Raw genomic sequence first — 912,500 nt, 5'->3', positions numbered from 1 at the left:
ATTCACAATTACAGTAGTAATACAGTGGGGAATAAACCAGAGTCAAGAGATGCGTTGATTATGTGAGTCAGTGTTGGTATGACTTTCTGACACAGAGATGAAAATAGCCTCACCATTTACTTTCCTTCACTAAATAAGGTATAGTGATAAAAATGCTGGCTTACTTTGTGTTCCAGAAGACAGGAAATGTTTAAAACCACATGATGGAGAGTAAATGGTAAGCTCATTTTCATATTTAGGGTAAACATCCATTTCATGCTTGCCACTTTAAGCCTTTATACTAAAGTTCACTTTTTTGTTCTTTTTTGAAGACCTGATAGTGCTGAAAGAAGAGACACATCAATGGAATGAAATGGAAGAGAAAAAACAAGAAATAACGACTGATGAAAAACCCACAATCACTAAAAAGACTTTATCACGTGGAAGATCTCGGAAATCCAAGTCTAGGTGTAATTACAGCTGTAAACAGAGTAGAAAGAGTTTCTGTCAAAAGCCAAACCTTGATGTTCACACTAGAAAGAAACCTTACACCTGCAAACAGTGTGGAAAAAGCTTCTATAATACAGGAAACTTAACAGTGCACATGAGAATTCACACTGGAGAGAGGCCGTACACATGGCAACAGTGTGGAAAAAGCTTCTATTCTACAGGAAACTTGGCAGTGCACAGAAGAATTCACTCTGGGAAGAGGCTCTACTCTTGCCCTCAGTGTGGAAAGAGTTGTAAGCAAAATGGCAATCTTGAAACCCACATGAGAACTCACAATGGAGAGAGAAGCTTTATTTGCACACAGTGTAGGAAAGGTTTTTCTCAAAAACAAAACCTTACCATCCACATGAGGATTCACACTGGAGAGAAACCTTACACATGCACAGAGTGTGGTAAAAGTTTCCCACATACAGGCTCACTCAAACACCACATGATAAGTCACACCGGACAGAAGCCGTTTGCATGTGTTCATTGTGGAAAGAGCTTCACAACCAAAGCTAGCCTCATGAACCACATGAATGGTCACACTGGAACCACATGTGATCATTGTGGAAAGAGTGCAAAGACTCCATTAAGCAACACATGAAGACTCACTTAGGAGAGCGTTTTCGATGCAGTGAGTGTGGAAAGGTCTTTAAACATAAAAGAAGCCTCATCAATCACATGAAGCTTCACAATGGAGAGAAAAAATGAGGCCTTGTCCAGCGGAGCTTAAGGCTTTCCCGGGATAGCATCTCGGGACAAGTGTAAACTCTTGAATACATCTCAAGTTACTGGAATGAAACCCTTTGAACCTGAAGATTTAAACTCAATAACTGAAGAGGGGTGAAGATGTACCAGATTGTGAGAGTTTCTACAGGGCTGCAATGAAGCAAAATAACTCTATATGTGTTTCAAGTTATTATGAACTGAGAACCAAATTTGTGCACATTGCACACTGCAATCAAATGATCGGCTCTGAAAAGAGAATTAGAAAGATTAGGGAGGAGAAAATGTTTGGGGAGATGCAGAGAAAACTGTCCTACACCCTTAGATTGTGTTTTTGATCGTTCACACTGTTTGATTTTTACTCCCTTGAACAAACAGATTTGCCTCCAATTTTGGGCTTTTGTCTGCAGTTTCACAAAACTTGTTGGTGAATAAAATTTGGCCGGTGTGAACTTGCAGTGACAGTGAGAGACTGATGCAGACTCCATAAAGCCCTGTTCAGACTACACAATGCCATTTGCCAGTTACCACAGATCAGATTTGTGTCAGATTATGAGATTTTGACTTGATCAAATCTTGATGAGTTGTGGGTAACAAATGAAGACTTTGGTTTCAAAACACAACACATTTATTTTGATGGACCGATTTTAGAAAATAAAAAAGTTTTCCTCATGAAGACAATTAAACTTTCTGTAAACAACTGGTTACCTTTGAAGAGATGTTCATGTGAAAACTCCCACATTACTAAAATAAATCTGTGTATGGGAAGCCCAGTATCTCTATTGTGAATGAGAATATAAGTGATTTGTTAGCTTACATGTTAATTCCAGTACTCAACAGACTATTGAAGCACTTCAGCTATCTATTTATTCAAATTCTATATATATATATATATATATATATATATATATATATATATATATATATATATATATATATATATATATATATATATATATATATAATTTGAATGAACAGATAGCTGAAGTGCTTCAGTAATCTGATACTGGGTTTCCCACCTAACATTGCTGTTAGTAATAGTAGTCACACACACACATGTATATATGTATATATATATATATATATATATATATATATATATATATATATATATATATATATATATATATATATATATATATACACACACACACATATGTGTGTGTGTGACTACTATTACTAACAGCAATGTTAGGTGGGCAAAATAAAACTGAAAAATGATAGTTTTTTTTAAACTAGTATGGGTCTATAAATCTCATTGTCACCCTTTAAAAGGTTTAAAAACCAACATTTATAAATTTATATATTTATGAATGAAGAATTTTTTGCAAAGCATAAACGGTTATTAACTACTTAATGCTGTGTACAATTTTCTTTAGTCACATTAAATTTAACTTGTTTACTGCAAAAAGGGTTTACATGGATATTGACATGAGACATGAGTATATGCAATTATAGAAAACATGCTCAGTGTTTTCAATATGACTTTCACAAAATTGACAAGTTCTCCTTATTATCAACTTTTAGTCTCAGGAATTCTTTTGATGGATACACATCATTAATCATTTAAACTGAAGTTCTTTAATTTTGGGGAGAATTGAATTTAATTCCTGTGAATTAAAATCTTTAAAAATAAATGAGGTCTGAGCTGATTAGGATGAAGCCTTTGAATAAGAATATTCCTTTAAAACTTATTATTACATTTTGGATCTCTAAAAAATAAAGATGGAAGAGAGAACATTACAGAATAGTGTGAAAGAAAACCTCTGATCAATACTGTGATGTTTTTAGGGATAATATTAATTATTGTTTTAAACTCTTTAGGGTGACAAGCAAAACCCTGTTTAAAGAATGGGTTGAATAATTTTAATTTAGCAAAAAGATTGTCATTTCAAGTGAAAAAATCAAATGTGATTATAATCTATTTGAACAAGTTACACAGCGTAAACCTCTGCTTGAGGACTCTTAACAGTAAACTGAAGGAAGCCTGTGTTATGGTTTAACTGGTGTCCGTGTTAACTGAGGCTCCCTTTCACTTGTGTAAACTATCCATGTTTGCAGATTGGCAGATTCGTCACTTTTTCACAGTAACATGCCCATACCAAATAAAGATTCTTATTACTTGGTGTCATTGTATCATTGTTGATTTAATATTTGTGTGGCAGAACAGCATTAACCAAAATTGATTTAAAGAAATAATTATAATTGACATCAACTGGATTCGAACCCAAGTCAAAAGGTTCTGAAATCGGTTTTGGTATCTTATCAGTCAACATGTGCCGTGCTTGAATTGTTTCCATGTACTTGCATTTACATGTTTCTATGCACTCTCACGCTGATATTTTCTCAGAATAGCTCTAATATGTTTTATCACAGTTAGTCAAACCGTGATTTTTATAGTTGTAGACTTGTGGAAACCTGTCAACGAAGTCACACACAAGCTGGATATTGTTGATATTTTCCAGTGTGTGTGTTACATTCCGGTTCACTACCAGTGTGTGGTACATTCTACGTCACTTCCGGGGTGTGGTACATTCCCTTTCCAAAGGGAATCTGTAATTGTAAATTTGTTCAGTGTTTTGCGTCATGTTAATTTGTTTTCTAAAATGTAAATTTGTTTCGTCCTTGGTAAAATTGTTTTTCCTGTGTAATTGTGTCTGATGATAAGTAAAGATGTTTTTTAAAATGTAAATTTGTCTCGAGCTTTGTAAAAGTGTTTCAAACTTTGTAATGTTGTTTTGCACTTCCCGGCCACCGTACAAGAGTGCTAGTTAAAAAAACAAAGACTCAAATGATCAATTTAATTATTGAAGCATAAAAATGTCTTCATTTTCTTGTCGGCTTAGTCCCTTTATTAATCTGGGTTCGCCACAGCGGAATGAACCACCAACTTATCCAGCAAGTTTTTACGCAGCGGATGCCCTTCCAGCTGCAACCCATCTCTGGGAAACATCCACACACACACATTTACACACACACTTATACACTATGGACAATTTAGCCTATCCAATTCACCTGTACCACATGTCTTTGGACTGTGGGGGAAACCGGAGCACTCGGATTAAACCCACGCGAATGCAGGGAGAACATGCAAACTCCACACAGAAACGCCAACTGAACCGAGGCTCGAACCAGCAACCTTCTTGCTGTGAGGGGACAGCACTACCTACTGCGCCACTGCTTCGACCAGCATAAATATGTACATAAATAAATCACAATTTTAATGGACAAATAAATAGATATGCTTAAATTGTGTTTTTAAAAGTAATTTAATTAAGCAATAAAACAAAAACATTTAAAATGTATAAATAAATAGACACATTTATTACTGTATTATTATTTAATCCATGTTTTAAAGGCTGATTAATCAAACAGTAAAAATTGTATTAATAAATCACAAAACACATTTTAAACAGCTTTTTAAATAAGCATTCGGCAAATGCTTTTCTCCCTATTTGCTGTTTGGTTTTCTTTTTCTTTTGCCACATGCTTTACTTAAATAAAATCGAAAATAAATCGAGTTTAAAAAATGGCTTGATCTGCTGTAATGAGCTATTGTTCTCCTCTGTTAGGAAAAAAAGACAGTTAACAGTTTTATCTAGATTAAATGACCTTGGTGATAAAGATTTTCTTGGAGATATAAAACAAAATGAACTTCGTATTTTGCCATCAGAGTTGGATTACTATTATACAGAGAAAGCTAAAGGAGCTTTACAATCTAGAGTGAAATGGATAGAGGAGGGGGAGAAAAATTCTTCATACTTTTTTAATTTAGTAAAGCATAGGCAAGCTTCAAAAACTATTAATAAACGTAGCATAAATAACAATGTAAGTGAAGAGAAAACTTTGATTGATGATCACATCTATTCATGTTATTATGTAAATCAAAATTTAATGAGAGTGATTGTGACTTTTTCTTTTCCTTTTCAAAAGATAAAGTTTCTATTATAGATGACAGCTTCCGTGAAATGATGGAATCTGACATTGTTATTTCTGAACTTGATGTTGCTATTTCTAAAATCTCCAATGGAAAATCCCAGGCATACACGGAATTACAGTTGAGTTTTATTAACATTTTTGGCCAGAGATAAGATTTTTAGTTTTTGAAGCACTTAAGGAAATTAAAGACAAAGCAGAACTATCAACTTCTATGAAGCAGAATTTTATCATTTTAGTTCCAAAGCCAAGCAAAGACAAATTATTTTTAGACAATTGGAGACCCATAACTCTTTTGTTCAATGATTTTAAATTGCTTTCTCATCTATTTGCTAATAGACTCAAAAAAGGTGTAGGCAAGATACTTAGTAAAACACAATCAGCTTTCATTAAAGGGAGAAGTATTCAGAATGATAGTTGATATGCTCGATTATAGGTATTTAATTCCTCAGACAAGTTTATTTCTATTTTTAGACTTTTTCAAGGCATTTGATACCCTTCAGCATCCTTTTTTTGTCTTTAGAAAGTCTTTAGAAACTTTTGGGTTTGGTCCGAGCTTTTGTAGGGTAATTTCCATGTTCTATACTGATATATTCAGTAGTAAATCCCTAATCTTCTAGAGTACACTTAAAAAGAGGAATCCATCAAGGATGTTCCATCTCACCTTTTCTTTTTAATATAGCTGTTGAACTAATGTCATTATATTTTAAAAATTCAGAGTACACTTTAGGTATTGATATACTTGGTAGGACTATTAGTTTAAGTCAGTTTGCTGATGACACTCTATTATTCTTAAAAATATGGAGTTGCTCTCTTTACTCTTGACAAAATTTCTGTTTCCTAAAGCTTCTGAATTCCCCTTAAATCTAAGAAAATGTGGAATATTAACTATTCAGAATTGTACTTTAAGAGAATTAGTGGGTATTCTAGTAAAAGAGGAAGTTAAATACTTGGGAGTTACCATCTTCAAAATTCTGTTAATAGAGAATGTGCAAATGTTAATATTAAAATGGAAAGGATTGGAAAAATCCCTAAATCATTGGCTAGTATAGGAGAATTTCTGATGCATATAGAGGAACTTTTATTATGTAATCACTATATAATCTGCCACTATTAAAATATAGATTACTATTAAAATGCAGAGGAAAACACAGAGGCATGCAGGGCCTTATAATTGAGGGCCTTACGGCCTTGAGACATGGCAGGTTATGCGGTGAAGTGAGAACATTCAGACCGCATATGCAATACATTTAGACAAAAGTATGTATTGACCAAGACAAAAACAACCCTCGACAAAATAGCATACATAAGGAGAATCATTTAGAAAGTATGGATCAACATGATCATGTGCAAACACATGATTGTAAGCACATGCCATATGACCTTAAGATATGTAAAAACAGAAAAACATACAGCCAATAATTAAAAAGCTAGGATACTATTGGAGCCGGGAAATTGCGTGATGCTATACGACATGTCATGATGACTATGGGAAAAAACTATATAAACTAAGTTTTTGAACATTGGGAGGAGAGAGATCGATCGACCAACTCTGCTGTAACAATAAACTGCTTCAACTTGAGAACTTCGAAGACCTCAGCCTCTTTTTTGAAACTTAGAAGATGTTTGTCGAGATCCAGCGCAACTTTCCACAACACTAGCTAGAGACCTTTCCATATTGGGTAAAATTCTTTTGACTGGGATTATTTAAAATTATATATTTAACCTATCCTTTATATACTCCTCCAAAAAATAGTTAAATCTATAAATTCAATATTATTTAAATTTATTTGGAAAAAAAAAATCACATTTACGTAAGAATCATATGGTCAAAGAGTATGAATATGGAGGTTTAAAAGCAATCGATTTTGAATGTCTTCATGGCACTTTTAGAGTTAAATGATTGAAGGAGTGTTTAGCTAAACCTTATTTAATATGGCATCATATCCCAAATAATTTGTTTAAAAAAATGGTGGCCTTGAATTTGTATTAAGATATGATTATGATTGTTCAAAACTTCCTTTGAAGCTATCTAATTTTATAAGCAAGCACTACTTTTTTGGAAAATTATATTTACCTATAATTTTCCCCTCATAAATCCACTCTTTGGAATAATAGGGCTGTTAATATTAACAGAAAATCATTGTTTAAAAGTGACTGGTACAATAAAGGCATTTTATTTATTAATGATTTGTTAGACAAAAATGGACTGCTAATATCTCATAACAGATTATTAAATAAATATAGAGTTAAAATCACAGATAAAGGTTATATTGAAATTTGTGAGGCTAAACACCTATTGCTTTGTTTAGGTTAATTCAAAGTAATTATTTTGATCCCCTTGTACACTTGTAACTTTTCTTCCGTCTTTAAAAATATCAGTGTTGATATTTTTGATAGTAAGTATAACAACAAGCTTATTTACAACATGCCTTATAATGGGTGATTTTAAGTGTTATCATCTAGGAGTTGTTAAACCCTTAGTAGAGGACAAAGCTTTTACCTTTTCTCTTAAATATCCTGTAGCACCTGAGGTTAAGTAAACTCATTACAGAATTTTATTCAGGGTATACCATGTAAAGGAGTTTCTTCAAAAAAGATTTAACTTTGATGTTGACAAGTGTAGATCTGCTCCAGAAACACTCGATCACTTATGTTTTTCTTGTGAATTTACTTTTAAATTCTGGTTTGACATCCATACTTGGCTTTCATTAAAGATGATTTCAGTCCCCCCTATTGTTCTAGAAGATATTTTATTTTACAAAGCTGATTTACATTGTTCTTTCTCTGATGTTGTGAACTTTATTTTACTAATGGGTAAATATCAAACTCATTGCTGTAAGTGGAAAAAGTGCAGACCCTCTTTAAGATGTTTTCTTTCTGAGGTAAAGAAATTGGCTCAAAGCCTCAAATATTTCAGAAACCAAAGTAAAATAACTGAAGCTCTCTGTACTTAATTTTCATAATATTTATTGTTAGAATATTTTGTTTGTCCTTTGATGTAGATCTTTTGTACTGCTCCTTGCTCCTTGTTGCAGTGGTAACATTTTTAATTTAATTTATATATTTGTAATGGTAAATATGCCTTGCGATGTTGATTGTTCTGTCTTGTGATGTAAACTTTTTGCAACAATAAAAACGAAAAAAAAAAAACACTTATTCTTAGTGGATTAAACAAGTTTTTCAAAATTGTGTAAAAATGTTTGGATTAAAAGTTTTGATCAACTTCAAATACTGAATGTCTGTGTATTTGAAAGAGAGAGAGCAGATATGTTATGTGAAATGTGAAAAGGAGTGTGAAATTTGTCATGTCCTGACTGCAACAGTAAGTGGCAAAAAAGCTGAACAAAAAAGACTTTTATTTTGGCGTGTTGTGTGACGTCATAAGGCTGCGCCGCTTCCGCGCTGCGGTTCAACTGGAGGAAGGTTTGTTTCACAACTTTACACAAATATAAACCGATTGATTAAAGTTTCAGGTTTTCCTTTCGATATTATATACCTGCGGTTGACTATTATTTTAATCCTTTATACAACGAAGTAGTACTTCTAATATAAGTATACAATTTTATATATATATATATATATATATATATATATATATATATATATATATATATATATATATATATATATATATAAAATAAATGGAGTACTAGTTTTTATCAGGTCATTTGTTTGTGGCTTTTGTTTCTTGCTCAGACTTACCTGATTTTTTTTTGTTAATCACTCTCATATAAAGGAACTGTTGAAGCAAGTGTTGAAGAGAAGTTATTTTGTTTCTGTTCATTGTTTTGTTAATTTTAAACAGAATAAAGTGTCCAAACACAGAGAAAAACTCCTGCTGAAGCGACTGATCTCCACACTGTTATAAAGATGGCGTTTATTAAAGAGGAGAGTGAAGATGTGAAGATTGAAGAAACATTCACAGAGAAAAAGGAAGATCTGCAGGAACAAACAAGTTAGTTTTTATTCAGATATATTTTAATAAGAATACTAAATTAAATCCATGTTGCAGCCTTGAGTGTGCTGCCTAGTTCTCCTAAATGCACATAAGCTCTTATTTAAAGACAGGAATGAGTTTCTTTTGTTACTTGTTCTCATGTCTTTTGTCATTATGTATTATTAGTCTCCCATTTTCTCTACCTTCTTAAGGTTATTGCTTTTCTTGTTCTCCTACTGTGTGTAAAGCGTCCTTGAGCACTGTCGCTATATAAAATAAATAAAAACAATAAATTAATAAAAAGTTAAACTGAGCTGACGATATTTGACCTACAGTATTCTCATAGAAGATATCTGCTATTACAGTGACAGTGTTGGCTTGGTACTTTCCATTTGCATATGTCAGGTTGATCACAATTCCCTTTTTTTCATCGACTTCTTTATAGGTTTAAATTTGTTTCTAGTAGTTGTTACTAGTTCTCACAGATTGTATCAGAGTTAGAATTAAATCTTTATTATAATAACTAATTATCAGGGCTATTGTATTTAAACAGGGTTTCTGCGGAGACTTAAAATGTCTTAAATTCCAAAATCTAAAATTTGCCCCTAAAAAGTCTTAAATTTACTGAAACGTTATGCTGTAGGTCTTAAAGCTTTTTTAAACAAGTCTTCATTTCCCTGTGTTCATGTTTTGTTACCCAATTTGGTCAAAACCCATACAATCACCAACAATCCATCTCAATAAAACTTTCAACTTTTATTTAAAAAAAGGTCATTTTAACTCTGTTTATCATAATGGTAAAGACTGCTGAGGATATCCACCTGGACAGATTGTTGTGAATGGATTTAGTTTATTATAGTTTTTAAAACTTTTAAAACATTTGTTAATTAGTTTTTATTTAAAAGAAAGTTTATTTTGGAAAAAAGTGTGTTGATCCAAGTCGAGCTCTCTTGTTTTTACACAATATTTAAGATATTTTGCTAAGAAATATCTAAAATATTTTAATGTTATTATTAGTTTTGATTTATTATTGTATTATTAAATATTTTATATAAAAAATATTTTTTGATAGGACAAATAAAAATCTTTTTCTTCTGGGGCAATTGAAAAATTCCTTGGTCTAAAATTTCATTCATAATGGTCTTAAAAATGTCTTTAAAAGTCTTAAATTTTACTTTGTGACACCTGTAGAAACCCTGATTTAAAGTATGTCAGAAAATGTGGATGACTCTAATTTTAAATATGCTGAATGAAATGGACACTAAAATAATTAATTATTATAAAACATTGTACAGTTTTTTAAATTATATGATGTTGCTGTGGGACAACATGACGCAAAATAAACAAATTATAGTGGAACAATAATGTTTAGCATTGCACTGACTACAACTGGCCAACAAACTAGTCTAAAAATGACTTTTGCTGTGTAAGAAATGGATTACAGCATGCTGATGATATGCAAACGTTTGAGTGTAAAGTTCATCAGTATTGACCATATTCTTCACGTACCAGCAGGTGCCGCTATTGGAATCTTTTTGCTTTTTAAAGAATACATTTTTAGATCCTTAAAACAGTGTAATGCTGCTTGTCTTTGATCTTGTGGGGGAAACCGGAGCACCCAGAGAAAACCCACGCCAGCTCGGGGAGTACATGCAAACTCCACTCAGAAATGCCAACTGATCCAGCCGAGGCTCGAACCAGCAACCTTATTGCTGTGAGGCGACAGCACCACCTACTGTGCCTCCTCGTCGCCCGACAACACTGATTTATTTGCATATTTTTATGCAATATTCCAGTTTTGCAAATAAATTTAATTGGCATTTTTGGATGGAAACAGCTGTAAGGTTTGGAGCTTACGCTGCTTTTCTGAACAAATAGTCGGAAACAGAAAGCAGTTGAAGGATGGCGTGTTTAAATCCATTATTTATCTGACTCTATTGTAATTAATCTGACTCCGTCAAAGTTGTTATTATCATTGATAAAGAGAAAGAATCTCAAAGCTTAAAGCAGGTAAAGTTGTTTATTAAGTTACATGTTTGAATATACAGACAGTAGAATGAAACAAACTAACATACTGTATAAAGAAATTAGCTGTACGTGCACTGCTGAGCAACAAAGACAGTGAAACTGCCTTTGTTATCAAATGAGGCTACGTAGCCGTATGAGGGAAATGCAGAGTAAAAGCCATTCTCCCAAATCAACACTTACCGTTCCTTATTATACCCTGAGCAAAGCATTGTCAGACATGAGTGAAAATCAACCCCCAAAACGAACTGAACATGAGAGCACAGCAGAGGAGATAAAGTGGGTGAGAACATTAACATACTCTCCTCAAGCCATGACTCAACAATAGTAAATATATTGAAATACAAGCAATCAATGTCTCTGTTGATTTTATCACTACAATGCTTAAGTCATAAACTGTCAAATGACACCAAACATGATAAAGCTATTTGAAGGAGGATCACAAGCAGAAGAATTGTGTATGGTGAAAAGCACATGGTTACTGCAAGCAAATGGCAGAGATGTGTACTGGAGCTGTGATCAACTCTACCAAGCCAGGAGGACCCATTCCATGCTTGCAATGTCTCACAAGTTTTTGATTAGCATAGAAGGAATATATAATAGAAGAATATATAATTTTTCTCATCCTGCTTACCCATTACCTACATTTCAGTCACACAAAGAACAAAGTCACGTACGAGAAAGACTTGTTCTTCTTTAATTAATAACTAGCTTAAATTCACAGACCTTCAACAGAGACATGCAAGTAGAATGTAAGTAGATTAATTGGATTATTACTCTTCTAAAAACTGTTTTAGTACTGCTTACATTCCTATTATTCAACTATTTTAATTGATTTTTCCAAAGTCTTCAATTGTTCCACAACACACATATTGAACAACAAATTAACATGGTAAATAGCTACAGACATACACCCCATAAAGAAAAAGGGTGAAAGATAAAAATAAATTAATTAATAAAAATAGATCAAATAAATTAGGAAACTAGGGATAAACTCTCACCAAGGATATAATAACCTCTGAGCGTTCAATGTAGGAGAGGAAAGGCTGCCAATTCTCTAAAACTTTTTTGTAGAGTCTCGGATGATGTACTTAAAGTGCTCGAGTTTAAGATGTGATAACAATTCTAATATCCAATGTTTGTGGGATGGTGGGTTTGTTTTTTCCATCTTAGGAGAATCAGGCGTCTGGCCAATAAAGAAGAAAAGGCAATGATCTCTATTACATATAGATGAAAATGATCTAAAAATATTGGCCCAAAATTTATGTAATCTAGGGCATCACCAGAACATCAGATCTGCTGGCTTCAAACCACATCTGGGGCAAGATGAATCTGACCCTGGATACATTTTTGCCAGCTTGCTCCTAGATAGGTGAAGCCTAAGAACCACCTTAAACTGAAGAAGACCATGTCTAATACATACAGGGGATGAGTGTACCAGTTCTATGGCATATTGCCAGGCTGTATCTGATATTTCTAGTCCCAGTCTGTCTTCCCATTTTTGTTTTATACAATTTAGGCAAGGGGAGGCAGTTCTTTAGACCACTTCATATAACATGGACATCATACCCCTTTGATATGAGTCCATATTTACCAATTCATCTATCCAACATGCTTATGGTTGGTTCAGTGAAGGAGAGAAGTTTTTTTTAACGAAACTATGGACTTAAAAGTACCTAAAAAAATTGTCTCCAAAACAAGAGCTTCATCAAATACCTTGCACAACAGTGGTGTTAGCTTGGCAGTAAACTTCTTATAAAACTCGGCCGGAAGCCATCAGGGCCTGGTGCTTTTCCGGTTTTCAATTTTTTAATTGCATTTTCAATTTCAGAAGGTGTTATTTTTATTCTAATGCCAACTGATCTGAATCACAAAGGTATGGCAATTCTAAATAATTGAAAAAGCTCTCAATACGTCCAATTTCGTTTACCTCAGAGCTGCAAAGGGTTTTATAAAAGTGTTTAAATTGATCATTAATTCCCTGTTAATCAGTAATAATACTGCCGTCTTCCTTACTAACTGCTGCTATAAAACCAGCTGCTGAGGATTGTTTCAGTTGGTAACACAATAACCTGGCAGCTCGTTCACCATGTTCATAATGTATCTAGCGTGATCTTATGTGGAGATCCTTTGCATTTTCACTGGTCAGGGAGTCATATTCCGCTTGCAGAAGAAGTCTTTTCTAATGGAGCTCTTCGGAAGGTGATGTTGAGTGTAGCTGATCAATTGTATTATTTAATTCATAATCTCTGTAAGCCGTTTTGACATTCTTTTATTTGCGCTAGCTTGATATTAAATAATCTGTCCTTTTATAAATGCTTTCAGAGTATACCATAGGATGCTCAAACTTATCTCTGGGGATTCGTTTATCTCAAGGAAGAAATAAATTTAAGCATCAATAACTTTTACAAAATCGTCGTCTGCCAAGAGTCTTGAGTTAAACCGCCATGTATGTTGGAGGATTCCATTGCCTGAAAACATAGCTTTAGAGAGACTGGACAATGTTCCGAAATAACAATACTACCATACTCTACTGCTGACATTAATGCCCCATTCACACGGGGCTTCAGCGTCAACGCTTGACAGAGGGCGTGTCTGAAGTTGGGGCTGACGTGATCGTCATAGCAGCGTTAGCCAATGAATTTAGTCAGCAATAGGCCACAGTCTGAGCTGGTGTATTTGCATACAGCGATCTGTTGGCTGATGCTTCCATCGCCGCTTGAAAAGTTGATCAAGTCCCAACTTTTGCAGCGAACAATGCCTCTGAAGCAGCGTCGACGAATCCACAATGAAGTTCGGCATTGCCTGACGTCACCCATTCAAAGTGAACGGGAAGCGTTGACGCTGATGCCCCTTGTGAATAGGGCGTAAGGGACGTAACTGCTTGTCCAGGAGAAAATGGTCAATCCTGGAATAGGTTTGATGCACAGGTGAATAAAATTCAGGAGGTTCGCCTCCTAAAATTAAATTGTGTGTGTCAAGACTAGGCAAAATTGAAAATAAATCAATGAAAATGTGTACATTGTCCCAATTAGGAGCATACACATAGGCCAGGACCACAGACATGTTAAAAGTTTGGATTATTATGTATCTGCCATTTTTATCCAGCACATTTGACTCGATGACAAACTGTACATTCTTATGTATGAGTTAAGGGTGGAGCCGAACCCGAATACGGTATTCGGAAAGGCACGAATAGCGTGTTTTTACGAATACTTGATTCGAACAAATACTTGAAAAATTATTTGTATTTGGGAGCAAGAAAAACACTATATCAAAAAGCAGCGTTTCCTCATGAGACCACAGTGTAAGCCCGCGTGAGAGAGAGAGAGGGAGAGAGAGAGACACGCTCAGTGCAAAACGCGCCAAAGCCCGAAACTGAAAGTGAGACGTGACTTTTAAGGGGCTGTTTCATATGGATTTATTAACCATTCTTACTGTTCAGTGATCGCAAACTGCCGTAGTTTAAAGACGCAAACCTCTCACTGCACGTCAGCTGCACGCCTTCAGCAGACCTCCTCGTTCCTGCAGCACGAGAGCTTTATGATTGTTTATGCGCGCCAAAAGTGGCGGATCTGTCCGGTAAAATATCTGACTGCGTGTCACCGCATCCCTAAGGACTGTTTGGCGAAATATTTGACTGCATGTCACTGCATAACAAACGACTGAAAGGATATAACTAGAGAACTCTCCACTGTGCTACTGGGTGAGAAGCATATGGCAAGCCGTTTTAGCATTTAAACCTTGTTCAGACTATCCATAAATATATTTAGAGATATCTCTAATTATATTTTGACTTGTCATAATTATAATTCGACTAGTCAGATTGGAAATATCTGCAAATATATTATGACTGACTAGTCATATTCCTCCATTGACTTCCATTGAAAAATATTTGCAGATATCTCTAAATAAACAAACAAACAAACTTTGTGTCTGTTTTGTGGCAGGCAGATGATAATAGCAGGACTGTATCTTTTAGTATTATATAGAATACTTTTGTTCTGCCAGATCTCCCAGGCAGGGTTTATTTAGATTTATTTAGTTAATATTATTTTTTGGAATTCTGTGCATTGGAAAGAAGTTCTTTCAGAAGAAGAACAGTTTTTTGAAATATTATTTGTTTTTATTCTGTCTATTTAGTGTCCTTCAACAAGAACGGTGGTGGTGGGGTTCATAATATTCACAATGGTATTTTATTAGTTGTTGGTTTAACCATGGATGAGATAATGGCTTCTATGTTATTTTCTTATCAATGACATTTCTTATCACATGTTCAAAAACAACAGCCAATATTGCATATCTATAATTTATATAATGGGTATAATTAAACAATACTTTCACTATAACGTAAATTAGAAGTGTAATAGAAAAAATATATATTTTTGCGCCATTTTGAATTTTACTCGAATACAAATACAAATACTTTTCCCCCCTCAACAAATACAAATACCGGCTGCTCCGCACATCCCTAGTATGAGTACAGCAACGACCCTACTTTTGCTATTGAAGTTTGAATAATATATTTGTGTATAGCCTCCTCTAAGTTTAGAATAGTCATTTTTCAACAGATGTGTCTCCTGTAAATATACAATATCGGATTTGAACTGTTTTTAACTGATTTTAATTGTTTCGTTTTATTGGGTGATTTAGCCTCCGCACATTTCAACTGGTAAAGTTTGTCTTTAGTCCACCCATTTTATGGGCTGTTGAAAACATTTTTCAGAAGCATCCGAAGCACCCGAAAGGTATCTGTGGGTTTTGTATGTAGGGGTATATATAAATGTTGCTATAATAAAGGCCAATGAAGAAAAAATGGCCATGAATATCAGATCACTGTGCTATGATGAGTGAAAAGCTTAGGTGCTGGCTCTAGACAGTACAAAATACAGACAGTGCAAATATAATGACAGTGCAAAATACAGATAGTACAAAATAATTTGGCAGCATTATAATTGTTGACAGCGATATGTATAATGAATATGTGTACCCATAGTTGTAGGCAGTATTGTTTTAGGTATGTATTGGTTAAAGTGCAGTGCATGCTACATATACATGGTGTGCAGTGAGGGGTATTAAGTGTTCATCAGCCTGATAGTCTGAGGGAAGAAGCTTTCCTTTAGTCGGCTGGTGCGTGACTGGATGCTGCAGAACCATTTGCCTAAGGGTAGCAGAGAGAAAAGTCTATGGCTTGGGTGGCTGGAGTCGCTTATAATTCACTTGGCTTTCCTCATGCACCGCCTGGTGATGTCGTGATGGGAGGGAAGCTCACCTCCTACTACGCGTCCAGCAGTTCACACAATTCTATGTAGGCCTTTGCGATTGCTGCTGGTGCTATTTCCATACCAGGTGGTGATACAGCCACACAGGATGCTCTCCACAGTGCAGGTGTAGAACGAGCGGAGGATGTGAGGGCTTATTCCAAACCTCCTGAGACGCCTGAGGAAGAAGAGGCGTTGTTGTGCCTTCCTTCCACTGCGTCTGTGTGAGCAGTCCATGTCAAATCCTTAGCAATGTGTACTCCAAGAAACTTAAAAACGCTGACTCTCTCCACTGGTGTCCCGTTGATGGTGATGGGGGTGTGTTCTCTCTTCTCCCAGCTCCTTGGTTTTGCTGATGTTGAGTGAGAGGTGGTTTTCCTCACACCACTGAGTCAGAGTGTAAACCTCCTCTCTGTAGGCCATCTCATCATTATCTGTGATTAGGCCCACCACTGTTGTGTCATCAGCAAATTTAACGATGACGTTGGAGCTGTGTTTGGCTGTACAGTCGCGTGTGTACAGGGAGTACAGGAGTGGACTGAGAACACAGCTCTGTGGATTATCAGTGTGGATCAGGTCATGTTGTTCATTCTGACCACCTGGCGTCTGCTTGACAGGAAGTCCAGGATACATTTGCACAGAGAGCTGTGTAGACCCAGAGCTTGGAGCTTCACCACTAGTTTGGCAGGCACTATAGTGTTGAATACTGAGCTGTAGTCCACAAACAGCATTCTCACATATGTGTTTTTGTTTTCCAGGTGAGACAGAGCAGTGTGCAAGGTGAAAGTTATTGCAACATCAGTGGAGCGATTATTCCTGTAAGCAAATTGCAGAGGGTCAGTGTGAGCAGGCAGTACAGAGCAGATGTGCTTTTTAAACAGCTTCTCAAAGCACTTGCTGAAGATGGGTGTCAGAGCAACTGGACGCCAGTCATTTAAGCATGTGGTTTTAGATTATTTCAGTATGGGCACTATAGTAGCTGTCTTAAAGCATGTGGGAACCACAGACAGAGAGAGCGAGAGGTTAACGATGTCCGTGAAAACCCCCGCTAGCTGGTGTGTGCATGCTTTAAGTACACGTCCAGGGATGCCATCTGGGCCATAGCTTTCCGGATGTTCCGGAAAGATCTCGTTACGTCTGCTACAGAAACAGAGTGTGCTGGCGGTTTTTGTATCGGCCGCGGGAGCGCACAGTGTGTGGGTGCTGTCCTGGGCTTTAAAGCAGGTGTAGAACGAGTTGAGCTCGTCCGGGAGAGATGCAGAAATGTTTACAGTGGCGGGTTTGTCACTTTTAAAGTTTGTGATGTAATTAAGTCCCTGCCACATACTCCTCCCCTCTACCTTGTACCTCTGTATTGATGTTTTGCTGCTTTGATAGTTTACCTGAGGTTGTAGTTTGCTTGTTTTTGTTCCTCAGCATTTCTGGATTTATAGGCGGAGGTTCACACTGATAGGGCTGTTCGAACTTCGCCATCAATCCATGGTTTTGGGTTGGGGTAGATACGAACAGTTTTTGTTGGGACCATGTCTTCTATACACTTTCTGATGAAGCATGTAACGGTGTCTTGAGTAAACTTTAATGTCGTCATCAGAAGCTGCCCGGAACATCTCCCAGTCCACATGATCAAAACATTTTTGAAGTATGGAACTCGATTGGTCCGTCCAGCTTTGAAACGTCTTGAGGGTGGGTGGTTCCCGTTTCAGTTTCTGTCTGTAAGCAGGCAAGAGCAGAACAAAAGAGTCATCTGATTTGCTTAGCGGTGGGCGGGGGAGGAATTTGTTGGCGTCCCGGAACGGAGAATAGCAGTGGTCCAAAATTCGGTCACCACGCATGTTTGTGGTGATATGGTGATAGTATTTTGGAGTGATTTTCCTGAGATTGGCATTGTTAAAGTCCCCTGTAACAATAAACGCTGCCTCTGGGTGTGTGGTTTCCTGCTCGCTTATGCTCCCATTCAGTTCCCTAAGCGCCTGCTCTGTGTTGGCTTGAGGGGGGATGCAAACATCTGTAATTATAACAGCTGTGACCTCTCTTGGTGGCCAGTGTGGTTGGCACCGAAGCATAAGGTATTCCAGATCAGGAGGACAAAATGATCTAACTGGATGTATGTTTCTCTTATCTCACCATGAGTTAATAAAGAAACAAACACCTCCTTCTTTGCTTTCCCCTGTCGGTTCTTTCATTCTATCCACAGTATCTTATCCATAGTATTCTATCCATAGTATTCCCTGTCTGCTAAACAAATGTTAGAAAAACATTTTGTTGTAATTATGAATATATAATTTGTTGCTCTTGGTTGTGTAAATTGCTTCCTTGTCCTCATTTGTAAGTCGCTTTGGATAAAAGCGTCTGCTAAATGACTAAATGTAAATGAATATATACAAATAAAAATAGGCCATTGTTACGACCCCCTCGTTCGAGTTGCAACATAAAAGAGCTCAGACAACAAAAAAATTATATATGCAACTTATTTAATATACACAACTAATAAAACAACAAATCAAGAAACAAACAAATGTCTAGGGGAAAATGAAGAAAATAACTAACTTTAGCTACACATATAAATAATGCCAAACAAAACCATAATGTTGCCAAAATAAAGAGATGGTCTTGATGCGAGGATGGCCAGTAGCCACACTATCCTACAGAAGCTAGCTCACTTTCGCATTTATATGCTTTGAACCAATTGGGGAGTAACCATGGCACCTTATCAGGATCTGCCACATCCAAACTAGAATACCAGGGTCGTCACACCATTTACACCTTTCAAATCTGTGTCTTATCAATGTGACCAAAATTACTTTTATGATCAATTATGTAAGAAACTCTGAAAACTAGACTGACACCGTTTCAATTTACAATGACTTCTATGTTAGGCGACTATGACACAATTTACATTGTAAAAGCAGTAGATAAATAAAGATGAATTTAATCTGCTTAAATGTGTACATGTTAATGACTGAACAAAATATGATCCGATTTTATTTTACATTTAACATGCATCAAAATAAGTGTGTGTAGCCAATGTTTCCAGTGTCTTTTTACTTTTCAGCTTTTGATGAGAGATTTTTAGACTTGATGAAAACTAATCTTTTATTTATTTATTTCAGACCTAATTGAAGAGAATGAGAGGAAAGAGGAGGAACATCATGTCAAAATTGAGGAAAAAACTCATTTACAGACTGATGGTATTTTGAAAAGGAGAGACAAGAATTGTTTCACCTGTACTCAGTGTGGAAAGATTTTGGCAAGCAAAAGCAAACTTAAGATTCACATGATAATCCACACTGGAGAGAAACCATTCACGTGCACTCAGTGTAGGAGGAGTTTCAACCGCTCATCACACCTTAATCACCACATGAGGATCCACACTGGAGAGAAACCATTTACTTGCACTCAGTGTGGGAAGAGTTTCAACCGCTCATAAAACCTTGATCAACACATAAGGATCCACACTGGAGAGAAACCAATAACGTGCACTCTGTGTGGGAAGAGTTTTCGCCAATCATCATCCCTTTCTAAACACATGAGGACCCACACTGGAGAGAAACCATTTACTTGCACTCAGTGTGGGAAGAGTTTCAGCCAATCATCAAATTTTAATCTACACATGAGGATCCACACTGGAGAGAAACCATTTACGTGCACTCAGTGTGGGAAGAGTTTCCGCCAAGCATCATCACTTAATAAACACATGAGGACCCACACTGGAGAGAAACCATTTACTTGCACTCAGTGTGGGAAGAGTTTCAACCGCTCATCACACCTTAATCAACACATAAGGATCCACACTGGAGAGAAACCAATAACGTGCACTCAGTGTGGAAAGAGTTTTCGCCAATCATCATCCCTTTATAAACACATGAGGATCCACACTGGAGAGAAACCATTCACATGCACTCAGTGTGGGAAGAGTTTCAGCCAATCATCAAACTTTAATCTACACATGAGGATCCACACTGGAGAGAAACCAATAACGTGCACTCAGTGTGGGAAAAGTTTTCACCAATCATCATCCCTTTATAAACACATGAGGATCCACACTGGAGAGAAACCATTCACATGCACTTAGTGTGGGAAAAGTTTCCGCCAAGCATCATCACTTAATAAACACATGAGGATCCACACTGGAGAGAAACCATTCACTTGCACTCAGTGTGGGAGGAGTTTCAACCGCTCATCACACCTTAATCACCACATGAGGATCCACACTGGAGAGAAACCATTTACTTGCACTCAGTGTGGGAAGAGTTTCAACCGCTCATCAAACCTTGATCAACACATAAGGATCCACACTGGAGAGAAACCAATAACGTGCACTCTGTGTGGGAAGAGTTTTCGCCAATCATCATCCCTTTCTAAACACATGAGGACCCACACTGGAGAGAAACCATTTACTTGCACTCAGTGTGGGAAGAGTTTCAGCCAATCATCAAACTTTAATCTACACATGAGGATCCACACTGGAGAGAAACCATTTACGTGCACTCAGTGTGGGAAGAGTTTCCGCCAAGCATCATCACTTAATAAACACATGAGGACCCACACTGGAGAGAAACCATTTACTTGCACTCAGTGTGGGAAGAGTTTCAACCGCTCATCACACCTTAATCAACACATAAGGATCCACACTGGAGAGAAACCAATAACGTGCACTCAGTGTGGGAAGAGTTTTCGCCAATCATCATCCCTTTATAAACACATGAGGATCCACACTGGAGAGAAACCATTCACTTGCTCTTAATTAAATTCAATTCAGCTTTATTTGTATAGCGCTTTTACAATGTAGATTGTGTCAAAGCAGCTTCACATAAATGGTCATAATTAATTGGATCAGGGTAGTTCAGTTTTTAGTGTTTAAGTTCAGTTCAGCTCAGTTCAGTGTGGTTTAAATCATTACTGAGAGTCCAAACACTGAAGAGCAAATCCATTGATGCATAGCTCTACCGATCCTGAACCATGCAAGCCAGTGGTGACAGCGGAGAGGGAAAAAAAAAAAACTTTACTGATAGGAGTGAAGAAAAAAAACCTTGAGAGAAACCAGACACAGTTGGGCACGACCATTTTCATCTCTTTGCTGGCCAAAAGTCTTGTGCAGAGCTGCAGTCTCAGCAGTGGAGGCTGGAAGATGGCCTCAGCGAAGACTCGTCTGTCCCTGGAGCATCACTGGAATCAGTCTCATGTTCTCCACTCCCCACGACCACCAGCGCAGCAGCAGCTCAGGATACGGCCTGGTCCCGGATATGGAAACCTTGGGATCATCTTGTCGCTGGTCTTAGATCCAATCAGTGACTCCGCATAATCTGAGGACCTCGGGATGAGTATCCCCAGGTGGAAATGAAGAAAAAAAAAGAATAATTAGCGTAGCTGCTGTTCATAGTGTATATAAGCAAGATGTAGAAACTTGTGTGGAAACCTGCTAAGTGATGCATTGAGTGTATGCTTTACTAAACAGATAGGTCTTTAATCTAGTTTTGAACTGACAGAGTGTGTCTGAGCCTCGGATGTTATCAGGGAGGCTATTCCAGAGTTTAGGAGCCATAAATGAAAAGGCTCGACCTTCTTTACTCGACTTTGCTATTCTAGGTACTACCAGAACCCCGGAGTTTTGAGATCTTAAAGAGCGAGTTGGATTGTAGAGAGACAGAAGATAAACAGGAGCTAGATTATTTAGAGCTTTATAGGTGAGAATTACTATTTTAAATTTAATACAAAACTTAACAGGCAGCCAGTGTAATGAGGATAAAATTGGGGTCTGTGGTCACACCGGACTTTTCTCTCCATAGACTTCCATTCATACGCACGCAAATGTGTCAGACTGGAAACATAAGTTTGTGCGTCAAGTTTCGCAATTCACTGCCTTGCAAGGTTCAAGCTTGGTGAACTTTGACCTTGGAAATTACATCACTTGACTATGTAAGACCCACACTGGAGAGAAACCATTCACATGCACTCAGTGTTGGAAGAGATTCAACCGATCAGCAAACCTTAATAAACACATGAAAATCCACACTGATGTGAAAGAGTATATGCGCTTTGAGTGTGAGAAGACTTATTACAGCTCCAAAATTGAAACTGCACCAGACAATTTACTCTGGAGAGACCGTACAAGTGTTCACACTGTGACAAGAGGTTTAATCAGTTAACACATCTGAAAACAACAGGATTCACACTGGAGAGAAACCGTACAGATCTGATCAGTGTCTACAGAGTTTTAATCTTTCGGCGCAGCTTAAGAAACACATAGACAAAAAAGTTGCACACATGACATGAATGCAGCAAAACATTTTCTCTGTGCACTGGATGTTTCATGTCTGAATAATGTTTGAAAAGGCTGAGTGACGATATACTGTTTTCCAACACTCCTACACTGCAGTAGGTCGGGTTGTAAATGTGTTCCGCTTCTCGCGTTTACCGTAAACACCGTGGTGGTGGCTGAAAGAAGAACTGTCATAAACATCTGGCCAACAGCTCCTCTGCAGCTTAAAATCTCTTTGCAAGTGATTGTACCAGTGCAGATAAATTTGTACTCTCTCCAGTGTATTCATGTAGCTAGTGTTGTTTTAGATGATGTTCACTGTCTGACTCCCTGAATGAGAGACATCACTGGGAAGACACCGCACATCAAAGAAGGTGGAGCTCTAGGACGCTTAGTTTGCAGTATACCAGGGCCTCAAGTTTTAAAAGCCCATTCAATTGTCCTGTGTTGCAGCTTTTATTAGTGAAGTTTCTTTACTTTTAGATTCTAGATTTTTTCTAGTTTACTGCATTTACTTTGAGTAGAATACAAACTTGATGAATATTTTATGATTTAGGCAGAGCGACAGGTATTAAGTTTTACAATATGAATACACTGTGATGATCCCAAGACTCCAGATTAGAGCATGTGGTAAATTCTGATTGGATGCCTGCATTACTCATCAATGGGTTTATAAAAGTTGTTGTGCTAGCTACCCCAGGACGCTGTGGCTACTCAGGAGTCCACATGTCAAGACCTGCCATCTCGTTGGCTCTTTAACCTTATGGTTTGGTTTTGCATTACTTTTGTCATGTAGTTAAAGTGTTGTTGTGATTTTATCCTAAGTTCTTTATCGTCATTATTATCCCTAGACATTTGTTGGTTGCTTTGATTGTTCTATGAGTTACTTTTATAATAAATAATTTGCATTCAGGCTATTTTGTTGGCACTCTTATGGTGCGACTCTAACAAGCGGGTCATAACACTTCGCAAAATGTGGCCGGTTGTATCCAAGATCTTGTTCTTTTCAGTCATGACCATAGGTGAGAGTAGGAACCTAGAATGAGCAGTAAATTAAGAACATTGCCTTTCGTCTCAGATCCTTCACCACAACAGACAACCACATCAACTGCATTACTGCTGCCGCTGCACTGATCCATCTTTAAATCTCACATTCCATTCCTCATGGAAAACACTGATACTTGAACTCCATTTGGGGTAAAGACTCTCCTCCAAACTGGAGATGGCCACCTTTTTCCAGTCAAGCACAATGGTTTCTTAGAGGTGCTGTTTCTTTCCCTGCCATGTCACACTCAGCAGCAAACCGTCCCACTTACTCCATGTCCTATGAAGCCAAAAAGACAACGTTATCTGCAAATGGCAGAGACAGTCCTAGGCTGCACCTAAAATTCTGTCAGTAAAAATTACTGTATTTTTTAGATCAGCCTGAAAAATAGCACATTTACAAAATAAAATGAATAAATGGATGGATGGATAGACATTGTAGTGGTGGAAGGGGAAGTTGGATGGCTTGTGTAGATGTTAGATGATCACACACTCACACACACACACACACACACACACACACACACACACACACACACACACAAGTAATAGCTTCTAGCTTATTTTTATTACGTTCTTCAGCAGTAACAAGCTTTTCTGTTCTGTCGCTCCCACCACCGACGTTCCCCTCTAGCTCCACCCACTTCCGTTACATCACTTGACACACAAGAAGCTACATCCCCCGCTTTTTTATTTCCAATATTTTTATTGCATTTTTTCCAGATATTATACAAACTTGCAAATGTATATGAAAAATAGAAGTCCTATCAGCAAAGAGATGACATGAAATACATAGCAATAAAAACAAGAAATCTGTAGAACTCTTTAAACAACCTAACATTTTTCTACCCCCTTCTATGCACCATCCCTCCCATCTCCCACCCCTCCCTATTTTCTGAGGCATTCAATAAGTATGTAACGGTGAATCAAGACACTGATAAATAAATAATAAACATATAAACAAATAAATAATAACATTAGAAAAAAAATTATAAATAAAATAAATAACAATAAATATATGGGTAAATACAGAGGATGAAAATGTAAAATAGAAACTAGAAGTCTCTCTTTCTCCCTTTCAAAATTCTAGTCAGCAGTTCCTGAAATGTTAAGGTTCTCAATGACTGACAGCATGGGACTCCATGTTTTGTTAAAGGAGTTCAGTGATCCTTTAAAACAATGTCTCAGTTTCTCAAGATAGATGCCATTAAAAATCTCTTTAATCCAGTTTTCTGATGAGGGAGGGGACACATATTTCCATTTGAGGAAAATTGCGCGCCTGGCGAGCAAGGTGGTAAAGGCAATGACGCAGCGTGATGTTTGTGTAGTTGGGGATGGAAGATAATCAAAAAGGGCAGTCAGAGGGTCAGGAGTGATGATTATATTAAGAGCTTGAGAAAGAATTGTAAAAATATTAGACCAAAAGGTTGTTAATTTTGAACATGACCAAAACATGTGAAGGTAATCGGCAGGTGACTGCTTACATCTGTTACAGGCATCACTCCTGCCTGGAAATAATCTAAAAAGTTTATCCCCCGCTTTTTTAGCAGGTGACAAGGCAACAGAAAGTAAAAAAAAAAATAAAATCAGGTAAATGTATATACAGATCTGGCATGAACTAACACGCGCATGAAACAAAGTGATCTCGCATGGCTACGACATATGGCGCGTTAGCACGGAAAGATGGTCTAGCAAATAAAGACATGAACAGTAGGGGGCAATCGTGTACTGTAACGCACTGTATTGAAGCCGGAGCATTCTTTACGCATCATTATAACCTAGAACACTACTTCATACAGGGGCGTAGATGTAGGGTGGACGGTGGTGATGCTTAATATTAATAGTTAAGTTTTCTAATTCACCACTGAACAACAGCTGATTAAACATCTGTGTCCTTTGAAGAAAAGCAAGATGGAGCAAATTAAAAAATAAAAACACAAAAAAAAATGCATTTAGAAACAGCTGAGAGATCTCTCTTCCCTTCCTCACAATGGTTTGGTCCACTGCCCGCGTCCCAGCTCACGCAAAGACTATAGAATATCTTAAAGGGACTTTGATCTCACCTACTCTATGCACACGGGTCAAGTGTGCGGCTGCCTAGTTAACCTCGAAAGCGATTCTCTTGGTTCTCAACGAGGGGTGCGGAGAGATAGGAATGGGGCATAAACTGTATTAAGAGCCCTTTTTTCCTTCTGGAGAGAAAGTGCCCTTTTTTCTGTTACTTTTTAAAATAATAATATAAGCCTATGCATATGTGAGTGTGTGTTCGATATGAGGGCAGCTTTCCCTGTATATATTAGTGCTGTCTATCGATTAAAAAAAATTAACTAATTAATCGCACCTTTTTAAAAAAAAATTTATCGCGATTAATCACATTTAAAATACTGAAACTTGTAATTTTGCCTGTTTAAATGTAAAATTAATGTAAACGCAAGACAAAAAATTATTTAAATTCAAAATATAATTGTTTAATAGAATTTTTGTTTAACTTGTAACACAGATTTCTTCATGCAAACAACATACCCACAATAAACCATTAAGATCCTGGCTTGACAGCCATATTTATTACAGAAATTAAAACACAGGCATGTTAATGACATTTAAATTTCAAAACAATCAATGCCAAAAAAGAAAACATTGATTTCCATGTTGGATTCTAAGTGGACTGCAAAAAAATGCCAAAATACAGGAATTGCAGATATGGAAAATGAAAAATTATAATAATAAACTATAGGATACAAACTGTTGCACTCATTGTAAAGTTTTATTGCTGTGAGTTGAGAACATTAGTTATAGAGTAGAAACAATTTTGCTTAATCCTCCTTTACATTCATCCAGTTGCTAAGACTAGGAGTATCCCGCAAGTGCACAGAGACTCCCAAATGCCCGCAAATGAATGATAATTTCTTGCAAACCGGTCGTTAAATACATTGGACACCCCTCTCGCCCCTACTCAGATACGTCGCTCACTCCACCCCTGACACCCCTCAACGGGCCTGACACAGACAAACACACAGACAGACACACACAACGCGCTGCAGACGTTTTGGCCCCAACGGCCTTCCATACTGGAGCGACTCCCCTCAGATTCAACACGCATGATCAAGTTCATCAAATTTGCTTAAACTAAGCGTCCTAAAGTATTACTGTATTTCACAAGGATTCTGACACAACAACGCGAAGTATACGCTTTCGTTGTGTTTATATGAGGAAACACGCTAAACTTGGTGGGCTCATGCTGAAAGGCAGAGTAATGCCCTGTCTTTGACAGCTCGCGACTTCACCAGACGTACTGAGTACATTTACGTAAGACACCAATACTCCGATTTTAATATGATTAAGATAATACTCTTTTTAAAATTCTACCATGTAGCCTTAAAAGGAACCTTACCTTAAAGGAACACCGAGTCATGAAATGCGGATGATTTTGTTTCTGTTCGCCATGCGGTGTCAACTTACAACAGAAGTCAAAAGTTAAAAATGAAACACCCGAAATTGCATGAAATTCTGGATAACCTGTGATGTACCTAATTGTTTTATACTGGAACTTTCCTTCAAAAAGTGCTTCCTTGGTCTTATCCACATTTATTGCATGTTGAACACATGTCTACCACAACAGGAAGTAAAAAAACCTGCATGCGTTAATTGCGTTAATTTTTTTAACGCGTTAATTATTTAAAATTAATCGCATGCGTTAACGCGTTAATTTTGGTAGCGCTAATTTTAAGTATTTATTTTTATTTTTATCTTTTCTTTTAATGGTTTTAATTGTGTTAGTTTTAATACAAGAGGTCTTTTGAATGTTGGAAAATTTGACAAGGTAAAGGAACTGTGCAAAAAACAAAACTTAATTTGTTTACAAGAGACTAATCGGAATAATGGCGTGATGGAAGATTTTAACAGGAGATGGAGGGGGGATATATTTTATAACAATGGTGATGGAAGGATGGGAAGAGGGGTCGCTATTTTAGTCAAAGAAGATATAAAGAATGATGTGGAAGAAATATACAATGATAAAGAGGGAAAATGCCTTGCTATTAGAATGAGAGAAAATAATACAACATTATGTAACATTCATGCTCCAGTAGCAGAAAAGGAAAAGAAGGACTTTTTTAAACAATAAATGATCTAATGATTTTATGGGGAGAAACTATTTTAATTGGATATTTTAACACGGTTTTTAATAGAACTGATTTAGCGGATGGCATGGTTTTTAGGAATGACACTGGGAGAAAAGAGTTGCAGAAACTAATGGCAGAGCACAAAGTAGTGGACATATGGAGAGTAATGAATGAAGGAAAAAGAGAATATTCAAGAAGACATTTAGTAGATGGTAACTTAAAGCAAAGTAGGATTGATTTTATTTTATGCAAGGAAAAACTGGGTGATTTTATAGAGTGTTTATTTTAAAGAAACAGCGCTAAGCGACCACAAGTTTTTATTAATGAAGATTGATTTTAATGAAACCGAAAGAGGAAAAGGGATATGGATTTTAAATACAGAAATTTTAAAAGGAGAACCTTATAGAAAGGCAATAGTGGACTTGATAAATACTGAAATACAAAATGAGATGCATCATGAAGATAAAAGAATATGGTGGGATAACACAAAATATGAAATTAATAAGTATACGATTAAAATGAGTAAATCAATACAAAAAGCAAAAGCACATGAAGAAGTAGAGGTTAGAAAGGAATTAAAGGACAGTTTAAATCAAGTAAAAGTAAATATAGAGTGAATAGTATTCAACGTTACTGTAATGGTTATTCATTTAAACCAACTTGTTATAAAAATACTTAGTTTGCAATTGTTGTCCGAATTAATCTGCAACGAAATCTGTTATTACAGTACAAATCTTGAATGGTATAAGGGCTCTGATTGGCCATAGCGTTCATTGTAACTCGGAACATGATTGGCTGCCGTAACCAAGAATAGGGTGAATCTTGGTTCCAGCTCGGGACGTGATTGGCCAGCATGACCAAGAATTAAAAAAAATCTTGGTTCCAACTCGGACCGTGATTGGCCGGTGTAACCAAGAATAACCACAACTTACAGGTGACAGTATGCGCCACTGGCCCAGTCTGCACTGTGTGGCATATTTGCCGACATATAACAGAGACTGAAACATTGCTCACACTTGTCTGAGGTGGTCATTTTGACTGCAATCTTGTTTTAGGTTGGCACTTTGTTTTTGAATATTGTCTGCTTTTCGAATGCGTATCTGTGCTGCAGTAGAATGCCTTAGCCTCACAGCAAACATTTTGGTCTACAAGCTGTCACTGCCATCTTCCCAGGAGAGTGGCTGTACTGGTTTCTTCTGGAAGTCCTGAGGGATGTACGGGACCAAGACATTAGAGCAGTTGGGGCAGCCTTTGAACCCAGGAGAGCACCCCACAGGCTCTGTGCTGGCGGCCCCAGAAACTCGATTCACTCCAGAGTAGAACCGAACAACTCAGGCAGGGGCAAACCGCGACCGCACTGCACTGAGAGCAACGCAAAAAAATCCTGAATGGGCCAGCCAGGAGTCAAACCTAGAATCTTCTGATCCGTAGTCAGACGTGTTATCCATTGCGCCCCTGGCCCAGTCCGCGTCAGCAGTGCTCATTAGCATGCTGCTTGGAAAGAGGACACGGCTCGGTGAACATGGAGTTCCTTAAACGCATGCTGTGCTTTGTTGTCATGGCAAGTTGTGGTGTTGATAGGATGCTCTTACACCGAGCATGTGACAGTCCCTCCCAAGAAGAACTGTGATCCAGGCTCTGAGACTTTCTCTTCTCCAGGAGGAGGTTGCAAACGTTGGAGTTATTTTTGTCAGAGCAGCTGCAGCACACCTGGTTGGAGGCCCACACCTAGACTTGATGCCAACCTTTAGCCAGACCTTCCCTGGTGGTCTAGTGGTTAGGATTCCGTGGTCTCACTGCCGCGGCCCGGGTTCGATTCCCGGTCAGGGAACTTCCTTTTCACCTCCATGCTGAACTTTGAGGAGTGGTTAACTCACTTGGCGAAGGCAAGAAAGCGGCTCTGAGCGCAAAAGATGTCCTTCGAGCTGGAGTCGAACCAGCGACCTAAGGATTGCCATCATCCCACCTACAGTCCTCCGCTCTACCAACTGAGCTATCGAAGGCTTACAGGGCAGTTCCACAACCACATCCTATAATGTAGCTGCAGTCCGACCGCTGGCCAAAAAGGACAGAAGCAAAAGCACTCAAGCCTTCCCATACCGAGGGTCGAACCCGGGCCACCTGGGTGAAAACCAGGAATCCTAACCGCTAGACCATATGGGAACTGCCACTCTTGAAACCCAGTCTTGGCACAAACTCCAGTTCATTCTGATCGCTGGCACGTCCCTGCTCCGCTTGCACAAGTGCCACTCATACACTTACGCACTCTCTCATACACAGTTTCTTGGTTTCCGTAACCGAGAATCTTCTGATCCGTAGTCATAAGCGCTAACCTTTGTGCCACCGTCACTCTGTTCAGCACCTTGTTAGCACTTTGCTTGAAGCAAGGACAAGGCTCTGTCAACCCGGAGTTCCTTCACCCCACATTCTGCTTTGTTTTTATGGCAAGAGGTTGTGTGGATGGGATGCTCTTACAGGATTCCTGTCAGTCCCTCCATAGAAGACCTGAGATCCAGGGTCGGAGACTCTCTCCTCTCCAAGAGTAGGTTAAAAGCAATGATTTCTTTTGTGTCTGTGTGTCATAGCCCTTAGGTGTTGCTGCAGCTCAGAGACCTACAAGTGGAGGAGATTACACTGCAAGTCGGCTGGATGACCTCTAAGTGGTAGGCACTTATACCGCACGTAGGCTGGGTTTGCGATTGATGTAGCTGTAGTAGACATTCATAAAAATAAAAAAATTTATAAACTTGCTTACTCTGAGGTTGTGTTTAGGGTTGGGGTAGGAGTAAAATTGAATAAAACACAGCAGGTTACCGTGTGGTTGGGCCTAGGGCTGGGGTAGGTGTGATTTTAATAAACTGCGATAGGTTGTATTCTGTGCCATGTACGAGACATTGAATCAATGAAACCCACATGGAGGTTTGTTACTGTGAGGTTGAGTTAAGAGTTGGGGTAGGTTGGGAGGTTGATAAAACACAGCAGGAAACTGTGAGGTTGGTTTAAGGATTGGGGTAGGTTTGACATTCAAACATAACTGGTTGGACGCAGTGTCTTGTACCAGACATTAAATGAATGAAAACTCCAGGAGGTTTTTACAGCCCACTTGGGGCTGACCAGGTCGTTTGGAGCAGGCTCCGATTTCTATTTATACCTTTCTCAGTCAGGTAACTTCCTTTTCAGTAGTATGAGCGTCTGCACTGTGTGGCATATTTGCCGACGTATAACAGAGACTGAAACATTGCTCACACTTGTCTGAGGTGGTAATTTTGACTGCAATCTTGTTTTAGGTTGGCACTTTGTTTTTAAATATTGTATGCTTTTCGAATGCGTATCTGTGCTGCAGTAGAACGCCTTAGCCTCACAGCAAACATTTTGGTTTACAAGCTGTCACTGCTGTCTTCCCAGGAGAGTGGCTGTACTGGTTTCTTCTGGAAGTCCTGAGGGATGTACGGGACCAAGACATGAGAGCGGTTGGGGCAGCCTTTGAACCCAGGAGAGCACCCCACAGGCTCTGTGCTGGCGGCCCCAGAAACTCGATTCACTCCAGAGTAGAACCGAACAACTCCGGCAGGGGCAAACCGCGACCGCACTGCACTGAGAGCAATGCAAAAAAATCCTGAACGAGCCAGCCAGGAGTCGAACCTAGAGTCTTCTGATCCGTAGTCAGACGCGTTATCCATTGCGCCACTGGCCCAGTCCGCATCAGCAGTGCTCATTAGCATGGTCCTTGGAAAGAGGACACGGCTCGGTGAACATGGAGTTCCTAAAACGCATGCTGTGCTTTGTTGTCACGGCAAGTTGTGGTGTCGATAGGATGCTCTTACACCGAGCATGTGACAGTCCCTCCCAAGAAGAACTGTGATCCAGGCTCTGAGACTTTCTCTTCTCCGGGGGGAGGTTGCAAACGTTAGTTATTTTTGTCAGAGCAGCTGCAGCACACCTGGGTGGAGGCCCACAGCTAGACTTGAGGCCAACCTTTACGCAGACCTTCCCTGGTGGTCTAGTGGTTAGGATTCGGCGCTCTCACCGCCGCGGCCCGGGTTCGATTCCCGGTCAGGGAACTTCCTTTTCACCTCCATGCTGAACTTTGAGGAGTGGTTAACTCACTTGGCGAAGGCAAGAAAGCGGCTCTGAGCGCAAAAGATGTCCTTCGAGCCGGAGTCGAACCAGCGACCTAAGGATTGCCATCATCCCACCTACAGTCCTCCGCTCTACCAACTGAGCTATCGAAGGCTTACGGCGAAGTTCCACAACCACATCCTATAAGGTAGCTGCAGCCCGACCGCTGGCCAAAAAGGACAGAAGCAAAAGCACTCAAGCCTTCCCATACCGGGAGTCGAACCCGGGCCGCCTGGGTGAAAACCAGGAATCCTAACCGCTAGACCATATGGGAACTGCCACTCTTGAAACCCAGTCTTGGCACAAACTCCAGTTCATTCTGATCGCTGGCACGTCCCTGCTCCGCTTGCACAAGTGCCACTCATACACTTACGCACTCTCTCATACACAGTTTCTTGGTTTCCGTAAACCGAGAATCTTCTGATCCGTAGTCATAAGCGCTAACCTTTGTGCCACCGTCACTCTGTTCAGCACCTTGTTAGCACTTTGCTTGAAGCAAGGACAAGGCTCTGTCAACCCGGAGTTCCTTCACCCCACATTCTGCTTTGTTTTTATGGCAAGAGGTTGTGTGGATGGGATGCTCTTACAGGATTCCTGTCAGTCCCTCCATAGAAGACCTGAGATCCAGGGTCGGAGACTCTCTCCTCTCCAAGAGTAGGTTAAAAGCAATGATTTCTTTTGTGTCTGTGTGTCATAGCCCTTAGGTGTTGCTGCAGCTCAGAGACCTACAAGTGGAGGAGATTACACTGCAAGTCGGCTGGATGACCTCTAAGTGGTAGGCACTTATACCGCACGTAGGCTGGGTTTGCGATTGATGTAGCTGTAGTAGACATTCATAAAAATAAAAAAATATATAAACTTGCTTACTCTGAGGTTGTGTTTAGGGTTGGGGTAGGAGTAAAATTGAATAAAACACAGCAGGTTACCGTGTGGTTGGGCCTAGGGCTGGGGTAGGTGTGATTTTAATAAACTGCGATAGGTTGTATTCTGTGCCATGTACGAGACATTGAATCAATGAAACCCACATGGAGGTTTGTTACTGTGAGGTTGAGTTAAGAGTTGGGGTAGGTTGGGAGGTTGATAAAACACAGCAGGAAACTGTGAGGTTGGTTTAAGGATTGGGGTAGGTTTGACATTCAAACATAACTGGTTGGACGCAGTGTCTTGTACCAGACATTAAATGAATGAAAACTCCAGGAGGTTTTTACAGCCCACTTGGGGCTGACCAGGTCGTTTGGAGCAGGCTCCGATTTCTATTTATACCTTTCTCAGTCAGGTAACTTCCTTTTCAGTAGTATGAGCGTCTGCACTGTGTGGCATAATTGCCGACGTATAACAGAGACTGAAACATTGCTCACACTTGTCTGAGGTGGTAATTTTGACTGCAATCTTGTTTTAGGTTGGCACTTTGTTTTTGAATATTGTATGCTTTTCGAATGCGTATCTGTGCTGCAGTAGAACGCCTTAGCCTCACAGCAAACATTTTGGTTTACAAGCTGTCACTGCTGTCTTCCCAGGAGAGTGGCTGTACTGGTTTCTTCTGGAAGTCCTGAGGGATGTACGGGACCAAGACATGAGAGCGGTTGGGGCAGCCTTTGAACCCAGGAGAGCACCCCACAGGCTCTGTGCTGGCGGCCCCAGAAACTCGATTCACTCCAGAGTAGAACCGAACAACTCCGGCAGGGGCAAACCGCGACCGCACTGCACTGAGAGCAATGCAAAAAAATCCTGAACGAGCCAGCCAGGAGTCGAACCTAGAGTCTTCTGATCCGTAGTCAGACGCGTTATCCATTGCGCCACTGGCCCAGTCCGCATCAGCAGTGCTCATTAGCATGGTCCTTGGAAAGAGGACACGGCTCGGTGAACATAGAGTTCCTTAAAAGCATGCTTTGCTTTGTTGTCATGGCAAGTTGTGGTGTCGATAGGATGCTCTTACACCGAGCATGTGACAGTCCCTCCCAAGAAGAACTGTGATCCAGGCTCTGAGACTTTCTCTTCTCCGGGAGGAGGTTGCAAACGTTAGTTATTTTTGTCAGAGCAGCTGCAGCACACCTGGGTGGAGGCCCACAGCTAGACTTGAGGCCAACCTTTATGCACACCTTCCCTGGTGGTCTAGTGGTTAGGATTCGGCGCTCTCACCGCCGCGGCCCGGGTTTGATTCCCGGTCAGGGAACTTCCTTTTCACCTCCATGCTAAACTTTGAGGAGTGGTTAACTGACTTGGCGAAGGCAAGAAAGCGGCTCTGAGCGCAAAAGGTGTCCTTCGAGCCGGAGTCGAACCTGCGACCTAATGATTGCCATCATCCCACCTACAGTCCTCCACTCTACCAACTGAGCTATCGAAGGTTTACGGGGCAGTTCCACAACCACATCCTATAAGGTAGCTGCAGTCCGACCGCTGGCCAAAAAGGACAGGAGCAAAAGCACTCAAGCCTTCCCATACCGGGAGTCGAACCCGGGCCGCCTGGGTGAAAACCAGGAATCCTAACTGCTAGACCTTATGGGAACTGCCACTCTTGAAACCCAGTCTTGGCACAAACTCCAGTTCATTCTGATCGCTGGCACGTCCCTGCTCCGCTTGCACAAGTGCCACTCATACACTTACGCACTCTCTCATACACAGTTTCTTGGTTTCCGTAACCGAGAATCTTCTGATCCGTAGTCATAAGCGCTAACCTTTGTGCCACCGTCACTCTGTTCAGCACCTTGTTAGCACATTGCTTGAAGCAAGGACAAGGCTCTGTCAACCCGGAGTTCCTTCACCACACATTCTGCTTTGTTTTTATGGCAAGAGGTTGTGTGGATGGGATGCTCTTACAGGATTCCTGACAGTCCCTCCATAGAAGACCTGAGATCCAGGGTCGGAGACTCTCTCCTCTCAAAGAGTAGGTTAAAAGCAATGGTTTCTTTTGTGTCTGTGTGTCAGAGCCCTTAGGTGTTGCTGCAGCTCAGAGACCTACAAGTGGAGGAGATTACACAGCAAGTCGGCTGGATGACCTCTAAGTGGTAGGCACTTATGCCGCATGTAGGCTGGGTTTGCGATTGATGTAGCTGTAGTAGACATTCATAAAAATAAAAAAATATATAAACTGCTTACTCTGAGGTTGTGTTTAGGGTTGGGGTAGGAGTAAAATTGAATAAAACACAGCAGGTTACCGTGAGGTTGGGCCTAGGGCTGGGGTAGGTGTGATTTTAATAAACTGCGATAGGTTGTATTCTGTGCCATGTACGAGACATTGAATCAATGAAACCCACATGGAGGTTTGTTACTGTGAGGTTGGGTTAAGAGTTGGGGTAGGTTAGGAGGTTGATAAAACACAGCAGGAAACTGTGAGGTTGGTTTAAGGATTGGGGTAGGTTTGACATTCAAACATAACTGGTTGGACGCAGTGTCTAGTACCAGACATTAAATGAATGAAAACTCCAGGAGGTTTTTACAGCCCACTTGGGGCTGACCAGGTCGTTTGGAGCAGGCTCCGATTTCTATTTATACCTTTCTCAGTCAGGTAACTTCCTTTTCAGTAGTATGGGCGTCTGCACTGTGTGGCATATTTGCCGACGTATAACAGAGACTGAAACATTGCTCACACTTGTCTGAGGTGGTCATTTTGACTGCAATCTTGTTTTAGGTTGGCACTTTGTTTTTGAATATTGTCTGCTTTTCGAATGCGTATCTGTGCTGCAGTAGAACGCCTTAGCCTCACAGCAAACATTTTGGTCTACAAGCTGTCACTGCTGTCTTCCCAGGAGAGTGGGTGTACTGGTTTCTTCTGGAAGTCCTGAGGGATGTACGGGACCAAGATATGAGAGCAGTTGGGGCAGACTTTGATCCCAGGGGAGCACCCCACAGGCTCTGTGCTGGCAGCCCCAGAAACTTGATCCACTCCAAAGTAGAACCAAACAACTCTGGCAGGGGCAAACTGCAACTGCAGTGCACTGACTGAGAGCAATGCAATAAATCCTGATCGAGCCAGCCAAAACTCGAATCTAGAATCTTCTGATCAGTCAGACACGTTATCCATTGCGCCACTGGCACACACTGTTCAAGGAGTGCTCATTAGCATGCTGTTTGGAAAGAGGACATGGACCGGTAAACATGGAGTTCCTTCAACGCATGCTGTGCTTTGTTGTCATGGCAAGTTGTGGTGTCGATAGGATGCTTTTACACAGAGCATGTGACAGTCCCTCCATAGAAGAACTGTGAACCAGGCTCTGAGACTTTCTCTTCTCCAGGAGGAGGTTGCAAACGTTAGAGTTATTTTTGTCAGAGCAGCTGCAGCACACCTGGGTGGAGGCCCACAGCTAGGCTAGAGGGCAACCTTTAGCCAGGCCTTCCCTGGTGGTCTTGTGGTTAGGACTTAGTGCTCTTACCGCTGTGGCCTGGGTTAAATTCCTTGTCAGGGAGCTTCCTTTTCACCTCCATGGTAAACTTCGAGCAGTGTTGCCGATGATCTCTTCACGAAAGCAGCTCTGAATGCAAAAGATGTCCTTCGAGCCGCACTGTAAGACGTAATAAGACACACTCTGGCACAGACATCCAGTCTGCACGCTGGAATACATGCTATTATCTCATGGTTGAGACGCAGCTTCAAAAATTTGTTTCAAACCGGAAGTACAAATTTGCTTGAAATAACGCAAAAACAATCAATTTACACTTTTTAGTGAAATATTTGTGTCCTAATAGTGTTTTTAGCAGTGTGGGACACATATATGACTGTCAACAGCTCAAAAAATGTGTTTTGGAGTTTCGTGACCCTTTAAGGTACAAATGGTAGAGAAAATACACACATGAAAATCTTACTTTGTTTTTCTTCTAACTAAGTATATTTTTATATGTTTTGTTGTTTTGTCTCAAATTATTTTATTTAGGACACAAATGCCTCAAATGCAGCTTTAACATCATTGGAATAAATTATATTTTAACATATTCAAATGGAAAAGCTAACATATTAAAAAGGAATAATTATTTACAAGGTTACTTTTATATCTGCATTTTTATAAACTAAAGCAGTTTTGTTCCAAACCTTTGAAAAATAGTCCATGTTGTCTTTATATTTTTAGATGCTTCATTTATTACTGATTTTAGTTTATTCTTTCAAAATATGTAATTATGCAGTTGAAGTGATATTGTGCTATTTTGCTACATAGTAGAAGTGAACTAGTTTTGTTTTGTGTTAAAGCCACAATGGCCCTGCATAAAAGTGCTTTACTGGGACCTTATAGGCACATTTTGTGCCTGGACTCAACTTAGTATTAGTGGGACCTAACTTGTTAATTACTAAATGCCCACAGAGCATGCTCACAGGACATACTTCTGACCCAGATAGTATACCTATACTTCGCCCATTGTGGCTATATACACTACACTTTGTGTGGACTTGCTATGGGCCCTCAGTGAACTTCTGTTTCGAGTGGGCCAGCCCACAGTTTGGTCTAGCGACATTGTATATGTTTTTGGTATAGACATGTTAGTTTGGAAATTTGTGCACTAAAACTGTACACTCAAGTACATGAAGGTGAGCTTAAGCAAACTGCATTAAACATTCAAAACTATTGTATAATAGGCTGAGAGAGACATTAGAAAAGCATATCTTAATTAAGATATAAATTGGATCCAATTAAAGTATTGTAGAAATTATCCTAAAGGATTTTCCTGTATTGTACTATAAAATAATCCTATAGGAATGGTTGCAAAATATGATGAAAATTCTAAAATAACTCCTTCAAAGAAATCTGATAGGATGCTTCTTTTGTGTCTGTATAATTGTAAAAGTTAGACTGATTTAGATCAGAAATCCACTACATGTTCATTAACTGAAAACACATCTGAAGGTGCTACAATTAACACATAAACACCCTAGACAGCACAGCACAGCACAGCACCACTGCTTTTTTCTGTGACAGACATAGATCTCGTCTAGGATTTAAACCCAGGACCTCTTGAACCCTAAGTGAGAATCATACCCCAAGACCAATAAGCCATGTAGAAGTGCTTGGCAGTGCCAGAAAAAAAAAATTTCTGTGAAACCGGTCTAATCTACTTTTTGTTCATGTTTTTGTTACGCAACTCCCTGGATGCATATTACAGTTCACAGGCAGTAAAAAACGGCCCAGTGGCCTAATGTTTAAGGCACCAGCCTTCGAAGCTGGGGATTGTGGGTTCAAGTCCCACCTGGGTTGTCTTTGATGCAGTTTTTTGAAGTTGGCTGTGCAGCACAATCCAGTGTGACCTTCAAAAAGCTAGGTTCATACTCTTAGGTCAAAAAGACATTATAATGGAAAACTCTTCAGAGAAGCTGATTTGTCATTAGTTGCACACACCAGATCGTCTGAATGCAATAGGGATCCTAAAGTGCTGTTCTCTGAGTTACAAGAACTTCCTGAGTCATACAACAAGTATAGCAAATGCTAGTATTGGCCCAGTGGCCTAATGGATAAGGCATCACCCTTCAAAGCTGGGGAATGTGGGTTCAAGTTGTGTTTGTTGGGTTACTTTTAAGTTGTGTGAAAAAATCCTGACTTGTCTACTCAAAGCTTAGGTGTAATGATCTGAGGACAATAGTTACCTTCAAATTCTCAGACTTGCTGCACACTTCAATTAAGATTCATCCGATCTTGCTTGAATTATCCAATCACGTTACAAACATACAAGGTTTAGCTAAGCTCTGGTTATGGAGATCTTGACTTCAAGTACCCGGTGGCTTTCAACTAATAGTCTCATGTTAGGTGGATGATGATGAAATGCAAACTAGAAAATAGCTGCAGAAAGGTTGTGATTTCATGTTAATGAGAGTGGCCTTGACTGGAATTTGAAACTCAAGACCAGTCACACCATACGCAAGAACCATACCCCAGGACCAATTAAACACAAATATGGATGATTGCACAAAGAAAATTTTTGTCCATTAGTTGCACATATCTTATTTGACGGAATGCAAACTGGCATCGAGATCCTAAAGTGCAGTTTTCCATGCATTGGCATCTTGTTGAAAGCTCCTTGGCTCTCTCCGCTGGTGTGCTGGCCTTCATGCACAGCCTGGTCAGGTGTACAGAGAGTGGTCTGTGGCTTCTGGCACTCCAGGCACTAGACAACGTTGCTATCAACTGACCTGTAAAAACACACATTCACCATTCATGATGTCATGAACAAGAACATTTTTAAACCAGGCACACAATTTTCTACATGAATTCAATAACCAAAAACATGAAGACAAAATAAACTAAATATTGATATATATATATATTTTTTTTTTTGGTTCGCACATGTACTTGCTGAATTACCTCAAGGAATAAATTGGAATATTTCAAGATTAATTAATTAAATAAATTAAAACCACATTATTTCATTTACCAGAAACAAAAATATAATGTTACACTGAATTCATTATTTTTTGTGTTCCACCCAAAGATTCGGTGTGGCTTTTTCTGGCCACCACTAAGAAATTTTTCTCAGGGCACCACTGCTTTTTGGGTTGCTGAATAACACTTATAATATATCCTGAGAGTGTATAGGTTAACTTTAATTAAAAAATTATTCTGGATGAACAAGCTCTGAAAAAAAAATCATATTCATTTTTCAAAAAAAGGAAATTTTTTTTATGTCTCTGTCATGATGACTGTACATAATATTTTACTAGTTATTTTGCAAGATTCCAGCATTCAGCTTAAAGTGCAATTTTAAGGATTAAGCAGGTTAACTAGGAAAGTTACTGGATAACTTTGTTTTGTGAACAATAAAATATATTCTTAAGGAGGCTAATATTATTGAACTTAAAATAGTTTAATTGCTTTTATTTAAGCCAAACTAAAATAAAAGAATACTATAAAAACTGACTTTTACAAGAAATATTTTTTTAATTCAATTCAATTCAGCTTTATTTGTATAGCGCTTTTACAATGTAGATTGTGTCAAAGCAGCTTCACATAAATGGTCATAGTAACTGGAACAGTGTGGTTCAGGTTTTAGTGTTTAAGTTCAGTTCAGTTCAGTTTAGCTCAGTTCAGTGTGATTTAATCATTACTGAGAGTTCAAACACTGAAGAGTCAATTCATCGATGCGTAGCTCTACCAATCCTGAACCATGCGAGGCAGTGGCGACAGCGGAGAGGGAAAAAAAACTTCACCTGAGGGGAGTGAAGAAAAAAAACCTTAAGAGAACCAGACTCAGTTGGGCACGGCCATTTTAATTTCTCCGCTGGCCAAAAGTCTTGTGCAGAGCTTCATTCGCCGTGGTTTAGGCTGGAAGATGGCCTCAGCGAAGACTCGTCTGTCCCTGGAGCGTCGCTGGAATCAGACTCATGTTCTCCACTCCCCACGACCATCAGTGCAGCAGCAGCTCAGGATATGGCCTGGTCCCGGATATGGAATCCGGGAAATTTATAAGAATTACTGTAAAGATTCCTTTGTTCTTTACAGGAGGAATTTTGACTTGACAGCTGTGTATCTGTATAGATAAACACACACACACACTCACACACTATTTCCCTAATTTGCAGAAGATAACACACACACACACACTCACACACTTTTTCCCTAATTTGCAGAAGATAACCAGTTGTTTGAACTGATTATGTGATGCTTGGATACTTATGTGGTTATGCGATTCAGATCTTGACCGAGAGGGGGAAATATTTGAATTAAACGTAATGCTTCTTGTCAGCGGTACTTATAACGGAAAAAACTACATTAACGTTTGTTGATTGCAGACGGTGGTGGAAATAGACCTGGTCCTATTGAATTCGCGTTTTTTAGATAAATATTGTGTAGATAAAGTTAGTTATTTCGGTTTTAGGTTAAAGTATACTGTGTAGTGTTTATATTGTTCATGTATTGTTAGTATTTGTAGTTTTAGTGTACAGTTTGATGGGTTAAGGTTTGTAGTTTACTTAGTGTAGGTTGCATATATAACGTTAAGATTTTCGCTGATCAAGTGTTCGTCTAATAATCATTAAGTTAACTATTTACTAGTGTTTGAGTAGTTTGCATCGTTGTTTTGTAGTTTAACTAAAGTTTTAGCGTCTACATCACTGTCTCCGCGACTGGACACTGGTGAGTAAAACTTCAATTGGTTCATAGCCGATGTGCGTAAAAAAAAACATAAAATCTAATTCAATTAGACTAAAACAACGTTTAACTTACCTTTATTAGAGATTATCTATCTTCCAGTGATGTGACTGCTAGTTGTTTCAGGCACGTATTCAAGGCGGATCCCATTTAGGGATTTCCCCATTTTATTCGTCTGAACAGATCATTGGGATTTTAAAACAGAGCTGATCAAGTATACTTGATTGCCGTGTTCAGAAATTCCAATCACGCACTAGCACTAGGAAGATAGTGAGAAACCTCTGTTCTTTGCTTCATTACAGATTTTTATTGTGAGTATTGATTATATTTTAAGTTAGGTTAGGCAATATAAAAGGGGCTAGCTTTTATAGTGAGAATACAAAGTCCAAAAGTAGACTAGTTATCAAATAGGCAAATTAGACAGACTTCACATAATTAATCAGATAATAATTTAATGTGGCAGCTAAATTAGTCAAAGTCTTTGAACAATTTCTTATCTACACTGTAAAAACATTATTGTTCTTGCTGCTTTTAGTTAAGGCAACATAAAATGTTAAGCTGTACTAGTTGGCAACTTGTATTTTTGAATTGACAAGACATTTAATGCAGACTGAGCAATACATTTATGGAAAGTTTTGACAAAAAAAAAAAAAAAAAATATATATATATATATATATATTTTTTTTTTTTGTACAAAAAAAGCAAAAAAAAATTTGTATATAATATGTAATTATAGTAAATAAAAATGTCAAATAGAAAAATATGTTATTATATTAATGTTAATGCACTAAATTAATGCAGGCTCGATGAGCATAAGAATCTTCTTTCGAAAATATTATCATGGTAATGTGACCAGACTGGTGCTCTACATTAACATTTATTTAAAATGTTATTTAAAAATCATTTTATGTAAATTTTTGTGCTTTAATTCTTGTAGAAACATGGAAAAATTTAGAGGTGTGAGTTCAGTTACCAAATGGAGGCGTGTCCAGAATATACTTCATGATCTCCAAACTACACAAACACTTGACATCAACAACCAAGTGGCTGAATATCTTCTGGCAAATTCTGAAACAGGACAAGATGAAGAAATGAACTGTGATAATATCTCAAATTTCAAAGAACACAAACACCAACACTGACCTTGAAAGACACATTGATGATGTCACTGATGATGATGACAGATTTACAGACTACCTCAGGAATTTCAGCGAGGAAGAAGATTTAGATTTTAGTGACACACAACAGAGGCTCCTTTGATGACTTGCCAGATGAGCTGCGTCAGTGGGTTGTAGAGTGTGGTGTGACACAAAATGCCGCTGACAGCCTACTTAAAATTCTAAACAAACACATCCCCTTACTTCCTAAATGTGTGAGAACTTTGATGAAAATTTCACACACACGTAAAGTCAAAAAAATGGATGGTGGGGATTATGTCCATTTTGGAATATTGGAACACTTGCTCCAAAACAGAAATGCCCTGATGTTACAAACTGACAAAATTAAGATGCAGGTCAATATAGATGGACTGCCATTATTCAAAAGCTCACAGAAGCAAATTTGGCCAATTTTAGGAAAAATTTATTTTGAAAGGGACCCGTTTGTCATTGGTGTCTTCTGTGGAAACAGCAAACCTCGCAATCCAAACCAATATCTCCCAAGATTTTGCAGAGGAGGTTTCCGCACTAGGACAAGGTTTCACTGTGGCTGAAAGGCTGTTTCATCTTTCCCTGGACTGCTTTATCTGTGATGCTCCTGCACGATCATTCATAAAACAAACAAAGGGGCATGGAGGTTATAGTTGTTGCGATCGTTGCACGCAGGAAGGATCTTATATGGGACGGAAAATTATATTCCCAGAAACACATGCCCCACTCAGGACAGATGAGTCATTTACAGAAATGCATGATGACAACCACCACAGAGGTCACTCTATACTCAATACATTAAGTTTGGGAATGGTCACACAATTCATGCTGGATTATATGCATGATGTTTGCCTCGGTGTGACAAGGAAGATGATCAATTTTTGGACCAAGGGCAACCTAAAAAACAGACAGAGCTTCCATATAATAAGTAACATCTCAGAGAGTCTTGTAGGAATGTCAAAATACATACCCTCTGAATTTGCACGAAAGCCACAATCACTCTCTGAACTGGATCGCTGGAAAGCTACTGAGTTTAGGCAGTTTCTTCTGTACACTGGTCCAGTAGTACTGAAGGATATTCTTCCAACACCACTTTACAACAACTTACAATCACTGTCGGTTAGTATCTATCTGATGCTTTCCCCAACCACCTGTGCTCATTACTGTGACTATGCTGATAACCTGGTAAGGTACTTCCTTGAACAGTTCAAACAACACCTTAGCAACCGCCTAGCAACACCTTAGCAACCACCTAGCAACACCTTAGCAGCCACCTAGGAACACCTTAGCAAGCGTCTATCAACACCTTAGCAACCACCTTAGTAACTGCCTAGCAACACCTTAGCAACCGCTAAGGTGTTGCTAGACGGTTGCTAAGGTGTTCCAACGTGGTCGCTAAGGTGTTGCTAGGTGGTTGTTAAGGCATCGCTACGCTTTCTCAAAAGAAAATATTTTTTTTTACCCAAACATGTAAAAAGTAATTGCAAAGATGGCAAAAGCATCTTGCTATATTAAAGTTATTGCAAGACAGAGAGGAGGGTTTTGAAAAGAAAGGAGGAGGATTTAGAGCGGGGATAGCAGAGGTAGAGGGGCGGGGTACGTAGCTGTTGGATCTTGGGGTTTGTAGTTTTTTGTCAGAGGAGGGGATTAAGAAGGGACAGGAAGTGGTCGTGTGCAGATTTGAACAGCAGACCGTGCAGGAAAGATTACAGCATCCTAAAAAAACTCAGTTGTAAACATCTGTATCCAAGGCCCCCCAGTAGAGACATTCCTTCCACTGAGTAACGCGAATAGCGCATTTTGCAAAAAAATTATTTGTGGTAAGTGTGAAAAATGTGTTCCCCCATAGCCTCTTATAAGGAAGGACTGAACAGATGGTTTCTGTATAATGTGCGAATGCTGTGTGAAATTCAGCTAATGAAAGTGTGTGGGTTGGGAGCTAACGGGTGATTTAAGTGTAATAGTGAATTCACAGCAATCCACCTGTTCTTCTGCCAAGGGAGGTGCTATGGGTAAAAGAAGTGTAGAAAGGTCAATGTCAGCACCTGATAGGATGAGGTTCTTGATGGCGTTGGAGATCAGGGGTGGTTCCAGGACTGGAGCATTATGCGGAATGAGAAGGGGTGTGGCTGTGGTAAGGGTGAAGGGGGCCGTGCGGAAGAAATGTGAGTGGGGAGGGTAGACTGTTGGGGAGGGTTAGTAATGGAGTTGGGTGCTTGGTGAAGAGATATAGAGGACAAAAAGGTAGGGAAACTGGAAGAGGGGAAATGTGTAGGGAGAGGAAGAGCATTAGGATTTGTAGAGAAAAGACTGGGTAAAAATAAGCTGGGTTAATGAGTGAGGGTGGTTGGAAGGGAGAGAGAATTGAGAAGGATTGAGAGTGGAAGGGGTGGCTGGATAAGTAGGGCTGGAATGTGGAGCTGGAGGCCAAGGGAGGGGGGTGGGAAGTCCAATAGTGACATCATGATCCAGTGGATTGTCCATGTTTTGGAATGTCAAGGTAGATGCAGTTTGTCCAGTTCCGTGGGATTGCTTTTTATTGCCTTTCTTAGTTGCTTTATTTGATGGTCCAGGGAGATTTTGTTTATACGAACGGTTCTGCTGTCCTGAGTGGGCAGAGTTGGTGATGAGATGGATTCATAGTTTTAGTAGTTCCGTTCTGTTTAATTGTTGATATCAAAAATTCAATTGTTGATTTCAACAACTAAATTGCTACTAGTAAAAATTGGTTTGTCCTCCACACACTTCTCCACTGTTAAATCCTCTCTTCCCTCACACTCACAGTTCTCACTTCTTGATGTAAATAGTGCAGCAGAAACACTCTGTTCCATGTTTACTTTGTTTACTCATCTGCTTACATCATCTTCCCTGCAACTCCACACATTCAATACAATTTCGCAATCCAGCTGGGATCGTACACCATTACCCCATGTAGTTCAGTAAGAAATCTTAGGGTGATTCTGGATGATCAGTTGTCCTCCAAAGAGGACATTGCTAACACAGCTCCATCATGCAGAGATGCACAGATCTGACGGTTATTTCAGCTGAGTGTGACATTGCAGGGTAAGTAACAGCATCTGTATGACTGAAACCATGGTGCTTGACTGAAAAAAGGTGGCCATCTCCAGTTCGTAGGAGAGTCCTTACCCCGAATGGAGTATCTGCGTTTTTTTTCATGAGGAATGGAATGTGATATTAAAAGATGGATCAGTGCAGCAGCAGCATTAATGCAGTTGATGTGATTGTTGGGGTGAAGGAGCTGAGAAGAAGGCAATGTTCTTAATTTACCGCTCAATCAAGATTCCTACTTACACCTATGATTATGACTGAAAGGACAAGGTCTCAGATACAACCAGAAGCATTTTACAAAGTGTTATGACCCGCTTGTTTGAGTAACAACATAAAAGAGAGAAGAGCCCACAAAATAGCCTGAATGCAAATTATTTATTAAAAAATGTAACTCATAGAACAATCAATCAAAGCAACCAACAAATGTCTAGGGGTAATTAATAATGAAGCTAAAAAACTTAGGGTATAAATCACAACAACACTTTAACTACATGATATAAGTAATGCAAAACAAAACCATGAGGATAAAGAGTTAATGAGATGGCAGGTCTTGACATGAGGACTCCCGAGTAGCCACAGGGTCCTGGGGTAGCAAGCACAACAACTTTTATATACCCACTGATGAGCAATGCCAGCATCCAATCAGGATTTACCACATACTCCAATCTGGATTTCTCATTCAGGGAGTCAGACAGAGAACATAATCTAAAACAACACTAGCTATATGAACACAGTGGAAAGTAGAGTACAGATGTATCCGCACCTGTATAATCACTTGCAAAGAGATTTTAAGCCGCAGAGGTACTGTTTGCCAGATGTTTATGAAAATGTTCTTCTTTCAGCTGCCACCATTGTTTACAGTAAACGCAACACATTTACAACCCCACCCACTGCAGTGTATGAGAGTTGGAAAACAGTAAACTGTCACTCAGCCTTTTCAAACATTATTCAAACATGAAACATTCTGTGCACAGAGAAAATGTTTTGCTGCATTTATGTCATGTGTGCAACTTTTTTCCATGCGTTTCTTTAGCTGCGCCGAATGAGCGAAACTCTGTAGACACTGATCAGATCTGTACGGTTTCTCTCCAGTGTGAATCGTCTGGTGCAGTTTAAATTTTAGAGCTGTAATAAAAGTCTTCTCACACTCAAGCACATACTCTTTCACACCAGTGTGGATCTTCATGTGTTCATTAAGGTTTGCTGATTGGTTGAAACTCTTCCCACAATGAGTGCATGTGAATGGTTTCTCTCCAGTGTGGGTCTTCATGTGTTTATTAAGGTCTGAGGAGTTGCTGAAACTAATCCCACACCGAAGCTGCGGTCACACTAGAGTTTGAGCATGCAACATTCAGTTGTGCAGAGCTGCGAAAAGGGGCAGGATTAACCAAGATTATTAGACATTAAAAAGGTGAGCGATTGGTCCATATTTTACATTTCTGTCCAGAGAGGTCATGTGTTGATCTTTGATTGGTCTTACACAGTCAAGTGATGTGATTTTGCAGGTCAGAGTTCACCAAGCTTGAACTTTGCAAGGCAGTGAACTACGAAACTTGACGCACTAACGTTTCTGGTTTGATGCATTCGAGTGTGTATAAATGGAAGTCTAAATGTAATCGCGGCTTAATTTGTGGTTTCTTTCCAGTGTGGATCCTCATATGTAGATTAAGGGATGATGCCTGGATGAAACTATTGCCACACTGAGTGCATGTGAATGGTTTCTTTCCAGTGTGGATCCTCATGTGTTTATTAAGGTGTGATGAGCAGTTAAAACTCTTTCCACACTGAGTGCATGTAAATGGTTTCTCTCCAGTGTGAATCCTCATGTGCTGATTAAGGTTTGATGATTGGCTGAAACTCTTCCCACACTGAGTGCATGTGAATGGTTTCTCCCCAGTGTGGATCCTCATGTGTTTATTAAGGTGTGATGGGCAGATAAAACTCTTCCCACACTGAGTGCATGTGAATAGTTTCTCTCCAGTGTGAATCATCATGTGTAGATTAAAGGATGATAATTGGCTGAAACTCTTCCCACACTGAGTGCATGTAAATGTTTTTTCTCTGGTGTGGATCCTGATGTGTTTATTAAGGTTTGATGAGCTGCTAAAACTCTTCCCACACAGAGTGCATGTGAATGGTTTCTCTCCACTGTGGATCCTCATGTGCTGATTAAGGTTTGATGATTGGTTGAAACTCTTCCCACACTGAGTGCATGTGAATGGTTTTTCTCCAGTGTGGATCCTCATGTGTTTATTAAGGTGTGATGAGCAGTTAAAACTCTTCCCACACTGAGTGCATGTGAATGTTTTTTCTTCAGTGTGGATCCTCATGTGAATCTTAAGTTTGCTTTTGTTTCCAAAACTCTTTCCACACTGAGTGCAGGTGAAACGATTCTTGTCTCTCCTTTTCAAAATACCATCAGTCTGTAAATGAGTTTTTTCCTCAATTTTGACATGATGTTCCTCCTCTTTACTCCCCTCATTCTCTTCAATAAAGTCTGAAATAAATAAATAAATAAAACATTAGTTTTCATGAAGTCTTAAAAACTCTCATCAAAAGCTGAAAAGTGAAAAGACACTGGAAACATTGGCTACACACTGAAATTTTGATGCAAATTAAATGTAAAATAAATCAGATCATATTGTGTTTGGTCCATTAACGTGTATACATTTAAGCAGATTCAATTCAATTAATCTTTACCTAGTGCTTTTGCAATGTAAATTGTGTCAAAGCCGCTTAACATAGAAGTTATAGTAAATTGAAACTGTGTCAGTCCAGTTTTCAGCATTTCTTACATAGTTGATCATAAAAATAATTTTGGTCATATTGATAAGACAGATATTAGAAAGCTGTAAATGGCCTGTTTTTATTCATATATATTCCTAATCCCAACAAAATGTTTTTCTAAACTTTGTAAAGCAGACAGGGAATACTTGTTTATTCTGTGCCTGACGGGTAAACGCATAAGAAAAAAAGTTCTGGGGTAACAGCCGAGAATATTTGCCTAACAGACATGAGACACATCTGTACAGCATCTGCATAAAGGCTGAAATTTGCACCTTTCCCCTTGTGTGCTGTTGGGTCATTTTTCATCCATTCTGGGGTGATTTTGAGGCTTAATTTGACCAAAACTTTTTCTGTGTTTCAGCAAACAGACTGATATTTGAGGACATCTTATTTTGACATATTCTGGGAAAATGCTTCGTAAAAAAAGAAAAAAACAATACACTCAGGACAAATTTACTCCCTTTTCGTTATATTCATGGCTGTTTTTTTCTCCATTGGCCTCTATTATAACAAAAAATTTTGACTGCAAAGCCATGACAGCATATAATCATGCATTTATGATTGTTGGGGTTTTCTGTGATGACATTTAAAAAGGAAATCGGTGGGAGTGTAAAGAAAGAGGAGGGTTCAAGAGGGCAGCATTATGTGGTGTGCGCAAGAAAGAGAAGTTGACTGAACTGTTGCAGTGTGGGGAAACGAGTAGAGAAACCAGATCGAGACAAGCAGTGTAAACTTAATGACTCGCTGTGAGAAACAAAAAGCAAAAAGTATGTATCGAAGCAACAGAGCAAAGACCGCTGTCTTGTTACTGAAGTGCTCGTGATGTCTGTAAATGAGTGCGTTACCAAAAACTTCAGTGCAGTGTGTCCTGAACAAAATCAATTTATCGATTTATCTCGCTGGCATGGAGTCAGCTGCCGAAAGCCTTTATCCGGCAGTCGACGGTGTCAGAGTTTCCTGTTAGGCACCCGTGACTGCTACTCACCGGCTGAGTTCGTCGACGCCCTCAACCTTTACATCCACACCTCCACATTCACCATTCCCCTCTCATTTCCCTTCACGTTTTTTTGGCCCACTTTCTCTTTTTATTTCTCGTTTTGTTTTCTCCCTGTACTTATATTATCATCATTATTATTTTTCCCCATATTCAAAAATCATTTGCATTTTTTTTCTTTACTTTCATTTGAGTTATAAGTGCTGAGGGTTTTGTGTTTCATTGTGATTATTGTTATATTGTTTGTTTTGGACTTCTGGTTGGAGCGGCGCCATGTAAAGACGCAAACTGTTGAGGTCCTCACGTAAAACCTGAAAGTTCGTTTAATATTGCTCTTATCCTAAATTAAACCTAACCTATACTGGAAAATAAGCGTTTATCCACGTGACGGAATTTGTAGCTGGCCTCTTGAAAGACACCGTGAACCTCGAGAAGACTCCACTTTTTGACCAGGCACACAGCACTCTCAGCAGCAAACCAGTGGACGACAAGGAACCGCCACTAGTCTTCGTGATTAAATGACACTACTTTTCCGAAATATGATATTTTGAAAAAGCCATAAAATTGAAGAAAATAACGACAGTACACTGAGCTGTCAAAGACAATACAACTGTTAATGTCACTCGCGGTTATGTTTTAAATGACCACCATAGCATGTTTGTTGTTATTCCTAGTTCTCAAGTATATTTAGTCAATAATGAGGTAGCTTTGTAGTGAAACATCAAGAGGTGTTCAAATTGTTTTGTTTTATATGTGAGGTCCCACAAATGTCAGCTGGTTAAGAGTGGGAGTAGCTGGAAGTGTGTGCAAGTTTACATGCAAGGTTTCAATATTGTGTTGTTTTGTGTTTATAAGTGTATGTGGACCTTTGGAACTTTTAATAAAAACTGATCAGCGGAACGCAAGTGTCTTGGAGGAGTGTAATTAACAATCAGTTGGGACCATGTAGGGCTTTATACACAAAGAAAAGGATTTTAAATTGGATTCTTTGTATCACCGGTAGCCAATGTAGAGCCTCAGAATAGGAGTGATGTGTGCATATTTTGGGCTTTTTGTTAAGAATCTAGCTGCTGCATTTTGCACTAACTATAGCCAAGCAATCTGAGACTTAGGCAGGCCAAAATAGAGCGAGTTGCAATAGTCCAACCGGGAGGTTATAAGTGCGTGTATGGCAATTTCTAGAGAGTGTGAAGGATTTCATTTTTGCAAGAAGGTGGAGTTGGTAGACACTATTTCCCACCACTTTTGAGATATGTTTATCAAATTTTAAGTTTTGGTCTAATGTTATGCCCAGGTTACGTACCTGGGGTGATTTGAACTCCTCCAAGTTACCCAGCCTGGGGCGTTTACAGTCAGACAAATCATTGGGCCCAAATAAAATAACTTCTGTTTTCTCCACATTTAGAAATAAAAAGTTCTCAGAAAGCCATGCTTTTACCTCCTCCACGCATAGTAAAAGGGAGTTCACAACAGAGGACTCATTTTCCTTTTTCAGTGACATAGATTTGTGTATCGTCTGCATAAAAAAAAAAAATGCAGGTCATGTTTTCTGAAAATAGAACCTAGAGGGAGCATATAAAGAGAGAACAGTGAAGGTGCTAGAATTGAGCCTTGAGGAAGACCACAAGTTAACGGTGCCGTGGAGGAGGAAAAGTTACCAATTTTGACAAAAAATTTCCTGTTGGAGATGTACGATTTAAACCATTTCAGCACTGTACCCTTCAGCCCAACCCAGGATTCTAGCTGAGATAATAACACAGAGTGGTCAATAGTATCTAAGGCTGTGGATAAATCTAGCAAAATTAAGGCCACATGATTAATAGTATCAGTGAGTAGATAGATGTCATTCAAAACTCTTAATAGAGCGGATTCAGTGCTATGGGCCGGCCTAAAGCCAGATTGAAAAGGCTCAGCGATATCATTCTGGGATAGAAATCTTTGTAATTGATTAAAGTACAATTTTTTTCTAAAACAGAAAACAGAGCAGATCTGAAAAGTTGAAGAGACATGGTAAGTCTGTCCTTTTTTCCATTTATGTTCAGCCTGTCTATATTTTTGTTTTAAAGTGCGTGTCTCTAACGTTTTCCAAGGTTCAGATTTTATTTTTTGTCTGCATAATTTCAGGGGTGCAGATTTGATAGCCGCTATTTGGCAGACCGAGTGCAGCAGATCAAGATGTTGTTCAGCATCCAGTTCTGATGAAGGGTCATTTAGGCACGATTTGACGTAGAAATCGGTAAAGCACTGGTTAAAATCCGAGCTAAAATTGGATGTGTAGATTGTTGACAGCATGGTAGGCGTATTAGGGCAATATGCAATCTTCGTGAGGGATGGCGTAAATAGAATAGGTATGTGATCGGAAATCAAAAATTGGGAGAGTACAATGTCAGAAAGCTCAATGCTAAAAGATAAAAGGAGATCCAGTGTGTGTCCAGGCGTGTGCCGTGTGATCCAACAGGTTGATGAAATCTTGAGCAAAAGAGTTTGATTGACAGCAAATGTGAATATTAAGATCGCCTACTAGTATGAAACGGTTGTCAGAAATTGTCATGTTGCCGATCAGTTCAATGAAGTGCTTGATGAAATCTTTTGTGGAGTGAGGTGGGCGATAGATCATGTCTATGCATAGAGGGCTGTTCCAGTCTAAATTAAGTAGTTGGACTTCAAAGCTATTAAAGCTTAAATCTGGAAGTAGCCATCTTGCCATGTCAAATTTTTATTTTAAAGTTAAAATCTACTATTGTATATTTACAGGAGTCACATCTGTTGAAAAAAGACTATTCTAAGCTTAATAGATGAGGCTATACACAAATATATTATTCTAACTTCAATAACAAATGTAGGGGAATTGCTGTACTCATACATAAGAATGTACAGTTTGTTATGGAGTCAAAAGTGTTGGATAAAAATGGCAGATACATATTAATCCAAGGTTAACTTTTTAACACGTCTGTGGTCCTGGCCAATGTGTATGCCCCTAATTGGGACAATGTACAATTTTTCAGAGATTTATTTTCAATTTTGCCTAGTCTCGACAAACACAATTTTATTGTAGGAGGCGATATAAATTGTGTTTTGCACCCAATTTTGGACCGCTCTAGCTCTTCGAGTAATACATTAAGTCAGCCAGCACAATGCATCAACTCCTTCCTTCAGACATATGGTGTAAATGACCCCTGGAGATTTAAAGATCCATCTTCCAAGCAATTTTCCTTCTATTCACCTGTGCATCAAACCTATTCCAAGACTGACCATTTTCTCCTGGACAAGCAGTTACTTCCCTTAATGTCAGAAGTAGAGTAAGGTAGTATTGATAATTCAGACCATTGTTCAGTCTCACTAAAGCTATGCTTTCCAGGCAATGTAATCCTCAAACGTACATGGCGGTTTAACTCAAGACTCTTGGCAGACGACGATTTCGTAAAATTTATTGATGCTCAAATTGATTTCTTCCTTGAGACAAACGAATCCCCAGAGATAGGTTATAGCATCCTATGGGATACTCAGAAACATATATAAGTGGACAGATTATTTCATATTAAGCTAGTGCAAATAAAAGAATGTCAAAACGGCTTACAGAGATTATGAATAAAATTAATACAATTGATGAGCTACACTCTACCTAAGAGTTCCATTAGAAAAGACTTCTGCACGAGCAATATGACTCCTTGACAGATGAAAATGCAGAGGATCTCCACATAAGATCACGCCAGATTCACTGTGAACTTGGTGAACGAGCTGGCAGGGTATTGTGTTACTTGAAAAACTCCTCAGCAGCTGGTTTTATAGCAGCAGTTAGTAAGGATGATGCCGTATTATTACTGATTAACAGGAAATTAATGATCAATTTAAAAACTTCAATAAAACTCTACAGCTCTGAGGTAAACGAAATAATTATTTCGAATTACCATCCCTCTTTGATTCAGATCAGTTGGCATTAGAAGGAAATATAACACCTTCTGAAATTGAAAATGCTATCAAAAAACTGAAAACTGGAAAAGCACCAGGCCCTGATGGCTTCCCGTCTGAGTTTTATTAGAAGTTAACTGCCAAGCTAACACCCCTGTTGTGCAAGGTATTTGCTGAAGGTCTTGTCTCGGAATCACTCACCCCCTCCATGACATCGGCTGTTATAACACTACTTTTTAAATAGGATAAGGATCCACTTAAATGTGAATCTTATCATCCGGTCAGCTTATGGCCTGTTTCCACTGAGTGGTACGGTTGGCCGTTTCCTCTGTCAATAACCATACCGAACCAAACTGTACCGTACCACTTTTTCGGCACCCTTTCGAAAGGGTACCAAAAACAAGAAAGGGTACCAAAAGGTGGAGCTACACGCGCAGCTGAACGCTGATTGGTTACAGAGATACGTCACGAGCTCGTGGAGCTAGACAGAATGTAAAAAAAGGATCAGCCATGTTCTAATAAACAGCTGAGAAATTACATGGATATACTATATGCATATAATAACGAGCCATGGATGACCCGAGCTCAAACAAACCTTGTCGTTGTCTTGACAAAGCCGAACGAGACATGACGCCGTGGTCAACCCTTCCTTTATCTATTGACTAGGATGATTAATTCCAATAAAATGACAATACTACCAAGATTTCTGTTTCTATTTCAGACCGTGCCTGATTTTATGCCCAAGTCATTTTTGAAGGAGTTGAATATTTGTATTTCTACATTTCTCTGGGATAAGAAAATTCCTCACATATGAAAGGAATTCTTGAAAATAAAAAAAGGAAGAGGGTGGATTGGCAATGCAAAATTTCTTATGCTATTATATTCTGGTTATCCAACATCTGTCATGATGAGGCCACTTTGGTTACTGATGGAACAGCACACGTCTAATTGAGTGTCTTTATGCTCACTGCTTTGTGCCCCGATTCTAGGGAGTAAACAATATTTTACGAATAACCCAGTTATATTAATGAATCACTCAGAATATGGTCACAATTCAGACTTCATTTTAATAATAAACAAGTATTGCCTTCTGCTCCCATTTTGTTAAATCCGTTATTCCCTCCCTCTCTAATGGATTCAGCATTCCAATGATGGTCTAGGAAGGGTGTTAACTGTGTTAAAGACCAGAAATAATAAACGGCTACTTGCTCTACAAACAAGAAAAACAAGAAAGTTAGAAATATGGCCTTGCAACAGGCGACACGGTGGCGCATTAGATAATGCTGTTGCCTCACAGCAAGAAGATTGCTGGTTCGAGCCTTGGATGGGTCAGTTGGCGATCGCGTGGGTTTCCTCCGGGTGCACCAGTTTTCCCCACAGTCTAAAGCAAATGAATTGGGTAAAGCTAAATTATCTGTAGTGTATGAATGTGAATAAGTGTGTATGGATGCTTCCCAGAGATGGGATAATATGTTGGATAAGTTGGCAGTTCATTCCGCTGTGGCGACCCCAGAATATTAAGGGGGCTAAGCCGAAAAGCAAATTAGTGAATGTATGACCTTGCAACATCAAGCAGCATTAGGCATGGGCCAGTATAAGTTTCAGCTGGTATGATAACCTTGAATAAAAATATCACGCTTTCACTGTACTGTGATTACTGCTCTAAAAAAAAAAAAAAAAAAAAAAAAAATATATATATATATATATATATATATATATATATATATATATATATATATATATATATAAATGTCTGGGTGAAAAACAAAAAACTTTTTCCCCTTTGAACTTTAGGACCATTATGACTGAAATTTTGGACTCATAAAGGGCTAAAGACAAAGGAATTTTTCAATTGGCCTAGATGGAAAAGATTTTTAATTGACCGATCAAAAATATATTATAATTTAATTAATTTAATTATACAATAATAAAAAAATATAGAGATACTTCTTAGCAAAAGATTTTAAATTGTGTGTAATAACAAGCAAGCTTTACTTTACCCACTAAATCTATGCACAACAATCTGTCCAGGTCGATGTCCTCAGCAGTAAATACATGGAGCACGTTTAAACATGTTATTGTAAGGAAATTTGGAATTTAACACATTTTAAGACCCAGTAATTAGCCCTGGTAATTAGTTATTATAATAATGATGTAATTCTAGATACTATCTGTGAGAACTAGTAACAACTACTAGAAACAAGTTTAAACCCATAAAGAAGTTGGAATTGTGATTATTGTGACATATGCAAATGGAAAGTACTAAGCCAACACTATCACTGTAATAGCAGACATTCTTTATGAGAATACTGTAGGTCAAACATCCTCAGCTCAGTTAAACTTTTTAAATTTATTGTTTTTATTTATTTTATATAGCGCTAGTGCTCAAGGATGCTTTATAAACAGTAGAGGAACAAGAAAAGCAATAACCTTAAGAAGGTAGAGAAAATGGGAGACTAATAATACATAAAATAATGACAAAAAAACATGAGAACAAGTGATGAAACAAACTCATTCCTGTCTTTCAATTAGTGTTTATGTGCATTTAGGAGAACTAGGCAGCACAATCAGGGCTGGATAAATTTAATTTAGTATTCTTATTATTAAAATATATCTGAATGAGGATCAAATGACTGAGTTGGTCTTTGAGAATGAAAATCAACCTGTTTGTTTCTGCAGATCTTCCTGTTTGACTGTGAATGTTTCTTCAATCTTCACATCTTCACTCTCCTCTTTAATAAACACCATCTTTATAACAGTTTGGAGATCAGTCGCTTCAGCAGGAATTTTTCTCTGTGACACTTTATCCTGTTTAAAATGAACAAAACAATAAAAATGTCCTGTTTAAAATAAATAAAACAATGAACAGAAACAAAATAACTTCCCTTCAACTCTTGCTTCAACAGTTTCTTTATATGAGAGTCACTACCAAAAAGAAATGAGATAAAAGAGTAAGTCCGAGCAAGAAACAATAGCCACAAATGAGCTGATTAAAACTAGTTCTCAATTTCATAGAGATAGGTTGGTTTTATATTCGCACATTCTGACTTTCCCCTTAATAATATAATTTCATAAAAAGTAATTTTTGCAAACTCTAAATAGCGAAATCATATAAGCAGCCAATGACTATTAAAGTACAACATTGTTCACAGTCATATAAACAGTGTTAATGTTGTTTAGAAGTCACACTTGTATGCTAATAAATCTGATCGAATATTTAAAGTAACATGGTAAACAATATAGACTTCTTAATGAACGAATGTGCGAATATAAAACCAACTTTACCTCTATCTCCATTTCCATATGTTGATATATACTTAGAATGGAATTATGCTATTTAATAAATTAAACCTTCATTAAAACACTTATTGCACACTTTACTGTTACTTCACTTAAACTTTCTTCAGGTATGTTCTTAATTGTTTTGTTTGTTTTATTTATATTATTGTCTGCTTATAGCACTTTTTTGCCCAAGACAAATTTCCTCTCGGGAACAAAAGGTTTATCTTATCTTTATTTAAACAATAGACCTCATTACTGTGAGTTAAATAGTAATGCGTAGAATAAAGGGTTAAAATAATATTGTCAACAGCAGGTACATAATTTAGCACTGAATGAAAAAAAACTGAAACTTTAATCAATTGGTTTATATAAGTGTAAACGCTTTAAAACAAACCTTTCTCCAGTTGAATCACGGCACGAGAGCGGCGCAGGCTTATGGCGTCACAAGCCACGCTCAAATAAAAGTCTTTTTTTTTAACCTTTTTTTTGCCACTTACTTCTTCTTCTTCTTCTTCTTATAATTTTACGGCGGTTGGCATCCAGCGTTTTGGTGCATTACCGCCACCTTCAGCTCCGGAGTGTGGACCAGAGGTTAGGTTTACAGACTAATCATTCCCCCCACTTCCCTCTTTCCCACCCCTTCTCATACACACACATACATACTTACATACACACCTCTCCCCTACTCCCATGTTATAATAATATCCATAATACTCTCATACTACTATTTACACTAATACCATAATAATAATAACCACCACATTGCTCTTACCCCTACTTTTACTTCCACTACTTGGTTATATTTAACTTTATTCCCTTTACCTTATAACTTAAATTATTATATCCTATCATAAACACCTGTTTCTCTCAGATACTTTATAAGTATTCTAGTCTGAATCCTGTCTTTTGTATTTAGTAAACCTTTTAATGTTATTTCCTGAATCCCTATTTCCCTTAGATCTTTTCTCATTTCCTCCCTCTGCTTTTCATATCTTTTGCATTTTAGTATCACATGTTCAACTGACTCTTCTTCACTACATCCCTCACATAATCAAGTTTCATGTTTTTGTATCAATTTAAGTGTTTTATTTAATAAACAATGACCCAATCTTAATCTTGTTATCACTATTTCGTCTCGCCTATTACCTCTACTGACTCTTTTGTGTTTAACAGCCTTTTGAACTGCATACAAATGCCTTCCTTTCTTTTCTCTGTCCCACTTCTCTTGCCACTTTTTATTTATTCTTACCCATATTAGACTTTTCACTTCTGCTTTACTAACCCTTATTTGCATTTCTACAGTTTCTTTTGTTTTTGCCACTTACTCTTAGTCATGACTTATTATATATAGGTTTTCTCTGCGTTTGGACACTTTACCCAGTAAAAAATTAACAAAGCAATACAAATGACCTGTTTAAAATGAATAAAACAGTGAATGAACAGAAACAAAATAACTTCTCTTTATATGAGAGTAATTAACAAAAATAAATTCGGTAAGTCAGAGCAAGAAACAATAGCCACAAATGAGCTAATTAAAACTAGTACTCCATTTCTTATACATACTTAGAATAAAGTGAAATCATCCTATTTAATAAATTAAACCTTTGTCTTAAAATATTTACATTAAAGGTTTGTCATGACTGCAACAGTAAATGGAAAAAAAAGCTAACCAAGAAATACTTTTATTTTGACGCGGCGTGTGACGTCACCAGACGGCGCCGCTTCAGCGCTGTGATTCAACTGGAGAAAGGTTTGTTTTAAAACGTTTACAGATATAAGCCTATTTAAAGTTAAAGTTCTAAAGTTTTAGTTTTTTTATACGATGTTAAATTATGTTCCTGCTGTTGGACATATTATTTTAACCCTTTATACAACGTAGTACTATTTTATTCTCAGTATTTACAGGCAATTGTTTGAATAAAGTAGGTTAACAGAAAAGTGTGTAATAAGTATTAATGAAACCTTTTACCTGATTTATTTTTGTTTATTACTTTCATATAAAGAAACTGTTGAAGCAAGTGTTGAAGAAAAATTATTTTGTTTCTGTTTATTGTTTTATTTATTTTAAACAGGACATTTTTATTGTTTTGTTCATTTTAAACAGGATAAAGTGTCTAAACACAGAAAAAAACTCCTGCTGAAGCGACTGATCTCCACACTGTTATAAAGATGGCGTTTATTAAAGAGGAGAGTGAAGATGTGAAGATTGAAGACACATTCACAGTCAAACAGGAAGATCTGCAGGAACAAACAGGTTGGTTTTCACTCTCAAACACCAACTCAGTCATTTGATCCTCATTCAGATATATTTTAATTATAAGAATACTAAATATAATCCATCTTGCAGCCCCGAGTGTGCTGCCTAGTTCTCCTGAAGCATATAAGCACTCATTGAAAGACAGGAATGAGTTTCTTTCTTGTTGCTTGTCCCCAGGTCTTTTGTCATTATTTTATGTATTATTAGTCTCCTACCTTCTTAATTAGTTAGTTATTGCTTTTCTTGTACCCCCACTGTTTGTAAAGAGTTCTTGAGCACTGGTGCTATATAAAATATATAAAAACATTAAATTAAAAAGTATTCTCATAGAAGATATCTGCTATTACAGTGATAGTGTTGGCTTAGTACTTTTCATTGTTTCTAGTTCTCACAGATAGTATCCGAGTTAGAATTACAATATCAGTATAATAACTAATTACCAGGGTTACTTTGTATAAACAAGGATTTCCGCGAGTAAAAAAAAAAATTGTAAATTCCAAAATCAAAATTGTAGGCTTTAAAAAGTCCTAAATTTACTGAAATACTGTGTTGTATGTCTTGAATCTTTTTTAAACAAATCTTCATTTTCCTTTGTTCATGTTTTGCTTCGTAATCTGGCCAAAACCCATACAATTACCAACAATTTATCTCAATAAAACTTTCAACTTTTGTTCAAAAAGGTAATTTTAACTCTATTTATCATAATGGTTTTGTTATTTTTCTTAAAATAACATTTGTTTAAACGTGCTCCATGTATTTACTGCTGAGAACATCGACCTGGACAGATTGTTGTGCATAAATTTAGTTTATTATAGTTTTTAAAACGTTGAAAATATTTGTTCTTTTTTATTTTATTTTAAAGACAAAGGTGTGTGAATACAAGTAATTTAGTTTATTATATTTTTTAAAACATTTAAAATATGTTCATTTTTTATTTATTTTTTCAAAGTTTATGTTGGAAAAAAATTGTGTGGATACAAGTAAAGCTTGCTTGTTTTTACACAATATTTAAAATATTTTGCTAAGAAATATCTAAAATATTGTAATTTTTTATTATTCATTTATTATTTTATTATTAAATGTATTAAATATAATATTTTTTTGATAAGGCAAATAAAAATCTTTTTCATCTGGGCCATTTGAAAAACTCCTTAGCCTTTAGCCCTTCATGAGTTTAAATTTTCATTCATAATAGTCTTAAAAATGTCTTTAATAGTCTTAAATTTAACTTGGTGACACCTGTAGAAACCCTGGTTTAAAGTATGTCAGAAAATGTTGTTTCTCCTAATTTAAAGTTTGCTGATTGAAATGGACACTAAAGTAATTACTTATTATAAAACATTGTACAGTATTCTAAACTATATGATGTTGTTGTGGGACGACGTGAGACAAAAACAAATTATAGTGGAACAATAACGTTTAGCATTGCACTGACTACAACTGGCCAACAAACTAGTCTAAAAATGACTTTTGCTGTTAGAAATGGATTACAGCATGCTGATGATATGCAAACATTTGAGTGTAAGGTTTTTATGTTTTACGTTTTTCAGGACAACAGTATCTCCAGCAGAAAATATATCCATAGATGCCGTTTTAAATCGTAAAGAAATCTGTGCTTTTGTAACTTATGAAGAAAGCAGAAGTCAATGATTAATCAGAATAATCTTGCCTGACATGTTTACTGCTTCAAAATACTTTAAAAGTTTCTCAAATAAAAATTTTTAGTTCAAAGGGAATTTTTGGGTTTTTTTTTTTTTTTTTTTTTTTCCCAGACATTTAAAAAATGTGGCACGCAGAGGGGATAAGGCTTTTTGTTGGTCGCAAGACCAATACAATAACTGGCACACTAAAGCCAAATTAACACAAACTATTGCAATTAGAGCTCTACTAAGCCACCCAGTACATTTGCTGGGACATAAAATACAGGTTCATACCTCTAGCAAAGACAATGAGACGTGGATATAGAAAAATAGGGTTTCTTTTATTACAATTCAATTATCTTTGGACCACAAATATTAAAAGACAGGCACATGCACTCTTTTTAAAAAGGCACTAGTGGAGGCAATTACAAAAAAAAAAAAAATCCTCATCCAACCAGAGGAGCTGGGGCTCACCACAGTCGGGCAGGCTAGGCACTGGGCCCAAAAATGACCCACAGATTCACACGTGCACACTTTGATTTAAAACACCACACAGTGAACTTCAATGCACACAAGTGGGCAAAAGACTAATTAATAGAAAAAGACTCACGCCACACAGTGGCCCGACTGCCTGTACTAGACACCCCCAGCTCCTAGTGAAAGAAAAAAAACCACAATTAGAAAAAATAGAAAAAAAATTAATAAAATACAACAAGCACATATATTAAATGAGCTCACAGAAGCATCAAAATGAGAGACTACCTGAGAGTGGCTACCGGCCACTCAGGGGGGCACGGAGGTGACAGGCCCCAGCTAATCATACAGTGTAAAGCACAAGGTCGCAATGTTAAAACAGGACAAAGCACCACAAATGCAGCAATTGAAGCAAAGCAGTCCTCGAGACCACACACTTATTTTATGTTTCCTATTTTTGTAAATATGCAAAAGAAACAAAGATCAAAGAAAACAAATATGCAAAACGCAAAACACTGATACAAAAGCAGCAAAAAAAATAAAGAAACAACTCAAAAAAAAACAAATATAACAAAACAAAACTAGAAACAACAGAACTAGAAACATAACTACTGAAAACAAAACACAAAACAAAACTAGAAACAAAACAGCAGCATCCAGCATGTCAAGAGCAGGAGACGCTCAAGTCGCAGTGCAACGTATGATAAAACAGAGCACAATCAACCGACATACCTTCCAAATACAGTTGATTACAGGGGTTTCACATACCTCTACACGAGATGCCAGTCATCCCTCCGGCAGAGCAAGGCATCCATACTAAAAACTAGCTAAAATATATAAAAATCAGTTTCTATTTCTAGTTGTTCGATATGCACAAAATGTATGAGCAGTATCGCTCTACTTACCGACCGGGAAGACAGCAGTCACGGGAGCACGCAGAAATGTCAACAAACATTACGAGGGAAAGTTCAGCAACATGAAACTCCATTTCATAAAGCTTACGATGCCCCACAGCAGCCACTCTACAGTGCAACAGCAGCCGAACAGACACCAGCCTCCCAGAGCAAAAAACTAAATTAAAACCAAAACACACTTTAAAACGAAAGCGAAAAGGGCTTAAACAGCCGCTACATACCAGACGCATGGCAGCTACACACACACCACATCGAGTCAGCTGGACGATGGCGTGATATTTTTATTCAAGGTTATCATACCGTCAGAATCTTATACTGGCCCATGCTTAATGCTGCTTGATGTTGCAAAGTCATATTTTCTCATTTTATTATTTTTCTTTGTATGTATGGTCATGAACACACTTGTTTGTAGAGCAAATAGCCGTTTCAAGAATTCACACTTAGCTGATAATCTATCAAAGCTTGTTTGGCATGCTGTCCCGGGAGATAGCCCCGAGCTTAATGGATCCTCGAGCCTGGGGCTTCCCCCTGTTCGCAGAGCTAGAGGGGAGCCTGAGCTCGGTGGATCTCAGAACTCCCCGACTGCGATAGCTAAGGGAACACCTGAGAAGGGGGCTAAAGCGTCCTGATTCTTAAGCATGATGTATATCTTTAGACGGTGGGAGGAAACTGGAGAGCTCGGGGAAAACCCACGCGGGCACGTGGAGAACATACAAACTCCTTACAGAAACGCCAACCGGCTAAGCGAAACTAGGCAGGTGGTGTTCTTGCTGTGAGGCTCTCATTGCTAATCACTGGGCCACCGTGCCGCCCGATAAAGGTCAAGGAGGAGAATTGGGGAGGAAGGGGGATTTCTTTCAAACGAAGATAAGGTGGACTGAAAACTTCTTTATAGTAGCTTAGGGCTCATATGATTGGAAGATAATGATTAGCTAATACAAGACCGGCCGTGATAAATCATAAGCACGTGATCCTCTCGAAATTAGTTTATAAACAAACTTCACTTATTATTCCTGGTTATTTCTCCAATAGGAAACTGAAGTTTTAAAACAATAGCATATGAGATCAGGGGCCTGTTTCAGTAAGGAGGTTCAACCAACTCGGAGTTTAAACTTGAACTCAGAGTTGATTTACAGAGAGACTAAAAACTCAAGTTTTCTTTTTCAAAATAGTTAATCTGAGTTGGGTCAATCTTTGCCTAGACCAACTCAGAGTTAAGCGTGCATACCATGAATATAAAAAAGGCATTATCAATGGAGCGCAGATATTACAAGTGACCATATCAACATCTGAAAAAAGAGATCAGCATTTCTTTCTCCAGCTGAACATGATGTGCTCATGCAAAATTATAGCAAATATGACCATATATTTAAAAAGCAACAACACTGCATCAGGAAACAAAAACAGTTAGCGTGGGAAAACATAGCTGCTAAAGTTAATGCGTAATTATACATTTAAAGTATTTAAATATTTAAGTATAATAAAATAAGTAATGTAATGTGTGATCATTAAATTTTTTACCCATGTTCCCACTTTTAAACACGTCGATCAGTTTTAATAGATTTAAAAGCGCACTTGTCTGCCTCTATTATTGATCAAGTGGTAGAGGTTGATATGACATTTAGAATATAAGCAGAACTAAAAAAATGTTTTAGAACGAATAATAATCCTATTAATCCAGTAACAGTACATGTCAAAGGACAGTGAATTTAAGCAAAACATTTATTTTAAAAGGACAAGCCATTCTCGTACGTGACTTACATTTGTTCTTTGTGTGACTAATGTAGGCAATAGCTGTGTTTCCATCCAAAAATATTAATTAAATTTATGTGCAAAACTGGAATATCACATAAAATATATGCAAATAAATCAGCGTTTCCATGCTACGAATCAAAGATAACAAAATCATCACTTCCTAATTAACTGGCACCAAATATCAACAGTAAAAACGGAATTTACTGCAGTAGAAGAAGCTGCGTCAATCTTTCCTTTATTTAATAAATGTACTCGCGCCTTGAAGACAATGCTGACACACAATGAACACGTGGGGGTGTTTGAAGCCATGAGACGCTGAGAACAGACGCTCTTGACACTCTGGAGGTCATTAATAATATACATTAATACTGAAAAGGTTAAGGTGTTTTAGAATGACCAAAATACTACCTCTCTTTCAGAAACAGGCTTGACTTACCCTGATTTCTCCAGTTTGACAAACCTGCCATTTTGAAACGGAAAACCCAGAGGTTTTTCTTATTTCAGGGTTAAAATACTCTGAGTTTTCAATTAACCTCCTTTCTGAAATGGGGCCCTGATCACTGCTATGACATGATTGAAAATTGTCTCTTTGTACTCTGTTTATCCAGAGAGCTGATGCTGAGTAGTTTTAGGGCTTTTCACACTTCAAATTGTTAACCTTGGGTCATTCTAACAATGGATAAACAGAATCCTGGGTTATCTGTAATCATGTTCCACACTGCTCATGCTATACCTGGGGTTAAAATATAAACCGGGGAGTTCATTAACAGAAGTTTCACATTTGCAAACCCCGGGTTAACATTATTATTTGTATATTTACGTTGCCACTCTCCCTAATTGGACAAACAGCAGGAAACCTTTTTAGATAGCATTTCTACATTTTGTCAGGTATATAAAATGTCATCATGTAGGTCTTCAGCTAAGCCTCAGAACATGCACAAAGGCAATAAAACAAAGACAAAAATACAAATGAATGAAAACAAGTAACAAAGTATGTCATCTCGCCATCTCCTCATCACTCCAGGTAAAGCAAACGTTGCATTAAGCATTTGCGTAAATTCATTCATTCATTTTCTTTCGGCTCAGTCCCTTTATTTATCAGGGGTCGCCGCAGCGGAATGAACCACCAACTTATCCAGCATATGCTTTAAACAGCGCATGCCCTTCCAGCTGCAACCCAGTACTGAGAACATTTGAATAAGTTATGTACAATAATGCTAACTTAAAAATATTAGCGTCAATTATGCGCACTTGCTGTCAACATGCAGGATTTGTCTCAATCGTGTCTTTCAAGCAAGTTCAAAATGTTTAAATGGAGTGGAAGTTACGCATGAATGAACACGGTTAATCTAGAGCGAGTACATTTGATCGTTTGCATTTAAAGCCACAGGCACAAAAAGAGCTATAGAGAAATATTCTGCAAGGTATTTGATCTTATTTTGAGCCAAAACCTTTAACATCTTGTAAAAAGGTTCATAATAAGAACCCTTTAAACGGGATTGTTGATGCAAAAATGAAAATAGCCTCACCATTTACTCTCCCTCGTGTGGGTTTTAAACCTTCATGAGTTTCTTGATCCTTTTGAACTCAAAAGAAGATGAAAACGCAGAGATTGACTTACTTTGTGTTCCAGAAAAAAGGAAAAGTTCAAAACTGCATAACACAGAGTAAATGGTAAGGTCATTTTTATTTGTGGGTGAAACATCCATTTCATGCTTGTTCCTTTGGGCCTTCATACTAAAGTTCACTTTTTTTTTTAGACTTGGTGGTGCTGAAAGAAGAGACTGATCAAATGGAGGAGAAACAGCAGTTAGAGAAACCTCAAGAGATAATGACTAATGAAAAACCCACACTGACTAAAAAGACTTCACGTGGAAGACCTCGGAAACCCAAAACTGGATGTCATTTCAGCTGTAAACAGTGTGGGAAAAATTTCAGTCAAAAGTCAAACCTTGATGTTCACATGAGAGTTCACACTAAAGAGAAACCTTACACCTGTGAACACTGTGGAAAGAGTTTTGGTTATATACAAGGCTTTAGAACCCACATGAGAGTTCACACTGGAGAGAGACCGTACACATGCCAACAGTGTGGAAAAAGCTTCTTTCATGCAGGAAGCCTTGTGGTGCACATGAGAATTCACACAGGGGAGAAGCCTTTCAGCTGTAAACAGTGTAGAAAGAGTTTCAGCCAAAAGCAGAACCTTGACGTTCACATGAAAGTTCACACTATGGAGAAACCTTACACCTGCGAACACTGTGGAAAGAGTTTTGGTTATATACAAGGCTTTAAAACCCACATGAGAATTCACACTGGAGAGAGACCGTACACATGCCAACAGTGTGGACAAACCTTCTATCATGCAGGAAACTTTGCAGTGCACAGAAGAATTCATACTGGAGAGAGGCCGTACACATGCCAACATTGTGGACAAACCTTCTATCATGCAGGAAACTTTGCAGCGCACATGAGAACTCACACTGGGGAAAAGCCTTACTCTTGCCCTCAGTGTGGAAAGAGATTTAAGCGAAATGGCACCCTTGAAGTCCACATGAGAACTCACACTGGAGAGAGAATTTTTACTTGCACACAGTGTGGGAAAAGTTTTTCTCAAAAACAAGACCTTGAGATCCACATGAGGATTCACACTGGAGAGAAACCTTACACATGCAGAGTGTGGTAAAAGTTTCATATGTAAAAACGCACTTGATTACCACATGAGAACTCACACCGGAGAGAAGCCGTTTGCATGTGTTCAGTGTGGAAAGAGCTTCACAACCAAAGCTAGCCTCAAGAACCACATGAATGGTCACACTGGAACCATAGTGTTCACATGTGATCAGTGTGGAAAGAGTCTCACACTCAAAGACTCCATTAAGCAACAATTGAAGACTCACTCAGGAGAGAATCATTTTAGATGCAGTGAGTGTGGAAAAGACTTTAAACATAAAAGACACTCTCAACACTCACATGAAGCTTCACAATGGAGAGCAGAGTCTACACAAAATGGGTATATTGAAAACGGCAGCTTTTTCATGTAGTTTGGCTGTTCATTGACGTGAAGTTTGTTTATAAATTACTTTCAAGAGGATCACATGCTTATGATTGTCCACAACAGGTCCTGCATTAGCTAAGACGATTCACCAATCAGATGATTCCTAACTCACTATAAATAACCAGAGTTTCTTACCTCGGTTATCTTTGTCTTGAGAAATTCCCCTGCCACCCTTACTCTCCCTCCTTCTAGATTGGGCCACACGGTGACCCCGTCGTTAGCAAAGTTGCCTCAAAGCAAGAATGTTACAGGTTAAAGTTTGCTGAACCGGTGGACATTTTGTGTGGAGTTTGCTCGTTCACTCTGTGCTCACATAGGTTTTCCCCAGGTTCCTCCCACAGTCCAACCTAAGTAAACTGAACATTCTACATTGGCACCATAGTCGAGCTCTTAGTAAGCCATATAGCTCTCTTTAGCCATCTCTATATCTGTCAGTAGAACAGAAACGAGTCGGGGGAGTTTATCAAGAATTACCTGAGCTCAAACTCCCCTCATGCCCTGCTTACGAAAGGGAGCCCAGGGCTCGTGGATCTTATGAGCTTAGGGCTCTCCCCCGGGACAGCTTTCCCTCCTTTAAATCTCTCAAATTATTATATGCAATCTCCTCAGTTATTGGACTTTTTAACTGACAAGGGGAAAACGTCAAAAACATATACACTATGACTTAAGCTCCTACTGTTGACTGTTGTGTTTAAGGATAGTGTAATGCAATATTAAAATTCATGATTTAATAATGAATATAGAGAATTCTAGATGTTTCAGAGAGCAGGTCGACAGACACACACACACATAGATTGCTGTGATAAAGCAGGCTAAACAACCAAACATGTAGCAATTAAACATGTTATATGTTAAATAAATTCTGAAAAATGTTTTTGATAGGCTAAAAATGATCATGTATTAGCTATCTACCACTAACAAGTAGTCTTATATGCAAATATGTGTTATTCAAAACATTTGTTTATAGATATTAAAAAATACTAATGTCCATATTGGCTCTGTTCAGGATCCCTTGTCTGTCCGACACAGTGCTCAAGCTAAAGTGAATAACCTCTAATATAGTTCTTTGTGTGTGATGACACACAATTACAGTGATGTTGCTTTGTGTTTTCTGAAAGAATGAATAATTTGTTCCAGACCATCCCATCCTCATGTGCAAAATAAGGCTTTTGAGATAAGAATAAAAATGCATAAAGATGCACTTTATACAAAAATAAATACATTTTTATGACTATTTTTTAAATGTATAAACATCTTTCTCAACTACAGTAATGTACTTTTTAGCATGATTTCAAAACTTTTGTGGTGTTACATCATTACTTTCAGACCTGACCTAAATGCAAATGAAACAGAGGAAGCGAGTTTAGGAAGAAATAGTCTTGTTATTCAAAAGTAAAATAATTTTGTTTAAACTGTTAAGTTTTAAGTAATAGAATTTTCATTTGTTTTACCTTAAAAGAGTATAAAGGGGAGGTATATTTAAAATATAAACTAAAGGGTTTTACAGGTAAACTGATATGTTGTCTGTATGTTGTGTTATACCCAGCCTGATCTCACGAGAAAATGCAAGTATTTTACATTTTGCCAGTTTAGTGGCTAATTCGTACGAAATTGTACGATTTTAAAAAGGAGGCGTGGCACCTAACCCCACCCCTAAACCCAACCGTCATTGGGGGATGAGCAAATCGTACTAAATTGTACGAATTAGATCGTACAAATTCATACAAATTAGCCACTAAATCAAAAAGTTACGAATTGCTGTGAGATTGGCCCATAAAAAAATGCAAAGCAAAAATGCAAATAATTTATACAGGCACAATATAAACAAACAAATAAAATTTAGTAATGTTTAACTTAATTTGTTTGTTTAAATTCAGCCCACACAATTTGTTTGCAACCAATTTTTGTAAATCCAATAAATAATTTTTTTTCAGTGTAGTAGCCTACTCACTCCATCTTGAATTCTCCACAAAAAACATTTGACACAATATATGGAGGTTGTGTTGTTAAAAGGGCACCTAATTTACCCCTTTTTTCAGATTTAATACAAGTCTTTTGCGTCTCTAGAATGTGTATATAAAGTTTCAGATCAAAATACACATTAGATTTTTCATTATACCTTTTACAAGATGCTGTTTTATACTGATTTCCAGCAGGGGGTGGTTTTGTCGTACTGCGCCTTTAAGACGAATCTTTCCCGCCCACTATTTCTACATGCCTCCTCCCTCAGTTGCGTCAGACAACAGACAGACTTAAGCCTGATTTATACTTCTGCGTCAGGTGACCGGCGTAACCCACGGCGCAGGCAACGCGCGTGGCTGTGCATTTATACTTCTGCGCGCTGTCTCTGCCGGTCTGCAATAACACTTCCGAAACGCTAGTTGGCAGTGAGGTGTAAATGTTCCTCTGTGTCAAGTTTCTTCGCTACTTTTTTGCATTTCCTGAACACTTCCGGGATGTACAAGTGGCTCAAACTCGCTCATTTTGAGGCAGGAACCGGCGGACGTGCAACAACTTTAACTATGAGGTAAACACAAAACAAAACTTTCCATCCGGAGCTCCTTCACTGGACTCCACACTTGTAAACAATCGCTCGCGCGGCGTCGCGCCATTCGCGCGCCTCTCGGTCCCGCCCAGACTCGTCAGCGCTACCAAGCCGACCAATCACAGAGCTTATGCTACGCGTCGTTGCGACGTGTAGTTACATTTTTTGAGAGGTGCACGTCAGTGACGGCGATGGCCACGTCGAAGGGCTATGCGTCAGCGCCGTAGCATACGCCGGTGTTTGACGCAGAAGTATAAATCAGGCTTTACAGGAAGAAGGTCTCACGTAGCGTTTGTGAGATACTACAGTAAGAACTAACCTTTACTAATCAGTATTGTGAAGTTGCATTGATGAGTCACACACAATATCGTTACAAAGTAACGCGTGCGCCTGCGCACGCACGCACACACACACACACACACACACACACACACACACACACACACAAGCAGGCAGACAGACAGAGCGCGCTTAGTTTAGTTAAGGCTAACCTCCACTGCTGCATCTGTTATGCTTATGTACAAAATAAACCTGATTTAACTTCCACAAACCGGGATTGAAGCGTCTTCTTTTATAATTGTTCTGACACGCGGCTGTGCTGATGAAGTAAAGCTGAAGTAAATCGCTGTAATTAATTACACACATACTCTGTTTTAAAACACTTTAAACATGTGAAACTTACTCTTAATCACATTTGATGATGATTGCTGATCCTAGCGAACAGAACAGACCTTTTATTCCCGGTTGCTTTGCGTATGTCTGTCTGGTTTTGTTGACATATACACGCGACTACCGGAACATGTTAATGCGCGCAGCTGTCAATCAATTCGGTAGGCGGGGGGATCGCACACCTACGTAATGGTGCGATCGATTTGAAAACAGCTCCAATTGGCCGACCCTTTTTTTGTAGTTAAATTTTTTAAAAAAAAGGACTGGGTGTGTTCATATCACCCCAGTATGCCGGTCTATACACTATAACAACACACAGATCTGTCCAAATAGCTTGAAAAGTAGATTTTTTACCATAGGTGCCCTTTAATGCATGAGTACTTAACTAAACATTACAATGTGGTGCAACAAACACATTAAAACCATTTCAATAAAACAATGTTGCAAAATTGTTCAAATGTTTCACTTATGGCCTGTGTGAAAGGTTGACAATAATGCAACACCCAACTGTATAGAAACACAAACTCAAAAGGACAATTCACCGAAAAAATGAAAATTGTCAATTTCCTCACTCTTAACTTGTTTATTTCTTCTGCTGAACACAAAAGAAGATTGTTTGAAGAAAGCTGAAAACCTGTAACCACTGACTTTCATAGTATTTGTTTTTTTTCTTTTATGGAAGTCAGTGGTTATAGGTTTCCAGCTTTCCTCAAACTATCTTCTTTTGTGTTCAACAAAAGAAATAAATCCACTGAGGCTTGTAAACACTTGAGGAGTGAATAATAGCAAGTAAATGTTCTTTTTTTAGTGAACTATCTCTATAGGAACACATTTTAATCGTTCCAACATTTATTTCAGGGTGGATGCAACTTGTACAATTAAATGTAAACAGTTGTTGGTAAAAATCAAGAAAACTTTAACTATTTAAGGGTAACATTCAGTGAACAATTAAAGTGATTGTTTTACTTTATGTACTTGTCAAATAATTGTACTATGTGAATATGTATAAAAAATTAACCATTAAAACATTTGAAAAGTTCCAAGCCTATTTGACAGTTGAAACAGCTGCAAACATTTGGTTGCACCAAAAAAAGTATCAAATCTTAATCTACAAAAAAACTCAATCATCAAAACTAACCAGCAATATTTAAGTGCAAAATTAAAGGGAATGTACTTTCTGTATACAGTGTGAGTTAACTGTATGAAGTGTAAGAAGAATGACTGAAAACAATAGCTTGCATAGGAGCTGCCCACAACTCAGTTCTGACTAAATCCACTAAACCAGGGGTGTCAAATCTAAACTTAGTAAGGGCCGCACTGAGTGTTGTGAATAGAGTCAGGGGCCATACATACACATTTAAAATCTATTTATTGAAGAAAATAATTTTATACCATCATCTTACACTTCATCAAAGGGTCATGACACCCCCCACTTTCGGTTAAAGTCTACTTCAGAATTTTTTCAAAAGATGCATGATTAATGGGCGTGGAGCTCCGCGAGCATAGGGCAGGAGTGGGCGTGGCCAGCAGGGGAGAAGGAGAGCGAACAACTGTTGTTGTCAGTTAGCTCACAAATTGAGACAAACCGTGAGGAGACGCATGAGTTTATAGTTTACAAAGTTAAAATGCAAAGAAATAAACAGTAATTTAATGCCCTGCTACATTTGTTATTTGTAATTTCATATACACATAACCACAATTTATATCATTATAAAGACAATCGTGTTCATATAAATACTATAAATCAGGATTCTCCCTCAATCCCCGGGTCTATTATAGATCTGAATGCAGACTCAGTGCAGCAGGTCTCCTGACCTGTCTATTTTAACCGTTAGCCCTGCTGGTAATCTGGAGGATTTAGGCAAACACAGCAGCACGGCGATGTGTCTGAATGTGAACGAACTCCTGATAAAAGTCAACGTCCGCCATTCTTCAATTTTTGCACTGCTCTCCCGATAAAAATGCTTGCAGCACACACACACACAGCTTTGCTATATGATCGGCCCTGACAGGATCGCGGGGAAAAAACATGCATCAAACCCCATGGATCATGGAAACAAACACATACGAGCCTTCTTGAACGGCTACTGCGTGCCGTTGGTCTGTCTCACTCACAGCTTGCTTGAAACTGGCAGGTCTGCCTTCGGAAAGCACATGCTCTCATGAATAATTGAGCAGCCGGCTCTTCTCATAGGATAAGAAAACTCCGATATGAATAATATTGAGAAACCGACGCGTCTTCATTGCACTTGCGGTACTGCGCTACGTCGCCGATTTTGATCCCTCCCCAAAAATCATTTTAAACCCGGAAGCTGAAATTAGCTGACAAAAGCTCAAAATTATCCAGTTTTCCCCACAATTAAAGCTGACAGGTGCTAACATTGTCTTAACTGATGCTCAACACACACACATCTGTTAATATAAAAAAAAAAAGTTCTCCAGGGTGTCCTGAACCTTTAAAAGCTGTTCATAGAGACACGCACGTGCTGGTGAAGAGTGGGTGTTTACAGCAGTTAATGGTGCCAAACAGCATTTCCTGTTGTTTACATCTTTGCTACAGCATACTGTAAACGCTAGACACCGTGCATGTCATGATCAATTTTAACAAATAAAAATACTTACAAGTTGTGGTCCCATTTCACAGGTTTTGCTTGTTGGAGCTGCTCCTCCTTTAAGAAGATTTTAACCGAATCCAGCACTGAACTGGGAGAGATTCTGGTAGCTGTGTTTTGTCAAATCATGCTTGCTATGTATCTTATAATTCTCTGGAACATAATTAATATTAAACTGTGAGCACTTCTCTCTCTGTGTCGTGTCCTTTTGAAGCCCAAATACAGAAAAAGCTCTGTGAAAATAGCAGCGTTTGGATGGCTTTTTAGCTCCCTCTGCTGTAACATTATAGTGCCTCTGGCCACGCCCCTTAGCTGCACAGTGTGTGTGTGTGCGCGGTAAAACACCTTTGTGATCTCGCTGGCCTGGATGTATTTTTTGTAGTACCCAAATTTCGTTCATTGTAGGCTTTGCTAAGCTTACTCTGTAAAAGTCAAGGTCTCCCTTTTCATTGAACTTTGAGCATTTTACATTCAGAGATGCTGTTTATGTTCACACAACTACATTACACATCAACTAAAGTTTAAAATATAGTGGACCACTCCTTTAAACACATTGCTCACCTCAATCCTTGTGTAAGCAGAGGAGTTTAATTTCCTTGATCCATCTCTCTTCACGACCGCTTTAAGGTGCGTCACTGTCACCTCTGAATTCAACTGAAACTCCTCCAAGGCCGTGTCCCGCCATAAAGAGACATCAAATGTGTTTTGACCACACTGGAGTACAAAGTCAAGTATAGGCACCTCAGAGTTTTGCACAATGGCCATTCTTGGTACCTGTAGCTGTGAATTAAAAGTTCAATTAACATTTTGTTGAATTTACAGTACACATTTATAGGTTTGTTTAAACACACACCTAGTTAAGCCTTTAAATGTCACTTTTAAGTTGAATACTAGTGTCTTAAAGAATATCTAGTAAAACATTATGTGCTGTCATCACAGCAAAGATAAAAGGAATAGATAAAAGGATTCATATATTTTTACTACTAAAATTCCATGAGTTTTTTCAAGACTGTCATGTAAATTTTTAGAACCTAATATTTCATGTAGTGTCTATGTATATGTGATAAATAGGAAAGAATAATGCATGTTCAAATTTATTATAGCATATCATAAAACACAATTAATTTAGTTTAAACTTATTTTAGTATTGTGTAAAATTTATTTAGATAATACTTACACAGCGAGCATGTGAGAGCATGTTTTTGGCCAAGGACAGAAAAGAATTTAAAAAAGCCAGCCTATATACAAGTATACAGATATTTGTTAAACTAATTTTCATGACTTTTCTTAAACTATGAGTTTTTCTATTTTTCCAAAACTTTTCCATGCCTGGAAAATGTCATGTCAAAATTCCATAATAGACCCGGAACCCTGATAGAAATTAGTTATTAGAATTAGAATTAGTTATTATATTTAGAAAAATGTTTAAACAAATAACTTTTTCCATTAAACAAAAATTGCGGGGAAAAAACAACAACAAAAAAAACAGGGGGGCTAAAAATTTTGACTTGTGTGTATGTATGCAAGTATGCACACACACACACACACACATAAGTGTCTTCTCTTGGATTTTTTCCAGCTGTGGCGGCAGACTTGGTTGGGCCTTTTAAACTAATCTACAAACTACCTATCCTATGGCATTGTTTAATTGTCAAATGTTGTGAGCAGTATTACAAGTCAAGATCGCATTTATGTAATACGAGCGAATCTCTGCTTAGTGCGCCATTTCCTCTCTATTGGAGACATTCATAAATATTCCTAGCCAATCTAACAAATGTTGGAGACATACTCGTTACATAAATGCTCTAAATCACACTTCAGCAGCATTTACTGAAGAGAGCACAAGAAAGTCTGCGCTTGAGCAGTGTATATTTGAGGGTGTGCAAAAAGTTTTGTGCACAAGCAAAAGAAATCGGCGTGCAAGCTATGACATTCGCATGCTCGTTTTACATAAATGCGATCTCGACTTTTGTTATTGAAATATCGTCACAGGTAGTTGGTAGATCTGTGCAATAGGTCTACTGCCACAACTGAAAAAAATGCTATAAGAAACACTGTATATTTGTGCGTGTGTGTGTGTGTATATATATATATATATATATATATATATATATATATATATATATATATGTGTGTGTGTGTGTGTGTGTTTATGTATATAAATATGTACACACACACACACACACACACACACACACACTCACATCAAAACATTAGCTGAATGATTCACAATTTGAAAACGTTTTATCATATGTTCGAATTTAATTTATTTTAGCTATAAATTTAGCTCAAGTGTAAAAACACTTTTTGCAACATTATTAAATAAACTCACATTTTTAATTGTCCCTTTGAGGGTGAGGTACCCCCCTCTTGTATAGAGGTCATGTTCCTCCCCTGTCAGATGCATTGAGGGGGGATGCAGTATTTGAAGGGCGGCGCTGGTAGCAGACTCGGCCAGGTTAAGAGCAGTTCTAAAAATTGTTCTTTTTGCACTAATAAATAAACAATCTTGACATATTTACAGCTAGTAGTGTAGTTTTTAATCACATAGGTTAACCCTTCCTGAAAAGGTGCTTCAGGGGAGTTCCAGGGCACAGTGTAGCTTTTTTCATTGTTCGCGACAACACTTACATGAACAATTCTTTGAGCACCACGGCAAATTTGACCATCTTTGATTGTAAAATCTACACTACTAGCAGTGGTCCTGTGGCCAATGCACTGCATGGTAATGGGCTCAGCACGGAAGTAGGGGAAACTGGATTTTGAAGCCATTCTGTTGGTGAAACAAAAGAACAGGAAAACAGATTTTAGTCAAAATGCAGTTGCCATCGCTACTTGTCAAATTTGTTAAATGAACCAAAAACATAAAAACCTTTCAATAACAATAAACTTTCTTGCTAATGAAACCAGCAAACAAAACTTTTTACTTAAGAAAAAAACTATTTAATTACAGAAATTATTAATCTAAATATTTATCATTACTTATTGTAAGACTGATTTACTTTCGCTTGGCTTCACAGCTGACAGTACGTGCACAGCCGAAAGAGTGAGAGAAACACTAAATAAATATATCTCTGATGTAAATAACTTTACTAAATACTCAAAAATTACATCTAAGGTGGCTGCAAAACATTTGTACAACATTAGAAATGGTTACTTAACTCATTTGCCTTATTTGAATTGGGGTGTCTAATTTTAATGCTTGCAATTATAATTATTCAAGACATTGTCTGTATTTATTCTATTTTCTGTCATTTATTTCTCATTTGTTGTAAAAAAAATTTTTATTTGATGATGCTGACATATTACATATATTATACATATCTAACATTCTTTTAATAGTGCAGTACTGTACAAAAAATGTCAGCAACATATTTTACCTGCCACGTGGCACCTGAATACAATAAAAGTAAACCAAACAGTGATTTAAACTTCAACCTATTGACAAGCAACAGTTTAAAACAGTGTCATAATAACTAAAAAATATTGTTAAAAATTAAATTATGTTTTGTTTCTCGCATATAGTTATACATTTATGTGATGTGGGTAAAAGGTGTTTAAATCCAGCTACCACCGCTAGTATATTTCAAACCTAAAAGCTTGTCAAAGCACTGGTAAATGCATTATTAGCATTTATTTTGAGAAACTGTGAATAATATGAGGATCACAATCCCAGTGATTCACTCTTAAATATTTTACCAATTGAATTAATCTTAATTTCTATAGAACTTTTTACGATGTAAATTATGCAACAGCAGTTTATCATACACTACTAGTCACAAATTTGGGGTCAGTACGACTTTTAAATATTTTGAAAAAAGCTTATCCTGCTCATCAAAGCTGCATTTATTTTATCAAAAACAGTACACATTGTAAAATGTTACTGCAGTATAAAATAACACTTCAAAAGTAGTTTATAATTTAATTAATTTATTCCGGTGATTTTAAAGATTCAGCTTTATTACTCTAGTCTCTAAGATATCACTCTAATATTAATATTAGTATTAATGGTAATAAAATCAATAATGACTGGAGTAATAGTTTCATTTAAAACTGCATACAATAACAAAGCAGTTATTTAAATATTTTTAAATAAATATTTAACTTTATTTTTTTTTTACATTTAATAAATGTTATTGGTGAACAGAATAATTGACTGTCAGAAAAACTGACCCCAAACTAGGAACCGGTAATGTAGATGAAGAGAACAAAAAGCCACAAACACTGATAACACCACTACACACACAAAATTATAATAAAAGGTAAATTATTGGAGGTTTATGTTCTGTTTCTTTTAGATGCAACTATTAAATAAGAAATATGTAACAAATTAACACAACTGTACAGAGAAAACAGAATTCACCTCAAATACAAGCAAGCAGCACACGACTCAGGAACAATTCTGGAGAATAAAAACAAAAAAAGGTTATGAAAACATTGATCAAAACCAAAAACACACACACACAAAACACATATACTATATGGTAATCTTAATATAAGATGCAAAAGCGATTATGCCAGGAACAGTTGTGGAGATTTATATATATATATATATATATATATATATATATATATATATATATATATATATATGTATGTGTGTGTGTGTGTGTGTGTGTGTGTGTATATATATATATATATATATATATATATATATATATATATATATATATATATAAATCTCTATATAAATATATATATATATATATATATATATATATATATATATATATATATATATATATATATATATATAAATAAATACATATATATGTATTAAAGGCTCTGAAAAAGATTAAACGGGACTTCAGCGCTTGACGGGGACTGCGGTCATGCCATCTGCGATTCAGAGAGAGACGGTCAAGCAATCTCTGCTTTTAATTGCAGTGCGCGTCAACTCGGTGTTTCGCGGTAGATTAAAGACGCGTGTGTTTAATGCACAGCAGTTTTAAAATCTTGTTTCACTTTTATTCGCGTAAATGATTTCAAATGAGAGATAATAAAAAATCGTCACTTTTATTCATATTTGGGTACATAATAACCATGACTTTGTATGTAGTCTGTGCTATTATTTCTTTGCTTTGCTGTAAATGTGTTTTATTTGCGAGTTTAAAACAAAATTAATAGTATTAAAGTCATTACAAGGCTGTCATATCTATTCACATTCCTTTTCATTTTCACAACCTACTATTTAGGTGTTTACTGTGTAACTATGTTTTATTGGTTTATTTGTGTTTTACTGTGAATATTTCCCCTTTTTTCATGTGGAATGTTGCTAAATTAATGGGAAAAAAATCATTATTGTGCAAATGTTTATTTTTCCTACTTAAATCACATATAAATATTAACATAACAAAAATCATGTAAAACACTTACTTTTTACTGTATGGTCATATTAGAAAAATCATAAAAAATTAAAATCAAATTGTTTTCTGTCAACTCCACCAGATACTTGTTCTACATGTCCTGATGTACCACTGTGTCCACTTTTCATATCATATTACTGTTGCATATTTTAATAATAACACGCTACAATCATGGAAAATACAGTGTTTTTATTGTACAGTCATAGAAAATATCAATTTGAATGAATGAACAGTAATTTCACAATATTTTTTTTTACATTTTTACCTATTTTCTAGTGTGAATGAACATTTATTGTTGAAATTACCACACTTTCCAAACATATTCAAATGGCCTCAGACAGATGTATACTATTACTGTGTGTGTGCGTGTGTACGTGTGCGTGTGTGTATGTGAGAGTATGTGTGCGTGAGTGAGTGAGTGAAAGCTGGAAAGATAACAGTACTTTTGTGTAATTCCATTCATTATATATTATATATATTATTTATATTGTTCTGCATTATACTATGCATACCTATGGGCGTTTGTGTAAGGCCAAATATTTGGTATGTTATGCATTTAATGCCGAAACACACACTTCAGTTAGTGCAGATTTCACAGTTCCACTCCTCCATGGTGGTGTTCAAAGCTTTCACTGGGACTGAAACGCAATTGGGGTGGTACCACTTGTTGCAGCTGTTGCACTGCACCATCATCTCTGTGTTGTGTGAGGTTCTGCAGATACATTGAACCTCCACAAAAAGAGAGGTTCTTTCAGGTCTTGCTTTTGTTTTTTTGGTATTTAAATACCGAAGCCGTTTTGTTCGTCAACGGTCTGTAAAGCGTTTGTCTCATATTGCTCTCCTGGAACTTGCACTCCTCTGGTTTGACTCCATCACATAATGCTTTAGCAAAGGCCAAAGCAAATAATCCGCAAGTGCTGGTTGACTGCTGCATTTGAACATCAGGCTCTCTGACAACAAATTGGGATGCATGTGGGCGGATAAGCCAGAATAATTTCTGTGCTGTCTGCTCGGAGATGTTTGTGTCCAGGCTGTTATAAATGCAAACCTCGTTGGGACCTCAGAAAACATTGCTTGCAGTTATCCAGTGGTTGTCATTTACAATCATTATTTGAACAAACGGTGCACTGTAAACCCAAATGCTCAAAATAATTTAATTGATTGAGTTGTAAAAACTCAATTTTCTAAAGTAGTTCTACTAACTTAAATAGTTTAAGTTTGTTTAACTTTTTTATAGGTTTTGAGTGAATTGAACTTATTATTTTTGATTAATTGGAACAACTTGCTCATTAAGTAAGTTATAATTTAACTTTACTTGTTAATGTCAATGTCAATTGTATTTATATAGCACTATTAAACAAAACAAAAGGTTGACAATGTGCTGCAAAATACAAATCACAAAGAGAAATATATAAAATAAGACTTTTTTGTAGTTTCAACACGCTATCTACGTATGAAATTAGTAATATTTGTGTGTGTGTGTGTGTGGTTAAGCAATTGTTTTGTCATTTTTTAATTAAATTATATACATATAAACAGGCTAAAATAAACAGAACAGCTGGTTTAATGTAAGCCCAAAATAGAATATTCTATTAGATATAATATATCTATTATTATTACAGGCAGTAAAATATGCCGCTGATGTTTCTGTGACATTTTATTGGCTCACGAGGTTCACGTGCTCCAAGTTCAGCGTGAGACTTTTGCGACATTGTGGGAACGCACAATGCTTCACTTTTGGCGCCACGAAATACTGCAGTGAGTGAGGAGAATTTCAGCTTCAAGCTTTCGGCAGTTATCAGCACCTCTGGTGTCACGGTAAGTGTTACATGCATTATAAACATGGTCTTATTTTGTAAAAAGTTAGACAAATCTTTAAATAGCGTTCACCAGTTACGTATATTCATATTCAAAAGTTACGGATGTCTCGCGACGAATAACTGATGAAATGGGCCTGATATAAATACCCATCGAAGCATATGTTACACATTACATTAGCTAACTTCTATATACATTTTGAACGAATTGTAGTCTATATTTCCACTTGCACGACATTAGGCGCTTAGATTGTAACTGACACGCGATTTAAAAATAAGCATCTAGTGTTGCCAGATGTAACTTGACTGATTCCAGCCTCAAAACCCGCTGAAATTCCTGCCCAGAAATCTGGAGGCTATCATATGCTGCTCCGAGTTAAGGACCGGGAGGTGGTATCTGGGGCTGAGGGGAACGTCGTTGCAAAAACGGCCAATGTTTCTTGACCCGTCTATGTCATTTTTACCCGCACAGTATTTAAAACCGTCTAAGTAATTGTGCGGGGAAACCGCTCAATCTGGCAACACTGTATCCGTCAGGCTTTAGCTGTGTCCTATGCCGAGTTCAGACTGCATGATTTTCAAACTATTCGTGTCACAGATGTTTTCACACTGCATGACTACCTGGGCTAGCGTTTCGTCGCTGCTTTGTTTACACTGCAAGATGGTTCGGCGACATAGACATTCACATTGCATGACTTTACTATAGGGAGAATCGCCGACAACTTCGTCCAAACTATGTCTCACAGCCAAAAATATGTAGTATATCTTTTGTTATTAACGACATAATGAGAAATTTCTTTCTGTATAAAACGTCAAACAGACACGGTTGCTCCTGAGTCCTGTCAAACCTCCACGAGTTTTTCCTCCATTTCGTGGGTCCAAATAAACCGAAAAAGCGCGCTTTTAACTTCTCCCCCAGCCTCCCGTTGGCCTGCAGCAGGTATACACACACGCACACACAAGTGAAAGCTGCTCTCTCATTGGCTGTAGGCGATCACTGATGGTATTTTCAGTCAAAACTCAATTCACACGGCATGATTTGAATCGCCGACAGCTCCAGATATTTAGCATGCCAAATATCTCACAGGCATCGGCGACTCATCGGCGATTCTCTCAGATCGCGTCTTTGATCGTTCATACTGTGTGATTGTCACTCACGTGCACGAGCAGCGATTTAACTGAGATTTCAGGCATTTGTCGGCGATTTCTCAAAACCTGTCGGCGAGCCAAAATCGGGGCTAAAATCACGTAGTCTGAACTAGGCATTGGTTCAGAGGCTGCGCCCTCCGAAGGATGTAGACTTCAAAGGTGAGTGCCTCTTTAGTAAGACATGTCAGTCTATTTTTAAACGTGTTTAGATATCAAAGTCAAATAAACCCAATTCATACATTTAATCCAGAGTTTTCCTTTTAAAAACGTCCTGCCGTTATCAGCGAGCAATGAATCTTGGGATGTTCGAGGCCGCGAAGGATCCACCGGTTGTATACTTCGTTACCTGGGAAGTGAAGGACACATTTTTGAGGCTGCGTTTGAATTAAAAAAAAAAAATGAAACAGCCTTTGGCGCGCCACGAACACGCATCGCACTTCCAATGCATCATTCGGCGGATGCAGCCTCTGAAATGAGACAGCTTTTGTCTGCTGTGTTAAAAACGATATAACTTGGAAAACATACTTTCCACAATGTGTTGGTCTGCCATTGATACAAACTGGGGACTTGAAGAGCAAGTGTCATTGTAGAAATGTGTCTAAACAGTTTAATATATTTTAAGTCTAGTATGGAAAAATAATATATAACTGTTGCACTTTAGTTTTGACTGATGACATCTGTTTAGAGATAAAACAGTGATGTAGTCCACAACAATCACATTCCGGCTTAACATTTAACAGCCACAACTGTCTATTATATAGTAGTCCCCTTTTTGTTTGGGGTTACATCAACATAAATAACTTTTCAATTTAATTTAATGATTTAAAAACTCCTAAAGGCTTTACATATTTCATTACTGGATAAATATACACTATCTAACATTAATCTCGTTTTTTTTTTAGGTTGTTGGCTTAAGATGGAATCTGAGGTAATGGGGTAACACTTTTTTCTGTTATTGCTTTCTTGATAACATATACCACATTCAGGGGCTAGTTTCTTTGAGGGGGTAGTAGATTAACCAGGTTCACATAATGAATATGGCTGTGTTCCCTGTCTGTCATTGTTTTAAGATTTAGGTGTATGCAGAGTTCCAACGGAAAACCAGAACCTGCCCAACATATTCTACTCTGAGCTTGACCAACACCTTCCTAGCCTAATGACCCTGTTCCGATAGAAGGCAGCCAGAACCGGGAAGATATCAGATACTTTAAATGAAATCCTAAGAATCCATGATGAACAGGTAAAACTATTGTTGTGCATTTTATAGGCTAAAACTTTATTAAAAGATTAAAAGTTTGAAAAATTTGATGATTCAAATGAACTTTGAACACTAAACCACTAAAACATTTTGAACCCTTTTTTTTGTATTTGTCTGGTTTTGTATATCTGATTATATTGTTTAACATTTACAGTTCAATTATATACAGTTTTCTTTTTATCGTTATAGGAGTTCCATGATGTGCACATCAAGTGTGTCACTGTTGTTCATGCTCTGTGTATCTATGTGAGGAAATCACTGGGTTTTTAAGGACCTGCATGGTGAGTATTTAAAAAAACATTACATTACCACACCAAACAGTTCTTATACATACATGCATATATACATTCATTCATTTTCTTTTTGGCTTAGTCCCTTTATTAATCTGGGGTCACCTCAGCAGAATGAACCGCCAACTTAGACAGCATATGTTTTACACAGCGGATACCCTTCCAGCTGCAACCCATCACTGGAAAACATCCATACACACTCATACACTATAGACAATTTAGCCTACCCAATTCACCTGTATCGCATGTCCTTGGACTGTGGGGGAAACTGGAGCACCCGGAGGAAACCCACACGAATGCGGGGAGAACATGCAAACTCCACACAGAAACACCAGCTGACCCAGGAGAGGCTCGAACCAGCGACCATCTTGCTGTGAGGCCACATCGCTGCCTACTGCGCCATTGCGTCGCCATACTTACATGCATACAGTACATTACTCTTATTCTGTCTTTCCAACCAAATAGTTTGTGCGATTTATTTTCTTTGACCTCACTGTAAAATTATTTTAGTACTAAATTGCTTTAAGCAAAACTAAGCGTTTTCTTTTCTTTTTTTTTTTTAGCATAGTATCAAGTTATTGCAACTTTTGTTTACTGTTTGCTAGGCTGACTTGACCAATCTTCTGTTTTTGCTTTAACATCTATTTTATCTTACAGGACACTGATGAGCTGATTTTCTGATGAGCCAGAGCTTACAGATGTTGCAGTGGCCCTCCTCGCAGTCGTCAAAGAAAATGACATAAGTTCAGTTCTCTTTCAACCTGTGAAAAACTTGTCATCGAGAGTAAGATTTTGAGCAGCCTCTCCAGATTCTTCCTGGTATTGTTTGGACTGATCTATGCACTTACACCTCAACTATCACAAAGGACTGGCCAACACTTTTGAATTCATTCAAAAGATTTTACTTTGTCTTGACAAGGGTAAACTGTCACCCAAGTTACAGAGTCTCAAAAATGATTTGATGCGAATGTAGGCCTGGCAATTCCTCGAGTTTTATGTAATTTGTTTTTGTGAAAATACTGGTTAAAAGGTTTCTGCATTTTTTTCTCACAATGTGCATTTATTAATGTTATTTGTCATTAATGCAGCTCTTGTTTTTAAGAGTTAAGTACAGCTGGGTAGTACTTTGTAACCATATAGGTAATTTAGTTTTAAATGGTTCATGTTTTTGTAAAAGTTCATGCAGGTTCGTGAATTTTTAATGTCAGAGGTGTGGTCTTCAATCTGCTTTTCAGGTTTTATCCTTTTAAATTAGCACTGCAGTGTCAAATTTAGTTTTGATTATTGTTTTTTTAAATGTTATTCTACTTGTACAATACAAGTTACTGGTACTTAAAACAAAAAGACAAAGACAATAATAAATATTGAGTTGATTCAACTTAAAATGGTTCTTTGTGTACTTATTTTTTTATGTAATGTTAACTTAATGCCATGAAATTTTAAGCAAAATTTTAAGTTACTGTAACTTAAAATATTTAAATTGGTTTCATAACAAGTTTTAATTTAACTGTAATGAAAACGTCTAAGTAGCATGTAATCAAAATATTTGTTTTGAAAACTTAATTTTTTAAGTTCATGAACTTAAAAATTGAGGCAACGAGTTACATCGTTACTGTAAACCCATATTTGGGTTTACAGTGTAGTAGATAACAGTGCTGTGCTAAATTTTAGAGTTTAGTTTGTGTGTGTGAATAGTAATTTATTTATTTTGTATTGCTGCAATTATAATCGAGTGCTTAATTTTACAATTTTAAATAGATTTTATTGATAATTACATTTTTAATACTAACACTACTTTCATTATACGTATTGCTGCATTTGTAGGTAGTGTAATATTAATTGTATGATTTAAATGTGAAATTAGTGTAAGGTTATGTTGTTGCTTTATAAATTTTTGTTTTGTGTCACAAAAGTATGTTGTGTTTTTCTGTTTTAGGTGAACATCAAAGTCAAGGTGTTGCAGTTAAATGAAGCCAGAGATGCATACACCCGCAGTAGTCAAAAAATGATGACCAGGTCTTATAAGGTTGCCGATGCGACAGACAGCATGTCCCTGACTGTATGGGGTGGGGAAGTACTTAATGTTGCAAAATGGTACACCCTCACTAATGTGTCAGTGCGGAAAAGCCGAAATTCGAACCAGTGACCCAGCGACCTTCTTGCTGTGAGGCGACAGCACTACCTACTGCGCCACTGCCTCGCCTACTCTACAATTATATTTTTTATTCTGGCAAGAATAATAGCAAAAGAAACTTTTAATTATTTTGCCCAATCAACAATTGACAAATTATTGTCTGGCTAGTTTTTGTCCTCTACCTTTGAGCTGAAAATGCAATAATGGTCCAACAAACCTGTCCATTATCACTAATAAAACCTAGAAATTGGGCATCAGTATACTGTAAGCCGACAGGTTCATATTTTCTTTTCCAGTTATCAAAGACTTAATTTGTTACTTAATTTTTGTTACATTGTTTTAACTTCAAAAATATACATCAGTGTAAAACCTACAAATGGTGGAAAAACATATTCTGTAGTAATAAAACCACCTGGGTCTCCACTTTTGCCATGGCCTTTTTTTTGTTGTAACAAACTTATCCCCTAGGTTTTTCCAAACTTTTTAACAAAACACTTCCTTTCCACGGCTGTTACTATTTCTAGCCAAGAATTATTGGTCATCTGGTTATCTCTATGGTGATCATGCATGGTCGGATCGTTAAGATGCCTGTACAGTCGTACTGTTTCAGACAAAATCCCTTCAAAGTGACTCCTATTCAACTCAAATCAAACGCGGCGCCGCATGAACTCTTCACCCAAAATCATGTCACGCGCTTCCAAAGTGAACCTCCGCAAACACGGCAATGACGTCACATATACCGCGCACACTGAGCTATGGCATGCTGGTCTTATTTGTACTTTTAATACCGCAAATTACATTAGGACTAGTGAAATAAAGAACTACACCACCACGAAACCAAGTGTTACGTCCCTTCCCCTTTTTGGTCTAGGGTTGGGGAAGGAAAATAACAAAGAAAATTAAAATTTAGAATTTGAGAAAAAAGGAGACCAAATTAATGAATTGTGTATAAATTAAATAAACAAATATTGAGGGAACACTTCAATCCTGCCTCAGAAATGTGAAACAACCACAAGAGTAAACTTATTTTATTATTTGGTTCTTAAACAATAAATGAAGCATAAATCTTCAGGAGAAGGATTAACCAAAACAACAAACAAAACAGGTCTAGCTCAGGAGGAGTACTAAATAACCTAATTTCAGGTAAAAGAAAAGAAACAACACAGGCTTTCCTCAACTCCCTTACTATCAATAAACACAGTCAAACAATTACAAAAATAAAAATGGCACCCTCTCCCTACAGCTTAAATTTTAATATCAAAAAGTCAGACAAAGAAACAATACAATTACCTTTTACGTACCACACACAAAAGAATATATGTATTTAAATAACAACTAAGAAAACAGACACACTGCCTGTAAAATTCCACAATGCAAAAACAAACAAGTTTCTTAACACACAGAAACTAAAATTTAACTCACTAGCCCATTAAACTCCTTTTTACAACCAACCAGATCAACACCCACAACGTATGATCACAACAATCACGAGTCTGGAGCACTGCTTTTGTAGCAGCGCATTACTGCAGCACGCTCCAATGATGAGCACCACCTGGGCCCAATCAGCTCTACCTAGTGAGCAGGCAGAGAGACACAGTGAAAGTAAAAGAGAAAACACACAACATAACCACTCCCAATGGGCAGTAAACACACAAACAAACATCAATAATAATAAATACATCCAAGGGATGTAACACCAAGCAACAACAAAAAATTATTTAAATGAGCAGGAGTAGCATTACATGGACATCGGAAAAATAAGACCTGTGCAAGCATATTTAAGACCTAGAACAGCGAATTTAAGACTTTAAGGCCTAAAATTTAAATGTTTATATTTTAGACCTTTTAAGACCCCACGGAAACCCTGTGTAAGCCAGATGGCATAGCAGAGGGCAGGTTTCATTCACTTATTGTATGCGCTTTTTGGATATGCAAATAAAAACGGTTGATGGAAATGCTATAATGCGAATATTTTTCGAAAATGTGTGTGAATGTACAAAACAGCAGGCTAAGCACATTGTAAAACATCTAAAGTGTTGTTTTGGTCATTCTAAACCGCCTCAACCATTTCAGTATTGTTATAATATTAATATTTTAATGACCTCCAAAATTGTCAAGAGTGTTTGCACTCCATGTCTCGCGCCTTCAAACACCAGCGCGCGTTCACAGCGTGTCAGGATTGCCTTCTGAGGCGCAAGTCATTTATTAAATGAAGATAATATAGTCCCGTAGCTGCTCCCACCGATGCATATTCTGTTTTTACTTTTGATGTTTGTCGCCAGTTAATCAGAAGGTGGCAATTTTGTTCTCTTTGACTTGTTGGATGGAAACGCTGCTTTATTTGCATAGTCTTTTATGCGATATTCTAGTTTTGGGCATACATTTAATTAGCATTTAAGATGATAACATAGCTATTCACACTGCATCAGCACAGCTGTCCCCTTTCTTCCCCATGTACCTGTAGGTGAACAGCTCCTCCGGGTGTGGCCATGGGCATTCATCCTCTGCTTTTTCTTCCTCATTTCTTCTGTCTTAAATCTCCATATGTCAATTGATAACTTCGTGACTGTATGATGATGACGGTCAGCTCACGTAAATCTGCAGTAGCTTGAACTTGTTTTTCGGTTTAAGTAATTTACCAGGCTTTTCATTGGTCCATTAAGATGAACTTTTTTTATTGCCTACCGAAATGCTGGTCAGTGCATGCTTGAAATATTAATTTATTTACAGTACTCTGTAACGAATTGTGATTTTAAAAGTGACGAAGTAGATTACTCGGCTTAATTTGTACTCATCTACAAGTAAAATTACAGGCTTAAAATTCTACCCATGGAAGTACAATTACCCCAAAAATGTACTTAATTACAGTAACGTGAGTAGTTGTAATTCGTTACTCCCACCACTGCTGTTTACTGCTGAGTGTGACATGGTAGGGAAAGAAACAGCACCTCTAAGTCAGAGACCATGGTGCTCGACTGGAAATGCTTGATCTCCAGTTTGAAGGAAAGTCCTTAGCTCAAATGTAGCTCAAGCATCTGCGTTTTTTTCATGAGGAATGGAATGTGAGATTAAAAGATGGATCAGTGCAGTGGCAGCAGTAATGCAGTTGATGTGATTGTCTGTTGTGGTGAACGAGCTGAGATGAAAGGCAATTTTTTCAATTTACCGCTCAATCAAGGTTCCTACTCTCACCTATGGTCATGACTTTTCGAAAGGACAAGATCTTAAATACAACCGGACACATTTCACAAAGTGTTATGACCTGCTTGTTTGAGTCGCAACATAAAAGAGAGATGAGCCAACAAAATAGCCTGAATGCAAAATATTTATTATAAAATGTAACTCATAAAACAATCAATCAAAGCAACCAGCAAATGTCTAGGGATAATAATGAAGATAAAGAACTTAGGATATAATCACAACAACACTTTAGCTACATGATACAAGCAATGCAAAACAAAACCATAAGGTTAAAGATTTAATGAGATGGCAGGTCTTGACATGAAGACTCCTGAGTAGCCACAGCATCCTGGATTAGCTAGCAGCCTAGCACAACAACTTTTATATACCCATTGATGAGTAATGCAGGCATCCAATCAGGATTTACCACATACTCCAATCTGGAGTCTTGGGATCATCACAGTGTAGTAATATTGTACAACTTAATACCTGTCACTCTGCCTAAATCATCAAATATTCATAATTCATCTTTATTTATTTGTCTTTCCAGTGATGCTACTCATTCAGGGAGTCAGACAGAGAACATCATCCAAAACAACACTAGCTACATGAATACACTGGAGAGTGGAGTACAGATGTATCCGCACCTGTACAATCACTTGCAAAGAGAGATTTTAAGCTGCTGAGATGCTGTTTGTCAGATGTTTACGAAACATCTGCCATCATTGTGTTCAAGGTAAACGCGAGGAGCGCAACACATTTACAACCCCACCTACTGCAGTGTAGGAGTGTTGGAAAACAATATATCGTCACTCAGCCTTTTCAAACATTATTCAGACATAAAACATCCTGTGCACATGAGAAAATGTTTTGCTGCATTCATGTCATGTGTGCAACTTTTGTCCAATTCTGTAGACACTGATCAGATCTGTACGGTTTCTCTCCAGTGTGAATCCTCTTTTGTGTTTTCAGATGTGTTACTGATTAAACCTCTTGTCACAGTGTGAACACTTGTACGGTCTCTCCAGTGTGAAACGTCTGGTGCAGTTTCAATTTTGAAATAAAAGTCTTCTTACACTCAAAGCACATATACTCTTTCACACCAGTGTGGATCTTTATGTGTTCATTAAGGTTTGCTAATCGGTTGAAACTCTTCCCACACTGAGTGCATTTAATGGTTTATCTCTAGTGTGGGTCTTCATGTGTTTATTAAGGTCTGAGGAGTTGCTGAAACTCATCCCACACCGAAGCTGCAGTCACACTAGAGTTTGAGCATGCAAAATTCTGTTGTTTGGCGCTGTGAAAAGCGGCGGGATTAAACAAGATGATTAGACAGAAAAAAAGTTAGCTATTGGTCCATATTTTACATTTCTGTCCAGACAGGTCATGTTTTGATCTTTGATTGGTCTCACACAGTCAAGTGATGCGATTTTGCAGGTCAGAGTTCACCAAGCTTGAACTTTGCAATGCAGTGAACTGCGAAACTTGACACACAAACTTGGTTTCCGGTCTGACACATTCCCGTGCGTATGAATGGAAATCCATGGGGAAAAAAGTCCATTGTGACCGCTGCTTAAGTGCAAGTTTCTCTCCAGTGTGGCTCATAATGTGTAGATTAAGGGATGATGATCGGTAGAAACTCTTCCCACACTGAGTGCATGTGAATGGGTTCTCTCCGGTATGAATCATCATGTGTTCATTAAGGTGTGATGATCGGCTGAAACTCTTTCCACACTGAGTGCATGTGAATGGTTTCTGTCCAGTGTGGATCCTCATGTGTCGATTTAAGTTTGATGATTGGCTAAAACTCTTCCCACACTGAGTGCATGTGTATGGTTTTTCTCCAGTGTGGATCCTCCTGTGAATCTTAATTTCCCTTTTTCTTCCAAAACTCTTCCCACACTGAGGGCATGTGAATAGTTTCTCTCCAGTGTGGATCATCATGTGAATCTTAAGATAGCCTTTACTTCCATAACTCTTTCCACACTGAGTGCAGGTGAAACTATTTTTGTGTCTCCCCTTTTCAAAATACCATCAGTCTGTAAATGAGTTTTTTCCTCAATTTTGACATGATGTTCCTCCTCTTTACTGCCCTCATTCTCTTCAATTAGGTCTGAAATAAATAAAACATTAGTTTTCATTAAGTCTTAAAAACTCTCATCAAATGCTGAAAAGTGAAAAGACACTGGAAACATTGGCTACACACACTGCAATTTTGTTGCACAGTAAATGTAAAATAAATCAGATCATAGTTTGTTTGGTCCATTAACATGTACACATTTAAGCAGATTGAATTCAATTCATCTTTATTTATCTAGTGCTTTTACAATGTAAATTGTGTCAAAGCCGCTTAACATAGAAGTTATAGTAAATTGAAACCGTGTCAGTCCAGTTTTCAGACTTTCTTACATAATTGATCATAAAAGTAATTTTGGTCATATTAGTAAGACAGATTTGAAAGCTGTAAATTGAATTTTTATTTGTATATATTCATAATTACAATAAAATGTTTTTCTAAAATGTGTAAAGCAGACAGGGAACAGGGCCGGAGTGGGACTCCTTTTTAGCTCTGGAATTTCAAGCCTTAGACCGGCCCACCTCAGTCGACGACTGACTATATTAATAATAATATGCGAATGATCTTCTTTTTCTGTCGATTCCAGATACATGTATTCCAAAAGCTCTTACAATAATTTCAGAATTTGGAAATGCTTCTGGATACAAAGTCAATCTAGCAAAGAGTTTCCTTTTCCCTATCAATGATAGAGCACAGCAAATGTCCTTCCAATCCTTTCCATTTTCATTTTATCAAAGTCCTGATAAATTTGTATAGTGACGCGCAAATATAAGGATTCGTTCAATAATAATTTTAAAATGACATTAGTGCTCAAGGACGTTTTTAGTGCTCAAGGACACCTTAACAAACAGTAGGAGAACAAAAAAAGCAACAACCCTAAGAAGGTAGAGAAAATGGGAGACTAATAATACATAAAATAATGACAAAAGACCTGAGAACAAGTAACAAAAGAAACTCGTTCCTGTCTTTCAATAAGTGCCTATGTGCATTTAAGAGAACTAGGCAGCACACTCAGGGCTGCAAGATGGATTTAATTTAGTATTCTTATTATTAAAATATATCTGAATGAAGATCAAATGACTGAGTTGGTTTTGAGAATGAAAATAAACCTGTTTGTTCCTGCAGATCTTCCTGTTTGACTGTGAATGTTTCTTCAATCTTCACATCTTCACTCTCCTCTTTAATAAACGCCATCTTTATGTAACAGTGTGGAGATCAGTCGCTTCAGCAGGAGCTTTTCTCTGTGTTTGGACACTTTATTCTGTTTAAAATGAACAAAACTATGAACAGAAACAAAATAACTTCTCTTCAACACTTGCTTCAACAGTTTCTTTATATGAGAGTGATTGACAAAAATAAATCAGGTAAGTCTGAGCAAGAAACAATATCCACAAACAAATGACCTAATAAAAACTAGTTCTCCATTTATTATATATATATATATATATATATATATATATATATATATATATAGAATATTGTATACTTATATTAGAATAACATTATACTTGTAAATAAATAAAACCTTCATTAAAACACATTTCTGTTGTTTAAACAATAGCCCTCGATTACTGTGATTAAAATAGTACTTCGTTGTATAAAGAATTAAAATAATAGTCAACAGCAGGTATGTCATATTGGAAGAAAAACCTGAAACTTTAATCAATCGGTTTATATGTGTAAAGTTGTGAAACAAACCTTCCTCCAGTTGAACTGCAGCGCGGAAGCGGCGCAGCCTAATGACGTCACACACCACGCCAAAATAAAAGTCTTTTTTGTTCAGTTTTTTTTTTTTGGCCACTTACTGTTGCAATCGACATCGCAAGGCATATTTAACATTAAAATATATAAAATAAATTTAATTTGTTACAACTGCAACAAAAGATCTACATCAAAGAAAAACAAAACATTATGACAATAAGTGTTTTAAAAATAAAGTACAGAGAGCTTCAGTTATTGCTTCAGTTATTATAGAGCTTCATGGGAGATTAAAACAATTACTTTGAATTAACCTAAACAAAGCCATAGGTATAGCCTCGCAAATTTCAGTATAACCTTTATCTGTGATTTTAACTCTATATTTATTTAAAAATCCATTATGACAAATCATTAATAAATATAATGCCTTTGTTGTACCTGTCACCTCTAAACAATGATTTCCTGTTAATAATAACAGCCCTTTTATTCCAAAGAGTGGATTTATGAGGGAAAAATTATGGGTAAATATCACTTTCCAAAAAAGTAGTTCTTGCTAATGAAAATTAGACAGCTTCAAAGGAAGTTTTGAACAATCATAATCACATCTTAATACAAATTCAAGGCCACCATTTTTTTAAACTAATTATTTGGGATATGATACAATAAACACTCTTTCAATCATTTAACTCTAAAAGTGCCATGAAAATCGATTGCTTTCAAACCTCCATATTCATACTCTTTGACCACATGATTCTTACGTAAATAATGTGATTTATTTTTCCAAATAAATTAAAATAATATTGAATTTAAAGATTTAACTATTTTGAGAGAAGTATGTAAAGGATAAGTTAAATATATAATTTTAAATAATCCCAGTCAAAAGAATTGTACCCAATATGGAAAGGTCTCTAGCTAGCCAATGATTTAAGGATTTTTTCATCCCTTCCATTTTAATATTAACATTTGCACATTCTCTATTAACAGAATTTTTGGTGATGGTAACTCCCAAGTATTCAACTTCTTCTTTTACTAGAATACCCTCCTATTCTCTTAAAGTACAATTCTGAATAGTTAATATTTATAAAATATTAATATTTTCTTAGGTTTAAGGTCAATTCAGAAGTTTTAGGAAACAGAAATTTTGACAAGAGCTAAAGGGAGCACCTCCCTATTCTTAAGAATTAATAGAGTGTCATCAGCAAACTGACTTAAACTAAAAGTCCGACCAAGTATATCAATACCTAAAGTGTACTCTGAATTTTTTAAATATAATGACATAAGTTCAACAGCTATATTAAAAAGAAAAGGTGAGATGGGACATCCTTGATGGATTCCTCTTTTGATGTAAACTCCAGGAGATGATCCTGAATTCAGAGATTTACTACTGAATATATCAGTATAGAACATGGAAATTACCCTACAAAAGCTCGGACCGAACCCAAAAGTTTCTAAAGATTTTCTAAAGACAAAAAAGAATGCTCAAGGGTATCAAATGACTTGAAAAAGTCTAGAAATAGAAATAAACTTGTCTGAGGAATTAAATACCTATAATCGAGCATATCAAGTATCAGTCTGATATCATTGTGAATACTTCTCCCTTTAATGAAAGCTGATTGTGTTTCATTAATTATCTCGCCTATACCTTTTTTTGAGTCTATTGGCAAATACATGAGAGAGCAATTTAAAATCATTGGACAAAAGAGTTATGGGTCTCAATTATTTAAAAATAATTTGTCTTTGCTTGGCTTTGGAACTAAATGATTAAACCCTGCTTCATAGAAGTCGATAGTTCTCTTTCTCTATACATTCCTTAAGTGCTTCAAAAACTAAAAATCCCATCTCTGGCCAAAAATGTTTATAAATCTCAACTGTGATTTCGTCTGTACCTGGGGATTTTCCATTGGATATTTTAGAAATAGTAAGTCAAGTTCAGAGATAACAATGTCAGATTCCATCATTTCTCGGAAGCTGTTATCTATAATAGGAACTTTATCTTTTAAAAAGGAAAAGAAAAAGTCACAATCACTCTCATTAAATTTTGACTTACATAATAATATGAATAGATGTGATCATCAATCAAAGTTTTCTCTTCACTTACATTGTTATTTATACTAAGTTTATTAATAGTTTTTGAAGATTGTCTATGTTTTACTAAATTAAAAAAATATATATATATGAAGAATTTTTCTCCCCCTCCTCTATCCATTTCACTCTAGATACACTGTTAAAAATTGTCCCGTTAAAAAACAATAAAATACTGGCAGCTGCAGTTGCCACCAATGTACTGTTATTTTACAGTATGTTGCTGTAAAAATACATGGACTACATTGATATACACAATACTCAAGGGAACTCATTTTGCTCACTGAAAGCAACTGCCTCAACTTGGTCAACTGCTGAATGAGTTTATGAAGTAATGTGCTATACATGCTTAGAAGCATACTTATAATGATAACTTATTTTAGTTAATTAGAAAAGTTCAGTTTAACTCTAATGTCTTATTTTTCACAACAGCACACATACATGTAAATCTGGAATCACCAGAGAGATTCTGACTGCATCAGCAACTAAACAGCCGCTATCTTTAAATAGAGAAACATACAGAATAACATCAGCAGTTCATTGTTCATCTTTAACTCATACACTGGCTCTACTCTCCTCCACAACGGTGACAGACAGAAGAAATTAGCTTCAGGTTTTACAGTAAAATACTGTTTTTTCCTTGATTTAACGGTAATCTACTGGCAGCTGTGGTTGCCAGCAATCTACTGTTTTTTACAGTCTATTTCCGTAGTGTAAATTAACATTATATTACTGTTAAAATACATTTTTACACTGTGTTTTTACCTCTCACACATTTAACCCTTTAAACCCCAGAGCATATACTTCAGTTTTAATTGAAGTGTCCACACTACTGAGTGTTCAAGAAACATGTAGCAAAGCTGAAGTAAATTCATTAATTAACTGACTAATTAAATGATAATTGAGGATTAACAATGAACAAATGAAGAAATACTGAAGGGAAAAAACAAGAACAGAACATACAAAACTTTAGTCACAGCTTTATAATGAAATAACCTGAAGAACAACAAATGATTAAATCATTTAAATGATCAGCAGATGATTAAACAACTCTACAAACATCATCACCAGCTACACTTATTACTTAATACATGTATTTTTGTATAACATCTACTAAAGTTCTTCTTGAGAAAAAGGTGAAAGTTTTTCGTCACCTTCATGGAGAACAGAGTTTGCTTTAGTTGGGCTCTTAGCCCTGTCATTTTGAACATTTATATATCTTGGCTGCTGCAATTGTTAAGAACTTTGTTTAAAACGCTCCTTTGTTGAGGCAAGCCAGCCAAAAACCTAAATAAGATCTGGTGATGTTCATGTTGCTATTAAATGGCAGAGTCTGTTCTCATTTAGTATAATAAAATTTACTGCTCCTATTCAATATTAAATCTATTGTTTTACATTATATGTCTATATATGGCAATGATTTCTGGAAGTTTTTAAGAATATCTTGGACAATAACACTGCTCTATGGTGTAAATCGCACTCAAAGAGACATCAATAATCAGCATATGAACCTCAATAATGGTGACAACAAACAAAATTAACAGTTTAACTCACAAACAGGCAACTGAAAGTCTAAACATAAACAACAGCAGAATCAAACACAAATAAAGAAAACTGTGAGACCATTATACAACATTTATTTATACCGCAATGCATGCTGGGATATTGGTACCGTGCCACTCCCAGCATGCATTGCAGCATGAAACATTTGAGATGTTATCATTGTTGAGATACAAGGTCAGATTCATGAGGTCTGAGTGTGTATTTATCATAATTGAACTGTTTTTGTATGTTATTTCTTAACTGTTAAGTAATTACGGAGGTATCTTTTCTGTTTCCACTTCTCATTAATTAAATTAATACCTGCAACTAAGCATAAAATCTATTGCATGAGGCTCTTCATCCAGATTTATACCAAAACATTTATCAGAACTAATTTCAAACAAATAGATTTCTCTATTTATTGACTTTCCAACTTGATTGCTATAATACAAGCATTTTGTTAACTCTTTATTATAGTAATTGGAGAGTCTGAATTAATAAGTTCAAGGGTGAAGAGCCCAACTAAACCAGCCCCATTACGGTGACACAAAAAACACCTTAATTCCTGTTGGATCTCAATGAGAATAGTATGGAAGTCAAATCAGTCAGTAATAAGTGTGTGTCTGCTGTTGTTTGTGAAGTTGTTTAATGATCCTCTGCTGAGACTGAAGCTGTTTTATTTTATTTGATTTTATTTAATGCTGTAACTCAAGTCACTGTTTGTGTTTCTTGTTTATTTTCTTCAGTAATTGTGATTATTAACAGCAGGTGTTCATCAGTGTCTGAATTCACTCATTAGTGTTCATTAAAACTGTCTGGTGAACTATTTTAGTTAACTAGTGTATGAAATAGTGAACAAGGGCACAAAGCGTGATTTCAAACACAGACTTCAAAACATCGAATCTGAACTCTGTTAGCTCACAGTTTTCTGCAGTTGGTTACTTTCTCGAAAACAAAAATGTTACCCAGAAAGCACTGTTTTTAACAGAATATTACTGTTTTAGTGAAAAAAACATTATTTTACCGTAGAATCTGACCGTTTTTTAACAGCAATTTTTTACAGTGTAGTAAAGCTCCTTTAGCTTTCTCTGTATAGTTGTCATCCAACTCTGATGGCAAAATACGAACTTCATTTTGTTCTATATCTCCAAGAAAATCTTTATCACCAAGGTTATTTAATCTAGATAAAACTGTTAACTGTCTTTTTTTCCTAAGAGAGGAAAACAATAGCTCATTACAGCAGAGCCATTTTTAACTTGATTTATTTTCAATTTGAGAAAAGCATGTGGCAAAAGAAAAAGAAAACCAAACAGCAAATAGGGAGAAAAGCATTTGCCACATGCTTGTTTAAAAAGCTGTTTAAAATGTGTTTTGTGATTTATTAACCCAAATTTTTACTGTTTGATTAATCAGCCTTTAAAACATGGATTAAATAAAAATACAGTAATAAAAGTGTCTACTTATTTATAGATTTAAAATGTATTTGTAATGCATTGTTTTATTGCTTAATTAAATGACATTTAAAAACACATTTCAAACATATCTATTTATTTGTCCATTTAAATTGTGATTTATTTATGTACATTTTTATGCTGGTCGAAGCAGTGGCGCAGTAGGTAGTGCTGTCCCCTCACAGCTAGAAGGTGGCTGGTTCGAGCCTCGGTACAGTTGGCGTTTCTGTGTGGAGTTTGCATGTTCTCCCTGCATTCGCGTGGGTTTCCTCTGGGTGCTCCGGTTTCCCCCACAGTCCAAAGACATGCGGTACAGGTGAATTGGATAGGCTAAATTGTCCATAGTGTATGAGTGTGTGTGTAAATGTGTGTGTGGGTGTTTACCAGAGATGGGTTGCAGCTGGAAGGGCATCCGCTGCGTAAAAACTTGCTGGATAAGTTGGCGGTTCATTCCGCTGTGGCGACCCTGTATTAATAAAGGGACTAAGCAGACAAGAAAATAAAGACATTTTTATGCTTCAATAATTAAATTGATCATTTGAGTCTTTGATTTTCTAACTAGCACTCTTGTACGGTGGCCGGGAAGTGCAAAACAACATTATAAAGTTTGAAACACTTTTACAAAGCTCGAGACAAAATTAAATTTTGAAAAACACTTTTACTTATCATCAGACACAATTACACAGGGAAAACAATTTTACAAAGAACAAGACAAATTTACATTTTAGAAAACCAATTAACAAGACGCAAAACACTTTTACAAATCCCGAAACAAATTTACAATTACATATTCCCTACGGAAAGGGAATGTACCACACCCCGGAAGTGACGTAGAATGTACCACACACTGGTAGTGAACTGGAATGTAACACACACACACTGGAAAATATCAATAATATCCAGCTCGCGTGTGACTTTGTAGACAGGTTTCCACAAGTCTACAACTATAAAAATCATGGTTTGACTAACTGCGATAAAACATATTAGAGCTATTCTAAGACAATATCAGCGAGAGAGTGCATAGAAACATGTAAATGCAAGTACATGGAAACGATTCAAGCACGGCACATGTTGACTGATAAGATACCAAAACCGATCTCAAGTCGTACAGAGGTTTATGCCATGTAGACTTGACTTTATGTTCACGATTACAGCGTACGAGTGGATCTCGTAAAAATATTGAACACATTGATGCAGCATGTCTGGTGTTTCCGTCTGTTCCGCGTCCTTTATAAACTCTAAACACCGACCACACGCAAAGCAAAACCGTGTTAAGCTGCTCATGTGTTTGCCACAAAACGGGCAAAACAACCCTCGACCGCTGTCCATGTTCGGTCACCATAAACTTTGTTTACGCCATGTACTCCACAGCGCGAATTTACCGTGCTCACCAGCAACAACAACAACTTTACCCCACGTCACTACCAGTGTGTGGTACATTCTACGTCACTTCCGGGGTGTGGTACATTCCCTTTCCGTAGGGAATCTAATTGTAAATTTGTTTCGGGATTTGTAAAAGTGTTTTGCGTCTTGTTAATTTGTTTTCTAAAAGGTCAATTTGTTTTGTCCTTGGTAAAAAAATTTTTTCCTCTGTAATTGTGTCTGATGATAGGTAAACATGTTTTTCAAAATGTAAATTTGTCTCGAGCTTTGTAAAAGTGTTTCAAACTTTGTAATGTTGTTTTGCACTTCCCGGCCACCGTACTCTTGGGCCTCCATAATCATGACACTGAACACTTATCATGCGTACAATTCAAGCTTAAACGTGAACAAATTATGTTTTAAAGAACATTTAATTAAAGAACAGTGATTTAAAAATGCAATAACGTTTTAGTGAGCAAAATAAGCTCATTATAAAATATTCCAAACTTTTAAAGGGGCAGTATATTATAGTATTTACAACTATTTGTCGTACAACCTTTGTTGAACCCACCTGTTTCTGATGTTTGCTGGGGAGCGATTCTGAATGTCTGGCAACTGTGCAGAGCTAAAAAAAAAAAAAGATCACTGTATTAAGTAGTTTGAGGGGACATGTGGTATATTGTCCAGTGGTTCCCAGTGCTTCAGCATCTCTGTACATGTTTCCGGTGGAGCTGGTGGTACTGCTGGTGCTGGTTGTGGCCAAAATCAAAGTGGGAACTATAGTAAAAGCTCAGTTGCATCTGAGGTAACAGGTGGATATTCTATTGATGGAGCAGGTGAAAGGAGTGGCTTTGGTGCTGGTCATCTCATCAAAATTAAATGGAAACTTGTTAAAATAGATTATAGTCACATTTGACTTTTTTCACTTGAAATGACAATCATTTTGCTAAATTAAAATTATTCAACCCATTCTTTAAACAGGGTTTTGCTTGTCACCCTAAAGAGTTTAAAACAATAATTAATATTATCCCTAAAAACATCACAGTATTGATCAGAGGTTTTCTTTCACACTATTCTGTAATGTTCTCTCTTCCATCTTTATTTTTTTAGAAATTATTTTCCAAAATGTAATAAGTTTTAAAGGAATATTCTTATTCAAAGGCTTTATCCTAATCAGCTCAGACCTCGTTTATTTTAAAAGATTTTAATTCACAGGAATTAGAAAAATAAGACAACAATTTACGTTTCTTATTCAATTCTCCCCAAAATTAAAGAACTTCAGTTAAAATGATTAATGATGTGTTTCCATCAAAATAATTCCTGAGATTAAAAGATGATAATAAGGAGATCTTGTCAATTTTGTAAAAGTCATATTGAAAACACTGAGCATGTTTTCTATAATTGCATATACTCATGTCTCATGTCAATATCCATGTAAACCCTAAAGTTAAATTTAATGTGACTAAAGAAAATTGTACACAGCATTAAGTAGTTAATAACCGTTTATGCTTTGCAAAAAATTCTTCATTTATAAATATATAAATTTATAAATGTTGGTTTTTAAACCTTTTAAAGGGTGACAATGAGATTTATAGACCCATACTAGTTTAAAAAAAACTATCCTTTTTCAGTTTTATTTTGCCCACCTAACATTGCTGTTAGTAATAGTAGTCACTATGTGAGTGTGTGTGTGTGTGTGTGTATATATATATATATATATATATATATATATATATATATATATATATATATATATGTGTGTGTGTGTGTGTGTGTGTGTGTGTGTGTGTGACTACTATTACTAACAGCACTGTCTATATATATATATATAGAATTTGAATAAACAGATAGCTGAAGTGCTTCAGTAATCTGTTGAGTACTGGAATTAACATGTAAGCTAACAAATCACTCATATTCTCATTCACAATAGAGATACTGGGCTTCCCATACACAGATTTATTTGTAGTAATGTGGGAGTTTTCACATGAACATTTCTTCAAAGGAAACCAAATTTGTGCACATTGCACACTGCAATCAAATGGTCTGCACTGAAAAGAGAATTAGAAAGATTAGGGAGGAGAAAATGTTTGGGGAGATGCAGAGAAAACTGTCCTACACTCTTAGATTGTGTTTTTGATTATTCACATTGTTTGATTGTCACTCCCTTAAACAAACACCGATTGCCTCCAATTTTGGCTTTTGTCTGCAGTGTCACAAAACTTGGTGGTGATTAAAAATCCACCTAAACTGTTGTGAACTTGCAGTGACAGTGAGAGACTGATGCAGACTCCATAAAGCCCTGATCAGACTACATAATGCCATTTGCCAGTTACCACAGATCAGATTTGTGTCAGATTATGAGATTTTGACTTGATCAAATCTTGATGTGTTGTGGGTAACAAATGAAGACTTTGGCTTCAAAACACTAAACATATATTTTGATGGACTGATTTTAGAAAAGAAACTAGTTTTCTTCATGAAAACAATTAAACTTTCTGTAAACAACTGGTTTTCAGTTCATAATAACTTGAAACACATATAGAGTTATTTTGCTTTATTGCAGCCCTGTAGAAACTCTCACAACCTGGCACATCTTCACCCCTCTTCAGTTATTGAGTTTAAATCTTCAAGTTCAAAGGGTTTCATGCCAATAACTTGAGATGTATTCAAGAGTTCACACTTGTCCCGAGATGCTATTCCATGCTATCCCGGGTGAGAGCCTTAAGCTCCGCTGGACAAGGCCTCATTTTTGCTCTCCATTGTGAAGCTTCATATGATTGACGAGGCTTCTTTTATGTTTAAAGCCCTTTCCACACTCACTGCATCGAAAACGCTCGCCTGAGTGAATCTTCATGTGTTGCTTTATGGAGTCTTTGCATGTGAGACTCTTTCCACAATGATCACATGTGGTTCCAGTGTGACCATTGGTGTGATTCATGAGCCTAGCTTTGGTTGTGAAGCTCTTTCCACAATGAGCACATGCAAACGGCTTCTCTCCAGTGTGACTTATCATGTGGTGATCGAGTGTGTTTTTACATCTGAAACTTTTACCACACTCTGTGCATGTGTAAGGTTTCTCTCCAGTGTGAATCCTCATGTGGATGGTAAGGTTTTGTTTTTGAGAAAAACCTTTCCCACACTGTGTGCAAAGAAAGCTTCTCTCTCCAGTGTGAGTTCTCATGTGGACTTCAAGGTTGCCATTTTGCTTATAACTCTTTCCACACTGAAGGCAAGAGTAAGGCTCCTCCCCAGTGTGAATTCTCATGTGCGCTGCCAAGTTTCCTGTAGTATAGAAGCTTTTCCCACACTTTTGGCATGTGTACGGCCTCTCTCCAGTGTGAATTCTCATGTGCACTGTTAAGTTTCCTATAGTATAGAAGCTTTTTCCACACTGTTTGCAGGTGTAAGGTTTCTCCCCTGTGTGAACTCTCATGTGAACATCAAGGTTTGACCTTTGACTGAAACTCTTTCTACACCGTTTACAGCTGAAATTACACCCAGATTTGGATTTCCGAGGTCTTCCGCGTGATGAAGTCTTTTTAGTGAGTGTGGGTTTTTCATCAGTTGTTATTTCTTGTTGTTTTTTTTCTTCCATTTCATTCCATTGATGAGTCTCTTCTTTCAGCACCATCAGGTCTTTAAAAAAAGAACAAAAAAAGTTAACTTTAGTATGAAAGCACAAAGTGGTAAGCATGACATGGATATTTACCCCAAATATTAAAGGGACTCTACTATTTACTCTCCATCATGTGCTTTTAAACATTTCCTTTCTTCTGGAACACAAAGTAAGCCAGCGTTTTTATCACAATATCTTATTTTGTGTTCAACAGAATCAGGAAACTCATCAAGGTTTAATACCACACAATGGAAAGTCAATGGTGAGGCTATTTACATTTTTGGGTCAGAAATACCTTTAAAGAGTTCCTATTATGAACCTTTTTTACAAGATGTAAAGTAAGTCTTTAGTGTTCCTAGAATGTGTCTGACGTTTCAGCTCAAAATCAGATCATATACCTTGCAGAATATTTCATTTTGGAGGTCTGAGAAAAACCAAGCTCTTTTTGTGCCTGTGGCTGTAAATGCAAATGATCAAATGCACTCGCTCTAGATTACTCACGTTGTGTTCCCTCATGTGCATCTCTTTCTTGGAAAACCTGATTGACACAAATCCTGCATGTTCATAGCAAGTGCGCATAATTCAGCTTATATTTGTGAGTTTGCATTATTGTATATAACTTATGCAAATGTTTTCCGGTACTGGTTTGCAGCTGGACAGGCATCCGCTGTTTAAAGCATATGCTTGATAAGTTGGTGGTTCATTCCACTGTGGCGACCCCTGATGAATAAAGGGAGTAAGCCGAAGGTAAATGAATGAATGAACTTGTGCAAATGCTTAATGCCATGTTTGCTGTAAATTGAAGTGATGAGAAGATGGCAAGATGACATACTTTGCTACTGGTATTCATTCATTTGTACTTTTGTTTTTGTTTTCTTGCCTTTGTGCATGTCCTGAGGCTTAGCTGAAGACCTACATGATGACATTTTATATACCTGACAAAATGCAGAAATGCCATTTAAAAAAAAGGTTATCTGCTGTTTGTCCAATCAGGGACAGTGACAATGTAAATATACAAATAATATTGTTAACCCGGTGTTTGCGAATGTGAACTGTCTGTTAATGAACACCCAGGATTATTTTATAACCCCAGGTATAGCATGAGCAGTGTGAAACGTATTTACAGGTAACCCAGGATTCTGTTTATCCAGGGTTAGAATGACCCAGGGTTAACAATTTCAAGTGTGAAAATTCCTAAGAAAACTCAGCATCAGCTCTCAGAATAGACGTAGTACAACGACAAACAGCAACATATAAACATTCTCAATCATGTCATAGTGACCTGATCTCATTTGCTATTGATTTAAAACTTACAATTCAGTTGCCTATTGGAGAAATGACCTGGAATAATAAACGGCTATACATGTTCATGACTATACATACAAAGAAAAATAAGAAAATATAACTTTGCAACATCAAGCAGCATTAGGCATGGGCCAGTATAAGATTCTGACGGTATGATAAGCTTGAATAAAAATATCACGGTTTTGAGGTACTGAGATTACTGCTCTAAAATATATTATTTTTAAATGTCTGGGTGGCGAGGCAGTGGCGCAGTAGGTAGTGCTGTCGCCTCACAGCAAGAAGGTCGCTGGGTTGAGCCTCGGCTCAGTTAGTGTTTCTGTGTGGAGTTTGCATGTTCTCCCTGCGTTTGCTAGGGTTTCCTCTGGGTGCTCCGGTTTCCCCCACAGTCCCAAGACATGTGGTACAGGTGAATTGGGTAGACTAAATTGTCCATAGTGTATGTGTGGATGTTTTCCAGAGATGGGTAGCGGCTGGAATGGCATCCGCTGCATAAAAACTTGCTGGATAAGTTGGTGGTTCATTCTGCTGTGGCGACCCTGGATTAATAAAGGGACTAAGCCGACAAGAAAATGAATGAATGAATGAATGTCTGGGTAAAAAACAAAAACTTTTTGAAAAGACAAAAGTCTTTTTTCTTTTTTTGTCAGGCTAAAAAATTTAAATGAATCATTGACTTCTGCTGTCTTCATTAGTTTCAAAAACACATTTCTTTACGATTAAAAATGACATCTTTTATCTGCTGGAGATACTGTTGTCGTGAAAAAAACAAACAAACTTAGATATACTGTAGGAATGGTACAGAAGAAAATATTGGCCGTTTTAAAACTTTGATTTTTCCAAACGGCATACCTTGAAAGCAGTTATTGTCTCATGCCTAAGCAGCATAACACTGTTTTTATGATGGAAAAATTTATTCTTTAAAAAAAAAAAAAACTCAAGTAAAAAGACTCCAATGGCGCAGCCTGCTGGTTCGTGAAGAATATGGTCAATACTGACGAATTTTACACTCAAATGTTTGCATATCATCAGCATGCTGTAATCCATTTCTTAAACAGTAAAAGTCATTTTTACACTAGTTTGTTGGTCAGTTGTAGTCAGTGCAATGCTAAACATTTTTGTTTCACTATAATTTGTTCGGTTTGTCACGCGTCATCCCACAGCAACATCATATAGTTTAAAATACTGTACAATGTTTTATAACAATTATTTTGTTGTCCATTTCATTCAGCATATGTAATATTAGGGGCATCCACGTTTTCTGACATACTTTAAACCAGGGTTTCTGCAGGTTTCTTATGACATTTTTAAGACCATTATGACTGAAATTTTAGACCCATAAAGGGATAAAGCTAAAGATTTTTTTTGGCCCTGATGAAAAAGATTTTATTTGCTCTATCAAAAAAATAATATAATTTAATACATTTAATAATACAATAATAAATGAATAATAAAATTAAAATGTTTTAGATATTTCTTTCAAAGGATTATAAATACTGTGTAAAATGGCCCAGATGGAAAATATTTTTATTTGCCCCATCAAAAATATAATAATTTTAATTTAATAATACAATAGTAAATGAATAATCAATTTTTAAAACATATTTTAGATATTTCTAGCAAAAGATTAAAAATTTTGTGTAATAACAAGCAAGCAATACTTGTATCAACAAACTTTTTTTCCAAAATAAACTTTATTTAAAATAAAAAACAAATGGACAAATGTTTTAAAAAACTATAATAAACTAAATCTGTGCACAACACAGGTCTGTCCAGGTCAATGTCCTTAGCAGTAAATACATGGGGCACGTTTAAACAAATGTTAAACGTTAAATGTTAAATGTTATTGTAAGGAAAATAATTAAAGCATTACAATAAATAATTTAAAACAAGTTAAAATGACCTTTTTGAATAATAAGATAAAATTTTTATTGAGATGGATTGATGGTGATTGTATGGGTTTTGGCCAGATTGGGTAGAAAAACATGAACCTTAATTAAAGACCAAAGAAAAAATGAAGACTTGTTTATAAAAGATTTAAGACCTACAGCACAACATTTCAGTAAATTTAAGACTTTTTAAGGCCTAAAATTTTGATTTTGGAATTTAAGACATTTTAAGACTCCAAGGAAACCCTGTTTAAACACAATAGCCCTGGTCAATAGTTATTATAATAATGATGTAATTCTAATTCAGATACTATCTGTGAGAACTAGTAACAACTACTAGAAACAAGTTTAAACCCATGAAGAAGTTGATGAAAAAAGGGGAATTGTGATCAACGTGACATATGCAAACATATTCCTGTCTTTCAATGAGTGCTTATGTGTGTTTAGGAGAACTAGGCAGCACACTCAGGGCTGCAAGATGGATTTAATTTAGTATTCTTATTATTAAAATATATCTGAATGAGGATCAAATGACTGAGTTGGTCATTTACACTAATCCGTTTTCGTTTTAAAACGCATACGTTTTGCTACGGTTACGCCATCTGTCCACACTTGGCCGGAGTTTTCGAGTGCCGAAAACGAGCGTTTTGGAAACGCTGAAGAGGCCGTTTTCATTCTAAAACACTGCTGCTCCGTCTCAGTGTGGATGGGGAAAACAGAGACATCTGAAAACGGAGGCGGGGCTGCCGACATTCGCCTATCTGATTGGGGCTTTTCCTCAATATTAAGTAGCCTAACGTTACACACAGTTCAGTCCTGCATCCTCTTCTTGTAAGTTCAGACTTCGCAAGTTTGATCAAGGCTGCAGTCTCCCCCTCCTCAGTTTGATATGGAAAACATACCGAGGACACGGGTAAATCTTCAAAGGGAACAGTGTACTTTATAACTTCATTCACATCACCTTGGCTACGTTGTTTCACTTTCTCAACAATAAAATGTAAACATGATTTAAGGAACTGCCTATTTTCATTTTGATATTAGCAACTTAACAGACAGCAGAAATGCTGAGACGTTGTGTTGCATTTATGAGCGTCATCTTCACTGTGTGGATATTAATAACAAAACGGAGCCGATAACAACTGCCTCTTTTCAATTTCAGTGAAAATACAAAACATGCCCTCTCTTTTGCTGAATATCAGTTTTAATCATCGATAATGGCCATTATAAAAGTATAACAGACAATAAGTTTATACAATATAGGAAATAAAGGCAAGCGATCAGTCAATATACAGAATGTAGGCTACGTGGTTACATTAATCATTAACTTATCTTTGCGCTTAGCCAAAACACGTTACCTGAGAACAAGTAATAGATTCCAATGACCAAAGTCGGGGAATATGTCGTTAGATAAAGACAACAAGATGAATGAAATATCCCGTTTAATAAATATAGGGAGATTAGATCCAGCGGGAGATGTTTGATGAGCAGTACAACGAGCACAGCTCTCATCTGGGTAGATAGGCTGCAGCGCTTGCCCGAGAGTGTGTGTGTGGTCAGGTGATGTGCGTTTTCAGCGTTTTGGTGTGGACACAGAGCTGTTCAAAAATGCTCTGTGGAATGCTAGTGTGGACATCGTTTTAAAACTAAAACGCACAAGTGTAAAAGGGGCCTGAGAATAAAAATCAACCTGTTTGTTCCTGTGAATCTTCCTGTTTGACTTTGAATGTTTCTTCAATCTTCAAATCTTCACTCTCCTGTTTAATAAACACCATCTTTATAACAGTGTGGAGATCAGTCGCTTCTGGAGGAGTTTTTCTCTGTGTTTGGACACTTTATCCTGTTTAAAATGAACAAAACAATAAAAATGTCCTGTTTAAAATAAATAAAACTATGAAAAGAAACAAAATAACTTCTCTTTAACACTTAACTACTTAAACAGTTTCTTTATATAAGAGTAATTAACAAAAATAAATCAGGTAAAACGTTTCTTTAAAACACTTACTACACACTTTACTGTTACTTTATTCAAAAAATAGCCCTCGGTTACTGAGAATAAATTAGTACTACGTTGTATAAAGGGTTAAAATAATATTTCCAACAGCAGTAACATAATTTAACATCATATAAAAACTAAAACTTTAAAACTTTAACTTTAAATCGGTTTACATCTGTAAACGTTTTAAAACAAACCTTCCTCCAGTTGAATTACAGCACTGAAGCGGCGCCGCCTGATGACGTCACACGCCATGCCAAAATAAAAGTCTTTTTTTGTTTAACTTTTTTTCCACTTACTGTTGCAGTCAAGACTAGGGCCAGACGAAATCTGCAGATGTTTTTTGTTATTTCTGCTGAAAATGTGGGTAGAAATCTGCGGATTTCTGCAGAATGATTTTGGGAGTATCCAACTAGAACCTTAATATGGGAAATAAAAATAATACCTTTTTTACTTTTATTTAATGTTTACAATGCAAATCCAAATAGATTAACTTTATTTGATAAACAAAGCAAGTCTCTTAAATTATATATCTACTAAAAGACAGAAAATATTACTTTACAAACTGCATTGTACTTAAATTTAACATTTAACATTTTCATATTAGTCAATAATATTACTGTAATTCATTTTAAAACTGAATAAATTTAGATTTACACATTAAGTAAATAAACAGTATTAAAAATCTGCGGAATTCTGTGGAAAATCTGCAGAATTCTGCGCGCACAGATTCCATGTGGGCCTATAGTCATGACTTATAATATAGTTTACTGCCAAGCTTCTTGCTGCTGTGCACCTGATGCAGAGCAAAGATAGCCATTTCCGTGCAGCACCTGGTTTACATGATTGTTTCAGAGCTATTGTAGGCCTAAATAATAGCCTACTCTGTATAAAATAATAATTTATTATTATTATTAATATTATTAATATTATTATTAGGCCTATTATTATTAGTATTGTTATTATTATTATTTACTTAGTTATTCAATGGTTGTAAGAACACATTGGACCCTGCATGGGGCTATAATAAATGGTACCATTTGTTTCTATTGGATTTTCTCCTATTTTAATTTAATATATGCCTTTAGCCTATTGTAAATATTTATTTGATAATTAATACTTTTTATTGCAACGTCAAAGTAGGCCTGTCTTATTATTATTATTTTTTGTTATTATTTTGTCGTTGTTGTTGTTATTATTATTGTAGCAGGGACATAGCCACAGGTGTGGCAGAGTGTGCTGGTACCACCCAAAGTGGCATCTTGCACCTGAAAATAGATATCTTCGCGCTCAAGCGTGCGCAAAAAACTTGCACAGGCAAAAGTAATGATGAATGTGTTGAAGGAAAAAAAAAACATTCTAATTATTTGTTAATAAAATAGTGCAACATTATTCTAAGTCAGTGTAGGCTGAAAAAATTAAGATCGCCAGCATTTCAAGGGTGGTTTTATTTTTAGTTCATTGCTGTGACGCGCTATATTTCACTAAGGCTGCATGAGACTGCGCATCTTGCTTATTTTCTCTATTTTACATACAGAACATATCATACAGTCCAGGTTCTACCGTTCTAGTGAGTGTGGGGCATTGCTTTACAGCGGTAAAGTGGATTATTTCTTGGCAAATTCATAATGATTCACTTTGTTTAGTAATAAATTTCATAGCTATAAAATAACTACATTTCAAGAATATGTTAACACTTTCAACTATTTAGGATTATTTATTGCATCAAAAGTAATTTCAAAGTAACATTAAATGTACGTATAAACTGCTTAATTTGTGTGTGTAAACACCCTAGATGCAAAAAGCTTATTTAGAACAGATGAGGCCTACTAAATGCAACGGTCAATGTATGTAAACTTATGACCTAAAATGTCTTAAATGACTAAATTTAAGTCTTTTTAAGTTTTTAAATAATTTAAGTTTAACATAAATGATTTAAACCTTAAACTTCAAATTAACAGAGTATGGCAAATAAATTGTTTATTAAATGGAGGTCAGGTGTCTATCTTAATTATAATTATTAAATATTATGACACTATAATTCAGTGGTGTATTGGAGAGTATGCACCTTTTAATTAATTAATTTTAAATAAGTGGTTTATCCTATATAAAATGCAATGGGATCAGTGTGCAATGAATAGTTTGAAAACCCCTGGTTTAGACTAGACGAGCTAGCTGTCTGTGCGCTACGCTAATAACTTGGCATTTGCTCTTTTCGGTGCTGCCAGATGCATTTATAGTGCATAAAAAATAAAAAAGGTAATTCGGTAAAGCGCGTGATGCGCGCAGAAATAAGCGCACTATATGCGCATGTCAAATTAAGTTCTCTTTTTCTTTAATCAAGACTTTTCTATTCGAGGAATTACAGTTATTAATAGCTTAGTCCTTATAAACGATCAGTTTATAAAATACACAATTTACGGATCAAGCCTAGTGCAAACAAATATGGATATAAAATATAATACAGAAAAAACACAGAAATAAATAAAAATAGATTAATAAAAATAAAAAGATTGATAACATAAAAAATATTAATAAAAATTAAAATAGATTAGATCTCTCTCACAAACACACACTTTAGTATTTAAAGTTGATCAAATTTTTTAATCTAAACATTTTAAGACAATTTTGAGAAACTTTTTTTAATCCAGATTATGATGGCTTGCATGTCTACAACACATAAGTATACATCATTATATATAAGAAATGGAGTACTAGTTTTAATCAGCTCATTTGTGGCTGTTGTTTCTTGCTCGGACTTACCAGATTTCTTTTTGTTAATTACTTTCATATAAAGAAACTGTTGAAGAGAAGTTATTTTGTTTCTGTTCATAGTTTTATTTATTTTAAACAGGACATTTTTATTGCTGTGTTAATTGCTTTGTTAATTTGTTAAAAGTGTCCAAACGCAGAGAAAAACTATATATATTAAGTCATGACTCATGACTAAGAGTAAGTGGCAAAAAAGTAAAAAAAAAAAAAAAAAACTTTTATTTTGGCGTGACTTGTGACGTCATAAGCCTGCGCCGCTCTCACGCTGTGATTCAACTGGAGAAAGGTTTGTTTTGAAGCGTTTAGCCTTATATAAAGCGATTGATTAAAGTTTCAGTGTTTTCATTCAGTGCTAAATTATGTACATGTTGACAATATTATTTTAACCCTTATACAACGTAGTACTATTTACTAAAACTTACAGTAATGAGGTCCATTTTTTTAATAAAGATAGGATAAACTTTTTGTTCCAGAGAGGAAATTTGTCTTGTGCAAAAAAAAAAGCTATAAACAGACAATATAAGATAAATAAAACAAACAAAACAATTAAGAAGATACTTGAATAAAGTAAAAGTGTGTATTTAGTGTTTTAATGAAAGTTTAATTGATTGAATAGCACAATGTCATTCCATTATAAATATACATCACTATATATAAGAAATGGAGTACTAGTTTTCATCAGCTGATCAGTGGCTATTGTTTCTTCTTGATCAGACTTTTCTGATTTCTGTTTGTTAATGATAGAGGTAAAGTTGGTTTTATATTCGCACATTCGTTCATTTAGAATTCTCTATATTGTTTACCATGTTACTTTGAATATTTGATCGGAATTAGTATGCAAGTGTGACTTGAAAACAACATTAACACTGTTTATTTAACTGTGAACAATGTTGTACTTTGGTAGTCATTTGTTGCTAATATGATTTCGCTATTTAGAGTTTGCAAATAATACTTTCATGAAATTATATTATTAAGGGGAAAGTCAGAATGTGCGAATATAAAACCAACTTTACCTCTATTTGTTAATGACTCTCATATAAAGAAACTGTTTAAGCAAGTGTTGAAGAGAAGTTATTTTGTTTCTGTTCATTGTTTTATTTATTTTAAACAGGAAATTTTTATTGTTTTGTTCATTTTAAACAGGATAAAGTGTCCAAACACAGAGAAAAACTCCTGCTGAAGCGACTGATCTCCACACTGTTATAAAGATGGCGTTTATTAAAGAGGAGAGTGAAGATGTGAAGATTGAAGAAACATTCACAGTCAAACAGGAAGATCTGCAAGAACAAACAGGTTAATTTTTATTCTCAAAGACCAACTCAGTCATTTGATCCTCATTCAGATATATTTTAATAATAAGAATACTAAATTAAATCCATCTTGCAGCCCTGAGTGTGCTTCCTAGTTCTCCTAAATGCACATAAGCACTCATTGAAAGACAGGAATGAGTTTCTTTCTTGTTGCTTGTTCTCGTGTCTTTTGTCATTATTTTATGTATTATTAGTCTCCCATTTTCTCTACCTTCTTAAGGTTGTTGCTTTTTTTGTTCTCCTACTGTTTGTAAGGTGTCCTTGAGCACTAAAAACGTCCTTGGGCACTAATGCCGTTTTAAAATTATTATTGAACAAATCCTTATATTTGCGTGTCACACTCACTATACAAATTTATCAGGACTTACTGAAAATGGAAAGGATTGGAAGGACATTTGCTGTGCTCTATCATTGATAGGGAAAAGGAGACTCTTTGCTAGGTTTACTTTGTATCCAGAAGCATTTCCAAATTCTGAAATTATTGTAAGAGCTTTTGGAATACATGTTTCTGGATTTGACAGAAAAAGAAGATCATCCGCATATAGCAGGAGCTTTTGTTTATGTCCCTCTCTGAAAATTCCTTGCAAGCCATCTGAGTTCCTTAATACAGTTGCAAGAGGTTCAATGGCAATGTCAAAGAACAGAGGGTAGCCCTGTCTCGTTCTTCTAGAGAGTGGAAAGCCTTTAGAAATAATATTATTTGTTTGAATCGATGCTTGGGGCCTGGAATATAAAATTTTAACCAAGGAACAGAATCCAGGATCAAAACCAATTTTTTTAAGCGCTGTAAAAAAATAGATCTACTCTTATCTATCAAATGCCTTATGGGCATCTAAGGAAAGAGTGATTCCGAAACAAGAGCTTCAGCAAATACCTTGCACAACAGGGGTGTTAGCTTGGCAGTAAACTTCTTATAAAACTCGGACGGGAAGCCATTGGGGTCTGGTGCTTTTCCAGTTTTCAATTTTTTGATTGCATTTTCAATTACAGAAGGTGTTAAATTTCCTTCTAATGCCAACTAATCTAAATCACAAAGGCATGGTTATTCTAAATAATAAAAAAAGCTCTCACGTTCAATCTCGTTTACCTCAGAGCTGTAAACAGTTTTATTTAAGTTTTTTAATTGATCATTAATTCTCTGTTGATCAGTAATAATACTGCCATCATCCTTACTAACTGCTGCTATAAAACCAGCTGCTGAGGATTGTTTCAGTTGGTAACACAATAACCTGCCAGCTTATTTCCCTCAAAATGAATCTAGCTTGATCTTATGTGGAGATCCTCTGCATTTTCATCTGTCAGGGAGTCATATTCCGCTTGCAGAAGAAGTCTTTTCTTATAGAGCTCTTCGGAAGGTGATGTTGAGTGTAGCTGATCAATTGTATTAATTTTATTTATAATCTCTGTAAGCTGTTTTGACTTTCACTATTTAAATTTTAATTGCACTAGCTTAATCTAAAATTTGTCCTCGTATATATGTTTCTGAGTATCCCATAGGATGCTATAACTTATCTCTGGGGATTCCTTTGTCTTAAGGAAGAAATCAATTTGAGCATCAATAAATTTTACAAAATCATCGTCTGCCAAGAGTCTTGAGTTAAACCGCCATGTACGTTGGGGGATTACATTGCCTGAAAACATAGCTTTAGTGAGACTGGACAATAGTCCGAAATAACAATACTACCATACTCTGCTTCTGACATTAAGGGAAGTAACTGCTTGTCCAGGAGAAAATGGTCAGTCCTGGAATAGGTTTGATGCACAGGTGAATAGAGGAAAAATTGCTTGGAAGATTGATTTTTAAATCTCCAGGGGTCACTTACACCATATGTCTGAAGAAAGGAGTTGATACATTGTGCTGGCTAACTTAATGTATTACTCGAAGAGCTAGATCGGTCCAAAATTGGGTGCAAAACACAATTTAAATCGCCTCCTAAAATTAAATTGTGTCGAGACTAGGCAAAATTGAAAATAAATCTCTGAAAGATTTTTCATTGTCCCAATTAGAAGCATACACATTGGCCAGGACCACAGACATGTTAAAAAGTTAACCTTGGATTATTATGTATCTGCCATTTTTAACCAACACATTTGACTCCAAAACAAACTGTACATTCTTATGTATGAGATGAGCAACGCCCCTACTTTTGCTGTTAAAATTAGAATGATATATTTGTGTATAGCCTCCTCTATTATGTTTAGAATAGTTTTTTTTCAACAGATGTGTCTCCTGTGAATATACAATATCGGATTTTTACTTATTAAGATGTGCGAACACCTTGTTTTGTTTCACTGGGTGATTTAGCCCCCACACATTCCAACTGGTAAAGTTTGTCTTCACTCCACCCATTTTATGGAGGGCTGTCGAAAACATTTATCAGAAGCATCTAAAAGGAATCTGTGGGTTTTGTATGTAGGGAGATGTGTGGGGGAGAGAGGAAAAAAAAGAGAAAAAAGAAAAAAAATGGGGTGATCACACAAACACTTATAAACACGAAACAACACAACATTGAAACCTTGCATTTAAACTTGCTCACACTTCCAGCTACTCCCACTCTTAACTAGCTTACCATGTGGGATCTTACATATAAAACAAAACCATTTGAACAGCTCTTGATGTTTTAATACGAAGCTACACCATTATTGACAAAACATACTTGAGAGCTAGAAATAACAACGAACATGCTATAGTGGTAATTTAAAAGTTAACCGGAGATTGACATTAACATTTGTATTGTCTTTGACAGCCCAGTGTACTGTCGTGATTGCCTTCATTTCAATGGCTTTCTTCAAAATATCCTCTTGTTCAGAAAAGTAGTGGCATTTAATTACAAAGGCGCATGGCAGTTCCTTGTCGTCCACTGGTTTGCTGCGTATAGTGATTTGAGCGGGGAGACCTCTCCTCAAGATCTTCGCTTTGGTCTCAGCAGAGCCAGCTTCTTTTTTCAAGATACTAAACTCTTTTTCCAGCGTAGTAAGAGAGTCAGAGTATCCACCCAACACAGACTCCAGACCAGTCACTCGCTCTTTCGCTGCATCCACTCTGGTGTTAACCACTCTTCCACTTCCACTCTTGCTTTTTTAAAGATGAAGGCACGTGCACACGCTGCGGCTTCTCTCTTTCCTGACAAGACAGTGTTTTTGTGTTCTTTGTCATGTACGTCCTCGCTGCGTTTATCTGTGCTTAAGCGCACATATAGTCATAAATTTTTGCTCGACATCGGCAGAACCAAACTTTACAAGTTAAACTCCGCAGACACGGAGGAGCTGCAAAATCTCCGTTTGCTCCAGAGGCCTACTCATCCTCCGACCCCCACTTCAACACCTCGCCCACAATGGAGGCAAGAGAAAGCAGAAGAGGGGCAAGCGTTGGGGGATCTGAACTAGGCTAGCGACTAACCCACACAAACCTGCTATTCCCTTCATCATTCTAGCGAACGTACGCTTGCTAGACAACAAACTGGACTATAGCCGTCTACTTCGTTCATCTTAAAAGACTGTAAAAAACTGTTGTGCATTTGTGTTTACAGAAACTTGGCTCAGTGACTATGTTCTGGACATTGCGGTTCCAGTCGTGATACCATTGTAGTCTGCAAAAACTGCTTGCCACTGGTGAAGTTTATGGTTTTAAAGTGCCAGCCGTTTTATCTACAGAGGGAATAAACAGCCATACTGCTTTTTTCTGTTTACATCCCTCCCAGCTCCAATGCCAACAATATGACTGAGGCACTGAAAGACCTGTACCTGCACATCAGTGAGCAGCCTACAGCCCACCCAGATGCTTTTCTCATCCTGGCTGGGGACTTTAACCATGCAGACCTAAAAAGTGTGTTTCCAAAAATACACCAACACACAGACTTTCCAACACGGGCAATAACACACTGGTCTTTGTTTACACCACACAGAGAGGAGCTTCCAGCTTGTGATGCAGCATATTAAGTCTGTCCTGCCCCCTCCTTGGACCCCTTTCAGTTTACATATCGGTCCTACCACTCGACTGATGACGCCATCTCCACTGCACTTCACTCAGCGCTCACACATCTGGACAAAACAGACTCCTACATCCGAATGCTGTTCATAGACTTCAGTTCAAGATAAGACTACAAGACTACAAGATAAGTTGTAGTGGTGTTATTGAGTGTAGTATGAGTGTAGTGTATGAGTGTTATTGAGTGTAGTATGAGTGATCATTTTTTAGTATATTTATGTAGAAAAGTGCAAAAGGTGAAGCTTATGGGTCATAATACTGTTTTAGTGAGGTCAATGAAGAATTATAGTCCTAATTTATTTTGTGATATATTGGATAAAGTTGATTGGTCCGGGGTATGGGGATCCAAGGATGTGGAGGCAGCATGGGATTGTTTTAAGGATCTGTTCAGTAATGCTTTGAATAAAATAGCACCATATAAAAAAATAAGAGTTAAACAAAGATCAGACCCTTGGATTACAGATGAAATTTTACAACTGTTAAAGATAAGAGATGAGAGTTTTGCCAAGTTTAGGAAGGATAGTGATTGTAGCAGTTATGAGTTTTATAAATTAAAGAGAAATGAGGTTAGGAACAAAATAAGAGAAGCAAAAAGGGTTTTTTTTAAGGATAAGGTCAATGAAAATAAATTTGATCCAAAAAAAACTTTGGGGTGTACTGAGAAATTTAGGTTATTCAAATGCTAAAAGTAGGAAATCATCTAAAATTAACTTAAAGGTAGAAGACAAATTAATAGTTCATCCGAAGGATATTGCCGAATCTTTTAATCAGTATTTTATATTGTTAGCAAAAAAATTATGTGGTCAGCTTCCAGGGCAACCTGATATTTACAATGAAGATAGAGTGTTTTCTTTTTATAGACAACAGGACATTTTGCCGGATTCTTTTAGTCTGAGACCTGTTACAGAAAGTGAAGTTTTAAAAATTATTAGTGAGTTAAAATTAAATAAGGCTCCTGGAGTTGATAATATTCCTGCTAGATTTTTTAAAGACTCTGTTAAAGTGATTGCCCCCTTGGTGTCACATATTTTAAATTTATCTATTGAACAAGGGAAAATACCATGTGATTTTAAAAGTGCTAGAGTTATACCATTATATAAAAAAGGAAGTACGTTAGATATGATTAACTATAGACCTGTATCAATCTTAGGGGTTATGTCTAAAATTCTGGAAAAAATTGTACACGAACAGATAGTCAACTACATTACTAAAAAACATATTTTGTATGAGTTACAGTCAGGTTTTAGAGCATTGCATTCCACCGAGACATGTATATTACATATGACAGACAAAATACGGAGAGCTGTAGATGGTGGCAACTATTGTGGAATGGTGCTGCTGGACCTTCAGAAGGCTTTTGACACTGTGGACCATCAAATTTTACTATATAAATTAAAGGCAATTGGATTTGATAAAGTGTCTTTAAAGTGGGTTCAGTCATATCTGCATGATAGAAACCAGAGAGTCGATATAAAGGGTATATTATCTGCTCCCTTATCAATCAACTGTGGAGTACCTCAAGGAAGTATTTTAGGTCCATTATTTTTTCTTTTATATATTAATGATTTAAAAATAGCGTGTTCAGAGGAGCTCTATCTTTATGCTGATGATGCCGCAATTTTAGTATCTCATCATGACAAAAGGGCCCTGGAAGAAATTATGAGTTCACAGTTAAAAAGTGTTTACAACTGGTTTTTAGACAACAAACTTTCTTTACACATGGGTAAAACAGAGGCTATTTTATTTGCTTCAAGAGTGAAATTAAAAAAAGATGATAATTTGGTAGTTAAGATTAATGATTGGAAAATTCAGTCAAAAAATGTGATAAACTATTTGGGTTGCTTAATAGATAATAAATTATCAGGAGATGCTATGGCAAAAAAAGTTATTACGAAGATTTGTGGAAAAATTAGGTTTTTAGCAAGGCAATCTGATCTTTTGGATGTTCATTCTTTACAATTGTTGGCAGGAGCTTTAATTCAACCCCATTTTGATTATGCTACGTCATTTTGGTACAGTAGCTGCTCACAAAATTTGAAGGAGAAATTGCAAAAGGCACAAAATAAATTAGTACGAATAATTTTAAAAATGCATCCTAGAGCACATTTGCACAAAGAGTCTTTTAATAAATTAGGTATGTTAACTGTTAGTAATAGAGTGTGTTTTTTAAAACTGGGAATGGTACGTAAAATGTTTAATAATGTGGTTCCTAGCTATTTGATGAACTATTTTCAAATGGTGAGGCAACAGCATTCATACAGTACTAGGAGTTGGGATTTTAATATTTGTTTATTTAAATTTAGAAGTTTAGTGGGGAAAAATATGTTTTTATATACAAGTGCAATCATGTGGAACAAACTACCAAAAGCAATCAAGGAAATAAAAGATTTAAGGTTGTTCAAAAAAGCTATTAAAAGATGGTTGTTTGATGAGGATAATTAGTTTTGCATGGTGGATGAGGATTTTTTAAATTATGTTACTTGAGTGTGAATAGGTTGGCGGCTGGAGGGACATTGTGCTGGATGGGTTGGCTGTTTGTACCGCTGTGGCGACTGTTTGTTTTATTCTTCATTAGTATTATGAAGCCATACATTGTTTTAATTAAACAGAGGACCACAATGGAAATAAGCCCAGGGCTTTATTGTGTTTTTATCCTCGACAGTTTTTTTTAACAAAGTGTATGGAATACTTTTTGTACAGTTTGTCTAAAATCTGTCAAATAAAATTCAATTCAATTCAGCAATTAACACTATCATCCCCCAACAGCTCACTCAAAAACTGGTCCAGCTGTCAGAGTAACACCTCTCTGTGTAACTAGCTGCTGGATTTTCTCAGCGGAAGACCACAAGCAGTACTGGCCGACAGTAACACATCCAGCACCATCACTCTAAACACTGGGGCCTCTCAGGGATGCTGAGCCCTATCCTCTTCACTTTTCTGATTCATGACTGTGCACCATCTCACAACTCCAATCTTTTCATGATGTTTGCGGATGACACAACTGTGGTAGGTCTCATCAACAAAAACGATTAGAAAAACTACAGAAGCAAGGTGAGCCATCTGGCCGAGTGGTGCAGAGACAACAATCTCTTCTTAAATGTGGAAAAGACAAAGGAGATAGTTATTGACTTCAAGAAAGTGCACACTCTGCATGCTTCAATGACCATTAACAGTGCGTCTGTGGAGCATGTGAGCAGCACTAAGTTCCTGGGTGCACAAATCACTGAGGATCTCTCCTGGACAAAAAATCACAGCTACTTCCTCCACAAACTTAAAAGAGCAAAAGCACCAGCCTCAATCATGCAGACCTTCTACAGAGGCACAATTGAGAGCATCCTGACCAGCTGCATCACTGTGTGGTTTGGAGCCTGCAATGCATCCTGCAGGAAAACTCTTCAGCGCATAGTGAGAACAGCTGAGAAGATCATTGGTGTCCCTCTACCCTTCCTCCAGGACATTTACAGCACCCGTCTCACCCGAAAAGCCCTCTGCATAACAGCAGACCTCACTTACCCAATGCATAGCTTCTTCAGTCTGCTGCCATCAGGGTGGAGAATGCGAAGTCTCCAGGCCAGGACCAACAGACTGCAAGACAGCTTCATCCATCAGGCTGTCAGGAAGCTGAACCCTCTCCCAACTCTGCCACCACTCCCCTCTCCCTCCACATGCATTTTTGGACTCTGACACACATGAAAACAAACACACATGCACACATTCATCTGCACTGGTCACTTTATGTAACATTGGTCTACCAGTTAGACACATCATACTACGTTCACATATATTATGAAACTGTCACTTTATCATAATCATCATGTGCACAAGCCTTTTTGCAACATATACTGTTCTTTATCTGCACAACTCTGGTTTATAATTTTTTATTGTATGTATATTTTTAGACTACACATTAAATATATTTTTAGACCACATTTTATGTACAACTGTATATATTGTAAATTTAGATTAAACCATCGCAAGCAGGCTTGCACTGATTAAACTAATATCGCTGCTCATGAAAAGACTGGTATTGCTATTAACATGACGTATGCATATAATAAGGTACAGTATATGTCAAAATCAGTGCAGTATCATACAGCACCCGTGAGAACAGCACAGCAAGCGTTAACAGATTCAGTTGTGTCAAGCAGTGCGTGAAGGGCTGGTGAGTGGTCTGAGTATCTTTTGGTCCCTCATTTATGGTATTTTTTTGTGATAATGGGATTTCGTTGAGACATATTTTCCTCATGCATGCATATATTTTTTTGCTTGTTAGTTTGATTCGTGTTGATTTCAAATGCAATAAATTTGTTTGTATAAAACTTGTGGTAACGGTGCTTATAATTGGTGTGTGCGACAAAATTTTGGTTGATGCGCCTACATTTTTTAAATTAGGAGCACTGGTGCTACCAAGCAAAAAGGTTCATTTTGAGCCCTGGTCTACTTTACACATTTTAGAAAAACATTTTTTTGTAATTATGAATAAATACGAATAAAAACAGGTCATTTACAGCTTCCAAATCTGTCTTATCAATATGAACAAAATTACTTTTATGATCAATTATGTAAGAAACTCTGAAAACTGGACTGACAGATTCAATTAACTATAACTTCTATGTTAAGCGGCTTTGACACATTTTACATTGTAAAAGCACTAAATAAACATTAATTGTATTAAATCTGCTTAAATGTGTACACATTAATGGATAGAACAAAATATGACCTGATTAATTTTACATTTAATGTGCATCAAAATTACAGTGTGCATAGCCAATGTTTCCAGTGTCTTTTCACTTTTCAGCTTTTGATGAAGATTTTCATGCAGAGTTTTATAGACTTAATGAAAACGAATGTTTTTAAAAAAAATATTTTTCAGACCTAATTGAACAGAATGAGGGGAGTAAAGAGGAGGAACATCCTGTCAAAATTGAGGAAAAAACTAATTTACAGACTGATGGTATTTTGAAAAGGAGAGACAAGAATTGTTTCACCTGCACTCAGTGTGGAAAGAGTTTGGCAAACAAAAACAAACTTAAGATTCACATGAGGATCCACACTGGAGGGAAACCATTCACATGCACTCAGTGTGGGAAGAGTTTCAGCCTATCATCAAACCTTAATAAACAAATGAGGATCCACACTGGAGAGAAACCATTTATATGCCCTCAGTGTGGGAAGAGTTTTAACTTTTCATCAAATTTTCATCGACACATGAGGATCCACACTGGAGAGAAACCATTCACATGCACTCAGTGTGGTAAAAGTTTCAGCCTATCATCAAACCTTGATAAACACATGAGGATCCACACTGGAGAGAAACCATTTATATGCCCTCAGTGTGGGAAGAGTTTCAGCCAATCATCATACCTTAATCTACACATGATAATCCACACTGGACAGAAACCATTCACATGCACTCAGTGTGGGAAGAGTTTCAGCCTATCATCAAACCTTAATAAACACATGAAGATCCACACTGGAGAGAAACCATTCATATGCCCTCAGTGTGGGAAGAGTTTCAGCCAATCATCATACCTTAATCTACACATGATAATCCACACTGGAGAGAAACCATACACATGCACTCAGTGTGGTAAGTGTTTCAACCGCTCGTCAAACCTTAATAAACACATGAGGATCCACACTGGAGAGAAACCATTCATATGCACTCAGTGTGGGAAGAGTTTCAGCAAATCATCTTACCTTAATCTACACATGAGGATCCACACTATAGAGAAATCAAACAACAGAATTTCGCATGCTTAAACTCTAGTATGACCGCAGCTTCGGTGTGGGATGAGTTTCAGCAACTCCTCAGACCTTATTAAACACATGAGACTCACACTGGACAGAAACCATTCACATGTACTCAGTGTGGGAAGAGTTTCAACCGATCAGCAAACCTTAATGAACACATGAAGATCCACACTGGTGTGAAAGAGTATATGTGTTTGAGTGTGAGAAGACTTTTCTTACAGCTCCAAATTTGAAACTGCACCAGACGATTCACACTGTTACAAGAAGTTTTATTGGTTAACACATCTAAAAACAGAAGAGGATTCACACTGGAGAGAAACCGTACAGATCTGATCAGTGTCCACAGAGTTTCACTCAATCGCCGCAGCTTGAGAAACACATGGACAAGAAGTTGCACACATGATATGAATGGAGCACAACATTTTTCATATGCACAGGATTTTTCATGTCTGAATAATGTTTAAAAAGGCTGAGGGACGGTATACTCTTTTCCAACACTCCTACACTGGGGTTGTTGGTGGGGTTGTAAATGTGTCGCGTTTCTTCCACTCTCCACACTCTCCAGTGTATTCATGTAGCTAGTGTTGTTTTGCATGATGTTCTCTGTCTGACTCTCTGAATGAGAAACAAATCACTGGGAAGACACCGCACATCAAATAAGGTGAAGCTCCAGGATGGTTAGTTTGCAGAATAGCAGGGCCTCAAGTTTAGAAAGCCCATTCAATTGTCCTGTGTTGCATCTTTTATTAGTAAAGGATCTTTATTTTTAAGTTCTAGTTTACTACGGTAGGGATGGTATACAGTTTAACCCAAAGAATGACCAGTCTGTCAGATGAAGAAGAGCCGGAGTCAAAGATTCAAATAAATAAATGAAGTTTACTGAAGATAGTTTGCAGTTTCATCAGCAGAAGCCAGCTCAACATTTGCAATGAGTTCCTAGGCCGCTCTGACTTACAGTACAACAATGCAGTAATTATACTCTACACAAGTCCAGAAAGGGTGGGATCCAGGTAAACAGTTCTCATTGGTTACAGCAAAAATAGACAATTCTAAATGCTCGTGTCAATGAAGTATTGTATCTAGCTCCAGATATGGATGGCCTCAATGCGTGCGTTAAGAAAGATTTGTATCTAACTCCAGATATGGATAGCGACATGGTTCCTGGGGGTTAGGTCGACCCTAAGTTATTAAGAGCTGATCTCCGACCTGTGAAAAGCTAAATCAGGGTCACAAAAGACACAAGAGACCATCTGTGTTAAAATCTCAAGGATGTTTCTTGTACGGTGAGGCAGTGGGGCAGCAGGTAGTGCTGTCGTCTCACAGCAAGAAGGTCGCTGGTTAGAACCTCGGCTCAGTTGGTGTTTCTGTGTGGAGTTTGCATGTTCTCCCTGCCTTTGCGTGGGTTTCCTCCGGGTGTTCTGGTTTCCCCTACAGTCCAAAGACATGTGGTACAGGATTGGCTAAATAGACTGTAGTGTATAAGTGTGGGTGTGAATGTGACTGTGGATGTTTCCCACAGATGGGTTGCAGCTGGAAGGGCATCCGCTGCGTAAAAACTTGCTGGATAAGTTGGCGGTTAATTCCGCTGAGGCAAGGGACCAAGCCAACAAGAAAATGAATGAATGTTTCTTGTACGTTCAGCTGTGTTATGAAACTGGTTCCATCAACAGTCTGCTACAATATCCTTACTACACACAGTGTCTATCTCCATACAAAAGGAATTACTTTAATAAGAATTACAATCAAAACAGATGAATCAAACAGGTAAATTACTGTAGACAATATCAGGACAACTAGAACAGGTGTTTTTCTTCTCCTCTGCATCGATACTTTGTTCAGAGGGACAGAGAGAGAGTGATCTCCATGGCCTATGACCTGGTTTTTGTGTCTCCTGAAAACAAAATTAAAATAAGCAAACAGAGAAACAAGGACACTGAACATTCTTACATTAAGCAGTGTGAACGTATACATTAGATAAATCAAGTCAAAGTTCTATAATTAATAATTAAATTTAATAAAAATTAATTAAATAATTATATTTAGTAAAAAGTGATGAGAAACAGGATGTTGAGAAAAAGGATTAACGTTGATTTGTTGAGATGAATTTGAAGGTAGAACTCTAACTCCTTCAGTCCCCTGTTTTTGACCGAAGTGAATTAATCCGCTCCAGGTCAACCAGTGAGGTCACTAAAGAAAGTGGAAGTAATGACTCGTGCTCCCTACTTAGGTTACAGAGTTTCTTCGCCCTTTCTTGGACATGCTGGAACCTTAAAATTCCAGTCCCCAAGCTAAGGGCTCTTCCACCTTCTACTCATAATGGGCTTCATCCTTGTATTCATCAAGCTATTCGGTTTTGAAGACGATTCGTCAGTATCAGTTGACGTTTCTCATCATCAGTAGTATTGACGGTCCTGCAAGGAGAAAAGGAAATATACGAAAAACTAAACAGCGGACCAAAGACCAGAATATGAACACAAATGCACAAGCCCTAATAGTCATCCAGAATTAAACAACACATACTTTCATCGATACATCCTCTGATGCATTTACAACTTACTCCAAATCTAAATCCAAACATCCAGGGTAATTCTAAGACTCAAGAGTTCCTCTGATCAGACACAAAAGGTCATCCACTCAACCTAAGCCACACAGGATTCAAATTGAATAGTCCCACATGAAATTATCTATGTTGACCATTACCAGGCCACCATTACCAGGCCGAGCCAGAGAAGAATAAGTCAGGCAAATGCAGAAGACCAGGCAGAATTGAAAATTACTTAGTTTTTTTAATGTAAATGCTTTTTCTGTTTGTATATCTTGCAGTAATATTCTTTTGCATATAAAGTCTGTACTGCAGCAATTCTGTGTCTGTATTTTTTTTTTACATACAGTAAACTGTAAATTTTTTTTAAAGCTACTCTGGGATGGTCGTTCATTTTTTGTATTGAATTTCTGCAGCATAAGAAACAAAATGCATGAATTTACTGTACTAAACCCATAACACAAACATTTAGAGAGGCTTCAAATATAAGGGCAGAGCTGAATAGCTAAAATAGTGCTGTTTCTGTAATGTCAGCTGATGATAGTGTTTTTATTTTCGATGTGTTCTGATTGACTAAATGTTTCTGTTGCAAGAGAACGTTCGAGGTTACTAAAGTAACCCTTCGTTTCCCGAGGAGGGGAACGGAAGCACTATAAGTGGATTTGATGTTCTAAATTCACGTATGGGAGGATTCAGTTCAGAAGCTGCTCGTCTGAAAGAGTATTGAACGGGCCAATGAAAGCAATGAATTGGCAGCGCAAGCTTGCGCAGGTGTGCTGCATCGCCAATTAACTGAGCATATAAGCACACCTGGCGCCAGCAAACGCTATCCTTTTTAAGCTGAAGAGACTTTTAACAGCTAAGGGACAGTCATTCCTCGGGGAACGAAAGGTTACTTTAGTAACCTCGAACGTTCCCCTTCGGGGGGAACTTCAGCACTATAAGTGGATTTAATGTTCTAAATCCACGTATGGGAGCCCATTGAAAGCGCCATAATGCCATAATTGCACCTTACCAACACCCACCATGAGAGGGCAGTCAGGCAAGCGTGACGCACCCAAATCATGGGAGGCGCGGTCCTCCAACGTGCCCTTGGCCCTAACTTATCCCCACTTCAAAAGAAGCTTTACGGAATAGGTATATTTTTTTGGAAGTCGCTAGCGTCTTAATAATTTCTAGGAATATACGACAGTACGTTGGGAAGCGTGCCATCCCAGTAGGGAGGACGCTGCGGAGACCATCCGCACCCAATAGGGAGACAAATGGAGTTACATATGGACTAACCCTGAGAAGGGGGAGTGCACATAAGAAGGTGGTTAGCGGATAGGGAAGGCACAGGTCCACCCAGGGGGGGGAACTTAACCGTGGCGGAAAAGCATATGGGGATCACCAGCGGGGATCGGCCATAGCAGGCACCTGTACCCAAAAACGCGGGCTGACCAGCGGGCAGACCTAACGTAGTGGGCCAGCGAGTGACTCCTCCACTGAGTCAGTGCTGGGGGCCTCGGAGGAATCTGCAGGGCTCACCGAATGGAGAACTTTACTGACAGACAGGAGGGTGCACATCTCTCCGTGTTAGGGAAAAAAGGCACCGCAAGCGTGCTACAACACCCACCGAGTTGTTTCCTCAATCACCAAAGGTCCCTAAAACCCTTGAGGTAACCACGCGAAAATGCCTCCAGGTCCCCGAGCCTCTTAATGGAGGCCAACGCGACCAGCAGAGTCTTCAGGTACAGAAATCTTAAGGATACTGAGTCGAGCTGCTCGAAGGGATCAAATCGCAAGCTCGTGAGAACGAGGGCGAGATCCCAAGAGGGCAGGAGAGGGGGGGCGAGTTGGATTAATTCGCCTGGCGCCTCTAAGAAACCGGATGATGAGGTTATGCTTTTCCACGGTGCCGCCAGCCACTGCATCATGGTGAGCGGAGATGGCGGTTACGTAAACCTTGAGAGTGGAGGGCGACAGCCTGCTATCCAGCTTCTCTTGAAGGAAAGAGAGCACAACACTGATCTGGCAAGATCGGGGGTCTTCTCTGCGAGAGACACACCATTCAGTGAATAGACTCCACTTCAGGGCGTAGGCGCGCCTCGTGGAGGGGGCTCTAGCCTGAGTGATGGTAACGACCACCGCGGGCGGCAGGTTACCTAAGTCTTCCTCGCGTCTATGGACCACACATAGAGGTTCCAGAGATCGGGGCGAGGGTGCTAGACGGTGCCTTGTCCTTGAGAAAGTAGGTCCTCTCTCAAAAGGATCTGCCATGGGAGGGTCGTCGCGAGGAGGGAGAGCTCCTCTTCCGGTCCGGTTGGGCCAGAGGGGCGCAACTAACAGAACCTGTTCCTCGTCCTCTCTGACCTTGCACAGTTACTGCACGATCAGGCTCACTGGGGGAAACGTATACAGAGGCCAGTTGTGGGCCAGTGTATCCGTGCCGAGAGAGCCCTCGGTCAGGGAATAAAACAACTGGCAATGAGCGTTCTCGGGGGAAGCAAACAGATCGATCTGGGCCTCCCCGAATCGTGCCCATATCAGCTGGACAGACTCGGGGTGGAGTCTCCATTCTCCAGAGTGAATCTGCTGCTGTGAGAGCATATCGGCTGCACGGTTGAGCATACCTGGGATGTGAATGGCGCGCAGCGACTTCAGCCGCGGGTGACTCCAGAGGAGCAGACGGCGGGCGAGCAGAGACATGCGGCGAGAGCGCATACCCCCCATGCGGTTGATATACGCTGCCGCCGCCATACTGTCCGTCCTGACCAGCACGTGTTGCTGCTCCAGCACCAGAGAAAAACGGCGGAGAGCAAGGAACACTGCCAACAGCTCTAGGCGATTGATATGCCAATGCAGCTGGGCACCTACCCACAGGCCCGCAGCTGCATGCCCGCGACACACGGCTCCCCAGCCTGTGCTGGAAGCATCTGTTGAGACAACAACGTGACTGGACGCCTGTCCCAGAGGCACACCGGCCTGCAGGAATGAGGGGTCGTTCCAGGGGCTGAGGGTGTGGCGACACAGCGCAGTAACAGAGACTCATCATTAACCATTGAAAACAGAGCCGGATAACTCATCCATTTAAAGCTCATGTCATGGTCTGCATCATCTTTTCATCACTCAGCATTATTGACTTCTCTAATGTTTGATATTTTGCTTATACAATCAGTAATGATAATATAGCTGCAAGCAGCAATTAAGGGGCCAAGCACTTTTGACCAAAAGGTGGCGCTTTCTGGGAGTCCAAAGACATGCGTTATAAGTGAATAAGGTAAGCTAAATTGTCTGTTGTGTATATGTGTGGATGAGAGTGTATGGATGTTTCCCAGTACTGGGTTGCAGTTGGAGGAAAATGTGAACAAGTTAGTTTGCCTCAGCAACTGGCTGAAAGATGAGAAAGCTCAGTAGATTTGAAAAGTTATGTGCAAACAAAAAGACCAGTTTCAGTGCAACATGTTATAGTAGTTAGGCTTGCTTGGGCAACTGGATTAAAGAATGGAGATAAAGGTAAAAGATTGTTCTTTTGGTTTGATTCAAAAGTTTATTGAAAATATTTTTTCCACACAAACACAACAGTTATTTTTTCCAACAGATGACTCAAACTGTGCGTGATAAAAATGTGGTAGGCCACTGTTATGATTTTACTACATTTATTGCTTACTGTTCAATTGAATACTGTAAATTGTACATCCTGGTTAAGAGGAATGCCAGAGGAAGCGGTGGGACATAGCAAAAACTAATATTACGGTGTGTAGAATGTTTCAGCTTGATTTAAATCACAATTGTTTGGCTGTTTTGATAAACAGACATAATATGAAAATTATGTATCTGTGTCCTATTTTTTATCTTTTGGTATGCATTTCAGAAAAAAAATGGTTACGATTCAGGTGTAGTTGCAAATAGTGAATAATCCTGATCAATCCACTGAAAATTCTGATTAAAAATTTTAATCATTTGACAGCCCTATGCAAGACGATTTTTTGGTATAATTTAAGTTTTTGATAGTAACTACATCAAATAAATGATGTATTTTGTGTCAATGTGTACATGTTATTATATGTATTGGTTCTTGAAGTAGGCTATTTTTACCTTTTGTGCTGTGAAGTGCAAAAAGAAAATAATAGTAGCTATGGCCTTGGCCTATTTTAGGTGGGCTTTAGTCCTCTATATTTCTACTTATCTGATTGCTCCTCGGGGCTCCTTGCCTCATATATAAAGCTTCCTCCAGCAAAAATGCAACTCTTTAAATGTCATGAACATTTAGCTATTTTTATGTCAAAATGAACTGTCAATATAAAACACATTACAGTGCATGTGGCATTGACTATATGATTTGCACAGAAAGGATTAAACATATTAAAAGAACACTGACAGAGATAAAAACACCATGTGTTGTTTTTTCAAAGAAAAAGTTCTTATATTATGCTTTAGATTGTAAAATATGTGAATTACCCTGTAGGTTTAAAAACAAATTAATGCCATTCAACTATAAAAGGGGTTGTTTATTTTATATATATATATATATATGAATATATAAATTTCCTAAGGGAAACTGGATTGGAAAAAAGAATATAGAGTAAACGAAAAATAGTACAAAAGGGAGTAGTAACACAACAAACAGGATGCCAGCTGCCGTTAAAACCTAAAGAAGAAGATGCGCAGACGCGGACGTCGACGCGTATATGTGGTGAGCCAATAGGAGGGCGCGATGGTGGCTTTGAACGATCCTGGTAAAGCTATAAGTGTTTGAAGTTGCGGTTGGCATTGGGAGTTTCGATCGTCGTTGGACTTGAGGAGAAGAAAGTACAACATCGGCAACATTAGGAGACCTTAGTGCGGTATGTTTTTATACTATAAGTCTTGTTTCGGTGGTGGCAAAATGTTGTGTAATGTATATTTGAAACAACAATGTTTGGGACCTTGTTGTGAATGTGTAATTAATGGATGTTGCCGTGTTCCTTGCTGTTCCTTCCTGTTTTACGAGATATGTGTAGCTAAGTGAAATTCTAAACCGCTGGTTTATCCAGCCGTTGTATAGGAGCAGCGTACAGTGTAAAATGGCGTGTAGTTGTATAGTACAGAATTATTTGCAATGGTGCATGTTGTAGTTTAGCTGAAGAAGTCATTGCAAATGGCGACCTATAAGAATACCGTGCTGGCAATGGAGGGATATGGGCAAGATATGATGTGTGTTCGTATGTCCCACAGAGTAATGGCTGAGTCAAAGAGAAAGTGTTTGGAAGTAGGGGGTTGCGTACATGACGTGTCTGAAGTGCTACAAGGAAAATCGAGCAATGTGCGTTATTTTACGGCCTTGCTGCAGGAGGCCAACCACAACAGCAGAGTCGTTGAGTTTGACGTGCAAAAGCATAACAGTTTTCAGTGTGCTGCAAGAGACCGGTGAGTAGCTTTTAAAGGATCATTCAGTAAAACAGAAAATTGTAGTTAAGTTTTTATTTATTTATTTATTCATTATTGTTTAATTACTCTTAAGTGGTTCTAAATCTTTATTATAATTTTTTCTGTTAAAGAGAAAATAATATTTAAAATGTTAGAACCATATAGCCATTTACTTTCGTAGTTGGAGAATAAAGTGAATGGTTACTATCTGGTAAATGTTTATTTTTTTTATTTTTTCATTTGCTTAAGTCAAATAGGTTTGTGCCAAGGGGATAAGTAACCGTTGACAATGTGTAGTTTTTCGTTTTTAAGGGCAATTGTTTTCAGGTTTGTTTTTTGTGGATTTATGTACAATTTTTTTTGTGTAATTTTTGCATTTAGTAAAAAAATTGCATGATTGTTTTAATTTTTATTGTTTTAGTGGTACATGCAAGTCTGTAAGAATAGAAAAGTCTGTGTGTAAACAACATTTGAAGTGCAGTAAAAAAGTGTTACAATATAGTTGTAATTGAAAAAGTGTTGTTCAATGGGTTTAAAAGAGATTAAATGTCATAATTTTAAAAGGAATATTTATAGTTTTGTAAAAAAAAAAAAAAAAAAAACTTGTGGCATAGAAAAGTTGAATATTTGTTACCATTAATCCATCTGTTATAATTATGTTTGGAGCTTCATCTGGATGGGGAAAAAGGAAAGGCAATGAACAATGTTTTTTTTTTTTTTTTTTTGTCTTTTTAAATGTTGCCAAGATTGTCACATGGTCATTTGTCGTTCTATATTAAAGTGCTAGGTCTTATCGAGGAAAGAGGGTACACAGTGCATTTTCAGTGATAACAATAACTGAAGATGTTGCGTTTTCTGCAGCTCACCAGTCAAGTTTTCTTTTGTGCACTGCAAATTTTAGATAGTAGATTTAACTACCTTGGAGTTAAAATTAACACTCCCTCAGAGTTTATATGGGAACCACTATAAGTGTTAAAAATAACACTTTTGAAAGTGTTAACATTGTCAACACCAAGAGAGTGTTAATTAACAAACTCTTATTGTATAAAATATCTGTTAAATTTCCGAAAAAATACCAGCAGCTGTGGTTGCCAGAATCTTTCTGTGAAAAACATGGAAGTTTTATATAACTGTATAAATTTACAAAAATTAATCATATTTCATGATCTAATACATTGTTTATTTTACGAAATCATAGCTTAGTGCACAAAAATGTAAAGTCTTTAGATTCAATAATGTGTTCATGTGTGATTGCTAGTAGCAAACAGGGGGGTATTCCAGAAAGCTGGGTTAATTTACCATCTGCTAAAACCTAAACTCTCGGTTGATTTACCCAAAACCTGCTTACCGCGAGTATGTTGGTTCCAAAACAGGTGACAAGAGTTAGTTAAATCAACCTCCTGCCCAGACAGCACACATACGTTGGGCCGACGTCGTGCCGATTTTCAAAATTCCATCGGTGCGATGTCGCTCAGGGAGCGTTTGCTAATTGGCAAAATGTCGCCGCGACGTCGGCAAATGATCGGAAACGCTGTCCGGCCGACGTTTGGACGACGCAACCGAAAATACCGGCCGCTCCGCGGAGGCGCTGTTCTCAGGCGTTTTGCTCATGGACCACTAGCTGCAGCAGCTGCTTATTTATAATAAACACGACACACCACTCTCAATAAGTTGAAGATTTATTAATATTTTCACAAACATACAAATAAATTAACATACTTTTATCACACATAACCATGTTTTACCACGTTTAAAAGAAAACCAACAAGTTGTACTATAACCATGGCTGAACTAATGTGCAACTAAGATTTTAAATACAAAGTCCATTGCAGCATTTACATTAAGACCATAGGAATATTTACAAGTACTTCAAAACATGTACACTAAGGTGACTATAGTTTACTATAGTAAAAACACAAATAACTTGTGTAAGCACATGTTATAATGCTTATAATTTCTTAAATAGTGTTAAAGAAAATGCATGTTTCCAAGACTATAATCTTAAAATACAAGATAATACCAGTCATGTGTTCAGTATCCAAAATACTTTCTTCAGGGAGTTACAATAATAAAACAGGACACAAACACAAAATAAATACCAAGCAAACAATATTTACAGTAGTAAATAAAATCATACAAATTAAAATAATTGTCTGATAAAATCTTATTAAAGTCTGTAGTCAATTTTTTTTTATAAATGGCATTCAACAATTTGCAATCTCCTCTGAACTAATTAAACATCAATAATATAAAATAACAATACTTTCTCAGAGATAATTATTTTTTTTAAGCAAACTCTAATGCACGACACAAAACAGATTTTGTCATTATATATATATATATATATATATATATATATATATATATATATATATATATATATATATATACACACACACACACACACACACACACATAAAATCCCTTAATTTCTGTTAAACCGAAATATTTTTTAACATTTCTAATCACAATAGTTTTAATAAGTAGTTTCATTTCTAATGAGTAAATAATATTAGACTAGATATTCTTCAAGACACTTCTATACAGCTTAAAGTGACATGTAAAGGCTTAACTAGGTTAATTAGCTTAACTAGCAGGTTAGGGTAATTAGGCAAGTTATTGTATATCGATGGTTTGTTCTGTAGACAGTCGAAAAAAATTGCTTAAAGGGGCTAATAATATTGACCTTAAAATGTTTTTTAAAAATTCAAAACTGTTTTTATTCTAGCCGAAATGAAATAAATAAGACTTTCTCCAGAAGGAAAAAATAACATTTTCTTGCTCTGACCTATATATATATATATATAAACTAGTTGTAAATTGTGTACAATGTTCCAAGAAAACAGACAAAATTAAAAGAAATAACCTGTCATTTAGTTTTGTTTTATCTTGTGGAATGTTGCTTCCACATAAAAGGGGATATATAGGTGGAATAAAAAGTGTGTCGCCATCCTCGAAATTGTTCTTGTATGTTTTCTTCATCTTTAGTCTTCACAACTGATGCTGGTCCAAACCGGGACTGCAGTAGCCAAATCTAATCCTTGTAGTGGGAACCCTTAAATAAAGCAAGAAACCAAAAGGAGAAAGATTAGCATTGCAGCAGTTCATATTACCACAAATATATATTATTTCTTTCATGACATATAACTGGAGTATGCGTTATGCAAGTGCCTAGCTAAAATGTGTAATTTAATTTAACCTTAAAGAGTGTGTCTGAGCACTAATTTTTAGAAAAGCCATTTGAAAGTTAAATTCCTTGTGAAATCATAATGAATGTTTTTTTGGGGTTTTTAGTATTATTGTGTTAGTATAAATGTGTATCTAAATATATGTCTAATCTTCAGATACCACATTACATGCAAATTAAACTAAGTTTCGTCAACTAAAATGTCACACTGTACACCACATTTAATATATCATAGCTAGGGCCAGGAGGAATCTGCGGATGTTTTTTGCTACTTCTGCTGAAAATTTTGGTGGAAGTCTGCGGATTTCTGCGGAATTATTTTGGGAGTATCATAACTAAAACCTTAATATATGAAATAAAAAAATTATATATTTTTAATTTTATTTAATGTTTAAAATGCAAATCCAATTTGATTCACTTTATTTGGTAAATAAAGCAAGTTTTTCATATAACATATCTAGTAAGACAAAAAATATTACTGTACAAACCTCATTGTACATAAATCAGATGAACATTTTCACATTAGTCAACAATATTATTGAAATAATTAAAAAACTGAATAAATATAGATTTACACACATTTACTCAAGTAAATAAACAGAATTAATGATAGGCTAAACATCTGCGGAGTTCTGCGAAAAATCCGCGTGGGCCTAATCATAGCTTTATTTCTGCTACAAAAAGGTTTTTCAGCAAACAACTTCTATTATATGTAGGCTATAGAGGAGGATATATTAAGAAATTATATATTCAACTCTCTAATTAAATGCAACTGATGCAGCTAATCAAGTCTTTTAGGCTTATTTGAAAACTTAAATGACATGTTGACCACAGTTGGACAACGCTCAGTGAGAATACTTTTTTGCACAAATTCTTTTTGCTCTAAAGAAACATGTCTGATTGTTAGCAATCATCAAAGAGCAAACTTTTTTTTTTTTCAAATAAATACTATGCTCTTAAAAATAAACTTTTCATATATCAAGAATACTAAAAATATGTTTATTTAAAATGTTTTATATTTAAAAAAAAAAACAGCTTGAGGAGAGAATCAGTACATTGGAATACTATTTTTTCAGAAGGATCATGTGACACTATTAATTATATACATTGTATTAAATTCACAGTATTACTGCTTGACTGTATTAATTAAATAAAGCTGACACTATCAGAAGAGAATTTACCATACCAACCTAAAAGCTATGAAACAGTAGTGTATGTTTAAGATGTTACTTACTAGTCCTATTGTTCTTTGGAGAGGTTGTCTTGACAGGAGGATCCCTTCAACGCAGCAGAATTCTCAGCAGACCATCAGCGTACACCAATCTAAGAATAAAATAAGCAATTTGTTAAAAACCAAAAATATATATATTTTATATTTCCAGGTTTATAGGAAAGAAGAAAGCTAAAGCAGATTTAAAATGTAGAAAAAAATAAAACCTATTGACAATTTAATGGCACAACATACCCCAAACTAAGCACGCTCAAATGGTTAATTTACATAAATGACAACTGCTGCTCATTATACCAATAATAACTGTTAAGGATTCATTCATTCATTTTCTTTTGGGCTTAGTCCCTTTATTAATCTGTGGTTTTACGCAGCGGATGCCCTTCCAGCTGCAAACAATACACACTCATTCACACACACTTACACACTATGGTCAATTTTAGCATACCCAATTCACCTATGTCTTTGGACTTGGGAAAACCGGAGCACCCGGAGGAAACCCACGCCAACACGGGGAGAGCATGCAAACTTCACACAGAAACGCCAACTGACCCAGCCGAAGCTCGAAGCAGCGACCTTCTTGCTGTGAGGCAAACGTGTTACCCTCTGCGCCACCATGCTGCCCTGTTAAGGAATCAGATTAATATAAATGAATTGACATGTTTATTTAGTGTCTGACACATTAAATATTGCATTTTTAAATATTGTTTCATTTTAAGATTTATTTCAGAATTAACTATAGAACCTGGATATATCGTCACATTTTCATGCACAGCAGCATTTCCAAGAACAAAGAAAAACAGAATATAGGACAACTGAAAAAAAAATAATAAAAAAAACTCTGACTGAATGCTTTAACTAACTGGCTAGGAATGAGCAGGTATAGGATTCTGGGGGTATAATCTTAGATAAAAATATCACAGTTTCACAGTATTGTGATTACTGCTCTGAAATGTGTTTTTTTTATCTCTGTGTAAAAAACAGCTACTTTTTCCCCATTGAACACAATATGTTTTATTTTAAGAAACATTTAAAATATTTTGTAACAGTAAACATGCCAGGCTAAATAATAATTTAATAAAATAGTACTATCTTCATTAGACTCAAAAACACTGATTTCTTGTGAAGGCATAATGAGCTATTTGTTTTTCAGATGTTTGCTGAATCGTGAGCTGACCAGTAGCTTTTGATGTGGAGGGTCTTTTGCTGCTGTAGATAATGTTGGACTATTTTTTTAAGTCTTTGATAACGCGCTAAAAACCATATACAATGCATCTGGAAAGTATTGATAGCGCTTCACTTTTTCCACATTTTTAATGTTTCAGTTTTATTTCAAAATGGATTAAATTCATTAATTTCCTCAAAATTCTACACACAATCCCCATAATGTGTGTTGACCTGATTTTTATTAATCATTTACAAGTCAATATTGCCTATATGGATTGTAATTTTAACATGTAAAATTGCAGTGTTAAATGCAATGCCATCAAACATTTTAGACGCACCAGTGCAAAAAGCTAGTCTAGAGCACTTGGAATGCTGGTGTAGTTCTAGTTAAATTCAGTTCAGTTAAAGCTGTATATGCAGCCGGTCTCAAGTATAGGATTTAGTATTTAACTAATCTTAACAACTAAACATTTACGAGTCTGTATTAGCCAGCTCATGTACTACAATGTAACAGATACTGTATATTGCCACCTTGATACTCAAGCTTTCTTTAAAATATTTTGTGTTCAACCAATTAATTAATTCTTTCATTTAATTTTTTCAGTGCAATAGTATAGCTTACACTGGTTTATTTGTATGGACCCCCCAAAATAGCGGAGGCCACTTTCTGGCCACCCAAGTATAAATTTCTAGCCTAGCCACTGTGAACTACCTGTCTGTCCTGCTCCAGAACTCTTTGTCGGCTACTTGTATGTGTGAATACAGCTGCACAAATACAGCCTCTGCACATCCTCACCACCAGGAGAACAGAATGACCTGGAAAATATAACCAACTGAAATCAGTTGAAATGTATTTTGTCTTGTGATGATGACACAAAAATAAATTATTTTTCACAAAGGATGTGCTGTTACCTATGAAACGGCCTATAATGAATGATCTTTTGATCCTGTTTCCTTGATGTCATACACTCAGAGATGGTTTGGACATTTGATTGTATCTAAACTGTAATGAATTTAAGTTACAAAAACATTGATAGCAGGACCATTGATCTTGTAACTTATACAAATTGTTAAGTATTGAACAAGTCTGCAACCAAACTAGTCAAGTTAATAATACTAATCTCAACTCAACTATGATTAGTTGTCTTGTTTCTGCTGCCCAGACGGTCTCTCCACCTGCTGATAAAAAAGGAAAAAGTATGGTATTTTTCCAACAATGAAACTGCAAACAACTTAACTATAAGGGGGTAAGCAGTGAGCATATTTTATTATAAGCAATTTACTGAATACTTTGTCACTGGTATTACCTAAAAACCAAACGTCCCAAGTTTGGCTCATAGCTGTCGTGTCCACACATCTGCCCAGTAGCTTGTGGTAATACTGAAGACACTGATCAGCTGGTCCAACTGAGTTTGGAGTTGAACTGCAATCAGGCATCCAACACTGCAAAGAAAGAGAAACTCACTTTGGGTTAACAAATAATGTAATCCCATCCACACATTTCAAGTAATTGTGCAGTTAATTGTCTTATTGAATTTTCTGAGAGCTTATGAATATATTTTGTCTTTCCAAAATAGCATGTACTGAAACACAACATTATATAAATATAATTTAATAAGAGCATGACGTGGTGGCACAATAGTGCTGTTGCCTTACAGCAAGGATGCTGACTCGAGCCTCGACTGGATCAGCTGGCATTTCTGTGTGGAGTTTGCAAATTCTCCCTGCGTTTGCGTGGGTTTTCTCTGGGTGCTCCGGTTTTGCCTACAAGTCCAAAGACATGGGGTACAGGTGAATTGGGTAGGCTAAATTGTCTGTATTGTATGAGTGAGAATAAGCGTATATGGTTGTTTCCCAGTGATGGGTTGCAGCTGGAAGGGCATCCACTGCATAAAACATATGCTGGATTAGTTGACAGTTCATTCCGCTGTGGTTACCCCAGATTAATAAAGGGACTAATCAGAAAAGAAAATGAATGAATGAATGAATTTAATAAGAGTTAAACTGACCTGTTAACATGTCTGTCAGGAGCTGATCTACCTGATATATATATATATATATATTTGTACAAAAAATGGTTCCAGTAGTAACGCTCCTTAAAGTTAAACTACATATTCACATTCCTCATCTGTCTACCGTTACATTATACTAATCACTGTTACATACAGTGGCCGAGAGTGCAAAGAGAGTAATAAAACACAGACAAAGAAGACAACTTTGTCACTTTTTCTATGCTATTTGTGAGATTGTGTATGTTGTCAAACTGATGAAAATGTTTTCTCAATTTACTTTAACCTTTTTGTGTTTATGTTTTTATAACTTGCAGCTGTTGTTAAATTTAAAAGTATTTTAAACATGGATGGACATCTAAATGGATATAGGGCACATATCTCAAAACATTATGAAATATTTACAGATAAATCAATTTTGAATTAAAATGTATATTTATCTTCGGACTTGCATCTCCCTGATCTTTTTAAAAGAACGGCCCCTCGTTTGCTCATCACTGTTTGACAAGTGTCTGGCAGTCAGTCAAAAATATACTTACATATAAAGATGTTCATCAGCTACACAGCACTTAGGTTAAACTTTGACCTCCTTTTCAGTTGATGTGGAAAACAAAAGCAAAAGAAAGAAAAAACAAAACGACTGAATACAAGTTGCATATCATGCCTGTACAAATCAAAATGTATTCATTTAGGGCTTAAATTGACTTGTTTGAGGATGAGTTAAGGTGTAAGGGATGGGTGAACGGTGTAAATATACATGTAATTCATAGCTATGATGTAAAGCTAAATTTTCAGCATCATTACTCAAGTCTTCAGTGTCACTTGATCTTTCAGAAATCTTTTTTTAAGATGTTGATTTAGTGCTTGAGGTTGAACTAATATAACGGTGATTATCAAATGGTGCTGATTTGCTGCTCAAGAAACATTTCTGATTGCTATCAATGCTAAAAACAGATGTGATGACAAATAATGTAGTGTAAACTTTTTTCTAAGATTTAATAAATCAATTAATCATAAAAAAATTAAACAAAATGAAAATCACAAATATTACTTCATTAGCAGCAAATCTGCATATTTATTAAGTTCTGAAGAATCATGTGATCTGAAATTTAATACCACTCACATGTTTCAAAGTCAAAACTTTCTTAAAATAACTGCAATAAAGACAAGTAACAGATGCATAATATATAGACATGTAACATGTGCATAATGATGTGCAATGGAAATTCATATGAATTAATCCTCTGCTTAAAGTTACCTGTCTTTTCTGCATCTCTGTGATCAGCTCCCTTCAGAAATGTAGGAATCTTATGTTATATTTTCTGTAGCAGGGGGTTATTCTCTCACTCCTGAAACCACAGAACACTTTTTTACTTAACATTTGTTTAAGATACCATGAAATATCAAAACACGATTGAACTTTTGATTCACGGTCCTTTACAGTACAATGCGTATTTTAGACTACATATGGAGTGCATTCAATAAAACATTGACAAAACCTCTCATCTACACATAAAGAATAAATAAAAGCCAAAACTTTAACAAACAAGTTTAACAAGAGCTAACATTAAGTAAGTTAACGTAATATTACCCCGACGCTAACGTTACCAGTGCTAATATGCTAACGGACTTTTACGAAGACTTACCACTCTTATATAACATAATATTCAACTGAATATTCATCAATTGCCAATAATAAATGTGTGAGGAACAGTTTTATTTAGTAATTGCTTTGTTTTAGGGACTAAACTTACCTGAAAACAGTCAAAACGGCAGCTTAAGAGAAGTCGTGTTGTGTCTTTATGGTGGCGTCGTGTCGTGTTGTAGCTTCGTTTCCCATAGCAACATCCTCTCCGCTCCAGTGTTGGAAGCAAGACGCGCGCGCGCACATTAAAGTCTTGCAGTATTACATTTATAAACATGATCACTCCATAGACAATTTAAATAATAACCTTGTATTTTATATCTTGAATTTAAAATGTATTTAGCAGTTTTATATACGCTATTATCTTTAAGACGAGCTTTATAGCCTACTAAACTGTTACAAAACAAACACTTTATTTGTGCATTCACTGTCAAAAATAAATAACCAATAAATATAAATGCAAGTATATATAAAACAAAGATGTCACTCTGTAAAAAGGTGTTTATTTTAATTAAACTGCCGAAATGCAGAACATACTTGATTTTTACACTGGGAAAAATGTATTAGAAAAAGCCACAATAAAAAAAAAGCAAACAGCAGTTAACACCAGAAAAAAACAACGTTTTCATTATTAAAGCATAACAATAAAACTTTTTATATTTTAATGAATTGAAATCATGTATTGTAGGCATTTTGGTCAGTTTTACTGCATTAATGTAGGCTATTTAAAGCTGGACCGACCAACGCAGTTCACATGATGCATGTCGCGTTTGTCTAATTTATTATGCACGCAAAAACTTACTTGTAAACCAAATATGTTGCCGGATTCTTTCATGGGCATGAGAGATAAAGTGCTTATGAAGTGCTTCGTCGGCCTCTGGTCGTTAACCGACGCAGAGCCGACGTTTGTTGAGCTGGAACAATAGAACACACGACCGAACGATCATGCGTATGTTTGGCCGACCATATACCGATGTTAGAATTAAAGGGGCCGACGTGTTGACCTTCGGCCGACGTCGGCCCAACGTATGTGTGCTGTCTGGGTAATTTTGTTCAGGTCATTTGTGGTATTTTGTTTCTTGCTCAGACTTTTACCTGATTTCTGCTTGTTAATGACTCATATAAAGAAACTGTTGGAGCAAGTGTTGAAGAGAAGTTATTTTGTTTCTGTTCATTGTTTTATTCATTTTGTACAGGACATTTTTTAATGTTTTGTTCATTTTAAACAGGATGAAGTGTCCAAACACACAGAAAAACTCCTGCTGAAGTGACTGATCTCCACACTGTTATAAAGATGGCGTTTATTAAAGAGGAGAGTGAAGATGTGAAGATTGAAGAAACATTCACAGTCAAGCAGGAAGATCTGCAGGAACAAACAGGTTGGTTTTCATTCTTAAAGACCAACTCAGTCATTTGATCCTCATTCGGATATATTTTAATAATAATAATACTAAATTAAATCCATCTTGCAGCCCTGAGAGTGCTGCCTAGTTCTCCTAAATGCACATAAGCACTCATTGAAAGACAGAAATGAGTTTCTTTCTTGTTCTTATCTCTTTTGACATTCTTTTATGTATTATTAGTCTCTTATTTTATCTACCTTCTTAAGGTTATTGCTTTTCTTGTTCTCTTACTGTTTGTAAAGCGTCCTTGAGCACTGGCGCTATATAAAATAAAAACATTAAATTTAAAAAAATAGTTTAACTGAGTTGACAATATTTGACCTACAGTTTTCTCATAGAAGATATCTGCTATTACAGTGATAGTGTTGGCTTAGTACTTTCCATTTGCATATGTCACGTTGATCACAATTCCTTTTTTTCATCAACATCTTTATGAGTTTAAACTTTTTTATAGTAGTTGTTGCTAGTTCTCACATATATTATCTGAGTTAGAATTACATCTTTATTATAATAACTAATTTCCAGGGCTATTGTGTTTACACAGGGTTTCTGCTGGGTCTTAAAATGTCTTAAATTTCAAAATCTAAAATTTTAGGCCTTAAAAAGTCTTAAATTTACTAAAATGTTTCGTTGTAGGTCTTAAAATCTTGTTTTAAACAAGTCTTCATTTTCATTTGTTCATGTTTTGCTACCCAAACTGGCCAAAACCCATACAATCACCAACAATCCATCTCAATAAAACCTTAAACTTTTTATTCAAAAAGGTCATTTTAACTTTATTTATCATAATGGTTTAATTATTTAACTTACAATAACATTTGTTTAAATGTGCTCCATGTATTTACTGCTGAGGACATCGACCTGGACAGATTGTTGTGCATAGATTTAGTTTATTATAGCTTTTAAAACTTTTAAAACGTTTATTCATTTTTTTATTATTTTTTCCAAGAAAGTTCATGTTTGTAAAAGTGTATGGATATAAGTGAAGCTTGCTTGTTTTTACACAATATTTAAAATCTTTTGCTAAGAAATATATAAAATATTGTATTTTTTTATTATTCATTTATTATTGTGTTATTAAATGTATAAAATTATAATATTTTTTGATAGAACAAATAAAAATCTTTTCCATCTGGGCCATTTGAAAAATTATTTTGCCTTTAGCCCTTTATGAGTCTAAAGGTTCATTCATAATGGTCTTAAAAATGTCATAAAAGTCTTGCTTTTTACTTGGCGAAACGTGCAGAAACCCTGGTTTAAATTATATTATTTATAATAACTTATATTATTTCATTTTTAACAATAAATTAAATTACACAGCGGACACAAACTTACATTCAGTCAGGCAAATTAAAAGTCTCATTGCCTCGTCAATCAAATTAATCAAGCTCTATCCATGAATAAAACAATAGGCTATTTTATTATTTTTAAGATTTTAGATGACTGGTTAGTTATTATGTCACACATTATTGTATTCACGTCAATGAAAAAAATAACTATAATAAATAAAATATCTTCGTAAGAATGTGATGAGTTATTCACTTCTCTGCCAAAATGGCAGGGGAGAGTCATGAAATTTCTAAGCCAGTGGTGCTCAACCCTGTTCCTGGAGATCGACCTTCCTGCAAAGTTCAGCTTCAACCCTGATTAAACACACCTGAACCAATTAATTTGGACCTGAACAGCACTTGATAATTACAGGCAGGTGTATTTGATATGGGTTGCAACTGAAATCTGCAGGGAGGTCGATCTCCAGGAACAGAGTTGGACACACCTGTTCTAAGCTATTACGCTAATGCTAGCATTCTGGCTGATCACCTACTGCACCTTTAACAGCAGCTCAGATTAGAGACTAGAGGCTATTCCAGAAAGCTGGGTTAACTTCCCATCTGCTATCTACCCGAAACCTGCTTACCGTGAGTTATGTCGGTTCTAAAACGGCTGATAAGAGTTAGTTAAATCAACCTCCTGAAGATAACAGTGGGTTAATGCATGCGCACGGCGCATACCTGAAGGCATTCTCAGCAGATCGCCAAAGTCACGAGTCACCATAGAAAGTCACTGTGAGTAAAAAAGACCAGCGCACTTTACAGAGGTGGAGGTTTTAAACACAGATTACACATCTGCATCAATGAAAGAAATATAATATAAGAAATAGATTTAAAAAAGAAATAATAAGAAAATTTGTTAGTTCATTAAATTACAATTGCCACCCTCCCTTTTATTGTAATAAAAAATTTTACTTCTCTTTAACAACCTTTTTTAGTATGTTATGTAACCATTCATGCATTTAATTTTCCTGCCATTAATTTCTTAAGACCACAATACAAATGTGTATTGACTAAAAAGGCTTATAGAAATTGTAATCCTTCTGGAGCTAGAGGAACTCTATCTAAAGACATAATTAAACACAGAAACATTCTCTGAAAAAATATTATTTGATTACTTGAGCTGTATTAAACACTCTAGAATATTCTTTCTGTCATGCAGCTGATAGAAAGGAGGCTGAGGCATGTCTAACTGCTGTGGGCCACCAGGTGGAGGAGCTGCTCTGTCCTTTAATAAAGGCTCATCAGGGGTTGAGTTCTTTGACTTAAACCACACAATCTGTCACTGTTGTAAGTGATTGTTGTCTGGTAGTTTTAGGTTGTTTTTTGCTTTTTGTTTTACATGCAGACAAAGTTATTTCTGCCTCAACTAACAAGCAGTGTAAGAATTTGTCTGCACTTTTCCATATTTGAATTTCACTATTGTATCACAAAGAAATCAATCCATCTAATTTGTCTGCTTGGGTCACTGGGATTTCCTCTGGATCAGGCTGCAGGTAGGGTGTCATCATATAAGGCAGAAAAGGGTATCCTCTGTCCTCTAGCAAGTAACAATGTAGTGCCCAGTAATGATTCAATTTTATAATACAAATTTAGTTAGGAATTTAAAAGGAACATTGTGTAAAGCAACATTTGTTTTTTTCTATATTTGTATTATACACTTGAATCAGTTGCTCTCTGAGATCAGCCATTTAGCCTCAACATAGTGATGAGGTGGGTCATCACTCAAAACAGTTCAGTGTCAGGCATAAAGTACAGATGGTCCTACACGCTATTGCCACATTGTACAGTTGCCTAAAATGCCCTGACGTGAAAACAAAGACCTGCACTGTATGTTTTCTATGGTAAGCACAAACCCGCAGTTTGTCACGTTTGATTTCAAAAGGTTTGTTAAATGCATTAACGATTCTTTTGAAAAACAACAATGTTCATTCAAATATACAGTTGGTTATGAAAAGAACTATGCACTTATAACTAGGGTTGGGTATCATTTGGGATTTTTTCCAATACCGGTGCTAAATCGATACTTTTAAAACGGTACCGGTGTCAAAACAGTGCCTGAACTGATACCTTTTAGCCACAAAATTAATCGGAAAAAAAAAAAAATATATATATATATATATATATATATATATATATATATATATATATATATATATATATATATATATATATATATATATATATTTTTTGTATCATTATAATTGAACAATATAAGCATATATTTATAATACGTTTAAAGTAGATATCAATTCATATTTTATATATTTGAATTGCACTCATATATTTCTTTTGATCAATTGTTTGTTAGCGTAAATGCAAGATTTGCATTAAGCTATTAACATTGCATTAGCTTACTACTAACTAGTGGAAAGGCTGTCATCAAAATCAGGGAACACCTTTTTTCTGGGTTTGGGGCTTGTGACTACTTTGACATGGACATCAGTGATCTAATGTTTTGCCTTAATCTGAATAAGACAATAATATGATTCAGATGTTTACATGAGTAGCTTTTTGAATGTTACATTCATGATTCCCAATTCCATGTTATAGCACATTGACCAGTAACATCATTGTGTCACCAGCCTAATGTTTACTCCGCAGTTTGTGTCTGTGGTCCTTTAAGATAATCAAAAATCACTGTTTACATATCAGAGTACTGTCTTAATCATATTAAAATCAGAGTATTGGTGTCCATGTAAACGTACTCAAATAATGTGCCAGATGATGTCACAAGCTGTCAGAGATGGTCCATTCCTCACCTTTAAGGTGATTCCATATCCCCCACTAACCCCCCCCACCCCATTTTATAAGTTTGACGTGTTTCTCTCTTACACGCAACTTTTGTAAAGCATCTGTTGCATGTTGGTGTGTTAGAATCATTGCTTGTAAAATAAAGCCATGCTGTAGAATGCTTAGTTTAGGCAAATTAGATGAACGCACTCATGCGTGTTGATGAAGTGAGTCGCTCGCCGCATGTGCCGTACTGCACGCTTTGCATTCTATAAGCTACAATAACAAACGTCTGACATCCGTATCCCTCAAAGCTGTTTAGAATTAAACATTTAGAGGTAGTATGACACAACGCTTACTTATGAGTGCCTTTAATGCACCCCTTTGTGCTTCTTAAGGGTGTCACACAGTAGATGCGCCACTCAGAGCCGTGGCATGGCGTGCACATGACAGTTGATAGTATCACACACCAGACGTGCACATTCGCATGTTATTTAACCCTCCTGTCGTGTTCGCATCCTACCCCTTACTTTAGTGTTCCCATTGACCGGTCTGTTTTAACTGCTCTTATATTAGCACAAAGATAATTTTTCTCCACCAAATTTTTATTCAACATTTTTTACCTGTGAACAATGTCTCAAAGTAGTGTTTACATAAATTTACAGAATTAGACATAAAATAACTGCGATGAAAATAAAAATAGGCGCTGAAAATATATTACAAAATGAACAATAGATGACTGGAATCAAAATACTTTGTTTCATTACTAATAGACAGCTAACTAAGAAAACTATCACAGGGTCTGACCAAAGAAATTGAAATTTTAATCCATCTGAATGATTTATCAACCAGCAAAGCACGAACAAAATGCTGTCCTTTTCTGTGTTCTGAGAGATCAAATTTTCAGTCCTTCAAGTATACTAATATAGGGAATAGTGATTGAGGCTATATATGGTAAGCATGACCACACAACTAGCTCTAGTTATACTTTAGCCATTTTTGAGCGAGATAATAATGGTCTAATATAATAAAATAATTGTTGCTAAACTAAAAGTGCTCCTGCTAGACTCAGAGATTGGCTGAACGAAAGAAAGAAAGGAAACAAGATTCCTTCTCTGTGTTTTTTCCAGAGAGAAAAATAAATAAATAAATAAATATAGAAAGACACACACAGATGGATTCACATAACAGACACCTGTTTAGTCTGTGAAGATATGATACACTGTGTTATCAGGAAGCTGATTCAAGTTAGAGGATCCAACACTTTAATAGCAATTCATAACTTATTGGTTTAGTAGTTAATCCATATGAATTTGTATGATCTCATTCATATAGTTTTGTACAATTTGCTTATCGCCTATGACGATTGGGTTTAGAGGTTGGGTTGGGTGCCATGCCTCCTTTTATAATTTATACAATTTTGTACGACTGAACTCATATGAATTAGCCACTGAACTGACAAAACGTAAAATAGTTATGTTTATTTGTGAGATCAGGCTGGAGGATCAGCACATAAGCGCGTAAAAGAGATGTGTTCCTGCAAAAGACACTGTTCAGTCTGAAATGAGTGAGTGAGTGAGTGAGTGGGTGGGTGAGTGAGTTGAGGTTGTGTGTGGGTGGATGTTTTCTGTCAGATGGATGAATTTAATCTGGATACCTATTTATTTCCTATGGCGGTCACTTTTGACCGGGAACACAACAGGTTTAACAAGGTTGATTTAAAACACTCAAAATTCAATGAAAGAGGTGCTCATCACTTTTATATGTTTAAGTGCATAGTGTGGAGGATTTCATTAGGCCATGAGGCTATCAGATGTAAAACACAATATTTATGAGTTATTTAAGTTGTAAATCGGTCAGATTTGACCCGAACACGACAGGAAGGTTAAAATGAAACTATTTAGATGCCGCTCTGTGGCATGGCAGAAATATGAATAGTCATGAGTCGTGCCTGGGCGCCGCAGACAGCCAATGACTTGCTAATTCATGGCGTTGTGCGTCGCCGAGCGGCGCTTCTGGTGCGCAACCTGCTTACATTCTTGTTGCAGCACCGAAATTAGGCACCGAAATTCATACGCTGATTTGATCCGGTGCATACCGTTTCCAAAGGTATGGCACTGGGTTTCGATACCCAACCCAAGTGAATATAGGTCTATATAATCACCTTGCAATTTTTAAATCATAGCTTTTTTGCTTTGAGTATAGACTATTTAATTCATAAGAGCAGTTCAATCTTTTATGAAGTTTGCTGTATAAAAATATCACCTTTTAAAATATTTATAATTATCAGCCTATATATATCGGCTATCTGCCTTTAAGTCTAAAGAGTTGTTGGTATCGGCCAAAAAATCCATATCGGTGCATCCCAAGTAATTATGAATTATGAACATCAAATCTGTGTCTTATCAATATGACCAAAGTAACTTTTATAATCAATTATGTAAGAAACTCTGAAAACTAGACTGACACAGTTTCAATTTATTATAACTTCTATGTTAAGTGGCTTTGACACAATTTACATTGTAAAAGCACTAGATAAATAAAGATGAATTGAATTGAATCTGCTTAAATGTGGACTAAACACAATATGATCTGATTTTTTTTTTACATTTAATGTGCATCAAAAATACAGTGTGTGTAGCCAATGTTTCCAGTGTCTTTTCACTTTTCAGCTTTTGATGAGAGTTTTTAAGACTTAATGAAAACTAATGTTTTATTTATTTATTTCAGACTTAATTGAAGAGAATAAGGTGAGTAAAGAGGAGAAACATCATATCAAAATTGAGGAAAAAACTAATTTACAGACTGATGGTATTTTGAAAAGGAGAGACAAGAATCGTTTAACCTGCACTCAGTGTGGAAAGAGTTTTGGAAAACAAAGCAATCTTAAAATTCACATGAGGATCCACACCGGAGAGAAACCATTCACATGCACTCAGTGTGGCAAGAGTTTTAACTGCTCATCACACCTTAAACTACACATGATGATTCACACTGGAGAGAAACCATTCACATGCACTCAGTGTGGGAAGAGTTTAATCCGCTCATCATCCCTTAATCAACACATGAGGATCCACACTGGAGAGAAACCATTCACATGCACTCAGTGTGGGAAGAGTTTCAGCTACTCATCATACCTTAAACAACACATAAGAATCCACACTGGAGAGAAACCATTCGCATGCACCCTGTGTGGGAAGAGTTTCAGCTGCTCATCACACCTTTATCACCACATGAGGATCCACACTGGAGAGAAACCATTCTCATGTACTCAGTGTGGGAAGAGTTTCAGCTGCTCATCATCCCTTAATCAACACATGAGGATCCACACTGGAGAGAAACCATTCACATGCACTCAGTGTGGGAAGAGTTTCAGCCGACCACCATACCTTAATTTACACATGATGAGCCACACTGGAGAGAAACCATTTACTTGCACTTAAGCCGCTGTCACACTGGACTTTTCTCCCCATAGACTTCCATTTATAAGCACACATATGCGTCATATCGGAAATGGAAGTTCGTGTGTCAAGTTTCACAGTTCACTGCATTGCAAAGTTCAAGCTTGGTGAACTCTGACCTGCAAAATCGCATTGGTTGAGTGAGTGAGACCAATCGAAGATCAAAACATGACCTCTCTGGATAGAAATGTAAAATATGGACCAATCGCTCACTTTTTTTTAATGTCTAATCATCTTGTTTAATCCCACCCCTTTTCGCAGTACCGTTCAACGGAATATCGCATGCATAAACTCTAGTGTGACCGCAGCTTCGGTGTGGGAAGAGTTTCAGTAACTCCTCAGACCTTAATAAATGCATAAAGACCCACACTGAAGAGAAACTATTCACATGCACTCAGTGTGGGAAGAGTTTAAACCGATCAGCAAATCTTAATAAACACATGAAGATTCACACTGGTGTGAAAGACTATATGTGCTTTGAGTGTGAGAAGACTTTTATTACAAAGTGCACAAGACGTTTCACATTGGAGAGACTGTACAAGTGTTCACACTGTGACAAGGTTTAATCAGTTAACACATCTGAAAACAGAAGAGGATTCTCTGGAGAGAAACTGTACAGATCTGATCAGTGTTTACAGAATTTCACTCATTTGGTTTAAAATGTTTGAAAAGGCTGAGTGACGATTTACTGTTTTCCAACACTCCTACACTGCAGTAGGTGGGGTTGTAAATGTTTTGCACTCATTGCGTTTACCCTGAACACAATGATGGCGGCTGAGAGAAGAACAGTTTCATAAACATCTGGCAAAGAGCACCTCTGCAGCTTAAAATCTCTTTGCAAGTGATTGTACAGGTGCGGATACATCTGTACTCCACTCTTCAGTCTATTCATGTAGCTGGTGTTGTTTTGGATGATGTTCTCTGTCTGACTCCCTGAATGAGAAACAAATCACTGGGAAGACACCCTACATCAAAGAAGGTGGAGCTCCAGGACGGTTGGTTTGCAGTATACCAAGGCTTTACGTTTAGAAAGTCCATTCAATTGTCCTGTGTTGCATCTTTTATTACTAAAGTTTCTTTACTTTTAGGTTTAAAGAAGTGGTCCAATATGATATCATATTTTAAACTTTAGTTGATGCTTAATGTAGCTCTGTGAACATAAACAACATCTCTGAATGTAAAAAGTTCTAAGTTCAATGCAAAGGGAGACCTTGGTTTTTACAGAGTTAGCTTAGCAAAGCCTACAATGAACAAATTTTGGGGACTACAAAAAATACTTCTGCCCCCTGTGAGATCACAAAAGTTCGTTACTGCGAATCCAAACTGAGCAGGTAAGGCCCTTGGCCAGAGGTGCTGTAACGTTATAGCAGAGATGAAGCTAAAAATGCGTCTAAACGCTGCTATTTCCACAGAGCTTCGTCCGTTTCTGTATTTAAGCTTCCAAAGGACATGACACAAAGACAGAAGTGCTTACAGTTCAATATGAATTATGTTCCAGAGAATTATAAAATACACAGCAAGCATGATTTGACAAAACAGCTTCAGAATCTCTCCCAGTTCAGTGCTGGATTCGGCTAAAATCTCCTCAAAGCAGAAGCTGTCAGGTACAACCAGTCAGTGTTTTTATTAGTTAAAATTGATCATGACATGTATAGTGTCTAGCGTTAACGGTATGCTGTAGCAACGATGTAAACAATGGGTAAAGCTGCTTTGCGGGCAAACGATTTTGCTACAAATTCATATTTATCAGTCAAACTGCTGTGAATACACACACACACACACACACACACACTCCACCAGCACGTTCGTGTCTCTTATGTGTGTGCGCGTGCGCGACTGGCTGCACTGATTGTCCTCAGGCAGCTTTTTTATGCATTACACATCTCAGATAATGAAGTCACAAAAGATATGTGAATGATTCATATTACACCTGCATATTCCGGATACATGTAAAAGCCGTCATGTTACGCGTTGAGTTTAAAAAATACAGTGCTAGCAGCAGAAAAATAAATCCAGGCTCAAACAGGTAGCATCCCACATCTTGTGCTTTATTCTTCTGTCACAATATATAACAGAAAATAACTTAACCGAGCATCAGAGAAAAAGAAAGTCCCGCACACATGCGCTTGTTACAGAAAGTTCACACATTCACACACACACACACACACATAGACGCACACGCTATTAAAGGAGCCGCACCCCATTTACATTTGTTACAGACAATTGTCAGATTTTATTTTAGAGAGCAGGCAGGAGGTTGACTGAGGTTTACACAGCAGAAAAGTGTGTGCTTTTACGGGCGTGACGTGGAGCTGATTCGCCAATCGCAGCACATTATATTGATGACCAATCAGAGTCACTTAAGGGCGGGCCTTTCAGAGGAACTAGGAAATTTGACAGTCGTTTTCATGTTAGCTGAGTAGCTGTGTAATCAAAGTGAGATATATAAAAAAATAACATGATTTCCTTTAAGTGAAACATGAGCACACATTGCTTTGCATCTTATAAACACAACCAAGCCTTAAAATTACATTGTGGACTACCCCTTTAATGGCTGGAGTGAGTGTTAACGTTTCTAATTTGCTTATGTTTTGCTGTGGATATATGAATGGTCTCGTTAAAAAGTTATTGTTCTAAATCATAATTGGTGCATTGGTGGTAATAGTCAAATGCAAGCTTTCCCAAATTACTGTCAGAATTTTATTTAAAAAAATAAATAAATAAACATAAAAAAACTTTTGTTTTGTTGACCTGTTGGTTGAGGCTAATACAATTACTCCTGTTTTCCAATGTACACATAGGCCGGTATAAGATTCTGGTATGATAACCTTGAATAAAAAAAAATAAATCAGTTTCTCAATATTGTGATTACTGCTCTAAAATATATTCTCTTTAAATGTATGGATAAAAACAAAACCTTTTCCCTTTTGAGCATGATATATTTTATTTTGAGAAACATTTAAAAGTTTTTTGGAATAGTAAAGATGGTAATAGTAAAGAATAAAATTCATTTAATAAATGAATTATTGACTTCTGATTTCTTTATTAGCTTCGGAAACTTCTTTACATTTTTAAATGGCATCTTTGTATATCTTTTGTGCTGAAGATACTGTTGTCCTAAAAAAAAAAAAAAAAAGTAATAAAAAACAAAGGAAAAAAAACTTTACATATGCTGTCGGATCGATATGGCAGAAACCTTTGGCAGTTTAAAACCTTGACTTTTCCAAACTGCGGTATACATTGAAAATGGTTATTGTCCCTTGTCTATTTAATTGTATTAAAACATTAATGTGTGTATAACTATGTAAACCAAACTCTAACACACATTTTAATTTCTACTATTGTGTGTGTGTGTGTGTGTGTATATTTATATATATATATATATATATATATATATATATATATATATATATATATATATATATAAACCATTAGACTAGAACAGACAATGTGTTTATGTGTTAGAGTTAGGTTTATATGGTTATGCAAATAAGTTAAGAGGCATTTATTCATTTACTGGATTTTGCATTTTTTAGAATAACGCCACAGAATAATTTTAAGTTAATTTACCATTTTAAATAACTGTGTCGTAGTCTTAGATGATCATAAATGCAATGGAGAATATTTGAGGTATGACTGAATCAAGGGAAATGGTAATATGTGTGGCACATAATAAATGGATTTGAGTTTCTGTGGTGTCAGAGCGCCATCTGCTGGTTGATGTCAGTAGCGGAAAGTGTTGCTTTCAGTTTCACTTTCATTTGGAAATTAACAGCGTTAAAGGGTTTTAATAGTTTAGATAATTCCATCAAGGGTAATACCCTGTAAGCACAATTTTTGTTAACTGATTTGATAAATGTAACGATTTATTCTGTTAAAGAATAGTTTTATTTTGTATAACTGCTCAATCATGATGGCTGATTTCATCAGGAGAGCATTATTATGTGCTAAAACACACTGCACAAGATTTGTATGAGAGAGTCAAAGAGATTTCTTATTCACTGTTTTACAAAAAAAGAATCAAGACAAAAGAAGACAGATCTTCAAACTGCATCTGTGGTTCTTTATGCTTTTATGTTGCTGACTGAACAGTCAGGCAGCCAGTGTCAGTGAGGCCAGTACAAACGTTTTTTTTTTTTTTTTTTTTTTTTAATAATTGTCGTTTTAAATGTCTTTTATTCTTGTGATTCAAAGCTGCATTTTTAGCATGGAGAGCTGCTGTTTTTCTATGATCAGATGTTATTGGTACAAAATTACTAAAAATGATTCTTACAATTATTAAAAAGAAAGTTCAAAGTAATCATTTGTTTAACATTGCAATATTTTTTAACATTGTACATGTATTAATAATGTTTAAAGTATTGCAAACTATTTAGAAACTTATTATTTTGAACTTTCATTTTTATCATTTTCACAAAACACACATGGAGATTTAAAATTCAATGTAAGAGATTTAACAAACAGCTTTATTACAGAAAGTAAACTAAATAAATTACAGTAAAAACAACTTAGTTACTGAATTGTTCATTTAAACTGACTTTAATTAATTGAAAATCCTGGATGATATAATTAGAAATAGAGAGATTATTCAGAATGATGGAGTAACAGCCACCTTTATCTCAAGTAGAAAATTTTATTCTCAGTTTATCTAAAACCAGTAAAGCTTGGCCATGAATTACATTGTCTTGAAGCTCTTTAGTTGACAAAGAAGTTCTACAGTGAACTACTGAATACACCTTTTTAAGTTCACAGCTGTCACAGTCAGACCAGGTAATCCAGCCTTCCTGATTCCTCATCTGGTCATCGTCCTGTTCGTCTTTGTTTCTGTTCCAAGACCCACCACTGTAACAAAAATAACCCACCACTGCACCCACAATAACCCAGCACTGCAGGGGGCTAGCACTGTAAAACAGCATGGTGGTCTTGCACCCATTTGTTCAAGACTTTGAAACTCTTGAAACACATGGTGTATACATTGAACAGTTAGTAGATTGTGTGAAAGGAAGTGTATTGTCATCTGATAATCTAGGTGCTCATTCAATTTGCAGGATTACAGGAGAGTTCCACTGTTAAACACATATGTCGATTTTGAATTGCCAGGAGGTGTGAAATCCAGAAAAAGGGGGTCCAGTCAGGATCATACAAATTGAAAACTAAAGAGGAACATGCCAGGCAAATTCCTGAAGTAATACATGACAAAGTTTTTAGTAAACAGTTGGGAAAAAGTATCTTCGATAAAAAATACAGACTGGAATGTATTTTCAACAGAAATATTCTGTAAACTGAATATAAGAATGTTAAAAACAGCAGATTACTGGCAACCACAGCTGCCGGTATTTTTCCGTAAAATCAAGAAAGGAAAAATAAAACAGCAAAACGTTTTTTGTGTCACCATTGTGGAGGATAGTAGTGTCTGTGTTCAAGTACAAGATGACCTGAAAGTATTTGATGTTATGCTGCATCTTCTTCTGTTTAAAGGTAACTGTGTAGTTACTAATGCAGTCAAAATCTGGTCGCTAACTGCAATCACACATGAACATATTAATACATCTAATGACTTTACACTTTTGTGCACTAAGCTATGATTTTTTAAACTGAACATTGTATCAGTTCATGAAATATGGTTATTTTTTGTAAATGTATACAGAAAAATTCTGGCAAGCACAATTTTTTTGTAAATTTAACAGATATTTTGCTCTATAAGAGTTTGCTAATTAACACTCTCTTGGTGTTGATAATGTTATCACTTTCAAATAGTGGTTCCCAAATAAACTCTGAGGGAGTGTTCATTTTAACTCCAAGGTAGTTAAACCTACTATCTAAAATTTGCAGTGTGTCTACTAAAATGCACAACATATTAGTTTGTTTATTGCCAACATTATTGTGAACAGTGTTTGCTTTACAAGGTAACTTTTTATTCATTGAGTCACTATGGTTACTTCTAATGTTTGAGGGAAGTGCATTTATTTTGAACTTTGATCAGAATTACCTGTGCATTCAGTTCATACAATATATAATATTATATATAAATATAAATAATATGATATAATGCATATTAAATTAGGGCGGCGCAGTAGGTTGTTCTGTTGCCTCACAACAAGAAAGCCGATGGTTCGAGCCTCGGCTGGGTCAGTTGGCATTTCTGTGTGGAGTTTGCATGTTCTCCCTGCGTTCGCGTAGGTTTTTTTCTGGGTGCTCCAGTTTCCCCCACAAGTCCAAAAACATGCGGTTACAGGTGAATTGGGTAGGCTAAAAAATTGTCCATACTGTATAGGTGTGAATAAGTGTGTATGAATGGTTTTCCAGTGATGGGTTGCAGCTGAAAGGGCATCCACTGTGTAAAACATATCCTGGACAAGTTGGCAGCTCATTCCGCTGTGGTGGCCCCTGATTGATTAAAGGAATGAATGAAATATTAAATTAATTTCTTATATTGGACACATTCCAGTCAATCAGAATCAATAATTTCAACAGACCATGGAACTTATTATTTAATGCAATAAACAAAAATTCTATATTTTTGTCATTATTATGATTATACAACTTTGATGTTCTTGATTATAGAATTCACCTTTTGCTGTTGAAGCAGCTCTTAAAATGTTTAAACTATTTTCTTGTTCATTTTTTGATCACTATTTTTAGGTGAGAATTGGCCCCAATAATTCAATCACAGGTGAACAGTTTTCCCATTGCATTGGACTGACCCCAAAAAGGCCAGAAAAGATCTACTAGTAGCCGTGTTTGGAAGGAACAACCTTTGGTACACACTGCTACAGTGGCAAATGTTCAAAGGCCTTCAGAGACAAAGCAGTTAAGCCACGACTGGACTCCAAAAAGTCTGTGACATCATCGGTAAGTTTTTTTCCTAAAAAAATATTTTGGAAATACTGTCATATTTTAAGATATTAAAAATTGTATAATTACACTCAGCACTTTGCTATCTACTTTAAAAACTATGTCAGGGCTTGAAATTTAGCATTAAAATAAATTTGACAATTATTTGTCAGAGTATTTGTCACTTGGCAGATGGAAAAAAATATAAAAGAAATTTCAAATAAAATAAGTCTACATAAATGGTATTAATTAAGTATTAATTATGGTCAGACATTTATAAATTTATAAATATTTAAATATGTGTGTTATGTGGAGTCAGGTTTAATTTTTGCTTTGCTAGTTATTAGTTTTGTTAAACAGTTTAGATTCATCTCTTAAATCAAATATAAAGTAAACATTTTTAAATGTACATTTTTAAATAACCTGTGGCTGGTTTGGGTACTGCTGGGTGCTGTGGCTGGGGGGTGTTTTGCTGTCAGATGGAGGTGTGTCTAAATATGTTTTGTTTACTTTTCTCTGACAGGTTACATCAAAAATAAATATGATGTTGAAGCCAGCCAAATAAGGAAGGCCATCTCCCAAAAATGCACTGATGAGTGCAAAATGACAAAAAGACACCACAATTTTGTGTAATTTGTTTTTAGAACTTTGTGTGTGAATATTTTTTTATCTGTAAATATAAAAGAAAAGTGAATTAAAAATGAACAATGTTGAAACAACAGGACATCATTTTGTTGCCCAATCAATATTATCAAAGGTTTGTGCACTAATGCTGTTCTCTAATAGAGGTGGCACAATTATTAAGGTGTCATGTTGAGTTTTCAAAAGACAGTTACAGATACAAAAGAAAAGTCTACATTTAGGATTCCATAAAAATTTCATTTAAATCCTATATACTTGTCCTTTAAGTTGTATTAGAAAATCGAATGGATTCCTTTAGGTTTTAAAGTTCCAAAAACATATAGAAATTCTGCATGGAATCCTATGCAGAAATCCCATTGGAATTTCTATCATGTTTTGGAAACTTTTCTAAAGAATTCCAATAGGATTTCTGTACAGGATTCCTTTAAGAATTTCAGTAAAATCTACTTGGAATCTATTTGGAATCTAATACAGAAATCCTATTGGAATCCTTTAGGAAAGGTTTTAAACTATGATAGAAATTCTAATTGGAATCCTATAAAAGAAATCCTTCTGGAATCCTTAAGGATTTTTTGACAAGGGCTTAAGGTTTGTTTCCTGTTTTTCTGCTTGTAGATTGTTTGTAAAATGTGCAGGAGCTTGACCAACATTCATTTCTTAAAAATCTTGAAAATGTTGATGTCTCAAAGGCACTTTATGGTGTTAATGACCCTAAAAATGTTTTTCAAAGTTGTCCTAAAAGTGTTAGATTAAAGGTTTTTATTAACTTCAAATACTGAATTTCTGTGTCTGTGTGTGTGAGAGAGAAAGCAAGTGTGAAGTAGAAACCGAGGGAGAAAAATAGCAGTAAGTCATGACTGCAACAGTGTGTGGCAAAAAAGCTAAACAAAAGAAAAGACTTTTATTTTGGCGTGACGTATGACGTCATAAGGCTGCGCCACTCTTGCGCTGGATTCAACTGGACAAAGGTTTGTTTTTTAAAACTTTTACATAAATATAAACCGATTGATTAAAGTTTTAGGTTTTCATCCTATGCTTAATTATACACCTGCTGTTGACATTATTATTTGACCCTTTATACAACAAAGTACTATTTTACTCACAGTAATGAGGGCTATTGTTTTAATAAGTTAACAGAGATGTATGTAATATGTCTTTTAATGAGTCTTTTAATGAAGATTTAATTTATTAAATAGCATAATATTATTTCATTCTAAGTATACACCACTTTATATAAGAAATGGAGTACTAGTTTTAATCAGCTCATTGGTGGCTATTGTTTCTTGCTCAGACTTACCTGATTTCTTTTTGTTAATCACTCTCATATAAAGAAACTGTTGAAGCAAGTGTTGAAGAGAAGTTATTTTGTTTCTGTTCATTGTTTTATTTATTTTAAACAAGACATTTTTATTGTTTTGTTCATTTTAAACAGGATAAAGTGTCCAAACGCAGAGAAAAACTCCTGCTGAAGCGACTGATCTCCACACTGTTATAAAGATGGCGTTTATTAAAGAGGAGAGTGAAGATGTGAAGATTGAAGAAACATTCACAGTCAAGCAGGAAGATCTGCAGGAACAAACAGGTTGGTTTTCATTCTCAAAGACCAACTCAGTCATTTGATCCTCATTCAGGTATATTTTAATAATAAGAATACTAAATTAATCCATCTTGCAGCCCTGAGTGTGATGCCTATTTCCCTAAATGCACATAAGCACTTATTGAAAGACAGGAATGAGTTTCTTTCTTGTTACTTGTTCTCATGTCTTTTGTCATTCTTTTTTATGTATTATTAAGCCGTACTCACACTATGTACAGTTGCCTCGAACCGGGCCAAAGCACGCTTGTCCCCCCTCCCATTTCCCCCGACAATCGGGCCTGGGCACACTTACGTCATCGATGCTGCGCTGTTCAGTGAGCATTCTTGCTCAGCACAGTGGAGATTTCTTTAGTTATATCGTGCCAGTCGTGGGATCTTTAGGGATGCGGTGACATGCAGTCAGATATTTCGCCGAACAGATCCACCACTTTTGGCGCTCATAAAAAATCATAAAGTACTCGTGCTGCAAGAATGAGGAGGTTTGCTGAAGGTGCGCAGCTGTCTTGCAGTGAGGGGTTTGTTAATTTAATAAACTACGACAGTTTGCGTTCATTCAACAGTAAGATTGATTAATAAATCCATATGAAACAGTCACATAAAAGTCACGTCAAGCTTTCAGTTTCAGGCTTTGGTGCGTTTTGCACTCACACTACAAGCCTACCGCGCCAAAGCCCAAGTGAACCACGCTCTTAAAGTTATTGCTTTTCTCGTTCTCCTACTGTTTGTTGCGTCCTTGAGCACTGGCGCTATATAAAATAAGTAAAAACATTTATTCCTTTTCTTTTCGGCTTAGTCCCTTTATTAATCCGGGGTTGCCACAGTGGAATGGACTGCAAACTTATCCAGCACATGTTTTACGCAGTGAATGCCCTTTTAGCCGCAACCCATCACTGGGGAAACATCCGTACACACTCATACACTACAAACAATTTAGCCCACCCAATTGACCTGTACCACATGTCTTTGGACTGTGGGGGAAACCCACGAAATGCAGGGAGAACATGCAAACTCCACAGAGAAATGCCAATTGACCCAGCCGATTTCCCCCGGGACACCAACAATAGGCGCTACATCACCATCACGCCACCACAAGAGCAAGCTCCTGATTGGTTAATGCAGTGTGAATGTCTGCTAAAGTTCACATTTTTGAACTCGAGCATTTCACGTGAAACGCGCAAAACGCTCAATTTGCACCGCATCATTCACGTGTATCGCGCCATTCACACCGCACCATTCGCATCAAAAGGAAAAAAAATGTAAATTATTTCAGGCCAGCAGATTCGTCAGATTTGAAAACGAGGAAAAATAATACTGATAATAATAGTACGGGGAGAAAACTTAACAAGAGAAACAAAATGAGAATTTGGGCAAAGAAAACAAAAACTTTTGCTTCTTATCCACGGAGCGAAGGGATCAAGGGAAATAGCGAATGTGGAGGTGTGGATGGGAAGGTTGAGGGCGTTATTGAACCCGGCCGATGTGTAGGCAGCCGACTCCATGCCAGCAAGATAAATTGGTAAGTTGATTTTGTTCAGGACACACTGCACTGAAGTCTTTGCCGACGTCACGAGCACTTCAGTAATAAGACAGCGGTCTTTGCTCTGTTGGTTTAATACATACTTTTGCTTTTTGTTTCTCACAGCCAGTTGTTAACTTTACAATGCGTGTCTCGACCCGGTTTCTCTTCTTGTTTCCCTGCACTGCAACAGTTCAGTCAACCTCTTCAACTCTCCTCCACCTCTTCCTTTATTCTCTCACCCATTTCCTTTTTGCCGACTCATGGGTGGAGACCAATTAAACAATGTAGAGTGTCGTCACAGAAAACACCAACAATCATAAATGCATGATTATATGCTGTCATGGCTTTGCAATCAAAAAAAATTTTGTTATAATAGAGGCAAATGGAGAAAAAACAGCCATGAATATAACGAAAAGGGAGTAAATTTGCCCAGAGTGTATTGAGTTTTTATTTTTTATTTCAAAGCATTTTTCCAGAATATGTCAAAATAAGATGTCCCCAAATAACAGTCCGTTTGCTGAAACAGAGAAAGTTTTGGCCAAATTAAGATTCAAAATCACCCCAGAATGGATAAAAATGACCCATCAGCACACAAAGGGAAAGGTGCACATTCCAGCCTTTATGCAGATGCTGTACAGGTGTGTCTCATGTCTGCGAGGCAAATATTCAGCTGTTTGTTCAGCTGTTACCCCAGAACTTTTTTTTGATGCGTTTACCAGTCAGGCACAGAATGAACAAGTGTTCCTTGTCTGCTTTACAAATTTTAGAAAAACATTTTGTTGTAATTATGAATAAATATGAATAAAATTAGGCCATTTACAGCTTTCAAATCGGTCTTATCAATATGACCAAAATGACTCATGATCAATTATGTAAGAAACTCTGAAAACTGGACTGACACAGTTTCAATTTACTATAACTTAGGGATGTGCACATCGATTCTCGAGTATTGATATATCGATACTCGGAAGATTTTAATTTGGTATCGATATTTTTTTAAAGTATCAATATTTTAACTATATTTTAATAATTTCTGCATAACTAAATGTTTTGGCGCTGTGTACAGGCTTGTCAGTGACGCTTTGTATACAAGACGTTACACCAATCAATCTGCGGCGAAATATCACGTGAACGATCATGTGCCTTTCAGATAACTTATGTACTCAACACACGCAAGTCACACACACTTTTGCATTATGGAATGACACGATGGCAGAGACATAACGCAGCGTGTTGTGGTGGTCTTCAGCTTAAAAAGCGTTGCACAAGCAATATTTGTTATAAGAAATTCAAACACAGCAAAAATACAAGCAGCCTTTATAGACACTTACAGAAAACAAGTGAAACAAAAACAAGATGCCCAGTGTTCCTCTGCTCAGTCTCCCTCTGACTAAAGACATAGAAGAGTTTTAAAGGAGGTAAACCTCTCCCTCTCTCTCTATCAATTCAATTCCATTCAATGATTGCGTTATTGGCATGACAAATGTTACACATGTTTTGCCAAAGTATTAATAAAATTAACATTAAAACACACACACACACACACACACACACACACACATATATATATATATATATATATATATATATATATATATATATAAGCTTAGTAAACAGAGCAAACAGTAGTATAGTATTTAAATATATAGTATAATAATAAATAAATACAAATTTAAAAAAATAAAATAAAATAATAAATCAGCTCTGTAAATCTTTGTCTCTTGTTACCATTAGGTGAATAAGAATAAATATAAGGCTGTGTGTGTATCTGTGCAGTGTGTATTTACAGTATGTATATGTATGCAGTGTGTATATACAATATGGATGTGCATGGGTGTTTATATTACACACAAACACACACTACAGTATATATATATATATATATATATATATATATATATATATATATATATATATATATATATATATATATATTAGGGATGTAACGGTATTGTAAATACCGTCATACCGCAATATTAATTTTTTCGATATTACCGTAGTCGCATGACTCGGTAAAACTATAGGTCTTCTGAGAAAATTTGCTCAGGCGAATGAAGCGATCGGGAGGTACCGGAAACTACAATTCCCATCAGCCCATGCTTGGCCATAATCCCTTGCGGTCTGTTGTCGCTACAGATCAAGTAATGTGGAAATGGAGTGTGCTGCTAGAAGCGGGGATCAAAAAGAGCAGGAAAACCCTAAAGCGGGTGTTGTTGCCGCGCGCGTACTGAATATCGGTGTTGTCGCGCGAGTTCTTATCAGCTGTCGCGCGCGTACTGTAAAGCGGGGACGGAGGGTATGTCGCGTCGCAGGGGCACTTTTGATCATTTTGGAAGGGAACTTTCTATCCAAGACTAAAAAGGGCATGTGCACTGCACAGGTTGAGCCCTGTGTGTGCACGTGCCTGCAAGTTGGGGAATACGTCCCCCAATACGATAATAATCAGTCATGGGGACTGCAGAAACACAGCACACTGATCAGATTGATGCAGAAATGAGATCTCTATCTCACTCATGGTTTGTCCTCTCAAGTGGGGGAAAGACAATGCACAACGTTACCCACTGCTGTCAACCTGGGCCAAGTCATATCTCTCTGTCCCAGAAAACTCAGTCCCAAATGAGAGGGTTTTTTTTTCTGTTGCAGGGGACATTGTAAATACCCAGAGATACCAGCTCTTACCAGATTATATTTATATGATAATTTTCCTGTAAACCCATCTCTATCTAAGTGAGTGAGTGATTAAATGTTGAATGTGATGAGTTTTCAACACTACTAAATTGAAACTTAATTTTTTTACATGGTTTAATATTTTTTTGTTATTAAAATTGAAGTTCCTGTTTCAAAGCTTACAGATAGATGGCTAATTTGTATGTCATTGACACTTTTGGCACTTTTTTGGAGTATTTTCATAAGTTTTGTTTTTTCCTGTAAATGATTCAATAAATACCGTACCGTGACATTCATACCGAGGTATTACCGTACCGTGAAATTCTGATACCGTTACATCCCTAATATATATATATATATATATATATATATATATATATATATATATATATATATATATATATGTAATGGTTTTTTTAATTAACATCATTTTGAAAAATTACATTAATATTTTTTATAATAATTGGTATCGATATCGGTATAGTAAAATTTTTAACAAGAACTATCGGTATCATATTGAATTTAAAAATTGTGGTATCGCCCATCCCTACTATAACTTATGTTAAGCGGCTTTGACAAAATTTACATTGTAAAAGATACTTGATAAATATGAATTGAATTGAATCTGCTTAAATGTGTACACGTTAATGGACCGAACAAAATATGATCTGATTTATTTTACATTTAATGTGCATCAGAAATACAGTGTGTGTAGCCAATGTTTCCAGTGTCTTTACACTTTTCAGCTTTTGATGAGAGTTTTTAAGACCTAATGAAAACTAATGTTTAATTTATTGATTTCAGACCTAATTGAAGAGAATGAGAGGAGTAAAGAGGAGGAACATCATGTTAAAATTGAGGAAAAAACTAATTTACAGACTGATGGTTTTTTGAAAAGAAGAGACAAGAATCGTTTCACCTGCACTCAGTGTGGGAAGAGTTTTGCAAGCAAAAGCAGTCTTAAGATTCACATCAGGATCCACACTGGAGAGAAACCATTCACATGCCTTCAGTGTGGGAAGAGTTTCAACCAATCATCAAACATTAATCTACACATGAGGATCCACACTGGAGAGAAACCATTCACATGCACTCAGTGTCGGAAGAGTTTTAGCCTATTATCATCCCTTAATCAACACATGAGGATCCACACTGGAGAGAAACCATTCACATGCACTCAGTGTGGGAAGAGTTTCAGTCTGTCATCTTCCCTTAATCGCCACATGAGAATCCACACTGGAGAGAAACCATTCACATGCACTCAGTGTGGGAAGAGTTTCAGCCTATCATCATCCTTTAATCAGCACATGAGGATGCACACTGGAGAGAAACCATTCACATGCACTCAATGTGGGAAGAGTTTCAGCCAATCATCACACCTTTATAACCACATGAGGATCCACACTGGAGAGAAACCATTCATATGCACTCAGTGTGGGAAGAGTTTCAGCTACTCCTCACACCTTAATCACCACATGAGGATCCACACAGGCGAGAAACCATTCACATGCACTCAGTGTGGGAAAAGTTTTAACTGCTCATCACAGCTTAATCAACACATGAGGATCCACACTGGAGAGAAATCATTTACGTGCACTCAGTGTGGGAAGAGTTTTTACTGCTCATCACACCTTAATCAACACATGAGGATCCACACTGGAGAGAAACCATACACATGCACTCAGTGTGGGAAGAGTTTCAGCCAATTATCATCCCGTAATCTACACTTGAGGATCCACACTGGAGAGAAACGGAACCACAGAATTTCACATGCTCAAACTCTAGTGTGACCGCAGCTTCGGTGTGGGAAGAGTTTCAGCAACTCATCGGACCTTAAAGGGCCATGAAACCCCCTCGTTTCAGCAGGGTGTTTTCACACCTCTACTTTGGAAAAAGTCAGAAAAGTGGGCGTGTCCAGCTCTGTTTAGGGGGGAGTGTCAGAGGAAGAAAAGTGGGATGGTGTGGGAGTGTCTATTTGGGCACGCGCGAGTTTCAGAGTCAAAAAAACACACACACACACACACAAAAGAATTAGCACACAAACACACAGCAAAGTCTGCCTGACATTTTGATTAGTTTTAAGACAAAACTTAATTTCATATTAATATAATACTGTTACTAACCATTATTATTTAAAAATGTATTTAAAATATATGACATTCATTATGAGAGAAGATTAAAACTGTCTCAATTATTTCTTAAACCAAGATTATACCACTAGTTAGGATTTACAAGTCAATTAACAACACAATTAGTGTGTAAAATGCTCTCCTTTCACAAACATCTGTCCTCTTCAGCGGTTTTCTAACCTTTTAAATCTAGAAGTTTTTTAAATCTAGAAGTACTAAGTTCTAGAAGACTAGATTTTTAAAGATTTGACTTCCACAAACGTAACTAACTCCACTGATAAAATGATATAAGCTAATCTGAGTTTTAGAAGCTTGCTACATAAGGCATACAGACTTAATCTACTTACTGGTCAAAAGCCATTTCTAATGTTAAAATGTGAGTTCTGTCAACTGGTCAAAAGCAGCAAGCTGTTGCTGAAAGTGAGACAACTGTACAATGATTGAGATGAGATGGGCCTCTTTAACCTGAGCTGGCAGCAAGTCAACAACATATCAGGGCACAGCATCTTTGACTTGAACCCTCGAATGTCAGATGAAAAGTCTGATGCTCTACCGACTGAGTTAACTGGGATCATTGGGGCATTAGCTTAGATTTACTTGTGACGTGTAAGAGTTGCAGCATGCACTAAAAAATGAGCTGTACAAAACAGGTGGCAAGAGGGAGGCGTGATGTCAATGTCACCGTAAGGAATCCTGCAGTGACCTGAATTCGCCTTAACCACTTAGCCACAACTACAAGACTGACTGTACTGCCTTAGCCATTAGCACACCCTGCACTAAAAGGAGGCTGGAGATTATAAATGGCAACAGAGTGCAACGCCAATGCCATTGAAAAACCTGCCGTGACACGGATTCCAACCAGAGTTGCTGTGGCCACAACACAGAGTACTAACCACTATACAATCACGGCAAGCTATGGGACAGCCACTGGACCTTCACTCTCTGTCAAATATCTTTGAAAATGGAGGGCCCCCAGGGCAGTTAGCTAGCATGCGCTGCTGTTTTATTAAAGGTCGCAAACCAAATACTGCACACTGCCTGGGTGTAGTTGGCAGGATCCAAACCTGCGCGGCAAGACACCAACGGATTTCTAGTCCATCGCCTTAACCACTTGGCCATGACTACATGTACTGCCATGGCCTCATGGCTAGTACAAGTATTGTGCATCCAGATGAAGGTCCTTCACTCTCTGTCATATGTCTTTAAAAAATTGAAGGCCCCCAGAGCAGTCAGTTAGCATGCGCTGCCGTTTTAATTTTGTTGTTTTTCCTTTCCAGCACAACCCTTTTCCCAAGAAACAATGGAGTTTCAAACAATCATGGAAGGTCATGAACTAAGTCCTGCACACTGCCTGGATATAGTCAGCAGGATTCGAACCTGCGCGGGGAGACCCCAATGGATTTCAAGTCCATCGCCTTAACCACTCGGCCACAACTACAAGACTGCCTGTACACCCATGTCCTCATGCCTAGTACATTTGTTTTGCATCCAGATGAAACTTTGAGCAACCGATAGCTCAACAACATAAGCAGTGGCTCCACAAAAGTAGTCTTACATGCCCGAACAGGGACTTGAACCCTTGACCCTCAGATTAAAAGTCTGATGCTCTTCCAACTGAGCTATCCGGGCTCCATGGCAATGCTTTACAAGTAGGCAATGTATAGGGTTGTGGTCGGCGCAGACCTTTGCGACACAAAAGTTTACCGTGAGGTGGGGTTTAGGCTTATGGTTGGTGTAGATGTTGCTAAAACACAACTGTTTACTTTGAGGTTGGGTTTATGGTTGTTGTAGGTATAGACATCAGTACAACACAATAGTTTGGACTCCATGTCATGTAGGAGATATTAAATAGATCAATGACAACTGCAGAAGGTCTCTCTGTTGTTGTGGCAATGAATGGAGTCTTAACAATTGAAAAGATTCCTTCCATGCCTTAGAAGCGTGATTTGATCAATGCTTATCTACACAGCATGCTGCCTCAAAGGTCCTGTTGCTTATATCGAATCCCTAGTCTTCCACACTTAAGAAAACGTAAACATTCAGGACGTGCCATTTGCACAGCCTGCGCATGGAGACCCCAATGGACTTCTAGTCCATCGCCTTTTTTATTTTTTATTTTTATTTTTTTTATTTATTTTATATCAAAAATGTAAAACAATTACATTCAGGTAATAATACATGTACATTATATAAAGCCATTTGAACATATGTATTCCCACTTAAAAAGTCTTTTTCAAATACATCAATTTTGTTATTCATGTTACAATAATAGAAAAGAGCATTATGCAGTTTAGACATTTTTCTTTGAAATGATTTACACACAGATATTTTGCTATTATTTTCTTTAACAATATTCCTTCTATTCCATATCACATTTCTTGCAACTGTTAAAATAAAGTTTATGAACCTTGTGTTTTTACCTTGTAAGACTGGATTTTACTTAAACAACTATCCCTTGCAATAAAACCATAAAAACTCTGGAATCCGGAAGAAGGGACAGGACAACACAATCAGAACATTCCTTTCACCCGCATCCATCTCCCTTACTGATGTTGTTTTTTAATTATAATCATTCAGGTGTGACTGGTAAACTGGTGAACTGTCTTTAAAGTTCATTTCACCCCAAAACATTGGGTAACCCTTTGAAGTTAATTAACTCTAAAAACAGAGTCAGATATGTGGGTGCTAAATATGTATGACTGTTGCACAAATGTAATGGGTATTTAAAGAATCTTGGCAAAACACTTGGGGAGGTTTCTGTAGCCAGACTTCCCACACAGCCTCTGTGTGTCTCTTCTATTGCCAGGTATGCTGACTTTATGAAATTATTTTTTAACTTTGTATTTGTATTTGCATTTATCTGCATTTATATGTTATGCTAATTAGTTGTGTTTGGTATTCAATTTTTGATTCATTCTAAGTGTTGTTTTACCTGCCTGCCAAAATAAATGTTAACCCTTTTTAGATTAATTCTGGTGTTTGGTGAATTCATTGTATCCAGTAGATTACGAGGAGTCTTTGTTACCCTTACAGTACGGCCTAAATTAAATTGATTAATAGGCGCATTTGATTATACGTAGCTATATCGTGCCGATAACATGTAGACCTTTTAGTCATTTAACAACCGAAAGCAGCAAGTTGCAAGGGCTTGGCTAAAGATCTGTTTTTTTAGGACTAGGTGAGCGTTATGCAACCAGCCTATCCAAATATTAGTTAATCCTGCATCTTCAGACTTTTTTCAGAGTGTCGACATATTGTCCGTGAGAAGAAACGCAAACCCGGGGCGTGGAACTCTGAGCGTCGTTGGTCCCTAATGAATGTACAATTTAGAATATCGGATTCCAGAAAATATAAAATTCTAAATTAAAATCCCAACCAATAACATGATTAGCTAAAAACGTAAATGATGAATTTATAAAATTGAAATTGGAGTCAGATTAAAATACGCATCAAGTCAGATATAAAATTGGTCAACAAATTTTAATGAAAAAAAAAAATCTTTCCAGAAGCATCCGAAAAGGCATACACGCAGAATTCCTTCGACCAAAACACTGGACTCTGTCATTGGACCGGTGGGTGGAATCTTACAACCTTCTGTTTTACAACCAAATAAAAATAATGTTTCCCATTCCTCATCAACGACCTCATTTTCAATCCCCATTTCATTTAGCATTTCTTTAATTTTCCAATAAAACATTCTAACTCCTTAGCAACCGCATAGCAACACCTTAGCAACCAAGCTGTATAAAAGTAAATGGTTTAATAACTAAAGATTTTAAAATAACAAGATCGATAAGACAAGGATGTCCAATGTCATCACTACTATACACACTTGTATCTGAAACATTGGGATTAGCAATTGATAATGAAAAGCAAATAAGAGGATTATGTATAAAAGGAACATGGTTAGAACAAAAATTATTTCAGTTTGCTGATGATACCACTTTAATAGTAAAAGATATTAAAAGTATTGAAAAAGTAGAGGAAATTTTAAACAGATATTGTAAAGGAACAGAAGCAAAAATTAATAAGCAAAAAACTAAATACATGAGAATGGGAAAAATAAATGTTTTACCAGAAAAAATCTAATTTAAAGAGGAGAAAGTTGATATGAAAATTTTTGGTAAAAGGGTTGGTGAAAATGAAAATGAAACAATTCAATTTAATTCAATTCAGCTTTATTTGTATAGCACTTTTACAATGTAGATTGTGTCAAAGCAGCTTCACATAAATGGTCATAGTAACTGGAACAGTGTGGTTCAGTAACTGGAACAGTGTGGTTCAGGTTTTAGTGTTTAAGTTCAGTTCAGTTCAGTTTAGCTCAGTTCAGTGTGATTTAATCATTACTGAGAGTTCAAACACTGAAGAGCAAATTCATCGATGCGTAGCTCTACCAATCCTGAACCATGCGAGGCAGTGGCGACAGCGGAGAGGGAAAAAAAACCACCTGATGGGAGTGAAGAAAAAAAAACCTTGAGAGAACCAGACTCAGTTGGGCACGACCATTTTAATTTCTCCGCTGGCCAAAAGTCTTGTGCAGAGCTTCATTCGCCGTGGTTTTTACTGGAAGATGGCCTCAATGAAGACTCGTCTGTCCCTGGAGCGTCGCTGGAATCAGACACATGTTCTCCACTCCCCACGACCATCAGCGCAAGGAATTTAGTGTGGGAGGAAGTTTTAAAAGGAGTGGAAAAAAGATTACATTTCTGGAAAATGAAGAGGTTTGTTTTTAAAGGGGAAAGTTTTAGTTTTAAATTCCTTATTTTTATCAAAAATGTGGTGTTTTAGGTACAGTGAGTTTGCCAATGAGTGTGTATAAAAAGATAAAAGCTATTGTATTAGATTTCATATGAGATGGAAAACCTTCCAAAATAGCTTATGACACCATAATTGGTAAAGTTGAAGAAGGAGGCTTAGGTTTAATTGATGCACTAATCAGAATGAAAAGCATAAGAATTAAAACTGTGAATAAATAGTGGAAAGAAGAAAAACATGTATGGAAAGATGTGATGAGATATTTTTTAAATAAATGTGGAGAAATACAAGAATATATATTATGGATGAAGCCCAAAGAGAATATGATGAATAAAGTTCCAGAATTCTATAAAGAGGTTATCAAAGCATGGGGAGATTTTAGAAAGCGTATTGATTGACTTTAGGAAATGTAAACATTCAGGACGTGCCATTAGCACAGCCTGCACTAAAAGGAGGTTGGAGATTACGGATGGCAACACAGAGTGCAATGCCAATGTCACCTTGAAAAACCTGCCGTGACCCGGAGTTGCTGCGGCCACAACGCAGAGTACTAACCACTATACGATCACGACGAGCTACGGGAAAGCCACTGGCCCTTCACTCTCTGTCATATGTCTTTAAAAATGGAAGGCCCCCAGAGCAGTCAGTTAGCATGCGCTGCCATTTTATTTTTGGTGCTTTTCCCTTCCAGCACAACCCTTTTCCCAAGAAACAATGGAGTTGCAAACAATCATGGAATGTCGCAAACTAAATCCTGCGCACTGCCTGGACGTAGTCGGCAGGGTTCGAACCTGCGCGGGGAGACCCCAATGGATTTAGAGTCCATCGCCTTAACCACTCAGCCACGACTACAAGACTGCCATGTCCTCATGTCTAGTACACTTGTTGTGCATGCAGATAAATCTTTCGGCAAGCGATAGCTCAACGGCATAAGCTGTGGCTCCACAAAAAGAGCCTTACACGCCCAAACAGGGACTTGAACCCTGGACCCTCACATTAAAAGTGTGATGCTCTACCAACTGAGCTATCCAGGCTCCATGGCTTGGCTTTACAAGCAGGCAAAGTGTAGGGTTGTGGTGGGCGCAGAACTTTACGGCTCACAAAAGTTTACCGTGAGGTGGGGTTTAGGTTTATGGTTGGTGTAGATGTTGCTAAAACACAACAGTTTACTGTGAGGTTTGGGTTAATGGTTGTTGTAGGTGTAGACGTCAGTACAACACAATAGTTTGGACTCCATGTCATGTAGGAGACATTAAATAGATCGATGACAACTGCAGAAGGTCTATCTGTAGTTGTGGCAATGAATGTAGACTTAACAATTGAAAAGATTCCTTCCATGCCTTAGAAGCGTGACTTGATCAATGCTTATCTACACAGTATGCTGGCATCAAAGGTCCTGTTGCTCATATCGAATCCTAAATACATGAGAATGGGAAAAATAAATGTTTTACCAGAAAAAATCTAATTTAAAGAGGAGAAAATCGATATGAAAATTTTAGGTATAAGGGCTGGTAAAAATGAAAATGAAACAAGGAATTTAGTGTGGGAGGAATAAAGATATTTTTTAAATAAATGTGGGGAAATACAGGAATATATATTATGGATGAAACCCAAAGAGAATATGATGAATAAAGTGCCAGAATTCTATAAAGAGGTTATCAAAGCATGGGGAGATTTTAGAAAGCATATTGATTTTACTTTTAGTAAAGAAGAGATTTTAAAGCAACCGCTGTTTTTAAATGAGTACATTAAAGAAGGGAATAATACTATTTTTTATAAGAAATGGTTTAATGTAGGAATTAAGCAAATTAAAGATATTTTATATGAAGTGATACCTTGTTATGTACAGGCGCAAGTAATAATAGGTACAATAATAGAAAACTATGAAAATATACTAAAAGAGTTATTGAAAATCAATTTAACAACACCAAAAGAATGGAAAGAAATGATAGAAAATAAATTGGAAATGCACAGCGATGAAGGAAGGGTGATTAACTTTAAAGAAAATCAATATGCTTTTAAAGATGGTATACTGAAAATGTTTTATTCTTGCTTATCTAAAGACGTGTTTGTAACACCCAAAGCAGAAGAGTACTGGAAAAGTTTATATTCCAATATCGAAAAGAAGAAAATAAGGCAAAATTTGAGAGCTTGGTGGAAAAGTCCAGTTTTAGAGAATTTTGATTACATTTTAAGACAAAACTGTTTATTAAGCAAAATGAGATTGTGTAAAATAGGTTTGGCAAATCGTCACCTTAGAATTATAAGGTTCTATCTGTGTACTTAATGATTTTGAGATATTGAGCTTAAAAGTTTTTGCATTCCATATATCAAACAACATGTGTGTAGCATTTCTCTTTCATACATTGATCATTTGCTTTTAGAGAACCCTTAGGGTCTCTGTCATGACAAAGTTACTTTGCACTTACAAATTGGAGTAAAAAAACACAGAAAATGCAGATAGAACCTTCTCATTCTGAAAAGTCATTTTCTACTTGGAATTATGAGGTTCTATCTGCCAAATCATTCATTGAAGCTTTACTTTTCAAGAAATACAATAAAAAATGTATAAGTTGGTGTTGTAACAATATGTTAATACTTGAGAAAGTAAAATTTTGGTTTCTATAACATTTATTTCATGTTTTAGGATGAATATTTTTTTTGTTCAAATTGAGCTTACAAAGCTGGGCTAAATATATATATTTTTTTCCAGTGCAGATGTTAGTTTTATCTAATTAATATGTTAATATTTATGACATTTTATGCTTTACATGAATTATTGAATCATATTCATTGAATTATATGCCCTATAAATTTAATTAAGTATTTGCCCTTCAAGGCTTAATATTAAATTTAAAGACTTTAAAAGAAACAGACGATGACCAGATGAGTTTAATAACACTGAAAAGTGTTTCACTGACTACATGTAAACAAATAAATATATTTCACATTTAATATAGACATTTTTTAATATTGATCTCTTTTTCAACAATATAAAATCTAACATTTCATTTCAATGTTGGTGACGCTATGCCACAGTGGGTAGCACAATCGCCTTACAGCAAGAAAAACGCTGGTTCAAGCCTCAGCTGGGTCAGTTGGCATTTGCCATCCTTGTTGCTCATTTGTTCTGGAGTTTGAAAGAGGCCGGTGCTTCCGTGGAAGCTGTTTTACTTGCACCCTCTTATCGTTTTTGATGGATGTTGTTGCAAAATTTTATGTCATCTTTACTGAAAATAGCTGCAAATAGATACAGAAATGCCATAGTCCAGCCCCCATCAGTAAAGTGAGTACATACATGACGAGGTGGCCGAGTCCATTGAATCCCTTTCTTACTGTTCATATGCTCCATCGTTCATATGGTAAAACTGAAAGTCATCTTACCGAAAAATAGTTGCAGTAACATACATATAAAAATATGTGCCACAGTCCAGCCTCCACCAGAGAAGAGGGAAAATACGTGACGAGGTGGCCGAGTGGTTAAGGCGATGGACTGCTAATCCATTGTGCTCTGCACGCGTGGGTTCGAATCCCATCCTCGTCGCTTGTATACTCTGGCGTTTGAGAGAGCCTGGTGCTTCCGTGGAAGGTCTTTTGAAGGATGTTATTGCAAAATTTAATGTCATCTTTACTGAAAATAGCTGCAAACACATACATAAATGCCATAGTCCAGTCCCCATCAGGAAAATGGCTTTATACATGACAAGTTGGCCGAGTGGTTAAGGCGATGGACTACTAATCCATTGGGCTCTGCATGCGTGGGTTTGAATTCCATCCTTGTCGATTATATGTTCTGGTGTTTGAAAGAGGCCGGTGCTTTCGTGACAGGTGTTTTACTCTCACCCTCTTAGCGTTTTGAAGGATGTTGTTGCAAAATTTAAAGTCATCTTTACTAAAAATAGCTGCAAATACATACAGAAATGCCATAGTCCAGCCCCCATCAGGAAAGTGAGTACATACATGACGAGGTGGCTGAATCTATTGAATCCCATTCTTGTCGTTCATATGCTCTGTCGTTCATATGGCAAAACTGAAAGTCATCTTACCGAAAATAGTTGCAGAAACATACATTTACAAATATGTGCCACAGTCCAGCCTCCACCAGACAAAAAAGGAAAATATTTGAAGAGGTGGTTAAGGCAATGGACTGCTAATCCATTGTGCTCTGTACACGTGGGTTCGAATCCCATCCTTGTCGCTCGTGTGCTCTGGCATTTGACAGAGCCTGGTGCTTCCTTGGAAGTTCTTTTACTCGAACCCTCTCAGCGTTTTGAAGGATGTTGTTGCAAAATTTAATGTCACCTTTACTGAAAATAGTTGCAAATACATACATAAATGCCATAGTCCAGGACTTCCGGTTGGGTGAGCGGTAGGATGGCAGCATAGAACGTACTCTCCTGGTCAAAGTTGTTCAAAAAGCCCTTATACTTTTACCAATTCAAGTGAGCTTTGCGCTTGATGACTTCAAAATGAATGGGGCAAAACCTAAAAAGGGGAATTCAAAGCCAAAATTAAGCGAGGAGGAAAAGGAGACGAGGAATGATAATGACAAGTTAGGCCTACCTGAGAAAGAACATGGCGCCAAAACTTTGCGAGCAGTGAGAGCACTCAGCAGAGATATCTCCGAACTGAAGACAGATTTAAGAAAAGAATTTAGCCAATTCAAAGAAGAGTTTAAAAAGGATATGAAAACAGAAGTAGACAAACTGAAAAGCGACATAAACTAGAAGCTAGAAGACATCACCGAAGATATTCAGTCACATGGCACAAGACTGAATGAAGCAGAGGAGCGAATAAACTAAACTCGAGTCGGCAAACCTTGAACTAAAAGACACCTTACTGCACACCTTGAAAGAGCAAAAAATGATGCAGAATAAGGTCACAGATCTTGAGGGCCGATCACGACAAAAGTAATATCCGAATATACGGTATTAAAGAAGGAGCAGAAGGGACGTCCATGATTAATTTCATCACGTCTTTGCTAAAAACTGAGCTCTCACTGGACTCCGATTTAGACCTGCAGGTACAGAGAGTGCACAGATCTCTCGGTCCTAGACCTCAAAATAATAATACTTCAAGATCGATTATAGTCAATTTCCTGCAGTACAGCACTAAAGATAAGATCTTGCAAGCTGCCTGGGCAAAAGAAACGCAACACGATGGCAAGCCGATTTTCTTTGCGCACGATTTCCCCATGGAGATTAATGGAAAACTGAAGGAATATAAAGAAGTGAAAAAAGTCCTTAAGGAGAACAAAATCCGATTTCAGACGCCCTACCCAGCCAAGATGCGAATACACTGGGAGACAGCACCACAACTTTACGAAAGCGTGGCTGAAGCTACGAAAGACTTGAATAAGAGAGGATATACGGTGGATCTGACGATGAAGCAGCAGGTATCCAAAGACCCCCGGTGTCGATGGTAAGAAAGACTGACACACCGTACCCAGTGGCTAAGAGCTGGACGGATCGCTCCTGATCGTGTTCGGGAAAGATTGAAGAGCTTTCAGAGACAAACACCGAATGAAGATTAACTGTTGAGAAACACCGCTGACTGTTAACGTTAAGGAGGTATGCGGAGGCACTGTTACGATACATAACTTACAAATAACGATATTTCAGACTACTTTATGAGTGCAAACTTACTTCGGCTGAAATACTTGAACTCTAACCATTCTACAATTTGTTTGAATATGTGTTCTTGTCGAGTCATGTAAAAGGTAAAAAATACGTCGTTCTGGACTGAATATGTTTCATTTTGTATTTGAACAATCCTCATGATTCCTAGTTGGTTGGAATCCTCGAGGGGCTTTAGAAATCATTTTGTTTAAAATAATATTTACTTAAGTTAATAATCTGAGTTAAAAAGAAAAAAAAAGAACAGGGACAAGTGATTAGATTGGTATGTTAGACAATAATTTTTCTCATCTAAATGAGGGACCCCTGCAAGAGGCAGGAATAAATCCCTCTCCCCAGGACTTCAGCTGGGTTTTGCTGGGTCAAACGTGGCCCACAACTTTGGAAGCCAATTTTCCTGGTTCTTTGTTTAGTTTTATTATCATTTTTGTTAGTTCTAAAGGTTGCCAACTTAACTTTCCGAAATTACCATGCAGAGATATGTTAAAATTGCATCTTTAAATGTAAATGGGTTAAATAATCCAATTAAGAGGAGTAAGTTTATAGCCAAAATGAAACATGAAAAAAATCATATTCTTGCAAGAAACACACCTTTCCCCATCTGAACATAATAAACTTAAAAAATTTGGATATACACAAACTTTCTATAGCTCTTTTAGGAAAAATAATAAAAGGGGAGTTTCAATATCAATACATAATTTTGAATTGCTAAAAGAGATATCAGATAAAGAAGGCAGATATATTTTGCTTCAGGGAAAACTAAATGAACAATTAATCACTTTAGCAAATGTATATGCACCCTCTGGCAGTAAAACGCTGTCCAATACAATTATCAACCTTTTGGCTATGGAGACTAAGGGATTAACAATATGTGGAGGTGATTTCAATATAGTTCATAACCAACAAAAGGACACTTCCAATAATAAAAGAATTAAAACGACTCAGTTAAGAAGTTTTAAGAATTCATTAAAAGATCTTGGTGTATTAGATGTTTGGAGAGATCTTTACCCCTCAAAACGAGAATACTCCTATTATTCTTCACCCCATGCAGTTTACAGAAGGATTGAATATTTTTTTTATGTTTAGCAGGGACAGACACAGGGTAAAAGAATGTGAAATGAAAGCAGCCGATGTATCAGATCATGCAACATTATACCTCACTTTAAATTTGAATGACAGAAAAGCTGATAAAATATGGAGGCTAAATACAAGTATACTAGGGAAAACAGAAGTAGTGGCCCAAATTAAATCAGAAATTGAATTATACATAGAGAATAGTGATAATGGGGAAGTTAGTCCTATAATCTTATGGGATGCAGCTAAAGTTGTATTACGAGGCAAAATCATTTCTATTACAGCAACCCTTAAGAAGATAAAAGAACTTCGATTTAGGAGTCTTGAAGATGAATTAAAGCAATTAACAGAACATCAAAAATATAAAAAATAAAATTAGATTTATAGAGAGGACATAGAGAAAATATAAAAATTCTTAAGGCAAACCATTTATGAAACGGGACCAAAAGCAACAAAAAGGCTAGCATGGAAACTGGATATGAAAAACAACAACAAAATCTTTTTTCATAAGAAAAATGCCCCAACTCAGAAAAAATATTGTATAGTCTGGATAAAATTAAAGAGGCATTTGAAACCAATGGTAAATCTTTATACTCACAACAGACACAGGTAAATAATACATAATTTAAAGCTTTTTTGGATTCTCTTGATCTTCCCTGTATTGGACGAGAACAAAATAGTCTCCTAACAAAAGAAATTACAGAGGATGAATTGGATAAAGCTATAAATAATCTTAAAAATAATAAAACACCCAGCAATGACCTTCTGAATGGTTCAAAACATTTAAAAAAGAGATATCCCCTCTTCTTATATCATCATTTAATTAGACACTTAAAGAGGCAGAAATTCCCCCTTCAGGAGGGAAGCAATTATCTCAGTCATACCTAAAGAGGGGAAGGATAAAACTCTTTGTAGGTCATTTAGACCTGTGTCTGTTTTAAATGTAGACTATAAATTATTTTTCTCTATTTTAGCCAAGAGACTTGAAACATTTTTACTAGATTTGATAGACATAGATCAAACAGGTTTTATTAGAAGACTCAAGATAAAATAAGAAGGACACTTCACGCAATACGACAAATTAAAAAAGATCACATTAAAGCAATTTTAGTTAGCCTAGATGCAGAGAAAGCTTTTGACTGTGTAAATTGGGAATAATTATTTAATGTTTAATATAGATTTGTATTTACAGAAAATACAGTTAGAAGCTTTCAATGTATATATTTAAACCCAGAGGCTAGGATAAAAATAAATGGATGTCTTTTAAAAAAGATAAAACTAGAAAAAGGAACTAGGCAGGGTTGTCCCCTCTCTCCCCTGATGTTTGCCATGTACATTGAACCTCTAGCCCAGGCAATTAGAGAAGAAAAATCAATTGGGGGGATTAACATTAATAAGGTAGACCATAAAATTGCTCTATATGCGGATGATGTGCTACTATATCTCTCCAATCCAGATGAATCACTTTCTAGTCTTCTTCTTGTTCTTAAAAGGTTTGGAGAACTCTCTGGGTACAAATTAAATATACAAAAAACTCAAATTTTATAATTTGGCTACAATTATATTGAACAATAAACTTCAACATAAATTAAATATTAATTGGAAACTAAACTCCCTTAAATACTTAGGAGTATGGTTAACACAAGATGCAGCTGACCTGTAATGTCACTGTCTCGGTCCCAGTCATTCCCCTCGCTGGCCAGCAGAGGTCACCATCACCAGACTTCTAACCATGACGTCATGCACAAGCACTAATTGCCACACACACCTGCAGCACATCACACTGATGAACCACACTCACTCATAAAAGCAGCTCACACACTCAGTCTTGTGCAAAGATTGGTGGGAAATGGATTTATGTAAAAGCACACTGGGAAGAATTTATGTCAGTTAGTGAAGACGGGTTAAAAACACTGGATAAAATGGAGATATCTGACAATGATGAAATAAACAACAGAATAGTAGCAGTAATTATGGAGACAGCAGAACAATATATTCTAAAGAGTTAAGGGGAAGGGAGAGGAAGATAGTGCCTTGGTGGAATGAGAAATGCTGAGAAGTCATAAAAAGAAAAAGTAAGGGATTTAAAAAAATTGAGAAATTCACATAACTTTTAAAGTTTAATAGAATATAAAGCTGTTCAAGCAGAAGTTAGGAGAGTATTAATGAAAACAAAAAAGAATACTGGAAGGAATTTTGTAACAAAATAGGAAGAAGTACACCATTAGAGGAAATATGTAATATGATTTTAAAAAATGAGAGGAATTAGAAAAGATGTGGAAATTCCTGTGCTCAAAGAAGGAAACGTGATGGCGGTGAATGACAGAGAAAAGGCTATGATGCTAAGAGAAGCATTCACCAAAGGAAAGTCCTCTAGAAATTTGGATAAAGTAAGGATCAGGGAGGAGGTGTTATCAAGTAATCCTATGATAAAGCAACGGAAAGAAGAAACGGGCAGTGTTTTGGATGTTCCGCTGGAAATGGCAGAACTAAAAAGAGTTATAAACAGAGTAAAAGAATCTTCACCTGGTTTAGATAAAGTAAGTTACACTATGATTAAACATTTAAGTGACAAGGCTTTGAGTATTATGTTAGATTTTTACAATAAGGTATGGAGAGAAGGTATTTTGCCAAAGAGTTGGAAAGAAACTTTAATAATTCCAATTAACCCTTAAAGACAGAGACAGCTGCCCGCAGCTAAAAATAAGTATTGCTCTTAAATGTTTAATAACTTTTAATCTGCTGATCTGATTGATACAATTCAAAGATTGGCATAAAGAAGAGAATCTGTTTCACATTACATTCGTGGACTTCCAGAGGCTCCGGAATCAGTGCGGTTACGTCATCAAAATTTGACAACGCTGATTTAACAAAGAAACGCTCGTCACTGTGTCTCTGGACAAACCAGACATGATACATTGATGCATTGTCCCTCCTCCATGCCCAGATTGGTTCAAACTTGCTATATCACAACCAATAAGCATAGGTTTCGCTTTGTGAACCAACAATGAGCTTTTTGAACAACACAAAATGAAAGATAGGCTGTACATTTACGCGCAGCTAAATAAAACGCAAAAAAAAAAAGTTTTGCATGAAATAATTCTTATACTAAGTATTTTTGCATGCACAGCAGCACAGAAACATGACAAAACAGTGACACAGCAAAGACGAAGTGCTGCTTTTGCTGTTTTCAAAAGACGCAAATGAAGGTGCGGCTGTTTGTCTGCATTGCAGACAACCATATCCATATCCATTTCCACAGACAACCATATCCATGCTGGCACATAAAACCCGATAAAACCTAAGGATGGTCCATATCGAATCAAGTTTAGTTATGTAACTATTTATAGTATAGTAAATATTTATATCTATTTTTACTGAGGATTTACACCATGTTTATTTGGACTTTGACGCATTATTTATTTTCTTATTTTTTTTATTTGTTCATTATAAGTGGTGTTTATAGTAACTGAAAATATATTATTTGGAAAAAGTCAAATTTGCTTCAGTGTTCTGTTATTTTGTAACATTTTTTTTCTGTTTAGTTTATTCCCAGAACTTTTGGGCACATACATTGTCAGTAAATAAATGCATTTTTTTCCCCCATTGAAAAACGCCTTGGAATAACATTGAAATAAATTGCTATAACTTGCTCAGGGAATTGTGGATGTTGACAATTTATTTTGGAAGTATAAAACATCATAGCATGTATTTCTAAAGAAAGAAAAACAAACAGATATAAGAGACAGATATAAGAAAAGCATTAATGAATAAAGAATCAGTGGGAGCAGTATTTTTTGATATTGAAAAGGCCTATGATATGGTATGGCGTGATGGACTGTTAATAAAACTGGAAAAATGGGAGTAGAAGGGAGAATGTTTAATTGGGCTAAAGATTTTTTGCAAGAGATCAATTAAGGTAAAAGTAGGAGAATTTCTAACTCAAACAATTGACAGAGAATGGTACTCCTCAAGGGAGTGTCATAAGCCCGTTGCTTTTCATTAAAATGATTAATGATGTATTTGAGAAGGTAGATAAGGGGATAAGTAGGTCCTTGTTTGCGGATGATGGAGCTTTGTGGTTTAGTGGAAGAAATATAGATTATATTGAGAGGAAAATGCAAAAGACATAAGGTTGAAGAGTGGTCATTTAAATGGCGTTTCAAGTTTTCAGTGGAAAAAACGCAAGTGGTCTTGTTTAAAAAAAGTAAAGGAACAAATTTGAAGTTAAGGTTATATAATCAACAGCTAGAACAGGTATCAAAAGTAAGATTTTTAGGTATGTGGCTAGATCATAGACTTGTATGAAATGAACATATTAAAAGGATGGAAGATAAATGCAAAAAGATTCTGAACATGAGATGTGTAGCTGGGCAGGTCTGCGGGGCAGACAGATTGGCTTTACAAACTATATATATTACACTGATTAGATCAGTGTTGGATTACGGCTGTGTAGTGTACAGTTCAGCAGCAAAGACTCATCTAGAGAAGTTAGAAAGAAAACAGGCTCAGGCATTAAGGATTTGTTGCGGGGCGATCCTAATATCACCTGTGTCAGCACAAGTCAAAGTAGGAGAAATGCCTCTTAATTTAAGGAGGAAACGGTAAACGGCAGTTTATTGGGTTAATCTAATGGGGCAGGAGGAGTCTCACCCTACAACTAAGGTTTTACAGAAATGCTGCGAGTATGGAAAAAGTGAATGTAACAGTTTTGGGTGGATAGTGGAACATTTAGTAGAGGAAGTGAACATTAAAGGGTAAAGTATATCTCCCAGACTGATTATACCTGCTGTACTTCTCTGGGTTCTCCCTCAACCAGTAGTGGATTTAAAAATGTTAGAAAATAGACAAAAAGAGGGAATGGGAGAATTGGAGGAAATGTATGTAAGGAAATATTTAATGGAACAATACGGAGATATGGTACATGTTTATTCAGATGCATCAAAAAATCCAGATAATGACCAGCTAGGAATAGCATATGTAATTCCGAAGTTCAATATAAAAAAAAAAAAAAGGATTCCAAACAAATTAGCAGTGTATATACAGGGGAAATGTTGGCAATAAGTTTAGCTTTACAATGGGTGAAAGATGTGGGAATTAAGAGTTTTAGTCTGCTCAGATTGCAGTTCTGCTCCTTTTATAAGCATTGAAGCAAAACATTCAGATTGTAGGCAAGATTTAGTAATTGAAGTATTACACGAGTTGTATAAATTAGAAGGAGAGAGTAAAGGTAGTGTTCATCTGGGTGCCAGCTCATGTGGGATTACAAGGAAACGAAGAAGCAGATAAAATGACAAAGCAAGCTACTATAGAAGAGAATATAGGAATGGAAGTGAATTACAGTAGAAGTAAAGTTAAAGCAAAAAAAAGAAACAAATAATGGGGAAATGACAGTTCCATTGGGAAGCAGCAAAGAATAGAAGACAAATGTACAATATTCAGCTAAAAGTGGGTAAAGCGAGGCACTCAAAAGGAAAGAGGATACTATTTTATCCAGACTAAGAATTGGGCATACTGGACCTAACAGTACATTGAAGGTAATGGCAAAGCACAGAACAGGTCTATGAGTGTGGGGAAAAATGAATCTGTTGAACATGTGATCATGCATTGTGAGCGGTATAATGAAGAAAGAAGAGAGTTATGGGAAGTTGTGAGTGGTATAAATAAGGAAGAAGTCAAGAAAGAGATTATGAGTTCGCATTGAAATTTTTATTAAATCCTGAGGTAGGAAGGCATATTAAGTACACTACATTGTTTAGATTTTTAAAAGATACAGGACTGATTAATAAGATTTCATTAGTAGAATTACTTTAATGCAGATTTATAAAGTTTAAGGTAGGGAGGGGGTTATTTTCTGAACCTGACATAGTGGGAGAAGTGAGCAGAAGTCAGAGGAACTGGAGACGCGGTGCTGGCGGATACGAACTCTCTCACTAGGTTAGGGGAAGGGATTATAATGGGAACAGTAGAGTCTCTGAATCAGGTCACAGGCAGGTGGGGGTAATGCACAAGAACTGGTGCGATCCGCCAAATAAAAACAAAAGAAGAAGTCCTGTGCGACGTCTTGTTCTGCCCTGTCTGACATTACAGGGCAAAATTATTATAATTTCAAAGATTATTATTATTATTATTATTATGCAGCACAATTAAGACCCTTGGCATGTTGGTGTGTTTTTGAAGTAGAAACAAGATGGAAGGAAATAGAGAGCAAAATTCAGGAAATACCAATTCAAGCATTAATAGGTAAAAAAAAAAAAAAAACTAATTTCCAGACGAAGATCCAGTATCTTAACCCACTAACAGAGTTTACTCTGAAAACTTGGTATACAGTGGTGAAGGAACTTCATTTGGAAAAACAAATTAAAATCTTGAATTGGGTGGAGCATGACTCTGATTTCAAACCTGGAACTATGGATAATAGATTTAAACGATGGGTATATTTAGGAATCTCTTCATTTTGTACAATTATAAAAGATGGCAGAATGGAATGCTTCCAAACTTTAAAAGATAAGTTTGGTCTTCTAAAGCAAGATGTATTTAGATCTTTACAGTTGCTGGACTATTAAATAAAATAAATACAGGATGAGGACTTGAACAACCAGCTTGTTCAGATTTTTGTACAGACATACAAGAAAAGTATGACTAAAAAAATTTCTAAATTATATAGAGCAATAAGTAATTCTAGAGGACTCTCAACAGACTATATAAGATTAAAATTGGAAAATGAAGTAGGCATTATACTAAATTAAGACCAATGGGTTAAAATATGTGCTGTCCCACACACCTCAACAAGCTCAAGAATGTGGCGCGAGTTTTGTTGGAAACTTTTTTTTATTTTTATTTATTTATTTTTTTTAATTACACCCAAAATTAAAACATTACAATCTGGGACTACTCATCCTTGTTGGAGGAACTGCGGAGTAAAAGAGGCACATCATGCGCATATATTCTGGCAGTGCTCAAGAATTGATAGTTTTTGGGAAATGGTGCACTCCACCATCTATGATATTTTTTATCTTTATATTCCTAGATCATTTGAAGTACTTTATCTAGGAGATTCCCCTATTAATCTTAAAAAGGAAAATAAATATCTATTTAAGATATTTTTGCCAACAAGTAAAAAAGCTATAACCCGGAAATGGTATAAAGAAGAGCCACCAACTAGATGAATGGTTCGAAATTATAGCAGAAGTTAAGGAAATGGAAAAATGACACATGCACTTGGATTACAATTAGAAACCTTTGAAAAGAAATGGAGTAAATGGCTGACTTTTTCTCCTCAACGACAATATAATTATAACTGAACATTTACATAATTCCATAGGTTATGTATCATTGTGAAAATATGTTTGGCAACCTTTTATTATAATTTATTTTATATTTATTTATTTTGAGGTTAATTTAATATTTTTATTCATATGTGTGAACATGGATATACATGTGTTGAATGGATGTATTTGCCTATACAATTATGTATATTTATGTATATGGGTATTTTTTTATTTGCTTGTTTTGTTCCCACTGGTTACGTTCCTAAAAAAATAAAAATAAAAACTAAGTTATAAAAAAGGGGTATATATATATATATATATATATATATATATATATATATATCTCAAACAAGAGATGCAAGTAAAGCTTTAAGTAATACAATATTAAGAGTAAGTTTATCAAAACGAAGAACAGAAATTATCAATGTGTAACGGAGTAGGTTAAATCGCTCTTACCGTAATTTAGTGAAATGACTGACCAATGGGCACTGTACCAGTTTATAGGGAATACGCTGTTTTGTGACGTTTTAAGTGACAAGCACACACACACCCTTTGATCCTAGCATCAAGCATGCCAAGAATTATGAGACAAACACATTTCTAAGTCATCTTTCTGATCGCCATGAGGCGAGCATTGGTTTTTGTTATTAAGAAAATATGCAACTTAATAATGCAAAATAAAAGTATGTCCGGATATGGGGGTCCAAAATAAAAAAAATCCAATAAAGCCACAAGCCCCTCACGTCTATACGTCAAAGGAAATTAGCTGCGCAGATTGGAATCAGGTGGCAGGATTCTGCAAGCAAAAAGTAGGAAACAGAAAAATTAACACTGCAATGTAGAGAGAGAAAAAATAAAACGACTTTGACATTAGAAAATGAAGCAACTTGATGATAATTCTCACCTTTTCTGTGTTTCGCATGACCCAAGCGACACCAACAAAACGAAGCTCATTACATTAAAAGGACACTCAAAGAACCCCCTGAGAAGCAGGAGGACTTCCTGGCCAAGGTAGTCAAATCCAGGACCTCTGAAAATCCACCATCACAGACCAGGGCAGGCAAATGGAGAAACTTAAGTGCAAGGGTTAGCGACAGAGGCAACCGTCAGCACCAACGATGAAAGCTCCACCGACGACAGAGACGGCAACAAGGATGGTGACAACATAGCCTAGCAGGCACCTGCTTTGTCTATTCCGGATGCCAAAAGAAAGAGGAGTAAAGAGCTGGACGACCTCCTGCAGCCACTTTGGCCCACAAATCCAAGTACAAGGGAAAAGCAGAAGGAAAAGACAGCAAATCATAAGTAAAAAAATAAATAAATAAATAAACAAAACTCATGCTCCAGCCCAAACTAAATCACAGCTGATCCAAATAATTCAAAACTGTGAACACTTTTGATTGTTTGCATTAGCTGTGTTAGATTGGGGAGGGAGCAAAACGGTGCAGAGCTGCGGCCCTCCATGAATTGATTTTGAGACCCTGGATCTTGCTCATCTTGTGTTGGTCTCTGGTGGTCGCAGTCAGCATCAAAACATCCTGCAAAACTTTGGTCTCAATTAAAATATTCTGTGTTGTGTTCTCTAGGACATCCCTTTTTTTTTTTTTTTACATGAATAAATCAATGCTGTGGATCACCTTTTACGGCAGTCTGTTTAACAAATATAGATTAGGCAAAAACATTGAAAAAAAAAAACTTGTTAGTAAATCTCGTTCAGGCTGTCAATCAAATCCATTGACTCCGCCCACCGTGTCGACCTGAGGTAATTTGATTTCGGTAAGTAAAACAATTGTTTTGAACTTTTAAATTGATAAAATGAGATTTTGCCCAAACTTTTTGGTAAAACAGATCGCCCGCGTAGCTCACAAACTTTGTAATCTGTCGCTGAAAACGCAGTTTGGTTGTTTGTTGCCGATTTAATTTTGGAAAACGGGCACCTTTCCACTGAGGTCAAGTTGGTTTTTATATTCACACATTCGGACCTTGACCATTTTAATATGACTTCAGGCAGGATTCTTTGGAAAGTCAAAGTGGAGAAATCATATTAGCATATGAGACATTATTACAGTTAATGAAGTTACTTGGTGGTGCTCTGTTGCTGTCAGTCTTACCGGCGATTTCAGACCCATATATTGTTCATGATAATGCCTTAAACAATGTAGGGGGTTAAAATGTTACATTTCGAGTTACTTCGATCATTTTGAGGTTGTTAATATTATGCTATATATGAAAAAAACAATTAAATGCTAGCCGTGTCGGTTTCTCACAGTTCAAATTGATTTTTAATTACCTGTAGCGTACAGTCCACAGATAAAATTACTTATTGTTTTTATCAAGGAGTATCTTGCGTGGGCTTTACGACTCTTGGCTCCATGAAGTCTGGGTATCCGTGACACCTTTCGTTATCCAGAGCCACCCAGAGAGATAGGCCGGGAGCTTCAAAGACATTCCTGCCCAAACACACACACACACACCCCCGCACTCACAAGGACACTTGTCCAAAAAAAGAAATTGGGCTGAGAAATCAGGGACCAGCACAAAACTAAAATGTTATGCTTGCAAACCTTGTATCTCATTTCTGACCTTTCCTACCTGTACAACCTTATACATCTTATAACCTGTATGCTTGGTTCATTTAGGCCTTTTTAGAGCATAAACAATTTAAGTGTGGGAATTATGTTGTACTTTTTTTTTATGTACTTTTATTGTTGATGTACCTGTCCATGTCTGGTACCGATGAGATGCTGTTGACATTTTACAACACATGATGCATAGAGCATGATAATAACTTGCACTGCTTACATTCTTTAATGGCTCGTTTCCTCTGACTGGTACAGTATGGTACGGTTCGGGTCGGTACGGGTAACCTTTATCAGGCTTGCTTTTCCACTACCAAGGGTACCCTTTTGGTGGGCGTGGTGTATGACAGTTTCAGTCAACATCATTTTCGCTCAAGAAAATGTCTACAATAAAGCTGCACAGGTCGTTCACATATCAAATGAAAAGCACTTCTCACAAAATAGATGCTTTACACACATAAATGCTTGTGTTTAAATGTTTATTACAAACTTTTCTATAAACAGGAGTTGATTATAACTGCAGATCAATGACAGTGCAAAATAGCCTACTGTAAAATCTGTAATTATATTAAATAAATAAATAAATAAATGAACATATATGAACACATACAGACCCTTACAGTCTCCGATATGTTACCAACTACAGAAGAACTACACAAAGCAGACATTTCGTCCTTAATTAGGTTCAAAACAGCACAAAGTATAGCGTACAGTCAGAGCAAACCTCTCATCTGGAAGTGTAATCTTCAGCAGCACATGAAGCCTCTGTTATAGAGTCATTCCATCATTCCCAGTTCATATTAGTCCAAAGGGTGATAATAAAGATTAAAACAATGCAGTTTGTTCACATTTGCTGCAGAAATCACGTGCTCCTTGGCTTCGCCTTTTTTTCCGCGCCCCACTCTCGCGTTTGTCCTTTTTCTTTCTGAATGTCACTCTCGTTTGTCAATTTCTCACAGGATCGGGTTTCCAAAAGCTTGTCAATAATCAAGTGCATGTTATTATCATCAGCTCAAGAAGTTTATTATTTTAGATAGAGACGCGCGGCGAAAGCAAGGAAGATAAAGAAACCACTCGGGCTTCAGACTGGCTCGTAAAAAACTATGCGGCACAGGGTAAATCCGCTCTTCTCCATGGCTTTGTGGCTGTTTATCATGATGACGACAGGGTTTGTTTGCAGGATCGAATATGGCTGCATATGTATATATAATTCCGCTGTAATCTCTCGCTGTGTATTTCAAACATGGTGGGTCCTTTGTTTACATTCTGGCTTGTTGCGTCTACGAATGACGTATCTCTGTAAACCAATAGCGTTGAGCTGCGTGTGTAGCTCCACCTTTTGGGACCCTTTCTGCAGTTTGGGACCCTTTCGAAAGAGTCCCGAAAAAGTGGTACAGTACGGTTTGGTTCGGTATGCCTTTTGACAGTGGAAACGGCCATAAAAACGTACCAAACCAAATCGTACCACTCAGTGGAAACAGGCCATAATACTCTGAATTAATGCCTCTCCGCATGCTTTAGACGGACACTCAAATTTGCATATGAGCAGCCTCGAGATAAAGGAAGTGTCCCGCTTGAACGTTGCCCTGAAATCATTGATAGAGCATGTTGAGAGGGCAGGGCCACAGAGCTTAACCTTAAAAGCTGCCCCTCCCCAGACTCATGGCAGAATGCCTGAACAAATAACCGCTCAAGGAGACCACCCCGTTAAGGGGTCTAGCGGCTCCGAACCCACGTTTTCTTATTTTCCGGCAAAATAAACTCAGTTTAAAGTTGTGATCGCATTCCTCCAACCTGTATTGCAAACTCCACGCATCAAGAAGGACAGCACCGGAATCATCAGACAAAGAAGAGACTCGCATAAAGAGAGAGACCTCCAGACATTAAAGTCCAGGTATTTTTAGTTATGCGGATAAGCTGTGCCCCTTTTATCAAAAAGGTGTTTTTTATAATCTTGGTGATCCTTAATGGTGCGTGTGGAACTGAAAGATATTTTGCCACTCTTTATCTGAAATCTCTATTTCTGCGCTTTGCTATCTCACTCTGTTTGTTACATGTTCTATAGACCCGTATAGTCTATCTTCACGTGGTTTACCTTTTGTTCTATGTTTAATGTATGTTCGTGCGTTTGTTTGTTATCCGTCTGACTAGTCTATAAATCCCATTATAATCAAATGAATTGTATTGTTTGCCTCACAGAAAAAGTCACTGAAAGACAGATTCCCCTGCCTAGCTGTTATGAGTTGATTAAAACTTATGAATGATTAATCTACTTTACAAGAAGTAGTAATAATTCCCTTTTCTAAATAAATAGATTATTACCGTGTCCGCTCGGAAGAGCGGCGGCTCTGGTTATGTTTGTTTGGTCAAGTTAACAATAAATTATTCCAGAATGTTACTGATTAATATTAATTCGTTATTGTTGATAATTAATATTCATAATCTGAGAGTCCGCTCGGTTGAGCGGGCAGGATCATATACAATCATATGTTTGTTTGACCAAATTGACTAAAGCTTAAGCCAGAATATTAATAATTAAGAATAAAAACGTTATTGTTGATTATTAATATTCATAGAATGAGCTCATTTCTGTTATATACCTGTATCATTTCCATCCATCCATCCATCTGTTTATCTTTTTACATGTGTGTGTGTGTGTGTGTACATTGTGTCGTCAATATCCATACGTATGAACGTTACTAACTATGGGTTATTTCTCACTGTCCTATAAGGGTGGAGTGAAAGGAGAGATCAGCATTTCAGGTCGATAATGAAGTCAGATAAGCTGCATAGTTTGAGTGAAAGGTTATTTATACTCTGGATGACATGATGATCCAGCTCATCTACAATAACATCAAATTGTTTCAGGGGAAGCTGACCTTTTTTTCTTTTTTTACTTTTACCTGTCAAGATGACTACAGATTTGAACAAAACTCTCACACAACTTTGTTTAAAATTGTGTCAGTTTTACACGTGTCAAAAAAAAAATTATCTTTATGCTGCAGCGGAAATGTCTGAATGTATTTTTTTTACATAACTGCCATGCAAATGTCTAGTTACTTATATTTACATAGTTTTGTGTTTTCCTTGTTAAAAATTAGTTGGAGGTGGTATCCCCTTCGTTACATTTTTGTTACTTGAAACAAATGCATTTTGCATTGAGCATCACCGGGGGTCTGACTGAAGTTGCCTGCCTGATTTTTGCTAGAAGGCAGAGGTGGTACATTTGATAAAGGTAACCATCACATAATTCTACACCATAAAAGCTGCATATTTACATTAGTGCAGTGCAAGTGTTTAAAGTTTTTTTATGTTTACATTAGTGCAGAGCAAATGTTTGCTCAAATTGTTCTGTTATTTGTTTACAATAATTAATTGAAAATGAATGTTTATTATATTGACAACTTTATATTGCTGCAGTCAACAACATAAATTATGTTCAGTTTGTGTTTATATATATTTTTTTACATGAGTAAATTTAGCTTCATAATCTACTCTTTAATCTTTAGTTTAAGCTTTTACTGATGGGCAGAAGGCAAGCCATTGTGTAAATCTGGTTGATGCTTGCTGTAATAGAAAGAGAGGATGACTGTTCAGCTTGTTGCTGTGTGGACCCTCAGCCTTGTGATGAATGGCATCTCCCTCACAGTTGCTCTTACTCTGAACATGTTACTCTAGATGTTGTAGGATGTAGATGTATAAGTCAGATAGAAATGCATTAGGTTTTGCATATAAATATATGTGCTTAACACATTTGTTTTAGTTTGTTATTTGCCTCTTACATGACACTAGAATGTTTGGTGTGTGTGTGTGTGTGTGTGTGTGCGTGCGTGTGAGAGAGAGAGAACAGCATGCAAATGTTAAAACAAATCTAAACTACACTTTTATAAAAAATAAATAAATAAAAAATAATAATGTTCTCAAGTGTTAATCTTGCAGGTTTTTTTCCACATAAGTTTAGATTTTTTTACTATGTATTGTATAAAACTGTGTTTTATTCCAGGGGGACTCCAGTTCTTCGGCCTCACGCCTTTGCAAACACCTTGTTGGATTATTTTCAGCGCATTAATCTTAATGTTGGTCCTGTCTGAAAGAGATATAAGGTGTTTTATTTTCAGTATCATGCAATCTGACTTTTGGAAATCTTACACAGGGCTTACTCACGTTTTATGTTCAGCTCTGTCGCCATTAAGCAAAAAATGGCTTGTTGCCTTTCATCAAGCTTTTCCCTGCAATTAGTTTTTTTGGCCCAAAATTTCTGCAGGAGATAGTCCAGCTCCTCTTCATCCCGCTTTCTTTTGGCATCTAGCATTGGCAAAGCAGGTGCCTGCGAGACTATGTTGTCACTGTCCTTGTCGCTCTCTTTATAACTGTCGTCGTTGGCGCTTGCATCGTTGACACAGTTGTCGATGTCATCGTTGGCGCTATCATCGTTGGGTCTGTCGGCGCTGTCGTTGGGTCTTTTGTCGGATCTTTTGTTGCCGGGTCTTTTTCGTTTTCGCTGTCGTCGTTGGCGCTTTCGGTTTTGCTTTTGTTGGCGCTGTCGTCTTTGGAATTCTGTGTCCAAGGGTCCAAGGATTGTGCAGGGTGAAGTGTCGATCAGGGTGCCCAGTGGAAGGAGAGAACTCAGCGTGTAGCCTGCTGTCATCGTGCTCGTTGTCTGTGAGGATGGCGTCTGTTAAATACTCTCCTCCCAACGAGCAGCAGCTGCCCCTGATCAGCCCGTGATGAGGTGTGATCTCGGTGAGGGAGTCGTTTCCATGACGACGCTGCTAACCACACTGGCAGGTCTGCCACAATATATATATATATATATATATATATATATATATATATATATATATATATTATATATATATATATATGAGCAATTCCAGTGTTATGGATGTGCCATTTGTAGTAAAATCTCAAAATATAAATTGACAGATGAAGTATATGTTAACACTATATTGAAACATCTCTTTATACTTTTTTTCAGGATGAAAATAGCCACAGAGTTGTGGGAGCAGAAAAATGTCAATTAGGAAACATTTTTTTATATTTAAAATTCGAAAAATAAACATGTGTTATGGATGTGACGAAACAGTCTGCAAGTTTACAGTATACAAGATACTTTGTAGAAATTCTTCAAATTAAACTGCACAACTCAACATAAACGGTGCTAATCGAAAAAATAAGTGTTGGACCACTGTAGTTCAAAGATGACTGATTGATCTGATTTTACATGTCTATATTTTTGAGGAAAAACCATCTTTATGGATGTGATCTCCCTCTGTTTTGGATGTGACAGATTGCCACTTGTGTGACTTTGCTAAATCAAGTATAATAGTTTGAATACACAGATAGATACATTTTTGAGAAGTTTTAAAGCATTGTAAAACTTTTTTTATGGCAAGTTGACATTTGCATACAATTGCTCATGTATACTTTTTTTCAGTAAAAAAAAGTCTTTTGACGTCTAACCATAGAGGACATCAATGCAACTATCAAAGGGTGTGTAACCGTCACTTTACTGCTGTTGCAAAATACCAGCGTGTTCCCTATACACTGGTTACAGGCCTGTATTAGTAATTCAGCAGCCCCTGGGCACAATGTCTTGTAGGCCCCCTACTTGTCTTTCGCGTGATTCCTACTTCTCTTACTCGTGATGAGGAGCAGGCAAACTTTAAGTGCCGACGGACCCCTGTTCCCATAATGCCCATTGCTTAATCTGGCCGATTGTTTAAAGTACCAATTAATCATTAGGTGGTCATTTCACCGAAGCAGAATAATTTAGCAACCGTTTGATTGACAGCACGTCGAAAGATGTTGCGAAAATTGTAGAATGTTCACTATAACAGTGAAAGAACTATTTAAATATCAATAGTCTGTGTTACCTTGATCCGCCGAAGATAAAGTTGGATGTCGAATAACAGTTCAATTCAATTCAGCTTTATTTGTATAGCGCTTTTACAATGTAGATTGTGTCAAAGCAGCTTCACATAAATGGTCATAGTAACTGGAACAGTGTGGTTCAGGTTTTAGTGTTTTAAGTTCAGTTCAGTTCAGTTTAGCTCAGTTCAGTGTGATTTAATCATTACTGAGAGTTCAAACACTGAAGAGCAAATTCATCGATGCGTAGCTCTACCAATCCTGAACCATGCGAGGCAGTGGCGACAGCGGAGAGGGAAAAAAAACTTCACCTGATGGGAGTGAAGAAAAAAAACCTTGAGAGAACCAGACTCAGTTGGGCACGACCATTTTAATTTCTCCGCTGGCCAAAAGTCTTGTGCAGAACTTCATTCGCCGTGGTTTATGCTGGAAGATGGCCTCAATGAAGACTCGTCTGTCCCTGGAGCGTCGCTGGAATCAGACTCATGTTCTCCACTCCCCACGACCATCAGCGCAGCAGCAGCTCAGGATATGGCCTGGTCCCGGATATGGAATCCTTGGGATCATCACGTCGCTGGTCTTGGATCCAATCAGTGACTCCGCCTAATCTGAGGACCTCGGGATGAGTATCCCCAGGTGAAAATAGAGAATAAAGAGAATTAGCGTAGCTGCTGTTCATAGTGTATATAAGCAAGATGTAGAAGCCAGTGTGGAACCCGCTAGGTGATGCACTGAGTGTATGCTTTACTAAACAGATAGGTCTTTAATCTAGTTTTGAACTGGGAGAGTGTGTCTGAGCCTCGGACATTACCAGGAAGGCTATTCCAGAGTGTAGGAGCCATGAAAGAGAAGGCTCGACCTCCTTTACTTGATTTTGCTATTCTAGGTACTACCAGAAGCCCTGAATTTTGAGATCTTAAGGAGCGAGTTGGTTCGTAGCGAGACAGAAGGTTGGTTAGATAAACAGGAGCTAGATTATTTAGAGCTTTATAGGTGAGAAGTAATATTTTAAATTCAATACGAAATTTAACAGGCAGCCAGTGTAAGGAGGATAAAATTGGGGTTATATGATCATATTTTCTAGACCTGGTCAGAACTCTGGCTGCTGCATTTTGTACTAATTGAAGTTTGTTAATAGAGGATGCTGGGCAGCCAGCAAATAGAGCATTACAGTAATCCAGTCTCGAAGTCATAAAAGCATGGACTAGCTTTTCTGCATCTGAGATGGATAGCATATTTCGCAATTTAGCGATATTTCTTAGATGAAAGAAGGCAGTTTTTGTGACATGGGATATATGGTTTTTAAAAGTTAGATTGCTGTCTAATATGACACCCAGATCTTTTATAGTAGAGCTAAAGCTAACTTTGTATCCCTCTAATTGTAAATTGAGTTGCGAGATCTGCTGTGTGCAAGATTTAGGCCCAATAAGTAATAATTCTGTTTTGTCTGAGTTTAAGAGAAGAAAATTGTTGGTCATCCAGTCTTTGATGTCTTTGATACACTCAGTTAGTTTAGAAAGTTCAGACGTTTCGTCAGGTTTAGTGGAAATATATAATTGAGTATCATCTGCATAGCAGTGAAAGCTGATCCCATGTCTTCTAATAATGTCTCCCATAGGTAGCATGTAAATTGTAAACAGTAAAGGGCCTAAAACTGATCCTTGAGGCACCCCATACTTTACTGGGCAGATTTGTGAAGGCTGTCCATTAAGATTTACAAACTGGTAGCGGTCAGTTAAGTATGACTTAAACCATTGTAGAGCCTGTCCCTGGACACCTGTAGACTTTAAACGATTTATGAGGATATTGTGGTCAATGGTGTCAAATGCCGCACTAAGATCGAGTAAAACTAATAGCGAGACGCACCCTCGGTCAGCAGCTAAGAGTAAATCATTGGTTATTTTCACTAATGCAGTTTCTGTACTGTGATGAGCCCTGAAACCTGACTGAAACACTTCAAAAATATTGTTCGTCTGCAGATAAGAGCATAATTGAGTGGAAACAACTTTTTCTAGTATTTTAGACATAAATGGAAGATTTGAAATAGGCCTATAGTTAGCTAAGTTGTTGGTGTCTAGTTGCGGTTTCTTAATAATAGGCTTAATAACAGCTAGCTTGTAAGAGTTTGGAACATGGCCTATAGATAAAGAAGAGTTGATAATGTTAAGAAGAGGTTCTCCTATAGCAGGTAGCAGCTCTTTCAGTAATTTTGTTGGAATTGAGTCCAGCATACACGTAGCTGGTTTAGAGCTATTTATAATTTTTACTAACTCTTCATGTTCTATGATTTTGAAGCAGTGTAGGTTATTATTATGATTTAATGAAATATTTACAGGATTTGGAGTATAAGCCGGTGCAGAAAGTTTGGCATCTCCTATTTTCTGTCTAAAGCCTTCTATTTTATTACTGAAAAAATTCATGAAGTCATCACTACTAATTTGCGGTGGAGTAGTTTGTTCCAAGGATGACCGATTATTTGCTAATTTAGAGATGGTGTTAAATAAAAATCTAGGATTGTTATGATTATTTTCTATCAGTTTGCGCAGGTGCTCGGTCCTGGCAGATTTTAGAGCCCTCCTATAGCTGGACATACTGTCTTTGTACGCAATTCTAAAGACCTCTAAATTAGTTTTTTTCCATTTACGTTCCAGGGCGCGGGTTGCTGTTTTGAGCGCACGAGTATGACTATTATACCATGGTATAGTTTTAATCTCTCTAGCCTTTTTTAATTTGATGGGTGCCACAGTATTTAGTGTGCTAGTAAAGATGGCATCCATACTGCTGGTTACTACATCAAGATCATTTGAGTTTGCGGGTGCATTACGAAATAGAGAGAGATCAGGTAAGTTATTTATAAATTCATCTTTAGTTGACGGAACAATAGTTCTACTAGGGCGGAGTATTGGAGCGGGTTTGCTGATTTCAGGTAAACATAGCTTATATAGTAAGAGGTAGTGATCTGTAATATCATCACTTTGTGGTATAATGTCTACGTCAATAACCTCGATTCCATAAGACAGAATTAGATCTAATGTATGCTTTAAGCGATGGGTTGGACCCACAACGTTTTGCTTTATCCCAAGTGAGTGTATTAAATCCATAAACGCGAGCCCTAATGTATCATTAGCGTCATCTATGTGGATGTTAAAGTCACCTACAATTAGCATTTTATCAGTTTTGACTAGTAAGTCAGAAATAAAATCAGAAAATTCTTTTAGAAATTTGACATAGGGTCCTGGGGGTCTATATATGGTGATTAAAGCGAGAGATAACATAGGTTTTTGTATAGTATCTGGAAGCTGAACATTAAGCGATAATACTTCAAAGGAGCTAAACATAAGTCCGTTTCTCTGTTTAATATTAAGGAAATCACTAAAGATTGATGCAACTCCACCACCACGACCAGTTTGACGAGCCTCATGTTTATATAAGAATCCTGGAGGAGTTGCTTCATTTAAGCTAATATAGTCATTTTGTTTCAGCCAGGTTTCAGTGAGACAGAGTGCATTAAGATTGTTTTCTGTTATTATTTCATTAATGATAAGTGCTTTAGGTGCAAGTGACCTGATGTTTAGGAGACCAAGTTTTACGAAATTTGTATTTTCACTTTCTACTGGTTTTTCTGGTTTGATTCTTACTAGATTTTTCCTGGAGCACACAGTACGTTTATTTCTTAATCTAATAATACGAGGAACAGACACAGTCTCTATAGGATTCGCCAGATATGCGTTACTGATGTTTAAGTGGGGTGAACAAGAGTCTAGGTGGCTATAGTGTGAATTTTGTGAATTTTTACCTGCTAGTCAGATGGTGCGAAGTAGTCTGGAGATGTTGTCCGACAGGAGTTCAGCTCCGGCTCGACTGGGGTGCAGGCCGTCAGGACGGAAGAGCCTAGGACGCTCCCAGAAAAGATTCCAGTTATTAGCAAAGAGCAATTTCTGTTCTTTACACCATGTTATTAGCCATTCATTCAAAGCTAAAAGTCTACTGAACCTTTCATTTCCTCGGCGGTAGGTAGGAAGCGGCCCAGAAACGATGATCTGCGTGGCGGGCGAGGTGCGTCGAACCGTCTCGATCAGGCTCCTGAAGTCCTTCTTCAGGATCTCCGACTGCCGGAGCCCGGTGTCGTTTGTCCCCACGTGGAGGACAACGGCACCAGGGCTCGCGGCAGCGCCCAGGATGGTTGGAATCTGTGTAGAAATATTTTTCACACGGGCACCAGGAAAGCAGAAAGTACGTACTTTATTACCTTTTGAGGAGGCGGCACGGACGTGACGAACGATCGAGTCACCGATGATGGCCACATCGGGACCCGACTCGCGGAGAGGGGAGAAGCGGTTCTCCGTGGAGATCTCGAACACAGGCGGAGACGTTCTGCCCCGGGATCTGGGAAGCACCTTGCGCGGCTGCACCCAGGCGCCGTGGTAGCCGGGTGTCGGCGTGAACGACGCCTGGCTGAGCCGCGCCCCGGGTGCGCTGGGCCTGGACAGAGAAGGACGCGGGGTTGAGGTAGAGGGAATGATGTGGTTGTAATTTCCACGTACCTTAGGTGATGAGACGGCCTTAGCATTAGGTACGGCTAGAAGCCGTTCCCGTAGCCGTGACCGTCTTACCACCAGCGCGCGGATCTGGGACTCCACTTCTTCCAGCTCCAGCTCCAACGCCTCCATCGATGCTTCTCGGTTTTTGTAGCTCGAATCCAATATAACATTCAATATAACATTCCAAACATTCCAATATAACATTCAATATAACATTCCAAAAATCCAATATAACATTCATGACATTTAATAAGGCCTCATCATATTCATAGTTATGTTATATTTATGACAAGTTGTGTGATCTTGGCAAAAAACGGTTGTTTTGTATTTGTTTGTGTCATAACAAGTTGTCATGAACAAAGTCATCTTTGCATCTAAAATGGCATAACTGAGCAAATAAAATGTAATAACAGTTGTCATAAGCATGCATAAGATCTCATTTACCTTCATGAAATGTGTCATACACTATCATGACTAAAAAGGTTTTATGTCTTATAAAGCCCCCATTTAAGTAAAGCATTATATTTAGCTAGTAATGACTCACTGTTACAGTGTTAGTATAACAAACCTTTAATTAATAAACACCCACATAGCAAAAGTTTATAATAAGTAGAAAAGATGATGATAAATAATACTGATGCTGCATAATATGGACAGACCTGGACTTCCTTTTTAGCCTGGCTTTTGTACGTCTTCAAAATGTCCTCCAGATCTTTGCAGAAGACATCATAGCCACCAGGTTTAGCATAGAAGCCTTGCTTGTGTTTTTCAGTCATTGTAGCTGAAAGTGACAGCAGGAGATCCTCACATTTCTTCACTGAAGCTTGCTCGTTTTGACACAGATATTCATTAAAGAGCTTATTGATTTTCTCCTAAATACACACAAACAATATTTTAGGCTAGGCAAGGCAAGTTTATTTATATAGCACAATTCATACACAATGGCAATTCAAAGTGCTTTACATAAACAAGAATAAAAGAAACAAATAAAATAAAAATAAAAACAAATAATAAAAATGCGTAAAAACAAAACAAAACATAAAAACAGGTATAGTGTGATATGAAAGAATGAAGAAGAAGAGAAAAACATGATAGTGCAATCTGTCGGACGCAGCACAGTGCTCATTCAGTAAAGGCACAGCTAAACAGATGTGTTTTCAGTCTTGATTTGAATGTGCCTAATGTTGGAGCACATCTGATCATTTCTGGAAGTTATGTTAAACTAATTTCTTAGTTATTTTAGCACAGATCAGTGGCCAAACATCTGACAGTCCTAACGCATATGGCACACCTCAGCAGATTTGAAGTTGTCCTCTAATTGGTTTAAACATACAGTATTTTTAGGAGTTGGATTGTTGGACGAACCAACATTATGGAAGATTTGAATGCTGTACGGCAGTGGAACCAGAGAGAGAACTAGACCTGTAGCTTATGTTTGTTTTGCTTTCAGTTGAGTGAACCACTGCTGCCCATTTAATTTATGTTTATCTATTTAATAAAATCCACTGGTTCATTTCACTGTGGCGACCCCTGAAAAAACGGAATAAGGAAAATGAATGAATGAATAAAAGCATTTGATTTTTGTCGCTTTTCCACCTCCTCCTTCTCAGTGGCCAGGGAGCCATCAGCAGGGCCAGACGGAATCTGCGGACGTTTTTTGATATTTCTGCACAGAAATTTGGTAAAAATCTGCGGATTTCTGCGTAACTATTTTGGGAGTATCCAGCGGAGTATCATAACTAAAACCTTAATATATGAAATAAAAAGAAATAAATTACTGAATAAAAACTGAATAAATTCAGATTTACACATTTACACAAGTAAATAAACAGAATTAATAATGGTTAAATATAAAGCTAGAAATCTGCGGAATTATGCGCGAGCATAACTCGGTAGTGGAGGATTTTACTGTCAGCAATCTTTGGTGCAGTGTTTTCAGATGAACAAGGAGCTACATTTTACAGACGGAATTGTATCATATTCTTTCAAACCACTGCCTCCTACAAAGGCAGGGCAAAAATTAGACAAACACTGATAGCCCTGCCCTTAAAACATTCCTAATCTGAACACACTGATGATAGTATTTTGTTATTCAATTGTTGAGTGTTTTTGCCTTTTGATTTTTATTAGTATTTCACAGTGCTGCAATTCAGAAAAAAAAAATTATTACAAATACTGCCTAGTAAAGCTTTAATTTATAGAGTTTTAAAACTTTCAGCAGGAACTCACTACAAAAGAGACCTCTGACGTTGTAATTGTTGTAGGTAATTTGAAATGACTATGAATTAGGCCTAACCTGAGAAAAAAAAAATCAAGATTCAGATTAAAGGACACACCATGAAACAACACTCATTAATCCATTACTTGTTGTTGTGAGCATAACTTTGGTGATGATAAGGATTTAATAATTCAACTAATCACTGGGTTATTGAAAGTATGCAAGGTTCACTGCATAAATCCTGCAAATACGCCAACCCAGGCTCCTTATTGATGTGTACCGCTGTATACATTTCTGGCCAACATAAAATACGCCCCAGGAGGTATGTTTTTTTGCAGTTTTTGTTTTCGCGAATCCACCAGAGGCCGCTTTTATAAATTTCCACTTTTATAAAACAAGGACCATTCTGTGACCATTCAAAGCCGCCAAAGGTCAGTCTATGCAAGACTAGTTTGTTGGTGAGCCAGGGCATATTGTTTGGTTAAGATCTAGCCTACCTCAAGAACCTTCAGGTGCTTCCCATCAGTGTCCTTGAATGATCGAGCCATGAAGGCTTGCGTAGCCATGCTGGTGAGGCGCTGGTGCTCTGAGGAGACTTCCTCCAGCTCCAGGGGGAAGGAGCACTTAACCTTCTCCATTCATTTCTGGTACACCTGCAGACCCTCCTGCCTTGCGGCCACATTCTCAATCTGGGCCATGGCAATCACTGCGTTCTCCAGACAAGGCACAGCCCCACTGGAGATTGTGTTCACGTACATCTTTGTTAGATTACCCAGAACTTTAAAAGAAGAAAAGAAATCAAGCACAATGATATGGAAAAGGCACTGAACAAGAGATCACTGTAAACAGGCAAACTCTTCAAATTCCCTTTAAAATCACCTCTGCCAGTGACCGTGTGTCCATCTTTCAGTCGCTTCACTTCGCTCTTGTCAAAGACAAACTTACAGAAACGTTTGGTGACCTCCAGGAACTCAGTGGAAAGGTCAGCAGGACTCAAGCTCTCCAGAGTGGACATTTTCTCTGGAGCAGTTGGAAATGGGAAAGTGAAGCATGTCCTGGAGGGAAAGAATTTTTGAATGCACTCCCTGGGAAGGTTGAAGCTTGTTATTTTTGTCGAAGTGCCTAGAACAGATAAACACAAGAGTTTTAACAGTTCTAAAGAATAATGAGGGTCTGTGTATGTTTTGATCATTTATTTTTCAAAATGCACAGCAAATTCATTGGTGTTAAATTTCAAGTGTTGTGGTAATTCAGAGTAAAGTGTTAAAATTCTAGAGTTAGATAAAGGTAAAATAACCCTCTCGGCGTTAGAAGCTGATTTGCCTCCTTGTCACACAGAGTAACATGTATCTACCTTTGTAGAAAACTCTTGTATTAAAGAAACTAATCAGAGTGTCTGAAATCTCACCACACCCTCATTCACCTGGCCCTTAAATTAGTCAATTAGTTTAGTTCACTAGACAGAGTGAATGACCACAAATAAGTGAATTCAGACACCTGCTGTTGAACACCTGCTGCTAACAAGCACAATCACTGAAGGAATAAGAAACTGAAGGAAGAAATAAAACTACAGACACAGCCTCACACCAAACCAGCTGAATTAAAACAGAGGATTAAACAACTCCATTAAATAATAGCATAAGCAGCTTCACTGATTACAGTTTGTCTTCATTTCTGTAAGAATATTTGACAATGAACAGAGGTTTATATTTTTTTATTAAAATATTTCATTTGACCTCACCATCATGGAGATCAGAGGCTGCTTATTTGAGCTCTTGAAGCTTTACTCTTATAGCTTAATGTTTCTCTGACTGTTATAGCAGTGTTTCTAAAACTCATCAGTTATAGCAACAAAGATCAAGAGAAACTCTACTGTTTATGCTTAATTGTTATAGATATAATTTCAGGTGTTTAATAAGTTGATTCATAAAGATATGCATATATAGTTGTATTAAAGCTGCATGGGACAATACTACTGGCAGTCTGCTGCTCTTCATAGAAAATTCAACAAACAATTAGGATGCAATTAATAATTAGAGTGTCATGCACTAAACATTCAAGCTCCAGCTTGTGCTTTATGACACACAGACATCAAGAATCAGGACATGAACCTCAACCGTGGTTGCTAAAAAAAAAAAAGCTGCATAGTTCATGCCGCAATGCATGCTGGGTACCAGCATAGTACAAAGCTCCCAGCATGCATTGCAGCATGAATAAATTATGCAGCTTTATGTTCGTACAATCTCTTTATTTTCCTTTATTTTGTGTTGTTTTTGGGAGGTGATATTTCAGTAGTGTTTTTTTTTTTTTTACTTGATTTTTATTTTTTTGTTTGTCACCATCATTGAGATTCAAAGACTAATTATTGATGTCTGTGTGTTTATAAGTTCTGTCATAGATCAAACATTCTCATTGTAAATATTGGGTTTATTTTATTTTATACTATTGGAGCTTCAGTGGTTTCATTTATGTATATTATTTATCTCTCACACATAACTAATATGATATTGAATTAGAAAACAAGCAGGAAAGGAAGGCTATGTTATCATTAATAATCTCTTCAGACTGACACTTTAATTTTCTTTCGGCCTTCCATGCTATATGTATAACTAGTGTAATTAACACTAACTATAGCAGCCAAACTAAAAGACATTTATAGCAAGAAGTTGAAGAGCCTGACTAAAGTAGACTCTGTCCTCCATCATGGTGACTTCAAATGAACAACAGAAATTTCATTAAGAGCTTTTGTTCACATGACAGAAATAAAGTCACAGGTCAGTAATAGGTGAAGCTCCATGATGAGTTGTTTAATGTGATGAGTTTTTTTTTAAAGATGTTGAAAAATAACATTTTTTTTGTGTTTTTCTTTCCTTCAGTGAATCTGCTTGTTAACAGTAGTTCATCAATAATTCTCAATCCTCCTTTAATTAGACTCTTAATTGTCTCACTAACTTCATCACTGTCTGAGTGTTTAGCCCTCTGTAGTGAGGACACTAGTTAGGATTTTGCTCTGGAATTTAAGGCTTACGTGTGTTCGAATGAAAAATACAGACTATGGGATGTATTTTTAACAGAAATATTCTGGAAACTGAATTTACGAATGTAAAATGTTGAAAACAGCAGATTACTGGCAACCACTGCTGCCAGTATTTTGACATACATTTAACAGATATTTTACACAATAAGAGTTTGCTAATTAACACTCTGGGTGTAAAAATTTTAACACTTTCAAAAGTGTTATTTTAACACTTATAGTGGTTCCCATATAAACACTGAGGGAGTGTTCATTTTAACTCTAAGGTAGTTAAATCTACCAAATCTAAAATTTGCAGTGTGAGATCGATAAAAAATACAGACTGTTGAATGTGCTTTTAACAGAAATATTCTGTAAACTGAATTTATGAATGTTAAAAACAGCAGATTACTGGCAACCACAGCTGCTGGTATTTTTCCGTAAAATCTAAAAATGAAAAAAAAGAAAGAAAAACAGCAAAACAGTTTTTGTGTCACCATTGTGGAGGATAATTGCGTCTCTGTTCAAGTCCAAGATGAACTGAGAGTATTTGATGTTATGCTGTATCTTCTTTTGATTAAAGGTAACTGTGTAGTTACTAATGCAGTCAAAATCTGTTTGCTAATTGCAATCATACATGAAAACATTATTGCATCTAAAGAATTTACATTTTTTTCTACTAAGCTATAATTTTGTAAACTGAACATTGTATTAGTTCATGAAATATGGTTAATTTTTGTAAATTTATACAGTTATATAAAACTTCCATGTTTTTCACAGAAAGATTCTGGCAACCACAGCTGCTGGTATTTTTTCGGAAATTTAACAGATATTTTACACAATAAGAGTTTGCTAATTAACACTCTCTTGGTGTTGACAATCTTAACACTTTTAAAAGTGTTATTTTTAACACTTATAGTGGTTCCCATATAAACTCTGAGGGAGTGTTAATTTTAACTCTAAGGTAGTTAAATCTACTATCTAAAATTTGCTGTGTAGATGTCTGCACTCCTCTGCTCGTCTCAGTGTGCGAATGAGAGCGAATGCTGACCGGCCGCATGCTTCTGACTGCACACACACATAAGCATGTGCTCCTTCACGCTTTTAAGAGCAACACGTGTACAACTGTAAAGGTGGCAGTATATGATGCAATAATCCTTTATCTCGATTAATGCTTTTTTATAATCGTTTGAAATCAAAATCGGATTTTCGATTAATTGTACAGCCCTAAATAATAGTGGAGCATTTTTATGCCTTTTTCTACCTCAACACTTATCCTCTCCCGCGCCCCCCTTGTGGACCCCAGGTTGGGAACCACTGTCTTAAAATGTAAATATGTTGCACTCGCATTAACATAAAATGTCAACGATTAATTAGTACAGCAAGTAAGCTTTACGACAAGACTAAACTTGAACCATTTATGAGTTTGTTTAGCTTTGATAGGGTTAAACATTATATACAGAAGTATTAAAACCATCAATATTGATACAGGAGCAAGGGAGACATTGCAAAACACATGATTACACATAAAGAGAGAGTAAATTTTACATTAAAACATCAGTCTTTAGCAAGGAGCTTAAAGAAGTCCTGTTCAATTCAGTTGTGCTGTGCTGTGGGTACATTCCTTTGGGTCATATATTCCTTAGAATCGGATTACAACTGACCATTGAGTCTTTCTTGGACAAAAGTTGGCTCATTTGTTGAATAAAAAGCAAAATAATTATGTGTCTGGTTGGCCATATTTGTTACAGCTGCAATGCTAATCTTTCTCCTTTTGGTTTCTTGCTTTATTTATTTATAGGGTTCCCACTCCAAGGTTTAAATTTGGCTACTGCGAAGACTAAAGATGAAGGCAACATACAAGAACAATTTGGAGGATGGCGACACACTTTTTATTCCACCTATATATGCCCTTTTATGTGTAAGCAACATTCTACAAGATAAAACAAAACTAAATGACAGGTTATTCATTTTTATTTTATCTGTTTTCTTGGAACATTGTACACAATTTACAACCAGATGTATATATATATATATATATATATATATATATATATATATATATATATATATATATATATATATATATGTATATATATATATATATATGTATATATATATATATATATGTACATATATATATATATATATATATATATATATATGTATATATATATATATATATATATATATATATATATATATATATATATATATATATAAATTTAATCTTGAATTTCAAACTATCAGAACAACTGTTACATTTAGCAACATACTGTTTAAATTCTAACATTTTACATTATATGATATAGATAGAATAACTAATTTGGTTATTGAAATTGGATTTACAAATGTACAAAATTGGCCTAGATAATTTAAGGGGCACATTTTCTATTCAAATGGAAAAGTCAATTTCTGACCCTGGTAAAGAACACTGATCTAGACTACATGGTAAAATAATCTAAAGTTGTGAAGCTGTTTCTCATATAATCATGTGATTAAAATCATACAGGAAAATCGAAACGTATCTACATGACACAGAAAGGGAAACTTTCAAGAATCACTTCAGTGATGTAAGTCCAAATAAGACAATTAAACAGACACTTACAATGGGAAAAAGAGGCTATGTTGTAAAATATTTTGGGGATGTTGTAAACTGATGTAACATAAAGTGTTTTATTACATTGAATGATTTATATTGAATGATTTCTCAGCTTTTAAAAAGCAAATAATTTTTATCTACCTTTAAATTGACTATGTTTGTTTTTTCCCTGTCTTAGAGTACTGCTCGTCACTCACCAAATGTAGAATCCACCCTAACAGAAACAGTCCTTGAGGTAGACCTTTTAGAATAAATTATATTAATCTATTGATATAGGCTTGTTTTGTTTTTGTTTGTTTTTCTCTCACTGAATAATGCTTTCCCATCTTTTAGAATATACTGTTACAACCAGTCTACAAGAGAGTCACTATCCACACAAAAACAGGTAATTTTTTTTTTAAATGTCCTTCAACTGTTAATAAGAAATGTCTACTAATGATCACCACAGACTGTTCTTCTGAATTTTATGAACTAATGTATTACCTTGTTTTAGAATTTGTCACACCTCCCCAAAAGGAAAGAACAGTCACAATCACCAAACTATGATGTGAAATCACTTGCTTTGAGAAGAAAAAATCCTCAATACTTAATTCTTGACTTTTTTAAGTAACATTCTCACTCATATTCACATTTAGTTAATTTTGTACCCTCTTCCAGTTTAATCTATCTCTGAGGACAGGGGAGTCTATATCCAAAGAAGTACAGGTAAACATGACACATTTTTAGATGTTATTATCTTTTAGCATATTTTAATTACTATGTTTGCTATGTCTCTCTCTCTCTCTCTCTCTCTCTCTCTCTCTCTCTCTCTCTCTCTCTCTCTCTCTCTCTCCCTCTCTCCCTCTCTCTCTCTCTCTCTCTCTGTGCGTGTGCGCATGTGCCTAAGCGAGTGTGTGGTGAGCGAGTGTTGGGAAAGTGCAGTGAGTTTGAATGGTTCTCTTTCTAACTTTTCTTTCTTTGTTTGTTGTTTGTATACGTGTGCTGTTGGTTAGTGTTTGTGAGTGTAGTGAGTTTACTCCCGGCGTGTTTTGTTGCCGGGAGGTATGGCGTCGTCAGGAGACGCAGTTTGTGAAAGTTTGACTCGGCGTCATGGAATTAAAATCATGTGTAAGGCCAGTGTGGAGGATTGTATTCTAGCGGTTGGCGAAGTAGTGGGATGTTCATCGGTGGTTTCAGCTTCTAGGATGAACAATGCGGTTGTTTTGTTTTTGAACACGATAGAAAAAACTAATGAGATTGTGCAAAAAGGAGTGGTGATAAATGATGAACTCATACCTGTACTTCCTCTTAGTAGTCCATCCAGGAAAATTATTGTGTCAAACATACCTCCGTTTGTTTCCGATGCATGCATTGCAAAAGAATTATCTTCTTTTGGCAAATTAGTTTCACCGATCAGGAAAATAGCTCTTGGGTGTAAATCACCCATGCTTAAACATGTGATGTCTTTTAGAAGACAAGTTTATATGATTCTGAAAGACAACAATGACGAATTAAACCTATCGTTTAATGTCAAAGTAGATGGGTTCAATTACACCATTTACGCAACATCCGAGAGCATAATGAAGTGCTTCGGGTGCGGAAAAATTGGGCATTTAATTCGATCGTGTACAAGTGGAGGTGAGACAGGTCAGGGAGACGTACAAGGCGAGTCTTCTGCGGCTGCGTCTGTTGCGGTAGATGCCGCTGCACCTGCGGCTGATGCTGCGGTCTCTGAGGAGAGAGGCGGGGGAGGTGCGGTGGCTCCTACTATGGCAGAGGTAGTAGCAGGCTCGTCTGCTGTTCAAACCTCAATTAATTCTAAGGATGACACAAGTAGCCAAAAGGCAACTTTTTCCACAGCTGGAACAGCTAAGGAAAGTACAGGTGAAGGGATAGTGGAAATGGAAATTGAACCAGAGCAAATCTTTAAAGTTCCTAATAAAAGAAAAAAAGTCAGTGAAAACAAAATGATCAAACAAGCAAAAAAAGACAAGAGTAAGGCTGATTATATAATATCAGATAACGATGCTGATTCTTCTGATTCCAGTTCTTCAGTTTATTCCTTTTCATCGCAAAATGAAAGTGAAAGTCAAACACAAAGATATACGGCTGAGGAAATCAAGAAATTTCTGAGGGAAACAAAATTTTTACCAAACATGGAGGCTGAGGATTATTTTGTAATGTAATGTAATGTAATGTAATGTGTATTTATATAGCGCATTTATTGTGTATGGCCATACACCCAAAGCGCTTTACAATCATGAGGGGGGTCTCTCCACACCACCACCAGTGTGCAGCATCCACTTGGATGATGCGACGGCAGCCACAGGACAACGGCGCCAGTGCGCCCACCACACACCAGCTATTGGTGGAGTGGAGAGACATGCAGTGATCGAGCCAATTCGGTGGAAGGGGATGATTGGGAGGCCATGATCGTAAGGGCCGATAGAGGGACTTTGGCCAGGACACCGGGGTTACACCCCTGCTCATTCAAGAGAAGTGCCATGGGATTTTTAATGACCACAGAGAGTCAGGACCTCGGTTTAACGTCTCATCCGAAAGACAGCGCCCACTGACAGTATAGTGTCCCCTTCACTTTTACTGGGGCATTAGGACTCACACAGACCACAGGTTGAGCGCCCCCTGCTGGCCTCACTAACACCACTTCCAACAGCAACCTAGTGTTCCCTAGTGGTCTCCCATCCAGGTACTGACCAGGCTCAGCCCTGCTTAGCTTCAGTGAGTAACCAGTCTTGGGCTGCAGGGTGATATGGCTGTGGCTGATATGGCTTTTGAAGATGTTTCTGCTTTCGTGAAAGATGTAAAGATTCTGACTAGAGAAGGTGCATTCATAGACACAGAGGTTTATCGTCTAAGGAAATTAGTGGGTAAAGTAAAGAAAAAAAACCTCCTTAATGATGAAAAACCAGATTTGGTGTAATTTGTTCTTGGTTAAGGTTGCAGTATTTCTGATTGTTTCTTTTATTTTTAAAACATCATTTACTATGAGGGTGTTTAACATTGGAACTCTCAATTTAAATGGTGCTAGAGACAGTCAGAAAAGAATGTGTTTATTTGAATTCATAAAAATGAAACGCCTAGATGTCACGTTTATTCAAGAATCACATAGTGACAATCTTAATGAAATAAACTGGAAGAAAGATTGGGATGGTCAGATTTTTATGAGCCATTTGGCTTACAACAGTGGAGGAGTAGCTGTTTTGTTTTCTAAGACAGTGTCTCCACTGTCTGTTGAAACAGAAGAAATAGTTAAAGGCCGTTTTTTGAAAGTCAAAGTCAAGTTTGAACATGCAACAATGGTGTTTTTAAATATTTATGCTCCTAATAAAGGAGCTGAAAGAATATTTTTTTAAAAGAAGTTTTGTGATGTTATCAATAATGTAGATTCAGAAGATTTATTGTTTTTAGGTGGAGATTTTAATTGCACAGAAAATGATAAAATGGATAGAAATCTTTTAGAACCACACAATGCTTCGCAGAAAGAAATGAAGAATTTAGTACAAGTTTGTGATTTATGTGATGTGTGGAGAAATGTACATTTAAATGATAGACAATATACTTGGGTACATAGCAAAGATAACCAAATTTCTATGGCAAGACTTGACAGGTTCTATATGTTTAAGTTTCAAATAAATTATGTCAAAGATTGTCGTATAATTCCTGTTGGGTTTTCTGACCACTGTTCGGTTATTTGTAAGATTTTTGTCAATTCGGTGAAAGTAAAAAGTGCATACTGGCACTTTAATACATCACTTTTAAATGATGAAAATTTTAAAGAATTTTTTTCTGTTTTTTGGGAAAATTTTAAAAAACAAAAACAAATGTATTCTTCACTGCAACAATGGTGGGATTGCGGGAAAATACAAATTAAACAGTTATGTAAAGAGTACACTTTTAATGTTACTAAAGAAACAATGCGAGCAATGAAAGAGTTAGAAAAAAGTATAACAGAACTTTTAAATACAACAGCTTCTACAAATAATAGCACTGATTTTGAAGAAAATAAAACTAAAAAAGATTTACTTGCAGATTTATTGAATGTAAAAGCAAAGGGTGCTTTAATTCGTTCTCGGTTTCAAAATATTTCAGAAATGGATGCACCTTCAAAATTTTTCTTCAATTTGGAAAAAAGGATGGAAAAAGCCGATTAATACATTCACTAAAGTCTGAAACAGGAGAAGATATTACAGATTCTAGTAAGATTCGAAATATGCAGTTAATTTTTATTCATCTTTATATAAATGTGAAGTATTACAGAGGGATGTTGAAAACTCAGTTTTTTTTGAAAATCTCTCTAAAGTTGATGATGAATCCAATGCAATGCTTGAGCTGCCTATATCACAAGATGAATTATATACAGTAATGATGAGCATGGAAAATGGCAAATCGCCTGGCATTGATGGAATTCCTGTTGATTTTTATAAAGTTTTATGGCCAGTGATTGGTGAAGATTTGTTTTTAGTTTTAAATGACAGTTTAAATAAAGGATCATTGCCTTTGAGTTGTAGAAGAGCAGTTATTACTCTTTTACCCAAAAAAGGAGATCGTCAAAAAATAGATAACTGGAGACCTGTGTCACTTTTGTGTTCAGATTATAAAATTTTATCAAAGGCTTTAGCTGTAAGACTAAGTAAAGTACTGGACCAAATTATACAGCCTAATCAAAATTACTCTATACCAAATAGATCAATTTTTGATAATATTTTTTTAATTAGGGATGCGTTAGAAGTTGCTAAATTATTTGTTATTAATTGTGGATTGATCTCATTAGATCAAGAGAAAGCTTTTGATCGTGTTGAACATGAGTATTTGAAAAAAGTTTTAAAGGTTTTTGGTTTTAGTACTCATTTTATAAAAATGATTGAGGTAATGTATAGTAACATTCAAAGTGTACTCAAAATCAATGGTGGTTTAAGCGCTCCTTTTGATGTACAGAGAGGTGTTAGACAGGGTTGTGCTATGTCAGGAATGTTATATTCCATTGCCATTGAACCTCTTCTACACAGAATAAGAGCGGAATTAAAAGGTTTTTCTATACCACACTGTAATGCTCAAGTGCAACTTTCAGCATATGCAGATGATGTTATTGTTTTTATAACTAACACTGATGATGTAAGAAGACTGGAATGTATTATTAACAATTTTAAAAAGATTTCTTCTGCCAAAGTTAATTGGGAAAAAAGTGAAGCACTTCTCATAGGTGACTGGAAAAGAGACCCTCCCTTATTACCTGGAGGATTAAAATGGAAGAGGGGTTTTTTAAAATACCTTGAAGTTCACCTAGGTGAAAGTGACTTTGTTCAACAAAACTGGAACGGATTGCTTGAAAAAATTCAAAGTTGTTTACAGAAGTGGAAATGGTTGCTCCCACAACTTTCTTACAGAGGACGAACACTCATTATTAACAATTTGGTGAGTTCCTCTATGTGGCATAAACTTGCTTGTGTTGATCTACCTGCTGGACTCTTACCAAAAATTCAAGGAGAACTGGTCAACTTCTTTTGGGACAATTTGCACTGGACACCTCAAAGTGTTCTGTTTCTGCCAAGAGATGAAGGTGGCCAAGGGTTGGTGAATCTTGTGAGCAGGGGAGCCACATATAGACTACAATTCGTTCAGAAGTTGTTGTATGGGCCTGAAAATCTCGTGTGGAGGCCTTTAGCTCAATGCATCCTACGTGGAATAAATGGCTTGAATCTTCATGCGTCACTTTTTTTGACAGATAATGTGCATCTAGATCTGACTGGAATACCTTCTTTCTACAAAAGTATTTTTAAAGTATGGGGACTTTTTAAACATTCGCAGGCAGATTCAACAACATCTCTTTTCTGGCTGCTTGAAGAACCAGTACTTCTTGGCAGTCGCCTTGATGTAACAAAAGATGATACTCCAGGACTAAAAGAATTGCTTATTTCCAACAAATGACCAAACTAAGAGACATTGTTGACAAGGCGGGTTTTGGACTAAGAGATGCAGAAAATGTTGCTTTATATATGGGAATTAGATCGGTGAGGTTTGTTACAAAATTTTTGAATGTTTTGAAAAGTTTTTTAAATGAAAAAGAAAAAATTTTAATTGAAGGTTACAGTCAAGGTATTATTTTCCCTAATGATCAAGATTGTTTCCCAGACATTAGACTTACACCTAAGATTGAAAATTCTGGGATTAATAGTCCATTGTTATGTTTTAAGGAAAATGGGAATGTTGATTTTAGTACAGTTAAAGGGAAAGTGCTTTATAAAAATATTGTGAAACTAAATAATAAGTATACTTTAAAAGAGAGATCTGACACTGTGTGGAGGGTTAAACTGTGTTTAGCAGAAGAAGAAAAACCAGAATGGAGAATATTGTATAAACCACCATTGAATAAAAGATCGGGGGATTTGCAGTGGAGAATTTTACACGGTGCTATAGCTGTTAATGCATTTGTGACTAAAATAAATTCTAGTGTGAGTGATCAATGTCCGTTTTGTTTAGAAAGGGAAACAATTTTTCACTGTTTTATGTATTGTAAAAGACTTGCTCCTCTGTTTGATCTTTTAAATGTTTTAGTTTCTTTACTTGGCTTTTTATTTACGAAACAATGTTTTATATTAGGTTTTAAATATAAAAGACAAAACAAATATAAATGTCAATTATTGAATTTTATCTTTGGTCAAGCAAAATCAGCTATTTATATTACAAGAAAAAATGAAATAGAAAAGAGGAATGGTAAAAACATTGTAGTAGTTTTTAAAAACCTAGTAAAATCAAGAATTATTGTTGATTTTAATTACTATAAAATGATGAAAGCAATTAATGTGTTTAAAATTGAATGGTGTTGCGATGATGGCTTGTGTTCTGTCATTAATGAAGAGCTGTATTTTATAAATGAATTGATTTGAGCTGTAAATCAATTGTTAAATAATTGTTTGTTAATAAAAGGATTTGTAAAATCAAATCAAAATCTCTCTCTCTCTCTCTCACACACACACACTGCTACTGACTGCTCCTGCAGAGGATCCTGGGTAAATCTCTCGTCAGTCTTCAGCTCAGTTTCACTGATGATCCAGAACTAACAGTAAACCCAAACCCAGCACAGAGCGGCTCAGTGAATGTGGTCTGGAATGAGTGGATGAGGCTAATTGTGTCTCTATAGATGTTGTAGAAGATCAGAGTTCCTGCACTGTGATCCACAAACACTCCTATTCTACTGCTGAGCGGCTTCACTGGGAGATCAGTGTGTGTGTTATTGTGCCAGAATGAGAAACTGGAGGAAGAGCAGCTCAAACTCCAGGACTGAGCATTACCTCCAAACTCACACTCAGCACCTGCTCCCTTCCTCCTGATGCTCTTATATGACACTGATATATCCACACCATCTCCACTCCAGTCAATCTCCCAGTAACAGCGTCCACACACTCTCTCTCTGCACAACACCTGAGGATAAACATCAAATCTGTCTGGATGATCAGGATACGGCTGATTCTCTCCTACACTCTTCACCTCTCTGTTCTCCTCAGACAGAATGAGTTGAGTGTGTGCTGTGTTTGGATCCAGAGTGAGGAAACAGACATCTGAACACAAGAACACACACATTTATAACCACAGCTGTGTGTGTGTGTGTGTGTGTGTGTGTGTGTGTGTGTGTGTGTGTGTGTGTGAGAAAGAGAGAGAGAGAGAAAGAAAGAAAGAAAGAAAGAAAGAAAGAAAAAGAAAGGGTGTGTGTGAGAGAGAGAGAGTGAGAGAGAGAGAATTTTGAATTTTCAACATGCCTTTAATAAACATTTTAAAGACGTTATACAATCAAACACATAAAAATTAAAAACAGCCTAATAAACCATAAACTCTAAATTTTCATCACAAATTTGACATAAAACTCCTTTGTAACACCAAATTTTTTCAAAACACATAAGATCACCCATTGTTTTGTAATACTGGAAATCCATTAAAATTCTGGATTTCACCAAGTAAAAAAAAAATGTTTTTAAACAGCCACTTGAGTTTTGCTCAACTTGTATTTTTCTAGTGTCATAAATTGCCCTTTTTGCTTGACCCAAAAGAAAATTTAATAACTGACAAAAAAAAACGTTGTTTACGTGTATACTTATAACCACAAATAAACGTTTCCATAGAAAATGTCTCGCCAAAACAAACAAGTTATATAAGACCTGAAAAAAGGAACTAAGCCTGTTACATAACACAAAAGCATGATATAGGGTTTCACGTTGAAAACAAAAAAAACATTCATGACTATTACCTGGATTTATAATTGAAACAAACGCATTCACAGCTATGGCACCATGCAAGATTCTCCATTGCATATCCCCCACTTTTTTTGGTAAGGGGGGTTTATACAGAGCTCTCCACTCTGGTTTAGCATTCTCTTTTAAAGGGAGAACAGAACGCCATGGAGTATCAACCTTATCATTCAGTGACTTCCTATTTAGCAATTTCACACAACTATTATAAACATTTTTTCCAAACTCAGAATTGGTTCCCATTAAAAACAACACATTATTTTGCAAAAAAACACCTTCACACTCCTTAAAATCAGTTGATAAATATAAATCAGGAAAAGGATCATTGCAATTTGGGATGATTAAACCATCAGCATAATTTTCCAACATGTTAGCTTCTTCAGGGGTAAAAAAGGATTTCCACTTTTCAAGTAACTTTGCTACTATTCGTTTGGACCTTATACCCAAACGATTCGCAACAGCTTCAACATTCCTAAAAGCAGGGCCAGCCAGTTTAAAAAAGTGTCCAACAGTTACAACTCCCGCATTCAGAAGAATCTCGTTAACAGAAGGAAGAATCCCCTCATTCGATAAGTCCATTCGAGATCCAAAAATCAAAGGTTCTTGGAGCAACCAAAATAAAGATGATGCAGTGCCATGCCTCTGTACTTTAAATAGAGACCAAACTTTAAACATGTTCCGATAAAAAATGGGCAATTTAGACCAGTCCATCTTTTGTGGGTCAGTCCAAAATAAAGATTTCTCAAGGTCCAAATTTCTAAACCCTCGCAAAATAGCGCATGCAGCAATTTTCCAACTAGAGTCCACCGGACCAGTCAGAAGTCTTTGAATGAACTGAATCCTGAAAGCTGCAACTCTGCTCTGGATATGCATTAAATGATGTCCTCCTTCTTCTTTCGGTAAGTTCAAAATAGCTTTTTGTACCCAATGCATCTTGTCCCAAAAAAAGTCTATCAAAAGTGACTGCAATTTTATTAATAAGTCACTTGGAGGGTCCACACAAATTAATCGATGCCACAGAGCAGAAGCGATTAAATTGTTTATGATCAACACTCGTCCTTTATAGGAAATTTTAGAAAGTAAAAATTTCCATCTTTCAAGTCGACCTCTGACTTTTTCAATAATGTCTTCAAAATTTTTCTGCATGATCAGTTCGTCTCCCAAAAACACTCCCAAATACTTAAAACCTTGCTTAGTCCAAGTTAGTCCTTCTGGGAGTTTTGGCTCTGCGTTGTGCCAATTTCCAACTAATAAGGCTTCGCTTTTTGACCAATTGATTTTTGTGGCAGATATCTTTTTGAAATCATTCATTAATTCCAGTAACAAGGTAACATCAATCTGCCCATTAATTAACACAACAATATCATCAGCATATGCAGACACTTTAAAACAATTTGTACAACTTGGTAGAGATAACCCACTTAATTTTGCTCTTATTTTAATTAGCAGAGGCTCTATAGCTAAAGTATACAACATACCCGATAAGGCACATCCTTGTCTAATGCCCCTAAAAACTTTAAAAGGGGCACATAAATTCCCGTTAAATTTCAAGACACTTTCCACATCGTTATATAAAGCTTTTAACATAGATACAAACTCATTGTTAAAACCAAAGGCTGTTAAAGTGTTCCACAAATATTTGTGCTCAACTCGATCGAAAGCTTTTTCTTGATCAAGAGAAAGAAGGCCAAAATTCAAATTAAAAATTTTTCCAATATCTAAAATGTCTCTGATAAAAGAGATATTATCAAATATTCGCCTTCCTGGAACACAATATGACTGGTCCGGATGAATGATATGGCTAAGGACATCACTTAGCCTGTTAGCTAAAACTTTAGAGAGTAATTTATAGTCAGTACATAACAGGCTAACAGGCCTCCAATTTTTAGTATCATTAAGATCACCTTTCTTGGGTAGTAAAGTAAGCACTGCCCTTCTACAACTTAAAGGTAATTGTCCATATGCCAAACTTTCATTTATAACTTGCAATAAGTCCAAACCGACTTCTTTCCAGAAAGTCTTATAAAATTCGGCTGGTAAGCCGTCAATACCAGGGACTTTATTACATTCCATACTCTGAAGTGCTTTTTGTAATTCTTCTAGTGTAACAGCCTTCTTTAACTCAACATTAAAATCTTGAGGAACTTGGGGCAAATTGTTAAAAAAAATCACTTGTATCTGATTCATCAGAAAAGATCTCACTTTTATAAAGGTCTTGATAAAAATTAACTGCCCTTTTTCTTATTTCAGAAGTTTCTGACAGCAAAATTCCGGTCTCAGAGAGCAGGTTATATATAAATCTTTTTTGCCCATTCTTTCTTTCTAGATTAAAGAAAAATTTGGATGGTGCATCTATCGACTCAATATTCTGAAATCTTGACCTGACAAGAGCTCCTTAAGCAGTCAAGTCAAGTAAATTGTTTAGAGAATTCTTTTTTTTCTTTAAAATTCCTTATAAAACCTAAGTCTCCTGAAGCATCTGCTTTTTCTTGCATGGCTTTTATTTCATTCTCTAATACTTCAATTGTACTTTTCCTGTCCTTTGTAACATTAATGGTGTATTGCTGGCACAACTGTTTGACTTGTGTTTTTGCAAAATCCCACCACTGTTGTATGGAGCAAAAAACTCCAAAACTCCTTGAAAATATCTTGAAATGTACAGTCACTTAGTAAATTAGTATTTAAATGCCAGTAAGCACTTTTTGGCCTAAAATGGCCCGTAGTAACAGAACATTTTACTAAGCTATGATCGGAGAAGCCAACAGGAGAAATAACACATTCTTTAAATAAATTAAGTTGGTGCCTATATCCATAAAATCTGTCTAACCTGGCTAAAGATAATAAATTATCATAAGTGTGTACCCAAGTATACTGTCTTTGATAAGAATTAAAATTCTTCCATATATCAGTAATATCATTAAAATGTATCAACTGTATAAGCCTTCTTTGTGATGGCATATGGGGTTCTACATGATTTCTATCTAAAGAACTCTCAGTGCAATTAAAATCCCCTCCTAAAATTAAAACATCTTCAGTATTGCAATTTGCCAAAACATTACTTAAAGTTTCTAAAAAACACATTCTTTCTATGGCTCTGGTGGGAACATATACAGAAATAAAAACAAAAACAGAATTCTCAAATTGAGCTCTTATTTTTAATAATCTACCATTTATAATTTCTTCCACTTGATAAGAGCACGGAATAAAATTCTTAGAAAATAAAACAGCAACACCACCACTTACAGAGCTTAAATGACTTAGTATAGGTAGTCCATTATATTCTCTGGCCCAATCACAAGCATTCAGGGCATCACTGTGGGTTTCTTGAACAAATAAGACATAAATTTTTTTCTCCTTAATCATTTCAAAAAGATAAAAATGCTTTTTTCCCTCCCTAGCTCCATTTATATTTAAGGAAGCGATGTTTAATTCCCCCATAGCTAAGAAAAGCCAAAAGCAAAGCAAGTTCCACAAACAAAATACTGCATAAAGGTGCCGACTAGTTCTCATTACTAGCACTGGACTCCATCTCTTCATTTATCTTGCCAATAAATTTCCTTAGACGAAACACTTCCTGCTTATTGAAGCATCCTTCGTTTCTATAAATCCTCACTTTGTCAATGAATTGTCTCACGTCAGGAAAATACTGTTCAATACGAATATTTCTCGCATTCTTGGTGTCTTTAAGAAAAGTTTTAATTTCGTGTGCAGTATAGTTCTTGCTAGAATAGCCACTCAACGGTAAACTGAAACTGACGCTACATTCTGAGAAATCACTTTCGCTTTCCGTGTCTGTTTGACCCGGTTCATCACCAGCACCTCTCTTAGCTCGCTCATTTAAAGGACACTGTTCCCACCTACGTTTCTGAGGTGTTTTAAATAAATTGTCATCCAACTCTGCTATCGCACCTTCCCGCTGAGCAAACAATTCACTCACCACAGATTCCGCAGCGGTTGAAACGTTCTCAACTTCATTCATTTCATCACCCGTGACAATCATATCCTCTTCGTCCACAGCTCTATCCACTGATTCCCCTTCTTCAATATTCCCAGGCTCAGTCAAAACAGCAGCTATCTGACCTGAGCTTGGTCCAGGTGCTTCCTCTTCTACGACCTGCGCCGCAGCGGTCTGATTTTCCTGACGCGCGTCACTCTCATCAGTCGCAACCGGTAAAGGTTTATTGATTTATTTATTGATTTATTGTCCACCTTATTGGGACATCCGCGAATTAAATGCCCGTAACCGCCACAGTTAAAACACTTAACGTTATTTGTTGTGGCGAAAATAACATAATTAAAGTCCTCATGTCGGAAATTTAGGGACAAGTCAAGTTCATCAAGATGTTCTTGCAAAACCATGTACACGTACCGTCTAAATGACACAACATGTTTTAGAAGCGGCGATTTAGTTCAGATCGGGATCATTTTAATAGGTGAAACTATTTTCCCATAACGCTTAAGTAAGTTTGTCAACACTTTGTTAGGGATAAAAGGTGGCACATTCGACAACGTTACTTTTTTTGAGGGTGTAGACAAAGGAAGCACCGGTGTAAAAATACCGTTAATCACTATTCCATTTTGAACTAACAAATTAGCTAGATCAACAGTTTTCACAAAAACAACAACAGCGCCATTCATTCGGGAAGCTGATAAAATATTATCATGCCCGACTTCTTCCCCCACTGCTAAACCACATTCTTCAATACTAGCAGTTGAGTCTATTTTCACTCCGTGACGTCTTGTCAATTCATTAAAACTTCCACTGCCTGGGGTAGCCATACTCTCAACAGGTGAGAGCAGGGATTCCCCGGCTCAAATCAACACTCACTTCTCTAATCCAAAAGCATAAAATAATATTTACTAACAATGCAAAGAAACAAAACAAACTATAATTAACGCTAACAAAAAAAGGAAAGCAGCAGTTAAAGATAGAGAAGTATAGACCACTCGTACCTCATACGGCAGCCACACGCTCTCGCCCACACACTCAGTCCACTCAACCAGCGCATGCGCACAGAGAGAGAGAGAGTGCGCTAGTGTGAGAGACTGTTTGTGTGTGAGAGAGTGTGTGTGTGTGTGTGTGTGTGTGTGTGTGCGTGCGTGCGTGTGTGTGTGTGGTCCTACATTTGCGCGGTCCTGCTGTAATCCTCGTGTGTCCTCCATGATCCAGACTGTAAACACACACAGATGGAGAGAATGAGCTGTTTAGTTTCCCCCTCAGCTAATAGGCTAAAGCTAGCACTGAGCTGCTCAGCTACACGCTCCAAACTCTTGAGCTAAAACACAAAACACTTGTTGGTTGAGCCGGGATGCACAATGAATGTAACACAGTGCGTTCTTTTCCTCTGCTGTTGGTGAAGCGAGCGCAGATACTGCTCATGTTGATGGAGACACCCTGCTGCAACATTCATTTATTACAGTGATCACACTTAGCTTTGCCATCGTTCTTCAGCACATGCAGCCTTTGAGCACATGTTGCAGTCCATCTCTAAACTATGTTCAGATTATTAAAGCTGCTCGCCAGCGCCCAAGTTCCTGACAGATTAGCAAGTGAAAAATACACAAGTGTGCACAGAGAAGAGGAATCCAGATGTTGATTTTAGAACAAGAGTCTGAACATTAATCCAAGTTCCAGAATCTGAATCCATCTTCAATCCCCAACCCTATTCCTGACCTGATATTGTAGGACTCTTCAGCAGAAATGGAGGAAGAAGTTTCTCTGCTCAGCTCAAATGCTGAAACTGTACAGTGTGTCCCGCTTAATGTCACTGTAACTGAGCCAATACACTCCAACATTTACAGAGGAGATTCATTTCACACTCAATGATTTGCTCTTCATAGACATGACTGGAATACTCTACAAGCTGTATCTTCTGTCTGTCCTCACCCCATAACCCTCACAGAAAACTGAAGCTGATCACAAAAGAGCTTTCTAGTGTCTTTTTAAAGCCATTCAGTGTAAAAGCACAAGGCCAGTGCTGCTCCACATACTTGAGTTTGTCCAGTGTGTAGTTTGGATCCTCCAGTTGTTCAGAGAGCAGCTTGACTCCTGAATCTCCTGGATGATTGTAGCTCAGATCCAGCTCTCTCAGGTGTGAGGGGTTTGAAGTCAGAGCTGAAGACAGAAAACCACAGCCTTCCTCTGTCACCATACAGCCAGACAATCTACAAACACAGCAATAGTCCACATCACACAGTTGGACAATCACACATCTCTTTGTGTTGTGAAGATGCTGACTGCTGTTTCTGCTCATGTCAACAGCAGTGATGAACACACACATCCTGATTAGCTCTCCTTATTGATCGAGCCCTTACATCAGCAAACACACTCAACAAGGACTCGACATCATCTGTAGAAGTGTACAGAGCAAAGACATTGTTCATAATACACCACATCAAGCTGTAAAGTCTGCTGTGAGGAGGAAGAAGACACACTTGATCATCTTAAAGTCATATATTAAGTGCTGCTATTCAATGATCCTCCACTTAGTTGGATTGTTTTTGTCATGTGAGGGACATTCTACAATACTGATTCAGGATTATTTGTAATGATCAATAATGATGAGTAAAGTAACACTGTAGGATCATATAAGGGTATTAAAGGTTCCCATTCTTAAACGCATTACTTATTGAAGAATCCACTGAATAAATGCAGGATAATAAACCAACAGATCATTTTCAGCAGATCACAAACATCTGTGGACATTTATAAAGTTAAAGTGAAGTTACATCTGAAATTTCACTTTCACATTTACACTTCAGCAGAGAATGAAGAGAATAGCAAACCTGTAAACCCAGCTGAGCAGTTTTCATCTAGTGTCAGAGATCATACACACCTTTTACAGTGTTGATGTGTGTAAAATCATCAATGACAATGAGTGATCGTCCTCTTTACACTCTTTTGAGCTGTTAATTCTGGAATAGTTTGTGCACATCAATAATGCATCATCTTAATTTGATTTTTGTTTTATATTTTTAAACATTATAAGTGTGATTTGTAGATGATCAACACCTTGATGCAGGATTGAATGTATGACTGCAAGACATTTACTCAAATGTTACAGAGGTCTGAAATGTGTAATCAGGTGTAGAGCTGGGTGATGTCAGACAATATTTATTAATAATCGCCTTTAAAAACATCTTAATATCTGATTATCTTGTCTCTCCTCTCACATCTGTCATGGGACATGCCCACACACACACACACACACACACACACACACACACACACACACACACACACACACACACAGAGACACACAGAGACACAAGATCTCTGAAGAGGAATAACTGGAGAAGAAAGAAGCGCTGGTGAACTCCTCTGAATGACCAAAACACCTAGGCGGGACAGAGCAACAGACCGATGCTGAGCTGCTTATCTTGGAGGATGCCCAGCACAAACTCAATGCAGCTTCACATTCTCGTCCAGTCCTACACTGTAAAAAATTGCTGTTAAAAAACGGTCAGATTCTACGGTAAAATAATGTTTTTTCACTAAAACAGTAATATTCTGTTAAAAACAGTGCTTTCTGGGTAACATTTTTGTTTTTCCATTGAGATCCAACAGAAATTAAGGTGTTTTTTGTGTCACCGTAATGGAGTGAGGGGCTGGTTTAGTTGGGCTCTTCACCCTTGAACTTATTAATTCAGACTCTCCAATTACTATAATAAAGAGTTAACAAAATGCTTGTATTATAGCAATCAAGTTGGAAAGTCAATAAATAGAGAAATCTGTTTGTCTGAAATTAGTTCTGATAAGTGTTTTGTTATAAATCTGGAAGAAGGGCCTCATGCAATAGATTTTATGCATAATTGCAGGTATTAATTTAATTAATGAGAAGTGGAAACAGAAAAGATACCTCCGTAATTACTTAACAGTTAATAAATAACATAAAAACCCAGTTCAGTTATGACAAATACACACTCAGACCTCATGAATCTGACCTTGTATCTCAACAATGGTAACATCTCAAATGTTTCATGCTGCAATGCATGCTGGGAGTGGCACGGTACAAATATCCCAGCATGCATTGCGGTATAAATAAATGTTGTATAATGGTCTAACAATTTTCTTTATTTGTGTTTGATTCTGCTGTTGTTTATGTTTAGACTTTCAGTTGCCTGTTTGTGAGTTAAACTGTTAATTTTGTTAGTTGTCACCATTATTGATGTCTCCTTTGAGTGCAATTTACACCATAGAGCAGTGTTATTGTCCAAGATATTCTGAAAAACTTCCAGAAATCATTGCCATATATAGACATATAATGTAAAACAATAGATTTAACATTGAATAGGAGCAGTACATTTTATTATACTAAATGAGAACAGACTCTGCCATTTAATAGCAACATGAACATCACCAGATCTTATTTAGGTTTTTGGCTGGCTTGTCACAACAAAGGAGCTTTTTAAACAAAGTTCTTAACAATTGCAGCAGCCAAAATATATAAATGTTAAAAATAACAGGGCTAAGAGCCCAACTAAAGCAAACTCTGTTCTCCATGATGGTGACGTAAAACTTTAACTTTTTCTCAAGAAGAACTTTAGTAGATGTTATACAAAAATACATGTATTAAGTAATAAGTGTAGCTGGTGATGATGTTTGTAGAGTTGTTTAATCATCCGCTGATCATTTAAATGATTTAATCATTTGTTGACCTTCAGGTTATTTCATTATAAAGCTGTGACTAAAGTTTTGTATGTTCTGTTCTTGTTTTTACCCTTCAGTATTTCTTCATTTGTTCATTGTTAATCCTCAATTATCATTTAATTAGTCAGTTAATTATTGAATTTACTTCAGCTTTGCTCCATGTTTCTTGAACACTCAGTAGTGTGGACACTTCAATAAAAACTGAAGTATATGCTCTGGGGTTTAAAGGGTTAAAGGTGTGAGAGTTAAAAACACAGTGTAAAAATGTATTTTCAAGAGTTCACACTTAGATATTGCTTGACAGCTGTAAGCAGGTTTGGCATGCTGTCCCGGGAGAGAACCCTGAGCTCGGAGATAGTTGAGCCCAGGGCTCCCGCCAGGTCCATAGAGCATGTGAGGGGAGTACGAGATCAGGTGGTTCTCGAGAGCTCCCCAAATGCATGAAGCTCGGGACAGCAGCCGTGTATTCGAAGAAACTCCCCAAAAGGCTTGAAATGCTATATCCAGCTGCTGGATATAGTTATTTGAAAAAGAAAAGGTAAAGAGGGCTCCTTTGGAGCAAAGGGTGAAACAGGTTCCTGCGGGAACCCGAGCAGAGTTGGCTTGGGCTGTGAATACTCCTGCTGGAGTAGAGATTAGGGGAGACCCCTGCGGGGGTCAGAGCCATGGGGTGGGCATATATATATATATATATATATATATATATATATATATATATATATATATATATATATATATATATATATATATATATTTACATATATATAAATACATTTAAAAAATAAAAGATAAATGTGAGAAATAAACAAAAATAAACATAAATAAAAGCTAGGGCCGGGGAGGGTCGGTGACATGACTCGTGTCACAGCTCGGGGTTGGGTGAGCTATTTAGCTGGCTCCAGTAGGAGTCGGGAAAGATGAGGGGGAGGTGAAGACTCTTACTGGAGGGTGACGGGCGGTATAGGTGCTCTGGGGGTGTTCCTGCGGGAACAGAGCGTGAGGGTGACAGCACTATATATAAATTCATATTTATATGCGTGGGTGCATATAGATATAAATTTATATAAATAAAATCAAACAGAGAGAAAAATAAATAGTGCTATACTATATGTCTTTATGGACAAGGGGGCCTGGGCAGGGAGAGAACTCCTGCTGGAGTTAGGTGAGTGAAAAGGGGGAGAAGGCTGAGTGCAAATCAGCTGGAAGGAAGAAAGGAAGCTAGATGGCTGGGTCATGCCCGCCCCCTTGGGAGATTGGGTAGTTCCTCTTCTCTCGGGAAGCTGGTATGGTTGGGTCGTATTCTCTCCCTGGACTAGGCCCATGCCCTTGGCCGCTGGGATTACTGCATCTGCTGTTGAGGGTCATCTGAGCTTCCCTGAGATGGCTGTGGCTGAGTCAGATATAGGATTTGAAGGCGTCGGGAGACCACCTTCCTAGTGTTTGTATGTGTTGTTACGATAGCCCTTTGTGTGCTGCTGTGGTGGTGGCTCCAATTCTGAATGAGTGACTGGATTATGAATCTGGTGGGAAGCCTGAATAGTCCTATGACTTTAAGGTGTTTTGAAACCAAAAATGTTATTGAACGGAATGTGTGGATGTGTTGAGCAGTGAGAAACTGATGAGGTGTTCTGGGGTAACTTAAAATGTGTAAATAAATGCTGACGCAAATTGTGTATGCTGTGGTTATGGGATTATCATTTTAAAAGGAGAGGTGGAGTCAGCTGCGGCTCTGCTTCTGATACCAGTTTCTGAAAATAAAGCAAAAAGAGAGTCAGCGATTTCCTATGCAACTAGGAACATGTACAGCAGTAATTTATTTATTTTTTTCAGAATGTATGGACGATATTGCCCGTTAGAAGCGCATCGGCGGCCCTGATAATATACCCCACGAAGGGGGCAGCATCTGTGTAAAAAGGATATACTGAGGATGAAATTGGATAGCTAATAAATGAATGGCTTCTATTCCAGCGCTTAAGGAAGGAAGCATAAGCAGGTCGCATGCTTTAAGCGCCACCTGATGGTTACAAACCTTTATGAATTTCTTTTCTGTTAAACCAGGAGTCACCAAATATGGTACCGGTGGGCACCAGGTAGCCCACGAGGCTCTCGTGTGTTGCTCACAGGCCTGTTCTAAAATAGCTCACCATAACGCCACTTACAAGTAAGCTTTCTCTAATATAGAAGTAATCATTTAAAAATGTAAATATTTGCAAAGATAAATAAAATAGTGTTGCACATTGATATATTAATTACAGGGTATTTCCTACCCTGTTAAATCATTGTTGGTAACTTTGAGAGAATCATAACATGATCAGTGACTTCACCTGGATGAATATTATTAATTATTACCAAAAACTTAAATTATAATTATAAGTAAATTGAGCAATTTGTTATTTGAGAAGTGCTTATCAAACTGGTTGCCCTCCACGTTAATCGGTGCCCGAAAAGTAGCTCTTAGTTTCAGAGGTTGGTGACTCCCGTGTTAAAAGCTAAAGACAACATTTTGAAGAAAGCTGAAAACCTGTAACCATTGACTTTCACAGGAATAAATACTAAGGAAGTCAATGCGGCTGTCCGTAGTGCCCAGCCACAATTCATGACACTTCGTTTTCTGCCGCGCCGCGGAGCTCTATTTGTATAATTGATTAGTTTATTTGATAAAGTATGAATGCGTGAGTCTGGTGTGCATTAATCTACTATTCTCTGTCGTAAGCGCGCCGCGTCACCGCGCCTCTGGTGCGCGACGCCCTTCAGGCAGAGTTTGTTACGGCCAAAATCGGATTTAGATCATTTCTCTTCTATTCCGGAGATTGCTGCTGCGACATGAAGTAGGTGACTGACGAAAAGGCATCCCTGCGTGATAATGCGCATGTGTGTTTGATGTTCTAAGATGGAGAGCAGTTTATGCTTAGCGTGATATTTCTTCCAGAATATAAAAGGGGACTAATTTGTCGATATATTCAAGTAGCTTATTAATGCTTGAAATTCTATCACTCCAAATTGATGCTTAAGAATTCTATAGAAGTGCTTAAGCCGGAGGTTCTTCCGCAATGAGAATGCAAATATTAGAAAACCGGTCACTAGTTTAGCTGGAGGATATTAAGGAGAGGGAAACGGGAAACTTGTAGATGAATTACGAGCAAACGCCGTAGTTATTGGCAAAATCCAGCGGATCGTTTTTAAGGCATAAATGTGTGGGCTACTTCTGCATCCGAATGTTAAACGGACTACGAAATATAATTGTGACCTCTGATTAATGCCAGAAATCGGGTGGCAGGTGTAATGTTGATTGCAACCGAGCGTTGCAGCCGTCTAGATTAGAGAGATTGCTTGATTTATAACGTGATAATTTAAACATATTCATCAGGCAGAATCATGCTGTTAAAGCTGAAAAGGGCAGAATTATGAGGAGATGAAAGAGCCGTTATTAGACGTTTTTAGAAAAGTTCTAATGCCCATTTCAGTAGGGCTGGTATGGATGTGCTTAACAGGGAATTGCTCTGTGATTTCTGGTTTAGTGTTGGTGGACGGCTAGTGAGGTTGTGGGAAGAGAGTGCCGAGATCGGCTGTGATCCAGTAGACGAAACCTGGAATGAGAAATTCAGAAAATTAGGTCAGTTACAAACGTAATTCAGTAAAAGCATAAACATATTGACAAAAGTCGACAAGTAATTTCTGTTTTTACTAGGCTTAGCACTTGGCTGACGGCGTATGCACCGCCGCAGTAGCTGCGAGCTTGTAAAAATGAGAGGGGAAAAGCAATGATACGCAAGGTAGAGGGGCGGGGTGCGTAGCCCGTAGGTGGTAAGGAATCGCTGAAAGAGGAGGACTGGAGTGTGCACTGGAATCGGGAGCTGCAGGCTGGAAGAGGTGAGGTGGAATTCCCAAGAATTGCTTTATTGTCTGGGAGATTGGTTTTATCCGTGTTTAGAATTATGATTGCTGCAATATGTCCAATCCAATATTGCTTTTTAATCCTGTCCTTGATTCTCCGGGGAGGCGGAGAGATTGCGGGTTTAATGTCTGTTTAGGATAGGGGGTGTGGCAGGAGCGTGTTATGTCCTGGGGGAGGCGGTGAAGACGTGGATTCGCAAGTGTTTTGAGTTTAATGCAGCGGCTTTGAATTGTGGTCCCGGCGTCTAGGAGTTTGGAGGAGTTCAGTGACAGTCGTTGGATATGAGAGACGCATGATGATGCTGGAGAAGGTACGTAGCGGAGCTACGGCCTCTTGTTGGAGCCTCGGTCTCGAGCTGACTTTCATGCTGGGCTGGTTGTTGTTAAGACGGGGCTGGTGTTTCATGGAGCGCAGAGCTTTCTTTCTTGTATGTAGCTGCGCTGATGCTGTTGTGATCTCCGCCGCCGTCGCTGTTGTTGTTGTTTTTGTCATTTTTTGTAGTTGCTGACGATGGTAGTAAAGGTGATGTGGTATTGTAGTTGAAGAATAGTAGGAGATGTGGAGGATCCGTTTTGTCCGTGAGTAACTTTTGGAGGAGCTAGAGCGGACCTGTCGTTTGTTTCTTCGGAAAACGAAGATAAGGGAGTAATGTCTAGCTAGGCTACTTATAGTGGGTTAGGATAGATCTGATTGGCTAACTAATGAGTGTAGATAGGTGGCCAGCTGCTGTCAATTATATCACGTGCTCCTCTCGAAATTAGTTTAAAAACTTCTCTTAACAGTAATATACTGTTAATTTACACTACGGAAATAGACTGTAAAAAAACAGTAGATTGCTGGCAACCACAGCTGTCAGTAGATTACCGTTAAATCAAGGAAAAAACAGTATTTTACTGTAAAACCTAAAGCTAATTTATTCTGTCCGTCACCGTTGTGGAGGAGAGTAGAGCCAGTGTATGAGTTAAAGATGAACAATGAACTGCTGATGTTATTCTGCATGTTTCTCTATTTAAAGATAGCGGCTGTTTAGTTGCTGATGCAGTCAGAATCTCTCTGGTGATTCCAGATTTACATGTATGTGTGCTGTTGTGAAAAATAAGACATTAGAGTTAAACCGAACTTTTCTAATTAACTAAAAAAAGTTATCATTATAAGTATGCTTCTAAGCATATATAGCACATTACTTCATAAACTCATTCAGCAGTTGCTTTCAGTGAGCAAAATGAGTTCACTTGAGTATTATGTAAATCAATGTACACTGTAAAAAATTGCTGTTAAAAAAACGGTCAGATTCTACGGTAAAATAATGTTTTTTTAACTAAAACAGTAATATTCTGTTAAAAACAGTGCATTCTGGGTAACATTTTTGTTTTCGAGAAAGTAACCAACTGCAGAAAACTGTGAGCTAACAGAGTTCAGATTCGATGTTTTGAAGTCTGTGTTTGAAATCACACTTTGTGTCCTTGTTCACTATTTCATACACTAGTTAACTAATATAGTTCACCTGACAGTTAATGAACACTAATGAGTGAACTCAGACACTGATGAACACCTGCTGTTAATAATTACAATTACTGAAGAAAATAAACAAGAAATACAAACAGTGACTTGAGTTACAACATTAAATAAAATCAAATCAAATAAAACAGCTTCAGTCTCAGCAGAGGATCATTAAACAACTCCACAAACAACAGCAGACACACACTTATTACTGACTGATTTGACTTCCATACTATTCTCATTGAGATCCAACAGAAATTAAGGTGTTTTTTGTGTCACCGTAATGGAGTGAGGGGCTGGTTTAGTTGGGCTCTTCACCCTTGAACTTATTAATTCAGACTCTCCAATTACTATAATAAAGAGTTAACAAAATGCTTGTATTATAGCAATCAAGTTGGAAAGTCATTAAATAGAGAAATCTATTTATCTGAAATTAGTTCTGATAAGTGTTTTTGTTATAAATCTGGAAGAAGGGTCTCATGCAATAGATTTTATGCTTAGTTGCAGCTATTGATTTAAATAATGAGAAGTGGAAACAGAAAAGATACCTCTGCAATTACTTAACAGTTAAGAAATAACATATAAAAACAGTTCAGTTATGACAAATACACACTCAGACCTGATGAATCTGACCTTGTATCTCAACAATGGTAACATCTCAAATGTTTCATGCTGCAATGCATGCTGGGAGTGGCACGGTACAAATATCCCAGCATGCATTGCGGTATAAACAAATGTTGTATAATGGTCTAACAGTTTTCTTTATTTGTGTTTGATTCTGCTGTTGTTTATGTTTAGACTTTCGGTTGCGTTAAACTGAACAGTTAAACTGTTAATTTTGTTAGTTGTCACCATTATTGAGGTTCATATGCTGATTATTGATGTCTCTTTGAGTGCGATTTACACCATAGAGCAGTGTTATTGTCCAAGATATTCTTAAAAACTTCCAGAAATCATTGCCATATATAGACATATAATGTAAAACAATAGATTTAACATTGAACAGGAGCAGTAAATTTTATAATACTAAATGAGAACAGACTCTGCCATTTAATAGCAACATGAGCATCACCAGATCTTTTTTAGGTTTTTGGCTGGCTTGCCACAACAAAGGAGCTTTTCAAACAAAGTTCTTAACAATTGCAGCAGCCAAGATATATAAATGTTAAAAATGACAGGGCTAAGAGCCCAACTAAAGCAAACTCTGTTCTCCATGATGGTGACGTAAAACTTTAACTTTTTGTTAAGAAGAACTTTAGTAGATGTTATACAAAAATACATGTATTAAGTAATAAGTGTAGCTGGTGATGATGTTTGTAAAGTTGTTTAATCATCCGCTGATCATTTAAATGATTTAATCATTTGTTGTTCTTCAGGTTATTTCATTATAAAGCTGTGACTAAAGTTTTGTATGTTCTGTTCTTGTTTTTTCCCTTTAGTATTTCTTCATTTGTTCATTGTTAATCCTCAATTATCATTTAATTAGTCAGTTAATTAATGAATTTACTTCAGCTTTGCTACATGTTTCTTGAACACTCAGTAGTATGGACACTTCAATTAAAATTGAAGTATATGCTCTGGGGTTTAAAGGGTTAAAGGTGTGAGAGGTAAAAACACAGTGTAAAAATGTATTTTAACAGTAATATACTGTTAATTTACACAACGGAAGTAGACTGTAAAAAAACAGTATATTGCTGGCAACCACAGCTGCCAGTAGATTACCGTTAAATCAAGGAAAAAACAGTATTTTACTGTAAAACCTGAAGCAAATTTCTTCTGTCTGTCACCGTTGTGGAGGAGAGTAGAGCCAGTGTATGAGTTAAAGATGAACAATGAACTGCTGATGTTATTCTGCATGTTTCTCTATTTAAATATAGCGGCTGTTTAGTTGCTGATGCAGTCAGAATCTCTCTGGTGATTCCAGATTTACATGTATGTGTGCTGTTGTGAAAAATAAGACATTAGAGTTAAACCGAACTTTTCTAATTAACTAAAACAAGTTATCATTATAAGTATGCTTCTGAGCATATATAGCACATTACTTCATAAACTCATTCAGCAGTTGACCAAGTTGAGGCAGTTGCTTTCAGTGAGCAAAATGAGTTCACTTGAGTATTGTGTAAATCAATGTAGTCCATGTATTTTTACAGCAACATACTGTAAATAACAGTACATTGCTGGCAACTGCAGCTGCCAGTATTTTACTGTTTTTTAACGGGACAATTTTTAACAGTGTAAAGTGTACTCTGATTTAATATAATGACATAAGTTCAACAGCTATATTAAAAAGTAAAGGTGAGATGGGACATCCTTGATGGATTAATCTTTTGATGTAAACTCTAGGAGATGATCCTGAATTCAGGGATTTACTACTGAATATATCAGTATAGAACATGGAAATTACCCTACAAAAGCTCGGACCAAACCCAAAAGTTTCTAAAGACTTTCTAAAGACAAAAAAGGATGCTCAAGGGTATCAAATGCCTTGAAAAAGTCTAGAAATAGAAATAAACTTGTCTGAGGAATTAAATAATCGAGCATATCAAGTATCATTCTGAATAATTCTCCCTTTAATACATTAAAAATAAAAGATAATACAATAAAAAATAAATTTAATACAATAAAAGCTGATTGTGTTTCATTAATTATCTCGCCTATACCTTTTTTTGAGTCTATTGGCAAATACATGAGAGAGCAATTTAAAATCATTGGACAAAAGAGTTATGGGTCTCCAATTATTTAAAAATAATTTGTCTTTGCTTGGCTCTGGAACTAAAATTATTAAAATCTGCTTCATAGAAGTCGATAGTTCTGCTTTGTCTTTACTTTTCTTAAGTGCTTCAAACGCTAAAAATCTCATCTCTGGCCAAATATGTTTATAAAACTCAACTGTAATTCCGTATATGCCTGGATTTTCAATTGGACATTTTAGAAATAGCAACATCAAGTTCAGAGATAACAATGTCAGATTCCATTATTTCACGGAAGCTGTCATCTATAATAAAAACTTTATCTTTTAAAAAGGAAAAGAAAAAGTCACAATCACTCTCATTAAATTTTGATTCATATATTAACATGAATAGATGTGATCATCAATCAAAGTTTTCTCTTCACTTACATCGTTATCTATGCTACGTTTATTAATAGTTTTTGAAGCTTGCCTATGCTTTACTAAATTTAAAAAAATATATGAAGAATTTTTCTCCCCCTCCTCTATCCATTTCACTCTAGATCGTAAAGCTCCTTTAGCTTTCTCTGTATAGTAGTCATCCAACTCTGATGGCAAAATACGAAGTTCATTTTGTTCTATATCTTCAAGAAAATCTTTATCACCAACAATCATTTAATCTAGATAAAACTGTTAACTGTCTTTTTTTCTAACAGAGGAAAACAATAGCTCATTACAGCAGAGCCATTTTTAACTTGATTTATTTTTAATTTGAGAAAAGCATGTGGCAAAAGAAAAAGAAAACCAAGCGGCAAATAGGGAGAAAAGCATTTGCCAAATGCTTATTTAAAAAGCTGTTTAAAATGTGTTTTGTGATTTATTAATACAATTTTTTACTGTTTGATTAATCAGCCTTTAAAACATGAATTAAATAAAAATACAGTAATAAAAGTGTCTATTTATTTATACATTTAAAATGTTTTTGTAATGCATTGTTTTATTGCCTAATTAAATGACTTTTAACCATCTGGGGTCTGAGGGTGTTTTGGGGCTCTGGAGAAGTTTTGACATGCACTGACATTTGTGTTGTTTTCAGTATCTTAAAAACATTTTAATGGCTAATGTGTGATAACACTGTAAACGGCACAAGTTGGTTTACAATAATACCTAAGCAGCATGTTTGTATGTGTTTGTGTTTTTGAGAAAGAAATGTTTATGCGTGTTTAGTGAAAAACTAAAATTTTGAAATCCCTGAAACAAGGCCGTGAAACACACAGAGAACATTTGTGCACAAGACTTTTGAGAACTGGATCTGGTAGTCTAGTGTTTTTGCTTCAAAATGATGTGAGAATCATCTTGTTCACTTACTCACAAAAAAACAATTCTATGAATTAAAATTTCTAAGTCACTTTTTGTGTGAAAATAGTTTATGCGAGAAGGCGTGAACTATCATTACTATGCAGTGAGTCACACCAGAGAAGACAAAGACCTGCATAATGAGCCATCAGACAGGTATGTGACTAAGAGTTTCAAGAAAGAATCTGAGAAAAAATAAGTTTATTTATATATTTTTATTTTTATATTATTTTTATATTGTGCTTCTTCACCCGTGTAGCATGCCATCGTTCAAACAAAATAAGTAACTATAATAAAGCTTGTCGTTTGATGCCATGTCTCGGGGAGCGTTTACATCATCACCTGGCTGGCTCACCTCAGTTCATTTCCATATGAAATGCGCCTTCACTGCGGGCGGGATCACGTTCGCTGTAATGAGGCGACAGGAGAATCAGTACCTGCCCTTACTTTTATACGAATTACTTGAAAGATTATTTGTTTTCGACTTATATTGGTTAATGCAAAAGTAGACATATCAAGCTTTCTTTAGAAACATCTCACATGTTTCTTTGTCGAGTATTTGCTGAGTTTTAGTTCATTTTAATGACGTGTTTTTCCTGACACAGTCTACTGTTGCGCGCTCCTCATGCAGGCTGTTTGTAATGTCAAAGCTTCGTGGGCGTGGTCACATTAACTCTAATGAGCTCAGACTGAGAAGCTAGACATAGCGTTGCTTTCATACTGATTACTTTATCAAACAATATTTGTTTTCAACATGCATAGCTGCGTTTAAAAGTAGACACTTCAAGCTTTATAAAGATATGTGTCTCGTGTCTGGGTGTATTGTTTTCGCGGAGTTTCAGCGCATTTTGCTGACACGTTTCTAAAAACAGTTCACGGAGAGAGAAAAGACAGAATGCCTACACTGTTTATTATCCTAGATTTGCAAAAGCACACACATTTGTTTTTGTTGTGAGTGTACACTTTTAAAAAGAAGACACCTAACAGATTCGATTGATGTATTGATCTTATATGTACGATCAAAACTGAAAGTGTAATTTAGGTTCATTTCAGCTCAATGAGGTAAAAACTTGTCAGAACGCGTATACGCTGTCTTCGACCCCAGGGGGTTAAAAACACAATTTAAACATATCTATTTATTTGTCCATTTAAATTGTGATTTATGTATTCACATTTTTATGCTGGGCGAAGCAGTGGCGCAGTAGGTAGTGCTGTCGCCTCACAGCAAGAAGGTCGCTGGTTCAAGCCTCGGTTCAGTTGGTGTTGCTGTGTGGAGTGTGATTGCTGCAACGCTGTTACCCAGAGCTGGAAGAGTAGCAACACAAAACAGGATTTGTAATGGACGAGAATCGGACTACGGTCTTCCGCGTGGCAGGGTGAGAAATCAACCACTGAACAACCAATGCTGATATGTTTAAGCTGCAGCCCTAGTGGGGTGTGACTGCTGCAAGGCTGATACCCAGAGCTGGAAGAGTAGCAACACAAAACAGGAATTGCATTGACCGGGAATCGGACCCGGGTCTCCCGCGTGGCAGGCAAGAATTCTACCACTGAACCACCAATGCTGATAAGCTTTTCCTGCAGCCCTAGTGGGGTGTGATTGCTGCAAGGCTGTTACCCAGAGCTGGAAGAGTAGCAACACAAAACAGGAAAAGCATTGGGTGGGAATTGGACCCGGGTCTCGCGTGTAGCAGGCAAGGTTCCTACCACTGAACCACCAATGCTGACCTATGTTGTTCCTTGCCTTTGTATTGTGTGAGTGCTAAAGGGCCGTCAACCAGAGCTGAAAAAGGAGCCACACAAAACTGCATTTGTATTAGCCAGGAATCGACTCAAGGTCTCCCGCGTTGCAGGCGAGATTTCTACCACTGAACCAGCAATGATGATATGCTTATACTCCAGCCCTAGTGGGTTGTGATTGCTGCAAGGCTGTTACCCAGAAATGGAAGAGTAGCAACACAAAACAGCACTTGCATTGGCCAGGAATCGGACCCGGGTCTCCCGCGTGGCAGGTGAGAATTCTACCACTGAACCACCAATGCTGATATGCTTACACTGCAGCCCTAGTAGGGTGTGATTACTGCAAGGCTGTTACCCAGAGCTGGAAGAGTAGCTACACAAAACAGGAATTGTAATGGACGGGAATCGGACCATGGTCTTCTGTGTGGCAGGCAAGCAATCTACCACTGAACCAACAAAGCTGACTTGCTTATACTACAGCCCTAGTGTGGTGTGATTGATGCAAGGCTGTTACCCAGAGCTGGAAGAGTAGCAACACAAAACAGGAATTGCATTGGCCGGGAATCGGACCCGGGTCTCCCGCGTGGCAGGCGAGAATTCTACCACTGAACCACCAATGCTGACCCATGTTCTCCCTTGCCTTTGTGTTGTGTGAGTGCTAAAAGGCCGTCAACCAGAGCTGAAAAAGGAGCCACACAAAACTGCACATGTTTTAGCCGGGAATCGACTCTAGGTCTCCTACGTGGCAGGCGAGCATTCTACCACTGAACCACCAATGCTGATATGCTTATTCTGCAGCCCTAGTGGGTTGTGATTGCTGCAAGGCTGTTACCCAGAGCTGGAAGAGTAACAACACAAAACCACACTTGCATTGGCCGGGAATCGGACCTGGGTCTCCCGCATGGCAGGTGAGAATTCTACCATTAAACCACCAATGCTGATATGCTTATAATGGATCCCTATTGGGGTGTGATTGCTGCAAGGCTGTTACCCAGAGCTGGAAGAGTAGCAACACAAAACAGGAAATGCATTGGCCAGGAATCGGACCCGGGTCTCCCGCGTGGCAGGCGAGAATTCTTCCACTGAACCACCAATGCTGACTGATGTTGTGTTTTGCCTTTTTGTTGTGTGAGCGCTAAAAGGCCGTCAACCAGAGCTGGAAGAGTAGCAACACAAAATAGGAATTGGAATGGACGGGAATCTGACCAGGGTCTTTCACAGGGGAGGCGAGAAATCTACCACTGAACCACCAACGCTGATATGGTTATTCTGCAGCCCTAGTGGGGTGTGATTGATGCAAGGCTGTTACCCAAAGCTGAAAGAGTAGCAACACAAAACAGCACTTGCATTGGCCGGGAATCAGACCCGGGTCTCCCGCGTGGCAGGCGAGAATTCTACCACTGAACCACCAATGCTGATATGCTCATATTGCCGCCCTAGTGGGGTGTGATTACTGCAAGGCTGTTACCCAGAGCTGGAAGAGTAGCTACACAAAACAGGAATTGTAATGGACAGGAATCGGACCATGGTCTTCTGTGTGGCAGGCAAATAATCTACCACTGAACCAACAATGCTAACATGCTTATACTACAGCCCTAGTGGGGTGTGATTGATGCAAGGCTGTTACCCAGAGCTGGAAGAGTAGCAACACAAAACAGGAATTGCATTGGCAGGGAATCGGACCCGGGTCTCCCGCGTAGCAGGCGAGAATTCTACCACTGAACCACCAATGCTGACCCATCTTCTTCCTTACCTTTGTGTTGTGTGAGTGCTAAAAGGCCGTCAACCAGAGCTGAAAAAGGAGCCACACAAAACTGCACTTGTATTAGCCAGGAAGCAACTCAAGGTCTACCCCGTGGCAGGCGAGAATTCTACAACTAAACCACCAATGCTGATATGGTTTTACTGCAGCCCTAGTGGGCTGTGATTGCTGCAAGGCTGTTACCCAGTGCTGGAAGAGTAGCAACCAAAATCAGAAGGTGCATTGGCCGGGAAACAGACCTGGGTCTCCTGCGTGGCAAGCAAGAATTCTACCACTGAACCACCAATGCTGATATGCTTATTCTGCAGCTCTAGTGGGTTGTGATTGCTGGAAGGCTGTTACCCAGAGCTGGAAGAGTAACAACACAAAACAGGAATTGGAATGGACGGGAATCGGACCAGGGTCTTCCGCGTGGCAGGCGAGAAATCTACCACTGAACCACCAACGCTGATATGGTTATTCTGCAGCCCTAGTGGGGTGTGATTGATGCAAGGCTGTTTTTCCAGAGCTGGAAGAGTAGCAACACAAAACCACACTTGCATTGGCCGGGAATCGGACCTGGGTCTCCCGCATGGCAGGTGAGAATTCTACCACTGAACCACCAATGCTGATATGCTTATACTGGATCCCTATTGGGGTGTGATTGCTGCAAGGCTGTTACCCAGAGCTGGAAGAGTAGCAACACAAAACAGGAAATGCATTGGCCAGGAATCGGACCCGGGTCTCCCGCGTGGCAGGCAAGAATTCTTCCACTGAACCACCAATGCTGACCGATGTTGTGTTTTGCCTTTTTGTTGTGTGAGTGCTAAAAGGCTGTCAACCAGAGCTGGAAGAGTAGCTACACAAAACAGGAATTGCATTGGCCGGGAATAAGACCCAGGTCTCCCACGCGGCAGGTGAGAATTCTACCACTGAACCACCTATGCTGACCGAAGTTGTTTTTTTGGCTTTGTGTTGTGTGAGTACTTAAAGGCCGTCAACCAGAGCTGAAAAAGGAGCCACACAAAACCACACTTGTATTAGCTGTGAATTGACTCTAGGTCTACTCTGTGGCAGGCGAGGATTCTGCCACTGAGCCATCAATGCCTACCGATATAGTTTTTTGCCTTTGTAGTGTGTGAGTGCTAAAAGGCCGTCAAACAGAGCTGAAAAAGGAGCCACAAAAAAACGCACTTGTATTAGCCAGGAATCGACTCTAGGCCCACCGCGTGGCAGGTGAGAATTTTACCACTGAACCACCAATGCTGATATGGTTTTACTACAGCCCTAGTGGGGTGTGATTGCTGCAAGGCTGATATCCAGAGCTGGAAGAGTAGCAACACAAAACAAGATTTTCATTGGCCGGGAATCGGACTTGGGTCTCCCGCGTGGCAGGCGAGAACTCTACCACTGAGCCACCAATGCTGACCCATGTTCTTCCCTGCCTTTGTGTTGTGTGAGGGCTAAAAAGACGTCAACCAGAGCTGAAACAGGAGCCACACAAAACCGCGCTTGTATTAGTCGGGAATCGACTCAAGGTCTCCCGCGTAGCAGGCGAGAATTCTACCACTGAACCACCAATACTGATATGCTTTATTGCGCCCCTAGTGGGGTGTGATTGCTGCAAGGCTGTTACCCAGAGCTGGAAGAGTAGTAATACAAAACACAAACTGCACTGGCTGGGAATCGGACCCGGGTCTCCCTCGTCTCAGGCGAGAATTCTACCACTGAACCACCAATGCTGAAATGCTTATTTTGCAGCCCTAGTGGGGTGCGATTGATGCAAGGCTGTTACCCAGAGCTGGAAGAGTAGCTACACAAAACAGGAATTGTAATGGATGGGAATCGAACCAGGGTCTTCTGTGTGGCAGGCAAGAAATCTACCACTGAACCACCAATGCTGATAAGCTTTTACTGCAGCCCTAGTGGGGTGTGATTGCTGCAAGGCTGATACTCAGAGCTGGAAGAGTAGCAACACAAAACAAGAATTGCATTGACCAGTAATCGGACCCAGGTCTCCTGCGTGGCAGGTGAGAATTCTACCACTGAACCACCAATGCTGATATGCTTATGGTACAGCCCTAGTGGGGTGTGACTGCTGCAAGGGTGTTACCCAGAGCTGGAAGAGTAGCAACACAAAACAGGAAATGCATTGGCTGGGAATTGGACCCGGGTCTCGCGCGTGGCAGGCAAGGTTTCCACCACTGAACCACCAATGCTGACCCATGTTCTTCCTTGCCTTTGTGTTGTGTGAGTGCTAAAAGGCCATCAACCAGAGCTGAAAAAGGAGCCACACAAAACTGCATTGTTATTAGCCAGGAATCGACTCAAGGTCTCCCACGTGGCAGGCGAGATTTCTACCACTGAACCAGCAATGCTGATATGCTTATACTGCAGCCCTAGTGGGTTGTGATTGCTGCAAGGCTGCTACCCAGAGATGGAAGAGTAGCAACACAAAACAGGAATTGCATTGGCCGGGATTCGGACCCGGGTCTCCCGCGTGGCAGGCGAGAATTCTACCACTGAACCACCAATGCTGACCCATGTTCCTCCTTGCCTTTGTGTTGTGTGAGTGCTAAAAGGCCGTCAACCAGAGTTGAAAAAGGAGCCACACAAAACTGAATTTGTATTAGCCAGGAAGCGACTCAAGGTCTACCGCGTGGCAGGTGAGAATTCTACAACTAATCCACCAATGCTGATATGGTTTTACTGCAGCCCTAGTGGGTTGTGATTGCTGCAAGCCTGTTACCCAGTGCTGGAAGAGTAGCAACCAAAATCAGAAGGTGCATTGGCCGGGAAACGGACCTGGGTCTCCCGCGTGGCAGGCAAGAATTCTACCACTGAACGACCAATGCTGACCCATGTTGTTTCTTTGCCTTTATGTTGTGTGAGTGCTAAAAGGCCGTCAACCAGAGCTGAAAAAGGAGCCACACAAAAATGCATTTGTATTAGCCAGGAATCGACTCAAGGTCTCCCGCGTGGCAGGCGAGATTTCTACCACTGAACCAGCAATGCTGATATGCTTATGTTGCAGCCCTAGTGGGTTGTGATTGCTGCAAGGCTGTTACCCAGAGCTGGAAGAGTAGCAACACAAAATAGGAACTGTAATGGACGGGAATCTGACCAGGGTCTTTCACAAGGGAGGCAACAAATCTACCACTGAACCACCATTGCTGATATGCTTATTCTGCAGCCCTAGTGGGGTGTGATTGATGCAAGGCTGTTACCCAAAGCTGGAAGAGTAGCAACACAAAACAGCACTTGCATTGGCCGGGAATCGGACCCAGGTCTCCCTCGTGGCAGGCGAGAATTCTACCACTGAACCACCAATGCTGATATGCTTGTACTGCAGCCCTAGTGGGGTGTGATTGCTGCAAGGCTGTTACCCAGAGCTGGAAGAGTAGCAACACAAAAAAGGAATTGCATTGGCTGGGAATCGGACACGGGTCTCCGGCATGGCAGGTGAGAATTCTACCACTGAACCACCAATGCTGATATGCTTATGGTGCTGCCCTAACGGGGTGTGATTGCTGCAAGGCTGTTACCAAGAGCTGGAAGAGTAGCAACACAAGAGAGGAATTGCATTGGACAGAAATCGGCCTCGGGTCGCCCGCAAGGCAGGCAAGAATTCTACCACTGAACCACTAATGCTGACCCATGTTCTTCCTTGCCTTTGTGTTGTGTGAGTGCTTAAAGGCCTTCAACCAGAGCTGGAAGAGGAGCCACACAAAACAGCAATTGCATTAGCAGGGAATCGAACCCAGGTTTCCCACATGGCAGGCAAGATTTCTACCAAAACCACCAATGTTGATATGGTTATGCTACTGCCCTAGTGGGGTGTGATAGCTGCAAGGCTGTTAGCCTTCCAGCTGGAACAGTAGCAACACAAAACAAGAATTGCATTGGTCGGGAATCAGACTCGGATCTCCTGCATGGCAGGCGAGAATTCTACCACTGAACCACCAATACTGACCAATGTTGTTTCTTGCCTTTGTGTTGTGTGGCTGCCACAAGGCTGTTACTTGCAGCTGGAAGAGTAGCAACACAAACGAGCAACTGCATTGGCCGGGAATCGGACCTGGGTTTCCCGCCTGGCAGGGGAGAATTCTACCACTGAGCCTCCAATCCTGAAACACATGTTCTCCTGCTGAAGGATTCGGATTTCTGCTTTCCAATCTGTCTCATCATGGACCAACGTTTATCCTTTTTTCATCATCTTGTTACTTATGATTTTTTTTTATTAAATATAATTATATCATCATTGGAATGAGTATTTACTGTGAAATGATTTTAATTAATGAATAAGTTAACACATTGCTTAATATAAGAATGTTCAGTGCATTTGCCTGTCTCTTTATAACTTTTTTCAGAAGCCACCAAACTAGGTCAGAGGTCACAGAGACCTTAAGTGGATCTGAGGGCTGAGGACTGGAATCAAATGTCTCTATTGTTATTTCTATGAGTTAATACTATCTAAAATGTCTAAAGTGATTTTGCTGTTTTTACGGTTAATTATTTTAAAGTGATTCTACTTTTTATTCAAGATAGACTTTGTATAGTAAGATTATAACTGCCTGAATGTAGATTATACAAATTTTTAACCAGTTTTGATAAAGATGGCTGAGAGTACACTCAGCCTTGAATAAGAAACAGATTACACTTTAGGTGTGTGTGTGTTGATCCGTTTCACAGGTCTGTAGTCAGCTTCAATCAGTCTAAGGGATGTCTGACATTTATGCTTAAAGGTGCAGCAGGTGATTATCTTCAGAAACAATTTTTGTTCTGGTTGAAAGTCTCTTCATAGTCCAATAGTAATGATTACAGTAAATTATCTAAATGTGTTTATATGTATTTTTTTATCCTGGGTAAAGCATAAACCTAAAAAAATGTTCATCCAATTAAATAGAGTCGGACTATAATCTCCCATAATTCCGATAAGCAGGTCAGGCTGTCTGTCAGCAAATGTAGATTCGGACTTCTGCGCATCTGTTCACGCAGATACGCCATTAGCGTGTGGCCGTCTGCATAAGCCCGTCTGCATAAGTTCCAGCTCACGAGACGGACCGGGAGAAATCAAATACTGAATTGAAACTTTTAAAAACCTGAATCAATATTGGAGTTACTTTAGCACGCTGGAGGAAGGACAACACCATGGTTGAAGTATTACTATTAGAGAGGTAATGTTCTGTTTTAAAACTATTGTAGTCAGGCTAAGCTGATGTTAGATTGTGTTGTGTTATGAATGACTTATATGCACAGACGTTTTGTTCAGCCACTAAAATCTCCCGGTGAAAGATTGATGTGATTATTTTCAGTTTCATAAGGTCATTTTACAGCATCGATAATGATTTATAGACAGATTTATATTTAGTTTAACAACAAAACATCAGTAAATAGTGCTATTCAGCCTAACCTGCTTTATTGAGCTGAAATTGCTTTTATATTAACTTTGGTCATTTTTGAACAATGATAGCCTTCCTATACTGTTTATCGCTACACTGAATATTCACTCTGAAATAGCATGTAAGTGTGGTTAAGTAATAAATGTAATTCCTGCATGGCGCTGGCACTAACTGGCAAATGACATGAACTAGTGGGGTTGTCTGTCTGCTGTTGTGACGCGGTGCGCGCGTTCGCGATTTCAGGGGGTGTGGCTTTAAATCACAGTCCCTCGCCGCCGTCCAAAGATAATATGCTAAGCGGTTAGCAATTTGGCAGATCACCTACTGCACCTTTAAGATATTGTTCAGAATATACGCACAAACCCCACGTGGAAATTCACCTAGTCTATCTGTGTTTTAACCAATCAGGCTATACCACCTATATGTATGACGCAGTTAATGACGTTATGTGAGAGTATAATTGTTATTGATTGGTGATTGTAAGCAGAGCAGCCTAGGAACTGATTGCGAGAGTTGAAGCTGGTTTCAGCTGATGAAACTGCAAACTATCTTCTGTAAACTTGATTTATTTATTTAAATCTCTGACTCTGGCTCTTTTTTATATACCTGACTGGTCATTCTTTGGGTTAAACTGTATACTATCCCTACAGTTTTGATGGACGCGTGGCACTTGTTTACTGGTGACACCATTGATCAATCAACAAAAAGAAATGTAGAAAGATTTAAAATATTATAGACTAGGGATGGTCTGTGGAGTAGTGGGTAGTAACGGAAAGCTGTTGGGTTCTCATTCAGACGTGAATGAAAGGCAAAATTTTGTGGTAGCTTTGTGTGGAATCCCCTTGTGAGCTGGTGCATTTTGCGGTACACCTATAACGATAGTAATAAGTATAACAGTAGTTAAGGGGTGTACCTCCTCCACCCAGAGTTAAGTACTCAGTGACGGGTGTGTAAGAGGCTTTTAGGACATTCTCGGGGATAAAACTTGGACTGGTTTTTATTTAGTAGTGGACTAAATTAACCCGAGATTGTATTTAGTTCCACCACTGCTATCTTGCTGTTTCACAGACAAAAGGGCCCGAATCCTAAGAATAGAGTAGGTCAGATTATTAGGGAAAGAAATAGTTAAATAAATAAATAAATTCTTAAATAACATCTTAATCGGTATCCATTAGATAGTAGTGGCCACAAAAGTCAGACAAGAAACCTAGAAATATTAGGGCGAGGTTGATTGATCAATGATGCACCAGGAGCAATCCCGAAAAAAATATGACCCTAACTGGATTGGACCGATCTGGACAGTTTCCACATCTTGGCATGGTTTGCAGATTAATCAAGCAAAAGCTAAGCGCTGTTAGTAAGATTTCATTCTCAATTTCTTGTTGCTTTTGGTGTTAAACTCTGATATAAAAAGAAACAGATGAGAGCAGAATGCAGTAAATGGCTCAGCTAAGCTCTTAGGTTTAAAATGATTTTAGAACCGATTTTAAGATAAAAAATGCCTTTGGCAATTAATTGTCAATGAAAAGCTAAAATCTAAATATTGAGTGTCTAGTAGCCAAAAACTAAGCACAGAAACTGACAGTAACATTATGGGAGTAAAGAATAGCGTATGTTTTGTCTTAGAAGATAAGATTCTGTGTGAGTGCACTGTTATCTTGATTTAGCCCTCACCATGACTTTTGACTTTTGGCTGTAAAAGTAACAGAGACATGTCTGTATAAAAAATGTGCCATGTAAGTCTGTGCAAACAAGCAGCTTTATGGTTGGATTTAAATATTTTTAGTAATATATAAGTAACATAAATGGGGGTTGAAATAATACTTTGATGGATGCAGTTAACCCCTGAAAGATCTAAAACTGTGGTTGACTGTAACAGCATTACTTTGAAAAAGCATGTCAACTCTGTTTTATATGTTTTAGGACGGGCTTGAGTAAAAGATTACAATAAAATTATGTTATTGAAGTTAATGTTATGTTTAATGTATGTTTAAATTGAGTAAACATACATTAACAGTTCTGGATTGCTCAAAACTCTCTTTCTCTCTCATTAGATATCAGCTATGAGCTGCTATCTGCCTGTTCCATGAAAACTGATAATCACAGTGTTCAGTTGGAAATGACATTATGTCAGAGTATAATTGTCATTGATTGGTGATTGTAAGCAGAGCAGCCTAGGAACTTATTGCGAGTGTTGAAGCTGGCTTCTGATGATGAAACTGCAAACTATCTTAGGTAAACTTGATTTATTTATTTATTTGAATCTCTGACTCTAGCTCTTCTTCATCTATCAGACTGGTCATTCTTTGGGTTAAACTGTAAACTATCCCAACAGCTAAAACCCTGCTCATGCACCATTTGGAATCGTAAAAAACCTTTTGTCTTTTCTCCTTTCTATCCTAGAGCCATGTTCCCACTTGTATCCCGTGCTTTACAGAGCTTTGGCCCTGTCAGTGCTAGGCACACTGATTGATGCAGTAGGTCACCAAGTTTATGGACGGGGGGAAATTAGAGTGTCAGGATAGCCTATGGCAAAGTCCCACTAAAGCAAGGGCTTTGGAAGTGCATTAGCACAACAAAACAAACGATCAGAGCATCCCACATTCATTTTCACCATGCATGTAGACTTTCCAGTTGACCCAGCAGCACCTCCCACGATTTGCTAAATCCATCCTCATGCACCATTTGGAATCGTGAAAAGCCTTTTGTCTTTTTTCATTTCTGTACTTTTACCCACGCACTAAAAAAGCAGAATGGAGTGCTTCACGGATTTGCGTGTCATCCTTTCGCAGGGGCCATGCTAATCGTCTCTGTATCGATCCTATTTTAGTATATGTGCCACCGTAGCGAGCACAGACCAGCGGTCAGGCTCAGGGCATATGTACGCCTCGAGTCCCAGCAATGTTCCTCCAGGGTGGTGGGAACCGGAGAGCCATGTTCCCACTTGTATGCCGTGCACTACAGAGCTTTGGCCCTGTCAGTGCTAGGCACACTGATTGATGCAGTAGGTCACCAAGTTTATGGACAGGGGGAAATTAGAGTGTCAGGATAGCCTATGGCAAAGTCCCACTAAAGCAAGGGCTTTGGAAGTGCATTAGCACAACAAAACAAACGATCAAAGCATCCCACATTCGTTTTCACCATGCATGTAGACTTTCCAGTTGACCCAGCAGCACCTCCCACGATTTGCTAAACCCATCCTCATGCACCATTTGGAATCGTGAAAAGCCTTTTGTCTTTTTGCATTTCTGTACTTTTACCCACGCACTAAAACAGCAATATGGATCGCTTAACGCATTTGCGTGTCATCCTTTCGCAGGGACCATGCTAATCTTCTCTGTATCAATCCAATTTTAGTATATGTGCCACCGTAGTGAGCACTCAGGCTCAGGGCATATGTACGCCTCGAGTCCCAGCAATGTTCCTCCAAGGTGGTGGGACCTGGAGAGCCATGTTCCCACTTGTATGCCGTGCACTACAGAGCTTTGGCCCTGTCAGTGCTAGGCACACTGATTGATGCAGTAGGTCACCAAGTTTATGGACGGGGGGAAATTAGAGTGTCAGGATAGCCTATGGCAATCCCACTAAAGCAAGGGCTTTGGAAGTGCATTAGCACAACAAAACAAATGATCAAAGCATCCCACATTCGTTGTCACCATGCATGTAGACTTTCCAGTTGACCCAGCAGCACCTCCCACGATTTGCTAAACCCATCGTCATGCACCATTTGGAAACGTGAAAAGCCTTTTGTCTTTTTTCATTTCTGTACTTTTACCCACGCACTAAAAAAGCAATATGGAGCGCTTCACGGATTTGCGTGTCATCCTTTCGCAGGGGCCATGCTAATCTTCTCTGTATCGATCCAATTTTAGTATATGTGCCACCGTAGCGTGCACAGATCAGCAGTCAGGCTCAGGGCATATGTACGCCTCGAGTCCCAGCAATGTTCCTCCAAGGTGGTGGGACCTGGAGAGCCATGTTCCCACTTGTATGCCGTGCACTACAGAGCTTTGGCCCTGTCAGTGCTAGGCACACTGATTGATGCAGTAGGTCACCAAGTTTATGGACAGGGGGAAATTAGAGTGTCAGGATAGCCTATGGCAAAGTCCTAGTAAAGCAAGGGCTTTGGAAGTGCATTGGTTGCACAACAAAGCAAACGATCAAAGCATCCCACATTCGTTTTCACCATGCATGTAGACTTTCCAGTTGACCCAGCAGCACCTCCCACGATTTGTGAAACCCATCCTCATGCACCATTTGGAATCGTGAAAAGCCTTTTGTCTTTTTTCATTTCTGTACTTTTACCCACGCACTAAAACAGCAATATGGAGCGCTTCACGGATTTGCGTGTCATCCTTTCGCAGGGGCCATGCTTATCTTCTCTGTATCGATCCAATTTTAGTATATGTGCCACCGTAGCGAGCACAGACCAGTGGTCAGGCTCAGGGCATATGTACGTCTCGAGTCCCAGCAATGTTCCTTCAAGGTGGTGGGACCCGAAGAGCCATGTTCCCACTTATATACCGTGCACTACAGAGCTTTGGCCCTGTCAGTGCTAGGCACACTGATTGATGCAGTAGGTCACCAAGTTTATGGACGGGGGGAAATTAGAGTGTCACGATAGCCTATGGCAATCCCACTAAAGCAAGGGCTTTGGAAGTGCATTAGCACAACAAAACAAATGATCAAAGCATCCCACATTCGTTTTCACCATGCATGTAGACTTTCCAGTTGACCCAGCAGCACCTCCCACGATTTGCTAAACCCATCCTCATGCACCATTTGGAAACGTGAAAAGCCTTTTGTCTTTTTTCATTTCTGTACTTTTACCCACGCACTAAAAAAGCAATATGGAGCGCTTCACGGATTTGCGTGTCATCCTTTCGCAGGGGCCATGCTAATCTTCTCTGTATCGATCCAATTTTAGTATATGTGCCACCGTAGCGAGCACAGATCAGCAGTCAGGCTCAGGGCATATGTACGCCTCGAGTCCCAGCAATGTTCCTCCAAGGTGGTGGGACCCGGAGAGCCATGTTCCCACTTGTATGCCGTGCACTACAGAGCTTTGGCCCTGTCAGTGCTAGGCACACTGATTGATGCAGTAGGTCACCAAGTTTATGGACAGGGGGAAATTAGAGTGTCAGGATAGCCTATGGCAAAGTCCCAGTAAAGCAAGGGCTTTGGAAGTGCATTGGTTGCACAACAAAGCAAACGATCAAAGCATCCCACATTCGTTTTCACCATGCATGTAGACTTTCCAGTTGACCCAGCAGCACCTCCCACGATTTGCTAAACCCATCCTCATGCACCATTTGGAATCGTGAAAAGCATTTTGTCTTTTTTCATTTCTGTACTTTTACCCACGCACTAAAACAGCAATATGGAGCGCTTCACGGATTTGCGTGTCATCCTTTCGCAGGGGCCATGCTAATCTTCTCTGTATCGATCCAATTTTAGTATATGTGCCACCGTAGCGAGCACAGATCAGCAGTCAGGCTCAGGGCATATGTACACCTCGAGTCCCAGCAATGTTCCTTCAAGGTGGTGGGACCCGAAGAGCCATGTTCCCACTTGTATGCCGTGCACTACAGAGCTTTGGTCCTGTCAGTGCTAGGCACACTGATTGATGCAGTAGGTCACCAAGTTTATGGACAGGGGGAAATTAGAGTGTCAGGATAGCCTATGGCAAAGTCCCAGTAAAGCAAGGGCTTTGGAAGTGCATTAGCACAACAAAACAAACGATCAAAGCATCCCACATTCGTTTTCACCATGCATGTAGACTTTCCAGTTGACCCAGCAGCACCTCCCACGAGTTCCTAAACCCATCCTCATGCACCATTTGGAATCGTGAAAAGCCTTTTGTCTTTTTGCATTTCTGTACTTTTACCCACGCACTAAAACAGCAATATGGAGCGCTTCACGGATTTGCGTGTCATCCTTGCGCCTCTTGCGGGAGAATCTTCGGTTCCCTTCCCGTTCCACAGTTCCACTTTCCCTTCTTCCTGATTGGCCCGACGTCTGGCTCGGGATTGGTCGACGCAAAGTTCCACAAAGCGTGCTTCCGAATTTGGTCATGTCATGTAGCGTGCCGTTGGCTCTTTGAGAAAGTTCCACTGAACGTGCGCTCCGATTGGCCGCTGGGCGGGACCTCCAGGAAGCGCGATTTATAAAGCGGTGCAGTGGATAGAGGAAGTTAAAAAGGAGACAAAACAGACTATAAAGACGACCACTTTTGTTGTAAATGTTTATTTTGCTTTACAAAAAATAGATATATACATGTATATGTTTTAGGGCTTTATGATAGCATAGAAAATCGCGATTATTTCTAAAATAACATTTTCCTAGACAAATGATTTTTTTTCTGTTATTAAATCATTTACTTAATAATATTAAGGGGTTGAAAAATATTGTTTAGATGCAATTAACTCTAATTCTAAAAATTATAAGTCTAAAAACACTGTCAAGGTGCAAACATTTAGTCTTTAAAACAATTAAGCAAGATAAATGTTTATTTTGTATAAAACAAATAGATATATACATGTATAAGTTTTAGGGCTTTATGATAGCATAGAAAATGCTATTATTTCTAAGATAACATTTCCCTACAAAAATGCATTTTTTTATCTGTGTTATTAAATCATTTACTTAATAATATTAAACAGTTAAAACATATTGTTCAGATGCAAATAACTAATTCTAAAAATTAAGTCTAAGTCTAAAAACACTGTAAAGGTGCAAACATTTAGTCTTTAAAACAAATAGGCAAGATATTCTGACTCTGATTGGCTGTTGTCATTTTCTTTTTTCTTCTTAACTTCTGCTATTAGTGTTTATTTACAGCTCTGGGTTAAGCTTTGAGCTGCTCTAGCAAATAGCCGAGCAGCAACTACTGGGAAGGTAGTTTATAAAATAATAATTTATCATATGTTTGTGATTATTTTTTTTTTAAAATATTGCATAAACTGTTGTGATAATAAAATAATTTTACGCTATATTGTACTGCCCTAATATGTTAAAAGTATAAATGGTTATATATTTTGTGTAAATAAACATTTTATTTCTAATCTCTGTGTACATTTCAGCTTTTTTTTTAAAAGATATTTGTTCAGTAGCTACAGTGTCCCAAGAGTGAGTTATCTGTTGTGACTCGAATAACTTTACACAATATTTATATTACACTTTTCATAATTTTTTTCTATTCATTTATTGCAAACAAGAGTTGAAAGATAAAATAAAACTTCCAAAAGTACACTGCGTACACATATTCATGTGGTTGCTTTAATGTTATCATTGTGTAATTTAAAGGATGGTAATATTAGGGTTCTGTTTATTATTCATAAACAAGTTATAAACTGTAGTTTAGCTAACAGTTAAAATAAAAATGGTATAAAATTATATTGTAAATTAAACTCGAGTAAATGTTCAATGTAAATGCAGTAACACCTAAAAATAATATGTGTATATGTAAATATAACTGTAAACATTGATGTAAATGAAATATTTTAAAATATATTTAATTGAATTTTTAAATAATTTATTAAACTTTAAAAAATTGACAAACCTATTTAAATATTAATGCCTGAAATTTAAATTTGAAAGTATTTTAATATAATATTTCTTATATCCTACAACCTAATATTTTAGGTACTATATTTAGTTTAATCAGTTGTTTAAATATTTTATTATGTGTTATTTAATATTAATAAATAAGTTACCTGAACATTACGGTCAATATAATTGACAAAATTCTAAAACATTTAAAAGTCAATATTTCAGTATGTTTATTATTAAACTATTAAAATATTTTATTTCTTAAAAGGTGTAAAATATAAGTCCTGATTATAAAAACATTTTATCTAACTGACATGCAATTCAAAAAAGCTATATTTAGTTATGTTGCAAATAAACATAGAATTATATTTGAATATAATGTAATACATTTATTAAAAAATCATACTTATTATTATATGTTACTCAATTCATTTAAAATGGATTTTCTTTTTTAAATTATGTAATATATGATATACAATGAGAGCAGTCTACAGCACATGGCTAATTAATATGCACCTGTCATACCCCAGAAAGCACATGGCTAATTATGCCAGTTCCCGCCTTTGATTTTTTACCATATTGGGTAATTTGTTTAATTTCAACAAGCATGAGCACCCTTCAAGGCTACAGGTGACCCCAATGGGGTTCAGGGGTCACTACCCTGCAGTCTAAGGCCATGTGACGTCGAGAGGACTGCTGGGGGCCACAGGGTGGGGACAGAGAAGATCCATCAGGTTCCTTTTCGCAGGGGCCATGCTAATCTTCTCTGTATCGATCCAATTTTAGTATATGTGCCACCGTAGCGAGCACAGACCAGTGGTCAGGCTCAGGGCATATGTACGCCTCGAGTCCCAGCAATGTTCCTCCAGGGTGGTGGGAACCGGAGAGCCATGTTCCCACTTGTATGCCGTGCACTACAGAGCTTTGGCCCTGTCAGTGCTAGGCACACTGATTGATGCAGTAGGTCACCAAGTTTATGGCTGGGGGGAAATTAGAGTGTCAGGATAGCCTATGGCAATCCCACTAAAGCAAGGGCTTTGGAAGTGCATTAGCACAACAAAACAAATGATCAAAGCATCCCACATTCGTTGTCACCATGTATGTAGACTTTCCAGTTGACCCAGCAGCACCTCCCACGATTTGCTAAACCCATCGTCATGCACCATTTGGAAACGTGAAAAGCCTTTTGTCTTTTTTCATTTCTGTACTTTTACCCACGCACTAAAAAAGCAATATGGAGCGCTTCACGGATTTGCGTGTCATCCTTTCGCAGGGGCCATGCTAATCTTCTCTGTATCGATCCAATTTTAGTATATGTGCCACCGTAGCGAGCACAGATCAGCAGTCAGGCTCAGGGCATATGTACGCCTCGAGTCCCAGCAATGTTCCTCCAAGGTGGTGGGACCTGGAGAGCCATGTTCCCACTTGTATGCCGTGCACTACAGAGCTTTGGCCCTGTCAGTGCTAGGCACACTGATTGATGCAGTAGGTCACCAAGTTTATGGACAGGGGGAAATTAGAGTGTCAGGATAGCCTATGGCAAAGTCCCAGTAAAGCAAGGGCTTTGGAAGTGCATTGGTTGCACAACAAAACAAATGATCAAAGCATCCCACATTCGTTTTCACCATGCATGTAGACTTTCCAGTTGACCCAGCAGCACCTCCCACGATTTGCTAAACCCATCCTCATGCAACATTTGGAATCGTGAAAAGCCTTTTGTCTTTTATCATTTCTGTACTTTTACCCACGCACTAAAACAGCAATATGGAGCGCTTCACGGATTTGCGTGTCATCCTTTCGCAGGGGCCATGCTAATCTCTGTATCGATCCAATTTTAGTATATGTGCCACCGTAGCGAGCACGGACGAGTGGACAGGCTCAGGGCATATGTACGCCTCGAGTCCCAGCAATGTTCCTCCAAGGTGGTGGGACCTGGAGAGCCATGTTCCCACTTGTATGCCGTGCACTACAGAGCTTTGGCCCTGTCAGTGCTAGGCACACTGATTGATGCAGTAGGTCACCAAGTTTATGGACAGGGGGAAATTAGAGTGTCGGGATAGCCTATGGCAAAGTCCCAGTAAAGCAAGGGCTTTGGAAGTGCATTGGTTGCACAACAAAGCAAACGATCAAAGCATCCCACATTCGTTTTCACCATGCATGTAGACTTTCCAGTTGACCCAGCAGCACCTCCCACGATTTGCTAAACCCATCCTCATGCACCATTTGGAATCGTGAAAAGCCTTTTGTCTTTTTCATTTCTGTACTTTTACCCACGCACTAAAACAGCAATATGGAGCGCTTCACGGATTTGCGTATCATCCTTTCGCAGGGGCCATGCTAATCTTCTCTGTATCGATCCAATTTTAGTATATGTGCCACCGTAGCGAGCACAGACCAGTGGTCAGGCTCAGGGCATATGTACGCCTCGAGTCCCAGCAATGTTCCTTCAAGGTGGTGGGACCCGAAGAGCCATGTTCCCACTTATATACCGTGCACTACAGAGCTTTGGCCCTGTCAGTGTTAGGCACACTGATTGATGCAGTAGGTCACCAAGTTTATGGACGGGGGGAAATTAGAGTGTCACGATAGCCTATGGCAATCCCACTAAAGCAAGGGCTTTGGAAGTGCATTAGCACAACAAAACAAATGATCAAAGCATCCCACATTCGTTTTCACCATGCATGTAGACTTTCCAGTTGACCCAGCAGCACCTCCCACGATTTGCTAAACACATCCTCATGCACCATTTGGAAACGTGAAAAGCCTTTTGTTTTTTTTCATTTCTATACTTTTACCCACACACTAAAAAAGCAATATGGAGCGCTTCACAGATTTGCGTGTCATCCTTTCGCAGGGGCCATGCTAATCTTCTCTGTATCGATCCAATTTTAGTATATGTGCCACCGTAGCGAGCACAGATCAGCAGTCAGGCTCAGGGCATATGTACGCCTCGAGTCCCAGCAATGTTCCTCCAAGGTGGTGGGACCTGGAGAGCCATGTTCCCACTTGTATGCCGTGCACTACAGAGCTTTGGCCCTGTCAGTGCTAGGCACACTGATTGATGCAGTAGGTCACCAAGTTTATGGACAGGGGGAAATTAGAGTGTCAGGATAGCCTATGGCAAAGTCCCAGTAAAGCAAGGGCTTTGGAAGTGCATTGGTTGCACAACAAAACAAATGATCAAAGCATCCCACATTCGTTTTCACCATGCATGTAGACTTTCCAGTTGACCCAGCAGCACCTCCCACGATTTGCTAAACCCATCCTCATGCAACATTTGGAATCGTAAAAAGCCTTTTGTCTTTTTGCATTTCTGTACTTTTACCCACGCACTAAAACAGCAATATGGAGCGCTTCACGGATTTGCGTGTCATCCTTTCGCAGGGGCCATGCTAATCTTCTCTGTATCGATCCAATTTTAGTATATGTGCCACCGTAGCGAGCACAGATCAGCAGTCAGGCTTAGGGCATATGTACGCCTCGAGTCCCAGCAATGTTCCTCCAAGGTGGTGGGACCTGGAGAGCCATGTTCCCACTTGTATGCCGTGCACTACAGAGCTTTGGCCCTGTCAGTGCTAGGCACACTGATTGATGCAGTAGGTCACCAAGTTTATGGACAGGGGGAAATTAGAGTGTCAGGATAGCCTATGGCAAAGTCCCAGTAAAGCAAGGGCTTTGGAAGTGCATTGGTTGCACAACAAAGCAAACGATCAAAGCATCCCACATTCGTTTTCACCATGCATGTAGACTTTCCAGTTGACCCAGCAGCACCTCCCACGATTTGCTAAACCCATCCTCATGCACCATTTGGAATCGTGAAAAGCCTTTTGTCTTTTTCATTTCTGTACTTTTACGCACGCACTAAAACAGCTATATGGAGCGCTTCACGGATTTGCGTGTCATCCTTTCGCAGGGGCCATGCTAATCTTCTCTGTATCGATCCAATTTTAGTATATGTGCCACCGTAGCGAGCACAGACCAGTGGTCAGGCTCAGGGCATATGTACGCCTCGAGTCCCAGCAATGTTCCTCCAGGGTGGTGGGAACCGGAGAGCCATGTTCCCACTTGTATGCCGTGCACTACAGAGCTTTGGCCCTGTCAGTGCTAGGCACACTGATTGATGCAGTAGGTCACCAAGTTTATGGACGGGGGGAAATTAGAGTGTCAGGATAGCCTATGGCAATCCCACTAAAGCAAGGGCTTTGGAAGTGCATTAGCACAACAAAACAAATGATCAAAGCATCCCACATTCGTTGTCACCATGCATGTAGACTTTCCAGTTGACCCAGCAGCACCTCCCACGATTTGCTAAACCCATCGTCATGCACCATTTGGAAACGTGAAAAGCCTTTTGTCTTTTTGCATTTCTGTACTTTTACCCACGCACTAAAACAGCAATATGGAGCGCTTCACGGATTTGCGTGTCATCCTTTCGCAGGGGCCATGCTAATCTTCTCTGTATCGATCCAATTTTAGTATATGTGCCACCGTAGCGAGCACAGACCAGTGGTCAGGCTCAGGGCATATGTACGCCTCGAGTCCCAGCAATGTTCCTTCAAGGTGGTGGGACCCGAAGAGCCATGTTCCCACTTATATACCGTGCACTACAGAGCTTTGGCCCTGTCAGTGTTAGGCACACTGATTGATGCAGTAGGTCACCAAGTTTATGGACGGGGGGAAATTAGAGTGTCACGATAGCCTATGGCAATCCCACTAAAGCAAGGGCTTTGGAAGTGCATTAGCACAACAAAACAAATGATCAAAGCATCCCACATTCGTTTTCACCATGCATGTAGACTTTCCAGTTGACCCAGCAGCACCTCCCACGATTTGCTAAACACATCCTCATGCACCATTTGGAAACGTGAAAAGCCTTTTGTCTTTTTTCATTTCTATACTTTTACCCACACACTAAAAAAGCAATATGGAGCGCTTCACAGATTTGCGTGTCATCCTTTCGCAGGGGCCATGCTAATCTTCTCTGTATCGATCCAATTTTAGTATATGTGCCACCGTAGCGAGCACAGATCAGCAGTCAGGCTCAGGGCATATGTACGCCTCGAGTCCCAGCAATGTTCCTCCAAGGTGGTGGGACCTGGAGAGCCATGTTCCCACTTGTATGCCGTGCACTACAGAGCTTTGGCCCTGTCAGTGCTAGGCACACTGATTGATGCAGTAGGTCACCAAGTTTATGGACAGGGGGAAATTAGAGTGTCAGGATAGCCTATGGCAAAGTCCCAGTAAAGCAAGGGCTTTGGAAGTGCATTGGTTGCACAACAAAACAAATGATCAAAGCATCCCACATTCGTTTTCACCATGCATGTAGACTTTCCAGTTGACCCAGCAGCACCTCCCACGATTTGCTAAACCCATCCTCATGCAACATTTGGAATCGTAAAAAGCCTTTTGTCTTTTTGCATTTCTGTACTTTTACCCACGCACTAAAACAGCAATATGGAGCGCTTCACGGATTTGCGTGTCATTCTTTCGCAGGGGCCATGCTAATCTTCTCTGTATCGATCCAATTTTAGTATATGTGCCACCGTAGCGAGCACGGACGAGTGGACAGGCTCAGGGCATATGTACGCCTCGAGTCCCAGCAATGTTCCTCCAAGGTGGTGGGACCTGGAGAGAAATGTTCCCACTTGTATGCCGTGCACTACAGAGCTTTGGCCCTGTCAGTGCTAGGCACACTGATTGATGCAGTAGGTCACCAAGTTTATGGACAGGGGGAAATTAGAGTGTCAGGATAGCCTATGGCAAAGTCCCAGTAAAGCAAGGGCTTTGGAAGTGCATTGGTTGCACAACAAAGCAAACGATCAAAGCATCCCACATTCGTTTTCACCATGCATGTAGACTTTCCAGTTGACCCAGCAGCACCTCCCACGATTTGCTAAACCCATCCTCATGCACCATTTGGAATCGTGAAAAGCCTTTTGTCTTTTTCATTTCTGTACTTTTACGCACGCACTAAAACAGCAATATGGAGCGCTTCACGGATTTGCGTGTCATCCTTTCGCAGGGGCCATGCTAATCTTCTCTGTATCGATCCAATTTTAGTATATGTGCCACCGTAGCGAGCACAGACCAGCGGTCAGGCTCAGGGCATATGTACGCCTCGAGTCCCAGCAATGTTCCTTCAAGGTGGTGGGACCCGAAGAGCCATGTTCCCACTTATATACCGTGCACTACAGAGCTTTGGCCCTGTCAGTGCTAGGCACACTGATTGATGCAGTAGGTCACCAAGTTTATGGACAGGGGGAAATTAGAGTGTCAGGATAGCCTATGGCAAAGTCCCACTAAAGCAAGGGCTTTGGAAGTGCATTAGCACAACAAAACAAACGATCAGAGCATCCCACATTCGTTTTCACCATGCATGTAGACTTTCCAGTTGACCCAGCAGCACCTCCCACGATTTGCTAAACTCATCCTCATGCACCATTTGGAATCGTGAAAAGCCTTTTGTCTTTTTGCATTTCTGTACTTTTACCCACGCACTAAAACAGCAATATGGAGCACTTCACGGATTTGCGTGTCATCCTTTCGCCTCTTGCGGGAGAATCTTCGGTTCCCTTCCTGTTCCACAGTTCCACTTTCCCTTCTTCCTGATTGGCCCGAAGTCTGGCTCGGTATTGGTCGGCGCAAAGTTCCACAAAGCGTGCTTCCGAATTTGGTCATGTCATGTAGCGTGCCGTTGGCTCTTTTGAGAAAGTTCCACTGAACGTGCGCTCCGATTGGCCGCTGGGCGGGACCTCCAGGAAGCGCGATTTATAAAGCGGTGCAGTGGAAAGAGGAAGTTAAAAAAGGAGACAAAATAGACTATAAAGACGACATGCGTTGTTGTAAATGTTTATTTTGTTTGACAAAAAATAGATATATACATGTATATGTTTTAGGGCTTTATGATAGCATAGAAAAACGCGATTATTTCTAAAATAACATTTCCCTAGAAAAATGCATTTTTTTCTGTGTTATTAAATCATTTACTTAATAATATTAAGTGGTTAAAAGATATTGTTCAGATGCAATTAACTCTAATTCTAAAAATTATAAGTCTAAAAACACTGTCAAGGTGCAAACATTTAGTCTTTAAAACAACTAAGCAAAATAAATGTTTATTTTGTATAAAACAAATATAAATATACATGTACAAGTTGTAGGGCTTTATGATAGCATAGAAAATGCTATTATTTCTAAAATAACATTTCCCTACAAAAATGCATTGTTTTATCTGTGTTATTAAATCATTTACTTAATAATATTAAACAGTTAAAAGATATTGTTCAGATGCAAATAACTAATTTTAAAAATTAAGTCTAAGTCTAAAAACACTGTAAAGGTGCAAACATTTAGTCTTTAAAACAAATAGGCAAGATATTTTGACTCTTATTGGCTGTTGTCATTTTCTTTTTTTTCTTCTTAACTTCTGCTATTAGTGTTTATTTTCAGCTCTGGGTTATGCTTTGAGCTGCTCTAGCAAATAGCCGAGCAGCAACTACTGGGAAGGTAGTTTATAAAATAATAATTTATCATATGTTTGTGATTTTTTTTTTTTTTAAATATTGCATAAACTGTTGTGATAATAAAATAATTTTATGCTATATTGTACTGCCCTAATATGTTAAAAGTATAAATACTTAGTTATTTTGTGTAAATAAACATTTTTCTATTTTATTTCTAATCTCTGTGTACATTTCAGCTTTTTTTTTTAAAGATATTTGTTCAGTAGCTACAGTGTCCCAAGAGTGAGTTATCTGTTGTGACTCGAATAACTTTACACAATATTTATATTACACTTTTCATAATTGTTTTCTATTCATTTATTGCAAACAAGAGTTGAAGGATAAAATTAAACTTCCAAAAATACACTGCGTACACATATTCATGTGGTTGCTTTAATGTTATCATTGTGTAATTTAAAGTATGGTAATATTAGGGTTCTGTATATTATTCATAAACAAGTTATAAACTCTAGTTTAGCTAACAGTAAAAATAAAATGGTATAAAATTATATTGTAAATTAAACTTAAGTAAATGTTCAATGTAAATGCAGTAACACCTAAAAATAATATGTGTATATGTAAATATAACTGTAAACATTGATGTAAATGAAATATTTTAAAATATATTTAATTGAATTTTTAAGTAATTTATTAAACTTTAAAAAAATGACAAACCTATTTAAATATCAATGCCTGAAATTTAAATTTGAAAGTATTTTAATGTAATATTTCTTATATCCTACAACCTAATATTTTAGGTACTATATTTAGTTTAATCAGTTGTTTAAATATTTTATTATGTGTTATTTAATATTAATAAATAAGTTACCTGAACATTACGGTCAATATAATTGACAAAATTCTAAAACATTTAAAAGTCAATATTTCAGTATGTTTATTATTGAACTATTAAAAAATATTATATTTCTTAAAAGGTGTGAAATATAAGTCCTAATTATAAAAACATTTTATCTAACTCACATGCAATTCAAATAAAGCTATATTTAGTTATGTTGCAAATAAACATACAATTATATTTGAATATAATGTAATACATTTATTAAAAAATAATACTTATTATTATTATGTTACTCAATTCATTTAAAATGGATTTTCTTTTTCAAATTATGTAATATATGATATACAATGAGAGCAGTCTACAGCACATGGCTAATTAATATGCACCTGTCATACCCCAGAAAGCACATGGCTAATTATGCCAGTTCCCGCCTTTGATTTTTTTACCATATTGGGTAATTTCATTAATTTCAGCAAGCATGAGCACCTGTCGAGGTCTCAGGTGACCCCAGTGGGGTTCAGGGGTCACTACCTTGCAGTCTAAGGCCATGTGACGTCGAGAGGACTGCTGGGGGCCACAGGGTGGGGACAGAGAAGATCCATCAGGTTCCTTTTCGCAGGGGCCATGCTAATCTTCTCTGTATCGATCCAATTTTAGTATATGTGCCACCGTAGCGAGCACAGACCAGTGGTCAGGCTCAGGGCATATGTACGCCTCGAGTCCCAGCAATGTTCCTTCAAGGTGGTGGGACCCGAAGAGCCATGTTCCCACTTATATACCGTGCACTACAGAGCTTTGGCCCTGTCAGTGCTAGGCACACTGATTGATGCAGTAGGTCACCAAGTTTATGGACAGGGGGAAATTAGAGTGTCAGGATAGCCTATGGCAAAGTCCCACTAAAGCAAGGGCTTTGGAAGTGCATTAGCACAACAAAACAAACGATCAGAGCATCCCACATTCGTTTTCACCATGCATGTAGACTTTCCAGTTGACCCAGCAGCACCTCCCACGATTTGCTAAACTCATCCTCATGCACCATTTGGAATCGTGAAAAGCCTTTTGTCTTTTTGCATTTCTGTACTTTTACCCACGCACTAAAACAGCAATATGGAGCACTTCACGGATTTGCGTGTCATCCTTTCGCCTCTTGCGGGAGAATCTTCGGTTCCCTTCCTGTTCCACAGTTCCACTTTCCCTTCTTCCTGATTGGCCCGAAGTCTGGCTCGGTATTGGTCGGCGCAAAGTTCCACAAAGCGTGCTTCCGAATTTGGTCATGTCATGTAGCGTGCCGTTGGCTCTTTGAGAAAGTTCCACTGAACGTGCGCTCCGATTGGCCGCTGGGCGGGACCTCCAGGAAGCGAGATTTATAAAGCGGTGCAGTAGATAGAGGAAGTTAAAAAAGGAGACAAAATAGACTATAAAGACGACAAGCTTTGTTGTAAATGTTTTATTTTGTTTGACAAAAAAATAGATATATACATGTATATGTTTTAGGGCTTTATGATAGCATAGAAAAACGCGATTATATCTAAAATAACATTTCCCTAGAAAAATGCATTTTTTTTCTCTGTTATCAAATCATTTACTTAATAATATTAAGTGGTTAAAAGATATTGTTCAGATGCAATTAACTCTAATTCTAAAAATGATAAGTCTAAAAACACTGTCAAGGTGCAAACATTTAGTCTTTAAAACAACTAAGCAAGATAAATGTTTATTTTGTATAAAACAAATATAAATATACATGTACAAGTTGTAGGGCTTTATGATAGCATAGAAAATGCTATTATTTCTAAGATAACATTTCCCTACAAAAATGCATTTTTTAACTGTGTTATTAAATCTTTTACTTAAAAAAATTAAACAGTTAAAAGATATTGTTCAGATGCAAATAACTAATTCTACAAATTAAGTCTATGTCTAAAAACACTGTAAAGGTGCAAACATCATTTTTTTTTAAAACAAATAAGCAAGATATTCTGACTCTGATTGGCTGTTTTCATTTTCTTTTTTCTTCTTAACTTCTGCTATTAGTGTTTATTTTCAGCTCTGCGTTAAGCTTTGAGCTGCTCTAGCAAATAGCCGAGCAGCAACTACTGGGAAGGTAGTTTATAAAATAATAATTTATCATACGTTTGTGATTTTTTAAAAATATTGCGTAAACTGTTGTGATTAATAAAATAATTTTACGCTATATTGCACTGCCCTAATATGTTAAGTATGTTAAGTAATAAATACTTATATATTTTGTGTAAATAAACATTTTTTTTATTTTATTTCTAATCTCTGTGTACATTTCAGCTTTTTTTTAAAGATATTTGTTTAGTAGCTACAGTGTCCCAAGAGTGGGTTATCTGTTGTGACTTGAATAACTTTACACAATATTTATATTACACTTTACATCATTTTTTTCTATTCATTTATTGCAAACAAGAGTTGAAGGATAAAATTAAACTTCCAAAAATACACTGCGTACACATATTCATGTGGTTGCTTTAATGTTATCATTGTGTAATTTAAAGGATGGTAATATTAGGGTTCTGTATATTATTCATAAACAAGTTATAAACTGTAGTTTAGCTAACAGTTAAAATAAAATGGTATAAAATTATATTGTAAATTAAATTTAAGTAAATGTTCAATGTAAATGCAGTAACACCTAAAAATATGTGTATATGTAAATATAACTGTAAACATTGATGTAAATGAAATATTTTAAAATATATTTAATTGAATTTTTAAATAATTTATTAAACTTTAAAAAAATGACAAACCTATTTAAATATCAATGCCTGAAATTTAAATTTGAAAGTATTTTAATGTAATATTTCTTATATCCTACAACCTAATATTTTAGGTACTATATTTAGTTTAATCAGTTGTTTAAATATTTTATTATGTGTTATTTAATATTAATAAATAAGTTACCTGAACATTGCGGTCAATATAATTGACAAAATTCTAAAACATTTAAAAGTCAATATTTCAGTATGTTTATTATTGAACTTTTAAAATATTTTATTTCTTAAAAGGTGTGAAATATAAGTCCCAATCATAAAAACATTTTATCTAACTGACATGCAATTCAAAAAAGCTATATTTAGTTATGTTGCAAATAAACATACAATTATATTTGAATATAATGTAATACATTTATTAAAATATAATACTTATTATTATATGTTACCCAATTCATTTAAAATGGATTTTCTTTTTCAAATTATGTAATAAATGATATACAATGAGAGCAATCTACAGCACATGGCTAATTAATATGCACCTGTCATACCCCAGAAAGCACATGGCTAATTATGCCAGTTCCCGCCTTTGATTTTTTACCATATTGGGTAATTTGTTTAATTTCAACAAGCATGAGCACCCTTCAAAGCCACAGGTGACACCAATGGGGTTCAGGGGTCACTACTCTGCAGTCTAAGGCCATGTGACGTCGAGAGGGCTGCTGAGGGCCACAGGGTGGGGACAGAGAAGATCCATCAGGTTCCTCCATTCTGTCTCCTCCTCAATCTGCTCTGTTTTACTTTTCATCATTTGTTTAATACTTTCTTTTAACTTTGCCATAAATGTATTAAATTCAACACATTTTAAAAACAAATGCATAATACCTTCATTTTCCAGTCCACATATTTTGCATAATGCATTCTCACTGCTTCCAATTTGTGCCAGTTTTGTTTCAGTGAAAATAACATTATGTCGGATGAAATAATCCAACGTTTCAATTTTTGCGTCTAAATATTTCCATTTTAAATTCTTCCAGATTCCCTCTTCGTCTATTTCCACAAATATTTTTTTTCCAAAATTGTTCTGAAACTGGTCTTTTATGCACTTTGTTTCTGAAACAAATGTAGAAATTTTTGAGAACACATTCTTGAAAATCTTTCTCATTTTCCTTTAAAAACATTTTCACATTATTCCTTCATTCGAATCTATGATTTCAAAACTTTCTGGATCCACACCTACAAATGTTGCCATAATTTATCGTCCACCCAAACTAAATAATGAATTTCTAAATGACTTTGCTGCTTTTTAACACATATTACCACCCTCTCACCTAATATTATAGTTTTAGGAGATTTTAATATTTATGTGGATAATTTTAATAACTCCCTTACAAGAGATTTTATATCCTGTCTTGAGAGCTTTGGACTTCAACAGCATGTCAATGTTCCCACACACTCTAAAGGACACACCCTCAACCTCATCTGCTGCTCTGGTGTTTCACCCATTGACCTCTCTGCTGAGGAACTCCCTATAACGGATAATTTTCTCCTCTGATTTAATTTTGCACTCTCTCTTTCTTCCACCAAATCTCTCCGTACTATTTCCTTCCGTAACATAAAACATATTAATTTAGAATCCTTTTTTTGCTAGTATTAACTCTCTTCCTGAAATTACTAACCTTTCATCACCAAATGATTTAGTTTCTCATTACAACACTGGACTTCACTATAAGTCTCTGTAATAAAGTTCACGGCCCTTTGGCCGCCTGGAAGAAGGAGGCGGAGAACCGACGTAGTTTAAAAATATTTATTAATAACAGGGACGGCAGCTCCTCACGGAGACAATGGGGGGTTGGCGCCACAGCCCCTGCGAGACCTATATGAGATGGGCCGAGAGAACAGGAGATGAAAAAAAGGAAAGACAGAGTAGACCAGGAAAGGGGAGAGAGGAAAAAGAAAAAAAAATTGGGGTTCGGTTCTCCAGACACGCTGCCACTCGGTCCTCCACCAGCTGAGAGATGCGACGACGTGCTGGGAGCCCTGTGGAGGAATCTATCCACCCGTCTGTCTTCTGGCGTCCGGCGGCGGTTCTCCTGGCTGGCTGGCGGCTTCTCTGGTCTCCTGCTCCGCTTCCGTGGATGGATGCAGGCTCTGGCATCATGGTGGATCGTGGCAACTCCCCCGGGTTCTGTGGGATGGCTCCCTTCAGCACTTTCCCCTTCGGTGGTGAGCCCTGCGTCTCCTGCTCCTCCCCAAGCTGGGAGACGGCAGCAGGCAGATCCTTTCCTCGCCAGCCTCAGGCCACCCCGGCACTCTGGGCAGACGAACAGGTTTCTCCCCCACTCGGGTTAACTCCCAAACACTCGCCCCTCTCTCAGGACAACGCGTCCCTCCTTCTCCCGGGCTTCGGCACCACTGTAATAAAGTTCATGCCCCTTTGGCCGCCAGAAAGAAGGAGGCGGAGAACCGACGCAGTTTTAAAATATTTATTAATAACAGGGACGGCAGTCTCCGTGTCTAAACCAAAACGGACGGACGGCAGCTCCTCACGAAGACTGCTGTCAAACTGAAAGCAAAAGTAAAATATGTCCGGGCCCGGTCCTCTCTCGGCTTCCTCTGCCATAGTTCCTCCTTTTATGGTCCAGAGCTCCTTCCGTGGGATCCGAGGCAGGTGCGCACCGCAGGTGTATCCACTTACACGGTGGCCTTACTCCGTTCCCACGGCTCTCGGCCACGCCCCCTCGCCACAGTCTCATATGGATTTTTTGAACATCTGACAGAAATAAAGTCAATCAGGTAAGCAATGAGCGTAGCTGCTGCTGCTTCTCTTCTGTTTCTGCATATTAACAGCAGGTGTTCATCATCAGTGCTCAATCATCACTTAATTAAACTCATCATCGGCTCATTAACTTTACTCTGCTGCTGAGTAAATTTTGCTCAATTTAGAGAGGGACCAAATGTTCTCTGAACTGAGTAAATTTTACTCTGATGATTTTACTGTGTACAGGTATGGATCATATGTTTTGTCCCAGCTAAGATCTTAAAATGTTCTTTACTTCTCATAGTAACAACTAATGATAATAATTGTCATGGTCACATATATTGCTGTATATGAAGGGATATTTATTTATTAGCATGATGGTTGCTATATTTTAATGAAACAACTGTTTACTATGTAAATGGAGCTATCAAACCGACACGAGCGTTGAAAATAATACATAAGCTAAACTTTTTCAGGTTTTTTGCAGCCATATATACATATAAGTAATATCACAGTATAAAAATAACCTACAACACGAAATCTCTAGGACAGGTGAACTTTCTGACGACACAGCGTCACCAGCACAGACCAAACACTGCACAAAGAATGAGATATTTCAAACATGATGTGACCTTAGCATTAATGTAACAATAAAAATAACTTACCGCACAAAATCTCTGTAATGGATGAACGTCTGACAGCGCAGCGTCAGGCACACAGACAAAATACTGCACACACAGTGAAATATTTTAAATGTGATGTGAGCAAAACATACTGTTTATCAGAACAGGATAAAAATAACCTACCGCTCTAAATCACTATGAGAGGTGTATTTGCTGACAGCGCAGCCTCATGAACAAAGACAAAATGCTGCACAAAGAGTGAAAAACTTCGAACGTGATGTAACCAGAACATATTGTGCATCAATATAACAGTATAAAAATAACTTACCACACGAAATCTCAACAACAGGTGTACTTTCTGAAGGCGCAGCCTCACGAATACTGCTCAAAAAGTGAGATATTTCAAACATGTCGTGAACAAAACATACTGTGCATCAATATAACAGTATAAAAATAACTTTCCACACAAAATCACTTTAACATACGAATTAATCTCGACAGCAGATGAACTTTCTGACCCGATAAATTGAGCATTCAGAGCAAGAGAAACTTTGGAAAATTCTCAGCGCTGATTGGCCCTGATTTTAAACTTTAGACAATGCATCCCTCCGATTAGCCCAGGGTCTAAGCAAACTGTAGACAATCGCGGCTTCTCGTTGGACGAGAGTCTACAGTCTACAGTTACCATTGCACGTTCCCTGGGCAGATGTCTGCGAACTCCCCAAATGTGGGAATCTCGACTGCATAATTTCTGGTAGTGGGGGACTGCGTTCGCGCTCTCCCCTGAGCACAGTGGTTCAAGACAGAGTTCAGGCGGTAGCGTCGGACCCGGCTGGAGCCAAGTGGTGCTCGCTGCAGAGCCATTTGAGGAGAGCTGAGCTCCAGCGAGGGGGAGCTTAAGCTTGAGCTCCACCTTTTTTGCACTTCTTCTACGAGTGATGTCACTGGGGGTAGGGTTAGGGGCGGGGTTGGTGTACGCATTAAAACAGCTTACAGGAGGAGGAGCGACAGCTCATGCTCCCCCTCGCTGGAGCTCAGCTCTCCTCAAATGGCTCTGCAGCGAGCACCCTCTCGCTGGAGCGGCGCTTCCCTCTCTTCCTCGTCCTTTGCCAAGCCTCTTTTGCTCCAGTAGAGCCGCGCGCGCCTGTGGAAGGCCTGCCCACCCGTCGCTAGAAGAGCCCGTTCTGACGCCGAAAACTACTCGAAAGGTCCCCCCTCAAAGCGGTTTGACCAGGTGAAGGAACACGCAAAGAGAGCCCCCGGTGGCTTTTGTCCGCCAAGCGAGTGTGCCCTGTGGAATGTCAGAATTTTATTTTTACCGGCCTGCCGCTGTTACTGACGGAACGAATGCAGACCGTGTGAAAGGTCATCATTTTATCTGCCATTAAGTAAGCGAACGCTTCGGCTCGGATCAGAGGTAACTTTGTTTCAAGAACTGCAATCTTTTGCAGACGTCTGTGGCGTTTTGGGCAGAGGGACGGTTCTAAACCAATCTGAACCAGAGGCAATTTCGCAGCCAGCCGTCGGTGGTTTCCCGTCCCAGGAATGTAAGGTGCTTGCAGCGGGAGGTTGTTTCGTTAGCGCTTCCGCTTCCGTCAGTGAAGTTCTTTTGCGGAACGTTTGTAGATCCCGTCGTCTTCTTCAAGCTATGTCGTTTGAGCACTGTGCTGATAGGCTGACCTAAGAAAACAGGACACAAAACATACAAGGCAAGAGTGCAAAGCACGGAGCTCTAGGCAAAGGCGGTCCGAACCGCAGCAAAGCAGGAGGTCGACATGTCCAAATAGACCAAATCAGAAACTAAGCAGAGAAAAACGGCATCTGTAGAGAAAGAAAACAGATGGAGGAAAAGAAAGAAAGAACAGGAGGATCCCCTCCCCCCATAGAGGGTCTGTTATCCCCAGATCGAGTGCGTCCGGTGGAATCCATGTGTTGGCAGCCCCAACTGATGACAAAACACAGAGCAAGCATCTGGAGGAAGCTCAAACTCTTCATGCGTTGCCACAGTTACTAGCGAGTGGTTTGCAGGCACAGGCACGTCTGCTGCAAGTACAGCGCCGTCAGGAGACAGGGGTTGCTGGCCCATTCCCCATGCTCGGTGGCTGGGCATCACCGCCCTGGAGTACGGCCGATAGAAAACGGCGGCTGCCATTTGCGCCGCCCGGCAACTCATACTTACCTGGCAGGGGAGATACCATGATCAAGAAGGTGGTTCCCCCAGGGCGAGGCTTGGCCATTGCACTCCGGCCACGCTGACCCCTGCGAATTCCCCAAATGTGGGAATCTCGACTGCATAATTTCTGGTAGTGGGGGACTGCGTTCGCGCTCTCCCCTGAGCACAGTGGTTCAAGACAGAGTTCAGGCGGTAGCGTCGGACCCGGCTGGAGCCAAGTGGTGCTCGCTGCAGAGCCATTTGAGGAGAGCTGAGCTCCAGCGAGGGGGAGCTTAAGCTTGAGCTCCACCTTTTTTGCACTTCTTCTACGAGTGATGTCACTGGGGGTAGGGTTAGGGGCGGGGTTGGTGTACGCATTAAAACAGCTTACAGGAGGAGGAGCGACAGCTCATGCTCCCCCTCGCTGGAGCTCAGCTCTCCTCAAATGGCTCTGCAGCGAGCACCCTCTCGCTGGAGCGGCGCTTCCCTCTCTTCCTCGTCCTTTGCCAAGCCTCTTTTGCTCCAGTAGAGCCGCGCGCGCCTGTGGAAGGCCTGCCCACCCGTCGCTAGAAGAGCCCGTTCTGACGCCGAAAACTACTCGAAAGGTCCCCCCTCAAAGCGGTTTGACCAGGTGAAGGAACACGCAAAGAGAGCCCCCGGTGGCTTTTGTCCGCCAAGCGAGTGTGCCCTGTGGAATGTCAGAATTTTATTTTTACCGGCCTGCCGCTGTTACTGACGGAACGAATGCAGACCGTGTGAAAGGTCATCATTTTATCTGCCATTAAGTAAGCGAACGCTTCGGCTCGGATCAGAGGTAACTTTGTTTCAAGAACTGCAATCTTTTGCAGACGTCTGTGGCGTTTTGGGCAGAGGGACGGTTCTAAACCAATCTGAACCAGAGGCAATTTCGCAGCCAGCCGTCGGTGGTTTCCCGTCCCAGGAATGTAAGGTGCTTGCAGCGGGAGGTTGTTTCGTTAGCGCTTCCGCTTCCGTCAGTGAAGTTCTTTTGCGGAACGTTTGTAGATCCCGTCGTCTTCTTCAAGCTATGTCGTTTGAGCACTGTGCTGATAGGCTGACCTAAGAAAACAGGACACAAAACATACAAGGCAAGAGTGCAAAGCACGGAGCTCTAGGCAAAGGCGGTCCGAACCGCAGCAAAGCAGGAGGTCGACATGTCCAAATAGACCAAATCAGAAACTAAGCAGAGAAAAACGGCATCTGTAGAGAAAGAAAACAGATGGAGGAAAAGAAAGAAAGAACAGGAGGATCCCCTCCCCCCATAGAGGGTCTGTTATCCCCAGATCGAGTGCGTCCGGTGGAATCCATGTGTTGGCAGCCCCAACTGATGACAAAACACAGAGCAAGCATCTGGAGGAAGCTCAAACTCTTCATGCGTTGCCACAGTTACTAGCGAGTGGTTTGCAGGCACAGGCACGTCTGCTGCAAGTACAGCGCCGTCAGGAGACAGGGGTTGCTGGCCCATTCCCCATGCTCGGTGGCTGGGCATCACCGCCCTGGAGTACGGCCGATAGAAAACGGCGGCTGCCATTTGCGCCGCCCGGCAACTCATACTTACCTGGCAGGGGAGATACCATGATCAAGAAGGTGGTTCACCCAGGGCGAGGCTTGGCCATTGCACTCCGGCCACGCTGACCCCTGCGAATTCCCCAAATGTGGGAATCTCGACTGCATAATTTCTGGTAGTGGGGGACTGCGTTCGCGCTCTCCCCTGAGCACAGTGGTTCAAGACAGAGTTCAGGCGGTAGCGTCGGACCCGGCTGGAGCCAAGTGGTGCTCGCTGCAGAGCCATTTGAGGAGAGCTGAGCTCCAGCGAGGGGGAGCTTAAGCTTGAGCTCCACCTTTTTTGCACTTCTTCTACGAGTGATGTCACTGGGGGTAGGGTTAGGGGCGGGGTTGGTGTACGCATTAAAACAGCTTACAGGAGGAGGAGCGACAGCTCATGCTCCCCCTCGCTGGAGCTCAGCTCTCCTCAAATGGCTCTGCAGCGAGCACCCTCTCGCTGGAGCGGCGCTTCCCTCTCTTCCTCGTCCTTTGCCAAGCCTCTTTTGCTCCAGTAGAGCCGCGCGCGCCTGTGGAAGGCCTGCCCACCCGTCGCTAGAAGAGCCCGTTCTGACGCCGAAAACTACTCGAAAGGTCCCCCCTCAAAGCGGTTTGACCAGGTGAAGGAACACGCAAAGAGAGCCCCCGGTGGCTTTTGTCCGCCAAGCGAGTGTGCCCTGTGGAATGTCAGAATTTTATTTTTACCGGCCTGCCGCTGTTACTGACGGAACGAATGCAGACCGTGTGAAAGGTCATCATTTTATCTGCCATTAAGTAAGCGAACGCTTCGGCTCGGATCAGAGGTAACTTTGTTTCAAGAACTGCAATCTTTTGCAGACGTCTGTGGCGTTTTGGGCAGAGGGACGGTTCTAAACCAATCTGAACCAGAGGCAATTTCGCAGCCAGCCGTCGGTGGTTTCCCGTCCCAGGAATGTAAGGTGCTTGCAGCGGGAGGTTGTTTCGTTAGCGCTTCCGCTTCCGTCAGTGAAGTTCTTTTGCGGAACGTTTGTAGATCCCGTCGTCTTCTTCAAGCTATGTCGTTTGAGCACTGTGCTGATAGGCTGACCTAAGAAAACAGGACACAAAACATACAAGGCAAGAGTGCAAAGCACGGAGCTCTAGGCAAAGGCGGTCCGAACCGCAGCAAAGCAGGAGGTCGACATGTCCAAATAGACCAAATCAGAAACTAAGCAGAGAAAAACGGCATCTGTAGAGAAAGAAAACAGATGGAGGAAAAGAAAGAAAGAACAGGAGGATCCCCTCCCCCCATAGAGGGTCTGTTATCCCCAGATCGAGTGCGTCCGGTGGAATCCATGTGTTGGCAGCCCCAACTGATGACAAAACACAGAGCAAGCATCTGGAGGAAGCTCAAACTCTTCATGCGTTGCCACAGTTACTAGCGAGTGGTTTGCAGGCACAGGCACGTCTGCTGCAAGTACAGCGCCGTCAGGAGACAGGGGTTGCTGGCCCATTCCCCATGCTCGGTGGCTGGGCATCACCGCCCTGGAGTACGGCCGATAGAAAACGGCGGCTGCCATTTGCGCCGCCCGGCAACTCATACTTACCTGGCAGGGGAGATACCATGATCAAGAAGGTGGTTCACCCAGGGCGAGGCTTGGCCATTGCACTCCGGCCACGCTGACCCCTGCGAATTCCCCAAATGTGGGAATCTCGACTGCATAATTTCTGGTAGTGGGGGGACTGCGTTCGCGCTCTCCCCTGAGCACAGTGGTTCAAGACAGATTTCAGGCGGTAGCGTCGGACCCGGCTGGAGCCAAGTGGTGCTCGCTGCAGAGCCATTTGAGGAGAGCTGAGCTCCAGCGAGGGGGAGCTTAAGCTTGAGCTCCACCTTTTTTGCACTTCTTCTACGAGTGATGTCACTGGGGGTAGGGTTAGGGGCGGGGTTGGTGTACGCATTAAAACAGCTTACAGGAGGAGGAGCGACAGCTCATGCTCCCCCTCGCTGGAGCTCAGCTCTCCTCAAATGGCTCTGCAGCGAGCACCCTCTCGCTGGAGCGGCGCTTCCCTCTCTTCCTCGTCCTTTGCCAAGCCTCTTTTGCTCCAGTAGAGCCGCGCGCGCCTGTGGAAGGCCTGCCCACCCGTCGCTAGAAGAGCCCGTTCTGACGCCGAAAACTACTCGAAAGGTCCCCCCTCAAAGCGGTTTGACCAGGTGAAGGAACACGCAAAGAGAGCCCCCGGTGGCTTTTGTCCGCCAAGCGAGTGTGCCCTGTGGAATGTCAGAATTTTATTTTTACCGGCCTGCCGCTGTTACTGACGGAACGAATGCAGACCGTGTGAAAGGTCATCATTTTATCTGCCATTAAGTAAGCGAACGCTTCGGCTCGGATCAGAGGTAACTTTGTTTCAAGAACTGCAATCTTTTGCAGACGTCTGTGGCGTTTTGGGCAGAGGGACGGTTCTAAACCAATCTGAACCAGAGGCAATTTCGCAGCCAGCCGTCGGTGGTTTCCCGTCCCAGGAATGTAAGGTGCTTGCAGCGGGAGGTTGTTTCGTTAGCGCTTCCGCTTCCGTCAGTGAAGTTCTTTTGCGGAACGTTTGTAGATCCCGTCGTCTTCTTCAAGCTATGTCGTTTGAGCACTGTGCTGATAGGCTGACCTAAGAAAACAGGACACAAAACATACAAGGCAAGAGTGCAAAGCACGGAGCTCTAGGCAAAGGCGGTCCGAACCGCAGCAAAGCAGGAGGTCGACATGTCCAAATAGACCAAATCAGAAACTAAGCAGAGAAAAACGGCATCTGTAGAGAAAGAAAACAGATGGAGGAAAAGAAAGAAAGAACAAGAGGATCCCCTCCCCCCATAGAGGGTCTGTTATCCCCAGATCGAGTGCGTCCGGTGGAATCCATGTGTTGGCAGCCCCAACTGATGACAAAACACAGAGCAAGCATCTGGAGGAAGCTCAAACTCTTCATGCGTTGCCACAGTTACTAGCGAGTGGTTTGCAGGCACAGGCACGTCTGCTGCAAGTACAGCGCCGTCAGGAGACAGGGGTTGCTGGCCCATTCCCCATGCTCGGTGGCTGGGCATCACCGCCCTGGAGTACGGCCGATAGAAAACGGCGGCTGCCATTTGCGCCGCCCGGCAACTCATACTTACCTGGCAGGGGAGATACCATGATCAAGAAGGTGGTTCCCCCAGGGCGAGGCTTGGCCATTGCACTCCGGCCACGCTGACCCCTGCGAATTCCCCAAATGTGGGAATCTCGACTGCATAATTTCTGGTAGTGGGGGACTGCGTTCGCGCTCTCCCCTGAGCACAGTGGTTCAAGACAGAGTTCAGGCGGTAGCGTCGGACCCGGCTGGAGCCAAGTGGTGCTCGCTGCAGAGCCATTTGAGGAGAGCTGAGCTCCAGCGAGGGGGAGCTTAAGCTTGAGCTCCACCTTTTTTGCACTTCTTCTACGAGTGATGTCACTGGGGGTAGGGTTAGGGGCGGGGTTGGTGTACGCATTAAAACAGCTTACAGGAGGAGGAGCGACAGCTCATGCTCCCCCTCGCTGGAGCTCAGCTCTCCTCAAATGGCTCTGCAGCGAGCACCCTCTCGCTGGAGCGGCGCTTCCCTCTCTTCCTCGTCCTTTGCCAAGCCTCTTTTGCTCCAGTAGAGCCGCGCGCGCCTGTGGAAGGCCTGCCCACCCGTCGCTAGAAGAGCCCGTTCTGACGCCGAAAACTACTCGAAAGGTCCCCCCTCAAAGCGGTTTGACCAGGTGAAGGAACACGCAAAGAGAGCCCCCGGTGGCTTTTGTCCGCCAAGCGAGTGTGCCCTGTGGAATGTCAGAATTTTATTTTTACCGGCCTGCCGCTGTTACTGACGGAACGAATGCAGACCGTGTGAAAGGTCATCATTTTATCTGCCATTAAGTAAGCAAACGCTTCGGCTCGGATCAGAGGTAACTTTGTTTCAAGAACTGCAATCTTTTGCAGACGTCTGTGGCGTTTTGGGCAGAGGGACGGTTCTAAACCAATCTGAACCAGAGGCAATTTCGCAGCCAGCCGTCGGTGGTTTCCCGTCCCAGGAATGTAAGGTGCTTGCAGCGGGAGGTTGTTTCGTTAGCGCTTCCGCTTCCGTCAGTGAAGTTCTTTTGCGGAACGTTTGTAGATCCCGTCGTCTTCTTCAAGCTATGTCGTTTGAGCACTGTGCTGATAGGCTGACCTAAGAAAACAGGACACAAAACATACAAGGCAAGAGTGCAAAGCACGGAGCTCTAGGCAAAGGCGGTCCGAACCGCAGCAAAGCAGGAGGTCGACATGTCCAAATAGACCAAATCAGAAACTAAGCAGAGAAAAACGGCATCTGTAGAGAAAGAAAACAGATGGAGGAAAAGAAAGAAAGAACAGGAGGATCCCCTCCCCCCATAGAGGGTCTGTTATCCCCAGATCGAGTGCGTCCGGTGGAATCCATGTGTTGGCAGCCCCAACTGATGACAAAACACAGAGCAAGCATCTGGAGGAAGCTCAAACTCTTCATGCGTTGCCACAGTTACTAGCGAGTGGTTTGCAGGCACAGGCACGTCTGCTGCAAGTACAGCGCCGTCAGGAGACAGGGGTTGCTGGCCCATTCCCCATGCTCGGTGGCTGGGCATCACCGCCCTGGAGTACGGCCGATAGAAAACGGCGGCTGCCATTTGCGCCGCCCGGCAACTCATACTTACCTGGCAGGGGAGATACCATGATCAAGAAGGTGGTTCACCCAGGGCGAGGCTTGGCCATTGCACTCCGGCCACGCTGACCCCTGCGAATTCCCCAAATGTGGGAATCTCGACTGCATAATTTCTGGTAGTGGGGGACTGCGTTCGCGCTCTCCCCTGAGCACAGTGGTTCAAGACAGAGTTCAGGCGGTAGCGTCGGACCCGGCTGGAGCCAAGTGGTGCTCGCTGCAGAGCCATTTGAGGAGAGCTGAGCTCCAGCGAGGGGGAGCTTAAGCTTGAGCTCCACCTTTTTTGCACTTCTTCTACGAGTGATGTCACTGGGGGTAGGGTTAGGGGCGGGGTTGGTGTACGCATTAAAACAGCTTACAGGAGGAGGAGCGACAGCTCATGCTCCCCCTCGCTGGAGCTCAGCTCTCCTCAAATGGCTCTGCAGCGAGCACCCTCTCGCTGGAGCGGCGCTTCCCTCTCTTCCTCGTCCTTTGCCAAGCCTCTTTTGCTCCAGTAGAGCCGCGCGCGCCTGTGGAAGGCCTGCCCACCCGTCGCTAGAAGAGCCCGTTCTGACGCCGAAAACTACTCGAAAGGTCCCCCCTCAAAGCGGTTTGACCAGGTGAAGGAACACGCAAAGAGAGCCCCCGGTGGCTTTTGTCCGCCAAGCGAGTGTGCCCTGTGGAATGTCAGAATTTTATTTTTACCGGCCTGCCGCTGTTACTGACGGAACGAATGCAGACCGTGTGAAAGGTCATCATTTTATCTGCCATTAAGTAAGCGAACGCTTCGGCTCGGATCAGAGGTAACTTTGTTTCAAGAACTGCAATCTTTTGCAGACGTCTGTGGCGTTTTGGGCAGAGGGACGGTTCTAAACCAATCTGAACCAGAGGCAATTTCGCAGCTAGCCGTCGGTGGTTTCCCGTCCCAGGAATGTAAGGTGCTTGCAGCGGGAGGTTGTTTCGTTAGCGCTTCCGCTTCCGTCAGTGAAGTTCTTTTGCGGAACGTTTGTAGATCCCGTCGTCTTCTTCAAGCTATGTCGTTTGAGCACTGTGCTGATAGGCTGACCTAAGAAAACAGGACACAAAACATACAAGGCAAGAGTGCAAAGCACGGAGCTCTAGGCAAAGGCGGTCCGAACCGCAGCAAAGCAGGAGGTCGACATGTCCAAATAGACCAAATCAGAAACTAAGCAGAGAAAAACGGCATCTGTAGAGAAAGAAAACAGATGGAGGAAAAGAAAGAAAGAACAGGAGGATCCCCTCCCCCCATAGAGGGTCTGTTATCCCCAGATCGAGTGCGTCCGGTGGAATCCATGTGTTGGCAGCCCCAACTGATGACAAAACACAGAGCAAGCATCTGGAGGAAGCTCAAACTCTTCATGCGTTGCCACAGTTACTAGCGAGTGGTTTGCAGGCACAGGCACGTCTGCTGCAAGTACAGCGCCGTCAGGAGACAGGGGTTGCTGGCCCATTCCCCATGCTCGGTGGCTGGGCATCACCGCCCTAGAGTACGGCCGATAGAAAACGGCGGCTGCCATTTGCGCCGCCCGGCAACTCATACTTACCTGGCAGGGGAGATACCATGATCAAGAAGGTGGTTCACCCAGGGCGAGGCTTGGCCATTGCACTCCGGCCACGCTGACCCCTGCGAATTCCCCAAATGTGGGAATCTCGACTGCATAATTTCTGGTAGTGGGGGACTGCGTTCGCGCTCTCCCCTGAGCACAGTGGTTCAAGACAGAGTTCAGGCGGTAGCGTCGGACCCGGCTGGAGCCAAGTGGTGCTCGCTGCAGAGCCATTTGAGGAGAGCTGAGCTCCAGCGAGGGGGAGCTTAAGCTTGAGCTCCACCTTTTTTGCACTTCTTCTACGAGTGATGTCACTGGGGGTAGGGTTAGGGGCGGGGTTGGTGTACGCATTAAAACAGCTTACAGGAGGAGGAGCGACAGCTCATGCTCCCCCTCGCTGGAGCTCAGCTCTCCTCAAATGGCTCTGCAGCGAGCACCCTCTCGCTGGAGCGGCGCTTCCCTCTCTTCCTCGTCCTTTGCCAAGCCTCTTTTGCTCCAGTAGAGCCGCGCGCGCCTGTGGAAGGCCTGCCCACCCGTCGCTAGAAGAGCCCGTTCTGACGCCGAAAACTACTCGAAAGGTCCCCCCTCAAAGCGGTTTGACCAGGTGAAGGAACACGCAAAGAGAGCCCCCGGTGGCTTTTGTCCGCCAAGCGAGTGTGCCCTGTGGAATGTCAGAATTTTACTTTTACCGGCCTGCCGCTGTTACTGACGGAACGAATGCAGACCGTGTGAAAGGTCATCATTTTATCTGCCATTAAGTAAGCGAACGCTTCGGCTCGGATCAGAGGTAACTTTGTTTCAAGAACTGCAATCTTTTGCAGACGTCTGTGGCGTTTTGGGCAGAGGGACGGTTCTAAACCAATCTGAACCAGAGGCAATTTCGCAGCCAGCCGTCGGTGGTTTCCCGTCCCAGGAATGTAAGGTGCTTGCAGCGGGAGGTTGTTTCGTTAGCGCTTCCGCTTCCGTCAGTGAAGTTCTTTTGCGGAACGTTTGTAGATCCCGTCGTCTTCTTCAAGCTATGTCGTTTGAGCACTGTGCTGATAGGCTGACGTAAGAAAACAGGACACAAAACATACAAGGCAAGAGTGCAAAGCACGGAGCTCTAGGCAAAGGCGGTCCGAACCGCAGCAAAGCAGGAGGTCGACATGTCCAAATAGACCAAATCAGAAACTAAGCAGAGAAAAACGGCATCTGTAGAGAAAGAAAACAGATGGAGGAAAAGAAAGAAAGAACAGGAGGATCCCCTCCCCTCCCCCCATAGAGGGTCTGTTATCCCCAGATCGAGTGCGTCCGGTGGAATCCATGTGTTGGCAGCCCCAACTGATGACAAAACACAGAGCAAGCATCTGGAGGAAGCTCAAACTCTTCATGCGTTGCCACAGTTACTAGCGAGTGGTTTGCAGGCACAGGCACGTCTGCTGCAAGTACAGCGCCGTCAGGAGACAGGGGTTGCTGGCCCATTCCCCATGCTCGGTGGCTGGGCATCACCGCCCTGGAGTACGGCCGATAGAAAACGGCGGCTGCCATTTGCGCCGCCCGGCAACTCATACTTACCTGGCAGGGGAGATACCATGATCAAGAAGGTGGTTCCCCCAGGGCGAGGCTTGGCCATTGCACTCCGGCCACGCTGACCCCTGCGAATTCCCCAAATGTGGGAATCTCGACTGCATAATTTCTGGTAGTGGGGGACTGCGTTCGCGCTCTCCCCTGAGCACAGTGGTTCAAGACAGAGTTCAGGCGGTAGCGTCGGACCCGGCTGGAGCCAAGTGGTGCTCGCTGCAGAGCCATTTGAGGAGAGCTGAGCTCCAGCGAGGGGGAGCTTAAGCTTGAGCTCCACCTTTTTTGCACTTCTTCTACGAGTGATGTCACTGGGGGTAGGGTTAGGGGCGGGGTTGGTGTACGCATTAAAACAGCTTACAGGAGGAGGAGCGACAGCTCATGCTCCCCCTCGCTGGAGCTCAGCTCTCCTCAAATGGCTCTGCAGCGAGCACCCTCTCGCTGGAGCGGCGCTTCCCTCTCTTCCTCGTCCTTTGCCAAGCCTCTTTTGCTCCAGTAGAGCCGCGCGCGCCTGTGGAAGGCCTGCCCACCCGTCGCTAGAAGAGCCCGTTCTGACGCCGAAAACTACTCGAAAGGTCCCCCCTCAAAGCGGTTTGACCAGGTGAAGGAACACGCAAAGAGAGCCCCCGGTGGCTTTTGTCCGCCAAGCGAGTGTGCCCTGTGGAATGTCAGAATTTTATTTTTACCGGCCTGCCGCTGTTACTGACGGAACGAATGCAGACCGTGTGAAAGGTCATCATTTTATCTGCCATTAAGTAAGCAAACGCTTCGGCTCGGATCAGAGGTAACTTTGTTTCAAGAACTGCAATCTTTTGCAGACGTCTGTGGCGTTTTGGGCAGAGGGACGGTTCTAAACCAATCTGAACCAGAGGCAATTTCGCAGCCAGCCGTCGGTGGTTTCCCGTCCCAGGAATGTAAGGTGCTTGCAGCGGGAGGTTGTTTCGTTAGCGCTTCCGCTTCCGTCAGTGAAGTTCTTTTGCGGAACGTTTGTAGATCCCGTCGTCTTCTTCAAGCTATGTCGTTTGAGCACTGTGCTGATAGGCTGACCTAAGAAAACAGGACACAAAACATACAAGGCAAGAGTGCAAAGCACGGAGCTCTAGGCAAAGGCGGTCCGAACCGCAGCAAAGCAGGAGGTCGACATGTCCAAATAGACCAAATCAGAAACTAAGCAGAGAAAAACGGCATCTGTAGAGAAAGAAAACAGATGGAGGAAAAGAAAGAAAGAACAGGAGGATCCCCTCCCCCCATAGAGGGTCTGTTATCCCCAGATCGAGTGCGTCCGGTGGAATCCATGTGTTGGCAGCCCCAACTGATGACAAAACACAGAGCAAGCATCTGGAGGAAGCTCAAACTCTTCATGCGTTGCCACAGTTACTAGCGAGTGGTTTGCAGGCACAGGCACGTCTGCTGCAAGTACAGCGCCGTCAGGAGACAGGGGTTGCTGGCCCATTCCCCATGCTCGGTGGCTGGGCATCACCGCCCTGGAGTACGGCCGATAGAAAACGGCGGCTGCCATTTGCGCCGCCCGGCAACTCATACTTACCTGGCAGGGGAGATACCATGATCAAGAAGGTGGTTCACCCAGGGCGAGGCTTGGCCATTGCACTCCGGCCACGCTGACCCCTGCGAATTCCCCAAATGTGGGAATCTCGACTGCATAATTTCTGGTAGTGGGGGACTGCGTTCGCGCTCTCCCCTGAGCACAGTGGTTCAAGACAGAGTTCAGGCGGTAGCGTCGGACCCGGCTGGAGCCAAGTGGTGCTCGCTGCAGAGCCATTTGAGGAGAGCTGAGCTCCAGCGAGGGGGAGCTTAAGCTTGAGCTCCACCTTTTTTGCACTTCTTCTACGAGTGATGTCACTGGGGGTAGGGTTAGGGGCGGGGTTGGTGTACGCATTAAAACAGCTTACAGGAGGAGGAGCGACAGCTCATGCTCCCCCTCGCTGGAGCTCAGCTCTCCTCAAATGGCTCTGCAGCGAGCACCCTCTCGCTGGAGCGGCGCTTCCCTCTCTTCCTCGTCCTTTGCCAAGCCTCTTTTGCTCCAGTAGAGCCGCGCGCGCCTGTGGAAGGCCTGCCCACCCGTCGCTAGAAGAGCCCGTTCTGACGCCGAAAACTACTCGAAAGGTCCCCCCTCAAAGCGGTTTGACCAGGTGAAGGAACACGCAAAGAGAGCCCCCGGTGGCTTTTGTCCGCCAAGCGAGTGTGCCCTGTGGAATGTCAGAATTTTATTTTTACCGGCCTGCCGCTGTTACTGACGGAACGAATGCAGACCGTGTGAAAGGTCATCATTTTATCTGCCATTAAGTAAGCGAACGCTTCGGCTCGGATCAGAGGTAACTTTGTTTCAAGAACTGCAATCTTTTGCAGACGTCTGTGGCGTTTTGGGCAGAGGGACGGTTCTAAACCAATCTGAACCAGAGGCAATTTCGCAGCTAGCCGTCGGTGGTTTCCCGTCCCAGGAATGTAAGGTGCTTGCAGCGGGAGGTTGTTTCGTTAGCGCTTCCGCTTCCGTCAGTGAAGTTCTTTTGCGGAACGTTTGTAGATCCCGTCGTCTTCTTCAAGCTATGTCGTTTGAGCACTGTGCTGATAGGCTGACCTAAGAAAACAGGACACAAAACATACAAGGCAAGAGTGCAAAGCACGGAGCTCTAGGCAAAGGCGGTCCGAACCGCAGCAAAGCAGGAGGTCGACATGTCCAAATAGACCAAATCAGAAACTAAGCAGAGAAAAACGGCATCTGTAGAGAAAGAAAACAGATGGAGGAAAAGAAAGAAAGAACAGGAGGATCCCCTCCCCCCATAGAGGGTCTGTTATCCCCAGATCGAGTGCGTCCGGTGGAATCCATGTGTTGGCAGCCCCAACTGATGACAAAACACAGAGCAAGCATCTGGAGGAAGCTCAAACTCTTCATGCGTTGCCACAGTTACTAGCGAGTGGTTTGCAGGCACAGGCACGTCTGCTGCAAGTACAGCGCCGTCAGGAGACAGGGGTTGCTGGCCCATTCCCCATGCTCGGTGGCTGGGCATCACCGCCCTAGAGTACGGCCGATAGAAAACGGCGGCTGCCATTTGCGCCGCCTGGCAACTCATACTTACCTGGCAGGGGAGATACCATGATCAAGAAGGTGGTTCACCCAGGGCGAGGCTTGGCCATTGCACTCCGGCCACGCTGACCCCTGCGAATTCCCCAAATGTGGGAATCTCGACTGCATAATTTCTGGTAGTGGGGGACTGCGTTCGCGCTCTCCCCTGAGCACAGTGGTTCAAGACAGAGTTCAGGCGGTAGCGTCGGACCCGGCTGGAGCCAAGTGGTGCTCGCTGCAGAGCCATTTGAGGAGAGCTGAGCTCCAGCGAGGGGGAGCTTAAGCTTGAGCTCCACCTTTTTTGCACTTCTTCTACGAGTGATGTCACTGGGGGTAGGGTTAGGGGCGGGGTTGGTGTACGCATTAAAACAGCTTACAGGAGGAGGAGCGACAGCTCATGCTCCCCCTCGCTGGAGCTCAGCTCTCCTCAAATGGCTCTGCAGCGAGCACCCTCTCGCTGGAGCGGCGCTTCCCTCTCTTCCTCGTCCTTTGCCAAGCCTCTTTTGCTCCAGTAGAGCCGCGCGCGCCTGTGGAAGGCCTGCCCACCCGTCGCTAGAAGAGCCCGTTCTGACGCCGAAAACTACTCGAAAGGTCCCCCCTCAAAGCGGTTTGACCAGGTGAAGGAACACGCAAAGAGAGCCCCCGGTGGCTTTTGTCCGCCAAGCGAGTGTGCCCTGTGGAATGTCAGAATTTTACTTTTACCGGCCTGCCGCTGTTACTGACGGAACGAATGCAGACCGTGTGAAAGGTCATCATTTTATCTGCCATTAAGTAAGCGAACGCTTCGGCTCGGATCAGAGGTAACTTTGTTTCAAGAACTGCAATCTTTTGCAGACGTCTGTGGCGTTTTGGGCAGAGGGACGGTTCTAAACCAATCTGAACCAGAGGCAATTTCGCAGCCAGCCGTCGGTGGTTTCCCGTCCCAGGAATGTAAGGTGCTTGCAGCGGGAGGTTGTTTCGTTAGCGCTTCCGCTTCCGTCAGTGAAGTTCTTTTGCGGAACGTTTGTAGATCCCGTCGTCTTCTTCAAGCTATGTCGTTTGAGCACTGTGCTGATAGGCTGACGTAAGAAAACAGGACACAAAACATACAAGGCAAGAGTGCAAAGCACGGAGCTCTAGGCAAAGGCGGTCCGAACCGCAGCAAAGCAGGAGGTCGACATGTCCAAATAGACCAAATCAGAAACTAAGCAGAGAAAAACGGCATCTGTAGAGAAAGAAAACAGATGGAGGAAAAGAAAGAAAGAACAGGAGGATCCCCTCCCCTCCCCCCATAGAGGGTCTGTTATCCCCAGATCGAGTGCGTCCGGTGGAATCCATGTGTTGGCAGCCCCAACTGATGACAAAACACAGAGCAAGCATCTGGAGGAAGCTCAAACTCTTCATGCGTTGCCACAGTTACTAGCGAGTGGTTTGCAGGCACAGGCACGTCTGCTGCAAGTACAGCGCTGTCAGGAGACAGGGGTTGCTGGCCCATTCCCCATGCTCGGTGGCTGGGCATCACCGCCCTGGAGTACGGCCGATAGAAAACGGCGGCTGCCATTTGCGCCGCCCGGCAACTCATACTTACCTGGCAGGGGAGATACCATGATCAAGAAGGTGGTTCCCCCAGGGCGAGGCTTGGCCATTGCACTCCGGCCACGCTGACCCCTGCGAATTCCCCAAATGTGGGAATCTCGACTGCATAATTTCTGGTAGTGGGGGACTGCGTTCGCGCTCTCCCCTGAGCACAGTGGTTCAAGACAGAGTTCAGGCGGTAGCGTCGGACCCGGCTGGAGCCAAGTGGTGCTCGCTGCAGAGCCATTTGAGGAGAGCTGAGCTCCAGCGAGGGGGAGCTTAAGCTTGAGCTCCACCTTTTTTGCACTTCTTCTACGAGTGATGTCACTGGGGGTAGGGTTAGGGGCGGGGTTGGTGTACGCATTAAAACAGCTTACAGGAGGAGGAGCGACAGCTCATGCTCCCCCTCGCTGGAGCTCAGCTCTCCTCAAATGGCTCTGCAGCGAGCACCCTCTCGCTGGAGCGGCGCTTCCCTCTCTTCCTCGTCCTTTGCCAAGCCTCTTTTGCTCCAGTAGAGCCGCGCGCGCCTGTGGAAGGCCTGCCCACCCGTCGCTAGAAGAGCCCGTTCTGACGCCGAAAACTACTCGAAAGGTCCCCCCTCAAAGCGGTTTGACCAGGTGAAGGAACACGCAAAGAGAGCCCCCGGTGGCTTTTGTCCGCCAAGCGAGTGTGCCCTGTGGAATGTCAGAATTTTATTTTTACCGGCCTGCCGCTGTTACTGACGGAACGAATGCAGACCGTGTGAAAGGTCATCATTTTATCTGCCATTAAGTAAGCGAACGCTTCGGCTCGGATCAGAGGTAACTTTGTTTCAAGAACTGCAATCTTTTGCAGACGTCTGTGGCGTTTTGGGCAGAGGGACGGTTCTAAACCAATCTGAACCAGAGGCAATTTCGCAGCCAGCCGTCGGTGGTTTCCCGTCCCAGGAATGTAAGGTGCTTGCAGCGGGAGGTTGTTTCGTTAGCGCTTCCGTCAGTGAAGTTCTTTTGCGGAACGTTTGTAGATCCCGTCGTCTTCTTCAAGCTATGTCGTTTGAGCACTGTGCTGATAGGCTGACCTAAGAAAACAGGACACAAAACATACAAGGCAAGAGTGCAAAGCACGGAGCTCTAGGCAAAGGCGGTCCGAACCGCAGCAAAGCAGGAGGTCGACATGTCCAAATAGACCAAATCAGAAACTAAGCAGAGAAAAACGGCATCTGTAGAGAAAGAAAACAGATGGAGGAAAAGAAAGAAAGAACAGTAGGATCCCCTCCCCTCCCCCCATAGAGGGTCTGTTATCCCCAGATCGAGTGCGTCCGGTGGAATCCATGTGTTGGCAGCCCCAACTGATGACAAAACACAGAGCAAGCATCTGGAGGAAGCTCAAACTCTTCATGCGTTGCCACAGTTACTAGCGAGTGGTTTGCAGGCACAGGCACGTCTGCTGCAAGTACAGCGCCGTCAGGAGACAGGGGTTGCTGGCCCATTCCCCATGCTCGGTGGCTGGGCATCACCGCCCTGGAGTACGGCCGATAGAAAACGGCGGCTGCCATTTGCGCCGCCCGGCAACTCATACTTACCTGGCAGGGGAGATACCATGATCAAGAAGGTGGTTCACCCAGGGCGAGGCTTGGCCATTGCACTCCGGCCACGCTGACCCCTGCGAATTCCCCAAATGTGGGAATCTCGACTGCATAATTTCTGGTAGTGGGGGACTGCGTTCGCGCTCTCCCCTGAGCACAGTGGTTCAAGACAGAGTTCAGGCGGTAGCGTCGGACCCGGCTGGAGCCAAGTGGTGCTCGCTGCAGAGCCATTTGAGGAGAGCTGAGCTCCAGCGAGGGGGAGCTTAAGCTTGAGCTCCACCTTTATTGCACTTCTTCTACGAGTGATGTCACTGGGGGTAGGGTTAGGGGCGGGGTTGGTGTACGCATTAAAACAGCTTACAGGAGGAGGAGCGACAGCTCATGCTCCCCCTCGCTGGAGCTCAGCTCTCCTCAAATGGCTCTGCAGCGAGCACCCTCTCGCTGGAGCGGCGCTTCCCTCTCTTCCTCGTCCTTTGCCAAGCCTCTTTTGCTCCAGTAGAGCCGCGCGCGCCTGTGGAAGGCCTGCCCACCCGTCGCTAGAAGAGCCCGTTCTGACGCCGAAAACTACTCGAAAGGTCCCCCCTCAAAGCGGTTTGACCAGGTGAAGGAACACGCAAAGAGAGCCCCCGGTGGCTTTTGTCCGCCAAGCGAGTGTGCCCTGTGGAATGTCAGAATTTTATTTTTACCGGCCTGCCGCTGTTACTGACGGAACGAATGCAGACCGTGTGAAAGGTCATCATTTTATCTGCCATTAAGTAAGCGAACGCTTCGGCTCGGATCAGAGGTAACTTTGTTTCAAGAACTGCAATCTTTTGCAGACGTCTGTGGCGTTTTGGGCAGAGGGACGGTTCTAAACCAATCTGAACCAGAGGCAATTTCGCAGCCAGCCGTCGGTGGTTTCCCGTCCCAGGAATGTAAGGTGCTTGCAGCGGGAGGTTGTTTCGTTAGCGCTTCCGCTTCCGTCAGTGAAGTTCTTTTGCGGAACGTTTGTAGATCCCGTCGTCTTCTTCAAGCTATGTCGTTTGAGCACTGTGCTGATAGGCTGACCTAAGAAAACAGGACACAAAACATACAAGGCAAGAGTGCAAAGCACGGAGCTCTAGGCAAAGGCGGTCCGAACCGCAGCAAAGCAGGAGGTCGACATGTCCAAATAGACCAAATCAGAAACTAAGCAGAGAAAAACGGCATCTGTAGAGAAAGAAAACAGATGGAGGAAAAGAAAGAAAGAACAGGAGGATCCCCTCCCCTCCCCCCATAGAGGGTCTGTTATCCCCAGATCGAGTGCGTCCGGTGGAATCCATGTGTTGGCAGCCCCAACTGATGACAAAACACAGAGCAAGCATCTGGAGGAAGCTCAAACTCTTCATGCGTTGCCACAGTTACTAGCGAGTGGTTTGCAGGCACAGGCACGTCTGCTGCAAGTACAGCGCCGTCAGGAGACAGGGGTTGCTGGCCCATTCCCCATGCTCGGTGGCTGGGCATCACCGCCCTGGAGTACGGCCGATAGAAAACGGCGGCTGCCATTTGCAAGTACACCCATCTGCAGCCCGCAGATTGGGGCGGGGCTGCATATGGGGCGGGGCTGCACATGCAGTCCCGCCCACCAGTAATTTTATTGGTTAGTGGAGATTGGGGCGGGGCTGCACATGCACTCCCGCCCACCTGTAATTTCATTGGTTACTAGAGACGTAATAACGTCGATGCCACTACGTCGTGTCAGTAAACAGGAAATGCATTTACAACTTCTCGAAAATTGTTTTATTGTTAATAAAATACACAAAAGCGGTTATTCCTGCTAAATGTCTCAATGTTAATTAAAAATATTATCAAATCATGAATTTTATAGATAAAGAAAACAGTTAGGTGAATTTCATTAGTATTTTTCCTGCAAAAATATTCCTTCTTAAAAAGGATTCCTGAAAGATTACATTTACAGAAATTAACTAGTTTTACTTTTGCAGAAGTACTGGTGATAATAGTTTTTTGGCCACATTTAATTTTTCTACAAATACCACGATTGAACTATGATTAGTGCTGCTTAATATATATGTGTGTGTGTGTGTGTGTGTGTGTGTGTGTGTGTGTGTGTGTGTGTGTGTGTGTGTGTGTACAGATGTACAGCAGTAAGACTGACAAGTTACCAAGAAAATAATAATAATTTAAGATACAGCAGTTTTTTGATTGTCTTTAATAAACAAAAACAGTTAAATATTGTCATAGGGGAATTCCCCTCCAGCATTAAAGTGGCACTCTGCTGAGCAGTATCCTGGGAAGTCGATGGTGGAGTAGAATCCTCGCAGGACTCCCTTCCTGCCATCCCCAACATACCCAGGTGGGCAGTCTTTAAAAATGTCCCCACATTCAGGGCATTCAGTCAAGGAATATGGCACTCTGAACTCTTTTTTGTAGTCCTCAGAAAACCTACTCCAGTTGATGACACCTGAATAAAAATCAAGTACATTTAGCAAGACACAAACATAATTCAAAGTTTTACTAATAATACAGTACTGTTAAAAGTGTTTGGCATACTCTATATTCTTTATCATGTGTACACACAGACAGACAGACGGACAGAGATGAATAGAAACAAATATGGAATATGCCAAGCACTTTCCTTAGTCACTATTTATAAAGATTTGTTTATAAATAACTTACTGTCCAGCCAGATGTAGTGAGCCTGCTCCCTGAATTTAGCATTGCTAACTATTTCTTTGAAGATCCTGCACGTCAAGGAGAGGCGCAGGAAAGCCACATCACCATCCTCTGTGATGACCTTCAAAAGGATTTGCCGCAGGATCTCAGGAGGCATCTGTACAAAAATAGCCGACAATATCGCCAAATTGCCGCTTAACATATGTATATTAAAATAAAACTCAGAGTTAAAGATGTTTCTACAAGGCATACCGTGGTCAGATAATCGTCAGCTGGGACGGGGTCGATTGCCTCTAAATGAACAATAATAAAAAAAATTTAGAAACATATTTCTGCTGATTGTACCATTAAAAATACCAGTGTAAACCATACCTGCTCTCTGCGTTCTCATTCTTTTTCTGAGGCTTTTTCTTTCAGCATCTGACCTAAAAATGTTTAAAAAAAAAAAAAACTAAGATTAATGTAAAAATGTTATGCATTTTTTATTCAAAATTTTTTTAAGTTTTATGTAAAATTGCTAGGCTAAAGGTTCACTGATAAACTGAAAACATTTTACATTCAAGAGACCTAACTTACTTCAAGGGGTAGTTTGTCAGCAAAACTATGCACCACCAGTGTCTTAGCACGTGCATGTCAGACTGGAAAATAAAGAACAGATAAACTAATGCCAAGTAATATTAACAACAAAAAAACCCTAGAAAACAAACTTTACCTCATCAAAATCAAAATGCCCCTCCATCACAATGTATAGAGCATACTACAACATAAATAAACAGCACATTAGAGCAGATGTACAGTTGCATACTAAAATAGCATATTTGTTTTGTAATTATTCCAAGCAACAAAACAGCATATGCAAACATTAAATAAGTTTTTAAATAAACTTTTTTTTTTATTACTTACCATCAACACAAACACTCCACAGTTATTTGAGCAGTGTTGTTTGGGAATGCCCTGGTAATACAAAAAAAAACAAAAAGAACCCCACCATTAACAACAACAATTAGTAAAAAAAAAAAAAAAAAGACAAAATAAAGTGAAAACAAAACATTAACAGTAGTTAAGGAACAATGTTTATGGGTGAATCTTACTGGAATTTCATCAGCACTGTACTCATCCCATGTGTCTGAACATACATGCTGTGCTAGTTTTCTGTAGAGAACAATATTAAAAGAAACAAACATACAAAACATTAAACATTTAAATTGAAAGCTCTTACATCACAGGGCCTACAGTCCGTCAGACATTCAGATGGGACTGATTAAAAGAACATCAATGAACATATAAAGATAGATAAATCTGAACAAAGAGGAAAAAAGTGAACAAAAATAAACAAAAACGGGGATATGTGGTTTAAAACAGAACTACCATTATCCCGAACTCTGAACTTTTCACTCATAAACCTGTAACTGCTCAAGTAGCGTGTATCACTGAAGCCTCGTCCAGAGAGGGAATCAAGCCAATAGATCTCCCTTTTTTTTGGCTTCATGATCTATGACAGTGCAACTTTAACATTACATTTCATGAACTGAATCCTTACTTTTCAGGTTTTATATCTAAAATAAGTGGAAGAGTTTTATATTTTCTATTTATTTACTTGACATTATGTATTATATTGACACATACACAGATCATCCAGTGATTGCTCGTCCAAGAAGGTAGTAAAATGATGTCATGACTTGCCAGGTTTTCCTTAAACAAAATCATAAGAATTTTTTAAGAAATGTAGTATTTACAACACAAACACTAAATGACTTATTCTACACTGCCTCAGTAACAAATCACACAATAACACTCACAGGAACATTAGACAGTGGGTCACCACACATTGGAGGCAACCAAGTCACTGTCACATATGGACTGAACACATGGACTGTTATACCCTGTTAAGTGAAAATAAATTAAAATACAATTAAATAAGCAGATACAATCCTTTACATTAAATAAAGAGCTTTTTGGTCTAGGTCATTTTTTGCATTACCTGAAGGCCAGCAACATCCTTTATTACAGAAAGGCAAGCATTCAAAATCTGTAATCATTCAAGGATAAATTTATTCTACTACTTGTGTTAAGGTATTAATATACCAAAATGTGTTTGCAGAATCTTACTGTCGCCTCTACATCTTGAAGTAGTCCCAATGTTTGGAAATCCAACCTTGTGAGGACTGTGCCTCCAACAGATGCTAGGAATTCATCTTTTGGCCCTCTCTCCAGTAAGGCATGGTTTAACTATGAAAAGAACATACTATAATATACTGCAATACAATATCTTTCTCACTGTTCATCTTTATGCATTTTAGTTAAAGTATTTTTAATGATCGTCTAATGAATAAACATGTTTCATGATATATAAATCTAACCTTCTCCAGCTGGACTGGACTGGGTGGCTGTGTCCAGCATGCCTTGTTTGGCTGCACACATTCCAGAGTGAAAATACTCCCAATGGAAGTTTGAACAGGCACTACAAAATATATAAAATTTAAATAATTAGCAACAACACCCCATTTAAAATGACAACCAATATGAAAGAAAAAATATAAACAATTTAAATTCTTACAGTTGTTGTGTTGGTTCACTAAGGATCTCTTATCAGTCTTAACCGAGGGTGGAGGTGTGCCTTTAGATTGAAAAACAGTTGATGCATTATGTATAAAAGGTAATACTCTTACAACAACAAGTGGAAGAAGGAGGGCAACAAAGGAGAAAGAACGAGAAGGAAGAATAAGGAGAAAAACAGAGAAACAACCATTTTTTACCAAAATCCTTTGGTGCCTGTTTGAACACTGGCTCATGATCAGGTACAATCTCCAAGTCAGAAAACACGTGCTTGTCCGTGAATCTGTGGGCTAAGACAAACAAAAATAATAAGAAAAAAAAGGTTAAATGCTGTGAACTATGTGGCCCTATGAGGTAGTCATTAAAACTTTAATCAAATATTTACACAAGTATGAAGAATATTTAAAAAAAATATGACCTTACCAATAAAATTAGATTCCAAAGTACGGTTGCCATGGAACAATTTATTAAAATGTTCCATTTTCTTTTGGTTATGTGCAAGATTCCGGTGGTGGAGAATATTTCGTGCCAGAAAAATATGTGCTGCTGGTCTTAACATATTCATAAAGTAGTTGTTTTTCTTTACTTCTGAAAAAAGCTGCTCTGCACGCTGGCTATTAACTTTTCCAGCCAGCTCTGGCACAAGACCAATAGTGCGGAGCACATCTCTTTCGTCCCTACTATTGCTTTGATGGAAAACGTCACACAAACAGTAGTGCTCGGAGGAACCGGTCACAGGGTGGCAGTCAGGATCTGCAGGTTTTTTTTTGTGTGCCAGCCAAGGAAGATGAACTTTTAGTTTTCCTTCTTTTGCTTGTTTAATGTTTTCAGTGGTGGGGTCTTGCACTCTGCCCTCAAATGGGTGGAAAGGTGGACATTCTTGTTGCCTTTTATTTGTGTGTGCAACTAAGCCTCGAGGGTAATCATAGATTGTGACATTAGGAAAATTTTTCCATGACAACAGAAGGTCTGTGAAATCACGTGGACTCTCAGCTCTGAGGTTAAATTTGATTGAGTAAACAATCCCACATGGACACATGATTACACCCACACCACCTATAAACACAGAAAATAAAAAATTAACTAAATTATTGAAACACTAAATAAAACATTTCAACAATAATATAGTACATTTTAACGTGGATCAAAAACCTTTCATAAATTATCCTAAAACTATTGAGCAGCAACCTTTCATATATTAGGATAATTTAAAAAACTTTGATCCACTTCAAATGTTTAACATATACTGTACACATGTGGGCATATATACATATACAGTACACATACATGCACTTACATACGTCGTAACTCACCTGAAGCACCCCAAATCTTTTCAAACACCTTGTTGTATGTCACTCTATTCGACATTTTATCACGAAGTCTGAGGACGAGATCCATTTTCGAACCAACATTATCAACCCCACACTGTCGACACAGCTTTTTCAAATCTGCAATCTAATCATAAGCAAATTTGAGAGTAAGTTCAGCAAAAAATAAATGAATTAAAAAGTACTTTAAAATAGTAGAGTGACATTTTTACTAATTAATTTGCAGCCTACTAATATTGGCTTTATTTGGAAAAACTAAAACACTTCCATAACAATTTAAACAAAAATCTACCTTGAGGTGGAGAAGCTCATCTCCAAGTCTTTCCTCAGTAAGGGGCACATCCATGTCAATCCCTCCATCTAGAGAATGCACTTTTGCATTCTCGGTGTTTAAAACCATGGTTGATCCCCTTGTTTTTGGACCTATCCACGGGGACCAGTAGTGGTAACTCGGTGAAATTTTAAATGGGTTTTCTTTGCCACCTTGAGAAAAAAAAAACTATTTAATGCATCAACACTAAACATACAGCTAAAATTAAAAAGCTGATATCTTAGTGGGCAGTTCTTCTATTATATGAATTTAAGACCACTACATTGCACTACACTAAAAAATAAAATAACTACAATTTCAGTTTTTGGTTTAGTTTTTTTAGTTTAAATACTGCTAATTCCTACACTATAATAAATCTGTTAGAAAAGAAAAATGACAGAAAACTATAGTGTGTGGGCGTTTAGAAAACACTGCAAAAGGACATATCATGATACCAATCTTCATTCTATCATGCAGCAATATTTGCATACCAAAACAAATCAAAACTTACTTGGATAAAACCCTCTGCTTATCACATCCATTGCCACTGCATTCCAAAATTGCTCTATGTCAACATGACCATCATAATCCAGAGGTGGAGATGGAATTTCACTCACTGTAAAGGAACAAATCAAAATATGTGAATTATGAATTAAAAAAAGCAACAAAACAACTCCAACTGAAACCAGCGTTTACCTGGGATGCTAAACACTCCTTTTTTATGAAGGTCCATAATCACAGTACTTGGACTGTATCCACAGGACACACAGGAGTACATGTAGTCCAAATCACACAAAGCTTCAAAGTGCAGATACGCCTGCATGATTAGGTCACCTTTAGGCAAGGACTCTCCCTCTGTGGCTTCAATTATTCGCACAACCCTACCAACAGCTGTGTGATTCTGAAAAGAAGAAGCATATATATGCAAGCATGCATGGTTAAATAAATATATAATAAAAGCCCTCATCAACATTTCTATTATTAGAATTTTTGTTAAAGAACAAGTTATAGTGAAAAAGCAGGCATTATTGCTGATATTGTACCTGTAGAGAATTTCTCAAAACCAAACATAAGTGTAGGGTGAGGATTACATGATCATTGAAGTTGTGCAAACCATCTTGCCATTCTTGGTATCTGTATATGTGATTGCATTTATGGCACAACTTGTAGTAGGTTGACACACCTGAAAAAAAAAAAGGATTTGAACAGATTTATATACATTTGTAAACTGATAAAGAAAAATTCTAAATAAATGCAAGTCACATTACAGTATCTATTGAAACAATAAAACTGCCATACCCTGAATCAGTCCATTGAATGAGACTATCTTTGCCCGACAAGTTATCAAAACAGGGTCACTCAAAACTCCCTTGCATAGTCTGCATTCAACCTCCTCAGGCACAAGATGTTTTGGAAAAGCATGCTTTGATTTTTGCAGGATGTCTTGTTGGAGTTTCACTGGAATTTTCTTATGTTCAAGCATGTCTTCCATCATTTTTTTGACTGTAGCAGAGTTAGGGGGATATGAATCATGACAGCAGGCATCATCATCTTCATGAACAGTGTTGGAAACTTCTGAGCACTTAAGTCTTTTGAAGAGCTGTGGTATTGTCTGGAAAAGATGCCACTTTGCTGTGGCTTTGTGAATACAGGATTGACGAGGCTTGGCACAAGGACAATGCCAGTTATTTTTCTTTTTATCATAAGTCACCATGACCCTTCCCATTCTACTGTAATAGGACACTGTTGGTTCAAACACAGAAATGAAACATTTTGTTGATGAACTTCCAACTGTGACATGGAAAGACAAAGGTGTCTCCGCAACATTTGCTTCCCGCTGCAACTTTAACAGTTGGATTTTCCTTGCTTCACCAAACCACTTTTCCTGCACCAGCTGAGAGAGACTGTTTTCTGTCAGTGCAAAATTGGATTCTTCAATTTGTTTACAAAAACACAATGACTGTACATGGCAGCACTCAAATGGTAAGATCCCAGTTATGTGTGCGTATTCAGCATTTGAAATGCACTGGTCAAGTTCACATGCTGAACGAAAGTTTGGGCCCCATGTATTTTTTATTACATGTATGGGTATTGCTTGACCATGAAATGCCTTTTCAACAGCAAAAATGCCAATTTTTCCATCGATGCACTGAGATCTCAAGTGCTTCTCAGGAGTCATTGCATTTACTCTGTCAGTATGTTGTCTTTGAATGTGAGTTCGTAGATTTTTGGCCAGAAGTGTTACATTACATTGGCTGCAAGTGGCAGTCTTCTTTGCTGACAATTTTGGGAGTGACTGCAAAGGGTGGACAGAAGGTGACTGAGCCTGTTTCTGCTTGACAGATGTCATCTGGGGCTGTGTCTGCTGGGCAGATGACTGACACTGTGCCTGCCTGACGGATGTCACCTGGGGCTGTGTCTGCTGGGCAGATGACGGAGGCTGTGCCTGCCTGACGGATGTCATCTGGGGCTGTGTCTGCTGGGCAGATGACTGAGGCTGTGCCTGCCTGACGGATGTCATCTGGGGCTGTGTCTGCTGGGCAGATGACGGAGGCTGTGCCTGCCTGACGGATGTCATCTGGGGCTGTGTCTGCTGGGCAGATGACTGAGGCTGTGCCTGCCTGACGGATGTCATCTGGGGCTGTGTCTGCTGGGCAGATGACTGAGGCTGTGCCTGCCTGACGGATGTCATCTGGGGCTGTGTCTGCTGGGCAGATGACGGAGGCTGTGCCTGCCTGACGGATGTCATCTGGGGCTGTGTCTGCTGGGCAGATGACTGAGGCTGTGCCTGCCTGACGGATGTCATCTGGGGCTGTGTCTGCTGGGCAGATGACTGACACTGTGCCTGCCTGACGGATGTCATCTGGGGCTGTGTCTGCTGGGCAGATGACTGACACTGTGCCTGCCTGACGGATGTCATCTGGGGCTGTGTCTGCTGGGCAGATGACTGAGGCTGTGCCTGCCTGACGGATGTCATCTGGGGCTGTGTCTGCTGGGCAGATGACTGAGGCTGTGCCTGCCTGACGGATGTCATCTGGGGCTGTGTCTGCTGGGCAGATGACTGAGGCTGTGCCTGCATGGCAGAGGTCACCTGTGGCTGTGTCTGCTGGGTAGACGATGACTGAGGTTGTGAATCCTGGACAGATGATGACCCAGGCTTGGTCTGCAGCACAGCTGATGTCTGAGGATGGGTTGAAAAGGCATGCTGTCTGGCAATGTGGTTTAGTATATTTTCCCGAGTTAACACAATCACTGAACAATAGCAGCAGTGAAAGTGGGATTTTTTTCTACATTTTAAACCACATTTTACAATGGTAAAATCTGAAATAGAAAAAAAAACAAACATATTTTTTAAATTGCATACAATAAACCTTACTTGCGTCTCACTCTGGCCTTTGGACAGTTGAATGACAAGCACATTTTTTATTATTTGAGCAACAAAGACCCAAGATTTATGAAGCATGATGGTTCACGTTACGTAGAAAATAAAGTTTGCCTGAGCCTCAACATAAAAATAATAATGATTACAAATAAAAATGCAAAAGAAAATACACTTTGCAATATTGGCTAGTTTGACATCAAATTAAACTAAAGTGATGAAAGCAAAACCTTTAAACTCACCATGATGTTGTACTGCCCTCTGTAAGTGATTTTTTATGTGATAAAGCATTATTTGTGGCATACTAGTGTATGAGCAGAATGGGCACTTGTCACTGCAGTTTTTTAAATACTGCTCGCATTCGTCCTTGCATAGCACGGTTTTATGCATATTTGCAAGGGGAAATGGCTCTTAAAAGAGCCGTTGGGTTATGAAGTAAGGATAAAAGAAAATACAAATAAAAAGTTGTAAACAAATGTAAAAAATAATTAACAGCAAAATAAATAAATAAATCAAAACAAAAAGAAAGAAAGTACTGAAGTAAAAAATGTACTCCACAAGAATTGTAAGGACGAATATATCAATGACAGGGATCTGCAAACAGAAGGTAGCACAGATCAATAGGTTAGGAATCAAACAATTTATATTGCACATATTTAGCAGTAACATTATCAGAGTAACATATGTAAATTAGAGAACAATCCATTGAATGGATTTAATTCATAGAAGGAATCCCAAACAAATTTATATTTTGTTCATATCTTTGATATCAATAAACTTCATATGTGATGGACTGCATTTACCAAACTGAGGTAAAGCTGATTTTATATTCGCACATTTGTTCAGCTACAACTGATGACACAGTCCTTATATTGTTTGCCAAGCTGTTTTGAATATTCTGTATGAAATGACAAGTTAGTCTTCTTCTTTTTCTTTGGCCCGTATGATTGCGGGGTCGGCTGAAATGACAAGTTAGTATAACTTGAAAACAACATTAGCACTGTTTAATTGACCGTGAACAATGGTGTAGGCTACTTTGATAGCCGGTGGCTGTTAATAAGACTTCCCGATTTAGAATTTGTAAATAATATTTTTCTGAAATTCAGTTATATCATTAAAGAGGACGTCCGAATATGCAAACATAAAACCAACTTTACCTCAATACTATCTACCTGGAAAACGCCAACTAACACAGCAACCATTTGTTTTTTACAAGGCTTTAAAACTTAACATCACATGTATAAAGGATTTAAATTAAATAATTACACATAATACGTAGCTTGTAATGTGTACTAACATAAGACGTGTACTCACCATGTGATGAAAACCGGAAATGAAAGCATACGTTACGTCAACTGAATAGGCAGAGCGGCATGTTCAGCCCCGCCCATTATTTCTTATGCATTTCTTATGCATTCTCGATTGCATAATTTCTGGTAGTGGGGGACTGCGTTCGCGCTCGTCGTTACTGACGGAACGAATGCAGACCGTGTGAAAGGTCATCATTTTATCTGCCGTTAAGTAAGCGAACGCTTCTGCTCGGATCAGAGGTAACTTTGTTTCAAGAACTGCAATCTTTTGCAGACGTCTGTGGCGTTTTGGGCAGAGGGACGGTTCTAAACCAATCTGAACCAGAGGCAATTTCGCAGCCAGCCGTCGGTGGTTTCCCTTCTCAGGAATGTAAGGTGCTTGCAGCGGGAGGTTGTTTCGTTAGCGCTTCCGCTTTTGTTAGTGAAGTTCTTTGTGTGCTGATAGGCTGACGTAAGAAAACAGGACACAAAATATACAAGGCAAGAGTGCAAAGCACGGAGCTCTAGGCAAAGGCGGTCCGAACCGCAGCAAAGCAGGAGAAAATCAAGAAAAATCTAGAAAATTCTCGAAAAATGAAAAAATCTTGAAAAAAGAAAAAATCTCGAAAAATCAAGAAAATTCTCGAAAAAGAAAAAATCTTGAAAAATGAAAAAATCTTGAAAAATCTCGAAAAATGAAAAAATCTTGAAAAATCTCGAAAAATCTCGAAAAATGAAAAAATCTTGAAAAATCTTGAAAAATCTTGAAAAATCTTGAAAAATCTCGAAAAATGAAAAAATCTTGAAAAATCTTGAAAAATCTTGAAAAATCAAGAAAAATGAAAAAATCTCGAAAAATCAAGAAAAATGAAAAAATCTTGAAAAATCAAGAAAAATGAAAAAATCTTGAAAAATCTTGAAAAATCTCGAAAAATCGCGAAAAATGAAAAAATCTTGAAAAATCTCGATAAAAGAAAAAATCTTGAAAAATCTTGAAAAATCTCGAAAAATGAAAAAATCTTGAAAAATCTTGAAAAATCTCGAAAAATGAAAAAATCTTGAAAAATCTTGAAAAATCTCGAAAAATGAAAAAATCTTGAAAAATCTTGAAAAATCTCGAAAAATGAAAAAATCTTGAAAAATCTTGAAAAATCTCGAAAAATGAAAAAATCTTGAAAAATCAAGAAAAATCAAGAAAAATGAAAAAATCTCGAAAAATCAAGAAAAATGAAAAAATCTTGAAAAATCAAGAAAAATGAAAAAATCTCGAAAAATCTCGAAAAATGAAAAAATCTTGAAAAATCTTGAAAAATCTTGAAAAATCTCGAAAAATCTTGAAAAATCTCGAAAAATGAAAAAATCTTGAAAAATCAAGAAAAATGAAAAAATCTTGAAAAATCTTGAAAAATCTTGAAAAATCAAGAAAAATGAAAAAATCTCGAAAAATCAAGAAAAATGAAAAAATCTTGAAAAATCAAGAAAAATGAAAAAATCTCGAAAAATCTCCAAAAATGAAAAAATCTTGAAAAATCTTGAAAAATCTCGAAAAATCTCGAAAAATGAAAAAATCTTGAAAAATCTCGAAAAATGAAAAAATCTTGAAAAATCTCGATAAATGAAAAAATCTTGAAAAATCTCGATAAAAGAAAAAATCTTGAAAAATCTCGAAAAATCTTGAAAAATCTCGAAAAATCTTGAAAAATCTCGAAAAATGAAAAAATCTTGAAAAATCAAGAAAAATGAAAAAATCTTGAAAAATCTTGAAAAATCTTGAAAAATCAAGAAAAATGAAAAAATCTCGAAAAATCAAGAAAAATGAAAAAATCTTGAAAAATCAAGAAAAATGAAAAAATCTCGAAAAATCTCCAAAAATGAAAAAATCTTGAAAAATCTTGAAAAATCTCGAAAAATCTCGAAAAATGAAAAAATCTTGAAAAATCTCGAAAAATGAAAAAATCTTGAAAAATCTCGATAAATGAAAAAATCTTGAAAAATCTCGATAAAAGAAAAAATCTTGAAAAATCTCGAAAAATGAAAAAATCTTGAAAAATCTTGAAAAATCTTGAAAAATCTCGAAAAATCTCGATAAATGAAAAAATCTTGAAAAAACTAGAAAAATGAAAAAATCTAGAAAATTCTCGAAAATCTTGAAAAATCTCGAAAAATGAAAAAATGAAAAAATCTTGAAAAATCTTGAAAAATGAAAAAATCTTGAAAAATCTCGAAAAAATCTCGAAAAAAGAAAAAATCTTGAAAAATCAAGAAAAATGAAAAAATCTTGAAAAATCTTGAAAAATCTCGAAAAATGAAAAAATCTTGAAAAATCTCGAAAAATGAAAAAATCTTGAAAAATCTCGAAAAATGAAAAAATCTTGAAAAATCTCGATAAATGAAAAAATCTTGAAAAATCTCGATAAAAGAAAAAATCTTGAAAAATCTTGAAAAATCTCGAAAAATGAAAAAATCTTGAAAAATCTTGAAAAATCTCGAAAAATGAAAAAATCTTGAAAAATCTTGAAAAATCTCGATAAATGAAAATATCTTGAAAAATCTCGAAAAATGAAAAAATCTTGAAAAATCTCGATAAATCAAGAAAAATGAAAAAATCTCGAAAAATCAAGAAAAATGAAAAAATCTTGAAAAATCTCGAAAAATGAAAAAATCTTGAAAAATCTCGATAAATGAAAAAATCTTGAAAAATCTCGATAAATGAAAAAATCTTGAAAAATCTCGATAAAAGAAAAAATCTTGAAAAATCTCGATAAATGAAAAAATCTTGAAAAATCTCGATAAAAGAAAAAATCTTGAAAAATCTTGAAAAATCTCGAAAAATGAAAAAATCTTGAAAAATCTTGAAAAATCTTGAAAAATCTCGAAAAATGAAAAAATCTTGAAAAATCTTGAAAAATCTCGAAAAATGAAAAAATCTTGAAAAATCTTGAAAAATCTCGAAAAATGAAAAAATCTTGAAAAATCTTGAAAAATCTCGAAAAATGAAAAAATCTTGAAAAATCTTGAAAAATCTCGAAAAATGAAAAAATCTTGAAAAATCAAGAAAAATCAAGAAAAATGAAAAAATCTCGAAAAATCAAGAAAAATGAAAAAATCTTGAAAAATCTCGAAAAATGAAAAAATCTTGAAAAATCTCGAAAAATGAAAAAATCTTGAAAAATCTCGAAAAATGAAAAAATCTTGAAAAATCTCGAAAAATGAAAAAATCTCGAAAAATCTTGAAAAATGAAAAAATCTTGAAAAATCTCGAAAAATCTTGAAAAATGAAAAAATCTTGAAACATCTTGAAAAATCTTGAAAAATCTCGAAAAATCTTGAAAAATGAAAAAATCTTGAAAAATCTCGAAAAATCTTGAAAAATGAAAAAATCTTGAAACATCTTGAAAAATCTCGAAAAATCTTGAAAAATGAAAAATCTTGAAAAATCTCGAAAAATCTTGAAAAATGAAAAAATCTTGAAACATCTTGAAAAATCTTGAAAAATCTTGAAAAATGAAAAATCTTGAAAAATCTCGAAAAATCTTGAAAAATGAAAAAATCTTGAAAAATCTCGAAAAAATGAATGAAATCTTGAAAAATGAAAAAAATCTTGAAAAATCTCGAAAAATCTTGAAAAATGAAAAAATCTTGAAAAATCTCGAAAAATCTTGAAAAATGAAAAAATCTTGAAAAATCTTGAAAAATGAAAAAATCTTGAAAAATGAAAAAATCTTGAAAAATGAAAAAAATCTTGAAAAATCTCGAAAAATCTTGAAAAATGAAAAAATCTTGAAACATCTTGAAAAATCTTGAAAAATCTCGAAAAATCTTGAAAAATGAAAAATCTTGAAAAATCTCGAAAAATCTTGAAAAATGAAAAAATCTTGAAACATCTTGAAAAATCTTGAAAAATCTTGAAAAATGAAAAATCTTGAAAAATCTCGAAAAATCTTGAAAAATGAAAAAATCTTGAAAAATCTCGAAAAAATGAATGAAATCTTGAAAAATGAAAAAAATCTTGAAAAATCTCGAAAAATCTTGAAAAATGAAAAAATCTTGAAAAATCTCGAAAAATCTTGAAAAATGAAAAAATCTTGAAAAATCTTGAAAAATGAAAAAATCTTGAAAAATGAAAAAATCTTGAAAAATGAAAAAAATCTTGAAAAATCTTGAAAAATGAAAAAATCTTGAAAAATGAAAAAATCTTGAAAAATCTTGAAAAATGAAAAAATCTTGAAAAATGAAAAAATCTTGAAAAATCTCGAAAAATCTTGAAAAATGAAAAAATCTTGAAAAATCTTGAAAAATGAAAAAATCTTGAAAAATGAAAAAAATCTTGAAAAATCTCGATAAAAGAAAAAATCTTGAAAAATCTTGAAAAATCTCGAAAAATGAAAAAATCTTGAAAAATCTTGAAAAATCTTGAAAAATCTCGAAAAATCTCGATAAATGAAAAAATCTTGAAAAATCTCGAAAAATGAAAAAATCTTGAAAAATCTTGAAAAATCTCGATAAATGAAAAAATCTCGAAAAATCTCGAAAAATGAAAAAATCTTGAAAAATCTCGATAAATGAAAAAATCTTGAAAAATCTCGATAAATGAAAAAATCTTGAAAAATCTCGATAAAAGAAAAAATCTTGAAAAATCTTGAAAAATCTCGAAAAATGAAAAAATCTTGAAAAATCTTGAAAAATCTCGATAAATGAAAAAATCTTGAAAAATCTCGAAAAATGAAAAAATCTTGAAAAATCTTGAAAAATCTCGAAAAATGAAAAAATCTCGAAAAATGAAAAAATCTCGAAAAATGAAAAAATCTTGAAAAATCTTGAAAAATCTCGAAAAATGAAAAAATCTTGAAAAATCTCGATAAATGAAAAAATCTTGAAAAATCTCGAAAAATGAAAAAATCTTGAAAAATCTCGATAAATGAAAAAATCTTGAAAAATCTCGATAAATGAAAAAATCTTGAAAAATCTCGATAAAAGAAAAAATCTTGAAAAATCTTGAAAAATCTCGAAAAATGAAAAAATCTTGAAAAATCTTGAAAAATCTTGAAAAATCTCGAAAAATGAAAAAATCTTGAAAAATCTTGAAAAATCTCGAAAAATGAAAAAATCTTGAAAAATCTCGAAAAATGAAAAAATCTTGAAAAATCTCGATAAATGAAAAAATCTTGAAAAATCTCGAAAAATCTCGAAAAAAGAAAAAATCTTGAAAAATCTCGATAAATGAAAAAATCTTGAAAAATCTCGAAAAATGAAAAAATCTTGAAAAATCTCGAAAAATGAAAAAATCTTGAAAAATCTCGATAAAAGAAAAAATCTTGAAAAATCTTGAAAAATCTCGAAAAATGAAAAAATCTTGAAAAATCTTGAAAAATCTTGAAAAATCTCGAAAAATCTCGATAAATGAAAAAATCTTGAAAAATCTCGAAAAATGAAAAAATCTTGAAAAATCTTGAAAAATCTCGATAAATGAAAAAATCTCGAAAAATCTCGAAAAATGAAAAAATCTTGAAAAATCTCGATAAATGAAAAAATCTTGAAAAATCTCGATAAATGAAAAAATCTTGAAAAATCTCGATAAAAGAAAAAATCTTGAAAAATCTTGAAAAATCTCGAAAAATGAAAAAATCTTGAAAAATCTTGAAAAATCTCGATAAATGAAAAAATCTTGAAAAATCTCGAAAAATGAAAAAATCTTGAAAAATCTTGAAAAATCTCGAAAAATGAAAAAATCTCGAAAAATGAAAAAATCTTGAAAAATCTTGAAAAATCTCGAAAAATGAAAAAATCTTGAAAAATCTCGATAAATGAAAAAATCTTGAAAAATCTCGAAAAATGAAAAAATCTTGAAAAATCTCGATAAATGAAAAAATCTTGAAAAATCTCGATAAAAGAAAAAATCTTGAAAAATCTTGAAAAATCTCGAAAAATGAAAAAATCTTGAAAAATCTTGAAAAATCTTGAAAAATCTCGAAAAATGAAAAAATCTTGAAAAATCTTGAAAAATCTCGAAAAATGAAAAAATCTTGAAAAATCTCGAAAAATGAAAAAATCTTGAAAAATCTCGATAAATGAAAAAATCTTGAAAAATCTCGAAAAATCTCGAAAAAAGAAAAAATCTTGAAAAATCTCGATAAATGAAAAAATCTTGAAAAATCTCGAAAAATGAAAAAATCTTGAAAAATCTCGAAAAATGAAAAAATCTTGAAAAATCTCGATAAAAGAAAAAATCTTGAAAAATCTTGAAAAATCTCGAAAAATGAAAAAATCTTGAAAAATCTTGAAAAATCTTGAAAAATCTCGAAAAATCTCGATAAATGAAAAAATCTTGAAAAATCTCGAAAAATGAAAAAATCTTGAAAAATCTTGAAAAATCTCGATAAATGAAAAAATCTCGAAAAATCTCGAAAAATGAAAAAATCTTGAAAAATCTCGATAAATGAAAAAATCTTGAAAAATCTCGATAAATGAAAAAATCTTGAAAAATCTCGATAAAAGAAAAAATCTTGAAAAATCTTGAAAAATCTCGAAAAATGAAAAAATCTTGAAAAATCTTGAAAAATCTCGATAAATGAAAAAATCTTGAAAAATCTCGAAAAATGAAAAAATCTTGAAAAATCTTGAAAAATCTCGAAAAATGAAAAAATCTCGAAAAATGAAAAAATCTTGAAAAATCTTGAAAAATCTCGAAAAATGAAAAAATCTTGAAAAATCTCGATAAATGAAAAAATCTTGAAAAATCTCGATAAATGAAAAAATCTTGAAAAATCTCGATAAAAGAAAAAATCTTGAAAAATCTTGAAAAATCTCGAAAAATGAAAAAATCTCGAAAAATGAAAAAATCTTGAAAAATCTTGAAAAATCTCGAAAAATGAAAAAATCTTGAAAAATCTCGATAAATGAAAAAATCTTGAAAAATCTCGATAAATGAAAAAATCTTGAAAAATCTCGATAAAAGAAAAAATCTTGAAAAATCTTGAAAAATCTCGAAAAATGAAAAAATCTTGAAAAATCTTGAAAAATCTTGAAAAATCTCGAAAAATGAAAAAATCTCGAAAAATGAAAAAATCTTGAAAAATCTTGAAAAATCTCGATAAATGAAAAAATCTCGAAAAATCTCGAAAAATGAAAAAATCTTGAAAAATCTCGATAAATGAAAAAATCTTGAAAAATCTCGATAAATGAAAAAATCTTGAAAAATCTTGAAAAATCTTGAAAAATCTCGAAAAATGAAAAAATCTTGAAAAATCTCGATAAATGAAAAAATCTTGAAAAATCTCGATAAAAGAAAAAATCTTGAAAAATCTTGAAAAATCTCGAAAAATGAAAAAATCTTGAAAAATCTTGAAAAATCTCGAAAAATGAAAAAATCTTGAAAAATCTCAAAAAATGAAAAAATCTTGAAAAATCAAGAAAAATGAAAAAATCTTGAAAAATCGCGAAAAATGAAAAAATCTCGAAAAATCTTGAAAAATCTCGAAAAATGAAAAAATCTTGAAAAATCCAGAAAAATCTAGAAAATTGAAAAAATCTTGAAAAATCTAGAAAAATGAAAAAATCTTGAAAAATCTCGAAAATGAAAAAATCTTGAAAAATCAAGAAAAATCTAGAAAATTCTCGAAAATCAAGAAAAATCTTGAAAAATCTCGAAAAATGAAAAAATCTTGAAAAAAAAGTGATGATATTACAGACCACTACCTCTTACTATATAAGCTGTGTTTACCTGAAATCAGCAAACCCGCTCCAATACTCCGCCCTAGTAGAACTATTGTTCCGTCAACTAAAGATGAATTTATAAATAACTTACCTGATCTCTCTCTATTTCGTAATGCACCCGCAAACTCAAATGATCTTGATGTAGTAACCAGCAGTATGGATGCCATCTTTACTAGCACACTAAATACTGTGGCACCTATCAAATTAAAAAAAGGCTAGAGAGACTAAAACTATACCATGGTATAATAGTCATACTCGTGCGCTCAAAACAGCAACCCGCACCCTGGAACGTAAATGGAAAAAAACTAATTTAGAGGTCTTTAGAATTGCGTACAAAAACAGTATGTCCAGCTATAGGAGGGCTCTAAAATCTGCCAGGACCGAGCACCTGCGCAAACTGATAGAAAATAATCATAACAATCCTAGATTTTTATTTAACACCATCTCTAAATTAGCAAATAATCGGTCATCCTTGGAACAAACTACTCCACCGCAAATTAGTAGTGATGACTTCATGAATTTTTTTCAGTAACAAAATAGAAGGCTTTAGACAGAAAATAGGAGATGCCAAACTTTCTGCACCGGCTTATACTCCAAATCCTGTAAATATTTCATTGAATCATAATAATAACCTACACTGCTTCAAAATCATAGAACATGAAGAGTTAGTAAAAATTATAAATAGCTCTAAACCAGCTAGGTGTATGCTGGACTCAATTCCAACAAAATTACTGAAAGAGCTGCTACCTGCTATAGGAGAACCTCTTCTTAACATTATTAACTCTTCTTTATCTATAGGCCATGTTCCAAACTCTTACAAGCTAGCTGTTATTAAGCCTATTATTAAGAAACCGCAACTAGACACCAACAACTTAGCTAACTATAGGCCTATTTCAAATCTTCCATTTATGTCTAAAATACTAGAAAAAGTTGTTTCCACTCAATTATGCTCTTTTCTGCAGACGAACAATATTTTATATAAGTGTTTCAGTCAGGTTTCAGGGCTCACCACAGTACAGAAACCGCCTTGGTGAAAATAACCAATGATTTACTCTTAGCTGCTGACCGAGGGTGCATCTCGCTATTAGTTTTACTCGATCTTAGTGCGGCATTTGATACCATTGACCACAATATCCTAATAAATCGCTTAAAGTCTACAGGTGTCCAGGGACAGGCTCTACAATGGTTTAAGTCATACTTAACTGACCGTTACCAGTTTGTGAATATTAATGGACAGCCTTCACAAATCTGCCCAGTAAAGTATGGGGTGCCTCAAGGATCAGTTTTAGGCCCTTTACTGTTTACAATTTAGATGCTACCTCTGGGAGACATTATTAGAAGGCATGGGATCAGCTTTCACTGCTATGCAGAGGATACTCAATTATATATTTCAACTAAACCTGACGAGACGTCTGAACTTTCTAAACTGAGTGTATCAAAGACATCAAAGACTGGATGACCAACAATTTTCTTCTCTTAAACTCCGACAAAACAGAATTATTACTTATTGGGCCTAAATCTTGCACACAGCAGATCTCGCAACTCAATTTACAATTAGAGGGATACAAAGTTAGCTTTAGCTCTACTATAAAAGATTTGGGTGTCATATTAGACAGCAATCTAACTTTTAAAAACCATATATCCCATGTCACAAAAACTGCCTTCTTTCATCTGAGAAATATCGCTAAATTACGAAATATGCTATCCATCTCAGATGCAGAAAAGCTAGTCCATGCTTTTATGACTTCAAGGCTGGATTACTGTAATGCTCTATTTGCTGGCTGCCCAGCATCCTCTATTAACAAACTTCAATTAGTACAAAATGCAGCAGCCAGAGTTCTGACCAGGTCTAGAAAATATGATCATATAACCCCAATTTTATCCTCCTTACACTGGCTGCCTGTTAAGTTTCGTATTGAATTTAAAATATTACTTCTAACCTATAAAGCTCTAAATAATCTAGCTCCTGTTTATCTAACCAACCTTCTGTCTCGCTACGAACCAACTCGCTCTTTAAGATCTCAAAACTCAGGGCTTCTGGTAGTACCTAGAATAGCAAAATCAAGTAAAGGAGGTCGAGCCTTCTCTTTCATGGCTCCTACACTCTGGAATAGCCTTTCTGATAATGTCCGAGGCTCAGACACACTCTCCCAGTTCAAAACTAGATTAAAGACCTATCTGTTTAGTAAAGCATACACTCAATGCATCACCTAGCGGGTTCCACACAGGCTTCTGCATCTTGCTTATATACACTATGAACAGCAGCTACGCTAATTATTCTCTTTATTCTCTATTTTCACCTGGGGATACTCATCCCGAGGTCCTCAGATTAGGCGGAGTCACTGATTGGATCCAAGACCAGCGACGTGATGATCCCAAGGATTCCATATCCGGGACCAGGCCATATCCTGAGCTGCTGCTGCGCTGATGGTCGTGGGGAGTGGAGAACATGTGTCTGATTCCAGCGACGCTCCAGGGACAGACGAGTCTTCATTGAGGTCATCTTCCAGCATAAACCACGGCGAATGAAGTTCTGCACAAGACTTTTGGCCAGCGGAGAAATTAAAATGGTCGTGCCCAACTGAGTCTGGTTCTCTCAAGGTTTTTTTTCTTCACTCCCATCAGGTGAAGTTTTTTTTCCCTCTCCGCTGTCGCCACTGCCTCGCATGGTTCAGGATTGGTAGAGCTACGCATCGATGAATTTGCTCTTCAGTGTTTGAACTCTCAGTAATGATTAAATCACACTGAACGGAGCTAAACTGAACTGAACTGAACTTAAACACTAAAACCTGAACCACACTGTTCCAGTTACTATGACCATTTATGTGAAGCTGCTTTGACACAATCTACATTGTAAAAGCGCTATACAAATAAAGCTGAATTGAATTGAATTCTAGCTGAAATAAAACAAATAAGCCTTTCTCCAGAAGAAAAAATATTATAGGTAATACTGTAAAAAAACCTATTAAACAACATTTGGGAAATATTTATATATAACAATAAATTCACAGAAGAGCGAATAATTTTGACTTCAACTGATAATCGTTTTGAATAATCGTGATTACAATTATGACCAAAATAATCGTGATTATGATTTTTTTCCATAATAGAGCAGCCATAACTGTAATATAACCGGGCTAGAATCGTTTGTTTTCTCACTACAATCGATCCGCTCCAGAGTTTGTGTCAATCAAGCTGAGACCACCTCGTTTAAGCGATCTCTGAGCGATTGTTTTGGCGTGGATCCGAGCGTGATTGGTGGTTTCACATATGCCAAACGAACCACGCTAACTGGGCAAACAAGACAGGTTCTGAAACAAAAGTGTAGGTGTGAAAGCACGCTAAGACTCTGATTTTAATTTATAAAGCAGTCCATAGGCTAGCTCCTGATTGCATCAGTGATCTTGTGACACTTTCCACTCCTGCTCGCAGTCTACTTTGGGTCTTACCCTGTTCCAGCCACGCTTCAGACTTAGCATCATGGGTGGGCAGGCTTTTTTCATATTGTTTCGTATCTCAGCAAAATGATGGAATGCATTACCCATTAACATTAGGAATATTGTGTCTCTGGACTGTTTTAAGAAGCTTCCTACGACTATCCTCTTTAGTCGTGTTTTAATGTGTGATCTGATGTTATCGTACTTATTGTTATATTTACCTATTTATTGCTTTTACTGTTTTATTGTTTTTGCCTTGTACACGCTTTGAGTTTGAGAAAAGTGCATAACAAATAAAATGTATTATTAAATATAGTTTAGTCTAATCTTTCTTTACATTTTTGTTACTTTCAAACACACAATTTAAATACTAATAACAGTATTTACTAGTAACAGCAATACAGATTAAATGGTAATATTAGAATTTAACAATCATCTTTTAGATGACAAAAGGGATAAGGCTCACCATAGCACAAAGATAAAAAAAAAATCTCTGGCTGACTGATGGACACTGTACTTTGAGTCAACTTAACTTACAGTCACAGCTTTGCAACTGACATACCTTGATAAAACAAGGTGTGAGATAATTAAATCTGAATTCAGGGTAAATACGAATGACATTAAAGCTTAGTTTCTGGATTACCTCTTTATTATAACACTGCCTGTTAGAGTCCACCCAGTTGGTCCAATGGTGGTATAATATCTGGCGGGTGAAGGTTTCTGGCATTTCTGTCTTTTCAGTGCACAAAGTAATTTGACTTGATGACAATTATTATTATACTTTATTTATTATGAACAAGGTTTTGAGTTGAAATGTGAAGCCATTTAAGTATCTGAGGTATTGTAAATTGTATCTGAAATCATACATTAACCCAACAATTATTTTTACTTTTTTTTTTCTCCAGTGACCACCCGAGAACAAGTAACCCATAGGTACAAACTTGTACTTAAAACATATAAAAAGAATCTAAGCATTCGGGATTGCTTAAAAAGGCACAAGGGGGATAAATCTACCTTATCCCTGACAAGTATAATTGCAGAGGTATGTATGACCACAGATGTTGTGATAATTTTAGTGTTGTTGCTAAGTAGTTAAACAAAAATTCTTAGAAAATTACAGCCTGATCTAAATCTTTAGGTGATGCATTTATATGTTTTGTTTAGATTATTGAGTGATTCATCAGTGCAATCATTCTTGGTATGTATACTGCTGCTGCTAAATTATAGTTTTATATTATCTGGTTTTAGCTTTTTTTTGTTCACCCTATCTATATCAGAGCGTAAGCTAATCAGAAACAATATTCTTTATTGCAATACAGTTCAAAAGCAGCATAAAATACAGCCTTTAGATAAATATTATTGGAAATAGAAATACTCGACATTCACCTTCTTGAAGAGTTTAGATCCAACCCAACAAACCAAACTACTTTTAATCTGAAAGGGCTCTTGACAACTACTGACAGTAATTATCAATTCAATGAGGGTTGTAAATCTGATAGCCTGATATTAATTGGTTTCTATTGCTATACCTTTTTGAAATTCTACAAATTAAATTTCTGCACTTTTGGTTACAGGTGGCAATTGCTTCGGAGGGAGAACTGAATTAAGTTCCACCATATGTAAATGGAACAACACTCCAGTGCTATTCCAAAGAATTACAACAGTTCCTTGTCTCCTGCCCCAGTCTTGAGACAAAGATCATCACAATGAAGAAGGGACACAAGCTGTTGCCTATAAAAAACAAGTTCAGGCGTTGATCTTTCTTTCTTTCTTTTTTCTTTCTTTCTTCTTTCTTATTTCTTTCTTTTTTTTACTTTCTTTTTTTCTTTCTTTCTTTCTTTCAATTGAGTAAATAATTAAGCAGCTTTTTTCCATCTGTTCAAGTGTATATAATAATTGTGTGATAAAAGTTTGTAAGAAAGTTTGTTTATGAGTTTGTTAATAAATGTTAATAATAAATAATTGTTATTGAAGTTGATGAAATTTATGTTTTTGCTTGTGCTCATTATGGTATGCACTTTTACAAGTACTTTGAACTTAAAACAGCTAATGCTGTTACAGCATATTTAATTACTGTGTAACTAAAGGGAACAAGGCTTCACTTTATTTTACAACCGGCAAATGCTGTATTTACCCTGTAACTACAGGGAACAAGGAGGGAACAAGCTGGACTTTAATGCACAAGTGTATATTTGAACAGTAAGAACAGAAAACTACAGCTGATTGATTAAATGCCAAATTGCACACTACATTTTTCAATAAAACATCAGCTATTCATTGAAATGTAACAGTTGGTCCCCCCGTTCTGCAGACAGCAGTAAAAATGCAAGCCTGTTTTAATCGGCATTAAACCCTGACAGTATATCATGCAAAAGTATTTGTTGATAATGTTGTTGAGAAATTGCTGGCGGTGGTGAGATCGACTAAGCTTTCATAAGGTAAGTGGTGTATGAAAATATATATTTGTATTGAATTGCAGATTTAAAATACATACAATATTCAATACGGGTTGTGAAACTTGTTTAGTAAACAACCCTTATAAAAACCCAAGCACTGAATAAGGGTACTATTAATAATGTACTTAAGCAGGTGTCTGCAGGTTGCACTAGGTTGTGATCACCCTTGATTCATTCTTTATATAATACTTAAAGAAAAGTACTCCGTGAATTCAATATACTTATGGGGTACTTTGCGTGTTGCACATCTGCTTGTTACCCCCTTATTACGTAAACATTACCCGTTTGTTCCTTTGCACTTTATAGAAAAGTAAACTGTAAAATTGATATACTTACACGGTACTTTGCGTGTTGCATGTCTGGTTCTTACCCCCAAATTACCCAAGCATTGCATATCTGGTTGTTACCCCCTTATTACCCACACATTACCCATTTGTTCCTTTGCACTTTATAGAAAAGTACACTGTAAAATCAATATACTTACACGGTAATTTGCGTGTAGCATGTCTAGTTGTTACCCCCTTTATTACCCAAGCATTACAGTTTGTTCCATTATACCAACACGTACGTTCATTTTACTAATACCATACGTACACAAAAGTACACCGTTATTTCACTGTACTTACGTGGTACTTTGCGGGTTGTAAAAGTAAGTGTTACAAAAAAAACATATGAAGAGTTTAGTTTTAAAACGAGATATATCCATTTTTAAAAATGTTAGTTATTTGACATTATTATTTAAGACAGTGGTCACCAAACTTGTTCCTGGAGGGCCGGTGTCCTGCAGATTTTAGCTCCAACCCTAATCAAACACACCTGAACAAGCTAATCAAAGTGTTGCTAGGTATACTTGAAACATCCAGGCAGGTGTGTTGAGGCAAGTTGGAGCTAAACCCTGCAGGGACACCGACCTTCCAGGACCGAGATTGGTGAGCCCTGCTTTAAGACATCAACAGTCAAGTTCATTCACAATTTTTGTACATAAAACTATTGCTTTAGCTCAGTGAACACAATATTTTCAAATCCAGGATATTTTTTATTTAGTTTTATGTCCATAAATAGTTCATACATAAGTCAAAAACCATGCCAAAATGCAACAAATTTATCTTAACATTGTCAAACATCTTAAATTATTAATGAAAAAAAAAAAAAAAATATATATATATATATATATATATATATATATATATATATATATATATATATATATATATATATATATATATTTATTTATATACACACACATCATAAATATATGGAATAATCTAAACAAAGATTGATTAATAATAATAAGATTCTGAGTTAGTTTTGGTCGGAATGTGCATAACATACCTTTTTTTTTTTTTTTTTTTTTTTTTTTTTTTTTTGCAAAACGCTATATATCCACCTTATGCTTTATTCTAAGAAAAGCTAGAGAATCAATGTTTTTTTTTTTGATAAGTAAGATTAAGTTATGTAAGTTAAGTTACATAATCGACTTGTAGCTTGTTACAGAGAGTGGAGGGCGGCTCCATGTGTGTTTGACCATAGCTTAAACTGCGGTCACACTAGAGTTTGTGTGTGCGAAATTCTGTTGTGCGGCGCTGCGAAAAGGGGCGGGACTAAACTAGATGATTAGACATTTAAAAAGCGAGCGATTGCTTAATTTTTTTAATTTCTGTCTAGAGAGGTCATGTTTTGATCCTCGATCAGTCTCACGCAGTAAAGTGATGCGATTTCGCAGGTCAAAGTTCACAAAGCTGATGCATTCGCATGCGTATGAATGGAAATCTATGGGAGGAAAAGCCCAATGTGACCGCAGCTCAAGGCTTCATATTACATCAAGAATATATTGAATAAATGCACATCAGGTGTACTCAGGTGCTTATAATCCACTGATAACACTGAGAAGTAACTTCCCTGATGAGCACGGTATAGGATGACTGGCAAGTTACCACAGCACATCATGGATCCTAATTTCCTAGCCTGGCTTAGGGCCTACCTTCTTTTGGGTGAATACCCCCAAAAATGCTGATAAACACCAGCGATATTGCATAATTAGGAGAGTATCAAACTTTACTATGGCTGGAAATTGGCATTACTCAAAGATAAATATAACAACTGTCTGCAGTGAGTGCTGCAAGTAAAATGATTGCACAATATTTAGCTGAGATACAACTCTTACAATTTAAAAAAGATTTCAAATATGAGGTGTAATTACAAATAAAACATCTCAATGGAAAATAATCTTTTCCTTATCTTTTTCTCCTAAAAAAAAGAATCTATAATTTGGATCTGTACAATGAATATTTTTCCCAACCTCTACAATATTTAGGTTTTGTGGCCCAGGGCCACATATATTTGAGAAACCATTTTATTCCTGTATAGGAGTAAGAGCTGGGTTTAGACATGTTTTTTAAATATATATTTTCTGCACATGACGTTTTATATTACATCAGAAAAATGGCTCTGATAAAGAGACGAAATGTAAAGTTGTGTGTAGCATAGAGGAGGCTGACCAACTTTTCAAAGAATATCATGCAAGCAACATTGGTGCACATTGTGGGCAACTTAAGGCAAGAGATGCGATTTCTTAAAGATTTTACTGGCCTGGCATGTCAGAAGACATTGTGAAATGGGTAAGCTAATGCACTTTATGAATACTTCAGTTCACTGAATTTATGAAATCAAAAAATTGCATCACTTTTAACTTAATTCATATTATCACTGTTTGAGGTTTCACAGTGCACTGTTTGCCAAAAAAGCCGGAGATATCTAAAACACGAACCAGATTATATTCCAATCAAGGTACTACATCCATGTTTCTAACATTGTTTAATTGTCAGGGTTTTTGTGCTTTCTTTGTCTCCCTCTTGTGTCTGTTTATTTGTGTGCAGTTACACCTGTTACCAATTCCCTTGTTTCTCCATCCTCATTGCTCTCACCTGCTCTCCCTGATTATGTGTCTATTCAATCTCCCCTTCTCCCTCGTTCTGTGCTTGATAATTGTTTGATGTCAGTAAGCTTTCTAAGCTACTTGTCCTACCTGTATCCAAGTTTGTTGAGTCTTGTGAACTTCGTCTTGTCGTGCTCTGTCTCTACCCGTTTGTTGTTTGTTCCACTGTGCTTTGGCTCACCTCTACTCTGCCCACAGTCTGTGCTCGAGTAAAGCCAATCCATACAATCTCCTGCCTGAGGTCTGTTCTATTATATTCAACGGTTTTGATGAGGAACCTTTGTGTTCGACCTGCCAGCATCGCCCAGGAGAAGGCCCTGTACTTTGACTGCCTGTGTTATATCTGTTACAAATGAGTGACTCTTTCTCATAAACCCTAGAAAATGAGTTTTGTCTTTGGTTGAAAAACTTTGTTGAATTTCTCCCTTGCTCCTTCAGAACACTGATATAAACTTTTGACAACAGTACAAATGTAAGATTTGTATTAAAGCAATATTTCACCCATAACTGAACATTCTGCCATCTTTTACACACCCTTCACATGCTTAAAACACATTTGCATTCCTTTATTCAGTTAAAGGAAGATATTTAGAAAAAAACAAGTGACCGAAAACAAATGATGAGGCAATTGTCATATTTGGGTGAACTATCCATGTAACATTTTGCATGTATCTAACAAAATGTCTTATTACAGTCCAAATGTTAAAAGTCAATCAAGGAAACATTGATTTCAGTAAATCAAGGAAGGGAGTTTGTCAACACTGTAAGCATTTGTATCCTTTTTTACAAAAAATGCTTCAAGTTTTGTATTTACCTTTTATGTTTTAGTGTTATTAGAGTACTTGCAAAGCTAGTGGAGGACAAACCCAGCAACTGGAACCAATATTTAGATGCAGCCATGTTTGGTCTGCGGACCAAAAACAGCTTACCACAAGGTTTTCTTCTCATGTTTGGGAGAGAAGCAAGATGCCCTTCTTAAGTCCCAGAAAGCTCAGGTGAAAAATATTTGTTTATAATTTTATAAAAAGTGCCAGGTATATATTTTCAAAGCTGTATATAGTAAATGTAAATGAAGAAAATATATTTCTCATTAACATGTTGCCAAACGTTGATTCTTCATTTGAAGTAGAGTGCTGTAAGGAAGAGGTGGCTGTTGACATCAGATGCCATGAGAACATTCTGCATCTAGTGGAGAAAAACACAGAAAAAACCCACAAAAGAACTAGACGGCAACTTTCAAAAAGGCAATGCCAAAGCCTTAAGGTGGGGGACATAGTATGGAGGAGAAATGTTCGCATTGAACAACGAAAGGGAGGAAAACTTGACCCTGAATATTTTGATCCCTTTATGGTGACCAAAATAGATAACAAATGTGTGGTCCATTTCAACTCTATAGGACAGTCCACGCAAAGGGTCAACATTGATCATTTGAAACTCCACCATGAAGAGAGGCCAAGAATACCTAAAAAATCAGGAAACATCAGTTTTCTCTTTGCCACCTCAGCCCCATTTTCAGTTCAACCTCAAATCACTTCAAGTCTGTCCACCTCAGGATGCCTGTTGTCCAGATGAGGATATTTGGCCTTCTCCTCCTCCATCTCCACCTCCTCCACCACCTTCACCTCTTTCTCCTCCAGCAGGACAATCCTGTCCAATCTGGTCACAAAAAATGTATGTAACTTGGAAAACGTAACTTGGACCTTTTTTAGCTTAAAATGGCAAATACATCAAATAATTGATTTCCTTCATTAATATTCCTTCATTACACAGCGATTCAAGATGCATGGGGAGGAAAAAATGCACATGTTCTGCTTTCCCGCATTGACAATTATAAACTCTTTTACTGGGACATAGTTGGGACAGCTCCCAATAAAGAAGTTGAGAGTGAGGTAAAGAGAGATTTGTTTGCATGGCATGTATGTACACATTTCAGTAATGCATTCCTGTTTATTTACTATTTCTATATTTCTAACGTTTAGGTGATCAATGCATACATGGCCCTTGTTGTGAAAAAACACAATTTTGCACAAGAAAAAAAGCACTTCATATTGACACATGGAATTAATAGGATATAGGAGGGAAAGGGCTCAAGATTCAAGGTAAGCATATAAGAACGTTTTTTTCCCATCTACTGAAATTACCTCAAGCCAAACTCAAAGTTTATGTTGTGAATTTTATTTTATGTACTTACACTTGTGTCAGGCTTTGTATGATCATCATTTTATGTCTAGTTTTGAAAGCTTATAAATTATGTTTGCCTTTTTAGTGTGATCCAACAAAATACGCTTTCATGTTGGAAGCTATGGGGCCATGAGCCTGGGCACTGGATATTGGGAGTAAGATCAAATATTTTGATCTATTTACTAAGCTTTAAAGAGAAATACTGTACCATATTTTTAGTAGCAGTGAAGGTAAATCCAAGTTTACAATTCTACAGGTAATCTTTCCTTCTGAGAAAAGAAGCCTTGTATTGGATCGCCTCGGAAAGGATTCTGGCAAAATCAAACAGTGTTTGGAGTCAACTAGGTAACCAATGAATTCATAAATGTAGAAACGGTCTCATTAAAAAAGGGATTTTTTGAGGGGATATGTATATATATATATATATATATATATATATATATATATATATATATATATATATATATACATATATATATACATTTATGACTAATTGTATAGAATTTATATGTATATATTTTTGTTTCTATTGTTTTTGTTAGGGCTTTCACAAGAAAACAAAGCTGCCAGGTGTCCAGCCAGCACAGAGCCTCACAGCCTTCAAAATGATGCCACCTCATATGGTATATTTGTCCTAAAAGTAACTTTGCTTTTATTCTGTGTTATTGTAACTGTAGCATTTCAAATAATTATTCACTTTAATATATATATATATATATATATATTATTCACACCACAGAAAATGTATCATATTAAAAATATTGCAAAATTAGAAAATGTTAATTCTATATTACACTTTTGAGATCACTAATTGTCAAACTGTCAAATAAGAATTGCCATGGTAACTACCCCGCCCCTCCCCGATTGACTAAGGGTGCTTTTACACCTGTGAATCGATTCAGTGGTTCCGAAACAGAAATTACAATTGTTACATTTTTGCTCTTTGCTCTTGGAGCGGTTCGCTTTCACACTGCAAAGTTTCTAATCGGACCAAAAGAGTTAAAACAAGTCATGTGCGAGTAAACTCTCCTCACATTGGTCAGAGTGTCAGGGTTTATTTTGCAGCGTCCCGCTCAGCTGTCAGGAGAGGTGGTGGTTTGGTGGTGATTGACAGGGTGCGCGCGCGGAGAGATGCGGTGGGGAGGGGTGAGAAGGGTGCGCGATGATGCCTATTTGAGGACCGGGAGGGAGACGCGAGATTACCAGGAGATCATCACTCGTTTGCGGGCATCCGGACTCGCGAAACTTCCTGCCCTACTCATAATTCTCTCTTCATATAGCCGTAAGCCTATTACATATCCATAAAACACTGTGATATAACCACGCTTGGATCGGATTGCTTTCTCACTGCAATCGAACCGCTCCAGGGTTCGTTTCAATCGAGCCGAGACCACCTCATTCAAGCGATCTCTGAGCGATTACTTTGGCGCGGAACAGAGCGCGATTGCCCTGTTCACATATGCCAAATGAACCGCGCTAACTGGGCAAACAAGACACGTTCCGAAACAAAAGTGTAGGTGTCATAGCACCCTAAGACTTAATTAACCCTCCATATAGTTGAACTTAATTCTATCTTTTGGTTCAATAGATGACCTTAGTGAGCTGTGACTCTATTGTGGGGAAAATAATATAGAAGTGGGAGACCAAGGAAAGAAAGGGGAAAAGCACCGAAAACCACCACCTTGTTCTTGGGTAAGGACCTTTCGAAATAAGATGGTCAATCTCAGTGCTCTGCCTAACCCTGGGAGAAATAACATGTATTATTTCTTCATTACAGATTCAGTGTGACACGTGTGACCCTGACCCCACAAAGCCGTACAACAGTGCAGCATGTTAATCCCATACTCTGTCTTAAGTTTTGTTAAATTAAATGTTATCTTGAATTGAACCTTTTTTTTTAAATATACACAAATAAGTAAATAAAAACATTTTATTGCAAATTTAAAGTATGGACTTTCTGTTTTAATTTGTGTGCCTACATTCTGTCTAATCAGCATTTCACACACATTCACAACATTTCACAATATTTTCTTTTAAATTTAAAAAACAATTAAGAAATTGGATAAACCTATTTCAGGAAACATTTGAGAGGATCAACCGTAATCTACGTAACTGCTTATCGGGGAAAAAGAAGGCAAAAACATACTGATTTATTTATTTTAAATCATAAAATTAAGGTAAAAACGTGCTGTACTGCTCATATTATAGCAAAATGGTTCTTGAATAGGCTGGTAAATAGATATGAATTTAACATCTTTATATCAAAGGCAAGAAAAATATATTGAACGGAGAATGATGCACGCTGATATAGTGTTCACGGGAGCCTAGTGCGTTCACGTGATGGCATGTACGCTGTTTGCGTGTCCAATCCCGAATAAGGGAGCGTTTTCAAGCCAACTGTGAGAACAGCGCCTACTAGGGTCACAGAAAACGATAGTCACAGAATTTGGTGTAACACCGGTACCCACATGAACAATACCTTTACTTTTCTCCTTTTAATTTATACAACTTTTGTAGTATTTCAATAACTAAATCTTGACTACAGTCTGAGTGTTTTGTTTCAATGCTAAAAGAGCAGAATTACAATACGAGCTAACTAAACTTTCCTTAATTCCCGCATCTTTCACCCATTATAATTATTGCCAACATTTCCCCAACTTTACCCTAATTGACCTAGTAAAGCCTTAAAATGTCACTAAGCGGAATACTTGCATCTTAAAAAATATGACGGTATGAATTGAACAAAGCACTGCAAAGCATTTCATGGACCAAAGAGCCCAACTAAATCAGCCCCTCACTCCATTACGGTGACACAAAAAACACCTAAATTTCTGTTGGATCTTAATCAGATTATGGAAGTCCAAGCAGTCAGTAATAAGTGTGTCTGCTGTTGTTTGTGGAGTTGTTTAAGGATCCTCTGCTAAGACTGAAGGTGTTTTCTTCTTCTTCTTCTTATGGGGTTAATGGCGGTTGACAGACCAACTTAAATGGTGCATTTCCGCCACCTACTGGATAGGAGTGTGGAGCGCATAATGTTGGAAAAAGCATGAGTACTAAAGATATATGATACGAATGGAGGGATGAGATTACCATAGGGAAGAGAGAACAGTAATAACAGTAGGAGAGGAGAGAAAGAAAGAAAAAAAAACAATACTAGTTAAAAATCATAGTAAATTTTATTTCCTTATTTTGCTAAGCTATTCTTAAATTCTATTAATCAATTTTGTTTTCTTTAAGTAATTAATTAATTGCATTATTATTTCAACTTGATTTGAACTGTTTCCTAATAGGGTCTGAAATGACAAATTTTTAATCCCATAAATACTTAATCCTTGAACTAACTGATATCTCTGATTGTCATATGCCACACATTTTGTAATTACATGTTCTAATGTTTCTATTTTCCCGCATTTATCACAACATCCTGTCTCGTGCTTCCCTATTCTGAACTTATACTGGTTTAGCAAACAATGACCAGCACGCAACCTAGTTATTACCACATCATTCCTTCTATTACCAAACTTATTTCTAGTACCACCCACACATCCTTGAATATTATGCATATGTCTGCCTTTTTCTCCATTATCCCACTCCCTTTGCCACATTCTACCTGTTTCTTTTGCAATTATGTTTTTTACCTCTGACTTACTTATTTTTATTTTTATTTCTATCTGAGTATGTTGTAATGCTTCCTTTGCAAGTTGGTCTGCCTCTTCATTACCTACTACTCCCATATGACCAGGAATCCACAAGAAGCTTACAAAAAGTCCACCCTGTCTGATTCTGAATAAATTTTGCATTATCTCATTCATTATGTCCTGTCTTGCCATAGATGTTCCAGTAATTAAGTTGTTTAGTACTGACAGAGAATCTGAGCATATTACTGATCTTAATGGTTTCACGTCTTCTATCCACTGAAGAGCAAGAAGTATAGCTACAATTTCTGTAGTGTACACAGAAAGTCGGTCCGTTATTCTTTTTGATATTTTAATATTGAATTTTGGGATGTAAACTGCTACTGCCGTTTTTCCATCTTTAGGATCTTTTGACCCATCTGTATATATCTGTAAATAATTGAAATATGACTGATTTATGTATTGTTGTATTTCTTTTTCATTTAACATATTATTTTTGTGTTTTTCCTCATGTAGTAATAAATCGACTACTGGTTTATGGAAAAGCCAAGGCGGAATCGCAGAGGTTGGCACAGCAGGGGCTAAATTGATGTCTCTTATGCCCATATTTTGAGCCTCGTCTTTTACTGTCCAACCAAAACTATCTATCTTTTTATGTCCATATTCCCAACATTCCTTTAGTACTGTCTTTACTGGGTGCCTCTATTCTTGGCTTTTAATGCTAACCCAATATCTCATTTTTAACTTAATTCTTCTAATTTTTAGAGGCATTTCCCCCATCTCTACTTGTAATGCTATAATGGGTGTAGTTCTTAGTGCTCCACAGCATATTCTTAGTGCCTGAGATTGAATCGCATCTATTTTCAACAACTGAGTTTTAGCTGCGGAACTATATACTACGCATCCATAATCTATAGTAGATCTTACCAGTGCATTATAGATTCTTTTAAGCGAGAAACGACATGCACCCCATTCAGCTCCTGCCAAACACCTCATTACATTAATTCCTTTTTTACATTTATCTATTATTTTTTGAATATGCATATTAAAATTCAGTTTTACATCCATCCACATTCCTAAATATCTAATTACTGATACCTGTTCTATTTTTTGTCTGTATATATTAATATTTATATTTGGATTAACTTTCTTTTTTGAAAAACAAATAACCTGAGTTTTATCAGTAGAAAATCTAAACCCCCACTCATCCGCCCAATCTTGTCTGAAGCTGTTTTATTTTACTTGATTTTATTTAATGCTGTAACTCAAGTCACTGTTTATGTTTCTTGTTTCTTTCCTTCAGTGATTGTGATTATTAACAGCAGGTGTTCGTCAGTGTCTGAATTCCCTCATTAGTGTTCATTAACTCTGTCAGGTGAACTATATTGGTGAACTAGTTGATGGAATAGTGAACAAGGGCACAAAGTGTGATTTCAAACACAGACTTCAAAATGTCGAATCAGACCTCTGTTAGCTCACAGTTTTCTGCAGTTGGTTACTTTCTCGAAAACAAAAATGTTACCCAGAATGCACTGTTTTTAACAGAATACTACTGTTTTAGTGAAAAAAAAACATTATTTTACCGTAGAATCTGACCGTTTTTAACAGCAATGTTTTACAGTGTCGCTCCAACAACTGTCACTCCAACTGTTCAGCTACCCTTCACCTCCCTGCATCAGTTTTCAGCAAGCCGTTCTTTGAGCAAGCCGTTTGAGCCATATAGTAAAGACTCCAAAAAAATTGAATCCAACCCAGTCATGGGAGCACACCTTTTTTTGCTGTGCTCTAGTAAACACAGCAGAAATTCCAAGTGTGGAAGAAAGCATGTGCCTCCAGGCAAGTGGACTTGGGGGGGAAAAAAGTGAGGTTTTCTGATGTGCATTGCACACAACAGAAATTTATAGATATTGCTGCAGATGCCTCCCTTCTCTTAAACATTCTGGAGGCTTTAAAATAATGTGTTGCTGCAGGAGCAAGCAACTCATTGATATTGTTATGCCATCAGATGGTTATTCAGTAAACTTTCTCAAGAACAGAAGCAGTTTGAACAAAGCTGTGGCGTACATTGTTCCTCTGCAATGTAACCTTCCTCTGAAGGGTGATCATCAAAAGGTAGGTAATGTCAATAACTTTTTGTTGTGGGTTATATGTAAATTTTCCCTTAGTGTTGTTGTGAATTACATTTTAGTAAGACAGTATGGGACAAGGTAAGCCTTTGCAGCAAACATGCGTGAACTGCAAACAGGTAGTTCCACTATATGTTATGGAAAGTCACAGAATACAATGTAACACAAGGTAAAACAGAGTCAATCCTGAAATCCAATGTATTATTGCCAGAGAATGGCTAAGATTTTGTCCACAAACCTTTTAAAACTAGGAATACTGCTAAATCTAAAGTAACTTTTGGAAATATAACTAACAGTAGGAATAGTATGAAGTACATTGTAATGATCTTCCGATTCAATTCTATTCCCTGAACATGTCAATATGACCATTAGTGAGTAAGGGTCTGTCCTCACCGACTGCATTTTTCCACTCTACCACACGGGTTTACCGTTGTTTTCTATGTGAACACATGGTTGATGGACATGTTTGACTTTTAAGCTTTAGTCTTTAGAAAGGCCACGTATGTGAGCAACATATTTTTTAGACTGTACAGTCATAACTTATTTTCAGAGCAGTGGGCCAATTAGAAGTAATCATAGGTGGGACAATCGTTGCCAGTTTCTGTTTGCACACACTGTGTGTATGTATATATATATATATATATATATATATATATATATATATATATATATATATATATATATATATATATATATATAAACAGTAAATAGTAGTAAATATAAATAAAAAATCTATAATAATATATTTAACAATCTGTACATTTAGGATAAAACAGTGATAAAACAATAATAGTCAGTATATTTACAATGTTTCATTTATAATAATCTAGGTGTGTGTGTGTGGTGTGTGTGTGCGCTAATGTTTTTAAAAACTGATGTTTTTATTGTTCTCTCTATCTATCTCTCTCTCTCTATTCCAGGCCGTCCACCTCTGGTCTGCAGCCCCGCCTCGTTATTGGGGGGCTTTTCAGGACAAGTTTCCAATCAACTTGAAATGGGAAGCCCCCTAGTATGACGGAGGCAGTCACGGTCGCTACTACCACCACTGGAGGAGGGAGCAGTACAAACTCCGACGTGCTATCTCCTAGGTGAGTGCTCACCTTTACGCCCCGTCACACCACAGTCTTTGTGTAGTGACACTCACACATCCCCCTTCTCCCCCAGAGTAGTGCAGCGACCGGAAGGGCAGGAAGCCTTCCTTGGACCGGGTGCAGAAGGCCACCATTGGCAGCGAGACTGCATGGACCACCAACGTGTCGACGGTGGACAGCGTCCTGGCGGAGTGGGAGCTCACAGAGGCGCCGTCCACCGTCACCAGTGACCATCAGCTGGTCACGTCGGTGGTCCAGCAGTCTTGAAAGGGCCTGGACATCCAAACCTTTGAGGGCAAAGGTGAGACCTTTCTCGTTATTCACGGGAACGAGGTGAGAGGGATTTGTTTACAGGTTTTCCCCTGTGTTTAGTCATTTCCTCAACCAAAAACATGTTCTTTCTTTTTTTTGTTCTGTGCAGTTGTCGTCACCACCATGCCCTTTACAAAAGGAGATGTAGTTTGCTACTACCATGGGGAGGAGGTGTCCCATAGGGAGGGCGTTAGGAGACAGGAAGCCCTCACTGACACCTTCTCCTACATGTTCTTTTTTAAAGGGACTGGTGGTAAGCGCATTTGCCTGGATGCCCAGTCCTGGCCCTGCCCCTGTCACCCGGGCAAGGAAACTTATGGAAGGCTGTTGAACCACTCCCGGCGCCACAACGTGCGGCCTATTGTGGTGCAACTCCCGCTGCCACATGGGCCACAGGAGTGTGCCATTCCACGCCCTTCGGGACATCTCGGTGGGTGAGGAGCTATTGTGGGTTTACGGTGTTAGACGGGCGTCCTTCGGGGGAGAAGGGAAAGATTTGAAATGGCTGGATGACTAGGCGCGGTAAGCATCTTATACTTTCAAAATACTATTTTTTTTTTTCCCTCACTCATCTCGTTTTTTTCTCTCTTTAAGGCTTCAGCAAGTCGCCCAGGGTCCAGCCAGCCATCTTTTGTCTGTGTGTGTGTTCTTTCACAGTTTTTTTTTCTTTTTATCATTTATTTAATTATTTTAAGTTAAAAAACAACAACAAAATAAATAAACTTTTTTTTTTACCCAGCCACTAGCATTGATATTTTGTTGTGTTAGAAAAACAACAACAAATCGTTGTTATACAATAACTTGACTAATTACCTTAACCTGCCTAGATAACCTAATTAACCCGGTGAAGCCTTTAAATGTCACTATAAGCTGTACAGAAGTGTCTTGAAGCATATCGAGTCTAATATCACTCACTGTCATCATGGCAAAGAGAAGTTTCTATTAACTTGCAGATTTTTTTTGTTGTTAGATAGACATATCACTTTTTATATTTAACTTTATATATATATATATATATATATATATATATATTCATTTTTATTCTTGGGATTAGAATAATAACAAATAATATCTTTCAGATAAAAATTTTTTTTGTTGATTGCGATTTATTCAAATAATTGAATATTACATGATGTCACTGATATGCAAATGAGCGTGTGACATCATCCGACAACATCCATACTCGCCGTCGAACCTTTTATCTTCTGCAGATTTAGGTAACAGGCTGCTGCTAAATGCTCGTTTTACCGTGCTTAGGCAAAATATAGGATCACTAAATGAGTAACCACCATGTGTTTTACTGAACGCAGCTGATATGGGAAACATGCTCGTGTTATTGCAACATTTTCCGGTGTACACAGGTGAAAAATTATATATATATATATATATATATATATATATATATATATATATATATATATATATATATATATAAATATACACACACTCACGTAAAGGCAGTGAAATCTTGTTTGAATGCATGCAATTTAAAAGAACGTTATAATGACATAACGTTAAACCTATTTTGAATTATGTATTTCATGTACTGATGTACAACTAAAGGCATGAGTATAGTTTTTATTTTAGATGCTACCACCTATGTAAATGTCTCATATAAATACATAAAAACATCAAAAAGTTCTCATTTAATGTTAACAAACATTTGAATTATTTTAACTATGCATATCTTTAACTTGTAGTTACTGATAATAATGTTACTGATATGGTTAGTGTTGTTAAAATGTCCAGACTGCGTGCTGTCAGTCAAAAAATTGCTAAATAGTGTCTTTTGTTTAAAGTTGTCAAAGTGTAACAGAGTAGGTTGATCGCTCTTTTACTGTGCTTAAGTGAAATGACTGACCACAGAATTACTAATTGGCACTGTACCACTTTATAGGGAACACGCTGGTGTTTTGTGACGTGCACACACACCCTTTGATCCTAGCGTCAAGCATACCCAGAATTATGAGACAAACATATTCTTAGTCATCTTTCTGATCACCATGATGCGAGCATTGGTTAATTTTGTTATCAGAAGAAAATATGCATCTTAAATTTTAAAGAACATAATGGAAAACAAAAATAATGAGTCAGGATGTGGGGGTCCAAAATAACAAAGTCCAATAACTCCGATAAAGCCACAAGGCACTGATGTCTGTATAGCTCAGTAAATTAGCTGCGCAGATTGGAATCAGGTGGCAGCAATCTGCAAACAAAAGAAATTAGGAAACCAAAAAAAAAAAAAAAAAAACACAGGACGTAGCACAAGTATAAATGCATGCCATTCTCTCCCTTTCTCACACGCATGTTTTTAAATGCAACAACTTAATTCTCACCTCTTCTGTGTTTTGCATCACCCAAATGACACAAACTAAACAAGATGAGCAGCTCAAGTGGAAGTGACCTTGACTTTGTTGCCACTCAAGAGTTCAACATCGGCATGAAAAGAATTGAAACATTTTTGGTAAATGTTACCAAAACGTTACGGGAATCGCATAGAACCCTCAGAGAAGAAACGGAGACCATGACAGAAAGAGATCTACCCGCTGTACAGAGTGAGCTGTCTGCTCTAAAATCCACCATCACAGACCAGGGCAGGCAAATGGAGAAGCGACAGAGGCAACCGACAAGGACAGACTCAACGAAAGCACCAACAGAGGCAACCGACAGCACCAACGATGAAAGCGCCACTGACGACAGCGACAAGGAAAGTGAAAACAGCCTCGCAGGCACCTGCTTTATCTATGCCGGATGCCAAAAGAAAGAGGAGTGAAGATGACCTCCTGCAGCTATTTTGGCCCACAAATGCAAGAATCAGGGAGCAGCTGAATGAAAGGCAACAACCCCATGTAAGTAAAAAAAAATTAATAAATAATAGTTTTCCTCCAACCTCAATTAAAACACTGCTAATCCAAATAATTGAAAATAGGTAACACTTTGATTATTTGCGTCAACTGTGTTAGATTAGGGCTGGAGCAAAACTGTGCAGAGCTTCGGCCCTCCTTAAGTTGGTTTCGAGACCCAAGACATAGATGAAGCCTTTAAAAGATGACCCGGATGGTAGGTCAAGATGGTATATAAAATAAAAACTGCTAAGAGAGCAGTTAAGCTCGTAAAAAATTATTTTTAGCCACGATTAGCCAATAAGGGCATATACCCGCAGAAAAGCGCCAAAAATACAGTATCCGTTATGACCTGAGTGACACTCACACACAGACACATCAGCGACACGCACGCACCACATGGCTGCAATAAAGGTAAATTTTATGATTTGTTGTATCAACACTTCGATAAATTCGAATGTTTGGGTAACTTGTGTATTGTTTGCGTCCATATTGTAACCTAATCGTCGCATTATTTGATGCCTCGAGCGCTTTTCATAACAAATCTCGAAGCTGCTTTGCAGAAAGTGTAACTTGATGTCTCAAAGTGACGCCAATGTTTGTGATCATATATTAATTCGGGCTGTAATGTAAACGTTAGATTCTTAAGACTCTGTGAATTTTAGTGCAGAGCTGGAGTTCCCAAGGGCAACGTTAACTGCATTTGCGTATATTCACGTACAGCCTTATCTATAAACTTTTCCAAATAATGTCAGAATTAATGTCATTTCCACGCTGCATATTTTTAACCAGGATGTTTCAATCATTCTTGTTAACCTACACGTGCAGCCAAAAAGGTATTTACTTTGATCCATGCAAAATAGGAATTTTGAAAAATAATGCATGAAACAAGTTAACTTAAGTCATTGCTCAAATGTGAAGATGCGTGTATTTTATTAAATCCACCCCACAAACCCACCTACATGTGCCTGAGGTCAGAAGAAGTGACAGGGGGATTTGACTAAGTTTGTTTGAATATTTTAATTCATTCATTCATATTCTTTCCGGCTTAGTCCCTTTATTAAGTCCCGGGGTTGCCACGGCAGAAAGAACCGCCACTTATCCAGCACATGCTTTATGCAGCGAATGCCCTTCCCGCTGCAACCCATCTCTGGCAAACATCCATACACAATCATTCACAACAGACAATTTCAGTCAATCCAATTCACCTGTACCACTTGTGTTAGGACTGTGGGGGAAAATGGAGGAAACCCACACGAATGTGGGGAAAACATGCAAACTTCACACAGAAACGGCAACTGACCCAGCCGAGGCTCGAACCTTCTTGCTGTGAGGCAACAGTGCTGCCCCACCGAGTCGCCCGCAAAAGAATAATGTGTGCCGTTTTAAAATGTTACAAGCCCTGGTAGCCATTTGGCATGCAAATTAGGGGGAAGACAGATTTTCAACCTATTTCAAAATATATTTGTGTTTGTTCCTGTACAAACATTGATTGCTCAAATGTAAAGATGCGTGTGTTCTTCTCAATATTTTTCAGGAAGGAAAGGCTCCCGATCACAATAATGCTGAAGAGATGCGAGATTCCACTCATTTACAAGATGGAAATGTGTCAGAGCTCAAAAGAAGCAGATTAAGTGTTTTTATTTGTTTTTTTTTTTTAACGAATATCTTGATTTGTTCATTTTCTTTTCGGCTCAGTCCCTTTATTAATCCGGGGTCGCCACAGCAGAATGAACCGGCAACTTATCAAGCATCCTCGTTTTTTGTGTTCCTGTACAAACATTGATTGCTCAAATGTGAAGATGCGTGTGCTCTTCTCAATATTTTTCAGGACGGACAGTCTGAGTATGTTGTTGATGTTACTGAGAGGAGCCAAGAAAACAGCCCACAGCTATGTACAATCGTGAGCCAACGGACAGCGAATAAAAGAGAGATAGAGATTGTGAGTTTATTAAAATATATTCATTCATTTTCTGTTCGGCTCAGTCCCTTTATTAATCTGGGGTCGCTTCAGCGGAATGAACCGCAAATTATCAAGCATCCTCATTTTTGTTTCTGTACAAACAATCATTGCTCAAATGTGGTGATGCACGTGTTCTTCTTAATATTTTTCAGTCTTCTGATGACAGCGACGTGACAGTAACGCGAGAACCCACGTATTCCTTAGCTGAAAACAACCGGAAGTGTGATCGTAAGTTTCTTTGAATATTTTAGCACATTTGATTAAACGCACATCTTTGAAGACTTGGTGTGAAAAAAACAAAAAAGTGTCTTAATTTTAAATAGTGACTACGTTATAGCTACAATCCACATACACCAGTCCCGGCCGCGTTTTTAATTGTCAACGGCAATCCTGTTGACTAGAACATGTCCACTGCACTGTCAACTCAGGGCTCTATGTTGACAGTCCCTGCACAGGGCGCAAACGCATTCAGGGCGTGTCAGAATCCACTTTTGCTAATATAAGGACGGAAAATTTCACTTTGCGCCGTGCTGCATGGTCTAAAAAGGGTTGAGCTTATTTTCTTAATGAGTTATAGGTGTGTTCAGAGTTCAGATCAGAGTCTCACCTCATTCCCCTCAAAAGTCAGTTGCGTCGCGCCATGGCGCATTTGCTATTTACATGACGTAAAGTAAGAGCAAGTGGAAAAACTGAGCATTTCACTAGCAATAAATAAATAAATAAATAAAACAGTTAAACAGCATCTACAGCGGGAGAATGAGAGAAATTATTAAATTTCACTTTCGCTCTCGTAGATAGGGAAACCTTGTACACACAGACATCAATTAGCCTATAAATACTTAATTTTGTTTAAGCGCAAAGATTTGTTTCAAAACTATTTCTAAATTCAGTTCTAATTTCCAGCAAACTAATAAAAGAACAATAATAACGAAGTGTGGTCAAAAAAACTGAGTTATATCCTAATACACATGCTAGCTTGTTTAATAAAACAAATATAAATGCGCATATAATAAATAATACTGCTAATAATCATAACATTATACAAAAGCAAATTGTTATGAATGAACTAAAAAAAGCCTCCCGAGATGAAGAAGGGATAAAGTCAGTGGTTTTTATATTGATGTAGGCTAGTCTATTGAATACTGATTGTCTATTGATAGTGTAAGAGTCCATCTATTAGCCCAAAGATGAAACTAACAGCATGGTCGAAGGTTTAATGCATGTAAGCCTTTTCTAGTGCTTCTAAAAAAAAAATAACTGTTAGAACAGTTGAACAGCTGGTTTCTTCATCACTTCTCAGATTAGATGTGCATTGGAGCATTGCATCTTGTCTCATGAAATTCCATAACAGTTCTCAGGGTCTAATATTTTGGATTCTTACACTCTGTATGGAATATCGAGCAGAATGTCAAAAAAGTGAGAAAGGATCAGCATTTTATATCTAACTAATAAACTGAAATATGTTTTTATTATTATATTTTAATACAAAAATTGTGTCTTACTTTCCCCAGAGTTATGGCAAGGAAATCTTGCCTAAAGACTGCCCTGCTGTTTTTGAAGCTGCGCTTAAAGACTTCAGTTCAGTCACAGGAAAGCTGCAAGATTCTGGAGCTGTCACCAGGGAGAGTCTAACCAAGAATGAACAGCTGCTTATCCCCTACTACCTGGAAGCCATCTTGCTAAGGCTTCTGCAGCAGCCTGGAGTGGTCACTAAGAAGACTAAGTCTGAACTCTTTATTACTCACTCTTTTCAAGAATAACTTAATTTGCAAACATTTTTTGAACAAGTGTTAGTTACACCTTAGCATAGTTGTTCAGAGTTAGACTATATTGTGCCGTTATTTTACAATTTAGTTATTTTTTAAATTATTTTCTTTACTCTGTTTTATCTCTCAACTCTCTTTTTGCAGGTTAAGGAATGGGAAGGGAAAATTCACAACGAGGCCGGTGTTTCTATTGCTGTGAAGAAGCCTAAAACAACTGCATTACAAATAGCAGAAGTGCCACTGTAGGACAAAATGAAACTTGTAAGTTTAAATAGGAATCTAAATCATAAAGCCATAATAGCAAGTTAAATATAATGTAAATTTACTGGTTCTTTGGTTTCTCTTGCACTTCAGTGAGGTGTGGCCAGTGATGTGTCAGCCAGCTCATTTTTTGTGTCGAGCACCGGGAGACCAATTTATAAACCATCAAATGATTTTAAAAAGGCTTCAATACAGGTGACAGAACACTTATATTTCTCTTGACATTGTTTTATGTCCACTTATCGCATTTCTATGTATGCACTTATATGCATTTCTGGCTTCTAAGGTTGTTGACCAGGTTGCTGGTAAAACACAGTACACATCTAATGACTACGATGATTCTTATTCTTAATTCTGCATGTCACAGCAGTGATTATTTGCCCTCTCTTCATTATTTGTTTGTGATCTTTCAGACAACCATCTAGTGCACCTGCCAGCTGAGAGATGAGCAGACGCCCTACAGCAGTCGGGCAGAGTCCTATCCAGTGACCCTTGAGGGGCCTGCTCTGAAAAGGACAGACAGGCAGGAGCTGTGTGAACAACAGCATGCCCTTGGTGAGTATACACCTGATAAAAATCACACAAATGGTGAAATCTCAACAAACAGTTCTGTTCTGTTCTGTTTTCCCAGAACACTTTGCTGGCCGCTGACCCTCTGAGGACAAAATAGATGCCTGGATCAGGAAGCAGAGATGGACATCAAATGTCCCAAAGACTTCAGTTATTATGAAGCAATGGAAGCCTGTTGAGTGTCTGGACCAGGTAATGGACAGCAGCTTGTGCAGAGGATGGTTTTGAAATCAACGCTGGAAACAGCAGAAATGAATCCTTGCGCATTGATGCAATGATGCATTGATGCATTGACAATTTCCACTGCCAGCCTCTGTCCTTAGTTTATGGATGATGGATTCCACACTCCAGCAAAAATGATAGAGATGTCATTCTCTTCATGGCAACCAGAGACATTGGAGACAATGAAGAGCTAGAAAAGAGCTGTAAGTGGACTGGATGTAAAACAACATATTTCATTCAGTCCTTTATTTCCAACACCTCAAACTTTTGCAACCTCCAGATTTTTCCTGAAATATTGTAAATAAAAAAGCTCTAGCAAAGATAAAAGTTGCTGCGGCTAAAAAGCTCATAGTTGGATCTCCGGAGTGGGCTGGCAGTCACACACGAATGCATACACACACACATACCAACAATTTAATTCTAATAATGTTAGCAACAAGCGATTCTTTATGTTTTATTGCATTTATTTGTATCAAAAACTTTCTGGAACAGTTCTTCGCCATACCCAAACCATGTTGTCGCAGTCAACTCCTTTAAGCGTCTTAACCAACGTATGCTGCTGGTTACTTGGACAACCTGTTTACAGCAGAAAAGTCATCCATATGGAGTGAAGTGGTCCGCTGCTTGCTCAAAAAAGGAACGGCGTCATATCGCCTCATATCGTTCGTTTAAAAGATGAAATGCAGCCATACGTACATCTGGCTACATAATTTGCGATGTCCAAAAATGTATATAGGGCTACATTTTATGAAGAGCCTATGTTGGTTGTGGAACAACCTATCCATTATTATAAATAGAAAATCTATATTTAAATAAGCATGGTATGACAAAAGGTTACATAGTGTTAGATCTATTAGATGAAAACGGTCAAATTCATTAATTTTTCTTTAGACTTTCTTTCGAGTTTATTCCTCAAGGGTCACCACTGCGGAATGAACTGCCAACTTATTTAGCATCTGTTTCACACAGCGGATGCCCTTCCAGCTGCAACCCAGTACTGGAAACCACCCATACATTCTTACATACACACGCACATACACTATGGCCAATTTAGTTTATTCAATTCACCTATAGCGCATGGTTGGACCGTGGGCGGAAACAGGAGAATGCGGAGGAAATCCAAGTAAACACAGGGAGAACATATAAACCCCACTCATATAAACACCAACAGACCCAACCAGGACTTGAATCAGCAACCTTTTTTGCTGAGAGTTAACAAGGTAAATGGTCAAATTTTTAACATAATTCATGCATGCAAAAAAAATAAGATAAAAAGTTATTTTAGAGAATGTAATAGTTTAAGTGATTCCTATTGCTTAAAAATATACTGTAAAATATTAAAATGTATCTAATAAATTATTTGAATTAAAGATTAGAGATGTATCAGAGAACAAAAAAAAAGTAACAAAGTAATTGGGCATATTTTAAAGTTAATTTTTCAACTTCAATACACTATTAAAATGGACAGTTTGATAATGAAATCTTTAAAAATAATTTTGCCAGTATCTTAAAAATGGACAATTTTATTAAAAATCAAGACATGCAGTTTAGGATAATCAATAATACATATCCAGCAGCAGAAATGTTATAAAATTATTTAATTTGAGGAAGAGTCTTTGGTTTTCTGTTCAGAGGAGCCTAAAACCATTAAATATTTCTTTTTCTTTTGTCTACAATAAATAAAAAAATCTATAATAATATATTTAACAATCTGTACATTTAACAATCAACATTTTAGGATAAAACAGTAATAAACAATAATAGTAAAAAAAGTTGAAGATTTATCGTTTTCTCTCTATCTCTCTATTCCAGGCTGTCCACCTCTGACCTGCAACCCCCTCCATTGCCTCCGCCTCTTATTGGGGGGCTTTTCAGGACAAGTTTCCAATCAACTTGAATGGGAAGCCCCCTAGTATGGCGGAGGCAGCCACTACCACCACTGGAGAAGGGAGCAGTACAAACCCCCAACGCGCCATCTCCTAGGTAAGTGCTTACCTTTATGCCCCGTCACACCATCAACATTTTCATGTAGTGAAACTCACACATTCCCCTTCTCCCCCAGATCATTGCAGCAACCGGAAGGGTGGGAAGCCTTCCTTGACTGGGGTGCAGAAGGCCATTGGCAGCATGACTGCACGTGCCGACGGTGGACAGCGTCCTGGCGGAGTGGGAGCTCACAAAGGCGCCGTCCACCGTCACCAGTGACCATCAGCTGGTCATGTCAGTGGTCCAGCAGTCTTGAAAGGGCCTGGACATCCAAACCTTTGGGGGTAAAGGTGAGACCTTTCTCTCGTTATTCACGGGAACGAGGTGAGAGGGATTTGTTTACAGGGTTGCCGCCAGCGTCTTAAAGTCTAAAAATTTAGAAATTTGAAATGTAAGGCCTTAAAAAGTCCCAAATTTGCTGCTCTAGGTCTTGAATGTTTTTGCACCGGTCATGTTTTTCCATGTAACGCTACATCTAATGCTCATTTAAAATCTTTTTTTTCTTTTTCCGGTTGTTAGGCTTCCGTGGTGTTGTTGTTCTTTGTTTCACTAGTCTGATTGCAATTTGCGATATTACAACTACAAATGAGGTCAACTTGCATCAGCCAATCAGCTTTCTGTTACAGCATGCATCGATTGTGACGTCAAATCGCAGTGTTTGCGGAGGTTTGCTGTGGGGGCGCGGCTGCGCCACATGACCTGCTCTCGCTCCGTGGGACTGTAAGGCTGGTACCAGGAATGATTATTTACAACATCTGTGTTTTTAATAAGAACAGCTACCTGATAAGCATCAAAGAGCTCACATCTGTCACTCTCAGTGTGAGAGCGAAACTTCCCCCGGACACGCATCTCCTGATATACCCTCTCCCTTTTGTCTCTGTTTAACTTTGAAGGTTCCAGCGTGTCTGATAAAGAAGGTTCTCACCCCTTTAGATATTGAAACATTTGCCCTCAGTCCGGTAATAAAATTATAATCAGGCTTCTCAATCAAAACCTCATCTCACCAAGAACAAAGAAACACACAAATGGTAATACCACAGAAACCTCAACCGAAACTTCTTCCCATGAAAACAAAAAGGACATGCCCAGTAGAGAAATGGCCAAATGTGAATATCAAAGAAACACCCTGAGGTGCAAAAACGGGTACTTAAGGGAAGGTGGCAGAGAAGTTGGGGAATCTGCATCCAGATCTCCCGCACAATTGCTGTGTGTAGTCTTTTTTTGTCTTCAGGTAAACTTCTAAATCTTCATTTATGTAATTTGAATTGGCTAAACGTTTGTTTCACTAATGTAATTTTGATTGACTGATGTTACGTAATGAATTGATTAATGTTTTGATTGTTTGAATTATCTTCGTTTACCTGGTAAATAAATTATGTTTTGAATTATTTAAACAGTCCTTGTGTTATCACTGGTAAATGTTGTTATTCATAGCACTACAAGCCACTGTACAGGTTAGTAACAGACTAAAACATGTTAGACGGAGCAGCGTGGTAACGCTATACAATGTTGTTAGAGATCCGACTAACAAATTGGCATTAATTCAAGTATACTTAGACTGTAAAAGGCCAACTATGGGTTTTCTATTTAGAACAACAAAATATTGTTGAAACTAATTTTAAATGTGAGTATTTAGGCCTTCATCTACAAACTTACAATCCTGTGCGATTATTATAAAAATACCTTGTCCTGCCCTACAGGACGATGCAGAATCACAATTTTTGTGTCTTGTGTTTCCTCTTTCATGTTTTTGCTCTCCAGAGATGCTTCAGCATACTGTCGTATTAAGAATGATGAACTGATAAAAAGAAACGCAGTGTAGTTTTACACAGTAAAGTGTGGTGAATTGTAGAATAATGTACCCTATGTAATCTGTCTTTAGTACGGTTCCTTTTGAATACATTTTTTTCACCGCAAATTGTGTATGCCTGTTTTTGATATTGACATAGGTCTTACATTTAATACTCGATGGTGTTTAAAAAGGTCCTGAAAAGTCATCAGTTTGACATTGATATCTGCAGAAACCCTGCGTTTAGTCATTTGCTTAACCAAAAACATGTTCTTTCTTTTTTTTTGTTCTGTGCATGTGTTGTCACCACCATGCCCTTTAAAAAAGGAGATGTTGTTTGCGACTACCATGGGGAGGAGCTGTCGCATAGGGAGGGCGTTAGGAGACAGGAGGCCCTCACTGACACCTTCTCCTCCTTGTTCTTTTTTTAAAGGGACTGGTATCAATTGCACAGGTGGCTGGACGACTACAGGTGAGCATCCAATACTTTTAAAATACTAATTTTTTTCCCCTTACTCATCTTGTTTTTTTTCTCTCTTTAAGGCTTCAGCAAGTCGCCCAGGGTCCAGCCAGCCATGTTTTTGTGTGTGTGTGTGTGTGTGTGTGTGTGTGTGTGTGTGTGTGTGTTTTCATTGCTTTATTTTTCTTATTTATTTAATTATTTATTTAGTTAAAAAAAAAATATATATATATATATATAAATAAACTATTTTTTTTTACCCAGCCACTAGCATTGACACTTTGTCGTGTTCGTGCCGGTCCCAAGCCCGGAGAAAATGGGGAGGTTTTTTATTTATTTATTTTTTTTACAATTTTTCAGGAGTTTTGAAAACAACAATCCTTTGTTATACAAGAACTTGACTAATTACCTGAACCTGCCTAGATAACCGGTTAAGCCTTTAAATGTCATTATAAGCTGTACAGAAGTGTCTTGAAGCATATCGAGTCTAATATCACTCACTGTCATCATGGCAAAGAAGTTTCTATTAACTTGCAGATTTTTTTGTTGTTAGATAGACATATAGCTTTAAGCATGAAATCAATTTCTTTTTTTGAATATTATATTTTTATTTTCTTAAAGCAACAGAGCGATACAAAAAGCAACAGCAATTATAAAGACAAAACAGAAAAAACAAACAAAAATAATAAAATAAAAATAAAAGGGACATAAGACAGAAAAAAAGAAGGTTTTAAAACCATTATTACATCAGTTCCTCTAATATTATACATGGGTCAATAATGTTACACCTATATATCTAGGCCAGTGGGCGCAGGCAATATGGTGATCTTGCAGACAATAACAGGGTTATACCATTAAACTGTTGTTCTGGGCATTTGACAAATAATTAAAAAAGGGTTTCCAGGTGGCTTCGAAGCCGGCAATGTTGTCAGAAAGATTGTGTCTTAATCTCTCTAAATGTAAAGTGGTGGAAAATTCTGGAAGCCAGAACTTAAAAAGTGTTTTTGATGCCTTTTTCCATAAAGAATAATTTTTTTAGCTAACACCATTCCATATTGAACAGCTTTTTTAAATTGTTGACTGAACCCACGGAGTCAGACCAACCAAAAACAGTGATTGCTGGATCAGGGGCTAGGTCACAAGAATAAGCCTCAGAGTAGAATTTGAAAATTTCGCTCAAACTCAAAAAGTCTTGGGCATGACCAAAAAAGATGTCTTAAAGAGCCTTCCGCAGATTCACATTATGGAATCAATTTCAATAAAAAAAAAAGGGGCAAATGAGGGAGAGTATTTAAGAAATTTTTGTTTGTGGCTAAAGAATTTTGCATTTAATAAAAAAAAAAAAAGATTTATATATATATATATTTATATATATATATATATATATATATATATATATATATATATATATATATATATATATATATATATTCATCATTTTTATTCTTGGGATTAGAATAATAACAAATAATATCTTTCAGATTAAAGATTTGTTTTGTTGATTGCGATTTATTCAAATAATAATAATATAGATCAGACCAAAACATTTGTGAGAACAACATGGGCTTATGATTGTCAGGTACGATGCCATGACGTCACTGATATGCAAATGAGCGCGTGACGTTATCTGACAACATCCGTACTCGCCGTCAAACCTTTTATCTTCTGCAGATTAAGGTAACAGGCTGCTGCTAAATGCTTGTTTTACTGTGCTTAGGCAAAATGTAGGACCACCAAATGAGTAACCACCATGCGTTTTACTGAACTTGATTAATTAATAGTTCTTTCCTTTTAAAAATACAAATGTATTAGTCTACATTTGAGTTTGTAAATTGATATTGTTAAAAGATAATAAAATAGCTCTTCATCAAAAGGATTTAAGTGTACTTATAAAAAATGTAATTTAATGCACTTTAAGTAGTAGTAATTGTACATTAAAAGTGCATTATTTTAGGTGTACTTAAGTGTCACATGAGGAAAATGCAATTCAGTTTATATTGACAAACGCATTCAAATGATACCTTTGATAAGCATTACACTTAAGCACGTTTATAAGTGCCTAAGCACGTTTGCATTATCAATGATGCAGTATTCAGTTAGAAGCGGGAAGGGATTTCTCAGCATCAATTTTAAAGTTGTGTTTGATGCCAATTAGAAGATTCTGGATCTTGTACCAAAATGGCTTGGGTCAACACGTGATGCTCGGGTTCTTTAAGAAATCACTGGGTTATTTGAACAAAATTATGTTCCCCCTGGATGTCATCTAGAACACTTTTCTACTTGGACCAGTTTGGTTTTCTTTTTGAATCCATATTTTAAGGGCTTTAAACTTTGGTCTTTTTAGATACAGCTAAAAGTGCAATTTAAAATCATGTGACTTATCAGCTTAGTAACTCTAAAGAAGCATCACATTTGTCCATGCAATCAATCAATTTGTGTACGATTATGTAAAATGCTTATATTTGTTTGTATTTTCTTTTCACATAACTGCTTCTTAAATGTTATTTTAATATGTTGAATAATTTTATTGTATTCATCAGCAAATGGTGTCATGCTGCTGTGACTTCATCCTTGCAGGCTCCTGATAGGCTGATTTAGAGGTCAAGGGCAGCCATTTTGTGTTTTAATCATTGTAGTCCTTGATTTACAACACTTAAGTCAGAACTTAAGCATCAGTCTCAAACTCTACTGAAAGTGGCTTTTACATTCTTTATAAATCTCTCCTACTCTTTAAAAAAAAAAAAAAAAAAGTCCTACTTACTAAGAATTTTTTGACACTTAAGTCAAAGTTTAAGACTACTCTTAAGAGCATTTTCAAGAAGTTTTATGCATACAGTACAGCCCCTGCTCTTTATTAATTAAATTGGAGTATTAAAAAGAATCAAGTGGAAAGTATTAAAAAAAAAAAAAAAAAAAGTTTTTTTTATTGACAGATTTATTTTTATTTTTATAGTGAGTAGCTGAGCTGATTTGGTTTGCATTCAAATTTTAGTTTTTTTAATGCATTTTTTTCAATATAGCAATCTAGTGTAAAAAAGTCCATGGCTTTCCTGAGCATTTTATCCTTAACGGTTATTGAAATGTGCATGAATAAGTCTTATTTAGTTTGTTTATATATTGCTTTACATTTTCTCAAATAAAACAAACAAAATACACTTTCCACTCAAGTTGTGGTGAGAAAAAAAACCCCAACAAAAAAGCTTTACATTCAGACATGCACACACTCCCACTATTTCATACTACTCCCACATGCTAGTGCTTCAGGGTCAGCCATTTTAAAGTCTAGGCCCCACCCCTTCCTGGAACATACCATTATTGTAGTCCCAACAAATTACATAAACATAACAATTAAACAATCTTACAAAATACACAACATACTGCAAAATAGTTAACTCGCACTGTAATTCATAAAAACTATATTCCAACATACACATTTTTTCACAGCCCATTTAATATATTATCAGTGCCAGTGCGATAACAAATCACCCCCGTGATGTGGTATTACTAGGACTCCATGTTATTATAGATGCAATCGACATGAACCTCAGCTGCAGCCGGTGATCAATGAGATTAGCCGAGCGCAGGCGGGGGCGAAGTTGAAAACGAAGCCGTCAATCATTTACTTATTTATAACAACAAAAGATTTACAGTACAAATAAAACAGAATACAGTCTCTACAAACTATTGTTCATTTTTGAACAATAATTATAAATAATTATCAAAAAGGGGAAGCGAGAGCATAATATAAACATACTAATGAACAGGCCTATTAAATAATAGGCAATAAGCACACATTTCAGGAGTTTAAACATCCCTCTAGGCTAATACTTCTTGTTTGAATATGCTTAAAGGCTTTACATTTATTTATATTTTTGGCTATTAAACTGTCCAATATATATTAGTGTAAAACCCAAAACAAGGTGTTTTAATTAAGTCTTAAACAATGATGAAGATTATTTTGGATAATGAAAGCATTTTCAAAAAAGCACTTTAATCCAAAAAGATTGAACAAATAGACATTCCTAAAATAAATGAGCTACACTTTAAGGGTGCTTTCACACCTGTGGATCGATTCAGTTGTTCTGAAACAGAGATTACAAATGTTACATTGTTGCTCTTTGCTCTTAGAGCGGTTCGCTTTCACACTGCAAAGTTTCTAATCGGACCAAAAGAGCTAAAACAAGTCATGTGCGAGTAAACTCTCCTCACATTGGTCAGTGTCAGGGTTTATTTTGCAGCGTCCCGCTCAGCTGTCAGGAGAGGTGGTGGTTTGGTGTTGATTGACAGGGTGCGTGCGTGCGACGTGTCTGTGGAAAGATGCAGTGGGGAGGGGTGAGAAGGGTGCGCGACAATGCCTATTTGAGGATCGGGAGGGAGACGCAGGATTACAGGGAGATCATCACTCGTTTGCGGGCATCCGGAGACTCGCGAAACTTTCCGCCCTACTTATAATTCTCTCTTCATATAGCCAAATGCCTATTACATATCCATAAAACACTGTTATATAACCATGATCGGATCGCTTTCTCACTGCAATCGAACCGCTCCAGGGTTCGTTTCAATCGAGCCGTGACCACCTTATTAAGGCGATCTCGGAGCGATTACTTTGGCGTGGAACAGAGCGCGATTGCCCTGTTCACATATGCCAAACGAATTGCACTAACTGGGCAAACGAGACAGGTTCCGAAACAAAAGTGTAGGTGTGAAAGCACCCTTAGAAGAGGTTTCCCTGAAAAAGCAGGTACATCAATGTCACTTTTAAAACGTGTGTATAAACGGCCTGACAGGAAATAAAATATATTTATAATTATGTAAATAATTTTATAATTATTTAATAAAATAGTTCTTTAACTTAATTTGTCAAGAAAACTTTAGGGTGTCAGGATCAGTGATGATCATTATTTTATTTCAAGTCCTTAAGACTAATTTGAGTTAATATTTAGGTTATTCACTAAAATATATCGTTTAAATCGTTCATGGAGCTAAATGCAGTAAATAGTCTGTATAAAAAAGGTAGAAAATAAACCCAACAATCTGGCGTTTATAAACAAATTATTTAACAAAACATGATTACGGCAGTAAAAATATTTTAATAATGTTAATAATTTAATATCTTTTAATAAGCATGATATATACAAGATAGAGAGGGCATGAAAAGTGAATTGTTTGTTTTGAAACTTTTGAATCGAAAGTTGTCCAATAATAAACTTGAAACACACGTGGTTGTTGTCATGTGGTGAACTCGGCCAATCGTGTAATATCAGAGTCATCATCGCAGTTCCAGCAGTCGCTCTTCAGACGCTGCACGGTCTGATTCAGTTGTCTGATCTTGGACCGATGTCGCAGTACTTTGATGCCACATGTGACAGTCACGTGGCGTTAGAGCAGCATCAAGACAAAATTTCCAACCAGCATGCACCACTTCAAGACAGATTTCGATCTATCTACGCAGCGCTGCATGAAGTTGAACGCACCTTTTTCTGTTGTAAATGCCTGATCAAAATTTTGTATTTATTACAGTCATTGTTATTCAATGAACATACGTTTCTGCAACATTCTTGAATTAATACAATTTCTAAGTCATGTGTTTGTGCAAACTATTTTAATTTTTGAAAACATATGTGATGCTAGTTGTTACACTTGATACACGTCATAGTAGCGGTAAAATTATAATGCAAATAAAACTGTCACCCATCCCTTTAGTTGTATATTAGAATATTAAAAAACAATTATAAAATACATCAATATTCACTAGATTGCATTTACACATTTATTTTGCATTACTCCCTTTTTTATGAGTGCTCACCACAGTAAAATGATTTGCCCCAACAATCTTGAAAAAGTTATTTACACACACACACACACACATATATATATATATATGTGTGTGTGTGTGTGTGTGTGTGTTGTGTGTGTGTGCTTGTGTATGTGGGCATGTGCACATACTATTATTTAATTAAAAACAATATAAACAATATGATATATATAACCAGTATAAGCCAGTACAATATAACCCGCAATTGTGGAAAAACATTTAAACTTTCTAATTATATGCTCCAGAAACCAGCCTAGACTGATCACATCACACACATGTAATTGTATTTGTATTTCTTTACCTTTTTAATGTACAGCAATATCACAGGATATGGTTGCGGTTGGTCCGCCCATGGTACACCTTCAGTTGCTCATCTTTTTCCAGAGAGAATATAAAAGCTGTATCCTTTCGTTTTACCTATAAAAATGTAAAGATTTTTTGAGAAAAGACTGATGCTGTATTTTGGTTCTCAAGGGCCGAGTTTTTCAAAAAGTTTAATCTGGATAAAATTGATCCAGATTTAGTTTCCTTTTTTTGCGATCCATGTTTACATAATCCACCTTACTTTTTGAGCCAGTTTTTCAAAGCAACATCGGATTGGATCAATCTGATATGTATAGGAACTTTTCAGGATCACTAAATCTGGATAACCAGTGCTCAAACAGGATAGGAAATCACAATGTAGAACTATAGATATGTAAAGAGCAACAAGTAGAAAAGCCAGTGTGGGGTCAATATAACTTTATATTTATTTGAAAAAATGAAAACACACACATAAAAAAAAAAAAAAAATTAAAAACAAGATAAAACCCATGGTCTTCCAGCAGTCCGCTCAACTGAGACCTACAACACAAACACTGTACATTGAGGATATTTATAACAAGTTTCAAATATAGATGTACTGAATTACAAAAAGGACTTAATGTCAAAACCTCCACGATAATTTCAGACTTCCTCATCTGATGTGGAGAGACCAGCATGTCTGAGCAGAGCCTTTAGGAGGCGAATCTCAAGTCTGGCCTTGGTTTACTGCAGTTTGGTCAGAGTCAGTTGTTCCTTTGCCAGACGAAGCTCAGCTTCTGCCCTTTCTGTCTCTTTTTACAATTGTTGAAAGTGATTTAAAAATCAGTGCTTGCCATTCTTTGCAATTTTTTGGTTATTCTGTAATCATTGCAGGCATCACTAATAAATATTCTTAAAACAATCAATTAGTGACAGAACAAAGTTTTTTTTTTTTTTTTCAATTTTGACAGCTTTTTGGGGATTATTTCATGAGGCCAAACTCTCAAAACCAAGATTGGATTAATTGATCAAGTTTAATTAATTTAACTATGTAATGCCTTTTTATTTTGAAAACCCCATTTTGAAAATTTGATCCAATCCGTTATCTAAAATCCTAGTGGATTACTTTCGAAAAAACAGGCCCAGACTATATAGTGAGATTTGCTAAAATCCCCAAAATATGGAAATCCAATTCAATTCACCTTTATTTGTATAGCGCATTTACAATGTAGATTGTGTTAAAGCAGCTTCACATAGAAGATCATAGTAAATTAAAACAGTGTCAGTTCAGATTTCAGAGTTTAAGTTCAGTTCAGTGTGTTTTAATAGTCACTACTGCGAGTTCAAACACTGAAGAGCAAATCCATCGATGCGCAGCTCTGCAGGGCCCGAACCATGCAATCCAGTGGCGACAGCGGCGAGGAAAAAAACTTCACCAATTGACGAAAGTGAAAAATTAAAAAACCTTGAGAAAAACCAGGCTCAGTTGGGCATGACTTTTTCTCCTATGGCCAAACGTCCTGTGCAGAGCTGCAGTTTAGGCGCCGGAGGCTGGAGAATGCTGGACCTCAACGAAGACTTGTCTGTCCCTGGAGCGTCACAGGAATCAGTCTCATGCTCTCCACTCCTCCATGTCCACCACAGCAGCTGCTCAGGATACAGCCTGGTCCCGGATTATGGAAACCTTGGGATCATCTTGTTGCTGGTCTTGGATTGCATCAGTGGCACTGCAAAGTCTCTGGGGGTTTCGGGATGAGTATCCCCAGGTGAAGATAGAGAATAAAGAGAATAAATAGTGTAGTTGCTGTTCACAGTGTTTATAAACAAGATGCAAAAACCTGCATGGGGCACATTCATGCATCATAACATTATGTGAGAGAATCGCTGATGAGTCGCCGATGCCAGTGCGATATTTGGAATAAAACATCTAAATATCTGGAGCTGTCGACAATTTAAATCATGCCGTCTGAAATGGGATTTAACTGAAAATAACATTGGCGATTGCCTACAGCCAATGAGAGAGCAGCATTCACTCTAGTGTGGATACCTGCAGGCCAGCAGGAGGCTGGGGGAGCGCTAATTTTCGGTTTATTTTGACCCAAGAAATGGAGGAAAAACTAGTGGAGGTTTGACAGCAGAACCCGTGTCTGTTTGATGTTTCATACAGAAAGTTAAAAAAGAAAGTTGAAGAGAAATTGCTAATTCCCTTCGAACCCAGGTGAGCAAATATGTACACTTTCTACCCCATTAAAGGCTTCTTTCTTGTTATGTAATTAATAACAAAAGATATACTATGTGTTTTTGGCTGTAGTAGTTTGGATGAAGTTGTCGGACATGTTTCCTTTTGTAAAGTCATGCAGTGTGAAAGCCCCTGTCGTCGATCCATCTTGCAGTTTAAACAAAGCAGTGTCAAAACGTAGCTCAGATAGTGATAGTGTGATGCAGTGTGAAAACATCTGTGACACGACTACTTTGAAAATCATGCAGTCTGAACTCGGCATAAGTAAAACAAAATTGGGGTTATATGATCATATTTTCTAAACCTGGTAAGAACTCTGGCAGCTGCATTTTGTACTAGCTAAAGTTTGTTAATAGAGGATGCTGTGAAGCCAGCAAACATGTCATTACAGTAATCCAGCCTAGATGTCATAAAAGCATGGACTAGCTTTTCTGCATCTGAGATGGATAGCATACTTTGTAACTTAGCAATTTTTCTCAGATGAACGAAAGCAGTTTTTGTGACATTGGACATATGATTTTCAAAAGTTAAATTGCTGTCTAATATGACACCCAGATCTTTCATAGTAGAGCTAACGCTAACTTTGTATCCCTCTAATTGCAGGTTGAGTTGTGAAATATTCTGTGTACAGGATTTAGGCCCAATAAGTAATAATTCTTTTTAAGAAAAGGAAATTGTTGGTCATCCAGTTTTTAACATCTTTAATACACTCAGTTAGATTAAACAGTACGGATGTATTGTCAGGTTTACTTGAAATATATAATAGAGTATCATCTGCATAGCAGTGAAAGCTGATCCCATGTCTTCTAATAATGTCTCCCAGGGGTACCTGGGGTTGCTGTTTAAGAATCCTTGCTTGTAAAATGCGCTTTAGAATGCTTAGTTTAAGCAAACTGGATGAACATGATCATGCATGTAGATCGCTCTCGCCGAAAACCAGGCTGTTGCGTGCGTCTGTTGCCTAGCGACAATAACAAACACCTGATATCGATGTCCATATTCCTCAAAGTTGTTTGGAATTAAATGTTTAGTGATGCTGTGAGACTACGCCTATGTGTGCCTTTTTTCATGCACCCCTTTGATGCTTCTTATGTTTTTGCCACAGCACCGAAATTAGGCACCAAAATTCATACGCTGATTTAATACTGGTACATACCGGTTACCAAGGTACCGGTGCTATAATGGCACCGGGTTTCGGTACCCAACCCTACTTACAAGTCAGGACCTACTAAGCCACAGTGCCACAGCTGAACAGCAGGCATAACGTTCTGCACAAAGTGCCTAACAAAAGATAACATGTGTTGTTGTCACCACAAAAGAGGTTGTTTAACTCTGTTTGTTGCTCTATCCATTACGCCTCAAAGTTATGTAATGTCATGATTCATTTCATTTAACTCTGTAATAGAATCACAATCGTTAGCTGCACTAAGGGACTGCTGGAATTTGAAAGCAAGATCTCCTGTTTACAAGGTAGGCACTTTGACCAACTAAGCTACAGTGCCACAACAGGCAGAGAAGGACACATTTGCTTGATCAAAAAAAAATTAAAATGAATCAAGAAAAAAACAAAGCTACAACAAAAACAAGCATGTCAGGATGCAGAAAATGCAGACAAGATATACGTGGTCTTTTAGAGTCTGGACGATTATCTCTCAAACCTAACAGATATACTGGCCTCTATTCAAGATCAAAGCAAAATGTTTAAACTATGCTTAATCATGTGTTAAGTGTTTTTTGGAACCTCTATTTACATTACATTCAATCCCAGCACTTACCTGTAATATCTGAGCCGGCAGCGTCCAACAGAACGACAAAGAATAAAGCATTAAGGAGGCTTCTGAAATTCTTTAAAGAGCCACATGTTGTTTTGCAAGGACACAGTGGAGAAAGCCCATAAATTCAGACTCTGGTGCGACTCAAACCCACAATCTTTGAATTTCAAGCTTAGAATTCCAACACACTGTTCATTGCACCACAGAGCCACATGAAGTGGTGTTTTGAGTTTCCATTGTATGGGCAGCACATTTCATTCTTCAAACCCAACAAAGGTACAAGCATTCTGCCATCCAAGCAGTCTCGGATGGATTTCAGAACTGCTGATGTTTGAACACAGGCTCTCCTGTTTACTAGACAGGTGCTTTAATCAACTAAGCCACAGCACTAGCCTAGAAAGTATACTGATGGGTAGCATGAAAGGTCTAAAAACAAGCAGACTGTCCCCTCTGAAAAGCTCTAGTAGCCACCTAGACTCTGGTGATCTGTGTGTTGCACCACAGAGCCATAAAACAGAATCTTTCGAGGCTCTACGGTGTGCAGAACCATTTAGCAATCTGGCCTTTGTGCAATCATATGCTATTGGCCATGCAAAGAGTTTCAGATCAGAAAGCCACTCTCCCAAAATCTGAGGAAAAGGTGCAGTTTCGATTTGAACCTAGGACCTGCTCTTCCCGAGGTGCTCTGGCCAACTCATTCTCAGCACTAAAAGAAAAAAAAAAAAAAAACACACAATACTTTCAAACTCAGTCTCATTTAAGACAGTGGGGGAAAAGCAGTATGTACTGTGCTTTCCACTCAGGTACTTTGCACATTCATAAAGAGGCTCTTGTATGACAAATCCAAAAGGTTTGATCTCCACAATAGGTGGTAGCCACTTTTGCCTAAAACCACAGGTTGTCTTCAAGTCATTTCTCAAGCCTACTCGGCACTGCACCTTTTTCTAATCTCCCTTGTTTAAAACAGCTCAATTAAAGAGCCCATATTATGGGTTTTTGAAAAATCCCCTCCATGTAGTGTGTAACACAGCTCTAAGTGAAGTGAAGTATCCAGCTAAGGCTTAAATCTGTAAGAATACAGTGTTTAAAACGGTTGATTCATCTATAAAAAAGTCGACTCATAGTGCTTCAAATGAGTCGCCTTGATACCGAGTCATTAGGTGTTTCGCCATGACGTACGAACAAAACCAAGTTGTTACGTCCCGACCAGTCTAGGGTTGGTGGGAACAATAACAAGTGTGAAAAAAAATAAATAAAGAGAAACTCAAATACTCAATTTAGGGTTTTCCCCTTCTCCTGTCCCAACTCACAATAATCACAACGCTGATCAAGTAGTAACAATATTTATTTACTTAGAAAACAAAGATAGAAGCATCTCTTCGGAAGGGAATCCAGGCCAAAATAATAAACAAAAAGACAGCTAACTTGCGGGGAAATAATTCTAACTTACCTGCTCAAATAAAAGTACCCCAAATAAAATTACAGCAAGCTTCCCTTTCTCCCTTGCTACCACAAACCAGGAGAAAACGTTTTAAAGTAAATGGCGATTCCCAACCTAACGCTTCTGTTTCTCCAAAACTAATATATATAAATAGGTATTTAATCAGAGAAGCCAATAGATTCACATTTAACAGAGAGTCGTTTAAGAAAATAATTAAATTGTCAGTAACAGAAATCTATTCACACCAAGTCAACCAACAATTTGGGGCAGGAGATAGGAGACGCTCAGAACAACAGCAGCGACGACGACGGAGATTTGCGACCTGCACCGAGCAGAAAGATCTCCCCATTGTTCCTCTCCTCCAGCTTATATACGCTCCCACACGCAACACGGCTGGACCGCAATCAAGCGCAGCTCTAGAGGGAGGGGGAGAGAGAGAGAGAAAGCTGCGCATGCTCCACAGCGCACAACACAACATCAGCTCCAAATGCATAAACAAAACACAAATCTGTATATATATAATATTTATATATATAAAATTAGCAAACAAATAATTAATACGTTCTATAACGTAACACCCCTACCATTAGTTACAAAATTCACTTTTGTAATAAAAAATTGCTTTTGTAAAAAAAAAAACAAAGTTACAACATTAATTCAAATACTCAAACAATTTTGAAAATTTGAATTCATTCAGTCACCAATATAAATTCGAGACAATGCATCAGCGATGACATTTTCCGCACCCTTCTTATAACGAATGTCCAAATCAAATTCTTGAACAATAAGCGCCCATCTCATCAAGCGCTGGTTTGAGTTTGACATACGGGCGAGAAATGTCAAAGGGTTGTGGTCGGTGTACACCACGATCGTATTCCCAGAGCTTAGGTACACTTCAAAATGTTGGAGAGCTAGAAGTAAGGCTAATGCTTCCTTTTCGATGACGCTATAGTTTTGCTGACACCTTGTAAATTTCTTTGAAAAATAACTGACAGGGTGTTCAATGCCAGCGTCATCAGCTTGCATTAATACTGCACCCGCGCCACGAGCGCTCGCATCCACTTGAAGAGAGAAAGGCAGTGTGAAATTTGGAGCTGATAAGACTGGGGCATTACAAAGCAAATCTTTTGCTGAGCAAAATGCGGACTCACATTTATCATCCCACACAAATTTTCGTTCGGTACTCAGGAGATCAGTAAGCGGCGCAACCACTGTGGCAAAATTCTTACAGAATCCCCGGTAATATCCGGTCATCCCCAAAAAGCGTCTCAACTCTCGCTTATTAGAGGGTGCTGGAAATTCAACAATACTTTCCACTTTAGCGTTCACAGGTTTAACTTGGCCTTGGCCAACTACTTTCCCAAGGTACGTAACAACAGCTTTGGCGAATTCACATTTGCTGAGATTTAGTGTCAATGAAGCTTTTGCCAAGCGCTCTAGAACTGAATTAAGTGTGACCATATGTTCTTCCCAGGTCATGGAATAAACCACTACGTCATCGAGATAGACTTCACAATTCTGTACACCCGATAAAACTTTCTGCATCAACCGCTGGAATGTGGCAGGTGCGTTGCGCATCCCGAAAGCCATTACGGTATACTGCATGAATGCGTCCGGAGTGACAAACGCGGAGATCTCAGATGCGCGCTCCGTCAATTTAATTTGCCAGTAACCTTTCAGGAGGTCAAGCTTGGTTACGAAACGTGAGGAGCCGACTCGATCAACACAATCTTCCAAGCGTGGAAGAGGGAAGGAATCGCCTTTGGTTACATTATTCACCTTACGGTAATCGGTGCAAAACCGTAGCGAGCCGTCAGATTTGGGCACCAAGATGCAGGGCGAACTCCACGGACTCTGACTGGCGACGGCAAAACCATTACGCACTAAATAATTAACCTCCTCCCTCATCACTTGACGCTTGTTCGGGTTTACTCTGTAAGCATGCTGCTTTATGGGCATGCTTTGACCAACATCGATGTCATGGGTTAGCACGTTGGTCTGAGATGGTACATCGTTAAACAGAGTGGGATACATTTTAATCAGTCTGATAACATCACTGCGGTGATCATCATTCAGGTACGAGAGATTTTTCTCTAAAGTGGTCAGAACAGTTGAATTGGTAAGTGTTACACCCGTTTGCATGTTTTTGTCACTTAGACCATCTGTTTGGGGAACATAATCTGTAGCTAAAGCAATCTTTACTACAGGCACTTTAGTGGCAGGGTGCGCATCAAAACGATCTCTATCCACATATGCTTTTAGCATGTTAATGTGGCAGACTCGGCTTTTGCGCCGCCGATCGGGAGTCAGTACAGCATAGTTGGTATCACTCAATTTCTTTTCAATGACGTAAGGACCAGAAAAGCGGGCATGCATTGGAGAACTAGGCACGGGCAACAATACAAGGACAGAATCGCCTGGCTGAAAACTACGAGCAACACTTTTCTTGTCGTATCTGGACTTCATTTTAGCTTGCGTAGCAGATAGATGTTTTCTAGCAACCTCCCAAACCTTATGGAGATGCTCACGAAATGTACTCACATAATCCAGGATTGGCACATGAGAGGGACTTTTAGAAAGGAATTGCTCACTAATCAACTTTATTGGTGTTCTAGGCGCATGCCCAAATACAAGGTCAGCAGGGCTAAATCCTAACGACTCTTGTACAGTACTCCTGATGGCCAACATTAACAGAGGTAATCCATCTACCCAATCTTTGCTCGTTTCGACGCAATACGCGCGCAGCATTGTCTTGAGCGTCTGATGAAACCGCTCGAGCGCACCTTGCGACTCGGGGTGATATGCGCTTGACAGTTCGTGCTCCACCTGCAACTCTTTTACCAACTGCTTAAATAAATGCGATGTAAAGTTTGTTCCTCTGTCTGTTTGAATTATTTTCGGTAACCCGAACATTGAACAAAATTTAACCAGCTCTCGAATCACCGATTTGGATGTTATTGAGCGCAGTGGCACGGCTTCTGGGTAGCGTGTGGCTGTACACATTATGGTAAGAATGTACTGGTGACCAGACTTCGCTCGAGGTAAAGGACCAACAACGTCAAGGATCAGTCTCTCGAAAGGCTCTCCTACCGCAGGAATGGGTTGGAGAGGGGCTAGCGGAACTGTCTGGTTGGGTTTACCCACTAGTTGACAGATGTGACAAGACCGAACGAATGCAGACACGGATGACTTCATATTCGGCCAAAAGAAATGCCGAGCAATGCGATCATACGTTTTTGTAACACCAAGGTGTCCAGAGCAGATGTGATCGTGGGCTAACTTCATTATTTGAGTTCGGTAGCCGACAGGAAGAACGATCTGATAAGCTCCGTCCCGCTCTCTATCAGAGGGCTGCCACCAGCGCATCAGTACACCATCATCCCAAAAATAACCAACTGGCGCGTCTGATATTTTCGTTCGGTCTGCAGCAGCACTGACGCATTTATTCAACGTTACATCAGACTTCTGCAAAGTGATTAATTGTTCCCTACCTACTTTTAAGGGAGCATCGCCTTCGTTAACGCCTGCATCAGCTTGCACTGGTTCCGGCTGAATCAACAATTTATGTTCAGTGCTTTCTGGCGATAAAGATAAAAACGACTCAGACAAATCAAGTACGTCTTCAAATTTTTTTCTCTGTGCACGGGTCACGGCGCAAGACGAAAAAAGAGAGTTGAAGTGCGACAGCGCGAGCGCATCATCTGAACTGCTATTATTTGGCTCTGCCGACACAATTGGAAAGGGAAATACTTTTGTTCCAGCCAAATCATTACCCAAAATTACGTCTACGCCTTCCACTGGTAGTTGTGAATAGACACCAATACTCACAGGACCAGTAATAAGGTCAGATTGTAAATGAATATTGTGCAGTGGGACAGATGTACAGCCCATCTCGATTCCTCGAATGAGAACATTAGTACCCGTATAAGATTTAGACGAAAAGGGTAAGGTATTTTCCCGTATTAACGACTGAGCGCTGCCAGTATCTCTTAACATTACCACTGATTTAATATCATGGCTATTAGGCAGTGCCACAGTACCGGTTTGTAAAAATGATTTAAACACAGTGGGATCAGATCGCGGAGTTGACTGTACCGAACTAGAGGTAAGAGAAGTGAACGCCACCCCCTTGGGTTTATTACTAGCTTTTTGCTTCCACGCTTTACAATTTGAGATCAAATGGGTAGGATCCAGGCAGTAAAAGCAAACCCTTTTTTTATCAGACGGTTTCGGAGTATTAATTTCAGCCGCCGGTCGGAAAGAATAATTTCCTTTTTCCCTCACATCTGATTGAACAATTCTTGGAGGGCGCACGGCAGGAAAAACCGTTTTGTGCGTGAGCACGAATTCATCTGCTAAAATTGCAGCTTCGGACAATTTAGAGACCTTCTGCTCGTTCAGGTACACTACAACATTATCTGGTAAGCAGTTTTTAAATTCTTCAACCAGTATCAGTTCCTGCAAATCCTCGATTGTTACGGTTTTGTTAGAGACGCACCATTTCTCGAATAACGCTCTCTTTTCACGCGCAAACTCCACAAACGTTTGCTTGGCTGTCTTTGAACAAGCCCTGAATTTCTGTCGATACGCCTCTGGTACTAATTCATAAGCTCGTAAAACAGCCAATTTCACTTTATCATAATCCAGCGAATCTTCGATTGGTAAAGCCGCACAAATCTCCTGGGCTTTACCAATAAGATTGCACTGTAACAACAATGCCCACATTTCCTTGGGCCATTTTAATTTAGCCGCTACTCGTTCAAAAGCCACAAAGTACGAATCTACTTCGGTTTCACGAAATGGAGGTACAAGTTTGATGTACTTACCAACGTCGAAGTCGGGTTGCTGCCCAGCCTCAGAGCTACTGGAAGGAGGGCGGCTGCTGCGTGGTAATGGTGTTGGTTTAGTACTCTGAATCTTTTGCGCTTCCAGCTCAAGTTTTCTTAATTTGATATCACGGTCAGCGGTTATTTCAAGTTCTTTTATTCGCAGGAGTTGAGTCTCATTTTCTTGCTTTTTTAATTCTAATTCTAATTCTTTTAAACGAATAGTTACCATCGGATCGATCTTCTGAACCGTTATACTCCCTGACTCTGAACCAGATGTCGCCTCGCCATCAGATGCTAAATCCTGCTCTTGCTCGGACCCCTCTACAGCGCGACTAGGCAAAACGCCGGCCTCCACCAACTTGACGTACAACTCATCTTTTATAACCTGCTTTTTTTGTTCTTTTGACACTGTTAAGTTGAAAAACTCCGCTATTAGAATTAAATCTTTTTTTCTACACCTATCAAATTCCTCTAGCGTAGGCAAGAGAGAAAACTTAATTAGATCAAAATCCATTTTAAGTTGACTTAAACTCCTCCCCTACCAAAAAGTTCAAAAACAGCCAAGCAAATTTGAAAGAATAAACTATATCGTATTAACGAGCGGACGAGCCCCCAATTGTTACGTCCCGACCAGTCTAGGGTTGGTGGGAACAATAACAAGTGTGAAAAAAAATAAATAAAGAGAAACTCAAATACTCAATTTAGGGTTTTCCCCTTCTCCTGTCCCAACTCACAATAATCACAACGCTGATCAAGTAGTAACAATATTTATTTACTTAGAAAACAAAGATAGAAGCATCTCTTCGGAAGGGAATCCAGGCCAAAATAATAAACAAAAAGACAGCTAACTTGCGGGGAAATAATTCTAACTTACCTGCTCAAATAAAAGTACCCCAAATAAAATTACAGCAAGCTTCCCTTTCTCCCTTGCTACCACAAACCAGGAGAAAACGTTTTAAAGTAAATGGCGATTCCCAACCTACCGCTTCTGTTTCTCCAAAACTAATATATATAAATAGGTATTTAATCAGAGAAGCCAATAGATTCACATTTAACAGAGAGTCGTTTAAGAAAATAATTAAATTGTCAGTAACAGAAATCTATTCACACCAAGTCAACCAACAATTTGGGGCAGGAGATAGGAGACGCTCAGAACAACAGCAGCGACGACGACGGAGATTTGCGACCTGCACCGAGCAGAAAGATCTCCCCATTGTTCCTCTCCTCCAGCTTATATACGCTCCCACACGCAACACGGCTGGACCGCAATCAAGCGCAGCTCTAGAGGGAGGGGGAGAGAGAGAGAGAAAGCTGCGCATGCTCCACAGCGCACAACACAACATCAGCTCCAAATGCATAAACAAAACACAAATCTGTATATATATAATATTTATATATATAAAATTAGCAAACAAATAATTAATACGTTCTATAACGTAACAACGTGCACGCGCAAACCCGGAAGATTTCAAACCTGAGGCCCCACCCTCTGACGCAAAAACCCAGACACACACACACACACACCCACAAACACACGCACACAAACATGCCGGTCGATTGAAGTCACACTGCAGATGGATATTATATCGAGTATCTACCCAGAGATGAAACCTCAGCATTATAACCAAGCAGTTGGAAACTTCTGGAAACTACATGCTACAAAGAATACTTCATCTGCGTTTGTTAAAGGAAGGATCAGTAAAGAGTAACTTATTGATGGACATGTCAGGATGGGTTTCTTCCTCCATTTCTCAAGTGTAAGTACGTGCGATTAAAGTTGCCTCGTTTACTCTAGCTTGCAAATGTATTTAGTTGTGATTTGTTACTGTATCAGGTTAACTGGCTATATTCTCTTATCGCGTGAAAAGTCACGTTAAAAACGTGACGCGTGCTGCTTTGTTTACGGAGCTCCGTGGTAGAGGTCTGCGGCGCGGGAATAAATTTCCGAATAAATCGCGGGAGCGGTCGGTAACGGGTTTAATTTGGGACGGGAGCGGGCTGTCTAGCAATATCGTGAATATTGCTATGCGAATGAGACAGAGAGAGAGCTTTGCCTGTGTGTCTTGCTTGGTGCTTGTGTGTATGTGTATGAGAGAGAGCTTTGTCTGGCTGTCTGGACTGTTTAGCTGGGTGATTTTCGGTTGTTTCGGTTGTGTAAAATATCTGTTAAATTTCCGAAAAAATACCAGCAGCTGTGGTTGCCAGAATCTTTCTGTGAAAAACATGGAAGTTTTATATAACTGTATTAATTTACAAAAAATAACCATATTTCATGAACTAATACAATGTTCAGTTTACAAAATTATAGCTTATATAAATAAATAAATATTATTTATATAAATATTATATAGAAAAAATGTAAAGTCTTTAGATGCAATAATGTGTTCATGTGTGATTGCAACTAGCAAACAGATTTTGACTGCATTAGTAACTACACAGTTACCTTTAAAGAAAAGAAGATACAGCATAACATCAAACACTCTCGGAGCAAAGATGAATTTTTGTGATTTTATGGAAATCTGTTACGGTTGGATTTCCTTTAATCCAATTGTAACTATCAGCCAGGTAAGTGTTAATGTCAAGCTTATTAAATGACAACAAAACCCCTTGGATCAGTGCCCAGCTATAATCCGTCTCAACCTGGTTGACACAGTACATCGTATGTTTTTGTACCTTTGCAATCGTTTGATGCAACCAAAATCCAATGTTAGGTATTGTGTGATCATTAGTCACCATCTCAGAAACCGGAAGAGGAGGCTTGTCCTTGCCATGTCCTGGTAGATGATGTAATACAGCACTCTTTTTGGTTGATTTGGAATGCGACTCACCACACCCCAAGTCGCATCCAAATGCAACAATACTGGACCTTTTCTGAGATGCTGAATAAGAATGGCAATTCCTATTTCTGTATAAAGATGCACCCAAAAGGGATCCACTTGAAGGTGTTATACATACCCTGGAAAGTAATGATATGACAGATCCGTTTCTTTCATTACTTTCTGTATCAGCATCAGTTCCAGCATGACATCATCATGGAGTCTTTGACTTTTATTTATTTCACAAGAGATCACTTTGATAACATTTTTAGTTAGACTTCTTGTGGTGTTCCTGGCCATCAACTCAGGAACTGGTGTTTGACTCAGGTTTTTGTAATAAATATTACTTACTCCTTTCCTCACTTCATTTGCTATCTTGCCTCTCTTCGTGTAACTGGCCTGGCGAGATCTCATCTCCCCTGTAAAATGAGTAACAGTACCAATTCTGGTGACAAGAACTGGAATATGTTTTTCATCATGTGGCTTCTTTGCGATTCAAAAAATGAAATGTGCATTACATGTTTTAAATAAACAGGAAGCCTTCATCGTCATATAAGGACACCTATATTTACGACTATGACTCAATTTTGAGTGCTGAGATCTGTAAAAACTAAGGTGCAGCAGGGATTATGTCGACGGAATTTGTCATATAGGATATGTATCCACGATTTTTGCAATTTTCGGCCGCCAGACAAAGGCTTTATAGCTTTCCATCTACTAGCAGATATATAAATGGTGAAATTATTGGGTCCTGGCTTTGTGCTCCTATTTGGTTTCTTTTTATGAAGGAACACAGGTGAGTTACGGTCCGCAGACGCGTGAGCCGTGCCGCGCTCTCCATCGCTCTCTGCCTTGAACACGGGTGAATGATGGTCCGCAGACGCGGGTGCCGAGCCACGCTCTCTATCGCTCTCTGCCTGGAACACTGGTGAGCAGGGGCGTAGCAGCCATTTTAAAAGTGGGGGGACAGCTGTATGGTGATGTCATCCAAAAGTGAGTAATGATTTACTAGCAATACAGTTTATTTAATAATCTTTTAACCAAAATTAAAAAATAATTACAAAATATTAATAATAACAATAAACAAACAGAACCACACACATTTAAATTAAGCATTACTCTGTGTGAAAATATTTTTAAATCTGCAATTTCAAAATTGCAAGTTGATACTTGTGTGTGTGTGTGTGTGTGTGTGTATATACTTAACCAGGTCAGGGTAATTAGACAAGTTATTGTTTGAGGATGATTTGTTCTGTAGACTATCGAAAAAAATATTGCTTAAAGGGACTAATAATACTGACCTAAAATGGTGTTTAAAAATTAAAAACTGCTTTTATTCTAGCCAAAATAAAACAACTAAGACTCTCCAGAAGAAAAAATATTATCAGACATACTCTAAAATTTCAGAGTGGGGAGGGGGGTTGGGGGGAAATAATTCTGACTTCAAATGTGTGTGTGTGTGTGTGCACGTGTGTGCGTGTGTATATTTGTCCTGGTCTTTAATGCACAAGGAATTTATAAAATCGGAATACAACAATTCATAATTCTGAAGTTTTATTATTATGTTTGACATATAAATAGTTTTTTTATATTTAACATTTGCTTTAAATGCTGATTTAAGTAATGACCAAATACTGATTCAAAGTCTCTAGAGTTTTTAAAATATGAAATTTATTCAGGGAAATGTACAGTTTAACAAAATATGATTTTCTTTTGGTCCATAAACAAGAGGTTTTGCATCATGTTAGGCCTGTCAGAGCAATGTAACATCAAAAATATATCTTGCAGCAATATTTCAGTAATAAGATTAAGATTGAGTTAGTCAGTCACTGTAACAAAACTGTTAAATTTTTCAATTGAGCATTTCTCTGTGGTAAGTGGTGCCGGAGGTTTGTGTGCATATTTATTTTCAATTATTCAACAGGATTCATAAACAACTGTTAGTCAGGTAGTAAAAAGAAATGTGCATTTATATTTTCCAATTATGCTTTAAATTCCAAAATCTAAACTTTTAGGCCTTAAAAAGTCTTAAATTTACTAAAATATTTTGTTGTAGGTCTTAAATCTTTTTAAACAAGTCTTCGTTTTCCTTTGTTCATGTCTTGCTACCCAATCTGGTCAAAACCCATACAATCACCAACAATCTATCTCAATAAAACTTTCAACTTTTTAATAAAAAAAGACATTTTAACTCTATTTATCATAATGGTGAGGACTGCTGAGGATATCTACCTGGACAGATTGTTGCGCATAGATTTAGTTTAGTATAGTTTTTAAAACTTTTAAAACATTTTTTTGTTTTTTTTATTTTAAAGAAAGTTTATTTTGGAAAAAAGCGTGTGGAATATTTTTGCTTTTTAAAGAAAACATTTTTAGATCCTAAAAACAGTATTACGCTGTTTGGGATGGATGGGATGATAACTCTCCATCTACACAACATCTTCTCCATCTACACAACATCTTTAGGACCAGTCATCCAGAAACATGGGTTCTCCTACCACTGCTATGCTGATGAATCCCAGCTATACCTCTTTTTTCACTCTGATGATCCCTCGGTTCCGACTCACATCTCAACCTGCCTGTCAGACATTTCACACTGGATGAGAGACCATCATCTTCAGCTTAACCTCACAAAAACAGAAATAATTGAAGTTTCTGCCAACCCGACTCCACATCACAACTTCTTAATCCAGATGGAATGGGCAACCATCCAAAATGGTGAAAAGCCTTGGAGAAATGATTGATGACCAACTAAACTTCTCTGACCACATTTCTAGAACTACTCGATCGTGCAGATTCGCACTCTATAACATCAGAAAGGTCCGACCCTTCTTATCTGAACATGCAGCTCAACTCCTTGATCAAGCTCTTGTTCTCTCCAGACTAAACTATTGCAACTCTCTGCTAGCCGGGCTCCCAGCTAACTCTATCAAACCTCTCCAGATGCTTCAGAACGCAGCAGCACAAAGATATGTCATTATTTGTAACTTTAGATGCCATGGTTTCTAAAACAAAATCTGTCAGTGTTATCTGCATTCTCATCTTTAGCGCTTTACAATTTGTAGCGGCAGTAACTCTCTCTGTCATCTCAAGCCAGAAGGCATTGACTGAGTGATTGACAGCTGATATTTCAGTGCTAGAGCAGTGGTGGGCCAATAAGAAGAGCGCGAAGGTGGGGCAAACATTACGGACTTGGCTTTGTTTACTGCAGCAAGTTGACATGACAACTGTTTTAAACTATTCCTGAGTGCTGCGTTTCCCGTTTCAAGTGCAGAGATGCATTCTGCATGAATGTCTCCCAAATCCTCGCATGTGGTGAACATTTTGCAGTAAAAACAGGGTCGCACACAACAATTTTTTGCACAAATGCTCACAAATATATTTTGAGGTCGCATAGATAAAACTTCGGGCGCAAACCCTGTAGTATTTCCTGAAAAGCCTGTTGTATTTCCTCCAATCTATGACATATCTTTTTAATTTTGGGATCTTTGATTTTATTGATACTCTACTCTGCCTGTTCTTTCCTTATTCTAGCTTTAACTTCTTTGATCTTATTAAAATATCTGGATCTTTTTATCACCATATTTAGTCTCTAATTCTTTAAGTTGTATATTCAGATTATTTATGTAATTCCATTTTTTTCCTTGATCCTCACATTATAAGTTTACCTCGCATATCAGCTTTAGCTGCGTCCTATAGGATACTAGGTGACACCTTTCCATTATCATTATGTTTTAAATATTCTAATAGTTCTTTTTGAACATATTCTACATGTTAAATAATCCAAATGATTAGGGTTAAATCACCAAAATGTCTTTTTGGGTTTATTGTCCAGGTACACTGTTAAATATACTCCTGCATGGTCTGAGATGTCCCTTGTTTCTATTTTACAGTCTTTTATTTTATGTTGATCTGACCCAAACATAAAAAATGAATCAATTCTAGAACGAGACATTTGGGTGGAAGAGAAGAAAATACTATTTTTTTTAAGAGGGTATATGTCTTTCCACAAATCTTTGAAGCCTAATTCTTTAATCATATCTCTTATTTGTCTAGTTTCTTTATTAATTTGCTTATTAAAAAGATGAGTCCAATTTAGGCTGAAGTTGTACATTCCACTCTTCCCCACATATCAACGTACCTGATGCCTCCCTGGCTCTAAAAGTAAATATTTATTTGAGAAATGCTTTGTCTTTTTCAGGTGGTCTATCTATATTATCTAATGTAACTTTGTTTTAGTCGATAGTTCCCTAATTAGGTTAAATCATCCTTCTTTATCAGTAATCTTAGAATTTAATTGGAAGTTGACTTTATTTGAGATTAATGTCATTACTCCTCGTTTACGACCATTATTATATGAGGAAAAGAAAACCTTAAATCCCTTTTTATTTAATTTCTTATGTTCTGTATCAGAAAGATGTGTCTGTTACCAGAATATTATCTGTTGCTTTTCTTTTTTCATTTTAGCCAAGAGTTTGCTTTTAATCGGATTTAGTAACCCATTAATATTCAAAGTAATTACTCTATATTTCTGTTTTTGCATAATCAGATGTTATTGCGAAAATCACAGTGACGGAATATGAAAAACACAAACATGAAAATCCTGAACCAAATAAAAAAGCATAACCAAAAAGGTCTCCAAACCTTAAAGTCTTAAATAACTTTTTAATGTGAGGGGAAAGCCTTCCTTTTCTAAAGGGCCTCTCTCCTCTCCTCTTGTCCCTTTAAAAGTCACATACTTTTCTCTTCTTCGATGTCACTCCAAACTTTGCCAAAATCTTTTTCTCTTTTCCAGAAATTCCTATAATAGTTTCTTCTTCGTTGTTTATTAGCCCTTTTCATTCAGACCTCTTGATGCCTCTGTCATCGAATTGTACAAGACCTGCCCGTTTTCCAGAAAAGATTCTAAGTTTCGCCGGCGGTGGTGATTGGAACTTAATCCCTTTTCTTTAAGAATTTTTCCTATTGGAGCAAAAGCCCGTCTTTTCTGTTGGAATTCAGGTGGGTAATATTGGTCAAAGAAAATCCTTTATTCGTTCCAGTGTATTACTTTCTTTATCCATGCAAAGTGGAAGACCAGGTCCTTCGTTTTGTTTTCCAGTAAGAATATTAACGCTGATCTAGGGTGTGTGTCAGCAGGTGTTGGTCCGAGTACCCAGTGACACCATTGGATTTTAAGGTCCAATTCATTAAGTGACAGTTTGTTTTGCAATGCAATGCTAGCTGACAGGCTATCAGCTATCCTGTCCGTCTCTGATTTTTCATCTGTTGATTTCTCGTTTTTTTCAGGTTTCAATGGTTGTTTTGTCCTAGCCTTTTTGTTTTTGTCCCCCTTCATGTTATTTAAATATGGTTTAGGTTATTACATATGATGTTAAACTGAGGATTAATACCAGTGTGTATGGGAGCTGTCTTTCTATGCTGCTACATGTGTCAACGCCATACTGGAAACCATCCCATGTGTTTCTTAAAGGGGTGGTCCACAATAGCTTTTTTAAGCTTTGGTTGTGTTTATGGGGTGCAAAACAATGTGGGTTCATTATGCATTTGTAATAAATCACGTTATTTGTTCACAGTTCTTACCTTCAATTTATACAGCTACTGAGCTAACATGGAAACGACCATCATATTTCCTGGTTTGTTCTATAAAGCCCGCCCTCAAAGGGATCTGATTAGTCAGCTAACCTAATGTGTTTTGGTTGGTGGATCGGCATCACGTCACCAGGAAACGTCATGCCTCTTTTGCATGCTGTCCGTCAGACTGTAAATAATGTCAGTGAAGCCGTATCAGTTTGAGCCCGAATCAGACACAGAAAATGAAGAGGACACAGCTGAACTAATGCTAACGCGACTTTTGCAAGATGTTTCGGAATGGTACGTTTTTGTTTTGTTCATTGGTAAGAGGAATGTGGTCAAGCCATCAGCATTTCATAGTAGTACACAGTAACACAGTAATGGTCAGTTTGTACAAATTACATTCCATACTAGTGTAAATAGCAAATGGTACTTTATATGGTGGCTGTAAGGTCTCCCTTTCTAATGGATAACGTTAGCAGGTAACTACTTTGTTTTTCGTTCACTTTCTCATGTTTAACCACGCCATAAAAATGCGATCGTAATAACATTGTACCATAGTAAGGCTTAATTAAAACGCACTTCAGGTAATTATAAAAGCTAAATGTTTATGCAGAATAAATAAATTAAAATGATACTTATAAAAAACATGACATCCCATACTAGTGTATATAGGAAATAGTACATTATAAGATGGTTGTAATGTCTCCGTTTGTAATAGAGAGCAGGTAAAACGATCTACTTTGTTTTCTCGTTCACTTCTGAGGTTTAACCACGCCATAAAAATGCAATCGTAATGGCATTCTATCGTAATAAGGCTAGGACAAATTAAAACGCACTTCAGGTATTTATAAATTATGGCTAGGCTGAATAAATGAATGAAAATAATACTTACAAAAATGAAAGCACGGACGAACCTATACTGAAAACAGTGCAGTTTTGTACATACATAATGAAACATACGTTGCAGAAAATATATTATATGTTATAATATATATATATATATATATATATATATATATATATATATATATATATATAATATGAATGATATTTTATTGAGTAAAACGGTCACGAAATTACCGTAACAGTAATATGTGTGCTAAACAATGAATAGCTGCGGTCTTCACTGGATTTCTGAAGTGCTGTTGGCTTGATAACATCTTTTTTTCTTCTTTTACATCTAGTGTCAGTTTCAAAATAGGTTGTCATTTGTAAATGGTAATAGCAATATTTAATATTTTGTTTTTATCCGTTTTGTTGATGAATGTTCAATGTTATAACAGCAACCAATAATTATGTGGCAACATATACAAAATCAAGCTAATTTTTTGTTATGGGAATACATATAATTTTCTTTAGGTGCACTTGTAATAACTGTGAAAAAATGCCAACAGAAGTAGAAAACATCTGCTGCAAAGAAACACAGAAGGTAATGTAATTGCATTAATGGCTTTTCATTAATGTTTCTGAGTTTGACTAATAGTGCACTTTTCATAAAGGATACATGCAAGTTGACCACGCAGAAATTAATTATTGTCATACATTACGGTTTAGGTTGTCCAGCGTATGATGCAGGTTCCAGACCCTCCTACTTGCATGGTGCAGCATCCTGGTTTTGAACCCAATTGTTTAAACATGTACACATTACAGAATATAAATGTCACGTTCAAAAATAAATGTTCGGGTGGATCCAAATGCGAGTGAACAAAGTAATTTAATAAACACAGTCAAACTCAAAAAGGCAGGTGTAACAAAAGAGTGAGGTGCTAAGGCTAGGGGAACAGGACAGGAATCGAACAGGAAATCAGGCTCTAGCAGAAGCTCCTCACGGTCCTGAGCACAGACAGAGAGACACACATGAGCACACGTAACGAACTGACAATGAACATTAAACACGTAGCACTTAAATAGTCACGATGATGTAATTCAGCTGGCGAAAAATCAATCCAGCGGAGTGACGTAAGGCCACGTGACCAAAACAACACACGTGGGCCACAAAAGCAAAACAAACCCACATGATCACACAGACATTCCGGAAGAGCGCACAAACCTGCAACCGTGACATTACCCCTCTCTCAAGAGCACCTCCTGGTGCTCCCAGAAGCGCTTACCTGGCGATTGTAATCATCGATAAGAGAGTGATCCAATATGTCCTTTGCAGGGACCCAACTCCTCTCCTCCGCACCATAACCTTCCCAGTCCACCAAGTACTGAAATCCTCGCCCCCTCCGTCTTGAGTCCAGAATGCGCTTAACCGAATAAACGGTGTCCCCATCTACGAGACGCGGCGGGGGGGGAACCGGAGTGGGCGGATTAATCGCCGTATGAAAAACGGGCTTTAATTTGGAAACATGGAACACGGGATGAATTCTCCTGTACGCTGGAGGAAGTTTGAGGCGGACTGCCACCGGACTAATGATCTTGATGACAGTGAATGGGCCAATAAATTTGGGTGCAAGTTTATTACATACGGAACGCAAGGGAATATTCTTAGTTGAAAGCCACACTTTTTGACCGACGACGTAAACGGGAGGCTTCGACCGGTGGCGATCGGCTTTAGCCTTAGTGCGCGCACCCACTTGGAGGAGGGTCTGCCTGGCCCTGTTCCAAGTGCGTCGGCACCTCTGGACAAAGGCGTGGGCGGAGGGGACCGCGACTTCGGATTCCAGACTGGGAAAAGCTGGTGGCTGGTAACCTAAACTACACTGAAACGGAGAAAGGCCCGTAGCCGACACTGGTAATGAATTGTGTGCGTACTCCACCCATGGGAGCTGCTGACTCCAAGAGGAGGGATTCTGGGAAACCAAACAACGTAACATTCGCTCGAGATCTTGGTTTGCCCTCTCAGTTTGTCCGTTACTCTGAGGATGAAACCCAGAAGAAAGACTTACAGTCGCTCCCAATAAATGACAAAATTCTCTCCAAAATTTAGAGACAAACTGGGGCCCCCTGTCAGAAACCACGTCCGTCGGGAGGCCATGAATGCGAAAGACGTGATTAATGACAGCATCCGCTGTCTCTCTGGCTGAGGGTAATTTGGGCAGAGGAATAAAATGAGCTGCCTTCGAGAACCGGTCCACAACGGTCAAAACAACCGTATTGCCACCAGACGGCGGGAGCCCGGTGACGAAATCTAGCGAAATGTGCGACCAGGGTCTCGAAGGCACTGACAGCGGCTGAAGGAGTCCAGCGGGAGGGCGATTAGAAGTCTTAGAAACAGCACAAACAGAACAGGCCAAAACAAACTCGCGTATGTCCCGTGCCATAGCTGGCCACCAGAATCGCTGTTTAACTAAAAATAATGTACGACTCACCCCCGGATGACAAGCCACTTTGGAGGAATGTCCCCACCGAATAACGTCAGACCGAATCTCCTCCGGCACAAACAAACAACTGGGTGGGCATCCGGCCGGGGGCGTTACCCCATCCAGGGCTGTGCGGACCCTGCTCTCGATCTCCCATGTCACAGCAGAAATACAAATCCTCTGGGGAACGATGGGCTCAAGAGACGTATTGCGCTCGGAAGAATCAAAAAGACGGGATAACGCGTCGGGTTTGATGTTTTTGGAACCCGGCCGATAAGAGATGGTAAAATCGAAACGACCGAAAAATAATGCCCACCGAGCCTGCCTGGAGCTGAGTCGTTTGGCGGACCTGATGTATTCAAGGTTCTTATGATCGGTCCAAACGATAAAGGGAACCCCCGAACCCTCCAACCAATGACGCCACTCCTCCAAAGCGAGTTTGACAGCCAACAACTCCCTATTACCAATGTCGTAATTACGTTCTGCGGGAGATAATCGATGAGAGAAAAACGCGCATGGATGAATTCTGTCATCCGAGGCGGCGCGCTGGGACAGGATAGCTCCCACCCCCACCTCTGACGCGTCAACCTCCACCACAAACTGCCGGGAGGGATCAGGTGTCACTAAAATGGGAGCTGAAACAAAGCGGCTCTTCAGATTGGAGAATGCAGCCTGTGCTGCGATCGACCACCTGAAGGGAGTTTTGGAGGAGGTCAAGGACGTCAGAGGGGCGGCGAGCTGGCTGAAATTGCGAATAAAACGCCGGTAAAAATTAGCGAAGCCCAGAAATCTCTGCAGGGCCTTACGAGACTCGGGGATTGGCCAATTCACCACAGCCTGAACTTTCTCTGGATCCATGCGCACCCCCTCGACTGACACAATGTGTCCTAGAAAGGGAACAGACTGTGCATGGAACACGCATTTCTCCGCCTTGACAAAAAGCCCATTCTCTAGCAGCCGCTGAAGCACTCGCCTGACGTGCTGCACATGTTCCTGGAGAGAACGAGAAAAAATCAGAATGTCATCCAGGTAGACATAAATAAACTGATCTATCATATCTCGCAACACGTCATTTACGAGTGCTTGGAAAACCGCAGGAGCATTAGAAAGCCCAAAAGGAAGAACACAATATTCAAAATGCCCCCTGGGGGTCAAAAACGCGGTTTTCCACTCATGACCCTGCTTCATGCGAACCAAATGATATGCGTTGCGGAGATCTAATTTCGTGAAAAACGAAGCCCCCTGCAGACGCTCGAACGCTGAAGACATCAGCGGCAAAGGATATGTATTCTTCACCGTGATGCTGTTCAGCCCTCGATAGTCAATGCAGGGTCTAAGGGACCCATCCTTCTTTTTCACGAAAAAAAAACCCCGCCCCCGCCGGTGAAGAAGAGGGCCGTATGATCTTGGCCGCTAGAGAATCAGAAATATATTTCTCCATGGCCTCCCTCTCAGGAATAGAAAGAGAGTATAACTTGCCTTTAGGCGGAGACGTACCTGGCAATAAATCTATTGCACAGTCATAGGGACGGTGAGGAGGCAGTGAAGCAGCTCGAGACTTACTGAACACTCTCTTCAGGTCGAGGTACTCACTGGGCACGTTTGACAGGTCCATGCGCTCCTCCTGAAACACAGAACAAGAAACAGCAGAACGAGCAGACGAAAGACAAGACTGATGACAGTTCTCACTCCACGAAAGTATGGCATTAAGACCCCAGTTAATGTGAGGCTTATGAAGAATTAACCAAGGATGACCTAAAACCACTGGTGTGTTAGAACAGTCTGTTAAAAAAAATGAAATGTGTTCAACATGATTTCCAGACGTGATCAGCTTTATGGGTTTGGTGGAGTGAGTGATAGTGGGAAGGGAAAGTCCGCTGAGTGCGCGTACTGCAATGGGTTGTGACAGAGCAATAACCGGAAGTTTAAAACTGAAAGCGAAACCAGAGTCAATGAAGTTTCCCTCCGCCCCGGAATCGACGAGCGCCTGTGTGTCTTGAGTTCCGGAACCCCATGATAAGGAGACGGGCAGTATAGTGGCAGACGTAGAGGATTTGTCCAAATTAATTTCACCCATCAGTAACCTCTTACCTACTGATGGGTGTTGACTTTTACGGGACAGGAAGCCACCCGATGCCCCGCCCCACCGCAGTAGAGACAGAGTCCCTCCGTTCTTCGCCGGCGCTTCTCCTCTACGGACAAGCGGGATCTGCCCAACTGCATGGGTTCCGGGTCAACGCTCCCAACTTCCGGTGCCATCGGCGAGACCGGCGAGTCAGGGACAGGATCCGGAAACCTGTTTTGCCGCATGCGACTCTCACGGCGAAGCAGTCTGGAGTCCACCCGGATGGCCAAATCCACTAGCTCGTCGAGGGTCTTGGGAAGATCTAGGGAGTAGATCTCGTCCTGAAGACGATCCGAAAGGCCATGAAGGAACATGTCCCATTGAGCCTCCGCGTTCCAGCCGGATTCAGCAGCCAAAGTGCGGAACTCAATGGAATAGTCCGCCACGCTCCGATTCCCCTGGCGGAGCTCAGCGAGGACTCGAGCGGCCTCTCTCCCAGAGGCGGCCCGATCAAAGACCTTTTTTAGTTCCTTTGAGAACAGGTCGAACGAAGAACAACAGGGTAATTTCTTCTCCCATGCTGTGGTTCCCCATTGAGCCGCCCTTCCTGAAAGGAGAGTGATGACGAACGCCACCTTGGCCTGCTCTGAGGAAAACAAAGATGGCTGCAGGGAGAAGTACAGGGAGCATTTGGCTAAGAAGGACCGGCATAAGTGAGGCTCCCCAGCATAGCAGGTCGGCGGAGGAAGGCGAGGCTCAACTGAGCGACCAACGCCCAAGTTAGCACTGGCAGTCACCGGCGCAGGTATCACCTCCGGAGCTGGTGCAGGCTCCCCTTGTGTTGTTCCGGAAATCAGCTGTTGGACCTGCGTAGTGAGTAACGACACCTGACCAACCAACGCCTGGATAGCCTGTGCAGTCGTGGCTAAAGCCTCGTCCTGGCGATCGATCCTGGCGTTGCTAGCAGTAAGGAACTCCGATATCTGAGAAGTACTCGCTGGATCCATGGTAAAGGTCAGTTCGTTTTGTCACGTTCAAAAATAAATGTTCGGGTGGATCCAAATGCGAGTGAACAAAGTAATTTAATAAACACAGTCAAACTCAAAAAGGCAGGTGTAACAAAAGAGTGAGGTGCTAAGGCTAGGGGAACAGGACAGGAATCGAACAGGAAATCAGGCTCTAGCAGAAGCTCCTCACGGTCCTGAGCACAGACAGAGAGACACACATGAGCACACGTAACGAACTGACAATGAACATTAAACACGTAGCACTTAAATAGTCACGATGATGTAATTCAGCTGGCGAAAAATCAATCCAGCGGAGTGACGTAAGGCCACGTGACCAAAACAACACACGTGGGCCACAAAAGCAAAACAAACCCACATGATCACACAGACATTCCGGAAGAGCGCACAAACCTGCAACCGTGACAATAAATAATATATACAGGGCAGACTATGGACCGTTGAGACACAGAAATGTTGAAGAGTAAGTTTTTGTAAAATGTATTTTAATAAATGTTAATAAATGTATTTTAAGTTACTAAGTACAAATCACTGAAAACCAGTTTAAAAAAACTTAAATAAACAATAAATATATACACATATGTACAATTGCAAGGTTTGATATGCAATGCTGACATCCGTTTCCTTTTATTGCCATAGGCGTTTCCGTTATCTGTCATATCGCAGCTTTGTTAGCTGGTGCTGGGGCTGGCTAGGACGTGAAGTGAGGGTTGTCATCCCGTCATGTGTGGTGCGCCGGATACGCCAGGAGTTTCCGAATGCAGCAGGACAGTATGTTGGGTTCCGGCCTCCCCTTGATTAAATCTTGAAACATGCTGTGAAATAACATGCTCTTTTGAGGGTTTCTCAAATTGAGAGGAAAGAGGTGGTGGAACCGGAATGGACTGCAGCTCTTCCACATATGGTGCTGGATCCAAACAGACCTCATCTAGCACAAGGACCATGAGGTCCTTCACGTAGCCTAATAATAAAAAAAAATGTTTTCTGAGAAAACAATTACATGTTTGGAACAACTATACTGTGATATTTATTCATAATTTATTTAATCTGCTTATATTTACTTTCTCATAAATAATTATTTGTAATTTTGTTATTAAGAACTCATAATAAAAAAAAATCCAACTTACCATATGTTGGCTCTGTTTTCACTGGTTTTGCTGTGCATTCCCCCCTTTTCGTTTTTGGAAATACAAATTTGTACACAGCCTGTCCAGTAGTAGTTATTGCCTGTTCACGTTGACAATTTTCATTCTGGTGCATAGCTGCGAGATATAACCTGTAAATCATTGAACAAACCAATGAAAAATGTACACATTGTAACAACTATTGTATAAATATTTTAAATGAAAATAACAAAGATAAACACCTGCACAGCATTCCAATAAAAGGAAAAACAACATTCTTTGGTGTGAAACGCAGAATCACACTATGAAATGCCTCAAGTGAGGATGTTTGATAGTGGTGGCTGAGTTTTGCAACATCCTTGACAACTCTCTTGTTGTTCAAAACCTTTTCTACTTTATAGAGGGCCTGTGAACCTGTAATGATACAGCCATGAAATACGAACAGCAGCTCTACATTTAACCAGTATTGTGTAAATTCATAAACTTTTTTTGGATAAATACCTGGTTGGAACCATTTTTTGCGATCTCTTGAAAGTACATCAGGGTGTTCACACTTTGGAAACAGCGGGTTATTGTGAACATGTATATTTTGTATGTGGTTCAGTAAGGATGTTAATTTGGCAACCTTTTCCGGGCCAGACACGGAGGAAGTCGCACTCCAGTACACATGGTTCTTTATACTTTTCAACCATCTCTTCAGCACCTCACATTCTTTCCTTTTTGAAAGCTTCTCAAGCTTCTTGGACAAACCTGTACAATCAAAAACAAAATTTGTAAAATAATTACATCAAGAAACTCAAATGAAAAACAAAAATCAACATGACTAAGCTTCTATAAATATAATACTTATACAAGTATTGCCACATAAGTAGCGGTGTGCTATATCTATCGGTGTACCTATCTATGTATCTATGTATGTATGTATGTATGTATGTATGTATGTATGTATCTGTCTATCTATCTATCTTTCTATCTATCTGTCTATCTATCTATCTATCTATCTATTTTTCTAAACACATTTTTTGATTTTTGCTACTAATGTAATATTACTCATATATTTATATATACATGTGTATTACATATTGTTACCTTTTTCAAAGTGCCACACATCATAGAACTGGGTGATGCCACGCTCTCTCAGGTACTTTTGAATTTGAGGATGGCGATCGGTGACTATGTAGTCAACAGCTAAACCATTAGCATCCAGCTTATCAAGACAACGTTTTAATCCCTCTTTTTCCATGTGATAACTTCCACCGACTTCGTTGCTCTGTTGATAAGTACGCATAAGTTCAAATAAATAAGTAGAAACATTTACAAATTTAAACAAGTATAACAGTTCTTGTGTGTTTACACTCACCTGAATTAGTTGAAGATCGACAATTTTGTTGGTTTCATTGTCCATCAATGTGTAGCTGCCAAATTTTGCTGAATGTCCTATTTGAAAAAAAAAAGAATTATACATTAACACACATACATTTATCAGATTTCAAAGTGATTTAAATAAACCCACCATACCTGGTGTGTCAGCTCTCATATCTCCTGCTAATGCAACCGCTCCCTCTTTTTTTAGCTGTGTAAAAATATTTTGTTGCTCTAGATTCCACTTGTGTATGATGGCAGGTTCTAAAAAATTTCTGGCATGGTTCCTGAAAGCAGAGTACTGAATCGTTTGAAGATTCATGGCCTTGAAAACCTAAGGAGATATTGAAGCAATAAGTCATTATATATATATACACACACATACGCACACATAAAATTTGTATTTAAAATGTATAAACATTTATTTTTACTGTTGCATTATTTGAGAATACTAAATTATTGTTTAAATTACCCTCTGTAGTTGAATGAATGATCCACCAGTGAAATATGTAGCAGCAGACAACATCAGGTTTCCGACTGGAGTACTACCTACTATGGGCTGGCTCTGCCACTGTCGTAGGTAGTTACACTTGTCACACAGCTGTGTGAATGCAATAAAAGTCCCCATTTGTCTTTTTTGGATGGCACACTTTGTCTTACAGACGGGACAGGAACCAAACAAGTCTATAAGGCAGCTTTCAAATACAATGTATTTGTTGTCCATGTAGTTTGATTCTGGATCTAACCTAAATGAAACAAAGTGTAATCAATGTTTTAATATTATGATTTTATATTTAATAGTATGATACATTTTGTATACTACAAAGTTGTTGATAAAGATGCATTAACTTACACTGACTGTGAATCTTCCGTGACAACAGATTCCGGATTATAAGTGGAGTCATGTGGTTCTACATGCAAATCAGACTCTTCGTCCTCATCATCATTGTTGTCATCCTCCTCCTCCAACAAAAGACGAGGTCGCTTGCTTGGCCTAAAGATTGAACCCTTAATTGGTGTTGAAGAGAGCTGCATATCTGGCAAAGAAATAGTTTCTGTGCCAACATTACGACAAGACACTTTCGCCTGAATACCTATTAAAAAAAAGGGAATTGTGTTATTCATGCTATTTAATACACAATATACCTGGCACACAAACAACTTTAGAATGCACAAACAAACAACAGCAAATATTTAAATAATAAAATAAAACATACCTTTGCTTCTTACATGGATGTCCCGCAAAGTACGAAAAGAAACTTGTGTACCCACTGATCGCACATTTGGTGATCTTTTGGTGGCTACTGTCACAGTCTCTTTAATGTCTACCTGACATGCAACTTCTACATGTGTAGGTGTGGAAGGTAGGTCTGGGGAGCTGGTAACCTGTTGAGATGTTGTCTGGTAAAAATAAAAAGCATGTGTTTGTTTATTTTTTAATTGCCACCCCTGCTAAAAAAAATCACATGCTAGTAAGATATGTTTTGATGCTGTTTTCAGTGCTGGTCTAGCTGTTCTCAGTGTTGGCCCTGACCAATATTGAGACCAGCAAACCCATTGAAACCTGCAGCAAAACATACATTTCCAGCATGTGTTTTTTTAAGCAGATGTACATCATCGTAGCAACTTGCGGCTATTTCAAAGCATTATCAGTATATGTACAAACTTCCCAAGTTGATAAAAGTAGTTTGAAAAGCGACGTACAGAAAAAGCGAGAGTGGGAGATTTCACGACAAAGATGAATAGCGAGCGGGGGAGGAGGGGGCTGTGGCGGCGCCTCAGGGAGACTTCGGATGTCTGTATATACTCCACTATTTCAATTGTAAAACTCACGCAATGTTTCCGCATACATATACATCGTGTTTGCTGGTGACGAGCGTGGATAATTACAGGGATAAAACCGATACGTATGTTTGTAACGTTAGCTAAATCATACCTGCTAAACTCCCGTTTTTTCCCGAGAGTTTCTCGTATTTCACACTCATCTTCTGCCACCCTCCCGTTGTTATTTCCACAGGAAAACTTCCGTAATATCATCCACAAGCTAGCGCATTTACTTTGGTATAGCTTCTGATCGCCGATCCATACTCCTCCCGGTTCATAACTTTGTTACTTAGAGACCACCTCAACAAACTAAAGACTAACAATTGACAAAGACAAAACCAATTGCTAAAGACAAACCGCGTTTCTCGTGGTTTATATCCTGGTTTACGTCCGTACTACAACATAGCCTACAATGAATGCTAGAAACTATGCATGTAAGATATTGCAACAAATAGAAATACTTACAGGTTGTAGCTCACAATCCCCAGCATCGTCTTTTATCGTAGGTACTGCTCCTTCTTTGAGGAGAAGTTTTTGGCTAAATCCAGCCCTGAACTGCGACCAATTTTGAAAGCTGTCCTTTGTAAAATGCTGTGCACAGAGAGTGATATCTTTTTTGTAATATTCTGGAACATGATTAAAAATGAATTTTAACCACTTCTCTCTTTGTGTCACGTCCTTTGGAAGGTTAAATAGCGAAGCAGAACAAGATCCATGAAAATAGCAGCGTTTCGGCATTTTCCGTTCTTTACGCGTCTGTGGCCACGCTTCTTTGCAGCGCGAGGCGTGTGAGCAGTAAATGCGCGTAACCTGGAACCCCTGTGATGTCACAGGGGGCGGAAGACTTTGTTTGTAGTCTCCAAAATTCGTTCGTTGTAGGCTTTGCTAAGCTAACTCTGTAAAAGCTAATGTCTCCCTTTGCATTGAACTTTGGGTATATTACATTCAGAGATGTTGTTTATGTTCACTTAGCTACATTACACATGAACTAAAGCTTAAAATATGACATCGTTGTGGACCACCCCTTTAACATAGCTTGCCCTCACTTTTTATTAACTTGAAACTCCTCAAATACATTTGGGCACCCAGAAAAAGAGTGAAAAAGACTGCTGCTGAGCCATTTCTTGGTCCTCCACCAGTCAAAAGAAAAAAAAACCTTCAGGTTCTGTGTGGAAGCATTTTACAGTCAGTGATGCTGCAGATAAAACAAAGTAATACTGTATAATGTGTGCAAAAGTGAAATCAGCAGAGGTAGAGATATTAAACATCTGTCAACATCTTCTATCCATAATCATTCATTCATTTCTTTTCGGCTAAATCCCTTTATCAATCTGGGGTTGCCACAGTGGAATGAACCACCAATTTATCCAGCATATGTTTTACGCAGTGGCTGCCCTTCCAGCTGCTACCCAGCACTGGGAAACATCCATACACTCTCTTTCACACACATATAATAGGGACAATTTAGCTTACCCAATTCACCTGTATTGCATGTGTTTGGACTGTGGTGGAAACCGGAGCACTTGGAGGAAACCCACGCCAACATGGGGAGAACCCAGTCGGGGCTCGAACCAGTAACCTTCTTGCTGTCAGGCGACAGTGCTACTCACTGTGCCACCGTGCAACCTTCTATGTAATGTATTATCACATGCACTAAAAACATCCTCTCCTGATACTGTCTGTGAACCCCCCACAAGCATCAATCCTCTCATCAGCACAGCTATGCTCTGCTAAATCCTCCACAAGCACCAAACCATCAACACAGCCACATTCTGCCCCAGCAAGTCAGTTTCAAACATAAAAAAGACAACCAACCAAACTTTGTGTCTGTTTTGTGGCAGGCAGATGACAATAGCAGGGCTGTATCTTTTAGTATTATATAGAATACTTTTGTTCTGCCAGATCCCCCAGGCAGGGTTTTATTTAGATTTATTTAGTTAATTTTAGTTTTTGGAATTCTGTCCATTGGAAAGAAGTTCTTTCAGAAGAAGAACAGTTTTTTGAAGTATTATTTGTTTTTATTCTGTCTATTCAGTGTCGTTCAACAAGAACGGTGGTGGTGGGGTTCATAATATTCACAATGGTATTTTGTTAGTTGTTGGTTTAACCATGGATGAGATAATGGCTTCTATGTTATTTTCTTTTCAATGACATTTCTTATCACATGTTCAAAAACACCAGCCAATATTGCATATCTATAATTTATATAATGGGTATAATTAAACAATACTTTCACTATAACGTAAATTAGAAGTGTAATAGAAAAAAATATATGTTTTTGCGCCATTTTGAATTTTACTCGAATACAAATACAAATACTTTTCCCCCCTCAACAAATACAAATACAAATACCGGCTGCTCCGCACATCCCTAATATATATATATATATATATATATATATATATATATATATATATATATATATATATATATATATTAGCGCTGTCAAAATTAACGCGTTAACGCATGCCATTAATTTTAAATAATTAACGCGTTAAAAAAAATTAACGCAGTTGCAGGTTTTTTTACTTCCTGTTGTGGTGGACGCGTGTTTAACATGCAAGAAATGTGGATAAGACCAAGGAAGCACTTTTTGAAGGCAAGTTCCAGTATAAAACAATTAGTTGCATCACAGGTTATCCAGAGTTTCATGAAATTTCGAGTGTTTCATTTTTACTTTCGACTTCTGTTGTAAGTTGATACCGCATGGCGAACAGAAAGAAAATCCTCCGCATTTTGTGACTCGGTGTTCCTTTAAGGTAAGGTTCCTTTTAAGGCTACATGGTAGAATTTTAATAAAAGTATTATCTTAATCATATTAAAATCGGAGTATTGGTGTCTTATGTGAAAGTACTCAGACAGTCTGGTGAAGTCGCGAGCTGTCAAAGACAGGGCATTACTCTGCCTTTCAGCTTTAGCCCTCCAAGTTTAGCGTGTTTCCTCATTAAACGCAATGAAAGCGTATGCTTCGCATTGTGGTGTCAGAATCCTTGTGAAATACAGTAATACTTTAGGACGCTTAGTTTAAGCAAATTTGATGAACGTGATCATGCGTGTTGAATCTGAGGGGAGTCGCTCCAGTATGGAAGGCCGTTGGGGCCAAAACGTCTGCATCGCGTTGTGTGTGTGTGTCTGTGTCAGGCCCGTTGAGGGGTGTCAGGGGTGGAGTAAGCGACGTATCTGAGTAGGGGCGAGAGGGGTGTGCAATGTATTTAACGACCGGTTTGCAAGAAATTATCATTCATTTGTGGGCATTTGGGAGTCTCTGTGCACTTGCGGGATACTCCTAGTCTTAGCAACTGGATGAATGCAAAGGAGGATTATTGCAAAATTGTTTCTACTCTATAACTAATGTTCTCAATTCACAGCAATAAAACTTTACAATGAGTGCAACAGTTTGTATTCTATAGTTTATTATTATAATTTTTCATTTTCCATATCTGCAGTGCCTGTATTTTGGAATTTTTTTGCAGTCCACTTAGAATCCAACATGGAAATCAATATTTTCTTTATTGGCATTGATTGTTTTGAAATTTAAATGTCATTAACATGCCTGTGTTTTAATTTCTGTAATAAATATGGCTGTCAAGCCAGGATCTTGATGGTTTATTGTGGGTATGTTGTTTACATGAAGAAATCTGTTACAAGTTAAACAAAAATTCTATTAAACAATTATATTTAGAATTTAAATATTTTTTGTCTTGCGTTTACATTAATTTTACATTTAAATAGTCAAAATGACTAGTTTCAGTATTTTAAATGCGATTAATCGCGATAATTTTTTTAAAAAAGGTGCGATTAATTAGTTATTTTTTTTTAATCGATTGACAGTACTAATATATATATATATATATATATATATATATATATATATATATATATATATATATAAAAATATATATATATATATATATATATATATTTGCATATACAGATGTTACTACTTCAATGTGTTCCTTTTGCCGCCATTCATACCGCGGCGACGGTGGCAATTGGTGCACCAGCAGCTTTTGACCGCTGGGTGGCACTTTAACCACAGATATTCAGCTTTGCCTTTTCACAGTACTAAACGTCCAGGTTACGTAGGTAACCGACGTTCCCCGAATAGGGAACGGAGACTTGTGTCTCTATGAACACACTTTGGGAGTGCTTTAGACGACCAATCATTTCTGAAGATTTAAAAACGGGCCAATGAAATGACAATTGAATTGGCGGAGCTTAGCTCCACAGCTGAAACTGATGAGCCAATTAGGGCTATATCAGTCGGCTATGTGAGTTAGCTCGTCAGAATTATGCCTGCTGAAGAGCCAATTGCTCAGCTCTCAGCTGGAGACTCAGGTGTTGTGGCAGTGGAGACACACGTCTCCGTTCCCTATTCGAGGAACGTGGGTTACGTAAGTAACCTGGACGTTCCTTCTTGGGAACTTCGACGTGTGTCTGTATAAACAGACTTTGGGAGACTGTATGGAAAGCACCACAGCAACCAAGCCCGTCACGCTCCTGATGTGCAGTTTGCCAAGCCAAAGCGTGAGCGCACTGACATCACCAAGAGCGCAACCTTCCAACGTCCCCTAGGCCCAACATATTACCATTACATGGGAATAAATGTGAATGTTTAATCGTGGGTCGTAAGTGTACTTTTACCTAGCTAATATAGACTAGGGATTTTTTGGAATACGACTGCATTCGCAGGAGGAGGACGCGGCGAAGACCATCTGCTACCCAGAAGGGGAGACCTGATGGCAAGGGGGCATATGGACTAGCCCTAAAGAGGGGGAGTGCTACATATGGTAAGCTGGTTAGCGGTTTAGGGAAGACACGGGACCGCCTAATAAGGGGGAACACAGCGTGGTAATAATGCATATGGCATCACCAAGTGGGGATGCGCATAGCTGGCACCGATCCTCAATATGCGTGTAGACCAATGGGCGTACCAACCACACACTGAGCCATGCATTCGACTCCTCTGCTCGATGATGGGGGCCTCGGAGGAACTCTCTAGGGTTTGCCTGAGAAGGGAAACTTACTAGCAGAGTAGAAAAAAGGCGAACGCATCTCTGGTTTAGGGAGCATGGCGCAGCAAGCGTTTGTGACACCGAGCTTAATTCCCCCCCCCGATTGAATGGGGCAACCCAATAACCGGGAGGAAACTGGCTCCACTCGAAGATTATAAAACCTCACGAGCTTAATTCCCGAGCTTATTTGCAGCTCTGCAAATATCTGTGAGAGAGGCGCCACGTGATAACGCCCATGAGGAAGCGACAGCTTTAGTAGAGTGTGGTTTCACGTTAGGAGGGCGCGGCTCGCCTTGGCATTGATAAGCGAGGGCGATGCCATCAACTAACCAGTGGGCCAACCTCTGTTTTGATACGGCACTTCCCTTCTGCCGACCACCGTAACAGATAAAGAGCTGTTCACATGATCTTACATTTTGTGTTCGTTCCACATAAAGGCACAAAGCGCGAATGGGACAAAGCAGTGAGTGGGTTGAGCCTGCCTCCTCCGAAGGCAGCGCTTGCAGGTTCACCACCTGATCTCTAAATGGGGTGGTAGGAACCTTGGGTACATAGCCAGGCCTGGGTCTCAGGACAACGTGAGAGTAACCGGGCCCAAATTCAAAGCATGATTCACTGACCGAAAATGCCTTCAGATCCCCAACTCTCTTGAATGACACCAATGCGATCAGCAGAGCTGTCTTTAAAGACAGAATTTTAAGTGATACTGACTCGAGTGGCTCGAACGGATCTCTCTGCAGACCTGCTAGGACTAGAGAGAGATCCCAAAAGGGCATGAGAGGGGGGCTGGACGGATTTAACCGCCGCGCGCCCCTGAGGAATCGGATGATTAGATCATGCTTCCCGAGCGTGTTGCCATCTACCGCGTCATGGTGAGCAGAGATCGCAGCCCCATAAACCTTCAGTGTGGAGGGTGACAGCCTACGCTCCAGCTTATCCTGAAGGAAGGATAACACAATGCTAATCTGGCAAGTTTGGGGGTCTTCTCGGCGAGAAGCACATCACTCAGAGAATAGACTCCACTTCAGGGCGTAGGCATGCCTCGTAGCGGGTGCTCTAGCCTGAGTGATGGTGTTAAGTACCACAGTGCATCCATGCCGAGGAGGGCCTCGGTCAGGGAATAAAACAGCTGGCAATGTGCGTTCTTGGTGGAAGCAAACAGATCGATCTGGGCTTCCCTGAAACGCGCCCATATCAGCTGGACCGAATCGGGGTGGAGTCTCCACTCCCTTCAGGACACTAGCTGCCGTGAGAGCGCACTGGCTGCACGGTTGAGCTCGCCCGGAATGTGGATGGCACACAGCGATTTCAGCCGCGTGTGACTTCAAAGGAGCAGACGGCGAGCGAGCTGAGTCCTGACCAGCATGTGTTTCCGCTCCAGCACCGGTAAAAAGTGTCGGAGAGCCAGATACACTGCCGACAGCTCCAGGCAGTTGATATGCCAATGCAGGCGGGGTCCGGACCACGAACCCGCGGCTGCATGCTTGTTGTACATGACCCCCCAGCCCATGCTGGAGGCATCTGTCGTCATGACAACATGCCTGGATACTAGCCCTAGGGGCACTCCGGCCCGTAGAAAAACCAGATCCGTCCAGGAGCTGAGGGTGCGGAGACACAGCGGGGTGGCGCGTACCCGCTGCATACGCGCGCGCCATGCCCGTCTGGGAACTCGATTGCAAAGCCAACGCCGAAGTGGTCTCATATGAAGCAAACCAAGTGGCGTGATTGCGGCTGCCGATGCCATATGCCCCAGGAGCCTCTGAAAACTTTTCAGTGGGACCACTATCTTCCTGTGGAGCTTGTTCGCACAGGAAAGCATCAGCCTGGCGCTCCTCAAAGAGGCGCGCAACCATAGCGACCGAATCCAGCTCCAGCCCGAGATGAGAGATCCCCTGCACGGGGCAAAGTTTGCTCTTCTCTCGGTTGACCTAAAACCCAACTGGTCGAGGTGCCGAAGCATTTTGTCTCTGTGCATAATCGGCTGATCGCGGAACGAGGCTATAATGAGCCAATCGTCACAAAAGCTGAGTATGCGGATGCCTGCAAGGCGCAGGAGCACAAGGGCAGCCTCCAAGAGCTTGGTGAAAACCCGCGGAGACAGAGAGAGCCTGAAAGGGAGGACTTTGTATTGCCAGCTGGAGGGCGGAGCGTCCCAGACTGGCAGTGCTCGGGTTTGCGCATCCGGAGAGAGAGGAAAGTGCTCTTTTGGAAATTTGGTTGCTGCTGGCCATTTTCCTGGCCAAGGACATTTTCAAGATGGTGCTGGCTAAAGATAAAGACTGGCTGTGAGATGGTTTGGATAACACAACTGAATGAAATTAAGCAGTTAAGGTAAAATAATTACAAGAAATTCTCTTAGTCTTTAAATAGAGGAACATAACAGCAGAGGAACAATTGTTTGGATGTTGTGTAGAACAGAGAGATAAAGTTGAATAAAAGTGTTTGCATCTGATGTTTAAATAGCTGGTGTACGAATTCAGTAAGAAGTATTTATACTGCTGCAGCGAAAATGAACATTTTAGGAAACAAAAATGTAGCGTGAACTTTAACAGCATTTTGAAGCAGTCAAGTCAACTCAAGTCAATATTATTATTGTGAATACTGACAAGTTTTACAGAAACTTAGACTGTCTTTAAATGAAAATTTTATAGTCCATATCCAAGCAAGAGTCTTGATTATATGTGGTAATAGAGTTGTTAAATCCGTCTGTTCTTGTTTAATTGGTAATGCTTTCAAACAGGTTTTACTGTCAAATGACATTTATAAAAGATTTTAAACTAATCAAAAGTTTGAGCAAATAGCTAACCTGTGAGCATTTCTAAATGACCAGACAGTAAGAATCAAATGAATTTTATACAAGGTGTCTGCTTCTGATTATGTTGAATGGTTTAGTCAGAAGAAAGTAATATGGTACAAATGACAAGTTGAGAAGATTTAAGGTTTATTCTTATTTAGTTTTATCTTAAAAGATGCTTGAGTTTGAATGACTTATGTTTGATCTTTGTTGAATTTGATTAAGATTTTGTTAAACTCCTAAAATGTGGGAACAAAAGAAATGGATTCACAATCAAAAAATTCAGGGTCTGGCGCAATGTCAGGAGAGCAATAACAGTATTTATTCATTTAGCCCGGCTTCCAGGGAGTGAATTTGATATTAATTTGTTAACGTGAAGGTGAATTTGGCTCATTATAGGTTGCTTGCACACTTCCTATCAATGATACAGAGGATTGTGTTGCATCACTACAATCACATCATTATTTGAATACAAATATTTTTAAGTGGACTTGACTGACATGGAGTTTAGCAAGGTGATAATTAAACATGGTAATGATGCTGAATTGGACTATTGTACTGTTGGCATGTTTAATGTGTCTTAATGTAAAAATGTTTTATAATCCTAATTTGAAGTTACAGAACATGCTGATGAATCTTTTAAGACTGGTGAAGATAAAGATGTTTTTGCAGGTCATGAATTTGAATCCTCTGTGGCTTAGGTCTAGTGGATGACCTTTTGCGTCTGATCAGAGGAACTCTGAGTCTTAAAATTAGCCTGGATGTTTCGATTTATAGTTGGAGCAAGTTGCATCAGAGGATGTATCGATGAAAGTATGTTGTTTACCAGACACAGAAATAGTCGCGCGAACATTTGAGTTTACTCACTTCATTTGCGCGTCAAACCCCGCTTCATTCGTGTGTCAAATCTGCTTCATTCACGTGTCAAATTCACTTCAGAACAGACGCAGATCCGCGTGATGGGCAGGGCTTCTGTCTGCCCCGTGATTCTAGCTTCATAGCTAAAGGGCTAACATGGATTTTATGAAGAAATGAACTGTGTTCATGTGCTTTATAAAGGATGATAAACAGCGTCAATACGTGTAGGGCCGTGTCTTAGTCCACTACATCCTTTCAGAGGTGCATCCAGCTCTTTAAGCTCATAAACTCCTCCAGAAACTGAACCTGGCTGACGGAGGTTTTCAGCTGTGCTTCTGACTGAGCCAAGCCCAGTTTGATGAACTTGTTGTCAGTGTCTGCTGGGGGATTTCCCCTGCGACACCGACAACAGTCGATACGTCACAATCACGCCCCCACAAGAGCAAGCTCCTGATTGGTTAACGCGGTGCGAATGTCCGCTGAAGTTCAGATTTTCGAACTCGAGTGATTCGCGCGAAACGCGCATTAAGCACGTCAAACTCGCCAAGGCATTCGCGCACACTGTGCCATTCACGCAATTCTTGTCATTTGCGCGTATCGCGTCACAGGATGTCTATTCACGCTTGACGCGCGTTCCGTGTCTGGTGTGAACGCAGCATTAGGGCTTGCGCATTTGTGTTCATATTCTGGACTTTGGTCCGCTGTTTTGTTTCGTATGTTTTCACTTCCGCTTGCAGGACCCTCAATCCTACTGATGATGAGAAACGTCTAATGACACTGACGAACTGTCTTTGAAGCCGGATGGCTTGACGAATACACAGACGAACCCCATTGTGAGTAGAAGGTGGAAGAGCCCTTAGCTTGGGGACTGGAATTTTTAGGTTCCAGCATGTCCAAGAAAGGGCGAAGAAACCCTGTAACCTAAATAAGGGGGCATGAGTCATTACTTCCACTTTCTTTATTGACCTCACTGGTTGACCCGAAGCGGATTTTTCCACTTTCAGCCAAAAACAGGGGTATGAAGGAGTCGGATTTCTACCTTCAAATCCATCTCAACTTGAATCGACGTTTATCCTTTTTTCAACATCCTGTTTCACATTACTTTTATTAGATATAATTATTTGATTATTGTCTTTAACTTTTAAATTGACCTGAACCAATGAATAACTAAAACACTGCTTTATGTAAAAATGTTCAGTGTCTGCTCCTCTCCTTGCCTGTCTATTTTAACTGTTTTCAGGAGACACACAAAAACCAGATCATAGGTCAGCGAGATCTCTCTCTCCCTCTGAATGGAATTGCTGATGTAGAGGAGAGAAAAAACACCTTTTCTATTTGTTATGATATTGTCTACAGTACTTTAGCTGTTTTTGATTGTTCTGTTTTGATTGTTAATTCTTATTTAAGTACTTCCTTTTGTATGTAGATAGCCTCTTGTGTAGTAAGGATATTGTAGCCGAATGTTGATGGAACCAGTCTTGATTCAGTTTGATAAAACAGCTGAACGTACAAAAAAAAACAACCTTGAGTTTCCACAACTGATTGTCTCTAGCGTCTATTGTGTCCTTGGTTTAACTTGTACAGGTCGGAGATCAGCTCTTAATAACTTAGGGTTGGCCTGACCCCCAGGAACCATGTCGCCATCCATATCTGGAGCAAGATACAATACTTCATTGACGCAAGCATTTAGAATTGTCTATTTTTGCTGTAACCAATGAGAACTGTTTAACTGGATCCCACATTTTCTGGACTTGTGTAAAGAGTATAATTTCTGCATTGTTGTACTGTAAGTCAGAGCGGCCTAGGAACTCATTGCGAGTGTTAAAGCTGGCTTCTGCTGATGAAACTGCAAACTATCTTAAGTAAACTTCATTTATTTATTTGAATCTCTGATTCCAGTTCTTCTTCATCAGACAGACTGGTCATTCTTTGGGTTAAACTGTATTCCATCCCTACAGTAGTAAACTAGAAAGAATCTTGAACCTAAATGTAAAGAAACTTTATTAATAAAAGATGCAACACAGGACAAATGAATGGGCTTTTTAAACTTTAGGCCCTGGTATACTGAACACTAATCGTCCTGGAGCTCCACCCTCTTTAATGTGTGGTGTCTTCCCAGTGATTTGTTTCTCATTCAGGGAGTCAGACAGAGAACATCATACAAAACAATACTAGCTACATGCATACACTAGAGAGTAGAGTACAACCTGTACAATCACTTGCAAACAGATTTTAAGCCGCAGAGGTGCTGTTCGCTAGATATTAATAAAACTGTTCTTCACTCAGCCGCCATTATTGTGTTTACATTAAACGCGACACATTTACAACCCCACATACTGCATTTTGAAAGTGTTGGAAAACAGTATGCCGTCACTCAGCCTTTTCAAACATTATTCAGACATGAAACATCCTGTGCACATGAGAAAATGTTTTGCTGCATTCATGTCATGTGTGCAACTTTTTGACCATGTGTTTCTTAAGCTGCGCCGAATAAGCGAAACTCTGTAGACACTGATTAGGTCTGTACGGTTTCTCTCCAGTGTAAATAATCTTTTGTGTTGTGAGATGTATTAACTGGTTAAACCTCTTGTCACAGTGTGAATCGTCTGGTTCAATTTTGGCACTGTAAGTAAAGTCTTCACACACTCAAGCACACATACTCTTTCACACCAGTGTGGATCTTTATAAGTTCATTAAGGTTTGCTGATCGGTTAAAACTCTTTTCACACTGAGTGCATGTGAATGATTTCTCTCCAGTGGGTCTTCATATGTTTATTAAGGTCTGAGGAGTTGCTAAAACTTATCCCACACCGAAGCTGCGTTCACACTAGAGTTTGAGCATGCGTTGTTTGGTTTCTTTCCAGTGTGGACCCTCAAGTGTAGATTAAAGGATGACGATTGGCTAAAACACTTCCCACACTCAGTGCATGTGAAAAGTTTCTCTCTAGTGTGGATCCTCATGTGTTTATTAAGGTGTGATGATTGGCTGAAACTCTTCCCACACTGAGTGCATGTGAATGGTTTCTCTCCAGTGTGGATCCTCATGTGTTTTTTAAAGTTTGATGATTGGTTGAAACTCTTCACACACTGAGTGCATGTAAATGGTTTCTCTCCATTGTGGATCCTCATGTGTAGATTAAGGTTTGATGATTGGCTGAAACTCTTCCTGCACTGAGTGCATGTGAATGGTTTCTCTCCGGTGTGGATCATCCTGTGAATCTTAAGTGTGCCTTTTGTTGCCAAACTCTTTCCACACTGAGTGCAGGTGAAACAATTCTTGTCTCTCCTTTTCAAACTACCATCAGTCTGTAAATTAGTTTTTTCCTCAATTTTGACATGATGTTTCTCCTCTTTACTCTCCTCATTCTCTTCAATTAGGTCTAAAATAAATAAAACATGTTTTCATTAAGTCTTTAAAAACTTTCATCAAAAGCTGAAAAAGTGAAAAGACACTGAAAACATTGGCTACACACACTGTAATTTTAATGCACATTAAATGTAAAATAAATCAGATCATATTTTGTTTGGTCCATTAATGTGTACACATTTAAGCAGATTAAATTCAATTAATCTTTATTTATCTAGTGCTTTTACAATGTAAATTGTGTCAAAGCCACTTAACATAGAAATTATAGTAAATTTAAACTGTGTCAGTCCAGTTTTCAGAGTTTCTTACATAATTGATCATAAGTCATTTTGGTTATATTGATAAGAAAGATTTGAAAGCCTGTTTTTATTCGTATTTGTTAATAATTACAACAAAATGTTTGTCTAAAATGTGTAAAGCAGATAATACTTGTTTATTCTGTGCCTGACTGGTAAACACATCAGAAAAAAAAGTTCTGGGGTAACAGCTGAACAAACAGCTGAATATTTTGCCTCGCACACATGAGACATACCTGTACAGCATCTACATAAGAGCTGGAATTTGCACCTTTTCCCCCTTGTGTGCTGTTGGGTCATTTTCATCCATTCTGAGGTGATTTTGAGGGCCAAAACGTTCTGTGTTTCAGCAAATGAACTGATATTTGGGGACATCTTATTTTGACATGTTCTGGGAAAATGCTTTGGGGGGGAAAAAAACAATACACTCTGGGTAAATTTACTCCCTTTTCATGGCTGTTTTTTCACCATTGGCCTCTATTATAACAACATTATTTGGATTGCAAAGCCATGACAGCATATAATCATGAATTTATGATTGTTGGAGTTTTCTGTGATGACACTCTACATTGTTTAATTGGTCTCCACTCACGGGATGGCAAAAAAGAAATTGGTGAGATTATAAAAGAAGAGCAGAGTTGAAGAGGTCATTATGTGGTGTGCTGGAGTAAGAGAAGTTGACTGAACTGTTGCAGTGCGGGAAAACGAGAAGAGAAACTGGGTTGAAACGATCAGTGTAAACTTAACGACTGGTTGTGAGAAACAAAAAGCGAAAGTACTATTGAAGCAAAAGGGCAAAGACTGCTGTCTTATTACTAAAGTGCTTATGACGTCGGCAAAGACGAATTTTGTTCAGGACCCACTGCACTGGAGTCAGCTGCCGACTCACCGGCTGAGTTCATTGACGCCCTCAACCTTCACATCCACACCTCCACATTCGCCATTTCCCTTGACCCCTCCGCTCCGTGGATAAGAAGCAAAAGTTTTTAATTTCTTTGCCCAAATTCTCATTTTGTTTCTCTTGTTAAGTTTTCTCCCCGTTCTATTATTACCAGTATTATTTGTCCCCGTTTTCAAATCTTACGAATCTGCTGGCCTGAAATAATTAGCATTTTTTTCTTTTGACACGAATGGTGTGGTGTGAATGGCGCGATACACGTGAATGACGCAGTGCGACTTGAGCGTAAACTTAAGCGGACATTCGCGCCGCGTTAACCAATCAGGAGCTTACTCTTGTGGGGGCATGATTGTGATGTAGCATCAGTTGTTTGTGTCCCGGGGGAAATCCTCCAGTCGACACCGACAACAGTTCACCAAACTGGGCTCGGTTCAGTCAGAAGCACTGCTGAAAGCCTCCGTCATCCAGGTAAAGTTTCTGGAGGAACTTATAAGCTCACAGGGCTGGTGCATCTCTGAAAGGATCTAGTGGACTCAGACACAGTCCCAAACGTATCGACACATTTTTTCAGTGTTAATAAAGAACATAAACACTATTATTCCCTCAATAAAATCCATGTTAGCAACAAAGCTACTTCGCAGTGAATTTGACCAACGAATGAAGCGGAATTTATGTGCAAACGAAGCGAGTAAACTCAAATGTTCATGCAACTATTTACGTGAGAATATCGCAATTTATCCGTGCATTCCGCGTCTGGTGTGAACACAACATAAGAGGGAAGAGTTTCAAGAAAGAATCTGAAAAAAAAGTATAAGTTTGTAGATTTTCTCGTTTGCAGTTTATTTAAAATATATTTAACTATCACACAAAATAACTTGAGATACACTTGTGAGAGTCAGTACACTGTATTAAACTTTGTACACTATATAAACTTACATATAGCAAATCTACTGATAAAGTTACTTGATAAAGATTGTAAGATTTGTAAAAGCCCAGTGTGAGACTTTAGCTGCATCCCAAATCGCATACTTATGCACTATTTTATGCCATTTTGTAGTATAACTGGTGTAAGTAGTGCTTTCAGATTGAAAACTCTAAACACAATAAGAGCACTTTAATTACCCGGATGATGCACTCATTCAGCTGGTAAAATGAAGTGTGGAATAATGGACACCACGCACTCATCGACTGCAGGTTTAAAAATAACACTTTTGAAAGTGTTAACATTATCAACATCAAGAGAGTGTTAATTAGCGAACTCTTATTGTGTAAAATATTTGTTAAATTTCTGAAAAAAATACCAGCAGCTATGGTTGCCAGAATCTTTCTGTGAAAAATATGGAAGTTTTATAGAACTGTATAAATGTACAAAAAATAACCATATTTCATGAACTGATACAATGTTCAGTTTACAAAATCACAGCTTAGTGCACAAAAATGTAAAGTCTTTAGATGCAATAATATGTTCATGTGTGATTGCAACTAGCAAACAGATTTTGACTGCATTAGTAACTACACAATTACCTTTAAACAAAAGAAGATGCAGCATAACATCAAATACTCTCAGTTCATCTTGGACTTGAACATAGACACTATTATCCTCCAGAATGGTGACACAAAAACCGTTTTGCTGTTTTTCTTTTCTTTTTTGATTTAACGGAAAAATACCGGCAGCTGTGGTTGCCTGTAAACTGCTGTTTTCAACATTTTACATTCATAAATTCAGTTTACAGAATATTTCTGTTAAAAACAAATTCCACAGTCTGTATTTTTTATCGAACTCACACTGCAAATTTTAGATTTAGTAGATTTAACTACCTTAGAGTTAAAATTAACACTCCCTCAGTGTTTATATGGGAACCACTATAAGTGTTAAATAACACTTTTGAAAGTGTTAAAATTTCTAACACTCAGAGAGTGTTAATTAGCAAACTCTTATTGTGTAAAATATCTGTTAAATGTATGTCAAAATACTGGCAGCAGTGGTTGCCAGTAATCTGCTGTTTTCAACATTTTACATTAAAAAATTCAGTTTACAGAATATTTCTGTTAAAAATACATTCCACAGTCTGTTTTTTTCATCAAACACATTTAACCCCTTAAATCCCAGAGCAAAATCGTCACTAGTGTCCTCACTACAGAGGGCTGAACACTCAGACAGTGATGAAGTTAATGAGACAATTAAGTGTCTAATTAAAGGAGGATTGAGAATTGTTGATGAACAACTGTTAACAAGCAGAATCACTGAAGGAAAGAAAAACACAAATTACAGCCAAAACTAAAGATGAATTCAACTGGGAAAAAAAAACTCTAAATAAAATATAAATAAATAAAAATAAAACAAATTACAGACTAAAATCTTTTTATTTTTCAACATCTTTAAAACAACTCATCACATTAAACAACTCATGGAGCTTCACTTATTACTGATCTTTGACTTTATTTCTGTCATGTGAACAAAAGCTCTTAATGAAATTTCTGTTGTTCATTTGGTCACCATGATGAAGGACAGTCTGCTTTAGTTGGGGTCTTTAACTGCTTGCTTTAAAATATATTTTACTTTGCTGCTATAACTAATAGTGTTATTTACAGTACTTATACATGCATGCAGCATAACTGTGATATCAAAGCTATCCTCTCCTGCTTGTTCTCTAATTCAGTATCATATTTTTATTTGAGAAATGAATAATTTATATTAATGTAACCACAGAAGCTTAAACAATTAATGACTGTTTAACACACAGGTGTCAAACTCAGTTCCAAAAGGGCCGCAGCTCTTCACAGTTTAGTTCCAACCCTACTTAAACACACCTGATCAAACTATTTGAGTCCTTCAGGCTTGTTTGAAACCTACTGGTAAGTGTGTTGGAGCAGGGTAGGAACTAAACTGTGCAGGGCTTGGGCCCTCCAGGAATTGAGTTTGACAGGATTATAAATACCATTTACAATGAGAATGTTTGATCTATGGCAAAACTCAAAAACACCCAGACATCAACAATTAGTCTTCGAATCTCAATACTGGTGACAAACAAAAATTTTATTTAAAAAAAAAAAAAAAAAAAACAATCTACTGAAATATCACCTCCCAAAAAACAACACAAAAGAAAGGAAAAGAAAGATTGTAAGAACACAAAGCTGAATAATTTATTGATGCTGCAATGCATGCTGGGAGCTTTGAACTAAGCTGGCACTCAGCATGCATTGAGGCATGAACTATGCAGCTTTTTTTCCTTTTAGCAACCACGGTTGAGGTTCATGTCCTGATTCTTGATGCCTGTGTGTCTTAAAGAGTTGCTGGAGTTTAGTGCATAACACTCTAAATATTAATTGCATCTTAATTGTTTGTTGAACCTCTATGTAGAACAGTAGACTGCCAGTAGTATTGTCCCATACAGCTTCAATACAAATATGTTTGCATTTTTTTTATGAATGAACTTATAAAACACTAGATATTATATCTATAACAATTAAGCACAAACAGTAGAGCTTCTCACAACATTCCTTGCTATAATTGATCAGTTTTAGAAATCCAGCTACAACAGCCAGAAAAACATTAAGATAGAAGAGTAAAGCTTCAAGACCTCAACTAAGCAGCCTCTGATCTCCATGATGGTGAGGTCAAATGAAATATTTTTAATAAAAAAATATTCTTACAGAAATGAAGTAAAACTGTAATCAGTGAAGCTGCTGATGATGTTATTTAATGGAGTTGTTTATTCCTCTGTTTTAATTCAGTTGGTTTGGTGTGAGGCTGTGTCTGTAGTTTTATTTCTTCCTTCAATTTCTTCTTCCTTCAGGGATTGTGCTTGATAACAGCAGGTGTTCAACAGCAGGTGTCTAAATTCATTTATTTGTGGTCATTCCCTCTGTCTAGTGGACTAAACTAATTGACTTATTTAAGGGCCAGGTAAATGAGGGTGTAAACAGGGGAAAACAGGGGTTTTCTACAAAGGTAGATACATGTTACTCTGAATGACAAGGAGGCAAATCAGCTTCTAACGCCGAGAGGGTTATTTTACCTTTATCTAACTCTAGAACTTTAATACTTTACTCTGAATTACCACAACACTTGAAATTTAACACCAATGAATTTGCTGTGTACAGTTAAAGTCAGAATTATTAGTCCTCCTGAATTATTAGCGACCCTTTCCCCCCAATTTCTGTTTAATGGAAAGATTTATTTTCTACCCATTTTTAAACATAATAGATTTAATAACTCATCTCTAATAACGGATTTCTTTTATCTTTGCTATGATGACAGTACATTTTATTTTATTAGATATTTTTCAAGATACATGCATTCAGCTTAAAGTGACATTTAAAGGCTTAATTAGGGTATTTAGGCAAGTCATTGTATAACAGTAGTTTCTTCTGCAGACAATCGAACATATATATCGCTTAAGGGGGCTAATAATATTGACCTTAAAATAGGTTTCAAAATATTAAAAACTGCTTTCATTCTAGCTGAAATAAAACAAATAAGCCTTTCTCCAGAAGAAAAAATATTATTGGAAATACTGTGAAAAATTCCTGAATTTGTTAAACATCATTTGGGAAATATTTTTATACAAATAAATTGTACAGGAGGGTGAATAATTTTGACTTCAATTGATAATCATTTTGAATAATCGTGATTACAATAATGACCAAAATAATCTTGATTATAATTTTTCCCATAATCGAGCTGCCCTATCATATGATCTCATATAACAAACCTTTTTTAATGTTCATACTGGAATTTGTTCAGTAAAAGTGCTTGAGTAGTTTAGGTAGGTTTATCTTTTTTATTAAATAAAAAGTTTACCCTACTCAGTTATGCGCATGTTTTTATTTCAAAAGTTATGTGCATCATGACATTTCCATCCGATTTATTAATTCACAGCAAAATCCTCAGAGTAAAATTTACTTAGTTCAGAGAATATTTGGTCCCTCTCTAAATAGAGTAAAATGTACTCAGCAGCAGAGTTAAAGTTAATGAGACAATGAAATGATTAATTAAGTGATGATTGAGCACTGATGAACACCTGCTGTTAATAAGCAGAAACAGAAGTCCATATGAGAAATATCTGTTTTAGTAATTTATATTTTACAAAAAAAAAAAAAACAACATCTTTTTTTTTCCTGATGTCATCATCGTGGAGAAAAGTGGTTGATTTACTTGGGTTCTTTGATGAAATTTAATGTTCAATTTCTTTGCTTAAGCAAGACAGGTGTATAGTGAGTGAATAGGATCAGGTTGACTGACCTTGTATTGATTCTTACTCTTGAAAAGAACAATAAGAGATTATGTTTTCCTGTGCAAATTATGTGTATTTAATGGTTTATCATATCAGAAACCAAATTCAGTGTTTTTCAAGAGAATGGACCTCAGCTGTAGTGTTATATTAAAACACATTGAGCATCTGAATCACTTTAGAGACACAGACATCAATTATCAGCATATCTATCTCAACAGTGGTTAGAGATGTTTTTTTTTTTTTTTTTTTTTTTGGCTGCAGAGCATGTTAAGACAATCATAAAAGATTCATATATAGTTCCCAGCATGCACTGTAGGAAAAAAAAAACCATAGTTAAGAGGCATAAGCTGATTCTTTAAGTCTGTGTGTTTTAAGAACTGATAAAAGTATTGATGAGCTCCATTTTCAAAATACAGTGCTCCTTTTGTGATAAAATATTATTTAAACAACTTAATAGGTCAAAACCAATTTTACTGATTTGACCAGCGACTAAAACACCAAAGAAATAATTATCCAGAGTGCAATTGCTCTCTTTTACTATTTTTGCCACAATACACAATTTGGCAAACAAAGAGAAATTAACATTTTTTGACATACTTTTAACCAGGGTCTTTCAGGTTTCACCAAGCAAAATGTAAGACTTTTAAAGACATTTTTAAAGATCGTTATAGACTCATAAAGGGCTAAAGGCTAAAGATTTTTTTCAAATGGCCCAGGTAGAAAATATTTTTGTTTGCCCTATCAAAAAAATAAATAATTGAAAACATTTAATAATACAATATTTAGACATTTCTTAGCAAAATATTTTAAATATTGTGTAAAACAAGCAAGCTTTACTTGTATCCACACACTGTTTTCCAAAATAAACTTTCTTTAAAATAAAAAAATGAACAAATGTTTTAAAAGTTTTAAAAACTATAATAAGCTAAATCTATTCACAACAATCTGTCCAGGTCAGTGTCCTGAGCAGTGAATACATGAAGCACATTTAAACAAATGTTATTGTAAGAAAAATAATTAAACCATTATGATAGAGTTAAAATGGCCTTTTTGAATAAAAAGTTTAAAGACTTTTTATGGCCTAAAATTTAGATTTTAGAATTTAAGACCCCACGGAAACCCTGTTTAAACTCAATAGTCCTGGTATTTAGTTATTATAATAATGATGAAATTATAACTCAGATACTATCTGTGAGAACTAGAAACAAGTTTAAACCCATAAATAAGAATTGTGATCGACGTGACGTATGCAAGTGGAAAATACTAAGCCAACACCATCACTGTAATAGCAGATATCTTCTATGAGAATACTGTAGGTCAAATATCGTCAGTTAAACTTTTTTAATATTGTTTTTACATATATATATATATATATATATATATATATATATATATATATATATATATATGTATATATGTATAGTGCCAGTGCTCAAGGATGCTTTACAAAAACAGCAGAACAAGAAAAGCAATAACCTCAAGAAGGTAGAGAAAATGGGAGACTAATAATACATAAAAGAATGAGAAAAGACACGAGAAAAAGTAACAAAATAAACTCATTCCTGTCTTTTAATGAGTGCTTATGTGCATTTAGGAGAATTAGGCAGCACACTCAGGGCTGCAAGATGGATTAATTTAGTATTCTTATTATTAAAATATATCTGAATGAGGATCAAATGACTGAGTTGGTTTTTGAGAATGAAAACTAACCTGTTTGTTTCTGCAGATCTTCATGTTTGACTGTGAATGTTTCTTCAATCTTCACATCTTCACTCTCCTTCTTAATAAACGCCATCTTTATAACAGTGTGGAGATCAGTCGCTTCAGCAGTTTTTCTCTGTGTTTGGACACTTTATCCTGTTTTTAATAAATAAATCAATAAACAGAAACAAAATAACTTCTCTTCAACACTTGATTCAATGGTTTCTTTTATATGAGAGTAATTAACAAAAAGAAATCAGGTGAAACGTTTCATTAAAACAGTTATTACACACTTTTCTGTTACTTTATTCATACAACAGCCTTCAGTTACTGAGAATAAATAGTACTACTAAAATACTATAATAGTTGTATAAAGGGTTAAAATAATATTTCCAACTGCAGGAACATAATACAGCATCGTATAAAACCCTAAAACTTCAGAACTTTAACTTTAAATCGGTTTATTTTTGTGTAAACGTTTTCAAACAAACCTTTCTCCAGTTGAATTACAGCACTGAAGCGGCGCCACCTGATGACGTCACACGCCACGCCAAAATAAAAGTCTTTTTTGTTTAGCTTTTTTGCCACTTACAATAGCAGACATGACTTATTGGTACATTTCTCCCATGGTTTTCACTTTACACTATATCTGCTCTCTCACACACAAACCTTAAATCTAAACATTTTCTTAACTTTTTAAGTCCACTCTATAATGATTTGTATATGTCTACAACACATTACTTTCCTATTAATATCTGAGTCCAAATCTCATCCTCATAATTATGACCTCTTCTTTTCTATTTCTACAACTTCAAAGGCCTATATAGTTTCCTTTTTTTCCACATGAATTGTTGTTATTATCTGTGTTCCACGTTTCCTGCCATTGTTTAGCAATATCTTCAGTAGTAATATTTAATTTACCTTTACTTACAGAAGCAATAAAGGGATAGTTCACATAAAAATCACAATGCTGTTATTTACTCATCCTCTACTTGTTCCAAACCTGTTTGAGCCTCTTCTGCTGAATGCAAATTAAGAGAATACAGAGACAAAAACAGCAACTATGCTTCAACAGTTCCTATTTTGGACCTGGCTGCTTTTTTCCACATTTTCTTGCACACAAAATGTTCTTGGAACTTGATTACAATTTAAACACACAAGTCACATGTTTTGACATAGTTTTTGGTTTCTTTTCTGGACTCTTTTCGGGACTCTTGCTGTCTATGACAGATGAAGGAGCTCTGAAGATGAGCAAAGTTGTCAGGGGATTGAAACAACAGGTAGAGAGACAATCGTTTTCGGGTGCCTAGCGTACACTATTACACATGCCTTCCACCACTGCTGATATACAGCCACATTGCACTTTAAAAAAAATTTATTCATTTATTTTTTTATTGCAATAACAACAGGCCATTACAACAAACAGAAATACAAAAGCAGATAGAAGGCCACATCGCACTGCTCCTCGTGTGATATTACTCATATATATTTATTCAATTTCTTTAAAGCTCAGTCCCTTTATTAATCTGGGGTCACCATAGTGGAATGAACTGCCAACTTATACTGCACATGCTTTATGCAGCGGATGCCCTTCCAGCTGCAACCCATTACTGGAAAACATACACACTCATTCACACACACACACCACGTCTATGGACATTGGGGAAACCAGAGTACCTGGAGAAAATCTCACACAAACACGGGGAGACCATGCAAACTCCACACAAAAATGCCAACTGACCCAGCTGAGGCTCAAACCAGCGACCTTCTTGCTGTCAAGCGATTGTGCTACCCACTGCACCACTGTGATGCCTCACATGTGTAATTATATAAAGTATTAAACTGGTATTGGTGAAGAACTATGCTTACTAAAAGGCACCATTCAGATGTACTGATTGTAAAGATCTGGTCAATCAAGCATGTATTGTTATAGACACCTATGATTATTTGTCCTAAGACAGAGGTTCTCAAACGTTTTTCATCAAGTACCACCTCAGAAAAAAAATGGTCTCTCCAAGTACAACCAAAATGAGCAGTATTGAAATACAGTAGCGTAGTAGGCCTAGTAAAGCAGCTACAACTCTGCACAGTTAAAAAAAACGTGGCAGATTACCTCAGAATTATAGGCTATATGTCATATATGGCATATTATATAGATCATTTTTGATAAATTTTGAAATGTGTGTAGCATGTACATGACATATTTCATTCCTCTGCGTACCACTAGAAGGAAGCCTGCGTACCACTAGTGGTACACGTATCACAGTTTGAGAACCACTGTCCTAAGATATGAAAGGCAGGTCTTGTTCATGTAATATGCTTTAGGCTATCAAGTTGGTATTGGCATTAACAGCTATACATGTTAACAGGTTTCTTATATGTAAAACGACCCTATTCAATTAAAGATCAGGCAGCTATTACTAAAGATGACCGCACACAATGATGAGCCATTTATGTAAAGGAATATGTGACACAGATATTTAAATGTCATTGTTGCAAACAAGTTACAGAAGTAAGTGCAGTTGTTGTTTTATGTGATGTTCACTACTGTTATTACACCATAGTGAAAAAGAAATCTGAGAAATGCTGTAGTTGATGTAGGTGGAGCAGGTTAATCACATTAAAAGTTCTGCATTGTGTAGTTATGAAAATGAACTCTTGTCATTGCATTACCCTGTATAAACTGCCTGTACAATAAATTAACTTGTGATATAATTATTTTGTGATTATAAATATTTAGATGCATGACATATTTTAAAAAAATCGACAGTATGTGATAGCTTTACTGTGTTAAAAGCAAAAGCTTTTGTCACAGGGTATCGTATATATGCTTTTGTAAATGTCTATGCATATGTATGCACAAACACAAATGATAAATTGAGGGAAAAACATCTTTGTTACCTATCAGGTGAATAAGAGGCTTTCGAGAAAGCTGAGCTGCTCACACATGTTCTGTTCAACTAAAAGACGAAGGAAAGAAAACAAAATTGGCAAAGAAACAAGTTATATTTTGATTATTAAAATCTATAGACACTTTTGGAAAGAAATAATTGATCTGTTAAGAGTGTGTTAGGGCTTTTATGAGTCAAATTTAATAATTTACACTGCAAATAATTTTGAGATTAATGTTTCAAATACATTTTTTAATGTGCTAAAAATGTTGGTAGAAATTTCATGTCACCAATATAACAATGTACTTTGTCAGTATTACCTGATGTAAACTTTGACAGTCATTGAACAAGACTGGACTATATGTATATTAATTATTTAAATTTTATCATCACAAATTGACTGTTTTTGAGTGCTTAAACACAAAATGTATTTTTTTAGTGTACACAAAAACGGCAGGTGCTATGAACATAGTATTTTATTTACCACAATTACTACACAAAAAAAATGTTTTTGCATGACAAAGAACACTAGAAACTAAAAAGAACAATATGCAATGAGGTTGCAAAGAACACTAGAAACAAAAAAAAGAAAATATACAATGGGGTTGCAAAGAACACTAGAAACAAAAAAAGAACAATATACAATGGGGTTGCAAAGAACACTAGACACAAAAAAGAACAATATACAATGGGGTTGCCATTAACTGAACTACATTACCCCAAATGTGGGGGCCTGCAAAATGCCCTCTTTTATGTAAATTTCAAAGTCCTCAAACATTCGATGCATTGGCAGCCTCAAAACAATAGTACATGTATTTGCTTCAGGGTAAATTTTGGCACGCTCATTATCCTGTTGATGCAGGAACTCAAGTGCTGGTTCAACAGGGAAACCCAGCCTCTGAATGGAGGTTGAACCTGAAGCAAATGCTAAAACCTGGCTTAAAGAAAGTGGTGACGATGATCCCTCTGAGAAAAAACATAAAAATAAAAAGATTATTCAGGTTTTCATTTAATTTTAAATATGGATATTCTTACAAAAAAACAACCACTTCAGTAGGCATTTATTATGTAACAAATTTGTTTATGATTTCTCTGATCATGATCATTTTTTTTTTTTTTAGATTGGAACAGTACTTATGTGCAGTCATATGTGCTCATAGAACACTGTTTCTATAGCAATCTATGGACTTATAATGTCATGAACTAATAATGTATAATCAACAACATCAAAGAAAAAAGACAGAATCAATTTAATTTTATTTTTTATATATGTGATTATAACCACACCTATAACCATGTAATACATGAAGCTAGAATAAGTTTTTTTTGAGTGTAAAAGCAGAACATCTGGTGTCTATTTTGAAATATTTTTTGTGCAGATATTCAAGCAACAAAATATTGTGGGGGTCATAAAAATTAGATGAAAATCATTAAAAACACTGGTGGTGGCTGGCAACCTTTAAAAAAGACATTGGAGAGGAAAGAAAGCACATAACAATTGTATAATGTTACAGAGTGTAAACCATGTATAAGGCCGTACTCACACTATGTACAGTTGCCTTGAACCGGGCCAAAGCACGCTTGTCCCCCTCCCATCTCCCCCGATGGCCCGCACTCACATTACATTCAAGCCTGGGCATGCTTACATCATCGATGCTGCGCTGCTTAGAGGTGATTTCTTCAGTTATATCGTTTTAGTCATTTGATATGCAGTGACACAGTCAAATATTTTGTAGAACAGATTAGCCACTTTTGATGCTCATAAACGATCATGAAGTCCTTGCAGGCCTGGATTGGCTAATTGGGAGGACCGGTAGAATTCCCGGTTGGCCGATCCGTTTATTCCGGCTAGGGCCGGTGTCCCTAGCTGCTTGCACTCTCAACAGTTGCACTTTTTTTCATTTATTTATTTGACCATAGCCTTACTCTTTTTATTCATTATTTACCCGCAGCTACGCACTTTTTATTTATTTTCTTGCTGCCCCCTTAGCAAAATGCAGCTTCAGGTTAATGATGACATAACTATCATTCCACCCCAAACAGCGGCCCCTTAGTGAATATAACAATTCAAATAATTAATATTAATGAATATTACACCTGCTCAATGAAAATCAAATGATTCACTACATTAATAAATCTGACATAACTTGATCAGAAATGTAAAAAGGCGAGAAAAAGATTAAGCCATGAATAGAAAATAATACTGTGGTTAAGAGTCTTGCGGGGGCAATATTTATTTTTTATTCCCACTGCAACAGTGCCATTGTGGTCCAGTGGTTAGCACGTTGTGCTACGATGCTGCCGACCAGTGTCCGAACCTCACCTGAATAATTATTATTATTATTATTTTTTATTATTATTATTGTTAAGACATGTAATACTGTTAGGGTTGTTGAACATTTGAAGTTCTAAACCAGCTGTTTTCTTGAAAAAGATGTGATGTCATTAGAAACTGAATTGATATAGTCAGTCGTGAACTGAGGTGGCCCGGTCTAAGGCTTAAACTACAGGATTGAAAAGGAGTCCCACTCCGGCCCTGAGTTCTCGTGCTGCAGGAACAAGATATATGCTAATATACCTACCTAATATACCTATGCTAACATGCCAATAGGACATTTAATTTGGCAGTAACCTGGGTAAATTGCTTCTGGAAAATTGATTGCCATCACAAAATCGTTTCGTTTTATGCTTGAACTACTAAATGGATGCCAAAGTCTGTTTACCTGATTGTATTTTAATTACATTACAACATCGATGCTGTAAAGGGGACTGCATAAAATGGAAAAAAAAACTCACAATAAAAGGTCACTGGAAGTTTGTCAGTATAGGAACAAAATTAGCTCGGCATATACCCTATTATGAGGTTTGCTAAAGGTGCAGCTGTCGTGCAGTGAGGGTCTTTAATAATCTACAACAGTTTGCCTTCCCTGAACAGCAAGAATGATTAATAAATCCATATCAAACAGTGCCTTATAAGTCACGTCTCGCTTTCAGTTTCAGGCTCTGGCGCGTTTTGCACTCACACACAAGCACTGGCCCACCTCTTCCCGATTCAGCGCACTCACACTTCAAAAACGATCCGGGAAACGAGCCTGGGCACGGTTCGGATAGCATAGTGTGAGAAGGCACTAATATAACCCAGTGGTTTTCAACCCTGTTCCTGGGGACTCATTATCTCAGAGTTTAGCTTGAAAATTGTAGTCAGGTGCACGTAATCCGGTTGGAAATAAACTTTACAGGATACCAGGAACAAGGTTGAAGACCTCTGATATAACCAATTGTATATTACCTTCCACATCTAGAAGCCAGTCCCTCCAGAAACAAACAATCCTGTTTTCTAGGGTCCTTTTGTTAGTGCCAACTGGTGACAGCTGCGGGATGAAGAGCTCCGCTAAGTCTTTTGCTGTCAGTGGCTTCTCTTTAAACATCAAAATTTCTCGAAAGAGACTTGGGTGTTTTCCAAATGTTGCAGAAGCTGCAAACATTCCAGGCCTTCCTTGAATCTGAAAATAATAATAATAATAATTTAAGCATGAACAAGCTATGGTCTTTTCAGTTTAAGTGATTATTTAAGTGTTAGACACAACTCTCTAGCAGTACTACATAAGGTAAGCATAAAAAAAAAACAAGGCCTTTTTCCTTAGTAAGGGCTTAGACTTGCCAGGATTAGGCCGAAGATCAATTAGGACATTTAAGTAATTTTTATAAACATGCTTAAAAAAATTATTGGTGTGCATCTTGAGACAAAACAAAGGCACTGATATTAAACAATCAATCACTGCATTTTTTTTCAGTAGAAACAGCTCAGACTTACTTTTTATTGGAGGACTAGGCTTAAGCCTTGTCTGTGAAACCGGGGGTAAGAGTCCTATTTTTGTTACAGACATATTTTTAAACATATCATATTCAATAATATGTCACAACTGTGTAGGGCTGAGACCAAAATATTGATTTCTTTATTCTAATAGATTCAAATGTTTATGAGCTGCTATCCACTTTTAAATCCATAGTATCAGTCTTGACCCCTTGGCTATTGTCAGATGAATGAACAAAACCTTATGAAATACCTGTATAACATACCATTTAATAAACGCTAATGATCTTTGAGGTTTGTAATTGTTGATACCAAATTTAAGGAATAAATAAATCATTTTGGTTAAATGTTTTGTTTGTGGCATGGCTGAGCAATGTAACTCCATAGATCAAACAAAAATATACCAAAATGCTTTTTTCTAACGCTTTAATACTACTTACAATGCGAAGTGATCTGATGCGCATTGCTGGCGCGTTGCTATTTTGAGAAACTATAATAGATTTTTCAATTGACCAGAACAAATCCGGTTTGAAGTCGATCGCAGAGTGCGTTAGTTGTGCGCCTCGCTTATACACTGCTTAATACACACAAGATGTAGAGTAATACGCAAATACCTTTAAAAATGAAAAAGAATTAAAATATTAAGGACATATATGGGATATAATAAGAATATATATATATAGGAAAAAAATTAAAGGATTAAAATATTACAAAACATATTATTTTCCAGCCTACATAAATAAAATAAAAAACTGCTTTCATGCCTTCATCATCTCGGGAGGCTTTTTCAGTTCATTCATAACAGTTTTCTTTTGTATAATGTTATCATTATTAGCAATATTATTTATTATATCCATATTTATATTTGTTTTATTAAAAACAAGCTCAAAGTTGCCCACCTGCAGGTTTTAGACCATATGGGGCACAGCATGTGTTTTAGGATATAACTCTATTTGACCACACTTCGTTATTATTGTTTATTTATTAGTTTGCTGGAAATTAGAACTGAATTTAGAAATAGTTTTGAAACAAATATTTGCGCTTAACAAACAAAATATTTATGTATAGGCTAATGGATATCTGTGCGTACAAGGTTTCCCTATCCACAAGAGCGAAAGTAGATTATGAGAGGCCCAATTTTTGTTTAACTTAACTTTTGTTTAACTGTTTTCTTGCTAGTGAAATGCTTTTTCCACTTACACTTACTTTACGTCATGTAAATAGCAAATGCGCTTATGACAAGACACAGCTGGCTCTTAAAGGGAATGGGAGATAAGACTCTGATTGGTTTATTCTCAAAACACACCTATAACTCATTAAGAAAATAAGCTCAACCCTTTTAGATCATGTGCCACAGCGCAAATCGGATTTTTCCATCCTTACAATAGCAAAAGTGGAATCTGACACGCCCCTTAAATCATTTTGCGCCCTGTGCTTTGTGCATGGACCATCAAAATAGAGCCCCTAGTGTTAAGCCATTATTTAGCGAACTCTTCTGGTTATACATGGGTATTGCATTTTATGTTAGAGTCCTTATTACATGACATCATAAATATGAGCCTAGGTATTCAGAAGCCATATGAAGAGCACATGGTTGTAGCTAACATTTGCTCCTTGATACAAGAGTTACTGAAGGCACATTCTGTATGTAGACATTATTTTTTTCATAATTTGACTTATATTTGTTTATGCTTATGCTATAGACTTGTCATTATACATGCAGTATGTTCATTTTGTTCCTTGTTTGGTAAATTGTAATAAATGACTACATGTATGATTCAGTAGGGTGTGAAAACAGTGATCTATTTTGCATAGAGCGACAATTGTGCTTGTTTATTTGACATATTATTGATCCAGCATATATACCATTCTGTATTTTGTATGTTTTACGTTATTTCATAAGCAACAGTAAAGGGTTCAAACTTATCCCTTGAGTCTGTTGTCATTGGAAGACGTTATCTCTCTGTCGAATCAAGCAAGGCCTTTGATATAAGGGGCAAAACAAGCCTGAACTCGTTTTCAGATCAGCATGCATATGGGTGCACAGATGGAGACAAGTGCATTTTCTCTATAAAAACATGGCAGAGGACATGGAAATGAAAAATGCATCAGATTTAAACTATCAAAAAAAAAAAAATTTACATGCTGCTACATTGCGCCAGGTGTATTATACTTTGACTTGACTTTGAAAAGCCTTGTTTAAGTTGTATCACTTATTTAAACATTAGTTATATTTAGTAACTCACTGCTGCACAGAATCCCTTAACCTGCTCTCCAGCAAGAAGTTTGTAGCTGCTACAACCATGTCATCTCTGTCCTCTAATGTGTTTATATGCCGGAGTGACCCCAACATTGCCAGTTCGTCAGCAGCTTCAGTGATGGCATTCCTTGCATCCTCAACATTCTGTGCTGATTGGATCTAAAGCACAAGGCATTTAAGAAAGAGTAAGTGTACAAAATATGAATACACTTAATAGTCTACATGAATAGAGTTGAGAAACACTGCATACTTCTGACAAGCTATTTATGACAAGGTGTTACAGTTGATCTACACATCTGTACAATGCAACAACTACTGTAACAACTGCTTAAATCATGAATTACATAAGAATTTACACCACCAACTGCACAAAATGACCTTAATATGGGCATATGTAGTTTTAAAAGAATTGCAAAAATCTTACCGCCTTAATCTTTTCTCTGAACTCGAAGTCGACTATTTCTTCAATGTCAGGTGCTGAAGGCTTAAAGTTTGCACACTTGAATAAATAGTCACTCAGAAAAAGAATTTGGCTCCACACCACCATGAATGAGGCAGACAGCATTCATTCGTCCAACCTGCTTGTACATACCATTGTACAAAGCTGCAACACAAACAGACAAACGTGCATATGTATGTATTTGTGTGCGTGTTTGTGTGTATATATATATATATATATATATATATATATATATATATATATATATATAACAGTTCTGTCTGGTTCTCAAATCTGATTGGCTGATAGCCATGCAATATCTGCAATATCTGAACTCCTACGACCTCTTTACCTTTTGTGTATTATTCCGCCCACATACAACCAGCAAAAAGCAGACACTACAGATCTAAAGTTTAAAAGATGCACACTCAACTTTTAACAGTCCGCTTATGATTTGAATCCAATGTGGAAGAAAATAGTTCCACAAACAAAAGGGTTTTTGAAACTCTCAGTGTTTGATTTTGTTTTTATATACGCAATTATGCCGTCAAACTGTTGTATAAACGCAATATCACACGAGTAGCAGTGCGATATGGCTGTATATTGGCACTGGTGGGGGCACAAAAACACTCGGCCTGGTGCCATCGCACGCCTCCCACCAGTGCCGATATAAACCCATATATATATATATATATATATATATATATATATATATGAAGAGTTTATTTGCAAAAAGGAAAACTCGGTTTGTAACAATTTTTAAAAATCATGTTTTTTCATAGTTTTTCTAATAATCTTAATGCAGTCGGGTTGTTTTGATTACGTAAAAATAAGTACATAAAGCAAAGCTAATTAACAATAAAACATAATAAAAAAAAACATAAAATGTTTTTTGAAAATTTAAAAAAAAAAATGGTTAAGAGAAAAAAACACCACTAACAAATGCATTGACTAGCGTTGTCATTGGTCACTGTTTAAGGATATTGCTCATAAGATATAGCTTTCCTCAGCAGACATTCAAAAAATTTTGTTCATTTGTAAATAGTTCTAACTGAGATTTCATAATTAGTAATGGACACCAGGCCACAACTTTTAAAATGTCAGCTTAAGAATTGAATCCGTGGCTGAAAGACGTTCTATGAAAAATAGTGGCTTTAAAGACACCCCATTTTTGTTTTACCCATTTATGCCGTCAAACTGTTGCATAAATGTAATAGCTTTTTAATGTGGCTACATAAAACAATTCTTTAACAGCTGTGCTGATATATCAAATGGCTTCTCATGAGATAATGCTTATAAATGACACATTTGGAACAATGGACCTAAATTACCTTTCGAATTGCAGGAAAGAATCTTCTGCCAGTCAGGACCATCAAAAATTTCACAGGAGTGTATTTCCTTCATTAATAAAGTTAAAAACTCTCTTGTGGGACCACCCTCATCTGCTGCCCCCTCTCCAATACCATCAGCATCTCTGAATACAACATCCAGTTTTTTTCTGGGTCAAACCACTGGCGCCGAAAAGCACGAATTGCACTTCCCAGGATGTTGTCCGGTGTGATAATAATTTGATTTGATGGTGGTGATGAAGTAAAATCCACCCAGTTCTGCATGTTGTGCAGTAATGAATCGAGATCAACACTGAAAAAAGAAAATACAACATGTCTGTTTTTCTTTCTACATGTGGATTTAAAAATGTCAACAATGTAAGGTCATTTAAAATATAATCCTTCTCCACTCACTCTGGTTAAGAGACTACTGCAGCTGATGGGGATGACACTGGAGAGGACAGAGGGGACGCCACTGGAGAAGGCTGAGGCAATGCCACTGGAGAGGACAGAGGGGATGCCACTGGAGAATGCAGAGGTGATGGCTCTGATGTGGTTGAAGGAACAATCTGTATTAGTGAAGTTGCAGTGTTGGTTTAAAAAAACTACAATGTATCTTTAACAATTAAATGGTTAATTCACCCCAAAAATTTAAATTCTGTATTTTATCAAATTACTCGCCCTTATGTCATTCAACATTCATAAGACATTTTGTTCATCTTCAAACACAAATAAAGATATTTCTGATGAAATGTAAAAGCTTTCTGACCTCTGATAGAACATAATTGCCACATTCAAGGCCCAAAAAGAAATGGTTAGAATAGTCTATTTGACTCCACCTTAATGTTATGAAGCAACAGGTATACTTTTTGTGTGTAATAAAACAATACCAACCAAAAATAACATCTTAATTATACAATTTCTTATTTTTTATGTTGGTCTCTTACACAGTTGATGTAGACACAACGTTGTGACATACAACCTAGAAGCGCTGCACTGTGTTCACTACGTCAACTGCGTAGAAAACTGATATGGAAGAGAAGAAATAGTTTAATTAAGAGGTCTTTTTTTTGGCCCACAAAATGTATTCTTGTTTCTTTGTGACATTGGTAACATAAGGTGGATTCACTGTGGTCAAATAGAGTATTTTAACAATGTCTTATTTTCTGGACCTTAAATGTTTTAATTGGTAGGCTGTCAGGGACAGAACACTTTCAGTAAAAACTTTAATTGTGTTCTGAAGTTGAACATGACTAATGAACATCATAACTTTGGGTACCTTAAAAGTTAACAGATAAGCACAAGATTAAATGCTGCGAAAGTAATGTTCATTGTTTTTAAAAGATAGTGTACTATTTTACAGTGCTACAAAAGTACTTGGTTTTAACCATTTAATTTGCTTTTAAAATGCATTCAAAACAAGCAAAAGTTGACAGTCAGATACATTAATGATTTTCACCTCCATATCCTCCAAGTGCAACCACTGAACATGTATATTTAATGGAGTCGATATGTTGTGGTCGAGAAGTGTCCCAGAGGCAGTGCTCATTATTGACATCACTGATGTCATTTCTTGGATGATAAAAAACTCTGTTGAGTCATTATGTCAACCAACAAAGTCAAAGAGGACCTGAAAACCAAAAACATTTATCTCAAACCAGTCATAAAGAGTTAATTTCACAGGTATTATATGCAATAAAACTAATTCTATATCAATAAACAGAAATTAAATGCTGCCTAACACCTTTTAGGCAAAAAATACTTTAGTTACTGGATTGATAAATCATTTTTCTCTGTAAGTATGGAGTTACATTGCTATTTTTAAGAAACCAAAAACACAGCTTTGTTATTAGACGCTGAACAGACACAGATACACATCTCTGTCATTATTCAAATAAATGCTATAATTAATTTATTCAATACATGTAATGTAACACTTTATCTGTGTCTAATTCAAAGCAAGCAAAATGCTAGACACATGTCCTGTAACTGATGAAAATAACCGTCAATTTTAGACTGAAATAATTTCACTGACTTGTCTCAATTATAAAACTGAGACGATATTACCAATATTATTTATTACTGCTACTGACTGTAGTATTATTTTTATGATTAGTATTATTGTCGTTGCTGTTGGTTTTAAAAATTATTGATGTCTATTACTTATCTACATGTTTTCCAGAATACCAGGAAAAATAATATTAATGTTAATGTAATAACAATATTACTATTACAATTCATAAACCAATAGCTTTAATTGACCAATTATGAAAAACTATATCTATTGCTTTAACTCAAGTTTTATTTTTATGTTTGTTAGTTGATTTCAAATTAACACATTGCTTGTGTTTATGTGAACAATTACTCCATGCAAGTTATTCCAGTGGAAAACAAAATGTTTGTTTTAGTAATTTTTTATCAAAATCTGAACATTTGCTTACGCTCCAAATATAGATTTGTACTGGTTTCTTGTTATGTATTCATTATGTGAAGTTGTTGCAGTTTATCAGTTTTGTAATAAAAAAAAAATTGTCTCATACTCAATTATTGCCCTGCTATCAATAACAACTTTAAAATTGTCAGCACTGCATGTAAAATGACCATAAGTACTGTGAAAATGTCCTTGCTCCATTACCTTAAATAAATATTTCACAGGAGGGCCCTCAACTGTAGTTCATGCTACAACGCAGTAAAATCTTCAGAGTAAAATTTACTCAGTTAAGAGAATATTTGGTCCCTCTCTAAATTGAGCAAAATTTACTCAGCAGCAGAGTTAAAGTTAATGAGACAATGATGGGGTTAATTAAGTGATGATTGAGCACCGATGATGAACACCTGCTGTTAAAAGGCAGAAACAGAGAAGAGAAACACAAAACTACGGCTGTTTCTCAATTCCAAGAACGCAGAGAACGGACTTGTGGGTAAAAAATAAGAGACTTTAAAATTTTAGGTCAGCTATTCCTTTAAGCTATGTACTCTGAAGATATTTCTATTTTAAACAAAATATATTCACTAACACTCATCTGGCAAATCAAAGGCAATCTTCAATCAGCAATGACCACAGATGGGTGGTGTCCACAGCGGTAACAGAAATAACTGTACGTATACTGCCTGAGAGCACTGAAGTGGTAGAATGCTTTTCTCAGTGTTGTGTGGCACTGTAGTCCCAGAATGAGATTCTATAGTGTGCAGCATTCTACCAACAACAATGTGATTCTGCAAAAAAAAAATACAGAATGTACCTTTAAACATGTTGTTTATATGTTATGTTGTGAGTAGAAAACAAAGTGGGATGGAAAGAAAGACCCTGTCGTTATAATTGTGGAATCCAGAATTGTAGTCCTGAAAACGAACTACATTTCTGCAAACTGGGCATGCCTTGGCATAAACGGAAATACCTAAAAGAAAACGCATCAACACAAATTGGTTGGCATACAAAAAATACATAGAGATTATATACAGTATATATAAGAGATATATTTAATAACATACCTTACCTCTATTCAGCCAAAACATCCCAAAAACAGTTGCTTGTGTTGTAACCACAAAAGCATTGCTAAGATCGGGAGGACATGACCCTGGGCAGTATGGACAGGTTGTTTCTGAAGGTATAAAGGTTTCTGGAATGGGTTTTTCTGTTTTGGTAATTTCAAGTCTAATGTCTTCCGGTAATCTTTTGCAATTCCACAAGTAATTGGTCATTGTGATCACACTACTCCGTGAAAAGGCCAAGTGCTCATCCATACCGACATTCCCAATGAAGCACTCCTCAATATCTTCTATATCCTCTGGGGCTTCTGGTGCGTTTTTCAACAAATAAGGATGCTCCTAATAAATCCACCACATACACATGTATCTGTGGACACAACTGATACTGTCCTTTACACCGATGTACTTGCAGTGCCATTTTCCCAATTGTTTGTCAAATGTGGAAACTGTCCTTCCAAATTTACACCAAGTGTCCTTCTCCCCAGAGTACACTAAGAAAAATAGATATCTCTCTGACAGATTGTGTTCCCCCAAGAAAATAGGAAACACACTGTCTACTTCGTGTGAGCAAGCATGTTGGTAAAGTTCCAAACATTCCTCTTGCCTAGACTTAGAAAGGAGTCCCTTTTCAACCACCTCCTTTACGGTTTTCTCTTGTAGTGCTGGTGGTGGAATGTATGCACTGGTTTTCTTGGTCCGCTCTAAGTGGTGGCATTCTTTCCCTGGGTTTCCACTTTGAGCAGCTATGGCCATATAGTCTCTGCATTCATCCACTTCACAATCTTAGAGCTGTGATGTTAATGTCTTTTGGACATGTATTGGCAATCTGATACCATGGGATTGCTTTGTGGTCACATAAATCCCATTTTTGGGTCAATGCACAACATTGGTTCTTGCCCAGCATGTTGTTTCTTTTTATGCCGTAATAGGTTTGAGTTTGTGCTAAATGTGATACCACATATATGGCATATTTTGTTTGCTTTTGGGATGTCTTTATCTTCAGGTTGTTTCTTTTCTAAGAATAAAAATACATGTCATAGTGTGATTAACATAATTTTAATGTGTTATTGTGTCATTACTTCAGTTGGGTTAGAAACATAAATGTACTCACCAGATGTTGTTGGCACCATCAGACCTGAAGTTGCAGAGAAAGGGAATTATACAGTTGAAAAATGCAATTTCACTCATTACGCTTAAAGGATTTAGAATATTTACAATAGCCTACCATGTTTACGCAAGTGTGTTTTAAAATCTACAGATTTGCTTATTATTTTGGCACATTTAGGACAATGCCAGTGACTCCTTGTGCCAAGTTTCCGATCTGGACAGTGGCATGGTATAGTAAATTTGTCTTTGAACACAGGATGTTTTGAATATCAAATTAGTCAAAAGACTTCACCTCAACACTTAAATTAAAACTTGGCAAAAGTCAAAAAATGACTTACCACTTAAAATGTCGTGATAAAACCCTGGTAACTTTTCCATCATTCAGGTTTTTTTTTTTTTTTTTTAACCAAAGAATGTCTTCTCTTAAGTGAAAATTGCCAACTTTTTAAAAAATATATTTTATGACCTTTTTCCATTCTGTTGAGTTCACTTGTAAAAGCTTTTTAACCATTTTGACTCTAAGAAAATTCTTCATTTGTTTAAATTCAATCAATCATATCCCTCCTTCTTCTGCTGCTCCTATTATTCTATTGTAAGCAATTCTTGGGGGTTTCCCCCAAGGTTCTGCGACTAGGGAATATAATTGCGCTGAAAGAGGACATCCTTGTCTAATTTACCTTGTAATTTTAAAACATTTTTTTAATTCTGTTAAAAAAAGTTACATTTTACTTTTGTTAAAGCCCCTTTATATAAAATGTTTATCCAATTAATAAAATTCTCTCCAAATCCAAATGTTGTGAGTACATCAAATAAATAAGTATGTTCTACTAAGTATTCCTTTTAAAATATCTTTAAAAACAATATAAAATTCATTTCCTATTCCATCTATACCTGGACTTTTCATTTTATGTAGTTGATTTATTGCAATTTCAATCTCTTCTTCTTCTATTTCTCTGTCACATTCTTTATTTTCATCTTTTTCTAGTTTTACTTTTATAAAATTTAGAATCTTCCCTTCTTTTTCTTCAATACCTTTTGCTTTATTTGATATTTTGTGTTTTCCCACCATATCCTTTTATCATCATCATACATTCTATTTGCTTTTTCTTTCTCTATTATTTCTTTGATTTTTAAACATAATCTTTATTTTTTTTTAAATGGTTGTGTTTAAAATCCAAGTCCCTGGTCCTTTTTGTATGTTTTCTATATTCACTTTAAAATGCAAGAGCTTATGATCACTAAAACTGTTCTCTTCATACTGTATGTTTTCTATTAAATTTTCAAAATTTCTAGTACATAAAATAAAATCTATTCTCGTTTGACATATAAAATTCCCCACTATTTGTCTCCTTGAAAACTCTCTTTTTTTCTCTATTCCTTTCCCTCCATATATCTATTAAACTATTTTCCTTTATTAACTCATTTAGTTCCTTTCTTCCAATATCCGATTTAAAAACCATTCCATCTGCCATATCTTGTTTTCTAAAAACAGTATTAAAATCTCCCATCATAATTATTTCTTTAAAACCTTTTAATACTTTATTTTAAAACCTCAAAAAATTCTTTTTTGTCTTGATCTTCTGTTGGTGCATGTATATTTGCTATTAGTAATTCATTTCTTTTATAGTTCACCTCTATCACTAAACATTTCCCATAATTATCCCTATACACAATTCTTTTAAAGTTTAAAACATCTTTCCTTATTAAAAAAGCAACACCTCTTCCAGATTTACCATCACCATTATTATATATAATATCCCCTTGCCACAACTTTTTAAAATCGTCCATTGCATGTTCTTTCCAGTTTGTTTCCTGTACACCTATCACTTCCTTGTGTTTACATTTCTCTCTTATTTTCTCAAATTTATATTTTCCCATTAGTCCCCTTAATTGCATTAAAAGACACACAATTTAAAACGCTTAAAATAAATAAAAATAAAATTAAAAACCTACACATCCTTACTGTCCATCATCTCCTTCCAACGCTCTCAACCAACAACCCCTTCCGTTAAAAGAGACAAAGGTTAAAAGCATTTTAAAATAAATGAAATATTTTAAAACATCATTTTCTTCATCTTCTTTCAGTCCCCTTAACACTTCATACCTATTTACATATTTAGCTCTGTTCTTTGTTAAAACATTTTTCTTTGCCATGTCCAAATTTGGTTTTACCTTAAAAGTTCTTCTTCTTAAAAATCCTCTTTCCACTTTGTTCTTATCCACATTTTCCATCCTTGTTTCTTCATCCTTTGCCATTCCTTCAGCTTGACCAGTCTTATTTAGTTCCTCTTTTTCCACAGTGCTTAAAAAAGTTTTAAAACTGTCCAATATGTCTATTTGTGACCACTGTTCATCTTGTCCTGATAACTGTACTTCATTCTCTTCATTTTCATTTTCTCCTTCCTTTTTTCATTGTTATTCATTTCCTCCTTCATTGTCTTTTCTTCTACTTCATTCACTGCTATCTTGTCCTGGGGTTCTTCGTAGGTGGATAACTCAGTTAGCAAGATTTGGTTAATGATGATTTGACACGATCCAGGATTATTTTGTTCTTCAAAACTCTTCTGAGAGTTGTTGTCATAGCTACAGTTCTGATAGCTCAAACCTGCTAGGGAGCAATTGCTTAGGTGTTGCTAGGCGGTTGCTAAGGTGTTGCTAAGTGGTTGCTAGGTGGTTGCTAGGGTGTTACTAGGCGGTTGCTAATATGTTAATAGGTGGTTGCTAAGCTGTTGCTAGGCAGTTGCTAAGGTGATACTAGGCGGTTGCTAAGGTGTTAGATGGTTGCTGGGTGGTTGCTTGGCGGTTGCTAAGCTGTTGCTAAGGTATTGCTAGGCAGTTGCTAAAGTGTCGCTAGGCGGTTGCTAAGGCGTTGCTAGGTATTTGCTAAGGTGTTGCTGGGTGGTTGCCAAGGAGATGTTAGATGGTTGCTAAGGTGTTGCCAAGCGGTTGCTAGAGTGTTGCTATGAGGTTGTTAAGGTGTTGCTGGATGGTTGCTAAGGTGTTGCTAGGTGGTTGTTAGGTGGATGCTAAGCTGTTGTTAGATGGTTGCTAAGGTGTTGCTAGGTGGTTGCAAAGTTTTTGCTAGCCAGCTGCTAAGGTGTTGCTAGGCAGTTGCTAAGGTGTTGATAGGCGGTTGCCAAGGCATTTGCCAAGGTGTTGCTAGGTGGTTGCTAGGTGTTGCTAGACAGTTGCTAAGGTGTTGCTAGGTGGTTGCTAAGGAGTTGTTAGGTGATTGCTAGGCGGTTGCTAAGGTCATGCCAAGCGGTTGCTATGGTGTTGCTAGGCGGTTGCTGATGTGTTGCTGGGTGGTTGCTAAGGAGTTGCTAGGTGGGTACGAAGGCGGTTGCTAAGCTGTTGCTAGGCGGTTGCTAAGGTGTTGATAGCCAGTTGCTAAGATGTTACTAGGTGGTTGCTAAGGTGTGGTTATGCGGTTTCTAAGGTGTTGCTAGGTGGTTGCTAAGGTGTTGCTAGGTGGTTGCTAAGGTGTTTATAGGTGGTTGCTAAGGTGTTGCTAGGTGGTAGCTAAAGTGTTGCTAGGCATTTGCAAGGCGTTGCAAGGTGGTTGCTACATGATTGCAAGGTGTTGATAAGCTTTCTCAGAAAATATGAAAAAAGTTTTTTTTAAGTAATTACAGAGATGGCAAAAGCATCTTGCTATATTAAAGTTATTACAAGACAGAGAGGGGGAGGGTTTTGAGAAGAGGGAGGAGAAAGTAGAGTGGGGATAGCAGAGGTATAGGGGCAGGGTACGTAGCTGGTGGATCTTTGTAGTTCTTTATCGGAGGAGGGGATTATGAAGGAACAGGAAGTGGTCATATGCAGATTTGAATGGCAGACCATGCAGGAAAGATTACAGCATTCTAGGAAAACTCTGTTGTGAAGATCAGTATCCATGGCCCCCCCAGTAGGGACACTGATTCCACTGAGTAACGCATATAACCGAATAATAATCGATGTCAGCACCTGATAGGATGAGGTTCTTGATGGTGTTGGAGGAGGGGGCCGTGCGGAAGAAATGTGAGTAGGGAGGGTGGACTGTTGGGAAGGGTTAGTAATGCAGGTGGGTGCTTGATGAAGAGATGTAGAGGAGAAGAGGTGAGGATACTGAAAGAGGGGAAATAAGAAGGGAGAGGAATGACTTGTAGAGAAAGACTGGGTAGAAATAAGCTGGCTTGAAGAGTGAGGGAGGTTAGAAGGGAGAGAGATTTACGGAGGGTTGAGAGTGGAATGGATGACTGGAAGAGTAGGGCTGGAGTTTTCACTGGAATGTGGAGCTGGAGGCCAAGGGAGGGGGGTGGTAAGTCCGAGATTGGCGTCATTATCCGGTGGATTATCCATTTTATCCGTTTTGGAATGTTATGGTAGATGCAGTTTGTCTTGTTCTGAGGGATTGGTTTTTATTGCTTAACTTAGTTGCTTTTTTTAAGGTCAGAGGAGATTTTGTGAATGTGGAGCTGTGGTGGGTTAAGGATAGGGGATGTGGCGGGAGCGAGCGGTTATGCTGTCCTGAGGGGGTGGAGTTGGTGACGAGATGGTTTCATAGAGTTTTAGTAGTTTTGTTTTATTGCAGCGGCTGGGGATGGAGATTCCGGCATTTATGAGGGTCTGGTGGAGTTCGGTCATTGTTATCTCGTTGAAAGTGAGGGATGATGATCTTGCGGAGGCGCATTAAGAACCTGGAGAAGGTGGGTGGCGATTTGGAGTGGCAGGAGATGGGGATTGTGTCCTTGCTGAAGTAGAGCAGATAGGCCTTCGACCTCTTATTGGAGCGTTGGTAACGGGGCGGCTTCCAGGCTGAGCTTGGTGTTGTTGAGCTGGGGCTGGTGTTTCTAGCAGAGTAGAGATTTCGTTCCTGTCCATGTTGCTGTAAATGATGTGAGAGTAGATTTAATGCTGCTATTTCTTATTTTCGCTGTTGTTGTATTGCTGCTGTTGTTGATTTGTCATAGTCAGATGATGGTAGTAGAATTGTTGATGGGTTGTAGAGAGATGTTAAACTTTAGAAGCTTGTGAAGGAGCTGGCGCAGTCCTGTCAAGAGCTTTCATCGGAAAACGAAGATAAGGGAGTTATTTTTTGCTAGGCTTCTTATTATGAGTTTGGATTAATCTGATTGGCTAACTAAATATTGTAGATGAGAGACCAGCTGTGGTCAATCATATCACGTGCTCCTCTCAAAATTAGTTTGTGAAACTTCACTAAAAGTAGGCTTCCATTCAGACTTAATTGTTGATAACAAGAATTCAATTGTTGATTTCAACAACTAAATTGCTACTAGTAAAAATTGGTTTGTCCTTCACACACTTCTCCTTCACTGTTACATCCTCTCTTCCCTCACACACACATTTCTCACTTCTTGATGTAAATAGTGCAGCAAAAACACTCTGTTCCAATATACATCCTGCCTAGGTGAGATCTTGCCTGTCGCCACCAGCCCAACGCCCCTACTCCCTCTAACCCCTGGCTGTCGGATGGTCTGGGAAAATAGTTAGTTTTAGGGTTAGGACATGTTCTGTGATAACATTGAACAGCACCCAGGGCAACAGAGAGAGCATGGCACAAATCAAAAGCCTCCACTGACCTTCTTAGCAAGTACCAAAGCCAGCTGGCATCATTAGCCTCCCAACTCCATTCGGCCAAAACCCCATACTACCATTACAAAATTAACACCACTTCAGACGTCCACAAACTATTCAAGACATTTTATACTTTGCTCTGTCCTTCTCCATCAACTCCTTATCAGCTGGCCTCCTTCTTTACACAAATAAACACTCAAATTAGCAGTCAAACAGCACCCTCTGAAGAAAAAGTCAATCTCTTCCTTCACTCCACACTGGCACATTTCCAAACACTTTTAAGCAGATGTAATGAAGGCCAGCTAGTGAACTGCTTACTCATCTACATACATCACCTTCCCTGCAACTCCACACATTCAATACTATTTCTCAATCAAGCTGGGATCATCCACCATTACCCCATGTAGTTGGGTAAGAAATCTTAGGGTGATACTGGATGATCAGTTGTCCTTCAAAGAGGACATTGCTAACACAGCTCCATCATGTAGAGCTGCACTTTTCAACATCAGAAATCAGACTCTTCTTAACAGATCATGCCACGCTGCACAACTTTTAGTGCAAACTCTTGTCATTTCAAGGCTGGATCCCGACAGTGCTCTTCTAGCTGGATTCCCATCCTGCACCCTTAATCCTCTACAGATGCTCCAGAATGCCGCAGCTCATCTGGTCTTCAATGAGAGCCCATGTAACTCCTCTCTTTATCTCCTTGTATTGGTTACCGCACGAGGCTCTTGTCAAGTTCAAATCACTGGCACTGCACCCTCTTACCTCCACCTACAGCTGAAGGTCTACATCCCCTCTAGAAGCCTCCAATCTGAGCTAAAAATCACTTTTCAAAACCTTTTCATTGACTGTTTCATGTTGAAGGAATGTCTTCTTGTAACATTTGTTGTACAATAGTAACAAACTTACAATATATTTTACCACATGAAATTACCAAGCAGTATGTTAATGACTTACACTGAGCATAATGGTATGGGGCGTGGGCCTGCCCTCTATGGCAACTGCTCATTAGAAGACAGTGCCATTGGGATGGAGCAAACCAGATTATTTTAAAACTTGATTTTTGCATTAGCTTGCTCATGCTCGCTGCTGCTCTCTGCCCCCTCTCGCCTTGCTTTCGGTCAATGCACAGCCACTCAATCAGGTCGCAAAAAACTTTCCATGAAACCTCTTAAAGTTTAGGAACCGCCGAAACTGCTAAAAAAACTTCTGCAAACCGACTCTCAGCAGAGTTTGTCACCCCGGTATCCCAGGACAACTTCCACTCACAAGCGAGTGAATCTCAAGGAAGTCACTGAAGCTGAGTCACCAATCCATCAGGAACACCATGTTTTGTTGAGGCCAGTCGGCGAAGGAATCTCAAACAAATGTTGTCTCTTTCTCATCTGGTGCAAATTGATCTTAAGCAGATGAAGATAAGTCAAATCTTTGCTTTTGTGGTTTCTCAGGTGGGATTCTAAGATCTAGTAATAAGAGATTAAATTAATTTGGGACGGTTGTCCACTCATTTTGCACAAGCACCACAATTGAGAACCATTGCTCTGATAAGATAAGCATTCTAGGTTGCATAGGAGTACATTGCAACAGCCAGTTGATGAAAAAGGGTTGGGGCTTCCTGAGCATTTATTTCATTATTACACCTTCAGTCTGAGACATGTCACTCACAAGTCCATGCCTCCTGAGAAAGCTCCATCTCGGTTTATGGTGGAACAAGCCATCCTACTTACCCTTCCACCACTACAATATATATATCTATTCATCTATTTATTTATTTTATTTTGTTAATGTGTTATTTAAAATATAAAAAAAATTACTGACAGAATTTTAGGTGCAGGCTAGGACTGTCTCTGCCATTTGCAGGTAACGTTGTCCTTTTGGCTTCATAGGATATGGACCTTCCACATGCAGTGGGACGGTTTGCTGCTGAATGTGACATGGCAGGGAAAGAAACAGCACCTCTAGGTCAGAAACCAGGGTGCTTGACGAAAAAGGTGGCCATCTCCAGATTGGAGGAAAGTCCTTACCCCAAATGAAGTTCAAGTATCTGCGTTTTTTTTTTTTTTTCATGAGCAATGGAATGTAAGATTTAAAGATGGATCAGTGCAGCAGCAGCAGTAATGTAGTTAATGTGATTGTTGTGTTGAAGGAGCTGAGACAAAAGGCAGTGTCCTACTCTCACCTATGGTCATGACTGAAAGGAAAAGATCTTGGACGCAACTGGACACATTTTACAAAAAGTGTTATGCTTGTTTGAGTCCCAACATAAAAGAGAGACGAGCCAACAAAATAGCCTGAATGCAAATTATTTATTATAAAATGTAACTCATAGAACAATCAATCAAAGCAACCAACAAATGTTTAGGGATAATAATGAAGATAAAGACTTAGGATATAAATCACAACAACACATAAGGTTAAAGAGTCAATGAGATGGCAGGTCTTGACATGATGACTCCTGAGAAGCCACAGCGACCTGGAGTAGCTAGCACAACAACTTTTTATATACCCATTAATGAGTAATGCAGGCAATCTGGAGTTTTGGGATCATCACAGTATATTAATATTGTAAAACTGAATACCTGTCGGTCTGCCCAAATCATAAAATATTCATCAAGATCGTATTCTACTCAAAAAAGTAAATGTAGTAAACTAAAAAGAATCTTGAACCTAAAAGTAAAGAAACTTTACTAATAAAAGATGCAACACAGGACAAATGAATGGACTTTCTTCCTAGTGATTTTTCTCATTCAGGGAGTCAGACAGAGAACATCATCCAAAGCAACACTAGCTACATGAATACACTGGAGAGTGGAGTACAGATGCATCCAATCTTCTTCTGTTTTCAGGTGTGTTAACTGATTAAACCTCTTGTCACAGTGTGAAAACTTGTACGGTCTCTCCAGTGAGAATCGTCTGGTGCAGTTTTAATTTGAGCTGTAAGAATAGTCTTCTCACACTTAAGCACATATACTCTCTCACATCACTGTGGATCTTTATGTGTTCATTTAGGTTTGCTGATCTGTTGAAACTCTTCCCACATTGAGTTCATGTGAATGGTTTCTCTCCAGTGTGGGTCTTCATGTGTTTATTAAGGTCTGATGTGTTGCTGAACTCATCCCACACCGAAGCTGCGGTCACAGTAGTTTGAGCATGCAAAATTTTGTTGTACGACGCTGTGAAAAGGGGCAGGATTAAACAACATGATTAAACATGAATGGTTTCTCTCCTGTGTGGCGCATCATGTGTCGATTAAGGGACGATGAGTGGCTGAAACTCTTCCCACACTGAGTGCATGCAAATGGTTTCTCTCCAGTGTGGATCTTCATGTGTTTATTAAGGAGTGATGAGCAGTTAAAACTCCTCCCACACTGAGTGCATGCAAATGGTTTCTCTCCAGTGTGGATCTTCATGTGTTTATTAAGGAGTGATGAGCAGTTAAAACTCTTCCCACACTGAGTGCATGTAAATGGTTTCTCTCCAGTGTGGATCCTCATGTGTATATTAAGGGATGATGATTGGCTGAAACTCTTTCCACACTGAGTGCATGTGAATGGTTTCTCTCCAGTGTGGATCCTCATGTGTATATTAAGGGATGATGATTGGCTGAAACTCTTCCCACACTGAGAGCATGTGAATGGTTTCTCTCCAGTGTGGATCCACTTGTGGTGATTAAGGTGTGATAAACAGCTAAAACTCTTCCCACACTGAGTGCATGCGAATGGTTTTTCTCCAGTGTGGATCCTCATGTGTATATTAAGGGATGATGATAGGCTGAAACTCTTCCCACAATAAGTGCAAGTGAATGGTTTCTCTTTAGTGTGGATCCTCATGTGTTGATTTAAGTTTGATGATTGGCTGAAACATTTCCCACACTGATTGCATGTGAATGGTTTCTCTCCAGTGTGGATCCTCATGTGTAGATTAAGAGATGATGATTGGCTGAAACTCTTCCCACACTGAGTGCATGTGAATGGTTTCTCTCCAGTGTGGATCCTCATGTGTAGATTAAGGGATGATGATTGGCTGAAACTCTTTCCACACTGAGTGCAGGTGAAACGATTCTTGTCTCTCCTTTTCAAAATACCATCAGTCTGTAAATGAGTTTTTTCCTCAATTTTGACATGATGTTCCTCCTCTTTACTCCCCTCATTCTCTTCAATTAGGTCTGAAATAAATAAATAAAATTTTAGTTTTCATTAAGTCTTAAAAACTCTCATCAAAAGCTGAATAGTGAAAAGACACTGGAAACATTGGCTACACACACTGTCATTTTCATGCACATTAAATGTAAAATATATAAGATCATGTTTTGTTCGGTCCATTAACATGTTCATATTTAAGCACATTTAATTCATCTTTATTTATCTAGTGCTTTTACAATGTAAATTATGTCAAAGACGCCTAACATAGAAGTTTTAGTAAATTGAAACCGTGTCAGTTCAGTTTTCAGAGTTCCTTACATAATTGATCATAAAAGTCTTTTTGGTCATTGATAAGACACAGATTTGAAAGCTGTAAATGGCCTAATTTTATTCGTATATATTCATAATAACAAAATGTTTTTTTCTAAAATGTGTAAAGCAGACAGGAAATACTTGTTTATTCTTTGCCTGAGTAGTAAATGCATCAGAAAAAAGTTCTGGGGTAAAAGCTAAAAAAACAGCTGAATATTTGCCTCACAGACATGAGACACACCTGTACAGCATCTGCCTAAAGGCTGAAATATGCACCTTTCCCATTGTGTGCTGTTGGGTCTTTTTCATTAATTCTGGGGTGATTTTGAGGCTTAGTTTGGAAAAAAACTTGCAAAGCCATGACAGCATATAATCATGCATTTATGATTTTTGGTATTTCCTGTGACGACAGTCAACATTGTTTAATTGGTCTCCACCCATGGGACGGCTAAAAGGAAATGGGTGAGAGTATAAAAGAAGAGTAGAGTTGAAGAGGCCAGCATTATGTGGTGTGCGGAAGAAAGAGAAGTTGACTGAACTGTTGCATTGTGGGGACAAGTAGGGCAGGGGTGGCTGGCCGGTCAGAATCGGCAGGCTAGCGCAGAAGCTCAATTGAATATACTGGGGTAAAATAAATGCTCATATTACAAAGACATGGCGGGGAAAAATGTAATGTAATGCAGTGCTTCTTGTACAGATATCACTCAAGCAGTGGAGATTGCTGATTTCTAAAGAAAACAGACCTTAAACACGCAGATTTTTGCTTTGGCATAACTCAGGTTACTGGCAAATTAAAAGTCCTATTAGCATGCTTCGGCATATACCCTATTATTGCACAGCCAATTTACACAAACTGACTATAGAAACACTATTCTGGTTTTCCAACATCTGTAATGATGTGGGCCCACTTTGGTTACTGATGGAACAGCACACGTCTAATTCCGTGTCATTACGCTCACTACTTTGTGCTTTCATTCCAGTTTGTGGTGTTTGTTCACCAAAAATAAGAGTTAATGAAAAAAAAGAGAAAGTGTATTATTTTGTTCATATTGCTAAATGCTACTTTTGTTGTAGTTCAGCTGTAATTGTGTGTGTTCAGTACATATGCCTGATTGATTGTATACAGGGGGCGCTGCTGGGTTATAGGAGGTGCAGATAGTGAAGTGTGAGATAGTGGAGTGTGAGACAGTATCATGCTGCTGTAAAACTACTAAAGAATAATAAATCCTTTTTGCTTTCTTTAAGACGTTCTAGTGCCATGTTTCAGTAAAGATCCAACGTATTTCCACTACCGGACACAACACAGTTAGTAAACAATATCCTACGAATAACCCAGTTATTAATGGATCACTCAGAATATGGTCACAATTCAGACCTCACTTTAATAATAAACAAGCATTGCCTTCTGCTCCCATTTTGTTAAATCCATTATTCTCTTTCTCTCTCACAGTTTCAGCATTCCAATTATGCTTTAGGAGGGAGTTATCTGTGTTAAGGACCTGTTTAAAGATGCCATATTTATCTCATTTCAACAGTTAACAGACATTGAGATTCCCCAGTCAAATATTTTTACTATTTCAAATACTTTTTTCCAAAATAAACTTTCTTTAAAATAAAAAACAAACGAGCAAATGATTTTAAAGTTTTAAAACTAAAATAAACTAAATCTATGCGCAACAATCTGTCCAGGTCTATGTCCTCAGCAGTAAATCCATGGAGCACATTTAAACAAATGTTATTGTAAGCAAAATAATTAAACTATTATAATAAATAGAGTTAAAATGACCTTTTTGAATAAAAAGTTTAACATTTATTGAGATAAATTGTTGGTGATTGTATGGGTTTTGGCAAGATTATGTAACAAAACATGAACAAAGAAAAATAAAGACTTGTTTAAAAAAGATTTAAGACCTCACAACATTTCAGTAAATTTAAGACTTTTTAAGGTCTAAAATTTTAGATTTTGAAATTTAAGACATTTTAAGACCCTGCAGGTTATAGGGAATAGCCCTTGTAATTAGTTAATATAATTATGATGTCATTCTAACTCAGTTACTATCTGTGAGAACTAGTAACAACTTCTAGAAACAACTTTAAACCCATAAAAAAGTTGATTAAAAAAAGGGGAATTGTGATCAACGTGACATATGCAAATGGGAAGTACTAAGCCAACACTATCACTGTAATAGCAGATATCTTTTATGAGAATAGAATAGGTCAAATATTGTCAGCTCAGACAAACTTTTTAAATTGATTGTTTTTTATTTATTTTATATAGCGCCAGTGCTCATGGACGCTTTACAAACAGTTGGAGAACAAGAAATGCAATAACCTTAAGAAGGTAGAGAAAATGGGAGACTATTAAAACAGAAAAAGAATGACACGAGAACAAGTATGAAAGAAACTCATTCCTATCTTTCAATAAGTGCTTATGTGCATTTAGGAGAACTAGGCAGCACACTCAGGGCTGCAAGATGGATTTAATTTTGTATTCTTATTATTAAAATATATCTGAATGAGGATCAAATGACTGAGTTGGTTTTTGAGAATGAAAACCAACCTGTTAGTTCCTGCAGATCTTCCTGTTTGACTGTGAATGTTTCTTCAATCTTCACATCTTCACTCTCCTCTTTAATAAACGCCATCTTTATAACAGTGTGGAGATCAGTCGCTTCAGCAGGAGATTTCCTCTGTGTTTGGACACTTTATTCTGTTTAAAATAAACAAAACAATGAACAGAAACAAACTTATCTTTAACATTTGCTTTAAAAGTTTCTTTATATGAGAGTAATTAACAAAAACAAATCAGGTAAGTCTGAGCAAGAAACAATAGCCACAAATGAGCTGATTAAAACTAGTGACGTAACTACATGTCAGGATAAAAACAATATTTATAACCAAATAAACAAAAAACTGAATACTTGTAATAAAGCTTTTAAAAATGACGTTGAACAATGCATCCACACATATTTACATTTTATAATGGTAGCATTCAGATATTATTTGAGTGTAAATTCGATCTGTGCAACTCACCTTTTCCGTCTTCAATGAAGAAGTGGGATGAAAAAGGCCTCAGTTGGTTTTTCTTTGTAGGTTGTTGTTGGTAATAATCCCAATGTAGGAATCTACAATCGTAGTTTGTCCTCCAAAGTTGTTCTCTTACAGCTAAATAAGCCAATGAAGCATCTGTTAGTATCCCGGAATATATAGATGCAACCCTGCTGAGCTACTGGATCTGGAATGCGATTGGATAAGACTCAATTGGCCCCCATTAATGCTGGTATAAAGATGCAAATGAGCAGTGGAGAGCAGTGAAGACTCGACACACATTACTGTGGGGGATGGGAAGTTCAGCAGCTTTACAAACCAGTTTTACAAAGAAATAATGATGTATTGGGAAAATAAGTTGACTTTAGCCATCATCATTTGTTTTGTTGCTGTTGTTTTATAGGACTATTGATGGAAGCCTTTTTATTTTGGCTGCTGCATTTTGTAGTTAATGCTGATACACCTATGTTGAGGTATTTTGATTTGAAACACATTTTAATTGTTTTTTTTTTCCCAAGCTGGTTTTTGTTTAAAGATGCAAATGAGCATTGAAGACTTAAACCACACTGATGTCTCAACACACACAACTACATTCACTTATATAATAGCTGTGTAAGTCTTATACTATTATACTGTGATATATCATTATTCGTTAAAAGAAACAATTTCTAATATTCACAGTGAGATTTTATTTGTGTTAAGTTCAGTCAATATATTAATATTAGCAATGTTTTAATCATTTATTTATCACTGAACCTGTTCTTTATGGGAGTTTAGAGTCCTTTACTTCTCCTAAAGCACATGCAGCTCATTACTGCTTCCTGTAAACTGTCAACACACTCAACAGGTCAATTATTTCTTTCCAAAAGTGTCTATAAATTTTTATGATCAAAATGTAACTTGTTTCTGTGCCAGTTTTTATTTCCTTCGTTTTTTAGTTGAACAGAACATGTGTGAGCAGCTCATTTTTCTCGAAAGCCTCTTATTCACCTGATATGTAACAAAGATGTTTTTCCCTCTAATTATCAGTTGTGTTTGTGCATACAAATATGCATAGACATTCACAAAAGCATATATAAGATACTCTGTGACAAAACCTTTTTTAACACTGTAAAGCTATCACCTACTGTCCATTTTTTGCAACTTTTGGCCTTAGAAGATAATTGTTTGTACATTAATCACAAATGGATGAGACACACTGTAACTTCAAACTCATTAGTGTTAATTCCAGGTGCTGTGAAATGTTATGTACAAGCTGCAGAGGCAATCAGGTGTGATTACCTCAAGCATCTTTTTTGCTTCAAATAAAGTCTTATACACTAAAATCATTATAGAATTGGTCTTTTGTTGCTAATAATTGATTTATACTATCTGAAATATAACTAATTCTATTATATAGCTTTATCGCTTAACCAGGAGAAGGAGGGAAAATGCACTCACTCACTCAATGCAGTCGAATCAATGAGCAAAAAACACAATACATTAAAGGTTACCAAGACACATATCACAGCAAGAGAGATCTGTTATGGTACAGGCACAAATCAAGCGACACAAAGACACCAAGAAAGCAACTTTTAATCAGAAAATCAGAAACTTTACATATATATATATATATATATATATATATATATATATATATATATATATATATATGTATATTATTTATTCATTCATTTTCTTGTCGGCTTAGTCCCTTTATTAATCTGGGGTCACCACAGCGGAATGAACCGCCAACTAATCCAGCAAGTTTTTACACAGCGGATGCACTTCCAGCTGCAACCCATCTCTGGGAAAAATCCACACACACACTCACACACTACGGACAATTTAGCCTACCCAATTCACCTGTACATGCATGTCTTTGGACTGTGGGGGAAACCGTAGTACCCGGAGGAAACCCACGCGAACGCAGGGAGAACATGCAAACTCCACACAGAAACGCTTGTTGCTATACATATATATATAGCAGCTGGGCATAGTTAGTCTGCAAGCAAGTTGGGCTGCGGTCACACTAGAGTTTGTGCTTGCAAAATTCTTTCATACATCGCTGCAAAAAAGGGTGGGATAAAACAATATGATTAGACGATACTAAAAGCGACTGATTGCTCCATATAGCTCATGTTTTGATCTTCTATTGGTCTCATGCACTCACGTGATGTGATGTCAAGCTTTTTTCTTACCTTTGTGGAGTCCACTATTAAATCTGTCATGCAGCTATATATTTATAATTAGAAGATAATTACATCTCAAGTTAAATGATTGTACAGGCAGTTTATACAGGGTAATTCAATGACAAGAGTTCACTTTCATAACTACACAATGCAGAACTTTTAATGTGATTAACCTGCTCCACCTACACCAACTACAGCATTTCTCAGACTTCTGTTTCACTATGGTGTAATTACAGTGGTGAACATCACATACAACAACAACTGCACTTACTCCTGTAACTTGTTTTCAACAATGAAATTTAAATATCTGTGTCACAGATTCATTTAAATAAATGGCTCATCATCATGTGCAGTCGTCTTTATTAATAGCTGCCTAATAGGCCAGACCATTAACTGAATAGGATCGTTTTACATATATGAAACCTCTTAACAGTTATAGCTGTTCATGCCAATATCAACTTGATAGCCTAAAGCAAATTACATGAACAGGACCTGCCTAACATCTCTTAAGACAAATAAGCATAGTGTCTATAACAATACATGCTTGATTGCCCAGATCATTACATCTGAATGGTGCCTTTTCGTAAGCATAGTTCTTCACCAATACCAGTTTAATACCTCAAATAAAGACACAGATGTGAGGCGTCACAGTGGTGCAGTGGGTATCACGATCACCTCACAGCAAGAAGGTTGCTGGTTCGAGCCTCAACTGGGTCAGTTGGTATTTCTGTGTGGAGTTTGCATGTTCTCCCCGTGTTCGTGTGAGTTTCCTCTGGATGCTCTGGTTTTCACAAAGTCCATAGACATGCGATGTGTGTGAATGAGTGTGTTTGCATGTTTCCCAGTAATAGTTTGCAGCTGGAAGGGCATCCGCTGTGTAAAGCATGTGCTGCTGGATAAGTTGGCAGTTCATTTCATTATGGCGACCCCTGATTAATAAAAGGACTAAGCTATAAAGAAAATGAATGAATATATGAGTAATATCACACGAGTATCAGTTTCTGTATTTCTTATTGTTGTAATGGCCAGTTGTTATTGCAATAAAAAATGTATAAATAAATGTAAAAAAAGCAGTGTGATGTGGCTCTCGGAACGATTGTCCCTCTACCTGTTGTTTCAATTCCCTGAGAACTTTTCTCATCTTCAGAACGCAAATGAAGACACTTTAGATGAAATCAGAGAGCTCCTTCATCTGTCATAGACAGCAAGAGTCCCGAGATGCTCAAAGGGTTTGACAGTGTTTTTTTCTGGAAAAGAAACCAAAAACATTGTCAAAACCTGTGACGTAACTTTAGTGGTTCAATTGTAATCGAGTTTCAAGAACATTTTGTTTGCCAGAAAATGTTGATAAAATCAGCCATGTCCCAAGCAGGAGCTGTTGAACCATGCAGTAGCTGCTTTTTGATCCTGTAGCCTATTCTCTTCATTTGCATTCAGCAGAAGAAACTCAAACAGGTTTGGCTTAAGTAGTGGATGAGTAAATTACCGAATTGTAATTTTTTTTAATGTGAACTACCCCTTTAATGCTTCTGTAAGTAAAGGTAAATTAAATATTTTTACTGAAGAAACTGCTAAAGAATGGCAGAAAACGTGGAACACAGATAATAAGAGACAACAATTCATATGAAACAATAAGAAACACTATATAGGCCTATGAAGTTGTAAAAATAGAAAAGAAAATAAGGGGTCCTTAAATTAGCAAAAACGCGTCCTGACACGCCCTGAAAGCATTTGCGCCCTGCGTTTTGCGCTTTGCGCATGGACCGTCAAAATAGAGCCCTTGGACTCAGAAATTAATAGGAAGTAATGTGTTGTAGACATGCAAGTCATCATGAACTGGATTAAAAAAAAAGTTTCTCAAAATTGTCTTAAAATGTTTAGATTAAAGGTTTTGATCAACTTTAAATACTAAAGTGTGTGTTTGTGAGAGAGATCTAATCTATTAAAATTTTTATTAATATTTTTTATTTTATCAATCTTTTTATTTTTATCTATCTATTTTTATTTTATTAATTTCTGTTGTTTTTCTGTATTATATTTTATATCCATATTTGTTTGCACTACTGCCCTTTTTGCATTGTCTTGTTTTACGTATTGTCGCTGCACTGCTTTTGGCAATATGAATGTACAGTTATTTTTTTATGCCAATAAAGCACATAAAATGTGTGTGTGTGAGAGAGAGAGAGAGAGAGAGAGAGAGAGAGAGAGCAGAAATAGTGTAGATTGAAAAACAAGGGAGACATGTATCAATAAGTCATGACTGCAACAGTAAGTGGCAAAAAAAGCTAAACAAAAAAGACTTTTATTTTGGCGTGGTGTGTGACGTCATCAGGTGGCGCCGCTTCAGCGCTGTGATTCAACTGGAGAAAGGTTTGTGTTTTTAAATGTTTACGGATATAACCCGATTTAATTAATGTTTCAGGTTTTTCATCCGATGCTAAATTATGTACTTGCTGTTGGAAATATTATTTTAACCCTTTATACAGCGTAGTACTATTTTATTCTCAGTAACTGAGGGCTTTTGTTTGTGTGTAATGCGAGTTTTAAAGCAGCGTTTCCCAAACTTTTCAGCCCGCGATCCCAAAAATAACAATTTATTTAGCAGTCTATATTGTTTACCATGTTACTGAAAATATTCTGTCAGAATTATCATGCAAGTATGACTTCTAAACAACATTAGCACTATCTAATTGACTGTAACCAATGCTGTACTTTGGTAATTATTAGCTGCTAATATCCCAGCCGGCACACGACCGACCTTCAACGTTGAAATATGGTTGAAATAAGGTCAGTTGTGTTTTGAACGTTGAAATAATGTTGATAGAACGTTTAATGTTGAATGGTTGAAAAACAGCCTGCATATGACAAGGCTTCAACGTTGAAATGTGGTTGAAAATATGTCAGTTGTTGCTTTAATGTTGAAACAATGTTGAATGATAAATGGTTGAAAAAAGTTACAGAAATCGTTGTACAAATCAACGTTGACATTTTTTTTATCATGATCTGTATGTTGAATTTACGTCATGGCTTCACCCAACATTCAACATGTTTGGTTACCATGGTATCAGAGGACTCGGCGCACGCGGCCACGCGCAGCGCTTCACTTCACTTCACTTAATTACGAACACCTGACCTGCAGTGCAGCAGAATTCAGAGGTAAGCGTGTTTTTAGATGCTTTAATGTTTTATTTACCCCCCGATTTTGTTTTACACACAGTGTATCTTAAATGTGATTTGGTGTAGTGTTTCGAATTTTGAAGCATTTAAAACTTTCCTGTTTGGTTTTTAGTCTTGTTTGCGCTCCGGTGACGCGCAGCTAACCTTGAGGTAATGTCACATGTTTAACGTTAGTCTAAATGAGCGTTTTTATGGCAAATTCAAAGCGATAAACTCCAAACGCAGTATGAAGTTACTGAGCAACGTTATAAAACAGTATAATTTTTATACGCTGTATCATTAGTGTTATTATTACAAAGTGAACTGCTGTCGTTTCACTGTTGTTATTGTTTTTGCTTTTAGAGATGTAACTTACTCCAAAGACGCATTAACTTGCACAGCATTGAATGGAAAAGGCTTTGTCCATGTAAGTTTACTTTAGCTTTAATTAAGCTATCTGTTAAATCTTCTTGATGCTTTGGTTGGTGGTATTCTCTTTCTAATCTGTTTGTTTATTGATTGTTAGGCCGTGTTGTGATATTATATTGTTATATTGATATTATTATTGTGAAATCATGTTGTGATGTTATACTATGTGACAGTATTGGGGAACAAATATTTATTTAGTTAGAAATTAATGCTTAAATTGCACTTTGTATAGTAGCAGATAAGAGGTGTAATGGGTTTTAATTTTCTGGGTTTTCTGGAAGGTCCAGTTGAGGGCATCAAGAACAAGCAGATGGCCTAAACCTGTCAACCTGTGACAGACTGCAGTTCTGCTATTCCACACCAAGGCTTTTGTATGGATGTCTGACTACTACTGTGTTCTCTAAAGGTATTACTGGAGCAAAACAACAGCACCTGTTACAGTGAAATTTGTATTCATAAAAATAGTGATACATGTGTAGCAGGTCCAGTACATGTGATGTCATTGAGAAGTTGTTTTTATTAAATGTCATTAAAACAAACAAATAAATAAACATGCTATTTAAATAAATCTAAATATTAAAAACTTGAGGATTAAGATGAGAAATGAAATGCATCATCTGTCTTGCGAAAGGGGTCTACTTAAGAATTCTGGTGTTTTCCAACTGAAAGGGATAGTTCTCCCAAGAATGAAAATTTACTCACATTTTACTCCCCAAATGGTTTAAAACCATTATGAGTTTATTTTGTTGAACAAAAAAAGAGGCTATTCTGAAAAAAAACTAAAAACCTGTAAACATTGACCTCCATAGTAGATAAAATACTATAGAAGTCAATGGTTATAGATTTGCAGCTTTCTTCAAAATATCTTCTTTTGTGTTCAACGTGGTCAGTAAATGACGACAGAATACAAATTTTGAACTATCCCTTTAATTCTCTGTCCTACATGCAGACTTTTGTAGAAGTGCTACTCCTTTTAGAGTTTTTCTCAACCATATGTCTAAAAAGCTTCAAACAGCTTTTACAGTACATGTAATGGTTTACAACAACTTGTAATTATTAGATGTGTTGAATGTTTCATGATTCTTTGCTGCAGCCTTTGTTAAAAAAAAAAAGTAATTTTTTTGAGAATCTGAAATTTGAATTCTGGAAATGCTGGCACCGGTGGTGGCGAAGGGCTTCCTGACGATATCACACCTAATTCTTCACTTCTCTTAGTTAGGAATATTCAGATGGATGAGTCAAAGTTATTAAGTGTGACGATATTATAGGACAAATTTTAATTCAATAAAAAATAAATATTTGAATTTCACTTTGTATAATAGCAGATACCAACTTAGTTGTAACCTCGTATTTCATTTATTGCAGGTTTTCTAGAAGCTCCATTTTGAGGTCATCAAGGACATACTGATGGCCTAAACCACACTGTTAGACCTTACCAGGCTTTTTTACAGTAGAAAACTGGCAACACTGTTGCCAGCTACTCACTGTAAAAGTTTGGTTACAGTAAGTAACTGGCAACAGTGTTGCCAGTTAATTACTGAAACTGAACCATTACAGTGAGTGGCTGGCAACAGTGTTGCCAGTTGTTTACTGTAACCGAACCATTGCAGTGAGTAGCTGGCAACAGTGTTGCCAGTTAATTACTGTAATAGAGCAGTAGTGGTAACTAACTGGAAACTGTGTACAGTTAATTACTGTACTGTAGTGTTACAACTCACAGCATTATACTGCATACACAATAGTATGTCAAGGTGTTACTAAAATTAATTAGTATTCTTACCTGTTATTAATTCTTTAAATTAATTACGTTGTAAATTCTGACAAATTTATTTTATTGTTTTGGCAGCAAACAAATATAAGACAGAAAATGTATAGCAAAATTAAGAAATCAGCAAATATATCATCTTACATATTACTGAGAGCCCCAGGTCTGCACAGCAGGGCTGCAGTCAAACTAACGTTTAAGCATGCAAAATTCTGTCATATGGCTCTGCGAAAAGGAGTGGGATTAAACAAAATATTTAGAGACTGAAAAAGCAAGCAACTGGTCCATAATTTTTGTTAAGAGAGGTCATGGTCGGATCTTTGATTAGTCTCAAGCAATCACATGATGTGATTTCGCAGTTCAGAGTTCTCAAAGCTTGAACTTTCCAATGCTGCAAACTGTAAAATTTGTCACATGAGCATGCATTCCAGGTCTGCAGCATTCACATGCGTATTAATGGAAGTCTATAGGGAGAAAAGTGCAGTGTGACCGAGACTTTAAGCTGTAACTCTAATTAAACACACCTGATCAAACTAATTAAGGCTTGTTAGAAATCTACAGGTAATGTTGAAGCAGGGTGGGTACTAAACTCTGCTGCCCTGCAGTTCCCCAGGAACTTGGAGTTTGACCCCCATGGTATATAGCAGGGGTGCTTTATCCTGTTCCTGGAGATCTACGTTCCTGCAGATTTCAGTTGCTACCCATATCAAACACACCTGCCTGTAATTATCAAGTGGTGTTCAGGTCCTAATTAATTGGTTTAGGTGTGTTTGATATGGATAGCAACTGAAATCTGCAGGAAGGTAGATCTCCAGGAACAGGATTAAGCACCCCTGGTATATAGCATACTTTTAAAGCAACTGCTAACATTTATCACAATCACATATCCATTAAACACACACACACACACAATGCTGACCATGCAAAAAAAAAAAAAAAAACTGAACAGCAAAAAACACAAAATAATTATTTTAAATTTAAAAAATTTAAATAATTAAAAGCTCTGTCAAATCTCAAAAAGTTTAAAATAATTATAAAAAACAAAAATAAAGTTGGCAACACCGAAAAACCAAAGGATCCAATCTTTTATTGTTATAATTATCTCATGACAACAAACTTTTTTGTTGTTTCAAATATAAATTCATAGATGGAAACACAGCTCTGAAAAATACTTAGCAACAAACTCACAACCTGGGACCGGACAGGGGAGCTTTTATGTGTGTATGGCTATGTGTATCATGTTTTTGTTATTGCCTGTGATGATGTGCACATGTTACCTTACTGAGATGATGGAATTTAATTTTGGCTTAGTTGCCAGAAAGATACATACAACTGTTAGCATCTGTACATTATGGCAGTATGCAATATCCAATAAATACATATACTTAAACAAAAGTAATGTAAGAAGTTATATGAGGAGAGGCTAACTAGCTAACAATGTAGCTTTCAAGTACACAGTTCAAGATAACAACAATATAACTTAAAACACAGCCTTATTTTATAAACCCTCAAAAACATTTGAACACATTTTACTTACTCATTTTAGATTCTTATTTAAAGCCTAAAACATATCAGACTCAAAATCTGAATTGATAGACAGAGAATAGAGCACACTCAGCAGTAAACAAATCAAACACCTGGCTCTCTTAAAGGGCCAGCATTTTCTGAAAACTCTTTTTAACACCTTTGTGTTTAGAATAAGACGGACAGCATGTGGGAGTGTGTGGTGATGCCTAAATCATTATTTTTTTTACAGTTATTTACTGCACAATCTACAGAGTAACAGTGCAGTTATACTAATTAAACACACCTGATCAAACTAAATCTAAAGGTAGTGTGTTGAAGCAGGGCTGGAACTAAATTCTACTAGGCTGTGGCCTTCCAGGAGTTTGACACCCCTGTTACATAGCATATTTTCAAAGCAACTGCCTACATTTATCACAGTTATGCACATATCGTTTAATGAAAACAATAAAAATATACTATAATATAAACTTTATCCATAGAAAAAATAAATAAATAATCTGATTCTCATGTCGTTCCAAATCTGTAGTAATAATAAAAAACACAACAAATATCATGATTTATACATTTATTTAGAAAAAGCCTTTATACTGTTAATGGCACTTTTACTTGCCAGTTTTCCAGACAAATTCATTGAGTCTCTGCAAAAATGTATGTGCGTGTTGTTTAAGATATATATATATATTTTTTAAATAACACATTTTTACTAGTTATTTAGCAAAATACTAATATTCAGTTGAAAGTGCAATTTAAAATCTTAACTATAGGTCAAACTAGGCAATTAAATTAGATTAATTATAGAAAAAGTAAACAAAGTTATAAAAATTATTGTGACAATTTCTTTGCTCTGTGTGAATATTTTTGCCTTTAAATGCATCTCGTCCATATCTTACACTTACCTTTTAATAAGCTCTGTGACATTGGTTGACTCCTGATACTCAATGTTAGGAAGGAACCAAAGAAAACACAGAGATAAAATAAATATAAAATAGCAACATAAAGCATCAGAGTAGATGGGGCAGTAATGGTTGAACAGTAATTTACCATTTATTATCACAGTGAATATCTGTAATGGTACATAGAGTAAATTACTGTAATTTATTCTTTGCACTACAGAATTTCATACAAATCCTGCTCCTTTTACAGTAAAATACTGTTTCTTTTCATTACAGCTAAACACTGGCTATTTTATAGTTATTTACTGCATAATCTACGGTAAGGGTTAACAGTGCAGTGTCAGCCTAGACAGACAGACATCTATTGCAGTTCTGCTACACAAGACCAAACTCTCTGCTTTTGTATGGATGTCTGACTAGTACGGTGTTCTCTAAAGGTATAACTAGAGCAAAACAACAGCACCCGTTACAGTGAAATTTGTGTTCATAAAAGATATGTGTAACAGGACCAGTACATTTGTCATAAAGGTTAAATCACAGTAAGTACTGTAAAAACAACTTGTTTGCCTTTGCCACAACAGGTCATGGTGTGTGCATACTGCTCGTAGTAAACACACATGCTGATCTGATGCGGGAGAGATATACGCAAACACATTTGTATTTACTGTTTTGTTTTGCCTCACTAAAGTGTTGTTGGAGCTTGGTATGTTCACAGTTGAAATCACTGAGGTCACATGGAACGTTTTGACAATGTGTTTTGTGCCCAATCTTGACAATGACCATCTTGGGACTATTGCTGTCTATAGAGGATGAGGAGCGTTTAATCTAAAATATTTTAGTTTGTGTTCTGAAGATTAACAGGTCTCTGGGATGACACAAGTACTTAATAACAGAACCTATATGAACAGTTAATGTGACATGTAATAGTGAAATAGTGGTCCTACATTCACAAATGTGAGCCATTATTATAAGACCCATGTGAACATGCAATTTTTATGATACTAATAATAATGGAATAACAAATTGCTTTTACTGTTGTGTTTGTGAGAGAGAATCCAACCATATATTCTACACATTTTCTTGATGATTTACTGAAATATTTGTCTGTTCCACTGTCACAGGTGCTCAGTTTTGCTGCAGTAATGCTAAACACAATAGATGTACTTTATGCAAAAAAAACACAAAAAAAAACTACTAAATATTTAGCATGCAGACCTGCAAAGTGAAGGAGCAATGTCAGGTTTAGATTATAGCATGAGTTTTCACTATTGTGAAAGTGAAGCCATTCATTTACAATGAATTGGAATAGCAAACCTCATTATTGATTTTGTAGGAAACTCACCTGGTGTTTGAGAAATAAATATGTATTTAAGTGCTAGACTGATATAGATGTTTTAGTGTTTTACACTTTATTCTTTGTCCCCAGTACCAGCTTTTACCTCAAGTGTTTCTCTCAACCTATAAAACCTCAAACAGATGTAATGTATTTCACTTGTGATTCTTAGTTGTGAGTGATGTTTTTTATTTTTTTTTTTTTTACTGCAGCCACTTTAAGAATGGGTATTTTGTAAACTTTGTAAACGGAATTGTATTTTGGAGACTGTGATGGTTGAAGCGTAGTTTAGTTACTTAGTTTAATTTAGTTAGTATCTGTCTTTCTGAAGACGGTAACACTTTACAATAAGGTTGTATTAGTAAGTGTTAATGTATTTACTAACATGAACAAAGAACAATGAAGCATCTTTCATATAAAGAAAGTACAGTTCATGTCAGCTCAGTGCATTAATGTTAACAAGCATGCATTTTGATTTTAATAGCATCGGGACATATTTCAATTAATTAAATGATTAATAAATGCTGTACAAGTATTTGTTCTTTGTTCATGCTAGTAAACATTAACTAACTTTAATTCATGAAACCTAATTAAAAAGTGACTATTTAATTGTATGCCTTTTTCTGTATTTGAGCATGTATAGTAACCTGCATGGTTTTAATGAACTATGTATGCTGTAAATGTTGCTGTATATTTAGAATAATTGAAATAATGAGGTGTGTATTAAATAAATTGATACACAGGCTAAGTTGTGTATTTGTGTCGTGTATTTTTAATTAGTAAAAATTTGTTTGCTATATTTATGGACTTTGCGTTGTATGTAATTCCTATTTAACTTACGTTGAAATGTATGACGGTGAAACAACGTCACGGTATCAACGTTGATCCAATTTACAAAATCGAAAGGTAATTCAACCTTCATTCAACGTCTACAAAACGACCATAATTCACCCATGAAAAAGGTAAGAGTGAAACAACGTTGTGATTTCAACGGTGAATCACCGGTGGTGGTCCGACGGTGAAATAACGTCACTATATAAACGTTGATCCAATTTGCAAAATCGAAAGGTAATTCAACGTTGATCCAACCATAGGCCTGACGTTGATTCAACGTTGAATCACCGTTGAAATGCCGGCTGGGAAGCTATTGAAAAATTGATGTCAAATAGAAACGAGAGGTGCAAAAGCTTAAATCCGCCATAAAATGAATAAAGAAAAAATAACAACAAAAACAAGTGTACTTGCATTAGTATGCACTTGGACAACGTGGTCAAATTCAAGGAATCGACTCTTTTGTGTTCGAAACTTCATCACTATTGCGCATGTTTCCTCAAAGCATCACACTCAGCACGTAGAAGACACCAGTCCACGCGGGAATACTGAGGTAAGTAGTCTGATTCATTGTTATTGATATGTGTGGTCAGTAAAATATTTATTCCACTTTTTTGTAGTAAATTTAACAAGGTAATAACTTTATTTAGACGAATAAAGCTATGTTTAAACACGTTGTGATGACAACTGACCAAGCAGCAGTTCAAGGTGATTAGGGCTAACTTAAATTTCGGGAAAATTTGTTCTTTAAATTTATTAGATTAATATCATACGACAAATTGACTGCTAAATAATGAATACTGTAAAAGTGTACATATGCATTATACTGTAGTGCTGGGAGATTATTCGAAAATCGAAACCTAAATCCATAACCGACATATATCCCCACGTGGCGATTTAATGCATGTACCGTCCACATGTGCAAAGCTCATGCGAATGCAGGCAATGTGATTAATATTCAGAGGCATGACAGATTTTCTTTTTGATTATATGACCTATAATTTGTGAAGCATAACTCACTTTTCTTTAGCGTATATTCATAATCAAATCGACTGAGGTTTTGTTTTTATTATTTCTAGTTATCACATACAAGGTAGGTGCAGTAATCAGCACTATCGCCTCACAGCAAGAAGGTCGCTGGTTCGAGCCTCGGCTGGGTCAGTTGGCATTTCTGTGTGGAGTTTTCAATTTCTTCGTGTTCGCTTGGGTTTCCTATGGGTGCTCCGATTTCCAAAGTCCAAAGACGAGGTATGGGTGAATTGGGTAAGCTAAAAAAATGGTCCATAGTGTATGAGTGTGTGTGTGTTTGTGTGTGTATGTTTCCCAGTGATGGGTTGCAGCTGGAATGGCATCCGCTGCGTAAAACGAATGCTGGATAAGTTGGCGGTTCATTCTGCTGTGGCGACCCCGAAATAATAAAGGGGCTGAGCCAAAAAGAAAATGAATGAATGAACATACAATGTAAGCTGTCTTTTCGAAAAGAGAAGCATGCACACACACGCACTTAAAATATTATTGTGAACAGCAATGTTCACATTATGTACTTTTTCACAATGCTTTATTATTTACTATTTTCCAGACACAAGTTATGCTTGTTAAAGATACTTGTCGTTTTCCACTTTTGACATGGAAATATTTTTTTAGGGAAACTTTCTTTTAACACTAAAACTGAAATGTTTAGTAAATTAATAAATGGAACTTGATTAAGTACAAAAAATTACTTGGAAAATAATATAATGATTCAATATTTCAAAAGGAGGTAAAGTGTTCAATCAATCAAGGTTTTGATTTAAGGTTTAATCTCCTTGCCCTAATATACAAGAATGAACAATTCTCCACTTAAAATAATGATCTAAATTTTATTTCTAAAACACTCTTGTGTATTAAATATTATTTTACAATATATGAACAGCATATGCTAGCTCGTAAGCTTATAGCACACTGATAACCATATTATGTGTGTACAAGGTAATCATGCTATAGAGATATACTGGCAGTTCTGTCTTATAGGTATTATCTAAACCGTTCATTGCAAGACAATTGAACATACCTATCACAAGTGTCCCAATATTTGTGTTGTTTAGGCCTCTTTTATCTCCTCTTCCACACCAGTTGAGCTGTTTGGCCACTGGACCAAACACTTTGGAGGCTACACGCCAAATGGTTTTTTTCAGAGTTTGTCCTCCTCTGATGGATAACCTCTTCATCTTAAAAATAAAAGGTAATATTAAATCTTTACAGACAAAGTGCAAGGACTATGGCCCAGTTTTACAGACAAGGATGAGCTAAAGTCTGGACTATAAGTCTTAGTTAATGTTAGATATAAAACTGCTTTTATAAAAATCCATGTGAAAGAAAATATAAGCACAATACTAGCGTGCATCTGGTAACAAAATAATGGCAATGAGATATTGTAAGGCATCACACAGCTCACACATACATTTTTAGTTTGGGACTAGCCTTAAGTGTTGTCTGTGAAACTGGCCATATAATAAAGATTTACTTAACAACAGCTGTAAAACCTTTAAATCTTAAATATTCGTACCATCTTCTCCATCATTGGTTTTTCAGCTAATTGCCTTTCCAGTTGTTCAAGGTCCTCCATTGTTTCAATAGGAAAGGTGTCATCCTCAGTGTCCACCACCATTTGACCACTTGACCGAGGGGCAAGGGACTGGACCACTGAAGTTAGATGGGTAATCTTCATGTCCAGCTCATTAAGCTTCTCCAAAATTGCCCTCTCCACAGCTGCAACACAGTAAGTGGGTTAATCTCTATTCAACTATACGTAAATATTTTTTAATTATTATTATTATTCTTAGCACTTAAATTTTACTTACGTGTGTATTGACTGGAGATGCAGCTCCATCGGCTGATACCAGAAGCATCTGCAAGCAAAATCACTTTTGAACGATTCACAAAAATGTTATGAGGATATTGTAATAATATGCTTAAAACCTTAAACTATAATAAAAAAAAAAAGCTATATCCGTCTGATTACACATTGTTTTTCTATGGCTAAAATGACTTAAACTATTCACAGAATTCAGAAAAGCAAAATAGCAAAACTGAATTAAGAGGAAATAAAACTGAATTTTTAAAAGCAGACAGAAGCCAACCCCCTCTTGGTCTGTGCTTTTACGTAAAATAGTTTATATGTGAATTTTTCTGTGCATACGAAATCGTTAGTTCCCCAAAGTTATTGAAAGCATAAATTAACAAAACACTTTAAATTAATTTTCAAACCATTAATTTATAGGTAATGATAAATTATATATTGTACACATTAATATTATATTAATATTATTAATATATTGTATTAATATTAATATTATAATATTACATTAATATTCTGAATACAGTGAGTTTTTTTCACTGTAATTAACGAAGTGTTTTTTGTTGTTGTATAGTGTTGTATTTATTAGGTTACAAGGAAATAATTAGATAATGTTTTGCGAACAGCTTATTAACCATGGAAAATTTTCACAGAAAATTGGAAAATGTCATTGATTAGTTGCTTTGAACAAGTTTCATATTCAGTGTTGATTAATATGTTTACAAATAAATTAAAAGGATGTACATTTACTTACGTTTACACACTATTAAGTGGTTACAAACATTTGAGTTTTTTTTGTTCTGCTAAACACAAGGAAGGTACTGTGAAGAAAGCTAAAAGCCAGTGATTATTGACTTCTATAGTAGGAAAATGCTATGGAAGTAAATGGTTACAGGTTTCCAACTTTCTTCAAAATATCTTCATTTGTGTTCAGCAAGAAGGAAGAAAGTTTGGGTAACACTTCGTAACAACTGCACACTGAATCATGCATTTAGCATTAGCAAATTGTTAATTAATTTGCAAGAAATTTAATTAATTTGTTAAGATTTAACTACATTAATAGATGTTGGTTAGCAGTATATAAATACAACTACAAATACTGTATAAAAAACATAATAATAATAATAATTCATAAGAAGTAACTGTCACTTAAAAAAACAAATGACTTACTCTTCGCTCTTGCCTGGGTACTTGAAGGTCTCAGCTCAGAAGTTGTGTCTTCTGTGTGATTGTACAGACAATGTAACATTACCATGTTAATAATTAGAAACTAATTTGCTGTGTATGTTTTTTTGAATGTTCTTGCACCTCGATAGCTCGATGGGTGGTCCCCCCAAGCATCTTCTTGCTCATTTACATGGGACATGCTTATTGGAAAAACTGGTGCTGAGAAAAAGGTCAAGTTGGTAAGTTGCATTTGCTACTATGACACTACATAAAATGTATATAATTTATTTATTTTTTACACTTACTCTGCATTTTTCTTTGATCTGCTGATGGCTTTGGATCTTGGACAGAGTATGTGTTGTCTAAATAATAAAAAACAAACAAACAAAAGTATAAAAAGGTTGCAAAAAATTACAATAAATGTGTTTAGGATTTCCTCTGTATACTTCATTATTGTTTTATTTAATCTTTGATGGTAGAAACATGTAGGTGATCAGGTCACCCATATAGAAATCTGATGTATGTAAATATACAGGGTGATTCAAAAAGAATACCACAACTTTTAAAATCAAGAACTCTTCAAAGAAGAGGGGGTCATATTGAACATCTATGAACTTGTTTACTACTAAAAAACTTTTAAGGACTTCACACTGATTATTTACCCAAGGTTCCATCATGTTTCTTTGATTAAATACAGATTTTCAAAGTTGTGGTATTCTTTTTTTAATCACCCTGTATATAGAAAACAAATAATTGAATTAAAAGTTCATATTTAGACTTCACTTACAATATTTGTCATTGACCACTTATATATTTGTTAAACAACTGGAATTCCAAATATGTATAGATATGTAAATTTTATATTAATAATTAATATTTTTAGGTTTTAATAATTACATTTAATAATATATATATATATATATATATATATATATATATATATATATATATATATATATATATATATATTTTTATATATATATATATATATATATATATATATATATATATATATATATATATATAATATTTTTTTCTGTAGAATGCTTTAAAATATTATATTTGTCCATTAGGTTTGTCAGTACTAAAGTCAAAATAATTTAGCTAAATAAATTTATGTTACGGTTCAAAAATATATACAAAAAACCTTTAAAATACAGGAAAAAATCTAGAGAAACTTAAAATAATATTACATTTATTATTATTATTATAAATTAAAAAATTTGTAGTTTACTTTTTTGTGCAAATACTCATTTGAATTTAAATTTAAATTGTTTTTTTTATTCCTAAAGATGTTATGTGGCCAAACTTGTATTTTAGTGCACATAACTGTTTAATAAACATCTTTTATTTAAATGAACAAAAATATTATCTCTGTTTACTGAAAAATAGATTACAATATTCCAATTCAAAAGGAGGTGTACTCATATGTGCTGAGCAGAGTGTGTGTGTGTGTGTGTGTGTGTGTGTGTGTGTGTGTGTGTGTGTGTGTGTGTGTGTGTGTGTGTCTTTGTGCGTGCGTGTGTGTGAACATATCTGTACATATTATTCCAATCGTTGAAAGATAATATTTGTAAGCAGCACAGCCATTTTTGCAATATTTCAAAATGTATATTGCATAAATAAAATATATTTTATTTGTAAAATCCAAATAGGAACTTGCATGGCATATATGTAATTTGCATAAATTTAAATGCAACAGATTTCAATATGGGCAGGTATCGCATTGGTGATCTGCATATGAGAAGCTCTGTCTTTATTGAGCTTTCTTGACATTTGACAAAATGGTACTCTTTCTACTGTTGTAGATGAATTGTGTTCTCTTTTTTGTATTTTAGTCTTAGCTTTACAGCCTTGTTTAATCAAACATTTTCTTTTTTACAATACAGCTAAATGAAATGTGACCGTAATTACCTGAAGTGAGACATACAACTTACGTGGTGCTCTGTCTTGTAAAGGCCGCAGCACAGAAAATGTGTCCTCTGTTGGATTGTACAGAAAATGTTGAGTTACCTAGTGTGAGTATGTGGAGCAATTTTCTTATTTCAAATACCAATGAATCTGTTATTATTTATTTTGTTTTTTACCTTGATTTTCAGGTTGGGGTTTATCCCAAGTGTCTTGGTGCTCCACTTCCTGGCAGAACCTCACAGGTACGTCTGGAGCTGAAACTGCAATTATTTTCTTTGCAATTATGAAATGTTATTTGACATTTTTAATTGTAATACCTGGTTCAGAGAAGATTCAGTCTTTAAAGAGGCTTTCAACTTTTGGCAGAATAAGCAGATCATGAAACATACAATTTGTGCACAATTATTATGAAAGTCGATATCTGGTTATATTGACTGTGATAAGGGAGTCATGGTTTTAACTGCTAGTAACAATGAAAATTTAAGGATAGGAGAAGGATTTAAACTCTGATGACTTACTGCAAGATTCTGAAAGATAATATCTTTTAACAGTTACAAGAGGAAGTGGTCCTGTCCTTCTAGACCAGTTCTCAACCTATGCCTATGAAGTTCTCCGTGTATTTCAGTATTTCAGCTTGTGGTTATTTTTGAGTGGGTACATTTTGAGACATTGTATCCCATTGTGTCATTCTTTGACACAGAAGCTGACACATTGTACTTGTCAGTGACTAAAGGGTTCCTGATGCTTTCAAACTCTTTCAATGATGAACCGGATGAATCTTTCAGTATAGGAAATTAATTTTGAAATGAACACTGAAAACTTCTGGAAGATAAATTCTTTAAACCGATACAAAGGGAGTGGTGCTTGTCCTTTCAACCTATGCCTTTAAAAGTCTCTGGGCATTTTACAACATTTCTGCGTGTGATTCTTAAGTGGGTACAATCGATACATTGAGTCAAATTGTGTCATTCTTTGACACAGAATCTGACACATTGTACTTGTTTTGGCTCTGGCAAACTGGGTTTCCTAAACTATTCACCTTAATAACTGAAATCCTATTTTATAATATTATTTTCTTCTCGGCCAGTTGATTGTGACTCTTTATGTTTAAATAATGTCAGTTTCCCCTATGAGCATTTCTTGTCCAATGGACTCAATTTAAAAATTAGCTTGTGTTGCACTTTCTCCTAGCCATATAATATACAGTTGAAGTCAGAATTATTAGCCCCCCTTTGAATTAGTTTTTCTTTTTTTATATATATTTTTCAAATGATGTTTAACAGAGCAAAGAAATTTTCACTGTATGTCTGATAATATTTTTATGTCTATATATTTGTTTTATTTCAGCTAGAATAAAATCAGTTTTTAATTATTTAAACCCATTTTAAGGTAAAAATTATTAGCCCCTTTAAGCTTTATTTTTTTCTGATAGTCTACAAAATAAACCATCATTGTACAATAACTTGCCTAATTAACCTAACCTGACTAGTTAACCTAATTAACCTAGTTAAGCCTTTAAATGTCTCTTTAAGCTGTATAGAAGTAACTTGAAAAATATCTAGTCAAATATTATTTACTGTCATCATGGTAAAGATAAAATAAATCAATTATTAAAGATGAGTCATTAAAACTATTATGTTTAGAAATATGTTTTAAAAATCTGCTCTCTGTTAAACAGAAATTGGGGGAAAAATAAACTGGGGGGCTAATAATTCAGGGGGGCTAATAATTCTGACTTCAACTTTATATATATTCAAGTCACTTTTGCTTCAACTAAATATTTATATATATATATATAAATATATAGATATATTTATATATATAAATATAAATATATTATATTTATATTTATATATATAAATTATATATATATATTTATATTATATATAAATATATATATATATATATTATATATATATATATATATATATAAATATATATATATATTGTCTATTCAGCAATCAGAATCATGAACCAGCCTGTCATTGAGTCAGCCTTTTGAGTCATGAATGCTGTGAAGTTACAGCTTTTACAGTTTGTAGTTACAGTATTCATGTAAAGCGAGTTACCTTGACTAGTGGAGGGAGTTTCAAAACAGGCCTGCTGTTGCTTTTCTGTAGCTTTTTGTTGGTCGCGGACAAATGCTGTTGAAACATTACAGATGAAACAGATGTTATATCTGTCTCACAAACAAAAATTACATTGTACTGCACAGATCTTTATAGCTTGAGAGTGCTGTTGCTTCTAATTAGCAATTAAAAGTTATTTGTGCCTCTTAAAATGTAATACTCAATTTATGAATGTAATAACAGTAGTTTTTTGCAAAATGTTAAAAGAACAATATTACTGGATTCAGCTGAAAACATTATGGTAAAGCAACATGTCACAAGAGCTTGTGCATTACATTTAATTTACTGTGATTAAGGAACATTCTTGAGCATATCACAAAGTACTTAAAACATCAAATATCTGTTTTACTAATTAAAACTTACAATTGCAAAAACTGTTAATTGTTTTACATGATGTTAGCTGAGGTCGTACAAGGGGACCTGAAAAAGAAAAAAACTGCTCAGTGATCATACATACACTTTTGACTGGCAGTAATATAAGTGGTGTATTTTTACCTTTTGCCCTGATATGTCTTGGGGGTGTTGGAGCTTTTGGTGCAAGTGGGACCCTTGGTGTTGGTAGACTTTTTTCTTTATTTAGTTTCTTTTTTTTGTGGGGAGTATCGCAAGGCTCATCATCTGATGTGTATATTTTCTTTCTATGAGCACAATCAGGGTAGTTAATTATACAAAGCATGATTGGATTATAACAATGTCTTGTTTTTTAAATGTAAGAAGAAAAAAACACAAACTTAAAAATAAGTTCAATATAATTTTTCTAGTAAAAGTTTTCTTTCCATCATTCTTAGGAAAGTTAGGAAATGGCCAAAATATAATAGTAAAAATAACAAAACCTTTTGCTTGTTTAAATCTGGCATAATTGTGTATTTGCCTGTTGCAAAAAATGCAAACAAACAGTTGATGATACATTTAAAACTAAATATACCTGATTTACCTGATAAGTGTGATTGAGATGTAAAAACTACGGCTGAATTTGATATTATAATTAAATATATTTACCTTTGTTACTCACATGAACTTTGTTTAGCTTCAGAAGACTGAATATTGTTGTTAAAAGTAAAATGTGTGTTTTGACAACTTACTTCGGAATTCTTTTTGCAGGCATTTCAGATTCCGAGATGTCAGATGTGTAGCATGCCTGTTTCCATTTCTTTGAAATCTTGTCAAAAGATGCTGAAAGAAATAAAGTATGTAACAATTCATGAATGCAATAGTCTATGGAATGTCATATATTATTGAATTTATCCTTTGTTTAATATTGTTTATTTACAATGTACTTCTGTGTACCTGACTCGTGTAGAATTCTGGCCTGATGCTTGGTCCAACCTTTATCTGGTTGTGGTGCCTCCATCAACCGGACACTCTTCAACACCCTGTCTATCTCCTTGTATGGAGGCCACCACGAGTGACCCTCTGAGTACCAAGACTTTGCGACAGGTCCGGTACTCCTTTCGTGAATGAACTCCACTATCAGGTACATTTTTTTTAAGCTGCAAGAACCTAGAGCCCCATAGTGTTGAAAGACACATATTAAATTTCGGTTGTTTATGTGCATGATTCAAATACACAAAATACATTTCATGCAAAATAATGATGCAAGTTAATATTGAGAAATTTTTTCCCAAGCACATATTACCAATTCCAGACCACATCAATCTTAAGAACCACTACTACTTTTGTATTCATCATTCTTTATTGATATATAATTTTCTGACAACACTCAAAGTAAAAAATGCTTTAAATTCAGGTGTTTTACTGATAAAAATATAACTTGGACTGAAAAGTTGCAAAATTATTAAATGACGGTGAAAAGAAGGCAATACTAGAAATTGCAAAATAAAGTATTGACAACTATTTTGGATCATTTGAATCGAGCTATTTTCACTTTCTGCCTTCATATAATATTACATATTGGTTATAGTTGTAATTAGGGCTTGACATTAATACTCGCCAAACCACCAAATGCAGGTAGATTTCAGCTGTGGCGGGTAAAGACTGCCATTTCCACTAGCCACTTTGGCTGGTTGAAAATAATTTTTTAATCGTAGTTTTCTTAAAAGCAGGGTTCAACAATAAGGATGGTCCAGTTTTTGGGACAGTAGACAGGATTGTCAGTGTCCTGACCAGGCCAGTGCTGGCTTATCACTAAATATTATAATTTCAGTTTTTTACCGTTTATCAATATGCATGCAAATGTGATAAAAAAAAATTATATATATTTATTTTTTTCATATTTAGTGGTATACACAGTAATGAGTGGAACAGCAAATGAGATTTTAGAATCAAGAAGCAGCATGATTGACAAAAACAACTGTGTTTATGCAAAACAAAAGATAGCAGATAAATACCAAATGAGAGCTTGATCATACACACTGTGAGACACAGGCTATTCTTACTCACTGAGAGATGTTTTTGAGAGCCGAGTGTTTAAAATACTTGTGCACTACCGTGTCCTTGCATGTAGCAATCCTCCTTGGAAATGAAACTGGTGTGATGGATTCTATTTGAAATAGACTGGACAAAAGTAATTCTCATGCACCCACAGTCCTTCTGCTTTCAAGAGCTTTAGATTTAAAAACAGGTCTTTGTAAGCAGCAGTGATTGCCACTTTAACCATTGTTTGAACAGATTATTAATGTGCCTAATGTTAACTGTGTGCACATGATTAATATTTCATTATCACACATGGTTTGTTTTTCACCTGCTTTCTTTTGCTTGCAAGTCAATTTTCTGCATATAAAATATATTTTCCCAACAACAAAATTGTGGCTAGTGAAAAAGGCAAGTGGCTAGTAACCTTGGAAACTACAAGCCACAGTGACTGGTGATAAAAAAGTCAATATCAAGCCCTGGTAGTGATTAAGGTTTACAATTTTCAAAATGCTCTAGGAAAAAATATGATCAGAATATCATCTTGCACAATAATTATACTCGCACTATACAGTATATGTAAAAAAAAAAAAAAAGTGGAAATAGATAGATACTATGTGTGTAAAGTTTAAACTGAAACAAAATAATTTCTGCAAGGGACTAAAAAAAGCTTTCATTTCAATATTTTCAATCTTGCAGAGATGGATTGGTCCTGACATGACATCAGTAGGTAGATGCCAAGTGTGGAGGATGGAAGCGTGGGGATAGTCAAAAAGGAGTTAATGTTTGCTGAAGGTGGTGTAGACCATGTAAATGCCATGCTTTTCTGAAATTATGTTTTGCAGCTTTGCAACCTTTGGTTTGCCTGGTCCAGTTTCAGAGTATATGGGCATACTCACTCTAGGTACATTTCTGAGGAATGCCATCCTTTTTTCCAGGTGCACACCATCCTGAATACATGTTTCACACCCATGGTAACCTGGTTGGCCATTTTAGAAAAGCATGTTGCAAAAGCAAACTTGAATGTTAACTTTAGTCATTCAAATTCAAAGCCATTTTTTTTAACTCTTTGATTTCAGAGATTAGGTCTTCGAGATACTCATTCAGGGAGCTAGTTTTACAGTACCTTCAGCCCACAATAAATCTATTGGCACATTTTCCCCCTGCACCAAGTTTTAAACTTCTACTAGACTGAGCCAGCATTGAGCAAATGAACTCTTGTAGAGAGGAAGACCATCAATGCTCACCTGGAACTTAAAATTTTTATCTTCCTTAAAATGTACATGTTGTCATAGAGGACCCTTGAAATGGATGCCATTGAACCAAAAGTATATCACTGGCCCTGTGCGTTCAAAGAGAACTCATGTGCAAAAAGAAGGCTATTCTCTTTGAACGCACTTTACCTAATATTGTCCTTGTATCTTTTGGCAGACTCTGATTGTAATTGTGAATGATTATGAGTAATTCATTTAGGGATGCATGTGTTAATTTTTTTTTTTCTGTTTCCCATCTTGTCAAAGTCATCATTGAGGGGACTTGAACTAGTCAGATTGACTCGTTTATGAAGCACTTGCCAGGATGATACTGCATTCAGTCTCATTAACATGGGACAAACAGTCCAAGAAGTCAGTGCCATCTTCAACAGTGCTGCTTGTCAATGCCACCATACTGTTCCCTCAATAGTGATGCTTATAACACATGCATTGAATAAAGCTGTTTGTCCACCTTGGCTTTGGCTTTTCTCCTGTTGTGTCCAGTAAGATTGTTTTTTTACAATCCGTAATACACACACACACACACACAATGCATTGCCCTAACATGCTAAGCCTGCATTGGTTTTGAAATTCAGTACTTTAAGACCCTTAAGCAGGTCAAACACCAGAAGCGCCGCTCCGCAGCGCGCCACGCAGTGCCATGCATTTTAGAATTCTAAACATAGGTTTCGATCAGAATACACACACAGGTGCTGCAAGTCGGCGGCGCCACGGCACAGGACGAAGTTCATTTTTCAGCCTTGCCACAAAGCGGCATCTGATTAGTTTAATGTTAAATATCATTCGAATGTGCGCGTCTAGTGTGTGATGCTTTAAACTGTCATGTGCGCGCTGTGTCGCGCCGCTTCTGGTGTGCGACCTGCTTTACATCACACTGCTTACATGTACGCTTACATTTAATTGAACTTTATAAAACTGAAGCTTGGTAAACTAATTGGTGCATATTAGATGGGAGACATCCAGAATGTGCAGTGTTATGAGTCTCCAAGATTTGAAATTTTAGAACCACTTTCTTGATGACCAGTAGTTCTGTCACAATAATTACACGTACCTTATTTTTGAGGGACAGAATGTGTAAGTGTTATGTAGTTGTCAGTTGACTGTAGAGAACTCTGTAATTAGGGAAAAGATAAAACAGGTAACGTCAGTTTTGTCATTGTCATGCCTAGAAACAGTATAAAAAGCTTAATAAATGTATGATTACTCCTTTTTATAAAATGTTTGTTTAATTGAACTAGAACTAAACCCATAAGAATGCCTATATTCTGCTACTCCTTTGAATGTATTTTTATCCTACCCAAAATTACAGGGACAGTTCGTCTAACAATGACAATTCTATCACCATTTACTCACCATTCACTTGTTCCAAACCTGTTTTGCTGTCTTTTCTCTGTTGAACACAAAAGAAGATAGTTTGAAGAAAGCTAGAAACCTGTAACCACTGACTTCTATAGTATTTGTTTTTCTACTATGGAAGTCTATGGTTACAGGTTTTCAGGTTTCTTCAAAATGTCTTATATTTTATTCATCAGAAGAAAGAAAATCATAAAAGTTTGAAACCCCTTGAGGGAGAGTAAATGTTGAGTGAATTTTCATTTTTGATTGAATTGGCCTTTAATGTCAGGAGAACAAATTTGGAAAGAAATTAAGGTGAACCTAAAAAACTAAGGGCTAAGGATTATTTTATTTATATATTTATTTGAGTTTTTTTAGTTTATTTGACTATGGTTCAAGTTGTGGGGTTTCAAAACAGTGGACTATGGAGAGTTATGTATTTAAAACCATGCTGATTTTTTTTATTTAAACTGTTGCTAATGCTACTGTAGATATGGATTATGAAATGAGGGTGGTTTTTATAAAGTTTAAAAAAGTAACAAGAAGAAACAAGAAGTGTGTTATATACTATTTAAAGATTTGTTTCTGTTTTCTGAACTTGACAAAAATTGTAAGGAGATTTATTTGTTTTTGGAAAAGAACTAGAGGATAATAGATTTAAATCTTTATTGATATTTTTAAGGTTTATATGATAGAATTTAGTGGGCTAAATGGTAGTTAGTAATCCGGAATTTGAAAGAGGTCCTAATCAATAGGTGGCACTGTGGCAGTAATACGCTTATAAATAAATCTGTATGCAAAACGGCAATGTCTAGAAGAAGACAACGATACGATGACCACAACCAACACGAGGTTCACGGCTCTACAGGTAAAACAATTAACTTTGTGTTTCATGGCATGATGTTATTTTCCTATAGTTTATGTGTATGTGGTTTTAGTCACGGGATAGCATTAGAGCAGGGAATTCGGTATTGCGAGAAAAGTTCATAAAAATGGTCACTGTTAACACGGATTATAATCCGTTTTCATCTATATTAGGTGCTGACCACTGTTTTTCCACATAAAAAACTTTTAATACCATTTTGAATCCGGCACATACTTTATTAGGCATAACTAACATTTATGGTTGCGTTTGGAGGTTGTGCAAACTCTGGACAGTAGTCCTTCAGGATCGAGTGAGTCTGATGATTATAGCATGTTAATAAAGCCTGTTTAACCAGTTTCGTGCTTATTAAACCTATAAGTTCGATTTCATACAGGTCACTGAAGCATAGACCATAGGTCACGTGTTACTATTCTTAATGCTGTTGGACCAAACTAATCTACGACATAACTTTTCCCGCCCTACGCGTGCCTGACCACGTCAGTCAACCCTTTCGGTTATTAACCCTGCTTTACTATAGATAAATAAGTACACAAATATTTAATAAAAGTGTGTTAATGTAGTTGTGCCATGGTTATCATAGATTTACCTGTTTTTGCTAACAGAAACATATTTTAAGTATTTTAGGTAACGTGTGTATTTTTATTCAGTGCGCCAAAAATCATGGTTTTACGGTAAAAAGTCCTTAACTGGATAGCGCATACTTAACAAATAAATTAATAAATAATCTTACGATGTTGCAAGGCTGACGTTATTTAACGGAATAACGGTACTTACCAACAACGGACAAATGAACCTTAAGCTTAAAACCGAATAAACAACAACAAAAAAGTTAATATGTAAACAAACGGATAACTACGAATGAACAGGATTGTTATATGTACAAATTTTGTATTTACAGATAATTCTTGAGCTAAATATCAACCCATTATAAAAAAACAAACGTTGAGGGTGCAATGTCATCTGTTGACAAACAGCCGTTGATCATGTGACGTAATGGCCTCACGACGTGTCACTCAGACAGGGTTAATGGAAATGTCATTGTCTATAATTGTAAGAAATTAATTAATTAGTTAATTTTATATATATTTATTATTTTTATTTAACAATATTCATTATTTTATTTTTTACTATTAATAATTACTTTCTATCACACTGGCATAAGGTTTGTTCTGTTGTCATATGCTGTAAATTTATTTACTAATTGTTGTATTTTAGGGGCACAAATCTCTGATTGGAAAAATATTACTTGTTAATTGTATTGTAATTTTTTCAGGTGTTTTTGAAAGAGTTTTTTCACAAGTATAATATGTTTCCCCCATTCCCCCAATGTTGTGAAAATGCATGAAATGTACTAAATTCCTACATTAAATTAATGAGACAGATTTTTTATTGAGAGGTCATGTACTAGATACTTGATTTATTTTTCTATTTAATGTTTATTTACAATAAAATTCTTACCTGTCTTATGCAGAATTCTCTTCTGATGTTAGCTGTGGTCCCTTGATCCAGACACTCCTCAGCAACCAGTCTTTGTATGGAATCCACCGTGCTCTATAAAGATCTATTTGTCTCTTCTTCCACTTCCATCAGGTACTTTTTTTTTTTTGGCCAACAATGTTAATCTTATTTTTCAATATGTGATTTAATATCACATTATAACTCATTGCATAATGCCATATTCAATGTTCATTATAAGACTTAAACTGTGTGACAGTTTATGAACATTACTTGAACTAGAGCTGCAAAGTTATATAAAAAGATATTTATTTATTTATTTATGGTTTTGTTTTGTTTGTTTTATATGTAACATTTGGAATTCGTTAAAGTAAATATAAGCTAAGTTAGGATGAAAGATAACTGTAAAAAAACAAAAAACTTTGGTGCCTTTTTTGTTGAATCAAATGTAAAAACCCTGAACCAAAAATTTATATGGCTCCATTTTCTAGGTTAATATACTCATAGTTGATATCAGATATGACTAAAGTGCATGCATCCTTAAGCACAAGTACTCATGGTTAAAATGACAGGTAAACTTTGAAGAACTGGTTATACTTTTGGACTCAAGTGAAAGTAAAGAGATGGCCTCAAAAATGTACACAAGTAAAAAGTATCCAATAACCTATCTTTGCTTTACGCTGGTAAATAGATTGCACATCATATATACATTTATACAAAATAACTTTCATTAAATAAAAAAGAAATTATCTAAAAATGCCCATTCTCAGCAGAAAAGTAGCCAAGCAACAAAGCTCTGCAATATTTGCCAACAGCACTTCTTAAAATGTTGCTCCATCATCTTGGCACAAAAACGCACCAAACAGCTGTTCTTACACACTAATAATTCTGTCTTAAATGTAACGCTTAAATTTGTCAGAAACATTTTTTTTCTTTTGCTGAAATAAATGCTTAACATCTTTTTTTTTTTTTCTTTGCTTTAACCCTCCTTTTGACTTAAGGGTAAAAATGACACTAACACCATTTTAACAGCAAAAAAACTAAAATACCCTAAACAATTTTTTTTTCTGTAATCTATTTCTAAAATGACCTTAACATTAAAAAAAAGATTATTCATTTTCTGTTTTCATTAAGGTATACACATTTATGTAGAACGGTTGTACTTCGGGGTAATTTTGACCCATCAGCTATAAAACAATTTTCACACCACAAAACCTACTGACACACGAACACTCCCAACACACACAATAAGAATCTGCAGTAACACTTTATAACTGCACACTATGCAGTATGCACCATTATATGTACTATTTATGCTTTGTAAGTCCCTTATAAACAACAATTAAAAGCTCAGTTATATTCTTAGGAAAAAATAAACTACTTATTCATTTCTATTAATTTGAAGATACACAAATGAAGCTGTATCAAATGAAATTGCAATCTTAACTAAAATAAAATCATTGTACTGTTGAAACATCGCTAAATAACATTCACATGTTCTATCATAATATATTGTTAAATCATTATATTGTTGTTGTTTTCCCCATTTTTATGTTATATTTGGACACCCCTGATAATTAGTAAAGTTTAAACTTTAGTCATTTTATTTTTTAAATAAAATTGAAATGATTTATTGTTTATTTGATACAATGCCTTTAATTGTTATTTATAAGAGCACACATATAGAGCACACACACACACACATATGTATGTATATATATATATATATATATATATATATATATATATATATATATATATATATATATATATACATGCATACATACACCCACACACACACACAAGTTTATTAATTGTTTAATTATGCAGCTATACCAACTATTTTATATAACTGGTTTGTAAATAATGCAATACTTAATTTAGTAATAAAAAATTAATCATTAACATAGCATGAAAACAAAATCATTAAGCAGATTATACATGTGCTTATAAGTAAAAAAACAGCATTGTAGCTGTATTTATTAACTGATACTAACATCTAATGTAGAGTTGATGTTTATACAACAAATAATGAATTAACTATTTGCTAATGTTTAATAAATGATTCACTGAATTGTGTAGTTATTTTAAAGTGTTACCAAATCTCCTGTTTTAACTTTTATGAATACTGTCTTGCTAAAAACTGTCACACTTGCATAGGTACCTTTAGCATTAAAAATCCACTCTTTACTGTAATCAAAAAGGTGTTGCCCACCGAGTAAACACTGATGAAATACTACACACTGATGAGGGAAAACCTAGACATTTACAGTTTATGATGAAGATATTGTTGTTGTAAATGACTTGAATTTGAAGACTTGAATTTAATTTAACTGCATTAATTTAGAAGTTTAGTAAAGCAAACCCATTTTTGACCCGAAGGGCAAACAGTGGAGACTGAATTCTAGGCAACACAAGGCAAACAGCAGCAGATTTCAGCAGTTCTCGTGTTTGTTTTCTTAGATTTTTGTGGAAATTTTATTTTAAGGGGCTATGGCATTAATGTTTTTAATACATCTATTCAATACAAAAGGCAAACGGTAGCAAAACGGATAAACTACTTTTAAAATTCATTATATACATATAGGCAGTGCTGAAACTTGCAGAAATTTCCTCTGATTGGTCAACCAAATCTGAGCACCTGATATCCCCTCAAAACGATAGTCCTCTGAGTACCAGCACCCATACTTTTAATGATATATATATTAACAGTATTATCAGACATTTGTCATTAAAATAAGATCATAGTTTGCTGACAAAAAAATAAAAATAATATATGCCTATAGTTCACCAATCAAGCAAACCTGGTGCTGCTGGGAAATGGCTATGCTCAGCATCAGGTGCACCGCAACAAAAAGTTTGGTGGTGAACTATAGGCATATATTATTTTTATTTTTTGTCAGTGAACTATGATGATTTTAAAGACATGAACTATGATTTTAATGACAAATGTCTGATAATACTGTTAATTTACATTTTTTTATTACATTTATGCATACGCAATGAATGTAAGCCTGCTAACTGATCAAACAATAGAATATGTAAACTTAGTTTATATATATATATATATATATATATATATATATATATATATATATATATATATAATTAAATAATAATTAAAAGTCTGGGTGCTGGTACTCAGAGGACTATCGTTTTTAGGGGGCATCAGGAGCTCAGATTTGGTTGAGTCAAAGGAAATTGGCTGTTTCAGCACCGCCTATATGTGTATAATGAATTTAAGTAGTTTATCCGTTTTTCTACCCCCCCCCCCCCCCTCCCCCAAAATGGAAAATCCAGCCAAAAATACTTTTTTTTTGTTTTTTTATAAAAAAAAATTATATTTTTTTAATTATTATTATTATTTTTTTAAACTAGATTCTTTTCAAGACACTTCTATACAGCTTGAAGTGACTTTTAAAGGGTTAACTAGGCAGGTTAGGGTAATTAGGCAAGTTATTGTATAATAATGGTTTTTTCTGTAAATAATCAGAAGGTAATATTGCTTAAGGGGTCTAATAATTTTGACCTTAAAATGGCTGTTAAAAAACATTAAAAACTGTTTTTATTCTTGACGAAATAAAACAAATAAGACTTTTTGCAAAAGAAAAAATATTATCAGACATACTGTAAAAAATGATTGCTCTGTTAAACAAAATTTGGGAAATATTTTAAAAAGAAAAAAAATTCAAAGGGGGGTAATAATTATGACTTCAACTGTATATTGTATTACAGTCCAACTATAAAAGTTTTTGTGTCTCTTTTTATCAGGGTCCAGTGACTACTAGGGGGTCTCTGCAAACTTCCATTGACCACAAGATAAGGATTCACTCAAGGAAGGATTAAATGCCACCATCTCACCCCAACCCTTTGGTGCATCTGCATTGGAAATTATTGGTCAATTTTTGAGTGATGGCCTTTCCACCACCATACCTTTTAAAATAGTAACATATGAATAGTTAATTGTTTTAGGCTGCAGCCATTTATTTTAATTTCCAATAATACATTTTAAACTGAAATTGTATGAAATGCCATGTTATTTTATGTATTGTAAAAAAAAACAAGTTATTCAACACCATTTCAACTAATGTCAAGCAATTTTAGAATGTGACTGTTATGCATAATTACTGCATCCTCCTTACCACACAATTCTTATAACAATTGACATAACAACAGTGCAGTTAAGGTCTGACCATGTCAAAGTTGTATCAACTGCAGCTTTTATACATAAAGTAAATGGGGTTGTTTAAATTGAAACCTTTTTGGAATTATTTATTTTTTGAACTTGAACTGTGCATAGAAAATGCATCAAATAATCAAGCAGTTTGTGGTTTTCCCTGTCTGATGCTTGGACAGTTGTGTGGAACCAGTTTCTCTTCTATGTATTTGATGGTTGTGCTCTTATGTGATGTTAAGAAGAGAATGGAGCACAGTAATTCTAATAACTACATTTTACTAAAATCTATACTTTATAATTTTGTTAAGATTATAATAACAGAAACTGTATAATTAAAGTATAATTACTAAAATTGTTACATGTAAGATTATTGCTATTATATTTATTAATGAATTATATAGTTATATTCAGATGAGTAAATACAGTATGTTTATAAAACCAGAACATATACACACATTATTATTATTATTTATTCCCATAGATGTCAGTGGCTGTTTTTTTTCTCTCCAACATTCTTTAGAATATTATAGTTTTGTTCAACAGAAGAAAGAAACAGAACTTTAGAATTACTTGAGTTTGAGTAAATGATGAGGGAAATTTTCTTTTTTGGTCAATGATCTTATTGAGTTAAAATTAAGTCCCTTGAATTTGCATAAGACTCTATTGTAATTATTTGCCTTATGATCGCTTAACATGTTTTATTTTGTTATGGCATGGGAAAAGCCAAAATTCAGTCAGCAACGTATACAAACTGTTCTGCTTAATTTTAAATGTTTATGTTTCATTCATTGCGGTCAGCTTTTACAACAGTGATGCTAAATGAACAATTATCTGAACATAAAGTGTATCTTAAATAGAGGATTTTTCCTTTTAAAAGCTTTATTAAATAAGTGTTGAAAGTCATGTTCATCATTTAGAATTTTTTGGCACATCTCTACATACAATACAGACACCAAATACATCTGTACATGTTCATAAATTGTATGTGCTCACTGATCAGTGTTGTGGATCCTTTTATAAGAGCCTATTTTTTTCTCTTGTAAATAATAACACTTTAAAATGTCTTTTACCATGATAATTTAAATTATCTTTTCATTTGCAACAATGTATAAACTGCCATAAGTTAGTCTCAATTTCGTGAGGCAGTGTAAATTAAATTAACATTTGTAGAGTGCATTTCCTCCATAGGCTTTTCCTTAAATCAGTAATATTATCAAGGTTTATTTTTGGAATTGTCGGTTTTGGCTTGTTTATTTGAGGTTTAATCATTTTGAACAAAACATATAAAGGGTTAGGTATAATATACCAGTTCAATCCATGGCATGGGTCAAATCTAAATGACACACAGCCTTGGATCCCCCTCGATATAAACCGAACTGTTACTCAAATGATCAAGCTTGTATATTGGACTTAAAATAGCAGCAACCAAAAATGATGTATATACAGTATATTATGCTTTTAGCAAAATAACAGACAGTAAACGTCGACCAATAAAGCAGGTAAGATTACTGCTGTTATTTATTTTTTGCATACGTTTTGTTCAACCTATTGAAGGATCATATAATCTAAAAAATAAAAAGTGCATGATGTGGTCCAAAATGTGTTTGTGTGTGTGTTTGCATGTACGTGCTGTACGTTTTTTCTTATGAAAATTATATTATTTTTTCAAGTTTTCGATGAAATGAACAGTTTGTGATTTGCTATTGCGCCATCTACTGGAACAGCAGTTTCTTTTATTGATAAATTGCAGCTCATTTTTATACTTTACAGAATCATTGTAAAATCATTTGTGGGCCTGATCTGGCCAGCGAGCCGTACGTTTGACACCCCTGCACTAGACTAAACTCAACATTGGCATTAATGAAGGTAAAGAAAATGATTAATGTGGTCACTGTAGAGTTAGAGAAATGGTAGAACGGTATATTATTGTAGAAAATATATGCAAGAGAGGAGGAAATTAATTAAATATTTAAATAATATTGGACATGAAGAGAAACAGAATATACATTAGAGATAAAGGTTAATAACGATATATGATGTATATAGACAAGGTATATATACTGTATATATTAATGTATTCATTTTCCTTCTGATTATTCCCTTATTTATCAGGGGTCGCCACAGTGAAATGAACTGCCAACTATTCCAGTATCCAGTAATCCATGTTTTACACAGCGGATGCCCTTCCAGGTGAAACCTAGTACTGGGGAACACCCACACACACTCACACTTAGACCTTAAGGTTAAATTAAGTGAAGCTGAAGTCAAAACTATAATAAAGATTCAGACAGAGAGTATAAGCCAGGAACACTGGGATATAATTGACTCAGGAAGACATCTGTATACAATCCAATGGTGAATATGTGAAGGAAGAGAAATGGGGAATAATCGGAGGGAGGAAATGGTCATAACCGCCTCAGAATAGCACATACAGGACTAAACAAGATACTGAGTTTATAGTGAAGCACCCACATGACTTATACTCACAATGTAATCAGTGTGAAACATGTGCATGTAATAACAGAATGTCAAGATTATCAATACAAAAGAAAAATATTAAGAAAAGTATTTGTCAACATATGGAGGCTACAATAATTCCCCTTTATTTATTTAAGCAGCAATGTTTTCCCTTGGTTTTATAGTGTGGTTTGTTTTTCTCGTGTTTCTCTCCATGTCAGACTCCTGTTTCGCACTCCAGTCCAGCAGGTGGCGGTAAAGCGCATTTAAGTTTGACAACCGCCAAAATACTGAAGAAGTTGACAAACCGAAAGCGTCAAAGAGCTCACATCGTGTTCCTGCTGCACAAGAGCGTCTGTACTTCTGCATGTGAGTTTAACACTTCTACATTAGGCTGATTTGTGGAGATGATGAAGGGTTTATATGTGTAAGCGTGTTTATAAGCGTGATTTATAGCACTGTCTGCTCCTGAAGCTCAAAGGAACACCGATTAAACACGTCCAAACACGGTCATTTGAACAATATAATGGGTTATTTTCTATCTCTTAAAAGTGTTTGTGCTCTTCTGTATCAGGTTGACTCGAAAATTTCACATCATTTAGCACAAAATAAACTTTAAACAGTCAGGAAATCGAAAGTGAAAGCAGAGCTTCCGTTAACCGGAAGAGTGCGGATGATCCTTAAACTGCAATTGTCCCCATCATTTCTTCCTCAAGCAAATGTGTAAATATTAGATCTGTTCAACATTAATGTTAATTGTATTGGCATATTTATCTGACGTTTTCCCAGCTTGCAGTAGTCGATCAAAAAGCTGTTTAGTTTCTTATGACTGAATGTACACTAGCAGTGGAATTTACTGCGATGTGAAGGGGCGCCCCCTGAAATCTTGCCTAGGGCGCCAAATGGTTGGGTTACCTGCTGGTAACGTTTCAATACTAACCAGGGGCGTTGCGGGGCTTAAGCCCCTGATGTATTGTCAAAAGCCCCTGATCTTTTGGAATATGTTGCACTTAAATAAAAATAGGTTGTATAACATTTATTTTGTTATCAAAGTTCTAACAACACGTGTGTATCACGCGTATTCTACCTAAAGCAGCGTTTGTGTCGGGTATTTAAAAAGTAATCTATTCAGCAGTACCTGTTTCTACCAGCAGGTGGGAGTGGCTCTGTTGTTACATGGTTTAAAAATATTCCGCCACTGCACATCATTCATTATTTTGAGCAGCTGAAGCTGATGAGGTTATAATACAACTGTTTCGCAAAACTGAATAGTTCTAGCTAAGTTACAGATGAAGCTTAATATTTGTTTTTACAGCAAAAAATTTGTGTAATTTTGGTGAAATAACATAAATTTAGGTAATCAATAAAATGTTCTGCACATTAATGTAAATACATGCAAATTAGTCAGAAAAATGTAAATTGTACTTATATATATATATATATATATATATATATATATATATATATATATATAAATATATATATATATATATATATATATATATATATATATATATATATATATATAGATTAATTGTAAAAAGTGCAGGAGCTTGACCAACATTCATTTCTTACAGTCTAATGTCTAAATAATACAACAACTATGTGGTTAAATTAAAAAGTCTTAAACTTTATTTATTTGTTTTATTTTGATGTCTCAAAGGCACTTAGTGATAATGACCTCTAAAGACGTTTTTTTTTAAGTTGTTTTAAAATGTTTAGATTAAATGTTTTGATCAACTTCCAATACTGAACATCTGTGATTGTGTGTGCGTGTGTGTGTGTGAGAGAGAGAAAGAGAGAGAGAGAGAGAGAGAGAGAGAGAGAGAGCAAGTGTCAAGTAGAAAACTAGGGAGAGAAATGTTTGAACAAGTCATGACTGCAACAGTAAGTGGCAAAAAACTAAAAACAAAAGACTTTTATTTTGGCGTGGCGTGTGACGTCATTAGGCTGCGCTGCTCTTGCGCTTGATTCAGCTGGAGAAAGGTTTGTTTTTAAAACCTTTACATAAATATAAAGCGATTGAATAAAGTTTCAGGGTTTTCATCCGATGTTATATTATGAACCTGCTGTTGGCATTATTTTGACTCTTTTTACAACGAAGTACAATTTACTCACAGTAATTAGGGCTATTGTTTGAATAAAGCAACAGAAATGTGAGTAATAAGTGTTTTAATTAAGGTTTAATTTATTAAAAGCATAATGTCATTCCATTCTAAGGACAAATCACTATATATAAGAAATGGAGTACTAGTTTTAATCAGCTCATTGTGTCTTGCTCAGACTTACCTGATTTATTTTTGTTAATGACTCTCATATGAAACTGTTAAAGCAAGTAATGAAGAGAAGTTATTTTGATTCTGTTCATTGTTTTATTTATTTTAATCAGGACGTTTTTAATGTTTTTATTTTTTTAAACAGGATAAAGTGTCCAAACGCAGAGAAAAACTGCTGAAGTGACTGATCTCCACACTGTTATAAAGATGGCATTTATTAAAGAGGAGAGTGAAGATGTGAAGATTGAAGAAACATTCACAGTCAAACAGGAAGATCTGCAGGAACAAACAGGTTGGTTTTAATTCTCCAAGACCAACTCAGTCATTTGATCCTCATTCAGATATATTTTAATAAGAAGAATACTAAATTAATCCATCTTGCAGCCCTGAGTGTGCTGCCTAGTTCTCCTAAATGCACATAAGCACTCATTTAAAGACAGAATGAGTTTCATCACTTGTTCTTATTTATGTCATACTTGTTATGTATTATTCGTCTCCTATTTTCACTACCTTCTTAAGGTTATTGCTTTTCTTGTTCTCTTTGTTTGTTAAGTGTCCTTGAGCACTGGCGCTATATAAAATAAATAAAAACAAAAAATTAAAAAGGTTTAATTGAGCTGACAATATTTGACCTACAGTATTCTCATAGAAGATATCTGCTATTACAGTGATTGTGTTGGCTTAGTACTTTCCATTTGCAAATGTCACATTGATCACAATTCCCTTTTTTTATCAACTTCTTTATGGGTTTAAACTTGTTTTTGTAGTTGTTACTAGTTCTCACAGATATTATCTTAGTTTGACCTACATTATTATAATAACTAATTACCTGGGCTATTGTGTTTAAACAGGGTTTCCGCTGGGTATTAAAATGTCTTAAATTCCAAAATAAAAAATTTAGGCCTTAAAAAAAACTTATATTTACTAAAATATTGTGCTGTATGTCTTAAATCTTTTTAAACAAGTCTTGATTTTCCTGTGTTCATGTTTTGTTACCCAATCTGGCCAAAACCCATACAATCACCAACAAGACATTTTAACTCTGTTTATCATAATGATAAGGACTGCTGAGGATATCGACCTGGACAAATTGTTGTGCATAGATTTAGTTTAATATAGTTTTTAAAACTTTTGAAACATTTGTTATTTGTTTTTTTTTATTTTAAAGAAAGTTTATTTTGGGGAAAAAAAGTGTGTGGATCCAAGTAGAGCTCTCTTCTTTTTACACAATATTTAAGATCTTTTGCTAAGAAATATCTAAAATATTTTAATGTTATTATTATTATTAATGTTATTATTTATTATTGTATTATTAAATATTTTATATTAAAATATTTTTTGTTTGGACATATAAAAATCTTTTTCATCTGGGCCAGTTGAAAAATTCCTTAGTCTAAAATTTCATTCATAATGGTCTTAAAAAGTCTTACATTTAACTTGGTGACACCTGTAGAAACCCTGATTTAAAGTATGTCAAAAAACGTGGAGGCCCTAATTTTAAATATGCTGAATGAAATGGACACCAAAATAATAAATTATTATAAAACATTGTACAGTTTTCTAAACTATATGATGTTGTGGGACGATGTGAGACAAAACTAATTAAAGTGAAACAGTAACGTTTAGCATTGCACTGACTACAACTGGCCAACAAACTAGTCTAAAAAATACTTTTGCTGCTTAGGAAATGGATTACAGCATGCTGATGATATGCAAACATTTGAGTGTAAAGTTCATCAGTATTGACCATATTCTTCACGTACCAGCAGGTGTCGCCATTGGAATCTTTTTGCTTTTTAAAGAATACATTTTTAGATCCTAAAAACAGCGTTAATATAATAAGCCAAGACTGACATGCAATGTGTTGAACACCTGCAATGTTTTTTCAGCAATTCATAAAAATACTGCATATGAACTGTCTATTGATTTATACAAATAAAAACCATTTATTAATAATAATATAACAATTAATTAATCATTTATTTATAATATAATACACCTTTACTAATTGTGCTTGTGCATTTTTTTGTTTATTTGTTAATGTTATCTCACAGATGAAAAGAGAACAGAATATTTGTACTCAAGTTATAATACACTGCTAAAATAATACAAGTTTTAGTAAATGATACTAATATTTTACAAATTACTCTAAAAAACTACTCTGAGTACTAGTTAATTACTTTTGAAAAAAAAAATTTTTTTCATTATGGCCCTTTTTTAATTATACAATTATTTAAATTGTTTAATTGTTTAAATCACAAGGCTACATATAGGTATTTGCATTAACAAAGTATGGTCTATTTTTTTCTGTACATGACAATGAATCATTTTCAATAGCACTGGCAAAACTACCACATACTTTTAAGGCCATAGAGACACTTTTTGTCCATTTTTAAACAATACTTTCAGGCTTTTAAATGTTTAAAGTATATGATGAAAATATTTAAACTTGGGTTTTTATTTACATATTTTACACTGTTTTTCTTAATTGCTTGTTGTCTATACAATATTTTATTTTACGCTTGATCCTAAACTGAAATAATTTTACAAAAAAGACAAGAACACTGTCGGTAATAAAATAAGAAAAACAAATTACTTGGTTTCTGACAACACTACATTTCTCAAAGCAGTGCTTTAATATTGTTTATTTTGGTAAATGTAACAGATTGCTTTGACCTGTAATGCCTGTACAAATTGTTGATGCTTTAAGACAGATCAGAACACCCCTATTATGTATAAATCACATAAATACCTCATCCAGAAACATTTCTAGCATAATTCTTTTGCCGTAAAGAAATAAAAAGTTTCACCTTTGCTAAAAGTTATGGTAGGCTAAGTTTCACATCACAGTACAGCCAAGTAAGTGCGTTAGCATTGTCACCGGTCATGCATCAATCTAATTCTAAATACTTGAAAGTTTTTGAGTAAGTTTAGTCAAGGAGCAAAGATAAATAATTTCTACTTCTGAGAGATCACAATTGTATATAGTCTGAGCACACACACGCGATGATGAGATCATGAGAGGACTTGCAGTTCATTTGAAAAAGCCTATTTAAGGGCTCGGATATCCAGTTTTGGCGATTAACTACATGACTGCACTCTCGTGTTAAAATAAAGCACTTGCGACATTTGCAGAAATGAATAATTGCGCATTACCTGCAGCTCGCGCCGACACTCTTAGAGCCTACTCACACTATGCTATCCAAACCGTGCCCAGGCCTGTTTGCCTGATCGTTTGAGAAGTGTGAGTGTGCTGAATCGGGCTCAGGCACAGTTCACTTGGGCTTTGGCGTGGTACGCTTGTGTGTGAGTGCAAAACGCGCCTAAGCCAGAAACTGAAAGCAAGACGTTTCTTTTAAGAGACTATTTCATATGTATTAATTAATCATTCTTACCGTTCAATGAATGCAAACTGTTGTAGTTTATTAAAGACGCAAACTCCTCAATGCACCACAGCTGTGCCTTTTGCAAACCTCCTAATTCCTGCAGCACGAGGACTTTATGACTGTTTATGAGCGTCAAAATTGGCGGATCTGTTCTGCAAAATATTTGATTGTGTAACACTGCATCCCAAACGACTAAAACAACATAACTAGAGAAGTCTCCACTGTGCTGAGCGAGAGCACTTCTCTACTGAACAGTGCATCATCGATATTGTAAGCGTGCCCTGGCCTGAATGGAGGACAAGCGTGCTTTGGCCTAGTTCAAAGCAACTGTACATAGTGTGAGTATGCTCTCAGATTGTATTAAACTAGGCTTCAGAAGAGTGATAGGTTAGAGGCGAGTAAAATCCGTCGGAGAGAATGAAAAATGGCAGGATGTCCGCGGCTTAATTACTCTTGTGAATAACATAGACATCTCTATAGTAAAAACACCCAAAAAGCATTATTTCAATAATGCATTTGTTTTTAAGTTGTTGTTTTCTGTCACTGGAACACAGAAAGGCCTTTGTCCCGCCCTTACGTTCAACGCAAAACTAGACAAGGTCGACTGAGATTGGTCACTTTTCATGTCAGTCAAATCATCGCTTCGAAATCCTGGTATATTTTATATTGGTATATTGAGAACCACTGCTGAAGGAGATAATCTATACCCACACAGCATCGAAGGCCTGCACCTTCCCACAACAGCATCTCAGTAACAACTCCAACTCCACAATTACAGCAAAACCAAGTCATCCTCCTACCCATGAGTTCATACCACAACAGCTAATTTTATCAAGCACCCTTGGAGCTTGGTCTGGAAAAGCCATAATCGACACTGGAGCCAGCTATACCCTACTTTACGAACATTTGAGGTCAGCACTTGCTTCCCTTGATGTTCTTCATCAATGGCCCCATGGTCTCCTCTACTTTGCTAATAGTGAGACCGCCATACCTTTAGGACGGGCAAAAACAAATGTCATTCTTTACAATATGTTTTTTTCCTATTCCATTTGCTATCCTCCCTTCCACAGCTCTCACTTATTTATTTATTTCAGAAAAAAACATACCTGCACCAGAAGAAAAAAAGTGCACAGAAAAAACTCAAGCCAAGCTCTTTCGTTGTTTACCTCAATTCTCCCACCACAAAGTCTATTCTAGTTACCAGATAATAAAGATGACAAGACAATAATAAAAGCAATAGTTGATCAAACTTACCTGCATCCAGAAGAAAAGTGCCAGTTACATCATCTACTTCTGCAGAATCCACAAGTACGTACCTCCCAGCTTGGAAGAACAACTGTTCTACAGCACTGCTTGTATACTGACTACCCTGTGCTGATCAGACAACATCCATACCGTTTAAAACCAGAGAAGCAAGAGATTGTTAAAGAGCAAGTCAAAGAAATGCTAATGAATGGCCTCACAGAACCTACACACTTAGCGTGGGCCTCACGCATTAGCTGCATTTCCCCTATCACGCCTAAAGCGAGCGAGCCAAGGCCAGTGACTTTTCCACTGTCACTTCCGGGGCTTAATCGGGCTAAAGCGGGGCTTTCTTGGGGCCAGCGGCCAGCCTTTTTCGGTCCGCCAAATACCTTGGGCCAAGGAGAGCCAGCTGGGGCTTCGGGGCGGAGTGAAAGGAGAGGCGGGCAGTTTTCTGATCGCACATGAGTACATGCACCAAACAAATAAAGAAATAAGGGAAAGAAAACATCTGGCCTTATAGTCTGGGGTCTTTTTGCGTATGATCACCCTTATGTTTCCCTTTTAAATGTAAGGCTGCTGCATAAAATAATAAAGTATATTAGCATTTTATTTTATAGTGAGGCTTTTTGCTGCGTCCTCCTTTGTTTCAATAAAGCATAATAATCTTTACACCATATTATTGACACAGCAAACAGTAAAGGTTTTCCAGAGTTTTTGTCAAGTTTAAAATGTTTGTTTGTGCGCGTTTAGATGCCTGTATGTGTGTGTGAGACCGGGCAAGAGCGCTCCTTCACAGCTCTGTTATGCCGCGAGTGGCTTTTTTCTTTATTTATTTTGGAGATAATACACAATATAAATACAACAGAAAGACATAAAACTTAACAAATTATGTAAAGTATTTGGATGCGATGATATTAATCAAATAACGCAAACAGAGCATTATTTCGGTGAGTGAAAGCAGAATCTAGCCTACACCTTTTTTTTCTGTCACTCAGTCCTGCGCAGCGCTCGCTGCTTTAAGCGCATCGAGGGAAAGTCCAAACACAAAATGTGTTCTATATCCTCAAACAACTGTTTATGTTTTTTATATGACGTGGTTAAATTTATAAATGAAACTTTAAATGAAGAGCTTTAGTGAATAGCTGCTGAACGCAACAAATATGGCTATATTTTAATAGGCTACTCGCTCTTGTGCTGTAAAACACTTAACACGACGTCTATCAAAACGAGGATGTTATAAAATACATGCCATATCGAGTTATAAAGGATAATTTCTGTGGCTTTATATTATGGATGTGTGCGCTCTCTGTGTTGGTTCCCTCTGTTAGTGGCGAGAGCACTCGATGCACAATGCCAACAGTCGGTCGGCGAGTAAACAAATGTAATGAATGGAAATACACAGGTCTGTGCGTATAGACATTTCATGTACTGCTGTACAGTAACGTGTCATTTGTTTGTTTCGGTTGTCTTCATTTTAATGGTTTCGTTTTGTGATGATTCTATGGTGTGCTTTATCTGCCTGTCCTGATTCCCGCTGAAGTGGGCGGGTTGTGTGACGTTTGATTCGCGGACGTTCTGTGGGCGGTGTTTGCGTGACGCGCTGTGAGCTACTAGCCCGACAGTGGAAACGCGACATGATTTCGGCCTCATTTCTAAACCTCCCAGGCTATTGGCGCGGCCCGATTAAAGCCCTGGCTCGCACTGGCCGATAGTGGAAATGCGGCTAATGTCCTTGTCCCCAAAAAAGATAGTAGTATGAGGTTCTGTGTGGACTATCGTAAAGTGAACTCTATCACAGAAAGAGATGGAATCCCTCTCTGGTGCTGTCATCTTCTCCACGATTGATCTCAACAGTGGGTACTGGCAGGTAACTATGAAGCCTGGAAGTGAATCCAAGACTGCGTTCATTGCTCTTGGGCCTATACCACTTTAAAGTTATGCTCTTTGGACTTTAAAATGACCCAGCAACATTCCAGCAATTAATGGAGTCTGTCCTAGGAGAGTTGCGGGGAAAAATGTGTTATATGTATATTGATGACATCATCATATACTCGCCCTCAGTCACCCAACACTTTAAAGATCTTCAAAGTGTCATCACCTGGTTACACAAAGCTGGTCTGATCATTAACCTGAAGAAAAGTAAATTCTGCCAACATAAATTATCATTTCTGGGACATGTGGTGAACACCCAGGTCATTCCTTCTGATTCCATTAAAGTAGAAGCGATAAAATCCTACCCGGTTTCAAAAAACATCAAAGACGTTAAAAGATTCCTTGGATTGGCAGGGTGGTACCATATGTTTGTGCCAAACTTTCCTCAAATTGCAGAGCCTATGAACTTATTGAAGAAAAAAGGGCAAATTTTTCAATGGACACCTCAATGTCAATAAGCATTGAAGAAATTAAAGACTTATCTCACCTCGCCTCCCATCCTTTGACATCCTGATCTCCGACTCCCCTTTGTGGTTTCCACCGATGCCAGTGATTCAGGAGTAGGTGCAGTGTTGACACAACACAAGGCGCAAGGACAGGAGGAATTTATTGTCTATGGAAGTCGAACACTGACCAAACTGGAGGTTAATTACTCAGCTACAGGGAAGGAATGTTTAGCCATACTATAGGCCAGGGGATTTCAAACTGTGGGGCGCCAGCGCCTGTTAAGGGGGAGCGAGAAACTGAGGTGTGCACTCGAGTAAATATGATGTTTTTTTATGTTCACAAGAGTCAATCTGATTAGTCCCGCAGCTAACTAACAAGCACGAGGCACCTTTTGTAGTTAATGCGATCGCGTAAAACATATACAAAAAATGGACCTGTGGCTTTTCAAAATGAATGACGGTGAAGATAACACCGGTAAATCGTCTGACAAAAAAGATGACGAGTGCCCTTCTGAAACATTAAAGCAAACAGATGACCAACCCTCCGCGTCAACGGGGATCTCCACACCGAGAGGATTAACGTTCACTGCAAAAACCAAGGCCTGTGTGCATCAAAGCAACGGAAGTATGATAAACAGTACATACAATACGATTAATAACGAACCATGTCCACAATGTGTTGTGTGTTCAGAGGTCCTTGCAAATGACTGTTTAAAACCTGTGAAACTGGTGCGTCACTTTCAGATGAAACATCCAATGTCAAAAGATTTGTCAACTTTTTTCGATGTAAAGAATTAGCATTAAGAGGACAAAAACAAACGATGACCAGTCAACACAAGGAGGTTAGATGGCTCTCCACAGGCAAAATCCTGCAGCGTATTTTTTCATTGCATGACGAACTGAGGATTTTTCTAATTGATTGTGGATCTTCCTTTAGGAGTCGTTTTACTGACACTAAGTGGCTCACAGATTGTACATACCTGTCTGACATATTTGATAGGCTTAATTCGCTTAATTTGTCCCTTCAAGGCCTGTGTTCAAACCTACTAACAATGTCTGATGAAATTGTGGGCTTTGTGAAGAAACTGGAGCGATGGAGAGGGCAGGTGGATGCAAGAAAATCTAGAAATGTTCCTGACCTTGGATGAATTTATCAAAGAAAATGTGTTTAACTGGGATACTACTAAAACGGAAATCACTCTCCATCTGCCATCTCTGTCTGCACATTTCAATAGGTATTTTTCTGAGCAGCATAATTGGAACCAAGTTTACGAAGCGCTGGATGCCCTTCTGCACCTTTCAAGTGACCGTACTTTGAAGACACTGTTCGACTCAACCACACTCAGAATTCTGGCTGGCAGTGGATACAGAATATGCTGAACTTTCGGAACTTGAAATTTATGTACTCTTGCCTTTTGCTTCAACTTGGCTCTGCGAAGCAGCATTTTCTGTGTGTACGTACATCAAAAACAGACTCATTTATCACACTGAATCAGGTAAGCTACATGTTTATGATTCAGTGTAATTATTATATGCACTTTAAACGCAGCAAATAATATGGGAGTGATGTTTGCACATGCCTTATAATTTTGGCTCGTTGGACGAAAAAGGGAGGGGGCGCGAGTGAAATTGGACAAACTTGGGGGGGCGTGTGTCCTAAAAGTTTGAAAACCCCTGCTAGAGGCTATCGAAAAGTGGAGACATTTCCTGGAGGCAAAACTCTTCATTATTGTCACTGATCATTCCACTCTTCAGTGGGTCATGAACTCCACGAAGACCACCTCACGTTTAATCCGCTGGCCCCTTTGTCTTCAAAAATTTGACTTTGTGGTTGAGTACAATAAGGGAACACTGAATGAAGCACCAGGTGCTTTTATCTTGCATTCATCCCTTACCTGGTTGTCGTGTATTCAGCTATAAAAGAACTAGTATTTCCCATCTCCATTGCAGAAATCTGGGAAGAGCAACACAAAGAACCAGATATAATCAAGATATTGCAGAACCTAGCAGATAAAGATTCTACTATGCATGAGCAGTTTGGGGTATTTTATGACAAGTTATATTATTGTTTCCTGTTGAAAGATAAACTCAAACACTACAGAATATATATATTAGGGATGTGCGGAGCAGCCGGTATTTGTATTTGTTGAGGGGGAAAAGTATTTGTATTTGTATTCGAGTAAAATTCAAAATGGCGCAAAAATAAATATTTTTTCTATTACACTTCTAATTTACGTTATAGTGAAAGTATTGTTTAATTATACCAATTATATAAATTATAGATATGCAATATTGGTTGTTGTTTTTGAACATGTGATAAGAAATGTCATTGAAAAGAAAATAACATAGAAGCCATTATCTCATCCATGGTTAAACCAACAACTAATAAAATACCATTGTGAATATTATGAACCCCACCACCACCGTTCTTATTGAAGGACACTGAATAGACAGAATAAAAACAAACAATACTTCAAAAAACTGTTCTTCTTCTGAAAGAACTTCTTTCCAATGGACAGAATTCCAAAAACTAATATTAACTAAATAAATCTAAATAAAACCCTGCCCGGGAGATCTGGCAGAACAAAAGTATTCTATATAATACTAAAAGATACAGCCCTGGTATTATCATCTGCCAGCCACAAAAAAAGACACAAAGTTTGTTTGTTTGTTTTTTTTTTATGTTTGAAACTGACTTGCTGGGGCAGAATGTGGCTGTGTTTATGCTTTTAGGATGCTTTTAGTGCATGTGATAATACATTACATAGAAGGTTGCGCGGTGCTCTGTTCAGTGAGAAGCGCTCTCTATGGCAAGCCTTTTTAGCATTTAAATCTTTGTTCTGACTCCATTAATATATTAGAGATATCTCTAATTATATTTTGACTAGTCATAATTATAATTCCACTACTCAGAATGACAATTAGAGATATCTGCAATTACAATTGTACTAGTACGAAATCAGATGACTTTTGACTAGTAACAATTGTAATTGATATCTCTGAGTTTTTACTAGTCATAATACATTTAGAGATATCTTTAATTCATCATATTTAGAGATATTTACAAATATATTTGAAGATATCTCTAATTAATTTACTAAAAGTCTAATTACAGTTGTAGATATCTTGAATTGGATTTTTGACTAGTCAAAATTCATTTGGAGATATATCTAATTACAATTGTGACTAGTCAAAACTTATTTAGAGATATCTGCAAATATTTTTCAATGGAAGTCAATGGAGGAATATGACTAGTCTATCATAATATATTTGCAGATATTTCCAATCTGACTAGTCGAATTATAATTATGACAAGTCAAAATATAATTAGAGATATCTCTAAATATATTTATGGATAGTCTGAACAAGGTTTAAATGCTAAAACGGCTTGCTATACGCTCTCACCCAGTAGCACAGTGGAGATTTTTCTAGTTATATCCTTTCAGTCGTTTGTTATGCAGTGACATGCAGTCAAATATTTCGCCAAATAGTCCTTAGGGATGCGGTGACACGCAGTCAGATATTTCGCCGAACAGATCCGCCACTTTTGGCACTCATAAACAATCATAAAGCTCTCGTGCTGCAGGAATGAGGAGGTCTGCTGAAGGCGCGCAGCTGACGTGCAGTGAGGGGTTTGCGTCTTTAATAAACTACGGCAGTTTGCGATCACTGAACAGTAAGAATGATTAATAAATCCATATGAAACAACCCCTTAAAAGTCACGTCTCGCTTTCAGTTTCAGGCTTTGGCGCGTTTTGCCTCTCTCTCTCTCTCTCTCTCTCTCCCTCTCTCTCTCACTCTCTCTCTCTCTCTCTCTCTCTTTTACTCACTCACTCACGCGGGCATGCACTGTGGTCTCATGAGAAAACGCAGCTTTTTGATAGTGTTTTTCTTGCTCCCGAATACAAATAATTTTTCAAGTATTTGTTCGAATCAAGTATTCGTAAAAACATGCTATACGTGCCTTTCCGAATACCGTATTCGGGTTCGGCTCCACCCTTAATATATATATATATATATATATATATATATATATATATATATATATATATATATATATGTATATATATATATATATATATATATATATATATATATATATATATATATATATATATATATACATGCCACCCTTATCCCAAATCTCCTCCAACACTACCACGCACATCCATTAAGTGGACACTTGGGTATTTACAAAACTTGCCAAAGAATACATCTAATTGCTTTCTGCCCTGCAATGTGGACATCTGTAAAAACGTACGTGAAAAGGTGTGTGATGTCTTTTCACTTTTCAGCTTTTGATGAGCGTTTTTAAGACTTAATGAAAACTAATGTTTTATTTATTTCTTTCAGAACGCATTGAAGAGAATGAGGGGAGTAAAGAGGAGGAACATCATGTCAAAATTGAGGAAAAAAATATTTTTTTGAAAAGGAGAAACAAGAATCGTTTCACATGCACTCAGTGTGGGAAGAGTTTTAACTGCTCATCCTCCCTTAATCGACACATGAGGATCCACACTGGAGAGAAACCATTCACATGCACTCAGTGTGGGAAGAGTTTTAACTGCTCATCCTCCCTTAATCGACACATGATGATCCACACTGGAGAGAAACCATTTACTTGCACTCAATGTGGGAAGAGTTTCAGCCAATCATCACACCTTGACAAACACATGAGGATCCACACTGAAGAGAGGCCATTCACATGCACTCAGTGTGGGAAGAGTTTTATCCGGTCATCATACCTTAATCTACACATGAGGATACACACTGGAGAGAAACCATTCGCATGCACTCAGTGTGGGAAGAGTTTCAGCCTATCAACATCCCTTAATTACCACATGAAGATCCACACTGAAGAGAGACCATTCACATGCACTCAGTGTGGGAAGAGTTTTATCCGGTCATCATACCTTAATCTACACATGAGGATACACACTGGAGAGAAACCATTCACATGCACTCAGTGTGGGAGAAGTTTCAGTCAATCATCACACCTTAATCAACACATGAGGATCCACACTGGAGAGAAACCATTCGCATGCACTCAGTGTAGGAAGAGTTTTTACTGCTCATTCTCCCTTAGTCGACACATGAGGATCCACACTGGAGAGAAACCATTCACATGCCCTCAGTGTGGGAAGAATTTCAGCCTATCAACATCCCTTAATTATCACATGAGGAACCACACTGGAGAGACATCATTCACTTGCACTTAAGCTGTGGTCACACTGGACTTTTCTCTCCATAGACTTCCATTCATACGCACGTGAATGCGTCAGACCGGAAATGCAAGTTCATGCCTCAAGTTTCGCAGTTCATTGCCTTGCAGAATTCAAGCTTGGTGAATTCTGAACTGTAAAATTGCATAACTTGACTGTGTGAGACCTATCGAAGATCAAAACAAGATCTCTCTGGACAGTTAGTAAAATATAGACCAATCGCTCGCTTTTTAAATGTCTGATCATCTTGTTTAATCCGGCTCCTTTTCACAGCGCTGTACAACAGAATTTCGCATGCTCAAATTCTAGTGTGACCGCAGCTTCGATGTGGGATGAGTTTCAGCAGATCCTCAGACCTTTATTAAACACATGAAGACCCACACTGGAGGGAAACCATTCACATCTACTCAGTGTGGGAAGAGTTTTAACCAATCACCAAACCTTAATGAACACATGAAGATCCACACTGGTGTGAAAGAGTATATGTGCTTTGAGTGTGAGAAGACTTTTATTTCAGCTCCAAAAACTGCACCAGATGATTCACACTGGAGAGACCGTACAAGTGTTCAAACTGTGACAAGAGGTTTAATCAGTTAACATCTCAAAACCCAAAAGAGGATTCACACTGGAGAGAAACCGTACAGATCTGATCAGTGTCTACAGAGTTTCACTCATTCGGCGCAGCTTAAGAAACACGTGGACAAAAAGTTGCACACATGACATGAATGCAGAAAAACATCTTATGTGCACAGGATGTTTCATGTCTGAATAATGTTTGAATAGGCTATAAATAACAGTATAATAGGTATACTGTTTTCCAACACTCCGACACTGCAGTAGATGGGGTTGTAAATCTGTTGCGCTCCTTGCATTTATGTAAACACAATGATGGCGGCTGAGAGAAGAACAGTTTCATAAACATCTGGCAAACAGCACCTCTGTGGCTTGAAATCTCCTCTGTTATCCACTCTCCAGTGTACTAGTAGCTAATGTTGTTTTGGATGATGTTCTCTGTCTGACTTCCTGAATGAGAAATCCAGATTGGAGTATGTGGTAAATCGTGATTGGATGCCTGCATTACTCATCAATGGCTATATAAAAGTTGTTGTGCTAGCTACCTCAGGACCTGTGGCTACTCAGGAGTCCTCATGTCAAGACCTGCCATCTCATTGACTCTTTAACCTTATGGTTTTGTTTTGCATTACTTATATCATGTAGTTAAAGTGTTGTTGTGATTATATCCTAAGTTCTTTATCTTCATTGGTATCCCTAGACATTTGTTGGTTGCTTTGATTGATTGTTCTATGAGTTACATTTTATAATAAATCATTTGCATTCAGGTTATTTTGTTGGCTCATCTCTCTTTTATGCTGCGACTCAAACAAGCAGGTAATAACATTTTGTTTAATGTGTCCGGTTGTATCCGAGATCTTGTCCTTTCAGTCATGACCATAGCTGAGAGTAGGTACTTAGATTACCTTTCGTCTCAGCTCCTTCACCAACACAGACACTGCATTACTGCTGCCTTTGCACTGATCCATCTTTTAATCTCATATTCCATTCCTCATGGCAAAAAATGCAGATAATTAAACTCCATATGGGGTAAGGACTCTTTGCCAAACTGGAGATGGCCAATGTTTTTTAGTCAAGCATTATGGTTTCTGCTTAGAGGTGCTGTTTCTTTCCCTGCCATGTCACACTTAGCAGCAAACCGTCCCACTGCATGCTGAAGGTCCATGTCCATAGTACCTGCGGGGTCTTAAAAGCTTTGAAAAACTCTTAAATTTCATAATCTCAAATGAAGGCCTTAATAGCCTTGAATTTTGTAAATAAAGTCTTGAATTGTATTACAAAGGTTACAAATTTATTAATTTATTTTTGCCTTTCCTAGGATTAAGTTCATACCGTAACAAAATGAACTCTTACTAATGTAGGCTAATTAAAAATTCATGCAGCGTAACGTTGAGTGCACCTCACGCTCCACGTCATAGCAGAAAGCGTAAAAGCATGCGCACCCATCATATGGTTACTTGAGGTGACGTACAGAACAAGATAGTCACTAGCCCAGTTTGTCGGCTAAAATGGGAAAGTGTCACTGTGGCCAAGGAATTCGAATTGAGTTTGGGTTAAGCCTGTGCCAGGAAATGACCGCGACGCCTACTGCTGTTGATGCCGGAAATCTTTTAAGCAAACGATAGCGTCAATGGGTGTTACGGCCCTGGACTCCCATATCGGGGGTTGCCAAACCCACCGCGTGTAGTGCTGCTTGTCAGTGCCAACCACCTGTTGTGCAGTTCTGTGCAGCGGAAACCTCTTTGATTACTGAAACAGCTTTAACAATCAGTAATGAAGAAATTTCTACATTAGAACAATGACAGTTTCTTCTTCCTGTTTTACGGTGGTCGATAACAAAGTTTTTGATGCGTTATTGCCACCTCTCGCTCTGGTTGGTGATGTCACCAAACAATCATTGGGCTGACACGAGAAACTTGCTTGATTGAAAGATGACAGAGAGAGATTAGAGTTGTAAATATATATACAATATAATGCTTATTGCAAAGTAATTGCCTTTACTATAAATGACTATAGTATTTTAATTGTGTAACACCTGTTTTTTTTTTTGGATTTTTAGTTTTTGCTGTTATATACTACAATTTGTTTCAGTTTGGTACAACATATTATTTACAGTAAATAACTGAACTAAATTATTTTTCATTGACAGTTTTATTGATCACTAAGATATGATTGACTTGGATTTAACTTGCTTCGATTTAAATATGAATATTGTAAAAATAGCTTGGATGTAGCAAGGCTACTTTTGCCAAGGAGTTTATAGCTTAGCTTGATACATTTCTAAGAGGTAAGCTTTTAAGTAGAGTAGCTAATAGCTTAGCTCATTACATTTTTCAAGTAGCTTGCCCAACACTGCCACCACAGCAAAGGAACATCCTATCTTACTGTGGTTCAACACCAGCTCTGCAGGCAGATGTGATGTGGGTCTTTAAAACAATCCCTGTGCACCACTCTTTCACATAGAATAAGAACATTACAGAGGTTTTTAAAATCATGTTTTCTGACTCTGAGATTGCAGTTACACTTTTGAGTGGAAGCAACAAAACTGCATTTATTACTCATTTCAGATCCTTTTATAACTAAAAAACTGACTTACCAGGGGCCTCATGTATGAAGACTTGCGTGGAAATCATACTATAACATTGCGTACGCACAAAGCTGTAAATATGCGTACGCAGAAAAAAATTCAGATGTATGAAACACTGCGTACGCCGAATCTCACGCAAATTCTTTTGTACATCCGAATAAACGTGAAACTGAGCGCAACATGGCTGAGCACAAAACCCCTCCCTGCCTCCTCCCCCGTATGAATATTCTAATGACTATGCTAATGGCAAAACCCAACGAAAAAGCAATGGCAAAAGCAAGCAAAAAGAGAAACTTTGAACAAAATGTGAACTGGAGGTGCTGCTTTCGGAGGTAGACCGGAGAAAAGCGGTGTTATTTGCAAGTTTGTTCTCCGGAATTAACAACAAAAGAAAAAAATAGAGTGGGAGAGTTTAGCTGATGCGGTTAACACAGTTGGGTCTGAACATCGCGCTGAGTGAATTAAAACAGAAATAGTGTGATTTATAGGTGTAAAATTTTGCAGTACTCTTGTCAGTCACAGTGGCGCAGCTCTTTAGACGCATGTGATCATGTATTGACATGTTCGAGCATGAACTCGGTTCGAATCCAGCATCTGATGAACTTCTTCTTTTTTCCCCCGCTACATATCAGATTTTGCCAACTATTTATCACGAGAAAGATAAGTAGGAATCATCAATAAGTTTGTGCATCATATTTTAAAAATACATTAAAAAATGTAAAAAAAAAAAGGCAGGCAAAGAGCAAATTTGATATTTTTTTTCTATTATGACCACGTCGAAAATCGCCAATTTTTGATTGCTCTGAGGGGAATTAGATTAAATGGTTAAGCGCTCGCTTTGCATGCTAGAGGTAGCGGGAACAATGCCTGCATTCTCCACCTCTGTTTTTAATGCCTTTTTACATTGGCTTTTTTTGCAAAGCTGGTGGCACCTTGAGGGTTTAAAGCGAAACTACTTACGTCAGCTTTGCCGGTTTCCGTGTCGTACATATCATTGCAAGCATTCAGAAGCCCTATAAAGTCACAGTTTTCTTTTATTCAGCAGCGTGTCCGCAGTGGGACATCAAAGCGCTAAATACATAGCATTATAGAGTGCTGTCGATCAGGCCATTGGAATCATCGCCAGAAGCAATGTGACTATCTGGGAGGAAGATAGCGTTTTGGTCAAGTGGAAGCAGGTGGACTTAAGGGTGAAGCAGATAGGCTTTTTGGGTGACTTTCAGTCACCTGACCCTTGTGCACAAAATAGAACAACAGCACTGTTTTGCTGAAACCCAGGATCGGACCAGGGACCTTTAAATCTTAAGTCTAATGCTCGCCCAACAGAGCTATTTCGTCTGCCCTTTCACAAGTATCCTGCAGCATTCATGTCTGTGAGACTAAACAGAATCCTGAAATGCCTCTGAGGCCTTAAAGGGTAAAAGCTTGGGCAGTACAGGGATCGAACCCGCGACCTTGGCGTTATTAGGACCACGCTCTAACCAGCTGAGCTTACCGGCCACTTTCTGCCATGTTTTCTAAAAAGCTCAGAGTAACTGTCATTTTCCGGCCTTCAAGAGCTAAGAATGCTATTCCAGCTTTTTTTGTGCGGTGCTGGTAAAAAAATCAAGGTCCCATCGAGATTTGACCTCGGATCGCTGGATTCAGAGTCCAGAGTGCTAACCGTTACACCATGGAACCTCAAGCCTTCTGGTTGGTGCTGCCTGGGCTAAAGAGAAGAAAATGTAAAAAAAAAAAAAAAAAAAAAACAGCCTTGCCAGAAAGTAGCAGAATGTCAATACAAGGCAGTGCCAATGTGCATTGATTTCTGAGTAACTCGTCATTTGGCATGCAGGGCTCCTCACACGTTTACTGGAGCAGGACCAGTTAGGGCCTTCAAAAGAAAAGCGCACTATTCCAGGCATTTTGACGACTAAACGGCAGGCAGGGCAAAGAGGCCACCACAGAGCAAATGTGATCTTTTTTTTCTAATTTGACCACGTCAAAAATCGCCAATTTTTGATTGCTCTGAGGGGAATTAGCTCAAATGGTTAAGCGCTCGCTTTACATGCTAGAGGTAGCGGGAACAATGCCTGCATTCTCCACCTCTGTTTTCATGCCTTTTTACATTGGCTTTTTTTGCAAAGCTGGTGGCACCTTGAGGGTTTAAAGCGAAACTACTTACGTCAGCTTTGCCGGTTTCCGTGTAGTACATATTATTGCAACCCTTCAGAAGCCCTATCAAGTCACAGTTTTCTTTTATTCAGCAGCGTGTCCGCAGTGGGACATCAAAGCGCTAAATACATAGCATTATAGAGTGCTGTCGATCAGGCCATTGGAATTATCGCCAGAAGCAATGTGACTATCTGGGAGGAAGATAGCGTTTTGGTCAAGTGGAAGCAGGTGGACTTAAGGGTGAAGCAGCTAGGTTTTTTGGGTGACTCAGTCACCTGACCCTTGTGCACAAAATAGAACAACACCACTGTTTTGCCGAAACCAGGGATCGAACCAGGGACCTTTAGATCTTCAGTCTAACGCTCTCCCAACTGAGCTATTTCGGCTGCTATTTCAAAGTATCATTCATGTCTGTTAGACTAAGCAGAATCCTGAAATGCCTCTGAGGCCTTAAAGGGTAAAAGTTTATCCAGTACGAAGATCGAACCCGCGACCTTGGCGTTATTAGCACCACGCTCTAACCAGCTGAGCTAACCAGCCACTTTCTGCCATGTTTGCTAAAAAGCTCAGTATAAATGTCATTCTCCGGCCTTCAAGAGATAAGAATGCTATTCCAGCTTTTTTTGTGCGGTGCTGGTAAAAAAACAAGGTCCCACCGAGATTTGAACTCGGATCGCTGGATTCAAAGTCCAGAGTGCTAACCGTTACCTAACCATGGAACCTCAAGTCGTCTAATTGGTGCTGCCCGGGGTAAAGAGAAAAAATGTAAAAAAAATAAATAAAACGGCCTGGCCAGAAAGTAGCAGAATGTCAATACAAGGCAGTGCCAATGTGCATTGATTTCTGAGTAACTCGTTATTCGGCATGCAGGACTCCTCACACGTTTACTGGAGCAGGACCAGGTAGGGCCTTTAAAAGAAAAGCGCACTATTCCAGGCATTTTGACGACTAAACGGCAGGTAGGGCAAAGAGGCCACCACAGAGCAAATGTGATCTTTTTTTCTATTTTGACCACGTCGAAAATCGTCAATTTTTGATTGCTCTGAGCGGAATTAGCTCAAATGGTTAAGCGCTCGCTTTGCATGCTAGCGGGAACAATGCCTGCATTCTCCACCTTTGTTTTCATGCCTTTTTACATTGGCTTTTTTTGCAAAGCTGGTGGCACCTTGAGGGTTTAAAGCGAAACTTACGTCAGCTTTGCCGGTTTCCGTGTCGTACATATCATTGCAAGCCTTCAGAAGCCCTATCAAGTCACAGTTTTCTTTTATTCAGCAGCGTGTCCGCAGTGGGACATCAAAGCGCTAAATACATAGCATTATAGAATGCTGTCGATCAGGCCATTGGAATCATCGCCAGAAGCTATGTGACTATCTGGGAGGAAGATAGCGTTTTGGTCAAGTGGAAGCAGGTGGACCTAAGGGTGAAGCAGCTAGGCTTTTTGGGTGACTTTCAGTCACCTGACCCTTGTGAACAAAATAGAACAACATCACTGTTTTGCTGAAACCCAGGATTGGACCAGGGACCTTTAAGTCTTAAGTCTAATGCTCTCCCAACAGAGCTATTTCGTCTGCCCTTTCACAAGTATGCTGCAGCATTCATGTCTGTGAGACTAAGCAGAATCCTGAAATGCCTCTGAGGCCTTAAAGGGTAAAAGCTTGGCCAGTACAGTGATCGAACCCACGACCTTGGCGTTATTAGCACCACGCTCTAACCAGCTGAGCTAACCGGCCACTTTCTGCCATGCTTCCTAAAAAGCTCAGAGTAACTGTCATTTTCCGGCCTTCAAGAGATAAGAATGCTATTCCAGCTTTTTTTGTGCGGTGCTGGTAAAAAAACAAGGTCCCATCGAGATTTGAACTCGGATCGCTGGATTCAGAGTCCAGAGTGCTAACCATTACACCATGGAACCTCAAACCTTCTGGTTGGTGCTGCCCGGGCTAAAGAGATAAAAATGTAAAAAAAAAAAAAAAGGCAGGCAGGGCAAAGAGGCCACCACAGAGCAAATTTGATATTTTTTTTCTATTTTGACCACATCAAAAATCGCCAATTTTTGATTGCTCTGAGGGGAATTAGCTCAAATGGTTAAGCGCTCGCTTTGCATGCTAGAGGTAGCGGGAACAATGCCCGCATTCTCCACCTATGTTTTTAATGCCTTTTTACATTGGCTTTTTTTGCAAAGCTTGTGGCACCTTGAGGGTTTAAAGCGAAACTACTTACGTCAGCTTTGCCGGTTTCCGTGTAGTACATATCATTGCAAGCCTTCAGAAGCCCTATCAAGTCACAGTTTTCTTTTATTCAGCAGCGTGTCCGCAGTGGGACATCAAAGCGCTAAATACATAGCATTATAGAGTGCTGTCGATCAGGCCATTGGAATCATCGCCAGAAGCAATGTGACTATCTGGGAGGAAGATAGCGTTTTGGTCAAGTGGAAGCAGGTGGACTTAAGGGTGAAGCAGCTAGGCTTTTTGGGTGACTTTCAGTCACCTGACCCTTGTGCACAAAATAGAACAGCATCACTGTTTTGCTGAAACCCAGGATCGGACCAGGGACCTTTAAATCTTAAGTCTAATGCTCTCCCAACAGAGCTATTTCGTCTGCCCTTTCACAAGTATCCTGCAGCATTCATGTCTGTGAGACTAAGCAGAATCCTGAAATGCTTCAGAGGCCTTAAAGGGTAAAAGTTTGGCCATTACGGGGATTGAACCCACGCCCCTGGTGCGACGCTCTAACCAGCTGAGCTAACCGGCCACTTGCCACCATATTTGCTAAAAATCTGAGAGTAACTGTCATTTTCCGGCCTTCAAGAGATAAGAATGCTACTCCAGCTTTTTTGTGCGGTGCTGGTAAAAAAACAAGGTCCCACCGAGATTTGAACTTGGATCGCTGGATTCAAAGTCCAGAGTGCTAACCATTACACCATGGAACCTCAAGTCTTCTGGTTGGTGCTGCCCGGGCTAAAAAAAAAAATGTAAAAAAAAAAAAAAAAAAAAACGGCCTTGCCAGAAGGTAGCAAAATGTCAATACAAGGCAGTGCCAATGTGCATTGATTTCTGAGTAACTCGTCATTCGGCATGCAGGGCTCATCACACGTTTACTGGAGCAGGACCAGGTAGGGCCTTTAAAAGAAAAGCGCACTATTCCAGGCAATTTGACGACTAAACGGCAGGTAGGGCAAAGAGGCCACCACAGAGCAAATGTGATCTTTTTTTTCTATTTTGACCACGTCGAAAATCGCCAATTTTTTGATTGTTCTGAGGGGAATAAGCTCAAATGGTAAAGCGCTCGCTTTGGATGCGAGAGCTGGCGGGAACAATGGCTGCATTCTCCAACTCTGTTTTCATGCCTTTTTAAAGCGAAAAGGTTTAAAGTGAAACTCTCTTGATTCAATCATCACCAGAAGCGACGTGACCATCTGGAAGTAAGATAGCTTTTTGGTCAAGTGAAAGCAGTTGGACTTAAGGGTGCAGCAGCTAGGCTTTTTGGGTGACTTTCCGTCACCTAACTCTTGTGCCCAAAACAGAAAAACAACACTACTTTACCAAAGCCTGGATCTAACCAGGGATCTAACCCAACTGAGCTATTTCAGCTGCCATTTCATAGTTTTTCTGCAGCATAGACGTGTGTAAGACCGAGCAGAGCCCTTAAATGCATCTGAGGCCTAAGAGAGTAAGAGCTCGGCCAGTACAGGGATGGAATCCACAACCTTGCCGTTATTAGCACCATAGTCTAACCAGCTGATCTAACCGGCCACTTCCTGCCTAAAGCACTAGAAAGCCCAGAGTAACTGTCATTCCCTGGCCTTCAAGAGATTAACATTCTATTCCAGCTTTTTTTTGTGCGGTGCTGGCAAAATAACAGATCCCACTGAAATTTGAACTCAGATCAGGAAGGGGCCCAATCTTCTCGCTCACTCGCAAGCGAACAAAACGGAAAAAATGCGACAAATTTCGCTTGCAGTAGTGTTCGCGGCTTTGTGACTGTGCATAATGTGGTATTTTGGTTGCATATTGCATGTCATTCTAAATGTCATTTTTTGCGTGCTGGATTCGAACACACGATCTGTGTAACACAATATCCAATCAGTGTCGGTTTCAGCGGAGCCAATCAGCTGCGCTCTTATTGAAATTTTACTGACGTAACACAGGCAATTAAATTGATATTACTATTATTATGTGGATATTGTTCTTAAAAAGCATATTACGTTAATTAAAAATGAATGAAAATGTTTCAATTAAACATGTATGCATATTTATGTATATATAAGTATATTATATATATATATTTATTTATTAATATATAAATATATACTATACTATATATATATATATATATATATATTAATATATGTTATATTTCTTTATGTAATAACTTTAAATGAATGCACACAAAAACAAGTAATATGCAAAATGGTTTATTAAAATTAATACAAATATTAAAATCGCAAAACAATTTTAAAAATATAAAAAACAAAAAAAAACATATCTTAATATATAAACTATATAATATACAATAAATAAAAACAATACAATATATATTTATTTATTATGCACATATAATATATTAAAACAATACTATATATAAATATATTTATTTATTATACACATTATATAAAAACAATAGTCTATATATATATTTATTTTTATATACACAATATATTAAACAATAATATAAATACATAATAAAATGCAAGAGTGGGGGCACGTAATATATAAAATATAGTATTTAAGCAATGTATAAAATGTTATTTTTTTAAGAAATATAAATATATTTTTACATAAAATGCACACAAATATTAAATAAGTACACACAAGACAAAATAAGAGTGGGCCTATAAGTGCCACTTTAAAATGCTAAATATTAACACACAAAAATTAAATAAAATGAGAGAGAGAGAGAGAGTACCCATGTAACATTTACAAAAATATATACAGCAATTTGTCCTTTATTCTGGAGCTGGAGTTTGTCCTTTATTTTGCTGGCGCTGTTCTGCCAACCAGTCCTCTAAGGACAAATCAGCTATGGCCAAACTCCTTGTTCTTTGGTTGCCCACATTTGCTGCAAACATTAAAAGTAACCGCACGCACATACTTCCTTTTGTGGACTCCACTTTCCTTCTCCTGTTCCCGTCTGTGCCTGTTCCTCTGGGTGTAACGGGACACAGGAACAGCAGGCGCAGGTGGAGCAGGTGCAGGTGGAGGAACAGCAGGTGCAGGTGGAGGAACAGCAGGTGCAGGTGGAGCAGGTGCAGGTGGAGGAACAGCAGGTGCAGGTGAAGCTGGGACTGCACTGGATGTTGGTGCAGCACATGATGGAATCACCATTGACACACTCATGTCTGGGTTAAAAACAAGTGTGCCAAACAATGATCCAGGTCCTGAAATGGGCTGCACAACACCTGGTGCTATGGGGGGTGGTGCTATGGGGCACACCGTGCTGGGGGTGGGTGGAAAGGAGCACACCGTGGTGGGGGCAGACACAATGGGGCGCACTGTGGTGTGGGCCAGCGCAATAGGGCGCACTGTGGTGGAGGCTGGTATGATGGGGAACACTGTGGTGGAGGCTGGCGAGATGGGGCGCACTGTGGTGAAGGTCGGTGTGACAAGGCACACCATGGTAGGGGCCGGTGCAATGTGGCAGACTGTGGTGGGGGTTGGCGCGATGGGGCATTCCGTCGTGGGGGCCGGTGGAAAGGAGCACACCGTGGTGGCATCCGGCAGGAAGGAGCAAACTGTGGTGGTTGCAGAAGCAGACTTTCGACCAGGTCGACCTGTCCTTCTTTATTTGGAGGAAAGACAAACTGGTGTTTGGGGCCTGATGTTGATGGTGCCTCGTCCAATTTTTCCCTCGGCAAAGGAAGCTGCGTATCTGCCACAGCAATTGGATCAAGTGGAGTCAGTCCCTGAGTGAGTACACTCATTTCCTGATCCTTTTGCCTCCGTTGAAACCTGATAATAAATTATATGTATTATTCATATATATTAATTTAGAAGTATTCAGGTAATTCAAAGAAAATAATGTGCTTTGCTTACCACTGAATAAGCGTCTTCTGGTTTAGCTCAAAAAGCTGGATCACTGTTTCATCCATCAGCCTGCGACTGCCAAGCACCAGATCCCGGATGTGGTGGTAATCGGTCAGTATTTTAGACCACCTGGGCGTGCGAACACCAGCCTTCTTGGAAGTGGACTTGTGTACGGCACACAGCTTTGTACAAATGGCCTCAACCAAGCGGCTGGTGCTAGGCCACTGTGCTGGACCCCCAGGATGTCCAATCAGACCAATTGTCCAATTTTTCGGCTCTAAACGCGTATTATTGGCCCGTGAGGAACGAATGGCTCAGACCCGATAGAGGACTCGAGAGATGAACAGATCAAATATTTTTCCTGCTCTAAACGCGTATGATTGGCCCGTAATGAACGAGTGACTCAGACCCGATAGAGGACTCGAGAGGTGAACGGATCAAATCTTTTTCGGCTCTAAACGCATATGATTGGTTTCTGCCTTTCCGCGATGAACGACACCGAACGATACCACCTCCACAAATGTACGCACGCGCGAATTAACAAATCACTCCCTGAGAGGACTTGTAGTTCCCAAATCATATTGAAGATTCGTTTAAAATGAACGAAATGTTCATGCACAGCAAATTTTAGATAGTAGATTTAACTACCTTAGAGTTAAAATTAACACTCCCTCATAGTTTATATGGGAACCACTATAAGTGTTAAAAATAACACTTTTGAAAGTGTTAACATTGTCAACACCAAGAGAGTGTTAATTAGCAAGCTCTTATTGTGTAAAATATCTGTTACATTTCCGAAAAAAATACCAGCAGCTGTGGTTGCCAGAATCTTTCTGTGAAATACATGGAAGTTTTATAGAACTGTATAAATTTACAAAAAATAACCATATTTCATGAACTAATACAATGTTCATTTTACAAAATCATAGCTTAGCGCCAAAAAAGTAAAGTCTTTAGATGAAACAATGTGTTTATGTGTGAATGCAACTAGCAAACAGATTTTGACTGCATTAGTAACTACACAGTTACCTTTTAAGAAAAGAAGCTACAGCATAACATCAAATATTCTCAGTTCATCTTGGACTTAAACAGAGACGCTATTATCCTCCACAATGGTGACACAAAAACTGTTTAGCTGTTTTTCTTTTTCTTTTTTTTTCTTTTTTAGATTTTACGTAAAAATACCACACTGTAAAAAATTGCTGTTAAAAAACGGTCAGATTCTACGGTAAAATAATGTTTTTTCACTAAAACAGTAATATTCTGTTAAAAACAGTGCTTTCTGGGTAACATTTTTGTTTTCGAGAAAGTAACCAACTGCAGAAAACTGTGAGCTAACAGAGTTCAGATTCGATGTTTTGAAGTCTGTGTTTGAAATCACGCTTTGTGTCCTTGTTCACTATTTCATACACTAGTTAACTAATATAGTTCACCTGACAGTTTTAATGAACACTAATGAGTGAATTCAGACACTGATGAACACCTGCTGTTAATAATTACAATTACTGAAGAAAATAAACAAGAAACACAAACAGTGACTTGAGTTACAACATTAAATAAAATCAAATAAAATAAAACAGCTTCAGTCTCAGCAGAGGATCATTAAACAACTCCACAAACAACAGCAGACACACACTTATTACTGACTGATTTGACTTCCATACTATTCTCATTGAGATCCAACAGAAATTAAGGTGTTTTTTGTGTCACCGTAATGGAGTGAGGGGCTGGTTTAGTTGGGCTCTTCACCCTTGAACTCATTAATTCAGACTCTCCAATTACTATAATAAAGAATTAACAAAATGCTTGTATTATAGCAATCAAGTTGGAAAGTTAATAAATAGAGAAATCTATTTGTCTAAAGTTAGTTCTGATAAAAGTTTTGTTATAAATCTGGAAGAAGGGCCTCATGCAATAAATTTTATGCTTAGTTGCAGGTATTAATTTAATTAATGAGAAGTGGAAACAGAAAAGATACCTCTGTAATTACTTAACAGTTAAGAAATAACATACAAAAACAGTTCAGTTATGACAAATATACACTCAGACCTTATGAATCTGACCTTGTATCTCAACAATGGTAACATCTCAAATGTTTCATGCTGCAATGCATGCTGGGAGTGGCACGGTACAAATATCCCAGCATGCATTGCGGTACAAATAAATGTTGTATAATGGTCTAACAGTTTTCTTTATTTGCGTTTGATTCTGCTGTTGTTTATGTTTAGACTTTCAGTTGCCTGTTTGTGAGTTAAACTGTTAATTTTGTTAGTTGTCACCATTATTGATGTCTCTTTGAGTGCGATAGACACCATAGAGCAGTGTTATTGTCCAAGATATTCTGAAAAACTTCTAGAAATCATTGCCATATATACACATATAATGTAAAACAATAGATTAAACATTGAATAGAAGCAGTAAATTTTATTATACTAAATGAGAACAGACTCTGCCATTTAATAGCAACATGAACATCACCAGATCTTATTTAGGTTTTTGGCTGGCTTGCCACAACAAAGGAGCTTTTTAAACAAAGTTCTTAACAATTGCAGCAGCCACGATATATAAATGTTAAAAATGACAGGGCTAAGAGCACAACTAAAGCAAACTCTGTTCTCCATGATGGTGACGTAAAACTTTCACTTTTTCTCAAGAAGAACTTTAGTAGATGTTATACAAAAATACATGTATTAAGTAATAAGTGTAGCTGGTGATGATGTTTGTAGAGTTGTTTAATCATCCGCTGATCATTTAAATGATTTAATCATTTGTTGTTCTTCAGGTTATTTCATTATAAAGCTGTGACTAAAGTTTTGTATGTTCTGTTCTTGTTTTTTCCCTTCAGTATTTCTTCATTTGTTCATTGTTAATCCTCAATTATCATTTAATTAGTCAGTTAATTCATGAATTTACTTCAGCTTTGCTACATGTTTCTTGAACACTCAGTAGTGTGGACACTTCAATTAAAACTGAAGTATATGCTCTGGGGTTTAAAGGGTTAAAGGTGTGAGAGGTAAAAACACAGTGTAAAAATGTATTTTAACAGTAATATACTGTTAATTTACACTACGGAAATAGACTGTAAAAAAACAGTAGATTGCTGGCAACCACAGCTGCCAGTAGATTACCGTTAAATCAAGGAAAAAAACAGTATTTTACTGTAAAACCTGAAGCTAATTTCTTCTGTCTGTCACCGTTGTGGAGGAGAGTAGAGCCAGTGTATGAGTTAAAGATGAACAATGAACTGCTGATGTTATTCTGCATGTTTCTCTATTTAAAGACAGCGGCTGTTTAGTTGCTGATGCAGTCAGAATCTCTCTGGTGATTCCAGATTTACATGTATGTGTGCTGTTGTGAAAAATAAGACATTAGAGTTAAACCGAACTTTTCTAATTAACTAAAATAAGTTATCACTATAAGTATGCTTCTAAGCATATATGGCACATTACTTCATAAACTCATTCAGCAGTTGACCAAGTTGAGGCAGTTGCTTTCAGTGAGCAAAATGAGTTCACTTGAGTATTGTGTAAATCAATGTAGTCCATGTATTTTTACAGCAACATACTGTAAAATAACAGTACATTGCTGGCAACTGCAGCTGCCAGAATTTTACTGTTTTTTAACGGGACAATTTTTAACAGTGTGCAAACCGGACAGAAAAGTCGCTGAAAAACCATCTAATATATATAGAATGGACTTATTGGTTGGGTAGGAAACACAAACAAGGGATTCTTGGAAGGCTTATACATGACATCAGTCAGCTCTACCAGTGTGTGTGTATACAATTAAGGTCAGAATTATTAGCCCCCCTTTGAATTTTGTTTGAAAATGATGTTTTAATGGATTCAGGAAATATTCACAGTATGTCTAATAATATTTTTTTCTTCTGGAGAAAGTCTTATTTGTTTTATTTTGGCTAAAATAAAAGCAGTTTTGAATTTTTGAAATCCATTTTAAGGTCAAAATTATTAGCCCCTTAAAGCTATATATTTTTTTACAGAACAAACCATCTACAGAACAAACGTTCGAGGTTACAGAAGTAACCCTTCGTTCCCCGAGGAGGGGAACGGAAGTGCCATAAGTGGATGAAATCCACGATGGGAGGATTCGGATCAGAAGCCGCTTGTCTGGAGAGTATTGAACGGGCCAATGAATGAAATTAATTGGCAGCATAAGCTTGCGCAGGTGTGCGGCATCTGCAATTATCTCAGCATATAAGCACACCTGAAGCCAGCAGACGCCATCCTTTTAAGCTGAAGAGACTTTCAAACAGCTAAGGGACAGTCATTATGGCGACGGACTATGGCACTTCCGTTCCCCTCCTCGGGGAACGAAGGGTTACTTCTGTAACCTCGAACGTTCCCCTTCGGTTGGGGAACTTCAGTGCCATAAGTGGATGAAATCCACGATGGGAGAAGTATGGAAAGCGCCATAATGACTGTACCTTACCAACACCCCCGATGAGGAGATAGTCAAGCAAGCGTGACGCACCCACATCATGGGGGGCACGGTCCTCTAACGTGTCCCTGGCCCTAATTTATCCTACTTCAACAGAAGTTTTACGGATTTAGATATATTTTTTGGGAAGTCGTGAGCATCTAGATAATTCTAGGAAATACGACAGTACGTTGGGAAGCGTGCAATCCCGATAGGGAGGACGCTGCGGAGGCCATCCGTTACCCAAGGGGGGGATAGATGGCAGAATTTACATATGGACTAGCCCTAAAAAGGGGGAGTACTCATAGCAAAAGCGTGGTTAGCGTAGAGGGAAGACACGGGTCCGCCCAGGGGGGGGACTTAACCGTGGCGGAATGAGCATATGGGATCGCCTAGTGGGGATCACGCATAGCAGGCACCTATACCCAAAACGCGGGCTGACCAGCGGGCAGACCTACAACGTAGTGGGCCAGCAAGTGACTCCTCCGCTGAGTCAGTGCTGGGGGCCACGGAGGAATCTGCAGGGCTCACCTGACGGGGAACTTTACTGACAGATAAAAAGGCGCACGTACCTCCGTGTTAGGGAGAATGGCGCAGCAAGCGTGTTTCAACACCCTACCGAGTTGTCTCCTCAATCACCAAAGGGTTACCTAATACCCTTGAGGAAACCGGCTCCACTCGCAGATTGTAAAACCTTGCAAATGTGTTGGGTGTCGCCCAGCCCGCAGCTCTACAGATGTCTGTTAGAGAGGCGCCGCGTGCACGCGCCCAAGAGGATGCATTGCTCCGAGTGGAGTGTGCACGTACTCCCGGGGGACACGGCTGACCTCGACTCGAATAAGCGAGTGAAATGGCATCCACAATCCAGTGGGATAATCTTTGTTTCGATACGGCACTTCCCTGCTGCCGACCGCCATAACAGACAAAGAGCTGCTCAGATGATCTAAAATTCTGAGTACGGTCCACATAAATGCGCAGAGCGCGAACTGGACAAAGTAAAGAAAGGGCTGGGTCTGCCTCCTCCGGGGGCAGCGCTTGCAGGTTCACTACCTGATCTCTAAAGGGGGTGGTAGGAACCTTGGGCACATAACCGGGGCGGGGTCTCAGGATGACGTGAGAGTAATCCGGCCCGAATTCCAGGCACGAGTCACTGACCGAAAATGCCTCCAGGTCCCCGACCCTCTTGATGGAGGCCAACGCAACCAGCAGAGCTGTCTTCAGGGACAGAAATCTTAGAGATACTGATTCGCCATTCAGTGAATAGACTCCACTTTAGGGCGTAGGCGCGCCTCGTGGAGGGGGCTCTAGCCTGAGTGATGGTATTAACCACCGCAGTCGGTAGGTTACCTAAGTCTTCCTCGCGTCTAGGGACCACACGTGGAGGTTCCAAAGATCGGGGCGAGGGTGCCAGATGGTGCCCTGTCCCTGAGAGAGTAGGTCCTCTCTCAAAGGGATCCGCCAGGGGAGGGCCGTCGCGAGGAGTGAGAGCTCTGATATCCAGGTCCAGTTGGGCCAAAGGGGCGCAACTAGCAGAACCTGTTCCTCGTCCTCCCTGACCTTGCACAGAAACTGCGCGAGCAGGCTCACTGGGGGAAACGCATACTTGCGCATGCCCTGAGGCCAGCTGTGGGCCAGTGCATCCGTGCGGAGAGAGCCCTCGGTCAGGGAAAAAAAACAACTGGCAGTGAGCGTTCTCGGGGGAAGCAAACAGATCGATCTGGGCCTCCCCGAATCGCGCCCATATCAGCTGAACAGACTCGGGGTGGAGTCTCCATTCTCCAGGGCGTAACAGCTGTCGTGAGAGCGCATCGGCTGCACGATTGAGCGTGCCTGGAACGTGAATGGCGCGCAGCGATTTCAGCCGCGGGTGACTCCAGAGGAGCAGACGGCGGGCGAGCTGAGACATGCGGCGAGAGCGCATACCCCCCATGCGGTTGATATACGCCGCCGCCGCCATACTGTCCGTCCTGACCAGCACGTGTTGCCGCTCCAGCACCGGTAAAAAGCGGTGGAGAGCGAGGAACACTGCCAACAGCTCTAGGCGATTGATATGCCAATGCAGCTGGGCACCCTTCCACAGGCCCGCAGCCGCATGCCCGCGACACACGGCCCCCCAACCTGTGTTGGAAGCGTCTGTTGAAACGACAACATGGCTGGACGCCTGTCCTAGAGGCACACCGGCCTGTAGGAACGAGGGGTCGTTCCAAGGGCTGAGGGCGCGGCGACAAAGCGCAGTAACCGAGACCCGGTGTGTGCCCGCGTGCCATGCGCGTCTGGGGACCCGATCGTGAAGCCAGTGCTGAAGTGGTCTCATATGGAGCAACCCGAGCGGCGTGACTGCGGCTGCGGATGCCATATGCCCCAGGAGCCTCTGAAAGAACTTCAGTGGGACCACTAGTTTGCTGTCGAGCTCCCTCAGACAGTTCAAACCGCAGAAATTGGCGGTGGCGTGGAAGAATGGAGACATGGAAATACGCGTCCTTCAGGTCTATGGCTGCAAACCAATCCTGAGGACGAACGCATTGGAGAATGCGCCTCTGCGTGAGCATTCTGAACGGCAGCCTGTGCAGACAGCGGTTCAAAACGCACAGATCTAGGATTGGCCGTGACCCACCGCTCTTTTTGGGTACGATGAAGTATGGGCTGTAAAGCCCACTCTCCATCTCGGCTGGAGGAACCGGCTCGATTGCACCCTTCGCCAGGAGGGCAGCAATCTCCTCTCGCAAGACAGGGGCGGACAGGGGGTTGACCCTGGAGAAATACACGCCCGTAAACTTGGGGGGCGGTTTCGCGAACTGAATCGCGTAACCGAGTCTGATTGTGCGTATGAGCCACCGAGAGGGGCTGGCCCGCGCTAACCAGGCAGGCAGAGCCCTCGCTAATGGAGTCATCGCTACAATCGCTGACGTACATGCGGTGGGGCAGCGCGGAGTGGGTGTGCTGATCCGGGAAGCACGAGGGTCCCGCGGAAGAGCTGGAGGAGAGCGATTCGCTCTGGCTCCGCACCCTGACTCCGGAGAGGGGGCTGGAGGGCTGAGGGAAGGGAGACCGTCCCCCCAGCGCTCGTGAGCCACTGGCGAAGCACGTACAGTCTGCGAGCCGGAAGGCAGCGCGTCCCGGACTGGCAGAACTCGTGCAGTCACATCCGGGGAAGGGAAAAAGTACTCTTTACTGATGTTTTGGTGGCACTGAAAAGTACCGTTGTTATCGGGGCCCCGCCCTCCAGCGGGGAAAGAGCAAATTTCCTCTTCTCCGGATGGCCTGTCTCAGGGACGCTTCGCGGTCCGTTTACCGGACTTAACGGCGCCCTGGGCAGGAGGGGCTGCCTGCTTTCGAGGTGTACGCCGCGCCCTCGGCGAGGAACCGTGGAGGTGGATGGCTCGGCGGGCCCATCGCATCCGACTGCTCTTTCACCGTCTTGAATTCCTGGGTGAATTCACCGACGGTGACGCCGAACAGGCCAGCCTGGGATATGGGCGAGTCAAGAAAGCGAACTTTGTCAACATCGCGCATATCGGCCAGGTTTAGCCAGAGGTGGCATTCCTGAACCACAAGTGTGGACATCGTCCTCCCCAGCGCACACGCGGCGGACTTAGTAGTCCGAAGAGCATAGTCGGTCGCGGTGCGCAGCTCATGTAATAAGCTTGGGTTGGACCCGCCCTCGTGCAGCTCGGCCAGCGCCTGCGCTTGGTAGCGTTGGTAGGTGGCCATCGCGTGCAAAGCAGAAGCAGCCTGGCCCGCAGCCTTATAAGCTCTGGCTCCGAGGGAGGCAGACAACCTACAGGCTTTGGACGGGAGGCGGGGCAAACCCCGCCACGTAGAGGCGCCGCGCGGACAAAGATTGACCGCGATAGCGCGCTCCACTGACTGGATCGCCTCATACCCCCTGGCAGCTCCGCCGTCAAGGGCGGTGAGGGCGGAGGCACACGCAGCACGGGCAGAGAAAGGTGCCCTCCAAGACTTCGCCTTATGGTCCTCTACGTAGCACCCATCTAGTCGGTCCGGCCGCGGAGGTGGGGGATAAACCATCTCCAACCCCACGGCCGAAGCAGCCCGGGAAAGCACGGCTAACATGTCCGCTTCAGGATCCGATTTGACAGCGCTCACCTGCCCGGAGGGGGCGAGCGGGTCCGGATCTTCGTCGGACAGTGAAAGCCCACCCTCCGATGCCGCGGAGGACATCTGATCTCCGGTGTCAGCGAGTGTGAGAGCTACCATCTGGTTAGACGGATCACTCCCACTACCCGAAGCTTGGATGGAGCGCCGTGAGGAGCGAGAGGTCCGCGAGCCCGTGGGCGGCGGATTCTCTCCCGCTGAAACCCTCAGATCTGCCCGAGCGCCCGCTGCTTTTTTAGAACAGGAGGCAACTGGGGTGGCTCGCTCTCTTGCGAAAGTTAGCCGCGATCTTAGCTGTGCAACGGTCATGGCATCGCAATGACGACATGAACCGCCCGCGAGCTCCGCATTAACATGCTGGACCCCCAAACATGCAATGCAGTGATCGTGTCCATCATCCGGAGCCAGGAAACCCCCGCATCCAGAAACGCACAGTCGGAGCGCCATCCTGAAAAGGACGTGCTGCACGACTGTGTTGCTCTTTTAGGAAAGTTGCAACAATACGCACCGCTCTGGAGGACCGGACCCAAAGAACCGCAGGCAAGGGAGAAACCCAGCTCGACCGTCTGCCACTGCGAAGACCCACTCTGGACCGGGAGACACACTCGTTCGCTCTGAAGTGCTGATCAGCAAGAGGAACCCTCATCGACTCACTCAGAAAGGATCTGAAGCGAAAAGGATGGCGTCTGCTGGCTTCAGGTGTGCTTATATGCTGAGATAATTGCAGATGCCGCACACCTGCGCAAGCTTATGCTGCCAATTAATTTCATTCATTGGCCCGTTCAATACTCTCATCCTACTTCATCCACTTATGGCACTGAAGTTCCCCAACCGAAGGGGAACCATCGTTACACAATTACTTGCCTAATTACCCTAACCTGCCTAGTAACCCTAATTAACCTAGTTCAGCTTTTAAATGTCACTTTAAGCTGTATAGAAGTGTCTTGAAAAATATCTAGTAAAATATTATGTACTGTCATCATGGGAAAGATAAATAGAGTTATTAAATCTATTTTGTTAAGAAATGTGTTGATAAAATCTTCTCTCCATTAAACAGAAATTGTGGAAAAAAATAAACGGGGCCTAATAATTCAGACTTCAACTCTCTCTCTCTCTGTCTCTCTCTCTCTCTTTATATATATATATATATATATATATATATATATATATATATATATATATATATATATATATATATATATATATATATATATATATATATAGTTGAAGTCAGAATTGTTAGCCCCCCTGAATTATTAGCACCAGTTTATTTTTTCCCCAATTTCTGTTTAATAGAGGGAAGATTGTTTCAGCACATTTCTAAGCCTAATAGTTTTAAAAACCTATTTCTAATAACTGATTGATTTAATATTTGCCATGATGACAGTAAATAATATTTTACTTGATATTTTTCAAGACACTTCTATACAGCTTAAAGTGACATTTAAAGGCTTAACTAGGTTAATAAGGTGAACTAGGCAGGTTAGGGTACTTAGGCAAGTTATTGTATATCAATGGTTTGTTCTGCAGACAATCAGAAAAAAATAGCTTAAAGGGGCTAACAATCTTGTCCCAAAAATTTTAAAAAAATTAAAACTGCTTTAATTCTAGCCGAAATAAAACAAATAAGACTTTTTCCATAAGAAAAAATATTATCAGAAATACTGTGAAAATTTCCTTGCTCTGTTAAACATCATTTGAGAAATATTTAAAAAAGAAAAAAAATCAAAAGGGGGCTAATAATTCTGACTTTATTTCAACTGTGTGTGAGTGTGTGTGTGTGTATATATATATATATATATATATATATATATATATATATATATATATATATATATATATATATATATATGAGCAATATCACACGAGTAGTAGTGCGATATGGCTGTATATCGGCACTGGTGGGAGGCGTGCGTTAGTGTCCCCACTAGTGCCGATATACAGCCATATCGCAGTGCTACGAGTGTGATATTGCGTTTATACAACAGTTTGATGGCATAATTGTGGATATAAAAACTAAATCAAACATGAAGAGTCTCAAAAACCCTTTAGTATGAGGAACTACTTTCTTCCGCATTGGATTCAAATCATAAGCTGACAGTTAAACAGCTGAGCAAGCATCTTTTAAACTTTAGATCTGTAGTGTCTGCTTTCTGCTGGCTGTATGTGGGCGGAGTAATTGACAAAGGGTAAAGAGGCTGTACGGGTGCTGATATTACTTAAATATATCACGGCTATCAGCCAATCAGATTCGAGAACCAGACAGAATTGTTGTATATATATATATATATATATATATATATATATATATATATATATATATATATAATATATATATATATATATATATATATATATATATATATATATATATATATATAAAGAGAGAGCGAGCAAGAGCCATTTAATGTTCAGTTGTATTTATTGAAATTTTTGACAGCAATACATTAAAAGCAATTGAAGGAACTAATGACTCTGGTATTTATTTTATGTTTTTGTATGTGTGGTACTGTTGTGTCTGTCTTCAAATACTTGCACCAGTGTTGCTACTACCTGTCTGTTGACTATCTGCTGAACATTTACAGAATAGTAAACATGCTGTCTGTGATGTTGGCTCCTTACAGCCATTCAACACATTTCTTAGGTTTTCACTTCATTTTGATGGTCCTAGTGTGACAACAGATGAGCAGATAAATGTAACTTAAAGTAAACTAACTGTCTACTGAAAGTTAGGTTAAATGCAACGAATAGTTAGTTGAACACGTTAGCAAATACGTATGAAATTTGTACCTAACCCTAACTTTATATTTGTTTAAAGTTCATTTTAAATTATGTTGCGTTGCTACTTATAGGCATCTGTATGTTTACTGAAGGTCTATTCATAAACTGATTAACAACTACATGCAGACACTGACAACAAAAAAAATCTTGATGGTAAATGTACTGAAAACTTGTTGAAGATTTGTTGCATATCTACTAATACACTGTAATACACTACAACCTAATTTGGTAGCACGTAACTTATCAAAAGTTTAATAAATGTTGAGGATTTGTTGCATATCTACTGATACTTTGTTGAACATTTGTTGAAGATTTGGTACATATTTACTGATACACTGTTGAACATCTAGAACCTTAATGCTGAGGATTTGTTGCTTATCTACTGATACTCTGTTGAACATCTGTTGAAGATTTGTTACACATCTACTGATACATTGTTGACCATACCTATATTGGTGACACTTAACTTACCCAAAGTTTAATAAATGTTTACATGTTGTAGACATTGTAATGATTGCCTAGAAACATTTAAAAGACAATCTACAGATACTACCCAGATGAGAGTAAACAGATAAGAACTTGAAAAGTAACTTATGGTCAACAGACTATCTAAAGGGGGACCATCAAAATAAAGTGTTACCAAAGCTTTTGTACAACTCTGAACCTGCACCTTGGGTTGTATTTGGGTCATATATACTGAGGAAAATTGGTGGGTTCGGTTTAGAAAAACAGTTGTTTTTAATGCAGAAGAATTTCTTGGAGAAAGTGCAGTCATTGCCTTTTAGGTTTTATTTGGGATTGATTAAGTTTTGGAGTTGTTTTGAAATTTTGAGAAATGAAGATGATCATTATGGTGTGTTAGAGCCTCTTTTCTTTAATCCACTTTTTCGGTTAGACAATGTACCATCCTCCTTAATTACTAAAAGTATGAATGCTGGTTAAACAAAAGTCATCGATCTGATTGATTTAAATGGTGGCCAATGGAAACCTGCACATATAATTGCCAGTCAAGCTGGGATAAATTCATTAAGAATCATAGAAGGTCTAATGAAGAATGTTAAAGCAGCTTTTCCACATAGTTTTACTGATTTCATTAATAATGTTATACGGAGTGGATTTATGCCTCAGTCTTTTCCTGTACTTAAAGTTATTTTTTAAGATTGGGAATAAGGTTTTATACCACATGTGTGTGAAAATTTCACAATTGGGTCAGCTGTTGCAAAGACCAGACACTAAAAGGAGATCTTGGCTTTCTGTTTCCACTGATATCCATCCATCTTTACAAGCCTCCTACCTCCAAAAGATGTGGGGACATTCAGTGGAGAATACTACATTGTATTATAGCCTCAAATTCTTTTGTGTCCAAGATTAATGAGACTGTTCAACCAGCATGTCCTTTTTGTAACACTCTCGACAATGTCCTCCATATGTTCTGTGAATGTGTCAGGCTTAAACCATTGCTTGAACTTTTAGAGAATATGATTGCAAGTGTAACGGGGAGACTGACACAGAGGGATCCATTTTGCAGTATTTATTAAGTCACACTTAAACATCAACAACTCGCACGGCTGTGCGGACATACAACATACACATCAAAGGGGAAGTAGCAGATGACAGACACAGTGTGATTACCAGGCTTGGGTCAGAGGCAGGCAGCGTGATTCAGAGTCCGTGTAACAGGCTATAGTCAGGGGCAGGCGGCGAGAATCAGAGTCCGAGGAAACAGGCTTTGGTCGAGGGCAGGCAGAAGACAGAGCAGAGTCGTGAAACGGGCTGTAGTAGTAAACGGGAGATCAGGAAGGATAGAACGCTCAGAAATGCTGGCCGGGGCTAAACAAGACTTCGCACTGAGGTGTGAGTGAGAGCTGCTTATATGTGGTACGTGGGTCATTAGTGGAATGGAGAACAGGTGTGCTGGAGTCAGAGTGAAAGGATGACGTAATGGTTAGAAGTCCGGAGATGGTGGCCTCTGCTGGTCAGCGAGGGGAATGACTGGGACCGAGTCGGTGACAGCAAGATTAGGCTTTATTTTTTCAAATAGTCTATTCATTTTTGGTTGCAGATACAAGAAATCTTGTCAGCAAAAATGCACACTTATCAATTTCTTAATTGGACAAGCTAAGCTTGTGATCCTAAAATCTCATCAATGTAAAAATTCTGGTGAAAATGTAAACATAATTCCTCTGTTTAAATCCTTAGTAGAGTCGCGAGTGGTGATTGAATATACATATTACAAACATCTCAATAATATTCTGTATTTTGAATGGAAATGGGGTATTGGAGGTGTTTTGGTGACTGTGTGTGATTCAGGAAAATTGGTGTTTAATTGGTAAATGTTTGTATGTTTTAAAAAAATATGTATTTATGTAAAAAATATACAATAATTTTAAATTTTTTGGATGGTGTATTCAAATAATTTTAATGTTCATTAAAGGTGTTGTGAAAAGTCAAAAGTCTCTCTCTCTCTCACACACACACACACACACACAGAAAGAGACACACGCACACACAGAGAGAGAGAAAGAGAGAGAGTGACACACACACACATATGCACACACACACGCGCACACATACAAAACACACACACACAGAAAGACACACACATGCGCGCACACACACACACAGCAGTGAACACGTGCACACATACAGCAGTAAACGTGCATACACGCACATACACACACACGCACATACATACTCGCACATACACCCACACTCTCACACACACAAACACACTCTCTCTCTTACACACACAGACACACACAAACACACGCTTTCGCTTTCACTCACACCTACACACTTTCTCTCTCAAACACACCCACACATCATGATGACTGCTCCTGCAGAGGATTCTGCTCAGTCTTTAGATCAGTTTCACTGATGATCCAGTATAAATACCAACCCCAAACCCAAACCCAGGGCAGAGCGGCTCAGTGAATGTGGTCTGGACTGAGTGGATGAGGCTCATTGTGTCTCTATAGATGTTGTAAAAGCTCAAAGTTCCTGCACTGTGATCCACAAACACTCCTATTCTCCTGCTGAGCGCCTCCACTGGGAGATCAGTGTGTGTGTTATTGTGTCTGAATTTGACTCTGGAGGAAGAGCAGCTCAAACTCCAGGACTGAGCATTACATCCAAACTCACACTCAGCACCTCTTCCCTTCCTCCTGATGCTCTTATATGTAACTGATATATCCACACCATCATGTCCACTCCAGTCAATCTCCCAGTAACAGCGTCCACACACACTCTCTCTGCACAACACCTGAGTATAATAATTAAATCTGTCTGGATGATCAGGATACGGCTGATCCTCTCTCACACACTTCACCTCTCTGTTCTCCTCAGACAGAATGAGTTCAGTGTTTGCTGTGTTTGGATCCAGAGTGAGGAAATAGACATCTGAACACAAGAACACACACATTTATAACCACAGCTGTGTGTGCTTGTGTGTGTGTTTGGGTGTGCTTGTGTGCGTATCTGTCTGTGTTTGTGTGTGTGTGAGAGAGGGAGTGTGTGTGTGTGAAAGTGTGTGAGTGCGTGTGCACGTGAATGTACGTGTGTGTGCGTACGTACGTGCGTGTGTGTGTTTGTGTGTATATGCATGTGTGTGAGAGAGAGTGTCTGTCTGTGTGTGTGTGTGTAGTCCTACATTTGTGCAGTCCTGCTATAATCCTCGTGTGTCCTCCATGATCCAGACTGTAAACACACACAGATGAAAAGAATGAGCTGTTTAGTTTCCCCCTCAGCTAATAAGCTAAAGCTAGCACTGAGCTGCTCAGCTACACGCTCCAAACTCTTGAGCTAAAACACACAACACTTGTTGGTTGAGCCGGGATGCACAATGAATGTAACACAGTGCGTTCTTTTCCTCTGCTGTTGGTGAAGCGAGCGCAGATACTGCTCATGTTGATGGAGACACCCTGCTGCAACATTCATTTATTACAGTGATCACACTTAGCTTTGCCATCGTTCTTCAGCACATGCAGCCTTTGAGCACATGTTGAGTCCATCTCTAAACTATGTTCAGATTATTAAAGCTGCTCGCCAGCGCCCAAGTTCCTGACAGATTAGCAAGTGAAAAATACACATGTGTGCACAGAGAAGAGGAATCCAGATGTTGATTTTAGAACAAGAGTCTGAACATTAATCCAAGTGTCTGATTCCAGAATCTGAATCCATCTTCAATCCCCAACCCTATTCCTGACCTGATATTGTAGGATTCTTCAGCAGAAATGGAGGAAGAAGTTTCTCTGCTCAGCTCAAATGCTGAAACTGTACAGTGTGTCCCGCTTAATGTCACTGTAACTGAGCCAATACACTCCAACATTTACAGAGGAGATTCATTTCACACTCAATGATTTGCTCTTCATAGACATGACTGTAATACTCTACAAGCTGTATCTTCTGTCTGTCCTCACCCCATAACCCCTTACAGAAAACTGAAGCTGATCACAAAAGAGCTTTCTAGTGTCTTTTTAAAGCCATTCAGTGTAAAAGCACAAGGCCAGTGATGCTCCACTTACTTGAGTGTGTCCAGTGTGTAGTTTGGATCCTCCAGTTGTTCAGAGAGCAGCTTGACTCCTGAATCTCCTGGATGATTGTAGCTCAGATCCAGCTCTCTCAGGTGTGAGGGGTTTGAAGTCAGAGCTGAAGACAGAAAACCACAGCCTTCCTCTGTCACCATACAGCCAGACAATCTACAAACACAGCAACAGTCCACATCACACAGTTGGACAATCACACATCTCTTTGTGTTGTGAAGATGCTGACTGCTGTTTCTGCTCATGTCAACAGCAGTGATGAACACACACATCCTGATTAGCTCTCCTTATTGATCGAGCCCTCGCATCAGCAAACACACACACACACTCAACAAGGGCTCGACATCATCTGTAGAAGTGTACAGAGCAAAGACATTGTTCATAATACACCACATCAAGCTGTAAAGTCTGCTGTGAGGAGGAAGAAGTCACACTTGAGCTCAGAAGATCATCTTAAAGTCATGTATAAAACACAACAGAAAATGAGCTGATTTCTGTTGTGGACTAAAACAAAATGAGCTCAGACAAACACAAACCCGCTCTCTTCATGTGCTCATCACCTGACCCACAGTCACATTCCCCTGTCAGTCAGACACGAGCCCTGATCAATAAGAGACTGAGCTGAAGGAAAATGAATGAATGATCTTTAATCTGCTTCAACACACACACATTTGTATAGATATGAATAAATCACAGCCCTGCAGATGTTTAGTTTCTTCTTCTGCCAATCCACTAAAGGGGCTCTACATCTGGTAACACTGTTCACACTGCTGTTAAAGCAGGTAAAGACTAGTTCAAACCTGTAATCTGAAAGCAGTGTTAGCGCTGCACTTTACGCAGGGTTATGAAGCGCTGCTATGGAGCGGTGTTAGCATCGTATTTGTAATTTCAACACTGCATTGTGGTTAGGGATGCAATGATTAACCGGTTTCACTATTAAACATGCTTTAATTCATTACGGTTTATTAATCCTAATGCCCACTGTGCCACGCTTTACATTTATAACTACACACACTGGATTAACTGTGACTGTGGGTTTATAAGGCAAGTTCAGGCAAGTCTGTTATTTCCAATGGAGAGAGCTTTTGTGACTGCAGAAAATGCAAACGGCTGAAGTTTGAGGAAGACGCAATGAAAAGTCCACAGGTTTGCAAACCCACCTTCAGTTACAAACAACGGATTCGATGAGAGCGATGATGAGGTGAATGTTGATCCGCCATCCGAGAGAGTGTTAATCTAACACCCGACACGTCCTCGCCAAAGATGAAAAATGTCATTAACATGCCTGTGTTTTAATTTATTTAATAAATATGGCTGTCAAGCCAGGATCTTGATGGTTTATTGTGGGTATGGTGTTTACATGAAGAAATCTGTGTTACAAGTTAAACAAAAATTCTATTAAACAATTATATTTTGAATTTTAATTCTAATAAACAATTATATTTAGAATTTTAATAGTTTTTGTCTTGCGTTTACATTAATTTTACATTTGAATAGCCAAAATTACAAGTTTCAGTATTTTAACTGTGATCTTTCGCAATTAATTTTTTAAAAAAGGTGCGATTAATTAGTTCATTTTTTTAATCAATTGACAGCACTAATATATATATATATATATATATATATATATATATATATATATATATATATATATATTATATACAGGGAATATATTTGTTTTTCAATTGACAATATGAACAGCTGTTTACTGTGGCTTTAGCCTATATAGGTTCTGTTTAGAACATGGTGTTATCTGTTCTGATATACTGTGTGAAAGCATTTGTAAATTGGACTGTAAACTTACGTTGTTTTGGTTTTGGTTGAGTTTGTGTGTAAAAGTTCAAGCATTTTAAATTTGTGTTAACTGGATGCATTTTGTGTCAAAGCAACAAGAAATGTGTTAATTGTATAGCCCATGAAGACGGATGTTGTGCTAACCGTGTTAAGAGTTTAGGAAACTTGTTAAATATATTGAAAAAAAAAGTGTCATAGCCATTGTAAAAAACTGTAATGTGTTCATCACCTGACCCACAGTCACATTCCCCTGTCAGTCAGACATGAGCCCTGATAAATAAGAGACTGAGCTGAAGGAAAATAAATGAATGATCTTCAATCTGCTTCAATACACACACATTTTTATAGATATGAATAAATCACAGCCCTGCAGATGTTTAGTTTCTTCTGCCAATCCACTAAAGGGGCTCCACATCTGGTATCACCTGTTCACACTGCTGTAAAAGACACGTTTACACTTGTAATCTGAAAGCAGGGTTAGCGCTGCACTTTACCCAGGGTTATAAAGTGCTGCTATGGAGTGGTGTTAGCATCATATTTGTAATGTTAACACTGCATTGTGGTTAGGGATGCAATGGTTAACCGGTTTCACAATAAAACATGCTTTAATTCAGAGTGTCTCCGCTGATTAATGGCCTGAATCTCGATGTTCAGCACAAATGTCAGCTAAATGTAAAATCTAACACTCGACACGTCATCGCCAAAGACACTCGCCTTTACTAAGTTTAAACTGAATCTGCGGCTCATGACGAATAACTGTACGGTTTTGAGCCGGTGGTCATTGTGAGAATCCTGCTCTGCCTGCTCATTTATTGGGTTGGCTGACTCGCCTGCTTTATTCCACAAACACAGGAAAATGTGAATCAGCGCATAAGGAGACTGAGCATTTACAATGACACAAAACATTTAAAGAGTGACAGAAGTGAGACGTTTCTTCCTTTCTTTTATTTTTCTATTTAGATACTCATGACTGCTGTGCAGCTTTCAGCATTGAATTGAATGATTTATTATACTAATAGTGCAAAATAAATATTTCTTACTGCAATGCTTCATTTTTGTTTGATTTATTTATTTTTTCATAAAGTAACAGTAGTAAACAGCAGTAAACAGACTTATTATAGCAGATAACTCACATTCAAGCACATTGAAGGGAGCCTGATAATGAGGAATGCAATTTATTGTTAGTGTTATTGTCATCATCGTCATCAATCATATTTTCTAATTATTAGACATTCCTTTTGGATTTACTGCACAAATATCAAGAAGTCATTATGATTACAGAATTAGTTAGATAAACATTTTTGGCTTTTGTTAGTCCTGATTGATGATGTTTTCAAAATACAATAAATCTGTTAATAAACAATTCACAGTGGCGCTCCTACATTTATTTTTGTGCTGTTACATTTATTCTGGAGCTCCTACGTTTATTCTGGAGCTCCTGCATTTATCCTGGTGCTCCTACGTTTATTCTGGCGCTCCTGCGTTTATTCTGGAGCTCCTGCATTTATCCTGGTGCTCCTATGTTTATTCTGGCGCTCCTACATTTATTCTGGCGCTCCTACGTTTATTCTGGAGCTCCTACATTTATTCTGGCGCTCCTACATTTATTCTGGCGCTCCTACGTTTATTCTGGCGCTCCTACATTTATTCTGGCGCTCCTACGTTTATTCTGGAGCTCCAGCATTTATTCTGACACTCCTGCGTTTATTCTGGAGCTCCTGCATTTATTCTGGCGCTCCTACATTTAATCTGGAGCTCCTGCATTTATTCTGGCGCTCCTGCATTTATTCTGGCGCTCCTGCATTTATTCTGACACTCCTGCATTTATTCTGGCGCTCCTACATTTAATCTGGAGCTCCTGCATTTATTCTGGAGCTCCTGCATTTATTCTGGCGCTCCTACGTTTATTCTGGTGCTCCTGCATTTATTCTGGAGCTCCTGCATTTATTCTAGAGCTCCTGCATTTATTCTGGCGCTCCTGCATTTATTCTAGAGCTCCTACGTTTATTCTGGCGCTCCTGCGTTTATTCTGGAGCTCCTGCATTTATCCTGGTGCTCCTATGTTTATTATGGAGCTCCAGCATTTATTCTGACACTCCTGCGTTTCTTCTGGCGCTCCTGCGTTTATTCTGGCGCTCCTGCGTTTCTTCTGGCGCTCCTGCGTTTATTCTGGCGCTCCTGCGTTTCTTCTGGCGCTCCTGCGTTTATTCTGGCGCTCCTGCGTTTCTTCTGGCGCTCCTGCGTTTATTCTGGCGCTCCTGCGTTTATTCTGGCGCTCCTGCATTTATTCTGGCGCTCCTGCATTTATTCTGGCGCTCCTGCATTTATTCTGGCGCTCCTGCGTTTATTCTGGCGCTCCTGCGTTTACTCTGGCGTTCCTGCATTTATTCTGGAGCTCCTGCATTTATTCTGACACTCCTGCATTTATTCTGACACTCCTGCATTTATTCTGGCGCTCCTGCATTTATTCTGGCGCTCCAGAGTTTATTCTGACACTCCTGCATTTATTCTGGCGCTCCTACATTTATTCTGGCGCTCCTGCATTTATTCTGACACTCCTGCATTTATTCTGACACTCCTGCATTTATTCTGGCGCTCCTACATTTATTCTGGCGCTCCTGCATTTATTCTGACACTCCTGCATTTATTCTGGCGCTCCTGCATTTATTCTGACACTCCTGCATTTATTCTGGCGCTCCTACATTTATTCTGGCGCTCCTACATTTATTCTGGCGCTCCTGCATTTATTCTGACACTCCTGCATTTATTCTGGCGCTCCTACATTTATTCTGGCGCTCCTGCATTTATTCTGGAGCTCCTGCATTTATTCTGGCACTCCTGCATTTATTCTGGCGCTCCTGCATTTATTCTGACACTCCTGCATTTATTCTGGCGCTCCTACATTTATTCTGGCGCTCCTACATTTATTCTGGCGCTCCTGCATTTATTCTGGCGCTCCTGCGTTTATTCTGGCGCTCCTGCGTTTACTCTGGCGTTCCTGCATTTATTCTGGAGCTCCTGCATTTATTCTGACACTCCTGCATTTATTCTGCCGCTCCTGCATTTATTCTGGCGCTCCTACATTTATTCTGGCGCTCCTACATTTATTCTGGCGCTCCTGCATTTATTCTGGAGCTCCTGCATTTATTCTGGCACTCCTGCATTTATTCTAGCGCTCCTGCGTTTATTCTGGTGCTCCTGCATTTATTCTGACACTCCTGCATTTATTCTGGCGCTCCTGCATTTATTCTGGCGCTCCTGCATTTATTCTGGCACTCCTACATTTATTCTGGCGCTCCTGCATTTATTCTGGCGCTCCTGCATTTATTCTGGCGCTCCTGCGTTTATTCTGGCGCTCCTGCGTTTACTCTGGCGTTCCTGCATTTATTCTGGCGCTCCTGCATTTATTCTGGTGCTCCTGCATTTATTCTGACACTCCTGCATTTATTCTGGCGCTCCTACATTTATTCTGGCGCTCCTACATTTATTCTGGAGCTCCTGCATTTATTCTGGCACTCCTGCATTTATTCTAGCGCTCCTGCGTTTATTCTGGTGCTCCTGCATTTATTCTGACACTCCTGCATTTATTCTGGCGCTCCTACATTTATTCTGGCGCTCCTACATTTATTCTGGCGCTCCTGCATTTATTCTGGCGCTCCTGCATTTATTCTGGAGCTCCTGCATTTATTGTGGAGCTCCTGCATTTATTCTGGCGCTCCTGCATTTATTCTGACACTCCTGCATTTTTTCTGGCGCTCCTGCGTTTATTCTGGTGCTCCTGCATTTATTCTGACACTCCTGCATATATTCTGGCGCTCCTGCATTTATTCTGGCGCTCCTGCATTTATTCTGGCACTCCTACATTTATTCTGGCGCTCCTGCATTTATTCTGGCGCTCCTGCATTTATTCTGGGGCTCCTGCATTTATTCTGGCGCTCCTGCGTTTATTCTGGCGCTCCTGCGTTTACTCTGGCGTTCCTGCATTTATTCTGGCGCTCCTGCGTTTATTCTGGCGCTCCTGCGTTTACTCTGGCATTCCTGCATTTATTCTGGCGCTCCTGCATTTATTCTGGTGCTCCTGCATTTATTCTGACACTCCTGCATTTATTCTGACACTCCTGCATTTATTCTGGCGCTCCTACATTTATTCTGGCGCTCCTACATTTATTCTGGAGCTCCTGCATTTATTCTGGCACTCCTGCATTTATTCTAGCGCTCCTGCGTTTATTCTGGTGCTCCTGCATTTATTCTGACACTCCTGCATTTATTCTGGCGCTCCTACATTTATTCTGGCGCTCCTGCATTTATTCTGGCGCTCCTGCATTTATTCTGGAGCTCCTGCATTTATTGTGGAGCTCCTGCATTTATTCTGACGCTCCTGCATTTATTCTGACACTCCTGCATTTATTCTGGCGCTCCTGCATTTATTCTGGCGCTCCTGCATTTATTCTGGCGCTCCTGCATTTATTCTGGCGCTCCTGCATTTTTTCTGGCGCTCCTGCGTTTATTCTGGTGCTCCTGCATTTATTCTGACACTCCTACATTTATTCTGGCGCTCCTGCGTTTATTCTGACACTCCTACATTTATTCTGGCGCTCCTACATTTACTCTGGTGCTCCTGCATTTATTCTGACACTCCTACATTTATTCTGGCGCTCCTGCGTTTATTCTGACACTCCTACATTTATTCTGGCGCTCCTACATTTATTCTGGCGCTCCTGCATTTATTCTGGCGCTCCTGCATTTATTCTGGCGCTCCTGCATTTATTCTGACACTCCTGCATTTATTCTGGAGCTCCTGCATTTATTCTGGAGCTCCTACATTTATTCTGGCGCTCCTGCATTTATTCTGGCGCTCCTGCATTTATTCTGACGCTCCTGCATTTATTCTGGAGCTCCTGCATTTATTCTGACGCTCCTGCATTTATTCTGGAGCTCCTGCATTTATTCTGACACTTCTGCGTTTATTCTGGAGCTCCTGCATTTATTCTGGCGCTCCTGCGTTTATTCTGGTGCTCCTGCATTTATTCTGGCGTTCCTACATTTATTCTGGTGCTCCTACATTTTTGAAGTTGGGAGCACTGGTGCTGCCAAGTTAAAAAGTTCATTTCATGCCCTGCATTGGACAAATACTGTTTTTGTTTATTCCTATTTTTATTATTTATTGTTCTGTCGTTTATTTTCAGTGTAAAATTATTACTTGTTGTATTACTTGTTATTACCAATGACTAAGAGACTTGTAGACGGTCAAAACACTCGGCTTTGTTTAGATTTTAGTAACTATAACTTTGACTTTTTATTTAGTTTGTGGTCTCATTTTATCTGTAACACTGTAAGCTATGACATCGACGGGTCTTTTACTCCAAAGACTCTGTTTTTGCATGTAAGTACCATGGTAAAATGGTGTAAACAATAGGTCTTTGGCAGAAACGTTATAATAACTGAATAACCATCCTTAATTCAAGACTATTGTGTCGGTGGATTAAATGTGCTTGATGGGATGTTTTTCTGTGGACTCTTACCTTTCAAAATAAACCGTGATGTACAGCAATGAATGCGTGTGTGTGCTGTTATTACATGATATGTATGCCTATATATCTAATAAGCGTTTTCTGCAAAACTTGCACAAATTTAGCATTCTTTATAAGCTTTCCATTGAAAAACAACTAGCTTCAATGGGTTCTTAGGGGATGTAGCTTTAAACTGATGTAGAGTTTTTCAAGATTACTTTTGTCCTTTTTGATGTAATTGCATAAATATTGACATGTGGAAAAAACAGTGCCTCAGTGTGTCCTTGTCGAGGCGCTGTGGAAGGGGTTAAGCACAGGGACGGAAATGGACTAGTGTTTGTTTTTAGTGTTATTTTGTGCTGTATTATTTGGTTACTGAGCAGCAGTGAATAACACTAAAATGTGTAGTTTTCATGTGATTTTCTAAACTAGTAGTGCTCTGAAATTAATGATTGCTAAATAATCTTGATAACCATGAAACCGTGATTATTTCTCAGACGTTAATCCTAAAAACCAAAATCTATAATCGTTGCATCTCTTAATTGTGCTGCTACTGTAAGTGTGTTCAGTGTGTGACAGAGCAATGTGTGCTTGTTGCTGCTGGACACTTGGCAACAGAAACAGCCAATTAGAAGCTGATCAGCGAGGCACATGACATGTCAGTAAGGGAAAGTGTGCATCATGTAAACAGCAGTCAGTGAGAGAAAATACATATTCAAAGATAGAAAGTGTGTGAACTGGAGTGATCAGGAGATGTTAGATGACATGATTTGCTCCATGTGTTCTTTCATTTGTACTTTTGACTTTGTCTTCTTAAAACTAATGAGCTACACGGCGACATTTAATATACCTGAAAACATGAGGAGAGTTCAGTTAGTTCATTACTGAGAGAACATTTTGTCCTTTTTTAAATGTGCTTGCATGAGACGCAGAAGTGCTTGTGGTTTTGTGTATATGTGTGTGTGTGTGTCAGAAATATGAGGCCATGGTCTGGTTTCAGTTTTGCAGGTGTTAGAAGTCTGAGGCCATGGTCTGGTTTCAGTTTTGCAGCTGCACCCACGCTGGAAATCTGAATCTGGTGCCTAATTTAGGGGAATCTTACAATTACCATTATGATTGTAATTACTCTTACGCCTCACGTCTGTTGAAGCACTGCGCACTTGAGCACAGCAATATTTAGACTCTGTGTCAAGTTAAAGAACATCTACACACAGCACCAGTCATCTGTGTCAGCTCCACAGCAGAAGAGCAGGAAGAACTCAGAGCAAGTGTTCAACATTTTTATTTACAGGAGCTCAGAGAGCTGTGTCTGGACACCAGTGGGCTTTCTGCTGCACTGTATTCAGTTTTGCATTCTGATTCAATAAACCCTAAGATTACCTGCTGCTCCTCCAATCAGCAACATGACAACACAAAAAGCCCTAATATGAAATAATGTGGGCTATTAAGAAATCGTTTTGTAGTAATTGTTGAGCTGAGAATCATTTACCTCAGTGTCTCCAGTTTACAGTTTGGACTCTTCAGTCCATCAGAGAGAAGCTTCACTCCTGAATCCTGCAGGTCATTGTTACTCAGGTCCAGCTCTCTCAGGACACAGTTTGAGGATTGTGAAGCTGAAGACAAACTCTCACAACTCTGAACAGTGAGATTACACATGACCAATCTAAGAAATAAGAACATAAATCAAATTTACAGTGTATTTTTTGTCATTCACTTAATGTAAATAATAATTATAATTAATCAGTCAATCTATCAATCAATCAATCAATCAATCAATCAATCAGGTGTTTGAATTCAGACCTCAGTGTCTCCAGTTTACAGTTTGGACTCTTCAGTCCATCAGAGAGAAACTTCACTCCTGAATCCTGCAGGTCATTGTTACTTAGGTCCAGCTCTCTCAGGACACAGTTTGAGGATTGTAGAGCTGAAGACAAACTCTCACATGACTGAACAGTGAGATTACAGAACTGTAACCTGTGAGGAAAAACAGAAATAATGATTTTGCATTTACCTATTAATCCAGAGCAGAGACAAAAACACTTGAATGTTGTCTTTTAGTTAAGGCAAAGGTAAAATCACTGTATGGACTCTGTAAACACTGAATTTAAGGGAGAATCCAAGGCAGTAAAATAAACATAAAAGTATTCTTTACTTAACAATTTACATTTTTGTGTGATAATTAATTATTAGTTATCATTATTAAAAACTTTCTATTTTTTTCAAACTCATGTTAACATATTAGAGCTATCAGTTTTGAAATGCACACCATCTATACCTATATGCGTTAAAGAAAGGTGAGATTAGATTATTGTATTGTGTAAAAGAATCAAAGTATTGAAAATAATGTCTGAAAATGGAGTAAACATAAGGAGAACAGATATTGTATACAGCAGGAGATCAGTAATACATGTTTGATGTGAAAGCACAAATAGTCTGTGCTGTTTCTGCTCTGCATGTATATGACTCATGGGTTGCAGATGTGCTGCAAATCGATGTGTAAAATGGGCATAAGTGTATCCAGAAAACTCTTACAGTGCTCTTGTGGTGTTTTTGACCACTGGTATCAGTCTCATCAGTGCTTCATCAGATCTTCTGTATTTCTGCAGTTCAAATTTCTCTTGAGTCTCTTCTGACATCAGAAGCACAAACACCAGACCCGACCACTGAGCAGAGGACAGATCCTGTCTTGTAAGTTTTCCAGAGCTCAGACTCTTCTGGAGTTCCTCTGCAAAGTCATCTTTCAGTTCATTCAGACAGTGGAAGAGGTTGATGGTCCTCTCTGCTGATTTCTCCTTCTTTATTTTCTCTTTGATATAGTCAGTCGTGTGTTTGATATTTTCAGTTTTGCGCTTCAGTTCTGGGAGGAGCTGCTTCAGGCCACTCTGATTAGACTCTAGTGAGAGACCCAGCAGGAACCGAAGGAAAAGGTCCAGGTGTCCGTTCTTGCTTTGTAAAGTTTTCTCGACTGCATCCTTATGAAGTTTAAACAGGGTCTTTGTAGAGAGTTTCCATGTCAGTTCCTTTTTCCTGGATTCAAGAAATGGATTTTCTTTCTTGTTGTTGTAAGTGAAAAACACAAAGAGAGCAGCAATGAACTCCTGAACACTGAGATGAACAAAACTGTACACCTGTTCCCCTGAAATGGGGTTTTCCTCCTGAAACATTCGAGTACATAATCCAGAGAACACAGACCCTTCCTTGACATCTAGTCCACACTTCTCCAGATCTGTTTTGCAGAAAATCAGTTGTCCTTCCTCCAGCTGTTCAAAGGCCAGTTTCCCCAGCTTCAGAACAATGTCTTCAAAAGACCAGGCCTTGGCTTTAGGTTCAGAGTTGTTGCTGTATTTTTCTTTCATCTGTTGCTTTTGAGACAGTAAGAAGTTGATGTACATCTCTGTGAGAGTTGTGGGTGTTTTTTCATTGCTCTCTTGACCCAGCAGAGGCTGAAGAACAGTGAGAGAGATCCAGCAGAAGACGGGGATGTGGCACATGATATACAGACTCCTGAATTTCTTGATGTGGCTGATGATGTTTCCAGCAACCTCAAGACTGCTGTTTTTGATGAAGTACTGCTCCTTCTGCTCATCATTGAATCCTCGCAACTCAGTCACCTGATCAATGTAGGTTTGGGGTATCAGACTGGCTGCTGCTGGTCTGGATGTGATCCAGATAAGGGAAGAGCGAAGCAGCTGTCTCTTTAGGAGATTTGTAACTATCTTATTCACTGTCATTTCCTTATCAACATCAGTAAAGCCATAATCCTCTTCAAAGTTCAATTCAAAGCGATATTCATCCAGTCCATCAAAGATGAACATGACCTTGCAATGTTCTTCAGGAAGAGAGCTCAGTCCTCCCGGTCTACTAAAGAAGTACTTGTTAAGCAGACCTATGAGACTGTACTTTTCTTCTTTAATCAGATTCAGTCTACGGAACGGCAGTGGAAATATGAAGACTATTTCCTGATTGTCTTTTTCTTCAGCCCAGTCAAGGATGAATTTGTTGACAGAGACAGTCTTTCCCACTCCTGCGATCCCCAGTGTCAGGACTCTTCTGTTTTGTTGACCTGTGTCAGGCTGAACTTTAAATATGTCGTTACACTTGAGTGGTTTATCCTTGGCTGTCTGTTGGTTGTATTTTGACTCTATCTGTATCACCTCATGGTCATTTTCTCTTCCTCCAGTCTTGTTCTCCACCACATATAGATCAGTGTAAATATCATCCAGCTTCTTCTGGTGACCCGTCTGTGAATTACCAAGCAATATCTGCTTATAGTCCTCCTTTAACTTCTCCTTTAGTTCACGGCTGGTGTTTGTGTAATCAACAGGAGGGGATTTACAGCTCTCTGAAGCTGCACCTTTACAAGAGAGAGGAAAAAAACTAAGTAAAACATGATTATGCCCTCAAGCTTCCCTTTATGAAAAAAAAACAATTACACATATAAAAAAATTTAGATGAACTAAGACAAACATATAAATGTTGATCATGTGAAATTCAGGCACCCATTTACATGCATTAGCATCATGATTGACCATCACTGTTGTCCATAGCAATGCTGAATTTAAGACATCTGAAGCTGTGCAATAAATGTTATGACAATACATCTGACTCAAAAAAAAATTGCTAGGACAGGGTTTTAACATGGAATTAAATAATCACATTTCTAAATTTTGACAAGGAATTAAACATTACCTTGCTTCTGTGTATTCTCCAGCTCTTCAGCCAATTGATTCTGCTTTATTTTCCTCAGGGTGTTCACTGTGATCTTCACAGCTCTTTCTGATCCAAAACATGACACCATCTTATCCACTGTATCCAACCTGTCTGCATTCTCCATTTCAGCTTTTGAAATATCTCTATGGTCATTTACTAAGCACCGCTGAAACTTCTTTAGTTCAGCTTCTAACAGTTCATCCAGTGAGTTGTCGAGCAGCTGTTTAACATTCGCCATGGTGCTTCACCTACTCACAGCTACAGAACAAGACAACAACAAGAGCAACAAAATCTGCATTAGTTTCACAATTAACATATGGACCTAAGCATTTATTATTTATTTGAATAATGCAATTACCCTGTAAAAAAAAAATCACATTTCAGAAAGCTAAATATTGAAAATTGATTGCCACTTTTTTAAGTGGCTCTTACTAACCAGAAATAATGTAGATGTTTCTTGTTTATCTACTTTAATTCTTTTTTTGAGCAGAAGCTCTGTAACTCTATCTCCTCACAGCAAATTCATTGGTGTTAAATTTCAAGTGTTGTGGTAATTCAGAGTAAAGTGTTAAAATTTTAGAGTTAGATAAAGGTAAAATAACCCTCTCGGCGTTAGAAGCTGATTTGCCTCCTTGTCACACAGAGTAAAGTATCTACCTTTGTAGAAAACCCTTGTATTTGAGAAACTAATCAGAGTGTCTGAAATCTTGCCACACCCTCATTCACCTGGCCCTTAAATTAGTCAATTAGTTTAGTCCACTAGACAGAGGGAATGACCACAAATAAGTGAATTGAGACACCTGCTGTTGAACACCTGCTGTTAACAAGCACAATCACTGAAGGAATAAGAAATTGAAGGAAGAAAAAAAACTACAGACACAGCCTCACACCAAACCAGCTGAATTAAAACAGAGGATTAAACAACTCCATTAAATAATAGTATAAGCAGCTTCACTGATTACAGTTTGACTTCATTTCTGTAAGAATATTTGACACTGAACAGAGGTTTATATTTTTTTATTAAAAATATTTCATTTGACCTCACCATCATGGAGATCAGAGGCTGCTTATTTGAGCTCTTGAAGCTTTACTCTTATATCCTAATGTTTCTCTGACTGTTATAGCTGTGTTTCTTAAACTCATCAGTTATAGCAAGAATAGTCAAGAGAAACTATACTGTTTGTGCTTAATTGTTATAGATTTAATTTCAGGTGTTTATTAAGTTGATTCATAAAAATATGCGAACATAATTGCATTAAATTTGCATGGGACAATACTACTGGCAGTTTGCTGCTCTTCATAGAAGATTAAACAAGCAATTAGGATGCAATTAATAATTAAAGTTTCATGCACTAAACATTCAAGCTCCAGCTTGCTTACATGAAACACAGACATCAAGAATCAGGATATGAACCTCAACCGTGGTTGCTAAAAAAAAAGCTGCATAGTTCATGCCGCAATGCATGCTGGGTGCCAGCATAGTACAAAGCTCCCAGCATGCATTGCAGCATGAATAAATTATGCAGCTTTATGTTCTTACAATCTCTTTCTTTTCCTTTATTTTGTGTTGTTTTTGGGAGGTGATATTTCAGTAGAGTGTTTTTTTTACTTGATTTTTATTTTTTTGTTTGTCACCATCATTGAGATTCAAAGACTAATTGTTGATGTCTGGGTGTTTTTGAGTTCTGCCATAGATCAAACATTTTCCTTGTAGACAGTGGTTTTAAACCTGTTATAAAGTCATTAATTATTGGAGCTTCAGTTGTTTCATTTATGTATATTATTTATTTTTCGAACATAACTAACATGATACTGAAGTTAAAAAAAAACAAGCAGGAAAAGAAGGTTATGATATCATAAATATTCTCTTCAGACTGACACTTTAATTTTCGTTTGGCTTTCCATGCTATATGTATAAATAGTGATTAACACTTACTATAGCAGCCAAAATAAAAGATATTTATAGCAAGAAGTTGAAGAGCTTGACTAAAGCAGACTCTGTCCTCCATCATGGTGACTTCAAATGAACAACAGAAATTTCATTAAGAGCTTTTGTTCACATGACAGAAATAAAGTCACAGGTCAGTAATAGGTGAAGCTCCATGATAAGTTGTTTAATGTGATGAGTTTTTTTTTTTTACAGATGTTGAAAAATAAAAAAATTTATTGTGTAATTTGTTTTATTTTTATTAATTATTATTTTATTTAGAGTTTTTTTTTCTCAGTTGATTTCATCTTTGGTTTTAGTTTGTGTTTTTCTGTCCTTCAGTGATTCTGCTTGTTAACAGTTGTTCATCAACAATTCTCAATCCTCCTTTAATTAGACACTTAATTGTCTCATTAACTTCATCACTGTCTGAGTGTTCAGCCCTCTGTAGTGAGGACAATAGTTAGGATTTTGCTCTGGAATTTAGGGCTTAAGTGTGTTCGAATGAAAAATACAGACTGTGGGATGTATTTTTAACAGAAATATTCTGGAAACTGAATTTACGAATGTAAAATGTTGAAAACAGCAGATTACTGACAACCACTGCTGCCAGTATTTTGACATACATTTAACAGATATTTTACACAATAAGAGTTTGCTAATTAACACTCTGGGTGTTAAAAATTTTAACACTTTCAAAAATGTTATTTTAACACTTATAGTGGTTCCCATATAAACACTGAGGGAGTGTTAATTTTAACTCTAAGGTAGTTAAATCTACCAAATCTAAAATTTGCAGTGTGAGATCGATAAAAAAATACAGACTGTTGAATGTGTTTTTAACAGAAATATTCTGTAAACTGAATTTATGAATGTTAAAAACAGCAGATTACTGGCAACCACAGCTGCTGGTATTTTTCCGTAAAATCTAAAAATGAAAAAAAAAGAAAAACAGCAAAACGGTTTTTGTGTCACCATTGTGGAGGATAATAGCGTCTCTGTTCAAGTCCAAGATGAACTAAGAGTATTTGATGTTATGCTGCATCTTCTTTTGTTTAAAGGTAACTGTGTAGTTACTAATGCAGCCAAAATTTGTTTGCTAAATGCAATCACACATGAAAACATTATTGCATCTAAAGACTTTACATTTTTTTGCACTTAGCTATGATTTTGTAAACTGAACATTGTATTAGTTCATGAAATATGTTTTTATTTTTTAATTTATACAGTTATATAAAACTTCCATGTTTTTCACAGAAAGATTCTGGCAACCACAGCTGCTGGTATTTTTTCGGAAATTTAACAGATATTTTACACAATAAGAGTTTGCTAATTAACACTCTCTTGGTGTTGACAATGTTAACACTTTCAAAAGTGTTATTGTTAACACTTATAGTGGTTCCCATATAAACTCTGAGGGAGTGTTAATTTTAACTCTAAGGTAGTTAAATCTACTATCTAAAATTTGCAGTGCTGAATCATCATACAGTAGTGTTTATTTAGACGTTCAACTGGTTAAACAGAACCATTTTAGAAAATAAAACCAGTTTTGGAAAAGACTTCAGATGACAGGTGAGATCGGTGGAGAAACACACACACATATGTCCACTGTTAAAAGACCCTGGCATACTACATAATACGAGTACAAATACCCATCACTGTAATAATACCCTGAAAGGGACCTTTCCGAACCTCTAGTTTAGATCTTATATTTCATACAGGGTACAAAATAAGGGCCTGTCATGGACCTTTAAAGGCACAGTGATACCTAATGTACCATATTAGTACATATTTATCTGACAGTGTTGTAGAATTATTGCAAAAAAAAGTTAACACTAAAAAAAACTGAAGACTAATATAATATAAAAGCTCTTGAGATGTAGTTGTACATGCTCAGAATCATCTGAATCATGTTGTTTTTATAGTGACACACATGGCACCTATAGCTCAGTTTATGCTGCTTCTTAAAAGAACTGGATGATCATTGCAGCAGCTTGAGAATGTGCCCTGGTAGCAAGAATTAAAGAGGTAAAGTTGGTTTTATATTCACACATTCTGACTTTTCCCATAATAATATAATTTCATAAAAGTATTATTTGCAAGCTCTAAACAGCGAAATCATATTAGCAGCCAATGACTATCAAAGTACAACATTGTTCACAGTCAAATCTACAGTGTTAATGTTGTTTTCAAGTCACACTTGCATGCTAATTCCGATCGAATATTCAAAGTAACATCGTAAACAATATAGAGACCTCTAAATGAACGAATGTGCGAATATAAAACCAACTTTAACTCTATGCAAGAATTCTTGCCCAGATATGTTATAAAGCTGGTAGAGCAGGCATTCATCCAGCATTGGTTTACAGCATGTGGGCCAAACATTGGCCAGGTTTGGCAGAGGTGGCACCGTCTTTCAGGCAGCATGCAAGACATGGGCCAGATTTTAAAAATTTATATGTGGGCCATGTTAGTTTGGACTATCTTGACCCACTTTTAAAATACATTTCAATGATTTTTTGAGTAATGACATATTTTGGTGCACAAAATTGTTTCCATCTTCCTGTTTGCATTTTGTAATGCTTTCATTTTAATCCAGGAAACAATCCAGATTTATTAATTTGTTGTTTCTTGTATGTTGTGAAATAACTGAATTTAAGTGGTATATTTATAAACTAATTTCGAGAGGAGCATGTGCTTATGATTTATAGCACCTGGTCCACATTAGCAAACACTGATTTACCAATCAGATGACTCCTTCACCTCTATAAATAACCAGAGTATCTTACTTTAACCATCTTTGTCTTGAAGACCGCTCTGTATCACAATCAGCAGTTAATCCACAACCCGGAACAACCATTACTACTACTAATACTTCAAAAACAACTATAACTCCAACAATTTCAAAAACAACTTAAACAACACTTACCTCTAAAGCTTCCTGCTTGTCCACAGATCCATAACATTTAACAGCTGTTTGCTGAAATACGTTCAGTAGAGCAGCATCTCAAGTCATAAACAATAGTGATTTGATCAACAAAATGGCCGCTGGGCTTTTTGTATCTTTTGCACGGCCTGATTGACACTTCTTTAAGCCAATAGCTGTAAAGAGAAGCGTTACCTTCCAATGAGCTCTATAAAACTGGAGATGGTCCTGCCCTGTCTTTTTACTCTGTCGCAAAGTCTTTATGAAGAATTGGGCCAGATACGCTCGTGATTTTACTTTAGTTAAGATTCCAACACAATGTTATTCATGGATTAAAGTAAAGCCATTTACTAACATTCCATTCACAGTTTTTACTAATATACAGTTGATATATTAAAATAAATTATTAATAAATAATTAAACAAATAAATAATAAATAAATAAATACAAATTAAATTAATTTATAGCTGTTTAATTATAAGATTATACGAGTAACTCATATGTCCATACACAAGTGCCATAAGCTTATAATGGTCAATTGATAGGATATGAAATGGCAAGAAAATTTATTTCTTGCTTTACTGCTATGAATAGAAGTTTAAACTCCACTATGACTTCACCTGCTCAGTCTTCAAGAGGTACCAGTCTTCCAGGACCACCAGACAAGCCACACCTCACATCCTCAGCTTCATCCATCTGCCATCCCATGGGGGGATGAATGCCCACCCCTACCATCCTTGCACATAGTGTCAACGAAGCTATCGGTCCATGCATTAACAAAGGCTCTTCCATTTTACAGTTGCCCATGCCCTTATTAAGATACCTCGCATGCATATCAGCTAAAGCAATTTTTCATATCTGCCGTACATATATTATGTTGTAAAGATTTAATTTCTGATTCTCTTTGTTTCTCAATTTTAGAAATCATGACTGCTGGCTCCAGAAGCTGACCCTCATCCAACTTATTACACTCCACATCTATTCCAAATACATTCACACTCTTCACAAAGGATACATTTCCACTCTCACAGCCCACACCCCGATGCCATGTTCACACTAGACTTTTTAGTTTTAAGATGTTCTGAACCACCGCAACTGCAGTGACGCTCTAGCTGAGCCCTCATTCACATTCATATCTACATATCACTACTGACAACATTTAACATTCCCGCTGGAGCACTCATAAGCAGGGCTGGACTGGGGCAAAAAATCGGCCCTGGCATTTTGGGCCAGAGCGGCCCACTAAATTCAATCAAAATGCTATCTATCTATGCACGTCCAATATTTTTATCAACTCATATTCTATAAAACACAAAAGCCATATATATGAAATAAATAAATAAATACAAACTTTAATCTCAATTTAATTAATGTATACTGTCCATAAAGATATTTGTTGAGTTCTAAAAAATACACTATTCATTCATTTATTTTTCTTCGCATAAGTCCCTTATTTATCAGGGGTTGCTGCAGTGGAATGAACTGCCAACTATTCCTGCATTTTATGCAGCAGATGCCTTTCCAGCCACAACCCAATATTGGAAATCACCCATACAAACTCATTCACACACTTATACGCTACAGCCAATTTAGCTTATTCAATACACTATTCACTCAGCCTATATACAATAATAAACATAACAAAAACTGCCTGCTAATGCATGGGTAAATCTTCAAAGGGAACAGTGTACTTTATAACCTCTTTCACCTCATCCTGTTTTCTGTTTCACTATCTAAACAATGAAAACATAATATAAGTCAAATTTGTTTCATTTTGATATTATGATTAACAGACACCAAACAGCCTCGTGTAGCTGCATATTTATATGAGCATCTTCACTCTGCATATTTATAACAAAACAGGGCTTAAATATAACTGTCTCCTTTCATTTCCATTCAAAAGAATTAACTTTACTCCGTCTTATTTGCAGAATATCTATATAGTTATATATATATATAATATAGACTATATAATATAGTTTTAATAATCAATAATAGCCATTATAACAGTATAACGTACATTAAATATAAACGATAAAGGTAAGCAATCAGTCAATGTGCAGAATCAGTGTATGTGGTTACATAAATTAATATATTAGCTTATCTTTGCACTCAGCCAAAACAGTTAACTGAGAACAAGTGATTCAAAAGACATAAGAGTTGTTAGATAGAGACAACAAGATGAATATCACGTTTAACAACTATAGTGAGATGAGATCATCCAGCAGATGAACTGTCTGACATGCACTATACTCTCACCTGGGGTTTATGCTCACCCACTGAACTACTGGCTGAAGGTCTTAAGCCGTGTACTAGAATGAACAGAGAACTTTTCAGAATCGCTAAATGAAACGCCGGTGTATTTCCCACGATTTCTCTGCGCCTCCCTTGCGTTTCTTCTCTCTGACTCTCGACTATTTTGACAAATACACACAGACGACGCACGCTCACACTGAGTCCAAAATAGGAGTTTGTGATTGGGCCAGCCCAATGTCAGTAAAGAAAAGAACCAATGGGCTGCAGAGTGTCACATGGGCCGGCCCGGTCTGTCTGTCCGGGAAAAAAAGCATCTACTTTCACATAGTCACAGATCACATGAGCGTCAATTAATAAGGCAGAAAAAAAACGATAGGCTGCAAAGCCTTTTATGGGCCGATCAGATCATAAGACGATGATCAGCCCGGCCCAAAAAGTGCGTCGGCCCACCGGGAAAGTGCCCGGTTTGCCAGATGGCCAGTCCGCCCCTGCTCATAAGGCTCCAGTACTGAATACCACCGCACCTCTGCAACAGCAGAGACGCTCCGCTGAGCCTTATTTTCCCTCTGCACCACTGCCGCAGCAGTGACGCTCTGCTGAGCCCACACACATCTCCATTTAGCCAAACCTACCGACATACCCCCCAGCACCACCACAGCTATTAAATCGCCTCTGCGGCAGTGTACTTGCCTTCCAATATTGACTTCCACCGAACCTCTGCAATAGCAGAGAAGCTCGCTGAGCTTCTTTTCCCTCCGCACCACTGCGGCAGCAGTAACACTCTGCCTGAGCTCATATACACCCTCATTTAACATATCCCTTCAGACAGCATGCCAAACAAGCTCCATAATCAATCATCAGCTAAGGGCGAACTCTTGAAACAGCACACATGACTCATATTGAGCTCTGGTAAATATGACACCAGATCAAGCTGTCTGTAATTTAGAATGATCTAAACACATTTGTTGAAGCTGTAAACTGAAGAATCAAACTGAAGAAGATGTAAAAAACAGAGTCAATACCTGTGTTTCTCTGAGAGAGAGCCCTTTACTTGCTCCTCTGCCATACTGCAAGTAAAACACCACTGCAGACCTTAGCAGAGCTTTCAGGAAACAATCATACATACATATATATATATATATATATATATAAATATATATATATATATATATATATATATATATATATATATATATATATATATATATATATATATATATATAGTCCTTAACATGAATGCAGTTGGTTTAATCCTTGATCTGACATCCCAGGTACTTCACATTTGATTTAAGATAGCCAATTGTTGACTTAGTGAGTATTAAAATGTCTATCTACTAAAGAGGCTATTTGGTTAGTTAATGAGTTACTCTGACGGTTAAAGGTTAAATGCAGTTTTGTCTAAGGATCGTCAGCTTGTTTTTCAGCAGCTTTAACTTTACATTTGATTTCATGACTCTGAATGTTTAGAGTTATATTTATTGCTGAATTATTGAAACTACTGAGTCAGTATAGAGCTATAGAGGACAACAAACACTTTAAAGGGATTAAAAATAAAGCTTTTAGACACAGTGTTTAAATCACCGTGTTTGACTCAGTGTTTAATCAGTGTTTGAGGATTTGATCTTCAGGATCAGACATTTAAATCACACTCAAACATATAAAACCCCTTCGTCATCTCCACAAATCAGCGTAATGTAGAAGTGTTAAACTCACATGCAGAAGTACAGACGCTCTTGTGCAGCAGGAACACAATCTGAGCTCTTTGACTCCTTCACTTCAATAAAACACACCTATGTGATCTACAGGTATATCCTGAAATATTATTGGCTCCACTGAGTGACACTGACATGAATATTCATGAGATTCTACAGACTGTATGTGTGTTCTGAAGTCAACACAAACCACGAGCTGAAGATACCTGTGCAGTTTCTCTAAGCACAAGTGTGTTGAAGGAAGATTTAGAGAAGGTACTTCACATGAAATCTGAGAGGTCTCTGAAGAATATTTAGAAAAATGTTAAACCTATAAATAAGATTAGAGTTTTATATATAAATGAGTAAACCTCATACAGATCTCTCTATTATATTATTATTATTATTTTCTATAGGATGCTGTTCATTAATATTCAGTGAGTGTGTTTATACAATAGATTAGTCAGTACCAAAGGCAAAACTGTAACTAACTGAACAAAATAACTGAAGATCACAGTGAAGAGAAACAGCACACACAATTGAATAATGTTTAAACAGAGGAAAAATTAAGAAAACCATTAAACAGTATTACATTTAGTTAAAATGTTGTAGTTTGTCATTTATTCATTGTTTGCAACACATAATTTGAATGTACATGTATTATCTGTCTATTTCTGAAGGTGTTTTCAAACTCTTATTTTAATAGTCTATACTCGCTATTAGAGTTGGGGATCGTTTGGGTTTTTTTCGATACCGGTGCCAAATCGATACTTTTAAAATGAGACCGTGCCAAAACGGTGCCTGAACCGATACTTCACAAAAGCCACAAAATGATGGTGGATGAGGATGACTCAAGAAAAACGCAATTTAATTCAACAAAAAGTTGAATGTTTGAAATTAAACATTAAATTAAAAGTGTAAAGTATATATAATTATATAAGTAAATGCAAAACACAGCAACAAATATGCCACCAAACCCAGCAACAATAATTTAACTGCTTCAATTTTTAGCAGTTTTTTTGCAGAAATATCACCATATTTGCCTTTTCTGGCAAAATACGACACCTTTCCTGACTTATTGTATGGCCTGCACAGGAAAAAACCCTTTCAGAAGGTGTAGATAAGGCCTGCACACAAAGGTATGTGTTTGAAAGAGCAGACAATATGGGAAGACTGTCCCTCTTTCCCCACCACTAAGTTACATGGTCTTGTCCTGATGAGGTTGAAGGTAGACCTTGGTAGATTGTAATCTCATTATGGGCCTGTTCAGCTACGGTGACGGGATCACTTCTTGATGTTGTTGCCTGAAGTAATTCCCAGTCCTCATTCTCAAACAGCTCTTCCAGGGCTGACTTCTTGGCACATATCTTGTGATATGGAGACTGGCAAAAAGAGACAAACTTGTTTCAAAATTTATTTATTTTATATATATATATATATATATATATATATATATATATATATATATATATATATATATATATATATATATATATATATATATTAAAGTATATTTATATAATATACTGTATTAAGTTTATATTTAAGCATTTCAATACTACTTACATGTTCCTCTGTATTCAGTGACTCATCCTCCTGATTGTCATCCAATCTATCTTCAGATTCTTCCTCAAAGTTGTGCTCCATTAGAAGCTGGAGAAATGATGTTGCACATATTAACAGCAATACTTTGTTGTAGAAACTGTAACATAGCATAGATGGGAAATAAGACTGAGGATAAAAGACCGGTTCTGCTGTTGCACTGTCAACTGGTGCTTTCTCTAACCGGCCCCAAGCATCTGCAGCAACTGCACATTCAAGGTTGCTTTTAAAGCGACGGTCCATCAAGGTGGCTTCCTGCAGGAAGTTCTTAATGTCTTTATCCTGTAATAAAACATGACAAACTATTTAGTGTTTTATAGTTAAAATGATGTGATTTGACTTTCTTTTTTTTTAAGCATAAGCACTTAATGAAAATGAAAAATACCTGATATCATTTCTCCAGATCTTCCCAGACTTTCACTTTCAAAGTACTGATGAACATAGTCTCCTCTTCAGCCACTTTAAAATGCTCCTCCAGCTTAGCCAGTATGGGAAGAATTTGGCCACATGTGGGAGACTTCTCACTGGATACACAGAGGGTTGAGGTGTACAAAAGCTTCATGTTTTTAACAAAATCCTCTGCTTTCTGGAAGTCATCATTTGTGAGTCTTTCCAGTCTGAGGCACAAAATAAAATATTTAGATAAGAATAATTTATTTATTTGTTTGTTTATTTGGCAGGGACGTGTACATTTATTAGCATTTCTGCCAATGCACCAGAATTAGCCCGAAGGCTATTTTTACTGTTATCACTATTTTACTAAAAAAAAAATGCAAAATTTTAATTTCAATCTACTGAAGAAGAAAAATATGTGTAAAACAAACATTACTTTCTGAGAATTACTTAATGAGAAAGTTCTACTTACTGAGAAGTTGTTGCTTTTCCCGCAACACAATCTTTGCCATGGAGGACCTTCTCAGCCCGAAGTTTGGAACACCACTTTGTAATAGCACTGATGCTGTAAACATTTTGTGCGGCCAGGTTTAGGGTGTGAGCAAAGCACCCCACCTTTAAAAGCTTAAGATTCTTCAGTGCAACATCCATATTGCTGGCATTGTCTACTGTGGCAGCTACAACTTTAGTGTTTATCTGAAATTCCTCCATAATGCCATTTATTTCATCTGCCACCACAAGGCCTGTTTGTGACTCATACACAGGTTTGGTGTTTAGCACTTTTTGCTTAATGTGTCCCTCACTGATGTAGCGCACAGTGATTGTTAAATAGTGGTCCACCCATCACATGTGATAGCAGCCTTACTCACTTGTGCTAATTCCTGAATAACATTTTGTTTCTCAACAGAGTACCATGCAGGAATAAAAGTGTTGGACAAATCATCTCTGGATGGGGGTCGGAAGCGAGGATTAAGGGCAGCAGTCATCTCCCTAAAAACATTTTTATTATTGATTAATACATTTTTAGACTAATTTAATAACACCACATATGGAAAAAAATATTTTATACTTATATATATATATATATATATATATATATATATATATATATATATATAAATATATATATATATATATATATATATATATATATATATATATATATATATATATTTTTTTTTTTTTTTTAAATAACTAATCACACTTTTTTGTAATCATGATTAATTGCAAAAAGCCATATTTATTAAAGAAATAAAAACAGGTGTAGCAAAAACAAAAGAAGGTGAAACCACCTTCCAGCTAGCACTTTTGCTGCTGTCAGGTGGTTTAAACTAACAAAAAGTCCTAAAAAACAACGTAAATAAACAAAGAAAAGGGGGAGCCTTTCTCCCTTGACAACTGCCACAAACACTTCCTGGAACGTACCAACTATCGGGCGTGCTCAGGGTGGGATAGCCGTAAGTGAGGGAGGCCATCAAGAGTTGCCTATTAGAAACAGGTGCAGCACCAGGAGCCGAGCACAGCTCAGCTTAAATTGACACAGCATAGACAGAAGCAACGCCCTTGTCCCCTCAATTGTTTACCCGTGTTTTCTGTTGTCCCACCCCACCCAAAGAAAATTAATGCTTGAAAAGATACTAGCAGCAGAGCTGTGACACGGGGAAGTGTATTAGCTGCTAAATGACGTAATTCAAAAAGCTTACAGCACCTGGTATTCCCAGGCGGTCTCCCATCCAAGTACTGACCAGGCCCAACCCTGCTTTACTTCTGAGTTCACATGAGATTTTTTTAAATTTTTATTAGGAAATGTGGAAATGTTCATACAATTACAATTTAACATTTTACACATATTTGCACAAGATGTCTCATTCTAAAAGAAGTCAATTAGTGGTTGATGGTCTTATTTCCAGGGTCCTTTCAGTCCTTTAAAAGAGAAATGTCCAATTCACAGTACTGTAAAATCTGACATACTTCAACCGTAAAAACATTGTAAAAAAACATCAACTTTTTCTTCATGATAAAAATAATAAAACAAACATTGTACATACTTTACGAATTTTCTTTTAAAAATGTTCCATACATTTAGTCGCACTTTTTCCTTCCTCATTACAACTCTTCTTTCCCATATTGCGTTTTTCATCAACATTATCAGCAAGTTAATTAGCTTTTTGTTTTTACATGCACATTCATTTTCCAATCCCAACATTAAAACCTTATTCCATTCCGTTTCTTCCTCCCCTTTTAATATTGAGATCATTTCTTTACATCTTTCATTAAAATCATCCAACTGTTTGCAATGTAAAAATAAATGTAAAAGCCCCTCATCATCTTCGTTACACACTTTACATGTTGCATCTTGTTCCATCCCAATTTTATTTAAAATGGCATCAGTAAAAATCACTCTGTGTCTTATAAAATATTCTAAGTTTGCCAGTTTTGTTTGTATAAAAATACCTCTCATGTTTTCCCATATGTTGTTCTCATTTGTTATCTCGTATTTTTGCATCCAGTATTCATTTGCCACAGGTTTCTTAAAAACTGCATCCCTAAAAACACAATAAAAACTTTTCACAGTACATTCCTTAAAGTCATTCAATTTCTCCCCTATTCTCACATACACTTCCATTCCATCAACGTCATCTTCTTTATTTTCAATTTTTTGAATCCATTCTTGAGGGATTGCAGTTTTAATTATTCCGTACTTATTCTTTATTTCTTGTCTGCTATATTCTTCCTTTGCTTCTTCCATGGCATCAATAATGCATTGTACTGGTAAAAAACCTTCTTTAAACTCATATAAAATATCCCTTACTTTAACTATTCCTGCCACCCACCATTTCTTTAAAAAAATTTCCTTCCCTTGATTTAAAATGCAGTTGTTTAAGAAAAGAGGCTGATTTAAAATGTTCTCTCTCCCTAGAGGTTTAAAATGCACATTGTTTAAAAATTTGCCCCAAGCTCTTAACAATTCTTTATAAAAATCCGGCACCCTCTCCGCCATCCAGTGTTTTGTTTTCATCCATAAAATACTGTCCCCCAAATTAAAATTACCACATTTATTTAAAAAATATCCCACAGTTCCTTTCCACGATGCTTCAGTTCCTTTGTCAAAGTACTTTTTTATTATTTTGACCCTCAAACTATTTTTTCTTTGTTCTACATCCATCAACCCCAGTCCTCCCTTATCCACTTCCCCTATTAAAGTAGCATGTGCAATTTTTGCTGGTTTCCCCTCCCATAAAAAATCTAAAAAACATTTTTTTAGCCTTTTTACCGCCCACATCGGCATTGCAGACACATATAAAATATACCACAGCTTTGACACCATTAAAACATTTAACACTAAAACCTTCCCTTTTAATGTTAATGTCCTGTTTTTCCAAAATATTAGTCTTTTCTCAATCCCTCCCAGCACTTCCTCCCACATTGTATCATCTGCTTTCTTTTCATCCTTCCCCATTAAAACTCCTAAAATCTTAATTTCTTTAGTTTCTTTAAAAGTGAACAGCTCTGTTAAATTCCCTACCTCTCCTAATCTCATGTATTCCGTTTTACTTTCATTTATTTTTGCTCCTGATCCTCGACAGTATTTTTGCACTATTTGCATTGCTTTCTTTACACTTTCGATATCTTTCATTAAAAGAGTGGTATCATCTGCGTATTGGAATATTTTTGTTTCTTGTCCATCCAGTCCTATTCCCTTTATCTCCTCATCTTGTTTTATCATTAATCCCAAGGGTTCTGCCACTAATGAATATAAAAGAGCTGATAGCGGACACCCTTGTCTAATCGATCGTGTGATGTTTACATTTTTTGTTAAAAAACCATTACATTTAATCCTTGTTGTTGCCCCTTTGTATAAAATACTAATCCATTTTTTAAAATTCTCCCCAAATCCAAAACTCTGTAAAATATCAAATAAAAAACTGTGCTCAACTCTATCGAATGCCTTTTCAAAATCCAAGCTAATTAAAAAGCCTCTTTTTTTCTTTTCGTTCATGTATCTTATTGTGTCTTTAATGCTAATTGTTGTGTCCGCTATATCTCTTCCCTTTACTCCGTATACCTGGTTTGTTTTTATTATACTTGGCATTATTTCTTTAAGTCTGTTGGCTAAAACTTTAGATAAAATTTTTAAATCTGTATTTAGCATTGTTATTGGTCTGTAATTCTTTAAATCATTTTTTCCTCCTTTCCTTTTATATATCAATTCCATTAATCCCATTCCCATTCTTACATTTAATTCATTTAATTGTCATAGTAATTTTTTATTTCTTCCAATATTCCATCATTTGTATCTATAACTACCCCATCATCTCTTTTTAATTCATTAAATGTTTTGGCTTTACTTCGACTTTTTTCCAAGTTAAAGAAAAACTTTGTACACTTTTCTCCTTCCACAGTATGTTTGGCTTTACGCCTTAATCTTGCCCCTTCATATTTTTTTTCTTCTATCTCTTTTATTATTCCTTCAAGCTCTTTAATTTTTTGTATATCTTTCTCATTCTTATTCAATTCAATCTCTAATTGCTCTTTTGCATCTCTCTCCTTCTTTCTCCTAATGTTCTGTATTAATTTGCAATATTTTATTGTATACTTTTTAATTAAATACTTAACATTTTCCCACCATAATCTTCGAAAAGCTTACAGCAGCACCAGGGGGCGAGCGCAGCTCAGCTGGCATCGACACAGCACCGACAGAAACAATGCCCTTGAAGGCGAGAAAAAATAATGGCAGCGAAGCTGTGACACGGGGAAGTCTATGTCTGCCAAATGAAGGACTTCGAAAAGCTTACAGCACCTGGTATTCCCAGGCGGTCTCCCATCCAAGTACTAACCAGGCCCCACCCTGCTTTACTTCCGAGTTCAGATGAGATCGGGCATTTCTTTTTTTTTTTTCTTTTTTCTTTTTTTTTTTTTTTAAATAAACATTCTTCATAAAATAACATCCTCTTTGGGCATTTTCCACTTTAAACCATTTAAAACATTATACACTTCATCATTAAACACATCATAAAAGCTTGGTAACATGTCTTCTCCTTTAAAATACCAGTACAGACTTTTTATGTATCTTTCCATTTTTCGTTTTAGTACATTCCACACATTTAAAACAACTTTTTCCTGTTTTGCTACATTTCTTCATCATCATTATAAGAAGATTTACAAACTTTTTGTTTTTGTTTTCCATATTCCATCCGAACATCACCAGAGTATTCCATTCCAATTGATCTTCATCCCAATCTTTTAATAAATCTTTTAGCATTTTTTGGCATTTCATGTAAAAACATTCTAATTCTTTACAGTATAAAAACAGGTGTAAAATTCCTTCATCTTCTTGAAAACATACCTTACATGTTGCATTTGGTTCTCTCTGTATCTTTGTTAAAATGCACTCAGTAAAAATTGCCTTGTGTCTTATAAAATATTCAAAACATTCCAATCTTGTTTCTATTAATTTCCCTCTCATGTTTTTCCATATATTTTCCTGTTTCACACTATTCAATCTTTGTACCCAAAAGTTATTTGCTATTGGTTCTTGAAATACACTATCTCTAAAATACACATAAAAGTCTTTCAGTAAACAATCTTTAAAATCACAAAGCTTTCCTTTTAAATAGACATGTATGACTTTTTCATTCCCACATTCTTCCATATTTTCTATTCTTGTAATCCATTCTTTTGGTATGGCACCTTTGACCGTTTCAAGTTTATTTTCTATTTCCTTTACACTGTATTCCTCTTTAGCTTCTTCCATTAAGTCTACTATATATTGCTTAGGTAAAAATCCCTTTTTGAATTCATAAAGAACATCCCTTATTCTTAAAATCCCCACATCCATCCATTTTTTAAAAAATAGTTCCTTCCCTTCTTTTAAAATACTTTTATTTAAAAACAAAGGTTGATTTAACAAGTTTTCTCTTTCCTTTACTTGGTAAAATACTCCGTCTAAAAATTTCCCCCATGCACTTAAAATTTCTTGATAAAACCCTGGTAACTTTTCTGTCATACAGTTTTTAGTTTTTAACCAAAGAATGTCTTCTCCTAAGTTAAAATTGCCAACTTTGTTTAAAAAATATTTCATAACCTTTTTCCATTCTTTTGAGTTCTCCTCTTGTAAAAGCTTTTTAACTATTTTGACTCTAAGACACTTCTTCCTTTGTTTAATATCAATCAATCCTATCCTCCTTCTTCTGTTGCTCCAATTATTGTATTGTACGCAATTCTTGGGGGTTTCCCCTCCCATAAAAAATCTTGAACACACTTTTTCAATCTCCCTTCTATCCAACATGGCATTTCTGTTATATATAATTTATACCATAGCTTTGATGTCATTAAAACATTTAATATTAAGGCTTTCCCCTTTAAGCAAAGTTCTCTTATCCTCCAAAAATTTAATCTTGATTCTATTCCTCTTATTAGATCATCCCACATCTTTTCTGTTGCTTTTCTTTCATTTTTACCAATTAAAATTCCTAAAATTTTCAGTTCTTCTACTTCTCTAAATTGAAAACAATCTGTTAAAATATCTGCTTTACCAAACCTCATATATTGTGTTTTATTTTCATTTATTTTGCTTCCTGTACCCTTACAAAACTCCTGTACTTTTTTCATGGCTTCTTTTACACTCTTTTTCTCCTTCACTATTATTGTTGTATCATCAGCATACTGGTATATTTTTCCTTCATCCTCCTCTTCTTCTATTTTTATTCCATTAATTTTAGTTTCTTGTTTTATTGCTAACCCTAAAGGTTCTGCAATTAGGGAATATAATAGCGCTGAAAGAGGACATCCTTGTCTAATCGATCTTGTAATTTTAAAACAATCTGTTAAAAAACCATTACATTTCACTTTTGTTAAAGCCCCTTTATAGAAATAATATAATTATAGAAATAATAAAATTCTCTCCAAATCCAAACGTTTTGAGTACATCAAATAAGTAAGTATGTTCTACTCTGTCAAAAGACTTTTTAAAATCTAAACTAATGAAATACCCATTCATCTTCTTTTCTTGTAAATAATCTATTGTGCTTTTAATACTCATTGTTACATCTGCAATATCTCTCCCTTTTATTGCATATGCTTGATGTGATTTAATTAATTTAGGCATTACGTCCTTTAATCTATTCGCTAAAACTTTTGCTAAAATCTTTAAATCTGTATTCAAAATTGTTATTGGTCTATAATTTTGTAATTCAGTTTTTGCTCCTTTTCTTTTATATATTAACTTCATTAATCCCATCCCCATTCTTTCATTCATCTCTTTACATTTAAAAATTTCTTTAAAAACTTCTTTAAGTATTCCTTTTATAATATCTTTTAAAACAATATAAAATTCATTTCCTATTCCATCTATACCTGGACTTTTTATTTAGTTGATTTGTTGCAATTTCAATCTCTTCTTCTTCTATTTCTCTGTCACATTCTTTGTTGTCATCTTTTTCTAGTTTTATTTTTATATAATTTAGAATCTTTCTTTCTTTTTCTTCATCAATACCTTTTGCTTTAAATAGATCTTCATAAAAATGCTTGATTTCTTCCAGTGGCGTAGCGCAAAATGCGGAGGCCCCCCTGCAGGGATCGCTGACGGGGGCCCCTGATGGAGGGGGGGGGGGATACGTCATACGTCAATTTGCATATCACTGACGTCATCACGTTCTACCGTTTCTGTTTAACAGCCTATGGTTAATAAAGGGGTATTTATAATTGCACTACACTTTATATATGCATGTTTATTTAACTAAATGTATTGCTGTTTGAATACAGTATGTCATTATAGATGTGTAACGTTAGTGAATGTGCAGTAATCTCTCATATGAAATAAACTCAGACAAGTTCAGAAACTGTCACTAAAATATCTGTGATTGTGAACAAGAAAAGAATAAACGGTCCAAATAAATTGTTAAAATAAAGTAGAAGTATATCGGTTTGACTGTACAAGGGAAAATACCTTTACACTGCCTGTGCTAAATCATTTGTCGTCAATACGCAGAGGGGTGATCTGCTCTCGGGCTGCAGGTGGGAGAGGCTGCTGTACGAGGACTGACTGGGCCGCCTGTCAGTGCTGTGAGGTGGGGGAGGGGCCGGCGGCATCACACGCAGCTCATTGAGAAGAGTAGGGACGGTACAGTATGGACAAATGACAGTCTAAAAAATCTCCAATAACACACAAAAAAGTCGCTAGATTTGTCGCTAGGGGGGTCTGAAAAGTCGCTAAATATAGTGACAAAGTCGCTAAGTTGGCAACATTGGCTGCAAGCAATCAGAATGAAGTAGTCCACCGCTTGAGAGGTGTTCAGAGAACACAGACCTGTGAACTTTGGTTCCGACCACAGTTGTTCCCAACAGTTTATTGAAAATCACGACGACGCGGGGGCCCCCTAATCACGCGGGGCCCCCCCGCGGTGCGTGCCCTGCGGGCCTGTCCGCTACGCCACTAATTTCTTCTAGTATTTCTGTGTTTCTTTTCGCCATTTTTCCATTTCTCCCTTTAATTTCCTTTATTATTCCTGCTTTACCTCTTTGCTTCTCTAAATCAAAAAAGAATTCTGTGCATTTTTCCCCTTCTACTGTGTATTTAGATCTGCTCCTCAACATTGCCCCCTTATATTTGTCTTCTTCTAAGTCTCGTAATTTTTGCTCTATTTCTTTGAATTTTTCAATATCTTTATTTTCCTTGTTTAATTCTTTTTCTAAGGATCTTTTAACTTCTTTTTCTGTATACTTTTTACATCTTTGTAGTACTGCGCAATATTTGATTGTGTATTTTCTTATTTGATATTTTGTGTTTTCCCACCATATCCTTTTATCTTCATCATACATTCTATTTTCTTTTTCTTTCTCTATTATTTCTTTGACTTTTTGAACATAATCTTGATTCTTTAAAATGGTTGTGTTTAAAATCCAAGTCCCTGGTCCTTTTTGTATGTTTTCTATATTCACTTTAAAATGCAAGAGCTTATGATCACTAAAACTGTTCTCTTCATACTGTATGTTTTCTATAAAATTTTCAATATTTCTAGTACATAAAATAAAATCTATTCTCGTTTGACATATAAAATTCCCCACTATTTGTCTCCTTGAAAACTCTCTTTTTTCTCTATTCCTTTCCCTCCATATATCTACTAAACTATTTTCCTTTATTAACTCATTTAGTTCCTTTTTTCCTATATCCGATTTTAAAACCATTCCGTCAGCCATATCTTGTTTTCTAAAAACAGTATTAAAATATCTCATCATTATTATTTTTTTAAAACCTTTTAATACTTCATTTAAAACCTCAAAAAACTATTTTTTTGTCTTTATCTTCTGTTGGTGCATGTATATTTGCTATTATTAATTCATGTCCTTCATAGTTCACCTATATTACTTAACATTTTCCATAATTATCCTTATACACAATTCTTTTAAAGTTTAAAATATCTTTCCTTATTAAAAAAGCAACACCTCTTCCAGATTTACCATCACCATTATTATATATAATATCCCCTTGCCACAACTTTTTAAAATCGTCCATTGCATGTTCTTTCCAGTTTGTTTCCTGTAAACCTATCACTTCCTTGTTTTTACATTTCTCTCTTATTTTCTCAAATTTATCTTTTCCCATCAGTCCCCTTGCATTAAAAGACACACAGTTTAAAACCATTAAAATAAATAAAAATGAAATTAAAAACCTACACATCCTCATAAAATAGAGATCAAGATAAAATATTTTAAAAACATCATTTTTCTTCATCTTCTTCCAGTCCCCTTCACACTTCATACCTATTTACATATTTAGCTCTGTTCTTTGTTAAAACTTTTTTCTTTGCCATGTCCAAGTTTGGTTTTACCTTAAAAGTTCTTCTTCTTAAAAATCCTCTTTCCACTTTGTTCTTATCCATATTTTCCATCCTTGTTTCTTCATCATTTGCCATTCCTTCAGCTTGACCAGTCTTATTTAGTTCCTCTTTTTCCACAGGGCTTAAAAAAGTTTTAAAACTGTCCCATATTTCCATTTGTGACCACTTGTCCTGTTATCTTGTCCTGGTAACTGTACTTCATTCTCTTCATTTTCGTTTTCTCCTCCCTTTTTGTTAATCTTGTCCTGGGGTCCATTCTTTGTATGTGGATAACTCATTTAGTAGGATTTGGTTAGCGATGATTTGACATGATCCAGGATCGTTTAGTTCTTCCAAACTCTTCTGAGAGTTGTTGTCAGCAATAGTTCTGGTAGCTCAAATCTGCTAAGGAACAGGCTAATTTCATATATACAGGATTAGATCAGGGGTCCGTTCTTCGTACGTGGATTACTCAGTTAGCTGGATTTGGATATTGACGATTTGACATGATCCAGGATCGTTTCGTTCTTCAAAGCTGATCCGAGAGTTGTTGTCATGGCAACAGATCTGTTAGGTCAAACCTGATCGGGAGCAGGTTCAAATCATATAAACAGGATTAGATCGGCTCAGTTCAAGCAAAGATAATACAAAAAGTATGTACCGAGTTCTGATATTTTCTTACAGTAAAAGTTATATACACTTGGGAAAATAGTAAATATTTTTTAACTATATATATAAAAGTTATAGTCATTAATAAAATAAATAAAGTTATACATATTAATAAAACGTATGCAATCTGCACCCTCGAAATGAAAATACAAAGGCTGCCACCTGGTGGTGCAAAGAGAAAACTTATTGATATGAACTTTTTAGATCTCTTTAGTACAAATTGTGTATAATAGAAATGCACAATATGTGACTTTTTTTAAAAGCAATAATACATTTATGCAGTCATAAACATGTTTTGACAGTTAATATGCCAGTGATGCTTCACAAAAGTTGCAGACGCCTTTACCAATATCAAAATGCTTTTGGAAACAACCAGTTATTCTTTACACCGATTAAAAAACGGCTACTATAATTAAGAAAATCTTTTCTAAATGAAGAACTAAATACATTGATTTCCATTGCAATACATGATGAATACTCTTGTCTTGACAAATGAAAGTGTAAAGCCTGCAGCTCACAACAAATGTGAAGTTACTGCGTGTCATATTTAACAAGCCGTTTACTGCTAATTTGATGTAATTTTGCTCACATGGATAATTGAATATTAATCAGATGATGTCATTACGCTGCTGTGCGTCAGCCAATCGTTGCATTGCTGATCATGATTTCGAGGATCGATAGATCTGTCCTTCACAACACACGCAGCGATCTCAGATCAGTTCATCCAGATATTCTAATCTGATTCGTGAACTTGTTTGGAGAACCAAATTAGCGAGAACCAAAATAATCAGTTATCAAGATTAAAAGATCCAGGATCTGCCAAATCATCTTAGATCATTCAAGCGAGGTACGAAGAACGGACCCCAGGTCAGTTCAAGCAATAACAGGGTTGCAAGGCAGTTGCTAAGGGGTTGCTAGGTGGTTGCTAGGCGGTTGCTAAGGTGGTTGCTAAGCAGTTGCTAGGCGGTTGCTAAGGTGTTGCTTGATGGTTGCTAAGGTGTTGCTATGTGGTTGCTAAGGTGTTGCTAGGTGGTTGCTAAGGAGTTGTTAGATGGTTGCTAAGGTGTTGCCAAGCGGTTGCTAAGGTGTTGCTATGGCGGTTGCTAGATGCTTGCTAAGGTGTTGATAGGCTGTTGCCAAAGTGTTGCTAGGCGGTTACTATGGGTTACTCACGTGTTGCTAAATTGTTTGCTAAGGTGTTGCTAGATGGTTGCTAAGGAGTTGTTAGATGGTTGCTAAGGTGTTGCTAGGGTGTTGCTAGGTGGTTTCTAAGGTTTTGCTAGGCAGTTGCTAAGCTGATGCTAGGTGGTTGCTAGGCGGTTGCTAAGCTGTCACTAGGTGGTTGCTAAGCTGTTGCTAGGTGGTTGCTAAGGTGTTTTTAGGCAGTTGCTAAGCAATCACTAGGTGGTTGCTTATGTGTTGTAAGGCGGTTGCTAAAGTGTTGTTAGGTGGTTGCTAAGGTGTTGCTAGGCGGTTGCTAAGGTGATTCTAGGTGGTTGCTAAGGTGTTGCTAGGTGGTTGCTAAAGCGTTGCAAGGTGTTGCTCGGCGGTTGCTATGGTGTTGCTAGGTATTTGCTAGGCGGTTGCTAAGGCGTTTTAAACCTGCTAGGGAACAGGCTAATTTCATATACAGGATTAGATCAGGTCAGTTCAAGCAATAACACGGTTGCAAGGCAGTTGATAAGGGGTTGCTAGGTGTTTTCTAGATGGTTAGAGGGAAAGGAATTGGTCATGTGCAGATTTGAACGACAGACCTTGCAGGAAAGATTACGGCATTCTAAGAAAACTCTGTTGTGAAGATCAGTATCCATGGCCCTCCAGTAGGGACACTAATTACACTGAGTAACGCGTATAATAATCTATTTCAGCACCTGATAGGATGAGGTTCTTGATGGCGTTGGAGGATGGTTAGGGTGCACTAAGGCCGTGCGAAGAAATGTGAGTAGGGAAGGTAGACTGTGGGAAGGGTTAGTAATGGAGGTGACTGCTTGGTGAAGGGATGTAGAGGTGGGGAAAAAAAGGTGGGGATACTGGAAAAGGCGAAATGAGTAGGGAGAGGAAGTGCGTTAGGACTTGTAGAGTAAGACTGGGTATAAATAAGCTGGCTTGAAGAGTGATGGAGGTTAGAAGGGAAATAGAATTAAGGAGGGTTAAGAGTGGAAGGGATGACTGGATGAGTAGGGCTGGAGTTTTCACTGGAATGTGGAGCTGGAGGCCAAGGGAAGGGAATGGGAAGTCAGAGAGTGGTGTCATCTGGTGAATTGTCTATGTTTTGGAATGTTCTGGTAGGTGCAGTTTGTCTTGTTCCGTGGAATTGGTTTTTATTGCTTTTCTTAGTTGCTTTCTTTGATGGTCCGGGGAGATTTCGTGCATGCGGGGCTGTGGTGGGCTAAGGATAGGGGGTGTGGCGGGAGCGAGCGGTGGGCTGAGGATAGGGGGTGTAGCGAGAGCAAGCGGTTCTGCTGTCCTGAGAGGGTGGAATTGGTGACGAGATGGATTCATAGAGTTTTAGTAGTTCCATTTTATTGCAGCGACTGCGGATAGAGATTCCAGCATTTATGAGGGTCTGGTGGAGTTCGGTCACTGTCATCTTATTAAAAGTGAGGGATGATGAGGCGTATGAAGAAGCTGGTGAAGGTGGGTGGCGATTTGGAGTGACAGAAGATGGGGATTGTGTCCTTGCTGACGTAGAGCGAATAGGCCTTCAGCCTCTTATTGGAGCCTCAGTATCAAGTCGGCTTCCAGGCTGAGCTTGGTGTTGTTGAGCCAGGGCTGGTGTTTCAGGGAGAGCGGAGATTTTGTCTCCGTCCATGTTGCTGTCGATGATGTGAGAGTAGATTTGATGCTGCTGTTTTGTTATTTCCGCTGTTATTGGCACAAATCAAAATCCTCCACTGACCTAAGCAAGTACCAAACCCAGCTGGCATTATTAGCCTCCCAACTCCATTCGGCCGAAACCCCATTCTACCAATACAAAATTAACATCACTTCAGACATCCGCAAACTATTCAGGACATTTTATACCCTGCTCTGCCACCTCCACCAACTGCCTATCAGCTGGCCTCCTTCTTTACACACACACACAAAAACATTTAAATTAGCAGTCTACTTCCAACCAAATCCAACCTAAATCTCCATCAAACAACACCCTCTGAAGAAAAAGACAACCTCTTCCTTCACTCCACACTGGCACATTCCCAAACACTTTTAGGCAGATGTAACAGAGGCCAGCTAGTGAACTGCTTACTCATCTACATACATCACCTTCCCTTCAACTCCACACAATTAATACAATTCCTCAATCGAGCTGGGATCATCCACCATAACCCCATGTAGTTCGGTAAGAAATCTTAGGGTGATACTGGATGATCAGTTTTCCTTCAAAGAGAACATTGCTAACACAGCTCCATCATGCAGAGCTGCACTTTTCAACATCAGAAAAATCAGAATTCTCTTAACAGATAATGCAGCACAAATTTTAGTGCAAACTCTTGTCATTTCAAGGCTGGACCCCGACAGTTCTCTTCTAGCTGGATTCCCATCCTGCACCCTTAATCCTCTACAGATGCTCCAGAACGCTGCAGCTCATTTGGTCTTCAATGAGAGCCCATGTAACTCCTCTCTTTATCTCTCTGCATTGGTTACCACTCGAGGCTCATATCAAGTTCAAATCACTGGCACTGCACCCACTCACCCTCTAAAATCTTTTCATTGACTGTTTCATGCTAGAGGAATGTCTTCTTGTAACATTTGGTGTACAATAGAGACAAACTTACAAGATATTTTACTACATGAAATTACCAAGCAGTCTGTTAATGACTTACACTGAGCATAATGGTATGGGGCGTGGGCCTGCCCTCTATGGCAACTGCTCATTGGAAGACAGTGCCATTGGGATGGAGCAAACCAGATTACTTAAAAACTGCAACAGTAAAACTTTGCTTTTTGCATTAGCTCACTCATGCTCGCTGCTACTCTCTGCCCCCTCTCGCCTTGCTTTCGAACACTGCACAGCCACTCAAACGGTCGAAAAAAACTTTCCATGCAACCTCTTAAACCGCCGAAACTGCAAAAAAAAAAAAAAACTTCTGCAAACCAACTCTCGGCAGAGTCTGTCACCCCGGTAACCCAGACAACCTCCACTCACAAGCGAGTGAATCCCAAGGACTTCACTGAAGCTGAGTCACCAATCCATCAGGAACGGCGTGTTTTGTCGAGGCCAGTCGGCGAAGAAAACTCAAACAAATGTTGTCTCTTGGTGCTGTGGTGCAAATTGATCTTAAGCAGTTAAAGATAAGTCAAATCTTTGCTTTTGTGGTTTCTCAGGTGTGATTCTAAGATATAGTAAAAAGAGATAAAAATTAATTTGGGATGGTTGTCAATTCATTTTGCACAATTACCAGAATTGAGAACCACAGCTCTGAGGTACTCAAAATAACAAACTATCATAATCAAAATGAATTGCCTTCCTAAAGTTACTTCTCTACTTCAGTATATCCCTGTAAATATTTCTTTACAATATTTAAAACAGTTTGGTAATTTAGTCAATTAATTTCTCTGGAACAATAAGCATCCTAGGTTGCCTAGTAGAATATTGCAGCAGCCAGTTGATAAAAAGGGTTGGGGCATCCTGGCAATTATTTTATTATTACACCTTCAGGCTGAGACATATCACTCACTAGTCCATGCCTCCTGAGATAGCTCCATCTCTGTTTATGGTTGAACAAGCCATCCTACTTTCCCTTCCACCACTACAGTATATATCCATCCATCTATTTATTTATTTATTTTTGTAAATGTGTCATTTTTAAGGCTGATCTCAAAAATATAATAATTTTTACTGACAGAATTTTAGGTGCAGGCTAGGACTGTCTCTGCCATTTGCAAGTAATGTTGTCCTTTTGGCTTCATAGGACATGGACCCTCAACATGCAGTGGGCGATTTGCTGCTGAGTGTGACTTAGCAGGGAAAGAAACAGCACCTGTATGTCAGAAACCATGGCGCTTGATGAAAAAGGTGTCCATCTCCAGATTAGAGGAGAGTCCTTACCCCAAATGAAGTTCAAGCAGTGGCCTTGCGAGGGGGGGGGCTTTGGGGGCTTAAGCCCCTGATGTATTGTCAAAAGCCCTGATCTTTTGCAATATGTTGGACTTAAATAAAAATAAGTATATATAATAAATAATATATAAGTATATATAATGGTGTACAACATTTAATTTGTTATCTAAGTACTGAAAATTTCGGCGTACATCACGCACATTCCACCTCACGCAGTGTTTGTGTCGGGTCAGCTGTTCAGCAGTACCTGTATCTACCGGCAGGTGGGAGTGGCACTGTTGTCACATGATGTTTAAAAAAATTCCGCCACTGCACTTCATTTATTCATTATTTTGAAGAGCTGAAGTTGATGAGGTAACTCCTTTGCGAAACTGAATAGTTCTAACTAATGAAGCTTAACATTTGTTTCCACAGTATAAAATGTGTGTAGTTTTGGTGAAATAAAATAATTGTAATGGATAAAATGTGCATCATATCAATGCATACATGCAAATTAGTCAGAAAAACGTAAATTGTTCTAGCTTTCTAGATATGATATAGATATCTAGGCATATTTATCTAGATATGATATAGCCAGTCACATCTGTTTCTGTAATAGTTAAATCACAGTGAGCCCATGGATCTAGCATATTGTATAGCTACATTCTACTTTAACATGTTATGTCAGTTAGCAGGGGATTATAAATCGACTTTCTTATGAAAATACCTGAGATGGCTGGAAGAAGACATACAGTTGTAGTCTGATTTTTTCAACACATTTCTAAACATTATAGTGTTAATAACTCATCTCTAATAACTGATTTATTTTATCTTTGCCATGATGACAGTAAATAATATATGCCTAGACATTTTTCAAGACACTTCTATACAGCTTAAAGTGACATTTTTAAAGGCAGGTTAGGGTAATTAGGCAAGTTATTGTAGAATGATGGTTTGTTCTGTAGACTATCAGAAAAAAAAATTAGCTTAAAGGGGCTAATAATTTTGACCCTAAAAGTTTTTTTTTTTAAATGTAATACTGCTTTTATTCTAGCTGAAATAAAACGAATAAGAATTTCTTCAAAAGAAAAAATATTCTCAGACACACTGTGGAAATTTCCTTGCTCTGTTAAACATAATTTGGGAAATATTTAAAAAAGAAAATAAAATTCAAAGGGGAATAATAATTCTGACTTCAACTGTATAAACATTTATTATCGCAGTCGCGTAAATGATTAGTTAAAGCCTTTTTATGTTTATTCAGATCTTATTCTCATTCAACTACAGCAATAGCTGATGCCTTCATCCATATTAAGGATTTCCTGGACTGTTCTACTACTTCTGTGAGGCATATCTGGAATTTCTGCTCAATGAATGAATGAAACAGGCATTTAAAGTGCTACAATGCCCACATCACCTTATTTTGAGGAAAACTGAAAAAAATCTACCTCAAAAGAAATTTGAAGTAAACATATTTCTAGCATATAAATCTTTATTTTTATTTTTGTACTATTTTTGATACATTTTTTATTATGTCAAAAATAGTAGCCTATTGAATATCAATATTTTGCGAGGTATTGAATTTAGAAATTCCAGTATCTTGACAACACTACACCTTAGTTAATTTGTTTGTAGCTTTGTATCACATTGGATAACAACTCACGATATAAAATAAATCATATTTTTTAGATTTGAAGACATGCAGACAATTACATTTTCAAAAAACAAACAGAAACTGCAAATCAGGAGAGGAGATAGGAGGCTCAAGAGTTATGATATGGCTCACAACAGACTAGTAAATGAGAAGTGAGATAATTAATTTTTTTTTTCTTTTTGGTGTTACAAGTCACAAAGCTTCAAAATTTATTGCTAAAAGTCAACTCAAAAGCCTATTTATTATTAAACCATTTATAAATCTATTATAAAAGTGGTGGTATTTTAGCGGGGTGAATTAGAACATAATTTTTTAATGGGGGGGGGGGGGGTGGATTGGGGGGTCTTTGGGGCTAAGCCCCTTATCCCTTTCGACCCTAGCAATGCCCCTGAGTTCAAGTATCTTTTGGGTTTTTTATTTTTATGAGCAATGAAATGTGAGATTTAAAGATGAATCAGTGCAGCGGCAGCAGTTATGCAGTTGATTTGATTGTCTGTTGTGTTGATGGAGCTGAGTTGAAAGGCAGTGTTCTCAGTTTACTGCTGAATCTAGGTTCCTACTCTCACCTATAGCTATGACTGAAAGGACAAGATCTCGGACACAACTGGACACATTTTACAAAAAGCGTTATGCTTGTTTGAGTTGCAGAATAAAAGAGAGATGAGCCAACAAAATAGCCTGAATGCAAATTGGTTAAAGGGTCAATGAGATGGCAGGTCTTGACATGATGACTCCGGAGTAGCCACAGCGACCTGGAGTAGCTAGCATAACAACTTTTATTTATCCATTAATGAGTAATGCAGGCATCCAATCAGGATTTACCACATACTCCAATCTGGAGTTTTGGGATCATCACAGTATATAAATGTTGTAAGACTGAATACCTGTTGCTCTGCCTAAATCATAAAATATTCATCAAGTTTGTATTCTGCTCAAAAAAGTAAATCTAGTGAACTAGAAAAAATCTTGAACCTAAAAGTAAAGAAACTTTACTAATAAAAGATGCAACACAGGACAAATTAATGGACTTTCCCAGTCATGTTTCTCATTTAGAGAGTCAGACAGAGAACATCATCCAAAACAACACTAGCTACATGAATACACTGGAGAGTGGAGTACAGATGCATCCAATCCTCTTTTGTTTTCAGATGTGTTAACAGATTTAACCTCTTGTCACAGTGTGAACACTTGTACGGTCTCTCCAGTGTGAATCATCTAGAGCAGTTTTAATTTGAGCTGTAAGAAAAGTCTTCTCACACTTAAGCACATATACTCTTTCACACCAGTGTGGATCTTCATGCGTTCATTAAGGTTTGCTGATCTGTTGAAACTCTTCCCACATTGGGTGCATGTGAATGGTTTCTCTCCAGTGTGGGTCTTTATGTGTTTAAGGTCTGATAAGTTGCTGAAACTCATCCCACACTAGAGTTTGAGCATGCAAAATTCTGTTGTACAACGCTGTGAAAAGGGGTGGGATTAAACAACATGATTAGACATAAATGGTTTATCTCCGGTGTGTCTCATCATGTGTCGATTAAGGGATGATGAGTGGCTGAAACTCCTCCCACACTGAGTGCATGTGAATGGTTTCTCTCCAGTGTGGATCCTCATGTGTAAATTAAGGTGTGATAAGAAGTTAAAACTCTTCCCACACTGAGTGCAAGTAAATGGTTTCTCTCCAGTGTGGCTCATCATATGTAGATTAAGGTTTGATGATTGGCTGAAACTCTTCCCACACTGAGTGCATGTAAATGGTTTCTCTCCAGAGTGGATTCTCGAGTGTTGATTAAGGTGTGGTTTGCAGTTAAAACTCTTCCCACACTGAGTGCAAGTAAATGGTTTCTCTCCAGTGTGGATCTTCATGTGTTGATTAAGAGAGGATGATTGGCTAAAACTCTTTCCACACTGAGTACATGTGAATGGTTTTTCTCCAGTGTGGATTCTCACGTGTTGATTAAGGGATGTTGATTGGCTAAAACTCTTCCCACACTGAGTGCATGTGAATGGTTTCTCTCCAGTGTGGATCTTCATGTGTTTATTAAGGAGTGATAAGCAGTTAAAACTCTTCCCACACTGAGAGCATGTGAATGGTTTTTCTCCAGTGTGGATCCTCATGTGTTGATTAAGGGATGATGAGTGGCTGAAACTCTTCCCACACTGGGTACATTGGAATGGTTTCTCTCCAGTGTGGATCCTCATGTGTAGATTAAGGTTTGATGATTGGCTGAAACTCTTCCCACACTGAGTGCATGTGAATGGTTTCTCTCCAGTGTGGATCCTCATGTGTTGATTAAGGTGTGATGAGCAGTTAAAAGTCTTTCCACACTGAGTGCAAGTAAATGGTTTCTCTCCAGTGTGGCTCATCATGTGTAGATTAAGGGATGATGATTGGCTGAAACTCTTTCCACACTGAGTGCATGTGAAACAATTCTCGTCTCTCCTTTTCAAAATACCATCAGTCTGTAAATGAGTTTTTTCCTCAATTTTGACATGATTTTCCTCCTCTTTACTCACCTTATTCTCTTCAATTGGGTCTGAAATAAATAAATAAAACATTAGTTTTCATTAAGTCTTAAATACTCTCATTAAAAAATAAAAAGTGAAAAGACACTGGAAACATTGGCTACACACACTGTAATTTTTATGCACATTAAATGTAAAATATAAAAGATCATGTTTTGTTCAGCCTATTAACATGTACACATTTAAGCAGGTTTAATTAATCTTTATTTATCTAGTGCTTTTACAATATAAATTGTGTCAAAGCTGCTTAACATAGAAATTATAGTAAATTGAAACCGTGTCAGTCCAGTTTTCAGAGTTCCTTACATAATTGATCATAAAAGTCATTTTGGTCATTGATAAGACACAGATTTGAAAGCTGTAAATGGCCTATTTTTATTCCTATATATTCATAATAACAAAATCTTTTTTCTAAAATTTTTAAAGCAGACAGGAAATACTTGTTCATTCTTTGCCTGAGTGGTAAATGCATCAGAAAAAATGTTCTGGGGTAACAGCTGAACAAACAGCTGAATATTTGCCTCCCAGACATGAGACACACCTGTACAGCATCTGCATAAAGGCTGAAATGTGCACCTTTCCCATTGTGTGCTGTTGGGTCTTTTTCATCAATTCTGGGGTGATTTTGAGGCTTAGCTTGGAAAAAAAAACTTTCTCTGTTTAAGCAAATGAACTGATATTTAGGGACATCTTATTTTGACATATTCTGGGAAAATGCTTTGGAAAAAAAACAACAATACACTCTGGGCAAATTTACTCTTTTCATTATATTCATGGCTGTTTTTTCTCTATTGGCCTCTATTATTAAAACATTTTTTTGATTGCAAAGCCATGACAGCATATAATCATGCATTTATGATTGTTAGTATTTCCTGTGACGACAGTCAACATTGTTTAATTTGTCTCCACCCATGGGACGGCTAAAAGGAAATGGGTAAGAGTATAAAAGAAGAGGAGAGTTGAAGAGGCCAGCATTATGTGGTGTGCTGAAGAAAGAGAAGTTGACTGAACTGTTGCATTGTGGGGACAAGTAGAGCAGGGGTGGCCGGCCGGTCAGAATCGGCAGGCTAGCGCAGAAGCTCAATTGAATATACTGGGGTAAAATAAATGCTGATATTACAGAGACATGGCGGGGAAAAATGTAATGTAATGAAGTGCTTCTTGTACAATCTGAGACCCACTTTATATCAGATATCACTCGAGCAGTGGAGATTGCTGATTTCTAAAGAAAGCAGACCTTAAACACGCAAATTTTTGCTTTGGCATACCGGAAGCGCTTAACCCAGGTTACTGGCAAATTAAAAGTCCTATTAGCATGCTTCTGCATATACCCTATTATTGCACAGCCAATTTACACAAACTGACTATAGAAACACTATTCTAGTTTTCCAACATCTGAAGATGTACCTGAAATGTACCTGTCAGCCTAATTACAGAAATCCTTGCCTATTATTCTTTATTGGCCAGACGCCTGAGTCTTCTCAGTTGAAAAAAACAAACCTGCCATCCCACAAACATTGAATATTAGAATTGTTTTCACATCTTTAACTCGAGGACCTTAAGTACACCATCTGAGGCTCTGCAAAAAGTTTTATGAGGTTTGGCAGCCTTTCCTATCCCACATTGAACGCTCAGGGGTTATTATATCCTATGTGAGAGTTTATCCCTAATTTCTTAATTTGTTTTATCTGTTTTATTTATTTATTTGACTTATTTGACTTATTTATTTTTCTCTTTCTCCCTTTTTCTTTATGGGTGTAAGTATTTCTGTATCTTTGTACCGTTTTAATTTTTTGTTCAATATGTGTGTTGTGGAAAAATTTAAGACTTTTGAAAAATAAATAAAAATATTTGAATAATAAGAATGTAAGCAGTACTAAAAATAGTTTTTAGAACTAGTAATAATCCCATGAATCTAGTTACAGTGCATGTCCCTGTCAAAGGTCTGTGAATTTAAGCTTATTATTCACTAAAGAAGGACAAGCCATTCTCGTAAGTGACTTTGTTCTTTGTGTGACTGAAATGTAAGCAATAGCTGTGTTTCCATCCAAAATGCAAATTAAATTTATTTGCAAAACTGGAATATCACATAAAAGATGTGCGAATAAAGCAGCGTTTCCATCCGATGAATCAAAGAGAACAAAATCGTCACTTCCTAATTAACTGGCGCCAAATATCAACAGTAAAAACAGAACTCACAGTGGTAGAAGACGCTACATAAATCTTTTTTGTACTTAATAAATGACTTTCACCTCAGAGGATAATGCCGACACACAATGAACACGTGGTGACGTTTGAAGCCATGAGACGTTTGAAAAACGTTGAGGTGGTATACCTTGAAAAGGGGTATCGTCCCATGCCTAAGCAGCATAACACTTTTAAGATCTAAAAATTAATTATTTAAAAAAAAGTCTCAAGCAAAAATATTCCAATAGCGCCGCCTGCTGGTACATGAAGAATATGGTTAATACTGATGAACTTCACACTCAAATGTTTGCATATCATCAGCATGCTGATTTTCTTCATTTCTTAAGCAGTAAAAGATATTTTTAAACTAGCTTGTTGGCCAGTTGTAGTCAGTCCAATGCTAAACATTATCTTTTAGTCTCATGTCATCCCAACATCATCATATAGTTTAGAACACTGTACAATGTTTTATAATAATTAATTGTTTTAGTGTCCATTTCATTCAGCATATTTCAAATTAAGGGCATCCACGTTTTCTGACATACTTTTAATCGTGGTCTCTGCAGGTTTCACCAAGTTAAATTTAAGATGTTTTAAGACATATTTAAGACCATTATGAATGAAATTTTAGACTAAGGAATTTTTCAAATGCCCCAGATGAAAAAGATTTGTATTTGTCCTCTCAAAAAATAGTATAATTTAATGCATTTAATAATAAAATAATTATTGAATAATAATAATATTTAAATATTTTTTTTATTTCTTAGCAAAAGATCTTAAATATTGTGTACTACTCTACTTGTATCCACACACTTTTTTCTAAAATAAACTTTCTTTAAAATAAAAAAACAAACGAGCAAATGTTTTTAAAGTTTTAAAACTATAATAAACTAAATCTATGCGCAACAATCTGTCCAGGTCGATGTCCTCAGCAGTAAATCCATGGAGCACGTTTAAACAAATATTATTGTAGACAAAATAATTAAACTATTATAATAAATAGAGTTAAAATGACCTTTTTGAATAAAAAGTTAAACATTTATTGAGATAAATTGTTGGTGATTGTATGGGTTTTGGCCAGATTGGGTAACAAAACATGAACAAAGAAAAATAAAGACTTGTATAAAAAAGATTTAAGACCTACAACACAACATTTCAGTAAATTTAAGACTTTTTAAGGCCTAAAATTTTAGATTTTGAAATTTAAGACATTTTAAGACACTGCATGTTTCAAATAGGGAATAGCCCTGGTAATTAGTTAATATAATTATGATGTCATTCTAACTCAGTTACTATCTGTGAGAACTAGTAACAACTACTAGAAACAACTTTAAACCCATAAAAAAATTGATTAAAAAAAGGGGAATTGTGATCAACGTGACATATGCAAATGGAAAGTACTAAGCCAACACTATCACTGTAATAGCAGATATCTTTTATGAGAATACTGTAGGTCAAATATCGTCAGCTCAGATAAACTTTTTAAATTGATTGTTTTTATTTATTTTATATAGTGCCAGTGCTCATGGACGCTTTACAAACAGTAGGAGAACAAGAAATGCAATAACCTTAAGAAGGTAGAAAAAATGGGAGACTATTAAAACAGAAAAAGAATGACACGAGAACAAGTATGAAAGAAACTTATTCCTATCTTTAAATAAGTGCTTATATGCATTTAGGAGAACTAGGCAGCACACCCAGGGCTGCAAGATGGATTCAATTTAGTATTCTTATTATTAAAATATATCTAAATGAGGATCAAATGACTGAGTTGGTTTTTGAGAATGAAAACCAACCTGTTAGTTCCTGCAGATCTTCATGCTTGACTCTGAATGTTTCTTCAATCTTCACATCTTCACTCTCCTCTTTAATAAACGCCATTTTTATAACAGTGTGGAGATCAGTCGCTTCAGAGGGAGTTTTTCTCTGTGTTTGGACACTTTATTCTGTTTAAAATGAACAAAACAATGAACAGAAACAAACTTATCTTTAACATTTGCTTTAACAGTTTCTTTATATGAGAGTAATTAACAAAACCAAAACAGGTAAGTCTGAGCAAGAAACAATAGCTTTTAAAAATGACTGAAGAACTTAATACAATGTTGAACAATGCATCCACACATATTTACATTTTATAATGTTAGCATTCAGATATTATTTGAGTGTAAATTCAAAATGTGCAACTCACCTTTTCTGTCTTCAATGAAGAAGTGGGATAAAAAAAGTCCTCAGTGGGTTTTTCTTTGTAGGTTGTTGTTGGTAATAATCCCAATGTAGGAATCCACAATCGTAGTTTGTCCTCCAAAGTTGTTCTCTTACAGCTAAATCAGATAATGAAGCCTCCGTTAGAAACACAGAATATATAGATGCAACCCTGCTGAGCTACTGGATCTGGAATGTGATTGGATAAGACTCAATTGGCCCCCATTAATGCTGGTATAGAGATGCAAATGAGCAGTGGGGAGCAGTGAAGACTCAAGACACATACAGTGGGGGATGGGAAGTTCAGCAGCTTTACAAACTTGTTTTACAGAGAAATAGTGATGTATTGGGAAAATAAGTTGACTTTAGCCATCATCATTTGTTTTGTTGCTGTTGTTTTATATGACTATTGATGGAAGCTTTTTTATTTTGGCTGCTGCATTTTGTAGTTAATGCTGATACACTTATGTTGAGGTATTTTGATTTGAAACTCATTTTAATTGTTTTTTTTTTCCCAAGCTGTTTTTTGTTTAAAGATGCAAATGAGCATTGAAGACTTAAACCACACTGATGTCTCAACATACACAACTACATTCACTTATATACTAGTTATGTAAGTGATACTATTGTACTGTGATATATCAGTATTCGTTAAAAGAAACAATTTCTAATCTTCACAGTGAGGTTTTATTTGTGTTAAGTTCAGTCAATATATTAATATTAGCAATGTTTTAGTCATTTATTTATCACTGAACCTGTTCTTTATGTGAGTTTAGAGTCCTTTACTTCTCCTAAAGCACATGCAGCTCATTACTGCTTCCTGTAAACTGTCAACACACTCTTAACAGATCAGTTATTTCTTTCCAAAAGTGTCTATAAATTTTTATGATCAAAATGTAACTTGTTTCTGTGCCAATTTTCTTTTCTTTCCTTCGTTTTTTAGTTGAGCAGAACATGTGTGAGCAGCTCATCTTTCCCGAAAGCCTCTTATTCACCTGGTATGTAACAAAGATGTTTTCCCTCTAATTATCAGTTGTGTTTGTGCATACAAATATGCATAGACAGTCACAAAAGAATATAAAAGATACTCTGTGACAAAACCTTTTCCTTTCAACACAGAAAAGCGATCACATACTGTCGATTATTTGCTACTTTTGTCCTTTGTAGATAATTGTTTGTACATTAATCACAAATGGATGAGACAATCTGTAACTTCAAACTCATTTGTGTTAATTCCAGGTGTTGTGAAATGTTATGTACAAGCTACAGAGGCATTTAGGTGTGATTAAAGTGCCATATATCTGATCCAGTCCTCCAGCATCTTTTTTGCTTCAAATAAAGTCTTTTACGCTAAAATCATTATAAAATTGGTCTTTTGTTGCTAATAATTGATTTATACTATCTGAAATATAACTAATTCTATTATATAGCTTTATCTCTTAACCAGGAGAAGGAGGGAAAATGCACTCTCTCACTCAATGCAGTCGAATCAATGCGCAAAAAACAACACATTAAAGGTTACCAAGACACATATCACAACAAGAGAGATCTGTTATGGTACAGGCACAAATCATAATTTTAATCAGAAACTTCTACAGCACAGCAGCTTCTAGATGTACCCACTCTGTCTAAGGTATATATATAGCAGCCGGGCATAGTTAATCTGAAAGCAAGTTAGGCCGCGGTCACACTAGAGTTTGTGCTTGCAAAATTCTTTCGTACAGCGCTGCAAAAAAGGGTGGGATTAAACAATATGATTAGACGATACTAAAAGCGACTGATTGCTCCATATAGCTCATGTTTTGATCTTCTATTGGTCTCATGCACTCACGTGATGCGATTTCAAGCTTTGGTCTTACCTTTGTAGAGTCCACTATCAAATCTGTCATGCAGCTATATATTTATAATTACCAAATAATTACATCACAAGTTAAATTATTGTATAGGCAGTTTATACAGGGTAATTCAATGACAAGAGTTTACTTTCTTAACTACACAATGCATAACTTTTAATGTGATTAACCTGCTCCACCTACACCAACTACAGCATTTCTCAGACTTCTGTTTCACTATGGTGTAATTACAGTGGTGAACATCACATAAAACAACAACTGCACTTAATCCTGTAACTTGTTTGCAACAATGAAATTTAAATATCTGTGTCACATATTCATTTAAATAAATGGCTCATCATCATGTGCAGTCGTCTTTATTAATAGCTGCCTAATAGTCCAGATCATTAACTGAAAAGGATCGTTTTACATATATGAAACCTGTTAACAGGTATAGCTGTTCATGCCAATACCAACTTGATAGCCTAAAGCATATTGCATGAACAGGACCTGCCTAACATCTCTTAAGACACATAAGCAAAGGTGTCTATAACAATACATGCTTGATTGCCCAGATTATTACATCTGAATGGTGCCTTTTAGTAAGCATAGTTCTTCACCAATACCAGTTTAATACATCAAATAATTACACATATGTGAGGCGTCACACTGTTGCAGTGGGTAGCACGATCGCTTCACAGCAAGAAGGTTGCTGGTTCGAGCCTCAACTGGGTCAGTTGGCATTTCTGTGTGGAGTTTGCATGTTCTCCCTGTGTTCACGTGCGTTTCCTCCGGATGCTCTGGTTTTCACAAAGTTCATAGACATGCGGTGTGTGTGAATGAGTTTGTATGCATGTTTCCCAGTAACGGGTTGCAGCTGGAAGGGCATCCGCTGTGTAAAGCATGTGCTGCTGGATAAGTTGGCAGTTCATTCCACTATGGTGACCCCTGATTAATAAAAGGACTAAGCTATAAAGAAAATGAATGAATATATGAGTAATATCACACGAGTATCAGTTCCTGTATTTCTATTTGTTGTAATGGCCAGTTGTTGTTGCAATAAAAAATTAATAAATAAATTTGAAAAAAGCAGTGCGATGTGGCTCTCGAGAACGATTGTCCCTCTACCTTTTGTTTCAATCCCCTGAGAACTTTGGTCATCTTCAGAATGCAAATGGAGACAATTTAGATGAAATCAGAGAGCTCCCTCATCTGTCAGCAAGAGTCCAGAGATGCTCAAAGGTTTTGACAGTGGTTTTTCTGGAAAAGTAACCAAAAACATTGTCAAAACCTGTGACGTGACTTTAGTGGTTCAATTGTAATCGAGTTCCAAGAACATTTTGTGTGCCAGAAAATGTTTTAAAAAGCAGCCATGTTCGTAGGAGCTGTTGAACCATATAGTGGCTGCTTTTTGACCCTATAGCCTATTCTCTTCATTTGCATTCAGCAGAAGAAACTCAAACAGGTAAAAATGTTTTTTTTTTAATGTGAACTACCCCTTTAATGCTTCTGTAAGTAAAGGTAAATGAAATATTATTACTGAAGATATTGCTAAAGAATGGCAGAACACGTGGAACACAGATAATAAGAGACGACAATTCATATGAAACAATAAGAAACACTATAAAGGCCTATAAAGTTGTAAAAATAGAAAAGAAAATAAGGGGTCATAATTTTGAGGATGAGATTTGGACTCTCATATATTAATAGTAAGTAATGTGTTGTAGACATGCAAGTCATTATGAACTGGATTAAAAAAAGCTTCTCAAAATTGTCTTAAAATGTTTAGATTGAAAAATTTGATCAACTTTAAATACTAAAGTGTGTGTTTGTGAGAGAGATCTAATCTATTTTAATTTTTATTAATATTTTTTATTTTATCAATCTTTTTATTTTTATTAATCTATTTTTATTTTATTTATTTCTGTGTTTTTTCTGTATTATATTTTATATCCATATTTGTTTGCACTACAGTCTTGTTTGTACGTATGCAATATGAATGTACAGTTATTTGTCATGCCAATAAAGCACCTAAAATGTGAAATGTGAGAGAGAGAGAGAGAGAGAGAGAGAGAGAGAGAGAGAGAGAGAGAGAGAGAGAGAGAGAGAGAGAGCAGAAATAGTATAGAGTGAAAAACAAGGGAGAAATGTATCAATAAGTCAGGGGCGTTGCGAGGGGGGGGCTTTGGGGGCTTAAGCCCCTGATGTATTGTCACAAAGCCCCTGATCTCTTGCAATATGTTGCACTTAAATAAATATATGTTGTATAACAATTATTTTGTTATGTAAGTACTAAAAATTACCACATACATCACGAACATTCCACTTAACGCAGCGTTTGTGTCAGGTAATTAAACCGTCAGCTGTTCAGCAGTACCTGTTTCTACCGGCAGGTGGGAGTGGCTCTGTTGTCACATGGTGTTAAAAAAATCCCGCCACTGCACATCATTCATTTATTATTTTGAGGAGCTGAAGCTAATGAGGTAATAATACAACTCTTTCGCGAAACTGAATAGTTTTAACTACTGATGAAGCTTGTTTCCACAGTATAAAATGTGTGTAGTTTTGGTGACATAAAATAACTATAATCAGTAAAATGTGCATCATATCAATGTAAATACAAGTAAAAAAAACGTAAATTGTACTAGCTTTCTAGATATGATATATTTATATGATATAGCAAGTCACATCTGTTTCTGTAATAGTTAAATCACAGTGAGTTTATGCATCTAGCGTATTATTATATAACTATATTCTACTGTAACATGCTATGTCAGTTTGAATCAAATTATAAATCAACTGTCTTATGAAAATACATAAAATGGTTGGAAGAGCACACAGTTGAAGTCTGAATTATTAGCCCCCGTTTATTTTTTCCCCCAAATTCTGTTTAACAGAGAGAAGATTGTTTTCAGCACATTTCTAATCATAATAGTTTTAATACCTCAACTCTAATAACTGATTTATTTTATCTTTGCCATGATGACAGTAAATAATATTTGACTAGACGTTGTTTAAGACACCTCTATCTTAAAGTGACATTTAAAGGCTTTAAAGGCAGGTTAGGGTAATAAGGCAAGTTATTGTATAACGATGGTTTGTTCTGTAGACTATAGGAAAAATATATAAAATCTTAAAGGGGCTAATAATTTCGACCCTAAAATGTTTTTTTTTTTTAATGTAAAACTGCTTTTATTCTAGCTGAAATAAAACAAATAAGACTTTCTTCAAAAGGAAATATTATCAGACATAGGCTACTGTGAAAATTTCCTTGCTCTGTTAAACATCATTTGGGAAATATTTAAAAAAGAAAATAAAATTCAAAGGAGGGCTAATAATTCTGACTTCAACTGTATAAAACATTTATTGTCGCAGTCGTGTAAATGATCAGTTAAAGCCTTTTTATTTTTATTCAGATCCTATTTTTATTCTACTACAGCAACAGCTGGATGCCTTCATCCATATTAGGGATTTCCTAGAATGTTCTACTACTTTTGTGAAGAATATATATGGAATTTCTGCTCAAGTATGAATAAAACAGGCATTACATGCATTTAAAGTGCTACAATGCCCACATCACCCTATTTTGAGGGAAACTGAAAAAAAATCCCTCTGAAGAAATTTAAAGTAAACATATTTCTAGCATATAGATCTTTATTTTTATTTTTTTGTAGCCTTAGCTAGCCTACTATTTTTGATAGAATTGTTATTATGCAAAAAATAGTAGCCTATTGAATATCAATATTTTGCAAGGTAGTGAATTTAGAAATTCCATTATTTTGACAACACTACACCTCAGTTAATCACTCTGTCCAAATGAACATGTTTGTAGCTTTGTATCACATTAGATAACAACTCACACTATAAAAATAAATCATATTTTCAGATTTGAAGACATGCAGAAAATTACATTTTCAAAAAACAAACAGAAACTTCAAATCAGGAGGAGATAGGAGGCTCAAGAGGTCTGATATGGCTCATAACAGACTAGTTTTTTTCCTATTTGGATTTTACAAGTCTTAAAAACCCTTTATTTATTATTAACCATTTTTAATCCTGTTAATAAGATTAGAATATGTATATTAGTGCGGTGAATTAAAACTTATTTTTTTGGGAGGGGGGGTGGGGGGGTTCTTTGGAGCTAAGCCCCTTATCCCTTTCGACCCTAGCAACGCCCCTGCAATAAGTCATGACTGCAACAGTAAGGGGCAAAAAAGCAAAACAAAAAAAAGACTTTTATTTTGGCGTGGTGTGTGACGTCATCAGGTGGCGCCGCTTCAGCGCTTTGATTCAACTGGAGAAAGGTTTGTGTTTTTAAATGTTTACGGATATAACCCGATTTAATTAAAGTTTCATGTTTTTCATCCGATGCTACATTGTGTACCTGCTGTTGGAAATATTATTTTAACCCTTTATACAGCGTAGTACTATTTTATTCTTGGTAACCGAGGGCTTTTGTTTGAAACAGAAAAGTGTGTAATGCGAGCTTTAAAATAGAGGTAAAGTTGGTTTTATATTCACACATTTGTTCATTTAGAAGTCTCTATATTGTTTACCATGTTACTTTGAATATGTCATCAGAGTTAGCCTGCCAGTATGACTTGAATTCAACATTAACACTGTTTATTTGACTGTGAACAATGTTGTACTTTGATAGTCATTTGCTGCTAATATGATTTTACTATTAAAAGTTTGCTAATAATACTTTTATGAAATTAATTTATTAAAAGGAAAGTCTGAATGTGCAAATATAAAACCAACTTTACCTTTATCTTTACCTCTATAATGCCAGTAACCTGATAGAGGTAAAGTTGGTTTTATATTCGCACATTCAGACTTTCCTTTTAAGGAAAGGAAAAGTCGTTCATTTAGAAGTCTCTATATTGTTTACCATGTTACTTTGAATATTCGATTGGAATTAGCATGCAAATATGACTTGTAAACAGCATTAACACTGTTTATTTGACTGTGAACAATGTTGTACTTTGATAGTCATTTGCTGCTAATATGATTTTACTGTTTAGAGTTTGCAAATAATACTTTTATGAAATTATATTATTAAGGGGAAAGTCTAAATGTGTGAATATAAAACCAACTTTACTTCTATAGTAACCTGCGACCCCCACATTCATTTATTTAGCAGTCTCTGTATTGTTTACCATGTTACTGAAAATATTCGGTCAGAATTAGCATGCAAGTATGACTTCTAAACAACATTAGCACTATCTAATTGACTGTAACCAATGCTGTACTTTGGTAATTATTAGCTGCTAATATGATTTCCATATTTAGAGTTTGCAAAGAATAAATTTAGGAAATTTTATTATTAAGGGGAATGTCTGAATACCCAAATATAAAACCAACTTCACCTCAATTATCTATAGAGGTAAAGTTGGTTTTATATTCAGATATTCAGACTTTCCCCTTAATAATATCATTTCAGAAAAGTATTCAAACAATAGCCACAAATGAGCTGATTAAAACTAGTACTCCATTTCATAGAGATAGGTTGGTTTTATATTCGCACATTCTGACTTTGCCCTTAATACTATAATTTCAGAAAAGTATTATTTGCAAGCTCTAAATAGGGAAATCATATTAGCAGCCAATGACTATCAAAGTGCAACATTGTTCACAGTCAAATAAACAGTGTTAATGTTGTTTTCAAGTTACACTTGCATGCTAATTCCTATCGAATATTCAAAGTAACATGGTAAATAATATAGAGAATTCTAAATAAACGAATGTGTGAATATAAAACCAACAATACCTCTATGACCCCTCACTTTGAGAACCACTGTTTTAAAGAAAGTTTTACCTGATTTCATTTTGTTAATTACTCTCATTAATGGAAACTGTTGAAGCAAGTGTTGAATTTTGTTTCTGTTCATTGTTTTATTAATTTTAAATAGGATTTATTGTTTTGTTCATTTTTAACAGGATAAAGTGTCCAAATGCAGAGAAAACTCATGCTAAAGCGACTGATCTCCACACTGTTATAAAGATGGCGTTTATTAAAGAGGAGAGTGAAGATGTGAAGATTGAAGAAACATTCACAGTCAAACAGGAAGATCTGCTGGAACAAACAGGTTGATTTTCATTCTCAAACACCAACTCAGTTATTTGATCCTCATTCAGATATATTTTAATAATAAGAATACTAAATATAATCCATCTTGCAGCCCTGAGTGTGCTGCCTAGTTCTTCTAAGCGCACACACGCACTCATTGAAAGACCGAAAAAAGTTTCTTTTGTCTCTTGTTCTCATGTCTTTTGTCTTTCTTTTATGTATTATTAGTCTCCCATTTTCTCTACCTGCTTAAGGTTATTGCTTTTCTTGTTCTCCTACTGTTTGTAAAGCGTCATTGAGCACTTACGCTATATAAAATAAATAAAAACAATACATTTAAAAAGGTTTAACTGAGCTGGCGATACTTGACCAACAGTATTCTCATAGAAGACTCAAAATTTTAAGCCTTAAAAAGTCTTAAATTTACTGAAATATTGTGTTGGAGGCCTTAAATCTTTTTAAACAATTTAAATTTTTTAAACAAGTCTTCATTTTCCTTTGTTCATGTTTTGTTACTCAATCTGGCCAAAACCCATACAATCACCAACAATCCACCTTAATAAATCTTTAAACTTTTTATTAAAAAAGGTCATTTTCACTCTACTTTATCTGTTTTAATTATTTTCCCTACAATAACATTTGTTTAAATGTGCTCCATGTATTTACTGCTCGACCTGGACAGATTGTTATGCACAGATTTAGTTTATTGTAGTTTTTTTTAACTTTTAAAACATTTGTCCATTTTTTATTATAATAAAGTACGTTTGTGTTAGAATACAAGTAGAGCTTGCTTGTTTTTACACAATATTTAATTTTTTTTTTCAAAGAAATATCTAAAATATATTAAAAATATGATTCATTTATTAATGTATTATTAAATGTATTAAATTATAATTTTTTTTGGCAAATAAAAAGTATTTTTTTCATCTGGGTATTTTGAAAAGTTATTTAGCCTTTAGACATTTATGAGTCTAAAATTTCATTCATAATGGTCTTAAAAATGTCATAAAAAGTCTTAAATTTAATTTGGTAAAACCTGCAGAAACCCTGGTTTAAAGTATGTCAAAAATTGTGGATGCCCCCAATATTAAATATGCTGAATGAAATGGACACTCAAATGATTAGTTGTTATAAAACATTGAACAGTCTGAGATTATAGACCATATTCTTTATACACCAGCAGGCGGCGCCATTGGAATTTTTTTGCTTGAGACTTTTTTAAAGAATTAATTTTCAGATCCTAAAATCAGAGTTATGCTTCTTAGGCATGGCATGGGGTGATAACCATGTTCAAGGTTTACCGCTGTTTGGTAAAGTCAATGTTTTACAAACCGCCAACATTTTCTGCTGTGCCTTTTTAATAAATCTGTGATTCATTTGAATGATTTAGCCTGACATGTTTACTGCTCCAAAATATTTTATAAGTTTCTGAGAAGAAAATATATTTTAGTTTATCATACCGTCAGAATCTTAAACTGGCCCATGCCAAATCCTTGATGTTGCAAAGTCATATTTTCTAATTTTATTATTTTTCTTTGTATGTATAGTCATTAACACACCTGTATGTAGAGCAAGTAGTGTGACTGTTTGCTTAAAGTATTCTGGCACCATGCCGGATCTCCGGCGTGCGGCCCTGAGGGGAAAAAAAAATTCAGAGCCTGCACATGCAGTTTAATTATAGGAATCCTCAAAATAACCGATTAACCGTTAACCGAAAGAATGCATTTGTAACCGATTAATGTTATCAGTTAAACAATAAAAAAAAATAAAAACTTTATATATTTTTAAAGTTTGGCTGCATAAGGGGCATATGTTGAATAGTTACTAACAACTGCGAGTGTTTTGATGTTGCGCGCTGTGTGCTCGAGCGGGAAAAAGCGTATAACCTCAGTCTCGTCTTTTTTATTCTTCAATCAAATGAAAGCACTGCAGAGTTTCTGTTGAGGTGACAGCAGTGTTTGGATTGTCAAGGTGACTATGGCAAACTTTTAATGATGGAGGAGACTTGTGGTTGCTGGTTCAATCCAGAGCTGTATTACTTTACAGATCTTGAATATCATAATATTTTTAAAATTACAATTATAACATCGACAGCAACACGACTCACGCACACCAGCTGATTCAGTCGTTTTCCAGTGACATAAAAAAAGAGCACTGGGCTTCTTTTTTTTTTTTTTTTGTTACAGATGTTGCCAAGGACTACATTTATGAATATAACGTTAGAGGCGATTCAGCGAGTTCAAATTCAGCCATGAAACTCGTTGGAAAACCTGTTGTTTTTGCCTATTTGGGAACATTTTGGATTTGTGGCGAACGAGAAAGGCAAACCAATAATTTGGATGAAACAATTTGCAGGGCTTGTTTTTTATTTAAAAAGAGATAAATAAATAAATAAAACACCTGACCGATAGGATGCAACAAAGAAAAAGCATGTTTTTAATCATTCTTCATAATCTGATTCATAGCCTACATGTAATAAACCCATATTGCGCCAACAAGAACAAGCTCTAAAAGGTAATGTTTAAAGTGAGAGGAGTTATTGATATGTTATTAATATTAGTTGTTATTATTAATGATCATAAACACGACCTGCGTTGTATAAAAGTGTCGTGTCTGCGATCTTTTCTCGTTGAAGAATAGATAATTCATGTTATCCCCATCTTCCCAAACAGGTTTCCACAGTTTCCACTTTTGTTTCTTCTCAAACCATAAAGTATCGCTATAGCAGGCCCGGCGACAGGATGTCATAATTCAATTTCATCAATGAAGGTCAGGCAACGATACCGTTTCAATTAATGCAGACAGATCATGGCTTAAGAACCAAACAAGTGGTTTAAATTAAATGTCAGTCTCCTTTTTTCTTTCTGTTTTATTTTAAATAAATGTTTAAAGTTTTAGGTAAAGACGTCAAACTATGTCCACACATGCAAGCTAAACTAAATCATGCTTTATTACCCAACCAATATCAGCATTAGGAAAAAAAATTAAATGTTGCAATTGAATGCCATTTAAAATATTTGTTAAACAAATGTTACTTTAAAAAAAGCATATATATATATTAAAACTGAATAAAGTACATCGTCTAATCGGAAATAAAGGAAATTAGTTATTATTTCCATTATTACATGTATTAAAAGGCTAGTCTTTTAATTAAGTTAGTTAATTGATCTGAAAATTTTAGTTGCATTTTCTTTTCTTGTAAATAATAAAAGTTGCATCAGATTGATGAAAACAAACCTGAATACCCGTGTGAACAGGGCCACAATGACTTCTTTTTTTATTTTTATTTTTTTTTTACATAGAAACTATAGAATAGTGTCTTTTGTCTATAGACTGGCAAATGCATCTGAAAAAGAAACTGCTGAATCTATGTGAATATTTGGTAACTTATAAAACAAATGTTGTCTGGTTTAGTGATATTAGTAATGCATAAAAAATCCAAAGGAGAATTCTCCTACACTTGACACACTGATGACAGCCACTTTGTGATGGCTTTTAAGGTGGTTAATAAGGTTTGTTGTTGTTACCTTGGGAAGTTTGGACTGAACAATCTACATTGTGAAAGCGCTATACAAATAAAGGTGAATTGAATTGAATTGAACAGGAGCAAAGGCTACCTGATGATCACCATTACATTCCTCGAAAAAAAACACTTGCAATCTAGACGCAGTCACCTCATGCTTGTGTTGTGCTACAATCTGTAAACTCCACTCATTAAAATAATGGCTGGGTGTTTATACTGTAAAATCATGACTATATTTAATTATTGCCTGTAGACCACAAATATTGTTATCATGATAATTGTGCAGCCCTATACCCTTTCATTATGTTCTTGGCTGTTTTTGACCCATTGACTTTCATTATAACCACATTTTTAACCGCAAAGCCATGAAACCAAGTCTATCAGATAAAGAGCAGGAGTCAGAGATTCAATTAAAAGAAAGTTTACTATAGATAACAGGGTCGGAGTGGCACTCCTTTTCAGCCCTGGAGTTTCAAGCCTCAGACCGGCCCACCTCAGTTCACGACTGACTATATTAAAATAAGGTCATACCAATTCAGTTTCTAATTACACTATCACGTCTTTTTTTTTTTTGAGAAAACAGCTGCTTTAGAACTTCAAATGTTCAACAACCCTAACAGTATTATATGTCTTAACAATAAAAATGAAAAAAAAAAAAAACACTCAGATGAGGATCAAACCCCGGTCAGAGGCATCGTAATCTAACGTGCTAACCACTGGACCACAACAGTTGAATATTGAGAGGTGACTCATCTGACTTATATCATCATTAACCTGTAGGTTGGTTATATATAAAAAGAGCAGAGCTGCGGTAAAATAATAAATAAGAAGACTGTGGTCAAGTAAATAAATAAATAAATTTAAAAAGTGTGACTGCTGAGAGCAACAGATTCTGGAGCTAGGGACACCGGCCATCGCGGGCAAAAAACGGACCTGCCTACCGGGAATTCTCCCGGTCCTCCTGATTAGCCAATCAGGGCCTGATAGATAGTTTGCAGTTTCATCAGCAGAGGCCAGCTTAAACACTCGCAAAAAGTTTGTAGACCGTTCAACATAAAAACTCAGAACAACAACATTTAGACTCTTACATACCGTCATTAACTGTGTCATACATATAGGCGTTTAACCCCCAGGGGTTGAAGTACAATTGAAGTCTCCTCCAATTAGTAATATTCTTGAGCTATGCTGTATAATTGTGTTGAAAACTTTTTTTATTAAAAGCCAGTCTGTCCTCCTTTGGAGCCTATATATTCATGAGTGATATTTCAATGCTATCCATAGAGCCATTTAGCAATATAAATCTACGCTCAAGATCTTTATGGATATTTACTAAGTTAAAGACACAATAAATATTTAAGTAAATAAATTTAAATAATAAAAGAAAAAATAGAATTAAATAAAATGACATTGAAGAAAAAGATGCATAGCTGTTATGCTTTTGGTGGCTAACATGGTAACTATAGAGTGGAGGAACTATGACGTCACTTTGTAGGCTAATCGGCTGCTAGCATAAAACTGGTTCCCTCATGAAAACCCCTATAGGATTTTCCCATAGGCTTTTCGAAGATTGCCAATAATAAGCTCCGTGTTCAAACACTGTTCATTACACTAACACGTTTTGTCCAGCCGGATAATCCTCACATGAAAATACAACTTTGAGCACTTTTGGATCTTAAATGCAAACGCAAGAGATGAAAAGCTAACATTAGGTTATAAACGGACTACAGAGCCCTCGGGGCGCTCGCCTGTGACGACAGCACCACCCTGCTACAGACGACTTATCAAGCTTATTTTTTAGAAATAATGTCCATGACAAAGAGTTAATCTCTCTGTTTATTATATTATAATCCACAGTATATATTATAAACAAATAAATACACACAAACACATAGACCTACGTGCCTTATGGATCGTTTTTAAGTGGGAAATACATCTGTTTTGCTTTACGGTTGTTCTAAAAGTTTTAAAACTATGTATAAATGTGCCTACATAGTATTATCATAATACATATTTAAATAAGTGTATCGCTCGCGTGCACACAGCCTGCTTGCTTTAACAGAAGACAGAAATGAGGCGTGAGGGACAAGTCTATCAAATCAATGCCTGCAAGTTCCATCATGGACACAGAGCAACATTCAATATTCCTTTTATGTCACGAAGTACAGTGAAAAGCAGCCCATACAGTCAAATATGCTATATATTTTACGGATGAGTGTAAATATTGCAGTTATGACAGAGTTAAACTTGTTTAGATAAAGAAAAAAAGACGAAAAATCACTTGATTACTTAAAAATGACAGTTAAAATGCATGTATTTTCACACATTTATTTACACGTTTGCATCACTGAGAGCAGGAAAAAAGCAGGCTGAACTGGTGAGTATCATTTAATTAAAATAAATGATCAACAAATGAATCTGTCTCGACAGTCTTTACAAGTGAAAGAATTATCTACACACAATCTGAATTCCCAATTAGAAAAATACTCAAACTATAAAATACTATTCATGAAAATACCTAAATAACAGACAAATCCAAATGCCCAACAGAAGCGAGCTGCGCTACAGACCAGATCATTTCGATGACGTATAATGTCCTTGACACCACCTGTAGTCTCATTTAGCACTTTGATAGCAACCGTCCTTTTAAAGAAGCATAAGCGATTTAAAAATTCACGAGTGTGCTGTAACGGATGTGTTTTATGTCGTAGAATAAAACGTGAAAGTATAGTGAGTTTGTGTTAGCCACGAACCTTATTTTAGCGATTTTACTGAAACCCCATACAAAAAACCCATTGACTTTGGGACGAGGGAACCGGAAGTGCTAAAATGCTAACTCGCTTCCGGGTAATTGCATACAAATTGATGTCATAGTTCCTTCACTCTATTGGATAGGTACAGATGGAGATTCTTTCAGAACAAATTTTTTAGTATTGAGAGGTCTTAGGGGAACAGTAAGACCTATTAACTAGGAACTAAAGTAGATGTCTTTGGAACAACAATACCTACTACAGTTCAGCTTTACTATGTAGGGTATACCTGTCAACATTGGGATGTGAAAATAAGGGATGTGCCCACCATAATAAGGGATGTGTCCACCATAATAAGGGGACCGGGGACCCCACAGCCCATTTTCATATTTTTCATATGACACAAGTACAAGTTATAGCTCAAATGAAAGTGAATTATATCCCCATATCAAACAGTTGCCGGATGAACCATGGTGTTTCCATAGCGCAGAAATGAAAACAATACATTCATGATCAATAAGCAGCCCCAGAAAGCACAGACAGCTGTCATCTCTTACCTTATGTTGTGTGCTTCAGGGCCATTCTCCTCTGTTTTTGAGGTGATGTGCATAAGTAATCCTTTTATATGTCTGATGTGGTCCAAACATAGTAAATTATGTTTGATCAAACAAAAGAATAGTGAAATATGTAAACAATGATCGATCCCTGTGGCTTGTACAGCACCTCTCAACAGTTGGAATACAATAACTTTTGCATAGATAATGGTAGAGACATTTTTCTTTTTTACTATGATTACAGACATGTGCAGGAACCACCAAAATTAATTACAACATGCTAGACCACACAGAACCTAAAAGGTACACTTTAAAATTTGAGTTAATAAAAAATAAAAAAATACAAAAGCGCCTCTATTTTTAGCTGTTTATTATAACACAGACAACATATACAGGTATTTTAAATGCTCTCAATAGTGTTTTGTGAAAATGCAAAGGGTTTTCTTTTAAAGGGCCATGAAACCCCCTTGTTTCAGCAGAGTGTTTTCACACCTCTACTTTGGAAAAAGTCAGAAAAGTGGGCGTGTCCAGCTCTGTTTAGTGGGGAGTGTCGGAGGAAGAAAAGAGGCTTGGTGTGGGAGTGTCTATTTGGGCGCGCTGAATTTCAGAGTCAAAACACACAACCACAGCGGACAATGTGACTGTGTTTACATGGACATCTGTAGTCGAATTATTTGCCAAATTATTAAATGGTGGACTTTAACTGCAGTTTGGCTCTTTCATTCAGGGAATTCATTCATGCCCCTCGCGACAAACGTGATATTTGATTCAAGGAGCTGCTCTAAGTGTGTATTTTTCATGCAATGTTTGATACCGCACGGCGAATGAGAGAAAAAAAAACTCAGCATTTCCCGGAAACTTAGATGCACACGGCAGGTAGTGTCAGAAAGCCGCGTGTGTTATTCCGGTCACAAAATTCAACACGAGGTTATAGTTTAATTGTAACTGTTAGTGCTAACTTGTTTACACTCGGTGCAATAGTTTGTTTGATACAAATAAAATACGAACTGAATAAACAAAGAGCACTGGTCGCTCACTTATCAAATCTGTAGAGACAGGACAATCCACAGCAACTAGAGCTGCGTCTTTATTAAGAGAAGACAACAATCGAATCCGGATCTCAGCGTTTGCAGATGAGAACAGCTCTCAGGTAAACAATGTTCCTCCTTAGACACGTAAGTTATTGTTGTCGCGCGTCGCGTACACTGTTAATCCAGACGTGACGCCAGCTGCGCTCTCACAGAGAGAAAATGAAAACAAAACTTAACTGCAGCAAACTATAAAAGCAACACTTCACGCTTGTTTTGCCAATATAACGTGGCGTCTTTGTGGTGTAAGCACGGTGACACTAATGAATATTAATGAAGTTGCACAATAGAGCGCGCTGATTGGTTTGAACCAAGCCTTACTCATGCATTAATGCAACACACTGTAAGACGTAATAAGACACACTCTGGCACAGACGCCCAGTCTGCACGCTGGAATACACGCTATTATGTCATGGCCGTGACGCAGCTTCAAAAATTCGTTTCAAACCGGAAGTACGAATTTGCTTGAAATAACGCAAAAACAACCAATTTACACTTTTTAGTGAAATATAGGTGTCCTAATAGTGTTTTTAGCAGTGTGGGACACATATACGACTGTCAACAGCTCAAAAAATGTGTTTTGGTGTTTCGTGACCCTTTAAAGTTATACCAATTTTTTTCATTTACACCTCTGCATGTGGATTTGGCAAGCTTTTAAATTTGGGTAGGCAAAATCCAGGCGGAAAATCACAAAATATTACTGATGGGCAGAAGGCAAGCCATTGTGTAAATCAGGTTGATGCTTGCTGTAATAGAAAGAGATGATGACTGTCCAGCTTGTTGCTTCACCCGGCAGATGAGATGCTCAGTGTAGACCCTAAGCCTGTATACAGTACATGCATGTATACAGTATATACAGTATAATAAAACTTACTATAGTATGGTTAATGTAATATTATATAATATTAAATGTAATATTATTTAATATAAAATACAATTACAACTTGTTACTTCTTTCATCTGGGTTATATTCTTGTACATAATTTTTTAACTGTACCTTTAGAACCTTATATTATCACCAAAAGCAGCATCACAGCAGTCTCCTTTTAGTCACTCCACCTCTTCACAGAGATTGTCTGCCTAATATAGTGTATAAAATCAACTACCGTGGCTTCTGGAACTTAACAGTAATGATATTCCAGATGCTGGACATCCACTGGCACATGGCCTCACCAGTTTAAGAGTAAATCTCCCTTCTTTGCAATGCTCTGATGCGTTTAGGTTTCTCTGCTATTAGATTTTGCTGTAGAATGAAATCAACGATATCAGATTTCGCTATGCGGAAGTAAACAGCCTGACTGATATTCTACCGGAAACACGTCAGCAGAGTTTGTGCATAGAGCCTATTTACTATAAAATCTATGTTAAGCGGCTTTAACACAATTTCCATTGTAAAAGCACTAGATAAATAAAGATGAATTTAATGGAATCTGCTTAAATGTGTACAAGTTAATGAACCAAACAAAATATCTGATTTATTTTACATTTAATGTGCATCAAAATTAGTGTGTGTAGCCAATGTTTCCAGTGTCTTCTCACTTTTCAGCTTTCAATGAGAGTTTTTAAGACTCAATAAAAACTAATGTTTTTTTAAATTTCAGACCTAATTGAAGAGTATGAGGGGAGTAAAGAGGAGGAACATCATGTCAAAATTGAGGACCAAAGTCATTTACAGACTGATGGTATTTTAAAGAGGAGAGACAAGAATCGTTTCACCTGCACTCAGTGTGGAAAGAGTTTGGCAAGCAAAAGCAAACTTAAGATTCACATGAGGATCCACACTGGAGAGAAACCATTCACATGCACTCAGTGTGGAAAGAGTTTCAGCCACTCATCAAACTTTAATAATCACATAAAGATCCACACTGGAGAGAAACCATACACTTGCACTCAGTGTGGGAAGAGTTTCAACCAATCATCAAACCTTAATAATCACATGAAGATCCACACTGGAGAGAAACCATTCACATGCCCTCAGTGTGGAAAGAGTTTTGGAATACAAAGCAGTCTTAAAATTCACATGAGGATCCACACGGGAGAGAAACCATTCACATGTACTCAGTGTGGGAGGAGTTACCACCAATCATCAAACCTTAATAATCACATGAAAAGCCACACTGGAGAGAAACCATACACTTGCACTCAGTGTGGGAAGAGTTTTGGAATACAAAACACTCTTAAAATTCACATGAGGATCCACACTGGAGAGAAACCATTCACATGCACTCAGTGTGGGAAGAGTTTCAACCAATCATCAAACCTTAATAATCACATGAAGATCCACACTGGAGAGAAACCATTCACATGCACTCAGTGTGGGAAGAGTTTTGGAATACAAAACACTCTTAAAATTCATATGAGGATCCACACTGGAGAGAAACCATTCACATGCACTCAGTGTGGGAGGAGTTTCAACCAATCATCATCCCTTAATCTACACATGATGATTCACACTGGGGAGAAACCATTCACATGCACTCAGTGTGGGAAGAGGTTTAGCCAATCATCAAACTTTAATAAACACATGAAGATCCACAGTGGAGAGAAACCATTTACATGCCACCAGTGTGGAAAGAGTTTTAGCATACCATCACACTTTAATCTACACATGAGGATCCACACTGGAGAGAAACTATTCACATGCACTCAGTGTGGGAAGAGTTTCAGCCATTCATCAAACCTCAATTCACACATGAGGATCCACACTGGAGAGAAACCATTTACATGCACTCAGTGTGGAAAGAGTTTCAGCCAATCATCATCCCTTAATTTACACATGAGGATCCACACTGGAGAGAAACCATTCACTTGCACTCAGTGTGGAAAGAGTTTCAGCCAATTGTCATCCCTTAATATACACATGAGGATCCACACTGAAGAGAAACCATTCACTTGCACTCAGTGTGGGAAGAGTTTCAGCCAATCAGCACACCTTAATAAACACGTGTTGAGCCACAATGGAAAAAAGCCATTCACTTGTACTTAAGCCACGGTCACACTTGATTTTTTTTCCCCATAGACTTCCATTCATACGCATGCAAATGCGTCAGACCGGAAACACAAGTTCTCCCTCGGTTGGGGAACTTCAGTACTGTACAGTGGATTTGATCTTGGAAAATCCACGTATGGGAGGATTCGATTCAGAAGCCGTTTGTCTGAAAGAGTATTGAATGGGCCAATGAAGCAAAGAATTGGCAGCGTAAGTTTGTGCAGGTGTGCCTCATTGCCAATTATCCCAGCATATAAGCACACCTGGAGTGAGTCACTTGCTGGCCCACTACGTTGTTGGTCTGCCCGCTGGTCAGCCTGCGTTTTGGGTATAGGTGCCTGCTATGCGTGATCCCCACTAGGCGATCCCAAATGCTTATTCCGCCACAGTTAAGCCCCCCCCATGATCAAATCCACTGTATAGCACTTCCGTTACCCTACTCGGGGAACAAAGGGTTACTTCTGTAACCTCAAACGTTCTTGCGTCAAGTTTCGTAGTTCAGTTACTTACAAAGTTTAATCTTGGTGAAGTCTTACCTGCGAAATCGCATCACTTGACTGTGTGAGACCAATCAAATATCAAAACATGACCTCTCTGGACAGAAATTTAAAACATGGACCAATCGCTCACCTTTTTAAATATATAATCATCTTTGTAGCGGAATTAGCTAAGTTTATGAATATTAATGATCATGAATAACAAGTTATTATTAAATATTAATATTCCGGTTTAACCTACTGTCAATTTTGCAAAACAGATATATAACATGATTCCGCCTGCTTGTTCGAGCAGACACTAAGATTATGAATAATAATTATCAATAACAACCTATTATTATTATTAGTATTATTATAAATATAACCAGACCTCGCCTGCTCGTCTGAGTGGACCCTGTGATGATCTGTTTGTTTAGAAAGCAAATTATTACTACTACTCCTTTTGAAGTAGATTAATCATTTATGAGTTTGATGAACTTAATAACAGCTTGTAGCAAAGGAATCAATCGCTTTAGTGACTTTTTCTGTGAGGCAAACAATACAATCCATTTGATTATAATGGGATTTATTGACTAGTCTGACATGTAACGAACAAACGCACAAACATAACATCAAACATAGAACAAACGTAAACTGAATATAGATAGGCTATATAGGGATCTGTAAAACCTATAACAAACAGAAAGAAACAGAAAAGCGAGGAAATAGAGAGTTTAGATTAAAGAATGGCAAATCTACCTCAGTTCCACACAACTATTCAGGACCATTAAGATTGCAAAGAAAACACCTTTTTGATAAGGGGCACAGCTTTAATGCATAACATAATTACCTTTAGAAAGATGGTTTTTCTCTCTTTTTGCGAGTATTCTCTCTGATGCGTTAGATGTCCTTTAGTGTCCTTTCTAGATGCACAGTTTGCGATGCAGGTCGAGGATACGCGATCGCAACTTTAAACTGAGTTTTACTTTGCCAGGAAAAATAAGAAAGCGTGGGCTCAGACGAGCCACGCGGCTAAAGAAAATGCGGTTTGCCCCCTCAAAAGGGGGCAGCCTCTTAGAGAGTTTATCCGGATCATTCTGTGCAGAGTTGTGCACACGGCTGGTTTTTAAACTGTGGTGGCATGTCACACCCCTTTTTCTACTGACTGACCAGTGGTCTTCTAGCAAAGTTTGAGAGGGAGATTTTTTTTGTCTCTGAACCGCTAATATGCAAAATAAGGGTCCGCACTAAAACATGCTAAGAGACATTAACTCGGAGCATTAAATAATTTAAGTCATATAGATTATGATCATGTGCTACGCATCATGTGTTGTAAAATGGCAGGAGAAACTGTATGAAACACTACAGTTTTAAGAAATACATCAACATGATTCCCACATTCTTAGCTGGTATAGCGTCTTAAAAAGGGCACGAGAGAGATATTTACATGTTAGAAAAGTCAGAAAAGAAATACAAAGTTTACAAACACATAACATTTACTTTTGGGCTGATTCAGGATTTCTGAGTCCCTTTCAGCATCGGGAGCCTTGTGTGTGTGTTCCTGTGTGTCTCGGGAGGCAGGGGGGCAGGAATGTCTTTTGAAGTTTTGGCAACCATCTCTGGCTTACCTCTAGATAAGTGGTGACACACAGGCTCAGACTTTGTGGCACCAAGAGTCATAAACCCACGCAGAGGAGACTTAGACCCCTTTATAAAATCGATACCTAATTTTATCTACTGACTGTACGTTACATCTTGTTTAATCCTGCCTCTTTTCGCAGCGCTGAACAACAGAATTTTGCATGCTCAAACTATAGTGTGACCGCAGCTTCGGAGAGAAACTATTCATATGCACTCAGTGTGGGAAGAGTTTCAACAGATCAGCAAACTTTAATGAATACATGAAGATTCACACTGGTGTGAAAGAGTATATGTGCTTTAAGTGTGAGAAGACTTTTATTACAGCTCCAAAATTGAAACTGCACCAGACGTTTCACACTGGAGAGACCGTACAAGTGTTCACAATGTGACAAGAGGTTTAATCAGTTATCACATCTGAAAACAGAAGAGGATTCACACTGGAGAGAAACTCTACAGATCTGATCAGTGTCTACAGAGTTTCACTCATTCGGCGCAGTTTAACAAACACATGGACAAAAAGTTGCACAGAATACATGAATGCAGCAAAACATTTTCTCATGTGCACAGGATGTTTCATGTCTGAATTATGTTTGAAAAGGTTGAGTGACAATATACTGTTTTCCAACACTCCTACACTGCAGTAGGTGGGGTTGTAAATGTGTTGCGCTCCTTATGTTTACCGTAAACACAGTGATGGTGGCTGAGAGAAGAACAGTTTCATAAACATCTGGCAAACAGCATCTCAGCGGCTTAAAATCTCATTGCAAGTGATTGTACAGGTACGGATACATTTGTACTCCACTCTCCAGTGTATTCATGTTGCTAGTGTTGTTTTGGATGATGTTCTCTGTCTGACTCCCTGAATGAGAAACAAATCACTGGAAAGACTCCGCACATCAAACAAGGTGGAGCTCCAGGACTGTTAGTTTGCATATACCAGGGCCTCAAGCTTAGAAAGCCAATTTAATTGTCCTGTGTTGCAGCTTTTATTAGTAAATTTTCTTTACTTTTAGGTTCAAGATTCTTTTTAGTTTACTAAATTTACTTTTTTGAGTAGAATACAAACTTGATGAATATTTTATGATTTAGGCAGAGCGACAGGTATTAAGTGTTACAATATTAATACACTGATAATCCCAAAGTAAATCCCAGGTAAATCCTGATTGGATGCCTGCATTACTCATCAATGGGTAAATAAAAGTTGTTGTGCTAGCTACCCCAGGACGCTGTGGCTACTCAGGAGTCTTTATGTCAAGACCATCATGCCATTTCATTGACTCTTTAACTTTAAGGTATTGTTTTGCATTACTTATCATGTAGGTAACGTGTTGTTGTGATTATATCCTAAGTTCTTTATCTTCATTATTATCCCTAGACATTTGTTGGTTGCTTTTATTAATTTTTCTATGAGTTATATTCTATAATAAATAATTTGCATTCAGGCTATTTTGTTGGCTCATCTCTCTTGTATGTTGCGACTCAAACAAGCGGCATGTACTTGATATACTGAAGTAAACAAGAAACTTTAGAAAGAAAGTAAAAAATTTAATTTGGTATGCGAAATGTATTTTTTTGCTGTATGGAACAGAACAAACACTCATTTGGGGGATGGTTGGTCTCTAGAACGACAAAGTCAGTTTGGGGGGGGGGTCTTTCTCTCGAACTAAGGGCCAGTAGAAATACATTTGGTCTTTGGAACGATCGCTGGCAAACGCTTGGATGCACTCACCGGGGGGTGTTGATTAAACCCAGGCCCAAACCCACTAAGCCATTCCCGAAGAGAGACCACCTTTCCTGGCTTACCTGTCGGGACGTCCAGCGTCTGGAGGTGCGTGCCCGAAGCCAACTGTCTCTGACCTGCCGTCGTGATTTCGACGAAGGCAAAGAAAAAGGGACTTTGTTTATTTTTGGCTTTTGCGGTTGAACAAACCAGGGGCTAAGGGCAGACTAGCAGCCCCCAGAGCCAAGCCCGGGCAAGGCTGGTGTGCGCTATGACCCTGGTGCAGGCGGGGATCCAGGGTCCAGAGGCATCAAACACTGCCCCAGGTAGGAGTGCCCGAGCCTGGGCAAGGCAGGTCCACACTATGACCCTGGTGCAGGCGGGGATCCAGGGTCCAGAGGCATTAAACGCTCCCCCAGGTAGGAGAGCCCGGGCGAGGCAGGTGTGCGATATGACCCTGGTGCAGGCGGGGATTCAGGGTCCAGAGGCATTAAACGCTGCCCCAGGTAGGAGTGCCCGAGCCCAGGCAAGGCAGGTGTGCGCTATGACCCTGGTGCAGGCAGGGATCCAGGGTCCAGAGGCATCAAACGCTGCCCCAGGTAGAAGTGCCCAAGCCTGGGCAAGGCAGGTGCGCGCTATGTAGGGTTGGGTACCAAAACTCGGTGCCATAGTATCTTTAGAACCGGTATGCACCGGATCAAATCAGCATATGAATTTCTGTGCATAACTTTGGTGCTGCAACAAAACCGTAAAGCAGTTTGCGCACCGGAAGCGCCACTCGGCAGCGCACAGCGCCATGCATTTTATAATCAACAATCAACACAAGTCAACGGCTCAAAAACACACGCAATATAGCCCACAGTCAGCGCAAACTTCTCAACTGGGTCTCTAATCCTTACCAGCACATGTAAGCTCTGTTAGAGTCATTTTGTCATTCCCAGTTCATAATAATCCAAAAGGCGAATCTAATCATGGCAGTTTGTTCATGATTCAGGTTGCTAAAACAATTTTGCTCCTGTGTTTTGCCGGGCTTCTCTTTTTTTCAGCGTTTCACTCTCGCTTCACTCTCGCGCTTGTCCTTTTTTTTCTGAATGGATCAGATGACGGGGACACTTCAATAATCACACACACATTCGTTATATCAAATATAGACCCAAAAAGAAAGCGAATACCGCTCACACTTTTAGACGGGCTCGTAAAACAACAACAGGACACGGCAGATTTTTCTTCTTGGCTGTGTGTCTGTTCGTGGAGACGACGATAAGGTTTGTTTGAGGCCGGGTCATCCCATTATTATATGCATATAGTATTTTCATGTAATGTCTCGACTTTGTATTTAAAAAAAAACATGGCAGTTCCTTTGTTTATGTTCTGTGTAGCTCCACAAGCTCATGACGTATCTCTGTAACCAATTAGCGTTCAGCTGCACATGTAGCTCCACCTTTTGGTACCATTTCGAAAAGGTATCGAAAAAGTGGTACGGTACGGTTTGGTTCGGTACGCTTTTTGACACCCATAAACGTATAAAAAAAAAAAAAACAGCCATAAAAGCGTACCAAACCGTACCGTACCACTCAGTGGAAACAGGCCAGTAGTGTCCTCACTGCTGTTCTGCTTTCGTAAAATTGGGCAGAAAAGGGCCCATGGCATGGAGCCCTGCAGGTTAGCGTGGATGAAGTGTCTAAGCTGCTGGATTTAAGCTCTAATCACTTTGGGGGCGTGGGTTCGAATTCCAGCACTGCCAGTTGTGGTTTTAAACACGGTCAAACTGCTTGAGTGTGTGCGCATTCTCAGTGAACGCTGGAAATGAGAGAGTACATTTAAGTTGGCAACTAGTCAGTATAATTTGTTCTTTAAAACTCACGGCAGACTTGATGGTGTGACAGCAACACATTCCCCAGCTCGAATCTGCTCAGGAGCAAGTGTCTTTTCCCACGATTAGATTGCAGCATCTTAACAAAGTCTGCACTGGAAGTCTCTCTCTGCCACTGCTCCTTTTAGCAAGAGCACTCTATTGAACTACGGTGTAAAGATAGTGAACTAGACAGTAAAGATTCCCAATTAGAGTAGTAATACTCTATAACTGGATTTGAATATAATAACAACAACAATGTTGGGTCTGCTGTGATGGAATCAGTAACTTTCACTCTTTTGTGAAATAACAGTTACCTTGTAATCAGGTGCTTAAATGCATCGCAGCTGGCTGCCATTTGGAGTAGACTTCAAATGCCTTAAGGGGTGCTCAAATAGAGACAGAACTGTGGTTGACAGGAAGGTGGGAGTGCTTCCTAAGCTGGTATTAAGGAGATCTCTTTCTTTGTGGAGGAGCTCCAGCAAGGCATGGCCAAATTGAACTGATTTCCCAGCGCTGTTGTGCTACTTGAAACAAGTTGGTATGAAAACTGCTCAGGGACAGCAGCTTGGCAAGGTAGCGTGGCCGAGCCGTCTAAGACGCTGGATTAAGGCTCCAGTCTCTTCGGGGGCGTGGGTTTGAATCCCACCGCTGCCAGGCAGTGCTTTTAGGATGCTTGAGAATGACCTCTCTGCTTGAGCAAACAGCAAAGTGATACTGCACGCTTCCGCTCACATCCAAACATAGACTCCTTGGCCAAAGTTGAAGGGCTTCACTAGGAAGCTCTGCGTCCTCTCTGCTGTTCTGCTTCCATAAATTGAGGAGAAAAGGGACCACTGCATGGATCTATCTAGGGTAGCCTGGCCGAGGGATCTAAGGTGCTGGATTTAGGCTCCAGTCTCTTCGGGGGCGTGGGTTTGAATCCCACCGCTGCCAAATGTGGTTTTAAACACGGCCAAACTGCTTGAGTGTGTGCATGTTTTCAGTGAACGCTAGAAATAAGAAAGTACATTTAAGTTGGCAACTAGTCAGTATAATGTGTTCTTTGAAACTCACGGCAGACTTGTTGGTGTGACAGCAACACATTCCCCAGCTCGAATCTGCTCAGGAGCAAGTGTCTTTCCCACGATTAGATTGCAGCATCTTAACAAAGTCTGCACTGGAAGTCTCTCTCTGCCATTGCTCCTTTTCGCAAGAGCACCCTATTGAAACAGGAACAGTAAAGATTCACAATTAGAGTAGTAATACTCTATAACTGGATTTGAATATAATAACAACAACAATGTGGGGTCTGCTGTGATGGAATCAGTAACTTTCACTCTTTTGTGAAATAACAGTTACCTTGTAATCAGGTGCTTAAATGCATCGCAGCTAGCTGCCGTTTGGAGTAGACTTCAATTGCCTTGAGGTGTGCTCAAATAGAGACAGAACTGTGGTTGACAGGAAGGTGGGAGTGCTTCCTAAGCTGGTATTAAGGAGATCTCTTTCTTTGTGGAGGAGCTCCAGCAAGGCATGGCTAAATTGAACTGATTTCCCAGCGCTGTGGCGCTACTTGAAACAAGTTGGTGTGAAAACTGCTCAGGGAAAGCAGCTTGGCAAGGTAGTGTGGCCTAGCGGTTTAAGGTAGGCTTGGGCGGTATTACGGTATTATGGTATACCGCGGGGTCTAAAAATAGCAACAGTGTGAGTTTCAATACCGTTATACCGTCATAAAATATTAAATATCCTTTATTTAATGCCTACAAAAACGTATGTGCGATTGTCATCACGGGACAGTGTGGAGGAGAGGGAGAGGGAGGGGGAGAGAGGGAGAGGGAGGGGGGGAGAGGGAGTGGGAGAGAGGGACAGGGAGAAGTGACGTGACGAGTGGCGCTCCAAAGTGTCCTGCAGTTTGGCAGTTTCGACTGAACAGAAGGAAGACGTGGTTAATATGAACGAGAGGTCTGCATTAGAGCTGAAAATCTTTGCCCGAACCCGGCGAGACCCGAAAAAATCCAAATCCCTGCATTAAAATCCATCCCTGCAAAGGTGAAGCAAATGATGACGAAGTAGTAAAAAAAGCTAATTTTGACGGCGGTCAAGCCAGTCACTAGTTCAGAAGGAGCGGTTATTCCAGCCGCAGGTATTTCGCGGTCGCTCATACACCGCGTATTACGGTAGAGCCCTAAACCGCAAGCTGACAGGTAAAATGACGAGGCCACTCGCTACCCTGAAACTGCTGTCATGGAAAATTAAATGGATGTTCCTGACTGGTAGAAGATGAACAAACAATCCTACCCAAAACTTGCAAAATAAGCCGGATCAGAACTCTGCATCTCAACCTGTAGCCGCAGGAAAGGATGTTCAGCTGCTGGACGCACATGAGCGCAAGACTGCGCTAAAGCCTGTGGATTTAATAATGTTCCTCCACAAACACACGTAGACTAATCTTGGTGAGTACAGGGTTTAAAATTATAAATGAATATTAATTAAACTATATAATCATAATTTAGACAGTATACAGGCTAATAGTGGCATTATTCTTTTAATATTCAGCTTCACCGCCGCCCTAATGCCAGATTGTGAAGAGAAATGGAGAAACAATTCTTGCACAGCCTTTAACTAAATTTCGTTATTGCCAAAATACCCGTCATCATTTAGAGTTTATTTTAATTTGATTTGTTAAGCAAGATTTCTTTTCTTAATTGTGTTAGCCAATTTAAAGGCAAAGTGTTAGAGTGCTGAGATGTTACGATGTTTCAGAGGACTTATTTTATTTGTTCCAACTTCCAAGTGGCCTATAGTCTACGTTTGTTACGAATAAATGATGTTAAAACATATAAATGACTCATTCTTGAAAAAAATGCATTAGAGCTGTGCGCATGAGCACATTTGAATAATGTCAGGCTGTAAACGGGTTAGGGCTTAATAAAGCTGTGAATCAAAATGTACCTGTCGGACTCGGGACCTATCGGGTATAATTTTTAAGGCCCGATTACAGCTCTCTGCATTCCCGCTGCTGTTTCGCGGGAGCCGGCCAGATTTCTTACGGTGTGGGAGTAAATTTCTGAATAAATCGCGGGAGAGATGTGTGTGTGTGTGTGTAAGAGAGAGAGGGGTGTTGTGCGTCGCTTGGCTCTTTCTCTCTCTCTCTCTCTCTCTCTCTCCTCTCTGACTGCGAGCCAAAATTTATCAAAATTTTATCAAAATCAAAATTTGGATACCGCCCAAGCCTAGTCTAAGGTGCTGGATTTAGGCTCCAGTCTCTTTGGTGGCGTGGGTTTGAATCCCACTGCTGCCATGCAGTCCTTTTAGGATGCTTGAGAATGACCTCTCTGCTTGAGCAAACAGACTTGCAAAGTGATACTGCATGCTTCTGCTCACATCCAAATGTAGACTCCTTGGCCAAAAACGAAGGGCTTCACTATGAAGCTCGCCGTCCTCTCTGCTTCCGTAAAATTGGGCAGAAAAGGGACCACTGCATGGAGTCATCTGGGATAGAGTAGCCAAGGGATCTAAGGCGCTGGATTTAGGCTCCAGTCTCTTCGGGGGCGTGGGTTCGAATCCCACCGCTGCCAGGCAGTGCTTTTAGGATGCTTGAGAATGACCTCTCTGCTTGAGCAAACAGACTTGCAAAGTGATACTGCATGCTTCCGCTCACATCCAAATGTAGACTCCTTGGCCAAAGTTGAAGGGCTTCACTAGGATTCTCTGCGTCCTTTCTGCTTCTGTAAAATTGGGCAGAAAAGGGACTACTGAACAAATCCATCTTGGGTAGCGTGGCTGAGGGGTCTAAGGCGCTGGATTAAGGCTCCAGTCTCTTCGGGGGCGTGAGTTCGAATCCCACTGCTGCCAGATGTGGTTTTAAACTCAGCCAAACTGCTTGAGTGTGTACATGTTCTCAGTGACCGCTGGAAATGACAGAGTACATTTAAGTTGGCAACTAGTCAGTATAATGTGTTCTTTGAGACTCACGGCAGACTTCTTGGTGTGACAGCAACACATCCCCAAGCTCGAATCTGCTCAGGAGCAAGTGTCTTTCCCACGATTAGATTGCAGCATCTTAACAAAGTCTGCACTGGAAGTCTCTCTCTGCCACTGCTCCTTTTAGCAAGAGCACTCTATTGAAACAGGAACAGTAAAGATTCACAATTAGAGTAGTAATACTCTATAGCTGGATTTGAATATAATAACAACAACAATGTGGGGTCTGCTGTGATGGAATCAGTAACTTTCACTCTTTTGTGAAATAACAGTTACCTTGTAATCAGGTGCTTAAATGCATCGCAGCTGGCTGCCATTTGGAGTAGACTTCAAATGCCTTGAGGTGTGCTCAAATAGAGACAGAACTGTGGTTGACAGGAAGGTGGGAGTGCTTCCTAAGCTGGTATTAAGGAGATCTCTTTCTTTGAGGAGGAGCTCCAGCAAGGCATGGCCAAATTGAACTGATTTCCCAGCGCTGTTGCGCTACTTGAAACAAGTTGGTATGAAAACTGCTCAGGGAAAGCAACTTGGCAAGGTAGCGTGGCCGAGCGGTCTAAGGCGCTGGATTAAGCTTCCAGTCTCTTCGGTGGCGTGGGTTCGAATCCCACCGCTGCCAGGCAGTCCTTTTTAGGATGCTTGAGAATGACCTCTCTGCTTAAGCAAATAGACTTGCAAAGTGATACTGCATGCTTCCGCTCACATCCAAACGTAGACTCCTTGGCCAAAGTTGAAGGGCTTCACTAGGAAGCTCTGCGTCCTCTCTGCTGTTCTGCTTCCGTAAAATTGAGGAGAAAAGGGACCACTGAATGGAGTCATCTGAGATAGCGTAGCCAAGGGATCTAAGGCGCTGGATTTAGTCTCCAGTTTCTTCGGGGGCGTGGGTTCGAATCCCACCGCTGCCAGGCAGTGCTTTTAGGATGCTTGAGAATGACCTCTCTGCTTGAGCAAACAGACTTGCAAAGTGATACTGCACGCTTCCGCTAGCATCCAAATGTAGACTCCTTGGCCAAAGTTGAAGGGCTTCACTAGGAAGCTCTGCGTCCTCTCTGCTCTTCTGCTTCTGTAAAATTGGGCAGAAAATGAACCACTGCACAAATCCATCTAGGGTAGTGTGGCAGAGGGGTCTAAGGCGCTGGATTTAGGCTCCAGTCTCTTCGGGGGCGTGGGTTCGATTCCCACCGCTGCCAGATGTGGTTTTAAACACGGCCAAACTGCTTGAGTTCAGCTCGTTTTCAGTGGACGCTAGAAATGAGAGAGTACATTTAAGTTGGCATCTAGTCAGTATAATGTGTTCTTTGAGACTCACGGCAGACTTCTTGGTGTGACAGCAACACATCCCCAAGCTCAAATCTGCTCAGGAGCAAGTGTCTTTCCCACGATTAGATTGCAGCATCTTAACAAAGTCTGCACTGGAAGTCTCTCTCTGCCACTGCTCCTTTTAGCAAGAGCACCCTATTGAAACAGGAACAATAAAGATTCACAATTAGAGTAGTAATAGTTTTGAAGGATGTTGTTGCAAAATTTAACGTCATCTTTACCGAAAATAGCAGCAAATACATACAGAAATGTCATATTCCAGCCCCCATCATGAAAAGGAGTACATACATGACGAGGTGGAAGAGTCCATCGAATCCCATCCTTGTCGTTCAAATGCTCTGGCGTTTGAAAGAGGCCGGTGCTTCCGTGGAAGGTGTTTTACTCGCACGCTCTTATCGTTTTGAAGGATGTTGTCGTTCATACGGCAAAACTGAAATTCATCTGACCGAAAATAGCAACAGGAAAGTGAGTACGTACATGGCGGGGTGGCCGAGTCCATCGAATCCCATTTTTGTTGTTTATTTGCTCTGTCGTTCATACGGCAAAACTGAAAGTCATCTTACCGAAAATAGTTGCAGAAACATACATTTACAAATATGTGCCACAGTCCGGCCTCCACCAGAGAAGAAGGAAAATACATGACGAGGTGGCCGAGTGGTTAAGGCGATGCACTGCTAATCCATTGTGCTCTGCACGCGTGGGTTCGATTCTTATCCTCGTCGCTCATATGTTCTGGCATTCGAGAGATCATGGTGTTTCTGTAGAATTTCTTTTACTCTCACTCTTTTAGCGTTTTGAAGGATGTTGTTGCAAAATTTTATGTCAACTTTATCGAAAATAGCTGCAAATACAAACATATATGCCATAGTCCAGCCCCCATCATGAAAGTGAGTACATACATGACGAGGTGAAAGGGTCCATCGAATCCCATCCTTGTCGTTCAAATGCTCTGGCGTTTGAAAGAGGCCGGTGCTTCCGTGGAAGGTGTTTTACTTGCACGCTCTTATCGTTTTGAAGGATGTTGTTGCAAAATTTAACCTCATCCTTACCGAAAATAGCAGCAAATACATACAGAAATGTCATATTCCAGCCCCAATCATGAAAGTGAGTACATACATAATGAGGTGGAAGAGTCCATCGAATCCCATTTTTGTCGTTCATTTGATCTGTCGTTCATATGTCAAAACTAAAAGTCATCTGACCGAAAATAGTTGCAGAAACATACATATACAAATATGTCCCACAGTCCGGCCTCCACCGAGAAGAAGGAAAGTATGTGACGAGGTGGCCGAGTGGTTAATGCGATGGACTGCTAATCCATTGTGCTCTGCACGCGTGGGTTCGAGTCCCATCCTTGTCGCTCATCTGTTCTGGCATTCGAGAGCATGGTGTTTCTGTAGAAGTTCTTTTACTCTCACTCTTTTAGCGTTTTGAAGGATGTTGTTGCAAAATTTTATGTCAACTTTATCGAAAATAGCTGCAAATACAAACATATATGCCATAGTCCAGCCCCCATCATGAAAGTGAGTACATACATGACGAGGTGGAAGAGTCCATCGAATCCCATCCTTGTCGTTCAAATGCTCTGGCGTTTGAAAGAGGCCAGTGCTTCCGTGGAAGGTGTTTTACTCGCACGCTCTAATCGTTTTGAAGGATGTTGTTGCAAAATTTAACGTCATCTTTACCGAAAATAGCAGCAAATACATACAGAAATGCCATAGTTCAGCCCCCATCATGAAAGTGAGTACATACATGGCGGGGTGGCCGAGTCCATCGAATCCCATTTTTGTCGTTCATACGGCAAAACTGAAAGTCATCTTACAGAAAATAGTTGCAGGAACATACATTTACAATTATGTGCCACAGTCCGGCCTCCACCAGAGAAGAAAAAAAGTACGTGACGAGGTTCCCGAGTGGTTAAGGCGATAGACTGCTAATCCATTGTGCTCTGCACGCGTGGGTTTGAATCCCATCCTCGTCGCTCATATGTTCTGGCATTCGAGAGATCATGGTGTTTCTGTAGAAGGACTTTTACTCTCACTCTTTTAGCTTTTTGAAGGATGTTGTTGCAAAATTTTAAGTCATCTTTATTGAAAATAGCTGCAAACACAAACATATCTGCCATAGTCCAGCCCCCATCATGAAAAGGAGTACATACATGACGAGGTGGAAGAGTCCATCGAATCCCATCCTTGTCGTTCAAATGCTCTGGCGTTTGAAAGAGGCCGGTGCTTCCGTGCAAGGTGTTTTACTCGCACGCTTTAATCGTTTTGAAGGATGTTGTTGCAAAATTTAACGTCATCTTTACCGAAAATAGCAGCAAATACATACAGAAATGCCGTAGTCCAGCCTCCAACAGGAAAGTGAGTACATACATGGCGGGGTGGCCGAGTCCATCGAATCCTATTTTTGTCGTTCATTTGCTCTGTCGTTCATACGGCAAAACTGAAATTCATCTGACCAAAAATAGCTGCAGAAACATACATTTACAAATATGTGCCACAGTCCGGCCTCCACCAGAAAAGAAGGAAAGTATGTGACGAGGTGGCCGAGTGGTTAAGGCGATGGACTGCTAATCCATTGTGCTCTGCATGCGTGGATTAGAATCCCATCCTCGTCGCTCATATATTCTGGCATTTGAGAGATCATGGTGTTTCTGTAGAAGTACTCTCACTCTTTTAGCATTTTGAAGGATGTTGTTGCTAAATTTTATGTCAACTTAATCGAAAATAGCTGAAAATACAAACATATGCCATAGTCCAGCCCCCATCATGAAAGTGAGTACGTACATGACAAGGTGGAAGGGTCTATCGAATCCCATCCTTGTCGTTCGAATGCTCTGGCGTTTGAAAGCGGCTGGTGCTTCCGTGGAAGGTGTTTTACTTGCACGCTCTTATCGTTTTGAAGGATGTTGTTGCAAAATTTAACGTCGTCTTTACCGAAAATAGCAGCCAATATATACAGAAATGCCGTAGTCCAGCCCCCAACAGGAAAGTGAGTACATACATGACGGGGTGGCCGAGTCCATCGAATCCCATTTTTGTCGTTCATTGGCTCTGTCGTTCATAAGGCAAAACTGAAAGTCATCTTACCGAAAATAGTTGCAGAAACATACATTTACAAATATGTGCCACAGTCCGGCCTCCACCAGAGAAGAAGGAAAGTATGTGACGAGGTGGCCGAGTGGTTAAGGCGATGGACTGCTAATCCATTGTGCTCTGCACGCGTGGGCTCGAATCCCATCCTTGTTGCTCATATGTTCTGGCATTCGAGAGATCATGGTGTTTCTGTAGGAGTTCTTTTACTCTCACTCTTTAAGCGTTTTGAAGAATGTTGTTGCAAAATTTTATGTCAACTTTATCGAAAATAGCTGCAAATACAAACATATGCCATAATCCAGCCCCCATCATGAAAGTGAGTACAAACATGACGAGGTGGAAGGGTCCATCGAATCCCATCCTTGTCGTTCAAATGCTCTGGCGTTTGAAAGAGGCCGGTGCTTCCGTGGAAGGTGTTTTACTCGCACGCTCTTATCGTTTTGAAGGATGTTGTTGCAAAATTTAACGTCATCCTTACCGAAAATAGCAGCAAATACATACAGAAATGTCATAGTCCAGCCCCCATCATGAAAGTGAGTACATACATGACGAGGTGGAAGAGTCCATTGAATCCCATCCTTGTTGTCCAAATGCTCTGGCGTTTGAAAAAGGCCGGTGCTTCCGTGGAAGGTGTTTTACTCGCACGCTCTTATCGTTTTGAAGGATGTTGTTGCAAAATTTAACGTCATCTTTACCGAAAATAGCAGCAAATACATACAGAAATGCCGTAGTCCAGCCCCCAACAGGAAAGTGAGTACATACATGGCGGGGTGGCCGAGTCCATCGAATCCCATTTTTGTCGTTTATTTGCTCTGTCGTTCATACGGCAAAACTGAAAGTCATCTTACCGAAAATTGTTGCAGAAACATACATTTACAAATATGTGCCACAGTCCGGCCTCCACCAGAGAAGAAGGAAAATACATGACGAGGTGGCCGAGTGGGTAAGGCGATGGACTGCTAATCCATTGTGCTCTGCACCCGTGGGTTCGAATCCCGTCCTCGTCGCTCATATGTTCTGGCATTCGAGAGATCATGGTGTTTCTGTAGAATTTCTTTTACTCTCACTCTTTTAGCGTTTTGAAGGATGTTGTTGCAAAATTTTATGTCAACTTTATCGAAAATAGCTGCAAATACAAACATATATGCCATAGTCCAGCCCCCATCATGAAAGTGAGTACATACATGACGAGGTGGAAGGGTCCATCGAATCCCATCCTTGTCGTTCAAATGCTCTGGCGTTTGAAAGAGGCCAGTGCTTCCGTGGAAGGTGTTTTACTTGCACGCTCTTATCGTTTTGAAGGATGTTGTTGCAAAATTTAACGTCATCCTTACCGAAAATAGCAGCAAATACATACAGAAATGTCATATTCCAGCCCCCATCATGAAAGTGAGTACATACATAATGAGGTGGAAGAGTCCATCGAATCCCATTTTTGTCGTTCATTTGATCTGTCGTTCATATGTCAAAACTGAAAGTCATCTGACCGAAAATAGTTGCAGAAACATAAATATACAAATATGTCCCACAGTATGGCCTCCACCGAAAAGAAGGAAAGTATGTGACGAGGTGGCCGAGTGGTTAAGGCGATGGACTGCTAATCCATTGTGCTCTGCACGCGTGGGTTCAAGTCCCATCCTCGTCGCTCATATGTTCTGGCATTCGAGAGATCATGTTGTTTCTGTAGAAGTTCTTTTACTCTCACTCTTTTAGCGTTTTGAAGGATGTTGTTGCAAAATTTTATGTCAACTTTATCGAAAATAGCTGCAAATACAAACATATATGCCATAGTCCAGCCCCCATCATGAAAGTGAGTACATACATGACGAGGTGGAAGAGTCCATCGAATCCCATCCTTGTCGTTCAAATGCTCTGGCGTTTGAAAGAGGCCAGTGCTTCCGTGGAAGGTGTTTTACTTGCACGCTCTAATCGTTTTTGAAGGATGTTGTTGCAAAATTTAACGTCATCTTTACCGAAAATAGCAGCAAATACATACAGAAATGCCATAGTTCAGCCCCCATCATGAAAGTGAGTACATACATGGCGGGGTGGCCGAGTCCATCGAATCCCATTTTTGTCGTTCATACGGCAAAACTGAAAGTCATCTTACAGAAAATAGTTGCAGAAACATACATTTACAATTATGTGCCACAGTCCGGCCTCCACCAGAGAAGAAGGAAAGTATGTGATGAGGTGGCCGAGTGGTTAAGGCGATCGACTGCTAATCCATTGTGCTCTGCATGCGTGGGTTTGAATCCCATCCTCGTCGCTCATATGTTCTGGCATTCGAGAGATCATGGTGTTTCAGTAGAAGAACTTTTACTCTCACTCTTTTAGCTTTTTGAAGGATGTTGTTCCAAAATTTTAAGTCATCTTTATCGAAAATAGCTGCAAACACAAACATATATGCCATAGTCCAGCCCCCATCATGAAAGTGAGTACATACATGACGAGGTGGAAGAGTCCATCGAATCCCATCCTTGTCGTTCAAATGCTCTGGCATTTGAAAGAGGCCGGTGCTTCCGTGGAAGGTGTTTTACTCGCACGCTCTAATCGTTTTGAAGGATGTTGTTGCAAAATTTAACGTCATCTTTACCGAAAATAGCAGCAAATACATACAGAAATGCCATAGTTCAGCCCCCAACAGGAAAGTGAGTACATACATGGCGGGGTGGCTGAGTCCATCGAATCCCATTTTTGTCGTTTATTTGCTCTGTCGTTCATACGGCAAAACTGAAAGTCATCTTACCGAAAATAGTTGCAGAAACATACATTTACAAATATGTGCCACAGTCCGGCCTCCACCAGAGAAGAAGGAAAATTCAAGACGAGGTGGCCGAGTGGTTAAGGCGATGGACTGCTAATCCATTGTGCTCTGCACGCGTGGGTTCGAATCCCATCCTCATCGCTCATGTGTTCTGGCATTCGAGAGATAATGGTGTTTCTGTAGAATTTCTTTTACTCTCACTCTTTTAGCGTTTTGAAGGATGTTGTTGCAAAATTTTATGTCAACTTTATCGAAAATAGCTGCAAATACAAACATATATGCCATAGTCCAGCCCCCATCATGAAAGTGAGTACATACATGACGAGGTGGAAGGGTCCATCGAATCCCATCCTTGTCGTTCAAATGCTCTGGCGTTTGAAAGAGGCCGGTGCTTCCGTGGAAGTTGTTTTACTTGCACGCTCTTATCGTTTTGAAGGATGTTGTTGCAAAATTTAACCTCATCCTTACCGAAAATAGCAGCAAATACATACAAAAATGTCATTTTCCAGCCCCCATCATGAAAGTGAGTACATACATAATGAGGTGGAAGAGTCCATCGAATCCCATTTTTGTCGTTCATTTGATCTGTCGTTCATACGTCAAAACTGAAAGTCATCTGACCGAAAATAGTTGCAGAAACATACATATACAAATATGTCCCACAGTCCGGCCTCCACCGAGAAGAAGAAAGGTATGTGACGAGGTGGCCGAGTGGTTAAGGCGATGGACTGCTAATCCATTGTGCTCTGCACGCGTGGGTTTGAGTCCCATCCTCGTCGCTCATATGTTCTGGCATTCGAGAGATCATGGTGTTTCTGTAGAAGTTCTTTTACTCTCACTCTTTTAGCGTTTTGAAGGATGTTGTTGCAAAATTTTATGTCAACTTTATCGAAAATAGCTGCAAATACAAACATATGCCATAGTCCAGCCCCCATCATGAAAGTGAGTACATACATGACGAGGTGGAAGGGTCCATTGAATCCCATCCTTGTCGTTCAAATGCTCTGGCGTTTGAAAGAGGCCAGTGCTTCCGTGGAAGGTGTTTTACTCGCACGCTCTTATCGTTTTGAAGGATGTTGTTGCAAAATTTAACGTCATCTTTACCGAAAATAGCAGCCAATATATACAGAAATGTCATATTCCAGCCCCCATCATGAAAGTGAGTACATACATGACGAGGTGGAAGAGTCCATCAAATCCCATTTTTGTCGTTCATTTGATCTGTCGTTCATATGTCAAAACTGAAAGTCATCTGACCGAAAATAGTTGCAGAAACATAAATATACAAATATGTGCCACAGTCCAGCCTCCACCGAGAAGAAGGAAAGTACGTGATGAGGTGGCCGAGTGGTTAAGGCGATGGACTGCTAATCTATTGTGCTCTGCACGCGTGGGTTTGAGTCCCATCCTCGTATGTAATGAGGTTTTATCTTAACAAATGTGGGGGTTTTAATATGAATGATGATATTTTATGGATGAAACTGAAACAAAGCATGATGACTGGGATTCCTGATTTTTATAGGAAAGTTTTACAAGCATGGAGTGAGTTTTTAAGTCACGTAGATTTTAAACCTGAAGGGAGGAACATGTTATTAAATCAACCTTTGTTTTTAAATGCTAATATTTTAACACGAGAAAGAAGTATCTTTTAAATATTGGTTGGAAGCAGGTGTTTGTCAGGTTAAGGATGTTTTATATGAGATTAAAGAAGGGTTTTTACCAACCAAGTAATTGTGGATGCCATGGATGAGATTGGGGAAGATATCAAAAGAGAAACTATTTGAAATAGTGAAAAGTGCAATACCTAAAGAATGGATAGTTAAAATTGAACAAAATAATGAAAGCAATGATAATGTGAAAGTGATTTTAAAGGAAAATGAGAAGGATTTTCAAGAATGTGTTCTCTAAAATTTCTACATTTGTTTCAGAAACAAAGTGCATAACAATTTTGGAAAAAAAATCTTTGTGGAAATAGATGAAGAGGGAATCTGGAAAAATTTAAAATGGAAATATTTAGACGTAAAAATTGAAACGTTGGATTATTTTATCAGACATAATGTTATTTTCACTGAAACAAAACTGGCACAAATTGGAAGCAGTGAGAATGCATTATGCAAAATATGTGGTATGGAAAATGACGGTATTATGCATTTGTTTTTAAAATGTGTTGAATTAAATACATTTATGGCAAAGTTAAAAGAAATGATGAAACAAATGATGCCAAGTGAAACAGAGCAGATTGAGGAGGAGACAGAATGGTATAAAATATTTTTATTTGGTTTTAATGGAAGTAAAACAAGAATTGCCAATTTGTTTCTATCAGTTGCAAGAACTGTAATTTGGGAAAGAAGAAACGTTGTGAAAAATAAAAATGCTAAAATAGAGTTATGGAAAATGTATAAAAGAAAACTGGAAAACTATATAAAAACTGTGGAACAATATTTTAGAATGCAAGAAAAAGAGACTGGATTTTACAAAACGTTTATGTTGAATACTCCTTATATTATGTACTCAATAGATGGTTTAAAAATAGATTTGCCAGAATGATTATGCTTGTTGTTTTCCTGTTTTGATACCAACATAATGTCTTAAGAAATGTTTGTAAATGATATTTTAATATGCTTCTGAACTGATGTTTTAAATGTTTTTAAATGTATGTATTGTAAAATTTGAAAAATTTTTCTAATAAAAAAAAAATGGATAGCGCATTGGACTTCTAGGCTGTGAGCTGAGCCATTCAAAGGTTGTGGGTTTGAGTCCCACCAGAGTTGCAAGCTTTGCTCTTTTTCTTCACTGACTTAAGGTGTGGTGCGTTTCTAACATTTTAGGCATCTGTCCATCCCGTTTTGCTTCTTTCTTTCATTGCGCAGTGCAGGCTCAGATACTACGGGTACTCTACAATAATAACCGATGACTTAATTGAGCTGTTTTAAATAAGGGAGATTCGAAAACGGTGTAGGACCTAGTGGGCTTGAGGAATGACTCGAAGGCAAGCTGTGGTTTTGGGGAAAAGTAACTGCCACCTATTGTTGAGATCACGCCTTTTGGATTTGTCGTACAAGAGCCTCTTTATGCATGTGCAAAGTAACTGAGTAGAAAGCACAGTAAATTTTGCTCCCCCTCCACTGTCTTAGATGAAACTGCGTTTGGAAATATCATACCCAGAGGTTTTTTCTTTTAGTGTTAAGACTAAGTTGGCCAGAGCACCTGTCTTGGGAACAGCAGGTGCTAGGTTCAAATCCAAACTGCACCTTTCCTTCAGATGATGGGAGAGTGGCTTTCTGATCTGAAACTCTTTCAATGGCCGATAGCATATGTTTGTCCTGATTTTTATATTTTCCGAGCTGACTCTGGGTTTGGATGTAATAAAACTGGAGGTACCAAAAAACACTTAACACATGATTTAGGATAGATTAAATAAAAATAAATTCATGCACTTTTTGCTTTGATCTTGAACAGAGGCCAGGTTACCGGTCAGGTTTGAGACATGATCATCCAGACTCTAAAAGACCGCGTCCGTCTTGTCAGCATTTTCTGCATCCTGACATGCTGGTTTTTGTTGTGTATTATTTTTTCTTCTTCGATTTTTGTTATCGGGCAAATGTCTCTTGCTGTGAATATCTGTGGCGCTGTGGCTTAGCTGGTCAAAGCGCCTGTCTTGTAAACAGGAGATCCTGGCCTCTAATCCCAGCAGCGCCTTAGTCCAGGTGGTGTGTGAGCTTGTTTTATAGAGCTTACCGGAATGAATTATAAAATTGTATAGCTTTGAGGCGTAATAAATAGTGTGACAAATAGAGTTAAACAACCTCTTTGCTTGCCATTTTAAGACTTGCTGTCTTTTTTTTGTCTCTGTCTGCAAAAACATCTTGACCTTCAGCGTTGGCGCTGTGGCTTAGTTGGTCAAAGCGCCTGTCTAGTAAACAGGAGATCCTGGGTTCAAATCTCAGCAGTGCTTAATGTACAGGTTTCATGTTTGCTTTTTGTTAAGAGTAACGAGTGTTTACACAGCGGGATGTTTAGCAGTCGGTTTCTTAACAAAACTCAAATCCTTAAGAACGCTGCTCGTTCAAGAGGGCTTTGGACGATGGCTTTATATAGCATAGTGTGGTATTGCCTAACCAATTGGACTTTAATATTTCAAGTCCAGACATTCCCACATGCAGCGCTACCGTTGTTAGTTTTTTTTATTTTTTGGAATTAAACAATTAACCCCTGTCAAGGTTGTTTGGCGCTGTGGCTTAGTTGGTCAAAGTGCCTGTCTGGTAAACAGGAGATCCTGGCTTCGATTCCCAACAGTGCCATGTACGCCATTGGCTGTTCTTTCATGGGCCAGAGAGTACTAAAAAGTGCTTTCTGTGCAAAAGTGCTACAGAAAGCAGAACACTCAGGCTCTGTGGCGCAATGGATAGCGCATTGGACAAATTGGACTTCTAGGCTGTGAGCTGAGCCATTCAAAGGTTGTGGGTTCGAGTCCCACCAGAGTTGCAAGCATGCTCTTTTTCTTAACTGACTTAAGGTGTGGTGCGTTTCTAACATTTTAGGCATCTGTCCATCCCCTTTTGCTTCTTTCTTTCATTGCGCAGTGCAGGCTCAGATACTAGGGGTACTCTACAATAAAGCCGATGACTTAATTGAGCTGTTTTAAATAAGGGAGATTAGAAAACGATGTAGGGCCTAGTGGGCTTGAGGAATGACTCGTCGGCAACCTGTAGTTTTGGGGAAAAGTAACTGCCACCTATTGTTAAGATCACGCCTTTTGGATTTGTCGTACAAGAGCCTCTTTATGCATGTGCAAAGTAACTGAGTAGAAAGCACAGTAAATTTTGCTTCCCCCCCACTGTCTTAGATGAAACTGCGTTTGGAAGTATCGTATCAAGAGGTTTTTTCTTTTAGTGTTAAGACTAAGTTGGCCAGAGCACCTGTCTTGGGAACAGCAGGTGCTAGGTTCAAATCCAAACTGCACCTTTCCTTCAGATGATGGGAGAGTGGCTTTCTGATCTGAAACTCTTTCAATGGCCGATAGCATATGTTTGTCCTGATTTTTATATTTTCCGAGCTGACTCTGGGTTTGGATGTAATGAAACTGGAGGTACCAAAAAACACTTTACACATGATTTAGGATAGATTAAATAAAAATAAATTCATGCACTTTTTGCTTTGATCTTGAACAGAGGCCAGGTTACCGGTCAGGTTTGAGACATGATCATCCAGACTCTAAAAGACCGCGTCCGTCTTGTCAGCATTTTCTGCATCCTGACATGCTGGTTTTTGTTGTGTATTATTTTTTCTTCTTCGATTTTTGTTATCAGGCAAATGTCTCTTACTGTGAATATCTGTGGCCCTGTGGCTTAGCTGGTCAAAGTGCCTGTCTTGTAAACAGGAGATCCTGGGCTCAAATCCTAGCAGCGCCTTAGTCCAGGTGGTGTGTGTGCTTGTTTTATAGAGCTTACCGGAATGAATTATAAAATTGTATAGCTTTGAGGCGTAATGAATAGTGTGACAAATAGAGTTAAACAACCTCTTTGCTTGCCATTTTAAGACTTGCTGTCTTTTTTTAGTCTCTGTGTGCAAAAACAATTTGACTTTCAGCGTTGGCGCTGTGGCTTAGTTGGTTAAAGCGCCTGTCTAGTAAACAGGAGATCCTGGGTTCAAATCTCAGCAGTGCCTAATGTACAGGTTTCATGTTTGCTTTTTGTTAAGAGTAACGAGTGTTTACGCAGCGGGATGTTTAGCAGTCGGTTTCTTAACAAAACTCAAATCCTTAAGAACGCTGCTCGTTCAAGAGGGCTTTGGACGATGGCTTTATGTAGCATAGTGTGGTAATGCCTAACCAATTGGACTTTAATATTTCAAGTCCAGACATTCCCACATGCAGCGCTACCGTTGTTAGTTTTTTTTAATTTTTTGGAATTAAACAATTAGCTCCTGTCAAGGTTGTTTGGCGCTGTGGCTTAGTTGGTCAAAGTGCCTGTCTAGTAAACAGGAGATCCTGGCTTCGATTCCCAACAGTGCCATGTCCACCGTTGGCTGTACTTTCATGGGCCAGAGAGTACTAAAAAGTGCTTTCTGTGCAAAAGTGCTACAGAAAGCAGAGCACTTAGGCTCTGTGGCGCAATGGATAGCGCATTGGACTTCTAGGCTGTGAGCTGAGCCATTCAAAGGTTGTGGGTTCGAGTCCCACCAGAGTCGCAAGCTTTGCTCTTTTTCTTCACTGACTTAAGGTGTGGTGCGTTTCTAACATTTTAGGCATCTGTCCATCCCCTTTTGCTTCTTTCTTTCATTGCGCAGTGCAGGCTCAGATACTAGGGGTACTCTACAATAAAGCCAAAGACTTAATTGAGCTGTTTTAAATAAGGGAGATTAGAAAACGATGTAGGGCCTAGTGGGCTTGAGGAATGACTCGTCGGCAACCTGTGGTTTTGGGGAAAAGTAACTGCCACCTATTGTTGAGATCACGTCTTTTGGATTTGTCGTACAAGAGCCTCTTTATGCATGTGCAAATTAACTGAGTAGAAAGCACAGTAAATTTTGCTTACCCCCTACTGTCTTAGATGAAACTGCGTTTGGAAGTATCGTATCAAGAGGTTTTTTCTTTTAGTGTTAAGACTAAGTTGGCCAGAGCACCTGTCTTGGGAACAGCAGGTGCTAGGTTCAAATCCAAACTGCACCTTTCCCTCAGATTATGGGAGAGTGGCTTTCTGATCTGAAACTCTTCCAATGGCCGATAGCATATGTTTGTCCTGATTTCCATTTTCCGAGCTGACTCTGGGTTTGGATGTAATAAAACTGGAGGTACCAAAAAACACTTAACACATGATTTAGGATAGATTAAATAAAGATAAATTCATGCACTTTTTGCTTTGATCTTGAACAGAGGCCAGGTTACCGGTCAGGTTTGAGACATGATCATCCAGACTCTAAAAGACCGCGTCCGTCTTGTCAGCATTTTCTGCATCCTGACATGCTGGTTTTTGTTGTGTATTATTTTTTCTTCTTCGATTTTTGTTATCCGGCAAATGTCTCTTACCATGAATTTCTGTGGCGCTGTGGCTTAGCTGGTCAAAGCGCCTGTCTTAAAAACAGGAGATCCTGGCCTCTAATCCCAGCAGCGCCTTAGTCCAGGTGGTGCGTGTGCTTGTTTTATAGAGCTTACCGGAATGAATTATAAAATTGTATAGCTTTGAGGCGTAATGAATAGTGCGACAAATAGAGTTAAACAACCTCTTTGCTTGCCATTTTAAGACTTGCTGTCTTTTTTTAGTCTCTGTGTGCAAAAACGTCTTGCCACCTGTTCAGCGTTGGCGCTGTGGCTTAGTTGGTCAAAGTGCCTGTCTGGTAAGAAACTTGGCTGAGGCCAAGATGGCGACAGGTGGAACAGGTGTTGTCATAACACTCCTAGTCTACTGTTATTTTACAAGCTTGACAGCGGCTATTCGTGTGGATCCGGTTCGGATGTTTTGCAGCATCTATCCACTGTCTTATCATAATGACAATCCGCATATATACAAGGATCTGGGCTACAAACGAAAAGGTAACGAACTGGCAAGGACAAGTACAGGCTATGGAACTTATGCACTGGCTGTGACCATGGTATACCCATCGCTGTATAACAAGATCACAAAGAAAAAAAAAGCAATGACAACTACACAATCGTCACGGACAGGACTTATTATCGCAATATGCTTGATGTTATCTGGGGATATCGACCCGTGCCCAGGCCCGCACCACTTCAAGACGCTGAGAGAGGCTAACCCTCAAACGGAGGACAAACGCGCTACTCTTACCTTACAGGTATGCTCTTCATGTACACTTTTATCGTCTGCACAACAGGCTAATTCTCTGCTTTCTCTCTGCCCGACGCCAAATACGCTCAAGCTGTCTGTCCAGGGGGTAGAGTGTGTGAAAGGCGCGGCCGCGGTTCCGGGGTGGTTGGATGGCGAGCGGCAGGGGGAAAAAACGCATCCGAGGTTGTGTGTCGGCATGTCGGACAGAAGCTTCGGTCGGGAGTTCGCTGGACGGGTGTGTGAGTTTCGTGGAAACAAGAGACCTGATCCAGAAACGCAGCAACAACAACAAACTTTTTTGAATGACAGCGCGAGCACCATGGCAACAAACAGTGTAAACAGGAAACGGCTCAACCCAGGGGTTGTCAAAAACCGGAAACATGCGTTCTTTAACACTGTTAATAACTCAAAAATTGTGTGGGACCCTAAAATGAAACCCAAAGGTCTTTTAGGTAGGCATTTAAATATAAGAAGCATTTTATCTAAATCTGAACAAATTACCCATCTGTTAACTAACTCAAACCTGGACTACCTTTGCCTATCTGAGACATGGCTGTACAAATATGCCCCTTCTGCGGCATTTAACATATCTGGCTATACAATGTTCAGGAAAGACAGAGAAGGAGCAAAAGGTGGTGGTGTTATGATATATGTAAAAGATAATCTCCAATGTGAGGAAATTAATTGGCTTTGTGATTATGAATTCGAATGCTTGGGTTTAAATGTCAGACTATCACCCCAAATGTCATTTAAAATCATTGTGATTTATCGTCCCCCATCCTCGGATGGTACTTTTTATGATAGGTTTGAAAAGTTACTTAAAGAAAGTAACTTAAATAAAGAAACTGTTATTTTAGGGGATTTTAACATAAACTGGGAGGATACATCTTGTAGAAACAAACTTAAAAGAATAACTGACAAATTTGACCTTGTTCAAATGATAAATGGTCCCACAAGAATCACCACTTCAAGTAGTACTCAGATTGATCTAATATTTACCAACAGACCTGAAAGGATAATTAAAACCTATAATATGTTAGCTGGCATTTCTGACCACAATTTGACACTTGTGGCCAGAAAACTCTCCAAAAAGAGATTTAAATTTTCTGCCAGAGAACATGAATTTATAGGAATACCAAGAAATAGAAGGGAGGGATTTAAAAAATGCTGTAGAGCAAATTGACTGGGACAGACTATTACTGGGTTCTGATCTTGAAAAGGACCGTGGATCTTTTGTAGGAACAATCGAGAAAACAGTAAAGAATTCAGCACTAAACTTAAATGCAAACACAATAAAAATATACTACCCTGGATTAACTCTGACATACTAAAACTAATGAAAGAGAGAGATTTTGCGTTAAAAAAATAATTAAGAGTAAATCGGCTAGTGATAGAAACATGTTTACAACATTAAGAAATAGAGTAGTAAAAAACATACGAAAAGCCAAAGCTGATTATTTCCTAACATTAATAGAAAAAGCAAAAGGGGATTCTAAAACAATCTGGAACCAACTAAAAAAAGTTGTTAGACATGATACAAAAAACAAAAAGATATTGGAAGTTATGATAGATGGGCATATCACAAATAACGCCTGCAAAATTGCAGAGGCCTTTAATAATTTTTTATTAACTCAGTTTCAAATATGGTCCCATTGTGTCCATCAAAAATTTCTAACATGTGCTCTTTAAATAGTTCACAGCCAATTTTCAGCATAAGTAATATCTCAGAATCTGATGCCTTACAGGCAATAAAATCTCTCAAATCCTCCAGAACTAAAGAAACTTTTGGTATAGACTCTCTTATGTTGAAAGAACTTAGTTCTACACTATTAACCCCAATAACTAAACTTCTCAATCGTTCCATTTCTGAAGCAATATTTCCATGTGTATGGAAGTCATCTGCTGTCATTCCAATTTTTAAAAACGGGGATCATTATTCACTTTCCAACTATAGGCCAATCAGTATTATTCCCACTGTGTCTAAAGTTGCAGAGAAACTCATTGCCAATCAATTAATTAAACATCTAAACACCACTACATTTTCTCTTCATCCAATGCAATTCGGTTTCAGATCTCAACACTCCACTGAAACTGCAAATTGTTTTCTCATAGAAAATATTAAACATCTACTGGATAAAGGTGGTGTAGTTGGTGCTGTGATTCTTGACCTGAAAAAAGCTTTTGACACTGTAAATCATAAAATATTATTGTCCAAATTAACTAAATTTAATATGTCACCAGAGTCATTGAAGTGGTTTGAATCATTGTTACATACCTGTACATTTCTGTGTTGCGTAATTATTATTTATATATATTTTTTTTTCTCGCTAGTCTCTTTCTTTCTCTCTCTCTCTCTCTCTCTCTCTCTCTCTCCCCGTGCTCGCTTGCTCTCTACCTCTCTCCCGCTTCCACCTACACAGTGGCTCCGATTGGCTACCGCTGCCCAGCTGTTTGCCGTGCCCCCCATGACGTCATCCAAGGTCTCCAATCCTGCCACCGTGGCATAAAAGTGGTGACAGGACGCTACACTGGAGGCCCTGAATTTCTGTGTTGTGCTGTGTGTCTTTGTTTTTTGATATATGTCTACTGTGTGTTACAATTTGGTATCTGTCCGTTATTTGTTCTCCATTTGTCTACCGTCGATGTCATGCGCATCTGAGGTTGGAGAGTGGGACAGGTAAGAATGTCGTGCGACATACATTGTGCACAAGTAGTTTGAATATCTCTGTATTAGACACACTAGGTAAGGGGCGTGCTCCACCCACTGTACTTTTGGTTTTCCCATCAAAGATCAGCGTAGGTTAGGTAGTGCGTATTAGACACGAAGATTCTTTTCAATAACTTCTGCATTTTTATTTTGGATAGATAGGGTAGAGATTGGGCCAAATAGATTGCTTTTGTTTTATTTATTTTTATTGTTTGGATGCCGTCCGCGTCTCATTTCTCCAACTCTCCCATATCTGGTCAAACATCTTATGTCATTTGTTATCTGTGAAATTCAATGTCCCTTTGTAAATATCTTTCTATATATATTTTTTTTTTGGCATTCATTATTATCAATATTTTTGTAAATAAAATCACGTATTGCATTTAGCTGGTCTTGGTTTTTGTCCCTCATTTATTGATGTTGTGTGGTTGCTTATGTGTTTCACCCAAAAGTTAATGTTACTCCTCTTCCCCTTTATTTAACATCTTTTAAATCGTAACATTAAATGGGGGCTCGTCCCGAATAAAGAAAGATTCCCAAAAAAAAATAAATAAATAAATAAATTGGAAGTGAAACTATTTGCATCCACACATATATCTTAAGTGTTGGGTGGTGTTGTGTGAGATAGCTGACGCTGTGTGCAGGCATTATGGTCGTATTTGATTTACAGGCTTTTATTCTCAAACCGAGTTGGGAACAAATTGATAAGTGTAGAAAAGATGACTTATTGATTATTGCAAGCCATTATGACATTTCTGTTGAAAAACAGGCTTTAAAGAAAGAGATCAAACGCTTGGTTGAAACACGCTTGGTTGAGCTGAAAATACTGCAGGGGAGTGATGAAGGCGGTGAGGGCATGCGACATTCCAGCATGGAGGCGCGGCCTGCTGATTCCTTGAATGAGCTGGGTGAAGGTTTTGGTGAAGGTTTGGATGAAGTAGATGCCGAGGCGGAGGCTGATGGTAAGCCTGCTCTTCCTCCCTTTTATCCTTTTTCCCCTGTTTCCACTGGGTCTAGAGAAGACGTACGTTTAAAGGTACGTCTGGCCCAAATGCAAATGGAGACGCAGGAAAAGATGCAGGCTCGCCAAGCTGAATTAGACATGCGTGTACAAATACGTAAGCTGGAGATCGAGGCTGATACGCAAGTAAGGCTGCGACAGCTTGAGCTGGATGCTGCGAAGGCTGCTGCCAGCCCAGCTGCGCAGTCAAGCACTGCGCACAGTCCTGTGTCCCCCCCGCCGTCTGATACATCCTCGCTTGCCTTTGATGTCAGCCGTTATATAGCTTTTGTTCCCCAGTTTAGAGAAAGCGAAGTTGATACATATTTTAACGCTTTCGAGCGCATTGCGTCTGCTCTGCGTTGCCCAAAAGATGTCTGGTCTCTTCTCCTCCAGTGTAAGTTGATAGGGAAGGCTCAGGAAGTCTGCTCGACTCTTTCATTAGAAGATAGTTTGCAGTATGACACTGTCAAGTCAGCAGTCCTTCGTGCTTGTGAGCTGGTACCAGAAGCTTATCGGCAAAGATTTAGAAACCATAAGAAGAATAGCCATCAGACATTTGTGGAGTTTTCACGGGAGAAATCAGTCCTGTTTGATAAGTGGTGTGCTGCATGTTAGCAACTGATTTTGCAAAGTTACGAGAATTGCTGTTAATTGAGGAGTTTAAGTCGTGTTTACCAGAAAAGGTAGTAGTTTATTTAAATGAACAGAAAGTGTCCACTGTGTCTCAAGCAGCTGTGCTTGCAGATGAGTTTGTGCTAACGCATAAAAATGTGTTTACTTCAGTGCGTCCCGAAAAGAGCTCATCTGGCTCGCATGTGCAGTCACAACCATCTAGTTCGAATTCCAGTCCACAAACTACTAAAAATGACCTTGAGTGCTACTACTGCCACAAGAAAGGGCACAAATTATCTGACTGTATTATTTTTAAAAGAAAACAGCAACAGCCAAAAAGTGTTGGATTTGTGAATTCGGTTACTGTGTTACCGAGTGATGCTTGCAATAGCAGTTTTGCGCCTTTTCTAATGAAAGGTTGGATTTCTTTATCTGGAGAGACGCATGATCAGAAAGAAGTTCAAATCTTGCGTGACACTGGCGCCGCTCAGAGCTTTATTCTTTCTGATTGTTTACCGCTGTCAGATAAATCGTACTGCTGTGCCAGCGTTTTAGTTCAAGGATTTGAGATGGGTATTGTAAATGTGCCTTTACACCGTGTACATTTGCAATGCGATCTAATTACAGGATTTGTGAAAGTTGGTGTGCGTTCTTCTTTGCCTGTAAATGGAGTTGACATCATTTTAGGAAATGATTTAGCAGGAGGGAAAGTGATGCCTGTTGTGGAAGTGTTAGACAGTCCGACTGTGTCCTCTTCACCTGACATTTTTACAAAAAACTATCCTGAAGTGTTTTCTGCGTGTGCTGTCACACGAGCGCAGATGCGCAGAACTGGCGAGGACGCCGCGTTGGATGACACTTTTATGGCAGACCAGTTACCTTCTCCTCCCTCTGATTCAGAGTCAAGTTCAAAGGCTCACTCAAGTTCAGTGTCGGTAAGAGCGCATGCGCCACTAAATTCTAATGCTTTACCATTAAATATCACCAGAGATCAAATGTGTGCTGCACAACGAAAAGATCCTAATTTGAGTAAATGCTTTGATTCGGCTCTGGATCCTGAGGTTGCTAAAAAGAGTCAGGTTGCTTATTTTGTTGAAGATGGTCTGCTGATGAGAAAGTGGAGTCCTAATAATAGAGGAGACTTAGACTGGAGTGCTGTGTATCAAATTGTCATACCTGATCTGTACAGACAGCAAATTATGAGTTTAGCTCATGATCATCACATGTCAGGACATTTGGGGGTGACAAAAACGTATGATCGTATCATTAGACATTTTTTTTGGCCGGGCATGAAAAAGAATGTGGCTGAATATTGTCGCACCTGTCATACTTGTCAGGTCACTGGAAAGCCTAATCAGGTGATTCCCCCTGCCCCTCTTGTGCCTATTCCTGTGATTGGTGAGCCATTTGAAAATGTTATCGTTGATTGTGTCGGACCCTTGCCAAAGACTAAATCAGGAAATCAATTTCTTCTAACTATTATGTGCCGCGCAACCCGTTTTCCTGAAGCAGTGCCACTGCGTAAAATTACAGCTTCTGCCGTTTCAAAAGCACTCGTTAAATTTTTTTCTGCATTCGGACTTCCTAAAGTTGTTCAAACAGATCAAGGAACTAATTTTCTCTCTAAATTGTTCTCACAAATTCTAAAAACCCTTGGCATTTCCCACCGTCATTCTTGTGCATATCACCCCGAAAGTCAGGGTGCGCTTGAGAGGTTCCATCAAACCTTGAAAAGCATGTTAAGAAAATATGCAATGGACACTGAAAAAGACTGGGACGAGGGTGTGCCATTGGTTTTGTTCTCAGTGCGTGAAACCGTTCAAGAATCGCTTGGATTTAGCCCAGCAGATCTAATTTATGCACACGGGTTTCGGGGACCTTTGAAGATTTTGAAGGAAAATATTTTAAACACTGACTCAAACGTTAAGTGTAATATTCTGGACTTTGTTAGTCGATTTTGAGAGCGTTTGCATGCTGCGTGTTCTCTCGCTCGAGAATCCCTCAGTCCTTCATGCAATCAGGCATGAAGAGACGGTATGATGCAAATGCTCTCTCTCGTTGTTTTCAACCTGGCGACGAAGTTGTTGTTCTGCTGCCTATTCCTGGCTCCGTTCTTTCTGCTAGATTTTCTGGCCCATATCGAATTTTGGAAAAGATAAGTGATACTGATTACGTTATTGACACCCCTGACAGAAGACGTCAGTCACGTGTATGTCACATCAATATGCTTAAACCATATCACTCCAGAACTTCACCTGTTACATCAACAGTTCAGATCGCAGGGCCCGCGATCTCTTCTGCTGCAGTCTGTGATGTGTTCTTAGACTTACTTAAAGGTTATTGGCAAATTCCACTCAGTCCACAAGCATCTGAAATTTCTGCATTCGTTACTCCGGATTATTTTCTTCAATATTCCGTTATGGCTTTCGGCATGCGAAACGCCCCTGCAACATTTCAGAGACTCGTCAATATTGTTTTAGCCGGTGTTCCAAATTGCAACGCATACCTTGACGATTTGGTAGTATATTCATCTGACTGGAAAGAACATATTGCTCTTTTAAGGACAGTGTTTGAGAGGCTAGCAAATGCATCACTGACCCTTAATTTAGCAAAATGTGAATTCGGCCAAGCTACCGTTACATATCTGGGAAAGGAAGTTGGTAAAGGTCAAGTTCGTCCAGTTGAAGCTAAGGTCACTGCCATCTCTGAGTTTCCCATCCCAAAAACCAGACGCGAACTGCGCAGGTTTCTTGGCATGTCTGGTTATTACCGTAGTTTTTGTAGAAACTTTTCAACTGTGGTTAACCCTCTTACTAACCTTCTTAGCCCTGCTGTGCCCTATGTATGGACAGAGGAATGTCAGCGTGACAATGTGAAAGCACTCTTGTGTAGTAAATCTGTATTAGCTGCACCAGATGTGACTAAAGCTTTCAAATTGGAAGTTGATGCCAGTGGAGTTGGTGCAGGTGCTGTACTCATGCAGGAAGATAATTTTGGTATCGATCATCCGATTTGTTATTTCTCCAAGAAATTCAATAAACATCAGTTGAATTACTCAACTATTGAGAAAGAAGCTTTAGCCCTTCTTCTCGCAGTGCAGTATTTTGAGGTTTATATCGGATCCACCTGCATTCCGGTTGCAGTCTATACAGATCATAATCCGCTTGTGTTCTTGTCAAGGATGTTCAATCAAAATCAACGCCTTATGCGGTGGTCGCTGATTTTGCAGGACTACAACCTAACCATTTTCCATAAGAAGGGAGCCGAAAACGTGGTGGCAGATGCTCTTTCTCGAGCTTAAGTTGATTGCATTTTTTCTTAAAATGCTTGTGCTTATTTATTTATTTATTTATTTGTTGTCACAAGTTACAAACATATATGTTTTTTCTTTAGGGTGAGGATGTTACATTCCTGTACATTTTTGTGTTGCGTAATTATTATTTATATATATATTTTCTCGCTAGTCTCTTTCTTTCTCTCTCTCTCTCCGTGCTCGCTTGCTCTCTACCTCTCTCCCGCTTCCACCTATACAGTGGCTCCAATTGGCTACCGTTGCCCAGCTGTTTGCCGTGCCCCCCTTGACGTCACCCAAGGTCTCCAATCCAGCCGCTGCCACCGTGGCATAAAAGTGGTGACAGGACGCTACTCTGGAGGCCCTGAATTTCTGTGTTGTGCTGTGTGTCAGTGTTTTTTTTGATATATGTCTACTGTGTGTTACAATTTGGTATCTGTCCGTTATTTGTTCTCCATTTGTCTACCGTCGATGTCATGCGCATCTGAGGTTGGAGAGTGGGACAGGTAAGAATGTTGTGCAACATACATTGTGCACAAGTAGTTTGAATATCTCTGTATTAGACACACTAGGTAAGGGGCGTGCTCCACCCACTGTACTTTTTGTTTCCCATCAAAGATCAGCGTAGGTTAGGTAGTGCGTATTAGATGCGAAGATTCTTTTCAATAACTTCTGCATTTTTATTTTGGATAGATAGGGTAGAGATTGGGCCAAATAGATTGTTTTTGTTTTATTTATTTTTATTGTTTGGATGCCGCCCGCGTCTCATTTCTCCAACTCTCCCATATCTGGTCAAACATCTTATGTCATTTGTTATCTGTGAAATTCAATGTCTCTTTGTAAATATTCAATAATCTTTCTATATACATTTTTTTTTTTTTTTTGGCATTCATTATTATCACTATTTTTGTAAATAAAATCACGTATTGCATTTAGCTGGTCTTGGTTTTGTCCCTCATTTATTGATGTTGTGTGGTTGCCTATGTGTTTCACCCAAAAATTAATGTTACTCCTCTTCCCCTTTATTTAACATCTTTTAAATCGTAACAATATAGATAACATTATGGGTCTATATATGAATACAGCACTTACAAATCTCTGTGTTAGTTCATATATTCTACAGGACACTTTACAATGAGACCTACATTAGATCAGTCAGTACTGGAACTGATATAACAAGCAACTCAAGATGATCAGGATGCTGAAACTACCACAGCATATTACTGTTAGACACAAAATTAGCTGAGCCCAGTGAATATACAAGGGAGAATCACATCAAGTGTTAATAAAGATGAAAAATCAAGAGAAAATAAGACTTTAACTTCAGCTGAAATGTTGTTTTATTCAATATCTCATTTGACTTTACATTAAAATTCAGTTTTCTTTATCAAATACAAACTCATACACACGACAACCATTGAAATGCTTATACGACCAGCCATGACCTTAAACACAACAAGATTATAGATGAGAAATAAATTACTGAATGAAATAAGAAATAAAATATAGACAAACTTTAGTCATAGGAAATATATCTGTAGAGAATAAAATCAACACATTAAACCCCGCGGCTATACAACTGTAGAGAACTTTAGCTGTAGACTGACTCCATGTACAGTGACACCATAACTGAACTGAACTACAATACACACAGAGATGTGTGTGTGTGTGTGTGTGTAACTGTGGTTGAATGTGCAGATGTGTCCACAGACGTGCTGTGTGTGTGTGTGTGTGTTGTGATTGAGAGAGCATCTGGTCTGTGTTCAGAAGCTCCTCTTCAGTGTCCAAGTGTTGGTCTTGATGGAGCAGAAGCCTTTACTTCTCTGAGCGCAGCAGGAAAGCTTCAGCTAAACTGTGTTTTCCTACTTTAGTCAATCCAACACTGAAAACTCCTAATCTAGTCAAGAGTTACAGGCTTATTACTGGACACAGATATTGCTGAGCTTGATTTATTTGCTTTATTAAGCATTATTAATGCACAGTTGTGCTTGTTAATGCACTGAGAGTCAACAAGAACTAACAGAGAACAACTTTATTGTCATCAACTAACATGAACAGATCAATAAATACTGGAATAAATGTGTTTTTATTGTTCAGTTCAAGTCAAATCATGAAGAAGAAGAAGATCAGAAGAGCAGAAACAAACGTCACACTTCATTTCTCCTTTATTCATTGAGCTGCTGGATTTCTCTACAGTTGATTCAAGATTTGACAGAGATTCAGACAGGATTCAGACATGTCCATGTTCATCATCACATTCTAATATCAGCAGTGGATTTGACATTGACTTTTATTATTTGTGCTCAAACAACAGAGAAACAATGAAGAAGATCAATCTGTAGACAAGAATAAACTTTACTTCACACACACACACACACACACACACACACACACACACACACACACAAAGAGTCTTCAGTCTTCAGCTCAGTTTCACTGATGATGCATAAATCATAAACCTCATATCTAATGCAGCAAAATTATAATAAAACCCAAACCCAGGATAGAGCGGCTCAGTGAATGTGGTCTGGACTGAGTGGATGAGGCTCATTGTGTCTCTATAAATGTTGTAGAAGATCAGAGTTCCTGCACTGTGATCCACAAACACTCCTATTCTCCTGCTGAGCGGCTTCACTGGGAGATCAGTGTGTGTGTTATTGTGACTGAATGTGAATCTGGAGGGAGAGCAGAACAAACTCCAGGACTGAGCATTATGTCCAAACACACACTCAGCACCTCTTCCCTTCCTCCTGATGCTCTTATATGACACTGATATACACACATCATCTCCACTCCAGTCAATTTCCCAGTAACAGTGTCCACACACACTCTCTCTGCACAACACCTGAGGACAATCATCAAATCTGTCTGGATGATCAGGATACGGCTGATTCTCACTCACACTCTTCACCTCTCTGTTCTCCTCAGACAGTTTGAGTTTAGTGTGTGCTGTGTTTGGATCCAGTGTGAGGAAACAGACATCTGAACACAAAAACACACACATTTATAACCACAGCTGTGTGTGTGTGTGTGTGTGTGTGTGTGTGTGTGTGTCTGTGTGTGTCTGTCTGTCTGTGTGTGTGTAGTCCTACATTTGCGTGGTCCTGCTGTAATCCTCTTCTCTTCTCCATGATCCAGACTGTGAACACACACAGATTGACATTCAGTCAGTACACAGACATCAGCTTATAACATGCGCACGTACACACACACACACTTGTCAGCAGATGTGCAGTCAGAATGATTGTGATCAAACATCCCTCATTATTCTATTATCCTTATGTTCCCTGATATAATACACTTTCCTCAGCTCACATACTCTGGTGAAGACATACAGAAGATACAGCATTTAGAGTAGAACAATCAGTTCATGTAAAGGGAGGGGGACACATTTAGTCTTTATTAATTTTGATGAATCTCTTTATTTTGCAAAAGTCCTCTTCAGTTTGGCTGACAGTGGAACAAAAGTTCTAATGGCAACTCATTTATACAGCACAGCCTACGTCTAGCCTCATGTAGAGCCAGAATGAGTTTAAACAGATCATCATTAAACTGAAGCTCCTCTCATGCTGAACGGATTTCATTATGTTCTGTAATAGTTGTGAATATTGATCTGGTAATTCTGCAGCTCATAGATCTGCTCCACTGACAGAAGCTGCCTTTTTATTTTCCACAGGATTATAATCAATGTGCACCAGGACAAAGCAGCTTTCAGCACACAATAGGACTCAGATCAGAGGAGTATTGCACACCAGTAGATTAAGAAAGCCAGGATTTCAGAAAAAGTGCAGCTTCACAGCTTTAAAAACCACCAGTCAGTTTTCAATTACTTTGGGAAGCACTGGTCAAGTAAAAACTACAAAGTAGAGGTGTAAACCTATACTGGTCTCACGGTTCGGTTACGATTATCATGCCTTTGATTCGGTTCAATTCGATATCTCGGTGCATCACGGTGCATTGACGATGCTTCCATATACAGTGTTATTTTTTAGGGGGGAGGCTATAACAAGCTAATTGTATAAACACACAGACACACAGCACCACACTGTTTCTGTCACACACACTCAAGCCCTCGCAACAGGGAGAGCTCGCGCTGAGCGGAGGAGAAAAAAAAAAGAAGCACTTTTCCAACGGTTCCTTACTGAGAGCTCCTCTCAGCGCGAGCTTTTCCGGCTAAACACATATTGCGAGGGCTTAAACGGAGCAGTGCTCGTAATGTCGAACGAAAGAAAAGAAAGGCAGCTGTTAAACATAACCAGCTTTGTCTTTTTTTAGGAAACACACTTTAGATCTTTTTAGGGTAAGAGGTTTTTGAGTTTTTGGCGTCTATAACCGAATGTGTGTCAGGAATATCGAAAACAAAACCAACTGAACCCTGCATCCCCCTGGATATGCAGCACCCTTAGCATTAGTCTATGGTGCCTATGCCACTGGCCGGCCCTGAGTTGGCTAAGTGTTGGAAATATCCGCACTTGCCTCCCTTGCGACATAGCGCATAGGAGATAAATGACGTCAGTACATAATAACCGGTTATGATTATTACTGAACCGATACCGAATTGTCCGTGTCTGTGTGACCGTGTATAGGATAAGTGGTAGTGATTGATGTTGATAACAACCAATCAGGGGCCAGTGCTGCCTATTTTAGAGCCGGTTGGCTGTGTTAGGTGATGTGTCACCTCCAGCCCCGCCTTTCTCGTTCCGCGTTTTTTGACATCTGTTTCAGGTATGTTAGCGGTTGTGTCTCTCTCTCTCTCTCTCTCTCTCTCTCTCTCTTGCGCATGTGTGTGCGTCTGTGGAGCGGGTGAAGCGTGACTGTGAGAGCGACTGTGTTTTTCCCAACTTTCACGGTTAGTTTATTGCTTAATTTACTTTGGAATATTGTGTTGAAGTTTTTAGCTTCTTTTTGGCCATTATGGCCGGGGTAAAGGAAAGTGGAGGGTTAGAGCAACTAACTAGACGGCATGGAATCAAAGTGCCGGTCGGAGTTGATTGTTCTGTGGAAGAATGTAGCCTTGCTGTCGGACAAATAGTTGGATGTGAAAGCATAAGATCTGCTTCTAGAATGAATCATGCAATGGTTCTTTTTTTGGATTCAATAGATAAGGTGAACAAGGTTGTAGAACAAGGCATTGTAGTGAAAGACGCACACACAATGGTTTTTCCTCTGATAAATCCGGCGAGGAAAGTTATGTTGTCAAATGTTCCGCCTTTCATAAAAGACGACGTTTTAGAATGAGAATTGTTGCGATATGGACAAATTGTTTCAGCAATTAAAAAGATCCCGGTAGGATGCAAATCACCACTGTTGAAACACGTTGTGTCGTTTAAACGACAGGTGTTTATGGTGTTGAAGCAAGGACACGAAGAGCTGAATCTCTCATTCAAATTTACGATCGATGGGTTTGATTATGTAATCTTCGTCACAACTGAAACAATGAAGTGCTTTAACTGCAACAAAGAAGGGCATTTAGTCAGATTTTGCCCAGAGAAAGAAAAAGAAAAAGAGACAAATACAATTCAGACTCAAAAGAACAATGCTTCGGTAGCAGAAATCAATGTAAATGAGAACGAACAAGATGAAAGTGAAGTAGCGATAAATGCTGCACAACCCAATGCAACAGAGACGAACAATGACATTAGGGAAACAACAGTAGGCACAAAAGACGCTGATATTGTTCTAGAACAAGAATTAATGGAAAATACAGAACCTAATCTTGAATTGCTAAACACTAAGCGAAAGGCAATAAAAAGTGCACATAATGAAAAAAATCCAAAAAAAGAATCACATCAAAGAACAAATAGAAATCAAAGACATGACTAATGCAGGTGCTTGCAGTGAGATGGAATATTCATCGGAATCTGATAGTGAAAAAGAAATCTCTACACAAACAATGTTGAAATTAAGAGAGGAAGAGAAGTATGATTTGGACAAATTTCGTAGGTTTCTACAAGTAACAAAAGGAAAAAGAAATGTGGTAGTAGAAGATTTCTTTCCAAATCTAGCTAATTTTATTGAATCTGCAAGAGACGTGATGAAAATTGTGGGTGGAGATGGACTTGTTGAGACTGAAATATATCGTCTCAGGAAATTAGTTCAAAAGACAAAAGCACAAATGAAAAAAGATGATTTGGAAGGATCACAATAATAAGCAAAATTATGTAGTGATCTTAATAGCCATTTCTCTCTTGATTATGGCTGAGTTTAAGATTTCCTCACTAAATTTAAATGGAGCACTAGATATAAAAAAGAGAGCTTCTTTTTTTGAACTAATTAAATTAAAAATATTGACATTTCATTTGTCCAAGAAACTCATTCATGTATTAATAATGAGGTCGATTGGCATAAAGAATGGGATGGCACTATTATAATGAGTCATAAAAGCTCTACCAGTGCTGGCGTGGCCATTCTTTTTTTCAAGATCATTCTCACCTTTGTCTTATGAAGTGGAGGAAATTATAGTTGGTAGGTTAATTAAAGTTACTGCAAGATATGAAGGAAAAAAAAATTATCTTCATAAATGTATACGCTCCTGTTATTGCAAGAGAAAGAATGATTTTTTTAGAAAAATTAATTGATACTTTAGAAGGATGTAACTCTGAAGAATTTCTTTTTTTAGCTGGAGATTTTAATTGCACAACAAATAATTTAGACCGAAATCACGTTGAACCACATATGGCTTCAAGAAATAAGTTAATAAGTATTGTTGAAGCCTTTGATTTAGCAGATGTGTGGCGTGAGAAACATAGAGATTTTAGACAATATTCTTGGACCCATTACAGAGAAAATTATATCTCTATGGCTATAATTGATAGAATTTACTGTTATAAACATCATTAACAGATTTTTAAATCATGTGCTATCTCTCCAGTTAGTTTCTCAGATCATGGATTAGTATGTGGAGTGGTTTTTATAAATTCAATTAAAATAAAAAGTGCATACTGGCATTTAAATGTTTCCTTACTAAATGATAATTTTTTTAAGAAAAGTTTTATGCATTTTTGGAATAACTGGAAAATTAATATAAAGAATTTTGAATCAATTCAGCAATGGTGGGATGTGGGGAAAATTAATATTCAACAATTTTGTAAACAATATACTCTTAATACTTCCAGAAATACTGCTAAATTAATAGAAGAAGTCGAATATGATATAATAAAACTTCAAGTGTTAAGTGATTCAACTCGAGATCAAACCCTTTTACAATCTATCAAAAAGAAAAAAGATTTTTTAGGAGAACTTCTTGGAATTAAAGGACAAGGATCACTTATAAGGTCACGTTTTCAAAATTTTAATGAGATGGACACATCAACCAGTTTTTTTTTTAGTCTTGAAAAAAAAAACGGACAAAGTAGAATAATTCATTTATTGTTAGATAATAATGGAAAGGTTTTGACAGAGCCTGCTGAAATACGGAAGAGAGCGATTGATTTTTATTCAGATTTATATGCTTCTGAGTATCAAGAAAATCTAAATATTACACACAAGTTTTTTGAAGGTCTTTCAGAAGTACCAGCTGAAATAAATGCTGCACTTGAACAACCATTGAACTTATTTGAACTACATTCAGCCGTGATGAGTATGGCCAGTGGTAAGGCTCCAGGAATTGACGGAATCCCTATAGAATTTTATAAAACCTTTTGGAGTATTATAGGTTCAGATATGTTGGCAGTTTTTAATGAAAGTTTTATTAAAGAGCAACTCCCTTTGAGCTGCAGAAGAGCAGTGTTGACTTTGTTACCAAAAAAAGGGGATTTGAGAGATATTGCAAATTGGAGACCTGTTGCTTTGTTATGCGCTGACTATAAAGCTCTGTCTAAAACCTTAGCAAATAAATTAAAGAATGCAATGAATTATATAATACATAGTGATCAGTCCTATTGTGTTCCGGGTAGGTCGATTTTTGATAACATACATTTTATAAGAGATTTAATTCATACTTCTAAACTATTTGGTTTCAATTTTGGCCTTTTTTTAATGGATCAAGAGAAGGCTTTTGATCGAGTTGAACACGAATATTTATGGAGAACAATGGAAGCTTTTAATTTTTCTTCTGTTTTTTTAAATAGGATTAAAGTTCTTAATGGAGGTATTCAGAGTATGTTGAAGGTCAATGGTGGCTTAAGTGCACCGTTTAATGTAAATGGGGGAATAAGACAAGGGTGCTCCTTATCAGGAATGTTATATACTTTAGCCATTGAGCCTTTATTGAATAGATTACGTAGTGAATTGATAGGGTTAAATATTGATGATAATTTTAAACCTGTGTGTACTTCTGCTTATGCAGATGATGTCCTTGTTATCATTAAAAGTCAAAACGATGTTGAGAAAACAACCTTAATAGTAAATGAATTTGGTAAAATTTCATCTGCCAAAGTTAATTGGAAAAAGAGTTCAGGTCTGATAGTACGAGATTGGAGAGATGAAAAACCTATGTTACCAGGTGGTCTAAACTGGGTTAGTGAAGGGTTTAAATATTTGGGTGTTTTTTTAGGGAATGATTCTATAGAGGAAAAAAATTGGAATGGGATTGAAGAAATGGTTGATGGAAAATTGAAAAAATGGAAATGGCTTCACTCATGTCTATCATATAGAGGTAGAGCTTTGATTATTAATAATTTGGTAGCCTCTATATTGTGGCATAAATTAGCAGTTTTAGAACCTCCAGCTGATTTATTAATAAAAATTCAGAGAAAGCTTGTTAATTTCTTTTGGAATAAATTGCATTAGATACCACAGAATATTTTATATTTATCAAAAGAACTAGGAGGTCAAGGTTTGGTTCACTTGACAAGCAGAAAAGCTGCTTTTAGGATACAATTTGTGCAAAAGTTTTTATATGGAAAATTGGAAGTTCCATGGCGAGTGTTAACTGAAAATATCTTAAAACAGTTTGGAAATTTGGGATTAAAACAAACAATTTTTCTTTTGGATACCAATGTTTTAAATGTGAGAGGTTTTTTTCCCTTTTATTGCAGTGTTTTCAAAGCTTGGGGTGTTGTAGAAAGAAAAAAAATGTGTACAAAAAATTCCTCCTTGTTCTGGTTATTAGAAGAACCAATTGTGCATGGATCACGAATTGTTTTAAAAAAAGATGATTTTGTTGGACTAAACGATATCTTCATCAAAACTGGAGTTTTAAAAGTGAAGGATTTGTCAATGTTAGCAGGTCCAAATCTAAATAATGTGAAAACAGTGGCACAAAGACTTGACATTCATTCTCTAAGGAAAGTTGGACAAATTCTAACAGTTTTTCGGGACTCTTTATCAGAAGAAGAAAAGTTAAAACTTAAAAACTGGATGAATGGAAGCGAATTGCCTGAATGCACTGACTTTTTTCCCGACATATGCGTAAGACCAAAAATGGAGGAAGAGGACTTTGAACTTTTATACTGGATTTTTAAAAATGACGTTCGTTTCACTGTTTTTAATTCTGTTGGTGGAAAATGTATTTATTCATTCTGTGTTAAAGTGTTAAACAAAGGAAAACTAAAAAATAAGATTGACACACCCTGGAGAAAATTTTTGAAAGTTAAAGATGAAATAATGCCAGTATGGGAAGCAATTTATAAGCCACCATTGACAAAACGGGTTGGAGATATTCAATGGAGAATACTCCATGGTATTATTCCTGTAAATGCTTTTGTGTCTATTTTAAACTCTGATGTTACAGATTTATGTCCTTTTTGTAATTGTAGAGAGACAATTTTTCATTGTTTTCTTAAATGTGAACGATTATTTTTATTATTTGAGTTTTTAAAGGAATTGTTTGAATTGTATGGAGAAATTTTCTCTGATGTTTGTTTCATTTTTGGAGTGAAAATTGGGAAAAAAAAGAAGAATGTTTGTAAAATGTTAAATTATTTGGTAGGACAAGCGAAAATAGCAATTTACATAACAAGAAAGAAAAAAATAGAACAAAGCACTGATTTAGATGTTTTGTTGTTTTTTAAATGTATAATAAGGGCTAGAATACAGCTAGAATTTAATTATTATAGATTGATGGACAATATTGTAGGTTTTAAAGATATTTGGGATTCAGATGGACAGATATGTACTGTTATAGGAGAGAACTTATCTTTTTCTGAATTATTTTAAAAGAAAAAAAAAATGTGCTAATGTAATTTTTTCAATGATCTTATACTGATTGTGTATTGATTCCTTTTTAAAAAAAGGCAAAATAAAGTTTGTTAAAATCTCTCTCTCTCTCTCTCTATATATATATATATATATATATATATATATATATATATATATAATGTATGTATTTGTGTGTGTGTTTATAGTTAATTACTATTAGTTCATGATAGTTACTAATGATTGTCACATCCCCGACTCTGTCCTGCTGCTCCACCTACCACTCTCTCTCATCATCAAGTTCCCTCAGCACCAATCATAGTTCTCCATCTCCTGCCACCTCTTATCACCGCTGACAACAGTCACCTGATTTTTAAACAGTGACACCTGCACCCCTCATCAGCACTCCCTATATAACCTCGGTTCACCTTACCTTCTCCCTCACTTGTCTGCTTCCATGGGTGTTTCCCCTCTTCTAAGTAGTTGTGGGCAAAGCGAGGCTTCATGAAACACTAAAACAGTTGAAGCAAATGTGTCAAAGCTTCAAAATGTTTCGAAACCCTACTCTACAGTGACACATAGTGGTCATTTTTTATGTATTGCACTGTAACAGCTTCAGCAAAGAACAGTTAAGCAAATTGAGGTATTAAACCCCACTTTGTAGAATTGAACATTCAAGAGATTTAGTGGAGAGGTTAGGGTGTCTGACTACCAAGCGGGGATAGTGGATTTAGATCCAGGCTGATACAGCTATTTTTGAATGCTTTAATACCAGTTGGTAATGCTTTGTTCTTGTTTTGTTTCAACATTGGTCTGACAACTGAATAAACACTTTGTGAATAAATGTCTTATTTTGGTCATAAAACAGGGTTGTTGCTAGATCAGACACAGTTGTGGCCAGAAGTTAACAAGAATTATTTATAATATCCAATAAATTTCCCATTTATAGTTTTTTTTTAACGTCTACCCAAACGCAAGCATCACAGTACTGTAAAATATTAATTATTGTTTCACAGTGTTACAAACTGAACCCAAAAGTCATTTGAAGCATAGTAACAGCATGCAGACACACAGTCCACTAGGCTATATGAAACAGAACTTTTTTCTGACCCTGGCAGTCGAATGCAAATTCACCAGGTCTCGAAACACTTCTAAACTGATCGATGCTTTAAATCGCGACTTGGGTGTTTCAGATCATGCTTCATTGCAGTGTTTGAAAATCTGTGAAAGTATTTAGTGCTTTAGGTCTTGCTTTGTTGACATTGAAAAGAGGATTGACCACGGCCTGTTAAATGACTGCTGATTGTATATATTTGTACATAGTAAGTAGGGAGCTTGACGCCATTTTCTTTTATACCTTCTTTAATTTATTTTTTTTTCAATTCAATTCAATTCAGCTTTATTTGTATAGCGCTTTTACAATGTAGATTGTGTCAAAGCAGCTTCACATAAATGGTCTCTTGTCCTCTCTTGTGGACAAGAGAGTAAGGTAAGAAACCCAGCTGGCACACGACCGACCTTCAACGTTAAAATATGGTTGAAATAAGGTCAGATGTGTTTTGAACGTTGAAATAATGTTGATAGAACGTTTAATGTTGAACGGTTGAAAAACAGCCTGCATATGACAAGGCTTCAACGTTGAAATGTGGTTGAAAATACGTCAGTAGTTGCTTTAATGTTGAAACAATGTTGAATGATAAATGGTTGAAAAAAGTTACAGAAATCCTTGTACAAATCAACGTTGACATTTTTTTTTATCATGATCTGTATGTTGAATTAACGTCATGGCTTCACCCAATATTCAACATGTTTGGTTACCATGGTATCAGAGGACTCGGCGCACGCGGCCGCGCGCAGCGCTTCACTTCACTTAATTACGAACACCTGACCTGCAGTGCAGCAGAATTCAGAGGTAAGCGTGTTTTTAGATGCTTTAATGTTTTATTTACCCCCCGATTTTGCTTTACACACAGTGTATCTTAAATGTGACTTGGTGTAGTGTTTCGAATTTTGAAGCATTTAAAACTTTCCAGATTGGTTTTTAGTCTTGTTTGCGCTCCGGTGACGCGCAGCTAACCTCGAGGTAATGTCACATGTTTAACATTAGTCTAAATGAGCGTTTTTATGGCAAATTCAAAGCGATAAACTCCAAACGCAGTTTAAAGTTACTGAGCAACGTTATAAAACAATATCCTTTTATACGCTGTATCATTAGTGTTATTATTACAAAGTGAACTGCTGTCGTTTCACTGTTGTTGTTGTTTTTGCTTATAGAGATGTAACTTACTCCAGAGACGCACTAACTTGCACAGCATTGAATGGAAAAGGCTTTGTCCATGTAAGTTTACTTTACCTTTAACTAAGCTATCTGTTAAATCTTCTTGGTGCTTTGGTTGGTGATATTCTCTTTCTAATCTGTTTGTTTATTGATTGTTAGGCTATGTTGTGATATTATATTGTTATATTGATATTATTATTGTGAAATCATGTTGTGATGTTATACTATGTGACAGTATTGGGGAACAAATATGTATTTAGTTAGAAATTAATGCTTAAATTACACTTTGTATAGTAGCAGATAAGAGGTGTAATGGGTTTTAATTTTCTGGGTTTTCTGGAAGGTCCAGTTGAGGGGCATCAAGAACACGCAGATGGCCTAAACCTGTGTCAGCCTGGACAGACTGCAGTTCTGCTATTCCGAGCCAAGGCTTTTGTATGGATGTCTGACTACTGCTGTGTTCTCTAAACTAGGTATTACTGGAGCAAAACAACAGCACCTGTTACAGTGAAATTTGTATTCATAAAAATAGTGATACATGTGTAGCAGGTCCAGTACATGTGATGTCATTGAGAAGTTGTTTTTATTAAATGTCATTAAAACAAATAAATAAACATGCTATTTAAATAAATCTAAATATTAAAAACTTGAGGATTAAGATGAGAAATGAAATGCATCATCTGTCTTGCGAAAGGGGTCTACTTAAGAATTCTGGTGTTTTCCAACTGAAAGGGATAGTTCACCCAAGAATGAAAATTTACTCACATTTTACTCCCCAAATGGTTTAAAACCATTATGAGTTTATTTTGTTGAACAAAAAAAAGAGGCTATTCTGAAAAAAAAAAAAACTAAAAACCTGTAAACATTGACCTCCATAGTAGAAAAAAATACTATAGAAGTCAATGGTTATAGATTTGCAGCTTTCTTCAAAATATCTTCTTTTGTGTTCAACATGGTCAGTAAATGACGACAGAATAAACATTTTGAACTATCCCTTTAATTCTCTGTCCTACATGAAGACTTTTGTAGAAGTGCTGCTCCTTCTAGAGTTTTTCTCAACCATATGTCTAAAAAGCTTCAAACAGCTTTTACAGTACATGTAATGGTTTACAACAACTTGTAATTATTATATGTGTTGAATGTTTCATGATTCTTTACTGCAGCCTTTGTTTAAAAAAAAAAAAAAAAAAAAAAAGTAATTTTTTTGAGAATCTGAAATTTGAATTCTGGAAATGCTGGCACTGGTGGTGGCGAAGGGCTTCCTGACGATATCACACCTAATTCTTCACTTCTCTTAGTTAGAAATATTCAGATGGATGAGACAAAATTATTGAGTGTGACGATATTATAGGACAAATTTGGATTCAATAAAAAATAAATATTTGAATTTCACTTTGTATAATAGCAGATACCAACTTAGTTGTAACCTCCTATTTCATTTATTGCAGGTTATCTGTAAGCTCCATTTGAGGTCATCAAGGACATACTGATGGCCTAAACCAGTGTCAGCCTAGACAGACAGACAGACATCTATTGCAGTTCTGCTACACAAGACCAAACTCTCTGCTTTTGTATGGATGTCTGACTAGTACGGTGTTCTCTAAAGGTATAACTGGAGCAAAACAACAGCATCCGTTACAGTGAAATTTGTGTTCATAAAAGATATGTGTAACAGGTCCAGTACATTTGTCATAAAGGTTAAATCACAGCAAGTACTGTAAAAATAACTTGTTTGCCTTTGCCACAACAGGTCATGGTGTGTGCATACTGCTCGTAGTAAACACATGCTGATCTGATGCGGGAGAGATATACGCAAACACATTTGTATTTACTGTTTTGTTTTGCCTCACTAAAGTGTTGTTGGAGCTTGGTATGTTCACAGTTGAAATCACTGAAGTCACATGGAATGTTTTGACAATGTGTTTTGTGCCTTATCTTGACAATGACCATCTTGGGACTATTGCTGTCTGTAGAGGATGAGGAGCATTTAATCTAAAATATTTTAGTTTGTGTTCTGAAGATTAACAGGTCTCTGGGATGACACAAGTAATTAATAACAGAACCTATATGAACACTTAATGTGACATGTAATAGTGAAATAGTGGTCCTACATTCACAAATGTGAGCCATTATTATAAGACCCCTATGAACATGCAATTTTTATGATACTAATAATAATAATGGAATAACAAATTGCTTTTACTGTTGTGTTTGTGAGAGAGAATCAAACCATATATTCTACACATTTTCTTGATGATTTACTGAAATATTTGTCTACATGTTCCACTGTCACAGGTGCTCAGTTTTGCTGAAGTAATGCTAAACACAATAATACTTTATGCAAAAAATAAATAAAAAATAAATATTTAGCATGCAGACCTGCAAAGTGAAGGAGCAATGTCAGGTTTAGATTATAGCATGAGTTTTCACTATTGTGAAAGTGAAGCCATTCATTTACAATGAATTGGAATAGCAAACCTCATTATTGATTTTGTAGGAAACTCACCTGGTGTTTGAGAAATAAATATGTATTTAACTGCTAGACTGATATAGATGTTTTAGTGTTTTACACTTGATTCTTTGTCCCCAGTGCCATCTTTTACCTCAAGTGTTTCTCTCAACCTATAAAACCTCAAACAGATGTAATGTATTTCACTTGTGATTCTTAGTTGTAAGTGATGTTTTTTATTATTATTTTTTACTGCAGCCACTTTAAAAATGGGTATTTTGTAAACTTTGTAAACAGAATTGTATTTTGGAGACTGTGATGGTTGAAGTGTAGTTTAGTTACTTAGTTTAATTTAGTATCTGTCTTTCTGAAGATGGTAACACTTTACAATAAGGTTGTATTAGTAAGTGTTAATGTATTTACTAACATGAACAAAGAACAATGAAGCATCTTTCATATAAAAAAAGTACAGTTCATGTCAGCTCAGTGCGTTAATGTTAACAAGCATACATTTTGATTTTAATAGCATCGGGACATATTTCAATTAATTAAATGATTAATAAATGCTGTACAAGTATTTGTTCTTTGTTCATGTAAGTAAACATTAAGTAACTTTAATTCATGAAACCTAATTAAAAAGTGACTAATTGTATGCCTTTTTCTGTATTTGAGTGTACAGCATGTATAGTAACCTGCATGGTTTTAATAAACTATGTATGCTGTAAATGTTGCTGTATATTTAGAATAAGTGAAATAATGAGGTGTGTATTAAATAAATTGATACACAGGCTAAGTTGTGTATTTGTGTTGTGTATTTTTTATTAGTAAAAATTTTTTTGCTATATTTATGGACTTTGCGTTGTATGTAATTCCTATTTAACTTACGTTGAATGTATGACGGTGAAACAACGTCACGGTATCAACGTTGATCCAATTTGCAAAATCGAAAGGTAATTCAACCTTCATTCAACGTCTACAAAACGACCATAATTCACCCATGAAGAAGGTAAGAGTGAAACAACGTTGTAATTTCAACGGTGAATCACCGGTGGTGGTCCGACGGTGAAACAACGTCACTATATAAACGTTGATCCAATTTGCAAAATCGAAAGGTAATTCAACGTTGATCCAACCATAGACCTGACGTTGATTCAACGTTGAGTCACCGTTGAAATGCCGGCTGGGCTGTAGCTTAGTTTAGCTTTTTTACATATTATGTTCCATTACTCTAAATGTTTTTTTATTTTATTTATGGCTTATATAAAAATATATATAAACGCTTCGCTCTGAATCTGATCATGCAAGGATCATGCGCAAAAATGCGCATTTGTCTTAGGCCTGGCTATTTTAAATAGATCTGTAAATTCTGTATTTTAAAAATTGATCGTTTATAAGGACTAAGCTATTAATAACTGTAAGTCTTCGAATGGAAAAGTTTTGATTAAAGTCCTGTAGTTTTAAAGATTTTCTACAATTTAGGAAGAATTAGATTAAAGAAAACTTAATTAGGCATAGGCCTGTAGTGCGCGAATGCACTTCCCTTTTTTATTATTTAATGCAATAGTAAAACCATAAATGCAAACAGTTAGCAGCACAGAGAAGAGCCAATGTCAAGTTATTAGCGCAATGCACAGACAGCTAGCTCGTCAGTTAGTCTGAACTACAAAACTACAAGCCATTATTTATTGTCAAATAAGTCTGTGTTTAATTAGTTCATTTAAAAATGTGTTCATTAATCCAGCGTTTTAGAATTTCTCAAAAGTCTTGTTGAGTGAAGAATACGCGAGAAATATATTGCGGCTCACCTTATATCACCTTGGCTCACCTTAAATATATATATATATATATTACTATTATTATATATATATATATATAATACAAAATGAAATAACAGATAGGCCTAATGCTACTAACAGCAACAACAAATAAAATAATAAGACGGGCGCACTTTGGCGTTGCAATAAAATCTTAAAGATCTTAAAACCTGCTTCTTTTTGTTTGTAAGGTATTGTTTTCGTTATTACTGATTCAAATTACTGGAGTATGGGAGACGGAGCGGGCTAATCAGGCGCAATCATCGAATATAGGCTATTCAATGCAAGCCGGCACCTCTGTATTGACTGCATGACTGGATGTGGTGAACTGTCATGATTTTGGCTTTTGCAGGACACTGAGTAATGCTCATCAGAGGGGATTTAGAAGTGGTCAAAGCCACCTGATGAATAAGTGGTGATAGCCATACATACCTGCGCGAACCCGTTCTCACGGGTTGCCTGCGTTTATAGCCTATCGATTTGCGACTTGTAAAAACGTCCTTGTCTTTTTATGAGTCATTTTCCGAAACTTTAAAAGCACCATGCATGCGCAAATTGAAAGCCACATACACCTGACTCTTACATTTTTCACGACACACATCTGCCAATTTTATTTTATTTTTTTAGGTTTTTACGCAATTTAGGTCATTTTAGGTCATTTTAAGTCATAAGTTTACATACGTTGTATGTTGCATTATAGGCCTACTGACCTAAATAAGCTTTTTGCATCACTTTTCATCACGCAGTTTAAAAGTTTACAGGCAATTCCTTTTAAATTACTTTTGGTGCAATAAATAAGCCAGAATAGTTGAACGTGTTACCATATTCTTTAAATGTATTTATGACATTTAGTTACTAAACAAGGTAAATCATAATTAATTGTGCAGTGTTGGTTATCTTAATTTTTTCAGCCAACACTGATTGAGAATAATGCTGCACTATTTTATTTACAAATAATTTAAACGTTTTCTTTTCCCCCAACACATTCATAATCATTACTCTTGCCAGCGCAAGTTTCATGCGCCCGCTTGAGCGCCGAATAGGCTAAGCCCATGCCGGCGCTTATATAGGCTATGCAAGATGACAATTTGGGTGGCACCACGGCACATGCTGGCACACCCGTGGCTATGCCCCTGCTACAATAACAACAGCAACCACAACAAAATAATAACAAAAAATAATAATAAGATAGGTAGGCTTTGCCGTTGCAATAAAATAATAGTAATTATCAAATAAATAATTAAAATAGCCAATAGCATATAATTAAAATAGGAGGAAATTTAATAGAAATGGTACCATTTGTTATAGCCCCATGATGGGCCGTTTTCTTATTCTAGTCCTTACAACTATTAAAAAACTAAGTAAATAATTATAATAATAGTTTTATTATTATTATTATTATTAGTTATTACTATTATTTAGGCCTACAGCGCATGCAAACCAGGTGCTGCTCAGAAATGGCTATCTTTGCTCAGCATCAGGTGCACAGCAGCAAGTTTAGCACCGAACTATGAATTTATTTTAATGGCAAATGTTTAATAATACTACTAATTTACGTTTTTATTTAATTTATACATACGCAATGAGTGTAAACCTGCTAACTGTGTGTGGTTCAAATGATAGAATATAAACTTAGTTTATTTTTAATTAAATAATAATAATAATAAGCCTGGGTGCAGGGCTTTTATTTTGAGGGCGACGTCACAAGCTCCGATTTGGTTGACCAATGAGAGGAAAGTTGGCGTTTCAGCACCGCCTACATGTGTATAATGAACTTTAAACTCATTTATTCGTTTTCCTACCTTAAATCAAAAAACGAAAATCCAGCCAAAATCTCGTTTTTTTGTGAGCAAAAGAAAAACCGAAAAACTGCAGTTTTCTTCCTTTCCTTTATTCCGTTTAAAACCAGAAAATAAATGATGCACGCCCACGCTGTGTTCATTTTTTTGATCAAACGAACAAACAAAAAAGTACACAATTTTTTGACTCATTATTTCGTTCTGGTTTTGTGTTTGTTTTAATATTTCGTTTTAAGTTAATAAGCAGAATAACAGATGAGTTTCCGTTTTTTCTGCCTACAGAATAAACAGAAAAATGAAATATTCATCGTTTTTTTGATGTTTCATTTTCCGGAATAAAAGGAATAATCAAATGAACGGATGATACACGGACCGTGAAGCTGGACCAGTGCTGTTATTGCAGAATTTCACACGGCTATCAGCCAATCAGATTCAAGAACCAGCCAGAACTGTTGTATATATATATATTATAATTTACTGAAAGATTCTCTGCATAAGAAACTAAATCTGCCACTAGGTGTCTCTAAATGAGTTGCCAAAGTCATTGATTCATTTGATTTACTCAAACAACTGATTCATTCAGGAATGACTCTCTTTACTGTATTGTTGGTTCACATAAAATACTCAAAACGGTCCATGTGTGAGCAATAATGTGAAACACAAAATACCTTTTGGCAGATGATGTCTTCTCTCTGAAGTATGGTGGTTCATCTTTAGACCGGTCACTCTTCAGAGACACATAGCTGGACACACATGATCCTGATCTCACACTGAACACACAAACACACCAGAGGAATAGAAGCATCATAATCTGCTGCATTCATTCATAATTTCCTATGAGCTCAATTAGCTAAGGTTAAACCTTTATTCTTCACTTGTGTTGCCTCTTCCTATAGCAGCTGAATGTGTGTTAGATAAGTTTAAGTGTTTAGTGAAGTTAAAGAAGCATTACTTGTATCACTCTTAATGTTCATTATTTGCTCATTAATGTCCTTAATCATGCCGAATTTTAATTTTTGGATGTCAAAAAAATAATAACTAAAAAAGCCTGTGTGTTTTATTTGTTCTATAGTTTTACAAATAAAAAAGTTTGTCATTTGTCATTACAGTAATACACTGCTCACTAAAATAACATATCCTAAATCTGAAGGAATGAACTATTCTTATTAAATACTTTGTTCTTTACATAGCTGAATGTGCAGAAAACAAAATCACATAGAAATTATTAATGTAAATCCGATTTATTAACCCATGGAGTTCTGGATTTGGCGTCACACTCAAAATTGAAGAGGAAAAACACACTACAGGCTGATCTAACTTTGATGCAGAGTCCTTGACACAAGTTAAAATGGGGCTCAGTAGAGTGCGTGGCCTCCACATGCCTACAATTTCTGGGCATCCTCCTGATCAGGTGGTGGATGATCTCCTGAGTGATCTCCTCCCAGACCTGGACTAAAGCATCTGCCAAATCCTGGACAGTCTGTGGTTCAATGTGGCTTTGGTGGATGGAACGAGATTTGATGTCCCAGATGTGCTCAATTTGATTCAGGGTCTCAGGTACAAGCGGGCCAGTCCATAGAATCAATGCTTTAGTCTTGCAAGAACCGATAGCACTCCAGCCACATGAAGTCTAGCGTTGTCTTGCTTTAGGAAGAGCCCGACAGCATAGGTATATGGTCTTACAAGGGGTCTGTGGATCTCATATCGGTACCTAATGGTAGTCAGGCTACCTCTGGCGAACACTGCATCTGCATCAGAAATGCCACCCCACATCACACCAATCATGCTGGAGGATGTTGCAGGCAGCAGAACGTAATTGATAGTAGGATCGATATGATTCTTGCCACAGTTCACATTGAAGTGCCATCCAGGATGAGCTGCACTACCTGAGCCACTTGTGTATTGCAAGAAGGTTATTTCTTATGAACTAGAAATTATGTCAGAAATTATAAATATTTTAAAATAGGCACTATCCTTATAAATAAACTGCATTGTTGCAATCTAAACAACTACATTCTCCACTAAATAACAGCAGGAATATTTGTCAAACTGTAGATGGTCCTCTGCTTGTTACTGTATGTGGGCGGAGTAATACAGAAGGGTGAAGCTGGACCAATGCTGTTATTGCAGAATTTCACACGGCTATCAGCCAATCAGATTCAAGAACCAGGCAGAACTGTTGTATATATATATTATAATTTACTGAAAGATTCTCTGCATAAGAAACTAAATCTGCCACTAGAAATTAATGTTCACGTTTTGGATGTCTAAAAATAACAACAAAGTTAGCTTGTATTTTATTTTATATTTCTTTATAGTTTAATAAAGCAACAATTGAAGTTTTGGTGCCATTTGTCATTATATTAATATTAGTCTATATTAAAAGGGTCTTAAATAGGTCTATAAATAGTTGGAAACCTGGTTAACGGGGGTTTTGGTGTAAGATCAGTTTCATTAGGCTAATGCATTACCATAAAAAATTAAATATTAATTACCTTACAAACTGTCTAAGGCAGGGGTGGGCAAACTTGATCCAGGAGGGCCAGTGTCCTGCATAGTTTAGCTCCAACCCTATTCAAACAGACCTCCCTATAGAGTTCAAGTGATCTTGAAGACACTGATTAGTTTGTTCAGGTGTGTTTGACTAGTGCTGGAACAAAACTCTGCAGGGACACCAGCCCTCGACGATCAAGTTTGCCCATCCCTGGTCTAAGGGTGATAATAATAGTTTTTTTAAATGAATTTGTGGTACTTTATTTATTGTTATAAAAAAATGTGATTTTAGAAGATTGACTGACAAGTGATAAAAAAAATCATTCATACCTTTTGGCAAATGATTGTGTTTTCTCTCTGAAGATTGGTGGATTGTCTTTAGACCGGTTACTCTTTAGAGACACGGAGCTGCACACACGTGATCCTGATCTCACACTGAACACACAAACACACCAGAGGAATAAACTGCAGGACAAACTTTAAGAGTTTAATGAGTTTGTGTAGTTTATTTCAGCACAAACTAATTGTTGGCTGAAAGTCTATCTGATCAGGTCTGCTACACAGATATCATGGGTAAACAGACACATGACTAGGCCCACACGGAATCTGTGCACGCAGAATTCCACCGATTTTTAGCCCATCATTAATTATGTTTATTTACTTGAGTAAAAGTGTGTAAATCTGTATTTATTCAGTTTTTTTTTATTAATTAAAGTAATATTATTGACTAATATGAAAATTTTCATCAGATTTATGCACAATGCAGTTTGAACAGTCATATTTTCAGTCTTTTAGTAGAGATATTATATGAGACACTTGCTTTGTTTAACACATAAAGTGAATCATATTGGATTTGCATTTTAAACATTAAATAAAAGTATTAAAGGTATTATTTATTTCACATATTAAAGTTTTAGTCATGATACTCCAAAAATCATTCCGCAGAAATCCACAGATTTTTTTACCAAAATTCTCCACAGAAATAGCAAAAAACGCCCGCAGATTCCGTCTGGCCCTGCACATGACACATATTGAGCTCTGGTAAAGCTGTCTGTAATCTAGAATGATTTAAACACATTTGCTGAAGCTGTAAACTGAAGCGTTGTCCATCATTTGATCAGGCAATAGCAACACAAATAAGTGCATTGTTGTTGGTCTTTGTTTTTAAGAGAAAGTGTTAAAATAATGGTGTAAAAACAGAGTCAATACCTGTGTTTCTCTGAGAGAGAGTCCTTTACTCGCTCCTCTGCCATACTGCAGCTAAAACACCAATGCAGACATTAGCAGAGCTTTCAGGAAACAATCAGCCGCTGACCATCACCTGGAGATGACAATATACTGAGATGAAGAACAGCACACTTTATAGCAATCAATGCTCACTTCACTAACAACACCGCACTCAAACAGACCACATGATGAGGGACACCACAAACAACACCACACTGAAACAGACCACATGATGAGGGACACCACAAACTGAGTCTCAGTCATCTCACTGCATTCACAGCATATATAAATAAAATGATAAACATTAATGCAGTTTGTCTGTCACGATAATTTCTGCTTTAGACAGCTATTAACTTATTATTTGATTTATTTATTTGCTTAGTTAATAGTTAGTTAGTATTGAAACGTTACCAGCACGCCCGGCCCCAATCAATTTGGCGCCCTAGGCAAGATTTCAGGTGGCGCCCCTTCACATCGCAGTAAATTCCACTGCTAGTGTACATGCAGTCATAAGAAACTAAATAGATTTTTGATCAACTACTGCCTGCTGGGAAAACATCAGATAAATATGTCAATGCAATTAACATTATTGCTGAACAGATCTAATATTTACACATTTGCTTGAGGAAGAAATGATGGGGACAGTTAATGCAGTTTAAGAATTATCCGCACTCTTCCGGTTAACGGAAGCTCTGCTTTCACTTTCGATTTCCTGACTCTGTTTAAAGTTTATTTTGTGCTGAATGGTGTGATATTATCGAGTCAACCTGATACAGAATTGCACAAACACTTTCAAGAGATAAAAATAACCCATTATATTGTTGAAATGACCGTGTTTGGACTGTGTTTAATCGGCGTTTAAGTCTTTAAACTTCAGGAGCAGACAGTCCTACAAATCACGCTTATAAACACACTAATACACATATAAAGCCTTAATCATCTCCACCAATCAGCGTAATGTAGAAGTGTTAAACTCACATGCAGAAGTACAGACGCTCTTGTGCAGCAGGAACACGATGTGAGCTCTTTGGCGCTTTCGGTTTGTCAACTTCTTCAGTATTTTGGCGGTTGTCAAACTATAATGTGCTTCACCGCCTCCTGCTGGACTGGCTGATTTTAACATGGAGAGAGACACGGGGAAAATCTCACCATAAATTCAAGGGAAATAAATCGCTGATTAAACAAAGAAATCCGGTTAAAATTGTAAATTCTTTCTAACAGACCAGATTATTTCAGACATTAATTATTGTAGTTTCCATATGCTGACTCTAGTATATAATCCAGAGTAAATTAATATTTCTCTTTTGTATGGATAATCTTGACATTCTGTTATTACATGCTGCACATGTTTCACACTGATTACAATGTGAGTATAAGTCATGTGTGTGCTTCTCTATAAACACAGTGTCTTGTTTAGTTCTGGATGTGCTATTCTGAAGCGGTTAAGATCTTTTCCTCACTCCGATTATTCCCCATTTCTCTTCCTTCACAGATTCACCATTGGATTGTATACAGATGTCTTCCTGAGTCATTTATATCCCAGTGTTCCTGCCTCATACTCTCTGTCTGTATCTTTATTATAGTTTTGACTTCAGCTTCACTTAATTTACCCTGATTTGTGTGTAAATGTGAGACTGTGTGGGTGTTTCCCAGTACTGCATTGCAGCCACTTTACTTTTCTCTTGCATATGTCCTCCATCAAATCTAACATGTTCTCTAGAACTCTACAGTCTCCACATTAATCCTGTTCCTGAACTCCATTAATGTCAGTGTTGAGTTTAGTCGAGTGTGTCCTCACCTCAGTCTAGTTCACATCACTTCCTCCTCTCTGTTTCTCACACACACACACACGTGTTTATTTGTCTTCACTAATATTTTAATGTTATATAAATGTCGTCTCTTCTTATTTTCATCCTAAACTCCTCATCATTCTGTCTGAATATTTCCCTTGATAATAGATTTATTTCAGCTTTTCCTCCATCATCTGTCTTCCTCCTCTTCATCGTCTCCTGTGCAGATTGATCAGCAGTCTGATGTCCATGTGTTCCTCTATGTGCAGGTCTCCAGCAGAACTCGACCGTCCCTCTTTCTGATATAGACCATACAGAAGTGTGAACAGCTCATGTGTTAAAGCTGCTCTAGATGACCTGCGGCTGATTAAAGATGTTCAACTGATGCTGAGTCTGAACACATCAGCCCCAGGGTGAGCGCCGGGATGCCAAAATAAAAGTAAAGGAGGTCACATTTAATATATTTACATTTATGCATATATGATTTCCGAGAAGGCGACACAGTGGCGCAGTAGGTAGTGCTGTCACCTCACAGCAAGAAGTTTGCTGGTTCGAGCCTTGGCTGGGTCAGTTGGCGTTTGTGTGTTCTCCAGGCGTTTGCATAGGTTTCCTCCGGGTGCTCTGGTTTCCCCCACAGTTCAAAGATTACAGGTACAGGTGAATTGGGTAGGTTAAATTGTCAGTAGTGTATGAGTGTGTATGGATGTTTCCCAGAGATGGGTTGCACCTGGATGGGCATCCGCTGTGTAAAACATGTGCTGGATAAGTTGGCGGTTCATTCCACTGTGGTGACCTCAGATTAATAAAGGGACTAAACCGAACAGAAAATGAATGAATGAATAATAAATATATCCCAGCTTCATTAGATCTCTGAGGCGACTGTACATTTCTTGAGTTTCTAAACTGAATTGAGATCAGGTGTCAGCTGATGTGTTCTGGACATTTTCCTCGCTCCACTTCAGAAAGCCGCCACTAAACCCTGAACCAGAACTGTTGGTTGCAGTTTGTTGCCATTATAAATCTCAGAACTGTCAGTGTTTAAAGCTCATCGTATTAATCTAACAGAAAAGGTAAAAACACTTTCATAAATAACATTTTCATGAAATAAATAGATTATAAACACATTAAACTTAAAGAGCATGGAGTAATGTTTCAGAAGGAAGAGCACACTGCTGACTCCGCTTATTTTGATGGGTTCATGCTGAAGGAGTTCAATCGACATGCACATTAAACTGCATCTGGACACATATTGGCTGGACAGAAAGCACCAAGGCCTTAAATAAAAACTAATAAAATCTTCTTTCAGGGGAAGCTCACTTGTATAAAAAGTGTAGAATGATGCTGAGACGTCAAGAAAAGTCACACAGAACTGGGGGGTCAAGACTATTGCTCTCACGGACAGAGCCCTTCATGTACTGTATGTCAACAGAAGTGCCGGCCGCTTGTGCTTTCACTTCAGTTAATAGTTGTTTATTTCTCTCAGTCCTGGAAGTCCTGCTTTAAGTTTGTGGCGTTCTGTTCAGTTTTATCTGTGAGGACAGAAGTAAGACAGGTACTCAGTCTTCTAGCACAGAGTCATTGTGTTTGAACTAGACTGGCTCATCACTAATGCCTGAAGCACATCTGACTCCATGTGTTTCTGAAAGGGTTCAAATAAATTCAACCCAACGCAGAAAACATTTACACAGTGATGTAGCCCAGATCAGTGAGGCCTGCTGGCCATGTTAGTGGATGTAAACTAAACACTGCATTTGTCCCAGCCCTCGCCTCTTGGATTTCTTGAAGCAGTAAGTGGATGAGGTTATAAGAGATTCACATGTGATTTAACAGTCAGAGGAATGATTGTGGAGCTGTGGAGCATTATTTACACATGCAGAAATGTGTGGTGAGAAAGAAGAAGAACTGGGAGAACTTTCAACATTTCTGTCACAAACCAAAGCTATCTGTCATGTCCCCGAGGCACGTCTCTGAAATTGCATGTAGAAACAAATTAATCAAATACACACAGTGTCTACATTATTTTTCAGTATTACAACTATTTACTTGAGTTATTTTCTTGTGATAAATAAAAATAAAATTAAAAATAAGATTTATTTAAAATGAGAAACAGGCTACAAAGTTTTGTCCCTCAATATAAACTCAACCCTATTACGCTAGCATTGTTCCACCTATAGCAATTTATATATATTATTACATCACAGACAGGAAGTGACATCATTCAGCTCTCTTTAACAGCACGGTGCAAAAGAAGGCGAGATATATTGTCATTTATTTACATTATTTGAGGTTTATTATGGTTAGGAAGGGTACAGTCAAGCTTAACAATTCAACCCTGTAACGTAAAACTAAGATGGAGTATGATTGTTTTCTTAATGTCCAAACAATATGACATATTCTAGTTTAACTGCTGTCGTGTGGACCTTCTCTCTTAAACCACAAGAGGAGTAGCGGCCATTTTGTTTCAGTAACTCAACCCATCACACTTGACCCCGTCACTCATCTCATTGTTTCAGGGTTGTAAACTTGTAACAGGATTGAGATTTTCTCCTAATTTATCAAGAACATTTCAGTAAATATACACTGACTATAACTTTATTTAGTCACTGAGAGAATATCTGAAGCAGTGTTTCCACTGAAACTGTGACACAATCTTATCTCAGACATGGCGCCCGTATCAGCAGCAGATTTTATATTGAATGTGTCCCGAGTTTCATCATGAGTTAAAGCTGATCAAATCAGAACATGTGCAGTAAAAAAAGACTTTAATTATGTAAACAGTTCATTTGCTCATCTCTATGTCATGTGACAATTAGCCAACGTTAGAGAGGGGGTCATTAAGGGCAGAATTCATATTAATATTAGAGATAAAGAGGCTTCAGCTGTCAAAAGGTTGAGGAATATCTGGTGGTCTTCTGCTGCTGTAGCCCATCCGCCTCAAGGTTGGACGTGTCGTGTGTTCAGAGATGCTCTTCTGCAGAGCTCGGTTGTAGCGAGTGCTTATTTGAGTTACTGTTGCCTTTCTATCAGCTGGAACCAGTCTGGCCATTCTCCTCTGACCGCATCAACAGGGCATCTGCGCCCACAGAACTGCCGCTCACTGGATATTTCCTCCCCTAGAGATGGTTGTGCGTGAAAATCCCAGTCGATCAGCAGTTTCAGATAAAATACTCAGAGCAAAGAGCAGCCCGTCTGGCTGTAAAATTTTATTATTATTATTAAGCATTTTCATTAAGAAGTTTTTCTTGATGTTCCAGGAAATAAAGGTTTAGCCATGATGTAGCTGTTGCTGCTGTTCACTGCAGGTTCTGTTCAGCAGTATATTTGGGAACACAGGCCTTTAGTAGCATTGGTAAAGGTTACTAACGCTCCAGTCACCTGCAGCACTTCACTGTCCTGAATTCTGACTGTAGTTTGGTTTAATGAAGTTTAATGTCATCTCAGTGTGATCAATGCCTAAATGCTTTACTGAAGTAAAGAAGTGTTTTGGTTTAGTATTAGATTTAATTTCACATTAATTAAAACAAATTAACATTGAAATGAAAGTGTCTCCTCAACCCTGTTACGGTCTTCACCCCCATCACTGTATTCTCCACCCTGTGACATTCATATTGTTTAAGAGAAACAATTAAATATAGAAAAACTTCTTGCTGAGGACCTGCCGCCATGTTAAGGCCTGACATTGTGAACATGTGGTTTGGGTAAAACATCTAAAATTAAATCTTTTTTAGAGAAATGAAGAGAGCACAGATGCATAAGTTGTATAATTGTACCTTAAATCACATCTGAATCTAAAACTCCTCAGAAATGTGATGTTTTAGCCATTAAACTGGTTTGAGGCACATATGAGCAACAGGGAAATGTTGGTTTTACAGCAAAAGCTTTGTGAAATGCTATTATTAAACTCAGTTTAGTCCGTTACGGGGTTGAGAATAACGGCTGTCCAAATAAGAATAAAAGATGAAAAAAATATAAAGCTTTAATGGCTGAGGGGGGAAAAGATGATGTTGTGAACGCTTCAATTGTGCCTCATGATGTCGGCTATTTAACAATATCATCAACACACTTTTAAACATGAGTTTGCTCAAGCTGAACTATTAGCCAACGCCAGGAATGACCCTTATATTCTCTCAAATCTTAAACGTGCGCACACTACAAGATCTGAACACATTGGGCACAGCACACTACAGGATACTATTGAGACGACTGTGCCTGATGGAGCACATCACCCGACTGCAGAAGAACTCTGCTGTTTATTATAGGCCAGCGCACACATATCTGAGCCACTGCCAGAGCGAACAGCCTGCAGAATCAAGACAACAGCTGCTTGTTGAAGAGAGCACATCATGTCCAAACACACGTCTGATATCCTGAGGATTATTCGGGATCAGAGAGAAGACGAAGGCGGATGAACAGAAGGAATGGATATGTGATGATGCTGTAGGGGGAGAGCGGTGTGGAGAGTTTTGTGTAAAGCACCATTGACCAAACGCGTTGGGGATTTACAATGGAGGATTCTGCAGGGGATTGTGGCAGTGAACGCTTCATATGTGTTGTTCACTCTAGTGTCCATGACGAGTGTCTCTTCTGTGCACATGGAGAGACTGTGGATCATCATGGCTATCTGGAGTGTAGACGCTGAACACAATAGTTTGATATGTGGAGCAGAGTTTTCCTGAAATGTGGACAGAATTGGACTCAGTGTAAGTTTCTTCTGGAGCTGGCGATAGTCAGAGACACAGACTGAAATGGCGGCTCATTCACTGTTCAGCTGCTCAAGCAAAACTTGATCTACTTACCCCAAGAAGAAACAGAACAGATGATGAACATGATCAAGAGATTTAGAGATTTAAAGCAACACACACACACACACAAACACACGCATGTGCACACACACACACACACACGCACACGCACACACACACAAACAAAAGAAAGTGAGACGCACACAACACAGACACACGTGCACACACACACACACACTCTGTCGCACACACAAACACAGACACTCTCCCACAGACTTGCGCACACACACATACGCACACTCTCTCACACACACACACACACACAACACACACTCTTACATGCACACATACGCACTCTCTCTCTCACACATGCACACACACACACACACACACACACACAAACTGTCTCTCACACGCATGCACACACACACACACACAATCTCACATAAGCTCTCTCTCTTCTAACGCACACACTCACACTCTCTCTCACACACACAAACACTCACACACACATGCACATACAAGCACATACACACAGACACACACACACTGTCTCACACACACATGCACATACAAGCACATACACACGGACACACACACACACTCACACACACATACACAGATACTTACAAACACTCAAACAGACACACTCTCACACACACACAGTCTGTCTCTCTCTCTCTCTCTCTCTCTCTCTCTCTCTCTCTCTCTTACACACACTCACTGCTGCTGACTGCTCCTGCAGAGGATTCTGGGTAAATCTCTCGTCAGTCTTCAGCTCAGTTTCACTGATGATCCAGGATAAACAGTAAACCCAGGGCAGAGCGGCTCAGTGAATGTGGTCTGGACTGAGTGGATGAGGCTCATTGTGTCTCTATAGATGTTGTAGAAGATCAGAGTTCCTGCACTGTGATCCACAAACACTCCTATTCTCCTGCTGAGCGGCTTCACTGAGAGATCAGTGAGTGTGTTATTGTGACTGAATGTGAAACTGGAGGAAGAGCAGAGCAAACTCCAGGACTGAGCATTACATTCAAACACACACTCAACACCTCCTCCCTTCCTCCTGATGCTCTTATATGACACTGATATACACACACCATCTCTACTCCAGTCAATCTCCCAGTAACAGCGTCCACACACACTCTCTCTGCACAACACCTGATAAACATCAAATCTGTGTGGATGATCAGGATACGGCTGATTCTCTCTCACACTCTTCACCTCTCTGTTCTCCTCAGACAGAATGAGTTGAGTGTTTGCTGTGTTTGGATCCAGAGTGAGGAAACAGACATCTGAACACAAGAACACACACATTTATAACCACAGCTGTGTGTGTGTATGTGTGCGTGTGTGTGAGTGTGTGAGACAGAAAGAGAGTGTGTGTGTGTGTGAGAGAGAGAGAAAGAGAGAGAGAGTGTGTGTGTTTATTTTTATTACATGGTGGGAATCTCAGCATGATAGCACACTCACAATGTGGGGACCAAAAACATGGTGGGGACCAAAGTCCCGGTCCCCACTATGTTTTGTCTTTAAAAGACTCAGGAGGCGTTGCTGATATGCCTAGTGCAGTTTTTTTCACCTGACTTGAGTGTGTAAGTGTGTGTCGCTGCACTGCTCTATAGCGCTCATGTAGTCGGATTGCGGTACTGCACCCTTAAGCACACTTGCCGCGATTTACACACTGCGTACAGCACCTGCGCTAATTGGAACATCTAATGTAGCAATCCAACTTCAATCAAGTTAATTAAGTTACATCAATGAATGAATCAAGGTTTGTAGGTAAGTTAGACTGTTTTTCCTTATCATAATATAATAAAATTGGTTATATGACAAGTATAGTTAATAGTTATAGAGTAGAGTTAATTTTATTTTAAACTAATTTTTGCGTGTTTTAATCAATGTTGTTTCAACGTAGGTATTTCTAAAACACGTATAAGACATAAACTGCCGTTCGGTATGTGATTCAGTTTATTTACATGAGTATATATTTCGCATGTTAATGTGCTAACTATCCGACACCGAGTGATGTGTGGATCAAAGTCCGGAGTGAAGTGCATGAGCGGCGGCCTGACGGTCACCAAATTCCCGGGCCACAAAATGAATAGACGGAGGATTAAACCTTTACACGATGCCGAGAAATACAGCAGCTCCACCAACAAGATCCATTCTTTGGAAACTAAATATATAGACGATTACAAAGGTAAGATTTCATGGTTCTTGTATTGTGCTTTAATAAAATAAGTGGAATAGTTAATTGTGTAATTGCTTAACAACCATTCAAAGCCTTTTCAAATAGTTTTTCATCGAATAACACTATTATACACTATTTTATAGGTTGCTGTAATAATACTGAGGTTATATTTTAAACACGTGTGACCTTCTGCTCCTAGAAATGGAGTTGATGCATAGAGGGGATCACAATCAAAATACCGTATTTATGTTTGACTTTACATGGCAAAATAAGAAGTGGTGGTAAGTGTTTTCATCTTTCAAATTTACATATATTCAGTTCATTGTGTTTGTATCATATTTTAGATTTTTGATATTGTTATGAGAGAAAATAAAAATTGTATTTTTTTTTTTTTTGCAGCATTGATGCCTCTCATGAGGATGAAACCCTCGGTCGGCTGGTAAATGATGACAATTGGCACCCCAACTGCACTGTCAAAAAGATTGTGGTTCAGGGTAAACCTCATTTGTGCCTCTTTGCAGCCAGGGATATTTTCCCTGGAGAGGAAATTACATATGACTACGGAGCATGTGATTGGCCTTGGAGAAAGGTTTGACAATTTGACCACCTAATACATACTGCTTGATACATTCAGCAATGCTTAGAGTTTTTAATGTTAAGATTAAGGGTACATAAAGAGTCATTCCTATGTGTATGTAATGTTAATGTAATTTTTTTTTTTTTTAAATATCGCTGTCTAAATGATTTTTTAAAAGGTAAAATTAGGTCGGTAACACGTGAAGGGGTGTTCATGAAACCTTTATAATCATGAAATGTGTCATGAATGTGAATGAGATTTTTTGCATGCTTTTGTCAACTGTCATCAAGTATCACTCTCTGTTTTGACATTTTAAACTCTAAGATGACTTTTTTTTCTGATAACAACTTCAAATACACAAATAAACTGTGGCAGTTAAGAGCATAAAGTATTAAAAATGTTATACTAGGTTTCGTCAGTCAATTAATTGTATCGTGGATTTAGTTGACCTCTTGTTTGGACCAAGCAAATATTTTATAAACAAGGTTTTTCCTGTTTTTTTTTAATTCTCTGTCCACATGAAAATGCAAAAATGCGTTGTGATGCATGTTAAGGCCGGACTTTGAGCCAACAGCCAGCCAGTTCACACTAAATAGCAAATTAATTATTTGTAGGAGTAAATTGACCGTTGAGTTCTACTGTCCAACTAATATGTTTGTTTTTTACTGAAGGATGACCATACGACAGCAAAAGAGAACTGCTCAGTTCCAGTAGGAGTCACACAGCTCTCTGAGGTAGTGTAACATTGTGAGGACTAGAGCCACGTTAAGAGAAGCTGTGTAGCACACTTTGTCCTGAATACACACACACCGTAAGGTCTGACATAGTGGGGGACCATGACCAGTGTTTCCTCTAGGATTTTTTCCAGCTGTGGCGGCAGACTCTGTTGGGCATTTTACACAGATCTACTAATTCATGAGGTGTTATTTCATTGACAAATGTTGTGGGCGCAGTTTTAATAGTTGAGATCGCATTCATTTAATAGCCTACGAGCATGTCAATCTCTGCTTGAGTGCCGATTTCTTCTGTTCGTGCACAAAACTTCTTGCGCGTCTCAAATATACGCTGCTCAAGTGCAGATTTTCTTGCGCGCCCTCAAATAAACAAGGCTGAAGTGTGATGTAGTGCGTTTATGTACCGAGTATGTCTCCAACATTTATTAGATTTGCTAGGAATATTTTTGAATGTCTCCGATAAACTTTGTGGAGAGGACTGCAGCATTAATGCATCCTGAAGTAAAGCGAAACGGCTGTAAACTCCAGCAAGATAAAGGCATTATATGCAGAGCCAGAGACCTTTATCTATAAATAAAGTATAATTATGAAAACTGTGTTCATCATAACTGAAAGCTAAGCTGTGTTTGCTGGTCTCGCATCACGCACCTGTCAGTCAGTCAACACTTTATTTATTGTCGCAATTGAGGCTGTATATTCATCTAATGTATGATTTTTTTTTATAAGGTTTGCCTTTAGCAATAATGTATAGCATCTTCTATCTGGTCCGTGATTAAAAACTGTGGCAGTTGAGAGCATCACGTGTTAAACATTCTATGCTATATTTCGTCAGTCAATTAAGCGCATCCTCTGAATTTAGTCACACTTGTTTGAACCAAGTAAACAAACCCAGTCTGAAAGAACCCAAAAGTTTCCAGCAAATGCCACACACCTTAATCCAATATATCATAGTTGTTGTAATTTATGTAATTGTGATTCTTTAACTTGATCAACTTATCCAAGTCTAACAGTGAGTGTACACTAGTGTAACATTGTGGGGACCAGAGCCTCGTTATAGAAGCTGTGTAGCACACTTTGTCCTGAATACACACACACAGTAAGGTCTGACATAGTGGGGACCATGACCCTTGAGTTTTACTGTCTATTATTTTTGTTCTTTTATATTCCGCTTTCATTGAAGGATAACCATATGAATGCAGAAGAGAACTGCTGTGGTCCAGTTGGAGTCCCTCTAGTCTCCGAGGTATGATTATTATTATTATTTGTTATAATCATTATTATTATCATTATTATTATTATCATTAATACTATTATCATTATTATTATTAGTAGTAGTAGTAGTAGTAGTAGTAGTGTACTTGTAATTAGTGTAATAGAAATTAAACATAGAAATTAAACAGTGGGTGTGGCTTAATTTGTGAGTGTACGCACTAGTGTAACATTGTGGGGACCAGAGCCACGTTATAGAAGCTGTGTAGCACACTTTGTCCTGAATACACACACACAGTAAGGTCTGACAAAGTGGGGACCATGACCCTTGAGTTTTACTGTCTATTATTTTTGTTCTTTTATATTCCGCTTTCATTGAAGGATGACCATATGAATGCAGAAGAGAACTGCTGTGGTCCAGTTGAAGTCCCTCTAGTCTCTGAGGTATGTATTTTATTATTATTAATATTATTATTTGTTGTTGTTGTTGTTATTATTATTATTATTATTATTTTTGTTGTTGTTTTTGTTATCATTGCTATTATTATTATCATTATTATTATTATTATTATTATTATTATCAGTATTATTACTATTATTATTATCATTATTATTATTATTAATATTATTATCATTAGTAGTAGAAGTAGTGGTAGTAGTAGTAGTGTACTTAATTGTAATTAGCGTAATAGAAATTAAATATAGAAATGAAACGGTGGGTGTGGCTTATTTTGTGAGCGTACGCACTAGTGTAACATTGTGGGGACCAGAGCCACGTTAGAGAAGCTGTGTAGCACACTTTGTCCTGAATACACACACACAGTAAGGTCTGACATACACTCTTAAAAAAAGGTTCCTTGAGGTTCTATATAGAACCTTGGGGTTCTATACTTGGCCAGTAAAACCTTTTACCCAAACAATGGTTCCATTTAGAACCCTTTGACTGCAAAGAACCTTTTTGATTAAAATGGTTCTATAATTTTTTAATCATAACATAATTATGTAGTAAAGATTATAAAATAATTATAAGCTATAACACAGAGAGACAAATCTTTTTTAGTCAAAACCTAATAAAATGAATGCTGTGGTCAAAAACTTAATCAGTGTACATTATGATGGGATTTTTTTTATGCAGGTTTGTACAATAGCATATAACTTATAGGCCTAGTTTATATATACTCAATGTTTAACATTTTTGACAAATTATTTTCTGAAATAAATAAAATAACCAATTTATTTAGACTGTGCAGTAACATGTTGTTATGGTTTAATAATTTATTTGAAACTAATAATCATAAAAAAGCCCTCTGGTGACGTCAAGGACATTGTCATGGACCGGTGGTGAAGAGCCTCGAGAGTGAAGGTTAATTTTTCGAAAGAAGTCCACTATTTCAGCTTCATCATTCAGGTATGTTAGTACATTTAATATATACAGTGAAATATTTTGTATTATGAAGTAAGGTTTCTATTTGATAGAAAATCCCTCGTGTTATATGGTGATACAGACTGAATGGGGGTAACTTTAGCGTTAATATGGATAAACACTGTGCTTGCGATGACCTCGGTCGTCACCCTTCAGTTCAGAAATCTGTTAAGTTGAATTTGTTCGGCTTTTTATTAAAAAATAAGTTACAATATCGCTATACTTGTTTGTCAGTACTACTAATTAAATTACCGATAACAGTACACAGCTGTGTTATTTGAAGGCGAGCTTCGAGAGAGCGTGAATGAAGCATGTGCACGTTATTTTAAAAGTAACTTGATATGAGCCGATTTCATCGTGTTTTTCATGTTGTTTTTAGCTCCAACCTTAAACAAACGCTCACTTTTAGCTTGGTTCGTGTGTTTTAGCAGTGATTGAGCTAAACTCTGCAAAGTAGTGGACATTACTGCCCGCTTTTGAGATGTTCCCGCTAGTCTGCATAAAACCGCAAGATAGCAGTTCTTTGTTTTAATTTAGGATGCTACATATAAGGACATAGTGAAGAACACAGAAACATTTTTAAAAGAAATGGCCCAAAAGAAGGGAAGGAAAGAAGGAAGTACTCAGCATTGAAATATTGTTTTACAGAAATCCAAAGGTCCTAACAGCTCTCCTGTTTCCGTCAAGGCTTGAAGTGTCAGCATTACGATGGCCAACACTCGCTCACTATCCTTCTGCTCCCTCATTTATCAGAGGCACCGCAGTAGAATGAAATAGCAATTACTCTTCACTTTCCAGCCGCAACCCAGCACTGGGAAACACCCATACACTCTCTCATACACCTGCACACATTCACTCACTGTGGCCAATTCACCAGTACCGTTAGCATGCCTTTGGACTGTGGGGGCAACTGAAGCACCCAGAGGAAACCCACACAAACACTGGGAGAACTTGCAAACTTCACACAGAAACACCAACTGACCAGTCAGGACTCGAATCAGTGACCTTCTTGCTGTGATGTGACAGTTCTAACCAGTGAGCCACTGTGCCACCCATGGACAAAACTATTTACGTTTTAAGAGAGGCCGGCAAACATGGACATGCTACAGGTTGTGGAATGGCTGTTCTCAATGTTTTGTCTAATCATTTTGCAAAGTTTTGTGTGCGATTAAGCACTTTGTTCAATAACTTTTATTGAAAATTATGTATAAAAATGGATGTTGCCATGACCAGTACATACATGTACCGTCAACTTGTTAAAATTGTATTGTTATTTAATAGATGTTTGTGTATTGTTTCTATCTGCATTTTAATACATTTTTCATCATTTTAGAAATGTTTGAAAGTTAAGTTTTGTATTTGTTCAATCAGTAAACAAGCTTACAAATGTTTATTAATAAGTGAAATCATTAGAATTAGATTGTTGAATGCCATTAAGATGTTAATTATGTTTACTAATTAAATAGTAAAAATGTATAATGTTTAGAGGTAGATCTTATACAAAGTACGCAGAGGTGCAATTTTAAATATTATTTAAAACTTATTTTTTTAAGTAAATTTAAACTATTTGAATTTTCTGCATTTGTTTTATTTTTTATTCAATAACAAATAACATTAATTCAATAATAAATAAAGAACCCTCATGTAACTTGAATTCAAAGAACCATTTGGGGTTCTATTTAATGAACCCTTAAAATGGTTCTATTTAGAACCTTTTTGGGGTTCCATATATGAAGCGCTTGAAAGAACTATTTTTGGTTCTATATGGAACCGTTTCTTTTAAGAGTGTATATTGATGTCCTAAAAAGTTTTACAAGTTAAACAAGTAAAACACATGGGTATTTGTATAAAATTTTACTTAAAATCTAATTCTGAGATGAGCATCAAATGTTGATTTCACCTATTATTTTTTATAATGGTTAAAATTTTTATATGTCCAGATTTAATAAATCAAGGTCATATTTTCACACTATGTTATTACATTAAATTTAACAACTTAATGTAGAATATAAGAAAAATAGAGGTATAAACAACATATAAATATATGTAGTATACTGTAGCATAACAGTCAATAGGTCAATAAATCGATAATAAGGCATACATAAAGAATAAGATGAGTAATACATGTACACAACAACATCAACGCATTAATATCATAGTATGTCAGAAAGAGCAGAGGAACTATCAGCAAAAGCATATGAACCCTACACCCTGTGGCACAACCTCCCATCCCCCACTTAATCAAGTTTAAACATTAACTTACATGCAACTCACACGACTCTCATTTATTCATTCATTCATTTTGTTGTTGGCTTAGTTCCTTTATTAATCCGGGGTCGCCACAGCAGAATGAACCGCCAACTTATCCAGCAAGTTTTTACGCAGCGGATGCCCTTGCAGCCACAACCCATCTCTGGGAAACATATACACACACACTCATAGACTACGGACAATTTAGCCTACCCAATTCACCTGTACCACATATCTTTGGACTGTTGGGGAAACCGGAGCACACCCACACGAAGGCAGAGAGAACATGCAAACTCCACACAGAAACGCCAACTGAGCCAGGGTTCGAACCTGCAACCCAGCAACCTTCTTGCTTCTTTGCCACTGCCTCGCCCCGACTCTCATTTAATCAAGTGTAAACATTAACTTAAATGCAACTCACACGACTCTCATTTAATCAAGTTTAAATATTACATGCAAAAAAATGCATAAAACGATTAACAGTACAACGTGTACATTAATGTAACGTTTAGAAGTGGTGGAGCTAGAATTTTTTACAGGGGGTGGCCTGTGTTTAGAAAACTAAAATCCATTTCATTAGCAACATTCATTCAAAATATGAAAACATAATAATTTACTCATCATATACTCACTTAAAAGGTGTTTTGTCACAATTTGGTCCTCAGTAATATAGTATAACACACAGTTTATATTTTCACTTTTTTTTCTTTTCAATATGGCATCTTGTCAGAAGTCAAATTTTGACCAGTTATATCAGGAAGCTGCCATTCTTACAAGGGAGCTTGAATGTAAAGCAGCAAATTCTGCACTTGTAGCAGCGACCAGGGAGGCTGAACAAGTTCTGCAAACGTTTAACCTTCCACCAGTATTTTTTTATTCAAGTAATTTATTTTCATACTATTTTAATAGCTTCATTGAATCTTAGTTTGTTAGTTGTTAAAATATATGAAAGTTCTTGCTTAACATCCTATATATGTCTTTTTAGTTAAATACACAGAAGACCAAACGTGCCTGCAGCACCCTTCCCAAACCAGTTTCATTTGTAGAGAGGGGTCAGTTTGGTCATCTTGTGCCTAAACGGAGAAGGCAGAAATCTTCAAAGGCAAACATTTGGGATGGTATGGCTATAATAAGTTTTAGCATATTGTGTATTATTGTAGTGGACACACATATTTCTTATAATGTGTAGCACCATCACACATTTTCTGTAATGTATAATTATATAAATCCCAATATTTTTTAGCTACAGTGATCAATAGTGAAGATTTGTCTACATCTTTGGAATCTGGGCAAAGAGAAATTGATCATAGTGAGTAATGACACCAACAATTTCCAAAGTAACTAGCCGTGCATGGTTATTATTACTATTGTGTCATTTGTCCCATTGTTCTTATTTGAAGGTCCATCACTGTCTGCTCACACTGTTTGGGCAGCAGCGGAAAACATTGGTAAGTATTTCCTTGTAATGGTCAGTCTAACCAACTGCCATGAACACTAAAGTTACATGTATTGTTTTCTAATACAGAAACTCTTCATCAAGAAATTGAGGACCTGCTAGGTGATACTGATGACATTATGTGTTCAAATCCGACTTCCTCAAACACATGGGCAATTCGTGTTGAGCAGTCTAAAAAGAAGTGGGCAGCTTTAAGCCCTGGGATGTTGGATTCTTTATTGTCTGCTAAATATACAGAGATTAGGCTGTGCCAGCATTGCCTACTGAAGCGATCTGTTATTCGCTGTCAAGACTGTATTCCCAAGCAGCTATTATGTCCAAACTGTGATATTTTGCTCCACAAACGTACACTTCACAACCGTGAAACAGATGTGGAAGGATTTTTTAAGCCCATATCCCCAACTCTATTTGATGTGTGCAGAAACCTGTTAAATGATTAACAACATGAGTGTAACCAGTGTGATTTTACAAACTAATAGAAATTTTATTTATTGATGGGGTATTAATGAATGATAAAAAAAGAGGAATTGTGATGGAAATTTATTTTTAGATGAGCATGTGTAGTGGAAACTTGTTTACCATTCATTTTTAGACATGTGAGTGCAATGGAAAAGTCACTTGTATTTATTTTCAGATGTGTATGCTTATTTCCATACAGCCTGACATTCTTGTACGTGACTATCTGGTCCTTGTCCCCCATCTTAAAGGTTTACTTTGAAAGGCCATCTGATATACAATGTGTAGGGGGCTTGGGTAAGAGCTATGGTTGTCAGATATAGGCTAAGAAAGGGGCATAGGTCAGAAACAGTAGAAACACCTGACGCAGTACAGAATAGGTCGAATTAGAATTGACCTTGTAAGCAGTACAAACCAAAAGGGTGAACACACTCTGTATCCGTGTCTCACTCTGCAGAAACTGTTGTTGCTGTATGATTGTGACCTTCTTTATAAAGAATAAAACTTTGAAAAGACATCCCGGGTAAAACTTTGTTTCTTTACCACAGAGAAAGTCTCTTTACAGAAAACTGCCACTACACAGGTTAAGTCTGCTGTCCGCTTTGCAGGTGCCTCACACCAACAACGTCGACACTCTCACCTTTAGCCCTTGACCTCGGCCACAGTCATCTTCTTGCAGTCTAGGGGTTCACAGCGCAGAAACGGCAAGCTGGCAGCCTCCATGCTGGTGCTCGCGGAGCAGACGACGTCGAAGCCATGCGGATCCGAGAAACCTAGACAAAAAGCAAGTGCGCTGTTAGTCAAACCGAGGCAGCCGTGCGGCCACAGCACAAATTGTGCTGCTGTCAAAACTGATCTGCGAGAAGGGTGAGGTCAGGCTTACTCAGGCTGCGTCGGACGTTGCGCAGACGGACATTGTTGCCGCTTCTCACAGCTTGGTCGCACACGGCTTGCTTCTCTATGGCGAACACCACCACTCTGTGATATTCTTCTTTGGCGCTCTGAATCATTGCCGTAAAATAGGGGCTGTTTCGCCTAGACTGTCGTCTGGGCGGCACGTTGTGTTTAAAGCCCTTCACTATGTTTTCGTCAACCTTCGGAGCCTTGGCAGGACTGGCCATATCGCTATACGCCGTTGCCAGCTGGACGAATGAAGTTTACCAAGACAGGTGCTCTGCGAGTAAACAGAGCAGGAGGTAAATATTTATAGGCAATCCCCGCCTCCTGTATGCAAATGAAAGCCAACGGAATGTTGACCAAACCTCTTTGATTGGCCCTCACCGAGCTGCAGATATTGGCCACAAGTAGCCATGCATTGTATAGCTTTAGGTAAGTATATTTTATAACAAGTAATATTGTTATTCTCGCATTTCCATGTGTTACAGAGGGGCGGACGTCTGCACTAACTTGAATATTGTGCAAATGTCTTGTGTTTTCCCTAATAAAGACACAGACATGCCAAAGCGCTACAACAGCATATAGCTAACATAAAACACACACAGACACACACAAAAAAGTTAAAAAATATATTTCCTATGTTCAAAGGCCTAATTTATTTGTTATTTTAAGGAATGTATGTGTTATTTGACGTTTTGATATTCGCTCAGGCTTGGCGGACTGCTGGCCTATATACACCAGCAATACAGACCACCCTTCTCATTTTCAATAGGCCTCGGCTGGGTCACTTGGCATTTCTGTGTTTGCTTGTTTGTTCTCGCCATGTTCGCCTAGGTTTCCTGCGGGTGATCCGGTTTCCCCCACAAGTCCAAGGACACGCGAACAGGTGAATTGGGTATGCTAAAACTGACTGTAGTGTATGTGTGTGAAGGAGTGTGCATTGACGTTTCCCAGTGTTGGGTTGCAGCATGAATGGCATCCGCTGCATAAAACATATGGTGTATAAGTTGATGGTTCATTCCACAGTGGTGACCCCAGATTAATAAACGGTCTAAGCCATAAGAAAATGAATGAATAAGCAAGCTCTAAAATACTGCAAGATGTTTTAACTATAACAAGTTGTGAATAAAACAGTGAAATAAGTTTGAAAGTAAAGATTTACCCAGTATTGTAATAATAATAATAATAATAATGATAATAATAATAAAAAAAAAACATTCCAAAAAAAAATCTGTGGCCACTTGTAGCCCTGCATTATATATGTTGATGGGAAGACATTGTATCATGAATATCATTATGATTCTCGTATTTTCATGTATTAAAGCAAGACAAACACCTCCACTAACTCAAGCTTTGTGCAAACAAATTTTTCCCCCTAACAAACACACAGACACATCAAACCGCTAGAACAGCATACAGCAAAAATAACACACAAAAGCATAAAAATATATTTCATTCGTTTGAAGGCCTAAATTATTTATTTTGAGGGAAGTTTTTGTTATTTAGGTGGTTCATTCCGCTGTGGCGAATCCATGTTAATAAAAGGACTAAGCCAAAAAGAAAATGAATTAATTTCTTAAAGTTTGAATACAATTAAAATAAAGACACTGAATTGTCTTTGCTTAACATTATTATTACCAGAAGCAAAGTTTAGTTTAAATATTGCTAGACATTATCAATGATTAAAAAAATAATAATAATAAATCATGTTTTAAAGTTAAGATTTGTTTATTTTTTTGTTTTTTTGATTTGCAAGTTTTTGTTTTACCTTTTTGCAGTTCAAACTGTTTTTGCCCACCGCCGGCATCTCGGAGATAGCGGGTGAGCGCCGAATTAGTCAAGAGGACTTTCTCTGCGCCATCCTCCTCAGTCACCACCATTGCTTTGCCACCGAACACCGTGACAAAAGACAGCGACGCCTGCATCAAGTGGCAGCTCTCGCATCGGTGGAAGTCGGACTTCTCGCAGAACTCCGCCTGTCTAAAATGGCAGCCGGAACAGCAGCGCTGGATTGTAACTTCGATGCCCTTAAAGCAGCCGCTTTAAAGAACCCATGGTTTCACCTCTGGCCTCCTGCCCTCTGCCTTGCCCTTTGCTCTCCTCCACGATACTAGAGGGACCTGTGGTGAGACAGATGCACAGTTCTCTCTCCCGCATCATGACATTCCTGAAGGAGTAGGATCTGGAGCACTCAGCTGCGTTGACGTAGGTGTCCCAAAGCATCAGCTTAATTTCACCAGTGACATCGCTGACCCTCAACTCTTTCAGCTCGCAGTCAGCGCCGTTGACGCTGATCATCCTGCTCATGCATCCGTCTCGCCGAACTTGAGCGCGCACTTCTCCCACCTGTAAGACACAAAGACAGGTTAAGTCTGCTGTCCGCTTTGCAGGTGCCTCACACCAACTGCAACAACACTCTCACCTTTTGCCCTGGACCGAGCACCTTGACCTCGGCCACGGTCATCTTCTTGCAATTTTGGGGTGCGCAGCGCGGAAACGGCAGGCTGGCAGCCTCCACACTGGTTCTCGCGGAGCAGATGACGTTGAAGCCTATGAATCCGAGAAACCTAGACAGAAAGCAAGAGCGCCATTAGTCAAACCGAGGCAGCCTCACTGCCACAGCACAAATCGTCTGATCTGCGAGAAGGGTGAAGTCGGGCTTACTCAGGCTGCGTCGGACGATGCGAAGATGGACACCGTTGCCGCTTCTCACAGCTTGGTTGAACACAGCTTGCTTCTCTATGACGAACACCACCACTCTGTGATATTCTTCTCTGGCGCTCTGAATCATTGCCGAGAAATAGGGCCTGTTTCGCCTAGACTGCCGTCTGGGCGACACGTTCTGTATAAAGTTCTCTACTATGTTTTCGTTAACTTTCGGAGCCTTGGCAAGACTGGCCATATAGCTATACACTGTTGCCAGCTGGACGAATGAAGTGTACCAAGACAGGTGCTCTGCGAGTAAACAACGGGGGAGGTGAATATTTATAGGCAATCCCCGCCTCTCGTATGCAAATGAAAGCCAACGGAATGTTGACCAAACCTCTTTGATTGGCCCTCACCAAGTTGCAGATATTGGCCACAAGTAACCATGCATTGTATAGCTTTAGGTATAAATATATTAAGTATATTTTATAACGAGTATCATTGTTATCTTTCCGTGTGTTACAGAGGGGCGGACATCTGCACTAACTTGAATATTGTGCAAATGTCTTGTGTTTTCCCTAATAAAGACACAGACATGCCAAGGCGCTACAACAGCATAAAGCAAATATAAAACACACACAGACACACACAAAAAAAGTAAAAAAATATATTTCCTATGTTCGAAGGCCTAATTTATTTGTTATTTTGAGGAATGTATGTGTTATTTGACGTTTTGATATTCGCTCAGGCTTGGCGGACTACAGGCCTATATACACCAGCAATACAGACCACCCTTCTCATTTTCAATAGGCCTCGGCTGGGTCACTTGGCATTTCTGTGTTTGCATGTTTGTTCTCGCCGTGTTCGCCTAGGTTTCCTGCGGGTGATCCGGTTTCCCCCACAAGTCCAAGGACACGCGAACAGGTGAATTGGGTATGCTAAAACTGACTTTAGTGTATGTGTGTGAAGGAGTGTGCATTGACGTTTCCCAGTGTTGGGTTGCAGAATGAATGGCATCCACTGCATAAAACATATGGTGGATAGGTTGATGGTTCATTGCAGAGTGGTGACCCCAGAATAATAAACGGTCTAAGCCAAAAGAAAATGAATGAATAAGCAAGCTCTAAAATACTGCAAAACATTTAACTTTTTCTGTGCTGTGGGTAAAAGGAGTGTTTCAATCTGGATAGCATGCAAGTATATTTAAAGCCTGTGGGAAGCCCTGAAGTGTGAAAGTTTTTTATCAACCTCATGTTATTTATTGGAAAGCTGCATATCTAAAAATGTATAAAAAGTAAACTATTTTAGCATATTTAAACAAGAACCGTATACCATTCAACATCTAGTTACATTAAAATGTGTTGTTTTAACTCCTAAAATTTGTGCTTATTGTGTTTAATAGACCTATTTATTGATGTTTATTTTCTTTTCATGTGCTGTCTTGTTTCCGTCTAATTTCTCCTGTATAAGCTAGGTACTTAAATTTAATTAATGATTACTTTATTGTTAAAAATAAAATAAAATTGTAGAGACTGTATACTATATTATTTGTATTGTAAATGATTTGTTTTTATTGCAATAAATTTTTGATTACGCAATGTTATCGGTAATCATAACTGCAGCAACTTTAAGCACCATAGCATCCTGCTTGACGAGTCCATTTTCAAATCCAACTGTGTTGGGGTAATCTTGTTGATCAATGGCTGCAGTCGGAGTTAAAGTTGAAAGCACTTTGTGCTGGTATGATTGTTCTTATGCACACAGATTAAAAGAAAACAGCCAGCACACACTGATTTTTTACTTTTATGTTAGTTAGTGGAGGCCTCGCCTCCCTTTAACACATGGAATTAACAGAATCTTTTTAATTATAAAATATAAATTGCATACGGGTTGGGGGGGGGGGGGGGGATGTGCCAATAACTTCTCATTTTTCGAGTCTGTATAGTCATTTGTGAAGTATTTGCCCAACTTACAACTGTACAGCGATGGCCAGTCGTGCCCCAAAGGATGAAGAAGTTGTGGAAGGTTTTATACACGACGTGTCGGGGAGTCGGCAGTCAATGGGACAGCCTAAAAGTCTTTTCTTCAAAGCGGTGATCCAGTGCGCCACAAACGAGTACCAAAGTAATGGTGATCGGTGTTAGACACGAAAGATTTGTTCAGTGAAGCCGAGAGGAGCAGAAGAGCTGTCCGTCTGCGGAATGTCCGACGCTGCTTGAGTAAGTTTAGTCTCAACCATCTTGTGGATTAGTCTAACTGCAGCATGTCCTGCGTTGTCCCTGCCTCATTTGACTAACGCCCGTCAGCCTAACATTTTTGCACTGTACACCGCAGTAAGAGGACCTTGGCCAAGGGCAAGAGTCCGCCAGGCTCGGGTGCCATGCAACGGTTCGGGAGAAACACCACTTCCCTGACTTCGTTTCAACGTTCAAGCTGTTTTTTTTTTTTTGTGTTTTTTTGTTTTGTTGTTGTTTAATAAATGTTTCCCTTTTGAAAATGTAATCCTAGTTGTTGTTTTTATTTAATTGTAATTTTTTTTACATTACTGTAATATTTTATGCTTCGTTTATTCTCCACCAATAAACATGTAGCAAATAATAATAATGATGTAGATTAACTTGCACGCATATCTACATTAATAATCTGTAACAATTATAATGTAGATTAAAGTGCTCGAATATCTACACCATTATTGCTGTAATAAATTAGCTCAAGGTTATTCTTCCCGCGCCTTTTCCACCGTTATAATGTTCAAGTTATGATTTAGATTACAGTGCTCGCGTACCTTCTAAACCATTATATATCTAGCGAACTAGCTTAACGGGAGGAAGATTAATTTGAACGGGGCTTCAAATGAATCGACTCTTAGATCCGAACAAACGAGTCGTCCAGCGATGCTATCAAAATAAAAACCCATTAAGTTTGAGCAGGGTAACAAGATCAGTCAATTAAACTTTATTGACTAATCTAACAGAAATTAACACCTAACACAAACACACATTCATACAAGTGTAGAGAAGAGTAAAGAACGTAAAGTAAGAGGTTGAGAGGATGTAATGATAGGAAAACCTCTGAGTTTGTAAGAGCAAACCAAGCGAACCAAACATAATCAAATTCAATATAACCCTTCTAGGGTCTTTTAGAGTTGCATTTAGTTACCATCAGTTGAGATGGAAATAAACTTGTGTGCGTCCATGTGATGTAAGGAGCTCCCTTGGTTGAGCATGTGGTTCTGCTGGTTGTCCCTTTGTTCTCGCGAGGGTTGTAGTGGGGTGAGTTGGTGTTTGAAGTTGAAGCGGCAACAGGGGCCAGTTGTGTTGGCCACTGTTTTGCGACGCACTAACTTAACTAGACTCTCGATAGGAAATAACGAAAAGAAAGTGACTTAGATGTGAAGGTCCGAGCTGTGCAATTAACCCTTCCGTCTGGGTCTCCGCCTGGTTTCTTGGAGGTTTCTCTGCTTAGGTCTTGTTCTTAGGTTGTTGCAGATGAAGAGGTTTCAGAGAAGAGAGTTGAGAGAAGAGTTCTTTCTGAAGAAGTTGCAGAGAGTTTGAAGAGGTTTCAAAGCAGATGTTTCAGAGCAGAGTTTCAGAGCAGAGAGCCGGGTTCAAGAGAGCTTCAGGGCAGAGAGAAGGTTGATTGAAGAGCTGGGAGGGGTTCAAGAGAGAGAGGCGTAGCTTTGGTCCCAAGCTTATATAGAACGGGTTCGGATCCACCCTCCATGGAAAGTTGACCAATTAGAAACTAATTTCCTTGAATCATGGGTTTATGGCCCTTTGTCTGAGGCAGAGGAATTTGCATAGGCAGAAATGTTAAAGTCTCTTAAAACAGTGGTTCCCAACCTTTTTCTTAGGGCCCCCTTAGGGCATATATATATACTGTATGTGTGTGTTTGTGTAATATTTATATATAATATGTATAGAAAATATAAATTAATCAGTTTTAACTTGTCTTGGCCTTCAATAAAGCCAAAATTTACATAGGCTTTGTCATACTGTCTAATCTTTTTTTCGCCTCTGAAGAATGACTGCATTTACGTTTCTCTGCCAATTTTGTTTTGATTTTACCTTTACGACACGTTGACAAGCACATTGCGTGAGTGAGAAAAATTTAAATAATTATTTAAAGTTATTTATTTGAATTATTTTTACTATTATGTTGGAATTTTAAGCATGCGTTTTGATATATATATATATATATATATATATATATATATATATATATATATATATATATATTTTTTTTTGTACTTAAAAATACATATATAATGGTAGGGCTTCTCGATTTTGGGAAACATCATAATCACGATTATTTTGGTCATAATTGTAATCACGTTTATTCAAAACTATTATCAGTTAAAGTCAATATTATTAGCGCTCCTGAGAATTTTTAATTTTTTTTATAAATATTTCCCAAATTATGTTTAACAGTCAAGGAATTTTAACAGTATTTCCTATAATATTTTTTCTTCTAGGCTTATTTGTTTTATTTTAGCTAGAATAAAAGCAGGTTTAAATATTTTGAAACCAATTTAAGGTCAATATTATTAGCCCCCTTATGCAATATATATTTTTGATTGTCTGCAGAATAAACTACTGTCATACAATGACTTGCCTTATTACCCTAATTAAGCCTTTGAACTGCACTTTAATCTGAATGTTTGTATTTTGAAAAATATCTAGTAAAATATTATGTGCTGTCATTATAGCAAAGATAAAAGAAATAAGTAATTAGAAACGAGATATCAAAACTAATATGTTCAGAAATAAGTAAAAAAAAATCTTCTTTCCATTAAACAGAAATTGGGCTGGAAAATGGTTGCTAATATTCAGGAGGGCTAATAATTCTGACTTCAAGTGTATACATACAGTTATTTCTACCTTGCAAAGAAAAGAGAAATAAATACAATAGAATAAAATATTAAACAAACTGTGATTTAAGCATCTTCACTGTAAGAAAAACACTTTAGCTATAGCAGTCCTTCAGTCAAGACTAGTGAGGGATTTTGTCATTGTTTGATTAATGATAAAAACAGGCAGTAGCAGGAATATTTCTCGCTGTCTCTTTAATGGTTTCTCTTTCACTTCTTTTGATCCTCAACTCGTTTGTTTATTACACAAATGAAGGTTAATATAAATAATCACTAAACACCGCGTTTTGACACCTATTTGACCATTAATGCGCTCACGTTAAGATGACTTTAGATGTCTGCGCTCCGCTGCTCGTCTCAATGTGCGAATGAGACCGAATGCTGACCGGCCGCACGCTTCTCTGACTGCGTGTGCTTGCTGCACACACAAATAAGCATGCGGCCTTTCGCGCTTTTAGAAGCAACAAACGTGAACAACTGGAAAGGGGGCGGTTTATGATGCAATAAACTTTATCTCGATTAATGCTTTTTTTTATAATCGTTTGAAATCGAAACCGGATTTTCGATTAATTGTACAGCCCTATAAAATAGTGGAGCATTTTTATGCCTTTTTCTACCTCAACACTTATCCTCTCCCGCGCCTCCCTTGTGAACTCTGGCGCCCCCCTCAGGGGGGCGCGGACCCCAGGTTGGGAACCACTGCCTTAACCCAACCATCACAGTAGCATGGACGTTAATTTAGTGGGCGGCAGAAGGTGCACTACATAGTGGACCTGGTCCAGTACGTCATTGTGGTTACAGACTGCAGCAAGGACATCTGGATTAAAAAAGGGTCCTTTGATACTTAGATCTTCATTTATTAATAACTGTCTATGCTTTATTCTAGATGCTTCCCATCACTTTATTCTGGAGGCAAAAGAAAAAGGAAGTCTGGAGATGTTCCACGTATATCTGTGGTTAAGTTAATGGAAGTTCAGTTCTGCCTGCAAGCTGAAAATACTGACAAAACCCCTAAAGATGAGGCAGTACTCTTGCAAGCAGGACTTGGAAGGAGGACCATAAATCTCTCAGATAATACAGATCATGCAGAGGTTAGTTTTAAAGATAAATAAAATAAATAAATTCTTGCTTAAATGAATAAATGGATCTATTTTATTAATAGTTTTTTCCCTGACTGTACCGAACCAGCATTGTTGTAAATCATTATAATCCTTTAAAGTAGCAAACAAATCATCATGTATCATTGCTAATCTGACTACTCCTTAAAGCCACCATATCTTATTTTACTGCTGCTTTGCCTGGTGGTGCCTGCTACTGGTGTCTTGACATTTTGTAGTGATAATTATAACAGTTGGATTGATTTCCTATCTTTCTACATTTGTAATGACAAAAAGACTGCTTGTTGGAGTTATTTTGTATTCGTTTAATTTACACTTTAATTCATGCTGGTTTTACAGTTTTGTCTCATTTATTTGTTTATAATGTGTCCAAACAAAAAATAGGGTGATATTGATGGCAGGCTATCGTAACAAGGCCAAATAATAATAAAACAAGACTAATAACCTTACAAATCAATGACAATTATGAGGGGAAAGCTATGAAAAAAGTTGTTCTATACTTAAATTGCCAAAAGCATACACATTTTTAACTGTTATGAGAATTATTGCAATTTCATAAAGAATTAGTCTATGTTGGTTGTTTTGCCACTGCACTGTTAACCCTTACTGTAGATTATGCAGTAAATAACTGTAAAATAGCCAGTGTTTAGCTGTAATGATAAGAAACAGTATTTTACTGTAAAAGGAGCAGCATTTGTATGAAATTCTGTAGTGCAAAGAATAAATTACAGTAATTTAGTCTATGTACCATTACAGATATTTACTGTGATAATAAATGGTAAAGTACTGTTCAACTATTATTACCCCATCTACTCTGATGCTTTATGTTGCTATATATATATATATATATATATATATATATATATATATATATATATATATATATATATATATATATTTACTGTTCAGTTTTGGTATGTGAATGGTCAGTTTTGAGGGGTGAGTGAGACATTGCAGTGATAAGCAGATTTTCACTGCAGCCATCAAAAATATTCACACAGAGCAAAGAAATTGTCACAATAATTCCTATAACTTTGTTTACTTTTCCTATAATAAATCTAATTTAATCTAATCGCCTAGTTTGACCTATAGTTAAGCTTTTAAATTGCACTTTAAGCTGAATATTAGTATTTTGCTAAATAACTAGTAAAAATGTGTTATTTAAAAAAAAAAAATCTTAAACAGCACATATGTACATGTTTGCAGAGATTCAATGAATTTGTCTGGAAAACTTCAAATGAAGTAAGTAAAACTGGCAATAACAATATAGTATAAAGGCTTTCCTAAATAATTTTTAAAATCAGGTTATTTGTTGTGTTTTTTATTATTGCTACAGGTTTAGAATGACATGAGGGTCAGATTATTTATTTATTTATATATGTTTTGCTTTGGATGAAGTTTGTATATTTTTATTGTTTATATTCAACAATATGTGCATGATTGTGATAAATGTAGGCACTTGCTTTGAAATATTGCTATGTACCAGGGCTGTAAACTCCTGGAGGGCCGCAGCCCAGCAGAATTTAGTTCCAGCCCTGCTTCAACACACTACCTTTAGATTTAGTTTGATCAGGTGTGTTTAACTAGTATAACTGCACTGTTACCCTATAGATTATGCAGTAAATAACTGTAAAATAGCCAGTGTCTTGCTGTGATGAAAGGAAACGGTATTTTACTGTAAAAGGATTAGACTTTGTATGAAATTGAGTAGTGCAAAGAATAAATGACAGTAACTTAGTTTTTGTACCCATTACAGATAGTAACTGACAATAAATGACAAATTACCCATCACTGTCCCATCTACTCTGATGCTTTATGTTTCTATTTACAGATATGTGCATTTTTAAAGACAGAAAATAATGATTTAGACATTAATACACACTGATTGATTAACACACACCAGATTGTTAGTTTGTTGCTAAGTATTTTTCAGAGCAATGTTTCCACCTACGAATTTATATTAGAGACAATAGACAAGTTTGTTGTCATGAGATTTTTAAAGTAAATAATAATTATAGCAATAAAAGATTGAATCCTTTGGTTTTTCGGTGTTGCCGACTTTTTTTTCTTTATTTTTTTTAATATAATTATTTTAGACTTTTTATTGAGAATTGACACAGTATGTGCCAGTGTTTGACAAACACACTTTTTTATTGGATATGTGATTGTGATAAATGTTGGTAGTTGCTATAAAAGTATGCTAATGAATATACCATGGGGGTCAAACTCCAAATTCCTGAAGAACTGCAGTTTGGTACCCACCCCTGCTTCAACATTGCCTGTAGATTTCTAACAAGCCTTAATTAGTTTGATCAGGTGTGTTTAATTAGTGTTACAGCTTAAAGTCCCAGTCACACTGCCCTATTCTCCCTATAGACTTCTATTCATACGCATGTGAATGCTGCAAACCTTGAATGCAAGATCATGCGTAAAATTTCACAGTTTGCAGCATTGGAAAGTTCAAGCTTGGGGAACTCTGACCTGTGAAATCACATCATGTGACTGCTTGAGACCAATCAAAAATCAAACCATGACCTCTCTGGACAGAAATTTAAACTATGGACCAGTCGCTCGCTTTTTCAAGCTCTAATCATTTTGTTTAATCCCACTCCTTTTCGCAGTGCCATATGACAGAATTTTGCATGCTCAAACGTTAGTGTGACCACAGCCTTACTGTGCAGACTTGTGGCTCTCAGTAATATGTAAGACAATATTCATATCTGCTGAATTCTTAATTTTGTTTGACATTTTATATTGTATATTTGTTTGCTGCTAAAACTATAAAATACATTTGTCTTAAAAATTTATTATGCCTTCTATTTTTAATAACAGTTAAGAATACTGATTAATTTTAGTAACACTACAATAACTATATATGACATCCTATTAATTTGTATGCAATATAATGCTGTGAGATGTAACACTACAGTACAGTAATTAACTGTACACAGTTTCCAGTTAGTTACCACTACTGCTCTATTACAGTAATTAACTGGCAACACTGTTGCCAGCTACTCACTGTAATGGTTTAGTTACAGTAATTAACTGGCAACACTGTTGCCAGTTATTTACTATAACCAAACTTTTACAGTGAGTAGCTGGCAACAGTGTTGCCAATATTTTACTGTAAAAAAGCCCGGTAAGGTCTAACAGTGTATATAAATACACACACATGTGAGGGTCCATCTATTAGTCCCATGACGGAGCTAACAGCATGGGTGAAGGTTAAATGCGTGTAAACCTTTTAGCACATGTGAAATTAAATATTTTTGTTTGTTATAATTTATTTTAATTTGTTTCTAGCTCTGAATTTTAATCTGACTCCAATTTATAATAATTTTAGATTTAGATTCATCTAATTCAAGCTGATTACCTTATAGGTCATGATTAGGTCTAATTTAGATTGATTAACCTAATAAATCCTTGTTCCCAATTAATGGTTCATCGTTTACTCAAAGTCACTTAGAGTCAGTATAAAGGTTTCATCTGCTCACGGACATATCTTCTCCAGTTCCGATTCTTAGCAGATAAGCTAATTTCCTTTAATTAACAATAGGCCGCCCCATGCTTGCTCATACTTAAAGAAAGTTTGATTTAGCCCCTAGATGATATCATACCCCTAGATTATATCATCAGTGATTGTCAGAAATCAACAAGTCTCTAATGCTGTGCCTATGCTTTATCCATTGAGTCTGATTGTATGACTAATCCTGGTTGTAGGCTGCGGAAACATCAGCCTTAACAATCTACTCGATTTAAATAATTTCAGGAGATATTAGAGTTAAACAAGAATTTTACATTTAATTGTCAGAAAAAAGATTTTCCATTGCAGTTCACATAATTAAACAAAATAAGCCAATCAAGATTGTACAACATCATTTACTCAAATATACATTTAAGAGTTAAAGAGGAATACCTGACCATGAAAAAATACATTGCAGCATGCAAGTCCTGATGCAGAGCTCAGAGATTCACAACCTGCAATGGGGTATCCTGTCTACAGGATCCCACGGACAATTCTGCACCCTTTGCCTAAATACTCAAATCATCATAAATTCAAGACAATAAAAGCTTCACTAAGACTCTTGCCTGGTCATGAGTTGATGCGAAGACCATTTTGCCTGGAGTGGAGCATCTGGCAAAGATCTTTTCAAAGTCAAAACCCAAATTAACTGATATAAAGGAGATTGTAAAATATTACAGTGAAATTAAGACCACTTTATCAATCACACAGAGACATTTAAAAACACACCAAACATGAATATAAAGCCACAACATACACCATATTAAGAACTTAAACATTCTGTGTGGAATGTGAGTGAGCTGCTCTGGTGGAGAAGGTAAAGTCCAGGACAAAGAGGGGGGCTCAGGATGCACGATCGAGACAAACTGAACAACTGGTTTTCTAGCTGATCTTCTTCTCACATTAGAAAGTTTATTGTTTTAGTGCCTGACCATTCTTATGGTCTTGTCTCGTGTGGAGTTCCATAACAGTTTGCAGATTTGAATATTATGGAGAGATATAGCCATCCTTACACTATTATGTGCATTTCTATTCTTAAACTGTAGTTCCCCTGTACACTGCAACGAGAACCTCAGTCAATAATATTTATGTAAAACTGAATTTTTGTTGCATCATATGATCATATTTGAAACTTTTCATAAATTCATCAAACAATGTGTACCTAAAAAGCATTTTCTAAGAAATAAAAAAAAGTTCTGTCCTATTGTCACTAAGTTATTGTTACTTTTTTCTACTGGATATGTGGTGTAAATCTAGTATATATATATTGCTGGCTTGCTATCTGAAAACAAACAGCTAGGCGATAGATTAATTAAATTCTACAATTACAAGTGATTTGTAGTTTGTTCATTTATACTCCATTTTTTGTTTAATAATGTTTTTCTATGCAGACTTTATGTATTGGTCTAATATTTGTATAAAGATAGTTTGCATTTGCATTTACTCATTTAGCATCTTTTATCCTGCGACAACAACTAATGACAAAAGAAGAAACAGACTCAGCCTATCAAAGGTTCAGAGCTTGTGTTATTAAATGCTAACAAACCTTAAGCCAAGTCCAACAAGTAAAGCCACGCAATGTTGTTTTAAAGCTTATTTAATTTTATTTATTTTTTTAAATGCACCGTTCTATTCTCAAGTCAAGTTGTTAAGCTCATTGTTAAGCTCATTAGGCTCTGTGGCTTTTGTTTTTTATTTATAATATCTTTCACTTAAATTGCTGTTTCATAAAAACATCTACTGGGAAGAGTTGCCATATTTCATATAAAGATTTTATGGCACAAACGTGTTATTTAATTTTAAGCTTGTTTGTTTTTATTTATTAAAAAGTCTAGCTTGATGTGCACTATTTTGTTTTTCTTTTGCTTATTTTATTGTCGTGATTTATAAAGTAATCTGATTTGTCATAAAAGCTTTTCTGGTAAAATAATAATAATAATAATAATAAACCAATAAACAACAAATAAACAGTGTTTAAGTGTCTAATGCTGGCAGCATCATATGTTAGAAAACTATTCACAAAGACTATTTGATTTATTAAATAACTCATCTCTTGTGCTTTCTTTCATGTTATGTGACAAAATGAATGAATGACTCGGATTAACTAAAAGATTCATTAATTCGCTCATGTGCACAATGTGTAGTGCGAGACAAGATTAGTTCATTTTTCGAGTCCTCTATCAAGTCGTTTGTTCACCACATGAAAGACTACAGCCAAACATATGCATTTATATGCCAATCATATGCATTTAGAGCCAGAAAAAGAATTGATCTGTTCACCTCTCGAGTCCTCGGGTTTGAGTCATTCGTTCATCACCGGCCAATCATATGCGTTTAGAGCCAAAAAAAAAAAAAAGAATTGATTTATTCAACTCTCGAGTCCTCTGGTTTGAGTTATTCTGTCACATGATGAACGAACGACTCAAGAACCAGAAGACTCGAAAGGTGAACTTATTATCATGGCTCCTATCGGCTAAGACTGTGTACATTGGTTAAGATTATATGTGACTGTCATTGTAACGTGAACGCACCACTGACATTTAAAGACATGAAGAGGTGAGCTGAGCAAACAGACAACAATGCCTATAGACAAAAGAGCAGGTAAACATTGAATTATTATTTTCTTCTTCTTATAATCTATTTATGACTTATTTGTTGAAGGGATGAGCCTTCTGGGCTAGTTGTAGATGTGTTTGGAAGCAATTCGTAACATTTTAATAATATTTTGGCAAATTGAACCAAATGAACGAAATGACTCGAAAAAAGATTTGTTCATCTCGATGAACGAGACTCAAAGATCCGAGTCAGTAAAATAATCTGAACTTCCTATCACTATTGAGTATGCGAAATTCTGTTGTACGCCACTGCCAAAAGGGGTGGGATTAAACAAGATGATTAGACATGAACGGTTTCTCTCCAGTGTGGCTCATGATGTGTTTATTAAGGTGTGATGATTGACTGAAACTCTTCCCACACTGAGGGCATGTGAATGGTTTCTCTCCAGTGTGGATCCTCATGTGTCTATAAAGGTTTGATGAAATTTTAAAACTCTTCCTACACTGAGTGCATTGGAATGGTTTCTCTCCAGTGTGGATTCTCATGTGTTGATTAAGGGATGATGATTGGCTGAAACTCTTCCCACACTGAGTGCATTTGAATGGTTTCTCTCCAGTGTGGATCATCATGTGTTGATTAAGGTGTGATATGTGGTTGTAACTCTTCCCACACTGAGTGCATGTGAATGGTTTCTCTCCAGTGTGGCTCCTCATGTGTCGACGAAGGTTTGATGAAAAGTTAAAACTCTTCTCACACTGAGTGCATGTGAATGGTTTCTCTCCAGTGTGGATTCTCATGTGTTTATAAAGGTCTGATGAGCAGTTGAAACTCTTCCCACATTGAGTGCATTTGAATGGTTTCTTTCTAGTGTGGATCCTCATGTGTAGATTAAGGTTTGATTTTTGGCTGAAACTCTTCCAACACTGGTTGCATGTGAATGGTTTCTCTCCAGTGTGGATCCTCATGTGTCGATGAAGGTTTGATGAAAAGTTAAAACTCTTCCTACACTGAATGCATGTGAATGGTTTCTCTCCAGTGTGGATCATCATGTGATAATTAAGGTGAGATGATTGGCTGAAACTCTTCCCACACTGAGTGCATGTGAATGGTTTCTCTCCAGTGTGGATCCTCATGTGAATCTTAAGATCGCCTTTTCTTCCAAAACTCTTTCCACACTGAGTGCAGGTGAAACGATTCTTGTCTCTCCTTTTCAAAATACCATCAGTCTGTAAATTATTTTTTTCCTCAATTTTGACATGATGTTCCTCATCTTTACTCTCCTCTTTCTCTTCAATTAGGTCTGAAAAAAACACTAGTTGTTATCAAGTCTTAAAAACTCTCATCAAAAGCTGAAAAGTGAAAAGACACTGGAAACATTGGCTACACACACTGTAATTTTGATGCACAGTAAATGTAAAATAAATCAAATCATATTGTGTTTGGTCCATTAATGTGTACACATTTAAGCAGATTCAATTCAATTAATCTTTATTTATCTAGTGCTTTTACAATGTAAATTGTTTCAAAACCGCTTAACATAGACATAGAAGTTATAGTTTATGGATATGCATGAACTCTGCTGACATGGTTCCAGTAGAATATCAGTCAGGTTCTTTATGTCCGCATTGCGCGTTCTACAGCAAAAATTTAATTTTGCAGCGAAACCTAAATGCATCAGAGGATGGCAAAGAAGGGAGATTTACTCTTAAATTGATGAGGATCTAGTGCCAGTGAATGTCCAGCATCATGAACACCATTATTGTTCAGTTCCAGAACCCACAATAGTTTTTTAATACACCAGATCAGTCTGACAGTCTCTGTGAAGAGGTGGAATCACTAAAAGAAGACTGCTTCGATGCTGCTTTTATTGCTGTTATAAGGTTCTAAAGGTACAGTTAAAAATTATGTACTAGAATTTACATCATTTAGAATGTAATAGGCAAATAACAGTCTGAAACAAATGTGTCAAGCGCAAGTATTTATATGAAAAACCTAATCAGAGTACCCGAGGTACAGATGGGTGTTACGGCCCTGGATTACTATATGAGGGGTGCCAAACACACCGTGTGAAGAACTGCTCATTAGCACCAATCACCTATTGTGCAGTTCTGTACACTGGAGACCTCTTTGGTTACTGAAACAGCTTTGGCTATCAGTAATGAAGATATTTCTACATTAGAAATATTGCCACCACACAGTGTTGGGCAGTAGCGTCGCTGCAAGTAGTGACGCTACTAGCTTATCTACATTTCTCAGTAGTGTGGTGGTAGCGTCACTACTTTTTAAATTAAATAGCTTTTGTGTGGCAAAGCTATTATTTTAGTCAAGTAGCGTTCACACAAGCTACATTAACCGATCGCAGAACAATAAGTGACAGTACTGACATTCACGGAGCTGTGAGGCCGGTGTCTAGCCGATGAAACTAAATCCATAATGAGGCGAGAAAGACAATTTCTTTTTCTTCCTGTTTTACGGTGGTCAGGATTCTGTTTATCCAGAGTTAGGGTGCTTTCACACCTGTGAATCGATTCAGTTGTCCTGAAACAGAGATTACAAATGTTACATTGTTGCTCTTTGCTCTTGGAGCGGTTCGCTTTCACACTGCAAAGTTTCTAAACGGACCAAAAGAGCTAAAACAAGTCACGTGCGAGTAAACTCTCCTTGGTCAGTGTCAGGGTTTATTTTGCAGCGTCCCGCTAAGCTGTCAGGAGAGGTGGTGGTTTGGTGGTGATTAACAGGGTGCGCACGCGTGACGTGTCTGAGGAGAGATGCAGTGAGGAGAGGTGAGAAGGGTGTGCGACGATGCCTATTTGAGGACCGGGAGGGAGACGCAAGATTACCGGGAGATCATCACTCATTTGCGGGCATCCGGAGACTCACGAAACTTCCCGCCCTACTCATAACTCTCTCTTCATATAGCCGTAAGCCTATTACATATCCATAAAACACTGTGATATAACCGCGCTCGGATCGGATCACTTTCTCACTGCAATCGAACCGCTCCAGGTTTCGTTTCAATCGAGCCGAGACCACCTCATTCAAGCGATCTCGGAGCGATTACTTTGGCGCGGAACAGAGCGCGATTGCCATGTTCACATCTGCCAATCGAACCGCGCTAACTGGGCAAACGAGATACGTTCCGAAACAAAAGTGTAGGTGTGAAAGCACCCTTAGAATGACCCAGAGTTAGAATGACCCTGGGTTAACAATTTTTTGCATATCATCAGCATGCTGTAATCCATTTCTTAATCAGCAAAAGTCATTTTTAGACTAGTTTGTTGGCCACTTGAAGTCAGTGCAATGCTAAATGTTATTGTTCCACTATAATTTTTTTTCCCTCATATCGTCCCACAGCAACATCATATAGTTTAGAATACTGTACAATGTTTTATAATAATTAATTACTTTAGAGTCCATTTCATTCAGCAGATTTCAAATTAGTGCATAGTGCATTAGTAAATAATTAAACCATTTTGATAAATGGAGTTAAAATGACCTTTTTGAATAAAAAGTGGAAAGTTTTATTGAGATGGATTGTTGGTGATTGTGTGGGTTTTGGCCGGATTGGGTAGCAAAACATGAACAAAGGAAAATGAAGACTTGTTTAAAAAGATTTAGGACCTACAACTCAATATTTCAGTAAATTTAGGACTTTTTAAAGCTTGAAATTTATATTTTGGAATTTACGACATTTTAAGACCCAGCGGAAACCCTGTTTAAAATAGTCCTGGTAATTATTATAATAATTATGTAATTCTAACTCAAATACTATCTGTGAGAACTAGCAACAACTTCTAGAAACAACTTTAAACCCATAAAGTTGATCGAAAAAAAGGGAATTGTGATCAACGTGACATATGCAAATGGAAAGTACTAAGCCAACACCCTCATTGTAATAGCAGATATCTTCTATGGAAGGGGTGTCCAAACTTTTTGGGCCGAGGGCCAGATGCAAAAAAAAATGTTGTCCCGGGCCAAATTTTACATACATCACACCGACACGCATATATATATATTTATATATATATGGATGGATGGATGGATGTGTGCATGTATTTTATTAAGAAATTATTTTATTTTGGTCGTCCAACTGTGTTTCTAGAAAGACTTAAGTTTTTAAAAAACTTGAATCTTCGCTGGGCAAATTACAGTTGCAACACTCATCCTTTATAAATTCTCCTTCAGTGAAGGGTTTCCTGTGCTGTGCGATCAGCTGAGCTACCTCATAACTAGCCAAAATGCAAAAAATGCTTTTCTAACTTAGATGTTTTGTTGTCTTGTTTTAAGTCCAAATATCTAAAAAATCTTTAAAAAAAGTTGTCTTGTTTTGAGAAATAAAATGCTAATATTTTCCCTAATATGCAATTTTTTCCTTAAAACAAGCAAATTAATCTGCCAATGGGGTAAGCAAAATAATCTTATGTCAAAAGGAAAAACAAGATTATTTTGCTTAACCCATTGGCAGATTATTTTAGCTTGTTTTAAGGAAAAACTCACTTAATATTGGCATATTATTTCTCAAAACAAATTAGAAAATTCTCCTTTATTTAAGATTTTTTAGATATTTGGACTTGAAACAAGACAAAAAATATAAATAAAAAAAAACATTTTTTGCAGTGCAGTGTAGAATTTTCTTGCACTTTAATAGCACAAAAAACTGCAGTTGTTGAGCTGATAGGGCGCTGCTAATTGTTTTACTTTCTGATCTCATTCGGCACCAGTGTAAGAGCTGAAGGCCTGATGTTTTGTTTCATAATGTCTTTTAATATTATATTCCTTCATTACTGCAACTTATTCCTGGCAAATTAAACAGATACATTTCCCGCTGACCTCTGTGAAGAAAAATTCTTTGCCCCAACGTGACTGAAACTTCTTGCACTGACTGTTGATTTTCCTTTTTCTTGGTGCGCCATGGCTTGCCAAAATAGATTATCAATTATGTTTCCTTCAGTTTGGTTGGTTAGTTTTACTTCATAGCAAGAAGTAATGCCTAATTGAAGGCATGTAATAGCGACACCCGGTGGTTATTTATTGAATTACGTCTATTTTTGTATAGCGGGCCAGATTCTATTAATATTTATAAAAAGCCTCGCGGGCCGCCACAAAACTAATTGCTGGCCGCAGATGGCCCACGGGCCGTAGTTTGGACACCCCTGTTCTATGGGATTACTGTAAGTCAAATATCCTCAGCTCAGTTAAACTTTTTTATTTATTTATTGTTTTTATTTATTTTATATAGTGCCAGTGCTTAAGGACACTTTACAAACAGTAGGAGAACAAGAAAAGCAATAACCTTAAGAAGGTAAAGAAAATGGGAGACTAATAATATATAAAACTAGAATTGTACATTTCCTAAAGGAAATGTGAATGGGGTTTGCGTGGCAAATCGATGGGGTACAATGTATTTGTTTTGGTTGCTAGGGTGTTCTGAATGGTTGCTAGGGTGTTCTGAGTGGTCGCTAAGGTGTTGCAAGGCGGTTGCTAAGGTGTCCTAAGTGGTTGCTAGGTGGTTGCTAGGCGGTTGCTAGGGTGTTCTAAGTGGTTGCTAGGTTGTTGCTAAGGTGTTGCTAGGCAGTTGCTAGGGTGTTCTAAGTGGTTGCTAGGTGGTTGCTAAGGTGTTGCTAGGCGGTTGCTAAGGTGTCCTGAGTGGTTGCTAGGTGGTTGCTAAGGTGTTGCTAGGCGGTTGCTAGGGTGTCCTGAGTGGTTGCTAGGTGGTTGCTAAGGTGTTGCTAGGCGGTTGCTAGGGTGTTCTGAGTGGTTGCTAGGTGGTTGCCAGGCGGTTGCTAGGGTGTCCTGAGTGGTTGCTAGGTGGTTGCTAAGGTGTTGCTAGGCGGTTGCTAAGGTGTCCTAAGTGGTTGCTAGGTGGTTGCTAAGGTGTTGCTAGGTGGTTGCTAGGGTATTCTAAGTGGTTGCTAAGGCGTTGCTAGGCGGTTGCTAGGGTGTCCTGAGTGGTTGCTAGGTGGTTGCTAAGGTGTTGCTAGGTGGTTGCTAGGGTGTTCTGAGTGGTTGCTAGGTGGTTGCTAAGGTGTTGCTAGGCGGTTGCTAAGGTGTCCTGAGTGGTTGCTAGGTGGTTGCTAAGGTGTTGCTAGGCGGTTGCTAGGGTGTTCTGAGTGGTTGCTAGGCGGTTGCTAGGCGGTTGCTAGGGTGTCCTGAGTGGTCGCTAGGCCCTTACTAAGGCGTTACTAGGCGGTTGCTAGGTGGTTGCTAGGCGGTTGCTAGGGTAATTTGGGTGGTTGCTAGGCAGTTGCTAGGGTACCCTGGTTGGTTACTAGGCAAGCCTCACATACATGCCTGATGAAATATTTATACTTAGTAAGCATTTCTAGCAAGTTACAGTACATGGCTAGTCAATATTAGCATGTAGCTAGTCACTGCTAGCATGTGTAGCATATAGGAAGTTCCGTTTGCTAGCATGAGTCAAACGAGCCAATCCCCAAGTCTCTACGATGTTCCGATGCTGAGATATAGCTGTTGATGAACGGTTGCTAGGGTACTGTGTTTTGTTGCTATGGGCGAGGTTACAGAGTGAACTTGAATGTGGTTGGCTGTCCAAGTCAAATGAGCCAAACCCCAAGTCAATAGGACACTGCTATGCAAAGATATGCATGTAGGCCAGTTACAATGGCAGTCTATGGGACCAGTTTGGGGGCGTGGCTTGTGAGCTTCATTATCATATTGAGATGCTCATTGGTTGTCTGAGTCAGATGAGCCATCCCCCAAGTCAATAGGACACTGCTAAGCAAAGATATGCATGTAGGCCAGTTATAATGGCAGTCTATGGGACCAGTTTGGGGGCGTGGCTTGTGAGCTTCATTATCATATTGCAATGCTGATTGGTTGTCTGAGTCAGATGAGCCCACCCCCATGTCTCTATGACACTCCTATGTAATGTTATAGATGTGTGACCTTTATAATGGAAGTCAATGGGATCTGCAATGGGACATCCCACCCCATGTTAAGTCAATGGGGCACCTTAATAGGGGTCTTTAAGTGGTTTGGGGGGGCGTGGCTTGTGAGCTTCAAAATCATATTGAGATGCTGATTGGTTGCCTCAGTGAAGTTAGCCAACCCCCAAGTCTGTATGACACTGCAATGTAATGTGATTGACGTGAGTCAAGAAATGAATGGGAGTCAATGGGCCATGTAAAGTCAATGGGGACCCCTTTGGGACGTCCTAGCACCCCAGGGGTACAACTTATACCCCTTTTTGGGGTATGTTCTCATACAGGCTGCAACCCCGTACAGATGTTGCGAATCCCATATTTCTACGAATTTCACACTTGGCGCTATAACGCCTAAAAGGTCGTCCCATTTCGCGGCGCGTTTAGTGCTCTCCTAGAAAAATGAATGGGAGTCAATGGGGCCAATGTAAGTCAATGGGAGCACTTTGGGACGTCCTAGAGCCCCAGGGGTGCAACTTTTACCCCCTTGCAAGGTATGTTCTCACTTAGGCTGCAACCCTCTACAGATGCTGTGAATCCCATTTTTCTATGAAATTCACACGCGGCGCTGTGAGTCGTCAAAGTTCGGCTCAATGTTAAGTCTATGGGATTTTTGGGGGGGTTTTTTGGCCCCTGCGGGGCCAAAAAACCCCCGACCCCTTATAAAAGTCATAGCACACCATTCCCGATAAGACCGCACGATTTGAGGCCACTTTCAAGGGTCTGGGACGAAAGCTGCGGGACGAGTTACGCGCCGAAAAACGTACGGAAGAAGAATAATAATAAGAATAAGCCATGCACAATTGTAAGAATGGACTTTGCCTAAGGCAAACCCCATTAATGAATGACAAAAGACATGAGAAGAAGTAACGAAAGAAACTCATTCCTGTCTTTCAATGAGTGCTTATGTGAATTAAGGAGAACTAGGCAGCACACATTTAGAACTGCAAGATGGATTTAATTTAGTATTCTTATTAAAATATATCTGAATGAGGATCAAATGACTGAGTTGGTCTTTGAGAATGAAAACCAACCTGTTTGTTCCTGCAGATCTTCCTGTTTGACTGTGAATGTTTCTTCAATCTTCACATCTTCACTCTCCTCTTTAATAAAGGCCATCTTTATAACAGTGTGGAGATCAGTCGCTTCAGCAGGAGTTTTTCTCTGTGTTTGGACACTTTATCCTGTTTTAAAATGAACAAAACAATAAAAATGTTCTGTTTAAAATTTATAAAACAATGAACAGAAACAAAATAACTTCCCTTCAGCACTTGCTTCAACAGTTTCTTTATATGAGAGTAATTAACAAAAAGAAATCAGGTAAGTCTGAGCAAGAAACTATAGCCAAAAATGAGCTGATGAAACCTAGTACTCCATTTCTTATATATAGTGATGTATACTTAGAATAGATTGACATCATGCTGTTTAATAAATTAAACCTTCACTAAAACTCTCATTACACACTTTACCGTTGCTACAACAAAAATAAATCAGGTAAAACGTTTCATTAAAACACGTATTACACACTTTTCTGTTACTTTATTCAAACAATAGCCCTCGATTACTGAGAATAAAATAGTACTATGTTGTATAAAGGGTTAAAATAATATTTCCAACACCAAGAACATAATTTAGCATCGTATAAACAATCCTAAAACTTTAGTACTTTAACTTTAAATCGGGTTAAATCTGTAAAAGTTTTAAAGCAAACCTTTCTCCAGTTGAATCACCGCGCTGTAGCGGCGCCGCCTGATGACGTCACGTCACGCCAAAATAAAAGTCTTTTGTTTAGCTTTTTTGCCACTTTAGGCAAAGCAAACTTTATTTATAGAGCACAATTTTATACAACCGTGGTTGATCCAAAGTACTTTACAATAAAATAAACTACACAATAAAATAAAAAAACTAGTATTTAAAATACAGGAAAATGTATGTTTAAAAGTAATACTAAAATACAAATAAAAAAATAACACGAATTTGTCACTCAAAGGAAAGAAGTAAAAATAAGTCTTTAAGTTAGATTTAAAAGCATCCAATGATGTAGCAATCCCGATGTTTAGAGGGAGACTGTTCCAGAGCCATAGAGGTAAAGTTGGTTTTATAATAGCACATTCTGACTTTCCCCTTAATAATATTATTTTTTTTATAAAAGTATTATTTGCAAACTCTAAAGAGTAAAATCATATTAGCAGCAAATGACTATCAAAGTACATTGTTCACAATCAAATAAACAGTGTCAATGTTGTTTTCAAGACACACTTGCATGCTCATTCCAATCTAATAGTCAAAGTAACATTGTAAACAATATAGAGACTTCTAAACGAATGTGTGAATATAAAACCAACTTTACCTCTATCACAGAAAGCTCTATCACCTTTTGATTTGCAGCGAGACCGAGGGACAGACAAAAACTGGTCATCAACTGGTGATCTTAACGGTCTACAAGCTAAATAAAGTCTAATAAGTTCACTTCACTGACATAGGCTGGGGCAAAATTGTGCGCAGCTTTTAATTAAATCCATCTTGCAGCCCCGTAGTGTTGACTTAGTACTTTCCATTTGCATACGTCACGTTGATCACAATTCTCTTTTTTTCATCAACTTCTTTATGGGTTTAAACTTGTTTCTAGCAGTTGTTACTAGTTCTCAGAGATAATATCTGAGTTAGAAGTACATCAATATTATAATAACTAATTACCAGGGCTATTGTGTTTAACCAGGGTTTCCGCTGCGTCATAAAATGTCTTAAGATCCAAAATCAAACACAAAATTTAAAATCTTTAGCTAGAAATATCTAAAATACATATAAAAAATTATTTATTTATTATTGTTATATATATATATATATATATATATATATATATATATATATATATATATATATATATATATATATAATTTATAATTTTTTTCATTTATTTTTTTAATGGGGCAAATAAAAATCTTTTCCATCTGGACCATTTAAAAAATTCTTTAGCTTTATCCCTTTATGGGTCTAAAACGTCATTCATAATGGTCTTAAAAATGTCATAAAAAGAAACCTGCTGAAACCCTGGTTTACAGTTTGTCAAATGATGTGGACTCCCCCAATATTAAATATGCTGAATGAAATGGACACTAAAATAATTGTTATTAAACATTGTACAGTATTCTAAGCTATACCCACCCAGCACGAGACGTCATTTCGACGTCGTTTTTTGGGCTAAATCAAGTCGGCCCGTCATAGACTTTATTTAGCCCAAATTTCGACGTCGAAAATTGGTCTGTATTTGGTCCGTCGGATTTGGTCTAAACATAGACCAAATATCGACGTGGTTGTTTTGCCCGTCGGATTTGGTCCAAACATAGACCAAATATCGACGTGGTTGTTTTGCCCGTTCGATTTGGTATAAACATAGACCAAATATCGACGTGGTCTTTGTTTTGTCCGTCGGATTTGGTCCAAATATAGACCAAATATCGACGTGGTTGTTTTGCCCCTCGGATTTGGTCCAAACATAGACCAAATATCGACGTGGTCTTTGTTTTGTCCGTCGGATTTGGTCTAAACATAGACCAATATCGACGTGGTTGTTTTGCCCGTCAGATTTGGTCCACATTTAGCCCAGTATCAGACTTGAACATATGGTTAAAAAGAATTACATAAGTTCCTTACAAAATGTTTTACATCTATTGCTTTTTTCCAGTCCAATGTAGAATGCAAAATATATTTATATAGCAGTTTAGTGCCATTACATTTCAATAATGGCAAACAAATAACGACGTTACTGCTGTTAACTCCTTCTCTATTTTCCCTTCTGCTTCATGCACTGATGCATATACTTTTCATTTAAGTTGATTTATTAATAAGGCAAAAGATTGTAACAAATAATGTAAATTTAAATTTGAAGTATATCAACGTAAAAAAAATAGATTAAATAAAATAGGGTAGAAAAAAACAAAATCGTAATACACTTTATAATGCCATTTTCTTTTATGATTTAATCTATTTATCTTATTATTAATAAATCATAAATGTACTATAATCCTATTTGCTGTAACAATAGGCTAAACAGGATGCTCATCAATACATATTTTTACAAATAAATTAAAAGGTTAAATTATTTTACAAGTTATTAATTTCTACATCAATATAAAAACCAATACCTTCATTCCTTCTTACCTCGGGGGAGCTTTTTCATATTGCCCACTCACCAGACAACAACAATACAACATTTTTTCGTGATGTGTTTCATAGTTGAGAAAGCATATAGTGTATTTAAAAACAAAAAACATGGTTTTAAAAACCCAGGCTCTTTTACAATCAATATATTAAAATGAAAAACGTAAATAAAGTATTCTCTTGCTTTGCTTTGATCTTTTCTCTTACTCGCGTTGCTGCGTGTCCCTGACCTGTGTGAACAATATCGAGAGGTCAGTAAAACTGAACTCATTTCATTATGATTTGAAATCAGTGTAAAGTGCTGTCGATTGACGTGTTGTCCTTTTCCCTTTTAAATATGCCAAATTATCATATGTGATCTCCTCAACTGACAAGGGAAAAACGTCAAAAACATACTAGATGCTTTAAACTGTTCACTGCAGTAGTGCAATGCAAAATGGAAAATTTAGGATTCAATAATGAATTTTAAATAAATATTTAAACAATTTTAGTTTTAGAGTGCAGGTCGATGCACACACATAGGCATAGAGCGCTATGATAATGCTAAATGATCATATATATTTTCTACAACCAACAAGTAGAATAATATGCAAAGATTTGCTATTCAAAAATTTGTTCATAATATAAAAATACTGATGTCCATTGGCTCTAGTGCATTAAATAATAATTAATAACATTAAGATTTTTTTTTATCACAAAATATAGAAAATGGTATGTTGATATTTATTGAAGGTATCATTTCAATGTTTAAAATTCCAGCATTGTGAAAAACTAGTTACAATTATTGTAAATTTTATTATATCCATTAAAAACAATATGGGGGATTCTATATATGTTTGACATTAAAAGTAAAGGTAAATTATATTAGAATTAAAGCTCTTTAAAACTGCAATTGTTTCCAGTATCTTATTTATTTGTTATAATTCAGCTTTTGCCAATCATAAATGATTAAATGTTTTAATTTAGGGAATACAAAGATTTTTTATATTGTTTGTAAACTTACAATATGGATGAATTTAGTAATGTGTAAAAATAACACTAAATCATAGCAAGAAACCTCCTTATGGGTAATTACTAGATTGTAACTGAATTGGCAGTAACAATTTACAATTTTACAATTTCTTTAGCCAAACATTCTACTTGCTATAAATGCTAAGATCACTTGACATTGAAATCAGGATTAAAATATTTTTTTAATTGTCCAATATGTGATTTTTATTAGCAGTATTATAGTTATATGCATATATATTTTTTTAAATAAAAAAATAATTATAATTCTATATATTCTATATATTCTATTTATATTCTAATATCATACAAATAATATAAATAAATAAATAAATAATGAGGCTATTTATTATAAAATGAAATGTAATATTTATTATTTTTTAGAAATGAAAAAAATCATACTTTGATAATAATAATAATAATATGATAATAATAATAATATAAATAATTATGATTGTTATTATTATTTTTATATTATCATTATTATTATTATTAATAATAATTAATATTAATAATAATAATAATAATAATAATAATAACAATAATAATATTGTTGTTGTTGTTGTTGTATTTGTTATTATTAGGATTTTTTAAAGTCTTTTTTTACAATTTCATACATGTAAACCACTGCAGAAAGTTCTAACCGGCAGGCCCATTTCATATACAGTACATACTTAATAAATAACTTACTATAAATTAAAAGAATTAACGTATGCTTTTTGTTTTCACAAGCTTTGGAGATGTAACATAAATTCCGCTTTTTAATAAAAGGTCACCTATAGCTTTCGCCATGAGGCTGTGTTCAAAATGACATCAGTGTTTTTAAAGTGTACTGCAAAGGGAGCACAATTGTAAACATGAAGATCGCTAAAACTGAGTTGTAAAAATAGTTTGAAAGCAAATTACACCCAAGAAAGATGATCTTAATGCTTTTTTATATTCAATAATTCCAACTTTGAATGTTAGAATGTTCTAAATGAATAGACCGTAGGGGGGATAAGTGGCAATAGAACACAGCCAGGAACTCTTCTGCGCGAGTCAGCTTGACGTGCGTGCGCGGGCTCATCATTTGAATTAAATAACGGACACAAGCAACGGGCGGAACGGTAATCAAAGGTAAGTAAGTTACGATATTCGACGTTTCACATGTTTTATTTGTCGTTTTACTTATAATTTATGTTGAATTGAACTTTAGATGTGTAACGTTTTACATTATAATAATTTTTTAATGAACACTTAACCACTTTATACGTTTTTATGTCGCCCTGTAGTGACGAGGTCATTGACAGCAGCTAATGAATAATAGCTGTTTTGGTTATTTATTTGGCGATTTCAGCAAAATTACTTAATTTTATGTCTTCATTGCTTTCTAACCTGTGTAAAAATATAAGATGATCTGTTAAATCGACTTGGAATGAGCATAAAATATTGCTCCGGCTATAACGTTAAAGGCTAACTTATAACGTTATAAGAATTAAGCACTTCGCAAATAGCATTAATGGTGCTTATCATCGAGCTAACATTTTTTAACATGTAATAATCCTAACAAAGTGAATCGCTGTCGGTTCACGGTTTTGTTGCTCTGTTTGTAAATTTAGTGATGGTCTCCTCGCCAGAGAAGCTAGCAGCATTCAATGGGGAAGCTTTGCTATTTCGTAAGTTGTCTAACGTTACCCTATCGCTAGTCAAGTTAATTCTTTGTGGTTTCATTCTTTTCTGATTTCCTTTGTTCACAAACCATGCTTGTCTGTTTTTTTCTGATTGCTGTGCTATGTTCTGGTGTAAGTTTTTTTTTCCTGTTTATTAAAAATAATTTTGTCTACATCCTTCTCTTTCGATTCACGTTAATGCAGTTTACTCATAAAAGTATCTTTAAAAATGTTTGTAAACGCATTCATTTTTTTAATTATATCATGAAGCTTTTTATAATTTCACAAGGAAATGCAATCCAAACAAGATCATTGGATTTCTCACAAAATACCATGCAACTTAATATACTGAGTGAGGAGTCAAAATTGTGGCTAATTTATGGTACAGATACTGTGGATTGGACATTTATATTAATGGAATTGTACTTTGTAATAGTAGATACCAAGTGAGAAGTCATACTGATTAACATGTTATTTTTCTTATAACTTTTTAATGGCAGTTTCGCTGGAATCTCCAATTGAAAACATCATCGTGTGCGCTTAGACTTCTGTTCCAGTTCTGACTACACCACACTCTGCTTATGTTGATCACTGACTACTATGTTCTCTGAAGGTATTCATTCATTCATTTATTCATTCAGTCATTTAATCATTTTCTTTTCGGCTTAGTGCCTTTATTAATCTGGGGTCACCACAGCGGAATGAACCGCCAACTTATCCAGCACGTTTTTATGCAGCGGATGGCCTTCCAGCCTCAATCCATCTCTGGGAAACATCCACACTCATTCACTACGGACAATTTTAGCCTACCCAATTTACTTGTACCGCATATCTTTGGACAGTGGGGGAAACCGGAGCACCTGGAGGACACCCACGCAAACTCCACACAGAGACGCCAACTGACCCAGCCAAGGCTCGAACCAACGACCTTCTTGCTGTGAGGCGCCACTGCAGCGCAGAATCTGAAGGTATTACTGTAGTAAAACAACAGCACCCATGACGGTAACGCTTTCTTTTACAATCCGCAAAGTACCGCGTAAGTACAGTGAAATCGGCGTGCTTTTCTGTACATATAGTGTACCTACGCAAACGTTAATTTTATGTACAGAAAAGTACACCGTTATTTCACTGTACTTACATGGTAGATTTCATGCTGAATATCTGGTTGTTACCCCCTTATTACCCAAGCATTACAGTTTGTTCCCTTACCTACACATACCTACACATACGTTCATTATACTTATACAATACGTACAGAAAAGTACACGGTAATTTCACTGTACCTATGCGGTACTTTGCGGGTTGTAAAAGAAAATTTTACCTACATTATAAACATTATATATATATATATATATATATATATATATATATATATATATATATATATATATATATATATATATATATATATATAATCCAAAGTAATTGTCTTAAAACCATGCACATTTGAATTTTAATGAGAATGAGAATTAGATTTTTACTTGTCCTGCCAACTTTTTCTCTGGCCTACCAAAAAAATATAAAAGATCATTTTAAGCCATTAATTAAGATAAGTTTTTAACCACATGTTTAAAATTGTGTATCAAAAGAAGACAAATGTATACTAGTTGTCCATATATTAACTTTTTTTATTCAGTAATATAACTTTTTTAACAATTTAGATTTTAATGAAGGTTGAAGGTTCCAGATTACCAGTTAACTATTCATAAATTGGGAGTCTTATTCAATTATACTTGAACCGTATTAGTAAAAAGAGTGTTACTGAACAGTACTTATATTATTTTTTACCTTTACAAATTGTCAGTAGTCAGCACATGCTCTATTAGGGAGATTGTTAGTTGTATAAATCAAAAGCATCATGTTTTTTAGCACTGTGGTATGAGCTTGGTGAAATGATCTTTAATTGGATATTAATAATCTGTTATTGACTTATTAAAGTGAATGCTTGCAAAAAAAAATTATCAGCAGAACTTTGGGTGTAATCAAGAGATTCTGGTGACTCATAAAATTAAGATGGAGAGCAGGAAATAAAAAATATGAATGTGAGACATAAAGGAAATCTGCATTTTTTTAATTGATACTATAATACAAAGGAGAAATAAGTTTTCTACTGAACTGAAATATATTTTCTGCCATTGACGTAACAACTGTAAGCTACTCGCATGAAAAAACTATAGTAAAAATATGTTTTTGAACCATACTACAGTTTATTGCTAATATATATATATATATATATATATATATATATATATATATATATATATATATAATTTGTTTTTCACGCTAATAATGTTATCTTTCAGACATCATCATCCTCATCATGATCATCATTGGTATTATTAATATTATGATGAAATTAGGATTTTTTTCATTTCCTAATATATAATAAAAAATACATTTTATAATAAACAGCCTCATTATTCATTTATTCATATGATTAATATATGAATATAGAATACGTGTTAGCTTTTGTAAGTGATTTGATTTAGTATGTCACATTCTCAATATTATTAGTAAAGGAAACATTGGATCTATATGTGGCATTAATATATATGTCAGTTAATATAAAAAGCGAGTGCATGTTTTTGGCAAAACTAATATTTTTAGTATTTTTATTTTAAATGCGTGCTTGTAAAACAATATTATTTGCACAAATAAATGATGGGGTTCTTCTTTTAAAAAAGTAGTTTCTCCAGGTTTAAAACATTTGGGCCTTTTACGCTATAACTAACGTGGTTCAAGAGATGGGTAAGCGACAGAGAATTTTGGGAAACATTCGTCACTACATAGTTCTTTCCCCAAACAATGCATCGTATGATAGTGCAGTGGTGAGTTGTTTGAGAAACGCAGCCCTGCTGGTGTGTTATGAATTGCATGTTTTAAATGACTGAGACATTTATTGGCGGTGTAACCATTAAGCTTAAATAGGCTGAGCATATTTTTATTAATATTAAAACACATTAATAAAAACTAGCCACCCTTTGATTTTTTTTCGTTTCTGTATATTTTTATCAAACAAAAAATGCAATGAATTGTTTATTTTGGTTTTCATTTTATTAGAATAAATATAATTAGTAGGCGACACAACTTCTACACTGGCTCTTGCGTTTTTACATATCCTACAGAAAGACTTTTTTTGGCTCAAAGACATATGCCTGTTAATTTAAGCGCTGTATTTTGACAGATTTCGCAAAGGCTTCAGCTATTCTACCTGTCAGCTGGTACCGTTTTGGGACTGTGTGGCGTCTGTATCAAGTGTCTGGATGACAGCGAGAGAGAACGAGATGAGATCAGACCCCAGATTCGATGTGTGGCCTCATGTCAAAGTTACTTTACTGCATTTTTTAAAAAATATTGGCTCAGCTAAATTAACTTTTCGTTCGATTAAAAGCCGAAATATTGCCAGACAGACAAAGCAACTTTCTGTTCAGTGATAACATACGCACACACACAGAATACACTCTTGTCGGCCTATTCATTATTGATTTTTTAACAATAAACGCATAATAAACAAGTGCAAAAAAGAAGAGCTGAACTTCGGAAAAAGTAATCACTGCGGATGCCGCAATGGTTGCTTTGTTTCTCTGCAGTTGGCTAGGCTTATTAATGGCGCTGCATTGCTTCATCACTCGTTTTAATAAATAAGATTATTTATTATTTAAAATTGTAAGATGATGGTCGCGTGATTTTTAAAATGAGAGTATGCATTGCGGATTTATGGCTATTGATCTTATCTACCGGCAACCCACCCAGAGTTAAACATCAAGTAGGTGCGTTAAAGGTGCATGTATAAATTAGTTGTGTTGCCCCCAGATTCTGCAAATAAATCTTATGAATAAATAAATACTAGGCGATTTATTATAAAATTAAATTTAATATTTATTATATATTAGGAAATTTAAAAAAAATAATTTAATAATAATAATATTAATAATAATAATGATGACTATGATGATAATAACTATTATTTTTATTTTTGTGTATTAGAAATTAAATTTTTTAATAATAATATTAATGATGATAATGGAGATTCTTCTTCTTGTTATTATTATTATTATTACTATTAATAATAATAATAATAAGTAGGGTATTGTTTATTTATTTTTAGAAAAGTCTACTTTTACAATTTGACACTTGTAAACCAGAGCAGAAAGTTCTAACCGGCAGGCCCGTGTCATACAGATATTTAATAAATAACCTATATAAATCAAAAGAATTCACGTATGCTTTTTGTTTTCACAAGCTTTGGAGATGTAACATAAATTCCGCTTTTAAATAATAGGTCACATATAGCTTTAACTTAAGGCTATGTTCAAAATGACATCAGTGTTTTTAAAGTGCACTGCAAAGGGAGAACAACTGTAAATATGAAGATCGCTAAAACTAAACTGTAAATATAGGTAAAAAGCAAATTACACCTAAGAGAGATGATCTTAATGCTTTTTTATTTTTAATCATTCAATGTTTAAATGTTATATTGTTCTAAATTAACAGGGCATAGGGGGATAAGTAAAAACTTAAAATTATTTCTGTCATTAATTACAAACTCTCCCGTCGTTCCAACCTTTAGAACACACATTTAAATATTTTAAAATATATGATATATATATATAGCAATTAAATTATGAAAATTGTGAGATTAAAGCTAGTCCTATAGTCCAGAGATCCGGTCCCCGCGTCAGGTCAGGTGCGCCCGAAAATAAAACGTGGACACGGCGATGGAGGCGCACTCAACTCACAGGGGAGAAAAGTGGGTGACATGAGATGTTCAGCTTAATTAATTACATGTTTTGGTCAACTAAATCTTTAAACACAACTCTCTTGAGCTCTAAAAGGAAGAAACGCAGAAGAAATTTGCTGTTAAATAAATTTTAGCAGAGACTCAACTGCCAGTCATTTTCACATTAGTTGTTCGGGAAGATGTAGCCTAATAAAATGTTTTAATAAAAATAAATAGTTCACTGCACAGTCACACAGTAGGCTACACTATAAATAATATTTTAATTTATTCATTAATATTATTATTACTATGATTACAATTAAGCTAAAATTGACAACGCATAGCCCTTTGAATGTTTGCTTTCATTTTGACATTGCTAAAAAGCGCACTTTTACAGTTGTGTAGAGAAACATCCCATATGCAGCAGAAGTCTAGGTATAATAAATGCCTTTTGCATTTAAAGATGACCAGCCTGCGAAGTCAAGTTTGCAGTGTTATAAATGGAATAGGTATATAGTGTTTAAGTGCAATTACAGCGGATCAACCGAGAAACCTCTCACAATCTTTTAAAAATGTGTAATTAAGGCTATACTGCTATTTGCTTATGCAAAATTAAACAACATTAAATATATTACAGCATATCGAATTTGTTTTGACTTGTAGCTCATGGCCCTAAAATAAAAATAACCTGAAAACAAGTTATTAAAATTTAAATAACTAAAAATGTTAATTTATTATAAATTAATAAATAAAATGACGGGTAGGCCTAGTAACCTAATGGTTAATGATGGTTTACAAATGACAAGCAGACAATATCACGAAAAAAAAAAAATACACTTACGATAGCCTAAGATAAATCTTTTTTTTTACATTTAAAATGATGAAAAAAGTTTTATAGCCTATTAAGTTGCCTGTTATCCGTGCCAAACAAATTTTCACGGTAATAACTGAATTTAGGCATATTTTTTAGGTATTTTTCTGGCTACACTAATGCCTTAAAATGTAACGAAGTAATTGTTTTGAATGACAGGGTAACATTTAGCTTTTCCCTAACACTGATGTTGGTTGGATAATAGGCTCCGCAAAGCGGGATGACTCGGTTAAGCTGATTTATATTTATTTACCGGTTATACGAATAGTCTGATCGTGGGTCAGCTTGCATGTGTGGGCATAATTTGACGTCTTTACCTTAAACTTTAAACATTCATATGCCTGCTATTTGAAATAAAATTGAAATAAATAAGGAGAAAAACATATGATTTAAAGCACTCGTTTGGCACTGAAGCCATGATCCGTCTGCATTAATAAGCGGTATCGTTGCATTACCATCATTAATAAAATCAGTAATAGCGACAATGTGCATATTAATATTACTATTAAAACGTATAATACTGCCTTAGGTCAGTAACAAAGTAAAGTAATAATAAATGTGAATAAATAGCCTAAATGAAAGGAACAAGAGAGACCAAAATCAGCCACCAGGTCTAGTGCCCCCCTATGGATTAAAAATGCCCCCTCAGTTCTGATTCCTGGCGCCGGGCCTGGATGTGAGTCTAGTTACCTGCATGAAAAACAGGTAGTAATAGAAACTTTTTTTTATTACGTGTTTGAGGCCATATTTGACTACAAAAGTGCAGTCAGTAGGCTACTTCAACTTTTACCAGAGTTGTTTTAGGCATCAGTATCACTTTTTCTTGAGTAGGATGTGTGTATTTTGCCATCTCTTTCCATTTCTTAAAAATAAATAATAATACAATAAAAAGTATGGTTAAATTAAGTGAAATGTGTCCTTAAACAAAAACGTGTGTATCATGCAGTCAAAATAGCATTTATTATTTGAATGTCACGTTAATTTTCTTAAAATAACACATAAGGATGTGCATTATATCAACTAAAACAGAGTTTTTCTTTGTTATAGCAGGTGCAGCCAAACTGCGACACAACAGCCACCGAATTTACAGGGCCTTGAGAGATCACCTGCACGGTCTGGCGGTGGCAGACGCAGAGCTGAAAACACTATCTGATGCTTTTGTTGTTGTTAATGTTAAATTGACCAATACATGTTTTGTCATTACTTTTGTCTGCAAATATTAGGCTAATAAATAATATTTTTAAACAAAATGTTGAATTTCTGAATTATGTGAATTTTCTAAAACGTTTATAAAGGTATTTCTCACAACCAGATTTCGACTTAAAATTGACGTATTTTCGACGACATGAAAAAGACGTCTTTTCACCTTTCACTTTCCCACCTGTTTTCCACGTTGTTTGGACGTCTTACAATTACGTCTTTTCGACGACATGAAAAAGACGTCTTTTCACCTTTCACATTCCCACCTGTTTTCCACGTTGTTTGGACGTCTTACAATTACGTCTTTTCGACGACATGAAAAAGACGTCTTTTCACCTTTCACATTCCCACCCGTTTTCCACGTTGTTTGGACGTCTTACAATTACGTCTTTTCGACGACGTTAAAAAGACGTAGTTTCGTCTTTCACTTTCCCACCTGTTTTCCACGTTGTTTGGACGTCTGACAATGTCGTCTTTTCGACGTCTTTTCGACGAACTATTGCTGGGTGGGGCAGGACGGAGACCACAATTTGCCTGCCAACCACTACTTCCCCCTCCTAACAAAATAAGCTAATAATCAAAGCAAAACATAATAATAAAATAAAACACTTACCAAACGAAAATCTAACCAAAACAAACCGATCGACGCAAAAATAGTCTTCACAAGGACGAGCCCCCAATTGTTACGCCCTCGGGGCGAAACAAGTAAAAAATAAGAGGGGGAAGCCAAAAATCACGTTACAAAAGTTTTATTTAAGCCCACTGTGATCAAACATTAGGCAAGAACGCCCCGCCAACTCGCACGCCGCTGGTCTCCGTCCCAACCCTTAGCCGGAAGAATCAGACTCCCAAACAGTGGCAGGACGCTGATAAAGGAGCGCTCACTTAGACTCAGGTGTTCCCCATCCACCTGATTATGCCCCGCAATGTTACAGCGCATCTGTAGAGGGAGCAAAACAGACACAGACAGACACGGCAGACAAATGACAGCGCAGCAGGCGTCACAGTGTGTGTGTGGTCTTGGTTATAGAAGAAAAACTGCTGAAAAACTCATCAGAATCTCAAAGCTTTAATGTCATCAAGTGTGTGTTGGTGATGGAGAAAACTCAACATGTGATTGAGATTTAACTCTACTGTTGGTGTATTTGTGTGTCTTATGATGATCAAACTCTACATTAAGCTGTCGTTAATGTTAATTCAGAACAGTAAATGAATCTTGTAGAGCATTTATGAATCCTAGTTACTGACTCCTGATGAATGAGAGTGATCAGACATTTACTGAAGCATTATTAATGCACAGTTGTGCTGGTGAACATCAGTTAATGCACTGAGAATCAACAAGAACTAACAGAGAACAACTTGACTGTCATCAACTAACATGAACAGATCAATAAATACTGGAATAAATGTGTTTTTATTGTTCAGTTCAAGTCAAATCATGAAGAAGAAGATCAGAAGAGCAGAAACAAACGTCACACTTCATTTCTCCTTTATTCATTGAGCTGCTGGATTTCTCTACAGTTGATTCAAGATTTGACAGAGATTCAGACAGGATTCAGACACTTCCATGTTCATCATCACATTCTAATATCAGCAGTGGATTTGACATTGACTTTTATTATTTGTGCTCAAACAACAGAGAAACAATGAAGAAGATCAATCTGTAGACAAGAATGAGCTGATCTGAACACAGCAGCATCCTGGAGGACACTTCATCAACATCAATGATGACTAGGGATGTAACGGTATTGTAAATACCGTCATACCGCAATATTAATTTTTTTCGATATTACCGAAGTCGCATGACTCGGTAAAACTATAGGTCTTCTGAGAAAATTTGCTCAGGCGAATGAAGCGAACGGGAGGTAGCGAAAACTACAATTCCCATCATCCCTTGCGGTCTGTTGTCGCTACAGATCCAGTAATGCGGAAATGGAGTGTGCTGCTAGAAGCGGGGATCAAAAAGAGCTGTAAAACTCTAAGGCCCCGTTTACACTAGTGCATTTTAGTTTTAAAACGGCGTAGTAGAATGAAAACGATCCGCGTCCACACTCGCGTTTTACCCAGCGTTTCTGAACAGCTCTCCGTCCATACCAAAACGCTGAAAACGCACATCACGTGACCACAGACACTCTCGGGCAAGCGCTCCAGCATTTCTACCCAGATGAGAGCTCTGCTTGTCGGACTGCTCATCAAGCATCTCCCGCTGGATCTAATCTCACTATATTTGCTAAACGTGATATTTCATTCATGTTGTTGTCTTTATCTAACGACATAGGCCAATTCCCTGACTTTGGTCATTGGAATCTATTAAGTTACTTGTTCACGGGTAACATGTTTTGGTTAAGCGCAAAGATAAGTTAATGATTAATCCAGGTACATTGACTGATCGCTTGCCTTTATTTCCTACAATGTATAAACTTATTGTATGTTATACTTTTATAATTGTCGATTATTAAAACTGATATTCAGCAAAAGAGAGGGTGCGTTTCGTATTTTCACTGAAATTGAAAGGAGGCAGTTGTTATAGGCTCCGTTTTGTTATAAATATCCACACAGTGAAGATGACGCTCATATATGCAGCACGGCGCCTCAACATTTCTGCTATCTGTTAAGTTTTCTAATATTAAAAAGGAAATATGCAGTTCCTTAAATCATGTTTACATTTTATTGTTGAGAAAGTGAAACAACGTAGCCAAGGTGATGTGAATGAAGTTATAAAGTACACTGTTCCCTTTGAAGATTTACGCGTGTCCTCGGTATGTTTTCCATATCAAACTGAGAAGGGGGAGACTGCAGCCTTGATCAAACTTGCGAAGTCTTAACTTACAAGAAGAGGATGCGAGACTGAACTGTGTGTGGGCTACTTAATATTGAGGAAAAGCCCCAATCAAAGAGGCAAATGTCTGCAGCCCCGCCTCCGTTTTCAGATGTCTCCGTCTTTCCCCATCCACACTAAGACGGAGCAGCAGCGTTTCAGAATGAAAACGGCCTCTCCAGCGTTTTCGAAACGCTCCGTTTTCGGCGCTTGAGAAATAAGTCATATAAGTCATATCTCTCTTGTCCCAGAAACCTCAGTCCCAAATGAGAGGGTTTTTTTTCTGTTGCAGGGGACATTGTAAATGCCCAGAGATACCAGCTTTTACCAGATTATATTTATATGATAATTTTCCTTTAAACCCATCTCTATCTAAGTGAGTGAGGGATTAAATGTTGAATGTGATGAGTTTTCAACAATACTAAATTAAAAATTTGATTTTTTTTTACATGGTTTAATAATTTTTTTTGTTTCAAAGCTTACAGATAGATGGCTAATTTGTATGTCATTGACACTTTTGGCACTTTTTTGGAGTATTTTCATAAGTTTTGTTTTTTCCTGTAAATGATTCAATAAATACCGTACCGTGACATTCATACCGAGGTAATACCGTACCGTGAAATTCTGATACCGTTACATCCCTAATGATGACACTGATGAAGACTGAGACACGCACACACACACACACATACGCACACACTTACTCTTTCACACACTCTCTCTCACACACACACACACACACACGTGTTCTCTCTCTCCCACACACACACACACACACACACACTTGTTCTCTCTCTCTCACACACACACACACACACACACACACACACACGCACACACACACACACACACACACACACACACAGCTGCTGATTGCTCCTGCAGAGGATTCTGGGTAAATCTCTCGTCAGTCTTCAGCTCAGTTTCACTGATGATCCATAATAAACCCAGAACCCAGCACAGAGCGGCTCAGTGAATGTGGTCTGGACTGAGTGGATGAGGCTCAATGTGTCTCTATAGATGTTGTAGAAGATCAGAGTTCCTGCACTGTGATCCACAAACACTCCTATTCTCCTGCTGAGCGGCTCCACTGGGAGATCAGTGTGTGTGTTATTGTGTCTGAATGAGAAACTGGAGGAAGAGCAGCGCAAACTCCAGGACTGAGCATTATATCCAAACCAACGCTCAGCACCTGTTCCCTTCCTCCTGATGCTCTTATATGACACTGATATAAACACATCTCCACTCCAGTCAATCTCCCAGTAACAGCGTCCACACACACTCTCTCTGCACAACACCTGACGATCATAATCAAATCTGTCTGGATGATCAGGATACGGCTGATTCTCTTTCACACACTTCACCTCTCTGTTCTCCTCAGACAGAATGAGTTGAGTGTGTGCTGTGTTTGGATCCAGAGTGAGGAAACAGACATCTGAACACAAGAACACACACATTTACAACCACAGCTGTGTGTGTGTGTGTGTGTGTGTGTGTGTGTGTGTGTGTGTGTGTGTGTGTGTGTGTGTTTGAGAGAGGGGGGGGTTGTGTGTTTGTTTGTGTGTGCATGTGTTCACTGCTGTGTGTGTGTTTGTGTGCATGTGTTCACAGCTATGTGTGTGTGTGTGTGTGTGTGTGCCTGATTGTGTATGAGTGTGTGCGTGTGTTCACTGCTGTGTGTGTGTTTGTAAGAGAGAGAGAGGGAGTGTGTGTGTGAGAGTGAGTGTGTATGTCTGATTGTGTGTGAGCGTGTGCGTGTGAGAGAGAGACAGAAAGGAGCGTGTGTGTGTGTGTGTCTGATTGTGTGAGTGTGTGCATGCGTGTGTGTGTGTGTGTGTGTGTATGTGTGTAGTCCTACATTTGCGTGGTCCTGCTGTAATCCTTGTCTCTCCTCCATGATCCAGACTGTAAACACACACAGATTCACATTCAGTCAGTACACAAACATCAGCTTATAACACACACGCACGCACGCACGCACGCACGCACACACACACACACACACACACACACACACACACACACGCAATAAGATCAGATGTGGAAACAGAAAACAGAATGGAAACACAGAAACAGACAGATATAAAGACTGAAGGATTCATTCAATGATCAATTGACAAAAGCGCAGCACAATAATAAAGCAGAATTCAGTGTTAAATGACTTGAAATATGATGGAGATCTTCATCTTCTGTCAAATGCCTCTTCATCATCTCCAAACATTGCTAAGTTGGAGAGCAGTGAATCCAGACCAATCTGCAGTCCTCCTGGCCCTTTGGAAGCTTGGTGGGTTTGTGTTCTGTTTATTGTTCATAATACTTTAGTTATAAAGGATTAGTTTAGGAGTTTTTTGTCATTTGCTTTATTTGAGTTTGTTCAACATGTGATTGTCACTGGACTATATCAGAACCAGCATCACTGTCTGCTGATCACTTTTATTGCCTGATATTTTGTGTTCATGTTAGTTTATAAGCAGAAAAGAGCCAGATTACAAGATATGTGAGATATTTGCCAGAAACATCTTTGTTATGTCCACATTGTGAATGTAAATTTATATTGTTTATTTTCTTCCTGTTTATAGTTTTACTCCGCCCTTATTAAAGTGTGATAAAGGACATTCTGTGTCTGTGAAGTTAATGAGGGAGAGTTCCTTAACTTGCTGTTAAAGTATACACAGGACGTATTTGGAGAACAGTACACACACATCTCTGACCTGATACTGTACAGTTCTTCAGCAGAAATGTAGAGAACAAGTTTCACTGCTCAACTACAATGCTGAAACTGTACAGTGTTAATATGAGATATAATATCACGCTTAATGTGAGAACTGCCCCAGTGCACTGACATATTTAACAGGTTTGATTAATATCTGGACACTAGAAGAGCAGTGAAGTATCAAAGTATCTGTATTCACAATAAAAAAGGCAGTGCTGCTCCACATACTTGAGTTTGTCCAGTGTGTAGTTTGGATCCTCCAGTTGTTCAGAGAGCAGCTTGACTCCTGAATCTCCTGGATGATTGTAGCTCAGATCCAGCTCTCTCAGGTGTGAGGGGTTTGAAGTCAGAGCTGAAGACAGAAAACCACAGCCTTCCTCTGTCACCATACAGCCAGACAATCTACAAACACAGCAATAGTCCACATCACACAGTTGGACAATCACACATCTCTTTGTGTTGTGAAGATGCTGACTGCTGTTTCTGCTCATGTCAACAGCAGTGATGAACACACACATCCTGATCAGCTCTCCTTATTGATCAAGCCCTCGCATCAGCAAACACACTCACACACTCAACAAGGACTCGACATCATCTGTAGAAGTGTACAGAGCATGACACGTTACACCGGTTATTATATATATTTTTTAGTTATTTTACTGTAGTTGAACCTGGTAAAGTTTTCAAACAGTGAACTGAGACTGCAACTATTAGTGAAATCTATATTAAAGCTCTTCAAATATGATTTAGATTTACAGTAATTGTTTTTCATGTATAAATCTGATTTATTCTTGTGTTTAAAGCATTTGTCATTCCTCTACTTCAGTGTCTCAGACTCATTCAGAAATGATTATTAAATGCTGGATTAATGCACAAGAGAGTTTGGCGAACACGTTTTACACCATTTCAAATATATATTATATGTGTGGGTGTATAAGTCACATACAGCGCTCAGCATAATGGAGGACAGCCCATTCTGAAAACCAAGACTTTCCTCCATTTCTCAGTCAATATAGGCAGTGTATTCTGCTGCATTTAAACAGAACACATTTATTAAACTGATTTATTCATGACAATCATATTTTAGTCACCAAACATATTCAGAAATTAAAAGATAATACAATTAAATTCAAGCTAAATACTGCAAAAACAAATTACAAGCTACAAAATTTCAACTTAATCTGTAAATGTGTTGCTTCTCTTGATTTTTAATTTTGTATTTAATATTTTTCTATAACACATAAATTTGTCTGTAGTAGTTTTTACACCGTTATCATGAGTTATTTTGTTAGATGAGCTCCAGATTTGGCTAATCTATTGTATATGCACAAATATAATATTGTAGAGCTTCCTATTAAAATATGAATGTAAAAGAGAGATTAGTGAGGGCTGTACTTATATATGCTGAGCACTGTATATTGTTCACCCAGAGTGTTTACATGGTCACACAGCAGTAACACAACAAGCATTGAGTTTGGGCTAGCTTCTGCAGATGGACATTGCTGTACACTGCCCTTAATGAGTGAGTGGGGGAGTGTCTGTTGTCTCTCAGGTGTGAATTATTCATGAGCATTGTCACTCACACATACAGCTGAGATCACCCAAAACAACCTTAACAAAATGTAGATCATTGTAATGTTTTCTCTGAATGAGAGAACAGAATAATTTTCACACAATTGTGCAGTAAATATTCTAGTCTACAAGACTGCTTACTCTAAAGTCTTGTTCAGGCACATTCAGTCTGTTTTTTTCCTTCTAAAACCTACTAACCACACAATATTTGTTTCTAAAAAACACAAGCATGAACATCAATATCTCTCACATATTATCGTAGCTCAGTTTGAGCTGAATACTAATAAAACACATGTTGGCCAGTTCTGTGTAATAAGTAGCTGAATCAGCACAGATGTCAGGGCATGTCAAAACATCTCAGGGGCCAAAATCACCTCAGACCCCTGAGGGTTAACTACAGGTATAGTATGAGCAGTGTGAAACATAATTACTGATAAACCATAATTCCTGTTATCTGGGGTTTAGTATCACCCAGGGTTAACATGTTCAAGCATGAAGAGCTCTAATATGAAACTGTCTGACTGTAGTCATTGTAGAGTGGAGAATCATTTACCTCAGTGTCTCCAGTTTACAGTGTTGACTCTTCAGTCCATCAGAGAGCTTCTTCACTCCTGAATCCTGCAGCTCATTGTTACTCAGGTCCAGCTCTCTCAGCACACAGTTTGAGGATTGTAGAGCTGAAGACAAACTCTCACAAGAATCGGCAGTGAGTTTACATGTCATCAATCTGAGAAAGAGCACACATTACTAAAAACACACTGTTAATGTGATCTGTCTGATGTAACAAAACAATAAATCAATCAGTCAATCAATCAATCAGGTGTTTAAACTCAGACCTCAGTGTCTCCAGTTTACAGTGTTGACTCTTCAGTCCATCAGAGAGCTTCTTCACTCCTGAATCCTGCAGGTCATTGTTACTCAGGTCCAGCTCTCTCAGCACACAGTTTGAGGATTGTAGAGCTGAAGACAAACTCTCACAACACTGAACAGTGAGATTACAGCTCTGTAGCCTGTGTAGAGGACAAACACAATATGTATGTGTTAATCTGGTGTGTTTGATAGTCTGAAGCACATCTGACTGTAGTGACTGGTTTAACTTCACTAATTAGTGAGCACATCTGCTGATTTTAGCTTTAAATAGTATTTATGTCTATTGTTAGGGCTCACTATCTGTGCCTGTGTTTGTTTGTATTTTTTTTCTCTCTCCCTCCTTCTCTACCTATCATTTTCTTTAGGTCCGCCCAGCTCATCTACCTATTGGCCAAGCTAGATGCCAGTCATCATTACCATTTGCGATGACATCATCATTGTCCAATCACAAGCAGACTTCCCCACTTTAAAAGGAAGCCGGTGCAGTTGAAAGCTAGCTTAACCCAAGCAGAAGTAAGGAAGGTAATAAGGACAACAAAAAGAAATTATTGGAGAAAATTCTGTGATGAAATTGGCGCAGATATAGATATAAATGATATGTGGAATATGATCAAGAAAATGGGTGGAAAGCAAATAAATAAAAATATTCCAGCTTTAATAAAAGAAGGTAAATACATAATGACCAATGAAGAAAAAGCAGAGGAGTCGGTAGAAGTCTTTGTTAAGGTTCACAGTAATAATAATTTATCAGACAGTATGAGAATAAAAAGGGAACAAATCATAAAAGAAAATCCAAATGTATTAACAAAAAAAGCACCAACTGGGGGCCACATTGGACGCAGATTTTACTATACATGAACTGAAGCAGGTAATACAGAATTTAAAATGTACATCTCCAGGTAAAGATGAAATTTGTTATGAAATGATAAAACATCTTTCAAATACATCACTAATTAGACTTCTAAAGTTCTTCAATAAAATATGGGAAATGGGAAAACTTCCTATGTCTTGGAAACATGAAGTGATAATTCCAATTGGAAAACCGGGCAAATAGCATACAGTAGCAACAAATTATAGACCAATTGCGTTGACATCTAATTCATGTAAGATAATGGAGAAGTTAATAGTGTCTCGGCTAAATTATGTGTTAGAAAGTAAAAATCTTTTAAATCATTATCATAGTGGCTTTAAAAAAGGACGAAGTACAATGGATCCAGTTTTATGTTTAGAATCTGAAATTAGGAAAGCAATGATGTATAAGGAGGTGTTAATAGGGATATTCTTCGATATCGAAAAGGCATATGATATGCTTTGAAAAGAGGGAGTATTAATTAAATTAGACAATATGGGAATCAAAGGGAAAATGTACAATTGGATTATGGACTTTTTGTTTAACAGAACTATTCAGGTAAGGGTAGGAACAAGTTATTCTAGCATACATTCTGTAGATAATGGGACCCCACAGGGTAGTGTATGCAGCCCGGTGTTATTTAACATTACGATTAATGACATATTTGAAACGGTTGGACAAGAAATAGGCAAGTCTTTATATGCAGATGACGGTGCTTTGTGGAAAAGGGGAAGAAACTTAGAATATGTTAAAGAAAAAAATGCAAAAAGCAGTTAATGAAGTGGAAAATTGGGTAAATAAATGGAGCTTAAAATTGTCTGTAGAAAAAAACAAAGTTATGTGTTTCTCAAAAAAAGGAAATCCCCAAATATCATAATAAATCTATATGGGCAAGAGTTAGAGCAGGTTCAAGAAATCAGGTTCCTAGGAGTATGGATAGACTCAAAACTTATATTTACAACCCATATAAAGAAAATACAAGATAAATGCAAAAAACGATTAAATATTCTAAGATGTTTGGCAGGAGTAGAGTGGGGTGCTACCAGAAATGCATTAAAAAGAATATACTGTGCTATGATAAGGCCAATTTTAGATTATGGCAGTATAGTATATTGCTCAGCATCTAAATCTCAGCTACAAAAAATTTGTGTTATTCAAAATCAAGCATTAAGAATAGGAAGTGGAGCATTTCGAACATCGCCCATTCCAGCGATTCAGGTGGAAATGGCAGAACAACCAATAAAGTATAGAACACTTAAGCTGAAAATGGCATATTGGAGCACAGTAAGAGGGCATGCAGATACACATCCAGTAAAAGCAATAATCAAAAACTGTTGGGAACATGAATATAGCAAGAACAGGAGTTTCGGGTGGAATGCAGAATTGGAGGCCAGGAAATTAGGATTGGATCAAATAAAAATAGGACCTACATTAACTATACCAGATACACCTCCCTGGATGTTTCGAGTGCCACAAGTTGATTTACAGATACACAGTATAATTAAGGTTAAGAAAAGGAGTCTGTCTAAAGATAATCTAGTAAGACGATATCTAAAACAAAAATATTTAAATTATACACAGATATATATGAATGGATCTAAAAATCCAGACAATGGTTATACAGCAGCAGCTTTATATATTCCTAACAATAAACAAAATGTTTCAATGAGGTTAAGTAATCATATATCAGTTTTCTCAACAGAATTAATGGCAATATCAATGGCAATACAGTGGGTGGAACAAAATCAGCCATTAAGAGTAGTGGTGTGCTCTGATTCATACACAGCACTACATTGTTTGAATATGGGGACCTCAGAAACACGACAGGATCTACTAAATGAAATATTTCAAAACATAAATAAACCAAATAGGAGTAACAGTAAAGTTTGTATGGATCCCTGCTCATGTAGGAGTAGAAGGAAATGAAATAGTTGATAAGATGGCAAAAACAGCATTGGGGAAAGATGAGGTGGATATTGAGATTCCGCTATCTAAAACAGAAATAAAACACATTATAAATAAATCAGTAAATAATCTTTGGCAAGAGGACTGGGATTCAGAATCAAAAGGAAGACATATGTATAATAAACAAAATAAAGTGGGGAAAGAAAGGAAAGTATATGGGAACAGGAAGGAAGACACAGTCATATCCAGACTTCGTATAGGTCATTCCAATTTAAACAGTTCACTATTCAAAATAGGGAAAAGGGAAACAGAATGCTGCAGACATTGTGGACAAATCGAAACCATAGAACATGTATTAATCAAGTGTACAAAATATAGAAGAGAAAGGGACCAGTTTAAAATAAAACTAAGAGATTTGGACATGACTGACATTACAATCACTAACATTTTTAAAAATGCTCAGAAAGAAACTAAGGTATATAATTATCTGCTAAAATTCTTGAGGAGTACAGGTTTGTTTTACATGATTTAATCGGAAAGAATTATAATTTGGTTATTTATTTAGTTTTATTTAGATTTTTATTATGAATATTGTTATTATTATCTAATTACAATGTAAGGGTTTAAAATAGGTTTTTGGTTTGTGTTTTATTGGAAAAAAAAAAAAAAATATATATATATATATATATATATATATATATATATATATATATATATACGGAATATATATATATATATATATATATATATATATATATATATATATATATTTTTTTTTTTTTTTTTTTTTTTTTTTTTTTTAAGAGAATAAGTAGTAATCCTTCCACTCATTAAAGTCTCACACTCCAACACAGTAGGTGGCGGTAATGAACCTCAAGCTGGTTTGCCACCCACCATTAAACAAAAAAGAAGAAGAAGAAGAAGAAGAAGAAGAAGAAGAAAGCTAGCTTGCTTTTTGCTTGCTCACTAGCTGCGTCCCAAATCGCATACTTATGCACTATTTTACGCCATTTTGTAGTATAAATAGTGTAAGTAGTGTGTTCACATTGAAAACTCTCAAAATAATAAGTGCACTTTAATTACCCGGATGATGCACTCATTCAGCCGCTAAAATGAAGTGTGTAATGATGGACACTTCACGCACTCAACGACCGCAGGTTTGCTTACGTAGCGGAAGGGGCGGAGCTATCTGACGCACATGTTGAATAACTTTATTTATTTTGGATGGTGAAAGCAAAATTCTCCTACAAGAGTGATTATTGCGCCTCCCGATGGTAAATGCGGTTATACTCACGGCAGGTATTACTTGATAATTCAGTCGTTTATTTCACTGATTTGGCAACAGTCAAACGTCATCAGGGAAACGGTTTGAATTTCCGCTTAGTAAAAAAACATTAGTGTGCCATTTGGGACAACACTACATACATATACTATCCTGTTGAGTGTGTAAGTGCATAAGTACATAGTGCATGAGTGCATAGTGTATAGTGTGCCATTTGGGACGCAGCTACTGTTGTGTGTTTGCTATGTTGGTTGACTGTGTGTTTTGCTGGATGGCTGGATTATGTGACAGTTTCTTGTGCTATGTGTGTTATAATCATTTGTGCTTAAATCGATCTTTAAAAGTGTTCTAATTGTGTTTTCTCTCTGATTACCAGATATACGACATCAGTGGAATTCGAGGAACAGGGTAGATGTCACGTGACCTACATGTTGCTACATGTAGGAGATACCAATGTATTATACACACTAGTTTAGAAGTGTGCACCACTAATTGTAAGTTTTCTTTACGTTTGTGTTTAGAAGTGTAGTTTAGATAGGGCGTGAACTTTTCTTTCTCTTTCTTTTATTAGATATAGATTGTGGGTTCTAGTTAGAGTTGTGTTTTGTTATATTATTTTCTTTTCTTTGGCGCCACTTTTGTTCCTCCTCCCCTTTATTACAACCATTTATTTATTCTTGTTTTCTTTATTTTGTATATACTTTGTTTATCATTTTTCCACTTTGTAAAATAAACACTTATTTTGGCATAATTTGGTTGTTTGTCTGCTCCATTGCCGCCACCATTCATAAAGAGTCATAAGTTTTAAATGTTGCTTTAACCCTAGCGTTTCCATCTTAAAATAACCGTAACACTATAAAACACAAATGGCTTCCTTCAGATGTTCCAAAAGCCCAATTCTTTATGTAACACCTAACACTGCAAAACAGGAATTTTAAAAATAATTTATTATTATTTAACAAACTAATGACAATAATCTTCTGTAGCATCTTTAAAGTTGCATCTCAAAGCATTTTTCAGAATAAAGTGAAACAGATGCATATGTGACAGAAATACAGAAGATATATAAATATATTCATTGTTGTTTGCTGTTTGTGTGTTTTTGTTTCTAAAGATTCCTCCATGTCAGTGATCAGGACTGTCTGCCCTGTAATCTTGCTTGCAGCTTCTCAGGCTTATCCAGCCATGTCCACCACTTCAGTTGACTCTAGTACAGCAGTTTCAATCTTTTCCAGTACATCAGACACAGTTTCTAGTGCTAACAGTATGTTGTAGCGAGGACATAAACAAGGATGTAAACAACGGAAAAAGCTGTTTGGCACTGCTAACATTTCAGCTAAAAATTCAGTGCAAAAAATGCAGTGTCTCTCTATGAGGACACTTTCCCTGCATTCTACATCTCAGATAACTAACACTCTAAAGATATGAGAATGTTTCATATGACTTACACATGCTTATTCTGAATATATGTGACAGACTCTTGTCAGATGATATTTTAGAGAGCAGGCGTGATATTTTAGAGATACTCAGCTTCATGTTAGCTGAGTAGCTGTATATAATCAAAGTCAGATATATAAAAATAAGCTGATTTTCTACAAGTGAAGCATGAGGACACATCGCATTGCATTCTATCAACACAACCAAGCCTTAAAAACACACTCTAGACCCCCCCTTTAAGGACATCCAGGCAGTCTAGGTGTTTGAAACCTGCAGAAAGGTGGGCTCGCATCATCATGGAGGGTTTCACCAGCTCCAGTATAGCTCTGTGCTCCTGCTGTTTATCCTGATCAACTCAACTCAATTTATTTCTAGAGCACATTCAACCAACCACAATGGCTACCAAAGTGCTGTACATAAAACACAGAATACAAGCAAGCATACAAGAAACCAAATACATCAACTCACAACACACGAGTAAAAGCTGAAGAAAATAAATGTTTCAGTGACCTCTGAAAAGACTCGAGAGTTGGAGAAGTTCTTAAGGAGAGTGGAAGATCGGCCCAAAATCTTGGAGCAGTGACTGAAAAAGCTCTATCACCTCCACATATCAAGCATGATCATGAAACTTGCAAATAAGAGTCGATCCTTAGTGTGAAGAGATCTCACGGGTTGGTGTATATTAATTAGCTCAGAAATATACTCAGGGGCCATGGAAGGATTTATAAACATACAGCAGTACTTTGTACTGAATTCTAAACTGGATTGGCAGCCAGTGTAGAGAAACCACTACAGGTGTTTTGTGCTCTACTTTTCTATGCCTGTTAAAAGCCTGGCAGCCGAGTTCTTCAATCTCTCATATCAGCCAAACAATTTTACAAAGCCTGAAGGGAGGATTGATTTGAGAGTCATCAGCATATAGATGGTAATTTATACCATGCCTTTCAAAAAAATCCCAATAGAAAGAAGTAAAGGGAAAACAAAACTGGACCCAATATCGAGCCCTGCAGAACCCTCATATTAATTGAATGACAGAAGAACAAGAGTTGCCCAAACTGACTGATGTAGTTCTATACTTCAGATATGAAGAGAACCAGTCCAAGGCTAGACCTTGGATATTTGTGTGTTTTCTAAGCTGATCAATGAGGATGTCATGATCCACTGTATCAAAAGCAGCAGTGAGATCCAGTAATGGAAGAAGAACAGGGCTACCTGAACCAACCTCCAACAAGACATAATTTAAAACCCACAATAGAGCGGACTCTGTGCGATGACCAGCTCTAAACTGACTGAAATTTATCAAAAACATTATTAAACATGAAATCATTCAGCTGTACAGAAACAATCCTCTTTAAAACCTTTGAGATAAAAGCCCTGATCAACAGGATCTGCCCTGGTTTACTGTCCAGTAGTCCCTGCCTTGGCTTTATGCTGCTCATTGTCCACCTGCCTGTCAGTTTCCCCCTCACTCTCTGTCACATACTCTGTCATGGAGGAAGGAAGGAAGCTGTGTCACGGTTGTGGTTGTCCTGTCCTTGTACTGTTGTGTTTTCCTTGTGTTCTCTGTGTTCACCCCAGTTTTCCCCATGTTCCCCCTGTTAGTTTTGCAGTTACTCACCACCCCCTTGTTAACTCACTAGTCTCTGTGTGTTTAAGCTCCTCTGTTTTAGTCATTATGTGTTGATCATAGTTTGCTGTATGTGTGTGTGTTTCTCTTGCTTGTGTTTTCTGCTCTTCAGCTCTGGCATTTTCTTTGTGTATGGATTATATTTAACATTAAAACTGAACCTAGATCCAGCTCTTGCATTTGTCTTACCTTCCTGCACAATTAGAAGAAGATATAATAAAAAAGACGGTTAGATGGGGGTTCATTTTTAAGCACTTTCGCCTAACAACAAGAAGGTCGCTGGTTTGAGTCCCAGCTCCAGTTTCCCCCACAGTGTGAAGACATTTGGTATAGGTAAATTGGGTGAACAAAACTGACCATAGTGTATGAGTGTGTGTCTGTGTCATTGTTACCTTATAATTATCAGCATAGATATGAGTCAAAATAGACAGAATGGAGAAAACATCAGTGTGATCATTCCACTCCAGTCCAGAAAGGACTTTAAAGGTTCTGTATCATTTTATAGCTGACTTTTGTGCAATTTAGACGATAACAGCCATATCACCTTGCAGCCCAAAACCGGTTACTTCATGAAGATAAGCAGGGCTGAGCCTGGCCAGTACCTGGCTGGGAGACCACATGGCAAACATAGGTTGCTGTTGGAAGCGGTGTCAGTGAGGCCAGCAGGGGGCACACATCCTGGGGTCTGCGTGAGTCCTAATGCCCTAGTGAAAGTGAAGGGGACACTACACTGTCAGTGGGCGCCGTCTTTCTGATGAGAAATTAAACCGTGGTCCTGACTCTGTGTGGTCTTTAAAAATCTCGTAAAGAGCAGGGGTGTAACCCCGGTGTCCTGGCATAAGTCTCTCTATCGGCCCATACGATCATGGCCTCCCAATCATCGCAATGACTTTTTATGACAGCTAAACACCATTAGCTATTGATCTACATAGTAGGAAAAACAACTTTTTGGGTAAACTATCCCTTACACAACAAATGCCAAAACATCATCTGAATGTTATTTAAAAAACACTAAAACATTACATAATGAACAATTATTAATGTATTTTGCAGTTTAGTTGATATCAATATTGTTCATGTTCATTAACATGATGTTATGTCATTTCTTATTTTTATCCGCTTATCCATGGCCGGGTCGCAGGGGCAGCCGTCTTAGGAGAGAACCCTAGACTTTCCTCTCCCCAAACACTTGCACCAGCTCCTCCGGGTGGATCCTGAGGCATTCCCAGGCCAGCCGAGAGACATAGTCCCTCCAGCGTGTCCTGGGTCTTCGCCGAGGCTTCCTCCCGGTGGGACAGATGCCCGAGCCAACTCAGCTGACTTCTGCTCTTCAGTGTTTGAACTCTCAGCAGTAAAAAGAAAACCAGACTGAACTGAACTAAACTGAACTTCAACACAAAACTGAACTGACACTGTTTCAGTTTACTATGATCTTCTATGTGAAGCTGCTTTGACGCAATCTACATTGTTAAAGTGCTATAGAAATAAAGGTGAATTGAATTGTTGATGTGGAGGAGCAGTGGCTCTACTCTGAGCTCCTCCAATATGGCAGAGCTCCAGACCCTGTCTATAAGGGTGCGCTCTGCAACCCTGCCAAGCAAACTCATTTTGGCTGCTTGTATCCAAAATCTTGTCCTTTCCAAAACCTAAAGCTCATGACCATTAACATAACATACTGTATTATTTAAATTCAGGAAATGTCTAATTGTCAGATGAAAAAAAAGAAGGACTTTGACTTACAGAGCTCTTTTGGAGGTTTTGATGACTGCTGATAGTCTGATAAGACACTTGTCTGATCTCTGGAATTTCTGAAGCTCAAACTCCTCCAGCTCCTCCTCTGAGGTCAACAACACAAAGACCAGAGCAGACCACTGGGCAGGTGAAAGGTCAGCAGATGACAGACTTCCACTACTGAGGTGAGACTGAATCTCTTTCAGCAGAGTTTGATCGTTCAGTTCATTCAGACAGTAGAACAGATTGATGGATCTCTCTGGAGACAGATTCCCTTCAAGTTTCTGCTTGATGTAGGCAATTATTTTCTCTTTGCTCTGGTCTCTGTCATCCTGCTGTGTCAACAGGCCTTGTAAGAGTTGGCGACTGGACTGGAGAGACAGACCGAGAAGGAAGCGAAGGTAAAGGTCCAGATGTCCATTCTCACTTTCCAGAGCCTTGTCCACTGCAGTCTTCAGCAAATCAGTCATGCCTTTAGTTTTGCTTATCTGTAAAAACAATCCATGCTTCTTGTTGTTGTCTAGAATCAGATGTTGATAAAGGGCTGCAATGAACTCCTGAATGCTCAAGTGAAGAAAGCAGTACATGGTATGAAGAACAAATCCTGTCTCCTTCTTAAAGATCTGGGTACACATGCCTGAGTACACCGATGCCTTATAGACGTCAATGCCACAGTCTTTCAGATCGCTCTCATAGAAGATCACATTGTTTCTTTCCAGCTGCTGGAAGGCCAGTTTCCCCAGTGAAAGGATGAGCTTTGGATCCCAGGAGACATCTGGTGTGTTTTCTCCATCATACTTTCTTCTGCTCTGCTGGATCTGAAAGCGGAGAAAGTGTGTGTACATCTGTGTCAGAGTCTTGGGAGATTCCTGCAGTGTTTCAGCATGAGCCCTGTGTTTCAGTTTCAGTATGTTCTGGAGAACAGTGGCTGAAATCCAGCAGAAGACTGGGATGTGGCACATAATAAAGAGACTCTTTGACTGTTTAATGTGATCAATGATTTCTCTGGCCTGATTCTGATCTGTGAGTCTCTTTCTGAAGTACTCCTCCTTTTGGGCATCATTGAATCCTCGTATCTCTGTCAGCCGGTCGATACAGTCAGCAGGAATCTTACTGGCAGCTGCTGGTCTGCTGGTGATCCAGATGAGAGCAGAAGGAAGCAGATTTCCCTTGATGAGGTTCGTCAGGAGAACATCCAGAGAGACTGCTGAAGATACATCACCACACGTCTCATTACCAGCAAAGTTCAGAGGAAGACGACATTCATCCAATCCATCAAGGATGAACAGGACTTTGAATCGTGTGCTTCTTGTAAGGTTCAGTCCTTTAGTTTCTGGGAAAAACTGAGTTATGAGGTCTTTTAAACTTTGCCTTTCTTTCTCCTTTAAGTTCATCTCTCTGAATGGAAGAGGAAATATGAAGCTGATGTCTTGATTTTCTTTCCCTTCAGCCCAATCCAGAACAAACTTTTGCACAGAGACTGATTTCCCGATGCCAGCAACTCCTTTTGTCAGGACAGTTCTGATCTGCTCGTCTTGTTCAGCTGCTTCAAACAAATGTTTGCATTCAACCTGTATCTCTAGTGACTGATGACGTCTGGAAGCAGCTTCAATCTGTCTGATCTCATGTTCAGTGTTGACCTGTTCACTCGCACCCTGAGTGATGTAGAGATCTGTGTAGATGTTATTCAGAAGTGTGGAGTCTCCTTGCTGAGCAATTCCTTCAAACACACTTTGATATTTCTTCTTCAGGCTACATTTAAGCTGATTAATGAAGAACAGGTCATCTAAACACAGGAGCAAAGAAACAGAGAGATTTAGTCTTGACTTATTTTTAAGTGTCAGTCTGACAGATCACCATGAGTAGGGCCAGACAGAATTTTCGACATTGTTTGCTATTTCTGAGGAGAATTTTGTAAAATATCTGTAGATTACAGCGGAATGATTTTGGGAATATATCTTTGGTATTATCATAAATAAAAATTAATTATATAAAATACTAAATAAGAATAATACCTTTTTAACTTGTAAAATAATAATATTTAATAATATGTAATCTTTATGATAAAAATCAAATTAGATCCACTTAATTTCTAAATAAAGCAAAAGTCTCGTAAATAACAGATATACTAAAGGACAGAAAATATGACTTTATAAACTGTACTGTAAATAAATCTTATGAACATTTTCATATTAGTCAACAATATTACTGAATTAATAAAAAATAATTAATTAATTAATTTAAAAATGATGGGCTAAAGATCTGTGTAAATCTGCAGGTTCCTGTGGTTATAGCCATGATTCTCTTACCCACAAGAGTATCAGCAGCATGATCTTGCTTCATCTCTCTCAGGAAGAAGAGTGTGAGATCAAGAGCTGCTTCTGTGATTCTGCTTCTGTTCTCATTAAAGTCTTTTACAAACTCTTGTCTGTTTTCTGTTTGTAAGATTTTCTTAAATTTCTCCAGTTCATTCTTCAGAAATCTGATAATTTTGCTCTCAAGATTCTATGATTGAAGAAACGAGAAGAACATTTAACCAAAACATTCGGTAACACTTTATACAACTACACACTATGAACCATTTATTAAGCATTAGCATCTAGTGAATCATTATCTGCTAAAAATTACCTCTACATTAATAACCGTTAGTAAGCAGTTTAGAACTGCAGCTACAAATGCTCTATTCTAGATTTACAACCACATTTATAATGTGCTTAATAATTGCATTTTCATGCTTTGTTAATGATTTATTTTCATTAAGTATCACATTATTTACAAACCATTTGTATTTACAAAGTAGTTGGTGGTTTTTAAGATCATTCAGAATGAGTTAGTAAATGATTAATAAACTATTGAAATCAACATTTATATATCTTATTATTCAGGCATATAGTAATAGTTAATTTGTATGTTAATAAATGCTTTATTAACTCAATTTCATGCAGTTTTGTGAGCTAATCTAAAGTGAGGATTAGTTATGCTTTATAAATCCCTTATAAATGACCATTAAAGGTTTGGTATCAAATGAATGATAAAACTGCAATCTTATCTAAAAAATTACTGTAACATTGCTGATTAACAGGAGTGTCAAAATATGACATAAAATTGGGAAAAACAACAACAATATAATAATTTAACAATATATTAGGAAGCAATGTTTAAACTGTACAGTAATTTTATTTTAGATAAGGATGCAAAGATTAATTTTTTATTTTAAGTACAGCTTCATTTGTGTGTTTTCAAATAAATAGAAATTAATAAAGTTGTTTATTTTCTTTTTTCCTGTTTAGAATTTAACTGAGCCTTTAACAGTCATTTATAAGGGATTTATAAAGCATAACTAGTCCTCACTTTAAATTAGGTCACAAAACTGCATGAAGTTGAGATAATAAAGCATTTATTAACAAATAAATTAACTATTAATAAATGCCTGAATAATAGGAGTTATAAATGTTCATTTGAACAGTTTATTAATCATTTATGAACTAATCCTGAATGATCTTAAACTACTCTTATATAACTGTTTTGGAAATAATGTAATAATTAAGTATTGAAAAATAAATCATTAACAAAGTATGAAAGTACAAGTATTAGGCACATCATAAATGTGGTTGTAAATCAAGCGTAGAGCATTTGTAGCTGCAGTTATAAACTGTTTACTAATGTTATTAATGTAGAGTTAATGCTTAACAGAAAATGAATTCACTATTTGCTTAATAATGATTCATAGTATGAAGTTATTATTAAATGTTACTAAACATTAATTTGCAACTACTGAACAATTAAAAATACATTATAATACATAATACTACAGGACTGTGCTTTATTTTATTGGCTGATTAACAATATAGAGTGTGCAGTTATTCTCAGATGAAATAGATTCAGGCAGGCATTGAGCACATTTATGAATGCAGAATGATTTTAATAATTTTACAGCTACAGAAGCAAAGTCATATCAAAACACAACTGAAGGTTTTGGATTTGTAAGAAAAGGATTTGTAATGATTTGTCTTATAAACAGGAGCAGTTTGAGAACAAAAATCTGTCTAATGTCTGTAATGCAACATCTGAACAGTGGCTTTAAGTGTGGAAACATCAGCATCTCAGAGAGCATGTTTTTTGTGTGTTTAAAATAACTAATAATTTGTGTGTGTTTAAACTCTAATAGACACCTAAACATTGATGTTTTAGCTTAAACAAGGCTTACATTTATCTGTCAGTGAAAATATAGTAGACATGAAAGAATAGCCCAAACTAGACTAATCATCAAATACACATGAATGAATGACTGCACGTGTGAAGTCTGTCTAATCTTTGTATTGTTAGTCTAGATTTGGATTACTTTTAAAGTTCCACAAAAGCTCAAACTTAGCCTTTAGTCAAGCAATCCTCGTTTGGACATCTATTGAACCAAAATAATATGCAGAATAATTGACTAATCCATTAATTTATTAGAAAATAACGCACACAGAGGGGTAACAGAGACTCCACGAGAATCACAGTTGTGCATTATTTTATTATAATCCAATGAACTGGAGTCAATGATTACTTAAATTAATTGCTTTACATTTTAATTAAGCAGTATATTTTTTAAATAACTATTTTTCACACCTGGAAGATCCACTGTAGATTGTCTGTGAAACTCTTGTGTACCCGGTGAGTCTCGTCTCCTATATCTGCTGACTCATATTCAACACTGTTAACAAATAAAACAACAGTAATTATACATTTAGCGGCAAACAAACACAGACAAATCTTACAAACACTGAAAATAATACATGTAGTGCTCATAATAGGGAGGTAGTGGACAGATTTGTTACTTGAGTTTTCTGTTACATTGAGCTGAGAAATCACATACTATTGTCTCTGTCATTACAAAGCCCTGTCAACCACAAAGTCAGCTTTGAAATAAATATTTGATTTACAGTTCATTATTACACAAACTTTTAGCTACAAAACAACACAGCTACATTTACCTTCAAAAGCTTGACCTTTATTTAGATATATTTACACAACAATATGGTTATAAACTTCTTCAAAACATCTTTCATGTTCCACAAATGAAATAATCAACATAAATCTGATATTAATATTTAATGAAAGATCCTCTGAATAAGACGCCAGGTGTCTGTAAATGTCTTAATGAATCACCAAAGTCATTTGATTAATCCAAACAACTGATTTATTCAGGAATGACTCTCTTTACTGAATTGTTGGTTTACACAAAACTGTTGATGTGAGCATGATCAATAATGTAAAACACACAATACCTTTGTGCAGATGATGGCATTTCCCCACTAAACTCTGGTGGATTCCCTTTTGACCAGTCACTCTTCAGAGACACAGAGCTGGACACACATGATCCTGATCTCACACTGAACAAACAAACACACCAGAGGAATAAACTGCAGGACAAACTTCAGTCTCCTTTAGAAGAGTTTATCAGACAAATAGGAGTTTGTGTAGTTTAATTAAGGGCAAACTAATTATTGGCTCAACCATAAAAAACAAAACATTAATAAAAATAAATGACAAAAGACAAAAAAATAAACAAAATTCCCTTCACTGAACTACACATTAAGTTTAACATGTATATCTGTATTAATCTTTGTGTATTGCTAATGTTTGTGGCTTATGTTTGTGGCTGTTTTTACCCCAATGACTTTATATAATGAAGCAACATCAGCATCTGATCATGCAGTTCTGATTGGTGCTGGTTGGAAAGAATTTTTACTGTTGATCAGATGTCAGCATTAACCCTTTAGATCGGCCTGAGCTGAATAGTTTCTGCATTTCATATGGAGTTCATTGGAGTAAAACCACAGATTAGTGTGTGCACAAACACACTTACTGTGTTTACTGTGTTCTGACAGCTGAGGGGTTTATTTTAAGGTTTTCAGACATATCAAAACAAGTGTGCAAAGGTCTCTCTTGTACCTCTACACAACAGGCTTTAAACCAGTAGATCTCCAACATTTTTCACCAAGTACCAGCTAAGAGGAAAACTACCACCATTTGATCAGGCAATAGCAACACAAATAAGCGCATTGTTGTTGGTCTTTGTTCTTCAGACAAAGTGTTGAAATAATGGTGTAAAAACAGAGTCAATACCTGTGTTTCTCTGAGAGAGAGTCCTTTACTCGCTCCTCTGCCATACTGCAGCTAAAACACCAATGCAGACATTAGCAGAGCTTTGAGGAGACAATCATATATATATATATATATATATATATATATATATATATATATATATATATATATATATATATACATATATATATATATACAATGAGTTACTCTGACAGTAAAGGGTTAAATGCAGTGTTGTTTAAGGATCGTCAGCTTGTTGTTTTCAGCAGCTTTTCTTCCTGTTCAACTGGAAGGTCTGCTTTAACTTTACTTTTGATTTGGTGACTCTGAATGTTTAGAGTTATATTTAATGCTGAATTATTGGACACTTTTGAGTCAGTCTGATATAGAAGAGCACAAACACTTTAAAGGGATTAAAAATAAAGCTTTTAGACACAGTGTTTAAATGAGCGTGTTTGACTCAGTGTTTAATCTGTGTTTGAGGATTTGATCTTCAAGATCAGACATTTAAATCACACTCACACATATAAAACCCCTTCATCATCTCCACAAATCAGCGTAATGTAGAAGTGTTAAACTCACATGCAGAAGTACAGATGCTCTTGTGCAGCAGGAACACAATCTGAGCTCTTTCACTTCACTAAAACACACCCGTGTGATCTACAGGTGTATCCTGAAATATTACTGGCTACACTGAGTGACACTGACATGAATATTCATGAGACTCACCTGTCTGTGGGCGTGTCCTAAAGACAACACAAAACAATGGAGCTGAAGATATCTGTGCAGCTTCTCTGAGCACAAGTGTGTTGAAGGAAGATTTAGAGAAGCTATTTAAGATGAAATCTAAGAGGTCTTTGAAGAATATTTACAGCAATGTTGAACCTATAAAATAAGATTAGAGATTTCTATATAAATGAGTACACCTCATACAGATCTCTCTGTTATAATATTATTATTTTGGGTAGGATGCTAAAATAACTGAAGATCCCAGTGAAGAGAAACAGCACACACAAATGAATAATGTTTAAACAGGACAAATCAAGAAAGCCATTAAACAGTATTAAATTTAGTTCAAATGTTGTAGTTTGTCTTTTATTTATTGTTTGCAACACATAATTTGAATGTACATGTATTATCTTTCTATTTCTAAAGGTGTTTTCAACTCTTATTTTAATCATTGTATCTGTTTGTCTATACTCGCTGTTAGAAATAGATTATATATATATAAAAAAGCTTTTCTAAATTCTCCAAAGACAAGAACAGGACAGCTTTAATGAAAAGTTTGTGTGTCATCATTTCTCAAAATTCAGAATAAAAAGTCAATAAAAATATTGAAATAAAATAAAAATAATTTTCCTCAGAAACTGGAAGACGGGGTTGACGTGTCTTGGTTGTGACAAATGACTTATTATTATTAGTAAAAAAATCTTACTTAACAGCTTTTATTCATTTATTTGTTCTTTTTATTATTTGTTTAAAGAGAAATAACATAAGTAAATGCATTGTTATACACAAATCATTATGAAAGGGAATGTTAAATTAAATACAGATATTTAATACCTAAATATCTTAATAGATCTTTACAGTAACTCTGTATTGAAATCAGGGAATCATTAAAACCTTTTGATCAGTGGAAAAGAGTTCACAGATTGAGGATCAGTTAGCACATTGTGTTTAGTGAATGTGATATTTTCCAAATAGTGTAAGAGTTTTAGTTCACAATTCATAAACAAGATTATCTAAATCAGTTATAATGATCAATTTACAGAACAGTAAAATATAATAATGAGATAACGAGGAACCAGAATAGTTTAGTGTAATCACAACTGAAACAGTCATTTAATAATAGTGTCTGACTCATTTTTACAAATCTAACACATAAATCATTACATGGGTAATATATATATATATATATCTGTAATATTTTTACATGGCTTTCCTTTACTTTATTAAGAGGTAGTTTCCTGGACCAAGATTAAGCGTAGCTGAAATGGCCATTTAGATCAGACTAACAGAAATGTGCTTTCCCTGTCACGGTTTTAAAAAGTCTAGGACTTAGTGTAGTCCAGGACTGAATAGGCTGATTTCCTGGAGGAACACTAGAGCAACTTCAGGACTAAACTGAGGCTTAAATTAAATCTATCAGGAGGCAGGTTTAACTTCAGATTCATTTCATTTGGAGGGCACATGTGTAACGAAATAAATATATACCATGTTAATAGTTCAGTATTAAATCCTGCTTAAATTGGAGTGCAGTTCCTGCTAGTTCGCCGGTGGCGCTATTGCGCACAGAGTCTGTGTATAGACTGCAGCAGAGTTAGGGAGAACTGCTGTGGATGTGGATGATAAGTTAAACCGTGTTGATCTCACTGTTACTGCTCTGTGTGCAGGTAATTTTCTATTATATTTTGTGTTAAGGTATTAAATGTGTTTATTCAGGGATATTAGTTACGCATTTTCTGTATTTTTATATTTCTGTCTTTGTTTTATATAATAATAATATAAGCTTTCAAGATAGACTGCAGCAGAGTTAGGGAGAACTGCTGTGGATGTGGATGCTAAGTTAAACCGTGTTGATCTCACTGTTACTGCTCTGTGTGCAGGGCAAAATAAAATCCTCCTCATCCGAGTCCAGTGTGTGTGTATTGCTGAAGGGTGAATGAAGTGGGTTCGGGAGTGAAGTATAAAGGTCACATTGGTGCCGTGACTCAGGACTTCAATCAAGGTGGTCGAAGATCATCCAAACATCGAACCGGTGGGCCAGTCTTCATCCTTCACTGCACAAGCCCAGCAGCTAAGCTTTTATTAGTTAATCCAGGACTTTATATCAAGGACTTTAAACAACAAACGGAAAAAAAAGCACTGATAGATGGACTATCTGACAAGTTTACACCAAAAAGTGGTTTGGTATTATTGAAACTTAATAGCACATCAATTTTATGATTTTTTTACTTTCTTTTTCACACTGAATGCACTACTTAATTGCTTATGGAGCACGCAAAGTTGACTAAATCCCATTATGTGGGCACTCCTGTTGGTATTGGTCGAGGAAGAGGTTTATTAGCAACACCAATTCCCTTCCCGGACATTAGCCCTAGCCCTACTATGTGTGGTGTAAACAATAATGTTGGGTTAGAAGCGAATGTAATTCATTGTCAGGATTCTAATGTGGACCCTGTTTATGTGAATTATACTAGTTCTGACAGTGCCCAGCCAATTAACACCTCAACCCCAGTCTCTGCCAATGACATGATGAGTCAGATGGGTAACATAGTACAGCTAGTAGGTCAACAGTTAGCGGATAGCATACTTACACACTTGAATTTGCACAGTCAAACAGAAGGGGCATCAAGGCATACTCAAACTGATCATGGTAGTAAATACACACCTGAGCAAAAGTCCATGTTAAATGCATCACAGATCCAAGTAGTACGGCAAAGGGAAATTAGAGACCCTCTGATTTTCAAAGGCAACAAAACGGACACTGTTACAGTCGAAGAATGGGTGGAGCTCATGAAAAACTTTATAAGGAAGGGAGTTTTGCCTATTGATGAACAGGGGGAGGAAATTTTGATACATTTGAGGGGCAAAGCCAAAGATGTTGTTAAAGTGGGGATGCTGTCAAGCAGTTTGGATATCAAATCAAATCCTGATGCAGTTTACACTCTATTACGAAAGCATTTCAGTTGCCAACAGTATTCTCCTATTCCGTTACAAGATTTCTACACTACACTCCCAGAACCTCAGGAGGATCCCTTCGATTACTGGCTGCGTTTAAACCGTGCTGCAGATATCACAGTTGAGTGTCTAAAACAACAAGGAAAGGTGCTAGACAATCAATTAATCGAAGTCACACGCATGTTTATTCGGAATTGTCCAAATTCAGAGCTTGCACTGACATTTCGCTCAAAAACCATCGACAAATGGACAGCTCATGAAGTGCATGAGATTCTGAATGAGTATCATTTGGAAAAAAACCTCAGCGCTTCTGGAAAAGCACATGGGCTTTCTCAATGTGAGAAGAAATTTTCTGTGAATGAGATGCATGTTAGTCCTAGCTCTTGCACAGTAAAAGTTGAACAGGATTCACTTCAGTCTAAACCATCTGAAAACATGGCTCTAGAAAAGGTGATTGATATGCTGGAAAGAGTACTGATGAATAATTGTAGCAATGCACAGGCTACTAAGCAGAATTGGAATAGAAGCAACATGCCCAGAATTCCGGGTTTGAATGATTCACCATGTCTAGTGTGCAAAGACCCCTCACATTCTGCTTTTACTCACTGTAGAGATAACAGGCTGTGCTTTCTGTGCTTCTCATCTGGCCATGCCAGAAACAAGTGTCCAAAGGAAAGGAGAAATTCTACCTCAGTTAATCAGCAGGCAAACTAAATGATCTATGTGTGAGGGAGGATCACGTAGATCTTAAGAGTGAATCTCCCATAACTGATTTTGATGATGTAATGGATTATGAGTCTTTATGCCAAATGATCAGTGAAACATCTCCACATAAAACTGTTATATTTCAGGGGGTGCAGAAAGTTCCAAGAGCTGATAGTTTGTTCCACACGTCTGTTTCAGTTGAAAAAGATCTTATCCTTAAATCTTTAATCGATAGCGGATCAATGGCGTGTACTATTAGCGAGTCCACTGAAAAAAAGCTACTGGAAAGCAACCCAACAATTACCAGTCAGTCAGCACAAGACATTGTTATAGTTGGTTGTGGTGGTCACCATATTACCCCTACCGCAGTTTATGATCTCAAAGCTACAGTGTACGGCTGCCCCATGTTAATTCCTGCTATGGTTGTGCCTGGACAAACTGAAGAGATGATTTTGGGCACAAATGTCATAAAGGAACTTCTGATGCATTTGAGAGAAACTAATGGCTACTGGAGGCTCATGTCTAAGTCAAATGACAGTGAGAGTGATGAATGCTCTATGTTTCTATCTCTTCTCTCTAAAACGGAAAGATGGAGAGGAGAATCCATACCAAACAAAGTTGGTACTGTAAAGTTACACAGGAGTGTTGTTTTAGAGCCACAGACTGTCTTGTCAATTGGCAGTACTGTTGTTGTAGAGCCGACAATGTTCAGATCAAGACCGAGAAACATACTGGTCGGGAGGATCATAACACCACTATGGGGAGATGGTTCTATCCCCTTAAAAGTCATCAACCCCACTAATCGCAGAGTTGTGTTAAAGAGAAATGCAAAAATAGCTGATGTGTCACCTTGTATTGCCGTTCAAGATTTACCGCTGCCAAGACAGATTCACTCAAATTTGCAGTGTACTGAAAAACCCTTACCGGTTAGGTAAGAGGATGAGATGAAGCAGGTCTTGAGTGACTTGAATCTTGGGGACCTTGATTTGGAGTCATGTGAAGTGTCAGCTCGCTGGAAAGACAATTTGTTGAGCATTATTGAGAGGTATGAGTCTGTTTTTTCTAGAGACAAAATGGATTGTGGAGAGGCAATAGGATTTGTCCATCGAATTAACCTCACTGATGAAAAGCCTTTTCGTTTTCCATACAGGCGTGTACCACCAAGCCAGTATGCCAAACTGAGAATAGCTTTAAACGAAATGGAGGAAAAAGGAATAATTCGCAAGTCGCATAGCGACTATGCGTCCCCACTCGTACTCGTTTGGAAAAAAAATGGCGATCTCAGGATCTGCACTGACTTTAGGTGGTTAAATGCGAGGACTGTTAGAGATGCCTACCCGTTACCTCATCAGTCTGATGTGTTGGCTGCTTTGGGTGGAAACTCATTCTTCTCAACAATGGATCTCACCTCGGGGTATTATAATGTTCCACTGGAAGAAGGACACAAAAAGTACACTGCTTTCTCTTCCCCATTTGGACTTCACGAGTATAATAGGCTCCCTCAGGGTCTCTCTAATAGCCCTGCCACTTTTATGAGAATGATGATGTCAGTCTTTGGAGATGAGAATTTCAGCAGTGTTCTCTGTTACCTTGATGATTTGATGGTGTTTGCCCTTTCCGAGTCTGTGGCCCTTCAACGTCTTGAAATGGTTCTCTCACGGTTGTCCCATCACAATCTGAAACTGGCTCCAAAGAAATGTTGTTTTCTGAGACGCTCTGTTAAATTCCTTGGACACATCATTAGTGAGGAAGGAATTAAGACTGACCCAGGGAAAGTCGAGGCAATTAACATGATTCAAGCTTCTGATTTAATGGAACCTGATGGAAAAACACCCTGTCAAAAAAAATCAGATCCTTTCTCGGAATGGTGTTATATTATCAACATTTCATTGAAGGATGTTCGGCAAAAGCTAAGCCTCTATTCAAGTTGACATCAGGCACAGTCAAACAGACTCCTGTCATGAAAGGACGCAGACCAAAAAAGAAAGTTACTTACCTAAAACTTTCCCCAGCCGACTGGACAGCAGAATGTGAAGAGGCTTTACAGACTCTGAAAGTAGACTTGACAAAAAATGTGACATTGGCTCACCCAGATTTTGACCAACCTTTTATCTTGGCTGTCGATGCATCTTTTGATGGTGTTGGAGCTGTGTTGTCGCAAGTTTTGCCAGGTGAGGATATTGCCAGACCCATATCCTTCGCTAGCCGAACTTTATCTCGCTCGCAAATGAACTATCCAGCCCATAGATTGGAGTTCTTTGCTTTAAAGTGGGCAATCACCGAGAAATTTAGCCACTGGTTGAGAGGAAGACACTTTACGGCATGGACTGACAATAATCCTCTAACATATATTTTAACTAAACCACGACTTGATGCATGTGAGCAAAGGTGGGTGGCAAAACTTGCTTCTTACAGCTTTGATCTAAAGTATGTCCCAGGAACAAAAAATGTTGTTGCGGATGCTCTGAGCCGTGAGCCATTTGTTGAGTCTTGCATAGGACACCGCCTCATTACTGAACCATACTTATCTCTCTTGAAGGATGTCAGTGGTGTTGTTGATAATTCAGTCCAAGATGCTTTCAAGTGCGTAAATAACCATCAATCAGTAAAGAAAGTTGGTGAAAATTCATGTGACTCTACCAGTGATGAATCCATGCATTCAGGATCTTTTGGAAATCAGGAAGTTTCTGCTGTACTAGCAGCACATTCGACTGGTGGTTTGAGTGAAGTGATGGGGGCAGTTCCTCCTCTCTTTCAACCACAACAGGATAGTCCTCCTTTGCTACACAGTACCATCATTAGTGAGCAGGGGCAGGATACCACTTTGCATCGGATTCTCTATTATATTGAGCGACGTCAAAAACCATCTAAGAAAGAACAAGCAAAGGAGACTAAAAGTGTTAGACAACTACTAAAACATCATGACAAACTGGCTATTTGTAATGGAGTGCTTTATAAGGTGAAAAGAGATCCAAAACTGAACAAGAAATTGTACCTTGTTGTTGTACCTGCTTCATTGAAGGCTCAAGTTCTTCATGGAATCCATGATGCAGCAGGACATCAAGGGCGTAGTAGATCACTATCACTGGCAAGACAACGGTTCTTTTGGATCGGAATGAAAAAAGATATCGATGATTATGTGAAGACCTGTCATCGATGTGTAGTTGGTAAAACCTCAGAACCCAATGCTTGTGCTCCATTGGAAAGTATCCGAACATCTGAACCCTTGGAACTAGTCTGCATTGACTTCTGGTCGGCAGAGCTCAGAGATGGGAAATGCGTGGATGTGCTAATAGTGACTGATCATTTTACAAAAATGGCTCATGCGTTCCCATATCAGAATCAGTTGGCCAAGCAAGTTGCGAAGAGGCTCTGGAATGACTTCTTTCTGGTTTATGGATTCCCCAAAAGAATTCACTCTGACCAAGGGGCTAATTTCGAGAGTAAACTAATCAAGGAACTATTGACCATGGCAGGTGTAGACAAGTCACACACTACACCATACCACCCCATGGGTAATGGCATTGCAGAAAGGTTCAATAGAACACTTGGAAGTATGATCAGGACGTTGCCTCCTAAAACAAAGTCAAAATGGCCACAAATGCTACAGCAACTTACCTTCTGTTATAACTGCACAGAACATGAGACAACGGGTTTTGCGCCATTCTTTCTCATGTTTGGCAGAGTTCCTCGTCTCCCAATTGATGTTTTATTTCAGAATGTGCTTCTTAATGAGGATGTTGTGGATTACAAGGACTTTGTGTCCACACTGAGAAGAGACTTGCGAGAAGCAGCTCGTATAGCTCAGATGCACACTCTAAAAGAAACGGACAGACATGGCAGACTTTACAACAGGAAGGTGAAGGGTTGCCCATTAGCTGTTGGGGATAGAGTGTTGGTTGCAAACAGAGGTGAAAAAGGAAGAAGAAAAGTTGCTGACAAATGGGAGTCATCTCCATATGAAGTCATAACGGTGTATCCTAATATCAATGTTTACAGGATTCGGGAAGTCAACTCTGACAAAGTGAGGGTAGTTCTTAGAAATCTGCTGTTACCTGTGAACTTTCTTCCAGTTGATGAACCCCAAGAACATCTGCTATAAGATTGGGGTTAGGCGCCTCCCTTATCTTATTGTACTCCTCATAGGAGAATATATTGATTGACAGAATCATACTCCATATGTTTTTTTTTCCCCTTCTTCCTTTATTGATTGAATACATGAAGTAGATGTCCCATGTATTGAATTTTTTTTTACATTTTCTTTTCTTCAATGTTAGTTTGTTTGGTTAACATACATGTCCCCATTAAGCAGGATTTAAGGGGGGTGTATGTAACGAAGTAAATATATACCATGTTAATAGTTCAGTATTAAATCCTGCTTTAATGGGAGTGCAGTTCCTGCTAGTTCGCCGGTGGCGCTATTGCGCACAGAGTCTGTGTATAGACTGCAGCAGAGTTAGGGAGAACTGCTGTGGGTGAGTCGGGTTTGTGTTAGCTCCACACTAAAATATAAAAATATCATTTAAATGATTGATTGGATGCAGCTTTAAAAGTCTATCACACTTTATATACATTTATTGATCGACAGAGTGGGTTTTCTTTTCATATTTGTTTGATTTTGATACTTTTAATCTCATCTTGATATTTTCCCCCATGTGCTTATACAGCAAGTGCTAATGGAGTTATATGTGTTTTAGATGTGGATGCTAAGTTAAATCGTGTTGATCTCACTGTTACTGCTCTGTGTGCAGATAATTTTCTATTATATTTTGTGTTAAGGTTTATTCAGTGATATTAGTTACGCATTTTCTGTATTTTTATACTTCTGTCTTTGTTTTATATAATAATAATATAAGCTTTCAATATAGACTGCAGCAGAGTTAGGGAGAACTGCTGTGGATGTGGATGCTAAGTTAAACCGTGTTGATCTCACTGTTACTGCTCTGTGTGCAGGGCAAAATAAAATCCTCCTCATCCGAGTCCAGTGTGTGTGTATTGCTGAAGGGTGAATGAAGTGGGTTCGGGAGTGAAGTATAAAGGTCACATATATATATATATATATATATATATATATATATATATATATATATATATATATATATATATATATATATACACTATATTATACTTTTCCAATATTTCTTTAACACACTCGTGCTCAGAGAATCTGCACAGATATCTTCAGCTCCAGTGGTTTGTGTGTTGTCTTCAGGACACGCCCACAGTCAGGAGAATCTCATGAATATTCATGTGAGTGTCACTCTGTGGAGCCAATAATATTTCAGGATACACCTGTAGATCACACAGATGTATTTTAGTGAAGTGAAAGAGTGAAAGAGCTCAGATTGTGTTCCTGCTGCACAAGAGCGTCTGTACTTCTGCATGTGAGTTTAACACTTTTACATTATGCTGGTTTGTGGAGATGATGAAGGGTTTTATATGTGTGAGTGTGATTTAAATATCTGATCCTGAAGATCAAATCCTCAAACACAGATTAAACACTGAGTCAAACACGGTCATTTAAACACTGTGTCTAAAAGCTTTATTTTTAATCCCTTTACAGTGTTTGTTCTCTTCTATATCAGACTGACTCAATAGTGTCCAATAATTCAGCATTAAATATAACTCTAAACATTCAGAGTCACCAAATCAAAAGTAAAGTTAAAGCAGACCTTCCAGTTGAACAGGAAGAAAAGCTGCTGAAAACAACAAGCTGACGATCCTTAAACAACACTGCATTTAACCCTTTACTGTCAGAGTAACTCAATAACCAAAAAGCCTCTTTAGTAGAGAGACATTTTAATACTAACTAAATCAACACTTGGCTAAACTTGAACTTCTCTTGATAAACTCTATATTACATGCATGTATCTTAAATCAAATGTGAAACACCTGGGATGTGAGATCAGGGGTTAAACCAACTGCATTCATGTTAAGGACTATATATATATATATATATATATATATATATATATATATATATATATATATATATATATATATATATATATGATTGTTTCCTCTAAGCTCTGCTAATGTCTGCATTGGTGTTTTAGCTGCAGTATGGCAGAGGAGGGAGTAAAGGACTCTCTCTCAGAGAAACACAGGTATTGACTCTGTTTTTACACCATTATTTCAACACTTTCTCTGAAGAACAAAGACCAACAACAATGCGCTTATTTGTGTTGCTATTGCCTGATCAAATGATGGACAAAGCTTCAGTTTACAGCTTCAGCAAATGTGTTTAAATCAATCTACTGTAGGTTACAGACAGCTTCATCAGGATATTTACCAGAGCTGAATATATGTCATCATGTGTGCTGTTTAAAGTCCTGTTCAATATCAGAGTTAAAACTGACTTCAGAACAGTTTTAGCTTGTGCTTATAGAAGAGATTAAATGAGGATCAACTAGAAATGTATTTATTACAAATGTGCATGTCCTGCAGTTTGTTCCTCTGGTGTGTTTGTGTGTTCAGTGTGAGATCAGGATCATGTGTGTCCAGCTCTGTGTCTCTGAAGAGTGACCGGTCAATGGGTCAACCACCAAACCTCAGTGAGGAAACCCCATCATCTGCACAAAGGTATTGTGTGTTTTACATTATTGATCACACATGAACTGTTTGCAAATATTTTAGTATTCATCATGAGATTTTATTGTTCAGAAATATGCATCTGTGTATAGACTTTGTATTAAATGTTAAAATATTAAGTTCTAATACATTATTTACACATTGAATGATCATTAATAAAACAGATGCCTGAAAATTGATCATAAACAATAGCATAAATACAATAAAACAGGTATAACGGTACTGTAAGATTTTCCAGAAACCACTAGAAGAGTTTTATGAATTTGCTGAATGATGTACTTAAATTATCTGAAATGTTTGGCAGAATGTCCAAATCCAGACAATTAAGCCATTTCAACTTCAATGTAGAGTTCTGTAATCAGCAGCTTTCATACGTTTTACTGCCAAACAAGTTTTACACAAGCGATGTTTCCATCCACATATTTTCTTGCACAATTTGGAATATTTAATAAAAAATACCTAATGGAAACACCAAGATATATATAATTTATATTGAAGGTACGAGATGTACATGATTTATACAAAATATATGTGCACAACTGAGTAGGACACACTTTTGATCCGATTATAACACATGATGGCGACATGGTTTCCCCCACAGTCCAAAGACATGCGGTAGAGGTGAATTGGGTAGGCTAAATTGTCTGTAGTGTATCAGTATGTATGAATGTTTCCCAGAGATGGGTTGCAGCTTGAAGGGCATCCGCTGCATAAAACATGTGGTGGAAAAGTTGGCGGTTCATTCTGCTATGGCAACCCCCGATAAATATAGGCACTAAGCCAAAAAGAAAATGAATGAATAAGTGAGTGTATGGGTGTTTTCTAGTGATGGGTTGCAGCTGGAAGGGCATCCGCTGTGTAAAACATATGCTCTATAAGTTGGCAGTTTATTCCACTGTGGCGACCCCTGATGAATAAAGGGACTAAGATGAAATGAATGAATGAAATACCACATGGTGCTCAGTATTCAGACCCTTTGCTCAGTGTGTAGCAGAAGCCCCCTTATGATCTAATACAATCATGAGTCTTTATTGGGAAAGATGCAACAAGATTTCCACACCTGGATTTGGGGATCTTCTGCCATTCCTTCTTGCAAATCCTCTGCTGTTCTGTCAGGTTTGATGGTAAACATTGGTGGACAGCCATTTTAGGTGTCTCCAGAAATGCTCAATTGGGTTTAAGTCAGGGCTTAGGCTGGAAGATTCAAGAACAGTCACAGTTGGTGTGAAGCATCCATATTTCCTTCAATTGCTATCAGTCGTCTTGTGTCTGCAGCTTAAAAACACCCCACAGCAGGATGCTGCCAACACCATGCTTCACTATTGGCACTGTATTGGACAGGTGATCTGGTGTCTGGTGTTCTCCACATATACCGCTTAGAATTAAGGCCAAAATGTTCTATCTTGTTCTCATCAGACCAGAGAATCTTATTTTTTCAGCATTTTGAAGTCCTTCAGGTGTTTTTTTTAGCAAACTCCACTGAGGAGAGACTTCTGTTGGGCCATAAAGCCCTGACTGGTGGAGGGCTGCAGTGATGGTTGACTTTCTACAGCTTTCTCCCACTCTGGAGCTCAGCCACAGTGATCTTTGGATTCTACTTCACCTCTCTCACCAAGGGTTTTCTCCCCCAACAGCTCAGTTTGGCCAGCTCTAGAAATCGTTCCGGTCGTCCCAAACATCTTCCATTTAAGGATTATGGAGGCCATTGTGCTCTGAGGAACCTTCAGTGCATCAGAAATGTTTCCGTAACCTTTTCCAGAGCTCTTCAATCAGTTCCTTTGACCTCATGATTCTCATTGGCTCTGAGATGCATTGTGCGCTGTAAGCTCTTATATAGACAGGTGTGTGGCTTTAATCAAGTCCAATCATTGTAATCAAACACAGCTGGACTCAACTGAAGATGAAGAACCATCTCAAGGGTGATCAGAAGAAATGGACGGCACCTGAGTTCACAGCAAAGGGTCTGAAGCATGTGATAATTCAGCTTTTCTGTTTTAATAAATCTGCAAAAGCATCAACAGTTCAGTGTTGTTCTGTCAGTATGGGTTGTTGTGTGGACATTAATGAGGAAACAATTAACTTAAATGATTTTAGCAAATGGCTGCAATAAAACAAAGAGTGGGTCTGAATACTCCCCGTACGTCTAATCTGTTTAACAGACCTGATCAGCCTGACCTTGAGCTAAGAGTTACTTTGTGCTAGTTTGGTGCTGGGTGAAATGTTTTTTTTTTTTCCCAATAACTGTCTCATCTGTCAGTCTTACAAGGTGTACTAAGGAGACTGAAGATTGTCCTGCAGTTTATTCCTCTGGTGTGTTTGTGTGTTCAGTGTGAGATCAGGATCACGTGTGTCCGGCTTTGTGTCTCTCAAGAGTGACCGGTCAATGGGTCAACCACCAAACCTTAGAGAGAAAACACCATCATCTGCCCAAAGGTATTTTGTATTTTACATCATTGATCACACATGGATTGTTTCAGGTATATTATTGTGAACCAACAGTTCAGTAAAGAGAGTCTTTCCTGAATGAATCAGTTGTGTGAATGAATTGAATGACTCAATGACTTTGGTTACACATTTACAGACACAGAGTGGCAGATTTAGTTTCTTATTCAGTGTCAGTATTAAAAAATAGGTTGTTCATGTCATCTTTTACTCACTGTCATGCCTTTTCAAATATTATTTCTATGGTTTGTGTAACATAAAACAAGTTTTGAAGATGTTTTAAACCCAACTATTTTGTAAATATATATCAATATCATTATTTTTAGTGTTTGTAAGATATATATCTGTATTTGTTTGCCTCTAAATGTATTATTACAGTAGTTTTATCTGTTAACAGTGTTGAATATGAGTTAGCAGATTCAGGAGACGAGACTCACAGGAGCCACAAGAGTATCACAGTCAATCTCGAGTGGATCTTCCAGGTGGGAAAAACTCATTTTGATTCATATTTAAATTGTAAATATAACACAAAAAATGGTCACTGAGAAAGATCCTGCTTCTGCAACACATTTCATTTGTAACTGTTATTTTTCATCTATTTAAAGAATAATTGACTGCAGTTCATTGAATTACTCAAAAATAGTTCACACCTGTGATGCACATAAAGTCACCGTAACACATTTAGTTTGTATTATTCTTTAATAATTTAACAGACCAGAGTGGATTATTCTGCAGTTTCTAATAGATGTCTAAACAATAATAGCCAAACCAAAAAAGGCTTAATTTAAGCTGATAAACCTAAAAATATAATAAACATCTAACTATAGTCCAAAACTAGACTAGTCAACAAATACACAGATCAGACAGACTTCACACTGCTGCATATCTGATGACTCGTTTTGGGCTGTTAGTAAACATCTATTAGACTTCTTTTAAATAAATATAAATGTAATTATTGTTGGACTATTTCTCACTTGCCTTAGTCCACCCCAATTCAATAATCGGTCAGGAGTCAATTAATCAAAATCAATTAATTTATTTATTGAGCATAAGTGAATAAAGCGAAGGTCAGGATCCTGGGCTTTTGAAGAACCGTCAGCCAAGCAGTCTGGATGTCCAAAAGCTCTCGAACTCTCTCGACTCCCTCCTTTTATCCATCAGCAGCGTTCAATCTTTTTGGCCACTCCTCTGATCAGTTACCCCCAATCTCTATTGTTGCCATCAGCTGTTTTCAGGCAGAATCATCTCTCAAAAGTCTGTGGTCTGCACACAGAGATACCTCTGCACACAGAAACAAAAGGGCAGGTGAAAGTATCACTTCTCCTTGACACACTTGACACTACTGACATCTGGGGTGCAGCAAGCAACTGTAGCAAAAAATCATCAAAGCACAGCTGAGCATCATAACTTCCTTATAGAGATATCAGGATAATATAAATTTTATTAAAGCATCATAAATCACGCATACACAGAGAGCAGTATACAAATGCTGCATCTACCACATCTGCTTTTCCTCCTAGTCCTGTCTATGAACTCTTGACCTGTGTATGCACCCATCTAGGGGAAGCACTTTTGCAGATCTGTCTCCAGCCAGCACCCACACACAGCTCTTGTGGTTTTAGCAGTTAGTTAGAAACACATTATAACAGGGGTTAAGTAGAAGTACGCTATATCAGGAGACATCATCATATCTGACAAAAACACATATTGTAAATTATGAATAGTGAGGCAAATGGGAGTATATTCCTCCAATAGCAAATATATATCAAAAGAAAAGAGTGATTAGTAAGACAATAAAGCAATATTTTCCTCATCTGCTCCAGTTCTCCTTTCTGTATAGAAAAGTCACACGTCACAGCTGCAACCTAGACAGGGACTTTCTGCAAGACTTGTTTGTTACATATTTTGGTTTTTGACATTATAGGGGTGAAAAGTTCCTGTCTCATTTTAAGGTCAAACAGAATGTCTCATCATATCATTGCGTGGGCTCATTAGATTATCATGGTTCAAGCAAACACATATGCATTATGCAAAATAAGCATGACCACATGTATATAATTCAAAAGAAGCATTAGACTGTAATTTTATTCCTTCATTATTGAAATCTGTTTGCTGGGATGCTGATGTTCCCACAGCTAAAGCCACCATGTTGTATTCCAGCCATTTGTCAGGTTTTTGTCCTAAAACTTCTCCTGTGTGTGAAACTAGTTTCTTACAAATCCAAAGCTTTCTGTTGTTTTGATGTGATTTTTCACTGTGAAATAACTGGAATCATTTAGGATAGTGATATGGAACTGTCATGTGCTCAAAACCTGCAAAATCTGCTTTAGCTGTGTGTTTATCTGAAAATAACACTACTTAGAAAGTTTATCAGTCAATCAGAATCAAGCGATTAACTTCGACTATTATAATCTTTTTTATAGTCTTTTTTTTCTTTATTGAGTAGTTTGTAGATGTACAACTGTGTTAATGAATGTTTTATTTAAACATTGTTCTTATTTCTTCAATCATAGAATCTTGAGAGCAAAATGTCCAGATTTCTGAAGAATCAACTGGAAAAGTTTAAGAAAATCTTACAAGACAAAAACAGACAAGAGTTTGCAAAGGAGTTTAATGAGAACAGAAGCAGAACCACAGAAGCAGCTCTTGATCTCACACTCTTCTTCCTGAGAGAGATGAAGCAAGATCAAGCTGCTGATACTCTCCAGGGTAAGAGACTCATGGTCATCTGTCTGACTGACACTTACTAATGTAACTGGAAAAGTCAAGATTAAATGTCTCTGTTTATTTGCTCCTGTGTTTAGGTGAGCTGTCCTTCATTAATCAGCATAAATGTAGCCTGAAGGAGAAATATCAAAGTGTGTTTGAAGGAATTGCTCAGCAAGGAGACTCCACACTTCTGAATAACATCTACACAGATCTCTATATCACTCAGGGTGCGAGTGAACAGGTCAACACTGAACATGAGATCAGACAGATTGAAGCTGCTTCCAGACGTCATCAGTCACTAGAGATACAGGTTGAATGCAAACATTTGTTTGAAGCAGCTGAACAAGACGAGCAGATCAGAACTGTCCTGACAAAAGGAGTTGCTGGCATCGGGAAATCAGTCTCTGTGCAAAAGTTTGTTCTGGATTGGGCTGAAGGGAAAGAAAATCAAGACATCAGCTTCATATTTCCTCTTCCATTCAGAGAGATGAACTTAATGGAGAAGGAAAGACAAAGTTTAAAAGACCACATAACTCAGTTTTTCCCAGAGACTGAACTACTAGACCTTACAAGAAGCACACGATTCAAAGTCCTGTTCATCCTTGATGGACTGGATGAATGTCGTCTTCCTCTGAACTTTGCTGGTAATGAGACGTGTCGTGATGTATCTTCAGCAGTCTCTCTGGATGTTCTCCTGACGAACCTCATCAAGGGAAATCTGCTTCCTTCTGCTCTCATCTGGATCACCAGCAGACCAGCAGCTGCCAGTAAGATTCCTGCTGACTTTATCGACCGGCTGACAGAGATACGAGGATTCAATGATGCCCAAAAGGAGGAGTACTTCAGAAAGAGACTCACAGATCAGAATCAGGCCAGAGAAATCATTGATCACATTAAACAGTCAAAGAGTCTCTTTATTATGTGCCACATACCAGTCTTCTGCTGGATTTCAGCCACTGTTCTCCAGAACATACTGAAACTGAAACACAGGGCTCATGCTGAAACACTGCAGGAATCTCCCAAGACTCTGACACAGATGTACATACACTTTCTCCGCTTTCAGATCCAGCAGAGCAGAAGAAAGTATGATGGAGAAAACACACCAGATGTCTCCTGGGATCCAAACCTCATCCTTTCACTGGGGAAACTGGCCTTCCAGCAGCTGGAAAGAAACAATGTGATCTTCTATGAGAGCGATCTGAAAGACTGTGGCATTGACGTCGATAAGGCATCGGTGTACTCAGGCATGTGTACCCAGATCTTTAAGGAGGAGACAGGAATCATTCTTGGTACCATGTACTGCTTTCTCCACTTGAGCATTCAGGAGTTCATTGCAGCCCTTTATCAACAACTGTTTCTAGACATAAACAAGAAGCATGTATGGTTTTTTATACAGATGAGCAAAAATAGAGGCATGACTGATTTGCTGAAGACTGCAGTGGACAAGGCTCTGGAAAGTGAGAATGGACATCTGGACCTTTACCTACGCTTCCTTCTCGGTCTGTCTCTCCAGTCCAATCGACAGCTCTTACGAGGCCTGTTGACACAGCAGGATGACAGTGACCAAAGCAAAGAGGAAATAATTGCCTACATCAAGCAGAAACTTGAAGGTAATCTGTCTCCAGAGAGATCCATCAATCTGTTCTACTGTCTGAATGAACTGAACGACCAAACTCTGCTGCAAGAGATTCAGTCTCATCTCAGTAGTGGAAGTCTGTCATCTGCTGACCTTTCACCTGCCCAGTGGTCTGCTCTGGTCTTTGTGTTGTTGACCTCAGAGGAGGAGCTGGAGGAGTTTGAGCTTCAGAAATTCCAGAGATCAGACGAGTGTCTCATCAGAATATCAGCAGTCATTAAATCCTCCAAAAGAGCTCTGTAAGTCCTTCTTTCTTTCATCTAAGAAATAGACATTTGCTGATATTAAATAATACAATACATATTGTTAATGAACAAGTACAATATTGATATTTTATGCACTTCAAAATGCTGTGAAAAATTGATTATTATTTAATATTATGTTTTTAATAATATTTAGATTAATGTGTTGGCAGTGGTTGTTTAAGGGATAGTTTACCTAACAATGTAAATTTACTCACCCTCAAGGGGTTAAAAACCTTTCTAAAAGTTAAACATGAAATAAAATATTTAGAAGAAAGATGGAAACTGTTGTGATGAGTCAGAAGGCATTGAATCCATTTGCAAGCTTTATTAAAAGCACACATACAAACAATAACCAGGGGCAATCCAGGAATCAAAACGAGGGACAGGCAAGAGTTCAAAGGCAGGCAGATATCTACTTTGTCAGAATAACAGGCTGGAGATCAGGGGCAGGCAGATGTCTTTTGTAATCGTAGAGTCGAGCAAAGGGTCAGAAGCACAGATCAATCCGGGAAGTGGAGTATAGAACGCTCAGAAATGACAGCAGGGCAAATCAAGACTTCGCAAAGAACTAGAGCGTGAGTGTGGTATAAATACGCTGAGATGATGAGAGGCACCTGGACCGCAATCAGTGCCAGGTAGCAGGGCTTATGGGAATTTGAGTCCGTGAGTCGAATTAGAATTCGGGCGATGGCTCCCTCTGGTGGTGCACAAGAGGATTGGCATCGCCCTCATTTACAACAGAAACCTGTTAGCATTGACTTTCTAGCGTTTGTTTTTCCTTCTTTGAAGGTCAATGGCTAATGGTTTTCATCTTAAAAAGTCTTTTGTGTTCAACAGAATAAAGAAGCTCATTAAGGTTTGAACCACTGGAGTCTGAGTAAATGTTTCGGTGAACTCTCTCTTTAAAGGGCACCTATGATGAAAATCCTCTGTTGTAAGTAGTTTGGACAGATCTGTGTGTAGTGTAGTATGTCCACAGTCATACTATACAGAGTGATAGAAACACAAGTCAGTCTCTTATTTTAAATTTCCTGCCATTAAAATAAGGTCTAAATTCCTGCAAATCTGAGACCCACCGCAATGAGACGTAGGAGTAGGCTTGGGCGATATTACGGTATTATGGTATACCGCGGGATCTAAAAATAGCAACGGTGTCAGTTTCAAAACCGTTATACCGTCATAAAGTATTAAATATCCTTTATTTAATGCCTAAAAAACGTGTGTGTGGTTGTCATCACGGGACAGTGTGGAGGAGAGAGATAGAGGAAGAGGGAGGGGGAGCGGGAGAGGGAGAGAGGGACAGGGAGACGTGACGTGACGAGTCGCGCTTCAAAGTGTACTGCAGTTTGGCAGTTTAGACTGAACAGAAGGGAGACGTGGTTAATATGAACGAGAGGTCTGCATTAGAGCTGAAGATCTTTGCCCGAACCCGGCGAGACCCGAAAAAATCTAAATCCCTGCATTAAAATCCATCCCTGCAAAGGTGAAGCAAATTATGACGAAGTAGTAAAAAAAAGATAATTTTGACGGCGGTCAAGCCAGTCAGAAAGAGCGGTTATTCCAGCCGCAGGTATTTAGCGGTCGCTCATACTCTGCGTATTACGGTAGAGCCCTAAACCGCAAGCTGACAGGTAAAATGACGAGGCCACTCGCTACCCTGAAACTACGGTCATGGAAAATTAAATGGATGTTCCTGACTGGTATAGGATGAATAAACAATCCTACCTAAAACTTGCAAAATCAGCCAGATCAGAACTCTGCATCTCGGCCTGTAGCAGTAGCAGTGAAACGGTGTTCAGTGCTGCTGGACGCACATGAGCGCAAGACTGCGCTAAAGCCAGTGGATTTAATAATGTTCCTTCACAAACACACGTAGCCTAATCTTGGTGAGTAAAGGGTTTTAAATTATAAATAAATATTAATTAAACCATATAATCATAATGTAGACAGATTATACAGACTAATGGTGGCATTATTCTTTTAATATTCAGCTTCAATTAAGTTACTGCCAAAATACCCGTCATCATTTAGAGTTTATTTGATTTGTTAAGCAAGATTTCTTTTCATTGGTGTGTTGGCTAATTTAAAGGCTAAGTGCATGTAGACCTATAGAGTGCTGAGATGTTACGATGTTACAGAGGACTTATTTTATTTCTTTGTTCCAACTTTCAAGTGGGATATAGTCTACGTTTGTTACGAATAAATGCTGTTAAAACATATGAATGACTAATTCTTGAAAAAATGCATTAGAGCTGTAAGGGCTCGGGCTTTATAAAGCTGTCAATCAAAATGTACGTGTCGGACTCGGGACCTATCGGGTATAATTTTTATGGCCCGATTACAGCTCTCTGCATTCCCGCGGGAGCCGGCCAGATTTCTTACGGTGTGGGAGTAAATTTCTGAATAAATCGCGGGAGAGATGTGTGTGTGTTTGTGTAAGACAGAGAAAGTCTCTCTGTCTGTCTCTCTGTCTGTCTCTCTCTCTCTCTCTCTGCCTAAGGTCGCATAGAAGGTATTCAGTTTCTGAATGGTTTAGGCTCAAGCCAACAGTTTGGTGACGCTGTCTGAGCCTTACGTCATAATTTTTTTTATTACGCCGGTAATACCGGATACCGGGGTAAAATATGGAGGCGGTTTGACGGTCTCAAAATTTGGACACCGCCCAAGCCTACGTAGGAGTGTAGTTTTTCCCACCCACTGAATGAAGTAAAGACAGTAAAATCACTGTAATTCATCAACACAGCTGCATAGTGTCAGTACAGTTAAACTCAAGCTTCAAGCAAGGCACAGAGCTTTGCCCTGACTGTCAACAACATGCAATGTAGTGTGATGTGTATTTATATAGTGCATGTATTGTGTATGGCCACACACCCAATGTGCTTCACAATCATGAGGAGGGGAGTCTCCACACCAGCACCAGTGCGCTGCTCCACTTGGATGATGCAACAGCAGCTACAGGACAATGGCACCAGTGCGCTCACCAAACACCAGCTGTAGGTGGAGTGGAGAGACTGTGATAGAGCAATTCAGTGGATGGGGATTATTGGGAGGCCATGATGGGTAAGGGCCGATGGAGGGAATTTGGCCAGAACACCGGGGCCAGTAATTTGGCCAGGACCCTAAGGTTACATTCCTACTTTTTTATGAGAAGTGCTCTGGGATTGTTAATGACCACAGAGAGTCAGGACCTCATGCAAAATAATTTCAAATTTCACTTCATGAATCAGTTCTGTCCACAAGCTGTTTGGGTCACTGCATTGTTTTGTCACTATGGAGAGAGTGTGTGAGAGGACAATCCTCAGTTCATCAGCTCAACACACACAAAGACACACACTCTCAGTTTGCTGTAGAACAGGGGTCTCTAAACTCAATTTACCTGGGGGCCGCTGGAAGCAGAGTCTGGGTGAGGCTGGGCCATATCAGGTTTTCCACAAGAAATTAATTATATTATTAATTAATTTTCTTTTGTTTATATTTTCATCTTATTTTGTGAAAAAGATTAAAAAAAGATTTGAGATGATTGAGTTTTTTAACACAAAATAAAATGAAAAAAATAAACTAATTAAAAATAATAAAAAAAATCAATCAATCAGTTGTCATTTGTTTTGACTACTTTTACATCATACAGAATTAAATAACTTTTTTTGAAGTGTTGTTAATGAAACGTGCTGGGACGATTGCCACATGTGCCCAATAGAAACAAGGCAGCCAGCATTCACGGAGAAACACTCCATGGCAACGCTGCTGTAACTTTCACACAGTGGAAAATGTTTCTCTGTCTGCGTCAAGTTCAGCTGATGTCCCGCCCCCCGAGAGCCATATACCCCACCGTGATTGGTGGGCTTGTTTACCTCAACAAACAAAACTGTAAAGTGCCATACATATCAAACTCACGGGCCACACTAACATTAAACTTTCAAATTAAGGCGGGGCCACAAACTATCGTCCCATAAGTATCGAGCCACGAGTTTAAGACCCCTGCCATAGAAGAAGTGCACAGCTCCCACACTGCCCCCTATTGACGAGCACTCACAACTACAGCTGTCACCTAAAATACCGGTACTAAAAAATTCTGAATCATATCATTTTGAGATCTAGGGTATCGCTGTACTTTTATAATATCAACATATCGACTGGTGTCTGTTTTATGAGCAAGTATTGTTAATCAATGAGGTCCCAGATGACCACATCAATATTGTGTTTGTCCTCTACACAGACTACAGGGCTGTAATCTCACTGTTCAGTGCTGTGAGAGTTTGTCTTCAGCTCTACAATCCTCAAACTGTGTGCTGAGAGAGCTGGACCTGAGTAACAATGACCTGCAGGATTCAGGAGTGAAGCTTCTCTCTGATGGACTGAAGAGTGTGAACTGTAAACTGGACACACTGAGGTCTGAGTTTAACCACCTGATTGATTTTTTTGTTTTGTTTCTTTGTTATTCAGTTTTATTACATCAAAGAAATCACTGAAAGTCACACTGTTAACATAATCTGTGTTCTTTCTCAGACTGGTCATGTGTAATCTCACTGCTCAGTGCTGTGAGAGTTTGTCTTCAGTTCTACAATCCTCAAACTGTGTGCTGAGAGAGCTGGACCTGAGTAACAATGACCTGCAGGATTCAGGAGTGAAGCTTCTCTCTGATGGACTGAAGAGTGTGAACTGTAAACTAGAGACAATGAGGTAAATGATTCTCCACTCTACAATAACTACAGTCAGACAGTTTCATATTAGAGCTGTTCATGCTTGAACATGTTAACCCTGGGTGATACTAAACCCCAGATAACAGGAATTATGGTTTATCAGTAATTATGTTTCACACTGCTCATACTATACCTGTTGTTAACCCTCAGCGGTCTGAGGTGATTTTGGGACCCCTGAAATGTTTTGACATGCCCTGACATTTGTGCTTATTTCAGCTACTTATTACACAGTACTGGCCAACATGTATTTAATTAGTATTCAGCAAAAACTGTGCTACAATAATATGTGAGAAATATGGATGTACATGCTTGTGTTTTAGAAATAAATATTATGTGTAGTTAGTAAGCTGTGGAGAAAAAAAATGCTGAAATTAGGTTAAAAAAAACACTCATTGTCTCTGAACAAGACTTTAGAGTAAGCAGTCTTGTAGACTAGAATATTTACTGCACAATTGTGTGAAAATTATTCTGTTCTCTCAATTAGAGAAAACATTACAGTGATCTACATTTTGTTAGGTTTGTTTTGGGTGATCTCAGCTGTATGTGTGAGTGACAATGCTCATGAATAATTCACACCTGAGAGCCAACAGACACTCCCCCACTCACCCATCAAGGGCAGTGTACAGCAATGTCCATCTGCAGAAGCTAGCCCAAACTCAATGCTTGTTACTGCTGTGTGACCATGTAAACACTCTGGGTGAACAATATACAGTGCTCAGCATATATAAGTACACCCCTCACTAATCTCTTTTAAATTCATAGTTTAATAGGAAGCTCTTCAATATTATATTTGTGCATATACAATAGATTAGCCAAATCTGGAGCTCATCTAACAAAATAACTTATGATAACGGTCCAAAAACTAGCACACCCAAATTTATGTTTTTTTTTTTTTTTTTTTTTTTGAGTGAATAACTGAATCATTTATTGAAATTTGAAAATGAGACTAAAAATGAATATAGTTGCACAACTTATAACGTTGTTATAACGTTATAACGTAGCATTATCTGCAACAGTGGTAACAGTGAATTTTTCACAGCACTAAATATTTTACTGTTCAGCTGATTATTCAGTTTATTTTTTATTATTTTTTATACTTTATTTATAGAAGTTTTTGTAAGAACATAACACCAAATAATGTACATCATATATATATGTTGACAAACTTGTCTCAGTGTTATTACCTTATACTAACTAGAACATGCACCAAAACACAAGCAAACATAACAGCAATTTTACAGCACCATCACAAAACAATAAAGAAATTTTAGCCAGACTGATGGAATAAGAGACAAAATAGAATAACATGTAAAAAGGAAGTGGAGAGAAGAAAAAAATATTAACAGAAAAAAAATATATTACAGAAACATTAATAACCTATACATCTAAGGAAGGGGCCCCATGTTTTGTCATACAACTTTTGTTTGCCAAATCTAGAGAAGCGTATCCTTTCCAACTTGAGGGCAGAAACCATTTCAGCTAACCATTTAAAAAAATTTGGAGGTGTTGTGGATTTCCACTCCATCAGAATCACTCTCTTGGCCAACACCATGCCAAACATAAAGGAGAGTTGTTGATGTTTAGGCCAAGTTAGAGCCTGGTCTGACCATCCAAACAATGCTATTTCTACATCAGTTTTTATGTCCATTTCAAAAGCCTGGGAGTAAAGTCCGAAGATACTTTTCCAAAATTCAGATACTTCTGGACAGGACCAAAATATATGACCATAGGTCCCGACTGCGCCTTTGCATTTATCACACAGAGGAGAGACAGAAGGATACAGCTTATTAAGTTTGGCTTTTGTATAGTGCAATCTATGCATCACTTTAAATTGAATGAGCTGTAGCCTTACATTTATAGAACAAGAATGAATACGACTCAATCTCTCCTCCCAGGTAGAGGATGAAATGTCAATTCCTAATTCCCTCTCCCAAGAATCTTTCAGATGTGCAGTAGAGACCGAGACGTGAGAAGAAAACAGATCTATAAATTTGGTCACTAAATGTTTCTCCATTGGGAACTGCCTCAAAAGCTTGTACAAATCATGGTCAAGAGAGACTTCCTCGCACTGTGGAAAGTTGTGTTTAATAAAATGACGCACCTGTAAATAACGAAAAAAGTGTGATTGTGAGAGTCCAAAAGTTTTATATAAGTATTCAAATGTGGCCAGTTTGTTATCTACATAAAAATCCTTTACTGAACGCAGTCCTTTGTTACTCCAAAAAGTGAAGATCTTATCAAGTTGTCCAGGCACAAAATCATGATTTTTGCAGATAGGTAAATAAACAGAGGGATGCTCGATCTTTAATGCCATTTTCACTTGATTTAAAATTTTAATAGAATTAAGAACAATAATATTCTTACATTGAAATTTTTTCAATGATAGAGCTTTCGACCACAAAATTGCAGCCAAAGAACTGTTGCCAACTGAACAAGCCTCAAACTGTAACCACTTAGGACATATATCTGACTGATCGGAAGCAACTTGATCACACTCATGCCAAAACATCATAGCCTTCATGTTAGCTGCCCAATAGTATTGACGGAATGTGGGCATTGCTAGCCCTCCCACTTCCCTAGACTTTTGCAAATGGGGTTTTGAAATTCTGTGTGCCCTATATCCCCAAATGAAAGGAAAAATCACAGAATCTAACAATTTAAAAAAGGATTTTGGGAGAAATATGGGTAAATTCTGAAAAAGATAAAGAAAACGAGGTAAAATAACCATCTTGATGGCATTAATTCGGCCTATTAATGATAATGGAAGAATCCTCCACTTCTCGATAGATCATTTTAATTTGTTAATAGCCGCTAGAAAATTTAATCTATAAATATCCTTAAAATGTTTGGGGATAATTAATCCCAAGTAGGTGAAATGATTATCTACAATTTTAACAGGCAGAGATTTAAAAAATCCAGAGTCCAAGCCATCTCCCAGAGGCAAAAACATACTTTTTCCCCAATTAACTGAATAACCAGAGAAGGAACCAAAAATATTAAGTGTTTCCATTAAGTAGTTCCATTACCACCCCTGTCGTGTTCCCCGCTGTAGCTGGAAAAATGCAGATCGATCAGAATTTGTGAGAATTGCAGACTTAGGAGCCAAGTAAAGCATTTTAATTAACCTAATAAAATTTTCACCAAAGCCGAATCTCTCTAGAACAGAAAACATATAACTCCATTCAATTCGGTCAAGGGCTTTCTCTGCGTCCAGGGAGAGGATTGCTGCCTTAGATTTTTTTGACTGATTGTTGTATAAAATGTTTAATAGGCGGCGTGAGTTACAAAAGGAGAACCTTCCCAAAATAAAGCCAGTTTGGTCGGAATGAATTAATGAATCCACATGTTTGTTTAATCCAGTAGCCAAAATTTTTGCGATAACCTTTTGATCACTGTTAAGAAGACTAATTGGTCTGTAATTAGCTGGCTCAGTATCATCTCTGTCTTTTTTTCAAAAGACACACATACGCTTCATATAAGGAGTCAGGAAACTTATTTAGCTCAATTGAGTGATTTAACATACGAAGCAAGAGAAGAGCCAATGTACATGCATTTGCTTTATAAAATTCAATTCCATACCCATCTGGACCTGTGGCTTTTCCACTGGGAAGGGAATTAATTGCTCCCAGAATTTCACTAAGATCGAAAGGTTGTTCTAATTCCTATTTAGCACTATCAGTAAGCTTTGGAAAGTTCACTTTATTGAGAAAGCTATGTCCCAAGTCACTCATCACTGGACTGGTTGAGGAATAAAGATGCTCATAAAATTCTGTAAAGCAGTCATTGATTTCTTTAGGATGCGTTACCAAATCACCATTTTGAGCTCTAATTTGATGAATGGCACACTGTAAAAAATTGCTGTTAAAAAACGGTCAGATTCTACGGTAAAATAATGTTTTTTCACTAAAACAGTAATATTCTGTTAAAAACAGTGCTTTCTGGGTAACATTTTTGTTTTCGAGAAAGTAACCAACTGCAGAAAACTGTGAGCTAACAGAGTTCAGATTCGATGTTTTGAAGTCTGTGTTTGAAATCACACTTTGTGTCCTTGTTCACTATTTCATACACTAGTTAACTAATATAGTTCACCTGACAGTTTTAATGAACACTAATGAGTGAATTCAGACACTGATGAACACCTGCTGTTAATAATTACAATTACTGAAGAAAATAAACAAGAAACACAAACAGTGACTTGAGTTACAACATTAAATAAAATCAAATAAAATAAAACAGCTTCAGTCTCGGCAGAGGATCATTAAACAACTCCACAAACAACAGCAGACACACACTTATAACTGACTGATTTGACTTCCATACTATTCTCATTGAGATCCAACAGAAATTAAGGTGTTTTTTGTGTCACCGTAATAGAGTGAGGGGCTGGTTTAGTTGGGCTCTTTACCCTTGAACTCATTTAAGAAGACTTTCAAACTGCTGTAATACAGAGTTTACAAAACATTTGTACTATAGCAATAAAGTTGGAAAGTCAATAAATAGAGAAATCTATTTGTCTGAAATTAATTCTGATAAATGTTTTGTTATAAATCTGGAAGAAGGGCCTCATGCAATAGATTTAATGCTTAGTTGCAGGTATTAAATTAATTAATGAGAAGTGGAAACAGAAAAGATACCTCCGTAATTACTAAACAGTTAAGAAATAACATACAAAAACAGTTCAGTTATAACAAATACACACTCAGATCTCATGAATCTGACCTTGTATCTCAACAATGGTAACATCTCAAATGTTTCATGCTGCAATGCATGCTGGGAGTGGCACAATACAAATATCCCAGCATGCATTGCGGTATAAATAAATGTTGTATAATGGTCTCACAGTTTTCTTTATTTGTGTTTGATTCTACTGTTGTTTATGTTTAGACTTTCAGTTGCCTGTTTGTGAGTTAAACTGTTAATTTTGTTAGTTGTCACCATTATTGAGGTTCATATGCTGATTATTGATGTGTCTTTGAGTGCGATTTACACCATAGAGCAGTGTTATTGTCCAAGATATTCTTAAAAACTTCCAGAAATCATTGCCATATATAGACATATAATGTAAAACAATAGATTTAACATTGAATAGGAGCAGTAAATTTTATTACACTAAATGAGAACTTACTCTGCCATTTAATAGCAACATGAACATCACCAGATCTTATTAAGGTTTTTGGCTGGCTTCCCTCAACAAAGGAGCTTTTTAAACAAAGTTCTTAACAATTGCAGCAGCCAAGATATATAAATGTTTAAAATGACAGGGCTAAGAGCCCAACTAAAGCAAACTCTGTTCTCCATGATGGTGACGTAAAACTTTAACTTTTTTCTCAAGAAGAACTTTAGTAAATGTTATACAAAAATACATGTATTAAGTAATAAGTGTAGCTGGTGATGATGTTTGTAGAGTTGTTTAATCATCCGCTGATCATTTAAATGATTTAATCGTTTGTTGTTCTTCAGGTTATTTCATTATAAAGCTGTGACTAAAGTTTTGTATGTTCTGTTCTTGTTTTCTCCCTTCAGTATTTCTTCATTTGTTCATTGTTAATCCTCAATTATCATTTAATTAGTCAGTTAATTAATGAATTTACTTCAGCTTTGCTCCATGTTTCTTGAACACTCAGTAGTGTGGACACTTCAATAAAAACTGAAGTATATGCTCTGGGGTCAGTAATATACTGTTAATTTACACTACGGAAATAGACTGTAAAAAAACAGTAGATTGCTGGCAACCACAGCTGCCAGTAGATTACTGTTAAATCAAGGAAAAAACAGTATTTTACTGTAAAACCTGAAGCTAATTTCTTCTGTCTGTCACCGTTGTGGAGGAGAGTAGAGCCAGCGTATGAGTTAAAGATGAACAATGAACTGCTGATGTTATTCTGCATGTTTCTCTATTTAAAGACAGCGGCTGTTTAGTGGCTGATGCAGTCAGAATCTCTCTGGTGATTCCAGATTTACATGTATGTGTGCTGTTGTGAAAAATAAGACATTAGAGTTAAACCGAACTTTTCTAATTAACTAAAATAAGTTATCATTATAAGTATACTTCTAAGCATATATAGCACATTACTTCATAAACTCATTCAGCAGTTGACCAAGTTGAGGCAGTTGCTTTCAGTGAGCAAAATGAGTTCACTTGAGTATTGTGTAAATCAATGTAGTCCATGTATTTTTACAGCAACATACTGTAAAATAACAGTACATTGCTGGCAACTGCAGCTGCCAGTATTTTACTGTTTTTTAACGGGACAATTTTTAACAGTGCACGACTGGCCTGCACCCCTTTAAGCTGACGAGCAAGAAAAGTATCTGCTTTGTCACTGAGTTCAAAATGTTTCTGCTTAAGCTTTAATAGTACATTAGAGACCTGATCACTCAGAATTGAATTATATGCGTATTTCAATTTTTAAATTGCATTAAGGTCTGATTGTGCTTTGGATTCTTGAAAAGCTTTTTCCAAGGAAGGAAGGATATTTTCAATCTCAAATAGTCGTTTGCGTTTTTCCTTTTTATGTGCAGATTCAAAAGCAATAATATGTCCTCTCAAAACTACTTTACAGGTTTCCCACAAACATGAGTCAGATACATCTCCTTTATCGTTGGTCTCTAAAAATTGACTCAGCTGATTTGAAAGAAATGAGATAAACTTTTTATCCATTAGCAAGTTAGGGTTAAAACGCCAACAATATTGGTTCTTTGGTAAAGACAAACTTAAACCTAGTGAGACGGGGCTATGATCCGAAATTAGGATGTTATGGTATTTAGATTGAACAACGTCTTTTATAATTTTGGAGTCAATAATAAAATAATCTATACGAGAGTAAGATTTGTGAACTTGAGAAAAAAAAGAATAATCCCGACCAGTAGGATTCAGTAATCTCCATACATCCACAAAATTCATGGACTTAATAAGACTATTTAGAACCCCAACAGACTGGATAGGAAAAGGAACACGAGCTGAAGAGCGGTCAAGATAAGAATCTAAATAACAATTAAAATCTCCCGCGATTACTACGTTAGTAGCATTGGTATCTGGAAGGAGTCCAAATAATTTCCTAAAAAAAGCCGGGTCATCAATGTTAGGGCCATACACATTAACACATGTGATTGGAACATTATTAATACAGTCCGATACAATAACATATCTGCCCCCTGGATCTGATATTACTGAATGAGAACGAAATGGAATCGACTTTTTGAAAAGAATAGCCACACCTCTTGCATTGGAAGAAAATGTTGCTTGGTATACTTGAGAGATCCAATTTGCCCGCAATCTTAACTGTTCATTAGCTCTAATATGAGTCTCTTGAAGAAAAATTATATCAGCTGATAAAGACTTTAAATGTGCAAACACTTTGCCACGTTTTATCGGGTGCCCCATTCCTCTTACATTCCAACTCACAAAATTCACATTCATATTTTGTTTCTTCTAACAATCATTATTATAACAATCAGAAAGAAAACATCATAAAACCCGTCCAGCTTATTTACATAAAAACTTATAAGTGCCGTAAACAATTGGTGCAACAAAAAACAATGTGGTAACAGCCCCAACCCCATCCCAAACCCCAGTGCAGAACAGCATTTTCCCCCCATCTTCACGGAGCCAGCAAGAGGACAAAGCAAAGAGTACAAAAAATGAAAATAGCAACCTTCTGTAAGGGAGAAAGAGAAGAAAGAAAAAAAAAAACTTGAGAAGGTCCACTCTCTGCAAATATTGTTATTAGTCCTCTACCTCACGTGTCATAGTCATTGGTCCATCAGAAGAAAATAAAAAACTATCAGTCTTAGTCTAAACATCCAGGCGTGATGGTCATAGAACTTCCTGACCAGGGATCAGATCGAAACATTAGGAAGTACATCCACAAATTTTTTTTGCCTCTCAGGAGATGTGAATGACATCGTCTTTCCATTATGAGTCAACATCAATTTTGCTGGAAAGCGCAGCGACCATTTCATGCCAGCTACGCGTAAAGCTCGCGTGATCGGACCAAAAGCACGGCGCTGCGCAGTGACCTTGGGAGTGTAGTCAGGAAAAATATATATCTGGCTGCCCTTGTACTTCAGCGGGAAATTCTCCCTGCTCAGGCGAAGAATTAAATCTTTGTCCCTATCATGATGAAGTCTTGCAATAATTGTGCGGGGTCTTTGACCCGCAGATGGCTTTGGTAGAAGGGCACGGTGTGCCCGATCGATTTTGACGGGCTCTGGAAAATGTTCGTTGCCAAATAGTTCAGTGATCACGTCCGAGATGAACCGCGAAGTGCTGCCCTGTTCCTCCCCTTCAGATATTACAACGAATTTTAAGTTGAGCCTTCGAGATCGGCCTTCCAGGTCATTCAGCTTAGTCCATAATGATTTGTTCTCAGCTTGCAGTTCCTGGCACTTTTTTTCAGTTTCTCCGACGCGTCGGTCCACCTCATTCAGTGCTTCTTCCACATCCACTAATTTTAGATTAAAGCCAGTTTGTTCTGACTGCAAATTAGCCATCGCCGCATCCAGTGTATCCAGCCGACCACTCAAAGCGGTCATCTTCTCGTCAATTAATTTCTTCAGATCGTCGCCTTGCGAGTTTATTGCAGCCAGTATAACACTCACATTTGCCTGAGATAGAGTGTCACACACGGTTTTTGAAGACTTTCTAGACGCCATGATCGAGCACGCGATGAATCAAGAAAAGTCGGTAAAACACCCAAAAAGTTACGAAAATAATTGAAATCTTACCTCAAACTGTTAAGAGTAAATTCAAGATATGACTGATAGTTATTAAATAGAATAAAGACACGAAAGATGGAGTTATATTCGAAAATCAATGTTATCAGAGAGCAGCTCAAAAAAACTCGACTACTCCATGCTTTCCGTGCATGCGCCCCCTTCCTCCAAATTTATATGTTATAGAAAAATATTGAAGGAAAAATCAAGAAAATAATAAATAAATAAAGTGAAGCTGTTTTGTGTCCTGCTGAAGGTATAAGCTGCTCTCATATTTGTGCAGTTTCAGTTTCTTGAAAACAAATAAAAGTCTCATGATAAAGTGTGTGAAATAATCCTGATTACTCGCTCATCTAAAACAATATCTGGTAAAGGCTGAATGTGAAGGAGAGTCAGCAGTCATGAATATTGATCAGGTGTTTCTCTCCTGACAGAATAAAAGTCCCCTAATGGACCATCAGTGTGAATGTGACTGTGGGTCAGGTGATGAACACATGAAGAGAGCGAGTTTCTGTTTGTCTGAGCTTATTTTGTTTTAGTCCACAACAGAATCACAATATAAATGATGAAATCAGCTCATTTCCTGTTGTGTTTTATACATGACTTTAAGATGATCTTCTGAGCTCAAGTGTGTCTTCTTGCTCCTCACAGCAGACTTTACAGCTTGATGTGGTGTATTATGAACAATGTCTTTGCTCTGTACACTTCTACAGATGATGTCGAGTCCTTGTTGAGTGTGTGAGTGTGTGTGTGTGTGTTTTCTGATGCGAGGGCTCGATCAATAAGGAGAGCTAATCAGGATGTGTGTGTTCATCACTGCTGTTGACATGAGCAGAAACAGCAGTCAGCATCTTCACAACACAAAGAGATGTGTGATTGTCCAACTGTGTGATGTGGACTATTGCTGTGTTTGTAGATTGTCTGGCTGTATGGTGACAGAGGAAGGCTGTGGTTTTCTGTCTTCAGCTCTGAATTCAAACCCCTCACACCTGAGAGAGCTGGATCTGAGCTACAATCATCCAGGAGATTCAGGAGTCAAGCTGCTCTCTGAACAACTGGAGGATCCAAACTACACACTGGACAAACTCAAGTATGTGGAGCAGCACTGGCCTTGTGCTTTTACACTGAATGGCTTTAAAAAGACACTAGAAAGCTCTTTTGTGATCAGCTTCAGTTTTCTGTGAGGGTTATGGGGTGAGGACAGACAGAAGATACAGCTTGTAGAGTATTCCAGTCATGTCTATGAAGAGCAAATCATTGAGTGTGAAATGAATCTCCTCTGTAAATGTTGGAGTGTATTGGCTCAGTTACAGTGACATTAAGCGGGACACACTGTACAGTTTCAGCATTTGAGCTGAGCAGAGAAACTTCTTCCTCCATTTCTGCTGAAGAATCCTACAATATCAGGTCAGGAATAGGGTTGGGGATTGAAGATGGATTCAGATTCTGGAATCAGACACTTGGATTAATGTTCAGACTCTTGTTCTAAAATCAACATCTGGATTCCTCTTCTCTGTGCACACATGTGTATTTTTCACTTGCTAATCTGTCAGGAACTTGGGCGCTGGCGAGCAGCTTTAATAATCTGAACATAGTTTAGAGATGGACTGCAACATGTGCTCAAAGGCTGCATGTGCTGAAGAACGATGGCAAAGCTAAGTGTGATCACTGTAATAAATGAATGTTGCAGCAGGGTGTCTCCATCAACATGAGCAGTATCTGCGCTCGCTTCACCAACAGCAGAGGAAAAGAACGCACTGTGTTACATTCATTGTGCATCCCGGCTCAACCAACAAGTGTTGTGTGTTTTAGCTCAAGAGTTTGGAGCGTGTAGCTGAGCGGCTCAGTGCTAGCTTTAGCTTATTAGCTGAGGGGGAAACTAAACTGCTCATTCTCTCCATCTGTGTGTGTTTACAGTCTGGATCATGGAGGACACACGAGGATTACAGCAGGACTGCACAAATGTAGGACTACACACACACACACACACACACACACACACACACGCATACACGCACACACACACACACACACGCATACACTCTCCCACATACACACTCAGACATGTGCACACACACTCTCTCACCAAGGTTATTATAGTTAACAAATTCAAACGAAAAAACTAAAATAATTGTCAACTGAAATAAAAATAAAAACGCAAATATAGGACTACACACACACACATATCTACAAGCACACAAACACGCTCTCGCTCTCTGATACACAATCACACACACACTCTCTTTCACACACACACACACACTCTCTCTCTCACACACGCATGCACGCACTTGCTTTCTCTCACACACAAACTCATTCTCATTCACATGCGCACACACACACACAGACATGCTCTCTCTCTCTCTCACTCACACACACACACACACACATTAACACATGCACATACACACAGAGACAAACAAACAGACACACATGAACATACACACACTCTCTCTCACACACACACATACACACTCTCACACACACACAGTCTCTCTCTCACACACACACTCACACTCTCTCACACACAAACACACACTCTCTTTTTCTCTCTCTCTCACACACACACACACACACACACACACACACACACACACACACACACACACACACACACACAGCTGTGGTTGTAAATGTGTGTGTTCTTGTGTTCAGATGTCTGTTTCCTCACACTGGATCCAAACACAGCACACACTCAACTCATTCTGTCTGAGGAGAACAGAGAGGTGAAGTGTGTGAGAGAGAAACAGCCGTATCCTGATCATCCAGACAGATTTGATGGTTATCATCAGGTGTTGTGCAGAGAGAGTGTGTGTGGACGCTGTTACTGGGAGATTGACTGGAGTGGAGGTGATGTGTTTATATCTGTGTCATATAAGAGCATCAGGAGGAAGGGAAGAGGTGTTGAGTGTTGGTTTGGATATAATGATCAGTCCTGGAGTTTGATCTGCTCTTCCTCCAGATTCTCATTCAGTCACAATAACACACTCACTGATCTCCCAGTGAAGGCGCTCAGCAGGAGAATAGGAGTGTTTGTGGATCACAGTGCAGGAACTCTGATCTTCTACAACATCTATAGAGACACAATGAGCCTCATCCACTCAGTCCAGACCACATTCACTGAGCCGCTCTGCCCTGGGTTTAGGCTTTATTCTGGATCATCAATGAAACTGGGCTGAAGTCTGACAAGAGATTTACCCAGAATTCTCTGCAGGAGCAGTGTGTGTGTATGTGTGTGCACCCGTGTGAGTGAATGAATTCGCTACTATGTGTGTGTGTGTGTGTGTGTGTGTGTGAGACAGAGAGAGTGTGTGTCCAGTACTTTCCCCAGAGGACTCTGTAATTTGGCGTCAGAAAGTGTTGTGAAGACAGAAACAGGGTGATGAGCAACAGTTGGTGCAGATCCATTAATGAAAGAAAAATAGGCGTCTCCTATAACAACATCAGCTCTCAATATCTGACCGCTGTTATTTCAAGTGTGTTTGATTACATCCTGACATACGGGGAGAAGAGAAATGGAACAGCAGCACTAAGGTTTGTGTCATGGCTCAGTAAAGCGTTTCCTTTCCACCCGATCTACCCCTGTGCTGGACTGTGTTGGTGTGTGTGTGTGTTTCTTGCCGTAAATAACATCAGCCTTTTTGAGCCACAGATACAGTAGGTGAGAGTTCAATGTGGCCATTACCGTCGCATGATCTACTGCCGCCGTTTTTTAAAAAAAAAGATTGTGTTTTTTAGGTATGACCGCAGTTTGCGACTATGCCGTCAGGTGGCACAAAGAGACTGGATGCAAACGGACAGAAATAGACTATATACATCATAGATTATATTATTAGATTAGCTGTAAATACTCTGCTACTTGTAAATAAACATAAACAATGAAACAAAGCATTATAAGTCCTTCATTAATCATTGAAAAGACAACTAGGCAATATTATTTAAAGGAATAAAGAATAACAAATAAACCTTCAGGGTGAAGTGCTCAAGTCTGCTATATTCAGCACCAAAACACTAGTTGCTGTGAAATTGTGTTGGCTACAACCAATAAATCAACCTTTATCCAATGGGAAATTACAGTTATTAATAGTTCTCATATAATATACATTTTCAATAGCCTAATCTACAAATCAAACTAATCCAAGGTTTTTCTTGATGTTTGCATAATGATAATCTCCACCAAACTAAGGCTTTCATTCTACAGCATATAAAACATGTATGCAAATTAAGCATATTATTAAGCATAAACATATTACACTTTAAGGCTCATTGTCTTTGTCTTTCATTACATGCAGCCCGCACACATGAATCACGAGTGAGACAGTCATAATCATAAGACATAATCTTTAAACTAATGACGTCTATTAAAAATATTGACAGGTTTTGTAGTAAAATAGCAGCGGAGCATTAATTAAATGCATATTTAAGCTATCTATTTGAGGGAGCCTATTTTTATTTGACGGAATAAAACATGATCGGACAAACAGCATATGCCGGTCCTTAAAGAAGATTCAGTCAGTGTTTTCGTTTTATAATCCAAATTTGTGAAGTGAATTAGATCTAGGGCAGTGTTTATTTATTGTTTTTTCTTCAGTTTTTTCTGTTTTTCTATAATGCTGGAGGTGTGTGAAGATGCTCTGTTATGTTCTGTATGCTGTTTGCATGTTCAAATAAATCAGTATTTTCATATGCAATATTTAATGTGTCCCAAAAAATATGCAGGTCAATTTTTTATTAAATTGAAATTTAATTACTTTAAATTAAATAATCTTTTAATATGAGTCTTTTAAGGGGGAACTGCTAATATTCGGTAACCAGTGACGTGGCCGTTGGCAAAATTAACCCAATTTAAACCATAAACCTGCGTATTAATGACGGATGTGGGTGTCAGAAAATGCTTTTTTAAATCAATGTTCTTGTATTATTATTAATTAATGTGAACAACACTTTATTTTTATGTATTTATTTTACTACCTTATTGAAAAAAGCTATCATGCGGTGGTAGCCGGATTGAAACACACCATTTACCCACATCACAAACAAAATAAACAAAACATAATTACATTTTTAATATTAATAATTGTGTTTATTATGACAATTTTCTTTTTAATTGGTTTAAGTAAAGACTGAAATAAATAAGAAATGCTGTCAAATCCAGAGGTGGGACCAAGTCATTGTTTGGCAAGTCACAAGTAAGTCTCAATTCATTGCCTTCAAGTCCCTAGTCAAGTCCCGAGTCAAGAAAGGCAAGTCCCGAGTCAAAGGCAACAAGTCTCAAGTCAAGTCCAAAGTCCTGCAGTTTGATTTTCGAGTCTTTTTAACAGAAAAATAAAATATATACAGATTAGGTATGGTTGTAAGATCTGTATTAAACAAACTTTTTTTATGAAAGAACATTGCTCAGATATATAAAAACACAAATGCAATTTTCTGAAAAAGTACTGAACAGTGCTGCATCTCGTCTACACAGCATAATGCACAAGAACGAGTTCCACCAAAAAAAGAGTCCATTTTGCCTCGCATCACACAGAAATTGCAGGTCTACTGCTGTCAAGTTTTGTTGTGCTATGTTATGTCTTCAGTGATCAACTTGTGATTAACCAAAATTACATAACCTCAATGTGGTAGCAGTAGACCAACTCCTGTATATGCTGCAAAGTTAAATTGAGTGAAATTGGAATTTTGTCAATTGAATCTCGTGTGTGCTAAAGAGATGGAGTTGCAAATCTGTCTAGCAGCAATGTAAAATGGTAGCACATATTGTTAATGAAGTAGGCTACTTCATACAAACAATAACGTTGTTTTCTTCACATAACGTTGAAGAGCTTTGCTCTCTACCTTGTGTGATGCTCGTGCACGGATTTCCTCTGTTTGTGAACAAAACTGATTGCGAGTTCTCAAATATACGCTGCTCACGCGCAAATTTTCTCTCGCTCTCAAATATGCACTGCTCACACACAAATTTTCTTGAGCGCTCTCAGAGATTATATGCAAACTCACAATTTGTGTCGTGTTCCCTCTTCCTTTCATGCTTTTTGATATGATTCATATTGCTGCACTGTTTAATAACAATAACCAAAATACTAAAATAGACTTATATATTAAATGTTTAATCTAATAAACCATAACATTTTTGGTTGTTTTATATGATGAGATATTTTTAGTTTCAAACACTTAAAGACAGAGAATAGACCAGTGGTGCCCCCCTGAAAATATGCTTAAGGGGGGCCAGAAGAGGCCAGCTACGTCAGTGGCACCAATCAATCCACAATAATTTAGCGGCTGCTATTTATTTATTGAAATATTGCATTGTATTGCATTTATGTAAGTAGATTTAAATAAATAATGTCAACAGCAAAATCATATCGGGATGGCTAGAGTTTACACAGGGGAAACACCCCTTGTAAAGGGGTTAACACCACTATAAGGCACCCCTGGAATAGATGTTGGATGTAAAGAATACATTTTATTTTAAAAGCATTTAAACAAAAACTAATGCAAGCGGAAATGTAACTGTGATAAAAATAAGGAAACACTTGATAAGGTATTATAGCCTACTGTACTATTCACTCTTCAAATAAATCTCACTATCAATCCCATTTTATCATGGCAGCTAAAATAAAGTAAACTAGTGTCTGCTGGTTTCCACTTTGCTGATGAGATTGTGGAGGACATTTTCCATGTCATCCTCTTCATTTTGAGGAAAGCTGTTCCACAGGGCCCCTGAACACGTATATTGGCATGTACTGTGTTTTGAACAGTAGCCTACTACAGTAAAGAACTTCAATTGATCAGTTGTGGTAATACTATAGTTGCTATGGTAACACAAGTGTAATATAAACAAATTACCCAGTGCTGTATTATTTTACAATATAGGGTATTTTATACTACAAATCACTACACTTTACTGTAGTAAAACTACACTTTGTATTATTTTATCTGTTCACTATTGGTAATACTACTGTATTATGAAGCATTCATTAACAAGTCGTAAATAATACTAGCCTAAAACATAAGTATAATACAAGTATACAACAAGTATAATACTCAAAAACACTAGAATTTATTAAAGAACTACCTTAACCTTTTAGTTTTTTGTGTGTTGTTAATAAATAGTAAAGCAAGAAAGAAACCATATCAACATTCTTGGAATAACCCTTTGCTAAGCCTCGCCCTCCTTAGTTACTGTTGCTACGCCTGTCAAGCTTTCATGCCTGGCACATCTATTACAGTGTGTATGCGCTGGTGTCAGACATTCCCAAGGATTTAATTAGTCAATTTTGACAAACAGGTGAGATATCTGAGAAAGCCAGACAAAAGAGGACTGCAGTATACATTACAGGGGTATATTCACAACATAATAGCAACTGATTAGAGAATAATTTTATCAAAATTGAAGCAAGGTTAGCCTAGCAACCTCATACGCTGAACATTCAACAGCATAGTTCATGCACAGCAGGAGAGGTGAAATTATAAAATAATCTAATAACCTAAGAAACTGATAGATTTGTGCCGAATATTAGCATCATTGACCCATAACAGTGTACAGTACCTATTACTGTCAGCATGTTTGTGTGCTCTTTATCCAGTTTTTATTCAAATTTGCAGTTAAGTGGAAGAAAAAAAATTGAAATGCAAATTAAAGTATAAATAACAGAAGTGAACAAATAGATATTTCCTACCAGCAAATATTAGTGTATGTATTTATATGCGTTACAATGGCGAGGGTTTAAACTAAGCAGTGCTCATAATATCGAGTGGAAAAAAAGAAAAAGACCGTTGGTAAACATAACCTGCTTTTTTTTTATATATAAGAACACAGTTTAGATCTGTTTAGGATAAGAGGAGTGTGAGTTATTGCCACCTATCACTGAATGTGAATATCGAAAACAAAATCAACTTAGCTGTTAACTCCTTTACCGCCCCTCACACAGCTTGATCCACGCTGGCATTTCTCCTCTTGGGCTTTAGGTTTTGAAAAGGGAAAAATCCCACCACCCAGTCCAAACTTTTAGGATAGCGGGTGTCTGATTTGCACAATCCAATAATTGCGCAACGATTTGGCTTGTTTCCCTCGCTCGAAAGCTTGACAGAGCCCCTGTCTGTAGCCACGATTGGTAAGCCGCGATTGGTGGGTGGCGGTTTTTGGGCGTGGTTTAGCGAAGGGTCAGTTTAAAAGGAGGATCCCGTGAGAGCAAAAGCACTAAAGGTATGAGACGCCATCGTAAACAAAAGTCAAGCGAACGCAAAGAGACTGAATGCACGAGAGAGAGAGAGAGAGAGAGAGAGAGAGAGAGAGAGAGGTGTATGTTGTATGAGAGAGAGAGAGAGAGAGAGAAAGACAGAGTATTGGCACGCGAGTATTGGCTCGATCTCAAATTCAAATTCTCTCTGCGTTCGCTTGACTTTTGTCCACTCCGGCTCCTCATAGTAGTCACGTTGGATACTGTCGAATCAAAACAATCTACCGTGCTTTGATTGGATGTCATGCCGAAAGCGCGCATGCTCAAACACACACGCGCGCATGCTGTCACACACACACGCACACATAAACGGGGAGAGAGAGAGAGCGGTCCATGTCAACATACTTTTTTATCTTTGGGCTTTTCATGGGAAGCAGCAAGTCTTTACAAGTCAATAGGGGCAAGTCCTAGTCAAAGTCCGAGTCATTTATGTTCAAGTCCAAGTCGAGTTGCAAGTCTTTTTATATTTTGTCAAGTCGAGTCTAAAGTCATCAAATTCATGACTCGAGTCTGACTCGAGTCCAAGTCACATGACTCGAGTCCACACCTCTGCAATAAACCATCAAGATCCTGGCTTGACAGCCATATTTATTACAGAAATTAAAACACAGGCATGTTAATGACATTTAAATTTCAAAACAATCAATGCCATTAAAGAACACATTGATTTCCATGTTGGATTCTAAGTGGACTGCAAAAAAAAAAAGCAAAAATACAGGAATTGCAGATATGAAAAATGAAAAATTATAATAATAAACTATAGAATACAAACTGTTGCGCTTATTGTAAAGTTTTATTGCTGTGAGTTGAGAACATTAATTATACAGTAGAAACAATTTTGCTTAATCCTCCTTTACATTCATCCAGTTGCTAGGAATATCCCGCAAGTGCACAGAGACTCCCAAATGCCCGCAAATGAATGATCATTTCTTTCAAACCAGTCGTTAAATACATTGCACACCCCTCTCGCCCCTACTCAGATACGTCGCTCACTCCACCCCTGACACCCCTCAACAGGCCTGACACAGACACACACACAGACAGACACACACAACGCGCTGCAGACGTTTTGGCCCCAATGCCCTTCCATACTGGAGCGACTCCCTTCAGATTCAACACGCATGATCACGTTCATCAAATTTGCTTAAACTAAGCGCCCTAAAGTATTACTGTATTTCACAAGGATTCTGACACTACAACGCGAAGCATACGCTTTCTTTGCGTTTAATGAGGAAACACGCTAAACTTGGAGGGCGCATGCTGAAAGGCAGAGTAATGCCCTGTCTTTGACAGCTCGCGACTTCACCAGACGTTCTGAGTACATTTACATAAGACACCAATACTCCGATTTTAATATGATTCAGATAATACTCTCATTAAAATTCTACCATGTAGCCTTAAAAGGAACCTTACCTTAAAGGAACACCGAGTCATGAAATGCGGAGGATTTTCTTTCTGTGCGCTATGCGGTATCAACTTACAACAGATGTTGAAAGTTAAAAATGAAACACCCGAAATTGCATGAAACTCTGGAGAGCCTGGTGATGCAACTAATTGTTTTATACTGGAACTTGCCTTCAAAAAGTGCTTCCTTATCCACATTTATTGCATGTTGAACACGTCCACCACAACAGGAAGTAAAAAAACCTGAACTGCGTTAATTGCGTAATTTTTTTTTAACGCGTTAATTATTTAAAATTAATTGCATGCGTTAACGCGTTAATTTTGACAGCGCTAATATATATATATATATATATAATTTGAAAGAACGGATAGCTGAAGTGCTTCAGTAGTCTCTGTTGAGTACTGGAATTAGCATGTAAGCTAACAAATCACTCATATTCTCATTCACAATAGAGATACTGGGTTTCCCATACACAGATTTATTTGTGGTAATGTAGGAGTTTTCACATGAACATTTCTTCAAAGGAAACCAGTTGTTTACAGAAAGTTTAATTGTCTTCATGAGGAAAACTTTTTTATTTTCTAAAATCAGTCCATCAAAATAAATGTGTAGTGTTTTGAAACCAAAGTCTTCATTTGTTACCCACAACACATCAAGATTTGATCAAGTCAAAATCTCATAATCTGACACAAATCTGATCTGTTGTAAATGGCAAATGGCATTGTATAGTCTGATCAGGGTTTTATGGAGTCTGCATCAGTCTCTCACTGTCATTGCAAGTTCACACCGGCCGAGTTTAAGTGGATTTTTATTCACCACCAAGTTTTGTGACACTGCAGACAAAAGCCCAAAATTGGAGGCAAATTGGTGTTTGTTCCAGGGAGTGACAATCAAAGAATGTGAATAATCAAAAACACAATGTAAGGGTGTAGGACCGTTTTCTCTGCATCTCCTCAAACATTTTCTCCTCCCTAATCTTTCTAATTCTCTTTTGAATGCAGACCATTTGATTGCAGTGTGCAAAAAAAATTGGGTTTTCAGTTCATAATAACTTGAAACACATATAGAGTTATTTTGCTTTCTTGCAGCCCTGTAGAAACTCTCACAACCTGGCACATCTTCACCCCTCTTCAGTTATTGAGTTTAAATCTTCAGGTTCAAAGGGTTTCATGCCAATAACTTGAGATGTATTCAAGAGTTCACACTTGTCCCGAGATGCTATCCCATGCTATCCCGGGAAAGCCTTAAGCTCTGCTGGACAAGGCCTCATTTTTGCTCTCCATTGGGAAGCTTCATGTAATTGATGAGGCTTCTTTTATGTTTAAAGACCTTTCCACACTCACTGCATCGAAAACGCTCGGCTGAGTGAATCTTCATGTGTTGCTTAATGGAGTCTTTGCATGTGAGACTCTTTCCACAATGATCACATGTGGTTCCAGTGTGACAATTCGTGTGATTCATGAGCCTAGCTTTGGTTGTGAAGCTCTTTCCACAATGAGCACATGCAAACGGCTTCTCCCCGGTGTGACTTATCATGTGGTGTTTGAGTGAGCCTTTATGTGGGAACCTTATACAACACTCTGTGCATGTGTAAGGTTTCTCTCCAGTGTGAATCCTCATGTGGATGGTAAGGTTTTGTTTTTGAGAAAAACCTTTCCCACACTGCGTGCAAATAAAGCTTCTCTCTCCAGTGTGAGTTCTCATGTGAACTTCAAGGTTGCCATTTTGCTTACAACTCTTTCCACACTGAGGGCAAGAGTAGAGCCTCTCTCCAGTGTGAATTCTCATGTGCACTTTTAAGTTTCCTGTATTATAGAAGCTTTTTTCATACTGTTTGCAGGTGTAAGGTTTCTCCCTAGTGTGGTCAAGGTTTGGCTTTTGACTAAAACTCTTTCTACTCTGTTTACAGCTGAAATCACACCTAGACTTGGATTTCCGAGGTTTTCCGTGTGATGAAGTCTTTTTAGTGAGTGTGGGTTTTTCATCAGTGGTTATTTCTTGTTGTTTCTCTTCCATTTCATTCCATTGATGTGTCTGTTCTTTCAGCACTATCAGGTCTTCAAAAAAGAACAAAAAAGTGAACTTTAGTATGAAGGCTTAAAGTGGCAAGCATGAAATGGATGTTTACCCTAAATATTAAAATGAGCTAACCATTTACTCTCCATCATGTGGTTTTAAACATTTCCTGTCTTCTGGAACACAAAGTAAGCCAGCATTTTTATCACAATATCTTATTTTGTCCTCAAGAGAATCAAGAAACTCATCAAGGTTTAAAACCACACAATGGAAAGTAAATGGTGAGGCTATTTTCACTTCTGTGTCAGAAAGTCATACCAACACTAACTCACATAATCAACACATCTCTTGACTCTGGTTTATTCCCCACTGTATTACTACTGTAATTGTGAATCTTTACTGTTCCTGTTTCAACAGGGTGCTCTTGCTACAAGGAGCAATGGCAGAGAAAGACTTCCAGTGCAGACTTTGTTAAGATGCTGCAATCTAATCGTGGGAAAGACACTTGCTCCTGAGCAGATTCGAGCTTGGGGATGTGTTGCTGTCACACCAACAAGTCTGCCGTGAGTTTCAAAGCACACATTATACTGACTAGTTGCCAACTTAAATGTACTCTCTCATTTCCAGCATTCACTGAGACTCACACACACACTCAAACAGTTTGTCCACGTTTAAAACCACATCTGGCAGCTGTGGGATTCGAACCCACGCCCCCAAAGAGACTGGAGCCTAAATCCAGCGCCTTAGACTACTACGAGCAGAAGCGTGCAGTATCATTTTGCAAGTCTGTTTGCTCAAGCAGAGAGGTCATTCTCAAGCATCCTAAAAGGACTGTCTGGCAGCAGTGGGATTCGAACCCACGCCCCCAAAGAGACTGGAGCCTTAATCCAGCACCTTAGACCACTCGGCCACACTACCTTGCCAAGCTGCTTTCTCTGAGCAGTTTTTGCACCAACTTGTTTCAAGAAGCGCAACAGCACTGGCAAATCAGTTAAATTTGGCCATGCATTGCTGGAGCTCCTCCACAAAGAAAGAGAGCTGCTTAATACCAGCTTAGGAAGCACTCCCACCTTCCTGTCAACCACAGTACTGTCTCTATTTGAGCACACCTCAAGGCATTTGAAGTCTACTCCAAACGGCAGCCAGCTGCGATGCATTTAAGCACCTGATTACAAGGTAACTGTTATTTCACAAAAGAGTGAGTTACTGATTCCATCACAGCAGACCCCACATTGTTGTTATTATATTCAAATCCAGTTATAGAGTATTACTACTCTAATTGTGAATCTTTACTGTTCCTGTTTCAATAGGGTGCTCTTGCTAAAAGGAGCAATAAAAGAGAGAGACTTCAAAATGCTGCAATCTAATCGTGGGAAAGACACTTGCTCCTGAGCAGATTCGAGCTTGGGGATGTGTTGCTGTCACACCAACGAGTCTGCCTTGAGTTTCAAAGAACACATTATACTGACTAGTTGCCAACTTAAATGTACGCTCTCATTTCCAGCGTTCACTGAGAAGCCCTTCAAGTTTGGCCAAGGAGTCTACGTTTGGATGTGAGCGGAAGCATGCAGTATTACTTTGCAAGTCTGTTTGCTCAAGCAGAGAGGTCATTCTCAAGCATCCTAAAATGACTGCCTGGCAGCGGTGGGATTCGAACCCACGCCTCCAAAGAGACTGGAGCCTAAATCCAGCGCCTTAGAACACTCGGCCACACTACCTTGCCAAGCTGCTTTCCCTGAGCAGTTTTCGCACCAACTTGTTTCAAGAAGCGCAACAGCACTGGCAAATTAGTTGAATTTGGCCATGCATTGCTGGAGCTCCTCCACAAAGAAAGAGAGCTGCTTAATACCAGCTTAGGAAGCACTCCCACCTTCCTGTCAACCACAGTTCTGTCTCTATTAGAGCAAACCTCAAGGCATTTGAAGTCTACTCCAAACGGCAGTCAGCTGCGATGCATTTAAGCACCTGATTACAAGGTAACTGTTATTTCACAAAAGAGTGAGTTACTGATTCCATCACAGCAGACCCCACATTGTTGTTATTATATTCAAATCCAGTTATAGAGTATTACTACTCTAATTGTGAATCTTTACTGTTCCTGTTTCAATAGGGTGCTCTTGCTAAAAGGAGCAATAAAAGAGAGAGACTTCAAATTGCTGCAATCTAATCGTGGGAAAGACACTTGCTCCTGAGCAGATTCGAGCTTGGGGATGTGTTGCTGTCACACCAACGAGTCTGCCTTGAGTTTCAAAGAACACATTATACTGACTAGTCGCCAACTTAAATGTACGCTCTCATTTCCAGCGTTCACTGAGAACGCGCACGCACTCAAGCAGTTTGTCCATGTTTAAAACCACATCTGGCAGCGGTGGGATTCGAACCCACGCCTCCAAAGAGACTGGAGCCTAAATCCAGCGCCTTAGACCCCTCGGCCACACTACCCTAGTTGTCTCCATGCAGTGGTCCATTTTCTGCCCAATTTTACGGAAGCAGAACAGCAGAGAAGACGCAGAGCTTCCTAGTGAAGCCCTTAAACTTTGGCCAAGGAGTCTACATTTGGATGTGAGCTGAAGCGTGCAGTATCACTTTGCAAGTCTGTTTGCTCAAGCAGAGAGGTCATTCTCAAGCATCCTAAAAGGACTGCCTGGCAGCGGATGGGATTCGAACCCACACCCACAAAGAGACTGGAGCCTAAATCCAGCGCTTTAGATCCCTTGGCTACGCTATCCCAGATGACTCCATGCAGTGGTCCCTTTTCTGCCCAATTTTACGGAAGCAGAACAGCAGAGAAGACGCAGAGCTTCCTAGTGAAGCCCTTAAACTTTGGCCAAGGAGTCTACATTTGGATGTAAGCTGAAGCGTGCAGTATTACTTTGCAAGTCTGTTTGCTCAAGCAGAGAGGTCATTCTCAAGCATCCTAAAAGGACTGCCTGGCAGCGGATGGGATTCGAACCCACACCCACAAAGAGACTGGAGCCTAAATCCAGCGCTTTAGATCCCTTGGCTACGCTATCCCAGATGACTCCATGCAGTGGTCCCTTTTCTGCCCAATTTTACGGAAGCAGAGAGGACGCCGAGCTTCCTAGTGATGCCCTTCAAGTTTGGCCAAGGAGTCTACGTTTGGATGTGAGTGGAAGCATGCAGAATTACTTTGCAAGTCTGTTTGCTCAAGCAGAGAGGTCATTCTCAAGCATCCTAAAAGGCCTGCCTGGCAGCGGTGGGATTCGAACCCACGCCCCCGAACAGACTGGAGCCTTAATCCAGCGCCTTAGACCGCTCGGCCACGCTACCTTGCCAAGCTGCTTTCCCTGAGCAGTTTTTGCACCAAATTGTTTCAAGAAGCGCAACAGCGCTGGGAAATCAGTTGAATTTGGCCATGCATTGCTGGAGCTCCTCCACAAAGAAAGAGAGCTGCTTAATACCAGCTTAGGAAGCACTCCCACCTTCCTGTCAACCACAGTACTGTCTCTATTTGAGCAAACCTCAAGGCATTTGAAGTCTACATTTGGATGTGAGCTGAAGCGTGCAGTATCACTTTGCAAGTCTGTTTGCTCAAGCAGAGAGGTCATTCTCAAGCATCCTAAAAGGACTGCCTGGCAACGGATGGGATTCGAACCCACACCCACAAAGAGACTGGAGCCTAAATCCAGCGCTTTAGATCCCTTGGCTACGCTCTCCCAGATGACTCCATGCAGTGGTCCCTTTTCTGCCCAATTTTACGGAAGCAGAGAGGACGCCGAGCTTCCTAGTGAAGCCCTTCAAGTTTGGCCAAGGAGTCTATGTTTGGATGTGAGTGGAAGCATGCAGAATTACTTTGCAAGTCTGTTTGCTCAAGCAGAGAGGTCATTCTCAAGCATCCTAAAAGGACTGCCTGGCAGCGGTGGGATTCGAACCTACGCCCCCGAAGAGACTGGAGCCTTAATCCAGCGCCTTAGACCGCTCGGCCACGCTACCTTGCCAAGCTGCATTCCCTGAGCAGTTTTTGGACCAACTTGTGTCAAGTAGCGCAACAGCGCTGGGAAATCAGTTGAATTTGGCCATGCATTGCTGGAGCTCCTCCACAAAGAAAGAGAGCTGCTTAATACCAGCTTAGGAAGCACTCCCACCTTCCTGTCAACCACAGTTCTGTCTCTATTAGAGCAAACCTCAAGGCATTTGAAGTCTACTCCAAACGGCAGTCAGCTGCAATGCATTTAAGCACCTGATTACAAGGTAACTGTTATTTCACAAAAGAGTGAGTTACTGATTCCATCACAGCAGACCCCAAATTGTTGTTATTATATTCAAATCCAGTTATAGAGTATTACTACTCTAATTGTGAATCTTTACTGTTCCTGTTTCAATAGGGTGCTCTTGCTAAAAGGAGCAATAAAAGAGAGAGACTTCAAAATGCTGCAATCTAATCGTGGGAAAGACACTTGCTCCTGAGCAGATTCGAGCTTGGGGATGTGTTGCTGTCACACCAACGAGTCTGCCTTGAGTTTCAAAGAACACATTATACTGACTAGTTGCCAACTTAAATGTACGGTCTCATTTCCAGCGTTCACTGAGAAGCTCTTCAACTTTGGCCAAGGAGTCTACGTTTGGATGTGAGCGGAAGCATGCAGTATTACTTTGAAAGTCTGTTTGCTCAAGCAGAGAGGTCGTTCTCAAGCATCCTAAAACGACTGTCTGGCAGCGGTGGGATTCGAACCCACGCCTCCAAAGAGACTGGAGCCTAAATCCAGCGCCTTAGACCCCTCGGCCACACTACCCTAGATGTATCCATGCAGTGGTCCATTTTCTGCCCAATTTTACGGAAGCAGAACAGCAGAGAAGACGCAGAGCTTCCTAGTGAAGCCCTTAAACTTTGGCCAAGGAGTCTACATTTGGATGTGAGCTGAAGCGTGCAGTATCACTTTGCAAGTCTGTTTGCTCAAGCAGAGAGGTCATTCTCAAGCATCCTAAAAGGACTGCCTGGCAACGATTGGGATTCGAACCCACACCCACAAAGAGACTGGAGCCTAAATCCAGTGCTTTAGATCCCTTGGCTACGCTATCCCAGATGACTCCATGCAGTGGTCCCTTTTCTGCCCAATTTTACGGAAGCAGAGAGGATGCCGAGCTTCCTAGTGAAGCCCTTCAACTTTGGCCAAGGAGTCTACGTTTGGATGTGAGCGGAAGCATGCAGTATTACTTTGCAAGTCTGTTTGCTCAAGCAGAGAGGTCATTCTCAAGCATCCTAAAAGGACTGCCTGGCAGCGGTGGGATTCGAACCCACCCTCCCGAAGAGACTGGAGCCTTAATCCAGCGCCTTAGACCGCTCGGCCACGCTACCTTGCCAAACTGCTTTCCCTGAGCAGTTTTTGCACCAAATTGTTTCAAGAAGCGCAACAGCGCTGGGAAATCAGTTGAATTTGGCCATGCATTGCTGGAGCTCCTCCACAAAGAAAGAGAGCTGCTTAATACCAGCTTAGGAAGCACTCCCACCTTCCTGTCAACCACAGTACTGTCTCTATTTGAGCAAACCTCAAGGCATTTGAAGTCTACATTTGGATGTGAGCTGAAGCGTGCAGTATCACTTTGCAAGTCTGTTTGCTCAAGCAGAGAGGTCATTCTCAAGCATCCTAAAAGGACTGCCTGGCAACGGATGGGATTCGAACCCACACCCACAAAGAGACTGGAGCCTAAATCCAGCGCTTTAGATCCCTTGGCTACGCTATCCCAGATGACTCCATGCAGTGGTCCCTTTTCTGCCCAATTTTACGGAAGCAGAGAGGACGCCGAGCTTCCTAGTGAAGCCCTTCAAGTTTGGCCAAGGAGTCTACGTTTGGATGTGAGTGGAAGCATGCAGAATTACTTTGCAAGTCTGTTTGCTCAAGCAGAGAGGTCATTCTCAAGCATCCTAAAAGGACTGCCTGGCAGCGGTGGGATTCGAACCCACGCCCCCGAAGAGACTGGAGCCTTAATCCAGCGCCTTAGACCGCTCGGCCACGCTACCTTGCCAAGCTGCTTTCCCTGAGCAGTTTTTGCACCAAATTGTTTCAAGAAGCGCAACAGCGCTGGGAAATCAGTTGAATTTGGCCATGCATTGCTGGAGCTCCTCCACAAAGAAAGAGAGCTGCTTAATACCAGCTTAGGAAGCACTCCCACCTTCCTGTCAACCACAGTACTGTCTCTATTTGAGCAAACCTCAAGGCATTTGAAGTCTACATTTGGATGTGAGCTGAAGCGTGCAGTATCACTTTGCAAGTCTGTTTGCTCAAGCAGAGAGGTCATTCTCAAGCATCCTAAAAGGACTGCCTGGCAACGGATGGGATTCGAACCCACACCCACAAAGAGACTGGAGCCTAAATCCAGCGCTTTAGATCCCTTGGCTACGCTCTCCCAGATGACTCCATGCAGTGGTCCCTTTTCTGCCCAATTTTACGGAAGCAGAGAGGACGCCGAGCTTCCTAGTGAAGCCCTTCAAGTTTGGCCAAGGAGTCTACGTTTGGATGTGAGCAGAAGCATGCAGTATTACTTTGCAAGTCTGTTTGCTCAAGCAGAGAGGTCATTCTCAAGCATCCTAAAAGGACTGCCTGGCAGCGGTGGGATTCGAACCCACGCCCCCGAACAGACTGGAGCCTTAATCCAGCGCCTTAGACCGCTCGGCCACGCTACCTTGCCAAGCTGCTTTCCCTGAGCAGTTTTTGCACCAAATTGTTTCAAGAAGCGCAACAGCGCTGGGAAATCAGTTGAATTTGGCCATGCATTGCTGGAGCTCCTCCACAAAGAAAGAGAGCTGCTTAATACCAGCTTAGGAAGCACTCCCACCTTCCTGTCAACCACAGTTCTGTCTCTATTAGAGCAAACCTCAAGGCATTTGACGTCTACTCCAAACGGCAGTCAGCTGCAATGCATTTAAGCACCTGATTACAAGGTAACTGTTATTTCACAAAAGAGTGAGTTACTGATTCCATCACAGCAGACCCCAAATTGTTGTTATTATATTCAAATCCAGTTATAGAGTATTACTACTCTAATTGTGAATCTTTACTGTTCCTGTTTCAATAGGGTGCTCTTGCTAAAAGGAGCAATAAAAGAGAGAGACTTCAAAATGCTGCAATCTAATCGTGGGAAAGACACTTGCTCCTGAGCAGATTCGAGCTTGGGGATGAGTTGCTGTCACACCAACGAGTCTGCCTTGAGTTTCAAAGAACACATTATACTGACTAGTTGCCAACTTAAATGTACGGTCTCATTTCCAGCGTTCACTGAGAAGCTCTTCAACTTTGGCCAAGGAGTCTACGTTTGGATGTGAGCGGAAGCATGCAGTATTACTTTGAAAGTCTGTTTGCTCAAGCAGAGAGGTCATTCTCAAGCATCCTAAAACGACTGTCTGGCAGCGGTGGGATTCGAACCCACGCCTCCAAAGAGACTGGAGCCTAAATCCAGCGCCTTAGACCCCTCGGCCACACTACCCTAGATGTATCCATGCAGTGGTCCATTTTCTGCCCAATTTTACGGAAGCAGAACAGCAGAGAAGACGCAGAGTTTCCTAGTGAAGCCCTTAAACTTTGGCCAAGGAGTCTACTTTTGGATGTGAGCTGAAGCGTGCAGTATCACTTTGCAAGTCTGTTTGCTCAAGCAGAGAGGTCATTCTCAAGCATCCTAAAAGGACTGCCTGGCAACGGTTGGGATTCGAACCCACACCCACAAAGAGACTGGAGCCTAAATCCAGTGCCAGATCCCTTGGCTACGCTATCCCAGATGACTCCATGCAGTGGTCCCTTTTCTGCCCAATTTTACGGAAGCAGAGAGGATGCCGAGCCTAAATCCAGCACCTTAGACCCCTCGGCCACACTACCCTAGATGTCTCCATGCAGTGGTCCATTTTCTGCTTAATACCAGCTTAGGAAGCACTCCCACCTTCCAGAGCTTCCTAGTGAAGCCCTTAAACTTTGGCCAAGGAGTCTTTTTTCATTTCTGTACTTTTACCCACGCACTAAACCAGCAATATGGAGCGCTTCACGGACTTGCGTGTCATCCTTTCGCCGGGGCCATACTAATGTTCTCTGTATCAATCCAATTTTAGTATATGTGCCACCGTAGCGAGCACAGACGAGTGGACAGGCTCAGGGCATATGTACGCCTCGAGTCCCAGCAATGTTCCTCCAGGGTGGTGGGAACCGGAGAGCCATGTTCCCACTTGTATGCCGTGCACTACAGAGCTTTGGCCCTGTCAGTGCTAGGCACACTGATTGATGCAGTAGGTCACCAAGTTTATGGACAGGGGGAAATTAGAGTGTCAGGATAGCCTATGGCAAAGTCCCACTTAAGCAAAGGCTTTGGAAGTGCATTGGTTGCACAACAAAACAAACGATCAAAGCATCCCACATTCGTTTTCACCATGCATGTAGACTTTCCAGTTGACCAAGTAGCACCTCCCACGATTTGCTAAACCCATCCTCATGCACCATTTGGAATCGTGAAAAGCCTTTTGTCATTTCTGTACTTTTACCCACGCACTAAAACAGCAACATGGAGCGCCTCACGTATTTGCGTGTCATCCTTTCCCAGGGGCCATGCTAATCTTCTCTGTATCGATCCAATTTTAGTATATGTGCCACCGTAGCGAGCACAGATCAGCGGTCAGGCTCAGGGCATTTGTACGCCTCGAGTCTCAGCAATGTTCCTCCAAGGTGGTGGGACCTGGAGAGCCATGTTCCCACTTGTATGCCGTGCACTACAGAGCTTTGGTCCTGTCAGTGCTAGGCACACTGATTGATGCAGTAGGTCACCAAGTTTAAAGACTATGGAAATTAGAGTGTCAGGTTAGCCTATGGCAAAGTCCCACTAAAGCAAAGGCTTTGGAAGTGCATTGGTTGCACAACAAAACAAACGATCAAAGCATCCCACATTCGTTTTCACCATGCATGTAGACTTTCCAGTTGACCCAGCAGCACCTCCCACGAATTGTTAAACCCATCCTCATGCACCATTTGGAATCGTGAAAAGCCTTTTGTCTTTTTTCATTTCTGTACTTTTACCCACGCACTAAAACAGCAATATGGAGCGCTTCACGGATTTGCGTGTCATCCTTTCGCAGGGGCCATGCTAATCTTCTCTGTATCGATCCAATTTTAGTATATGTGCCACCGTAGCGAGCACAGACCAGCGGTCAGGCTCAGGGCATATGTACGCCTCGAGTCCCAGCAATGTTCCTTCAAGGTGGTGGGACCCGAAGAGCCATGTTCCCACTTGTATGCCGTGCACTACAGAGCTTTGGCCCTGTCAGTGCTAGGCACACTGATTGATGCAGTAGGTCACCAAGTTTATGGACAGGGGGAAATTAGAGTGTCAGGATAGCCTATGGCAAAGTCCCACTAAAGCAAGGGCTTTGGAAGTGCATTAGCACAACAAAACAAACGATCAAAGCATCCCACGTTCGTTTTCACCATGCATGTAGACTTTCCAGCTGACCCAGTAGCACCTCCCACGATTTGCTAAACCCATCCTCATGCACCATTTGAAATCGTGAAAAGTCTTTTGTCTTTTTTCATTTCTGTACTTTTACCCACGCACTAAAACAGCAATATGGAGCGCTTCACGGATTTGCGTGTCATCCTTTCGCAGGGGCCATGCTAATCTTCTCTGTATCGATCCAATTTTAGTATATGTGCCACCGTAGCGAGCACAGATCAGCAGTCAGGCTCAGGGCATATGTACGCCTCGAGTCCCAGCAATGTTCCTCCAAGGTGGTGGGACCTGGAGAGCCATGTTCCCACTTGTATGCCGTGCACTACAGAGCTTTGGCCCTGTCAGTGCTAGGCACACTGATTGATGCAGTAGGTCACCAAGTTTATGGACAGGGGGAAATTAGAGTGTCAGGATAGCCTATGGCAAAGTCCCACTAAAGCAAGGGCTTTGGAAGTGCATTGGTTGCACAACAAAACAAACGATCAAAGCATCCCACATTCGTTTTCACCATGCATGTAGACTTTACAGTTGACCCAGCAGCACCTCCCACGATTTGCTAAACCCATCCTCATGCACCATTTGGAATCGTGAAAAGCCTTTTGTCTTTTTTCATTTCTGTACTTTTACCCACGCACTAAAACAGCAATATGGAGCGCTTCACGGATTTGCGTGTCATCCTTTCGCAGGGGCCATGCTAATCTTCTCTGTATCGATCCAATTTTAGTATATGTGCCACCGTAGCAAGCACAGACGAGTGGAGAGGCTCAGGGCATATGTACGCCTCGAGTCCCAGCAATGTTCCTCCAAGGTGGTGGGACCTGGAGAGCCATGTTCCCACTTGTATGCCGTGCACTACAGAGCTTTGGCCCTGTCAGTGCTAGGCACACTGATTGATGCAGTAGGTCACCAAGTTTATGGACAGGGGGAAATTAGAGTGTCAGGATAGCCTATGGCAAAGTCCCACTAAAGCAAGGGCTTTGGAAGTGCATTAGCACAACAAAACAAATGATCAAAGCATCCCACATTCGTTTTCACCATGCATGTAGACTTTCCAGTTGACCCAGCAGCACCTCCATCCTCATGCACCATTTGGAAACGTGAAAAGCCTTTTGTCTTTTTTCATTTCTGTACTTTTACCCACGCACTAAAACAGCAATATGGAGCGCTTCACGGATTTGCGTGTCATCCTTTCGCAGGGGCCATGCTAATCTTCTCTGTATCGATGCAATTTTAGTATATGTGCCACCGTAGCGAGCACAGATCAGCGGTCAGGCTCAGGGCATATGTACGCCTCGAGTCCCAGCAATGTTCCTCCAAGGTGGTGGGACCTGGAGAGCCATGTTCCCACTTGTATGCCGTGCACTACAGAGCTTTGGTCCTGTCAGTGCTAGGCACACTGATTGATGCAGTAGGTCACCAAGTTTAAAGACTGGGGAAATTAGAGTGTCAGGTTAGCCTATGGCAAAGTCCCACTAAAGCAAAGGCTTTGGAAGTGCATTGGTTGCACAACAAAACAAACGATCAAAGCATCCCACATTCGTTTTCACCATGCATGTAGACTTTCCAGTTGACCCAGTAGCACCTCCCACGATTTGCTAAACCCATCCTCATGCACCATTTGGAATCGTGAAAAGCCTTTTGTCTTTTTTCATTTCTGTACTTTTACCCACGCACTAAAACAGCAATATGGAGCGCTTCACGGATTTGCGTGTCATCCTTTCGCAGGGGCCATGCTAATCTTCTCTGTATCGATCCAATTTTAGTATATGTGCCACCGTAGCGAGCACAGACCAGTGGTCAGGCTCAGGGCATATGTACGCCTCGAGTCACAGCAATGTTCCTTCAAGAGCCATGTTCCCACTTGTATGCCATGCACTACAGAGCTTTGGCCCTGTCAGTGCTAGGCACACTGATTGATGCAGTAGGTCACCAAGTTTATGGACAGGGGGAAATTAGAGTGTCAGGATAGCCTATGGCAAAGTCCCACTAAAGCAAGGGCTTTGGAAGTGCATTAGCACAACAAAACAAACGATCAAAGCATCCCACGTTCGTTTTCACCATGCATGTAGACTTTCCAGTTGACCCAGCAGCACCTCCCACGATTTGCTAAACCCATCCTCATGCACCATTTGGAATCGTGAAAAGTCTTTTGTCTTTTTTCATTTCTGTACTTTTACCCACGCACTAAACAGCAATATGGAGCGCTTCACGGATTTGCGTGTCATCCTTTCGCAGGGGCCATGCTAATCTTCTCTGTATCGATCCAATTTTAGTATATGTGCCACTGTAGCGAGCACAGACGAGTGGACAGGCTCAGGGCATATGTACGCCTCGAGTCCCAGCAATGTTCCTCCAAGGTGGTGGGACCTGGAGAGCCATGTTCCCACTTGTATGCCGTGCACTACAGAGCTTTGGTCCTGTCAGTGCTAGGCACACTGATTGATGCAGTAGGTCACCAAGTTTAAAGACTGGGGAAATTAGAGTGTCAGGATAGCCTATGGCAAAGTCCCACTAAAGCAAGGGCTTTGGAAGTGCATTAGCACAACAAAACAAACGATCAAAGCATCCCACGTTCGTTTTCACCATGCATGTAGACTTTCCAGTTGACCCAGCAGCACCTCCCACGATTTTCTAAACCCATCCTCAGGCACCATTTGGAATCGTGAAAAGTCTTTTGTCTTTTTTCATTTCTGTACTTTTACCCACGCACTAAAACAGCAATATGGAGCACTTCACGGATTTGCGTGTCATCCTTTCGCAGGGGCCATGCTAATCTTCTCTGTATCGATCCAATTTTAGTATATGTGCCACCGTAGCGAGCACAGACCAGTGGTCAGGCTCAGGGCATATGTACGCCTCGAGTCCCAGCAATGTTCCTCCATGGTGGTGGGACCTGGAGAGCCATGTTCCCACTTGTATGCCGTGCACTACAGAGCTTTGGCCCTGTCAGTGCTAGGCACACTGATTGATGCAGTAGGTCACCAAGTTAATGGACAGGGGGAAATTAGAGTGTCAGGATAGCCTATGGCAAAGTCCCACTAAAGCAAGGGCTTTGGAAGTGCATTGGTTGCACAACAAAACAAACGATCAAAGCATCCCACATTCGTTTTCACCATGCATGTAGACTTTCCAGTTGACCCAGCAGCACCTCCCACGATTTGCTAAACCCATCCTCATGCACCAATATGAATCGTGAAAAGTCTTTTGTCTTTTTTCATTTCTGTACTTTTACCCACGCACTAAAACAGCAATATGGAGCGCTTCACGGATTTGCGTGTCATCCTTTCGCCTCTTGCGGGAGAATCTTCGGTTCCCTTCCCGTTCCACAGTTCCACTTTCCCTTCTTCCTGATTGGCCCGACGTCTGGCTCGGGATTGGTCGACGGAAAGTTCCACAAAGCGTGCTTCCGAATTTGGTCATGTCATGTAGCGTGCCGTTGGCTCTTTTGAGAAAGTTCCACTGAACGTGCGCTCCGATTGGCCGCTGGGCGGGACCTCCAGGAAGCGCGATTTATAAAGCGGTGCAGTGGAAAGAGGAAGTTAAAAAAGGAGACAAAACAGACTATAAAGACGACAAGCTTTGTTGTAAATGTTTATTTTGTTTGACAAAAAATAGATATATACATGTATATGTTTTAGGGCTTTATGATAGCATAGAAAAACGCGATTATTTCTAAAATAACATTTTCCTAGACAAATGATTTTTTTTCTGTTATTAAATCATTTACTTAATAATATTAAGTGGTTGAAAGATATTGTTCAGATGCAATTAACTCTAATTCTAAAAGTTATAAGTCTAATAACACTGTCAAGGTGCAAACATTTAGTCTTTAAAACAACTAAGCAAGATAAATGTTTATTTTGTATAAAACAAATATAAATATACATGTACAAGTTGTAGGGCTTTATGATAGCATAAAAACTGCTATTATTTCTAAAATAACATTTATGACAGCATAGAAATTGCTATTATTTCTAAAATAACAATTCCATTCAAAAATGCATTATTTTATCTGTGTTATTAAATCATTTACTTAATAATATTAAATAGTTAAAAGATATTGTTCAGATGCAAATAACTAATTCTAAAAATTAAGTCTAAGTCTAAAAACACTGTAAAGGTGCAAACATTTAGTCTTTAAAACAAATAAGCAAGATATTCAGACTCTGATTGGCTGTTGTCATTTTCTTTTTTCTTCTTAACTTCTGCTATTAGTGTTTATTTACAGCTCTGGGTTATGCTTTGAGCTGCTCTAGCAAATAGCCGAGCAGCAACTACTGGGAAGGTAGTTTATAAAATAATAATTTATCATATGTTTGTGATTTTTTTTTTTTTTAAATATTGCATAAACTGTTGTGATAATAAAATAATTTTATGCTATATTGTACTGCCCTAATATGTTAAAAGTATAAATACTTAGTTATTTTGTGTAAATAAACATTTTTCTATTTTATTTCTAATCTCTGTGTACATTTCAGCTTTTTTTTTTAAAGATATTTGTTCAGTAGCTACAGTGTCCCAAGAGTGAGTTATCTGTTGTGACTTGAATAACTTTACACAATATTTATATTACACTTTACATAATTGTTTTCTATTCATTTATTGCAAACAAGAGTTGAAGGATAAAATTAAACTTCCAAAAATACACTGCGTACACATATTCATGTGGTTGCTTTAATGTTATCATTGTGTAATTTAAAGGATGGTAATATTAGGGTTCTGTATATTATTCATAAACAAGTTATAAACTGTAGTTTAGCTAACAGTTAAAATAAAATGGTATAAAATTATATTGTAAATTAAACTTAAGTAAATGTTCAATGTAAATGCAGTAACACCTAAAAATATGTGTATATGTAAATATAACTGTAAACATTGATGTAAATGAAATATTTTAAAATATATTTAATTGAATTTTTAAATAATTTATTAAACTTTAAAAAAAATGACAAACCTATTTAAATATCAATGCCTGAAATTTAAATTTGAAAGTATTTTAATGTAATATTTCTTATATCCTACAACCTAATACTTTAGGTACTATATTTAGTTTAATCAGTTGTTTAAATATTTTATTATGTGTTATTTAATATTAATAAATAAGTTACCTGAACATTGCGGTCAATATAATTGACAAAATTCTAAAACATTTAAAAGTCAATATTTCAGTATGTTTATTATTGAACTTTTAAAATATTTTATTTCTTAAAAGGTGTCAAATATAAGTTCCAATCATAAAAACATTTTATCTAACTGACATGCAATTCAAAAAAGCTATATTTAGTTATGTTGCAAATAAACATACAATTATATTTGAATATAATGTAATACATTTATTAAAAAATAATACTTATTATTATATGTTACTCAATTCATTTAAAATGGATTTTCTTTTTCAAATTATGTAATAAATGATATACAATGAGAGCATTCTACAGCACATGGCTAATTAATATGCACCTGTCATACCCCAGAAAGCACATGGCTAATTATGCCAGTTCCCGCCTTTGATTTTTTACCATATTGGGTAATTTGTTTAATTTCAACAAGCATGAGCATCCTTCTAAGCCACAGGTGACACCAATGGGGTTCAGGGGTCACTACCTTGCAGTCTAAGGCCATGTGACTTCGAGAGGACTGCTGGGGGCCACAGGGTGGGGACAGAGAAGATCCATCAGGTTCCTTTTCGCAGGGGCCATGCTAATCTTCTCTGTATCGATCCAATTTTAGTATATGTGCCACCGTAGCAAGCACAGACGAGTGGAGAGGCTCAGGGCATATGTACGCCTCGAGTCCCAGCAATGTTCCTCCAAGGTGGTGGGACCTGGAGAGCCATGTTCCCACTTGTATGCCGTGCACTACAGAGCTTTGGCCCTGTCAGTGCTAGGCACACTGATTGATGCAGTAGGTCACCAAGTTTATGGACAGGGGGAAATTAGAGTGTCAGGATAGCCTATGGCAAAGTCCCACTAAAGCAAGGGCTTTGGAAGTGCATTAGCACAACAAAACAAATGATCAAAGCATCCCACATTCGTTTTCACCATGCATGTAGACTTTCCAGTTGACCCAGCAGCACCTCCATCCTCATGCACCATTTGGAAACGTGAAAAGCCTTTTGTCTTTTTTCATTTCTGTACTTTTACCCACGCACTAAAACAGCAATATGGAGCGCTTCACGGATTTGCGTGTCATCCTTTCGCAGGGGCCATGCTAATCTTCTCTGTATCGATGCAATTTTAGTATATGTGCCACCGTAGCGAGCACAGATCAGCGGTCAGGCTCAGGGCATATGTACGCCTCGAGTCCCAGCAATGTTCCTCCAAGGTGGTGGGACCTGGAGAGCCATGTTCCCACTTGTATGCCGTGCTCTACAGAGCTTTGGTCCTGTCAGTGCTAGGCACACTGATTGATGCAGTAGGTCACCAAGTTTAAAGACTGGGGAAATTAGAGTGTCAGGTTAGCCTATGGCAAAGTCCCACTAAAGCAAAGGCTTTGGAAGTGCATTGGTTGCACAACAAAACAAACGATCAAAGCATCCCACATTCGTTTTCACCATGCATGTAGACTTTCCAGTTGACCCAGTAGCACCTCCCACGATTTGCTAAACCCATCCTCATGCACCATTTGGAATCGTGAAAAGCCTTTTGTCTTTTTTCATTTCTGTACTTTTACCCACGCACTAAAACAGCAATATGGAGCGCTTCACGGATTTGCGTGTCATCCTTTCGCAGGGGCCATGCTAATCTTCTCTGTATCGATCCAATTTTAGTATATGTGCCACCGTAGCGAGCACAGACCAGTGGTCAGGCTCAGGGCATATGTACGCCTCGAGTCACAGCAATGTTCCTTCAAGAGCCATGTTCCCACTTGTATGCCATGCACTACAGAGCTTTGGCCCTGTCAGTGCTAGGCACACTGATTGATGCAGTAGGTCACCAAGTTTATGGACAGGGGGAAATTAGAGTGTCAGGATAGCCTATGGCAAAGTCCCACTAAAGCAAGGGCTTTGGAAGTGCATTAGCACAACAAAACAAACGATCAAAGCATCCCACGTTCGTTTTCACCATGCATGTAGACTTTCCAGTTGACCCAGCAGCACCTCCCACGATTTGCTAAACCCATCCTCATGCACCATTTGGAATCGTGAAAAGTCTTTTGTCTTTTTTCATTTCTGTACTTTTACCCACGCACTAAACAGCAATATGGAGCGCTTCACGGATTTGCGTGTCATCCTTTCGCAGGGGCCATGCTAATCTTCTCTGTATCGATCCAATTTTAGTATATGTGCCACTGTAGCGAGCACAGACGAGTGGACAGGCTCAGGGCATATGTACGCCTCGAGTCCCAGCAATGTTCCTCCAAGGTGGTGGGACCTGGAGAGCCATGTTCCCACTTGTATGCCGTGCACTACAGAGCTTTGGTCCTGTCAGTGCTAGGCACACTGATTGATGCAGTAGGTCACCAAGTTTAAAGACTGGGGAAATTAGAGTGTCAGGATAGCCTATGGCAAAGTCCCACTAAAGCAAGGGCTTTGGAAGTGCATTAGCACAACAAAACAAACGATCAAAGCATCCCACATTCGTTTTCACCATGCATGTAGACTTTCCAGTTGACCCAGCAGCACCTCCCACGATTTGCTAAACCCATCCTCATGCACCAATATGAATCGTGAAAAGTCTTTTGTCTTTTTTCATTTCTGTACTTTTACCCACGCACTAAAACAGCAATATGGAGCGCTTCACGGATTTGCGTGTCATCCTTTCGCCTCTTGCGGGAGAATCTTCGGTTCCCTTCCCGTTCCACAGTTCCACTTTCCCTTCTTCCTGATTGGCCCGACGTCTGGCTCGGGATTGGTCGACGGAAAGTTCCACAAAGCGTGCTTCCGAATTTGGTCATGTCATGTAGCGTGCCGTTGGCTCTTTTGAGAAAGTTCCACTGAACGTGCGCTCCGATTGGCCGCTGGGCGGGACCTCCAGGAAGCGCGATTTATAAAGCGGTGCAGTGGAAAGAGGAAGTTAAAAAAGGAGACAAAACAGACTATAAAGACGACAAGCTTTGTTGTAAATGTTTATTTTGTTTGACAAAAAATAGATATATACATGTATATGTTTTAGGGCTTTATGATAGCATAGAAAAACGCGATTATTTCTAAAATAACATTTTCCTAGACAAATGATTTTTTTTCTGTTATTAAATCATTTACTTAATAATATTAAGTGGTTGAAAGATATTGTTCAGATGCAATTAACTCTAATTCTAAAAGTTATAAGTCTAATAACACTGTCAAGGTGCAAACATTTAGTCTTTAAAACAACTAAGCAAGATAAATGTTTATTTTGTATAAAACAAATATAAATATACATGTACAAGTTGTAGGGCTTTATGATAGCATAAAAACTGCTATTATTTCTAAAATAACATTTATGACAGCATAGAAATTGCTATTATTTCTAAAATAACAATTCCATTCAAAAATGCATTATTTTATCTGTGTTATTAAATCATTTACTTAATAATATTAAATAGTTAAAAGATATTGTTCAGATGCAAATAACTAATTCTAAAAATTAAGTCTAAGTCTAAAAACACTGTAAAGGTGCAAACATTTAGTCTTTAAAACAAATAAGCAAGATATTCAGACTCTGATTGGCTGTTGTCATTTTCTTTTTTCTTCTTAACTTCTGCTATTAGTGTTTATTTACAGCTCTGGGTTATGCTTTGAGCTGCTCTAGCAAATAGCCGAGCAGCAACTACTGGGAAGGTAGTTTATAAAATAATAATTTATCATATGTTTGTGATTTTTTTTTTTTTTAAATATTGCATAAACTGTTGTGATAATAAAATAATTTTATGCTATATTGTACTGCCCTAATATGTTAAAAGTATAAATACTTAGTTATTTTGTGTAAATAAACATTTTTCTATTTTATTTCTAATCTCTGTGTACATTTCAGCTTTTTTTTTTAAAGATATTTGTTCAGTAGCTACAGTGTCCCAAGAGTGAGTTATCTGTTGTGACTTGAATAACTTTACACAATATTTATATTACACTTTACATAATTGTTTTCTATTCATTTATTGCAAACAAGAGTTGAAGGATAAAATTAAACTTCCAAAAATACACTGCGTACACATATTCATGTGGTTGCTTTAATGTTATCATTGTGTAATTTAAAGGATGGTAATATTAGGGTTCTGTATATTATTCATAAACAAGTTATAAACTGTAGTTTAGCTAACAGTTAAAATAAAATGGTATAAAATTATATTGTAAATTAAACTTAAGTAAATGTTCAATGTAAATGCAGTAACACCTAAAAATATGTGTATATGTAAATATAACTGTAAACATTGATGTAAATGAAATATTTTAAAATATATTTAATTGAATTTTTAAATAATTTATTAAACTTTAAAAAAATGACAAACCTATTTAAATATCAATGCCTGAAATTTAAATTTGAAAGTATTTTAATGTAATATTTCTTATATCCTACAACCTAATACTTTAGGTACTATATTTAGTTTAATCAGTTGTTTAAATATTTTATTATGTGTTATTTAATATTAATAAATAAGTTACCTGAACATTGCGGTCAATATAATTGACAAAATTCTAAAACATTTAAAAGTCAATATTTCAGTATGTTTATTATTGAACTTTTAAAATATTTTATTTCTTAAAAGGTGTCAAATATAAGTTCCAATCATAAAAACATTTTATCTAACTGACATGCAATTCAAAAAAGCTATATTTAGTTATGTTGCAAATAAACATACAATTATATTTGAATATAATGTAATACATTTATTAAAAAATAATACTTATTATTATATGTTACTCAATTCATTTAAAATGGATTTTCTTTTTCAAATTATGTAATAAATGATATACAATGAGAGCATTCTACAGCACATGGCTAATTAATATGCACCTGTCATACCCCAGAAAGCACATGGCTAATTATGTCAGTTCCCGCCTTTGATTTTTTACCATATTGGGTAATTTGTTTAATTTCAACAAGCATGAGCATCCTTCTAAGCCACAGGTGACACCAATGGGGTTCAGGGGTCACTACCTTGCAGTCTAAGGCCATGTGACGTCGAGAGGACTGCTGGGGGCCACAGGGTGGGGACAGAGAAGATCCATCAGGTTCCTTTGCGCAGGGGCCATGCTAATCTTCTCTGTATTGATCCAATTTTAGTATATGTGCCACCGTAGCGAGCACAGACCAGTGGTCAGGCTCAGGGCATATATACGCCTCGAGTCCCAGCAATGTTCCTCCAGGGTGGTGGGAACCGGAGAGCCATGTTCCCACTTGTATGCCGTGCACTACAGAGCTTTGGCCCTGTCAGTGCTAGGCACACTGATTGATGCAGTAGGTCACCAAGTTTATGGACAGGGGGAAATTAGAGTGTCAGGATAGCCTATGGCAAAGTCCCACTAAGGCAAGGGCTTTGGAAGTGCATTAGCACAACAAAACAAATGATCAAAGCATCCCACATTCGTTTTCACCATGCATGTAGACTTTCCAGTTGACCCAGCAGCACCTCCCACGATTTGCTAAACCCATCCTCATGCACCATTTGGAATCGTGAAAAGCCTTTTGTCTTTTTTCATTTCTGTACTTTTACCCACGCACTAAAACAGCAATATGGAGCGCTTCACGGATTTGCGTGTCATCCTTTCGCAGGGGCATGCTAATTTTCTCTGTATTGATCCTATTCTGCCCCTTGAATGTTTTCTTCTTCATTAAGAAAATTATAATTAAAAGGTTCTTAGTAATTTGCCCTGTAGATTGTGTTATTGAATTAGAAGGCAGTGGCTCTGTAATTGTTCTTTAGACGAACACTGCCATCTTGTGTTCACATTGTGGAAAGCAGCAAGTGACAGGAAATAGGAAGATCAGAGTAGCCATTTTGTAGAAGCTCTTGCAGTGGAAAGACCTACGTGCTGTGTCTCTGCTTACAACTTGGTATTCTGCCCTTGATAAGGCATGATCTGTAAGTTTAATGTATATTAGTTTGCTTAGGTATATATTAGAGCTTTGTTTAGCAATATTATGACCTTTTGTGTTACTGCATGTTATATTTGTTAATGAAGTAATTAGAGCTACCTGTCTTCCCATGCGCTAGCCTATAGCATGCTAGTATGTAGTTTAAAAGTCATATTCATGTATGTACAAGGAAACTGAATGTATATTCATGTCATTATTGTTTCTGTTACAGTTTTACAAAGAAAATAAGGAAGAAATATTACAAGTGGTACATCAGTAAAGCTTCAAAGAATGCTACACTGTCTCACGAGTGCTTACTGAAGCCATTTATGTTTAGCTCGCTGCATAGGCTAAATAAGTACATTTGGCTGAGGGCAGAAGAGTAAAAAGATCGTCTAAACATCAAGTGCATCCCTGCAATCTTGAGAAACATTGCTTTAACAAACATGTCCAAACATGGAGACAGCTCACGTCTTTCACAACTGGAAGTCAGATCAGAGTGCAAATCATCCACGTCACGTCGGTCAAGTAGCTCAGCAGCCAGCCTCGCTGCAGCACAAGCACGAGCCAACGCTGAAGCTGCCCGCGCTAGAGCAGAGTATGCCAAACGACAAATAGACATGGAGGTTGAGAAGGCTCGTATGGAAGCTAAACTTAACGCACTCAAACAAGAGGGAGAAGCTGAGGCTGCACTCGCTGCAGCAAGGGTCCTGGAAGCTGCAGTTTTGGAACAGCCAGAGTTTGTGGAACCACCAAACCTACCTGGTACGGCCACATCTGTCAGTCGCACTGAAGAGTATGTAAAAAGCCACTTTCACAATAATACTAATATGAAACCAGAAAAAATGGACAAAGAAGAGGATGACACTCACAACAGCCATAATGTAGAACCAAGCCAACCACACACTGCTCCAGATTCATGTGAATACACCAACAGATCTCCACCCGCTTGTCAGTCCAGGTTTTCACCACCTCACTCAAACCTAAGAACATCTGACATATCACACCTTGCTACTCTCCTCTCACGTCGTGATCTATTGACAGCAGGGCTCACAGTGTTTGATAATAAACCGGAGACTTATTTAGCCTGGAAATCTATGTTTCACAATGCCACTGAAGATTTGGATCTAAAATGTAGTGAAGAGCTTGACTTAATCATTAAATGGCTCAGTGGCGAATCCCTTCAGCATGCTCTCAGAGTTAGAGCTGTACACATTAACGACCCAGTCACTGGTCTTCAACGTTTATGGCAAAGGCTAGACAGAAATTATGGCTCGTCTGAAGTCATTGAAGCTTCTTTGTTTAAACGTTTGGAGAGTTTTCCTAGAGTGTCGCCCAAAGACAACCCCCTCTTACAGGAGTTAGCTGATCTGCTTTTAGAAATCGAAGCAGCCAAAAACGAAGGTTATCTTCCTGGCCTCAGCTTTCTTGACACTTCAAGGGGAATAAACCCAATAGTAGAAAAGCTCCCACATAGCATGCAAGAGGCGTGGGTCAACCAAGGATCTAAGTATAAGAAAGAGCATGATGTTCACTATCCACCTTTCACCTTCTTAGTTCAGTTTGTTAATGGCTATGCTGAAATGAAAATGGATCCCAGCTTCTCTCTGCAAAACTGCTACAGTGCACCTATGAAAGTGGAACGGCCACCAGTAAGACAACCACGGTTCAGAGCCCCAGTGACAACAAACAAAACGCAGATTGGCGCATCCTATAATAAGTTGTCTCAGCCACTTGAACCAGATAAACAGTGCCCTGTTCACAAAAAGCCACATTCACTTGCCAAATGTAGAGGCTTTAGAATGAAAACACTAGATGAGAGGAAGAGTCTTCTGAAACAGCTTTCCATCTGCTTCAAGTGTCTTTCGTCTACTGATCACAGAGCCAAAGACTGTAAGGACGTCATTTGCTGTTCAGAATGCAACAGCGACATGCACATTGCTGCTATGCATCCTGGTCCACCCCCGTGGACAGTTGCATACTCCGAAACATTAACAGAGGCACAAGGCGGGGAGCCAGAACCCCTAAGCCCCAAAGTGTCCACGTCCAATTGTACTGAAGTATGCGGTCAAGGACTGCAAGGAAAGTCTTGTTCAAAAATTTGCCTTGTCAGTGTATATCACAGGTCAGAACCGAATAAGAAAAGGAAAATGTATGCCATTTTAGATGACCAAAGTAATGTCTCACTGGCTCGGTCCCCCTTTTTTGATATGTTTGATCAGCATGGTGAAGTCCTTCCATATACACTGAAAACATGCTCTGGCACAGTAGACAAAATGGGGCGTAGAGCTCATGGCTTTGTCATTGAGAATATTAACGGGAAGGTGTCTATGCCACTGCCTAGTCTCACTGAATGCAATCAGATTCCAGACAACAGGAGCGAAATACCTACAGCAAAAGCAGCAGCTGGTCATCCTCATTTGTCTCAGATAGCTGGAGAAATACCACCTCTAAATCCATCAGCAGATATTCTCCTCCTCCTGGGTCGAGATGTCATTCGAGCTCACAAGGTACGACGCCAAGTGAACGGCCCCCATGATGCACCTTACGCTCAGCAGCTCGATCTTGGGTGGGTCATTGTTGGAGATGTCTGTCTCTCAGGAGCTCATAGGCCTACAGTGAACTCTTACAAGACAAATATTCTAGATAATGGTCGCCCCAGTTTCCTCTCACCCTGTAAAAATAGATTTTACACTAAACTGAAGTTCACAACAGATAGCCCTCTTGTCCAAAGCACACAAGTCAAAGATGAGCTGGGAAAATGCATATTTAAACAAACAACAGAGGATGAAAAGATAGCACTGTCTGCAGATGATGAGGCTTTTGTGAACATTATGCGAAATGAGTTCGCTAAAAATGAATCTAATGACTGGGTAGCCCCACTTCCTTTCCGTTCTCCACGACCACGCTTACCCAACAACAGAGAGCAGACTCTCAATCGCCTCATGTCATTAAGAAAGACACTGAAAAGAAAACCTGAGATGGAGGACCACTATCTGGAGTTTATGGAAAGGCTCTTCAAAAAAGGACATGCAGAAAAGGCTCCTCCCATCAAATCCCACCAAGAATGTTGGTATCTTCCACACTTTGGCATTTACCATCCACAAAAGCCAGGTAAAATAAGAATTGTTTTTGACTCAAGTGCTGAGTGTGAAAATGTCTCTCTAAATCAGGTGTTGCTTAAAGGCCCTGATTTAAATAGCAGTCTTGTAGGTGTGCTTCTGCGCTTCAGGAGTGACCTATATGCTGTTATGGCTGATGTGGAGCAAATGTTTCACAACTTTAGAGTCAGGGAAGACCATCGCAACTACCTGCGCTTTCTGTGGTTCCATGACCACAACTTGGATGGACAAGTGGAAGAATTTCACATGACTGTTCATGTGTTTGGAAATTGCCCATCACCATCAGTTGCTATTTACGGACTCAAGAGAACTGCTGAAGAAGGAGAAGAGGAATATGGCAGTGATGTGAGGGAATTTATAGAGCGCCATTTTTATGTTGATGATGGGCTAAAATCATTCACCTCTGAGACTCAAGCTATTGACGTGCTACGTAGAACGCAAAAAATGCTGGCTCAGTCTAACATTCGCCTACACAAGATCTCATCGAATAGTCCTGTCGTTACCAGTGCTTTTCCACACGAAGATCTAGCCACAGGGCTGCAGGGACTCGATCTCGGACAACATCCACCACCCATGCAACACAGTCTGGGATTAGGTTGGGACCTGTCTACGGATCAGTTCTCATTTCAAGTTGAGATCAGTGACAAGCCTTTCACCAAACGAGGAGTGTTATCTGTTATCAATAGTTTATATGACCCCCTTGGGTTTGCTGTGCCAGTCAGCATTGAAGGTCGCTCCATTCTGAGAGAGATTTCTACTGACATCAGTGAATGGGATACCCCACTACCGAAGGAGAAACAAGAGAGGTGGCAAAAATGGAAAGACTCTCTAAAACACCTACAACATCTTAAGATTCCTCGAATGTACACATGCATTCCATTGTCCGAAGCACAAAGAAAGGAAGTGCATATTTTCTGTGACGCTTCCACTAAAGCTGTTGGGGCTGTGGCCTATCTGAAGCTCATCGACATAAATGGGAAGAGTGAAGTGGGTTTTCTTCTCGGCAAAGCTAGGCTTGCACCAAAGCCAGATATCACCATTCCTAGGCTGGAACTTTGTGCCGCTGTGCTGGCCGTAGAAGTGGCAGAACTGATCCAGGGAGAGCTTGACACTATCATGCATGAGGTAAACTTTTACACAGATTCAAAAGTGGTGCTTGGCTATATCTTCAATGAGAAGAGACGCTTCTATGTGTATGTCCATAACCGTGTGGAACGCATTAAACGTTCAACCGAGACCCATCAATGGCATTATGTGTCCACACATCTTAACCCAGCTGATCATGCCACAAGAGCACTGCATGCTAAGCATCTACCCCTTTCTACATGGCTCAGTGGACCTGCATTCCTCGCCGACTCAGGGCAAAGTTCGACACAGGAAAAGCCCTTTGATCTTATTAGCCCCGAAACTGATGCTGAACTGCGCCCGGAGATTGTATCATGTGCTACCTCCTTGTCAGAACACAGGCTCGGAACTGCAAGATTTGAAAGATTCTCCAGTTGGACTTGTTTGAGAAAGGCTGTGGCTAGGTTGCAACACATTGCTAAGACTTTCAAAGAAAACTCAGAAGAAATATGTCACGGATGGCACAAGTGTAACAAGTACCTTACTGAAGAACAACTTCAGGTAGCAGGGGATACCATTATCTATGCAATTCAAAGAGAGGTGTTTGCAGATGAAATCAGGGGTATGGAAAAGGACAATCCCATGCACAAACAAAGCCCTTTCTACAAGTTAAGTCCCTTTATGGACAGTAACAAACTTCTCAGAGTCGGAGGTCGACTTACAAGGGCTCAATTGACAACAAATGAAAAGCATCCTGTAATTATTCCCAGCAAACACCACGTATCTCAGCTCATAATTAGACACTTTCATGCACAAGTACACCACCAGGGCAGACACTTCACTGAAGGTGCGATCAGAGCTGCAGGGTTTTGGATAGTTGGTGGGAAGAGAGCGGTTAGTGCTGTCATCTTTCGCTGTGTCACATGTCGAAGACTAAGAGGCAAACGGCAAGAGCAAGTTATGTCAGATCTGCCAGAAGACAGAGTGAACACAGATCCTCCTTTCACATGTGTAGGACTAGATATCTTTGGCCCATGGACTGTCACAACTAGGAAAACGCGAGGAGGCCAAGCGGAGTCAAAAAGATGGGCAGTCATCTTTGTATGTATGAGCACTCGTGCCATACACATTGAAGTGATCGAATCTATGGACACTTCATCGTTCATCAATTCCCTGAGACGATTCTTTGCCCTACGTGGTGCTGCTAAGTTGCTCAGATCCGACTGTGGCACAAATTTTGTGAGTGCTTGCCGAGAACTCCAAATAAGTAAACTGGGGTGTCACAATAAAGAAATCAACAACTATCTGGAAGATAGTGGATGTCAGTGGCTGTTTAATCCACCACACGCTTCACATATGGCGGGATCTTGGGAGCGAATGATTGGAGTCAGTCGGCGAATTCTGGATGCAATGCTGCTGCATCATGGAAATGCTAAGCTTACACACGAGGTGTTAGTGACGTTCATGGCTGAAGTCACTGCAATTGTCAATGCACGGCCCCTTACAGCAGTTTCCACTGATCCTGAGCATCCTGAGATCCTCACGCCTGCTATGTTGCTCACACAAAAGGTTGGAGTGCCTCCGGTTCCACCGGGCCAGTTTGACAATCATGACCTCTTTAGAGCACAATGGAGACGTGTTCAGTATCTTGCGAATGTATTCTGGGGACGGTGGAAGAGAGAATACCTCAGTGGATTACAACATCGTCGCAAGTGGATGACACCAAAACCAAATCTACAAGTCGGAGATGTCGTTCTTCTCAAGGAAGGACAGGAAAAAAGGAACGACTGGCCTCTTGGACTCATTACAAAAACTTTTACAAGCAAGGATGACATGGTCAGGAAAATTGAAGTCAAAGTCATTCGAAATGGGGAAAAGAGACTATACTTGAGGCCCATCAGTGAAGTTGTCCTTCTGGTCTCTAGGGACTGCACCTAAAAGCCTCACATATCCTTTGAAACAGTGGTCTATTTAAGTTGGTGTGACTTCTTACAGATGTCAGACGGGGAGTATTCTGCCCCTTGAATGTTTTCTTCTTCATTAAGAAAATTATAATTAAAAGGTTCTTAGTAATTTGCCCTGTAGATTGTGTTATTGAATTAGAAGGCAGTGGCTCTGTAATTGTTCTTTAGACGAACACTGCCATCTTGTGTTCACATTGTGGAAAGCAGCAAGTGACAGGAAATAGGAAGATCAGAGTAGCCATTTTGTAGAAGCTCTTGCAGTGGAAAGACCTACGTGCTGTGTCTCTGCTTACAACTTGGTATTCTGCCCTTGATAAGGCATGATCTGTAAGTTTAATGTATATTAGTTTGCTTAGGTATATATTAGAGCTTTGTTTAGCAATATTATGACCTTTTGTGTTACTGCATGTTATATTTGTTAATGAAGTAATTAGAGCTACCTGTCTTCCCATGCGCTAGCCTATAGCATGCTAGTATGTAGTTTAAAAGTCATATTCATGTATGTACAAGGAAACTGAATGTATATTCATGTCATTATTGTTTCTGTTACAGTTTTACAAAGAAAATAAGGAAGAAATATTACAAGTGGTACATCAGTAAAGCTTCAAAGAATGCTACACTGTCTCACGAGTGCTTACTGAAGCCATTTATGTTTAGCTCGCTGCATAGGCTAAATAAGTACATTTGGCTGAGGGCAGAAGAGATCCAATTTTAGTATATGTGCCACTGTAGCAAGCACAGACCAGTGGTCAGGCTCAGGGCATATGTACGCCTCGAGTCCCAGCAATGTTCCTTCAAGGTGGTGGGACCCGAAGAGCCATGTTCCCACTTGTATGCCATGCACTACAGAGCTTTGGCCCTGTCAGTGCTAGGCACACTGATTGATGCAGTAGGTCACCAAGTTTATGGACAGGGGGAAATTAGAGTGTCAGGATAGCCTATGGCAAAGTCCCACTAAAGCAAAGGCTTTGGAAGTGCATTGGTTGCACAACAAAACAAACGATCAAAGCATCCCACATTCGTTTTCACCATGCATGTAGACTTTCCAGTTGACCCAGTAGCACCTCCCACGATTTGCTAAACCCATCCTCATGCACCATTTGGAATCGTGAAAAGCCTTTTGTCTTTTTTCATTTCTGTACTTTTACCCACGCACTAAAACAGCAATATGGAGCGCTTTACGGATTTGCGTGTCATCCTTGCGCCTCTTGCGGGAGAATCTTCGGTTCCCTTCCTGTTCCACAGTTCCACTTTCCCTTCTTCCTGATTGGCCCGACGTCTGGCTCGGGATTGGTCGACGCAAAGTTCCACAAAGCGTGCTTCCGAATTTGGTCATGTCATGTAGCGTGCCGTTGGCTCTTTGAGAAAGTTCCACTGAACGTGCGCTCCGATTGGCCGCTGGGCGGGACCTCCAGGAAGCGCGATTTATAAAGCGGTGCAGTGGATAGAGGAAGTTAAAAAAGGAGACAAAACAGACAATAAAGACGATAAGCTTTGTTGTAAATGTTTATTTTGTTTGACAAAAAAATAGATATATACATGTATATGTTTTAGGGCTTTATGATAGCATAGAAAAACGCGATTATTTCTAAAATAACATTTTCCTAGAAAATAATAATAATATTAAGTGGTTAAAAGATATTGTTCAGATGCAATTAACTCTAATTCTAAAAATTATAAGTCTAATAACACTGTCAAGGTGCAAACATTTAGTCTTTAAAACAACTAAGCAAGATAAATGTTTATTTTGTATAAAACAAATAGAAATATACATGTACAAGTTGTAGGGCTTTATGATAGCATAGAAACTGCTATTATTTCTAAAATAACATTTATGATAGCATAGAAAATGCTATTATTTCTAAATGCTCTTATTTCTAAGATAACATTTCCCTACAAAAATGCATTTTTTATCTGTGTTATTAAATCTTTTACTTAAAAAAATTAAACAGTTAAAAGATATTGTTAAGATGCAAATAACTAATTCTAAAAATTAAGTCTAAGTCTAAAAACACTGTAAAGGTGCAAACATCATTTTTTTTAACAAATAAGCAAGATATTCTGACTCTGATTGGCTGTTGTCATTTTCTTTTTTCTTGTTAACTTCTGCTATTAGTGTTTATTTACAGCTCTGGGTTAAGCTTTGAGCTGCTCTAGCAAATAGCCGACCAACTACTGGGAAGGTAGTTTATAAAATAATAATTTATCATACGTTTGTTTTTTTTTGTTTTTAAATATTGCATAAACTGTCGTGATAATAAAATAATTTTACGCTATATTGTACTGCCCTAATATGTTAAAAGTATAAATGGTTATATATTTTGTGTAAATAAACATTTTATTTCTAATCTCTGTGTACATTTCAGCTTTTTTTTTTTTAAAGATATTTGTTCAGTAGCTACAGTGTCCCAAGAGTGGGTTATCTGTTGTGACTCGAATAACTTTTTTTTATCCACGCACTAAAACAGCAATATGGAGCGCTTCACGGATTTGCGTGTCATCCTTTCGCAGGGGCCATGCTAATATTCTCTGTATCGATCCAACTATATGTTTTTTTTTTTTTCAAAACATCAGTTCAGAAGCATATTAAAATATCATTTACAATCATTCCTTATGACATTATGTTGGTTTCAAAACAGGAAAACAACAAGCATAATCATTCTGGCAAATCTATTTTCAAACCATCTAGTGAGTACGTAATATAAGGAGTATTCAACATAAACGTTTTGTAAAATTCAGTCTCTTTTTCTTCCATTCTAAAATATTGTTCCACAGTTTTAATATAGTTTTCCAGTTTCTTTTATACATTGTCCATAACTCCATTTTAGCATGTTTATTTTTAACAATGTTTCTCCTTTCTCAAATTACAGTTCTTGCAACTGATAGAAACAAATTGGCAATTCTTGTTTTACTTCCATTAAAACTAGGGATGCACGATATATCGGCGCCCATATCGTTATTGTCCGATAAATGCTATTTTTAAGATTATCGTTATCGATCCGATGTCATAATTAGGCCGATATCTTTAAGCCAATAAATTATGTAATTGTACAGACCTGCCTGCTTCGCACACGCATGGGCTGAACTTGTTCAGACTTGCCCAGTGCAATATAATGGATCTCTCCTCACACTGATTATTCCCTCTAAGTCTGTCCTTTCTTCGCGTGGCTTGCTGTGCATTAATAACTCAGTAAGTAACCACGTTCCTTGTCATTGTAGATATGCTTGATTGAGTGTCACTGTGTATTTTGCTTTAAATCGCCTCAGGAAAAATATTACATGTGGAAACCTTTCCTGCTCTGTCTCTTTGTTGTGTTAGGGATAGCAGGGGAGATTCACTTATTACTCCAGGGCCGAATAATGTTCTTTTCAGGGTTAACTCTTTTAGTTGCAGCTGGTGAATGAAAGAGGACACGTGTAACTTGGTCTAAAATATTTATTACTTTCCGTGTGGTACAACAAGTAAGTCACCAAAGAGGGAACATCACAGAAAATGGTCTCATTGCGAAAAAAACGCTCCTCTTTTCTCTCTCCCTCTCCCTCCGCTTCACTCACACCCCAAACTGCAGCCCAGTCCTGTTAAAGGACTCGCACATTTTACAACACGTGTAAACATAATGGTTGTTTGTAATCTTATTATTTGTTATTATCAACGCGTTGCTGGTCATGTGTTGTTGATGTAAGATAGTATTCAGTTTGATTGGAATATTCATATTGACTATAACAAGTTCACGTGAGAGCTGTCACCGCGCACACACACACACACACACACACACTGTAGCACGGGGGAGAGGTGAGTTCAGTCAAAGGGGCTCTTTATATTCTGCTCTGTGTTTGTCATAAAGTCAGCTCAATGCAGGCTTTGTATCAAAATCTGACTCTGATGGCAACTCTGCCTCTACAGTTGAGTTAAACTCTCAGTGGTTTATCAAACTATTCATCGATCATTTTTCCACGACTGACGGCAAGAATGAGCGCAGAAGCGCTGTCTGATTGACAAGCAGCACCTACATGTGACATGTCAAAACACCAAATAGGATAAATCTGTGCCGTATTTTCTAAACGTACTAAAACGTATTATCTGTATTTAGCTATTTGCTTGTACGGTGGCTCTAAACTGTCAAAACACCTCTAAAAAGCCTTTTTTTCGGACATGACATATTTGTAGATGTGTACATCACTGTAACACATTTTATTCATGACCATTTGAGCTGGTTTCTGTCCTTAGCTCTTTAATTTGTATCCTATTTAAGTATATTTAACTTGCTTGTTAAATAAATATAATTTTGTTATTTAAACTATTATTTTCATCATAATCAATGTGCAATTATTTATGTGAAATGGTGAATATAGGTCTATAATCACCTTGCAATTTCGAAATCATAGCTTTTTTGCTTCAAGTATAGACTATTCAGTTCATAAGAGCAGTTCAATCTTTTATGAAGTTTGCTGTATAAAAATATAACAATTTAAAATATTTATAATTATCGGCCTATACATATCGGCTATCGGCCTCCAAGTCTGAAGAATTATCTGTTATCGGTATCGGCCAAAAAATCCATATCGGTGCATCCCTAATTAAAACCAAATAAAAATATTTTATACCATTCTGTCTCCTCAATCTGCTCTGTTTTACTTGGCATCATTTGTTTAATACTTTCTTTTAACTTTGCCATAAATGTATTTAATTCAACACATTTTAAAAACAAATGCATAATACCTTCATTTTCCAGTCCACATATTTTGCATAATGCATTCTCACTGCTTCCAATTTGTGCCAGTTTTGTTTCAGTGAAAATAACATTATGTCTGATGAAATAATCCAACGTTTCAATTTTTGCGTCTAAATATTTCCATTTTAAATTCTTCCAGATTCCCTCTTCGTCTATTTCCACAAATATTTTTTTCCAAAATTGTTCTGAAACTGGTCTTTTATGCACTTTGTTTCTGAAACAAATGTAGAAATTTTTGAGTACACATTCTTGAAAATCTTTCTCATATTCTTTAAAAACATTTTCACATTATTCCTTCATTCGAATCTATGATTTCAAAATTTTCTGGATCCACACCTACAAATGTTGCCATAATTTATCGTCCACCCAAACTAAATAATGAATTTCTAAATGACTTTGCTGCTTTTTAACACATATTACCACCCTCTTACCTAATATTATAGTTTTAGGAGATTTTAATATTCATGTGGATAATTTTAATAACTCCCTTACAAGAGATTTTATATCCTGTCTTGAGAGCTTTGGACTTCAACAGCATGTCAATGTTCCCACACACTCTGAAGGACACACCCTCGACCTCATCTGCTGCTCTGGTGTTTCACCCATTGACCTCTCTGCTGAGGAACTCCCTATAACGGATAATTTTCTCCTCTGATTTAATTTTGCACTCTCTCTTTCTTCCACCAAATCTCTCCGTACTATTTCCTTCCGTAACATAAAACATATTAATTTAGAATCCTTTTTTTGCTAGTATTAACTCTCTTCCTGAAATTACTAACCGTTCATCACCAAATGATTTAGTTTCTCATTACAACACTGGACTTCACTATAAGTCTCTGTAATAAAGTTCACGGCCCTTTGGCCGCCGGGAAGAAGGAGGCGGAGAACCGACGCAGTTTAAAAATATTTATTAATAACAGGGACGGCAGCTCCTTACGGAGACAATGGGGGGTTGGCGCCACAGCCCCTGCGAGACCTATATGAGATGGGCCGAGAGAACAGGAGATGAAAAAAAAGGAAAGACAGAGTAGACCAGGAAAGGGGAGAGAGGAAAAAGAAAAAAAAAATTGGGGTTCGGTTCTCCAGACATGCTGCCCCTCGGTCCTCCACCAGCTGAGAGATGCGATGACGTGCTGGGAGCCCTGTGGAGAAATCTATCCACCCGTCCGTCTTCTGGCGTCCGGCGGCGGTTCTCCTGGCTGGCTGGCGGCATCTCTGGTCTCCTGCTCCGCTTCCGTGGATGGATGCAGGCTCTGGCATCATGGTGGATCGCGGCAACTCCCCCGGGTTCTGTGGGATGGCTCCCTTCAGCACTTTCCTCTTCGGTGGTGAGCCCTGCGTCTCCTGCTCCTCCCCATGCTGGGAGACGGCAGCAGGCAGATCCTTTCCTCGCCAGCCTCAGGCCGTCCCGGCACTCTGGGCAGACGAACAGGTTTCTCCCCCACTCGGGTTAACTCCCAAACACTCGCCCCTCTCTCAGCGGCAAGGGCATCTGGACAACGCGTCCCTCCTTCTCCCGGGCTTCGGCACCACTGTAATAAAGTTCATGGCCCTTTGGCCGCCAGAAAGAAGGAGGCGGAGAACCGACGCAGTTTTAAAATATTTATTAATAACAGGGACGGCAGTCTCCGTGTCTAAACCTATACGAACAGACGGCAGCTCCTCACGAAGACTGCCGTCAAACTGAAAGCAAAAGTAAAATATGTCCGGGCCCGGTCCTCTCTCGGCTTCCTCTGCCATAGTTCCTCCTTTTATGGTCCAGAGCTCCTTCCGTGGGATCCGAGGCAGGTGCGCACCGCAGGTGTATCCACTTACGCGGTGGCCTTACTCCGTTCCCACGGCTCTCGGCCACGCCCCCTCGCCACAGTCTCATATGGATTATTTGAACATCTGACAGAAATAAAGTCAATCAGGTAAGCAATGAGCGTAGCTACTGCTGCTTCTCTTCTGTTTCTGCATATTAACAGCAGGTGTTCATCATCAGTGCTCAATCATCACTTAATTAAACTCATCATCGGCTCATTAACTTTACTCTGCTGCTGAGTAAATTTTGCTCAATTAAGAGAGGGACCAAATGTTCTCTGAACTGAGTAAATTTTACTCTGATGATATTACTGTGTACAGGTATGGATCATATGTTTTGTCCCAGCTAAGATCTTAAAATGTTCTTCACTTCTCATAGTAACAACTAATGATAATAATTGTCATGGTCACATATATTGCTGTATATGAAAGGATATTTATTTATTAGCATGATGGTTGCTATATTTTAATGAAACAACTGTTTACTATGTAAATGGAGCTATCAAACCGACACAAGCGTTGAAAATAATACATAAGCTAAACTTTTTCAGGTTTTGTGCAGCCATATATACATGTAAGTAATATCACAGTATAAAAATAACCTACAACACGAAATCTCTAGGACAGGTGAACTTTCTGACGACACAGCACAGACCAAACACTGCACAAAGAATGAGATATTTCAAACATGATGTGACCTTAGCATTAATGTAACAATAAAAATAACTTACCGCACAAAATCTCTGTAATGGATGAACGTCTGACAGCGCAGCGTCAGGCACACAGACAAAATACTGCACACACAGTGAAATATTTTAAATGTGATGTGAGCAAAACATACTGTTTATCAGAACAGAATAAAAATAACCTACCGCTCTAAATCACTATGAGAGGTGTATTTGCTGACAGCGCAGCCTCACGAACAAAGACAAAATGCTGCACAAAGAGTGAAAAACTTCGAACGTGATGTAACCAGAACATACTGTGCATCAATATAACAGTATAAAAATAACTTACCACACGAAATCTCTACGACAGGTGTACTTTCTGAAGGCGCAGCCTCACGAATACTGCTCAAAAAGTGAGATGTTTTAAACATGTCGTGAACAAAACATACTGTGCATCAATATAACAGTATAAAAATAACTTTCCACACAAAATCACTTTAACATACGAATTTATCTCGGCAGATAAACTTTCTGACCCGATAAATTGAGCATTCAGAGCAAGAGAAACTTTGGAAAATCCTTAGCGCTGATTGGCCCTGATTTGAAACTTTAGACAATGCATCCCTCCGATTAGCCCATGGTCTAAGCAAACTGTAGACAATCGCGGCTTCTCGTTGGACGAGAGTTTACAGTCTACAGTTACCATTGCACGTTCCCTGGGCAGATGTCTGCGAATTCCCCAAATGTGGGAATCTCGACTGCATAATTTCTGGTAGTGGGGGACTGCGTTCGCGCTCTTCCCTGAGCACAGTGGTTCAAGACAGAGTTCAGGCGGTAGCGTCGGGCCCGGCTGGAGCGGCGCTTCCCTCTCGTCCTTGGCCAAGCCTCTTTTGCTCCAGTAGAGCCGCGCGCGCCTGTGGAAGGCCTGCCCACCCGTCGCTAGAAGAGTCTGTTCTGACGCCGAAAACTACTCGAAAGGTCCCCCCTCAAAGCGGTTTGACCAGGTGAAGGAACACGCAAAGAGAGCCCCCGGTGGCTTTTGTCTGCCAAGCGAGTGTGCCCTGTGGAATGTCAGGATTTTATTTGCCGGCCTGCCGCTGTTACTGACGGAACGAATGCAGACCGTGTGAAAGGTCATCATTTTATCTGCCATTAAGTAAGCGAACGCTTCTGCTCGGATCAGAGGTAACTTTGTTTCAAGAACTGCAATCTTTTGCAGACGTCTGTGGCGTTTTGGGCAGAAGGACGGTTCTAAACCAATCTGAACCAGAGGCAATTTCGCAGCCAGCCGTCGGTGGTTTCCCGTCCCAGGAATGTAAGGTGCTTGCAGCGGGAGGTTGTTCCGTTAGCGTTTCCGCTTTCGTCAGTGAAGTTCTTTTGCGGAACGTTTGTAGATCCCGTCGTGTTCTTCAAGCTATGTCGTTTGAGCACTGTGCTGATAGGCTGACGTAAGAAAACAGGACACAAAATATACAAGGCAAGAGTGCAAAGCACGGAGCTCTAGGCAAAGGCGGTCCGAACCGCAGCAAAGCAAGAGGTCGACTTGTCCAAATAGACCAAATCAGAAACTAAGCAGAGAAAAACGGCATCTGTAGAGAAAGAAAACAGATGGAGGAAAAGAAAGAAAGAACAGGAGGATCCCCTCCCCCCATAGAGGGTCTGTTATCCCCAGATCGAGTGCGTCCAGTGGAATCCATGTGTTGGCAGCCCCAACTGATGACAAAACACAAAGCAAGCATCTGGAGGAAGCTCAAACTCTTCATGCGTTGCCACAGTTACTAGCGAGTGGTTTGCAAGCACAGGCATGTCTGCTGCAAGTACAGCGCCGTCAGGAGACAGGGGTTGCTGGCCCATTCCCCATGCTCGGTGGCTGGGCATCACCGCCCTGGAGTACGGCCGATAGAAAACGGCGGCTGCCATTTGCGCCGCCCGGCAACTCATACTTACCTGGCAGGGGAGATACCATGATCAAGAAGGTGGTTCACCCAGGGCGAGGCTAGGCCATTGCACTCCAGCCACGCTGACCCCTGCGAATTCCCCAAATGTGGGAATCTCGACTGCATAATTTCTGATAGTGGGGGACTGCGTTCGCGCTCTCCCCTGAGCACAGTGGTTCAAGACAGAGTTCAGGCGGTAGCGTCGGGCCCGGCTGGAGCGGCGCTTCCCTCTCTTCCTCGTCCTTTGCCAAGCCTCTTTTGCTCCAGTAGAGCTGCGCGCGCCTGTGGAAGGCCTGCCCACCCGTCGCTGGAAGAGTCTGTTCTGACGCCGAAAACTACTCGAAAGGTCCCCCCTCAAAGCAGTTTGACCAGGTGAAGGAACACGCAAAGAGAGCCCCCGGTGGCTTTTGTCCGCCAAGCGAGTGTGCCCTGTGGAATGTCAGGATTTTATTTGCTGGCCTGCCGCTGTTACTGACGGAACGAATGCAGACCGTGTGAAAGGTCATCATTTTATCTGCCATTAAGTAAGCGAACGCTTCTGCTCGGATCAGAGGTAACTTTGTTTCAAGAACTGCAATCTTTTGCAGATGTCTGTGGCGTTTTGGGCAGAAGGACGGTTCTAAACCAATCTGAACCAGAGGCAATTTCGCAGCCAGCCGTCGGTGGTTTCCCGTCTCAGGAATGTAAGGTGCTTGCAGCGGGAGGTTGTTCCGTTAGCACTTCCGCTTTCGTCAGTGAAGTTCTTTTGCGGAACGTTTGTAGATCCCGTCGTGTTCTTCAAGCTATGTCGTTTGAGCACTGTGCTGATAGGCTGACGTAAGAAAACAGGACACAAAATATACAAGGCAAGAGTGCAAAGCACGGAGCTCTAGGCAAAGGCGGTCCAAACAGCAGCAAAGCAGGAATTCGACATGTCCAAATAGACCAAATCAGAAACTATGCAGAGAAAAACAGCATCTGTAGAGAAAGAAAACAGATGGAGGAAAAGAAAGAAAGAACAGGAGGATCCCCTCCCCTCCCCCCACAGAGGGTCTGTTATCCCCAGATCGAGTGCGTCCAGTGGAATCCATGTGTTGGCAGCCCCAACTGATGACAAAACACAAAGCAAGCATCTGGAGGAAGCTCAAACTCTTCATGCTATGCCACAATTACTAGCGAGTGGTTTGCAAGCACAGGCACGTCTGCTGCAAGTACAGCGCCGTCAGGGGACAGGGGTTGCTGGCCCATTCCCCATGCTCGGTTGCTGGGCATCACCGCCCTGGAGTACGGCCGATAGAAAACGGCGGCTGCCATTTACATTTACATTTAGTCATTTAGCAGACGCTTTTATCCAAAGCGACTTACAAATGAGGACATGGAAGCAATTTACACAACTAAGAGCAACAATGAATAAGTACTAAAGGCAAGTTTCAGGTCTGTAAAGTCTAAGAAGGGAAGTATTAGTAGTTTTTTTTTTTTTTTTTTTTTTTTGGTACAGTTAGTGTGATATTCAAAGAGGCAATTGCAGATTAGGAAGTGAAGTGGAGACTAAATTGTTGAGTTTTTAGTCGTTTCTTGAAAATAGCGAGTGACTCTGCTGTTCTGATGCAGTTAGGGAGTTCATTCCACCAACTGGGCAGATTGAGCGTGAGCGTTCGCGAAAGTGATTTTTTCCCCCTTTGGGATGGAACCACGAGGCGACGTTCATTCACAGAACGCAAGTTTCTGGAGGGCACATAGATCTGCAGAAGTGAGTGCAGATAAGAAGGTGCTAGGCCAGAAGTCACTTTGTAGGCAAACATCAGAGTTTTGAATTTGATGCGAGCAGCAACTGGCAGCCAGTGCAAACGGACTAGCAGCGGAGTGACATGTGCTCGTTTAGGTTTATTGAAGACAACTCGTGCTGCTGCATTCTGGAGCAGTTGAAGAGGCTTGATAGAGTTAGCTGGAAGCCCAGCTAGTAGAGAGTTGCAGTAATCCAGTTTGGAGAGAACAAGAGCTTGAACAAGGAGTTGAGCGCCACCTGGCGGCATTTGCGCCGCCTGGCAACTCATACTTACCTGGCAGGGGAGATACCATGATCAAGAAGGTGGTTCACCCAGGGCGAGGCTTGGCCATTGCACTCCTGCCACGCTGACCCCTGCGAATTCCCCAAATATTAGAATCTCGATGTCCTAATTTCTGGTAGTGGGGGACTGCGTTCGCGCTCTCCCCTGAGTACAGTGGTTCAAGACAGAGTTCAGGCAGTAGCGTCGGACCCGGCTGGAGTAGCGCTTCCCTCTCTTCCTCGACCTTTGCCAAGCCTCTTTTGCTCCAGTAGAGTCGCGCGCGCCCGTGGAAGGCCTGCCCACCCGTCGCTAGAAGAGTCTGTTCTGACGCCGAAAACTACTCGAAAGGTCTCCCCTCAAAGCGGTTTGACCAGGTGAAGGAACACGCAAAGAGAGCCCCCGGTGGCTTTTGTCCGCCAAGCGAGTGTGCCCTGTGGAATGTCAGAATTTTATTTGCCGGCCGGCAATTTTTTCGTCAAATCCTCGTACAGCGTCAAGTCATGACATTTGACAGATCCACGCCCTAGTATCATGGGTCATCCAGTGAGCAGAGAGCCATAAAACAAGGATAAAACAAGGCGTACGCGTTGGTCAATCGAGCGGACAAAGCCAACTCAGGGTGACAAGCTCCCTGCAGGTATTAGGGCCAATTTACAATCCGGGCCCGACACAGCTGTACAGGTCCTTGCGAAATGTCCCCTTTCGTCACATTTGAAGCACCTGAATTCTGGGCGTTCCTTCATCACATTTTCTGAGCTCATGCATAGTCGACAGGTTTTTACCTGATTGGTGTGCATGACTCTAAAGTGCTGTGGCGCTTCCGCCGTCTCGATTTTGGTACTGTATGGTAAGGAGACCATCTCCCCCGGAAATCTGTTTTTTACAAACCTTGTTCCATCTTCTATGTTTGTGCCAGGATACAATCTTCTTTTAATTTTAGATATGGGGAAAACTCCCCATCTCTCTAGCTTGCTTAAAATTTCTTCATTTGCTAGGTAAACAGGCAGATGCTTGAACGAAACAACACAGTCTCTGTTTTGTAACCTCCGTACTTCAGATTTCACTCCTTTAATTGTCAATCCATTGTCTATTAAAATTTCGGTGTCATCTTCAGTCTCCATTGTTACTTCATACTCCCTTTGTTTGTTTGGGTCTCACCGCCAGCATTCTTCCTTCTCCAATCAGCTCCGTGACTGCTTTAGTTATATCAAATCTTCTTGCATCTTTTACATTTTCTACTTCTACAGTTACTGTTGCTTCCTTTGTGCATACTCTTCTTTGTACATCTTGCTTATCCTTACCTTTCTCACCTCTTCGTTGGCCGGGCTCTTCATTTTATTTATCTCTTTGTCTGTTGTCAAGTCCATTTTCTTTACCTCTCCGTCTATTATCCAGCCCATTTTCTTTATCCTTTCTTGCAAGTCCCTCCATTTCCATGTCGTTGCCGGGGAATCTGTCCATGATTAAAAATAAAACACACTACATAACCACCCTTCAGTCAGCAAAATGCTGCTGTTAGGTGGTTTTTAAAGACAAAAAGAAAACAAACAAACAAAAACACTCAAGGTCAATAAACAAAAAGGTAGACAAACAAAATGGGAAGAGCCTTTCTCTCCTTACTGCTGCCAACTCACTTCCTGTTTGCTCTATAGCCCCCTCAGGGTGGTGTGGCCGTAAGCAATGACAGCTGTCAAGTGTTGGCTATTGAAACTAGGCGCAGCCCCAAGAGGCGAGCACAGATTAGCTGCCTGCAGCGCCAATGAGCTGGACAGCCGGAGCTGGGCAAGCTGTGAAGCACCAGATTCCATGTCACGGTACTGCGGTGTGGCTCCCAGGAGACAGCTCCTGCCAAGCTTGCATGTCAGGATGGCCGAGCGGTCTAAGGCGCTGCGTTCAGGTCGCAGTCTCCCCTGGAGGCGTGGGTTCGAATCCCACTTCTGACAAACCGAGCCTGCGGCAGTGCGCTCAGGCTGAATTCTTTAACTCTCTGCCCCCATGTCCGAATGATACAGTAGCACTGACAAAGTGCCGCATCACGCGGGCTTTAATGCAAGTGCACTGAAAGGGGATCAAAAAAATTGTCCTGGGATGGTGTTGCTTTTTAAGGTTTGCAGGGCATTTTTTTCGTCAAATCCTCGTACAACGTCAAGTCATGACATTTGACAGATCCATGCCCTTGTATCGTGGATCATCCAGTGAGCAGAGAGCCAATTGAGAATGTGCGTAAAAGCAAATCTGAATGTTTCCGCCCAGTTGCTAACAGGAGACCCTCCGCTTGTAAAGCCATCGTGATAACCACAGGAGCCTCCGGTTAGGGTGAGAGCACTGTCTTGTGGTGCCAGCGCAGAGAGACGGAAAGTCACTTTCCACAATGTTTTCATTCAATGTTCTACGCTGGTGGAATCACCTTCCCATTCCCACTCGGATTACGGATACACCGGTGTCCTTCAAACGACAGCTAACACCCATCTCTTCAGAGTACACCCGAACCCCGGTGAATATCCCTCTCTCTAAAGAAAACGAAACTCCTACTCCAGCACTAAATTCTCTGAGCACAAACAAATTACTTGGAATAAATAGCCCTTTTTCGTATGCATTGCCTCGTCTTGTTGAATACCTCCACTATTGTATGTCGCTTTGGACAAAAGTGTCCGCTAATTGTATGCTTCCGCCCAGTTTCGAACAGGAGACCTTTAGCGTGTAATGCAAACATGATAAACACTACACTACGGAAACCAATAGGCCAGTGCTGCTTCAAGTATTTATAGTCTTTTTTTATAGAGCTGTCTTGTACGGTCTGCACCGTGAAGGGCCAGCAAACGCACTGGCCACCTGCTCATGCACAACACAAAGCTAAAAGAAATCAGATTCTACGCAAGTTTGCGACACCGCGAGGGGCGGTAAACACTGAGCTGAATTCAAACTTTTAGCCTCACACCGCTCTGCTGAAAGAATGTTTTCAGTGAACGTCAGTACTCAACAGAAGCCTGATTTGACAATTGTCATAAAAGCCAGAGGTTGTTTCCGCCCAGTTTCGAACTGGGGACCTTTCGCGTGTGAGGCGAACGTGATAACCACTACACTACGGAAACCTTCAGGCAAATCGAGCTGATAACCCTTTTTGATTGGGTGCCTGTCGACGATCATTGCTGGTGCGGCAGTGGATGCTATTATTTTCTCGCCAAAAGAAGAGCACCGTTTCCACTCGGTCGCGAACCGAGGACCTTTCGCGTGTTAGGCGAACGTGATGACCACTACACTACAGAAACCCCACAAGTGCTTTCACCAGCGAAGTTAGGCCTGCAAGGATAAAACAAGGCGTACGCATTGGTCAATCGAGCGGACAAAGCCAACTCAGCGTGACAAGCTCCCTGCAGGTATTAGGGCCAATTTACAATCCGGGCCCGACACAGCTGTACAGGTCCTTGCGAAATGTCCCCTTTCGTCACATTTGAAGCACCTGAATTCTGGGCGTTCCTTCATCACATTTTCTGAGCTCATGCATAGTCGACAGGTTTTTACCTGATTGGTGTGCATGACTCTAAAGTGCTGTGGCGCTTCCGCCGTCTCGATTTTGGTACTGTATGGTAAGGAGACCATCTCTTCCGGAAATCTGTTTTTTACAAACCTTGTTCCATCTTCTATGTTTGTGCCAGGATACAATCTTCTTTTAATTTTAGATATGGGGAAAACTCCCCATCTCTCTAGCTTGCTTAAAATTTCTTCATTTGCTAGGTAAACAGGCAGATGCTTGAACGAAACAACATAGTCTCTGCTTTGTAACCTCCGTACTTCAGATTTCACTCCTTTAATTGTCAATCCATTGTCTATTAAAATTTCGGTGTCATCTTCAGTCTCCATTGTTACTTCATACTCCCTTTGTTTGTTTGGGTCTCACCGCCAGCATTCTTCCTTCTCCAATCAGCTCCGTGACTGCTTTAGTTATATCAAATCTTCTTGCATCTTTTACATTTTCTACTTCTACAGTTACTGTTGCTTCCTTTGTGCATACTCTTCTTTGTACCTCTTGCTTATCCTTACCTTTCTCACCTCTTCGTTGGCCGGGCTCTTCATTTTATTTATCTCTTTGTCTGTTGTCAAGTCCATTTTCTTTACCTCTCCGTCTATTATCCAGCCCATTTTCTTTATCCTTTCTTGCAAGTCCCTCCATTTCCATGTCGTTGCCGGGGAATCTGTCCATGATTAAAAATAAAACACACTACATAACCACCCTTCAGTCAGCAAAATGCTGCTGTTAGGTGGTTTTTAAAGACATAAAGAAAACAAACAAACAAAAACACTCAAGGTCAATAAACAAAAAGGTAGACAAACAAAATGGGGAGAGCCTTTCTCTCCTTACTGCTGCCAACTCACTTCCTGTTTGCTCTATAGCCCCCTCAGGGTGGTGTGGCCGTAAGCAATGACAGCTGTCAAGTGTTGGCTATTGAAACTAGGCGCAGCCCCAGGAGGCGAGCACAGATTAGCTGCCTGCAGCGCCAATGAGCTGGACAGCCGGAGCTGGGCAAGCTGTGAAGCACCAGATTCCATGTCACGGTACTGCGGTGTGGCTCCCAGGAGACAGCTCCTGCCAAGCTTGCATGTCAGGATGGCCGAGCGGTCTAAGGCGCTGCGTTCAGGTCGCAGTCTCCCCTGGAGGCGTGGGTTCGAATCCCACTTCTGACAAACCGAGCCTGCGGCAGTGCGCTCAGGCTGAATTCTTTAACTCTCTGCCCCCATGTCCGAATGATACAGTAACACTGACAAAGTGCCGCATCACGCGGGCTTTAATGCAAGTGCACTGAAAGGGGATCAAAAGAATTGTCCTGGGATGGTGTTGCTTTTTAAGGTTTGCAGGGCATTTTTTTCGTCAAATCCTCGTACAACGTCAAGTCATGACATTTGACAGATCCATGCCCTTGTATCGTGGATCATCCAGTGAGCAGAGAGCCAATTGAGAATGTGCGTAAAAGCAAATCTGAATGTTTCCGCCCAGTTGCTAACAGGAGACCCTCCGCTTGTAAAGCCATCGTGATAACCACAGGAGCCTCCGGTTAGGGTGAGAGCACTGTCTTGTGGTGCCAGCGCAGAGAGACGGAAAGTCACTTTCCACAATGTTTTCATTCAATGTTCTACGCTGGTGGAATCACCTTCCCATTCCCACTCGGATTACGGATACACCGGTGTCCTTCAAACGACAGCTAACACCCATCTCTTCAGAGTACACCCGAACCCCGGTGAATATCCCTCTCTCTAAAGAAAACGAAACTCCTACTCCAGCACTAAATTCTCTGAGCACAAACAAATTACTTGGAATAAATAGCCCTTTTTCGTATGCATTGCCTCGTCTTGTTGAATACCTCCACTATTGTATGTCGCTTTGGACAAAAGTGTCCGCTAATTGTATGCTTCCGCCCAGTTTCGAACAGGAGACCTTTAGCGTGTAATGCAAACATGATAAACACTACACTACGGAAACCAATAGGCCAGTGCTGCTTCAAGTATATAGTCTTTTTTTATAGAGCTGTCTTGTACGGTCTGCACCGTGAAGGGCCAGCAAACGCACTGGCCACCTGCTCATGCACAACACAAAGCTAAAAGAAATCAGATTCTACGCAAGTTTGCGACACCGCGAGGGGCGGTAAACACTGAGCTGAATTCAAACTTCTAGCCTCACACCGCTCTGCAGAAAGAATGTTTTCAGTGAACGTCAGTACTCAACAGAAGCCTGATTTGACAATTGTCATAAAAGCCAGAGGTTGTTTCCGCCCAGTTTCGAACTGGGGACCTTTCGCGTGTGAGGCGAACGTGATAACCACTACACTACGGAAACCTTCAGGCAAATCGAGCTGATAACCCTTTTTGATTGGGTGCCTGTCGACGATCATTGCTGGTGCGGCAGTGGATGCTATTATTTTCTCGCCAAAAGAAGAGCACTGTTTCCGCTTGGTTTCGAACCGAGGACCTTTCGCGTGTTAGGCGAACGTGATGACCACTACACTACAGAAACCTCACAAGTGCTTTCACCAGCGAAGTTAGGCCAGCAAGGATAAAACAAGGCGTACGCGTTGGTCAATCGAGCGGACAAAGCCAACTCAGCGTGACAAGCTCCCTGCAGGTATCAGGGCCAATTTACAATCCGGGCCCGACACAGCTGTACAGGTCCTTGCGAAATGTCCCCTTTCGTCACATTTGAAGCACCTGAATTCTGGGCGTTCCTTCATCACATTTTCTGAGCTCATGCATAGTCGACAGGTTTTTACCTGATTGGTGTGCATGACTCTAAAGTGCTGTGGCCCTTCCGCCGTCTTGATCACATGTTTTTGGATTTGTCAGGGAAACCAGAGCACCCAGAGGAAACCCACACGAACATGCAAACTCCACACAGAAACACCAACTGACCCAGCTTAGGCTCGAACTAGTGACCTTCTTGCTGTGAGGCGAACATGCTACCCACTGCACCACCATGCAGCCACCATACACATTTTTTCCTAAAATGTATATATTTTTTAAGTCTCAGCTCTGCAATTTAACTATTTTTGTGGCAAATATTTTTTTATTATCTTTCAAACAGTGGGCTGAAAAAAAAACTAATTTTAGAATAACAATTAAATTGCCGGCAATGTGGTGGCGCTGAGGGTAGAACGTTCGCCTCACAGTAAGAAATTTGTTGGTTCGAGCCTCAGCTAGGTCAGGTGGCATTTCTGTGTGGAGTTTGCATGTTCTCCCTGTGTTTGTGTGGGTGTCCTCTGGGTGCTCTGGTTTCCTCCACAAATCCAAAGACATGTGGTACAGGTAAATTGAGTAGGCTCAAATATATATATGTGTGTGTGTTTGGATGTTTCCCAGTGATGCATTGCAGCTGGAAGGGCATCTGTTGTGTAAAACATGGATGGTGCTGGATAAGCTCTTGGGTTATTCCATTGTAGCAACTCCAGACTAATAAAGGGACTAAGCTGAAAAGAAAATTAATGAATTTAGTCGGAATTTAAAGGTTTTTGCATCTGATTTCAATATTATTATTTTTTTGGAATTATAAGCTAAGCTTATTGTGCTGTAGGTTTTTGCTTCTACATTTTACCAACAGTAAACCGGAGCATTATTGAACAAAGAAACATACAAAAGAACCCTTCCTTTTCATTGATACAACCTTTATGCAAAAATCTCCAAAAATGAGGTCTCTACACTTTTGAGCGAACTCTGTTCATTTTCCTGGTGTGAAGCTGATGCTGTTAAATTGCTCCCTGTTCGCAAAGTACAGCTCTGCAATTGCAGCGAGCTGGGCCACTGCATTTTGAGAGACACCTTCTCTCTGGAACGCTCTGGTCATGGTTGCTCCACGTCTTGTCAGCTTTAAAAGCCTTTTGTAGCATGTATGACATCACAAACATTATTAGCTGAAAAACTATTTAAAACAATTAATACCTTTATGACCAAATAATTACAATGCAACCACCTATCGTAAGCCTAATGAGCACGTAAAATTATATAAGTATCAAATGCACATTTGTTTGTGTGTGTGTGTGTGAGTGAAAGACAGCATGTAGTAGTGTGTGTAAGAGAGAGAGCCAGTACATGTTTATGAGAAAGCATGTAGAAGTGTGTGTGTGAGAGGGAGGGCTTATCTTTGTGAGTGAGAGCATGTACATGTGTCTGTGAGATGTCGATGTGTTTGTGTTGGCAACATTGTATCATTTACAGTCATGCTAAAAAAGTATTTCTGAATTGAATTGAGATAGAATGTAGGTGTGTGTGAGAGAGAGCATGTACAAGAGTGAGTGTGTTAGTGAGAGTGTGTACAAGTGTGTGTGTGTGTGAGTGAGACTACACAGCAAATTCATTGGTGTTAAATTTCAAGTGTTGTGGTAATTCAGAGTAAAGTGTTAAAATTCTAGAGTTAGATAAAGGTAAAATAACCCTCTCGGCGTTAGAAGCTGATTTGCCTCCTTGTCACACAAAGTAACGTATCTACCTTTGTAGAAAACCCTTGTATTTGAGAAACTAATCAGAGTGTCTGAAATGTCGCCACACCCTCATTCACCTGGCCCTTAAATTAGTCAATTAGTTTAGTCCACTAGACAGAGGGAATGAACACAAATAAGTGAATTCAGACACCTGCTGTTGAACACCTGCTGGTAACAAGCACAATCACTGAAGGAATAAGAAATTGAAGGAAGAAATGAAACTACAGACACAGCCTCACACCAAACCAACTGAACTAAAACAGAGGATTTAACAACTCCATTAAATAATAGCATAAGCAGCTTCACTGATTACAGTTTGACTTCATTTCTGTAAGAATATTTGACAATGAACAGAGGTTTATATTTTTTTTTTATTAAAAATATTTCATTTGACCTCACCATCATGGAGATCAGAGGCTGCTTATTTGAGCTCTTGAAGCTTTACTCTTATATCCTAATGTTTCTCTGACTGCTATAACTGTGTTTCTAAAACTCATTAGCTATAGCAAGAAAGGTCAAGAGAAACTATACTGTTTATGCTTAATTATTATAGATTTAATTTCAGGTGTTTATTAAGTTGATTCATAAAGAGATTCAAATATAGTTGCATTAAAACTGCATGGGACAATACTACTGGTATTCTGCTGCTCTTCATAGAAAATTCAACAAACAATTAGGATGCAATTAATATTTACAGTGTCATGCACTAAACATTCAAGCTCCAGCTTGCTCTTTATGACACACAGGCATCAAGAATCAGGATATGAACCTCAACCGTGGTTGCTAAAAAAAAAAGCTGCATAGTACAAAGCTCCCAGCATGCATTGCAGCATGAATAAATTATGCAGCTTTATGTTCTTATAATCTCTTTTCCTTTATTTTGTGTTGTTTTTGGGAGGTGATATTTCAGTAGTGTTTATTTTTTTTTGTTTGTCACCATTATTGAGATTCAAAGACTAATTATTGATGTCTGTGTTTTTGAGTTCTGGCATAGATCAAACATTCTCATTGTAAATATTGTTTTTATTTTATTGGAGCTTCAGTGGTTTCATTTATGTATATTATTTATTTCTCACACATAACTAATATGATATTGAATTAGAAAACAAGCAGGAAAGGATGGCTATGTTTTCATTAATAATCTCTTCAGACTGACAATTTAACTTTCTTTCAGCTTTCCATGCTATATGTATAAATAGTGTAATTAACACTATCTATAGCAGCTAAAATAAAAGACATTTATAGTAAGAAGTTGAAGAGCCCGACTAAAGCAGACTCTGTCCTCCATCATGGTGACTTCAAATGAACAACAGAAATTTCATTAAGAGCTTTTGTTCACATGACAGAAATAAAGTCACAGGTCAGTAATAGATGAAGCTCCATGATAAGTTGTTTAATGTGTGAGTTTTTTTTAAAGATGTTGAAAAATAACATTTTTTATTGTGTAATTTGTTTTATTTTTATTGATTATGATTTTATTTAGAGTTTTTTTCTCAGCTGATTTCATCTTTGGTTTTGGCTTGTGTTTTTCTTTCCTTCAGTGATTCTGCTTGTTAACAGTTGTTCATCAACAATTCTCAATCCTCCTTTAATTAGACACATAATTGTCTCATTAACTTCATCACTGTCTGAGTGTTCAGCCCTCTGTAGTGAGGACACTAGTGAGGATTTTGCTCTGGAATTTAAGGCTTACGTGTGTTCGAATGAAAAATACAGACTATGGGATTTGTTTTTAACAGAAATATTCTGGAAACTGAATTTACGAATCTAAAATGTTGAAAACAGCAGATTACTGGCAACCACTGCTGCCAGTATTTTGACATACATTTAACAGATATTTTACACAATAAGAGTTTGTTAATTAACACTCTCTTGGTGTTGACAATGTTAACACTTTCAAAAGTGTTATTTTTAACACATAGTGGTTCCCATATAAACTCTGAGGGAGTGTTAATTTTAACTCCAAGGTAGTTAAATCTACTATCTAAAATTTGCTGTGCAGTGTGAATCCTCTTTTGTGTGATTCAGATGTGGTAACTGATTAAACCTCTTGTCACAGTGTGAACACTTGTACGGTCTCTCAAGTGTGAAACGTCCGGTGCAGTTTCAATTTTGTAATAAAAGTCTTCTCACACTTAAGCACATATACTTTTTCACACCAGTGTGGATCTTCATGTGTTCATTAAGGTTTGCTGATTGGTTGAAACTCTTCCCACACTGAGTGCATGTGATTGGTTTCTCTCCAGTGTGGGTCTTCATGTGTTTATTAAGGTCTGAGGAGTTGTTGAAACTCATCCCACACCGAAGCTGCGGTCACACTAGAGTTTGAGCATGCGAAATTCTATTGTATGGTGCTGCGATAAGGCGCGGGATTAAACAAGATGATTAGACATAAAAAGCGATTGGTCTATATTTTACATTTCTGTCCATAGAGGTCATGTTTTTATCTTTAATTGGTCTCACAGTCAAGTGATACAATTTCGCAGGTCAGAGTTCACCAAGCTTGAACTTTGCAACACAGTGAACTGCGAAACTTAACACACAAACTTGGTTTGTGGTCTGACGCATTCCCGTGCTTATGAAAGGAAATCCATGGGAAGAAAAGTCCAGTGTGACCGCGGCTTAAGTACAAGTGAATGGTTTCTCTCCAGTGTGGATCATCATGTGTCGATTAAAGTGTGATGATCGGCTGAAACTCTTCCCACATTGAGTGCATGTGAATGGTCTCTCTCCAGTGTGCATCTTCATGTGTTCATTAAGGTGTGATGATCGGCTGAAACTCTTCCCACACAGAGTGCATGTGAATGGTTTCTCTCCAGTGTGGATCCTCATGTGAATCTTAAGATCCCATTTTCTTCCAAAACTCTTCCCACACTGAGTGCAGGTGAATGGTTTCTCTCCAGTGTGGATCCTCATGTGTTTATTAGGGCGTGATGAGCAGTTAATAGTCTTTCCACACTGGGTGCAAGTAAAGGGTTTCTCTCTAGTGTGGATCTTCTTGTGATTATTAAGGTGTGATGATCGGCTGAAACGCTTCCCACATTGAGTGCATGTGAATGGTTTCTCTCCAGTGTGGATCCTCATGTGAATCTTAAGATCCCATTTTCTTCCAAAACTCTTCCCACACTGAGTGCATGTGAATGTGTTCTCTCCAGTGTGGATTGTCATGTGAGTCTTAAGATCTAAATTTCTTCCAAAACTCTTCCCACACTGAGTGCATGTGAATGGTTTCTTTCCGGAATGAATCTTCATGTGTTCATTAAGGTGTGATGATCGGCTGAAACCCTTCCCACACTGAGTGCATGTGAATGGTTTCTCTCCAGTGTAGATCCTCATGTGAATCTTAAGATCCCATTTTCTTCCAAAACTCTTCCCACACTGAGTGCATGTGAATGTGTTCTCTCCAGTGTGGATTGTCATGTGAGTCTTAAGATCTAAATTTCTTCCAAAACTCTTCCCACACTGAGTGCATGTGAATGGTTTCTTTCCGGAATGAATCTTCATGTGTTCATTAAGGTGTGATGATCGGCTGAAACCCTTCCCACACTGAGTGCATGTGAATGGTTTCTCTCCAGTGTGGATCCTCATGTGAATCTTAAGATCCCATTTTCTTCCAAAACTCTTTCCACACTGAGTGCATGTGAAACGATTCTTGTCTCTCCTTTTCAAAATGCCTTCAGTCTGTAAATGAGTTTTTTCCTCAATTTTGAAATGATGTTGATCCTCTTTCCTCCCCTTATTCTCTTTAATTAGGTCTGAAATAAATAAAACATGTTTTCATTAAGTCTTAAAACTCTCATCAAAAGCTGAAAAGTGAAAAGACACTGGAAACATTGGCTACACACACTGTAATTTTGATGCACATTAAATGTAAAATAAATCAGATCATATTTTGTTTGGTCCATTAACGTGTACACATTTAAGCAGATTCAACTCATCTTTATTTATCTAGTGCTTTTACAATGTAAATTGTGTCAAAGCCGCTTAACATAGAAGTTATAGTAAATTAAAAGTGTGTCGGTCCAGTTTTCAGAGTTTCTTACATAATTGATCATAAAAGCCATTTTGGTCATATTGATAAGACACAGATTTGAAAGCTGTAAATGGCTATTTTTATTTGTGTATATTCATAATTACAACAAAATGTTTTCCTAAAATTTGTAAAGCAGACAGGGAATACTTGTTCATTCTGTGCCTGACTGGTAAACACATCAGAAAAAAAGTTCTGGGGTAAAAGCTGAATATTTGTACAGCATCTGCATAAAGGCTGGAATGTGCACATTTCTCCTTGTGTGCTGTTGGGTCAGTTTCATCCATTCTGGGGGATTTTTAAGCTAAATTTGGCCAAAGCTTTCTCTGCGTTTCAGAAAACGAACTGATATTTAGGGGACATCTTATTTTAACATATTCTGGGAAAATGCTTTGAAAAAAAAAAAAAACTCAATATACTCTGGGAAAATTTTCTCCCTTTTCATTATATTCATGGCTGTTTTTTTCTCCATTGGCCTCTATTATATATATTTTTTTTATTGCAAAGCCATGACAGCATATAATCATGCATTTATAATAGTTGGTGTTTTCTGTGACGACAGTCAACATTGTTTAATTGGTCTCCATCCATAAGACGGCAAAAAGGAAATGGGTGAGAGAATAAAGGAGGAGGAGGAGAGTTGAAGAGGGCAGCATTATGTGGTGTGCGGAAGAAAGAGAAGTTGACTGAACTTTTGCAGTGCAGGAAACGAGAAGAGAAACTGTCGAGACGAGCAGTGTAAACTTAACGATTGGCCGTGAGAAACAAAACGCGATAGTACGTATTGAAGCAAACATAAAGTCCCTTTAAGTACTCTACAGTCTTTGATTCAGATTAAAGTGTAATTTAAAGATTAATTAGGTTATGTTATCTAGGAAAGTTGGAATAATTAGTTATTGTATAACTGGTTTGTTGTGTAGACAATCAATAAAATATACAGTAAATATTTCTTAAGAAAGCTAATAACACTGACTTAATTTTTTTTGTTTTTATTAAAACTGCTTTTATTCAAGAAATAAACCATAAGAAATAAGACTTATTATGACTCCAGAAGAATTATTTGTGTTTTATAGGAAATATTGTGAAAATCTCCTTGGTTTAATTTAGATCACTTAGGAAACACCATTTTAAATTAATGGGAGGGGGAAAAAATGGATTTCAACTGCATCTGTTAAAGTTTACAGGTGTAAAAATGTGCCTTGATGTACTGTAATGTTTAAAATGTGTAATCCTACAATACAAAGTTACTTGTCAAATAAATGAACATGGAAGATTATTTCGAGTTTAAGTTATTTAATTAGCTTATTAATGAAGACAGGGCAGCACAGTGGCGTGGTGGGTAGCACAATCGCCTCACAGCAAGAAGGTCTCTGGTTCAAGCCCTGGCTGGGTCCGTTGGCATTTCTGTGTGGAGTTTACATGTTCTCCCCGTGTTGGCGTAGGTTTTCCCCGGGGTGCTCCGGTTTCCCCCACATAAAACATATGCTGGATAAGTTAGTGGTTCGTTCTGCTGTAGTGACCCCAGATTAATAAAGGGACTAAGCCGAAAAGAAAATGAATAAATGAATATTTATGAAGACTGCAGAGTGATGCATAAAAATGAAATAGCCCCCATGCTAATGCTAACTTCAAAGTGCAGGCTGCATCTAAGAAAGAGACGGGTCCGGCAAATAACAAAAGTGCGGTCCTTCAAACTATTGATGCACCAAAAGATGATTTGATTGCTAAAATTGAAGGCCGTTGCACAGTCAAATGAACTTTGCAATCAAATTGACCAGCTTCAGACAGAGTTACTCCGACTCTGGCTTTGCTAAAAGACCGAAGCAAGGATCTTGAGGAAAGGTCTCACTGCTCAAATCTCCACATTACGGGAGTTAAAGAAGGACGGGAGCATTGCAGACGTGTAACGGAATTTGTAGCTGGCGTCCTAAAAAATACCCTGAACCCCGAGAAGACTCCACTTTTGGACCAGGCACACTGCACTCTACGCAGCAAACCAGTGGACGACAAGGAACCGCTACTCTTCGGTTAACTTTTAAATTACCACTATAACAGATGTTCGTTGTTGTTATTTCTAGTTCTCAAGTATATTTTGTCAATAATAGGGTAGTTTTGTTTTTGTTTCAATATTGTGTTGTTTCGTGTTTATAGGTGTATGTGCGATCACCCCTTTTTTTCTTTCCTCTCTCCCCCACACATCCCCCTACATACAAAACCCACAGATACCTTTCGGATGCTTCTGATAAATGTTTTCGACAGCCCTCCATAAAATAGGTGGAGTAAAGACAAACTTTACCAGTTGGAATGTGCGGGGGCTAAATCACAAAGTGAAACGAAATAAGGTGTTCGCATATCTTAATAAGTTAAAATCTGATATTGTATATTTACAGGAGACACATCTGTTGAAAAAAAAAACTATCCTAAACCTAATAGAGGAGGCTATACACAAATATATTATTCAAACTTCAATAGCACTACTATTACTGTACAGTTTGTTATGGAGTCAAATGTGTTGGATAAAAATGGCAGATACATAATAATCCAAGGTAAATTTTTTAACATGTCTGTGGTCCTGGTTGATGTTTATGTTCCTAATTGGGACAATGTACTATTTTTCAGTGATTTATTTTCAATTTTGTCTAGTCTCGACACACACAATTTAATTTTAGGAGGCGATTTAAATTGTGTTTTGCATCCAATTTTAGACCGCTCTAGCTCTTCGAGTAATACATCAAGTCAGTCAGCACAATGTGTCAACTCGTTCCTTCAGGCATATGGTGTAAGTGACCCCTGGAGACTTAAATATCCACCTTCCAAGCAATTTTCCTTCTATTCACCTGCGCATCAAATCTATTCCAGGATTGACCATTTTCTCCTGGACAAGCAGTTACTTCCCTTAATGTCAGAAGAAGAGTAAGGTAGTATTGTTTTTTCAGACCATTATCCAGTCTCACAACAGCTATGTTTTCAAGGCAATGTTATCTCCCAACATACTCAATACTCTTGGCAGTCGACGATTTTGTAAAATTTATTGATGCTCAAATTGATTTCTTCCTTGAGACAAATAAATCCCCAGAGATAGGTTGTAGCATCCTATGGGATACTCTGAAATGAGGACAGATTATTTCATATCAAGCTAGTGCTAGTAAAAAAAGTCAAAACGGCTTACAGATATGAATAATATTAATACAATTGATCAGCTACACTCAACATCACCTTCCGAAGAGCTCAATAAGAAAAGACTTCTTTTGCAAGCGGAATATTTATTTATTTATTTTATTTATTTATACAGGGACAATGTACAACATGACATGCTGTGCCCGAGTTAGCTATAAAGCTAATTTACATCTGTAGTCCCTGGGCAGGAAGTAACAAATTTAACAGTAACAACCAATACAATATACACTTACAATACAATACATCATTGTCAATAAAATCAATATCAAATCAGTGATTGCATATTTGATTTTGTTTGAGCCAAATTTTAAGAACAGTTTTAAAATGCATAAAAGTGCTACTCTCTCTGATATACACTGGTATTTTATTCCATTTTTCTGCTGCTTTAACTGAAAAAAACTGATTGTCCAATAGCAGTTCTCTTAAGTTTAACTGAACAATCACCTCTAACAGATGACCTAGTCTGTCTTATATTGTCCTTGCCGACAATCACACATTGTTTGAGGGGTGGTGGTGCAAGATCATGAAATATTTTATAAATAAACACGCATCAGCATAAAATAAGAAACTGTCGAATGTTAATAATATGACTCCCTGACAAGTAAAAATGCAGAGGATCACCACATAAGATCACGCCAGATTCATTATGAACATGGTGAACGAGCTGGCAGGTTATTGTGTTACCAACTGACACAATACTCAGCAGCTGGTTTTATAGCAGCAGTTAGTAAGGATGATGCAGTATTATTACTGATAAACAGGGATTTAATGGTTAATTTAAAAACTTCTATAAAACTCTTTGCAGCTCTGAGGTAAACAAAATTGAGCGTATTCAAAGCTTTTTTTAATTATTTAGAATCACCGTCCCTCTGTGATTCAGATAAGTTGGCATTAGAAAGAAATATAACACCTTCTGAAATAGAAAGTGCAATCACAAAATTGAAAACCGGAAAAGCACCAGGCCCTGATGGCTTCCTGGACGAGTTTTATAAGAAGTTTACTGCCAAGCTAACACCCCTGTTGTGCAAGGTATTAGGATTAAGGATGCACTTAAATGTGAATCTTATCTTCCGATCAGCTTACTCTGCTGTGATTATAAGATCCTGGCTAAAGTGCTGGCAATCAGAGTGGAGTCAGTCATGAGAAAGAGAATTTACCCAGATCAACCATCCATTCGAATAAATAACATTATTTCTAAATGCTTTTCACTCTCTAGGGGAACGAGACAGGGCTGCCCTCTGTCCCCTCTGCTCTGACATTGCCATCAAACCTCTTGCAACTGTATTAAGGAACTCAGATGGCATGCGAGGAATTTTCAGAGGGACACGAACATAATCTCCTGCTATAAGTGGATGATCGTTTTCTTTTTCTGTCAAATCCAGATACATATATTCCAAAAGCTCTTACAATAATTTCAGAATTTGAAAATCTTTCTTGATACAAAGTCAATCTAGCAAAGAGTCTCCTTTTCCCTTTCAATGATAGAGCACAGCAAATGTCCACCCAAACCTTTCCATTTTCAGTAAGTCCTGATAAATTTGTATATCTGGGTGTGAGTGTGACACGTAAATATAAGGATTTGTTTAATAATAATTTTTAAATTACGTTAGACAAAGTAAAACGAGACATGACGCACAGGTCAAGCTTTTCTTTATCTTTGGAAGATCAATTCCATTAAACTGATAATACTACCAAGATTTCTGTTTCTATTTCAGACCGTGCCTGTTTGTATTGCCAAGATTATATATTTCAGCAGTCCAATTCTGGTTTAGGAAGGGAGTTAACTGTGTTAAAGACCTGTTTAAAGATGGCATATTTATCTCATTTAACAGTTGAGAACAGACATTGAGATTCCCCAGTCTAATTTTTTAGTTACCCTCAGGTCCATAGTTTCATTAAAAAACACTTCTCTCCTTCACTGAACCAACCAGAAGCATGCAGGATAGATGAATTGGTAAATATGGACCCATATCAAAGATGTATGATGCCCATGTTATATGAAGTGATCCAAAGAACTGCCTCCCCTTCCCTAAACCATATAAATCAGAAATGGGAAGACGAACTGGGACTAGAAATATTAGATACAGCCTGGCAATATGCCATAGAACTGGTACGCTCATCTTCTGTATGTGATTCAGATTCATCCTGTCCCAGATGTGGTTTGGAACCAGAAGATCTGAGTCATATGTTCTGGGGATGCCCTAAATTACATAGATTTTGGACCAATATTTTTAAATAATTTTCATCTAAATGTGATAAAGATATGGATCCTAATCATTTGACCTCAAATTTTGGTACAGTGCCAGAAGAAATGTACCTGTTAGCTAATCACATAGAAATCATGTGAAATGTAAATTAAATTTAATTACAAAACTAACCCTAACAAGCAAACAAGTGAAAACGAGAAGTGAAAAAAAAAAAAAAAAAAAATCGCACGTCTCCCTCCCGGTCCTCAAATAAGTTGCGCACCTTTCTCACCCCCGGATCCCTCCTCGCTCTTCAGACACGTCACACACTGTCTGCATTAGTTTCAAAAACACAGATTTCTTAACAATTTAAAACGGCATCTTTGGATATCTTTTTTTTGCTGAAGATACTGTTGTCCTGAAAAACTTAAAACAAAACGTAAAAAAAACAACTTGCATATACCGTAGGAAAGGTACAGCAGAACATTTTGGCAGTTTTAAAACCTCAACTTTTTTCAAACCGCGGTATACCTTGTAAACTGTTATCATCACATGCATAAGCAGCAGAACACTGTTTTTAGGATCTAAAAATTCCTTTTTTTTAAGTCTCAAGCATAAAGGATTCGAATGTCGCCGCCTGTTGATACGTGAAGAATATGGTCAATACTGAAGAACTTTACACTCAGATGTTTGCATTTCATTAGCATGCTGTAATCCATTTCTTAAGCAGAAAAAGTCATTTTTAGACTAGTTTGTTAGCCAGTTGTAGTCAGCGCAATGCTAAACGTTTTTGTTCCACTATACTTTGTTGATTTTGTTTCACGTCGTCCCACAGCAACATCATATAGTTTAGAATACTGTACAATGTTTTATAACAATTTATTATTTTAATATCCATTTCATTCAGCAAGTTTAAAATTGGAGGCATCCACATTTTTTGACATACTTTAAACCAGGGTTTCTGCAGGTTAAATTTAAGACTTTTTAAGATATTTTTAAGACCATTATGACTGAAATTTTAGACTCACAAAGGGCTAAAGGCTAAGGAATTTTTCAAATGGCTAAGATGGAAAAGATTGTATTATCATATTTTAATTCATTTAATTATACAATAATAAATATTTTTTTAAAAATTGTATTTTAGATATTTTTTAGCAAAAGATTTTAAATTGTGTGTAGCAACAAGTAAGCTTTACTTGTATCCATACACTTTTTTCCCAAATAAACTTTCTTTAAAAAAAATAAATAAATGAACAAATGCTTTAAACGTTTTAAAACCTATAATAAACAAAATCTATGCACAACAATCTGTCTAGGTCGATGTCCTCAGCAGTAATGGAGCACGTTTAAACAAATGTTATTGTAAGTAAATATTTAAACCATTATGATGAATAGAGTTAAAATGACCTTTTTGAATGAAAAGTTTTATTGGGATGGGTTGTTGGTGATTGTAGATTGAAAATTTAGATTTTGGAATTTAAGGCACCGCAGAAACCCTGTTTAAAAGCAATAGCCCTGGTAATTAGCTATTATAATAATGATGTAATTCTAACTCAGATACTATCTGTGAGAACTCGTAACAACTACTAGAAACAAGTTTAAACCCATAAAGCAGATAGCAGATATCTTAGCAGATATAATAGCAGATATCTTCTATGAGAATACTGTAGGTCAAATATCGTCAGCTTATTTGAACTTTAATTTATTTGTTTTTGTTTATTGTATATAGCGCCAGTGCTTAAGGACGCTTTACCAACAGCAGGAGAACAAGAAAATCAATAACCTTAAAAAGGTAGAGAAAATGGGAGACTAATAATACATTAAAAGAATGACAAAAGACACGAGAGCAAGTGACAAAAGAAACTCATTCCTGTCTTTCAATGACTGCTTTTGTGCGTTTAGGAGAACTAGGCAGCACACTCAGGGCTGCAAGATGGATTTAATTTAGTATTCTTATTATTAAAATATATCTGAATGAAAACTAACTTGTTTGTTCCTGCGGATCTTCCTGTTTGACTGTGAATGACTCTTCAATCTTCACATCTTCACTCTCCTCTTTAATAAACTCCATCTTTATAACAGTGTGGAGATCAGTCACTTCAGCAGGAGTTTTTCTCTCTGTGTTTGGACACTTAATCCAGTTCAAAATGAACAAAACAATGAACAGAAACAAAATAATTTCTCTTCAACACTTGCTTCAATGGTTTCTTTATTTGAGAGTAATTAACAAAAAGAAATCAGGTGAAACATTTAATTAAAACACTTATTATACACTTTTCTGTTGTTTTATTCAAACAACAGCCTTCAGTTACTGAGAATAAAATAGTACTACTAAAATACTAAAATAGTTGTATAAAGGGTTAAAATAATATTTCCAACAGCAGGAACATAATATAGCATCGTATAAAAAACTTAAAACTTTAGAACTTTAACTTTAAATCAGTTTATATCTGTAAACGTTTTAAAACAAACCTTTCTCCAGTTGAATCACAGCGACGAAGCAGCGCTGCCTGATGACGTCACACGCCACGGCAAAATAAAAGTCTTTTTTGTTTAACTTTTTTGCCACTATCTGTTGCAGTCATGACTTATTGATACATTTCTCCCATGGTTTTCACTTTACACTTTGTCTGCTCTCTCTCTCACAAACCTTAAATCTAAACATTTTCTTAACTTTTTTTTAATCCACTTTATAATGACTTGTATGTCTACAACACTTTCTATTAATATCTGAGTCCAAATCTCATCCTCATAATTATGACCTCTTCTATTTCTACAACTTCATAGGCCTATTTAGGGTTTCTTTTTTCACATGAATTGTTGTCTCTTATTATCTGTGTTCCACGTTTCCTGCCATTCTTTAGCAATATCTGTAGTAATATTTAATTTACCTTTACTTACATAAGCATTAAAGGGGTAGTTCACATAAAAATTACAATTCTGTCATTTACTCATCCTCTACTAATTTCAAAACTGTTTCTGCTGAATGCAAATAAAGAGAATACAGGGGCAAAAAACAGCCACTGTATGGTTCAACAGTTCCTGTGGACTTGGGGGAAACCAGAGCACCTGGAGAAAAATCATGCGAACATGGGGGAACACACAAACAAAAATGTCAACTGACCCAGCTGAGGCTCAAACCAACGACCTTCTTACTGTGAGGCGATCAGTGCTACCTACTGCACCACTGTGATGCCTCACATGTATAATTATTTGAGGTATTAAACTGGTATTGGTGAAGAACTTCGCTTACAAATAGTTGTTATTTTTTAAAATGTGTGAAAAAGCACCATTCAGATGTAGCGACTGTATTGATCTGGGCAATCAAGCATGTATTGTTATAGACTCTATGCTTATTTGTCTTAAGAGATGTTAGGCAGGTCCTGTTCATGTAATATGTTCATGTAATAGTCTATCAAGTTGGTATTGGCATGAACAGCTATACCTGTCAACGGGTTTCTTATATGTTAAACAGTCCTATTCAGTTAATGATCAGGCAGCTATTAATAAAGATGACCGCACACAATGATGATCCATTTATTTAAATGAATGTGACGCAGATATTTAAAATTCATTGTTGCAAACAAGTTCCAGGAGTAAGTGCAGTTGTTGTTGTATGTGATGTTCACCACTGTAATTACACCATAGTGAAAAAAGAAGTCTGAGAAATGCTGTAGTTGGTGTAGGTGGAGCAGGTTAATCACGTTAAAAGTTATGCATTGTGTAGATATGAAAGTTAACTCTTGTCGTTGAATTATTCTGTATAAACTGCCTATACAATAAATTTACTAGTGATGTAATTATTTTCTAATTATAAATATTTAGATGCATCACAGTATGTGATCGCTTTACTGTGTTAAAAGGAAAAGGTTTTGTCAGAGTATCTTATATATGCTTCTGTGAATGTCTATGCATATTTGTGTGTACAAACACAAGTAATAAATAGAGAGAAAAACATATTTAATACATACCAGGTGAATAAGAGGATTTCGGGAAAGCTGAGCTGCTTACACATGTTCTGTTCAACTAAAAAAAAAGGAAATAAAACAAAATTGGCACAGAAACAAGTTACATTTTGATAGTTACAATTTATAAACATAAAGTGGATTGAGTTTTCAATGCTCATTTGCATCTTTACACAAAGACTTCAGCCAAGCAACTCTGAGAAACTTCTACAAAAACAACACATAACTCTTGCATTACCTTTTAACCAGGCTTGGGAAAAAAAAATTAAAATGTGTTTCAAATCAAAATACCTCAACATACCTGTATCAACATTAACTACAAAATGCAGCAGCCACAATAAAAAAAAAGCTTCAATTAATAGTCCTATAAAACAACAGCAACAAAACAAATGAAGATGGCTAAAGTCAACTTATTTTCCCAATACAACATTATTTCTCTGTAAAAACTGGTTTGTAAAGCAACTGAACCTCTCATCCTCCACAGTAATGTGTCTCCCAGACCCAGACGTCGGCTCTGCATCAGTTAACCACCAGAGGCCGACAAAGCACTTCATAAGCACTTTATCTCTCGTTCCCATAAAAAGAATCCGGCAACAAATTTGGTTTAGAATAAGTTTTCACGTGCATAATAAATTAAACAAACGCGACATACATGTTTATTGCGTCGGTCGGTCCAGCTTTAAATAGCCTTCATTTAATGCATTAAAACTGACCCAAATGCATACTGTAGCTGTCAACGTAAAGGGTTTTATTTTTACATACAATAAAAAGGGTTTACATACAATATATGATTTCAATTCATTATAATATAATTTTATTTTTAATAATGAAAACTTTTTTTCCCTCGGTGTAAACTGCTGTTTGCTTTTTTTATTGTGGCTTTTTCTAAAACATTTTTTCCCAGTGCAAGTTAAAATCAAGTTCTGTATTTCGGCTGTTTAAGGTCTCACTTTGCATTGAACTTTGAACTTTTTACATTCAGAGATGTTGTTTATGTTCACACAGCTAAATTACCCATCAACTAAAGTTTAAAATATGATATTGTAGTTGACCACCCATTTAACTATAAAATGCAGCAGCCAAAATAAAAAAGCTTCCATCAAAAGTCAACTTATTTCCCAATACATCTTTATTTCTCTTTAAAGCTATGGTTCGTATAGCTGCTAAACTTCCCATCAGTATCAGTAATGTGTTTTGAGTCTTCACTGTTCTCCACTGCTCATTTGCATCTTTATACCAGCATTAATGGGGGCCAATTGAGTATTAACCAATCACATGCCAGATCAAGTAGGTCAGCAGGGTTGTATCTATATATTCTGCGTTCTTAACAGAAACTTCATTGGCTTATTTAGCTATAAGAGAACAACTTTGGAGGACAAACTACGATTGTTGGTTCCTACATTGAGATTATTACCAACAACAACATACAAAGAAAAACCGACTGAGGCCATTTCTCATCCCACTTCTTCATTGAAGACTGGAAAGGTGAGTTGCACATTCTGAATTTACACTCAAATAATATCTGAATGCTAACATTATAAAATGTAAAATCTAAACATGTGCATGCATTGTTCAACAGTGTATTAAGTTTTTCAGTCATTTTTAAAAGCTTTTTTACAACTATTTAGTTATGTGTTTGTTTGTTTGGTTTGGTTATAAATATTGATTTTATCCTGACAAATGGACTGTAGCCCAAATAAGTTTCAACCTATTACGTATATAAATTTATATAAAAATTTGATGTGTCCCCATTCATTACAAATACAAAACAAAAAGCAGATAAATTATAAAGTGGAAAATGAGGGAGAAATGTATCGATAAGTCATGACTCATAATTAAGAGTGAGTAGGGGGAAAAAGCTAAACAAAAAAAGACTTTTATTGTGGCATGGTGGTGTGACGTCATAAGGCTGTGCCGCTCCCACACTGTGATTCAACTGGAGAAAGGTTTGTTTTAAAGCTTGTACACAGATGTAAACCAACTGATTAAAATTTCAGTGTGTTCACTTAATGTTAGATGTACCTGCTGTTGACAATATTATTTTAAACCTTTATACAAAGAACTACTATTTTACTCACTGTAAGGTCTATTGTTTGAATAAGATAGGATAAACTTTATTTGTCCCGAGAGGAAATTCTTGTCTTGTGCAAATAAGTGCTACAACGTTGCTGTGCAGACAATAAGATAAATCAAACAAACTAAACAATTAAGAACATACCTAAAAAAAGATTGAATAAAGCAACAGTAAAGTGTGTGATAAGTGTTTTAGTGAAGGTTTAATTTATTATATAGCATGATGTCACTCTATTCCAAGTATACATCAATAAAATTTCTAGAGTTCTAGTTTACATCGGCTGATTTGTGGCTTTTGTTGCTTGCTCAGACTTACATAATTTCTGTTTGTTAATGACTCATATAAAGAAACTGTTGAAGCAAGTGTTGAAATTATCTTGTTTTTGTTCAGTGTTTTATTTATTTTAAACAGGACATTTTTTTATTGTTTTGTTCATTTTAAACAGGATAAAGTGTCCAAACGCAGAGAAAAACACCTGCTGAAGCGACTGATCTCCACACTGTTATAAAGATGGCGTTTATTAAAGAGGAGAGTGAAGATGTGAAGATTGAAGAAACATTCACAGTCAAACAGGAAGATCTGCAGGAACAAACAGGTTGGTTTTCATTCTCAAACACCAACTCAGTCATTTGATCGTCATTCAGATATATTTTAATAATAAGAATACTAAATTAAATCCATCTTGCAGCCCTGAGTGTGCTGCCTAGTTCTCCTAAATGCACATAAGCACTCATTGAAAGACAGGAATGAGTTTCTTTCGTCACTTGTTCTCGTGTCTTATGTCATTATTTTATGTATTATTAGTCTCCCATTTTCTCTTCCTTCTTAAGGTTATTGCTTTTTCTTGTTCTACTACTGTTTGTAAAGCTTCCTTGAACACTGGCACTATATAAAATAAACAAAAACCATAAATTAAAAGCGTTTAACTGAGCTGACGATATTTGACCTTCAGTATTCTCACAGTGTTGCAGTGATAGTGTTAGCTTAGTACTTTCCACTTGCATATGTCCCATTGATCCCAATTCCCCTTTTTTAATTAACCTCATGGGATTAAACTTGTTTCTAGTTGTTACTAGTTCTCACAGATAGTATCTGAATTAGAATTACATCATTATCATAATAACTAATTACCAGGGCTATTGTGTTTAAACAGGGTTTCCACGGAGTCTTAATATGTCTTAAATTCCAAAATCAAATTTTTAGGCCTTAAAAGTCTTAAATTTACTAAAATTGTGTTGTAGGTCTTAAATCTTTTTTAAACAAGTGTTCATTTTCCTTTGTTCATATTGTGTTAACCATTCTGGCCAAAACCTATACAATCACCAACAATCCATCTCAATAAAACTTTAAACTTTTTTTATTCAAAAAGGTCATTTTAAGTCTATTTATCATAATGGATTAAGTATTTTCCTTACAATATGATTTGTTTAAACGTGCTCCATGTATTTACTGCTGAGGACATCGACCTGGACAGATTGTTGTGCATAGATTTAATTTGTTATAGTTTTTAAAACATTTGTAAATTTTTTTTATTTTTTATTTTAAAGAAAGTTTATTTTGGAAAAAACGTGTGTGGATACAAGTAGAGCTTGCTTTTTTACACATTTAAAATCTTTTACTAAGAAATATCCAAAATAATAATATAATATTTTTTTATTATAATATTTTTTTTGATAGGACAAATACAAAATCTGGGCCATTTGAAAAATTCTTTAGTCTTTTATGAGTCTAAAATTTCATTCATAATGGTCATAAAAGTCTTAATTTTAACTTAGTGAAACCTGCAGAGACCCTGGTTTAAGGTATGTCAGAAAACGTGGATGCCCCAATTTTAAACACGCTGAATGAAATTGACACTAAAATAAATAATCATTATAAAACATTGTACAGTATTCTGAACTATATCATGTGATGGGACGACGTGAGACAAAACAAACAAATAATAGTGGAACAAGAACGTTTAGCAATACCAGTGGTGGATTTAGGCATGGGTAATGTGGGCGATCGCCCAGGGTGGGATTTTCCTGGGGGCGGCAAAAAAAAATGTCCCCTAGTGAAAGCATTTAGATACAGTTACTTTATGCAAATGTATTCATTAATAGTGGCAATCTCAAAATAAAGACATTAGGGGCCATTTACATTTGGCATTTTTTGCTCGTGCGAGTTTGTTATTCTCAATGTGCAACTGAAACATCGCTTGTGAAAGCAAACTGATGCATGCGTACAGAAAACCAGCAACTCACACATGCTCCTGTGTGAATCCCGGTTGTTTGCATTCACGCCAAAAAGTTAAGCGTCGCTCATGCGCCATGAAACCGTATTAACAGGCTTTTGTGCAGAAGTGTCGGCACACAGCGAGTTTTGCATAGTTTATGTAAAGAGTATGTATTTAACGATGGTGTTACTTTCACTAAGCATGGCTATAAAGCAGAAAGGAGGGATAAAAGTGTCAGGGAGGTAGGACAGGTCTAAAGGTCTAAGACAAAAGATAATTTGGTAACACTTTACAATAACTACACACTATAAACCATTTATTATGCATTAGCAAATACTGAATTCATTATTTGTTTAGCATTATCTGTTTAGCATTAACTCTAAATTAATAAGTGTTATTAAACAGTTTATAACTGCAGCTACATATGCTGTATTCCTGACTTACAACCACATTTATAATTTGCTTAATAATTATACTTTCATACTTTGTTAAGGATTAATTTCCTATTACTAAATTAAGTATGGGGAGTTAAGCGCAATGTTTATGATAAGTGGGGGCGGAGCGGGCCAGAATCACGATGGCAGCAGGTCAGATGACTGTCAGACCAAGGGGAAATGTCCCTATGTCTCCCTATGGCCAGTTCGCCCTTGAGTTTTACTGTTTTCTATTGTTTATTATTCTTGGTCATTTCTCCAATAATTGTAAGTTTTAAAACAATACCATATGGGATCAGGTCACTGCTATGATATGATTGACAATTTATGTATGTCACTGTTTGTCATTGTGCTCTGTTTATTCTGAGAGCTGAGGCTGAGTGTTTGTAGAGCTTTTAACGCTTGAAATTATTAACTCTGCGTCATTCTAACACTGGATAAACAGAATCCTGTGTTATCTGTAATCTCGTTTCACACTGCTCATGCTATACCTGATGTTCATTAATAGACGTTTCACAATCACAAGCCCCAGGTTAACATTGTAATTTGTATATTTATGTTGTCAATGACCCTGACTGGACAAACAGCAGGTCATCTTTTTAGATGGCATTTCTGCATCTTGTCGGGTTAATAATATCTGCAAATTAGGAGAAATACCACACTGTTAAAAATTGTCCCGTTAAAAAACAGTAAAATACTGGCAGCTGCAGTTGCCAGCAATGTACTGTTATTTTACAGTATGTTGCTGTAAAAATACATGGACTACATTGATTTACACAATACTCAAGGGAACTCATTTTGCTCACTGAAAGCAACTGCCTCAACTTGGTCAACTGCTGAATGAGTTTATGAAGTAATGTGCTATATATGCTTAGAAGCATACTTATAATGATAACTTATTTTAGTTAATTAGAAAAGTTCGGTTTAACTCTAATGTCTTATTTTTCACAACAGCACACATACATGTAAATCTGGAATCACCAGAGAGATTCTGACTGCATCAGCAACTAAACAGCCGCTATCTTTAAATAGAGAAACATGCAGAATAACATCAGCAGGTCATTGTTCATCTTTAACTCATACACTGGCTCTACTCTCCTCCACAACGGTGACAGACAGAAGAAATTAGCTTCAGGTTTTACAGTAAAATACTGTTTTTCCTTGATTTAACAGTAATCTACTGGCAGCTGTGGTTGCCAGCAATATACTGTTTTTTTACAGTCTACTTCTGTAGTGTAAATTAACAGTATATTACTGTTAAAATACATTTTTACACTGTGTTTTTACCTCTCACACCTTTAACCCTTTAAACCCCAGAGCATATACTTCAGTTTTAACTGAAGTGTCCACACTACTGAGTGTTCAAGAAACATGTAGCAAAGCTGAAGTAAATTCATTAATTAAATGACTAATTAAATGATAATTGAGGATTAACAATGAACAAATGAAGAAATACTGAAGGGAAAAAACAAGAACAGAACATACAAAACTTTAGTCACAGCTTTATAATGAAATAACCTGAAGAACAACAACTGATTAAATCATTTAAATGATTAGCGGATGATTAAAAAACTCTACAAACATCATCACCAGCTACACTTATTACTTAATACATGTATTTTTGTATAACATTTACTAAAGTTCTTCTTGAGAAAAAGTGAAAGTTTTACGTCACCATCATGGAGAACAGAGTTTGCTTTAGTTGGGCTCTTAGCCCTGTCATTTTTATCATTTATATATCTTGGCTGCTGCAATTGTTAAGAACTTTGTTTAAAAAGCTCCTTTGTTGTGGCAAGCCAGCCAAAAACCTAAATAAGATCTGGTGATGTTCATGTTGCTATTAAATGGCAGAGTCTGTTCTCATTTAGTATAATAAAATGTACTGCTCCTATTCAATGTTAAATCTATTGTTTTACATTATATGTCTATATATGGCAATGATTTCTGGAAGTTTTTAAGAATATCTTGGACAATAACACTGCTCTATGGTGTAACTCGCACTCAAAGAGACATCAATAATCAGCATATGAACCTCAATAATGGTGACAACAAATTTAACAAAATTTAACAAAATTAACAGTTTAACTCACAAACAGGCAACTGAAAGTCTAAACATAAACAACAGCAGAATCAAACACAAATAAAGAAAACTGTTAGACCATTATACAACATTTATTTATACCGCAATGCATGCTGGGATATTTGTACCGTGCCACTACCAGCATGCATTGCAGCATGAAACATTTGAATTGTTACCATTGTTGAGATACAAGGTCAGATTCATGAGGTCTGAGTGTGTATTTGTCATAACTGAACTGTTTTTGTATGTTATTTCTTAACTGCTAAGTAATTATGGAGGTATCTTTTCTGTTTCCACTTCTCATTAATTAAATTAATACCTGCAACTAAGCATAAAATCTATTGCATGATGCCCTTCTTCCAGATTTATAACAAAACATTTATCAGAACTAATTTCAGACAAATAGATTTCTCTATTTAATGACTTCCCAACTTTATTGCTGTAGTATAAACGTTTTGTATACTCTGTATTACAGCAGTTGGAAAGTCTTATTAAATGAGACCAAGGGTGAAGAGCCCAACTAAATCAGCCCCTCACTCCATTACGGTGACACAAAAAACACCTTAATTTCTGTTGGATCTCAATGAGAATAGTATGGAAGTCAAATCAGTCAGTAATAAGTGTGTGTCTGCTGTTGTTTGTGGAGTTGTTTAATGATCCTCTGCTGAGACTGAAGCTGTTTTATTTTATTTTATTTTATTTAATGTTGTAACTCAAGTGTTGTTTGTGTTTCTTGTTTCTCTTTCCTTCAGTACTTGTGATTATTAACAGCAGGTGTTCATCAGTGTCTGAATTCACTCATTAGTGTTCATTAACTCTGTCAGGTGAACTATATTAGTTAACTAGTGTATGAAATAGTGAACAAGGACACAAAGTGTGATTTCAAACACAGACTTCAAAACATCGAATCTGAACTCTGTTAGCTCACAGTTTTCTGCAGTTGGTTACTTTCTCGAAAACAAAAATGTTACCCAGAAAGCACTGTTTTTAACAGAATTTTACTGTTTTAGTGAAAAAACATTATTTTACCGTAGAATCTGACCGTTTTTTAACAGCAATTTTTTACAGTGCAGCCTTTTAGAAAGAAGCTATTATTATACCAATACCTAAACCAGGAAAAGATCATTTAAATAATTATCGTCCAACAGCACTTACCAGTTGCCTTTGCAAAACAATGGAACAAATGATTAATGATCGATTGGTGTGGATTTAAAAAAAAACAGAAGATTAATTAATATCAGTGTGGGTTTAGAAGAGGGAAAAGTACTCTTTGCCATCTTATACGATTAGAATCTTTTGTACGAGATGGTTTTATTAAAAAAAAGAACACATGCAAGCAGTTTTTTTTTTTTTTTAAATCCGGAAAAGGCCTTTGACACTACCAGGAGGTATGGTATTTTAAAAGATTTACACGAGATGGGTGTTTGAGGAAATTTGCCTAATTTTATTGCAAATTTATTTTATTCAAGAGAGTTTTTCGTGTGCGTATGAAAACTATATTATCTGAATATATGAGCATATATAGCATATATGAGAATCAGGAGTGCCCCAAGAAAGTATACTATCAGTAACACTATTTAGTATTAAAATTAATAATATTGTAAATGTTAATGGGTATAATATATTTCGTAGTTTATATGTAGATGATTTATGTATTTGTTATAAAGGAAAAATATGTATACAATCAAGAGACAAATTTAAATATGTATAAACAAAATATATGACTGGTCAGTTTTAAATGGTTTTAATTTTTCTAAGTCAAAAACTGCATGCATTTTTGTTTTTCTAAGATCTATGCATTTAGATCAGGAGCTTTTTTAGATAGAGAAACTATACAAGTTGTGAAAAAGGTAAAGTTCCTAGGAATGAGTTTTGACAATAAGCAGTGTTTTATTCCTCATATTAAAGTATTATGAAATAGATGTTTTAAAACAATCAATGTATGAACTTAATCTTAGAAAGGTAAAATAAATAAATAAATTAAGACCTCTGTAATGAAATCCAAGACTTTGTATAAATGTGTACACGTTAATGGACCAAACACAATATGATCTGATTTATTTTACATTTAAACAATTTATTTTTACATTTTATCAATTTGCATCAAAATGTGTAGCCAATGTTTCCTGTGTCTTCTCACTTTTCAGCTTTTGATGAGAGTTTTTAAGACTTAATGAAAACTGTTTTATTTATTTATTTTAGACTTAATTGAAGTGAATGAGGGCAGTAAAGAGGAGGAACATCATGTCAAAATTGAGGAAAAAACCTATTTACAGACTGATGGTATTTTGAAAAGGAGAGACAAGAACCGTTTCATCTGCACTCAGTGTGGAAAGAGTTTTGGAAGAAAAGACAATCTTAAGATTCACATGAAAATACACACTGGAGAGAAACCGTTTACATGCACTCAGTGTGGGAAGAATTTCAGCCAATCATCAAACCTTAATGACCACATGATGATCCACACTGGAGAGAAACCATTCACATGCACTCAGTGTGGGAAGAGTTTCAGGAAGTCATCATCCCTTACTCTACACATGAGGATCCACACTGGAGAAAAACCATTCACATGCACTCAGTGTGGGAAGAGTTTCAGCCTATCATCACACCTTAATCAACACATGATGATCCACACTGGAGAGAAACCATTCACATGCACTCAGTGTGGGAAAAGTTTTAACCGCTCATCAGTTCTTTATCAACATATGAGGATTCACACTGGAGAGAAACCATTCACATGCACTCAGTGTGGAAAAAGTTTTAACCGCTCATCAAACCTTTATAAACACATGAGGAACCACACTGGAGAGAAACCATTCACATGTGTTCAGTGTGGGAAGAGTTTTAACTTCTCATCAACCCTTTATCAACACATGACAATCCACACTGGAGAGAAACCATTCACATGCACTCAGTGTGGGAAGAGTTTTACCTGCTCATCACGCCTTCATCAACACATGAGGATCCACACTGGAGAGAAACCATTCACATGCACTCAGTGTGGGAAGTGTTTTAACTTTTCATCAAACCTTAATCGACACATTAGGATCCACAGTGGAGAGAAACCATTCACATGCACTCAGTGTGGGAAGAGTTTCAGTCAATCATCACACCTTAATCAACACATCATGAGCCACACTGGAGAGAAACCATTCATGTCTAATCATCTTGTTTAATCCCGCCCCTTTTTGCAGTGGCGTACAACAGAATTTCGCATACTCAATAGTGATGGGAAGTTCGTATCATTTTATTTACTGATCGAGATGAACAAATATTTTTTCGAGTCATTTCGTTCATTTGGTTCAATTTGCCAAAATATTATTAAAATGTTACGAATTGCTTCCAAACACATCTACAACTAGCCCAGACGGTTCATCACACGACAAATGAGTCATAAATAGGTTATAAGAAGAAGAAAATAACAATTCAATGTTTACCTGCTCTTTTGTCTATAGGCATTGTTGTCTGTTTGCTCAGCTCACCTCTTCATGTCTTTTAATGTCAGTGGTGCGTTCACGTTACAATGACAGTCACATATAATCTTAACCAATGTACACAGTCTGAGCCGATAGGAGCCATGATAATTAGTTCACCTTTCGAGTCTTCTGGTTCTTGAGTCGTTCGTTCATCACGTGACAGAATAACTCAAACCCGAGGACTCGAGAGGTGAACAGATCAATTCTTTTTCTGGCTCTAAATGCATATGATTGGCATATAAATGCATATGTTTGGCTGTAGTCTTTCATGTGGTGAACGAACAACTCGATAGAGGACTTGAAAAATTAACTGATCTTGTCTCGCACTATTCAATTCAATTCAGCTTTATTTGTATAGCGCTTTAACAATGTAGATCATGTCAAAGCAGCTTCACATCGTGCACATGAGCGAATTAATGAATCTTTTAGTTAATCCGAGTCATTCATTTATTTTGTCACATAACATGAAAGAAAGCACAAGAGATGAGTTATTTAATAAATCAAATAGTCTTTGTGAATAGTTTTCTAACATATGATGCTGCCAGTATTACACACTTAAACACTGTTTAATTGTTGTTTATTGTTTTATTATTATTATTATTTTACCAGAAAAGCTTTCATAACAAATCAGATTACTTTATAAATCACAACAATAAAATAAGCAAAAGAAAAACAAAATAGTGTACATCAAGCTAGGCTTTTTAATAAATAAAAACAAGTAAGCTTTAAATTAAATAACACGTTTGTGCCATAAAATCTTTATATGAAATATGGCAACTCTTCCCAGTAGATGTTTTTATGAAACAGCAATTTAAGTGAAAGATATTATAAATAAAAAACAAAAGCCACAGGGCCTAATGAGCTTAACAACTTGACTTGAGAATAGAACAGTCCATTTTTTACAAAATTAAAATTAAATAAGCTTTAAAACAACATTGTGTGGCTTTACTTGTTGGACTTGGCTTAAGGTTTGTAAGCATTTAAAAACACAAGCTCTGAACCTTTGGTAGGCTGAGTCTGTTTCTTCTTTTGTCATTAGTTGTTGTCGCAGGATAAAAGCTGCTAAATGAGTAAATGCAAATGCAAACTTTCTTTATACAAATATTAGACCAACACATAAAGTCTGCATAGAAAAACATTATTAAACAAAAAATGGAGTATAAATGAACAAATTACAAATCACTTGTAATTGTAGAATTTAATTAATTTATTGCCTAGCTTAGTGTTTGTTTTCTGATAGCAAGCCAGCAAATAGACAAATCAATATATATATATATATATATATATATATATATATATATATATATATATATATATATATATATATATATATATATATATATATATATATATATACTAGATATAAACCACATATCCAGTAGAAAAAAGTAACAATAACTTAGTGACAATAGGACAGAACTTTTTTTTATTTCTTAGAAAATGCTTTTTAGGTACACATTGTTTGATGATTTTATGAAAAGTTTAAAATATGATCATATGATGCAACAAAAATTCAGTTTTACATAAATATTATTGACTGAGGTTCTCGTTGCAGTGTACAGTGGAACTACAGTTTAAGATTAGATATGCACATAATATTGTAAGGATGGCTAAATCTCTCCATAATATTAAAATCTGCAAACTTTTATGGAACTCCACATGAGACAAGAGCATGAGAATGGTCAGGGGCTAAAACATAAAACTTTCTAATGTGAGAAGAAGATCAGCTAGAAAAGCAGTTGTTCAGGTTGTCTCGATCGTGCATCCTGAGCCCCCCTCTTTGCCCTGGACTTTACCTTCTCCACCAGAGCAGCTCACTCACATTCCACACAGAATGTTTAAATTCTTAATATGGTGTATCTGTGGCTTTATATTCATGTTTGGTGTGATTTTAAATGTCTCAGTGTGATTGGTAAAGTGGTCTTAATTTCACTGTAATATTTTACAATCTCCTTTATATCAGTTAATTTGGGTTTTGACTTTGGAAAGATGCTTCACTCCAGGCAAAATGGTTTTTGCATAAACTCATGACCAGGCAAGAGTCTTAGTGAATCTTTTATTGTATTAAATTTATAATGATTTGAGTATTTAGGCAAAGGGTGCAGAAGTGTCCGTGGGATCCAGTAGACAGGATACCCCTTTGCAGGTTGTGAGTCTCAGAGCTCTGCATCAGGACTTATATGCTGCAATGTGTTTCTACATGGTCAGGTATTCCTCTTTAACTCTTCAATGTATCTTTGAGTAGTTGATGTTGTACAATCTTGATTGGCTTATTTTGTTTAATTATGTGAATTGCAATGGAAAATATTTGCCTGACAAATAAATTTAAAATTCTTGTTTAACTCTAATATCTCCTGAAATCATTTAAATCTAGTAGATTGTTTAGGCTGATGTTTCCGCAGCCTACAACCAGGATTAGTCATCCATTCAGGCGCAATGGATGGAGCATGGGCACAGCATTAGAAACCTGTTGATTTCTGACAATCACTGATGATATAATCTAGGGGTATGATATAATCTAGGGGCTAAATCAAACTTTCTTTAAGTATGTGCAAGCATGGGGCGGCCTATTATTACTTAAAGGAAATTAGCTTATCTGCTAAGAATCAGAACTGGCGATGATATGTCCGTGAGCAGATGAAACTGGCCAGCATACTGACTCTAAGCGACTTTGAGTAAACGATGAAACATTAATTGAATATAAGGATTTATTAGGCTAATAAATCTAAATTAGACCTAATCACAACCTATAAGGTAATTAGCTTGAATTAGATGAAACTAAATCTAAAACTATTATAAATTGGAGTCAGATTAAAATTCAGAGCTAGAAACAAATTAAAATAAATTATAACAAACAAAAATATTTCTTTTCACATGTGCTAAAAGGTTTACACGCATTTAACCTTCACCCTTGCTGTTAGTTCCGTCATGGGACTAATAGATGGACCTTCACATGTGTATGTATTTATATAGTTTATAACCATAATAGTTCTACAGTTTCTTCGATTTTACTTGTTGATTTCTATTTTATTGCGCATTTTATTTAAATAGTGTATTTAGTTTGTTAAAGAGCCCATATTATGGGTTTTTGAAAATGCCCTTCCATGTAGTGTAACACAGCTCTACGTGAAGTGAAATATGCAGCTAATGTTTAAATCTGTAAGTGTACAGTGTTTAAAACTGTTGATTCATCTATAAAAGAGTCGACTCATAGTGCTTCAAATGGGTCATTAGGTGTTTTGTGATGACGTATCTACGAAACACAAGTAGTTGCGTGCGCAAACCCGGGAGATTTGAAACCTGCGGCCTCGCCCACTAACACAGAAAAAAAGCCACACACACGGGCACGCCGGTCGAATGTAACGTCACACTGTGCAGATGGATATTATTGAGTCTCTACCCAAAGATGAAACCTCAGCATTAGCCCAGCCTTGAGCAGTTTGAGTGCTTCTGGAAACTTCATGCTTTAGACTGGGTGTATATTACATGCTTAATATTCAATTTTTAGACTGTGTGTGTGTGTGTGTGTGTGTGTGTAGGCCTATTATTATTTAAAATAAAATTAAAAAATAAAAATTATTATATTATGTAAAAAAAAATATTATTCTTTATAATTATATCCAGTTCCCCTAAAACTTTGCTTAAATACCATATACATTTATTAAATAAATAAAACCAAAAAGTAAATAACTGTTTGGTCTGACAAGTTTTCAGGACATATCAAATTTCAGCACAACACTAACTAACTAGTCTCACTCACACACACACACACTTGTACACACTCTCACTAACACACTCACTCTTGTACATGCTCTCTCACACACACTTACATTCTATCTCAATTCAATTCAGAAATACTTTTTTAGCATGACTGTAAATGATACAATGTTGCCAACACAAACACATCGACATCTCACAGACACATGTACATGCTCTCATTCACAAAGATAAGCCCTCCCTCTCACACACACACTTCTACATGCTTTCTCATAAACATGTACTGGCTCTCTCTCTTACACACACTACTACATGCTGTCTTTCACTCACACACACACACACACACACACACACAAACAAATGTGCATTTGATACTTATATAATTTTACGTGCTCATTAGGCTTACGATAGGTGGTTGCATTGTAATTATTTGGTCATGAAGGTATTAATTGTTTTAAATAGTTTTTCAGCTAATAATGTTTGTGATGTCATACATGCTACAAAAGGCTTTTAAAGCTGACAAGACGTGGAGCAACCATGACCAGAGCGTTCCAGAGAGAAGGTGTCTCTCAAAATGCAGTGGCCCAGCTCGCTGCAATTGCAGAGCTGTACTTTGCTAACAGGGAGCAATTTAACAGAATCAGCTTCACACCAGGAAAATGAACAGAGTTCGCTCAAAAGTGTAGAGACCTCATTTTTGGAGATTTTTGCATAAAGGTTGTATCAATGAATTGTTTCTTTGTTCAATAATGCTCCGGTTTACTGTTGGTAAAATGTAGAACCAAAAACCTACAGCACAATAAGCTTAGCTTATAATTCCAAAAAAATAATAATATTGAAATCAGATGCAAAAACCTTTAAATTCCGACTAAATTCATTAATTTTCTTTTCAGCTTAGTCCCTTTATTAGTCTGGAGTTGCTACAATGGAATAACCCAAGAGCTTATCCAGCACCATCCATGTTTTACACAACAGATGCCCTTCCAGCTGCAATGCATCACTGGGAAACATCCAAACACACACACATATATATATTTGAGCCTACTCAATTTACCTGTACCAAATGTCTTTGGATTTGTGGAGGAAACCAGAGCACCCAGAGGACACCCACACAAACACAGGGAGAACATGCAAACTCCACACAGAAATGCCACCTGACCTAGCTGAGGCTCGAACCAACAAATTTCTTACTGTGAGGCGAACGTTCTACCCTCAGCGCCACCACATTGCCGGCAATTTAATTGTTATTCTAAAATTAGTTTTTTTTTCAGCCCACTGTTTGAAAGATAATGAAAAAATATTTGCCACAAAAATAGTTAAATTGCAGAGCTAAGACTTAAAATATATATACATTTTAGGAAAAAATGTGTATGGTGGCTGCATGGTGGTGCAGTGGGTAGCATGTTCGCCTCACAGCAAGAAGGTCACTAGTTCGAGCCTAAGCTGGGTCAGTTCGTTTTTCTGTGTGGAGTTTGCATGTTCTCCCCATGTTCGTGTGGGTTTCCTCTGGGTGCTCTGGTTTCCCTGACAAATCCAAAAACATGTGATCAAGACGGCAGAAGGGCCACAGCACTTTAGAGTCATGCACACCAATCAGGTAAAAACCTGTCGACTATGCATGAGCTCAGAAAATGTGATGAAGGAACGCCCAGAATTCAGGTGCTTCAAATGTGATGAAAGGGGACATTTCGCAAGGACCTGTACAGCTGTGTCGGGCCCGGATTGTAAATTGGCCCTAATACCTGCAGGGAGCTTGTCACGCCGAGTTGGCTTTGTCCACTCGATTGACCAACGCGTACGCCTTGTTTTATCCTTGCAGGCCTAACTTCGCTGGTGAAAGCACTTGTGGGGTTTCTGTAGTGTAGTGGTCATCACGTTCGCCTAACACGCGAAAGGTCCTCGGTTCGAAACCGAGCAGAAACAGAGCTCTTCTTTTGGCGAGAAAATAATAGCGTCCACTGCTGCACCAGCAATGATCGTCGACAGGCACCCAATCAAAAAGGGTTATCAGCTCGATTTGCCTGAAGGTTTCCGTAGTGTAGTGGTTAACACGTTCGCCTCACACGCGAAAGGTCCCCAGTTCGAAACTGGGCGAAAACAACCTCTGGCTTTTATGACAATTGTCAAATCAGGCTTCTGTTGAGTACTGACGTTCACTGAAAACATTCTTTCTGCAGAGCGGTGTGAGGCTAGAAGTTTGAATTCAGCTCAGTGTTTACCGCCCCTCGCGGTGTCGCAAACTTGCGTAGAATCTGATTTCTTTTAGCTTTGTGTTGTGCATGAGCAGGTGGCCAGTGCGTTTGCTGGCCCTTCACGGTGCAGACCGTACAAGACAGCTCTATAAAAAAAAACTATAAATACTTGAAGCAGCACTGGCCTATTGGTTTCCGTAGTGTAGTGTTTATCATGTTTGCATTACACGCTAAAGGTCTCCTGTTCGAAACTGGGCGACATACAATAGTGGAGGTATTCAACAAGACGAGGCAATGCATACGAAAAAGGGCTATTTATTCCAAGTAATTTGTTTGTGCTCAGAGAATTTAGTGCTGGAGTAGGAGTTTCGTTTTCTTTAGAGAGAGGGATATTCACCGGGGTTCGGGTGTACTCTGAAGAGATGGGTGTTAGCTGTCGTTTGAAGGACACCGGTGTATCCGTAATCCGAGTGGGAATGGGAAGGTGATTCCACCAGCGTAGAACATTGAATGAAAACATTGTGGAAAGTGACTTTCCGTCTCTCTGCGCTGGCACCACAAGACAGTGCTCTCACCCTAACCGGAGGCTCCTGTGGTTATCACGATGGCTTTACAAGCGGAGGGTCTCCTGTTAGCAACTGGGCGGAAACATTCAGATTTGCTTTTATGCACATTCTCAATTGGCTCTCTGCTCACTGGATGATCCACGATACAAGGGCATGGATCTGTCAAATGTCATGACTTGACGTTGTACGAGGATTTGACGAAAAAAATGCCCTGCAAACCTTAAAAAGCAACACCATCCCAGGACAATTCTTTTGATCCCCTTTCAGTGCACTTGCATTAAAGCCCGCGTGATGCAGCACTTTGTCAGTGTTACTGTATCATTCGGACATGGGGGCAGAGAGTTAAAGAATTCAGCCTGAGCGCACTGCCGCAGGCTCGGTTTGTCAGAAGTGGGATTCGAACCCACGCCTCCAGTGGAGACTGCGACCTGAACGCAGCGCCTTAGACCGCTCGGCCATCCTGACATGCAAGCTTGGCAGGAGCTGTCTCCTGGGAGCCACACCGCAGTACTGTGACATGGAATCTGGTGCTTCACAGCTTGCCCAGCTCCGGCTGTCCAGCTCATTGGCGCTGCAGGCAGCTAATCTGTGCTCGCCTCCTGGGGCTGCGCCTAGTTTCAATAGCCAACACTTGACAGCTGTCATTGCTTACGGCCACACCACCCTGAGGGGGCTATAGAGCAAACAGGAAGTGAGTTGGCAGCAGTAAGGAGAGAAAGGCTCTCCCCATTTTGTTTGTCTACCTTTTTGTTTATTGACCTTGAGTGTTTTTGTTTGTTTGTTTTCTTTTTGTCTTTAAAAACCACCTAACAGCAGCATTTTGCTGACTGAAGGGTGGTTATGTAGTGTGTTTTATTTTTAATCATGGACAGATTCCCCGGCAACGACATGGAGATGGAGGGACTTGCAAGAAAGGATAAAGAAAATGGGCTGGATAATAGACGGAGAGGTAAAGAAAATGGACTTGACAACAGACAAAGAGATAAATAAAATGAAGAGCCCGGCCAACGAAGAGGTGAGAAAGGTAAGGATAAGCAAGAGGTACAAAGAAGAGTATGCACAAAGGAAGCAACAGTAACTGTAGAAGTAGAAAATGTAAAAGATGCAAGAAGATTTGATATAACCAAAGCAGTCACGGAGCTGATTGGAGAAGGAAGAATGCTGGCGGTGAGACCCAAACAAACAAGGGAGTATGAAGTAACAATGGAGACTGAAGATGACACCGAAATTTTAATAGACAATGGATTGACAATTAAAGGAGTGAAATCTGAAGTACGGAGGTTACAAAACAGAGACTATGTTGTTTCGTTCAAGCATCTGCCTGTTTACCTAGCTGATGAAGAAATTTTAAGCAAGCTAGAGGGATGGGGAGTTTTCCCCATGTCTAAAACTAAAAGAAGACTGTATCCAGGCACAAGCATAGAAGATGGAACAAGGTTTGTAAAAAACGGATTTCCAGAAGAGACGGTCTCCCTACCATACAGTAGCAAAATCGAGACGGCTGAAGGGGCACAGCACTTTAGAGTCATGCACACCAATCAGGTAAAAACCTGTCGACTACGCATGAGCTCAGACCATGTGATGAAGGAACGCCCAGAATTCAGGTGCTTCAAATGTGACGAAAGGGGACATTTCGCTCGGACCTGTACAGCTGTGTTGGGCCCGGATTGTAAATTGGCCCTAATACCTGCAGGGAGCTTGTCACGCTGAGTTGGCTTTGTCCGCTTGATTGACAAACGCGTACACCTTGTTTTATCCTTGCAGGCCTAACTTCGCTGGTGAAAGCACTTGTGGGGTTTCTGTAGTGTAGTGGTCATCACGTTCGTCTAACACGCGAAAGGTCCTCGGTTCGAAACCGAGCAGAAACAGTGCTCTTCTTTTGGCGAGAAAATAATAGCATCCACTGCCGCACCAGCAATGATCGTCAACAGGCATCCAATCAAAAAGGGTTATCTGCTAGTTGTACTTCTGAAGGTTTCCATAGTGTAGTGGTTATCACGTTCGCCTTACACGCGAAAGGTCCCCAGTTCGAAACTGGGTGGAAACAACCTCTGGCTTTTACGACAATTGTCAAATCAGGCTTCTGTTGAGTACTGATGTTCACCGAAAACATTCTTTCCGCAGAGCGTTGTGAGGCTAGAAGTTTGAATTCAACTCAGTGTTTACCTCCCCTCGCGGTGTCGCAAACTTGCGTAGAATCTGATTTCTTTTAGCTTTGTGTTGTGCATGAGCAGGTGGCCAGTGCGTTTGCTGGCCCTCCACGATGCGGACCGTACAAGACAGCTCTATAAAAAAAGACTATAAATACTTGAAGCACCACTGGCCTATTGGTTTCCGTAGTGTAGTGTTTATCATGTTTGCATTACACGCTAAAGGTCTCCTGTTCGAAACTGGGCCGAAGCATACAATTAGTGGACACTTTTGTTCAAAGCGACATACAATAGTGGAGGTATTTAGCGATTCAACAAGACGAGGCAATGCATACGAAAAAGGGCTATATATTCCAAGTAATTTGTTTGTGCTCAGAGAATTTAGTGCTGGAGTAAGAGTGTCGTTTTCTTTAGAGAGAGGGATATTCACCGGGGTTCGGGTGTACTCTGAAGAGATGGGTGTTAGCTGTCGTTTGAAGGAGACCAGTGTATCCGTAATACGAGTGGGAATGGCAAAGTGATTCCACCAGCGTAGAACATTGAATGAAAACATTGTGGAAAGTGACTTTCAGTCTCTCTGCGATGGCACCACAAGACAGTGCTCTCACCCTAACCGGAGGCTCCTGTGGTTATCACGATGGCTTTACAAGCGGAGGGTCTCCTGTTAGAAACTGAGCGGAAAAATTCAGATTTGCTTTTACGCGCATTCTCAATTGGCTCTGCTCACTGGATGATGCACGATACAAGGTCGTGGATCTGTCAAATGTCATGACTTGACGTTGTACGAGGATTTGACGAAAAAATGCCCTGCAAACCTTAAAAATCCACACCATACCAGGACAATTCCTTTGATCCCCTTTCGGTGCACTTGCATTAAAGCCCGTGCGATGCGGCGCTTTGTCAGTTTGTACTGTATCACTCGGCCATGGTGGCAGGGAGTTACAGACTTCAGCCAGAAGCGCATCGCCACAGGCTCGGTTTGTCAGAAGTGGGATTCGAACCCACGCCTCCAGGAGAGACTGCGACCTGAACGCAGCGCCTTAGACCGCTCGGCCACCCTGACATGCAAGTTTGGCAGGAGCTGTCTCCTGGGAGCCACACCGCAGTACCGTGACATGGAATCTGGTGTTTCACAGCTTGCCCAGCTCCGGCTGTCCACCTCATTGGCGCAGCAGGCAGCTAAGCTGTGCTCGGCTCCTGGGGCTGCGCCTAGTTTCAATAGCCAACACTTGACAGCTGTCATTGCTTACGACCACACCACCCTGAGGGCGCTATAGAGCAAACAGGAAGTGAGTTGGCAGCAGTGAGGAGAGAAAGGCTCTCCCCATTTTGCTTGTCTACCTTTTTGTTTATTGACCTTGAGTGGTTTGTTTGTTTGTTTTATTTTTGTCTTTAAAAACCACCTAACAGCAGCATTTTGCTGACTGAAGGGTGGTTATGTTGTGTTTTTTATTTTTAATCATGGACAGATTACCCGGCAACGACACGGAAATGGAGGGACTTGCACGAAAGGATAAAGAAAATGGGCTGGATAATAGACGAAGAGATAAAAAAAATGGACTTGACAGCAGACAAAGAGATAAATAAAATGAAGAGCCCGGCCGACGAAGAGGTGAAAAAGGTAAGGATAAGCAAGAGATACAAAGAAGAGTGTGCACAAAGGAAGCAACAGTAACTGTAGAAGTAGAAAATGTAAAAGATGCAAGAAGGTTTGATATAATCAAAGCAGTCGCGGAGCTGATTGGAGAAGGAAGAATTCTGGCGGTGAGACCCAAACAAACAAGGGAGTATGAAGTAACAATGGAGACTGAAGATGACACCGAAATTTTAATAGACAATGGATTGACAATAAAAGGAGTGAAATCTGAAGTACGGAGGTTACAAAACAGAGACTATGTTGTTTCGTTCAAGCATCTGCCTGTTTACCTAGCTGATGAAGAAATTTTAAGCAAGCTAGAGGGATGGGGAGTTTTCCCCATGTCTAAAACTAAAAGAAGACTGTATCCAGGCACAAGCATAGAAGATGGAACAAGGTTTGTAAAAAACGGATTTCCAGAAGAGACGGTCTCCCTACCATACAGTAGCAAAATCGAGACGGCTGAAGGGGCACAGCACTTTAGAGTCATGCACACCAATCAGGTAAAAACCTGTCGACTACGCATGAGCTCAGACCATGTGATGAAGGAACGCCCAGAATTCAGGTGCTTCAAATGTGACGAAAGGGGACATTTCGCTCGGACCTGTACAGCTGTCTTGGGCCCGGATTGTAAATTGGCCCTAATACCTGCAGGGAGCTTGTCACGCTGAGTTGGCTTTGTCCGCTTGATTGACAAACGCGTACACCTTGTTTTATCCTTGCAGGCCTAACTTCGCTGGTGAAAGCACTTGTGGGGTTTCTGTAGTATAGTGGTCATCACGTTCGCCTAACACGCGAAAGGTCCTCGGTTTGAAACCGAGCAGAAACAGTGCTCTTCTTTTGGCGAGAAAATAATAGCATCCACTTCCACACCAGCAATGATCGTCAACAGGCATCCAATCAAAAAGGGTTATCTGCTAGTTGTACTTCTGAAGGTTTCCATAGTGTAGTGGTTATCACGTTCGCCTTACACGCGAAAGGTCCCCAGTTCGAAACTGGGTGGAAACAACATCTGGCTTTTACGACAATTGTCAAATCAGGCTTCTGTTGAGTACTGATGTTCACCGAAAACATTCTTTCTGCAGAGCGGTGTGAGGCTAGAAGTTTGAATTCAACTCAGTGTTTACCTCCCCTCGCGGTGTCGCAAACTTGCGTAGAATCTGATTTCTTTTAGCTTTGTGTTGTGCATGAGCAGGTGGCCAGTGCGTTTGCTGGCCCTCCACGATGCGGACTGTACAAGACAGCTCTATAAAAAAAAACTATAAATACTTGAAGCACCACTGGCCTGGATGCACGATACAAGGTCGTGGATCTGTCAAATGTCATGACTTGACGTTGTACGAGGATTTGACGAAAAAATGCCCTGCAAACCTTAAAAATCAACGCCATCCCAGGACAATTCTTTTGATCCCCTTTCGGTGCACTTGCATTAAAGCCCGCGTGATGCGGCGCTTTGTCAGTGTTACTGTATCATTCGGACATGGTGGCAGGGAGTTAAAGACTTCAGCCTGAGCGCATCGCCGCAGGCTCGGTTTGTCAGAAGTGGGATTCGAACCCACGCCTCCAGGGGAGACTGCGACCTGAACGCCAGCTGCCGAAGGATAGTCCGACAATATTTCACAAATGTTGAAGATGAGAGCCAATCGGAGCGATACGCTCCAACATTGTAGCCAATCACGTTGCAGCGCTTCAACATTTGCATCCAATCGCGGACCGGAATTCTCAACATTTTCAACATTTGACCAATCAGAGTCGAGACAATGTTGAAGCCGGGGGGTAGGAACTGTTCCAAGAATCACCGCTAGGTGTGCAGTCAAACAGGTTAGTCAGATGTCAATCAATTTTCTGAACTGAGCCGAAGGTACACGAAGGAATGACGCGGTCCTCTGGAGGCGGGTCAGAGGTCCAAAAAGTTCATTGACCATCAGTGATATTCAACGAACAGCATCAATCGACAGAGCACAGCATCGTTTTGCTTACAGTAAAGGATTTTTTCTGATAGTGATTTCTTAAAAAAGGTAGGAAAAACTACACAATTGCACAAATTAATGTTTTAGTGTGTTGTATTTCAAATTTGGATACTTTAATTCAAAACCTTCTATTTATAGGAGAAAAAATGTCTGGAAAATCTCATAAAGCCATGTCAGACGCTGACTGGATTTCACGTCTGAAAAAGTTTGCCAGCACAGGAGTTTGGCCATCAAATGAGGGCAACAGGCCAGCTCCTCGACAAAAAAAGTGGCATGAGATTTATCAAAGGGTGTGTATTTCGTTTACATGATATAACGTTTGTTGAAATTTGCTTAACAGAGTAACGTTAACTTGTTAGGCTTCAGTACATTCAGTACAGTATCTGTGTAAAACATGTCATACTTGTTTTTAAATATTAAAGTGTTTTAAATTGCATGTATTTTGAGATTTACGTCGAGTAATTTAGTAAGTTTGACCGTTTATGAGAGAGATCTGAAAAGGTGGGGGAAGGGATTATGAGTGTACAGTATACAGCATGTGGTTTTAAGGCCTGAAATGTTCCTGTCCAGTTCCTCGGCTATGCACGTAGGTGTAGAGCGCCGTCTAGCCAATAGGAACGAAGGAAGGCGGGACAAGTAAAATACACAAAATTATGGGTTCGAATCCCGTCTCGGCCACAAATAATATAAAACCAATTTGTTTTGTAACATAAAATAAATGATCATTTTACATAAAGATACAATAAATCTTGCAACAATTGCACTTGTGTCATTATGTATTCATATAAATGAATGAATGATAACTAGAATTCATTTATTCATTAAATTACTGTGTAGAATTTACAAAATGTGATCTAATTATGTATTTGGAATATAACATTTAGGGTATATTTGATTCTGTTTGATACTGTTTATTTCTTTGACAATATGCTGTGAAAAGCTCTATATTAATAAAAAGGGATTGCTTGATTGATCTTTAATTTAGAAAATGTAAATTTGAAAAACTGAAAGGAACATTTTGATCATATTTTATTCCATTTTCTGTTAAAATATTTGTATAAATATGTACAGAAAACCCAGAAAAATTATATATATATATATATATATATATATATATATATATATATATATATATATATATATATATATATATATATATATATATAATTATTTGCCCCTTTAATTTTTTTCTCCGTTTTCTGTTTAACAGAGAGCAGATTTTTTCAGCACATTTCTAAATATAATAGTTTTAATAACTCATTTCTAATAACTGATTTATTTTATCTTTGCCATGATGACAGTAAATAATATTTGACTGCTTATTCTTCAAGTCACTTCTATACACCCTAAAGTGACATTTAAAGCTTTAACTAGGTTAATTTGGTTAACTAGGCAGCTTAGGGTAAGTAGGCAAGTTATTGTATAATGATGGTTTGTTCTGAAGACTATCGAATAAAAATTTGGCCTAAAGGGGCTTATAATTTTGTCCTTGAAATGGTGTTTAAAAATTAAAAAATGCTTTCTCCAGAAGAATAAATATTATCAGACATACTGTAAAATTTATTTCCTCTGTTAATTTGGAAAATATTTTTAAAAAATATGGCAAAAAAATATTTAAAATATAAAAATTTTAATAACAGGGAAAAAAATCAAGAAACAGAAAATATAACTATAAAAATTGAGTTGAAAGTGTGTGTGTATGTGTGTATGTGTGATACTGGTTGTTGTTTTTTATATGTAATCACTGATCAGTGTATACAATATATAGAAAATTCAACCAGTATATACCAAAAATATTCTCATTATATATAGCACAATAACAACATATTATATAATACTGAAAAATGTAATTGTTACGGTACAGAAATAATTCTAAAAGTAAATATACAGAATAAAATTTAAAAATAAATAATTATTATTATTTGCCGATTTATAATTAAAATAATTATATTTTTTACAAATCAAAATAAAATAATGCAAGTAAATCTTGTCTCAGATATCTAGTTGATCCTCCGAAGCACATCTTAATCTTGCCTGGGAAAAACACTTTCCCTTTCATCTTGCTTTGCTATAAACAAAAAAGCAATTATTGTTAATGATGTGTTTTTTTTTGAAAAAAAAAATGCATATTGAGATTCAAATGATTTTTTTTAAATGAAACAATTAATGAAACTGGTTAATTTAAAGTAATGTTATTATTATTTTTTATTATATCAATAAATACGTTTATCTAAATGTAATAAATTAATAAAAAAGTAATTGAATAAAATAAATCAATATGTAATTCAATTTCAATAATTTTTCAACAATATTAATATTTTACAATATTAAATGTTGTATTCTATTAATAATCTGTTTTTATAATAAATTTAATATTACTAAACTGAACACTTTTTTGCCATCTTTTATTTTTGGTAATTTATATGTAAGTGTGTGTGTGTGTGTGTGTGTGTGTGAGAGAGAGAAAGAGAAAAAGAGAGAGAGCAAGTGGAAATTGGAAAACGATGGAGAAATGTATCAATAAGTCATGACTGCAACAGTAAGTGGCAAAAAAAGCTAAACAAAAAAAAAATACTTTTATTTTGGCGTATCGTGTGACGTCATAAGGCTGCGCCGTTCCTGCGATGTTTCAACTGGAGAAAGGTTTGTTTTAAAACTTCTACACAGATATAAAACGATTGATTGTAGAATACATGTTTTTTCACATGCATCAAAAAATCCAGATAATGACCAGCTAGGAATAGCATATGTAATTCCAAATAGAAAAATAAATTAAGGATTTTAAACAAATTATCAGTATACACAAAGGGAAACGTTGGCAATAAGTTTAGCATTACAATGGGTGAAAGATGCGGGAATTAAGGAAGTTTTAGTTTGCTCAGATTGTATTTCTGCTATTTTAAGCATTGAAGCAAAACACTCAGACTGTAGTCAAGATTTAGTTATTGAAATATTACAAGAGTTGTATAAATTAAAAGGAGAAAAAGTAAAGGTAGTGTTCATGATTGGTAAAGTTGTTTTTATATTCGCACATTCGTTCATTTAGAAGTCTCTGTATTGTTTACCATGTTACTTTGAATATTTGATCTGAATTAGCATACAACTATGACTTGAAAACAACATTAACACTGTTTATTTAACTGTGAACAATGTTGTACTTTGATAGTGATTTCGCTGTTTAGAGTTGGCAAGTAATGCTTTTATGAAATTATTGGGGAAAGGGGAAAGCCTGAATATGTGAATACAAAACCAACTTTACCTCTATGTGTTTATGTGGGTGCCAGCTCATGTGGGATTAAAAAATAAATAAAGCTGCAGATAAAATGGCAAAGCAAATTACGATGGACGATAATATAGGAATGGAAGTGAATTACAGTAGAAGTGAAGTTAAAGCAATAATAAAAAAACAAATAATGGGGAAATGGCAGCACCAATGGGAAGCAGGAAAGAGTGGAAGGCAAATGTGTAATATTCAGCCACAAGTGTGTAAAGGGAGGCACTCGAGTGGAAAAAGGATAGAGGATACAATTTTATCCAGACTAAGAATTGGGCATACTGGACTTAACAGTACAATGAAGTTAAAGGCAAAGCACAGAACAGGTCTATGTGAGTGTGGGAAAAAGGAATCTGAACATGTGATCATGCATTGTGAGCGGTATAATGAAGAAAGAAGAACGTTATTGGAAGAAGTCAAGAAAGAAGGAAATTATTAGTTTACATTGAAATTTTTATTAAATCCTGAGGTAGGAAGGCATAAGTACACTGCATTGTTTAGATTTTTGAAAGACACAGGACTGATTAATAAGATATGATCATTAGAATTATTTTAAAGTAAAATTATAAAGTTTAAGGCAGGGATGGAGGGAGTTATTTTCTGAACCTGACAGTGGGAGGAGTAAGCAGAAATCAGAAGAGCTGGAGACGCAGTGCTGGCGGATGCGAAGTCTCTGTCTGAGTTAGGGGAAGGGATTATGGGAACAGAGTAGAGTCTCTAAATCAGGTTACAGTAAGGTGGCGGTAATGCACAAGAACTGATGCGATCCGCCAAATAAAACGAAAGAAGAAGAAAAAGAACCCAATTGATTGAAGTTTTAGGTTTTTCACCCAATGCTAAATTATGTTCCTGCTGTTGACATTATTTTAACCCTTCATACAACATAGTACTATTTTACTCAGAGGAATGGGGGCTATTGTTTGAATAAAGTAACAGAAATGTGAGTAATAAGTGTTTTAATGAAGGTTTAATTTCTTAAATAGCATAATGTCATTCCATTCTAAGTATAAAACACTATAAGAAATGGAGTACTCGTTTTAATCAGCTCATTTGTGACTATTGTTTCTTGCTCTAACTTACCTGATTTCTGTTTGTTAATTACTCTCATATAGAGAAACTGTTGAACCAAGTGTTGAAGAGAAGTTATTTTGTTTCTGTTCATTGTTTTATTTATTTTAAACAACATTTTTATTGTTTTGTTCATTTTAAACAGGATAAAGTGTCTAAACACAGAAAAAAACTCCTGCTGAAGCGACTGATCTCCACAATGTTATAAAGATGGCGTTTATTAAAGAGGAGAGTGAAGATGTGAAGATTGAAGAAACATTCACAGTCAAACAGGAAGATCTGCAGGAACAAACAGGTTAGTTTTTTATTCTCAAAGACCAACTCAGTCATTTATTCCTCATTCAGATATATTTTAATAATAAGAATACTAAATTAAATCCATCTTGCAGCCCTGAGTGTGCTGCCTAGTTGTTGTTTTTTTCCTGTTTTTTAACATCTGACTTAAATTGTTACAAGCGTAATATGTTAATATTTTTGTTCTTATTTATTTTTTTCCATAATATTTTTATTTTTCGTTTTCAGTTTGTACACATTGAAATACAACATTTTACAAATTTTTTTTTACAACAATAACCTTGTTGCAAAAGCAAACAAACAAACAAACAAATAAAATAAATAAAAATAAAACTGTCATTTTGTCATTAATGGTAATCTATTCAAACATGACAATTATAATTATACTAAGTACTAGGTACAGCAAATATTAGAGCACATGCACAATTAATCGAAAAAAGATTGCAATCTCGGTTCGACCCCCTAGATCAAGGGTGTTAAACTCAATCCCTTGAGGGCCGAAGCCCTGCACAGTTTAGTTCCAACCCTGCTCCAGCCCTTTTGGAACTGAGTTTGAGACCTGTGCCCTAGATGATCTTAATCCAGCATTTCTACAATTCTGCCAATCATATTTTTAAGTTGTAAATGTTGTAATTTTTGGCAAAATGTACTTCTACTACAATACATTACTATTAGATTTTTTATATATTAACTTATTTTAAACTTAGGATTAGTATGTAAACAGTGTACTAAAATCAACTAATGTTTAAAGCATTTAAAGCACACTTTTGAAAAACACAAAAAATGTATTTAAGTATTAATGGTATTTGGTATTCTTTTGTCAAGTGTACTAAAGTCCTACTGAAGTATAAACATACTTTTAATTAGTATATTTATAGTGTAAAACCATCAAACTTTTATTTAACACAAAAAAATAACAATGTACTAAAAATGTATTTGCGGGTATTTAACTGAATTTTAGTTTCATTTAATTTATATGGTTTTTTTCACCTGAGTGAGCTAAAAGTTCTTTTACTATCGACATTCGTACAAGGAGCGGACAGGTATTTTTTTGCGAGTTGTACAACTTCTGGCAGACGGGCCTGATTAGCAACCTAGTACGTTAGTGCGCTCTCGTGCCTGGGAACCAGTGGCTCTGCTAGTTAAATGCTAACTTGCGTTGACACACTCGCATTCTCCACCACAATTCCTTTTACATAAACTATTTCATTGAATATAGCAAAGATAGATTCTGTTGAAGATTCTTTTGCTTTTATGTGAGCCCTCTTTTGTTGAATGATATCTAAAAAAATATCAGATGTGTTAAAAACGAGAATGACTGAAAAGCCTATTTTATAGCTTATTATTATATTTTATATTGAACTTACCTTCTAGATTCTGTACACATGTCCCTGTCTCTAGGATGTCGGAGTTTTTTAATCCCCTCAACTATTAAGTCATGCATCTGCCGTTTCATGTCAGTTTAAAAAAAAAAACTTGTTCTTATATTGCGAGTCAAGGATGGTTGCGATACTGCAAATGTGGTTTTAAGTGGTGTTTCTGAAGTGTTCTTGCACTGAATCCAGCAATGCTTTTTTCATTGTTTTAACTCCGGGTACACTGTCACATTCCTTGATGAGTAACCTTTTTAGAGTCTCGAGAAGGGGGATAATATCAGCAGCAGATGCATTCTCTTTGCTAATCTCTTTAGTTATTTGTTCAAAAGGAGAGAAGTGCAGTAACGCTTTCCATCAGTGCCCACTGCTGCACAGTGAGAGTGACTGGTAGCTCGTAATCTGCAGCATAAGCTCTATTGTGACTGAACAGACTGTATACGGCAAGAAGCAAGCTGTTAGTGCTTAAAGTGACCAACAATCTTTCGGCGCATACAGACCAATTCTGTCACACTTCTTTGGCTTAAAATGCCTTCGTTGACAGCCAACTGGAGGGAATGCACCATGCAGGGCAAACTCATAATCTCACGGTCCGTCATGGCTTTAGCCATGTTCCACCACAGCGTGCACTCTTGATCTGTCAATTTTTCATTTTCGTAACATATCAGTGAAAGCTTAAGAGATCGCCATTGCAGTGCGAGATCTGGTAAATTCTTGTAAATGAAGCAAGACATTAAGTTTAAAATCACAATCAATCCACTGCGCAGTGACACCAAGCATACTAGTAGGGCTTACATCTGAAGACCAAATATCTGGTGAAACTCATCGCAGAGTCGTTATGAAGCAGCTTGTGAGCGTGATCAGCCACGTGGCTGTATATCTCCGGTAAGCAGATGTCAACGAAATAACGCAGACTTGATAAAGTGTATCGAGGCTCAAGATGTCTTACCAGTCACTGAAATCCAGTGTCTTCTTCTACAGAGAATGGCTGGTCGTCAAGCGTAATAAATTTAATTACTTTGTGAGTAATTTCACTTGCTTTCGTGCTGTCAGATTTTAATTTTCAGGCGCTGTCAAAAACTTGCGTGATAGAGGGAGTTTGGCATTTAACTTTTGCAGCTAAAGCGGCCTCTGCTTTAGCTTTAAGGAGCTCTTCATATTCCTTTGCATGTCAGCATTTAAGGTGTGTAATCAAATTAGTTGTGTTAAAATGTTTAACTGAAGTTCCACCTCGTTAAATTTTTGCTGTGCGTAGCTTACAAATTGCAGTTTTGTCCTCATTGTGACCTACTTCAAAGTAATTCCAGACAAGAGACATCTTTACACACACCGCATCACATTCCCACCCAACTTCATTGACAGGATATATCGGCACTGATCCTCGAATATTTTTTAAAAATCGTCCGATTGCGGGGGGAAAGCTTATATCGACCGATACCGGTTGTTCGATACATCTGTGCATCTCTAAAATAAACAAATAAATAAACAAATAAATTAAATAACAAACAGTGAGAACCAGGAAAGTTTTGTCTTAGTCAAAAATAATAATATAAATAATAATAAACACTTTGTACTTTTCACACACAAACAGCAGTATCAACAACAAAACAAACAATATAACAATAATCACAATGAAACACAAATCCCTCAGCACTAACTACGGGGAGAAAACAAAACAAGAGACACAAAATGAGAATCCTCTTCCTTTATACTCTCACCCATTTCCTTTTTTGCCATGCCATGGGTGAAGACCAATGAAACAATGTTGACTGTTATCACAGAAAACCCCAACAATCATAAATGAATGATTATATGCTGTCATGGCTTTGCAATCAAAAAAATGTTGTTATAATAGAGGCCAAAAGAAGAAAACCATGAATATAACGAAAAGTAAATTTGCCCAGATTGAATTGAGGTTTGGCCAAATTAAGCCTCAAAATCACCACAGAATGGATAAAAATGACCCAACAGCAAGGGAAAGGTGCACATTCCAGCCTTTATGACGATACTGTACTTGTATATCTCATGTCTGTGAGGCAAATATTCAGCTGTTTGTTCAGCTGTTACCCCAGAACTTTTTTTTCTGATGTGTTTACGAGTTAGGCACAGAATGAACAAGTATTCCCTGTCTGCTTTACAAATTTTAGAAAAAACATTTTGTCATAATTATGATAATAAATGAATAAAATAGGCCATTTACAGCTTTCAAATCTGTGTCTTATCAATATGACTCACTGCCAGAATGACCACTTCGTCAGGACTGCCATTTGCGAAAGCTATCCAGGCCCTTTCGGTCCTCCACCAACAACAACATGAGACGCTGGTGGAACTGAAGAACATCCAGGAACAACGTTTCCAAGAAGGCTTGGGCGGTATCTAAATTTTGATACCGTCAAACCGCCTCCATATATTACCCCGGTATCCGGTATTACTGGCGTAATAAAAAACATGACGTAAGGCTCAGACAGCGTTACTAAACTGTTAGCTTGTGCCTAAACCATTCAGAAACTGAATACCTTATATGCGACCTTAGGCTCGCGGTCACCTGTTTGTCTTGTTTGTATTCTTCTGTGCGGGACACTCCTCTCATTCGCACGCAGATACACACACACACACACACACACACAGAGAGAGAGAAAGAGAGAGAGCGCGCCAATCGATGCACAGCACCACTCTCTCCCTCTCTCTCTCTCAATTCAGTTCAATAATAATAATAATGATTTATTCAGAAAATTCAATAATGATTTACAGCAGCGGAAATGCAGAGAGCTGTAATCGGCCATAAAAATTAGGCACGATGAAGCCTGAGCCTGACAGGTACATTTTGATTGACAGCTTTATAAAGCCGAACCCATTTACAGCCCGACATTATACAAATGTGCTCATGCACACAGCTCTATTGCCTTTTTTCAAGAATGAGTCATTTATATGTTTTTACATAATTTATTCGTAACAAACGTAGACTATATGCCACTAGGAAGTTGGAACAAAAAAATAAAGTACGTCCTCTGTAACTTAGGTATACATACCCTTAGCCTTTAAATTGGCTAACACCAATGAAAATAAATCTTGCTTAACAAATCAAATTAAAATAAACTCTAAATGATGACGGGTATTTTGGCAATAACGAAATTAAAATAAAGGCTGTGCAAGATTTGTTTTGCCACTTCTCTTCACAATCTGGCATTAAGGTGAAGCTGAATTTTGAAAGAATATTGCCAAGCCTGTATACTCTGTATACATTATGATTATATGGTTTTATTAATATTCATTTATAATTTAAAAATCCTTTACTCACCAAGATTAGGCTACGTGTTTTTGTGGAGGAACATTATTAAATCCACAAGCTTTAGCGCAGTCCTGCGTTCATGGGGTCCAGCAGCACTGAACACCGTTTCACTGCTACTCCTACAGGCCGAGATGCAGAGTTCTGATCTGGCTAACTTTGCAAGTTTTGGGTAGGATTGTTTTGTTTTGACCGCCGTCAAAATTTGCTTTTTTACTACTTTGTCATCATTTGCTTCACCTTTTGCAGGGATGGATTTTAATGCAGGGATTTGGATTTTTTCGGGTCCCTCCGGGTTTGGGCAAAGATCTTCAGCTCTAATGCAGACCTCTAGTTCATATTTACCACGTGACATCTCCCTTCTGCTCAGTCGAAACTGGAAATACTGCCAAACTGCAGGTCACTTTGGAGCCCGACTCGTCACCTCACCTCTCCCCTTCCTTCCCCCTCCCTCTCACTCTCCCCCTCCCTCTCTCCTCCAAACTGTCCCGTGCTGACAATCACACATACGTTTTAGTAGGCATTAAATAAAGGATATTTAATATTTTATGATGGTATAACGGTATTGAAACTGACACGTTCATATTTTTGGATCCCGCGATATACCATAATACTGTAATACCGCCCAAGCCTATATCCAAGTCCTCATGGACGCCCAGCGGGAGGACCGCGAGCAAATCTGGAGTCTGCTGTCCCAGGAGATCCGGCCTGCTCCGACATCTGCCGCCCACCCTCACAATTTCGGGGGAAAAAGCATAGAGTTAGCAGTTAACCTGCACCTCAAACACCCGCTAATTCTGGAAACTAATTGGCCTGGATTTAATAAATTATTGGGAGTCTTATGTGCGGGTGTTTCTTGGAAGAAGAAATCACCGGATAGGGGGCGTGTCGCTCAGCTCGGGGAATCCCAGGCGGTGACGTCACGCGCTGACTCAGGGGAAGGGCTGGGAATTTCCCAGTGTAAGGACTTTCCCCTGGAGCTGTCGCGTGATGATACGCTAAAAAATGCACTCGAAAGAGTGCAGGTTATTGATGGGAAAATCCTCCAGCCTGATCGACCCCTCTCCTACCCGTATTTTGCAGTTATTAATGATAGGGTGTATCGAGTGACCCAAGACACTCAAACAAAAGAAGATACAACCCAGTTATTAGTACCAAAGAGCCGCCGGAAAATGCTTTTTCAGGTGGTTCATTCTAATCATATGGTCGGATATTTAGGTCAGGCGGCCACACTAAATCGCCTCATGACCCGATTCTTTTGGCTGGGCTTTCACGGTGACGTCAGCAGATGGTGCACTGCTTGCTGTGAATGTCAGCTGGTAAATCCACCGGCCACCCCAAAAGCGCCGTTGCGCCCATTACCAATTATGGAGATCCCCTTCGAGAGAGTTGGTATGGATCTCATCGGGCCATTAGAGCAATCCGCACACGGGCACCGGTCTGCATTAGTTCTGTTGGATTATGCAACCCAATACCCGGAAGCAGTGGCGCTCCGTAACATCTCAGCAAAGAGTGTTGCGGAGGCGCTGTTTCGAATAATCTGTTAAGGAGTAATCCCCAAGGAGATTCTCACGGATCAAGGACTGTGTTCATGTCACGCACGATGCGCGAGCATTACGGATTATTGGGCGTTAAATCTATTTACACCAGCGTCTATCACCCACAAACAGACGGGCTGGTGGAAAGATTTAATCGCACGCTTAAATCAATGATCCGTAAATTTGTTCAGGAGGATGTGAAAAATTGGGATAAGTGGTTGGAGCCTTTATTATTTGCTGTGCAGGAGGTTCCCCAAGCCTCCACGGGGTTTTCCCCATTCAAGCTTCTCTATGGCAGACAGCCCAGAGGGGTTTTGGATGTCGTTAGAGAGGCATGGGAGGACGAGCCTTCTAATAGTAAAAAGGAAATTTCTTTTGGACCTTAGAGCAAAACTCCACACACTGGGGCGGCTCTCTACAGAGAATTTGCTTAAGGCCCAGGATGACCAACGCCCGCGATATGATAAGGGCACTAAACTCCGTAAATTTTCACAGGGAGATAAAGTACTTGTACTGCAATCCACTTCCAGCTCTAAATTAATCGCCAAGTGGCAAGGGCCGTTTGTGTTCACATGACGAGTCAGTGATATTGATTACGAGGTGGTCGAATGCTCTGGTCACGGGGGGCGATCATCTCTCAGCAAGCCAGCTCCTCGACATCCGGCACCTCCAACGTGAATACTCAGATGTGTTTTCGCCCCTGCCTGGTCGTACTAACCTGATCCAGCACCATATCGAGACTAAACCGGGCGTGGTCGTTAGGACCCGGCCGTATCGCCTACCTGAACACAAGAAAAAAGTGATTCAGGAAGAATTGAGTAATATGTTGAAAATGGGTGTAGTAGAAGAATCCCACAGCGACTGGGCCAGCCCGATTGTCTTAGTACCTAAGACGGACGGCTCGGTCCGGTTCTGTGTGGATTATCGCAAGGTGAATGCTGTGTCGAAATTTGACGCTTAACCAATGCCGCGTATTGACGAGTTGCTCGACCGTTTAGGTGCTCCTCGATATTACTCGACATTGGATTTAACAAAGGGCTATTGGCAAATCCCCTTATCTCCAATATCCCGCGAAAAAACAGCCTTCACTACGCCGTTTGGATTGCACCAATTTGTGATGCTTCCGTTCGAGATGTTTGGGGCACCGGCGACGTTTCAGCACCTAATGGATAAAATACTCGGCCCTCACACAGCATATGCCGCTGCGTATTTAGACTACATCATCATTTACAGTATTGGCAGCGGCATATGCAACATCTGAGGGCGGTATTGTCAGCTCTGAGACGGGCCGGGCTCACGGCCAACCCACGGAAGTGTGCAATTGGGCGAGTGGAGGTAAGGTATCTGGGAGAGTATGTGGAGATGTAAGCGTGATCGAACACGCAATAAGGGGGGAGAGCATGCTAGGAGCCCGGCGGCTAATCAGCAGGTCAATTAGAAATGATAAATAACACCTGTCTTTCTAGTGATTGGGGCGGAGAGACTCCCTTCTTAAGGAGAACAGGAGGAGCAGTCGGGAGTGGAGAGAGCACACACATGCACAGACACAGCCTGCAAGTGGTGTGCATTAAATAATAAAATATATTGCTTACCTGATATCACAGACCCTGTCTTCTTCTTCCCACACAACAACGAACTTTACTACAATGACCAAAATTACTTTTGTGATCAATTATGTAAGAAACGCTGAAAACAGGACACTTTCAATTTACCATAACTTCTATGTTAAGCGGCTTTGACACAGTTTACATTGTAAAAGCACTAGATAAATAAAGATGAATTGAATCTTCTTAAATGTGTACATGTTAATGGACCAAACAAAATATGATCTGATTTATTTTACATTTAATGTGCATCAAAATTACAGTGTGTGTAGCCAATGTTTCCAGTGTTTTTTCACTTTTCAGCTTTTGATGAGAGTTTTAAGACTTAATGAAAACTAATGTTTTATTTATTTCAGACCTAATTGACGAGAATGAGGGGAGTAAAGAGGAGAAACATCATGTCAAAATTGAGGAAAAAAATAATTTACTGACTGAAGTTATTTTAAAAAGGAGGGACAAGAATTGTTTCACCTGCACTCAGTGTGGAAAGAGTTTTGGAAGAAAAGACGATCTTAAGATTCACATGAGGATCCACACTGGAGAGAAAACATTCACATGCACTCAGTGTGGGAAGAGTTTCAGCCAATCATCAAACCTTAATCTACACATGATGATTCACACTGGAGAGAAACCATTCACATGCACTCAGTGTGGGAAGAGTTTCATCCACTCATCATCCCTTAATCAACACATGAGGATCCACACTGGAGAAAAACCATTCACATGCACTCAGTGTGGGAAGAGTTTCATCCACTCATCATCCCTTAATCAACACATGAGGATGCACACTGGAGAGAAACCATTCTCATGCACTCAGTGTGGGAAGAGTTTTGACTGCTCATCACACCTTATTAAACACATGAGGGTCCACACTGGAGAGAAACCATTCACATGCACTCAGTGTGGGAAGAGTTTCAGCCAATCATCATCCCTTAATAAACACATAAGGAACCACACTAGAGAGAAACCATTCACATGCACTCAGTGTGGGAAGAGTTTCAGCCAATCATCATTCCTTAATCTACACATGATGATTCACACTGGAGAGAAACCATTCTCATGCACTCAGTGTGGGAAGAGTTTTGACTGCTCATCACACCTTAATAAACACACGAGGGTCCACACTGGAGAGAAACCATTCACTTGCACTCAGTGTGGGAAGAGTTTCATCCACTCATCATCCCTTAATCAACACATGAGGATCCACACTGGAGAGAAACCATTCACATGCACTCAGTGTGGGAAGAGTTTCAGCCGATCATCATCCCTTAAAAAACACATGAGGATCCACACTAGAGAGAAACCATTCATATGCACTCATTGTGGGAAGAGTTTTAGCCAATCATCATTCTTTAATCTACACATGATGATTCACACTGGAGAGAAACCATTCCCATGCTCTCAGTGTGGGAAAAGTTTCATCCGCTCATCATCCCTTAATCTACACATGATGATCCACACTGGAGAGAAACCTTTCACCTGCACTCAGTGTGGGAAGAGATTCATCCACTCATCATCCCTTAATCAACACATGAGGATGCACACTGGAGAGAAACCATTCACATGCACTCAGTGTGGGAAGAGTTTTGACTGCTCATCACACCTTAATAAACACATGAGGGTCCACACTGGAGAGAAACCATTCATATGCAGTCTGTGTGGGAAGAGTTTCAGCCAATCATCATCCCTTAATAAACACATAAGGATCCACACTAGAGAAACGACTCGCATGCACTCAGTGTGGGAAGAGTTTCAGCCAATCATCATCCCTTAATCTACAAATGAAGAGCCACACTGGAGAGAAACTATTCACTTGCACTTAAGCCGCGGTCACACTGGACTTTTCTCCCATAGACTTCTTCTCATACAAACATGAATGCTTCAGACTGTAAATACAAGTTTGTGCATCAAGTTTTGCAGTTCACTGCCTTACAAAGTTCAAGCTTGGTGAACTCTGACCTGCGAAATCACATCACCTGACTGTGTAGGACCGATTGAAGATCAAAACATGACCTCTCTGGACAAAAATTTAAAATATGGACCAATCGCCACTTTTTTTAATGTCTAATCATCTTGTTTAATCCTGCCCCTTTTTGCAGTGCTGTACAACAGAATTTTGCTTGCTCAAACTCTAGTGTGACCGCAGCTTCGGTGTGGGATGAGTTTCAGCAACTTCTCAGACCTTAATCAGAATCAGACTGAGCTTTATTGCCAGGTATGTTCGCACATACAAGGAATTTATTTTCGTGACAGCTTCTACAGTGCAACAGAATTATAGAGACAGGGCAATAAGCAGATAATAAATATATATAAAAAACAGTAAGTAGTGAATGCAAATATTCAAATAGACAAGTGTATGTAGAGCTATATTACTATTACTATATTCCTATATACAACATTATATGTGCAACTGTATGTGCAAATTGGCATGTAAAGTGTGTTGTTAAAAAAGTGTATATGTGTATAAGAGTGTATAGAGAGTAGTGATGTTGGTTCCACAGTTATTATTATCAAGTGTTCATGAGATGGATTGCCTGAGGGAAGAAACTGTTTCTGAGTTGGGCTGTTCTGCTGCGCATTGCTTTGTAGCGTCGACCAGATGTTAAAAGTTCAAAGAGGCAGTGTGCTGGATGTGAGGGGTCCAGAGTAATTTTTGCAGCCCTTTTGCTCGCTCTGGATAAGTACAGTTCTTGGGGAGTAGGGAGGGTTGTACCAGTGATTCGCTCAGCAGTCCGAGCATTGATTGGTTCAATGATGGAGGTGTAAAACTGTTTCAGCAGCTCCTTTAGGAGGTTGAACTTCCTCTTCTGACGAAGAAAGTAAATCCTTTGTTGAGCTTTTTTGATAATGGAGTCAATGTGAGTGTCCCACTTCAGGTCCTGAGAGATGGTGGTGCCCAGGAACCTGAATAACTCCACTGCTGCCACAATGCTGTCCATTATGCTCAGTGGGGGAAGAGCAGGGAGGTTTCTCCTGAAGTCCACTATCATCTCCACTATTTTGAGTGTGTTGAGCTACAGGTTGTTGTGACCACACCAGACAGCCATGTCCTTAACCTCCTGTCTGTAAGCAGACTCATCACTGTCCTGAAAGAGGCCAATAAGTGTAGTGTCGTCTGCAAACTTCAGGAGTTTGACAGAGGAGTCCTTTGAAGTGCAGTCATTTGTGTACAGGGAGAAGAGCAATGGGGAAAGAACCCACCCCTGGGGGGTGCCAGTGCTGATTGTGCAGATACTGGATGTGAATTTTCCCAGCTTCACCAGCTGCTGCCTGTCCGTTAGGAAGCTGTTGACCCACTGACAGACAGAGTTGGGCACAGAGAGCGGAGTTATTTTGGGCAGGAGAAGTTTTGGAATGATAGTGTTAAAAGCCGAGCTGAAGTCAACAAACAAGATCCTCACATAGGCCATGGCCTGTCTAGGAGTTGCAGAACATAATGCAGTCATATATTGACTGCAACATTCACAGACCTGTTTCCTCTGTAGTCAAACTAAAGAGTGTCCAGTGAGGGTTCAGTGATGTCCTTCAGGTGGGCCAGCACTAGTTTTTCAAAAGACTTCATGACCACCGATGTCAGCGCCACCGGCCTGTAGACATTTAGTCCTCTAAGTTTAGGTTTCTTTGGGATGGGGATGATGGTGGAGCGTTTGAGGCAGGAGAGCACATCACACAGCTCAAGTGATCTCTGTTGAAGATCAGGGTGAAGATGGGGACCAGTTGGTCAGCACAAGATTTTAAACAGGCTGGTGTAATAAAATCTGGACCTGGTGCTTCTTTCCTCTTGTTTCCGGAAGACCTGGCACACATAATCTTCAATGAACTGAAGTGCAGGTATGGGGTAGGCGGGGGTGATGGAGGTGTTAATGGTGGCGTGAAGAGCAGTTTAGAGTGGGTATGGGGGTTTTTCTTAAACCAGCAGTAAAACTCATTCAGGTTGTTTGCAAGTAATTTGTTGTCTACAGTACTGGGGGATGGTGTCTTGTAGTTTGTGATGTTTTTTAAGCTTTTCCACACGGATGCTGAGTCGCTGGAAGAGAACTGTCTCCTTGGTTTCTCAGAATAGTTCCTTTTTGCGACTCATTTCCTTTTCCAGTGTGTATTAGACCTGCTTATACAAGGCCCTCTCCCCATTCCTGTAAGCAACCTCCTTGGCCTGACGTGACTGTCTAACTTTTACAGTGAACCACGGTTTGTCGGTGTATGCGAGTTGAGTCCTGGGAGGAATGCACCGGTCTTCACAGAAAATGATATAAGATGTTATAGTCTCTGTGAGCTCATCCAGATCGTTTGCAGCAGCTTCAAAAACACTCCAGTCAGTGAGGTCGAAAAAAACACATGAAGACCCACACTGGAGGGAAACTATTCACATGCACTCAGTGTGGAAAGAGTTTCAACTGATCAGCAAACCTTAATGAACACATAAAGATCCACACTGGTGTGAAAGAGTATATGTGCTTTGAGTGTGAGAAGACTTTTATTACACCTCCAAATTTAAAACCACACCAGATGATTCACACTGGAGAGACCGTACAAGTGTTCAAACTGTGACAAGAGGTTTAATCAGTTAACACATCTGAAAACACAAAAGAGGATTCACACTGGAGAGAAACCGTACAGATCTGATCAGTGCCTACAGAGTTTCGCTCATTCGAAGAAACACATGGACAAAAAGTTTCACACATGCCATGAATGCAGCAAAACATTTTCTCACAGGATGTTTCATGTCTAAATAATGTTTAAAAAGGCTGAGTGACGGTATACTGTTTTCCAACACTGCAGTAGGTGGGGTTGTAAATGTGTTGCGCTCCTCGAGTTTACTGTAAACACAATGATGGCGCCTAAGAGAAGAACAGTTTCATAAACATCTGGCAAACAGTACCTCTGCGGATACATCTGTGCTCCACTCTCCAGTGTATTCATGTAGCTAGTGTTGTTGTGGATAATGTTCTCTGTCTGACTCCGTGAATGAGAAACAAATCACTGGAAAGACACCGCACATTAAAAAAGGTGGAGCTCCAGGACAGCTAGTTTGCTGCATACTGGGGCCCCTCGTTTAGAAAGCCCATTCAATTGTCCTGAGTTGGATCTTTTAATAGTAAAGTTTCCTTACTTTTAGGTTCAAGATTTTTTCTAGTTTACTACTTCTACTTTAAGTAGAACACAAACTTAATTAATATTTTATGATTTAGGCAGAGCGACAGGTATTAAGTTTTATAATATTAAGACACTTTGATGATCCAAGGACTCCAGATTGGAGTATGTGGTAAATCCTGATTGGATGCCTGCATTACTCATTAATGGGTATATGAAAGTTGTTGTGCTAGCTAACCCAGGACGCTATGACTACTCGGAAGTCCTCATGTCAAGACCTGCCATCTCATTGACTCTTTAACCTTATGGTTTTGTTTTGCATTACTTATATTATGTAGTTAAAGTGTTGTTGTGATTTATATCCTAAGTTCTTTATCTTCATTATTATCCCTAGACATTTGTTGGTTGCTTTGATTAATTGTTCTATGAGTTACATTTTATAATAAATAATTTCCGTTCAGGCTATTTTGTTGGCTCATCTCTCTTTTATCTTTAATGACTCAAACAGGCGGGTCATAACACTTTGTAAAATGTGTCCCGTTGTATCCGAGATCTTGTCCTTTCAGTGAGGACCATAGGTGAGAGTAGGAACGTAGATTGAGCAGTAAATTGAGAATATTACCTCTCGTCTCAGCTCCTTCACCACAACAGACAATCACATCAACTGCATTATTGCTGCCGCTGCACCGATCCATCTTTTAATCTCACATTCCATTCCTCATAAAAAAGGACTCCCCTTCAAACAAGATGGCCACCTTTTTCCAGTCAAATTCTGACTTAGAGGAGCTGTTTCTTTCCCTGCCATGTCACACTCAGCAGCAAACTGTCCCACTGCATGCTGAAGGTTATTATTAAAATGATTTATACTTTTGAGATCAGCCTCGAAAATAACACATTTACAAAATGAAATGAATAAGTTATGTTTTATAAACAAATTTCGGTAGGAGCATGATTAGTGTTTGACGAGGCTAATTCATCGCACACACAATCATTCTATTATCCAATCAGCTCAAGAGCAAACCCCTATAAATAGTCAAACACGTCATACCTCTGTTTTCTCTCGACTTCAGCGTTGGCACATGTTGGAGAAAAGGAATTTATTTTTATTATTGGTTTTATTATTTTTTATTAGAAAAATGTTTAGACTAACAACAGATTAATCAATCTTTCTCTTTTGTATTATAAAACATCTTGACCAGACAAACTTCCTCTTTTTTACTGTGCTGCATACTTTTTAGAAGAACTGCTGACAAGTGGAAAAGCAGAATAAGAATAAATTGAGGGTGGGGGCCTTTGTTCCAGAACTATAGTCTAGACATGTCACAAGTTGTCCTGATGCTTGTAGAAGTTGTAAAATATATTAATTATGCACGTACTTGTTCAGTTTTGGTATGTAGAGAAAGGTTACAGAAAGAGGAAGTAATGTCCAGGGGTTGCAAAGAGCCAAGGGACTGCAGAATGGCTGATAAGTGACGATAAACCAAAACTCCACCTGTTAAGATCAGTTGTGTATATATGCTGGAGTCAGGAAATGTATGTTAGTTGCGAACATCTTGAATGTAATTCTTGTATTGCATTGGGGTAACGTAACCTAGAGCTCTGTCATCGAATTATTCATTTGTATCTAATAAATGACTAATATTTTTAGCATTGAAGAAAACCCTCTCCAGACCTTTTCTTATTGAACACGCATGGAACTGGCAAGATATTCCAACAGTAGAGCATGAGACTCTTAATCTCAGAGTTCTGGGTTCGAGCCCCACGTTGGGTGTTTCTGTTACTTTTCTCTCTCTCAGCAAACAACGGTCTCTAGCTCTTGAAAAAGCTTCACATCAGCCTGGCTAGCTCAGTCAGTAGAGCATGAGACTTTTAATCTCAGGGTCGTGGGTTTGAGTCCCATGTTGGCCGTTTCTGTTACTTTTCTCTCTCTCAGCAAACTTACATTAGGGTTCATATAGCAGACCTTTTGAGACAAAGTTTCGCCTTTCTACCACTGTAGGTGACCTTTCCCTAAATCTCTGTGGCGCAATAGGTTAGCGTGTTTGGCTGTTAACTGAAAGGTTGGTGGTTCAAGCCCCCCCAGGGGCGAATTTTGCAGTTTGCTGCCTTGCAACTGCTAACACGTGCACTGGTTATATATTCTGGGCCACATTCTGTCCAGCGTTACAAGATGAAATTAGGATTTAGCAGAAGATTGTCACGGGTAGGGAAGGTATTACTGTAAACAGTGTCTAGCTCTTGAAATGGCTCCTCATCAGCTTGGCTAGTTCAGTCGGTAAAGCATGAGACCCTTAATCTCAGGGTCGTGAGTTCGAGCCCCACATTGGGCATTTCTGTTGCCTCTCTCTCTCTCTCAGCAAACTTTCATTAGGGTTCATATAGCAGACCTTTTGAAACAAAGTTCCGCCTTTCTACCACTGTAGGTGACCTTTTACTAAGTCTCTGTGGCGCAATAGGTTAGCGCGTTAGGCTGTTAACTGAAAGGTTGGTGGTTCAAGCCCACTCAGGGACGAATGAGGCATTTTGCTGCCTTGCAACTGCTAACACGTGCACTGGGCATATATCCAGGGCCACATTCTGTCCAGCGTTACAAGATGAAATCAGGATTTAGCAGAAGATTGTCACGGGTAGGGAAGGTATTACTGAAAACAGTGTCTAGCTCTTGAAAGAGCTTCTCATCAGCCCGGCTAGCTCAGTCGCTAGAGCATGAGACTCTTACATTCACATTTACATTTAGTCGTTTAGCAGAAGCTTTTATCCAAAGCGACTTACAAATGAGGACAAGGAAGCAGAGGTGTGGACTCGAGTCATGTGACTTGGACTCGAGTCAGACTCGAGTCATGAATTTGATGACTTCAGACTCGACTTGACAAAATATAAAAAGACTTGCAACTCGACTTGGACTTGAACATAAATGACTCGGACTTTCACTTGGACTTGCGCCTATTGACTTGTAAAGACTTGCTACTTTCTATAAAAAGCCCAAAATAAAAAGCCCAAAAATAAAAAGTATGTTGACACAGAACGCTCTATCTCTGCGTGTGTGTGCGTGTGTGACAGAGAGCATGCACGCATACTTTCGACCACTAGCGCTTTGTGGCGCACTTCCGTGTTTTTGCACCAGCGGGAAATTTGAAGATGCCATTTTCATTCTGACTCAGAGAGTAAAATAAACACATCTGCGATCTGCTCCTTTTGTTTTATTCAGCGGATTTACAACATCTGTCAAAGGTAAGAGACTTTACTACTCGCAATGTGTTACTGTTGTGCAAAAGCATTGTTTTACTGTTGTGTATGAGTCAATGAACTTCAGTTTTTTTTAAACCAAATTTACCCTCTCGTGATTTATATCATATAATTATGAATGAACATGGCTGTAATTTATGTTTTTGCACTTGGTCGTTTGTGTCAATGCGCATATTATGTTTTATCTTTGTGTTTTGCCCATCCTCTGACAGTATTTTCTAAGTATTTAATTAGTAGTAACATTAATTACATGCCATAATAACTAGATATATAATTTATTTTTAAAGCTCTTAAAACTGTAAAAAAAATTTTTTTTTTTGTTATTTTCTGGTGACATTTTGCAATAAGGTTTCTTTAGTTAATCTATGTACTAACATGAACTAATAATGAACTATACTTTTAAACCTTTATTAATTATAGTTTAACATTTACTATTGCATTATTACAATTTAAAGTTATGCTTGTTAACATTAATGTTAAGGCACTGTGAGTTAACAAGAATTAACCAATAATTTTATTTCCATTAATTAAAGCAGTGGTCCTCAAACTTTTTTCACCAAGTACCACCTTAGAAAAAAATCGTCTCTCCAAGTACCACCTTACGACGCTATTTTTTAACCAGTATTAAAAAATAGCGTCGTAAGCCTAATTAAGCAGCTACAGGTGTGCACAGTTTTAAAACGATGCAGATTAAATCCTATTATTAAGAATATGTATTATTGTCAGTCACTTTAAACATTTGAAATAGTCTGAACATTAACTGTGCTTGCAGATAAAAAAAAAAAGTTTTAGTTAAAATGTGCTTTTAAAAGTTCTTAAAAAGTAAAAAGAAAACTGCTGTACTTAAATCTAAAGTATTCATAGTAGCCTATTCATCAAAAGCTGGAAATGCTGCTTGGACCTTATAAATATAGGCTATATGTCATATTCCTACACTTTTAGACAAATCTTGAAATAAATGTTAAATGTACATGACAGGGTTCATACAGGCACAGCCTAATGAAAGTCAATTCCAGCACCTATTTTTTTTCAAGACTGACATGCTATGTATTGAAGACCTGAAATGTATTCTCAGCAACCCATAAAACATTGCATACGAATAGATACAAATAAAAACCATTAATAATAATATTTATTAATCATATATTAATAATAAAATAAACCTGCACTAAGTGCTTGTGAAATCTTTTTTGTACTCAAGTAAAAATACTATCACACTGCTAAAATAACAAAAATTTAAGTAAATAATACTAATATTAGGTAAAAGTACAAATTACTCTTTTAAAAAGTACTAGTTGGTTACTTTTGAAAAAAAATCTGATTTTCATTATGAAATCACTTTTTTTTTTAAGTGTAAACCTAATTTAATAGTTTAATTGCTTACATCCCAAAGCTACATGTATAATTTGCACTAACAAAGGAAGTATAGTCAATTTTTCCTTTCATGACAATTAATCTTTTTCAATAGCACTGGTAAAACTACCAAATAATCTTTAAGGCCATAGAGACACTTTTTGCCCATTTTTAAAAATATATATTTTTAAGCTTTAAAAGGTTAAATTAAAGTATATGGTAAAAATATTTAAATTTAGCGTTTTATTTACATATTTTACACTATTTTCTTTACAATATGGCAAATTTGTTTCTTAAATAGCTGTACATCACATGTAGATTTTATTTTACACTTGATCTTAATCTAAAATAGAAACGTAAAAAAATACAAGTACACTGTCAGTAAAAAAATAAAACAAATGACTTCATTTTACTTGAGGTATTTGAAATATGACGACACTACATTTATCAAAGCAGTGCTTTAAGAGCCTTATTGTAAATTGTGATAAATAAACAATAAGTAGGCTAACAATGGTAAGTTTCACTTCACAACACAGCCAAATAGGAAGACCATTAGCATTGTCATCGATCATGTATCAATCTATTTCTAAATATTTGATAACTTTGAATACTTTTGACTAAATTTAGTTAAGGAGCAAAGATAAATAATGTCTACTTTAATAGTGGAAAGATCGCGATTGTATTCAATCTGAGCACACAGGCGATCATGAGAGGTCTTGCAGTTCATTTCAAAAAAGCCTATTTAAGAGCTCGCATATCTGTTTTAGCGATTTGCGTACATGAATGCGCTCTCATGTTAAAATAAAGCACTCGCCGCATTTGCAGAAATTAGTAATTGCGCAATACCTTCATTCCCGCGCCGCCATTCAGAATGTATTTAGAGGAGTGACAGGTCAGAGGCGAGTCGACTGGCTGTCGGAGAGCGAAACGTGTATGAAGATCATCAAATAGGCAGGAAATATGTCCGCGGTTTAATTACTCTGCTAGACATCTCTATAGTAAAAACATCCGAGAAGCATTATTCCAACAAAACATTTGTTTTTAAGTTGTTTTTTCTGTCTCTGCAACACAGAAAGCCTTTGTCCCGCCCTTACGTTTCACGCAACTAGTCAAGGTCGACTGTGATTGGCCACTTTTCATGTCAGTCAAATCAAGCTTCAGAATCAATTCTTAAACTTCGGAAACAGATTTTCAGCAGCTTATGACACAATGCACTAAAATAAACACTCTAAGCACAGCACTGTGATCGTACGCTTCACAAAACAGCCAATGCTGATCACATCAATGTTATATTACGCATTAAAGGATTAAAAGTGTTAATTGTTTCTTTCATTATTTGGCGATTCCTCCGCGTACCACTAGGAGGAAGCCCGCGTACCACTAGTGGTACGCGTACCACAGTTTGAGAACCACTGAATTAAAGCATAAAATAATGAATACTGTGATGAACTGCACTGCATTGTTTGTTCACATTAGTACATGCATAAACTTAATTAATTAATACAACCTTATTGTAAAGTGTTACATTTTTCATATTTTGGATTAACACTATTAATTTTATTTAGTATTTAAAACCTTAAAGGTATTTTTATTATTGTTGATGTTATGCCTCTTAGCAATATTTTAGTCCTCTATATGGTTTTTAGTTAATTTTTTTATTGCGAGATTGTAATGTAATGCATATATTGTTGAATTTCTGTTTGTTTGTTTTTCTGTATTTCCCCCTCTATATTTAAGGATTATCTACTATTTTTAAAGTACTTAAAACCAACCATCTAATAAAAAATACAATTAACAATCACATTTTGTTTCATGAGTGTCTTTGTTCCTGTTTGTAGGACTCTTATTTTAACAGATTTCATTTGGAAACACTTGACTGATCATTCAATTAAAGTTTTACCTTTATTATTCCATCACTCAATGAGATCATTTAATTGTGAGTTGAATTACTCCATTTGTAATTGTTTTTAAATAAACTAAAAACGAAGACTTGTTTTATTCAGTTTGTTGAATGTGAACTTCTCTACTTTACATATTAAAAGATATTTAAAACCACTATGAATGTATTTTAACTAATATTTAAATTCATATAACTGTTTCACTGTGGGTATTTCTATTTTAATTTATTTAGCACATTTATTGGCTATTCAAACATGAAAACAAGCCTGGAAATGGCCAAAACCCCTCTAAAACCAGCCAACCAGCCTAGGCTGGTTTAAGCTGTTTTTTTTCAGTAGGGATTTTTGACAAAATGTTCTAAAATGATTGTTTACAAGTGCCTAAGTGGGATTCGAACCCCGTTCTTTATGAAAAGAAAGAAAAATCTGATTGGCTCTGACATTACTTTCACCAGTGGGCAGGTACTTCAATCTGATTTGCTGGTCTCTCATGCGTGTATTCAGTCTCTCTGCGTTTGCTTGAGTTTTGTCCACACTGGCGCTTCATAATTTTCCTGCTTTTGCTCTCCAGAGATCCTCCTGATAAATTGATTATTCCAGAATGTTGATATGGTTTATATATTGCTAAACTATTTAGTAACAATACACGAAAAACTATGTGGTTAAGGTAAATTCTATAATAAATACTAGTGTTTTTGAGAGTTAGGTATACTGCCTATGTTTAAGCCTAGTATTATTTACAAGTTGTTAATGAATGCTTCAGCATACTGTAGTATTAAGAATAGTGAAGTAATAAAATGAAATACAGAGTGTAGTTTTACTACAGTAAAGTGTGGTGAATTGTAGTATAATATACCCAATACTGTAAAAAAACTACAGCACTGGGTCATTTGTTTATATTACACTTGTGTTACCATAGCAACTATAATATGACCCCAACAGAACAATTAAAGTACTTTACTATAGTACTGTTCAAAACACTGTCCATGCCAATAGATGTGTTCAGGGAACCTGTGGAACAGCTTTTCCTCAAAATGAAGAGGATGACATGGAAAATGTCCTCCACAATCTCATCAATAATGTGGAAGACAGCAGAGACTAGTTCACTTTATTTTAGTTGCCATGATAAAATGGGATTGATAGTGAGATTTATTTAAAGAGTGAATAGTACAGTAGGCTATAATGCCAAATCATGTTTTTCCTTATTTTTATCACAGTTACATTTCTGCTTGCGTTAGTTATATTTTTGTTTAAATGTTTTTATTTGATTAGTACGGTGAACCTTTTGGATGTTTAATAAATGTTTGTAAAACAAAATGCATTCTTTACATCCAACCTCTATTCTCTGTGTCTTTAAGTGTTTAAAACTGGAAATATCTCATCATAAAACATACAGCCAAAATGTTATGGTTTATTAGATAAAAAAATTAATATGTAAGTCTATTTTAGTATTCTGGTTATTGTTAATAAATAGTGCCTCAATATAAATCATATCAAAAAGCACAAAAGGAAGAGGTAACACAAGACACAAATTCTATATATAATCTCTGAGAGCGCGCAGGAAAATGTGTGTGTGAGCAGTGCATATTTGAGAGCGAGAGAAAATTTGCGCGTGAGCAGCGTATATTTGAGAGCTCGCAAGCAGTTTTGTCCACAGAGGAAATCGGTGCACGAGCATCACACAAGGTAGAGAGCAAAGTTCTTCAACGTTATGTGAAGAAAACAACGTTATTGTTTGTATGAAGTAACCTACTTCATTTAGAATATGTGCTACCATTTTACATTGCTGCTAGACAGATTTGCATCTCCATCTCTTTAGCACACACGAGATTCAATTGACAAAATACCAATTTCACTCAATTTTACTTTGCAGCATACAGGAGTTGTTGGTCTACTGCTGCCTCATTGAGGTTGTTTATGTAGTTTTAGTTAATCACAAGTTGATCACTGAAGACATAACATAGCACAACTAAACTTACTGAACTAGACAGCAGTAGACCTGCAATTTCTGTGTGATGTGAGGCAAAATGGACTCTTTTTTTGGTGGAACTCGTTCTTGTGCAATAGGCTGTGTAGACGAGACACAGCACTGTTTAGCACTTTTTCAGAAAATTACATTTGTATCTTTATATATCTAAGCAATGTTCTTTCATTAAAAAAAAAGGTTTGTTTAATAAATACAGATCTTACAGCCATACATAATCTGTTTAAATTTTATTTTTCTGTTAAAAAGACTCGAAAAGACTCGAAAATCAAACTATAGGACTTTGGACTTGACTTGAGACTTGTTGCCTTTGACTTGGGACTTGACTCGGGACTTGCCTGTCTTGACTCGGGACTTGACTCGGGACTTGAGGGCAATGAATTGAGACTTACTTGTGACTTGCCAAACAATGACTTGGTCCCACCTCTGGTATGTATATAGTGTAATAGTTCTTCAGTTCATTCAATTTCACTTGCTGTTAGTTTATATTTTTATTTCACATTTTCTTTAAATAGTGTATTTATTTTGCTGACATTTTATTTAACTTTTATATTATTTATGTGTGTGTGTGTGTATAGTGTTTACAGTTTATAACCATAATAATTCAATTTATTCTATTTCACTTGTTGTTTTTTTGCACATTTTACTTTTTAATCATTTATTTTGTTAACATTTTATTTACCTTATTTATTATTTATACATGTGTGTGTGTTTATATAGTAACTAACCATAATAGTTCTACAGTTTATTCTATTTCACTTGTTGTTGGTTTCTATTTTATTGCGCAATTTATTTAAATAGTGTATTTATTTTGTTAACATTTTATTTAATGTATTATTTATATATATGTGTGTGTACATATGTATATATGTGTATATATGAGTGTATAAAGTTTACTACCATAATAGTTCTTCAATTTATACTATTTCACTTGTTGGTTTCTATTTTATTTCACATTTTATAAAAATAATTTATTTTATTAACATTTTATTTAACTGTTTATTATTTATGTGTATGTCTATAGTTTATACAGTTTATAACCATAATAGTTCTTCAATTGCCTTGTTTGATTCTGTTTTTGCGTCAGTCTCATAATCTGAAGGTCGTGAGTTCGAGCCTCACACGGGGCAAGGTGTTACCTTTTTGCACTTGGAAGCGCTTAGATGACTGGGCAGCATTTTTTATTCCCTTCCGTGTGGATCATGCTTCCCCGGGGCTAAAAAGCTACAGCTCCTCTGGAGGCCTGGCAGTGTGAAGTTCCAAGAACATTTCCTGAGTCTGAAGCAATGATGGTAAGATTCTCCCATTCCTATCACGTTGTCGCTTGATGTTCGGCGTGGATCTGTCAAATGTCATGAATTAACGTTGTGCGAGGATTTGACGAAAAGTCCTGCGAATCCCATTGCCTTAAAAATCAACGGCATCCCAGGACATTCTACTACATGTCATTCTAAGACAGTACTTTTGATCCCCTTTTGGTTCACTTGCATTAAAGCCCTCGTCCATTGTTTTGTTCACATGCTTTTCCGAGTTTTTGTGGACAATACCTTGATCGCAAACGCCTTAAAACCTACAGTCTAAAGAGCCCATTAAGGCTGCCAGGGACACTGCTAGGCTGCATAAACTTTGGCGCAAAGAGATTGATGCGGTGCTTTGTCAGTGTTACTGTATCACTCTGACAAGGTGGCAGAGAGTTAAAGACTTTAGCCTGAACGCATAGCCAAAGATTAGGTTTGTCGGAAGTGGCATTCGAACCCACGCCTCCAGGGGAAATTGCAACCTTAATGCAGCGCCTTAGACCGCTTGGCCATCCTGACATACCTACTTATCCCGAGCTGTCTCCTATTATCCACACCGAAGCACCGTTACATGGAAGCTGGTGTTTCACAGTTTGCCCAGATCCATCAGTCTGCCTCGTTGGCGCAGTAGGCAGCGCGTCAGTCTCATAATCTGAAGATCGTGAGTTCGAGCCTCACACGGGGCAAGGTGCTACCTTTTGGCACTTGGAAGCGCTTAGATGACTGGGCAGCATTTTTTATTCCCTTCCGTGTGGATCATGCTTCCCCGGGGCTAAAAAGCTACAGCTCCTCTGGAGGCCTGGCGGTGTGAAGTTCCAAGAACATTTCCTGAGTCTGAAGCAATGATGGTAAGATGCTCCCATTCCTATCACGTTGTCGCTTGACGTTCGGCGTGGATCTGTCAAATGTCATGAATTAACGTTGTGCGAGGATTTGACGAAAAGTCCTGCGAATCCCATTGCCTTAAAAATCAACGGCATCCCAGGACATTCCACTACATGTCATTCTAAGACAGTACTTTTGATCCCCTTTTGGTTCACTTGCATTAAAGCCCTCGTCCATTGTTTTGTTCACATGCTTTACCGAGTTTTTGTGGACAATACCTTGATCGCAAACGCCTTAAAACCTACAGTCTAAAGAGCCCATTAAGGCTGCCAGTGACACTGCTAGGCTGCATAAACTTTGGCGCAAAGAGATTGATGCGGTGCTTTGTCAGTGTTACTGTATCACTCTGACAAGGTGGCAGAGAGCTAAAGACTTGAGCCTGAACGCATAGCCAAAGATTAGGGTTGTCGGAAGTGGCATTTGAATCCATGCCTCCAGGGGAAATTGCAACCTTAACGCAGCGCCTTAGACCGCTTGTCCATCCTGACATCCCTACTTATCCCGAGCTGTCTCCTAGTATCCACACCGAAGCACCGTGACATGGAAGCTGGTGTTTCACAGTTTGCCCAGGTCCATCAGTCTGCCTCGTTGGCGCAGTAGGCAGCGCGTCAGTCTCATAATCTGAAGGTCGTGAGTTCGAGCCTCACACGGGGCAAGGTGCTACCTTTTGGCACTTGGAAGCGCTTAGATGACTGGGCAGCATTTTTTATTCCCTTCCGTGTGGATCATGCTTCCCCGGGGCTAAAAAGCTACAGCTCCTCTGGAGGCCTGGCGGTGTGAAGTTCCAAGAACATTTCCTGAGTCTGAAGCAATGATGGTAAGATTCTCCCATTCCTATCACGTTGTCGCTTGACGTTCGGCGTGGATCTGTCAAATGTCATGAATTAACGTTGTGCGAGGATTTGACGAAAAGTCCTGCGAATCCCATTGCCTTAAAAATCAACGGCATCCCAGGACATTCCACTACATGTCATTCTAAGACAGTACTTTTGATCCCCTTTTGGTTCACTTGCATTAAAGCCCTCGTCCATTGTTTTGTTCACATGCTTTACCGAGTTTTTGTGGACAATACCTTGATCGCAAACGCCTTAAAACCTACAGTCTAAAGAGCCCATTAAGACTGCCAGTGACACTGCTAGGCTGCATAAACTTTGGCGCAAAGAGATTGATGCGGTGCTTTGTCAGTGTTACTGTATCACTCTGACAAGGTGGCAGAGAGCTAAAGACTTGAGCCTGAACGCATAGCCAAAGATTAGGGTTGTCGGAAGTGGCATTTGAATCCATGCCTCCAGGGGAAATTGCAACCTTAACGCAGCGCCTTAGACCGCTTGTCCATCCTGACATCCCTACTTATCCCGAGCTGTCTCCTAGTATCCACACCGAAGCACCGTGACATGGAAGCTGGTGTTTCACAGTTTGCCCAGGTCCATCAGTCTGCCTCGTTGGCGCAGTAGGCAGCGCGTCAGTCTCATAATCTGAAGGTCGTGAGTTCGAGCCTCACACGGGGCAAGGTGCTACCTTTTGGCACTTGGAAGCGCTTAGATGACTGGGCAGCATTTTTTATTCCCTTCCGTGTGGATCATGCTTCCCCGGGGCTAAAAAGCTACAGCTCCTCTGGAGGCCTGGCGGTGTGAAGTTCCAAGAACATTTCCTGAGTCTGAAGCAATGATGGTAAGATTCTCCCATTCCTATCACGTTGTCGCTTGACGTTCGGCGTGGATCTGTCAAATGTCATGAATTAACGTTGTGCGAGGATTTGACGAAAAGTCCTGCGAATCCCATTGCCTTAAAAATCAACGGCATCCCAGGACATTCCACTACATGTCATTCTAAGACAGTACTTTTGATCCCCTTTTGGTTCACTTGCATTAAAGCCCTCGTCCATTGTTTTGTTCACATGCTTTACCGAGTTTTTGTGGACAATACCTTGATCGCAAACGCCTTAAAACCTACAGTCTAAAGAGCCCATTAAGACTGCCAGTGACACTGCTAGGCTGCATAAACTTTGGCGCAAAGAGATTGATGCGGTGCTTTGTCAGTGTTACTGTATCACTCTGACAAGGTGGCAGAGAGCTAAAGACTTGAGCCTGAACGCATAGCCAAAGATTAGGGTTGTCGGAAGTGGCATTTGAATCCATGCCTCCAGGGGAAATTGCAACCTTAACGCAGCGCCTTAGACCGCTTGTCCATCCTGACATCCCTACTTATCCCGAGCTGTCTCCTAGTATCCACACCGAAGCACCGTGACATGGAAGCTGGTGTTTCACAGTTTGCCCAGGTCCATCAGTCTGCCTTGTTGGCGCAGTAGGCAGCGCGTCAGTCTCATAATCTGAAGGTCGTGAGTTCGAGCCTCACACGGGGCAAGGTGCTACTTTTTGGCACTTGGAAGCGCTTAGATGACTGGGCAGCATTTTTTATTCCCTTCCGTGTGGATCATGCTTCCCCGGGGCTAAAAAGCTACAGCTCCTCTGGAGGCCTGGCGGTGTGAAGTTCCAAGAACATTTCCTGAGTCTGAAGCAATGATGGTAAGATGCTCCCATTCCTATCACGTTGTCGCTTGACGTTCGGCGTGGATCTGTCAAATGTCATGAATTAACGTTGTGCGAGGATTTGACGTAAAGTCCTGCGAATCCCATTGCCTTAAAAATCAACGGCATCCCAGGACATTCCACTACATGTCATTCTAAGACAGTACTTTTGATCCCCTTTTGGTTCACTTGCATTAAAGCCCTCGTCCATTGTTTTGTTCACATGCTTTACCGAGTTTTTGTGGACAATACCTTGATCGCAAACGCCTTAAAACCTACAGTCTAAAGAGCCCATTAAGGCTGCCAGTGACACTGCTAGGCTGCATAAACTTTGGCGCAAAGAGATTGATGCGGTGCTTTGTCAGTGTTACTGTATCACTCTGACAAGGTGGCAGAGAGCTAAAGACTTGAGCCTGAACGCATAGCCAAAGATTAGGGTTGTCAGAAGTGGCATTTGAATCCATGCCTCCAGGGGAAATTGCAACCTTAACGCAGCGCCTTAGACCGCTTGTCCATCCTGACATCCCTACTTATCCCGAGCTGTCTCCTAGTATCCACACCGAAGCACCGTGACATGGAAGCTGGTGTTTCACAGTTTGCCCAGGTCCATCAGTCTGCCTCGTTGGCGCAGTAGGCAGCGCGTCAGTCTCATAATCTGAAGGTCGTGAGTTCGAGCCTCACACGGGGCAAGGTGCTACCTTTTGGCACTTGGAAGCGCTTAGATGACTGGGCAGCATTTTTTATTCCCTTCCGTGTGGATCATGCTTCCCCGGGGCTAAAAAGCTACAGCTCCTCTGGAGGCCTGGCGGTGTGAAGTTCCAAGAACATTTCCTGAGTCTGAAGCAATGATGGTAAGATGCTCCCATTCCTATCATGTTGTCGCTTGACGTTCGGCGTGGATCTGTCAAATGTCATGAATTAACGTTGTGCGAGGATTTGACGAAAAGTCCTGCGAATCCCATTGCCTTAAAAATCAACGGCATCCCAGGACATTCCACTACATGTCATTCTAAGACAGTACTTTTGATCCCCTTTTGGTTCACTTGCATTAAAGCCCTCGTCCATTGTTTTGTTCACATGCTTTTCCGAGTTTTTGTGGACAATACCTTGATCGCAAACGCCTTAAAACCTACAGTTTAAAGAGCCCATTAAGGCTACCAGGGACACTGCTAGGCTGCATAAACTTTGGCGCAAAGAGATTGATGCAGTGCTTTGTCAGTGTTACTGTATCACTCTGACAAGGTGGCAGAGAGTTAAAGACTTGAGCCTGAACGCATAGCCAAAGATTAGGTTTGTCGGAAGTGGCATTTGAACCCATGCCTCCAGGGGAAATTGCAACCTTAACGCAGCGCCTTAGACCGCTTGTCCATCCTGACATCCCTACTTATCCCGAGCTGTCTCCTAGTATCCACACCGAAGCACCGTGACATGGAAGCTGGTGTTTCACAGTTTGCCCAGGTCCGTCAGTCTGCCTCGTTGGCGCAGTAGGCAGCGCGTCAGTCTCATAATCTGAAGGTCGTGAGTTCGAGCCTCACACGGGGCAAGGTGCTACCTTTTGGCACTTGGAAGCGCTTAGATGACTGGGCAGCATTTTTTATTCCCTTCCGTGTGGATCATGTTTCCCCGGGGCTAAAAAGCTACAGCTCCTCTGGAGGCCTGGCGGTGTGAAGTTCCAAGAACATTTCCTGAGTCTGAAGCAATGATGGTAAGATGCTCCCATTCCTATCACGTTGTCGCTTGACGTTCGGCGTGGATCTGTCAAATGTCATGAATTAACGTTGTGCGAGGATTTGACGAAAAGTCCTGCGAATACCATTGCCTTAAAAATCAACGGCATCCCAGGACATTCCACTACATGGCATTCTAAGACAGTACTTTTGATCCCCTTTTGGTTCACTTGCATTAAAGCCCTCGTCCATTGTTTTGTTCACATGCTTTTCCGAGTTTTTGTGGACAATACCTTGATCGCAAACGCCTTAAAACCTACAGTGTAAAGAGCCCATTAAGGCTGCCAGAGACACTGCTAGGCTGCATAAACTTTGGCGCAAAGAGATTGATGCGGTGCTTTGTCAGTGTTACTGTATCACTCTGACAAGGTGGCAGAGAGTTAAAGACTTGAGCCTGAACGCATAGCCAAAGATTAGGTTTGTCAGAAGTGGGATTCGAACCCATGCCTCCAGAGGAAACTGCAACCTGAATGCAGCGCCTTAGACCGTTGGCCATCCTGACATCCCTGCTTATGCTGAGCTGTCTCCTAGTATCCACACCGAAGCACCGTGACATGGAAGCTGGTGTTTCACAGTTTGCCCAATTCTATCAGTCTGCCACATTAGCGCAGTAGGCAGCACGTCAGTCTCATAATCTGAAGGTCGTGAGTTCGAGCTTCACACGGGGCAAGGTGTTACCTTTTGGCGCTTAGATGACTGGGCAGCATTTTTTATTCCTTTCCGTGTGGATCATGCTTCCCCGGGGCTAAAAAGCTACAGCTCCTCTGGAGACCTGGCGGTGTGAAGTTCCAAGAACATTTCCTGAGTCTGAAGCAATGATGGTAAGATGCTCCCATTCCTATCACGTTGTCGCTTGACGTTCGGCGTGGATCTGTCAAATGTCATGAATTAACGTTGTGCGAGGATTTGACGAAAAGTCCTGCGAATACCATTGCCTTAAAAATCAACGGCATCCCAGGACATTCCACTACATGGCATTCTAAGACAGTACTTTTGATCCCCTTTTGGTTCACTTGCATTAAAGCCCTCGTCCATTGTTTTGTTCACATGCTTTTCCGAGTTTTTGTGGACAATACCTTGATCGCAAACGCCTTAAAACCTACAGTGTAAAGAGCCCATTAAGGCTGCCAGAGACACTGCTAGGCTGCATAAACTTTGGCGCAAAGAGATTGATGCGGTGCTTTGTCAGTGTTACTGTATCACTCTGACAAGGTGGCAGAGAGTTAAAGACTTGAGCCTGAACGCATAGCCAATGATTAGGTTTGTCGGAAGTGGGATTCGAACCCATGCCTCCAGAGGAAACTGCAACCTGAATGCAGCGCCTTAGACCGTTGGCCATCCTGACATCCCTGCTTATCCCGAGCTGTCTCCTAGTATCCACACCGAAGCACCGTGACATGGAAGCTGGTGTTTCACAGTTTGCCCAAGTCTATCAGTCTGCCACATTAGCGCAGTAGGCAGCACGTCAGTCTCATAATCTGAAGGTCGTGAGTTCGAGCTTCACACGGGGCAAGGTGTTACCTTTTGGCGCTTAGATGACTGGGCAGCATTTTTTATTCCCTTCCGTGTGGATCATGCTTCCCCGGGGCTAAAAAGCTACAGCTCCTCTGGAGGCCTGGCGGTGTGAAGTTCCAAGAACATTTCCTGAGTCTGAAGCAATGATGGTAAGATGCTCCCATTCCTATCACATTGTCGCTTGACGTTCGGCGTGGATCTGTCAAATGTCATGAATTAACATTGTGCGAGGATTTGACGAAAAGTCCTGCGAATCCCATTGCCTTAAAAATCAACGGCATCCCAGGACATTCCACTACATGGCATTCTAAGACAGTACTTTTGATCCCCTTTTGGTTCACTTGCATTAAAGCCCTCGTCCATTGTTTTGTTCACATGCTTTTCCAAATTTTTGTGGACAATACCTTGATCGCAAACGCCTTAAAACCTACAGTCTAAAGAGCCCATTAAGTCTGCCAGGGACACTGCTAGGGTGCATAAACTTTGGCGCAAAGAGATTGATGCGGTGCTTTGTCAGAGTTACTGTATCACTCTGACAAGGTGGCAGAGAGTTAAAGACTTTAGCCTGAACGCGTAGCTAAAGATTAGGTTTGTCAGAAGTGGGATTCAAACCCACGCCTCCAGGGGAGACTGCGACCTGAACGCAGCGCCTTAGACTGCTTGGCCATCCTTACATCCCTGCTCAACCTGAGCTGTGTTCTAGTATCCACACCGAAGCACCGTGACATGGAAGCTGGTGTTTCACAGTTTGCCCAAGTCCATCAGTCTACCTCATTGGTGCAGTAGGCAGCGCGTCAGTCTCATAATCTGAAGGTCGTGAGTTCGAGCTTCACACGGGGCAAGGTGTTACCTTTTGGCGCTTAGATGACTGGGCAGCATTTTTTATTCCCTTCCGTGTGGATCATGCTTCCCCGGGGCTAAAAAGCTACAGCTTCTCTGGAGACCTGGCGGTGTGAAGTTCCAAGAACATTTCCTGAGTCTGAAGCAATGATGGTAAGATGCTCCCATTCCTATCACATTGTCGCTTGACGTTCGGCGTGGATCTGTCAAATGTCATGAATTAACGTTGTGCGAGGATTTGACGAAAAGTCCTGCGAATCCCATTGCCTTAAAAATCAACGGCATCCCAGGACATTCCACTACATGGCATTCTAAGATAGTACTTTTGATCCCCTTTTGGTTCACTTGCATTAAAGCCCTCGTCCATTCTTTTGTTCACATGCTTTTCCGAGTTTTTGTGGACAATACCTTGATCGCAAACGCCTTAAAATCTACAGTCTAAAGAGCCCATTAAGGCTGCCAGGGACACTGCTAGGGTGCATAAACTTTGGCGCAAAGAGATTGATGTGGTGCTTTGTCAGAGTTACTGTATCACGCTTACAAGGTGGCAGAGAGTTAAAGACTTTAGCCTGAACGTGTAGCTAAAGATTAGGTTTGTCAGAAGTGGGATTTGAACCCACGCCTCCAGAGGAAACTGCAACCTGAACGCAGCGCCTTAGACCGTTGGCCATCCTGACATCCCTGCTTGTCCCGAGCTGTCTCCTAGTATCCACACCGAGGCACCGTGACATGGAAGCTGGTGTTTCACAGTTTGCCCAAGTCCATCAGTCTGCCTCATTGGCGCAGTAGGCAGCGCGTCAGTCTCATAATCTGAAGGTTGTGAGTTTAAGCCTCACACGGGGCAAGGTGTTACCTTTTGGCACTTGGAAGCGCTTAGATGACTGGGCAGCATTTTTTATTCCCTTCCGTGTGGATCATGCTTCCCCGGGGCTAAAAAGCTACAGCTCCTCTGGAGGCCTGGCGGTGTGAAGTTCCAAGAACATTTCCTGAGTCTGAAGCAATGATGGTAAGATGCTCCCATTCCTATCACATTGTCGCTTGACGTTCGGCGTGGATCTGTCAAATGTCATGAATTAACATTGTGCGAGGATTTGACGAAAAGTCCTGCGAATCCCATTGCCTTAAAAATCAACGGCATCCCAGGACATTCCACTACATGGCATTCTAAGACAGTACTTTTGATCCCCTTTTGGTTCACTTGCATTAAAGCCCTCGTCCATTGTTTTGTTCACATGCTTTTCCGAGTTTTTGTGGACAATACCTTGATCGCAAACGCCTTAAAACCTACAGTCTAAAGAGCCCATTAAGTCTGCCAGGGACACTGCTAGGGTGCATAAACTTTGGCGCAAAGAGATTGATGCGGTGCTTTGTCAGAGTTACTGTATCACTCTGACAAGGTGGCAGAGAGTTAAAGACTTTAGCCTGAACGCGTAGCTAAAGATTAGGTTTGTCAGAAGTGGGATACAAACCCACGCCTCCAGGGGAGACTGCGACCTGAACGCAGCGCCTTAGACTGCTTGGCCATCCTTACATCCCTGCTCAACCTGAGCTGTCTTCTAGTATCCACACCGAAGCACCGTGACATGGAAGCTGGTGTTTCACAGTTTGCCCAAGTCCATCAGTCTACCTCATTGGTGCAGTAGGCAGCGCGTCAGTCTCATAATCTGAAGGTCGTGAACTCGAGCCTTACATGGGGCAAGGTGTTACCTTTTGGCACTTGGAAGCGCTTAGATGACTGGGCAGCATTTTTTATTCCCTTCCGTGTGGATCATGCTTCCCCGGGGCTAAAAAGCTACAGCTCCTCTGGAGGCCTGGCGGTGTGAAGTTCCAAGAACACTTCCTGAGTCTGAAGCAATGATGGTAAGATGCTCCCATTCCTATCACATTGTCGCTTGACGTTCGGCATGGATCTGTCAAATGTCATGAATTAACGTTGTGCGAGGATTTGACGAAAAGTCCTGCGAATCCCATTGCCTTAAAAATCAACGGCATCCCAGGACATTCCACTACATGGCATTCTAAGACAGTACTTTTAATCCCCTTTTGGTTCACTTGCATTAAAGCCCTCGTCCATTCTTTTGTTCACATGCTTTTCCGAGTTTTTGTGGACAATACCTTGATCGCAAACGCCTTAAAACCTACAGTTTAAAGAGCCCATTAAGGCTACCAGGGACACTGCTAGGCTGCATAAACTTTGGCGCAAAGAGATTGACGCGGTGCTTTGTCAGTGTTACTGTATCACTCTGACAAGGTGGCAGAGAGTTAAAGACTTGAGCCTGAACGCATAGCCAAAGATTAGGTTTGTCGGAAGTGGCATTTGAACCCACGCCTCCAGGGGAAATTGCAACCTTAACGCAGCGCATTAGACCGCTTGTCCATCCTGACATCCCTACTTATCCCGAGCTGTCTCCTAGTATCCACACCGAAGCACCGTGACATGGAAGCTGGTGTTTCACAGTTTGCCCAGGTCCGTCAGTCTGCCTCGTTGGTGCAGTAGGCAGCGCGTCAGTCTCATAATCTGAAGATCGTGAGTTCGAGCCTCACACGGGGCAAGGTGCTACCTTTTGGCACTTGGAAGCGCTTAGATGACTGGGCAGCATTTTTTATTCCCTTCCGTGTGGATCATGTTTCCCCGGGGCTAAAAAGCTACAGCTCCTCTGGAGGCCTGGCGGTGTGAAGTTCCAAGAACATTTCCTGAGTCTGAAGCAATGATGGTAAGATGCTCCCATTCCTATCACGTTGTCGCTTGACGTTCGGCGTGGATCTGTCAAATGTCATGAATTAACGTTGTGCGAGGATTTGACGAAAAGTCCTGCGAATCCCATTGCCTTAAAAATCAACGGCATCCCAGGACATTCTACTACATGGCATTCCAAGACAGTACTTTTGATCCCTTTTTGGTTCACTTGCATTAAAAGCCTCGTCCATTGTTTTGTTTACATGTTTTCCCGAGTTTTTGTGGACAATACCTTGATCACAAACGCCCTAAAACCTACAGTCTAAAGAGCCCATTAAGGCTGCCAGGGACACTGCTAGGCTGCATAAACTTTGGCGCAAAGAGATTGATGCGGTGCTTTGTCAGTGTTACTGTATCACTCTGACAAGGTGGCAGAGAGTTAAAGACTTTAGCCTGAACGCGTAGCTAAAGATTAGGTTTGTCAGAAGTGGGATTCAAACCCACGCCTCCAGGGGAGACTGCGACCTGTACGCAGCACCTTAGACCGCTTGGTCATCCTGACATCTCTGCTTATCCCGGGCTGTCTCCTAGTATCCACACCGAAGCACCGTGACATGGAAGCTGGTATTTCACAGTTTGCCCAGGTCCATCAGTCTGCCTCGTTGGCGCCGTAGGCAGCGCGTCAGTCTCATAATCTGCAGGTTGTGAGTTTGAGCCTCACTCGGGGCAAGGTGATACCTTTTGGCACTTGGAAGCGCTTAGATGACTGGGCAGCATTTCTTATTCCCTTCCGTGTGGATCATGCTTCCCCGGGGCAAAAAAAGCTACAGCTCCTCTGGAGGCCTGGCTGTGTGAAGTTCCAAGAACATTTCCTGAGTCTGAAGCAATGATGTTAAGATGCTCCCATTCCTATCACGTTGTCGCTTGACGTTCGGCGTGGATCTGTCAAATGTCATGAATTAACGTTGTGCGAGGATTTGACGAAAAGTCCTGCGAATCCCATTGCCTTAAAAATCAACGGCATCCCAGGACATTCCACTACATGTCATTCTAAGACAGTACTTTTGATCAAGCATCATGACAACTTGTGACATGTCTAGACTTCTGGAACAAACCTAAATTTATTCTTATTCTGCTGTTTCCACTTGTCAGCAGTTCTTCTAAAAAGTATGCAGCACAGTAAAAAAGAGGAAGTTTGTCTGGTCAAGATGTTTTATAATACAATAGAAAAGATTGATTAATCTGTTGTTAGTCTAAACATTTTCCTAATAAAAAACACAAAAGTAATGAAAATAAATTCTTTTTCTCCAACAATTCCCCTTTTCTGCTCCTCTCTGGAGCAGACAAAAACAAAAACAGATAATCAAATCCCCACAAAAAATTCCAATTGTCATTACAACAGGCGTTTTCCTAAATCTTGGTTTTCCCTCTCATTCAAAAAAATCATTAACATCATAGTGCTTATTCATTATGTTAGATAATGCCCAAAACCCCTTTTAACAATTTCAATTTCTTTAACTTTTCTGGATTCAGTTTATAATTCCTCACTCTTGGTTCTCCTCTTCGGTGGTGCAGTCTCTTCCCTCTTGAAGTCACTCCGATATCTTCTTTTAATAAGGATTATACTTGCTATATTCAGGCTTATTACTCCCAATACTCTTATTAACTTCCAATTATCCCATAATTAAAATTTTCCATTCTTATATACTTTATCAATAAAGGTAATTTGTTTTCTTCTTCCCCACCAAAATTAGAATAAGAATCACAATAATAAAAATGTAAACAAAATTTAAAAACTCCAACATAAAAAAAACAAAAATCTGATTAAAAGAAAATTCACACCCATAAAGATATGCTCTAATTAAAAATCCCTCTGTATAATAAGATCAAAGATCAACACTTGTGAAAACACTTGTGATTGGAATTAGAAATTTACTAATACAAAATTATAATCCCCATGAATAGTTCAAACTGAATTTCAACATTTTAAATTCATTATCGAACCAAAATTACAATTGAGATTTAGGATGAAAACAGCTTCAAAGTAGGATTAAACTAAACAATTATTAAAATGAAAGATTCAGAGCTCAATCGTAACAATGTTATTAAACTAGCTCAAACTTGTCACCAAATTATTAAAACCAAAATTCAAACATATTTTTTCTCTCAATGTCTTAAAATGGCAAAATCAAAAACACAACAATGTGATTAAAATAAAATAAAAATCTTAAGAATCTCTTTAAATAAACGGTTCAAAAACAACCATGGCTGAAAATAAAAATCTTAAAATGTCTTTAAATGAAATATTTAAAAACAACAATGGCTTAAACTAAAATAATCTTCAAAAATGTGTTCAAATAAAAAATCCTAAAATTGTCTTCAAATAAAAGAATCTTAAACTCATAATGATGTGTTTAAAACTAAATAATCGTTAAAATGTCTTAAAATAAAAGATTCAAAAAGCCTCTTAAAATAAAAGATTAAAAAAAAACATTGAATGTCTTAGAATAAAAGATTATGAAAAAACATACAAATGTCTTAAAATAAAAGATTTAAAAAGCATTACAAAGGCATTAAAATAAAAGATAAAAAGCATAAAAATTTCTTAAAATAAAATATAAAAAAATTATAAAAAATGTCTTCACATAGAAGATAAAAAAATAATGTGTGTATAAAAATATTTTTTTTTAAAAAAAAATCAAAAAACTAATGTGTAAAATAAAATAATTTTAAAATGTGATTGTGTTTTATTAATTTTTTCAAAAATTTCTCCAGTCTAATTTGTCCAATTCATTCATTCATTTTTTTTTTTTTTTGAAGCTTAGTCCCTTTATTAATTTGGGGTCCCCACTGTCAGTGAAATGAACCGCCAACTTATCCAACATATGTTTTACACAGCGGATGCCCTTCCAGCTGCAACCCATCTCTGGGAAACATCCATACACACTTAATCACACACTTTCTGTCAGATTGTGATATGCTAGTAAATCAGTCTTATTTTCTCTTTCTATTTTAGAATTTAATGTGGTTTTCAGTTCCCCTTTTTGTGTTGGCCTGTATCTAATATACAGTTGGCCTCATGCATTGGTGGTGCAGCGTGTTCAGCTCCCACACCAATACATGCTTACACACTCCAATTAGATATGAGATATCCCCTTTTGGTGTTTTATCCCCCTTTCGGCCTGGGCCTAGCTCCAGGCCGTTTTACACCCCTATGTTAACTTTCAGGTCAATCCGGCCAGCTTTACACCTTCAGCAACCTGTTTAGAAAAATCCGAAATAAAGTTGTTAATTTGTCATATTTTAATCTCTACATAAGTAATCCACTGCACATCCAAGCTGCACCAGGTCCCCAAAACTGCAGTCCTGTAAACAATGCAAAAGTCATTAATTCCATCGTTTTGTTCCATAACAAACTAATACCCCTCAACATGATTTTTATCCAATTCAGTTTGGTCTGTGCACAGATTTTTGCCAATTATTTTTAAATTTGTAACCATTTTCTCTACCTTTCCCTGTAATTATTAGTCTTACACCATTCCTAAATTCATGCTTCAGGCCCATTACTTGCTGCAATTTAAAATATTCATTATTTCAGCGTTTATCATTATCCAAACTAATTTTTACTCAACATCTTTTTGTTTCTAAATCGTCTTTCATTAAACACTTCATCACTGTCTGACTGTCCTCTTTGCTTGCTGGCCACTCCTCCAGCCATTCACTATAGCTGTCAATCATGACTAGCAGATATATTTTTATTCACCTGTTCTCCCATATCTCTATAATCAATTATAACCTCACCCTCATTCTTCTCTTGCAGTTTCTGATATCTCTAAATATAATTAAAGTCTATAATTCATATTAGTCTTATTACAATGTGTTTTACATTCACCAGTTTAGTTATTTGAAATGGCTTATTTATTTGGCGATCTGACTCCACTTATCTCAGACACCACTCATCCTAATATTGAGGGGTGTCATCTAATCCCCTATAATTTTACTTACTTCCTTTAAATCTAGTTCCATATAAATGTCATAACAACTGCTTCCCAATCAATTAGGTGTCTACTCTTTTTCTGCAAGTAAAATTTCATCAACATGCTTAATCAACACCACTCTCTCTGATAATTCAAAAATCAATCACTTTACATTTTTCATCAGTATGACCATATTTCTGCATACACTATTAACCTCAGCTTTAAAATTTCTTCTCCTTAATTGCTTCTAAATCAAAAACTAAACACAATCTTCTTTTGTTTGTTGCTTACTTGTAAAATTGTATTCAAATTAAATTAGTCACATCTATGTTTATAACTCAGTTAAAATTTAGCTTAAATAAAATGTCTAAAACAGATTCCCTATGACCTTGTCTAGGTATTTCTCTTAATTGTTCAACAACATACAACCTCTTCACTACGCTGGCTAATTTTATAATCCTCCATTTAAGTATTTCACTAATAATCAATCAGTTTTTGAATTTGACACTACTTTTGATAATTAATTTTCTCAACTGTTTATTACTTAGTTTCTTCTAATCATTTTTATGATTTTCTTTTGGCTACTAATTAGTTCTACGTCATTTCGGTTCAACTAGTTGCCCATACACTTTTTATATACTTTTATAAGCTAATTAAAAAATCACTAAATTTTCTTATTCGTTTCTTTCAGCTGTTTTTTACTTCATCATTAAACTTCTTCACATGGTTACATGTGAAAGAAAATCTGTTTTCTTAAACTCTCTTTTTATGTTTCAATTCTTTTATCAGATTAGAACTATAAATTTTTACCCGATGACGTGAGTTCAATTTTTCATGTTTCAATTTCTTCTTTACGCATAAATATTTTTTTTCTGTTACCAACCTTTTCTAGTTTTTAATATCCCATCTTAATTTAGAGGATTCAACATAATATTTTGCTTTTAGTAAATCTTTACTTAAACAATCAATTCCATCAAAATTTATCATTCAAATGACTTCTAGTTACCAATAGTTGTTTCTTCTTCTTTAGTCACCACCATACATTGTACTTCCTCCTATATCCTGTTCATGCCCTGTATCAATAAACCTTTGAAAATTTGCAAAAATAGTTAAATATCATTTCAACAGTATACATTTAGAGATTCATTGTATATTTTCCTTTAAGTATTTTTCTTAGTTATTATTTTCATAACAAAACCTTAATAAATTCTGTCTCTTTCATATTACCAGTCATCATATGGTCTCAAATGGTTCTTGACAGCACCCTGCCTCTTACTTTACCCACAAGTTCCTTTTTCTGAGTGTCTGATCTCCAGACATATTTAGCAGTTTACTGTGGTCCGGTTTGGAGGAGCCCACATTTCTGAGGCAGACTACTGATCTTTCACAGTGCCCCTCAATACTCGGATGCTCTAGGCCTTTCAAGCATCACTGCTCCACTCCACAACCATCTCACTCAACACCTGCCTACCTGTACAGGTGCCTAGTCTTCCGCGACAAAATTCCTGGCTTAGGTCGCTCCCGGTGGCCAACGAGAGTCTTACCCGTCTTTGGAATAATGTCTCATGGAGACCAGTTACTGCTCTTCTCCACTGCAACCTCCTTCTCAGTTTTCCTTCAGAACTTGGTATCTCTGATGTTAGGGAAACATGCACTCAAGAACCATGTGAGCCATTGTGACCACATTCTAGAGTTTAACCAATGAGACAGGTTTTATTAAGTTTAAAATCAATTTGACCTCCAATAATAGTTTTAAGTAAAGTTTGGCATCTTCACTCCCATCCACTCAGCACTATGGTCTGCTTAGTCTGCAGGCAAAGCTGTAGGGCACTATGATGGTGGAGACTAAAAAACAAGACACAGTTGGGTTATTATTCATAAAACACAAATTATGACATGGCCTACCCTGTGGTATAATTGTTCAACATTACTGCTATATCTCAGGGTTCATATTAGGCCTTGACCCCTCATGTTTGTTTAATATATATTTTTATATCTGAAATGCAATGTTTAATTATCAATTTCTTTCTTGGTGTTTATCATTTTAAATATAGAAAAATTGAACTCAATTCATCTTGTTCATTAACATCCACTAAGAATCCATGATTTTTCTTTGACCCTAGATGATGGCTTAGATAGTCTTATGCTGCTGACTTTCATAGATGAAAACAGCCAGTGTAAGCCATAACAATTTTTTTTTATCATTATTATTACTAATATTATTATTCTATTTAGTTTTTGCACCTAAACTCAATCTTGTCCTCTCACATCAAATCTCAGTTCCTCAAAGTGTCACTTCCTCAAAGTGTTACAAGTGCAACTATTTTTCTAGTTTCTATCTCATCGGTTTAATGTCTCTGTCTTTCTCTCTCTCTATGTATATAATATTTTTCAAACCTATTTCAATATATTTTAAACATATCTTCTTCTTTTTCTTATCAAACCATAACTTGGATTTCTTTAATTCTAAGCTTTTAAGTTTTTCTTATCCATATTTTTTATCTTCCTTACATATTTGCTCATTAACTCGTCAGTTGATCAATATTAAACTGTCACATTTTCTTCTAATTTTTCTCTTCATCGACCCGAGACTTATGCCAATTTTATCTCTTTGCTGTTTAACAGCTCATCTCGAAGTCATGTTCCTCTTTTTTCCTCTAATGTATTTATTCTAATGTTTCTTTAATAGCTGGTCTTTATGTTGTATTTTAATTTCTCTTTATTTTTCCTATTAGTATTATTAATTTATTTGTTCTTTTTGTTCTAGTCAACAACTACTGGTCTATATTCTTTAAGTCATCCTCCTCTATTTAGTAAATTCATTTCTTTATTAATATATTCATTCGTATAGCTTCAAATTCCATTTCAACAAATATAACTGTATTAAGCATATTTCCCATTATTTCTTTATTTCACTTGTCTTTTTTATACTGCATTGTAATTGATCTGTTTATTTAGTAACTTATACTATATCCCTAATTATTATATCACAGTCTATCATTATTTAATCAAAAAAAATTTATATACTCTTTTAATATAATTTACTCTCTTCTGCCCCTACTTCAACTGCTTCTTCCTCATGAAAAGGAGTGGCTCCTTTTTTCTGACTTCCTTTTTGTTGTCAGTCTGTCTAAGATTGTCTGCCTGAGCACTTCCTCTTTTTTCTCCCCTCATCTGTCTTTCTACAGCCGTTCCAACAAATGCCAAAATCATGCCACATTACAAATTCCAACTAATTTTTCCATTTCTTACTACCACAACATCGTTATGGCCCCCTTTTGCTATGTTATTAACTTTGTAAAACTCAAATTCTCTGTTTCTCAAAATTGTAGCCAATTTTACTGTTCAATCATTGCTCTACTCACATATTTTACACAATTTTCACATTTAAGCTTCTCATATATTGTTTCTCATTTCTTTGCCACATTTTTTCTTCTTAGTTCCAATCATTTACCACTTGTCCCATTGAGTTTTTAATTTTGTCTGGAACATTTTCCTTATTGCTCACATTCTTAATTGAATTACTTATGCATTTTTCACACCTCCACTTCCTCATATTTACAGTGTTTTTCACACACACTAATGAACTTCTGTATGTTGCATTTACTGTACATACACAATCAAAAAATATTTATCCTCCTCCAACAATCAAATTTTCACCTGCAAACTTCTTGCACTTTCCCAATTACTGAACTTTCACAATTCTAAATGACATTTAATTGAATATCATATACGCTTATATACAGCCGGCTAAATATCTGTACACTATGCTTATTAGGCTGGCTTGAGAAACAAGCCAGACTACTGAAATCCTATTTAAACTTATAATTTTTTTTATATATTATTCTTCTTCTTCTGAGACTAAAATTCAAAATCTATCTCCTCCTAGAGCTTTCGAGCTATGACCACCAAACTCACACCAGACCTCCAAACTATTCTGACTCGGTATGCCATATCTTTTCCGACTGATCCGACTTTCGATTTTCCGAAAAACTTCCCGGGACCGTCGGAAAAATCCCATAGACTTAACATTGGACCAAACTTTGTGACCTCATAACTCTGCATCAGACTGTCACACAGACTTCTAACTGGGCTCATTTAACTCAGACTACCTAACTGCCAATAACTGATGAGCTTTTAACTTTCTGGCCACGCCCTAGCAACCACTTTTGGACCCTAGAAACTGTCCCATAGACTTCCATTCAAAAGACTCTCATTGACTTAACATGGGATCAAACTTTGTGAGCTCATAACTCTGCATCAGACTGTCAAACAGACTAATGGCTGAGCTCATTTAACTTAGACTACCAAACTGCCAATAACTGAAGAGCTTTTAACTTTCTAGCCACACCCTAACTACCAGATACTGCACCCTAGCAACAACTGTCCCATAGACTTTTATTGCAAAAGACTGTCATTGACTTAACAATAGATCTAACTTTGTGACCTCAAAACTATCTATCTATCCTTTTTCAAACTGCTTTTATCTATCTATCTATCTATCTATCTATCTATCTATCTATCTATCTATAAACTATTTTTTATCTATCTATCTATCTATCTATCTATCTATCTATCTATCTATCTATAAACTGTTTTTATCTATCTATCTATCTATCTATCTATCTATCTATCTATCTATCTATCTATCAATCAACTGTTTTTATCTATCTATCTATCTATCTATCTATCTATCTATCTATCTATCTATCTATCTATCTATAAACTGTTTTTATCTATCTATCTATCTATCTATCTATCTATCTATCTATCTATCTATCTATCTATCTATCTATCTATCTATCTATCTATCTATAAACTGTTTTTATCTATCTAACAATACTTGTTATCTATCTATCTATCTATCTATCTATCTATCTATCTATCTATCTATCTATCTATCTATCTATCTATCTATCTATCTATCTATCTATCAACTGTTTTTATCTATCTATCTATCTATCTATCTATCTATCTATCTATCTATCTATCTATCTATCTATCTATCTATCTATCAACTGTTTTTATCTATCTATCTATCTATCTATCTATCTATCTATCTATCTATCTATCTATCTATCTATCTATCTATCTATCAACTGTTTTTATCTATCTATCTATCTATCTATCAACTGTTTTTATCTATCTATCTATCTATCTATCTATCTATCTATCTATCTATCTATCTATCTATCTATCTATCTATCTATCTATCTATCTATCTATTTTCAAACTGTTTTAATCTATCTATCTATCTATCTATCTATCTATCTATCTATCTATCTATCTATCTATCTATCTATCTATCTATCTATCTATTTTCAAACTGTTTTAATCTATCTATCTATCTATCTATCTATCTATCTATCTATCTATCTATCTATCTATCTATCTATCTATCTTCAAACCGTTTTTATCTATCTATCTATCTATCTATCTATCTATCTATCTATCTATCTATCTATCTATCTATCTATCTATCTTCAAACTGTTTTTATCTATCTATCTATCTATCTATCTATCTATCTATCTATCTATCTATAAACTGTTTTTATCTATCTAACAATACTTGTTATCTATCTATCTATCTATCTATCTATCTATCTATCTATCTATCTATCTATCTATCTATCTATAAACTGTTTTTTATCTATCTATCTGTCTATCTATCTATCTATCTATCTATCTATCTATCTATCTATCTATCAACTGTTTTTATCTATCTATCTATCTATCTATCTATCTATCTATCTATCTATCTATCTATCTATCTATCTATCTATCTATCAACTGTTTTTATCTATCTATCTATCTATCTATCAACTGTTTTTATCTATCTATCTATCTATCTATCTATCTATCTATCTATCTATCTATCTATCTATCTATCTATTTTCAAACTGTTTTAATCTATCTATCTATCTATCTATCTATCTATCTATCTATCTATCTATCTATCTATCTATTTTCAAACTGTTTTAATCTATCTATCTATCTATCTATCTATCTATCTATCTATCTATCTATCTATCTATCTATCTATCTATCTATCTTCAAACCGTTTTTATCTATCTATCTATCTATCTATCTATCTATCTATCTATCTATCTATCTATCTATCTATCTATCTATCTTCAAACTGTTTTTATCTATCTATCTATCTATCTATCTATCTATCTATCTATAAACTGTTTTTATCTATCTAACAATACTTGTTATCTATCTATCTATCTATCTATCTATCTATCTATCTATCTATCTATCTATCTATCTATCTATAAACTGTTTTTTATCTATCTATCTGTCTATCTATCTATCTATCTATCTATCTATCTATCTATCTATCTATCTATCTATCAACTGTTTTTATCTATCTATCTATCTATCTATCTATCTATCTATCTATCTATCTATCTATCTATCTATCTATCTATCTATCAATCAACTGTTTTTATCTATCTATCTATCTATCTATCTATCTATCTATCTATCTATCTATCTATCTATCGATAAACTGTTTTTATCTATCTATCTATCTATCTATCTATCTATCTATCTATCTATCTATCTATCTATCTATCTATCTATCTATCTATCTATCTATCTATCTATCAACTGTTTTTATCTATCTATCTATCTATCTATCTATCTATCTATCTATCTATCTATCTATCTATCTATCTATCTATCTATCTATCTATCTATCTATCTTCAAACTGTTTTAATCTATCTATCTATCTATCTATCTATCTATCTATCTATCTATCTATCTATCTATCTTCAAACCGTTTTTATCTATCTATCTATCTATCTATCTATCTATCTATCTATCTATCTTCAAACCGTTTTTATCTATCTATCTATCTATCTATCTATCTATCTATAAACTGTTTTTATCTATCTAACAATACTTGTTATCTATCTATCTATCTATCTATCTATCTATCTATCTATCTATCTATCTATCTATCTATCTATCTATCTATCTATCTATCTATCTATCTATCCTCTTTCAAACTGTTAAATCTATCTATTTATCTATCTGTCTGTCTGTCTGTCTATCATCTTTTCATACTTTTTAAAACTGTTTAAACTAAATAAACTATTTCCAACAGACTTTCTCAAGCCAGCCTAAAGTTTGTCTCGACGAACTTTAATAATCTAGTTTCAACTGTTAGTCACTAACGCAACAGACAAACATTTACATAAAATAAAATGCGCGCTTTTCACAATTCTCAACTTCTAATCACTTCTTATATTTACACTCGCCTTCAACAGAGTCGACTTTTCTATGTATGTTTAATCAACCACACCTTAACAGAGTCGACTTTTCTCTGTATTTTCTACAGAGTCACAACCTCAGTGAAGCAAATTATCCACACACAGTCACAACCTCGGCGATTAAACTGTCCCTAATTTTATTTACAATCTCACCCTATAGCTGTCTTTAACGCTTGGACCTACTAAAACGTAGGGGCTTGCACCCAGACTGTTCGGGACCACCCGTCGGCTCGTCCCTCGGACTCCCGCCCTTATAGCCCAAAATTCAGCATTCGTCAATGCCGTTGCCCAGATAAAATCACATTGGCTAATTTAATTATTTTTTTTTTGTCTTACAAATGTTTAGATTAAGGGTTTAGATCAACTCCTTATACTGAATGTCTGTGTGTCTGTGTATGTGAAAAAGTGGAAAACGAGGGAGAAATGTATAAATAAGCCATGACTGCAACAGTAAGTGGCAAAAAAAGCTAAACAAAAAGACTTTTATTTTGGCGCGGCGTGTGATGTCATAAGGCTGCGTCGCTCCTGCACTGTGATACGACTGGAAAGAGGTTTGTTTTGAAGCTTTTACATGAATATAAAGCGATTGAATAAAGTTTCAGGTTTTCACCCGATGCTAAATTATGTACAGGCTATTGACAAAAATTTTTTAAACTCTTTATACAACGTAATACTCCCAGTAATGAGAGCTATTGTTTGAATAAAGCAACAGAAAAGTCTGAGTTATAATGAAAGTTTAATTTATTAAACAGCATAATGTCATTCCATTCTAAGTATACATCACTATATATAAGAAATGGAGAACTAGTTTTGGTAGGGTAATTTGTGGCATTTTGTTTCTTAATCAGACTTACTCTTTTACCTGATTTATTTTTGTTTATTACTCTCGTACAAACAAACTGATAAAGCAAGTGTTGAAGACAGGGATGTATCGACACACCAAAGGCACGGTTCGATTCATGGTTTTGGAGCCACGTGTTGGAATATCTATCTCTATTCCATGCGTGTTCAATAAGAAAAGGTCTGGAGAGGGTTTTCTTCAATGCCAAAAATATTAGTAATTTATTAGATACAAATGAATAATTCGATGACAGAGCTCTGGGTTACGTTACCCCAATGCAATACAAGAATTACATTCAGGAGGTTCGCAACGCAACTGACTTACATTTCCTGACTCCAGTATATATATATACACAACTGATCTTAACAGGTGGAGTTTTGGTTTAACGTCACTTATCAGTCATTCTGCAGTCCCTTGGCTCTTTGCAACCCCTGGACATTACTTCCTCTTTCTGCAACCTTTCTCTGCATACCAGAACTGAACAATTACGTGCATCTTTAATATATTTCACAACTTCTACAAGCATCAGGACAACTTGTGACATGTCTAGACTATAGTTCTGGAACAAAGGCCCCCACCCTCAATTTATTCTTATTCTGCTTTTCCACTAGTCAGCAGTTCTTCTAAAAAGTATGCAGCACAGTAAAAAAGAGGAAGTTTGTCTGGTCAAGACATTTTATAATACAAAAGAGAAAGATTGATTAATCTGTTGTTAGTCTAAACATTTTTCTAATAAAAAAATACAAAAGTAATAAAAATAAATTCCTTTTCTCTAACACACGATACGGTTCGGTTTCTGTTTGCTGTGGGGTTAGGGTTGATGTCATGTTAACAGCAATGCTAAGGGACAATAGATTCACTTAATAACAAGAACATCTTAACTTTTTCTTTATTAACTTTGTCATCACATTTTTGGTACAGTCAGGATACCCGAGTAAACAACTAAAATTAAATAAATACCTCCAATATAGACTAGTCAGAAAAAAAAAACTATTCTCTTTAGTGCAGCCATCTTAATTAAGTAAACTAAAATTAAATAATTGCAGTGTAGACTAGTGAAAGATCTTCTTTAAAAACACCATAATATCCACATTCTCCGATGAGAGGCTGGATCTCTGTGCTGACACAAAAGCTCATTTTTGATTATCTATGGTTTCAGTTAGATATAGGTTTCCGTTTAAATTAATGAAAAATATACATATAATGTGTTTGTTAAGTGTTTTTACATGACATATTCACCAGTAAAATAAATTGCAGTTGTGTCTGAAACTAATGTTAGGGTTGTAGCCGGCTGTATGTTTGCCTCCCGATCTCTCTCTCTCTCTCTCTCTCTCTCTCTCTCGCTCATGCCGGTCATTTCTGTAGGTCAGCCTTTTTGACAGCAGATTGGTCAGGAGACCGATCTATCATAATTTGGCGACGCAGTGCGGGAATGTAAAAAGCATGTCAGAAAGAGAGAGAGAGAGAGCGCTTTTTCCTTTGATCTCGTTTTTCGTGTATTTTTCTGACATGATTATGATTTTTTTTGTTTTTGCTTAACTTTCGTTTGGGTAAAATTATTTTGCATTACTTTTGCCCACTTTAAGAAATTTTGTGAGGTTTGTACATTTTTATTTCAATTGATTTGTATATTATTTTTTGGCTCCGCTCCTTCCCGACAATATAGCTGTATCTATTCAAGTTCAGTCTTAGTGTAAGGTGGATAGGGAAAATGTCATACGATTTCCATTTTGCAAACACGTAGAAAATGTATTGTTAAAGACATCAGGTAAGAGGTGAACGTCATCTTTGTTTATTTTATTCAGTATAGGGAAGAATGCGGCGCACAGCGCTGAAGACCTTTTTTTCCTTTTCATCAGTTTTAGCGAGGTAAGGGGTTATTCATGAGTTGGAATTGTTTTGTTATATTTATTTCTTTTGTTTGTCTTCACTATCATCCCCTTGCTTGAGTTTAACTAATTTTTGTTTGATACTTTGTTTGAATTTGCTACTTTATTATATTATTTTTATTAGTGTAAATATTTCTCTCTTTTTTGTATACAAATTCTATTCCTGTACTTAACTGGAAAATCAAAATGTTTCCACACAGATGACTTATATGTGTCTGAGGGATCTGCAATCTCAGTACTATGTGAAGCAGCCATCCTGCGTCCAGTAGTAACGAGTATGATGCTCACTCAAGTCACATGACATGCACTAAAATACTAACTTTAAAATATAATATTTAGAACAAAACCTCATCATTACTAAAACAATTTAATCAAATGTGATAATAAAGATGTGTTTAAATTGGTTCAATTAGTTAGAGACAAGTGAAGTCAACCTCAACAATGGGCAGCAGGGGGCGTGAGAGTACCGCGGTACGCCCCGAGAGTTTCGCGATACATCGTGGTTGGTGTATCACGATATTTCGGTTCGGTTTTAATAGCGTTACACCCCTAGTTGAAGAGAAGTTATTTTGTTTCTGTTCATTGTTTTATTTATTTTAAACAGGACATTTTTATTGTTTTGTTCGTTTTAAACAGGATAAAGTGTCCAAACGCTGAGAAAAACTCCTGCTGAAGCGACTGATCTCCACACTGTGATAAAGATGGCATTTATTAAAGAGGAGAGTGAAGATGTGAAGATTGAAGAAACATTCACAGTCAAACAGAAAGATCTGCAGAAACAAACAGGTTGATTTTCATTCTCAAACACCAACTTTGTTATCTGATCCCCATTCAGATATATTTAATAATATGAATACTAAATTAAATCCATCTTGCAGCCCTGAGTGTGCTGCCTAGTTCTCCTAAACGCACATAAGCACTCACTGAAAGACAGGAATGAGTTTATTTCTTGTTACTTGTTCTTGTGTCTTTTGTCATTCTTTTTATTTAATATTAGTCTCCCATTTCCCATCTCCTTCTTAGGGTTATTGCTTTTCTTGTTCTCCTACTGTTTGTAAAGTGTTCTTGAGCACTGGTGCTATATAAAATAAACAAAAACTATAAATTAAAAAAGTTTACCTGAGCTGACGATATTTGCTTATTTTTTATTATTTTTTCAATGAAAGTTGATGTTTGGAAAAGTGTATGGACATAAGTAAAGCCTGCTTGTTTTTACACAATATTTAAAAACTTTTGCTAAGAAATATCTAAAATATTCTAATTTTTATTATTCATTTATTAGTGCATTATTAAATGTGTTAAATCATAATATTTTTTGATAGGGCAAATAAAAAACTTTTCCATCTGGGCCATTTGAAAAATTCCTTAGCCTTTAGCCCTTTATGAGTCTAAAATTTCATTCATAATAGTCTTAAAATGTCATAAAAGTCTTACATTTAACTTGGTGAAACCTGCAGAAACCCTGTTTTAAAGTATGTCAAAAAATGTGGATGCCCCCAATATTAAATATTCTGAGTGAAATGGACACTAAAATAATAAATTATTATAAAACATTGTACAGTATTCTACACTTTATGATGTTGTGGGACGACATGAGACAAAACAAACAAATTATAGTGGAACAATAACGCGTAGCTTTGGACTGACTACAACTGGCCAACAAACTAGTCTAAAAATGACTGTAGCTGCTTAAGAAATGGATTACTATGGAGATCCGGAAGGGACGTGATAGGGAAAAACTGGTGGGATAGGAAAATATATTTTTAAGTTTTCTGGCGTTCCCTCGCAAAGATGTTTTGCATTCTCTTGAAAAACTGTTTCTCCTCAAACACTTCCTGTTCACTTCATTCATGTCAACCCTTCCGTTTTTTTGTCAAAATTTTCCCGTATTTTACCATTCTATCCCACTATCATCCTATCATTAATTATTTCCCCATATTTCTGATTTATTTTAACATTTAAAAGCACCCTGAAATTTATAATAAAATCTCTGCATTCACTTTCTTTACAATAAATCTGTGCGTCAATCGTCGCCTTTCATATGCTACCTTTGAACCAGTGAATGTGTGTATATGCGCCGACTGACAGACGCACTTTGTACGATAAACTGATCCCAGATTAGCTTCTGTAGCTTTTTTTCTCCCACCCAGTTTTTTTTTTATTCCACCTACTTTTATTTCTCACCATCACGTCCCGGGTCTCCGTAGATTACAGCATGCTGATGATATGCAAACATTTAAGTGTAAGCTTAGTCAGAAATTCTCTGAATATTGACCATATTTATCACATACCAGCAGGCGCCGCTATTGTTATCTTTTTGCCTAAGACTTTTTTTTTTGGATCCTAAAAACCTTGTTATGCTACTCAGGCATGGGATGATAACCGCTTTCAAGGTATGCCTCAGTTTGAAAAAGTCGAGGTTTTAAAACCTTGTATATGTAAGGTTTTGATTGTGCACGTTTACAGCCATACAGTGTTAGTTGGACTTAAAGGAGTAAGAAAAAAAATACGCTAAAAAAGGTCAGAATCACAGATATTGTTGACAAAAAATGACACTAGACTTCAGTAGTCTACTTTGTATCTATTCGACACTAAACAGAGCAACATGCACTGCAAACTGCACCAATGACTCGTGTCATCAAAAGCAGGAAACACTACAAACCTGTTTCATAATTTAAAACAATACTATACTTATGAAGATGCTAAGAAATTACAGACCCAAACAAGTGTTGGTAAACCAGGGCAACCACCCAGCAGAGTCTCATGTGATCTTTTTTGAAAGCCGTGCCTTACAAGAAAAAAAAAACCCTGAAAGACAGAAAAAATATATGACAAAGACAATCTCAAACACATCTCTGAACAATTGAAACTTGTTCTACAGGCTCCATGATTTAAGGGCATTTGTTATGACATTAATAGGATTTTTTGCCAGGCTTTCCTTTTTAATATTAAGATATTTGTTTTGAAATCTGTAATACCACTATCGGGCCACAAAGGACATAATCACTGTGGAGAAATCAGATGCTCAAGACATAATCTTTAAAATAATGACATATTAAAAATGCAGCAAATATACGACAGCAGTGGAATATTATTTAAATCCTTATTTTCTGAGGTGAAGCGCTTTAAAACAAGCCCGCTATAGGTAGGCTAATATGCTTTAGCACCAAAACAGTCCATTAAACTATTTTCACGGTTTCATTTTAATTAATTAACTAGGCGCGGTCTGAGCAGCGTGAGTTAAAAGTGCACTGACACTGACATCTAAATATGACATTTAGAATGTAAGCAGAACTAAAAATAGTTTTTAGAAAGAATACTAATCCTAATTAATCTAGGCTACTTGTCCCTGTTAAAGGTCAATGAAGTTAAGCTTTATTAATTAAAAAAAGACAAGCCATTCTTGTACGTGACTTTGTTCTTTGTGTGACTGTAATGTAGGCAATAGCTATGTTTCCATCCAAATATATTAATTAAATTTATGTGCAAAACTGGAATAACGCATAAAAGATATGTGCGAATAAAGCAGTGTTTCCATCCAACTAGTCAAAGAGAACAAAATCATCACTTCCTGATTAAATGGGCACCAAATATCAACAGTAAAGGCAGAATTTACTGCGGTAGAAGCTGCATAATTTTTTTCTATATTTAATAAATGTACTTGCGCCGCAGAAGACAATGCTGACACACAATGAACCTGTGGAGGTGTTTGAAGCAATGAGACGCGGAGAACAGACACTCTTGACATGCTCCAGACACTCTGGAGGTCATTAATAATATAATAACATTACTATTGAAACGATTAAGGCTTTTTAGAATGAATGAGCAAAACAGCATTTAGGATGTGTTAGCGTGCTCAGCCTGCTTGTTTGTCCATTCCCACAAATTTTTATCATCATATGATCTCTCATAACAAACCTTTTTTTTAATGCACATACTTTAATTTGTTCAGTTAAAGTATTTTCATCGTAATTTATGCACTTCTTTTCTATCGAATAAAAGTTTATCCTACTCCGTTATGTTCGTGTTTTTTATGTTTATTTTCCAAAGTTATGTGCATCATGACGTGTCCATCAATCGTTTTTATGCGCATCTCTTAAAGTAGCATTAAAATAGGTGAGTGGAAACGCAAGGCTATGGTGAGAAATCCCGCTTTGTCTTTAAAAAAGGGGAGGAGACCGACAGAAACTCAGAGTTTAGAGAATAAAACCTGCTCCCGACCAGGTTAGGTTCACAGAGTAAGTTACCACAGTAACTGACTCTGAGTTAAGGTTACCTCTCTTTCAGAAATAGGTTTTACTTACCCTGCTTTCTCGAGCTTAACTAACCTACCATTTTGAAACGGAAAACCCAGGGTTACTCTCATTTCAGGGTTAAAATACTCTAAGTTTTCATGTAACCTCCTCTCTGAAACAGGCCTAAGGTCTATCGGTTTAAACGTTATCGACAATCATTACATTATCAAGTAATCGTTAGCATCCCTAAATAATATATATTAAAGTATATTTCACCCTATATTTACCATACTCACCATTAAAAGGAGAATTCATCCAAAACTGAAAATTCTGTGATCATTAACTCACCTTTTACTTGTTCCAAACCGTTTTTTTTTTTTTTTTTTTCCTGATGTTGAGCAACAATATCCAATAACTTGTAGTTAATGATTTTGGTTGTTGAAAACGTGACAGTAAATGCTGAATTAAGATTGTTCTCTTATTATTTTATTATTTATTTAGTCAGACAGCTAAAATATTTCACAAAATGTGTTAATCAGCTGCACAAAGAGATTGGCATTTTGAAAATTTAATAAAATTGATAGATATAAAGATTTTACGTTTACCGTGATAAATATCGACATCGACTTCAATGAAAAAAAATTATCGTGATAATTTCTTTTGGCTTATTGCCCAGCTGTACCCTCAACCCACCCGCACTCAACCAGGAAAAAGGAAATCCAAAACTAAAAGCGTATCCAGCAGTTCACCTACAGGACCACATCCCCTGGAATCTCAGTCACCACCAACTATGTCACACCGTCAGGACTTCAACCAAGGACTCCCCACTTCCTTTCAATTATCTTCTCAACTTTCCCCCCCTTCTTCTCTTGGCCTCCCGCCCCTCCCTCTTGTTCTCCTATAAGTCCTCATATTCCTCCAATCTCTTCTAACCCTTTCCACTCTAATATTTACGCTCCTTCTGCCCTTCACTTAAATCAACCTTTTTCCCTGCTTCCTCAACCTTTCACTTCCTGTCCTATACCCCTAAACCAACTGCCCCCCTCTCGTACAACTCATCCTATTCCCCTCTCTTTTCTTTTTACACTCCCTACAGCACACACCAGCACAGACCCAACTCAAATTTCTACCCTTCCCACAAAAGTTTCTTCAGCACGTCCCCATTACACACTTTTCACCGCCACCACCTTTCCTGCGCCACCTAACAGTCTGGCTCTGAAACCTCCCCCTATCTCTGTAACTACAAGAAATCAGATTCTTTTAGGTGCAGACATGGACCTCATTACACTCCTATCACCAGTTTCACCTCCCACAGAGGATTGTCAGGTGGATTGTAGCAAATTCATCTTCACTTTAAAACAGTCATCCAACACACAGTCACGCATTCTATCATTAGTTGAGTTTTCCATGTAATTCGCATGATACAAAGACGTCATTTGCTTCGTCTTCCCCCATAGTAGGTGCGAGTTAAACGACTACATGGTTGCGCTCTCCTACGGGGGTACACATTTTTACACTTACCACAAAGTATTTTCCAATAAATTTGCAATTGGGGTGACCCAATGGAATAAAAGTCCGAACTGGGGGGCCGTGTGCTTTGATCTCCATAATTGGGTCTTTTTCAATCTAGCCTGCACAGTCTGCCGCTCCAGTCTTTATGTCACTACCTCCTGCCCTTCCATCCCTCCTTCCACTAATGCAGAACAAACCCGGATATCCACCAGTTATGTCCCACGCCCATCCAATTTCAGTATTCCTCCTCTTTTACCTTCTTCTCTCCCATCCTCTCTTTCCACTGACATCTGCAATAATTTTAACATTGGCAGATGCCAAAGAAATCCCTGCAAATACCTGCATGTTTGTTCTTTCTGCAGTGGGTCAAACGCAAAACTAATTTCCCCAATCTTTAGATCAAGCAATAAAAAATATAAAAACTACCTATCGATTCCAGTGAATATTCCTTATCTCAATTAAATGATCACGCTGATACTAATTTTTCAGATTCCACCCAGGTGTTTCAGCCTCTCCCTTATACAACCTGTCCTTATCTAAAAACAATCTGCAAACGCAGTTGATCAGCTAATCAACAAAAAAAAAAGTGATAATGATTTTATGATCAGGCTTTTCACAGCTCCGCCGTTTGACACATATCTCATTAGTCCAATAGGTGTGGCAACCCGAAAATGTTCTTGTAAAAAATGCCTCATAATTGATCTCTCTGCACCACATAACTCTATTTTCCCCAGCATTAATAGCACTGTTCCGCTAGATGTATACTTGCTCCACTACCACGACAAAAACCAAGCCATATCCATTATCAAAACCGCCGGCTGCAATGCCTGGCTAGCTAAAGACAACATTACATCTGCCTTTTAAGTCATGCAATCCACCCAGACTTCTAGCACCTTTTTGGTATTCGTTTGATACTTTCCAATAATTACAGAATTCCTTGCCTCATACACTTATTAGATGATTTCCTCATCATTTCTTCTACGTCAACACCTCCAAACAAACATTATGCGATCACCCAAAATTTTTTTACTGACCTCGTAATTCCTTTAGCAGAGGAAAAAATCTCCGGTCCCAGCACTTCCATTGAATTCCTGGGCATTAAATTAGACTCTAAAAAAATCCAAGCATCTCATCCAAATAAGGAAATTGACTGCATCACATCTCTTTGCCAAATCTTTCTCGAAAATCATTCATGTACCAAACGCAAACTCCTCTCCATTCTCTGTCACTTAAATTTCACCATGCATATCATCCCTCAAGGTCAACCGTTTATTACGCACATCCTTCAACTCTCCACCACAGTCCTCGGTTCAGAAGACACAATCCTTCTCACTAAACCCAATCGTGACAAAATCAGCTTATGGATTACTTTCCTTAAGCAATGGAATCGCTGTACCTTTTTCTACATCGACTTCATAACATTACCAGTAGTTATTAAATTATTCACTAAAGCAGCCCACCTCGGTTTCGGGGGATTTTACCAGGACTGTTGTTTCGTGTCATCCTGGCCCCTCAAATGCTGGAAATGCCACAAAACGAACAGTGATCTGCACTTTTCGATTTATATCCCATCGCCGCAGCCATTCTTTGGGGTGACGGGTGGTCCGCCACCAGCATTCTTGTACACTGTGACAACGAGGCTACAGTACAATGCATTAATAAAGGGCGCTCACACTCGCTGTCACTCATGCTCTTATAAAGACATCTCGTTTGAATGGCAGCCACAAAACAATTTATTATAACTGCTGTACATGTACCAGGTTGAAAAAATCGAATTGCTGACACTGTCTCATTTTTCTTTCCAGAAGTTTATCATCCGACACCTGTTCCTCACTATTCAGAGGTGACACTGCCATAAACCACCCTTTATATCATCTCAGAGAATCCTCTATTTCTCTCATCCTTCAAGCAGTCGCCCCTAGAACTCTCCAGTCATATGTCACTGCATGGAGCTCTTTCAAACACTTTCACTCTATGTATGAAACACCTTTTCCAGATTTTTCCATCCTCTCTATCACCTCATTCATTGCACATTTACACGTTTCAAAAAACATACAAGCTAGTTCAATTTGAAGCTACCTATGTGGGATTCAATTTTTTCACAATTGATACATGGGTCTCCTTCAGATGCCTACACAAATTCTCAAACCACCCTCCTTATCAAAGGCATACAACCCCTACTCCATGCCAGACAACTCATTACACTCCACATCCTTTTCTAATTGCATTCACACCCTACGCAAAGGATATATTTCCACTCATACAGCCCGCATTTTCGATGCCATGTTCACACTAGCTTTTTATCTGCATTTCTGAGATGTTCCGAACTAACGATGACATCTAATTTCAATCCCACCCACCACATCTGATATTACCTCGCTGGATAAAGAAACTAAGCAAAGCATAACAGATCAGCGACGCAAAGAACAATTTATTTACATTTTTGACATCCCCTCGCCCCCACACACCCATTACAAATCCTCTTAGCATTCTTACACTACAGGAGAGCCCAAGAACATAACCCCCTCGCCTCACTTTTTACTGACAAAGCTAACCATCCAGTGACATATTTTTTGGTTTAAAAACCACCTAAAAGAAGTTCTCTGCATTTCAGGCTTCCCCCACCCCGAACCTTTCTCTACACACGCATTCAGGATAGGAGCAGCCACTACAGCAGCCCACAACCACCTCTCCCAACAGCAGATACAAACTCTCGGACGTTGATCCTACAATGCCTTCAAATCATATTTAGACAATATAACATCAGAGAAGAATTCTCAGTAGCCAACACCAACACTCATAAATTTTTAAGCAGCACTCATCTATCCGTTCTCCCTATTTTCCATCCTACTAGCATAGGACTCCTTTTTCTCTATATAATTTCACTTACTTTCATTTATATATATATATATATATATATATATATATATATATATATATATATATATATATATATGTGTGTGTGTGTATAAATATATATATATATATACAGTGAGGTCAATAAGTATTTGATCACCCTGTGATTTTTTAATATCTCCTACTTAGAAATCATGGAGGGGTCTAGAATTTTTACCATAGGTGCATTTCCACTTCCAGATACAGAATCTAAAAATAAAAATCCAGAAATCACTTTGGATGATTTTTTTAACAATTTATTTGTAAATTAGTTTGTCAAATAAGTATTTGATCACTTACTTTTCAGCCTGATTTCTTATTTGCTTTTAAATAGTTCAGCTACACTCTGCTCAAGATTTTAATTTATTGCACACAATTTATTGTTTGAAGTTGTTATCAGTCATAAAGACACCTGTGCACTCCACAATCAAACGTCTAAGTAGCAACATAGGCAAAACCAAAGAGCTGTCAAAAGACACAAGAGACAAAATTGTAGACCTTTACAAAGCTGGAAAGGGCTATGGGACAATTGCCAAGCAGCTTAGTGAAAAATGAACAACCGTTGGAGCAATTGTCAGAAAGTGGAAGAGGCTAATGATGACCGTCAATGTCCCTCGGACTGAGGCCCCATGGAAGATCTTTCCTTGTGGGGTATCAATGATGCTAAGAATGGTCAAGAATCAGCCCAGAACTACACAGGAGGAGCTGGTCAATGCTGTGAAGAGAGATGGAACCACCATTTACAAGGCTAACATCAGTAATACATTAAGACGTCACGGTTTAAAATCTTGCATCGCAAGGAAGGTTCCTCTGCTTAAGTCAACCCATGTTTGAAGTTTGCCAGTGACCATCTAGATGATCCAGAGGAGTCATGGGAGAAAGTCCTGTGGTCAGAGAAAACAAAGTAGGACTTTTTGGTCTTAACCCCATTCGTTGTGTTTGGAGGAAGAAGAATGATGAGTATCATCCCAATAAAACCATACCTACAGTGAAGCATGGGGCTGGAAGCATCATGCTCTGGGGTTGTTTTTCTGCACAGGGGACAGGACGACTGCACTTTATAAAGGAGAGGATGAACGGGGCCATGTATTGTGAAATGTTGGGCAAAAACCTTCTTCCCTCAGTCAGAGCATTAAAGAGGGGTCGTGGCTGGGTCTTCCAACATGAGAATGACCCAAAGCACACAGCTATGAAAACCAAGGAGTGGCTTAGTATGAAGCATATCAAGGTTCTGGAATGGCCTAGCCAGTCACCAGACCTAAATCCAAAAAAAATCTTTAGAGGGAGCTGAAACTCTGTATTGCCCAGTGACAGCCCCAGAACCTGACAGATCTAGATTAGATCTGCATGGTGGAGTGGGCCAAAATCCCTCCTGCAGTGTGTGCAAACCTGGTGAAGAACTAGAGGAACCGTTTGACCTCTGTAAATGTTAACAAAGGCTTCTGTACCAAATATTAAGCATTTTTGACTCAAGTGATCCAACACTAATTTGACCCACTAATTTACAAATAAATTGTTTAAAAATCATACAATGCAATTTCTGGATTTTTATTTTTAGATTCTGGCTCTCACATTGAGAAGGACCTATGGTGAAAATTCTAGACCCCTCCATGATTTCTAAGTAGGAGATATTGAAAAATCACAGGTTGATCAAATACTTATTGACCTCACTGTATATATATATATATATATATATATATATGTGTGTGTGTGTGTGTGTATATACTCCCTGCAATAATACAGCCGCAGAGGCTTAGCGGGGACACATATTGCTTCCATACGGACCACAAATTAATTACCTTACATAGTAGCAGTAACAACGCTCTAGAAGCTCTACTGAGCTATACTCACTCTTTGCACTACTACACCAACATTGTAGCTTTATCTAAGCTCATCCCCACATTACTATTGACCAGAACCAACGTTCCTGCAGGAGTTCACTCAACTCTTTAATATGCTGATTTTCACTCACTCATCGCACCACTGCAGCAACAGTGTCAGTCTAGCTCTCATATTCACTTCCATCATAACATTTCTGTAAGAGCACACATAACACTCCAGACACTTACTACCAATATACCTCGGCAGCCGCAGAGTCACGCTGCTGAGCCTCATTCCTCCTCTGCAACACAGCTGCAACAGTAACGCTCTGCTTGAGTTCACATACACTTCTATTTAATCATTTACTAGTGACACACTCCCCAGCATTGCCACAGCAGTTGAAACGTCTCTCCAGAGGCGTACTTTCCTTTTATTACTGACTTTATCGCATTTCTGCAGTTGCAGAGATGCTTCGCTTAGCTTCATTCCCCTCTGCACAACTGCTGCAGGAAGGATGCTCTGCTGAGCTCATATACACTTCCATTTAGCCATTCACTACTGATACACTTCCCAGCACTGCCAATGCAGTTAAAATGTCTCTGCGGAGGCGTATTTCCCATCCAGTATTGAATTCCATTCCACCTCTGCAGCAGCAGAGACGCTCGGCTGAGCTTCATTGTCCTCTGCACCACTGCTGCAGCAGTTACGCTCTGCCTGAACACTTCCAAATTTTCATACTGATACTCTGCTCTGCCATAGTAGTTTAAACTCCTCTGTGGATGTGTAGTTACCCTTCAATAATTCCATGATACTGACACTCGCCGCATGTGTGCAGCAGCAGAGACACTCTGCTGAACTTTATAGCTACATTTCAACACTGCCATATTGATCCTCTCTAAAAGAACTCACGCATACATGCTTCAAATCATTACATTTACCTCACTCTCCCGCCCGGTCCATGCAATTAAAACTGCCCCGGGAGCACACAAAGTTGTACATAATCTGTCTGCCAGTACACCAGGGGTGTCCAAACTTTTTGGGCCGAGGGCCAGATGCAAAAAAACAAACGTTGTCGCGGGCCAAATTTTACATACATCACACAGACACGCATATATATATATATATATATATATATATATATATATATATATATATATATATACAGTTGAAGTCAGAATTGTTAGCCCTCCTAAATTATTAGCCCCCATTTATTTTTAACGGATTTCCAATTTCTGTTTAACGGAGAGAAGATTTTTTTCCACACATTTCTAAACATATTAGTTTTAGTAACTCATTTCTAATAACTGATTTATTTTATCTTTGCCATGATGACAGTAAATAATATTTGACTAGATATTTTTAAGACACTTTTATGCAGCTTAAAGTGACATTTAAAGGCTTAACTAGGTTAATAAAGTTAACTAGTCAAGTTAAGGTAATTAGGCAAGTTATTTTATAACAATGGTTTGTTCTGAAGACTTAAGGGGCTAATAATTTTGACCTTAAAATAGTTCATAAAAAAATTTAATCCGCTTATTATTCTAGTCGAAATAAAACAAAAGTCTTTCTCCAAAAGAAAAAATATTATCAGACATACTGTAAAAATGTTCTTGCTCTGTTAAACATCATTTGGGAAATATTTAAAAAGAAGAAATAAATCAAAGAGGGGCTAAAAATTCAGACTTCAACTGTGTGTAGATAGACAGACACACAGACAGACAGACAGACAGACAGACAGATAGATAGATAGATAGATAGATAGATAGATAGATAGATAGATAGATCATAACAAGAACTGCTGCTTAATTGAATGCATGTAATAGCGACACCCGGTGGTTATTTATTGAATTACGTTCATTTTTGTATAGCGGGCCAGATTCTATTATTATTTATAAAAAGCCTCGCGGGCCACCACAAAACTGATTGCGGGCCGCAGATGGCCCGCGGGCCGTAGTTTGGACACGCCTGCAGTACACCACTGCTCCAGTAGCAACAACCACTCTTATCTCACCATTTACACCCGCACTGGTCACATTTTTGCTTCTACAAGCAGCCAGGTTTTGCATTGATCTTCATTTGCCTTTTGGGGGGGTTCTTGAAATACGAGGCTGCTGTGCCGAGCAGAGCATTTTGGGGAGTTCTCGAGACCTACCTGAGCTCAGAGCTCCCCTCTCGCCCTGCAAATGGGCGGGAGCCCAGGGCTCAAGGACCTTTTGAGCTCAGGGCTCTCTCCCTGGACAGCATGTCAAACTTGCTTATAATCAATCATCAAATAAGGGTAAACTCTTAAAGTGAGGTTTATTTATAAACTAATTTTGAGAGAATCACGTGATTATGATTGAACATGGCTGGTTCTACATTACCTATGTATGATCCACCAATCAGACAATTCCTAACCCACTATAAAGAGCCAATATTTCTCACTATTGTCATCTTCAATTTAAAGAATCCCTCCTTCCAACCCCTACTCCTCCACCATTCTTTTAATTGGGTGGCACGGTGGCCCAGTGATTAACACTGTTGCCTCACAGCAAGAACGTCACCGGTTCTAGTCCTTTAACAGGCCCGCTGTATTTCTGTGCGAAGTTACCGTGTTCTTCCCGTGTTCAGGTGGGTTTTCCATGGGTTCTCCGGTTTCCTCCCAAATTCCAAAAACATACACTTACAACATACACAAGTTAATTGATCAATCTAAATTTAGCACTACAGTCAAACTCTTATCTAGCAGCATTTCTCTTTATAACAATCATTTTCCGTCATCAGCTCTTAACAAAATAGGGGGAGCACTCGAGACCTACCTGAACTTGGAGCTCCCCTCTCACCCTGCACACGGGAATTGAGCACAGTGCTCAAGGAACTTTTGAGATCAGGGTTCTCTCCTGGGACAGCATGCCAAACTTGTGAACCAAAGTGTAAACTATTGAAATATTAATTGAATCTGCTTAAATGTGCACACACTATTGGACTGAACAAAATAATTGATTTATTTTACGTTTAATGTGCATGAAAATTACATTGTGAAGCCAATGTTTACAGTGTCTTTTAACTTTTCAGCTTTTGATCAGTTTTTAAGACTTAATGAAAATTAATGTTTTTTTTTTATTTCAGACCTTATTGAAGAGAATGAGGAGATTAAAGAGGAGGAACATCATGTCAAAATTGAGGAAAAAATTCATTTACAGACTGATGGTAGTTTGAAAAGGAGAGACAGGAATCGTTTCACCTGCACTCAGTGTGGAAAGAGTTTTGGAAGAAAAAGCGATCTTAAGATTCACATGAGGATCCACACTGGAGAGAAACCATTTACTTGCACTCAGTGTGGGAAGAGTTTCAACCAAACATCAAACCTTAATCGACACATAAGGATCCACACTGGAGAGAAGCCATTTACTTGCACTCAGTGTGGGAAGAGTTTTAACTGCTCATCACACCTTAATCAACACATGAGGATCCACACTGGAGAGAAACCATTTATATGCACTCAGTGTGGGAAGAGTTTCAGCCAATTATCATCCCTTAATCAACACATGATAAGCCACACTGGAGAGAAACCATTCACATGCACTCAGTGTGGGAAGAGTTTCAACCGATCAGCAAACCTTACTGAACACATGAAGATCCACACTGATGTGAAAGAGTATATGTGCTTTGAGTGTGAGAAGACTTTTATTACAGCTCCAAAATTGAAACTGCACCAGAAAATTCACATTGGAGAGACCATACAAGTGACCATACTGTGACAAGAGGTTTAATCAGTTAACGCATCTGAAAACTCAAAAGAGAATTCACAGTGGAGAGAAATCATACAGATCTGACCAGTGTCTACTGAGTTTCGCTCATTCAGAGCAGCTTAAGAAACATATGGACAAAAAGTTGCACACATGACCTGAATGCAGCAAAACATTTTCTCATGTGCTCAGGATGTGTCATGTCTGAATAATGTATGAAAAGGCTGAGTGTTGGTATACTGTTTTCCAACACTCCTACACTGCAGTAGGTGGGGTGAAAAATGTGTTTGAAATTGTTTACCATAAACAATGGTGGCTGATGATAAAGAACAGTTTCATAAACATCTGGCAAACAGCACCTCCTAAAATCTTTTTGCAAGTGATTGTGCTTGTGCGGATACATCTGTACTCTTCTCTCCAGTGTATTCATGTAGCTAGTGTTGTTTTGGATTATGTTCTCTGTCTGACTCCCTGAATGAGAAACAAATCACTGGTAAGACACCACACATCAAAGAAGGTGGAGCTTCAGGACAGTTAGTTTGCAGTATACCAGGGCCTCAGGTTTAGATAGCCCATTCAATTGTCCTGTGTTGCATCCTTTTATAGTAAAGTTTCTTTATTTTTAGGTTCAAGATTCTTTCTAGTTTACTACATTTACTTTTTGAGTAGAATGCAAAAACTTGATGAATATTTTATGATTTAGGCAGAGTGACAGGTATTAAGTTTTACAATATTAATACACTCTGTGATGATCCCAAGACTCCAGGTTGGAGTATGTGGTAAATCGTGATTGGATGCCTGCACTACTCATCAATGGCTATATAAAAGTTGTTGTGCTAGCTACCCCAGGATGCTGTGGCTACTCAGGAGTCCTCATGTCAAGACCTGCCATCTCATTGACTCTTTTACCTTATGGTTTTGTTTTGCATTACTTGTATCAAGTAGTTACAGTTTTTTAGGGTTGCTTACACACTAAAATTAAAAGTAGTACACTATTAGCAAAACCTTACACACAGGTATCAAAACATCAGCCCATATTTGCACAACTGTAAGCACATTTTCAACTTAACACTTGTTGAAAAACTCCACACACAGTGATTTGCAAAACACTAAACACACTTAACATACATTACACACTAAAATCTATCATGAAGTCACTTCATTGCAATACCAAAGCACGGACTGTCAAATTACTGCACCGTCCAACCAAGTGGTTCAACACAGTCATCAGGTGTGCAAACACTTGTTTGATTAATTGTAGACACACCAATCATGTGTTTAAGCACTATAAAATGCCAGTTTCAATGACAACCATCAGGTCTCAATATCAACACTGGCACACACCATAAAAAAAAAAAAAAAAAAAAAACAACATTCAAATGAAAAAAATTCATGGAGTGCCTTTAGAGCACAATTTCGAAAGAGTAAAAAGACTGTGATAATCTTTTACTGTACTGTAATACTAGATCTACACTGAACTACACAATTTTGCCTGACACTGTTCTTCAGGTAGTTTTACGAATAGATGGAGAGGAGATCCAGCATGAGTTCCTTTACGTAGATGAGGCTGGGTTCAACCTGACGAGAACACGGAGTAGAAGAAACATCATTGGCCACAGGGCTATAGTCAATGTCCCAGGGCAACGTGGGGGAAATATACAGTTACACTGTGCAGCCATTACAAAGAATGGGGTCCTCCACTGCCATGTCCATATGGGCCTTAACAACACAGCACATATACTTACATTCTTGGACCAATTGCACAACATAAAAGCAGCAAAACAATTCGGTCATACACAATACATTGTTGTCTGGGACAATGTGTCTTTCCACCGTTCTGCTCTGGTTCAGAACTGGTTTCAGCAACATCCACATTTCACTGTCCTATATCTTCCAGCATACTCTCCATTCCTCAACTCTATAGTCAAGTTTTTCTCGGCATAGTGGTGGAAGGTATATGATCTCCATCTCCAGGCTGAGGTACCCCTCATCCAAACCATGGAGGAGGCCTGTGACCAGATGGAGGTAGCAGCAATACAAGATTCTACTTTCAAGACACTTCTTTCCAAGGTGTCTTGCTAAGGACAACATTGCAATGTTGATAATTCTCATGCCAGATTCAGCTAGGCGAAGAGACGATGTCTAACTTACAGTTCACTACGTAAAATGACATGTTACAGTACTTTAAATCCTTATGTCAACATGTTAGACATGTTGATGAATAAATGAGTTTCTTCAAGGTGCAACATTGTTCTTGAGTATTGTTTGGTGGATTTACTTTATATTTGTACTTTGTTGATCATAGCCTACTCTAATCATAGGGAAGTAGAAGTGCTAAAAGTGTTTTAAGTTTATCACAGCAGAGTGTAACTCGTGCAAACAGAGTATAGTAAATGTGAAAATGTGTTTCTTATGGTAAAGTGTGGTTTTTAAACAGAAGTGTATAGTTTTTACAAGAGTTTAATTATGCAAAGGATCTGTAGTGTTTTGCTAATTGGGTGTGTGGTTGTGCTAATTGTGTGTACTGTTTTGAAAACATGGGCCCTGTTTTGAAAATCGTGCTTAAGCAATCCAAAAAAACTGTAATGGTGTGTGCCAGTGTTGATATTGAGACCTGATGGTTTTCATTGAAACTGGCATTTTACAGTGCTTAAACACCTGATTGGTGTGTCTACAATTAATCAAACAAGTGTTTGCACACCTGATGACTGTATTGAACCAATTGGTTGGACGGTGCAGTGATTTGACAGTCCGTGCTTTGGTATTGCAATGAAGTGACTTCATGATAGATTTTAGTGTGTAATGTATGTTAAGTGTGTTTAGTGTTTTGCAAATCACTGTGTGTAGAGTTTTGCAACAAGTGTTAAGTTGACAATGTGCTTAGAGTTGTGCAAATATGGGCTGATGTTTTGATACTTGTGTGTAAGGTTTTGCTAATAGTGTACTACTTTTAATTTTAGTGTGTAAGCAATCCTAAAAACTGTACATGACAGCTACAGGCTGTCATGTAAGCCAACAGCTATTTGTAGTAAAAGCAGTGATTCAGATGTAAAGCATAGACACTGAGGAGACATTAAAGAACATCATAGAGTGAGTTCAAAAATGTTGTAGTTAATATTTGATGTACTTAAAAAGTGATTGAGAATTACAAATTGCATTTCTGATAGGAAAAATGCTTTAAGTTAACAAACATGTGGAGTTAAATTAGTACTATGAACTCTAAGCTATTGCAGTAAGGATTTTGAACAGTTATATCAGATGTAAGCACCATGTAGTGCTGGTGAATTAAAAACAGAAATGTTAGAGAAATTACATAATGTAAGATTTAATGTAACTAGTGAGGAAGCACTAGAATAAATTAATAAAAATAAGTGAAGCACAATCTGAAGCCAAAAAAAATTATTATAAGGACATTTAACAAATAGAAAATTAAGCATATTTACATATGATAAAAATTATTGAGAATTCGAAAAAATAAGTTGTTAAACAGCAAACAAAAATAAATTAATTAATGAATTAATAAAAACAAATTGGATAAAAGGAGTCTTTATTTGATGAAGGAAAAAATGGGAAAGAAGAAAAAAAAGAAAAAAAAAGATTTATTAAGTCATGAGCTAAATTCTATATATATTAATTAAGAGGACATAGGGATTAACTTTGGGGGACTGTAGTCTCGTACCTACCAGACATCTCTGAGTGTACTGGCAAATGGAAAGGTGTGTGAAAAAACACAAAGAGCAAAATGGCTGTGGACACTTGTGACATGAACTTTATGCCCAGGATTTACTGAGGACTGAAAAGCTAAATTGGTTCAGAGACATTCAAAAGAGACACTAACAAGAGACTGATGAACTGATCAAAGAGAAAAAACGCTCCACCAGAACTTTACATCAGCTGAGTCAAAGAAAGAAGCCAGCCCAAAGAGAGAGGGGGAAAAACTGTGCCCTGATATGAAGGAATGTCAGGACACCACAGAAGCACCAATCTGTGAGCTAGTTGTCTCAGGTTGCGAGTTGGGATAGTCTGACAGTCCACCTCAAAGTAGCTCCTATAGTCCAAATTAAGTTCAAGCATTACAGAAGGAAAATTAAGAACAAAAGTGTAGCTACCCATTCTTGTATCAAATCAGACTCCTGTCAATTTGAGAGAAATTATTATCATGCAAATTTTTAAGTAATAAAAAGTGTTATAGGGTAATTTCAAGGTGAAACTTTAAATATTGAATGATATATTATGATGAATGTTAAATAATTTAGGTTTAAGTTTTAATAGGTTTAATCATAAAAGTCCTTAAACATAGAATGATAAATTACAATGCAGCAGACTAACTAAAGAAAAAGAAAAAGCTTTTGATAAGGCAATAAATAAATAGGAGAATAAATAAGAAAGGAATTAAGTATTTAAGTTAAAACTAAGTAAAAGAAATATCTTAGCATAATCTTATTTTGAATGGCCTAAATCAAGATTGGATATTGAAAACTGGAAAGAGATTCAAATCTAGAAAAATTATTTATAGTTAAAGAGAAGACTGAAATAACAAGTTGAAATAAAATTCATAGGACATAAGGTCAGAAAGTAACAGTTCTAAATTGCTGTAAGAAAAATTGAAAGAGAAAAGTGTTTAAGAAAACAATATAAGGAATTAACAAGGAATAATAGTTAAAACAGAGCAAACAGAAATTTACAATACATACAGTAAGTTTTAGTCAGATGATAAAAAAAATGCATCAAAATTGTATGAACAACTAATTTGAGGGGAATGCCTCAGGAAATAATTATGAGCCAAAAGAAAATAACTCAAAGACAAAAAGGAATTAATATATAGCTCAGAAATACGATTAGTAAAAGAAAGAAGTGTCAAGTTCCAACTAAATGTTTGTCGTTACAGGACTGAGATGCAGATAAAATCAGCCAGCATAGTCAGGGTTAAAATTAAATCAGATGTAGATCTGCCCAGAAAGAAAAACACTAGATGCTGAAATAGGTATAAAACTCTATCAAAAAGTGTAAAAATAGGAGCATTAATAGAAACATTTACTGTAATATACAATATGTCCTAGACATTTCTATTTAAATTTAAAGGAGTAATAAATTATACGTAACTAATAATATTTAATTGAAGTTAATTTGATAATTAAAATAAATGGTTAATCAAGACAGATAAAAGAGGCTTAATGTTGATAATATGATTTAAGAGCAATCAATAGGAGAAGATTTTCCAGCTGGAGTTCATATTGTTTGTGGAGATATGTTCTTTTGGATGGTACATATATTAAGTGCTTAGTTTCTATTGAGTTTATTTTAGGTAACTACCAGAGGAGGGTAGAAACTTGTTTGTACTTGTGTAGGCTGATGACTAGCAAATACTGTATACACCAGAATGCATAAAGGGTTAAAATTAGGGAGAAGATCTTAGGATGGACACTGTCACAATATGTGGGTGATTGAATTATCTGCAACTTCACAAAGATCTAGTTCAATTAAAAGACTTGAGTGGAGACCATTGCTCCAAACAATGAGAGATGATGACTGTTTTGGTGTTGACTGGATAGAGAATTATTCTGTAAACAAGCACAGTTGAGAAACCAGAAGCAAATTATGAAGCAGGAACAGTTATTCATTTGTGACGAAAGAAGCACTTCCAAGGATTTGAAACATCAGCAGAAATAAGTTCATAAAAGGTTTGCATTCATAAAGTAATTAAAATCAAAGTTAATAAGTGATCAATAAATAAAAACATCTAAAGGAGTATGAAAAATTGTGAATAAAGCAAAAGAGAGAATAATTGTATTATGCTCAATTACCAGAAATGGCTGAAAGAGATGAAGATGATCCATCAAGGCCAACGCTCAATGAAAGATGTGAAAATAATAAACTTAATGGGATTAATGTGTTAACAAGTGCATTGGTGAATGATGGCATGGAAACTGACAGAAACAGGCATCTAACACTGCATCGCATGAACTGCTATTGGGTCGACCCTTGCAAGAAACCACTTGAAACTTTGCATAAAACCTTGCATATAATCTCACTTATAACCTTGCACATAATCTCTTGGAATGTTTTGCAAAGATGTCTAATGCAGTAGGGACTTTTATGAAGAAACAATTAATTGCCATGTGCAAAGCGATTTCTGTGCAGGAAACCAGAAAGGAGCCATGTGAGAGAGCAGAGATACACACTGTTAAAAATTGTCCCGTTAAAAAACAGTAAAATACTGGCAGCTGCAGTTGCCAGCAATGTACTGTTATTTTACAGTATGTTGCTGTAAAAATACATGGACTACATTGATTTACACAATACTCAAGTGAACTCATTTTGCTCACTGAAAGCAACTGCCTCAACTTGGTCAACTGCTGAATGAGTTTATGAAGTAATGTGCTATACATGCTTAGAAGCATACTTATAATGATAACTTATTTTAGTTAATTAGAAAAGTTCGGTTTAACTCTAATGTCTTATATTTCACATCAGCACACATACATGTAAATCTGGAACTACCAGAGAGATTCTGACTGCATCAGCAACTAAACAGCCGCTATCTTTAAATAGAGAAACATACAGAATAACATCAGCAGCTCATTGTTCATCTTTAACTCATACACTGGCTCTACTCTCCTCCACAACGGTGACAGACAGAAGAAATTTGCTTCAGGTTTTACAGTAAAATACTGTTTTTCCTTGATTTAACAGTAATCTACTGGCAGCTGTGGTTGCCAGCAATATACTGTTTTTTTTACAGTCTATTTCCGTAGTGTAAATTAACAGTATATTACTGATAAAATACATTTTACACTGTGTTTTTACCTCTCACACCTTTAACCCTTTAAACCCCAGAGCATATACTTCAGTTTTTATTGAAGTGTCCACACTACTGAGTGTTCAAGAAACATGTAGCAAAGCTGAAGTAAATTCATTAATTAACTGACTAATTAAATGATAATTGAGGATTAACAATGAACAAATGAAGAAATACTGAAGGGAAAAAACAAGAACAGAACATACAAAACTTTAGTCACAGCTTTATAATGAAATAACCTGAAGAACAACAAATGATTAAATCATTTAAATGATCAGCGGATGATTAAACAACTCTACAAACATCATCACCAGCTACACTTATTACTTAATACATGTATTTTTGTATAACATTTACTAAAGTTCTTCTTGAGAGAAAGGTTAACATTTTACGCCACCATCATGGAGAACAGAGTTTGCTTTAGTTGGGCTCTTAGCCCTGTCATTTTTAACATTTATATATCTTGGCTGCTGCAATTGTTAAGAACTTTGTTTAAAAAACTCCTTTGTTGAGGCAAGCCAGCCAAAAACCTAAATAAGATCTGGTGATGTTCATGTTGCTATTAAATGGCAGAGTCTGTTCTCATTTAGTATAATAAAATGTACTGCTCCTATTCAATGTTAAATCTATTGTTTTACATTATATGTCTATATATGGCAATGATTTCTGGAAGTTTTTAAGAATATCTTGGACAATAACACTGCTCTATGGTGTCAGTCGCACTCAAAGAGACATCAATAATCAGCATATGAACCTCAATAATGGTGACAACTAACAAAATTAACAGTTTAACTCACAAACAGGCAACTGAAAGTCTAAACATAAACAACAGCAGAATCAAACGCAAATAAAGAAAACTGTTAGACCATTATACAACATTTATTTATACCGCAATGCATGCTGGGATATTTGTACCGTGCCACTCCCAGCATGCATTGCAGCATGAAACATTTGAGATGTTACCATTGTTGAGATACAAGGTCAGATTCATGAGGTCTGAGTGTGTATTTCTCATGACTGAACTGTTTTTTTATGTTATTTCTTAACTGTTAAGTAATTACGGAGGTATCTTTTCTGTTTCCACTTCTCATTAATTAAATTAATACCTGCAACTAAGCATAAAATCTATTGCATGAGGCCCTTCATCCAGAATTATAACAAAACATTTATCAGAACTAATTTCAGACAAATAGATTTCTCTATTTATTAACTTTCCATCTTTATTGCTATAATACAAGCATTTTGTTAACTTTTTATTATAGTAATTGGAGAGTCTGAATTAATAAGTTCAAGGGTGAAGAGCCCAACTAAATCAGCCCCTCACTCCATTACGGTGACACAAAAAACACCTTAATTTCTGTTGGATCTCAATGAGAATAGTATGGAAGTCAAATCAGTCAGTAATAAGTGTGTGTCTGCTGTTGTTTGTGGAGTTGTTTAATCCTCTGCTGAGACTGAAGCTGTTTTATTTTATTTGATTTTATTTAATGTTGTAACTCAAGTCACTGTTTGTGTTTCTTGTTTATTTTCTTCAGTAATTGTGATTATTAACAGCAGGTGTTCATCAGTGTCAGAATTCACTCATTAGTGTTCATTAAAACTGTCAGGTGAACTATATTAGTGAACTAGTGTATGAAATAGTGAACAAGGGCACAAAGTGTGATTTCAAACACAGACTTCAAAACATCGAATCTGAACTCTGTTAGCTCACAGTTTTCTGCAGTTGGTTACTTTCTCGAAAACAAAAATTTTACCCAGAAAGCACTGTTTTTAACAGAATATTACTGTTTTAGTGAAAAAACATTAGTTTACCGTAGAATCTGACCGTTTTTTAACAGCAATTTTTTACAGTGTGGGACCTCACTGATTAACAATGCTTGCTCATGAAAAGGACACAAACTTCCACCCTTATGGGTGTATGTACTAACAGTAGAGTAGCACAATGTACCGATATTATAAAAGCATAGCGATACCCTAGCTCTCAAAACAATACGATTATGAATTTTTTTAGTACCTGTACTTTTATTTGACAGCTGTAGTTGTGAGTGCTCGTCAATAGGGGGCTGTGTGGGGGCCGTGCGCTGCTTCTACAGCAGGGGTCTCAAACTCACGGTCCTTCACGGGATGATAGTTTGTGGCCCTCGCCTTAATTTGAAAGTTTAATGTTAGTGCGGTGAGTTTGATATGTAAAGCACTTTACAGTTTAGTTTGTGGAGCTGAACAAGCCCACTAATCACAGTGGGGTATATGGCTCTTGGGGGAGGGACATCAGCTGAGCTTGACGCAGGGAGAGAAACATTTTCCAATGAGTGAAAGTTACAGCAACGTTGCCATGGAGTGTTTTCCTCTGTGATTGCTGGCTGCCTTGTTTCTATTGGGCACATGAGGACATTCGTCCCAGCGCATTTTCATTCACAACACAAAAAAAGTTGTGTAAGTTGCCGGCCAGCGGGACATTATAAATATAGAAATTGATATAAATTAGAGCTTAATTTGAGCAGGATCTTGCAGGATCCTGTACCGGGAAATGACAGATATTTGTATTTGGGCTGCAACAACGAATCAATTAAACTAATAAAAATTGATTACTCAAAGGGTTGGCAGTGAATTTCAAAATTGAATTTCATTATCGATTTGTTGTGTCGCACGACACGGGGACGTTTGATTAATGAAAAACATGTGGCGTGAACTAGGTCTCTCTCACTTACTGATACAGATTTCGGCGCCTCATACAGGGATGAGGGAGTTCAACAGCAGGTGTGTTGACTGGTGCTGAGCCAGAGAAAGACGTGTCATATCATCACAATTATGCAGCGTTTTAACCGCCTAATGATTTTTTTTTTTGTTTTAGATAAACATTTACATGTAAATACACACAAGCACTAGTAAAACAAGACATTTAGAGTCTGTGAAACACACAAGAAAGTCTATGAAAGTCTAATAATCCACTCAAATATCATTTGCTGATGTGTTTTATTCATATCAGATACACATGGTGAAAGTAACTATAAAGTTGAATCTGTTCTTCTCTAAGTTCACCAGACACTCACTTGCATGTATTTGTGGAGTAACTGGTGAATTTATGTGCTGAATCCTGCGTGTTCTGCTTTTATGAATGAATCAAACGTGAGGCTGCAAGTAAACATGGCACTTACTGAGCTCTTTTGGAGGTTTTGATGACTGCTGATAGTCTGATGAGACACTCGTCTGATCTCTGAAATTTCTGAAGCTCAAACTCCTCCAGCTCCTCCTCTGAGGTCAACAACACAAAGACCAGAGCAGACCACTGGGCAGGTGAAAGGCGAGCAGATGACAGACTTCCTCTTCTGAGGTGAGACTGAATCTCTTTCAGCAGAGTTTGATCATTAAGTTCATTCAGACAGTAGAACAGATTGATGGATCTCTCTGGAGACAGATTCCCTTCAAGTTTCTGCTTGATGTAGGCAATTATTTCCTCTTTGCTCTGGTCACTGTCATCCTGCTGTGTCAACAGGCCTCGTAAGAGTTGTCGATTAGACTGGAGTGACAGACTGAGAAGAAAGCGAAGGTAAAGGTCCAGATGTCCATTCTCACTTTCCAGAGCCTTGTCTACTGCTGTCTTCAGCAAGTTAATCATGACTTTATTTCTGCTTTTTTCTGCTTGTTTCTTGTTGTTGTCTAGTATCAGATGTTGATAAAGGGCTGCAATGAACTCCTGAATGCTCAGGTGAAGAAAGCAGTACATGGTACCAAGAATGATTCCCGTCTCCTCCTTAAAGATCTGGGTACACATGCCTGAGTACACTGATGCCTTATAGACGTCAATGCCACAGTCTTTCAGATCGCTCTCATAGAAGATCACATTGTTTCTGTCCAGCTGCTGGAAGGCCAGTTTCCCCAGTGAAAGGATGAGGTTTGGATCCCAGGAGACATCTGCTGTGTTTTCTCCATCATACTTTCTTCTGCTCTGCTGGATCTGAAAGCGGAGAAAGTGTGTGTACATCTGTGTTAGAGTCTTGGGAGATTCCTGCAGTGTTTCAGCATGAGCCCTGTGTTTCAGTTTCAGTATGTTCTGGAGAACAGTGGCTGAAATCCAGCAGAGGACTGGGATGTGGCACATAATAAAGAGACTCTTTGACTGTTTAATGTGATCAATGATTTCTCTGGCCTGATTCTGATCTGTGAGTCTCTTTCTGAAGTACTCCTCCTTTTGGGCATCATTGAATCCTCGTATCTCTGTCAGCCGGTCGATACAGTCAGCAGGAATCTTTCTGGCAGCTGCTGGTCTGCTGGTGATCCAGATGAGAGCAGAAGGAAGCAGATTTCCCTTGATGAGGTTCGTCAGGAGAACATCCAGAGAGACTGCTGAAGATACATCACGACACGTCTCATTACCAGCAAAGTTCAGAGGAAGACGACATTCATCCAATCCATCAAGGATGAACAGCACTTTGAATCGTGTGCTTCTTGTAAGGTTCAGTCCTTCAGTCTCTGGGAAAAACTGAGTTATGAGGTCTTTTAAACTTTGTCTTTCTTTCTCCTTTAAGTTCATCTCTCTGAATGGAAGAGGAAATATGAAGCTGATGTCTTGATTTTCTTTCCCTTCAGCCCAATCCAGAACAAACTTTTGCACAGAGACTGATTTCCCGATGCCGGCAACTCCTTTTGTCAGGACAGTTCTGATCTGATCGTCTTGTTCAGCTGCTTCAAACAAATGTTTGCATTCAACCTGTATCTCTAGTGACTGATGACGTCTGGAAACAGCTTCAATCTGTCTGATCTCATGTTCAGTGTTGACCTGTTCACTCGCACCCTGAGTGATATAGAGATCTGTGTAGATGTTATTCAGAAGTGTGGAGTCTCCCTGCTGAGCAATTCCTTCAAACACACTTTGATATTTCTTCTTCAGGCTACATTTAAGCTGATTAATGTAGAGCAGCTCACCTAAACACAGGAGCAAAGAAACAGAGAGTTTTAGTCTTGACTTTTCCAGCTATATTTGTAATTGTCAGTCTGACTGACGGCCATGAGTCTCTTACCCTGGAGAGTATCAGCAGCTTGATCTTGCTTCATCTCTCTCAGGAAGAAGAGTGTGAGATCAAGAGCTGCTTCTGTGATTCCGCTACTGTTCTCATTAAACTCCTTTACAAACTCCTGTCTGTTTTCATTTTGTAAGATTTTCCTGAAGTTTTTCAGTTCTTTCTTAACAAACTTGATAATTTTACTCTCAAGATTCTATATTTAAAAAAAAAAAAAAAGAGAAGACCACTATATCAGAAATACATCTAATGACACACAGTTGTAAATCCAAAAAAGTTATTTAATAATTGAAAATATATTATAACACAGGTCTTTAAGTGCTCAATTCTGATTGGCTGAAAAACATTTTACAGTGTTCTGTTATCTTCAGATAAACACATAGTTAAATTGTTCAGGCAGGCTTTTTGCACATTACATTTCTATATCACTATGCTGAATGATTTCAGTTATGTCACAGCGACAACAATTGAAACACAGTAAAACATAACAGAAGACTTTGGATGAGCCGTGTAAGAAACTAGTCCTACACAGAGGAGCAGTTTGAGAACAAAAACTTGACAAATGTCTGAATTACAACATCTGAACTGTGGCTTAAGCTTTGGAAACCATAGTATCCAATCAAGCATATGTTTGGTGTTTCATTGAAGTCTACAAGACATCAAATTAAAAATTGTTTGACTAAAATAAGGTTAAATTTGGAAATAATGACTTACACATGTTAAGTCTGTCTAATCGGTGTATTTGTTGACTTGAGCTATTCTTAGGTGTCTATTAAATTTTTCAGTGACAACCTAAATTTGGCCTTGTTTTATCTAAGCCATCTTTTTTTCAAGTGTCTTTTAAACATAAAATCATTTTGTGCCATGTGTGGAATAGCGGTCTCAGATGCTTTGAATTATTAGGAAATAATGCACACTAGAGGTATAATGACATCATCATGAGTATCTGTCACGCTGGTAGACAAGGAAGACAGAGATGGTTCTCTTTTCGCAGTATTTATTCAAAACAAAGTCGCTGATCACAGTGAGAACTTAAAGGTTCATATTAAAGGTGCAGTAGGTGATCTGCCAAAATGCTAACCGCTTAGCATATTATCTTTGGACGGCGGGAAGGGACTGTGATTCAAAGCCACACCCTCTGAAATCGTGAGCGCGCGCACCTCGTCACAGCGGCCGACAGACAACCCACTAGTTCATATCATTTGCCAGTTAGTTAGTGCCAGCGCCGTGCATGAATTACATGTATTACTTTGCCACACTTACATGCTATTTCAGAGTGAATATTCAGAGTAGCATGATAAACAGTATAGGAAGGCTATCATTGTTCAAAAATTACCCAATGTGAATATAAAAGCAACTTCAGCTCAATAGAGCAGTTAGGCGGAATAGCGCTATTTACTGGTGTTTTGTTGTTAAACTAAATATAAATCTACATTATAGATGCTGTCAAAAAACCTTATAAAACTGAAAATAATCACGTCAATCTTTCACCAGGAGATTTAAGTGGCTGAACAACACGTCTGTGCATATAAGTCATTCATAACAACACAATCTGACATAAAATAGTTTCAAAACAGAACATGACCTGTCTAACAGTGATACTTCAGTCATGGTGTCATCCTTCCTCCAGCGTGCTAAAGTAACTCCAGTATTGATTCAGGTTTTTAAAAGTTTCAATTCAGCTTTTGATTTCTCCTGGTCCGTCTCGTGACCGCGCAGCCGCTTTAAGGGCGAGTTACACCTGCGCCTGGCTTTACAGTAATCGGCCCGAGCTCGGCTGTCCTTCGGCGCCTCCGGCTCCGACTCGGCATCTGCGAGCGGCCCGCAGCTCGCTCGGAGTGCATGCGTTTGTGATGCAGACGGGCACGCGCTAATGGCGGATCTTCGTGAACAGGTGCGCAGAAGTCGGAATCTCCATTTGCTGACAGACAGTCTGACCTGCCTATCGGATAAACATTGGTTAGTTTTATGCTTTACCTAGAATATAAAAATACATATAAACACATTTAGATAATTTACTGTAATCATTACTATTGGACTGTGAAGAGACTTTCAACCAGCAAAACAACAAATGTTTTCTGAAGTCACCTACTGCACCTTTAAGGCTGTAGCAATCTTCTGTAAAAATGAAAGTGTCAATAGCAGATGTAAATGATCTCACTGATAGTTCGCTTGTAGGAGACTCAGCAGGTGAGTATACAGGTACACAGTTCATCTAGTACAGGGGTGTGTCAAACTCAATTCCTGAAGGGCCGAAGCCATGCACAGTTTAGTTCCAACCCTGCTCCAACACACTTACCTGTAGGTTTCAAACAAGCCTGAAGGACTGAATTAGTTTGATCAGGTGTGTTTAATTAGGGTTGGAACTAAACTGTGCAGAGCTGCGGCCCTTTTGGAACTGAGTTTGACACCTGTGATCTAGTAGATAGCTGATCTTCTGGTTAACTCTACACAACTGTAAGCATCCCTCTAGATCGATGAGAATGATCAGAAAGCACGTAATGATCATCCATTGATGAGTATACAAGCACACAGTTCATCATAGTAATAGCAGATCCTCTAATGAACATCAGATAAGAATAATAACTTCCCTTGATCAGTATAAAGGACTCGAAGACTCATAAGGAACATCCATGGAAAAAAGGGAAAAGCCGAAGGAGTGAAGATGAGGGCAACTATCTGACTTTAATACGAGCTGACGACTGAGAGAAGGTCAGTTTATACAGTGTCCTTTGGTGATGGGAAATGGGTGCAGGTCATTAGAAGGCTGGTGAGAATTCACGGGATTGGATGGAGGTGGTTTGTAAAGAAGATAGATGATTGGGTGAGCAGGAACGTGCCGGGGATGTCACAGTATCACAGGTGTGTATTATTTTCTAATAACTCAATGAACTAAAGTCAATTATTCTTTACTAAACAAATACATTGTAATTCTTCAAAAAAAGAAATACATGAAAAATAACATTTACAAATGACATGTTTTACAGAAGCAAGATCTTTTTAATAAACATATTGTCTGTTCTAATATGAAATTGAATAAATTTTTCCCACCTCGAAGATCTTCTGGAGATGGCCCCTGAAACTCTTTTGGCTTCTGTGAGTCTTGTTTCTTGAATCTGGTAACTCATATTGAAAACTGTTAACAAATAAAACCACTGAGACAAACAAATACAGGCATATCTCAAAGACATTAAAATACTAAATGTTCTGTAGACCTCATGATAAGGAGACAGTCAAGACAGTGAACTTGTGCAATTGGTCCATTGATGTGTCACAAATTAAATTGAGTTGATAAATTACAGACATAACCAGGACGTTCCCCATCAGGTCGGGAACATTGACTTGTGTCTAGAAGAGATGCTTTTGGGAGAGTGTGTGGAAAACACCACAGCAGCTGAGACTGTTGTGCATTTGGTGTAAGGTGTGAAGTTTGCCAAGCACAGCATGAGCACACAATATCACCAAAAGTGCAACCTTCTAAATGTATCCCTAGACCTAGAATTACCAGAGTATGGGAATAGTTTAAAATTTAGGGTGTCAAATGTTAACTTTTTACCTAGGAAAATATGAGGAAGGGTGGTACGAAGGTGACTTGCTACCCAAAGGGGAGACTTGGTGACAATAAGTATAAGTATATGCGCTTCATATGATATGTTGGTTAGCGGGTAGAGAAGACACAAATCTCCCTGAAAAGGGGAAATGCTCAGTGACTTAGGGACGGATATGGGATTGTTGCCCCAGAGGTTGCCCTATCTCTAAGAAAAGAAGTGATTCCTCGGGAATTAGTCAAGGAGGGGTCATCGCGAGGAGTGTGAGTTCAGAAACAACAAGGTCAGGTTGAACCTTGGAGGCGCAACAAGCAAGACCTTCTGCTCTTTCTCCCTGACCTTTCACAGGGTCTGTGTGAGCAGGATCACTGAGGGAAAAATGCATACTGCTTAAGCTTCGGGGTCAGCGGAGAGCATCTTTACAGAGCAGGGAAAAAAGCAACTGCTGATGAGCAGACTTGCGAGAAGTAAGCAGGATGACCTGGGCTTCCCTGAAGTGCACTCGTATTACCTGGACCACGCTGGGGTGGAGTTTCTATTCTCCCAGGAGTGTGAGCTGCTGGGAGAACACGTCAACTTGCATGGTTGAGCTTGCGTCTTGTGCGTCATGACTCCAGGCTAATTTCTAATATTATCTTATATCTGGGACAACTATAGTATCTTAATAAGCACATTTTTGTGTTTAATAGAAGACTAATAGACATCCCATCAAAGATGGCTTGGCTAAAATAAGGTTAAATTTGGAATTAACAACTACACATGTCAAGTCTGTCTAATCTGTGTATTTGTCTAGTGTTGGGTTATTCTTAGATGTCTATTAGATTTTTTAGTGACAGACTAAATGTTTCCTTGTTTAAGTCCAGACATCACTTGTTTGTTGTGGACACTTGTTTAAGGGCACCCAGGCCCGTAGAAGGCCAGATCCATCCAGGGACTGAAGGTGCGGCATCACAGCGAGGTGATGGTCACCCTGTGCATCCCTGCACACCATGCCCATCTGGGATCTTGACTGTGAAGCCAGTGGTGAAGTGGTCAAATTTGAACAATCTGAGCAGCGAGATAGTGGCTGCAACCTAATATGGCTGAGGAACCTCTAGAAAAACTTCAGTAAGACCATTGTAATCCTGTCAAACTATCAGACAGGGCAGCACCGTCTTCATTCTGCACACGCAAGACGGGTGGCTGCGGCTTTAACTGTCGTGAAAAACACGCCAGTAAACTCTGGAAACAGGTGACCTCAGGAAGATGACCTGTTTCATTGTGCTCAGCTTTTCTTTTACCACTGAGGACTGCTTGGTAGACAGTGTCACCAAATAGGCCTGTGATATATAGGCATGTGAAGAAAACAAGCTCAGGCAGTGTGACACATGTCTCCCAGGGTAAGCCAAGGGTGGTGATCTTGAACCACTGTGTGGCCATCATCTTCTCCATGGCTCAGACGGCCGATTTTGAGGTCATGAGAGTATAGTCGGCCACCTGTGGTGCTGTGGTACCATGGTGCAGGGCCGAAGAGGCAATGCCCACAGCAGTGTGAGCTCTGGCTGTGAGAGACTCAGAAAACCCACCCAAGGATCTCAGCTTACCCCTCCAGGTGGCGGTGCCTACCATCTAGGCAAAAGCTTTGTACCGCCATCGAGTGAGGTTACGGTAGAAGCGTGTGAGGTAAAAACATTCCCCATACCTGTTTGAGCTCCCTGTATGCTCCCTGGAAGATGGGAACAGGGGTCTGAAATGATTTATCTCACATCAGCTCCCCCTCTAGTCGGTCCGACAGTGGGACTAGGGGGACAAGCCATCTTCAGCCCTACCGCCAAAGCAGCCTGGGAAAGCACAGCCATCATGCCTGACTCTAGATCCATAACCGCGCATTGCACCCCAGATGGTGGGTGACCGAGCTTGGTCTGTCATCTGAACATGACAACTCACCCTCTGATGCTGTGATGGGCATCTGATCTCCCGTGTCAATGAGTGAAAGCACGGACATCCCAGGGGACAAACCAGCACAATTGTGATAGGGCACGTTGTGGAGGAGCCAGGGCTCCAAGTGCCCAGAGGCAATGTATAGGCCACCACTGTAATCCTCAGATCTACCTGATTGCACACCACTTTCGTGACTATTGAATTATTCTTTTGTTTTATTCCTAAAATGTTTTCTAAAAGATCTGAAATCAATTCTGTATTCAGATTAGACAGCAACATGCGGGTCTGCGTGAGCTCAAACATAAAAACAGCTAATAGGCACACAGATGCATCCTGCAGAATTAGCTTTATTTGGACAGATGAATAACATCTGTGATTATTCATTCATATTGAAGCCAGCCACAAGCAAACAAAAGCACCAGATAATAAGAGTCTGTAATTATCTGGTGCTTCTGTTTTGTTCTTTTTTGTGGCTGATTTCAATATGCTGTTAAAATTTCTTCCACACCCAAAAGTGAAACCTAGAGTTGTTATAGATTCAATTTATTAAACATAAGCACAGAAAAGTAGGTTTCCTGTTTGAAATTCAAAGTTTCAAAGACATACATGTACAGCAGAAAATCTAGGAAAACTAAATTAAGAATCATTATGGATTTGAAATCAAATCAGATCATGGGGTTCCTAAAGGTTCCAACCACTAATGACCAAAATGTAAAACACAAAATACCTTTCGGCAGATGATGGTGTTTTCTCTCCGAGGTTTAATGGAGGATGTTTTGACTTCCCTAAATGAAAAAACCTAAAATGACAAAATTAATTTTATTTGGTGTCACTGTCAGCACCAGACACACTAGAGGGCACTCTACACTTCATATCAGCCACTGCCAAACTCAGTTCCTGGAGGGCCGCAACTCTTCACAACTTAAATCCAACCCAAAATAAACACACCTGATCAAACTAATTGAGTCATTTAGGCTTGTTTGAGACCTACAGGTAAGTGTGTTGAAGTAGAGTTGTACCGCATGTCTTTAGACTGTGATGGAAACCTGAGCATCCTGAAGAAAACCACGCAAATGCAGGGAGAACATGCAAACTCCACACAGAAATGCCACCTGACCCAACCAAGGCTCGAACCAGCGACCTTCCTGCTGTGAGGCAACAGCACTACTTACTGCGCCACGGGGACAAGAGACTATTAACTATTATTTCTTTTCATTTTATAAATGTCTAAATTAAACATCTACAAACTCATAAAACTGACCTGAGATCAGGTAAAACTATAAAACCTGTTCAGTGATTCACTACTGGAGGGCAAACTGAATGGACTTGTGTGGTTCATGTGGAAATTACGCAGATCAAGTTTTCGCCCCATTGTGGAGAAATATTGAATTTTTAAACGTTTCGAAGCATTAAAGTCATAAAAAACCTTGATTACTGAAACTACATGACTCTGCCCATTTGACTTTGACCATCTGTTTAACTGATTTAAAACTAAAAAATGCAAAGGTATTGAAGCTTCATGAAGCAGTACTGCAAAATCAGCCATCAGCTCTGTTTACTGGAGTACTCTTGTGGATTAGCGGTGTGTTACTCGTTCATGTACACTCAGAGCGTGTTTCACTGGTGTGTGTTTTAATCTTCTGTGTTTATTGTGAGCTGTCTGGATATTGGATTACTCTTTGTGCATTACCCTTGATTATGATTGATTGCTTGTTTTGTCCCCTTGCCTGTCTAAAAGATACTCTGAATAAGAAACTAAAACCATCACTAGGTGTCTGTAAATGTCTAAATTCACCAAAAGTCATTGAGTCATTTGATTAATTCAAACAACTGATTCTTTTACTAATGACGCTATTTTCTGGATTGTTGGTTCACAGTAACATGTTCAATACAGTCCAAGTGTGACCAATAATGTAAATCACTAAATACCTTTTGACTGATGATGGTGTTTTCCCTCTGAAGTTTGGAGGACGACCACCTTTTGAGTTGTCACTCTTCAGAGACACAGAGCTGGACACACGTGATCCTGATCTCACACTGAACACACAAACACACCAGAGGAATAAACTGCAGGACAAACTTCAGTCTCCTTTACAAGAGTTTATCAGACAAATATGAGTTTGTTCAGTTTAATTCAGCACAAACTAATAGTTGACTGAAGGTCTGTCTGTTGTCATGTTGAAATAATGGTGTAAAAACAGAGTCAATACCTGTGTTTCTCTGAGAGAGAGTCCTTTACTCGCTCCTCTGCCATACTGCAGCTAAAACACCAATGCAGACATTAGCAGAGCTTTCAGGAAACAATCATACATATATATATATATATATATATATATATATATATATATATATATATATATATATATATATATATATATATAGTCCTTAACATGAATGCAGTTGGTTTAACCCTGATCTGACATCTCAGCTGTTTCACATTTGATTTAAGGTAAATGCATGTTATATAGAGTTTATCAAGAGAAGTTCAGGTTCAGCCAATTGTTGATTTAGTGACTAATAAAATGTCTCTCTACTAAAGAGGCTCTTTGGTTAATGAGTTACTCTGACAGTAAAGGGTTAAATGCAGTGTTGTTTAAGGATCGTCAGCTTGTTGTTTTTCAGCAGCTTTTCTTCCTGTTCAACTGGAAGGTCTGCTTTAACTTTACTTTTGATTTGGTGACTCTGAATGTTTAGAGTTATATTTAATGCTGAATTATTGGACACTATTGAGTCAGTCTGATATAGAAGAGCACAAACACTTTAAAGGGATTAAAAATAAAGCTTTTAGACACAGTGTTTAAATGAGCGTGTTTAAGGATTTGATCTTCAGGATCAGACATTTAAATCACACTCGCACATATAAACCCTTCATCATCTCCACAAATCAGCGTAATGTAGAAGTGTTAAACTCACATGCAGAAGTACAGACGCTCTTGTGCAGCAGGAACACAATCTGAGCTCTTTCACTCTTTCACTTCACTAAAACACACCTGTGTGATCTACAGGTGTATCCTGAAATATTATTGGCTCCACAGAGTGACACTGACATGAATATTCATGAGACTCTCCTGACTGTGGGCGTGATGAAATCTGAGAGGTCTCTGATGAATATTTACAGCAATGTTCAACCTTTAAAATAAGATTAGAGATTTGTATATAAATGAATAATGTTTAAACAGAGGACAAATCAAGAAAACCATTAAACACTATTACATTCAGTTCAAATGTTGTAGTTTGTCTTTTATGTATTGTTTGCAGCACATAATTTGAATGTACATGTGTTATCTCTCTATTTCTGAAGGTGTTTCCAAACTTATTTTAATCAATATATCTGTTTATCGATACTCACTATTACAGTACAGATGTTTAATACTATTTTTATGGTCATTTTTTAAAATTCAGGATAAAAAGTCAATAAAAATATGAATAATTTTCCTCAGAAACTGGAAGACGGGGTTGATGTGTTTTGGTTGTGACAAATGATTTATTATTATCAGTAAAAAATCAAACTTAGCGGCTTTTATTCATTTATTTGTTCTTTTTTATTATTTGTTTAAAGAGAAATAACATAAGTAAATGCATAGTTATACAAAAATCATTATAAAGGGAATGTTAAATTAAATACAGATAACTTAATCATCTTAATAGATCTTTACAGTAACTCTGTATTGAAATCAGGGAATCATTAAAACCTTTAGATCGGTGGAAAAAAGTTGACAGATTCAGGATCAGTTAGCACATTGTGTTTAGTGAATGTGATGTTTTCCAAATAGTGTAAGAGTTTTAGTTCACAATCCATAAACAAGATTATCTTAATCAGTTATAATGATCAATTTACAGAACACTGAAATATAATAATGAGATCACGAGAAACCAGAATAGTTTAGTGTAATCGCAACTGAAACTGTCATTTAATAATAGTGTCTGACTCATTTTACAAAAATAACACATAAATCATTACATGGCTAATATATATCTGTAATATTTTAACATGGCTTTCCTTTACTTTATTAAGAGGCGGTTTCCTAGTTCAAGATTAAGCGTAGTCCTAGACTAAAATGGCCATTTAGACCAGACTAACAGAAATGTGCTTTCTCTGTCACGGTTTTAAAAGTCTAAGACTTAGTCTAGTCCAGAACTGAATAGGATGATTTCCTGGAGGAACACTAGAGCAACTTCAGGACTAAACTGAAGCTTAAATTAAATCTATCAGGAGGCAGGTTTAACTTCAGATTCATATCATTTGGAGGACACATGGATTACCTGGACTATGTCAATGATGATCAGCGCTTTACACCAGTCAGGCAAGTTCTTGCAGACAGAAGTGACCCAGTGCAAGGTTTTGATGAATTAAGTGTTTGAGATGCATAAAGTAAACTATTTGTGAATTAACAGCACATCACGTAAACCACCCTGATGCTGGAACCCAGGCTAACTACAAGGTACTGTTCAATGAATATGCAAATGTCTCAGGAGTCATCGGTTGCATAGAGGGAACCCATATTCCCATTAAGCGTCCCCCTACTCCAGATGCGGAGGAATACAGGAACCAAAAGAACTGGGTTTCTTCAATGTCCAAGGTGTATGAACTCCCCAGTTAGAGTTCTCAAACATTACTGCACACGGTGGAAATGTGCAACTCATGATCCTCCTCAGCTCATCTCTGTATACTCAGTTTGACAGAAGAGATCATAATGGAGTTTTGCTTGGTGACAGTGGGCATGCTCAGGAGGATTTCAGCTACAGCCAGGCTCATATGCGCACAAGGGCTTTAGTCGAGCGCATGTTCGGTGTTTGGAAGAGTCGTGTTCAGTGCCTTAGGAAAACACTCAGATTGAAAGCAAGTAGATGCTGCACTGCTGCAGAGACTGTGGCATCTTCTGCTGATGCTCCAGTCTCTGAGGTGGCAGTAGAGTCTGAATCAAATACATTGACTCTGGCTGAAATTGTTGCAGGCGCTTCTGTTGTACCTGCTTCAGTTAATTCTGAGATAGATGGCATGAATGGTCACATTGTTACGCCAATATGGACAGAAAATATAGCAGTCACTGGAAAAAGCAACGAGGCTGGAAATGAAGCGGAAATGCAAACTGAGGCATTTTTCAAAGCTCCAATAAAAAGGAGAAAAGGCAGAGGTAAGACGACAATAACACAGGCCAAAGAAGACAAGAGCGAGACTGAAAGTGCAGTTTCAGACATTGACAGCGATTCTTCAGACTCCAATGATTCAGGCTGCTCTTTTCTTCATCACTAAATGAGGATGAAGAGCAGCCAGTGGTGTACAACACTGAACAACTAACTCAGCTTTCAAGAGAAACAAAGAGAGTGAAGCTGAAGACTATTGTCCAGATCCATCTGCTCTTATAAGAGATGTAAAGAGGTGCATGAAGGAAGAAGCTTTCTGTGATCAGGACGTGCACCGTCTTAGAAAATCCATGAGAAAAATGAGAAAACAAATGCGTGAAGATGAAGAACAGGACATGGTGTGATAGCTTCTTCTGTTTTTGACTGTTTCTGTCATTTATGAGAGACATTAAGATTGGAGCTCTACACTTGAATGCTGCTAGAAACAGTCAGAAGAGAATGTGTCTGTTTGAGTTTATAAAGATAAAACGTATTGATGTGACCTTCATTCAAGAGTCTCAGAGTGCTTTATTTAATGAAATAGACTGGAGAACAGAATGAGATGCTCAAGTGTTCATGAGTCACATGTCCTCTAATAGTGGAGGAGGAGCTCTATTGCTTTCACAGCAGTTTTCACCAATTCTATGTGAAGAGAAAGAAATAGTCAAAGGATGTTTATTACAAATTAAAGCAAAACTTGAGAATATTTTAATGACTTCTTTAAATATTTACGCTTCTACAAAAGGAGATGAAAGAATAGATTTCTCCAATGCTTTTAGTGCTGTCCTTAAAGATATCAAATCAGAAGAGTTTTTCATTTGAACAGCACAGAGAATGAGAAGAGAGATCCAAATCACTCAGAAACACATCCTGCTTCACTAAAAGTGCTTCCACAATGAGTAAGAGTGTTTGATTTATGCGATGTGTGGAGGAATGATCATCATGAAAATAGACAGCACACTTGGGCACATAGTAAGAATCATTTTATTTCAATGGCAAGGCTTGATAGATTTTACATGTTTCATTTTCAAGCAGATTGTGTCAAAGATTGTAAAATAATTCCTGTTGGGTTTTCAGATCACTCTTCTGTTATTTGTGCTATAATTGTTAATTCTGTGGAGATTAGGAGTGCCTATTGGCATTTTCATACGTCCCTTTTAAAAGATGAGACATTTACTGAAATCTTATCTTTATTTGGAGGAATTTTAAAGAAGAAAAACATTTGGTGGGATTGTGGAAAGATTCACATTAAACAATTATGCCAAGAAAACACTTTTACTGTCACTAAAGGAGTCACTGAATCCATGAAGAAACTAGAGGATGAACTAACAGACCTGTTTAACTCAACAGCAGCTACAACCAGTGATCAATCTGAAACCCGGAAATCAAACACAGATTTGCTGGCTGATCTTTGAGTAGTGAAAGCACAAGGAGCATTCATTCATTCATTCAGGTTTAATAAACATTACACAAATGGATGCTCCTTCTAAGCTTTTTTAGTCTCGAACAGAAAAATGGCCGAAGTGGAATTATTCATTCACTAAAATAATAATGCAGGAGAGGAACTTTATAATCCAGTGACATACGTAAACATGCTGTTCACTTTTATTCAGAATTATACAGATCATATAGAAGTTAAAGATCTCCCAAACACTGATGAAGACTCTAATGCCATGCTTGAGCTCTCATTGTCACAGAATGAATTATACACAGCGGTAATGAGTTTGGGAAGTGGAAAGACTCCAGGTATTGATGAATCCCAGTAGATTTCTGTAAATCTTTGTGGTCTGTGATAGGTGATGACGTTCTTTTGGTTCTTAATGACAGTTTAAATAAAGGTTTACTCCCATTAAGCTGCAGAAGAGCTGTAATTACTGTGTTCCCAATAAAGGAGACTTGCAAAGAAGAAGCAACTGGAGACCAGCATCACTTTACTGCACCCATTATAAAATACTGTCAAAGGCATCAGCTACATGATTGAGTAAGGTAATAGGTCAAGTAATACACCAAGATCAACATTACTGTATAGCGAATAGATCAGTTTTTGACAATATTTATTTGGTTAGAGATGTTTTAGAAGTAATTGGGTGTTAATTGTGGACTGATCTCTTTAGAGCAAACGAAAGCGTTTGACCGTATACAACATGAATATTTAATAAAGCTTTTAGAAATGTTTGGTTTGAGCCCAGCTTCTGTAAATATGATCAATGTTTTGTACAGAGACATTCAAAGTGTATTAAAAGTCGATGGTGGTCTGAGTGCTGCTTTTACAGTACAGAGAGGAGTTAGACAGGGATGTGCTGTGTCGGGGATGTTGTATACACTGGCTATCCAACCTGTGCTGAATAAACTAAGCTCAGAGATAAAGGGTGTGTGTGTTCCTCATTTTAACGTTTCTCTGCATCTTTCTGCTTGTGCTGATGATGTTGTTGTTTCATATCGAATGCGGAAGATATTTAGAAACTGGATTTTATTGTAAGTGATTTTCAGAAGATATCCTCTGCTAAAGTCAACTGGGAAAAGAGTGAAGCCCTGCTTGTGGGTAGCTGGAGCGGTGTCCCTCCCAAGTTACTTGGAGGTTTGACGTGGAAGAAAGGTGGCTTGAAATACCTCGGGTGAAGATGACTGTGTTCAGGAGAACTGGAATGGTACACTTGAGAAAATCAAAGGACTTCTACAACAATGGAAATGGTTACTTCCCCAGTTATCGTATAGAGGCTGCACACTTATAGTTAACAGCTTGCTGGATCCTCTATATGGCACAGGCTGGCGTGTGGAGACCACCCTATTGGTTTACTACTGAATCTTCAAAGAGAGATGGTAAATTTTTTCTGGGACACCTACATTGGATCCCTCAAAGTGTTCTCTTCTTACCAAGAGATGAAGGAGGTCAAGGCTTGGTATGGGAATAGGATCAGTAAGGTTTGCACATTGTGTTCTAGATGGGAACTTTTCATTTTGTCAATCTTCTAGTCCGATATGGCCAGGATCTGTAGTCTTCTTTCAGTGTAATCAAGGAACTTTGCTGCTGCTCCATGATTGTAACAGTCACTACAGAAGAGTCAAGCTTTTAATAGGTAAAGCATTAAAAAGATGCAAATGGCCAAACCCAATTAAATAATTCCTTCTAATCAAAATGTGCTCTTGCCAGACCCAGAAATCAGCTTGGAGGGTTCAGTTGACAGCTTCAACAGGAGTTGTACTGTTCGTCTAAGGCCTTAATGACACTTAGGACCTCAGACAAGCCAGCCACAACCACAATAGAATCTCTTGACACTGCAGACCTGCATTTTATACAGGCTTGGCCCTCGTCCACTATTGCCTCTATGCATTGTCGACAGCCAATTAGGCTACGACAGCACCGTGACAAGACAGGACTGTCCATCACTCCTGTAATAAACACACACAGAAAAATATCATTAATCTGGAACAATCTTTACATAGTTCTGGTACATACTTCACACAGCTCTTATGGTCAGGGCTGTATTAAGAACACATTGAGCCCTGGGGTTATAGCAAACCCAAGGACCCCAATTTATTTTATTGGCTCACAAAAGTAGTTTTTTTTGCTATAAATTTTTTGCTAATTGATATTTTCATCTAATTTTCCACTATTTGATTTATACTGCATTTGATTATTATAAATGTTTTCTATTTGTAAGAGCTATTTTGTTTGTTGTAATGCTGCTTTTGACCACTGGGTGGAGTGTGGGTTTGGAGGAGTATATAGGTAGAAGAAGTGGAACAGCCGGTGTGTAATTAGAGGGAAGCACAACATTTTTTGACCATGGCTGTTTCTCAATTCCAAGAACGCAGAGAACGGACTTGTGTTCTTGTGGAGACCGGTCTTGCCAGGTGTCCTCGGAAGAACGAACTCAGGAGACCGCGAGGGCAGAGAACGCGTCCTTTGAGAATTGAGATGCTGCGTTCTTCCTGATGGTCACATGACCTTCACGTGTTTTAAATGTTAAAGTATTTAAACATTACAGCCTTCATACAACGATTTATTGTTTTTCCCCTTTTCAAAATATATACTTTGCGTAAAAACATTATAAATATATGTTGCACAATATAAATAAAACTGATTTTAATACGAATTTCAGCAAACAAACAACCCTTAATGTGTTTATTACTTTATTAAGATGTCCATGGTAATGTTTACGTTCACCGTTTCATTTAGGGAAACTCCTGAGGTAAATAGGTTATATCTCTGAACTTTAATAATAAATCTAAATAAAATGCTGCGCTTCCCACCTCCAGTCGCAATGACTTCTGGGACTTCCAGTGCGAGTTCGGTGCTCAAGTCTGCATCGTTGCGTCCTCGATATCAAGAACACATCCGGGAAGTTTCACGCGTCCTCCGTACTTGCGGTCTTGAGTATTGGAACTGAACTTGGGCAGCTGATGATGACGTTTCACGAGAACACGAGGACGCAAGACCGCTGAAGAACGCATATTGAGAAACAGCCTATGTTTGAAAGAGCTTTATGGCGGCATTCAATGTGATTTTATGAGCATTTATATATCAGACTGTGATTGGAAATTGAGCCATAAGAACTGTCTGTGCAAAAAATAAATCTGATAAGCAGTATTTGGAAGATGATTCGTTTGTTGAGATCTCACGCGTCAGAAACAACCCTACAACACCTCAAGTGACAAAATGGTCATTTGTGTCACTACACATTGCTTAATATAAGAAGGTTCAGTGCATTTGCCTGTCTCTTTATAACTATTTTCAGAAGCCACCAAACTAGGTCAGAGGTCACGGAGACCTTGAGTGGAACTGAGGGCTGAGGACTGGAAGCAACTGTTTCTATTGTTATTTCGACAAGTTAATATTGTCTAAAATGTCTAAAGTGATTTTGCTATTTTTACGGTTAAATATTTTAAAGTGATTATACTTTTTATTCAAGATAGACTTTGTATAGTAAGAATATAACTGCCTGAATGTAGATGATACCGGTTTTTAACCAGCTTCGATAAAGACGGCTGAGAGTACACTCAGCCTTAGATAAGAAACAGATTGTACTTTAAGCATGTGTGTTTTATTTGATTGTTGATCCGTTTCACAGATCTGGAGTCAGCTCTAATCAGTCTAAGGCATGTCTGATGTTTATGCTTAAGATATTGTTCAGAATATACGCACAAACCCCACATGAAAATTTCCTAGTCTGTGTTTTAACCAATCAGGTTAGAACACCTATATGTATGACGCAGTTAATAACGTTATGAGAGAGTATAATTGTTATTGATTGGTGATTGTAAGCAGAGCGGCCTAGGAACTCATTGCGAGTGTTGAAGCTGGCTTCTGCTGATGAAACTGCAAACTATCTTCAGTAAACTTGATTTATTTATTTAAATCTCTGACTCCGGCTTTTCTTCATCTACCTGACTGGTCATTCTTTGGGTCAAACTGTAAACTATCCCTACATGTTCTTACACTTTCATTAGGCTAACACACCCAATATTGAAGATTAAACATTAAACACTTTAAAAAGAGCCACAGATAATAATAATAATAGTGTACATGTGTATATGTCAGACAGTTAAGAGTGTGATAGTGAAATGACAACAGCTTTCATTCTGTACGATTAGCTCGTCTGTATGAGAATGTTTCATTAATCACACATAAAAATGGTCATGGATTGATGTTTACGCTCATATCTGCGCTCATTTCTACATTGCATTAATAAATGAGGCCCGTTGTGTTTGCATCTCTGTCTCTCTGTTCTGGGGATTATAGTTTTGCCATATTGTTACTTGGATTATTATGAGTTTGCTCTGATCTTCACTTTGTCTTTGGGATTTTTATTGAATAGATGCTGAACATCAATCCTCCGGTCAGATATTTGTCCTTATCAGGAGTATAGATGAAGACATTCAGAAGAGTCTGAAAATGATATGACACTGTTCTTGTGTTTCTTATCTATCTAACCTTTAAAGTGTTGTGTAAATATAATAAAATGTATTAACAAATACTGAACCAGTACATGTGTGAGCAATAATGTACAACACAACATACCTTTGTGCAGATGATGATGTTTCCTCTCTGAAGTATGGTGGATGATCTTTAGACCGGTCACTCTTCAGTGACACAGAGCAGGACACACATGATCCTGATCTCACACTGAACACACAAACACACCAGAGGAATAAACTGCAGGAGAATCTTCAGTCTCCTTTACAAGAGTTTATCAGACAAATATGAGTATGTTCAGTTTAATTCAGCACAAACTAATAGTTGACTGAAGGTCTGTCTGATCAGGTCACCAGATCGAGCTGTCTGTAATCTAGAATGATCTAAACACATTTCCTGAAGCTGTAAACTGAAGCTTTGTCCATCATTTGATCAGGCAATAGCAACACAAATAAGTGCATTGTTGTTGGTGTTTGTTCTTCAGAGAAAGTGTTGAAATAATGGGGTAAAAACAGAGTCAATACCTGTGTTTCTCTGAGAGAGAGTCCTTTACTCGCTCCTCTGCCATACTGCAGCTAAAACACCAATGCAGACATTAGCAGAGCTTTCAGGAAACAATCAGCCGCTGACCATCACCTGGAGATGACAATATACTGAGATGAAGAACAGCGCACTTTATAGCAATCAATGCTCACTTCACTAACAACACCGCACTCAAACACACCACATGATGAGGGACACCACAAACTGAGTCTCAGTCATCTCACTGCATTCACAGCATATATAAATAAAATGATTATAATATCCTGTAGAAAATAATCATATGAAATGTCAAGTGTAGGTCTAATACCTGCATCCTGCTGACAAATCCTGATCTCCAGCAGTGTGTGTGTTACCCATGATGGATCTGAAGAGTTTGATCTCCAGCAGAAACTCAAGAAACTGATGAACAATCACAGATCTCCAGTCATTGATCAGCCTTCATAATTCAGCTGAATGCAGGAATAGATCAGCAGCTGAGACACTCAAATCCAGAAGCTCATCACGAGTAAACTAATGAAGAATCACAGCGTCATCCGTTTGATTATAATAACATCATACACACATTCACATAAAGCTTACAGGTTTTGTCAAGACATTAAAGATTTAAAGCTTTTCCGCGTTGGTAAATGATGAATTCTGGTTGTTTAAAACTGCAACACAACAACTAAACACTTTCACTTTCGTTTCTGAAGGACGGTGTTGTACCGAAAATAGCCACCAGGGGGAATTTCCACGAAATATTCACTTGGGAACGCCCTGGCCGCTCATGCACGCGACCGTGAACGCGCAGACACTGAAATCAATCGATCCGCGTCAAGCAGTGCTGTAAAGCGTGTTTTAAATGCGGGATTCAGCAGACATGATCACATTGAAGATCATAGGAAATATATTGGAGAACTTTGATTCACTGAACAGCGACTCCTGATCACAGATTTCATCTCAACTGCGTCACATCAGGAGTTCAGTAATACACCCGCACAAACACTCTGAACACAGCAGACAGGGACATACGGGGCCCAAAGGACATGCGGGGATTCACATTCAATCACACAACAAGCAGGAGGTTACATGCGGGACCTTACATGAAGCAGTGTAAACGCTGGACGCGAGGCAGACTGAAAACACGCCACACACCGCTTCTTCTTCTGCCTGTGTGTTGAGTCAGAGAGCAGAGCTGCACATCGCCACCTGCTGTACTGGAGAGAGTAACATCAGTCCAACTCCAACATCGAGTAGGGTGAAGCTGCAGGCCCGGAGACCCAACCGCACGCTCAGACCTGCACGCTCAGACCAGCACGCTCAGACCAGCACTTCCAGACCTATCATTTTCTCAGACAGTGCCACCTGCTGTTGGGTTAGGTGAAGCGGCAGGTATCGAGACCCACGCTCAGACCAGCACTTTCTAGGAAGTAGCAACATCGGACACGTGAGTAAGGTTATTCATTTTATTAAAGCGATTCTTGAAATTGAAATTGATTGAAATCAATGTGACATCTTATTACACTAACAAACAATATTTCAGTGTTTGATTTGAATTAGTCAAAAGATAGCATTATTTTATGATATTTACAGCGCGCTCTTATTTTCTGTTATTGTACCATTCTGGGACACTTTTCTAGCAATGATTTCTGGCAAAATAGAAAACTTTAAAGTAAAAATGTTAAAATAAAATGTATTGTGTATATAAAGCAATTATTAATTGTAACATTAAAGTGCTATGTAGGTCTACTGAACGTATTACTGTATTATCTATCTGAAAGTGGTACAGACAATAACAGTAACACAATAACAGTTTAACAATTGTAAATAAGATCTCTGAAAATCAAAATATCAATTGATCTGCATAACATTTACAATGTGAGCTCTCTTAGGTTAAAACAAATATAATTTGCTTGTGACTTGTGTATTTTTTTCCTAGATGGATATTACAATTCAAAAAGGGGGGTCTCTGCCAGTACCTGTACAGTGCACCAAATGCTGCACATATTTTCATTGTCCATTTTGTGATGCCTCAGTTTTCCAACCAACACGATTAAAAAAAGTGCAATCACATCTGCAGGCACATTTTAATAGATCAGTCCAGCATGAAGGAAATATTTGAAAATGTACATCTGATTATAGTGAAAAATTGTAAGAAAACTTAAAGTGCAATCTTATACTGCTTTTTTTTCAGAATTTACAATACACAGATGTGGACGCCTCTGCAGAAGTCAGCCACATTATCACTGCCTCTTCTGCAAATCAACCATTTTAAGAAAACTTGATTTTGTTAAACATTTAGGACTCTGCAAACAAAAACAACAACCACCAACCCCTCACACTAAAGCCACCACAACTTTTGCCACATCTCTGCCCGCCACACATGTGCCTCTCCCCACTGCCACGGCTCTGCCCGCCACACATGTGCCTCTCTCCACTGCCACGGCTCTGCCCGCCACACATGTGCCTCTCTCCATTGACACGGCTCTGCCTGCCACACATGTGCCTCTCTCCACTGACACGGCTCTGCCCACCACACATGTGCCTCTCTCCACTGCCACGGCTCTGCCCCGCCACACATGTGCCTCTCTCCACTGACACGGCTCTGCGCACCACACATGTGCCTCTCTCCACTGCCACGGCTCTGCCCCGCCACACATGTGACTCTCTCCACTGACACGGCTCTGCCCACCACACATGTGCCTCTCTCCACTGCCACGGCTCTGCCCCGCCACACATGTGCCTCTCTCCACTGACACGGCTCTGCCCCGCCACACATGTGCCTCTCTCCACTGCCACGGCTCTGCCCCGCCACACATGTGCCTCTCTCCACTGACACGGCTCTGCGCACCACACATGTGCCTCTCTCCACTGCCACGGCTCTGCCCCGCCACACATGTGCCTCTCTCCACTGACACGGCTCTGCCCACCACACATGTGCCTCTCTCCACTGCCACGGCTCTGCCCCGCCACACATGTGCCTCTCTCCACTGACACGGCTCTGCGCACCACACATGTGCCTCTCTCCACTGCCACGGCTCTGCCCCGCCACACATGTGACTCTCTCCACTGACACGGCTCTGCCCACCACACATGTGCCTCTCTCCACTGCCACGGCTCTGCCCCGCCACACATGTGCCTCTCTCCACTGACACGGCTCTGCCCCGCCACACATGTGCCTCTCTCCACTGCCACGGCTCTGCCCCGCCACACATGTGCCTCTCTCCACTGACACGGCTCTGCGCACCACACATGTGCCTCTCTCCACTGCCACGGCTCTGCCCCGCCACACATGTGACTCTCTCCACTGACACGGCTCTGCCCGCCACACATGTGCCTCTCTCCACTGACACGGCTCTGCCCACCACACATGTGCCTCTCTCCACTGCCACGGCTCTGCCCCGCCACACATGTGCCTCTCTCCACTGACACGGCTCTGCGCACCACACATGTGCCTCTCTCCACTGCCACGGCTCTGCCCCGCCACACATGTGACTCTCTCCACTGACACGGCTCTGCCCCGCCACACATGTGCCTCTCTCCACTGCCACGGCTCTGCCCGCCACACATGTGCCTCTCTCCACTGCCACGGCTCTGCCCCGCCACACATGTGCCTCTCTCCATTGACACGGCTCTGCCTGCCACACATGTGCCTCTCTCCACTGACACGGTTCTGCCCACATGTGCCTCTCTCCACTGCCACGGCTCTGCCCCGCCACACATGTGCCTTTCTCCACTGCCACGGCTCTGTCCGCCACACATGTGCCTCTCTCTATTGACACGGCTATGCCAGCCACACATGTGCTTCTCTCCACTGACACGGCTCTGCCCGCCACACATGTGCCTCTTTCCACTGCCACGGCTCTGCCCGCCACACATGTGCCTCTCTCCACTGCCACCGCTCTGCCCGCCACACATGTGCCTCTCTCCACTGCCACGGCTCTGCCCGCCACACATGTGCCTCTCTCCACTGCCACGGCTCTGCCCGCCACACATGTGCCTCTCTCCACTGCCACGGCTCTGCCCGCCACACATGTGCCTCTCTCCACTGCCACGGCTCTGCCCGCCACACATGTGCCTCTCTCCATTGACACGGCTCTGCCTGCCACACATGTGCCTCTCTCCACTGACACGGCTCTGCCTGCCACACATGTGCCTCTCTCCACTGCCACGTCTCTGCCCGCCACACATGTGCCTCTCTCCACTGACACGGCTCTGCCCGCCACAAATGTGCCTCTCTCCACTGACACGGCTCTGCCCGCCACACATGTGCCTCTCTCCACTGCCACGACTCTGCCCGCCACACATGTGCCTCTATCCACTGACATGGCTCTGCCCACCACTTCTGGCATTTCTAGGCCCTTAAAAAAATTGTCGGAAAAAACCAAAGCAACTAAAGAAATGTCCCAAATGTGATTTGATATGCCACTTTAAAAATTTAAAAAGACATATAGAACGTAAACACACCCCAAAAATGATGGACATCACTTCCTCATCTCATCTTGACAGTGAGTGCATAGACCCTCAGAATGAAGTCTATATGGTCCACAAAAGTTTTCATGGAGCTTCTACTTCACTCCATGTGCAAATATAAATATGGCGGGAACCACATCGTGTTTCATGTGAATTAAATGAGTGCCAGACTAATATGGAGTTGGCTTGGAGAAGTGGACTGCTGTCATACAAATGTGTTCACCTCCGGTCAGTTTCATACTGCAAAACATTTTTTAACCTCACCTTCACTCACAGAAGAAAGTTTAAAAGAAATGGTTAAAAGCAAGTGGTTTGGGCAGGACAAAATAAAACAGTGTGTAAATCGTCAAAAACTAGCCCAAGAAGAAAATGCACCACTGTCAGTTGAATCCAAGATTGGAGTCCCACCAACAAAAAGGTTCATATCGGTCTACAAGCCTAATATATCATATTATAGTAGACTGGGCAGAGTCATGGTATCATATGACACCAAGAATAATTCATGGCACTGCCCCTGTGCAAAAACCCAGAGATCATGTACCCATAAATACATAGCAAAATGGAACCTCTTTCAAATTCACCCTGAACTCTTCCGAAAAGTTCGGAGCACTGAAAGCGCTAAAGAATTTCAGGCAGCAGCGATGGAGGAAAGTGATGAAAGTGAGAATTACCCTCCAAAGGACATTGCTAAAGTAAAGAGCATGGTACAATACATCTTAATGAATAAAAAGCTACCATCTACTATTCCCAGTCATTTGAGGCTTTCTTCAGACTATAAGGAATTTCCAAAACACCTAATCCCTGATGAGACAATGTGCTACCACTGCTCAGACCGCACATTGCTCAGTGATCCTGTCTGCATTACACGTAAAGCGAAAATTCTCACAACTACAGGAATTGTCCAAGGTGGATAATTGTTACTTACATATTTTATTTTAATTATGAAAAAGATACTAAACCATTTATTTTACATTCTGTATCTGCAGATATTTCAACCTACTACAAATTCTGTCCTTTCTGTGGAATGGTGTAACGTTACCAAGAGTGGGCTAATGGTTTGCATAACTTCAATGACCATGTCCTCCTTGAACTCTCTCTCTGCCTCACCATAAGAAACCTGTTGCAGGTAATCGTTATACAATACATGATACAATACATGAACATGAAGCCCCTACCCCTCCACAATGGAGGCGGATATGGCTGAGGTTGCCCGTCGCCTCAGCCAGCGGTGCCAGCTGCATCGCAGGACCCAGATGGAATTTTGCAGCTTCTGTGTGGCCACACCGTCTGGGTCCTGGAAGCGTTAGGGAGCTTAAGGTAAGGCCAGCGCCAACACCTTTTGAGTCGCATTCAAAACACTGAATTGTTTGCTTGTTGAGCCCTGTAACAGGCCTCATATCTGTTCTTATGCTACACACCAGGGGTGTCCAAACTTTTTGGGCCGAGGGCCAGATGCAAAAAAACAAACGTTGTCGTGGGCCAAATTTTACATACATCACACAGACACGTGTGTGTGTATATATATATATATATATATATATATATATATATATATATATATATATATATATATATATATATATATATATACAGTTGAAGTCAGAATTGTTAGCCCCCCTAAATTATTAGCCCCCGTTTATTTTTTCCTCAATTTCTGTTTAACGGAGAGAAGATTTTTTTCAACACATTTCTAAACATATTAGTTTTAGTAACTCATTTCTAATAATTTATTTATTTTTATCTTTGCCATGATGACAGTAAATAATATTTGACTAGATATTTTTAAGACACTTCTATACAGCTTAAAGTGACATTTAAAGACTTAACTAGGTTAATCAAGTTAACTAGTCAAGTTAAGGTAATTAGGCAAGTTATTTTATAACAATGGTTTGTTCTGAAGACTTAAGGTGCTAATAATTTTTACCTTAAAATGGTTCATAAAAAAATTTAAACCGCTTTTTATTCTAGCTGAAAAAAAACAAAAGTCTTTCTCCAAAAGAAAAAATATTATCAGACATACTGTAAAAATGTCCTTGCTCTGTTAAACATCATTTGGGAAATATTTAAAAAAGAAGAAATAAATCAAAGAGGGGCTAATAATTCAGACTTCAACTGTGTGTAGACAGACAGACAGACAGACAGACAGATAGATAGATAGATAGATAGATAGATCATAGCAAGAACTGCTGCCTAATTGAATGCATGTAACAGCGACACCCGGTGGTTATTTATTGAATTACGTTCATTTTTGAATAGCGGGCCAGATTCTATTGATATTTATAAAAAGCCTCGCGGGATGCCACAAAACTGATTGCGGGCCGCAGATGGCCCGCGGGCCGTAGTTTGGACACGCCTGCTCCACACGCACAGGTGCGGGGAGTGGCTGGGCAGGATAATGCTGCGCATATGAGCGCAGTGAAAGTGCAAGAATGTTTTGTCCTACCAGTTCATATATTATATGTTATACAATATAATATTTTTTACAACAATAGGATTTCTTCATAGTGTTGATTTTATGTTAAGCAACATTAGGCACATTCAAATCAAGACTTAAAACACATCTGTTTAGCTGTGCCTTTACTGAATGAGCACTGTGCTACGTCCGACAGTTTACACTATTATGTTTTCTGTTTTTAACTGTTTTTTTAAATCATTTTTATTCTTTGTTTTTATTTTCTTATACTTGTCTCTTTTATTCTTGTTTATGTAAAGCACTTTGAATTACCATTGTGTATGAAATGTGCTATATAAATAAACTTGCCTTGCCTTGCCTATATACATACTGATTAACTGTGATTTCTTTACCATAGGTGCATACAGCAGTCAGCAGAGTAGTGGAGTACTTGGAGGTAACTACAGGTGTACAGTTCCCCTCAGCAATTATTCTTCTCCACGGCTATCTGCATTTTGAGGCCCTAACTGACCATGAATACAAGTATTCATGTGTATCTTGTGGTGACCATCCATCTGTGTCTTTCATGTTACCTGTATCTTTCCTTTTTACTGCAGAGAGGTAAGTCTTATTAGTAAAACTATTAGTAAGTTTATAGTAAGTAATTATTTTCTTTAGTGAGTGATCTTTCACAGCCTCCACAAGATTTTAATGGAGAGGTGGATTTAGATATGTTTGGAAGGCACTGACAGAAGAACGAATTGCTCGAGGATTTTTTTCAAGTAAGGAAATTTATTATATCAGGAATGGCATGTCATCATTATTTAATTTCATAAGTGTTTTCAGGCCACAATCTAAATTCACTGATGTACTAACATGTTTGTCCTAAAGGTCAAAAAAACAATCCATTCTGTGTTACACCTAGTTACAACTTTTGGGCACCCTGGATCGGGAGTAAGACTCATATAGCGAATGTTGTTCTCAACACTGAATTTGAGAAAGTGCACAAAGCAAAAACTGCAGAACGAACAGAAATAACTGTCTCTGAAGATCGCTTAAAGGACAAACTTTCAAAACAGAAAGTTAAATATTTAATGCTAATTATATGTATTATTTGTCAGTGTTGGCATTTCATTTAACATGTGTGTTTTATGTGATAGGTGGGAGTGATAAGAAGACTGTGTCAAGAGTGTGGTTTAGATGCCAAAGGCTCTCGCACAGATCTACTCCTGCGACTTTCGGAGGAGATGAGGTCAAGGGAGGCCTATGACAAGGTTTTTGAAAAGATTTGGGCTGCTTCAGGTAAACCTCAATGTTGCACATTAAAATATTACAAATAAATCAGAAATGTACAAAGTCACATAGACATAATGGGTCCTGTTTTCTGCTTGGCACTGATTGGGGAGTGACTGGTGGTGTACAGCTCTGGGGGGGTGTTGGAGGTGGCCTCGTCTGACACCTATTGTTGCTTTCCGTGTGGGGGAGTGTAGTTACATCTTTGAGGCACTGCATCTTTAAATTTTTTAAAAGTATACTTTGTTAAGGTTAATGCCACTGCCCTCCATCATAACCTATGGTCATTTAAGTCCCAATGTCATTAATGGGATTTGATTATGTTTTCTTAACTATTTGCTTATCTTTTTTGTCTGTTCCAGGAGGTTGGGCTGTCATCATGTGTCCTTGTGGTATAGTTTACAGTATAAAGTGTAATCTGCGAGCAGAAAGTCCACGGGATTTTGCAGATATGCTTCTGTCTTGGAAGCATCTGCCTAATGTTGTTATTTATGACTTTGCCCGTGGACTGTCCACCCACACAAATGAGGCAACCCATAACTTTCACACCTTTCGAGGGAAGGTTACTCGAACCAACCACTGAAAATATTGCAAAAGCAAAATCAGGAACATTACGGGTAACTCTGTCGTGGCTCACTGCAAAAAAGCAAAGTCCAGATCCGGATGGTCATCCAATAACTGGTTCTGCAGAACACTATTTTCTGTATGACCGCTTTCACGAAGACAACACAAAAGATCCTCGTGATTCACTGAGGAAGCTTCGTCTTGTGCCTCAACTAGCTGGCAAAGTTAACAGTCAGGCTGCAGAACTGCTTTTTTCAAAGCTAAAGAAAAATAACTACTTTATGAACATGGCATTGCCATCCACACATGTTTTCCTCATGCGAAACATCATCCACCATTACAATGTCAGAAAAAACGAGAAACGTCTTCCTGACATAAAAAAGGAATTCAACACAAACATTCACATGAATGACCACAGCCAGGTTGTGTTAGGTAATGTTTCCCTTACTTTGTAACAAATACATCACTTTATCCATAACTGTACTTATGTGTATATTTGTATTTATAGAAAATCCATCCTCCACAGAGAAATGCATGGACATGTCACTTGGTAATTTGACTGTTCTTTCCAGTTGCTCAGTGTTAAGTTTCTGTTCTCTAATTATTATGTGTTATTTTCAAATTTTGATGCTTTAATGTACTCTAAGGACCACTGACAGCACTGCCAGAAAATATTGTGACTTTACAAACGACCGCTGCATCACCAGGCATAACATCAGTCACATCTTCTCTGTCATCAGTACCAATTACAGAAAAAACAGCTTGTGAACCTACCACTCTTCTGAATTTTTTTGAACCAACTAAGCCTTGGGAGAGGGACTGGCATCCATTACAAGAGAAACTGGTGAATAATTACCATTACATACAAACGCACACACACACACACACACACACACACACACACACACACATATTTATTGTTATTATTATTACAGCTTGATTATGTGCTGGACCGAAATCGCCCTGGCAGTGAAATAATTGTGAAGGAGGGGCAAGTGTGCCTTATTCGAGAAGAATTTTGGAGCCTTGGATTGTTGAGGGACATGGACTCCCATGTAAGCAGTCTGTTTTTTTATTATAACTTTTTTTTTTATTAAAAACATTGACTTATCAAAGTATTTATTGCAGATTGGAAACGCCTGCATGAAGCTTATTTGTGAAATGGCTCGACAAATTGTATGTATAAAACATAATATTTATATAGATTGTTTTAACTTGATCCAAAAAAAAAAAAAAAACAATTTCTAAACTGTGTGAAAATGTTCATGTCATTGTCAACAGTTTCTTTTTATTCATGTAGGGCAAGGACATATACATTGAGGACTTTTATGTTGTCCCTGTGTGGAAAGAAACTCCTAACAACATTGTTACTGGATTACCGGTGCGTGTATGTACTGTATTTACTGTGTGAGAAGTACAACCTAAATTAAACGACAAAACTGTCCTGATCAATTCTAGGAAGATGCAGACTTGAAAAACCTGTTAGCCTTTCCAGCATGGACAAATGCCAATGGACCAGACCGCTTTGTTGTCTGTGTAAGAAAATATTGAAATGTCTAGTGCATACATTAATTGGTATTGCAATGTGTGTGTTTCTAAAATAAAACACTGAAAAATCTTGGAAGAAGCAATAATGTTCAAATGAAATATTTTTACACCTTTAACATTATAGATAATGATGCCGCTTCGAAGAGAGATGGTGTTTTTAGACTCTCTGTACGCAGAGCATGAATCAGGATTTGGAGATGAGGAATACAGGGCAATTTTTAGGTCTATCAATAAACTAAGACGTTTCAGCCTTTATGTGATATATGGCTACGTTCCTATAGCCATTTCTATTTATTTCCTAACCGTGTATTATAGTTCTGTCACTTTTGGCTACGTTCCTATAGCCGTTTCTTCTGGCTATGTTCATCTAGCCTTTTTTATGCATCGTGTTCTAGAGTTAAGGTGAGCTGTAATTGTTAGTATTACTACTATGTTTTGTTTACAGGAAAATTGCTTACCAAGTGGATCATGGGACATGGACTGAAAAGACTGGATATGATTTTCCAGTGAGGAATCAACTTAAAAAAATATATTATTTGGCTTTTACAACAATTAAATTTTTTGTACATTATTCTAAAATAAAATTGATTTGCTTTGCCTATTTTAGGCTTTGCCACGTCAGACAAGAGGGAATGATTGTGGTGTTTTTGTACTCATGGTAAGATATAAATTGAGTTAATTGATTTAAAGATTTTGTAAACATTGTAAATGACTGTGGCTTCTCTCTTTTCAGTACACCCTCTCAATGGTGTGTGGCATTGGGTTTCAATTCCAGGAGGTATTATTTTATTATTTATGTAACTTTATTTTGTTGGTGCTTTTTTTAATCATAGCTAAATGTAACTATTTTAGTGTATATTATCTTGCTTTCTTCTAAGCAACATATCTTTTAAAAAAGGGGCATGGTTATTGCAAGCACACCCAACATCATGTATTAACAAAAACATGTTGGTTAACTGTCAGACTAAACAGTCTTTCTTTCAGATGGATATACCTATCATCCGTCAGTGGTGGTGCCTTCTACTCATGGAACGATTTCAAATTGATGGGTATGTCAGTATTTATTTTTCTTGTAAATCTGTAAAATTAAAAATTTATATTGAGTCAATACAACAACTTGTAACATGAATAACAAAACATACTTAAAATCTCTCTTACTCGGTCCCAGTAACTCCCCTCGCTGGCCAGCAGAGGCCACCATCTCCGGACTTTTAGCATTACGTCATCCATCTACACTGATTGCGCATACACCTGATTGGAATCTGGCTAATGACCCACGTAACTCTTATAAGCCGCACTCAAACACTCGTTCAAGGCGAAGTCTTGTTTAGCCCCGGCCAGCATTTCTGAGCATTATCTCCAGCCTGATCTCCTGTGCACGACTCCAGCCTGTCTCTTACTTTGCTTCGCCTTCTGCCTGCCCACGACCCACGCTTGTTATACGGACTCTGACTCTCTCTCTGCCTGCCCACGAACCACGCCTGTTATACGGACTCTGATCCTTGCTGCCTGCCCTTGACCCAAGCCTGCATAACGGATCCTGGTTCTCGCTCACTCCCTTCCACTCATGCCTGGTAACTCACTCTGTGTCTGTTCATCATCAATCTTGATACCCATACTACTACTGTGGATGTGTGTGTGCACTCCGGTGCATATTGTGTGTTTGAGTGAAGTTGTGATTAATAAATACTGCATAATGGATCCCTCCGTGTCAGTCTCCTCGTTACACAGTAATTATGGATTTTGTCTTGTCTTGTTATTAAAAGCTATGGGCACAGATTTGCTTTCTGGACTGAGGCGACAAGAAGTGTCTTGGATGGAAAGATTCTGCTCCTTTTTAGGGTGAAAAGAAAAACCACATCCAATCTTCCGGCACATGTCCAAGCAGTTCAAGATCGGGAAAGGAATGACAAAAGATTAGTGGACTTGATTATCACATCAAAATCAGCAGAGCAGCATTTGGTGGTATAGATGGTT

At 38.2% G+C, this 912,500-nt stretch overlaps 28 protein-coding genes, 15 long non-coding RNA genes, 117 other non-coding genes and 8 pseudogenes across 192 annotated transcripts in view; 72 read left to right on the top strand and 96 right to left on the bottom strand.

Annotated features, from left to right (window-relative positions):
• The first annotated feature begins 203 nt into the window (after positions 1 to 203).
• LOC108179130 (uncharacterized) lies at positions 204 to 1,167 on the top strand. The gene is made up of 2 exons (XM_073949097.1): positions 204 to 210; positions 312 to 1,167. Exons 1-2 carry the CDS (start codon positions 204 to 206, stop codon positions 1,073 to 1,075), a joined length of 771 nt encoding a protein of 256 aa, XP_073805198.1. The 3' UTR covers positions 1,076 to 1,167.
• A 7,349-nt stretch (positions 1,168 to 8,516) lies between these two features.
• LOC108183338 (uncharacterized) lies at positions 8,517 to 23,533 on the top strand. The gene is made up of 3 exons (XM_068220300.2): positions 8,517 to 8,559; positions 8,942 to 9,091; positions 19,470 to 23,533. Exon 3 carries the CDS (start codon positions 20,474 to 20,476, stop codon positions 21,101 to 21,103), a length of 630 nt encoding a protein of 209 aa, XP_068076401.2. The 5' UTR covers positions 8,517 to 8,559; positions 8,942 to 9,091; positions 19,470 to 20,473; the 3' UTR covers positions 21,104 to 23,533.
• Positions 23,534 to 29,699: 6,166 nt separating this feature from the next.
• Positions 29,700 to 29,786, bottom strand: trnay-gua (transfer RNA tyrosine (anticodon GUA)). The gene is given in 2 exon segments: positions 29,700 to 29,735; positions 29,750 to 29,786. It is a non-coding gene; the product is annotated as a tRNA-Tyr (tRNA).
• Positions 29,787 to 29,874: 88 nt separating this feature from the next.
• Positions 29,875 to 29,946, bottom strand: trnae-uuc (transfer RNA glutamic acid (anticodon UUC)). Its single transcript has one exon. It is a non-coding gene; the product is annotated as a tRNA-Glu (tRNA).
• Positions 29,947 to 31,404: 1,458 nt separating this feature from the next.
• On the bottom strand, positions 31,405 to 31,477 carry trnar-acg (transfer RNA arginine (anticodon ACG)). The gene has a single exon. It is a non-coding gene; the product is annotated as a tRNA-Arg (tRNA).
• A 295-nt stretch (positions 31,478 to 31,772) lies between these two features.
• trnae-cuc (transfer RNA glutamic acid (anticodon CUC)) lies at positions 31,773 to 31,844 on the top strand. The gene has a single exon. It is a non-coding gene; the product is annotated as a tRNA-Glu (tRNA).
• Positions 31,845 to 31,929: 85 nt separating this feature from the next.
• On the bottom strand, positions 31,930 to 32,016 carry trnay-gua (transfer RNA tyrosine (anticodon GUA)). Its single transcript is given in 2 exon segments — positions 31,930 to 31,965; positions 31,980 to 32,016. It is a non-coding gene; the product is annotated as a tRNA-Tyr (tRNA).
• An 88-nt stretch (positions 32,017 to 32,104) lies between these two features.
• Positions 32,105 to 32,176, bottom strand: trnae-uuc (transfer RNA glutamic acid (anticodon UUC)). Its single transcript has one exon. It is a non-coding gene; the product is annotated as a tRNA-Glu (tRNA).
• Positions 32,177 to 33,635: 1,459 nt separating this feature from the next.
• On the bottom strand, positions 33,636 to 33,708 carry trnar-acg (transfer RNA arginine (anticodon ACG)). Its single transcript has one exon. It is a non-coding gene; the product is annotated as a tRNA-Arg (tRNA).
• A 295-nt stretch (positions 33,709 to 34,003) lies between these two features.
• Positions 34,004 to 34,075, top strand: trnae-cuc (transfer RNA glutamic acid (anticodon CUC)). Its single transcript has one exon. It is a non-coding gene; the product is annotated as a tRNA-Glu (tRNA).
• Positions 34,076 to 34,160: 85 nt separating this feature from the next.
• Positions 34,161 to 34,247, bottom strand: trnay-gua (transfer RNA tyrosine (anticodon GUA)). Its single transcript is given in 2 exon segments — positions 34,161 to 34,196; positions 34,211 to 34,247. It is a non-coding gene; the product is annotated as a tRNA-Tyr (tRNA).
• Positions 34,248 to 38,008: 3,761 nt separating this feature from the next.
• Positions 38,009 to 38,081, top strand: trnar-ucg (transfer RNA arginine (anticodon UCG)). The gene has a single exon. It is a non-coding gene; the product is annotated as a tRNA-Arg (tRNA).
• A 1,657-nt stretch (positions 38,082 to 39,738) lies between these two features.
• LOC141381910 (uncharacterized) lies at positions 39,739 to 42,608 on the bottom strand. Its single transcript, XR_012402814.1, has 3 exons — positions 42,108 to 42,608; positions 41,938 to 42,032; positions 39,739 to 40,344 (listed from the first exon to the last, which is right to left on the bottom strand). It is a non-coding gene; the product is annotated as an uncharacterized lncRNA (long non-coding RNA).
• Positions 42,609 to 45,539: 2,931 nt separating this feature from the next.
• On the bottom strand, positions 45,540 to 91,083 carry LOC137491346 (uncharacterized). Its single transcript, XM_073948816.1, has 3 exons — positions 91,044 to 91,083; positions 90,455 to 90,606; positions 45,540 to 47,678 (listed from the first exon to the last, which is right to left on the bottom strand). Exons 2-3 carry the CDS (start codon positions 90,537 to 90,539, stop codon positions 46,726 to 46,728), a joined length of 1,038 nt encoding a protein of 345 aa, XP_073804917.1. The 5' UTR covers positions 90,540 to 90,606; positions 91,044 to 91,083; the 3' UTR covers positions 45,540 to 46,725.
• Positions 57,871 to 66,250, top strand: LOC101883505 (uncharacterized; annotated as a pseudogene).
• On the bottom strand, positions 65,611 to 72,262 carry LOC141381941 (uncharacterized). The gene is made up of 3 exons (XR_012402852.1): positions 69,587 to 72,262; positions 69,063 to 69,183; positions 65,611 to 68,506 (listed from the first exon to the last, which is right to left on the bottom strand). It is a non-coding gene; the product is annotated as an uncharacterized lncRNA (long non-coding RNA).
• Positions 79,283 to 83,859, top strand: LOC141381924 (uncharacterized). The gene is made up of 4 exons (XR_012402832.1): positions 79,283 to 81,334; positions 81,477 to 81,646; positions 81,854 to 81,945; positions 82,612 to 83,859. It is a non-coding gene; the product is annotated as an uncharacterized lncRNA (long non-coding RNA).
• Positions 91,084 to 99,421: 8,338 nt separating the features above from the next.
• On the bottom strand, positions 99,422 to 106,533 carry LOC101883642 (uncharacterized). The gene is made up of 3 exons (XM_009300899.5): positions 106,478 to 106,533; positions 105,975 to 106,124; positions 99,422 to 101,116 (listed from the first exon to the last, which is right to left on the bottom strand). The coding sequence occupies exons 2-3, from the start codon at positions 106,057 to 106,059 to the stop codon at positions 100,224 to 100,226; spliced, it is 978 nt and encodes a 325-aa protein (XP_009299174.2). The 5' UTR covers positions 106,060 to 106,124; positions 106,478 to 106,533; the 3' UTR covers positions 99,422 to 100,223.
• Positions 106,534 to 109,287: 2,754 nt separating this feature from the next.
• LOC100001152 (uncharacterized) lies at positions 109,288 to 154,545 on the top strand. Of its 5 annotated transcripts, XR_012402621.1 has the most exons (4): positions 109,288 to 109,338; positions 110,196 to 110,345; positions 114,064 to 114,188; positions 114,268 to 118,669. It is a non-coding gene; the product is annotated as an uncharacterized protein (transcript). The 5 variants fall into 5 exon arrangements; XR_012402619.1 differs by lacking the exons at positions 114,064 to 114,188; positions 114,268 to 118,669 and adding an exon at positions 119,224 to 122,007; XR_011011165.2 differs by lacking the exon at positions 114,064 to 114,188 and having other exon boundaries at positions 117,117 to 118,669.
• Positions 109,649 to 606,245, bottom strand: LOC137491262 (tripartite motif-containing protein 16-like). Of its 3 annotated transcripts, none has more exons than XR_012402640.1 (7): positions 606,169 to 606,245; positions 605,173 to 605,284; positions 604,294 to 604,398; positions 602,139 to 602,240; positions 117,092 to 118,030; positions 110,066 to 114,462; positions 109,649 to 109,779 (listed from the first exon to the last, which is right to left on the bottom strand). XR_012402640.1 is itself a non-coding variant. In XM_068220427.2 (6 exons), the coding sequence occupies exons 2-6, from the start codon at positions 605,214 to 605,216 to the stop codon at positions 585,476 to 585,478; spliced, it is 858 nt and encodes a 285-aa protein (XP_068076528.1). In that variant the 5' UTR covers positions 605,217 to 605,284; positions 606,169 to 606,245; the 3' UTR covers positions 584,998 to 585,475. The 3 variants fall into 3 exon arrangements, 1 of the variants encoding a protein (XP_068076528.1); XR_012402641.1 differs by lacking the exons at positions 109,649 to 109,779; positions 110,066 to 114,462; positions 117,092 to 118,030 and adding exons at positions 584,998 to 586,035; positions 586,146 to 586,192; positions 593,564 to 593,642; XM_068220427.2 differs by lacking the exons at positions 109,649 to 109,779; positions 110,066 to 114,462; positions 117,092 to 118,030 and adding exons at positions 584,998 to 586,035; positions 586,146 to 586,192.
• LOC101882257 (uncharacterized) lies at positions 132,486 to 135,087 on the bottom strand. 2 transcript variants are annotated; one of them, XR_012402711.1, is made up of 5 exons: positions 134,924 to 135,087; positions 134,749 to 134,795; positions 134,329 to 134,432; positions 133,002 to 133,073; positions 132,486 to 132,544 (listed from the first exon to the last, which is right to left on the bottom strand). It is a non-coding gene; the product is annotated as an uncharacterized lncRNA (long non-coding RNA). The 2 variants fall into 2 exon arrangements; XR_012402710.1 differs by lacking the exons at positions 132,486 to 132,544; positions 133,002 to 133,073 and adding an exon at positions 134,529 to 134,619 and having other exon boundaries at positions 134,328 to 134,432.
• On the bottom strand, positions 135,243 to 137,463 carry LOC141381868 (uncharacterized). The gene is made up of 4 exons (XR_012402729.1): positions 137,380 to 137,463; positions 136,884 to 136,974; positions 136,165 to 136,214; positions 135,243 to 135,380 (listed from the first exon to the last, which is right to left on the bottom strand). It is a non-coding gene; the product is annotated as an uncharacterized lncRNA (long non-coding RNA).
• On the top strand, positions 138,356 to 149,043 carry LOC141381841 (uncharacterized). Its single transcript, XM_073948956.1, has 3 exons — positions 138,356 to 138,412; positions 138,500 to 138,649; positions 145,465 to 149,043. The coding sequence occupies exons 2-3, from the start codon at positions 138,565 to 138,567 to the stop codon at positions 146,175 to 146,177; spliced, it is 798 nt and encodes a 265-aa protein (XP_073805057.1). The 5' UTR covers positions 138,356 to 138,412; positions 138,500 to 138,564; the 3' UTR covers positions 146,178 to 149,043.
• LOC137491224 (uncharacterized) lies at positions 154,580 to 164,553 on the top strand. Of its 3 annotated transcripts, none has more exons than XR_012402602.1 (4): positions 154,580 to 154,639; positions 155,104 to 155,253; positions 160,259 to 162,760; positions 162,861 to 164,553. XR_012402602.1 is itself a non-coding variant. In XM_068220365.2 (3 exons), exons 2-3 carry the CDS (start codon positions 155,169 to 155,171, stop codon positions 161,242 to 161,244), a joined length of 1,071 nt encoding a protein of 356 aa, XP_068076466.1. In that variant the 5' UTR covers positions 154,580 to 154,639; positions 155,104 to 155,168; the 3' UTR covers positions 161,245 to 164,553. The 3 variants fall into 3 exon arrangements, 1 of the variants encoding a protein (XP_068076466.1); XR_012402601.1 differs by having other exon boundaries at positions 162,800 to 164,553; XM_068220365.2 differs by having other exon boundaries at positions 160,259 to 164,553.
• trnas-uga (transfer RNA serine (anticodon UGA)) lies at positions 162,940 to 163,021 on the bottom strand. Its single transcript has one exon. It is a non-coding gene; the product is annotated as a tRNA-Ser (tRNA).
• On the bottom strand, positions 163,140 to 163,212 carry trnak-uuu (transfer RNA lysine (anticodon UUU)). Its single transcript has one exon. It is a non-coding gene; the product is annotated as a tRNA-Lys (tRNA).
• Positions 167,300 to 167,372, bottom strand: trnak-uuu (transfer RNA lysine (anticodon UUU)). Its single transcript has one exon. It is a non-coding gene; the product is annotated as a tRNA-Lys (tRNA).
• trnas-gcu (transfer RNA serine (anticodon GCU)) lies at positions 169,801 to 169,882 on the top strand. Its single transcript has one exon. It is a non-coding gene; the product is annotated as a tRNA-Ser (tRNA).
• Positions 188,816 to 193,486, bottom strand: LOC137491259 (uncharacterized). 2 transcript variants are annotated; one of them, XM_068220421.2, is made up of 2 exons: positions 192,566 to 193,450; positions 188,816 to 189,385 (listed from the first exon to the last, which is right to left on the bottom strand). In XM_068220421.2, exon 1 carries the CDS (start codon positions 193,437 to 193,439, stop codon positions 192,573 to 192,575), a length of 867 nt encoding a protein of 288 aa, XP_068076522.1. In that variant the 5' UTR covers positions 193,440 to 193,450; the 3' UTR covers positions 188,816 to 189,385; positions 192,566 to 192,572. The 2 variants fall into 2 exon arrangements, with proteins under 2 accessions (XP_068076522.1, XP_068076523.1); XM_068220422.2 differs by lacking the exon at positions 188,816 to 189,385 and having other exon boundaries at positions 190,765 to 193,251; positions 193,383 to 193,486.
• On the bottom strand, positions 194,004 to 215,685 carry LOC101883712 (guanylate-binding protein 4-like; annotated as a pseudogene).
• Positions 228,947 to 229,017, bottom strand: trnag-gcc (transfer RNA glycine (anticodon GCC)). The gene has a single exon. It is a non-coding gene; the product is annotated as a tRNA-Gly (tRNA).
• On the bottom strand, positions 229,742 to 229,812 carry trnag-gcc (transfer RNA glycine (anticodon GCC)). The gene has a single exon. It is a non-coding gene; the product is annotated as a tRNA-Gly (tRNA).
• On the bottom strand, positions 230,537 to 230,607 carry trnag-gcc (transfer RNA glycine (anticodon GCC)). The gene has a single exon. It is a non-coding gene; the product is annotated as a tRNA-Gly (tRNA).
• On the bottom strand, positions 233,400 to 233,470 carry trnag-gcc (transfer RNA glycine (anticodon GCC)). Its single transcript has one exon. It is a non-coding gene; the product is annotated as a tRNA-Gly (tRNA).
• On the bottom strand, positions 239,083 to 239,189 carry LOC137495064 (U6 spliceosomal RNA). Its single transcript, XR_011015008.1, has one exon. It is a non-coding gene; the product is annotated as a U6 spliceosomal RNA (small nuclear RNA).
• LOC137495062 (U6 spliceosomal RNA) lies at positions 239,610 to 239,716 on the bottom strand. Its single transcript, XR_011015006.1, has one exon. It is a non-coding gene; the product is annotated as a U6 spliceosomal RNA (small nuclear RNA).
• LOC137494901 (U6 spliceosomal RNA) lies at positions 240,125 to 240,231 on the bottom strand. The gene has a single exon (XR_011014845.1). It is a non-coding gene; the product is annotated as a U6 spliceosomal RNA (small nuclear RNA).
• LOC137494927 (U6 spliceosomal RNA) lies at positions 240,655 to 240,761 on the bottom strand. Its single transcript, XR_011014871.1, has one exon. It is a non-coding gene; the product is annotated as a U6 spliceosomal RNA (small nuclear RNA).
• Positions 241,180 to 241,286, bottom strand: LOC137494593 (U6 spliceosomal RNA). Its single transcript, XR_011014539.1, has one exon. It is a non-coding gene; the product is annotated as a U6 spliceosomal RNA (small nuclear RNA).
• LOC137494763 (U6 spliceosomal RNA) lies at positions 241,710 to 241,816 on the bottom strand. The gene has a single exon (XR_011014709.1). It is a non-coding gene; the product is annotated as a U6 spliceosomal RNA (small nuclear RNA).
• Positions 244,623 to 244,696, bottom strand: LOC137495117 (U6 spliceosomal RNA; annotated as a pseudogene).
• On the bottom strand, positions 245,115 to 245,221 carry LOC137494594 (U6 spliceosomal RNA). Its single transcript, XR_011014540.1, has one exon. It is a non-coding gene; the product is annotated as a U6 spliceosomal RNA (small nuclear RNA).
• Positions 245,645 to 245,748, bottom strand: LOC137495076 (U6 spliceosomal RNA). Its single transcript, XR_011015021.1, has one exon. It is a non-coding gene; the product is annotated as a U6 spliceosomal RNA (small nuclear RNA).
• Positions 246,171 to 246,277, bottom strand: LOC137494909 (U6 spliceosomal RNA). Its single transcript, XR_011014853.1, has one exon. It is a non-coding gene; the product is annotated as a U6 spliceosomal RNA (small nuclear RNA).
• Positions 246,696 to 246,802, bottom strand: LOC137494779 (U6 spliceosomal RNA). The gene has a single exon (XR_011014725.1). It is a non-coding gene; the product is annotated as a U6 spliceosomal RNA (small nuclear RNA).
• On the bottom strand, positions 247,226 to 247,332 carry LOC137494764 (U6 spliceosomal RNA). The gene has a single exon (XR_011014710.1). It is a non-coding gene; the product is annotated as a U6 spliceosomal RNA (small nuclear RNA).
• Positions 247,755 to 247,861, bottom strand: LOC137494928 (U6 spliceosomal RNA). Its single transcript, XR_011014872.1, has one exon. It is a non-coding gene; the product is annotated as a U6 spliceosomal RNA (small nuclear RNA).
• Positions 248,280 to 248,386, bottom strand: LOC137494765 (U6 spliceosomal RNA). The gene has a single exon (XR_011014711.1). It is a non-coding gene; the product is annotated as a U6 spliceosomal RNA (small nuclear RNA).
• Positions 248,805 to 248,911, bottom strand: LOC137494780 (U6 spliceosomal RNA). The gene has a single exon (XR_011014726.1). It is a non-coding gene; the product is annotated as a U6 spliceosomal RNA (small nuclear RNA).
• LOC137494969 (U6 spliceosomal RNA) lies at positions 249,335 to 249,441 on the bottom strand. Its single transcript, XR_011014913.1, has one exon. It is a non-coding gene; the product is annotated as a U6 spliceosomal RNA (small nuclear RNA).
• On the bottom strand, positions 249,864 to 249,970 carry LOC137494766 (U6 spliceosomal RNA). Its single transcript, XR_011014712.1, has one exon. It is a non-coding gene; the product is annotated as a U6 spliceosomal RNA (small nuclear RNA).
• On the bottom strand, positions 252,795 to 252,868 carry LOC137495118 (U6 spliceosomal RNA; annotated as a pseudogene).
• LOC137494287 (U1 spliceosomal RNA) lies at positions 260,481 to 260,644 on the top strand. The gene has a single exon (XR_011014247.2). It is a non-coding gene; the product is annotated as a U1 spliceosomal RNA (small nuclear RNA).
• Positions 262,030 to 262,193, top strand: LOC137494289 (U1 spliceosomal RNA). Its single transcript, XR_011014249.1, has one exon. It is a non-coding gene; the product is annotated as a U1 spliceosomal RNA (small nuclear RNA).
• LOC137494290 (U1 spliceosomal RNA) lies at positions 263,579 to 263,743 on the top strand. The gene has a single exon (XR_011014250.2). It is a non-coding gene; the product is annotated as a U1 spliceosomal RNA (small nuclear RNA).
• LOC137494291 (U1 spliceosomal RNA) lies at positions 265,129 to 265,292 on the top strand. Its single transcript, XR_011014251.2, has one exon. It is a non-coding gene; the product is annotated as a U1 spliceosomal RNA (small nuclear RNA).
• Positions 266,678 to 266,841, top strand: LOC137494292 (U1 spliceosomal RNA). Its single transcript, XR_011014252.1, has one exon. It is a non-coding gene; the product is annotated as a U1 spliceosomal RNA (small nuclear RNA).
• LOC137494293 (U1 spliceosomal RNA) lies at positions 268,227 to 268,390 on the top strand. Its single transcript, XR_011014253.1, has one exon. It is a non-coding gene; the product is annotated as a U1 spliceosomal RNA (small nuclear RNA).
• Positions 269,781 to 269,944, top strand: LOC137494294 (U1 spliceosomal RNA). The gene has a single exon (XR_011014254.2). It is a non-coding gene; the product is annotated as a U1 spliceosomal RNA (small nuclear RNA).
• On the top strand, positions 271,330 to 271,493 carry LOC137494295 (U1 spliceosomal RNA). The gene has a single exon (XR_011014255.1). It is a non-coding gene; the product is annotated as a U1 spliceosomal RNA (small nuclear RNA).
• Positions 272,879 to 273,042, top strand: LOC137494206 (U1 spliceosomal RNA). The gene has a single exon (XR_011014166.2). It is a non-coding gene; the product is annotated as a U1 spliceosomal RNA (small nuclear RNA).
• On the top strand, positions 274,433 to 274,596 carry LOC137494296 (U1 spliceosomal RNA). Its single transcript, XR_011014256.2, has one exon. It is a non-coding gene; the product is annotated as a U1 spliceosomal RNA (small nuclear RNA).
• On the top strand, positions 275,981 to 276,144 carry LOC137494297 (U1 spliceosomal RNA). Its single transcript, XR_011014257.1, has one exon. It is a non-coding gene; the product is annotated as a U1 spliceosomal RNA (small nuclear RNA).
• Positions 278,137 to 280,482, bottom strand: LOC100332323 (uncharacterized). Of its 3 annotated transcripts, XM_021475742.3 has the most exons (9): positions 280,443 to 280,482; positions 279,735 to 279,795; positions 279,547 to 279,597; positions 279,356 to 279,400; positions 279,220 to 279,281; positions 279,016 to 279,068; positions 278,896 to 278,936; positions 278,647 to 278,800; positions 278,137 to 278,431 (listed from the first exon to the last, which is right to left on the bottom strand). In XM_021475742.3, exons 1-9 carry the CDS (start codon positions 280,448 to 280,450, stop codon positions 278,196 to 278,198), a joined length of 711 nt encoding a protein of 236 aa, XP_021331417.1. In that variant the 5' UTR covers positions 280,451 to 280,482; the 3' UTR covers positions 278,137 to 278,195. The 3 variants fall into 3 exon arrangements, with proteins under 3 accessions (XP_021331417.1, XP_021331416.1, XP_073805082.1); XM_021475741.3 differs by lacking the exon at positions 280,443 to 280,482 and having other exon boundaries at positions 279,735 to 280,135; XM_073948981.1 differs by lacking the exon at positions 280,443 to 280,482 and having other exon boundaries at positions 278,299 to 278,412; positions 279,735 to 279,978.
• Positions 280,633 to 285,986, bottom strand: LOC137491207 (uncharacterized). The gene is made up of 11 exons (XM_068220322.2): positions 284,137 to 285,986; positions 283,881 to 284,020; positions 283,534 to 283,738; positions 283,349 to 283,453; positions 282,820 to 283,010; positions 282,513 to 282,654; positions 281,623 to 282,255; positions 281,400 to 281,489; positions 281,201 to 281,260; positions 281,004 to 281,104; positions 280,633 to 280,872 (listed from the first exon to the last, which is right to left on the bottom strand). The coding sequence occupies exons 1-11, from the start codon at positions 285,914 to 285,916 to the stop codon at positions 280,720 to 280,722; spliced, it is 3,600 nt and encodes a 1,199-aa protein (XP_068076423.2). The 5' UTR covers positions 285,917 to 285,986; the 3' UTR covers positions 280,633 to 280,719.
• On the top strand, positions 299,561 to 302,250 carry LOC141381969 (uncharacterized). Its single transcript, XR_012402880.1, has 3 exons — positions 299,561 to 299,697; positions 299,820 to 299,853; positions 300,230 to 302,250. It is a non-coding gene; the product is annotated as an uncharacterized lncRNA (long non-coding RNA).
• On the top strand, positions 305,176 to 308,170 carry LOC137491314 (uncharacterized). Its single transcript, XR_011011284.2, has 8 exons — positions 305,176 to 305,717; positions 305,817 to 305,935; positions 306,026 to 306,145; positions 306,313 to 306,382; positions 306,484 to 306,572; positions 306,770 to 306,850; positions 307,816 to 307,919; positions 308,005 to 308,170. It is a non-coding gene; the product is annotated as an uncharacterized lncRNA (long non-coding RNA).
• Positions 356,888 to 362,321, bottom strand: LOC101882440 (uncharacterized). Its single transcript, XM_073948362.1, has 11 exons — positions 361,193 to 362,321; positions 360,121 to 360,304; positions 359,757 to 359,997; positions 359,376 to 359,649; positions 359,060 to 359,237; positions 358,902 to 358,978; positions 358,631 to 358,811; positions 358,043 to 358,291; positions 357,784 to 357,955; positions 357,545 to 357,693; positions 356,888 to 357,378 (listed from the first exon to the last, which is right to left on the bottom strand). Exons 1-11 carry the CDS (start codon positions 361,463 to 361,465, stop codon positions 357,131 to 357,133), a joined length of 2,226 nt encoding a protein of 741 aa, XP_073804463.1. The 5' UTR covers positions 361,466 to 362,321; the 3' UTR covers positions 356,888 to 357,130.
• LOC137491280 (uncharacterized) lies at positions 371,379 to 381,479 on the bottom strand. Its single transcript, XM_068220467.2, has 3 exons — positions 381,385 to 381,479; positions 380,903 to 381,049; positions 371,379 to 372,774 (listed from the first exon to the last, which is right to left on the bottom strand). The coding sequence occupies exons 2-3, from the start codon at positions 380,985 to 380,987 to the stop codon at positions 372,188 to 372,190; spliced, it is 672 nt and encodes a 223-aa protein (XP_068076568.1). The 5' UTR covers positions 380,988 to 381,049; positions 381,385 to 381,479; the 3' UTR covers positions 371,379 to 372,187.
• On the bottom strand, positions 384,244 to 393,643 carry LOC141375047 (uncharacterized). Its single transcript, XR_012402813.1, has 7 exons — positions 393,085 to 393,643; positions 392,040 to 392,172; positions 391,629 to 391,938; positions 390,283 to 390,462; positions 389,845 to 390,017; positions 387,074 to 387,287; positions 384,244 to 384,750 (listed from the first exon to the last, which is right to left on the bottom strand). It is a non-coding gene; the product is annotated as an uncharacterized lncRNA (long non-coding RNA).
• Positions 394,979 to 401,081, bottom strand: LOC137491479 (uncharacterized; annotated as a pseudogene).
• On the bottom strand, positions 404,086 to 409,431 carry LOC110439613 (uncharacterized). Its single transcript, XM_068220377.1, has 3 exons — positions 409,286 to 409,431; positions 408,813 to 408,962; positions 404,086 to 405,963 (listed from the first exon to the last, which is right to left on the bottom strand). Exons 2-3 carry the CDS (start codon positions 408,895 to 408,897, stop codon positions 404,990 to 404,992), a joined length of 1,059 nt encoding a protein of 352 aa, XP_068076478.1. The 5' UTR covers positions 408,898 to 408,962; positions 409,286 to 409,431; the 3' UTR covers positions 404,086 to 404,989.
• On the top strand, positions 413,802 to 461,658 carry LOC110439620 (uncharacterized). 10 transcript variants are annotated; one of them, XM_073948872.1, is made up of 10 exons: positions 413,802 to 413,841; positions 414,540 to 414,627; positions 414,761 to 414,798; positions 414,991 to 415,054; positions 415,338 to 415,462; positions 442,716 to 442,811; positions 443,058 to 443,135; positions 443,624 to 443,771; positions 445,824 to 445,970; positions 457,041 to 459,251. In XM_073948872.1, the coding sequence occupies exons 9-10, from the start codon at positions 445,886 to 445,888 to the stop codon at positions 457,904 to 457,906; spliced, it is 951 nt and encodes a 316-aa protein (XP_073804973.1). In that variant the 5' UTR covers positions 413,802 to 413,841; positions 414,540 to 414,627; positions 414,761 to 414,798; positions 414,991 to 415,054; positions 415,338 to 415,462; positions 442,716 to 442,811; positions 443,058 to 443,135; positions 443,624 to 443,771; positions 445,824 to 445,885; the 3' UTR covers positions 457,907 to 459,251. The 10 variants fall into 10 exon arrangements, with proteins under 10 accessions (XP_073804973.1, XP_073804974.1, XP_073804975.1 ...); XM_073948873.1 differs by lacking the exon at positions 414,761 to 414,798; XM_073948874.1 differs by lacking the exon at positions 414,761 to 414,798 and having other exon boundaries at positions 413,802 to 414,627.
• Positions 424,207 to 434,505, bottom strand: LOC101882570 (uncharacterized). Of its 4 annotated transcripts, XM_021475753.3 has the most exons (13): positions 434,446 to 434,505; positions 434,144 to 434,204; positions 430,736 to 430,948; positions 430,531 to 430,621; positions 429,944 to 430,086; positions 429,812 to 429,868; positions 429,389 to 429,463; positions 427,496 to 427,579; positions 427,346 to 427,390; positions 425,714 to 425,770; positions 425,550 to 425,627; positions 425,412 to 425,462; positions 424,207 to 424,293 (listed from the first exon to the last, which is right to left on the bottom strand). In XM_021475753.3, the coding sequence occupies exons 3-13, from the start codon at positions 430,926 to 430,928 to the stop codon at positions 424,238 to 424,240; spliced, it is 930 nt and encodes a 309-aa protein (XP_021331428.1). In that variant the 5' UTR covers positions 430,929 to 430,948; positions 434,144 to 434,204; positions 434,446 to 434,505; the 3' UTR covers positions 424,207 to 424,237. The 4 variants fall into 4 exon arrangements, with proteins under 4 accessions (XP_021331428.1, XP_005168240.2, XP_021331427.1 ...); XM_005168183.6 differs by lacking the exon at positions 434,446 to 434,505 and having other exon boundaries at positions 434,144 to 434,221; XM_021475752.3 differs by lacking the exons at positions 434,144 to 434,204; positions 434,446 to 434,505 and having other exon boundaries at positions 430,736 to 432,459.
• trnaf-gaa (transfer RNA phenylalanine (anticodon GAA)) lies at positions 463,537 to 463,609 on the bottom strand. Its single transcript has one exon. It is a non-coding gene; the product is annotated as a tRNA-Phe (tRNA).
• Positions 463,690 to 463,763, bottom strand: trnai-aau (transfer RNA isoleucine (anticodon AAU)). Its single transcript has one exon. It is a non-coding gene; the product is annotated as a tRNA-Ile (tRNA).
• On the bottom strand, positions 464,880 to 464,953 carry trnai-aau (transfer RNA isoleucine (anticodon AAU)). The gene has a single exon. It is a non-coding gene; the product is annotated as a tRNA-Ile (tRNA).
• On the bottom strand, positions 465,061 to 465,132 carry trnaq-cug (transfer RNA glutamine (anticodon CUG)). Its single transcript has one exon. It is a non-coding gene; the product is annotated as a tRNA-Gln (tRNA).
• trnaq-uug (transfer RNA glutamine (anticodon UUG)) lies at positions 466,078 to 466,149 on the bottom strand. Its single transcript has one exon. It is a non-coding gene; the product is annotated as a tRNA-Gln (tRNA).
• Positions 482,094 to 506,022, bottom strand: LOC101882744 (NLR family CARD domain-containing protein 3-like). 2 transcript variants are annotated; one of them, XM_073948274.1, is made up of 8 exons: positions 501,989 to 502,090; positions 497,112 to 497,390; positions 494,955 to 496,776; positions 494,223 to 494,396; positions 493,912 to 494,085; positions 485,101 to 485,274; positions 484,227 to 484,273; positions 482,094 to 483,976 (listed from the first exon to the last, which is right to left on the bottom strand). In XM_073948274.1, exons 2-8 carry the CDS (start codon positions 497,368 to 497,370, stop codon positions 483,438 to 483,440), a joined length of 3,189 nt encoding a protein of 1,062 aa, XP_073804375.1. In that variant the 5' UTR covers positions 497,371 to 497,390; positions 501,989 to 502,090; the 3' UTR covers positions 482,094 to 483,437. The 2 variants fall into 2 exon arrangements, with proteins under 2 accessions (XP_073804375.1, XP_017211274.4); XM_017355785.4 differs by lacking the exons at positions 482,094 to 483,976; positions 484,227 to 484,273; positions 485,101 to 485,274; ... (1 more) ...; positions 494,223 to 494,396; positions 501,989 to 502,090 and adding an exon at positions 505,955 to 506,022 and having other exon boundaries at positions 494,951 to 496,776.
• Positions 525,826 to 532,151, bottom strand: LOC110439406 (uncharacterized). The gene is made up of 3 exons (XM_068220413.2): positions 532,005 to 532,151; positions 531,613 to 531,762; positions 525,826 to 527,640 (listed from the first exon to the last, which is right to left on the bottom strand). Exons 2-3 carry the CDS (start codon positions 531,695 to 531,697, stop codon positions 526,583 to 526,585), a joined length of 1,143 nt encoding a protein of 380 aa, XP_068076514.2. The 5' UTR covers positions 531,698 to 531,762; positions 532,005 to 532,151; the 3' UTR covers positions 525,826 to 526,582.
• On the top strand, positions 538,115 to 554,384 carry LOC137491194 (uncharacterized). The gene is made up of 3 exons (XM_068220299.2): positions 538,115 to 538,154; positions 539,791 to 539,939; positions 549,434 to 554,384. The coding sequence occupies exons 2-3, from the start codon at positions 539,855 to 539,857 to the stop codon at positions 550,816 to 550,818; spliced, it is 1,470 nt and encodes a 489-aa protein (XP_068076400.1). The 5' UTR covers positions 538,115 to 538,154; positions 539,791 to 539,854; the 3' UTR covers positions 550,819 to 554,384.
• Positions 560,263 to 560,344, top strand: trnal-aag (transfer RNA leucine (anticodon AAG)). Its single transcript has one exon. It is a non-coding gene; the product is annotated as a tRNA-Leu (tRNA).
• trnal-aag (transfer RNA leucine (anticodon AAG)) lies at positions 561,008 to 561,089 on the top strand. Its single transcript has one exon. It is a non-coding gene; the product is annotated as a tRNA-Leu (tRNA).
• Positions 561,579 to 561,660, top strand: trnal-uag (transfer RNA leucine (anticodon UAG)). The gene has a single exon. It is a non-coding gene; the product is annotated as a tRNA-Leu (tRNA).
• Positions 562,431 to 562,512, top strand: trnas-gcu (transfer RNA serine (anticodon GCU)). Its single transcript has one exon. It is a non-coding gene; the product is annotated as a tRNA-Ser (tRNA).
• On the top strand, positions 563,069 to 563,150 carry trnas-gcu (transfer RNA serine (anticodon GCU)). Its single transcript has one exon. It is a non-coding gene; the product is annotated as a tRNA-Ser (tRNA).
• On the top strand, positions 564,329 to 564,410 carry trnas-gcu (transfer RNA serine (anticodon GCU)). Its single transcript has one exon. It is a non-coding gene; the product is annotated as a tRNA-Ser (tRNA).
• On the top strand, positions 564,960 to 565,041 carry trnas-gcu (transfer RNA serine (anticodon GCU)). Its single transcript has one exon. It is a non-coding gene; the product is annotated as a tRNA-Ser (tRNA).
• On the top strand, positions 565,814 to 565,895 carry trnas-gcu (transfer RNA serine (anticodon GCU)). The gene has a single exon. It is a non-coding gene; the product is annotated as a tRNA-Ser (tRNA).
• Positions 566,452 to 566,533, top strand: trnas-gcu (transfer RNA serine (anticodon GCU)). The gene has a single exon. It is a non-coding gene; the product is annotated as a tRNA-Ser (tRNA).
• trnas-gcu (transfer RNA serine (anticodon GCU)) lies at positions 567,076 to 567,157 on the top strand. Its single transcript has one exon. It is a non-coding gene; the product is annotated as a tRNA-Ser (tRNA).
• trnas-gcu (transfer RNA serine (anticodon GCU)) lies at positions 567,715 to 567,796 on the top strand. Its single transcript has one exon. It is a non-coding gene; the product is annotated as a tRNA-Ser (tRNA).
• trnas-gcu (transfer RNA serine (anticodon GCU)) lies at positions 568,353 to 568,434 on the top strand. The gene has a single exon. It is a non-coding gene; the product is annotated as a tRNA-Ser (tRNA).
• Positions 568,984 to 569,070, top strand: trnas-gcu (transfer RNA serine (anticodon GCU)). Its single transcript has one exon. It is a non-coding gene; the product is annotated as a tRNA-Ser (tRNA).
• trnat-ugu (transfer RNA threonine (anticodon UGU)) lies at positions 571,281 to 571,354 on the top strand. The gene has a single exon. It is a non-coding gene; the product is annotated as a tRNA-Thr (tRNA).
• Positions 571,537 to 571,610, top strand: trnat-agu (transfer RNA threonine (anticodon AGU)). Its single transcript has one exon. It is a non-coding gene; the product is annotated as a tRNA-Thr (tRNA).
• On the top strand, positions 571,883 to 571,956 carry trnat-ggu (transfer RNA threonine (anticodon GGU)). The gene has a single exon. It is a non-coding gene; the product is annotated as a tRNA-Thr (tRNA).
• Positions 572,993 to 573,066, top strand: trnat-ugu (transfer RNA threonine (anticodon UGU)). The gene has a single exon. It is a non-coding gene; the product is annotated as a tRNA-Thr (tRNA).
• trnat-agu (transfer RNA threonine (anticodon AGU)) lies at positions 573,249 to 573,322 on the top strand. The gene has a single exon. It is a non-coding gene; the product is annotated as a tRNA-Thr (tRNA).
• trnar-ucu (transfer RNA arginine (anticodon UCU)) lies at positions 573,756 to 573,844 on the top strand. The gene is given in 2 exon segments: positions 573,756 to 573,792; positions 573,809 to 573,844. It is a non-coding gene; the product is annotated as a tRNA-Arg (tRNA).
• On the top strand, positions 574,696 to 574,769 carry trnal-uaa (transfer RNA leucine (anticodon UAA)). The gene has a single exon. It is a non-coding gene; the product is annotated as a tRNA-Leu (tRNA).
• On the top strand, positions 594,989 to 595,829 carry LOC101882852 (uncharacterized). The gene is made up of 3 exons (XR_224245.4): positions 594,989 to 595,042; positions 595,405 to 595,468; positions 595,752 to 595,829. It is a non-coding gene; the product is annotated as an uncharacterized lncRNA (long non-coding RNA).
• Positions 606,246 to 616,408: 10,163 nt separating the features above from the next.
• Positions 616,409 to 616,880, top strand: LOC141381950 (uncharacterized). The gene is made up of 2 exons (XR_012402861.1): positions 616,409 to 616,470; positions 616,818 to 616,880. It is a non-coding gene; the product is annotated as an uncharacterized lncRNA (long non-coding RNA).
• Positions 616,881 to 635,327: 18,447 nt separating this feature from the next.
• Positions 635,328 to 646,337, bottom strand: LOC137491232 (uncharacterized). The gene is made up of 3 exons (XM_068220375.2): positions 646,284 to 646,337; positions 645,607 to 645,756; positions 635,328 to 638,931 (listed from the first exon to the last, which is right to left on the bottom strand). Exons 2-3 carry the CDS (start codon positions 645,689 to 645,691, stop codon positions 637,958 to 637,960), a joined length of 1,059 nt encoding a protein of 352 aa, XP_068076476.1. The 5' UTR covers positions 645,692 to 645,756; positions 646,284 to 646,337; the 3' UTR covers positions 635,328 to 637,957.
• Positions 646,338 to 650,805: 4,468 nt separating this feature from the next.
• LOC137489461 (uncharacterized) lies at positions 650,806 to 658,692 on the top strand. Its single transcript, XR_012402762.1, has 4 exons — positions 650,806 to 650,857; positions 651,340 to 651,396; positions 651,891 to 652,358; positions 658,029 to 658,692. It is a non-coding gene; the product is annotated as an uncharacterized lncRNA (long non-coding RNA).
• A 963-nt stretch (positions 658,693 to 659,655) lies between these two features.
• LOC103910919 (NACHT, LRR and PYD domains-containing protein 3-like) lies at positions 659,656 to 681,738 on the bottom strand. 2 transcript variants are annotated; one of them, XM_073948238.1, is made up of 11 exons: positions 681,659 to 681,738; positions 681,098 to 681,148; positions 680,257 to 680,361; positions 679,598 to 679,682; positions 677,296 to 677,491; positions 674,996 to 676,772; positions 666,121 to 666,294; positions 665,838 to 666,011; positions 663,941 to 664,114; positions 662,858 to 662,904; positions 659,656 to 662,434 (listed from the first exon to the last, which is right to left on the bottom strand). In XM_073948238.1, the coding sequence occupies exons 2-11, from the start codon at positions 681,139 to 681,141 to the stop codon at positions 661,914 to 661,916; spliced, it is 3,297 nt and encodes a 1,098-aa protein (XP_073804339.1). In that variant the 5' UTR covers positions 681,142 to 681,148; positions 681,659 to 681,738; the 3' UTR covers positions 659,656 to 661,913. The 2 variants fall into 2 exon arrangements, with proteins under 2 accessions (XP_073804339.1, XP_017211270.2); XM_017355781.3 differs by lacking the exon at positions 681,659 to 681,738 and having other exon boundaries at positions 681,098 to 681,186.
• Positions 681,739 to 689,723: 7,985 nt separating this feature from the next.
• Positions 689,724 to 716,073, top strand: si:ch211-133h13.1. Of its 3 annotated transcripts, none has more exons than XM_073948205.1 (12): positions 689,724 to 689,937; positions 691,519 to 691,569; positions 691,940 to 692,044; positions 694,382 to 694,486; positions 694,893 to 694,977; positions 697,009 to 697,204; positions 697,300 to 699,079; positions 703,302 to 703,475; positions 703,592 to 703,765; positions 713,417 to 713,590; positions 714,418 to 714,464; positions 715,156 to 716,073. In XM_073948205.1, exons 1-12 carry the CDS (start codon positions 689,846 to 689,848, stop codon positions 715,677 to 715,679), a joined length of 3,507 nt encoding a protein of 1,168 aa, XP_073804306.1. In that variant the 5' UTR covers positions 689,724 to 689,845; the 3' UTR covers positions 715,680 to 716,073. The 3 variants fall into 3 exon arrangements, 2 of the variants coding, with proteins under 2 accessions (XP_073804306.1, XP_073804307.1); XM_073948206.1 differs by lacking the exon at positions 689,724 to 689,937 and adding an exon at positions 690,779 to 690,846; XR_012402478.1 differs by lacking the exons at positions 689,724 to 689,937; positions 703,302 to 703,475; positions 703,592 to 703,765; ... (1 more) ...; positions 714,418 to 714,464; positions 715,156 to 716,073 and adding exons at positions 690,779 to 690,846; positions 699,838 to 700,180 and having other exon boundaries at positions 697,300 to 699,372.
• An 8,924-nt stretch (positions 716,074 to 724,997) lies between these two features.
• trnal-aag (transfer RNA leucine (anticodon AAG)) lies at positions 724,998 to 725,079 on the bottom strand. Its single transcript has one exon. It is a non-coding gene; the product is annotated as a tRNA-Leu (tRNA).
• Positions 725,080 to 725,797: 718 nt separating this feature from the next.
• On the bottom strand, positions 725,798 to 725,879 carry trnal-uag (transfer RNA leucine (anticodon UAG)). The gene has a single exon. It is a non-coding gene; the product is annotated as a tRNA-Leu (tRNA).
• Positions 725,880 to 726,521: 642 nt separating this feature from the next.
• trnal-uag (transfer RNA leucine (anticodon UAG)) lies at positions 726,522 to 726,603 on the bottom strand. The gene has a single exon. It is a non-coding gene; the product is annotated as a tRNA-Leu (tRNA).
• Positions 726,604 to 727,370: 767 nt separating this feature from the next.
• Positions 727,371 to 727,452, bottom strand: trnal-aag (transfer RNA leucine (anticodon AAG)). The gene has a single exon. It is a non-coding gene; the product is annotated as a tRNA-Leu (tRNA).
• A 581-nt stretch (positions 727,453 to 728,033) lies between these two features.
• On the bottom strand, positions 728,034 to 728,115 carry trnal-aag (transfer RNA leucine (anticodon AAG)). Its single transcript has one exon. It is a non-coding gene; the product is annotated as a tRNA-Leu (tRNA).
• A 169-nt stretch (positions 728,116 to 728,284) lies between these two features.
• On the bottom strand, positions 728,285 to 740,263 carry LOC141381962 (uncharacterized). Its single transcript, XR_012402873.1, has 4 exons — positions 740,191 to 740,263; positions 739,293 to 739,678; positions 731,954 to 736,891; positions 728,285 to 729,827 (listed from the first exon to the last, which is right to left on the bottom strand). It is a non-coding gene; the product is annotated as an uncharacterized lncRNA (long non-coding RNA).
• On the bottom strand, positions 728,834 to 728,915 carry trnal-uag (transfer RNA leucine (anticodon UAG)). The gene has a single exon. It is a non-coding gene; the product is annotated as a tRNA-Leu (tRNA).
• On the bottom strand, positions 729,397 to 729,478 carry trnal-aag (transfer RNA leucine (anticodon AAG)). Its single transcript has one exon. It is a non-coding gene; the product is annotated as a tRNA-Leu (tRNA).
• On the bottom strand, positions 730,060 to 730,141 carry trnal-aag (transfer RNA leucine (anticodon AAG)). The gene has a single exon. It is a non-coding gene; the product is annotated as a tRNA-Leu (tRNA).
• trnal-aag (transfer RNA leucine (anticodon AAG)) lies at positions 730,723 to 730,804 on the bottom strand. Its single transcript has one exon. It is a non-coding gene; the product is annotated as a tRNA-Leu (tRNA).
• trnal-uag (transfer RNA leucine (anticodon UAG)) lies at positions 731,523 to 731,604 on the bottom strand. The gene has a single exon. It is a non-coding gene; the product is annotated as a tRNA-Leu (tRNA).
• On the bottom strand, positions 732,135 to 732,241 carry LOC137495082 (U6 spliceosomal RNA). The gene has a single exon (XR_011015027.1). It is a non-coding gene; the product is annotated as a U6 spliceosomal RNA (small nuclear RNA).
• Positions 732,658 to 732,764, bottom strand: LOC137495023 (U6 spliceosomal RNA). Its single transcript, XR_011014967.1, has one exon. It is a non-coding gene; the product is annotated as a U6 spliceosomal RNA (small nuclear RNA).
• LOC137494767 (U6 spliceosomal RNA) lies at positions 733,187 to 733,293 on the bottom strand. The gene has a single exon (XR_011014713.1). It is a non-coding gene; the product is annotated as a U6 spliceosomal RNA (small nuclear RNA).
• Positions 733,714 to 733,820, bottom strand: LOC137494768 (U6 spliceosomal RNA). Its single transcript, XR_011014714.1, has one exon. It is a non-coding gene; the product is annotated as a U6 spliceosomal RNA (small nuclear RNA).
• LOC137494864 (U6 spliceosomal RNA) lies at positions 734,244 to 734,350 on the bottom strand. The gene has a single exon (XR_011014808.1). It is a non-coding gene; the product is annotated as a U6 spliceosomal RNA (small nuclear RNA).
• LOC137494917 (U6 spliceosomal RNA) lies at positions 734,754 to 734,860 on the bottom strand. The gene has a single exon (XR_011014860.1). It is a non-coding gene; the product is annotated as a U6 spliceosomal RNA (small nuclear RNA).
• On the bottom strand, positions 735,283 to 735,389 carry LOC137494769 (U6 spliceosomal RNA). The gene has a single exon (XR_011014715.1). It is a non-coding gene; the product is annotated as a U6 spliceosomal RNA (small nuclear RNA).
• Positions 735,793 to 735,899, bottom strand: LOC137494891 (U6 spliceosomal RNA). The gene has a single exon (XR_011014835.1). It is a non-coding gene; the product is annotated as a U6 spliceosomal RNA (small nuclear RNA).
• On the bottom strand, positions 736,319 to 736,425 carry LOC137494535 (U6 spliceosomal RNA). The gene has a single exon (XR_011014481.1). It is a non-coding gene; the product is annotated as a U6 spliceosomal RNA (small nuclear RNA).
• Positions 739,283 to 739,356, bottom strand: LOC137495120 (U6 spliceosomal RNA; annotated as a pseudogene).
• Positions 739,760 to 739,866, bottom strand: LOC137494919 (U6 spliceosomal RNA). Its single transcript, XR_011014863.1, has one exon. It is a non-coding gene; the product is annotated as a U6 spliceosomal RNA (small nuclear RNA).
• A 25-nt stretch (positions 740,264 to 740,288) lies between the features above and the next one.
• LOC137494771 (U6 spliceosomal RNA) lies at positions 740,289 to 740,395 on the bottom strand. The gene has a single exon (XR_011014717.1). It is a non-coding gene; the product is annotated as a U6 spliceosomal RNA (small nuclear RNA).
• A 403-nt stretch (positions 740,396 to 740,798) lies between these two features.
• On the bottom strand, positions 740,799 to 740,905 carry LOC137494892 (U6 spliceosomal RNA). The gene has a single exon (XR_011014836.1). It is a non-coding gene; the product is annotated as a U6 spliceosomal RNA (small nuclear RNA).
• Positions 740,906 to 743,757: 2,852 nt separating this feature from the next.
• On the bottom strand, positions 743,758 to 743,831 carry LOC137495104 (U6 spliceosomal RNA; annotated as a pseudogene).
• A 420-nt stretch (positions 743,832 to 744,251) lies between these two features.
• On the bottom strand, positions 744,252 to 744,348 carry LOC137495105 (U6 spliceosomal RNA; annotated as a pseudogene).
• Positions 744,349 to 744,519: 171 nt separating this feature from the next.
• On the top strand, positions 744,520 to 753,089 carry LOC101883824 (uncharacterized). Its single transcript, XM_021475724.3, has 2 exons — positions 744,520 to 744,606; positions 744,832 to 753,089. The coding sequence occupies exon 2, from the start codon at positions 745,046 to 745,048 to the stop codon at positions 750,722 to 750,724; it is 5,679 nt and encodes a 1,892-aa protein (XP_021331399.1). The 5' UTR covers positions 744,520 to 744,606; positions 744,832 to 745,045; the 3' UTR covers positions 750,725 to 753,089.
• Positions 753,090 to 753,216: 127 nt separating this feature from the next.
• LOC137495093 (U6 spliceosomal RNA) lies at positions 753,217 to 753,319 on the bottom strand. Its single transcript, XR_011015038.1, has one exon. It is a non-coding gene; the product is annotated as a U6 spliceosomal RNA (small nuclear RNA).
• A 3,055-nt stretch (positions 753,320 to 756,374) lies between these two features.
• On the bottom strand, positions 756,375 to 758,927 carry LOC141381939 (uncharacterized). Its single transcript, XR_012402850.1, has 4 exons — positions 758,304 to 758,927; positions 758,159 to 758,222; positions 758,018 to 758,080; positions 756,375 to 757,373 (listed from the first exon to the last, which is right to left on the bottom strand). It is a non-coding gene; the product is annotated as an uncharacterized lncRNA (long non-coding RNA).
• A 966-nt stretch (positions 758,928 to 759,893) lies between these two features.
• On the top strand, positions 759,894 to 760,057 carry LOC137494452 (U1 spliceosomal RNA). The gene has a single exon (XR_011014410.1). It is a non-coding gene; the product is annotated as a U1 spliceosomal RNA (small nuclear RNA).
• Positions 760,058 to 761,922: 1,865 nt separating this feature from the next.
• On the top strand, positions 761,923 to 762,086 carry LOC137494483 (U1 spliceosomal RNA). The gene has a single exon (XR_011014441.1). It is a non-coding gene; the product is annotated as a U1 spliceosomal RNA (small nuclear RNA).
• A 1,692-nt stretch (positions 762,087 to 763,778) lies between these two features.
• On the top strand, positions 763,779 to 763,861 carry trnal-cag (transfer RNA leucine (anticodon CAG)). The gene has a single exon. It is a non-coding gene; the product is annotated as a tRNA-Leu (tRNA).
• A 1,076-nt stretch (positions 763,862 to 764,937) lies between these two features.
• Positions 764,938 to 765,010, bottom strand: trnav-cac (transfer RNA valine (anticodon CAC)). Its single transcript has one exon. It is a non-coding gene; the product is annotated as a tRNA-Val (tRNA).
• A 104-nt stretch (positions 765,011 to 765,114) lies between these two features.
• On the bottom strand, positions 765,115 to 765,187 carry trnav-aac (transfer RNA valine (anticodon AAC)). The gene has a single exon. It is a non-coding gene; the product is annotated as a tRNA-Val (tRNA).
• A 1,331-nt stretch (positions 765,188 to 766,518) lies between these two features.
• On the top strand, positions 766,519 to 766,601 carry trnal-cag (transfer RNA leucine (anticodon CAG)). The gene has a single exon. It is a non-coding gene; the product is annotated as a tRNA-Leu (tRNA).
• A 1,074-nt stretch (positions 766,602 to 767,675) lies between these two features.
• Positions 767,676 to 767,748, bottom strand: trnav-cac (transfer RNA valine (anticodon CAC)). The gene has a single exon. It is a non-coding gene; the product is annotated as a tRNA-Val (tRNA).
• A 104-nt stretch (positions 767,749 to 767,852) lies between these two features.
• On the bottom strand, positions 767,853 to 767,925 carry trnav-aac (transfer RNA valine (anticodon AAC)). The gene has a single exon. It is a non-coding gene; the product is annotated as a tRNA-Val (tRNA).
• A 2,828-nt stretch (positions 767,926 to 770,753) lies between these two features.
• Positions 770,754 to 781,774, bottom strand: LOC137491210 (uncharacterized). 2 transcript variants are annotated; one of them, XM_068220336.2, is made up of 3 exons: positions 781,745 to 781,774; positions 781,259 to 781,403; positions 770,754 to 773,634 (listed from the first exon to the last, which is right to left on the bottom strand). In XM_068220336.2, exons 2-3 carry the CDS (start codon positions 781,341 to 781,343, stop codon positions 772,502 to 772,504), a joined length of 1,218 nt encoding a protein of 405 aa, XP_068076437.1. In that variant the 5' UTR covers positions 781,344 to 781,403; positions 781,745 to 781,774; the 3' UTR covers positions 770,754 to 772,501. The 2 variants fall into 2 exon arrangements, with proteins under 2 accessions (XP_068076437.1, XP_073804767.1); XM_073948666.1 differs by having other exon boundaries at positions 781,259 to 781,343.
• LOC141381907 (uncharacterized) lies at positions 774,473 to 779,516 on the bottom strand. The gene is made up of 3 exons (XR_012402809.1): positions 777,014 to 779,516; positions 776,870 to 776,963; positions 774,473 to 775,488 (listed from the first exon to the last, which is right to left on the bottom strand). It is a non-coding gene; the product is annotated as an uncharacterized lncRNA (long non-coding RNA).
• A 2,801-nt stretch (positions 781,775 to 784,575) lies between the features above and the next one.
• On the top strand, positions 784,576 to 795,862 carry LOC137491480 (uncharacterized). The gene is made up of 4 exons (XM_073948797.1): positions 784,576 to 784,722; positions 785,757 to 785,906; positions 792,243 to 794,791; positions 794,874 to 795,862. Exons 2-3 carry the CDS (start codon positions 785,822 to 785,824, stop codon positions 793,214 to 793,216), a joined length of 1,059 nt encoding a protein of 352 aa, XP_073804898.1. The 5' UTR covers positions 784,576 to 784,722; positions 785,757 to 785,821; the 3' UTR covers positions 793,217 to 794,791; positions 794,874 to 795,862.
• Positions 795,863 to 799,083: 3,221 nt separating this feature from the next.
• trnav-aac (transfer RNA valine (anticodon AAC)) lies at positions 799,084 to 799,156 on the top strand. The gene has a single exon. It is a non-coding gene; the product is annotated as a tRNA-Val (tRNA).
• Positions 799,157 to 799,260: 104 nt separating this feature from the next.
• Positions 799,261 to 799,333, top strand: trnav-cac (transfer RNA valine (anticodon CAC)). Its single transcript has one exon. It is a non-coding gene; the product is annotated as a tRNA-Val (tRNA).
• Positions 799,334 to 800,373: 1,040 nt separating this feature from the next.
• trnal-cag (transfer RNA leucine (anticodon CAG)) lies at positions 800,374 to 800,456 on the bottom strand. The gene has a single exon. It is a non-coding gene; the product is annotated as a tRNA-Leu (tRNA).
• A 1,330-nt stretch (positions 800,457 to 801,786) lies between these two features.
• trnav-aac (transfer RNA valine (anticodon AAC)) lies at positions 801,787 to 801,859 on the top strand. Its single transcript has one exon. It is a non-coding gene; the product is annotated as a tRNA-Val (tRNA).
• Positions 801,860 to 801,965: 106 nt separating this feature from the next.
• On the top strand, positions 801,966 to 802,038 carry trnav-uac (transfer RNA valine (anticodon UAC)). Its single transcript has one exon. It is a non-coding gene; the product is annotated as a tRNA-Val (tRNA).
• A 1,083-nt stretch (positions 802,039 to 803,121) lies between these two features.
• Positions 803,122 to 803,204, bottom strand: trnal-cag (transfer RNA leucine (anticodon CAG)). Its single transcript has one exon. It is a non-coding gene; the product is annotated as a tRNA-Leu (tRNA).
• Positions 803,205 to 804,533: 1,329 nt separating this feature from the next.
• trnav-aac (transfer RNA valine (anticodon AAC)) lies at positions 804,534 to 804,606 on the top strand. Its single transcript has one exon. It is a non-coding gene; the product is annotated as a tRNA-Val (tRNA).
• A 106-nt stretch (positions 804,607 to 804,712) lies between these two features.
• On the top strand, positions 804,713 to 804,785 carry trnav-uac (transfer RNA valine (anticodon UAC)). The gene has a single exon. It is a non-coding gene; the product is annotated as a tRNA-Val (tRNA).
• A 3,577-nt stretch (positions 804,786 to 808,362) lies between these two features.
• On the top strand, positions 808,363 to 823,738 carry LOC137489915 (uncharacterized). Its single transcript, XM_068220297.1, has 3 exons — positions 808,363 to 808,390; positions 810,235 to 810,384; positions 818,541 to 823,738. Exons 2-3 carry the CDS (start codon positions 810,300 to 810,302, stop codon positions 819,956 to 819,958), a joined length of 1,503 nt encoding a protein of 500 aa, XP_068076398.1. The 5' UTR covers positions 808,363 to 808,390; positions 810,235 to 810,299; the 3' UTR covers positions 819,959 to 823,738.
• A 9,929-nt stretch (positions 823,739 to 833,667) lies between these two features.
• Positions 833,668 to 833,740, top strand: trnam-cau (transfer RNA methionine (anticodon CAU)). The gene has a single exon. It is a non-coding gene; the product is annotated as a tRNA-Met (tRNA).
• A 781-nt stretch (positions 833,741 to 834,521) lies between these two features.
• Positions 834,522 to 834,594, top strand: trnam-cau (transfer RNA methionine (anticodon CAU)). The gene has a single exon. It is a non-coding gene; the product is annotated as a tRNA-Met (tRNA).
• Positions 834,595 to 835,375: 781 nt separating this feature from the next.
• On the top strand, positions 835,376 to 835,448 carry trnam-cau (transfer RNA methionine (anticodon CAU)). The gene has a single exon. It is a non-coding gene; the product is annotated as a tRNA-Met (tRNA).
• A 781-nt stretch (positions 835,449 to 836,229) lies between these two features.
• trnam-cau (transfer RNA methionine (anticodon CAU)) lies at positions 836,230 to 836,302 on the top strand. The gene has a single exon. It is a non-coding gene; the product is annotated as a tRNA-Met (tRNA).
• Positions 836,303 to 837,083: 781 nt separating this feature from the next.
• trnam-cau (transfer RNA methionine (anticodon CAU)) lies at positions 837,084 to 837,156 on the top strand. The gene has a single exon. It is a non-coding gene; the product is annotated as a tRNA-Met (tRNA).
• Positions 837,157 to 837,937: 781 nt separating this feature from the next.
• Positions 837,938 to 838,010, top strand: trnam-cau (transfer RNA methionine (anticodon CAU)). Its single transcript has one exon. It is a non-coding gene; the product is annotated as a tRNA-Met (tRNA).
• A 5,018-nt stretch (positions 838,011 to 843,028) lies between these two features.
• On the top strand, positions 843,029 to 843,101 carry trnam-cau (transfer RNA methionine (anticodon CAU)). The gene has a single exon. It is a non-coding gene; the product is annotated as a tRNA-Met (tRNA).
• An 11,883-nt stretch (positions 843,102 to 854,984) lies between these two features.
• On the top strand, positions 854,985 to 873,647 carry LOC137491277 (uncharacterized). The gene is made up of 3 exons (XM_068220456.2): positions 854,985 to 855,035; positions 857,851 to 858,000; positions 870,786 to 873,647. The coding sequence occupies exons 2-3, from the start codon at positions 857,916 to 857,918 to the stop codon at positions 871,415 to 871,417; spliced, it is 717 nt and encodes a 238-aa protein (XP_068076557.1). The 5' UTR covers positions 854,985 to 855,035; positions 857,851 to 857,915; the 3' UTR covers positions 871,418 to 873,647.
• A 7,513-nt stretch (positions 873,648 to 881,160) lies between these two features.
• LOC110439622 (NLR family CARD domain-containing protein 3-like) lies at positions 881,161 to 891,684 on the bottom strand. 3 transcript variants are annotated; one of them, XM_073948356.1, is made up of 8 exons: positions 891,604 to 891,684; positions 890,901 to 890,951; positions 890,620 to 890,727; positions 889,418 to 889,489; positions 885,254 to 886,358; positions 884,808 to 885,164; positions 883,223 to 883,418; positions 881,161 to 883,127 (listed from the first exon to the last, which is right to left on the bottom strand). In XM_073948356.1, the coding sequence occupies exons 7-8, from the start codon at positions 883,254 to 883,256 to the stop codon at positions 881,356 to 881,358; spliced, it is 1,806 nt and encodes a 601-aa protein (XP_073804457.1). In that variant the 5' UTR covers positions 883,257 to 883,418; positions 884,808 to 885,164; positions 885,254 to 886,358; positions 889,418 to 889,489; positions 890,620 to 890,727; positions 890,901 to 890,951; positions 891,604 to 891,684; the 3' UTR covers positions 881,161 to 881,355. The 3 variants fall into 3 exon arrangements, with proteins under 3 accessions (XP_073804457.1, XP_073804456.1, XP_068076378.1); XM_073948355.1 differs by having other exon boundaries at positions 886,274 to 886,358; XM_068220277.2 differs by lacking the exon at positions 884,808 to 885,164 and having other exon boundaries at positions 886,274 to 886,358.
• Positions 891,685 to 894,780: 3,096 nt separating this feature from the next.
• On the bottom strand, positions 894,781 to 902,337 carry LOC137491316 (uncharacterized). 2 transcript variants are annotated; one of them, XR_012402778.1, is made up of 6 exons: positions 902,233 to 902,337; positions 901,357 to 901,676; positions 900,582 to 900,673; positions 900,256 to 900,367; positions 899,837 to 899,941; positions 894,781 to 897,204 (listed from the first exon to the last, which is right to left on the bottom strand). It is a non-coding gene; the product is annotated as an uncharacterized lncRNA (long non-coding RNA). The 2 variants fall into 2 exon arrangements; XR_012402779.1 differs by having other exon boundaries at positions 900,582 to 900,784; positions 902,233 to 902,328.
• A 3,030-nt stretch (positions 902,338 to 905,367) lies between these two features.
• The window catches only part of LOC108184009 (uncharacterized), a 7,934-nt gene continuing 801 nt past the window's right edge, over positions 905,368 to 912,500 (top strand). The window contains exons 1-16 of the mRNA XM_073949096.1: positions 905,368 to 905,430; positions 907,736 to 907,739; positions 908,010 to 908,200; positions 908,279 to 908,420; positions 909,484 to 909,525; positions 909,623 to 909,819; positions 909,911 to 910,030; positions 910,104 to 910,151; positions 910,276 to 910,356; positions 910,434 to 910,511; positions 910,648 to 910,745; positions 910,969 to 911,029; positions 911,131 to 911,181; positions 911,257 to 911,301; positions 911,508 to 911,572; positions 912,290 to 912,488. Of these exons, the coding sequence (XP_073805197.1) occupies positions 905,368 to 905,430; positions 907,736 to 907,739; positions 908,010 to 908,200; positions 908,279 to 908,420; positions 909,484 to 909,525; positions 909,623 to 909,819; positions 909,911 to 910,030; positions 910,104 to 910,151; positions 910,276 to 910,356; positions 910,434 to 910,511; positions 910,648 to 910,745; positions 910,969 to 911,029; positions 911,131 to 911,181; positions 911,257 to 911,301; positions 911,508 to 911,572; positions 912,290 to 912,488 (1,485 nt within the window). The remainder of the gene's footprint in view (positions 905,431 to 907,735; positions 907,740 to 908,009; positions 908,201 to 908,278; positions 908,421 to 909,483; positions 909,526 to 909,622; positions 909,820 to 909,910; positions 910,031 to 910,103; positions 910,152 to 910,275; positions 910,357 to 910,433; positions 910,512 to 910,647; positions 910,746 to 910,968; positions 911,030 to 911,130; positions 911,182 to 911,256; positions 911,302 to 911,507; positions 911,573 to 912,289; positions 912,489 to 912,500) is intronic.

Source organism: Danio rerio, chromosome 4 (genome assembly GCF_049306965.1).
Source record: "Danio rerio strain Tuebingen ecotype United States chromosome 4, GRCz12tu, whole genome shotgun sequence".
NCBI classification, from domain to species: Eukaryota; Metazoa; Chordata; class Actinopteri; order Cypriniformes; family Danionidae; genus Danio; species Danio rerio.
Note: the sequence above shows the minus strand (reverse complement) of the source record. Positions and strands in the feature narration are given on the sequence as shown.

What these genes read in the sequence shown, in the direction of transcription:
- LOC137489915 (XM_068220297.1), top strand. Translation starts at nt 810,300, where the DNA reads ATGGCGTTTATTAAAGAGGAGAGTGAAGATGTGAAGATTGAAGAAACA. An exon ending in AGATCTGCAGGAACAAACAG is followed by an intron (nt 810,385 to 818,540) that starts GTTAGTTTTTTA and finishes TATTTATTTCAG; the next exon opens with ACCTAATTGACGAGAATGAG.
- LOC137491280 (XM_068220467.2), bottom strand. Translation starts at nt 380,987, where the DNA reads ATGGCGTTTATTAAGAAGGAGAGTGAAGATGTGAAGATTGAAGAAACA. An exon ending in AGATCTGCAGAAACAAACAG is followed by an intron (nt 372,775 to 380,902) that starts GTTAGTTTTCAT and finishes TATTTATTTTAG; the next exon opens with ACCTAATTGAAGAGAATGAG.
- si:ch211-133h13.1 (XM_073948205.1), top strand. Translation starts at nt 689,846, where the DNA reads ATGGGAGTGCAGTTCCTGCTAGTTCGCCGGTGGCGCTATTGCGCACAG. An exon ending in ACACCATCATCTGCCCAAAG is followed by an intron (nt 694,487 to 694,892) that starts GTATTTTGTATT and finishes ATCTGTTAACAG; the next exon opens with TGTTGAATATGAGTTAGCAG. An exon ending in TGTAAACTAGAGACAATGAG is followed by an intron (nt 703,766 to 713,416) that starts GTAAATGATTCT and finishes CTGTGTTTGTAG; the next exon opens with ATTGTCTGGCTGTATGGTGA.
- LOC101883824 (XM_021475724.3), top strand. Translation starts at nt 745,046, where the DNA reads ATGTCCAAACATGGAGACAGCTCACGTCTTTCACAACTGGAAGTCAGA.
- LOC137491277 (XM_068220456.2), top strand. Translation starts at nt 857,916, where the DNA reads ATGGCATTTATTAAAGAGGAGAGTGAAGATGTGAAGATTGAAGAAACA. An exon ending in AGATCTGCAGAAACAAACAG is followed by an intron (nt 858,001 to 870,785) that starts GTTGATTTTCAT and finishes TTTTTATTTCAG; the next exon opens with ACCTTATTGAAGAGAATGAG.
- LOC137491259 (XM_068220421.2), bottom strand. Translation starts at nt 193,439, where the DNA reads ATGGAGGCGTTGGAGCTGGAGCTGGAAGAAGTGGAGTCCCAGATCCGC.
- LOC137491207 (XM_068220322.2), bottom strand. Translation starts at nt 285,916, where the DNA reads ATGCAGGCACAGCCTCAGTCATCTGCCCAGCAGACACAGCCCCAGATG. An exon ending in AGGAGTGTTTAGCATCCCAG is followed by an intron (nt 283,454 to 283,533) that starts GTAAACGCTGGT and finishes GTTCCTTTACAG; the next exon opens with TGAGTGAAATTCCATCTCCA. An exon ending in ATGAGCTTCTCCACCTCAAG is followed by an intron (nt 282,655 to 282,819) that starts GTAGATTTTTGT and finishes GCTTATGATTAG; the next exon opens with ATTGCAGATTTGAAAAAGCT.
- LOC141381841 (XM_073948956.1), top strand. Translation starts at nt 138,565, where the DNA reads ATGGCGTTTATTAAAGAGGAGAGTGAAGATGTGAAGATTGAAGAAACA. An exon ending in AGATCTGCAGGAACAAACAG is followed by an intron (nt 138,650 to 145,464) that starts GTTGGTTTTCAT and finishes TATTTATTTCAG; the next exon opens with ACTTAATTGAAGAGAATAAG.
- LOC137491210 (XM_068220336.2), bottom strand. Translation starts at nt 781,343, where the DNA reads ATGGAGTTTATTAAAGAGGAGAGTGAAGATGTGAAGATTGAAGAGTCA. An exon ending in AGATCCGCAGGAACAAACAA is followed by an intron (nt 773,635 to 781,258) that starts GTTAGTTTTCAT and finishes TATTTATTTCAG; the next exon opens with ACCTAATTAAAGAGAATAAG.
- LOC101882440 (XM_073948362.1), bottom strand. Translation starts at nt 361,465, where the DNA reads ATGCCGAAACGCTGCTATTTTCATGGATCTTGTTCTGCTTCGCTATTT. An exon ending in CATTCATTCAACTACAGAGG is followed by an intron (nt 359,238 to 359,375) that starts GTAATTTAAACA and finishes ATATCTCCTTAG; the next exon opens with GTTTTCAAGGCCATGAATCT. An exon ending in CAAAAAATGGTTCCAACCAG is followed by an intron (nt 357,956 to 358,042) that starts GTATTTATCCAA and finishes GTATCATTACAG; the next exon opens with GTTCACAGGCCCTCTATAAA.
- LOC110439620 (XM_073948875.1), top strand. Translation starts at nt 445,886, where the DNA reads ATGGCATTTATTAAAGAGGAGAGTGAAGATGTGAAGATTGAAGAAACA. An exon ending in AGATCTGCAGGAACAAACAG is followed by an intron (nt 445,971 to 457,040) that starts GTTGGTTTTAAT and finishes TATTTCTTTCAG; the next exon opens with AACGCATTGAAGAGAATGAG.
- LOC103910919 (XM_073948238.1), bottom strand. Translation starts at nt 681,141, where the DNA reads ATGGCAGAGGAGCGAGTAAAGGACTCTCTCTCAGAGAAACACAG. An exon ending in AAAACCTCCAAAAGAGCTCT is followed by an intron (nt 666,295 to 674,995) that starts GTAAGTCAAAGT and finishes TCCTCTACACAG; the next exon opens with GCTACAGAGCTGTAATCTCA. An exon ending in TACACACTGGACAAACTCAA is followed by an intron (nt 662,905 to 663,940) that starts GTATGTGGAGCA and finishes GTGTGTTTACAG; the next exon opens with TCTGGATCATGGAGGAGAGA.
- LOC137491194 (XM_068220299.2), top strand. Translation starts at nt 539,855, where the DNA reads ATGGCGTTTATTAAAGAGGAGAGTGAAGATGTGAAGATTGAAGAAACA. An exon ending in AGATCTGCTGGAACAAACAG is followed by an intron (nt 539,940 to 549,433) that starts GTTGATTTTCAT and finishes TTTAAATTTCAG; the next exon opens with ACCTAATTGAAGAGTATGAG.
- LOC110439406 (XM_068220413.2), bottom strand. Translation starts at nt 531,697, where the DNA reads ATGGCGTTTATTAAAGAGGAGAGTGAAGATGTGAAGATTGAAGAAACA. An exon ending in AGATCTGCAGGAACTAACAG is followed by an intron (nt 527,641 to 531,612) that starts GTTGGTTTTCAT and finishes TATTTATTTCAG; the next exon opens with ACCCAATTGAAGAGAATAAG.
- LOC101883642 (XM_009300899.5), bottom strand. Translation starts at nt 106,059, where the DNA reads ATGGTGTTTATTAAACAGGAGAGTGAAGATTTGAAGATTGAAGAAACA. An exon ending in AGATTCACAGGAACAAACAG is followed by an intron (nt 101,117 to 105,974) that starts GTTGATTTTTAT and finishes CTTTTTTTAAAG; the next exon opens with ACCTGATGGTGCTGAAAGAA.
- LOC137491346 (XM_073948816.1), bottom strand. Translation starts at nt 90,539, where the DNA reads ATGGCGTTTATTAAAGAGGAGAGTGAAGATGTGAAGATTGAAGAAACA. An exon ending in AGATCTGCAGGAACAAACAG is followed by an intron (nt 47,679 to 90,454) that starts GTTTATTTTCAT and finishes TATTTATTTCAG; the next exon opens with ACTTTATTGAAGAGAATGAG.
- LOC100332323 (XM_021475741.3), bottom strand. Translation starts at nt 279,836, where the DNA reads ATGTTTTGTATGTTTGTTTCTTTTAATATTGTTCTCTACAGAAAACTA. An exon ending in ACAGTGCTGATGAAATTCCA is followed by an intron (nt 279,598 to 279,734) that starts GTAAGATTCACC and finishes TTGTATTACCAG; the next exon opens with GGCATTCCCAAACAACACTG. An exon ending in CTGACAAACTACCCCTTGAA is followed by an intron (nt 279,069 to 279,219) that starts GTAAGTTAGGTC and finishes AAACATTTTTAG; the next exon opens with GTCAGATGCTGAAAGAAAAA.
- LOC137491480 (XM_073948797.1), top strand. Translation starts at nt 785,822, where the DNA reads ATGGCGTTTATTAAAGAGGAGAGTGAAGATGTGAAGATTGAAGAAACA. An exon ending in AGATCTGCAGGAACAAACAG is followed by an intron (nt 785,907 to 792,242) that starts GTTGGTTTTCAT and finishes TATTTATTTTAG; the next exon opens with ACTTAATTGAAGTGAATGAG.
- LOC110439613 (XM_068220377.1), bottom strand. Translation starts at nt 408,897, where the DNA reads ATGGCGTTTATTAAAGAGGAGAGTGAAGATGTGAAGATTGAAGAAACA. An exon ending in AGATCTGCAGGAACTAACAG is followed by an intron (nt 405,964 to 408,812) that starts GTTGGTTTTCAT and finishes TATTTATTTCAG; the next exon opens with ACCTAATTGAAGAGAATGAG.
- LOC137491262 (XM_068220427.2), bottom strand. Translation starts at nt 605,216, where the DNA reads ATGGCAGAGGAGCGAGTAAAGGACTCTCTCTCAGAGAAACACAG. An exon ending in ACACAATCATTTGCCAAAAG is followed by an intron (nt 602,241 to 604,293) that starts GTATGAATGATT and finishes TTGTGTGTTCAG; the next exon opens with TGTGAGATCAGGATCATGTG. An exon ending in AAGACATCATCTGCCAAAAG is followed by an intron (nt 586,193 to 602,138) that starts GTATTTTGTGTT and finishes GTGTGTTCACAG; the next exon opens with TCTGGATCATGGAGAAGAGA.
- LOC137491224 (XM_068220365.2), top strand. Translation starts at nt 155,169, where the DNA reads ATGGCGTTTATTAAAGAGGAGAGTGAAGATGTGAAGATTGAAGAAACA. An exon ending in AGATCTGCAGGAACAAACAG is followed by an intron (nt 155,254 to 160,258) that starts GTTGGTTTTCAT and finishes TATTGATTTCAG; the next exon opens with ACCTAATTGAAGAGAATGAG.
- LOC108183338 (XM_068220300.2), top strand. Translation starts at nt 20,474, where the DNA reads ATGAGGATCCACACTGGAGAGAAACCATTCACTTGCACTCAGTGTGGG.
- LOC110439622 (XM_068220277.2), bottom strand. Translation starts at nt 890,944, where the DNA reads ATGGCAGAGGAGCGAGTAAAGGACTCTCTCTCAGAGAAACACAG. An exon ending in ACACCATCATCAGTCAAAAG is followed by an intron (nt 889,490 to 890,619) that starts GTATTTAGTGAT and finishes TTGTCATTTTAG; the next exon opens with GTTTTTTCATTTAGGGAAGT. An exon ending in AGCTGCTGATACTCTCCAGG is followed by an intron (nt 883,128 to 883,222) that starts GTAAGAGACTCA and finishes TCCTGTGTTTAG; the next exon opens with GTGAGCTGCTCTACATTAAT.
- LOC101882570 (XM_021475752.3), bottom strand. Translation starts at nt 431,003, where the DNA reads ATGCACATAAACAACCGAAATTTAATATGTGTCTTTCAACACTATGGG. An exon ending in CCTGCAAAAAGAATTCCGAA is followed by an intron (nt 430,087 to 430,530) that starts GTAAGTTGTCAA and finishes TTGTGCTCATAG; the next exon opens with AAAGAAAATATACACATCAG. An exon ending in TACCCAGGCAAGAGCGAAGA is followed by an intron (nt 424,294 to 425,411) that starts GTAAGTCATTTG and finishes TTTTGCTTGCAG; the next exon opens with ATGCTTCTGGTATCAGCCGA.
- LOC137491232 (XM_068220375.2), bottom strand. Translation starts at nt 645,691, where the DNA reads ATGGCCTTTATTAAAGAGGAGAGTGAAGATGTGAAGATTGAAGAAACA. An exon ending in AGATCTGCAGGAACAAACAG is followed by an intron (nt 638,932 to 645,606) that starts GTTGGTTTTCAT and finishes TGTTTTTTTCAG; the next exon opens with ACCTAATTGAAGAGAAAGAG.
- LOC101882744 (XM_073948274.1), bottom strand. Translation starts at nt 497,370, where the DNA reads ATGGCGAATGTTAAACAGCTGCTCGACAACTCACTGGATGAACTGTTA. An exon ending in TGTAAACTGGAGACACTGAG is followed by an intron (nt 485,275 to 493,911) that starts GTAAATGATTCT and finishes CTGTGTTTGTAG; the next exon opens with ATTGTCTGGCTGTATGGTGA. An exon ending in TACACACTGGACACACTCAA is followed by an intron (nt 484,274 to 485,100) that starts GTAAGTGGAGCA and finishes GTGTGTTTACAG; the next exon opens with TCTGGATCATGGAGGACACA.